The following is a 1,153,433-nucleotide window of genomic DNA, read 5'->3' as shown; positions in this document are numbered from 1 at the left end:
TCTTTCTGAGCACACGGTATAGAGATATTAATGCAAAGACAGAGGCTGTGGTTTCTGTTCACTGGGAAGCACAGGGAAGACTTATTCTATTCATCTAAGTACTTGTTAGGTTCTTGTAAGCCAGTGAAAGCCTTTAACTTGAATAATAAATATCTGATAATGAACACTGCTCAAAAACTCACCTGGTGAAGGAGAGTTTGGAGCTATTTTTTGAGGTTTCAAGTGAGCTTCACCTAGCAAAATTGTAATGCTTTACTGTTTAAAGCCTCTGACACAACAGAAAAGTCTGCTTAAAGAGAAAAAAATAGTTTGTGAGACAAAAATACATTTATTTGGGGCCAAATCAGAGAATCTATAATAAACTTATCCAAAATCTAATTACTTTTTTTTTTTTTTTGCCTCAAATGCATTTCTGTTCTGCTCTCTCTTACACACACCACCATATGTATGCTAAAGGAAAAGGCATAGCTTTTCCCACCTTCCCAAAGCTAATTGAAAAAAACACTTCCTTGTAGATTCTTGTCCCTTCAGGGAGAAGATGAGAAAATAAGCAGCCCAGGATGACTGATATACACTCACCACACTAAATGCACTATCCCAAGGTGTAGATAGTGCCGTAATGAGTGTGCCATAAGAACCTGCATGCAACAGAATAAAACATCATGCTTCACCTTTATGTTTTTCACCATCCCAATGCACTACAAGGGATATCCTACTGGTGCCTTCTCAAAAAAACATATTTGGGCACACTGGAGCAGACATGGCTTTCATCTTCAATTCTAAAGTAATTTCCTATGCATTTTCCTTTTGAAGAGAACCTTAAGAAAACACGAGGATGAGCATGGAAAATCTTAAGAGCCTTTGTAGGAAGGTATATAAAATGCATCAGGGAAGAGCCTGAAAGCAGGAACAAGACAGCGTGTTTGTGAAAACCTGGCTAGGTTGTCAGTGAAGGTTTCCACGACTAGTTGTCTTCAAAGTAGTGTTGGCACCAGAAAGCTCTTTTTTTTTTTTTGATTACCTAAAACACGACGCATGATAACAGAGCCAGCATTAGGACTGAAAAATTAGGACAAATGCCTGGGGTCCCCAAACATGCCAAGATATGAAGCTAAACTAGGAAGCACTACAAGTCATCCAGTATTGGATGGGATGAGAGAAGGATCAATCCAGAGGCTCCTGTCTAATGTTTGCCCTGGCTCAGTGCGAACTGTGATAGTATGTATCAGTCTAATAAGACCCATTGTAAAGGAGCATATGTAATTAAAAGGCAAAAACCCCAGCACATCTGTAAACTGGCAACATTTGTGGAGGATTTGTGTAGATACAGGTTCAGACAGCAAAGCCTGTTCCAAAGGGGAAACACAAACATGATCTAAGAGTGTCAGAGAATTTGCCATGGAGACAAGAAAAAAAAAAAAAAAAAAAAAGGAAATTGGGGTATTTTGCATTACTTTCCTCTTTTTGCTTTTTATTCATTCTTAGTATTGAATTGACAGCTTTATTTTGTGTTCTGAAAGGGAATGGCTAGCTTATGTAGAGTAGGTGATGCATTATTGACTGGGACTAGAAGAACCTCCCTCTTGTTAAAACTGTAATTTACTTTCCACGTGCGGGCTGCAGGCTGCAGTCTGCATCTTGGTGAAAGAGATGGAAATTTGATGTTAATTACAAACAGTAAATTCCCATCTTAAAGATATTTTGAAACAGAAATCTAGAAGAAGCTAAAATTGAAAGTGCAGAACTAGGTATCAACTTCCACAAGCTAATTTGCTTACTCTGTGGTAGTTAGTTATAAATATGGTTTAAAATGCATCTATTTATATCTACAGTGGATGTTTTCAGCTTCTACAGTTGGTGAATTTGTAAACAACACAGCACAGCTACTTGATTAAGAATATAGATGTGGTTTTGACTGCTTTTTATTTGGGATAAATTCTTCTGCTTTTCAACTTATGAGGGCAGAGAAAACAGGTTTTGGTCTGAAATTTGTTTGTTTGTTTGTTTGTTTTGGTGGGGGGACGTTGTTTTCTCCAAATTGCCTGTATAGAGGTTTACATGAACAGGATTGCAGCAGAGTTTTTAGAGAAACTCTGAGAAAACAAAACAAACAAACAAACAAAAACAAAAAACAACCCCCCCCAAAAGCAAACAATATATAAATATTTGTTATTCTGCAGAGGACTTATGTATTAAGCTGCAAATGAACCAGATAATGAGGAGCTTTATACAGAAATACAATCAAATGCTTCTCTTTTGCATCTTTTTATGCTAATGTAACTTTAGTGAAATGTTTCTTTAACATACTGGGGGTATCCTGCAAGGGTGAATTGGTTCCAGAAAGCACCATGTTATATGGTTAGCTGTCTTTAACTTATTTACCATAGAAAATATCTGTGACCATTCATATTTTGCATCTCCATGAAAACTTTCAATTCAACACAGAGATAAAACAATAAACATTCTGGTATATAAAACTTGCTGGACATTATGCCAAAAGTAATAATAGTGGAAGTAACTAAATTAGTACATCCTCTGAGGCAGACCCAGATTTAGTGCAAAAAAGCCCTGCACCATGATCGTAATAGAATCTGTTCTTCTCCCTGGAGCCAATAACAGGGCTGCCATGAACTAAATACTATTCAAATTTCTGTTGTTCAATTTAGAGTAGATAGCTTTGAAGTATTACCTCCAGTATTATAAAATGAGAGAAATTTTCTCTGCAAGAGAGATAAAAGAGATATGTCTTCTGGCAAAGACCTAAAAGTAGGTACTCAAGGGTCTACAGGGCCCTAATCTTTTCCCCTCTAAGGCAAACTAATTTAAGAAATATACTATCAGGCATACAGCAGATCATATGAACTCTCCAGGGCACATCTGGGTAGTAGATTGGGAATATTAGTTGCATAAAACCGATTAACAGAGCTGTGCAATCAGAAACATAGAGAAAGCTTATGATGAAGGTCTTACAAGAAGTAACTTTTTATTAACTCATTTGAAAATGTTATAGTAGCATATAAATAATTCGGAAAACACTCATTTCTGTGAAAGGCTGGCTCTTACACTTCACAAATGGGCATCTCTGATAAACTTCAGCAAAGAAGGCTCAGAGTTATCCTGCTAGAAGTTAACCTTCCTGTTCTTCACCCACTGCACAACAGCAGGGCATGGTAACTGGAACTGTACTGCAAATCAGTTCTGCTCCTGTCTGGATTTAAGGACAGGACACTGGAAGCTCCTCTGAATATAAGGTTCAGTAGCTTACCAAAAATATAAGACACAGGAGGAAAAAACTGCAAAAGAAACCAGGACAGTGGTAAAATATAAGTTATTGACAGCTCAGTAAATGTTCTGGGCACTATGTTGTGGATCATATCAGAAGAACTCTTATTATAGGATGCTGAAGTTGCTGTATCATATGGTATGACTCATGTAATATGTCTCTGCATTTGAACAATGTTTTGCAAATTAACCACTGAACAGATGAGGACCTGTATTATAATTGCCAAGGTCTGCGAACATGGATTTCATCACAAAATGGCACATGCTGCTGTGATGGTTGTCATCTCCTGCTTGTGCATGTCAGAGGCACTGTAGGGGCAGAAAAAAAAAAAAAAAAAAGCTTGTATAGAATTAATTGGATTGCTGAAGAGGTAAAGAACAAACACGGAGGTGGGACGGTTTGCAGAAACTTAGTGCTTCCCTAAACTTACAGGCTTCAGCTTCTGATATAGTTCAGAGCAGTCCTTGAGTCAAAATCAGACGACTGGAATGATGACATAAAGGTCATTGCATTGGTTGAGCACTGCTCAAAACTGTCTACACTTTAGGCAAAAACTCATTTACTATTAACATACAGTTTCCAGACCTCCCAGCTCACCTGCCACCTCTTCTTTCCAATGACGAAAGGCAAGAAAGGCACCCATGTATTTTTTACTCATGTCAGAGAAATCATCATTTGCTCTCAGTTTCTTTATTCCCACCTCATCCCTTTCACTGAAGAGTTAGTTTCTTTGTCTGTTCTCTGTAACTTTACTCACTGTGAATTTACATCATTGCAATTGGGGGAGTTTTGTGTTTTCCTAGGAGTGGTATTCCCTGGTATATACTGGTAGCTGGTATTTCCTTCCAGGAGTGAGATTCAGACTTTGACTATTGCTTGGTTATATGAAACCACTGATGATGAGTGAAGTCAGATGGATTTCTAATTTTCTGCTGGATTTCATTCATATTTCAAAGAGGTTTAAGAAGGATAGGCATTATGTTGTCTGCTGCCAGACATACTGCCAAATTGTTTGAGTCCTCTGTAGTTTGTGCCTTTGAAAGAAAATATTTTTCACAACACATAAACACTTTCAAAATGCAAAGGGGAATAGCACTGAATATAAAATTAGTTTCTTCATTTACATAAAGGTAAGGATTGTGTTGTCATTTTGATTGATAGGCAGATTGAATACTTTGCTATATTTTCCTTTCCTAAATCAGAATGAAGTGTCATTCCTCCAAGGAATGCAACTAACTTGGTCATTCTGTGCAACAGGTGCCTCTCATTTACCTGTAGTCCAGTTTAAAAGCATATGATGACTTTGAAATACTCAGTAGATTAACATTTATAGGATGATTTTACATTCCTGAGAAAACTGGTACAAGAGAATACAAGTAAATATAGAAATATGGAAAATACTCCTATTTTGACTGCTGTATCAAACATTTATGTAGTGAGAAATCAGGTGACTAAAGACGACAGAGATGATTTTGCCTAGAGAGACCAGAAGTATGTAGTCTTATGAATCTCTCCAGGAGGAAGATGGCTACTCTAAGACAATAACCTTTACTTATAAAACTTCTTACACAATGAGAAATAAATTTACTAGTAACACATGGCAATTTTGTATTATTAAACTGAAAACAAAGTCTTACATTGAAGTTAGTAAGTGGAAAAGTAGCCTAATAGAAGATGGTATAAAATGTTACAGCAGCTGCTTTTAAATTGTAGGACTTGTTATACTGAGTATAAAAAGAAACAAGGAAAGAATTTGTTATTGCTTCTTATATTTTGAGATGTGAAGCTTTTTTTTGTAGAATTAGAAAATAAGACAAATATCTCCTAAAATTGCTAACTTAGAGACTGTATAGTTCCTGGTATCTCAGTAGAAAGTGTTGACAGATCGTATGTAATCACTGTATCGTTTGAGCAGACCTAACAAAAGAATCTATAAAAACCTCCAAAACCACAAAAAAAACCCCAAACCCAAGCTTCTTATTTTCAAATGGAAGAGGAGCATAGACTAGAAGGACACATAAGGAGCAATGTGTCTGACTCTACTGGTTGTCATCTACACTTCACCATACACCTTACAAACTGTGGGTTATAGCTATTACTATCTGGTCAGCATTAATGAAATGGTAGTGTGAAAGAAAATGCAATTATTTACATTTACTCTAAAGAACAGAATTATAGGCATGAGGTTTGCATTTCACCAGACACAAAAGGAATGTGAAATTTAAAGTGCTTCCTGCAAAAGGCCATTTTAGGAACAAATGTTACAAGGATAATAAATTCAAAGGCCTCCAGACAGAAACTTGTTAAAATAAGTATTTTAGCAAGGAACCAAAGTCAAACCACTCAGAATACAGAAATCCAAGTCTCCTCACATTGCAGCGAGTGGGTACACAGCACACTTCAGAGATTTTGGGTCAAGTTTCACAGCGATGATTTAGGAGCCCAAGTCCAATAAGCATTCCCTGCAGCCACTCAGATTAGAAATGACTTCTCTTCTTTCAGGGGCGGCAGGACAGATGATGTGGCTGCTCTTTGGCTGCTGCCTGTCAGCTCCATTAACCTGAATTGGCTCAGCCTGCAAGGCGGATGGCAGCCGAGGCAGGCTGGGTACAGAGGTGAGGAGACCCCCCTCTCAGGGGTTACCATCCCACAGATCCCCAGAGCTTCTGAAGGGACAGCTAGAGATCAGCAAGCAAGCAACAGAAGATCCTGATCATCTTCAGGATGTCAGAGGAGAAATAGCTTAGACAGAAATGTTAGACAAATTTTAACTGTGTGTGTGTGTTTCCTTATTTATTTATTTATTTATTTATTTATTTATTTGGAGAGATTTGTGGTTATTCAGATGTGATTAGAGAAGGCTGGAGAATTTACATCTGGATATTTATTTCATAGTGAGCCTTGATAATATCGATGTATTAAAGATACAATTTGGTATCTATTGTTTCACTCCCATTTGGTACACTGCACAGCTCTTCAAGAAATGTCACTGTTGAAACCAAGAGTTACACCCATACCAGGAAATAAAATGAATCGGGGGCCGCTCTCTGCCCTTGGAAGTAAGTGGCATGGTGTAGCTTGTGTCTGTACATCCAAACCCTTCCTTCCTGCCTCATGGGAGGAGTCCCTGCCTATACTTTCCCTGGGTTGTCCCTGGCACTGGCAGATGACCACCTCCATGGGTACTGAGGTTCAGTGTCACCCAAAATGCTCCCACTGCCAGCCCAGAGAGCCCAGGACCACCTGCCAACCTCCTGCCTTGTCTTCAGTGTCCTGGGGATCTCCAGCATATCTCCATGTCTACAGGCAGCCAACTGAGAAGAGCTCCTCCCGAGGATCTTCTCTCTAAGATCCCTTGACAGGGAGGGGACCCAGTATGGGTAAGGTAGTTTACAGGCTCTGTTCCCCTCTTTCTCTGGGAGCTGCAGAACCACACCAGATGACACTTAAATTGCTAAAGCTAGTTTGGGAGGTGGGAGATTTTAGAAGCACTTTCCTCTTCCACTTAAACAGGTCAGAAATAGTCTTATTTGTATAAAATGGTTTGAAGAGGACTGTATTTGGGAAGATGGTTTGACTAGACTCTCACACAGTGTGTATTTTTTTCTTATCTGAAACAAGTTTTTGTGATGGAATAGTGCCACCATTCACACCAAGCGAGGCTTTAGGATTGAATTTGATAATGTTAAGGAATGGTGATTCATTATTTAGCTCTGTTTTGCATTGCAAACAAACATCAGATATGGTACAACAGTTTCCTCTTTGTCTGGTCTGAGCAGTATCCTGACACAAATCTTGGGGCTTGAATCAGGATTTTCCATTATTTGGCTTCTGTTGGGCAAATGAATGTTCAGTTAATAGAGAGTGGTATTGCATTATATTTTCATATACACATAGACTTATACAGCAAATAGATCTCAGAAGACTTTTGTCTGTTAGATAGTACTACTGTGAATAATCATTTCAGCTCCTTTTTTCATATAGTTACAGTTCTCAGTAAGGACTGAAGGAGCATGTTCATGGGTGTGCAAAGCCCAGGAAGAACAATGTTACCAAGCCTGTTTGTAAAGAAAATGCATGTAACAACACTTGGAGTACTTAAGAGCAATTTATGTAGCCATTTAGATAATGTTACAGGAGTTACTGTTATGCTAAGTGCATAATACTGTGTTACTCCTGCTTATCTCATTTCACTTACTTGACAGACAGTTCTTTTACCAGACCAGTTCGTGCTTGTGTGAAATAAGCAGTGAGAATAATGCACAATCGGTCTTATTTTAATGTTTTTACCACCTGGAGCCAGAAATGGGCAAGGAACAAGGAAGCTCCTTTCATAACTTCACAACGAGCTCATGCTCCCTCTGTTTGACATCATGCTGCACACAGCATGTCTTTCAACAGATGTTGTAGAGCCTATTGATGAATACCTGCTCTCCTCTTAAAGCTAGGGAGTTATTTCACTGCCCAGAAGCGCAAGTAGAAACAAGGAGAGAACTCTATGTGTAGGTAAGGATACACACCATGTCCTTTATTCCCTTTATTGAATATGAGTTTGATCCAATATCTACCAGAGTCCTGTTCTCTGCTAGTGTTGATAATGCATTTTAAACACTGAAAAATAACACTTGTAACTTATTGTAGGGGGCTAATATAGGCAGCTGCTATTGTGTTTTGTTAATGGTGTATCAGTAGGGGTGGATGAGCAAGAGAGGGATAGGCATGGCACTAAATGCTCTGGAAGACTAATATGATCTGCATTTCAGAAAACTTCAGAACACAACTGGAAGAATCTAAGAATGCTATCCGCACAATATTGTATATATGTTTGGTTTTTTTCTTTTTTTCCGTGTGACATGGTGACTGGAAATGGTAGCTTTTGGAAGTAAACTGATGTGCTTACTTTCAAATTTACCCTGTCCCAACGTATATAAGAATTCAGAGACTGTGAAATGAGATAATAATATAAACTAGATAAAAAATAGAAAATTATTATTAGGAATCTATGATAACATCACTGAGGAATGTTTTCCCCATTTTGCCTACAGGTAAGTCTTATGAATTTTCCTTTTGTGCTTTGGTGCTTTCATCCATGAAACATTTGGAACACTTCTTTCATATGGAATACTGTTAGTTCTATTAGACTATGTTGCATTAACTCATAGAAAAGAAGATAATCTGCTGGTGACCATTTAGGAGTCTAATCATTCTTTTTCTATAACTATCAAATCCCACAAACAACTGACAATTGAGGATTAAAATGGAACCTACATCACAATCTTGTCTACGATAGCAGATCATTGAGTTAATTATCCTGTAAGGTTTAATGCTCTGTCATTCTCTTTCTACTAATTGCTATCAGAGTGTCTTTCTCACTCTTCATTGAATAACATCACGATTTCCTTGATAAGAAAACCCACTGTGGTCCCACAACACAAAACACTGATCAAGAATGAACTCACATCATCATCAAAAATGTGCTAAAAAACATTGACAACCCAACTTTATATCAGCAGGATTTATGCCAGATCTTGTATTATCTTCTCGTGCTGCTCTAACTTTGTGCTGGTTCAGCTATTTTAAGTCCTCTTAAAGTCAGAATAAAACTGGCAGAAAAAAGCCTAAAGCTGGCATACACTCTGTAGTGTGTGTTCTGGTTAATCTGACAGAGATGTGGTTGTGTGATGATGCTTGGGTTTCATGGGTGATCTGATAGGGCTCTCAATCTCCAAGAGATCACAGAATCACAGAATGTTAGGGATTGGAAGGGACCTCAAAAGATCATTTAGTCCAATTCCCCAAGGTGCAGAGTGGAGAATGCAGAAACATCAAAGCTGGGATAAAGTGGAAGACTTTCATGGACCAAACTGAATCCTTGGGCTGGAGCCACAATCAAACATGTAAAATGCCCTGGTGAGACTCCAAACATCATTGCAACAACCTGTTCCTAGCAGGGGTAGGAGAAACTGGTAGGAGAAATGGATAGCTGACACCTAGTGCTGGCACTTGAGAATAAAATGATGAACCAGACAGAGATCCGGCTGTTTAGCCCCAATCACTGTATACTCCTGGCTCTTCTGAAAGAGTCAACTTGATCCAAAATCATTTTATCAGATAAATTCTTCTTTCAGCAGAGAAGGAGAAATTCCTTGACTCTAGGACCTCTCAGTAATTTCTTTATTGAAGTTCTTTTCAAATAGGTTACTTACAGGGATCAGACAGTTTCTGTTGGAAGTACACTTGAATGTGTTCTGTAAGAATAGAGAAAACTCTGATACTAACTTAATAACAATATTTGTTTCAAGGAAGGGGAAAAACTCGTGAAAATACTTTTCATCAGGTCTCGGGAGTGTCTTCTATGGCCCCTAGTAGTCAGATAAAAGGGTCTGTGTGATGTTTACACAGCCTCCCGCAGATTAATTGCCATAGCAGCTCATATAAAAGCAACAGTAGAAAGGTGTAAAAGTCATTTGCAAGGAAGAAATAGGAAGCAATCAGCAACACTTTAAACAAATTATTGCCATGAAATCGCTCTCTCAGCTTGAGATAAGCACTCAGGGTCTGCTAAAGCTATAACAGCCTTGTGGGTTCTCCTCCCAGGACATTTTTCTGTGAGGTTTTTATTCAGAAAATGAGGAATGCAATGGAGTTGTGTTTTGAGCTGTTTCTGAATATACCTGTCTTCAGGCTCTGCTGTGTACCTGCCCCCATGTGTGAATATGTATATGTGTATGTGTACATGCAAATGTATCTATGTGAGTGTATATGTGCATGTGTGTGTGCACAAAGACTTTTCAAATGTGTAACTAAGAGTGCTGTCCTCTTGCAGTGAAGCAATAGCCCACACAGGTTAAGCTGGTTAGAAGTAGCTGTTTGCAGAAGAGCCACCTGCAGATGTCTGTGTTAGGCAGCAGAGCTCTGAGGTGCCCCAAGAGGGAAGTGCTTGGCAAAGGTGAGCTGGGAAAGGAATGCCCTTTTGGAGGAAACCTGAAGGATGGGAGGATTTTTGGGGCTGCCTGTGAAGCTGGGCCAGCTCTGTGACCACCCTGGCTCCCTGAGAGGGAGATGTGCTCTCCTGGCACTCTGCCTTTGGAGGGAGAAAATACCACCTCTGTGAATCCCTACCCTGTCCTTGGCGAGAGGCCATGTCTGCACTGAACATTCGGTTGCTTTTTCCAGCTCCCAGTTACCACTTCCAAATAGCACTTGAACTGTGTATCCAGTTTGTTGTTATGGGATATTCTGTCATACTCCTGGGTGTGGCAGGTTTTTGGCTATTACCTCTGCTTATTCTCTCTCTTTAAAAAACAAAACAAAACAAAACTAAACAAAACCAAAGCTTCTCTTTTGCACTTTTGGGAGCAGATGGATGTGGCTGTAGATAAATGACTATGAGACCAATCACTTTTGCCTTTTACTGAAAATTCAAATGCCTGCCCATTTTCCCTGATGTCACTAGTAGGATTAGGAGTGCAGGTGGGGACTAAGCAGATGAGCTCTTGAGAAGGAAATTCTCATTTTGCAAATCTTCTCTCTGAGAGAAACTTGGCTCTCTAGAAATGCAGGGCTCCAGGGTTATGATTCAAAGGGAAAAACAGGAATAGCAATGGATGTGGTAATACGCTGTGTGCATATGTGCAGACCTGGGTTAGCAGGAAAGGAATCGGTGATGAGGTGGGATGGACCTCAGATATGGGGAAGGGACAGTGACTGGGAGGGATGGGAGATTACAGGGCTACCTCTGCTGTGAGAAAATGGTTCTTGGCACTGGCAAACTGTGCCCAAGCAAGGCCTGGGAGTGGGTTAGAAGGGAGATGTCAGCACTGCTCCCAGGAGCCTGCTGGCAGCCAAATGGCAGCTGTGGGCCAGTGCTTAAGCCTGTTCCTTGGTCTTGCTGCATTTGCTGGAGCAGACATAGCAAGAATGACACCGGCATACACAAAGCAGAAGCCGATCTGGGAGAAGAGAGATCTCTTCTGTGAAGGAGAGGAAACGCTCCTAGTGTATGACAGACAGAGATATTGCAGATAGTCCTGAAGTCAACAAGAAGAACCTGGTAATGGAAAGCAGAGATGCTACAAGTTCCCACTACAGACTTACAACAGAAAAGAGCCAAGAAATCCCCAGCTGCCTGTTTTTAGGTATCATTTTCTGATTTAGGTGAACACAGGCAGCTGCAGGGACAGCCCCTTCAAAACACAGAGTCCGTCTTTGTCAGATGGAAGGGAATTGCAGGTGTCATGGAGTCAGGGCTCATAGACGTTCAGCAGCATTGCTGTAAAAAAAAAACTGTGGTAAACTCTAGTTATTATTTTGTTCCTTTTTGACCAGCCCAGAACCACATATGTGGAGTGCCCACTTTCTTGGAGGTAAATTCACTCAGAGAGAAGGGTGAAAGAAAGATGCTACTGGTCTTTGTTGCTGCCTTGCCACTAGCCTGCGAACCTTCTTAGTTGTACTGGAAGGTACCACTGCTAGTTTTGTTACTGTAATGCTTATTCCCTTTGTCACCTATAGCAGCATGAAAATTACACTTACTTGCATCAAAGTATGTGACACCAGTCAGTCTCCTTTTTAGTTTTGAAGCATCACTGAAAATTGACTCATTTTACAACACTGATTGTGTTTTTTATTTTCCTTCAAGCTACTGTATTTTCCTTGCTAAAGATTTGACTTTTGTTAATATTAAGTGGAGATGTGTCTGGAGCACAAAAATTGGATCCATTTTTGGATTCAAACTTCTCAAAAATTCAGGCACAGTGCAAGATAGAGTTTGTTCAGGCTCATGTCTGCATGGAAAATATTCAACCCTGTCTCAAGGTTTGTTTACATGTTTTTTTATTTCAATATTACATGAACCAACTACTATTTAATTAGTGAGGCATTGTAGAAATTCCTCTTATGGGTGTAATTTTCTTTGATCTCTTGCCTGAAGAAGGAGTTTAGCAATGGAACTACTGTTCCTTGCTAATATGAGCACACATAATTGTAGTTGCTTTTGTCCTGGCTGTGGATTAGATTATTTCTCTACTGATTTTTAAATATTGCTTCTTCCTCTCAAATAAAGTCTTCCTGTCAGGAGCTAGCCATACCTCTCTCAATTCTTTGTTAGTCTGTCCCTGTTTAGCCATTTTCTGCATGCTGCTGCAGTATTTTTTCTTAAGGCCTTTTGACTAGGAAAGTGATTAGCAAACATCTTTGGAAAGCTGGATCCATAACCTCATGAGCTGCTTCAGATCTTTATTTTACAGTTTTTTACATCTGTTTGGAGAACAAGCAACATCTAACAATTCTCACCTATGCACCCCGCTAACTCGAAAGAGTAGCACATGTGCAGTTATTTCCTTATTATGATGGCATTGTCACATTGGGGCTTTCTGGGCCATCTATTCCACTGACCTCTTTGGTATTAGGTGGCCCGGACCCTGTGCGTGGCTCTCTTTTAATTGTATTTACTCTGGCAGGAAGGAGTCTGCCCAGACACGCTGTCAAGCAGAGAGCAGGAGGTGAGTCTGGCCCTTTTCCTTCAGGAGAAAGAGCTGGGCTGGAGTCAGGCTGGGAGGAGAGGTCAGCAGGTCACCTTGGGGTCAGGGATGCAAAAATCTGAGTTTGAATAAAGTCTCTGTTTCCACAGAAACAGCAAATCTCCCCTCCCACTTTTTCATCCCCTTCTTTCATCTCTCCCAGCTCCTCCCTGCAGTCTTGGCATCTGATGTATTGTGGCCAGCTAGCTCAGAATCATCTTTCAGCAGCAGTCACAGGAGCTGCTGACACTCTCACTGTGCATGCCTTTTGCAAGCCCAGCAGCCAAAATACTCTCCTGCACTGGAGGTAAATCTATACCTAGCTACAGCTGTAGACCAGGCTACAGCAATAATGTGCCTCCCAGAACTGGAGGTTGAATAAGCTGAAAGGGCAGAGCAAGCTCTAACACTTTAGCAAGGTGAGAACACAGCAGGACCTAGTTGCATAAACTAGGAGAGGAAGGAAGGCAAAGTGAAATGCTGCAAGAGGCAGAGAGAGGAGAGCAAGTCCCCTCTTCCCTTGCTCACAGTCTCAGCTGAAGGGATTTGCACAGGAAATGAGTCTTGCACCCATTTATGGTATAAATTCTGAGGGATGCAGAGTGAACTGTGTGTGTTCACTTGGAGTGATTCCATCAGTGACCTTGTGACTGAAGTTTTATCCCCTGTAGATTATCATGCACTTTTTCCATCACTTTCTGACAGTTTGGACTGACAGCCTCAGTAGCTTCCTCTAGAAAAAAACCTAACACACAACAAAGTATGCCAAGCAATCAGCATTCAGTCAATGCCACAGCTTCCTTTATTCTCTTTTCTCACTCCCATACCCACTGCCTCTGAAGATTAGCATCTTTCCTTGGTTTTAGAAAAAGCAAAGTAATAGATTGAAGAGAGCTACTGAAACAGGAGAAAGCTCCTTGCAGGCTGATATCTCTTAGCATACTCTGTGCCTCACGTTCATACCTCTAAAGTGGTGGTGATACTAAATGCAGTGACTGTGGAAATGAGACTATGTCAAGTAACCAGAAAGACAGCTAGATAGCATGTCTGAGGAAAAAACAATGCTGAGCTTGTCTTCCTGGAAAAAGGAAAGGTGAAGCTCTGATTTAATAGAGCAGGATGAAGCCTCATACCTAAAAGAGCTGACAGCTGTGAGAAAGAGGCTAAAAGTCACTTGTTGGTGTGCACTTATGAGCAGTGCTTTTGCAGCACCCTGCTGTCATATATTGCTGTGTCCCTTTTAGCTTCTCCTGCTGAACTCAGACTTCAGTCAGACCCTCCTGATGCCTGGGTGGAGACTTCAATCTACTCATTGCACAAGGAGCTATGTAAGCTGCCCAACTCATCTTTTGAAGCAATATAATGGTTTGTACAGCTCCAGTATCCTCGTTCTGCATGCAAACATATTTTACAACATCTATTTGGGTTTTGGTATGGTATTATTATCAGCTGGCTCTCCTGATAGGCAGGCACTGTACAAACATGAGGCAGAAATTTATAAACTATGTAACATGTGTGCTGCAGTACTATGTTATAAAGTTTCCTGATTATCTGTGCAAGTGAAATGAAACAAAAAGGTAGCACCCTTCACTGTGCTCTCAATGTATTTTGTCCCCAAAGTCAGGGATGCACTGCTCAGACCCCCCTGAGGTTGTCAGCAAAGGGACAGGGTCATGAGGGGGTGAGGACCTGGTGAAGGGTGGTGTGGGAGTGAAATGAGGGTGTGCTGAAAGCAGCTGTCCTCATCTGCCAGCGCCTGCCATACAAACATGCCCGGAGGTTGGTGAGGGCAAGCACTTGTGATGACGGAAAGTAGTAGAGTAAAAGAAGGTACGGAGGTAGTGCATGGACAGTCTTTAAAACTCAGCAGGCTTGAGGAAAGACATTTCTCAAATTGCTGAGGTAAAATCTCACAGAAGGTACGAACCAAAGGGGAAGAATTTTTTTTTTCTCTCTGCCCCTTTGTTGCCCTCTTGCTTCCTATGACCTCTTCCTTGACACAGTGAATCAATGTCCTGTGGTGGAGGGATGGGAAACTCTGAGCCATAGATCCTTTCAGTCACAGCCACGCTCCCAACCCAAATTCCTGCTGATCTCAGTCATCTCAGCTCCACACAGCTCTCACCTCAGTTGCTCGTAAAGGAGTGCTAACCACCTGGCTGCCTCCAGACATGCACTTTTGGGACATCCAAACCAACAATTTACATTGAGGTAAAACCTCAGTCTCATCATGGTTCCTCTGGAGGTATGGAATTGAAGTAACAGGTAGAGCCCACACTTTGATCTTTCCCAGACTACAGATCTTCTTTTATTAATTATAATGACCTAGGGATTTACTTAGGCAATTGCAGGCCAGACTTTAAAAATAGCTATTTAGCCACCTCAGAAAAGGGCAACAGGATGCTGAGGCTGTCACAGCAGAGCTGCTGCCTCTGCTTGGTTGGTGTCTCCAGCAAGGTCTACCTGGCTGCAGGCTGCTCTTCAGGTGACTTGCTGACCTCAGTGGCAGCTAGTTGCCTCACCACTTGTTGCAGATTTGTATAGTAGCAGAACCAATCTGAACATGGGAAATCAGAGCAGACAGCTATCGAACAGGACTTAAAGTCTTGTCTAGACCAAATAATTTTTCGTACTCTTAAAAGGTTTCCTAAGATTCCTTGGACATCTAGCATGTGTGTTAGAGACTGGTGTTTCTGCATGGCAACTTAGCTGCCATCCTCAGTCAGAATTTCAACAATTAACTAGTAAGCTGGGGAATGATTACTAGCCAACTTGGCATTCAGAGGTGGAATGAATCCAGACTTCCAGGCTATATGTCATAGGTACTGAGGCTGGAGAGGAGTGTGGCAAGTGATTGAGGAGGAGATTATCAGTTTTTCCCTTGCATGAGGAAAACTAGTCTTTTCCCTTGCACTTGCACACCAATTTGTTACATCAACACATACAAAAATATGTATTTACAGATAATACATACTGAAAATACATAATGATAGCACAATAAGTCCTAAAATCCTTGCTTCAAGATCTTCACACTTGATAAAATAGTTTTTGAAACACTTGAGGATACTTTGGTTATTTCATAAGCCGTGACTAATATTAAGAATTACACTCTTTTCCCAAAACAGCATTGACTCATACCTTTTCTAAGCTACAGAGCTAGTAACACCAGTAGGAAGCTCTGCTCATGCCTCTCCTTGGATCTGCAGGAAGGTGGATGTAAGTAAGGGGTAACACTGTCCTGAAATCAGTGGAAAAACTTGGACTAGTCTCTGTGGTAACAAAACAGTACAGAAAATGCTTTTTAATGAGAGAGTAGATGGCAGATGTCTTGAGATGTTATAGTTAGTATAACTTCTGTATTTATACTGCAAATTAAGCCATGCAGCAGTGGTCATGCATGACTGATCATGTATGAGCTGTACTTTGGAGTCTGTGTTTCATGTGACAAGTCAGTGCTTTCCATAGCAGTGGACTATTGCTGCTACTTTTAGCAAGAGTGAAATGTGGAAGCACTCTTGAGTGAACTGGAGTGTTTTGACCAAATAACTCCTCCAGAATTCCAAACTCCCTTCCTTGTTCTGTTGAGCTAAATACCCCATCATCATAGCCAAATTGTAGGATGGTACACATAAAATGCATTTAATTCCAAGATTAGGAACATGGCTACAGGTAACTGTCTTTTTAGATTAAACAGCTGATTTAGGAGCAAGGTTGCACCTTCTGTATATTGCTGTATATTGCATAAGTGAAATATATGACTCAATAATTTTTCTCATAAGCAAATATACATTTTCTTGAAGTTTCGAGTGGGTTTCTAAGTCAGCCTATTAATTCTATTACCTACATTAGGCTCCAAAGCTTTCATTCATTAAAGTATGCAAGGAGAAAGGTAAAATCTGGAATAATCCAGAACAATCAAAAATGCCTTTTAAATACATTGTTCTGTTCTTAAGTAAAGACAAGTTTGGTTTTTTGTTTGTTTGTTTGTTTGTTTTTAATACTATCAGCAGGTTGTGAAGATATAAATGCAGATCACATTAGGGCTGATTTAGGGGGAGATTTACTGCAGCATCACATCTATCCCCCACCACAGAGAATACTCTGATGCCTGACCCAGTCTTAGGCATCAACAGTTTCTCTCTTTGCTTTTCCTCTTTGCTGAGAAAGCATCTTCCCCTCTTGCAGCTACATTTCATCCCAAGTTTTCTCTTTCCACCCTCAGGTTGTGTAATAAGTCACAGCAAGGGCATCTAATCATCTCCAGAATGTGACAACATTTGGTTCAGATTCCCTTATCAGCATCACCTTTCCTTCTGCCTCTGCCTCATCCTTAAAGAAGACCAGGCGGTGGGCCTTAGAGATCAGTCACACGTCGACCGCTTCTTCAAACACTTCACGTGGGAAACTGTTCAGAGGCATGATTGCTGAGCTGCAGACCTGGAAAATAACTGTCATCGAGACCTTTATATCTGTCAAAGGAATTTCATCCCAGTGACACTGCTTTGCCCTTAACTTTTTTTTTTTTTTTTAAACTTTAGCAAGCCCTTGCATCCTTTATGACCTAAAACTACTACAGTGGGGCATTTTTTTCGAGGATTACTACTTCACACAAACATTTTAGCCAAGAATTAGTTACACACCTTTAAAATGAAAAAGCCTTTTCTTGTATTGTTTATTGTAATTAGGATGAAGCAGTCTTCTTAGTTTCCTTTGTTCCTGTCAATCTGTGGAACATCCCATGCTCCTGCAGCTCCAGGAAAGCCAATTGGATCTGGCTCTGAGCTGGTGGGGCTGTGCTGGGTGTGGGGAGGCCTTCCCCCTGCCTTGCTACCCTGTGGCTCTTAGCCAGCCCTGCCCCTACCCCTGGTGGGGCTCAGCCACTCCAAGAGATGCCATGGCAGCTCTGCAGAGGGCACGTCCTGCCTCCTGCTCCTGGCTACCTGTGATGGTCTGCCAAAGGGAGTCCCAGCCCTTTGCTGCTGGACCAACACCATCCCCAGGAACTAGGTCAGGTGGTCCTCACCCCAGCCACATCGGGTGAGGATGGGTGGCCCTGACCTTGAAGACGCCACCTTAGCCTGTGTCTGGCTGTAAACAGGTGGTGGAGACCTACTGAGTTTGGTAGGACTGAAGGCTGGCTTGCACTGATGTGTTCTGTCAGATAATAACACTTGGGTATGTTGTTATAAATTTTACTGAATCAGGAGCTGATCATGTTGGGAAGTGGCCCATTGCAGAACACTAAACACCGTTACATATACCTGCATTAAAAAATACAAATACTGTTCCAACCATGACCACTACTGCATTTCCTTAAACCTTGCAAGATGCCAATTGTTTCCTATCTGAGTGTTTTTACATGTAATGGCATTAGTATGTAATGGCATTTAGTGCCCCACAAAACACAATTTTGGTTATTTGGAAATTTATGCACAAAATCTTTTAGTTCTTAAACTGCGCTCATATAGGAGCATATTTTGAGAATCCTACATAAATCGCAGTTTAAAAGCCCCTTTTAAGAGCTGTGTATATATATTCTAAAATTTTTAGGGAAAATGCAAGTTATGCATTTTGAATACATTTAAATGCATCAATGTTATCCTGCTGCTACCACTGAATGTGGAAGGTAGAAAACATTTTGTGCTCTTACACAATTTGCATTTAAATTATGTTGAACCTTTTCATCAAATGTTGGGGTTTTGTTTTTGTTTTGGTTTGGTTTGGTTTTTTTGCTTTGGTTGAATACAAAGTCACATCCAAATATTGAAATTTATGTGATTTGAAAGCAAATGCTATCTTGCCTCTTCTTCCCTTGCCGGTAAGAGCATACTTAAAAAGACATGTTAATTTCTATGAGGTTCTGTCCCTTCTCTGTAGAACAAAAGGTAAAATGTTTAGTGAGTTAAATAAAACCACATAAACTAAATCAAGGTTCAGCTGGTCTTACTATCCTCCTCACTTTATTAACCTTTGTGTACTACTTGATAAGTAATGCTTTCAATTCACAGTTTCCTTTTCCTTGAAATAATTACCTACCAGCAAGAACTGCAACTATTTAGTTTGTCTCTTAGTCTAATTTCCATATGATTTTCCTGGCACATTAAGTGTTGCTGCAGTATTTTTACCTCCATTTAGATCAGCACAGTAACCAGGGTGACCTGAAGAAGGTCAACTCCATCAGCCTTCATGTGCTGTGCCCTGATTAGGGGGCGTCAGCTCTGAATGTGATTATAGGTCTTCAAGCAGCCAATGCATAAAGCAAGGATATTAAAAAAATGTATTTTCTCCCTTCTATCCTCTTTTTTCTTTCTTTTATTTTCCTTCTTTCCTCCTTTTATCTCTTTTCCCTTCCATCCATCCATCCATTCATCCATCCATCCATTCATCCATCATATTTGACACTGCAAGACATCCAAAGGCATACTGTCTCAGCCTGCTGTACACTTACTCTGAAAGGTTCGCATTCATATCTGTTAACAGATCCGCATCTACTCATAAGGTATTCCTTTACAGTCTGTGTTGTGAGGTATGGTTTTTCTGGGTGGGTCATCCTCAGCTGATGGAGTTAAGGTCAGATCATGGTAAAGAAATGAAGAGGTTCAGTCAGATGCAGAGGAAAACACATGCATTAAGCATGACAGAACCGTACTAGGGGAAGATGATCCTTGCAATGGAAGAAAAAGTCAGCAGCTCATAGCCAGCTCAGCCTGTCAGTCACTAGCTGTGGCTACGGGGTTATCAGGCTGTATGTTTCTACTGAAGATGAAGAGATAGCAGCTTATTTCTAAGAGACCTTTAATTGGCCTTAGTCAAGTAACACAGAGCACTGATAAGTTATCAACCCTTTCTAATCAGACACCAGTTCAGTTCTCCAACATCCCAGCTAGACCTATTTGCTCCATGGTCATATGCCTGTAGCTGGAAGCAACTGCTGGCACAGGCAGAAGTTTTATTTAAAAATAGGTCAGTGAGCAGTTAAAAATCCATGCTCCACAAAAAAATATTAATGTTTTCACATCAGAGGAAAGAAAACAGATTCCCAAAGGGGACGTGCTTTGTTTGTGTACATGGCAATGCAGCAGCCTTTCTAATTATCACCTAGTCAAAAATAATGTTTTCTGTTGTGTGCCTATGGTTGCATGTTACTCATTCCTGGCTGCGTTCTTACCCCTGTAATTTCAGCACTCATCTGTAACACGGGAATGCGTGCCCAAAGAAGAAAGCCTGTGAAAAACAGATTTGTAAGAAAAAAAGAAAGCAAATCCCCTCCTCCTTGAAATCTAGAGCAACATTCCCCCTCACAGTAACGGGACACTTCAAAAAGATGGGTGTAGTGAAAAATGAAAAGCACGCTTTGGCTTTGTGTTTAGGAAGCACTAGCTCAAGTAGCAGCAGGTATCCTGCTTTTTCTGCTTTGGATTTCCCCACATCAGAATTGCAGTCTATTCCCAAAAGCACACCAGGAGCATGCATACAAAGCAGACACTTTTATTTTAACAGAGATGCGTCCCATCTCCTTTGTACAATATTGTCACCACTGAGAGAGGGTGTCTCTTGCAAGGACCCTGTCATTAGTAATAGAGTATTCTCATTAATTTCTTCTTTTTTTTCCTTGAGTTTTTACTCTTTTAATCAAAACACTGCCAGAACAATTTACATATTTTATTAGTGCAACAACATCTTTATTGCTGCAAAAGTAGCTATCTCTCACAGAAACCTGTAGCACAAGTTATTAAAAACTTCATTGCTTCTTCATTAAGGTCCTTTTCAACCCAAATCATTCTATGATTCTATGTTTTCACTGCAGACATATAAGGAAGTCTCCTCTTTTTGCATAGTTCTGAATTCAACTACTGCCAGGCACCTTCAGGAAAGAAAAGCTGCCTTGTACACATTGTGTTTTAAAATAAAGATGTCATGTTTAAAAGCACGGAGTAATTGAAATCTGAGATCATCTATTTCTGGTTTTCATTAATGTAAACTGCACATAGTTGCTCATCATGACACATTACAAAGTCCCAGTGCCCCCATCACTCAGAAACCATCTCAGCCTGAAAACTGGTGGTTAAAGCATGCTGCAGCTCCTGGCTCACATATATACCTGATTTTACTCAGCCTGGGAACCACAGTGATCAAGTGGTGGAGGGAAGTCTCCAGAGATAAGCATCCCGAGTACCTACCTACTCCCTTGTGCCCACCTGACCTGATGAAAAGGGCATGGTGTACTAGAACACATGTGGCCCCAGCATCTGAGCACCTTGGTCATTCAGGGAACTGATGTGACTTGTGTTTTCATATGGAGAATTTGAGGCACCTGGAAAATGGAGGCTCAGACTCACAAAGAGGAATGGAATTCAGAGTCAACTAAAGACCTTTCTGGATTTTTCTCTATCTCACACAAAAACCTATTCTTCTCTGGAGCAGTGGACCAAGACCTACACAACCTTAGACTTTAACCCATCCCCCTATCAGTGACTTGCTTTCCTTCCCATCTACTTATGAGATGATGTTAGAGCCCATCTATTTATGAGATGATGTTAGAGCCTGGATGTCAGTCCACCCCCAGCTGGTCTGGAGTGGCTCATTCCTGAGCATTTGCTTGTCTCTTCTGCGGGCTTGTTTGCAACGCATCAGTGGTGGTGTTAAAAGTTGGCTGAACTGAAGACAATGTAAACAGACAAGTACTGTCTTCACGCTGTCCCTCTGAAGCGCCTCTTAGAAAGTCTGGAATAAGGATGTGAATAGTTTATTAAGGACAGTACACTAAAGACATTGCTACCTTTTTGATAGCCTCTTTGGAGACAAGTAACAAGGTCTCTCCCACTCCTTCGACAGCCAGAAAACAACTGAGTGTCTCTTGCCTGTGGAATGGGACATGGATTAATTAAACACAAGGCATAGCCTAGTTACCTGACAGCAAGGCTGTGGCTGTGGTTTGCTGGGGCTGAGCTCTGTTCCCACCAGAGAAAGGAGTCACTTGGAGCCCTGGAAAGTCGGGCTGCCCCTCCGGTCCCAGGATGCTCAGACTGCTATCAGAGAGGCTCCTTTAAATCCACAGCCTTTCTTTCCATTTATTCTTGAGAAACAGCAGGCCATGCAGAAAAAAAAAAAAAAAAAAAAAAAATACAAAACAAAACCCAAAAAACCCGTAAGCTTTCAATTCAAAGTGCATAGTTGTGAAAAAGCCATGCTCTGAGCTGGGGTGAGGGAAAGCAGCTCAAGGCATATATTTTACCCTGGCCTGTACTTAATTATGTGTTTTGAATTGAAAACAAACATTTTTAAAATGGCTACTGAGACGCACTTTGCGAATGAATCCAAGATGGTGGCAGATGTTACGGCTTCTGTGATAAATGATTTCAAAGGCGCCGAGGCCCATTGCCTTTTTAAAGTGACAGCACTTGGTTCTCTGCAGCCACCTTCCAGCTCTCTGGCGGTTTCTTCACTCAACTGTTTTCGGGACGCCTTTCCACCCTGCGTTTCACAATATTGCCACATCATTCAAGCGGGATGAAACTGAGCCGTTTCTGTGACAATTCGTGCAGAAGGACGGCCACTGTGATCTTAAAGAATGTGGCACCCACAAGCAGACACATGGCTTTGATATTTTTTATTTTATTCAGAGCCCTCAAATTTAGAAAACCCTGTGTCACCAGGCGAAACCAAATGCTCACTCGCAGGGATCGCAGCCTCCTGCCTCTGCTCACTCCTCTCTCCTCCGCAGTAGTTAACAACTCAAGAAGATGCTTGAGAAGTTGCTCAGGAAAGTCTCTCCCTGCAATTTTGGAGAAATATCCTTTGCTGGCTGCCAGTTAGCCAAGAGGGTAAACTGCAAGAGACTACTGCCCCAGCACAAGCCTTAAGAAACACAGAGGTCTAAAAAAAGCCCAGAAACCTATAAATCATAACCAAGAGTAAATAATCAGTTTTGCCTTAGAATAATGGCATCGTTGGTAGTGGTGTAGTGGGAAAAATCAATATGTTCAAATACAACAAAAGAGCCGTGAAAAATAAACGTATCCTAAGCACCAACTTGGGACTGCCACATATAGTAGATGTGCAAAATTACTAATGTCCCAATATGGGAGAGGAAGGAGGGGGAATAATTGTGGACCAGAATATAATGTACTGGACAAAAAAAAATGTCATCTAGATCATATTTTCTCTTAGATAGAAGACAAGTCTCCTCTCAAACAACTCCTATAATTTTCTGGTATTTCCATTCCTTTCTTTTCTGCAACTTGCCACTGCTTTTGGAGAAGGCTGTGCTTCCCTGACTCTCTAGCCCAAGCAGTCTTGCTGGCTACAGGGTGCTCTGGGAAGGTGTACAACGTGAGTCTGAATCCTTATAGATTTGGGAGATGACTCTGAAGAGCCTTCTAAGCTCCGGGCTGTAAATCCTCATCAGACCCAGTTTCCTTCCTGCACCCTCGCTGGGAGACTAGGTACCTTGCCTGGGTACCAAAGATACCTGCTGATCCCCTTGGGGATGGAGACATCTTCCCCTTCCCCCATGCTCTCCACTGGCTCAGGCAGCATTGGCTGCTGTGCCTTTGTTCTCAGGGAGAGAAATCTCCTGGGACATCACAAGGCCAACTACTAACCTTCATCTCTAGTCAGTAGCTTCTCCTTTGATATCCACACAACAGTGACTGCCTTAGTACTTACGGATCAAAACCACAAGCACTTATTATGACCAAGTCCTAATTTCCATTTGGCTTATGGACCTAAACACTTTGAGGGCCGAGCTGACATCTCTACATGAGTTCAGTGGAGATTTCCACTAAGTTTTAAACATAACCTTTTGCTTAGTAGAGGCAGTCCCACACTTGGGCTGGACAATATTCACCCTTCCTGTCTTTGGTACGTGTCTGATTCTCCCAGGCTGCTGTACAGAGCCCCAGTGCCCAGCCTGGATGCCAAGGATCCTACTGCAGCACAAAGCACCTACAGCAGTAAGCATTTCAGTGCTAAAATCTTCCTAGTGAATCTAACCCCAGCCACATCTGACGTGCCTATCTTCTTTTGTAGGATAACACTTCTTAATGGAGCTCAGGTTCAGGCAATAACAGGCTGTTATCTACTACAGAGTTCCTGCAGATGCTGTAGGATGAGATTAAATGTCTGATTGACAACAGTGCACTTGGCTAAGAGAGATCCTCCAGATTGCTATTCAAAGGCACATGCCACATCTTAAGCTGTCCATCCACCAGTTTAGCAGACTAACCTCATCTTAATTTCTTTTCCTTTGTTCTGTTTTTATTATTCTAAGTTATGATCTTCAGTGAGGCAGCCTACAGGATTGAGGACCATTTTTCTTAGTGTGAAAGTATGCTATGTAAAAGGAGGGATAGGTATATTTGATAAAAAGTGAGTTGGTGGTTTAGATGGTATGGAATATCTAGATAACAAAGTCTAAAAATAATAATGCTAAACCTGAGCCTGTACACCAGAGGAACTATACTTAAAGGAGCTGCACTATAACTTTTCTTGAGAGAATGGTAACATGCTAGGTTTTCTTTGTCAGAAGATAGGACTTCATTCTCACTTGCTACAAGGAGACATTTCTGTAATTTGTGGTGTAACATAAATATGCAGTCTGTGTGTATGTTGCCATCTCTGTTACTGGGTCATAAAGACCATTGCCTCTTGGAGCTTATATAGAAAAAAATGGGCTGTCAGTGTCAGAAAACACCTATGCTGTCCTGCAATCAAAGTAATAGAAAAGATAACATCAAATTGTATTCCATTGCCTAAAATTGTATCGTAAATATCAAAGTTGGGAAGGAGAAAAGGAAGATAAAATTATTTACATTTAATTACATAAGTAATTATTAAGTTACTAAATATGCTTTTGGTGATCCTTTACACTGACAACACTTAGCTTCTCTGTGGCTGGGAAGAGTCAAGAGATATGCTATACCTCACCCAGTGAGTTCTGCTTGACCTCCCACTTGACTCTGTTACACCTCACTTGTGATGGAGACCATGACCTACTCTCAGGTTTCCCACTTGTGAGTGTTGAAGTGTTAGTCCCATAATCCTGTTTGTAAGTGGACTGTAAGATGGGTGCATGAGGCACAGTCAAATTCCTGCTGCAAGAGGTAAGTCTCCAGCAGTCGTAGGCATGCGGATCAAATGGTGCAGGCTGGGGTCAAGGCTCCAGATAAGCAGAAGGCGAGTTCCAGGAGTGTCCTGCTCTCTCCTCCTGGGGAGAGTCTTGTAGCTCATTTTCCTTGCTATTTCATCTTGTAGCAGCATGGAAACTTCTTCAAATATCAGTTCAGTCTTAGAATTTCTCAACATCAGTTCCTGTGACAGCAATGCTATGATCCTTGGCACAAAGAGGTGCTTTCTGTATCAAACTCTTCATTCTTTGGATACAGAACCTAAGTGAAATCTATGAACTAAGTAGCAACGCTTCTTAGGAAATCTAAGAGAGATTGGTTCCAGTATAGCCACCAAAACAAGATAAAACTTCTTCAGTTTTGTATATTATTAACTAGTCAGTAACATTGTCAGTCACTGTTAAAAAAAAATAAAAATAAAAATATGTGGAGCTCTCATACACCCTGCTATACTCTGCCATTCTGCCAGGAACAGCCTTTTGGAGGATGGAAAACAAAGCTACATATATATATATGTAATGGCTGTTGGCTTATGCCGGCATCCTGAATGGTGTTTGAGAAAACTTTTTATATTTTTTCATTAGAAAACACACCAAAATGTCAGTTCTCTGCAACCAGATTTTGCAGCACTCTGGCACCTCATGTCTTCTGCGGTGTATTTGTCTGTGTGTGTCTCTGTGTGTCTGTATTTGCCACATGTGCATACGCATACAGTCATGCACGCCATGGTCACTTGTCTTCCAAAACATCTTGGGGTTATTGCTTGATTGTGCTGTATTGTAAATATACAAACTCTTTCCTCTTGGTTTCTTGACCAGGCGAGGTGTGGGGATGGCAGCCACATGACAGTGATTTCATTAATATCTGTGTTGCTGCTTTCCTTCCATGGCTTTTAGCTCCCTAGATTGTATTTCACAGTTAGTAGAGCTGTTTGGAGCTAGATCAAATAAAAAGACACACACAACTACAAACTGTGTGCTTAAGCCCAAGAATGTAATCTGAAAGTCAGAGTTACACCTGTTCACCACTTCAACAAAGTGTGCTGAGTGCCCTGATCAGAAAGCCATCTACAGTCAGTCAATAGAAAACAAAAATTGTGGAATTGCACTGGAAAACCTCTCACATTCCAGCTGTCAGAGCCAAGATTAGGGCTGCAAAGTTGTTGTCTTCCTCCAGAGAGAAAAGATGTCTATCCTTGGGTGGTACTTTTCCTGTGAGCCAAATGAGGTGGCCACATTGCAGCTGATGGTCTTCTTGCTTAGGTGATCCTCTTACTCTGACCATTAGGAGGAAAGAAACCTGGGGACTCATCCCACAGTGGGAAAGGATTCAAGGCATTTGAAGCTGGATGGGCATCCCATCCTGAGAGCCGGTTGTGTGTGCCTGGCAGATATTTTGCACTATCCTACTGATGCTGTGCTGCTGTGCAGGGGAACAAACTGTGCATGACAGGAGAGAAACCACTCTTGCCTCACAGAGACTTTGGGTGAGAAACCAACACCCAAAATTATCCTGACATCAGAGATAGAAGCCATACTTTTTAAAGAGAGATGTATTTTCGAATTGTCAGAAACAATTCACCTTTCTGAAGTAGGAACTCAGGTCTAACACACAGCTGAGATTCTGTGGCCAGAGCTGTGCAGAAAGCCAGTATAAGTGATATGGTCCTGCCAGCTCCCAAAATTTACATGGAATTGCTTTTCTTGTTCAACACTTTTTGCTGATTTACCACTATAAATAATTTTCCTGTATTCCGATCACTGTGAAACACTAAGTCTTCTCTTCTCCTGGGAGAAAGCCCTGTTTGCAGCAGTTTACCTCCAGCCCATGGCTGCAGCACGGGACAATCCCTGCACAAGAGAGGGACTGACACCGACCACCTGGCAGAGCTGCCTTCATCCCTGCTCCTGCTTGTGTGGCTGCCATCGGCATGTATCGGCTGCGATGGTAAGAAAGGAAAGCCGATTCTGCAAACACCACAGTGTAAAATGATGATGAGAGAGGAAATGCCAGAGACAGAGGAAATGGGAAAGGACAGTTCAACTTGCAGAAGCTGTCAGATAGGCAAGTACGACTGGGAAAACAAATAAGCTGTTAGGGAAAATTACAAATAAATAGAGAGAAAACACCCAGGAAAGAGAGAGCCTGATCTGAGATTTGTAGGCAGGGAGTGTCCCCCTGCAGTATTATCTCAAGGAAAGGTTAATAAGAAAAAACACTAAGGGGCTTTTTTTAAGCCATTTGCTACATCTATATCAGTAAACTAAACAGTGCTAAAGCCCATTCTCTGGCCTCAAAGCTGGAGACACAGTCTGACCACATCTGTAACTACTAAACTGTTCTAACCTCCGAAGTGCAGTAGCCACTCCTGCTGCCTGTTGGGATCAGGCCATGTGTGAGCTATGACCAGGAACTCCTTGGTGTAGTTATTAATTGGCATGGTGAAACTGTACAAGGGACCTTTCAGAAAGTTCAAAATGTTCATGACAGAGTGCGTGATCGCAGATCTCAGCATGTTTTATCGTCATAGGTCCAGCCATGGATGCCAGTGTGTTTGGCACTCCCATTAAAATCCCTCATCTACAGAGTTTGACAGGGTGTTGTAAGGATAGAAATTGAATAGTGAAAAGTATAATGCAAAGATGTTGGGGACATTAGAAATGGAAAAAGCTCTCTATGTGATCCAATATTCTGTCTCAAAGAGTGGGCAAGGACTAGAGCTTTCGTGGGAAGCTGGATAAGCATATTACAGAATAGGTGTCCCATGGTCCAACATAGTCCTTGTGGCACACAAGGGTCTGCTATTTTCTCCTGTAACTCTAAATGAGTTAATTTACAAATAAGTTTTAGAAAGAGTAGTTCATATCATCTCTCTTCTTAAGGAGATCCTAAAATATAAAGCATGCTTTATATTTATCAGCCCATTGTATTTTTGTCATTATTTTGTCCATTCGTTCACACTGTCTGGATCATATGTAGCACCCTATGATTCTCTCTGATGTGAAGCAATGCAATTGACTTCTTTACCATGAAACTTCGGCTTTTTTTTTCCACCTGAATGAGACAGCAAGACAGCAAGCAAAGACTTACCAACAAGCTAAGCTAGCTGGCCATCTAGAATTTTAATATAATATCATATTTGTCCTGAGTGAGAGAAGTGACCTTAGATTATATCCACTTGTGTTGCTTTTGTTGTTGAACTTGCAAGCACCAAGGAAAAGCAAACCACAAATTGTACCTGCCAGAAGTGTATTTAAAATGGTCTTTTGAAGACGATGACTCTTCCAAACTAATTTGGGTTCACACTGGAAGCAGGGTGGGAAATGCTTTACCTGTTAGAATGCTGGTGTTACCTCTTGACAATGCCACACCAAAGCTGCTTGAAGGACTTCTGGTTTTGCTACAGATACAAATCAGAAGGCATTTTAAAATCTGGATTCCACTGATTAGCTGCATTGATGCCTGTGGCAATTATTCCTGATTTTCACAAGTGAAAGTCAGACTCAAGTTCGTTGTGTTTTACAGGTTGAATTGATCATAAAGTAATGGACTGATTAAACATTATTAGACAACCAGGGTGAAAAAGAACATGCCTCTTTCTCACTCATATCTTCTCATTGAACATCTGCTTTCTAGGTCACCTCCTTTCACAATGAGTGCAGTTCTTTCTACTCTACTGTGAGAAAGACAACACTAGTATTGTTTGAAGTAAAGATTAATTTGGTTAAGCCCAACTTGATATAAGCGACTTGGACAACAGGTGGAATTGCAGGACAGCGGGGAAACAGAGATTTTCTTGCATGCAGAGCTGGAATTTGGTCTCCAGAGCACTTGCAGGAAAGCACAGTAACATCATTAATGTTAATGCCACCAGTGCTGTAGAAAACAGAGCCCGGCCACACTGACCTTTTTTCCAATCTTTATGGGCCCAAGCTCCTTTCTTAAAATAAAATAATGACCCCCAAGGTCAGTTTTGTTATTTTGAGTAGAGTTTCTTCTTTCAAGCAAACTTCTGTGTAACTTATGAGAACAATTTCCAGACCCTTATCAGAGGGCCAGCCAAGGAGTGTCTAGCCCACTATCTGCACCTTCTGAAAGAAACAATGAGAAGCTGAAGGCAGGCAGTGAGGCGAAGACGGGGAATGGTAGCAGGGGTGGGAAGGAGGGGCAATCATCGTCCTGTTGGGAACACAATAGCCCCCGGGTAGGCCACTGCAAACAGGAAGGGTGTGGACAGGATCTGAGTGCAGCTGCTGCTCTGCTAACAGCATCTGTTCCCACTGGCTTTGATCTGGGGGCATGTGGCATTCTGTGCCATGAGATAAACAAGCTCTTGGAGTGGGGTTTGTTTGCCTTACACATATCTCCCTAATGAGCTGCATGCCCAGCCAGCCCTATACTCCAAATCTGGGAGCAGCAGCAAGACCAAGCCTTTCTGGGAGGGTTGCAGCAGGTCCTTGCAAACTTTTCAAGAGTCTGGGAAAGATGACATCATGCACAGATTACTCGCCAGCCCCCGGTTTCTCACAGACCAGCATATTCACAGTCCTCACTATCACTCATGCAAAGCTGGCTAGACTACTTCTCTCATGTTTGCCTCTGCGGTTCAATTCCTTGGAGCAGGGCACCCAATTTAACATAATTAACTCTCGGAAGAAAATTACTCTAGTTGGCTTCTTGGCATGGCACAAGGACTTTACATGCCCCAGTTGGAGCCCTTAGGTTTGGAAATGAGCAGGGGATTTGAAGTTCCCAATTAACAGAGGCCAGAAACGCTGCCTCACTGGGAACAGATTTGGCGTTGTGCCTGGGGGCCAAATTGAACTCCCATTGAAGACCACAGGCAGCTGTTCAGAAACTTCAAGGGGTATCTGTGAGCCTGCTGGTGGATGTGGAGGGCAACTGAATAAGTGTCATGGCCTTGGCTGTTCTAGAAGCCTCAAAGGTCTCTCACCTTCCCAACAGTCCAAAGGACTTTGAGTCCTGCCTGTTCCCTTTAGAAGGTCGCCTCAACCCATGAAGTCTCTGGAGGGTCCCTATGGATAGTAACCAGGTGCAGAAATCCATCTGGAATCGTTTTCTTCCTCCAGTCAACAAGCAGTGACATACACAGCATGAAGATATGGTATGTTGGCTGAAGAACAGGCAATCAGCTGTAAAAATGCTGAAGACTGGGGGCAAACAGTGGTAAATGGGGACCTTTATGCTCTTTGTACTGATATCCAAGGCAAGCACATCACACTACGTCATGACAATGTCCAGTTTAGTTGCTCTCCTGGGAGTAACTGCCAAAGTCAGCTGTATGCAGATGTGTTTTCTGAAAGCTTTGTTATATTGAAAGGAAAGACTTTTCAGCTGTGAAAAATTAGTCAGGTGGATGACAAGGGCCTTGGCTATATTGCCTTTTGCAAATGAGAACAAACCAGCAAAACTGTACTCTAATTTGCATCTGCCCAAATCCATTTGGCCAAATCTACTCAGAGAATTATGTGGTGGATGTGTGTTTGTAAACTACAATAAACCAAGTCCTTCAGTTGCTGCCTTTGATCAACTTTATGACAGTTTGCCAGAGTTAAAAATTAATTAGGACCTCAGGATATGGCTCAATATAATTTAAACTCCGCCATTACTTGCTGGAGTGTGGCCACTAATAACTAAATAGATCATGCTCTGTCAGTGTTCACAGGTTTGTGGTGTTTTCCAATGAAAAGGTGCAGGCAAATAATCACTTCTGTCTGCATCAAGAACTATACTTCTGTTTTCTTTATTGTGGCATTCAAGCGTCTCTCATTTGTTTTGTGAACTGTAATACTGCTGTGGCTTATTAGATTTTGCTTCTTCATTGACAGTGATTAAGGCTATTCCAAAATACTCCTCTTACCTTGTGCTTTACTCACATTCACTGAAGTCAAAGGAGAGATGTCTTCTTTTGTCCTTCTGAAAGAAAAATAATGTTAAAGACACAGGATCCAAACCACTGTGTTAATCAACTTATTGCAGTCGCCAAGTGTAGCCACCCAGCAATGGGTAGCTATGATGGGCTTCCAAACCTGGGGCACAGGGAGCACCCACAGGGCTTAGACAAAAGCTCCACAGCACATTTCCCTTCAGCTTCAAAGAGGTTTGTATCCAGCCCCGCAGGCACTTATTTCAGAAATACAAGATTGTGGGAAAGGGAAGAAAAAGCACTGAAATAACATTTTGTTTTGTTTTGTCTTTTTTTTTTTTTAAGTTTCTTTCATCTCTGACCAGCCTAGTACACTTTCAAAAGATTATTCCTACAATATGTGGACTGAAGTCAGTATCAATAATTTTACAATAACTGTAATTTACAGCCACAGTATTATAAAAAGTATCAGATAAGCATTTAGAAAAAAAAGTTAAATATTATATATGTGTTATATAAAAGTTCATAGCAAAAATCTCAGCAAAAACACATTAAAGTAGCTGCAGATATTATAAGAATCTCTGCATTTTTGAAGAGTGGTTACAGTTCATACATAATGATCACAGCAGAAGGCTAATTTCTAAATCTATCTGGTGGTGAAAAGTGGCTGTCTTCTCTACACTGAAGAGGAGAGAGCAAAGGTAGAGCTGCTCTTTATTAGCTAAACATACTCCACTGTGTGTGGTGGCTGACTTGCTCCTTCTTCCCTGTTGTATAAACTCACAAGAGGTCCTGTCCTTCAAGGCCCTCATGTTCTACCTCTATCTTCCATCAGTATTGGGATCATCCTCTGCCTCCTGTTTGGCCCTTTGACCCCTGTCATTTCCCCAGGATCTAGCCGGGAGGTTGTTTATATTGCTGTCCTGCCAAGATTTGTATGATAACAGGGGAAGATGGGAAAAAGGGATCTCCCTGAGAAATATCAGAGGTAAAAGATGGTCTCCCATCGGGCACTGTAGATGGGAAAGGATAGGAAACAGTGCTCAGTTCCGACTTTGAAAATGGCATTTTTTTAGCATATTGGAAGATGAGAACAGTGTATTTGGGGAAGCTTGATTAGATCCAGGATGTTTTAGACTTTATCAGGAATAAACATAAGCTCCTGCACACATTTAACCCAGTGCAAAGAGAGTGCAAGTCTCATAAAAAAATAATAATTTATTTCATATTTCCAGAGGCATGTCATTTATTTGACTTCTTTTGACTTATTAAGTATTTGTGGAAACTTCATTTTATGCAGGAAATAGCTATAATCACCAGCAAATGTGACTTTAATAACTGAGATACTGGGAGCCATTTTTGGTTGGTACTAAAAACCACACACAGTAAAACCTTGTGATAAAAGAATCTCTTTTCTTATCTGGAGTTGAAAGTCAGGACAAATCTGACTGATTAAGAAAATCTTTGAGCAAGATACCATATATCCTCTCTAAAATTAAACTCTGGCTGAAGATTCATTTAATTCCGCTAGACACACTCAAAATGTAAATAATGACAACAAAAATCAGTCCACAGAATATTTCAGTTTTCAAAATAATACAGTCCCTATCATATCTGACAGGTAAAAGAATATAAAGCACAACTCGAAGAACAATTTTGTGAATGTGGACAAGAAGTTTATTAAGAATTTATTTCCTTTTTGTAATTTAAATACTAGCCAAAGGTTTTTGACATTTTTGGTCTTTCAGCCTGAGGAGGGTTCATGCGAAAATACATATGCATGTGCAGGTTAGGGCAGCCACTGACCCTATGTCCATTGAAATAAATGGAAAGACTACCATCATTGGGGTAGTAAACTTTAAATAGAATAATGGAAATGGAATAATGGAAAAGATTCGAGCCCTTTGCAAATAGCAGCAGTGGTGGATTTGTTTCTCACCCATCCCCACTGCCTGTGGGACACACGACCCTCGGGCTCGCTACCCAGACAGTCAGACACACAATAAAAAGTAACGCTGATCCTGGGAATCATAAGGGAGGAAAAGGACATGTCCATAAACAGGGACAAACATCTTTCTCTGAGCAAAGCTGTCAGATCCATTTTAGCAAAGACCTGCTCAATCTTTTCCTCTGGGGCCACTTTTTCCTGTCTGGGAACGTCTGTGGCATTGCCTGTCTGCTCCCGAGTGACCATCACTGAGAGGTTTAGATAAGGCAAGAAATCGCACTCAACAGTCTTATGATCCCAGGCTCCAAGACAAAATGGGAAGGCTGTACTTTTGCTACCACCCTTTCAGAGGAAAAAAACCCCACACCACCACCCAAGCACGTATCAGCTGAACAAAGGTTATATTGTCTGCTGGGAAATACTGATCCTTAGCAATTGTCCTCGTTTGTATCTGTGTAACAGAAGTGCTTTTAGGTGGTCCAGCTCAAGTATTAGTATGGGGGTGGCAGTTACGAGCTTCAGCTATGTCGCTGACTCTAGAATAAATTAAATGAGTGAGAAAAGAAAAAAAAAAAAAATTAATATCTGTATCAACATTAAGTTGTAAATACCTCATAGGGAAGCTCATGTCCTGTATTAGAACACAGGGCAGAATACATTGACTGCAGATTGCAAATAATATTAATAATATCCTTTGGACATCACAATTTGGTGTTTTAAGCAGGGAAAAAAGTGTTACTTCAATAATCTATGATTACATATACAGTGACACTCATCAAACATTTACATTTGGAATGATTTTAATAATTGAACAAACATAAATATCCCTTATGCCTGAGCACGTGTCTTCTAATGTACCTCAGGTGTAGGTTGTCATTGCAGGTGTCTTTCATATTCACTAAAATGGTCAGAACCTCCTGTATACCAAATGACTGTATATGAGGAGCTGAAGACAGCAACTTGAACTCACCACATCTTTTAGAGTTTAGAAGGATGCCAGAGCACTTGGTCCAAACTACCTTTGACAAGAAGACACACTTCATGGATCAAATACAAATATTATTTATTACTTGTACTGGGAAGTGGCCCAGAAACGTTAATCACTTCGTGTCTGTTTCTCAAGGACCCTGTAAAATAGTTGTAATGAGAAAACAGCCCATGCTCCACAGACCTTGGAAGATAGGACTCTGCTTTCTGTTTTTAGAATATGTAGGAGCTGTTGATAAAGGAGCAAAATGTGAAGATGCTGATGAACAAAATCATGGGGAATGCCTTTAGCTGGTATATATTGGCACTGCTCCAGGGACATCATATTTTGTGCCACGCTTTCAACTGGCATATACTGGCACAGCTCCGGTGACTTCACAGAGTGATGCTAATTTATACCAAATTTATCTGGCTTTATGTCCGTAATTATTGCCAGAAACAATACACAGTTATAAAGGAGAATTACTGTTTGAAAGCTTGAATGAGAGGCAGACAAGATGTTTCTGTCTCCCATGAGAAGGTGTGTACTGGCTTTTCTTTTCATCATTCAGGAAATTTGCCAATTAAAGGCTTAGGCCAGCACAGGCTGAAGTTGGTAAAAAGTTTTCTTGTAATACCCTGGGAATTTTGCTCTTGGATCTGATGCTGCTTCAGTGGTGAAATGTGTTTGCCATTGTGTGAGTTCAGATCAACACAGTACTTTTGATAGGTATATAAAGTAATATTGGGAACATCTATCAGAGACAGTTAATTTTTGCTGTTTGTATGAGACCGCACTGGACATCAAGTCAAAGTGAAAGCCCAGGTCTGAGCCCTATTGGTTCTTCTCTTTAAATTGTTAAACCCTTGACTTTGATGTAAGATGCCCCTGGAGGAGGTTCCCACCAGAATGAGACAGAGTACCACCTGAAGATGGCGAAAAGCATTATTCTTGAATTCTGCTATGTTACCAGTTTGTAGCAATTAGAAGAGCAGGAACGTTCTTAAAGACTGACTGAAAGTACTTGCTGATTGGTAAAATACAAAGGATTGCACTGCTAATTAAAGCTGACTCTACACTTGTTCAAGAGAAGAAAGGGTGAAACCTAGTCTTTTAGTTGCCTGGAACTGAATCAGAGGTTTAAATTTCTTCTGAATCATGAATTGTCTAGTGGAGCTGAGCAATGCACATAGCTGACCACTACTTAATAGGGAAAATTTCCAAGTTACTTAATCTAACATTGCTGTTGTGACTTCATGTAAGTCAACAGAGCACTGTGCTCTGTTCTACCCTTGGCCAAAAAAACCAGTGTTATTTGGTTTTCAAACTTGTTCACTGAGGCTACAGTCTGAAATCGTCATCAATATGGAAGTGGGAAATACTGTCTGTTTAAAAAATAACAAGCACATTCAGGTTAACCAAAATCTTTGATGAATTACTATTTCTTTTGTCACTTTGTTTCAGTATGAATCCTCCCACTCTAATTCTAAAAAGTTCATTTGATTTCTTCAGTTAGCTCCAATCTGGATTCAAGTTTCAGACTGATTACACTTTTTTTTTTTTTTTTTTTGGATGGGGAAGGAAATATCTCAATTTCTTTTAAAAATATTATACTCAAACCAAAACAATGCTTTGAACATGGCCACTTGCTGGAAATTTATTTTAAAAGCCATTTTAAGCTGATTTTCTTAGAGTGATCTCAAAAAATTAAAAGAAAGAGAAAGGTTGACAGCTCTTCTTGTGGAGTTTTAGTTGAACTATGAATTAAAGAAAAGACAGAAGTTGATCTGAGAAATCCTGTTTCTTAGTATGGTATGAAATCTGTCCCATTAAAAGCTTATTACCAAAGCTAGATAAAGGTGAATGTTTCTGTGTTGGATCTATTATGTCAGTATCAGACTATTTTGAGAAGTTTCCTGTCTTGTCTTAGGTCTACAAAATACTTATTACTGAACACAAGTCGGAAGTGTGTTGCTGCAACAGAGGCAAATCAGATCCTGGGTTGCATCCACAGGGCCATTACCAGCAGAGAGAGAGATGTGATCGTCCCACTGTACTCAGTGATGATCAGGCCACACCTGGAGCACTGTGTCCAGTTTTGGTCCCCAAAATTCAAGAAGGGTACAGAGGGCCTGGAGAGGGTCCAAAGGAGGGCGATGAACAGGATCAGAGGGCTGGAGAACCAGCTGTATGAGGAAACATTGAAGGAGTTGGGTCTTTTCTCCCTGGAGAAGGCTCAAGGGAGACCTCATCACAGTATTCCAGTACTTAAAGAAGGCTACAAATAGGACAGAGTCTCTCTCTTCATGAGAGGCCACATGTAAAAGACAAGGGGCAAAGGATACAAGCTGCACTGGCAGAGGTTTCATCTCAGTATAAGAAAGACATTTTTACATTGAGAATAATCAATCACTGGAACAACCTGCCCAGGGACATGGTAGAGTCCTCATCACTGGAGGTTTTCAAGATGTGACTGGACAGGGTGCTACATAATATCTAGACTCCCTCTCTCACTAAAGTTTGGAACAGATGATATTTTGAGGTGCCTTCCAGCATGAGATGTTCTATGAGTCTATGATTTTGCCTTAGATTCAACTATGTCTAGGTGAATAGGGACAGACAGCTTTTGGTACATCTTCTAGTTTCTAAATGTATCTTCATATAAGAAATTATCTGAAATACACATTAGCTATATTTGCTTAAACTTACTTTTTGTATACAATGAAATGATAAGATTTCATATGTAGGTAGAAGTAAAACTACATAGATATATGTGGCCATTGATGTTTTGTAGGCTTTTTTGCAATATACCTTACTGAATCACAAAAGAACTTCTGACATCATTTGCAGTGTAAGGCAATTGGAGGATATTCCTCTTTTCCTTTTGACTTTGGCTCTGACAGCACAACATTATTGTCAATGAATGTTAATTAAAGAAAACTAAGTTGTGTGAAGATTGTCTTTGATCCATACTAATGAAAGTCCAGCACGAAGAAAGGGCTTCAAAGCTACAGCACAGGTCTCTCATCGAGAGTGAGCTCATATGATTATAGAAATTAAAATCTTAAACTAAATATTGTGTTGATTTTGGTGTTTTTCCACTGACTGGTTTCTGTTCAAGATTTTACACAGGACTGTGATGTTGTCTCTAAAGTGGCTCTGAAACAGATCAATAATTCACAGGATTTTCTTCATTCAGGCTGCAGAAGTAAATATGAAGGAAAGCATCAAAATGTTATAGTGCTGATGTTAGTGGATGAATACCCCTACTATTTTAATAGTAGTTACTTTTGCGTGAAAGGCGAGAGTCTGCTCCATAGATGTGACACACTATCAGTCTTTGGAAACTTGGACATGTTGAGCCTATTGCTGTGACTGTGAAATTTTAGAAATTGCAGAAGAATCACTGGGTAGTTTTCATGTTTCAAAAGCATTAATAGCCAAGCTTTTTTAGAGTTTCTTCAGAATCAAGAAACTGAAGTTCCTTGCCATGCCCCAGCACAAAACAGGTGCAACCAGCAGGTTTTGGTCACTCGTGGTGAGGGAGCTGTCCAGAGGCTGCACCATAGGCTCCTATAGTCCAACAGGAATATTCTTGGAGAGCAGAGAAATACTTTATTTGGTTTCCAGGGCTTTAAGTCAACTTTTTCAGGGTCCTTGGCTTAACAGGAGTCTTTCAAATGCAGGCTGACAGGACATGCTGCACTAACTGATCCTCTGTCTGCCTTGGGCGTGTTTTTCTGATTCTGGAAACTAAGCAGGCAGGCTCTGATGCAGGAGCTCCTGGCATTTCCAAACACATTCTCTGTTGCTGGAGTTTCATAGTTCTGAGGTATATTGGGAAAAGCCAGAATACGTTCACTTTAAATCATGACCACCAACCTGAATGGAATGACATAAACATCTGGGAGCAAACTGGGTCTGTTATGTCTGGAGAAGCTGCTAGATTTCCAGTAGACGTTTGTGAGCATTATTTCAGACAAAAATATTGCATAGAATGTTTTTAATTAGCACTAATTTCTTTCCTATTGTTAAGGTGGTTATTAGTTAAATGAACTTCCTCTTTCTAATTGATGTTTTGACAGCATACAGTGCAAAACAATAACATTTTTTCTCCTTGCTGTTTTTAAATATCTGGGAAACAGGTGCCAAAGGTATTTTTAAGTTAATTAAGGATGCAGTTGGGTTAAAAAAATGTCCAGATGATACTGTGAGGCAAATAATTTTAACAGTAGAAGTACCCCCTGGTGTTGCCCTCTGTGATAATTCTCAGACAGATCTACAAAATCCTTGTCCTAACAGAGCTGATGCTAACTAGGGTGGCACTGAAGAAGACAGTAAATTATAATGCCAGTACATTTACTTTGGCAGGTGAACACAGTGGTTGCTTTTCCTTAAAGTACATGAGTTGAAGCTTGCTAATAATACCTAGAATAAGAGAACTGTATTGCAAGTTACATAGCTACTCGTCTAACAGAATGATGTGTCACATACTGGCTCTGGTTACTCCTGGGGAAAGCATGCATTAGTTTGAGAGAAGAAACCTAATCACAGCCCTGAAGCTGAATGACAAATGCCAACAAGGGCTGCCTTCTATTTCCATTGGTGTCTCCTGTGAGTCTCTGCACAACAGCAACCCCCATGCCAAGTGTTACGGGAAGCTAAATAGTGAGGCTTGTCCATAGATGTCACAGCATCAGGTTACCTGCATTCATAAAAATAAGTGTGGGTACAATTAACTTCTCAGCCACCCTTCATTAAAAGCCAAACAATTCCACATTGCAGGTCTCTTTCTCTCCTTCCCACACTGGTTTTGTGTCATCCTACCTTTCAGATACTACACAGTGCTCCCATTCCAGACACCAAGACCAGGATCTTAAGTTACAAAGCTGATCACTGGATTTGGTCTTCTCTGTTTTACTCAGACACGTTGCTGAGTTCCTGCTGGCCTCCTGTCCCAAATCACAATGCACAGTGCCTCTCATTTTATAAACGTCTCTTCTTGTTGTTTAGGGCTTTTTGTTTTCTTTCCTAGTCTTTAATTCCATGTCCAGAAAGGACTTTTCACCAAAACATAAAGACTTAACACTCTGAGACCTAAATTGCAGATTATTTCATTACAGAGAATTTTTGAGGGATTCATCCAGAGTTAATTAAGTTTCCAAGGAAAAGGTTTCCAAGGAAAAGATCTCTCTCCTTCCTACCCACCTGTTTTAATCATCACACTCCCTTACACCATTCTTTCTTCATTTATTTTTCTTCATGTATAAGGTGCAAAATAAGGCTGCAAGAGCAGGCTCGTAAGCCTGATTAACTTTAAGCATGTCCTTTGCATACAACTTAAGTCAGTAAAATTAAGCTTTTACACTTATATGACAGAGAGGAAGCTATAAATTATAGCCTGCCGATGAAGTGACTCATGTACAAACAGAAAAACAAGGGGATAAGTGAATGACAAAAAGCTGACCTTTTTTTTGCAGCAGCAGCATAAAAGAGAACAGACTTGGCTCCACACATAGATCCTGACTTTAGTCAGGAGCTCCTAATAAAACTGGGAACCTTAAAAAAGCAGGAAGGTTTGAAGAAAAAAATATGGAACTGGAAGTAGTTTTAGAAATGGAGGCGGGGGGGAGAAGAAAAGAAGGTAGTCAACCCCAAAACCTAAAACCAGACCAGCACCAGGCCACCCTCCAAAATGTCCCAAACTCTGAAAGTCAAGGTCTTTGTTGTACAACATATTTTTAAGTCTCATGTGGTGACAATTTCCAGACCCCTGGCATGTTCCTTAATAAAAATGAGTTCCTTTCAGACTTGAAAGCGTATCACAAAATTGTGAAGTTCTTTTGCGTTTAATATCAAATTAGCTAGGACAAGGATATTTGTATCAGTGACTCTGTAACAGAGTGTTCCTGGCTTGCTGGAAGTATTTGACTGACCAATAGTGACAAGTGGTCTGAAAAGAGAAAATATCCAGAACAAGAAACACTTGCTAAACAATTCCTAAAACCAGATTTTCATTGACTTGAGAGGAACTGCACCAATTTGCCCACAGCAAGAAGCACGCTCGCTTTCCTCAGAAAGCTGTGGAGACGCTCACCATGAGAAAAGTTACTTCTCAGACTACTGAAGATACTGACTCCCACCTTGCACGACATTTAGCGTTAAGCAACAGTAAACTCAATCAAGAATTTCGAGGAAAAACAGACATCCCGCTCACAGTCTCCAAGTAACATATCCCCAGCTTAAACATCTTACAATTACAGGAAAAAAAGGCACTCTAAGCCTTGAATATTAACTATGTAGATTCTAAATGGTTTTATAAAAGAAAAAATCCCAACACTGGGAGTATTAACTTTTTCTGAGTTTGGTGGTGTTGTGCACAGCATTTGAGACACTTGCAGACCTCCGGCCACTCTTCTATCTGAGAGCTAGCGCAGGTAGGAATGTGACAGCCTGACAGTCCCGGCACTTGGGCAATGTTTCTTGCTCTCCAGATTACTCCTGCTACAGCACTTGAACTCTTTAGTCTCTCAGCATATTCAAACTCCCAAAGCACAAAGTAAGAGATAATAAGCCTCTCTTTATCTGTTCAGCATTTGTAGCTCTTTCATGCATCAAACACAGTCCTGTGGGACTTGTTCATATTTTTTCACGTAGGAATGTCTTGTTCTTCTGTCTTAGCAGCTTTCTGTATCAGCCACTGCAGTCCAGATACAGGAAAAAATGTGAAGGATTTCAACAATTCAACTTAAAATGACACTCGAAGAACACAGTGCAACATTTTTCATTACATGATCGAAATATAGTAACTACCTTTACTAAAATGTAACAAAGTAGTTATATAAACTGAACCACTGCTGAAAGGGTGTTATTATTATATTTTACCTGTAGAGCTAGTTAATATGGTTTGAGCACATGGTTAGACAGCTATCAAACCGAGTCTTCTGATCATCAGTGAATTAGTCAGTAATCAAGGGCTGTCTCAGATATACACAATGCTTCACCAGCTGCAGTTTTAAGGAAGATCAACACCCAGATATATCCTTTATTATACCTCTGCAATAATACTGAAAACCCATTTAAGGAAGCTTTTGGTCCAGGACCACCATGTGGATATTTATGGCAAAAAGTAACAGCTCCCATAGCTGTTACAAATTAAATTAGTTCACTTTCTTTTGGAGGTTCATTTGCTTCATTCAATGGCCCATTGGTTTCCTTAATTCAATCTCACATTTCATGTCAGTATGGTCTAGGAAAAGAAATTTTCTCTTAGTACCTCTGCATCATTTTCTTCTTTTGGTGCAGCCTGATTAGATCTATCCTACTGTTTTCTTCTAAAAATAGATCAGTTTCCAAGCTCAAAATGATCATTCTATGGTATTATTACCTCACATATAAACTGCTGGCAATTGCTTATGTTTTATGGATGATTTTGAATTCCTGAGAAAAACAAGTGATGCCAAGGAGACGGAAAAAATGAAACAGGAAACAGTGCAAATAGTTCAGTGATCTGGACAGTCAGCTCTATCTTGTTAATGGACAAAATAAGTGGCTAGAAGTTTACTATCTAAACTTATCTGTAATTCTTTTATCCATAAATTGCAGTAATAGAATTATTACTATGAGCAATATTATATCATAAAACTCCAATGTATCTCTGGATCGCTAGCAGCTTTTTGATAAGCTGTCAGAAGAGGACTATCACACCTAAAACCAGTTTAAAACCTCAGATAATGCGATGCTATTGGATGTATACTAAAAGTCTACATACTTTTTTCTTGTATACTTTCTCCACGCTGTCATCATGTGAAGAGATTCAGCTGTAGAAAAGAAATCAGACAACAGGGGTAAAGCAACTTAGAAAAAACATTTTAAATACCAAAAGAAAAAGTAAGGCTAAAATTCTATATGGGAGAATCAGGAACTGGGCCCTTCTGCCCATGAGGAATGAAGCACAAAACAGGGTAGCAGGTAGGGAAAGAAGGGCTACAGGATGAGCTTAGTCAGAGATGCTGTTAGAAATCAGAGATGGCTTTGCTTCTGTGGTGTCTTTACAGCAATTATTGGGCTGTGTGCTGAATTTGACAGCCTGTACCATAATGTCACACAAAGGTCAAGAAAAACGAAAATACTTTTGGACAATATTAATATTTCTGTAATGTACTTTTTTTTATGGTGACCTCAACTCACACTTGTGCTCCATAAACATCCTATAGGCATAAAATTAGTCATTTGTGCATTTACGGAATAGTTGCTAAACTATGTATTGCAGATCTTAGTGCAAATCTAATACCTCATTGCATGAAAACTTAACCACAGAATTCACAATTGCTCTTGTGTTAACAGGATGAAGGACTGGTTTTCTGTGAGTTAGGAGATGACTTCTCTAATCCTTATTGCTTTGAAAGGCAGTATTGTTGTTTTCATCACTTGACCGATTACTCTTTTCATCATTTAATTCAATTATAAACTCTCTTGCTAATGCTGCTAGCTTGGATATTTTCCCATCCTTTTTCATATGAATTCCTGTTCGCCTACTGCTTTTTTCAATTTCCTAATCTGCCTTGCCATTAACATCACTGCTGGAAGTTAGAAGCTGACACACAAATCCATTTAAAGTAAGATCTGCATCTATTTTTTGATCTGATACACATTTAACCAAAAAAAGCTTGACAAAATTGTACCATTTCCTCTCTTTTAAGCAAGCTCAAAAAGAATGAATACTTGTCTGTTCTCCCACGACGTGTAGGGGGTGACCTGGGCTGCATTTACGTGAAGTAGATAGGATTTTGGAGGTATGCTGTAAAACAGTTACAGCTCTCCACACTTTTCTTCTTCTTTCAGGACAATCAGAATAATTTTTGCAGAATAAAAACAACTCAGAAACTTTCCACTGATGTGTCACAGAGAATGTTTGCAACACTTTAATTTTATTTTGGAGCCTGTTGAATTTATTCTATCCCCAAGCATATCCCTGTTGCAAATTCCTTGAATGAAAAAGTAACAGGTATTTTCCTCATAACATACAATTACTTTTCAACTCCAAGTGTATCATCAGACACTAAAAGTGTCCATTATAAGATATTATGTCTCTTTCCAGCAGTCACCTTAGTATCATTACCTCATCTAACATACAGTACTGTACTGCCAGGATGGCATTTTCCTGTAAAATCACATTCATCACTACAGAATGCATTGAGATCATTATTTAATTAACAAACTAGTTAATTATTACTTTTTCTACCTATGTTTCTACTATAATTTGTATTGCTGTTGCATGCATGTACAGGCCTCATAATGCTAGAAGTTGTTTAGCTACATAACAAAAAATCTATAATCAAGCACAGATAGTCTTGATTAATGGTAAGATGCAATAACTGAAAGGCATAGGCTGCAGAAGGAATAAAAGGAAAAACAGCAAATTTCACACCTTAATTCATAACTTCAGCCTACCATATGCTGTGCAGAGTGCTAATACACAAAGCACAGGAAGAAACCACCACTGATACTTTTTTACTTGTGCGGTTGCTGTGGACACTTATTTTGTTGGTAATGTGTCCTGGATGGCTCTGATGTCATCAGGCATCTATATTCAGTATTTCTTACATCCTTCAAGGTTAGTGACTGCTAGGAAGGACATCAGTGATTCAAGGTTTTCCAGCAATGGGTTTCTATCCATCTTTCTTTCCATGTAGACACCAGTTCAACCAGATTTCCAGAGGTCCTGTCTCCTGGAAGATCTGTTTTACAGATGTAAGTGAAAATCCAAGCTTTGTGAGAAATGCAACACAAATAAATGGTTTCCTAATTGCGCTGGATTAGAAAGGAAATATAAACTTACATCTGGCCACTCTACTCAAGGCCATCCCTTCTCTGTGTCTTGCCTCTCTCACCATATGGATTGCACAGATTGTACCATTGTCCTCCTACATGCTTTTCCTAGCCCAGGGAGCAGGTTCTGGCAAAGGGCTGTGTGGATGTGTCCATGTCATGAGCTGACCTCCTTCCAAATAGGAGAGCAAGAAATGATGTTTGTACACAGGCTTTGCCCTCCACCTTCTGATTCCTGAGGATTGCAAGTTGACTCTTAATGCTTCCAACATTCAGTTCAGACATTTTAAGATGGGGCTGACATTTAGGTTTAATGTAACAGCCAGCCTCCCCAGTTTGGTATGACTGACTGAAAAGCTGACAGGCTGAGTAACTGATTGCAACCAACCTCTCTCTTTCTCATCTAAGTGGAAAAAAGCAAGTTTAAAAAAATCCAGTGACAGTCTTCTGTATAAGTTCAGATGTCATAACAGGCTGAAAAAGCACATATATTCTGTTTCACAGGGCTCCCTGAGGAGCTTTTTACACATAAAAAATGAATTAATGAAAAACTAACTGGTTTTAGCCATAAAAACATAGTTGTGTAAAATACTACTCACACTGTAGAGATCACTGGATCAACATTATATCACCATCTCTATAAGCTTCCTGCTCCCTGGGGCAATATTTGACTCCAGTTCCATTCATCCTGATCTCTCTCTGTATTAAGCTACTGAAAAATTGATCCCCCCCCCACCCCATGCTATTTGCCTCCCAAATCTCTTCCACTGCCACAGGTGTGTTCTGTCAAGTAAATGGCAGGGCAGAGGGGTGAGAAAGGGGGAGCCCCCTCCTCAGCTGCATTTAGACTCCAGACGGTTGTTAAGGTTATGAAAGGAAATTCTTCAGTTTGAGTGCTGAGCACCTTGAAAAACAATTGCCTCATCTGAAATGCAGAACAGGAGCTGGCCCAGCAGTAGCTTGTTGTAGTGCAAGGGAGAGAATAAGGTCTCCTTTTCACACAGACTGCCTCAAAAGGTAATAAAACAACAGGGCTTACTGGGTTAGATCGCAGGTCTACCTTGCCTAGGATCTTACCTCTGACAGCAGTCAGTAGAGAAAGCACGAGAGCAAAATGAGTAAGCAGCAGTACATCCCCACAATGTTCTCCTAGCTTTCAGTGATGCTCTCAAAGTAAAGTGGTGTTTTTGCATAACCCTTGACTGAATTTCCTTCGATGATTTTGTCCAATTATTTTTTAACCTATATAAACTCTTGATCACCCACAACACCAAATCCAAGGCTCAACTGTGTATAATGTGAAACAATATTTTCTTTTGTTTGTTTTGCTAGCTCTGCCTTTCCTCACTACCTTCTAGTTCCTGCACTGAAGAGCCTCACAGCAGTCATTCCCACCTCCGTGTCCTTCATGACCTCTGTTGCAAGGCCATCACTCATCCCTTTTCCAGGTATCAAAGTGCTCTGAGCCTATTTGGGTCTTGCACTGAAGCTGTTCTGTACCGCTGAACATCTATGGACCTCCCCTCAGTGTCTGTCGTAGTCCTGCTGAGATAAAAAGACCAGAACACAGAAAAAGGCCTCGGTAGAACAGAAGTGAGCACTGAGATGATTTCATATATCTATTTATTGCAACATGAAGATTTTATTCCTGACTGGTAACAGTAACTGAGAGCCTATCCTACTAGGCGCAGGGGTTGGGAATGGGTGGGACAGAGCTTGCATTTGTCTATGTTGAATTCCACTTGCCAGTTACTATTGACAAGGTCTTCCTGCAGTTTCATATCACTTTTAGCACTAATTCAAAGCAGGTAATCTGCTGCATCCCATGTAAAAAAGAATCTCAGTGTAGAAATATTCCCAAGCTGCTGTAGTAGAAAAATAATTTTGCCCATCTTCTTAAAGAAAATGTCATTTTGTTCTCTATGACTAAATCAACTCTTGTCCTACAGATTCTCTGGCAAGCTGCTTTTTCCTAACAACTTGAAAAATTCTTTATTATGCATGTTTATGTCTTTTGCAAGTAATTTCTCAAACTTTCCCTTTTAGGGGGCAGAGGGAGGTATTTTTCCTTTTAACCTTCCAGAACTTTCAATCTTTGCTATTTTCCTGAATTGAACACAACCTTGGCACATTGAGGGATGCCTTCTTCCATCCATTGCCCTCTTACCAGATTTCTTCTGGTCTTTTCATGGTGGTATGTATGGTAAAAGATGTGGTATGTATTTTCTATCTGCCTCGGATATACTAGCTTTAAATTATCTACATGCTATCTGTAAAGGCTTTACTCTTTAGAAGTCTAAAGTTTCCTTTTTTTTCTTTTTTTTGTAATCTTACACATTTTTAAACACACTTTTACACAATTTCCCTTTTTGAAATTAGGCACAATGATACAGATATTGAGTGGATTTAATTGGTTGTGCTGCGCTAATGAATGTGAGCCTATTTTGGTCCCTGTTATAGAGTGCTGGTTCCACAGCGGCATTCATGAATCAAGTCCAGCATTGCTCAGGGCAAGGTAAAGAGCTGCTTATTCCATCTTAGGTTCTGTGAGTACTTGGCCCAGGAGGAAGTCATTAAGAATAACTAAATGCTTCACTTTGACATCACATCCCAGCAGAGCATTAGCCAATACACCCAGGAATGTTTGCAGTCTCCTGCCACAGCTGTGTTTCCTGGCCTTGTGTTCTCATCTCCACCAGCTCTTCACAGATGCTGCTGCATTCCAGTGGATCACTGGGTCACACAGGTGTCCTATAGGTGACAGGGAAAGGACCAGCCCATTAAGCATTGCCAAAAGTAATGCAAATTACGAGAGGACAGAAATATTTCTAACCTGCTTAGAAAAGTCAGTGAAATTTCAAGGTTTGGAAAAATTTGAATTTGATAAATTTAGAAATATAGAACTAGCTTTGGAGTTAACACTGAAGAAGTTTGAATACATACGAGGGTTTGCCTGCTGTAAGTAGCTAATCTGTAGGCAGCTTTGAATACATCACTCAAGGGACTGTTTCCGTGTCTTTGCACTGTTTTACACAAGCATAAAACTTCATTAAGGTTGGCTTATTACTGTAGTGGGTCCCACGGGGTCTGATATTCTGTAATAAAACTGTAATAATTCGTGCAGAAGCCTGGCTAGCTACAACAGCTAGTGAAGGTAAGAATGGTGGAGCGGAATGAAAGAGTAAAGAAATGGTGCAACAAAAAGAGGCATAAACATAAATAAGTCTCTTGTCTTTTTAATCTTGAAACATTCATGCCCTTGTTCAGAATGAAAAAGATGCCCAAGACAAGTAGGGTATTGTACTGAAAAATATTGGCTGCCTGATGGCTTTGGAAAAAAATATGCCATGTTCACAAATACCTCCCCTGACCTGTTTATTAAAAGGGACAATAAATGACTGAGCAGCGAATATTCAGGGCCTGGGAGATTTTATCAGGCATAATGCTTCTGAAAAAAATGGTATGATACAATTGGCTGTGGGAAGAACTATGAGTTCAGACCTTTCTTAGGTCAGCTGATTCTGTTCCCTTTCTAATTCCATGTACAGTTGCTATTTAACATTTTGCCAATCTTCTGGGAAAGTCTGTCAAACAAAGGTTTTGAATGTGACTTGCACAGATTGCTGATTGCCTTTCATAGTCTGAACATTTCATGAAGTCCTTCACGGATGACCGTGTTTTGTTTTATTTTTTAATATATTCCATAAAGGAAGAATTCTGAACTAAGCCACTGTGATTGCACTTAATCAACTTGCAAACAACACACAGAAAAGAATTCATTATATTACTATAGTAAATTCCTGCTATTTAAGGATAGTGTCATTATGAATAAAGCTTATTGAAGCCAAAATGCCTCAATTTATTTATAGATCTTCTGTGAAAATGAAAGGAGCAAAGGAATTTGAAAACAGCCAATATGCTTGCTGTGATGTTGGCTTTCCTGGAAGTCAGCTGTGACAGGGATAAGTCACCAAGGGTGAGACTTTTTCTCAGTACTTACCTGTACCTGCTGCTGTTGAAGTTCCTCACAGGAAACAGAATTATGCCAACACTAAGTTCTTCTGAAAATATATACTTCTGAAAAATGCAGAAGACTGCAGCTAACATGATTCTAGTGTTTCAGCAATACTAGGAAGCAACATTTAAAAATCCAAAACGTTTTGCTCTTGTAACTGTAGTAATATTTTAGAAACCATTATCAGGAGTTCAAGGAGGTTGATTTTGTATTCAGTAAAAATACAGAGAAATAACCTCTCAGTAACATGTTTTCCCTGTGCTGAGATGCTTAGAGATACTTCTCTAAAAAACACCAATAGATTAACAAAGGATGTCGTTAGGCTGATGCTTTTTATCTGCCTAGGAAGAGTAGCAGCTTTAATAAGTTACAAAGAAAACTTTTTTAGAAAATATTTCATCACATGGAAGAAAGATGATCCAGTTAGCAGTTTCAAATATTTTATACCACTGTGGTAACTTCTGGTGCCAGCATACTACTAACGTCTGTACTATTTCATAGAAAGGAATGCTACAGACACTGAATATCCTGCCAAAGATGCAAGGCTTACACATCAAGATACTACTGCTCCACTACACCGATGTCAGTCAAAAAGAGCCCCACAGGAGTCACTGGAGTTAATGAAGCAGAGGAGAAGTGTTAGATCAAAATTAGGCCTTGTATCATCACTTAAGAAGTACTGCTTCTCTTCTAAATACGTAACTCATTAAATCCTTGAAAACAGCTAATACCCCACTAATTCCATCACTTTCATAATCAGGGAGTTAGGCACTTCCTGGCCCCAACCTAAGTCATTAATTTATTGAAAGAACTGCACAGATCAACTTCTGGCAACTATTATTATTATCATTATTATTATTATTTACTTATGATAATCAGCACACACAGTCTACTAGTCACTGCCTCAAAGAAATTACTTAAGGGGCTTTTTCCCTTGTCCATTGGCTTCTGAGGGACATGGATTGAAGTCAAGCAGAGCTGCAGGACATTTTCACTTGAGGGTCATATCCTAGCATGGAATCTATTTCAAGCCGAGCTGACTAGGAATTTGGCTCACTTGTACTTTGGCTCACGATGGTGTTGCCCATCAAGTTCATGATGACAAGTGAACAGGAAATTTCACCACGGCATCATCAGAATGTTTCAGATTGCTCCAGGTGCAGCATAGAGCCAACCTCTCTGTAGAAACCCTGAGATGTGATACACAATGAAATCACTGTCTCTTGCTCTCCTAACAGCATGCTTGAATAGGCTGTGGTGAAACCTCCTCAGGGAGACAACGGAAGCCCTATCACTCCAGTCATTTAGAGCTGGATAGTAGGAAACACTTATGAATGTACTGTAGGGAGCAATTCTTCTTGGCAGAGGCTATGTTAAATGATGTAAGAGAGGGCTTTTCAGCTCCTATTTCTGTGCCTTTGAGGATATAGTGTTGCTATTTGGCATTTTTAAGCAGAGTTCTGATCCTCAGAAGGAATGATACAAAAAAGGAGATAATCAAATAACTGATTTCCTTGCATGCTTTCCATGCATTCAAGGAATCTTCAGAAGTGAGATACTGGGCCAGAGGCAAACATGATAGAGTTATGATGAGCTGAGAAGCAAAGTGGTTATTGGTGTCCCTTAGGGTCTGCTTTTCCTATTATTATCTTCATATTTTCTGTCACACCACCATGCACAGATGCTTTCCTTGGATAACACTGGAAGGTTTCAAATTCGTGTCCAAGATTTTTATGTGTTCTGACAGCTACAAAAAGCTGGCAGATAAACATAGCTTTGTAGATTCGAAATGGGAATAGTGCAATTAAAAAAAACTGGAAACAAAATATTTATTACTAATCAGATGGTGGTCAATGATAGATATACAAGTGCTGTAATCATGTTCATGCTAGCTCTTGCTAATCTTCTATCAGTCTTTTTTCGGTCTTTTTTTTTCCTCTTCAGCAAGTTTTTCATTAAGTAGATGGAGCTTTGCCAGATTCAGCTTTTATTCATATCACTGTAAATCATGGCTGAAACCTGTGGTATTATTCCTGCTTTCTCCATGTACAACTTAGATGAGCTTTTAGGCTGTTGTCTTAGGGCTCAATACATCTTGATGCCTTTTGGAAAAACATTTTAAAAAGTGAAAGAACAATTCTGAGACACCTTTGTATCTCTCTTTCTCTCTCTCTTTCTCTCTCTCTTTCTCTTTCTTTCTCCATGTCTGTCTCTTTCCCTCTTTCTTTGCTTGCCTGCTGCCCGAGGCTCATGTAATCTTCCTTGACTTTGTAAAAAAAATTTAAAAAAGTAATCATGATGAGCTAGTGAGGTAATTTGGAACAACTCCCAGCATTCCAGCAATGTTGTGGTAAAAATCTGAAACACCCACAGTTCAGAGTTTCTACAATGCCATACCTACTCCTTCTGCCGTCTGTTTGTTCTCTCACCTGCAAGCCTGTTCACATGCTGAAATCCTCTCATGTCAAAAATCATGCACAGGGGTTAAGCTTCATAAAGGCTCGAAATGTGAGACTCCAGTAACAGCAGTGTACTTATATAGCAGCATTTGCACCAGGATTTTCTTGTGGCCTTAGGTGAAGTTCACGTATTTTCTTTTGTATCCCATCTTTAGGGAATACATTATTTGTTACCTTTTTGTTTGACTCAGAGTCTGAAATTAGTGCTGTTCACGTATCCTGACTATCATTTTTAGATGCCCCAGGCAACCTGGGCAACCTTGGGATAAGGTTGTGCTGTACTGAAACAAGTCAGGAGTATGGTCAGTGGAGTGCTAGGCCATTCAGTGAGTTATGAAGACAGATTTGCTTTGGAAATACCTGAGCAGTTATGTAGAACAGATATGGTAGATGACATAACAACCCCTGACTGAACACGCCTTCCAGTCCTAACTAAGTCACAAGTGATTCACTCCAGATTTCCAATTCAATGTGTCATAAACCCACCAACCGGTTGCTGTAGATGGCAATTTCTGCTCAGCAGCTGCTGAAAGTGGCAGTTACTGGACTTACAACAATGATGTTCTCTGGCACGCCAGCTGATTTTACAAAGGTGAAGTACATCCAGTGTGTGCAGATGCTCAGTGTTCACCTCAGCAGAAAGCTGCACTATTTTTCAGGTGCTGTGTTAACAGAGTGCCCCAAAGTATTTTGTTCTTAAGAAATTCCTTCCTTCCTTCCTTCCTTCCTTCCTTCCTTCCTTCCTTCCTTCCTTCCTTCCTTCCTTCCTTCCCTCCTTCCCTCCTTCCCTCCTTCCCTCCTTCCCTCCTTCCTTCCTTCCTTCCTTCCTTCCTTCCTTCTCTCTCTCTCTTTCTCTCTTTCCCTTATACATCTCAAAATAGTTGCTACAAATCTTGCTTGCAACAGGGCAGCAAAACCTTCCAAAGTGTCAGAGCCTTGGAAAAACAGGGTAGAAGATGCTGCTGAAGAGTAAGGCAGAAAACACAATCTGTTTGCAGTTTCTGTCACTCTTTCTGGCTTCGCTTCTACCATCCTTTGGAAGCCAGACTTATCTTGCTCCTCCTGGTCTCTTCTGCAGTTCTATTCTAGCTCTGATCATGGGTGGAATAATCAAGACCCTGCCTGGCGCATGCCTTCATTCTTGGGGCAGCAGACATCAATTTTGTATATGCCGCAGGTGAGTTTTTAACTAGTTCTATAATACCTAGTCACAAGCTTCCATTCTTATCTCAAAAAGTATTATTTATTTATGTTCTCTCTGATTTTTCTTCAGCAGATTACACTGTCCCTTAGTCGCATTGTCCTTACAGAAGCCTAATATTGCTTGAGACAGGAGATCATACAGTGAGCAGCTACATTCCTTTAGGATAATTATTTGAAGTCGGCTTCTAGCATTTTTTGTGCACATAGCCTGGGGCCAAAGGACGTAGCCCCTCTTAGTATTTGGGAGATGCTAGATAAAGAGAAGTTGAAAAAAACCCTGCTGTGTTGATTGCTGTAATTGCTGACACATTCCTGTGGTATACTTGATCATTAGAACAGCTCACTTAAAACAATATTTCCTTTATAGAAAGGAAGTTCGTAATCGAGTTGTTATGCTTCTCTGCTTTGCATTTTCAGTTCAAATATTCAGCTGGCATTCAGTGTATGGTTATTGGTTACAAGAGCGTGTTGATTCAACATTTCATTATCCAACAGCAAGCTCATTTTGTTGAATGTTGTTTAACCACTTGATTGCTGCAGATTTTCATGTATGGGCCTTTTGGATTTTAGTCAGGAATGTGAGCCATTTGAAAATGCTGTAATCTCTAACTACTCTGATTAAAATGACTGGGACACAGATTTGGATTTGGTCAAGTCTATTTCCAAACCACAGTGACCAAAATGAACTTGTAGAAACCATGCAAGGAAATCCATTATGTAAAGTACAAATCTAGCTCTGAACTGTATGAGATTAAGTGGAGTCTTGCCAAAACAACCCATTCTACTGGCTGTGAATGAGCTAAACCTGTGTTACTGATGACTTTCAATTGCTTGTGGCTGGAGGGTAAAGTGATATAGGGAACAGTAGCCCTACGGAGGTCCTAACTCTTCCCCCCAAGCTGATAACCCAAGTTATTCACATTATGGTCACTCCTCATCACTCAGTGTCACTCTGCTAGCCCAGCCATTACCACTCTGCTGTGAAATGCCACCGTCTCACAGTCACCCTCTGCTCTGCATGTGAGCCCCATCTAAATCCCTGGTTCTCTGAGCAACTCTCTCTGCTCAGGCTGCCCTTGCCTATACCACCCTTCCTCAATTTTTCTACCACACTTTGGAAACCAACACAATGCATTCAGAGGGATTTATGTGGTAGAAATGAAATGAAAAGGAAAAAATAGACCTTCTACCTTCTGTGACATACTGTCTTTCTAGCAGAAAGGGCTATTCTCAAAAAAGCCTATTGTAGTTACCATATTCCATGAAACCTCCATAAAAAGGACTCTGCACCAACAAAATATAGCATATGGACTTCATTGTTTTAGGATTCATCTGATCTGTCTGCAAGTTAGGTGTCTTGTATGCATTTGCCATCTCTGTTCCTCAGGAGTGAAATTCACACCTCAGAAAAGTAATTCAGTGCACCTATCTGGAACATCTGCTGTAAGATGTAGTTATCTGTATCTGTCCACAGAAGCTGTCTAAACAAATAACTTGGGCAAGATGTTAATATCTTCTTTTGCGGCTTAGGTCAGCTGCATCAAAAGAGTCATCATGGTGGCTCTTACAGAGTGTGTGGGACAGGAGACGGTTGTATTTCCAAGCAGGAATTTATGAAACTATTTACTAACTATGAGATTATTATTCATCAACATGCACTGAAAAGTTAGGAAGTCACCCTGAATGAAATTTTACTGGGTGAGTTAAACCCATGGTGTCTCACTTAGTAACAGATGCTGTCTTATTTATTATAGAAATGGAAAACGAATACCGCAAAACACTGCTGGAAAATCCCGAAATAATTAATGCAGATGTAAGTTGCCTGGGCATGTCATTTAAAACTTTAAATCTTGCATACTCAATTTAAAAGACAATCTAAATCTCACAAAACTACTAAGGTCAATAAATCCTCCATTAAAACAGAAGTGTGCTCATAAAAGTAATCTAATCTGTGGACTAGAGCTTTTGCCAGCGATGACTCCCTGTGCTCCCTGGTCTTTGTGAATGAAATGCATATCCCTGCCATGAAACACTGAGTTCACGCTATACTCAGATTTTTTATGAGGTCTGTAGTCATTCAGTGTTTCTTCAGAATAGTTTGTAAACAATATTCAAAATCCCAGTCTGAGATTTGATGGGATACAATTCTGCCATGAATTGACACAGAAATAATAGTTAGTAAACTCTAGACTGATCAACAAACTTCCTTTCCTGATTAACAGCAAGAAAAATTCACAGAGAGAGTAATCTCATCCTGAAAAAAACACTTAAAATAAACAGCCTGGAAATGCTTTCTGGAAAGGATATGAGAGTACCTATTTGGGTACAGGTGAATAAAATTCTTGTCAGACTAACATCAGGCAGGATGAACAGAACACTCCTCTTTTCAGGATTAGTAGAACATAACCCTTGCAAAGCAAATTTCTGATCGGGCAGCTGGAAGTTTTCATGAAGGAATACTGTTATTTCAAGTTTTAACATATGAAACTATTTCTAAGAAACTTAATTAAAAGAGGATTAAAAATTTCAGCTAATATTTGCAGATGTTACCATGTTACCCCACTTCTATGTACATACAGCTTGCCTCACCTTTTCTTGCTTGAGATTCATTTTTAGTTCAATTACTCTTAGAAATTCTTTACACTTTTGAATGCTAAACTGCACTGGCGGCTCAGGAAGAACAATGGAAGATCTACAACATGGATTTCTTGAAGCTCCAGTTTTCTTTTAGAGACCATTATAAGACTATTGGATTGGTTTTCAAGCCAGGCTTCAAAAGAGTAATTCAGTAATAGTACTGCTTAAGATTTAATTGTTAAATGGAGCAATTACTGCATAGTGTGAATGTCTCAAGCTCAGCCCCCAAGTATTCTTTGAGCTTGAAATGTATTGCAACAACAAATAGCCTCACAATTTAATGTAAGCAAACTCTTTTATTGGCATAAATTTTTCTGTACTCACCATGAGGGAAAGAAAAAGGGAAGCACAGGGTTGGTTCTCCCTCCTCTATGTCTCAGATATTGTTTATTCTGCAATGCATTATTTTGTTTAGCCTGGTATTTCTTTAAAATGTCTTCACTAGACTAGAGTGCTACAATTTTAAGCCTCACAGGGAACCTTTAACAAGTTATGAATAACCAGGGAGTGGGATTTCAATGTAATTCAGGAATGAGAACTAAGCGAAGAGAATAATATTCAACCTTTTCATGGAAAGATTGTGTATTCTTTTCAAAGTCATATATCAAAAAGCCACATACAATGGAAACATTCTCTCTGCCTAGAACATAAAAGAAGAGGGAACTGCCTGTTATGTGTTCTGAAATGATCCCTTTTCATTACAACTTCAGAATTTTTCTCTCTGGGGATTGCTGACTTCAAACCATGAAGAAAGGGAGAGAAACGGCATCATACTATTTCCATTAAAAGCAGCCATGCGTAACCTATATTTTTTCCTTTCCTCTTTTTTTTTTTTTTCTTCCTATTTCACAATAATATTTGCATTCCAAAAAAGTTATTGCCTTTTTGAAGCACTGAGGTTAAGCAAATGAGGTTGCTGCAGACAATGTTGTTCATAACATTGCGTCTGCCTTCTTTTAAGCCAGTAGTAGAGAGACTGCTATGTCTGTGTGACATTCATTAGAAAACAAAACATTCCATCTCTCTTCATTTGGCCTGACCCTTCTTGTTTACCATAATTAAGTTATAAGAAAACCATCTTACACAATAAGAATACAAAATTCTCTCATTCTTGTAAATGCATAAGTTAGAATTGACTTTTTTAAACCATCCTGAGTACAGTATATTCAGAAAACTCTTGTATATAAACAGTGAGAAAAGAAATAAGAATAAATGATTCAGAGACAGTAGAAGAAATCTGGAGAAAAGGAAATAAGTGTGATAAGGCAAAGGTTTCATCTGACTTTTAATACAGTGAAGAAAAAATAAAATGAAGAAAGAACAGTCAGTATGACACAAGAAATATAAAAAGAAAGAATAACATAGTCCCAGAGAAGAATTTTTCCAGGTCCAATGAGATTGAAGCAAAAAGCTAAGTTTGGCCATTTTAATATTAGAAATATAAGATTACTGTAGAAGAGTTTAGAGAAGGGACATAAAAAATGACCGTGAGACATAAATAGACTAATAAATGAAAGAGAAAACAACACTCATCATTCACATATTGCTCCTGAGATGTTCAAAGCAGCATACAGACATTATCCATTAACTACTTTATAATATTGGTTTAAAGCAGGTAGATTTTTAATCCCTATTTTGTAAATCAGGAAAATATAAAAAACATGAAATGGCTTGACCAGGGGCTACATAACAGGATGAGACCACTTTAGTCTCATTCTTGTGTTTATTTCCACAGGTGACAATGCAGCAATAATCAAAGACCTGTCTAAAGCATACTATATAACATAGATTTTCTTTTTTCTATAGTCAGATAAGAGCAATCACAGATTTCATGATTCTTTATGAATTTCTGAAGTGTGAGCTGTCAGAAAAAAAAATAAAATTATTAAAAAGTCATTAAAAAGTTATATTAAAGATTTAATGTTTTGTATATAAAAGGTAATGTGAAATCATTCAGATGGTAGTGTCTGGAGGCCTGAAAGAGTTTCTCAGTTTTCTCATATTTTGCGCACACCGTTGCTGCAGCTACTTAAGTGTGGACTGTTACAACTCTGTGCATGTTGACAAGATTGTGCTGAGAGCATCTAAAGTGATTTACAGATTACAAGCAAAATTAGCAAATGTATCTAACATTTCCATATTGATACAAATACATGGTGTTTGATGTAACTTGCTGTAAACTTTAAATTGCTGTCCTTTGTGGCATCCACATGATGCTTGCGTTTCTGCAGCCACACAGAGTTTGCAAGACTACATGAAAGTGATTGGTATACATAACCAGCATTGATAGTGAATATCAGGGAAACAAGTTTTGAGTTCGTTAGAAAAAGTCATCTTCTTCTGAAGTGAAGAAGTAAACCTTGCTATGGGATTTGAAATTAAAAGGTTCTCTAAAGACATTCATTTATACTATCTGTATAAAGAAAACAGCACTTGTAATACAATATGGTCGAACAGGATATGTAATTGCTATTGTCTCATACTGTTTGCTAGAATAATGACGTAGTATAGCAGCACTAGTTTTGTATTGTCTTTTCTGGAATTTAGGGGCATAACATTGGATACTGAAAGCACTTCTGTTTCTCCTTGGTGCTTTCAAAGACTAAGACATGAAAATATTTATTTCTTTGTCATCAATTCATTCTCACATCTATATTGATTTTCCAAATGTTTTCAAAAATGTTTGCTGAATAGCTATGGGAAGTGATCTGGACTTCCAGTATGTTCCAAATGACGTTAGATTCTTCCTTTGTTTTATGAAAGTTGTGTTCTGTATTATTCCCAGCATTTAAGTGGTTTGTGATCTTTTCCCACTGCAAGTCATCTGCAAAATTGATTAGTACGCTTTCTTCCAGTCATTCCTAAAACTATTGCACACAGAAAACCCCCAGAAGGCACCTTCTCTCAATTAGCACTGGAGGGTTTTTTGAAGGCATTTCTCTGCATTCCCATACTACAGATTATGACATCAAACAAGTGAGATTAGGATCAGAGTCTGAACAAGCAGGAAGGACACATGTTCTTAGGGGGAAAGATCTCACACACAGAGATATTTTCAGTAAATGGTGGATTATGAAAGCTCAGCAAAAGCCCAGGCTTTAAATTGGCTTATTTTAAATGCTGTTCATTTCTCTGCCACTTTTAAAGCAACATTTGGTCCTCATGAAAACAGAAAACTGAGAGCGTGAGACCCATTCAGCCCTAGAAAAAGTCTGGAGGAGGCACCTCTTACTCATATGGATGTTTTTGCCAGATCCCCATGCAGAGCATTGCCAGCTTTCACCATGTTTTCCTGAGGGAACTGAGGTGACTTGGTGTCAATTCAGGCATCAGACAATTCTAAGATGGCCAGGAACAGCCCTTTCTGATGGCTCATCTCCTTCCTTTCTGCTTCCAGAGAAAGAACAACACAGGCATGAGCAGAGAGGCAGAAGAGGACACAAAGTTCTTCTTGAAAGAAGACAATTCTGGCCATCAGGTTTCTGCTCATTCAAATTGTCATTTCTCCTTGCACACAGGAGGGTGGTAGAAGCAGAGACATTTGCAAGAGTCACGTAGCCACAGACCTCTCCATCCCATGGCTGGAGAGGAAGCAGAGAGGTGAAATAAAGGTTGGATGCCCCTAACCTCTGGCTGTACAGTGATTTTTGACCCTTTTGAGGTCTGTCAAGGCACAGGAGAAGAAGACTCACCCTTGTTCTGGAGTCCCTGCAGTATGGAGAGCCCCATCCATTCTTGGGTTTTGTTTATGTAACATGTATCTTGATTTTGAGAGCCTACTTGTCTTTTTGTTATCTACTTAAATCAGGTACAAACATACTAAAACACAAACGTAACAATATTAGAAATTAGGGCTGATATTTTGAGATCTATAAAACCAGCTTTTATATTAACCAAAAGTTCTCAAACAAATCCCTTTGGTTTCACAAAGCCAGTAGCTCCTGGGTATTTTCCTCAGTGATGCACCTTTGTCCAATAAAAAAGCTACGCAAGCCGCCAGATGCATTTGAGCATTCATTATTTCCATGGTAAATAACACAAGAGTTGCATGACAACAGAAGTACCAAAGCAATTTAACTCTCTCACATCATTAGGAAAGACTACTCATCTAATCCCAGAAGGTTAAATGTAAATATTATTGTCTAAAATCACAGCTAGCCCTAACTGAAGCTGTAAGGGAGTGGAACCAGTCAGGAGAATGCAGTGAAAAGTGTATTTTAAACTCTTCTTGTCAGTTGGAGGAATTTCTATTTTCTACATAAAATCTAAGCTAGTATATGGCTATGGTTGGACTCGATGATCTTGAGGGTGTCTTCCAACTGAAATCATTCTATGATTTTATCAATCTGTTATATATTTTTGAGAGTTTTAAAAATATTACATCATTTGCACTGCCTCCATAAAATAACATTATTAGTTCACCTGACATTTTTGAATAGTCTCCAAGTACAGTGACCTTTCTTATAAGCTAAACAGTAATTTTTAGAATGTGTTCAAATTAACATACAAATGAAAAAGTGATCAGATGAAAACATTTGTCTCTTACAATAATACCAGAAAGCTACCACTTAATTCTCTTTCTGCTTGAGCTCAAAGGAAACAATTGATCTGATCCAAATGTTTTTCATACTTAGAGAAGAAAGCTATCTTAAGACAAAGAAAATACATTAATTCTATGGTCTGACCCTATGTTGTCTGGAGATCTGAAAATATCATTCTAACATTTCCCTTGAAAGGGATTCGTTCATACAGAAAACCAAAAGGAAAGGAAGTGGGAAGGGTGTTGGGCAATGCTTATTTTTTGTGAACCTACAGGCTGAGGCTAGTGTTGGTTTATTGGGTCAGATGACACTTCGTCATTTGAAGAAACATCTTTAAGAAATTAAGAACATCCTAGTGGCTTAGTATGAGCATTCCATTTATATTCGAATGAATTAAACAATGCGTTTTCTTGAGAGGCAAAAGGAAACTTTCCTCCCCCTACTCTTCTGATGTTTAATTTTAAAGTTTTCCAACCGCATATGGTTGATGTGCTTAGAACTGCTGGAGCAATGAAACCAAGATTAAGAATTTAGCACCATAATTTCATGAACATTAGGACATATAGAAACCCGGAGTTAAGAAGTATTGATTGATCCAGAAATCAATCTCTTTAATATCTGTCTATTAGTGAAAAAGAATGTGATTTAATGAATTACACCAGCTTTCGATTACACCAGCCTTCATTGTGTCATGGGTCAGAAGTGGAGATGGCAATTATTGTATATACAGACAGAAGGTAGGCTAAAAAAGACAGAATTAAGATGTCAGATAGAAAAATGAAAGACAAATTTTACTGCATACAGGTTTACTACCAACTGGAAGAACAGAAATACAACCTTGTTAAGATAGCACTTTTTCCTGGAAGTAGGAAATATGAACGGCATTTTTGAGAATAGCCATTAGTTATATTGATATCTAAGAAGCCTGGGAGTGTGAAAATAAAAGGAAGATGGAAATAGAGAGCTAATTCCCATGTCAGTAGCAGGAAGGGAAAGGCATAGGCATAGGACTGCTTGAGATCACACTGATATGTTTTTCTAAATTTTTTCTACTCCTGAGACTTCCATAGAAAATCCAGAAAAGAATGAAAAAATGTAGACTTTTTGGTAGCCTCCTTTTCAAAATGGAAATCTTTCTTCAAAGGTTAAGGATCTCCTTCAGCCGGGAAAATTCACAGAAAACTCTAGCAGTTTTCCACTTTTCTAACTTCAGCTTGTAGGTATATTATGAAGGTCGATCCATGTGAATGATAAAAAAGGGAAAATTTGGAGCAGGAGAACAGAATTATGCTTAAGCCAAAGGTTGAATATAGAGTGAGACAAAAAGGAATTAAAAGAATTAGCACTTGATTTTAATTTTCTGGGCAGAGGGATAGTAAGCAAGTAAAGAGAAGAAATGAAGCCTCTTAGTAAATAATGTGGTCTGACTCCAGTTTTCTGGGCACTTTAAAGTCTGGTGAGTATGGCTTCAGGAGGCCATTAAAATGAGAATTGCAACAGTTGACACAGAGAATAATTGTGGCTTGGTTAAGAAAGATTGCTACAGGGACAGATCTTGGTAATGTTTCAGAGAAAGCAGTAGAAATTCAGATAAGGAAAATAAAATGTTGTGTGTGTTGTTTTTTTTTTGTTTGTTTGTTTTTTTTTAAAGGATGATCACAGATTTGTAGTTTCAGAAATAAAGTTCAGACTTTAAATACAGAGAGTGGAAACAATGTCACAGTGATGGAGCCTTTTGCTGACAAAAATAGTTTCATTCAGAAAAATACAGTACACAGAGAAGCTGAAAGCCCTGACAGAAAAAGAGGGCATGGAGTTAATAGAGGTACCTCTCTGATCAGAGAGTGATCTTCAGCTTTTGTTCATGAGTACTCGTAATAAATTAGTTTCTTGAGCATGTAGCGAGCACATTTGTTTCTTGATTTGAGTCATATCTCTCCTTTTGTACTCATGTTTATCACATCCAAACCCCATTTTCAACTCTTTTGACATTATTTCCACCAGATCACATGGGAGAACACTAAATACACTTCATAAATTCCTGTACTTAAGCATCAAAGAACCTATACCAGCCCTACTGGCATTGCAAGCCATATTACATCTTTTGTAGATTGATACACATCTGCAGGGGGCAAGGTCTTTCTCATATTTCTGTAAAGCTGTGGCTTAAAACTTAAAAAAGATGAATTAACATTTTAATACAAACACAAGAGCATCGTTTACTTGTGAAAATGCACTGAAGTCATCCAGAACAGCATACTCCAAACAGAAGTATACCACATAAAACATGCCTCCCTCTGTGGCTACAACTCTGTTTCTTGTCTATAGATGTTAGTGTGGACAGTATGGGGAGCATCTCATGTTGCACTCTGATGACTACCCAGGAATACTACTGACAGTCTCTGCTTGCTGTCTTTTTCCCTCTGCATTCAGCTCAACCCTCTGATCCACTGTAGGGAGTTTACAGTGTAAATTACAGGGACACCAGAAACTTCTGGAGAGGTATTTAGAGGAGTCCTTGGGCTCTTTGCAGAAAAGGAGGGACTTATGCACATAATTGGAGGAGTGATGCAACCTCATACTACACCAAGTGATGTTGGTGGCTCCCCACCCTCACAGGAGATGTTAATCTGCACCTGCAGCTAGGTCTTCAAATCTGTGTCCTGTCGTCACATACATAAAAATCTGAGCACCACAATGCCTAGATTTTCTACCCCACAGAAGAATTCAGAATCACTGTGTGGCACCTCAGACTCTCTGCACCATACATACACAGCAATAGCTTAGGGTGTAGGACACTTAGGAGTAGCACCTTGGTTTTCTCACCCTATGGCACCCAAAGCAAGAAACAGCCTGAAGTTAACATGCCAGCCTTACCGACAGCTACAACGAGAAGGAACTGGAGGGAGGCCATGCTTTCTGCCTTGTGAGAGCTGTTCTGTAAAATACACTCCTTGGAGCAGGAACTAGCAGCTGAGTTCCCCCATTGCTCGTTTTGTGCTAGCCCTCTGAATCCAGCACCAACAGGACAGACAGAGAGAGACCCTCTCACACTAAGCTATAGTCTGGCAGTCAACACAGCCTCATAGTAAGTGGGGATTTGGAAGGTTGAAGCCAAGCTCAGGTCCTCCACAGTTTACCTGTGCAATCTAATTGCTAAGTTACTATTTAAAGAGATTGATATAAACCAAACCAAACCAAACCCAAAACCCAGTGATGCTGCTTTTTGTAGGTAGTCAGTTCATAGCAGTTTTGAGACTGCTCCAAAACCACCTTTTGATTGAACATCTCTGAGGACACGGACAAAGGAAAGACACATCTCTGGACCATGTTCAGGCTTAGATGTTAATGGAACTTGGCTGGCCAGCTCTGTTACTAGCACAATACTTTTTTTTCATTCCCAATGGCAGACATTTCAGGTGTCTATACAGTTTCAGGATATAAAGTCTCATTAAGTTTAGGTGCCACCTGGATTAAGTTGAAATTGCATAAGGACTTTTCAGATTTCATCTTTCCAGCTGGTCAGACTGTTTTCCCCTGAGTTCTGTTTTCTTCCTCTAGATTTTCCTGCTTTAGATTTGTTCATTGAATGAAGAAGGACTGGACTATGTCTCACAGAAGCAAAGAATTTTTGCAAAGTTCATCTATTGTGTCCTTTTTCTTTTTTTTCTGCCAGGTAATGGAATTTGTGCCTTTTTTTATGAGCAATTTTGCCCTTTTTTTTTTTTGTTTGTTTGTTTTGTTTTGTTTTGTTTTGTTAAATGGACAGAAACTATGCTGTTAATTGAGAGAGATGTGCATCTGACCATGGCAAAACATGATCTTTGACATGAATCAAAGCAGGAAAAGGAGAGAAGAAGAAAGTGTCATAAGGAAAAGCACTAAGGATTTTTTTTTGTGGAAACATCATGAGATGAAAAGTAATCTGCAGAAACCTATGTTGCTCATTAAAAGAACACAACATTGTTCAGCCATGACCCTGATCCTTCCCATTAAAGATAGTATTGGCACATAATCCAATCTGGGAAAAAATGGCTGATGAAAACAGGTTTCCATTTAAGCCTAGTGACAGCAAGACAATGAGGAGATACAAGCAGCTTCCTTAGACCTAATTCAGTTTAAGGAAACAGAAAGGCCCCCAGAAGGCTTATTCAATCCATTGGCAGGGCATAGTGAGCTTCCAGCACTTCTGCAGAATATCTATTACCTAAAAATAGCAGACACTTTTTGAAATTGTAGCTATTTCTCCTCAGTTTTAGGCTGGTACTATTTATTAGTTTAGACATCACTGATTCCAAAAGGCCAGGGCAGTTCCTATACAATTAAGAGAAAAATATGCTTTTGACTCGCAGGAAAATTTCCCTCCCAGCTCCCAGATTCCCGTTCAGACTCTCTGTGGGGCGAGTGGTGAAACCAGCTTTTGTGAAGAAGAACCACACACGCAGTCCAGACCTCTTCGGACAAGGCGCCATCATTCACATCACTCGCATGTTGACAAACACTTTGGTTGTGTTGCTAGGGCAATGGTGCCGGAGCAGCGAGCACATCCCAGTTAAACAGCCCCTCGAGGGCAGTGGGGACAGAGGGCAGCAGGACCAAATGGTTCCACTCATTCCCGGCAGTCAGCCATGGCTCTGTGCAGGACCGACTGGTAGCCGCTTTCCAGCCGCCCAGCCAGCTCAGAAGGCTTGTGGGTTGCTTTTCTTTAATTGTCTCTTTTTGAGAAACATATCAAAGGCCATTTTCTTCTCCTAAGCCACATGTTTAGTTGCTCAAAATATTTCCCGGCAGTGCGGGCTGCAGCAGCAGTGTGAAGGGTGGCTGGGATGTTGAAACGCAAATGCACAAGGGGCAGGAACAAGAGAGAGATGATCGCTGGGGCTTGGGGCTGTACAGGGCTGCTGTCCTTCCCCTGCCTTTGCTGGTGGCTTTTGGTATGGTGTCTTTCGGCATGGTGGCTTTCAACATGGCACACCACTCAACCACCCCTGAGTACTGGGGCAGCCGTGTGCGTTTGTGGTGAGGGCACGGGAGCCATCGTGAGAACCAGAGCAGGAGAGGGCACTAATGCCAGAAAAAAATGCACTTGGAGGCTTTTCCTTTCTTTTTTCTTTTTTCACACAAAAGTTAATTAAAAAAAAAAAAGCAGCATGTACCTGCTTTTATCCCATTTGTTTTATTTTCATTTCATTTTGGGTAGGGGGGAGTGTGCTGACAGAAGGGGGCTGCTGCAAAACATGAGTTTCTCATCTTGCCTGTGTGTGCGGATCCAGTTTCCTGTCCTTGATCCCAGATTATTTTCTCCCGTCAGGAGACAGCTGGTTTGGCAGAGCAGAGCGCGGGGCGGCTCCGCAGGCAGCACTGGGGGCGTGTGGAGCAGGGCTGGGGGGAGGAGGCCGCCATGGCCGGGCGGCGTGAGATGTGCTTGAGGCTGCCTGCGGGTGACTGGTGGCAGTGAGAGGTCCTGTGAAAGCTGGCGGGGTGGCCTCCCCTGGCTGCCCTCCAACCAGGGCTGTTCACAGGCCTGTTCTCAGCCTCTCCTCTTCCACGGGGCCCAAGCAAGAACAGAAAATGAATTGCTTTTTTATCGGCCTCAAAGAGGTCTTTGACAGGCAAGCCTACGCTTGCCGTTGCTGTTTGATCCCCCCTGCCGAGCTGACCCTGATGCTCCTGCCCTCGCCACAGTGGCAGGTGACGTTCTTCCAGCCCACGGGTGCCCCAAGGGGTTCCGAGCCCCCATCGTGGGGCACAGCTGGGTGATGGCACCTCCACCAGGACCTGTGCTCAGGGCTGGAGCCTGTATCCCGCATGCACAGTCCCTGCGGCTGGCAGTGGCTTCCATGAGCAGGAGGTGGCCACTTGCCGGGTGTTTACAGCGTCTTTCCTTGGCTGGGCTTTTTTCTTTTCCCCCACAATTGCTCTGAGAGCAGCTTTTAGAGAGAATCTCCACCTCCAGAAGACACAGTAGTTGATCTCCTAGGCGGTGCCAGCTGCTTGCACCTCATTTCAGAGGTCCCAAAAGGGACATTCGTGCAGCGGGTGGATGTTCCCCAGGCACCATGGCACAGCCGATCCCTCACAGCAGTGGTGCGAAGAGGCTGTTTGACATCATGTGGTGTCTGGGTTTTGCGGTTGGGCCTCAAGGACCATATATCGCGGCTTTTGTGCACCTTGGGAAAGGAGCAGGAGCTAAGTCAAGGAAAATAAATAAGAACTTTTAAAGACATGTTTATTTAGGGACAGGCTTTCATGCATGCATCTTACAGCACTCTGCATAAAATATAATTAAAACAAGCATCACACTGAATTTGATTCAGGAAATAAAAATGTCTTTAAATACAGTTTAACTGCCAGCAGCTTGACATACTTCATTCCTCTGGGGAAGGAGTAACGGAGACATGAAGTTATGTGACTGCAGAAGCCACGAGACGTGGGTATTTTTAGGGGAAGTACAGCTTGGGGGAAGTAACTGACCTGTGACAAGGGTTCAATACAAGAAACGCTCCTGAGGGCAGCCAGCAGCCTCAGATGGCAATTGGGACCTTTGGGAAGAGGATGGAGAGGGAGGTCAGGACCCACCAGCTCTTCTCCTGCAGCTGGACTCGGAACCCCGCAGAGGTGTACCTTCACCCAAACAGATCTTCAGACACTTCTGTTGGCAGAGCTGTCTGAACGCTAGTTAACATCAGTAAAACAGTGTGAGATCCTGAATGCCTGCCACGGTTTTCTACCATTTCTGCCTTTTTGTTTTTTCTTCATTCCAGTTCAGGTCTGCAGCCAGGGAGGCATGTAAAGCTGGCCCAGGGGCACCAAGAAATGGCATGCACGTAGGGCTGTGGGAGGTGCTTCCCACTGCTCCACTCCACATCTTACAGTGTCTGCTGCCAAACTGGGACAGCAGGAGCTTGGTTACAGCCCTGAAATAACAGAGGTGCTTTTCTGCATTTGTCACTGTGTTTGCCACCAGCACTGAGACAAGCCAGGACGCTTGCTCATAGCCTCTGTTGAGCAATCAAGGGTGAACATGTGTGGAACCTGAAATAACCTCAACCTGTACTTGTTTTGTTTTTCTTTCCTCCTCATCATTTTATTTGCCAAGTCAGAGGAGCACGTTTTGGGAAGGTAAATACCACCTGGTATCATGCTATAGAGCTCAGAAAACGAGTATGGACTCACCTAATGTTTTTTACCTATGGACATTTTACCACTTGCATGACTTTTCAAAGGCTTTTGCCAGCATTCTTTCCATTAGACATACCAGGATAAGGGTGTTTCTCATGGGATTTCAAAAGAGACTTTATTTTAAATACCTCTGGAAAATAATGTTGGGTTAATACTGTCTGTGATTTTCCAACATTCTTCACAGCAACATAGGGAACTTTCAAACTTTCTTCCTTGTCAGTTTCAAATTTTCTTTTTATTTTCTGAAACTTTTTAGGGGAAGAGGCTTAAATTCATTTTCACAGAACTGTTGCTCTAAACCTGGAGCAGGAGTATCCAAATTTTGTGAGGAACTGAGGAATCAGTTTTGTTTATATACAAATGAACTAATACTGTAGATTTTTTTTTCCTTTCTTCTTTATTCCAAGTTGCCTCAACATATGCAGCACAATTGGTACCTCACCCTGTTTTTCAGTGTCCTCATTTTGTTTGCAAAAGAAAATGCAATTCAGCTGTAGGTCCTCTTGCCACTGAAGGCAATGCCAAAAACCCAAAAGAAGATGAATGACGTCAGGATGAATCTTATTTAACTGTGCAATCTATAGGGTAAAAAGTACCTTTAAGAAGATCTGGTTGTAGATTACAGATTTATGAAATCAAGTTGATAGATTTGTAAGTATCATTGCAAATTCTCAAATCTCAAACTTTCTTATTTTTTGTCAGATATATTAGATACTCTAGCTGCATAATTGTATTGTACTTCTGTAGCTTACGTCTTTCATAAAATGAAAAATGCATATAGAAGAGTGTTCTACATTCTTACTATTTCACTTTAAATGTATTTTCTAATAGGTTAGATTCAAGTCTTAGTCACTTTTTTCTAATAGTGTATTTAAATTTATTTCTAAACTTGCATATATGGTGGATGGGTCCTCTAGTTTGATGGACATCCTTTCTACTTTACATACATTTAAGTGGACAAATAAATTACACAGACATCAGAAAATGAAGCAAACTTGAAGCTGTCTACTAGTGTGTTATATAAATATAGCTGCTTTAAATGTAAGAGTTTTATCTCAAGCTTCATCTCCCCATTGCACCCTGAGAGAACAGGTGACAGGTAAGCAAATAAAGAGTCAACCTTGGAGCAGACTTTTCTCTGCTGAATTCGCTGGAACTTTGCCACCAATTTCACGTGTCTGAACTAACATTTACCCCAGCTGCATAGGGTCTAGCTCTGCCACCTCTTCCAGACTATACACAATCCAACGGGTTTCTTCATGAGAGAGCAGATAGTGACTTCATCTCTAGAAAAGATCCTTGTGACCAATATAAAACCTACAGGTGCAAAATCTCAAGCTGCTGAATAAATGGGCTCTGACATCGCCAGACCACTCATTTTCAGGTACCTAAACGCAGACTTGTGAAAAGTACACCTTGTGTCTCAAGGCTATAAAATGTATTTTGTGCTCCTCATTGATCACCCAATATCTCAGCTCTGTCCAAACGCATGGCTGTACTTTCCCATGCACTGGGAGGAAATGGAACGTCTCATTGCCCTACAGCTGTGACTGCCCCCGCAGTGAATAGGTGACGACAGACAGGACATTGGTTTTGGAATTCACATGATTTTTGAAATCCCATGTGCTTGCTGGTGGGCATGTCAGTGTGTATTCTCATCATTTTACACCCACATTTTCCCTCTGCTGGTTTATCTTAGAACAGATTAAAGACAATTGCCATGTGTGCATGCATATATTACTATTATTTGAAAAAACCCTCAGATATTTCCTGCTCTTTTTCCACTCCTGCCTCCCACTACAGCCCAGCCCAGCCCAGCCCACCCCAGGGAAACACTCTTCACGCTGTGGGCGTGCATTGTGTGGGCACTGGCAAGTGCTCCAGGGTGATGCTGGAAGGGAGCAGCCGCTGAGTCAGAAGCACTGCGGTAGCGCTGGGCTGGGCTGGGGGCAGCCAGCAAAGGAACAGCGGAGAGACAGTTCTGCTGCTGGCTGCTAATGAGCTTTCTGGTGGCAGCGCCGTTCTCATTGGGACTATTTATTTTTGCAGGCTGCCCTTTGTTGACTTTAGTCTTGTTTTCCTTGCCATGCAATACAAATATTCTCAGGCGTTAAGCTTTCCTTGCCCCTACTGCCACCTTTTCATCTGGGACCATGTAGGAGCTAAATTTAGACTTGATTGATAACATTCAAACCAGAAAGGGTCAGGGTGCTGTTTTCCTGTTAAACGTTCTCTGGTTTGCTTCTTCTGTTTACAGTCATGGCTCTGAAGTACTGTAGTCAGTCCGGCTTCTCAATGGAATCTCTCCTGCTTTCCTTCCCTCTGTGGGATAGTTGCTCTTAATTATGTGAAGACTCATGCTGCTTTGTCTGATCCTAGATGGAGGCCTTTAAACCAGATGATGCCATGACTTACAAACTCCCTCTGTTATAATAGATATCAGGCCTCAGATTCCTCTCTTGTAAACCACTAAACATGGAAATACGAAAGTAGTCCTGGTTGTGTTTTCCCTTTCCTGACAGTCTTTGAGAAATATCTTCCTTGAGCAACCACACATTCCGCATAACCATATGAGTTCTTTTTTATAGCTCTGAAGACAGCAATCTTACTGTCTGTCTCAGTACTGGATGTAAGTAAAAAATTCCTCTCTGCCAGATGTCTGCGCAACCTTATACACATTATTTGCACATACTATGATCATGACACCTCTTGCTGATGTCAACTATCTGTATACATAGGCTTTTACTGACTTCACCTAGTTACTTTATAGTGCCGTTACCTCTGTGGTAAAATTCTGACAGTCTTAGGAAGATGGAGGAGTTTGGAGCTAGGGAAAGAAAGGCAAGACATCTCAACTTAAGGCTTCACACATTTTCACTTTTTGATTGTTTGTTTGTTTGTTGGCTTTTTTTTTTTTTTTTTTTTTCTGGAGAGTATATGTGCTTTTATTGAGGAGTTGCAGTCTTCTATTTTCAAAAATAATCCCTCCAGCACTGATGAAATATGCACATACGGGTACACGTAAAAATGAATGAAAGAAAAACACCTGAAGCATGATGTGAAGTTGGAGTTCTTTTTAGTGGCTTGAAAAGCCCTTTTCATTGGTTTGCCTTTATAGTGATGTCATATTCTTCACGATGTACCTGGTATGTTCCTTGAAGTACAGTGACAGTCATCTGCCTACACACATGTATAAAGTTAATTCACCAGTGGTTTTCCATGTTACAGCCCATCAGGGTTAGAAATTAGATTTTAGGAGTTGTTGACAAATCTATCCTAGAAGATGCATGTCCTGACTCTGACGCTGCTCTCAAGTAGCTGATGCTTTCAGTTCAGACTGCCTGTGACAAAATGTCTTGAATATACAGAATTTTGAGTATAATTTCTTTTAAAAATATATCATATGAGAGAGCCACCTCACAGTCTAGAACCTTGCCAGTTTATACACAATGGTTGTGCATTTGCAAGTTGCTACTGCAAGAGCTAAAGTTTATATTCTCCTTCAGAGCTATGTAGGTATACGTACACACACTCATATACTTTACCTCATGCAGAGAAGGAACATATTTAAACAAGTAGGTACACCTCTTAAACTATGCTGCTATTACAGAATCCTTATGGCTTAGCTGCTAGGAAACCAACAGCATTAGACTGGTTTATGTGTTAAAAATTATGATGGATGAAATAATATTTGTCATTTGGGTGTGGAAAATTTGGAAACAGAAACTTATTCTCTTGAGAAGTACAAAAACAATGACAAAAAGAAAAACAAACAAGTAAGCAAACAAATAAACAACTCAAACAACCTAATAAGAAAATATGAGGAAAGTAGTTGGGAAGAACTGCGTACTAGTACTTGTCCAAGACCTGTGACCCTGTGAGCTGCTTGAAAATGGAAGAACGGTCAAGTCATTTTCCAAGAAAGAATCACAAGAAAAGACGAGCAGATTTCTGCATCTTACATATACAAGATGAGGGTTTCACTTTACCTCATTTAGTTATATAAAAATGAGGTGTCTCTCTTGGGTAATGCTTTCCTGTCACTTTATCAGCATGAGATGCAGGAGTGGCCACAGGAATGTCTGTACTAGTTGAGAGCAGATGTCCCTCTTACGTGGTTTTCCTTCTCCAATGGAGTCCCTAAATGGATGACTAGGGATAAATAAGGACAGGACAAGAATGTATGATACTTCCCTCTTTAAGTCCTCTGACATATCCAACTTACTTTGGGTGAGGAGAATTTTTTTTTGGTCTGTTTAGTAACTTTTGACAATCTTTCTTCCAACTACTCATCCCGTGTGTCTTTGAGGCCATATGAATATTTTCCTTGGACAACAACAGCTATAGAACTATGTTGCACAAAGAACCACCTCCTTTTGTTTGCTCCAAATCTGAATTTTATTGCCTTTGTGTGATGGTTCCTATTCCATATATTGGAAGAGACAGGAAAAAGTTAATTCCTAAGCATCTTCCTCAGGCTACTCATGATTTTGTAGACATCTATCATATCTCATTCAAGTTGTCTCTTTTCTGGTCTGAAGATTCCTATTGCTACTACTCAGTTGTTCCTCATGTAGAAAATGTTTCACGCCTTTCTACTCTTTATTGCTCCTTTCCAGTTTTCACGTATCATTTTCAGAAGAAGAGGACCAGCACATCCAGTACTGGCATTTAACTTCTCTGAGTGACCATTATTTAGCCTTCTGGACTCTCTAGAGGTCATTTTGCTTTTTCCTGATGTACTGGAAGAATTTAGTCTTGGTTTTGATTCCTTCAGCATTTACTCTCATTTGGCTTACTTATGTTTTTATATTCAATATGTTAGAACGCATGTTACTGTGTATGTTCTTTGCCCAGATACAAATTCATTTTTTTGAAGAGTATCTTGTGTGTAATAAAGTGCCCTGTTTTGCCATTAAATAACATCAGTTTCCCTTTAACCTTTTTCAAGGCCTATCTAACAGATGACAAGCAAGGAAACAATAGCAAGATTTCAACACTGAGTCCTGCACTATTATCCCCATCACATTTCTTAGGTGCATCTTCTAGCTTCTTTCTAACAAGCTTGGGGGTTTGGTTGGTTGGTTGGTTGTTTTTAAACAACAACGCCACCAAACTGCAAACCAAACCAACCAACCAAAAAAAACACCCCAAAAATCACAAAAACAAAACAAAACAAACCCAAAAACATAGTTCTCATTTGGAATCTGAGCACAACTTTTTGGACTTTTTTACCTATGTTGTCCTGAAAAACATCAAATCTAACCACATTGGAGTCATGATACATGGAGAGGGCTGGTATCCCTGAGGGAATTTATTCCTCCTATCTTAAAACCGCACCTGAAACTGGCTATCTCACCTCCTTGCTGACTACAGGGGGATCTGGATGACTAACATAGATATTAGGCTGGATAACTCATGGTTACTGTGCTATAGTTAGATTCATTTCAGTATCCAATAATCCAGTGCTGTTTTCTCAGTCAGCTTGGAAAAGCAGCAATGTTAGGTACAAAACACATTGCAACATGTAGAAGCAAGTGGAATAAAGGCTCTGATGAAGACAGTGGTTCGGATAAACTGCAGCAGTAATTTGACAACAATGGCTGATTTTTATCAGCTTCAGTTGATACAAATACACTTGAATCTATTGGTGTTAGATTTATATCAGCTGAAGTTATTTGCTCAAAGTGTTCAACATTTTTCTCCACCTTCCTGCTTTCCTGCTCCTGCAATTTTTCCTTCACTCTCATGCACCACTAAGTAGGGAGGAGGTTTGATTTTTTTTTTATTCTCACTCTCCTTTTGCTTACCTAGCTGATCCAAGTTGGTGTGTGATCCCAATGTTGTTATTGTCAGTAAAAGGACATGGGGAGACGTATAACAGGAGTTAGTGAAGGAGGAACCATGGCTTTGGCAGAGGTTTGTTCATAGACTGGGCTAAGCCAGTTATGAAACCTCACCCTTCATTTATAAACACTAATTATCTTTTAATGTTACCATTGTAATTAATACTCCATTCCTGTTTCTTTGTTTATGCCTTTCCCCAGGGGAATAATTTATATTTTCATTGTGTTTCTTTGTAGAGAAAAGGCTAGGAACTGCATTTTAAAAATGCATGAAAGCTTAGTAGTCCCTTCGTACCATATTTTGAATCAGTTGGTGTTAAATAACTCACAGTAATGTTACCTTAAATCTTAGTAAGTGTAACATGTCTATGGCCCAGGCAAAATTGTCTAACCCACTGTTTGATCAGCAGTGTTTCCTTTGGGTGCAAATTTCATGAGTGCAGAAGGAAACCTGAGTCTAGAATTGAAATTCAGTTTTACACTTTTGCTATCCTACATGCAAATGTGTATGTCTGATAAGACAGGGATGGTGTACATGTGGGGTTCAAGCAAAACCCAGTTGAATTTTGGTGACGAGGCTCCTACCGGATATGATGGCTTCTTTAGTGGAACATCAGGAGTCAACTTTGCTACTAATAAATAATGTTTATGAGAAAAATCATGATACATGTATAAAAGTCTTACATAGAAAAATGTGGGAAATATCCTCATCTTCAAAACAAAGACTCAACTCAGGACAATGCCTAAGTTTGGTTTTCCAGAGCAACTTATGCAGAGGACAAAACTATACATCCCTTCTTTGAATGCCTTGCCCTTAGTGTCTCAACCTTTATGTCTTTTAGATGAAAGCCTTTATGTATCAAGTCACAAACACATGAGCTTCCAGAAAGTGCTTCTGATAAAAAACAATTGTGCGAGGGATTAAAGGTGACTCAATAATTTACAGATTTCAGACTGTCCTCTTCCATCCTGTTTAATATCTCTGTTTAACATGGGTTTTGCCTGAGTTCAGAATTGTGGAAGAATCATTTTCCACCTCCCTTATTATTCCTGATAATGACTAAATTGTTATAATTTTCAATGCTGTAGAGTTAACCTGAGATCACTGCAGGTCCCCAACACAACTAATCACGAACAACAGATAAAAACCCCTCTTCATCTTGGTGATGTTTTTCTAGGGTTAGTTAATTCGTGGTGTTTGAGATTTTGTAATTCACACATTAAGTAAATCCCTGTATCTGTGTCCTCAGGACACGACCCAGCATTGATGGCCGTAAATGTAGAGCAACCTGCAGATTTCAATATGTTGCTTTTGAAACACGCTATTCTGGTATTTCTGATGTACTGTCCTACTGTAGGATGCTTTGCTCAGAGCATTTTTCTCTTCCTCATCCCTTTCTCCCTCCACCTCTTTCATATTCCTAGAACCAAAAGGTCCAAAATAAAACTACACCTATGGATACTACACAGATGCCAGGGCAGCAAGTCAAACACTTCCTGTTTTCACATTGAGACAAAAAAAAAAGTTGCTTCTCTCTTCCTCCGCTCCTGTGACTACCAGCCTCTTCAGAGCTGTCATTTTGTCAGACTTTGCTACTCAATGACTGGACAACCAGCTTGAACTAAAACAGCACAGCCATAGGTAAAATAACTTCTATAATAACCATGGTGATCTGAAACAAAGTACTCAGCAAAAGTATCTTTTATTGAATAGGAGGACAAGGTGTCCTGTAAGGTCTCAAAAAGTCCAAAAGTTACAAGCTTGGTCTTGGATGTCTCAATTTAATTCTGAGTAATAAAGGAGCGGAACAGTATAAAAAAAACCAAACCAACAAACTTCTGAGTCTCTTTCAGTCCACAGCAACTGCCTGAGGGGCAGTCATGTCTATTATGTGCTTTTCTCGTAGGCTGTTTCTGGTAAACAGTTTGTTTTAAAAATGTCTGTCACTATTATTCCTACACTTGCAGGGAATGTTATTATTTTGAATACACAAAATGCTCCGCTGAGACAGTCATGTAATCAATACAAGACTGCCTGATGATGTTCTGAAAAATATTCCTTGAGGATCTTTCAGTATAGCTATTTCTTGAACTTGCTCCCTGTGGTAGAATACAATTGCCTGAATTTTTCCAATAGAGAAACCTCTAGTAAAAAAAGCCCCTTGTAAAAGTAGTCTGGTGAGCCGCAGAAGGACAAGAACCTCTGTATGGGCTTTTCTCTGTAGAAATCCTTTTTCTTTTTTCATGATTCTGCTTAGTTACTCTGAAAGATGTGTGGCCATTTCTTACTCTTTGACACATGAACTTTCTGAAAATTAAAGTCCAAACAGCATGTCATTCCCTCCTTGACTGCCATACTGACTGTATTTCTCTTTACTGTGTTACATGTACTGCTGGAGAGAACCTGAAAAAAAGACAAAAGGGCTGAAAATTCAGACAGGACATTTATGGTGGTGGCGTGTAGCACACTATAAGAATATAAAGGAATAACACAACATTGACTGACTTCAAGAAAATACTATAGGTCTCCATCTGGAGATAAAAATATTTTCTCACTACAATTTAGTTCATGCGCCACAACTGATGATTAGTCATAAAATATTAATGTGACTAATATCTATTATGAAATTATAGCATAATCTGAGGAGAGTTTCCTAATATCCTTACATCCTCCAGCAAGACAAAGGAGGACATCAGAATTCCAACCCCCATTTTATTTTTATTTATTGTAGATGAACAGTGTTACTGCAAAGAAGAAAGACTTCTGGCACGTAACTTTAGAACTTTTTTTTTTGTAAAATGTCAGAGGTTATTGTCTCTTCTTCCTCTGATGACATGTTGGTAGGCCAAGCCTCACCTAGGGGAATGAAGGTACGCTGGGACACCACCTCTTGTGAAGCATGTAGTAAGAAGAATAGAAGGAAGAAGGAGCTGAGATTAGGGAAATTTGACCTGATACAAGGGTCAAAGGAAGTGAGTTTGTTTAGTCTAGAACAGATGAAAATGAGGGAGGACATGATGGCAGTTTTCTAGTATGTAAACATTTTTAATTAATTGCCTGCTATATCCACTGCTTTTAGGACAAGAAATAATCTGATTAATTTTAAGTAAAAGGGGTTTAAGTTAAATGTTAGGAAAAAACACTTCTTATTAAAGAAATAGTGAAACAGTGGCACAGAAAATCGAGGGAGGGTAGAGGGTTTCCTCCACTGGAGATTTTTGAAAGGAGGTAAGATAAACCTCCCTTTCAGATGGTCTTGGTAAATGATATCTTACCTCTGAGTAAAGGGAGTGCATAGATAATCCCCTGTGGTACTTTGAAACTTTGTATTTCTACAATTATATGATTAATGTCTGGAGATACATAAGGTCTCCAGGAGCGCCCTGCTCTTTCCAAAGATTCTCAGCAGCCTTCCCACCTCTCTGGTAAACCCATGGCACCTGCAGTGCTGGATCATAGACCATTTTTCACCTTGACCACCCAACAAAAGCTTGCTATGCTTACTGGATATGGAGAGAGAATGTGCTAATAGATATGTAAGATAAACCTATTTGACCCTGCAAGTGTCTGGCGTTGCCTTCTCTTCAACCATCTACAATAAGCTACATATAAAAAAATCCACAGCCATGTAATAAAATGCATGAGGATGGAAGATCAAGCCGGCCAGCCAGAACCTTATAGTTTTAATATACAAATGATATGGCTAGACACAAGGTGAGAACAAACTCTCGTCTTCTTGTTGTCCATCTCAGAAACCTTCTTAGTAATTGCATTCAGCATCTGTTACTGTAGACACCTTGACCATATTTGTCCAACTAGGACAAACAGATTTCCCTGCTCTTTTTCCCAGCCTTCTACCTAAAATGAAACACTACTCTTTACAGCTTCCATTTTCTACTGTCTCATCAATCCTTTGTCTTCTTGCCAAAAAGAATAAAAAGTGCCCTCTATAAAGGATGAATCTTATGTGTCTCTACTCACTGCACAGCTAGAAACAACTAAATTGGGAGCCAAGGAAACGGTTTGGCTATTAAGTTCTGAGAGTTAATAACAAAGATGGTTCTTTAGAATGGTGTTTTTTTTCCTTGCTAGGTCTTCCTTTCTTCTAGGGGGTCTGCCAGACCAAACCTGTTCCTTGTTTACCAAAATCTGAAAAACTTATAATGCTGCTCAAAAAGGGTAAAGCAATTGAGGAAAAGAAGAAATGGTTTGCCACCAGCACAGCTCATGTAATATCCTTCAGCTGTCTTCCACTCTTAGAGATCCCTGCTGAGTTACTGATTCAGAGGAGTTCCTAATATTATTTGTGAATGTGACTGGTTCTATCTCTCTTATTCAGAATTAACGGTGTTTTTTTTTCTTTCCAGCACTATTTCTGAGACCCACCTGTCCATGGTGGGTCTGTGAGGATGTTCCAAAGGACTCTGCAGTCCCACACCAAGCCTCTAATACAGCATACATGAATGCCCTGAGAGAAAGAATGCAGGGAGGCCACCAAGCTCTGCTTCATCATGTCTCACCATCCCGTTGGGGAGAACAAAACACTTAATTTTTTTCTTATTCCATAAAGTTGTCTTTACTCTTCTAATTACAACTGCATTGTTGAGCAATCAAGTACGTGATTTCTAACAACTCCATCCAACAGCCATCGCCCTAGTCCCTTCAAATCTGTCTTGGAACAAGCCGTAGGTTGCACAACCCCTCATCTGATCATGATATATATAGGCAGTCTAATGAAATACCTGGTTCTCCTCTAAAATGTAAAATCTATCACTTTTCTACAAGGATAGTATCCCAATACATTCTGTTGCTCTTTGCCATTGCATGTTATATTTTAGTAATTTCATAATTTCAAAATCCTTATTGTGTTTCTGTATTACTGTCATCTTACTGTAGCTAAAAATACTCACAGTAACTATAAGCCATGTTTTCCTTGGTTTTACTTCTTCCTTTTTCACCTCAAGATATGCTGACTTTCATGAAAATGGGCTCGTCAAATTGAAAACTTGCCTGTAATTCATCCTTATATTCATCCTTAGCATTTGAGATTTCTGTACACTTTCTCTGTTGAAGTTTCTTCCCATATTATTCTTTCTTTTCTTGATCAACAACCTGTTAGTCTTCTCCACTTTAACACAGTTCCAGACTCTCCATAGCATCCTTGTTTTCTGTCTCCTACTCCCTCCCTTCATCAGCATTCACAATTTATTTTATTAGCAGAAGTCCTTTCCTCTGAGTTAGACAGATCTTCTCATTCAGCTGGGACCTTGATCAATGTCTGTAATTTGCGCAGAAATTTGTCACCTTGAACGTTGGAAATAATCCTTATGTAGTTAATGATAAAAAATATTCTCTATTTCTTTACATGTATGTCACACATCCTAATTTCAATATTATTTATATCAGAGGCATTAGATCATCAATACATTAATTTGCTCATTCCAGAACATTCAGCACAGACAATGCTCAGCACAACTACATATTAAACAGGTTTGTACTATCTAGATCACTTAGAGAAATGCTCTAGGGACTCATTGAAGGACTCTGTTATCATAGAAGAACTCCATTCTACAGTCAAGTCTGTCACAGTTTGTTGTAAAATTTATCAGAAACAAAGCCACGTGAAATAAATATATGGTTGCTTTATCACCCTGGAAATTGGATCTGAAGCAAATAACATTAGAGTAGGCATTGAATTCTTTGCTACCTACTTGTGTTTCCATTTGTACGGGAGAGACACCTAATAATTTCAGCAAATGAGCCACAGCAACAAAAAGCATGTGGGATCTGGGTTTGTGCCCCTGTGTAGTGGGATCTGTTTGTGCATTTGCAAAACACCATCATCCTAAGATAACATTTCTGCTGAAATGACCGTAAAACTAAGCCTGATATTCTGCACAAGGGTTGTTTGTGGCATCTCTCACGTACTTGAGGAAAAAGTCTTACCTTTGATGCTGTTTGACTTCTCTGATATTTGCTCACAAATCTGACACTCCAGATCTCATACTTTTTATCTCTTTTTAGTGCCGGGATTTGGATGAAAGCAAGGAATCAAATTCAAATACTAAGAATCACCAGCTCCAGAGTGCTGGCGGCTCTCATAGATCTCCTATAGCCTCTTGAGTGGAGCATCCCAACTGGAATAGGACCTCTAAAATGTTGATGGTTCCTCTTATAGACAGAAAGAAGTCAAAAGCGTAGCTATTTTGTTCATACATTTCTGACATATAAGTATGCTGGTGGAGATTACTGCTTACTTTCTAAATATGCGTTTTCTAAAGACATTTCCCAGAAAGACTGGACCATCAGAATCAGTTCCCATTTAACAATAGCTCTCCCTGGTCATCACTCACAAGCAACAAAGCAAATGTTGTTTGCTCTAGAATATCTTTTCCTTTCAGCTCATCCCTGCCGGTCTCCTTGCTCCCTGTTCCCTCTAAGCTTCTACTCACCACAAGGTGAGCAGAACCTTTGCCTGTTACAGCAGCAACACTCATAACCTTGGTTAGTAAATCAGTGAGTTTCACCGTCTTTGGGAAGCGTTTTCTGCCTTCAGCTTCAAGGAAGCCATGCCAGGTTACCCAGATGTTTAGGAAAACAGAACTGTCTCTGCTCTTTCCATGGAGGCTGCATCCATCTCACCAGGAAAGGGTGGGTAAAGCAGTAGCTTTTCCCTTCCCTTTTAGTTTAAATATCCTCAAAGTGAGAGACTGGCTTCATTGGACATGAAGGGTTTGCAGTCTGCTCTGGTTGTTGTCAGCGATGAAAGTCACATAAATTCTTTGGATTTCCAGGCATCAGCCAAACCCAAACCCTCTAAGTGTGGAGCTGTCATGTGCGTGACTGGCTGATGAGCTGCATTGGCCCAGGCAAGCTTGACTAGTATACAGAGATGTGGTTGTGGGTAAACCTGATGCAACGATATGATGAGACTAGACCACAGGTCCTGAACTGGCAAAAGAAGTGCACTGAGAGTCAACTCAAAGCTTGGAGCCCAAAGGGGAAGTGTCTCACCCCTCGATCAAGGGATGAGGTTGCTGCACATGGCAGAATGGACATTGCTGCTGCCTTTGCCAGAGACACATTGAGGTACAGTCGTCTGTCTTAGGCATCTGTGAATCTGAAGATTAAAGAGAAGACAAAGCTGTGAAAGGATTGCCCATATAAAGTGAATTTGCTGTTTCACTTTGTTCTTCTCTTAGCAGAATACAAACTTAATAAAATTGTAGCTGATATTCCAAAACAGAAGGTATCTGAGTCTGCATTTAGTTAAGCACTTCATCCACATCTTTAAGAGATATAAACTGGTAAAAAGCTGAAGCCAGAGTGACAAAACTCACTCTGCACATACGGAGATGTAAAGAGAGAAACTACATGTTGTGAGTGTTACAGTGCAGCATTTAACAGTATGGTAGGGGTCTCCTCTCAGCACTGAAAGTTATAAAAATAATAAAAAACCCTAGACGCAACTTTCATTCTGAGTGTTTCATCATATTAAAATTTGAATTATAACTTATTTGTTGTGCCCTGTTTTGAATTCCTAACCCAGATAAAATTCCAGTAACTAGTTTCATAAAGGCCTGAGTAAAGCATTGAGAATTGGAACCATTGTTTTTATATGACAGTTTCGCAAACAGATGGGCATGTCTTTGAAAACCAATGGGAACATTATGCACTGCCTTCTGGGAATATTAAACATAGAGATTATTAGCTGATCTTCAAGAACACAGCTTTGTGTCAGGTTCTGTTTTCTCTGTTTCTACACATAAATACTGCGTATATGTGCTGGGCTATGGGTGGAGCAATTTATTCTGATACTCCTTCATTTAAAATGGTTTTTAGTACAGGAGCAGTTTTATATTTCAATCATTCATTTTCTCTTAGAATTCGGTTTTGATATGAGATTTCCAGAGATACCTGGAGTGTGCAAAGCAATGTGGAAGAAGAAGCTTGTCTGGTAGCATGTGGTGCATTTTTGGCTCCTGCCTGGAGCAGAGATGAGAGCTGGGGATTCGTGCGTCTAAGTAGTATTTGCAGGACTGCTTGTGGGCAAAGTGCCATTCCACAGGCTGCGGCATAAGACATCGAGAAATGAAAGGAAGAAAACAGTGTTAAGATCTGCAAGTGACTTAAAATTTAAGAAAAGAAAACTTTGCCTGTCTTACACAAAATACTTATGAAAATAAGTCTTAAACAAAAGCATTTTTGGAAGTATTCTCAATAGCCTCGAATGGCATATTTCCAAAGTGTCTTTTGGAAATAAGGAAAGGAAGATTTATTTAAAGGTGCCTGTAGGGGGAGATGGTTGCCCAGGAGATTGGCAGTAAACATTTCATCTCCAGGCCACCAGCCCAAGCCAGCTCTGCTCACTAGTGCCCAAAAGCCTACTGTATTATTGTCATTAGGAAAGGACATGAATCATCTGAGAGTCTGTGGAGACATGAAAATGTCTGCTTCAATAACATATATAAATTATTTTCTTATAAACCTTTTGGGGACTTCTGAAGTACACACAAACACAAACATCTCTTTGAATGTTTATACAAATGCTAGCCTAGAAAATCCTAGTAATTTTAATTTAAAAAATGAAGTCACTAGCTTCACCAACTAACTTAAACTCTCCTCATCTCTCCTCTCTTCCCCTCTCCTTCCTTCCTTCCTTCCTTCCTTCCTTCCTTCCTTCCTTCCTTCCCTCTCCCCCTTCCTTTCTCTTTCTTTTGCAAATAATTTCAGTTCACTTTTGAAGTCACTCAAATCACAAAGCTTATCATCTGTTTCCTTTTAAAATATAGCAGACAATTGGAATTTTGGAGAAAAATAAATTATGTTTGGGACCATTTTTCCTCTAGAAAAAACAACAATAAACAAGGCACTAAACAAAATGTTTTGCAGCAGCCACTGACTGAAGCGTGTTGTAGCAAGGCACGATATGCTAAAATGCAACTCGATCAGATTTGATTCAGGGTGATGTTTTTCTTTAATCCACTGGAGAAGAGAACAAAGCTTAAGCGATTTTATTTAATAGCAAACAGACAATAATATCAACAGTACTTCCCATTTAACTTATGGTAACCATTACTATGTGCTACGCGCATACCCAAGAAAAAGAGACATTTTCCCCATTTGGTTGGTTTCATCTTTTGAAGCATGTCTCCACCAAAAAGCAGATTTCAATTTCCTTCAGGGACCGCAAAATACCCAGCTCTTTTCCCCTCCCTCACTGTGGTTAGAAGTTTATTTTTCAGTTGTGGTAAGTGCTTTGCACCATATTTATCTGCATGTTGTTTGTTTTAGGAGTGGAGCATAGAACATACTATTTTCAACATAGTCTTCTACCAGGGGGAAGACTAACAAGCAAAAGACTGTACAGAAATAGTTTAATGAAATTGTTATGTGTATCCAGACGGCTTGAATCAGAAAGTCTCTGAGAGTCTCTGAACCACAGCTGAGGAGCTTCTGCAAGAAACATGGGGCTGAGGCCTGAGCACAGGCCCAGCCTGCAGCTGGGCTTGGCTGCCCTTGGTTCCGCACATCGCCCCAGGCAAGCCGCTTCACTTTCCAGAAGCTTCGTCCACATGAGGGACATTTTATATATATTTTCTGCCCTGGCTTCTTCCAGTGGCCTTACAGCTTGTTAGGACTGACACGTCTACAGGGTTCTCACAGTCTTTTATATTGCTGCAAGAGCAAATTGTCATTGACAGCTGGTGCAAGCATGAAGTCTCATGGAAAGCACAAGCCTTCCTAGGGGGGCTCCTAGTTCTTGTAATCTGTTTGTGTGATGATTCTACCACTGGTAGTTTCAGTATCTCCCATACATTTCTAAGCTATTTGCAGGTATGTAAGCCTAAATGGGCTTTGGCCTCCTTTTGGAGGACATCAGAGAGGTGGTGGTGGAAGTGATCACTGTGTAACGAGATGAAAACATTTGCCATCTTCTTTTTTTCTATTTACTCTGAGAAAAAGAGAGAAAGTAATAGTTAAAACAACATTAAAATGCTTGTTAAATATGTTTGTGTATGCATGAATGTGTGCACTCACACATTTTTCGTATTACAAATTCAAAGTTGATTATATTTTCTTCCTGAAGAATTATCTGCATGAATGGAGAACATATACTGTAAGGTCCCTCTAAGTAAAGTCTCAGTAGTTTGAGAAAGATGATTTAAATTAATTGTGTATTTATTTGTTGTGAACATCTGTTCAGTGCAAACACTTTATAAACATTGAACAGGATGACCTTTGAACAGGATGATTTTATCCAAATACTGGAAAGAAGCAGATGAAATTTGAATACTTCCAGGTAAAATGCATGAGGAAAAATGTGTGTGTTTCTTGTTTGCATGTAGGAAACACGTTTTGCTTGTTTCTTGATTTGCCAGGTTTGCTTTATATATTTTTGATTTGAATTTGCTCCTTAAGGTGTTGGCCATTATTTGCTATGTGAACTATTGCAATTTTTGCAGCTGCAGTGATTCTGATCCCAGTTTCATTACACTGTCTTTCATCTTCTGATGCTATCATGTTGTAATCAGAATAAAATCAGTGTTTCTCTCAGTCTTGTCGCAGCATCCATGCTACACATCATAGCTCTTTTTCTGAAGTGACTGTTAGAGGTACTCCAAACATATTTTTCTGAAAAAACATTTTCGTTTCAACTTCCAAAAAAACTGCCATCTTATTGTTGAAGACATTTTTCACCCTTTCCTTTTTTGACCTTGCTTAGTTATTTTACCTGTGCAACAGACATCTTCCACTAGACCAGGCTGCTCAAAGCCCCATCCAATCTGGCCTTGAACACTTCTAGTGATGGGGCGTTGACAACTTCTCTGGGCAGCCTGCTCCAGTGCCTCACCACCCTCATGGTGAAGACTTTCTTCCTTATATCTAACCTGAATCTATCCTCTTTCAGTTTAAAACCATTACCCCTCATCCTATCACTACAGTCCCTGATAAAGAGTCCCTCCCCATATTTCTTACAGGCCCTCTTTAATTACTGGAAGGCTGCTATAATGGGTTTCCATCAGAAGGTGAATTTGTCCCATTAAAAATGGGCTCTGTCTGTCCATAGCTGGGAAAGCTTTGGCTTTCATTAGTTTTTGGCACATGGAACATTTTGGAAGAAAATATTCCATTTAATTAAATAGGAAAAGTGGATAGACCCTGAATGACAAATAAAATATATCATTGAAAATGAGTGGGAAATTAAATGAATGTGAACTGACAGGACTGCTCTATGACATTTTTCAAATCTACAATCCAGTACTTTTGCCTGCATTGTTTTTTGGTTTGGTCTTAAAATTAAAATAAAATAAAATAAAATAAAATAAAATAAAATAAAATAAAATAAAATAAAATAATTGCATGTATTTGTATGTTATATTAGCCTGAAAATAAATGTCAGGTTTAAAACTGAAAGAATGGAATTTTAGCAGCTCTACTAACTCTAACAAAAGCCATGGTCCACAAAACACTTTGATCTAATTCCCTGTTTAAGCAGCATTGAAAAGTACTAAGGGTTTACTGAAACAAAGTTGAAATTAACAGATTTTTGTTGTTGTTGTTTTTGGGGGCGGGGGGTGGGTAACTAAAAATTAATCAAATCAAAAAGCTTTTACAGCCTTTGTGAAATAGTTTTTCAGGACAATTCCCATTGATATCAATGAAAGCCTTGGCTGAGTGTAGACAGAACTGATACTAAGAAATACTTACAGCTAAGCCAGAAGTTTTTTAATACAAGCTCATAACATGCTCTGTTTTTAGGGTTATTTCTGAATTTTTAAAACCTGCATTTAAAAGACCGTTTGCTTTTTCCAATACCTCATTTCATGTCAGAGGGAGTTTAGGTAAGTTTCATGCTAAATTTTGACACATCGTGATTAATGCTGAAACGGAACCCCTGTTTTTTTGTTCACTTTGGCTCACGTGGCCCTGTACCTCTCTACTTTTTAGGAATCATATGTAAGCAAATTCACTGTCAATGTGAAGTTTAACTGAACTGTATGGAACAGTGAATCTCGCACTATTCCAGTTTACTGAATTTCCTCCCACACTTTGCTTTAAGCAAAGATGCTGAATAGTGCTGAGTACTGGGGATGTTGACAGGTAATGAAAGCAAGAGGTCTACAACCTAGCTAGCTCAAAGAGACCTGCAGCTTTAGCCAAAAATGCCTGCGAGCTGGAAGAGCTCCAATAGCAACCATGAGGATATTGGTGTGGTCAGTTATTTTTGCAGTGCGGTGGTTACTGTGAATATATATGAAATGTGTACAGTCATCTATGTAGCTAATTAGCAAAGGCATGATACTTATTTCAGAAGTATTTTGCTTATATAGAGACACTTGGCTAGTGACTTCTAGATCCTAGCTGCAGGGTGCTATACCCATTGCTTGATGCTTGGCCAGTATTCTGCTGCCTGTCACACTGCCTAAATGAAGGAAACTTGAGTAATGAGTGTGATATGAAGTCAAATTTGTAGCAAGGAGGGGGCCTCATGTCTCCAGTTAATGGGAGTGGTAGCCCTGGGAGAAAAAGTAATTCCCATCTCCTAGGAATCCCAGCTCCATGCCAATGCCTGTTCTGCGAGACCAGCATTGTCTCAGGCACTGATTCTAATCAGAGACCAACGCAGAGCCTCTCTTGTTCATGCCCAGTTCAATTTATCCAGCAGCTGTCTTGAAAGAACTAAGAGTGCTAATAGCATGTGCTGTTAGCATGAAGTTTTTGCTTACACAAAGGCATGTGTAGGGTGTACTTTTGGGACAGATCTTTTGCCTAAAGGATCCCAGACCTCACTTGTGGACATCTAGTGCCTCCTACCATGACAAAAACATCTCAAATTGGCAGCTACAGCTACTTAGCTCTTTTTGATCTGTGTTCTTTGCTGCAGGACTTACCCTGCAGTGAGAAGACAGGATGCCATGTGCTTCCCAACAGCACCAGGAAAAATTTCAGTGGACGTCTCTGATCTAGTAATGTCTATTTTATCATTATGAGTTTCAGTACACCAGTACACTCCATACTACTTCTCAGACCTAATGGTCCTGGACATTTTTCTTTGGTTCTTTTCAACAACTTTTCAAGCAGACAATTTGCTGAAGTCACTAGAAAGTATTCCAGATTGAAGTCTGCTGAGGGTACAGGGACCTATCCCTCACCTGACTGGGAGGAATTAGCTATTAAGGAGCATGAGGAAAGAGGCGTGACGGTATGATTGCCCTGTCTGATTAATTGTAATTTCTGCTTCTGGAGAGCCAGAGTAAACGTGATGTCAAGAGGGCAATATCCTATATCTGCTTTGTATAATGAGAACTACTTAAATATAAAGCAGCAGCATCATGCTCAGAATCTCCTGCTGAAACTGAATTAAAATTAGGTTGTCCAACTTTGGTTACTTATTCTGGAATTTGGCCAAAATTACAAGGCTAATCTCATTCTTGCCAAGTCTATGTCGCAGGGTATTCGTGTGGTCAGCACCTTGGCAGCTACATTGTACACAGCCCCTGTTTAGATAACTCTTTTCATACAAATACTGTAGAAAGTCCTGGCTTTCACATACGAAGTAATTTTGAACCGGAATGTACTTATTACATGAGTGCAGCAAAATATTTCTGGAAAATTGTTTTCCTCCTCCCCGCTAATCAGTTACAATCGCATGGGATAGCCAGGGTGTAGTGCAGATGGAAACAATCAGGGCTCAGGAAAATAATCAGTTTCTACAGGAGACTTTAATATTTTTTCCCCCAAAGCTTATGTTTGATTACTTATTTTGATGTTCTCCAATCTCTTGCAGCACAAGATTATCCTCCTCTCCTAAGAACGTCTTGATTACAAGTTTGGGAGTATGTGTTTAAATTCAATAGAATCATCGACTTCTTTAGAGAAGAAACCCATGTCTTGCCCAAGGTGGCTATCTTTAGACTCCCACTATAATGAGCAGAATGACAGATGCTCCTCTCACTGATGATACATAGCCCCCACTTCATCCTCCTGCTCTGAATCTGTCAACGACACCAAAATTAGGTACGTAAGGTGAGGCAGAGTGAATCCTTTCCTTTGGTTCTTTCTGAATGACTAACGGGCAAATTTACAGGAGATTTGCTAGGTCATATTTTCAGAGAAAACAGTTAATATCCAGAGAAATGGTTTAGACGTACAAATAAAGCAGGAAAGAAATGTTCCTAGCTGCCACTTTTTGCCTTATTGACCCTTGCCGTGTGGCAAGAAAAAATACTGAGTAGCCACCACAAATCTCCCTGACTATTGCTTCAACCAGAAAGTTGTCCTCATCCTAATCCCCACGCAGAGTTCCAGCAGAAGGCATTTTGGGGCAAGCTGAGGAAGCAAGACAAAATGCCTAAAGGAATTTTACACACTGGTGATTTTGTAGAGGGCCATACCAAAAGGGATGCATGTTGGGGTTACTGGTACTTTACCAAGTTGATGCATATCAGGCCTCAAAAATTTCCATGTCATTAGCATTGGCACAAGGATGTATTTCCCTGTTAGCCTTAATGTAAGCCAGTATAGAGGAAAAAGTACCAAAGGGAAGGCATGACAGATGTGAGTCACCTCTATTAACTTGCAAAAGTCATGTACATGTGTCAAAACAGCATATTAAAATGGATTAGCCATTCATACAAATAAGAACAACATGTGCATTTGTTTCAGCTACGATAAAAATCACAAAGGCAATCAATTCTCGTACAGCGTATGTGAAAGAAAACTTGGCACAAAAGACAGCTTACCCCAAGTGCTCAGATACACATTTCAAGGAAGCATATTATTTTTTCAGATTTCAGGTTACTAGGCTGCTCCAGCAGGTCACGAGAAACCACAGCTTGCAGGGAGAAATCATAACTTTACTCTCCCAATTTGTTCTCTAAAGTCACTATTTTCTATCTTGTTTGAACATTTTTTCCATGTGGCTTTAAATCCCATTCACATAGACACGCTAAAATGACACTAATCTACACAGTAAATACATTGTAACAAATACAGTTTTCTGGATAATATTTACATAATTGGGCATTTTTCCATGACTCTTTTTAGTGATAACTTTACCATGTAGAGAGCTGTCACCTGGCATGCATACACCACATTTTCCAGCAGTTGGAATCCCACTGCCAGCCACGCATGACAACCATGTTGATGGATGGACCAGATTTACTCGAAAGGTTTTGGACAAAACAAGGAGGTTGCAGCTTAGAAAAGCATAAGTATTTTGGTATTAACACATAATATTCTCAATAATTTGCTCTTTTCATTGGGATTTTGTAAACAGCTACCAGTCACTTCTCAGAGATTATAAGAAGTGTCACTTTGCTCATCAGTTCTCACACACAGCAGAAATTTGATGTTGTCTAAGAGCATGGAGCCATGTCATATACTAAAAAGCAGGGTAGAAGAGCAGTATATCCCTTGGTAGAGATGTAATTCCTTAGGTCCAAATCACTTCCATGAGCCCTCCGACAGAGCAGGGGATCAGAGTCACAGCTAGACAGACACTCAGCCTCACCACCTTACAGGTATGCTTTCTGAAAAGCAGCCAGACAAAAACACTTGGGTTAGATAAAATCATAGTAGTCAATTCTCCATCATTTCCTCTGACAGCTCAGCATATCCACATATTTGCCATCCTTACATTAGATCCCAGTGTTTTCTTTATTCCGATGGCAACAACAAACTTACAGAACTACAGTATTGCTTTAGAAAACAATTTAAAAGCCTGAAATATTCTTTTGATCATACTTTGGGTAAGTGTCTTTGCGATTGCAAAGACACCACCACAGTCACCCTGTGTTTTCAAACATAAAAGTGTAACATTTCCTCTTTTGAAGCAAAAGCACTTATGCCTTGTGCAAAATGCAGCAACTACATCAAGGCACAGACCTGCTAGCACAAGCTGACTGCTGGTGGAGACAGGCTGCATGGCAAGGCAAGGTGGAAGACTCAGGGATCACTGGTGGACTTTGTTAAGTGTTGGCACTAGTCAGTTCTGGGTAAATTGGGGGAATGCAATATAATCACAGGACCAGGTATCAGGTTGTGGCCATACACAGAGACTGCTGCCAGCTGCTGTTGAGCCAAATTAGCTGTGCCACTGGGATCAGTAGCCAAGGATTTGATTCTCAGGCACCTGGTTAAGAATCCACTTGAAATCTTTTAATTGTTTTCAGATAATATCTCTTCTCAAATATACTCAAGGTGGTCACTTTTATGTTTCCCCTTAAATGCTAGAAATCGAGTGAATTTAAACCAACCTTAGCCATCCCTTAGCTTTTTTGCATTTCTGTCTTTCAATGGTGGAAACAGTTTTCTGGTCTAATTAATTGGAGAATAAAAATCAGTATCTAGCTGAGATATAGGGTCTTTTTTTTTTTTTTCCTGTGGAACTAATTCTCCCACAGAAAATAGACATTTGTGTTGGAAATGCCAGTTCAGATGAAATCAGAAGACTGTGATCAGGGATGTCAAGAACACCAGAGATTAACATTGCATTAAATCTTTGTGGTTGAAAAGAAGCCACAACAGTCAAGCCCCTTCTCCCTGGACACCCGTTATGCCTCACTGCCCTCTGGTTTCTCCCTTCTTTCTCATATTTCACGATGTGAGTGCATAAGTGTGTGTGCACACACACATGTGGGAGGGTGCTAAGCTGTGCTCTCATTATGCTCTGTTTCCTCTGGTAGTGCCTGCTCTCCTTCCCTGCTGCTTGCGCTGCTGTGCGTGCCAGCTACATCTATGCACACTCAGTGAATTATGCAGAGTCGCCTCAGAAGCCAAAGGAGGAGGTGACAATTGGTGGGCATCTTTCTCTGCCTGACAGGATACGTAAAAACAGTCCAGCTGGACAGACTTCTTTCTGTGCTGAGGGGACTAGCAGACTATTTTTTCAGTTTACTGGCTTGAAAGCTCAGCATTTGAATGTCTCACTGACTAGAAAGCTATTGGGCACAACATCCTGAGAACATGAGAACCAGCCTTGGAAAATGGTATTTGTGCCTTCCCCTATTTTTCCGTCTTCATTTCAGCAGGCAGAGAGGATAGTCAGTGTTGAAAGGAGAGGTATAATAATACTGGTAATTTATAAGCTGGCAATGGGATGCAATTTATACAGTAAAGCAACAGCCATCCAAGTTTCTGAAAATCCCTGTAACAAGTCCAATTTTAGCTGAAATTGCTTTGCCTTCCCCCTGTTTCTTCAGGGAAAGATCAGCTGGTAATAAACAGTGATGGAAACAGAAGTGGGCTTTCATTCGCAGAGATGGTCCCTTCAACTTGGGTGGAGGCACAAGGGCAAGGAAGGGTTAAAAGCAAATGTTACTGCTGCATCTGGTACAAGTCTCCACTGTCTCAGCATCAGGTAATGCCACATCTTGTGAGATGTGGAAATTATTTTAACTCTTAAAAGACTTGAAAGGTTACTCTTATTCTAGTGAAACCTAAAGCAGGACGACAGCCCTGCTGTCAGTTTGGGAGCAGACTGCTTGTCCATGTACTTGCCAGTGAGTTTCCTGCCAAAGGCACTTGCTCAAAAGACCATTTAGTTCTCAGGGCACTGATCTTCTTGGGCTGGATGCTTCTGGGTGATGCTGTGTACTGCACCTCTGAGGCCTTGTCTTCTCCAGGAGAAAAAAAAATAAAAAAGGTCTGGTCCTCTGGGCACGGTTGCTCAGGGCTCCCATCCCAACCTTAGCTGGAGCATCCCTAGGGAGCTAACCTCCACACTGGCCATAGGGTCTCCACAGCCCCACAGCGAGCACTTTCAGTAATGCTACTGATGCTGTGCATTGCCAAAAGGTCCTCATTGTTAGCCTCAGTGCTGTCCCCTAGAATAGCAGAGATTCTACAAACTCCTTTCTGGGCAGCTGAGAGGCACCTGCACTTGCAAGTTTTTGAGCAGCCCTGCTTGGCTTAAAAAGACACCAGAGACTCTCCACTCCAACAGCCTTTGCAGGGGAATTGTCTTAGAAAGCAGTTGTTCTCCCCAGACCTTGGGGAATAGTCTTTTTCCATGACAGTCATTGTGAAGGCAGTGACCTAAATGCAATGGTGCTTGCACAGTGCATGCTTAAGCAGCCCTCTTGTATCATCTTGTTTGTGAAAAAGAAGCCACATTTTGAATCAGCATGTCTCAGTACAGGCCTTTTGGGTGACCAAAGGATACATGATGTACCAATGATATTTTCTTTGACAGAAAAGTTCTGGTCCCCTTAGGAGAGGCACGAGAAGTTATTTTTCATTTATGCATTCAGCCAAGCACTGAATATTATGAGCCAGACAGTGTAAAGCAGTTCTGTGTGAACATTTGACTTGTAATGTGATTATTCAAGTGCTTAAGCTGAGACATGCTTTAACGTTTTCCTGAGTTTGGTGTCATACAGTCAGTTATTACCTCCCTTCCTGCCACAGAAAACATAAACTCCGTGTCTCAAGAATGGAGTAACACAGATCTCAATTCCTCTTTACTTCATCTGTGAGCAAGCTGTAAGCACAGGAATTTTCCATGTGTCTTTGGTGAGTATTGTTTAGGGCAGAGAGCAAATTTCTGTTTATCTCTTACCAGGTAAACCATCACATTTTCCCGATGTTATGATAGTGTAGCTGCTCATCATGTTTGGCGCAGAATTACCTCTATCTATCTTGCAAAGGCAGAATATCATCCTGGGTAGTTTTGTTGTTGTTTTTGTGGTTTATGTTTTTGGGTTTTGTTTTGGGTTTTGTTGTTGTTTTTGTTTTGTTTTGTTCTTTTAACTTTGGGGCATTTTGTGTAGACAGGGTTTCGTGTTTGCAATACACAGATTTGTTAGAAAATGTGAAATTCTAAAACAATGCTATGATGGAAAGTGAAAAACAGAGAGACAAAGACATCTTGAATATAAGAAAGCTCTGTGCTGGAAAATAAACTGATTTTTGAGGTATTCATGCTCCATATAGTAAAATAAAAGCTATAGTTCTTTGCGTCTAACAAGCTAAAGAACTCTTTTTGCATGAAAGGTTCAATTTTCTCTTTTATCATGCTTCTTTCAAAAGGAGCCACATTACAAGATAGAAGATGCTTGGACATAAATAAAGATGAGGTGCAACAGATCTGGGACACATTCTCTTCCAAATGTAAAAAAGAAACAACAACAAAAAACCCAACTCATAACATTTTACATTATTGTATCAATGAGTTGAAGTTCTAGATCTCTGTATGCAACAGACTGTTCCTTTGAGTCTATGATCTTTTCCGAAACACCTTCTAAATCCTGTCTGGAGCTTAAATGAAGTCATGTTGTGTACTTGCTTCTAATTTGTAAATCTAAATAACTTGGCTTAAGAACATTTCAAAATGAGTTTTTAAGTATGTCTTTATAGTGTTAAATTAGAACTAGAAGCCATTACTTTTCTAAGATAAGTAAACTTCCTAAAATAAGCAAAGTTTTACTGCTCCAAGAATTACTTATTAACTAGCCTACGTATATAACAAATGGTAAGTAAATGTAATAAGAATTTTTGATGGTTTTGTCTATTCATGTAAGGTTACTTGGGTATATAGATATAAAGAAATCTGTTTAATCTAGCCTGGGTACAATGTACATGACAGGCAATACTTAGAACAGCAGGTACATTCAGCTATGCTGGTGGATCTCTGCAACCATCAAACAGAAGGTATTTCTGTTTCCTGATGTTATTGTCACTGCTTTCATTAAACGTCCCCTGATGCAAGCACATATTCACACACGTTTCATGCCTTCCAGACATGCAGCCATAGTCACACATACAAGTACAGATGCAATCTCAGAGAATTGGCACCTTGCTATTCATTACCAATACCCAAACCACTCTGTCTGCAAAAGTCACTATTGCATATGGAAGACTCACCTAGACTGAGCAAGAGGTGTTTTATAAGCCTTATGTTTAAATTTAATCATCCTTATCTAGGAAAGAAAAATTGTCATTCTTTGCAACAGAGTTCCACTGCATTTCCCTGACAATAATTCTAGGTTTGCAACACCCCTGTCTGCAGAAAAGATCCTACTGTAGCTCCTGAAAGCTCAGAGGCTGACACTTTGAAACTCATTTCTGGTGTCACAGATTACTCAACAATTGCAATTATCTGCTGCTGGGCATAATATTCCTGCACTGTCTATGGATCCTGCAAACAACCTATTTTTCTTTCAGGCACCAGGAGTTCTGCTGACACAGCTGAAGCCAGACAACGTTAAATTTATTGTTAAAAATTGTTCAGGATACTGATTGGGATTTTTCTGGAATTTAGTGCAACAGCAATGAAGTCAGGTCAGCTGCTTAGTAGTTAAGAAAAATCTTGCAAATAAATTCTTCAGAGCCTTCTGCAAATCTTGCTAGTTTTAAAGATAATGGCAACTTGGATGCTCAGTACTGAGGCAGGTCCACTCAGTAAAACCTCTCCAATAAACTGTAGCCTTCAAAAGTACCCAGGTCAGGGCTGGCGCACAAAGGTCATAATCAGCAAGACTGACCACAATGTCATCCTCAGTCTGTAGGGTTGGGGTGGTTCCACAGTCCATATTGCAGAGTGCAGGATCATGTCTGCACCAAGAGAAGGAAAGGCAAGGGAAGGCACCAAGCCCTCGTAGCTCTTGTCCCAGACATCTATATCGCTTTTTGATCACAGCTTCCATGCTCCTTTGCCCTGTTCCTGTATGTGCCAGAAGACTAGCTCCAAGTGTCTGTATTAAAAGGTTTCCCGGACACAACCTGCTGGAAAGGCAGGAAAAGTGTTACTGACTGGCCACTCCAACAGAGATTTTATGTCCAGGTTGCTCTCCTGCCAAGGCAGGAACAGGACCCAGCCTGTGGGCTCCTGTCATCCAGCTTCTACACAAGCCTCTTTCTGCTGTAGCCCATTCCGTAACTGCACCCACAAAGCTCTGGAGGGTCCCCAGGATGGCTTTCAGCAGTACCTACACAGATCAGTTGGGTTCAGCATTGCCCATCTTTAATTCGTTTCAATCATCTGAGTGTCCTCCTGCCTCGCTTACTGGACTGTGACCCCAGCTTCACCGGTCCTGCCATGATGATTGCTTACAACAGACGGAGGCAGGTGAAGGAAGTTCAGAGACTGAAGGAAAAAACAGAAGGAAAAGCCTTCCCTTTTATCTATTTCAGTAAAATTTGTAACTGTCAAATGTGCCTTCTCTTCCTTGAAGTGATAATCCTGTCCCCCTTCCTGCGTGACCTGGCTGTAGCCCTGGGAGGAGGAAGTCATTTATTTCAAGCCCTGTTGTTTTAATGTGTCTCAGCCTTTAGGCTGGTATCTGAGGCTGCCTGAGACATGTTTTTCACCTGTCTGCCAGCTCGGCTGTCTCCAGTCACCCAGGAAGCAGAGCCAGGGACTGGTCCACTGCAGCAGGAGCCCTGCACAAAGGGCTGACATGGAAGCACAAGCGAGGCTTATTTGTTTCACATCATTTCCTCAGTGCCCGTGCTGACAGACAGCCAGCCTACCACCAGTCCCCATGGGGTACCGAGCGGCCCTGACACCGCGGGCGTGCAGCTGGGAGGATGCCAGTGCTCCGCATCTCCTACCTGTTGCCTTAGAAACAAACAAAGGAACACAGGCTTTTATTTTCTTTTCTTTTTTTTTTCTTTTTTTTTTCTTTTTTTTCCCCCCCTTCTCTTTCCTCCTTGGCAATGCACTGTGTGCCAATTCTCAAGGTAGGAGGGAAGAGAGAGGAGAAAAAAAAATTAATAAAAGAAGGGAGAAGAGTGAGAATATAAAGACCAGGAAACATATTTTGAGAGTAAATATGAAAGCAATAGGCATTGAGACAGCTACTGGGCTCGTTCCTGATTGCTGCCCTTCTGTGACATGTGGCAAGAGGTCACGGCTGCCACATTGAGAGCAGTTGCACGAACCAACTGTGACATCTGGCTTATATCGAGGGATCTGAATGCTGGAACCAGACAAGGTTTGTTTCCTCTTGCTTGAGTCTGAATCAAAGATTTAATTAAAGAAAGCTCAGAGATATTTTCAGTGGAACTGCCCAGGGTCAGTGTGCAGAGGGTGCTTTTTCAGGGATGTGAGCTGGTTATGGTCTGACACACTCCCTGAGGTGATGGGTGTGTTTTGGGATGAGGGAGGAGCTGCAGAGTCTAAAGCAGCAGAGATGGATTACACGCAGAAAGATCCCACAGCTGCCTTTGTGTAGGTGGAGGCCCAGGCCCCGAGAAATAACCACTGTCCCATGGATTCCATTGCCTCCTGCATTCCTCCTCTTTTTGGCAACAGATGTTCTTGTGGCTGATCAGCCTTGCTGCACTTCTTGCAAAATCACCTGATTCTTCTCATGACTCCTTCTTAATTTAAAGCCAGTCCTACGGCTTTCCTCTCACCATTCCCAAAAAGGAGCACCACAGCAGTCCCCACTGCTGGCTGCAGCTCAGTTGTTGCTTAGTCACTACTGTAAGTTATTAGTTCTCAAGCTTTTGTATTACACAATCCTTTTTCTTTTTCACAGATAATTGTTTTTTAAACTGTTAGTAATTCTTTGAGATAGTTTCTGAAATAGAGCAGTCCTATCGCAATATCTGCACAGCCAGTACCACCACAGTAAAATATTTCAAGCACATCAGATCTCTATAAACCCCTTGAGTCAGTTCTCAATCCCCATTAAAATTGCAGCAGCAGTTCATCTCTCCAGGGCTATGCTTGTTTGGAAAAATACCCATCGCATATCCTATGCCTCCAATGCAAAGCACAACCCATACAGCTGTAGCTTAGGCAATTCAGCCCGGAGTCGATATGTCACAGTCAATCCATAGCAACAACTGAAAATCAGAAACTCAAAGCAGAGAGGTAGGTTTGTGGGATCCCCTTTTACAAAGAATGAACATTAAAGGGCTTTAATCTGTTGGATATAGCTGAGACTTCTAGATTGGCTGCTGGTGATGTCACAGCCACCCGTGTGCCCTATAAATCTATTTTTTGTTTTTATGTGTAAATGATGTAATGCCCGCTAGCTTCCTCGGTCAGGGTTCATTATTTAATTTCTCAGGTGGCTGAAGTCGTAGGCTTTGTGGCGTCTGCGGCCACCCACGATGTGTTCTCACTGCCCAGAAATGAGCTTCCTCTTAGGTCTTGTTTTCTAATTGGCATCTGCAAAATTAAAAGTCCACTGACCACTGCAAGTCATGGGAATACTTGGGAAAGTATCTCTGGAATGATAAAACCATTTCGACTCCAAAATAATGTGTGTGCTTAAACTAAGGTCTTCTCTGATAGAAAGAAGACAACTAGAGCCAAGTTTTGATATGGTGCCACATTAAGAAAAAAAAAATCAGTTTCCATGCGCAAGCATATACTTGGAAAATGACACTCACCAAGCAAAATAAAATGCTGGCTTTACCTAATCTAATATTCCACGTTTGACAGAATTTTATCCTGAATCTTCTTTCCTAAATGGGAGTGCATCTTTACTTAGATCTCTGCGCTTTTGTCTTCCCTCGGGGTGGTTCTCACCAGTGGAGTCACGAGGATTTATGTCTCCTTTATCTTACCTATTGGTGCTAAACACATCTTTCTTTTAATCCTCACATCCTCAGTGTTGTTTGTTTTACCAAAACATTTATAAATCCAAGGAGTTAATAATCTGTGAAAAGCAGTTTCCTGAACACAGAGGCGTCTCTACACTGGTCCAACCAGCCCTGAGAAATTAACCTTCTTTGTAATACTACATAGTATCATGGTACCCAAACCAGTGATTTTCTGATGATATCTATGATCCTTTACTTTTTGGCAGACTGAAATATTGTGCCTTATTAGCAATTAAAATAAATTTAATGGAGCAGTGCAGAGGTCAAATTATTACTGTATAAACACTGATTAGCATTCCTTAAACTCTGTAAATCCTTAGAGCCTGAAAAGATAATCTTCACAGATTGCAGTCACTTTCGTGAAGCTAGAATCAAACATCTCAAGTAAAATTAGCTTTTGGAAGGGCCTAGTCCAAAGTGCAGTGATATCTATGAGAATTGACTGCATCCCAAAGATACAGAGTAAACTTCCTCACTACCAGAGTCAGGATTCTTACTGAGGAAAGACAGTACAAAGGACAATCATAGATAAAAGCACATATTTATATAGGAACACAAATATATTTGCAAATATGTTATATGCTTGTAGGCAAATCTGTTCTTCTACAGTAGTTAAGTCATATACAAGATGCTCCAGATAGCGGCTTTGTAATTTGGTTTATATGTATCATAAATACTAAAAGAAGAACATAGGGAGAGATATCATTTTCTCAAAGAAGAAAATCTGATTAAGAGAATTTTTAATCTACAAGATTGTGAATGACTGAAACATATTATTTATCTTCTGAAAGAATTTCAACAAAAAAATAGCACCATGAGAAAAATGGATGTTCATGTTGTAGACAATACAAGTGGCTCCTGCCCTTTCTCACAGTGAAAATGCTCAAAGAATGTTTTTGGACAGGATGTTTCCAGCAAAGAGGCTCAAAACAGCATTTTACTTTCTCTCAGTTGAATACAAACCAGAAATTAAATGATGGCAACGAGAAGAAAAATACATAAGGAAACTTTGTCCTCAGCAGCACCTTTTTGCTCAGGGATAATTTTTGCTGTGGAAGAAGAGACAAAGGCAAAGATCTGTTGGGCAAATGGAGCTAGTCAAAGGATTTACACCTAAATATTTCTTCCTGTATTTTTTGTTCAGTCTTTTCTACAACAGACGTGTGTTGACCAGGGTTTCATCACTGTAAACCTGTTCCCCTTCACCTTCCATCTGATTTTTATGTCCTTGGCTTATCATAGGACTTCCAGTCCCCCCCTTTCCTCCTTGCCCTCTTGATTCTTTTAATCAGCCTTATTTCTGGAGGGGCAAGGTGTGAGTAGCATGGTGCAGGTCTCACCAAGATCACCTTTTACTCCCAGGCTTCCCAGTGGGCCTGGACATTACCTTCCGCATTGCTTGTTTACCCCATGCACACAGCACTTTTGCCTGGCTAGAGCACTGCACCACACACGGAACGTCTGTTGCTGTGCACCAGTTTCATTAACAAAACCCAAGGACCCAGTCCGATGCTCAGCCTTTGCAGGGACTGCCTTTCAGGAGCAGCACACCATCCTCCATCAGCCTCCTCACTGCCTTCAGACAAGGGGCATGAAGGCTATAGGGCAGATCCTGGGACACTGAGTGATGTACAAAACCAAAATGAGTTTGTGCATTCTTACAGTGAGGGTAGTGAAACACTGGCACAGGTTGCCCAGAGAGGTGGTAGATGCCTCATCGCTGGAAACATTCCAGGCCAGGCTGGACGGGGCTCTGAGCAACCAGATCTAGTTGAAGATGTCCCTGATCATTGCAGGGGGATTGGACTAAATGATCTTTGAAGGTCCCTTCCAACCAAAACTGTTCTATGAGTCCATGATTCTATGAGTTCATTATTCTAACTTCCAAATATTATGAAGCAATACCATTGCCACCATGGGTACAAACAGGGACTTAGAGCTGAGGTGTGCTTTGCAGAATGGAGAGTGTTTAGGGAGGTCTTCTCTGTATAGCAGACCACCAGGTTTGCTGACAATGCTTGGCTGGCTAGAAAAGTCACCTCATTTCACAAGGCTGCAGCTGACTTTCAGAAAGCCACACTGTGACGACAGCTGGGCTTAAACCCTCCCCTGCACACACACAAGGTCTGCTGCTTCCCAAGTCTCGAGATGTCAGCCCAGGCCCTGAGAGTTGCATTGTGGAAGGCAAAAAATAACCAGCCCGGCACTGCAGGCTGCTGCTGGGCACCCTTCATTCCCATGAGAAACTTGCAAAGTCGGTAAAACTGCGTCACAGCAGCCTGCAAACCGGAGGCCTGGACGGTTTAAAAATACTGCCTGTTGCAGATTTCCCAGACCATATATAGTTCACACATCTCACGGTAGCAGGAAGGAGCTGCAAAGACACACAGAGAAGGAAGAAAGTAACAGGGGACACGGCTGCCAGCGTGCAACAAAAACAGGTTAAAAATAGCCTGGGCTGCAACAGCTCCCTCCCTCCACCAGGAGTGCGGGGGCCGCTGGTTCTCCCTGCCCTTGCTGGCCCCTCTCTCAGCTGTCTGTTTTCTGCCAGGAGGAGAGGGCAGAAAGGAAGCTTTTTGTTCTGTAGGCAGAAGGAGACAATATGACAGTTCTGCTTTGCAAGGCTCACTGAGGCTTGCAAAGACACCTGGCTGAAACTGCAGGCCCCCCACCCCAAAGGGTGGGCTGAGGGCATGGGGAAAGCACAGCCTGTCACAGCCTTGCTTGAGACCCCGAGCAGCAGCAGGTATAACCCTGAGGGATGTGGTGCCATGCTGCCCTGAGATGTTATATCACACCGCCTGGAAGGGAGTGCAGCCTGTGCTCTGGTGAGGGCTTTGAAGCAAGTCTCATCTTCCTCATCCCCTGCCTGTTGAGTGCTGACCTGGGAGCAAAGCCGAGCTGTCCAACCCTACCCTGGTAAAACAAACAAACAAAAAAGGCAAAAAATGCTTGTTTTGCTCATCACATCTTCTGTCCCACAGCCCAGCCTCCCCAAAGCCACTGCAAAGGGAAAGCAGCCACATGCCAAAGGGGGTTATAACTCATTGAGAATCTTCTCCACCACCTTCTTCTAGCCTGGTTCCTTGCAGGAAAAGTGAGAATATGAAAGCGTTTGCCATCGGGCCAGGGCATGTGAGCCTGGCCTTCTACAATCTCCTTGCTTGTTGGGATTTCTGGTGCCCAGGTGAGCATTGCCTGGTCCATGGCTTGGATGGAAAGAAAGAAGTGCTGGTACATATCCAAAGGCCACGGCAATTCGTAATGGGGACAGTCTTAATTTGTTCGTTAGCATACTGGGATTTTTTTTCTTTTATTCTTGGTCACTTGCATCCTGTAGGCCTGGCTTCCCCAGCTGCAAACAACTTCTGTCAACTCCTAGATGCCGACACGAGGCACCGAGAAGAGTCCAAGCCAAAAGCCCAGATTCCAAACATCCTTGAACTTTGGAGAAGTTCAAATCAGAGCACACATCTCTAGTGAGAAGAGGAAAGCTGTAACATGATCCCAGCCCTGGGCAATAGAGGTAACACTCCAGTGTGGTCTGAAGGTGACTTCCAGAATATGTGGTGTGGAATAGAGCAGAGGAGGAGAGGAAAAAGCATGAAAGCATTTTTTTGTATGTTAAAAAAAAAATAAAAAGGCACTCTAGGAGGGAGCTGTGTGTCTGTGGAAGGGTGAGGAAGGTTGCTGACAGAGTAAAAGGGGTTAAGAGAGGTGGATGAACTCTGAATGGAACAAGGAGTGATACCAAAGAGCCCTGTAGGCTGTCAAAGAGGTGTCAAAACTCAGGAAGGAGCAGAAAGACCAAGAACATTAGCATGAAGGAAGAAGTCCATCAAAGCACATCTGTGTATCTATGAAATCTTGAGACTGACAGCTGCATTCAGGCTCACACACATCCATGCCGTGTTCTCTGTCTGCCTTTCCCATGGACCAAAACCTGCCTCATGCCTCAGGTGCAGTTCTGTTTGCAGGGGAAGGATGCCTTGGGCTGGAAGGGCAGTGCTGGGCACTGGCTGTGCCCCATGTGGGACAGTGAGCAGCATCACCCCTCTGCATGCTGCCAGCAGCACCCACCACAGCACTTCCAGTGAGAGAGGCAGTGTGGGCTTTTTCCTCTGGAGCACAAGGAGCTGCATGTGGCTCCTCCAGCTCTCCATCAGCTTGCAAGTGGACAGTTCATCACTTAGACTTGCAAGAACTAAGGCCAGTCACTAACAATGTCAGGCTGCACAAGCAGAGATGCTTTTTTCACTCCACACTGGAATATAGACTATTTGATTTTCATTGCCAGAAAATCTCCTTTTGTAGCTCACAGAACAGCAGCAAACTGCCTGACTGGGTTTGCCTAGTGCTGTATTAATGTGCTGAGTGTGCTTGGACATACCAGTCTCTGTATTCCCCAGAACAATCCCTGTGTGGCCCTTAGCCCAAAATTAGAGAGCACTAGGCTGCAGGACTGGGGAACCGTCCTGCCAGATTACACAAGGCTTAAGATCAGAGCTGTGCACAGCTTAAGGTGATAGCTACTCAGGAGGCCATGCTTGCAGGAAGGTGAGATGACAACCCCAAGTGGGACCATGCATGTAGTGCGCATGCAAGGGTGACCATATGTGCACCGTGCCCCTCTCATGGGCCAGAGAAACTCCTGGAGACATCTAACCCCCCTTCAGTCAGCTGCCAGTGACTGCTTAGATGGCTTTTGCACCATCCCATGACACCAGCTGCAAAGAGTAAAGGATAGCTTCCTGGCTCTCACTCCCTCAGTTAACAAATACCACCACTAATTAACTGTCAGTAACATGGAGCTATTCTTGGCCATAGGTGGATCTTAATGAGGTCATACTGGTTGTGGGTAATGTAATATATTACTCTGTGAAGTACTTTGGGATGCAGTGTGAGAAGACTACTTGGGAAGTGCCAAAGCAGTAATCCAAGTCAGGATTTTCCCCGGTAAGGTAAAATGTTCCATACTTGCTGTGCCTCTGAGAAATAAAGCATCGAAGTCGCGTTGGCTCTGGTGCAATGCTGTAAAGATTTCCAGATTCATCGGTGGAAAAAGAGAACTACTGTGCTCAAGAGGCGGGTCCCTCTTTGGAGTAAAAGAAGTGCAAGGCATTTATTTTTTCCTTAAAGCAACTCAGAAAACCCAAATCCCACCTCGTGGGAAGGCGGGAAGCAGGGGGCAGACGGGCAGACAGCAGCAGGGTCACGTCGTCCGGCCCGTGCTAGGACTGCAGCTGTACTCTAGGTGAACTCTACCAAATTAGCTGTACACGGTGCTGCATTCCCTCCTTTCTTGAATGATCAAAGTGGCTGGATCCAGTCCCAGCTTTCTGCAGATAAGCAGGTCACAGGACTAGTTTGCACCTCTCTGCTGCTTGTAATACACCATGTTACAGATTCCTCTGGATTTCCTACTTTGTGCCCATATACACTGGATACTGGTGGTCACATTTTTTCCCTTCAGCCTTCTGAGCTAACCTGGTGACCTGGGATAGTTCTACTGACTCTTAACAGCAGTATAGGCTCTTTGGCAGTGTTACATCTGATCGTAAACTACTACCACTGTTCTTGCCCAAATGCACTTTACGATTCCCTTGTTTTATATAAAAAGCTCATTTTGTCCTTTGAAAGGCTCCTCTTCCCAGGGCAGCAGCACGAGGGCAGGTGCAGCAGCTCAGCAGCCTGGCTTGGAGCAAACACTTTCTGAAGGGTGCAGGGAGACAGACGAGGCCATACCTGGTTTGGTGAGCCATGAGGCATCCCTAATGTTTGAGCAAAATGTATGCGAAGAACAAGGGGGAGGAGGGAGACAGCAATAACTGGAAATCCATTTCACTTGCATAGAAGCGTTAATTAGTTGTTTATCTGCAGGCACACTGCCGGCTTCACAAAGGCAAACACAAGTTAAGGCAATTAATTACTGGCGGGGTCTGGGAGACTATCTCCATAATTAAAATTTGTGATCAAGCAGCAGCAATGGGTAATTCGAAAGCAAATAGCAGAACATGTACATATATATTCCTCTTTAAAAAGATAACAGGGGTTTGTGTCATAAGACTGGGTGATAAATTGACTGTAATTTTAACCATTGCTGTTATTTAAGCAACAGATACATTTCTAACAAAAAAAGCAATAATTTTAGAGTAATTTTCTTTTACCTATGCATTTTATCTGTCAGTATAAGTAGACATATGTTGAAAATCTGCAAGAATTTAAGTCAATTCCAACAGATAGTTTTGGATGGCAAAACTGAGATAAAATTGAGAAAAAAAAAAAAGTTTTCAGAAAGATTTATTTAATTTTTGAATGCTAGATCATGACCTAATGTTCGTATTTTAATTAAAAGATAAAAAGAAATCCTTGAGTCCAAAGTACTCTGTTGATTTGAAGGTAAATATTTTTCCCAGTTCTCACACCTAGCTATAGCAGCAATAGATAGCACATGCTCCCAGTGTCCATCCTCCTCAGAACATAAACTGTTTTTAAGGACTGAAAGAGAGAGAAATTAAAACAGAGGTATCTTATCAGCAAAAAAACAGATATGGCAATGCTTTGGATAAAGCATTTAAAAGTTTTAATTTGTTTGTGAAAAATACGTTGTGTGTAATAATAGAATAGCATGGAATTAAACTTGCACAACTCCAGTGGGACTGGAAGCATCCTGAAGATTTTGGCTTGAGATACTTCTTTATAATTTTTTTTTTTAAATATCTGATATCTGGAGCAAGGAAGACTGTTCCCAAAATAAAAGTGACATTCATAATTATTTTCATAGCCTATTTTTGACAAGGCTGATTGATTGAATATGATTTCCAACTAGTGTATTTTAAAAGCGACACATTTGTCTTTCATGTTGCGAAGATTTCTGTTCACAAAGATATTTATTATTGAAAATTACTCACAATGTCTTTTTCCAGAATATTTTTTGGCCAGCAGACGTTTTAAGACAAGCTGTGAGTATTGTCCAGCCTATATCTGAGCTGTGTTCATCACAGATAGTGACTGTCGCATTTTCTGTGCTCTGCTGGGTCTGAAAAGTGCCTGCAAACAAAGTTCTGGAGGTGCTGCTTCCAACCATTCCTCGAAACTCCCATTTCCAGGCTTTGCATGTCATGAAAGATCAACCGCTTTTTCAGGAATATTGCGCCAAGAAGCCAACAGAAAGGTTTGCTGAAACGTTTCCATGCGGAAAACAGAAAAAAGAAAAATGAGCAGAATAAAGTTCAAACTGATGTCAACAAACTATATTTGGTACGGCACAGCCTGTTTCTCACAACTGCGCTCAGAGGCGAAGAAAACGTTTCCCCGGGCCGAAGGGCTCCCCGGAGGCGAAGGGGCTCCTGACCCGCAGGACGCGCGGCTCTGTGCGGGCGCTTTGCAGCGATGAAACCCGGGATCCCGTGTCAGCTGCTTACCCTGGAAGGCTTCCCTTTCTATATGTGCAAGTTACAAATTCAAAGCAAAAAGTTGCATGAAATGGAGCTGTAATGTTATATCTAAAGATGTAATTCAATTATAAACTGACTATTGTGGCCATTTGCCATGAAAGAAAAGTCTGATTAATATGTGTAAAAAAAAAAGTTTATATTTCAAAAATGAAAAGTTAAAACCCAAGACTATCCCTTGATTACCACACAATGACCACAAAAGAACAACCCACAAAAAACTAAACTCAATTATGTGAAATATTATTTCTTGATCGCTCTTTAGCCTCCTAGTTCGGACACTAAAACATTCCTGATGTAAGAATGGGAAAGGGTGAGACCAAGATTTTATCCCCTGCCAACAAATTAGGTTTTGCAGCTTTTCTGCAGTGCAACACTTTTTTCTTTCAGAATAGTATCCACCTGAAACATTTACCTTATAACATAGCTGCTAAGACCTAAGTTATAAGGGAACGGGAAAAGTTAAAAAAAAAAGGGGGGGCGGGGGGGAGAAAGATTGAGGGAAAAAAAAAAAGAAAAACAGATTGAAAGAAAACAAAGTGAAGAAAGAATAAAATTGAAATTAAAAAAAAAAAGAAAATAAACCTTAGATAATGGCAAATAAGCTTTGTGAGAAAGTAAGGATTTATCTTTCACTTTTCTGCACATACTTTTTTTTCCCTTTTTATACTATAATTTTCACAAGAAAAAGTCAAATAACAACAACGAATAACCGGCACACCAGTGTAAAAAAAAAATCAAAAATACCTGTGAAATCGGGGATTTGGGGGGAGGGGGGGTGCATTTACAGTTGCCCCTTAGAATAACTTAAAAAACATAAATGTAATGCTTACCATTAGTAGGCTCACAGTCCACACCGGAAAAGGTACAAAACTTTAAGCCATCAGCTGAGGCTGAGGAAAAAGTCATTGCTAAATTAGCAGAGTCGAACTTAAGTCAGTCAAATAGAAGACTCCCCTTTCTACCAGTTAAATCAGACGGCCAGTCTTCTCCAGCTCGACAGCCATCTGCACCTCTTTAACTTGTCATATTTGGTTTGATTGAAATGTTCACATAGTAAAAAAAAAAAATACAGAACTTTGAGGCGGCAGGAATCTTACTGACAAGCTTTGTAAAAATCAAACCTATTAACCAAAAAAAAGCAGCTAGACAAAGAGGCCAATATGCAGACATTTTATTGTGGCAGGTTTTATTGTGAATTGTAAATTGCACAGTAACTAGTTTACAAAAGTCAGCCAACTACATTATCCAAGACAAGTACAAATCTCACCCCAATTTAATAATGTGACTCTTTTGTAGCATTATTTGGAATGACCCTCGAAATAGCCACAAAGCAGCGCATGTTTTTCATGTTGAATCATCATCCAAGCATTGCTGTCATTTTCCTAATGTCACCACACCGACCTGTCAGTGCCCTGCCATGGAACACTTTTGCACAGTGGTTTATCAGGATGCCTTGCACTGGGATATTGCAACTACCAGCAGTCTTGAAATGCTTTCTTGAGACTTCGTATGCATGCTGTGCCACTCTCACATTCAGAGCTCTCCCTCACAGCGATCTTGCTCTTTTGCTTAGGAAAACATTCAGCAAGCTTAATCCGAGCAAAAACAATAAAAAACCAAAGCACATATTCTCACAGAGGAGAAACAGAACTGCACCTTGGCAGGCATATATAACATCTGCCAATGTACTCACCCAAAAAGCTTATGAGATATACACTTCACAAAACGCATGTCATCTATTTAGGTATGTCTACGCAATCTGTAAATTGATTGTAAATTTGCATTAAAGTACAAAATATACCAAAGAACAAGTATCCAAATGAGGGGTATTTTTAGGAGGAGGGAAAAAAAACAGAAGTTCCTGTAAGTGTCAGCACATTTGCCTCACATAAAGAACCTCAGTTTAAAAAACAGGTACCTTAAAATCAGTATTTTTCTGCATAGCAGATATTCAGGTTGATAATACTATATTTGATTTCCCATATGAAAAATACGGTACGTGAAAAGCAGTGGTATATCAGAAGACAATTTGTAAAACTGAAAAATCTTGGGAATTTCACTGCTACATGGCTGAATGTCTTAGTTTTATAAAATTTTGAGGATTTATGAACCACTTGCAAAGAAACAGTAAAACTGTTTATATACAGATGCACTTCATAAAACCCTTGCATAAATCTTTACATATAACTAAAGTACGTAGAGTTAGCAAAGCAAAAGTGGAAGAGTTAACATCTTTTATTTCCCATTCTAGTGAGTCTTTTTTTTTTTCCCCACTTAAACAGCTACATATGGGAAGTTCCTCTCTTTTTACAGGTGGCATAAAGGGATGATATTTTGTCACCGAAGATGCTCAGGAAGGTGGTGGAGTCCATCCGTGGAGACAGACAAAACCCATATGGACATGGTCCTGGGCATCCTGCCCTAGCTGCTCCTGCTTTGAGTAGGGGTTTGGATCAGATAAGCTCCAGAGGTTCCTTCCAACTTCCACCATTCTGTGATTCTGGTATCTTCATTAACAAGAATGATGTGTGATGTTGCACAAACATGTCTGTTAATCACATACTAGTGAATTTTTGTATGTGCTGTACAACAGAAAGGAAGTGTTTTTAACAGGAAAAAAATCCATATAACTTTCACAGTTTAAATAAGATTCGATTATACAATTCTATTTTCCCAGAAGGTGTCTTATAGCTGAATGCCTTAGTGCATTTTTAAGTGCTGTAAGACTACAGAAAATTTTCCCTTACTTGAGTTCTTTAATTTTCTGTTTCATGATGAGCTGACAAAAAAATTGAGATAGAGAACAGTTCTAAATGTTGCATTTCATTGATGGTTCATCATGGCATAGATTTTACATGATTTTACGTATAACGTAACAAAACTGCCATTCCCCATTTTATGAGAAAGAAGAACTCCACAACAAAAAACATAATCTTGTACTTAGAAAGTCTCTATTTGAACCATTAGTGAGGCCTTTTCTCTTCCCCAGTCTGAGTTCTCTCAGCTGGCAAATCTGTACCACATAAGATCACAAATCACAGCATGTTTTTTTCAGTGCATGCTATTTTTGATGCTGTCTCAGAAGAGCTCACGCACAGCTGGCTCCCTTAGTCCCATTTTATTCTTTGTACTGGTAGACGGTCTAAAAAAGGGAGAACTGGTTGGACTTCGAATGCATGGTCATTTTCATAAATTTGCTGTGCACTGTATATACTGCATCCCTCTGTTTCTTCCTAGCCAGGATGGCCCTTCACCAGCCCCGACGTGGCTCCCCTGAGGCTGAACACAACCACTTGCTTTCACAGCAGTGGCTGAGCAAGACTGCAGTCATTCCCAGTTGTTAAGCTGTGCCTAAAAGAAAAGGAGTTGTTGATACAAATTCAAGGGCAACAAAAGTGACTCTGGGTTAAGAAATGTTGGGTAGCTGTAAATAAAATATTATTTTGCCCTACTTCTTGGAGGCTATAATATTTTTCCCAGCTCCCTCTTCATAGTGCCCCATAGTTTGTAACTGCATTTGGCAAAAGCTTATCTTCCACAGTCTGAGTGTGGAAGAGTTTTGTTTATCTATCATGTTCTTTATTATGAGATTAGACAGTAGCCACCACCCACTGTAACCATCACGTGAAATGAGGAATGTGTGAAGATTTACTGCTTACTGTCTAAATGCAGCTTGGAAATATATCTCTGCAGGAATAAGCTTGCTTTTCAACTTAAAAAGTATAGAGTACACCTTGCTTCAGAATGCTGAGGAAAATCAACATAGCAGGAAATCCCCATGTTGACACGTTCAGGTTGGTGCCACCGTTCTGACCTCAGGAAAAGAAATTACTTACAAGGACAAGCTATGAGCCGGGGTCAGCAGCCTCTGTGATGGAGCAGTCTCAAAGATCCCTGACTGCTCGACTCAATGGTGGCATTCAGTCACATCTACAGCACCTTCTCAGCCTCCCAGCTTGGTAGGAACAATAGAGCCAGAGATCAAATTAGGAAGAAAAAGGCTATAGTGGAAGTCAAGAAAGACTGGTTTCCTCCTTCTTGCCAAACCACTGATTACATGACTGCTTTATTCCCTCACAGGTTTCCATGGCTCCTCCAACACAGTTCTTCCTGCACAAAAGATCATGGACTGTCGTTCATCTTTGTAGATCACTCGTGCTTTGCTTTCTATAACTGTACCATGATAGCAAACTTCACCTGTCACCTTCTGATTACGGTCATCCAGTGTCACAAAACAAACTGCTCATAACTCCCAAGAGGGTTTGTGGGGCAAAAGACAAAAGCTGAAGGTGGGTAGCGTTTCACATATTGCTGATTTTGGGACAGTGGGAGTGGTAAGAAGGAGCTGCCTCAGACATGCTTCCAAGTGGTGGGGGACAGGTGTTCCCTCCAGCCACTGTTGGGCTGTGGAGAGAAAACCCACGTACACACCTCAGCCTCACCACAGGCTGCTCTGACCCACTGCCCCATCGGGGTGACCAGGGGCCAGGTCCCCAGGGAGTACTGCTGTGCCCCATGGGAATGCCTCAGTGTCAGAGCCTCACTGAAACCATACGGAGACAGAGACACTGAGCTGAGCTGGCTGAGAGAGGAAGCTTGTCTTGCATGGCTTCCCCTGTGGTCCATGTCCTCCACAGACTGTTCAGAGGAAGAGCCTAATTTAAGGAGTGGGATCAGGGTATGTGGAAACCTTCACATTTTCAGCTGTCAGAGCTCAGTAGGATTTTACCTACATGTCTCCTCCAGCAACAGTATCTCAGCAGCATCGTGCCCCAAGACACAGCATCAGCCCCAAATGCTGCTGAGGGCAGCCCCCCACCCTGAGCCTCCCAGCCCCCTCATGGCTACATCAAAAGACTCTCCCCAGAACTTATTCATGAGTTTTCTTTAGTCTGCCAAGCTGAAAAGTACAGTGGCATTAAATTGCATACTTTTTTAAAAAAACAAAACAAAACAAAACAAACAAAGCCTCCAAGCCTGACAGGCAAGGGCAGGGATGGGATTAGGCAAACATCCTATACAGACGGTTCCTCTTTCTGTCTGTCAGCTTGTAAGTGCTTTCTCTTCTGGAACTATACAGTACTAACTGAGCCGGAAACAGCTATTTAAAAAGTGATTATATTGTGACATTTTTGTTTGACCTAACATCAAGCCATGTGCAGCTTAAATGTCAGCAAAGCTATTTACTATAGGGACAGACAGGCCCTAGCATGCTTAAATCTACACAGCGTCTTAAAAATGCATGCTGTCTCCACTCAGTGCACATGAATGCTGCTGAAGCCAAGATGTAAAGTATGGCACTCCGTAAGCTGCGATGATTGACTAATGTGCTGGGTGGCACAATGCATTCAGTGAGAGGCTCACAGAGAGGAAGACAAAATAATGGCTAATTAAAGCAAATAGCAGGTTAGAAAGCAGGAGAAAAAATAAGTTTCCCTTGGATAAGCAAGAGCATGCCAATAGCTGGTGTGCTTCATCCAGGGATGTCTGAGCAGCTCAAATATTTGGACAAAAATAGCAAGCAGAACTTATTTATTTATTTTTTAATTACTACAGGAGCTGCATTGGTCATATGAGAGAGGACGGAGCACAGCCCCCCACTGCAGCTGTGGGTGCTGCCCTCAGCATCCTCTGTGCAGCCCTGCAGCCGAGCCCCCTGGCCTCGGGGCTGATCCCCATCCGGGGCTGGTGGAGCACAACCCCGGCCCCCCAGCCGCAGAGCACACGCCGGGTGACAGAGGGTCAGGGGTGCTTCTGAGCCCTCTCACCAGCCAGCCAAATAACAGGCAAGTGGTAGGGGAGGATGAGGCTAATGCAGCTAATTACGTGTGTCTCACTGTGTGAGAACTGACAGGAATGAAGCGGACTCAGGTCCTGCGTGAGCACGTATAGCTAAAAAGTGATAGACAGAGTTATACAGGATCATGAGCTCTCCCTGAAGACAATGAACTGGTTTGCAATGGATGGAGATAAGGACGCTTATAGATCCTTAATGGGACTAGTGGCGTATATTTGGACAGCGTTCCAGTCTGACCTTCTCTCGCAGCCTAAAATAACAAACAAATCAGTGTGCTTTTATTTTGAGAAAAGGTTGCTCACAGTAATAAGAGTGGGTGGGGGAACTGAAAAGGAAGCAGAACTGTGATAAAACTTCTATTTTGTTCTTTCTTGCATGTCAGAAAAGATTTTTTATTATAATTCAGAGTGCCTTTCAGGGTTTATTTTTCTTTACATTGTGACATGCCCAATCACATCTGATTTTGGAAGCTAAGCAGGGCCTGACTTGGTTGGCATTTGGGAGACTGCTGAAAATGCAGTAGTTTGAGCAGGATCTGTGTGCTCGTTATATGAACGCGTAGTGTCTAAAAACATGATTGGGGGGAATGACAAAAATATTCACAGCTTCTCCGTATTTTAAAATATTGCTTTTCTCCATATATAACAACTGAAATAACACCATGACCAAAAATAATATCATAAATCTTAAGTAAGCATTTTTTCATATAATAATAAAAAAGCAACTGCTTGTGAATACTGGTTAATACTCTCCAAAGAGCACAGAAAAACTCTTTGAGCAAACTGATCATCAGGTCATTAGAGATAGGAAATAAATTCTTTAATTTCTGTCTGCTTGCTATTTACTTTACTAAGTGTTGACAGTGACAGGGGACTATAAAAACCCTTCAAAACTCATTTAAGTACAATAAGTAAAAACATTCTAAACTTTTTCACAGAAAAGATATGAGAGGTTGGCCCAAGGATTTTTTTTTTTTTAATGTGGGGTTTACTGTTGTTCTTGGTGTTTTCAGTGACAAAGGGCTTAATTATATCATATAAAGGTCCTTTCCTTCTTGCTTTACCTTAGAAAATTCCAGATCAAAGCTGATCTCTTACATTTTTGCTTGGAGGCTCTCAAGGAAGAGTTAAAATTTCAACAGGAGTTTCCTTCATTAAAAATGTTTGTTACTCATTCAACTTAAAACAAATGTAGTTTAAAAAAATAACAAATGTAACTAAAACTCCCTTTGTCTCTTGATTTCTTATCAAATGTCATTAGTGGGTACTGCTCAGATGCTGAGTGGGCCTTGTAGTCCAGAGTGAGCTTTGTGTGTTTTGTTGTCATTCCCCCAAAAAAGTTAAAAGGGCAAAACCAACAGTGAATATGTTATAGAGAAAACAGATTTCCGAGTGTCTTTCTTCCACCTTTAAACAATAAATGAATATGATGTGGCAAAGCACGGCAAGCCTCACATGCTGTAAGCCTCTCCCAGGTAGCATCTGAGATGCCCTTGCTTTGCAGCCCTTCTTTGTTATATCAAAATGTGAGGGATTTCTAAATCCTGATTTGGATGCATCCCCCAGCAGCAGAGAGAAACTGACAATTACTGAAGCAAGGCAAGTTGTTTTCAGTTTAGCAGTTTTTTTCTAAGCCGGGCTTGTGGTTTCATTTAAAGTTTGAATGCTTCCATTCTCTGAGAAGCCCAGTGGCTTTTCAATAGCAGAAGATCAAATGATGTTAATCAGGCAGTGTGACCTAATCCTTTAATTCAGCTGCCTTTTTACATTAGAAATGTTCCGCTCACGTAAGATTGATTTGCTCTTGACTTTTTTTTGTTTGTTCGTTAAATGTGCTGTTCTGAAGTTCTATTCCTGGCTCTGCAGATCTTGTACACAAGTAAGGTAAAACTGCTTTTTTGGTCATTTGGTAAATTTAGGTAGGCTAATCCTAAGGGTTCTGATAGGAAATCACTTGTTAATCACTGGAAGCCCAAGATGTTATGCAACAGCAGCAAGAAGAACATTTTTCTTTTTGGTATTACAGGTTACCTGCACTGTATGGGGCTATTCTGATCAGATATTGCTGACTATAGGAAGACTAGCATAAGTGTAATTTCACCTCAGCCTTCAGATATACCTTCTATTGATGCTCTCACGTGCTTCACCACAGACTGAAACAAGCTCCTCACTTTTCCCATTTTGTTTTTGTTCCCTCACTTTTTCTGATGTGGTGGCTTTGGTGTGGCACCTCATGTGACAGTGCTGCCACACCACCACTGGGAAAGGGCAGCTGGAGCAGCATTCCTCTGCAATGTGTCCCCTCCCTCCACGCTGTGCATCTGCGGGTAGACCACAGATCGCAGCCATACCTGACATGTGGGATCACAAGAACCAAAACAGCCTGTCGGGTTGCTCCGTAAACAACTGATGGTTTGTGAGGTGTCATTTGAGGTGCCCTCATGCTGGTGTGAAGAAGGGGGCAGCTGGATGACCCCCCTAAACTCAGACGGTTGGACGTGGCAGGTTTTCTTACACTAACACCAGGAGAGCTACTGAGGTCTACAAGCACCAACAGATAGACACTTGGCACTGGTTGTGTCTACCCACCTTCACAGCAGCATCCCCTAATGAAGGCTGCACAAACAAACTGCTAAGAATGCTTCAGGTAAAGAAAGATATAACATGATCTGGAAAAGTAAAATGACCATTTACAGTGTGTGGCAGATGTTCTTCAATCTTTTTGCCCTTAAGGATGTCATCAGGGCTGTTGTTCCTGCCTGTTGGATCTGTAATATGCAATCATTTTGCTGGAAATCAGTGAACTACACAACTTTTTTTTCCCTGACATATGGTAACAAATCATAGAATCATAGAATAGTTTGGGTTGGAAGGGGCCTTCAAAGGTCATCTAGTCCACTCCCCCTGCAATGAGCAGGGACATCTTCAACAAATGAATGAAATCAAATTAATCCAATCAATTCAAATGAATCAAATCAATTAATTACTTTGCCTGAAGATATTTTACCAACACAAGGTTTGCAGTGTCCATGTCTGGCAGAACATACAAGCATTTTCGAAACCCTACATGTTAATATTGTTGTTACATAAACCTGATTAAGATCCACCTTATGAGTAGTTAATGGGTCTGTCCCCAGTCATCTGGCATTTGTGGAGATGATTTTCAGATTACTGTGCCAAGCATGTAAAACAACCCCCTTTTCCTCAGCGGTATTTCTTAAAGAAATTGAACCGTAACTTCAGGCTGGCATCAGGCAGCAGCAAATGTGGTCGAAGTGAAAATTTGTGGGCAGAGAGCGCCATCTCCAGCTACCAAATAACAATTACTCTGCAGAAACAAAACCACTAATTTGGTATTTCTCCTTTGGAATTGCCATCTGTTCTGGCAAAAGATGGAGGAAAAAAGCCACCTGACACACGAAAGATTGAGATTCAAGCCTTAACACTATCTTAATACCTTGTAGGGAGACCTCGCAAACCCTTTTTATATTTTCTAAATTAAAGGCTGCTTAAAATTGCAAAGAGCTGAGCATCCCTAATTTGTTTCTATTTTCAGGCTACTTGGTTAAGAATAAAATAATGTCAGATTTTAATAGTTTAAATTGGTACTGTATTATGGTCGCTCAGTTTACAGATGTAGCAAATGAGGCACAGACTCTCTTTAAGGTGCAAAGAGAGATATTTATTACAAATCCAGGCTTGCATTTATACTTGCTGTGATGCTTGCTCAAGCATTTGCTGATTTGCTAAGTTAGTCATTACATAAGCGACATATTTCATGTTCCCACCAAAGTTGCTGCCATAAAAGCATTTTTTGGTGTATCACAAGCTACCCTTTGTCACGGGGAGTGATTTTAGGGTTCTGCTTGCTGCAGAACAATGTTTAGATTTCTTAAAGAGAAGTGCGACGTTAAAGAGTTTGGTGACGGGTTTGATCTATCATTTACTGCATGGGGGAGACAAACCAAACCAAAAATCGCTTATCTTATTTCCAGGTGCATGTATTTGTTCACTAAGGAAACCTTCAGGCATCTTCTCTCCCTGAGGACTGTTGGCTCCAGGGGCTGTGTTTTGAAGCTCCAGAGGCAAACTCTTAGGCAACGTGTATACCTGTTACAATGCAAACGTCCAGGGTTCTTCTTTCCCTGATAACTATTCACTCCGGAGCCTGTGCTTAGAGATCCAAAGGCAAACTTTCAGGGGAGACCCATAATCACACGCAAAATAGGCTTTCAGGAAGCAAAATTTTCAGGAGAAATATTTAATGGAGTAAAATAACAAAAGGGCTGGCTCAAGCCGGGTACCTACACAGAGGTCCACCCAAGCATAGAAAACTACAAACTTTTATATCTTTACAGACCGCTCACACCAAGATCCAGTCCAATAGCAATATTTCACCACCACCAATATTTCCTTTGTTCCCCGTTGGACCCTTTTTCTCTGGCTCCACATGGGCTTCTGTTTTGTTCAGCTGTAGACATTGGTTTTGGTCCATATCCTTGAAGGTGGCGTTTTGTCTGGATACATTCTTTCTTAGTGAAGTGCAAAAATAGGGCCCGCTTTCCAGATGTCTGCGATGTTTCCACATTAGCCTTGGTTTGTTGTTTTTCCAGTCAGTCCCATTTTTCCCAGCAAAATGCAAGTTGGACTTTCTCTTCCAGGCGTTTAGTGTAGTCTGCAGTTACTTTTGGTAAATACAAGTAGGACCTTACAGCTTAAAATTTTAGCAAATCTAGTCTACCAAGTAACATGAATCAAAGAGTACACTAAAAATCACACAACCTTATATCTCTAAACAATTTATTACATTTGTTGTGCATCTACTTGAGCTAAATGATCAATATTGAGCTTCAATTGGGCTCATCCACTGATCTGTGAGTAGTAAAACCATTGCCATACAGCTCACTTATTTAGCAGGGAGAGCTCACAGTGGCTCATCCAGGCTGTTGTATTTATAGAATGAAGTGGTTGACTCGTAGTCAAATTGCATACAGTAGGAAAAGTCTGCACGAGACTCCCTGTGCCCACAAGCCATCGGTGTTCAATGTACCGTTCTGCTTCCCTGTGGGTCTCCTGGAAGGAGTTCTTGGGCTGGCTGCAGCCCAGGCCTTTACCTCCTCTGGAGCCTGGACCAAACTGCTGCTGGTTTGGCTGTGGGGGTGGGGGGTTGAGTGCATCCTCCACACTCCACCCCCTTGACCACAGTCAACCCACTTCATTCTCTCAGAGAGTGGTAGTGCAGTTACCTCTTGCCTCTGTTTCATAAATACGTGGCATATTGTAGCTCAGTGGTAAGAGTCCAATTGTTTGATAAACTATTTGGTTGAGATGCTAATATCATCTACATATACTGTTAGCATGTACGTGAACTTATGTTTAAGCAAACAGCCTCAGTAATATAGAATATCACTATAAATTGTATTATCAGGGTATTTCCTAAAACAAATAGAGATTCTTTGCTTATATGTGTACCTGTCATTTATACACAAAATGATTGCAAGTAACAAGCACAATAATGTTAGAATTAACAGAATTACAGCTGGACAAAGCATCACATTCAAAGTTCCTGTTGTGGTCAGTGGCCATTCGAATAGGGTCTTCCACTTCAGTCCCAACAGGACATGATGTACCTTCAGCAGGAATAGGATGATATATTGTACTTCAATCTTATGGGAAGCTGCAAGACAAAAAGATTAAATAGACTGGTCTTGGCAGGGATTGAGGGACAGATTATGCCTTTAGAAATACGGGAAAATCCATTGTGCACTAATTCTGCATTTTGTAGCATTGCTTTTATCTTTGTCTGTAGGAATCTTAAGGATATATAGTAAGATGCCTTTACCATTATTCACAGGCATCTTATCTAAACACAGAGGTTCTCCTTGTGGTTTATGTGCTTTTCTACACCCCAGCTACAATCGCTTGAGTGTACTTACAATGTTCCTCCTCGCCATCCTTGCGCCATTCCCATATATTCCACCCCCCTCACTCAAGAAACTGCTTCTGCTGGGGCCAGCAAAGCCGGAGGTGTTCACCTGTGATTGTGAGGTGTAACACAGAGCAATTTATAGAGATACATAACAAACACATATAGGAAAAGGGATAAACATATCTGTACAATGATGTTTTAAATCAGGCATTTCATTGGAATTAAATGAGCCATTCATCCAGGCATCATGAAGAGATTGCTCTTTTTGATGTATAAAGTCTTGGAGATGTTAAATGTTGTCTTTCATGTTGGCTGATTCATCAGTTATGTTGAAGCAACAGATGTTTTTAAAATTGAAGCAGCTTTTTCAGCCATTACCTACTCAAGGAAAACAATAATAAAAAACATTAATATCAAAATCCCTTAGCATAATATAATTCTGTAATACAGCTACCAGGGTTGTCATGCTGGTAAAACATATTGTCAAAAGATCTGCAGCTGTTGGTCTTCCCTTAATGCAAAAGGCAGATGAGATAGTTACAGTAGAGGCAAAATAAATCTAAGTATTTACATATTGGTCTTGTGGAAACATAACCAGGGCATATGCTTGTTGTACAAGACTGCAAAGTACGTCGAGCCAGCCTGTGATAGGGAAGGAAAACAGGAGTGCAATCACCTTCTGATGATACATACACATTGTTCCAGCTCCTGCAGCTGATGTTACTTTGAGTCTGATAATATGATGTGAGATAATGACCCACACAGTTTGGAGAACTCTGGTTTGCACCTTTTCAGAGAGAACTTCAATGCAGTGTTGCATTCTTGACACCAATAACACTGTTCCAATGCTGTCTCCTCTATATAAAGTACAGGTATTTGTTGAAGATACCTGAAACACAAGGACTTGAGAATCTGATATGAGCAAAGGATATACATCTAGATTAGTAGACTGCAGTCCCACTTCACAATCCATTGGTGTGAATAATTCCATTTCTGCTGTAGTTAGTCTTGACACTGTATCCACAGCAGTGTATACATACTGCCACCCCCTAGACCAGGGCAGAGGGCCCACACAATCAATCTAACAGGTATTCGAGGCCCACTGGCCATGTTTTATCTTTCCTCATGGCCTACACAATGCCCTTAAGTGTAACTGTGTACAAGTAGCACAATGATGTGAGCATGTTTTACAGGTATACCATAGCAAAGAGGTTTGAATGTGTGTGTAGTATAAGCTGATCCATGTCCATAAGCTATATGCATATTTAAAGCTTGAGCATGGAGCTCAGAAGAGGTCACATTATCTGCTTGCCCGTTGTTTTATGATTCAGGTGTATCAACCTCATTGCATTCTTCTATTAACCCTTCACAAGGGAAATCCTCCACAGAAGATGTGGAGATAAAAGTTCTCCAGTGCCCTAAAAATCCCAAAAAGGCATATAATTGTTTTACCGCAGCTGGTACGAAAAACTGCTGGGCTGTGTGCTGCATCTTATCTGGTGTTGCTCTAAGCTATCCATGCCAAATTATTCCTAAAAATATCACAGTAGCACTAGGACCCTGCGTTTCAGTCAGATTAATTGTCCAGCCTTGGTCCTGCAAATGCACTTTCAGAAATCCGGCAACGGCTTCGGTTTCTTGTTGTGTCAGTATTAAAATTTTTGCTCCTGTGTCTATTAAAAATTTCACCAATTGTCCTCAAGGGACATCAGGAATTAAAATGTATGGGCCATCATCACTTACCCACTGATAAGCTTCTACCTCTGGACAGGCAGGCCCAGTTGCTGTCTGGACCTTACTTGATTTTTTGGATTGGTGTCCTGTGGTACGTCCCTCAGAGGGAGGAAAGGGTTAACACTCCTTGGAGCAGGCACTGGAGAAGTCAGAATGTCTTCCTTCTTCTCATAACTATCTCCTTCAGGAATGCTTCAATGAGACCTAAGGTAACAGTGGGAGGCTGTTTCTGAATTGCGGCTTCAGGAATGCCTAGTGCCAGTGCCTTTCTCCACAGCTTATTTCTCAGTTCCCAAGACTCTGCTTCAAACTTTTTAAATGCCTTTTCTCGTAATTCAGCTTCTGTCTTAATAACAGACCTAGCTTCATACTCAGGAGGATACGAGAGAGACAAGGAATCATTTTCCCCAAAATCACCATCGTCAGGGTCACCCGATAGATTTCCATCCCATTCACCAGGGGACGCAATAACTTTCCTGATCTGTAGAAGATTAGGGGGATGAGGACCCAGCATAAGTATCATTCCAATTTTTTTCCTCTAATTTTTTGTTTCTTTCCCTTTCTTCTTGTAGCTGTTTCTGCAGCTGCTCAAATTTCAAATATAATAATAATTCAGCGGCCTTCTTACTTTCTATAACCTCCCTCAGATCTTGTTTTTCTCTATTCCAGGTCTCCCACTCCTCACAAGTGGCTTCTAGGCAAGTGCCTAGCATTTTACAGATGATTCCTTTTCCCTTCCCATCCTTCAGATGGCCCCTAGCAGCTGTTAGTTGCTCCTCCACAGCTTTCCAATCATGCAAATTATTATGAGCCCCTTCCTCCAAAAATCTATGACTTGGATTTACTTCATGCCTCTGTAAATAATTAGCAATAATGCCCACTATCCCACTTCTGACACCAAATTGTCGCGGGGGAGAATGATGTGTGATGTTGCATGAACATATCTGTTAATCACATACTAGTGAATATTTGTATGTACTGTAACATATCTGTTAATCACATACTAGTGAATATTTGTATGTGCTGTAAAATAGAAAGGAAGTGTTTTTAACAAGAAAAAAAATTCATATAACTTTCATAGTTTAAATAAGATTCGATTATACAATTCTGTTTTCCCAGAAAGTGTCTTTCAGCTGAATGCCTTAGTGCATTTTAAGACTACAGAAAATTTTCCCTTACTTGAGTTCTTTAATTTTCTATTTGATGATGGATTGACAAAAAATTGAGATAGATAACAGTTCTAAATATTGCATTTCATTGATGGTTCATCATGGCATAGATGATGATTTTACATTATTTTATGTATAATGTAACAAAACTGCCATTCCCCACACTTACTCTGAACTGTTTTTTATGAGAAAGAGGAACTCCACAACAAAAAACCCAATCTTGTATTTAGAAAGTCTCTGTTTGAACCATTAGTGAGGCCTTTTCCCCAGTCTGAGTTCCCTTGTCCATTCCCTTTTTAGGAGCCATTGATCTACCCAATGTTGTCCATTTCAATTTGCATACATCCTGCATGGATTTTTGGAATGGCTGATCAATGACCCCTATGAAAATGACCTTTGCTGTTCAGAATCAATGTGTACTACTGTGCCAAACTGGCATAACACATCTCTACCCCATAAGGTACATGGTATAGGTGCGATAAATGGTGCAACTCGTGCATGCTGTCCCTCAGGTCCAAGCACAGTTAACAGATGTGCACTCTGACGCAGCTGTTGAATACCACCCATTCCAGTAATAGTGGATGCGGGAGTGACAGTGGGTCACTCAGTAGGCCATTCAGAGCTGCAAATGATAGAGACATCAACATCGGTATCTAGGAGACCCTGAAACTTCCGACCATTTATGAAATAGGTAGGCACGGATTGTGTGGCCTGAATAGTTTTTGACCAGAAAATCTAGGGCTGACCTGTGCTTCCAAAGCTACCATCACCTTGGTGCCCTTTCCCTGCAGGGGTAGCACTACAGAAGGGTATTAACTGAGCCAGTCGCTGACCTTGAGGGATGTAGCAAGGTGGCACAGGTGTCCATGCCATAATTTTGATTTCACCTTGATAATCAGAGTCAATTACTTCAGGTAAGACAAACAAACCCAATTTGGAGGTGGATAATAGACCTATTAATAAAGCATGCACACTACGTCCTAAAGGCCGCCACACTCCTGTGGGAATAAGCGCTACAGCATTTGTAGTTATCCTCACTGGCTGGTGGCCAAGTCCACCCCTGTGCTTCCAGCTGCTGGGGGGAGATCATGGGCCATGAGTTGACTCACATTTCTTTGATTGTTCGGGGCATGCGGTCCCGCCCCCCACATCCCCTTTCCCTGGGAAGGGTTAATTGGCTCCCCCTTTACATTAACCCTTGAGTGACATTCATTAGCCCAGTGTCTGCCTTTTCCACATTTTGGATAATCTCTAGGAGGTACAGCCTTTGAAGTCTGGCGTGCATACTTTCTGCAATCTTTCTTTACATAACACAGTGCCCCACAACAAAAACATCTCGATCTCAGTTTTGTTCCCGATACTTGTAACTGTTCTGCTAAAGCAGCAGCTAGACAGCTAGCAAAATGTTCAATTGTCCCTATGTTTTGACACGCTGTCACCATGTCTGCTATAGTACACCTTTCCTTATTCCTAATACCCTGTAACACACGCCGACAATCAGCATTAGCATTCCCAAAAGCCAATTGTTTTAGTAGCAACTCACGAGCTTCATCATTAGCAGTTTGTCGCTCCAAAGCAGTCTGCAAGCGGTCTAAAAACTCCACAAAAGGTTCTCACGGTCCTTGCAAGAATTTTGAAAAGGACGTATCGGCATCTCTCCCAACATCTGGTAATTTCCAAACCACTTTCATTGCTAGTTTTGCTATTACACCATATATATATATGGGATATGCAACTTGATGGGCACGTTCCCCAGCTAAATGACTGCAATCAATCCCTCTTTGCTGATATACATTATCAATAGCCTCTATAGTACAGTTGTCCCGAAAAGCAGATAGCCATAGAGTATATTGAGTAGCGGTTAAGATCATTTTCAACAAAGAACGCCAGTCATGCGGAGTAAGTATGTAGGAGGAGCTTAATGCTTCTAAAATATTTATAACAAATGACGAAGTAACTCCATTTTCTTTAACTAATGTTTGTAAATCTTTTACACATCATACGGTAGCTGTTGAAAGCCTGGAGTTTGCAGTTCACGATAGATCATAGGGCATGCTGCAACCACTTTCCAGTCTCCTGCTTTCAAAGCCTCTTCTCTGCATTTATCCCACATGGTTAAATTAGTGTGCACTTTCGGTTGCAAAGTAACATCCAGGGGGAATAAATCAGGCTCTCGCTCCAAGTCCTTTGGGCCAGGATCAAGGGGGTTTTTGGGCAACTCCCACATACCATCATTTGTCAAAAGCATTCGCTGTGGCTTACAAGCGGGGGCTTCATTATCAGACAGCCCTTTCTCCACTACTGCATTTGCTGTTAGTGCACTTTGCCCAATATAGCTACAGGATCCCCCTCCTTCTCTGGCAAGGGAGGAGCAGAAGGCTCACAGTTAGTTGCAACCTGCACGACTACTTCCTTCTGACCAACTTTTAAAGTAGTCATAATTTTCCCCCGAGTAGATAAATGTTTGCAAGCAGCATTATCTCCAGTCACTCCCTGTTCAAATAGTTCTCGTCCAACTCTGTGCTATGCCTCCAACTGAAATGTACCAGCTGTAGGAAAGTCCAGCACATGATTAGCAATCCATTCTAATAAAGTCACTAATCGGACTACTGCTACGTCCTGATTTTGCTTTCTTAATAAACGTTGAAGGACATCTAGGCTTTGTCGTTGTTCAAGGGATAACTTCCCTCCCATGGTTCCCAGTTGCTCACCTTTTCTCGGTGACGGGTGCACGCTGTGATTTCTGTTTCCCAGTACTGTTTCCCGGCTCTGTTTCCCAGTCCTGGCTTCATTTGGCTTCACTACTAGAATGACTGCTTCCTTTATGACCTTTACTTTCATAAAGTCCTGGTTCAGGGCACCATTTGTAGCAAACGAGGCACAGACTCTCTTTAAGATGCAAAGAGAGACATTTATTACAAATTCAGGGCTGCATTTATACTTGCTATGATGCTTGCTCAAGTATTTGCTGATTTGCTAAGTTAGTTGTTACATAAACGATATATTTTGTGTTCCCACCAAAGTTGTTGCCATAAAAGCATTTTTTGGTTTATCACAAGCTACTCTCCTGTCCTTGGTGTATCAATCCCATATCAATCCCTCTGTCCTTGATGTATCAAGTAGTATACAGTCCCGGCTTCTTGTATTTTTCCACCAACACTCGTTCTCACACTGTTGACTCTGGTAGTTTCTCACGGGCCCGATGTCAGAATACTGCCACAACAGAGAGTCTATGCATCTAATACATATGATACATTTGATAAGTACTTGGAAAACTTCATAAATGATATCTCTAGCATTGTCCCAGAATGACCAGGTCAAAAACTAGTGCAAATAAGCAATATGCAAAAAGACCATACAAAGTGCATGCAGAAGAATTCTATACATACAAATAATACAAAATTTACAAGTATCACAAAAATTACACTACATAAAAATTCCATACTTTAATTACATAAATACATATATTCCAAATCCTACAAAAATTACATAAATACAGATATGAAAGAATAATGCTTGTATTATATACAAGTATATTTTGTATATATTTTATGCCACATAAATGGGTACATATGTTAGTGCACACTTTTAAAGAAATCTGTGCTAAACAACAACAACAACAACCAAGACATTATTTATAGCTGATGCTTGAGAAATTGTTCTCCACCACAATGTTAAATGATGGTGTTGCTTTCCTGTAACCCAGCAGCTTTCTGTTCTTCCTAACACCACAGGAAACCTCAGGTCTCCAGGGCATTCACTGCTCCAAAGGGTTCGGATGAAGCAGAGACATTAGGTGCTTAGGCAATCTGTGAATGCGGGTAGATACAGCATCTTATTTAAAATGCAAATGATTAAATTACTCTGTGTTATTTTTATGATTGTTTGAGTTCAGAAGGTATTTGAAAACCCAAGATTCAGTTTGAAGCCACAGAGACTGCACGATACAGAAAGCAAGCTGATGAAGCTCTGTTAGAAAGAGACCTGAAAGCAAAAGAAAGCAATCAAGAACAGCTGGCATGGATTTCTGGCAGACAAATCACACGTGGCCAACCTGATTGCATCCTATGATTAAATGGCTGGTGACACAGACAAGCAGGGAGCAGAAGCCAGAGTGTAAGGGGCCACACAGCAGCAGCCTACAACTTGTTGAAGGGGGTTTACTAATAGGAGGCAGCTACATTCTCCTTGGTAGTAGTAGGACCTGCAACAAGAAACCATTGGCAGAAGCAGTTCAGGAGGTCCAGAGAGGACATTATGAAACAGCTTATTTAATTGGAAGGTAGTTAACCTGGGCAAACTATTAAATTTTTATTTTGGTTTCAAGAGCTGTCAAGATAAAACCAAAACAGATGTGATTTACTTTTTGGGGGGGGGGAGGCTGGACTGTGCAACATCCAGATGTTCTGTCCATCCAGTCTGTTTGCGATTGTGCACCGATGTCAAGCTAATGATAGGAGGAATGATAGAATGTCCTGAGTTGGAAGGGACCCACAAGGATCATCAAGTTCTACTCCTGTCCCTGCATAGGACAACCCCATAGGATAACTCGCCTTGTCTATGATTCTTGCTCATTGTGGGAAGATAGCTTTAAAATGGTCACCAAAATGCTGTCTGGGCTTTATTATGAATTTGGGAGTGTGCTTTGAGTATACACACGAGCAAAAATAACAATGCTCCACCATCTGGTATCTGGCAAACTGCAGATATTCTTTTCTGAAACCGGAGTATTTCATTGCCACATTTAAACTGCTATCTGCTATTTCAGCTGGCAATATTAAAAGAGCAAAGAAATGCAATGTATTTTGAAAATCCACGGATTGTAAAGTAATTCAATGTATTATTAATTCAACTTGCGGAAGGTACAAGATGTGCCTGTAGCCAGACCTTGGGAGTCCCCAAAATAATTTAGAAGCCGGAGTGCAGCAACTCGAGTAACTACTCCCGTCTCTTCTCTGAAGAATTACAAGAGTTTGTACACTTTACTGCTGTTGCAGGGGTTTTTTTGGTTTTTTTTTTTGGTTTTATTTAGTGTTTTGGGTTTTTTTACTTTTTTTTTTGTGGTTTTGTTTGTCCGTTTGTTTTTGTTTGGGTTCTGTTTGATTTTTCTCTTGTTCGGGGTTTCGTTTGCGTTCTGTCCAAGTTGTGACTGAGGTGTGAGCCATGCCTACCTGCGCCCCTGCCTTTCCCCCGTTCCCACCCGCGACTGCCCCTCCCGCACCCAGGAGCGGCCCCGCCCGCCTTCCCCTCCCCGCAGCGGTCCGTCTTCTTTCCTCCTCGCAATCGCGGCCCGAGTCGCTGTTACTAAAGCGGTTAATTAATCGCTGATGACGCGTCCACCGTGCCCCCGGCACCACCTTCCCCCACACCCGCCAGGAAGGCCGCGGCGGCCGCCTTCCGCTTTCCTTGGCGCCGCCCAGGGTCCTGCAGGGGCCGGCAGGGCGGGGAGGAGGCGCGGATGGCGGCGGGGCCGAGCGGCGGCGGGCTGCTGCCCTTCTTGCGGCTGCTGGGGCAGCTGAAGGTGAGCGCGGGAGCCAGGCCGGGGCAGCGGGGCCGCCGATGGGTGTCTGCCCACGGCCTTTGCGTGGGGCGGCGCGGGGCCCTCACGGAGGTCTCCCCAGCGATCGCTGCGGGGAGGGCGGGGACGCGGGTGGTGGCGCCCGGCCTGGCAGCGGGGCGGCTGGCGGAGAACCGAGGCCTGCGGGGCTGGGGCTGCCGCAGGGAGGCCCGGACGCCGGGCGGGGGAGGGCGGGGGTCCCGGCGCCTCGGCGTGAGCAGCGGGGGCTCAGAAGGGCGCTCGGTGCTGCGGGTGCGTTCTCTGCCTGTGAACAGCAAAGCGATGCCGTCGCAGCCTCGGGGCAGGCCGGTCTTTGGGGCAGGTGTTTCCCAGCAGCATCAGAGGTCATGGTGGGACAACATATTTTTAGTGGCGCCTCTGAAGTGAGGTTCTCCAAAACCGAAGGTGTTAACGTTCAGGTTGCTGTGACGCTCTCCTCACACAGAGAGTACCGCGGACAGGATGGGTGTACAGGAACGTGGCAAAGCCGGAGAGTGTGTCCGATCATATGTACAGGATGGCGATGATGGCTTTGGTGAGCCAAGACAAAAGCCTTAACAAGGACAGGTGAGACTGCCTCTGGTTATTGTGAGCACCTGTTCATGTTGTGGGAGAGCTGCTACCAAAATGCTTAAAATAGCTGTTGTCCTGAGGAAGAGCTTTTAAATCACACTGAAGAAGTGTCACAAAGGCATCCAGAAGTCAATTTAGGCAGACAACAAGCTCCGAGCAGATTTATTCTAGCCAAAAAGTATAGCCAATAAGCCAACTAGAAACAAGGTTTATACAAATTATTCAGCGCTCAAACAATGTGAAAAACAGGTTCGGATACTAGTTGAGGAAATTATTGTTGTACAACCACATAAGGGTAATGAGGATCCACAGGGTGCATGCATTCACTCACCAGAAAAAACCCCAAACTAGAAGCATCTTTAACTCGAGGGTGCCCAGCAGAGAATAATCACTTGCCTGGGGTGCGCAAGGGCTCACTTGAGGATATATCCAGAAGGAAAAAACAACAAAAGAAGATGTGAGATGTACTCCATCCCAGAAGGTCTCCTTAAGCGGTGTCCCAATCTAAGGGCTCCAGTTCACAGACCCTGTTCTCCGAGAAGACCACTCAAAGGGGGTCTTTGGCAGGGGCCCTGTTTTATAGCCTGGTCAGACCTGGTTGTGGGCATTACAACATAGTCCAGAAGCTTCTCAGTTTCTCTGGGCACGTGCTTTGTTGAGGACCCTGCCAATTGACTGAGGGTCCCACCCCTCCTGTCCCCCCAGCAGGCTGGAGATGAAGTCACCCTGTGCTGGGGTGGGGAGGTTGTGACTGTCAGAACCACTCACGGTGTGGTTAGGTACAGTGGGGCACAAAATGTGTTTGGGAGCCATCAACTGCCCTATTGGAGGCTCGGGATCTCATCAGGGACTGTGCAACTGCCACAGGGAGTTTGAAATCCTTTCCACTCATGTTCTTCTTCCATCCTTTGGGCAGGATGCTGTTTACTTGGAGAGGAAAGGAGCTAAACACTTTTAGTGCTAAATTCCAGGTGCTGAGGCAAGTTGTTAATTTGGAGGCTCTGACCTCTTCTCTTGAGCCATAAGTAAGCGAGCTGAAGACACTCAGTTAAAGCACAGTTGGAAGCAGCAGACAGCAAAGGCAAAGCCATGGACCATGTGGGGCTTGACAGACTTAGCGGTAGTAAGGAGCCTCTGAAATCATGTAGCGTAGAAGAGAAAGCAGCACTGGTGTTGAATGAGTTGTCAAATCTAGTATGGGATTGTGTTTGCTTTGTCCCTTCAGGAGCTGATGAAAATAGCAGGGACTTTTTTTGAGTATATGCTGTAGATTTATATGCTACAGAGCTGCTGAGTGTGAGATTATATATTGAATTGGGGATGGCTCCAGTCAGATTACCTTCCACCTGTTGCAGCATTAATGTGAAATGTGTAACATAGTTACCACGACATCCCCACAAGCCAAACATACAAAAGCTGCGTACATCATTTTTGAATGCCATGCTCTTGTACAAACTGTATTTATACTTGAATCTAGTTTTACAAGCAGCAGTAGCTAGAAATCGGGCATTAAAATAATGTCAAGGTGGAAACTACTTCCCTTTAGCAAAGAAGTGAAAAATGTTCCGCAAAACTTAAAAAATCCCACCCTGAAAGGTGTTTTGTTTTTTGTGTTTGTTGTTGGTTTTGTTTGTTTTAATAAGGGGAATGAATTATGCAGTCTCTTAGCTTTATGAATAACAAGATATAACTTAAAATGCTGAAAAACTAATTATTCTGTCTTTGTTTCTTGTCAGATGCATACTATTAGCTTTGGTTCATGATATGGCTGAATGCATTGTTGGAGATATTGCTCCTGCAGATAATATCTCGAAAGAGGAGAAACACAGGAGAGAAGAGGTAGGGACATAAGGTGCAGAGCCACATCTGCAAAGTGTTCTGCCTGTTTTTAATGTACTGGGAGTGGTGAAGAGACACTCTAAGCGACGTAATACTGTCATTGGCACTGGACAAGGATGCCACAAACTACCAAAGTTTTCAGCTCGTGATTTTGGTGTATGTAACATCACTGGGTACAAAGTTAGAAAGGACAGCTTTTGAAGTAATGTTCGTGTTGGTCATTTATTCCTGAACTAGCTGGATTTTTGGTAACCTGAATTAGCCATGTTGACTAGCCCTACCAAGAGGTGCGGAGCAAGAAGTAAGTGCATTGACAGTTCTCGGTGGATCATTTGTGTGGTGCCAGTTCATGTGGTTGTGACAGAGACTTTAAACCATTTGCAGAGAACTCCAAACCCAGGTGCACAGGTCATAAGCCTTTGAGTACAGTGTCCCTAGAGTTATTTTACTTTTAGTCTTGTACATAGCCAAACTGTTGGTTGTCATTTCTGGTTTGCTGCGGTATTTGAAGAAAATGTGAACCACTCCTTCAGCCACGGCCAGAGGGCAACGTGGTGCCTCAGAAACTCTTTGGAGGCCACAATTAGCTCTTCAGACAGTGTAAAAAAAATAACATTGCAGTGATTATTCCTACCCCCGCCCCCCATTATGCTTACTTTTTTAAAACTTGGGGTTGGGAGTCTATGACTTACTCTAGGAGTAAGCTCTTTGCTAAGAAAGTGGAAGTTAAAGATCAAAGGGGTATTCAGCATTCTTGAAGTACTGTCCTCACTGACTGCAATTTTGGTATTTCTTTTTTTTCAATGGACTTCCTAGTGTCTTCTTACACTAAACAATAAAAACCTGTTTCCTGGAAGCCTCCAAAGGTTGTTTTGTCAACTGAGGATTGGGCTTAAACTTTGCGTAGAGGGAATTCTCATTTGTATTTAGGCAATGAAAAAGATACGTTGATGCCTAAGTATGGTTAAGAAGTTTTCTTAAACAATTTCCAGCTCCTTCTGCTCCCATTTCACTCAGTGAGGACTTTGATGTTGACTTTGTGGAAAGAAGGGTCAAGCATTAAACATTTAGGCTGACTCTGGAGCACTTTGTTGTAAAAAATACAGCACGGGTAATGGTTTCATGAAGTGGCTTCAGCTGAATTATCAATATGCTGCTGCCACTGCAGAGTTCTCCTTTTTTCCTCTTTGCAGCTGACATTGAGCTGGTTCTGAAGTTTGCTGCTTGTGTAGTCATCTAGTCTCACCAAGCCTAAAGCAGCAGAAAATGAACTTGATCTAAAGAAAACCCAAGTGTTTTCTTTGGGGTTTGTGGGCTTTTTTTGGGTTTTGTTTGTTTTTTTCTAGTTAAGTCATTTTGGCCTGCTAAACTTGAAATCTTATTAGCTGCAGAGTTGGAAGGAGGTGCGAAGGAATGAGACCTTGATGCTTCAGTGTGGGGGAGCAGCTGATCCCTTCAGCCACATTGTGAAACTATACCCTGTGTTTGAAGTGGAGAAACCGTCGTGGCACAAAACCTTTGTCTTGGCTCTGATGTTGGTTGTTTCAGAAGCAGCCCTTAGCGTTCCTAGGAAAACAGTAGAAATTGCACAGCAATGAGACCGATCAGCTGGGAGAGCACGAAGAGCACGCAGAGCAATTTCTGCTTGCAGGTTATACCATCAGTCTGATACTGCATTAAACCTTGTACCGAGGTTTTTTTTGTTGAACAAATAGTATCTCACTCTGGGAGCACTGCATTTTATTGCTGCAGAGTATTAAATTGATTTTTTTTCTCTGTTTTTCAGAATTTTAGATTTTTAAAGGTTTGTGTTGCCTGCCTGCCAGTCAGTAGCTGTAGCCCTGCTAGTGGAAATGTACCCACTGAGTGACCGGAATGGGCAGTTGCCTGCCAACACCAGGAGTTAGTCTTTGAAGCTGCTTTTATGAACTGCATCTATAACCTGTTAAGTTCAAACGTTGCGTTCGCTAGTTAAATCTGGAAGGCAGAGCTGGTAATTGATGGCAGTTCCCTGGCATTTGACTTGTCTGTTTTACTCTGGGCTTCTTTTTGGACTCTTGAAGATATTGGATGCACTTTCAAGTTGTTTTTCTGTTCTAACAGTTCACTTAAGCAGCATCCTCCACTGAGTGGTCCTACTGTCTCTGGCAGATGTATGTACAAGTGCACTTCAGAATAATATCCTGTATAGTGTATGTTTCTACAAACCTGGTAGCAAATAGTTATTTCTTCAAAAAAGATAATGATAAAAATGTGCTTGCTTAAAAAATGGATACATGGAAATAGCTGCTTTTTTTTTTTTCAGTCAGCTATGCAACAACTGACCCAGCTTCTATCAGAAGACCTCGGAAAAGAAATCTATGGACTCTGGGAAGTAAGCTTACATTCTTTTAATCCTTTGGTAAAATTCAGGGTGACCTATTGTCCTCTTCCTGTTTACCGGTGAAACTCTTATTTTGACCTCAAGAAAGGTAGATAAATTCCCTTGGGAGATAAAGCTAATGGTATGAATCGAGGTCATTTTGGAATCTGTTTCAAAAAGAAACCCCAAACTTTGGTAGAATAACCAGTTTCTGTCTTTGACCTCTAAGAGTTTCAGATGACCCATCCAGGGTTTGTATAACTGAAGGAAGAGTTTGTCTTCTACATCCAGCCTACTTGGCTGAAATATTTAGTAGTAACTTCTGGTTTTAACTTCAAATGTGGTCTGTTAACACAGTGCTTTTCTACAAACCCCACAGATTGCTGGCTGGTCTTGGGTACCTTAAATGTTTCTATTGGAAAGTATCTTCTATATTTGCAGGTGATTTAACTTTTTGATGTGAACTTGTGCTGTTAATTGATACACTCTTTCATGTTTGCAAACTAGAGATGACTAAATTATTTCCAAACAATTCAAGTTTATAGTTACTGTGCTTTATCTTCTCCTGGCATACAGTTGCATGAGGACAAGTGCACCCACAATCTCTTGTTCACATGTTGCAAACAAAGCATTATATGTTTCTTGGACTCTATGACCCGAAACTGTATTTTATGCTGTTATCCTTTTCCACTTGGACTGTATTTAAATTCCAGATATTTGCAGTTGATTTCTGCCCTTTGTTGCAGCACCCTCTTTGTGGTGTGGTTTTGTTGTGGTGATGGTTTTTGGGGTTTTTTGTTTCTCTCTGTAGTTTTGTGGTGAAACTGGCAATGGGGATAGGTTTTCAGTGCTGTAATTCAAGGTGAAGGGGGCTAACCAACATAACCAGATCTGGGAGATAAACGTGCACTGGTTCCTTTTCCCCTGGGCAACTGTTATAATTGAGGGAAAGGAGCTTTTGATAGATAAGAATCACACAGAATCACAGAGAATAGTTCTGTAGGACATTTTTTTTGCATGTATTTTTTTTCTTTGCCTCAGTCTCCTCCTGTGATTGTAGAAGAGCTGGTTCAGTACGCAGTTCTTCAGCATGTTAGCTTTTTATCATTCCCATTTACCATAATTTAACATATGCATACTTTTGATCATTTTTTCTTTGTTTCTACCTTCAGGATAACTTATTGGCAATGAGTTGCTAATGCAGCAGTATGAGTGTAACCCACATAGCAGCAAGTGTAACCTAAAAATCTAATATTCACATGTAGTCCCTCTAGTCTTACTTTAAATGGAACAGCTAGGTACTTCTTAAAAAGATTAAAAAAAAAAAAGAGAAAAAGACAGAAAATAAGAAGCTTCTGATCACTTGGTATGATACTCTGCTCTCAGGTAGCCAGAGGCATTTCCCTCTGATTTCTTCTTATGAGTGAAGGAAGTTTGGGCCCAGAGCTGAACGGTGTCTGGGAGGTGATCTGTTGACGCTTTTAGCAAGTCCTCCTTGCGCCGTGGTGCCCTCACCTCTGCCCCTCTTTGATTTTCAGCCCTACACACACTGTTGCTTTGGACTGTGTTGGTGGGCGCTCTGCCAATTGTGGTGTAGGGGAGAAAGGCAGCAGAAAGATACCCCTGATAACGTTTTTACATTACAACTTAATCCAGAATAAGTTTGAAAAATCATTAAAATGAGTCTGCACACTTCAGCTCTGTCTTGTTTTTTTATTTTCAAGAGCAAAAGCATGGGAGTAATTTTTAAAAGCCAGACTATGGTGTCTGAGAGACCAGTTACTGTTTTTTCCAAAGTATACTGTTATTTCACACTCTTAAACACTTGTTGGGAGGAAACACTAAGTGTTTATTTCAGCACTTCGCACAGTTGTGCACACAATAACTGATGTTTCTTGAGTTAATATGAGCTGGTGGGTTGTATGGCACGAAGAGGCTGGTAACAGGTTGGTACTCCCAGTTAACTGCTCAAGGTGGGACAGACCTTTACAAGCAAACAGCCATAGTTCTCCTGCTCTGAAGCTCTCCTTTGTAATGCTGCCAAGAGTTTGTTCTCTTTGGTGGCCAAAACAAAAAAAAACCAGTAGAAATAAATAGATTTAAGAAAATAAGTAGTATTTAAACAATTTAAAGATGAGGCAGAGCTCAGATTGAAAGGAGGAAAGGAAGGTAAAAATGTTGAAATTGATTACTAAAACAATGATCAAAATATAATTGAAAATTCAGAGCATTGTTCCAATCCAAATAGAGTAGTATATGAATCAGTCATGAGTATAAAAATCTGGATTTCTTGACTTTCAAAGGTAAAGCAATAAGCATAAGAACAAACAGGCTCCTAATAGTGTGACCGTGACACCTATCTGAGCATCACTGTGCTGGAATTGCAATCCAGGATCTTGCCACTGTGAATGACACCTCCCCCCATTTGTCTTCTTAAGATGCAGAAGGAGATGCCACGTTCTTTGGTCAGCAGGAAAAACTCCTTTTGCACTTGTGCTGCTCTCGTGTGCAGGGTTGCTGTGCGTCACGGGTTGTGTGGATCTGAAAGCACAGACGGGCTGGGTATGCACTTGAGCCTCTCTTGTCTGATTAGTAGTGGTGGTGATGGTGATGGATGGGGTCAGACCTGCCAAGGATACCAAGGTGGTGGTAACCTGCACTGAAAGAAGCCTTTTTCTGCAGTTGTTTTTGGAAGTCAAGACGAGCTGATGAGACATGAGATACAATGCAGTAGATTTGGAAACTAGAAAATTAAATGGCAAACCCATCTGCGGCCATCACTGGAAGCCAGTGACAGCAAGATTGTTCAAGTTGACTGGAAATGTGAATGACTCACAAACGTATACTGAGGATGACTAGAGAGAGGGAAAAGCTAGCAGAGAGATTAAAGGACTTAAGGTCTGAAGGGGACCCTTTAATGACTCCCCTCCCTACCTCCTGGGAGAGACATAAAGACAGAAGCAGCTCAGACAGATTAGACCGAAGAGATTAAGAAGGAGTGACAGGAGAAATGTAAAGAACAACCCTTTATATAAAGGAAAACTATAAAAACAGCAAGTGGTGAAGAACAGTGCAAAATAGGTCTTAAAAATAGGTAATGGTAATACATAAGCACACACTGTGGTAATTCATAGCTGTAGCCAGGCCTAAAAAGATCTATATCTATAAATGGGACCTGTTATTTAGCTTGTACGTTGTATAGGGTTGTCTCTGTATCATCCCCCATTCAGTCAAAACACTTGGTATGTTTTTAAAATAGAATACACAAAAGAATTGTGTTCTTAAGTCCTACTACGTTTAATAGAAGATTAGCATGTGCTTATTTCAAGGGTTTTGCTCAATAGCAGCCTTAAAAAGAGAGTGAAAGATATAACTCATGAATATTTATGGAGCAGTTTGTACTAACAAAGACAATTCTAGATATATAAAAAGCTTTTAATACTCTGTTTCAGAACAACAAAATTGTTTTCTTATAACTGCAAATCTGTTCAGGAATATGAAAACCAGTGTACTGCAGAAGCCAAGTTTGTAAAACAGTTGGATCAGTGTGAGATGATACTGCAAGCATTTGAGTACGAAGAGTTGGAAAACACACCTGGCAGACTGCAGGAATTTTACGATTCAACTGCTGGTATGACATGTTTTTCTTTCATAAGTTAAATTATATAAATATATATATAGCCTTTTTTCTGATAGAGCAAGTAAGAACTAGGTTTTTTTACTTATTGCTCAAGTACCCTAAATATTTTTGAGGAAACTTACTGCAATGTGAAAATACCTTTTACTTATCTACATGTATTGAACCTGAATTTCATTTATGCCAAGGTCCTTTTACATCACTTTTTACCTAGAGAGAGGTCCAGCTTTCATTACACCTGCATGTTTAAGGATCTCCCTATACTACCAGGCAGCTATAAAGGAAGCTTCAGTCTTCACGGATGCTCTGTCAGCAGCTTGTTTCTATGTAGTTTGTTTCATGAACCAGTGAAGTAAAATTTGTTATCCCTACATGAGCTGTGCTCTTATGTGACCTGCTCAAGGTACATGTGAGAACCAGCTCAGTTTTAGGTGCAGTTGTGTTACTTTTTATTCTCTCCACTGCTTTTCATCTTTTCTGAAAGGAACTGACAGTGCAAAGGAAAACTAGCTAAAATTAGAGTCTTTATTTTAGCAAGGGGGTTGAATACTAGAAGAAGACTGTGACTCCAACTCATCCTATCCTGGGAGAAAACTAGGGGCAAACTTGGGGAGAGGACCAGCAATGACCAGGCACAGTCCTTGACAAGTCCCATTTATAACTTGGTGACTCAGGGAAATAATCTCTCTGAGAAGTGCAATCATTTGATTACAGAAGAAAGGATAAAAGAACAACACCAGCATAACTGGAAGGCTCAATACTCTAATTGACATCTTTGTCCTCATGCTAGAACTCAGTAACTTAAACTAAGCTGGTGTTTCAACAGAGCTTACAGCATATACCCTATATGCACGTGTGACTGGGGTGGTTTCCTGTAGCAGGACGCATAGCACGGGATTGCCCTGGTTAGGGTGCTTCCTTTTTTCAACTCTTAAGTGTCTTAATAGAGCATGAAATGTTTTTATAAACTTGGGGGGAGAAAGCTGTAGCTACTCTTAGAGTTATTCCATAGTTGGAGTAAAATGGGAGTATTCTTGTGCTTAAAGAATAATTTGGCATTTATTTTGAGCGTAAAGCAACATTCCTGCTAACCTTTTCATTGCCAGCCTTTCACACACAGGTGAATGAGAGAGCATTTTTAATTAACTTTACCTTCCTTTTGCTTTGCAGGAAAGTTTGTTCACCCAGAAATCGTCCAGCTTGTATCTCAGATTAACACAGAAAGGAATAAAAAAATAGCTGCTACATCTCATCCACATTCCTGAGGTGTTCCTAAACACCGTAGCTATAATAAATATTTTGGTTTACATTCTGTGCATTATTTTTCCTTCCATAACTTCATTAATTTTGTCAGCAGTTTGTTTGTTTGTTTTCTGTGCATTAACTGCTGAGAATCCCGGGACTTCTTAAAAAGAAGCCGGTAAATAGTGACTTGCCAGATCAGAGGTTATGGCAAAGACCAAATACTTAGAATTTTTTCTTTTTTAAATCAGCCTCTGATTAATGTAGTCTCAGTTACACATAGATTTTCCACTGGGGAAATTCAGGTAAGTTTAAAAATTAGCTGACTGCAGTCTGAGCTGTTGATGTCATGCACTGACGGGGACAGGCAGTTTTGTTCTGTGACTTCCAAGTACATACAGATTTAAGTACCTTCTGTATCAAATGGGTAAATATCCATTCACTGTGCGATCCAGAAGCGAGACCAATGAGTCTATTTCTCTAGACGCTCTTGACAGAGTCAGACTTAAAAGATGGGATTTCTTTGGAGTGCATAAGCCTTAAAAAATGATGGTGGGTAAAACTGGTAATGCCACTAATTAAATTTTCTCAATACGTTTATTGTTTCATACAGTTTTTCCACTGTTCACGTTGTATCAGGGGATGGTGCTAACACTTCCGTAAGGGCAATATTCCCGACTCCTGGCAATTTTATGGACTCTTGCATGGTCTGTTGATAATCACAGAATAGCTGCGATTGGGAGGGACCTTGGGAGCTTGTGCAGTCTAATGCAAACACCCATGTAAAGCCGGCCCTCCCTTGGCTACGCTGTCACGTGCTGGCCCTGATTCTGCTGTGGCAGTTTTTAGTGGAAGTAATAATGCTAACATAAAAGTATGGTTGTCAGGTAAAGCTGTAGTGGTGGTAGATGCTGTAATGAGGCCAGTGTCTGCACAACTGACTGATTTGTCTTCTGTGCAGCTGGAGAAATGAAAGTTTACACCTGGAAAAATCAGATGCTAGAGACCTGGAGCTACTTGTCTGTCTTCAGCCTCCTGTCACATGAGGCAGCATACAACTAAATTGGATTGTCATCCCTGTTAGAGGCAGGTGGTTCAGCTGAGCACCCATCTTCAGCCACCATGACTCCAGGAAATGTCTCCTTTACCAAAGCTCACCCTGGGTTCTGTGGCTGGTGCCTCTGGCCGGGGCACAGAGCTCTTGGCTGGGTGTCCAGCACAGTGCCCAGAATGTGCAGAGTGTGCTGGTCCATGTGAGACTTGGGATGCCTGCTTTGCTCAGGGAGTGCCACAAGGCAGCAGCTGTGCTCTGTGGAGACCCTGGAAGGACAAGCTGCACTTTACTGAGTGATAGGGAACTAATGAGTGGTTATTGGTGGCTGATTGTCACACTGCACAGGTGACAGAGTGGGCCCCACTGAGTTTAGCCTGGGACCAAGCATTCTTCAGCATTTTTATTCCACCAAGAGGTACACAAACTATCGTCTCTTATTTTGTACTGAATGCCAAGAGCTACAGATGCCTTGGGAGAGAACTGGGAACATTCCTCACAGGCAAGAAAAGCAACTTTAAAGAGATGTTTCATAGAAACACAGCACAAGTGCTACCCGGGCAGGAACAGTTGGTTCGTCCAACGCAGCAGGAGGCTTTACAGGCTTGCAACATGCTGTTCTGCAGGGGGTCAGGGTCTGGAGTGCAGAGCCTGGCAGCAGTTCAATAGTGTGAGAAAGGTAAATATTACCCTGAGAAAGAAAGATGTGGTTTGAATGCATGTTGTGTGGGGTTTGGTTCTATTTGAAAGAAATCCAGCAGGTACTTTGTGTAAAATTACATCCCCATCTACTCACTGCAGGTGCACTTGTGTGCCAGTTTTGGGCACTCTCTTTTAATAGAAATAGGAGTTGGTTGGAAAGAGATGGGAGGAGAAAGTGCAACTAGAAATCAGAAGCCATGATGAGAGGTTGATATAAAGGTTGACAAGCAGCCTGTGGGGCTTCAGGCTTCCTCATGCACCACTGAAGTGCAAAGTTCATGTGTAGGAAAATGCTGGGCCCTGGCCGTGTGACCTACGAGGGGAAATCTCCTCCTCCTCATGTCCCTCTCCTGATCTGCACATCAGTGTTGCAACTACATGTAGCAGCAGCTGCTAGAATGACAATAACATGTAAGGATTTACATGGAAGGTAAGTTTGTCTGGCCAACCTGTCTCCACTAACAGCTGAGAGAAGCCCTTTAAATTGTGTTCTTAATGCATGTAATTTAAAGCAATTTACTGCTATTCCAGAAGCATTTTCCTGTGTATATACATACATATGTAAATAAAATGAGGTCTAAACTAGTGTCCTGTAGGAGGTGAGAGTGCTTGGACTCCATGTTTTAATTGTGGTTTGGCTGCTGGCCCTGCTTAAAAAGAAAGTCAGCCGTTTTAGACCTAGAAGATGGTTCCTGCCACGCATGTCAATTTTACTGAACCTGTTTCAATTCAAACCTAAGTTTTCAAAATTTTGGCCACAGATTCCCATGGGGAAGTTGCCATCCAGGAGGGACTGAACAGATTGTAAGAACTAGGAATGGCAGATGATGTTTTTGCACTTTACCTTGATGCTCTGCTGTGACATAGCAAGGCTTCGAGATGCACAGTAGTACTGGTAAATATACAATTAAAAAGAAAACATCACAAAATGTAAAAGAGAGAGAAATTTATTTTTAATAAGAGTATCAACTTCATTTACACAAACTAAGTTGACTATTAATATTTATTTAAATAAATTCACATTTATGCAGAAAACCATGTAAAATAAGCTAGGAAACCATCACAAGAAAACTGTACTAAAAAAACCTAATTAGATTTGCTTCCATGCTAAAAATCACACTAAAGAGGCATTTGATATAAACGTCCAAAGCTAACTTATGTCCAGTAGAACATTACAAAAGGACTTCCAACTTTGTAAAAACTATAACAGAAGCCACACAGGAAAAAAATCACTTAAAGCCAAGTTTCCTCACAAGATTTTAAGCAGTCTGTAATGTCAAACTCACTAACACTGAAGCTTTGGCTTATGCTAAAAAAAAAAAAATGCATCCATTTTGCAAGCAGCCAGACTCTTTTCCATCTTGTTTATTGACAAAGATGTTCTCAGCTCAGTCTGAGAACTGAGTAACACAACATGCAGACTGACACGTGCCCACTAGACAGCACGATAGTGTCACAAGTGTGCTGCTCTTTTTTTAGAAAAAAAAAGTTAAAAGGATGCAAGAAAACATGCTGAATCAAAGCTGCGAGATGACTGGCTCTTAGTAAGCAGATATAATGCAGTTGCTGCAGTTATATCCTGGACTGAAGCACGACAGAATTTGACACCAAAAGTGAAGTACCTACTCAGCCTGTGTATTGTAAGATAACACGGTTTACACTAGCAGCTCTCAAGTGTGGACTGAAGGTGTGGGCTCGCTAACCTATGGCACATCTTAAGCCAATTGTTGGGTTTGGATTCCTTCCATTAAGGCTGTACCTTGACTGAGGCTCACAAACAGACCTTCCCTTATTTTTGAGGGGAAGACATGTAGGCAAAAATATTAGGTGTTCCCTCCACTCCTCTTCCTTTTGTAATTAACTAGCTTATACTGTCAAGTCTTACCAAATCACAGAGAGCAAGCAATGGAACTGAAGCTTTTCCAGCTACAACAATCATCAAATCAGCAGCTGTGATCAGTTCAGTTTCTATATGAATGACTGGGTGTTTCTTCCCGTCCTCCTTGACCCTGCTGACTCATGGGCAGAGGGCAATGCCAGACTGTACCAGTGAAGGAGAAAAAACAGTTTGTGACAATAAGTGATTTAATTCCATTAGGAAATAAATCATGTACAGACACTCCTGAGCTAAGGGCACCTGGTATTGACCAGTAGGCAGCTGATATATGGACTATTGCTGGCAGTAGAAGTCTTTGCACAGCTCTAGGTCCATCTGTCTCATGTGGCACTGAGAAGGGAGTTGGAAACCAAGAGATAGAAAACAGTAAACTAAAAGAAGTAAGAAAAAGAGACTGGGAGATTGTTGGAGGGAAGTTACATGAAAATGAAAACTATTTTGGTCACTTAACATTTTTAGAGCATTACAAGTCAGTAACTTGCGTGTCGTTTCTGTGGTGTACAAAGTACCTGATGATAAAATGGCCTGTCCAAAATACAAATAGAGAAAATGCTTCTCCAGCATGAGGCCAGGGAGGCAGTTTTCCAAAGCTGACAAAACCTTACTGAGCAAATTAGGTGGTGAGGGAGGTCTAAAAATTACGGGCTGGGCAAGTCTCTGAAGAGAGGCCTGGAGGCTCAGGACGGCCTGCAGTCTAACACTGAAGCTCTTCTTCAGTCTCGGGGAGCCGGGTGCCAGCAAGAGAGCTCTGAGCGCTGGCGTGGGCTGTGGAACTGAGAACTTCTTCAAAACTGCCCCCTGTGTGGCTTGTCCCACCAACCTTGGTCTGAAACGAGGCAAAGAAAAAGAACAAGTTCCTCAGCTCATACTGTGCAAGTCCCATTTGCACTGCACCCCATGACCACCGAGGGCTGGGAACCTGTTCAAAGCAGGCAGAGAACATGTGGGGTTGTTTTTTTCTTAGAACAAAAGCTATAAAAACAGTCAAATAAAGCAACCCCTTTTCTTCCCCCAGTTTCTAAACTTCTAGGCTGCAATCATAAAATCTGCCAGTGGCATTTATCATATGCTTAAAGGAACCAGTCCCTAAATATGAATAGATGCCAACAGGATCCTAGATCCTACCATTACACTTAGTGCAGTTCTTATACATGAGTAGCTCACTCTGGTTTCACTGTTTTTTCCAGTTCTACGCAGGCTGGATAAGAGATGGGTATTAAAATGAACCGGTTCGTTTGCTGACTAAAGTGGCCCATCTGTCATCAATGGCAACACAGCTGCTCTCAAAATACATAAACCATACTTGGATTTTGGAGACTAAGACTACAGTAACCCAAGAACAAGACCAGCAGCTTCTCTCCCTTTAGGTAGTGTAGCTCTCTAGAGACTGATATATAAAACTGCTCACAGCATTTTCCTGGGGGGGAAAAGGCGGGGGGAGAAAGAAATACAAAATTACATGAATGATACATACGACAATGTGCTCACAGGTAATCTACTTTCAAAATGCTTCAGTTTGTTGTATTTGTAAATGTAAGTATTAAAAATAAAACCCAATATGACTAAATCTCTGAAATAGAGTTTTCCTGACAAAGACATAGAAAGATTTGGAAACAACCAAGACTAAGTGACAAAGTGACAAAGCTGTTTTGACTGGGTTGTCTTGGTAAGAGAATGTTCTTTTATGGCTTGGCTTGCTGATATGCTCACTGGCAGTGGACTGAAGCCTGAAAATAGGGCAAAACTTTTTATTCCATCTTAGAACTGCAGCAGGACTTAAAGAGAAGCTGGCATTCTGTCCAGCCTGTCAGCCACTGAATGCTTAGGAAGATTATTTTAATTAAATGAGTTTTGTGTCCTAAGTTTCCAAAGGGTTAATCCTATGTAATCTGCTGTTTCATCCACTAGCACAGTACCTTGCCTGGCTTGAGAGTTCTATAAAATAAGGTAGAAGTAGGCTTAATATTTGCTCAGACCATTTAAGTCACAGTTATTAAAAGCTCCCATCTCAGGAGGTATCTGTATCCAGTCTAGTGGGTTGTGCTGACTTTATGGAAGTATTGGTCCATCACTGATTTTTGCAAACAGCAAAATGAAATACATGTATTGTTATATGTTGGTAGGCGCAAACTTGCAGTGAAAAGGCAGCCACTGCCTGGTAAAGCTGCTATTAAGTTTTCATGGCAGAACACATTACTTTTATTTGCCAATTAAAATTCTTAAGAGAACATTGATTTGGCCTGATCAGAGCGATTATGAAAGCAGACTATTCCTGCACTATTTCAAATGACTTGGATAATGTGCATCTGAATTTGGACACCTCAAAATCAGCAACATTAATGCAGTTTCATTTTCTATTTGCTTTTCTGCCTGCTCTTCCGTCCAAAACCAAGAATGATATAAGTCATTTTACCAAATGCCTCTGCCCAGTACCTCGGTGTTTACAGCAAACATTTAATTCAACTGTGTTCTGATTTTCAGGAACATTAAAGAGAGCTGGGCATCCAGATCCTGTTGATTTTCAGAGGAAGCTGAACTAATACACTTCCCTAAGAAAGTTGCAACCCAAACTCCAAGAGCAAATAAAATCTAACTTGAAATTTGACTTATAAATGTATGAAATCTGAACATGAGTTTTGCTCAACTACAAAACATTGTAGCACCACTGAAGATGTGTAACTAATATGGAAGGAGGAATATTATAATGCTAGTGCTGTGAATTTCTTTCTTTCAGAAGCCTCTCTGGAAGTTCTCCACTTTTTCAGACAACAACAGGATCCTATAACTGAAGGGACAGCCTATGATTTCTCCCCCCAAACCCTCCACCCCCTGGTTTTCCAAATCTTCCAAGCCTTGGAATAGTGGCAGGGAAAAGGAAGAACAGCGCTGAGACATTCCCAGTTTTCCACAGCCTATGTTGGTGGCACCGTAGGTCCACGCCTCCAGCTTCCTTTCTCCATTTGCACAAAGAAATGAAAGAAAGAGAATACAGACAAAAAATATTGTAGAAAATGCCAGTGGGTTTGCCAAAAAACATGGACAATGACGGTTGCATGGGATGTGGAAGATGACTTTAGACTTGAGACTTTTGTTTTGTCCTGCTTAACTGGAGATTGCTTACATGATGATCTAAGAGCACCCAGAACATGCCAGGCCAAGAGCTGGCACGACAAACAGTCTCCTCTAGAAGAATGGCTTTGCTTAGCCAACAAAATAAGATCAGGCTCTTAAAAGCAAAGCAAAAGGCCTTAGGCTGTTCCTCTCACAGGCTAGCCATAAGTGTAGGAGGAATGGATGTGTGGTGTCTAGAGTAGTTCAGAAGCACTACTGAAAGCCCTGAGAGTAGGTTTAGCATCCAAATGGGTACAAAAAGTGCTGCACTTCTCCACTGTAGTTTCTTTTAACTTGTGAGTGGTGAAGAACATGGAAAAAAATCCTTTTCAGGCATGTGTTCCAATGAGCTGCATCTCTTGTCTAAATGGGTAGAAGGAACGTAAAGAGATAAGCAAGCAATACACTTGACGGCAACAGACAGGAGTTCAGACCTTCCCTTGCATGAATGATTCTTCCTACAGTGAGACCAAGTATAAAAAGCATTTGCAGCTAAGGTGGAAAGAATTAATAGGAAGGTGTAAACAGGCACTGAGCTGAGGCTCTGGAAGTTGGTGTTCTGTTTTAGCTCCTTGGGATGCTCCCAGTCTTCCTTCCCCACCTGGGAAACTGAGATGATGTTTCCTTCTCTGACATGGTGTAATAGAGATGACATTACCCTACACTATCATGACTTCAAGTTGGTAGAACAGCCTATCACTGAATAAATGTCAGCATTCAAAAGGTGAAAATGATAGAGCAACTCTGCTCATTCTTTGATGGACGTGCATCTTTAGAAACATGAAAATAACTCAAGCGCTCTGCTGCCTACTTTCCTAAGATGCTGACTGGAAAATTTTATCTGCCTTATGATCTCACTGTGGCACGGAAAAGACAAACCTTCCCTATGCACCTGCTGCTTCAGCTCTAGCTGTAATTTGCATTTTCTATAACAAGAAATGTCCTCTTGCCCCAAGTGGAAGGCCATTTTCTTGCCTTTCTAATGCTTTACAAGTCATAATGCCCTTTGGCATTCATCTGGTATTTTCAGTTCCTCCTAAAATGAGGGGTGATCAGCTTGGCCCTTGTTCACTGACAGGCTGTACTTGAAATGCACTGTGATGTTTCTATCACAGCAAAGTAAAATGCCATTTTATGAGCACACTTGAGTTTATCTGATGAATAAGAACTATTGGGAGACAAACCCTCTTGTTCTTCCCTTGCATGTGCCTTACCACACAGCGAAGATTAGCTCACTGCAAATTTGCCATGCTCTGTCATGCCAAATAAGAGCCTTAACAAGTGCTATTATTTTGCCCAGAGAGGTGGTAGATGCTCCATCCCTGGAGACATTCAAGGCCAGGCTGGATGGGGCTCTGAGCAACTGGATCTAGTTGTAGATGTCCCTGATCATGGCAGGGGGGTTGGACTAGATAGCCTTTGAAGGTCCCTTCCAACCTAAACCATTCTATGATTCTATTAGTGATAACTGGTAACTTTGGCATCAGACATTCCTGTCCCAGAGCAAATATGTCAACACAGTTTTGAAATTTTAAATCCAGAAAAAACATGGAAATTTGAGAGGAAACACACCTGCATTAAAGAAAGACAAGGTCAGTACTAAGAGCACACAGGTAGTATGAATCACACCTGAGTTACACAACAGCTCCCACCAGCTGAGTAAGGGCCACTTGGTGAGTACATCTCTAGTACTGAAAGAGGGGGAGCTCAGGGATGGAAGTTCACTCTGCAGGGCCCATGGCCGCCTCTGTCTGGCAGGGCACAGCACAAAACTCATGAGGCCACACTGCTTTCAAAGCCTGACCTTCCACCTCCACATGGCTCTGCCTTGGACAGCATCAGCAACTGTGGTCACACATGAAATGTCTCTGCTTACCATTGTAGTATGGCTATACTTTTGGTATTTCTGAGACTACTTTATTACCTTTGGCAGACAACAGAAGTAATTTCTTAGTAACAAAGCAGAGAAAGACTTTCTCTGCATATTGCCTTCATTTTCCATTAGTGCTCCTACAGGTCTGTGAAATTCTTGATGGAACAGCAAATACAACTGGTCCCTATCATCTCAAATGACAGGGACAACTAAGCTGTCACACTTTAACACACACAGCCATGCAACTCTGCCTCTAACTTTACCTTAAGGCTTGTGACAGTGGTCTCAACCTTCTCCTCAAACGATTTGAAAGTTGGGGAATTCCTAAGAGAAAAAGAAAGTTGAAAGAAAGAAGAAGAGTCAGTTGCAAACATAACGGTGTAACTCCATAATTTGGTCAGTGCTTACCAGGCAGCAAGGCTACGACAGAATGAAGGCTGGCTGGCAGCATGGGGATATAGACTGATAGAGTACAGCCACTTGTGCACTGTCAGTCAAATCTAGTTATAGTAATTGGATGAGTATTTTTGAGCTACAAATTTGTAATAGCAGAACCTGCCTAGTAATTGAAACCGAACAGTGACTGGCCTGCCTACCCTCTGATACATTTATCATGTTCTCAGAAGAACAACCAGAGAACACCGTCTGTAGTGCTGCATTTCTATGGCTTCATCCATTTGTCTTGTTGCTGTCATGAAACTTACTGTTATGCAAGTTCATAATCTGTATAATTAAAAAGACGACAGTTTAATGTCCTGAGGCTAGGATAAAGGAGATTAGAACTAGGTAGGAAGCGGGTCCCAAATGCCTTTGAGGAATCCTGACTCCCCACTCCATGATTTTGTGACTGCAGGTGTATTCTGCTGCTTTCCAAGACAAAGTCTGTATGGATGCTTGTTCCAAGGGTGCCCATCTGATAAAGCTAAGCCATTCTCTGCCTTTCACTGCCTGTACAACAGAACACAACACTGTTTTGGGGAAAACTGTGAGTTGAACATATCTGAAAAGAATATTAAAAAAAGGGCAACAGATGTGATTTTCCGTCTTAAAGCAAATCACATATTTACTTTGCTGGTTTGCCTGACAAACTTGTTTGTTCTTTCTTCCTTTCTCTCTCTCTTTCTGAAACTTAAAACATAGCTTCTGTCTCATTTTAGATGCATTCAATTTTTTACATGCCTTCCTGCAAACAGAACATACTGACCACAACCAATATCTGCCATGTAATATGAATATAATGCATATGGTGTTTTAAAGTGAGAGTATGGATCCCCACAGAGATCTGTACTCATGCTGCCCCTCAGTTGCCAGATGGATGTCTCTTCTCCCCTTTTTGCAGCAGCTTCTGCAGTGCTTATGAGAAATTATAGAAACTACTACCACTGAAAGCGCAGTGGTAACTCCTACCATGGCTGGCACGGTGGACTAAAACCATGACATCCATTTGTTCTTACATGAAATAAAACATAACAGTGATCTTTAACCACAATGGAGGGTGCCCTCAGAGCAGAACAATGAGGCAGAACCACTTTACCCTGGCAGGTGTGTCCATGTCAGCCAGTGGGAAAGGCAAACATGCAGGAGCCTGCACTTCATCTCACAAAGTGATGAAGCCAATGGCTGCTGAAACTTCAGTGTTCTGGTTCATCCTCTTTGCACATTCTAGGAACTTACCAGGAGCATCATGATAGCATCTATTTCTGCAAATACATTTACATCATATCCCTCATCAGGCTAAGTTAAAGTGACCCTAATTTAAGGAAAGGGAAACGGAAGGCAGTTGGAAAAATAATGCAGATTTACTTCTGGATTCTGTTAAATAGGTGACAGACTTTTTGCAGGGTAAGAAGGGTCAAAAGGAGAGATAAACTGAGTTTTATGACTTACATTTGACCCATAGGTCACACTAGTGAATAGCCTTAAGATATCCACCTGCTGAATCTGAATGAATTAGCATCCATCACATAGTTAGGAGATTGGTTTCATTTGTTTTCCCCACATGCTTGGCAGGGAGTGGGGATACTCATATTTAGAGGCTGAGAGGGTAAAAACCAAGCTGGATCCTAATTTTATTGAAAACAGTCAGAGCTTTACTTGAACAGACATCAATATTTGGCTGCATTCAGTAAAGCATGATTATAGCCATTAAAATATGAAAGCACTCATATAAAATCCCTCTATAGGAGCATGAGCCAAAGCCTGCTGGAGTGGAAAGCATCTCTGATGTTAATGGGCTTTGGATGATGTTCTAGAGAGAGCAAAACAATTGCATTTCAGATTCAGTAATGCAAACCTGATAACAATCAACTACTCAAATACCTCTCAGAACTGCTTTGTTTATTCAATGCTTGTACAAGAGATTAAACAGTTAATACAATTAAAAGGAAAATAACACAGACGGCCTGTCCTGAAGCCCTTATCTACATGAATAACCTAAATTGATTAAAGTGGGACTATTCATCCAAGTAGAAACTGCAGGATCAGGATGAAAGTATGCAAATCCCCCCTCATCACACTGTTCAACAACACTGTAGCAAATAGAACATGGGTAGCATATTACCTCATTGCAGGCATGCTTATGGAATGGCGAATAGAGTAACTGTGGGATTAAAGCAAAAGAGAAAGAAAAAAGCTGTAAGATCCAGTTTGCAATGTGATTATAACAATTATTTTTTTTTAAATAAAAATATATAGACACATATATTTTCAACAGTGCGGGTACTCTTCCTCTCCTGATGGCAACAACTTGTCAAATTCACTTGTGAGTTCCAGCTCAGTGTCAGCACTGGAGATCTTAGCACCACATTCTCATGTCAACCGATCAGCAATTTAACAGGGCTCAAAAGAATGATGCAAAGCAGCTCCTGGAAATACCCATTTAAATGACGCAGACCCCTGCCACCTACAGAGATATGCAACACGTGACACAGGAACAGGGAGCGACCTCCGTGTCCTGCAGTGACAGTGATAAGCTTGTGTTGGGAGCCTCAGGTTTGTGAACACAAAGAGCTGGTCCAAGGCAGTAGGTGAGGAGGCAATTGCTGGTCTTTGTCATACATGCAATGTACACAGCCCAAACAGCACTGGCCTCCAGTATGTATAGCACGACAGGCTACTTAAACAGGAGGTTTCTTCAACCAGAGATGCAGCTCTCAGCTGCAGCAGTTGTTGTCCCCATCTCTAGGATGCTTCACCTCCTCCTTCACATCTCAGCCTTACCTGTAGAAAGCAGGTTTCCACAGCCCTTATATGGCTCTCCTTGCCACACTTCTCTCCTCGGACCTCCCAGCAGCAAGAGTATTGGAAGGCTGGCAAGCAAAGGATGGAGCCTCCACATCCCTCAAAGATCCCCAGATCCTCTAGCACGCCTTTAAGCCTGCAGATGGCCACCCACTCTAACCACTTGGCTTACATTAGCCATCCTCCCACCTGAGCCATGAAAGCCAACTCTGCTGTAATGGCTTCACCTGTTCCCTGCTGCTGGGACACACCAAGCCTGTTTTGAATACTATTCTTTATTTGAAGTGTAAAAGCTGCCCATAAGTACATTTAGATCTTAACATTATACATAAATCGCACACTGCAAGAGTATGTATTATTTCAAAAATTTGTTCACGGCTACTTTCAGCCTGCTTTGATTGAGAACAGCTAGAGCTTTACTTTAAGGGACATCAACATTCGGCTGCAATCAAACAAAGCATGATTATAGCATTAAAACATGAAAGCTTTCGTATAAACAGCACGTGTTTGTTCTAAACTATAAAAATTCAGAGAAGCACTATGTTCATATACATACGAAAGATTTTTTTTTTCCAGATTAAAGATTCAGAAACATCGGGGGGAGTTGGGAGCAAGAGCTATTTGGCAAGCAGGTGGGACAGAGAGATTTTATATGAACTGTTTGTTGTTGTGTATATTTTAAGGCTTCAGCTAAGCTCAGATAGACAAGAACTGACAGCAGACAATGCAAATGTTTCATGTTCAATTTTTCACATAATTTTTAAGACTTATGAAAGAGTAGCCAAAACATTTCACAAGTGCAGCAAATCTTTAACAACCCTAGTGAAATTAAATAAGCATGCTTGCCATTTTAGTCTTGTAACACAAAACAAATAGGCAAAAATAAGATTTTGGAAGTATTTCAGCATAGGCTGCTCCTCTTCTAATAGCAAACATTCCAAATACGAAGGCTTAAGTAAGAAGATGACATTGTGCCAAATTAAATTTCCACAGCTGAGAGATGGCATGTGACAGACAATCTGAATACTAAGAGCACGTTTCACTGAGTTAATTTAATTTCTTTAAAGAGGTAAGGATGCAAGTTACAGGAACAGTGACAACGTCTTCTTTTACTAGAAGCCTAAAACACTAAGCTTTTTTGAAGACACACGTGTCTGTGACAGTGATTAGTGCAGAGGCAGAGAACAGAGATCCTTCCTGACAAAGGCTGCTAAACGTTACATTTTGGTTTCACGTCAGAGTGAGGTGGGAATGTCAATCTATGCCCCATTTTGAAGTTTTCTCAGTGAAGTAGGAGTCCATGTTAGGATTACTTAGCTGAACAGAACTGTTCTCCAGCTGTCCTGTGCACTGACCATGCTACGAGGCCAGCGGCATTGCCGGGGATTTGGGCTGTTCAGCCCCTCACGGGGTGAACTGACATAAAGCCAGACAGCTTGTAGAATCCTTCAGCACACATAAAATTATTTTATAATTCATCATATACTGAAGTACTTTACAGCATCAATAAATTCAAGCTCTGAACACAAAGAACCCTTTTAATCATGTGAAGAACTTGGCCTGCTATTGGAAATCTCCCCAGGCCTCAAGACTTTCAAAGAGCCACCATGTATACTTCATGACTAATATACTTTTGGTTTATTGAAGAGGAGGTAATTAAATACTTTATACAATCTTTCTAAAACTCTGCAGGCTGAACAGAATGTTTGCTGTTTATGTGTCCTCTGACACAAAAAGATGGTTGATAGAATGTGATTATGTATAAATAGGTTTTCCCAAGAGCAACGTATTTTGAATGTGTTCATTATTTGAATTTGAGACTAATCTACTCAAGAGCAAGGCAAACACTTAGTTCACTTCTTTCCTCATTATACTGGCCATGCTGTAAAAATAAGACATTGCAGTTTAAGTAGCATATGTTTTTATCATATAGAACGATACTGAAAGGCAAGAGGTTACTGCATTACGTGCCACAAAACAAATTCTGTCCAATACAGAAGCAGTATTCAAGGAGAATAACATGTCTTACCTAATTGAATGTGATCTGTGGTGGATGCATGAGGAAAGAAAAGCAAGGTTAAAAGTATTAGGAAAACACAACAAAAATACACATATATATCTGTAGTATGTCAAACTGCTCAAAGACAAAAATACAATCATTTGCATTCAAATTTTGATGCTGGAATTCACACTAGAACATGGATCAGTTGAGATTCCTTCAAAACAATAATTTTCACAGACTTTTCACTACGCAGTCACCTATTCTGTGTGCAACAAAGAATGGAAATTTTGTCTGCTAAACTTTGTGTTATCTTCATTAGAAGAGATCTAAACAATGCTAACTGGTTTCCCTCCCAAAATCCTACCTTAACCTCATTTAAGAGTAAATATAGACAAACTGGAATTGTACATCAGCAAAAAATGTCTTTTTTTTCCCCCTCTGGATTTCTTAATCATCTCTCAGTTGAGAAAGGTATGGAAAAAATAAGGGGCTTTTAATTCCTAAAATGACATTTTCTAAATTAGTTCTTCCATCTTGGAAAAAAATACTTGAAACACTTTGAACCTGTTTTCCAGCTCACAAGAAACTTAATTAAGGCAGCAGAACCAGGAGAGGCACACTGATATATAATATTCAAAGGGTGTCATTAAGGTTCTAAAGTCGAGAAATGATGAGGCAGACAGCCTCTCCTTCATCTGTGTGTTATTGATGTAGTCTTTAATTACAGACCACTTCAAGGGAACACCTGCCTCGTGCAGTGAGCCAGATAGATGTTGCACACTTAATGAACATCTCCTCAATATTTATTTTTCCCATCCTGTTTCATTGTGTGGTGGGATGTGTTATTTGCTGCACAATATGTACACCTTGCCCTGAAGAAAAGCATTGATTTCTTCAGGGTTATTTACAGGGCTCATCATCATGTATATTGGTGCTTCTGAAACATTAATTAATGGATTTGTGCTTAGACCAGCTAAGTAATACTGTTGCCATATGTACCGCCTTTTCCTACCTGCTGACTCTCAGTACCAGCCACCCTCTTCTCCATGTTAATACTGATACTTGTACAACCATAAACCAGGGAAATCTGTGTTACTGCAGAGCTCTAAAAACCAGCATGAATGAAGGGGCAAGTGACAGCAGAAATGCGAGAAAACAACAGCTTCACCCATCAGCAAAAGAAATACTTATGAAATTACAGACAGAAGCAAGACAATATTTCTGTTTCCTTTGTAGGGGATATCAGAGACACAGAGGTTTAACAATGGTAGTTTGGGGCATGATAGCTACAATATTTAACTGAGGGACTCCAGCAACAGTTTTAAGTGCCCAGAACATCCCTAGATCATGGTAATCCTGGAAACGTACACCAAAAGGCTGTGCAAAGACTCCACCACCACAATAAAAAACCCAAAAGGCACACCAATAAAGGTGCAGCAAAAATCAACTCCCAGAGCACTAAAGCAGATTAATTACACCTGAGCCATCTCCAACAGATATTGGCCTAACTTCTAAAAACTTCCAATGAGTGAGATTTCATAGCCTTCAGAAATAACCTGTGCCCACGGTCAGCTTCACTGCTGAACTCTTTTCCTGATCTCTCGTATTAACTTCCTACATCCTCACTCTCATTATTCAGCCACATTCATCAAACACTCTCACTGTCTCACTGGCTGTATTTTCTGAAGCTTTTTTTTTTTTTTTCTTTTCATTATTTTCCTCCTCATTCCTTCCAGTTCATTGGCAAACTCTTCCAAGGACGCTGCCCTTGCACTGGCCCAAATGCCCCAGCCGAACCCTCATGGGAGCTGAGCAGAGCAATTCTTTCCCAAATCTTACAAACAAACACTCCTGTAACACTTACTTGAACTCTGTTTGTGTCAGCAGTGACAGCATCACTGCGTTGACTCCTGCTGCATTTGTGAGCCACCTGCCTAGCACTTTCTAGGCCCATATCTGCAAAGCCACTGCCAGCTGGCTGGTCAGTGCTCCCGATCTCTGCTTTTGTGTTTTTTTCCATCTGTCAGTAATGTACCTGACACTTTCTTATACTGAATTTTATTTTATCATTTAATACAATTTTTAATTCTAATCCTGCTGTTGTAAGTGCTTGCATTCCCTCCCACTGCAGTCATCTGGGGATTTTAAGTGTATACATGATGCCATCATCTAAATCTGTAATGGAAAATGCCAAAGACTGACAGACTCAGGACAGATAGAAGCAAAATCCTGCATTATGGTGAGCTACTGAGACCTATTCTTTGAATATAATTTTCAACTCCCTATGCCCTCTTCCTGCTAAAGCAGTAACACCTGAACTATATTTCTCTAGTACACTTATAGGACTGCAAAACCAGTACGGACAGTCTTACCAAAGTCAAACTCTATCACATCTCCTGTCTCTGCTCTGTCCCCTGCAACAGGTGCTGTCAGCTCAAGATAATTGTTCTTGACAAACCCTTTTACGTTTTTGCGATCTTGGTATCTTCTAAACACTTAGAAAATGCTCCAGCAGGGGGATTGGACTACATGATCTTTTAAGGTCCCTTCCAATCCCTAACATTCTGTGATTCTGTGAAAATAACAGGTTAATGCATTCTCCTGGTATCTGCTTTGTATTTTCCAGAACTTCCCTTGCTCCTTTCCAGAAGGAAGAACTTTGCCTTCCTCTACCCCTCCAGGCCCTCAAATGCCTCCTGTGCCGATTCTGCTCATCTCAGAGGGGCACATTCAGCTGCCCCAGCCATGCCCCCAAGCTCTCCGCCCTGCAGCCTCCTCTCTCTTCCCACAGGTGCCTTCCAGCTCCTGGCAGGAATGAGGCATCACGTTATTCATCTTTATAGCTGGCTCGTCCCAGGCACTGAATTTAAAAGGGGTCTGTGTGATCATGTAATTAAGAGAAAATGCACGAGACAGCTGAATGAAGGATGTATAAGCAGTATAACTGCTGACATCCTAATTTGCATGCACGCCTTTGTTAGCCTAATCTTTAAATGCATGTACTTGTATAGTAGTAATGTATGTGACAGTGTGTATGTAGTAGTATACTCTACACAGTTTCCTTTTTCTTATTTTTTTAAAAACCAACGAAAAAACCCCAGAAAGTTTCCCACTCAGTATCACAACTTATTTTAAAAAATGCGATCAGCAGGGCTGAAACTCTTAGAGCCACAACGACAGCTGCAGAGCAGTCCAGCAATATTGCTGAAAAATATCCACACTTTACCAGTGTGCAAAAGTGCATGGGATAAAGCCCCTCAACTGAGCTGGGGATACCCTGATGGTATATCATTAATCACAGGAGCTATTGATGAAGAATCTGTTAACTACATTAATAGTTCCTGGTTTGTAACCCAAAGCAAAGAAGTATGGGTATACTGGTTTTATATGCATTTCTGGTATTCCTAGTAACATGATAAATAGAATGCATGACAACTGTAAAGAGACCTTACAAGCACTAAGAACTAATACAGAATCTAGAAGATGTAAAATGCTAATGATTATTCATGCACAAAATGGGTTAGAGAGTTGAAACACTTGGGAAGCTGGAGTGGGGATGAAAGAGCAGCAAGGCAGCTGCATCAAAAGCATTCTGTCCCCAAAGGGAGGTTTCTCTTCTTTTTTTCTTGTATATTTAATATTCTTGAAATCTAAAACAGCGAAACAGCACATTCAGGGGAGTCTATCTGGCCTGTTTCTGATATATGATATTTTAGTAAATATTTCTAGAGATAATCCAAGGTGAAAAATCTTTCAGGTTATTAAGGCCCTACATCTTCAGAACAGAAACATATGCGTTTCATGGTCCATAGTATTCATGGTGCATAGTACAGATGTCATAGGAGGCAACCTGGAAAACAGAATTTTGTTTCACAAAGAAGGCAGGATTCAATATTTAAAGTCAGACTGACTATAAACCCTTTCAAAATCACCATCGCCACAGGCAGGGGGTTAAAGGCCAAACACACCAGACTGCTGAACATACTGGGAATTATGATGACCATCTGGATTTCAGAAATCAGTTTTTCAAGTGTCTGCTCTGAATGAAAGCAGAATAGGGATTTTTCATCTAGATGCTATTGGTGGCTATCAGCCTTAATGCCTAACCAAGAGAATTAAGCCAGAGTCTGATGTGTGTTCAGCATTATGGGAGGGGGTGGTAATAATCCATATTCTCCATCACTGAAATAAAATTATTTGGATTAGCAACAAAGCAAGCAAGCAATAAAACAAAGCATGCATGCCTCCTTACAGCTTACTCCCTCAAACACAAAGGGGATTGGAGTGGGATAGGGGAAGATTTTTAAAAACAGGTTATTTAAGTGATAAGGTTTACAGTGTGACCCCACACAGAACTGCACCCGCCCAAGAGGAGCCAAGATCTTCAGCCAGCTTTGTTGCTGAGTGAAGCATACTGACCATCATTCCAGATTTAGGATGTTCAGCAGATGCAGAAGGCACAAGTAGTTTTATGTAACTACGGGATGCTGGCTACACTGCTTGCTGCTTCATCACCAAGAGAACCCTCCTCACTGAGAACTCAACTGAAAACAGTAAGCATCCACAGAAAATGGCAGTGCCGGCAGTTCATATTTTCCCCAAAAATTCCCAACCAGGTTCAAGGTAATCATTTCAATCAAGAAGCTTGTTTCTAGTAGCTTTCTTTGATTCATCAAAACACTTACGGACTTAGCTTCTGCTTTGAGCCCTTGGCTAAAGAGCTAATGGGATAAATGCCACCCATCTGCTTCCCCAGCACTAGTCAGAGGCATGATCAGCATGGGGGGTGATACTGACAGGTAAGACAAAGGAATTTGGTAACAGTGATTAATTAAGGGAAATACCAAAGGACAAACATGCTTTATTGCATTTCTGCCTTGGCAGTGAATTTCACACCCTATGCCAAGCCCAAGCGACTGGACCTGGGAAGTACCAAATTGCCAGAATCATCCTGCCCTCTGTGATGAAGAGCCCGTGTCTGAGGTGCCTGCACGCCCACTCCTTGGTCACTGCTGCAGGATCCAAAGGATGGAAGCAGCAACAGGACCTGGTCACTGAGCAGTGGGCTTGTCTTTGGTGCAGGAGGAAGTGTTAAAAAAGAACAGAAGATGAAATAGAGGACACATTTGTGCCACACGCAGCACACACATCATGCATTTCTCAAAAATATACAATATAACTACAAGTGCAGGGAAGGCAGTAAGAATAAACAAAGGTAGGAAAAGGCTTGCAAAAGCAACTCATGCAACTGAAGCCTCAGCCTGGAAAAGAGGGAGCTGAAGGGAAATAGAATAAAACCACAGGAAACCATGAGTGACATGAAGGACAGAAGGACTACACTCAGTGTTTCTCATCACAGAAGAGGCAGAAGGTATCAAAGGAAAAAACAGAGATTCAGAATAGGGAATGCACAAATAAGCCACAAACTTCTTTACCATATAACTGTTAGTATCTGTCCATCTGAGGAGACCTGAGGTTATATGGATCTCAAAAGCTTATACAAGTTAAAATATTTTTTTTTAAAGATAAATTCATAAAGAAAAACCCTTCAAATACTTTTAAATGAAAGCTCAAACCTCTGTTTTAGAATTTTTTCAGCTCTCAGACTGCTGAATGCTAAAAACAAGGTACTAGGAAAATGTAACTGCATACCTCTTCGTGCTTACATTATCTTCTAGGCATATACTATCTATGGATTTTTCACTGTACTGAGTCAAACAATTCTTAGTTTACATTCACACCTTTGTTGAAAGTCACTGACTAGATTTCCATTTTAAACTGCAATGTGGAAAAAGACATTATAAACCAGACCGTACAGTGATGAAGATCTTCCTTTTATAGTTTTATCTAGAAAAACAGTAGGACTTCTGAAGAGGGTTTATTAAGCTGTATGTAAGAAGTAGGTATGAAGGAGGGACTCTAAAGATTTCTTAAGAGTCAGATTAAAAATTTTTTAAAGTTGAAAAATAACATTTAGCTACCAAGAACTATGCTTCAGCCATTTGCCAAAAAACCAAAACCAATTAACAAAAAACAAAACCAAAACCAAAAGAAAACAAAGCAAACCACTAACACCCCCACTGCCCCCCTAAAAAAAACAACCGAAAAGAAGCAAAAAAACCTCACAAACCAAGCAACATATATATTTGAAATACTATAAAATGGATTCACACAATTCTTAGGATATGGTTACCTCACACATTACAAAATGACATAAAAAGTGACTACATATAAATGTCTCTAATAAATGAGATCCTAATTGTGCAGCTCAAACAATATCTTATAGAGTTACCCACGTCTATTCCAACACAAAAAATCAACTCCCTAAAACACGTGAGAATAAGTTTTGAAATACTGCTACCTAGTTGAAAACTGAAGTGCTGGTTTACAGCACCCAATTTCTTCACTTATGCTCTCATTCTGAGGAATGTTCAGAATGTTCATCACTTTTAAAGATACATCAACATATAAAGCCTGACATTTATTTTGTACTTAACTGGCAGTTCTTCTCCAGACCTCAACTCCGGTTATTTTCATCTTATCTTTTTTTTTTTTTTTTTTTTTTTAATAAATACAAATGCAGAATAAAACTTTGCCTTTGTATATCGTGGAAAAAAATGATGAAAATACTCTGAAATGTTTTTTGATATATCTCTCCACAAGCAGATCCAAGGCCGGCTTGTTTATTTTCAGATAATGTTGGTCTCCAGGATCCATACATGAATAAAAGTGGGTTTACTAAAGACCTAACAGCATTTTTTTTTTTTGTTCCATTTTACCTGTACATTTCCTGAAGCTTGAACAGTTATTCCAAAAGGATTTCAAATTGCACTTTTTTTTTTTAACCAGACCTCAAGTAAGAACTACATCTTCATTCATTGTTACTCCTCCTTTCTGGCTGAAACCATGAATGTTGTAAAATACACTGACTACAAACTACTTGAACTTTTAAAACACTAATGTTTAAGGAAGAGAAAAGCTAACAGAGGACTTATGCTTTTTGTCCTGAAAACAAGACCAGAGAAGGAGCAGATTCCCGTACCTCATATCTCCGAACTTCTTGCTGATAGCAGTTCCCACATTGCTGATAGCTGCTGTCGCTTTCTGTCCTGCATGGCTCAGGGTTTCATGTGTCTTCTTGTAACTAGAAACAAAAATTAGAACAGAAATAGTGATAAGTATTAAAGAATAGAGGCTAGAATCCCCTGCAATTCATTCCTTTTTCCCTTATTTCCACATCTTAAGGCCCCATCCACTGAAAGGTTAAGAAACACAACAGCTGTAGCACAAGAAATTACAAAGATACTCGCTTCTGCACAGCTTCCTAAGGGCAGTTTAATCCTAATGTGAGCAAAATGCTCTCCAGAGCAATTCTTCACCCCCTTGCAGATAACACCCCCTGAGTGGGTCAGTGCAAGCTGCTGTTTAAAAGTAAAAGGCAGCAATTTATTGAATACCTGCTTGATACAACTTCTATGCATTTACATTAAATTAGCTTTTTTTTGCAGAAGACACTTTGTAGCAAAATCTGCTGCATAGAACACTGAAAAGAATCAGGACATATACAGCTCCATGCATATACACATTAGGTACATTTAAAAGATGCACTACACAATTATTTATTGATATTTCAGATGAGATAAAATTCATCAAGTCTGTTTCCATACGCTACAATTTTAATTTTAAAAAATTATTTAAAGGAAGAATGTTTTGGAAGAGACAGAGAAAGACAAAAAAATATAGACAGTGAATGCATATTCTAAGTAGCACTGAAACCTTTTAGAAGTCATTTCACGTATAGTATATACATTCAAACATAGAACCATCTAAATTAACTGATCCAGAATAAATGCTCTGATCCACAGAGACTCTTCAGTTAAGTTGCATTCTCAGAGTAATCAATAAGCTTTTCTGCACAGATGCTTTTTTGCTGAGTAAACTAACTCTGAGCGTGTCAGAGGCTTCCTTCCGCGTAAATGATCTGATACTGCCAGTGACGCAAACAAGCTCAGAATTAGAAGCACTGACCTAGTAACAAAAGGAGAGCACAATGTAATCAGTCTTGGATGCTGTGGTGTGCGTTGGCAGACAATAACTGAAGAAATGATAGTGAAAAATTAAGAAATACAATTCCGCTAGTTCTAATTCTCCTTTGAACAAATCCTGTCAGATTGCTAATGTGTACCAAAATGCACTGGAGATTGATAACAAAAATCCACTGCCTAATTCCTGAAATGGAGTATTTTCTTCTTACTTTTAGGTATATGAAAACAATATAACTTTGTGGAGGCAGGAGGGGAAATAAGAGAAGTTTAACATTTGCAATTCTGCACATCTTTATAGCCTCAGTAGTACCTATTGCCAAGAGCCCTTTGCTGAGGAGTGTATTTTACAAACCACCGGTTAGAAGGCAGATGCCACATAACGCTCTGTTCTTTTAGATGGTATTCTAATCAACAAATCATCTCCCCCCACACAAATGTTTTTATGTTCCTAAGCCACAAAGTATCTTACAACCCACTGACCTAACAAGTTCTGAACCTGCCAAGTGCAATGGCTCATTCTGTGAAGGTGCTCGTCCCTGCTTCCACTGACCAGAAAGGTCAGCTGCAGGGACCAACTCAGACCAGGGTACCCAATCTCTGGAAAACCAGAGTTAGATAAGCTGAAGTAATCACAGGCACAATGTTGAATGACAAGGGCTAAAACACTGCAACGGTGACAGAAGGAGCACTAATAATGATTAGAAAGGCAGGAGCACTTATGGTAGGTTATGCCTGTTTTATTTCTTCTGGTAGAATACAAAGGAGACTGAAGAGATTGTTTTCACTGGGTCTCCTTTCTCCTCAGCCCTGCTGGCCTGTTCCTGGACACCGAAAGATTGCAACACTTATTTCACTGAGGCCTCAATAGTCTAGCTTGACGAGTTTAATAGCTCTGTCATTGTCTTCTTGTCAGTGGACGTACTCTCATATAAACTAGTGTGGATGAGACCCTATAATTTACATTTATGAAGTTTCAAACTATGAGCAGGTAGCTTTTTGATAAGTCCTGCGTATGAAAAAAATTCTAATGCCTGTGTGTTTATGTATATACATATATATATATATGATATATATATAGGCATTTCTTAAAATGCCTACATTATTGCATTCAAGTCTTTAGACATTTTCCTAACAGGGAAGTTTCCTAAACCATTCAGCATGAAGTGGAATTTTGCTGATGACAAAATGAAGTCCAAGACTTGACTTTTAGTTCTAAAATGTCCTTGGTAGTAGAACCTATTTATGTACCGTTGACTATTCACAGCAAAATACTTCGCAGATATCCTCCCAACCCATTTTTTGAAAATGACACCTTGGAGTTCATTTTATTCACAGGCATATTTAGTTTTATGATAAAACATCTCCATGCCTTACTTTTCTGTTGCAAGTTCTTCACACTGGGTAGAACTGTTAAGAGAATAGTCCCAAATATGCCATACAGCAGACAGATTCAACTTTAATTAAGAAATATTAGAATCTCCAATGTATTTCTGAACATTACACTGGTCAGAACACACCTTCTGGGAATTGTCTGAATTCCAATTAGTATTGTGTTTTCTTTGTAAATACCATAAACCAAACATCCTCCTCTCCCATGGAGATTGGATGTATGTTCCTAATACTTTTGACATTACATAACAGTGTAAATCCAGCTAAGCCTGTTACAAAACTGTTCTTTTTCAGCACCAACTTCAGCAAAAATGACCTTTGACATGAATCCCCCCTCCCTCCAGCAATGCTGAAGACCAGCTTGAAGGAACAACAGCAAAAAAATTAAGAGTAAAAATGCATCACAACATGCAATACCTGTCAGCAGAAACAAGAAACAGTAATTTGCATCTCAGCAGAGCTCACTGATAGCTTAAAAGTCAGGCACCTCCATCCCTGCCTCTCCCCCATTATGCATATCACTGCACCTTCTTCATAAATAAATTATCTTTCCACAGATCACGTTCCCTTACTGTAGTTAGTTATGCTCTGTATTGACATACAGGACAGTATTTTGGCTCAGATACTTTTATCATCATAGTTATGTCATATTTACAGCATTTGAGACCTTGCCAAACACCCTAGTAACAATGATCTCTTTAACATATTCTCTCTGACCTCTGGGAATCTTCTCAGTTATATGGAGCATTAATAATCTGTGCAAACAATTTTGATAGCCTCATGTGACACACATCAGTTTGCAGCTTTGTTTTAATGCACTGAACAGATTACATAATTTTCAGAAACCTTTAAGAGCAGAAATAAAGTTGGATATTCCAGGTAAGCCCTAATAACATTTATTCCTTGGAAAAAGCGCTGTAGGTCTGGCTTAAGTCCTCCTAACACCATCGGTTGCTCCAGCATAAGAAGTCACCTGCAAGACGTGCCCATCCTCACCCTCTGAACAGCCACTGCAAGTCCTGACCACCCAGCTCATGACAAACAGCATCTCAACAGGCTGTCAGCCATTGGCTGAAATAAGGAGGTTCTACCTGAATATGAGGAGAAACTTCTTTGAGGGTGACAGAACACTGGAACAGGCTGCCCAGAGAGGTTGTGGAGTCTCCTTCTCTGGAGACATTCAAAACCCACCTGGACACATCTGCTCTGGGTGAACCTGCTTTAGTAGGTATGTTGAACTAGATGATCTCCAGAGGTCACTTCCAACCCCAACCATTCTGTGATTCTGTGACCCTGCACCTTACAGCAGGAATGCTGCAGCAGAAACAAGCTCCAAGAATTTTGGATGCAGAGATTCAAAAAATTTAGTCTTCCACCCAACCCACAGCATGCAGTTTTCACACCAATATATCATAAGGCTCTATGTTTTTCTTTCACTAATACGAAGTCACCATAACCTTCCCAAGTTTAACAGTGTTTTGCAAGATGCCCAGTAGGATTACTAAAAGTAGAAACAGGCTACTTGATTTATGCAGTTATAGTAGGAATGCCTTCTCTGCTTTTGTGCCATCTAAACATATCCCCTAGCAGAGAAGAATTGCTGGTAATGGCTAACATATCCCATGCTTTTCACTTAGCACTTAACAGTAAATATTTATAACTTATTTCACAGACAAGAAAGAGAAAACAAAGGGCATGTGAATTGTTGTCACAATTGTAAACTTGTAAATAAAACTCACCTGTGCCATTTTGAACATTAACTTTTTATGGCATTAACTGGAGTTCCATCTATCATCTTCCAATTATATTTTTTTAATAGGGTATTTTTTTAACAGAAACAATTGTTTATAGAACTGGTTATTAGAGGTTATAATGAAATATGCTGATATTGTAGTTACATTCTGATAATATGCCCAACACATTTAAAAGAAGCTTTAAGGATAACTCAACATCTCCGGTACTGTAACATACTAATTAAGCAAAGTAGATTTGGAGCATATTTTGACTGCTTTTTCACCTGAAGTTTCATATACTGCATTTAGGTTGTACTATCATACGACAACCAGGACTCACTAGCTGCTTTTTACAGCCAGTGAAAGAAGATACTGTTTCATAAAACGCAATGTGCAAAGGAAATAGTGCTTCATATGGAGTATAGCCAGGCAGCAGACATACAGAGAGGTCAGAGAACGAGGTGTTTAAATGACCACCATCACCTGCAGGGTCAGACAGGATGGATAAACACACTGCATGCTATTTGATCTCAACTCAGTACAGAATTGCCCTTCGCAGGGCAGATTTAAATCTAACCTTCCTTCATAGGTGCAGTACGTGGACTGTTGACAGAAGGAGGCTACAAATATAATATTCATATTTTACACAGCAAGCTGCACATTTGACCTACCAGAGGAAATTACAAAGAATTTAAATCTGGCTTCTGTAAAAGTAGTACATTGCTAATTAGTACATCTTCATTCAGCATTGTGCCTCTCCATCAATGCTTGCTGGCAAAATTAAGCCATTTGAGAAACCCTCTTCTGTGATAAAGCTTACATAAGATGCAACAAAATGCAAACAATTAACAACAAAACCATACAGTAGAGCAGAGCCTGGTAGCACAAGCCATGCCCTGTGGAGCTTGCTTTTTTTTAGTTTTCAAACCATTAAGTCAGCTTAAGAATGGAATTTCTGGGATCAATGTAAAGCATCTGGATCTCTGAGAAACTCTCATCTAGAAAACCATTTTTCTGTCAATTTTCTGTGAAAAGCAGGGCCCAGCATTAGCTAAATTATGCTAATTCTCAAGTGAAACAAATGCACATATGAATGGCACAGACATTGATAACACAGACATAAAATATCTTCCAAGAACATTCATATTGCCATTTTTCCCACAAACGAACTCTAAGGGGTTTTTTTGTGCGTTTTTTGTTTGTTTCATTGGGTTGTTGTTGGTTTTTTAAGTGCTTATCTGGAATTCATTCCAACTTCAAAAATAAACGACAGATGTACTTTTTTAGATATTCTTCCCTTGCCAGGTATGCTAAGAACTAATTGAGACTGTGCTGCCACTTGGCTGGGTACATATGCCTAAATCTGTCAAAGGAAGCGTGCCCCAGGCAGTTCCTCTCCCACAGAGAGAGGAAAGGCAGAGCTGAGGGAACTGAACCTCTGCAGGTCGCAGGGGACCTGCCTGCAGCCAGAAATCTGTGTGCAGCACACAAAGTCAACTGTTCAGTGGGCTGGAGAGAGTCATGAGTCAGGAAAGGTGCCAGACGAGGGTGACAAATATTCTGTGCTGTCTTGCACCAGAATCCTCAAAACCTTCAGAAAACTGGGGATACAATTGTGTGAAGGGCACTATTTGTACAATGCAGCATAGCATAAGGGCAGAACAAGCAGTTGTACAGTTAATCTCCAGGCAGAAAAAGCCACAATATGTTGGCTTAAGCACAGATGAGTTTAAGACATTCCAGGCCAAAACTTCACAGTTCATCGCACCTTAAACAATGCCAATAACAGTATCTGTGGGTTCTGCACTGTAAACTAGATCAACAAAATTATGCAGATTAAAAATATCCCAGCCTCCCTTTTCTTCCCCCTTTTTTTTTTCTCCTCTTCCTCCTTTTCTTTCCTCTTCCTTCATTCCTTTTCCCTTCCTTTTCCTTTCAATCCCTCCATTTCCTTTCCTTTTCCTTCTTATCTTCCTCTTTGCTTAATTTAGGTTTTTCCTTTTCCTTCCATTTCTCCCTTTCCTTTTTGTTACCTTCCCTTTCTCCTGTCACCTTTCCTGGATATTTTTAATCCTGGTCATTTCAGATACACATTTATACTCAGGCGTCCCCTTCTTACACTTGGATATACATACATACAGATAACTGTAACGTACTTGTATATATTTTCTGGTGCACCACCATAATTACAGTGAGTTCCTCCCTGAGAAACTGTAATACTAGATTCTGTGATCTGGAACAGATCACCTGATGTTGCTGTGAATTTTTCATTAGCTGAAAATTCTGGTGTAAACAAATGGACACATGTCTTTTAGAAAAGGGGCAATGAAAATAGACCAAGTTAACTTCTCAGAGTCCTTTCTGCAACCTTATTTTCCATGACGCCATCCTTCCAAGTTAAAAGCCAGAGGTACATATGGAAGATTGACAAAATATTGTCTTTGAAGAAGGCATGAACATTGCCTGGTAGACACCAAGTCAGTGGAAGTGAGAGGCTCCCTGTATTTCCACATAGCACAGGCTCCCAGGCAGGGAATGTGCTTGCTAAAGCCAACCTGTCTATTTCTGCACTTACACAACTGCTACATTTACTTGCAAATTTAGAGAAGAAAACGTCAAAAGGTGATTACACATTGCAATTAACAGAAAAAACACCCACATTACTTTTAGTACCACTCATAACAGGTATGTATGTGGGAACATGGTATACTGAATTCCTCAAAGTCACAGTAGGACTATACTTGTCCACAAATTATATCTGACTTCCCGAGGAAATTCTTAACCTCTGGAACACAGTACTATATATTTAAAGTTATACTAATGAAGACTGCAGGTAGCATAGGCTGTAAGTTCAAAACACATGCAGCGCAGTTATTACTTTCAATTTTCTCATCACCTGACAGAAAACTGAATTACAAAACATTAAGTTCCCACTATTTGTGGAAACCCTTGCAATTGTCCTCAGGTTCCCTATCAGCAGAAGTAAGCTTGCTTACATGGTTTTCAACCGGTAGTTAATGAAGAGAGCCTTAGTCTGTCTCTGGATGGAAAGACCAAGTCCAAGTTGAATGCTCTTGTCCCAAATCACAGGTAAGTATCACATGCGAGAGCAGAGTGATATTTGAAACCTTTTTAGGAAGTTTTCAAAGAGAGCCACCACTTGGGGAAAGCCCCAGGCACTGTCTAGGAGATATGCTGTTCTGAGCTAGGACTTACAGTTCTCTTGATTCTGGCCACTAATTAAATTTTCCATTTCTACAACACGTGAAAATTTTTTGTCTGTGATGGCAAAAGCGGAAAAGTCATTTTGAAAACATAGCTTTGTAAGATTCCTATCCCAGATGCCATTCTTGCATGGGTCCACTTTTTATCACATCAAAGGTTTCCCAGTCCCCTGGTTGGAATCGCTACATCTACGGACTTTGAAACATTTAACTTCATTTTACTACTACAGCCTTCAGGGAGAGAATGAGTATTCTTTAAGTTTTTAGCTATTCTAATAATTTATTTGCCATGGCAGAACTGCTGTTTACAAGTGGTTTGAATGTCTGGAGTACTGCTTTTTGGATGGGTTAGTAGCAAAATCAACCATTTTCATTTCCCTAGAAGTGATCTCTGTAGTTAGAGTACTATACCATCTGTGGGTTGAAAGAGTATCCATTTAGAACAGAGGAGGCTTATGCCTTCCAACAGTTGCTAACATTTCAAGAAGCAATGAAGGGACATATGAGGCTGGAATGAGGTTAATGGGTAATTTTACAGACACAGCTGCTCCTTGGAAACTCAATAGTACCAAAATGTCTCCTAAGAGGGCAATACTTTGATGCCCTACTGGATTTTCCCAGAGAAGCACAGAGGAGCACCAACTTAAAAGCTGAGGGACAGACAAAACTGAGCGTGGTTACAAATGTATGCTTAGCCAAGGCCAAGGTATTTTGTGGATCTATTTTCTTAGTGCTCCATGTGAGGGATGGGTGAGGAGGATAAAGTAATCCTTGCAACCTCCTTCATATATAATGCAATGCAATTCTGTAACTGCATTGAAGAATAGTATTACTTAGGAACTTGACTGTTTGGAAGAATGTAGCAACAGGAGTCCCAAGTTCAGAAAAGGGAAATGCAGAGTCCTGCACCTTGGAATTAATAACCCCATGCACCAGCAGAGACTGGGGACCAACCAGATGGAAAGCAGCCATGCAGAAAAAGACCTAGGGTCCTGTAAGTTGAACATGAGTCAGCCATGTGCCCTCACAAGCAAAGGTGGCCAACAGCATCCTGGGCTGCAGTGGGAAGAGTGAGTACCTGTTAAGGGAGGTGATCTCCTCTACTCAGCCCTGGTCAAAGCCACACCGGGAGTGCCGGGTCCTGTTCTGCTCTCTCCAGTACTAGGCAGACATGGACATACTGGAGCAAGTCCAGCAAAGGGCCATAAAGATGACTAAGGGATTGGAGCATCTCTCCTATGAGGAAAGGCTGAGAAAGGTGGGACTGGTCAGCCAGGAGAAGGCTTAAGGGGGGATGTCATCAATGTGTACAAATAACCTGATGGAAGGGAGTGGAGACGACAGAGGCAGATGTTCCTCAGTGGTATCTAGTCTAAGTACAAGAGGCAAACTCAATGGAATAATATTTAAACAAAAGAAAAAAGTTATCGACAGTTAGGGTAACTGAACACTGGAACAGGTTGCTCAGAGAGGCTGTAGAGTTTCCATCCTTGGAGATATTCCGAACCTGACTGCACACAGTCCTGAGCACCCTGCTCTAGCTGAGCCTGCTCTGAGAGGGAGAGCTGGACTAGACAGTCTCCTGGCATTCCTGCCAACCTCAACTATTCCAGAATTCTGTACAAAACTAGGTCAATTTTTACAGAAGCCATCATCTTACCTTAATGCACAATGCAGTGAAAATCTGAAGTACAGGAGGCTAGAGAGAGCTACGGAAACTTTACTGAAACAACACCAATCAGACAGCTTTAACTAAACAAACATCCTTCATTCAGGTTACATAAAGCCTTTTCTTTGTAGCAAAATGTGAATTAGACAAGCTCAATTATGGTCTTTGTAAATATCCCTATAAAGACATTTTTAATGATTCCTTAAGCTAAAATAAATAACCTCAAAATCCACCAACATTACTCTGCTTCTAGCATCTAAATAAGAATGAATTATCTGTGTTTAAAATATAAATAAAATACCTGCACTGCTAGAAGCTAACTGAATATCCACCCACCTCTATTCACTGCAAACCTGATCTTTAAAAAGGTGTGTGTGGGAAGTCATTCCAATTGAATTCCTTACCACCATGAAAGCAAATTAAACTTGAGGCAATAATTTTCTCTCTAATTACTGATATCCACTAGAGTAGAACACCCTGCCTTCCCTAACACATAGATTATACTAAAAATCAGTGCACTGAAGAACAGAAGAGGAAATGAACAAGGAACTTGAAAAAATGCCTTATTATTCTGGTCACCATAAGTGAATGACTTCCAGGTGCATTTCATGCCAGGCTGAAAAACGCAAATAACATTACAGGTTTTCTTTTGAGAAAAACAAAGCTGATTGAAAAAAAAGCTGATCTGATACCAAAAAAAAGTTGCACATTATTGCTGCAAATGTAATGCCTTCCTAGAGGTAGCTAGAATAACTTTTGCATACTTTAAAGCATGAATTAGTGACAAGGGAACAGACTCTGTACTGAACTGTATGTTGAGCCTGACATAATCTTCAATCTATGGAGGACATCAGCCCATCGACCTCCAGCTCTAGGTTTCCTCACTATTAAAACTACAACTTTTATTTTCTTTTCAATCATAGCAAACCTTTAATAGCAATTTCTGAAAAGTACATGTCAAGCATGCTCAAGCTAACTCCTAAGACACACAAGGCCAACAATTTAAAATGAAGATGCTTAAAAACAGTCAGAACCTTGAGTTTACATTTAGTAATTAGAGGTGGCATCTGTCCTGTGAGTTAGGTCATGAGTCTTGACTAGTTGATCAGACATACTTTGCAGAACTGTTTTTGAGAGAAGTCCACCACTCTGCCTCTCAGGCCGCTTTAAGAATGCATCCCTAAATGAAGAGCTCCAAAGATTATTAACAATAAGAGGACCAAAATCTGGTGCTTAATTGCTGTCTGTGGCTTTGAAAAGTTCCCCATTAAAAAAAAGTAGTTTTAACTTCCAGAAAAGTGTAGCAGCTACAAAACCCAGTGAGACTGAGTGAAAGAAAAACTTGTCTCCTTAAAAACAGGTCTTTTTTAAAACTTAAAATGACTAATTGTGGATTTAGAAGCCTAAGGTACAGGTATGTAAATATTTTGAACTTTTATTTTTTAAAACAGGCTTTTCATCCTTACTAAATCAGAGAATCTTGGTGAGTAATGCTATCCCCATTGCTATTTTGGTACAGAACTATGAATCACCTCTAATATTAAACTCATCCATTCTGAAAAATGCCAGATTACCATGATTTGCTCTGGCATCAGCATAGTGGCATGAGTGTCAGCCACAATTATATAGCACTTGGACCGTGGACACTGGGATCTTCAAGGGCACAAATAGACTCCTGCTGTTCAGTTCCATATAACTACTTGTGGACAAGCATAACCTAATGGCTTGCTGGTTTTGAAACTCATCTTAAATAAGAAGTAGAAGCTACCATGCCGATAAAGTCTCCTAAGTCTCTGTCCTTGTGGAATATGTCAATATTGTGAAGGGAAAATGAAAAGCTGTCTTGGAATTTTCAAGTAAAAATGAAAGCTGCTGTTTCTCGTAATTTTGCTGGTGTGTCCCATTAACTAGTTCAGGCATCTTGTGCTCCTCCTCTCTTCTAAAGCTTTCCTAGCATATGCTAGACACACTCACTGAGCCAGCATCAGTGCCCTTGTTAATAATGTGTCATGAGAAACAGGACCTAGCTGAGCAAAAAGAGCTTGAAGCTCACAAGTAACACTGCCAATCCTGGGTTTGAACAGTTTTTTGTGGCAGATTCAGGATAGGTCTTATCACTATGTCCACATGTATATTTTTAACTGCTTCCTTATACGAGACAAAAGCCTTGCACCAGTAGTTCTTGGCAGCAAGTCACAGCCCAAATAACTTCCCTCCTCTGCTTCCTCATCCAAGAACTGGTGCATTTTCAAAGGCACCCTCTTGGAAGTCAGCAACTGGCTTAAGACTACAGAGTTCCACAGTATAATTGCTCTGGGTCCAAAAAAAAAAATCAACTTAAAAGCATTTGAACAACAGCAGTGGGGTAACATTTCTTCACATTTATGCATCACCTTTCACTCTGGCAACTCAAAGCTGCTTATACATTACAGAAGGCAAGTTTCACTGAATTCTTGTGAACTATTTACCTACTCTGCACAGTAGTAAACCAAGGCTGTCAGAGGTGTCAGGGACTTGCCTAAGGACCCATTGCTGGAAAATAACAAAAAACTCGACAGATGTAGAACTTACAATAACCTCAAAGATGGTACAGTTATTCCAACAACATTTTCTGTTTGTTTGTTTCTTTTGGACAACCAAAAGCAGGAATTAATCAGAGTCCCACATCAACTGATGCTGCCAGTATTCTTTATAATTCAGATAATGGTACAATTTTTTTAAACAGTTGTTAATGTTTTCATAATTTTTATTATTATTATTTTTTTACATCGCCTCTCTTGGAAGTTGAAAAACACAATACATTGAGATTAACTATGTCCTTGGTCTCCTCACTAAAGACTCTACAGGAATGTGTTACAGGACAGGAAGATAATCACCTCAGTGCCCCTGCAGTTTTAGTTGCTGTGATTTTGCAAGTGTCAAGTGCAATACAGCAGCAAAGAATGTTGCTGCTGTGGAAGGGGCTTTTTTCAGGTCTCCTTGCTCTGAGAAGCTTGATGTGTTTGTCCCTGCCATCTACTCCACTTGGCAGGTATTACAATTGCTAAATTTCATACCAGGGCTCATCAAGACAACACCCCCAACATGCTGCACAACATAGAAGAATGAATATGTGCAAGGTCTGTACTTACGCAGAAGTTGTCTGCATGTCATGCCAGCTTTTGCTGAAGTTCTGCTTCAGTTCATTCATCAGACTCACGCCAAGCTTTTGTTTAATTTCAACCAGGTGCTTTTCTTTGGCTGCTAGAACTTGCCGCAAAGTTGAAATTTCATCCTCTAGCTGAGAGACACAAAGAGGGAGGAGAAAGGAGAAAGGAGTCAGCCTGTTCCCACAGAATGACAAAAACATACTGTGTCAAGAGATTTAAATGACATTCACAGAAACTTGCATTTTTCCTAGGTAACTAGAGGGATTCAAGTGCTTGGACAGATCACAAAGACATGTCTAGAACAGAGCTGACATTACATTAAATGAATGTCTCAAACTGTGCCACCTATGTGCACCATCATACACATGCAGCTGATAAGGGACAGAATTCTCCAGGAAGGAAATGACTATTGAGCAACTTGACCAAGATCTGCCTTAGGGCATTAGGAGACTCAAGTATCAGCTTTCCATTCACTCATAAAATGGGAATGGGCAGAACAAAAGACGACTGGATAATTCAGGCAGATATCTGTCTTTGAATGCACAGGGTTTTAACTTCATATTTGCAGCTTTTTAGTCTTGCACTCAGGAAAAAAACAAATAGATGTAAATTCTTAGGAGAAAGTTAAAAAAAAAAATCAGATTATAACATATGACTTGAGAGTACCATAAAAAGTGTTCTTCTCACATGAGTTTTATCTATACATTTTAGGCCATACATATTTCAAAACAGTAAAATAAAAATATATAGCAGATGGACTGTTAACATGAAAGAACAGGTCCTACCCAAAGCATAGAGTCATGCAAGAGACACAGCAGATTAGTCTTTTCAGAGCTTCTAGTCATTAACCCAACTGTGCAAAGTTGTAAAGACACCATTCAGCCCAAACAGAGGAATACAATTCTCCCTGCAGCGGACGTGATTTCAAACACTCAAACCAAGCCAGCAGTTTTAGCAAGGCAAGGACCAGAAGCTCTGACTGAGAGGAGGGGCTGCTGGGTCAGCCTTGCCCCTGGCTGAGCATCCTCTGTCTCCCTGGAAGCCCCTGGGGATCAGGGGTTTGTGTTCCTCCCCTAGAACCTCCCAAGCCAAGTACATCAGCAGTGCTCAGAGGCACAGAAGCTAAAGAGGGCAAGTGACACCAGAGCAGCTGCCTTTCACTTCAGGTTCAGAAGTTCCCTTACCAACTGTGTACCTTCCTCCATATGCTAACGGGGTAACATATGGCAGTGTATCTGACATCCGTATGTTAAGTTCCCTGGAACCACAGACTCCCTATGATTTAACTCCATGGGCTGCAGGGAACAAGGCAGCACCAGCTGAATCAGTTGCTATATTTAGCACATCAATACCAGTATTATTTTTATTTTACACACACATTCCTCTTCCATGTAAAACTGGCTGAAAGCTCCTTGTTCTTAAGTCTCACCCTTTAATCCCTCAGCTATCAGTTTCTCTTTCGTCACTACATGCTATCTTAATTTTTCAAGCAGGTCAGGAATTAAGCAGCTAGACTATGAACACAAAGCAAAAAAACCCCAAAAACCTGAGTGAACTAAACACCAGTATTCACCAATGCCTGTGATGCCAACACTTCACTGGTAGAATACACAACAATTATTATTATTATTCCTTCCATATCCTTTATGCTCCATTATATTCCTAACCTGCAAAGGAAATGCTGTCAAGAGGCAGCAGGAGCTTCTCTTCTGAGGGCATAAATGGTTAAATGCTTACAGAAAGAAGAAATCACAAATGTCAGCATTACTTGAGTGGCAGTTCAGAGCTCCCTTTAGTTGTTTCCCACCCACAGCAAAGCCCCTAGCGCACAAGTCTGCCTGAGTAACGCTGCTAAAGAACTTAACTTAAACCAATACAAATATACTTACATGTACTTAAACATTAATGCTTTCCATATGGGCCAGCACTAGCCTGATCTTTAGGTACCTGGATATGTAAACATTTGAGGGAATCTATTAAAATTACTTTCCATCTGTTCTGTTGAACAGACACCTAAAGCTGTAAAGCCCTAAGTAAGAATTAACCATGTGCTCAATGGCTTAAGCATGAACAACATTTTTTACTGTATTAGAAGTTACAAATTTTCTTTAGAGACCAGAGTCTGGCTTTTATTTGACAAAATCCTCCTCGAGTTCCATCATTTTAAAATAATGGAAGATACAAAACCCCCCTCAATTGCTCACACATCAGTGACTGAAGACTGAAGTAGGCAGAAAGGATTAGAGACTTACAGTGGGATCCTGAAAAGCATTTAAGTAGGTTACATACCTAACTCCCATGGAAATCAGGCAAAACCTGCTTAGGCATTTTTGAAAAGTCCACTGTTATAAATGCAGACTCCATTATGGAACTGGTCTTAAGTCAACTGGAATACAAACTTCTAGTTGTCACACTTTCCTTCTAAGTGAGACGGAATCCGGAGAACAGAGATGCATCATACAAAGTTCCCTTCTCCCTTTTTTGTGTGCTTAGGAATCAGAGTTTCTTTCCTCTATTATTGTGCAGGACGTGCAAAAGCAAGGAGAAAAGCTAACCACCTTAGACACTACAATTCCCATGATGAGCTTACATAAGTAACATGTAAATCACACAAAGGTGAGACCCCAGGAAAAAATACACAACTACAGACTGTTTTGATTATTTTAGGGTAAATTGTATGTTTTCAGAGGTTGAGCATGCTTTTAAGATAGTAGCCTGCCTGAAAAAAACCATTGCAGTAATTCTCTCACATATAACCTTTCCCACTTTTTCCATATAACAGTGCATAAAAACAAGCGAGAAAGTACTTCTTCAACAATATTGAGCATTCTGGATAAACTACTGTTAATAAAAAATTATGTCAGTTGGTATTATCTATATTCTGAGATACACACAGTACTAATGTGGAGGTGGAAAGATTCAGCTCTTGGTTGGAATAATACTGATAAATGGGGTGAATGGTAAACTGAATAGTGAATTGAGTATTTATTATGCTTGGTTTAAGGATTAAGGCAGTAAGTGATTAAAATATTAAGGGGCCCCAGAGAAAACAGAAGCCAGCACAGTCAAATGTGTTCTTCTAAGAAAGATTAAGCATCCTGTTTCCCTACCACTACACCACCCAAATATGTAGTGCCCTGGCCTGGCTGTTTGCTGAACCAGGTAAAAGCCATCACAGGAAAAAACAAGGGATATTTTAAAGCCAGATCAGTTCTCAGATCCAGTGCAGAGAGGTGCTCTAGTGGGCACAGTTTGCAGGGCAAGAACAAGTGGCTGGAGATGGAGAAGTGAGGAAGGCAGCGATCCGTGGAAGCAGTGCAAACTGGGAGCAAACATGCAGTAACACACATAGCTGCACTTAGAACCTGCACATCAGCTAGAAAGCCTGTAGATCAAAACAGATAGCTGATTTTCTGAAGGTATGGCGGGGGGGAAGGCAGCAAGGAGTAAATGACTGTTTTGATGAGCATAATGGAAGGACAACTGACAACAGTGAGCTAAATAGCTCAAAACCTCAGCCCCCGTGATGACTCAAGAGTCATTGTACCATGCTCCTCACACTGAGGGAAGAAGGGATGAAAGGAGGAAAAAAAAAAAAGTAAAAAAAAAAAGTTATCTGTTCTGCTAACAAGCTTCTGGCCTTACCTAAAGTTTTCTGCAATTATTCCTAAGTGTCAGACACACCTCTGTTAATTCAAATGACCATCAGAAGTTTCTGTAAGAGCCACTCATTTTACTTGCATTGTAGAAATTCCAAGGCTCGATTAGAGTCAGAGCCCTGCTCTGTTAGCCAGGCTACAAGAACAGAGTTAGTCCACACTCGGAAAAGCTACCAGTACAAAGAGAGCACTGGCAGAGGAATAGGAAAACAGCATACAAGAAACCTGCCAGAAAAACAGCAGTACTAGTCCCCCTCCTAATGTTAGGGAGAGAAGGAGGAAGAGGGCAAAGAATATATACAGCAGATACACAACGCAGAGACGGAACATATTTTTTCTGTTTAAATACATGCACAACAGGTGCTCACAACGGCTCCCCATTATATCAACTATTAAGTGATTCCAGCATTAAGGAAGATTTGAACCTTTCAGAACAATAAGAAGAAAAGTGCTTGCTCGCACAGGCTCAAGCAGGTATTACCTAACACATAAGGACATGGAAGAAAACAAAACCACCACTGGAGGAGGAGAGGGGGCTTGAAAGTAAAGACTAATGGCTTTTCAAAAGGAAACATTAGCCAATTCCCCCAAAGGTTTCTTTCTGATGGAGCCAAGGTCTTACACTTTTTTTTACAGTCTTTTCTGAGAACCATAAGCCTCAGACTTTATTCACTCTAAATTCAAGTTTTCCAAACCTTTCTTAGGATAATTATCAGGCTTATTTTGTTTTTAAGCATAAGCTGTATGCCAGTAAACTGCTACAAGCAATTCAGAAAATAATTTCTAGGTCGGCTGAGATCATAGTATTTGAAAGGCAATCTCTCACTCGTGTTGGTACATGAATTAAAGCATTTCTACCATCAGCCATGGAGAACTCTCTGCTCCCATAGAAATCAGCAAGCAGAAAAGATGTCCAGAAACTCTTGAGATTAATTATCTTGAGAGAGGCATATCATTCTCAGATGGTTGCAGGAAGTTCTTTTCTTCTTCCTTGTTTCCATCTGCCTTTAAGTCCCTTTCACCAGAAAAGAGAAGAGAATCACGGAATGGCTGAGGTTGGAAGAGACCTCTGGAGGTCATCGGGTCCAACCTCCTTGTCCAAGCAGGGCCAGGCACAACCAGTTGCCCAGGACTGTGCCCTGACGGCTTCCGCGTATCCCCAAGGATGGAGACTCCAAAAATCTCTCTGGGCAGCCTGTGCCAGTGCTTGGTCACTCTCACAGTGAAAATGTGTTTCGTGATGTTCAGAGGAATTGTCCTGTGTTTCAGTTTGTGTCTATTGCCTCTGTCCTAACAAAAAGCCAATCATGAACATCCCAACTCTTACCGCTGTGTGATGAACTGAACTGAAGTTTCAGATTCCTTCTTATTTACAGATGTGACAGGATCAGCAAAGATGTAAAGATTGACTAGCAACTCAGAAACACAAGGCTTGAGGGAAAAAAAGTGAAAAAACAAACTTTTGATTTTTGTTTCACTCGAAAATCCTAATCAGCACTGAAGGTAAATGACATGGGAGTCATTAAGAATGTGACTTCTTAGAATATTTAATATTGCAACTTATTGTTAATTTGAACATTTCTGTTGTATGAAAAACAGGGATCAATCTCTGCAAAAGAACTGTCCTCTGGATGCACCCATTCTATGTGCAGCAAACCCTTCACAGAGCACTACAGAATAATTACAAAGGAATGATTGTTCCCTAGCCAGTTTACACTTTGAGAGTATATGCTCAACGTCCCAAATTTTGGGTTTCCTACTATTCAAATGGGTTGTTATTTTGTTCTTGCTATGTGATGTTTCCAACCTACTGTCTTAAAAACTCATTATTTCAATTAAGACAGAAACAACTCCCCCTCTTCATACAGCTGTGATTTCTGTTATTTGTCTCATATTGAAAATAAGTAAATCCTCACTTTTTCCCATTCTCTCATTTTCCATTTTGGAATGTCACTTCTGTTTCTGCACTATTCAGCAGCAGTAACTAAAACTGAATCTACCCTCCTACTGCAGACCAAATCTAAACAATCTCTTTAATCTTTGTAATACAAAGACCACATGATTCATGTATCTTTCCTCCCATCTCCTTGTTATTAAGTATTATTTTTAAACCTCTTCATGGTGTCATGGCATCTCCTGAAGTTCTTCAATTAAACGTACAAAAATATAATGCTCTCCTAACACTATAGTGCCAAAGCAAACAAAAATGTGGTGACATTACTGTCTCAACATCATCAGTCTCTTCTGTAACCATCATCATCAGTTTTTCCTTTGAGCATCACACAAATAATCTTTTCCATCAGGTGTTACAATCACTGTAACAATAACAACACAGATCTAATAAGAATATCTTTCATTCTTTTAAAGGAAGGTTTAGAAATAAAGACACGTCTTGACCAGAATTGTAAGGTATATTTAACTTTCTACAATCATCAAGTAGAACACATTTTATCTTCAAAAAAATATCTAAGGAAGTAAATTGCTTCACACTATCGCAGCCTAGAATAATTTCACCAAAAAGGAAGAGCATACCTTCATATGATGTGTACTTCATCCTACAATATATTTCAGTTTAAGGAAGTAGAAACAGTAACACTCACAGAAATCCAAATTAATTACCTTGGCTAGCTCAATCTTTAACTCTTCTTTTTCTTCTTCAGAAATCATACTGTTGAAATCAACATCAGTGACCACATCTTCATCTGCTTCATGCAAAGACTGGGTTTCCAACAGGCCTTAAAGTAAAAATGTCAAGACAACCATTACCAATTATTTCAGCTCTGATACTGATCTCCCCTAAAATCTAAAAATGATACAGTATTCATCTGATAGGAAAACAAAACAAAAAGAAACAACAAATAAAAACAAAACAACCTTTTCCTGCTAAAGGTCATTTGGATTCTGCTCCTCTTTGCTTCTGAAGAGTTATTGGAAGTATCAGATGGTAATGTCTGCACAGAAGAAATTTAATATGTGAAAGCACCACTCATCCCAGAAAGCAATCAGCTTGGACCCCACCAGGCCCCGATATGCAATTTCCTTGCTTCTAACAATGCAGAAGAAAATAGAAAAGAAAAATAAAAATGAAATCTTTTTATTCAAAATCAGAATGCTGGTTAACGTAGATCACTGATGTGAATAGCGGCAGTAGTAACCTGAGCAATATAGGAAGTATATTAGTGAGCCCAATTCACTTTAAAATCCCTCTGATGGCAGTAATCTGAGAACCTTCAGATGCAGCCAGTCTGCAGAAGCAGATGCCACATCTACTGTTTGAATTTCCTGAATGTCAGAGGGCAGCGTACCTTGATCGCTCAGTCTAAGCCTGTGAAGAGTGAACAACTAGACAGGATCTCCAGTTACTTTCTTCTGCATGTCCAAGGCCAAGATCAGTTTGTATCATAACCAAGATAAGCACATAAAAGTTTGCAAGACCTGGGCCTGCCTGGTATAACATATACAGAAAAAACCAAAATATAATCTATATCCCAGTCATTCAGTAAAGAGAAGAATGATTTGTTTTCTGTTATCTTGTGTTTTCAATTGTTTTGTTTGCAGACCGTGAAGAATGAGAGGCTACTAAAGGCTGGAACTGCAACATTCTCTGTCCTTTGAAACTTGAAGTTCTCAGTCTGTTTCTGTTGTGCCAGAAAATTCTCCTCCAGGCTAAATCTGGGATGACTCTTTTGCCTATATTTCAGTTCTTAGCAAGGTAATCAGCCATCTCAGCTGACTCCTGACATCTGTATACTGTTTAATACAGAGGAGTACAAGTTCTTTATCAGGTCTAAATAGGCCTGTATACTATATTACGTAGAAATTAGACCTTAACTTTGTTAAGTTTTGGCAGTAGGAAATAGATGTTACAAGCAGCAAGTCAGGAGTATTCAATAACTTGAAACTGAGTGCTTAATATTTTCACGTAGAAAGCAAAACTCCCTCCAGCTTTCTGTCATTTCTTCCACCTAGAGTCCCCCAGCATACCTGGGTTTCCTCCTATGTAACTGAACAGAACTGATTTGATTCACACCACCAGCTTTACTGCAGAGCACGAGCCTTGTTCATTACAGCCTCCCCTGAGTGGGAAGATAAAGAGCAGTAACACGGGGGCTGAAACCCCACCTGGCACCATGCTCAAGAACAGAGCACCATCATCACGCACAAAACCTATTAAAAACCATGAAAGCACACTGAAGTACTTGATACCTTAGCTATTACCCAAAAACCAGCTTGCCAGAAAAACCTAGATTGCTGAAGTCTCAACAAAAGAAAAGCACATTTATTCAGTAGAAATACTCCCAAATCACCTTTATTAACGCCCCTAAACACATTTGTTATTTGGTATTTGTTTGAGGATTAATAGTGTTGCTATGGAAATCAGGCTAAACTTAGTCCCCACGGTCTTGAAAGCAGTCTCTTTTTTGATGGATAGAGGAGCAGCAGTGCAGGGCAGCTCTTGGACATGCCACATACAATCTTGGGGGCAACAGCCTTAAGGCTAAAAACTCTTAAGGAGAAAGTCTTGGAGTAGATGTGAGATGAGGTGGTCTTGAAGCAACTGATGCTTGAGCTAAAATGAATTTGTGTTCAAGGGATAGCATTAGTTTTGGATTGACTACGTGAAGAGGCCAGAACTGCTAGACAATGGTTAGATAGAGATGGAAGCTATAATAACATGGGCCAAAATCACCAAAGACAACTGAGTAACACTTAATTAGACCAAATTGTCAAGTTCAAACTTCAAGATTGAACTGAACTTACAATCCATTCCAAAAGAGCACACACATGTCAATCTTCTGCACGATTCTCTGCAACCTCATCCAGTGCCAGTCCTAATCCTTATCTCTTGCTTCTCGTCTAAGTCCTCTAAAATCTAGCCTGATCCTTCAGTCTCCACTTCCTTGCTCAAGCCACTACCAGAGTCCTCCCTAATGGTTGCTGTCCCTTCACAAAGGCTTCGCTTCAGTCATCTCACAGTTCCAGTCTGAACATCTCTCCACCATATTGTGGGTCACAGTCGTCTTTCAGCCAGTCTCAGTTCTGAAACTTCTCACATGAGCACCACTATAACCAACATACCCTCTCGCTCTTCCCTTGCTGTTCTCAGTCTCTGGCTTTCCTTCATGATCCTTGTTTTATTCCAGCCACACTTTACAGATCTCAGTCCTGGACTTCACTTTCTGCTGCCATTCTGCTGTGTTGTAGACCACTGGGCCAGGTCTATCAGCATGGGTAGGAAGCTTCAGGTCTAGTGCTAGGTCATCTGAACTCCTCAGTCTCTTTTCCCCATTTGAGCAACAGAAACTCATTTATTGAATCTGACCTGAAAGGGTCTCTTCACCAGTGGCTGGGGCTACCCTTACAGACTACTTCTCTAATTTGCCTCAGTCTTCAGCATAGGAAAGGGAAGAATAAAAACTAGAACATGTTGGGAAGAAAACAGGCTTCCCAAGGCTTCCCATCTATTTACGTAAACATAAAACTCTGTCCCTCTTATTTATATGTATGTAATATAGCATCCACAATTCAAGCCATTGCACAAAGAAGTATGCAGATAAGGTTCCCAAGACTTGGTTCTTCTTACCCTTGTTTTTTTTAATGTGCCTGGAAGTCAGCCAACTACCACCACACAAAACCATAGGAAATTAGGCTATCGACATTCTCCTACTCCTAAGACAACTTGTTAGTTTTGCAGTCTCCAAGGAGAAAAGGAACCTGCAGCAAAATTCACACCAATATATACACAAACTGGTAACGATTTTGGTAGTAAAACAGCTCCTATCGCTGGTATTCCTGTTCTCAAAATGTTCTCCAACCTTCTACTCTATGCAGGAAGCACAGCCTCCTCTCGACCTTCCCTGCAAGGTCCTTTCAAGCAGGCAGCCTAGGAAATATATCTTTCAGGCACTGGTTAGAGATGCACCAAGTACAGAACCATAACAGAATACAAGAACTCAGTAGGATTCCTGATATATCTTGAATTAACCACAGGAGTAATTCTGTAAGAATCAAGGAACAAGGTAAGATCCTACATAGTGTGTTTAATCTAGCTATACATTTTCTTAAACACACTTAATCTAATAACTCAGAAAAACACACACAAGAATGGGTCAATTCAGCTAAATGTTAGAGGGGAGTCCTAGAATGCAAGTATTTTCCTACACTATACAGAAGAGTGACAGATTTAGGCATCTAAAAGCCAGAATATTAAGATAACACTGCATTTTTATACTTTAGCATGTACACTCAACTCCAAAAATTATGTACTTCACCCAGGAAAAAAGAAATCTGCACTTCAGCAATGCAGACATTCATCTGCGTGCATGTACAGACACCCAGTTTATACATACAGCTGCTGCAGCTGAGCAGGTAGCACAGCTCTTCTGTTAGTTTTAGACTTCTTCTTTTAGGGGTAGAAGAAACTTAAGGGGTTTCCAATTCACCTGGAATTAAATATATCTACATAGTATATATCTATATAGATAATTATATACAGTCATAATGTATTATAGTCATATAGATTATCTGTAACTTCTCACAGGAAATAAAATACAGAATGACATTTTGATCAGATGTCCAAGGCAAATCTTTCCTGCAACACTGGCATACAATGACCTTTACAGTGCACCTCAACTTTCATTTGCTGACCTCTATCCAAAACCCATCTTTTCCTTTAAATTTAGGCTATCTTAAATAATAGTGTTCAAATTGTCATCAGCGGCTTATTAAAAGAAGCTTGTTGGGAAGTTGTGAATCTGGTCGGGTCACATTTCAAAGCTGTGTTTTCCCAACAGCCTACTGAAAGTATGGGGAAGCTGTAAAATTAAGACATTATTTCTCCTTACTTGCAGAATAAGAGAAAATACTTATTACTTACTGACTCTCAGTTAAGGCCCTTTCTGACAAAATACAGTGAGCATAAAATTTCAAAGTGAAACATTTCCCAATGGCTAAATTAGTTTTCCATATGAAGTGATAGATATGTTCCTAGTCCAAATCATTACTGCCAAGTTATGAACAGGCTTTATGTGCAGGCAACCCTCCAGTGCACTTTATGGGATGCTCAGTTACATAACCTGGCAACACACAGGTAGCCATTCTGGGGGAGAGAGTATTTTTGCCTAAAGATGCATAGGTATTAGTCATGTACTATGGAAGGTTTGGTCACTTTCGGAAGGAAGTTGTACAAGTAGCTGAGATATTTTCAACAAGATTAACATAAAATCTTTGGTAGAAGAAGAAAGGAAAAAAAAAATAAATAGGAAAATATAAAATAAAAGGTCGGTCTGAGGTTCCCAATGCTCTTCCTTTTCCTGAGTAGTATGTATGTGCTTCTTCATAGAGGAATCACATTCAAGCTGCATTCCCTGCTCCTCTTCCCCACTCTTCTCAGCAACACTTAAGATCATGCCATTTTCTATCTAGTCAAAATCAGAAAATCTGGAATTGTGATGGTTATTAAAATTGTTCAGATACACAGCTGCTATGATTTCAGAATTATACCAATATCCAGCTGTGGCATCGGTAACTAACTTTTAACCCATTTAGAATAGCAGTTTACTTGTTGGGTGGGTGTAATATAGGTGTTGCAAGCTTCCCAGAATGAGAGAGGAGCTTCATCCAATTGATTACCAGCCATCACAAGAACCCACTGCTTGGGTGATGTTCTATATCTCTTATATATTTGACTAACAGCACCATATTGTAGGCATTGACCTCCATGTATTCATCTGAAGTACAGGTTTTCCAAGTTTCATTCAAGCAGGCCACTAACAGATAGGATGTGAGCATAGAGCCCACACACTACCACTTAATAGCATCTATTTTTTTGTCCTCCTCTATTTTATCCAGATTAAGTCAATCCTGTTTCTCCCAAATTTAATTTGAGTTGCTGCGCCTGGTGCCCAGCAGTTCTCTTCCACTGAAAAATCACACAAGAGGCATCAATGGAGCAGAAGCCATCTCAGAACCTGTTCCATGAACTTCTCATCCCTCATTCTCCATGGTCAGCTGAAGAGCCTATGCCTTTGTCTCCGCTTCTTCCAGTTGCACTCGAACTCAATCCAGAAGCTCAATCAAGATGTAGCTCTGGGATGGGCCATCATAGGACTCTGTCCAGAGACAGATGCAAGACCCAGCCCACCTCCCTCATTATGTCTTTGAGACAGCCCCTCTTCTTGTAGCCTAAAATGGCTGGGGACAAAATATGAAGGTCCCTTCATAGTCTCATGCAACCTTATATTCTTACATCAAATGACACTAGGAATATACTCATGTGTAACTCATTTATCTTCCACAAACAGGCAGACTAGTGATAGTCTGGACATACGTTACTTCAAAAGAAAAAAATAAAAGCTCTCATAAAGCATGGGAAAGCATATAATAGGTATAAAGCAGTGCAAAGAGCTGTTTGGCTTTTACTTTAAAGAAAGTTTTAGTACTTACTGTCACATATAATTAGGTAAAATATGCAGGAAATACGAAAAGTGGGATTATCAGTAATTAGGAACTGCAAGTCATACAGAAGGATCCAACTTGAAACAACTCAGCAAACAACCCTTTGTATGAGGATATTTATACAGAGAAAGTAGGGGGTGGATAGCTGAGGGAACACATTTAATGTGATCTTCTGAAAGATTCATATGACAAGATAATACAACAACCATACAAGGAGTTCCAGTGTGCTGAAACACTTCACGGGCATTTTTGAGTTTTCTCCCAAAGTTCATGGTAGTTGTGGCTGAGACAAGTAACTCAAGTTCTATGGCCTGCTGTTAAATCTGATTTAATGCAAAAAACTGTTTCAGCATTGATATCTACCTGTGTGTATGTTTGCTAGTAGAATTGTAGGGATGACAATTAAACAAGCCACTTAGAAACTACAGGATCTCTAATTATCCAACAAAACTTAAATTAATCAAAGAACACAATCATAAAATCCAAGACAGATTTTTAGACTCATTCATGTATCTGAAGTTTAACTGGATAAAGGTGTTTTAAACCAGTGCTTTTTATGTATTTTCTCCGTATTCATCTCAGGCTCATATTCTAGAGCATTACAGATCAGGCTCATTTTTGTATGTTGACCTTGCTAAAAGAAAAACAAACAAACAAAACCCCACCAAACACCCCACACTATTGGCAGTGACGTCTGTTGAAATAACCATAAGGACAGCAAAATTAAAGGCAAGAACACCATGTTTTTGCTCATGTACGTTCTCTGACATTAATTTCAGGGAAATGTATAGATGGTCCTTTATTCTAACAAAAGAGTAGGCATTGACCCTTTTACTGCTCTAATTTTTTGTTTCTCAACCACTTAAAAATATCATGCTTACCTTGTTATCTAACATTCATACCAAATAGTGAGAAGACATCTTCTAATTGTATAACCATTGTAGTAAACAAAATGACATTATAGCTTCTTTTGCCGTGTTGTTATATTGTAGCTACCAGCATAGGAGAGGAACAGAAAAACTGTTTATTTAAAATTGGAAAACACTTGTTTACAAATTTAAATTGCAATTAAGTCTTCAAAGGGATGAAGTGGTAAACAGAACAAAGCAACTGTCCAGACATTGCATTAGTGCCTTTGATCTTCTTTATAATGTGGTCTTAATGCCAGACATAGAGATTACAGGGGAAAAAAGGGACTAGAACCATGTACAGTAAATAACTAAATTGACCAGAAAAACTATTAAAAATTGCAAGGGTTTCCAGTAACATTTTTTCCACTCCAAAATTATTATGGGAGGTTTCACCTAGAAAATAAGGTACTTGAAGGAAGATCTTCCCTTCTGTGTTTGCTTCTAACTGTGGATGTCTGAACTGCTTGAGCCTAGAAATTACCAAACAGCCAGCCTTTCTCCTAGAGGACTTTGAACTCAGAAGAGAAGAAGGTTGATTCTGAAGCTATGATTGGAAAATAAAACCTGAGGCTGGGTTCATCTTGGTTCAGAGAGGGTAGAACTCAGGACATACAAGTCATGTAGCTCAAAAGTGTAAATAGTAAAAAAAAAAAAAAAAAAAGGTAGTTTCTACCTCCTGTGACCATGGGAGTTCAATCTTCTTGTTTTCTCTGAGTATACTCCTTGAAAGAGAGATACAGATGCACAAGTATCTTCATTTCCTCTCTCCACTGGGCTTTGAGTCAGGGTGGTGTCAAGGAGAAGGAGGGAGTAGAGCTTTTGGGTGTTCAAGAGCTCTAGGACATAGTCTAATATCTCAGAACAAGTGTCCCCAGTCGTCCTGGAGAAGGTCATTTCAGACCTTACTAAGACTTTCCATTCCATCTCTTAACCCTGCAAAACCAGGCATTAACAAATCCATCCATAGCTCTGAGAGAGACTGGCAGGTTTCCAAACAAAGGAACACTTTTATTTGAAGCTCCTGGATGAACAGCCAGTCTTAGTGTGCTAATTCTTTTCTCTGTTTTAGTAAAATAAGAAATTAATCATACACTGAGGATCTTTTTATGTTATTTTTCCCTCAGAAGCCATTGACACAGCTGTCAGGCCTATGCAGTAAAGAGAGAGAATCTACACACAAATAATTGGCAGAAAACAGACCTCACAGCTTGACCACTGCACTGAGAAGCCATGCACATTGGCAAGGAGTTTGATAATCATTACAAAGACAGAAGGGCAACGGATACAAATGAGAATAGTAATCATGGTAAAAAAAAAAAATGCCTATCATTTACTAAAAGCAGGTACCAAGATTCAATCTGAGAACTGATCTTCCAAACAAAAATAATTATCTTAAACATCCAGAAACACAAGGCATGGTCTTATGCATTTTATCCCATAGCTATCTCTTTGTATAAAATAATAATCCTGCCTGCCTGTGGAAGACAAGGGCGACACTGATTTCTAAGCTGTAGCTATGGAAATACAAAGCAATTGTTGTGAAATGTAACAATTTAAAGACAGCAGATGCTTCTTTCTATTATGTCAATACTGAACGTAATGACAGTATTGTACCACTTACTGTGCTTTCTATTGATCATTCTGCACAACTTTCTGTGAGGTCAAGGGTAAGAAAAAGATGCCACAAGTGGAAGGGTTATCATCTCTTTTTCTTTTTTTTTTAGGCAGAAGAGAAAAAAAATAAAGAAAAAGAAAAAAGATGAAGTCATGATGGAATAATAGGGAATGAGAAAGTGGATGACACTGAGTCACAAGAGAGACTTGTTCTCTACAAATAAGGTACTCCAGAAGCTGTAACAGACTGCATGAAACAAATGAAGGGATAAAGCATACATAATCAGACTGGAGAAAAAGTGATGTAGGGGAAGATAAGAGCTATGACATGGAAATGCTGGCAGTCAGAGGTGGAAGTTGTCAGTCACATGTCTTAAATCCACCCTTTCACACTAAAAATACACGTAGGTACTTTTTTCTAATCTCGGAATAGACAAGCACCTTGGGTCCCATTCTCAGCTGGTAGAAGTGACTGCAATCCCATCAATCGTATAATTAAGCTCACACATCTGCTTCACTGAATCAAAATCACAGAAAATTAATGGCAGGATTTGATAACCCTTCTCTCCCAAGAAAGAATAGGTTTATTGTATTTTTCTAAAGCCAGGTGCAAAAAAAATATCACTAGACAGCAATCTAACTGCAGTATAATCAAACTCACAAACCTCATCAATTAATTTCCAACAAAGTATCTGTGTTGCAAGAAGTGGTAAAATTATATTTTTAATTAAAAAATGAATTATTCAAGTAGCTATAATTTGTATCCTTTAGATCACAAAACACATCAATAATGAGATTGTCTAAGTCTAATTTAAAAATGAGTGAAATCTTACTGCAGTTAGGCAGATGTGTCAGTTCTGTTCCTGTAAACTTACTAGAAAAAATATACAGGAAACAATTATAACTAGATACACAACAGATTCTTTATTCTCCTCAGGCTCAAACTAATAATTCCCATTGCTTTAATGCAGACTAAATGTCTCAGCACTGTTATATATACTAAAATATACATTTAGGAATGCTGAGAGAGAAGGGACAAATTATCCTTCCCTACATCTGCTCAATCTCTCACATTGGGAGAGTAAAGACTACAACTGTTAAGGACCAGGACTGTCTTGTTGCATACTGCTTGGCACAAAAGGTCCATGATCTGTGACTAAGCTTTGCAAACAGTATCATAATTATAAATGAACAATAATAAATCACTCACTAAGTTGGAATAAAGGCACAGTTCCTGATTTCAGAGTTTTCCTTAAATGTTTATGTTGGACTATGCAAGAACTCACAGTCACCAAGAAGAGGCAGTGAATCAATATGCTCCTCAGAGCAGGTATCTTGTGTCCTTCTCCCCACAGGTCGTTTTTCTAAGCACCACCTGCTTTAGTCTGCAACTCCCCTTAATCTCTTCATAATTAAGACTAGCTACCCTGCACCAGTGCACTTTTGCCTTCCCAAGGCAGATCATCTGAGAGTGTACACTTCCTCCAACCTTCCCTAAACAAATCTGACCTTCTCTTAGATATATATCTACCTGCAACACAAATGCATTCCCATTTAAAACCAACAAAAATAAAGCTAACTTGTATTATTTGAAAACAATCCATTTTACCAGAGACAGAGGCCTCACAGAAGCCCTTTAAGATAAAACAATTTCTTCTTTGTTAAAAAAAATACTCTGAGTATATTGAAGAGCAGGTCTGATTTGTGTCACCTCGTTTCTTGCAAATGCAGTGCCTTGCATCTGGACAGTCAAGGCATTGCTGCAGTGGGTTGATCTGATAAATCCAGAGTTTATGTGACACTAATTCTCTGGACACGGACCACACAAAATACTTCTCGGTCAGAATAGCACCATCTAGCCCAAACTGTTCAACTCGAAGTTTCATTTGTTTTGCCTCCAGGTTCTTTTGCCAGCACCGTGAACTGCGAAATGAGGTATTTATTATTCTGCTCTTAGTGTTAAGCTCCGTGTTAAGGACTTCAGAGTTTTTGGCATCATTAAGTTTGTGGCTTTGCCCACTCAGGGTTTTGTAGCATGCCATGACAAAGAATGTGTTTGCTTAGTGAGGCTGTGGGTGGAGACATCTGGGGTTCTGAGCCCTGGATATCTGTGAAGTTCCCATAGAAACAGGTTTCTGGGCCTGTCCTCCTGTTGGGTAGGGTGTGAGGACAGAAGACATGCCTCCGCACTTGGCCCAAGTTACACAAGTGGCAGTATCGCAGGAGAGGAAGCTCTTCATCAGATCGGGAGACAGAGGCTGGCACTCCCAGCCACCCTGTACTATCTCACTCTTTGAGGTCCCCGATTTACCCTCAAATACCAGCTGAAACAGCAGCCATCACAGACAGGGCGTGGTCTTTTCCTCCTTGAAGACCAGCAGGGAAGATGAGGCCTGAACCATAGAGGGTCGGCTTCCCTGAAGACTGCTCTGGGCACGGGCAATGGCGGGCCAAGGGGTAAGGGAAGGAAGGGGTTTGGGCACATGGCACAAGTTACTACACCCTCCAGGTTGCATTAGAAGATCACAATTGGTGGTAAGAAGATCAGTCAAACTTCTACCCTACCCTATACATATCACCCATTGCCTATTGTAATTTTAGTGCCTTAAGAAGGTCTAGAAAGGAGGGCATGACAGTCCTTGTCTTCTCTTCATTCTTCTACTTTACATAAGAAGATTTTTCTGAGGATGTTGTTGCAGGATGGACATAACACAACGTACTTTTCCAAAATAAACCAGTATCCCAATGCTTGCATCTCTACTAACAATTTCCATTCACCTCTCCATCCCTGTTCAGTTTGTCAAAATCTTATTCTTTCTTACTCTTCCCATCTTTGACCCCCATGCGCAGTGCATAACTATGACTAGAATTTTGCTGCTTCCCTTTCAGGACATAGTCATGCTCCATGTTTCTGTGCAGACCTGGACACAACTAAGCATTCTTCTAACTCCAGATCTAGGTCTAAATCTAGTTCTTATCTTTGTAAACCTCTCTCAAATGGGTACAAACTACTATCATTACATACTTCATTCCTTGTGCTCAATCTAGATTTCATCTATATTGCTCACTTCTTATGCTTCTCTATTTTTGAAGGAATTTAAAGCCACAAGGGGAGATATATTTTTTTCCTCTACCTGTCGTATTTAGCCTCCAGTTTCCTGACAATATGTTATTTAACTCTGCAAAGAATCTTCAAAACTACATTGTGATTCAGCTTATATGAATGACATTATACAGCAGCCTTTTTTTTTATTTTTCCAATCAGTCAGGCTGTTGAAGTAACTGTTCCTTCTTCTCCATCATCTTTTCTTTGCTACCTGACCCACAACATGACTAAAGATTTTACTCTTGCAAGACCACATGGCTTCATTGGTTCTTCTGTATTCTCATATGCACATAACAGTGTACAGCACTGGTTAGATAGTTTAATTACATGGCAAACATCATTCTCCCTGATTATGACTTTGATTCCTTCCTCCCACAATAATAAGTTAATAGCTGCCATCTGCCTATTAAAATACTTTGAGCAGAAGATAATCTTCTGTTCCTGGCATAATTGCCCCTTTAACTCTGTAATGTACATTTATTTTCCTTGTCTCTAAGGAAAATCTGGTTGTGTTTAAATACCACTACCTCTGATCACTTTTAAATGAAAATTTATCATGCACGAACCCAGGAAAGAGCATAAACCATTTGAGGACTTCAGAAGATATTCTAACTAAATACATTTGTGCTGCATCATTCTCTAAAAATCTGCCAGCATTTCCTAGAGTGACCTATCTATGATCTACTCATTGGAGTTAAGAACATTTTAATTAAAAAGTGTGAAACATAGAAAGAGGAATTAGATAAGCACCTAAAATCCCTCAGCCAACATCAGCATGACAAATTATTACTAAATCCACCTAAAGCACAACGAAAACAATTATTCCAAGGAAACTATGCAAAAGTATTTTAAAACTTTAAGATGGCTATGAGCAGCCTTTCTGTGACCACAAAACTGCACCACCTTAGTTCCACCCAGGTGGCAAGACAATATCCTGGTGAGGAAACAGGTGAAAAAAAGAATACCTGAACGAGCAGCTGAACACAAAACACCCTGACTCTTTAGTGAAGAAGCAAACATCGAAAGCATCAGCTCCCTTCAGCCACCATTTATAAATATCTACAAAATATAAATCATACAGCCTTGGAAATCCACAACATACATAGTATTTAATCATGTTTTCCACACGTTATCTACAATTCAGAAATTAGTAACTGTAATTATTAGGCATTCATTAGTCATTCATTAAATACAACTTTTAAGTGTGGCACAGATACTAAAGAGTGACAACTTGTGCATTTGGATGACTAAAGAAGAATGGTGTTTCACAAGTTAAAGCAAAACCCAGAGGGAAATCAGCCTGTACAAATGGAAAGAAAAATCAGAGAAAATGGTTCTCAAAAGAGGAAGAAATGGATCTGGTCCCTTGTGGCCTGGGAAAGCAAATAACAGCTTCACTGACCAGCAAACAAAAGTAGTCCTTTCAACAAGAAAGCACATGAAAAGAAACTGCATTGCCTGCTATAAAAACATTTTTGCAAACACTTTTACTGGGAAAACCAATACCGTATCTATAGACACTTACGCTTGCACAAATATAAAAAAATGTTTTCAGAGTATAATTTTACATCTCTCTTTGCCAAAAGCACCACTAGAGCCCCAGTTCCTGTGTTAAACTAAATGCTGAATCTTCAGTTTGCATTTTGAGGAATCTGTTGCTGTTAAAAGTACTTTAAATTCTATTATCTTACAAAAACATAAGAAGTCTAATTTTGCCTTTAGAACAGCAAAACTGAAGAATGACTGCTTTCCATTACACATTTTAAGAATTTTCATTCCTTTAAAACACCGCACTGACTAGGTTCTTGGTGGACAGAAAGAATAAATAAATAAAGAATAAGATAAATTAGTTGTGATAGCAGGACAACTTTACGAAAACCAAATCCCAGAAGACCAACAAAAGAAAACAGAAGCAAGCATTTTTCCTGACAGCTCTCCTTGCTTCAGAAAGAACTGACTGCTGAAGGCACAGCATTACCTTCCCTTCCCTGGAGGTGACACAAGGCATGAGACCCCCTTCTAATCTTTATACCCACCACCTGTTTCTCTAAACTCCCTGAATTGTCCTTCAGTGACTAGAAATGCAAAGATGTAAAAATTGCCCAAGAACTGGATCCCTGACTACATAGTTCTTAGACATCTGAAAGTCCATTAGTTGGACAACAAACTAAATGAGAGAGAAGCTACTGTGTGTGGCCACAGAAAACACACACACATATTTCTGTAAACCTGTCTTTATAAATTTTTCTGCTGTATTATTCTTATGTGGTTGTTGTAAAAGCCCTGGTTTTCAGCTACAAAAATGAGATGGCTTTCAGCAACCAGTCTTAAGTAAGAAAACTTCATGACAGCGTGGAGAGAATGCCAAAATTCCTAGTTTTTTATGTGACTATTTGCAATGGGAACTTTCTTATCTCATTAAGGATCCAATAGTGGATCTTTCACTTTACAATGCCATTATTATAAATGCAACAGCTTTTAACTGGTATAAGTGAAAAATAATCAAAAAGTTTAAGAAATCTTCCACAGAAGTAATTAATGAGAACAGGGAGACTCCACACAAGACCTTTATCATCATGATAAGATGGTGCTTGAAGCAGAATCACTTCATGTACGTCACATTCTTCAATTTGTTTGCACTTTCAGATAAGAGCATTTGCAGAAAGATCCTCACTGCTGACATTCTACTTCTTTTTACAAAGTGAGAGGAAATGAGAGACAGCACAAGGGAAAGAAAAGGAGACTTAGTGCTGAAGAGCAATACAAACACTTGGAAAATGACTGTGTCTTTTACAGTTATGCATCTGTGAGACTTAACCACACCATGGATGCAGAAGTGTACTGATGATAGCCTAGTTAGATATCATATGCTTTTGATCCATGGATCTCAAAAATGGCTATGCAGCATCACCTGTGTCCTAGAGAATTAAACAAATAAACTAATATTTTGGAGAAGATCTGTGTGACATCTAGTATTTAGAATCCAGATTTGTCAGTCCTCTCTCACAATTTTCCATACATGACAAGCCAAAATTCCCACTTTAGAAAGCAGCGATATGACTACAGCAGATTACGTTTCTAAAATTCAGCATTGCAGCTGTGCATTTCTATGAGATACAAATAAAACCAGATAAAACTAGCCTGCCCAGATCTCATATTTATATATTACCCCAAGAGGTATTTTCTGATTAGTAATAAAATCCTAATTTTACCCCAAAACACTATCTGAAACAAACGCTGACTACAGTCTTTCTGAACCCAAATTCCAGGACTCTACGCTAAGACAAGCTACTAAACAATATCTAGATTTCTAAATATGGCTACACAGAACATACTCCAACCCCTCTGCAATCTTCTGCCAAGCTTGTGCCATATCCTTGACCTTTAAGTAGCACGTGGCCTAAGCAAAGCACCCTAAAAGTTCCACGCATTTCTGTACTGCACAAGTCAGCGAGGCACATCAGAACAGCATCAGCAGACTCATCTTTCCACTAGTGCGCCTGAGAACACTGACTGAGGGCAGACTCAGAATACCTCATGCTGTCTGACCGCAGGACTCATACCAGCTGTCCTGTGAAAATAAGAAGATACAGGAGAAAAAATAGAGCAAGAATTAAAAAACATGTTTTAGGGTTTGATGAGTTTGGTTTTGCATGTTCTGCATTTTATATCTCCATGGCTGTAAAACTGGCCACATTACAATGCCTCATAAGACCGGCGCTAGATTTTAAAGGAGGTATCTCTTTCATACTTCTTTTCCAAACCCCACTGTATTCTATTCTCAGTTCTCACATGTAGCATGAAACCACTATTTTCTCAGCCTCAGCAATCTGTACCTCATTCTGTGATAAGTGTCATCAAGTTGAAAGCAGTACAGGTTCAAAAGGGTAAAACAGAAGCACTGCATTTGATTTCAGATATTTATCTGCTTGAAGTCCGATATACTCAATAATTCATTCCATGCATATATTTTCTCTCTGTCTAGTATAAAGAAAAAAGGATGAAAGAGCAACTATCTCCAGCGCTGGGCACTCTTGTTAAATATTTAAGAATCCTATTGTAAATTACAACCCTACCATTTTAACTTGACCTCATCTTCCTGTGATCTTACTAACAACCCAGCTGAGACCTACACCATTCAGACAAACACACAGGTTATCACTGGCTGGGTCAATTACCCCAGTGTCCTACTGACCCTTTGCAGAGTCTTCTCTCCCACTTTCCATAGTGGGGCAATGGTGAGCTCCAGAGAGCAGTGAGGAGACAGCACAAACCCCTAATTAAAAGGAGTGGTTGTGAAGCCTTCGAGGCACGTATGGCCATGCACTTTCCTTGCAAAGATAGGTGGGGAATGTAAACGTACTTCTCACAATGGAAGGAACTAGCAACTCCTGCTGGGTAAGAAAACTAAGGCTGCCCTTGCCTCATCCTTCCCATTTTCTTACATGTATCAATACTGACCAACCTGTGTGCTAATGGACTTACCCGAGGGATTTTCTGCTCATAGAAAAAATACACTACATCAGCCCCAAGCCACCAGTTTTACTCTGCCCTTAGAGGAAAGGTGAACACAGAACAAAACAGTCAGTGTTCTTCAGTAAAGCCACTAACCCCAAACATGAAGCTAGGGAAGATGCTGGCCTCTCCAGCATGACTGTGCTTTGGTGCATCAGCCACAACACCGCTGCTGCAGTGAAGTAACATCTCTGTGTGCTCCGTATCCCACCCTACCACTGTGAGACTGACTATTATCCAGATTAATATCTGTATTAGTAACCACATGAGTGAGGAAAAAGAGAGAGAATGCTGACCAAGCTGCCAGTGCCCTGTTTCGGCGAGTCTTGTATGCCATATCATAGGCAACATGAGACCTCCTCACCGCTGCCTCCCACCGTTGGAGCCCTCAGATCATCTGCCTGCAGGCTGACAGGTGACACGGTGGCAGGGAGAGGGCTGCTGGGCTAATGCTGCGACTTCTGATGATTTTCTTCTGGTCACAAGCTCCAGCCAAACGGCATGTGCCCAGATGCTGCCCCTCAGCTCTGTAACATCACATGCCAGGTGGAACTGGCTTGAGGATCACAGATGGAGCACATCAGAAGAAAGCAGCTGCAGGATGACAAGACACAGGCTTCAAGCAGTCATCATCCAACATCTGAGCCAACTATAGCTCTCACCACAATACAGGTGTATGCATAGCCACAGCAAGCCATTATGGCTACAATGCACAACTAGTAGGGGATGCAGAACATCTGTCAGGAACAGCTATAAGACAAATTGCTAGGACAGGGAGATGCCTCAAAAACCCTTTCAGAGGCTGGAAATGCAAGAAGCTGGTTGAACTATCTGGGTAGGTAAAAGACCAAAGAGCAGAAATCTGCACACCAAAGTTGGTCAAGACAGGATACAACAGTGAAAAAAAGGAGGTACAGTTATAGCTGGATACAAGAAAAAAAGGAAGAAATATTGCAAAAGGAGATGTGTGAAGAGCAAAGCTCCAGTGTTAAAAGTTACATGGGATTCTCAGGTGAGAGAAAGATGAGGACATCCATGGTACTGTCATTATTAGCAGATAGTCACAGTTTTAAATGAGAAAGCAGGACTATGCTGGATAGTCAGTTAATCTGGGCCTGGACTAGAATGAGTTATGATAAGAGGCAAATACACAGTTCTGATTTTCCTGCCTTCCAGAGAGAAACATTGTTCTTCAGACTTCCAAACTTTGCACTTTAAAAATGACAGACAGCCATAGGAAGGAAAACAAATATCCTCTCATGGAATTTTTAGCACCTAATGGAAGTATAGCTGGTGTGTTGCTGGGCTCAGCTAGCTCTGGGACCATTAAGAGAAAAAAGTGATCAAAGATAAAAGCACCTAGAGGCTTAAAGATACAATTTATGTAAAGGTACCATTTATGATTTTTATTACTCATATTAATTTGTTTACATTGAACTTATGGTTATTTATTTAGAAAATATTTTTAACATTAGTTATGATTACTCTCTGGTAGACTGTCTCATCCAATTAGTATGAATGCTGTAAGATATATTCAATATACTTAAGTGTAACAGTAGCTCTGTTTCAGTCCATGAATTCTCTCTACTGCTTTAAGATAAATATCAGAGCATTTAACTTTCACAGTCTTTGGTGTATTGACAGATGTTATGTTGTGCCTTGAACCACACGGGAATTCCTGATGTTAGCTGTGACCTCTATGCAGTACCTTGGTACAGTTACATGTAATAATACTTTTTTTTTGTCCACAGTCACATTAAGATTTGTAAAATTGATTCATGCTGCTAAGTAAAAATGCTGAAAAAATATTTCCCTGCTCTGAAGAAATCTACATTTTATACTTGCATGTATTTCTTAAACATGAAATTAATCTACTCAGGCATAGCCTTCTTTCAGGATAACATAAAATGGCACAAACAACACAATTCTGTATAAAAGTCCTTTCAAAGAAAACCTTTAAAGTATTAAACATGAGAAATTTGAGAGTGCTTTCAAATTTATAGCTTTTACTTTGTCTTCTCAATTGGAATGCAACCCCCCAGCAGAGCACACTGGTACAAACCATTCAGGGTTCATCGCTCTGTGGGCACCTAAGGGTTCCTTAGAAGAAATGCATAACTCATTAAACTGTATACACATCTATCCTGCTGCTTAAGTAGGTACTTGCAGTTTTGGGGTTGGTTGGTTTTTTGGTTGTCTCCGTTTTTTTTCCAAGCAAATTGACTCTTTTGTCAGTAACCTCCTATAACTGACTATGTTCTACAAATTGCATAGTGGAACTGAAAAATTCTGATTTCTGGCCAGTGCATAGATGTACTTAATTGAATTCAAGTGCATTAGACACATACAAGTTCAATTCTTTTTGCCAGCAAGGCTCTGTAACTGCAGTAGCATGCACTGAATTAAGACTAGAAGAAGGACATTTTGGAACAAAGGTTTACTGGCATGCAAATACCTACCACAAAAATCTCAGCTTGTACTGCTAGTGTATCAAAGAACGGTATTTTTTAAGTAATGGGAGACTGTTCTGAGAAATTGTAGGAATAAAACACATAGGTGAGAAATAGAAAAAAGTGACCTAAGAATTCAGTATTGTCCTGGAAAGTCCTATATTTGTATTTCTGTCAACTAAGTTTAAGATTTAAAAAAAAAAAAAAAGCTCCTGCATTACATGCAGAAAAATTAATGGCTAAGCAATACAAATTGTTTATATATCGTCTCACTAGCCAATAGATATTAATCCAGAAGAATTTATTAAAGGCCTATGGCAGTAACAGAGTTGCTAACCAAAACATACATTAGCAAACCATATTTATTGGCTTGACTTTTTAACACATACTAAGAACATACTTACTCAACTTACTAGTCAGGGAAGGTAAAAAAAAAAAACTGTCACATGCACCTATACCACTATCTGGCTAATTAAAATCAGATACTGCTTTCCATTAGTTCTACAAAGCTAAAAATGATCATATCCTTTACCATACGAAGTTACTGTTAAAGCTCCTGTTTAAAGAACCCCACAGTATCTGTACAGATGTATTCAGAAAAATAGATAACAGTCTTATGCTATAATCTTAATACTGACTTTTAAAAACCCCAGGAACTGAGCCACAGATCTATTTATTTTGCCAATCAGTTTCAGCCATGTATCCATTAAGGTGGCACTTACACCACTTTTGCTGGAAAGGCTTTCTCCTTCACAAGCATCATGAACTCAAATTTCCTACTATGTTCCTTTACATACAACCATATTTGCAATCAATATTTGCCTCTTTTATGTGTATCTGTTTAAGCTAGTTCTTAACTATTCTGGAAGGCTATTTTGTCAGTTAATGTCAATGAGCCTATGTCTCCCTGTTACTTCATCTCCCTGTTTAATAGATGACATAAAATGGTTTCTAAACACACTGCTTTTGCAGAAATATCTGTACCATCTGCTTAGTACTGTGTGGCAGAGTTATAAGGTTCTTCAGGAAACAGAAGCAAGATCATAAAGGTGAGCAAGATCTGTGTATGCTAAATACCTTAGGTTGACCAAAACGTCATCTAAACGTTGCATGAAAAGTTTCCTCTGTTCTTTGGAGGCCAATTAAACTTTATCTAGAGAGAGAGATGAACAGCTAACTTATTCATAGCTGTTGCAATAACGAAAATGTTCGGTTTAGGTTAATGAAGGCTGTGTTTGCAGAACTGCAGAAGTGTTTCAGCACATCCAGTTCCAAGCAGGTCTGGGTGCAGAGCTCTGCTTCAGCTCAGCCGCGGGGTCCCAGCTGCCGGACGCGCCTGTCGCCTCCCGAGACGAGCGCTGGGATTTCGGCAGGGACCCGCACCCTCCTGCCCCGGGGGGCACCGGGGAGCGGCTGCTTTCCCGGGGCGTCCGGGCCCCGGGGCAGGACACCGCACACGAAACTACATTAAACAACCTGCAGATACCCCAAATCCTCCCCCAGATTAACTTAACGCAAAGTTGTGGTCCAGCTACTGGACGGCGAAACGTTGAAAACCAGCAGGAGAAAACGGACGTCACATCCCAGCCACGCAGTAAAATAAAGAAGCCAAAGGGAGCCCGGGTGGGTACGGGGCGCACGGCGAGGACGCTCCGCGGGCCGGTCCGTACCGCACCGCGGGGCGGCCACGGCCAGCGGGGTCCCGGGGAGCCTCTCGCAGGTACCTCACGCCGCGCCCCTCTCACCAGTCCCCTCGCCAGAGGGGCGGGCGGTGCCCCGGGCTCGCCATCAGGCTCTCCCCGCCGCGGGCACCTCACGCCGTCCACGCGTGGGCTCGGCCCTGCCTCGGGTGGGAGCGGCAGTCCCCGGCCGCGGAAAGGACGAGGACCCTGCGCCGCCCCGGAGAGCCCTGTCCCGACGAGACTCACCCCGTGCCTGCGGCTCCATGGCGCGGGGGGCTCCGCCGTCCTCCAGCCGCCGCCGCCCGGCGCGGACCCGCGGCTCTGACAGCCGGCGCTCGGCTGCTCCGCCGCTCCGCTCCTCTCCCCTCCCCCGCGCCGCGGGAGCCGGGCGGGGCGGGCGGCGCCACCTGCCGGCCAGGCACGGGCAGCGCTGGCGCCGCTCACCTGAGGCCGCCCCCGCCGCTTCGCCTCAGCCCTCTCCCCAGGGGAAGCCAGGAGCCCCAGGGCACTGACAGCAGCAAACTCCCACCTGAGCAAGCAGGTACACCTGGGGTAACAGCGGCACGGTGAAGCAGTCTAGTGCCTGATGTGAATGCTGTCGCGTGCATTTAGCAGTTTAGGTAAAATTGGATTTTTTTCCCAGTACATAGGTCTGTATCCTACCATTCAGTGGAAGCTGAGGTGACAATGCATACATAGTTCACAGTGCAGGGCAGATTTAGTCTAGGTTTTGCTCATGCCAACATAACTTCCATCAGTTCCTGTTCATTTTGTGTATAGGGTACTACTGAACGCCTTCCAGAACACACTGAGGATGCACAATGTCTTGAGGCCTGTAATATTAAAAATAACAAAACAAGAGAGTAAAGAATGATGAAGGAAGTATTGAACATTTGTTTGTGAAGCTATACAAACAGTTAATAGTTTAGCTGAATAAAAACAAATCTGAAAGAAAATGATTATGCAGTGAGATTAAAGAGAAAAGAGTGTTTATAGGTAGGAAATAAGTTTGTTTCCTTAAAATATTGTAGAACATAGCAAAATGTCACATTTACTTAGCTCCCAACTTTGCTTTTCTAAAAAATTAGAAAATTAAGGCCAAGGCAGCTTTAATTTGTATGCATCTAATGATGTTTGCTTTAATATGCAACTGCTGGTGGTTTTGAATTTGAATTACTGTAAAATGTGAATTACCATTATTTTTTTCTAGGCAAGCCTCTCTTCATTGTCATTTGACATCTCCTTAGGCTGGAATTCACCACTTACAAAAGCATAACAGAGGTTGTCAGAAGAATGAATTCCTGTACTCAGATCATTCCAAATAAAGAGACATCCTACCATGACAAGATTTGAATTCAGAAATGCCATCAACTTCTGCATGAAAAAACTCAAACCCAAGACCAGCCATAAACACATGAAACAGCTGAGAAATTTCTCTCAACATGTGAAACTATCAGTATAATTAGAACATGTACTTTTCTTCAAATATAGGTAAAGGTTTTTTCAAGCAGCCTAAGCAATTTTATGAAGCATAATGAAAACTGAGCACCCAATTTACTTACAGGGTTATAACAATATTAACGCCACTGTTTGTGTGGAAGCATAATTAAAAATCTTACAAAGGCATATGCTGCTCAAATTACTGAAAAACAGAAAATTTTACCAAATTTATGTGGTGTGTTTTAGTTATTGTTTACATTCATATGTTACTTATTTTTCCACACTAGAAATGCACTCTTCTGTAAAGAAAATCCAAGCAATGTTTTATCTAGGAAATACTGGGAAACAACAAAATAGTTCTGCAGTTAAGACATCCAAAAATATCTTCCAGGAAACAGACCTATAATCTTTATGAGAGTCGTAGTAGCATGTTCATCTCATGGCCTGTTACACAGGAAAAAAAATCCGTCATTTACAAGTTAATATTCTCCTGTAACATAGTTAGGAAATCAGCATTTTAAAGGTAAATCTGATTAGAAAATTAATATCCCATTGAAATGATGTTATTTAATTGCAAAGTAGGTGATTCATTTTCTACCTGCAGTACAGCAGGACCCATTTTCATATTGTTCCACATCCGTCACTGGTTTGGTGACATTCCTCATCAAATGTGAGAGATGTTGTTCCATTTTTCTGTCTGAAGAGACTGGCAAAATTCAGACTTTGTTTTCTGTCTTTGAAGATCTTGATCAAGTTGTAGCAGCTTAGTTGTTGCCAGGGAAAGGTCATTGTCCCTCCTATCATGCTAGACTTAAAGACAGGTTTTGTTTGGTTGGTTGGCTGTTTTTTTAAGAGGTCAAACAGAATAAAACAAATACTTGTGTGTTACTGTATACTTCAGATTAAACCATTTTTTGAAATACAACAGTAAAACACATCAAATAAATGTATTAGTTTCATGGCATTACACTGTTTGTTTTTTGTCCTCCAACACAAAAGTGGCACCATTCAATCCAGTGTCAGACTTAAGTGGATCTCTGTGTGCTTGTAGGGAGTAACTACATGCATTTGCAGATAGAGGTGAAGGCAGGATTCTGCATGGTGTTGAGTATCCTAAACTCTTATTAAATTTCTGTGGAAAACAATGAGGAAAAACTGTGCTGGATCATTCACATAAGTGCAAACATTCTAAGAACTGTGAAATACCAGTGGAAATTGTTGGTCCTTCAGGCTGAATGATTATGCAGTGGGATAAACTGCAGCATATACATCCACACATTTTGTAAGAAAAATGGCAGGCTTCCGTGAGTACAACATTCTAGTTGTGATAAAAAGTTAGATCCCCCAGCAATGCGCAGGTTAAAACTTTCTAGTAATATGCTGTGGGTGGAAAGGCCAAGGATATGCTGTGTTTCTTTTGTTTCATTAAGAGATTGGAAAACCACACTGCGAGGTGTTCAGAGCGGACATTACAGATTATTTTCTTCCATTCAGAAGTCTCTGAGTTCTTTGCTAAATGTTCTACACTACGTGTTTGATTCTTGGAATATTGTGGGTTCCAGTTTTTAAAGAAATATTGAAAATGAAAATACAATACACACCTGTGCTGGTTTGACTGAAAATGGGTTAATTTTCTTTGTGCAGTTATAAATGTTTGTTTTTCATAGCTATTATGCTCATTATTTGGACTTCATTTGAGAACAAGCAGACAACACCCCAGCACAGAGTTAACATTTTTAATTGCTCAGGTATGAGAGCCAAGGAGGTTTTGGGAGCTCTGCCCACAGGTGTGAGGCATCAAGGAAGGGGGGAATGGATAAGGCAGAGCTTGACTGACATCCAGACTGATCAATAAGAGTATTTCATCCCATTAATGTCATGCTGCATATTTAAGGAGTCGGTCTCTTCTGCTTTTGCTCTCTGGTTTCTTGGGCTTTTTCTCTTGCATGTGTTGTTTTTTTGCTTTGCTCTTTTTTGTTAGCGCTGGGGGAGTTTTTGGTGCAGGATGTTTAGTCTGGCTTTTGCCGTTTTGCAGATGCCTCTGAGCCTTTCTGCCTTTTTCCTCTCTTTTTCTCTCTCTGGGATCAGTTGTGGGGCCAGGTGCAGCTTGCTGGGACTGGCTGCTCAGTTGCGGACAGAGTTTGTTTGGAATTGCCTTGAGTATTTTTTATTTCTATTTTATATATATTTACTAGTAGTGTATTAGTATTTTGTTATTTTATTAAACTGTGTTTATTTCAATCCAAGTTTCTCCCTTCCTTTTTGATTCTCTCCCCTACTGGGGAGGGGGCAGGAGGGGATGAGTGAGCACTTATCTTGGTTGTATTGCTAGCTTGGGTTAAAAACCATGACAACACCTCCAAAGAGTGCATCTCCAGTGGCGTCTCCAACAATGCTCCCTTCCAGAAGTCCTCTCCTGCACCTCCTACCCCTCATGACTGCCATCCTTTCTTACTTTCCTTTGAGCAGAGGCACCATGTGCTCCTCTGGCTGATATTCTGGCCTGTGGTGGGGATATGTCAGTGCCAGCCCACGCAGTAATTAAGCACTAATCCATGGAGCCATACAACCATAGGACAGCCTAGGCTGGAAGGGACCTCAGAAGATGATCTTGTCCAGCCTTTCATGGGAAGATTAGGTTATCTAGCACCCTCTCCAATTGCATCTTGAAAACCTTCAGTGATGAGAACTCTTACCGCATTCCTGGGGAGGTTGTTCCAGCAATTAATTGATCTCACTGTAAAAAAATTTCTTTCTTGTATCAAGATGAAACCTCTCCCAAAACTTCTCTCTTCTTCTTTCCTCAGTAGACAAGGAAATCATGTATAGCTATTTGCTATTTTAAAAAGTATTTTCTTTTCCATGTCAGGCACAGCCATCTGCAATTTCAGAACTTTTCTCCTTTTTTTTTTTTTTTTAGAAAGTGGCTGCTCAATGGCTGTTTGTTCTGCATGTTTCTTTAGCTTGGTAATGGTACACATACAAGGAGGCAAAATGCCATCAACATGAGGATTCAAATTTTGGTTAACTGACAGCTTATCTGTAAAACACACCGGTAATTTGGAATGCCAGTACTCTGTGATAAAATGTAGCTTGCTTATTAAAAATCTGCAGCACATTCTGATTTCATCTTTTGCTTAATAATGGGTGGTTACAAATCAAGGAAGTCTTTAATGGTTCCTAATTTTTCACCTAATTCATAAATGCAATTAAATCACCGACTACATACTCCTCTTTGACATATCTGTGCACTTTTGCATTTTTCTTAAAACAAGTTCCACTTGTTAAGCCATGGGTTTATCCATGTGATAAAGTGACATACCTGCTTGCTCCTTTGATGTTGCAAATTCTAAATTCAAGGAGAGTCAAGACAACACGTGGGTCAAGCCAAAGGATGTGTGATCTAGAGAGCAGACTTCTCTCAGAGGCCTGAAATGAAACACTCCGTTACTCAGAGGATGCCTACAAAAGCTTTCCGAGGCAGGCATGAAAAGCAGTTTGCCTTTCAGTGCAGCCTGCTCTGAGCAACCTGATCTAGTTGAAGATGTCCGTGCTCATTTAAGGGGCGGTTGGACTAGAAGACCTTTGAAGGTCCCCTCTAGTGCAAACTATTCTATGATTCTATAAGCCGGTGCCACACAGAGCCCCAGCCAGAAAGCTGAGCTGAAGGCAAAGTGGGTGAGCTTGGATTCGGTGTTGGTTATTGTGGGGAAACAGCTCCTGTTTGGGGGCTGGCTGGGCATTTATTCGGGTGGAGCTGGGACACCTCTGCCTGCAGAGCACCGTGTTGCCATTCCCCAGATCATCTTCCCTGCTGACAACGAAGCCTGCAGCAACCCCTCCTCTGCTCTGCCAAGTGCTGTGTTTTGGAGGATGACAGCAGCCTGCTGTTATCAATCATTCTCTCATGGTGAGTGGCTGAGGTCTATACAAGAAAATTACACAAAAGAACTGTTGTAGGCTTCATAAAACTCAGCAGTTCTCCCTTGTCTCTGTCCCCAGTGTTCTTTGAAAGGTGTCCCTCTCTTCCTTGCTTTCCTTCCTTCTTTCCTCCCATCCTCTCTTTCTCTCTTCTCTCTTTCCCTCTCCCTCTCTCTCTTTCTTTCTTTCTTCTATGATACACAGGCACCCTTCCATATTTTGGTCTTGATTAATCATTAGGAGTGTAATTTTATTAAATACCACATATATCTCTGTATTTGGATTTGGGATTCTAGGATCTAACGCTGGGACAAACTGAGAGGTTTCTGTGTGCTTCTGCCCACTGCTGGAATTACTGGCCTTTCTCTAAGCGCATTCTCCTTTCCTGACGCTGGACAAGTTACTGCATTCAAGTGTACGCAGTATTAAAAAAAATAATTTTGAGGGTTTTTTTCTGCATGTAACTTCCTAAAATTTGGTCAAGATCTCACAAACGGTCCTTCAAATTTTCCTGCCCCTTTTTTAAGGTCCAAGAGATACATGAAAATTGTAATATTATGAACTATGGATGTAGGAAGATGCTGAGCATTCTGACTTCCAAGAATCCTACCAGACTTTGCAAATTCTCTCCACTTTGCAGAAGAATCCTAGACTCTGTTAATACTGATTTCAAACAAACAGTAGCGATTTAAGTCTCATCTATTACTAAAATATTGTGCTTAAGTGACTGAAGAGTAGATGTAAAGAGAGGAATTTAAACGGTAATTTTAATAATTTCCTTTTCTGATAAGCTGAATTGTATCTCCTGTTTCCACAGCAAAATGGAGGAATGTTTTCTGCATCAGATATTTCTCCTCAGATAAATGTGAGGAGTTAATCCAAGTAAATGCGTCGAGTTATTCAGTGATATCAGGAAAAATGTCTTTGACTGTAACATAAGGATTTTCTGTTGGTTTGCTGCTCTTTTAATTCCTTCCTGGCACAAATTCCATTTCCTTCTCAGAGATCAGCTCATCTGCCTGTCTCTTCTTTCTCTTCAGTTGTGTGATCTCATCCACTAGAGTCTGCTTCTCATTAAGATAAATTTTTAAATAACAAAAAAGGTTGGGTGTTTTTTTTCTCTTTGTAGAACAAAAAGGTCTTTTTTTATCCTTAATTGATAAGCACACACTAACAAAATTACAAACATTTATGTAACAATCAACCAGGATAATTATAGATCATTTTACCCCACAGGTAGGTCAATTATTTCTTTAATCAAGTTATGCATATATTAAGTGTTATCTGTACCCAGGCTGGTACTAATTGAAATGATGCATGATTACTGCATAATTTAAAAGCTCTTCAGATTGCAGAATTTGGTTTGGCCTAGCAAAGGACTTTGTTGTTGTTATTATTTTACAGCCAAATTAATCATACTCTTTTAAACTCTGTATTTCATTTCTGCTGATTTTGTCTGCCTACACTTGTCTCCTTTGCAGACTGCCTTTACCAGGGGCTGTGTCCCCATTCAAGCCCATTCAGTGGCCAGCAAGGAAAAGTTAAGCAAGCCTAGAAATGATGCAGGTTACAGGCATCACAAAGAAAAGGGAATAACAGAATAGTCTATATCAGCTTTTATCCTAAAATAAACAGTATTTTCATGTTGATCACCTGTAAATAAACTCAACCTCAGTACTCCAAACTGAAAAATACCAATGTTGATTTCTATGATATATTCAAGCTGAAACAATGATTGATCCAAGCTAGATTTTCTGGAAACACAAGCATTTAAATCCTGTACTTTTCCTAGAAAAATACTCAGGAGCGTTTTCAAATAACGTCAGTAAAACGCGTTAAAAGATTATTTAGGCACGTTTATGACATGCAGCTTTGTAATTGCCCCCTTTTTAATTCTCGAGACTGCTACGAATAAGCAGTACACCGTTTTACCACTTGATGGTGCTAAATATTCTTCACACTTAACCAAAGCTGTAAACAGACTTCAAAATCAGGTCACCTTCTGAAACAGGTTAAGTTGAAGCTTGAATCCTATTTCATTTTCATGGGAAACATGTATTTCTCATTTGATATCATGGATATTTGAAGATTAGGCATTACTGTTCACCTGCTGTAACTTCAGCACTGGAAACTCTTTTAAATGTGTAAATGTGTTTTAAATGTGCCAGGGATTCATCTGGCCTCCCCCTCTCAGATGCAGTTCCCCCCCGAGCTGGTGTTTACACCCAGTAGGTAAGGACAGATGAGCACCTACAGGTTTCCCATGAGCTCCTTTTCCACAGACATGTCCCTGTCACTGTGTCTACCTCATGGTCACCTCATAGAATCGTAGAATAATTTGGGTTAGAAGAGACCTTCAAAGGTCACCTAGTCCAACCCCCTGCAAAGAGCAGAGACCTCCTTTCCAAAATCAGCATCATGTCCTCAGCATTCTCAAGACTCACTGTTGACTCAGCAGCAGAATGAGGCTGACTCTGAGCCCATGGATTAGCACCACCATGAACAGAGTTAGGCAAGCACAAGGGCAAGATTTTTCAGGCAGGTCTTAGCTTAGGTTAGCACGGTGCAAGTGGTGGGATTGGTTTGATTTGGGACAGACAGCAATACTAGGGCTTAGGGACAATTCAGCATTAGAAGAGGAACAGTCTTGGTAATTGGAAAGGGTGTGGGTGGGGATCCATGATTGGTCCTTAGGACTTGGGTGTAGTGAAAGACAGCAGAGATGGGGTGAGAGAAGGAGTTTGTATGTGCTTGTGTTAAGGAGGCTGGAGGCAGAATTTACAGGCAAATTGACATTTTGCTGTAGTGTGGCTGCTGTCTGGAGAAGCTACAGGAAGGAGACCACCCAGGTGCTGCTACTCCTAACCTTTTACACAGAGTGCTTTTTAGGCCTCAGAGGAAAGGTCTCCACTGCCTTGCTCTGCCTCAGGATGGACATGAACAACAAGCTGTGCCTTTACAAACTCACCGGAATACTCATCACAGTCTCCCTAAGAGCTGTCATGTGTGTTGCAGTAGGTATCCTGAACATGTCTTCTTTTCAGCCCACAGAGTTTGTAGGCTATATGCTTAACAAAGTCTGTAGATATCTTCTTAGAGCACGGAATAACTCCCCACAGAGCTAGTGAATCTAGCTGCAGGAACTTTTATCACTCATCTATCTGCTTGTTCCAGCATGCATGGGGCTCTTGTGCCTCAGAAATACCCTGCCAGTAGAATCCATCCCTACGCTCTGGAACATATGTCCAGCCTTCACTGAGCTCCTGAGGCATCACCGGTGCTTGATGTTTCTAGCCAAGTGAGGAGACCTGCACAGTCTGATTCTTACAAAAGATGTTGAGCAACCACATGTACAGAATGAGAATTTTGTCAGCCTTCCATATGCAGTCAGGCAGGATGACATACAGGATGCATGGAAACTCCAGGGCTGGAGAAGTAATAGAGACTGCAGCCTGATCCCTTCTCAGATCAAGCCATGTCATCACCCTTTTGCCACAGCACAGAGGGAACAACCCACTGGAGAACCACCTCCTGCATTTGCACATCAGGACCTGTGCCCTCCTTGGCTGTACTTCGTCTTCAGAGACAGGGACAAATATATGCATCCAGGTAGATTTGCACAGGGAAGCTGCAAAAGTTACGCTGAGTGTGAGTGCAGAAGGAAAACAATGTAAGAAGGGAAAGTGCAGGAGACACCTGTCCTGAGGACACCTTGAAGATGTTAGAAGGCTCTCTAGCTGTAAGAGAGTTACACTGACATGCAGGCCTAGGTGTTGCACCCTTCTGTGCACATGGGAAATTACCTACCAGTCCCGTGAAAGATGCCTTGTGACTGACTGCAATTTGGGAAAGGAGTTTAACCGCACTTTCTGACATATGTGCTAAGGCACAAGTGCCTCTGCTATGGTAGAAGTGTCTCAGCCATGTGTCTGCAATTATATATATTCCTATTAACTTCAGATCAGGGTGGGATGTTGGTATCAGAAACCACGTTCAAAAATGCCAAGAACTTTTGCAGCTCTCTGAGTATTTGCAAAACATAGGTTGGCACACTAATCTCACTAATACAATGCACAACATCTATCTGCTACTTTTATCTATTTAAACTACTTCACAAAGGCCTAATCAGACCATATTAAACAGTGGCTGTTCTCGGTCACTGCCCCAGGCCAAGAGCTTGAAGATACAAGCCTGTCAGAGCACAATTAGAATCAAACTGCAAAATTACATGGCGGCCTCCCCAACTCCAACATGCACACCAAGCACTTTTAAAAGCAGGTTTTTCCTGGAAAACTCCCCTTGCTTTCAGCTGCTCAGTTAGCTCTAGATTTTCGTCTGCTGTGCTGAAAACAGCATGTAGTAATGAAAAGCTCCATTTCTGAGGCTTTGCCTCTCTGCCTTTTGTTTGAAAGAAGTGTGCTGTCGGTTCTGGGGAAGACCTCAACTGTTCCCCCTTTACTACCCAGTTCTCATTTTTACCACCCACCTGCTTAGCTGGGAGGGGATCCCTGGTTCAGGGTGGTGCTTCCACTGAGCTCTGACACACAAACATCCATTCTCAGCTGATAAAAAGAGCTGTCCTAATCTTAGGTCACCTGTGGTGAGAAGGATTTGTTAGCGTACACACCTCATCATAGTTGCATGTACAGTTCAATACGGCATTGCTGCCAGCGCTGCTGCTTAAAAATCTGTGTAAGAATTAACTATGTATAAAAGTAGTGCAATCAGACTGAAAAAAAATCAATAACTAACAAGATTCAAATTATGTACATACATATATGTGTAAATAGTAACATACTTTAATAAAATAATGAATAATGCAATGTGTAATAATGCATATTTATATATATAGGCTAAAGGAAAAAATAATCTGCATATAAGAAATACACTATTTCATTATTTTTCTGTTTTACATAACCGTCAAGCAAACCAAATCACTCAGTCTGAAAGTTTGGCTATACATCTATATCCATAATGTCAATAAGCAGGCTGGAAGTTTTTACAATGAGTTAACTTCCTAATGTGGGTGGAGAAAACGACAAGCAGGGAACTTTCCCTCTGGAAAAAATCTGCCCTTTAGTCTGAAGGCTGCATAAGAAGTTAGTGGATAGGTGAAAGGGGAACATTTTGTATCATATAACAAACCATTGGTTATCCCTGTAGGTAAGAGACAAGCAGGGTTTGAAACCTCATTGAATATACCAGAACACCAGAATTCTGAAAAAGGACTGAGTAGGACCCAAGCCCTTTCCCATCTGGGCACATATCAGTATTTTAGTTATTGGTGTTCAGAAGGAAGATTTTTCCTCTTGCCAAATTATTTAACACCTGCCCACTGCATATTTTCTTGCAGCTCTTTTGGAAGCAATAATGAACAAGGCTCTTTACTGCTGGAGACAAGATTCTAAAACAGAAAAAATAAGTGTTTTAATCTACTAGAGCTATTCTTCAGATCATAACATTGAGGAGATGGAACATATATAGGGGCATATATAACGAAAAAAATCTATATTTGAGGTAACAGAGAGTAACAAATAATTTAATCTAAAAAAAAAAAAACCTGGTGTAGGAAGAAATTTACTTACTTTTCCACAGGGACAAAAAGCAGCTAATCAAGAAGGAAGTTGAAACAACCTCCTACCTTTCATGTCGCTTCACTGTGTTAACCAGCCTGCCCAGACCTCAATCTAGTACAGACTAACTAGGATTCAGAAATTAGATCTTGATATTACAGCAGGTATTTTCAAAGAGCTTTCACTTCTTTACTTATTAGCAGTTAAAAAACCCCAATCATACATGAAGAATAAGCCATTATACAAATCTGTATTTTCCCAGATATTAATGACCATGTGCACATCTCATCTACCTTCTGTACTGTATCACCCATCTCAAAAAAGACATGACAGAACTGGGAAAAGGTACAGAGAAAAGCAATAAAGACAGTCAAAGCTTTGGAAGAATTTCTACTGTGTAAGCACCTCACAGACCAGGGCTCCTCAGCTGAGAAAATACGTTAGGCAAGGGAGAATGTGTAGAATTTTACAGAATGATCAAAGAACCATTTTGGTTGGAAGAGACCCTCAAGATCATTGAGTCCAACCATAACGTAACTCTAGCAATAAACCATGTCCCTAAGAGCCTCATTTACACATTTTAAACACCTCCAGGGATGGTGATTCAACCACTTCCCTGGGCAGCCTGTTCCAATGCTTCACAACCCTTTCTGTGAACGAATTTTTCCTAATATCCAATCTGAACTTCCCCTGGTGCAACTTGAGGCCATTTGCCCTTGTCCTATCCCTTGCTACTTGGGAGCAGAGACCAACACCCTCCATGCTACAACCTCCTTTCAGGTAGTTGCAGACAGCAATAAGGTCTCTCCTCAGCCTCCTCTTCTCCAGGCTAAACAGCCCCAGTTCCCTCAGCTGCTCCTCATCAGACTTGTGCTCCAGGCCCCTCACCAGCTTTGTCACTCTCCTCTGAACTTGAATACTTACAGTAGGGACACAGAAGTGTCATGAGTGACATGGAGGCAGCGAGTAGGGGCTGGCATTTCACTGTCTGTTCCCATACAACACATATTGGCATCTAGTATTAATCCCAAATTCCAATCAATCCTGAGGACATAGTGAGTCCAGTAATGTTTGCATTTGTTCATAAATGATTGGGAAATTTCATTTTAAAATATCTGTAGGGCCAACGAAATACAAAATTACCAATTCTCTTCAAGAAGACCCTGCAGAGTCTGGGAGGATGCTTAACAAGTTCTTACACCACTTCAGTCACATGTTACCAAACTCTGTCTGACCAAGCACAGCTGCTCATACAAGTGCTTAAGTAGAGAAGTTATTGATTGGGGTAGATGGTTGTGAGCCATTGCTTTGCTAACTCTGCAGCCTTTTGAGATCAGAAATCTGCCTCAGAATGACCGTTCCTGCTCTATTCTGTCTATGCTGTCCTAACATCCACAGTCTGCTGTGCAGTATTGATCACTTCCTACTGAGTGGTAAAAAGGAACTGAAAATCTAGAGGAAAAATGACATGTGAGTGACCAAGGATTGGAAGCAAATATGTTGCTCTCCAGGAGCAAAAAAGAGGATATTTATGACCAGTGAAGAGATCAGTTTACAAAAATCTATGTGGTCTGTTAAATTGTCAAATTGTGAGTGGGGAGGGAGGTAATGAAAAAATTAATTTGTTGAGACTGGAAAAAAAAATTATCACCTACAATCTCAATCTGGTTATTAACACATCCTCTTGCTTTTTGCAGAATACTTAAACCACTTTCCTTTTGCTTTAGTTCCAAATGGAAACCACCAGCTTCAGTTCATGATGGCCAGAAGAAAATATTTAGGGTGTTTTGTGGTGAAATTTTCATTAATCTCTGTAGCTGAATGTTTCCATGCAAGCAGTCAGTCATGTGCCTTGCTGTCTCTCAGGTCAAACTAATAAATCTTGAAAGAAAAAAATCCATATTAAAAAAAGCATTCAGACGGAAACTTGCATGCTTAGTGCCTGATAGCATTCTACAAAGGCAACATCAAACTGCTGTCACCTTCTTGCTGAAAGCAGTTATGTTCAGACATGCTAGAAGTTTGAATTATGGCTATATAACATTGTTCTCAGCCTCTGTACTACCTGCAGCAATATTTCAACTAAAGTAGTTTTAGCTAGTTAGATTGATAAAATGCGACACATAAACAGATTGTTATTGTGAGTTGTATCAGTTATCTAAAATATAATTCTAGACATAACATCTGAACACATCAATCTAAAAAATACTGGCTACAAAGGCAATTTATAGAATAAATAATTGAGTGATATGTCATTTTTTCCCCACATTTTAAGAATACTAGGCCATTTTCAGCTGGTCTCGACTCTTACGCTTGTTTAGTCTCAGCTGATGCTACACAGCTCCCGGCCAAGAGCCTTTCCTGGCTCCTGTGAGTTGCTCTAGAAAGAGCCTGGTTCTTCAGGGTGAGTAGGAATGGGACTCATTTAGATCTGAAATCACTCAAACAGACCTGGTTGTGGCTCATCACAACTTATATGTGGGACAGCTTTTGTTTGTACACCCCATATCAAATGACACCAATGGATATCTGAGGCTTCTCAAGACACGCTTTATGCTGTGGCTGTCTGGCTTAGAAATGTGTTCAGAGGCCAGAAGCGAAGCAGGCAAAAATTTTCTGTTTGTGATGGACAAGGTCAAGCCTGCAGAGAGCCGGAGCCTGTGTGCTGAGGCAGTGACATGGTGAGGACGTGTGAGACGTGGCATGTTGCCTCTGGTAAAAGTCTCTGCAGGGTCAGCAGAACCGTGTGGTGAGTGAGCACATCTTTCTGGTGCAGTTACATGCAGAAAAGAGAGGTAATTCCAGCTTCAACTACCTTTGAACTCATGTGCAATAAAACGCAAAGTATGCATCTGGCTAAAATCTATTTTGAAAACATAATTGTGCTCCATTATATTGCAAAAAAAAAAACTTTCAAAGGTGTATGCTTTTACTACTCATTTTTCAAGCAGTTCCTTCCCTTTAAAACATGAGTTTGGACAGCATTCTTCAAACAGATAAGGCTGACACTAGGCTTCCAAGTACTTGGTGCCTTTCCAAAAATGCCTTGCATCCATCAAATCCACTGAGGTTGGTCATATAATGACTCTATTCCATTTCAATGCATTTCTGAACAGAACTCCAGGGATTATGACTACTCCAATTTAGTTTTCTGTTCACAAGCAAAGAGTACAATATCCCTATTAAGTGAAATGGCTGCATTTTTGTTCCTTGTTGTTACATGCAAAATGTCACATAAAAATGCCTTAGTTTGATTTATAATAACGAATACGCTTGACATGCTGTTCTTGTAGTGGGTCATTTTTAACTTTTGTTAACTCTTGCACAAATTCATTAAGTGCCTGGTTACAAAAGAGTATGTCATACAATATTACTTAAACATGATGTAAACCACTAACACACAATAAATTTAATGTCACATCTCTTGACCCACTTGATTATTTCCTTTTTCTGGCATGGTGGGCTCTCAATAAAGCAAGCGGGCATGAACATGAGAGATTTAGTAAAATGAAGTGCTTTGTCTCCTAAGGCTTCATGTCTTTGCCAACATAACCAGAATGAATAAGAAAACTTTTTCCATATATAGTTATATTGCACTGTATTTGGGCTTTTGAAAGTGAACTCTTTACCTCAGTGATTTTAGCCTCCATCTAGGGAAGGGCTTTAGTGGACTGCATGGCTCCAGCTGAAACAGAATTTTGTGGATACTTGTCTACCAGGGAAAACAACAGGTGAAGTTATAGTCAATTAGTCATTTCACTGTTGTCAGGCCAGAAACGAACGTGTGGATGAGCATTTGCTCCTGTACTGGTTTTCCAAAAACACAAATGCAGGGATTTTTTCCAAGATAAAGTAACTTAATGCCAGAACAGGATGGCCATACGGAGGACTTGCAACATCACAGTATAACTGCTCTGTTTTAGTTATGCTGGTCTGTTGCTTTGTCCTGAGTTTCTTAAGTCCCTAGTTACTATCTCTGGCTGGTTCTTTTAATTAAAGCAAGTTCTTCACTGAACATGGTAAAGGTAAGATAGCTGGAAATTGTCTCTTTCCCCAGCACAGGAAAATCTTTGAGAGGAAACTGTTAGGATGATACAAAAGTAATTGTAAGAAAGTTGAAAAATACACATTGATAGTATTATTTGTAGTATTTAAGTTTACAAAAACAGGAATACTCAGGGGAAAAATGGTGAAGGAGGGACCCTTAATGCATTTGACATCAGCTTTTGTATAGTCTTTATAAGCGTTATTTGATGATTACAGGTACACAACAGCTGTACACAGATGTTGCCCTACACACAGATATACAACACAATATCACAGGTAGCCCAACTGCTCAGGTGTCTTTGCAGATCAAAGCCTTATTCATTTAAAAGTCCCTGCTAACTGACGTAAATCAAACAATAAACTGAATGATAAAAACAACACAGACTTAGTGGAAGAGAAGTATCTTGAAACTACTTTAACAGGCTCTTAGAATTTGACAGCACACTTTTAAAACAGTTTCTGTCTATTAAAAGTAAAAAAAACCCAGCAAAATCAACTCTGAAATATTCAAGCTAAAGCATTTACAGAATAAACCTAATCAATAGAGCTACTTACAATTTATTATAATAAATTGAAATGACTAAGAAAAACTTATCTGGTGATTTTGAAACATTTGTGCAGTTTCAAAAATGATCCATAGCTGAGATCCACGGCTTTTTGAATCTGTGCAACAGTGATGATTGAAAGTTAAGTTTGTTAAATGATTTCTAATTTGTTATATGTCACGTATTTTAAATTTAAAACTAAACAAAATCCTTTCTTATTTAATAATAAATTGAAAGCAATGGAATTTATTTTTATTGGCAGTTTTTCTTTGATATCCTTCTTTACCAATTGCTTGCCTGGTGACACACACAGCAGCACAAAGGGATTAGAAAATTCCAGTTCCAGGAAATTTTTGCTAGATATATAGATATTTAATGCTCGAAGAAATAGTCTCTATAGCCAGGAAAGATCAGGTCAAAACTATTGGTACCTTTTAATTTCTATTCCTAGTTCCAAATTTTATTCTGTGTTTGTCTATGTACCTCTTCTCCTCATCTTATACATTTTCATGCCCCCTGCTAGTAGTGGTATCCAACCTACAGCTGTGACCTTTCAATCATCTCATTACCATTGCTGTGTTTTAATATTAATGTTCAAAAATGAAATCTCAAACTGAAGTTAAAGAGAGAATTTTATACATGCACATGTGAAAATCTGCACTTTGTCCTTCAATTCTAACGAAATGAGGCTTGTAACACCACATTGTATGGTGGCCTAGAGTAACGATGCTTGAAGATGTCGTGCTTCTATATGATTTTTTAAAATCAGCACCCAATTATAGATTACCTCCGGAGCGACTGAAGTACAAGTGCTTCAGTGAGGAGAAAGAGTGAAGGACCAGGTCACTGTTATGTGGTGGGAGGGCAGCCAGCCTGCCAGCCCCTGAAAATTGGTCTGGTAACCAGCACAGCTCTAGAAAATCATCAATGGGCACCTATGTGCTTCAGGAAAAGGTAGAGCATGTGCTGCTTCTTGCTGAGCTAGAGAGGGGGAGAAGGAATCAGGTGAAGACCTATGGAACATAGGGCAGAACTAGAGAGATTTAATGGAAAGAAGGGTGCTCATATAGGATGAAGATAGGTTACGGTAGAAAGGTACAGAAAATAAATCCACAAGAAACCAGACTTTGTTAATCTTTCTGCTCATGGAACAACTAATTTTAAATATTGTATGCCCTAACAAACACAGGAACTGGCAGAAACAGTGGCCGGACTCTGCTTTTCATCAGTGAGTTGTGTTAAGGTTTTCAGGTACATCAGTCTAACACGGTCAGTCTCTAACCTAAAAAATGACAAAAAATTCTCATCAGATGTGCCTTCAAAACGGTCATTTCCTTTCTTGCTAATCCTGTGCTGCCACCGTCTTTACACGTTTGAAGCCATTTCTTGGTTTTCATTTCACTTTTCAATATACACATTCACATCCGCAACAATCTCCCAGTTCCTTGTGCTTATCTTAAAGGTGGTGGGTAATAATTATATAAAAAGGCAATTACTGAAGCAAAGAAATAGATTCCCACACTGGAATGTAGATAAATCAGTGCCAAAGAATACCATTGAATTAAACAAATTAGAAAAATAATAATAATAATAAAAACCCAAACAATCAAAAAACCTAGAAGTGCACATGGACAAGAAAACAGGTGGCAATTAAAATTATTTCACTGCAATTCTTTTGTTCTGTAACATGACAAACCAGCAAGCAATCATTAATGCTGTTGGTTTGCTGTTATCTCTGTATGAATATATATGACATGATTATGACATATTCTATATACTATTACAGTAAAATATATAATTTATTTTTACATATTAAAGATATATATATGCAAAAATGCATATATAATGCAAAAGAGCAAAAGCCTCCGCACCACAGTAGTATGTTCATGGACATACCCAATAAACTGCATCACGCAAATGTACTTTTCTAAAATCCACGTGTCATAACTTAGGAAATACTTGTTAGCTAACTTTACAGCAGACAAACCCTGTGCTGAAGGATGCCCTTTTATTCATATCTGTGTAGTGCTCTGAAAAGATGTCAGTCCAAAATACGACACTCACTAATACGTTACCTTTATACATATATTACCTTTATACCTTTTTCCAGCAGCAAGAACATGTCATGCAGAGCTCTGCTATGACTTGGCTGGACCTACTGCTGTGGGGGAGCAGGCACCCCATGCCAGCACCCCAAGAACAGGGCTGCAGGACCTGCTGGGCCCCCATGCACATACCCCACACTTATCCCTCAAGTAGCTGGGGAACATGGCAGCTCAGGACAGGTTGCCATAACCAAAGCAATTACTGCAGCTCACATTCAGTCACTGTTTTTGGAACATTCCTCATCTGCTGGGCTGCCAGCTGACTGAGTAGCTTCGGCAGCTGCTGCTCCTCACTGATCCTCTGATCAGGCTGACAAGGTGTCCCCACATAGGCTGGTCCTTAGGAAGTACAATTCTGACAATCATGTTGAGTCCTCGAATGTTCATTTGTGGGAGACAAGAAGCTAGCCTTTCTCTAGCTTGCCTCCTTTTACTGCTACAGGAAAGATAACACTACGCTCATTTCTCAGCTGCAAAATAGCTTATTCAAGATTACAATTAATTAATAAGGCATACATAAATAGAGTCCATATGTTGCCTGTCAACTAAGTAACTTATTTTTTTTAAAATAACATCATAAGAAGAGTGGTGACATAAAGTGCTTGTTGTACAGGAACCTGAGAAAAAGGCAACAGCAGAGACTGAAAGTCCGAAACACTGGAGGCGTTATTGGAAAGCTCAGCTGAATTAATGTTTGTTTGACTTGGCGAAGGTTTGCCACTTGCCAGTTTATTATTAGCTTGGACTTGTCTATCACCTCATAAAAGTCAGATGAAATTAAGATGGAGCTACATTTTGGAAAATATTTTTAATAAACACATGGTCAAACGAAAGGTTAAAATATACATTGTTTGAAAATAAGAAAGTTAAAATTAAGAAGGCTTGGGGAGAGTTGTGAGAAGCCAGGAGCCCACTAGCACTGAGGCTGGGGCGGAGAGAGGCTGCTGCCATACAGGCACGCCGTCTCCCCCCGTTCCCTCTGCAAGACAAACTTTTCCTGCTCTGCAAAGTTTTGGCGTGATGCACTGAAGGCTTGGGCCTGCCATTACTTTGACGAGATGTTAAAAGACCCTGCGTGGTGGATTTTAGGCAGGAAGGGACAGACACAGGCTGGCTGGGGACAATCACCCCTATGATGCGCAGGCCCCAGGAGAGAAGTCATGAGCCCAGTCGGCTCCTGTGCCCCAAGGCCACTGTGAGACACAGCCACTGGGGAGGGTGACCCTCCACCTGGAACCCCCCATATTTGCTGCACCCACTGTTCCTCAGCTTCAGGATGAACTAAGCTCCCCTGGGGAGCAGGAACACCTGAGGCACAGCCTAGCCCCACTATGCTCAGAGACCAAGTGATGGCAGGTCCCATCCTGCCCCAGGGTGATGGCTGTGGTGCCTCGGGTGTGAGCTATGGAAGCTGAAATGATTCTTTATTCATCAGGCAGTGCAGCACTATAGGGACTGTGACTCAGGGAGCTGCGCATCGTAGGTATCGTTTTTAAAACCCACCTCAGTGAGGCTTCAGACTCGATATCACCCCTCACTAACTCTCCGATTCTGTTAAAAAAACAACCAACCAACCAAACCCAAAGCAAAAAAAACCCACACAAAGCAAGCATGTAGTTAACTCTTTAAATGTCACATGCATGCTAAAAATAATACAAATAAAAATTACAAAATTAGTATACAGCTGTACAATTATTAGCAAGAGTATCTTTAGCAGAGGCCTGTTTAACTATGCAATGCTGCTTTTCAGGCTTAACTGACTTTATCACTTTATTTTGATTTATTGCACTTTTCCTCCTCTCCACTAGGAGATTTGGGAGACTATCCAGCCTTTTTTAGCATAAAAGAGAAAAAAATAGAAATAATCTTTCATAAAATAAAATTGAATTCATGAGACAGAAGGCACACAAAAATGGGCTTTGGCCACCCAACTCTGCAGCTGTCTCATTGAGTCAGAAAGGTTTCTAGGGAGAAGCAATATTATTTATGTCCAGTTGGTCAAGGAGCAAAAGTCTGGGCCAGCACAGAACATGGACTTTAATGTGTTCATCACTCTTACAGGGTCACGAAAACAAAGCTTAACTTCACTTCAGTATTCTAGTAGGGGAAGTGGTAAGGAGGAGGAAAAACAGCCTGGGAAAGGCTGAGGTGACTGTGAGTACATCCAAAAGAATATATGTGGATAAGTTAGGTGGAAATTAGGTTAATGCAAGAGCATTGCTCAGATTAGGCAGAACAAAATTAGGTGATGGTGAGAACAGCACACCACAAAGTGGACAGGCTTGCACCACTTCTCAGCTTTGCAGATCTCTCACTTATCAGCATCTCCATCTGAGAAGTGGGGTAGTGTTTTCTACAGCCAAGTAGCATCTCCCATCCATCCAAAATGGATCACTGATGGGATCTACTATGACATTCTCTATGACTAGTAACCTTTAAATGTAAGAATACAAAGAGGATGACCTAAAAATACTGGGACACAACAATGCTTCATGGAGCCTAATCCAGTAAGCAAAACCAGATGTCTGGGGAACGATGCAAGATACGTCAAAAAATACTACCATCTGCTACTGTTCAGCCTCCAAACGTTTTTGACTCAACGACTTACTAAGCCAAACAGGGTAGCTCTACATTTGGTGACTGACACAAATTTCTGTCCTGTAAACTGCTCCAGTTTCCACTTCAGCCTTCAGCACCTACAACATCCTTTGCCAGTACATTCCACAAGTCTTTTGCTGTTTGCATAAAGATTCCAACCCCCCCTTTTTTTTTTTTATTACAGCTCCCACTAGCCTCATTTGATGTTCCTTGCTTCATCATCTCTTCATATAAAGGAATACTCGGTCACTATTTTGACTTTCCTGCATCACTCAAATATAGAAGCCTTTGTTAAAAACATGGTAACCTTTATGTATCAGTCATGTCATTCCCATGTTGAAGTCTTAAGCTATTTTGTTCATTGTCCAAACCCATTCATTTGATCATTGTTACTAGCTCTCATCTTTACTGTCATGGGTAACTCTCCATCATCAGCATTATTTGTTACTCCATCGCTTACCTTTCTCTGTTCAAATAATTTGCAAAGACATTCAGGAGCAAAGTCCAAGCGCAGATCTTTGCAGAGTTCAACAGACTTCCTCTTTTCACTGTGAAAGCTATTTACTCTAACTGTTCCGTATCTTCTGATGGCACAATGTCCACATTGTCCATGCGAAATCCTCTTTCTCAGCCTGTGTCTACTTAGTTTCACTTGAGGCTTTTGTAAGGAATTCCAACAAAGATTTCTAGAAATTAAAATAGCCTATATAAAAAAAGATAACTTGCTGACCCAAAAAATAATCTTTGTAGTTGATAAGGCAAGACTCTTTCATAAAAGCCATGTTGACTTACCCAAAAGGACAGCTTTACCCACATGGCTGCTAATTCTATTTTTGTTTTCATGAGCTGGTATTTCACATATTCAACATTAGTGCCTCATTCTACTGCTGAAGCCAAACTACTAAGGAAATGCATGATAAATTCAAATACTTATTCAAAAATTTTGGAATGTTAATTTGTTTGTATTATTAATGGTTAAATGTGATTTCTTATAAGCAGCCACAAATGCATTAATGATTTAGGGAAAACACCTGTCTTTATTTCTTATAATCACTATTTCAACTACCCGTGAAAGCACATGTCAATCATGTGAAAGACAAGCATCTAAAAATTATCGTGTATCTGTAATCTCTGTGGAGCACATTAATCCTATTTACTTTGAGAAATATGATGTTCATAATCAAAGTCTGCTTTTCTGTCTTTTGCCAAACAGTTCGAGATTGCAAGTGAGAAGTTAGCCTTTAACTTCAGTTTCAGCTCTAGGGATATCAATTTCTTTGGCTTCCTGACCATCCTTCCACTGCTGCAGGCTTCACGCTGGAATTCCTGCAGATAAGGAACCTCTGGTATGATGCCCTTGACATTTGGTTGCAAATCTTGACTGTTTTGGAGGGGGCTGGGGAGAGGGCTGAAACGCTTGTCCTTGGCCTGAGGCACCTAGCACGGGCCTCAAGATTTTTGCTGTGTATTTCACTTCAGTGAATTTTTTTTCAGCTTTATTTCCTACAGAAACAAACTGCTACCCTGTCTGCTCGTGCATGAACGTGCAAATGCAATTTCGTAATGAAGCACAGTACTTAAAAATCCCTGACATATTAGAAAAACATTGTCAATATTATCAGTTCACAAAGTGTGGAAACTGAAAACAGTTCCTTCCCAGGGAAAGAAGCACCTGGTTCAATTAATGGATTACATATTTGAAGTTCACAGCTACGGATTGCTTTCTCTAAACATGGTCTTTGGAAGAGACAGAGCGTTAGGAAATAGTTCTGCAAGGGAATGGGAAAAAAATTGATTCCAGTGTATTTTCTCCTCATTTTCTACTAGCCAACATTGTAACATCTCAGCATTTCATGAGAAGCTAACATTTTGTATTACGTATTAAGATGCTTTTAAAAATGAAAACAGTAGCTCAGAGATGATACCACATGGCAGGGGGTATTTTATATTAAAATATTCATCATAGTAAACTGGCTTTTTACCTTTAGCTACTTTAACACTGAAAATTAAGCCAAAGACTAAGACTGACACAACTGTAATGCAACTGTAATACAGTGTTTGTGAACACTAAGATTCTGAAGTTTAAATCATTTGGTGGTGGGTTTATTTATTTTTTTTCATTTGTGTGTTTTTTTGTTTGTTTGTTTGTTTGTTTTTGTTTTCGTTTTTGTTTTTTTAGGATTATATAAGAATCAAAAAAGATTATAGATTTAAGCAAGACTCCTTAGAGGGGGTCAACTATCATTCATACATACAACCATTTAACCAAAAAGAGTTAAACATTCAGACAAGTTTTATTTTTCTTTTTCAAAACTTTATTAGGTAGATGTTACTAGATGACATTGTAAAACCCCTTTTGTGCAAGTGAACAAACTCTACAGCATATGGCTTCCCACAAGTCATTAAATCCACAACCCCCCTCCCTCCTATTTCTCAATATTGACTCTAAGACAGGTGGAGTGCATTCAAATGCTACCTTGCATTCTTCCATTTCGTCATGGGGAAGCACTTTTTCAGTCTGTTGGTAACAGGGGCTGGGGATATCAGTGTAAGTGGAAGGAATGCCTTTAAAGGAAACAAAGTACTGTAAGTTTTGACTTACAAACTTCACTCTTTATATGGAAACCAGATTAATTGCAGAGTCTTTTAAATTAAACGGCCTACCATGGATGTGATTGTATTTAGCAAAGTGAAGCAGTACAGAGACATACCTACTACTGAATACTAGTGAGGTAATATTTTGAAAATAAAACTGTTAAAAAATTCACTTACTTTCAAAAGGTCCTGTCCAGCAGGACAAACATTGGCAGAACACCTTCCCTTGTATCCATGCATGTACATGTGCATATACAACCTGTGTCTACTATAGCTTTTTAAAGAACAGGATTTTAGTTATACATTCATCAGGACAAGTTTAAAAATCAGACATTACTACGGTAGATTCAACAGAAGACTTCAGTGAACCGTCTCTAGACCTCTTAAATTAAAAAGGCACTCTGAAGAGGGCAGCAAGAAATAATCCTTACAAAACACTGACACAAACTGAAGCAGCCACAAAGGTAGCACACTCAACAGTGACTGGTATACATTTAGAATACCAACTTGAAGATGGATTATCAGTAAAATATTGCCCGTGACTACTGAATATTTTTGTCAAGTTATTACAGCATGAAGACCATTGTTGCAATACTATGCAACAAAAAAATACAGTTATCAGCTAATTGCAAGAGAAAGATAATGGGAAACTTCTTCATTATTTGGTTATGTTCCTGCTGGTTTTAAGAGAGAAGAATTTAAGGGAATAACTTTTTTAAATGAACAGTAACTCATAAGATTGAAGAATTATTTTGATACATGGTGCCTCCAATTCAATGGGTTATAGAATGACTTAGTTAATGCCTAATCATTGGAGATAATACTGAAATAAAAGTTAAGATATCTGTAAGAGTGATAATTCACTCATAATTTTATTACAGTATAGCTCCCATCACCAAAACCTTCTGATATGCAAGCTGAATCCTGATTAAATGCTTTCATTTGATGCTTCATGAAGAGATAACACTGCAAGTAACAGCTATATTACTAATGAAGAACTTGTGGGGGGGGTGGGAGGGGGCCGGTGGAGAAAGCCTCTTCTACAGTTCCGAAAAACTCACAATTTCAGGAGAAGGTTCCAAGAGATACTCTTCTCATCTTCATTTCTCCCTCTGTTCTTTCCTTCCTTCACAAATTCTTAGTGGAGGAAACTGAACATAGTAAAACCATTTTATGATTATGAAACTACAATAGATGGATGTTCTGAGCATAATTTTTCATCTTACTCCCCCCATTATTATCTCAATTACCTTCTGATAATTACCTTTTTATAACTTCAATAATTTTTAAAAGATATTTTCTAACAGCAGTTCATATAATTAAAGATAATTTTAGAAAAGTAGCTTATTCTTGGCACCTGGCTTCCAATAAATGGACAAATTGGGAGCAATGTTAGTAAGGAAAAAAAAACCAGGTCCTTTAGAAAACGTAGATCTTAAAAGGTAATATTCCACTGTCTTCTGGGAAAGGAAGTAATCCCAGTAGAAGAAACAAACCCTAGAGTATCCATTTTGAAGCCATCTGAAGATGGTAGAGCAATAACTACTCTTGCAGATCACACTTCCCACTATGCAATGGAGGGCTGGGCAGAGATCCCAGAGCTGCTCCACCAAGCTTGTTTGATGATTTACTCCATCGAGATACCCAAGCCCTAGAGAAACTACCAATTTATATTAACAGGATACATTAGTTCAGGTTGGATACCACTGAAATGCTGTTACTCTGCTCTGGGCTACAGTGCATCTCTGCACACCTCGCTCCTCAGTGCTTCCACCTTCATCAATTAGTGCGAACAAGGCTCGTTTGAGGGTACACATACCATGGGCTGTGGTCTAACCTAACTGCAGCTGAATTCTCTTCTCCAAAGAAGTTGCATTTCTTTAAGTGGCTAAAAACTCCTATCTGGTTATGCTGGAAGACCCAACTCGTTCTGACTACACATATAAGATGCATTTATGCAGAAGTCTGAAAGGAGACAGGGGGATGGGGCATGTGGTGTGTAAACAGCAAGGTAGAAAACTCATAAATGAGATCAAGATCATCAGAATTAAAACGGGCATGCCAAATTACTTTTATAGATCATATAAAGATAATTTTTTCACTAATGTAACATTTTTCAACTGAGCAAACCAAAATTGGCTACTTTGGCTTTACATGTTGATAGGAGTACACGGAACAGAAATTCTCATATTGCTTTATGGAGGGAAACAAACACTTTTCACTTGTTTCAAGCAATAAGGCACTTACACATTTAAAATTCCTCATTATACAAAACACACTGAATACTGGAATTCAAGCATTGATTACATGGGTATTGCCTACCCACAGTTTTTATAACTTCTTAGCCATCAAATAAATATACTACAGAAAGTTTGTAATTGCTCATGTGTCCTGTTTGTACGTAGCCCAAATGTGGAGTTAGGAATTACTTTCTTGATGAACCTGCAGTGTTTTGGCCGCACTCTAGTTGTGCCAGAAGCCTGTAGGATGAAAAGGATCATCTCACTACCCTGACTTCCTGTCATTTAAATCAACGTTATTTTAAAGGGAATTCTTCACCTTAAAATACATAAAAGAGATGGGGCAGGGGAAGATTTCTCATTGAATTATCATGGAATTAAGACAATGTTCAGCTTGGACAACCTCCTCAGAAACATAGATCATATTTTCTTTTTCTCAGCACCTATTATTCTCAACTCTACCACAGTCAAAAGAATAAATACCTTAAGAAGTTATTTGGACTCAGATGGTTAGTTATGTAACAAACATGACTGTGCTGTATAATTACATTTAAAAAATGAAAAGCTAAAAGTCCGGAAGAAAAACGTATTTCAGCATTTTGCATTTAAGTACTTAAAATATAACTAGTATAGCTCAGCAAAGCATTACTGAAATGACTTCTCATGAGACCACATTTTCCAGGTCAAACTTCAGCTGTTTTCACAAGTCATTTTCAAATTACAAAATTCAAAGGAAAAGGAGAGCCTTAGAAATAAAGTGTGTAACAAATAGAAATATGGTAAACATTTTGCTATGAGATGGTAAACACTGTGAAATGTAGATATACCCCTGTACTCACAATTTCTGGACATGAAACAGCAGAATGGAAATTGATATGAAGAACTCTTAAGAGCACATTTTTTTTTATGCAAAAAGATACTCCATGACTAAAGACTGGATCCATCTGCTTACCCAGAACTTGCATAAGGCATGAAAATGTTTCTTGACTGCATCAGCACTTGTATAGGACAAGTTTAAAATATCTCAACAGCTTGTTTGGATTCTGTAAGTAGATTTTCCTTCTAAAAATGAGGTAAATGTGGCATCATATTAGTAACATCCTGCTCAGTGACTGTAGGTTAAAATTTCAACAATACTATTTTCAGTCTAACAAGTTTTCAACAAGTTAAACGCTGAACGGGGTTAGCATGCCACTGTGTTTAAGCAAGTATGTGCAAAATCCATGTTTATGCTAAAAATATAAAATATTTTTACACAATAATTTTCCCCACTTCTGACTTGGATCCATTCAAAACACTTCAGAATATTTTTTCAAGTTTTGATAAGCCAAATCAGCTCCAAAAAGGCTTTCTTTTGCACAATATGCATTTTTAAATAAACTAATTGCTCTTATAACTAATCTCTTTTTATAGATATATTTAGAAACAAACAGCTGGAATTCTGCTGAGAAACGTATGTATTTATTTGTTACTAGGGAGTAAGTAACTAAAGCTTACTACACATTTTTACCTTTGAAACCAGAGCATGCACTCCAAGATCAGTTTCATTTCCCTCCCTTATGGTGTTTCACTGTCGGGCTAAGAGGAACATCAGTGATTAATTGCTTAATATGAGCACTCCATTCCTTACTGGAGAGAGAATGTACAGATCCTGAGTCTTTATGCACAGAATGACAACGAAGAATGAGCCAGGAAGTCCTGTGTAACTGCAACAGGCTGCATTTGTTAGTTTTACTAAGAAAAAAGTTTGGGCCTGTTGTGTTATAGGTTAGTACTTAAATGAAAACACTGCTAGTCTTGCAGATGAATCAAGTCTAAGCTGTTTTTTCATATAATGGTAGCAAGACAAGCCACCAAATATATCAGCAACATAACTTTTTAAATGTTTCGTGCCCTCCTTTTCAAATTTATGTTAAGTCAAAAAAACACTGAACAGGTATAATTCCAATTCTTACACTGTGCTCATATGTGTTGCACTGAAGAGAGGAGAATTTTAAGATACATTATTTAACACTGCCTATGGATGTTGTTTCTAACTTGAGTGGTGACTCAAAACATTACAAAAGTCTCTTTACTATATTGAAAACTAGTATTCCTTTCCCTGACAATTTATTTCCTTTAACATAAACGTTGTTTGGAAATTCTTCCCTACTCCCTGCTCTCTCCTGCACTTTTTATTAACCAGCTCTACTATCATTCTGCAAGTAAGAGAATGGGCTCCATGGTAGTTTGCACTTCTTCAGAAGTGAACCAGATTTGCAAGCTCCTGCACAAGGGCTATCAACACGCTTGCAGATTTTTTATCAAAGTATTTGGGGCCAAATTTCATGCTGGCATAAAAATGGGTATGACTTCTCTGGTTTAATGAGGTTATGACTGATCTCAGGAACGACGCTGACCTGCTGCAACTATAAGGCTGCAAACTTAAAAGAAACTAAGAAATTATCTCTCTGATAGTTTCCAAAGGATTCTTTGCATTAGCAAAATCAGAGATCTACTATAGCTTATAAAAGTAACAGTAACCCATGGTTCTTACCACAACTTGGAGCTACACAATTATCATACCAAGCAGTATTAATGACACAAGCTGTGCTCAAGAAACAAACCACCACAACTAAATTTTAAAAAACTCAGAGTGTGCATGACAAATTATTTGGCTATTGAATACGAAACAGTTTCTCAGATCTAACTGGCAAGAGAAACCATTCAAACACTAAAGAATTTGTATCCTCTGAAAGAATTACTGCCCTACCTACACACCACTTAACACCGTACGAGCTATGGCAGTCTTTGGAAGAGCAGAAAGCCCCTTGGCTAAAAAGAATACCTGATGGTGATCCAAAATATCCGCTAGTCAAATTGGCAATAGTCCCTGCAGGTTAATATTTTTAATAAAGCAAATCTTCACGTTGATCAAACTTTCAGAAACAATAGATAGATGTAAATTAAAGCAAAACAAAAAACATTGCATGCCACAGAGAGTTACAAAGTCGGCATCAGTAACAACAAAATCCTCCCTTACTTACACATTTGCATTGCTCCAAAGGAAGATAACAGATCAAAGTGCACTGTATTTTAACAATATTTAAAACATATGAATATACTGTTTATTATAAAGAGGGTGAGAACTGAAAACTTTTTTGTATGTAACTAGAGCATGAGGCTGTTTAGAATTGCCCTACCTCTTGCTTGTATTCTTACTCAGTTTCATCTTCTCACTGGCTAATGGAGATCTGACACAAGGAAAAGCACAACTAATTTTCCAGTCACAAGCTCCTGGCTAAGCTCTGCAAACATACCTAACCGTGCCCTGAGAGTCCGCAGCACTCAGACTCACCCTGCCCCTGACATGGTCGAGAAGTCCTGAAACTTGACCCAATTAATGAAATACAACTAATTACTTGGAGTGGAGAAAGAGAGCAGGACCAGGTACGCGCAGCTCCCACCTCACACCTGCAAAGATACCTCAGTGACTGGGCAAACCCTTTTCCAGGCGAGCCAGGAATAGAAAGCTGGTGTAGAATGGATTTAAGCATTTCCTAGTCTGAACACCGATATCGGTGAGCAACAACTTCTCACAAGGATAAATAATCTTAAATATTAAATGTGGTGAAAGCAATCCTGATAATCAGCATACAGTAGCACAAAATCTGCCTTTGCAGGCAAATTCAGCTGCTTGCTGAAGCTTTCCGCTAATAAAGATGGAGTAGAACAGTCCGATAGTTTCCATACAGTTATGAAAAAAGGTTTAAATAAAAACATCCTTGAATTGCCATACAAAGTTAATTCCATTTCTTTCAAACTGATACATTAATGCTTGTAAGACAAATGACATGACTTTGATGTATATAAGATTTCCTATGATATGAGAAGAGCTGTTTGAAAGCTAACATTTTACTGAATGAAGTTTTGTACTAAACTACTTCTCATATTTCAGTTGGTTATGCTGTATAATATTGATGAAAAATTGTATTTATGCATTATTCAAGTGAGGATATTTTTAAAGGGATGGAAAAAGACTTCCATATCCCTGTTCTGCCTGGCTCTTGAAATTTTTTCTTCTTCTGCAGAAAAGCAAAAGCACATATTATTGTCATTCTTATTTTTTTTTCTACAGAGAAAGCAAGATTAGATTCAACTTTACAAGGTCAAAGATGCCTCATTTTTCTATGTGTAGAAAATGAAGAACAATTTCCCTTTGATTTAATCTGTTCCAATAAAATCAAAATGATCTAGATGAAATGATAATGTAGGAGTCGAGATGTGTGTTCCTTTCCTTCACCCACAATGATATGTGTTCTGAATATCAATAAGTGCAGATCTATTATCTTCCCTTTTATGCTCTTTATACTAGCATTTTAATTTCAGATCTTGGTGAATTCCCATCAGAAACTGAAAATGGCAAACATGGCAGAGCAAAAACAGCTACAAAACTGTAGGAATATCTCACATACTTATAAAGAACCAGAACAGAAATTAATCAACTGTTTAGTTAATTACAGGTAATCTCAAGTACTAAAATATTCTCAAGTGGAATAGTTTGACACCACATTATAGACTGCACTGCAAACCCATTCTCTCTCTCTCTCACTCTCTGAGGTCTGAAGGTTTTTCTAAATAATACAAAAATATCTTCTATTTGACATTTAAAGAAAGGAATAAAAATCCCTGAGTAAGCCAAAGACAACTGATATGTACAGCCTCAGAAAACACACTCAAAACCAAGACCGATTTTAAGGCAGCTTCCAACCTCAGACGGAACATAAATAGAAAACTGATGTGTCACAGAAGAAGAAATCTAATTAACGGGTGGATTTGCATTGACAATACGCTTTGAACTTTACTTCTAAATGTCATTGCCTCCCCGCTTAATTTACAAATTAGGTACTATTTCTACTGTTAGGACAACAGGGTCAACATGCCCTTAAATTCAAATGGAAATATTAGGTACTTGTTGACTACTACGGTGTGCTTGCATGCACTGTTCAACAAGAAAAAAACCCCAAGAAAACAAAACCAGAAGCTGACAGTAAACAAGCATAGTAGCCAACTATGGTAAGTTGATATTTGTGTTTCCAGGTAAACAAAATTCATCAGTTTCTTCCACCCAGGCTTTGAAGTCAAAGTGAGTGTCTTCTAACAGTACTATGTTGGTGGGGCAGAACACTGTTTACTTAGAAGCTACAACTAGATTCAGATTTAATAAAAATTTTCAAAGAAAGCGGTGCAAAACACATCCTCTCAAATGATACGCTACTTGCAGACCTAAATTTTGAAGTTTTGGGACGTCTTTGGGACGTTGCCCATCTCCCTGCTTCCCTCTCTCCCCATATATACACACATACACACACACATATATATATATGTATCTTCAAACACACACTGGGAAAAAAAAAAGTACCTTCAACAGTACAAATCTAATCTTCTCTAAGATCAGCTTATATTTTTAAAGTATAAAGTAGATATTTCTCTTATTCAGTTCCTTTCTCTACTGTTTCAGTGTTCTGCTTACACAAAATAATTTTATTCTATTTTTTTTCTTCTAAGTTATATTTGTATGATAAATTTGGATTATAACTAAAAGTGAAAAAAACCTCAGTAGCCAAATCATAACTCTGAATTACATTGTTCTTTTAGCCATACACTGAAAAAGAGGCCTGGTGGCAAACAGTGGTACTCTGAAGTTAGGAAAAAAGAGCAAGGATAGGTATTCTCTTCAGATTTGTAACATGCCAGGAAGAGAAACACTGGAAGCAGAGAATAAGAATGAAATGGTCCCCTAAAAATTAATGATCCCTCCCTTTTACCAAAATTCACAGATTTTTCCTCATGAGACATCATAAGAATGCTCTAAGGCTTCTGTAGCTTACTTCAAACAAACAAAAAACCAAAATGTGCTGTTTAGGTTGTAAAATTTTGTCAATTCAATCTTCACAGAGCTAGTGAGTAGCATGTGTATTATATGCCAAGTCAGAACAAAAGAGCAGCTTTTTTTCCCAGCTTTACCACATTTCCTGGTACATCCTGCATCATGTTTCATGGATATCTTGGGACAGGAAAGGACACTGACACCTCTTCTTATCTACACCCTTCACATTCTTTCTGTACTGTGCGAGTTTCAAAATGCTGTTTTCTTCCAACAAATCCATCACCCCCCCAATCACTATTAATACACTGTTATAAACAAAATACTAAAGCAAAACCAATCAGCATATTCTCAAGTGTGACAGAGCTTCACTACTAAGGATGTTTCCCTCCAAGGCACTGTAGTTTGGAGGGGACAATCTATGCTCTTGCTCATTAGCAGGAGGACTCAGAAGATAACCAGCTGTCGTGCTCTGGCATGTGCCGGGGTTTTGGTATGCTGAACAGAATGCTGTGGGATGGAAGTTATTTACAGAAGTAGTTTTTAATACCAAAAGTAGTATGCTCAGTACACAGTAAGAGTCCAAACACTTCTAAGCATTTCCCCATTAAAGGCCGACACTGAAGTTAAACGGAGCACATGTTAGCAGTTAAATGCTTTCTTCACAGGCCAAGTCGGTAGTAGAGTTCTGGCTACAATACAGACTTTGATTGTCTAGTTCAGAAACTTAGACTCAAAACCCCCTCCAAAATAATAATTAAAAAACAAAACAAAAAACCCAAACAAAATGTTTAAAAAGCAGCAGTCAGGGGGTCCATCTTGTTCAGAGTGAACCAGAGCAAAGAGGCTTTCTGGTCTGCAGTAGTGTTTTCGGCTGAGGGAAGATGGCAGGAGATCTCTCGTTCTTCTTCTTCCAGGGCGGTGGCTTTGACGCTGTTACCAGCACTGTATTGCTCAGTTGCACAAAGCACATGTAGCCCTTGCAGGACCAGCTCAGTTCAGGTGAGTAAGGTCCATCCTTACCAGGGCATACCTGTCCGTGACCTTTTCCTCTGCTTTTTACAAAGGCAATAGATAGGAAACACAAATAAACCTGCCAAAAGAAGAAAACAAGAAGAAAACCATAATTAAATGCAATCATTTGAGTGTGCATTGTGTTTTTTTTCATTGTACACAGTGTATTCAGACGCAGCTTTCCATGTCTCAAGGGAATTTAGACACAGCATTTGGACAAGCAGAAAGAAGTATTCATTTGCAACAGTCTCTCTGGTAAGGAGTTAAGCTACACTTTTGGTTTACTTTCAAAAAACGCCTGCTAATCCTACTCACATCTCTGACAAATTAATTCCCGAAACATGCTCTTTTGTGTAAGATACAAACTTAAAATTTTTAAAAGCACTTTAACAAACCTCAGATCTGGACCCAAAGCTCATTTAACTAAACTAGTTTTCAGCCCACTTCACATGATAGGGTCAGCATGTTACAGATTTACTATTTTTTCTTAAAATATTATTTATTTTCACAAACAACCTAATCTATTGTGAAGTAATACCAAATGTTTATCTTTGCCTGGGCAGGGAACTGTTTATTCTTAAAAGTCTTTTGAGAGAAAGGAAGCTGTAAAAGAAGAAAAAAAAAATCAGATTTATTCAAGTGAAAAATAGTTTGTCATAAGGGATACTCTTTCAAACTCACATGAGAAGCATCTACCTCTTTCTCTTGCCATCAGCTGACTGAAATGGTCAAGATTTTCAGACATCCTTATAGTAACACAATATAGCAATTGACTACCACAGTCACCAGAGTTCTTGCTTTGCTCAACAGTCTTGTGTAAAATGATTTTCAGTTACGATACTGAGATTATTTCAACAGTTGTGTTAGCAGTAAATATCGCTGCAATAACCTCAAACCCAAAACTTTCCTATAAATAATCAATGTTTTTGGAACTGCTCTTTTTGATTATAATCTTATCCAGCCATACCCAGAATGGGACTTTAGTGGCACACTGGGTATGAATGCTATTATTAAAAATTTTTAATATAAGGAAAAGAGCATTTTTTTTTCCAGCACAGGTTATACAAGATTGCTAAGCAAAATAAACTTTACTGGCATTAAGAAGCCTTGATTGTCTTTATTTTTGGCCTAAAAATGCCACTAAAAGAATAAATATTTAAAGATACATATATCTTTAGTGAACTCAACTCAGAACATTGATGCAGGAAAAACATATGTATTCTTAGCCTAAATATTGAAGTTAATAGCAATATTCCTTATTTGGCTAGATGTGCTCTAGAAAAGGTGTAAGGGTATTTTGGTTACATGCTGATTGGCTACGTACGATCTTATTAATGAACTATCTGGTATAATTTGGCTCAACTACATCAAAATAAAGTTGCCACATTCCAACATGCCTCAGGGCTGGCCACACACTGCAAATTTTCAATGGAGTAAGTAGCTTGGTGAAGAGTTGTGAAGGAGCATGATCCCCGATTGACACATCACTGCCAACATAAGTAGTGGATATGCACTTAAATGAGAAAAATCATACATTCATTGCTACAGTTTATTTCATTTCTGCAGAAGAATTCAGTTAAGTTTGGCAAAGAGCAGATTTGCTAGAATAACTACATCCACATTAATACAACCATGTTAGCATAGCTTTGATACTATATCAAATGAGTTCACAGTACCTTTTTTGTGATGGAATCCAATTTGGCAGCCCATGCACTGAATCAGATTTTGAGATTGACTCATCCCAATTTGCTGCTGCTCTGTTGTTGTTGAATCTTCAAGCTGGAGGGCTCTTGGGACTATGCCCATTGCCTCAAAAATCTTGCTATGCACATGGCCAATATCTTAAAATTGTGATCCACTTGGGTGATTAACGGGAGGGTCCAAGTCAGCCAGCCCCCAGCATTATATTTAAATGATTCTGGCCTTTTGACTAGTTTAACTACATTAGTTAAAGATTTTGGTTCAGAACAGCCTTAACGACCAAATAATTGGGAAAAAAAAAATAAAGCTAATAGGCAAGTAAAATAAAAATAAAGCTAAAATGCAAGTAAGAAGAAAATACTCTAAAGACAAATGTTTAAGAAAAAAGTCATGTGCTTTATACTAAAACAGTATCTATGAAATTTGTACTTTGTGTCCATCTCTTCAAGATGAAAATACTGAGGTGTCATACAGAAAGTTACTGCAAAATCAGACTCAGACTTATTCACATATGTAACTCTTACCTATTACAACAGCTATGGCTCCCAGTGCCAGTCCCAGAACCAGTATTAGGGGTGTAATGAGTAGTTTTCCAGCTGAAATGCAAAATTCATTTAACAATTCAAAGCAGGCATTTTATTTTTCCCTTTCCAACCATCCACATATATTTTGATATTGGACTTCCAAAAGCTGGTTCATTTTTTTTAATACTTTACCAGGATTCTTATTTATAAACTCATCCTCCAAATCTAGCCAGGAGCTATCACCACCCAGCCAGCTCCTTGCACACATTTCTCTTTGCCCTCTTCACTCACCACAACTCTCTGAGTACAGCTCATTTTGTATATTAACCGTTAGCTTGCATTTACTTCTGTTTCCATTCTGAAATCCCTCAGGCATCGGCAGGAATATGATAGCTATAAAGCTACTATCGTTTGGCTTCTCCAGAATGCTACTGTTCAGCAACCACCCTGGAAAGATGCCAAGCAAACCAGCATCTTTGAGAGTTTAGGTTAGTTCAAGGCAATGAGACCATCACCTCTAAATACGCTTCTGCTCGCTTTAAAAGGCTGTGGTAAAGTCCTTATGTACAGTTGAAATTTAGGTCTAAATCAAACCACAGCCAAGTCTATTTTGGATCAACATTTAAAAGGATATGTTGCTGCTCCTACATGAGTAAGGCAATGAGGTTGTGCAGCACACCGGCTAGAGCATAAGACTTTAAGAACAAATAAAACCTGCTCATATTCTTTATTTCCGTTGAGTTCACGATCTGTAGAAATGCATGGAGGGAAGGCAGGTTTCCTTCTGACACGCTTAAGCTCAAGCTGAACTTTGAATCTCCGTTAGCTTTCTTGTGTTGCATGGTTCCAACTAAACAGCAGAATCTCCCTGGCTGTGCTGGTTGAGCAGTTGGATCAAAGATGTTGCTTGTCTCTGCTGCTCAAAAATGCAGCAGGGCAGGCACTTGTACTGATGCACCAGCAGCCTGATCGGGGTTAGAACTTAAGCAATTTTTTAAGTTAAGTATGTGCTTGAGAGATCACCTCTATAAAGAAATGAAAAGTGAGTTCGTTACCTCTCTCTTCCCTACCCTTCCCTCTCTCAAGTCACTTGTATCACATTACAGTAAATGGATTACTTCATTCAATAATGATGTAACCCTCTCCACAACCTGAGCCACTAATCTGGGCAGTCTGAAGGAAAAATTAGATATTTTGGAAATATTTACAGCAGTTAAATGAATTGGTCCTTTTAATGTTCTGTTTTGATAGATTTTAAATTTCATAAGACCGTTGTGGGTGGGAAACTTTAATTCCTAGAAGAAAAAAAATGGCAAACATTATTGGTATTACTATAGTTGCTAGGCATCCTAATGGTAGAACTTCTTGGGACTCCACTGTGCTGCATTCTATACACACAGAGATTGTCAAATAAGTTACTCCAGTGTAGACAGGAGAAGGAATGTAGAATGACGAAAACCTCAAAATAACTCCAAACAAGAGTGATTGAAAGCATTTAAAAAATTACCAATTTCATTTGCTTTAATAGCATCATTACATCTTCTGTCCTGTTATGTATTCATGAAGTACCTAGCAACTGATTTTGAATAAAATTCACCCATGTGAATTCAGGTGGTACTTAAGTGGTATCTTCAGTACATTTAAAACAGCTGAACATGTTTTTCCTTTTTGTGCAATTCATCACTAACTCTAGTTATAACCAAACATTCTGCCTTCAACAATGCAGCCAAATAATTACTATGAGAATGAAATCTCTAAGTCTGCTGGGACTGAAGTATAAAAGCAATTTCACCTTACTGCATTGGTCACAGGACAAAGTTTCTCTAAAAAATGCTAGCTAAAGGGGGAGAGAAATGTCATCAAATTCAGACACCATTTCTGCTCCCAGTTTTGACTCTCCTCCCTGTAATTTCTATTAACTTTACAAAACCATTGGTTTATGAAGAAAAGCATGTTTAAATTTATGCAACCATAAATGCTTTTCCCTGTTTTTTATTACAGAACAGTTTATGATTGTAGGCACAAACACTTCCCAACAGAAACCATGATAGCATGCCAGCCTGCCATGAAATGTTCTTTCCTTTCTACACACCCCACCCACCTGGATCCAGCAGCAACAAGCCAAAAATCTGCACAAGGCTACAAAATCACCACATTTACTTCAGTATCTCCTCTGTGCTGCAAGCACATAAGAGTCACAGAAGAACATGTACCTACCAAACCCCACCGGTCTCCCATTGACAGCCAAGATAATGTCCTCTTAATTTTTACTGCTTAACTAACTAGCAGAGGCATTTTACTACAGGAGTTCCAACCTTTATTTCTTGCCATGTGTTAATAAAATTTAGAGACTATGCTTCTAACAACCTATTTTTCTGCTACCATCTCCACTTTATAACATCTTCTGCTGACTCTCAGAACAGAACCAAAATCCAGGCTTGTACAATAACACTTACTGATGATGATGATGCTCCCCCTCTTGCCTAATAAAGCCTTAATATGTTTACATTTACAGTTCTAGATACCAGGACATCTCTGATCCCAGGTGTGATCCTCAACTGGAATTAAACATTTCTGGATTTTCAACTTGATCTTAAATGATTAAGACTAGGAACCTTCAGTTCAAAACAAAACAACAACAACAAAAAGCAAAGATAATGACAAAGAAGAATGTGATGGAGGATCTAATAAAAGGAAGATATGAGAAAGTAAGCAAGCTGTTCTTATTTACTCAGTTTCATCATAACAGAAGTAACCAGTGACATTATCAGGAATCGATTAAAAGAAACAAGAGGAATGGAAGTACTTTCTTCACACAGTACATAGTGAAATCCTACAGCCCCTACTACAGATGTTGTGGAAGTAAGAACTTAAGAACTGTGGAAAGTGAACTGAGAAAATGATGAAGGATACATCTATTGATAGTTATTAAGCAATGGTTCAGATATAAACCTTAACTAAGGAACTGACTAATGCAATGATTACTGGAAACTGACAACGAGAGAGATTTTAATTTTAATTGACCACTGTTGGGGACAAACTCGCCAGGCAGACCTTCACATTCGCCTAATTAACAGGTATAGAACAATTTTGTTGAAGTTTTACAAAGACAGCTGATCTTGACAAATTTCCACCATTCAGGATGGCAGAATCCACAAGTCGAACTGACATTGTATCCCAGTCAGGGATTGTACCATCTCGGAAGAAAAATGTTAGAAGAGATGATCTTACAACAATATAATGCCATCTTAAAAAAAACAAACAACAAGTGTGCACACCCACATGTGTGTTTGTGAAGGAAATGGGGGGAATAAAAGGGGGAAAGGGGGAAAAAAACATGGGAAAGAAAATCTAGACTGGCGTACATATGCCAATCATAGTCAAAATCTAATCCAATGGAGGAAGAGCAGTTAGCCAAATTCTTGAATCCTAACCTGATGTAAACAGTCTAAACTTTTATTTTTTTAAATTTTCATCTGAGTTCTGTTAGAGTTCTGGAATCTTTTGGCAGTTATTTGTGAAATGTATCAGGATCAATACTAAAATTTAGAGCTCTAGAGATGATGGGGATTAAAGGTCATGAGTGCCAATGCAGAATCATTTGAATCGTTGACAACTTGGCTGTAACAAGCTATTGTAAAAATGAGGGCAATTACTACATACACTGGCAGGTTCAGCCAGCTCTGTCTCTATTCAAATATGAGTCCTGTGAAAAGTAACACCAAATGACAGAGGTAGTCCTAGAGAGAAAATTTTAACAGAAAATCCTACAAGGAATTTAAGCTGAGGCTTTGAGCTTTGCCAGTGTTTCTTGGTTTACTAATTAAGGCAAACCACAAGTACACTTGCAAATAGGATATGCAAATAAAATATCTTATACCTTCTCTATGCATGCTTTTATAAATATGAATATATACATCTTCTTCACTAAACTTTAAATCTTATATGCACTTGCACATTTCTTGATTGCCTCCAAGTCGCTGTTTGCAAATAAACTGATTTTCTTTCTTACTAGTAAAAGCTGTTTCTTTTTAAAATAGAAAGGCTATGTTATTGCTTTTCAAAACAATGAACAGGGAAAAAAGAAAATTTTAATAGTAGTTATGCACACACAGTACAGGCATATGTATTTTGGACTTTTTATGTGGCATTAAAACATGCTAACTGCATATTTAGATACCTTACATGTAAACCATTGCAAAAATTAAGACAATAACAACATAGTTTTTGGCAGATCGATGTTGTGTTACATTTGTAGCCTCATTGTCCACAGAAGGTTTAATCTTGGACAAAGGTTACCTATGATTTTGCACATGAGCAGCACTTAGTTGGTAATGTCTCTGAGCACAATCCCGTGCTATCACAGATGCTAATTCCACCAAATATACCAAGATCCATTTCAAAACAGCTTACAACACTGCCGTTGTGACTTTTAGTAAAAGCTCTTCTGAAAAGTTACTAAACCTTTTAAATGGTTATTTAATTTTAGGCCTAAATTTATTTAGTAACAGTTTACACCCATGTGCTCATGGGCCAGCATAGTCTTTAATCTAGACTAGATTCTCTCACACGCTGAAATTTATCTCTACAAAACGTATCAGAGTAGGCACATCCAATAATTTTGAATTTTTATCTACTTTGCTATTTTTTTCTGTATTTTTAAGTTTGTTCGAAAGCCTCGTAAGTTCCTGAGATCAAACTAATGAGCCTGGGTGACTTACTGTCATTTGTTAAACTCCCACAACTTTGCAGCGCGGCAAGACTGGCATTGTTGTTACCAGGCCTATGAGTTTGTGTGCCAGCTCTTGTGTTACTCTAAAATGGAAATCACCTAGTTTTCTAGCTGGAACATGTTTGGCTGAGGAGTACTGTTTTCACTGCAGGTCTGCTGATTTTTATTTCTACGCATTCAGTCTCTTACCTTTATGTGCAACATCACCGATTGATAAGCTCAAAGCATTTCCTCAGCCTAGGTGGATCCCAAGTCATTTCCAATTTCTATGCTCTAAGTACAAAATGTCCTGTTCTCCTTAGGAAGTCCCCAGCTTTTGACACTTAATACAATCATTTCCTATAATGCTACAGATAGCTTTACATGCTGTAAATTCACTACATGACTGAACTAAATGTATATGCAAGATACCACATAAGGTAATAATCTATTTCATTATATGTTTTTTTGTGTGCTCTATAGGTTGAGACAGGTACACATCTGGTTCAAAAGCAAATAGGAGTTCCTTTTTTTCTTAACAAAAACATCCAGCTTTTGGCATCGTATTCCTGTGAGAGTAATTAATACATTTAGTTGTATGTTATTTTAAGCTCGATTTTATCAGAATCAAAGCTAACAGCTAAAAGAATGGGTAAATGTGAGTGATTTGATTTTCCAAACCCAGATCAGGTTCAAATGCAAACACCACTTCATTCAAATGGACCCTTGACACAGAGGTTCATTTAAAAAAAGGTTCCTGCTCTGATCCATTTCCTCTGTATGCTTTTAGAATTACAATCACAGCCAGCCCCATGCATATGGACAGTATTTTTTCCAGTTTGCTTACAAATTGCAAAAGGTTTGGAAACAGAAGCTATCAGAAGAGGACACAATACTTACACTCACAGAGTCCAGGGAGTGCAAATGCTAAATATTTAAATATATTTAATAAATCACCTTTTACATAACTAAACAACAGGCTGCCCATCCAAGACTTGAAATCAATAGTTTATTGCCCCCCCACCCCAATCACCTCATTGTGCGGCTCTCCACAAGGAACGTTTATCCACTCACCACAGACAGAGCCTCGCACTAATCTCCTCAGATGGGGTCTCTCGGGGAGGTAGCGGTATTTGCATCCAAAGATACTGAGGTTTGACGTGTGATCCCCGAAGAACCGGAGCTGGCGGTATCTCTCCCCACAACGGTAACAGAAATTAGTGTTACACTGTGAACAGGTCATGTGGTCACACCCTTCTGTTCTCTGGATGTGGATCTTTAAGAGAAGAAGAAGAAAAAAGGAAAAGATCATTTCTCCCCCTTCCTAAGCACAGGAAAACAGGCGCTACCTGGCACAGTCTGTGCCTCAGATGAAAAGACACCACAAGCAACCCCTTGCTTAACTCAGCATTTGCATTAATTAATACTGCAGCTGTACTGAGACAATGGTTTTCTAAGGCATGCGTCAGAGCATCAAATACAAGTTATGGTTGTTTCCAGATTTCCAAACATAATTTCCCATATAATCCTCCTTCTTTATTTAAAGACTCTTTGTATCTGAGTGATCCCTGCCTTTACTGAAAACTTGTTTTAATTACTTAGACACATTAGAACCAAACTTTATTAAAAATAAAAGCAGCACAGTAAATATGGTTATGAACTCTGAACTATGAACTCCATGGATGGGTTTCCCTCTTACGCCACCTGTGGCCCTGCTCCCTTTCTCATTACCATCACAAATTTGTGATTTTGCAACAAATGCCAGAAAGGCTCTGCTGTTAATGTTTTTGGGGAAAAAAAAATATGGTAGTGGTGGTTGTTTTTTATGGGTTTTTTTTGTGTTGTTTGTTTGTTTTTTTTTTAAGAAAGGTTCCACAAACCACGTAAAAGAATTACACCAAGCTTTCATAATAATGCCCATAGTACAGCATCAAGCTGGGCTGCCTAGGCTTTACATCCATCTTTCTGCTGTTCACCTGCATGAAAAAACTTCATACTCCATACCTGTATTTCCATGTACTCTTCTGCAAAACAGATACATTTACCTACTTTGCACAGTTTTTGTAAGGCTTTAGTTTTAGTTAATAGTTCTGAGAGTCTTACGAGAGAAGGTCGCGTTGGGGCTGAGTATTTCACTAAATCAACTACAATTAATTACACAACTACTCCTAAATCTTGCCAGCTAAAACTATAGCTAACAGGGTGGCAAACACACACTTTTCCTAGTTCTCAAAATTGCTAAAGGCCCTCCCAACCTGGGACCACGCTCCACAACAGAATGGTAGATAAAGTTACCTAATAATTGAGGTTGGAAGCAACCCTGGGATGTCATCTATTTAAGCCCCTAGCTCCAAGCTGTGACTCCTGGGGTATCCGACATTCTTGAGAGGGTGAAGCGTGTTTGTGCTCTGGTACTGATCAGGGTTCATCTGAGAACCCTCACACACCTGAACACCTACTGAAACTGGTACTTTATACACATAACAAACTGAAGTACTTTTGGTTAAAGATTCCAGGGCAGATGTAATTAAAAACTAGCTCCAAGTACACCTGCCAACATCCTTGTGCAAACGACAGCACTCTCAGAATTTATATCTCTACGCTTCCAAATGCTTCTTCTATGCACAGGAAGGGAAAGACATTCACACACATACAAATAAAAGAGGATTGGGCTATAAAACCTTACTCTCTATTGGGCAAGTAGGAGACTTGCATTCATCCCACAGAAGGGATGCAAGTAGACTGACCAAGCAGTTACTGATGTGCCCTGAGGAAGGCTGCTGTTTAGTTCATTGTGTCATTCCCTCACATATATCATAGGTGCCCTGTTTTCCAGAAGCACTTGAAAAAAATACCATTGTTGGTAAACTTTATTAGCTACTCGACTTCAAAATTTTCACATTTAAGCATTTACTGCAAGTAGAGCGGAAAGGAAAAAAAGTCTACCCAATACTATACCAACTTAAACATAACTTCTTAAGTTACTCCCTTCAGAATAAAACAGTGCATATTGTTAGTTTGACTTTCGCCTGTACTTTCCAGCTTTTATATGGAAAATTGTTGACCCTACTCACAGAACCATAGTTTATTTCATTTGATTCCTAAATGATTAACTTCAAATGAAATTAAGGAATTTTAATCCTGAATTGTGGAGTTTGCACATGGGGCTTTATTGTATTATAACAAATTAACTTTAAAATTTAATTCCAGTTAGTTTTTCAGGGGACTGAAATTCAGACAACTATACATAACTTTGTAATTTTAGAAGTACTGTTCCTTATCTGCTGATTCAGTGACATATCTCCATCTTAAAAGTGTAAATGAGAGAACGAGATCTTATGAGACTAACATAACTGTGTTTTTTTCTTCTTTTTAAATCAAGACTATTTAACTCTCCTCTATCTTCTCCAGATTACCAATCCAATCTATTAAGTTACCATCCATCCTAATTGAAAATCTTTACAAGGCTGGAGCCTATAAAAACCCACACTGCAAAGACTAATATCAAAACTACTACATACTTATTTCAAAAAGAAATTTTCTTTGCTGGTTAGAACTTCAAGTACATGCTGGCAATAGCTTTATACGTTCTACCCTCAACATCTTTCAGAAATACCCACCTTTTGAACACTGCCTGCTACTCTTCTACCCACGCTTTCCTAGAAGCAACCAAGCTCCAGTTAGCCAGCCACCACTCCAGTCACTCCAAAAATCTACTTCTTTCCGTTCTACACCCTCCAGACATAGTGTCCTCTTAAAACATAAAGAAGTCGATATAAGATTTACTTTCTTATGGACATATATTGCAGTTACATGTACTTTATCTTCACTTCTTTAAAAATCGAAGTATTAATTTTTAGTGACCACTCATCTGCACATATACAAGCATCTTCAAAAGGTGCCAATTTGCAATAACTGATTTTACTTGCCTATATTTTTTGTTGCCAAAACTTTCCCTTTGATAGTTAGGAGAGACTTTATTAAGAAAATTAAAAAACCCTTCAAATCTTAGATGTGGAGATTGGACTCCCTATCAGATGCATGCAAACTGACAATGCCAGATGAACTTTGTATGATTCAGTCCAGCTGCTTTCAAGCCCAAGACATGACATTTCACCAGATCAGCTTCAGCTGTGGTTCAGATGGACGTGCCTCCCTCCCCTCAGGATAAATCTACTGACAGAGATGGATGACCAATCTATAGGATGGGCAAGCCATCACCAATGGGTCAGATATCTCACAAGTGTTCCTGCTGCGCAGGCAATGCCGTGGCAGGCAGACGGAGGAACGCAGGGGCTGGGAATGCAGCTGGCTATAGTCAGCTGCGGTCACACGGGGTTCGGTGCCTTGGAACAGCAGGAAAATTACACACCAACAGCAAAGAACACAGAGCTCAGAGTCTTAAGGAAACAAGTGAAGTAGCACAGTGGCTATTTCAGACCATCACATTACCACCTCTGCATGTTACATGCACTCTCCCACAAATCTTCCACGGAAATCACTTCCAAGAGATCTGAGATTAAGAGTGGCCATTTCTCCTCCAGTACTGACGAAAACCTGGTGCACAGACTTAACGGTTCATACACAAGCAAGGACTCTCCTCCCTTCAGAGGATGAGAAATAATTCACAGAGCACCTTCAAAAACTATGCCCCGAGTTATATGATAACACTCATTAATCAGAACAGTAAATCCACAGATAAGAAGTAGATATTCCTCAATGTGCATTGACATCCTTGCTGTTGGCAGTTAAGAGAGAGCTGCTGTTTGGTGCTTCCTCAGACAGTGGTGGTTTTGAAATCTGCAGTAAGGTAACACCAACATGAAGTTTTTCCTTGGTTTTCTCTACTGTAACAACACTTAAGGAAAAAAGGCATTTTGCTGCAAACCTGCTGTCACAAGAAGTTGTAAAAAACCCCTTAAAATAAGAGTGAGGAAAGACAAACAAGGCTACAGACTTTATGAAAAGGCATCTAATAAGGTGTAGCAAATTTGCACTCATTAACCAGCTCCCTCTATGTAGGGAGCCCTTTATGGACAAGCCTTGTTGAGAAAAATGGTCTAGGCTGAATTTCTGAAAACAGTGTAAAACAACTTTAGAAAAGGCTCAATTAAAACAAAAAAAGGTCAAAATTAAAGACAGAGTTTTAAAAAGGCAGCATTTTGTAATATCTCCATGCTCACCTATAGTCACAAAATGAACCTACAATTATGTATTTTGACAGCGTATAGCATTTTTATTTGCTCAGGTAAGCATATCTCAGAAAGATCAGGTAAATATAAGCTATTTCTATTTAGTACACTAAAACTGTATCCACCTATAGGAAAAGGTAATCAAGTTTAAGCTTATTTAACAGTGATGTTAGTATTCAAATTAGAGTGCTCCCATTTTCTGATCTCCTGCACACCCAGACAAGATAATAATTGTGCATTCTACCTCTCCATGGTATGGCTACTTGAAGAGTCTCTGTGTATATGTGTCTGTGTGTATATATAATTATTTCCAGAAGATAGCTATAAAGTATGGTCACAGTTTACATTGTTATCGGTATCATATCATATTACCTGTAATTTTACAAGTTATCTCAGTAAAGAAATTCTACCTCTACTGAAGTTTCTACCTGTAATTTCTGTTAATGTCAGTTTTAGTGTAAAGGTTTAATACTAATATCTTGACACAATTTAATCTTGATGTTTCGTCAATCCATTTATTATTTTTGGCTCCTGCAAATTTTTAAACAACACATGAAAGAGGTTCTTTAAATAGAATATAAATCTGTTGTCACCTGAAACATTGCCCATGCAAACGTAGAAGGGGGAAAAAAATCAAATAGCATATTACCTACTCTGTTTTCTGTGTCACTCTTTTCTCTATTTTACTTGTAAATACAATAATCATCTGCTTCACTGTTATTTATATAGATATTTTGGGGGGTGGCTAGAGAGAGAGACAGAGAAAGTATTAGCTTCAATCCCCATGACTCCAAATGATTAACTCTTGGTATGTTTATTCCCGCGTGCCCATACATGTATTAATACTTTAATGAAGAATGCTGCATAAGAGATATTTTTATAATTACTCAGTAACCAATCAAAAAAGAAAAAAGAATAGTACCACTAACCACTGGCTAAGTGCTTCTTTTGCTTACTTGCTAGTTACAGATTTGATCTAAAAAACAAACAACATTTTAAAAGTTGCAGGCAGGAGGAACTTTTTTCACCTCTGAAGAAAAAGATATCAGGAGTGGTGGTAGCAATGACACCCTCTTCAATAATCACTTATAATACCACATTACCAGGTAGGTCTTGTTAACAAAGGTTCTTTTTCTGTGCTAGTTTCATAACTTTCCATACTGCCTCCCACCATGCAGAAGGTTTTATTTTCTTTTAATTAAAAAAATAAACCTAAAGTCTTTTTGGAATTAGTAGCCAAACTCATGCAACTTCAGGCTTCAAAATTAGTGACTTAACCTGAATAAGTTCCAAGCATCCGGCCTCTTCTTTTGAAGATGGCAAACAAAGCTGTACATTTATCATTTCAAATCTAAAATTTATTATGGATAAACATATTAGAGTTAGCAGTTTTAGTTCCTTTCTCTTTCCACCTAGCAGCTCTCTTCTCCCTGCTTTCCCACATTCATACTTTTTTGCTTGGTGCATTTTCTTCTCTTTTTGGACAACTTGTTTCAATAGTTACCTCATTCACACTGTCATAAAATCTGAATCTGGACACAAGTCAAAGAATTAGAAACAAAACAGATACTTCTTCTCACGCCAAAAGGAATAAAGTTTGTAAAAGGATTTCACTGTAAGACTTCCCAGAAAGTGAACATGTTTAGAACTGGCTCAAACATACCAACTCTTGTCAAATAGCAAGCTGTTAAAACTTTGTTCAAACGTCACATGTGCATGGGAGGAAGGGTAAACAACCAACTGCTGATTTCAGAGCTTTCCGAGTTTCTCTCAGTGTTTTGAAATCTTTCAGTTTCGAGCTATGGCATCATAGGCATTTCTTTTCCCAAGACCAGAATAAGACACTTAGTAAACTGATAAACATTCTCTTATTTGCACAGGGTAAGGCTCAAAGTGTGACAAAGTATACCGCAGACATTTAGAAGTAAATCTTCCCATTCAATATTTATTTCCCACCAAATGTTCCGGTTTCCTTACTTTGTCCCTTCCATGAAGTAGATGTAGAGCAATACAGGTTCAGATTAGGTACTCCCTTTCAAAAAAAACCAAAAAAGGGAAGTCTCCCACCATGAAGGTTTTGACTTGCTACTCTATCAGTAGCTGAAATTAAGTGCTGTGAAAAAAATAGTGACCAAACGTAATGGCCACCTTCATTAACAGCAGCCAGGGCAGGGGTGTGCAGGGATGCTGCATCTCATTTGAATAGTGGGAAATATTTCCTATCCTGGAAAAGATCAATGACATTTTTAGGGTGCAGGACTGCACTTCAGTGTTGAAAATTAAACTAATTAATGAGAAAGGCTTGTCAAGAACTGACATTTAATCCTAAAAAAGTTTTGTTTTGCCAAATCTTAAAGTCTCCCTTAGTTAACTTGTTGATAGAGTAATTTCTGCCTTGCTCAGAACATGAATCCAGCCAAGCTCTTTGGAAAACCTGACAAAGGGCATAATATTTCTCTCAAGCTTTCCAGTTCTTTAAAGCTTTATATTAGGAATAATTTTGTAACACATTCAGTTTAAGTATACATCAAAGCCCCCTCTTATGATTTCCATAATGTTTCTTTTACATGGAGAGATTCTGCAGAATCAGTGCAGGAAAAACCAAGTAAAACATCTGATCTGTTTTTTTTTCAGCAAGTCATTGACAACATTCTGCACGGCAAACGTGAATTTCATTTCCAATGCTGAGCAGAACCTACAAATATTTACTTTAAATACAAATTTAAAGTGTTTGAAGCCACTACGCCAAAGGAGAGCAGCTCACCTTGCATTTTGGACACTTCTGGGCATTCCTCTGCCCATGTTCGATTTCGTTGGCCCAGTGACGCAACAGCTTGTCTCCTTTCTTGTACTCTTTGCAGTTAACACCTTCATGCCAGGGAGAGTGGCACTTGAAACACCAGACAAATTGGCAAGACGGACACTGGATCTGTATAAATGAGAGAACACCACACATTTGCAAGCTGGTTGTCAAACCAACTGGAAAGCCCATTTAAAACCACTGCTCAGAGTAGCTGCCCAGCAAAGGTTTAACATCCTTTGAAATGTCTGTTTTAAAAACACAAGAAGTTGTTGAGGCTAACTTTTTTTTTTTTCTTGTTTTTAAAGAGAGAAAACACAGAACTAATTTCTAAAGTCAGGAAAGGCCCCAATCAAACAAAGCACGAAAACAAAATTCAATGTGTGGCTCAAACACCAAAAGGCAAAATCTAGGAAGCTTATTCAGTTGCCTCCAATACACACACGACATCACCTCAAAATCAGAAGTCAGTTTTCAGTGTGGTGGTTCTGAGTCTTCTAGTTATAAACACTGCCAAGGCTATCACCAGGGAATAACGGGTCTTCTGAAAGGGCGCTATGGAGCTCAGGATGGGTTAGGAAGCTTATATTAGAAATGGTCCTGGGAAAAAGGGGCCAAGTGCAAGGGTCTCAATCAAGTGCCACAACTACCACCTGGAAGTCAGGTACCTCCTTTTGCTCTTGATTGTGAAGGGTGAGTTGAAGCTGCACCAAACCACCCACTTCCTACAGACAACACCTAACATCAAAAAATACAAGTCAGGCTCCCTAAATTGAGAAAGGATTTATTCTTCCCACTTCCTGGGTTTTACATCATTTCGTCCAACAGATACCATTGTCATCAGGTCTTTCTCCAGAGCCTGGGTATGTTTTTGAAAAAAAGGCTACGGCAGCTGCTGTGGTCATAGAATAAATACAGGCACATTGCAGGTGCTTATCTGATACGAAACTGACCTCCTACCTGGATCATGACCAAGACATTTAGTTTTTCACCTTTAATGTTTCACATTAAAAATCTGATTGACACAATGGCTTAAGCTGAGCATTTTTATGACCTTAGCTCACACAATTTTCAGTGGTTGTCTTTAACTTCACCTGTAGAAAGCAAATGTGTGTTTGTTGTTGTTGTTATGTTTGTTTTTTTCACACTGCAGCCGTGTATAACATTCATAGCTTCATTTGTATAAAATGATGTACCTCTGTCTGTACAGCACTGGTTAACCAAGTACTTTACCTTCAATGGTGGCCTGTATGATGAGGTGCTCGATGCATCACTTCAGCTTACCTCTTTATGTCAATCCACATCTACAGATCAGCAAGTGCAAGAATGGGAGTTAATGGTCAAGAGAACTAATACTTTTCTCCTTACCCATAAGACAGCAATTTCCTCTCCAAGATCCTTTGACTGGGCATAAGGTTAAAGTACAAAGAAGGGAAGCAGCATCAAGAAGTTGACTGATTTTCCTAATATAATGCATTAACATTTGTGAGTTATAATACCCTCTACTAGCCATTGTCCTTGTAAAAGCATATATTGTATGTGCATGTAAGTATTAGAATACCTATGTTTCCTTCATATCAAGCAGACTCAAAGAGAGTGTAACATTAAAATGTATGAAATTCTGATATCCTGTACCCAGTGCAAGTATGAGTTACTGCTTTGTATTGCTATTATACGAAGTGACATTTCTGCTAAGGTACACACTGCGAAACCTCACACAAAAGAAAACTGCGCTTATCCTTTCTGTCAAGTTACTGAAGACCAAGGTAGGCTGCACAAAAGTAGAAAAGAACAATAAAAGAAACTTGTTTGCAGGGAAACAACCCATTAAAGCTGCAGTGCATGGATTACAAGCATTATTACTTTTTGCATGAAAACACAATCCTGTCTAACGCCAAGATAAAGTATAAAACCAAGGCAATACAAAACATAACCAGTGCCCTTTCTCTAATTTGTTGGTCTACTGGCCCAGATGCTACACCTAAGGATTTACATGACCCGGCATCTCTGCTTCCCAGATGAGTTCTCTTAATGAAACCAGCTTAATAGAAAAGAGAAAAAATCCCTCTAAAGAATCTAAAGAATAGGATAAAACTTGCTACTAACCAAATTAACATGGAGCACTGATCCATGTTTCCACAATTCTTTAGAAAGCAATATGCACAACACAGATTTACTAATGATTATCCTGTCCAATATCTCCATATCTTTTTTCCCTTCTTTTTTACCCAAGTTTACATTTTTCAGTAACGCACATCATGGTAACTTGCTGCTGGGAAGACAGAGTGTAGTAGGTATTGCATTGTATTACTCAGTATTTGTTACGCCAAAGATGAAGTTTGTAGCCAAATTAAGTGTTCTGCAGTCTGAAAGTTTTTATCAGTTGCAGTATTCAGACATTTGAGATGGAATACGAATGTTAAAAAATACAAACACAAACCAACAGATCTGGGAAGTGGCAAGTTAAAGCTTCTTCCTTAAATAAAATGCCAGTATATTTTAAAACATAAGTTTTGTGGGGTTTTTTGGGTGAAAATCTGACACAAATCCATTGCAGGTTCTATCTTTCTATTATAGCATATATATAACTGCAAGAAATATAGCAGCCACCAGGATATATATTTAATCTTACACATGCACACTGACTACAAGTATTGAAATACAGAATGAGGCTAGAACCAGATGAACTCAGAATAACATTTGTTACTATGAATGGCCCTGACTAACTGAAGTAAACTAGTGGGAACTGATAACTTCATTACAGGTTTGGAGCTCCTACTTTCCTCTTCCACCTGCCAGCCCTAACAGCACCTTCCATGAAACTGCACTGGTAAATATTTTTTACATTTTGAAAGGGCCACTTGACTTCTCTTAGAGCAGTCTTTCAGATTCTTATTCCATGCTTTCTCTGCTTTTCTGACAGCAAAAAAGTCAAGTATGATTTGCTTTATGCTTCAATATCAGTGCATGAAATGAGGACACAGAAATGCTATCTACCTATAATTTAAAGTAGTAAAATACATTATAGTCCAGCAAAGTAGACAAACTGTATCTGAAAACAAAGCATTTATACAGTGGTTTTAGAAATAAGTTTTTCCTCACACACATTTTTCCATTTATTTATGACTTCCATCTCAGTTGATCAGAATTGACAGGAGGGATATACACACAAACTTCTACGCCTTCTGGAGATCAGTCTCCCTTGAAATAGAAAAGATTATACAACTTCTCATAGTAACCCTTTTGGTTCTCAGCTTTCTGAAACACTGACCTTTGAGGCTAACATTTTCCATTTTCTTAGCTAGTCTCTTTACTGCAAGCTATTTTAACTATCATTTTCCTTCCCTCTCAGAAGAAGACCTTTCAAAATTGGTAGGTAACAGCAATAAGGAACACTGGTCAATGTGAGATGACAATAGCAAAAATGACCGCACATTAAAAATACCGTGAGAGCCTGAAGCTCCAAAAAGCTTAGTGGGATTTTCTGCTGCTTAGTGGACTGCTACCTATAGAATAGGATGGCCAAATTAATTGTGCAGCTGATTACACAAATTACAATCTCTAGCTACATGGTCACTTTATTCCAAAATAAATACGAGCTTCTGCCAAAACAGTTGTCTCCTCTATCACCAATCCATCCCTTCTACTGTACCAGCTGAAAATGCAAGCAACAACTAAACAAATCTTGTCTCCCATTGGAGCTGATCTTTGATCCAGCTCCCAGTGTGACACCAAAACCTCAACATGAGCAAAAGCAAGCTGGTAGGAATGAACAGCTGAGAGAAAAGAGGGAGAGCACCATGTCCGCAGCAGTTCAGGCTCAAGGCAGACTGGAGTGATGTGTAGCCATGAAGACACCTGCTACTCAAGGCTAAAACCTGATCCAAAAAGGGGGGAAGTGACTGATATGAACTATACAGATCCACTCCATCACAGCGTCTTTGCAGGTACAGATTCCTACTAGTTCTAGAGCACCAAGCTTCAGAAACTCTTGACTAGTTCTAGCAATAGATAGTTCATATAGCAACCACATTGAAAAACACATTTACATTTCCAAAGCTAAGCACTCAAGCCCCTCTTTTATGTGATGGATATCTCTTGACAGAAGTGAACAAGAAAACTTCATTATGAACCTCACAGGTTGATGAGGGAGAAACAGACTCTAAGAATCAAGAACTGTTCCTTCATGGAAGTTTAAAGAACTAACATAAAAACAACAGGTGAAATCCAGGGCTTAGGGGAAAGTAAAAAAAACCAGACACCTTCCTCCCCCTCCAAAAAACAACTCTCACAGAGCAAGTCAACATACTCATTCTTATGAAACCCATATCTGTTCCATGCATAGGAACTGGATTACCAATTTTTCAATTTGTGCCAATTTCCTTTTGTACTTTGGTACACCAGCTTTGACTAAAGTTTTACTAGGATCTTGTCTACAACCAGGTCTTAAACTCCCAATTTATGTCATAAGAGAGGGGGCAGGGTTATTTCCTTATTTAAAGTTGGATCCATTTGTGATATAAATATTTGATATAGGAAAATAAATAGTCACACTGCTCTACTGTGCTGTCCTAAGTCACGCTAATGGAAGAAGAAAGGTTTAGCTAGCAAGTTTCCTTTTTCTTCCCCTCCTTCTTTCTCAACATAAATGCATCAGTTAACACTCTAGGCTTAGCACACCAAGACTCTGCTCTCAAAAATGAAACACAGCAGCCACAAACTGAACTGCTGGGCTTAGATCAGTTTAGCTCACATAAACCAGCAGTAAGGAAAATTAATCTAATAACTTTGCTACCTCTTTAAATTTAGATGCTACGTTTATATATAATTTTGAAGTGTATCAAATTTTAGGAATGCCATTAGTAGCATTCCAAAAGTATCTGCTCAAATGTACTCTTGGGTTTTACAATGTTTTCTTGTTGCAGTGTATAGGAAAGTGAGGGTACCGGCACTAAGCCTCTGTGTGCAGTCATCCTACTAGCAGGCTTGTGCACAGATTTCCCCACGCATGACTCAGTTCTTCTGAAGGCAGCACTTCCAGTGCTGGTACAGAATTCCTCTGGTGCAACTGCTGTTTATAATGCTCCTGTGTGAATATGCAAGTCTCCCAGTCTCCAATGGGATGTCTCCTATGCTATATGCAGAAGAAAATGAGTCTGTACCTCCAAAGAGACTATAATTCAAGGCACAGACAACTTACCATACAAACAAGTCACATGAGAATCCAAGAAAAGTGAGATAATAACGGTCCACAGCTACATGTGTATGTAATTACTTACATATATACAATGTTATATATAGTCTTCCTTTTACATCTTTATCCCTGCAGCAAAACTCTTTCTTGTGCTAAGCTTAAAATAAGTCACTAAAACTATACCTATGCCAGAAAAGAACACAAGTTCAGGGAGCAGGTTGAAGCCCTGGGCTATGATCGTCTGTGCTGTTTGCTATTGCTTTCCTAACTATATTTCTGGCCAGCTTCAACTAGACATTCTTCCAGGCAACACCTGGCCACAGCTCAAAGGACACATTCAGCCAGAGTCTGTTCCCAGGAGACTTGAGCTCTGCAGATCAGAGCTACACATAAAACATCACTACAGGACCAGGGAACTGCTTGTACTATTTAATGCATCACAGAGCCTCCCAATTCCTTCTGATTATGATTTGTAGGGAAGTGGTGGGAATATTTTAAATCACAAAAGAGCACTGGTGGGTAGAATGACCCATTTTGAGCCTTGAGGAACATTCTCAGAGTTGGCATGCCCATGACACAACAACTGCACCACTTGTGACCCTCGTTGGTGGGACAGTAACAGCCCCTGGTGCCTTACAAGAGGCTGCTGCAGAGGCATTGCAACATCTCATCTGCCCTGGACTGCACAGCCTGCCCACATCTGAGGGAATGCCAAGCGGATGCGTGAAGAATGGCTGTGGGTGGAAGGAATTTTACCTGCAGTTTCAAATTTCTCCACCTCCAAGTAAGGTGCCAAAAATCTAAAAACGATGAGTCCAGCAGATATTGTGGTCTGTAATTCACGCACTGCACAGATATATAGAAGTAGCTCATAGCTCAGAGTTAGCTTTACCAAGGTTTCAACCCGACTGGATACAGAACCTTGTACCTTTTAATTTCCATACTAGGTTGAATCTTGTGCTGTGTGATTAGGGCTATCTAAACAGTCATCTAAACTCCTACTGAGAAGAACTGGTTTGTCCAGGAAAGGCCAGCTTAATCATGAAATTAACCACAATGAATCTAATAAACGGATGGAAAACTTAACACAGAGCATGATGCTGCAGACAGAACCTTCATCTTCTAGAAATGAGATGGATCTTCAGTAGCTCAAGACTTCTTCTAACTGTATTCTCTTGCTTTTTGTCTGTGATTGAAATCAGAGTATAAGCAAATCTTCTAGTAAAAGAAATGCTGGAAAAGTGGTGTTTTTTTCTCTCCACCCCCCATTTCCGCACTGGATCATATTTCTCGTTTTCTGTATTGTGAGTGATGAGACGAGAGTAATGTATAACCTTTGGTAAGAGGATGAAGAAATTAAAACCAAGCAGCATAACAGGCCAAGAATCTCATTCTAAGGAAGGAGTAAGTCAACTGCCTAACTCCATAAATGCCCAGAATTCATTTGCTCAGAGTATCAGGGAAAACTTATCTCTGCTGGAGCTGTGTCTCTAAAACTAGTTAGAGTGATAACTTCCCTTCTCTAGTCTCTTCTGATCGTGATCATATTGTTTGCATGTCAGAGAGAAAATACTCTTTAAATTGGGTGTCAGGACAAAAATTACACCACCTGCCAAAGAAATAAGGACTGAAGATCAACTGCTTGAACTGTTAGAAATCAATTAAGTAGTTAATCAATGATGTACTACAGATTCATATTCCTAATCACAGCTTGCACACAGCCCCAGTGATTCAAGAAAGCTCAAGTGATGCCCACCAAGTGCTGTCCTACTTTTGCGGTGCCATCTAACCCACAGCCCTGGCAAGCATGCTCACTTTGTATTTGTTCTCCAATTTGGCAGGGGTAGGAATGTGGCCTCTCCTCCGGAAGGTTGTAAAGTGCTTGCACTGAGGGCATGGCTTGGTGCTGGAGTCAATGCGGCTGAGTTCCAGGAAATATTTGTACTTGATGATGTCATCGTGGGGCAGGTTATAAAGGACAGTTGTTTCATCCAGGTGTTCATTGCACTCTGTGATCGGGCATTTTATTTCCGCTTGTCCCAGCTGCACCTGTGTATGGAGAAACCCAGAAGAGCTGTAAGACCTTTTGCTTGGCAAAAGCAAGCAAGCATTTCTGAATTCTGTGAGAAAATTTAATTTCAAGTACTGTAACAACCCACAGACTATCAAGTACATTGTCTCAGAACTATTTTGACTTACTCCAAACACACTGCAGTTTTTCTAGAAGATATTTTCAAATCCAAACAGAAAAGCTAATTACCCTTATGCAGTTATTAAACATCTAGTCTCAGTGTATGCACCATGGCTTCACTGAACCAAAACATAAGCCCTAACTAGCAGCACTCATCCAGAACTCCACGCTTTGTGTGCAATGGTCAGCACTCCACTATCACAGCTCATAATGGCTGCGAGAAAGCAGGCAATGGAAACTTTTATTGTTTCACTGCAAAACATGCTGGGAATCACTGTGTGGATAAATTAAAGTCAATTCAGGATCATCAGAGTCTAGCAGCTCTGATTCAGCGCTAGGCCTGAGCTGGTTCCTGGTCAGCAAGCTCAGTGCCTCTGCAGGCTGCTTCCAGGAAGCTCCTCACACACCACCCAGCATATGCACCAAGTGTTAGCTGAGCCTGCGGCTGACCAAAATCATAAATTCTCCCAGAACTCAGAGTTCAAAAACAACTCACCAAAACCCCCCAAAAACCCTTAACAAAAACCTCTAAAAAGATGATGAAAACAAAAGCACACACAGAAGCAAGCTCAAGTTTAACAGGGATTAAACTGTTGCTGATCTAATGAACCCTGGTGGTCCCAAGCTGATCCATATGGTCAGATATTCACGTGCTTCCAGAGCTCCCGGATCCAAGAAGAGCACTGCACCCTGGTCTGCACCCTTCACGCCTGGCAGGCTTTAACAGCTTGGACTCTGTGCCAAAACACCAGATCCTACTTGGTCTGGGAGCAGCAGAGTTTCATTTGCTTGGCACTGACCCAGAGTTAATAAATCGTGCTGGGTCTCGAGAGTCTGCAAGGACCCAGCTTGAGCATGTTTGTGTATCCCTCAAGTAATCTTGAATGAACGAGTGCCGACTGTGCAAGTAAAGCTGACCACAAGCCCAATTCCTTCATTAGCACGTATCCCCATGCAGAGAAAAAGGGGTTTAATGGTGTAACCAGCATCTCTTTCTAGGAATTACTGCTTCGAGGTTGGCAAGTTTGATTTCCCTAGACAGCTTATTCCTTAACATGGTTCATTATGGCAGTCTGCCAAACAATACACTAAATATGGTAGGTACACCTCAGATTTGCATGCAGATCTACTGCTGCACAGTGGTACCAGAAGACACAAAGACTCCACTAATGCAGTATTTTAGCTAAGAAAGGAGGAAAAAAACCCACAAACCAACACAACACAACTCTGTCATTGCTGCCTCAGCAATGGAGCCATATGGGCTCTAGCTGAATGATAATTAACTGAGTCAGGAGCCAGGGGATTAGAACAGTCATAACAAAATTGTATAAAAATCCAAGCTTCGCACTGACTTCAAAAAGATCCCTATTGTACTGCCTTTGTTCTCTCAGCAGTGCAGCTAAACCTAAGCAGAGCAAAGATGTTAGGTGTATATTAGGGAGTGAAAAGCAGGGTGAGGACAGTAGCAGCCCATCCAGACCAGAGCATGGCAGAGATGACCTGGACAAGCACTTGCTGCTGCAGTGCCCTGTGCAGCCACAGCTGAGGGTGCAAGCAGAGCTGCCTGCGCCAGAGGAGAGGCGGCTCCCCCAGCAATACAGCTGCTCTCAGGAGGGAACTTCCCCGAATTTCATTTCCAGTTATAAGAGATGAGCAGACCACATGCAAATAAGGCTAGGCTCAGTTTGGCTTTTAAATGGACCAGTGTTAAGTACAGTAGGAGTATGTACTCAAAGGTATTAAAAAAAGCAACAAACCAATCCAGAACAACACAACCAACACCCCACAAACTACACGCTGGGGAATGTCCACATTTTATACCTGTAGGATACTAATTCACCTGCAGCAGCACGTGAAAATTTAGCTCTGGCATATTATGTATGACCTTTGAAAGTGCCTTCCAATCCAAACTATTCTATGACTCTATGACATCATCACAGTGACTCTTCTCAGAAGAATCACCCAGTACATCATGGAGCTGTGCTTAAAAAGAGCATGATCAATCCAACACTAGAATACTTGAACATGCTAAACTAGGAAAACTATTTGCCACAGAAATATAAAAAGCTATCACGCTACTGGAAGGATTATTATAGACTTCTGTTTAAATAAAGTGTAGGTAGAACAATTTAAGGCCAAATAGTCAAATTAATCCCATCTAGGACTACTTCAGGGTTTCAAGGGTATTTTTAAGCATTAGGGAAATGCTAAAAGAGGCAAGTCCTTTTGCTAAGAGTAAAGTAAGCTATGACTGAGTAACACTTCAGAGTGAGAAGGCACATTGTATCTGTCATCTAAGCTGGTACTTAAGAAGTACTGCTTATAATAAATGCTAGTTAGAACAAACCTGCATTTATAAAATGAGGCAATACAAAGCTGAACACTTTCTGTATTTCATGCCCACATAGAATATGATTAATACATGTGGTAAGAGTCAAGTGTGGTTTCAGTGTTTATTTTGAAAATATGTTTTACACCCACTTGAAGTAAATCATTTTTATCCTCTGTAATAGTTTCAGCCTTTCACATTTGGCAAAGATTGATCCTTTTCCTGTGTTTTGAATAGGACTGAAGTGAACAGAGCTGGTTTGCTTATTAGCAGTAACTTCAATGGAGCCTTGTCTTACCAAAACAGTCCATCTTTGTTTGTGCACCAGCATCAGCAATTGATGCAATACAGCTTTAGAGGTAGCCTGCAGACCCTAGAGGTGCTACAGAATGGGAAAGAAAAAAGAAGAGAAAATATCTTATGGGCAAAGTAACTAGTTTTATTCTTTCCCTTGATTTTTTTTTTTTAAGACGTTTTGAAGAGCCTTATCCTTCAGTATCAGCTTATCACAATGTCAAACCTCCAAGTTTTAAGAAGTCCTTGAATTTCAAAATACCACTTTGTATTAAGAACTCTCGGTATACACAACAGCATGGTGTATTTTCACAGCATGAGGAACAATTCAGACACGTCTAAAAGCAGCTGAGCTGTAGTACAGTGGTGAATGTCAGGCAGCATCCAGTTCTCACACCCAGCTGTGCATCACTTCTGTGAAGCATCTCAAGAGGGGCCAGCTCTGCTTACAGTTCATGGGGATAAAACAGTCATGGACTTTCATCCTACAGAAAGATAACACTAAAATTATCAGGAGAGCAATATGCACCTTCATTATCCCCCTCCGCCCCAAGTTTTTGACATTTTACTCGAAAATATTTTGGCAGGGGGATGGGATGGGACCCAGACTCTGCACAGGTCCACTTACTGGCCTAAAATGCAGTGACATCAGCAACAGAAAACAGAAACAGATGGCATGGTACTTTATGTCGGAAAATTATTTCTGCCCCCCCAGCTTTCTTTTAAAGAAAATCTTTGTTAGCTACACATAAAGCAAAGTTCAAAAAACACTGGAAGCATTGATTTATACCTGCCACTTCGGCTGGATTTAACATAACCTGTGCAGGCGGTACTTGGGTGGCTGTATTACGGCCATGTTCCTTACAGAAGGGGCCATTCTACATATAGACACATACAAACAAGCGTTTTCCAACAGAAACTTTATTCTTGCTTCAGAGATGCATATGCTAAATAAATCAGTAAATTGTTCTCACTTCTTACCTACTAGTGCTGAAAGAAAAGTGAACAGTGCCAAGTCTAATCTGCACTTCTGTAGAGCAATTATTTCTGCCAGTGCACCAAATTCTCTCCTATAAACTACCAAAGATGTTACACATTAAAAAAAAGTATTTTGGAAATGCACAGATGCAAGTGAAGGGACAGTCTGGTCTAGAGGACCTTCATAGTCTACCAGGAAAGAAACAAATGGATTAAAAAAATTAAAAACAAAAAAACCCAACCAACCAAACAAACAAAAAACGCCCACCAGTACATCAAAGGTAAAGGTTTGACCTTCCTACTCCAAAAGTATATATTCTGAATGCTTTACAACACATATTTTAATGTGTCATCAATTTAAATTATCAAAGTTCATCTAGTTGTCATAACCTCAGCCACAGGCTGGGATTCCAGCTCCATCCGAAATGCCTTGAGGACCGCTGTGGGGAGAGTGCTTACAAAACCCGTGTCCCCAGGGTGTGGTGGGACGCTGTAGCCACACACCACGGAGGACTCTGGCATCACCTGCACGGGCAGTGACCGGAGCAACTTTTGCCCCAGAAATCAACCAAAACCTTAACTGGCAAAAATGGCCTCCACAGCCTGGAGCAAGCCCCCAAACCAGTGTCTGTTTCCCATTCAAACTCTTTCCTCCATAGTCACATCTACAACTGTGAGGATAAGCTAGCAAGAGATTCTTCAGAATACATCTAAACTCAACCAAACCCTTTTTCTTAAAACCCTCTTCATTTACTTCATCATTTGACTGCTGGCATGAAGCTCTATACCTTTTCCCTTCCTTCCACAGGACAAGGTGTGCTCACATAGATTTTATGTTGACAGAAACATTCAGCTTCTATTTGTCCTCTTCACATAGGAATATCTTTTACAGAAAATTACTTATAGCACTACACTGCAGATACTCCACTTTATCAATTCAGGGAAATAGTCATCTCTTTTTCCATCAAAGACAACAGACAAACCTTTCTGCAAATTTTCTCAATAAGTGAACAACTTTGTACATATTCTTCCCATTCCTTAATAGCATTTGTGGTAGGACTGCTGCATTTCTGCAATAATAGAATAATAACAGAATAATATAGAATTAACACTTGTAAACAAGTAATCATCAACCTGCATGACCTTCTCCCTCCACTGCTTCATTTCCTGTTACTTTCTCTAGCACCAAGTTAATAAAAAAAGGAAAAGATTTTTACCTCAGTAATGCATTTAGAAAAACTACACTGCATTAAGTCGTGTTTCTGCCTGCTAGCACTCATCAAACCTGGCACACGTCATCAGCAAACCTGGAGTTTACATGCTGTTACATGGAGTTTCTGCTGTGTTTTTTGGCATCCACTGTGAGGTGAAACCCACAGCAGAGGCAACAGTCCTGCAGCTGCACAAAAGTGGGGCTGGTACACCTGGACGGCTGCCCGCGGAGCTCGGACACTCTGACAAAGAAGCACACCAGAGTCAGACTGAGAAATTGGCTGGCAGAAAGCTTTCACAACCTCTGGGCGTGCTGGAGCATACAAGATAGAGGAACCCTTCATCTCTACTCCCGAGGCATGTGTGGGGGCAGAGGAAGGTAACCTGGGAGGAAGCATGGCAGAAACTGCCAGTTCGGGAGGAATATGACCCAAACCCTCAGGCCTCTCAGCATTCATTAAAGAGAAAAAGGAAAAGCACAAGAGCTTTCATGTTTTGTCTGGGTGTGCAAACTACCAATGCTATCTAAGTATGTGTATGGTAATTTTTCTATTCCTTAGAAGACAGAGTCTTTTATCAAAAGTGAATGTAAGATGTTCATGAAAGAAGAGTAGAGGACAGCAGACTGAGCAAATTACCTGCCCTTTTTGGGGTGTAAAAGAAGAGGCAGCCTAGGAGTGGGATCAAAGGAGCATACTAAAACCGAGCAGGTGTGGGAAGGGATTTCAGAAGGGAAGCAAGGTAGACCATCCGCATATCATGATATGCTAAGATAACCTGGCCATCTTGGGAGTGAGCTCTGCTCACAGGGGCTTAGTTGTATTAGGAAACACAAGTAGTGAAGAAGCAAGACCTTCAGAAGGTAATGGATTGTTGGGCTTCCAGCATCAGAATAAAAACATCACAGGCAAATAACAGAGAACCAAAACAAGCTAACTCTGACAGCCGATTCTTGTAAAACACAAAATAAAAAGTGGGGGAAAGGGGGAGAACAAAGGGAGGGAGGAAAGGACCTATCCAAATGATTCAATTCTCCCTTTCCAGTTCACAAGATTAAACAAAGTGTGCTCAGTCACTTGAGCAGATAATTTTTATGTACATGCTGCTTTCTTTCAGAAGCAACACTTACAAAGGTACACAGCTATTTCCTCATCTCACAGCAGAAAGTCCTAACCAAACTCCAGCCTCCACTGGGTTCAGACTGGATTAACCCAGAGTCAGATTAATTCCAATGAATAATACTGTTAACTATTAACAATAATTAGCATCACAACCAAATCCTTTCCCATGCTTTTCTTAAAGATAGACAAAAAGTTAGCACTCGTAACCTGTTACAAAAGAGTGAAAATACGTGTTCTCAGTATTCATTGAAAAACATCACTTCAGTCTTCAGGTGGAGACAACATCAACAACAACAGTAAAAGTTTATCCTACAACTATTTATGTTGAAAAAGAAGAGATCAATAGCTTATTCTTCTACTATTTAGTAGGCAGGGTCCCAACCAGACCCCAAAACCAGAAAAGGCTCCTGAGTCCACTTCTGCCAACCAGCATTCCCCTTTCAAATAAAATAGGGCCCAAACCACCAAACATTTGCACAACCTGTTCAGTAATATGTATTACTAAGCCCAGATAAACCCAGCTGGTATCATCAGCAGTAGTTGAACCTTTGGTTTCAACAGCAGCTATTGCTGGTATGTTTTACTGTTGTACCCAGAGAAACATTTCATGGTGCTTAGTATTTTCCCAACTAAAAGTGGTATTTAACATAAAAGAAAAGCTCCCATAATCAAGGGAAGAAGGTAGGAGAGTAGGAGCATGTTCCCACCTATCGCACAATTCCATCCCATAAGATGGCTACAAAACCTAATAAAGAGTTGCCATGGACATGGGTGATGACTTAAAAATTGCAAGAACTTTTAACATGAATCTCTCAACTATTCTCTTGACCACCCAGATCATCAACATTCCTTGGCCTATAGAAAAAAGGACAGGCATTTTATAGCCATTCTTAAACCGTTCTGCTTTCCTTAAGAAAGCTACCTACAACTATTTAGTTGTCTTTCCTAGACCTGAGGTTGTAGGCAAGTTTTCTTGTGAATGTATTAATAATCCATGTTTTCACACTTGACCATCAGACTTGAAACCAATTTGTTCCCTCTTTACTTGATAAATTCAATAAACAGCAGAATTGCATAGGGACAAGCAATCCTGAAAAGTATTTTTTAGCTGGCAGATAATTGTCAGGAATGACAGTAACATACCTCACTTGTAAGACTCAAGGTGAGATATGAGAGGTTAAAATACTATCACTTGGCTTCCCTTATAAACAAGGTTAACTTCAACACATTTATTTATGCAATTAAGTTGTTACAAATAGCTAAGATTTAATTAGAAGTAGCTACTTTACTCTGCCTTCCTGAAAAGAGACCTGTCTCATGCAACTACTATCTATCCACAAGAAACAAATCTGCTTTTGGTGAAAATTTATGCTATTAAATCTACTACAAAGTGAAACTAATTGATAACTTTTACAGAGCTTAAGCAATAAGAGGAAGGATGTGCACACTGACCCATTTTCAGGAATAAATATTTCCTGGCAAAGGCTAACTCAGAATGGGTTTCCAAGCTTCTACCCACATACCATCATCTGGACAAACCCCAGATTCTCTGCTAAACCTCCATGACTTTATGAAGTTATTTCTCGTAATGCTTTGTAAGTCTAAACCACATTTTAATACACATTTAATGCAGCCACAAAAGGGAACAAATGTACAAGACCGAGACACGCAAACAGCACAGCCTTCTCCAGGGAGGTGTCTGGGGCAACAGCTTAAGCAGTGGTTGTGATCTATACCTGAAGACACTGAAGGGAAAAGCAAAGCAGAAGCATCACCCCAGTTAGGAGCAAATTACCCATCATCAAACAGTTAAACCGTGACCTAAGATAGTTCAGCAGAAAACTACGGCACAGACGAAAAACCCTCTTACGGAAGTTGAAAGCACAATTCTGCCCCACAACTAATCTAATCCAGTAGAGAGCTGCACTCGTCTAGCGTATAGTAGTTTGTAAGCAGCAAATTTAACAGCCGAACTACCAGAGTGAATTCTCCTGCTGACCAAACTCTGGCTGTAATTTTGAGTTTGTTACTGTGTCAGGTCAGCCTGCCAGAACTGGGTCCCAACTGAAGCTGGAAGACAGCTGTCACCCTGATTAACAGAGAGCGTTTGTGTATCGATTGCTGCAGACTTTACTTGTCACGAGCAGCTAGAATCTTTACAACATCACAAAATCAGTAGAAACAGCAAAACAAGGGGGGAAGCAGACAAAACAGATCTTTTACACCAGGAAAAAACAAACAATAACTGCGTTCAGAACAACATATTCCACTTACTACTTTTTCATAAAGCAAAGAAAACACGAAGCAAGCTCGTTTACATTCCTAAAGGCAGTTCTATCAGCTGATTAGGCTGTTAAAATACTTATTTTCACATCAGGTTTGCCGTAAGAGATGAAATTACAATTTCCCATGTGTTCCAAAGTCTCTTAAAAAAAAAAAACCATGTCAAAAAGAAACAAAACTCACTATTACTTATTCATCTCCTGTTTATATATGTAAATCTACGTTGAAAAGAAAAAAAGTATAAAAACATAATATGACCTTTATTACAAACCCTTTACTAGTTCAAAATGTTGGTATGGATTTGACAAACCTGTTGCATGCATTATTGTGCTCCAAGAACCTGCTTTTGCTGTGAGGCACAAGTGAAGAATAGAGGTAGAATAAGTCAAAATGCCCCAGGTTAGACTCCAGGCTAGAATTTGAGAATTAACAGTCAGGAAGAGATCTGATTCCTGCAAAAATACTGCTGTGATCAGATAAGACTGTAGAAATACTTGCATGCAGGAGGAAAAAAAAAAACAACAAACAAACACAAGGTAATATAAGGCTTCCCTTCACTGCCTCTTGTTTTCAATCACCTTTGCTCCTTTGAGGATAACAACAGTCCCAGCCAATGCCTTAATATGAAGAGAAAGGTGGAAATAACTATTGTAATCACTGAATTCAGTTCCCTGCAATCATCCTTTTTGGCTGGTTAGAGAGATTGGCCTTGAATAGAAAGACAAAAGACTACTTCTACCCACACAGACTTCTCTTTATGGATGCTGTGGCAGGCTTACCCTGTATTACTGGCAGTTTAGCCAAGATCCCTAGTTATGGGATCAAACACCTACATGGGCCTGAAAGGTCTGGGGTGCAGAACCAGCCAGACCTCTCATATATCACCTGGTCCAGGTATCAGAGCCCTTCAGCCATCCCATCAGGTCACAGTTGGCCAAGACTGCTCTTAGCTCAGACTGTACCCTGCCTAGTGGCTAAAAATTATGGAAGAAGCCAATCTAGCTTTCCCTTCTCCCTCTCTTCAGAGAGCAATTGTGAGGCTGCAAGGAGAGAAGCTTCAGCTGGCTAACACAGGAAACTGAAGTGTTTTTAAATTAGTTTTCCAGTTGATCTGGCAGTTGAATTTATTCTCCCTGTGACATATGATCCCTAGTTCGCAACCCAAGAGAAAAGTGTGAAATGGACAGCCAAGGAGAGAGAACCTTGCAGAGGTAGCTGGCTGCCAGTCACCTTACTTGTCAACCTACACCTTCAGATCATGTACTAGGTACTTTCATGTTAACTTTGCTTACCTTTAGGAGGCTACAAACATGAAATATGCTCAGCAGCTCCCCTCAGTAAAAACAGTTAATGGCAACTACAGAACCAGTGCTGGAGGGCTGCACCCGATCCCTTCACTATGCGGGTCTACGCATCAGTGTTTTCCACGTGTCTTAATATTACTGTTCTTCAGAAAGCAGACACAGCTTTTGGCACAGCTAAGTGATTATTAGGTTTATGAGTACTAATGTATATTTTCCTATTCTGTACAAGCACTTAAAATGCTCAATGGCCTGCGTGGAAATCCTTCTCCGAGCACTTGCCCTGACACCCACCCCGTGGCCCTTCAGATGGTCTTCACACTTGCCACTTCTCTGTTGGTGCTGTTCCTGCTCTCAGCTGTCTCCCTGAAGGATACAAGAGTATTATCTGTGAAGCTAAAACAAAAGGAATAGTTATGAAGTAACTAGACTTTTAAGATGAAGAAATGCATTACTTGTCATGAAACAACTAAGTAAACAGGTATCCTCAGCAACTTCTGATCAAGAAGCAGGGAGGAACTCTACTAACATCTGTCACACATGCCACAAAACATTGTGAAGCCATTGACTATAAGAATAAAATGATTATAAAAGATACACAATGAACAAGACACCTCATTAACTTGACTTATACTGCAAAGAGTTTTTACTAAATACATTTCATTGTTCTGTTCCACAAGTAAAGACATCACCTTCAGAGACTCCAACTTAGAAACAGCTATGGTAGGAAAAAATTGCTTACAATTGGACGAAAATGACTCTCGATCACCTCTGTACATACTGCCTATCTATATACAAATAAATTATTTTAAACTTGTTTAAACCTCCCCCATCAAAAACAAACAAACAAACAAACAACAAAACCGCCGAGGATTATTGACTATGAGGATTTGTAAAGTGATTAAAAGGTTGTTAGATACCTTGCAACTTCACTTCTGCCAGCACTAAACTTTTGCAGGGCTCCAGAAACTGAGTTGCCACACTGAACATTTAAAGTACCAGCTTTGTTCCTACCAATAGGCAAGAGAGTTTTCAAAACACCACCAGTAAAGACTACAGTTTGGAGACCAGGGGTGGGCAGGTGAAGTGAGCTGAAGGAAGTGGCAAGTCAACAATATCCATTGCCACTTCTGAAACCACAGACTCTAGTAGTAGTTTAATTCAGTACCAGTTGAGGAAATTCTAGTTTCAGTAAATTATTTCCAAAGAACATATATAGTCCTCAGTGGGAGAGAGGTTTAAAGGTACCAGCTGAAACAGCACAGGAGAAGAAAGGGATTGTTGCAAAGTGTGGTAACAGAGAACACATGAGAGGCCTTGTACACAAGGACACACATCTCTCCACCTTCAGATTTTGCAAGACCAACAAGAAAGGTTCAACAGCTTTCGTGACAGAGAGAAGAAAAATAAATGTTTGTTAGCAAGGAGATAAAAACTTTTCAAAAGCATTTGATTTCATATTTAATTGATATTTGCACTGAACTGGAAGCACACCACACGATGTTAAACACCACTGACCTGTCCATCCAAATATGACCCCTCTCAAAATATTATTTTTGCTTCAGATTTTTAATAGGATAAGTCTTTTTTTTTTTTTTTTTTTAAGAAAAATAACTCAACAGTTCTTCCAGAGCAAATACTTCTATTAATACCTAGTAGATGGGTGTGAAACTCATTTTCACCAGGGGCCACACCAGCCTCACAGTTGCCTTCAAACGGATGTAGGAGTAAATGTAGGAGTAGTTACATTTATAGAGTCCTAAAATTATCTTGGGCCCTTTGAAGGCAACCACAAGGCTGCTGTGGCCCCTGGTGAAAATGAGTTTTGACATCCCTGACCTTGTTGTTGCAAAATGCAATTACCCTCCATGGTTAATCAATCCTTGACAATCACTTGGCACCAATACAAGCTTCTGCGGACACCTGGCTAGGTATCATGATTTGCCTCAGAAAGGAAAAAGCAGTTACAGCTGCTCTAGCTTGCATGGGGAGAGGAAGACAAAAAGGGGGAAAAAAAAAAATAATCCAGGAGAAAGAAAGAAGAGGCACCCAATTCCAATTCAGCTTTTTCTAGGAAGTCACATCCCCTGCCTTTCCCACAAGTCACATCTTTTCTCTCTTGCAGTTTCTTCCCGGGAACATAATGTCCTCTTGCCTGAGATACAAAGGGAAAAATGCCTACTCTTCAAAATCTTCTGAATCCACCTAATTATTTCCCTCACTTTAATAGCACACACGCAGAGGCTGCATACCTTCTGAACCGCTCCTGCTGCCTCATACCTTCATCCAGGGATAGCTCTACGTGTAAAGTCTCCTTTTAACTTGCATCTGTACCAAACAGAAGGAGCTGCCACTGAGAACTGTTGTTGCTACTGCCCAGGAAACTGCTGCCTCAAAGCACACTGATTTTCTGTGCAAAAGAAAGGCAGTAATATTTGTATTTGTGATTTCTGTGGTTTTGGGAGCACACCCAAACACCAAGATAAGCAATGTGTTTGTTATGCACTTTTCAGCAAAATGCTGCCTGCAGCAAGGGAAATGCACCAGAACCAGGTTCTAAATTGTACTGACATGTCTCTAAAAGAGTCAAAACATCACTGCATGAGAACAGGGCTGTGTTCACTTCCTAGTAAATTCAGCAATTTTGGCATTTCTGTCCATGTGTGCCTATTTTTAATTCACCACGCCCCCAATATGCTACAGGTTTTTGAAACAGAAGTATCATAAAAGCTGAGAACTTTTGGCAGCACCAATAGGACAGAAAAACAGCTTGACAGTCCCCAGTAAAGGACTTTCCCTGACAGTTAAGATCTCTAGTACTTGTTACAACAAGTCTCAGCACTTTCCTTGGTGGTGAGAGATCAGGTGCAGTGACTTTCCAACCCCTCATCCCCACCAGGATGGGGACAGATGGCAGAAGTGCCCCCCCGGAGCCAGTCCCTGCCGCTCCTCCCTGCCCAGTACGATTAGCTGATGATCTGCCGTGTGCCTGTGCAACTCCATTATTAACTACAAACACACAGGCTTACTAGTAACTTTTAGTACAAAGTAACTAATGATGCTAACATTAAGATGGCAACTCTGAAATTCATTGGTTAAACTGAATGAAAGCCACTCTGTGACTTTCCTACCTCCCATACTGTGAATTCCCTACATAAACTGAAAGTGACATCGTTGAAACAGCTGAAAGAGCATTTAAACTAATTATTTTGTCAAACTTCATTTGGAAACGGGTAAAGTAACTTAGGAGAACACTGAGAAAAAAGAAAAACAAACAAACAAAACCCACCAAACCAAAAAAATCTGTTAAAATATGATCCTTTTAAACTGGGTCACTTGGGTAAAAATGACAAATCTGAAGAAGCCAAAGGATGCTTATACTTGAATCCACAAGCCACTTGCTGCCAAAAAAAATGATAAAGCAGTATCAAGGGAAAGTTTCAGAACATTTTATGGAATCAATTAGATTCAATGAAACACCTTTTATTAAAGGCAAAATTAATCCTTCGTTGTATTTCGGTGCACAGGACATCATAATTATAAAACCATTTTTAATACTGAGGTCTCTGGAGTCTCCTTCCAACCTCTACCCAAATACATGTTCAGTATAAATATTTTAAAGTAAGCATACTAAGAATTAAAGACATATGAAGAAAAGACATATATAGTTTAAGTGGAATAGAAAAGTACTTGAGTCTTCCAACTGATCAATGATTCCCCCAACCAATCAGTTACATCTCACACTTTCACATGCAGAATAATTGTGCAAGTTTTGCACAACAAACAACATATTATATATGAGAAAGTCTGAGAAAATTATATATGTCAGGAAAACAGCAAACATTAGCTAAATTAGTAAAAAAGTAAGAAACTCCACACCAGCGCTAAGTTCCATATATTATATACATTTTGTGTACTACATTTCCAAAGTACAAATGACTACGCTTAAAACTAAAGGCAAATTACAGCTGGACTTGATTTCTCATTTGTAAAACTAATCAATAACAAAGAACAGGTTAGCAAGTTTTTCACCACACAGGAAGAACGATAAAACAGAGGTCATAAAAGCCTTTTTTAATGTGCATCCTCAGCTATTTCTGCACACCAAACCTCTGAAGAAAATTATTAATTTCTCATTATAGCATAAGAATGTCTTGCAAATCAGAATGTCTTTTTCCTAATGTCACCTTGATTTACCTCAAAGCATAGCTCCTAGTGACTTTGAGTGCCAAAGGTGAGCTCACAAACTAAGTGGCTGCAATAACTGGTCGGCTGTGAGAAGTCTGGATTAGTGGACTTGACCAGTATCACCCCGGAAGGCTCAAATACTGCCAGGAAAAAGCAACAACAGCAATGCAGTTCTCCTACCTTCGTATTACATTATTCTCTCTCATCTCATGGCTCCTAGACCCATGTAAGCTGTAATAATGCTCCTCAGAACTTGTTGTATGGGAGAGTATCAGCTTCTACACCCTTTGTCAGCAAGCTGGAAGGTGATCATCATGTATAGAGCAAATATGCTTGGACTTCGGGAATAACGACGAGCACTACTAGGCAGATATTTTATGCTGATCAGCTAGTAGAGAGAGACTTACAGGATAGAGATCTCATCCTAGGCAGAGCAAACACAGCAAGCAGATCCCTGCAGCCCGAGCCGTAGCTGTACTGGCAGGAAAGACAAAATGAGTGAGTCTCTCTGAAGTTCACTCTCTGAGGTATCCAAACCAACTATTTGCTAGGATTTTCCACACAGATTTAAGTGGGATCAAACATTCCCATTTGGAAGAAACCAAGAAAAATTAGAAATCTGGGTTAGGATTGCTTGATTCTAACAGGGGTCAATAAATCGCAACTGTGATACATGGAAGATACTTTTACTCAAGAAAAAAATGTACTTGATTAATTCAAACGGGACTTCAATGATTTTCTTCCTTAGTATGAAAGTGGATAAATTTCTTACAATGCAAGATGGTGGATTCATGTCCCACATGGGACTAGACAAACTGTATACATGCAGCACTGACTACCATGCAACAGAAGTACTTCTAAGAGACACTTGACACTTGGAAAGTAAAACCCATTGAGCTGCAAATTCAAGTGTAGTACAGCAAGAAAACCCAGCCAACCAGCAGAAACTGCTCACAAGAAGAGACTAGGGCTGTTTTATTTTACTGCCAAACTGCCACCAAGATGGGAGAATTGTGATTCTGCTTATATTCTAGCACTGTTACAACTTCTGACAGCATATATGTTCAGAAGGAAACTAATAGCAAGAGTCCAAACATTAAAAGACAAAAACAAACACAACCAAACAAAAGGAAATATGAAAGAAGAAAGGAAGCTATGCAAAATGTATATATTTCCTCTTCCATGGAATAATCTGTAACTTAACTGTCGTATGAAGGCTTAATTATCATCATAGACATTTATATAGTTACAGTAGTCGGTGCCATTCAATACAATATTTACAGGTTCAGAGAAATTTCAACAATTAGGTAGCATTCCTCTGAATTTACAGTTTTTGAGCAAAAAGGTATTTTTAGAATTTTACAAGTTTGTAGCTAATTTCAAATGAAACCATAACAAAACCCACCATCCCTTCCCCCAAAAGCTGAAGCAAAACTGATTTTTAAGGAAGGCATTATTCCAAGGTTTTTCTATTGTGGTCACTATATGACAGCTAAGACTGATCAGCTATCCTAATTCTGCATTTTACCAGGTTTTTTTTTTTTTAAAAAAAACAACCTACAAGCAATTTCTTGTTTGCTTTGGTTTGCAACACATCTTAGCACAATTAATATATCTGCTGTACAACTCAAGACACGAAAAATGCAGATAACTTCTCTAAATCCTAAACTCCCAAAAATACCATTTCTAAAATGCTAATAAGTGTTCAAAGCAAGAGTATGCTAAATCAACACCAACTTTCCTACTGCCACGTGATGTGTTCTCTCAATTGGATAGTGACAGCTGCTCTTCTTTAAATGAAGCCCATTTTCTTTCTGGTCTCATTAGTGCAGCCCTACCTACCCAGCTGTATTAGTCACTTCCTGCATTAGCACTTGATCACCTATGTGGAATAAAAACACCTCTTATTACATCCAGATTACATCCAGCACAGTACACAAGTTTAACTGAAACACAGAAGCTGTAATTGAGCAAACCTGTCCCGTGCCATCATACATAAAGGTGTCGCCTGTGAAACACTTTGGATAAGAACTCTACAGCTTTAGAGAAAAACTAACTCCTTCTCCCCTCTCTCCCACCCCCAACCAAATTATGCTCAAAGAGAAGAGGGGAAAAAAGGAGGAAAAGCAGACAAATGAAATCTTAATCTCATGGTTACTCCACTCTCTACTCCTAATTTCTGGCTCTTGAGAGACAGGTAAGAAAAGGGAGAACAAAATCAATAACTCTTCTGCTACTTAGGGGCGTGATGTCTTCAAAAAAACATTTTGTAATGAGCTTTTATGATTTTATACTTTCAAATTTCACAACTGCTCCAGTTTACTACCAAAAAATCTGCATTATTGAAGCACAAGGCTCTTGAGCTTGATCTTTAAAATCAGTGTGCTGAAATCACATGCAGCTGCTGAGTAACACACAAACTAGTCCAGAAAGGAGACAAATCCCAACTCCTCCAAGTCACATCACTTCCCATGACCCTGCAGTAAGGAGGGAAAGATGCAAAAAAAACCCCCAAAAACCAGCTGTCATTTCACTGCTGTGAACTCAGGACAGCAAGGAACGGTGAAGAGTTTCTTAAGCCAGCCCTAAGTGATGTGTCCTGAAGGTTCAACCTTGGCTTTAGCGTCTCAGTTTAAAGCTACAGTGTGACACCACCAGTACAAAGTGTGGTAAGCTCTTGGAGAAATCTGCTATGCAGATCATACTTGCTCAAAAACAGCTGTACAGACAAAAGGACATGACATTTGATTACAAAGATCCTCCAGAAAAGAGGTCTTTCCTGGTCAATTATACATCATCAGGAAGAAAGAGACTCCAAAGATACAAAAGAGATAAGAGTCCATGGCCGAATAACAATTGCTTTCCCTAAAAAAATCACACAGCAACAGATGTTTGATTTCTTCCAATACAAAACTTTCACTTTAATGGCATTGATGAATAATATATAATGTGACCAAGTTAGCCCTAAGTTGTATAAACCACTGCCTTTCAGAGTATGACTGCAAATACCACAAGCAAAAGGACCGCTACGGAAAGGAAATAGCATTTTAAAAAGCTCCTGACTGTGGAAAGGAAGCTCATCCAGGAAAAGGAAGGAGAGCAAAAGTTAGAAGCTGGTGAGAACAGAGGTCACCCTCCAGGATCTTCACAGCACTCATTAGATAAGCATATAACTTTTGAAGAAGCTCAACTTCCTGCCATAAATAAAGGTTTTATAACCCACTCAAAATACATATTAACAAGGCAATTAATTAATTTCATCTTTGTTTTCTTATTCTTTGGGCAGCACTTCTGCATTTTTCAAGCATTTCAATAGGCCACTACCCAAGATATACTATTATTTCATATATTCCAGATATAGTTCAGATATTCAGATATCAGTTTTTCCACCCTGGGAAGACCCTAGGAACTACAGGCCAGTCAGTCTCACCTCTGTGCCCAGCAAGATCCTGGAGACGATCCTTCTCAGAACTATGCTAAGGGACATGGAAAGTAAGGAGGTGACTGGTGACAGCCAGCATAGCTTCACTAAGGGCAAATTGTGACTGAAAAATTCAGTGGTCTTCTACAAAGGGGTCACGACATTGATAGGTAAGGGAAGAGCAACTGACGTCACCTACCAAGACTCATGCAAAACATTTGACACTGTCCCGCACAACATCCTTAGTCTCCAAATTGGAGAGAGATGGGTTTGACGGATGCACCATTCAGTGGGTAAGGAATTGCCTGGATGATCACACTCAAAGAGTTGCAGTCAATGTCTCAATATCCAAGTGGAGACCAGTGACGAGTGGTGTTTCTCAGGGACTGGCGCTGTTCAACATCTTTGTCAGTGACATGGACAGTGGGATCAAGTGCACCCCCAGCAAGTTTGCCAATGACACCAAGTTGTGTGGTGTGGTGTGGTCAACATGCTAGAGAGAAAGGATGCCATCCAGAGGGACTTTGACAGGCTTGAGAGGCGGGCCCATGCGAACTTCAGGAAGGCCAAGAGCAAGGTCCTGTACATGGGTCGGGGCAGTCCCAAGCACAAATACAAGCTGGGTGAAGAATGGTTGAGAGCAGCCCTGAGAAAGGCTTGGGGGTGTTGGTTGATGAGAAGCTCAACATGACCCAGCGATGTTCTCTTGCAGCCCAGAAAGCCAACCGTATCCTGGGCTGCATCAAAAGAAGCGTGGCCAAGCAGGCTGAGGGAAGCGATTTTCCCCCTCTACACTCTTCTCATGAGACCACATTTGGAGCACTGCATTCAGCTCTGGGGCCCCCAAAAGTGAGAAGGACATGAACCTATTGGAGTAAGCCCAGAGGAGGGCCACAAAGATGATCAGAGGGCTGGAACACCTCTCCTGTGAAAACAAGCTGAGAGAGTTGGATTGTTAGCCCCGAGAAGAGAAGGCTCCAGGGAGACCTTATGGCAGCCTTCCAGTACCTGAAGGGGACCTACAAGCAAGCTGGAGAGGGACTTTTTACAAGGGCATATAGTGATAGGACAAGGGGTAATGGCTTTAAACTGAAAGAGGGTAGAATTAGATTAGGTGTTATGAGGTAATTCTTCACCATGAGGGTGTTAAGACAGTGGAAGAGGCTGCCCAGGAAACTTGTTGATGCCTCATCCCTGGAAGTATTCAAAGCCAGGTTGGATGAGGTTTTGAGCAACCTGGTCTGGTGGAAGGTGCCCCTGCCCATGGCAGGGAGGTTGAAACTGGATGATCCTTAAGGTCCCTTCTAACTCAAACCATTCTTTGCTTTTATGATATTTGAAATAATCCATTAAAAAATCATAAGCTTACATCTTTCAGAAACATTTTAAATGTTTCAGTGCCTGTTACTGTGAGCATATATCAGTCTTCATGTTTGTGTAAGATCTGTTCAAAACTAGCAGTACATTTGTCATTATAAGATTAGTGCCTGATCCTGATTTCAGAGGCAAAAATTAAATTAATTAATGCTTCCATGAAATTTATATTCCCAGACTTCACTGGTCAACTCAGAGAAACTACATGAAACCAAAGTCCTGCAGGAGACTAATTTAGCCTGGTATAAACCTAACTTAACAAGAATTAAATAAAAATATCCTTTAATGCTACACAGTCCTCAAAGGTGCAAACACATGCAGGACATAAAAGACATAGGCCATGTGTGCTTTGCTACTCAGCCTCCAGCGCTGTGCAAAATTTCTTGATTTTCCCTGTGGATCTAACTTCTGCCTATAGCGGCTATGAAAAGCACAGCAGCCTCAACAAGTTCATTTAGGCAGCTTGCAAGTATATTTGGGATTAATACAGAAACTCAACATTTATTGCATCTCAGACTTCTCAATAGCAAAGCGCTCTCTATGTAGACCAGGCCAGGCACAGAGCCAGGATGGATTTCACCAGAATCCCCAGTAAGTCACCTTGAGCTACCAAAAGACCAATCAACATAAGTACTTTAAGGATTCTAAAATCCTTTCACAAAATTTGTCAGATATTAGTACAAAAAACTGGAAGGAAAAAAACCTTAGAACAGGACATTAAGAAATAAATCCGGAATGAAGATGCTGCAGCCTGTCAAGTGAAACATACAGCTAAACTAAAGACTAACAGAGAGGCAAGGAAGTTCAACAAAAAACAGCTACTACTTTACAGTAATTTACAACAACTCCAACTAGATGATAACTGTAATTTCACCAAAAAAAGAAAAAAATCAGAACAAATCCCACACCCAAAACACTCCATTTCTGATATTGATTTTCAGTGTTACATAGCTTTTGTTTGGTACCTTAGTCATGTGTTCTGTTCATTATTTTCATGTAAAAGTAATCTATGGAAATTAAAACAATCACTTTACTAATTGTTCTTTCTCTCATAAGTTTATTTATACAACAGCCTGATCGAATTCCCTTGGAGAGTTGTTTTACAAAAGCACCCTCTACAACCTAGGGTACACCAGGTAACAGCAATGCAGTCCCTTCTCTGCCAACCGAGGAGGGCATCTGACTCTGATTCAGCCAGATCAGTCCAACCAAAAGTATAGTCTTGTAACCATAATTTTGAAATTTATTTAAAAGCCATTTCTTCTAAAACCAGTGTGAAGTATTTGACTTCAGATTCCTTACAGACCAAAAAACGCTGAACACAAAGCCCGGCTTGAAGTGCACTGCTTGCAGGTACACATTTGGCATTAGAAAATCCTTTGCTGTGTTCAATGGTTAAAAAAAACTAATGCCAGACAATAAAACTCTTCCATTATTTCCTCATTGGACTTCTCCTCAATAGGACATGCTCTCAGAAGTGTGGGTGTCCTTTCCATCCAGCTGGGCCAAATTCAGCACATAATGGTCCCACACATTGAGTCCCTACTGCTGGCATCAAAGGTGCTGGCCGTGAGAACTGCTCAGATACTGGCATCCTTCTTCCCAAATTCACAGAGAGTGGAGGGGCTCTCTGAGATCCCTCCTTTATTTCCCAAATAGGCAGGCTCACAATGATTTCTAGTCTAACTTAATTCACATTTATGTTATGCCAAAATTTCTTTGGAAGTGCCTACCCAACTTACGCTCTCTTGCATTTAGAGACAGTAGTCATTTCTCCTCACAGTTCTCATTATGTTAAAACAAACAGTTCTCCAACCACACAACAGCACTTTTCTCCTTGCAGTCTTTCTTGGTTCATGCCATTTTTCTTAAACACTGGTGCCTGAGATTCCAAATAAACCCTCCCCTCATAAAGTGGCCTCATTGCTCTCCTCTGCCTACCACATTCTCAAGTATCATTACTAGCCTCTTGCATCATCTGTCATCATTATTCCAGATTTGCTGCCTCCTGGTAATGTTCCAACAGTCAGGTGGGCTTCTACTTGAGAAAAGAAAAGCATCACATGAAAACAATTAGCAAATAACCCCTTGCTCTTTCCTTTCACCAGAAGGACTAATAAAACTTAAAATTATCCTAAATCAGAATTTGATACAGAAGCTAAATAGTAAAGTAATATCAGAAAACTTACCTTCTGGTGCTAGTATATTACTGAGGCAAGGAGAGGTGACCCTCTCCTTGTCTTCTTTGCTTACCCCAAACATCCCAATGCTTCTCACTAAGAAACATGCTTCTAGCTTATGAAAGCTGTAGGCAGGGCCCCTTCACAGCACCTGCTAGAAGTGTGGATTACATAGAGCTTAAAACCCAAACAAACAAAACAACAAACATACTTGTAAAAAGTAGGCTTAAAATTTGTATGGGTCAAAAACCTAAACATGACAACTACAGAAAGAGAGTGAAAAATAATATTTTGGAATAGTAATGAATAGGTTTTGATTGCCTTCTTCAAAACAAGTTTATATTTTTGCACTTGTACCAAAAGACTATATGACCAAGCTCAAGAAGTACTTCCATTAGCAAAGAGTTTCTTAAGCGAAGAGCTCAAGATAATGCATTCTAGTTCTTCATAACAGTGCTATTCCTTGGTCTGTTGTGCATTTTTAAACATGACATGCAATTTTAACATGACATTTAATAACAGTGTTCAGGCACTTTGTGTCTTTGCAAAAATCCCCAACCACTAAATCCACCCCTCCCCCCCAAATCTTTCTATCATTTAGAGCTCTGCATCTTTTCACTTGTTATTCAATTAGCTAAGTAGCAGCAAGGAACTTCTTTTGAGAACTCTTTGGTGCAGGAAAAATTTCTTTCAAGAAAATAATGATAATTTCTTGGCTGCAGCAAAATAAAACTGTTCAAAGCAGCAAGATCAAAAAAAGGGGTGTCCCATTTGCAAGAATATTCACATGAAAAACTTCACTTATAAAACTGTTCAATGTTATAAAGCACTTGGGAGGTGCTTTAAAATCCCAGCTGGGTGAAAGTTTCTTATTTAACACCACCATAGGCAGCAGAGATAGGACTGGTGGGTACCAACCCTGGCTGGACTGAGAACCTCAGTGCTGGGAGCAGCTCAGAGAAACGCTCTGCACTCTGCCACCACGCCTGACCAAGGGCTGTGGGTGCAGATGCACCTTCAGGTGCTGGACAAGCTGTCACTGCCATCTGGATTGTGAAAGAGGAAATGATGCAGCAACAGGACCAAATTGCAGGTTTGATTTCATCAAGCTCCAATGAAAACCTCTGCATGCACTCATCTTGGACAGGTTTTTTCCTCTTCCCTCACACTGCCTTTTCAATCATTTTGTACTGACAGGCTGTCACAGTTACCAAAATAAATGGCCCTGCTTAGCCATAGACAATTTATTCAGTACCATGTTGTAGTGGAATAAACATTTGCATGCTGTGCATGAGACAATTAGGAACTGGGTAAGAAAAAAAAATGAACGGTTGTAAAAGGTTAATTTTAACCCAGTTTAGTTTTTCTGTGGGTTGATCAGATGATGCAGAAACAGTAGAGACACCAAGTTGAATGAAGGGTGAGTAGTGATGCAAGCTAAAATGACTGTAAACGTTCAGCTTTAGACAAGAGATCTACTTTTCTTGATACAGAAAGAAAACAAATGAGATCTAGAAGTCATTTTAGATCCTCAATTTACTAGAAGTGGTGGCTTGGCCTTGTTGGGATATGTGTCCATCTGTATTGGCTTAGGTGAGGTCCTCATGAAGCATTACACTCTAGGATACTTCAGCCAGGATTTGCTGAGTTACTCTCACAAAAAGAAGAGCAAATCATGCCTTCACATGAAACATCTATTGAGGCAAAGCACTCAGTAATGTCCACCAGCAGTAGTCACAACTCGCTATAAAGAGGTTTAAATCTTAGTGACTGGGAAGCTGCTAGTAATTTAAAATAAAATTAGAACTCCAGGTAATGCCTTGAAAGAATGAACATATTCAGAAGTTTGAAAACTACTCTTAAGTGTTACTGAGAAATACAACACAAGCAAGGCTGAATCTCCATTATACAAATGGGTGAAAACTTCTGAGGTTGCTTTATTTCCATAGCCCATATGTAAGGAAAACGGGACAATACATATGTACATACTTTAAGATACTTCAGATTTTAATAATGTAATTCACTTCAGCCTTGAGGTTTAGATAGCCGTGTAGACATCAATACCCATAAGTCTCTAACAGCAACAACATTTAGGCAGAACTCCAGTGTTCTACAACTGATTTTCTAGCCCTACTCTGAGTAGGATTAGTTCACCACAATAAAATGCACTACTGCCACCATAATTCTCCCTGGAGTCTAACATCTACATTTTGTAGTTGGTATGCAACACTTGGTGTCCAAATACTATATGGGGCATGTTTGCTCTTTTGTGGATCCATCCATTCAAAAAAACTTTTAAGTTGCACATTCCTTCCCCTTTTCAAGCTCTATGCTAATACCATAAAGTTAACTAAGCAGAATTTCCAAGCTATTGCACAACTGAGCTCCACATGCACTTGAAAAAGCACTGAGCAGTTTACATACTTGCTTCTGTAAGGCCTTTAAAGGAGCACTTCTAAGCAGACAAATTATACCTGGCACTGCACAGGTGCGCTGGAGTGGAAAGGCACATGGTGTCCTCTCCCCAAAGCACGCTCACATGGCAAGCAACATCAAAATAGCTGAAAGTGCTAAGAAACCCTCCTCCACTTCTCTGCCTCCATACAATAGCAACAGTACTGACAACAGCGAAGCACATCTTGCCTGTTCAGGAAAGCAGCCCTTCTCACAGCACCTCTGCAATCATATCACCAACAGCAGGCTGCACCTACCTACTCTACCCCTCTCTGCTGCCTATAAGGTACAGAAGTCTTCCAGCAGTCCCCTAAAATACTACTCCATTATTTTCCTGTAAGTCCTATACCAATGTTACATACTTTAAACTGTTAAAACCTGGGGCAGGGTTAGTTGTTTTTTTAAGGATAGATTTATTCTTTGACCACCCCCATCCGATAGGAAACCAGACAGAGCTAGTCCCATTTCACTTTCTCACCACCATTTACCAGAATAACCAGCCAGTATTCAGCTGCAGGTACAGACAGAGGCCAAAGATCCACCTTATACATGGAGGCCACCAGTCTTCATGATTCCCTTCTGGTTTATGAAAGCTTATCCTGAGCAAGTCCACCTTGTGGGGCAAGCCAATTCTTACATCATTACCAAGCACTTCCCATCTTGGCAATCTTCTTCTCGGTCTTTTTCCTTCCTTGTATTGTGTGAACAACCGCACAGAGCCACATCACAGCTGAAACAATTTGGATAGGACATCCCTTTCCTACAAGCTAAAGGCACAGAGTTGTTCAGATCCTCATCCTACACCTCTGAGCTGATACACCACCATTCCTATGAGATAAGGGAGCCAAATCAATTAAACTAGAGGTACCTATGATGTCAGTGCTAGCAAACACCACACAGCAGCATCAGCATGAATCAGCTTGTGAAAGTTAAGCTTTGCCCCTTGTATTTTCCACTGGTTTGTACTATTCTTAAAAACACCACTAGGGAAAGAAAACCATGGAAGCATAAAGATATTTTTATTATTTGAATGTGATATGCTTTATAAAAGAGACATTTGCCATTTTATGACACCACTACACAGTCTACTAGCAAGCTTGTAAGGAAAAGAAAGCAGGATAACTTTAGAAATATCTTTATCTTTCCACGAAATTGTAATCTGGGAGGTACACAGCCTTTCTCACAATTAAATGAATAAACAGGAGCAACTGCACATCCCAACAAGCTTGTCAATGAAAATATACACTGATTGAAATTGAAACAGTGAGGTAGCTACTAAGGTAAGCGTGGACTCTAAGACATTTTTGTTCCAGTTCCAAAACTAGCTTAAACTACTGTTAAGCATCTGACATTCTGCACTGAAATCCATAAAGTTTTCTTCTGTAGGAGTAAAGTCTTGAATTTGGTTTTCATCCCAATTTTTTTCCTATTTCACTTCCATTAAGCAACTGCTCTCACAATGCTTATTTAAATATACAATAAATGTATGCATGCCATAGCAGGAAAACATACATTTAAGAATTGGCTATTCAACAGGAATGCTGTTATTTTTACATTCACATTAACTTCCAAATAAAATTAATTTATTTGCCTTACCATACATTTTTCAAGCATTTAAAACTGGGCTCAAAAGTTAAATAACCTCTTCATCATTAGATAAATTTGTCACTTTTTCTATACTAGAAAAAGTTAAAAATACTTTGCTGATAAAATCCTATAGACAAGAACTTTTTAAAAAATATAATTTATATAGAAAGTATTAAAAAAAAAAAAAGGTAAGAGAAACAAGTACAAGCAGCTAAAGTATACTGAAAGACAGATAAACCAGTGTAACTGGGTGGATAAACAATGCCCTTCTTCACCATTTTTAATTCTTTTGAAGAAATTACAACCCTTACAACTCCTAATCATTTTGACAACGTATTTGCATCCTGGCCATGTAAGATACGTACTTTCCTTGAGCCTGGCTGGTTTAGACAGCAGGAAGCAAGGTATTTGTATAAGAAAAAAGAGAAGAATGGAGGGCCAAGAGGCCCCATAGCAGTTGGAAGAATGGTTGTTCTGGGTGGAGAAACAGAGGAACAGGGCAGAGGTGAGCTGAAGGCCTTCCCAACCCCCATTTAACACATTTGTTTCTCTTTGTTTGGGCAATTAAAACCCAACAGTTCAGTTTTTAACTTATTTCACTTTAAAATCCCTGGACTGAAGCTCCTGGTAACAGCTGGAGGGAGCAGTGGGAGTGAAGGAACCCGGCAGACAATCTCGTCATGACTAGGACTGTCTGTGGTCCCCAGTGCCAACACCACCAGCAGACCAGTGAGGTGCAACATGCTGGCTATAGGAGGCAGCTAACAAGCAGGGCTTCTGCTTCACAGAAATTCTGCATTTTCAAAATAAGGTTTCAATCTGAACTAAAACAAAAACAGTTCTCCATCTCCCACTGCAATTTCACATTCATAGGAAGCTTTTACCCTTCAAAATCAATTTTAATATCAACACCAACAAATTTGTGGCATCACTGTAGGACTCACTATCTACCCTCACCCCTTTCTACCAACATCAAACATTTAATGACACCATTTATCCTCATCCCAGGAATTCAGGCTTTCCTGCATTAGCAAAACCCTTCCTGCAACTGTTCAAAGCAACACCATCTTTTCTATTCGAAACATCTCTGATCCTACAGATCAGAGATCACAGAAATCTTTGCTGTAAGAAGAACAGACACTCTTTTTCCTCTCCCCTCCATAATAGCACAGCTAACAAATGATGGCCACATATTGCAGGTCTACATCCAACAGACTTATCCAAACAAGAAAAAATCATAGCTATCCACGTAAAGTAAGGTTGCAGCCACTTCACACAGGGAACAAACAGGAAACAAACATACCACACAAAGTGGTGGTATGTTGACAAGAGTATCTCAGCAGTATTATCATTCAAGAACATTGCTTAAAACTAGTTTTATTTAAAAATAATTTAAAAGCATTTCCAGCAATGTCCGATTTTGTAAAACTTTGTACCAAACTTAAGTTTTGGCCCAAACTGGGTCCATCAACAAGCACTCAAGAGGGACTGGAAGCCAACTATATGCCTAGTCAACTTTAAAGACTAATGCTTACAATCTTAAAGGCACTAGGGCATCATCCTGAACTGTAACAATAACCCTTGGGCAACTGGCTATGCAGCAGCATTTTGGCATTGGCACTGCATACAACATGTCAGGAGAACAGGACAGGCTTTCAGAAGCTGTTTGTTGAAAACAACAGTGAAGGAGTTCAGGTGGTCCTGCAGCTTACTGGCTGTTCACAGATGATGAACCAGGTCTATCTGCTTCCTCCTTCTAATTAGCAATATAGCCACCTTACAGTGGCTGAAGTGACCTGTTTGGTTTAGAAAGCCCGTAATCTAGGAGGTAATATATTCTCTTCTCCTCCTGCACCTTTCTTCCTCCTTTGGAAACTTCTGTATTCTTGCAATATCATTTGAAGGGTGGTTGCTCACCCTGCCATCACCTCCTGGTAGCCAGCCTGCAGTCATCCTTGCAACCTGCCAGATGATGTTAGAGCATGTTTTTGGATTAATAACCCTCACAAAAACAGAACTTCTCCCCCACTGAATAACAGTGGCCCTTCTGAGCTCTGGTTTGACTCAGGGCAGAAGCAGATCATTAACCATCAGATGATTCAGCACTTGGTGCCTACATTTCTGCTGGCTGGTTTTCATCAGCTACCAGACTACAGCTTTGAAGGTGTATCATTTACATGATACAATCAGACACCTGAAGAGGCACACAGGTGTCAAGTCCCTCCAGTTCTGAGCCGGTAGAGTTTTAGGCAATACAGCCTGCTCCTAAATTCTCCCCTTCATTACGTGGCTTTATAATCACATTCCCCACAAAAATACTGACTGTAGCAGCCTGCTGCTTTTTTCCTCAGGTTCAGAATGAGATCATGTACAGAAAAAGGTTGAACGCAAGATCTCAAGTCACAAGACTGGTAACAGGTCCCAGGCAGGGAGAAGACAATCGCCACATTTCATGCTCAGGAAAGGACAGCTGGATTTTAGTCTCACCAAAACTAGCCACGCACAAAATACTGTTGGACACGGCCCCTCCCTGCCCCCCAAAATCCCTTCCGATTTACTCATGGCCACTAATCTCATTAGAGTTCCTATAATTAAAGCACCGTAATATCTGATCAAGAATATAGTATGCTGTTTAAATTCACTCACTCAAAGACCTTTAATACAAGAATGACTGCTCCAAGAGAATTACAAGATTTACAAAATAAAGCATCACTAAAGAGCATAGGATCAAATCTGGATTATCAAGTTTCCTGGTTTGCATGCAGAAAGAGCAGGCTGTCAAATCACCAAGATTTCTATAAAACTTTTACAGCCACATTATAGGAAAAATTAAACAAGTCTAAATACAATGATATATATATACAGCTTCAAATATTTATTAGAGAAGATACTGTACTTTATAGATGTTAAGAAATAGCAAATGTTATTTTGTTCTAGTCAATACTTGCTGAAAGGTGTGGAGTGAAAATGTTGTTCTGAATAGCACTTGTCAGGTTTAGAGACTGGGAAGATGAGAAAACACACATAAACCTTAGTCTCTTTACCAGTCTAGTATAAATTAAATATAAAAACCTAGTTAAACTTTAGGACTCCCCCCTCTCAAGTCAAAATTCTGCCCTATTTGTTTGTTTTTAAAGAAAATTTCCAAGCATTCCCAACACCCCACCCCCCTCCAGACACACAAATGGACAAAAAGCAAAACCAGGCGTAAATACTCCCTCTGACTCAGACATACAAGCAGCCAGGAGAGGTTCGGAAGTGAATCACTCATTTAGCAAACCTATGTGTGCACACAGCTTCTGGAATAACCCAGGTTTGGTGCCACATTAAACGGAGAGGAAGATGGGAAGTGACGAAGATGTGAATGCAATATTACGTCTGTGAGACTGACTGCCCTGGTTCCTCCAAACTTCTCACCCTCCCACACTCCCCTGCCCCCAGTTTGTATTCTGGATGCACAAGTGCAGAAGCCCAAAGCTCCCAAACAAAGAGGAAATGGTTCTTTCACCCTTTTGACCCTAACCTCACTTGGCAAATACCTGAGAGCCCATGGAGATGACCTACGTGAGCACCAGAGTCTAGGAAGAGCACTGATATTTCAAACGTTCACACTCTTCAACTTTAACCGTCTTACGTTTGTAAATTAGCATAACAACAAAGAAGAGCTATGGGCTGCATTGATTTCTGGAAATGGGGCTTGTTGGGACTTGGCCCAGGCTCTGAGGGACCCACACCAGGTCATGAGGTGCAGTAGTCACAACCTCTTTCACACTAACCCATCACCCATACCTACCCCTCCCTCAATTTCTCTGGGTCCAAGAGAATAAAATAACAGAATTTTATTTATTTATTTATGTGTAAATGGTAGATAAACTGGCTGCAATCAGAGTCTGAAAATCCCCGAGGGGTCTGCAAGTATTTGGCTGGGAGAAAGAACAGCTAAACTGAGGCAGAGGTAAAGTTATGCAATTAACCAAAAGTCAGGCTCCAGATCAGCCTGGGTGCTCCAGGCTCGCCTGCTAAGCTTCTGCGCCAGCCATTAAATCTTTGAAAGGGATTATGCAGCAAGGTGCCAGTGATAAGAGAGGTTGGATTTGACCTCTAAGGACCTTCCGATGCTACATTCCTAAATGAATTACCCTCACTTTCAGTATGCTGGTAACACTACAGACAAACTCTGCAGTTGGAGCATTTTCACCTGGATAATCTTCATTTCAGCAATGCCTAAAACTTCAGTTGATTTTCTGATCTCTAAAAGGCTCCAAGGCAGAAGTTTTGATGCTGTTATATGCTTGCATAGAAGAGGGCAGAATGCATTAACAGAGATTTTACTTTGCTATTCCATTAAGAATCATTTCAGAAATCACAGTGAAACCATCATCAGGAATTCAGCTTTTTTCACTCGGACATTAAAAGCAACATGAATTATTGTAAGCATTATACTTCTGCCAACATACTCCACATTTTCAGCAAGGAAGACCACTCCTCCAGAGATTTAGAATCAGTCAGCGTCCTCTCAAACAAAGGCCACAGATTGTTACTTCTCTGACAAGGAAACCAGATCTAAACAATGCATATTGCTGCTTTGGGGTTTGGGTTTTTATTGTTTGTTTGTTTTCAACTTCAGGTACATTCCTAAATCAAGCTGACTGCATCCAAATTGAAAATGTTTAAATTTTCAAACAGAAACAGTTTTTCAACATTTACTCCTTTTGAACTTTTGGTAATTTTTTTTCTTTGCTACACGAAGTGCTAAGTCTCAATGATGAAAGGAGCCTTCATATCTATCCTACACTGCCTTTCCACTCATCCTTCCTAGAAACTCCTCTAATATAACTGACATGGAGAAGCCTTTTCTCTTTCTCCTCAGGATGAGTCACAGGGTCCTTCCACAGCACAACAAAAAGATAAATCACTTCTTGTTCTTCTCAAAGAAATATCACTTTCTTGTTCTTTTCAGAAAGGAAGATTGGGGACGAACACATCGGACAGTTATTTGAGGATATTTTGTTTCCTTTTTCCCTGAACAAATGTATCAAGCAACTAAAATTCTGCCTCGTCATAACAGCATCTGTAACAACGTGCCCACAGAAGTGCTCTGTGAATCTCCCTTCTCAATATCAGTATCCCTGCTGCAGATGCCCCCTCCTCTGCATCCATATGCCTGCCCATCTTTTTTTCACAGAAGCACCCATACGGTTATCTGCCAAGCAGACCTTTTAGTAGCTGCTGGGATAAGATTTGCAGAGGGCTCAGCAATAGCAACAGCTTCCTTGAAGAGGGCATCCCTGCACACACATCCAACAGCTGGCCAATGCTAAACCCACTTCATGGGCCATACACCTGGTTCCCAGGCCAGCCAGCTGTTTCAGCCACCAAGCTGCTGGATCATCCTCCAAGAGTCCAGCCTAAACCAGGCAGGAGAGCTCTCTGGTATGGCTTTAGCTACCAAATCACATAACTTCCATTAGATCACTGTAAGGTGCGGATACCTGCAGAAGCCAGAGGAGTCTACCCTGACATCACACCACTTCACAATTCCCAGCTTCAAAGCAAGATAACATTCTGACACAACTTCAGTGGCAAATACAAAGGTGGCACAAACATGAACTGGTAATATACTCTGAAAGCTTCCTGTGGGTTCCCAGTCCACCACTTAACTACAAACCAAAACATTATGGGTTCTGTGCATGAAATCTCAAGAAGTCTTTTTAAGTGTTCCTGGGTTTCAGTATTATAGGACACATTCAAAACATGACTTTATTTCTCCCATCCATCAGATCCCATACTAAGCCCTTCCCTGTTACGTAAAGATAACAAAGATGATCCATAAAAATGCTAGCAAGCTTACTATTAGCCAGAATGAACACTATCAGCACTAATAAATGCCATATATGCCAACGATGACCAGAGAAAAGCACATGCTTCACTTTGGCCAGCACGTGCAATTTCTAAGCAGTGAAATGTTCCCTGGTCAGAAGAGCCTGACAACTATTTATAGTGCTTGGGGGTAGCTGTAGCCGTCTATGCCGTCCTGACATACGCAGCCCAGTGGGAGCACAGACTGCCTCAGCACTGCTCCGTGCCACAACAGGTGTGAAAATTCATTCTATGACCAAACAAGCATGTCTCCACTGAGCACATCCCAAAAGTTTCTGTTGAATAAAAACACAAAGGTGGTTAAGCAAAGAGTTTGTTTTTGTTTTTCCCACATACCCATGCTTCTCCCATTGCTCTTTGGGTTTAGGACATGCCTACACTAGTGGCAGAAACAATGCACAAATGTTTTCTGATGATAAACTAGCCACTAAAAACACTAGTGAAGACAAGGCTTTGCTTTCAAGCTGCTGATTTCATTTTGAAACAGCAGTTCTGACTGACAAAACAGTGAAGAAGATACAAGCAGTCTGTAAGTGAGTACATCTGAGTACCCATCTAAGCACAGCAAGCAGCTATCTGCCCAGGATGGAAAAGCTGTCTTGGTTTTTTTGTTTGTTTGTTGTTGTTTTCTGTTTATTTTGTTGTCCCCTCCCCCGGATGTTCTTGTTTACCTTTGTAACTGTGATTCTTCACGAACAGCCACACAGACACACCCCCTCACACACACTATTTTAATCTTACATAATTGGCATAGTACCAAACGTGATGTATTCCCAGAATAACAGGCCAAGCGGCTGCATCAAGGGCATGCCAGACACCCGCATGCACAAGCGCTGAGCAGTGCGAGGGGCTGCAGGATGGCAGCCAAAATCCCCAGCCCCTAACTCCAAGAGTCGCCTCAGACGCAGCTGCTAACGCTCCCAAACTCTATTCCTTACCATTCTTTGCACACATCTTTAAAGGAAGCCGGCGCCAGCCATGTAACAGCAAGAGACTGAGAATTCAAAGAGAAAATTCTTTAAAAGATGGGCAAGAGCATAAAAACATAAAAGCGACCAACCCGACAGGCTGCATAACAACGCACAGACAAACACTTCGGGAACAAATGGTCATTAAATCGGCAGCTCATACGCAGGCGGCTGCCAAACGTGTTCCGTACGGGATGGGAAAGGTTTCCTACGCCACGGAGCCGGAGCCCAACTTGTCGGGCGCACAAGCCGCGGAGCCGGACGCGCAGTGATGCTCAAGCCCTTGACCCGCACAACCAGCGGCTGCAGGTCGGGCTGGAGCTGCCCTCGCACCTTTTAACAGTTTTCCCCCCTTCAGCACAACTCAGCGGCGTCTGCCGGGCCGTACCTGGGAGCTGAGGTACCGCTTGAGGCACTCCTCGCACACCGCCTTCTTGCAGCAGGACAGGGGCTTGATGGGCTTCTCCTCCAGGCACACTCGGCAGCTCAGCACCAGCAGCGGCCCGAACTCCCCCGCGATCAGCCCGGAGAAGGGCTCGGGCAGCAGGTACAAGTCCACCACCTCGATGCTGCCGCCCGCCGACAGCGGGTCGCTGCCCGCCACCACCCCGCGCCGCGCCGGGGGCTGCCCCACGCCCGGGCCGCCGCCGCCCGGGCCGCCGGAGGAGGCTGGGGCCGCCGCCGGCCGGTCGTTCTCCACGCAGTAGACGGTGCAGTACACGTGCCGCCGCGGGGGGCGGCGGCGGCCGTTGCCCTCCTCCGGCCCCTCCTCCGCCAGGGCCGCCGGCTCCCCCACGGCCGGCGGCTGCTCCGGCTCGGCCGCCGCCTCCGTCTCCTCCTCGGCCCCTCGCCGCCCGGCGCTGGCGGGAGGCGGCGGCGGCTCCCCGCTTCGCGCCGGCCCGGCCGCTCCGCCGCTCGGAGCTAACTCCCGCAGCGGAGACGGCTCGGCCGGGCCCGGCTCCCGCGGGCCCCCGGCCGGGCTCGGCGGCGCGGCGGCGGCGGCCGCCCTCGGGGCGCTCAGCGAGCTCTGCTGCTCCCCCATCGCCGCCCGCCGCCGCCGCCGCTTCTTCCCATCCAGCCGCCTCCCGGCCCCGCTTCTGCTTCCGGGTCCCGAGCCCCGCGGCCCGCCGCGCTGAGCCCCGCGCCGCCTGCCCGCCCGCCCGCCCGCCCGCGGGCGCCGGCCGCCGCCGCCCGGCCTCCTCCCTGCGAGGCTGCGGGCGCGGAGGAGGGAACGGCGGGTGCCGCTCAAGTCAGCGCCACCCGCCGGGTCTCGGCCGGAGCCCGACCCCCATGCCGGGGACGACGCGGGCAGCCGACCCTGGTGCGGCGGGGCAGCACGCCCGGCCGCGCCCCGCAGCCGCCCCGGCCCTCCCCACGCGTCCCCGCCCCCTGCCTGCGGCGGCCGCCCCGCTGGGCGCGCCCGCCCCTGTCTCCGCCTGTCCCGCCCCGCCCCGCCGCGCTCTGGCGCGGCCCGGCTTGGTCTCGCCTCCCATTCAACCGTAAACACCGCGGGTCTGCCCGCACGCCGCGGCCCGGCCCCGCGCCTCTGTCCTCCCCGCCGTGTGCCAGTACCTGCGGCGGGGCTGCACCACTTCCTCCCCTGCACCCGTCTCTCCTCCTGCGCGGGCAGCGTTTGCCGCCGATCCCCCGAAGTCATCTGCTCGAAAGCACGGGCAGGGGTGTAAGAAAGGGTGTTGGGAAGCAAGCAGCAATTTAAATTTCATAGTGCCCTTATGGTCCGAGAGAAACGTCTTCTGAGCAAACTGTGAGCATCCAATTCAAAAAACATCACCGAAGAAAACAAGGTCGTAGTTAGCAGAACCAGTGCTGCTGTGAGAGCTGCGCACTGAAATTAGGTGATATGGTGATATTCCCAAAATAATCTAAAGAAGTAAAAGCAGGTGAATCCACATGCGTCCAAAATGGTATCTGATTGTTTGGCTTCTTGCAATTAAGGTGATTAGAGGCGGAACATTTGCGCGTTCTGCTCAGAGTCAGCCAGTATGCCAGTGCCTCTGCTTGACAGTATCTCCAGACCTTGACATCATCAGTTACATCGTCACAAAGGGCAGATGTCATGGATGTGATCCTGCAGCAACTGTGTAACTTAACAGGGACTGTGCGTTTTCCAACCCATACCTTCTCTAGAGTATTAACCAGAACGTGAGGACATGGATCTGGGTTAACTACAGTAAGAAGATGAGGTAGAGGTCTGCAATGGGGAGATGACAGTGGGGGATAGGAGTGGAGTCCGCATGCTGTCAGCTCGACCTCTGTGAGCCCATTAGCTCAGCCTCACACAGGCTCTGTAGGACCTGTAGCAGCTCCATGCGTTTGGCTGTCAAGGTCACTGAATGATGGGGCCAGCCCAGCTTTGGGGGGCCCTGCGTGGCACTGAAGTGTGTGTACGCTCTCTGGCGAGGAGCCGAGCCTCCTGGAAAGCCACATGGGGAACCTGCCTTGCTCTACTGAAGGCTGGAAATCGTAGAATCATTTTGGTTGAAAGAGACCCTCAAGATCTAGTCCAGCTGTCAACCTAATATTGTCACTAACCCATGTCCCTAAGAACCTCATCTCTACATCTTTTAAACACCTCCAGGGATGGCCACTTAACCAGTTCCCTGGGCGGCCTGTTCCAATGCCTGACAGCCCTTTCTGTGAAGAAATTTTTTCCAAGTATCCAATCTAAGCCTCCCTTGGTACGACTGGAGGCACGACTGGCTCTTCTGGGTGAAACTTGGCAATATCTGCTGGCTTGGGGTCTCTTCAGCTTGCAAATGCTATATTTCTTTGAGACCTGAAAGTCAGCATGAATGAATCTGTGAAGTGCCCAACTGCAGTTACCCCTGCAGGAAAATCATATAGAGAAATTATTTCTATTAATCAACATGGCTTTTAGCTTTACTTATTTGAGCCTCTAGAGTTTATGCTCCCAAAGCTTACTTTGAAAATATGAAGTATAAAACTTCTAGTGAATTAATAAATATCAGAATTTCCCACAACCCTGCCATTGAAGAAGCTGGAGCTTAAAGAAAAAAACCTGGAAAGATGTCACTGCAAAGAGCAAGCAATGTTGCTCAGATGTTAACTTAATTAAGAAATGTGTATGCAAAAGCACAGCAGGAGATAAATAGTCCTGGGCAATGCAGGACAGCAATGTTAACCGTACTCAGCTGAGGGGAAGCATTAGGCAAATACGAGTTACAGAATTGCCTGTGCTCTACCAGACTATGGACTGAGGATAGTTTGGTGACCTGTGCCCGGCCATGAGTCCTGCTTATCCTGACCATGAACTGTGGGCAAATGTGCTGGCCTCAGCTTCTCCCAGTGCTCCCCATTCTGCTGTCTTTCTGTCTGGGATGGTGGGACCAGCCATGTCTGGTGAGGTCTTGCCTGACAGCCTCCGAGGGGACCCTGCCACTCCCTGCTGCAGGGAGCCACTAGCTGCATGGGTCCTTGACACGGGTGCGTTTTGCAACAAGTCTTTGCCACATTCTGTAGATAGATTATTTCAGGCATATTAGAAAAGTATGGAATGATATAATAGTCGATAGAAATATTGAACTGAGGTAAACATAACATGACCTGCTGTACATGCCTTTCCCACCATGCCTTAATACAGATCCATATTAAAACCACGAAGAAGAATTTAAAAACAAAGAAAAGTCCCCACCTGCCCCCAACAATCTGACAATATATAGCAGTGTGTTGCATGGCACTCACTTATTCCCCAAAAAGATCTGCTGAGGGAACACACAGTTTGAGGGATGCTTGTTCTGTTACTGAGTGCACTGCTGGTTGGTCTTGGTGTGCGGTAAGCAGAAGCCCAAATAGGGCTGGATGCCTGGTTCCCAAACAGCTTACATGATGCATCTTCAGCTGGCTGTTGGCCAGGTTTTGAGAAACTATGAGTCTGATTTGCATCCAGAATGACTCTGTTGCTAAAACCTTCTTGTTTTAAAATGTGATTTTAGATCCACACATATTACAGTCTCTGTAGAGCATGTCTAGACTTTAAATCAAACCTTATGGAAGATATTAAAAATATAGCAGCACTACCAGATTTACGTAAGATAACATATTGAAATAAATTATCCTACAGAGATAAACCTTTTTCTTGCTGAACTGTTTGGTTCATGAGAACTTCATCATGTTTGAGCACAGTTGTGTGGAACTAAGTCTAGTTGCTTGAAACATTACTTGTCTCCCTGTGATACACTGCCAAGTCAAACTCCACAGAGATTCACATACTTGAGCTCTGCAAATGAAGTATGAGGAAGGAGCTGGCAGGGCCTTCATTTTCTGTGAGGGATCCCCAATTTTCACAGAATGTTAGGGATTGGAAGGAACCTCAAAAGATCATCTAGTCCAATCCTCCTACCAGAGCAGGAACACCTAGATGAGGTTACACAAGAAGGTGCCCAGGTGGGTTTTGAATGTCTCCAGAGAAGGAGACTCCACAACCCCCCTGGGCAGCCTGTTCCAGTGCTCTGTCACCCTCACTGAGAAGAAGTTTCTTCTCATATTTAAGTGGAACCTTTTGTATTCCTGTCTGAACCCATTGCCCCTTGTCCTATCATTTGTTGTCACTGAGAAGAGCCTGGCTCCATCCTCATGACACTCATCCTTTATATATTTGTAAACATTAATAAGGTCACCCCTCAGTCTCTTCTTCTCCAGGCTAAAGAGAACCAGCACCCTCAGCCTTTCCTCATAAGGAAGATGCTCCACTCCCTTAATCATCTTTGTGGCTTTGTGCTGGACTCAAGAAGTTCCCTGTCCTTCTTGAACTGAGGGGCCCAGAACTGGACACAGTATTCCAGATGTGGTCTCACCAGGGCAGAGTAGAGGGGAAGGAGAACCTCTCTCGACCTACTAACCACCCCCCTTCTAATACACCCCAGGATGCCATTGGCCTTCCTGGCCACAAGGGCACAGTGCTGGCTCAAGGTCACCCTGCTGTCCACCAGGACCCCCAGGTCCCTTTCTGCTCTCTAATAGGTCATTCCCCAACTTATATTGGAACTTGGGGTTGTTCCTACCAAGATGTAAGACTCTACACTTTCCCTTGTTATATTTAATTCAATTTTTCCCTGCTCAACTCTCCAGCCTGTCCAGGTCTTGCTGGATGGCGGCACAGCCTTCTGGCCTGTCAGCCACTCCTCCCAGCTTGGTGTCATCAGCAAACTCATTCCCTCATCCAAATCATTGATGAATATATTGAATAATATCAGCCTTAGTACTGACCCTTGAGGGACACCACTAGATATAGGCCTCCAACTAGACTCTGCCCCACTGACCACAACTCTCTGGCTTCTTTCCTTCAGCCAGTTCCCAGTCCACCTCACTACCTGCTCATCCAGTCCACACTTCCTCAGTTTAGCTGTGAGGATGCTGTGGGACACTGTCAAATACTTTTCTGAAATCAAGATAAACGACATCCACTGCTTTGCCATCATCTGTCCACCTAGTTATGTCCTCATAAAAGGCTATGAGGTTGGGTAAGCATTTTGGAAAGCTCTGTCCACTGCTGTCCCCCGGAGCCTGGATTTACTTACCTCTGGAAATGCAGCAAAGTCCATATTTTTTTTCTTCTTTGTTAAGACTATTGGAGAGTTTGGTTTGAATAGGTATGCTTACGGGTGGTCCTTTTACTCATGCCTGATTTTTAAATTCCACAACTGAGATCCAGGACAGGCACTTGCATTTTCAAACAATAAATGTAATTGACTGCCACAGTTTTGGTAATACTTGAATTTATTTACTTATTTATTTGTTTGTTTCTTTGTTTGTTCATTTATTCTTCACACTGAACAATTAAGTTGTGGTGGCTATTGCATCAATGAATTAATTTTTTTCTAATTTGTAAAATGTTACAAAGTATTGCCTGATAATTTCCATCCTCCCTTATTTTGGCTTAGTTCCATTTTTTCCTCCCTTCCTCTCCTTTAATCAAAGAGCACAAGCTTACGTAAAGCTTCAGCAAAAGAAAGTCCTAGGCTATGCAGCATATGAACAGACTGCAGAATTCATTACTGTGCAAAATCACTGAAGAAGTTCTATAGACAATTTAAAAACCAATTGGATACTTTCAGCAATACTGCAGAGCTAAAGCAGGCTGTGCTGTCTGTACCAGCTATATATATATGTATCTATCTATATATATGTATCTATATATCTCTCTGTGTGTACACACATATATTAGAAAAGGAGGACGCAATTTCCCAGGGCTGCAGTTCTTGAGGCTTCATTAAAATTACTTTTCCAAAAAATAATTAATATTTTTAGGATGAGTAATTAACATTCATTCTTCTGGGCTTATGCTGATTGCCTCTGAGAAAAATTGAAGATAGCAGTAAGTAACCAGCAGCATGGTATTGGGTCATTGGGTATAGAACTTACTGTTTTGGTGGGGGTTCTTTTTTACCTCGCTATGAAGGTTTTTTTTAAGTATTCAAAATATTAATTTTCTGTTTTGCCTACCATTGCAAATGTGTTCTGAGTATTTTATGGAATGTCTTTAACCAGATGTTTATATTTATTTTGAAAATGAAATAAAAATTCAAGGTCTCATGTTTGCCTCTCAACATTTGTAGTTCTCAGTATTATGTATACTTCAAATATAATATATTGTCTTACATTCTCCAGAATGCATCCCACATATACCACTTACACTCTGGACATAGTCCAGCTTTCAAAAACTATAAGCTGGCTATGCTGGTTTTACAGTTTTCACAAAAAATATCTATAAGCTTCTGTGACAAAAGTTTGTGGCAATGGTACAGCAGTAATGGCAACTTTTTTTCTGGGAGAGCAGACCTCTTAAAGCTTCATCCACAGTTCTGAATTTAGGTGGGATATATGGGCACAACTTATTTTGTGTTAAAGAAGATGTAGTCATGTAACTCACCTAGAAAAGTCCTCCTAGCATACAAATTATAGTATGCAAAAGAAAGTATTTTTGACAGTATTTGGTTTCACTAGTTAGGCAGTATGTCTCTGCAGCTAAAATGAAAATACAGTTATCTCCTTGGGTTTCTGTTCATCTTATGAGGTGAAAGAGTCATGTATGCTTGACAGAAAGTGTAGGTTAGAAAAAGGCATGTGCTAGAATAATTTCTTACGAACATCCTAATTAAATCAGGAAGAATGACTGTGTGCCTAGTTTAATTGTTACAGTATTTATTTTGAAAACAGTCTGTGCCAATATTTTTATCTAGCACTATGGAAACAACCTTCAAAATATAACTATGTATCTTGAAAGTACCTCTAGAAATTCCAATGAATGACTTTTGCATATGTGTTCTTTAGAAACCTGTGGGTGAACATGGTCATTGGCACATCACTGGAATTACAAGATAGATATATTAACATATGTTAAGTTTCTTTAAGCAGAGACAGCATTGCCTAAATGAATCAAGCCTTTTGGACCATAGATGTCCACATCTGGGCTAGGGAGAGAAAATGCTTTCTGGAATGTATGGATCTTTCCAAACAGATCTTATCAGTGTCTCAAGTCACCTTTTAAAGGACACCTAAAACCTCAATGCATCCTTCTTAAAGCTTCACTTATTTTGGAACAATGTGTCCTACACCCTTGTTCAAAATCCTCCTTTACACCTGTGACACTTTTTATCTGAGTTCTCTGCCTGCATCACTAATTTTTAATATCTTTCTCTTTTTTTCCTAACACATCTTTTTCTTCCTAAAAATACCACGAAGCTCTGTGTCTAGGCTAAAGCTTTGTAAATGGACTCATGACCATCTTTCTTTTCCTGATATTGCTGGATCCTCTTCCCCATTGAGGGCTAGAATCACCAGCATCTTAAGCTCACTCAAATCTTCTATTCTTCCTCAAATTTCTTATCACATTATCATCCCTGATGTCACCTGGCTTCATAAGTTGGGAATCACATTCATCTTCAGCAAATGCAAAGGACCACCTGAGTGAAACAAGGTACTTAAATATCAAACTTGGCATAGAGCAGAGTGTATATTTCGAAGTTTTTGAGATTAAAACTGAGAGACTGAGCTGGGAATCTCATGACAAGAGATTGCTTTCCCAGGTGGGTTTGTTTGCTGTTGGTCCCAGAACCACACCTGAATCAAACTATGTTCCATGTATCCCACAGTCACTGATTTTCTCCTTAACAGCAGACAACACCCAAATCATTTATCAACATTAGTCTAGAATGAAATGTCTTAATGCACAGCCTGGATGCGATGCCATCATTTTGAGGAAGCTGATGCTATTTACCACTGTCAGCAGCAGTACAGGCATTGGACCATTTCAAACTACATCGGCATTTTTAGACTCTCCCAAAGAAAGAATCTTTCATTACTGCATTATTTTTATTAATATGCCTTTGAAGTTGTTTTTATAGTAGTAGCTAGCCACAGGATTACCTGACAACAGCAGAGCAAGAGTAAATTCTGCTGAAGGGCAAATATATTTTATAGCTATTTTTGTTTTAATTAACTATACAGAATGACACACAAATAGAATGTTTTGTAAAATAAAGACTTAGCAGCTACTTTTTTGATAATATTGTGAGCAATTCTCTGATTAACAAATTATTATCTTTTCCTTCTTAGCCTCAGGCCTGAAAAGCAATTGAATGTTTGTGAAAACAATTGTCTACCCTTATTACAGGATTATCAAATTATACTTTTTACATTTTGTACTAGAGGTTTTTTTTTTTTTTTTTCAATGTTAATAATTTTAAAGGATTTCAGAAAATAAATTAAGTAATTAACCTGATCAGGCAGTGGGTATATACAGAGCTACCCAAATTAGCTATTTTTTAATTATGCTTCTTTACTTCTTAAAGCCAAACTTCAGAGTGATTTTGAAGTCTTCCTTATGCTCCTCTCTGCAATTCAACAAGACCCACTGTTATCTGCAGAGGCTCCCATTACACGCTCTGTGACTCTGCCGAAACTTATCACTTCTGCATGGAGCTGCTGTGACAAACTGAGCTGCTTTTGTGAGCCAAATAGGGTCTTGGGGCGAGGGTACCAGAGTGGGGGGCCGGGACCCCCTTCCTAATCTCAGCTCTGTGACTGACCAGCCATGTGACCTTGGATGAGATACTCCTGTATCTCTGTTTCCCCTTTTCCCCTTTGCCTGTCTCAATTATTTAGACTATAAGACGTGTGCGACGAGAAGCGTTTGCAGCTGTGGCACGGTGCAGCCCAGCACATCCCCCGGTCTCAGCTGAGTCCTGGAGGTATTGCCATAATGCAGACAAAATGCAGTCTTTTCAACATCCAAGAAAATAGCTAATTAGTAGCACATTTTATAGCTAGAAGTAAAAAAAACCCCTGTATTTGTAAGAGTTCCTCTGCTGGGCTGAAATCATTACCGAGCAGGGCATAAGTGTTGTGAGGGTTTTACACGTGTAACCTGACAGCAGCAACTTCACTCACATTCAGCCTCCCACTCTCTTTGTGTGAGAAAGCAGGATTCTAAACATTTTCCCTTGCTCAGATTGTGCGTCCAGATTTCCAGTGGGATTTTACTTGATGTGTACCAAAGCAAATCTTTGGCAGGACAGGTGTGACAATGCTACCAAGGAAATAAAAGCCAGAATAAAATACTGTAATTCCTCTTCATAAACTTGTTTTTATTACTACCATGAGAAGTACTGTCTCTTTACACTCAGTAAGTCATTTTGCAGAATAAGATTATGCCAGTTTTGTACCATCATGCATCAAAATAAAGGCTTATTTAATGGCTTTGACCCTAATTTGCAAATCCCCTTTGTTCTGTAGCCTGTAGGACTAGCTTCATGGTAGTAGTGCCATGCTCATAAAATCTTCAGAGTCAGATGGAAAAAGGAGGCTGAATTATGATTCTTCAAAATTAAAATACTGGTCTATTGATTATGCTATATGCTGTATTGTTGTATTGATTGTTCTATAAATAGCTTGACTATGGTGCACTGCATGGGGGATTGAGAAGCATCAAAAATAGGAACAGGCGATGAACTGCCTTGACCCAAACTTAACAGTTTACTTGCTGCAATATATATCCAGTATGTGATGCAACACGTACACAGTGTCAGGTGGCACATCTTTTCTGAAGGGCTGCTAAGAGACAGAAATTAACAGGAAATCATTAAATTATTTCCTTGGAAGGTAATTTCACTATTTTTGCTGTGCACTGTTTGTTTGCATGAGGCATTCTTTGCTCCCTTATAGTTAAGCTGAAAGCTGTTTCTTAAAGTCTTTGCTGCATATGTTGAAAAAATTCTTGGTAAATGACATGCATTTTGCTTTAGGAATTACAGTATACAGCTGAAAACACCCATACATTTGTACATACCTCAGTAATAAGTCTGCACACAACATCACGTATTTCTGCATGTAGTACTTGGCACCCTTGAAAGAACTTGTCCTTAAAGTCTTTTCCTGTATTCCCTTATCTATATAACATGTCTTGTTTTAAAACAGGCCAAAAGTGATAATATGAAAAAGTGCAGCTAGCCAGAGCAATCTAGAGACTGCAACAGAAATCTGTTTTTACAGAAAATAAAAGTTCAGCGTTGATAAATGTGAGCAAGAAATGGTTTGCACTCTCCATACAGAAGTTGTTTTTAGCAGCCATTTTAGGTGCAACATTAGTACATCTCGCCCTAATGACAATGTTAGTTGCTTGGTTTGTACAAGTCCTAGATGGAATTATAAAAAAGAGAAGTTGAAAAAATCCCTGGGGTAATGAGAGTGCATCAATAAACCTCTTATCATAGGGAAGCATAACTAGGGGAAAAAATGTAACATTTGAAGATACTGTCTGGACAGAAAACAAAATCCTTAGGCTGTCAGAGAGGAATCTGAGGCTGCCAGCAAGCCAAGGTTGTGGCGAAAGCCCTGCAGTTTGTTCTGTGGATCTGGTGTGCTTATCAGCAATATAAAACAAAAATCTCAAAAATGCCAAGCTATCACAGGAGCCTTCCCAAGAGGCCACTCGTGCCTGTCTGCTGGGAAGTGGCAATGGTGATGGGTTCTTGCTACGTGAATCTCTGTTCATGAGGACAAAACCCGATACTAATTCACTCGATGTAGCTTGGGAGCACCAGGATAAAAAGCATTGGTATAACTTTACACCTCAGACAAACGTGAATTAGACTCATAGAGAAAATTCTCACCATCATATTCTTCTGTGCCAAGTCAGAAGTTTAACTTTTACGTGAACAGTGGCAGATTTTATAAAAAAAATAGCAAATACAGTTACAGTGAAGAGTGTTCCTTCTATTAATTAGATGAGGAGGTATTTGACTACTTACAATTGCTTGACTTAGTGTGAGTTCACCTGCTACTTGGAGTGATTTGATCCGCCCATAAGAGCGAGCATAAAAATAAGGAGAACAACTGTGGGAGATCACCATATAACCATGTCATTGCCATTGGATTTCTCTTTTAAGTTCTTATCACCTGTGAACTTTTCACATCTGAAAAGATCTAATGCTATAAGACTACTGGTTAAGCAATTCATATGTGAGACAGCAGTAGGCTTTCTTTATGCTGCCAATACTAATGAAGTGCATTTATTGAGTACTTCTTATTTTCCAATGAAAACATTCTTCTGTGGTTCCTTCAGGACACACCTATAAGGTGTATGTTAGATCTTTGTAAGCTAAGAATTGATCTGAACACAGCCCTAACAGCATGATTTTTAATCAGTGAAATTAAATTGGTGCAGTTCAGAACCAGTGAAGGTAAACTGGTATAACCTGAGTCAGTGCCAATGAACCTATGTCCAAAACAAGACAGATTTATTTAAATAAATCAGTTAGTGTATGTTAGCATCATGTACCCCCAGATAGTGTCTTGTCAGCTTTGTTAGTTGCAGCAACAGGACAAGAAATTGGTCTAAAATGTCTAACATTCACCAAGTATGCATGTATTTAAAAATGGGTGAAGTGTTTATCTTAATGCTGCATAATATTCTTTAAAACACATCGCATTGCAACAGAAGTAGTAGACATGTAAAATAGACAAAAAACTGGTAACTAATTTGAGAAGTGATTATTGATAGGAAAGGATCATCAGGCGGGGCTGTTTCAAGTAGAGTGCAATGGGAATTAGTGCAAGTCCTGCCATTGCTCAATAATTTCATGAGCAGGGTAGAAATAAATACAGTGACTAAAAGGTAGTGAGTAACTAACAATAAGGATGGAGCAGTTGTATAAAGGAGTTTAACTTGAGTGTGTTAGTCTTGTTTCAATAAAATGCCTTAATATAATAAAAATAAACTGGTATGTTTCAACATGCATGTCCAGTATATAATAGATTTTGTAGTGCTTAAAGTCCTGAAGGATGGATGCTTTTCTATAAGTTGTCTTTCTGTCAAACACACATTATGTGTATTCTATACACATTATATAGGTAGTAAATAAGATTCAAATCTATTAGAAAAGTCCTTCCTGCTGTTGTTTTTTAGGAATCCATTTGTAACCAGCGAAAATTCTGCACGTTGACCAGACCTGATAAAAGCAGTTGTTCGTGTCACCTGAGCATTTAGTCCTGGTGCTGCTGCACGAGGCTTTTTCTGTGTGACAGTGTTAAGCATGAACATGAATTAGGGTCCCAGCTCTGCTGGAGCACTGAGATACACAGAAGTGTTATTGGGAAGAATCACAGCATTTTTTGGCCACAGATGATTAAGGAAACCTATGCCCTTCTTCCAGGTTAACAGCTTTGCCTGTAGGGCAATTTTCTGCCTCGGAGCTACATTGATGCAGTTCCTAGTGTGGATGTAGATATGTTGGGTGCTTTTATATTGAAGCAGTCTTTCCCATTTCCTATCTGGGAATAAACCAAACCAGCTTAAGCCTTCAAACCAGCAAAACTGCATCCATGCGAATGAGGTTACAGCACTTAAAGGATTCCAGTGCAGCTGTTGCCATGCTTTCATTTTCGCAAGGTTCGCACTTCTTACGCTGCTGAAAATAGATGTCTTGAACTTTCAGTTCAGAAAGTGAAAAGATGACCTAGGAACCGTTATACCATTTTAACTCTCCTTGGCTGTCTGATACAATGTGCAGTAACGCTGAAGCTAGACTATGTAATCTATTATTCAGTATTTAAATATGTGAAGCAGAGAGAACACAGCTAATAAATTTGTCATCCTTTAAAACACTTTTTAAAATTTTTTTCTTTTTTCCCCAGGGTGGAGATACACACAGAAGCATTTGAAAACTTTGGCAGAAATACTTTTACTTTCACATTTGTGCATTTCAGCTCATGAAGTTGTTCTAGGTACATTTTGAAATCTTTATACCCTGTGTTAAGCGCCAATTAGAAACTGAAAGTGAAGAATAGTAAAGATTTTTTTTTTCACATATTTCTTATGATTAATATAAAAAGTATGTGTGACAGAAAAGGATTACAGACCAATAGCACCACTTCCCCTGTAATCTTTATCCCTTTCCTGACTAAGTGCTATCTGCTAATACAAATCCCCAAGATCCTGACCTCTCTTTTTTGCTTTCCTTTCCTGCAAGCACAGTAGAGGAAATGATTCCTGTCACGTAGCCAAAGGGGGCATATTTACATGGCTCCACATGATGTGATGAGGAAATCCTGTTGCAGAGAATTCAGCAGGAAAACAAGTAGGCTGCCTGTTCTCCTCCTGTTTTTTGGAAGTCCTGCCTCTGCTCCTCTACAGGTTTGCTTCCTGAATCACCACTTCTGTGAGTTTATCAGTACAGATCTCTTTGTTTTACAATTTTCTTTCTCCGTTTTTGAAAGTGGAGATTTCCAGGACATTATTCTCCTTCCTGATATCTTGCCATATATTAAGAGATTAAGTTGTTATCTGCTGTGGATTTTTTTGCTTTGCAGATTTTGCTTGTAGTACTCATATTTTTTTTTGTTCCTCCACTGATCATCTTTAAGCTTTGCACCAAAGCAATGAATCACTGTAAGTGCTTTAATTCTGTTCTCTTCTGGGCTGGGGGAAAAAATCCTCCTCTGTGGACAAGAGGGTATTATAATTTCAAATCCTAAAGCATTCGAATAGGTTTGGTTGTAGCACAGAGGAAAATGAACAAAGAAGGGTTTAACATTTGTTTTTAAATGCATTTATTACATATATAATACTGTGGCTAATATAACCCTTCCCTACCCGCACTGAGATCTGTAATCAGAAGCATCGGTGAAACACATCAGTTGACTAGAAAAGAAACCTTTAGCAAATGTAGGACCCTGTGTAAAATCAACATGAAACTTATGCAAAAAAGCATTTTTATTAAATGCTTATTATAGTAAAAGCTTCAGGGAGGTTGTTAAGAACACATGATGCATGTGAGTGTCATTCTGGAGTTTCAAACCAGGAATATTCTCCTTCGAGGGTTGACTGCTTCTTCAGCCAGCAGCCAGCTTGCGTGAGTATAGAGCTGGGTCTGATCAGAGACCACAAGATTAAATACAGAAGCACTTTTCCATTGTAGCATTAGTTTTGATCCACAATGCTGGGATGTTAATAATTTTAAGCTTTGGGAACATTTAGGTCTAGATCCTGCTTCATGCCTCAGAACTATGCTTACTTTTGTGCAATGGACAATAGCCTATTTTGAAACATATTCAGAGAAGAGTTTATCTAAATGTAAAGATTTTATTATTTATTCCAGGCCTGTAATTCTACATATGTGTTTTGGTCTGTGACTTCCATTTGTACAGTCTTTCAGAATAACATAGAAGGGACACAGCAGGCCTCCTGTGAGTAAATATAATTTACCAAGATCAAATGATGATGCTGTGTTCTGCCTTTGCCAGTCTCAGGATATGGAGAGTCAGATCTAATTTCCTAGTCTGGCATCTCCAGCATGGCAGTAATTTAGAAACATGAAGAATGAATGGTCAAAGCCTTGTCATGCCAAAGAGATTGTGCAATCATTATTTGCTTTTTTTTGTTGTTGTTTTTCTTCTTTCTAGTAATACTGGAGTTTATCCAATGCCAAAAACATTTTTGACCTGCTTAAAGATGTTTGGGCTTAAAACCTGACATCTTTTTTTTTAAGGTAAGAACTACTAGAAGGGTAAATACTGTTAGGGAGCAATCAAGTCTGAGTTCCATGGTATAAAGGTGTACAACCCTATAGAATAGAAACCTGTAGAATGCAATAAATATTTCAGGTGAAAAAGCAACTTTTCTCCTTAAAACCAGTAAAAAATAGTAAGAACCAAAAATACTAATGACATCTCATTCTATAGTGCAGCTCTTTCCCCCTCTCTTCTTCAGAATGGGATGTAAAAAGAGGTAGAAGAAGCAAGAGTACAAGGGGAAAGGCAAGAAATATTAAATGTATAAACATTCTAGTGGTTTTTGTTATTTTATTGAGAAACCCTGAAACACTCAATAAATTTAAACTTCTTGTTGCAAAATTTTGTTTGATTAAGATATTTCTGTACCTCAAAAGGTGAATGAAGCTTAGAGATGAGATATTAAAAAAGACTAGCTACATTTCTAGTCCTGCCTTACAATTTTAAAGGACAAAAAAAAAAATCCAGTATAATTATGGAATGTGAAGTTGCCAAAGATTATAAGATCTGGGTTTTTTTCTCCTCACAATTTACTTTCAGCAAGTATGTTGAATAGCGAGCACTCTGAAAAGACATGACTTGAATAAGAAGCCAGCACCCTGAAAAGGTTCACTAACATTGCTTGTATATACGGGACCTTGACTATTGAGTCTGTGATTTGGACTGGTTTTGACATGCTGCTGGGACATGGGACTAGAGCTCTGTAGCTGCCCACCTCTGGGCATTGTCCCTGTGGCCACCTGCCCCATGCGTGGCCCTCAGCTTGCTCAGCAGTGCTGTGGGACAGCAGCATCTTTGCTGACTCTGGGCTGGTAGATGGGACACAGCAAGATCCAACACCTACATGTGGTGGGATGAGAGCTGGCGCCACGTGCTGCTGATGTTTTAGAGCTACATAGGTTTTCTGTTATAGATTTCCTCAGTTTAAGCTATGAAAAATGCAATTTCTGTGTGTTTGACTGCTACTTTATGAGACCATCCATTTGTAAGAGGATTTAATGAAGTCTTGATCTGGGAAAACATAGTTATTAGGTAACTTCTATCTAGTTTTAAAAATAAAATAAAAACTACAAATAAAGTAATAAAAACAGGCAGTCATAAAAACCCTCAGGATTTTTGTGTGTACGAGGGAATATTTAGGTTCAGTTTTAACTGACAGGAAGAGGCAGCACTGTAGATCTCTAATATGAATCATTGTCCCTTGCTCATCGTAAAGTCTAATTTTCAAGTAGTTTAGCCTCAGATTACTAGAAAATAATTTCTGGTTCCACTCTAGATAATGCTGAAGTGACAGCTGTAGATTTAAGGGTCATTAAAGAATTCTTCACAAAATTATGCACATACTCTTAATCACATATTTCATGCTAATTGAAGCTAATGGGATTTTAAAATGTTATTCAGTCCTTTTGCTTCAATGGAATTTTATCATTTTCTTCAACTGTAAATTTCCTGAAATGTTTGCCTTAACTGGAGACTTTTGCACCATCCTGCCCTGTGGGATCAGCCTCTGGGTCATTCCTCTGTGGCAGGCTCCAGCCTCCTAGGTATGGAGGGCAGAGGGAGCCAGGATCTGACTTGGGAGCAGGGTGAAGCTCTGCTGCCTGATTTGCTCTGTAATGGGAGAGACACTATATGCACCACCAGTGAGCAGTGTCTATACCTATGGAGAAAGCCTGGAGCCTCCCTGGTACATTGGTTTCTGAATCACCACTCACACAGCACAGGTAACAAGTATTGCACCTTGTTTTTCCTGCTGCAGATAAAATTCAAGGTTTTTCCCCCTGCTTTTCTACAGATGTGGACAGGGGGAGAATGGTTTTCATCATTATTTTTCTGCTGTAAGTGCCTTTTACAAAGAAGTATTGGTTAGGATCTGATAGTTTACTTTCAGTCGTTTGTCCTCAGTATCCCCTCGGCCCTGGTGTGTTTTCTGCTTTGTAGCGAAACTTGCAATTTTGTACATTTAGCCAAACATCCTCCAAAGCACCCAAGAGAGTAAAATCTTAATATTTCTTTTTGGAAGGTTTTATGAAGAATTGTAATGATTATTATTGTTTACTATTTTATTTAAAGGAGAAGCTCCATTCAGGGACAAAGAAAACAACCTGTTTGGTGTAACCGATCAAATGACATTCCAGGAGCATTAACATCACTGGGGGGACCCAGTGACTGAAGCTTCAAAATGTTTGGATTCTCTCTGTTGATTTAATGACAGAAAATGTGGAATGCTTTTGCTAAATTATTTGGAAGCAACTTAACGGTGGGTAGTCTGAGTTTTCTGTCTGTTTTTCCATTCCCCATGAATTTCAGTAGTAGTACCTAAATTCACGTGTGGTGTGCCTCCAGCCACAAAATCAAAATAATAAATGAGTCTCTAGTGAAAATATCTGACAATGTATTGAATATAAGGCTAAAATGGAGAGCCATGGGGTAGCCAAAGAGAAACATGGGTAAATGGATTTTGTCTACTTCAATGTAGAGAAATAAAGTAGTTTTTATTTATTACTACCTATCAAATAGGCAAGTTTACCTAAGTTTTTATTTACAAAACAATCCATTTGACTTTTTAAAAAAATTTTTATTTTTATTTTTATTTTTTTACAAAAAATATCACTGCATCACTGGAAGGAAAGAATGTAGTTTAATTTTATTTTTCTTTGCTACCAGATAGAAATGTCCTAAGTTGGTTTCTGTCAGTTTGGAAAGGAAGAAACAGAATATTAACAATTCTTAATTGTTATATTGCTTAAACATTGGAAAGAACCATAGCTATAGTTTATCTTAACTTACTAAAATAGTCCAACAGGTAGTGTTATGCGATGTTTAAGCATACACTAGGTACATTGCCCAAAACAGCTTTGCTAAGCAGTGCTGCTATTTTATTTAGAAATGAAAAGAAAATAATTTTGTAATTCAAAGTTTTGTCAAGACTTTGAATGTAGCATCTCTCAATAAATTTTAAATTGCTTTGTGAGTGTGGGTAAATAACACCATACATGTCCCATGTCTATCCAGGCACAAGCATCCGTGTCTGTCCTGCGATCTTTACACTGCATTAAACTGTCCAGCTGAACTCACAGTGCTGCTGTGGCTCCCAGATATTCCTGTCACCCTCATTCACACAAGTCCTATTAGGACAGAGAAACACTTGGGTGCACCAAGGTCAGCCCATAACTCAATGTGCCACCTACATAACTGGCTCTGCTTGACCTCTGCCAGTGCGAGGCTTTCCTTGGCACTGGTAGAAGCAACTTGGGTCTTGGAGGGTTTGTTCTTAATGAGTTTTCCTCAGGATCTGTCTGTACTTCCACATGGTGAGTGCTCACTTTGCAAACCTAGCCACCCCTCTCAAAGTTCAAGAACCAGAGACCTGTGGGATCCCTCTCTTATCACAGAATCACAGAATTATACATATATAGATATATATACCACAGGGGACCGCATGTGGTGCCACTCTTAAAAGTATACCCAGTCCTGGAGCTGATCAGTGTCAAGAAAATGGCTGTGAACACCTCCCTTAGGTTCACATGCAGGGTAAGCATGGGATGGCTGGGGATCTGAGTGTGAGTCCTCTCCTCAGAAGAGCAAGTCAGGAGACAATGCTGTGCACTATTTCTGGCAAGAGACAAAACCTGTTGTTGTTATTCAGTTCTCAAAATAACTTCGTTCTTTTGTCCCACAGAGACTGCGATGAAGAAGATGTCCCTATGCTGCAGAGAGGAACGTCCCTGCAGGCTCCCCAGGGCAGTGCAAAAGTCACACCAGCTGTTTTGGACAAAAGAGCTGCTGAGCAACTCTAGAATGACCTGAAGTAGGTCATTTAACAAGGAAACAGGAGAGGCCTTAGGCTTAGCACATTTCCATTTTGGCCTTCTGAAGAATCCTTCCTTGGCTGCAGTGACAGCCATGCTTCTCTGCTCCAGCCCACCTGGTCAGTCCCCATGCCATGTGAGCAAACTCTGCCCAAGAATCTGTCCCCCTCAGCTCCCTCCAGCGGCACCACAGGGTCCCCTGAGGAAACCAGGACCTGTTGCCCCTCCAGAAGGATCTTCCTGGCCCACCCTGCCTTGTCCTCTGGTCCAGTAGAATCTTTAAACCCCAAGTTACATGAAGTGTTTTGAGGCATGCCTTCCTTAATGCATCTCAGGGAAAGGGCTTTACTCTGTGTTTCAGCAGTGCCTATAGGACCAAAAAAGAAATACTGGTCCAAAACCTGCTCCCCCACATCCTCTATATTCTCTGCATATCTTCTATATGTCCTTGATCTCCTGAATAAGACTGATTTCCTGAGAGGACTCCCTCACCTCCAGGAAGCCCAGTGTAATAGTTGTACTCAGGAGAAGAGGAATTTACCTTGCCAAAGGCCTGTGGAGGAAGAGGAGGGTGGCGAGGATGAGCACAACAGAACATTTGGCAGTAGGTGACACACTCATGGCAGTGGAGCAGGGCAGTGTGCCAGGTAAAAAACAATATTTTTTATCTAGATAAAAAAAATGAATTTTAGAGTGGTCTCCAAGTATTCATGCATCTGGGCTATAAGCAGGAATGGTGTCTGTTTAAGGTGGCCAGCTGGCTAGAATGAGCTCCAATGACTTTTATTTTCTTTTGGACTGGGCGTAGGAAAGAAAGGAAAACAAGGAGCTGCCCTGGAACAAAATTAGAGTCAGATGCATACACTTGTGGGATGCCAGCCAGTGAGGTACAATGTTATTGTCCAGAGCTTTTCCAGCTCTGCTGAAACTGGCTGGCAGGGAGATTTTGTCAGCTGATACTCAGCAGTAATAAAGAAGAGCTCAGGATGGAGGAGGGGAGATGCTGTATGTCTGAGGCCAGGAGATAGGGGAAGTCCAGCTGTTGCAATCACACCACACAGGTAGGTCTATGCTGAGTTGGTGTGGGGAAGGTACCTTCTGACTCTGGCCATAGCCCTTCCCTGGTGCGAAGAGCCTGCTGGCTCAGCTCTGGTGAGCAGGACATCTCTGCACAGCTCATAGAATCATAGAATGTCCTGAGTTGGAAGAGACCCACAAGGATCATCAAATTCAACTCCTGTTCCTGCATATGACAACCCCACAGCTCACACCATGTGTCTGTGGGTGTTGCCAAATCTCTTCTTTAGGCGTGAGGCTGTGACTGCCTCCCTGAGGAGCCTGTTCCAGTGCTCCATCACCCTCTGTGTTGAAGAACCTTTTCCTAATGTCCAACCTAAACCATCCCTGGCACATCTTCCTGCCGTTCGCTCAGGTTCTAGCACTGGTTGCCAGAGAGAGCTGTACATGTCAGGGAAGTGGGACTCTCTGCTGTCAGGCAGATCACACAAAGAGGTTCAGTGGCTCAGCATGTGTGTGAGCAGAGGCAGTGCCAGGATGCAGACCCAGGCTGGCCAGGCTGGACTGCTTCATGGATTACAGAATCACAGAATATCAGGGACTGGAAGGGACCTCGAAAGATCATCTAGTCCAATCCCCCCACCGGAGCAGGAGCACCTAGATCAGATTACATAGGAATGCATCCAGATGGGTTTTGGATGTCTCCAGAGAAGGAGACTCCACAACGTCCCTGGGCAGCCTGTTCCAGTGTTATGTCACTCTCACTGTGAAGAAGTTTCTTCTCATATTTGAGTGGAACCTCCTATGTGAATGCATCCTTCAGTGAACCTGGGCTACTGTCATTCCTTAAGCCTAGAAGGTGTGGAGTCCACCTCAGAAGGTGGAGGACTAGGTACCCTAAAGGTTTTTTTTTCCCAATGGTCAAGCTAGAATGTTCTTTTTCTGACTCCAGGTAACTAGATGCAGTCAGAAGTTGCAGAAGTTATCCTTGAAAGTGCTGGGAGAGACAGCGGAGGAGATCATGTCAACCTTGTCATCTCACCTTGCTCTCATGCTTGCATACCTGCTTGTATCCTTGACTTTGACTGCCATATATATTCTGATTCAGCAGCAGACCAAACACCTAAACCACAGTAACTAGGTAGCGTCAAAGACTAATACGGATAATGGTTCAAACATTGTGGCAGATGTTCAGGCAGCCACAGGAGATGGGACATTCCAAGGAGCAGGAGATGCAACATTCAAGATAGGGTCAATTGTGATTTGCATATCAACGACAAGCCAATGAGCCACAGACAAAGGCCGGATGGATGATACAGGAGGTGGGGGGCATGTTGGAGAGCACATAGGCTCCTTCTTCTGATAGGTCCAGCATGGCCCTAAGGAAAAATCCTAGACCCTTCAAGATGGCCCAAGACCCTTCAGGACCCTATCTTTCGCAATCACCCCTCAGTAAAGCCTGCACAAAAGACCAAAGATTACGCAAGCAGGCAATCCAGAGGACTATAAATACCCACCTTGTGTAAGTGCTGGTGGCACCCACCCACCATCCTGTGGTCCACTGTGCCCACCAGTCTCACCTCAGGGACCAAACAAGACACTGGAGGATACCGCACATCACTGGATCTGAGACTATGAACCCCATCATACATAAAGCAGAGCCACAAGAATGGTGAAATCTTTCTCTCTCTTCTTTCTTTCCTATACTTCTATTCTTTCGTTTTCCTTTTTATGACTAATATATTAAGAAAAGATTTACAGCCTCACATGTGCAGCAAATTTTTTGTGTTTACCAATTGAACTTGAATCATGTAAATCCTTCTGCCACCACATCATTTGTCAATTAGGTGAAGCTGCCAAATAAAAGCCTTTTTGTTTATGGACCTTAAGTATCTTTTTCAACCAAAGGGACCTACAAACCTCAGTCACCTCTCCACCCACTCATACCTCTGAGTGGGACATGACAGGTGGCAACCATAGAGGACAAAAGATAAAAAACTTGTTTAGGAATATGAAACAAAATAGGAAGAAACAGTCCCTGAAGGTAAGAAGACTTTACAAATGTAGTTCAGATCCATCCAGAGATCTGTACAATCAACATATTCATAGATAGACAGAGCTCAGTCAGTGGCAAAGGAAGACTGTGGAATACCCTAATTTGTTTAAGGTAATAAGGCTAATTGTGGGATACAGAAAGACTTCACATGGCTGAGCTGGCAGCAAAATGGCAGATGAAATTCAGTGTTTGTACTTGTAAAGGAAGGAGGTGAGTCTTTCCACTGCAAGATGTGGATCTGACTTCTCAACCAAAAGAGGTAGATGTTAAAAAGGGATCTGAAAAAGTTCATAGAGGAGATACTAAATGCGTAGAAGCTATATTTAGCCCTGGAAGTCCCCAGGCTGGAAATAATTGATGGCCTGAAGAGCATTAGAGGTATGCATTGCACATACTTGTCTTGTTCTTACTCTTCCCTGAGCAATCTTTTGTGACTACTTTTGGCAAGAGCACAATGGGCTAGATGGACACAGCAAGCATTATCCAAGATAAACCATGAGCATGGGTAGCGTAGTGCTGTCTGTTCCTTCCTGTCTTCCTGCCTTACTTCTTTCCTCCTCTCCTTAATGCAAGAATTGTGTAAAAATGCGGAAGGTTAAACAGACCTTTAAAATTTTCAGCAGCTGCTATTTAAAAGAGAGAGGAAAACAAAACCTGCACAGCCACTGAAGGTAGGTGTTTTCAAAAGGAAACTTTTAATTTCTTGTGATGTTCCCTTAGCATCCAGTGGATGCAGATGTGGGCAATAGGGGACAGAGTTACATTCACTGAAAAATGAAAGGTGATCAAGGGGAGAACAAATTGCTCCATGTTAGTGGGATGATTTAGGATTTTATTTTATACAAACAACAACACTATTGTAGTTTTGATAGTCTAGGGATATAGATACAGCAAATTGTGAAGACAATGCCTTTTGTTAAGCTGACCGATACAGCAGTAAAACGTATTGGGCAGTGCTGCAGCAAAGGCACCATGGCTTTGGGCACACAACCCTTCCTTGTGGCTCTGAAAGACGCCTCTGACTGGAACACACAGGCCTTTCTTTACTCTGAATCAGGAGCTTTTCCCTGAAACGGGAGGAAGGGCTTCTGTGCCTGAAAGCTTGTTTGTTTTCTGCAGCTCTACCAGCTGCTCTAATGCGGGAAATCATGCCTCCCTTAACTTGTGTTTATCTGTTAGGAATTGCATATGTGAAGTACCAGGAGACTGTATGCAAGAGATTTCAGCACTGTTTTTGGATACTGTAAGACTACTTAAGTTTTTCTGCAAAAACCTTTTGTGCACAGTTTACATTGGGGCTTCATGACTGAGACTTCATAAAAGAATAGAGAACTTGAGTAACAAAATTCAGTATGTTCACAAGACCATCACAGATAGATTGTTAAGCCTCCACTTCAGACAGAGCCCTGGCCAGCTCAGGCTCAGGGCAGCCAGCATTTGTTATTTGAAGCCCCTTGGGATGAGCAGTCTGCAGCTTCATCTGTGCTGCTGTCTATCTCAAGAGGTGTGGAGATGGTGTAAAAGGTAGGCAAGGAGCCACAGCTTGTCCTGTCTTCAGCTGTCAGAAGTTTACTCTTTCAAGCAATTATAAGCGCAGCCAGGACAGTCTCACATTCGCAAAACCATTTTGCAACCTGAGGAGTGCAGTCAGGGATTTACAGAGTACATTAAGGGATTTATTCACCATGATGTAAAAGGCAAGTCACAACTCACAGCATCTCCAACATCCTCAGTTATGTTCAAGACCAAATACTAATGAGAGATCTGTATCCTTGGTTATCTTATGGTGTGTTTGACTGTCTTAGTCATACTCTGTGATCACTTGGTCTCACTGAAACTGCAGTTTAACAAAGCTGTGCTCATAGTCATCATGCTGTCAGGAATGACAGCTTTGCCTGCCTGCTTTGCTGTTTCTCACTTTGATGTGGATCCCCCACATCTTCAGTGAACTATCTAATAAGTCACCTGCTGTGTAAAAGCTGGGTATAGTTCCTCCTCCCACTGTATTTTTTAATGAAAATAACCATGGAATCTGCTTTAGTCAAACCTTCAGGGACACAGCTTGTCTTATCTCATAATAGGGCTTAGGAGGAAAATAAGAGCCAGAGTTTACCTAGGTTACAAAAAAAAAAAAAAAAGCAGGGAATTTTAAAATTCAAACAAAATTTAATTTAGCCCTGACCAGGGGTTTCATTTCATCTAACATTGATCACCTAAAAGGGAGGCATCTGGTCTAGTCTTGACTACTTGGCAGTAGAGAAAGCACCTTGCAACAGGAAGGCAAGTCATTCCTTCTCATCTAAGCCTCTGTTTAGGGATGGGGTAGGAGAAACCCACTTTCCTTCACTTGCTGCAGGTGCAGGGCTACCTTTCCATGCATAGAATTTCACTGATGCTAAATATCCATTATTCAGATGGTCTCACAATTATGCATCATGAGTTGTAAGTATGTACAGGCTGAAAAATATAATGGTCTCATAAAAAGCAACCATGAGTCATTACTGGTCACTAAGAAAAAATGCAAACAATCCTCAAACATTTACTCTGATGTAGAAAAAATCCAAAACACTTCCATGAATTAGTTGTTGGCCAAACCCTTCAATCAAGAGCACCAGCTTCTCATTACCACAGAAGATAAAGTGATCAAATCTGCAAAAATTACAATTCCACAGGGTCAGTTTGCTATGGAGAAAGACATCTGCATTTCTGTTTTTTCTGATTTTAAAGACAGAATGTCTGTGATTCCAAGCACATCATAAGTATTAGGAAAAGAGATGTGTAATATGTGGTTCAACTCTGATACTGACTCAGAGGCACCTGAAATATGATGCCAAGGCTACATTATTGTCTATAAGTTGGGCACTTCAGAAGACATAGCCTCCAAAAGCTCCACTTAAGAAAAGAAACTGTGTCTGAACAAGAAAAAGTACCCTGCATGTAGGAAAAAAAACCATCAGCATGTATGTTACAGTTTTGGACAACAGATTATTGATAAAGTCATGATAGTTACTCCTGGTAAATGTTGCTACGAGTTTTCTTTTACTAGTTCTTGTATACTTGAGGTAGAATTTATAGTGGATTCCTGTGTTTAAATCTGCTGAGGCCACCTTCTCAATTCAGTTTTTAGAATATCTTTCAGAAAGATATCTCATGGTACAGTATTTGAGCCAGTGTCATTACATCAGGGATAATCTTGAAAAAGTTAGAACTTTTGGGAGATGCAACCATTACTGCTACACTATTTGCAAATTAAGTTTAAAAAAAATCAGACTTTGTGCAGACAACAAAGTGACAAGAACAGACATATTAGGGTAGGAAAAGTATTTTTCTTTTTTATCTCTAAACTCTGTGTCTGCACCGGATGAATGTAAAATTATCCTGATTGCTCTCTAATTCCCATCTTTCAAGCTGACCTATCTTAGCAATTCCAAGGGCCTGTTTTCCGCTTGGCTGCCCCTTGTGCACTCACCAACACTTATGTCACAGTGATCTCATAATCCTAGAAGGTGTTTCTGTCACACCAAGTGATCAACAATCTTTGTAAAATATATTTCTGCAGTTGGAACATACGGGTAAGATTAAGAACGTTCATGTCATGACTACATATAACACCAAACCGTTTAGAAAGAGTTTTAAGAAAATGGCTGACATTAAACTTCAGGCTATTTTCTCATTATTTCTGTCATCCTTTAGCCATCGTCATGTGTTGAGCTTTGCAAGGCTACTTTAGTGAAAATCAATCTGGTCCTATAGCCCCCTCTCCTGTACATTCATCATCAGTGCAAGAAATCCCGCAATTTGTTCAACTCTATAACATTTGTTTCTTGCATACTTTTGTAGGAACTTGAAAGTCTGCTCATTGTTCCAGGTTTGAACAGTTGGTAGCTAGTAGTGAATTTATAGCCATTGCACCTCAGGGTGTTCAGGGAGTGCTGTTAAAGTGAGCAGCTGAAAAGGAGACAGAAGCACCTACATTTTTTCAAAAACTTAGAAAGATGCAGATCAGCACCTGCTGGGTTATTCAGAAATGCCTGCAGAGGCTAAGTAGCTAATTTTCAAAGGGAGTTTATTAGAACCTGTTTATGCTTATTTGTCTGTCTACTAAATACCAGTCTTCACCCTGGGGCTTTTAAACACCTTTGAAAGCCTGCCGGAGAAAAGCTGCATCTCCAGGCTCCAGTGGAGGCATTAAACTAGTTGAGAGCAGGATTTCATTTTTCAGTGTCACTTCAAGGTCAGTCAGAACTTGCCTGGTAGAATCAGAGATTAAACCAGGAATTTAATCAGGTAGCTATCATTTCTTGGGTAAAAGCTGAAGCTAATTTTATAGTTGCATTTATTCTGCTGATGACTCTCCCTCAAAAGCTGCCTCTGCTAGGGAACCTGACCTCTCTGCCACACACAGTTCAGGCAATACTGTCGCTGTGGCTTTCTTAACCCAGGCACCACAACAGTGCCAAGCTGTTAACCAGTAAGCCTTCTCTTCCCTGCCTGAAGCTTCTCTTCTGTACCAAATCCATACCAATTTACTGCATTATTTTCCCACTGTTTTCACCAGGTGCTTCCCTGTGTGACATACAGATATAGACCACAGAGCTGATGTCATGTGCCTTCTCAGGTCTGGAGCTGTCCCAGCTTGCAATATATGGTTTACAACCATGAGTCAGCTCATGCTGTCGTGATTTTTTTTTCACATTTCCTACTGCTGCAGAAGGGCAATACCATTCTGTCAGGGCTGCCGCAGCAGATGTGATTGCAAAGAATGGACTTCTATGCTTTGAACGAGGGGTCTTAACCTGTGTTGATCCTGGGTGTAGGACATCCTGACAGTGACTCCACTATAGATCCACTACATGTGGATCTATATGAAGAGCTGCAAAGTGACATTTCAGTTTAGGAAAGCACCAAGATAGAGAAAAGCCTTGCTGCAGCCATGAAAATGTGATTTACTGCCTGTTGTTGGTAACCAGTTTATGACTGCTACTGTTGACCCATGCATGGCTCTAAGTGCTAACAAGGACGAACTGTGGACAGTTCTCAGATTTCTCATTTGATGCTAACAGCTGGTCTGACAGCCAGGAGAGAACTGCTGTGACCTAGAAGTTCCCCCCTGCAGTGTTGCTCCCTGTCACTTCTTGTCACTAAGACCCTGTCACTTCTGCTGCTCACAGCCACAGCAAAAGTGTCCCCAAACTCAGTTTGATCAGGTAGATGGCAGGACAGCCAGCTGGTTGGATGCTGGACCAGAGGTCCTCCCACTGCTCCCTCACAGACCCCAGCCCTTTCCTGGACTGTGCACACTGGGAATCCCAACTGAAACTCAGAGAAGTCCTGGCTAGTATTTGGAGTCAAAACTATTTTAGAGAATGGGTTTTAATAATTTTTAAGCAAAACCTGGACATAAATTATTGAATTTTCTGGAATGGAGTTTTAAATTTTCCATGTCATTCATCATTCACAGGAAACCCCCAGGCTCGGTGCTCTTCTGTATGCCTGCCCCATTGAAGCTAATCTGATTGGTGATCGCCAGTGAGGTTGCAAAAGAAGTACGCTGGTTATCCCCCTTTTACCTTAAAATCAAATCAAAAGAGAACATTTTCATTTATCTAGTACTAAAAAAGTTCTCTGGGACACAAAATAGTGCCCTCTTCTGCCTGATGCAACACAAGATCCCCCCTCCAGAAGCTTCTGGCCCAGGTTTTGGAGTTGTAGTGTACCAGTGAGAACAATCTAAATCCCTCCTGTTGAAGTTACTCTGCTTCCCATGAAATAACAAGTGCTTCACAAGAGTCAGAAGACAAAGAGAGCAGTGCCCTAGCTGAATAGCTGGGATAACCCCATGGTTTCCCTTCTTGGCTCCAAGGGCTGCTCACTGACTTCATACTGTGTAACATACAGGCATGAATGACATGAACAGAGAGCGCTCAGAGGAGAGATGGGAACCCAGGAGTTCTTCTGTCAACACCAATACCAATCATGTTCCTTCTGGTTTTCCTTTCCCTCCTACCCCAATGTTTTCTTCTTTATTTCTATGCTATGACTGCAGGAAAAATAGGTAGGGGACAAATTTCAGTTTTAGTGAAAGCATGGGTTTTGGGGGGCTGGAGGTCTTCAACTATTGCTTTTAAAAATCACTGCTTGGTGAGAAAAGCCATTGGAAACCTAAAAATCATTGTACCTTTTAAATGTTTCTGACCAATTGGACTAGTAATTCATGCATATAAAGAAAACAATATCTCTCTCTGTTATACATTATTAATATCATGGTATTCATTAGCAAGGAAAAAAAGCACATAGCAATGAAATATAGCATTAGGAGCATTTAAAAGACTTTTTCATTTGCCAAATAGGTATAATAGAATTCTTATGGGGGGTACAATTTTAGGACGCCTTCCTGATCTTTTCCATTTAGGGTGAAGGGAAAAGAGCAAATGTATATCTTTGTTCTTCTTAGTTTTTATTTTCTTATGACTCTTTTCCCTCTTTTTAGTGCTTCATATGAGAGTCTACATGAGCTGTATATAATATTATTTTAGCTTATTTATGAATGCATTAAGTATCTTTTAAAGTTCAGTGCGTTCTCTTCCCTCCAAGCTACTCAAGCCCTTTTATTACTTTGTTCTTCTGAATCACTAACAATATTTTATCCTACTCTGATCATTATACAAAAGCAGCTATTATATGGAAAAAGAGATATGAGGAAACACTTTTATTTTCCTGGAATGAAAGCCTCATTAACCAGACTAATTCTGCCTTGGCAACTGCTCATTTTGACCCTGGTCTGGAAATATATAATGTTGTGTGTAACACATCAGTGAAACTTGGAGACAGAGTTTTGTTATATATGATCCCGGTGGGGTGTCTAGCTCAATGGGACTCTCATACCTGCTGAGAGTCTCTTATGTGATTCAAAGACAGAAGCAGAGTTAAAAGCTCAGAAAAGAAGTAGCTGTTCTAGTTTATCATTGCGCACAATAAGATTGGGTGGGAATAAGATAGCCATGAATAGATTAAGGTTTACAATTAGTAGAAAGGTCCTAACTATGTGAGTGGAAAGTTCAGAGACAACATGTTTTGGCAGCAGAATAATCTGACCAGTTTTAAGGAGTCTGATAACTATTTAACCACTTGGGTGAGTGGAGGACTAGGACAGCCCATCCACTGTTCTCTTTCCGCTCTGCAGATGCTCAATGTGGCTATTGCAAAAAGAGTTTCAGCTGACTTTGTGCCCTTGCCTGGTTTCCTTTGCTTCCATGCTGATTTTCTATGTGGGTCTAGATACTGCAGTGGGGACGTTAAACTGTTTGGGTCTTTCTTAGGCACTCAGAGTGCGTTCCCAATTCAATGTCTATCGATATCTTTCTCTCACAGGACACTTGCACTGCTCTCAGATCATGCCCTGGACCACTGCCTCCTATGCCCTTGTGGTTACCTGAGAGGTCTAACTTATTTGTCATGCCATTCAGGGACTCAAGGCTTTGCTTCAGAAAGGTTGTTGCACAATTATTTATTTTACAAAATTACAGAGCTTAAAACAATACAGTTATGTACATTCACCCCTAGTTTACACCTTTCACTGCACAAAGCCTTGAGTCCCTGAATGCTGACTTACATAACAGCAAAATTGTCTCTTTGCTCTGGAACTTATGGTTCAAAATCTAGCCCAGTCCTTTGATCTCTTCACTTAGATAAAGTCATCACTGCTTAGCTGTCTATAGCCTTCTGCTGTCAATGACTATCTCCAGCAACAATAAACAAGCCCTGAGATGTGATTGAGACAGAAAGGAAGAGCTGTGAATTGAATAGCTCCTAACATTGTTTTACAGGTGTACACCAGGAATCCCACAGCCTTCACACTTGTCTTTTCAAAACTTTTTTTCTCCTTTATAAATAGGTAAATAAAACCTTTCAGATGGGAAGCTTTCATAATTCAGTGAAGGTATTTTTTGTTTCTGAACAGAGCCAGGGCAGCAATCACCCTGCAGTGTCAAGGAAAGAATTAGATGCAGATGTTGAACAAGTGGCATTGTATTGAGTAGATAAAAGGTTTTTGGGCACATGAGCTCAGGTTCAGCTCCAGATGAAGGCATCTAAATTCAAATGTTTACACATGAACTTGGTATCTACACTTCCACTATTGTCAGAGGCATTTAGGGTGTCATTCAACAGAGTGAACAAGATGTCTTATTTGGGACAAAGAATCAACCAAAAAACTCCATGGATGGTATTGTCTAGTGCCTTGACTCAGTTGTCTGAGCACAGGAGTCTAATGTCACTAGAGATGTCTGCAATGGTTTGGCAGATATGACACATCTGTTGCTGAAATGCGTGCCCTTCTGGAAGAGAGCTGAAGGCCAGCGGGGCACTCCTGGGTGTATTATTTGTCTCTGTGCTTGAATGTATCAGCAAAAGCACTGAACCATTGAATTCCATCAATAGCTATCTCATGTGCAGAGGCTTAAATAGGTTTCCTGATCTGGAACTGATTCACATATGTAATGTTTCCTTCCTGGCTATGAGAATACCTGATGAGAAATGAAGCTTAGTGAGATGGCTGCAGCTTTCCTCTGTGTGGAGTGGGAAAAGCCTCCTGCCCTTTGACATGGATCCTGTGGGAGTACTGACCCCTCAGTTCCATACTGACATTGAGTATAAGGGAGAAATGTACCAGGAATCGGGTGGATACGGAAACCATATGAAGTCATATGGTTAGCATAGGGACAGCTCCCGCCTCTTGCAGCTCCCAGAGGATCTTCAAAGTCTGGGAAGAGGAACAGTCATAAAGGCCAAACTCAGCAGAAGTGCTGTGGAAGCTCTGCACCTGATTCTCTCCTCCTGTGCTGTCTAGCTGTAGGTCGTTAAATGCGTATATTTTGCAACAAATGCCTTCAGCTTCTACTCTTTCATCAATAGATGGCACTAGGCAGTTAGCAAGAACCATGTCTGTTTATGACATATTTGATCAGTAAGTATAGACTATCTATTTCAGCACTCAGTACCATGTACTTTATATGGCTTAAGATCATATTTTCACAGATTCTACCACTCTTTCAGAGTTTTCTTAGTTATAAAGGACAAAAGACATAACAAGAACCTGGCAGCTCTGACAAAGAGCTATTAGGCATGAAGACTCTAATTAAGATTGTAAGTGTAGCCTGCAATGGTAGTTTCTTTGTGAAAACCCTGACCCAATCTTGATTTCCTTGGATTTTGTTTATACCCATAATTTCAGATCAAGCTCTTTAGTATTATTCTGAGCTATAAGGAATAATTTGAGGCTATTGTTAGGCTACATTTTCCAGTTTAATGGTGTATACTGAAAAATACCTTGTGAAGAAGGAGAGGGGGAAAGGGAAAGGGAAAGAGAAAGGGAAAGGGAAAGGGAAAAGGAGAGGGAGAGGGAGCGGGAAAGGGAAAGGGAAAGGGAAAAGGAGAGGGAGAGGGAGCGGGAAAGGGAAAGGGAAAGGTGGCAATGAAGGAAGTCCATGAATTACTGAACCCATGAATAACGGTGAATCTATCAAACACTATCAGGAGGGTGAGCAGACATGTTATCACTAGGTTTCTGAAAAGAGACAGGTATTAAAATCTCACCTGTAACTCTGCAGCTTTTTTCCGTCAGGTCAAAGTAGTTAATCCCTCAGCAGCATGTCTCATTCACTCTGTAACTATGTGATTGTTAAAGAGAAGCAAGAGGAGAGCTGATAAGATACTTTTAGCTCTTGTAAAAAAACATTTATGGACCAGGATTAGGATTTTTTGATGGGATCAAGATAAAGTATTTCAAAACCCCCAAAGAAGTTATGATAAGACACATGGGAGCAGACCCCTCTGTTTGTGTCCAATATACAGGATAGAAAGTGCTGTTTAATCTGTTTAGCCTGGATCTGTTAACAGACCCAGTTGTTGTCACAGCAAACTGTATATGCAGCACTCCATTAATGATCCAAAGCTATTTTATCCATGGAAGATCTTTTTATGTATGAAGAATTATTGAGGCAAATTTAATTTTACTTTTCCCCTGAAATAAATTAACACATAATACTATGAGTGGCTGCTGGTGTTATATTTTCTGAAGAGACTGTCCCATCTGTTTTGCTCTCTAGGACAGTCTAATGACAGTGTTGGACCCTGACTGCATGTCAGATCACAGGCAGAATGCTGAGTGCAGAAGAACCCGGAATCAAATAATGAAGAGCTCAATGGAAGGTGTAAGTTTCACATTTTTTTTTAATTTTGCCTGCTATTTTGGGAAGGCAAGGCGTTTTTGGTCTTTCTAAATGCATGTAGTGCTGATCTCTTCCTTGTCCCAGCTACAGCATGTGCTAGGGACTGTTCCTGCATTAGGCTTTAATGTGGATGACACTCTGGTGCTCTCATGAACGATGGAGATCAAAAGGGCATCAGGAGATACCTTCTTTTGCTTATACTTGCTGGGTTTGGCTCTTCTGATTTTGTATAAAAGAGCTACAAGCAATAGGCAGCCTTAGTTTGGAAGGAATATACTTTGCCACAGTCATTAACTGTTTTTAAAAATAGAATCACAGCATTTATGAGTGAAGCAAAAGCTGTAGATGTTCTATGTTTGGATTGCACTCCTATCTTTAATTACAGTGTTGCACAAAATTGTAATCTCAAAATTAATTCAAACTGAGTTGGGAAAGGAAACTTGTCATGCAGATTGAAAGCTGACTGCAATACCCATAAACAAAGGGTGATGGTAAGTATAGATCTAACCCAACCAAAGCCAAAGGCTCATGGTGGTTCTGAGGGCTGATATAGTTTAACAACTTAGTGAATAATCTAAAGTGAGGAGGAAATGTTATAATTATCTCTTGGCTGAAACTCTGGAACAGAGAATCTCTTGGGTTAAAACATGAGGTTGCTACACAGCCTGGCCTGGAGATGGGAGCTGGTAAAAACTCATCTGTTCTGCAAGTTGTAGTACCAGTGGAGGTTTTATCTTCCATGCAGCAATAGGTTGCATTGATAGCATACATACTGCTGAAATATGTATATACTGGTAATAAATGCAAACACCCAGGAAGACAAAGAAAAAATGCAAACAGTAATAACAGCTTGACCTCAAATCTCACAAAAATAAAGGAGAAGATCACAGGGGGAGTGTGTGTGTGAGTTTAGTGTTTTTTAACATCATTTGGTTGGATCAGGCTAGGAAAAGAACAAAATGCGGTTCAGAGTAAGACACTGGGAAAGCAGGGGGTGCAATTTAAAACAAATTCAGTGGGACACAGGAATGTGGGTAGCACCACAGCTGAAAGACATCCATGGGTGATGGCAGGCAGCAAAATTGTGCTGCTCTCAGTGTCTCACAAGTTCAGGCTACAAATATGACAGTTCAGTTGCAAAACAAATCATTTCGTAAAATGACCAAGGCATATTCTAGGTAGAATATTCCATTTTTCAATACACTCATTTTTTAAATGTCTAAAACATTTGGCATTTTATGAAATGACTGATTTCACTGTTGCAGTCAGGTTGTTCATCCTGATGCACTGAGCATCTTGTGGTGCTCCTGCTGTCATGAGTCAAATCATCATTGGGAAAAAGGGTCCAACTTTTTACTGAAATAAGTATACTAATTAAAATTTTGACAGTATACAAAACTTACACAATACATTTTTCAATGTGCTTGTCACCCTTGTATCACAATGCCTCCAGCTATATCCTTCAGGCACTACATAATGTCTAATGTCACGGGGCCCAAGAAGTCGTTCTCTGAACACTGACAAAACTTTTTCTTTGGGTCTGTCTTCATTGCAGATGCCAAATTGAAAGATGATATTAGCCACTTGTTTAATTGCTTTTCAAGCCTGCCTAGCTGTCCATCTAGAAATGTCTCCCACCCAACCCTCACCTTTTTAGGACCTGCCTAGAACTGTGATCTCTCCCGCTCTGGCCATTTTGTTTTCAAATAAATTCAAAAGTTTTCATTGAAACACAGGCTGCAGAGTTGCTTAAGCCTTTTTTTTTTTTTTTTTTTTTTTTCCTGAGGTAAGCAAACTAAAGATGACCACAAACTGCAAACATGAAGTGTACACACATCTTCAGACAATTCTGCAGGCAAACAGGAGCTGAGGGAGACAAATTAGCTGAAGTTCTAGTAGATCACAACTATGTAGCCTTTGTTCAGTTTGCAGCATGGACCGAGTTTGCTTGTGGATGCCTGAAAAATGCCATGAAAATTCAGAAATCATGCAGAGACAAGAGTTATGACAAAGGTCTGTTTTGGACCTGACTGACTGGCATTACTTAACCTGAACCACAACATAACATGATAACCCTTTCCAACTGATTTATGCCAGAATGGTTTAAACATGGAGTGCTCCAAAGGCTGTATAAACTGTAGAGTAATCTTGTATAAAACTGTAGAGTTATCTTGTATAAAATAGCAGGGGAGCCCTTGTTAGAAATGTGTTACAGGACAGAATATTAGGAGATACTAATGGCAAAGTATCTGAACATGGTGCATTTGTAAGTTGGCTTTTGGATTACCCCCAAACCAGCAAACTCTTTCCAGTTATTTTGCAACCTGCAAATGCACGTGCCAGAGCAAACGTGGCATTGCACTGTAAACCCAGCAGCCTAAGTTTGAACTTGGCTCTGAAGTCTTGCCCAAAATGTCTTCCCTTTAGCCAGGAGAAAAGAGGTAACAGCATAATTCAAGCCATTTGCAAGGTGACACTGGACACAGAGGTGGCTGTGGATGTTCCCTGTTGGCTCTGAGCTCCTGGCTCCTTTAGCCATGGGCTACTGCTGCCAGCACAGAGCTTATGGCAGCTGGTTCTCCAGGGCCTAGTGGTGAGGTAGCACTGAAGCAGCACGTCCTGTGTTCACATGTGTTTGCTGTGTGGATGGTTGATTCAGAAAAACCCAAGAAAGCCCTCTTCTGCCTCCCACAATATCCAATATCAAACTGATGAACAAGTCTTGAAACGGCGGCCTGCCTTCTCGGGCTAAATAAATTTACAGATAAGCACCATTTCTCTTGTGAATCAAACTCCTTGACACTAAGCAAAACAATTGTAATGGGTCTTCTGGGAATTAAATGTATTTACTGCTAATGTTGTTTTTAAAATAGTTGTTTATCAGGTGTCAGATTGTAAGACTGTGTATGATTCATAGCAAATAGCAGCTTACCAGAAGTTTAAACTCTTCTTGCATAGTAATTTGCCTGCTAGCTTGGTTGAATGAAGGAAGAATATTTAGCTTTCTGCTATAAATATACTTTACAATTGGCACTCTTAAAACAGAAAATGGGAAATACAGTACAGAAAATTCTGTTAACTTTTCTATAAACAGCATTAATTGAGTGTCTTCTGTATTGTATTCTCCTTGCATTTACATTCCAAATTGACCATTCTCTTCATCCTAGGAAGCATCTTCTGTTACAAAATCTACTCTGATTTCCTTTATTTATTTTTTTTTTTTTTTGTATATGGTTTGAATTCCATTTCAATGACCTTGATAGACATCTAGGACATTTTGAAATATGTACAACCACTTGCTTCATTATTTATTGAACTGTAACTGCCCAGAAATGAGTGAAAGATTCTGCTGTATTTGCCATGATATTGTTGAGGTAAAACCTGATTAAACCTGCTACCATGATCTGTAGATGACTGGACAGCTGCATTGAATTTTTTTGGTGTACTTATAGAAAATGCTAATGCACAGTTGTGGCACCTGTTCTGAGAAGCTTAGACAAGAGAGATATATACTAATCTTTCATAGGCCATTTTTTCTTACCTATTGGAGTGAAAGATGTCTTCTGCATGTAGCAAACATACTATATGCTCTTTGTAGAGCTATTTAACTGCTTCTAAGAACACCTTCTATCCTCAACTCAGATCCACAGTGGTAGAGGTGGTCTCGGAGAAGATATCCATACCTGCATCCTGGTCAGTGGCATCGTCAAGAGACCAGGAAAGCAGTGGTGGAGAAACCGCCTCTCCATAGATGAAATCTACTTCACATATTATGCCAGGTACTAGAATAGAGACTATGGATCTATATCACATTATATGCTTGAGATAAGTTTCTTTATTTTGCTAACATTTTAAAAGATCTGTATACTTGACTGGATGTTGGACATGAGATGAGAGATGAATTGTCCTCTTGATAGACAGTTCATCTACAATACTTCATTCGTTCTCTTTCCTCTGCAACATGCATACACATGCACAAAGAGACAAACAAACACATTCACTCAATTTCTGCACATATTTTCAAAATATTTTGGATCTCCAAAACACACAACCATAAAAAGATTAGAATAGTATGGGTTATGCTGGAACTCAGAATAATGGCACCTTTTATGCAAAAAGCGTTCAGGGAAATGTTTTGTGTGTCATTCTGTTCACCCGTTACAGTCTGTGAAGTTCATTTGTCCACCTTCTTCACCTAGTGAAAAAGGAAAAAAAAAAGCATAAGGATAGCTTTAAAATTGGTATATAAACTACTAAGGGGAATATGTCATGGACTAGTTTTTCTGCTATCGTAGTTCTAAATTTTAGAGTAATGTAAAATATTTATTTTTTGTGAAATTAATTTATTGCCATGCTTTTCTCTCACTCTGTCTTTCATCCCCATGATGTTAAAAGTACTCACAATCCAGCTGTAATCTGTTATCACAGCATTTGTACAGCTGCAAAGAAAACATTACTGAATTGTCGGCATGTTTTCAACTTCATTAAAGATGGCAACCTGGCAGTCAGCTGTACAGGCTGTCTTATCACAGTTACAGGGAAACCTGAGCTATTTTCCTGTCATTAAATCATCCTAACAGGAACCAGCATACTCTAGAATTGAGTTGCTCACCTCAGACTTTCATGTTTCCTATTAAGTAGATTTGAGAGAGTTTGGAATTTGCTTCATATGGATTTCTGGAACAAAGGCTGCTCCTGAACTGCTGCTTGAACTAGCGGCAGAGTGTCAATGTAGCTGTGACAGGTTTACTAAGGACAACTCATTTTGAGATAAAGTTTGAACTGCTTTCCCACTGAATTTATGAACTGAAATTTGTCAGGGACCAAAAGTCCAGTTCAAAGAGAACTGACTTTGCATAATGCTGGTTAAATTACACCTTCATTTCACTAAATTGTGATCTTTTGGAAATGTCATGTGCACACAGGTAGGTAATTTTAATTTTTCTAGAAATCCACCAATACAAAGCATAATACTTCCTTACAGAAATGTTTTGAAAGAGTGCAGAGACTAAAATTGACATAAATGAAAGGCGATGCAGTCAAGGAGAAGGAACTAAAACTGGAGAATGACAATAACATAAGTTGACGTCTACATAAGTCAGAAGACACAGTTTATTTTTTTTCCTTAAAAAATATAAGAATAATCTAATTAGCTCTTCGTGACCAGACCTTTAGGAGTAGGACAAAGTATTTTATGCAGGGATGGTAGAACAAAATAAATAAATTCATGCCAATTTTGGAGATGACCAAACAAAATGATTAGGGTGGAAAAAAGTACAATGGTGGTGATGACAGAAAAGTCTACTCAGAGTTCATCAAGACAAATGTTGGTGATGGAACAGAATAGAACTATGGGAAAGGAGACCAATTGTTTGTCAGATACAGACAAGGTGATATTTTCTATAGGAAATAGAAAGAAAATAATCAAAGATGATGCAAAGAAACTTATTGGAAAAATTTAAAAGATAGAATCAAAGAGATATGCAAAAGAATTGGTTCTCAGGCATCAAATGAATTTAAAAGAGAAAATATGTATAGAAGAAACAAAGCGACAACTCCAGTAGCCAGATGAAACATCTCTAAGACAAAAAAAAAGAGCAATTGCAGACAGGGGAGGACACAATGAGCATATGAACAAAGAAAAACTGGAGAGAAGCCAAAGATGTCTTCCTAGGTCATAAGAATAATTCATGAAATGTATATGATGGAGAGCTGTATAATGAAAAAACAGATGTATAAATTAAAAAAAAAAAAAAAAGTATGAAAGCAACAGGAAGTTATGAATGGCAGTTGGAGCCAAGCATGTGGCAGAGTACCATCACAGGAAACATGTAGTGTCTGCCAGACCATATCGTTCAAAGAAAAATACCCTGAGCGGGGCTTCTTGCCAAACAGCTGATGTTCCAAGGCCAGATAAATTTACTATTGGCTAATTTTTCTGATCAAAAGTCCCCAGACAAGAAGCATACAAATGCAGTGTATCAACAGCAAGCTTCTGACACATTGTGCACGTGTTGTGCAATGACTGTGCATGAACTAGTTGCTTGGATTTGTAGTGCATGTGCAGATTGATTGGACAGCACGTGCCCGGTGGTTTTAATGCACTTTGGTTATTCTGGATTTGCTCTAAGGAAGAGACAAAGCTACTCTGTGTGTGCACAGTGACCACTTGTCTAGGATTTCAGGACATCTGCAACCCAAATTAGTTATTTTACAGAAGGTGGAAGAGGCAATAGAGGAAGAAATCTGTGCCAGTTTTGTCAGATAAGGATATTCATGAAGTGTGTAAGAGCAAAACATTCTGCACAACATGGGTACAGAGAAGAATACAGTCCACATCCTTGCAGAGCAGAGATGCAGAATTTAGCAGCACGACAGCCACTTTTACTTTTGCTGCAATGCAGTATGTGGAAATGTACTTGTGCCACCTGGTTGTTACTTGAACTGGTTTGCCAGAAGAGGCAGAACAACTTGGAGTCTTGAGTCTAAACCACAACATTCATACAGTTTCTATCAGCAAGGCTGATGATGTCATGAAGGCATACTGGGGAAATTCAGGTTTAGATGTAAGTATTTGAAAAAATCTTGACACCCATGTGACGGCTATGACAGCAGAGCCACTCCTAAAAACATTTACCTTAGCTTCAGGAAGCGTGATACCGTTCTCATAGTCTGTGGGATGCCTGTGAACTTGTCTTCTGTCAGAAAAGATAGAGGCAACTTTTCTTGGCTTGTTTAAAGGATCCCTGATGCCTCCCAGATTACAACGATTCAGCTCCTTCCAAATGAAGTGTAGTTAGTGCAGGTGCCATAGAGACTGCCGCTAGTGACAGGGGACTGCAACATACAGCTGCACATAACTGAAAAAGAGGGAAACCTCAGCAGCTGACATTACCAATACTAGCACGAGATAAGTGAGCATGTGCCTTCTGTAGCTACCAAAATCAAGTACCAGCCTATCTACAGGCTAACCACCCTAGAGGACATCAATTACAGGCCTCAGCAATTACATTCTGTTTCTGGACACTGTGTCAGATTGGATAAAGAAGCAGTCGAAGTACACTCACTTGTCTGTCTAGAAGATGGCTTTTACAGAATATGCCTTCTGGTATATTCATAAAGCAGCTGCACAATTCCAAAAAGGGTACAGCAAAATATTAGATGGAATAGAAGTCCTTGCTGTTGACAATTGAGTATATAGAGATATTATATAGCACCTAATAGCACTCCTCATAAGATGGAATGTCATCTAAAACTGAATCATAGCAAAATAAAAATTGGTGTCGTGTGAGTTACTTTGATCAGACCTTGGAAAAAAATACCTCTAGATCTGTTCAAACAACGTGAAAACGATAAAGCATTTTCAAATCTCCAACTTCTTGGTGGAAAAATCAGAAGCCATAATAATCATGATGGTTTACCTAGCACAGATTAATACAGATCCCTGCTATGAGGCCAAAAATAAAAAAACAAAAAGCACATCTTATTGAGAAAATTTAATGAGAACTTTGAGAACACAGAGGCTGTATCTTTTTTAAACCACAATAAATGACAACAATAAATGACAGCAACAAAGTCACTGGATGTGTTCCAGGGTATGTTCCTAGAAATTCAGGTCACAACACTGCAAAGGTAGATATGCTGTAAATAGTGGACAAAGCAGTATCTTGCAGGAGACACTTTTGGAGTATAAGGATTGAGAGTGTAGAGCTATCACAGGAAAATTATACTCAAATAGAAAAGAATTTACCACTGTCACTGGATGTCAGTACATACTGTGCAGCATAGCTGAAATAGATCACAAACCTTAGGGGATATTCTTGACATATCTTAAGCTTCTGCACCATCTAGACTTCACACATGATCATAAACCTACAAAGGCAAGACTTCAAAGTGAAATACAAGCCCGGAAGAGAAATTCCTGTAGCAACATGTACTGGTGTCTGCAAAAAAAGGAGCAGAAATTCTGAGGAAAAATAGAGAGCATAAATGTGATGAATCTTTTAAAAGAATAGGTCAGGATGGCTTGCCCAAAACCAACTTCTCTCGGCCCATCAGGACTTCTGGAGTGTAAGAAAACAAAGTTAACCTGGAAAATGAAAGCAAAGAAAGCAGTGACACTGAAGAAAACTCCTTCCAGGCATCTGAAAAGATGTATGGATTTGACAGTGATGTTATGGGAAGTCTGAGGATCAAACATACTTCACCAGTCCTGAATGTGTGTGAAAGACTAGACATCATTAGGACCTGCAGATGATTTGCATCTTTGTCTTTCATATGGCAAGAAAATGTGTATAGCAACATCCGAAACATTTGAATAAGCTAATCTGCATTAATGAATTAATAGATACTTCCATTATGGAAACTACTAGAGGCAGAAGCAGAGGCTGTTATACTAACAGATGATGTACTTTAGAGAGCCCAGGAGCAACGGATGACTGATTTAGAGGATATTCTTAACCTGATGCTAGATTATTAATACAAAAATATTTTTGAAGTAGCTCCAATAGACAATGCATTACTGATCTCTGGACAGGATGACACAAAGGCGATGTTCATCAGCTAAAGCAGCAAAATGAGTGAACCACAGGGCACATTTGAAGAATTTCAAAGTGCTAGTGTTTCAATTACGTGCAGGCATGCACAGACGAGCAGAGGCTGAACCAGCCACTGGCATTGCCCACTGTCCCAGGGGCTGCCTGAAGTGCACACAAATCAGCAAGCACATTCAGATCCTGTTCAAGGTGGTCAAAAGTACTGCTACTTTGTTTATTAAGCTGCTAATACACACCTTGGGAGGCAAGCATTTAATCTTCACAGGCTGCAGCAAGCAGAAAGCACAGAGCTGTAACCCCTGTGAAAAGAGTGTCTTTTCCTTTCCAAAATCTCAAGTCAGGGTGAAATAAAACAGTTAAGTGAACAGAGGGAAAAAAATAGAAATACTATTAATTATGAAAATGCCAGTATACAAAAGCCCTTCCAAAACAGGATTATAAGGAACAGTGTCACTGCAGTGAGAAAACTGAACACCCCAGGCTGGGTTTTTGGGAGCCAAATAAGGGGTTCTTCTCTGGGTGAAATCACAGATGCTTCGGAGCTGCTTGTAGCAGTATGAGCCCAGCAGGTGCTGGGCCTACAAGCCCTGTGACATTTGGAAGGTGATTGCCAGAAAGTCACCTACCTCTGGGAGAAAACAGGCAATACAGCTCACAGCCTACTTGCTCCATGGGTGACTTACTGGCAATACACAGAAATGCACAGAACAGACTGTGCTACCTGTGGAAGGGGTGAACTTCACTATCACTTCAACTGAAATGAAAGTTGTGTCCACCTGCATCTGGGTAAGTGGTAAGGCAACTCAGGCTCTCTCTTGATAAGAAATACGCACCTAGTTCTCCACCTCCTCTAAAACTCCTTTGTTCTTTAAGGATCTTCCTTTGCCATGCACACATCTTCCTAGCACTTGCCTTCTTTCTTTAGCTGTCGATGACCTGGTATCCTTCTGAAGAAAGAAGTGGAACAGCACCAGCTGTGTCCTCAGAGTGTCTAGGAGAATTCAACCTACACAGGAACTCAAGATCTAGCAACTCACTGTGATAAAGTGCTCCAGATTTCACAGGCAGGATTTGGGGTACTGTTTACTCCAGACACCTTGCTGTCTTAAAGCTTGAATTATTCCATATCACCATTTGTGCATTCAAGGCAGGTACTGAGGTGTGTTCAGATTTAAATCTCCTACAAGCAGTGATTCTGGCACAGCATGTTTTACAATTTTGCTTAAACTGATGTAACAGAGAAGTGTAGAGACCTCGAGTTTATGAGGTCTATATACTTGTCTTATATGGATAGTTCTACTTACTGGTTGCCAAGGATTGCTGCTGCTGCCAACAAGAAGATATTTCCCTGAATCACTGAACGGGTGAGGTGGGCAGGTACCACTGGAGATGAGCTAGTCCAGCCCCTGACAGAGCAGGGACACTGAGAGGATATTGGCCAGGACTGTTTGTAATTTGGTTTCTGAATTTCCTTTGCCTGTTAGAGGTCTATGTTATGGCAGACAGAATTCCATTAACAAGAAACTTCAGAGCTGGTACCACAATTTTCATTTACAGGAGTTGGACTTGATGATCCTTGTCAGTTTCTTCCAACTCAGGATATCCTATGATTCTGTGATTGAAGTACCAAAATTACAAGTGACGGGATGAAGGAAAGGGCGCATTTCCAGTCCAAGGCATTCTTTGTGAATAGGAAGATACAGCAGCATATTTTTTACATCAGCTTAGGGTCTTATTTGGAAAGACAATACCCAAGAGAGGTGATCTGTCTAAGGAATTAGGCCCTAATTCTGATGAGTGTGAAACTGTCATGTCAGCTTTGCCAGCTGAGCAAATCGGACAACACAGCCCAAGACTCAGCCAGTACATTAAGCAATTTCAAGGTGTGCTGTCATTTAACTTCTTTGTATTCACTTCCAAAGCCAATAAATAGCTCTCTGACTTTTCTCCATATTTTCTAAAGTAAGTATCTTTTCTTTAACATTATGTTTTCTTCTGTTTCAGGAGCTATTTCAGGCCAGCCTGATAAATGTTAAACATATTACTTTTCGGATTGGGAAAAGTGCATGGAAGATGCTGGTTGTATCCAGGGCACTTCTCTACTAACCAACAAGAACTGGTAACAAGAGCTGCCAAGCTGGTGGCTAGGAATATCCCTTGCTATCAGCAAACAGCAGGGAGCAAGTGGCAGGGAAATGCAGAGAAGCCCTGAGACCTGAGCATCACACTGGCTCCAACAGCTAGCATGACTCCTGGCTGACAGCGTGACTCACTGATGTGACTCAGACCTGCAAACCCACCATGGATGTGTAAAGAAACACTTTGTCAGAGAGCAAATTCCTCAGCAACATTTTCCCTGAGTGCCCCAAACTCCCAGGCTCTCCACTGAGACTCACTGAATCCCCACGTAATACATGTCACCGCAGTTCTTCTGCAGCAATGAAGGGACTGGCATCTGTAGATTTTATGTTTATGGCAGAGCGTGACAACTCATAGCTGTATTACAGTAATTCATGATGTTATGTTTCTATAACACTACTTTTTCAAGAGAGGCATGGTAAATGACCGCTAAGTAGTGTTTCTTGGTTGTTATCAGCATGTGCCAAGCCTGAGTTGCTGATAACAACATGTTTTTCACATCTTTATTAATTCAAAAGCTTGTTATGTTTATTTCAGGCTGGTTTGATCCCAGATCACTGCTCCCAGAAGCCAGTGCAATAGGAAGGACTGTGAGACTGTCAGCTGTCACAGTCAATGGGATTTGGAAGATCTTTGTTCTGAGCCTGTCATGGATTGATAAATTCTTCCTATGTGACACCATTGGTTTCCATTCTTTTCAGTGCAATTAAGACTAAAGTCTGTTACTAATCTGGATGGAAGTTAGTGTGAAGTTAGGCAGTTCAAGGTGAGAAAATAAAGACCCCTGGACTCTTACTCCAGACAGGTATTATATTGCCTGGTATCTGATATTAAATGGTGCTTGCTACTTGGAAAAAGAAAATACTATACATACAATAAGAAGTGTTGAAGGTTTTGAAGTTATTTTTTGAAATTTTGATTATACGAAGGTTGGCAAGTCTCCTTTGAAAAAGAAAAAAACTGTTTTAAAAGCAGTTTCATCTCACTGTCTTCTGTTTTAACTATTTGTACCATGCTATGACTCTTTCAAATACTGCCTGATACCTTGAAATCATCTTCTCCAAGACACCATGCTCAAGTACGTGTGCCACCCCCCTAGCTTTATGTCCTGTTGCCAAGCCTGTGAGTAATCCAGACCTTCTCACAAATTTTCTCTTTAACAGCAGCAAACCACACATGTATCAGTGGCATTTCTGCAGATAGCTGCACACAAAAGACAAAGCCTGGCAGTTACCATGGGATTCTCTCATTGAGCACTTACTGAATATACTGCATGTTTAGCCTTGAGAAAAAGAGGCTGAGGGGAGATCTTATTGCTGTCTACAACTACCTGAAAGGAGGTTGTAGCATGGATGGTGTTGGTTCTTCTTTCAAGTAGCAAGTGACAGGACAAAAGGAACTGGCCTCAGGTTATGCTAGAGGAGGTTTAGATTGTATATTAGGAAAAAATTATTCACAGAAAGGATTGTCAGGCATTAGAATAGGCTGCCCAGGGAAGTGGTGGAGTCACAATCACTGGAGGTGTTTAAAAGACATTTAGATAAGGTTCTTAGGGACATGGTTTAGTGTTAGAGTTAGGTTATGGTGGACTCGATGATCCTGAGGGTCTCTTCCAACTGAAATGATTCTATGACTCTGTTTTATGATTCCGTCCTTCACTGTCTGTTAATCTTTGCTACTTTTCTCTCTCTCCCATAATTTTCTTGCCCTCTGTACAGGAATGTGAATTGTGTCAAATCGTGGTGAGGACAAGAGAGTTCCTGTGTTCCAGCACCTAGCAGCGAGGTTCCATGGTTGTGTTCAGCTTGAGAAATCCCATCTTTCAAACCCTTGATGAGTAGGCATTGCTGTGTATTTTGGAAAAAAAAAGAAATCATCAGCTACTGCACCTATTGTTACTTATGAAAAATAGTAAAAAGATTTGAAGAAATGGGGTACTTAATCTGCCCTCCTGGTGAGTGTCGGGCTGGGTTCTTATTCTCACTAAGCCCCCTTTGTGTCCCTTTAGCATGTGCAGGAGACTTCAGATAGGTGCCTTTTACAATCTCATTCTCCTGAAGGCCCATTTACACTTCCAGAGAGGTGTGAGAGGTCCCAGTTACGAAGATGGCTCAGATTATTTTTTCATGTGAAGCAAACCTTTCTGGTTTACACCTGTGTCCTGTGTACCCAGGCTTGCAGGAATGGTCCTTGGGGAAGTCTTGGCTCTGCAGAAACACTAACTGTACCCAGATGTCTCAGCAGAGAGATTTCTGTCCTTTATGATCCTGAATAGAGCAGTGTATCACCAGCTATACTGAAGCCCCAGGGATGCTGATGTGACACTTAGATGCACACACTGTTTCACTTAAGACAGCAGGACTAGGAAGGGTTTGTTTCCCACTTAGATCCTCAGGTAAAGGAGCCTGAGTGACAGATTTTTCCCTCTGTTGTCCAAATCTCCAGCATGCTCCAGATACGTCAAAAAAAATCATCAGCTATCTCACTGCTCGCCTGCTATGGATGTGCCTGTTTCAAGACAGCTGCTAGCCTGGATCAGGCTGCCCGCACCGGCCCCACGTGTTCTGCAGGCTGCGGCACAGAGTCGTGGCTGCTGTAAACCTGCAGCAGGTTTTAGAAAGCTGGGAAGGAAGTTACAGTGACTTGCTGCTGGCACACTTCTTGTTAATGTGTTTGCTCACTTTCTTCACGATGAGAATTATCAGAGAATTCAGATAACTGACAGGATCTTAGTTATAATTAGTAGCAGCTTCCCGTCTGACATACAGGAGGGGCTAACAACATTTTTCTTAAGACAGAGTTGTTACGCTTTCCTCCAGACATCTACTTTAAAAAAAGCATTTTCTGGCAAAAAGCCTCTCCCACTTGTTTAGGACAGATGGGAGAGGAAAGGATTCTGAAGTGATGGAGCTAGAGGGTAACGAAGTATTGTACAAACTGTCAACAGTGCGTGGGCTGTTGCAGATCAGCTATTTTTGTTATTACTGACATACATCCATTATACTGGGAACTCAAAGAGAAGTTACCAGTGGAAAAATAAAAATACCAGCACAAATGTGGATGAAGTTTCTATCTCTCCCTCCATACAAGCTGTGAAAAATCTCAGGGAAATTAGCAGAGTGTAATACATGTGGAGCCCTGAAAAGTGAGAGCTGAATCAAATCACTGCATTTATTTAGCCTGATGAGCAAAGCGTATCTGTCCACAGGGTCTAATCACAGAGCACTGATTATCAAAGGTCCTTCTGTTCCATTTCAGAGGAATTTGAAAATGAAAATAAACATTAGTGGGACTTTAAAAAAGGCCTAAGAAGCTAAACACCCAAGAAGAGTTTAAGATCTGCTGACTTTCAGTGAAACTGGGGATCTGATTTGAGGTTAACTCTCCTCACAAACACTACAGAAATAAGGTACCTGAGGGGATAGCTGAGACCCATTCTTTACAACTGCAAACAGTCCTGTACCTTTTGAGGAGGTTCAGCCTCAGGCACCCTTACCCATCCGTATCTCCCCAGAAAGTCCTGCAATTTTACGTGCCAGCAGGTCCTTCTAGGAATGTCTGGTCTCTCTCTCCAGGTTCTGTTATGGACAATAGATATGAGAAATGAAGTGCAGAAAAGGAGTAATTCAGGGACAAATACTGAATGATGAACTTCCATTTCACAAGCCTGGAGCCCTTAAGAGAGCAAGCTACATCAAAGGTTATAGGACTATGAGATGATCTGGGGGAGTGACCAGTCAACCAAGTTAAACAGAATTTCACAACCTGACTTAAACAGAACTTCTGGCCGTGATTTGGATGGCTTCCAGGACTGAAGAGTTTTTTTCAGTGAAAATGGTCTGTAGGTCTGAGCTCGAGGCTGGCTTTTTAGATTGATGCCAGTGGTTAACACGGCAGTCCTCTGGTGCTGTATACCACTTTCATGTCATTTTTTCCTGTGATTTCTTTTGGTTTTTTAATAAATGGTAAATGTACTTCCAAATGTACAATTTCCCTCACTGAAATGGGGCATTATTAAATAATAAATAAGTAAATAAGTACATCAAAAAAACAGTAATAAAAATAATTACAATAAATAATTATGCATGTGACACAAAATGTCTTCACATCCATAAAAGAGGACTAAATATGTTCAAGTTCAAACAATGACTTTGCTTTTTTAATCTAAAGTTTATTTTTCAGAAGTGTACCTGATCTATAAGTTTCCTAATGCAAAAGTTTTGGAGTGTTGTCCCTGCTTGCCAAAACGCCCCCCTCTAATTGAACTAATTCTTCAGCAAGTGCCAGGCTGTGCTTTGTCATCTCAAATATAAAAAGCTGGAGCCAGTCAAAAATCTGACTGCTCCTCCTACAAGAAAGGCATGATACGAGTTAAAACAGAGGCCTGGGAAGAGATTCCTGGAGACCCAGACTTGCTGGTCCCACTGGTGTCAGGAGGATGTGGCCTGTTGGACAGTACTGCTGCTCACCTCTAGGGACAGCTGGTGCTGGAATTGGTGCAGGGTGCAGGTGTTTGGTACCCTGGCAGGAGAAGGGAACAGAGTGGTAAATCTTGCTGCCCTTCCTGGCTGTCCCTGCTTGAAGGGCTTCTCTATTTTAAGTGTGCCTAGAGCTGGCCCTGCTCAGGTGGCACAGCACCACTGACACACTGGGTGCTTTATCACTATGAACATAGTCACCCTGCCTAATTTTAATTGGCACTCATCAGTGGTTCAGTTTAATTACTCAACATGCCCATGAGAACTGAGGCTCTTGTGGGGCGAGCATCTCAAGTGTCCAGGCACGAAAAAGACAAACTCAAGGGAACAGACCTGAAGAAGCAATCCTAGTTTCTCATCTATTTCCTTTCATGGAGCAGAATATGAGGTCGTACATATCAGTGACTGTCAGGTTGGGGGCCTCACTTGAACAGAATTTTGTCAGGAACTGCATTTCAGGCTGTGAATTAATGAACAAGAGGCATTTTGCACAGAAGAAACTGCAGACTGAGTGATGCTTTTGGCAAAAGTATTGGATTTCCAGGAGCACCAGATATTATTAGCCCATCTTTTGAGGTTGCGCTTTATCTTTCTGTGTATGTGCAAAAATTTCCCTGCTGCTGAATTAGTTTGCTCAACGGAAAACTTATCAAGTCTGAAGAGCTCTATGCAATTGAGTAAAAAGCTAGATGGATGTGAAATACTTAGTCTGAGAATTGTAGGTTACAACTAATATTTAACATTTATTTATAAAGGGGAAAGAGGTCATGCAGCAGATTCCCACTATCACATTGGCCAAATAGCTATGCAAATGTCTTTTGATTCCTCCTTAATACTCGTGTTTTGCAGAAAGTCTCCCAGGGTGCTAATCCTCTGGAGTGATATTCATTCATATGAAATGAAATACGCATAAGAGTGGGAATGACAGAAAGATTTTACTGGCATAAATGTGGCAATGAGCAAGTAATGTAGGTCAGCACAAATGAGTATAGATAAATTTTTTATATCAACAGACCATGCATTTCACAAACGCTGAGCATGAAAGGGGAAAAAAATCAGAAAATTTGTAGAGGCATTTAAAAATTAGTTGGGGTAATTGCCATGAGTTTCTGCTTTTCAAGCAAAGCAAATTTTCCTGCATCTTAGTTGCAAAGAGTTAGATCCTGAATCCTTTACTGAAAGAAACAGCAAAATTCCTCCTGACCTTAATGGACCTGGGATTTCATCTAGGTAGCCAACTGCAGGACACTCAAAGAAGGGAAAAACAATAACCAATACATTTTAGAAACTGATATTTTTCCTGAAAGTTTTTTTAATACATCAAAAACTTATTTTCACCACAAAGCTTAATTCTGGGACCCCTTCAGGAAAACAAGCAAGATATTTGCATTCTTTTGAGATGCTAGGGATATTTCCTTTGGGAAACAAATGAAGCTTAAATGAGAGGTGAAGAACAGAATCAGAGAATGGCTGAGGTTGGAAAATGCCTCTGGTGATCTCTCAGTCCACTCCCCCCTACTCAAGCAGGGCCACCTACAGCAGGTTTCCCAGGATCATATCTAGTCAGAGTTTGACTGTCTCCAAGGATGGAGACACCACAACTTCTCTGGGCAACCTGTACCAGTGCTCAGTCACCCTCACAATAAGAAAGTGTTTCCTGATATTCAGAGGGAATCTCCTGCGTGCTAGCGTGCGCCCATTGCCTCTGGTCCTGCCACTGGGCACCACTGAGAAGTGACTGGCTCCATCTGTCTGTTATAAACCAGACTTGGGGATAGAACTTAATATTTGCTTTTAGGACTACAGCCTATTTTCTCTCAGAGTGTGTAATTTTCAAACTTGATAGGAAGAAGAAAATAGAAATCAAAGCTAAGAACAAGAATTCTAGCAACTGTTTGTATTACTTAAAACAGTAGAAACAGTTCCAAGAGAACAAAATTGGTGGACAGAGAAAAACAGGGAGATAGAGGCAAATGATGCGGGTTGTATGTTACATGGTTCTCTGAAATTGTACCCTGTGTGTTACCACCACATACAATGTGACCATGTGCTGCCTTTCTTGACCTCAGGTTGTCTTTGCAGACACAAGGAGCAGCACAGCATCATTGTTCCTGCAGTTGGGGCACTGTTACTACTTCAGATCAGCCAGGGGTATCTGGTATAGGGCTCAGACTCTCATTTGTGCTGTTGTGGTTTCCTCTGACAAGGATAAGATCCTTGGTTTCACCAGTCACTCCACCATTATCCTTGCACCACAATTTTTTGATTGTAATGAATCATATCATGGTCTCTTTCTGCTGACATCTTCACTAGTCTTTAAATTTTGCACTTCCATTTTTCATCCCTCTGATGCCTTCCAGTTTATTAGATAGGGTGGAGTTTTCTAAGTTCACTGGGGAAGGCTGCCACACAGTGCAAACTGTCATGGATCTTGTCACTGGGACTGTGATCTTTTACTTTTCCTAAGAAGTTGTTCTAGCCATGTAAAAGTGGGGTTCGATTTTAACTGGTGTTGAAAATGCCTGAAAATCATGCACATGCTGCACATATGTATGCAACGACCATATGAGAAATTTAGATGTTCAGTACTTGTAGTTTAGAAAAATTCACAAAACGGGAATTAATGTCATAAATAAAACCATTCCTCCAAATGAGAGTCAGCATTTTCAAAGCATGATTTCCTTTCTATTTCAATTACTCATCCTTCACAGACCTCTGTCCTGCCCAGCATCTGCCATTTTGCAATCTGTGATTCGACCTAATTTTAACATACACATGTATTTACTTTGAAGTACATATTGTGACAATATTAAAATAAAAAAAGTTATTTAATCCTATGGAAAACATACTGAAGCTGCTGACATTCTTAAAACACTCTTGCATTGTTTTTTCTGGATTTGAACTACAAAATATAGGACCAAATCTTATGTTCAAAATGCTTTTCATAGTAAGTTTCTGTCCAAAGTTTAAGCAGGTACCCTCATGTTGTGTTAGACAAGATCATACATCTCTGTCATGTTGATCACACAGGGAAAACAAAGATTAAATGGGAAACATGACTTTATACTAATTATGCATGGCTAGTATTTCTCAGGACCTGAGGGAAACACAAAAGATCTTGGCTCTTGGAAGCTCTGAGTATATTGCTTTAAATCACTAAATGTGGACAATTTACATGCATAACATACCACATATCAGCATGAAAATATTTGTCAAAATTGATGAATGAAACAAGAAGAATAATGAAGAAAAATAACAGTACACATACCCCCCAGAGAACAAAATAAACAATTTAAGTGTTTGGTAAATAAATCCCTGCAGAACTCTTAGAAATGACTTACTTATTCATTGAATCAATCCATCAACCTTTTGTGATGGCATCAATTTGCAGTCCCTTCAATGTTGTTCTTCTTCCATAGCTACTGCTTTAGATACCTTAAAAATGTAGAATATCATGTAATACATCTTTATGGAGCTATCATAAATTGTTTCGATACTCTAGAAGATATAATTGGCTCATTCTTTTCCTCAGCTCTCATATGCACATGCTTAAACTAACCATATCACCTTACAATTGTACTCCAAGTTCCCTTTTTTTCCCACTCCTCTCCTTTTACTGAGGTTGTTTGGCACCCACTTTTTTCATTAATCAAAATTTAACAGCAGAGTGGGACTGTGAGATCATTTTTTAATGGAAATGGTCTCATTTATGTACTTTATTTACCATATAAACTCTTTGCAGAAAGGACTGTCTTGTTTACTTTGTTCACAGATTGCACCATGCTTGTATCAGAAATTCCAGTTTTTATGTACAGAATTACAGAATGCCCATCTGAAAAATAAACACTCAGGGCTTTGAGTCTCTTTAGAGAAGAAGTAGGAAAAGCTAAATAGAAAATAAGAGAGACTGTGTGTGGTTTTGTATCCCCACCATAAAATATACTCAGACAATAGATATGTGTATGTGCAGAGAAATGAGCCAACATTTAGGATAGATGCACATAGAAGCATGAATATTGAGAGTCCCATGTGAATCAATACAATTGCACGTACTTGCATGTTCTCCTAGGAATGAAGAGTTCCTTTCTGAGTACCTGCGTTCACAGAAACCAACCATCCAAATGTTTGCAAGAGGAAAAAAAAATCTGAGACAAATTAAAAAAGACTGAAATGTGAATCTGATTTAGTCAACGTGTCCATAAAATAATTTTCTATGAAATTTCTTCTAGTTCACCTATACCTTTTGTGGATCCACATATTCATGACTCTTTGTACTCACTGAATTGTAGTTTTAGCAAATGCAGTCGCACAATTGAAAATGATTTCTATTAGGGCTCACTGTACCTCACAGCTTCTGTAACACTGCCAACCTTTACCATTCTGTTAAGTGTCTCTCTGTGTCTGGGGCTTTTAGAGGACATATGTAACCTTTGTGCTTCCCCTTCTTCCACTTTTGCACATGTCCGCAGGGATACCGTCTTCCATGACTGTCATTACCATCATCATGTGAACAGTTTGAAACAACGAATGTGACGAAGAGCAGCATGTTATTTGGAGAGGGTATTTGGTGTCAGTTTCAGGCAGAGGTGAAGAGAGTGGGACAAGAATATGGTTACAGGGAGAAAGAAGTAAAATATGCTTAAAATAGCAGTGTGGCAGAAGACTGTTAAAGAGCACAAGCTGCATATGAACATTCTTGCTCATGTTTAGCTCTATATAACCTATTTCTGAGCAGGACAAAGGCAAAGATAGGAAAGTTGTTGGATAATAGATGGCAGCAAAGATCCTCTTCCACTGGTGAATGCAGAAGTCTGGCTTTTGTACAGGAGATTTAATTTTGAATCTGAGATGATCATAAGCAATTTTTTTAAAAATTCTTAGGTTTCACAGTGCTTCTGTTTATCTAAAATAATAATACTGTGGCATTTAGAAGTCCCAAGAGCTAAGTCTTCTACTCAATAGAGAGCAGAAAAGATGGTGTTTGATAGGACCTGTTGAAAAAGGTCTTGAGTGATCTTGGCATGATTTGGAACATGCTTGTAAAAGACATTATCTGTCTTGGTTTGTGATAGATAAAGGAAGAATGCATTTTAAAGGATCCTTGTTTTGTACATAAGGAAAGAGATGTGCAACAAAGGCATGTATGATGCTACTTTAAACTCCACATTTGGTACAATACCTTTCTTTCTAACTCAGCTATGCAAAGGTCACAACTCCAACTGGCTTCAATTGCCCCTCTTGGTGAAGGTCTGAACAGAGAGACTTGTCAGGACATGAGACCAGCCAGAGACAATTTCTGAAGTTTCTCAACCATATTAGTGACTATAGGAAGGAAACATCTCTTACTGACTCATTCTGTGTAGTGCCACTTCTATGTGTGAATGCATAACAGCAGTCTAAAGGGCAGTTTCTTTTATGCATGGTAATTATCTTTAATATTCCACATAGCTTGGGGTGGACTGATTAGCATAACAACTGTCTACGTCTTTCTCCAAGAAGCGGTGGACACGGTGTTGTCTGCAGTATTATGCATCGGTTCTTCAATAAAGCCTGTCTTACCTTTAGTGTCTGTCACCTACCCACATAATCTGGGAAGAAACCAGATTCGGTTTAGATAGAAAACAAACTTCAAAAGTCTATCAATTTTATCTCAGCTGTGTTGAAAGAAAGCATGCAATACATACACATAGTCTATTCATGGGGCTTTCCACCTTTGTGATAAAAATCCTCATCCTGTGAGTAATTGCATTGAAAAAGAAAACAGAGGACTGGAAATAAAAATATTACAAACTGGAAGGATTCATGGTGTATGGAGTTTTCCTTTGCCTAATATCAGTATGCTCGAACAGAGGATGAGAGTGTAAGTGATCAAAACCTCCAGACACTGAGTTAATAGCCACCCCTGTCCGGAGACATCCAGGGATCAATACAGACTGCACTGCCTTTGTCAAAATGCTGTATGGCAGTTGAGTATTGTAACCAGTACTTAATTTAAGCAAGTGGAGCACAAATTGTTTCTCCTTACCTGACTGAAAAGTATCACTTGTGCTATAATTATGGCATAAAAAATCCTAATGACAATAATTAATGAACTCTTTTGCTAAGCAATAGTGTTAGGAGAGCATGGCCAAGTATCTTGGAATGTGTAGTGTTCTGCTCTGCCTTTACTAAATGACCTCAGGCAAGCTGTCAATGTACGTGCACTCTATAAAGACATTGCCTATGACAGGATTTCATCATTTCAGCAAAGGGACAATAAACAACATATAAAAGAAAATTAATGCAGTGGAAATATTCACATTACATAGCTCCCTCTTAACAAGGATTACTTTTGCAATACTGTACACTGTTGGCAACTGTAAACCCATCATAAACTTAAAATTCCTGATGAGTGGGCAAAACCTCCCCTGTTTTCTAAGTGAAGAGTCTATTGCAGTCAGCCTTGTAGAAGAAGCCTTTTAGTGTCAGTGATAATCAAAATACCTGCTATCTATGATAGAGTTAAAATGATGTCATGACCTGGCAATTTCTATTCAGCGCTGTCACTTCCATGCATGGCACAGATCAGGATTGTCATCATGTAAATGTAATAGGATTCTTTATCCTTCATTGTTACTCAGCTGGGAACAGTAATTCTAAGTTTCTGTAAGTTGTGAACAGCAGCAGGGGGGCATGAATAGCTTGGAAACCTATATTTTTTCCATTTATTTTTTTTCAATGCAAATTACACTAGTAAGTCAAAAAAATCACTTTTGTTAAAAATACATTCAGAATTAACAAATGCCAAAAAGAAAAGAAAAGAAAAAAAGACACATTTGGATTGTATCTCTTGCCTTCTGAATATTTAAGTTTATAACAAAAGCCCAGCCTAGAAAAATAACATTCTTTACTGGATTTTGAGGAGGATACAGCTGTACAAATCAAAAATGTCATCCAGATACTCTCACATTACTGTGCTCTAAACTGCTTCCAGAAGAGATCTGTCCACTAATCACTTAGTTTAGTAGTCAACAGTCCTAATTTATTCTTAATGGTAGTGCTCTAATTGCAACTTAAGCAGGGTTATGGATACCAACTTCATATAGGTATGTATGTGTATATATATGTATACCATGTGTATGTGAGTGTGTGTATATCTAGTCTATATGTAATATATGAACACGCATTTATATTGTAATCCTTAATAGTTAGATATGTTTCCTATTTCCTAAGCACTTTACAAACATTAACAAATCAGACCTCACAAAAAGCCTGTGAGGCACATATTATTCCCATTTTATAGCTGGGAAGACTAAGACACAGAGAAATTAAGGCCAAATTTTCTAAATTCAAATCAGGCCTAAAAGCTACATATAGACACTTCATTAAATCGTCTGACTTCTAAAATTGCTAACTACCAGTAGCCGCTGTTCCGTGGGAAATCAGCAAAAGGTATGAAAAATTATCTTCTGAAAATTGGATTGCTGCTTAGGTGCCTAAATTGGTTCCTTTTCACATTAAAAAAAGATTTTTATAGATATATGATTTTGATTAACTGGTATACAGGGAAAGCTAAAATACTCTGTTATGACATTTTCATTCCATTTAAAACTCTACATTGTGTTTAATACTATACATCTGCTGTATTTAATACTACATAAAAGTAGAAACTTTCAAAATTTGTCAAGTTATGGGAAATTTCATCCTTGTACTTGGAAGCTGCATGATTTTCCAGGAGGTTAAAAGCAGCTCTACCCATAATGAACTCAGGATTTCAGGTCTGAAAATTTAGATCTGAGACACAAATGCGCAATGAATGCTTTAGGGGATCAGGCCTAGGGGATGTGCCTAATCCACACAGGAAATCCCTAGCAGGATTTAGGAACTCTTGACCCCCTGCATCAGATGATTCCTAGGTTATGCAACACCTGTCAATAGTTATTCCTGTCTATTTTATATACATAGACATACACACACACACACACAGTTACATATATATATATATATATAAATTTCATTGAATAAATAAATACAAGTATAGTTCCTGAACATGTCGCAAATCTTGTTTTCACTGGTGAATGCCTGTTCCTCTGTCATTGTCCAGAGTTGTTGCTTGTGACGCTGTACATCCATGCAGACACAGCAAAGGGCACTGGTTTGTACAGGGATGGAAGAGTGGCATGAGGGCACAGGCCATAGTTGCTTGGGAGCTGTGCTGGTCCCTGGGTTTGGCCAGCAAGGAAAAGGGAGTCACTCAGGGGCAGCATGAGCCTTTCCAAGCACTGACCTTCCCTCTTGCCCTCAAAAGCTACGTGGTGGGCACCTCAGATGTGGTGGGTGCGTGCATTTGCCTATGCAAGGTCTGAGCAAAGAAACAATGACAATCCAAGTTTCTGAAAAGCCTGAGCAAAATATTGGTTTTTTTCCTAATGAAAGCCACCTAAGTGCTTGAAAATACAGATTAGATGTAGAACAAAACATATCTTCCTAGGATTTCGGAGTATTTCATATACACATTGACCTACTAGCAATATTCCCAAAGGCATCTTGTTGCCAACTACGTAACAGCACAGTTTTTTTTTCAGCCACAATAATACAGGAAGATAAAATACACGTCCTAACACACAACAGATCCCCCAAATATACCACAAAAAAGTCTCCAATATTTCTTCAACTCAACTAGTCCCTCCCTGCCCTCTCTAACTGAAACCAAAAAATAAAATATATGGATCCCTTATGGTGCAATTAGAAAAAAAAAAAGCTCACAGAGAATTTTCAGTTGAAATTAGATACAAAAGAGTAAACATAGCTAATACATATTCAGTTGGCCTTTGTTGATAGAAATCTGCAGATGTCTCTGTAGTTAGTAAAAGACATTTAGAGATAGCTATAAAAGCACCTACAGTGCATTAAATAAAAACACTGTGATTAAGAAGCACTGTTTCTGCTGCTTATTTCCAGTAGGTTTAATTATTAGTTTAGGTTACCCCTTCTCCCCACTCCAACCCCCAAAAGGTCTTTTTTTTTTTTTTTTTTTAATCATTATAAATTGTTTATTTCTTGACCACTGTGGAGCCTCAAAAGTAAAGCACTTCTCAGACAGCTGGCAGTTTTCTACTTGGTTGCTCTGGAGCTGTGGAGCAACAGAGCCTTATTCCCTGACATGAAAACAAAACAAAACAAAACTAAAGAGAACCACTGACTTAGAAATCGTTCAGAATTAGCAGCAGCATGTTGAGCCTAAAGGACGTTACTTCAGAAAGCTTGCACTGAGTTTCTCTGATGTGCAACGCAGTTGGGTTAAGGCAAGTATGAACTGTACAACCTTCAGGGCAAACAACGTGCTGTCTATTGACTTCTGCTGCAAGGTCATCCTGGTATTCTTAGTGTTGTGTTGACTAAGGAGACTCAACAGGGCCAGGAGTGCAAAGGGGGCTCCAAAAGCACCAAATGGGCTGGGTTCATATTTTAATCCAGATGGGCCGTGCTGGCGGTGGCCGGGGCAGAGAAGAGCCAGAAGATGGCACCAACGGCTCTGCTCTGGCCCTCTGGTGCTGGGAGGCTGGAGGTCCAAGGTGAGGGTCTGGGGCATCACCCTTAGTACCTGTTAGAAAGAGGGGCTGATGGTGTCCATTGTTTTTATCTCACTGTTCAACCAGCCTTTTTTTTTTTTTTTTTCTTAACACAAAAAGTGGATTTTTTTTGCTCTTTGAAGAACCATCCTGAAAGTTTCTGTGACAGATCCTCCAGCCCATGTTGAATAGTCTCCATGTTTACTTTGACCTAGAAGAAAGAAAAAGAAATATATGTATAATCCACAATATATTTGCTGCTCCAGTGCCCTATTGCAAGCAAATGTATTCCACTGACCAGTAATGGTTCAGCAGCACGTGGAATGAAGAGGACAGAAAGACAAGATGTTTCTTCACATGATCACTTTCCTCAGCTCTCTCTGAAACATTGTCAAAGAAGTCAGCACAGGTTTTCTAAACCATTCTAGGCAGGACTCATATTTAATGATAGTTTTAACTATATGTACAGGTGTCAACTGGAAGATGACCTGACCTGTAGTAATCCACGATCTGACCTAAAATAATCCATCAGAAATGTAGCTGTCCTTGTAAAAGCAAGAAGCAATGGAGTGTGAAGACAGAAGGGCTGAATCAAAGTGCCTGGCAAAGTCACCCAAGGCTCACTTGCAAAGCAGAGTGTGTATGTGAGCACCACAGCCCCGTACACCTGAAGACTCCTGTCCCAAACCTGTGTTTTGTAACTCCAGCTTTCAGTCTAAAACAGACAAGATGTTGTTGGTTGGTTAGACAAGGCTTAGCTGGTATTTTATTTAAATGCAATGTTGCCAATAATGTCTGAATCCCACAAACATTATGAGATGATAACACAGCAGATTTGTACTGCATGAATTTGCTGAATATCATGGTCGTTATACTGCAGGTGCTGATTTTTGTGTCTTGCTTATGATTCATTTATACTTCAGGTGAACGGTAAAGTAGGTACCTTCAGTATGAGAAATTATTTAGACAAACATCTACAGTTTCACGCTAGGAGACCATGGCCAGCATAATGCATATGCAAACACATTAGAGAGAAAAGACAGGACCAGGTAGTAGGGTGAATATATTAATCCCTTCTACACCCTCCTGTGCCTGAGTTATTGACTCAAATTCCCACTAACATTTGGTGTAGAAACTATCGTAAGTGCCTTCTAGTGAAAAGCAATGCTTACCAATAGTCCTGCATAACAGAATACACTTAAGTGGGAATGTGTATATATATATACACATATACAAAGGGGTCTGTGTACATATAGGTGTGTGTGTTTCTATGCTTACATAGTGTATGTGTTTGTGTATCCATATATACATAATATGCAAAGATTCTTAGACTTCACAGAATATGAGGAAAGCAAGATTTACTTTGGGGCTAAACTGCTTTTGAGCAATTTCTCCAGTGCATTAGGCATCAGCATCAGACATGCATGCTTCTTTTTTGCTTCACTTCTTTTCTTGAGCAAACAAATTTATTGTGAAAAACACAAAGAAAAATCTCTCACCCCCCCCAACTCCTTCCTCCTGTTTTTGTAGCAGTGATCATGCAGTGCAGTCTTATTCCACAACCATAATTGTATTTGATCATGTGCATCAGAATCAGTGCCTTGTTTAGTCACCTGCCTGGATCACTTCCCAAGAGCAGAATTTTCTCTTGACAATTGATTTCCACCATCTTATTGTGATGTTGTCCCATGGTATGGAAATGAGCACTGACATCTCCAGCACAAAATGCCAAGAAGCTGCTTTTTAGGACATCAGCTGTGGCCACACTGCAGGGAGGTATATGAGCACCGGTTCTGTCCCATTCTGTTTAAAAAATGTATTCGTTTTGAAGAGACTGTCTAGGCTTCTTGGCTTGTACAGCATAGAGCACACTGTTGGCACTTAAAAAATAAAAAAACCCATTTATGACAGGTAGATAAATGTCACGATAAGATTTCTTCCCCCAAATACCAGTGTTTTATTTAAAACATAATTTTAAATTGAATATGTTTTTCTCTTTAAAAAATGAGCTGATTTCAATTAAATGCGAAATTGGGAGAGATGATAAGGAGAGTTGTGATTGGAATTCAAAGCCTAAAATATAGAGGAAAGAAACAAAGTGAGACTTAATCTAATAATTCTACAGTATTTAAGGAAACAGTAGCCAGAGATATTCACCTCAGTTCACTATCTACAGAGAACGTTTTCTTTTCATAAATGAACAATTTTTTTTTCCTTAAATATCCTGTTCATTTATGGTAGTTTTGCATAACTGATGAAGTTCCACACAAATGTACCGTGTGGAACTCTAAAATCAGCTTGAATGTTTTTATAAGTAGAGCTTGATTGATATCACAAATAGAAAGTAATAATTCTTTAGTTAAAAAAGTCCTGACACAATAAAAATGTAAACATGAGGAGCCTGAATAAATCACTATAATTATTTAGTTGCATGTTTAAGTTTGTGTAGGCTCAGTATAACCTCCAAATCAACAAAATGAAGTGCTAACTTTAGCACACAGGAGGAAAGTGGTTGCAAAACAGTGTGTCTTAACAGTTAGCAATAGCTAAACCCAGCATTCCTTCAGGATAATAATTAAACTGTGTATGTATAAAACAGTTAAAATTGATTTAAATCACTTGGATGTAAATCTGTCTGGTTGGAACTGAAATAAAAGTTTGTGTTGATGGAATTCTGTCATGGCAACCCACTAAATCAATTCGCATCAGCAAGCAGTATGTGGATGATGACAGTGAGCTACCACATGGCTCTATAAGCCTTTAAGATTTGTACTACTTCTGTATATTAGTCAAGCTGGTAAATATATGAGGGGTTCTCTATGCTCATTAATGAAACGTGTTGAAATCTGCATTTTGTCAGAATCTGTACTACTATTAGAAGCTGATATTGTTTTGGTAAACTCTTGAAAGATGAGGCCATATGTTCTCTGTCATTTTCATAGCGTGTCTAGCACACCTATTGGTACTACCACACCACAGACAATGAAAAGGTGCTATTGTGTCTTTAGAAACACCTAGTAAGCAGATGATTTAAAGGCAACTATCTCCTATTTCTCTCATAAACCCAGAGCTCTACAAGAGTGGCACCCAACGTGAGCCTGAACAAGGGAGGACACAGAGGTGGCAACTAGCTATCTCTATATTTTCTCAGTCTTTTGCAGTAATTAGGCAGGATAGTGCTTAATATATCCTCCCCTGCCTATGGATTCAAAGACATTTTGTAGCAGTTGTGGAAATAGTCATATGAATACAGGTATATGGATATGTATGAGCATAGTTGTATCCTGGATGGATACAATTATCCCCCTCTCCTCTCCTCTCCTCTCCTCTCCTCTCCTCTCCTCTCCTCTCCTCTCCTCTCCTCTCCTCTCCTCTCCTCTCCTCTCCTCTCCTCTCCTCTCCTCTCCTCTCCTCTCCTCTCCTCTCCTCTCCTCTCCTCTCCTCTCCTCTCCTCTCCTCTCCTCTCCTCTCCTCTCCTCTCCTCTCCTCTCCTCTCCTCTCCTCTCCTCTCCTCTCCTCTCCTCTCCTCTCCTCTCCTCTCCTCTTCCTTCATTGTATATTAAATGACTATTATCTTTTACTCATTCCCTAGAGATGCTGAGCATTGTAAAGTGCAGGTGACATTGGCCAGAGAGTAAAGTCCTGTATTTTTTTTTTTCATTGAATATTGTGGAGGCTAACACTGGTATTCTTTGATGAACAAGATCCCTAGGGAACCAGACCCTTCCTCCTAACAAATAAAGCTTTAAAACATCAGGCATAGCCTGCTGTTATCATATCAGTGTGTTTTGATTTCCACTATGCAATATTGCTGTAAATAGTGCTACAAGCAGATCAAACCACGGCATGATTAATTTGACATTCGAATTTGTCACTCCACTACCTAATGGTCTGCCCATATTTATGGAGCAACTGTAGTGTAAATACGTATGCATGTATTCCTGGTGCACCTCAGCTGTAAATAACAGAAAGGTATTACTAAATGCTGTAAAAGCCTCTTAAGGACAGACTACAGGAATTCTAGAGAACCTTGTCAAATACTATACCATCAGGGGGAAACATAAAGTGTTTGTGTGACTGTGGCTGGGACATTGGACAAAATGTCAACTCACATAGTGATTTCTGTGTCACAGTTAAGACAGCAAAATCGTCTATACTGCAGTGAAAATGCAGCATTGAAATAAGGTGGAATGCAGTTTACATGGATTAATCATATATCTCTTGACTCAGCTACTAGCTTAAAAATATTGCCTTCTTTTATTCCACAGGTCTATCTTGCTTTCCAGTCAGTACGAAGACGCTCAGTAAATGCAATCTGCTGTTCTGGAAGAAACACTGAGAGCATAAAGAGAATGGGATAATATCTCAGCTAGAGGGCTCCATATGTTGATGACAAGGTATGGTGTACTGAGAAAGAAATAGGATTAGAATTGTTCTAAGTACCTATGAGTCACACATAATACTAGGAAGGAAATAACATTTTCTAAATGCATTGCACTGTGCCACCAAAAGTGCAGGTGAAAAATCTTTACTTGAGCACAGACAGATGGGAAGCCGAAGTTAAGATGGCATTGGAGATATGCACTATTGTAATTTGAGATTATTAAAAAGCTCCTAACAAAGCTCCCAACAGGCCCAGTCCTAAGCACTGCTACAGAATTGATTGTACCACTGATTAAGGAGTAAACGCCAGTCCCATGCAAAAATCTGCTAATATATTAGCAGACTTGCTTCTACTAATCAGAATAACAGAAATTACATTAAAGGATGTTTGAAATGCATGTTGGGCTGGATATTGTTTGCCTGTATTCAGTTATTTTCCTCAAAAGAGGTGTTCAGCAGAGAAACAGTGGAAAAAAGTAAATGTTGCCCTTTTGTGAGTTTTTTTTGCTGTGCTTTTACCATGTAGGTCAGTGATGGTAAACAAAACACATTTCAAAAGGCTGCAGTAGTGAGGTAAGATTTATCTGGGCAGTCAGGACTGATCTGAATTGCGGTTGGCATCAGTACAAGAAATATTTGGAGATGATTATTCCTGGACTGGTCTATGGCTGGGTGCTAGCTCTAGTGTGAATGTACTCCAGTTGTGTTTATGTGCTGAGATTTGTTTACCGATTTCATCTCCACCTATATCATGATGCACTTCTAGGCAGTGGATGGAGTTGTCACTTACTGGTTTGGTAAAATACGGTCTTCTATTCAAACTGTTTTTAAAAGCCATATGTTGTTACACGTATTTTTTTTTTTTTAAAGATGGAGACTGGAAATGAGGTACAGAGATGCCTGAAGGAACAGATGCTCTGGTAAGACAAATGCCAAATGCATCCACAAAATTAGCAAGTTGCTGAACTTTTGATAAATCTTAATGAAAACCACTTTTTTGCAACAAAGTTTTGTCAGATCTGACTAGTTTTTACTACACCAAGTTCTCATTGCCTATGAGTGGAACCTGCTTGAATGAAAATGGGGGAAAACCAGGTGAGAGCTGGGTGTTGTTTAAACACATTATATCCCACCCTAAGAAATTATTCTAATTCATCAGAAGAGTAATGTTGGTGATTAAGTGCAGCTTGAATTTGATCTATCAAAAAAGGCTTCTGCCTATTCTGAATTTTTTAAGTCATGTCATCTTTCAGCTTAATGATCTTTTAATATCAGCCTTCCACTCTGCAGAATATCTCAGAAATTAAGTACTTACATATACATGGGCTGTAGCTGTAAATGAGATGTCTTCTGTGGACCTTGATAGCCGTAAGAGTCAAATCCTCCTATGAAATCAACTGAAAGGGGGAAAATTGTTTTCATTAGCAACATCTTTTCAGAAGTGATAGGCACTATCCTTCAAGGATCACCCAGCACATAGATTATTTTTGACAGACATCCTAATAAACCACTAAAATTAGACCAACTAATTGTGGAAATGCAGAGAAAGTGTAAAAAAATAGAGAAAGGCAAAGTGCCTTTTTAAATGAAATTAATTTTAAAATCACAGAAAGACAATGAGGGATTTATAACAGCCATCTATCTATCAGAAATACCCACACATCCTTCTTTTTCAAGTAGGCTAGCTCACTGGAGTACAAACCACCATGATATTCAGATATTACAAAGGCTGAAAACCATTTATTTATTGGCATGAATGCATTGCTTCTGATGGTGATTACTGTGCCTGGCTTGCTGTCGTACTGTGGTTCAGTGATATAAAGGCAAGAGCGCATTGATCTGACTCTGTCTGAGAGACAGAAGTTTCTCTGATTCCCTGCTTTGACATTTGGGTTGAAATGCACAAACAGAGGGTTGGAACAATTTATCTGAGCTTCAGAGATGAGGCTGCACAGATCTAAGGAAACCAGCATTTCTCTCAAGGCGCTGGAGGTCTGCAGGAAGGTTGTAGGGTGGGAGTTATTTATTAATTCACATCACTGACAGTTCCCAATGGTCTTCTCATGTTTATTTTAAACAATTTCCAGGGCAATTCAATCTCATCTGAGCCTGACACCCCTGTTTCTCTGCTATAACACTTTCTTTACACAGATAAAAGCGCACCCTTTGCTTCCTTTGCACCAGCAGACCCAACTATTGGCTTTTGAGGATTATTTGTGGGCAACTCTCATCCCTGAAAAATCGCCTCTTACATAGCAGATGTGAATTTGACTTGACTTTGATAGAAAAGGGCCAAAGAGTTCAGGTATAGAAGCACATTTTTCACAGGTCTTGGCACTGCTACTGACAGACTGGCTCTGTGTACATTAAAAGCAAAAAAAGGGAAAAGGTTCTTTGATAGAGGATAGCTTCTTGTGGATCTAAAATTAAGTAACATTCACTTAAAAATCACAAAATGTAAATTTATAACCCTTGTTTTGAGAATCTTCACAGTGTTTGAAGTCCTTAAATCTTGCATTTATGAAGTTATTTAACACTAAGGTACCCCACAATGTGTGCCACACTTATCAATGCAGTCACACTCATTCCAGACATCTTACAGAATCAGATTATTGCACCCCTCTGTCCACCATTTCCTTTGCAAGCAAAAAGCCACCAAAACACTGGACTGAACTGGTACAGTGTGTCTCCATTGGAACTACAGACATGTGGAACCTCTCAGCCACCTTCTTCCCTGGCAAGAATGGCCCCTGCAGAAATAATTTAGCTGTGTTCTGTGGGACCATTATTTATACTCTTATTCCAGAATGATGTTTTACTAGATTAATCCCTGACATCTCTAATGAAGGAGGTTCTATAATCTGTGTTGCCTTTCCCTGCACCTAACTTCCTAATGTCTAATTTAAATGTAATTTCCTGCAAATTAACTACTTTTCTACATTTTGGCATTTTCTCCCTATGGATATGAAGACAAATGAGTTACTTTTTTTTTTTTTTTTCTCTCATAACTACTTTTAAGCATTTTCAAAAAGTATTTTAATGCTATCCATCTTTTGCAGATTTAAGCATACCTAGTTCTTTCAAATTTTTCTCACAACCCTTTTTTTCCAAACCTCTAAATTTTCAAGCCTGAAGGATCAAGGATCACCCTTGTGCTTGTGTTTTTCTTACAGTGTGGTGCACAAATCTGAACTAACTGGAACAACTGCTATGTAGGTCTTCTGTACATTACCTGGCATAACATAATTGTGTGGGTTTGTTTGTTTGTTTGTTTTCTTCTTTTTTCAACAGCATAATGCAAATACTTAATAACCAGATATTTATTTTTCTGTTTTGACACTAACTAGTCTAGCCAAGTAGTCCATATTTTTCTGAAGAACCTTGATTGATTCTTCCCAAATGGAGTTCCTTTGAACTTGTCGGTACTGAATTTCATCTTCTTGATTTCAAGCTACTTCTCAAGATCATTTTGACTTCTAATCCTATCTTCACAAGTGCTCGTACCCCTCCCACTCTGGCTTCATCTGAAACAAGTGTTCTCTCTTCTTGCTGTTACACAAAAATAATGACCAGAATTATTTTCCTAGCCAAAGTCTGAAATGTCATCCCAGAAGGTTGATAGCTAAATAGAGTTTTAAAGAATTCTGCACACAACCTATGATGACTGCATCTGGATAGCGCTTCCCTGGTCTGCTTCTCTGGTCAAAATCTTTTAAAAATCAACATAAATGCCATTTGTTGGTTTCTATTTACTGTCCATAACCATCAGATAACTTTATTACAATGAGATCACGTCTTTGGAAGCACACTATAGTTTATAGGCACAGAATGAAGAATTCACTATAGGAATACTGTTGAATGAAGGACCAGACTAGCAGAAAAAAAAAACCAACAACCCTCTTATTCAAATAAAAAGTTCAGCAAAAAGAATGGACACTGCTTAGCTATGGTTTGTTGTTCTTTTGCCCAGGTGTTTTTTGTTTGTTTTTTTGTTTGTTTGTTTGTTTTTCCCCCTCACTCTTGACATCTGACAACACAAGTCAGAAAATCCCTCTGTTGGACTGAGTTTTTCACTGGTGTCACGGTGTCAACTCATGTCACTTTACAGATGTTACTTATTTGCCTTCATCTGGGTTTGCATTTCTTGTGTACTTCCCAAGACTCTTCATGCAACCATTATTTGAAGGCTGCAGGCATAGATACTCTATTTTGCAGCCATTGGGCAAAAGGTCTTAAGGGTGATTTTAGGCTTGTTTTCAGAAAGCTAAACCAGAGTGTTAAGAGAAAGATTTCTTTGAGTAAAGCGAGTTTGTTTGGGCGTAGAAGATCCACGCTGGATATCTCTGCATACATTGTGTCTTTGTCCTGTTGCACAGAGTAAACACAGAGTGTTAACAAGCCAGATTGTCAAGAGGTGAGCAAGGTAAGCTTGTAGAGACATTTCTAAGTTCAACTGACAGTGGAAGTTCCCGCATATGTATCCCAATGATGGTAGGGCAGAGAGTATTGCTGTGACCGTGTTGTAGGCATACAATGACTTCTTACACTTTACAACAAACTTTGAAAGGCAGGTGAAGGTAAGCAATACAAAGTGAACTCCAATACAAAAGGATTTCAGCAATTTCTCTGTAGCAAGTTTTCTTGATGGTGGCAGTTTCTCAGTGCTGCAAAGTCTGCGATGTCCAGACTGTGCTAAAAGCTCCCTGTGGACTCTGAGCTACTTTCTTAAAGCATGTAGAATGCTGCCCTTTCTGCAGGCGTTTTATCCTGGATGTGCCTGAAAGGTCTCCAAAGGAGTCATATGACTGATACATTCCTGGCAGCAGTAACATGAGATGAATAAAACAAAGCTCATTAGATGAATTGCTACAGAGGTTTCCATCCTTAACCTCATCCATCAAACACATTTTTGACCATTTTATTGTACATTCATCTTATGTGTCACTTTTATCAGAAAGGGCTATTTTGTTGTGTTTTGCTCCAGTAAAAACACTCATGCATATACAAACAAATACAGAATCCCATTCCTTTGAAATTTTGGGTGCTGAGACAGTTGTTTTCCTGGCTGGAGTCAAATAGTAACAAAATAATAACAGTATTATTTACTTGTAAAATATGTTACATGAAATACAGCCAGAGTGTATTCTTCCTTTGCTGGAGTTAAGGGACTCATCGGGTATATGTCTGTAGTTACAATGTAACACAAACAGGACATACAGCTCAAAGTCGGGACAAATTTTCTATTACTAAGTACCCATAGGGATATGAAGTTTCAGCCCTTGCTCACAGTTACAGTCCCCACTGTCTCCATTGTACATCAGGATAGGATGAAAGGCATAAATGGGTTTCTCATTTTTAATTTCTAGAAGTTTGTGGTGTATAAAGGAACCATTAAACTGAGATACACAAAACCACCTCATTAGCATGGATGTACATATGGGAGAAGGGACTCTAGAAAACTAGCAGCAAGAAACAAATTGATAAAACCAAAAGATGGACAAAGAGAAAGGAAACACCATGGAATAAAAACAATAGTATCTTCCTGTAGAAAGCAAAAGGAAAAACATTAAATAGAAACCAGAAGACTAGACACTATTCTCTGTATGGAAATTTTAATCTGTAAGATATAAATACAGAAGCATAAAGATTCAGGTCCACGGCTATTGTATACAAATTTATAGTTTCAGTGACTTAATTGAAGCAATGATAATTTACATTAGCTTAGGATCTGACCCAATGAGTTATTTAGGGCACATGTGAATAGAAATGTGACTGATGCTATGGCTTTTCTTGGATTTTAGTAGGCGCGAAAAATCAATGCAGACTAGATATGAAAGGATACAGAGTTTACGATTGAGAAGGGAGATGAGTGGCTTTATTTGCAAATAAAAGGACACGGAAAGTTAGGGAAACAGCCATGTACTTGGCCAACCTGTGACCTGCAGCATGGATGACTTCTTGACTGTTTTCAAACCCTCTCCTTACTCTGTTCCTTGGCTACTACTGTTTGTTTTGCTGATTATCTCACCCCTACCCTTGATGTATGAGGCTCTGCCTCTCACAGCAGTGAATGTGCTGCCAGCACTCAACCCTGCCTTCATGATAGCATTTGCTTCCTGCCAGTGGCTCCTTTTTAAAAAACGAAAATGTCTTTGGTAGTAGCTCTGTAATGAGGGTGACTTCTGTCAGGCTTGGGTCTGTGACTGCCTCACTGGAACAGGCTCCCAGAGGAGGCAGCCAAGGTCCCAAGCCTGACAGTATTCAAGAGGAGACTGGACAACACCCTCAGACCCATGGTGTGAACTGTGGGGTTGTCCTGTGCAGGGACAGGAGTTGGACCCATGATTCTTGTGGGTGCCTTCCAACTCAGGACAGTCTATGATTCCTCCTCTCATCCTTCAGTTTGTCCATCCCGTTGATGAAGCAGCTTGGCCCCTGCAGTTCTATCTATTAGTTCTATCCCAGACACCCCTATCACCTCCTCATCCACTTCCCTCCTCCCATCTCCACTGCTTTCCCTCCACACCACCTCTCCCCTTCCTTATATGAAAAAACTGATAAAGTTTCCTGCTTTCTTCAGTTTGCCAGCCCTTTTCACTTCTTTTACAGTTCATTTCCCATTCTCTCTTACCATAGTCACAGGAATTTTGTCCTGTAGAATTTTTGTTTGTCCCAGTGACAGAGTTTTTCTCTTAATCTCTTTTTTTTTGTTTGTTTTTGCATTTCCCTCAAAATACATGTAAATTCCTTAAAAAAACCCAAAACAAACAACCAAACAAACAGACAAAACCAAAACAAACAAACAAACACCAAAAACAAAAAAAAAAAAAACCCACCCTTATCTCTGCTTGTCCCACTTTGTCTCCTGATGATTTCAAACACTTTCAAACACTTTACTGTGTTTCTGTAGAAGATTTTTGGTGATCTTATATTCTGTCCTTTGCACACAGCTGGGACCATAGTCAGATTACCTCTTCCTATGCAAATTTAGATACTGGTAACCTCGAGCACACAACCCTCTCTGTGGTCATCCAGCCACCTTTCACACAGCCACTGCTCTCTTCTTCCTGAAGTCTTTGCCTCACTGCTCTCTCCTCTGCAGGTTCTTACCTTCCTCCTTTCATCATTCCTCTCCTGTCTTGCTGGTTCTACCTCCAACATGTGTCAGAGTCCCATGAGCAATAACCTTGGCCTTTCACTTTTCCTCCTGTAAATGGAGTAGTCGCACTAACAAATGCAAATTCTGCTGTCGCTGGGTCTCTGAGGTGTCACAGAGTACCTGGCTTGTGTTCACTCTGCTCCTTCTATACAAACTAAAATCTCAGCTTCTCTCTGTGATATTTACCCATGGATAATTAAACATCAATTCCAGTTCAGCATGGCTAAAACCAGAACTCTTAGCTGCTCCTCTCTAACCTTCTCTGCTATGCCTTGTAGTGAATGATGGCACTCATATCCTCAAGACTGCCTGTCACTTGAGGATATAAGTTAGATGTAAACTTTGGTTTTGGTTGTGCATGATTTAATTTCTGAAGATTATTTTTGCATATTGAAAAAGAAGACTTTTCTATCTGTTGACACAGCTATAACATTTACCCAGGGCTCTCAGTGTCAAACACCACAATTGTTCCTTTTATTTGAACTCACCAGACGTGTAGTTGAGACAAAAGCTGCAAGACTAATCTCTTTGGCTAGGTTACTCCCCTCCACATCCTGCTACTGACTTCATCTTCCGTATTACATCAAGTAGAAGCTAAATCTTGTCACATTTAAAGTCTTTTGTAGAGACTTCACATCAGTCTCTCCTCCTTCTATTTCTAAATTATATATTCTGCCCCCATGCTGCCAGCTTGATCTGCATATTAGCAAAATTTCCAAACTCTTTCTCTCTTTGTGAGAAACAAACAGTTCTCTCATTATTTTCCATAAAACTCTTCTTAGTTCCTTTGGCAATAATGAGGTTGCCAATGCCCTTATATTCCTGTCTACCACAGTTAATAGTATTTGCTCACAGTTTCTTTGTGATCACTTTCTGTCTGTACCCACCAGTTGCCTGTTGTCTAATACACAGATTACAAGCTCCATGAAACATGGCTGGTGTTCATGTTTGTACAGTGCTCGGCATCATGGTAGTCCTTAAGTATATTCATGAACCTAAAGCACTAAAATAATAATTAAAAAAATTACAATTATCCATTATAAAGATGTTACCATTTAAAAAGTGCTAATGACCAGGGAAGTGTATGTGCATGTGTACACAGATGCTTCTTGCATATGCATGTCATGATTGGACATTTTTCCCACATGGTATAGCAGAGAGAGAACATGTGGTGTACATGTCCTGGCATGTGATGTCTTAAACTTATCTACACCAGCTCTGGAAGCCAAGGACTTGATCCTCTGGACTCAGACCTGAGAGGTGCAGGGATTAAGCTTCACTGCCAGAGCAAGGTATATGAGGCAAGAGAGAGCTGTGCGCAAATGTTGGTATCCAAAAACCAGCCAACTCAGAAGAAATGTAGGGGAAATGTAGGCTTGGTTTTAATAACTTTGGAAATGACATATGGGAAAAAAACGTAAAAGAACATATGGGGACGCCCTTGCTCCTGCAGCTTTGCCAGTATCTTGCTACCTGCCTTGCTGTCTGGTGAAGACACTTCCAAATACTTTAGTGCTGCTGCCTTTTTATGCTATAAGCATGGCCTCGTGGCTGTTCCACAATATAGCACACAGGAGGAGGTTTGCTTGAATATAATCCCAATAAAGTTTGTTTACAATGATAATCAAACGTTATTGGTCTTTGTGCTGAGTGCACAGTGATTTAGACTCACAAAACAGGATAAAGCCAAGCCCTGGCAAAGCAAGGGGACAGAGGGCATCTGCAAATACGTGAGGCTGTGTCCTTCCTGCTGGCACAGGAGGGCTCAGAAACAGCATAAGGACTTGGATATTCACTCTGGTTCTTGCAGTGCAATGAACTGCATTTCTGCCAAACGGCCAGTAACCGCCTGTGTGTGCTCTTAGCTCACCCATTTGCAAGGCAAAACTAAAACCTCAGATTCTTAAGCTGTAACCTCATGGCATTTCTGAGCCCTGCAATGTTCACAAGAGCAGCAAAGGGAAACCCCTACACAAATTTTGGTGGAGTTTCCCAGCTTAGATTCTGCCCCACTGTCACTATTTCCATGCTGTTTACTTTTATAATTGTCAAAATTATTACGTTTTTTTGTTTGTTTACTTTTTTTTTTTTTTTCCTCAGGGGCTTTATGTCCAGATTTTTCTCCTCTTACCATGTTTCTTGTTGGATAAAGCCTTGCAGCATCTTCTTGTGTCTCTGTTGCTGCTGATCGCTTGGCTAGTTCTTTGATCAGCCCTTCTGAGATAAGACGTAGGACTGGGGAGATATGCGGATTTGTGAAATCTGGTAAGTACCACCTTGTGTCATCACCACTACAGAGATTCTGACAGGGATCTCAGCCTGATACTCCTTGTAATTACGACCAAGCAGGGCTGCTGATGTTGCATTCAACGTGAGCCCAGCTCGTGGTTGTACCCAGCAGAAAACACCAAGATGAATGATTCTGAGGGTTCAGATATTGGAGAATCTAAAACGCATCTCAGACTGCCCAGCAGACCAGGGATCTGGTCATGAGCAGAGCCTCAGAGCAGGAGGTGAGGAAGACTATGCCCTGGAGCAATGCCTCAGTAAGGCAGGGCTGGCCAGCAGGAGGAGTTATGTCAGGGAGGTGGGAACCAGAGTCATGGCTGAGCAGAAAGGAGCCAGATTGAAAGCAGCCAGAAGTAACCAAGCAAGGGCTGGGAGGCATGACCAAGGCTTTGGTAGCCAAAGGCAGAAACGGGGACCAGGAATAGAGCAGGTGAGAACAAGAGCCTAAGACCAGGAAGAAATGGCTGAAGCATAGCTGCAGCAATGAGAAATACTGGCCTGAAATTTTCAGCACTACCTTTTATATCTGATAAATGCAGCAAGCCACCTGTCAAGCCTATAAGCCTGGAAACAGGGTTGCGGCCAGGTGCTGCCGCTTGACTCCTGCAAGGCTTTTCAAGGCTTGTCCAAGCTTGCAGTGGGGCTTGTGCAATGCTCAGGAGAGAGTCTGTAAAAGACCACCACTCAGCTATGAGAACATTTGTAGTCTGAAGAATATATTATTTTCCTAAACTGAACAGACCTGGACACTGCTGGATATTAGCTGTCTGCTTTCCAATTTTCATGTATGAGTACTAAGCAAAAAATACAGTGCTGAAATAATTTTTGACTGACAATTAATTCTAAGAATTAAAGAAAATGTGGGGTAGGCTGAATTATCATAGAATTTATCAAATGAATCATTAGGAAAAATTGTTCTTAGCTAGATCGTTGCTAGGGGCAAGTGATAAAGAGAGGAAAAAAGAAAAAAGGAGGAACAAGAAAATGCCAGGGGCAGTGGCATCCAAGTGTGACCACTGCACTAATAAATTAGAATAAGAGTCATTAGTAGGTGCAACAAAGTGGAGAATTAAGGCCCAAATCTATGAAAGTTAACAATCCAATACTAATGAAGACCTATCTAGATATATAAAAGGAAAAGGATTAAGGAAAACTTTAACAGAAGGCATGCTGATAAAAATAATTTAGTATAAAGCTATGTCCCAGACATGTAGAAAATTGCAAGGAGCTCACATTGACTATCTCAGTAGGAAAGACACTAAGAGGCTGTGGGCAGGTGTCCTTTTCAGGGCCACTGGAAATGGTTAACAAGTCTAGTCCACCCACAGCACCTCATGGCCACTATTCTCTGAAACACTGCCGTCTTTCAGTCCAGACTGAGTGTGGCTGGCAAGGACCTGCCCTGTTACACCTGCTCATTTTGGCTCAGCCCCCAAGGAGCCAGCCAGCCACCCTCAGAGGATGGGAAAGCAGGGTGAGGAAGGGGCCAGTAGCCCTGCATCCATCAGGGTGGAGGAGGAGATGCTCCCCCGGGCATAACACAGGAGGGCCTGCCCCAAAGCTTGCCCTTTCTGTTCAGTGCAAATAGCAATAAATGACTCACATCACAATGAAGTCTTTCACTGACATCAAAACCAAACACGACAGTCTGCCTGAAACCATTTTCCATACAATTTTCAGCTTGTGGAGAGTCTCAGATTTTGCTGATTTTTCCTGATTTTGAATATGAGTTTTGTTTATTTTTAAATGTCAAAACATTTCTATGGCCAGGAAAACCATGTCTTATTTAGCCGTGGCAAGAACCTGAGCATCTCTTCAAATAATCTGTGGCTTTTGTTCTCAGAACCATCACTAGCTACTCTCTCATTTCTGCTACTGGTTTGGTACAATTATGTGGGACATTGTCTCATGATCTGGACCTCTTTGTGTTCCTCTCCTGAAACAACTAATTATTGACAAACCAAGCAATATTTTCAAAATGTTTTGCTATGAGATGTATCTTTCTTTGTAAAAGACGTTAACTCTTCATTCCCTTTTCACATGTGTGGGTCTTTTCCAATACTTCTGCATCTTGTCTTTCTTGAGAAGACGAAACATGGCTTATGAATAGTTAAAAAAAAAAAAATGATGCAAGGTAAGTATGTCCCCCTGGCTGTTACAATGCACTGATTTTATTAAGCGGTATTCCATTGTGATAAGCTGCTGGAATGGAAATGTTACTTCCTTCAAGCTCTACATTATGTTATTTAGACATTTTTTAAACTTGACGTTGATAAACCCCACAGGAGGTGGTGATAGATGCAAGGGGAGTGGCAGGGAAGACAGTGAGGGAGAAGAGAAATTATCATAGATGGAGCCAGCAACACCACCATTTTTCCCTGTGTGGCTTTATTTATATATTTGCCTCATACCACAGCCCTGTCTCCTAGGGATTCCTTGAACATCAACTTCATTAGTTACGAAGGCAGCAATCCATAACCAATTTTCTTTTCATGTCAAGCTTGTTCATGTATAAACCCAGCCCTTTTGTTGGAAACATTTGCAATTAATCCCACAAACAAAGAAAATGCAAATCGTACAGTTTACCCTAAGCAACCCTTCTGACTCAAGGCCCTGACCACCAACTATTATACACTAAAATGAATTGAAATTCCCACTTTGAATCTAACCTAATTTTCTAGTGATAATAGGCATGGATTCCCAGAAGCATTCTATGCATCTAGATAGTAACGTCCTAATTTCCTTTCCTGGTAAATGTTTTAAATAAGATTTTAGCACCAAAGGAAATTAACCTTTAAATTAATTGTAATTATAATATGCCATCACTGATTTTGTCTTCAGACTAATTACTTGCTATTATTTAAACAAACTGCACCTCCTTTGAGCTTTAAGTTTGTTTCTCTCTCTGCAGTGCAGTGCCAAATGATCACAGACAAAGCTGTGTAATGTCTGCCAAGCCCTGTGACACCTTGGACCGCTCAGGTCCATTTGCATCTCAGATGCAGCCAGTTTCAGTTGTCATATCTTCCCACCATAGGCTTTCCCCGCTGCGCTTCAGCCTCACACTCTGCAGCTCAGACGTTTTCAGCCTGTGCTTTCTGACCAGCCGGCATGCCTTGTGGGATTCAGCATACCTGTGAGAATGAGATGCTCGGCATTGGCCTTCTGCTTGGCAAAAGGTCCCCTTCAAAACAGGACATGGCTAGAAATAATGACACAGGATCCAGCTGTTGATATGTGCAAAAGACTGATGCTGTACAGGCATCTCAGGGAATTTTCTAAATGTTCCTGGTGGCACCGCAACTCTCTAAGACAGCTCTCTTTAGGACCACAAGCGTGAGGCAGTACCATGGGATTTCAAAGGCTTCTCTTTCTCCATGCTTCCATCAGCATCCTGACAGCTGAAGGCACCCTGTTTCCCTCTCTTTGGTTTACTTAGCTCACGTAGCAGTCACCACACTAAATGAAACAAGTAAAAGGAAAAAGCTTCTAATTTAGTCACAGGCTGTAAATTGGAGAATGCAGCTGAGCAAAAACAAGCTGTAGCTTCAGCTTTTGTAGCCTGTTCATTGAATTCTCATTCATGAATGACCTGTTCAACAGTTGGAGAACAGTTGTATTTTAAATATTAGTTTGTATTTGTTTCTACACTTATTTGCTGCTATGTTGCCTCTACAGAGTGCCTAGGCTGTTCTTAGCATTAACCAAATAAGTCAGACCAGCAATTCACCCTGTTGTGAAAGAGGTGTCCACCACTGATAAGTCAGCTTGCTCTTTGGAGTTATATCTCTGCCTCCATTGACTGTAGTGGAAATCTCAATTGTTAGTTTAAACTGCAGGCCTAACTACATACGGCTGGAGGTGTATGATATGAATACCATCCTTGACTTCTTGTGGCATCAGTGAGGGGCCCAAAAATGCAAATGTGTTTCTCCTCCTGATACTGCTGTTCCTTTATGACAGCTTCCACTTCTGTTATTTCAAAGTTGTAAAGGGTTTAAAGATGCGGAAATCACCTCCCACCTACCAAAAAGCTATCACAAGTTCTGTAATATTCCCACATAGCCTAAGGAAGGCAGTTGATGACAGTTCATAAAACCTGTGGTAGCATGGAAGAGATGAGTGTGGAAAATGTGAAGATAGAATGTTCACTGCTTTCCAAAGGAAGACACAGGACACATTACACAAATACTAGGTGCAAAACTAGTAAAAAATACAGCTGAGATGCTGGAACTCCTTCTCTTGGGAGGTTATGTTTGACAAAAATATTCTAATACAGGAGTACACTTTCAGGAAAAAAATATCATTGTGGGCAATGAAATATGAAACCACTTCTGGCTAAGGAAGCCCCTGAACTGCAAACTACTGTCAAGATTTTTGGGGAACCATAAACTTACTGTGTTCTTATATGTCTATATGGCAAATAGATATGGAAGTAAGCATCAGAAGTTCTTCATTGTTGGATATATTGGGCTAGATAGACCTGGTATCTCTTATCTTGTGTTATGTTACACAAGTGTCACAGATAGAGCTGCTGTGTTGGTAGGGCTGCAGCTTACACTACAGCTTGTCACCTTTCAGCTGGCAGGAGAAAGGGACCTACCAGGCTACCCGGGAAAACAACCTCCAGAGATGCATTCAAGCCCAGCCTTGATGCAGAAAGATGGTTGCTGTCATCTTCAGGTGTCTCCCTCAGCCTTAGTTTGTTTTTCCTTCCTATCTTTCTCCTATCCTGGTAGGTTCAGAATTTACAGCCATATTCACCAGAAAATGGGAATGGAAATAAAAAAGCAGAAATAATAGCTGAACATTTGCTACCAGTTTCTCTTTGTCTTTGTTTTAGAGATTTTTAAGCAGGGATGGAAACCGATGTATTATTTCTCTGTAGTGTCTCACTAAGCAGATTGTGAAAAGCATTTGGCACAGAAATAAAGTAATATCTGAACATATTCTGCACTTCAATACTGCCTTTCATCCCAGAAGCTCAAAGTTATGAAGCAACACGCCTGTGAGCTTGTCCCTGTCATTATTTTCCATTTTAAATATAGGAAACAGAAGTATGGAGAAGTTAAATCACCTGCCCAGAGGTGGAAGGTAGCCTGTAACAGAGCTAAAAATAAAAGGATTTTCTAGCTCTCCCATATGTTTGTCAAAATTTCACCTTTCTCACAACTAATGAATTTAATATTTTCTTTTAAAATAAAATCTTTGTCATCACATTTGTGTGTCCTGGGTCAGGCCTAGGATCCCACAGTGGACTGTTATTTGGCACAGAGTTTATTGGCACAGAATTGCTATGTTGTATTGCTCACCGGCAGATATCCTCTATCTGGGGTATTTTCTTCCTGAATGTTTCCAGTAATTCAAACAGAATCTTGAATCCAAGCTTTTATGTAGGGTGTGAAATAATTTAAAGCTTTATCTAGAGCTTTACTTCTGTGCCAGACATCCCAAAAGCTGGGCTCAAGGGAATACGCAGCAAAAATCTATTTAATGGAGCTGCATTTTCTTTTGCTTTGCAGTTTACCTGGAAACAATGCCAAGATAAAAGAAGATAGTGTCTGTGCAGGTTGGATCCCTGCTAGTGTGAGATAGTGCAAAGGTTGTACCTCAGGGCACTCAGGCGATAGTCAGGCTGTATTTATACTCTCATTGCCTTGGCACTATGTTATAGTAGGTAAATGCTGTTTTCTCCCGGTCTGGGTCTGCAACGGAGCCTTCTGGATTAGGATTTCACTGTGGGACACAGACTGAATTGACGATTTTTTTTTTAGGCTGCGGTTCCTTCCTAGCCAAAGCTGTACCCCTAATAACAAGCCAATCTCCTTTCCCTCAACAGAACCTGCTAGCCATGCAGAATTCCCACTTCATTAACCCAGGTTACTTTTTTAATTGCTTACAGACAGAAAGCCCCAGGAGGATGTTGCTTTATTGCATACATTGCAGGGTTTTCCACAAATATCTGTATATTCAATAACATTTTCAAAAATACATTGAATTTTCTTTTAGTAAGGCAGTAACAGCTTATAGCAGGGAGCCAAATTGCTAGAGAGGAAATGCACATTAAACGAACATTTCAATGTTATTAAAAATAATGTGGAGGCTTTAAAAATGCAGGCCTAATATGATTTTGGAAAACAAATGAGGAGCTCCAATAAGTTACAGCCGTTGCATGCCTCCAAGTAATGATCGTTGCTGACATTTTCATGCTTTATTTTTAATTGCTGCATCTAATAATGCTAATGAGGTAAGAATGACAATGGCTTAGGCATACCAGTGGCAATAGCAAAGAGGAGAGCATTGAGGCTGCAGCAGCCCTTGCTGGGCACCCGTCCTGCCTTGTCTTCCCCAGATGGAGACCTGAGGCACTTGAAGTCTCAGGGTTTCTCCTCCTTACACAGGCACAGGTGACAGAATGAAGAAGGGACCTTTGGGAGTGACAAAGCACCTACAAGAGAAGCCATCCTTGTCTGACCCTTGGAGGTGGGTGTTGCAGTTGGGCTCTGGTGCACCCAGCATTACAGTGCTGCTTGGGACTGTACCAAGAGGGAAAGCAGCTTCCTCTTTAATCTGTGATGCAGAATTAACCCAAAGTGGATTGTTCTCATGAAAGGTAGTGTAGATATGTGCTTTGATTTAGGGGGCCTGCTACTGGATTTATTTGGTGTGTGAGTAATTAAAACCTCTAGACTTGCTGATTTAGCCATAGTTACGACCCTGATTTGATCACTATATTGTTCCATTCTTAATCCTTCAGTGAGGTTAGAGCAGGTTAATCTTAGCGAAATGTTTGCTTAATTCTACCCTTGCTCATTTGTTCTCTTAATAAAATCTGCATAAAGAATGGAGAAATAGTAATTCTTTCAGCTTGTTCCAATTACTCTGAGAGCAAAGCTAATTCAGCTGAAGCAGCTTAAGAGCAACTTGATTGTATTTCTACAGTTGAGGCTCTGTGCCAACAGAAGATGAGGCACCTTGTCTGCTCCAGAGCAGTGTCATTATACTCCTCTGTTTAAAATCTGGACCATGCTCATGTTTGGCTCTTGGATGTTGCATGACTTTTTCTCCAGTCTCGTGCCTTGCTGCCCACTACTGCCAGGCTCAGTGTTTCTGTCTCTTCTGCTCCTCCTCTGGGCTGCTGTTTCTCCCATGGCCCATTTGCAAAGCAGATTGAGTGTACAGGTGTTCACCACATCCATTGTGAGAAGCAAAGGCTTTTTCTGTTGGGTTTGTCACATAAGACAGGACTTGTGGCTAAATGCTCCTTTGGTGTCACCCAATATGGTTATCTTTATGGTCATCTGTGACTGGCAGTCATAAGTGGACTTGAAAACATGAAACTAGATTTCTCCTGTGATGTCTGTGAATATGTGGGTGGATAATAAGACAGCAGTACCCCTCTGTTGTTCTTCACAAATCACTTCAGAAGCTGGGAAAGCAGGGTAGTGGTATGGGAGAGTTGCTTTGTGGTGACTGGTTTTACCATAGGATCTTTCACAGGTAACACCTCTATAGAACATGAGGAGACACCAGCTGCTGGACTGTGTGCAAGCACAAACTCATCCTCACCCCTGACCAGGTATGGATGTTAGACAGGGATTGGTGGGCAGCGGAGTAAGGCTTTTTTTCTGCTATGCTAGGTGTCCTGCAAGTCTGGAGGATGGAGTGCACTGCAGACAGGAGGAGTGTCTTCATCCCTCTGTGCCACAGAGCTTCCTCCATAGCAGTATGCAAGGGTGAGGAGCTGAAAAAGTAGAAAAGGAGACTATGGGAAAAGAAACACAGCTAGCACATCTGGAGTGACCTCAAGATCAAAGACTTGAATATACAGGAAGGTCTAGTAGTGGCTCTGGGACACATTCCACTTTTCCTGAAAGCCTTTCTCTTTCACACTCCCTTAATTGTCTGCATGAGATGATAGCATCTGTGAATATACTGAGGAAGCTATACTGAGGCATCTTCCTCTGGAGTGCAAGTGCTGAATAACGTGACATCCATAAAGTATACACTACTCCTCAGAAGAGCATGAGAGATAGATGTGTTGCCAAAAGGGAGGGAAAAGGCAAGAAAACATATCTAAATGGAAATAAAAGAATCTAAACTTAAACCTGAGCAGGGAGTATCTGCAAGGACTGCAGCCCTTGGTGCATGTCACAGTGGATGTCTGAGCAGAGAGAGAACTAGAATAATTCTTACCCTCTGCTAAATTAATCCTCTCAGTAGAAATCAAAGCTGCTTTAATTTTACGATACCTTGAGGGGTCAAATCTGATCTGAGCATTATTACAGGGTTGGGATGATTCAGCCTTTTTTTTTCTTTCTTTCCCCCAGCCACGTTTCCAGAGCTCACCAGAGGTGGAGCTGTGGCTCCTGAGCTTGCACTGGCTTCCTTGTGCTGGGCGCAGATTTGCTCCTGTACCTCCGAGAGATGCTCACAGATGAGTAAAATGGATCTTTGGAAAAGGAGGACTGGCTGAGGTGTACTAACAAAGTAATAAAAGCCTCAAAATAGCCAAGACGATGGCAAGGAAAGGTTCAGGGAAGCATGACAACCTGTGGCTTCTGAACAACAGGGAGCTCCCACCACAGTGAGCAGAAAACAACACCATATTGGCTGCAGTGCTTTGCTTCCAGGAATGCTGCTTTACAGACCACAGGAGAAATCTCTCAAACATGCCCCAGCTTGAGTGCTTATTTGGTGAGCCAAGTCACAAGTCCCTTCCTCACTTCTTACTTATATTGTGCCCTAAAACATTACAGAAGAATGAAGAAAAGATTTAAGCCCTTAGAAGAGAGGGCAGAATGATATGAACCAAGACTTCATTTGAGGAGCAAGTAATCATTCTCCTCCTGCTCTTTGGATAGTGAATGCACTCAACAGGAGAGTAGAACACACATATGACTGAGTCCTTCCCTAAAAAGACAAGACCTATTTTTGACATACTCCTGCTCCACACGCCTGTCTCAAATTCTTTTTACTCTTACACCTTCCTTGCCTCCGCAGAAAGACAACTGAAACGAGTGTAGTCAGAAAGACCTCCAAAGTCTGGTTTGATTTTGACACTAAATCTCCCCTTGACGTCTCACAGCGGCACAGTATTGCCAATAGATTATAGGGTTGCAGCTATTTTCTATGCAGGAGAACACACAAAGGAACCCCCACCAGCCCTAGCAGCGCTCTCAATCAAATAAAAACCCTTTAGCTTCCTGTTGCAGCGCTTTTTCTAGATTCATGTATATTTTATCAAAGTTACATGTAGTTCTGATACTTGTTTCTAAAGTGCTTTACTATGAATCCCAAGATGCACTGAAATGCGGCAGTGGCCCTTTTTATAAAAATCAAGGTTAGAGAAAAAATGAAATGGCTTGGCTCCGTAACATGTAATAAGAGCAAATTCTGCTCAACAGGCTTCTATTGATATAAATAAGCAGAAGAAACACAAACATACATCTATATGAAATCATTTCGCTCCTTGTAAATGTACCTTGGGAGCAGCAGGAACAAAGAGGAGCTCCGCAGTTTCACCTCTCATAATGAAGGTCCTGCAATGATCTAAAGCAATTTTTTTGCCAGAAGTGGCTTTCTGAGCCAACAGAGAAGTCAACAGAGAAGAGCTATACCCTCAGTGGTAACCAATTACTGTGAAGACAGTTAAAAACAATCTGGAATAAGAAACAAAACAAAACAAAACAAAACTGCTTGTATTTGCCAGTTGGTATTTTTGCCTTTTTTTCTTTTTTTTTTTTTTAAATTTTGTGTCCTACGTTAAGCTCTGAGGAAAAAAGAATGCAATGATCTTTTGAGAAGAAAGGAGTATGTATTTTTAAAAATGCATTTTATGACTCCTTTGTCTTTCAGGTATTTGCAAATTTTAGATCAAGAAGGATGGACAGAAAGCATGTTCTGGCTACAGTGTAATAAGGCATTTAGGTTGAAATCAGTAAGAGGCAGCACAGTGGAGGGGTGATTAAAAAAAAAAAAAAGAATTCATTTTGGATGTAATAAAGCTTTAGTACTTACAGCTGTCCTCTTCTTCAGTAATACATTTCACAACATAACAGGCATAGATGAAGCCCGCCAGCTGAAACAAAATGTAATAGTGTTAGATATAAAGCAAATACAATAGAAAAACAAGAGTTCATTTCAGAAAAGCAACAACAGAAACAGAAATAAAAAATTACCAGACTCTGTTTGATGAGGTAATGACAATTCTTCACAACAGTTTGGTAATTTTAATTGGAAATAGTCAGAGGAATTTTACATCTTTCTTGAAAAACACGCCCTTTAATAAAATTCCCAGAAAATGATCAAAAATTTTCTATGTCCAAATTGCCTTCCTTTTAATTATTGAAAACCAGAAAAAACAAATGGGTCATTGGATAGATGGACTTTTAGGCACTGAAAAAGTAATTATTTCTATTAAAATTTGTTGTCCAACAAAACCTACCCTCTAGTAGAACTGTTTTTAGCAGAACCTTGGCAGTTAAACTGAGGACAAATTCAGTGCATTTGTAAACCAGCTTTAAAGTGATATTTTATCACTTGAAATTAGGGCTGTGGATTAGTGGGGCTTGTTTCTGTATCTGCAATAACCTCTGAGCCTCAAGAAATATCTAGCCCTTTTGATAGGTCTGGATGTGTTTACATCAGTGTCTCATGCTGCAGCTGGCAAATTTGTATCTCGTTCCCTTCATTCCTCTCCTCAGAGCATATCTAGAAGTGAACTGTAAACAGAAGCAACAGGATTTAAAGAAAATGAAAACCTGGAGCAGTTCTCCAGTACCATGGCAGATTGCTTATCTTACACTATTCCCTGAAAAAATGAAAAAAAGGGAACAAATCACAGAATCACACAGAATAACAGAATCGACTGGGTGGGAAAAGACCTCAGAGATCATCGAGTCCAACCCTTGGTCCAACTCTAGTCCGTTTATTAGATCATGGCACTAAGTGCCATGTCCAACCTCACTTTAAAAACCTCCAGGGATGGCGAGTCCACCACCTCCCTGGGCAGGCCATTCCAATGCCTGACCACTCTCTCTGTAAAGAATTTCTTTCTAATATCCAGCCTAAATTTCCCCTGGCAGAGTTTAAGCCCATGCCCCCTTGTCCTATTGCTGACTGCCTGGGAGAAGAGACCAATCCCCACCTGGCTATAACTTCCCTTCAGGTAATTATAGAGAGTGATGAGGTCACCTCTAAGCCTCCTCTTCTCCAGACTAAACAACCCCAGCTCCCTCAGCCTCTCCCCATAGGTGTTATGTTCAAGTCCCTTCACCAGTCTTGTTGCTCTTCTCTGGACCCGTTCCAGCACTTCAATGTCTTTCCTGAACTGAGGGGCCCAGAACTGAACACAATACTCCAGGTGTGGCCTCACCAATGCAGAGTACAGGGGAAGGATCACTTCCCTTGTCCTGCTGACCACGCTATTTTTGATACAGGATAGGATACCATTGGCCTTCTTGGCCACATGGGCACACTGATTGCTCATGTTGAGCATGGGCCAAGTATCATGTGAGTCCTCTGCTAGCCTCTCCATCACATTGTCATCACTGAGAAGTTATACCAGAAGCAATAGAACAAATGCTGGAGCAGCAGCATGTGCTGTGTGTTGCATGCTTTACACAGCTTCCCTTACATGTAGGTCTGGAGAGTTTTCTCTATGGATTGCCAACAAGCTGGTTTTTATCCTTTAGCTCATCACTGAAGTTGGCACGGTAGGACGTCAAAAGAATTCAGGTTGTTTGATCTCTTTGTAGTGGAAAGTGAACTATGCTGTCAAAAAGTGTTATTCTGTACAGATCACCCCACAGAGATATTTTCATGAGCTGCAAACCCAACTGCAGACTTTGGGAATTAGCTTCCTGAAGCCTAAATGCTTCAGCCAGGACTGAGCTCTCTGTATGCATGGTGCAAAACCCATGATCTCTGACTGAAGGGAATGATGGCCTTAATTTCAGTCAAAGTAATCAGTGGGTCAGATATTAAAAAGGGTGGTATCTGGGAGATGACCATGTATTGTTATGAATGCTGTTACTGCAGAGGGTTTTTTTTGTGAATCTCAGGCACATCAACAGTCATTGACGTATTCTGGGTTCTTAGAGGTCTTAAAATTACTTGTATACATGAAATACAAACAAATCCATTCTGTTTCCTAGTGGTTTCATACTCGAGGCAGTGAACATGCCTGATTTGCTCAAGCTCTTACACAGGTCTTCTTAGTATTTCTGACAGTTTCCTATGCAGAAAGCTCTCCATATCTATGAATGCTATCTTCTAACATCTGTATGGGTGAGAGACGGCTGAAGGAAAAAAAAGAAAAAAAGGCCAGCCCCAAGACTTTTCTTAAAAGATCAAGAATTGATTTGGAGATCACACTTCAGCCAGCATAGATGGTGTCTGCTAACAGCTTAAGTTCCTGTTGGGAGCCCAGAAGCTGCATTACAACAGAACCAAATCATTAATTTTGTCATTTATTATAAATCTGCCTCATAGTGCTGCTGGGAAGATTTTACACCTGGGAAGGATTAAATATTCACCACTGGACACAAAGAACACACTGTACCAAGAACAGTGGCATTCAGCTAATATCAGCATTTCATCTCTGTTGTATTGGATCACTCTTTCCTTTGGTTTCTTGGCTTCCAGACAGAGGGCTAATTTGCTCCCCTGACCTATGCCTTGTATAACCCCATTGACTTCAATGACATTACATGAGGTTTAACTCAGCAAAAATTAGGCCCAGAAATGTTCATAAATGACTCTTGGATGTGAACTCCAGCTTAAGAGTTTATCTGTTCTCTTTTTACAGGCCATTAGATCCAAGATAGCTGAATAGTTGCATCTCTAGTAGATCACAATAGTAAAGCTTTTCTTGTGATACAGTTCAATACTTTAATTCTTGCTAAAACACCCCAAGTTTACATGTTATTAATTAAACTTCTCTCACAAAGCACAGAAAACAAACAGTTTCACAAACTATGCTTACAGCTGATCTCTTAATTGTATTCAGTCACATCATTTAACTGTCTAGGGAACTCCTTTGATATATAAGTAAATCCTACAGCATTTCATCAGATGAGCTTGCTGATTAAAAGAGTGCCTTAAAGCTAGAAATTGTTCTGTTCTAAATACAAATGGAAGTTTGTTTCCCATGAGATAATCAGAGTTCATAAAATAAACCTCCCCTTCTCCCACATTTATCCAACTCTCTCCTTGGTACACATAATAATTTTGTTTTAATTTGAACAGCACATTTGTTTTTTAGTTTATATATATATATATATATTTTTTTTTTTTTTTTTTAACCAAGCAGTTTATTAGTTCTGCTCCAGCGACAGGCATTCAAGATTTATCTTCTAATTGCATCAGCAGTGGAGGGCATTCACTGAGAGCTGAGGTTCAGCATAGAAAGTATCAGTGTTCATTTTGAGGATCCTAAATGGCCTTAGCCCATGGTGACTACAGAGACCTTTGGGCTGGAGACCAGGGACATGCTTCCTCTTTGGTGAACTCAGACTTCTTGTAGGAAGGGTGCAGCTCATCTATGCACACAGCAGAGATTACTTGAGGATGAGACAGTTAAAATCGTTAATGAATTTCCACACGGATGAAGGGCTTTCACAAAATTTACCACCTTTGTTACAGTGCAAGATGTGTTTCTTTGACCATGTTTCTCTAAGAAAAACACATTGCAATGTACCTAAGTTGAGAAAAAAAATCCAAACAAAATACTCCACAGATCACACTTCTCTTCCTGGAGAAGAAGGTGAGAGGAAAAAAATAAACAACAAAGCAAACCCAAATGATAGAGGTTAGTCACACCACTTAATATAATCCTGGGAAGCCCTCAAACGCAGCAGTGCTGAGTGCAGTATGAGGCTTAAATAGAGTCTTCCTGATTCAGTATCCCAGGAAGATTTTTGTCTTATGTGAAAAGGAAGGGAATGAGTCCTCAGAGGTAAAGAAGAGAAGGAGCTGGACCATGTCAGAAAATCAATTTAAAACTAGGAACTCAAGCTTGAAAATTCTTGTTGCTTTGCATACCTTTTTTTTTTTTTTTCCCCCCCTTAATGTTTATTAACCAAGCTTTCCTTTACAAACCATGTAGCAATAAAAAGGAATAGGTGCAACAAACAGAAGATTGGATCTGAATCCCAGACCCATCCAGATTAGGTGTCAACATCTGTCCTGTTCACATTTTAATGTTGTAGTATGAGCCTCCAGAGGAGAAGGAACCATTAACAACACTCCTGCTCATTTATATATGTAGTGATTAGTGCATGCATGATTTTATGAACCTCATTTTCTGCAGCTTGAAAAAATCTGCTTTTTACAACTTTTCCTGATAAGTCCATATGAGAGTATAAATGAACTCTGCTCTTTCTAAAAGTGACTCATTGTCCATCTCTGCACCAGCTCTCTGGGTGTTACTTTGATGGCATCTGGTGACCATTTTTACATATAATGATCTCAAACACTTTTTATTCTTGATAAAACCATAATTCCTTCTGCCAAGTAAAAAATGAAGCCAAAAAAAAGAGCTTAAAATAAATCAGCAATATAACAGCACCATCGAAGAGATTAATTGAAGAGATTAATTATGGAATGAGATGGCAATGAGATTAATTATGGAATCAAGTTAATACATCTTATTGCTTTATTATAGCCACACAAGGCAAACAAAATGTTGACAGGATATTCCCTACCCAAGTCAGTGATATCCTGTGATACTGCTAGAGATTCTTAGCAGATCCTGAGTTTTCTGTGAGTGTCCTTTAAGACTTGCTCAAAATGTGAAGTACTGTGATCAAACTTAATCACAATCAGTATTGATCAAAATTCTGTATTACTATTTTTTCTCACTTCTTTAATGGAGATTAATGTTTTCTTACACTGCAAATAGCATTAGGTTTGTGAAAAAGACTATTATATGAAAACCTGTAATTCCTGGTCAAGGCCACCACGTTTCCCTCTTTTAAAGCAATATCTATATAGATAATGATTAGGAGTAATTTTTATTAAGCTGGACACCTGAAACAAAAGAATGACAGCAAGAAAGAAACAGAAAATAAAAGTGGGTAAGATCCTAGCAGGATAAGATGAGAAGGAGAATGCTCAAGATGAAGATGAATGAGTTAAGGGTTATGGAAATAGTATATGGTCTTGGCTTCACTGAATGAACACATTTTATTCTATAAGTGGTCTTTGTCAGGAGAAAAGGACTTTAGACTTAAAAACTGACAAACCCATTGTGTTTTCCTATAAAAAGATGGTACAATATCTTCTGAAACAGCTGAGCCTTGTGTATTTGCTTTTCATTATTAAGTTTTTGCAGAATTCTACAAACACTGTGGTTTTAAGACCTCAGCAAAAAAAAAAAAGTGCCAGTTCAAAAAATAATAATGCAGAATTACAAGGAGGCTAATTTTGCCTCTGGAAACTTTATATTGCAAAGTTGTGATGTTACACATCTACCTATCTGATATATGTAAGATATGGATACGATATAGAGACATATATACAGGATGAGCAACTGAAGAACTGGAGAATTACTATCTAGAAAGCTTCCAGTGTGTTGATTCTGAGAAAAATCACACTCCTCATTTAGCAGAAAAGGTGAGACATAGACCTTTCTCTCATTATCTGTAGAATTGTCAGTGTCATGTGGGTTATAAAGCTGCCCCCTGCAAAAATCTTTTCAAGCATGATTTCACTGCCTGCAGCAGTGCCACATGGGCAAGGTAATATCATTGCTAGAGTTTAATATAAAACTCAAACTATGATCCACAGAAACTGCTCTGTTGAGGTGCTCTTTTATTTGTGCCTACATTTAACATTATGAGAACTCTGTCATTCCTCCAAGTTTAACTATCTTTCATCATAAAAGGAGCATTGAAAAACTATTGATATCAGGCCAGATTCCTGATGGGGAATGCAGATTGTGTGGCCTTACAGTAATTCTTTTACAGAATTAACTGCCTCTGTGCTGGAAAGAACAATTCATTAGTATGGTCAGGTAGCTCTATTCCGTGAAATAAAATAATTGTTAAAAAAAGACAACATTAAATTAGCATGTCCACAATAGTATCAAACGGGCAATCATGAAATTTAAAACCATACCAAACCAAAACCATAATTTCCTAGCCTGTGTAATTGTCAAATTCTTTTTCTTTCCATTCTTAAGCTGAAAATTGCCCCAGAGGCTTTTTTTTTTTTTTTTTCCCAGCAGGCACAGTACAAACATGAATCATAGATACAGATAAATCTAGACACATTGGAAAATAGAAGTGTGATAAAAATTGCATTTATTTCAACCAGTGCATCATAACCTTTTTTATATCAACTGTTCAGAAGCCACTTAGCATAAAGTCTTTCTTATTTCTCAGTGGACTATTCAATATTTTGGAGATTTTATTTTTGAAAAAGCACTTGGAGATCACCATGAAGAACAGCTAGAATGTTTTCCTTTGGTATGCTGCCGGGTACTAGAGAGTCTTGTTCAGGGCAGCTGTTCCCTTAGTGTGTTCCCGGGCAAGCTTTTTCAACTGATGAATTGAAGAGACCACAGGGCACTGGAAATCACAGTACTGTGGCTTGTCAGATAAGAGCTGTGCAAACCTTTAACAAAGGTAGAAAGCCAGAGATACCTGTTTTGAAGCTGTATTACAGACACTCAGCTTGACCCAAATTTCCTGAAAGTTTAATGAGACTTTTCTGCAAATCTGACCTAAAACTTTCTACAAATCTTTCCTCTTCCTAGGTATTTCAGTGTAACTGATGCTTTTGATAACCACATGATATTTGGCACTTTTCCATGACTTAATCTCACAGCTAAAGAGTAGGATGTCCGTTTTCCTCCCCAGACATCAAAGAAAACTCAAAATATAGGGGCTACCAGCTTGTATGACATGGAACCAGAGATCTCTTATTGATGACCTCTGTGCGAACTGAACTGTATAGCATCTCATAGATTCAGGATCAGTGCTGAACTTTGCATCCTTGCCCCCACGGGTAAAATGCCCCAGCTGAGACTCTGCTGGATTCCCTCAGGAAACTGATGCAGGCATGTCTCAAGAGGCAGAAGGGAGGTCACAGCAGGATGGCCTGAGTTGATCCCAGGTCACAGGTCAGAGCAACAATAGCGCTGGGAAGCCAGGGGGAAATTCTCCAGCAGCTGCATTCAGCAGAGACTGGGTGCAGCTCAAGTGCACATCTCTCAGTGCAGGCTGAAGGCATTAATGTTAAAAAAAAAACAAACCCTTGTTACAATAAAAACTAGCGAAGTTCTAATTTTTGCTTTTGCCTTTTTGTCGAATTGTCTTTGCTTTACATTTTCTCACTTGATTAGTGTTAAAGGATATATTTGGTTAAATACTTTTGTTAATTCCATCAAACTGAGGCTATGGGAAGCCCTGAAAGTGGAAAAGTCTATTGCTCTGTTTCTTCTCATGGTGTGGCTCTGAAAGCCAACTTGTCATTGTTAGAACAGAGCTCTGGTTGTACAGGGGTCAACAGTGTGCAGTGACTGCTGTTCACATCAAAGGGATTTAGCCATTAGAGCCATGTATATTGGGAAAAATCACCCCATTTATTTTTAAAAGAAAACCAGCTGCCTCTATCCAGTCAGCAACAGCAAAACAGCAAAACAAAGAACGAAGCTGAAACAACGACAATGACAACAAAAAGGCTTTAATATATGTATCATTCTGGTCATTCTGTTAATAGTAGGAATGGTTTATTAAAGCAAAAGTGCATATGTGTCTGTATGTGGGCTTTGCTCTGAAGGTTTTATAGCAAGAAAACTTTTACGGAAAAAACTTTGGACCTTTTTTCCCTCTTCTGGGAATGCTTTGTGGAGGTTTAATCATCTGGCTTTGGTATCTGACTGCCTTTGGCAGTAGTAGCTTTTCTTATCATTATATCTGACTCTATGCCACCTTTTGCAGACAGCCATAGGATTAGGATAAGAAAAACTCGTTCTTTATGCTGCAGACCTCACAAAGCTACAGACTGCTCACAGCCCATCAAATGAATGCCTAGCATTTTAAATTGAACTGCATTTAATGAAACTGTTGATTATCAATGCTACTCACTCTTTCGAGGGACAGTAGAAAAAAAATATGCGTATTTGAAGTTTGTGCAGATTGTACAGGGGGAAATATTTTGATGCTACAAGAGAACTCTGAATGCCTGATAAACAAACACATACCAGTGCTTCTGTTCAGTGAAAACCCATCATGCCATGTTGAGGCACCCATATGGCAAGTGAACCTTGATGATGTGAGTGTGAACACCAGGACCTCAGATCTGGGAAACAGAAACATTCAGTGGAGAGTGAGTAGAGCATGAGAAAGGCAGTAATATGTTGTTGTGTCTGCCAGTTTCTCAGGATTGTGGTCAACCATGAAAACCATAGAGTAAAAGTTCAGAAAGGAAGCACAGGTAATTTGCCATTCTCCAACATTACCTGATAGATTAAGTTAGAGAAATGCTGTCACATAAATGGCAAGAGCCAAAACATTTCATCAAAGGTGAGACTTTCCAGTAACCACTAACTCCTTCCCTGTGATGCTGTTTATTTTCCCTGTGATGAACTGCTGTTTATTTGAAGGTTCTGATGGTGGTCGCAGGATCAGGAAATTTCATGGTACATGACAGCTTAGGCACTACACTGGCTTCATAGTGGTGATCATGGTGTAACAGCCTAATAATGCTCTGAAATGTTCCTATGATGGCTGGTGATGGTTATGTTGACAAGGCAGTTTGATGTACAGTATGCAAAGTGTACAGCCCAGCTGAAGCAGCTTTTCAGCAACCTGAACAGTCAAGTTAATTATTTTAACTTATGAAATATAAAACCAAATAAGACATTCATAGGAAAAGCTCTACGGGGTGTGATCTAGATGAATAGGGCCTGAAGTGATAAAATCTAAACCTTGATTGATTATTAAAATACATTAACAGTAATTTACAAGCACAGTGGGAATTGTGGACTAAACAGCAGAGGAGTAGACAGGCTCTTTGACAGTGTCATCAGTAACAGAGCTGCCAAGAAGGTGACTAAGTCAGGGGGAGGTTTTCCTGTGCTCTGTGGATGTCTGTGCCTGTGCACAAGATGGGAAGGTGGGATATCTGATAGGATAGCCTCTCTCTCTGGTAATGCATGTAAGGAAGGTGAGGAAGAATGAATTTAACCAAATAGCTCCCTCAAGCCTCATGCTCTGGAGTAAGGAAAGAGAGGTATCTCAGTGAAAATACAAAGCAGACTGCATGAGGTGTTCCACATCATTGCATCTCCCTAGAACCTGTACATCTAGCAAATGCATTGCTTAGCACAAACATTTTGCTCTAGATGCACAATATAATAGCATCAAGTGTCAGGGGGTTTCAAGGTCAATAAAACCTCTTCCTGTGGCATCTAATGTTTAAAGCAACTGAACTCAGTTCATGTTTCAATGCTATTTTTCCTCTCAGCACTAGCCTATTGCAGGCTTTTTCCACCCTTGTAATCTATAATAAAAGATAGGTTTCAGTGCTACCTTTTCCATTCAGCAAAATCAGCTAAGCAGGCTTTGAAAAGCAAATGCCAAAGTGCTTTGTGAGACCTTTCCTGCAAAAGGAGAATCACTGGAGAGTTTAAAGGAATATCACAGCATGCAGCCTAGGCTGCTATGAAGAGCCATGCTCTCTAGAGCCTCCAAGCAGAAGGACAGTTTGAATTCCATGGCCAAAGGCACCTTCCCCCTTATAGCCCTTCTGCTGAAGGGCAGGGAATCACTTCTGTGTTTATTCAGCATGAAAATAGTCGTCTCCTTTGCCTGAATTGTAATAGCTTGATGGCAAAGGTCCCAGTCACTGCCTGGGGTGGCAGAAGACATATTAATAAATCCTACACTATGTGTGACCAAAAAAACCTGATCCTTTTAGCTGAAGATTCCAGTAACTTCATATCACATGAGGCATTTTGGGGGGGATGACGAATTATGAAGAGAGAACATTCTCGGAAAGGCCGTGTCCTCAGAGTCAGTACCTCATTGCAGAGAGTTAAGTGGATGAGTTATATCTGACAGTTTATGAACCTTGTTAATGTAATGCAGTACCTGGGAGTGTGCCAGCCACGGTGATCAAGGAAGTCTAAATTAGACCTCTGCCATCGACAGACATCAGATGCCCATTTAAAACTAAATGTTTCATCTGAACCAGGCACATCTCTCATCCTCTAAAGCAGTGATTATCAGCTTGAAGCTCTGAAGCTCTGCATGGATCTCAGTAGCCAGCATACAGCTCTTACCTAGGTCTCAGTAAGAGGCTATTTAACATGCTGATGCAGAAGCTCCTCCGGTAGGAAGAGCACAAGCATCAGCAGTACTTCGACATGTTAGTCTTCATGAAAAATGTGAGGTTTGTGGGCTGCAGTTCTGTCTCCTGTTCCAGGCACAGGTCACTCAGGGCAACTGATCCTGTGGCAGATTGGGATGCCATGGTCCCTACAGGACAGGTGAGGGGAAGCTTCTGCACCATCAGAGAAGGACAATCTCCATCCAGCCTCTACACTGGTAATGGACTGCACGAAGTGAGAGAAAAGGCCATAGACCTTTTCCTTCTGCTCTGGCAGCAGTGCACACAGTACCAAACATGCTGGTACAGCAGCTGTTTTCCTTCTTTGTCCCTGAAAATTCTCTGCCTTTCTCCTTGCCTCCAGAAGCTCCCACTTCCGTGACGCAGAACGATGCTCCCTATGACAAGCTTCAAAACAGTGCAATGATTTTCCCCACCACGCCCCCTTGCAAAATTTGTAAAATGGAGATAATAGTGTCTGTTTCACCAAGGCACTGTAAGTTTCCAGTCACCATTATGACTTATTGTTTGAGATTTTGGATAGAAAGCATGAACAGTGTTACAGTTATGTACAGTTATGTATTCTCTTCTACATTGTTACTAATCCATTATATTAGAGTACTCTGCAAAGAATAACAGCAATGTGTCAATGCTTTGTTTTTAATATTGTTTATATTTAATTTTTGTAGGGTGTTTTTTTTTTTTTTTGTAATTCTTAGGCTCAGCTCTGTCAGACAGTCTTTGTTAGATAGAGATTTTGAGTTATTGACTCCAACAGATGCACCAAGTCTTTGAAAAAGGAATAATAGTGTTATATCCCACTGAGCATCAGAGAATAAATGATTCTTAGATGTTTGGTTCCCCTACATCACCAGCTCAGTGCCAAAATTGAGAAGTATGATCTTATTTCATCTGGTTCCATTGCCTTGGCAGAATAAAGGGAAGCAAGGTTTATTTAATTGGCGAGATATGAGACAATGCAATACAACACTGTGCAACAGGTCCAAATTGCATAGCCATCTTTGAAGACAGCCAAGATGTGCAGCTGCATAACAACACTAAACATAGCGTAAAGCCAAACCACATCATATTTAATGAGAAACTTTTTCCCTGGTTTCTTATATATCCACTGTAAGTGGGGAAAGTTCTATTGATATCTTCAAAAATGAATCAAAGTGGTATAAGGGTTTTAGGGAAAATATGCATAGTGATTGAGACAGACCTCTCAGAAGAAGGAACAAAAAATGTCTTGTTGCAGGACAGTTCTAATCATGTTTCCAAATCAATAGCTTTCATCTGGAATTTTGTTTGTGATTTAGCTCCTTTTCAAATATCCAGATACATGATGTTAGTCAGCAGCAAAGTTGTACCTACTAGGAAGCATCAGTCGATGCAAAGTTGTACCTACTAGGAAGCATTCCAAAAAAAGATGAAGATGATTAATTGCAGTATAACACACTGGAGAACTGATTGGAGAAAAATGATCCAGTATCTTAAGGCATGAAGTCTGTTGTTAAAGGGGAAGGAAGTGTTTCTAGCAAAGATGGAAAAAGAGACCAGGAGCTTGAGTGTACACAGGCATGCTGAGCTGCCCTTCGTTTTTCACTGGTGCCCTAATGGCAGAGTACATAATCTAATGTGAATAACAAAATGCTGGAAATTAGGAGACATGTCCATGCTGTCTAACAACTCTGTTACATCTCCTTTAATCATGGACACCTTAAACCATCTATTGACACAATAAGAGACACTACAGTTTGTCCCCATGTCTAGATATGTATTCTGGTAGAGCATGAAGACATTCTGCTTCGTCAAAACCCATTCGTAAAGAGGTTAAGTCAGTTATTTGGAATGACTGTATGATTATCAGGTCAATAGCTACTAGGGAATTGTAACATTACTGAGCTAGGATATTTGTTTCTGAAAAGTAGACAAACTAGGTATCTTCACTAACCAGTTAGTATCAGCATCCTCATCTTTCCTTGTGCCATTGTGTATGTCACAACTGGAGCACCCAAACTTTACCTTAATCATCTGAAATGTAACATATTCAGCAAATATAATTCCTAAATACCTTTGCATTGCTAGATAAACGTTGAAATAGGTCTCTGTTAGAAGGCATGAAGACAGAATCTGAACAAGTGTTGATGATTCTGTGTGGAAAAACTTTGCTTTGAGCTAGTGGGCAGCTCTTACCAGCTACTTTGGACTTCTGCCTTCCGCAGTGACAAGTTGCCAGGGATGATAATTGAAGCAAAAATATGTATGTCCTGCTGTTACAAATCACTGTGAAAAGTGATTACTCCTATCGGCCATGTATTTGGAAGAAACTAGCAATTCATTTTATCAAATTCTGCTCTGTTATTTAGACAAAAAGTTTAGCAAGTCCTTCCACATTTATACCTCCATAAGAGAAAAAAAATGTGCAGAGAGGGCAAGTATTTTATATAAAGTAAACCTGACACAGGAAAGCCATTTATAAATTGACCAAGGAACTTATGACCTCACTGATGACCTTTACATGTAGAAGTGTGTGAATGAATTTTGAAAGCAGGATTTGAGAGCTTTTGACAAAATTTTAGCTTTTATAAACATCTATCAGTTTAGCCATCTATTTTATCCTATTTGATAGTAAGGACTACACAGCAATAGTTGTATTTTGTCCACACAGACAAAGTCAAGAAAATGCCAATTAAATCATAACCATTCTTGATAATCCTAGCTAATCAGGTGAATAGACCCTGAAACTTTTCGCTGGGGAGGAAACAATTGTATTTTAACAATTCTATCCCAATTATTCTCTATTACTTTGTTAAATGTCATGCACATCACTGGGAAGGTTATTGTAATTCTGAAGATATGCATATATTGTTTGATCTAAGATTTAAAATAAACGACCTTATCTTTGTGGAAGGTTCTTGTTACAGTTGAGCTAAACTTTCATACACTCATAGATCTGTTTGATTTTTCACTCATGTTTAGTGGAGTAAAACACAGACACTATCTTTTGAATGCTCAAGAAGGAAACACAGTTCTTGGAAAATGTACAGTACAGTATTAGTGGGCAATAAATCATCAATTTGCAGTAACACAGGTCTGCAGCATGAACACAGAAAAGCACAAGGTATAACACATTAGGTATGCAAGTCCACTAGAAGGCCAGAGACATTGTAGAATAAATTTAGAGTTATAGAAAATGGAGGAAAAGAAAACTGAGACTGAAAACCAACATTTTCCACAAATGCCAAAGCATCCAAACATTTAGTGAACAGGGACTGGAGTGGAAGCATGCCTTAATAGAAATAAAAGGTACAATTTGCAAGGTTTGACCTATGAACATGCTATCCAAATAAATGAGATCCTTTACTTGGATGTCTACAGACCAGAGTTGACACAGGTCCAATAATCAGGTCTCTGTTTCCCAAAGAACTGAAGTAGATCCAGTACATTAATTATACTGAAGAAATAGGTTAAAACTAAAGTTAAAAATGTCAACAGACTTCAAACCCAAAAATTTTTAGGGCAGAAACATCTTATCTTCGAAAGTGCTACAGGTTGGGTCTAAATGACCATTTTGTCTAGTCTCCATTTGAATGACTGGGAATCTGGTTGAGACAAGCATGGCTTAGCAGGTTTGCCTAGACAGTTTTTTCTGTGGAAACCGGGACATCAGAAGGGAAGAGATAAATGTGTGCTTAGGTCTGAGCTCATTCTGGGCATATGAGAGCAGAAATCTTTTTTTTCACAGCTTTCACAGTCCTTTGTTCACATTTTCAGATGCCTGGTGTTCCACTGAAAGCAGCACATTTGCAGAGGCAGGTGCCTGTTTATGTGCCCAGAAAGCCTGGGTGGTCACAAGTTTCTCATTAAAAACCCACAGAGTTGCCACTGAAGGCATAATTCCACTATAAGGTGTTAGACTTTGAGCTTAATATGTGCCTGATTAGCTGGTGCTTGCCTCTGAATTGCATTCTGATCTTCAGCATGCAGCAATCTAGCCATGAAGGAAGACTTTAAAGAATTGGGCAGCAAACAGACGTGAAGTTCTACTGGTGTTCAGAGACATGTTAATTGCATGATTCGTGAAGTTATCTATTTTGTCTGGAGGATGGCATCTAGCACAAAAGTCTGCTCTGGGATCCTTTTTTTCCTCATTCTGGTCATTTGGCCAAGCCATCCCATGCAACTTCAACACCGAATCTGGATAATGACTTCCCAAGCATCTGATTTGAATATGACAGAGTCAGCCTAACTCTCCTCTGTGTTCTTTTGGAGACACCCTTCCAAATTCCTTTTAGTGTTCTTTCTAGGTCATTATATTTCAGTACCATATATGATGGTCCTGATGATGACTTATTTTTTCTTCATTCCTATATTGATTTACTTGATCTTGAGGTCTTATTGAGTACACTAGGAAGTGCAGTTGGCTTCATTGTCCTTGCTGCTGCCTCATCAGGCACAGTCTTTCACCACTGAGGTTCTTACCTGATAATATTTTTGTTCAATCAGTTTAGGGTCATCATTTGCATCTTTCACATACAGGCTTTCATTATCTATAGCTTCTTCACACTGATATTGGTTTTGATTGTTATCACGGCAAGGTTCTGTATTCTAATATAATATTTTTTGTCTTACATAGGTCAACTACTGTGTTCTCTGCTATCAGGCAGCAACAATCATGGTCATATAGTTTCTATTAGCCATCTATCTAGTGAATTCTTGTGCTATTTCCATCAATTCCTTTTTTACCCCAGTCACCAACTACATTACAAGTGGACAGACGTAATCTAGTCACAAGTACACTGTGGTGTTGAACAGTAACAGTATTTAGATCTAACCTTAATGTAACATGTTGTTTGAACGTAATGACTGTGGTACACATACTAACTTTGAGATACTTTCCAGTTACACCACCTTTGTAACAAATCATACACTTTTCCAAAAACAGTAAGGTAATATCAAGGCAAGCTCTGTGCTTAGTGAGGGATTAATGGAATAACAATGTGTTGATGTTTCTTTTAAAAGTCAAATATTCTTGCTTGCTTTTTCCTTTGTGATACAGTGGAATGACCATGATAGAAATGTCAGACCTTAGTTTTGCCCTCAAGTTTCACTTGCTCAGCATTATTCCAACAGCTTCTGAAATTTTCCCCTCCAGAATCATCAATATAATTGACAACAATTAAAATTATCTTCCTTTTTCCCCCATGATTGTGAAAACTAATGGTGACCTGTGTAGTCATTGGTGAGAGACAGGCACCTATAGAGTGAACAAATATTCCCAACTATTTCAGGCATATAAATCAAGTTGGGATGAATCTTGTCTATTTTTCTCCACAACTGGGAAAGAAGCCTCATGCTATCTAGATTTGGCTAGATACTAACTTTTAGACAGCTGAAGCATGGTGATTTGAGGTTAATCCTACTCTAGCAGAACAAAGTAGGAGGTTCAGAGTTTCTGTATGCCTGCAAGAGTCTTAAAAATCAAATGAACTTAGAATACGCAAAGACTAGAGGACTGACACTCCTTCAGAGCAATCTGAACCTCTTGTTATTCCAAGTACAAACAAATAAAGTGTTTGAGCACAGAGAGGTGGGAAAGCCTGGCTCACAGATGGGTTGCCTGTGGAGTATTGACTCCAGACCTGTGGTTCATATTGTGAAACTGGTTCAATGTGCATTACCAATTTCACACTGGGTTTAAACAGATAGTGTGCTCTGTAGTTATTTATATGGGGACTCTGAGTCTAAATGAGAACGTTACATTTTGTCTGTATTTGACAGTGGTGCCACTCACACTAGTTTTCAAAACATTTTTTGATGTCTGCACACCAAAAAGGATTTTGAATAAATAGAGAAGGTTCTAAGAAGAACCGTGAGAATGATTAGAGGGCTAGGAATATAAGTAGCTCACGAAGTAGGGAGGAGATAAGCAGGTTAGCTAAGCAAAGGAGATTATATTTCATCACAAATCATAAAAATAGGAAGCAAAATATTGCTAATGACAGGATGCTGCATTTTTTCTGATAAATGTATTGTAAGCATCTGGACTGAAAAGGAGAAGTGTAGACAAGGAAGAAAGCTGAAGATAAAACTTAACAACAGTTGTGATGAGCTTTCCATCGTGGGACATTTTAAGATCAAGATTAAACATATTTTTAACTGTAGTTCAGGCAGGAATTAATTCAGGGTATCTTTATGTCCTGTGTTATGTAGGAGGTAAAAACTAGATAATAGCATTTTCTTCGGGCTTCATGAGTTGTGACTCTAATATGGTTCATGCAGTATTGGTACACAACAATTTTAGTATATAGTAGTATTTGTGAAAGAAATTAATTCTGCAAATGGGGAAAAAATGAGCACTTTGCTTTAGTGGAAGAGTAGTAGAGAAACCTGTAGTGATAGGAAAGCATTTGCAATTAGTATGTAGCTCACTTAGGTACAGTGGAGTACAATTACCTTCAACTGTATTATGATTTCCTTTACTATTTTCTTCTTGAGTAAATTAACTTCAACTTTCACATTCAGTAATAAGTAGCATGTTGCATATTACACCATTTTTACTACACCTAATCCACCAGATATGTAATTTGCATTGCTATTTATATGTGCTGAATTAAATTCAAAGAATCCCAGGAGAGGAGTAACCAACTTACTCTAGACCTTGGTTTAATATTTAATATGGAAATATGGGGAAAGAAGGCACACCTCAAAAGCTTCAACCCTTATGTCAGGAATTGCATTGAAATCTCCAAAGAGGAAGAAAATAATATCTTAAAATATACCTCTGAAACAAAATGTAGAGGATTTAAAGAAGATGAAGAACACCTGGGAGTAGGGCAGAGAGAAGAGAGTGAGGGAACATGTCACCTTGACTCCTTCTTTCACTTCTTCCTTTTCTTTTAGTTTTTCATATTTTACAGAGCATAATCTTCCTGACTCCTCTATTCTACAGAGGGCTGTGGATTAGTATGAAATGTGCAGAGGGACGAAATTTCAAAATAAGCATTGTATGGCCGGCAGAATGTTGCCTGAGGCAAACACAGCTCCTCTCCACCAATCACCATATAACCACAGTGCCAGACATTTGCCCTTATGAAAAGATCAGGTGCAGAGACTGAACACTACGAGTACACTGGGGCAGAACATCGCTGGTGGAGACCTCCCTCATCAGCAAGTGGCCTTCATGAAATGTATTAAAAGAAGTGAACTGTAGAGATAGCAGTGACAGAGAGTTGTACAGTGACATAAATCAAGTCGCTCATGGAATAAGGCCACACTAATGAGGCAGAGGCACTGCACTGCCTAAAGAACTGGAAGTATTTTATCTGAATAAACTAGAGCACATTATTGGGACCTGGGTAATTAATGATGCATGGAAAGATACTCTGGCTGTGGCTATGTTGTGAAATAGGAAAGGGCCAAGGGCCAGTCTCTTTGTTCAAGGCCAAATTGTATAGACTGGCTGATGTCCATAGCACTTTGTTTATGCTCCAGCACAGGGGCTGTGTGCAGGCTGTGTAGCACTTAAGTGAGTCTCCTATGAGTCCTATGTGGTGGGACTTATAGCTCTCAGGCAATACCATCTTCTCTTTTTTCAGCTCAAAACATCTGAAAGTATGTGTCACAGCCCAACAGAGCGAGATTTTTGCCTTCTATACAGTTGCTGTACCATAAAATGGCTGTGTCATAGCACATCCATTCAGGTTTTTCTTATAGTGAAGGTGGCAAGGCAGAGAAGAGATAGAAAATATTCTTGTTCGATTTTGATGTCTTTGTTGAGATGTTCCCTTCCTTTCATCTTATCCTTAACTCTGCAAACTATTACGGGACATAGAACTGAGGATTGTGTTGTGTCTCTTGGATGTAGCAGGAAGGTATGGGGGGCTGCCTGAGGGATCTAAACACCTGGGGATAACACTAGGAAACTGTGTAAGCCTGAAGGAACTAAACATGGTGCTGTCTTAACCGTCCTGTCTTTTGGGAGAGGTCTCTGTAAGGACCTATCATCTCCAGAAATGTGTGCATGTGCTGTCATAGAAATTGCTTGTGGGAGTACTCAAAACAGAAGCAGGGCACAAGCTGAAAAATAAGTAATGTAATTTATCAGGAGTCTAATGCCTGAATGCTCTCTCTGGCCCTCTCTTATTATGAACATAGATGTACCCTTCAAGCACACTCACTTAAGCCTTTCAACACCTGTGATCCAAAGGATTGCCATAGTGTTAGTATGATGATTATTATTACTATTATTTTGCAAATCCCCCCACTTACAGTAATATTTACTTTCCAGAGACAGCCTTGCTGAGATAAATGGTCTCCTGAATACTAATACAAACTAGTGCAAGTAAGTGCTACACAACTGGGACCAGTCAGACAGGTGAAGGGCCTAGCTTCTTTTCACATTTTTTCCACTGACCACATTTGAGATCTTACTTGCATCTGTGTAAGGACGTATCTTTCCTCCTGGTTGAAAGTTAGGTCTCCAGCATTCGCATTCACCTTACTCTGTGAGCTGTTAATTCATTTATACAGTGCATAAAATAGATGGTGCTCCGTATAAATTGTAGTATTTCCTCCACTTCTTTTTTTCCAGGGATACTAAGATGTCCTTTCAGACAACCTTTTGCTTCCCCTGCCACTTTTCAACAGAGGATCTAAAAATGGTGAAAGTACTTGCTAGATATTTGCTGTTTTAAAATATTTTTCCATAGAGGATATATGTGTGTGTGTGTGCACACATATGTATGTGCACATGTGTGAGAAGGAGGACAGATTTTGGTGTGAAGAGATGGGCCATACTTGTTGCTTCATTCTGCCTGCTTCTTACAGTTAATGAGTTTCTATATACAGGGAATGCATTTTCCTCTTCAGACTAACTGTGGTGAAAAAGATGTTATGGGAAAAACAGCCTGACAACATCTAGTTGTCACTCTTTAAAGGCTCTGGTATCATGGCACACCAATATTAAACATTGATGTCATCTAGGCTTTATGTCCAGCTTTAGTTTAGTAACTAGTTAAGTAAATATTAAAACATAGGGTCAAGGAAAGCTCAGTATATACAGTAGCATTAAAAAAAAAAAAAAAGTTTCCTGCTGTGTTTGCTTAACATTTCTGTCCTTACTATGGAGAAAAATGTAAATGGATGTGACACAGGCATTGTATGGAACTGAAAGAGTGCATCAGCAGAAATCTGAACACACAAAATAATATAGCAACTTCTTGAACCACTTGTAAGATCTAAATTACCAACAGTAAAACCTGCATAGTAGAAGCTGGTCTGTATGTAGTACCACTTGTCCAGCTCTTCATCAGAACTGATGAATCTGAACTGTCTTTCCAACATACACCTTCAAGTCAACAAAAACAAATAATTCCAATGAATTTTTTTTTTTTTTTTTCCATCCACATAAGCCAAGGAATTTACCACAAGGTTATAGCAGAGTAGCAGCTAACTTATTACCTCACTTTCTAAGTGGGGAATGGGAGACAGGGTGATATGAAGCAGTTTACCAGCAGGTCACTGCATCCTCCTACTCAGAGCAGAATTTAAGAACACAGGCTCTAAGCCTGACTCAGAGACTACTTTTCTGTGTAATTTCAGATACAAATAAATTCTCTATCAGTAAAACTGGAACTCATTAGTACCTGGTACTCAGCCAATATTTAATTCATCAGACCTGAAGGAAAAGAAGGTCTTCTAAGGGGAAACTTGGAATATTTTAGAAATACACTGGTAGCTGAGCCTATTATTTAACTATGAGTTTTCTACCATACACACGCACACCTGAGTTTGCAGCAGCTCTTTCTCATTTATGTTTGAGCTTTATGCACTCATCATTACCTTGATTTTACCAGTTTACACACAGTTCTGCTGATAGCATCATATATCTAAGACCTCTCTCATCACACCCTCTACACACTCTGAATTCACTGTATTCTGTAACAGGCATTTCCCCCCACCAAAAAAAAAAAGAGAAACAAAAAAAAGCAAATTGCTTTTCTGTCCTGTTAACAACTACCTTTTTACAATCCCCATTCTTTCCACATTCTGATATTATTTCCCAATAAATCTTTTATTTCATAAACATCTCTTCATAATTTCTGTTCTGTTTCTAAAGGCTTTATATTAGGTCTATGCATTTCAAAACCACTTGACTTATTTTTAAAATACCTACAGAGCAGCCTGCATACAGAAACTATTCTTTCTCATTATCTTAAAGCATCACAAGTGGTGTGGGGTTTTTTTTGGTTTTGTTATTGTTCTTTAGTAGTTAGTTTTTTGTTTGGGTTTTTTTTTTTTTTTTCCCCCTTTTGGCAGTCTTGCGTGTTTTGGTTTCTTCCTTATTTTGTGCTAAGCTTTTCTCTGATAAGGTTCAGCTGGGAAAATTCATTTCTCTCAGGACCCAATCAGGTTTTTACATCAATTAGGCTAATTGACAGAAGGTTTAACACATTTCTTAATTATGACTGCAAATACATTCTTGGAAGAAACCCCAAAGCACAGGAGTGAAAAAAAAAAAAAATCAAAACCCATCAGAAACCTCTTTACTCATAAAATTATTTTGGAAATATTTTAAAGGTAAAACACCAGGAAGGAAGTTTCCTAATGGATAACTATCTCACCATAGCTAAAACTGCTTTCAGCGAGAAAGTCTATATCACATCAAAATGATCACCGTATGCCTAATCATGAAAATGTGAATAGTTACAGAACTGGAGAGAATATAGTCATATGCAAAAGACGTATGCGAAGACACAAAATACAACACTAGCCACCAAACTACCAAAAAACCCAAAGGAAAACAAAATTTCTGATTCTACATGGGCCTACTGTCATGTCCTTGGTTTGCTTTTCCTGATTTTGTAACAGAACATCTGAAATAATTGGTGCTTATTTGGATTAGATGTCTTAATATTTTCTTAACTTAGTCTGAACCTCATTAAACTAAACCTCATAACTCAGTTAAGCATTGAGCTTAAGAGACAGCTTACATTATAACATTATACTGTATGGTAAACTATAATTCATATAGCTTCTCTTTCAGGTTCTAGTTCTTCATACTAACAGAAATGACAGTGTGTTTCTAAAATGTAAAGAACTGCCCTTTCTTGATCTTTCAGCTTCCCTGTTTGTCATTCTGCCTCCGTTTCCCTATGCTTTGTGTGATGCTGCAGGAAAGTGACAGAAAATTCAGTTCAATAATCTTCAGAATAACCCATAGTCATAAAATATTTTCAGAAGAGGAACCCCTGAGGGAAATATTTAACCTCACTCTTTGCTGGTGTTTCTGAACATCTGGCCACCCTACTTGATAAACATGCTAGCAGCGTTGGGGTTTTTTGAATGTCTTTGATACACAAAAAACCAAACAGTTTAGTGAATAAGAGCCCTTAGGAAAGAAGTGTTCAAAGCAGTACAGAGGAGTTATATACATAAATCCCTTGGACATATTTTCTGCATAGCACATTTAAAACCAACACTCTATTACTTAACATTGCTCCACTGGAGTTGGAATCAGTGTTAAACAGCAGCAGTGCTTTCAAATAAATGGGCCATGTTGCAATTTTTGAGTGAATGTGTGAATACCCAAGAGGAAGGCCATGATGCCTTTATGTGTATGTGGTACCCACTGAATCCAGTTGTCAAAATGCTGTGTCCTTTTCTAGCTACACTGCAGCACCATCATCTCTTCTCTTTAGCACAGGTCCCATGTCCCATGCCTGTACTCTTACTTTTTCCTAGAACCTCCCTCAAAGGTACCACAGCAAGCACTTCTTTCCTTTCAAGTCCCTCATTTTGAATACTGAAGAAGATGAGGTGTTTTGCCTCTAGAAATTAACCCCAACATGCTAATGACTAATTTAGGCTAGAATATAACCATACAGTGGTTCTGCATATGTCATCTAGCTCAGGTGGGAGTTTACTAGCCACAAGGAAGGAAAAGACAGAAAGATGTCAAGGTGCCTTTACTTTCTGATGGCTAGTGGTGTTTTGGGGGTTGTCAGGACTGGAGCTGGTGGCTGTGGAATGCACCAAGAGCTTGGGACCCTGTGTTTTGCACCAGAGGCACTAGTTCAGGTATGATTTGCTCTAGATTGTTCCATACAGTTGGAATTACAAGGAGCTTCAGCCCCTTTCTTAATATCCACGAGAGCTACCCACCTCCCTGTGATGATGGGCAGGCTGCTGTGTGCAGATCACACAGCAGTGTGGGTGACAACATATTCCTTTGAAAGGTGAGAACTCTTCCCTCCATTAGTTCCAGCCCAGATACTTATCTCATTTCTCTTAGCAGCTCTAAACATTTCTGCTCCTTACTCCTAGTTGTTTTCAGCAGAAAGGCAATATTTTCTTTTAGACCAGGTGCGTCAACTAGTGAGGTTTGACAACATGAAAGTATGGAGAGGTGGTAGTAGCAAGTGTCCCTTTTGTGACTGCCATTGCTTTTCTTTATGTTTTCTTTAATGCAAGTCAGCACTGCAGGTCAAAGGGGAGTATGGGAAGAAAGAGGCAGTGCTGCAAATTGGATTGTGCTCTATTCATCTTCATCTCTTGTCCTGATCTTCCTTAACCCTTCAGACCTACTTCTGTCTCCTTACCTCAAGCAAGATTGTGTTCAAGGAATGAGTGCAGACATGGTGTACAATCTGTCTTGCAGGTGGCCTCTCCCCACAGCCACCCTGTGAATCCCCTCCATTATCTTTGCCTCCCCTCAGTCTGCAGTCCCTCACTCAAGCCCCCTGTTTATGCTGAGTTAATGGGAGACAGAAGTGAGGAAGAGAAAGGTTCAGACTGATTATGCTCCATGTATCTTCACCCATCAACTGTCCAGGTCCCAATGATGACTGTCCTGAAGAAACATGCTATGTCCAAAATCGATGTGGAAGGGAAAACCAACAGTAGGAACCTGAAGAAAGCTCCCAATGAAGCAATAGTAGGAGCTTCAGGACAGTTTAAGAAAAAGGCTGGCAAACACTATACTCAACTCTGTTCTGTCCCCTATCATAGGATGATGTAAGATTTTTGCTCTGATAATCACATAAATTTCCTTCTTCTCTTTCACAAGGGTGTATATAAGCAGAATTTCTTGCTGTATCCCACCTCTGGGGCTTATAACCCATTTTTAAAGAACACTTGGGGCCATATGAAAACAGGGTGGGAAGTGGCATCTACTGCCTCTTCCAACCTCAAGGCAGAGTCAACTCTACCTATATCGTTCCTGATGGACGTTTTGCTGGAGGAGTGGAAAACTGTCATAGAAACATCCCTGGTAGCAATTCTTTGATTAGCTTAGTCAATCCATACCAGTAACTCCTTGCTTCGATGTTCAACATAGAAGAACTATGCTTCTTCTCTATCCTCCTCGTTGCAATTTAAACCCAAGATTTGCTGCCCTGGTAACACTACATATTGAAAAGTTTATTTCCCTTTTCCTTCCTAGTGTTCACTTCTGAAACAGGAATTTTCTAAGCAGATGGGAGAGGGAAGAGTCCTCGGTTCTGGTCCTTGATCTGAATGCAGCTTCTGTGCCCACTGCAGGATGCAGCCCTGGACTCCATTTGGATTTGGGCTCACACCTTGTGATTCTAGAATGACTGCCATCAGGCTCATTGCAGCCTTCTGGAATTGTGAAGTCAGAAGCAAACACACCACCATTTTCTCTTTGCAGGGTCAGTTTTCAGCCCTTGTATTTGTTCCTCAGCTGCATGACTCAGGCGCCTGGGATGGGCACTGTGATGTCAGCAGATGATCAGAACCATGTTTCACAGCCAGACATCCCCTGCAGTTAACTGTAAAATCAAAAGCCAGGTAGGGCACAGACTAAATACAGTTACCTAAATGCTCAATGGCAGCAAGACTGATACTTCTGAGCAAAACTAAAATGTTAGATGTTCAGGGAATTCTACTGGTGCAAGCTCAGGCAAATGTAGGCTCCAGGCACTCATAGGGTGAGACATCAGTTGAGCAAAGGTAGCAAATAGTTAATCATGCTCTCTGACAATGGGCATCTGACTGATGCTCTGAATAACCTCTGAGCCTACACTGACTGTAAAGGGATTTTACATTTAGTTTGACATAGTCTGAATCTCTCTAATCAAACATGACTAGCCCTACTCTGTCAAAGCCCCGCCTTTAGATTAGTCTCTTAGTAGATCTAACTGCCAGAGCTGGTCCTAAGAAAAGAGTGGTAATAGTGAAAGCAGCAACAGCAGAAATTCAAGTTTTTTTTGTTTGTTCGTTTGCTGTTGAGTGCAGAAATCATATTTGTACTTCAAAATGATTCTATAGAATAAATTGTATACTAATTCATTGAGTCACTGATTGTTGTAGTTTATTAGAGTCACTGATGGCAACTACAAATCTACTCTATTAGAAAAAAGGAAAACCAATTGTTCAAGAGATTTCTATAGGCTTGTTGACATGCTCCATCTCTAATGTATACTGTTCCCCAGTACTGACAAGCATGTACAGAATTACCTTTACAGCAATGCACTGTCCAGGACTGGAGTGTGGCACAGACAGAATATCAATATTTTAATCTGTTTACTCACAAACATTGTTCTGTAAAGTGTTAACTGAGAGTATGCAATTCTTCCTCTTTTTGCTTGCCACCCTTACTAGACAACTGATGCCAATTAAATTGTATATGAATGAGCCTGCAATCATCTCGATATGCTTCAGCAGTTGTAAATTGGTTAAGGCTCAAATAAATGTTTTGGTACCCAACATTTCTCGAATGTGTTGAAAAGCTAGTATAATTGTGAGAGACAGTCATCCTTTACTAGAAGGAAGTAAAAGAATTCTTTTAGCCTTGAATGGTACTGGACCCAATTGAACTTTTGCTATCTTTTGGATGCTTAATAGAAAATACTTCAACTTTATGCTTTTCAATAGATCACATTTAAATAGAGGCTGTTCTAAGATTAAAGGCACAGCATGAGACTGACTGTTGTCTCAATGTTTCTCCATCCTTGTGACTGTGTTCCCTTGTCACTTGTGCATACCTGGGAGAGAATAGTGATGCTCCAGCTTTATGCTAGGTTTATTACTTCTGGGAGATGAATTCAAGTACTTCAGTACTTCAACACTAAAATGATCTTGTGATCCTCCATCAACAGACGGTGTAGTTATTCCAACAGCACTTGCAAAAAGTTGTTAACTATATGTGGGGATGAGTGGTAGAGCTCAGCAGTGTTTTCATTCTCATGTTTTATTTGCTGAAGAATACAGATTCAAACTGAATGAAACTATTGGCCAATTAGTGTGAAGCTCACTGAATTTGTGTCAGCTAATTATTTTCGAAAAATATTCCATGTTATTTTCTAGAGACAGTATTTTGATTTTAGCAATAAATACAATTCTAAATGAAAGAAAATAAATAGTTTTCTTTCCTTTGTCCTGTCTTTGAAGGAAACCTGCAAATCAAATACCTATGTAATTCTGAATGTCTGCAGCAAACGTAATCTTGACTTGTTCCCTGATAATTATCTTTTTCACACTGTGAATATCGTAGGGCAAATATTTATTTTATTTATTTATTTTATTTATTTTATCACAAGTTCTACAACACCTTGCAATGCACCAAAATGGATATGTTAAGTACTAATAAAGAATACCAGTGGCTACAAGTATATTTGAAATAAAGTGATATTTGTATATTTACACTTGATTCGGAAAAAATATTTAAGATCTGATAATCTGTCTGCAAACAGCAACATTGTTCTTCCCTAATTTATTTTCATATTACAAAGAAATTCAAATCCTACTGGTTTTGAAAAAAAAAAACAAAACAGAGGTTTTTTCTGATTTCCACTCGTATGTTTCTATTTTTTTTCTTTTTTTTTTCAAATAATCATCCCTTTTTTTTTTTTTTTTTTTTTTTAATTACATCAGTATTTACACAATGGCTATGCCCTTTCACTGTTTTCAGCTGTACCTGATAAAGAGATGAAAAGGAAAATGTTGAACAACTGAGTATGAAGATACAAATTAATTTCAGAGGCAAAAAACTGAAAGTGTACAGAAAAAATGTAGCAGGCATTGTTATCATCCTACAGTATTGTCTAAGATGATGAATCACATTTAAAGAGTACTGAAGTACACTTGTGAACACAAGATTTTATGAAGGTAATCTATGTCTTTCTGTCCCTGGTATTTGGAATGTCTTGTCCTCTTCTCCATTATAAGCCAGCCATCACTTGTTTAAGTGCTGACATGATTACATGCTTTGCTTCCTTGTTCAACAGCTGTTCACAATCTGTTACCGCAGATTATTTCCTCTCTAAACTTCTATTGAGAGAGGGTTTGGAGTGCCTTAGATCTTTTTGCTTGGAATGATAAAAATAATAATTTATCAACATGATTCATATTCATTTATCTCTGAGACTGTGACATTCTAGCACATTGATAAAATAAGAGTGAAATTTGACGGTGGTTTTTCTCAGTGTTGTGTTAGCAGGTTGGAGTGAGAAGATGTGGTAGACACCACAACTGAAACTCTATTAGAAAAAGTGAGAGAAGGAATATTTTTAGCTATCATAAACATACCATACTTAAAAGTGCAACAACTAGGACAAAATCAGTGCTACCAGTCAAATTTGCAATTATTTTTCAGTTTGTGAGTAACTTCCCTTAAGAGTTAATGAAAAAGAAATGCAGAATCCAAATGACAGATAAACAGTAAAGAATATCTCACAAAGCTGTTGGACTTCTGTGCCAAACAATTTATTAATGTCAGAAAAGTCTTTTATTAGAGAAAAACAAATGAAAAATATAAACTATGATGTCATGAGGCCAGATGTTGGACCAGATAAATATTTCTTGTGCTTTTCAGTTATCGCTAGAAGATGCACACTCAAGGTAAAACTCCAGTAGAAAAATCCTCTTACCTTTATGCCACTTACTCTGCTTCTTTTTTTTTTTTTCTCTTCTTTTTTTTGACTTATGCCAGTGGACAGCTAACCTGGGAATAAATGCAATTGATGTACAAGCTGATCCTACTTGATAGTGTAGAAACAGAACACTACAGCTGTTCCAGGAGGACAGCTTGTTCAAAGATCAAAAGAACTACTTCTTCAACGTGAGCCTGGCTACAGAAGTAGAGAGAAACACAATCTATGGGATGTGTGTGTGCTCCTAAAAACCTTTTCTTACAGCTGAAAATAAGATTTCTGTTTTGTACTTAGGAAACTAAGCAAATGAAAGAAAAAAAGTCTGTTTTTGGAGATGATGAGGAATTATAAGATCTCTAACTGAAGGCTCTTAAAGAGCATCCGGGTAATTTAGATTTAGTAGCTCATTGAGCTGGAAGGTGAGAAATCCTCTGACATGACATAGAAATTTATTTCTTTCTTTTTTTTGTTTTTTTACATTGTCGGTGAAATGGTAGCAACTAACAGTGCTTTATTAGCAATAAGAAAGTGGGTATAAATGTATTTACAGAGCTCATTACCCACCATTTGTTTTCTTGAAATAAGGACAGGAATTGCCCGGGAATTTCCCAAATTATTTATCTGTGCTCCAAAAGGCAGTCCTCCTAAAACAGTGAAATTTTCTGAGACTCAGTTTCCCGTGGTTAGAAAAGCACTTTGAGTCCAGCACAGAAAAAGCAGGAATGTCATTTTCTCTACCCTGCTCTGCCAACGGCTCTGGTTTATCAGCACATTAAGAAAAGTCTCTGTAGTTTCTTTAATGATTTAAATATCCAGGTCATATGACTGGATATATAGGTATGTAGTTCACCTACAGCAGACATCAAGTAATGCATATCCATGCATGGGCTGAACTACATTGTCTGAGAATGAACAACTTTGACTTGAAATTAATGAAGAGTAACTTACCACTAATTTTGTAAACTGATAAAAATATTAGCTTAGGAACAATTTATTCCTTTCAGAGGTACACCTGGCATCATTTGGAGTCATACAATTTTGATTATAATTTTTAGGTCTTTTTTTCTTTCCTAATTTACAGAAAAGCAACAAGTCACAAGGATGGCAGTTGTTTTCTGATCTTGCAAGTGCCTTTCAGAGTAGATGCAATCTAGGAAGAACTCTCTGTACTGCTGAATGTGATAAGTCTTAATATTCCAGTTAGCCCCATGGAGAATTAACAAACAATGGCAACAAAAAAGCAAGGTGGGGAAAATCAGACCAGATTATTACTTCTATTTTTTTTTTTTTTTAAGCTGAATAAAACCTGAAAAACAATGCCAACTCACAGTTTACCACTGTGTGGTATGTGTCTCATTAAATAGGAAACATGTAAATTGAAAATGGGCATCATCCAAAAATCACACCACTGTGAATTCGGATTTTAAAAGAACAAAACAAATTGGCTCATTTGCAACTTGTAATTTCATGTATATCACATCAGCACATAAAAAGAACCATGAACAAGATCAAGAATGCAAGTAGATGTGATACTACTGGAGCATTGCATTGAAGGTTTGGTATAGCACTCCTAGCACTTCCATTCTTGTAGTTCAAATTATTTACCTATCATTTAAGAAACTCCATAATTCGTACTGTCATGTGTTGTTGCCTATTATATCACTATGATACCACAGGAATTTGATCAGTGGCTGAGCTGATATAACTCAATTAAGTATACTTGACAAACCGTGTGATACTCTAAGTTTCACAGAATTATTTTAAATTGTGACAAGATGACACATCATTGTCTCTTGACTGCTAACCTAGATTGGATGACACTGGCTGAGAACAGAGGTTATCTTGGCTGATATGTGTACATAGCAGTAACTGAGAATGCATCATGCTATTAAGCTCCAACAATTGCTTTACTGCTGTTATAAATGTCAGCTCCAACCTATGATAAAAACATTTTCACAGCAGGGCTCCTACTCACACTTCCTTGGACATTAAGACTCATTTTTCTAGCAGCCTAGATGTTCTGAAATATGTACAGAGCTGAGAGAGTCTGAATTTCTTGTTAGTAGGTCTTACTGAGCTGGTTATACTGAATGTTTAAACAGGAGGTGAGATCTGTCTCACAGTCCTGAAAAATGGACATTTACATTGTTTCTATAGGGACTGCATTGAGCTGTTCCCGATACAACTCAACAAACATAAATACTCAGTCGTGGTTGTTTTTTTTTTAAATTACTACATAAGTATGTTGTAACTCCAGTTTCAGTTCTGGCTTTTCAGTGGACCAGACCATTCATATTTGCAGTGACACCTATGGTTTTTTGACTACCCAGGTGATCACTTATTCAAGAAGCAAACCAGGTTGCATATTTTCCAACTACAAGGGCTGAAAGAGCTCCACAGGCTCTTAGTATGGAGGCAAATCTTGTAAACAGTAACAATTTTGCTGAGTTGAGTGCAAAAGTATTTACCATAAACTATTATGAAGACAAGCAGTCATTAACTTTCAGGTGGTATCAACAAGAGCAGCCAGGGTACAGTGCTAAGAGGAAGCTTGATGAAGACTTAGTGTAATCAAATCTAAGGGGAGATTAGATATGAGAATAAGCTATGTCTTTGATAACTATCTATGCTATTTCAGTTATTGTGGTTTGATAAAGTTTACATTTTCAGATGTCTTTCCCACTGCCAGACCTGTATTTGTTAATGGCAGAGAGGAATGGATGCTTAAACATCTATATTTAATTTTCAAGAATGTCTAATTTTCTTCATGTATATTATCACATAAGTGCTAAATTTTATTTTTCTTCCCTCAGCTTTCTTCATTCTTGTCTTTTCTAGCTTTTCATTCTTCAGAGGAAAATAGGATAAAAGGAGATTTTTTTTTTTTTTTTTAACCTAGCAGGCTGTGAAAAACACTGTGAAAAGTTTTTACCTCTGAAAAAAATGTATCTTGGGAATAAACATAACTCTTTCTATCATCTTTCCACATTCCCAGTGTATTAAATTATAAAGGCTGTCTTTTCAATAGCAGGATGGTCTAGGAGGAAGGATGCTGCATTCCAGCTACCATTCTTTCAGACTGTGGTACAGTACAAGTAAAACTAACATCACAGCCTTAAGACTCAGAAGAACATTGGAAGGATGAGTATAACAGCAGAGAAAGAGGCAGGTACCGGAAAGCTTTTGCATAATAATTTTAACTGCGTTGTTAATCAGATTTTCCTCTACTAATTGGATAATCTAGACTGTTACCATTGGTATCATTGTAATCAGACTAATAATAACTGCTGTGTTTTGATAAAACTGTTAAATCTTTAATTGGTCTCAATAAATTCTTAGTTATATATATCAGGCATGTAAGACTGCATGTAAAATACCCGCACAATTTAAAATGCACTGCCACTGGGTTAAAGACATGGTTTCCCACAGTCATATAATTTCAGGCAGAGCACAGTGTGTCTAGCTGCTGAACTAGACTTCTCGGGACTAGCTTGGCTTTCTGGATAGCCCTCTGTTGTGTGAGGTGGAGGTGTTTTTTTCCCTAAAAATCCTAATTTCCTTCTCACAGCTCCCTTAACACTGGACTGATGATCTCTTTTCAAGGGAGGGCACAAAGGGTTGCAGCTACATTAGTCTAACTTAAACATAGTTACTTTTTGTTCACCCTGTTGAAAAGTCTTCTGAGGATCAATAAAGATAAGAAACACACTGATAATGAAGGCAAAATGGTTGTCATCTTCAAAATTCTCAATGGATATTGCAACACAACACGAGTCAACTCCTGCCACCCATGCAAAAGTGCAACAGAGAGGAAGGAGAGACTGATTTTAAGGACAATGGGTGTAATTTTCATTTTGTCATAGTTGATGCATGTATTGGGACTGGTGGGCCAGTCAAAGTGTATCAGCCCATTCGAGGAGGGTGCTTCCTTCGGTTGTGGGATGGCAAATCGGCCCTTCACTCTGCTGCTGCTGCAGCCCTGAGAGTTGTTAACAGCTACCTTGGTGGCCGAGCTCTCCAGCCTGCTCCTAGTTGTGAGCAGGCTGGCTCTAGGCCACCTAGGAGTTTCGTAGACATCTGTGTACATGGGATTACTATGCTCTCAACTGCGTTTAATCGGTTTTCCTTTCTTTATCTGATGAACACTTTTCTTCCTTAGAGAAATTCTGAGAAGGGAACAAGTTTGAAATGTGCCTCTGCAGGATTTACTATAATAATACCAGCTCACATACGATGTTGATATCTGCTCCAGTCACAGGCAAAGACATCAGCTGTTTCCAAGAGGAGCTGCAGGAGTGACGGCCGCTGGTGGACACTGGTGGAAGCTTGGTCAGAGCTGATAGTTATAAAGTTCGGTTTGTTTGGATACCTTTGCAAGTATGTAAGTGAGAGTGTGAGAAAATGAATGTGGGAGCAATCTGACATATGCGACATGTCAGAATCCTTGCAGAAATACAATTCTGCACAATAAAAATAAATGAAGCTCTAATCCCTAGAATGGTTGTGTAGCCATTTTAGCTGTGGGGCTGTCTCCACTTCCATCCTAACCGATGTAAACCCATGTGTATCATCAGTCAGGTGGCTGAAAGACCCATTTCCAACCCAGTTATTATGCTTGTCTGTCTAGCTTCCTGCCTTGACGTAGCGCAAAGTGAGTGTATCTAAACTGAAACAAAAGGGATGCCTTCTGCATAGCTGACTCTGATGGCTCAGTAGGCAGTACCAGTGCAATGTGAAAGTCTGCCATAAAGAGGCTTATACTATTTCAAAGCTATAAATGAAAAGAAATTGAGTTCACATGCTGCAGTGAAGCAAATCAAAATCCATAACGTTCGTATTAATTGCCAAAAGCAGATAGTGCCTGAGAAGCAGAATAGAGGGTGGAAATGCAATAAATCTTCAAGCTTAAATTTGGAAACGAGCCCAGGTTTTGGGGAGTTAGAGTCTGGTAGGACTTATTTTAAAAAGTATAATTCTATCAGGAAGAAAATCAGACTGAGAGCTATATTCTAGATCTTTGTTAATTTTGCCTTGGTGTTTAGCCAAATATTGTTAATTGAAGCTCTAAGAACTATTTCACTTACTTTAATACCCACAGAGAATTAAATGATCTTTTTTGTAACAACCAATGCTCTCAGACTTTTTTTGTCTTGCTATTTAAAGAAAAATTAGTACAATATGTCTAGAATCTTTATTGAAAAACCTAAGTGAGGACTGAAAATAAGCCAGAAATATATAACTAAGTCAATTCACTAGTTTGCCTCTTTTGTTATGGGCTACACAGGAGTAATAGTGCCAGGAACACTATTTATTCTGAAAAACTTTAAAATAACTACTGAATTTTAAAAAATGGAATTTAAATGTAATTTTGCCTCCATTTTAATTACTTAATGGAAAAAAACAAGCAACAAAGAATAACAGTACTCTTCGTTATATCTAATATAATTGTACATTCTATTTAGGATACAAATATACAGAAACATTTAAATTAATAATACAGTGATTTGGAACCATTCTAGGGCTTTTCCAGATTAATTAAATGTCAAAAAGCAGTGAAACATCACTGTGCAGTGATGCTCTACTAATTTCCTTTTGTGATGAAGAGGCAGCAGCACAACTCCCGAGTTCGCAACACTGAGTTAGGTGAAGTAGCTGATGAACGTAGGTGCATGCACAGAGAAGGGAGTCTAAACCAGCAGTTGTTTAGCAATACAACTACTGTTGCTGCATCTAAGTATCAAATGCATATCAAAGTCCTGAAAGAAGTTCAAGCTCTGAGAGTCAGGTAGTCCTACAAGTCTTAAGCTGATGAAAAGCTGAATGTTTTCTCACATAAATGGCGTGATGGTTTGAGTGTACATGTGTTAGGCAGCTGTTGTGTTGTTGTTTTATTCTGTTAAATTTACAATAGGAGGAAAGAGAACAGGAAGTGACATGAAAGGATTTGCATGATTCCAACAGCAAAGGGAAAAAAAAAAATAAAAGAAAGAGAAGTAAAAGTAGTGGAAAAAAAAATCTCTCACTTCCCTGCCAGCGCTTGGCCTCTCCTTTTCCACTTTGTTTTTCCTGCCATCTAGGCCTCACTGCCTGTTGTCTCCAGTAAAGTTGTGCTGCCTACATGTCATTAGCTGGGGTGGCTTTATGGACTGCCCAGAAAAGTTGGTAAAAAAAAGTTCAGAAAGTTAATAGTAAATATGCTGCGAAGCCACAAGATGTCATTTGCAAGACTTTCTGGTGCTGCTAAAAGTTATATATTTTATGCTCTATGAACAGTGTTTCTTCTGTTGAGAAGAGGGACAAAGGATTATGGTGTTTGTACTGAACCATTTGCTCAACGTTTTTGCCCACAAGCCAAAAAAGGAAGGAAAAAGCAGAGGGATAATATTAAAATGAAAGTATACATATGCACCGAGAATCAACACAGCCACACAAGCCAAGTTTTCTAAAAGAGATATAGAATACATTCACAAAATCAGTTTTCTGCTGCTATAGCTCGTTATTCTCATGAGCAGAGTCCAGATTTCTTATTTTTAAATATAACAGCCTGAACTTCTTTGCTTTTGCTGGTAAAGTTATACAGCCAAGGACAGGAAAGTGAGCTGGTTCTAAAGATATTCCTAATGGCATTACATGGATTTTCAAATCCTTATTTTCCATTCATATTTCCATGAAGATCCAAAAATTTCTTTTGTCCTGTTCCAGACAACATCCCCAGAGTCACGGTACACATAAATATATACATATATATACATATCTATATATATATACACACACACATTATTTGTTTGCCAGACTGTTCAAATCACATATGACACAAATCCATGCAAATCTGATAGAAGCAACAGTTCAAACATATCAGGGCTTAAAACAAGCCCAATTTCTGATCTGCTCTCAATTTGATATAGGATGTATGTCTGTCCCGCCTAATTCACTTGAGTTATTTTCTAGTAGCTTAATTTGAATAGCTTTTTTTAGGCCTAGTGAGAGAGGGAATGGAGGAAAAAAGATTGTCCAGGTGACAGCACACATATAAAGAGATGCTAACTTGTCAAATCCTGGACCAGGTAAGGTGTCCCTGGTGAGTCCACAGCACTCAGGTAAGAAAGTGCAGCAGTTGCTCTGGCATTTTCACAGAGCTACTGTTGGGATTTTCCTTTCCTGCCTTCTCCTGTGAAGAAGGCATTTGACATATGGTTCTAGTGTTGCTCAATTACATATCTCTCTTCTACCTCACTTAGCATTTTTCATTTATTTGTCATTTCCCATTTTTAACTAGAATTATACTTTATTCATCCTTCTGCGTAGCCTGATGTTATTAATTTTTATCAGGGAATGGAAAAAGTCTAGTCTATTATTTGTGACGAGAGAAAGTTTAATCAGTGCAGAACCTGGCTGAGAATGAGATATGAGTGTCCCATTTTAAATGCGTTGATTGGTCACCAAGTTTTTTCCCAAGTGCTGAAAATGTGTTTAAAACTATGCCATTTGATTAACTTGTAAAGTCTGAGAGTAGCTAGCAAATTCAATTATGGATTCAAATTATGTTACTAAATTGCCTAATTTTAAAAAGTGATGAATGAAGTGCATGAAAAGAAAGGGATAATAAAGGTCTAAAAAGGAATTGGCAAGTACTCTATTAATTAAACCTCAATGAACATGTGTATCTTTGTTATGTGAATAGGTGTACAGGTACAAATACATTGGTGTGCATCAAAAATCCAACTTTACATGAAGTTTGCATTAAGCCGTATTGCATTTCCTACATATTTGAAATTCATTGAAATGCATGTTTATCATGGTAAAAGGTATTAGATGCCTGCTCATAATATTGCAACAAGCAATAACTGTGTTAGGACATAAAGGTATTCAAAAGCATATTGAATGTCTATGCAAAGTATAATGATATCTTGTCATAATCATAGCTTCTTTTGGTTGGGTCAAAGACTGAGATTAGGGAGGGGTCTCCAAGAACAATCAGGTAAGGTGCGGGGACAATATGCCTTCTATGAATCCCTGAGCTGTAAATGAGAGTATGGGACACACACTTGCAAGTGCTGTACCCGCAGACCAGCTCTCAGAGGCACCCATAGCACCAGCATTGACTCCACAGGGGTCATATTGGGCCCTGCCACAGCCGAGGAGCAGGAAGACAGGAGGTTACTTAAAGCTGCAGAGTCGCTGCATGGACTCATTGCTCTTAATCCTCTGCTATAGCTTTCACCACTTGGGCCATATTTAGCTTCCTGCTTTCTGTGTTGGTGAGGTTTTATTGCCATCTCCTTTTTTTCAAGGATGGGAGGCATCTGTTCCAAGGCAATTGTTTGAGATGAACACTGATTCTGATGTGGATTTTCATACACCTTTTGTATAAGAGACCTCAGTCTCCGTCTACAGGTCCTTTCCTGCACTGAGAAAGGGCTTATACACATTGTCTTGCACACAAACCATGGACCAAACCTATATCTGCATTTCCCGTACATCTGTGTTTTAAGTAGAAATAGCATCTAAGAGCTAACAGTCCTGTGGAGATATACAGGTATCTATCGTTCTTCAGTAAATACAAGCTTAGCACCTTTGTTCAGCAGACTAGATCAGCATCTACACATCAGCCTTTTTCATCTAGCTTTTTTTTTTTTTTTTCCCCCTGCAAAAGCTTATTCTCATCAATTGCTAAAGAGCTGGCACACTGCCCTGCAGCTGGTGAAGAATACCTGCTTGCATGCCTGTGAAGCACAGAGCTAACTCCTCAGGGACAGCTCTTTTCTGACAGACATGGTGTGCAAGCTTCTGCAAACACTCAATTACATTTTCAAGATGAGAGATCAGAATTTCAAATGTTGTCATGAGCAGACCTCTGTTTAAATTTCAAGTATTTTCAGAAAATAAATTTAGTTTTAAAGGATTTATAAGAAATAAGAAAAAGTGGGATGCTTCAAGTCCCTTGTGGGTGAAACTTAAATGACAGCACAGGGTGAGGAGATACAGTGTGATCTGTGCTGTGGGTCTTTTGTGTAGTGGAGGCTGGAGATTAAGGAAGGGGCATAAATTAACAAAGCAAAATAAATAGTTCTTGTCAAAAACAAGTAGAGTCAGCTTTTGTTGTACAGGTCATACATTACTCTAGCCAAACATTCCCCAATTCAGAATACAACTCTTGACTGATAAGAGTATCACATAACAAACAGGACAGTTGGTAGCCTGTGAAAGGTTGCTGGCTCCTGTCAAAAAAGTCCTTGATTCACCTAGTTTAAAAGCAGGAGCTTTCCCCATAGTCACTCAGGCATCCCTGCTTCCTGCTTCAGAGACTCCATCTCCTGGAAATAGCCTGTCAGGTCCCATCTGTTTTTGTGTGAAGCTGCCAGCCCCCTGAGAGAGGGTCCTCCATTCCCATCTCCTGTCTGATGCTGGAAAACCAAAGGGGAATAACCTCTGCAATCTGCCAGAAATTGGTTTTCTGAAAGCAAGGACTTTGCTTCAGGGAGCTGCAATCTACCATACTTAGAGGAAAATTAGTTTTCTAAGTACAGTGCTTTCTTCTGCTGGTTGCTTCAGTCCTCCATCTTTGCCTGTGCTGCTTCTCTTCATAGTGCAGCTTGTGGGAACTTAAGCTTAAATAACTCATTAACAAGCAAAATCCGGAACAAAAAAAATTCTTATTACAGTAGGTATTGTGAAGAGAAGGAAATGACGGCAAAGTAACTTTCAGACACTCCTTGCCATTGCAATGACAGTAAAACTTTGCCAGAGCATTAAGCAGGCTAAGGCTGGTATAATTAACAACTGTTATATTTGTCTGTACCTCGAAAATAATTAGCAGGTGTCCTAGTCGATATGACAGATTCATTAATCATTGGAAGCATTCCTTCAAATTGATTTATCAGTCAAACAATTGTGTCCTCACTGTTGCTTTGTAAAGGCCAATAATTTTACACTGTGCGTTATAAACATAGATAAAATGACATCCTGTGTCCCAAAGGACTTAGTGTCTAAATAACACCAGGCAAACATAAACAGTAATTACAGCATAGGGTAAAATCTGAGAAGAAGAAGGATTTGACACAAGAACAAGGCAACAGAGTGTCTCAAAGAGGTTTTTGGAAGAGAGAAAAGTTGCTAATTGCAGAGGGGTTGTTAGAAAACAAACTATAAGTGGCACAGCTAGGAAGAAGGTTAGGGTGATTGCCATCAGAACATTTACATAAATTCAAATCTTTGAAGAGCTTTAAGGCAAAGCAGAAGGCTTCAGGGTGATTCAGCAAACATCAAAAAAGAAGGTGCAAGAAAAATAACACCATTTGGCAGGAAGAGCAAGGAAGACAAGAGATAGGTTACAGAAATAAAGCTGCAAGTATAAACCAGTTTTGGAAGTGCAAAAATGGGCTCTTGAGAAATGGTAAAAAGAGAAAGGCCTCACAGTATAATGAGTTAGAGCATCCACAGTGAGCAGAGGAAGAAAGAAGAGTGACCTAGTGTGCCGCATGGAAAATTTTCAGAGCTGAGAAGGAGGGAACATTCAAGAGGTTAAATGACACCGTATAGATGGGTTTTCTTGTAGTTTTTTGTTTGTTTGTTTTTTTAATTGATTTTGGTTTGTTTTGTTGTTGTTTTGCTTTGCTTGTGGTTTTATTTTATTTTTTTAAATTTTTCCTCCTGGAAAATTAAGCAATTTACAGTTACTTAAAGGATGGCCCATTCTCAAACAAAAACTATTTCTCACATGCCATCATTCAGACCACAGTACAATATTACTCAATTTGTTATTGGAACTGAGTTACTTTATGGCTTCTTCTGAAAATCATTCATTGGCAGAGTTTTGATGTTGATGGACCACTCAGATCTTCTGATGTCTATGTAATGTCTATATAACAATGTCTTTGCTGAATTTCCACAAATTAGTATCCAGACAGCTCAGGCTGGGTCTGAGGCTGAATACAGCCAAAAGAGTGACACAAGACAGAAATCTTGACAATTTATTCATGTGTCATATTTATATTCCTCAGCACATCATCTGAAGATCTCTTCTATATAGACTGGAGTGAGCTCTGCTTCATTCATTTCTAAGAAATACTGTAACTGTGAGGCAGTCAGCCAAGTTAAATTTTATGAAATCATTGTATAGATACACACACATAAATGTGTAGGTATCTTGTATATATGTATATTCTTGCTTCCTTCTGAATTTGCTCTCCTTTGCACTGTCTTTACCCTGCTACAACACAGAATCATACTAGATCCATTTGTACTTTAAATCTTGAGTTGTCTTGAACTGTTGAAACTCTCTAATGTCTCCATGGAAACTTGATAGTTCCCAGAGAGAGAGGGAAGATGTTACTATTGTTTGCAATATTTTTACTCAAGTTGTCTGGGCAGAAGAGGGATTTTTTTTGCCTATACTGGATGTCAATGTCTTTTGAAAGTCTCTGTATACACCAAAATGATGTAAAATTTTGTCAAATATCTACTTACAAGGTAGGCAATGTTACTGAAAAGCAAACCAAACTCTGAAACATTATGATAATTAGTATACAGTTGTGCAAAAGTATCAACAAGCAGACGCTATTTGTATGGAAAAGCAATTACAAGAGGAAAAATGTGAGTCTGCAGATGTAGCACATATTGCTTTCCTATTGTTTTTATGTAATCGGTATCGTTATGCTACCTAATGACACCAATTATTTAAAAATTAAGCACACAATGCTACATACTTCATATTTATTATATTCAGATAGAGTTGCTATTTGCAGCTCTTCGGGGCCAGACATCCTTTAATAAATTCTACATGTGCCTTCAGTATTTTCTCTAGGGTTGTATTTTTTCAATGCTTAGACTTTTAGTGGGGAATCTCAGACATAAAAAATTAAAAAGGTCCATTTTATGATGAAACACATGAGCCTGGATATTCTAAATGGCACCCTAGACTGCAGAAGCTAATTGCTTTTCGACAGAAGAACTCTCTTAAGTGCTCATGCTGGAAACAGGTTCATGTGAAAAGCAGGATGCATCTCTGCTCTGCTCCCAGGCCTGCTGGGATTTGCCGAGATGAGTGACGCTGTGAAAAATAGAAATCACCTGGAGCCTCTTAATATTATAATCAAGTGAAAGCACAATTACTACTGTCTTAATCCATCTGTCTCTATGCATCCGCTTCACTTCAAATCACCTGCTTTAGTCACAGGTGTATTATTATGGAGATGGTGTTGAAAAAATCCAGTGCCATGTATGTTCCAAATTGCTGTCTGCTTTTCCACGGCAGTCTGTCTGTCTGTGTAGCTTCAGTGCAGTCATTTGTCAGGAAGGAGAGCAAACAAAGGCCCCATATTGCACGAAATATAGCCAAAGTGCCTTTGTGTGTGGGGGCTGGCTGAATTATGCCAGCCAGGTTTATGTTAATAGGCTGCAATTTTGACAAGTGCCATTTATGTTAAATGACGGTGAAAAAAAAATCAAACAAATGTACTATATTCTGGTAACTCGTGTAAAGCTCAGTAATGTTCAATAGATGCTATATCACATATCTGGAATGTTAAGGTAGCTTTAGTAAACAAACATAAATCTATAGCATACAACAGCAGTTCTACAAAGACAATCTGGCAGTATATGACACTTATTTTCTGATTTTACCCTGCAAGATAATTGATAACCTACGTGATCAAATTGAGAGACAATAATTATACATGACAAAATCAAATTGCAACAACAACAGCATCAACAGTCAGGAAATAACTGCAACAAACACCACTAGTACTAACTTTTAGTTTAGAAAAAGAAAATGCTAACTATACTAAGGTAGCGTTTTCAAAATTCAGTAGGTGAACCATAAAGAGGAATGTTGAATGGTTTAACAATATAGACACTTACCATTTCCAGCTGATAATTTTTTCACGTGAAATTTAAGTCTGTCAGTCATTCTTTGAAAAAAAAATTTATTTGAATTTCAGCATTAGATTCTGATGTGTTATCTGCTATGTACAGAAAAATACTAGATTCTAGGATTCATATGAAAATTTTTTTCATATGTAATCACAGAGATTCTTAAAAGCCATTTTCAAATGGATTTTGGAATGGATTTTTGAAGGTAATGGTAGATAGTGGAAAACAATGTTAGGTTCTTGTGCATCTTCCTAAGATATTAAAAATAAAACTAAAAAAAGAGTTAGCTTTTCAGGCATGATGATAAATTAACCTCTGTGTTCATGTGAACAAACCAGGACTTAAGGTTCTGTAATCTTACAGCAGTTTAGCATTGACCCAGTATTTAGACGACATGAAACGTTAAGCTACTGTGTATTAGATGCTGAATGTTCTGATATGACAACTATATGCTTTCAGATTCTACTGTAGTTTTAGTGCTCCAAACACTGCTTGCATTTTTCCATCTGGCATTGTGTTTGGGACAGAAAATACTCCTAAAAGCCTTTTGGAAAAGTGCTACTTTTTAATTTCAGTGAAGTTTTTTTAAACACCTGAAGTTTGGGGAAGAAAAAAAAAAAAAGCTCCTGAATGATCTATGCAGCTGCATAAGCCAACTCAAAAATGCCACTGAATCACTCTATGAGGTGGTTAATGGTCTAATCACTTTTCATACCCTCTTCAAGATTCCCCCTGAGACTTGTTCAAAGCTTCCTGTGCTGAGTCGAGCTCTCTTAGGAGCTGTGGATCAAACAAAGCCTGTTGCTATCAAGTGTGCTCACACTGAAGAAGGCATCTTTGCAAAGTTTAGCCCTAAATTCAGAGGTGTTCTGAGATGAAACTCCTCAGATTAAACTCTGCTCAAATGCAGGGCACTAGTTCACTCTGCTGATGGCAACTGTAATCTCTTGCTCTCCCTTGTCTGGAAATAGGTGTGATTAGTGTCATTATACTGGAGATACATCAACTATTGTTATTATCCAAGTTGAGGTTACACATCTACCACCATCCCAGGTGATTCTCAGGAAGTGTGCAAAAGGATAATACCTTTGTATGACTTTGTAAATGAATCTGTTGGGTATTTTTAGTTTATGGATAATTACACAAGGAAAAAAAAAAACCCTCTAATCTCTTTTTCTTTCTCATTCTCTTCTAGATTGTTTTAATTAAAATGAATCAGCAAGCTTAAGGAAGCTGAACAGCTACACAAAAAGAGCATTTCAGGATACACAACACAATGTACTGTGGTGGGATTTTGTTTGTCCCTGATACTGAAAAATCATAGGATTAAATGGCTGCTACTTCTGGTAATATTTAGGCTCTTATAATCACAATGAACTCCCATTGGCAGTACTATTTGCAAGATCAAAAAGAGACTGAAAATGCAGCACATATTGCTTACCTATGTTTTACATACAACCAGTATAATATTTTTTAATGACACTAACCCCTTTCAGTCAGTCAGAGCTTCACAACTCGTAAGGTGTAAACACGCAGACAGCATTTGGAAAGGACCTGATACTTTAGAAAATGACAATTTGTTTAGCTCATGCAGTTTTCATTCCTGTAAAATTTGCTGCATCGTTATATTCTGATCATTGCAGCAGGAAGCAATAATCATGGCAAGAAAGAGCTAACAGCCAGGGGAAAAATCATTTTCTTATGACACACAGTGATTTTAGAAACATTTTTACAAAACGCAAAGCCACTGAAACCTAAAATGCAGGTTCAGACAGAGCACAAAACAATGATTTAGGAGATTAATGCTTTTGAAGACGAAATCAATTCATGCAGTGTGTAACAGAAAATGTTTGCAAGAGTCCACTGCAATCTTTGAAATGTATCTGGGTTACATATTTTGTACAGTTGGTATCTAGCAGCAGCGAAATTTCTGCCGACATCTCTAAGAGAATCAGGAGGCTGCCATCTGAAAATGAGGCAAGTACCACCAGCTGATACAGCAAATGCCAAATGGCTATTTAGCAGTGCCAGCTCATGCTAGACTCACACAGGAAAAAATGTCTTCCTCCCCCTTCTCTCATTTGTATTTAAATCTTCAGGAAAATAAATCACTTCCTAGAAGCAGAGATGGAGAAAGCAGTCTATTATTCCCTGACAAACCACAAAGTATTGTTCATATTGACAATCTGTTTTGTATAGGCAAGCTGCAGAAGCAGTAAATCCTATTAACCTGTTCAAAGTCAAATGAAGACATTTAGAAAACAGAACAGCTATTACATGCAGTGGTGAAAGAAGACCATCTGAAAGAAAGGTTAAATGAATGCACCAGCTATTAGATTATGCACAGTTACAACTGGAAAATCCCCCCAAATCTTTCTATCACCTGCTCTTGCCCTTCAGGATATTAATTATACTCCCCCAGTCAAAATAGATGACCATTCAAATACTACCCTCTGTTCTGTCAATGCTAGTTTTCAAGATAAAAAGTCAATTTCATGTTAACAGGACTACTATGGAAAAAGTTAATGTGATACTACAGTTTTACTAACGCACATTTCCTCTACCCAAAACATATGGCATTTTGTATGTGCAGACCACTCTGGAGATTTACTGTAATTATGTCATGAAGTGCTTATTGTTATAGATTCGGCAGCCTTTCTGCATCTCTACCTGCTTTGTTCAAGAGCAGCTGCTAGCTCCAAGCTGTTGCCTGCTTCCAGCGGCAGAAGTTGAACGAAGGAGTGCTTTCTAGGGAAGACATGTTTTGAAGCAGACATACTGACAATAAACCAATTCAGAAGGGAGGCATAACATTGACTGGATAAAAGTTGAGTAATCATTCTATGATAATTTACTGAAACTGGGTGCAATTTTCTTTAAAATAAAAATTCCCTCTGCTGCTGATGTTGGACTTGGAGGCCTTTAACTGGTAAAAGTGTGGCATTTGCTTTTATGAAGTAGCTGATCTTTGCAGATTCATTAAACCTCATTATTTCTACTTATGCATAAATGACTATTAATACTTAATGAATGAGAGGAATGGGAAGAACAGGATTGTCTGAAGCAAGGCTCGACAGTCCTTCTCTTCCATCTACTCTCCCTGCTTGTCATGACTGAACACACTGAATTCAATTACTAGGGAAAGCCTTGGTAATCTCATGGTAAAATGGTGAGTGCTTCAGATGGGACTGACAGGCATTGCCTTGCTTTCTGTGCCTTGTTTTGTCCAACCATTAAGAGAAGTGTATGTGGAAGTGGAAATGGTTAACTAGTTAGGAAGAACCATTGGTGCAAAAATGTCAGAGATTCCTCTGCTGTGCTCTTGTTACACCCTTCTCACTGCAAATGGCAGCTATTAATATTTTATTGACTTGAACCTCTGGGGTAGATTCCAGATGTCACCACTTGATCACTGTCTACATATAAGGAAAAATAAATTCTGTCATGTCAATGTTGAATTCCCTTCTATTACAACAATCAATACCAGCAGAAAAATGCTTCTATGGTTTTGCAGGTTATTTTTTTCCTCAGGTTGTGACTACGCACACATGACTGGTCTGTTTGCAGAAAACCTGGACATTCAAAAATAAAATAAAGCAAAGGAAAAGTCCCAACATTTCATTATTAATTTGTATACATTAATAAATAGCTATTACCTTTGTTGTATTCAGAAAATAATGAAGGCTAAGCTGGGAGAGCTTGAGGGCAGAGTAAAAAGAATGTTGCCTGCTGGGAAAAAAAAATCTACTCTATTCATTTTGAAAACATGAATCACTTTATGCCAAACAGTTTCAAGCAGTTGGGTATTGAAAAACTGATATCTCAATAGTGCTGCAGTTTAAGTGAATGGTGCTGCTAAGGAGCACGTCTCCAAAGCCCCTCAAACACATCAGTACTGCATGAATGTTCTCTCTACCTGTCCAACTGGTGCTGAAGATAACATCTATTAAAGAAGTGTTGAGAATTGGCTGATGTCTACTGAGAATATTTGCAAAGAACAGATTACTTCTGATTTCAAGGGAGAGTAATTTTCTTCAGTTGGATGGAACAATGACATTTTTCAGTAAAGAATATTACCTGTCATTTAAAATCTGGGCTTCAGGTAGAACCTTCAGCAAATTTAGGACAAAAAGTTACCTCAGACTCCATTCTCCTTAGAATTGTAGCACTGCAGAAGTCAGAATACTGAGAAACCTTAGGACATGTCTGCAGAGGATCTTTCTCTACTGTGCACATTGTTTTGCATGCTACATAAACACTAGAAAGTCAGGATTTTTCCTACTGGATTTTTCCTACCTGTTTTTCCCAGCAGTTCATGTTTGATTCCTGGACACCAAGCTGTGGGACCAAAGCATGACTCAAACACTAGCTGGAGATCTGGTTAATGTTGGTATTACTACAGCTCTAGAGAACACAGACTCTAAGTGTGTAATTGCCGTGGTGTTGTGGATGTGTATAGACACAGTAGCAACTGAAATAACTCAGAGGCTGTCTTCTGACGTAGAGGCCAAACTGGCTACAACAGATGCTCCTGGTTTGTGCTGCCCCTACACCTATGCCCAGACAACGCCTGGGACAGCAATAGCTGGTCTGGGGCAAATGTATGACAGGGACTATAGCGAACGTTAAACATTATGGATTATCATATGGCAGTTTTTAGGATGTGTTCTGTCCAAGTATAAATGTACCAAGAAAGTCTAGAGTCAAAGCAGCTGGCTAAGAAATTTAGCAGGGAACCAGGTACCAGGTAATCATCACTTGCCTACACTTTAAATGAAGTTCATTAACACTGTTGTTTTAAAACTAAACATTTCAGGGCTGATGCATTTTCCAAAAGAATAATTTTTCTTCAGAAAATTCCATGTTAGCTCTACTTCACACAGAATCACAGAATGTTAGGGATTGGAAGGGACCTTGGAAGATCATCTAGTCCAATCCCCCTGCCGGAGTACTTCTGAGACTACAGGAGAAACTTGGGTCATCAAAAAGAACATAAACAGTTTTCTGACATTTTTTTGGCCTGCATTGGACACTGATTCCAAGGGCCTTAGGATAGACAGTTGCCACAGAAAGCTAAGTACTTATTTTCTGGATGGCAAAATCCTTGTTATACTGCATCTGCTAGAAAATGAGGAAAAAAGTTAAAGAATTCATAATGTAATATAATTGTTTTTATTTTACACACTCTGAAGGTAGGTGGCATCTAAAAGCTTCCCAGATTTCCATTTTCCAAGGCATAGTTGGTATTTCTAGTGGGCTAGTTAGCTCTACCAAAAGCTATGCGTATTATAGAAATTTAGGATTCTATCATTGAGTACAGTACCTTCAACACAGGTTCAGCTGCAGTTGCTGATGTTGCTCGTTTTTGGTGAATTTAACAGTCCAGATTTTCTCAACCAGAATTATCAAGACTAAACCTCCAAAACATCTAATTCCACTTTTTCATAGATAGCACTGTAATTTTACGTGCTTCGTTCATCATTTGCACAGAAAGCTGTCCTAACAACACAAAAAAATGAAATGTGAAGCATATGACATATAGTATATATGTTTCAACACAAATTTGAAAGCCTTACCTGAAAACCTGCAACAGTACTGACTTTTTCTGCATTTTTTTGAAAATACATTATTCTCCATAACTAAGTGAGGAAGTTAGTTGTGTGTTTTATCACTCCCTCTGTTATAATCAGGAAAAAAATAACAAACCTTAACTCATGAACAGAGTCCTCTTGCTTCCAGAACCAGAGATTCTTTTTGGGGTGTGGAGCTAAATGACAAAATAATATCTGCCACATTTGTATACAGCAGAACAAGGCAGCATTGTAACATCAGCTCACAATCAGCTCAGAATCAGCTCACAAATGGGGTTAATGAACCTGGCCCACAACTGAATTTTTAATACGAAGAGGGATTCCTTTTTGTGTAATTATATGTTGCAATGGAATACTTATGATTACATAAGTTTGTGCTTGTTATTGTTACTGCTATTCTTCTTGATATTATTCTTACATCTACAGCACATGTAATTTGGTTTCTCTTCCATGCAAATCCACTTGTAGAGAATGAAAATTGAAGGGACTAGAGTCCCTGTTCAGAATTCTTCAAAACCCCAGTCCAAGGCTTCTGACCAGCATATAGCTGGAAAGTGTTCACATGCAGCTCTTATGCTATGACAGTGTCATAAAAAACGGTAGCAGGTCTGTGCTAAGATCAGAATTGAGGAATAATTTAAATCCCAGCTGTGGGAGGAACCAAGTCAGCAAGCCAGCATCACCAGTTAGCACAGCACCACCAGCACACATAGCCCCAGGACACGCATACGGCACTGAGCCCAGGGTACCATAATTTCATTTCTGTATCGCATAACTATTTATCCTACGGGTTCAACCAGAATCAGACTCCCCTGTGTAAAGGAGTACATATGAAATGGTCAAAAAAATTGTCAAGAAACTTTCCTCAGGCCTCAAACTAATGAGAGTTCAGCTCTTGGTTATCACAATTCCAATCCCCGCCCCAAAAAATAACATTCGCTGTTCGCCTTTGCTAGTGCAAGAAGACCTGTGAGAAGCAGAACTGCTTCTTACAGTTTCAGCTCAGGCTGGTGCTGTTGCCTTTCATTCCATCAGGTAAAAAAAACCTCTATGAGACACGCCTGTGTGTATTGGTCAGGTAACTCTATTTAAAGCTGACTTCTCTCCACTGAATCAGAGCAAACTTGTTTGCAGACAATTATCATATAACTTAGCTTTATATGAACCCAGCTCATTAAGAAGGGAAGCTTTTAGGGAAATGAATTAGTAGAATTCTACTGATGAAGGTCCCTGCTCATTAAAAAACCGTTTATGCTTTGATGTGTACAATTCAGTTTTCTGCAAGAAGTAGTGAAGAAATGTAGGTAAAATTTGGTAGAAACAGATAACACACATAGGCATAAATAAATCTCTTATGATAATCCTTCAAAACACTAATGACATATGCTCTAACATTATTGTCAAACAGAGAAACAGCAATATGCTGTGCTCTGAGGCAATGTCAAAGATGCCTGAACTTGATGTTGCTCCTCTGCTAACACGACACAAAACTGTTATTAAATTATCACTTTACAATGATTCATACCCTCTTCCCATTGCACTGATTTTGCCCAGTCCTGCAGTGAAAAAGCAGTCTTTCTAAAACACCAATCTATGTCATTAAGAAGCAATTTTCCTTCAAGCATTGTGTTGCCCGAGAAAGAAACTCCACCTTAATTAAACAATGTTATTTTTCCCCATTAGGTCTCCTTTCTAACTTATAAATATTCTCACTGCTCTACAAGCACAGGGGGAGGCAGTTGATGTGCGAGGTATGTGCATGAGTGTATGTGTGTGGAAGAGGTGGAGGCTGCTGTCAGAATGGAGGTGGGGAAATAAAATTAGCAAGGGTAACTCTGAGTGAGGGATTTTATGTGAAAGAAGTGCCTCCTGCACAACCAAAGAGGTTTATGTTAGCTAGAAAGGAAAATGGTGTCAGGCATATTACTGCAAATAGATGTACTATGTGCTACTTTTGGTCAGCATAAAGGAAGTAAGGACTGGAAAATTATGAATCCAGTGTTTACTGCCACATTTGAGGGTCAGATGTTTTGCAACAGCTTTGGCTTTTTGCGTTAGCAACATTATCATTACGTCTTTTTTTTTTTCATATATATATCACACTGTATGTATTTTGAGCACAGGAATGGGATATGCTGGTTCATGAACAGAACCCAAAGCCTACATCAACTGGTGACACCTCCTAAAAGATGTGTATTATCCTTCCAAACTCAGTGAAGACGTTTAATACATACAAGTTCGCAGGTAGATCCTTGCCCTGAATCTTTGTAGCTCTGACAAAAAGACTTGCCTGTTTGCTTTTTGAATTTCAACATGGGCAAGCCAGGGCAGACTTACGTTTTATTTGATTCCACTCATGCTTATGTTGGGACCCATAGAAACACCCGTTTGTTGTTTGCCTCGTTCCTAATGACATCATTAGTTAGGCAGCTTTTATTTTTCATGCATTCATATGACTCCTTCACTTTGTTGCCCATCCTCTTTTCATGCAGTCTGTCCTGCTGATACATCCACATGCTTCACACCCACAGCTCGGTTCTTTTAGTCCTGCTCTGTCATTTGCTGGTCTCTTTGGAGGAACTGCTATTTTTTTTTTTTTTTCCTCTGCTCAGGTCTCATCTGTGTCTTCCCAAATTAAAAAAAAAAAAGAGAATATATATATATTTCTTCCTCCCCCCTTCACATACACACATTGTTTCCCTTTCCTGCTTTAAATGCAGGAGTTTTACAAGCTCTCTGTTTCTTTAACCTCTGCTGTACTGTTGATGCCCTCCTGATCTCTCACTCTGTGAATCTCAACTTCAGAGGATCATCCTGCCTCTACATGTGCCATTGTCCTCTCCTTACTCCTGACCAATGTCTCAGTCTAGACTGAGACCATCTGGAATGCTACTGCAGAGATGATTTTCCACAGCTTACTTTATCCCTCCATTTCTTCGCTTTAGTTTCTTCCAGTGAAATTCAAATACTCCTTTCAACTGCCAGGCTATCTGTGGCTTGTCCCACTTGGCTTGTCCTTTCCTGTTAGTATGAGGTTGTGCCACTGATGAACCGCCAGCTCATTGTAAGCCACTCAATAAATATCAAACTTTTTCACACTTTCCTCTTTTGCTGCCTTTTAGAAGAAATTTCTACCAGATAATGCAAAATTTACTTGTTATTTTGGTTCATATCCTTTTTTAGGGCTTTTCTGTCACACCTACAAAGAAGCTGACAATGGTCAAACAGGAGGTACACGGAAACTGCAAACTAGTATTCCCTCTCAATTTTCCTGCCTTTCCCCTCTTTTCTATCTGTATGGGTTGGCTGGCTTGTTTTGTACTTTGAAGGTAAGTTCTTTTGAACAGGCAGGAAATGCTGCTTTGCTTTGCAATCATACTGTCCTCAGCACTGTTAGGGGCTTTTAAGTTAAAAGCTGTTAGGAACTTATTGGAACATGTGGGTCTAAAGCACAAATAGACAGTCCGGTTAAGAAATTCTTATGAGAGCATCTGATTACTCACTACTCACATCTCCCCACAGGGCATGAGACTATTTAATGTCACCTGTGCTATGCTAATATTAAGGATTTTGAGAGTACCCTATTCTAATTATTATTAATCCTTGAGAGAAGCAGGGAGCATCACTGCTATTCTACTGTTCTAAGTGCTTAAATATATACACAGACCACCTTTCTTCAATATTTGATTACCTTGCAATGTTTAATGGAATTATCCTGGCAATATCTTTCTGAAATATTTAAGAACCATTGTTTGTATAATATGGACAATAATTGTCATGAATTAAGCACCCTGAGGAAGGTCATACTCTAAGTCTGCAACACAGCAGAGATTTTGAATCTGGTGTTGTAACTGCATAGCTATATTATTGCATCTTAATAACACAGTAATGCTTCATGATGTTTTAAATCAATATGACAGCATCAGAGATTCAAAGGTATTATGCATGACACAGACTTTGCAGAACCTCAAATAGTATACATTTACTGTAACTCGTATGGATGGACAATTACATATTACAAACTTTAAAGCATGAAATAATAATTTTAATGATTGCATGAACCATATACTCAAGTATAACTACAGGAAGGAACAAACAGGAATTAAGACTAATGTACAGCATATAAAAGTCAGTGGACAGGATCACTATGAAAATGGTCAATACTTTTGTGTAACAGTTTACTTATAGTTTTATTTATTTGGCATGTAAGTTACCATCAATAATGTAGATACAGTACATAAGAAATGCTTTTTCCCTGCTCGTTTTACTGGAATAATATTACACAGTTCATCTTTTCGAAGGCTATATAACTAAAACCCAAATTGGCTAAGGTGATGCCTTCACATTAGTCTTATTCCCATAACTCAGGCACTTAGTTCCACTAAAATCAATAGACTTGTGAGTGTGTAAGTGAGGAGTAAAAGACAAGCATAATAAATACTTTTAATCCTGTGTTGTCAAACAGATATGTAATTCTGTCACACTTATCTCCAAGGCTGATCTCTTATTTGCATGTTTTCAGAGTTTTGATCTACAAATGGATTTTAATGTGTCTACTTTTGCAAGAACAGCCTTGTGGGAGTGGGGGCAGGTCATGCATAATCAAAGAGTAAAACACAGGCAGAAGGAAGATGCAGAGAATCAAAGCTTCATTTCTGTGTGAAATGCAATTACTATTATTATAATTTCCTTGTATCAAAAAGGCCTTACTGTACTGGGTCCCATCCACATTTAGAGGCTTTTTGAGACATCTGACAGATCACTATCTGTGCAAATGGTGCAGTGTCTTATAAACCAAACATGAAAAATTTAGGCCTGCTTCCCTCTCTGCAGCACTTGGGAAGAGGCATAGAGAGATGAAATAACTTTCCCAAGGACATTGTGGCAGACCTAGACACATAACCCACTGACCTGAACAACAGCTCAGGACCTGATCTAAAAAGATTTCCACCTTCTGATATAAGACAAGAGTTCAATAAAAAGTGCCAATCAAGAAAATTGTACATAGAATCTGTAGCTAGAATTAGACATTGATGGGTGTAGGTGGCTGTGAAACTGCTAGCGAGTGACCCTTTTTCAGCTATGTGACTAAAAAGCTGGGATGCATATACTATTTATACACAGAGTCAAAGACCACCTTAAGCACTGACATGACATGCCAAGGTTAACAGAGGAATATTCCCTTCATTGTGTCTACCCATGTTACTGCCTTTCCCATGGTGAAGCGGTAGCTATACCTCCTAACTTTCAGGAGTGAGAACTTTCATTCAGCCTTCACTCTGTAAATACAGTATAGAATGCAAGTCAAATTTCACAAAGCAGTAGCAAATCAAATCTCCATTAGAACCACTGACCTCATTCCTTACCTGGAACAATTCTCTCCAGAGATCAGTAATTTAAGTATATCTATCCTTCATAACCCAGGAGTCCTGAAAATGAAATAGCTTCTCTGATGTAAGCAGCAAGAATCAATAACCATTAAGCACATAAGGACATGTTAATGTATGAATCTTCTGGGTATCCAAGTCATACCATCACCAGATCAGTTCATTTTGGTAAGGTAGGCATGAAGAACAGGGAGAATTGTGGTTGTTGTAGAGCACATTGGATGGTCCAGGTGCTCAAGATGCTGTAGCTCTGTAAATGGGACTTCCCTGAGTGAGGAGAGTGGAATGGAGAATTTGGCCCAGTATGTGAGCATAGGGTGCATTGAGGATTAGCTTTACACAACAAAACAAATGAATTAGCTGTGGCTGAAATGATGTATTTAATGATGTATTTAATGCACAGCATTAAATGAATTATTGTTGCTGTCAAAGTGCAATGAAGCTAAGATCTCACCTTTACAGGTTCAGCTATGATATTTGCCAAGAATCGGGGAGGGCAGGAAAGGAGGGAATTGTTCCATAGAAATACCTTCCCCATGTGTTTTCCCAGACCCCAGGGTTTCACACAAAGCAGAACAAATCACACACTGTTCAGTTCCATACAGCTGAGTGCTGCAGGTGGTGCCCTAAAAACATGTTTGTTTATTTTGCAGCACTGCAGGCTCCAAAGCTGCTCTTAAGAATGAAATAGATTCCCTTCCCCTGCTTTCTCCCTTCTTCACTCTAAACCTCTCTCTTTTTAACTTGCTGGAAGAAGATGGTAAGACATAAAGTGATAGCAATGTGGCTCATTCCCAAAAGCACCAAATGGGAGTTATTAGTATGGAGCACCAAGTAAAACTGAGAAGCATGGTGTGTGACACTAGATTTTGATGAGTACCACTTCAGAGAGGCAACTACTACAATAGTTGAGTGAAAAATCAGTGGAAGCTTTTCACGATAGATTTCCATAAACATGAAGAAAAAATCAGTGGCTGAGGAAGAAGTAATGCGCTGACATAGGAATGGCTAAAAGACAGATATAAAAGTGCATTATATGGTATTTTTTTTTAGTATCTGTGATGCAAGGATTGATTTACTGACAGGTTCTAAACAGGCTGTAGTCTTCTACCACCATCATCCAATGCACTAAGTGCTCATGTCATGGAACACAGGAGCTGCTGTGGTTGCTTTGCAGCCCCTATTATCACTGTAGGTTGTTCCAGCCCTGCTTTGCATACATAAAAGCTAAATACTCAAATTGGGATAATTCTCGTTTTGTCAGAGCATTTTCTTATACTCATTAGTTCTCAATTTTCCCCCGTTTTGAAGACTTTCTAAACCATAAGCATTCAACTGGTCAAAGTAGGGAGACCAGTAAAATGAATTTTCTGTTACTTCTTCAGTGTGAGCTAAACTAGCAATTTTGCTCAGTTGTTTGTTTACTCTGAGCAAAATCCACTCCTCAGGACTAGCTGGTGAAATATCTGTGCGTCAGGACGTCTGTCTCTCCTTAGTCTCTAAGGCTGGTATTATGTAATAAACACCACACCACTCTGCATACTGTGCACTCTTTTGATCTTTGGGATCATTTAACCTTCCATTTGCTTTAAATATAACTTCATTTAAGTAGCAGGAGAAGTGAAAATTCTCCAAAATTTCACTCTTAAAAACCAAAAATCTGTGTTGACTTGCACAAAATTAGCAGCAGCATTTGTATAGTTCACAATTCAGTGCTGTTTGTTTCCAGTATGTGTTTTGGAGACTATGAGTATTCAGCACCTCCCTAGCAGATTTTTTGTCTGCAGTCCTTGTTTTATTCCACAGCCCACCCTAAGACTTTCTTTTGAGAAAGTATAAACCATGGGGTGGTTTTTAGCTTTTATCTTAGCCATCATATTATTTCCTCTAAGTAATCCACAGCAAATACCACATCTATGTGAAGCCTAACTTGTAGCTGGATTCTTTGTGAGTTTACCGGCAAGCTGTACAAGGAACACTCAGTACAATGCTTTCAAAGGCCAATATAAGTAATTCTCAGTGAAGCTGAATGTCCTTGTAACTTTTTATTAGTATGCAATAGGAAGCATACTTAAAATTTTCTGCAGTGCCACCAGTCCATGAAAAAGCCAAACATCAACATTAACTTGAACATTGTCACAAACATACAGAAATACAAATAGAAAGCAAGTAATCAATTTGTTGGTTGCAATTTATGGTTTTAAAGTGCATGATCTATGTAATTGACCATAAAATAAAATTGAAAAGAAAGATTAATTTCTTTCTACAAACTGGAGACCAATCTGATCTCAGGCTTGGGTTTGTTGAAAGCTAATTTGCTCAAAACTAAGCAATATTTGCTTTTCTAACTTTGTGTTATATGTCACTGAGCAGTACCAGATAATTCTTCTGTTTCTCACCACATTTAACATGACAATGAATTTATACTATCCTTTCTATTAGAAAATGAACCTCATGCCCTCAGCTGGGAAGGTGAAAATGATGTAAACAGTAAAGAAGCAAGCACCAGGTCTGGAAAATTGACCCATGCATATATTGTGTAGCTCTTTACCTATGATAATCACACCTACAGTAACATGAATGGAAATCTATAAACAGCTGTGGTTGGCTACAGCTAATGAATTACCAATGATTTGTTATCCTGAATCATTTCCCTGGCATGCAAAGAATGACCTTACCTAGAAACACAGCTCTGTTTAGGCACAGACACAAAAAACCTTGTTACATCAGGAACACAACTGAGCTTGAATTATGTATTCCTTGAGTTTCTTGTTCATCATTCATTACACACACAAAAAGCACAGATAAATAAGCCTGGATATCTTATTTGGAGGACTTCAGGGTAGGAAGGCTCTACAGAGGGATCTGGACTGGCTGCATCATTGGGCTGGGCCCAGTTGTATGAGGTTCAACAAGGACAAGTGTCAGGTCCTGCACTTGGGTCACAACAACCCCATGCAATTCTTGAAGAAGAGTGGCTGGAAAGCTGCCTGATGAAAAAGGATCTGGTAGTCAACAGCTGGCTAAACATGAGCCAGCAGTGTGTCCAGGTGGCCAAAAAGGCCAACAGCATCCTGGCTTGTATCAGGAATAGTGTGGCCAGCAGGTCTAGGGAAGTTATCATTCCGCTGTACTTGGCACTGGTGAGCCCACACCTTGAACACTTTGTTCAGTTTTGGGCCCCTCACTATAGGAAAGGCATTGAGGTACTGGAGAGAGTGTAGAGGAGGGTGACAAAGCTGGTGAAGGATTTGGAGCACAAATCTGATCAGGAGCAGCTCAGGGAACTGGGGCTGTTTAGCCTGGAGAAAAGGAGGCTGACGGGAGACCTTATTGCTGTCTACAACTACCTGAAAGGAGGTTGTAGCATGCAGGAGTCGGTCTTTTCTCCCAAGTAGCAAGTGATAGGATGAAAGGAAATGGTCTTGAGTTAGACCAGGGGAGGTTTAGATTGGATATTAGGAAAAAGTTCTTCACTGAAGGGGTTATCAAGCACTGGAACAGGCTGCCCAGGGAATTGGAGATATTGAAAAGATGTATAGACGTGGCACTTAGGGACATGGCTTAGTGGTGGACTTGGCAGTGTTAGGTTTACAGTTGGACTCGATGATTTTAAGGGTCTTTTCCAACCTAAATGATTCCATGATTCTATGAGTTAAGCTTGCACAGTAATAATTATTTGTGAATAAAATTGTAAAGCCATTTTAATCTTATTTACTTGTTCATGGTCATTGTGTTGCACTTTTCTCTTTGTTTCTTTTGCACCAGCTACGGCTTGTCAAAATTGCAGGTATGAACAATTTGGAGAAAGGGCTGCTTTTGTCTTCCAGACCTATCTACTGCCTTGCTACCTACTTGGTCAGGGTCTCTTTGCTCTGCTACAACACAGTGAGCTGAGAAGCACAAAGAAAACCTGGGATGGCTTCGCTTAAGGGAGGCAGCTGGGCTTTCGAGTGAATCAGCCATCAACCTTTAACACACAGAGCTCACACAGAGATCTATTGACAGAAAAATATACTGAACCAAACTCACCTGGTATTTGGTCATTTACAGCAAAGCTGGGGAATAGGCAGACGGAAAAGCTGTTCACTTTTTGGGTAGCTGAGGCCCACATTACATATTATTGACTGTCTTACTGCCTTACATTAACTTCTGTATATGACTAACCAGATTTGCTCTCTCTTTTGCTGGTATAGTTCCTCTTTGGACAAAACAGTGGAATCTCCTGACCAAAAAAATTATATAGAGGGAGTAATTTATCCAGGCACTGGTCCAAATTTAGGTGTATAGTAACAGTTTTATGTGCAGTCGTATGTATCTTCACCTGGGCATAAACATGTTTGTATCACTAGAGCAAACATTGAAATGCAGATTTCCATTCAATGTAATTAATTCAGTGTTTGTGTCATCTTTTCACCTAGATCAGAGACAACATAAGGCAAACTTATTCGTACAGGTAAATATGGCTGAAAAACTTATCAATTTCCCTCCAAACAAACTGTTTTAATTCCTCATAAATTTTATGCAGTGTAACAGTGGATATTTTTCCTCGTAGAAGGATTTAAGATTTCTGGGTTTGATTTTCATATAACAAGTACAACATTGTGTTGTTCTGGGAAGAAACTTTCCCATTCACCCCAAGTGCATATTGACCAATATAACTAAAGAAAAACCGACCAGTTTTGAGCCTGTGAACTGATCAGCACATCTATTTTTACTATTTTAAGTTTCTCCTTCATTTTGGCTTTCCTTTTATATTTAATTTAGCTTTCACAGCAATGGCTGTAACTTCTTATTATGTCACAGCTTATATCCTATAGCGTAATTTGAATGTAACCTGCTATAAATTATTTGTGGCAGGGTCAACAGGCAAAATGGCAGTCAGGAAAACAGAGTGTGTCATGTCAGCAGTTCTCACAGCAATAAACAAGTATGTTGGAGCTCTTTGTGTACAGATGTCTGGAACCAGGTGCAAGGCAACCGAGTTTCATTACAAAATCAACACTTAGAGCCAGGGTTTGTAAATGAATGGCACAATACTCCACTATTCTGCTAATGACTTTCTGGAAGAAGAAATCTAGAAAAGGTGGTGGAAATTATATAATCTGTGAACACTTACTGCAAGGAAGATCTGAAGAGAACTGTGAGCCACTTCTATGTACTGATATTCAAGAAGACACCCCGAGACAGTGATATAGCGATGATCCTCTGGTGCCCAGTCTGGGGCTGGGGTTACTGAGGTCACGGTGCAGCCTGGCCCATTCTCCATCCACCAAGAACGATGCATTGAGATATTAAAGGTCAGAATGAGATCTGTTTCCTGCAAAAGAACAAGTGATGAATTAATGTGCAGGGATGGTACTCCAGTGTCAAATGCCTCAGGAAGAGATTTCACAGAATGCATAAAGAAGCAAAGAGCAGTGATAAAACTGCACTGTCACATAGAAGTTAGTGGAGCTTGCCTGCAGCAAGCATAAGTAGCAGTACCTTGGCAGGGAGAATAACTCTGCAAGCCATGATCTGTTCCTAGACATTATGGTAACCTAGATTATAGGAGTAATTTCTATTACATTGCCCATTTTCCTGTGCAAACCACAAATACTAGCGCATGTGCACATTTACACAGCAATGCTCATCCACTCGGTTCCTAGAAATATGGCCCATATTTTGGTGGTCTGATGTACCAAACTCTATAAGAGTCCTTTGGAACCAAAATTTCATAGACTTTAATATGAGTGGGTCACCTGCAAGGAGTTTTGTCTCACGGACCCTGTGAAGCAGACCTGCGGTAGCTCTGCTAAAATATTGGAGAAGATTTAAAACAAAGTTTTCTTCGATATTTTAATTACAAGTATTGCCTCTTTGTAACGCCTCCTTCAGATTTCTAACTTCCTAGGAGTCTGTAAGGAAACAGCTAGTGAGCGTTCCTCATCTAAAGATTGCTTAGCTTGTTAAAAAGGAGGGGCATAGAGGCCTGCAACCTTTAACTCCCTTGCAGCAAGTGCCATGGAGTAACTAGTCAGCCATGCTTTCCATTAAGATTGCATTTATAAATAGTTTATAAAGGATTAATAAATGATTAATATACATCATAAACAACACTACAGATATGACTTTCATAAATTATATTTGGTTGCACATTACCTGAGGGTGTTATACATAGTCATAACAAAACTATGGACTTTGTGGATTCTTTAAGAGCCTACAGTGTTTACCAACCCTTTATAAATTATTTATAAGTGCAACCTCATTGTAAAGTGTGACTATCTAGTCTGTGTGCACATGTGCTCAGTCATGCAAAGAAAATTGCTTTTAAATAATGTCTTTGTGGAGCCAAACTCTCCCCACACCTAACCTACATTTTTTTAATGATGACATTAATAATTAAGATTTTCATAAAGATTTAAAAATGTAACTATTTAATTAGGTTTCCTGTTCCAAAAGGAATAAATAGAATGTCGTTCTGCAGCAGATACGTTGCATCCACATTTCTCTTCTTTCAAAAACTGTTATTTTTTTCAGTCCCACTTATTTTCCCTTTTTTGCACTAACTCATGCAAAGGTAACTCCATCCAGAGAGGTTTTGGATAATGTCATGACTGACATGTCAGTCGATCTGTGATTACACCTGACACTGTAGTGTAGCTGAATGTTTTTTCTTTAAGTTGTAGTTCCTGTCTAAAAGTTCAGAGCTTTTGTACACTAAAAAAAAAAAATATCAATTATTACTCTGTATAACCATACTCAACTATCAGATGGCAGGAAAGACTGTAAATATTTTTGTGATGAATAAATACTCTACATTCTCATAACAGCCCAATCCAGCAAGTAACAAGCTGTATAAGTAAATGTATGATGCTTTGCATGAATTTAGTCATGCAACTAACATCAAGCATTTAAAAGTGATAAAATCAACAGTGAACATTTGCATAAACAATACAAATTTTGCAACAGATACATTTATCTATGGCTATAAGTCTTCACCCCCAACAAACCTCTTATTTCTCTGGAACTCTCCCTACCAAAGCTGCTACTCCAGTATCTGTCAGATGTTTCTTGGAAATGGGCATTTTAACCTTACATCCAAGACAGACGACTATTTTTCTTTCTGGAGTCAAAGCTATTGCAGCCCCTTGGCAGCACACTGGCCTTCTCATCTGGGGTAAGAAGTTGAAGAATGGGTATCTTTGGAGTAACTGTGCTTAGAGTAATAGATTTATTCCTGAATGACTAAAATTGGAATCCATCATGTTATGGTCAGAAGAACTTTAAGCCATTTTAATTACCATGGAAAATTCTTTACTTTTAGTCTCCAATCAGAGATGCAGCATGAACGAACAAGACTCATTGTCTGGCTCTATTTTATCATTTGCAATATCTTCAGAAGAATTGTGATGGACTAAAAATACTTTAAGTGCAGACAAGGGATGAAAAATATATTCCTTGAAAAAGAAAGGGATAAACTGGTTTGCAGGAACTATTTGTTATGCATTTGCCAGATGAAGTTAAAATGGATCAGGAGGAACTAAACATAAAGATCAAAACTGGGCTCTTTGGTTAGAACATCATTGCTCTTCAGACAGTTACGTTTGCTTACAAAGGGTGCAGTAATCCCAGATTTTATAGGTTAAAAGCACAAGTAAATTTCCCACTTACACAGGAAATATAATCACAGATTAAAGAACTTATAATTACATATATAAATAAAACTTTACACAGTCTATCTTTCTTCCAGCCCTGAATTTATCCCCAAATGATTTTCTGAAATTATTTGTTACATTTAGAAAACTCCCTTGCCCTCAAACCATCGTTGGGCAACTAAATTGAATGCTGATGTTAGGACTGAGTAATCTTGTTTTTTTCAAGACCAGTCTTTTAGTGTTTACCAGTAAAAAATTATGAATCTTTATCAGATCCATACTCTATTCCTATCTCGGAATAATCAGTAAAATACTGTTTTGTTTCCTGTTCTCACACAATAGACCTGATACATGTCACAGAAGTGATATACTCCTTAATTCTTCATATTACTAAAACCAAATAAAACCAACCAAAAACCCTGACTTCAAATCTTAAAGAAGATTGTGGTTGAGAAGGCTTTCAAGGAATGTAGTGCTTATGTCTTGAATCATTTAACAAACAAGGCCAATTTCAGAAAGCAAAACAATAAGTAAAGGTGAAATTCGGTTTTGGTAAGATTAGACATCATCCATAGCTCAGGACAAACTTGGCTGGAATAAGCATGATAATCAAACCAGATTTCCACAAGCAAACACCTAACTTAAACCCTGTAAATTCCTGTCCCAAAAATGTGTAGGATAAGAATAAATGCAGAAGGAGCCTATTCACTACACGCTTCTCTTCTCGGGTATCAATTTTTATTGCTTTGAACTTGCCTATAACCTTCAAACCACGTCCCCATGTATGCAACCACAGAAGTAGAGCAGTTCTTGTTTAGTAATGAATGTCACCCAGGTTATGAAAAAGTTTTACTTCTTAGTGAGAAAAATGTTAAAGACTTGAATCTCCTTGTAGATCTGTGTAAGCCAAGGAGAGGATGAAGTATCTGTCATTAACATTCTTATACTGAAAATATTTAGAGCTATTTTGGGACAAACTCTACTTGTTATTTACTTTATTGACTGCTAGAATATAGTTTTAGTGGACATAGACAAAGTCTACACTAGAAGCTGGGGATTTGTTGTACTCTCCAGTGTATTTTCCATCTGTTTTCTTTCTAACATCTGTGGCTCAATAATTGTTCAGGGAAATGGAGAGAAATGGTCTGATAAGCCTTGAAGCTACGAAACCTAACAAGAACTGTTGATACACATTGGGCATGCAGATATGGTGGTGTTAACAGTCTGTATGCCAAGGAAGATTTCATTATCCTAAATTCAACAAACAGCTGCTTCCTTCATGGACACAGAAATACATCTGTACGAGCTTTACTGATGATCATTGTGCTGCTTTTGCAAATCCTGCTGGTATTTGTAAAGTCTGTTAATGAAAATTGGTGCATTAAAGTAGATTTTGCTATTCATTAAAGAGGGAAAAAAAAAGGGGAAAATATTTAATAGGACATCTTTGCTGACATTCTTGACTTGCTGGTACTTGTGGTGTTCAGGAGAAGTCCTCCTGGATTAGACAAAGGCTAGACTTTGGAGGTCTCAGTCTCAGATCTCATAGATTAGAAGCTGAGACATCTTAAAACTAAGTCTGTAATTTTATTTCAGCTTAGTTTGTAAAAAATGTTGAGCTCTGATGGTTTTGTGCCTATGTTTAATATGGTAGATAACAACTTTTGCTGGGGTTAGCTGCACAGCGCATAACATTTTCTGGCTGACAACGGCTGATGACAAAACATGGCAGCAGAAAGCTTTGTAAGAGTTACTAGAAATGAGGACACCTTTCTTTGCATTAAGTAGTAGCAGGAGGTCAGCAATGCTCAAAATGAAGATATCTGTGTGTACCGTATTATTACTAGTACATATTAATAAGTACCCTATTAATGCATCTTTGTCGTAATTACAGTACATTGGTCTATCAATGATTTTTTTTAGGTGCATCTTAGAGAAGCTGATCTCAAACACAGCGCCAAGTAAAAAAAGAGGCAGCAACGAATCAGGGTGATTTTCTTTGAAAGTCCAGGCGATCCTGCAGAGTCAGGAAAATTATATTGTACTGACTTCAATGGTTGTGGCTTGCTGTGTCATGGGAAAAAAAGTATCTTCCATTTCTCTAATTAGGAATTGCTGAAATCTGTGCAAAACTGACCAGCTTCTGTATAGTTTTGTCAAATACAACCATGTAACCACTTGTTTCATTTTTTGAACTCCAACTAGCAAGAGCAGGCTGCTTGGAGACTGAATGATCACACAAGGTTTCAGTGATAAAAGATCAGGGTCTGAAAGCATTTGTAGTTCTGGATGCCTCACATATACAGAGGCCTCTACAGGCTTTTTCTCTTTTTTTTTTTTTTTTTTTTTTTCGTCTGTTATCTCACTTTTCAACTAAAACTAACTCTCATCAGGCAGCAACATTTTCTCATGCAAGCAGAACTTTTTCTGTCTAAAGAAAAAATCTGCTCTCACTGAAGGGTCAAAATAAATCTTGGCAGTTGTGTTTCTTCCTTTCCCTTTCCCTTTCCCTTCCCCTTTCCCTTTCCCTTTCCCTTTCCCCTTCCCTTTTAATCCACAGTTTATATACATTATATACAATTATTGTATAATTGTTTAGGGATCATAGATATTTAACATTCCTGATCTTTTTAATCCTGTTGCATCCGAACTGATTTTTAGTCTCTCCACTTTTTCATATTTAAGTGACTCTTTGCCTTTCATTTGAATATTTTTCTTCATTAACCTAGAATTCTGGTCTTTACTTTCTTCTTAAAGACCAGTTTTGTACCAGTAAAATTCCAAATTGGGTATGGAATTTTATTTGTATGTGTGTCTTTAGTCAGGTGAGATTTAGCCAGTCTGAATCCACCCAACAGATTTACTTCTGAAGTTCATCCATGAAAACCAGCAAAAGTGGTCTGACTGTTAGCTTTTCTCAGTATTCTTTTAAAAATATTCTACATGTATCTTAAGTGGTTTCTAATGTACTTCTGAAGATTTCAATTAATTACTTATAAAGATACCAGCATGAAAGGAAAAGATGGCTCAGGTGTCCTGATATTCGTTTCTAAAATTAAACTGTGATATTAATTAAAATACTATAAAATAGTCCTCAAAAAGCATAGGTACTACTATATAGGGATAAACTTCATCGCTTACTATTCTGTGATATGATTCCTACCAATATTCTTATGAAATTGTTAGAACTGCAATCAGTAATATCTTAATCAAGACCTTCATGTTTTTCTAGTAATGGAATATGTACATTGACAATGCTAACTGTTTTTTTTCTTCTCTGTTTCAACTCATTAAAAAAAAAGATACCCGCTAAACTCCAGAATATTAATTTCATCAGTTAAGCAGCATCAACATTTCTCATTAACATCTCTGTTCGAAAAGTTTCTATCTACAACTTTCTTCAATTAAAGATGCCATTAAAAGAAAATATAAACTTTCACTTTGTATTGCAAGGTTAGAATATTTATTACTATTACATGAATATTTTTCATATTTTAACAGAATATTTTTAGGCTAAGAATGTTCTGGGCCACACCCTTTGAATTTTTTATTTATTTATTTATTTATTTATTTATTTTTTCCCCAGAACAAGAGAATTAGGCTCATCCTTGTAGCCCAATGACACTTACAACAGGAACTGAGAAGTTGCAGTCCCTGGGCTATCACACAGAAATTTTAATTTGACTCTTGTACATATATAGTGAAAATCCTGAGCACTCGAATTTTTGTAATTTCTTGAAAAAAATACTTTCTAGAGGATTTAAGATTGTGCAGTAATAAAATACACTGAAACAGGCAGCTGACCAGAGGCGCTCGCATCCCAGGGTAGTAGCTAACTCTGTGGAATCTTATTTCTCACTGTGGAGTAATCAGGAGTATCATTCTGGAATTGAGGAAATTTCTTGAAGGAAATTGCATTAAATTTAATACCTTGTTTTGAAAAGCTTATGTTTTGAAATATTGCCATTCCCTGAGGAAAAGAGCTTGCTTCCAAACTTTGTCAGTGTAGGTGTACAATGGGTAGTTTTCCAGTCTCAGGTGGTCTACATCATTCTATTCCTACTGATGGGCATGGGATTATTACCAGATCTTATCAAACTCAACAAAAAAACTAGCTTCTTTCATCCCAAAAGACAAATCTAATAAGTTTAGATTAAACTTGAAGGTACAAAGGTGTACTTTACTTACTGTTGTACCGGAAGATGATGATCCATGGATACCTTAGAGAGTAAAGTTTCTACTTCGGGGTGGGACTGAGCAGTCTGATTTAGGGCAGGGTCCAGAGCTGGGAACAGAGTGGTGGCACATGGTCTCTTTTCCCACACCAAAGCTGTGTTCCACAAAACTAAGCTAGCAGAGAATTTGATGATTGTATTAAACTCAGTGTGGTTTTGTATCTCTTTCTAAAGTTAAGTGATTGCTCTTGAATGATTCCCAAACCCTGTTTATTTATTTTGAGCTGTAAACACAAGATTTCCATGCTTTCAAAATGTATCAGTACTAGATTTTTATGAGTAAGACATAATGCTTTTAAAGCAGTTTATGTTCTTTCACCTCTGGGGACTAATTTATTTTTTTTCCTCTTCTTTTTAAACGGTAAAGGAGGAATGTCTCTTGTCTTGGTTTATCCAGGCAAATACACAGATCAATAATGCTTAGAGTTTGCAGACACAAATCCAAATAACCTCTTAATTCTAAATAAAAGCCTTCTAAGCACAAGGACATCTTATATTTGGATAATATCCAAAAGACTGCAGAGCTTCGAGTGAGCTGGGAAAACAGTCCTCCCAGCTGCAAACAAAAAGGTCTAGGCCTTGAGTAAAGTAATAAGGTAAAATTAGTATCCGTAAAATGATTCCCTTTTCCAGAATAAATGTTTTACTGAGTTGCCAGACCACTTCAGGAATACTTCGCTTGATCATCTCTGACCAAGACAAAATTTTAGCACAGTCCAACATTTAGTAAGGAAGGATGCAGAAGTCTATGGTGCAGAACTATAACATCAGTAGATTTATGGAATGGGTGCGGAAAGAATTTCCACCTGATGTGGTTTGTTAGTGTCCCTTGGTGTTGGTTATTACATAGTGTTAGGTGCTATAAAACAAAATGCACGAGTACAGTGTCTTTTCTTTTATTTTTTTGTTTTCTTTGAACAACTCAAATAATCCATGACCTTAGGGTGGACTCAAGTCTAGGATTTTTTTGTGTGTTTAAATCAGCCTCTGCTCTCAGGTCTAGAAAAATCTACCACCTGCAGCATGTGCAGGAAACAGTAAGTAGACTTGAACAGAGTTCTCAGACCACAGAAACAACGTTGTTAGAAAACATGAGATCATTGTTGTGTAGAAGGGCTTCATTAAATACCAGGCCAAAGATATATAAGTTGTACATAGTGGTCTATATTCTAAGCACTTCTAGCCAGCAGTGATTTTATACACATAAAGATTTCAGAAAAATTAAAAGAAGCCAGGAAATTACTACAAAGCATGTGAAGACATCTTACTCTGATTCAAATGTAACTTAGTTGAATATTTTCAAAAGGATTTACTTCTGTGAGGAGGTTGCAATGAGCTAAAGCATCAATTTAAAATGCATAGCTAGTCCTCACTTGCACTCTCAGTATGAAATGAAATAGCCAGATTTAAGCTATTTTAATTCCTCTGTAGTCAACAGAAAGGACTAAGTTGAAAGAGAGGGCTAAATATTCCTGAAGGACTCTGAAAAGCTGCTTAGGGAACCTAGATGAGATGTTGAGCAGGAAGATAGCCACAGCCTTGTGGTAATGAAGCCCAGAGGCAGAAGTGAAAGTATGAGCCATCTCCATGTAGCCCTTATGTCCTGTTAGAGAAATTTTGTGGAATAGCTGTCCTGCATCGACTTTTTCAGGCTCTTTCACTCTAGCTTATTCTACTACTGAGCAGCCTGATAGATGTCATCATCCACAGAGTTAGATTCAGATCTGAAGCTGTGGAGCATTCATATAGCTTGCAAATTTGGGCCAGTAAAGCAAAAGTCAGATCAGTGAAGCCACACGAATCCACACTCTGCACGATGCGCACAAAGCCTGTGTGTAGTGGTCTCTAACATAACACTGCTAAATATTCATAGCAAGGACACTTCTGACCATTAGTTTTACACATTTTACTTCTAGATGTGATGTTTACCAATTTTAAAGGATTAAACAGCTGCAATTCCATCAGGTGACATAGGAAAAACTGCCACAGTTTTTGGTACTCAAACATGGCAGGAGCTCCTTTTGCCTGAGCTGTACTTACTCCATAGATTTTGAAAACCACCTTTAGCTCCTATTTGATAGGTTCTATTTATTTTTTAAATGAAAAAGACATTTGTCACAGGAACATTTTTTACGACTGTGAAAAACTTTAGCTCATAAAGAGTTCATTCATGTCCTTGCAGGTGATGATGATTATTAGAATACCTAAGGCTATGTTCAGATTTCATAAATCCAACTCTTTTCACTTCACATGCAGCAATTAATTTAACAGTAGGTGAAATTGCTCTCCCTCTTTGTGGTGTGACATTATGTCACTCAGCATGGGTGACAGATTAGTTTTATTAAAGCTAATTTGATTATCCACTACTGTCATCTAAGTACAGAAATAAGATCTAACTTATCTGGAACACAGAGTAAATTACAGATGTTTTGCATATTGGTTGCTTCCTTCATTTGAGAATTATTTGAAGTATTTCTAAGAAACAAGATGCATAGTTTCTCCTGTTCTAGAACTGATAATTCTTTTTTTTTTTTATCCTTCTCTTCACTGTGCCTCAGAATAAGTTTGAATAATGAGACTACTTCCAGTTTTAACTAATTTTAGCTTTCAAAATGAAAATAATGTGGACAACACTATAAAAATGTTTCAACATTTTCAGAAGAAAATATTACACTTTTCCAAACTCAACTTATTGGGGCATGTAGGCAGCATTTAGAAATTGGAATGGAAAATGTTAGCACTCCCACATATCCAGTATAGGTGGTACAGGTTCAAATCTCCTTGATTCAGAAATGAAAAATAAGCTATTAACAAACTTCTTTTCTGACAATACAAGTGTAATGGAAACAGACCAAAAAGAAACTTTGTCATCTGTGTTAATAAACAAATGACATGTTAGCAAACATTTCAAGTGTGTGTTGTTTTCTCAGGCGAGCTATTGCTAAGACATGATGATGCCCAACACTTTAGTGAACTGCAGCCTCCAAGAAGAATTCAAAGCCATCTAAAAAGATTCACTGCATAACTCTGGGTAAATGTATGGTTTTTATTAAGTTTTCAGAATCACACCCTGTGGAATAATATTATGATGCCATACTAGCTTTTTTTAGCTAGTATGAAGTAAAATACCTCATGTACTCCAAAAGAAACTGTAGCAATTTAAACCATTTAAGGTATTAATCCATAGATGAATAGCCTGTCACTCTTTTATGTGTTGAGTATGCGGCAGGCAGTGCTGCTAAAGCACAGAGGACTACCTGCATATATAAGAATGTATGTGTTCTTTTATATAATACAAGAACACCTAATTTAAGATGGTAAAAAAAAAAAAAAATCCATTATTTTCCTAATCTTATACTTAGTTGCATTGAAGTGGCATAAATATTGTCACCAAATATTATGTAGAGATCTTTAATGTTGGAACTACAATTAGGACTCTTCTCTGTCTTGCCAATAAAATATCACAAGTAACCAGGAGTAAAAACATGAAAGTGCTCAACAATTTAGGAAATATATTTCCAAGTGTTCTCTGTCTCTTGCATTCATTTCATTTGAATAATATGATCACAGTAGTTAGGTGTGCTTATTTTATTTGCAAGCATTTCATGCTGGTTAGCTAAAATTTCACTCAAAAAAATCTCTTCAGCCTCCAGCTCTGTATCCAAAGACCCTCCAGTTTCCAGCTAGGATTAAGATGAAACACAAGGAGCAATGATCTTTAATGAGCGTAGCTTGAGAGGAGTAACTAGAACAGAGCTCTATCTCTGTAGACTGAATCAGTGATTGAAAACTTTATTTAAGTCACTGACAGGGAGTAGATTTACCATTCTAACTGCAGTGTCTGTGTCAGTTTCTTAAATTAAGTTTTCAGGAGCTGATTTAGCCCAGGGAAATGCAGAAATCTGGTTGAAGCGTCTCTTGGGGCTGCTTATAGTAAATTTTTTGTTTGTGTTTAGTGCTAATGCAGAATTAGAGGAACTCCACTGTCAAGATGTTAGAAGATCGATGCTTTTATTGCTTTGAATTAGAAAGCTGGTATACACAGTAGAACAGTCGCAGAGGGAAGAATGATACAAAGAGCTTTTCTTTGATTGCCTGGTGCTTAAGAATATTGCAAAACATTGTGAATTCAAAGAAGTAGAGATCTTTTTTTTTTGGTCAAGGAATAAACACAGCAGATCTGATTTATTAAATATAGACTGAGTAAAATTATTTTCAATGAAATGTATATCTGTCCAATGGAAAAATATATAAACTTCAATAAATAATTCATTTTGGCAGTATCTATATAACACTTTACTATGAAGTGTCAGCAATATACCACATGGGCTGCCTCTTTCTTCAGAGTAAAGCTCTCATAAAATACTTGTAAGAAGGATCTTTAGTTTACACAAAGACACATAGCTTTTACATCAACATTACTGATCTTTCTTTCTTTAAAAAAAAGCATTGGAGGTACTAAAACTTCCCTGAATTCCTAGTACCAGAGTAGTTTTCTTCAATATGCATTAGTGCAATTCTGACTTCACTGGGAGCTGAATTTGGCCAGAGAAGGGCAGTAATGCCCTATATGCTTCCAACCTAATTTTTGTTTGTTTGTTTGTTTGTTTGTTTGCTTGTTTTTGTTGAATCCGAAAGAGTGGTCTAATCTCCAAGATAAGTGGCACAGTTCAGCCTGAAAATAAAGATTACATAGTTTAGTCCTCAAAGGTTAGGAAATGACAACCTCTTTGGTTCTGGCCTAGTGCACCTCAGCACTACAATACAGTATTTATTACACACTATTTTATCACCTGAGCTGAGCACACAGCACCCTGTAAAACTTCATCAAACTACACTCACATGTTTTTCAGTCTTTTAACCTGTAGACACTTACACCTTAATCCAAGGTAACTTCAGAATTTATTTCATTTTTTGTACTGCTGATAATTCTGTTAAATTAATGTGACTGATCACAGCATGTGAGATTAAATTTGTTAGACTGAGACCAGATATTCAGAGAAACAGTTTCCAAGATGTACACTGAACTCATTAATATGTCTTTCCATATTGATGGTGACATGGGTATCTATCTTTTTGATTCTGTGCATGGTTTTCCTGCTGATTTTGGTAAACATACTGTGATTCCTCAGCATATTGAAGAGAATGTCACCTGAGACAAAGTTCAATATTGTAAAAACTATTTTTGTTCTGACCTCCCCATAAGGCATTCTGAAAAAAAGGAAAACTATATCCAGAGAGAAGTTTCTATAGTTCGTGGTCACAATGGAAAGAAGTATCAACTGATGCTATGATGTGGTCTGTTGAGGGGCCAATTCTATCATATTTTGATTAATTACATGAATGATTGAAAAAAGACTTATTGTATACCAAGGAATTTCAAGCACATTTGAGGAAAGGAGTAGAATTCAAAATCATCTTCAGAAGGCTGAGATTTTTTCTGGAAAGTGCTACTGAGCAAGGACAAGTGGGAACTACGCAACTTAAGTTGAAATAAGTGAACATACAAACACAGTACAGATAGCAACAGCCTGGGTATTGCTCTCTCACAATTATCACGGTCCACAAACTGAATGGAAGTCAACACGTTTGTATTGTTGGAGAAAAGGAGTCAGTCTTCTTGATTGTACAAACAGGAGGGCAGCCTGTAGCACTGATGTGATTCATGTTAGCTTAAGCTAACAAGCAATGTTTCAACTCAAAAGACTTCAAGAAATCCTGCAGACGGACTGGAGAGGAGCCAGAGGGGAGCAATTAGAAAGAGCAAATGTCTGAAAACAAGACCTATTAGGAAAGACAGAAGGAACTGGGGTTTTCTAGCTTGGAAGAGAGAAGACTGAGAGTATAACTGACTATCGAAAAGAGCTAAGTAACCTGTTTCCCTCCCTATAACAGAGACATATCCATAACTGGTCCAGGATCTAGACTACATTGCAAAGAAGATACAAATTAGATCTTGGAGAAAAAATTTCTGAAGCCAAATGTGAGGGGAAATCACTGGAAAGGACTGCCTGGGGAGTGTGTGTGATTTATTGATGTCGGCATTTAAGAACAAGATAGACAAACTTCTGACACGTTTTCATACATATTTAGGCTGGGGACATGGTCTAATTGACCTACTGACTCATTCAGCAATGTGAATCTATGATTCTAATGACTGAAAGCATGGTTCTGGGAATACATAATATTTATAAATATGTAACACTTATCACCAATCATTCCACTGAGATTTGATATATTTAATATAATAATTAGAAGTACCAAATGTGTAAAGCACAAACATAACTGAATTTAAATATAACACTTTTCCCTGGAGCTTTCTAACAGATACAAGCAATTTTAATGAAAGAAAAGGAAGCCTTGTTCATAGAAGTAATTTTAAGCGAATGACTTTCTATAAAAAGTTTCTTCTTTCTTAGGCTGCTAACTTTTGATATTACTGCACAGTCAATTCTGTGGAACTCTTGAAACAGATTATGACCTGTAATAGCTGGAATGCATTTCTTTAGCTTTGGTTATTGTGCTGGTTTTGGCTGGGATAGAACTATTTTTTTTTCTTGGTAGCTAGTATGGGGCTATGGTTTGGATTTGTGCTGAAAACAGTGTTGGTAATTTAGGGATGTTTTAGTTAGTGCTGGGCAGTGCTTACACAGAGTCAAGGACTGTTCTATTTCTCACACCACCCCACCAGTGAGTAGGTTGGGGGTGCAAAAGAGGTTGGGAGGGGACACAGCCAGGTCAGCTGACTCCAGCTGACCAAATGGATATTCCACAGGACGTCACGCTCAGTATACAAGTGAGGGGAAGAAGAAGGAGAAGAAAATGCTCAGAGTGATGGCATTTGTCTTCCCAAGTAACCATTACATGTGACGGCACTTGGATTTCCTTGAGATGGCTGAACACCTGCCTGCCCACAGGAAGTAGTGAATGAATCCCTTCTTTTACTTTACTTGCACGCATGGCTTTTGCTTTACTTATTAAACTGTCTTTATCTCAATCCATGAGTTTTCTGACTTCTACCCTTCCGCTTCTCAACCCCATCCCACTGTGGAGGAATAAGCGAATGGGAATGGTCTGTGTAGTGCAGAGGCTGTGCAGTGCAGAGCTGCTGGCTGGGGTAAAACCATGAAGCTTGTCTACTTCTGAGCTAGTTGTCTAGTCAATAGAGCTGTAAAGGCACTTTCAGGGTATGAGTTATCTCACCAGGTATAGAAGTCCTCTTCAGTATGAGGTGAATCACACCTTAAAATGTCCTTTGTTTGCAAGTCCTTTGGCTTTAGAGCAGATCTAAATACTAATCGAATAGTAGATATCTTCATTCAATTCAACTTCTAATACTTAAGAAATAAAATCTGAAGTATAGGTACCCTGGAATACGTACAAATCAGCATATGTTCTGCAGTTAGATATGCTAAGAAGGCACTTCAATTAAAAATGCCTGGTACTAGAACAAGTATTTGATAAGTTGGAAATTCCATCATGCATTAAAAAAAAGTTTTACTTAAATATACAATGTCGAATTTCCTTTGGAAGAATACTGAAATACTGCTTGATAATAAAGAAGATGATTTACATTGACATTTATGTATGATTCCAAAACTTGAGCTTTTAAGAAACTTGGCGCTAACCAGCTATGAGCCGATGATAGCTTGGGAAATTTGAGGACTCTGAGACAAGGTTCCTGGGGGTTTGTGATACTGGAAAACTGATTTCTGGGTTAATCAACTAAATGATTGATTGATAAGTGCCTGTGATCTCCAGAAACTGTGACACTGCTGTAGTCAGTTCCTGATCTTCTGCCAACATTTTGACATGGCTGTACTGCTCCAGATTAAGACTCCAGAACTCTCAACTTTCCCATTGGAACTAACCACCAACTTCTCTGACAAACATTTGATATCCCACCCCAAAACTGGAAAGAAGAAAAGAGAGATAGTGCATTTGTAACAATATAAAAACATTCTGTGGAATTAATATTTGGCATGATTAAGTTGATTTAAGTAGCCACAAAAAAGTAAAAAAACAAAAAACGGAAAACAAAAAGTATTAAATTTTGCAGGCAACTTACTTTTACCTGGTTCTGTAAAGAGGAATTGGCTTGCAAACTGAAAACTACAGACTCAGTAAAAGGAGACATTATGGAAATTTAATGCGCCTGAGCTTAAACACAAATCTTAAATTGCCATGAACAAAAAGAGGAAGTAACAAATGCCTAGTTATAAAAAATTCTCAAATACAGAAACAAAGAAATTGATGATATTAATAGTAAGCAAAAAAGTAATGGTATATACAGGTATTCAAGCAATCAGAGAGACAAAATAACAGATTTCACTTGGGATATCATTGGACTTTAAAAAATCAAATGCAATAGGTTTGATAAGGTGTTTTTATTAGATGGGCCAAATAGGGATAAAATAGGTTCCATAATGTTTTGTCCCCACCTAAATAGCCAGTATAATCTCCTGAAGCTTAATTTCTCTTAATGTTCACTGTAATCTAAAAATAATTTTTTAAAATACAGTAACACAAATGAAAAATTTTGGAATCAGAAACAGCCTGTAGTAGCATTGAGCATGTTTGGTTCATGTTTTATTCAGAAGATTCAAATATGATAACACTTGATTTTGAAACTTTAAGTCTGCTTGCAAACAAGGTGACCCTTGATATCTTCTAGATTTTCAAAGGTGAGCCTGACTGTAATTAATTTACTCTGTGATTAGTGAGACTGATAACCATGTGTACAAGTTCCGCTTTCTTTGGAAGAAACTTAAAGTAATTTTCCTAATTTCCATTTTCAGATGATTATTTTTATACCTGTTAAGTCCTGATTTCCTACTCAGTATTATTTCACTTCTTAGCTGCCATCATACCTGTTGTGATCTTTATCCTGAATAATTCTAGTCTCTACTTAACATCCTTTGCTACTAGTTGTAATTATCAGCCAATATTCATGTAACAGGCCTATGGGTGTATGAGATTCAGTGACTGTAGATCTCTCCACAGAACTGATATGCTTTAGAAATAGCAGGGAAGGCTCCTATTTCTACCTTCAAACTAGACATTAATCATTGAACTAACATAAAATATATCCTCCTGATAACGAGCCGGTCAGAGTTTATGATTCCTATTCCACACGCAAGGGCCATATTCTGTTCAATATTGCAGCTCTCTAAATCAGTTGTTAGTGGCAGTGTTTGCTTGATAGTTATAAACACTTCCACCGGATCTCTGGACATAATTCTGTGAAATGGAGTTGCTGATATTACCACTGAATGATGAATCAAAGTGAACAATCACACTTTACATTTCCCATTAAAATCCAGTTATTACTTCCTTAGAGGTATATTATCTCTTTCATACAGAGCAGACAGTTTGGTTAAACATGAAAATGATCTATAATAAGGTAAAACTAAATCTGTGATAAAATTTGAAGGGAATATTGTAAATTCTTTGATCAGGTGAGATGGAAAATCTTATCAGTGAGGGAATACTTATTGGATATATTTCACAGAGTTAGAGCTTCATTTATTTATCATGCCCTGCACATTGTTTAACAATGCACACCAAAACTACAGATTGCAGAAATAAGATATAAGAAGGCCTCTGCCCATTACTAGGAAATCGCATAAAGTTATTTAAGCTGCCATCTTCACACTATATAATAGAACAGAAAATCTGCCTGGGTCTGTTTCCACACCATTAAGAATAAACGTCTTTAGGATAAATGCTCAAAACTGAAGTGATGCAGAGATACTTGCCTATAGACGTGTGTGAGCATGTGTATACATATTTACATTGACTTTCTCTCTATATGTAAGGAAGGACAACAAGCGAAATTAGTGGACATATGACCCCTGTTGTATGTCAATGATATCCACCTCTTGGCACAATAAGCTACATCAGGGAATAGATTGCAGACTCTTGGGGCTTCTCTTATTTATATCTTAATTACAGCTTTTACTAGATATGATTCCATTTTTTATAACTTACACACTAGGCTACCAATGAGCATAGCAATTACAGTATTATTTATAGTAATAAAAGTTAGGGCAGGATTAAACTCACTTTAACCTTCTATAAGTTAGATATCTAGACTAAGCTACCTCCTTGGTCAAGCTATGGTCAATGGAGAGGAGCAGGTACTGCTAGAAGGCAACTGCTAACCCTGTTTTTCAAGTACCAAAGGTACTTGTGATGAAGTGTATTGTCAGAAAACAACAAGTTTCTGCTGGACTAGATGACTATTATAATCTAAATGCTTGAACTTCAAACAGGTACAAAAATGTGGGTTATTTACTCCTTTTCTTAATATTCCTGAAGCTGGAAGGGAACCTTATTCAAGGTCTACTTATAGGAAGAGAAAAGTTCATGATTATGTAAATGTACTTGAATTAAGCTTCATGCATCGCAATATTGAAATTGTAGAATCACAGAATCATAGACTGTCCTGAGTTGGAAGGGACCCACAAGGATCATCGAGTCCAACTCCTGTCCCTGCACAGGACAACCCCAAAATTCACACCATGTGTCTGAGGGTGTTGTCCAGTCTCTTTTTGAACACTGTCAGGTTTGGGGCCGTGACACCTCCCTGGGGAGCCTGTTCCAGTGCTCCAACACCCTCTGGGGGAAGAACCTTTTCCTAATCTCCAAACTAAACCTCCTCTGGCACATCTTCCTGCCATTCTCTTGGGTTCTGTCATTGGTCACCAAAGAGAAAAGATCAGCACCTGTTCCTCCTCCTCCCCTTGTGAGGAATCTCTAGAGCATGATGAGGTCCACCCTCAGTCTCCTCCAGGCTGAACAGACCAAGTGACTTTAGCTGCTTCTCATACAACCTCTTCTCCAAACCCATCACGAACTTTGTTGCCTTCCTCTGGACATTCTCCAGTAGCTTAGTATCTTTTTTATACTGTACCACCCAGAACTGCACACAGTGCTTCAGGTGAGGAAATATCTGTATATGCATACTTTTTGCTGATTTCCTGTAACTGCACCAAAATAACTGATCATGTATCCTAACAGTAATGTGTATGGTTACATATATCTGAGTACCTGGCTACCTATACACATTCTGTTAATTTAAAAATATTTTGTATATCCAGCTGTGTATGTTGTGTGTTTAATATTCATCTTATAAAAGTAACAGCCACTACAGTTCTGTTACATGTGTTTATACATAAAGGTTATATTGGGACAAACAAAATTCTGTTTTCACTTGCTTATGACTTTCTGAGTGCAAAAGAGATGGTTTTATCTAGACTTGTATAAATTAGGTACTTTTCTATAAAGCCCCATTGAAGCTATTCACCAGTGAGCATCAACCATAAAGTGTCTACGCACTGGTCTCAATCTGCCCATAGAAGGAAAATATAAGTACATATTCATTTGCCTTAAATAAAAACTAAACAATATTTCCTTTGAGCAAGAGCATATCTGAAACATTCTCATTCATTGTATAAAGGTTTTTTAAAATTTGATAGAAAAGGATGAACAGCGTGGAATCTATGAAAAGTTTAATCTTTTAATGTGCTACTTACCATATTATTGTCAGCAAATCATAGTCAAAGCTATCTTTATTTATCTGATGTCTGAGTTAGAATTCTAGTTCAAATTAATCTACCAAGATAATGAACTTCTTTCCTTAGTTTAGTATGCAGAAAGAGTATAAAGCTTATTGAAATACTTATTAGCAAACTCCCTGATGTTAATATGTTGTTCAAATCATCACAATTGGATCAGTAAAAAGAAAACTGTCTAATTTTGGGAAATCTCTTTAAAACAGGATTGCTGTTTCTGCTTCATTCACTTTAGTATCATTTAAATATAGGAATATACATTGTCCTGAAAAACTACAGGTCTGGTAAAATGGCATTGCAATCTGACCAAGAAGAGGAAGGTAACAGATCATACTGATATATATGTTGCACATGTAATATTTACAGTGAAAACAGAGTAAAAGTACCAGTCACCTCTATGTAAAGGAGAAACATTGGTATGTAGTATTTGGTTCAACACATTTGATAAATTCAGAGCATAATCTTTACCATTCAGCTCTCCTTTCAACATCATTAGCATCATACTACATAAGCAATATATATTTTCAGTACATCTCATAGATACCTCTGTAATCAGGAAATTGTATATTAAAAATTAAGCAAACTTTAATTCTATTTTGACTGATATGGACCCTGAGTTTTCATAGACAACCATACTTCAATTGGTCTAATGAATATTTAGTTTTATAATCTCTACTGGAATCCCATCTATCTTCTGGTCATTATGATAATTACATTACAAAATTGACATATGAGTTATTTCAGTATGGGCATTGTATGAGGGCTCACACTAAGTGAACCACCCAAAGAGGAAAAATTTGTCTTATGATGCTGAAATTCAGTGTGAATTTTCAGCTCAGATGTATGTGCCTTGTTGGTTAGCTTTAATTTAACTATTTTTACATTAGAATGTTAATTAAGAAGGTGCACAAAATAATTCGGCCACTTGCTTAGAAGCCATGGAAGGGCTTGAGCAGAGATACACATTGCTGTGACTCTATTACTATCAGTATTTAACCCAAACAAAATAAAGCTATCGTGGTTCTGACTACATAAAATGCCATCTCACATCTTGCAATTAAAATGATACTTTAGATCATACTTCATTTTCTACTCCTTTTCTCTGGTGTGTGGTATATTAGCATCCTTTTCTTGGTAGAAGGGGTGGCTCAAACAATTTGTATATGTATTTGAGACAATATGCTTGGTAAGGAGGAAACAAAAGGCCTAATGTCTTGCCATTTCTCTTTCACTCTCCTCCCTTCATGACAGCTGTTCACTGAGGCAGAAGAAGCAGATTTCAAATAGCATAAAATAACTACATCACAAGACACTTAGTGAACAAAGAAAAAAACAGCCAACCCACCAAACAAACAAAAAAACCCACACCAACAACAAACAGACAGGTGAGCATTAAGTTATCACTTTGTACCTTGTGTGAACACAGGCATGAGGCATACCTTTCCAGAATATAGTAGGATGTGAACATAACGTGAGAACCATATTAAATGTTTATGCACAATTAGGGATGAATTGTAGCTGTGTAACAAATATGCAAACATTCAACTTCCTAAGTATTTTTGTGATGGATGTAGGTTGAGAATAGTCTTATGTGTTTACCATACAAACCTCTGCAAACATTTGCTTGACTTTCTTGGTCGTTCCTCAGCTATTGGAATAAAAGCTATATATACTACAGATATCACTGCAGAAAAGTCATTGCACATTTTCACATAGGCTGGTTTATTTTTTTGTCATTTCTTTAAAGGTACTGATTCCAAACTTGCCTCCTCTGGTACATCAAGATCATAAAGTGCATTGCTATTGTTTCTACTATTCTTAAACTTTTTTTTTTTTTAGATCCCTCTGGCAGGTTGTTTCTAGTGTTCTTTTATGGGATTTAAACTAGATCTTTCTGGCTTTGAGAGGCTGTGCTCATTTATTTTTACTCACTAGAAAACCCTCCAAGCTTTTGAGTCATTTTTTTCATTATAAACTAATAAATTTGACTTGAACATACACAATGCTAAAAGGCTTAGTTTGCTGTGGCTTGACCTAGCTTACTCTGTCATCTAAACCCCTAAGCTTTATTTGTAAAGGCTGTTAATGCCACATCAGTATTCAGTTCAGAACTTCATGTAATAGTTCTTTCTTCAGGCACAATTCTATGGAACATGTGAAATTAATCCGAGATAATGTAACTCACAACAGAGATAGAAAAGAAATTCCCTTATTATTGAACGATATCCAGAAAACCAGGATGTGACTAATAAACGTGACAAAAATAATCCTTTTATTTCTGCTCATCCTTTTATACTTCACAGAGTGTTCACATTCTAGACAGGATGACACAGCACAAGAGACCTGAGTTGACATGGGTTCCTGTGACTTTTTCCTACTTTCAGTCAGTACATTTGATCATTCATTGGTATAACATTACTGTTTCTTGATGCTTCTTGAAGCTGTAATGAACTTTGTCCTAATGCTTTCCAGGGATAGCCTTTCAAGAGAGAAGCTTAATAAAGAATTTTGTTTCTACTTGTCTTAAAATTTTCGTTTTTTGTGATTTTGACTTTTTTCTTTTTGTAAATGAAAATTAAAAATGCTTATCTGCATGCACCTGAAAACCTTCAAAAATATCTTAGAAATCCGTCAATTGAATTTGGTCAATTGTATCAAGTTTAATAACAAGTAAAGAGCAAATAAAGTAGGCTTCAGAAACACCTTTTTTTCCCCACTGAATCTGGTCTGGCTGAAGACCTCCTCACTTCCACAGTATATTAGAGGTTACCAGCTTCCCAAATCTGTCATTTAGTCAAAGCCAATTCTGCCAATATCAGTCAGTTTATCAAAGACCTACTAGTTACATTTTTTACACTTATCTGCCTCTTAAACTGAAACTGGTGAAGTACTTCATGAGGATCCAATAAACTCTGGCAGATGGTTAGATGATGGAGTGTATTTGGGCAGCTGAGACCCATGTGGTATAATCACGGCTGAAAAAGTTTGGCTAAGTAAAGCCAGTCAACCTCATGCAGTCACTAAGCCAAATAATAGAAGGATTCAGCCTTGCCAGTATCTGTCTTTCCATATGTAAAGAAAATAAGTCTGTGTTGAGTGCCCGACCCATTATCAGACAACTGCCAGCATCTGTCAACCAGCTGAGACAGTTTCCTAGAGGGCCGGCCTGGCCCCTGAGACACAGCCTATTCAGCAAATTCATTGGTTGCCTCTTACAGGTCATTACAAGGTTTCTTTGGTTGCTTCCAACAGTCTACTCTTACTTCTTGCCTTTCCCTTGTGCTACCTCACTCATGGCTGCAGGCCTTCCCCAAAATATACCTCTGATCACAGCTCTTCACTTGTCTGGCATGCAGCTTGGCAACCCGGATCACAGCCCAGCATTTCCACTTTTAGTCCTGCTCTGCACTTATTTTGCTTATCTCCATTGGACAGTGCATTGAGATTCTCTCCATTGCCTTGAGCTGTCTCTGCACAGTCACTCCTCTGGTGTACTTGCTGGTTCTCACTACACAGTTTGATTAAACACTCTTAAAAAGTGATGGAACTCACTGTTATGTGTTTTCCAGTAGTCTCTAGAGAAACTGGTGATCTGCTAAAATTTAAGACTTCCTATGACAGCTATTCATCTAAGATTTCTTATTAAATCATGTGCTTTTCTGATCAAAAAGTACTAATATTTCTTGTTTGTTTCTTGGGATTTTGTAGGTAATTGCACATTTGTGCTAACATCCACATTTTATTTAAATCTTTCCTGATATTCCCTGGGATATTTAATTGAATGATCACTTTTATTAGGGTGTCTCAGAGAAAGCTGTTAGAGTATTTACATCACTTGTGGAAATGACACTTTTCAGCAAGTCACACAACTATTTCTGTGAAATCACCCCATTGTATGGGCTCTCACCTGGTTAGTCCTAGGACGGGCAACTACAATAGATTTTAATGTTCTGTTTTAAGAAATGACATCAAGTTTTGTTTTGTACAACATTTGTATCTCATGCTGGTGACCAGGTCTATTGACCAGATAATTTCCTTCTCAATATTTTTGAAGCTACCGTACCTAAAAATACAGTCTAGAGATATCCTGTTTTATTGCTTGCACTTTCCACTGTAAAGAAAAGAAACCTTTTTTCTGGTGTTTTTTGTTGTTGTTGTTGTTGGCTTTTTTGTTTGTTGGTTTGGGTTTTTTTGTTTGTTTTGTTTTGCTGTTGTTTTTTGCTTGTTTGTTCATTTGTTTTTACATGTTTAAAGACAACAATCTGGAAAAGCTTCTAAAACAGAAAACATACTGCAAATTGGATGCCTTCTCCACAGTCTTAATTTTTGGTGAGAAGTCAGCAGATTGGTGCCTGTACAAAGCAGCTCATTTGAATTTCCTGCACCCCGACTTTATACGAAAACCATGTCATTTTTGCATCTCTGTATTGACAGTAAAGCTCCCTGATGTATCTAGGGTTTGGGATAGTACGGAAATATTGGTATTTTCACACATATTACAGAGAAGAGCATGTGATTCTGCAACTTAACCTATTTTTGGTAGTACTGTTGTGTCTGAATAAATCAAGATATTGTACTTATGTTCACAGTTTCCTGTCTCTGTAGAAGAATAATCTTACCACATTTTTCTTTGTAGGGAAGCGAGAATTGCCCAGGATTCCCATGGCATTTAAATGCCTGTGTCTACTTTAAGGGGTATTTAAATCCATTGAAAGATCTGGATTTAAGAGACTTTGACGGATGAATTCTGTGGCAAAGCATGGATCTGAACCAGCCTCCCAGATCCCAGCTTACTGATTCAAGTATTCGATGGTTTCACTCTCAAATTGGACTTCCTAGGAATAATCTCTGATTCTGTAAATATATATGTTATACTTTACTACTACCCTCAATAGGATGATCAATGTTCCCAATCTACTCTGGACTAGCATGGCCTTGCCTGGAGCACTGTGTGCAGTTCCAGGCACCACGGTTTAAAAAAGATACTAAGCTACTGGAGAATGTCCAGAGGAAGGCAACAAAGTTTGTGATGGGTTTGGAGAAGAAGCTGTATGAGGAGCGGCTAAAGTCACTTGGTCTGTTCAGCCTGGAGGAGACTGAGGGTGGACCTCATCATGCTCTAGAGATTCCTCACAAGAGGAGGAGGAGGAACAGGTGCTGATCTCTTCTCTTTGGTGACCAATGACAGAACCCAAGAGAATGGCAGGAAGATGTGCCAGGGGAGGTTTAGTTTGGAGATTAGGAAAAGGTTCTTCCCCCAGAGGGTGTTGGAGCACTGGAACAGGCTCCCCAGGGAGGTGTCACGGCCCCAAACCTGACAGTGTTCAAAAAGAGACTGGACAACACCCTCAGACACATGGTGTGAATTTTGGGGTTGTCCTGTGCAGGGACAGGAGTTGGACTCGATGATCCTTGTGGGTCCCTTCCAACTCAGGACAGTCTATGATTCTATGATTCAAAGAGGTCATCACACTCATGAAGAAAATTATACCCATTGTTTATTCAAAGAGAATTAGTTTTTTCATTTTAAGAGAATAATAAATGAAATAGTTGCTGGGTTTTCTGTCAGGTTGCAGGTTGTATCTTCATTTTTTTCTTCTTCTTTCAATACAACTACTGCAATGACATGGTGTTTAACAATCTACCTGCCTACTCATAAACTGTAAAAAACGTGTTTCTAAAATGTCATAATCTGCCTGGAGGTGCCAGATAGAATTCTGTGTGACTTCCACTGAGATCTGAATGCATGTACCTAAAGGGAATGTTTGGTTTTAAGAATACACAGATTAAGGATATGTTACACATCTGATACTACTAACTAGCTATGACTGACACTAATGAAATTGCTGGAGGCTTCCATTTCATTGATACTTTTAGGAAGGAGTTTCTGCTTGATCATGTAAAGCTGAAGCTGAACAACAAAATTCATTTGTAAATAGAAGGGAAAATGATTTTCAAAGTCTTAAATCTGATTATTTAATATGAAACAAAAATGTATTTAGAAGTCATTTAGGTGCATTCTAATGACTTGAAACTTATGTAAGTTTTCACTATTGCTTATTTCGTCTATATTCAGATGGGTTCTTTATTCTCTTAGTTTTGCTCTCATCATCACACTGCACAGATAATAACATCCATTTAATTGCTAATTATTCTTTGTAATTCTGTTTAGACAGTTTAATTATTTTGTTTAGTGATTTAATAACAACATTTGACTCTTTATATTTTCAAAGCACTTTAGAATTAATGAATAGCATGAGGTATATAGTGGCAGTAGTAAAATCATTGCAGGTGGAGAAACTGAGACAGGGAAGTGACTTGATTTTGCCAAATTAGGACTGAAGAGCTATTCTTGTTCAACTTTGGTTTTGGGCCATTAGACCAAATTGCCTTTCTCCCTTATTTTGCTTAATGATGATATAAGATTAGAATTTGCTTTAGTTAACAATAGTCTGGAAGTTCCATCCAGAAGACAAAGATGAGAACAATGTATCTATTTCGTAAATTAACAACTGACAGAGGTGAACAATGAGTAGATCCAAAATGTATTTTAGGCAATTAGAATTCTTTTTTTTTTCATAAGCCTGATTGTGCTAGAAATGGAAGCCTTCATGCAATTTGTATCACCATTTATGGTACTGTAAATGCTTTGAGAAAAGTACATTCTGAACAGGAAGTTTTGACTAATTTTTAAATCCTCACCTCTGAGGATGTCAGTGAATACATAAGTATTTAATACTGTACATTTCCAGATTATTGTCACTAATAGCTAGATGGTGATAAAAGTAACTAAATTGTCCTTTGCTAATGCAAGAGAAACTAGCTTGGGTCCAAAGGAGAATATAATGTCTGAATTTATTTCATCATTTTCTGACAAAATATTTTTCTAGAGAAAAGCCCTCCTTAAAAAAAATAAAACACCAAATCACAGCTGACTGTACTGTCTTTTGTATGCTTGTGAGTTATCTCATTTAGACCCATGTCAGACAACAACATTGCATTTTAATCTGTCAAATGACTTGAAAAATCTATATCATTGCAAGTATACATATTTGTAAACTCTTTTGTACAGTACGCAGTAGGATTTCTTCAACAGCACTTCACTTACAGTTCAGAGAAAGGAATGTTTACTACATCAAGACTATTTTATACTCCATGCTGCTTATAAAGTAACAGATGACATCTCAATGTAATATATTATCAGTCTGTGGCTACAAGTGTCATTTGTCAACCCACAGGCTTCTAGCCCCAAATTCATCTTCCTCCAAGTAAACCACAACAATGAATATGGCAAAGGGATAGATACTCAGAGATTATAAAAACTTCCTTATGTGGCAGCATCAGCAACATATAAGCAATTCTCACCCCTCCTTCTTGGTGAGCAGTTCTGCTCCATCAATAGCACTGAATACCAAATGAATTGTGTTTGTACATTGTTCTGAGTGTATGAAAACCCTCACAATAGAGGCAATGAAAACAATAATCAATATTTTACCATTCCAGATATTACCATTACTAGATATTTTTACAAGGCAAATTTAGTAACCCTATCAAGATGTAAACTATTAATGTAACCTCCATGTGGCACACAGTTTTCTCAATCGCATTCCACCACATCAGCCTAAAAATTACTTAGGTAACATCAGTAAAAACTTCAGTGAAGCTGTGAAAAGACTCCATGTACAATATTAAAAAGGAATTTCAAGGTTTTTTTGTTGTTCTTTATTTGTTTGTTTGTTTAAATCTGTCTTTTATTATTAGATCATTCCTTATAAATACATACATTTTTAAAAATTGAAATATAGCTCAGAGTTCTTAATTGGCATGCACAGATGTTACCAGGCATCTACTGCCAAGTCTTCATCTGCTAAAAAATCTGCATTTTTTCAAAATTACATGAATTTTGGTGAAAAATATAAAGGAGATGATAAAAAATTAAATGAAATACAGATTCTGACAACTTTCATAGTTTTTCCAAGTTACAGTGGTGTAACCATGAAATCTAAGAGAAATATTCCAAACTCATAAAGCTGGATGTTTACATCTCCATATTTTACAGCATGTGTTCTAAGATGGGTCAGAAATCTGGTTTTCCACAGGTATATTTACCTCTTCTCTAGATTTTTTTGCTTTTGTTGTAGAAATCCAGATTTATGGGTCAACTCATTGAATCATGGCTGAATGTTGCCTTTTCTAGAATTTACAGAAAGTAATGAGTACCTCAGAAATTAGTGCTGGATGACCAGTCCATGAAGGTATTGCCCACCTAGGCACATTGTTTGTTTACTTATTTGCTACTACCTTGCATGCTGATCACCTTGCTGGTCCCAACTCAGTCTGTAACATCACTGTGGAGCCCAGATTTTTGAAATATGTCATCTAGGTGTGTCATTAGTTGTATAACATCGGTAAAGCGTATGATCTGAGCTCGCTCTTGCAAGCTTTACAAATATATTTACTGAGATGATTGTTTAGCTTTTTTTGAATGTTTCTTTCAATCTTAATTACCTTTCTACCTACCAAAGGAAAACATCTGACATCCCTGGCTAAATAATAAAAATATGTTTAAAAATGGAGTCACGCATTTCACCATTACATGAAATAGACTATAAGATACATTTTTGTACAGGTCTTTTAAGACATGATCGATGCTCCTTAAGGGCCACTTGCTAAAACATGTTTAAAAGGGCTGTATGTCACCAGGATGTGGACAGGAACAAAGGCTTTGCACTTGATAGAAATACACATGAGGTCACTTGCAACTAGTGACGTTCTCTCCTGTTTAGTATTAGCAATAGAAGTACCACTGCTTAGACACCCACAAATGTCAACATATATTATAAAATAAGGTACATAAGTGCATTTGGAAAGCCCACAATAAGATGGATATTTTAAAGATTTATAACTGTGTGTCAGTCAGTTTGGAGTTTTTGATCTGTTGGAGCCAGAATCCTTGTGCTGCAGTCTACTAATGAGAAATTCTCCATTTCTCAGACCAAACCTGAGATGAGAAGGCAGATCATCTCTGTCAGATGTGGATTTAGCACTAGCAGCAGGCAGAGGCCAGATACGGGTGCTCCAACTACTGTGATCATTTGGGTAACGTTAATGTGAAACTCCTAAGATTAATACTACTGCATTCTGTAAGGTGACTGTGTTAGTAAATTACTGACACAAAAATAACTTGCATGACAAAACCTGCTGGAATAGTACTTTCTGCACAAACCTCACAGGCAGAACTGGGATGCAAGGTGCAATAAAATGCTTCATGGCACATTTGTAGTTGAAGTGTGATGTAGCAATTATGTCTATGTGATCCAATGTTCCCTTAGTTCTCATTTTAAAAGTTTTGTATATCTCTTGTTCATTTTTTTCTCAATACAGTTGAGTGCATTCAGAGAATAAAGTGAGGCTTTCCAATCTATATTGTAGGAGGTTCAAGATCCCGAAGTCTCCTTCTAATTTGAGAGTCCTCTGTACCAAATTTCCACCAGGGGTCATGGTAAAAACAACCTTATCCTCCTCACTAAGATGTTGAAGAGCACGTTGGCACAAGCACACTAAAAAACGGAGATAAGTTATTGTGCTAATTAACATACTTTTTGGCTTATTTTTCATGGAACTGAAATTTATTGCTCTTCTATCATACCAATCCTAAAAAAACCCCACAACAGTTAATGAGTCATATTATTAACATTTTTACTGGAGTTGTCTCTGTAATTTTATTGTAACTATGTAACTCATTTGATGACAGTACTTTACTAAGGAATAAAACTTTGCTATTAGATCAAGACTACTTATACGTCTACTATAGGGATAAAAGCAAAAAAAAAAAAGCCTGTACTAATGAAATAATTAAAAACCAAAACTAAACAAATAATCGTTCTATGAAAAAGGGAGAAGCACTACTACATAGCCTAAGAAGCATCTTTCCTTACTTTATTAAAGATTTGCAGAGACTTAATAGTAGCAATAGAATTAGAAGGAAGTTAAGACTGAGAGTACTACAGAAAATTTTCAAACCTATGAATTGTTACTTAATGCTAGGGAGAAAGGATGCACAAATAAGTCTAGGGGAAGGTCCTTATTTTCTTGTATAATTTCACAGTCTGCAATGAAGAGAATTTTGCTAAAAGATCTTAATTGTTACTGGGTGAAAAAAGACAAAAATGGGTCAAAGCTCATGTATTCATGACAAGGGTCCTCCCACAGGCCTTTCTGATATACTGTAATTACTACAGGTTCTGAGGGATCAGAAAAAAAAAAAAAAATTCTGAGTCATATAAAGGACAAGTATTCAACCACTTGCTTCATCTGCAGGTATTGCATGCTGTGGGATGGGGGACTACCTAGCCCTATTTCAAAAGGCTATTCCCTGTGTGTGGCCCTGAGCTGCATTAGACATGCTGTTCAATGGTCTCTGTGGCTCCAGACATTTGATGCTACCATTGCTGTAGAAAAAGATGTTGTGGATGCCCGTTACTTTGGCAATTAGAAGCGTTTAAGAACCATGAGTGCAAGGTTTGTTGCAGATCTGAGGGGCAGGAGAATGCAGGGTCACGTGCCTGGCATGTATTCTCTCATCAGGTCAGTCTCATCTCCTGAACAGCCCTGGCCCCTCACAGACATCCTGTTTGGAGTCAGTCACATGCCAAAAAGATTTGAGGGTTCACAGTGAAACATTATGCTAGGACATAAGATAGGCTACAGATATTGCATAAAGTGAAATCAACTTCAGAAGTCCTTTACATACACAGGTTCCTCAAACTTATATTGGGCTTCTATGTGAAAAGATCACATCATAAGAGACAACTCATAATGTTGAAGAGAATTGGAAGTCTAAAACTTTATGAAAAGATTGGAAATCATGGGGAAAGGGTCATGGCCTTTACTGTTTTTCGTGTTTGTAAATGAATTAGTTATACATCCATAGTTTAGCACAGAGCATATCCATATGAGTTTATTTGTTACTTTGTAGAACTTTTACACTGTACATACTTTCATATTCTCATGGCCAACTACGTACTGTCTTGTATCTTGGACATAAGAATTTAAATTTATATAGAGAGAATGAAACTCTTACCACGAGCAAGGAAATAGTCAATGCTCTAATGTCGTGTGCTTTAAATATTAATACATGGAATGACATCAAACGTTTTTCACAAGCATACACATGATTTTTGCTGCATTTTAGTTGTTGATCCGTCTGTTAAGGCTGAATAATGATGGCATTAAAAAATTGTCTCCAAAGATTCGTAACTTGAAAACTTGTCACACACTGTTGATTACTTCCAAAGAAATGGCTAGAATTTAATATTATTTCACTTTGCATATGAAGCATTTAGAAAATAATTCTTTTCAAATAAATTTAATGGGGTTTTTTTGAGTTTACCAAAACCTAATAAGGAAATAAAAAGTTCTTTGATTTTTCTTTAGATCTTAAAAAGAAGTTATATTTTCCAAATCCCAGATGCTATGGGATATAGTAATACAGAGCCTACACCAAAACGTGTGTCAGTTATTCATGACATCAGAAATGCCTAAAATCATGTTTCACCACAAAATTATAAAACACTTCTTACAGCTTTTTCATTACAGGATAAACCCCCTTGAAATAATTAAAATATTATCTTATACTAAACAATTTTAAGAATTAAAATTTGTTCTGTATTTGTACAGGGTCTTGCATTGTAAGGTGCTCTTCCATTCCTGTGGCTCATTTCTTCTTTCCAAGAATAAAAATAAAACACATCATTTTATAATTTGATCTCAGAGAAATCCACAAGTGATGTTAATAGCATGTCTTCAGTGACACTAAAAATAATGAATCAGACCTGGTCTTCTCAGCAACTCATTATATCATTTGCTCCATATTTCATTTGTATCTGTTCTTCCAATATAATACAGTCATATTCTTTACCCCAACTGACTTTGTCCCATGCAGAAGTTAAGGAATGAACCACATAAATTTCAACGGCACCATGTGCTCAGCTTAGTGGATAATATGGATTTTTCAGAAATGTCTTAAACTATCCTACACAGAATTGTTTTGAAACCCAGAAAGAATATATTCTAGACACATGGTTTGGTATTGCCTTTTTATCATTTTAGTGGTACTTGTTTCTATATGAGTCTGGGAAATACGCGCCAACCTGCAAAGACTATATATTTGCAAAGGGAACTCTCTGATGCAAACAGTTTACCAAAGACCACTTGAATTTCTTAGAAAAGTTAAGGATTATAGAATAATAACATGTTGAAAAGGGAATTCAAATAGTTAACCATTATATGGAAATTCAGACTTTCACTGTGAATGAAAATCTACAAAGCACTATAAAGCCAGCAAATCATTTCATACTAGCCCCAGAGACTTGGTGAGAATGTCCTGGTGTTTTAACAGCTTCTTTCTTCTCTCTGTAACATGTTCTATAACATTATGAAATCTGTCTGTTTCTTGTATTTAGTACAAAGAGTAAAAAATGTGGGGTTTTTTTTTCTAAAATCTGGAGATTTGTTTTTCTGTGTTTCTGCTAAGTCCCCTGTTTATAGCTTGATGCTTTCATGCAGTTGAAACATGGTTGTGGATGCTTTTATGACCATTTTGTCCTACCTTGTTCTGTGCTCAGTATAAGTCTCCAGAATTGCTGTAACAAAGTCAGCCTGTCTGCTATCTCTAAGCAATACCATTTCATTCAATGTAGACTCTTATACTGATCTCATCTTTATAATCTCTGGCTGTTCTCCAGTAGTGACTAAAACAACATGACTCATATCTATGATGTGTTTTTTTTTCATTTCCTATTATTTTGAAGGGAAAAAGGTGGGTGAAAAGTAAATTTTTGTTCTCTATTAATGTATATAAATCATTTAAATTGCATGTTCTATGACATACTGTGTATTTACTCGTCTTAGCATGCCTTACCAAAACTGTAAAAGTGCTTTGAACTTGACATTTACAATATGCTGTACTCCTTTTTCCAAGAGAAAACATTCCTGTTTTTAACATATTTAGAGATGATCTTCAGTCTTTTTTCCTATGTGCTACTTTGTGCAAAGATGAAAATCCTGCTCCACTAATTACTCAGAGTAACTGTTAAAACCAGACCTTAAAAATGTTGTGGGCAAGCAGGACAAAGCAGAAGGCTTTGGCCATTTTTACAGTGGATGCAGAAACCTGCCTCCCTGCTCTGACTCACTGTCAGTAGTTCTGAAATTGCAGGCAGACATTTTTTAAAGCACACTTGAACTTACACATGTTGATTCTGATCTTCTGCTAGTTTCTCTGAGGATGATGGTTTTACTAAAAACTTGGGAGATTTTGCAATAATTTAGGCTAGTACAGAACACATTCAACATGGAGTGTGTTACTGAGCTTTTTAGAAGAGTTCATTATGCTTTAGAAAAATGTTGTTAATATTGTCTCTGCCCACATATAGTATCCTTTTCAAATAACCAAAAAACATTTTGGAAAATTACTGAGAGATGTTATGAACTTGTTTCAATAAGCGAGTTCAAGTCTCTACTTTGATTACTGAAGTCTCCCGGGGACTTTTGTGTCTCAAAATATGTGTTGCAATGAACTAGACAGGGAAGCTGCAGAAATGGAGGTGTCCAGCTGATTCAAATTTCAGTCACTAGTCACTAACAGTCCTCTTCTGCTACCTCTTCAAAGATGGCCAAAAATTCAGCTGAGGGTTCACTGTGGTATTCAGAAAACACAGTGTAGGTTGATTATTGTTGTTGTTGTTGTTGTAAAAGACAATATGAATAGTTGACACACTGGTAAAACAGAAAGACTTTGTATTGTAAGAAACTTTTTTTGCTTGAGTATTCAATTGATATGAGGAATAGCACACCTTATTCTAGCTTGGTTGTGAAGTTGGCCACAAATCAGAAATAAGTCAAATAAAGCCAAGTTTGTCTTTCTGTACACTGGTAAACTTTATCAAGTCCCCGAAGACAAGAACTTGAAGGATGCAAAGTGTGAAAGTAAGCAGGATTTTTAAGAAAGCTCTTTACCCTTCTCTTCTAGAACCATAACTGTTGTACTTAAGCTGTGAACAGAGTGACTATATAATTTTTGTTCAGTTTGCACATTCACTGTGCTCTCTCACAGGGTCCAGAGACAAAGGTTATGGCAGTGATGTTCTGGGGTAGAGAATTTGGGGCTTTTGAAGGTTATTTAGGGGTCAGCAATATTGCTCAGAGAGGCTGAATCATTCAAATGATCCATTCTTACTTGGTTTTCCTAGCATCTTCTCCTCAGAGGACAACTAGAACAAACACCAGGACCCAGTCATGTAGAACATTTTGATTTCTTTTGTCATATGACTTTGTAAATCTCTCAGAAAACTATATCAATTTCTTTATGTGTTGCTAAGGTTGTTAGTATAACTGCATAGTCTGTGCAAAAAATAGATCGATACCTAATTTTTGGTGGTGCTGTTTTTTTGATAGAGAAAAGAAAGGATAGGGTCAGAGGCACTGGAAAATGGCTGCAGGGCAACAAAGGACCTTCAGAACAGAAGATTCCTGTCTATTTGTGGAAAGAATCTTCTCTGCCCCTAAAGGAGCACTGTTGGCACTCCCTTCAACTTCCCAACCTGGAACTGACTGCAGTTGGGGACACATTTGGATGCACCCAACTTATTATGACAGTCAAAACTAAATGTATATAAAGATTCTTTGCTAATATTTACCTAACCATTTGATGTGCAAAAAGAAGAACATTCTCAGTTAAGAATTAGCAGGTTTATTTCTTGAAAAGATCTTCTTGAAAGAGGACGCTTTTTCTTACAGTCCCCTGGCTAAATGGAGAAAATTTGCTATGAGATGACGAAATGACAGCCTCAGATCTTCCAGAAGAGAGTTTGCGTAATTTTTTAAGTATTTTTTGTAAGATATAGAAGCAATGTTTGCTGTCCACCTAAAACATAGTAGTCAACAGGAGCTTCTATAAAACTGTGAAGAGAGTTGAAGGTATACATCTATAATCTACTTTTTCCTGGAAAAGCCAGACTAGCATGCAAATGGGAATTCTGGCCTCACTACTCACATTTGTCCTAGGCCACATGAGAAGGATCTGCTGATCCTAAGTCTCTTTGCTCCTGGGACATGTGCTCTGTTCCTGGCAGGGCTCTGGTGGGCTCAGTGCAGTTGACACATTGAGAGACCAGCGCAGGAACCAGTTGCCTAGATCACTACAGGGGATCCATGGCAAATCCTGACAGCATCCACTGAACAGGTGCACCAACCTGACTTTCAAATGGAAAACACCAGCTTTCACTTGTCTTGCCAAAATGCTGTTCTAAAGTATGAATAATCCAGAACATGTCAGACACCTACCTGGGAATTTGTTTTGGTAAAACTGCCATCTACTCTCATTCTTTGAAGTATCTGAACCTCTGATGAAATTTAACACCCATCACCTCACATGAAAAAGAAAAGCCTGAAGCTGAGAGCTTCAGTATGGAAAATTTCAGCATGAAAAGTTGACCTAAGGCAAAGTTATAAGCTGCTGAAAACCTGGATTTCTTAGAGGAATGTATTAGGCAACTTCATATATAAATTTCTAACACTATCCAGTGCCAGAGAAAGTCACTTTCACTTACTTTCAGTAGCTTATTGATGATACCGTTTTTATGTTAGAGTTAACTGCTGAGGTGGCAGTACAGAAAGACAACACTTTAATTACACAACCTGTGCTACAACTGAAGAATTCAACTTTTAATCAAATGTTGACGGTTTGATAACAAAATACCACGGCACTCTAATACTTGACAGGTGGTAAGCAATTGGACAAAATAATAGCTGTTTCACACAGTTCCTCGCTGAATTGTTGTTTACAGAAGTTGGTTTGACCTCTGTGTAGAAACATCAGTTAACTGAGCTTCTGATCAGAAATAATAATTGGAGCATCTTTCAGGATTTGTCTTTGAGTAGGAGTTTGTAAGAAGGCCTTTATAAAGTGGGATTTTACTGCATATTTATCTGAAACTTTTGTTTGGGAAGAAGGCTAGGAAGCTTGAAGTTAGATGTTTTGCAATGGAAAAGGAATGACTGCTTGACAGGTTTAAAAAGTCATGCTTGACAGAGTAGTTATAGCTGTTTGATAGTAAGACTTAAATGTTCTTTATTGGATGACAGGCTGAAGAACAGAAAGACTATAAAAGTAAAACATATATATATATGTATATACATATATATATACATACTAATTTTTTTTCCTACTTAATAACACAAGGTCAAATATGCATTTTAATCAAAAAGCCTCTGAACTTTTCTGCTGGGTCAGGGAAAACAAAACAAATTTAGTGTTCTTTTCGATGTATTTGTCAGTCTGTGTACAGAAAGTGCATTACACAGTTGTCTTAGCAAAGGCAAAGCTTTTCCTTGATTATCTAGGGAAATTGCCTTTGAATGGGAACCTAAGACTTTGTAAAATAACCACGGATGTGTATTTCAAGAATATCTCAAAGCTTTCTCTCACATTTGCATTTATTAAAGCATTTGGGGATGTATTCTGTTTGTTGGTTTGGTATTTCCACACATTCAATAAAATCATAAAGCACATTTCCCCCCACTTTTGTCAATATGTCTGATCCTTTGTAAATTTTTTTTCTTCATATGTTTATGAAGATCTATGTCTTCATCAGACTGACAAATGGATCAAATTACATTAGTTTATTTCAAAAGGGAGCATTGTTCAGGATGAAGTAAAGATATTAAACTTAGTTTATTGACAATTACATGTTATTCCTCAAGAAAATTTTCATACTTTAAAGCTTTTGCTGTAGTTCTCCCATATCAATCAATAAATATGGCAGGTTTCTTGATTTGTCATTTAAGGCTTGAAGAGTGTTGATTATAGTGTATTTTAGTATCTTTCATATTGATATTAATTTTTTGTATAATTTTTGTACCTATATAACTCAAATCTATTTTTTTGTTTGTCCTTCAGTACCAATCACTAATTCACACTGAGAAGAAAAAAAATACTGTGAGGTTATATTTAGAAAAATAAATTTTCATCTCCACTTTTTCTCAGCTATACAGGGATGTATTTGTCTATGATAATATTTCTCCCTTAGTGCTTATTCTTATATATTGACTGGAAAGCATAATTTACATATTCATGGACTATTGATTATACATAAAAAGGTCATTAATTTGATTTTAAAATTATGTTTAAAATGAACACAGAAAAAAGATTATTTTTTGAACTTGAAAAATAATTTTAAAAGCACAGTATTTTAAATCCATCCCCTAGGTTGCTTCTAAGGTTTATTATAAAAACCTCTGAGGTTAGATATTTTTCTCTTTTTATTTTCTCAGTCACTTTGCAGTAGGGGAGAAATATTCCCTTTTGCAACTCCCATTATTCTTCATCTATACTGCAACTAAAGCCCTGGTCCAGGAAACAGCTGAACACATTATTTTTTCCTATTGGGTTCAAAATATCAGCATGTCCACCCTTGAATCTAGGTCAAATTTTTTATTCCTTTGTGTTGAAATGCATATAACCATTAGAATACATTTCATTACAAAACTGCATCATTAAGAGTTTGATACAATTAAATAATTAAAGGAAAATCTCTATGTGAGGAACAACTTGATTTATACGGGAAAAAAGTAATCCTAGGCAACAGTGTTAAGGATTTATTTTAATGGTCTAAGTATAATGCCTGAAATCCCAGCAGATTCCACTGAGTTCACCGTCCTTGCAGAATAAAAACAATGAATTCTAGGCACAATTATGGACTGAGTCCATAAGTCTTCACTTCAGCTAGATTTGTAATTAGCTCGTTAGTCCTTCTACAGCTTAAGAGAGACCTTTTAAGAGTCAAGATATCCCTTCTCTTGATAGCATCAGAGTTTTTACAGTAAAAAATTACTGCATTACTTTGTTTATTGGTCCACTGGTCAGAGTTTTGCTTGTTACTATGACAGGATTCAAATTCAAATTAATAAAGAGCTAGAGAGCATTTTTATGAGCATAATATCACTCGTGAAAGGAAGTACAGTGCACATCACCTCTGCTATCCCAGGTACACATTCATCCCACTAGATTTTTGTTTACAAATGTGTAAATATTTCACCTAAATATCATAAGGAAATGTATCATTTGAGGAAAGAGAATTCGCTGCATCAGAAAAACAACACGAACTTGTTAGTGATTTTCCTAAAATGTGAAACTCTCTGGCAACTTTCTCCATCATCTTTAACACTGCAGATGGCCAGCGGTGACTCCCGCAGAAATAGAGAAGATCAAAACCATACAAGAGGCATTCCTAAAACTTGAAGCAGAAGGTACAATTAATATGGCTTTGCAAGGAAAAAAAATAGAAGCCAAGAGGCACACAGAATGTTACTTAACATAACAGCAAAATATTTAATAAGAATTCTATCTTCTGGTACAAAAGAAAATATTTCTCTTGGCTTCATAAGACCTGTCAGATGGTGAGCAATGCTTTTGTCAAGAAAGGAAACATTTTTCCAGTGGTTGCACAAACAGAATAAACCAGGAAAAGAACATTATTTTATACAAATGATCAATCTCTTCATGGTTCTTGAGGCTCATTTCAGAAGAGATTTCTGCAGGGCTACACCAGGGAGTCTGTGATGCATGTAATGGAATCAAAAGAGCTCCAATATAACTCCAGACTGGTAGGATCTCTGTTTATCTCCAAGGTTGCTTTTTCTCACATCAGGTCTAGATTTAATGACCTTGGTAACTTACAAAAGACTATCAAGCTGATCTCTGAAAATAGATTTTACCTGTAGCTCATTCTGGTAGCTTATATAGGTGGTATATTACTTTAGGAAACCGATGGAAATGACAGAGCTATATTACATATAAAGCTTCTCAACATATGAGCAGATTTTACTATTCCTACTCTAATGTTTTCCAGAACTTCGAAGTGCAGGAGGTTGTTGCAAATCACTTTAAAGAAAACACCCTGAATTGCATTAAATTACCTTGAGCTGTAATAAAAAACCTTTTTCTGGATATCTCAGTGGAAGCTAAGTAGTGCTATGTAGCTCCACAAATGAATGTAGAAAGACATAATAGGTTTATTTAAGCTGACAGTTCAGCTCCACTCCAATGCTTGTTCTTATCCTTTCCCACACAGACATTTTCAGAGTTCATAGAAACTTTGCAGTACGTGTAGATACTCATAATCATAAAAGACAGAATCCCCTGTAATAGGAGACCCATAATACCTTGCCTTATTTTCTTTCAGCTGCTGCCCAATATCCCAACAGAAATTAATACTTTCTGGAAATGAATAACAATGCTTCTCTTGGTTCTATAAATCAACTATTTTAAACCTTGGAGCAATAGCACTGCAAATGTTGAAGCACAGGTGAATTATACAATCTATATGTTAACATAAAAAAGAAAAGGCACTCTTCTTCTGACCCACATACATGCATGGCAGACTTTCAAGTTTGTCAAGAAGAAATCACAAGAACAGATTCCTGGTGAAGAACAAACAGAAAAATGTATCAGCTAACCACAAAAAGAACTTCAGCCTGTATGTACTGTTAATGGTGTACATAGACCTTCATCTGTAATTTTCACCATGACCAATTAATATTTGGCTGATTTATCAAAGCAGCAAGAATTCAGCAATAATTAAAAAAAAAAATACAATTAAAAAAATCCTTTTTATACCAAGATATTTTTAATTTCATTCAAACATGCCATTTTTCTGCACCTGCTTAAAAAAAAAAAGGCTTTTCAGAACAAATTACAGAATGGATTGCATATTTTACTTCATGTTCTTACTCTTTTTTTGACCCTGCAAAGCAGATGAGAAAAAGGAATATGGTGAAAAGGACTGAAAATCTTGGGAGATCTGATTTCATTTGTGCATCCAAACCAAATACTTTTCCCCGGGATAACTTCAGAAAAGTCTGTTTGAAATCTAAAACTATCTACTATTGTAGGACACTTGCACCAGTTCATTTATTCAACTGCATTTCCAAGACAAACCATACAACCAAAGTTTAGTCTTATCAACACACTGTAATTCATGGCAGAACTTGACTTTTTCCTACAAATGTTGCCAGATGATGCAGACTACAGAGTAGGACAAACAGCAGAATAAAAGTTCACTTAATTATGATGGTAGTTGCCTGATGGGTTGTGGGACACATCTGTGGGAAAATTCCAGAGCAATGCAGTGAAGGCAGAGCTGGTGTGAAAGGCTGATGACACATTAAAAAAACAACCTAGTATGCATATATGGAGATATATATATTCATTGCTGGGGGGGAGATTATCTACAAATCTGAACAGAGAAATCACTACTATCTCTCCCCATTTTAAGATCACCGGTCAAAAGAAATACAATTTATGGATTTAAAAAACTTTATCTGGCTTCGCTGGCTCAGCCTGCCCAAGGATTTTCCTCCAAACTGGGAGGGCAGGAGCAGTTTGTTAGAAAAGTTGTGGCACTAATTTAAAACTCTTTTAGGGATGATCACGGATGATCTCATTTAAAGACTGTAAAAATTATCAGCTAACAATATCCTGAACTTTTCCTGCTGGGCTTCAGCAGCAAAAGTTGATGACTGCAAATTAGAAAGAATAGAATAGAATAGAATAGAATAGAATAGAATAGAATAGAATAGAATAGAATAGAATAGAATAGAATAGAATAGAATAGAATTGAATTGAATTGAATTGAATTTCAGTTGGAAATGACTACAGTGATCATCTTATGTAACTGCCTGACCAATTGAGGGCTGACCAAAAGTATGTTGCTAAGGGCATTGGCCAAATGCCTTTCAGACACTGACAGGCTTGGGGCATTGACCACCTCTCTAGGAAAGCTGTTCCAGTGTTTGATCACCCTCTTCGTAGAGAAATGCTTCCTAACATCCAATCTAAACCTCCTTTGGCACAGCTTTGAACCACTCTTGCTTTGAAAAACTCTTGCACCTACTTCAATGAAAGGTACCACCTGGCATATATCATCTTAAGGCACTTTGTGACTAAGGATGGCTTCATACAAGTAGGAGTAATTTTATGTGCGAAGGTTAAGATTCATCTCAGCTCTCTTCGGCTGATTCATTGCTAGGTTTCTAGACTAAGCTAGCTGTTTAGGCTTCTTTGTCAGGACTGAGGAGAGACTGCCACTTCCAGTGGATGAATCATCCCACCTACCCAGATGATTACCTCCAGCTGATTAGCTTTGCCTTGGACAACTCTCTATCAGACAGCTGCATCCAGTGACTCCTACTCAAAGTAATTCCAGACTTCCATTGCATTAGAGTGCAACAAAAGAGGAGATCATAGGTATTTTGGGCAATATTTACCCATTTTGAAAATCCCACAGGTGGATGTTACAAGGTAACAGAAGGTTTCTCTCTTTGCCAGCTGTGTAAGCAGGCACAATATTTCCACGTCCTTGTGCCACAAGTGATCAGATTCAGCTTGGGGATCCCACTGCTAGTGTTGCAGCCAGTTCTCCTGTCTCTGCTGTCTCATCCCCAGCTCTCAGCATGCTCAGAAACCACAAGCAGTGAAAAGGCCACTTAGGAGCAGCCTTTCGAGACCACGAATAAAAGACAGTTACAATATCAACTACCAAATGATCCGTGGAGTTTCCTCACTATGTGTTGCTTGCTCACCAGTTCCATTATCTATATTCCTTGCCTTGACTTTCAGACTTCTAATACCATATTATCTTGTTTAAACACAATCCAAATATATTAAATGATTAGACCTTACTTATTCCAAATAAAGTTTAATTTTATTGGTAGGAAATATTCTGGGTTACTTCATAATTTCAATATAATTACTTCACTATAGATTAGAACTCACACAATATTTAGTACTCTTACACATTGCATTGTTATATTAAATTACATAACCTTCCTATTAAATATCTGTCTGTCCTGAAATTTCAGATGAAAATATTTTCCTTTAGAGTTGTATAGAGAAATGGAATAAAGCGACATACTGAACCAGTTTACTTGACTATAGGTACACCAGGTAACCAATAGCAACTTTGAAACAGAGAAGAATGACATTTCTGAGAGCAGTTCTTTTGATTCCTAGAACTTGAAGCTTCCTTCAGAGGTTTCCTTCCTTCCCAGAGGCTCATTGTGTTGCAGAAGGGATCCCTGTATAGGTTATTCTTTGGGAAGATGGGCTTTGCATGCTCTGGGTCATAACTTCTGAAACCAGTAGGTTTGCCCAGAAGCTTCCAGTAAAAGAGAGGAAGATATAATGGAAAAGAAGGCATTATGCCAAATGCAAAGAGTTGTATTAAGTTTTTCCCTACTTTTTCACTCTCTAGGTGTTTATTATCTACCAGATTGTAGATTCTGTTGATGAGGGATTGTGTGCTCTCTCCTGAATTTATCATATACAGCATTATCCAGCTCTGAACATGACTATCTTGATAAAATGAATAATGATTTTGAGTTCAGTAAGACCTATCACAACCCTGAATAAACAACACCTACTTTGTGACCAGACAGGTATACAGGTGCCTGTCGATTGACAACTAAACCAGCTTTGTTCCCAAAATGGAAAGCTAGACAACTCTTTCTTTTCCTTTATTTGGCAACAGCAGACCTTGATGACTAAATACATCTTTCTATAATAACCAAGAAATGAACCATGTTGCAGGTTTCTTCAAGGAGACGAGTCATCATATCTTACATGAGGATCTCTCTTGGATGTTGGTATGACCTCTGTTGAAGCTGAATTGATGGTATTGACCTTTCCTTCATATTCTGAGTATTACATACATCAACAATAATTTTGATTAGGTTCAGTGAGTTATGAGAGATTTAAAGCCCAAAATGTCAGAAATAAAACCCAGGCTTACAGACTGAAGCTGTCACTAGTTGAAGATTTGCTTTGGATGAGCAAGCTCAGACAAACTTAGTCCAGAGTAAAATCTGAACTGGTAGCAGTTTCTATAATTTATTCTGTCAGGTATGTGAAAGGATGTGAGAAACAAGTTCCCAACCATAATTATTAAGCTGAGAATAAAAATAATTTTAAAGATTACCATCCTGAAATCTACAAGGAAAAAGTTCAGTTATTATTTTTTATTTTAATATTGATTTATTTAAAAATAAAAAGGCAAGGAAAGAAATTCTGAGTTATTTCTATGGCTAAAACCAACCACCAAAGGCTTATTAAAAGTTGAATGATGTCTCACTCTTCCTAGTACAGGCCACAAGAAGAAACAAAGTCAGAAAATCAAATAGTGGCTTCATTTTCATTTTTGTTTAAATAATGTTAGAGTTCTTTGCCTTTGTACCCCACAAAAGCAAATACAAACTTGCAGACATGACTACCCTTACTAATGCTAATAATTGGGATTATCTTATCAATGAAGTACCATATTTTGCATTGATATAAATTTGTAAAAATCACTTGTAACTTTCAATATGTTGAAAAGCTTTGGATGGCATTAGTTGTTGTTACATGACAGAAAATTATATGTTAAGGTATAGGCTAATCCATAATAACAGCTGTAATAACGACTCTGCTTTTTTCAGCATGAGAACTGTTCAACCACTGCTAGTGGCTGGATTTCGCCTGACTGGCACAGGAATTGGATCACATCCAGCAGCAAAATAAAATTGTACAACAGGGAACTCACAACAACTAAAACCTGTTGGTTTGGCAACATGAGAAGTAAGAATCCACTAAGATTTCATAATGTCTTTTAACAGTACATTAAGTTTGTACTAATCCATTTAAGGCTAAAGATTTCTAAAACATCTTCTTATTGATCTCTCCAACATGCTGTCATTGGCTATCTTTTCCTCTGAAAATTCCTGCGTATAGAAAGTGGATGGAGCACTATAAACTCTAATCAATTCTTGCTCAGACAAGCTAAATTGCATGCAGAAATCTAAGTGGGTTTGGGAGAAACAAAAGTACTATGACATGGTGCTTTAGGGCTGCCCATATTTCTCTCCTGCTGTCTTGAAATCAGAAGTCTGGCATGCCTCTTTGAGAGTCTAGAAGGAATCAGTGGAAAACAAACAAACAAAAACCTCAATAGATCCTCCTCCTCAAATACAAGGCTTAAAAAACCCCTCAAATACTATGTATATGTGTGCAACAGGTAAAATCAATGCTTTTAAATATTACACAAGTTCATTACAGCACCCTGCAGTAGATGCCAGGAATCAGACAGCATGATCATGGTGGTGGACATTCTCATTGCCCAGCAGTAAGAAATCAAGCTCAAGCAACTAATTTAGAAGTCTGGTCTCCCTGCATTTCTAGTCATTGTAGCATGGCTGAAACCCGTAAAGAGACACTTAGAATAGGAGGTTAACTTAGGTGATAGAACTACACTATAGAAAAACTTCAGGAGATGTGCACAAGACAGCCAAGACAGCTGGTTTGAATGCTTGAAGTCCTGGGCACCCACAAGACCTGATAGCTTGTGCCTACATTGTTTGTGCAAGCAGCCTTGGAGCAGCCTGTGTTTCAGCAGTGAGCAGCACAGGGCTTTCCTAGGACAAATCCTAGCACCTTATGATCATCAGTTGCATACAAGTCCTGGTAAGAGCAGATGAGATGGATGAGGTCTGGAGCTTACCCATGTGGTAGGTAAATATAACTTGAGGACTGTATAAATATAACGGTAAGACATGCAGAGCTACTTTGATTTTCCCCAGACCTGCCAAGGCGTTTACAGGACTGGTTCCACAATTGCTGAATCTGGCCACTAACTTGGCTTTAAAGATGTTTCTGTGCCACAGAGTAGCTTCAGCCTTTCTTCTCCATTGAATGCCTAAGTAAATATAGCTCCTAACTCTACACCCACTATTTTTGTTGCCTAAACATACATGAGGTGACTGACCACCCACTATTACGCATTTTGGCCTTTCATCAATGAATGATTTTAATTCATTGGTCTGACTTTATAGCTTCTGGCTGGTCATTTAAGTTAAATATCCATTCATACTATTGCAATGGTAACAGGAGTGTTCACAGTCAGTGATAAATCTTGACATATTAGCATAATCAGTCCACTTCAGTGGGTCATTTCTGATTTTGGGAATATGAGTCTGAAGTGATCCTGCTTGATATTAGTCAGTCTAATGATTCGTCTTCACTGAGATAACAAGAACAGGCTAGAATCTTTCAGACTGAGCCTTTATATTTTGCTCCCAGATGCTTTTCCTTTTCTTCAGGCGTGAGTCATCGAGGAGTATCCCTTTGGTGTAGCTTACCTTGCTTTTTACTGATATCTGACCTAAATAGTGCAAAACATGTGAGGTGACTTGTAAAGATTTAAAAAAAATCAAAACAAAACAACCCAAGAAAAAAATCACATAGAAATGCTGCTTTATTTACAGGTATGTTTAGAAGTAATTAATCAGCTATAAGCACCCTTATATCAACATACGTCGCACAAATTATTTTGATAGAGAAACCTGAACTTACAGGGATGATTCTGAATTTGAAACAAACAAACAAGCAATACTGCTATAAATGCACTCTGTTTGGACCAGACCTTGGGCATGTTAAAACACATAAGCAGGGAATTCTAGTGACAGGTGCACTAAAGCCAGTGAGAATTGCTAATTAGAACTTTTCAGGGGAGGCAAAAGAATAGGCAAGATATTACATGAAAACCATAAACCAAATATAAATTTAAAAGTAAAATATGTGGGAAAAAAGGCCAAAAGAGTCAATCTTTTCTTTTACTATATTATGTTAACTACTGCTTGCAATTGTTATAAATGTCACTTGCAGGTTTCCAGCTGTTCTGGAATGGGTTTGTTTTTAAACTACTGACTGAATAGAATAATTGTTTTGCAAAGTTGAACAGTATGGTGTGTAGGTTTTTCTTCTGCTTTTTAATGTATTTAACTGAATAATAAAATCTTGTTCACGCCTCAGATACATACAACATGATAGAAAATATTCACTTTAGGTATTTAAAGGCTTCATATTCACTTCAGTGACTTTTCTAAGATGTATGTTTCCATTGTTGAAGGTATATATGCCTGTACCTCTGATTAAGTTAAACCACTTGTGATTCAAGACTCTTGTGGGTTTTAGCTACTGTTCAACAGTCAGATCGCTAGTAAAAGAAAAATTTACTTTTAATGGTTTTGTACTGTGTGGTTATCTACATTACAATCTCCAACTTCGGCAATCCACTTTCTTAATTAGTATAAGTACTTCGAGCTCTAAGCTTGGTTTCATGACCCTCATTGCTGATGTCACCCATGAATTCCCCATCTCCCTTTTCTTATTGTACAAACTGGGTGGCCTGAGGCCCTGATTCTCTTCTCATGTTTGTTTTATTCTGTGAAATAAATCTAATGCCTTCAGGGAAGTTACTTGTGATGTAAACCTGCAGCAGGGGAAAGCCAAAGCTTCAGGTTATAGAAGTAAGATCAAAGACAATTGAATTGTGGTGACTTAACAAGCTGTCTCCTGTCAGCTGAGCAGCTACAAGGTTCCATGAGCGTGCTTTTAGCCCAATTAATTATGAGTATAACTTAGCTTGAATGAATGAATGAGGGTGAAGACAACACAAAACATTGGAATAAATAACTTTTCTAAGCTATTTAATGCTTGCTCATACACAGTAGCTTTGGTCTGTAGCCAAAAGCTATGGACTGCGTTCTGGGAGCCAGGCATTTATCACCTTGATGCTAAGCTCCTCCTTCACTGCTGCCTTACAGAGTCCTATTTTACAGCCAGTGGAGGCAAACACTCACTTTTAAGCTATGATTGATATGACCTGTATTATATTTCAGAGGTGAGATTAAATGTATCCTAGATCCTCTGTTAAATATAATACCAGAGGCTGTCAAAGAAGAGAAAGCTGACTGACTTAAACACAAGATTTATGCATTGCCACCAGTTGGATTCCACCTGAGTGTTATATAGTCAGGCTTTATTTACTCAGCATAGTTACTGGGACTAAATTAAGATGGCTTACTTTCATCTAACTTTTCTAGGCACTTAGGGTGGGATTTTTCTCTTCTATATTTATACATCTAAAATGTAATCATTTTTGGACTGGGAAAGCCAAGCTAAGCAAGATGTCTGGAACACATTTATATTAAAAGAAAACAGTCCTTTGTAAGAGTAAATATATTTTCTTCATTTATATATGTACAGATCTTTGCCCTATAGAACATAGGGCAGAGAAATCATACTCCAAATGTACCTTTTACTACATTGACTTATAAATTGTAACCTGGATCATCAGGTCAGATGGAGACACGAGGGAAGGTGAATCTCCCAGTGTGCAGTAACTGAGAAGTGACACACAGAATCACACAGAATCACAGAATGTTAGGGATTGGAAGGGACCTCAAAAGATCATCTAGTCCAATCCCCCTGCCAGAGCAGGAACACCTAGATGAGGTTACACAGGAGGACTCCACAATCCCACTGGGCAGCCTGCTCCAGTATTCTGTTACCCTCACTGCGAAGAAGTTTCTTCTCATAGTGGAACCTCCCGCCCCTTGTCTTGTCATTGGTTGTCACCGAAAAGAGCCTGGCTTCACCATTGTGACACTCACCTTTTACATATTTATAAACATTAAAGAGGTCACCCCTCAGTCTACTCCAAGCTAAAGAGACCCAGCTCCCTCAGCCTTTATTCATGAAGCAGATGCTCCACTTCCTTCATCATCTTCGTGGCTCTGTGCTGGACTCTCTCAAGCAGTTCCCTGTCCTTCTTGAACTGAGAGGCCCAGAACTAGACACAATATCCCAATATTCAACAGGACAGAGTAGAGGGGGAGAAAAACCTCTCTCAATCTACTGACCACACCCCTTCTAATACACCCCAGGATGCCATTGGCCTTCTTGGCCACAAGGGCACAGTGCTGGCTCATGATCATCCTGCTGTCCACCAGGACCCCCAGGTCCCTTTCCCCTACACTGCTCTCTAAGAGGTCGTTCCCCAACCTATACTGGAACCTGGGGTTGTTCCTGCCCAGATGCAAGACTCTACACTTGCCCTTGTTATATTTCATTACATTTCTCACCACGCAACTCTCCGGCCTGTCCAGGTCTCGCTGGATGGCAGCACAGCCTTCTGGCGTGTCAGCCACCTCTCCCAGCTTGGTGTCATCAGCAAACTTGCTGACAGTGCACTCTATTCCCTCATCCAAGTCATTGGTGAGTATATTGAACAGGCCTCCAACTAGACTCCACTTTATCTGTATTTTCTCTTTCTTTTCTCCCCTCATGCAGATTTTTCTCTCTCCATAGGTAGAATGAAGGACAATATGCTTTTTTCATCCAATATAAAAAAGCGCAGGCAGTTAGAAAAAAAAAATCAGGTTGGGAAAATTTTAATTGTAATGATTAGAACACAGCCTATAACAATGACTTGGGATGCCCACCTAAATCCCTTGAGCCACTTGCCCTGGTTAACAAACCTTTCTCCTACATCCAGCTAGAACTTACACCAAAAGTGATAGCAAACTGGTAGCAAACAAAGTCAACTGAATAACTGACGATGCAGAGGAAAAAATACATTGCAAAGAGCAAAAGCCCAAAATCATTAGAAAAAACAATGCAAAATCTTGCATCCTTTACATCAGTAGTTTTCAAAGAAATCCCAGACCAACATTTGATTTTAAATTAATTGACAACTCTTTAAATGAAAGCTTTATAGACTCATTACATCAGGAAAAAAGAGCTGTGTATTGTGAACAGGAAATTTAGATTGTAACTTTCTAGTTTGCTCCATCACAAATAGCTTTAGATACAGCAGTGAAACAAATAATAATTTAATCTTTTCTTCATCTTAATTGTCTGCTTTCAGTAATCTAGAAAATCTGCGTTTTTAGAGTAGCCAAGGGTAAAACCAAAAATTTCCATTCCACAGTTTTACTTCATGCTCAGATTCAGAAGGAAATGCAGACTACAAAAGAAAGGATTAGCTAAAATATACTGTGCTGCTCTGTTCATCTGCTGGTGTAGAAATGATATTCTAGGGTTTTGTCCTGTCTTGTTTATGACTTGAAAAGATTTGAATAAACTCTAAAGAAAAATATGGGAAGCTCACAGTGGCAAAAATGGTAATCAAAATAAAACATTTTTTTCAGTGTCTGTTTTATTTGAAACAAATAGATGAAATCATGTTGTACTGGTGTGTATTTGCATTTTTTATGTATTTGTAAAGCACAAAAGAAAAATGCATCCTTCATGTTGATAGAGATTGATGGGATGTTACTACAACACTCAGAATATGAATAGTAGTAAGGGATTATCAGCAGTCTAGCAGAGGTGGTCTTGAATTAAATGGAACCCCAAGCTCTGAAGGAGACAATATAGAAGGCAACCATTAAAAATCATAAATTGTTTAATGGAGATGCTCATAGACGTTTCCTCATATATCTTCTAACTTTCTGGTTTTAAATGTTCATTTGTGATAAAAAAAAAAGCTTTCTCTCTCCTTCATAAAATGTCACTGTTCTGTTCTTGGTAATAGTTAAGAATGAAAACAGTGAAAGAGACCATAAACTGTTGTGAAGAACCATGGCTCCCACAGCTCACCTGCATGTGCATAATTCCTTTTGCAAATATAATTCAAAGTTTTATACTTCTTATGCAATTACAAGTTCATTAGAATGTTATATTTTCAATGACTTTTACAGTTTTTAGAATGCTTCTTTCACATAATAGCCACTCTTCCTTGACTCAGAGATTCCACAGGTGTGCATACACACATACTACCCCTTCAGGTTGGTAGTTCAGCTCAGATACACATTTCTTCCTTGCTGCATAGCGCACTGAGTTGCAGGCTTAACTGCAGCTGCCTAGAGTTAGACTAGATCAAGGAAGTTTTTTGGGACTGCTATGACTGAATTTGTTTCTGAAGCAGCTCTTTAGCCATGCAGAAGTGCCTATTCCAGCACATGTTGTAGTGCTCTTCCACTCCAGGAACATCCCAGGGAAGGGATTAGACTAATGCTCTCCTCTTTCTCTGCAGAAAGCTAGAAACTTGCTGCTGGCCTACATTCACAGAAGTTTACTGTTCCCACCTTTCCTGTCACCAAGTTAACTGGTGTAGGCAAAACTCCCAAAATAGCTGTTCCCCTCCTCTTTCTACATAGTAACTAGACAGAAAGAAAATTCTGTCTAGAGAAGATGTAAGATATGAATAACCTGCACAAAATATCTTACTTGAAACACAGTCTACCTTTGGATTTTCTTACCTAGACATTTTTCGTATTTAAAAGTAGGAAAGGAAAAACTTATGTTCTCTGAATTTTTGATATTGTTGGGTTCATTTATTGCAGTGTACAAGTCTTACAAGTATTTATTGTCATGGTTAATTCCCAGATATGCTGGTAGAAGCCAGACATCTTGCCTATAAAGAGGTAAACATTCCAAAGTGCCCAACAAAATCTAGAAAGTTATGATGCACTTTTTGTGCTGCTGTGCACCATAACCTTTCTACTGAATGGTGTGCAATGGCAGATCTGCCAATTTATTCCTCTCAGCTTTCCTGCGTACTCACATAAATAATACATGTGAGGAGAGGAAGAAGGCTCAGCTCCCTCAAGAACTACAGAGAAAGTGTGTCTGTCTCAGAAAAGGATTCAGGAGTGGAGTGTTTGAAAAGTGATTACAGACTCCTCAAAGGAAAAAAAAAAAAGTAATAAAAAGAACCCTGATATTACTTTTGACTAAGGCTATATGACTTAGAAGAACTTCATCTACTTCTAGGTGAAGGTAGAGAAAACAGAAACAAGCATTTCTGTTTATTTTACTGCTTTAATCCTGACAGCATCTTTTCAATTTCATATGATAAAGGCCCGAATTCTCTGCAAACTTCGCTCTGTTATCTTCAGTAAAAGTACAAACGTAGAATATTATAACTCATTTCACTTAGGTTAAGCTTTTCTCAAAAAGGAAAACACGCAATGGTAAATGAAAAAAAAAATGTTCATGAAATAGTAATAATTAAACTTAAATTTTAATTTGCACAAAAAGAAATATACAAGACTGAAGTAGCTGGTAACAGCACCAAACAGAGACAGACATTCCAGGTTAAGATATCTTACTGTAAGATGCACTCTTTCCCTTGTAGGTTTTAGTTACCTATTTAAAACACACATATGCACCTCCCCACGCACAGGCACAGAGCTACACACAGCTGTAGTACACTGAGTCTAAGAAGTTCAGGGAAAATATAGTCAAGCCCAAGAACTCAATTCACATGTGGAAAACAGTTGACAGTGTTAAGTTTGGAACTGAAATCACAATTTGAAACGTCCCAGATTCAAAGAAAGCTCAAAATGAAGATTTTTTTTTCCCCTAGGCACAGAAGGACGTGAAAAGACATTTAATGTTTTACTGAGAAGAAACAATCCAATTCCCAAAGGTCAGAATTATCTAAACCTCGTGATTTCCGTTTAGGCTAATTTCTAGTTCCAGCTCCTTCCAGGTCTTGAAATTTTTGGCTAACAATTTCCCTCCAATGTTCTTGAGAGTTTTTAATCACCAAGTTCCTGAATCCTACATATTTTCTCACTTTCAGATTTCACATGCTTTTTATCTTCCGTATACCAACAAAAAGACAGTCTGCTGGTGAATATAACTGCTCAGCACCTCTCTTTCAGATCTTCTCTCTTAGTCTGTGTTGAAATCTTTTGCCACAAACTGTCCAAAAGGTAGTTTTAAATTTCTTCTTGTCTATATTTAATGAACAAATGGAAAGGAGATGAAAGAGTAATTCATATAATCCCAGACACGTAAGATAATATTACAAAGGCTTCGAATCATAACCATATGTTCCGATCAGGGCTATCCCAATGTGTGTCAGCCAGTGATGCAACGCTTCCCTTTCACCAGAATCCACAGCAGAATTCCTCAAAAATGCTCTTAGGGAGCATAACTTGGAAATTATTCACTGCGTTGCATAAGATACTACTCCAAGTGGTTTGTCCCTTCAAGATCCTCACATACAACATGCACCTTCTAGTAACTGCAGATTTTTTTTTATTTTTCCACATTGTGGAAAGGTTATAACTTTATATTTTAGACTGTTTAGGTTGGATATTAAAACCTAGATTTATTTTCTTAAGCATGTGTTACCATTCTGGGTAACAAGTGGGTGAGTTGCAGCTTACCAACTTACTTAATTGGAATATGTTAGCCTCTGAGTTTCAGAGGTACTCTTCTCTTTCAGAGGTACTACTCTCACTTTACTTTAAACTATGCAACTTAAAGAAAGCCTGCAAAATCCCTCAGATCCCAGGATGTCAAACTGCATATTTGAAAAATATTTTACATAAAAAATATATCAGAGCTCAAAACCAAACAGAATGTTATTCCACAAATATTATTTAAACAGGTAAACCAGTAGACTGTATTAGGAAGACAGTGAAGTTTCAGCCTACTACCATAAAGTGATCGGAATACTGTGTAACATTTATAACAACCCTTCTCCAAAGTTCCCACCTGACCAAGCAGCACCCAGTTGCAAGTTAAAGAGCTGAGCCTTCACCTAGAATGCCTCTTCTCTTTTTGAAACACAAAACTCCCTTCTTGCAACAGCTGTGCCTGTGCTTGGGAAAAACCTGAATGGTGCCACTTGAACAGAGAGACAAGCTGGGGATGAAGCTACAGGCATAAATTGGCCATGACAGCTGACTTGGCAGGTGAGATCTTGGGGCTCTGACCCTGGGTCACACATGCAACATTGCTTTAGCAATCTTCAGAAGAGAAAGGCAAGGTTTTTATGTTGTGTTTGTTATTAGATGTGTGTGTTTGTTATTAGAAGTTTCAAATCTAAATAAATGTCATACTCGCTCACTCTTTTTAGAAACAAAGGGTTTAGCTAAATCTAATCACTGGTATGTCTGAATGGTCTGAAAAACTCTCCTAACTGTCCCCTGTGAGATTACATTTCGTAAAGACCTCCTTCCCTCCGAGTTCTAAGTGTCCATAGTTCACCCCAAATTCCAGCCAAAGGAATGAAAGAAATTCAGCCTCCTTCAAATCTGGACCTTTGCAATGTACTAAACGACAGAGAACAACCCAAGCAATGCTTTGTTTATCTATTTTATGATATGCAGTTCTTATACAGAAGCTCAAAACCCCCCAAAATAAAACAGAAAAAGAAGGAGAAATTACAGAGGTTTCTATGTCAATTAAGATGTTTTAATACCATTCAGTGTAACTGCTTATAAGATCTAGTAATGTTTGTTAAAGAAGAGGATTCCATTTCAGTGCATTGAGAAATACATTCTTCTTTAATGTGTGGTCATGCTGAGTATTATTAGCAAAGAACCAAAACTGAATTTCAGTCCTGAATTTATGTAACTTCTACTGACAGTGCTCTCCCTTATTGGTTTGGCAGTATCCATTTATATAATGTTTTCATTTTGAACTTCTCCCATAAGCAGTAGTGTTAGTGTCATCTAGCTGAATTGTTTAAAAGGCATGCAAGTGCATGAGCAAACCCCAAACATTCCTTAGATGGAGATTCCCTTTTGTGATAATTATATAGTTACATTTTGAGCAAATTCATCAAAAGCAAGTATTTATTTTTTTTTAAGACAGAAGGCAGTGGGAAAAATCCTAAGGTCTTTTGAATCTTAGACGAATGTATTAAGATGGAGCTTTAGCAATACAAAAATCAAAATGTTTTGACATAAATAAAATTTTGTCTTTAAGGCATTGAATACTGAATGGTACTTAACAAGTTTTGTTCATGGGTCCATCAATGAAATAATAACAAATTAAGTTTCTTTATTGTAACCTCAGTCTTTATATCAGTACAAAGTTGAAAAGGTATGATGTCAAAGACAATAGTTTTGTTATTTGGCTTGAAGCTATGAAGATTGAGCAGAAATTAAAGGAAATTTATCAACAGATACGATCCCGTTATCATGTAGTTTTGCAGGGACATCCCTGGACACTTTGTCTTGAACCATTTGCTGAAAAAAGCTAGTTAAACATTCAAACATAAACTGTTGTAACACAGAGAGTAATTAAGCTGTGGAACTCACTACTGTGGAATATTGACCTGGAGAACAAGTTTATGTAGGCTTAAAAGGCAAATGTAGAAACTAACGGAAAAATGCAAAGGCATGACACAACCTGTGGACTTCCATTAGCAGCAGTCAGTGAAGGGCTAGGAGGGACTTCTGAAGAAATGTCAAATGACACATGCCTTATCCCTATTGCAAATACAGAGTATTTAATGCTGGCTGTTGTCATTATGGCTTTACTCCATTGAAGTTATCCTATCTCTACCAAAATCTCAGGGCCTTCTCAAAGGTCTTTCTGAAGGGATAAAAGAAGAACATGAACGACCCAAATGGTTACGGAAGACTGTGTAATCATTTACAGATTGTTACAGAAAACCCACAGATGTGAAGGGTCTAATTTAAAAGGGTGAGGGGAGAAGTGCAGAAGAGATTGAGGTGGAGCTGGATGAGAAGCTGCAAATTTGCACACTTAATACATATACAGCCCTGGGCTCTCTCTCAACCCAAAACCAGTACATGCCAGGAAGTGATAAACTACATCATGGACATGCACCTTGCATGTTTTTGAGCCATGTCCTCAGGGCCAACTCAGCAGGTGGTCTAGCTTATCAGGCACCTTGGTCTTCTTGTGCAAGGGGACAACTTTTTGTAGGTGATTGAGGTTGGAAGGGACCTCTGGGTGTTATCTGCTGCTGAGAGTCTGAAAGTGAATGATCCCTTTTCACTGAAATGGAGATACTCTGTCACCTTTCTCCTTTTCAAATTTGAGTGTTTCTGAATCAAATATTTCAATTTTCTAAACGCAAGGACAGCTATTGCTCCCTTCTTCTTGTGTGCTTCCTAGGTACATTTTTTTGTATGTTTTTCCTCTTAATTTGAATGCAAGCAATTTTTTTTTAATTTATAGATCTTTTGTGAAATAAAATCACTAAACCTTGATCTTAAATCTTTTACCTTAACTGCAGTGTCTTATTTTATTCTAATACATTCCCTTGAGAGGGAGTTTAAAGATGTCTATGAAACTGTTATTCACCAGGCAACTGTGTTGTTGTTTTTATTTCCTTTAAGATCTTCATGACCTGTAAGATCATTGGCCAGTCAGATTCTCCCTCTCTCTCATCTTCATGACCATTCAACTACCTTCTGCTGTAAGAAAACAGGGAAAGAAAAATCTTAATTTACTCTGCTGGGAGGCCATGGAGGTGGTGTTTCCTCGGGGGGAAGAAGTGCAGCAGTCACACTCTATCTCTGGAAAACAGGTGTTGCTGAGCTGGTGCAAAGATGCACTCTGACTCCTACAAAAAACTCAGAATTCCTGTCAGTATCCAGTGCTTTGGACATGGATTGTATTTATTTATTTATTTATTTTTAAGAGTACAGACAGCTCCACAAAGTATTGTGCACTTAATAAATATTTCAAAAGGTAACTATGTGAAGGTTATGACAAACACACAGGGATTTCAATGTTTTATTAATATAAATATAGATGTTGGTTTGCTTATTGACATAGTGTTTTCTGCATTTCAGTTAAAGTATTTCTCTGCAGGGATTTGTCAAATAGGAGAACAGGAGTAGTTCAAGACAGTCACCTGTCAGTGAACACTGGTCATTCTTTTATGCACAGGACAGGACACAACTAGTAACTCCTGATCACTGCTAAGATCAGGAGAGTACTTTGAAGAGAAAGACTAAAGGTCTCTAGAGCTGTTAAGAAATACAAATAATACAAAAGTTATATGTTTCCCTGTAAAAGTTTGCTGCACTGGCTGATTTGGGTGCTCGTAATCGCTGTTTGCCTAGCTCTCAGCACCGGAAGGGGAGAACCTCACGTAACTGGTAAGCCCAATCCAGTTAGGATAGTCAATAGTACACGTTATACATACAGTTTTGGGGACAAGAGGCTGAAGGGCAGACCCATGGAAACAGATCTGGGCATGTGGGTTGATAACAAGTTGAATATGAGTCAACAGTGTGCCCTGGTAGCCAAAGGGGCCAACCATGTCCTGGCATGCATCAAGCACAGCATTGCCAGCAGGCTCCAGCTAGGGAATGCAGACAGAGATGAAGAAAGAGAGGAAGGGAGGTGCACCTGTGCACTCCCCTGTGAAAGTGCAGCAAAGGTGAAAAAGACAAATTTCAACCTCTGTGTGTGTGTGAAACCTGAATTGCTAAGTAGTTAATGCTCCTGTGAAATATTACCTTATTTTGCTGAGGAAATAAAGGTACAGTAATTCACTGAGGTAAAGTTAGGGACTTAGTAATGAACTCTGGTTTAAGCCTCTGGTTTTGACTCGAATACTCACCTTTCCTTTAACTCAGCTGTCCCCTGGGAAGCCAGTTACATTATTCCTTATTATGCTGATGTGTACAGAAATTGATTTGCCTTAAGAGTGGCAGCCCAATCAGCCACCTAACCTGAGGACAGACCATTGAGATTTCTTGTTGTTATTTAATACTTATCTGAACTTTGGATTTAAAGGGTTATTTTTAAAAGATATAGCATCTTGGCTGAAATGTCCTAAGAATGTTTTAAATGGCCATATTTACTCAGATAATCAATAGAGTAAATTTACTTCCCCTTGTAGAGCAGCTGGCATTGTAATGTCATGTATTTAATTCCTCTGAGAGTACCACATAAAGCTATTTCAAATAAAAATAAAACACAGTTTTAAAAGTAATTTTAATTATTTATCAATATAATTAAGCTGTATTAATGTCCTTTATTATCCATATTAAAAATTCACAAGGATTTTCATCCCTTTCATCTTTATTAGATGTGTCATAAGTTGTTATGTACTTTCATGAACTATTGATGAATATGAAATGCTCAAAAGCAATTTTTTCCTTTTAGTTATAATGACTATATGGGGAGTATATTAATATTTGAACAAGCAGTTATATTTGCTAGTTAGTATCATTTCTACTACTTTTCCTTAGCATGCAGCACAAAGGCAACATCCTTAATGCATAAAGTTTGCAGCTTCTTGTAGATGAAAAAGAAATCTTTTAAGTAGCATATACCATAATTACCTATGCCTTATTATCTCATAAAAGTAATAGTATTTTGATAATATATAGTGTGCAGAAGACATTGAGCATATTGGTAAACACTATGATGAAATAGGCAGCAGCTTTGGTGGTCAAGACAAGTTCACAGAGAAGTTGAATTTTTGTATGAAAAAACTTAGAAATCTTCTCTCCTGAATTTCAGTATCTACTCTTTTAATTTAAGCTCATTTTTTTTTTTTTTTTTTAGAATTAATTACTTACTTGCAATAGAAAGATGGCAGCAGAAGAAAAATGAAGTAGTATATGCCATACTTAAGAAAGACTGGTGGGATGAATTTGGAATATAGACCGAACTGCATAAAGTTTGTAATTTTAATCCCTATTATGTTTCTTATTACTAGTTTTTTATCTCCTCTTATTTTATAACCTGGATATTGATGAAGTATTTTTAGGCCATGGACATATTCTAATACATTTGACCTCCAGTGTATCAAGAGGTCTAAAACACTTACGCCACCCTGTGCACATCAGGGCTTTTCATTTAAAACTAATAGGACTAACCTAATAGGACTTGCATTCCTAAATAAATTAAGTGCTTTTAACTGTCTAGATGAAGAGTGTGAATGTAGACTGTTCTTAAATTTTAGTATTTCTACCCAGAAACTTAAAAAAAAAGTAGTCAGTGTTCAGAAAGTGGAAGTAATTATGCTTCATTAGCACTAAGGCAATTTGTTTTCTAAGTTACAAGGACCAGCTAAAAGAATACAATACAACTAGAATTGGAGCCCTCAGACTCAATACAAATTGATTTGTAGATTGGTTGCCTTGTTTAGGGGCAGACCCTGAACTGCGTTATGCATTTGCCTAGATGAAGCATAGGAGAAGTTACTGCTCATGTGCAGAAGAGTTAAAGAGTTCTCTAACCACCTGCAGTACCAAATATTTATTTTAAGGGGTCATTTTATTTCTTTGCCTCTGGCTGCATTGCAAAATTCAAAAGCAATATCCTTACAATTATGTCATTAAAATCTACATTCATAATTTTTTCATTAAACATGGTAATGAAAAGCAGCTATGCACAAGGTTTTGAACATAGTTTTATAAAAGCTTGTACTGTTCGAAATTTAAAGAAATAGTTTTAACAATTAATTAACTCTCTTTGACCTGAATTATTCCATACCACTGTAAGGAAAGCTAAACAAAAATGAGAAAGGAAGAAATTGGAACATTGCATCAGTGAGGAATTTGAAGTATATTCTATAATTGTTTGGCATTGATCTTGTGAAATAAAGCTACTCAGTTTAAAGGTGATCATGCTTTCCTTAATGAGTATTCTTCTAACACAGCTTAAAGCAGTCAGAACTAGCTGATAAACTGAACTACAAAATTACTGAAATAAGAGAAATTTCACTTTCCATCTCTTAAATTTTTACAATAGCATTCTATTTGTTTTTCCCTTAGAAAGATATCTCACTGCAAACTTAACTAATGAAAAAAAAAAACAACCCAAACTGAACTAAACCAACGAACCAACCAAAAAACAACAAAAACAAACAAAAAACCAAACCAATCAAACAAAAAACAACCCAACAACCAAACAACCAAAAAAATATGAAAACAAAACAAAAAACAGAACAGCAAAAAAAAGAAAAAGAATACGGTTATTAGGCAAAAATTATGCTAGAAAGCAGACAGTAGCATCACTCAGAAAGTCAGGTAGTAAAGACAGGACTAGAACCTAGTCCTTTAGGGCAGCAATAGCTGTCTTAGTTTCTCCCTCTCTTGCAGGCTCCTGCCTTACTCTTCCAACTTCAGCAAATGACGTCCTTCAGACAATAGTCACTTTCATTGCTTAATGTGATTTATCTGCAGATCTATTCCACTGTGCAGAGAACAAGGCAGAGATCTTGAGGAAAAATATTTTAAAATAAAATAATTAAAGCTGGTATTGTAAGCCACAGGCAGCAGAGCCAAATGAAGGCTGCACAAAACCTGTAACTATTTAGATATTTTGTAAAAATTAGAACATTTATTTCACCAACTGAAGGATTTCACTGCCTATTTAATCAGTTGTACATTACTAGTAATGGACTGAGAATCATTGGCTTTCTCAAGCCAGAGAATAACAGTAACTAAATACACTCTTTAGTCTACAGACTATTTCGCAATACAATAAGTATTGTTCGAAATAAAATTCACTCTTGGGAAAAACATGACACATAATAGTTTGCTCTTTGGATAAAATACGTTGCTGCAAGTATTTAATTCAAAACATAAAATAGAATGGGTACAGCTCCCAGAGGACAGTATTTAGAAGCAGAAAATACTTAAAGCATCAAAATCAAAAGTACATCAAAAGGCAAGCAGCAAGCTATTTGTCATGGCAGCCCATCAGTAACCTAATTGCATGACAGATTCATCCAGAGGAAACTTGAAGGATGCTAACAGAAGTGTCTGATGGGCGTCTTTTGGGAGACAGATGCCACTTTTGGAAAAATAGACTTTATGGCTACAAAGTGGACTCACTGTGATTGTTGTTCAGAGATAACATGGCTGAAAATATTGTTGGGTGTTGTACAAACAGAACCCAATTTCTTCAGTAGCGGCAGCGATTTAGCAATATGTTGACGAGGAGGATTTGGTAACAATATAAAGCTTCCCAGATTCTTTTTGAGAAAGTATCACAAAAGGCCTTTGTTGAGTCATTTAGATTTTAAGACTATCATCTAGAACTTTTTGCCTATTATTATGTGAAGTGAGTGAAGTGAAGAGAGTACATGCAGTCTGTAAAGGGCTTTAGAATCCTCTAACCTGAAGACATAAATGCATTACTACTAAGGAATTATACTTGTTCAATAAAATTATCTTACCTTAGACATTTTGTTATCTTCAAAACTGTTTTGGTTTGGTTTATGTTGCACATACAGTTACTTGAGATGTTTTTCAATTAAATACCAGCAGTTACTCAGTGGCCTCATTTTTATCATAAACATTTTTCCCAACATATGAATTCTCAGAATTCTCAGCTGGACGATGAATCAGTATTTGAAAAATTCTTAGTATATCTTTTTTAAGCACAGTGAATACCATAAAAAGTTATCTGTGAAGATATGTCCCTGGTTGTTCATTAGAGCACTGGAAAGGGTTGGAAAGTTATCGTTTGAAAAGCTCATTAGCATTGCAGTTTACTAATCGAGCCTTACCAAAAAATAAAAAAAAAAAGAAGAAAAAAAGAAACCAAAACCACCAAACCACAAGGCGCTGGATAGAAGGGTTTTCCCTTTTCTTTTTCATAGTATAGGGACTAAAAAAACCCAACCATATTATGAGGTAGGTTGATTACAACAAGTTAATTTTGGAGGTGCCTATCCTGCCCCTTCAAAGGTCCAAAAAGCCATTTATACATGGCTATCAACTGAAATGAGAAAGAAAAATAGGATAACATAGGGTTGCTGACTGGGCTGGCTGTGTTTGCACAGAAGAAGGCTGGGGATGAGCAGGCTGGTCTGCAATCTATATACATTAATTGATCAACCCCTGATATGCACGTGGCAAAACGTCGTCAGTTGCTAAGTCATGGAGGACCTCTCACTACATTACATTCTCTGTGCCTCCTGTGTAGGATCTCCCATTTCAACTCTTTCAATCTATGGTTGAAACTCTGCATGAAAGGTAAAAGGATAGCTCTTAATCTGTGATCAGAAAAAGAGGGATTCTTTCTACTCTTGTAAGAGGAAGCTGAGTTTGTCACTGAGTTTTTGTCTGAAATCCAATTCACTGAGCTTTTAAGCACTAGCATAAATTTTTTAAATATGTTTCCACAGAGCCCACTGTATCCTGCTACAGTGTGCTTTCTGACAGCAGGTTTAACTTGATTGGAAGTCAAAAGTACAATCCACATCCTTTCTACAATGCAAAACATTGTGCATATTTGATGAGCTAACATTTTATGCTCTTACTGTATAAACAGCACCTTTAAGGTTGCTTGAAATATGATTTAAATGTAGATCTTCAACCCTCACACACTGTTTTTATATTTTAAAATAGTATTAAATACACTTTACAGCTATTCAGCCTAGTATATTCCTTAGTAGAGAGGAGATAATGAAATACATTTTTCTGTAAAATTTCATAAGACTACCTCATTTTCTGAGCAGATGAAGCATTATATATTAAAACACATCAGAAATTATTCCCTTTGTTACAGCATAAGATGAAACCCTGATGTGACATTTGATAGCAAGACTTGGTTGGGGTTGGTTTCCATGTAACCTGCTCTAATTTTGGAGTGCAAAACAACTGAAATAAAACAAAACAAAACCAAACCCAAACCCAACAACTACAAAGTAAATGTGAGAGAAAAAAGCGAGGCTTTGGCATGTGTTTGCTCAGCAGTGAGTGCAGTTCAGCACAGTTGTTACTCTAAAAGTGGACTTCATGAGAGGTAGGGTAGCATGTTTGTTTTCTTCCTCTGAAGTTTGTGCCTCATATTTAACCTTCACAAAAGTCTTCCTTGGAGCTTTGGAAAGACAGGCAATTATGTACAAATGAAACAAAATTGCTTCCTGCATGTTACTTAAGATATCAGTAACAACCCCCACTTGAGAGCTTAAGGTAGATTTAAATGCTTGAGGTGACTTTGGTTTACAGAGTGCCTGAAGGAGAGAATTTCATCCATCCTGAAAGCAGAGAATCAGTCCTATCATGAGTGAACCCCTGGAAATCCAACATCTGGAATGCAGAAACTTCTTTCCTGTTGTGCCTCTACAGATGGGTCTCAGTGGAGAAGGCACACCATTATCTTCAGAGGCAGTGAATAATCTCCCCAGTGTGAAATAAAACAGGCACCTTACAGGTAGCCTTGAAAGTCCTTTGCTACTTCAGATATGGATATCTGCAGTTTCAGCATTTTTCTTGTGTTTAGAAACTTCCTATTAGGGTTGAAAGATAAAATATCCCTAGAGATAAATAAACATTGAAAATTAATTGATAGTATATTTTATTCCTATCAAAGCTTTTAATAAAATGCAATTTTAAAAAGAAACTGTGCCATAAATCCTAGTGGAATAAATATAATTTTTACAACAGTTTCAGTACTTTTTCTGAATCTGTCAGCCTCTGAAAATTTTCTTTTTGTAAAGTAAACAATCAGAAGATATGTGTAGCTATAAAATAGGTTCTCATGCTTTTGTGTGTGGAAGAGCATAAAATATCAGTCACTGACTTCACTAATGATTGCACACTGTATATAAGCATGAGGAATACAGAAACAGATGTATTGCTGACTTTGGAACAGTTCACAGTTTAAGGGAAGGAATAGATATCAAAACACACATCAGTAGCATGAACTTGCCACAAAATAATCAGAAATAAATAACCCTCTTCAAATAATATTTTTAAAAGATCTTTCCTGTCAGTTTTAAGAGACAAACATAAATAACATATTGTTTTTCCCCTTCTGCTTGCTCGTTTTCAGCTCAATTATTTCAGACTATCCAAAATGTATTCAGTCTGCCTATAAGCCTTCCCAGAAAATTTTGTCCTGAACATTGTGCCTACAGGCTTTTGCCCACTTCTCCCAGCAGTCAGCTAGAGTTTCTGGGTGTCATCATGTTTCCACCACCTCATCAGAAAGTAATTTTCAACACTGGGTTTATTAATATCTGCAAGTTAACATACAATAGAGACCAACAAAATTTTTCTGTTCATACTAAATCTAAAAAATTGTATTTGAAGACACAACACAAGCCAATTCTAGCAGGACTAGAATTCAAAGGCCTCATGAAATAATGCTGCAAATCACCAGCCTGTGCAGGAGCACTGAAGAGATCTTAACTAGGGGGGTGGGAGGTACAAAGGTAGGTTTTCTCTAGGTTAAAAAACTACACAGCAACATGGGTATTAATGCCCACCTGAGCAGGTATATCCATGCAGTGAGACGCTCTATGGTAGGGAGCATCGCCTGGGGCAGTGAGCTCCATCATCACCCAGTGTTCAGCACCTCAGTGGCAGGACATAATGTTCCTGCTTGCTGCTCTGCTGCCCAGCATAGACCTGACATCCACCACTGAAAAACAGATCATGCTGAGGAGTGCATCTTTAGACCTCCCTATGGCAACCGACCATCAAGCATAATATTTTTACTGTTCGCAGTCTAAAAGGCAAAATGGAACCAGCGCGGGAGACAAGCATGTGGCACCAAGACACAAGTAAGCTGGGTATGAGCCTCTCTGTGTAGAAATCAGCTGAAGATTTGCTACTGGATATTGTTAGATGGACTTCTAGGCCCTCCAAGGTTACGTCAGAGACGCAGCTGCAGTGCACGCAGAGATTTGAGAAGGTTTCAGCTCACTTGGTTAACCACTGAGCTGCAGCATCCTGGCACTCAGGGTGGGCCACTTTGCTGGCTGTGGGCTGTGGGAGAGGTGCAACCCTGCCCGGTACAGCTGCATCACTATGGGTGCATTCATCTTCTTCTGGAATTGCAAACATTCGCTAAATTATGAGAGTCACAATAAGGTTGATGAAGGCACAGGTGCTCCTTCCAGTTTTGAGTTCAGATCCACAAGTTGCAAATTACAAACCAATTTTTTTGAAGGATATTTGGACAAAATAGTGAATGTTCTTCTTCCTATCCCCTCATTTTCTGAAAACCCATCCCTCCTCCAGGCATAATGGGGTAGAATTCTGATCTAGCAAAAAGGAAAACATATAGGCAAACTTAATCAAATGTTAGCATTTGTTCATAAGGGCCTCTCTACTAACTATTTGGCCGGAGCTCTAGTTCTGTGAATACCCATAAGCAATAATCAAAACTCACAGCTATATAAGATGTTGGGTGCAGAATTCATAGTTTTTTTAAGAATTGTATCTAGGAATTCTTAAAACCTCTTCTGCATAAACTCATTTCTGTTTGATAAAAATGAATTAACTCATCTCAATAAGGGATTTTTAAATTTCCAAGTGTTACAGATGATTTGGACAGAAAAAAAACCCGAGACTTTGTATGCCAGATTCGATCTGGCTTTCTGCAAGATAACCAAAGGTCCTATTTTCACTCTATTTAAAAAATCCAAAAATCTCTTAAAAATATCTTCCTGTATTATTTGAAAATGTATATCATAATTACATACAGAATACCATCCTTCTCTTCCTAACTGAAAGCATCAAACTAGCACATTATTTGATGTCCAAATGCTTTCTAAATGCAGAAACATTTTTTCCTGTTGAAAAAACTGCAATTTATGCTGAGAGTTATCAATATCATTAATAGAATTACCTGCATAATTCCTTTTATTTGAACCAGGCTCCACAATTTGTATAGGTTTAATGTAATTTTTGGCTCAGTATATTTGCTATCACATAAAGAATTTTTTATTTTATTATTTTTTTAAGATCTTTAATCAGCTAGGAAAATCGAGTACACCGTGTTTGCTACATAAATCTGATATATCTATTGAAATAATTTCTCTAGTCTCCTCTCCTATTAATGCTATACCACAGCAGGCTCAGGAGCCTTGTTTGAGCAAAACGTGATATTTAAAGAGCTTGCTGTTGAGTAACTGCTAACGCAATAATCCCACCCCAGTGAGAAAGCCCGTGTATTATCCTGGGTGCTGCTCAGCTCTCCACTGTAGGGCCAAGGCTCTTGGAGGTCTGATTTTTCATCATAGCTGGAAACCATAAATAGGACCTCACCACAGCAGCTTAAAAAGGTGCTATGTAGTTCAGATGCTTTTGGTGTCACAGAAAGAAAAGATGCACTGCTTTCTTCTGGCTGAGGCCATAGATTTTTTTGCTTCCCAGGGAAGCAAAAGGAAGTAGGCAGAGGGAACAAGTGAGTCCAAGTAAGTCCTGTGATCTTTTTTTTCTTTTTTACACCTATTCCCACTCCTTCTTTTAATCCAAGCAATAACAACAAAAAGTTAAAGCTGCTGTCAATGCAACAGTAAGAGCACTGGATACCTATAATCAATAAACTGAACTTTCATTCAACTCATACTTGAATTACAATTGCTACAAATTGCTGATGGTATCACTGTTTTTCCCTGTAGACAGACAAATGCAGGTGACAGGACCATGATTAAATTATCTGTCTTGTGTGCAGTAAGAGCAAAGACCATATACTCTCTCATTTTTTTTTTTTTTCCTGGGAAATCTATAATTCCAGATAATACTGCTGTTTTTAATTAAATCATAAACCTGAAACACTAAAATCTGGTAAGTGCCAGTATCAGTCACAAATGAAACATTTCTGCCTTTTTATATGGAATGGAGACTTGGTCTAACAGCAATGAGTTGATCCCTTCTTTTCATTTTAATTTTCTGTGTTCTTCCTGCTTTGTTCCTTCCTACAATCAGGGCTCTTCACACAAAGCCTAAGCACTAAAACAGGTTTTTCATGGATCTTGAATCAAGCCCAAAGAGATGTATGTAGGAATGTTCACGCGGAAAGTCTGCAAACTGTGTTTTACCATTGCTGTTTTCTCAAATAAGTCATTTTATGGTAGTGTATAAATCCTAAGGTCTGGCTTTGAAGTATATCACGCAATGTCATGTCCATTGGACAGGGTTTTAATAGCTCGACAGCACATGACTGAATAAAAAATCTAAGAAAACCTACTGAGTTTCCACAGTGTTCTAGTGTAATTGTGCTTCTTGCTTTGGAAGATTTAGGGAGATACAATTTAATATGGTCAACTATTACCCTGCACTATTATCAAAATGCAGCAGTTCCTGCATCTCATGTGTTAAATGGATTTGAATGAATAGCACTCCCCGCACCCCCCAAAAAAAACCCAAAAAACCCAAGATACCGCTCCTATCATTCAATATTCAGCTTTACAGAAAATGACTTCTTAGCCTTAGTGAATAAAACATCTGCCTGATGCGCTCAAATCCAGTCACTGGCACAAGTGGTCACAAAGGAAGCACCGTATCTGCTCCAACTGAGTCCCACAACACTCAATCCTATAGACAGTTGCAAAATGCAGAGCAGGGAGCAAACATATCATCAGAAAGTAAGTAACATAACTAAATAACATCTCCTTTGTTTCTCTGGCTGTATCGGGCACAACCACAACATTATTTTTATTTCTTGTTAGTATTGTGGTTTGTTTCCATTTTGCATCTTCTTTTACCACTGTCATGGCTGTGCCTATTTTAAACTGTCTACACGCCTGCAGAAAGCAAGGAAAAATATTACTATACCACCTAATCCAGCTGAGACCCTGGTCAACTAGAAAGGCAAAAAATTGCTTTCCCATTACTGTTAACCTCCAACTTTTCCCTGAAGAGCAGGGAAAACCACTCTGCAGAGCTGCTGGTTTGCTTTCATCTGTATCCCCATGACCAGAAGGGACATGATAAGCCTGGGACGAGGAAGACTTTTATTTCTGTCCTCTCCTCCTCATGTCTCTTTGCATCCTGCTGCCCTGCAAAAGGAGTCACACTGCTTTACAGAGGGCCCCAGACCAGCTCCTTCCTTCTCAGATGCTGTGGGAATACAGGAGGAGCACCAGGACTGCTGGGGCATGTCTGAACCCTGCAACGGGATGGTCTGCAGGGCTCCAGCAGAAAAGCCAAGTGAGGTGCAGCTGGATGAAGGTCCTGGGTGTCAGCAAAGGGCTGGCCCAGGACATACCCTGCTCAGTGGAGAAGAGAGGGTGTTTGCCCATTGTGACTTCGGGGATAACATCAAGGCAACCTTCAGCAACCTTAGCTCAGTGCTGTTTTGAGTAAATATAATACAACATGGAGCCAACGCAGGCATTGCTGACAGTGAACAGAAGACTGTGTAGGAGAGGCAGGAGTTTCAAAACAAGATCACCCTAATCCAAACCTGAAAATTTCATAGAAACATAGAATAGTTTGGGTTAGAAAGAACCTTTAGAAGTCATCTAGTCCAACCCCTCTGCAATGAACAGGGAAATCTTTAACTAGATCAGGTTGCTCAGAGCCTCTTCCAAGCTGGCATTGAATGTTTCCAGGGATGGGGCATCTACCACCTCTCTGGGGAGCCTGTTCCAGTACTTTAGCACCTTCATTGTAAAATATTTTGTTGTAGCTGCATGAGGCGGGGCTAAATTAATTTATTACATCTATTTTGAGTGGGGATGGTTTGACCAGCAAATATGCTCCTTCTTTATGCCACCAGCCCCCTTCAGGCTCATCGACAGGGAGCACAGCAACACTTTGCACCCTGTCCAGCCTTCTATTAGATTTTTTTCTTTTGAAAGTGCTGATAAAGAAATATTTTGCTTTGCTTGTCTAAGGGACAATTAAAATGCATACAGAATGACAGTACCTTACTTAGCACAAATAAAGAGTGAGTACAACAGTTTATATATCATACCAAATCATTATCTTTCCTTCTGTCATAGAGTGCATGATAAAATGTGCATTTCTGGCACATGACACATCAAAATAACAAATGCTATATTACAGTGGGGTAAAAATGTACTAGAAATTATACAGCAAAGAAACGAGTATTGGCCCAAGGAATTTAAAAGGAAGTACAATTGTGATAATGGAATACAACTCTTCTTTTTTTTTTCTTTTACTGAATGCAATGTCAGAGCCCTGATACACAATTTATGCCCAGGAGATTTACTTTGAAGATTCAGCTGTCAAAACTTGAGGTATCATAAAAACCTGAAATCTATACTTCTACAACTGTTCACAGATAACTTTTTCTCCAGTTTGAAATTCACGTTCTAAAGACATGGGTATCTGCATATGAAGTCATGCACATAGAAAAGCTGAGATTTTTTAGCCTGTTGAATTTTCTTTTATTTATTCCTGTCATATATACTTTGATTATTTTATTCCTACTACATGTGTTTAAAATGTCTGCTCTTCTGGGATATTTCTGAGAAATAATGCATCTGGGTCATTCTAGAAAGAAAAAAAAGGGCACAAAAAACAGGAGCAATGGCTGCATTGCTTTGTGAGTCAGACTGAGGTATTGGACTGACATTTGTTTGCTGCTTCTCCCTCACCCTAAGGAGGTGCAATGGTGGGAGCCCAGTGCATGGTGCAATGCTATTCATTAGTGAGACTCCCCTAGACACATTTAGCAGTCGGAGGAGGTCAGGAGGGGTGCATGGCACCCTCAAGAGAGCAGTGAGAGGCCCTTTAGCACAAACTGTCTCAGAGCTGAGTAGGGCTCGGAGTAAGGATGTACCTGATGGTCGCAAACCGGAGCTGTGCAGAGAAAATAATGTTTTCCTGGCATTTCTCAAAGGTCATGTGGTGCTTTTTTTTTGGCTGAAAACAACATGACAGAAAGGAGAGAAAAGGAGGTGGGAGAAGCCGCCTTTGCACAGTTTGTCCTTATACCTTACAGAAAAGTGCCATATCGACTATCTATCGGGCTACTTTGTAAATACAAGCAGTAGGACTGATCTAGCTGTTTGTCCTAATCACAGTAACATACAGAGAACATAACAAGTGACATGGGTTGTAGTGCTTGTTTACAGACTGGGTTCTGCTGCTATAAATAAGTACTGCAGAGCTCTAACCCATTTATTCAATTGGCAAGATCTGCTTTTCAGGGAAATTTAAAGAAATTTTCACAGGATTCCCCAGGATGTCATCCTATCAGACAAAAGAAGGCTTGGTTTAATTCTTCTAGCAGTGTATTTCATTTGCAAAACTATCTTTAGCCAATATAATTTTGTATGTGTCTTTATTTAGTGTCTTGTACAATATCCAAAATATTGTTTGCATTGGCATACAGACTCTTATTTAAATGGTCTCTGTAACAGTCAGTCATTAGAAAATTGTTTTCCCATTGTTTTATGTTTTCTTAAAGTATATTCTCCTTTACTGGAGTACAAGTAAGAAGAACTACGCAAGCAAACGCAATATTACCTTTACCTGGATTTTGGTTCCAGACATGGTTTATAGGAGCAATGGACCAAGATGCATAAGATCTAGGCAGATTTCCAAGATTTTGTAAAATTGTTTTAATAACTGGGAAAAAAAAACCTCAAAATCAAACCAAACCCAACAAAACACTAAACGCCCCCCCCCCAAAAAAAAAAAACCAACCCAACACAATACAAAACAAAACAAAACAAAACAAAACCAAATAAAAACAATACAAAACAACAAAAGCACGAAAGAATCCCACTTCTCTTTCCTTCACTTGTCAGTACCTAAACAGGAGATAGTACTTTATTATCTCCCAGCAACACAGGAAAGATAAAGCCTGTTTGTAAGGATGCAGTGCTCCAGAGATAGGTAGCAGGAATCACTTCCTGACTTCTCCTCCCCTGTAGGGAGTAGTGGGAATTGGATGAATGAGCATGGGAATGGAGAATTAGAGGAAATTAATTACTGCTCTGCACTCTGGAACCTGTACTTTCACAAAATCTGGAGGAGGAGACTTGTAGACTGGAGAGTAGATACTACCTGTATTATTCTATAGGTTAGAAACGTGGAACATTTTCTGAGTGGTACACTCAATTTAATTCAAAAAGAATAATAATATAATAAACAAACTTTAAAAAAAGTTGCATTGATTCTATTGAAAGAGCCAAACATTCAATCATTTTCAAGCAAAATATTGCATAACAAGGCCTTATCCTTTAAATGCAAAATATCTAGAACTAATGTAGTGTTACATTTCTGAAGTTAAAGACTCAAAAATCATACATCAAAAGTAATATTAAGACAGTATTGTCAGTCATATTGAATATTTTACAGCAAAAAGTGTACATACATAAGTGCCACAGATTAATACATAAGCTAACAAGGGGAGGAAAATAAAAAAATCCTGCATTTATGCAGTGGAAACCACCTAAAGAAAGAGAAAACCTTTCGTGGTATATACATACTGCGATGTTTTTGTGACCATTGTGTTACAAGCACTCTTTGGTTGTAACTTAACCACTGCAGTAGGCTTGCTGTCGCTCAATGTGAGTGCTGTTCTCAGGCCCTCTGATAATGTATTAATAACTCTCCTGGCTTGTCCATGGATAATCACTGAGACCATGGCAAAGGTGTGGTTTTCTTGTTGCCTCAAGCTCCACCTCTGTTACTTCGAAGGGTGTCTGCAAATGTCTGTTGAAGGCAATAATGAACACAGTGCTTCATGAATTCTCTCTGGGAACTGGCACGTGACACTTCTCTAACCGGAAAAAAAAAAAAAAACAACGTAACTTAACCTGCCTATCAGGTCACTGGGGTCTGACAGAAAACAAATGTATGGCTAACTGGAAGTGAGAAAAAAAATTATCTTGCATCACGAAAAAGGGATTAGCACAAAAGTAACAAGCTTTAATGTAGGAGAATGTATATTAAAGGTGTACTATGGAACATTTGCTGCTTGATGCAGAATAATTTCTCTTTTCTCCCCAGTTTTCCTACTAGGAGTGCAGGAACCAGTGGGATGGCTATGCACCTGTCTGGCTAGATGTGAGCAAGCTGAAAAAGGAACTAAAAGTCTAGTGCACCTTTCAAGGCTAAAGGTTTGTCTTACTCATGCAAGAAGGTCAAGAGTGTGCTGACTCTGACAAAGCTTCTCCACACCCAGATGTGGAAGGAGTGGGAGAACAGGAGGAAGGCAACAATTCCAGAACAAATTTTGAGATATCCTGCTTTTGTATTGGTGAGACTTGTAATTTTAGGGGTCAGCTGCAGCCATGGTGAGGGAATGGAAAACGAAGTGTCTCCTCTCAGCACATTACAACACTTGTGGTCCATCTGCTCCACTTACTGAAAAGACTGGTCAATGCTGGACATGCTGCCAGCACTGTACACCTGTGTCTGACACATGATGAAGGGCTTGAGCCATGCAGGTTGACTCAGGAGAGGCACTGTGCTTCCCTGGACCAGTTTTGTCCTAAATACCTTCCTGTACCACAGATGTATAATTTTACTCTTAAGGTTGCATCATTATAAGATTTGGAATCAGTTAACTTAATATTTTTAACGCTTTTTCTCTTAAGCATTGTGGCCTTTTATTAACTAATTCTCTGCCCTGTTATTTCCCTGTAACTGTGCTAAGGCATTCAATGTGTCCTGCACAGGTTCAGTATTCAAATCATCATTCAGTTAGAGCCTGAGACAGACCTGAGCAGCAATTATTTGTATTGATTTGGCTTCCGAACTCTTACATTGCAGATATTGAATTTTTAGACAGTTTTGCATTAAAACTAACTGCATGCAAATAACAGCATAGGGATTATTTTGTCTTTAAAGCCTTTTTCCCTAACATCTCCCTTTTTTGTATCAGTGTCATCCACGATACTTTCTCCACTTTCCACAAACGCATCCTCATGCCTCTGCCCCTCTCCGCTTCTAATTCTGTCAGCTGTTTGCTTGTGATTATCTGTGATTTGGCATTTGCCTAGTACCAGCTAAGGCAAATGCATACACACAGGCAGCCAGATGCTTTTGATTATTGCTATTTACAAAGGAGACCATAGCTGAGCATGTCACAGTTTGGAAACCTCTTTCTTTCTACTGAATTCTGTGTATTTCTCCATCAGAACATCTTTCCACTTTGTTTAAGGATGAGCAGTTGTATTTTCAGGCTTTGTCATTCCTCAATTAACACAACATGCAGGATGTACTTAGAATGGGTAAATTCACCTGTAGGGCACCTATGGCTACCTCAGTGCATTTTTGTTGTTGCAGACCCAAAGGCTTGTATCCCACTCAGTGTCTGGCACTTTGTGACAATTTTGCTTCGCACCAACTATTATACTTTGTGGGATTTAGACTTCTTTTTTACTTTTATAACAGAAATAATTTTTCAAAGCACATTGTGAGTTCTTCCACAGGAAACAAAGCAAAGCAAAACAAAAGAACAAGCTATAGAGGAATACCAATACAAAAGCCTGCTTTCAACATGGAGATAAGCTGTCACTTCTTTATTTCAAAATGCACATGATGTACAAATGCAAATGTCAGAATCGCCTGTAGCATGAGCCACAGTAGGAAACCGTATATTTGCTCTACCTGAACACAAAGATCAGCTGGAGAAAGACGAATACTGATTTATTTTTTATTTTTCCTTAATATAAAGGGTTGTCAAGTCAGTTATGTTGAAATATACGAGAGAGAAGTGACTTGCATGTACATATACAGGCACATAGTTTTTATGTTGGGTTGTGGTAATGTAAAATAGATTCTTAATTTAAAAGAGAGCTTAGACTAAGAGCACTTTGAAATAAACCACTTTATCATGATATCTGATCAATAAATGAAATTTATAACATTAGAAAAGGTCTCTCTGTGTTTGCAAATGGACAATATGCCATGACATGTATACAATTTTTTCTACCCACCATGTGAAATAATGTTTATTTGCAAGCATGATAGTTCCTAATTTATTTTTCTAATAATCTAGTCACTGAGTAGCTATAATGCTTATTGATTGTGATTCTTTCAGATCAATAGCATATTGTCTAAACAATCCTTCAGTCATTCCATAAAACAAAACAAAAAATGATAAAGTAGTATTGACTGTAGAGGAACAGCACCAAACATTTCTTAATATGCAATCATTATGTAAAGCCACCAACAAAGACTGGGGTATAGTCCACCTAATATTAGTCTTCCAAAGGACAGATTTCAGTCTCTCATCTGAGCTCCCTTCTCAGCCAGCTGGCCTGCAGAGGGTAATGAATAGGCATCCAAGGCAGATTAAATTCATAATCTTCTGAAGATGCCAGTCTTTTCAATGAGCAGAGAAGAGCTAGTGTTTTGATGGTTGCTAGCAGCTCATAGTACCCTCGATTGCCCAAAAAGACTTTGAGACAACTATTAACCTGTGTATGACTAAGTATTTTGGGGAGAAGGCTGGAAAGACTTATTAAGGAGCAAAAAAAAAAAATTGCTGAGAAGTTCCTGTACCAGGATGATCATCTCTTTCTCATATGTGTCTACAGTGCAGCACAATTATTCCACAAAGACTGGGAATCACTCTCCCTTTCTACTGACACACTATAAACATTCTCAGGAAGAAACATGTATTGGCTTAAGAAAGACATATAGTAATTGTGAGAGAAAGGGTCCATCCCAATTTTACCCTCACATGGGTTTGGCTGTCAAACTCAAACATATAAAAATCTTGGACCTGTCTCTCAGAATCCTGAGATTAAGTTTAAAAATATGAGGACTTAAAAATAAAATTGTTTCTCTTTGTTGGTTTCTAAATCTTTTTGAGTGCAGCTGTGTTTCTTTACAAATGTGAGGTTTGTAATTAAAACATTTATTTTTTTGAGATCCTTCATTAGGGTATTCATATGATAGAAGGATATCTGCATGGTGATTCTTGACTCCGGAAACAGGAATTCAAGCAAAACACCAAGCGTTACAGAAATAACTGGTAAAACTGCAACTTTTTGCAGTTTTTAGGATTTGGAGACACCCCACACTGACAGCTGAAAGAGGCCAAAGCTGTTGCTATGAAATATCACAGTTTAAATCTTCTCCTTTACTGCCTTGGGTTTTTGGCCAGGATTGTAACAGAAAAAAAAGTCCACCCAAACTATCCTCATAAACTTCTCTTGCCCTCTTATGCAGACTACACAGAAAACAAGCTTCAAAGGAATATATCTTCCTCGACACTGAGTTAACCACAGAAAAATATTTTAATCAAGAGCAATTAATATTTTATTTTGAGACAGACAACGGTGTCCGTTCATGATTCAGGAAAATCTTACTGGCTTTCAGGAAAAGCAAGTAAGCAGGTTAAAATAGGGTTAACATAGGGTTTCTTGCAGTATCAAAATCTTTCATTTTCTTGAGACTCAGAATAATTGCACATTTTTATTCTCTGAGGTTTTGTGAGAAATAGCAAATAAAGCAAACTCAAATGTTTTGTGTCACCTAGACAGGTGTTACTGCTAGCTAACAAAAGAAATACCAAAAATCCCATCCAGAGAATAAACGCAATCCTTGCTCACTAAATAGTCCTTTGACATGTCTTTTCACGAGTATGCCCCTTGGGCAAGGGTCTCTGTGATAAAGATAAGCTCACACTTTAAATGCCTACTTTATAGCCAGCTACAGCGAACTGTGCTAAAGGCAATATTTGCAGTTAACATTACTGTGTGACTTTCTTGCCATTTTTGAGATAGCTAGAAAGACTACATTGCTGATGTTTCTATCAGAGTAATTCTTCTGTCCAATCTTTGGCCCATATTTTTCGAAGCTACTAGAACTGGAAAAGTTTTTACTGATAGCATAGTGAGAATAAAAAGCAAAAACCCAAAAAAGAACCTGAATGAAAAGCTAAAAAATATTTATTCCTCCTTTCTAGAAAAATAATAACTGTTAGAGAGAACTGTATATTTTATAATTAAATACACATAGCGTCCACTTATATTTTAGATCCATGTTTGTACTGGCTTTGGATGGGATGGAGTTAATTTTCTTCATATTTTGCTATTTTGCTTTGCTTGTGTGCACAGCTTTTGCTTTACCTATGTCTTTACCTCAACCCATGAATTTTCTCACATTTACCCTTCTGATTCTCTTTCCCATCCCACTGGGGGAGAGTGAGTGAGCAGCTGTGGGGGGCTGAGCTTCCTGCCAAGGTTAAACCACAACATTACTTGTTTTAGGGTCAACTAAAGTGTGGTTTACTGCCTTAAACTCATTCTAGCTTTGGATATGACTTGAAATGTAAAGTTATATATATAGAAAGTTAAGCTCATTGCCAGAATCACCCTGTCCTCCATTTTCTGACTTCAGAATACAAGAATGTGCACGAAGATAGAATGACATTAATTTGCATTGCCATTTACACAAACTGAGGATGTTCTTACCACTGGTTGCACTGAAATTATCCAGTAAAAAAAAATAAGTCATAGGTATGTTAAATATTCATCATAAACTATAGACAAAAAAAAAAAAAAAAGAAGAAACTTCCACTTTTGTGGTTGGAATAGTCTAACTTGTAAAGACACACATTTTCTTTCTGCAGAGCACTGATGGCTTTTCTGCAACATGTTACAGTTACTGACATGTGAAGAGGATCTTGTTTAATTGATACTAGGTCAAGGTTTGGTAAAATGCTTGATCACCACCCTTGTTCTACCTTTGTAAAACAGATTTTAAGTTTCTGTTTAGCTGTTCTTGGGACATTTTTCTTCAAGAAGTGTTTAAAATGAAATGGCTAAAATCGCAAAGGAGAAATCCAAAGCCTACTACCAAATCTGTGCTGTCCACGTTTTCAGACATGATCACATATTTATACTCACTTGTGAACACAAACTATTTAGGCATCTCATAATCCAATTTTGACTTGAACACACAGCTTGCTTTCTGAAATATGCTTGCATGTGTAATTAAAAGATATGGGGTAATGCTTACAGCTCCTGCCAAGACATTCAGCAGAGAGCCCCCTGGAGAAGGAGATGAAAGCAACCAGAGCAGGAGCCAGACAAATTGGAATATGGGGCAGCAACAGCAGGAGCCTGGAGCAGACAAAAGGTTAATGCAACATTTGTGAGAGCAAAATGGGGACTGTATCCCAGGTAGGGCTTAAAAGAGGTCCTGAGAATCACATGAAACAAACTGTGTGAATTACCAAGATGCAGTTCTATCTTGGGACTTGTGGCAACTTCATAAATCATGCTTGCTTTTCTCTCATGGTTTATTATATCATTGGAAACGCTTGATGGAAATATAACCTCATAAATGAGATACCCACTATTTATTCTATACCTTGTGTATATAACCAACAAATATTTGTTTACAGCCAGCATGACTTACATGCAGTCACATTTGAACTCAAGGACCTCCAAAAATGAAAAGCATAACAATACTCTACAGTTTGCTAAGCCCACCAAAATACCTTGTCACAGTGATGGAGGATGGGAAGAGAGAGAGATGGAGGGAAGAAGGGAATGCATTTCTGTTTGTGTATGCTTGCAAGGAAAGGAAGGTTGTCAGGTGCAGGATTAGCCCAGGCATGTGGGAAGAAATGCAAATCCATTTTCAAAGTCTCGCAGTCACACAACTCCTTAAAACCCCTGGGAGATGTTTGGCTACATTACATGCAACACTGAAATTTGAGGGGAAAGTCTTTAGCCATTAGCTGTGATATATTTTAGTTTGAAAGCTTAATGAGAGAGGGAAAATCGCATTGGGGGACAAGGCATTTGCATAGCCCACTTCTTCCACAGGTGTCTAATTGGTAGTGATACAGGTTTCATTAGAATACACAGCAGGTTGTGGAGCTTTCTAAAATGCCACTGAAGATAAATGCATTTTGTTATCAGCAAATATAGCGTCTTGCACTGGGAATCATCACTGGAATACACTGTATGATACCCGTACTGCAGCTTACCTTTCATCCAGCTCTGTGGAAACACAATTATTAACACCTTGTACATTGAAGAAAAACTAGTTTAAAAGCCATGATTATGGAAATCTGAATTTGGGGTGGATAAAAACAAACTACCACCTTTATTAGTGTTGTGTTTACTGTAGTCCTTGCAGAAGCAGAGGTGGCAGGTGGTGTAACAGAACCACACTCTGAAGTTAATGGGCTTTTTTACTTTCAGGACATAGTGTGAGAAGGTACAAAGGGTTTATACTAAATCTTGTGTGTGGGAAATTAATTCCTAGATATGCTGTTCTCTTGCAAGTGTGCAGTATTTTTGCATGGGAGATATTAAGGATTGATGCCTGAAGAGAAAATGGTCCTTGGCTGAGAGTGGATAAGAATTACAAGTCAGAACCCACAAGAAAATACTATTTTTGGACAACATCCATCTCCCACTTCTGTTAAAATTGAGTGTGATTGTAAATACATATCTGTAAAACAAATGGAATAAATACAACAGTACTGTAGTCTTAAATCTACAAATATTAGAGGACCTAGACAAAAGCAACCAGCTACCCAAAGACAAAGTGAAATATGGGAAAAATGGGAAAGCATACAGCTGCATAGTTAAAGAATTCTAAATAAAGTTAACTCTACTCACCTCTAACATTTTTGTTATATTATGTTCCCTAACCTTTGTGGGGGTTTTTTTGTTGTTTGTTTGTTTGTTTGCTTTTTCCTTTAAATATGGAGCACTTTTGCATGGAACTATCTTTTTGTCATGTGTTTTTACAGCACTTGACAGAGAAAGTCTTGGTCAATGATACTCCTAGGCAATATACTTACATAAAGAACCGGTGTCATTAATAAAAAAAAAAACAAAACTAGTGTCATTAACTAAAAAAGCATCAGGTTAACTTATTTTTTGTAAGAGGTGGAGTTTTTGAGTATTTTAGGGTAAACAGATGAGGATATTATTTTGCATTTTTATTCTTCTAACAGCAAGAAACTTGAAAAGTATTATCACAGGTACAAAAACCTCCATTCTCTGCATGCTATATGTGAACACTGGTAGGCATTTCCATCGGTCAAAAAGTGGTTTCTTATAAGAAGGATAAAAGTTCAGTTACACTTCCAGTAATAGAAGATATTGAGATTTTTCTGGTTTTGGTATATTTTTTTTCCTTCAAGAAATGCTCAGACATTTACAGTGGAGAGACAGTCAGGCACCTTGCTGACTGTGTGAAAAGATGGCTCAGCGCAGAAATGGAGAAGCTGACAGATCTATTGTGTCCACAGTCACTTTCAATGATCAGGGCTGCTCATGTATCTCCTGGGCTTCCTGGCTGCCACACAGTGAGAAACCACCGAAGCTAAATGTGTCATCCACTTTGAGTTCCCACCAGTCCAAAAATTAAATGAGAGTTTCTTAGGCAACTACTAACATTTCTGCAGGCTTTTCATACTTCATACTAACCACCTGCCTGCTGAGACCTGCCACAGATCTTGCACAATATCATCTGTCTTTGGAAAGCTGTTATTTTCAGTTACAGCTAGTGTTTCACTTAAACTGAATCCCATATCGTGCGTATTAATTAGCCAGTAAATAAATATTCAAAGCTCTGTACTTAACGATATATCACAGGAATTTCTTTAGAGTAGTTTTCTAAGGGAAAAAAAAAAGAAAAAAAAAAAGAAGAAGCTTCAAGCATCCTACTGCCCGTCTTATTTTTCTGTCTTACTATATAATTCCTTCTTTCCTTCTCCCATGTAATTTTTGAGCCTGCTGGCAGATTTAACCAAATCTGACAGAAACATCTAGATATTAAAATCGTACAAATTTCATGAAGAAAGGCAACGGAGAAGAGGAGAGACAACCTATTACTATATTAACTGAGGGAAAGCTTAAAATGTATCTACAGTCTTTTTCTGCAGGCTGGCTTGGTGGCTCACTGTGCATCATGTACCTGGACCAGGTAACCGGCGCAAACATAGATTGCAACTCAGAGCAACTGGCATTTCTTGCCCAGACAGATAGGAAGCAAATAGGGTGACAGGATGCTAAGCACCAGGTAAGTCTGTTTTGTTTTTTTTTTTTTTTTTGTTTTGTTTTATTTTGTTTTTGTTTTTAAAATTGGAAAATTGAGGTATTATCACAGGTCTGAAGTGAGGGTAGCGATGATTTGGGGAAAACCTGAGGGTTACTCATGGAGACCATTGAAGGAGAAAAGGAGAGTATTGTGGGCAGAGGATAGCCATAGTAATAACTGTAAAGGATTTAAAATCACAGGAAATTGAGTCTTACCAGCTACTCTGCCCATGTAACAACTTGCTTCATATTTGCTCATTTATATTCCACTGGTTTTGGGTTCTGCACTTTGCACATAGTTTAGCACTAATATTATGTTCTAAGTAGTGAAACTACCCCACCCTTCTTTTTAACTATCAATATAAAACAAAACATTCCCAGCTTCATGGAGGGCTAAGTATATGAACATATTTTGCTTGTCCAAGCATTGCACAGAATATTAAAAAGTGAACATTTATTGCTTTTATTAACTACGGAGAACAACTTTTTTGATGAGTACAGTCATTCTGCAAATTATCCCTGAGCAAGCTAATTAAATCTTTGTATTTATATATTTGTAGTAGTTTGTATGCACAATATTTAACCTGCAGAATTATTCAAAACTGGTCAGTATGATTATTTCCTATTTATTCTGTGCACTTTGATTAATCATCAAAATCAGATGTTATTATTTCTGCTCCAATAATGTATGACCTATGTATTATAAACAGGAAAAATGTCTTGTTTGTTAATGAATTATATATGAATATCTGCAGTTTTTGATGCCTCTTGTGATAAAAGCAAAAAAAGAGGCATTAGTAAAGGTCCATGATACCTTCTGCTAGCTGAATGCCCTATAAATCTATCCTTTCTACTATTCATGATTCATTCCCTTTTCTTGACTATTCTGGTGAATCAAGTCTTCTTTGTACAAATGTTTGTGAATAAAATCACTGTCAGTTTGAATGAAACAAATCAGTACATATAGTCACAGAACACAGTCAAGTATCTTGTTACTTTGTGAACCTCTAGTTCAAAGACTGGAAGTTTCATGCTGATGGCTATTTTAGACTAACTCAGGTTCCCAAAATTAGGAAGACAGAGCCCCCATACAGTCCACAAAGAGAGATAATCAGAATTTTTCACACCCTAAGTTACACAGGAAGCCCAGGCCTACATTGTTCCTAAGCACATAGTGTCAATCTTATAATACATGTGCATTTGAAAAATGTACACTATGTATGACACTAATTTTCACAGAATCACAGATATTTCTTTTCTTATTGTATGTATGGAGAAAGAGATAAACAAGAACTTGAGGTTTGCTTTCTTTTGTCCCCCAAAAACATACCTACATTAAATTCTGAGAATTAACATTGGATGTAACAGAGTATACACAAAGGAGTTGCTTTGAAAAAAAAATATTAATTATACTTGTCACAAAATAAATACTCTATGAGACTCAAGAGCAATACCGCTTAGAAGGAGAGCAATAAATTAGAGTAAAAATGCTCTAAAATGCATAATTATTATGCACTAAGCTGAAAAAATGTGGGATAGAAATATCCATGCTCTTCTAAATGTCAAGTTGAACACCTTGCTGTGAGTCAAACTGCTTAATGTATGGGTGGATTTCAGTTTTGAAATTATAATGCATAAAGGACAGCATGACATGATGTTATAACTTTATAAAGATAACATGAAAACTGTAACATTGCATTAACATTAAATCATTTACTAACATTTCTGAAGAAATACATTTTTGAAGTCTGATACTTTTATCAAATGAGCACAAGTTAAAATGTCACATGCCTGAGGCCACTGCTGTATTCAATGTCTTAGTTAAGAGTGTAAAGTCAAGGGTCCCTGTGCTCAAGAATATCAAAGCAAGCCTGTTTATTTTTTGATAAAGGAATATAAATAAACAATTCTTGCTAATTTATGGTGTATTTTAAAACTAAGTTTCATTTGCTCTTTTTCTTGCAGCCCCTGAAGTCATGGTAAAATCTGGCAAAAAAAATAAACTCAACCGATCAACCAAACAGAATCAACAACAACAACAAAACACAAATACAACAGAAAACAACAAACCTTTGATGATCCAAATTCTTGCTTCAGATACAGCTTTTGTCAAAATAGCTGTCTCAAAAAGACAAAGTATTATTCACTGTGGGCTATGGGTTGTTCATCTTGCTGACTCTGCTGTTGAAAGGCAAAATCTTGGCACTATTGCTTGTCATGAGTGATGCCTCACATCATGAAAAGCATCCCCAAAGATACTAGAAGCAATTAGAATCAGACACCACAACTAACCGTGTAAAACACACTTAAACTTTGTGATCCATGCTTCTAAATATAGCAGCAATTGAATGACTATGGAACCCCAGATAAGTCTGTTGTCTCTCCATATATATATATTTTTTCTTTTTCTTCCTAGGGGTATTTTTTTTAAAGTAATCAGTTTAATACAATGACCTTGCTTCCAAGACCTAGGTTACTGGAGATGATTTCGTTTGCATATGTAAATGTAATTATTTCCTGTCTGAATACAGATAGCTGCAGACTAGACCACAATGTGCAGAGTGAACAATGATGCAGGGGTTTAGGTAACATTTCAGAAAAACTGTATATCGTCATTTTTCATACACATCCATAAAAAAAATCTCCCTATACATATGCATACAACCAAGGCTTCTCCTGTGGAATTTGATTACTATTTTATTCACTAGCCCACAGAATGTAAGGAGAAGTAGGAGATGCTAAATGTTACCAGGATTTCAGGAAGTTGCAGTGTTGAGCTCCTTGAAGAAAAAGCTCAAGATAATCAGAAATGTAGTTTTTTAAATGCAGAGGGGAGCGTTAATGTGATATTTCATTTTCTGTAGAACAGGACAGAGAATTTCAGACTTTTTCACCAAGTACAAAGATACTGTCCAGTGGCATTTTATACATAACTCAAAATAGTATTCACTCTTTGAGTGATGAGAACTCCTCCAGCTCTTAGGGAAGGTTAATTACTTTTGTTTCATAAATAAACACTTTAAATTTGCCTGCCTAGAGTTTTAAATCATTAGTTTTTACTGTAACTTTGTTTTCTCCTAGATTAAAAAAAATATATGCTAGAAATTCTCTGGTCATGATCCAGATTGTTTGTATTTTCTGTGAACAGAATGAACGAGTTTCCTATATTTCTTGCCTTGTTTCACTAATCAGTATTTTCCCACTCCTCTCTTGTTCATTATACTTTTAAAAATATAGGCAATAAAACTGCATTCAGGAGACTAACAACAGTTTAAAAATGCAATGTTCTATATCCACAGGTCATGCTTATACCCACATCCACAGTGTCTGAGACTTTCCTTAATCTCTCCAATTTCTTTCCACCATCAATGCAATCCAAGATATTCTCTCATCTCACAGGAATAACCTATATCTTATTTTTTTTTCCTAGATTCATGACCTTGGATTTGGTATTGTTTGCATTTTTCAAATGAGCCTGCTTCACCAAGTGATCCAGATTAATCCATAAAGCTGACTTGACCCTGTCATTATTTATGAGTCGAGCTAGTCAAAACCAATTCTTTCAGTTGCTGGGAATTTTATTTGTTTGCTTCTAATTTAGTTTCGGTCCTAATCAGATCCCAGCTCGTGTCCAAATTAGTCACGGAACTGGCAGGTCTGCTCCAGGGCACTGACCCCACAAATGACCCCTTATGATTTTAAAATAAAACTGACATTTTTGTCATACTACTGTTTGTAGTAAAACTGTCAGGAGCATCATTTTCTTAAGTGTCCACGTATTTGTTGTCCTTACAATTGTAAAAAATATACGTAGTTGCTTTAGTAACATCAGGGAGGGGCTAACACAATTACAGTTTTGTGAGATTATACCAAATCCCAAAATCAAAATTTCTACAACTTTTTAGCATATAAAATAGGAAACATTTTCCAAAAGAAAAGAGAAGAAAACTTGCACAAATACTTTCCTTTGGCTTTCTGTATTGTCTCTTCTGTGGAATAGGTGAAGTTCCCTACAAACTAATTACTGGGCAGCACTGGGCACTAACACTGTCCAGACCCCATTGCCTGAACTACACAATGGAGTTAAAAATGAAAAGCTAATCCTGAGAGGCTGTCAGGAAACTGCCTTGGGGGATGAGATGTTTCCAGGGCCTTGCAAAGGCGGTTCTGCATAGCCTATGATATCCAGACTCTGCGTTAGGGAGGAAAGAGAGGGAAGGGGCCATGAATGCTGCCTGTGGTGGGACCAGAGCAGGACAGCGGCTCATCTAGGGCATTCCTGGAAAGGCAGTCTCCTCCCAGTTGCTCACTTGCACAGAAAATTAGGTTTCTCAGACTATGAGATATACATACCTGCACCTATCTGACAGACAGGCACACACCATATAGGGAGTTTGATTCACCCTGTGGCTTGCTAGTCTCCACTGCTCATGTTTTCTAGGTTTTCTACATGAGCAGCCAGTCTGTACATGCTGAAATATGCCAACAATACCAGGCAGTAGCAAGGTCTTGTGTTTGTGCATATAGAATTTTTCCTGTTTTCTAAATTAGTGATTTCAGATCAGTAATTTCAGATGTTATTGTCAGTGGAAAAATAATGATATGGCTCACTGGAACAAATACTGTATATTAACCTTTAATTTACTCCTGGCATAATAGCTTGATCTAAGATACATAAAAGCAGCACAGCTGTGACTGTTGCTATGAGGAAAATGCTTTCTCTGATTTTACCAGCTAGACTGTATATGCAGAGAAACAAATGTGTGACTTTGGTTTCACCTTGACAATGACCAAATTACTTTCCTGTTCTCTTGGATATGTTTTTTCTTCACAGAGTTAGAGCTAAAGCAAAATCTTTCCAAGCACAGAGATTTAAGGATAGTATATGTGTATTCTGCATGAATTTATGTGCATATTCTGGTCTGTATTTGGTATGTGGCACTGCACAGTGTTTTAAATGATGTTGTGAATTACATGGTTCATAAGATTACCACAAAAATTGTCTGAGGGGGGTTTGGCTCTAAAGGTGTCTTTCATTTTTTTTCCTGTCTAGCAGTCGACAGAAGCTTGTTAACTTAAAAGGAGATGCTGCATCTCACTGAATCCAGCTGTATAAATATTTTAACAACATCATAGATATTTTCCCTAGTGCTGCAGCACATGGTGGTTTCAGCTTCTAAGCACATAAGTATAATTCTATTTCAGCTGGGAAGGGAGGTAAGAGAAAGAGAGAGAACATGTCTAGTGGTGAAAGGAAGGCAGGTGAGGCTCAGTCAGATAAGAAAACAAACGATTCATTAACAAGTGACCAGCTTGGCGCTTCAGCTAATTTTGTATTCCTTTGTTTAAGTCCCACTGGGTTGTTGGTTTTTTTTTTGATTCAGTGCTATGGCGCATTAGCAGAGCCTATGGTTACTATTAGTATCTGCAAGTATACTTCACCCAGAGTCATTTATACAATCTGTGATAATTCCTATTGGAAAGAATTTGTTCCAGGTGGAGAATCTCACTTTCAAAATGAGAAATGGCTGCTAGGTGCTCTTAATTTCAAACAAGGTGTTCAATCCAGCCTCCATGTACAATTCAGAGTATGCTTTAGAAACAGGAAAGAGAAATTTTATTAAGATATTATGAACTTCTGTGCAAACTGTGCTAACGGAGCATGATGCCCCAGTGTACAGCATAAGGAAAATGCTTAGAGTCTGAATATTTTTAGACCCAAATGCAAAGGGCCATTTGCAGGGCTGCTATACAACAAGACATAAATAACTGTTTTATTTGATAAATGTGGAGCTTTATAGAAGAAAACCCTTGCGTTCATCTTTGCATAATACTCAGTTTCCCATTTACTTCTTCCAGGAATGGTAACTGTACCACCCCATGCCACAATTCTTCCCTCTTCTGGGAAAATCAGAGGAATCCACTGACTCAAGCTCCACAACCCCGCAAGAGGTCTCTTTGGTTGTGTATTCTGCCTACACAAATGAATGCATTTTTGAAGTGGAACCTTTCTGATTTTCACTTCACTAACCTGTACCAACCATAAAACTATGCAAAACTACAAAATCTGTGCTTTTTCACAGTTTTCAAAGGATTTAAGGTCACTCTGTTGTATTAAAATCTCAAAGAACTTAAACCCCATGATTTTAACATTGCAAACTATAGAATACATCAAGGACTCTTACGCCATGTGACTGGTATCGTTACACTTTATCAATAAGAACCTGGTCTGGTCAGTTGTAGAACAATTCTTAAGTATTAATAAAACACACTTTTCTACTACTTTAACCCTGGGAAAGTAAAGCTTTCTGATGCACAATTCCAACATTGGTCTTTTAATACCATATGACTTGTGATAAATTATTGACTACATGTTTCTAAATAATTTATCCTCAACAGTTAAAAAAATTCAGTAAAGCATGGTACAACCGTCTGCCACTAGTTTGAATCCCAAGAGTGTGGTCCTGTACATCTAGAAAACTGAGCACTACTAGCATTGAATTAAACATTTCTGGAGTAATTAGCATAGTCCTATTGCAAAATACCGTAAATTGCAAGAGATTGAACCCACATCAGGAGCAGGGCAGCTCACATCAAAGCCTTGGGTTTGCTGGATTATGAACTAGAAAGCTTCATCTCTAGCTCTGACTGTCTGTGTCCTGCTGTTCACCTGGATGATCCCTGGACCTGACCCATTATCTCTTCTCATCTAAGACTGTCAACAAACCCTGTCACTGCCACTACGTGGACCCTGCTCAGAGCTGCGGAACTGTGCCCTGGTCCTTGAGGGCACTGCCTGTGTTGTGGTCACCCCCATTCCCCTAGCTCATCCCCCCCCCAATACCAGAGCAGCCCTGCTAGTGCTATTCCCTTATCCTGCCTGTATGAGATGACAGTTTGGACAAGAACAGCTTGTCTGTGAGAAAGCAAGGAGCTGACAGAAGACCTCAATGCTCTCATGTTCTGAAGGTATTCAACTTTATCTTGATGTCTGTTGCTTGTATTGTACGAGAACGCTTTAGACTGAAGCACAAGCTTCATACAACAGAGCCTGTTAACTGGGACACTGCAATTGCCTATGATTACAGACATTTACAACATGTAGACTGTTTTGGGGCACTTCCTTCAACTCCTTTTTTTACCCTCTTCTTCTTTTCACTCCTGAAAATGCATTCTGCTCTAAAATTTCTTAATGAACTTACTGGGACCAGATATGCAAGTATACAGTTAATTTAGCAATGATCATCAGTCTCAACTATTTTTCCTTTAACAACCAAGTCCATTCTTCAGCTATGCTGATCAAATCTGCTGTGTTATTGCTTCCAGCCTACAAGTTTTCCCTATTTTCATCCTTGAATGTGTGGTGTTGTCACATGAGCAGAAGCCCTTGAGGCTTAGTCTGATGCCTTTCGCTTTTATTATCTGAATTGTGGCTGAACCAAGCAGCATTCCTTCATCTCAGATTCTCAGCTTCCCTGCTGTTAAAGGGTCCCTGCTTAACCTGATATTATCCTAACAGCTTTTTTTTACTGTCTGTGGTTCCTCTGATGGACATTACATAATACTCTCTGGCATGAGAAAATCTTTGTCCCTTGTGATCATTCCTGACAGACATGCAACAGCCAAGCTTTTCCAATATCCCTTCTGTGTTTTCATACGGCATTCTACTTACTCTTGGAGAACCCTAACTACCCAGGTAACCTTGTTTATTCACATACAAAAGGACACCTTTTCCTGGATGGACTGGTGGGTGTCAACATGATCACTGGACTCAGGATAATGTCTTCCTCATGCTTTGAGAAATTGTTTAGGTGCAGTGCAGAACTTCACTTTGAGTTTCTCACTGTTTCCTAGAAGGTTGTGCAAGTTTCAGCATGGCCAGTGTTTCATTTTCTTTACAGTTTTGCCATTTTCTTCCTTCCAATCTTCATCAAAATCATTAAGGTGCTGCATTCTATAGTCTCATGTCTTGCACTTTAGGATTCACATTTTTCTTACTATCTTAGCAGTTTTTTCCTAGCACTATGCCTTTGCCATCTATTAGCAAACTCATTATAATTCTTCTATTTCAGTTTGAGAATATTCTGGTGCTTCATTGAAATCAAATATATGGATTGCTCTGTTTAGCTCCCTGGCACTTGGTGCCACTGTAGGCAGACATGTATAAACCTTCTCTTTCTCAGGAATTTCTTATCAACTTACTGCATGTTTCCACTGGCCTCAGAATATTGTATTTTCCTAAAATACTACTACTAGGTCATATTTGTTCAGAATAATACTTCTGCTTTGCAGTGTGGCAGGTGTTACAGTGCAGTTGACTCCACAAATCTACTGGAATCAAATTTTTCACTGATCTAATAGCATAGTTGCAAAATGCGGCAGTAGAATGGGTGTCACCTTTGGTAACAGATGAGATGTTTTGGAAACATGTAATAATGAACATTCTATTGACATATAACAGATGCTATAGATACATGAAATACTAAAAATCTATTGCATCAGTGTACTGCAATATATGCTTAGGTGCATATATGTATGTTGAAGTACATGAGTGTTATCTGTTCCTATAATTTATCCATAACTCTGATATAGATAAACATAATACATATTGCTATGGTAGGATAGAGGACAGCAAAGCAGAACAACAACAACAAAATCCCCAAATAAAGAGAATTCCTACAGGTGAAATAAGCAGTGCTAGTAAAGCAAGACATGACTGAAAGCTGCTTATTGGTCTGTGATCTACTTCCTGTGTTCTTTTATCTGAACAAACCATAGAGTGCTCTAAGAGCCTGGCCATCCCTGAGAAACTTTGACAATGTGCTTGAGAAGAAGCATGGCTGTTGATTCTGGACTCACCCAGGCCTGCCAGGATAACCAGAATACAAGAAGCCTTGAAGGGATGGCTAGTATAATTTCTCACCCTCTTTCCACCGTTGGATAAGGGATGAATATCTTCCTTTTAATCATGCTGATCTTAATGATATCTGTACTGAACCTTGTATGCCTGAACACTTAGTGTTTCTGTCCTGCTGGCTTGAGCTCTTGAAGCTTAGCCAGATGATCTTGTTCCCCAGCAGGGATTATCACCTTTTAACTTTTATCCTGGATAGCTTGGTCACCCTCGTTTTGGAGTCACTTCAGTGTGGCTGAATTTGTTTCTTTGAAATAATCCCTTCTGGAAGTTGCTGTATCAAATCTTACAATTGCTCTTGACTGTGGTACATCTCAAAAGCTAACTATGTATTCTTCCTAGAATATGTATTCTTAAGGCTGTGTAGCCTTAAGAAGAGGAGAAAACTAAGAAGCAACATTGGAAAGGTAGAATGTCCTGTGTCCTATCTCTATCAATGGCGTACAGCAGGTGCCTGGGGAAGCAGATAAGAAGGGGCAAATATACTGCCATTAATTCCTGAAATACTCTTGCAGTACAGTGGATTATATGTGTTCAATAATCCTTAGTCTTTCTTTTCCATTATAACAGTCTTTTCATGTTAAAGGTAATGAAAACTGGGAGAAATTTTCTAGGGCTGTGGTGGTACTTGAAAAACTAACACACAGATTTGACAAACCCTGAAAAACACTAATAGATTTGACAACCATGTTAGAAATTGCCTAGGCGTAACCTTGTGACCACTGTAGGGATAAATAATTTGCTGAGACTCATTTCTGGTTCCAAAGTAAACCAAAAAAGCTTTTTAAATGGTATCACTCACTCTAGCCTTTATTGGTGAAATTTATTTCACCCAACCCTTTAGTTTCACATTTAAATCTAAACTAGCTGAAGTTTTCTATAAAAAAATAGAGATTAATAATTATATTAGAGATATATAAATATAAACATACACAAATTTAGGATGAGATGAACTGCTTCTGGCGAGCAATTTTATTTCTCTCTATTCACTACAGAGGGAGTTTGGAGTGATTTATTTTTAGAGTGGGCACCTGATGTCAGATGCAGATCAATTTTCCCTAAAAGACAGGTTATATCCAATCTATTGTCTTCCTTGTGGCAGTACTCAAATGTTTGCCAGCCATTTGATATTTAGAAAGTTATGTCTGGCCACATTGTCTCACTGACTTCCTAATCCGCTCTTTGAAATGGCTAGTAATGAACTTTATCTTCATATTCTTATTTCTATACCCTTGTCCGCTAAACTGGCTACAAATACAAATGTAATTCTTGTTACCACAACTTCTGTGTTTATGCAAGGTTGCTCCATTTTTTTTTTTTGGAAATAAAGCTTACAGGTAGGCTGAGTCTTTCCATGCTTCCTGCTGCTCTGTTCCAATATGTTGCTTTCTTTTCCTATTAATCACCCCTCTTCCTTGCTGTGAGTGCTACTAGACAGATCCTTTCTACTTTGTTTCATGCATTGTGCGCTACCTAATCACATTAGAGTACTTGTGCTTTATAAGTCTGAGTAGTTTCTTTATTTATGAGATCTATTTACAAAAATGATAGAATTACAGGAAGATTTCTAGCCCTGTGCAAACAGGCTGGTGCCTTGCCTTTTCCTCCAAACCTCGCTCTCTCTTGCAATTGGTATTTCTTCACCCAAATTTCAAGAATGTTGCTCATGTCCAACATCAACAAGATGCTTTTGCATATACTTTGACTGTTGACAATAACAAGAAGAGGACTCTTACATCTGTTTTTGAAATATCTTTAATGAAGCTCATAAAAATAGACTCATGTCATGGTGGGGCTGATTAAGCCACCACAGCTGAATCGCTGCTTGCACTAGAGAATGAAATCCAGAGAAGGGTGACAGTGTTACTTAGGTATGAACAATTCAGTAGGGGCAGAGAAGCCTTTCTGCTCCAATGATGACTCTGCTTGTCATTTTCACAAGAACTACCATTTAATCCTTGATTTCCACTGCCACAGACAAGTCAATTTACTCATTGCATTTGATACAGCAGAGACTTAAATCAAAAAAAGAATCAGATATTCTCTGCTTATATGATTTCTACATCAGCCAAGAGGAGACATTCATAACACTGTACTGTACTTGAAAAGCTGAAAACCTTTCAGTGGCTGTATTTTGAGACAAATGAGATCTGAATAAGAAAATAAACACTACTTGTTACTTTGCAGCAAGGGCTGACTGCTACCAGAGAACTTGTTACTTCAAACTCTTGGAAATCTGCAATCACGTGAGGGCCACAAAGATTATTAAGGGACTGGAATATCTCTTATATGAGGAGAGGCTGAGATATCTGTCTGCTCAGCCTAGGGAAGAGAAGGCTCAGAGGGATCTTATCAACATATATAAATAAATACCTGAAGGGAGGGTGTAAGGAGGACAGAGCCAGGGTCTTTTCAGTGGTGCTTGGGGACAGGACGAGAGGCTGTGAGCACAAACTGAGACACAAGAAGTTTCCTCTGAACATCAGGAAACACTTTTTCACTGTGAGGGTGAAAGCACTGGCACAGGTTGTCCAGAGAGGTTGCGGGGTCACCATCCTTGGAGATACTCAAAAGGCATCTACATATGGTCCTGAGCAACCTGTTATACTTGATATTGCTTTGAGCAGGGGGGGTGGACCAGGTGACTTCTAGAGGTCCCTTCCAAATGGAGTTATTCTGTGATTCGGTCATAAAAACTGTGTGCCTTTTAGATAAATGCGAAAGCATGCTCATCCAAAGGATAGCTGTCTTTGAAACACAGAATGAGTGGAGAGCAAGTGCAACATCAACACAGATGCCATGACATCCTCCAATGCCAATCTAATGAACAGTCAAGTATTCTCTCTTCCTTCAAGACCAAAACCAAAACCAACCAACCAACCAACCAGACAAACAATACCCCCACACACAAAGAAACAAACCACCCTCAATTGTTTCCAAGTAGCTTCTCTATCTCTCAGTGATTTATGCACCATGTTTTTGTTTTTCATGCAATAAAACTCTACATGAAACAGCCTGGGGACAAGTACTTGAACTTGGTCATTCCCCCTCAAAGGGAGCAAGCTAACCTTTTGACTAAGGAGTTAAATGCTTCCTTGCTCTCTTTTTAGCCTTGTAAATCTTGTATACTTGGTGCGGCTTTGGTTTTCCCATTTTTTTTCCTAGTTGCTCTGTGCCCTGCTTAATAGAGACATTTTCCATGGAAGTAGTAGATCAAGATTTGAAACCCTGAGATCTGATGTAGAGACTTATAACTCAGATTTTACATTAACTGGGAAAATGCTTTAATTATTACAGTATTTGTAAAAGATAAGAACTATCATCATTACCCAAATAACCTTTTCCAGCAGCTAACTTTTTAAAATGAATGAAGCATGGTCCATTGGGCATTTACCTAATTTTGTACATTTCAGCTTGAATAAACTGTGATGTTTCATGTTCAGCTCTGAATTAGAAACTTACATTCCCACAGAATCTTTTTTTACTTGCTACTCTGTTGGTTTTTAAAAGTTTTTTTTCTTGCCCAGTTTATAAGAAACACACTACTGCAGCTTATAGAAATAAAATATCCAGGCTTTTTATATTGTTTAATTTTTCCTTTTAGAATTGAAGAGTATAATATGAAAAATTATTTCAAAAGAAAAAGCTGTAGACCTTCCTTTTGAAAGTATAAAACTGGCCACTGCAAAACGTTCAGACTTGTTCTTTTTGAACTGACACATTTTTGTAAACAAAGTGATATACAAAAATAACACTGTTGTAAATTTTGTCTCTTGCACAAACACAAAGGGAGGAAAAGATTTACTCACTTTCAGTCATTTCTTTTTTCCTTTATTCACATAAGTACTAAAATATATTCCACAATAAGAATTAAAAGTGAAAAAAAAAGAATGAGCAAAAATTGGTCTTCCCAAGTATTGGGAAAAAAATTTTAAAATGCACACACCAAAAAATAGCATGACTTCCATGGAAAACTAAGTAAATTTTGGAAGCTTCACATGCTAAAATTTCTGTCAAAGCACCTTCAGCTGCTGCCTCGGTTTTGTTCCTGATGTGTGGGGATTTGCTACATATGCAGTAATCTTACCTCAGCAATTGTGGAGTAAGGAGCATGTACTGAAAAAGAGTCCTTCCCTCTCAAATACCTCCTCAGTAGAGGCTCTTCTAATTCACACGAGTGTCTAATTGAAATATCTCTATTGATCACAATTATATATGACAATAATGGACTTCATCTCCTGGGGTCTAAAAGCACTCAATTTTATGCACAGCACAGTCTCATGAAAGTGAGTGGGTCTGCTCATGTTTTTTACATTAAGCACATAGCTCCACAGAATGGGTCCTAGTCAGCAGGTCTCTATACAAGGCTTTTTAGGTCAAACAGAGCATCTTAAAGCAGAAAACAGCTGGTGAATGCAAAAACTGTTTGTTTCAATATCTGACTATCAGGTTGTCCCCATTTGTAGCCTGTGGCTTTGAAGGGCAGTTGCATTCAGTGATTGTCCCTGTGTACCAGGTGATGGTAGCACAAAGACATTGCACTCCAAATTGTTTCAGAACTTTCTTGGACTCCATGTGATACAGCTTCTGCCTAGCAGTAGAAAGTGCATCATCATTTTTAGCCTTTAGGCAGATGAGGGGTTCCCTTATAGCTAATTTGAAAAATAATGAAAAAAGGCTTTAAAGAGCAAGTGTTGTTACATCAGTTCCACCAACATTTCCAGTGACCTTACGTGTCTAACATCGCCAAATGTGTTTTAACTCTCCATCTCTACCTTTTTCCCTCTCAGTTATTGAATTCCAGAAAGAAGTGCAAGACACTAATATCTCAGCTGGAACAACCAAGACTGAATATTATTGAGTTTTCTTATTAAATGTGGCATTTTCATTAAAATCCCTTTCATCCCCCTGAAAAATCATGATGCCGGATTATCTGTTCTGGTACAAGATTGTTGCAGCATGTGCCTAGGAGGTAATACAGTTTAGGAAAATAATTGAAAATGATGGCTGGCCAAAGGCAATTTATACATTTGTTTCCTTGTCGGCAGGTTATATTTTTAGCAACAAGTTCTGCACCTGCATCAGTGCATTGCTTTCACGGTGACAAAAGAGAGAAGAGAGGCTGTTTTGCGTAATCCCATCTACAAAGATGGATGACTCCATCAAGAATGGCAGGAGTTAGATGTTTGTGTTAAATTCAGTAGCCTGTCATGTGAAAGTTAAAACCACTTCAGCAATAAGAACACAGAATAGTCAAATAAAGTGAATGACTAACTGTAAATTTGGCTTATGGTTTGGTGCAGAATTACAGATACTGTCTCCCTACAAATACCTTGCCCATCTGAAAAGTGCATACTCTGTGCAGACACAAGTATTTTTTTAACCACAGATGCTTACTCTTAGCTTCCGTCTTCTCCGAAATCTCTGTATATTGCAGGAAAAAAAAAAAAAATAAAAATCTATAAAATTAGTTTAATGTTCTCATTTTTCCCTGGTCATCATCACCATTTCTCCTTTTCATAATAAAACACCTATTTGGTCCTGGCCCCTAACATCAGTGAGAGGAATCCCTTACTGGGGAAATGCTGTCCAATGAGAGTACTGGGGAGATATTTCCAATGTTCTACCTCCGCCAGCTCTACATAACCTGTGCAAATGTGAATTATGTTCTTAGCTACTCTATTGTCTTCATAGACTGTGATTGAGATACAGGTGCTTAATGCAGAAGCACAGATAACTTTGTTGCCAGGGCTTTTCCCCCTCCTGTGTCCCAGAACTGAATCCGTGATGTGTACCACTGTTGTGCAATGGTGTGCGATGGCCCAAAGCAGCAGACATAGTGGTGGCTCATAAAATAGCCTAACAATACCCTCCCAGACTTACCACAAATCATAGGATTTGAGACACTATGCATGTGGCCACTTTGCATTGTGGATGAGGCTAGCTTGCAGTTACCTGCAGTTAACCACACAGACAGACATTAAGCTCCCGATTTGTCCAGAATTCAGATGTGTGCTTAATTTTGACCTTTTTTTTGTGTGAGCTGCCCTTCTGGAATCAATGAGATTACTCTTGTAACATGAGATGTTAATGCTGGCAGGGCTAGTGCCTAAGATGGACCCTAGTCAGCAAAGCACTCAAGCCTGTGTCTGCCTTTCCCCATTCACCAACTCTGATTAATGGAACTCAAGTGTGCGCCTAAGTGCTTTCTTAAGCCTGAGCAGTGATAGCTTGTATAATTGGGGTCAATGAAGAGAAACTGTGTTAGCAGCCATGTAATGAATGACGTTTTCTCCATGTCAAGCACAGATGAAGTGTTTGAAAGCAAGGAATGGTATTAGTCATTCCTATTATATATGCAAAGTGCAAAAATGATACCTTGAAGTAATTGCACTCTGAAAAAGAATTTTTTTTTCCAGTGAAACCATTCTATCTATTGTTTCATCACAGAAATAATAAAAATAGAGGTGCATCTTATACATGGATTTCAATTGCAAAAATAAATTGAAAAGTACTTCTCCAGTCAGTGGTCAAACAACAACATCAAGAAAGTGTACAAACATGGTTCAACTTGTACAAAAGTAATTTCTTCAGTTTTTGTAACCAAAATGGAATTAAAAATCAAACCCTAATAATTATTATAATTTTTATTATGATTTAAATCAAAAGCCTTTGTTTCATATTGAAAGGTTGATTAAAACTTCTGAAAAGATGTTCCAGAAAGAGAAAAGTTAAAACAACTACCTGAACAATGTTACTATCAAATGACGTTTTCTCTTTTCTTAATGAAAACCATTTGCTAATTTTGAGTCAACTCTCTGAATATGTCTGGACCTTGAAACTTCAGTTTTCAACAAATGTATAAGAATTAATGAGAAAACCCAGACTGCTTGACTATAATCTCAATACTAAAGTTAGTTTATCTCTGAAAACAATTTTAACACAAAGTTATCTCAAATAAATGTTTCTTGTTCTTAGTTTGTTAGCAAACAAAGTCTGGAAAACAGAGAAGGCTCTTTCTCTCTAAATCCTGTGCCACTTATATCAGCAATGATCTAGTGATATGACATAGGTTATAGCTTGCAACATACATAAAAAATAGCAGAGACAACACTACTCTTCATGTTAAAAATGCAAACATCCCGATGGGAGTGCAGTGAGTGCTTCTCACTCTAGCAATACAGATCTTCCATAAAAATTACAAGTGATTTCCAATTATGAGATCACAGTGCTACATCAAGACTTGAGGGCAACCAAAGCTTTTGAAAGATATTCAGCCTTTCTTCAAGTGTTAAGGTAGTAGTTCAGGTAAAATTCATCCTTCGTAGTTTATTTCTGGTTTAGAGCTTTTAGTTACTTAAAGTTGTTTTGTTTTGTTTTGTTTTGTTTTTTAGTATAAAGGACAAAATTGGAGGAGTAAGAGAAAGTACTTTTAGCCATATTAAAAAAAAAAAAATCTAAAATAAAGCGTATGTGCACATACAAAATCACTTCTTCTTTTTCCCCTCTCCCACCCTTTATGAATTTTACTGCCAGGGAGTTACTGATGCATTTTTCCTCAAAAAAGATGTACGGGTGGTACGGGTGTTGTGGATTTGATTTTTTCCTATTCAGATAACACCATCTGTATTTTGACTTGTCTACCTCCTTTCCAAAAATCTTTCAGCATTTTACCCTCCTTATCACTTTCATCTCCTCCGAAGCATTTCCTTTTTCTGTTTCTGAAACAGTTTTTCTTTTCAAATGCCACACTTCTGTGTCAGCTATATTTTTAAAAAACACCTTCATTCTGCAGTTAGCCTTCCAATAACATCATGTTGAAGTTGGATTCTCCCACAGTTAAGCTTGTTCTTAAAACACAGATGTCTCTGCTTACCATCTTCCAGTCTTTCCTCCCTTTCCTATCAACAGTTCTAAAACTTTTTCTTTGCCTCTTATAGATGGACTTTTGCATCTGTAAATCAGGGAGATCTTGTCCTTCACTTTCCAGGATGAGTGATGTGTAAGAAGGAAGTAAAACAAGAGCTGTAAAGCTAACAGAAGTGATTTAAGTATAGCAAGATGACCCCAGCCTCTCAGTTGTGAGGTACTGTCTGTGTCTGTTGCATGTGAAGAGGAACAATCTGCCCCTCAGCACATGAAGAAATGAGTTACTGCTCTTCTGCAAGAGAGGAATGAATAACAGCAGCCAAACAGATGCAGAATTGTTCATTGGCTGCAAGATTTCCCTGCAAATCGATAATTTCTAAATATTACTATCTTACTGAAATCCTGTAGAACTGAAAACCCTAAATTCACCCCATAACCATATTTATTCCAAAACTAAAAATAAATTAATGTTGTAAATGAAAAACTCACCATCCTGCAAATAACACAGACCATTAAGTAATCTACTTTCACTGTGAAGGGAAAACAGCTTTTTGAGTCTATTTTGAGCCACTGACATTCTCTTGCTGAAGTTATTTGCCCTTTCAAAATCTACTCCTTCACAAAGACTCAACATTTATAAAGGTTTATCTTGATCTAAATAATCCTGATGTGAATGATTTGAACAAGAATGTTCTGTTGATGCTTATAAAGCTCTTTGGGAACTTCAGCACAGTCATGTTCTGATTTCCAGGAACAAATTCAGTGCAAGATTAAGACACCTAACTTTGTGTCTCCCATAGGTGTCTGTGTGATAAGTACCTACATTCACATTATATGGGCCTACAATGCTCTGCTGCAGTCAATGGAGATACAGTCAATGGAGTCTAAGGAGTAATTCAAATGACCAGATGATAGGTATCTACTTTCAGATGAAAAGACTTGCTCCAACTCCATTGTGTGCTCCACAGCAATGTGTGTCTCTTCACAAGACCGACCGCACTGTTGCATACAAGACACCTATTTCTAAAATGTGTCTAAATTCTGGTGCCTTAATATTAAACTAAAGGCCTTGCCAAGGGGATGGTAGGTTTTCTCTAATGCAGGTGCTGATCCAGCTTCAGTTCTCCTGCCTGGTGTGCAACTGCTGCTGCAGGGATGGGTGCTCCTCCAACAGGCCCATATCAGAGCTGCCTGGCCTGCAGGGGTAACCAGACATTCCACGGCATTTCTAAGGCCACATGGTTTCATGTAGCCAACTCAAGATCTAAGAATCCTTTTAGACTTTGATTTGAACTCCCACATTTTTCCAGGTTATTTACATTACAAGAGTGAGACTAATTTAATGTTTCAGTTTGGGACAGGACTGCAGATCAGCTCACTTGCTGTGTCTTGGTTCACATCACAGAACAGTCCCAGGAATCCTGCATGGGAGCCCTTTTGGGCAAAATAAACCAGATATATTCTAGGAATCTCCCAATGACTTTCCACTGCTGCAGGCATTACATCCACAGGATCTGACCCTGAAACCTCCACAGTGTTCAACTCAGGTCCTCAGCACCAGCAGCTTTGCTCTCAAATCTCTCCTACTGGGTTGCACTTGTGGCCAATGAAATGGTAGTGCAAAATTAGCACGGAGCTTATTCTGCAATCCCTGGGTTTACAAACTGCATCCTTAGCAGCCTGGATACAGAGTTTGCAGGGAGAATTTTAATAGTGAGAACATTTAGCTGTATGGATGACAGTATGGATTTTTAGACCAGATGTCATGGCTGATTAACCATCTGGCAATACTATAGCTGTTGAGTTATGTAGTGATAGCTCTAACGAACAACATAGGTGACTACAAGTTGGGTGTTGGAGCATTTCAATTTTAAGCATATTGAAGCTACATGAAATTTAGACTTACTGAGCTAAGTACTAGAAATGTAACCTAAAAATCTCAGACAGTGAACAGGCTAACAAGAAAAAAAAAAAAAGCCTTATATAAAAAATGTCTTATATCAATCTTATATTCACTCCTATGTTATGTAATTTTTCTGTTTGGTATCTAACCCCCTCTCTCAGGTCTTGAACACAAAAGTGTGAAGGAGTCAAACCTTAATTTTGCGTTTTCAGAAAAAGCACCAGGTGTTATGCTATTTGCTATTCAGGCTAGAGATACATTCATGCTATCTTTCTGAAGCTGCATTACTGCAGTGAAGAATTTGGACCCACAGGGCTTTAGGCAGTGCAGTAAGTAGTAAGAGGCTCATCAGGAAAAAAGAGATCAGGGTTTGGATCCATTCTCTAAGAGATGTTATTTAATATTTTAGTCAGTGACTCTGAAACACCAAACGCACAAACGGAACAGAAATAGTATATTTTTCTCATAAAATGAAGGTGTCAGTCATAAGTCTGTGGACTCACACTCCCTCCTTTATACACTTCCTCTCTTGAGTTCTTCACGGCAGAGTTTTGCTTCAAAATTGTGGAGACAATTTTACTATGAAGCATTTCTGTATAGTTGGTTGACTAAGGTACCTTTCTAGATGTTGCAAGACTTTCTTTTTCAGTGTTGAATGCTATTATGGGAAGGAAATAACTGAATCCAGATGACTTGTTTCCTCTACAAGAAATCTAGCCACTGGACTGCCACAAAAGTTCAATTTATACTAGGTTAGAGATTAGGCCCTTTAAAGAATACAGGCATACAAATAATAGATTTTAGGTGGGAAATAGGATCCTCAAATGATGGAAATTCTGGACATGTGCAGGGTCACTGGACACTAAAGAATATTTAAGTCAGGGATGTGCCTGATGATGCCTTTGTAGTCAAATGGACCTGAATAATTATTATTTTTTCTAAGTCACACTTTGTACTTCTGTTGCTCAATACGTGCTTCAGATGGTCACAAGCTTTGCTAGACCTAAGCCTTAGTTCTTCCTTTTTCACTACTTATATTTTTCCTGTTTGCTCAATTTATTAGCAAATCTGTGAATGCAAGCTTTCCGTTTACTATTTTTAAGGCTGATTATGTTTTATTGAATTTGTTAATATAAAAGGAAACTTTAATTTTTTGATCAAGTTAAAGCATTTGCCTTTTGGTTGTTTTAATGTCATATAGCACAGATTGATCTCTGCAGTGCTTCGGATGCCAGAAATGAATAAAAACTACTCCTGAATACAGCAGATGTTAAAATGTTCCTAAAGCTCTGGAGAAGAAACATCAATTAACATTGTGACTATGTTTCAATGAAGATGATGACATAAAAATGTCTCTTTTGTAGGATCATCAGACTCATCAATTTTCTGCTCATCACTAGACAACATTTCAGTCAATGGCACATTTGATCTTGAAGAATCCAAAGAAACCAATTTTCTGGGCTTTTTGAGTTCAACAGAAATTCTTTCAGTCTCACAAAGCAGCAGCATTTCCTAGTTCAGATCTCTTCAAAACAAGAATCTCTTGATTCTTTCTCCATCTTTCAACTCAGTCATGCAGAATTGGACAAATTCACAAATATTGATAACTGCTTTTATATTTAGAACAGTTACATTCCTACACCATAAAATCTGAATTATAGCATGATCAGGTGGTGTGATACCAACTGCCTACCTTTCGGAAGACCTTTCTGATTTTTTCAGATTTAATCCCCCAATATTTCACAAGTCTCCCCTCTCACCTTTTCAGATTCTTTTCTCATAGTGAGGGTATCTATATTAATTTTTTCGATCAAATCTCAGTTCTGTAATTACTTTCTTATAATAAAACCACTATTCTGATTACTTCCACAGTTTAAATTTCTCAAAGTTTTATATAGATCGTAGTATCTCTATATCTTATATTTACTTCTTCTGGTAAGAGGTAAATGCGTTCCGGGCATGACCCTACCACTCTGTTTCAGATTAATCTTATTAGCCATATAAATAATTTTTTTACAAGAAGTTGTTCCTGACCAAAACATAGGTTTATAGCCAGTGCATTAAAAAAAAAAAAAAAGAAAAAAAAAGAAAAAAAAAAAATCAAAACCAAAACACAGAAAGAAACTTGTGATTGAAGTTCCAGAAAGGCATTTCCAAAGTGTCTGGGAAAATCAGTTTGATAAGTGGAGCAAGTACTTTTGACTGAACTTTAGACAAATATTTTTTTCCTCTGAAATGATAATTAAAACAACAATAAAAAAAGTATATTCACCAACACACCTGGAACCCCTGTTCAATAACCTGGATGTCTATGATTTCAGATGTTGATTGTAAGGAATATGGTACATACGCTGAAACCTATAAGGTCTGTTTTCATCTTCTTTTTGACTTGTTGTTTTAAACTTATGTCAGTATTATTTTGACAACAAGGAATGGAAATAAATTGTTCTACTAAAGAGCATCAGGCATCAGTTTTTGCTGCTATTTCTACGATCTCAACAATGCTAAAGTGGCCTGCACAGTGCAAATGGTAGCTGTCACCCTCCCATTGCCAAAAGCTAATCTGCTCTAAGTGATCATAAAACTGGGAGGGTATAAATGTCAGCAAAGCATCCTAATGCTATTTTAAAGCAGGGTTTTATTTTTATATATACTTATGATCCCCTAGAAAAAATATTGATAACAGGGGAAAGAAGGAAATAGCAGGTAAGGTAATTATGCTGCCATGGTTACTTCAAGCAGAGAAAGCTCACAGAAAATTTTAATATAATTCAAAAAGGATAAAACAAATAGTATTCAACCAAGACACAGAATGTTTCTATAGATCTTTCTACAAAACAATTAGTCAGATTATCACCTTGACTATGCCTTTGTAAAGATGCAAGTAACAAGAATGTATCAGAGCAAAGCTGTGGCCTGGTGGGAAATGTCATTCTAGAGTAAGAGGAAAGGTATATTAGTGTCTTCACTGCCCTGATACAGGTTCATCCTTGAACAGAAACCTTTTCTGAACCCTGTGTAAGGGTGGTGCTGACATGGGGGCAGCATCTAAGAGACCACATCATCAGGGTGAGGCTCCTGCCCCTGGAGTTGTCTGAATGATCTTGGGGACTGCTCTATTTCAGAGTGGGGAAGGCACAAGAACATCTTTGAAGCTGCCTCTTCTTTAGCTGTAGGAGAAAGGCTGCACAGGTGAAGGGACAGCAGCAAAAAATATGCAGACAGCATAGCCTTCAGGGCTAAGGCAAAGAGAATCAGAAATAAAGTTCTCTTTCTTACAGGCCCTCCTCCTTTCTGCTTGCATGCTGTCAGATTTGTAGAATTATATTTTTGGAGACAGACTCAGGCAAGACAGGTAGGGTCCCTTTGTTCCTTCACTGGCACAATTTGAACACTTGTGAGTTTCTGATAATGAAATGATCCCATCAATCTGCAGGGTGGTCTACACTTTGGAGTTAGATTAAGGCACTTGTACACACTCTAGCACATCAGAATATGTTAAAATGTTTCTGTAAAGAGAGGTGCACATGTCCAGCCATTGTAAACTAAAAATACAGGCACTTTAAGTAGCTCCTTAAGTAACACAGCTTTTGGCTTGTGCATCGTTTCCATAGTTGAGATGCCTACATTACTCTTTGTTAAATTCCAGTAAGTTTCCTAGCAACCCAATCGTTATCTCTGTGGGGGATAAAAACACACAAGCATTATATAGAAGTTGAGAGTCTTTGACCACCACAATTAATTGCCAAACAAGTTGGCATCAGTCCAAAGTCCTCTCCTTCAATAAGATAAGTATCAACAAAGTACTTTGCTTAATGCTAATGCATTTCATTTTCTGCTACATGATAAAATCAGATGCTGTGTATCTAGTATACTGTGCAAAGTGCAGAGCATCCTAAACAAAAAATCTTCGAATTAACCTCTTGTTTTTGCATGTCCAATGTCAAGGATAACAAACACCACATCATGAAGGTGACATTTTAAGATTTATTTTAGGAGGTAATTAATGACCTTAATAGAAAACCTTTCTAGAAAAAAACCTCTTCCTCCTTTTTCCTGTGGGCTGTATGTTTGCTTTGTTTAGCTTCCTTTGTTTTTAAAGCAAATTGTCCAAGTCTGCAGTGTTAGATAATAGCTAACAACGTCAGCTAACTCAGGACTAGCAGCTAGCTCCAAGACTGGAGCAGTAAAGAATATAATTTACAGCTAAAATAATAGGATAATTAATTTAAGTTGCCCTGTGCGTATGGTTAAGCTGTTAACAGATAAACAAGTTCTCAGAAAAACAAAAGCCAAACAAACACGGACCAGTGAAAAAAGATTCCCCATTATTATTTCAAATCCTGTGCTGAAATATCACTTTATATGGCAAGAGACTATCTCTTGAATAATCTGACATGGCTCCCTGTTGCCTGACAGTCCTCAAGTTTACTGAATGTATAAAAGAATTATGACATTAACATTTAGAGAGCCTTTTGTTTTATAGTGGATTATTTGTGGTTCAGCAAGCTTGTTCTTGAATAAAACTAGATCTCCTTTTTATATAATATTTTCACTAATAGTTCGAAGTACCAGGATTTTGCAGTATTTACTTTTCCTGTGCATTAGAGGTAGGTACAAACCAAACTGGAAAAAAAAAATAATGTAACTGCAGCCCATTATAAAGAATTATATTCATTTACTGGCAGTCCACCACTTTGGGCTTGTACCTTTTTTGGGAAAAAAAAAATAAAAAAAAAAGGGGTGGTTTTGGTTTTGTTTTCAGATATCTATATACAGGAGCAGAAGAAGCAACTAATTCCAAACCTCCTTTCTTCAGAAGATATAGTACTGCAGAAGGAAAAGGAAAAAAATGCACTCTAAACCCCTAAAGAACAGGAATTATATTTGTAACCTGCCATTTTATTTAAGTTACTAAAACCTGCATTCCTTTTTTCCAGGAGTAGCTCAGAAACTGGACCAGACTGTTATTTGAGAGGAATCCATGACAGCAACTCACATGGTGTTTAATTCATCATTACTTTCCTTCCAAGCAGAAGGAAGAATCAATGCATCTTTGCTGACTCACTTTTTGAAAGGTAAATCTCCTGCCTATTAGTATTTAAGTATCTGGGCTTTGCCATCTTTGAAACATTTTTATTATTTTTTAGGTTGCTTCTATCACCTACAATGATACAATAATGATCATTCAAGCATAAAGCAGTCTGTATTGAAGATGCTTATTTTCACTACAATGATTCCTACAATATGCAGGCAATATGGTTACAAAACAAAACTTCAGACAGCTCATATTACCTCATTAATGTTATGGACTAATACTATGGTAATTTATAGCTCCATTACACATGGTTGTTTGAAAGAATGTAAAAGAAAGAAAAAGAACCAGGCACATGGAACACTGGCCTGTAGCTTGACACAAACTGGGAATACACTTTTAAACTAAATGACCTCATTAAATTTTGGAAGTCTGAAATTTCTTGTCTGATTATTGTTCTAAATATTAATGTAATATTATACTATGTATATTATACTATCTGTGATTCATGCATAGTACCTCAGGACAAATTTCTTTTTGATGTATCCTGCATTAGTCATACTTATCTGCGAACACAGATGATGTATGGTGCAACTTCTACACCTACTGCTGTATTCTAGAAAAATAATATTAATGCATTACTTCGTTCTGTAATTAACACATAAACCCCTACAAGTCCAAAATAGCATTTAGGATTCAGGATGGGAAGATAAAAACCCTTTTTCTCCTGAAAGTTGTTTTGTTGATGCTGTTAGAGATAACTGACTATGGTAATAATAATTCCTCTAGTTCTTGCAAGAAGCCTGATGTAAAAGAAGAAAAATATGAAAGCTAATGGAGAGTCGTTTCTGCAAGACATGAAATTAGCAGCCATAGAGAAAGTTAATAGTCCTCTACATGCTAAGAATCAAAAGACCTTCAGATATCAGCTTTCTCTGAAGAAACTGAAAATCAGACAACACATATTTATTCCTGAGCAGCTCACAGATCTTAACTGGGTCTTGTCTGCTCCAAACTGGCTGGATACATGGCAAGATTTGAATGAGTATACACTAACATGCCAAATGTGAAAAGAGAACTTCCTTGTGAATGGTGAAGGACCAAATCTAAATTGCGAATTGAGAAGATGACTGTAAAAAGAAGTTGTAGAAAAGGAATATATTTTTCCTTTAAAAACCGAGCATCATTACTCTGATGTCTTCATAGTTCAATGAAGTAGGTGTGAAGTTCTGCACCTGGGGAAGGATAACCCCTGGCACCTGTATATATGCTGAAGGATGAGCATCTGGAAGGTTTCTTTGCAGAAAAGGACCTGGAGGTCACGGTGGACATCAAGTTAACTATAAGTCAGTAGCATGCTCTTATAGCAAAGGTGGCAAACGTTGTCCTGGGCTGCATTAGGAAGAGTGGTGCCAGCAGGTCAAGGGAGGTGATTCTTCCCCTCTGCTCAGCATTGGAGGGGGCGCAGCTGGAGTGCTGGGTCCAGTTCTCAGGTCCCCCGCACAAGGCAAATGTGGACATACTGGAGAGAGTCCACAAATATTATTAAGGGCCTGGATTATCTCTTACATGAGGAGAAGCTGAGAGACCTGTGACTGTTTGCCTTAGGGGAGAAAAGGCTCGGAGGGATCTTATCAACATATATAAATTAATACCTGAAGGAAGCATGTAAGGAGGACAGAGCCAGGGTCTTTTCAGTGGTGCCTGGGGACAGGACTAGGTGCTGTGAGCACAAATTGAAACAGAAGAAGTTCCCTCTGAACATCAGAAAGCACTTTTTAATTGCGAGGGTGACCAAGCACTGGCACAGGTTGCCCAGAGAGGTTGTGGAGTCTCCATTCTTGGAGATACTCAAAAGTCATCTAGACATGGTCCTGAGCAACTGGCTGTAGGTGGATCTGCTTGAGCAGGAGCAGAGGACCAAATGACCTCCAGAGATCCTTTTCAACCTAAGCCACTCTTTGATTCGACAGTTTTGTTCCATGTTCTCTTACAGACATGACATCCTATACCATTTCATCACCTCCTGAGAAAGGCATCTTATGAAGGGGCTGAATTGGAACATTATTTGCACATTACCAACCAAGCAGGATGCTCTAATAGGGAAATAAGCTTATAAAATGTCAGAGTAGGGGTCACTACTCCTTTTCTTTCTAATTCCTCACTGTAAAAGTAAGAGCATGCTGGATCTTCTAAGAAGAGGAGAGCAGCTTCCCAGGATTCAAAGTATCCCTATCACTAGTCTCTTAGTCTCACTAGTATTCTTGTGACATATTTGGCAGTTGGCTTTCTTTCACTAATCTTAGAGTGGTGAATGTTTCTAGGTCATCCAGCTTTGCAGGTAGAAGGATGTTTGGGACTCATAAGGGAATGGCAGCATTTTTCCATATGATTGGCAGCTGTCAGTCATATTTTTTATTTTTGTTTGGAAGCTGAACTGGCAAACTGAAAAAAAGATTACAAATCTAAATGAATACAACATTACATATTAAATTAAAAATAAAGTGTTGCTGGGGATGAATGAAACATTTTAGTTCTCTAGTCTCCTTTTACACAATCTCAGAATATCCATGTGATATGACCGGAATTATGAGTATTAAATATTCACCAGGTTTTGGAAGTGACCATCCTTCCTCCACTTAGGGAAACCTGATGCATATTGTCCCGCTTCCAGAGGAATGTCAAGGTTATCATGCTACAGAGTCACTGTCGGTACCTTTCTGCAGTTCACACAGAAGAATTTTCTAGGAAGCAGGACAGCTTAACTAGCTGAAAATAGGAATAATGCACCTGAAAAACTTCATAGTTGTTAACTCTATACATGGGTGACTAGGCCTTCCTCTAGGAAATAACAGACATAGTGTGAAATATCTAAAAATAAAGGAGAGGATGGAACCAGGGACTGAGATTTTCCCAGCACTTTAACAAGGCAGCTAGGCAAAGCATTTCTTTCTTCACAGTTTTGTGATTCAAACTAAAGCATTTAAGATGAAAGTTGTGAGTGATTTATGTCAAAATTTGTAAACATCTCAGTCTAGACTGATTTTGCTCACTAACACTTTTCCTCACCTGACACAAAAGGTGTTGTTAGGTGTTAACTATTGGCTGCAAAGCACTTTGAGATACATATACAAAAGAAACTCTATAGTTATTACTGATTCAAAGAAGAGTGGTTTCTTAAAGTATCTTGATGGTCTATTTGAGCCAGTCAAGTTGTAGCACTGCTTTAAGCACCCCTGGGAGATTGTTTCTTATTGCATGCAGTTTCACTGTAAGAAAAATACAGCTCTAAAGAAAAATACACCTAATTCCTTCCTTTACTTACTTCCATTCAGTCACTCCTGGTTACTTCTCTTTGAACCACCCTACCTGCTTCCTCTCTCATTTACCCTCTTAAAACACTTATAGATATTCAGTACGTCATCCATGAATCATTATTTAGACAGGCACTCCATATTTAGCTCTTCTCCTTTTCCTCATAAATCAGTCCCTTCCAGACCCTCAATCATTTTTATTGCTCTTTCATAACTGCTGATAGTACTCATAAATGAATTGTCTGTAATGGCACTAAGCAAGAAAAAGGGAACAAGAGACCAAGGCTGGAGCTAATAAAATAAAAATAAAACATAATCTAACTTGGGCATCCTCTTTATTTTGGCAATCAAGTAGACATAAATAATAGCAAAACAAGGCAAATGAATTACCAGAAGCTAAAGTGAGGCCCAGGAATACCTGCTGACATATTTATAAGTTTTGTAGAGAGAGAAATTAAAAAAAATCAGCTAATGTGAACATCTGCTTCTGGTTTTCAAATCAATATTCTAATATTCTGTGTACATGGCCGGTTGCTGGCATTCAGAACTTAAAACATCTCAAAGCAGGACTCTCATAAGCACAATATAAGAACAATAACTGTTGCCACAGGATAACTTTCTGAGCCCATTTATTTTAACTCTGCTTGGCCATGGCTTCATGAGATCCTTTACAGTATTTAAGACACATCAAGCTTCAGAAACAGTTATCATTTTAATCAAGATCGGCTAAAGGCTTAGCAGGGAAAGAATTCAATTTTTAACAGTTCAATATTCACAATACTGCATCCTAATAATATTAGTTTAAAAGAAGGGAACCTCCTTTTCCCCTGTGAGGCTAATTAATGCTAGGACCCTGGAGTTTAAAGTTTAAAAGATGAGATGTAAGTTGCAGTGAAACTTTGTACAGGACTTACTTTAAGCTTTCTCATGAAGAGGCAGATTTTTAACAAAGACCATTCTTAATGATCTGTCACAAAAGAGGCAGAAAACTTTATGGAAGTTCAAATAAATTTTCTTAGGCCAGTAAGACTCTGTCTCTCTGTGTGTGGTATGTGTGACAATACGCACAAGACAAGTTTTTAAATATATGCAAAATAAGAGGTGTGAAGATGAATCCAGCAACATCTGTTTTTCGATTGTATTTCTGTGCACTTGAAAAATAAAGAAAATTAGACAAGTAAATTTTATAAAAGCAACTGTTTTCTACAGGAAACTCAGGAAAAATGTTGAAAATAGTAACTTTCAATATATATTATGTTATAGCAGCTTAGTGCTCGATGGCTTTATAGCCTTTCTTATGGAGCCTTCATCAAGCTCATCTTAAAATCTATTATTCAATTGCATATAACTTGACTGTTTTAGTTTTGTTTTGTTGTTAAATGAAGCATAAGATATTAGCCCTTAAGATTTGATTTAAATTTTAAAAAGTATTTAACATGTTAAAATCTGTTTTGGTATTGCGTGTATGTAAAAGCATAGAACACTTGAAGTTCTAAATGTAATACTGATAAAAATAATAATAAAACCAGAGACAAATAAACCAACAAGAAAAAACTGGCATTTCTACCTTTAAGAAATGGTCTTTGTTAGGGCCTGTACATCAAGTCAGATCATTGCTTGTCATCAGACGAAGATTTAAACAAATATATTTTTTCAAGCAGTGGAACATCACATGAAGCAAAGAAAGATCAAAACACTGAAGAAAAAATATTATCATAATAACAAAGTTTGTAGTCTTTTGTATTTGGAAGATATAGGAGAACATTATTGGTATTAGTTATTAGGCTAACAGTTCACAGAGGGGTTGCTTATTTTACAAAGAACTAATTCTTCCTACATGCATATGGTCTCCTCTCTACCTCAATGATTCAGACGAAAGGAAAGAAAATTATTAGAAGTCTTCCAGATTAAAATGTTAATTTTATGTAGCTGAAAAATGGGCCCCAAATAAGGCACTGTGAAGCAAAAGGAACATAAAACAGCCCTCAGCACAAATAGAGATCCTTCAAACTTTTAGCTGTCATCTGACGTAGAAAAATACTTTGCTAGTTTGAAGATGCTCTAAACTTGTCTGATGAAACATTTATGACTGCACTACTTTAAGTTAAAATAGTAAAAGAAATTAGTCCATAATCTAGAGTAAGTATTAAAAGCTGAAATTTTAATATTACCTCTGATTAAGAAACTCCATTCATCATTCATTATCTTTCAAAGTCCAGAATAAAGAAGGCATGCCTATACACTGTGATGAAATATATGCATTTGATTAAGATAGTTCACATGGTTTAAAATAAATTATAGTCCTGGCATCCAGAAATCTTGGAAATGACTGGTAGGAATCACCTATACAGCAAACATACAAAAAACAGACGATAAAAGTGTTTTGCCTCTGCACATCTTCTCAAGGGCTTTTGTAATGGAATATCTATGAAGAAAACAGTTTCAGGCTAGGGAAAATACAGCAATTTCCTAAGAACCACTGGTACAATCTGTCTTACATGGGGGTGATAAAATCTGGGTGGGCTTTCTGTCAGCTCTGTGCATTGACTTAAATTCATATAGGTTACAATTATGCTCTGTACACTGAATTTTACAAATGGCTATACTAAGATTAATAAATGGGGACCTGAATATCTGATGATTTAATTCACATAACAGGTTGCATTTTCTGAGATTTTAGTCTAGCCTTACGTGCTAGGAGAGTATAAGACACACACAGTGAGGAGGAAGTGGAATGTGGAGATGAACACCTAATTGTGCAATGATGTTGAAAAGAATACTTTGGCTGCTCTGATGCTGGGATACAGCTCAATGAACTGGTGAGGAGAGACAGAGGTCATGTCATGAAAAAGAGGAGGAATATCGTCACCTTGAGAATATCACACCACCTTGCAGCTTTTAATGAAAACCAGTAGTGGTGACCAGCGACAAAAGCCTACATGTAAGTATAAACACTGGCTGTTGGTAAGAAGGCTAAAGTCATGGTAGTGGTCATGGTGGTAGTGAGATTACCTTAATCTTCACAGGCTTGAATAGTGAGGAATTCACTGATGGGTACCTGTACGGTGAGGTTAGAGGTAAAGGAAACATGCACGTGAACTGTAAATCCCATTGTATGGTCAACCACAAGATAACTGAGAATCAGCAGGACACTGACTGGAATAAGTAATGCCAGCAGTTATAGCTAACTCAAGGAGGACAGGTAGACAGAATGAGAGGAAGCATTGACTTGTATGTGAATTACATCTAACAGATAGTTGTTTTGACATCAAGAATTTAGGAAGATGCTTCTACTTAAAATGGCTGGGAGATTTAAAGGAAGCAAAGAAAACAGATGTTACTTTTGCTGGAGGCCTTAGAAACATGAGGACAATAGAAGTTTTTTTTCTCACACAGCTGTAGAAGTAGCAAATATCATATTAAAAAGCACAAGAGGAGCATTATCCTCTGTAAGACATGTAAGATGTTCTTTTTCTCATCCCAGCACTAGCAATGACTCAGCTGGGGCATTTCAAAAAGCTGTTCTGGACATCAGTCCTCAAAAAGCTGTGGGTTGGCAGAGATGCCTGTAGCAGAAAAGAGATGAAGAGCTGCAGTCACGAAAATCTAAGGAAACAGCTCAAGATTTTAGGCAGCATGAAAGCAAATCTGAGGAGGCACGTAACAGTTGTTGCTGAGCAGCTAGTCTATTACCTCTGTATGAGAGCAGGACAAAAGCAGCAGGTTTAAGCAGAAGAAGATTTCCATTCAGTGTCGTAAAAACTCTTTTAATTGTAAAGCTAAGCTATGCAGTCATGATCTGGAAGCTCCATTCAAATGACTGTAAAAACATTGAGTATTTAAGATCAGACTACACAAGTATCTGTCAGGAGTTTCATTTAAAAGCCTTTGGACAGCCCTCTTTTCCACACAGTGCTTGTCAGTTGTCTAGGCAATGATTGGTAGGCACAGGACAAAAAATATGTCAGAGACCTGGCTAAAAAATGTGAGGATATGGGCTTGAGCCAGTGCTCCAGTTCCTGCTTGAATTCTTTTAGATCTAATAATACAGATGTAGACTGTATACCTGGACCAGGACCAGGCAGCTTTCTAGATAAATAATATGTGAATGAAATTTAGTGCCAACTAAAGCACACAAGGAAAAACAAAACAAAACAACAACAACAACAACAAAAAACCAAACAAACCTCTAATTCTATAAGTTCATATATAGATTCTGAATTAGATATTACCAGTCAGGAATGAGATTTTTGAATGATTACAGATCTGAAAACATCAATAACAATAAAAGGACAAATAGAATATTTGAATTATTTTCTAATAAACAAAGCAGGAAACTACATCAAAGAGGGCAAAACAGAAAACATAATTATGCCACTGTACAAATACATAATGCATGGAAATCTCCAATACTGTGTAGACACTTCAGGCCACTTGTCTCAGACATGAGGTTATGATACTATTGACAGTACACACAAAGTGACAAGGATGGCTGGTAGTATGGAACAGCTTTCTGCAGATCAAGAAGTCTCTAAAACACTAATTCACAGAGGCAGGAAGAGGTATCAGAAAGAGAACACCCTCCAATTGCTCTCTTATTTTTTTTTCTTAAATCAACTAAATGAGTTGAACTATTTTAGTCAGTTCTTGCAAGATCTCCAAACTTCTGATCATCCAAATAGCTTCTGTTTACATCTGATGCTTTTGAATACTTGGTTCTTTGATGCAAACACTGGGACTATGCCCTGTACTTTGTATGAAGATTCAGCCGTAGCTTTTAAAACAGCTTTGATATATCCCTGTTTAGTGGAAATACCCTACCTGACATAACCCAGGGCTGCATCTGTCTTTTTTATGATCTGATTTTGTTCATTTTTATAGTAACTCCATAGTCAAATAATGAAAGCTGCTGCATCAAGGAGAGCAGAAGATGCTTTATGACTTTGAAAATCAAGCTATTTTCATTTTGGTACATATTAGAGTCTAACAGTCAGCCATCAATTAAAAAGCAAACAAACAAAAATCACATCAAAAAATCACCACCAAAACAAACCAGAACAAATATGAAATGTGAGTTATCATAAAAAGATTTTTAAAAAAGGACAAAAAGCTCGAAGTATGTCTTCTGTTTTCTTTATTCCTCCCATGAATAGTGATTCCATCCATTGTATTTGTATTTTAACATATCACTAACATATTGATATGCTTGAGTCCACATTCTAATTTCAATTAAAATCAAATACATCCCATGGATTATTCTTTGATTCAGATCAATAATTGAACTTTTATGCTGTTTTAAATGAGAACAGAATTTTGTTCACTACACTTCTGCACACTCACACTCGAGTACTGAGAATGTCTTACTGGATTGGATGAATTTTTTCTCATAAGAAACAGACATGATAATTTTCATTTGGCAGTTAAACACCTGGTCACTAAATATTCTAAATTCTGAAATTAAATGCCTCTTTATAAGCCATGGTGCAAAAATATGCAAATGCTTGTAGTCAATCAGCATATAACAAGGTATGAACAATGTCTGTGCATTTTAATGAAGTGATGTAAATGACCTCAGAAGCTGGAAGACAGTGCTAAAAGTTTGAATTGTATCCAAAATAAGAATGTCTGTTTTCCCTACAATCTGCTGAATGCAGAATGCATTAGTATCTCAGCACTGCACAGCTGTGTTTTTCTATCGAAGGAGGATAATGCCTGCTTTCAGATTTGGAAAAAAAAATCCTTCCTAATTGAGTTTGGTACCTTTATCTGCATTCAAGCTGCTGCTTATTTATTTTTAAATAACTGAATTTTGGCAACATTTTATCCTGAATGAAACACACAGTTTAAAAAGAGACATGCCATGTCAGCCTTCTGCTATGGAAACACAGTACCTGCTTAAGATGGATCTTGACTTTTTTTCTTTTTCATCATGACTGATCAAACAAAATTTCTTTGTGATCTTATCTATGGCTTCAGCCGTGCTCCTCCCTGTTGTCTGACACAGTCTTATAGGACAATCATAACATGTGGTCACAGTCCTCCCTTTAGTTGTCCCTGTGCAATCCACACCTCCATTCCTCTTCAAGGACAAGCTCCTCTCTTACAGGGGAGACTCTCCTCTTGGTGAGAAGGTGTCCATCACTTTCTCTTCCATACTTGGCTTGTGAAAACAGTGTGCTTTTGCTCCAGAAGATCTGTAGAGTTCAGCAAGGCAATACCAAGGGCACAGCTGCTGAAGGGAAGGATTCAAGACAGATCTAAGTAATGACTAAATGGTATCTGAACCACTCCATGGTTCCAGACATGAAATGTTAGTTATTTTTTGTGAAGAGGCCCTTATTTCCTTTTTCCTTTTCTGGAGTCACAGTGAGAAGATGTACCTCGATGCATTTGGCACATGTAAGAGTGCTGTTGAGCAGACTAGCATAAACGTGGCTTCTCTTTACTGAGGAAGAATTCAATGAAATCAGATCTAGAAAACTTATCAAAGCCTGATGAAAGTGATCTTCAATACAATTTCTCTATAGGTATGATCCATGGCATCTGTACAAGGTAGAATGTGCTCTTCTTTTCAGCAGAGCTATACTACTTCAGACCGCCCTCATCCACAGAGATGCCTCAGGCTGCTAAAATAAAAGTATTTCCAGGGTACTCTGTTATTTTGAAGTCAAAACCAATTTCTCTTTTCCGTTACACTCCACTGTAACACACAGAACCTGTACTTACATAGTTAGAGCAAATAATGGTGCAGAGTCCCTGTTGGAAGAAGTCCATAAGTATGTGCTTAAGTCTCTCTCTACTCAGGAGTTTGATAGAACTGAAGTACATGCTTGAAGATTAATAACTGTTTATCTCAAACATATTTCATAAAAAAAAAAATTGTTGGCCTGTATTCAGTTTTATGTATAAAAGAAATCACATTTTAGTAGTATATTAGAAGGTGAATCATTAGATAATGTAAACAGATCATAAAAGCTCCACTGTCTTCATTACAGCAAAGAATCCAGCCTCTGAACTGAGATATTTTGTTCATTTTGTTCTTACCTCCCCCTAATGATACAAGTGCTTGCTTTTCAGACAGTTATGATTCATTTATTTATATTTTCTCACACAACATTTTTTAGTGTTTACATTTACTGTTGTATCCTAACCAAGCTGAAGTTTTATTTCATACCTTTGCTTTCTATCTGAGCCTATTTCAGCAAAGTACAGATGTGATCTGATTACCAGGTGTCAAATACGACTCCATTTACACTCTTCTATTAAAGCAAAAAAATGTTATTTAACAGTCTTTTATCAGTTTTGAACAGGAAGAATAAAGTTTTGTTCACACAAGAGATTTGTGGTTTATTAACTTAAGCTCTTTTATAAAGTGAATTAGTTGAACTCCATTGTGGATGTATAACTCAGTTTAAAAGCAGTTTATTTCAGTTTAGCTTAAACAGATTCCAATTTATGCTAAATTGAAAAATGCCTCATTTAAACTGCAATAAAAGTACCTCCACAACTTTGTTTACTGGTTTAGTTAAATTAGTTAGATTTGTTACATTTCGTTGAATCAAGATAACAGTATAACAGATTCAAAGCTGAAATTTTAAGCTAATATGTAGCCTGGAAAGTTTATCAATTTTAGTAGCTGATACATGCTGGTATTGCTAATTATCTTGTTACTTTGGGCAGTAACTAAGAAAGAACATTTCTCAAAAGCGTTACTGTGCAGAGCAGCTGCACTGTGCACGTGAGTGAGACTTAACAGCATGTTACAAGGATCTACCAAACACTTCAGACCAAGAAGTTAAAATACTGGATTGGAACAATCCTCAAATGCATCAAGGTGTTTTAAAGGAAAACTGAGCCTTAGACGGATCCTCTTTATGATAGGGAATTGGTTTGGCAGAAACATTTTTGTTTTCTGAATTATTTTCCAGTGGTCTCAGTGAGCTCACATTAAGAAGGACAAACAGTACTGTGACTCCTCTAAAGATTCTCTAGAGTCATGGCCATGTATAACCCTAGCCCAGGTGAACAGAACTCACTAGTCCTGTGACCTGTTCCTCCTTAAACTGCATTTTTAAACAGGTTGTAAGCTTGATGTAGGTATGAGTGAAGATTCAGCTGGGCACAACAGTTAGCAAAGAAAGTCACTTGATGTACAAATAGAAAAAAGGAGGAGCCTGTGACCTCAGTCTCAGCCTTGGGCTCCGAGGAATCAGCCACCAGCTCTCCCTCAGGACAGGAATAGTTCCTTGAAGACAAAAGTGCATTCAAGCATATACTCAGGCAGCACCATATTATTACTGTAATGTATTTGCAATGATACAAACTTTTGTGGAGGGACTTCAGATGGCAGGATTAAAGTGCATAAAATTTAAGCCTCAACAGGCAGAATAAAAGAAAAAACATTCACAGAAGTTATCATTATTCAGACCCAATGATTAGATATCTGCTCAGTTACCAGTGTTCTGTATACTGCTTTTCCCAAGTAAATGAAGTCCTTTAAAATGACTAAATACCTACAGCTACCATTTTTTTCAGCTGTTGCAGCCTGGTAATTCAGATGTCATTCAAAACAAATCCATGGCTGGACTCAATGTATTTTTTTGTTTTGTTTGTATCTTGAGTTCAATATGTTTGAAAACAGACTTTGCTTTTCATAAAATGAAACTTTTCAGCACAAACAAATGACAAAAAGCACAGGTTCTCTGTTTAGTATTTCATTAATATGTATCTTTATTCAGCTGAATAGGGTTGTTACGGGTATTAACACTTTCACAAATCATTTTTCCCCCACTTTAGTTATCAACTACATGCAGTTGAACAACTATAGAAATTTTGAACATATGTAGTCATTTGCACACATCTGCATACATTTGTATGCATAAATACAAATTGCACAGAAGGTGAAACTCAAAGAATGTAAGTTAAGAAACTGAAATTCTCTTCAAGGGCTGAGCTAGCTTTGAAGGTAACTCACTGAGCTGTGAGGTAAACTAAGTACCACATAAATGTATATACTTACTTATTTCTTAAAAGGAAGACACACTACCTTGCAATCAGCTTGCGATTAATATACTACCTTGTTAGTTTGAAAGGTCTAATGTAAGCACAGGATTCTTTTTTGTTCTTCATCTAGTTTGTGATCCTTTTTTTCAGAAGGAGGGAATCTGCTATTTGGAAGTTCTATGTACAAGCATTTTCATATCAAAATAGGTATCTTCACATGAAAGTCAGAGGAACCTTTTTTTGAAATATGTCCTTTTTAAGTTTTTCAAAGAATTCTTTTCAAAAAAGCCAAGCACCTCATCAGCGCTCTCACACACAAATCTTCAAATGATGTTTTTGAAGAATTGCATTTAAAAGTATGTTCAGTCATATACCAAGCGTGAGAAGCTGGAAGAAAAGTCTTTGAATCTGAACTACAGCTCATCATAATCTGGTTAAAATTATCTCCAACACCACCTGCCATTATTAATTCAAGAAGAGAGGCAGAAAAATACCTTTAGTCCAGCTACATCATTGCAAATAAGGTCCATCTGCTTTTCACTGCTCTGTCATATAATAATAGCAGCTATATTTATGATGGAGTTAGGATTTTGCCTGTAGTAGACGAATGTGTTACTGCTTTTATTAAAAATGCTTTTCTTTGAGGGTGTTCTATCATCTTAGCAGACTTTATACCTGATTTTCAAAATTGAATCCTCAGTCTTTGCTATATTCCATTGCTAGGTACATTATTTTTTTCCCAATTATTTATATCCTTATTTGTAAATATATAATCATATCTATAAATTACTCTATTTAGCATTTTGTTTTCAATATTATAGCTGTGTAGGATCTGATTTAAGACATAATGGCTATAAGAGCCATTTTATAACATAGTAAAAAATGCATTATCTGCATCCTTGAAAGAAACACATTAAAAAAATAAAAACGACTGAGTAATACTTAATTTCCAAAAGAGAAGTCAAGGATGGTTGTTACATACAAATTAAAAGGAAAAGCTTAAAAGAGAAAATGCTTCCTGTTATAAAAGGTAGTGTTCAAAAAATGGCAGGGAGATTCAGAGTAAACAATGGGTGTGTCTACATTAGCAAGTGTTGTGGTGCATTTACCCAGGGGCTGTCGTGTGAATTATTCTCAGCTTGCTGTCTGTTGTCCCATTCTACATAAATTCTAGTGACTTTGTGTGTACCCAAAGGAGCACGCTGGTCAGAACAGCAAATACTCATCAGTAAGATTCTAAGCAGACTAAAAAAAGTAAAAGGAGCTATTAGCAGTAAAAGTTATTGTTCAGTTATTTTACTTTGTGTCCAGAACAGAAGAATAGAAAGAATAAAATATCTGGGAAGTTAAAGGCAGAAGCATGACAACACAGACCAAAAAGGAGATGCAAGAAAGTACTTTGTAAATGTATTCAACATGGAATAAAAATATTTTTCTTTTTTTTTTTCTTTTTTTTTTTCTTTCCAGATTCATTGTAAGAGTTCAATTAGTCAAAAAGTCTTCAGTGCCTATAGATGTTCTTTCTTTCTAGTGGTGCTCCCCCCTTTTGGGATGATTCTAAAATGTCCTAGACAGCAATGCCAGTAGAATAGGTTTTAGAATAAAGTGATAAGTAAATCAGTACTTGATAAACTGAATAGAAACATACCACCTGAACTGAATTACATTCACAGAAGAGTGAACACATGCAGTATATGCAAATGTCTGACACTTCACCGCATTTCGTAATTTCTACAATAAAAAAAAATCAGGAGAGTCGGAACTGGAACAGAGATGTGCAACAAAGTTGCATCGTATTGCTGTGCTGAGTAACTGAGCAACCAAATAGCAGATGAAATCCAGGGTTGGTAAAACCCTCAGCCAGTTTCTAATTTGAGTGCTCCTAGTCCTTCTAGTATAGAAAGAGCACTTGAAGGATACTTTTGAAAATCTCAACTCAATACTCAGACGTACTTAAAAGACAAATAAAATGCTAAAAAGTATTAAAAAGAAATAGAGAACAAGCAAAAATGGCACCATGCCACCTTAAAGCCATGGTGCAGCCTTACTATGGATAATATGCGCAGTTCTACTTACCTGATCTTCAAATACATGAAGCTGAAAGAAGAACTTGAAAAGAAGCATAAAATGGGATAAGGCTGATCAAACATGTGGCATGGCTTCCATAAGAGAAGCAGCTATAACTGTGGAGGGGAGAAGTTCACAGCCTGTGACTCTGCAGCCTGGAGAAGACAGGGCTATAAACTTATATGCAATGATAGACATGATGAAAAAGTGAATAGGATTTTTTTTTTTTTTACTATTTCTCCTACAGAGGATGCTAAATAAGATAGAGAGCTAAAAAAAATTGAAGGACTTTTTTTATGCTCCACACATTTCAGTTGTGGAATTTATTGCTATCAAGTTATTTGAATGCCAGAACTTTAAATGGACTCGGAACTTTACCACAGAAATTTATGGAAGAATTGTACATTGTAGGCTACAGAAAAAAAAATTAAACTGGATGCAAATTATTATTCAGAAAGTCCTTAAAATATTGATTAACTGAAGCTAGGAAGATTCACAAGGAGAAATAAGTCTACTTGCTCTGCTGCAATATTAATTGCCTAACCACAAACAGAGTACCAGACAAAACACACATTTAATGAGATTTTCATTCATTCACATATCTGATACCAGGCAAATAAAAGTAAAGAAGTGAAAATAAATTTCTTCACCAAATTCATTATAGTTTAAATTCGGAAGATACAGAATGCACTTATCTCTCAATTCTCTCCCACTTAAGCTATTGCAAGGTATCACACACACCAGCATGAGTATTGTAACAGTGGTTGGGGTGAGTTTACTAATAATAAGCATTTCTCTCAAAGTCCAGGAGTAACTGCTTCAGATCATATCAAATATTCACTTTTATGTGAAAGAAAGTTCATTTTTTTCCCACTATATGTATTGTGACCGATTAGCTCTTTCTCCTTGCTTGGCATTCACAGGGAATTTTCCTCCTACACTTCCACTGCAGCACAGATCCTAATGATTTTTAATTGCAATTATTAAGACACACATTCGTAAAACTCCTATTCCATGAACTGGGATCTTTATAGGATTTAAACATTAAGAAAATGACAAGGGGCATTTTTCTTTTTGAGAGGGAATATTTTACTGTGTGATGCCCTGTAGCAAGTGAAGTAACTCCCTGAAAGGATCAAAGAATTGAAAAAGAAATTTTCAGGAACCTAAGTGACAAGGGATGCAAAGTAGAAAATCTGAACATAACTCACAGCTTACACCGTGTTCTAAAAGTAGTCACACTTACACTCCTCCAGCAAGTATCAATTCTGGAAATGCAAGTCCAGCACTGCCAATACCGTGTGACTTCTAACTTCACTGCTCCTGGGACAGGTAACTAGACACAGGGAACCAGCTATGCAGAGACTGAAAAGCTGTCTTGCAGGAATGGGATGTTAAACAGTTATGTTTATGTACCAACACCTTGAATTTCACCTTAAGGTTAAATGGTATTTGCTGGAAAATACACAGCATCACTGGAATACATGCTTGCCATTCTAGCTGACTGAGAAGGCTAGCAAGCTAGTTTGTGTTAACTGTTGCTACCATGTGAATAACTCATAGTGCTAATGAGTTTCTTAAATTGACAAAGCAAGGTCAGTCCCTGATCAGGCTCCCTTTTTGGCCGTTTTTCATCTTGAAGATCTTGTAAAAAACAACAAAATTTTTTGACTAGGGAAACTACTTCGAAGGGATATTCTTTCATCAGTATTTTGCTTTTAAGTAACAATTTGCATTTAATTACACTCAGGCGCACCAGATTTAAACCAGGAATATGCAACAGACAGTTTGCTTTGGCTTTATGCCTGATATATGAATTTGCATTAGCAGGATTGACATTTTTCTGCTATACTTAAAAAGCTTTGTGAAATGATGGTTAAAGTAAACAGGAATGATACAATTTTAAATAGTAAAAGAGGAAAATTTCTCAACAACCTGCAAAATACTAGAGAGAACTTTATTAATCACAATTTAATAAATTCTAAATAGTCATGTTTAATTAAATAAACTAACATCAGACAATGCTGAGTTACTAAAAATTTTATCCTACGAAGACTGAAAGATTACTGAAATTATATGGTACTGTTAGCTGATGTCATTTGAAAGAAAATCTCCTTCCATCCAAAGCCCTGAATAATTATTGACTTTTATAGCTTCACATTGCAAGATCAAAACATGGTCTTCATATTCTAACAGTTCAACAAATATCTCTTGAAAGTATTGGGTCTCTTCTGCAGTGATGCCAAAAAAGTACTGAGAGGATGAGGTATATAGAAAAAGCGGAGATTTTGACTGCTAAAAGGAGCTTATCTCGTAAAATCACTAGGGATTTCTCCACTGATTTTTGAAAGCTTTCAGTAAAAGCAAGACAGCAAAATAGAAGATTATTTTGGTTTTGTTGGTTTTGTCAGGCTGAGGATGTTTTGTGAAATACTACTATTGTAAGTCATGTTTCAAAGCAGTTTCACAGAAATTAGAAGGTTTTTTGGTTCACTTTAACTTTGTGGTTTTTTTTTTTTTTTGAGGGATAAGGAACAAAATTTATATTCCATTTTATAACTGACTGAGAGACAAAAAGGATGATGAATTAATTTAAGTACATGGATTTAAATTGCTGCCAACTTTATTTAAGAGCAGTTGGAAGAAATCATTATTTTACCCTTAAACTTCAGTGAATGCTATCTGATTTCTGCTCCTATGCAGACATGAATGACAGAGCAGAGGTTTGTTCTGGTGTGTTCCTGACAGTATAGCCCAGTCATTCTTTGTGGTATACTGTAAACTATAAGACTTATTTCACATAAGGCAATAGAAAGATTTATAGCCTTTTGCTGAATCTCAAGCCACCAATCTCCTGACAAGGCCTACGGCCTATGGCCTACGGCCATACCACCCTGAGAACGCCCGATCTCGTCTGATCTCGGAAGCTAAGCAGGGTCGGGCCCGGTTAGTACTTGGATGGGAGACCGCCTGGGAATACCGGGTGCTGTAGGCTTGTGACACTGTTGTGGGTGTCTGTTACAGGCCACCAGATCAGGCTGAGGAAGTTGATGAGGCCTTCTATGGGCAGCTGAGAGTGGCCTCGCAGTCACAGGCCCTGGTTGTTGTGGGTGATTTTAACTTCCCTGATGTTTGCTGGAAGGACCATTCAGCCAGCCAGCCACAGTCCAGGAGGTTCCTCCAGTGCATTGATGATAACTTCCTCATGCAGATGGTGGAGGAGCCGACTAGGAGAGGTGCACTGCTGGATCTCATCCTCACTAACAAGGAGGGTCTGGTCGAAGCAGTAAAGGTTGAGGGCTGCCTGGGTTGCAGTGACCACGAGATGGTGGAGTTCAGCATCTTGTGTGGCAGGAACAGCATGGCAAGTAGAATTGCAACCCTGGACTTTAGCAGGGCTAACTTTGGCCTTTTCAAGCAATTGCTGGGGGAAATCCCACGGGCAAGACTGCTTGAAGGAAAAGGGGCCCAAGATAGCTGGATTGCATTCAGAGATTGCTTCTTCCGCGCTCAGGATCAGAGCATCCCCACACGTAGGAAGTCAAGGAAGGGAGCCAGGAGGCCTGCGTGGTTGAATAGGAATCTATTGGGTATGCTCAAGCAGAAGAGGAGAGTTTACAGGTCATGGAAGCAGGGGCTGGCCACTTGGGAAGAATATAAGGCTGCTGTTAGAGGATGTAGGAAGGCAGCTAGGATAGCCAAGGCCTCCTTAGAATTACAGCTGGCGAGAGGGGTCAAGGACAGTAAAAAGAACTTTTTCAAATACATAGCGGATAAAACTAATACCAGAGGCAATGTAGGCCCACTGAGGAATGGGGTGGGTGCCCTGGTGGCGGAAGATACAGAGAAGGCAGAATTACTGAATGCCTTCTTTGTCTCTGTCTACTCTGCCGGAGGCTGTCCTGGGGAGCCCTGTACCCCTGAAACCCGAGATGAAGCCAGGTCAATGGAGGAGCTTGCTTTAGTTGATGAGGACTGGGTTAAGGAGCAATTAAATAGACTGGACATCCATAAATCCATGGGTCCAGATGGGATGCATCCGCGGGTGCTGAGGGAGCTGGCTGAGGTCATTGCTGGACCGCTCTCCATCATCTTTGCCAAGTCTTGGGAAACGGGAGAGGTGCCCGAGGATTGGAGGAAAGCAAATGTCACTCCAATCTTCAAAAAGGGCAAGAAGGAGGACCCGGGTAACTATAGACCGGTCAGCCTCACCTCTGTCCCTGGGAAAGTAATGGAACAACTTATCCTTGGTGCTATCTCAAGGCATATCAAGGATAGGAAGGTTATTAGGGGCAGTCAGCATGGCTTTACCAAGGGTAAGTCATGCTTGACCAACCTCATAGCCTTTTATGAGAATGTTACAAGGTGGATGGATGATGGCAGAGCCGTGGATGTGGTCTACCTTGACTTCAGTAAAGCCTTTGACACAGTCTCCCACAGCATCCTAGTTGCTAAGTTGCAGAGGTGTGGTCTAGACAATAGAGTAGTGAGGTGGGTTACAAACTGGCTTAAGGAGAGAAGCCAGAGAGTGGTAGTCAATGGTGCGGAGTCTAGTTGGAGACCAGTATCTAGTGGAGTACCTCAGGGGTCAGTACTGGGGCCAGTATTATTCAATATATTCATTAACGACTTAGACGAGGGAATAGAGTGTACTATCAGCAAGTTTGCTGATGACACTAAGCTGGGAGGAGTGGCTGACACGCCAGAAGGCTGTGCTGCCATCCAGCGAGACCTAGACAGGCTGGAGAGTTGGGCGGGGAATAACCTAATGAAATTTAACAAGGAAAAGTGTAGAGTCCTGCATCTGGGCAGGAACAACCCCAGGTTCCAGTATAGGTTGGGAAATTACATATTAGAGAGCAGTGTAGGGGAAAGGGACCTGGGGATCCTGGTGGACAACAGGATGACCATGAGCCAGCACTGTGCCCTTGTGGCCAGGAAGGCCAATGGCATCCTGGGATGTATTAGAAGGGGGGTGGTTAGTAGATCGAGAGAGGTCCTCCTTCCCCTCTACTCTGCCCTGGTGAGACCCCATCTGGAATATTGTGTCCAGTTCTGGGCCCCTCAGTTCAAGAAGGACAAGGAACTGCTGGAGAGGGTCCAGCGTAGGGCAACCAAGATGATTAAGGGAGTGGAGCATCTCCCTTATGAGGAAAGGCTGAGGGAGCTGGGTCTCTTTAGTTTGGAGAAGAGGAGACTGAGGGGTGACCTTATTAATGTTTATAAATATATAAAAGGTGAGTGCCATGAGGATGGAGCTAGGCTCTTCTCATTGGCAAACAATGATAGGACAAGGGGCAATGGGATCAAGCTGGAACACAAGAGGTTCCACTTAAATTTGAGAAAAAACTTCTTCTCAGTAAGGGTGACAGAGCACTGGAACAGGCTGCCCAGGGGGTTGTGGAGTCTCCTTCTCTGGAGACATTCAAGACCCACCTGGACATGTTCCTGTGCAACCTCACTTAGGCGTTCCTACTCTAGCAGGGGGATTGGACTAGATGATCTTTTGAGGTCCCTTCCAATCCAGAACATACTGTGATACTGTGATACTGTGACAAGCTTCCAGTACTGGATAACTCCTTTAAGCTGTTTGTGCATTTTCCACATACTTCATATTTACAGGTCCTGGAATGAATAATACATTTAATAACATTATTAATATAATATTTTTTTATGGTAAGAAGACTATCTTCATTGAAGAGAAGGCAGACCAGGTTAAACTTGACTTTTGAAATAACTTCCCTGAACTATCTATTCAAAATGGAGCAGTTCCTACACAAGTTGCTGGGAAGATCTACTCACAGCATCAAGTGGCTGTATATGTAGGAGGTGTGACTGAAATGTGGGAGACCCAGTTAGGTATTTAGTTCTGAGTCGGGAAAAAAGCTCCATGTAAATGCCTCCTCCCTGGCAGTCATCTGGGCCACAGGAGTATCGCAGGGGTGCTGCCTCTGACTTGGATCACTTAATCTGTCCTCAAGCTGTGAAATGCTAAAAAGATGAGGGTTTAATAAAAATTGCTGCCTTATCACAAAAAACTAGACACTCTTAAGGTTCAACTACTGAGCAAATTTTGAAATCTTTTCTGTTAAGAAAAAGGTCTAATTTTTCTCTCGCAACTGGCATGAAACATCGATATCAATTTGGATCATAAGATGTCTGCAAAGTTCAGATTCATCTTCATATGAGGCTAAAAGTGATGTACTGTTTTCTGCAAACTAGATGAAATCAAGCTATAAGCTATAGCAATGACATAGTGCTATATTTGGAAAGTTTCACTTTGTTGTAGATCTTACCTAATCTGATTGCTAATATATACCATAAACCAAGGTATTTGTGGGAAGAAACATTCACAATATATTTTCCATGAGCCATCTAATATAACTTAGTTGAAGAAAAAAAGAAATATCAGTTTCTTACTTCAGAGTCCTACTGAGTCACAAATAACAACTTTTTATTGTGTTCATCTCCACCATGGATTCAGTAAAGGTTTCAAATCACCTGAATAGTAACTGTCTTTAATCAATGCAGTGAAGACAGTGGATTCAATGCTCCTGTCTGTGGATTTGTATCATCACTCCACTAGCTGTTTCTCTTTTCTGACAGGCTTCAGTCACTTCATTTTCTCACATTTCTGGCTCAACAGTTCAGAATGAAGCTAGGCTGATGTTGCTGTAAGAATCATTCAAGTTTTTCTCTGTAAATTTCTTTTGCTTATACTCTGCAGGCTTCATATTAATAAGCATCAATGGTTATTTTTCTCCCCACTTTTCTGAAGTCATAGTATTAATACACAGGATTCTGCTTTTGAGGCTTCAAGGTGAGCATATTTAAGTGATTGCTACACAGTAAATATAACATCAATTTACAGTGGATTTTCAGGTGTTTACAATTTAAACTACCAGGAAGGTCCTTCTCAGAAAACTGAAAATTCTATATTGTAATTCAAATTCCTACTGTTCCCCTTTAACAGGTCATTTTTCAATATTATATCAAAGTCCCTAAGGGCATTTTTTATTTACCATAGCAAGAACATACATAGATATCTCAATCTTTCCTCATTCTTTTAGGATTACCCTACAGATCTCAAAGAAATGGCAAAATCAGAATGCTCTACTTGAAAGAAATCAGCGTCTGGCCTAACCATGGAAATGAAGCATAATACACTTAATTTGGGTGCTATAATGATTTCTACTATTAATAGGTTTTGTTGTCTTGTCACATTTTATTACAGGTTAAGTAATGATTGTACATTTTGATAGAATGAGCTACCCAAAATGAAGCACTGATGTGACAAATTTCTCACTGAAGAGTAAACGTGATATTCAGAAAATATACCTTTTGTCCTGGCTCTATGCAATTTATCTCCAGGTAAAATCACACAATATCCTAGTCATAATTTAGACTAAACACTTCTAGTTCTGTGTACAGGAATTAATATGCATTTGGTATGTGTTTTTAGAATGAAAATAAGATTAAATTATACAGATGCATTTATACATACTGGTGATATTCAGGTGACAAACAGCAGAGATATGTGATAAATTCCATCTGCCTTTTGAGTTTATGTATTGATTTTTTATAGCACCCACCACACTAAGTGTGAATCATATATGCAGATTTGAACACTCCACCTGCACTCTGCCCACTACTCTATTTCTTCCAAGATTACTTGTAACATGTTACACCTCTACACAGTGTGAAATGTTTGCCATTTTTATTTCTAAAACTTCTCTTCTGAATATGTGTTTCTTTCTTCAACTGAAAAGTTACAGCCATTTTAGAGGCAACACAGACTACATAGAAAGCAAGAACAGGGAGGAGTTTTACTCTGACACCTTGTGACACTGTATTTAGAAAGAGAAGCTACACAAATTCTGATAAGAGAGTGAACTTGTTTCCAGTGGACAACAGACATTTCAGTTTGAGGGACCTAAGGATACCGTAATTTTATTTTTCTCAAACTGCAGTGATATTTGAATTGCCTAATAGCTAGTAGGCACTGTTTAGCATGTGCTCTCCAATAATTCCTAGCAAACAACATGCTAGCTTCAAGAACTTCCATGGAAACTGTACCTATATTCCTACATTACAATATAATTTTACAAATGTTCTAATTCACATTACTCTCAGCCATGTAAAACAGGTTATTACTGATATAAAGACATACTAAAATGTTGTAAGTACAATATCCATAAGGACTCATGAGCTGCTTCACCAGCAGTATGTTGCAGGACCTCTCAGCTACTTAGATGAATCACTCTTGTATATTCTGCATACTGACACCTGCAGATCTCTTTTTTACCACCTGCTTGACGTGCCAAGCATTACAGTTACATTCACATTGCATGCCCAAATTTAGCATTGCGAAAATGTCGTTTGTCCACTTGTCCACAGCTTTCACTTTATAGATGGTTCTTACCAGGTCTACACTATAATGTTTGAAAACCCGGATCATTTCAAGTGCATTTACTCTCACTACATAATAGATTAGGAGACAGTATGATATTACGATCTGTTTTAATTAGACAGAGGAAGACTTGGAAGTCTTACCCAAATTTTAATAGAATTCTTGCAGTCAACATGAAACTGAAATGCATTGCTTAACTTTCAGGACCAAAGACTGATTGATCCATGCTGTCCTCTTAGCCTCAGAAAATAAATTATATTCTCATTAAATTCAATGGCCAACTTGCTGCTGAATATAATGCTTTAACTTAACATCATTCCTAAGCACCATACATATTGCAGAAGTTTATCTGTAAAGTGTGAACATTCATTTCGGTGCCTTATTTTAGCCCACTTTGTTTAGTAATAAACTTGGTTTTAATACCCATTAAGCTCATTCTTATGCAGGAATGAGAACCTGAGTTTTGTTATTTTAGAGATCGAGATTAAACTCTCCAGTATCATCTAAATATCTCCATTCCAGAGAATGGTGTTTGGCATTTAGTCACTTATTCATATGTGATGCTACTGGGAAAGAATTGATGCCATAAGTATGCAAGGGATTATTGCATCTACCTCCTGTCAACATCGTCCCCAAACGGCAAGGACACTTTGCTTTTATAGTTCCTGGCTGTAAAGATAAGGCAGTTGGCAGAAATGCAGCCATTATGAAAGGAAAGTAGTTCAGACATAGCAGGGAAGCATAAAAGAAGATGCTCTCTCCATCTTTTACTGGGAAGAGATTTAATTCCCCATTAATACTCTAGCTGTTTGCAATGGCAATTTGAGATCTCACAGTGGCATCTGTGGCCAAATGTCAGTGCTGAAACCATGTGTACTCTAAAGTTCTTCTAACAGTCTGTCATTAAACATAACCTGACACAAGTTAAGTCATGCCAATATGGCATGAAGACTGTGCTACTGTAAAACCATCTACCTTAAAAATGCCTTGAATAGCATTTTGGTGGCTAAATATCCAGTATTGCTTTAAGGTTTTGGCTCCCAGACACTGAAAATAAACCCCCTCCATCCATTCAACACTCAACTGTAAGAGCATCTGGTATCTTTTTTTATGACATAGACCAGGTTTGGAAGCTTCAGAGGAGAGCTTGTGCACACATATACCCAGTCATTCTTCGCTGGTGCATTCTTCCATCATTTAGCAGTCAGCAGCTTCCAGACTGATCTGCTCTTGTGCAATCAGACTCCAGACGTGCTGCTGTGAAATTTGGAAACTGTAAAGGAACGCATGGCATTTGTACGATCCAGCTCAGGCAACGGCTCTCCCACGGGGTGGGGGCAACAAAAAAACCTGTCAGTGACTTGACAGCTTGTCATCCTTTGTATTCCCTAATTCACCGGGCTAGATACTCTTCTTATTTACACACTGATCCTACATTCTACCATTCCGCACCCCTTCCCCATCCTAATGCATTTCAGTATCAGAATGCCAGGAGAGAGTCCCACTGAAGTTACAAGGATTTTCTTTTCTTCATGTCAGGGACTTATGGCACAGAAGCTCGAGATCTGACTTTACAAAAATCCCCCAAATACCACGGAATTACATTACTAGGAAAGCTGGTGTGAGGCACTAAAATAGTCAGTTTTTATATATATGCTTTAAAATGATCTCATCTAAAAAAATTCCTATAATAGTAATTTACTATCAATGTCTTTGCTTAGCTTAAATCTTATCTCTTATTTTCACTCTGTCTTTTCATTCCTCATATTAAAGTGTACATACTTTCCAGTGAAAATGCCATAAACCAAATAATTTTGCTTTATTTCCTATGGATAACTACACCGCAGTTAACATTGAGATGAAACTGCTGAAAGAACCTTCAAACTATTTTCAGCAGTAAAATGGTTCCTGCAAACATTTCTCAACAGGAAAAAGCTACTTGGCCAATTTTGACAGCCAAACAGCTGCTCTAGAAAGATATATCAAGTCTTCTAATGAGAGAAAAAAGATACCTGTTAATTACAGTTATCTAATTATTTTGCATCAGAATTGTCACAGACATGTAAATATGGCATGTTTTTGCTTCTGAAAGTAAATGCAAGAATACAGACTGACAAATAAAAGAGGTCTGTTTTCTACTCAGACTAGTTGCTAAAATGTCTGTGTCACATTTTAATTTACAAACCAGCATATCTACTTATATATTCACATACAGTATTTAAAATGAAAAATAACTTGGCAAGTGCATCTAATTTTAAAAAGACATAATTTAAATTTTATGGATTCTTGAATTAATATTTTTGAACTTTTGTGGTTGTGGCTATGACAAATTTTAAAAACAGTGAATGAATAAAAATGCAAACTTAATTATGTTGCCTGCTAGAGAAAAGCAATATTAGCTTGGAGGCAAATTATCATAAAGCCTTTTTCTTAATTTGGGGGAGGACCTAAAGCATTTTTTTTTTTTTTTTTAATGTTACTTTAGCATTATTTAATAGGCAGAGTGGAGCAATTTCCACTGTTAAAATTCAAGAATTCATATAGAAAGTTTATTTTTTCAAGATAAAATACCACTAAAGAACTGTTCGCATTTTTTATCATTTAGAGCAGGGGTGTCAAACTCATTTTCACCGGGGGCCACATTAGATTCATAGTTGCCTTCAAAGGGCCGAATCTAACTTTAGGGCTGTATAAATGCTGGAGTAGTTACAGTGAGTATTTTGGTTGATCACTTTCCCCAAGGAGTAGTTCTAGAAAAAATGTTTAACTGAACTGGGCTCGGCTAATTGAAATTTCACCTGGAATCTGATGCAGCTAAAAACCAGTCCATTTATTTCGTTAATCCATGCAGAGTTGTTCAAATTAACCCTACCAAATAATGTTTATATATGATAATATACATACTAGAAATCATACTGAGGTTGTTTCATAATTGTGGTTTTAAAGACGTCATCGTCAGTATATAGGAAAGCACTGCTGATCTAATTACTTTTTTGCTACCTTCTATGGCTTTCTGCAGCCTCTTACAAAAATTTCAGTCTACTACATATTGCTATGGCACCTGGTTTGGCAATTGAGGATAGCAGACATCTATTGGGAAAGTTAAAATACACATCAGGAGAAATACAGGTCTAAAAACATGGAAAATAATGTTTTGTTAAAAATAATATCTAAAGAGCAACAAAGAAATGCATTACTTATTGTTGGTTTATAGTATTGCATTTGACCATTTGGAAAATAGAATATACACATAGCAAACATCACTGTTATAAGAAAGAATGATACACTAAAATTAATGGAATTAACTTGTCTATAAGGTTAACAGAGGAAAAATATTTCTGTCTAGATACCTTTGAAAAAAAAAATATTTATATTATCAGACCTGAATAATACTGAAGCCTGGCTGAGTTTTATTTGTCCATCTGAAGCAGTCCAGGCAAACAATGCCAGATACTCATGTTCTTTCACTCCCAATTGAATTATAGATTTGAATCAAATGTATACCTATTTCATAGTTTACTGTTGAAGCATAGACTGTTGTCTAGGAGACCTAAACAATATTCATTTTTTCTTTCACCACGGTAGGAATTAGTCAGAGCCAGTATGCTTGACATGCTGAAAGATCACAGATAGGCCCCTTGTGACTCTTTTAAGGGATGATGCTATATAAATGTATTGTGTTGTTACTGCACTGAAGAGACTGTTTAAATACTCCATTGCTCATAGGTCAAAATCAGCACATTTCAAGATACAGATCTTATATCTCAAGTGAAAGAGTAAAATATTGATTCTTCATTATATAAATTTATTCAAATACTGCACTGTTTTGCATTCATGTGCTTTGAGGCAGATTATTCCCTTCTCATTCTACCAGTTTACAAAAAAAACCAACATTCTGGCATATAATATTTTATTATTTTCTTTCAGCAGTGGTGGAATAGGATTTCAAACATTCCAGAAGACAGGAAAAGGTTTGAACGGGGTTACAGCTTTTTCCAGAAATATAGTGGACAGGCTAGCCTGCAAAATTCAAGATAGTGTGAGCTTTTATTTATTCTCTCTACACATACAAATATTTGTCATCATACTATTCAATAGCACTCGCCAATACAATCTTAATCACGAATGTAAATATTATAAAGCATATTTTTTCTATTTCTGTATGTCTAATGTCATAGACTTTGAGAAATCTTCTAACTTAAGTGTCCTGTCTGCTAACTGAATTGCCTAGAATGCCTAACTTGGGGAAGAATGAAATGTGTGATAGCTACTGATGCAGATTTTTTTTTTTTTTTAATTAGATCCCCATATTGTTTATCACTGATCTCAGAAATTACTTGAGGAAAATGACCTTTGGAGATGGAAGGAATAATGCCCATGCTGCCTCAGTTCGGATATTCTGCTGAACATAGACTGAGACTTGCCAATTAAGTCTCATTATGAGAAGTAATTTTTCCTGTGAGAAAAGGCTAAGACAGTTGGGGCTGTTCAGTCTGGAGAACAGAAGGCTCCAGGGAGACGTTATCGCAGCCTTCCAGTACTTAAAAGGGGCCTAGAAGAAAGATGGGGACAGACTTTTTAGCAGGCCCTGTTATGATCAGACAAGGGGTAATGGTTTTAAACTAAAAGAGGGGATGTTCAGGCTAGACAATGAGGGTGGTAAAGTGCTGGAACAGGTTGCCCAGAAGGGTGGTAGATGCCCCATCCCTGGAGACATTCCAGACCAGGCTGGATGGGGGTCTGAGCAACCTGATCTGGTTGAAGATGTCCCTGCTCATTGCAGGGGGGTTGGACTAGACAACCTTTGAAGGTCCCTTGCAACCCAAACTATTCTATGATTCTATGAATCTGTATTAAGAAACACAGAGAGGCAGGGAGTGCTTTTGCATTTTTGCATTATGTCCTCCTTTTTTTTTTGCCTTTAACCAGCCCATCTAGCAGCCAGCATTCTGAAATATGCAAGAATGTTAAATTATCCATGTGTAAAGTGCATAGCCATAATGTTGATATTATTTGTGTACTTCCTTCCATATGACAGGAAAACCTAGCCAAGAGAGAGCAATTGTTGCTGTTGGACTGGTGAAAGCAGAGACATGGTAAAAAATCCCACAGACCCTTCTAATTGGAAAAATAATTTCCATTAGGCAAATATATTCATTAAATGTATCTATAAATGTATTCCTTGGAAATTTTTCCAAATTTACAATCAAAACCAGTATTTCTAAAAGTTGTGTTTCTAGTCCTTCACTGGGAAGAACACCCTGTGAATTTTAGTAAACAGATTGTTTATGTCAAAATTTTTCATAGAGATGAAAATGATAACACAACAACCAGCTGTACTCAGTGGCTCTAGAAACATGTCATGAAATATGTAGGAGCCAAACTTCAGAAACCCTTTCTTCAAAATTTTCATCCAAAGTATTACATGACTTTCCCAAAGTCAAGTAGCAGCAAAGTGGTAAAAATAATAGTGTTTTTTCCAAATGACTTTAGGTTTCACGTACATTAATGAAAAGGATATGTCAGCATAAAGGAAGATATATATTATAGTTTGTGATAAACGCTAAACATAGGAGTTCTACTTCTGAACATAACTGGATCTTAGTTTAACGAATATATCCAGATATGTAGAGACAACTTGTGAAATCCCAATAAAACAACTACACAGAGAAACTGAGGTTACATTGAGGGATATAATTATTTCAACTGGCTTTTCCATTTCCAGTTTTACTGAAATGTATTTTAGCTGCTTCCTTCACAGCTGGGCTACGTCTATTTTTCATACACCACTATGAATCCTAAGCAGCAGATTTCCAACGCATAAGCGATGTGGAACCTATACACCTTAAGTTTTCAGACACCATAAGGACATTTAAGAAGTACAGTGACTTTGGTAAAAAGCGTGGCTAGACTGAATTAAAAAATATTTTTTCTGTAAATACCTTTATTGATGCAAAAGGCTGAGTGAAACTCTGGGAAATATTTTATTTTTTTTAAACAATCTGTACTATAACAATAACTTTTACCATCTTTGAACAATTATGTCTTCATCCCACTATACTTTCCCTATTCCCTTTTTATTTCTGTTAACAAACCTCCAATGTTTTCTCCAAAGCATTTTGCATGACAAAAATTCTGTTGGTAAATAATATTTCTCTTAATTGATTTCACCATCTAGATGGATATTTTCTGATAGTATGTTGTATCCTAAGTATACATTACAATATTCAGCATTTGAACTATTGGTCTCAGTGATGTGAAATAAATTGGTATATCTATGCAGCCTTTGCAATGAATACTTACTTGATTTTTGTGTGAAAGTCCTGGAAGTCTCTGTGTGCACTGAGTGCAGAACATGATAGGGACTGAGAGATGAGTTTATCAAAGATTCATATATTTGTGCTGACAGTTGTTTTTTGGTTACTCCACATTCAAAAGATATTTTCAGTTAACTAAAACTCAGCTTCGGGTTTCAGCTCTTTAAGGTGTGAAACAGTACATAATAAGATTCTGATTTTCCTCTTCTGGTATGGATAGAACCATTTAATGATTCAGATCCCTATTTTTGTGACCCAAATTTGAAAGAAATTCTACTCTTTTAAGCTCAGGACATGTTTTTCAGTTTACAATTTGAAACCTAATTTAAAGAACAGAAACTTACTGCAGGTGGTTTAGAATGAGTCAACTACAAGCAGATGGTACTGCAGTTTCTTTGAATCTACTTTCTATTAATGTTTATCATTGCTGAGTTACAGAGCAATGACACACTGAGAATATTTATAACCTACAAAATTTGAGATAAAAGGATTAGCATGTTACTTTTTTCCTTCCAGTCTCTTCCCGCCCCCCCCTCCAAACACACTGTTATGAGACTGGTGCTTCTTAGTTACCCACAGTGCATTAACCATTGCCTTATGTCTGATTCACAGACCCAGATGAGCTTTGACGTTTGTGGAGACTCATCTTCTCCACAGCAGTCCTCAGAAATGATGGGGGAAGGAGAGATTCCTCATCAACCAAGCAAGGAAAGGAATTTATGTGGTGGAAAGCAACTCACTTCCAATGAGAAAAACAAAACAATTTTCTCCCTTCAAGAACTGAACAAAATTATTCCATCCAGCAGGGGAGAAAGTAACATCAATTAAGGAAAGAAAAAAAGGACAAGCTTTATGTGAGCTTCTATTTGATTCCTCTGTGGACAAAATTAACTCCTGGAACTCCTCTGAGCAGACACGCCCATTTTATACCACTTTGGAAACAGTCTGATAGTACTGGGATGAAAATTCATATCATTTCATTTGATCAGTTGCTATGTGAGTCAAAGAACAACATGCTATGCAACAACATCACCTACTTTGATAGCTTAAATCACAATAAGAGGAAAAACCCCAAACTCTGAAGTTGTAACATAATTCAATAACATGCACTTCGGGGTTTATTTTTCCTGTATAAGGGGTAGGGCAAGATACATGTCATGAAAATTAAAAAAAAAACCAAGTAAACTCTGACATTACACTGAATATTTAACACTGATTTTTTTTTTCCCAATGTAATCAGAAAAATAAAATTCCAACTACTACAAGCCAAGCATGTTAAAAAAGCACTGTTTATCTTCCCAAAAAGCATTGCATTAATTGCCCTGTCAAGTATTAGAAGTCAAATTTTATCCTTTAATGAGAAAAGTGTCATGAATCAGGAAAAGTGAAATGTCTTGAATAATAATCACAAAGTTAAAGAAAATGAATGAACGACTTACGGTAAGGCATTTTGATTTTTTTTTTTAAAAGTATGATTATCCAAGAGAGAAAAGCAAAGTTAAAGAAAGCAGTAAAGATAGTAAAGCTTAGTAAATCCAGTATGAAAACACAAATACAAAAAAAAAGGACAGACTAGAAAGAAACTGCATAGATTTAATATAAAGACCTCAGTCATCAGCTGCAAAGACAGCTGGAAAACATCAGTAGAAATTACACAGAATTGACTCAGTGGAAATAGGAGTGTTGTTCTACCTTACTAATTTCTTCAAAATGTAGGATAATAAAGTCTAAATGGAAGAAGGAGGGATCATCAAAAGCTCAGAGTAAGGTGGAAAAATTTCACAAAACGTCATGACACAGTCGAAATGCACAAAAACCAATTTAAAACATACCAAGATTTTTGAAATGTTTTCTGTTGTGAAATGCTCATTTACCATGATAAAAATGTTCTATGAGAACTTCAGTAGATTCAGGGAAGGTTGCTTTAGACACAAAATAAAAATATTTTTATTTGTTTTGAAATGCAGTGAAGTTTTGTATTGTAAATCATCAACATAAAATTAAAAAGGAAACTATTAATAATATATTTATGAAAGTACTGAAATTCCATGTACTTCACAGCTTAAAAAATATATATTATACCACGCATAGCAAGCTTTCTAAAAAAATAGTGAAAACTTCTAAAGAACCCATGACTCTATTGTTAAAGACCAAAAGCTTTTTTATTATAAAATAGTTAGGAGCTACAATCAAGAACTGGTTTAAGTGTTTCAGGTAAGCTCTTCAATAGACTTGATAGTATATATAATAAGGGCAAGTATATGCAGAGGCACTATGCTATTGTTGAAATCAATTTAGTTAAGACAGCCTAAAAATTATTCTCAAAAGAATAATTTGATTGCAGTTAAAGAACTATTTCTAGATGCAAGTGGGAAGGAAATAAGTCACACTAAATACCAACAAGTCAGTGAACAACTAAAATAAATGGTGACTGTCATTTTGTGGAAAAAGGGAGACCTTCAACCTCTATTTTTAAACATATATTTTAGAAAAGATGAAATAATGGCATTTACTGTGTCTCAGTGCTTTCTCTATCTATCTGTACGTTTAGGCAGATGAAAAAGTGTTGCATGTTAGCGATTTTTCCAGCTTTTTGGAACTGGATTGTTGCAAATTCTATGTGACAATCAAATCATTAGCCCTTGTTGCCAACAGAACTGAACAGATTTCAACTTACAAAAGAAATCTGACATAAATTTAGTCTCTTGTCAGATTTTTCTCAACATCTCACTGGGAAAGAGAGGTGGTTGCAAATTCACCCAATGAAATGCTTGCCACTGGCAAACATCAATTTGAAGAAATCAAGATACTTCATACAATCCTGCCAATTTTCACTGAGACTTCTGAAGATAAGGAGGGAGGGAGAGCTCCTCAGATCCCCTGATCTTCCTGGGGGCATCTGAGACTTTTGGCTCCCATGTTCTGAATTACAGGGCCATACCTCCACTCTCTCCAGTCTAATTAATCTTGAATTCCATGGTGTATAATAGGTTGTGCTTGAAAGATCAAGAGTATTACTACCTCTAAAGAGAATATTGCTGCCAAGTCACTTTGCAGTATAGTTGGATGTTTAGTGTCGACTTTCCCAGGACAGAAAGAAAATTTGATATCTCCCCCATGGCAGGTGACTGCCATGTAACCCATGTAATCCCAGTGCTACCATGTAAAATGAAGAGTCAACGTTCCTGTGGGCTGGTTCTCTCCCTGACTCAGTAAGAACTGCCCTGGGTGGCACACACTTCACATTAGCAGGTGACAGATAGGCTGTAGTGACATATGGCCCATAATTGGTATTACAGCAGTTATACTCCTTTCTGGTGTCTGAATCACTCTCTGAGAAGCCTGCTGCCAGGCATTGTATAAGACTGCCAGGCATTCCACATTTTTTTTCTCTGCCATAAGCATGAAGGTACCCTTATAAAAATCAGCCATGTCAAGACATGTCCTTGCCTTTAATGTCTGACAGTTGCTAATTGTTGCCTAATTTTTTTTTCTTATATATTAAATGACAGTAATTTTTGCAGTCTCCTCAGTAATTAGATTACATGTATTATCATTAGACAGTTAATATTCAAGGCTTCTGCTGGCACCAGTGATTATTTAGTAAGATCTAAGGACTTCCTGAATTAACTTTGTAAACACTTGAGTCTTTTCTCACAGTTAGTTCTATTCTCATTCTTGAACAGGACAGGAAAATTCAGAATATTAAGCCTCAAAGAAATAAAGCAACATCATGCCTAATGTGGTTCTCCCTTAGCTGGACCATGGATTACATCCATCTTTTGTTCTTTATACACTATCCATTATGATTTTCCTTCAAGAAATGGAAAAGTTGACACCTGATACACCTTGAATTGCTATAGAGAAACAGCACTCTATTACTGGAAAATTGAGAATATAATAAAGAAATATGAGAGGTGATTCAACTACTAGCAAATGAGTTATGTGATCCCTGTGCAAGATACACACCTTCTCATCCCGTAAAAAACTAGCATCCATGTTAACTTGCATGAGAAAAGTAGAGTGACACAATCTGGCAAACACCCAAATTTGCCTGGCACTAGCTTTATAACTACAGATCATTTGAAAATGTCTCTGCAGCTGAATTCTTACAAGCCCAGTTTTACAGCAGAATTTATATAATTCATCCATGAATAACTGTGACAGCAATTAATACTTTCTAGTAAGTTCTTATCTTTTTTCACAGGCTCTCTTCCTGCAACAGCTCTTATAGTTTTACTAGAAAATAAAATGGGGATAATATCGTATAATCACGCATATAGTCACCTGCAAAACTGCAAATGAGTGATTCACAAAATACTTTCTTCTCCCTGAAGATAACTTTAATGTGCAACATTTGTACAGAAGGACTGCTCTAAGTACAGAAGTGAGGGTATTGTTGCACTGACTCCGAATCCTTTAATTCTTCACGGACTTTGTTTAAAAGCCCAGATATTTGGTTGTTTTGTCCTTGGGAGTGTAAAATCAGGAGAGAATGAGACTCTCATGCAACAGGTTGTTCAAGGCAACATACGAAATTGTGGGAAGGCAAACAGGCAGTCAACGGGGAAATTGCCTAAGTGATACTCTTCCGCTATACATTTATCATGCTCGATTTTTTTTTTTCTACTGTTACCCTTGCCAGCTTTCATAATGCTTTTGTGATACAAATAGATTTCAAATGTGAACAAAGGGCTAAAACTGAAAATTCATTTGCTCTTGCATTGCAAGTCTTTGTTTGAAACAAAAAACACAGAAGAATGCAGTTCATTTAGGAAATATGACAAATAGACAGGGTAACAAGTGTCATTAGAGCTTTTTGAAGAATGGTTCAGAAAGGATGGGTATCTCTAACTTCTGTTTTGTCTGAGAAAAATACTTTCCTAGCACTCTCAGTCAAGGTGGACACCTCTTTAGGGAAGTGGAAACCAAGATAAAACTTGACAGTTTCTTTACTTAAATGAGAAATCTAAGCCAACTCAAATTTTGAAAACTCCATAAATCTATGATTTGTAGCTCATGCATCATAGCTGAGGTTACAAGAAACAAAAGTTAATTTAATATTTGAGTGAAATTCAAAGAAAGCTGTCTCCTGACCAACAACCCCAACTCAGGTTATAATTAAAGGGTCAGAAAATTCAAGGTTCTTCCAGGACTGTCCACTAACTGAGAAACCTTCTGCCATGTATGGTTTTCCCTTTCCATTTCTCCCTTTCCCCTTTGTCCATTTCCTCCCCTTTCCTCCTGCTTTTTCCATATTGCTGTTCTTTTCTCAACCCCTTCTCCATTTCCCTTCTATTCCTTGACTTGTTTTTTTTTTGCCATAATATTAATTCACAGAGATACAGGGTGCTCCAGGTTGTGAAAAATCATCTGGTGTTCTGAAAAAATACAATTCTTCCAGTACATATTCAATGCTTTGGTCATGGAGCCCTGGTATCCTCATTTGTTAAGCCTTTTTATGGTCAGCAATGTGAACATAAGAAAGACAAAAACTGAAGTGATGCAGGGATTCCTGAGTTCCAGCTCGAGAATATCAAGGCTCTGCCATAACATCACTATCTTCTGCATTTAGATACATCAAGAAAATAAGGAGTCGAGTGGAAAAACATGTGGCAATAGATGCTGGGATTTCTCAGACTAGATTAGTGTGTATTTTGCTATGTACTCTGACAGTTTAACATGACAGATGACAAATATGACAACATGAGGACTCCATGACTGCAGTCACCCTGTGCTTTCCTTACTCTGTTCACACAGAGTCTGATCTGATCCATTTATGACACATTTATGGTTTTCATCAGTCTGTATCTCCATCTCCAGAAGAGAGAAATACAAATAAAAAAACCCACTTCATTGTATTTATTATTCCTAGATGAAAAATGGGCCAGGAAATGACAAACCCATTAATCTGATCTGACTTTGATTTTTTTTTTTTTTTTCCTATTTTAGAAAGTGTATTTACTGAGATTCTTGAAGCTTAAGAGAAAAAGATTAAAGAATAGGGCTGGTAGACAGCTTTCAATCATTAAAGTAAATGAAAGCAGAACAGTATCTGAGAAAAGAAATGGTAACTATTAGCAATGATGGGAAAGGCTAAGCAAGTGAGAAAAAAACCCACTCAAATAATATTTTGGAAACATTTTTGGTTTCTAGGCGAAACAAAACAAAACAGCACTGGTTTAAAAATTCACGTAAGAAACTATCAACATTAGAAACACATGTGTTGGCTGTACTTTTCCCTAATTGTGGAAAGCTTGAAGGTTATTCTAAATTTTCATAGTAAGACAAAGAACATCTGTCTCAAATCAAATCTGATATCATTACACTTTTGGTGCTAGGTTAGTCATAGCTGTGATGCCTGGATATCCTTGCCATGGCCTTGTTCGATTCTGAAATGAAAATAATAAATTAAGTTTTCTGTGGAAACTCAAGATAACAACCATAGTGAAGACAGTCTGTGGCTGTTCTGGGAATATAATGCTTTCATTTATATATGTATTTATTATACAGGAAAAGAGCTGTAGATCTGGGAGAAATGATTTATGGACCAGAAAAGATAAAATTCTCTTGAATAGATGGTCTAGAACACAGGTGTCAACCTCATTTTCACCGGAGGACACATCAGCCTCGCAGTGGCCTCCAAAGGACCGAATGTAATTTTAGGACTGCATAAATGTAGAAGTAATTACATTTATACATTTATACAGTCCTAGAGGATTCTGAGAAACAATGTAGATTATATTTCATTTGGAGGATTTTTGTTCGGTTGGGGATTTCGTTTGGTTTTAGTTTTGCTTATACTTTTTTTTTTAATGGAATCCATATTTGATAATAACTGGTTTTTGGGGTTTTTTTTGTAAAGTCTTCAACACTTTTTTCTGAGTGGCTGGTTGATGGAAGGACTTTCTGAAACTGAACAGATATTTTAAAAATATTTTGTCTAAGCTAGAGTCACAAGAAAAGGGTTGGAGATTATCTCATTTCTGTAGGTAATTATGGGATAGATAGTTCTGATGACTGATTAAGGCGTAGAGGTGTTTGACTCATAACTTAGACATGCACATAGAATTAGGTATATCAGTGTGAGTGAGAACATCAGAGCCTTGTTTCTGTCATGTTAAATTCTCCTTTGGAAATATATCTCTGTCATAAAAAGCAAATGGGCAATAACACCTGCAGGTATTATCCCACCCTTGTAGCACAACAATGCAAACTAAGAGAATGTTTAATGCTGACATCTAGGGACCAAATCCATTACTGATCATTAAGATTAAAAAAAAAGCTAAATGTTTTAGCATCTTAATATCAGTAAGGCAAATCTGGATTTCTGCTAAGAAATCCTGCTGTGCAAACATCCTCAGAAAATGCAGGTAGCATACATAGCAGGTCTTTGAACAGAAGCTAACAATTGCTAGGAAAGTTTTGTGCAACAGAAAGCTGGGGTAATATAGAAGTCATTTATGTTGATCTATTTTAACATGAATATATACAGAGTAAGTTTTCAGCTTTGACCTGAATCTTTTTTCTGCCTGGAAGTGGAACATACATATTTCTAATGATTTGTAATTGTGGCAGATCAAAGGCCTCTTTCCTCTGGGCATGCACAGGTGGCTCTGAGGCTGTGTTCGTATTGCCATTTTGTGAGATGGAGAGTGACAAATGCATTGTATACGAAATCCCAGCAGACTGAGAATTCTTTTGTTTCATCCTGCAAGGGCTATAAATAAGCCATGTGGCACAAAACAGACTGCTGAATGAAACAAATGCACACACACAAAATAAATCAGAGAAACCTTAGCGGTTTACAAATGGACATTTTCAACAGGATTCAAACAGAGAGACAGAGAGCTTTTTTTACACAAATGAAAGAATAGCTTTACTGCTTTCTACGGGCACTTCTGGGAAGAAGCTTCTATCAAATATTCATGGTAGCCTCTTGTCTACACAAGTCTGGTTGATGGAGTAATAGTGTCGACTCACCTGGCACCAAAACTCAGCCATTTTCCTTTTCCCCATCCGGTAAATCTGTGGCTGTCAGTGATAGGAGCTGATGGGAAATGATAGCCTTATTGAGCTGCCTCGTGAACTGTAACTCATTTGTTCTGAAGACCCAGACTGACAGCCTCTGCATTTCTGCCTTCCAGTGAAATTGAGTATAAATCACTTTATCATTTTTCCCCATGACAGTTTATCAGAATTCTGGAATTTTATATGAAGTCACAGAGGCTGGTGGTAGAAATAAGACTCATAGTAGATCTTGTTGTTGGAGAGCACTGCATCTTGCAAAGTTTAACATCCTCATAAAAATTGGAATTTGACTTCCACTAGCCAGACACATGCAAACATGTGTACACACACACACTTGACACGGTGACAGAGAGGGAATGCTGATGAGGCTTACTTCTACTGGGCAAATAATCTAAGCTCTTGACTCTTGTGAACTCAAAATTTGCACTTGCTTTCAGTTCCTGGTAAGTTAATTTCTTATTTTGACTTTTAAGTCTCTTAATATATATCCTGACAAAAAAAATAATGAAATCCTTCATAAAAAATACTACTCCTTTGGAGAAGAAAACCTCTGCTCACCTTCCTTTCCATTCTTGATGAAGTGCAAAAGAAAAAAACAGGGTGGGTATACTAAAAGTATGCTACTGTAATCTTGAAATTGGTTTATGAATTTGTTGTTTGGAAAAATTAAAGACAGTAACCAAGAATCAGAATTACATAATGCTGAAGCTATTTAGTTAGTACAGGACAGCTGGATATGTTACAGATTCATCTTCTTTCAAAATCCCCTATGAGTTGATATGCACTATGTAAATATTATTCATTAATTCCAGCACTGAAGAACTTGGTGTCCTTAAGCAAATAGCCATCCCTATTAAAAATGTAAAAATTATGAAGCTAGGCCCACAAAGTCTCTACATGAAGCATCAAAGGACAGAGACATGTAGAAACATCTATAAGCATACAAAATCAAATGACTTACACTTCTGACTTTACCCATTACACCTTCAAGGACACTTACAGATTTGATGACCACTGTCTAGGAATACAAATCAAAATTAGGAGTTAGGTGTTTTAGTTTCACTACATTGAACTGAAACATGTCTCTTTTGGCCTTTGGAAGTGGGGCACAGAAGATTACCTAAGCTGAAATGACTGGATTTTGGTTTCTTTTGTCCTCTAGGATGAGTTATTTTCTTCAACTGATTATTTTAAGCTTTTTAAGTTATAACATGAAATTTTATTTTCTTGTTCCCTGCAGGTAGGTATTCAAGTATGTAAACCTTTCTATGTAGGTGACAGGACAGGAGGTGGATTAAAAAATGATGAAGTGCGATCTAACATGTTCCCTGTTTGCTGCATTTGTTTTGGCAAGATGCAGCTCTATGGAAGTGGACCACACAGATCTCTCCACTTAACAGCTGCACTGACTATGGCAAAATTCACAGTAGAAAATGTGCTATATGGAATAATAAACTAAAGTCACTCCAGTAGATAACATGGCTCAAAACTGAAACCATTCAGTCATTAACAACACAATGTAATGCACGCCTAAAGCCTAGCTTAAAAGTGGTTCTCCAAGAGCAAAAACTTCATGCGACAAGCCACCAACCTGTTCCGCTTAGAAGGCATGCTAATACCAGTAAGTTAAAAGTGGAAAGGTGTTTGAATCTGATATTTGTAATGTAGCAGGTGATGAGCATGTATGTCTTAATCATTTTAAATGGCTGAACACTGACATCAGCTACCTGTTTTCTACTCCCTTGGCACTGACTACCATCACTCTAACACTGACCTGGGCAGCAGAAACCTTCCCCACCTTTCTGCACTAAACTCAATTAAATATTATTTCATCTACTTTTGTATCAGAGTGTATGTATCATTAGACAATGGACACTTGTTTGCCTCATTAACTCTACTAATGACATGGAATTTTTGCACAGCTGATGGATTAGTCAGCTAGAAGAATGTGCACACAGTATGCAGGGAAAAAAAAAAAAAAGCTGAGACAAATCTGAATTAAATGTAAATGAAAAATGAAAAATGAAGATCCCTGGGAGATCAAGATTAGCACCCTAAGTAGCACTTCATGAAGCTTTTAAAAAGTTTCTTAGAAAATCAAATGCTGAAGGCATTGAGATGGCAATTTATATCCATGACATGAACCTAAATCAAGAGTGGATTAAACCTGAATGTATTTGGAACCTTAGTGGTGGTATTTGCAGAAAACGAATACGGATAAAAGTGTCCAGTTTACTGGTTTTTTCGTTTGTTTTACATTGTAAGATTAAGGCACTTGTGGTCAAATGCCTTGATTTCAGATCTCACTGTTGAAACAAAATTGTTAATATAATCCTGATGGAATTTCTCCTCTTATATAAATCAGTGTATAAAGTTCACAGCCTCATGCAGGCTTCAGTGCTGTAGGAAGAAACAGTTTCAGAAAGGCAGCTGAACAAATATTTGTAAGAAATAACATTTTGGGGCATATAAAAGGACATACAAATGGAAAATGATTTTATTTTCTGTTCATAAAAATCCAGGCTATCCAGGGAAAATACTATGCCTATGGAAATTTGGTGCATCTACATAGTTAGTTACTTTTTAAAAATACTGTAAGGCTATTATGAAAAAATATTACAATTTTGAAGTCCCTGTCTGCTTTTAACTTTTTTAAAATATGCTGACATTGTACATTAGCCTTGGGTTAAGAAAAAATGTCAAGTGAGCAAATGTCCGGAAAACACATTTCCCTGCAACTGTCATAAGGTTATTGGTGTTTTCATGTGGAGAGTTTTAAGGGCTGTTGAGATGAAAAGGAATTATAGCCAAGTCACTTAAGTGTCATGAATTTTCTACTGTGCTTCAGGCGTGCTCTTTGGGAGCTTGTGTGTGTCTTGCTAATAGCTTGACCTTCAAGGGTTATTAAGATGGAATTTTTTACAATGAAAATACCAAAAAATTTGAATGAAACAGCATATTTGGAAAGGGCTTTGCTTAAAGATGTTAATTGCAGTGGTTTTGTAAAGTGAAATGGTATAATAATTGCAGAGAGGATTGAGATGATGGCTATTGCACAACAGTATCAGGCAAGTCTGTCTTAACATTTTATGAGAAGCTTTTCTTCCTCTGTGTAGCTGATACTCTTCCCTGTATTTATTTATGAATTGGAGAACACACAAGAGAAACAAGAAGTGCCTTTCTTTAGACACTTGTCTGCTCCTACCCTAAAGTGAGTCAGAAGAATATAATTTCTTAGCATATTAATCAGACTGACTTTCCTTTCATCTACATTCCAGATAGAAATACATATACTATAAGCACAGTTTCACTGCTGGTGAAATGATAGCCCTGAAGGACAACAAAGCTACCAGAAAAAGAAGGCAGGTAAATGATTTCAAGGCAGAGTCATGGTTGTTTCTGCAGATCAATTGTAGTAGATCCATGAGGGTCACGAGTTGAGATCATTGAAAAGGACAGTAAAATTTCTGAACCAAAGCACTGCAGTTCAACTTTATGAGAAAGACAGCTTGATATGGAGGGAGAGAAGAGTGGCAAAATTACTTCTGTGAAAGAGAAAAAAAAAAAAATATATATATATATATATTTTTTTTTTTTTTAAAAAAAAAGGAAAATCCAGAGAGATTTTAGAAAGATTAATGGACTGTAAAGAAACAACTGCCAGAAAAGATGGGATTCAAAAATATCTGGAGTTCAAAAACAGAGGAGGCAGATGGTACAAATCCTTGACTTTGTGGGTACCTAATCTGGACAGTAACATTTCATTTGTTGCATTTTATCTTTGCCACAGAATCCATCTTTGCAGGACACCAAATGAGAAGCATGTTTAAACAACAGATTCCAGCATTTCCTAACAAAACATTATCTTATCATACATCAACTGTAAAACTAAAGAGATTGTTGTTTCGCCTCTTCTTTTGTATCTGATCATGTAGTGATTAGAGAATGTAAAATTAATGTGAGAGGTTTAAATCCCTTTGCCTCATTTAGACTCTCCCATCACTCACACAAATACCACCTTTTGTCAGCTATGAAGTGTTTTGAAACACAAGTCTCTCAGTCTCATCTGCTGAAATTTTGAGTAGATCTAGCAGCACTACCTCCTTGTAAAATCATACTTGGAAGCTATTCCAATTTGTAAAATTATAAGGTATCCATTTAGCCAGAAACAAAAGTGGGAATGACTTTGATGACCCTGTGATTAGGCTTCCCATATTATCATAGGGTGTCTCTATTCTCATATCTCCTCTGCCTTCTGAGTGGAACCACTCCTGTGGGCTCCACTGTTACTTCAGCTGTCTCAGAGGGGAGATTTGGGTTAATGTTTTTTTCTGATCTGTGTCTTTCCCCTGATTCCTTCAGGTCTTTAGCATCTGAATTCATATGTGCTTATATATATACATATATATATATATACAAGTTCTGGTACTGAAAGGTACTGAAATTGACCCCCAAACAATGTCTTTTTTTTTTTCTTTGGCAGGACTGATTTTTGTTGTTGTTGTTTGGGTTTTTGTTTGTTTGTTTGTTGTTTTTGTTTGTTTGTTTGTTTTTCCTATAATTGATGGCCAACAATATAATGTCCTTTGGGACCCCTTTGCTGTGTAATATATTTGAGACATTAGAGCTGTCATATATCCAAACTGAGATATAAAGTATATATACTGCAAATATAGTTCTGCATCTAGTCCCTGATTCAGCCTTGCTTAATGTACTCATATCCATCAAATATTAAATCTTTTTGGAAGCAGATCTGAACAGCAAATAGTTCATCTTTGCCTGTGGATGCTGGTGATGATAGGAATGCCTTACCATCTGTGTCTCTTCAGGTTGTGATCTTGTCACACCTCATAAGGTAAGCAGATTCTGGCCTGCATACTAATTGGTTGGAAACTTTCCAAAGAAAATCCCAGGTGCTATGGGAAGTAGCATTGGTGATTCAATATTTGGCATTCTTCCCTCTGTTCAGTAGCAGACCAGTATCTCAGCATAATACTGAGAAACCATTTGGTAACACAGTGTGCCAGCTTCCAGGGGAGACACAATCAGTGCAGACAAGACTTGCAGTTATGAAATATCTGGGGATCTTCTTGCAATTTGAGAAGGCAAAATAGCATTTTGGGATATAAACCAAAGATTTTGCTTGTGCGGGAAACTGCTGAGCTGGCTGGGAGGATTTAGTGCATGTCATCCTAAAGAGTACTGTAGAGCAATGAATGAACAACATGAGCACACAATCTTACATGAAGAGTTTTGGGACAATTTTTGAAAACTATTCTGAACTATTGTTACTACTGTTGGCAATTTTCCTACAAAGACAGGCCAGAGGTTTTAGATGTAGTGTGATTTGATTATTGGGCACTTTTAAAATATATAATTTAGATATAAGGAACGGATCCTGTCAGTTCTAGGAATAGTCAGGAAGCTGAAATGTCTGATTTGTCTTCCTGTTCTGTTAACACTGTGGCTGTGGCAAGCCATTCACAAAGATATCTGGATTGCCTTATCAGGATGCAGTTTGCACAACTATTCTAATCTATTCATGTGGTGTTTCAGCAGAGTACCTTAGCATGCATTAGTTTCTGATACATAATGGGTTTTAATTCATAATTACTATATTGCTTGCAAATGAAAGTTCATGAGAGAGGAAAAAGAAAATATCCTTATTAAGGCTAAGTACTATATATATTCTTTTTTATCAAAGGAGTGACTCTTCTGAAGGAAAATTTATACTTATGAAGGCAGCCTTCAAGAGGACACTGCTCTTACTCTATGAAGAGATGTGATAATGTGTAATAAACAAGTTATGTCACAAACAGAAATACTGTGATACTCTCTTAGACCATAACCAGCACTAAACTATAACTGGTGCACCTCATGTGGCAGTGGGCTTGATGTAAAAGTTGTGTATGATCATCTATTCACATTCAGGAGTAATAGTACCTTCACAAAAGGACAATAAATTGAGACTTCCTTTTCCAAATGCCTGCATGCTAGTCTTTAAAATTCAATAGCATCCCTTCAAATATGGTATGGTTAGCCATGTTTGTTTCTGGAGATATATGTAAACCTATATGGAATTGAACATTTTCAATATAAATATTGATTATAACATATCCCCTAGTTACAATTTAGTAGATCATTTCTTTGATAGCAGCACAGTGAGCACAAATCTTAAAGACAGACTGAAAGGGAAGCATACAGAGTACATGTGTTCTCTATGTGCATGTAATAGAAGAAGCTATCTGTATGAAAAGGTGATGCATAGTTGGATAAAGACAGGTATTTAAGATAGGAATTATCATTAGCCTTGTGAATTGGTCACTTCTCTAGATTTAATTTTCTGAAGGGAAAATTACATGTATAAATTACAGAAATAATTCTTCAGGGAAAAGTAAATTAAACATAATTTTAACCTCTCCATACTTTTTGATTCTTATGTTGAATATATTCCAAGCAACACAACTAACAGCTACCCCATGTGTTTCCCCAATAAACTTGATGTAAGCAAGACAGAAATGAGAGACAAATGTACAGTGGAGTAACATGTTTTGGCAGTGTTATTGCAGTTTTATTTAGAAAGGATTATTGGATGTGCATTTCCTCAAAATACCTGTTGCTCTGTATTTATATTAAGAAAGAATAAAGTCAAAGATCTTTGTAGAAAGAGCTGCTGAGGCTTGTGATGGTTCCCAAAGAAGTTCATTCGAGTACCTTCCATTTTCTCTTGCTTGTTAAAAATAGCAATATTTGTGGCTCTCTCAGAAAAAGAGATTACAATTAAGTAGGATCGTCATCTTATTAAAATCAAATAAAAAATTACCTTCCTTGGTACCCAAACTATCAGGAACTGTAACGTTTTCAAGTCATTAAGTTGCATATACATTATGGAATTTCATATTCAAACAATTGCATCTCAAAAGCTAAAAAATGGGGTCATCACTCTGCAAAAAGGGAACCCTGCCCTACCCTGAGTGTTCTTTCTCTTTATCCTTGTTATCCACTGAATATAAATAGCGAAATTAAAGGTAGCTTCCTTTCCCCTAGTCTACCCAAGACTCAGAAAAAAAAAAAAAAAAAAAGTCTCCATTCCTGAAAATTGTCTTCAGAAACTGGATAGCAGATAGGCTCAGGAATAAAGACCTCTCACCCAAAATGAGCACTGAGGATGTTTCACTTTCTCCTGCTTTCCTTGTACTTCCCCTTCTGCCTCCTCAAACTGAAATATAATTCAGTCTGTGATACAAAAAATATAGAAAAATATAAAATTCATTACAACAGCTAGAAACGGGACCCCAAAGCAATAAAAATATGGAAAGGAATAAAAGTAAGGAAAAAATTCCTTAACTTTGTGCCAGAGAAAAAACCTGCCTGTTGATATACTGATTTTTCCCAACTATTTGCAATGTCCTCTGCTTTTGTTTTCTATGTGCTTTTATTCTCTTCTTCCCTCAAAACTGTGATCTGTTCTCCTATCCTTAAATATGGAGCAAAGAGACATGATGAGCTTTCATCTTCCATCTCAAGTATTTAAACAGATATGATTGAAATCAGACTAAAAAAACGCATGCTATCTTAGTTAAGTTTCAGTTCTTTCACACCTATTATGTCATAATGCTGTCAAATCTCTGAAATGTCTTTTAAACACTGAATTTCTACTGAAAGGAAAATAGCAAGGAAAAGCAGTCCTAAGTTTTACCTATGAAAATGCAAAGATGTTACAAGACTTTTGCTTTTCAGGTCTTTAAAAAATAATACAAGTCTAACTATAAAAACTACATGAATTAGTTTGAAATATACGTGCACATTAGCTTATGGAAATTAATCCAATTATGGGCCTTCTTTTTAACACTTTGGGGGTAACTTTTAAAGTAATGATTTTGTTAATGTAGCTTTTCATCAGTTTTTCCAACCACCACTAATGAAAATAGATCAGACTTGAGAAAAAATAATCTACTTAAGAGAAACTAGTCTCACATACAAGAATCTAGAATGTCCAAGAATCTTCTGTCTCTTTTTTGCGATGACACACAATATTTTACCCATGGCTAATTTTCTGTTCCTTGTGCTAGCTTTGCATCCCCACTTTCACCTACTTTTTACTACAGTACCAAAACCCTTAAAATTAGGAACTCAGTATTTGTTGCTTATGCTACATCGCTAATAGTTTTGTTCGGTTGTGGGGTTTTTGTTTTGTTTTGGTTTGTTTGCTTATTTGTTTTCTTTTGGTTAAAAAGGACAGGAATAAAAATCTTGATAAAGAATGCTCTGTTTTCACCTTCATTTGGAATTGAGAAACAATTAAAGAAAAAGGACTGAGAAACAGCACTGAGACATAAAACATCTTTCCTTAGATATTCAGTCTAGAAAGCAAATTCAAATAAATTAGTATGTATCTGTTTTCCACTATAGCTGTCTGCCTGAAAACATAGATATTATGAGGAATTTTAAACAGAACTATACACAGCGTAATTGCTTAATCTACCTCTAGATGAATATTTCCTAAATAATTGTACATGAACATGATAAATGCAACATGATAACTGCAACTAGAGTTTAATCAATAGAGCTCCGAAGGAGTTCTAGTTTCCTCACAATCAGAATAATATCCATAGCTAAAAACTAAAATAGCTTATATTCTTTGACAGTCCCTGAGAAAATGCTTTAAAACATACACTATAGAGATCTGTGATCCTGTGGAGTGTGTAGATTAAATTTAATAACATTGTCAGAGTCAGGAAATACTTGTCTTTAAAAAGAACTTTTAAGAAAACCATTTATTGAACTATAGATTAGCATTTTTGTATTATCTAAACAGAGAAGTAGATTTCCCAAATATTAGATCTAGTCATTCAGTGAGCAAAATATTGTAGGCTCATGGTTCCTTTTCCCTCCCTGCACTTTCATCAGTGATGTACTGAGGACTGTTACAACCCTTTTTATTTTTGTGTCTTATTTCCCCTTCCTTAATTTACAGAGACTATTTGGCTCTGTACCAACAAAGTACAAAACTGCAGTTGATTTCAAAGCTGTCATCAAGAATACTGTAATTAAAAGATATTCAAAACACAAGTGATATATTAGCCATTTTCCAAGGGTTTCCTCTAATTTTGGGAACCTAGTTTTAGACAGTGAGGTGGCTTTATGTTCCAGTAATCATAACCAGAACTCTGTTTAAACCAGGACAGATTTTCTAATTATATATCCCTAAAGTTTGCAGCACAATAAAATGACAAAATAGTAGAAAGAAGCTGAATGAATCTAAATAACAAAAATAAAAGCCTCCTAAAATTCACATATCACAACATCATGATACAAACACATGGTTCTTTGATGCTGTTTGCAGACAAAACTTTAGCATCTTCATTAGATCATTATGGAAGGTTAATACATTAGTAGTACTTATATAAAAAGCAGATATAGTCTACAGTGATAATGTTTAGTCAGTTTCCATGGGGAACAGAGAGGTATAGTTTCATGTGACACAAACTGGGTGAAGTTCTATCTTGTTGCCCAGGATGAGACTGTGTTTGGCTTTCCAAGTTAAATAATTGTGTTCAAAACACAAACCCATCCATTTGAAATGCGAAGAACACATACACAAAGTCAGACACCACACTAAGTTCTATTACCAGGCTCTGTTAAGAAATAAACACTACTAACTGCAGACTAATTCTCAATGGAAGGTAAACACAACCTATAAAGAGGGCAACTGGCAAGCAGTTCTCAGCTAAAGGTGTGAATTATTTAGAACCTCTATAATGACTGACTAGTATGATACACTCGTTGTGAAAAGTTGAAATTCAAGGACTTGTAGACATTTTATAATTTACAAATCGAATTTCTGCGATGTCTTATAATGAATAAGCTAAAGAAAAAAATGTGTTATCAGATTCAGAAAGCTGAAATGGATTCTTCAGATGACAATCACAAGTTTCCATAGCTAAGCAGGGGAGAAATTTTGCTTCAAACTTATCAATCTCAATTCATCTTCAATTTACTTTGGTCTAGATCACAGAATATAATATATGTGCTGTTCACAGATAACAGATAAATCAATGCTTTTTGAGACCAGAAGACTATGTATATCAACAAATATGATAGATAAATAGAAAAATTACTATATTAGTATTTACTGGTTCTACTTAGGGAAACTTTTTAAACCTCTTTCAAGTAATTTCCAAACAAATTACAATAATATTTTGAAAAGGACAACATCTGAGCCTTTCCCAGGACATGGAATTAAATGTAAATATATTGCCTCCTGAATGAGCAGGGATTTTTATATTTTTATTTTTCCTTCTTGATTTTAGCAAAATTACAGAAAAAAAAAAAAAAAAAATGAAAGTGACCTCTTCAATTCCTAATATAAATAAGCATTAGAAGTTTCCCAAGAAAAAATCTCCTTTGGAGAATTCTGGACCAGAGACAATGGTTCCTTGCAGTGCAATACAAAATACAAAACATTAGTTATTCTATGTTATTTCATAGAATTCTAATAAAAAGATTTATTTGGCAGTATTTTTATCTCTAAAAATAATTTTATTACGCTTTGTATGTGTACATTAGCATGAACATGCGCTAGTAGTTGCTCAAGTTGACATCCTCAATTCTGGCATAATATACAGATCACATTTTACCTTGTACCAAATTTATTTATACTTTTTAAACATTTTGATACACTTCTAAAAAATCTGGATAAGTAAATGGATTTTGTTTTCATTTTCCTTCTTCCACACAGAAGCCACAGCTATTCTACTTTACTTTCAGTCCCTGTATATACAGAGTTTGGTTGATTTTCAGTGGATTGCAGTACAACTTCAAAATAAAAGGACTTCCAATATAATATTTTTGCTGGAACATTTCAAGAACACTTTGTCCTCCATTTATTTTCCAAGATCAAGGTGGCAACAAAATGTATATCTGACTAGCTGTGAAAATAACATTACAAATCATAACTACCCCCTTTATATATACCAACCTCATTTACTGCACAAGAGAAGACTGGATTTGTAAAGTGAGGAAATTGAGCTTTTTTTTCCCTTAAAATTGCACCACTGACGGGGCAAGAGCAGGCATTAAAATATTAGATAATATATTTTTTTTTCTGAAGGTATTTTTTTTTTCCAATCGTGCTTTTTTGTGTGTGTGTGTTATTTTGTTGTTCTTTGATGTGACTACACAGGGCGCTTGACATATTAACCTAAAAAAAAAAAAAAAGGAAACAAATGCATAGCAAAAACTTAAAGAGATAAGAGAAATTTTTGGTAATGCCATGCAACTCCTGTAGCTGTTCCACAGGAGTAAAAGCAAAATACAGTGCTAATGTCATTTCAAAATTAATATGACTGCTTAGCTGCTGTAGAGATCATAGTGGCAGCATGGCATTCAACAGAGCATTGCCTGTTGACACTGCTTTACCCTGGTTGAGGATCTGGCTCTGATTAAGACTGGGAATTAAAGATTCAGAATCAATAAATATTCTATGGTGCATTTTTTAATACGTTTAAGTCAGTCTGATCCTTCATCATTGAAAGCAATGCATTCTATGTAGTGATTTTCATGCATCTTCATGGTCTCTCTGGGGTATGTATTCCGCGATGTCCTGCCAGAACAGACAGGACCAGGATTACAATACTGAATGGTGACATAGGCTTTTAAAAGCATACCACTGAAAGATGGTATGTGATATGGGGTGACTTAATGGAACAGAGTAGAGTTTAAGAAGGCTGTAACCTTCCCAGTAGCATCATCAGTATGCACTCTATGCCATGTGAAAAGTAAGCAATAATCAGCCTGTCCATGTACTGCAGGTACTCTGTCCTGTGTGGGACAGTCTGTCCTGTGGCCTGCAAATCAGAGTCCTTTTCCAAGGATATACTACACAAATCTGTACTTTCCAGTCTGCACGGAGATGTAAAGCTATGTTTATAAAACACAAAAAATCCTGTTATTATCTCTTGTAGCATATTTTGTGAAGGGTAGACATGATGACCCAAATAATTATAGTCTGGTTAGCTGAACTTCTGTGCAGTCACAGAAAAGCTGATACAACATAAAAGTAATAAAGAATTAAAGGATGGTAGCATAATTAGTGCCATTCAGCACAGTTTTATGGAAAATAGACCTTGTCAAAACTTCTGATGAGGTGACAAGTTCAGTTCACAGAGGAAAATGTGTTGACATAGTGAAACTTCTGTAAGGGCACTTGTCTGCACAACATTCAGATTAAAAATTAGCACTATGCAAAATTCCTTGTACCACATACTAATCATTTGAAAAACTATTTCACTGGCATATCTCAGAAAACATCTGCTAATTGGCAAAACTTGTGCAAAGAGGAACTTCTATTGGGCTAGTACAAACATCTTGACTGATTACTATCCAATATTAATTTATCCAGAAGATACTGTACACTCATGTTAGGAAAAAAACATGCAGCTGATACAAAAATCATGGAATGATAAACAGGGCCAGACAGTGCTGGCTCCTCAGTTTAAGAAGGAAAATGAATTACTGGAAGGAGTCCAGTGAAGAGCTACAAAGATGATTAGGGGACTAGAGCACCTTTCTTATGAGGAGAGACGGAGAGAGCTGGTTCTGTTCAGCTGGAGAAGAGAAAGCTGAGAGGGAATCTCATCCATGTTTATAAATATCTCAAGGGCAGTTGTCAAGAGGATGGGACCAGACTCCTTTCAGTAGTGCCCAACAATAGGATGATGGGCAACAGGCACAGACTGAAGCACAGGAGGTTCCATCTGAATATGAGGAGAAACTTCTTTACTTTTAGGGTGCCAGAGCACTGGAACAGGCTGCCCAGAGAGGTTGTGGAGTCTCCTTCTCTGAAGACATTCAAGACCTGCCTGGATACATTCCTGTGTGATCTGCTCTGGGTGAACCTGCTTTAGTAGGACTAGATCTCCAGAGGTCCCTTCCAACCCCAACCCTTCTGTGATTCTCTGATTCTGTAATTCTGTGATTCTATGTCTTAAGGAAAGAGACAAAATATGTAGACCTCTTTATTAGAGGACTTGTTTAAGAAAACTTTGACTAATTCCACTGAACATTCCTCAGCTTTTTAAGCTGGTGATTAGGTTATAACTTTGGCTATAGGCTCTCATCCTAGGTTAAAAAAAAATGATCGTGCTTTTAGGATTACAAATCTGAAAGTAAAAAATCACACAATATGTTATATGCATTGCAATATATTCAATGGACTTTCCAACATTCTGCATTTATATTGCTACAAGTATTTTTGTCTAAAGTCCTAAAAACCTACATTCCATGAAAAGGAAAAAAAAAATATGTTAACCATCAAATCAGCTCTCAGGAAATACTTAGATATTTTTAGCATTGCAACATTACTGTAGAAATACTTTATTCCTCTATTTTGCATGTGTCAAGAATATTCCTAGCAGTCCAACAAATTACTAACAATTACTAAAATGCGGACAGTTTTTCAAGATACTGCAGCATTTAAATATTATAGCCTAAATCAGCAGAGGAGGCATCATTTTATCTTCTGTCATCGCAAATACATTTATATACTGGAAAGCCGGAACAAAGCCATTAAATAACCTATTCTAAGCCAAGCATTGTAAATGCAGTTTTTGATGGCTTTTTATATATGATGGCTTAAAAAAAATTACAATATTTTAACATTAAATTCAAGGTCTAATTAGTCATCACTGGTACGCTATTTCAAATAGTAAAAAAAGACATTTTCTTCAGAAAAAAAAAAAAATAGTATTGTGACTTATTAGGATTTTCCTCTCCTGGCTTAGTATTTACTTATTTTGCATTGCCTACCATTTAAGCTGCACAATTCATGTCAAGAGGCTGAAGACAAGACAGAAAACAGTTATACATTCAATATTTCATTAATTCTGCCTTCACTATTTTTTCTTAATGTTTCAATGAAATTATAAAAAAATAGAGGTTTCTCCTAAAAAGTCTATAGTACATATAGTCTGAGCAATTTGCACACTGTAAGTCATTAGAGACAAAACCTGCAAATGGGACTAGGGAGGGGAAGGTATCTCAATATTCAAGGAAAGGTTTACCAGTTTTCCCAGCAATCATTTCATATCCAGCCTGAATGCTATCTGTCATTCTGGACTATCACTCCTTAATCTTCTCCACTACAACACCTATCAACAGGTTGGTGGAATGTGGCTACACTTCCTTAGTCTGTAGTCCTATGTTGTTGAGGGAAGAATTGCATAAGCTACATTTTAAAAGGGAAATAAAATATAATTATGTAAATACCACCCTCCCCTCAACACTTTTAATATTGAGATCAAGTACAGCAATAACCTGTATAAACACAACACAGACAAGCAATCTTCAAGTGGGAGCAAGCACACCTCAAACTGTTGGCATCAATTCACTGGACATTATCTTGCAATGTTGCTTCATAGTAAAGATAACTGTGCTCAAAGCATGTTTTTTAAAAATAATGCATTTAATCTCTCTCAGGGAAATAGATGAAAAGCAATATTTCCATCCTGAGTAGCCAGAAGTTTGTCATAGATGAGGCACTCAGCTATAGCATAAAGCTCACAATTTAGAATCATCTGTATGATACCATCTGGTAGTAGAAATACCTAGTATTAGATGGATTGGTGAGTTCTTTTTTCCTGGCCTTCCACTGCAGTCTTCTGTCTGGGCATTAGGGCATGACTAGGGAATCTACATGGCAGAATAGGAAAAATGAAGTAAAATATGAAATGTCCATAAATTAACATTTTCCGTATGACTTTTGATTATATCTGTGTTTAAACATCAAGCAATCAGAAAACAATTTTACTTTGCTCTTTTTGTATGCTCTTTTAAATTTCACATTGTTTGGATTCAATGTTAGAATAGGTTATTTGCCTTGTTATTCTATGTAGACTGAAGAAATTCCAAATAACAGCATTTTTTAAACCATAAATTTGACATATCTGGAAGAAGGGAGGTAAAGCAGCTTGTAATCATCAATCTGATTTCTCATTTTAAGTATGTTGTACTTATTACATTGTTTTCACTAAGGTAAGAAGCAAATCTGAATGTTATCAACAGCATTTAAAAATGCTTATAGATTTGGGGCTGAAATGCAAAAATGCTCTTTCAGTTGCCTTTCTTGAAAATTCAGCATGTCTTTTCAAGGACTGGTTTTAATGAAACTGAAATGCTTACAGAAATTATAGGAATGTACTACAAGTAGAAATGTTTCACTTGCAATATTACACCCTTTGCATTTATGGGGATATATGTTTATTAAGATTTTATGGTGGTTGTAATGCTGATCATTACAAATGTTTCATCTGGGTTAGAACATTAAGTTGCCTAAAATTGCCTTCCTTTCCTGAGAAGACAAAATACATTTTATTAAATCAGTTCAAATGTATCTGAATAGAAGCTAACAAATTAGTACAAACTAGTGAAAACAAACACAAACAAAAAACAACAACAAACAAACCCTCAGCAATTGAATGTGTTCACAGCACAGTAGCTGCAGTAAAATAATAGAATTGTTTCTGGATAACTTCATATCGGTGTTGTTCTTCTATTAGCTTTTCCCAAATAAAACAATATGGATATTACCGTTGATCCAACAAGGCTCTGAATTGTGCATGCAGAAACTCTCACTCCTTTAGTGAAGTTTTATTGTGCTAATCCCCTTGGAATGCAGCATTTATCACCTACCAAACAAGTGTAAAATATTTCAGTCCAAGAGGATTATCTGCGTTTTCTTCCTCTCTGCTCTACTGGAGCAGAAGAGGAGAGGGAGGGAAGGTAGGCAGGGTGATTCACCAGCTAAGGAAGCAAAAACAAGTAGTTACAAGAAAATTCCTAAATAATTTTGGCCAGTTGTCTTTGTCTCTGAGTTCTTTATTGTGGACTTTTTTTTTTTTTTTCATTGCAGTTTTTAAGGGGGCAACAAATCAAAATGCCACATTTCCTGAAAACAAAACATCTGGAGAACCGTAGCCTAAGCCAAAACTAGAGCCCGGACACTGTAAGTGTAAAACAGATACTGGAGGAAAATATTATTTACTCCAAGGAGCTGTGACAGTCATTCACCCCTCATACAACCATTCCAGCATCCCTGTTGCTTCTTCTCCAAAAATTTTATTCATTAGTTTTGATACACATGAACAGAACTGAACACAGTAGTTAATACTGGGGTTCACCATGTTTTTTGACAGTAGAATTTTATGTCTTGCCTGGTGACCTGGTCCCTTCCTAGCAGGCCTATACATTGGTTTTTCAGTGTTGAACTGATGCTTTCAGAGAGCTAGTCACATAACAGATAGTTTTCCTAAGTGGTAACAGCTAACTTAAAGCCTATCACTGTATATTTATCATCAGGGCCAAATTGCCCTATCAGTGCTTCTTTGTGAGAAACAAAGATTGCGAGATCAGTCTGCAGTTCTACCCAGCCTCTTAACTTTGACTCACATGAAGCTCCCCATATACACAGCTATTTGTCACCTCACTTTATTAATCACTTTTGCTTGACCAAGGCTGAATATTCTGCTGGAGCAAAGGTTCTAGCACAAATCTTTCTAGGATCTATTGGCCAGTTCTTCCCCTGTACAAAGTCTTTTGTTTCCTGTATGCTTATTGATTATCAAGTAATATTTTAGTATTTAAAAAGAAAAAAAAAAAAAAAAAAAGAAAGAAAAAGGGAAATTAACACCACTGGAAATTATGTTCCTCTCTGTATGTTGTTCTTTCCCACAGAAAGCCCTCATTTCTCCTGGAGGGGTAGCTGTAGGTGGTGGACATGCTTGGCTGAAAAATCATCTTTTTTCTGATAGACTTCCCTTTAATGATAGTTCTGATGAATCATCTAGTGCTTGTCATTTATAAAGCTCCCATCATATTTTTGTTAGAGAGGTGTTGGCCTTTGTGATAAGGTAGATGACCCAGAAGGATTTAATCACATTCTGCATACCCAGGTTCTTCCTTTTTGGGTAGGATATCCTCTTCTCTTCTTCTCTGATCTAATAACAGTTGTTCATGCCTCCTCCTTCAGTTATCGCTCTGGTCAGCTATGGATTATATTACTCCTATGCCTATTGTTTACAAATTTATTTTAGATACTTCAAAATGTAAAGTGATGACTAAACATAAATCAGACTTTTTTTTCCCCTGAGATTCTTACAAAAAAGTGTCACCTGTACTTCATTTCATGTCATAGGAATGCCTGTTAAAGTGTCTTACTCAAAGTGATTTCCCGTAGTGCTTGTCAAGGACAATCACCTTTTCTATAGCAAATTATGACACCTTAAATTATGACAAACAGAAACTTTCAGTGCATCAGTATTCATTTATATGAGTTGTACTTAATTTTCATTATTTAAGCCAGAATATTTGTTTTAGGAACCTAGAATACTATACAAATGTTTAGCCTGCATTATCCCCAAAGTAAATATAATTTAAGAGCTATATGAGTAATCTTTAAGAAATTTTCACTGAAATTCTAAGAGAAACTTGTTCAATTTATCATACTCCTTTTCTCTATTTCCTCCATGCCACAAAAAATTAACATAAATGTAAGGACTCATTTAAACTGGCATTTTAAGCAGTTTTAATCTATAATTATGTGGATGAGTATACTGTTTCCAGAAAAATATTGTTCATATAGCTTCTATAATATGAAACCCAACGGTAAGTAGTAAAAGAAGGTACAGTTACAACTGTGTTTAGTTAATACAGACCAGATTGAATTGTTGATCTGCTCTTCAGGTCTGTTTTTCAGATCTGTTCAACAAAAACCCAGACAAAAGAAATAATTACCAGGATTCTGCCACACATTTCTTACCATTTTTTTTTTTTCAGTGACTGTTGTGAATTACTGAGCAAAACCCAAGAAAATATATTTTTTAAAAATGTAGATATGCAGCTTCTAGAAACCCTGAAATTCTTTAGTTTTTTATCAGTGATTTTTCAAGATAGCACCTTTTTTGTTGTTGTTGTTTAATTATACAGAAAGAAGAAGTAAAAGTGGCTAATCTGGCAAATAAAGCAAGATCCTTATCTTTGAGATTACTCTCACCAGCTTCTTAAAGAAAGCAAATGCCCCATAGTTTGGAAACTCAACTTGACAAATAGATTCTTCTAATCCTATCATACTCATTCAATCAGTAAAAAGAAAAAATCTTTGGACCAAACTGACTGTCAATCATTAGGTGGTGAAGAGAACCATTTCTAACAACATCATTTTTTTCCTATAAAATTCTATAAATAAATTGAACATACAAGTATGATAACCATAGCCATTGCAAAATTTAGCAGAAGAAAAATTAAATGCTTTGATGACTAGTTAGTTGTCTTGTTAGCAAAAGGATGTAATTTCACTGAGGAAGGGAACAATGCACACATGAGAAAACTTAAAGGGAGCAAGACTTCAAATAATTCCACAGTGGGAACAGGACTACACATGGTGAACCAGCAGAGTGAGATGTCACTACCAGTACCACAAGGTGCTTGAGGAACACTGAGCTTAACCTCTCTGTGGTGCTGTCCTGTTCATGCAGAAAGCTGCAATCTTCTTTATTTTACAGTGGCCAGAACTGAGAGTAGGATTTCTCATCTACAGATAATCTGTGTCAGAGCTGAAAAATGTACTCATATCTCCCAAGGTTCAGTTAAGTGATTTGAACTACAAAGTGATGTTCCTTTTCTGTGATTAAATAACTGGCTCGTTCAGTAAGTGAATGATATTTAATACATTAATAAATGTTTACTTCTTCATGTACAGATTCAGAAAGCCAAAAAGCAAAACAGAACTCATACCATTACTCATATGTTTTCCTATGTTTTCTGATAATAAATACCACTATGTCTTCTTTACTAAATCTAATTTAACAACTTTTTGGTGAGGAGGGAAGATATCTATGCATGCCTTACACGGTGTCAGTGTAGACACTGAATGCTCCATAACATGATTTCCATATCAATGAAACTGAAATCTTCTCTTTTATTATGAAATTGTTTTTGATGTGTAGAATTCTCAAGACATCATCATGCTTTTAGGGATAAGACTCGACACTTTGAAAAGCCCTTGAAGAGTCTATGTCAGCTCCTGGCCTCATTTTAGTCAATGGAATAAAACAGAAACACGATACATCGGCGTCACCTGAATTTTCTGCCTTAAAAAAAAGGGAGCGCATCCAATTAAAAAGCTGAAAGAGCAACCACAGAGAATCAGAAGGACAGATAGACAGATAGACCTTTTTTTTTTTTTTTTACAGTTTTAGAATACTGAGTTTGTGTTCTTTCTCAAGGCTCTGTAACAAAATTGTTATTCCATCAATGTCTGTGTTCTTATGAAATTGTAAGACAAAAAAAAATACATATATGAGCTTTCCAGAGCAGTTCATATCAATTTATTTCTTCAGCTATGACTGGTGAGTTGGCTGTAGCAGTTTTGGGAAGGCACAACATTAGGTAGGGCATACTTGATTTTGTTCTGGCTTCTGACACTTGGCCATGTGATGTCAGCTACATGCAAACTAAGAAAGAGCATAATGGATGTAAATCACCATGAAACAGTTGCACAGCTGTTTTAAAACCTGTTCACAAAGAGTATTTATCAGTGTTTGGCTGTTAAGCTGAGACGGGATTTGAAGTGGAAGGCGAGTATCCACTCCAAATTCAACTCAGTATTTTCATGAATGATTTGGGTGATACAATTGAACACTGTTTATATCATGCAGAAGGATAGAAAACACTGCAGCAGGCAGGACTGTAATCCAAATCATCTTAGCAAATTGAAGATAGATGACCCAAGAACAACAAGGTGAATTAAAAAAAGAAAAGAGCAAAGTGCTTCCTGTAGGCAGGAGAAATCAGACAGACTGAAAGTAAGTAACATTTGACAAGGTGGCAAATACGGGAAAGAAAACTACAGGAGATCGTAACGGTGACTCAGAAATGAGAATCAACATTGTAGGTCTGTGCAAAAGCCAGATAATCTGAATCAGCAAAGCTTTAATGACAGCTATATAGATAAAATACTTGATGTCCTATTCTTCTGATTTACTTGGTGCTGGTGAGGCATCAGCCGAAATACCTCTTTTTTTTTTTTTTTTTTCTTTATACTCCATCCTAAAAGTGTACAGCATATATAGGAAGAATCTAGAGGAGAACAATAAGAGACCTAGAAAACATAAGCAATAAGGAAACACAAAATAAATAAATCTGCTTTGTCTAGAGAAGAGAAAAAAAATGAAGAATTAGCACGATAAATGTCTTTTAACACGTAGATGGTATCATAAAACAATGTTTGTCATGCCTGTTCAGGAAAGGTCAAAAATATTCAGTAAAATCATTTTGTTGTATACTAGGAAAAACTTCCTGCATGCCAGAACAGATTACTTGGTAATGATATGCAAACCATTTTATTAGTTAATAAAGCATCACTTGGCTAACCAAGTGTTAGAGACAGCACAAGTATTATTCATAATTAATATGTGCAAGAAATATTATAAGGAGATCTCTTCTATCTTTATGTTTCTATAATCCTGCTATGAGTAATTTAGCATTACCTCAGTAGAGGAGCAACTAGGCAGGACTTTCTGGATTCATGGGTATATCTTTCTAAATACATCAGTAACATATGAATATGTAATTTGTTTATTTAATTTTTTTTCTATTTCATTCTAATGATAAAGTAAATCCTCATTCCAAAGGACTTTATACTTGACATAGTTCCACGTGATAAAATGTATAAAATACAGAGTTCCATATTTCTACAACTTAATATTCAATTCTAAAAAAGTAAAATCAAATATTTATTTTCTCAAGGACTTACATATTCATCAGTTTGCCTTCTTCTCCTTTTTACCTTATCTAACATGTACCATGAAGGCCATTACAAAGAAGATACTACAGAAAAGAAACAGCCATTAATAAAAATATACCCTTAAATTTTTAAGTAGGCTGAACATATATGCCTTGCTCAGTATTGGAAATCTTCAGATCAGATCTTTTGCTTTGAATTTTTCATGCAGTCTTTCTATTTTTCTTGTTATGAGTGTCTTCTATAGTACCAATCAATACAGAGCCACAAATTCTTGACATTGCTCTCTGCTTTGAAGTGTGCACTTACTTCATTTGCCTTTTTAAAGATCTCCGCTTTTGAAATTCAACTATTCCGTGCTCTGAACTGAAAACCCAAGGGCTTATTATTAATTTGCATGTTGGTATCATTTTTTGTATAAGGTTTTTAAAACTGACTCCCATTGTTTCATGGACATGGTAGGCAGGTTTTCAATTTATTTCATGTGCAGGATCACTAGCTTAATCTGAAACAAAACGATAATCAATGAAGGAGGAGAACCAAATAAACTAGGCCACTCCAACTGAAAACATGAAGGAGTTTTTCAGTATGTTTATAAATGAAAACTCTACCATTGTCATTATTTCTCCTTTCTTGAAGGCAAATCAATAAATGCAGATTTTAAAAAAAAAAAAAGCATAAGGAATTTTTTTCTAGAAATCAAACCCCATTTTCAGAAATTACTAACAGACTAAGCACTCAGATTCCAATTTAAATGCACTTTAGGCTCTATGGCACCAGATTTTTAAATATATTAGGAGCATGGTGTTACAGGAAGGCATCCTGTTGTGCTTAACTACCATGAATTCAATGGGTGATAGGCACTTAGGGTTGGATTCAGGTCATTTAACTTTAGCTGTCTAGAAGTCAGGTATCTGCTCTATTTGCAGTCTAGGCAGAAAAGCAGGGATCTCCAAAGATTGTTTCAGCCACCACCACCTGCATCAGGTGGGTGTCTAGGAAAATCAGGGAGCATAAAAATAAGGACTGAGAGTGTGAAGAATTACACACGGGAAGGCGCACATCACACAAGCATGGGAGGATGGCAGCACACAATGGCATGTTCTGCTGAGGAGTCAGAGACTCAGCCCTTGCAAGTCTTTCAAATGGTACGGCCAAGACAATGCAGAAATATCCGTGTCATTGCCTTTATATACATACTAAATCCTTCATTTAACTGTATTATAAGCAGTTGTAAGGAACATGCATAAATCTTAAGAATGTAATTAAGGTACTTAATACTTATGCACACATATATATGGTATTTATACAATGTGTACACACATATGTAAATTATCATATGAAAATATTATCTGTTCAGTTACTACGCTTACTCATTTTCATGTGTTTCTGTACTCAGTACATAACTATTAGATTCTGGGAAAAATGTGCAAATATAAATCAATATGCAGATTTATGTTTATTCATGAACTCAGCATACAATATACCCCAGAATTTTATAATATAAACTTTCACTTTGAGACCTGAATCGGGATAAGTACTATTATATCCCAAAAATGCTTTGGGAGAAATGTTACATCAAAATTAAGTCTCCATAGTCTGTTACAAGCCCTTGCTTTCACTATGTGAAGAGAGACATTTTCTTAAAGAATCCCAATTACTTCAGATTTGTACTTTACACTATTTCCAAGTGTGAAAGCCCAAGAGTCTGGCAATTATCATTATATTCTCATTCCTGTAGCAGGTTGTATATGCTAATGAAGAGAAAAAAAACCTAATTACATAGTATCATAGTCTGTTGTTACTAAGCACTCTTGTAACCTCTTCTTCCAAACAGCTGTCTAAGCTCATAACTTTTTCCTTTATTAAAAATTAAAACCACAGAATTCAGGAAGGCAAATTCAATAGCCAGAAGCTGTAGTTTTAGGAAACGTCTCATGCTTTGAACCCCATCATTGTTTGTCAACCATGAAAAATGCACAGTCAGAAGCATAAAAGCTTTCTGATTCTACACAAATTATGCTATATTGTATATCCTTGTGCTGAGTTGAAACTACTTATGTGACTGAAATAATTGAATCCATTCACAAAGGCACTGATAGTATTTGGCAAGTAGAACAGGAACTATTCAAGACAGAATAACTAAAAGAAGATGGGATATTTTTGCCCACCATAAACGAGTGCACCCATTACACAAGACAGCATCAGCTGAGAAAAAAAAAAAAAAATAAAATAAACAAGAGCTAAGAACGCCATTCACTTTTTAAATGTGTCTGGTTTTGTTTGTTTGTTTGTTTGTTTTAGAAATCATGCCTATAAGAATAAAGAAATAAAAAATACAGTGTTAAAGAAAAATAATCAGAGACAAAATGACATGTATGTGTTGTTAAATTAATCACAAAACATTGATATGTGTGTCTGTAGGTGTGTGTATATGTATGTATGCGTATGTTTGTTTCTCAATAAAAGTGAGTGGTTAGTTCTCTAGGCTTAAGGAGAAGCTTTTCCAGTTATTGCCCATAGCAATATTTCTTGCATAGCCATTTGAACACCTAAGATTAACTGCAGTTGAGTAGATGCTAATGTCCACGGATAACCTTTGCACAACATTTTACATTATTCTTATGTGAATACTTATGCAAGTAGCTTTTATACTGTGTAATATCTATATTACCTCTGCAATGTATTTAAGAATGTTTCACTAAAATTTATATTATGATGTCATATGCAACATATTAAAGAAAAAAACACATCTATATAAACATTATATTGAAATTTTGACGTGGAAAAAAAAGTTTTTAAAACGTTTCCTTAAGTCAAACTTCAAGGTAAACAAATATGTTCCAACTGCTTAACTTCTCCACCTAATGCAAATCAATCTCCATCACTGTTGCTGTGACAGATGTCTTGTACCTAGGTTTTAGGAACACCTGTGGGAACACTACAAGTCAGGTACAGGTGGTTACAATGGGCAGTGAATTACAGAATGACAAACTTCAGTGTATTCTGTTAGTGGCAGTTAAAGAGAAATACATGAATGAAACTGCACTCTAATACAGTGTTTCCCCATATTTCCAAAGCAAAATAAAGCTTGTCAATTTAGCCCAAACCAGCTAGAATAGATTTGGATGTGTTACGCATCAGAAGAATGGACCAGTGATGAGCGAAGTCAAGATTAAAAACAAATGTTCAGCTTAATAAGCTGAGGGAGGAAAAGAGGGGAGTGACAAACATAAAATTGTCAAGAAAAGAGAAAACAAGGAAGACAGAAATTGTTTCAGGCATCTGATTGGAAGTCATAAACAGGACCCTTATATAGAGAGAGCCCTTCACTTTTAAGCTATGGTCAAAAGCCTGACAAATCTAACACCTTTTTTCTTTTCATCTGAGTAGTGAGGTGTGTCTCAATTAGTGTAGAGGAAGAACTTTTTTTTCCCCATAGTTTTGAGCACTCTGATCTTACTCTCCCTCTACATTGCAATCAGCAGTTTTTCTGTAAAAGGGTTCATTGGCAGTTTAAAGATACTGGTGAGATACTCAGACACAGCATGTTACTGATCATCTCATTATTGCTGAATTAGCCAAGTATTGTAGGGTGGCAGAAAAGTAGCCTGAGTTACACTGTGGCCTGCCAAAGAACAGGCTGTTAGAATGAAACTCACAATAAACCACACTTTTGCTGAATCCATAAGGTTATTTAATCAATCAAATCCTACCCTCAAAACACAGAATCCAATTTCTACCCAAACAGGTGTTTGTGGTAGTCTGATAAGTGGGATATAATGCCACAGTACAGCAGTCTACTCCTGTATAGATAGGATGCCCCTTAAAATAAATGTCATTGAAATAGCAGCAGCAAGATCTGAAAACATCAACACTAGAGTGAACTCACACTCTGGGGATAAATTCACAAAGGTAATCATCAAGTTTAGTGAGTTATTAGAAAAGAAGATGAAATATTTTTCATAGCTAGTCCTTCATTCTGAGCATATGGAATCAAAACAAAACAAGCTGAGAGTGTGCTGTCAGCTGCAGCGTGACAGCACTAAAGTCAATGAGGTTTTGCCAGAGAATAAATTTTCTGGTTTATTATGGACAATTAATAAAAATTCATCATCAAATCCCACAGAGTTATCAAAGTTGACATTAGTTAATTCACTTATCCATATCCCACAGATTGCTGCCTTTCAGTAGCAATTTTGGAAACATTCCTTTCATTGGAACAAGAAAAGAAGAAAGTGACGAGAAAAAATTACTAAGATTTAAAATTGATTTTACAGTTTTGTAGTAGCAATTTTACAGGAGGAGAAATTAATTTGGTTTTTATGCCAAATAGTTACATTGTACCATTTCTGGAAAGATTTGTTTAAATATTTAAGGACATTTTTCTAATGAGTGTAAATTTTCTTGGGGTACAGAAAGCATGGCACAGCTCTGTGACTAGGGCAGACATTCACTTTGAAATATTTGTGACAGTTTAAACACATTAATCCCTCCTTAGCTTTTATCAGTGTCTTCTCTAGGAGATACTCGCCTGCTTCAGTGCAAAGTTGTATAAGAACATATTTTATGTGGCTGCTAGGAGTGGCTTTAGATATATCTGTGTATTTTAGCCTGGAGATAGACTACAAATGTTCAAGTGCTTTGGTGCTCTGGCAAGGCCACGAGAGTGGGACCCTCCAGCAGACAGGCATCTGCAATTACAGAGCATAATAAGATGATGAACCACTATTAGAAATGATCAGCCACTGCAGCCATTTTCAGCGCACAGCCTTATGGTCTCTTAGCTCGCTGCTACCACTGCAGTGGTGAGAAAGGAGTATGATCATAATGCCACTGCACTCACACTGTTCTATGTGGTGTGGACAGTATTAAATAGGGTCAAAAAAGTAGAATGCTTCACAGCTTACATTGCTTTCCCAGTTGAATAGATTCCTATTCATATGTGAAAAGACGATGAAGGCAATGCAGAATTTTTATTTCCTACTAGATTAACACACTGGCATAAGTTTCAGTGACTTAAGGATCAGAATGGTTTTCTTTAGAAATTTCCTTGGCATCTGAATGGGCTTAGTATTGCCTTGAAATTTCTGGTACATCCCTGGTTCACAAGATGGAGCTTATCTGATAGATTATAATTAGAAGACCGATTATTTATTTATATTTACAGGAAAAATAAATGTGAAGAAAGTATTTTCTAGCCATTGCACCTACATTTAGCACAACAAATTGTTTAGGACTATCTTAAAGTATTTCATATGTACTCAAAGAGAATAAATTATGAAACAAAAAGAAGACACCATGAGACAGTAAAATTTAACTTGATTTTTAAAAGTAGAACATATTTTTGTGTGTTTTCATACTTTCACAAAAGATGAGTGGGTGCTTTGGCAAATTCCCCAGCTTCCAGATATGGTAAATAACCTTTCAGCCCCGGTCCACAGCTGATTCCTGAGTCTGATTTATATACTGATCTATATACATAAGAAAAGTCCTATCTGTGAGAGGCACAGATAGCTCCCCAGAAGAGTTGTCATAGCAAACGTGCATTCAGTAGCTGTGACCTTCTGAGCATCTGCTTCACTGGAAATAAATTTATCTTATGATTTTCCATTTTAGGCACTTAGTATTTTATATATGATACAGTATTTTAGGCAAAATCAACAAACTAAGTATGCTTTGTGATTTCCTATCACGATTTGCTTCAGCATTAAAGGGATGAAAAATTCCACTTTTATATAAATGTTTTTCACCATATGCTATGTCTACAGTAATAAACAGTTTAAATTTTATAATCAGTTATCTTCTAGCTGGTAAAGATCTCGAGGTCTAAAAATTGCTACAAACTAAATTATCTGAAACCATAAGCATGCTTAATAGTATCTACCCATGAAACTACACTCAGAATAACCTAGCACTGCTGGTTGCCAGCACCATTTTCAATTTTCATCTGTTAGATATATGATCGAGCATGTCAAGTCTGCCCTGAGTAATAGAAGTGAAAAAATAAAGTCATTTACTTAAAACATTTTGATAGCTATTTATCTGAAAACCCTGGTCAGATTTATCGCTCAAAGGCATTTACCTACAAAGTTAACCAGATGCTTTGACTTGAAAACTAATTTAATTTCTCTGTTATCTTAACAGGACATCTGTTAAAACAACATCCACGGAAGGTAATATGTTCAAAATTACACATCCTGCAGGTTGTTTTATTAGAGTATGTGTAGCATTGACATTTAACTGTTAACGACCACCACCTTACAAAAATAATTAGTAAATGTGGAATCCAAGCACTATAATGAGTATTCTAATGGACAAAAAGTAATGCAGAATGAAGGTGTAACTGGTGTAAGCTCAATCTTGTTAAATTCATTGCTTTGTTACTACTGAGTTACACTGAAGATGAATAAATAATTTTTTTTTTTTGTTTCTTTCTTTCATCAGCTTCATCTAGGTATCAAACTGTCCCTTTAAAATCAGAGTATATTATCTGCATAAAGTGTTCGGCACTCATAGCCAGAATGTTTTTTAAGCATATGAGTGACAAGCTATGCAAATCATATCCTGAAGTAATTTGCATTATTGCAGTCAATTTGCATATGGATATCAACTGCATTTCAGAGCAACTAGGTATCAATCCAAGCAGTGGCATGTGAAAGTCAGACACATAGGTGGATGTGTGCTTGCCAATGTTGGGATATTCAAGTGGAAAAATACTAGCAGGTGCCTATTTCCAGTTGGTCTTTATAAGTTTGTTGGATAAGATGGTGGGGACAAATAGGAATGACAGAAGGAAACTGGGGGTCCATGTTACCTCCCACCTCTTCCATTTATCCCCACCAGCAATGCAGGGCTGATGTTACTCTGTCTATTAGCAGGAAGTGCTACGATCATTGCTGCCTCTTCCTCTTCCTCTTCCCATCAGTGTCATTCAGTGGAAAAGGAAAAGAGAAGGGATGGACTGCACTACAGCCACTCAAATTCGTCCATATCTGGATAATCCTGGACTAACATCTCAAGTCACCAAGGGAAAGGCAAACTTATCAGCGGTGAAAAGTTACTAATGCATGAACATCAGCTGTGGGTGGATTTCTAAACTGCTCAATTCCTCCTTAAGATCTTTTGCATCAGATGCTCTGCTGTAGTCCTAGTTGGTTGCTGAGCCTGGCCGGAGGCAGGAGAATGGACTAGCCATATCCTGAAATCCCTTCTGGCCTTACTTTACTATGAACCATGACTATGAGTATGAAAACACTGATTTTAATCACAGTGTACATTGGCAGTTGGGAAATCCCACTTATTTGATTTCTTTCGCTTTTCTTTATTACTCTGCTTTCATTTTATTTCCACAGAAAAGCATGTAAAATTGTGAAAAGTGAGCTGATTATTTATTATATGATAATTGGCCTTTTTCTTGTGAGGTGCAACAAGTTGTTTATGGTCTGAAATAGGAATTCAACTGCAGAAAGGACAAAAAAAGAAATCTCAACTTCCTTTGTTTTTACTTTACAGAAAGGACAAAAAAAAACTTTAGAGAAAGGACAAAAAGAAAGTACTAAACTTCAATTAAAAGACTAAGGGAGAAGGTGTTGGAAAAGATGGAGCATGAATTTTATCAGAGGTACACAATGAAAGGACAAGAGGCAATGTCATAGATTTCAGCAATGGAAATTTCAACTGCATATCAGCAGAAAATTTTTCACAATGGTTAAGAACTAGAGAGATGGTGAAATTTCCATCCTCGTAAAGTTTTAAAACTCAATTGGCTAAAACTCTGAACAACTTGATCTAACTTTGAAATTGGTGCTACTCTGAGCAGGAGACTGGATTAAGTGACCTTGAGAGGTCTCTTCCAACATGATGCAGTCTATGATTTTATGGGTCTAAGTTATCTCATACTTGCAGAAATTTGGGGTCGGTAGGAGAAAATATGTTCAGAAACATTTGTTTTCCCTTAAAACCTCTGGCAGAAAATGATTGATTACATATTTTTCTTTTGTTTACATTTTAATAGCTACAATACATTCAGTTCTTTGTATCATAGTTCACTTCAATTTTAAATAAATACATTTTTTTAATCATTCTTACTCTTTCTTGTTCACCCTGTTGCAGCTTAGGACAATATAGGAAAGGAATCAACCTCATTTGAATGCAAATAGCAACTTTTTTTTTAAGAACAGTAGCTTTCAACTCAGATCTGTAAAATGAGTGCTAAAATCATGAGGAACTGACTTTAGCTACACATGGTGGGCTACACACATGCTATCGACACTGTGCTTAGGGTTCCTAGGTGCTGTACATAAGCTTTCACAGTATTATTCTGTGAAATTCTACGTGTTTTCGGAGTGGAGCTGAAGTAATGTGTATGAAGTACGGAAATTAATTACATAATGGCCAATTACGAAAAAACAAAACAGGTAATGGCCACACATGCTAAGAAAAGCACACTGTTTTTTTTCTTACTCCTTTATTATATTTTTCTGACTGCAGCAATACTGGGAGTAAGATCCAGTATGGCTACCTCTCTCAATTCCCAAACTTGATTCATCACTAAAATAGGCCACACTGTACAGAGATTAAGGAAAGGATTGTGAAAAAAAGAAAAAAAATACAGTTGTGACTGCATAATTCAAAGTTATATAAAAACAAATGCACAGAGAGATCTAAATTATTCTTATATAAGCAACTTTAATTCTGGCATTTCTTGATACTAGAGTGTTTGACTTTCAAACACCTAACTTTTGTGTCAAAAGACATACAATTATAACCTTATGATTTAATATGTTAGATGTAACCTTCATATGTTGTTAGGTATAAGTAAGCCATGTCCAGAATGCCATAGAAATAGAAATTAAGTTAATTTTGACAGTTAAAATGAGGTTTTTTTTAAAAAAAAAAACATTTTCAGTCAAATTCACATAGTGCTATAGGGACTACAGCAAAGTGATAGCAGAGCTCAGCTAGACAGCAATGAGAGGAGAACTCTTGTATTAATATATGGTCAAACAAGTAGGGTTGCATGCAAAGAGAACCCAAAGTAATGGCATAAGGCTGTGGCCATATGCAGCAATGGCTGCTTTGGACTCTGAAACCCAGCTCATCCCCTTCATCCAGCACCCCAAGTCCAGCCTCCACCTTGATTCCCAGTATCTGACAGCAGCAGCATCTCAACACCCCCATACTAGTGATGAGACCAATGCAACCTTAGCCATGCATTTTTTGCAGGATGTCTACTCAATTTTAAAGTAAAAATGGGAGTTCAATAATTCTTATTCTGTTTCTATTCTGTTTGTGGGATCCTTAGACATCACTAGGGGAAGGTTTTAAATGCCTTGAAGGGAGAGTGCTGTTTCTTCATTACATTAGCATTTGCAGCACTCTTCCTACCGAGGGTCTTTATTCAGAAGTTCCAGCTGAATCTCACAGAAGTAAGTGGGAGTTCTCTCTGAAGAAGAAAGTAAAAAGTGCTAAACTGACTGTTAACTTTTTGTTGGGTTTGGGGGGCTTTTTTTGTTGTTTGTTCGTTCTGAGACATCTGAATCTAGTTCCTTGTGTCCTTTCTTGATATATTTTTTAAAAAAAACATTGAAATATTACATTTTCTCTATTATGTTTCCCTTTTTGTTCCACTAGTGTACTTGAGATCCATCTAATTCAAGACAAGAGGTTATGCTTACATTTCCTTAGCCATAGGCCAAAATAAATATTACCACTCCTGAAACCTTAAAGTCCTACTTGTTCTGAGTATGGCACTCACCAGCAAGCAGAACAACACACAGACTAATTAGATGTTATTGAAGAGTAATATTGAAAAGTAAATCTGAGAAGTGGGTTTTCTAGGCATTCATTCACAGATCCACATAACAACAAAGGTTAAGAACGAGTGATTGCCCTTCTTCTTTGTTACAAAGCCATAAATATTCCAGCTTGCTGTGAAAGAGTTTCAGCAAAGACAACCATGTCTCAAGGGGAGAAAATACTTAGTGTGAAACCGTTTTCCACAAGATATATATGATTCTAATGGTGTATAATGCAAACAGATTTGCACGGCTGTTCACTAATAATCCTTGAGCATCCTCAGTCTCTTCAGAGATGATTACTTCATTGTTCTAAAAATTTCTGAGTCTTTGCAGTGTAATAAGGAGAAACTGTAAAAATGCCATGACCTTCGCCCTCACAACTAAAATAAAAAAGAATGAAATTAGCAAGCCTTTTGTAATAAGGTATATTAAAAATTGAAATACCTCCTCTTCATTTTATCAGCAGGTGATGATGGTAAAATTGATGTACATATACACAGAATAAAAAGCTGTTCTCTAAACCTTTTAAAAAAGGCCTTTCTTTTATTTTATTTGGTAGGAAGCTGTAAATTATACATATGAAAATAAACTATACCCAGCTGAACTATTACTAGGCTGTAATTTTAACCTATCAATTCCTAAAACCATGCTGTGCAGGATCCTCTCTCATAGTTTACAACCTCAGAGGCATCCCTCTGGTACTTACCTAAAGGTTATTTTTTATTCTCTATTTAGAACCAGTTCAGACTTGGAGCTTTTTTCAAGGTTCTACATGCCATTCCAAACACAAAAAAAATACACAGGAGTACCACTACAGATTTAAAGTTGCAGTTATTCCCAGATGAAAACATAAATAATAAAGAAGATTCAGTTCAAGAGTTATGAATGTAACTGAGCGACATAAAACTTAAAATGATCCATTTTGTAAGAAACCTATATCTGTAAAACAGTTGGAGCCTCTGAATAATCTAGAACTAGAGGATATGTTTTATCCACCCAAACAGCTGGGTGTCTTTCCATTAGACATATATTTCTAGGCCCTAGGTCTTGCAGAAGATTTGGTCACGTGGGGAAATTTTGATGTACCATGCACAGTTGAAAGGGAGAGGAGAGTGATGTCCCATGTATGAACTAGACCTTTTGTAGATAATGAGTCTATCTGTATCTATTTCTTAAATCAGTTTTCTAGAAGCATTCTCCCTTCTTCCTCTCTTTCCCAATGCTGTTGGTCTGAAAACCAGACGAAGTGGAAAGAATATACTCTACTGGGTATTTCAAGGCAGATCATTTCACTGGAACAAATAGTACCTCTAGAGACCAAATAAAAATTTTAACTGCATCCAAATATAAGCCTCAACCATATGGTTGGCTGGGAAACACTCTAAATGACTCAGCCATAGACTTCAGGAAAAAAGAGTTCCAAGTTGATATACTGTTTCTGGCCCATCTTCATTCTAGCTAGCACTTACAAGCGTTGTTAAGCTGGTTTTACACCCATTTAAAACACAGTGCTCTAACAGCTGTTTCTCCTTTCACTCTTCCCACGCCCTTTTTCTTCCGCTGACACAATAAGCATCCCAACACTTAGAAGTTTAGGAATGAAGGTGGCTGAAACAAGCAGGTGGAAGGACGAAGGATTAATTTGACTATAATTGTACAACAGATGCTGGGTTTGTTGTATATGTATACACTTAGCAATACAGAAAGCATTTCAACCAAATAAAAATAATATATGCAAGTTCTTTTATTTACTATGTTTTTGCCAAGCTTTTAATGAGATTGGGCCTGTCTGAAGGTATAAAATGCAGAAAGTGTAACATTTTACCTGCAGAAAATTACTTCACACCTTCAGGAAATGAAATTCTAATCCTTTTGAAGTCAGCGTCTTTTGAAGAAACAGAATATATTGGGATGAAACATCCCAGTCTCTAGTATTTTTTGTACTTTGGGGGTGATTTGAGACATAATAAAGGTAAGCAAGTATATTTGCTTCATTTATTCCTCCTGTAATTGTGTTTAACTTTCTGCATCATAACGTATCAGTAACTCACAAAAGATCAGAGAAATACATCTGTAATTTACAGTTGGACTAAACTCCCTTTAATCAGGAATAGCAACTAAATACCTGAGTCAAGAAGAGAGTCTGATCTCTTTCACATGTGGGTTTCTCCTTGATGGTCGGTTCACAGCACTGTGAGCATAACTCAGCATGGACAACAATGTTTAGACTCAGTTGAAGCTTTTCACTTTTACAAAATAATTTGATATCACTGCTAATCTTTTATCCCACAAATTGCCAGCCTTTTGTGAATGCCTTAAAAAGTATGAGTTTTTGTTTGGGATCTTGGTTTGAGCCCATTACCAACTGTCAGTTTATGTGTTATGTGTCAATAAAACCCTATAAATATGTCTTTCTTAGGAAAATATATTTTTCCTATGGATTTTGACTGTGTGTAAGTGTTCGATCATGACACTCCTACCAGAAGCATAAGGCTAAAAAACACGGCTGCAGCCGAATTGCAATCTGGCAATTGTAAACTGGCACCACAGTTTACATTTTAATTTAATGAAAGAGATCTTGTCTTACAATTACTATGCTTTGTTATAAGACTCTTGAAAGGAATCAAGATAAGTAACAGCAAGCTAAAAGGTACAAAAAATAATTGTTTACTCTTAGGATGGTAATCTTTTGTATTCATGAAATCACTAATTAATATCTCTCATAGAGGTGAACTTTCCATTGTAGAATTACTGAGGGGGCAAAACAAGGTAGTTTTCTTTTAAAACATATGTATCATTATTGTTGTGGGCATCAGAATGTATATGATTATTACTGCCTAGATTAAAAGTTTCTAACATACCCAGAATACTCCAAATTTCTATCATACTACCATCATTCTTATAATACTAACAGAATGAGTAAAACACAACACAGCCTTTTGACTAGGGCATGTTAACACAGTGCTGACGTCCTAATGTGTCCAATAGTAATTACCTTTGAAAGGTTCCCAGCCTCCAAATAGAAGCAGATAACAAACACGTTCCATGTAACCCAAAGGACCAGCCAAACAGCATACTGCAGGGAGGAAGAGAGAAACAGCGCATTAATAATTTAACTTCCAACTGAGGTAAACTTAGTTCATTAGTTCTAAACTTAGACCATTAGTTCAATCCAAGACAAAAGCAGACTATAAATATGACATGTATGAATAAAAATGTGACATATAAAAGAGAATCAAGAATAAATTCTTCCCTTTCACAGACACACCCTAGAGTGAACTAGTGAGTCCTCAGTCACACCAGAAAATCTGTATTTGAGAAAACAGTTGACAGATCTGACATTTGAATTGGAGACTAATCTGGATGTCTCATTATTGTTCAAATGGGGAACACTTCAATATCAAGAGAGGCACGCAATATCAATTACATGTGAGAAGTGCAGAGCTGTTAATGCTAATGGTTATTCAAATACAACTTACTAAATAACAAAGGCTAATTGAAGCAGGCACTGGATTCTGCAAAACTTCAGATTTAGTCTCAAGGAACTAAACATACATATATAACCTCAAGAAAATACACATCTCTATGTAAGTTATATTTAAGTATTTCTACAAAATATGGAAGGTTTGGGTCATGACAACTGCCTCCATCAATATATTTTGTGACATTCCAAAGCATGGTTCATAACTACTCACCACCCTCAGGGACAGACTGTATTTTAAATTTCCAGTTCCTTTGGGCTTCTGTTTTGTTTTGGTTTTGCCTTGTTTTGGTTTACAGTGTATAGGAGAAGTACTCATGCTTAAGCAATATCAGTTCATTGGTGGCTGACAAATTTCTATTCACATATCTCATGTAAGTAATGGAGTACGTGTTTTCCCTCCTTCTGTCCACTATTTTGTTTCTTTTTTCTATTCACAAAAGCTTATCTGCTAGGACTGGAAACCACATTTCCCTGTCGTAAAGCTGGAGGATCTCATATAATAAAGTTTGACCTGCTGTTGCTACTCCTATCTAATGTTTGTGCTTGAGAATTTCCCTTGACAAATTATTCCGTCATCTAATAAACCTTAGGATCTACAACTGTTTTTCTAATGATTGTTGTAGCTATCTTCTAGCTGTTCACAATTCAGTTCTGGATGTTTCTTAATTTCATTCCACTGACCCATGGCACTGCATACGTGTGAAACATGACAGACACACGATGCTATTCACTACCTGTTATAGCTGAGGGTTATTTCCTTTTTTTATATCACCCACTTATTTCTCTCAAGTATTTACAGACTTACCCTGTTTTGTTGTCTTTTCTCCAAACTGTACTGATGAATTTTTTTAAACTACTTTTCAAATTAGGAAACACTGTTCTCTGCACACCTTTGCATTATATCACTTTCTGAAAAAGCAGACAATATTTTAGACTCTACACTATCCATCCCTTACAAAAAATATATGAAAAACAACTGTTTGTAATCAAGGACAATCTCATTCTCTAAATTCAGTAACAACCTACATAGGAGTCTTCTTGCATTTCTCTTGGAAGTACTGTTTTGCATCAGATTGTCTATCATTTAACATGCCATATTCTACTTAATCTTCTAGATGCTGTGAAAGTAAAACAATTCTGGCCTTTCTCAGGAGATCTAAAGTGAGAATATATCCAACATGAGTAAAACTTTGCCCTGTTTGATTTCTTTTTTTTTTTTTTGTAGATAACCAATTAATTGCCAACCAGCCTAAGTAGACGATGTACAGATTTTAAAGAATTTTGATAAATATTGTTCTGATCTAATGGAAGCTCACACAGTTTTAAAGGTTCGAATTTTTTTACACAGAAGTAATTTTAGGTAGTTTAAAGCATACAGGTTACATACTTTATAGGACAGCTCTTTCAGGTCCATAGATCTGGTCAAAGACCATAGATTTATTTAGGTCAGGAGGGACTCTCTGGAGGTCACCTGGTCAAATCTCTGCTCAAAGCATGACCAGCATAGATCAAGTTGTGCAGGGATTTGTCCAGCTGAGATCTGCATATGTCCAGGGGTGGAGATTTTAAGGCCTCTCTAGTGTACATCTACTCTTTGAGTATAGGCTGTTCATAAAACTTGGGAATACATGAACTTAATTCAGATGCACGGTCTTAAAACACTCCTGTTGTTGTCTGTTTCTTTTTTTTTTTAACCCAACTCTGAGACATGAAGTACACTGAGCATTTCATTTTCCTGTAGCTTGGTACACCTGGCTTTATACATAACACGGAACATTGTAACTACTAGAACAAGAGAAGGAAACATTAATTTAGATTCAATAACCTTAATTTGGCATTTTTTATAACTTTGTAGCATTTTAACTTGCTAGGTTTTTCCAATGAATACTTTAATGTTATACAAGAATATATATACTCTGATGGAATTAATGCAAGAATTCTTTCTGACACATGAAGTGGATTTCTTATAGTAAAAATTTGAAATGCTGCATTTAGACTGGTTTCCCAAAGAAATTAGACTTAAGCAGAAATACCCATGTGTGATGTCTGTTCCCTTGAAATAACTTCTGTGATCCTGAACAATTTTAAGCAAACTGGAAAAAAGACTGGAAGGTTCAAAGATATTTTTTCACAAAAGTTTCAGGAAAATAGACCTGAAAATGGGAAGAGATAATCTACTAAATCCTCATACAGAAAAATCATCTTTTAACGGTCCACACAAAGGGGGAAGAATGTGGGAGAGAGCCACTGGAAACTACGTTTCATTGGATCAGCTGTTCATGGCACAGCTTGTCACATTGCACATAGGCAACAGCTGATGAAATGCTATCTGTGCACAACACATCCAGCAGAACATTCCAAGGCCCTTTGGAGCTGCTTATCCCAGCAGAGAGCCTTATGCGTACCTGAATAAGTGTAATTTCTCTTTTCCACTCTCCAGTCTATCACCAAAAAAATGACAAATTTATCTGGTTTTTAGATACACTCTTTTAACAAGCATCTGCTGTTATTTGACTACAGATAAGGTTTAAAAATATCTTTTTAAAGCATGTTTTAAATGGCTTCCTTTTGAAATGTTTTATTGTTTGCTGCCTGGATTCTGTGGATAAACACTGAGTATAATTGTCTTGAAATACAAGGATGCTTGTGCTTCCCACTGCTTCTTATTTCAGATGCTTCAGATATAGCACATCTCTTATCTCTGGATCACATGCAGTCATAAATGCCTCTTTTTGTCTATGTGCTTCAACAAATTGTTGCAAAATTCAGCTTTGGAGGTCTGTGACAATGACCAAATCCCTCTGGTACTCTCTATAATATACATCTAATTAGAAACACAATTTATGAGAGTTCTTCAAAGGGCTATAGCTGTATTTTTTCTCGTAAGTTCAAGACGGCTGCATTATCTGACAGAAGCCACCACAATGCTACAGCAGTCACATGTCAACAAGACAAGAACCTTGATGCAAACACACTTGACCAAGCAGGAGATGCTGACAGAAGGCATAGCAATGACAACACAGCTTATTATTTTTATGGAAATCTACACTGGAAAGAGGTAAAACTGGAAGTCAAAACCTGAAAATTATGCTTACTATTTTGCAAAGCTGCTGCCAGTCAGTAAAACTTTTTTTTTTTTAAAACAAATTATATAAATACAGCTATTATATGGTAAAATAGACAAGTACACATGAATTTTTAACCCTCTGCAAAGAATTATGAGACGAATTATGTACTGTATGATTTATTGGCACTGTGTAGTTACAGGTTTGAAAATTTGCTTTGAATCAATGCAAATTAATATAGGATGTATTTTTTCTTGGGGAATGGGAAACTGAAATATTAAAATACTTGAAAGAGTTCTAAGAATCCATTCATCCCTCTTCACACTTCTCTCAAAGCTGGCTAAGTTGCATTGTCTCCATTTTACTAATAGGGAAACTGAAGGTCAAAGAAATCAAATGACTAGACCTAACTCCACAGCCCAACAGGAAAATCACCAGCAGGGCACAAGAACCGAAAGTCCAGGTAGCACATTACTGCCTGTGATATAAACCTAGTCACCAGAACTCATATCTAATATTCTTGTCACTTTGCCTGAAGGAAAAATATGTCACCTTTTGAGTATAGTGAGCCATTTTTTTCACAGAACTTTACATGGCATTTCTCTTGCTCCCAAATTATTTTTGGCTATGTGAATCAATTACAATCACATTTGACTGAGGGATACAAGGGCTCCAGACCTACAGGATATTACATTGTGCAATTGAAAGCAATTGAACTGTTGTTGTGATTAGTGATTTGCTACTTAACTTCTTTTAGAAATGTACACAATTATAGTTTCAGCTTCTTCCAAATCTGAAAATATACCCCAAGACTCTTCCATGCACCATTCTGAAAAAATAGTGACTACATCTGTCAAAGTTGTTGAAAATGTGATTCTTTATGCTATCTGCGAAACAGTCCTTGAGTTGTTTGAAGATTACATTGAGTCCACCATGTCTTGAAAGGAGTAGCTCTTTCCAGTAACACAGTAACAACTGTCCACTCTTATCATTATCTTTGCTTCTAGAGTTATTTCCCCCTGATTTCCCCTGTCTATGAAGATACATCACTTAGAAACACAATTTGCAAACTTACCTTTTCCCCATCAAATTTGACACCAACTGGAATTCTGAATACTTGGCACCAACATACTATTAAACTTAATGATAACATTCAACTAATCTTTCAGGTGCCTACAGCTCTGCTTACCTTCAAAAAGCCCCTCTCAAATAGAAACAGCTATTTGGTGGAGGCAGCTATTCCTGAATAGCAAAGTACATGGTTTAGTTGTCATAACCTCTGTGGTTGCCTGTTCAAACCAAAACGTGAAAGTTCTGCCTCTTGTTTCCACCTTCCTAGAACTAGTAAAAGACCTCACCTTGACTCCCCTGGGCAAAGTCCATTTGAAATAGCCATGACAGTAGGCTACAGGGTGATTTCATGTGTTCACTTGGCACCATTCTCTTATTTAATCTGCTCTGTGTGTTTTGCTGTTTCCTTTCCGTTCTCATTGCCTGCGGCTTTCCCCTGAGAGCTGACGAGGGTGTGGGCAGCACAGCATGGTGGAGAGTCCAGGTATAGAAGCCATTAGGAGCCATACCTCAGTAGAAAGCCTCCAGCACAGAGCAGGATCAGAAACCACAGCCTGATTCCAAAGAGAAGTCAGGAGCCAAATTCATGCTCAGGAGAGACTGAGTTATTGAATACATGAGTACCAGCTGTTTTAAGCAGAACTGCTTCTCTCAGTAACCTAATACAAAGAGCAACCGTGCTCTGCTTTTAATGATCCACATGAAAGTTTTTCCTGCCCAGCAGCTACCTACAGGCCTCAATGGGAGAGAGCTAAGGGCCAAAACCAGTAGTCTTGACAACAAATAATAATGTTCCTGGCAGCAGAGGGCTTTGTGCAACCAGTTCAACTTCAATAAATGTTCATTCACTTTCTTGAATGTACTGGGAAGCTCTTGTGGAATGACATAATCCTCTAGACTTTTTTCATTGCTTGTTGGTTGTCACAGAATGCAGCTTGCACTGGTTTTGCTTGGCTGCATTCCTCACATCATTAGGACTTAGACCCTTTTTTTCTGGTTTGTTTTTTCTTCTTTTTTATTTTTTTAATCAATCATGGCCACAGTGTCAGAGCACTGTCCATCTTGGTGAGTTTCTAAGTGAATATGAATTGATTTTATAAAATCCATTTTTGATTTGTTGGACTTTTCTGTCTCAGATTGCAATGACAGTCTAATTTGTCTGCTTGTGTTTATCAGGAATTTTTTTAACCCTTTGGCACTGTGAGTCCTTGGCTCTTCAGCCTTTCATCAGTCACAAAGGTATTTATACTTTCTCCTTCCCTTTGCTCGCTCAGGTAAAAATTCTACCTGATATTTTACTTCCTCTTTATTACACTTCAATAATTAGCATCCTCTGCCAAAACTGACTGAAAGCTGCTGAACTGTCAAGTGCATCAGGACTGGTCACTACCAAACAGAAAATTACTGTTGGATTGTGGTTTTGCTCCTGAGCAATCACTGCTTGCAGATCTAGAGCAAGTGCTGCTTAAAATTTCTTCCCAGAGGCTTCTATACACCCAGTAGATATGTATAAACTTTCAGTTTCCTTGGGCTTATTTATAAGACCTAATTTTATATGGAAGTGTATTCACTCTGTTTTCCCCTTGATTTGTGTGGGAAGGATCCATAAGCATAAAAGTCAAGAAGAAAGCTGAGGCACATTCTGGTCAGGTCACAAATAGATGAGGTGATAGACCAGAGCCCAGCACATCACTACGATGTGCAGTTGCCCCTCAGTCTACTCATAGCCGGGGAGTTATAGTTTGGGTGGGACTTACTGGGCTACTTTTTCCTTTTGGCTTCTGTTTTGTTTCCATTTTATCATGTGCCAAAATTATGCTGGACCCAGAATACACAGCAGAGATTTACTTATTTTCAGGAGACATAGCCTCAACTTCTTCTGCATGAGAGAAGCTGGATTTCTACGGAGTACATTACTGCTGAAGCCATATCCATCTGCCTACATTTAGCTGTCCGCAATGCAGATGTCCTCCTCTGAGCAGGGCCTAGATTCCCCTTACAGTCAATTGAGGGGAAAATGCACTTCCAAGACTCAGATCATTTCTCAGTGTCTGACACAGCTCACTCCACCCTTGCTGTTTGGAAAGCTAAACTCCTCCAAGGCAAAATTCCCAGTGTCACAGAGGCCATTAAAAATCTTGTACCAGTGACATCAAAAATGCGATAGTAACATGGCACTATGCAGGTATGCACTCCCTTTTTTCCACATAAACAAAAAATAACAAAGCAATTTAAACATCACCAGTGTAAAATATCCCCAAATGACTGCTGAAGAGACATCTTCTGGGAACTATTGTCTCTTGTATGCTACACACAGTGATAGTCCATTAATGCTTAAGCTTGAATCATTCATTTGTTCATTTTCTGTTTCTTAGATTTACAGCTCTTCAGGTTTTAGTGGAAAAGATTGTGAGAAGTGCTAACATGGCAGTTGCTCTAGGGTACTGCATCACTTTTGTTAGTTTTTCGGATTCTGTTTCAGTGTCCAGCTGCCAAATGACACATTTTCTTGGTGTACTTACTCTCTTCTTAATAAATAAACTAACTAATTACTTTACTTTAGTTAACTAGCAAGTTACTTTAAAAAGAGTTTACTTTCTGCAATTCTTACAAATTAGGAGTGGAGAAATTTGAAAATTTGTTTTTGTCATCTCAAATGCTTTTTTTTCTTTCTTTTGTAGGTTTCTTCTTCATTCATATGTTAAAACTCCTTACTTCTTTAACAAAAGTGGTAAGGCAGAAATTTCAACAGGACATATTTATTTTATTATTTTGACTTAGCAGTAGAGATTTAATTGGTTTGGCTTCACTTTTCATTCAATTCCTCTATTTCTTTTGATCGCATCTTTGTTGTGAAACATTTACCAGCAGGAAGCAACTTCAAATATTTGAATACTCAATTTTTTGCGACACAGTACATATGTACCCAGCTGCAGACACGTACATATACACACATATATGCACAGACAAAATGGTATTTTTCTTTTTTATTAATGTTACTTTCCTGTTTTGTTTTTTTTTTTTCAGTTTGTGCAAGAGATCATAAAGTTTCTCAAAATACAAGTGACTAATTAAACATAAGTAACAGGAAAATGATATACAGATAATTCTCAGTTAAACAGAGTTCAGAGTGCTTTCTTTATATAGGAATTCTAGTAATATCTCTATTTTTCAAGACATAACCTGATCTGGTCAGGCAATAGCATCTACCCTTCTGCTTCAATTATAACATGATTCTACCAGGATCTACCTCAAGAGCTACTAGCACTAGAAATCAATGCTCTACACTGTCTAAAACTGTGAAGTCAAGGCTTTGAAATGGCATTATTTTTTGAGCAGTTCTTATCAGCTGTTAAATTCATATTATTGTTGGCATAGAAAAGAAGAAAGATAGAAGTCAAAATTATGCCATTTTGGAGGTCATTTTGTTCTTTGATGCAAGAGCTAGAAATACTTGAAAATATATTTTCCAAACCCTGCCTTCTAGACCATTCTGAAGACACTAAGTATTTTTAACTCTGGATTTCCTCAAAGTTAGTACATAATGATCAGTGTAGAAACTGCATTCGCAAAAATTAAAGCTGTCATTCATGGATATTTTTCATTATTAAATCTTAGGGGAAAACTTCAATAATTGTTTCTGTAAAATTTCACTGTAACTTGTAGCACCACAGAGCATTTTACTAATGAATTACTAATGCAAAAGGAACATGGACAAGATCACTGGCTACTATAAACTGTTACTGCTTTATACAGGGCTTCACCTGAAGGTGACTTTTACTATGCAATGAACCTACTGCAAAAAAAATGCACACATTTAGCACAAAAATGGCAGATGGAAGAAAGGTTTTGTATGTCCAAGTCTGCCTTAGTTGTTAAGAAATATTTGGAAAAATGCTCAAGAATAGATTGTGTAATTTTTTTTTTCTGCAGAATATGTGAATGGGACCATCACCCTCCTAAGAGGCTTCATTGATGGTACCAGTTCTTGAGAGTGGTCCAACAAGGCCCACTGACTGCCCAGCCCCTCTGTGGGGAATCACTGCTTCTCTATGCTTTCATGCTTCTTCACATGCTTCTCCAGCAAATTGGTGTAGCTACACTTGTATTGACTGTTTCCTTGGTGCCTCTGGACTTTTCAGAAACACTAATAAAGAAAAATCTTGATTATAATTCAGTCATTGAACAGTTTCTTTTAATGGAGTTTTTGGCGGCTGTACCCATTTAAATTCCCTATTAAAAACACAAATCAGGAAATTCAGAATTCTTTCAGTGTTCATTTTTAACAGAATGTAAAAAATAAAATCAACAGATACTGTTGCTAGGAACGGAACTCTACTGACATTTATCTAGGTTCTTTTATTGATGTCTCAGTATTTGAGTGCCAACTGCAACTATTTATAAAGGCAATTCATCTCCCTTAGTGACTACGTCAAAATTCTTGCTAAAACTAAGCCATATACAATAAGACCTTTTTTGATAATTTGAGAGGTTTCTATTCAACTTCCCAGGTATTGTTTTCTTCCTTCTCTTTTCTTTGAATTGACACTTTGACTTTCAAAGCCATGAGGAGTCTGGCCATTGAGTTCATTGAGGGATTTGAGTTTGGCTTTGGCTGTTTATATTCCAAATGAGTTTTAACTGAAACTAAAAATAAATTAGGATCACCAAATGCTTTCTCACCTCTCTTTGAACTATTTTCTAAAGCACAAATTTTCAAAAATTCCTAAAACCACTCCAAAATTTTGAAAGCAAACTGGGAGGTGGCTAAGGCACTAGGAGAGTTTGTGTTTCAGGGATGAGGAACAGAGCACACAGACTTTCAAAGTCACTGGCTGGCATCTGTGTTTTGGGAAGCTGGTGGCTGTTTTGAAAGTACCAGTCAACTGCAAAGGTCACTTCCCATTCTTTGGAGATGAAAAACACAAATTGGATCTGCAGAGTGTTTGTCTTTAAAGGGACCTCAACCAGCACTGCTGTTTAGTGCAAATCATACCATGGAGCCAGAATGAATTTTGTTTAGGAAGCTAAGACAGCTGGACTGGATCGACCCAAACTCCAGAGGCACAAAAACTAACATCATGAAACTGTATGGTGAGCCCAGGGTTAGATGCAACTTCCTTGTGTAGTGGGTGCATGTCTGTGAGACTGTCACTGTGCCCACATGAGTGTGACTGACTGACATCAAGTGATGCTAACGAGCCACAGGGAGGGGAGAGAGTAGGACGAAGCACACACTTCCCCTTCCCTTATTCCCTTCTGATACATCTGATTGACAACAATGCCTGATTTGGCAAGATCAGTGTGTTTTAATACAGCATAGCTTTTTTCAGACTTTTTCAATCCTGAATGTTTCAATGAGATAAAAAAGAAATCTGCAGCTATAAAAATAAAATAAAAGTAGATACTCAAACATCACTCTTTCTAAAAGCATTAAAATGCATAATGGACTTCATTTTATAATCTCCTCAGAGAAATTTGAGACTATGTGTGTCTAAAAACATCCATTTCACACTAAAACCAGACTACATATATTGTAAGGAAGTAAAATTATAAAAGTATCTTCCTCATTTATTGATCAATCAACATCTGACTTCACTCAAATCACTAGAACACATTACACTTTGTTTGTTGTATGAATTATGGCCTTCCTCAAGAACGTTTATACCTGTGTCTGTGTGCATGTTTGGCTCTGTATTATTCAGAAAACAAAGAAAAACATTCTCCTAGAGTATCTTAGGGAAAATATCTTTTCCTTCACTTTCAACTTGCATCAAAAATCATCAGCTAAAAAGATTGTGTGCAATAAGTTCTTCCAGCTCTGAGAATAAACTGCTGATGTAATCAGCTAATTTTTTGGTCCAGTCCTCTTAATATACATAGACTGGCCAAATGTTATTTCTCTAAATGTGATACAATCAAAGAACAGCCTAACATGTATTATTCGTGTCTTTGAGTCTCTTTCATGATGCAACTTCTAAATCCTTCTTTTTGGTAAAACTACAGTAATTGCATTTATCTGATTGCATTTTATTTTCTTCCTCTGAAAGTACCTGTTGCATCTTTCCACTGCATATCTCAAATATCCTAAGTAATGTTTTCACTCTCCTTCCTCTGGAACTCAAATTTGCATCTCATTTTTGGGTGAGCGCATGTGCCTGTTTTGTACTGGGAAAGGTTATTGCTACTATTTCCTATACTGTTAACCTTCTTGTCTCAAGTTCCTTCCAGATCAAGCATTCTCAAACAAGTTCTTTATAAATCAAAAATAAAATAGAAGAGATTTTCAAACACCATCCAGAAGTAAGGCTGGCATCTCTGTAACTACAGATGCAAAAAACACGGGACATTTAATCGTTAAGACATCATTGACTGGGAAGCCTGCCACCAACATCCACACTTGATGCACATACATTGTCTTTTGGCTCTCTGCAGCTCTGCCCATCTGCTTCAGTGGCATGGTGCCCACTTATCAGCTAGTTGGACAGTTTCAGTACACAGAGGTGCCAAATAAAGGTTTTACATGGCTAGCCTATGTAACCCTGAAAGTGCCATTTCTTTTGTAGAAAGAAATGCTACTGCAGAGATACCAATACGCTAAATCTTTGTGCTTTTTTTTTTTCCTTGCACTCATTGAAGATCGGTTTTGCCAGAACCATTTAAATATCTCTTTAACAAAGGAAGATATGGCACTGATAGTCAAAGGAAAAGCAAGATGTATCTACAGATAAGACACTGATGAACAAAGCCATTATGAGATAAAATTCAGAGAGTATGGCAAATTAGGAGTATAGTTTAAGCATAGTGCACTATATGTCACTAATTCAAAGGACAAAAACCCCATGAAAAAATACAACCACACCTTATTTTACATGTTTTGAAACAAGGAAAGCTTTGTAAATGGATGACACTGGGAGGAATTCAGACACATTACTATATGGCAACATACAGCTGAGATGTTCTAAATAGCCCTAGAAATTAAACAAACTTTTTTCTTCACTTTGTATCAGTAGTCCAGTCATTCTTTTAATTAAGAATCATATGATCTTTAAAATATTTTTCCCTTCAGTGCATGAGTCAGAGTCACAAACTTCCATGGAGACCATTACTGCATCAGAACTAATGACTACAATAGAATAGAATTGGATCTACATATAAAGGTAAAGAAAGAAGTTGCAGCTATTTGGAATGCAAACCTTTAATCACAGAACAGTTCCTAGTAAAGTCATCACATCATTTCTTTCGGGATAAAAAAGTCTGTCATTTTTACATTCTCAAGAGGATTTTAACAGAAAATGGTTCATGGTAACATTACTTATTGCTTGTGATGAAACAAACAAAAAAAAAAAGTAGAAAATACTGATTATGTGTTGAAAGCAGCTAGCTAAAATAGTTCCAGTAAGAAACATTTACAATTTTGGAAGATTATTTTCTACAACAAATAGGTGATTAATGAAAGACTCAAAGGCTGGGGACTTGTTGGAAAATATTTAGGAATAAAAACCCTCTGGTGCATAGTGTCCTAGAGCTCTGTTAAATATGTCATTAAAATATGTGGATACTGTAGAAAATGAAATTAAAATGGATGTATCACCAGACAAGGACCATTGTTCAACACAGAGGTTATTTCAAGCTAAGGCTAGACTACATATTTTTTTTGTAGCAGTCCTAACTCAGCAAATTAGAATTTAAGGAGATTATTTAAGTTTTAAATTAAACAAGTCTTTAAAAATAAATTCTTGAAAATTACATGATGAGGGAATTAAACTGACAAGATGCATACAAATTTGTCATGTATCATTAATACAATCAATTACAGCATAATTTCTGATGTAATAATATTAGAAGATAGAGCAAATGGAAACCCAATGGTATGACTATAGGGTCCAAAGCTGCCTGAAACATAAGACTTTGCTTCACTTTGGGGGGGTTGTTGGGTGAGATGATTTCCACAGGTTTTCCTCCCCAGCTTTTCCTCTGGTTCTTTAATTCTTACAGATCTTTCTTGGCATTATGACCCTTTGCACAGCTCAGATGGAAAAGTATACCCATTATTTTGATAAACACTCAATGTTACACAAACCCTTTCCCAGCACTTTTCAAAAAAAAAAAAAAAAAAAGAAAAAAAAGAATATAGCAGATTGTTGAAAGGATGATAGCTCAACAAATTATAAAGAGGTCAGAAAGGTTAACAGTGAGGGAATAAACAGCTGATATTTCAAATGGGGTGGGAATATATCCAGATGTCAAGATGGTATTTGATGATATTAGTAATGAAAGGCATGGTAGCTCCCACATTGTAGCAGAAGTGCCGTGTGACTTCCATTGCAGCAGCCTAGCTTGCTATGTAAAATCTGAGTACCAGCAAGCCAAGAAGTTTCACCAGTGCCCCCAGCACTGCCACATCAGAGAGACTGCGATGACAGTTTTATGACAGGAGACAACAGCATGACAGATTGATAACTTTGCTTGGAAATGCAATGGGTTTTTGAAGAGACCAAGCTGAATTATTCCAAATTCTGTAAGGTATAATGAAAATTGAACAGGTTTCTCCTGCTCTTCAATTCCATTTCAGAGTGCTAGATCAAGTGCATACTCCTCCTGGTATGTGGAAATAAGTACTGAAACACTCAGTAGGAAAATACTGTGATTTATTAATTGCTGCTGCTTTAAGATCAACAGGATAACTTTGTGACCATTGAAAAATGTGTAACTATGCAAGCTAAAGTTCATGCTTATATTTCACGCTTGAATTAAATTAGAACATGTTGCTGGCCTCATTGCTTGGACGTTTCAAAAATAATTTCCTGTCCAAGCACAAGAATGTATTTCATGTAAAGAAAAAATAAAATAATTTAAAAAGATGCTTCCAAGCATCCAAAGGAAATGCAAGTAAAATACTGAAAAAATAAGAAAAGTGAGAATGAGAAGTTAGCCTTGCTCATTTACATCAACATCCAATTCTTTTTCATAGAATCATAGAAGAGATTCACTGAACATTGCTGTTCAAGATTTCTTTTTACCTTCATCACTCAGTCCAGCCTTGTTCTTTATTTACTGAATATCATCTGCATTCAGTTGTTTGTTGTATTTTCTTAGGCTAGCCAACTTACTGCAGCTTCTGAGTACATCTTAAGCCTGGATTACCTTCCTAAGACACTGGCTGGGCAGGGTAATAATTATCAGTCCCATGTTAGTGATGAGAAATTTCTGCCACAAACAAGTCTGGGACGCTGAAGGCAACCACATTATTCATTAGCAGTGAGAGAAACCCATGTTGTGCACTAATAAGGAGATGCTCACTTTGATCACGCAATTAAAGACTGTAGCATAATTCAAAAACACAGGTGGCTAAATAAAGGTCACAGAGGTAGCTTCAATTCTGGAACTTTTTCAGTCTTGGGTGCTGCATTTGCAGCATTCCTTGTTCCAGTGCACGTAAAAGTGTGTGTAGGTATTTTCACAATTGTGCTTATACAGTGGGTACTGGGTATTATGCAGCCTGGTAGCCACAGTTAATGAAGTGTGATGAGCAGTGTACTCCACATGAGCTGATGGTTGCAGGAGGATAATGCTCTTTTATCTCCCAGATAATTCTTCTGTTAATAAATAGGCATAAATACTTCCATCTTGTTTAATGGAAACACTGAAAACAAAAAGAAACCCTAAGACACTAATGCAGAGAGATGTTGATCAATGTATGAGCCATTAGACACCCTGAGCTTTTCAGAACAGACCTGTGCCAAGCAAGTCAACAAAATCACAGGAGGCAACACCCCACCAGCTGCAATTATATGGGCTGAAGGCCCTGGTGCTCTGTCCTCCTCCCTTTCCTTGCAGTGAAAAATGTTTTCCTTCCTCTCCTCCACACGGCTGGTGCAAAGAAAGGATGGTCTCTTTTGTTCTCCATCCCGCACAAGTGCCAGTTGCCCAAGCCAGGAGAGGCACGGGCAGAGTGAGGGCCCGCACAGCCAACAGGGTTCATCTGTGTGTTCAACCGGAGCAGAGCCTGCTCCTTCAGCACCGCGGCTCGGCTGTGGGATGGACAGCTGCACACTGGCTCTCTTGTCTAGAGTTTGCTGCCATCCCCTAATTTGAAATCAATGCCCACTCAAACAAAGCTAGATGAATTTGCAATAGGGACAAATGACAGCCTGAAACAATGCCCTGTGGTACCTCTTCCCTCTTTCTTTCCATGTTAAATATCACATTGACGTTGCAAATATATATATATATGTATATTAGAACTCATTAGTGTAAAGGCTATTAAAAAAAAAAAATCCAGTTACTTTTTTGTTTTTAGTTCCATTGATCCAGATGATCAGAAAGGCTGAGTTGCTTTAACTGTAAAATGATAAATAGACTTAGGAAAAAATTCAATTTGAAGGACTTAATTGTAGCTTACTCATAAAAGCAGTTAAATATCAAGGTCCCATAATGTAAAATGCTAGATAACTTTATGTGTAAACACTTATTACCAAACCTGACTGTCATTATTTAAATTATTAAATAAATCTAATCATTTCTTTTTCCCCATCCTGCTTCTGAACTTCAGACGTTGAGTAAATACGCTGCCAGAATTTCAGTAATATTCAGCAGATATGCCTCCATTCTTTGATGATATTTAAAAAGAAATCAAATCCCATAGGAAAGCTCTGCTGTCCCTTTGTCTACGAGAAATTTCAGTGGATTACTCAAATCTCAGTGGTTTTTGCTGGTCATCTCTTCTTGTTAGAAATTCTTTTCCCCTCATTCATTCATTACAGATATCCCATAACAGCAGTAATATAGAGAACAAACAGGAGAATTTTCAAAGCAAGGAGGGTAAGGAAGGTAGAAATATTAATACTGCAAATAGAATTAGAGAAAAAGTCTCAAAAGAGAAAAGAGTGAATGAAAGGTTATGTAAATAAGATAGTGTTCAAATACATAAGCTACAAGATGTCATTAGAGAATATGGTCGCATCTTTAAGGCACAAAAAGGGTTATTTCACTGACAGAAGAAAAGATAATTCTGAAATGTAGACAAAATCTCTGCCCCACATAAGCACTTGGGAACAAAAGCCATAAAGATAAAACCCCAAGAGGAAAAAAAAAAAAAGAAAAATGACAGAGTATCATTATGAGGTCAATAGTGGTCAGCAAGAAATTAGAGCTGGAGGATTAACAAAACTTCCATGTCAGTTGGATTCTGTCCCAGAACACTAATGAAATGTCAAGAAAGATAAAAGAATCTTAGCTGGAGAACCATGATTCCATAGAAAAGCAATGGAAGTAACTGCAAAGCAGTTTGGCATGACAATGAAAAGATGGAAATCTAGAACATCCATAGACTCATCATATAGACCTAGCTATACAATTAGAAAAACAGCTTTCCCCCACCAGACAGAAGTCGTCCAAAGGAATTGGAACATCTTGGCTTAGCAGTATCAACATGGATTGATTTCAGGGCTTATGCAAATGTTTGTTGTGTTAATGGGGCTGAGTAGCAAAAGGCAGACCTAGGAACTAGGGAATCCTTCAAAATCTCTGTACTTTCCCATTACTGAACACTTGCTTGCCTCACTCAGTCTGAGGTCATATTTGCCTGGGGGTGAATGTATGGGGAGAAAAGGACAGAGCACCAGCTCCAACATCTGCAATGTCTTTTGCCTGAGCTAATTCTGTGGCAACCTTGTCTCCTCTCAGTTTAAGTGAGAACCTATTATGATGATGGCATTCCCATGGCACTAATTTTGGAACAAAATGCTGCAGAGAAAGCAGATGAAACATCATGAAAAGCCACTGTGCAGCTGGGATATCTAAACTCACATTCCCTATTTACCCCAGAGCTGTTCTTCTAAGTGTGCTGATGCTTTTGCCTGCCAAAGGTGCATTAGGAAGCAACAAAGTGAGTCTTTTTTCAGTTACCTCTTGGGATATTCTTGCCGAACATTCAAACTAATAAATGACAAGTCTTATAGAAGGTCTTAAGTGCAGATTGCAGATGTGATCCCTTAACTCTCACTGGAAAGAATCCAGAAGCTGGTCTGTACAATTGTTCTGATTCAGCAGGGATTTCTGTCTTAATACCTTATTTTGTTGTGGAAACTGAAAGACTACTATATATAAATCTGCAGAAGTTAAGTCTTAAAGATCCTACAGCACAACATTTTTATTGATGAAAGAAAAATAAGGGAACCTCTGCTTAACTACAGGAATGCCTTGAATCTTTGTCTTAACACGCTAGTCCTCTAAATTCTTGACTATGGCATGAATTGCACTGTTCAGAATTCTTCCTCCAAATGATCTGTAGCCAGCATGTTTAAATCACTGCTGTGACAGATTGCATGAGAATATCTCTTCAGTGTGACAAATCTGCAGCTCCTTCCGGTGCGCCTTTTGATACCCAACTTATTCCAAACCTTGTGGATTTAACATAGCCATAAAAAAATATCAGGAAGTTAACGAGAAGTTACAATGTATTGTCCAGCAAATTCAAAACCTTTTGTAGGATCAGTTTGCTTCTTTCACTCTCTACATGTTAGAAAGCAAGTAAGAAATGGACCCTAAACTGGATACATAAAGTATAGCATGTCTAGGATACAGAGATGTAATTAACAGAATGCTGTAAGAGTCAGCATTATGGCTCATTTTCTCACTTTATATTAATTCTTAGGAATTAGGAAGCAGAAAAGAAGGCTTGGGTTTCTTTAGTTCTACAACTGGAATATACCAAGACTATTATCGACATATCTGTATTTTTAAAAGATATTTTACAAGTGTTGTGGTGCCTCCACAGACAAATATTTATTTAAGAACAGTTCCATGAAAATCAGTCTTGATTTGGAAATAGCTATGACATTCATTGTACTTCTAAATGGTAGTTTATCAAGAAGGCAGTTGTTCAGGGAGAGGTAAAACTTTTCCAAACAATGCAGAGTAGACCTGCTCTAACCTTTTCAGTAATAGATACCTAACAGGAACCTATTATGTGATATGAATAACACTTCTTTCTGATTCTCGAACTGAAGATCAGTTGTGAAAGACGTATGTAAAAGATTGGTTGTCTAAGTTTCAAAATGTACTTGTTTAAGATTAACTACCCCCCAACTGCATAAGATCTTTCTTATTGCAGGATAAATGCTAAGGAAGGCAATTTATGGATGGACAAGAGTCTTATGCAGTAGACTCTGCAATTCTGAAAATTTGAAATCAGAGCTTAAAAGTCTAAGGTAAAACAAATAAAAAATTGGGTTGCAGATAGAAAAATAATACATAACACAAAATAATGTGTTGGAGATTTTGTTCCAGTGTAAAAAAAGTACAGTTTTATTCCTTCTTGTTACATATTATCCACAAGTGGGAAAGCTGCATAACCAATTTAGATGCCTCCGGAGAAAAAGGGATGCTGTTTTATTCTAAGAGCCCTCCTATGATGACGTTTTAAGCTGTGATCAGCATTTTCTAGCCAGAAGAACAAACTTCAAACTGTTAATAAATTGTAAATGTGCATACAGCACTGTAAGAATTAAAGGAGAAAACCAGAGTTGTCTCTAATAATAAGAAACAAGGATTTTAGCTAAAATTTTCAAATAAGGGTTCATTTTTGCTCTTAATGGAAATATTTGGGACCAAGAAGGGGAAAATATATCTAACGACATTTACATGACTCCTGTTAGATCATCAGTATAAGTGCTACTTCATTACTATGTTATCCTCCTTTTCTGTTATTGTGATTAAAAAAGAATTATAGATAACACTACAAATTTCCTACTCTATGTTATTTATAAAGATAGTTTTGGTTTAGATCAAATTCATTTTGAATAATGCAATGAAAACTGAGCAAATATAATCAGCAAGTAAGCCAAATACCACCTAAGCAGGCAATAAAATTCAAATATCAGCCTAACATCATTTCTGTCCAAGGTCGACTTTACAACTGAAGTCTTGCCTTTAATTTTTTTATTCTGTTGTCAGGCATATTGTTGAAATATTTTTTTAGCTTGTTTGTAGCTTTGCTGTACTCTAAGAATAGCTTTACACTTGTCAGTTGCTTCTGGCGTATTTAGAGATTTCCCAGTAGTATGAGATTTCCTGCTTTGTGTTGCTATCCTGAGAATGATCAGGTAAGCAGTTGTCAGTGTTTTCCCTGGCATAGTAACTACTTATATTTTTTTTCTCCTTTTTTTTTTTTTTTAATATAAAAATATCTGATTATATTGTTCTTGCGATTTCCTTACAGAAAATCTATAATCTTATCTTTAAACTCCTGTTCCTTTGTGACCAAGTGTCTGAGAAGATTTGATGGCTTTATTGACTCATTTGCAAACAAAAGAGTCAGAAAAAATATTGCCCTATTTTCCAAAAGATTCCACAAATTTATTATTATTATTATTACTACTATTACTACTATTATTAATAACAATAACAATAACAATAACAATAACAATAACAATAACAATAACAATAACAATAATAGTAGTAGTAGTAGTAGTAGTAGTAGTAGTAATAATAGTAATAATAGTAATAATAATGATAATAAAGTAATCACCTCAGCATCACTTCATCATACTTCCTGGCAGAAACTGCAGAAATTTTCTAGAACCAGCAATGGTTGATCTGAATTTTTGAAGAGCTTTAACATGTTTGCAGTTATTTCAACTACAACACTTGTTGCTCTAGTGTTAGCTTGGGATCCAAGATTCATGGTGTCTGATCTGTTCCTAGAGGACAGGGCTCTAAGCAAAATCAAGACTTCATGAATTCTTGGGAATCCGAGATGCAATAAGCCTGGTATATTTACCCTCGAAAGTAAAACTGTATAGCTGCAGACTATGAACTCCACCATGCTGGGCTTTTCCCCCCATATTTGTCTTTTTCCTTTCACTTTTAGCAATATTGTCATATGTTGGCTGACTTTCTGTGGACGTTGTAACTGGCTCTGGAACCAGCTCTCCCTGTATCTATGACGACTGTTTCTACCTTCATAGCAGAAACATTGCTGTTTCTCACCACCCACACAAGCAGTCACTTGTTCTGTTTAATTTCTTATCCCTCAGTATTTTCCCCTTTACCACCCAAATGTGTTAATTACTAAACCTGACTCACAGTTCACAGGTTTCAAGGGCTAAATATTAGAGAAATGATGCTATAATTTAGCGCCACTTCCCTGGAGAGTTCTCATTTCTTAACGACCTATACTGGAGATGCTACAGAACCTGTTTACTAATGTTTACATTCTCTCTGCCTGCATGTCCATTTGCCTTTCCCCTTTAACATTTGACAGTACATTTGCTATGTGATAAGTAAAGTGGAGAAATATTAAACTGGCACTGAAAACATTTACCTAGCGTACTTGAGAACTTCGCTCTGGATTCAAAATCCAGGTCCAAACCTATGAAGATTTCAGCAGGACAAACCAAAGATTTCCTAACCACTTATCTCTGTGGCAGGATCAATAGACTTCAGTTAACAGCAATAAATGAAGGAAGTCTGGGGTCATCATCATACCTATTGGATGGGCAGAAATATTCTACATTTCTCTGACATCTAATGCTCTAATCTAGTATGTTTAATTTAATCCTAATTTGAAAATACATATAAACACATATGATTAATTTTAAGTAAAGTTCATTGGAGTCAATGGAATTTAAGTACTTGCTAAGCATGAGATACCTGGCTAAAGAAAACGTAACGTTAAGTGTAATCCTATTCAAGAATGAACTTTAGGTTTTGTTTTTATTAAATGTAGTGGGTACCTAACAGACAATACTGATGAAAACTGAATTCCTCTATCAGCACTTGCAGTGATGCTATGAAATTTCCTCTATAAAAACAAGAGACTAAGAAGAAGAAAAAGAAAAAAAAAAAAAGAAAATAAAATAAAGCAAAGATTAAATAAAGAGGGTAAAAAAAATTCCTAAAGTAGCAAATTATGCTGGAAGAAAGATGTTATCTTTATAGAAATATAACCTAATTTTCTCTCTTTTAAAAGGATAATAATGTAAAATATTTTTGTAAGGCAGTCAGAAATTATAGTAGTGAGTGCTGTAAAATACCTATTTTGATTAGGTTATGTGTGGCAGATAGGCCAAAGCTTGAAATATTTGGTCATGGAAAATTTACATACATTAATATTGGAATTAAACTACTCTTTCACCTATTGGCCTATATGAGCTACTCGGCAGGTTTTAACGTAAATGCTCACACAGATGTCGACTGGAGTATGCTTGTGTCTGTTCAGTGGATAAAAAACATGACTTAATTCTCTAATGCTATCAAGCTGCCTCTTTCCATGAGAAATAAATCCATGTAATAAAAACAAAAAAGCAAGTCTTCAACTAAGTTCTGAATCTGCAATATAATGAGATTTTTGAAAGGGAGAAAGGTCTTGACAAGATAAATACTGATTCTTTTCCGGCTCTAATACTCTAAAACAATTACTCTTACAGTTATGCTGGTGATTTGTTGTTGTTGTTTCTTTTCATTTACTTTGGGGAAAAAAGCATCCAATCAGTGCTACGTTCAGCCCTTAACACCAAATTCTTAGTTGGTACATTCAGTGAAGTTCCGCTGAAAGCAATAGCTTCCTGCTTATTTATACCAGGGCTATAATCCAGACATGGACTTAAAATCCTCACATCTGCTGGCCTGTGATAACTGTGTGATCTTTTTGTGATGTCCTGTATCTGATATAAGCTAGACATTTAATAACTTATATGACATCTAATGTGTCATCTTGTTAGAAAAGGAGACAAAGCTGAAGAGACGCTTATTTTAAGATAATCAATAAACTCTCTCATAATAATTGTGTGCTGGCACCATTCAAATAGGAGACACTGGTCAAACAGAGCTGCAATGATCCCTTTCTGTTCCCCAGGCAAATGAGGTAAAACTTCACTGGGACTTTCCAGCCTTAACAATCACAAAAAGAAGCCAAGGAGGGAGCATCAGCCTCTGAGACCTTTCAGGACTTCCCTGTGCTGAGCCTCTTCATGGCCATGCTTTTCTCCAATGTTCCAGCAGTGTTTTTCAGCATGCTGAAGATGTGTGAGGGGTGATGCTCCCATTCCCAGCCCCTCCAAGGTGTTTGACACTCCCAGGAAACCATAACAAAAGTCCAGTCTGACTTAGTGCATAGTTGTTAGGTGCTAGGATTTAAATGGGGGATCCTTTTCAAAATGGGAGCCTGATGTATGGCCACTATGGGTCCTTGCCATAAAACACAAGAAGTGTCTCCTCAGTTCAGCATTACTCTTGCCTTTGTCACTGTGATTGCTAAGTTCTTCTTCACTTTTTAACTTTTCTCTCCAAGTTACTGCCTTAACCCACCACTGTAGTATTTGTTTGCTGTTTAGCACAACAAAATACATTCTTTGCTGGCTTTTAGAAATTACTGTAATAAAAGTGATTAATAATGATATTAACAGCAGCAACCTTTCAAACCATGCATTTTACTGGGTGATAATTCAAATCCCAGCATTCTGTCCAGAAAGCCTAGTTAAACTAAAAGGTGTGAAATTAGTCTGCAATTTTCCAGAGAACATATAATTTATTACTTGCATAAGCAGGTGATACTGCTCATAAATACATTTTCAAAATTGCAAATGCATAGAAATAAAATTTTGTAAACTGGACCTTTTACTTCATAATTATCAAAAGATATTTATGTAAATACATTATTACTCAAAAGTTTGACTCCTACACCATACAAGACAACTTCTTGAAGCATTGGCTACTACATATCAAGCTTAACAGTAATACTTCAATCTTCTGTTTAGTTTTGGTGAAGACAGTATATTTTTGTTGTTTAGGCTGTTTCATAAATCATATGAAATTCTATGTGTGCATGGCTGTTTTACTTACCTTAATAATCAATAGAGTGAACTAAGAATATTATACATGAATGTAGGATTTGCATTCTACTTCAACAAATATTCAGGTGTACATGATTATAATAATGGGGTTTCTTTGATCTCTTAGCTTTGAAGTTCAATGCTTCTGAAAGTCATTTATAAGAATACTACCAGGAAGAGAACATATAGGGAACAATATAAAATCATTTGATACTTTGTATAAATATCTTCCAAAGTGTGTTTGCAGGATTGATCAGATAAATTTATTTGGTAAGATGTCTTCAAATTCCTGTTGCAAGTGCACATCCTCCATAGATCTGAAATGCAAAGTCATCATTCTTTTTATGAAGGTTAGAAAGCTCAGTAAACGAAAATCCTCTCACATTGTTGATTTGCATTTAAATTTGATTTAATTTAAAAAGAGAGGTTGTTTTTGCTGTTCTGTTTTAAGTCCATATCAAACTGCAGTGAAAATTCTCTTTTCATTCAATCATATTGTGGATCAGAATTTATGGCCACAATTCCCCCAATGTGTTCATATTTATCTTTATGCCTAAGTAGTCCTCCTGAGTTCAGTGATTTATAGATATGTGAAAAGTTAAAACATGCACATAGGCGTATGGAGGGTTGATTCCTTAGTTATCTAAGTATCTTTTTTCGTTTCACCAAGCATCTCATGATTCCACACAGCTCTCTATTCACAGAAAATCAAATAATAGTTAGTTCAACTATTTTAATGAATTAGTGAAATGAAGAACTTCTAATTAGATCTTGCATTAACATCAACATAAACCTTTTTTAGCATTAACATCCTTTGTACCTTTTCACAGTATTTGTGATACTTGCTAAAGACAGTACAAAGTAATGAAATGGTGATATTCTGTACCCATTTTTGCTTTCAAAACGGTCCTTATATTTTAAAGAAAAAGTTCCCTATGAGTATTCAGTCATGCCTCACATTTTGTTGGCTGCAATTTTTATTAGAATCAAATTTAGTTTAATTTAGTTACAGCTAAACTCTCCTCATTTAGTAAAAGCTGAAGCGAATTTTTGTACAAGTGTTTGTTCTGGAAGGACACATAGAATTACATAAATGTCTAGAGAAAGCTTAAAATTGAAAAAGCATTTGAAAACAATTAGCTAGCTGAAATGCAGTGCTTTATTGTTTAAGATGAAGTTTATTCCCTGGATTAATGAAAGAAAGAGAATTTCAATTCCAACTGTTATCTGTTAAGTATATGAAAACATTTCCATTTTCACTGATGACAACCACAGCATACACACAACTGTTGACTAAGAAGCCTTTCATGAGGAATAGATCAATAGCATTTCTCCCTCTCCTAGATATAAATATTTTATCTATAGCTCAGGAACACTTCAAAGAGTTAAACTGTTAACAATATCGTTCTCCACTCTCCTACCAGTCTACTCCTCCTAGAAGTTTTACAGCACGAAAGCCTTACAAGAGTGGAAATCAGTTTTCTCTGCAGTATAACATGATCATTATATGCCTTGACTACCTAAATGCCACCGTGTCATCTGGTCTTCTTGGCACATGTAATTAGAAGTATAACTGAAAGCAGTGCAGTCTTGCTTCAAGGGGACATATATAAAGATGGATTCAGCATGTCTGTATTATTCAGACCTTTACCCATCTTGCTACAAATGTATCCTTAAAACTATGGGAGTAACCCTCTTTTCAGAAGAGTCAGTGCAAATCTCAACCACCTAGAACAGTTTGAAAAGGGTTTTTACTTTTGGTATAAAAACCAAAACCAAGTAATGTGAATCCTTGGGGTTTTTCAAGACCCAGCTGGAGCAACCTGATATTAGTTCAGTGACCATGCTTTGAGCAGGAGGTTGGACTAGGGACCTCGTGAAGACCCTTCCAACCATAATGTCTGTATAATTCTATACTATACCGGTCTTCTTATGGCATCATGACGCTGTCTGTATGTTGCAGTTCAAACGCACATGTTCCTATTTCCTTCTACAGGCTGTTTTCTATTGGAGGTGTTTTATACAGAAGGTGGTCAGAGTGTCATCTCTTTCTCCCCAGTAAAATGAAAACCTTTGCCAAACATCTATTGAGCTGTGGGAAACCTCCAAATAACTGTTCTAGAAGAATTTGGAGATTCAAAGGAATTGCTGATTGTGAACTAATTCTGTAACTCTGTTTAAAGTGACATCCACTTGCGTAATTGTTATTAAGCATGATACTAATCTTTCATTTTGTTTTCAGAATTTTATGGGGCCTTGACACAATACAGCAATTAAAGGCACTCTTCTAACACATACACACAAAAAACAAAGGGTGAAAACAACCCTCAATCTTAAGTCACATAAAAGGAACTTCTGAGTTCACCCTGTTTTAAGGAAAAAGTTGCTCATTTGGCCCAGAGAAATTAAAATAAAGATATAATGATAGTATTGAATTACTATTTTATGTGCTGTTGGCTAAGAAAACAGCATGCCTTGTCTATGCTAGACTGATAAGCTACCTAGTCCTGATGGGACTGTTATAAACAAATAGTATTCTACTAAAACACTAATTCACAAAAAGCCCTCTAATTTTCATATTTGACTTCTCAAGTAAACATTCATAAGTCTAAATGTTTCCTAATGAATTAGTAGAAGTAGTTCCAAGTATCAGAGAAATCAAACAGAAAACTACGCACAAGCATTTTCATGAATATTCCTGGCTGGCTTAACACAGTTGTCATCAACATTCAGCACTCACCATGGAGCTTCAAATAGATTACATAAAATAGATGGAGAGACAGATGATAGATTATTCATTGAGAGTCAGCCCCTACAGGGAGAGGGCTCACATTTCTCTCATTTTTGTACTCCCTCATGATAAAGGTTACACTGTAAAGAAATACAAACTGTCCTCCCATTCAACTGACTGCAACTACTTTGATAGATTTAAATGAGATGGGAAGCATCAAATGCTACAGTTAGCGAGTTTAAGACCTCACTGAAAAAAAAACCCCACAAACCCAAAACAGCAAAAAATCCCCCACAGGATACTTATCAAAGCTGCCCCAAAAATACCTTTCCCATTATGCAAAATGAGATTTGATATTTCAGGTTTGTTTTTGAAATGTATTGGAGAAAAAAAATAAAAATCGCTTAAAAAGTTAACTAAACTGAAGACAACAAGAATGGACAATAGCCTTATACTACAGTGGCAGCACAGGTTGTGTAGGAGCAATTCAAAGCCTATCGAACCTTAATTCTTATTCCCTCACCTCTCAGATGAGCAGTCATTAACGTATCGAGTTATTCTACTTTCACCTACCACCCTTCTTACATAGACAGACTTGAAATATCTTGGTAGAAAGAAAGTCATTGCCAAAACAAATGTATTTCCATGTCAAATTTAAATTTTAATAAAATTAGGTTTCTAGCAATAGCAACAAACCAATTAAGAAATGCTAGTGCATGTGAGCTTCTTTATTTTTTTCATGATGTAAACTCATGGTTGACTTGGTAAAGTCAACTGCAGCTTGAAGCAATTTCTATCTCCACTTGGATTTCACAGAGAGACTAATGAGACTAATGCTGATCACTAATGTTAACAAATGCCAGTTTCTGTGAAAATGTACATTACTGGTAGTGAAAGCCAATTGCCAAATTGATTGGGCTAAACCTAGCTAGTTGCTAGATATTAAAATTTATATTGGACATCTGAGTTAGTGTTTTGTGAACATTTTGTCATTCAACTGATTTGAAAATACTTATGTACTACTAGGCAACTTATTAAAAAATAATGTCAGTCTAACATACTGGTTTTTAGTGTACCCTTAACTCCCTGGGAGTCTGTGATGGGACAACTCTAGATTTCTCATTACTAAGCCAATATTTTGCAGCTCATCTAATCAGCATCATATTAATGGTCTGAGGATATGTGAAATCTAGGGAGTCTAGTGGTTTTTCTGGAATATATATGTGTAAGACTACATTCAGATGTGGAACTGGAATCAGTCAAGTTTAACATGCACACCACTCTATCTAAACAGAGCTCAAAGCAAATTAGCAAGCAATAACCTAGACTTTAGGAAGTAGTAATTATGCCAAGGATACAGACAAGCCAAAACAAAAATTAAAAAAAAGAAAAAAAAACAAGTATCCCATTTTCTTTGTAGAGATAGGAATAAAAACTTGAATTGCCAAAATACAACAAGAATAGAGGCAGAAAGATATTGAAAAATTTCTGTCTTTTATCCTAGGTACTTGTTTTGCCTGGTAGGTCTACTAAGAAAGTCAGACAAAGATATGATAGAGGATTGAAAGGAACTTAGAAAAAACAAGAAGACACTCAAAGCTCCCAGAGAGTCGAACCTTGGAGGGATAATATTTACAGATACGTTAACTAGAGTATGAGTCCATCAACAGGGGGACTGTACAGGCTCCATTTTTGAGAAGCGGAACTTTGCAGAGAATTTGCACTACAGCTAAGCCCAGGAGACCAGAGATGGTGGAGTCCCTGATTATTGTCCAGACACAGCATACATTAAGTAACATAAGATCTAATATGAGGACATGAGTTGTATGAACAGCAACAAGAGAGCATTCAGTGAGGTTTGTAATTACTAAATGAAGGTTTTCAACAGAGAAGCAAGGTCAAGAACAATACGGTGTGATTAAGTCCATATTCTATTTTGTTTGCTTTGAAGACAATATAACATTTCTGTAAGTCTCTCTTTCTTTTAGGAACAGTTCCTATTGTGAAATCACGAGGCTTAAGTATACATAAATTTCCTGCAGAGAAAGAAAGAAAGAAAGAACTGCTGATAATTTCAAATAATTCAAGAAAATATTAATATACTTTACAGGAAGTAAGACATATAAGTTGCTGAGCTTGTACTTCTTCATCTCTACAAAGATTTTTTTTTTAATTTGCTCTTTATGGTTTTATTCTCTCCTACTTGACAAGGTACCACTTAAATATAGAACTGTTTGCAAAATCTATGTTAGTAGGGCTAATTATTTTTAGCATTTTAATTTGCCTACAGTGTAAATATCCTATATGACTTTAGCTTCTTTTTCTGAAAGGTCATTTGAATACTTTTTAAGAACTTATGAACTGTTCACTGATCCCACAATTGTTGTCTTCACAATCATTTTTCAGATGATTGATTTGTGCTTTACATTGCTGCAACGTTTTGCCTGTCCCGTTTTACTGACAACAAAATCAGGTATGGAACAGCCATCCCTTTGTATCCAGATTGAGGAAGAATGTTGGAAAAATCAATGAGATTGAGTATTTTAACCAACTGATCTCTTTGAAGAGAGCCACAACCACTCATTATAAAGAAATTAAGAAGGATAAAGATGAATTGTTAAAACACTTAGATAAATATATGTCCAATGGGTAACTTTTGAAAATGAATAATTTTCAAGACAGGACAATTCTAGTTTTTCAAACTACCCTTATCAGGTTGGCTGACTTATCTATACAGCTTCATTCAACATTCAGAGAACTTAAACAATATCCTGTCCATATGATGTTTTCACAAGGTGTACTAGTGTAACTGCAAATGTTAAGAAAAGCCACAGTTCTCCTTGAGTTACTCCATAGCAAGTTTGTGCTGTTTTTAACTGTGCTGCTTGTCTGAAACCCTATGTGCTTTACAAAAGGAGTTTTCTTCTTTTAAAAGGTGAGATTCTGGGCGGCCCTGTCTGAGTGTGTGGAGCAGTGACTGGATTGCCAGGAGGCCTCTCCAGGCCCTGAGTGATGTCCAGGACAATGTGGTTACCTGGTACCAGTGGAATGTGGGTGTTAGTGCCAGCTGGAGCTCAGGATCAGTCTGCTGACACATGGAGAGAAAAACCCAACTCCTCTGAAGACAAGAAAAAAATACTCATTTATTTCAATGTTGCCAGTGCTTACTTGGCACCTCTGTTTCCCAGATGACAGAAAGGGATAAATCTGAGTGTGCCCACCAGTGAGACGAAGACTAATCTTATGGGGAAGGCAGCATTGTACTTAAAATCTCCAGCCATTGTTATACATGACCATATGCAATACTACCCTAACTTAATCAGACCTTTGTAGTTCCTACAGACTCTCAGTGATATGGTTTGTACAGGAATCCTCCTAATATGCAGTCACATCTTTTGAAGTGCAATGGAGTCCAAATAACAGCATATAAGGACCATTTTCCTAATTTTTATGTCATCTAACAGACAGGCCTTATCTTCAAGTCCAAAAGGATGTCAGTGGCTGTGCTTCAGACATTGCAGTTTTATTATTGCACTTATAATAACTTCAACCTTACATTAATTACTATTTTTCAAATCAGGCATAAAACAAAAAAAAGAAATATATGTATATAATATTAATACATAATGACAATTCTTCTTAACCAGTGGCATGGCTATTGCATTTTTATGGGTAAATTGTCCAGAGTGGAATTGTTTATTTAGAGTTGGCTACAGTGTATGCCTTTTCTTAGGTTAGTCCTTTTGACACTTTTCAGTCAACAACATGTGGATTCTTTTGTTTTTATCCTGTGACTTTCTGTAAGTTCAGAGTGAACTGGATTTTGTTTCAATTTCACATTTTGTTTGACATTATACATTTTTGCACTTTGATTAGAGATTGTACCTACTAAACTAAAATATAGGCTACTGAATTTCTGTGGTAAGTTCTGTGTTTATTCTTCGTCTTGTCTGCATTTGAGCTGAAATATAGACTGCTGACCAGTGCCCATTTTCAGACTTTTTGTGTCCATAATAAAACTGTACATTTATAGAATAGGTTTTCTAGAATTCAGTTATCAAATGGTAAAAAGTCAGTATCAATAAAGTCAACTCAAAGAGATTTCTGAAACAGAAACAGCGACGTATCTTAGAAACAGACACATATCACAAAAAGCTCCTTATTCACACCGTGTCTATATTTATGTGAATTTAACAATGACATCTTTATGAGGGCAAAGCACTGTCAATCAACTTAAGACATGCAGGCAAAACCATTAATGTTTCTAGTGATTAAATTTATTACAAGGCTAAGTCTCTAAAGAGAGAAATTTGATCTAAATTTTTTAGAGAATACAGCACATCAAGACAAATTCCAAGATGATGCCCAAAACATTTCTAATCTGTGAATAGGTATTTCAACAAGACTAAAGACAGAAGATTGCTGCTTCTTGTAAAGTAGAAGTAGTGAGTATGTATGTAAAACCAAACTCATAATTAAAACCAGTGTCACACTTCTTCCTACATTAAAATTCAGACAGGAAGTTGCTCTTCAGGCAGCTGCATAATTAAGGTGAAATATGCAGAGTGCCCAATGCCACAAGCTATGAGTAACTTATTGTGGTTTATATATTATAGAAAAGTTTTGAAGAAGATTACTTTAGATCTAGACTAGGAATGCCAAACTGCTTAACAGCAAAAAGTTAAAATAAATGATGCCATCTTAAAATTAATTATTTCATTTTCTTATTTATCACTGGATCAAAACATTTACGAGAGAAAACATGGCTCCAATAATTGTGTTTGTTTATGCATTAGTTACACAATGCTATCCTTTAACAAAAAAATTATCCAAGGATCTGGGCTCTTCCCAAAGCTGGTGATTTAATTAATTTGGAAAGCTCTTTGGCTATTTCTAAGTGCTGTATTTTTCTCATTGGACACTAAACCTAGCATAGCTAAATAATAAGTTTTTTTGACCCATAAAGTAAAGTGAAACACTCATTGGTGTCAGAGCAGAAGCACCACAGAATCTTTAAATAGCTTATTGGCTGAATAAAACATCATGAAAATAAAAGTTGGTTATGTCTGCACTCACCCAAAATTGATACTGAAGTCAATGAAAACAACTATGGAAGATCATAAATTAAATAAATAATAATTAAAAACATCTAACAAACTGTATGATTGGAAATAGCTAAAAAACTGTAGCTAGGAACCAAACTGAGCAGCAGCACCACTGATAACTCAAACTAGTACAGAGGGAATCATTGTGCTTACTGGTAAAACTACAGTGTTACTTTAGTAGACTTATTAGAAGTAAAGTTTATATTTATATGCAAAATTCTGTCCTTAGAGGTATTTATAATTTAAATCATACCTGCTGAGTTCACAGGACATAAAATGCTCCTTCACTGTGATCTTTATTATTTTAAATTTAGTTATTGTTTATACTTAAGTTTATCCAACATGAATGAATGTAGCATTAACATCTATGCCCAAGTATACACAATAACCCATAAAAACAAACTGCAAATAAATAGTGCCCTTGATAGCTAAATAGCGAACAATGGAAATTTTGGAACATGTTTAATAGTGCATTTTACAACCCTTCTCATTGTTTATCTTGCTCTTCAGTGTCATTCAGAAAACGTATCTTCACTGATAATGGTACTCATAGCAACAGGAAAGCTTAAAACCAGTAGTGTGTCCCTTTCTCATGGAGCTTCAACAACTGAAAATCATAATGAAAATATTAGAAATTGAAAAAGGTAAATAGAGATGGGAAAAGAGAAACATCTCTGAAGTTCTGGAATGGAGATTTATGACAAGGAGATTTACAGAATTACTTTTATGTAGGCACTTTTTCAAAGGAAAGAAAACCACAAACAAACAAAACAAACAAACAAACAAAACAATCCATGTCTGGAATATGACTGAAGAAAATAATCTCCATCTTCTCTCAAAATTGGAAATGGTGATTTGTATATGAATAGGATAGTATAGCTCTGTGTGATTCTCAATGAACCTTTCCTGAAGCATAACCTCAGGGTGATGATAAAAGTCAGAAAAGAAGAGAATAAATCATATTGCATAGAAAAAAACTCTTGGGGGAGGCGAGGGGGGAAGATAAGGATGCACTCCAATTACTGGCAGGTCATCCTGTGCAGAGATATAAAACAACTATGACTAAAATCAGCTTCACTGGAATGACTGAAATTGCCTAAATCTTAACCAGTGGGACAAAACAACAACTGGGTTTCAGTGCAACATATTGGTAAGTACTGTTATTCAGACTTTATTTCATTTAAAACAAACAGCTTCATTTTAACTACATGCAGCACAGTGCTATTTTACATACACGTGTAGAGATCAATGCCTGAATCGAGGTCAAGAGAATAGAAGACACAGACAGAAGCACAGAAGGAGCTGGAACAGAAAGAGGAGCCACACCAAAGTTGTTATGATGTGACTACACTCCAGAACAAGCTCTGAACCTGCAGCCTGTTGTAAGGAGAGGGAGCAGAGCAGAGGAACACGAGACTCAGGTAGCTTGGACTAGAGGAAATGTTTCCTGCTCTTTTCTAATGCTTATCTCATTGTGGTGTAAGCTGCTAATTGAAATATATTAATCTTTTCCCAGAAGGAGTGCAACTACAGGTCCCAGCCACCATTGTAACAGCCACTGAGTCTGACAAAAGAGTTATCACAAAGAGAGCTTGAGACATCAGCAGATTTTTCCCTTGGTGAGAGATACTGCCTAAAGACTGGTTTATTAATATTACTTTTTTTTTTTTTTTTTTTTTCCTTACAGAAGTATTCCACACTCTTAAGCAGCTCTAATCCCAGTCTTTGTTCCTAGATCTTACAGAGAGTTTTGGGTATCTCTGCGTTTGCAGGATGCAGTGGATAAAGCACTGGCTTGTAACTTGAGAAAAAGTGGATTCACCTGTTCATCTGTCACAACCTTTCCTCTGGTACTGAGAAAACTTCTCAGTCTTTTAGTGTTTTATTTCCCACTTTATAAAGCAGTGGGGGGAGTCACTACTTCAGTAGTGTGACACAATAACAGAGACATTAAAAACTCTGAGGTGGGCAGATACTCCAGGAATGTATGCTATAAACACGTACAAGATTAAAAGATGGAGTTATAACCTCCATAAGAAGTGAATGTGAGCAGTAGTTGATATATGGCAGCTAAAAAAAAAAATCTAAATAATCAATGTAGAAATCCATAGCAACAGGTATAGGAGCAACGGTGAAAAATACAAGGAAATCAGATTACACAGAATCACAGAATGTTAGGGATTGGAAGGGAACTCGAAAGATCGTCTAGTCCAATCCCCCTGCCAGAGCAGGGACATCTAGATGAGGTTGCATAGGAAGGTGTTCAGACGGGTTTTGATTACTCCAGGTAAATAGAAATATTTGGCACTATACAGAAGTCATCTCAGAGGAGTGGAAACATTACCTTATCCTTGCTCAATTTTTAATTATCTCTAGATTGCCAGAGCTATTGGATGTTTGAGATAATTTTAATACTTTCAACTGAAGTCTAGGTAACAGTAGCAAAACCCATGGAATTTCTCTCTAATCTCTTCCTCCAAATATCTGTAAAAGATGACATCAACTAAGTTTTTTCATTCTCCATGCTTTTTATAGTGTTTCAACTACAAAGTGCCAATTAGACATTATTTTAACGGAAAGGATTACTAATTCTTACAAAACAAAGAAACCAACCAACCAACCAACCAACCAACCAACCAATCCACTTGTAGAACAAATCTCACTAATCATTATAGTAACAAACAAGAGGATCTATTCTAAAGAAAGAGACAATGAAATGTAAAGGGACTGGATGTTTTGGCATCTTTTCAGGGATTCTCTTAGTGAGCCCTCTGACTTGAATGAAAATAAATTACCATACTTGTTACATGTTATTAGCAGTTCTACATGAACTCTGCTCTTCAGTGGAGACTCCCTGGAAAACTATCTTCCTTTTCTGTGGAATGGTTGAGGAAGAGACATTTTGAATGGCTACTTTAAAAATGTGAATGTGATTCCTTGAAAGGAGATAAAGGCATTAGGAAAGGATGAATGTATTAATAGCTGAGTCCTACACCAGTTAAAATTACAATGAAACTAATAATTAAGGATTTAAATTAAAAATATCACACAGCTTCATGCACTGAAAAAGTTCTGCATAAAATTTCCTGGAAATCAATGCTGTACTTCCTTATATGATGCAAATTATAACCTTGTATCTTCTAATGTTCAACATATATATCACTTTCAAAACAGTATTAGCTATGTATCTTCAAAATGATTTTTTATAATGGAAAAATTGAGAATCCCTCTCAATTTAAAAGAAAACAAAACTCCCTGCAGAGCTGTTGTTGAAGTAAACTCTATCCTGGAGTCTTGTCCAGGGTTTTTTTCACCATATTTTCTGAAAATACCCCAAATTAATTTTCAAGATTCCGTGGCTCTTAGAACCTAATACATTTCATGTTCATATAAGATGAGTTTACTGTGTTTTCAAAACGTTTACTGTTTAAAAGGCATCTTGGAGTCTGACAGCTTCTCACTCAATTATCTAAAATTAAACTCTAGAGGGCTGGTACACTTTTTGTCTTTAGAACTCTGCTTTTCAACAGTAGGGGACTTCTGAAAAAATAATGTCCTATACAAAACTTAGGGGAATCAGAGACTTAGGATCTCTTAACTGGGATCACTTCCTTTTTATGTCTTGGCTAGTTCTCTGATCAACAGGGAGCTTTTTCCATTGTGCTTCCCTAGAGCTGGCAGACTAACTGTCTGGGTATGCTTTAATCTTGAAAGAAAATTTTACACTTTCTTAAGAAGAAGTTGGGTCAGGTTTTCTGAACACAGAAGAAATTTCCTTTTCATAATTTCCTTTAGATTAATCCTTTTGTACCTCAGTGCCTCACACTTCATTATGTTCCAGTGAAGAGAGCAGATGAAAGTAGTCAAACTTTACTCAGACAATTTATATGAAAAAGAAAACCAAAATCAACTACTTTATTTGGTCTTTATTCTAAATAATATGAAAATTTTTAAGTCAAGAGTGAAAAAAGGCATAAAAAGCCAGAGAAATTTACTATAGGCTACCTTCTTTCATCTATTTCCATATAGTCAAGACGAAGGCACTCTGTATAACATTATAGGGGAAGGGATTCTCTGATGTATTTGCTCAAGGCTCAGCTGAATTTCAAGGGCAGTAGAATTTGAGATCTGTTGAGATCTCTTGCAAGTTATCAAAATATTTCTAAAAGGAGTCAAAGTCAAAAGCCCAGTGTAATTGAAGCCTAGACTAGCTTTCTGGACTGATTATCAGATTAAAAAAAAACCCACAACAAACAAACCCAAACAACCAATAAACAAACAAAAAACAACAAAAAAACCCAGATCATCTGTTTTAAACTGGTATTTAATACTCCACTCATAAACTAACCAGTAAACATAAAGACTGACTTTGTGATCACTGGAATACTTAAGCTATTCTTTGCTCAAGTTCTGTACGTGTGCAAGACATTAGAATCAAAATTTGGATTAGTTGAACCCTGACAGCTAAGCTGCTGACCAGCTAGCTATTCACTAATTTCTACTTCCTTCACATTTGCACTCCTACCATAACGTAGGCTAGATTCAGTTTCAAAACTGAATGACTTTCAAACCTGCTGAGCCTGTCCCTTTAAATATAAATGAAAGCACATTTAAAACCAAAACATACTAAAATCTACTCTTTTAACACAACAGCAGCAAAAGCCCTCTATTAAACAGCATACCTCCCTGTGAATTGAAATCCTTTTCAGCAAATGTTGTTTAAAGTCCAAAGGGCAGTCTTCTACTTACATCCCTACTGATTTTTCACAGCATCTGCCAAAAGTGAGCAAAACTCTCCGATAAAACAGCAGTTAGCAAAGTTTACAAAGGTCACTCTTATGGAGGTAGCATCCAGTAGTGAAAGGACAGACTATAAAAAGAATTCCAAACTCCACTCTTCTGTGACATCCAAATTGTTATCAGTAATCTTCTATAAGAATTTTTAAGATAAAAAGTTGTAATAGCATACTCTTGCTCCAAGTATTTCTGAATATGGAGATATTGCAGAAAACACTGTCAAGATCTGAAACAGGATGACTGAAAAAATGATCAGGACAAAGGACCTTTTTAAGAAGGTGAGTTTGAGAAAGAGCAAGCAACCTTCAACCAAATTATTTAGTATAAATTCTGTAATGAAAAGAATGTTAATGATATTGAATAATTATCATGGAAAGTGCTAAGGAGGATTCATGTTGCTATTCATGGCATGGAAAGCATGTCATGAAAGTGCCCCTATGCAGTAATTACTATACCATAAAATACCAGTGCTTCATTTAGCATTGATTTATCTGGCATAATGAAAATGAAACCATGAATGAAACTTGGGGTTAATTCAGGGTCAAGGTGGATTCTCCAGCACTGTAATAGTCTTAATTCATGATAAGATTTTGAGCTTTACTAAAGTGTCTCAAAAATGGCTCTGCAACACACTTTTTGAAGGTTTACTAGTGTTAAGTTTTATATTTTTATTTGGTACTTTTTTTGTTTGTCCTCATACTCTTGATCATGTACTTTGCTTTTCAAATCTTTTAATTACTTCAGTGAAATCCTATGCTGTATTATCATTTCAATAAATTTATTTTTTAATTTACCTCAGGAGACACAAACTCTCACAGAGATGTTTATTTTAGTTAACCATCTCTGCTAAGGAGCCATATGAGTGTGCTGTTTCTCCTTCACTTTGTCTCCTTTTTAATTGGGAGTCTCTGAGGATCCTACTATGATCAAGATTTTATTCTTCATTTTTCACCAAGTTGAGGATTATCAAATTTTCATTTCTTGATATTTCCTGAGGCACGGTGACCACTACTATTGTAATCACTATGAAGTGATGACTCAGATTTTTTACTAAATTAATCTGATTTATTTTCAACTGATGGTAAACTTTCTATGTGACTAATTTTCAATCAACAGCCCGAAGAATAAAATGAGCAATCCTTGAGGAACTATTTTGTTAAAGTTTGGCCTCATTAAGCATTTGCTCTACTTAGGTGTAGACAGAGCTTTCCATAATGACCACTTCGTAGGATGCTATCATCTCCTTGATCTTGTGTAGTTTGTATTTTCTGAATCTTTTTGATCTTTCTGACAGAAAATGTAAAGGTAGTGTGCTTATATTACTGTGACTTGAAACTACTGGATGAGTACATTCACTTCTTCCTTTCCCAAGTGTAAGAGCTTCTTTATACACATGCACTTCCTAAATAAAATAGCTATTCTGTCCTCCCTGATTAAGGCACACACTCACTATATAGTGCTTAATTTCCAGAATTCTACTCTTTGGACAAATTACTATTCAGTCAACATCCTCTTTTGTTGCTTGTCATTGAGACACCTCTCTTTTTTGTTCGGTTTCAACTTTCCCATTGGTTATATGTACATTTCGATTACTTCTGACTTTTTAGCCACTACTTAAGTTTTTACTGATACAGATTTTTTCTGCTAACGTGGAAACAGAACTTATGTGATCACACACTTCTGGTTTTGATCTGGCCTGTAAGTACTAAACCACAAATCAACTTGTGTTACAATATTTTCAACCTGACTGAAACCAATAAATCCTCAAAATTTTATACTGAGAACAGCAGGGATAATGATAAAAGTTTCCTACAACTACGATTTCCAATTTTAAGTGGATTTATTTCAGCCTTGTTCAGTTTGTGTTCTGGTTCTCATTGAGCAAAGATTTTAGTAAATATAGTGACAGAATATCCTAAAAAAAAAACCAACAACATCCTGTTGCTGGTATTGGTGATATTTACAGAAAAGAAATTCTGTTTTTTTCAAACACATTTGTGCCAGAAATGAGAGTTTAAGAGGCTGATCTTCTTCAAAACATAACCTCTCGTGAGACCCCACCTGGAGTACTGTGTTCAGCTCTGGGGTCCCCAACAGAATAAGGACATGGACCTGCTGGAGAAGGTCCCAAGGAGGGCCACAAAGATCATCAGAAGGCTGGAGCATCTATCTTATGAAGACAGCCTGAGAGAGTTGGTGTTGTTGGGCCTGGAGAAGATAAGGCTTCGGGGAGATCTTCTAGCAGCCTTCATTACCTAATGTGGGCCTGCAAAAAAGCTGGTGAAGGACTCCTTACAAGGGCATGTAGTGATAGGACAAGGGCTAATGGCTTTAAAATGAAAGAGGGTAGATTTAGATTAGATATAAGGAAGAAATTTTTCACCACGAGGGTAGTGAGGCACTGGAACAGGCTGGCCAGAGAAGCTGTGGATGCCCCACCCCTGGATGTCTTCAAGGCCAGGTTGGATGAGGTTTTGAGCAACCTGATCTAGTGGAAGGTACCCCTGCCCATGGCAGAGGGGTTGGAACAAGATGATCTTTAAGGTCCCTTTTGATACAAACCATTCTATGATTCTATATAACATCTATTTATTTATGTAGCTATTTTGTTGCTTAATTTACAATTAAAATTACCAGAAATCTATGTAGAATATTAGCCATATTGTATTCAGTAACTCAATACATTAAAAGAACAGAGACAGAAACTATGGAATAAATATTCACATTCATTATTATCCTTTGCAAACTACTGAATCAAGGAACAAACTGAGGAATATCATTATGTGTGGTTGAATGACAAGTTAGCAAACAAAACATCTTGCCAATGGCACATGTTGAAACAGAATCAGTATCCGGATTCACAGTCTCCTGTGAAAGCCAGCAGACAAAGCTGCTACTAAAATGCTCAAGGTCTTTATTTACTTTATTGTACTTATACTATCATTGGGCATTAGCTCAAAATGATAATGCAGAAGATTACAGCTTATGTTCCCAAATTATCATTTGCTTTGGAAAGTTGTGTAGAGCATAGAAGTACTCAGTATGAATATCTGCCTCCTTCTATGAATAATTTTAGTTGCAACATAAGTAAATCATCGCATAAGTACAATTAAGGATGAAGCACCGCATGATTTGTCACAGAATGGAGACAAAAATACTTCCTGAGAAACCCCTTTTTAAAGAGCAGTTTCAGGTAGGAGTCTGACTTCATAGGCTTCAAGAACTGCACTTGAGTACATGTGCTTTTTTGTTTTAAATAAAACTAGTATCATGAAAATAAATCAGATTAGGTGAATAAGGTAAATTAATCTCAGAAGAACTCAGTTATTAAAAAATGTTAAGCATAAGAATCCTTTTATTTGACTATAAGTAACTATTTCACCAGGAAAAAAGAACTTAAACCCAGTTCTCTTACAAGAGTTAGCAAAACAGTCTCCTGAAATGTTTTCTCACCAAAAATTCTGGCCAAATCATTAACTATAAGAAAACTGTCTTTAAAATTCAAAAAATTCCTCAGAGAATATGGGTCTAGAACAGCAGATTCCCTGCTGTCCTTGGCTTTACAGTTTTCTGTGTTGGTTGGTAGCACTCTGGTATGTACATATGACAGATTAACTGCTGCACAGTTTCAGGTACTACTTTAAACATTTAAAAACATGGAAGATCCTAAATTGCAATATACAACTGAAATACTCCAACCCAGATCTGGCACACTTAGGGCTACTTGTCATATAAGACATTAAGTAGATCCCACTAGGGGTGTTGAAGTAATTGACAATGTCTAGTCTTTAAAAAGACATATATTAACACAGTTATACTCTCTGGGGCCTAATGGTGTGGCAGACTGATGATGCTGCAAGAAGCTCAGACATAAGGTAATTGCCTCTTTCTCTTTTTTAATATATATCAGCAATTACGTGTTAAGTAATGTACCAGTAATAATCTCTCCTTTTCTCCCAGACTTAATGTGACCAGGTATTATCCTGTACAAGATTCTTTTTGCTCTTAAAGGTTGCAAATTTGCTTTGTGTCAAACTGAGTTCCTTGTACTCTTCTGCTAGTATATTGTGGTCTATATGAGCCCCTATTATGTTCACTATTATTAGTGGGTGTTACTATCATGTTTAAGAGGAGGAAATAATAGAACAGAATAGAATAATACCTGGGAAACTGTTAGCAATGTTGTTGTCCACTGCATAATTTTGCTTCACACACAACCAAAGCCCACTTGAACTGTGCAATTAATAGGTCAATACGAGAAAACTATTTGTACAATCACCTACTATCACAGGTTTGAAACAAGGTAATTCCTTCTTGATTTTTTTTTTCTGTCTTATTGATATGGGATCTTCACTTTATGCTGAAGGAGAATTTATTCAGTGCAAATGCTTTTTCACTTTCTTATCACTCTTGCTTTTTCTATAAGACTGCTCAATAAAACCTACGTAATTGAACAAAAATGCTCTCTTTTGTTAGAACTGATTCTAGAAGAAGTAAATATAACAGGTCTAGAGGGTACAAATAAGCAGTGGAAATTACAGTGGAATCTACTTCCTGGACATTCTTTTCCTCAAATTCTTATGTATCATAATTCACTTTTTCTCTGTTTATGTCACTGTCAAGCTCCACTAGACATTCTTTTATCTTTTTCTCATGGCAGTGAAGAAATAAAGTACTTAATTTTAAGATGCTACCTCTGTAGCACTGGAGAACCATGAGGTAGGCTTCATCTGCCAGGTAGATTTCTCTTTTTGGAGAAGAGAATGACATTCAGTACAAATGGGACTTCTTGTCCTTGTTATATATTCTGAGAATGCTTTTTAGAAATTTTACAACAACAGTAGAATAAGATTGCCAAGGTTTTCCATAATGCAGGAACCAGAAAACATCAATTCATTCAGTGGCATTTCCTTATTCTTTTTCTTCCATGGAACCACAGAATCACAGAACAGTTTGGTCGGAAGGAACCATTAGAGATCATCTAGTTCAACCTTCCTGCTGGGGGCAGAGATATCTTTCACTAGATCAGGTTTCTCAAAGCCCCATCCAACCTGACCTCAAATACTTCCATGGATGGGGCATCCATAGCTTGTAAAAATGTTTTCCCTTCTGTTCAGTCTAAACTTACCCCCTTTCAGTTTAAACCTATTGTCTCCTATCCTGTCACTATAGGCTCTGGTAAAAAGTCTTTCTCCATATCTCTTTTAAATCCCCTGTGTATAATATATTGAAGCGCCACTATAAGGTCTCCCCACAGCCTTTACTCCTCCAGGCTAAGCAACTCCAGCTCTCTCAACCTGTCTTCGTAGGACAGATGTGCTATCTCTAACTGTTTTCATGGTCCTCCTCTATATCATGCTGTAATAGGTCCATGTCTTTCTTGTATTATGGGCCCCAGAGCTGGATGCAGTAGTCCAGGTGGGGTCTCAGGACAGTTGAGCATATGGGGAGAATCAGCTCCCTGGGCCTGCTGGTCGCACTTCTTTTTATGTAGCTTGAGATAAGATGGGCTTTTTGGGCTGAAAGTGCACGTTGCCAGCTCATGTTCAGTTTCTCACCCACTAGTATCCCTAAGTCCTTCTCCACAGGGCTGCTCTCAGTTCATTCATCCCTTGAGTCTGCATTGATCTCAGGGACTGTGCAGGGCTTTGCACTAGGCCTTACTGAACTTCACGTGGTTCAAATGGGCCCACTCCTCAAGGCTGTCCAGGTCCCTCTGGATGGTATCCCTTTCCTCCAGAAATTTAACTGCACCACTCAGCTTGGTGTTATCTGCAAACTTGCTGAGGGTGCACTCAATCCCACTGTCTATGGCATTGGTGAAGATATTAAATACTATTGGCCTCAGTACAGACCCCAGAGGGACACCACTCATTACTGGTTTCTGCTTGGACATTGAGCCATTGAGTATAACTCTTTGGATGTGACCATCCAGCAACTTCCTTATCCATATAACAGTCCATCTGTCAAACTCATGTCTCCAATTTAGCAGCCAGAATGCTGGGGGGAACCATACCAAAAGCCTTAGAGAAGTCTATGTATATAGTTCTTCTCTTGTCTACTGATGCAGTTACTCCATTGTAGAAGGTCACTAGATTTGTCAGGCAACTAATAATCCATAGTAGAGTGAAGAAGTGTGCTAAGCAGATTAGCACAGCTGGAATCCCTCTATTGAAGGAATAGGAAGAAACTGAGCCCTCAGGCAGATCCCTACCGCTTCTTTCCAGAACCCCTAATAATTTGCATTGGTATTACCTCTCAGGCAATTGTATTCATGGATCCTATGACAGGACTGCTAAAAAACACATTTACATCTCAGTCATTACACTAGCTAACCTTTGCTTCTACTGAAATCCTTCTGCTTCAGGATAGTGCTGTTAAACAGTCCTTTTATCATTATTGTTTTCACAAAAAAATGTTTACTTAATTATTATATTTTGAAAATACATCTTTGAAAAGACACTGATTCCCACTCTCAGAACAGATGTTTCACAACTTGCATCAATCACTCATTTTTTTGGTTAATGGTTTAAGTTTTCAAGCAAAATGAATGTGTTCTTGCTGATCCTATATTAAGATTAACCCCTCTGGTGATATTAAACTTCAATTTCCTGTCCTCTTTGTCTACCACAACTCCTTCATCCCATGTAATCTGAGCTATTTTCCAAGGCCTGCAACCACACAAACACCTTTTCTCCTCACCTACTTCCAAACTTCCCTGTAACTCTTGTGAGTTCAAGGACACAGTTTCACTTGTGGTGTCCCATCTGTCTAAAGCTTATTTCCTCTTCTCCTTAAGCCAATGAATCATTTCTTTGAATCTCACTTTAAAACTTCCCTGCCCTCTTTAACCTATGATTCATAACCTCTGGAGAACATTTTTGTGATATCCTTTATGAAGCACACACAGCAAAAAGGAAATTTATTGTATAATAGTCTTGTTGAAGAAAGCTATACTTGAGCTACTAATGTGACTGTGGATTAAGGGTCCTATAGAGTCCACTCAAGAAAGATTGACCCTTGCAGAATCTATTAAGTCTGAGTATTTACAACCACTCACCTGAAAACCTCATAGTTAGACCCAGGCAAGGCTGTTTTCTTTCTTCTTGCCTTTGAACTCATAACTCTCTACTCCTGATGTCAGATGGCACCACTGAGTATGCCCAAATTGAACAAGGTGCCTATTCTGGACCCAGTAGAACTGAATAAAAGGGTTCAGTTCCCTTATCTCTCCCTTCAGTGACCAGTACCATTTCCTTCATCCGTACTTTAGATACTTTCCAGTGAGAGCATCAGAAGAAATGAAAAAATCACAGCACTCCTCTGTTGATCCAACTAAATGAAGGATGAAAGTTTCCTCATCTAAGCATTCTGTGATAGATGGCAGGTTCAGAGGTCTATTATAAAATCTGAGCAATAGAAACAATTTGCTCTTAAATTGGCTCTATCCAATTAAATGAGAGGATGCAGGGAGACAAACTCAGAATGCCAGATGGGCTACACAATGAGGGTGAGGGGGAGCTCTAAGAAAAGATATGTGTGAAAATTGGTAGGATGGTGTGGTACAAATCATATCATCCAGAAACTCATGTGAATGGTACCTATTTACGAGGCTGTTATTCCTCCCCATTCACAATACACTCATTGTAGCACGTAATTTTCTGTACTCCTGTTGAAAAGGCCATTTAAATCTAGATTTTTTTGTTTAGCTCAGCTAAGCATTTATGCTCATGTTCATTTTTATGCCGTGGAGTAGTCTTGGGATGAGCCTTTTCCTCTTTTTATTTAACTGACACCGGCTTGAATTTTAGTTTTTCGTTTTCAAGCCTTTTGTAATGGTCAAAGTGCTAGAAATGGAAGAAGAAAACTCTAGTTCACATTCACGTGACTCATAGAGTTACAACTTGAAGGAAACACTAAATATTTAAGGCTTGAAATATGTTTTTCAATGCTGATAGTTTCTGTTTTGAAAAACATTAAATTGTGTGCATTCATAAAGACATTATATATGCAGATATACATTTTCTGCATACAGAAAATCACAGAGATAGAAACACAGAAACATTAATGTATCACTGTTACCATCATACTACTGCAATATGGATGGTAGTGCAGGGATACAAACAAAACCTTTTTATCTCCTGAACAGTATATGAGGAAACAGACTTTGAAGAAGTGGGTACAGATTTAGTGGAGTTATTTTCCTTTTGAGATGAAAATATGGTTGTGTATGGGCAAAGTTTTTTGACTGCTGCTTGTCTCTAAAAAGTATACAAGCTTTAACTAAATTAGTAGTCAATTTTGACAGAAATATTGTCACACAAACTATTACTAACAAAAGGTGTTCTGAACGATGGCTTTCAGATTTGTTATTCTGTCTTTATAGACCTACACATGGGGAAAAAAACAAACCCAGAGTATGAAATGAGGATCGCATTAATATTGTATTGTACCCATGAGTACAGCAATACTGAGTATGTGTATGCGGGGTAGCTGAAGAAGAAGAAGTAGGTTAAAAACATAAATGTCTAAATCCTTACTTTTATTCTGGAATCCTCAGTCTATAACCATCAAACCTACATTTCTTACTATCATCTCATATTTCATTCTCAACTTGGACTATAACTTCTAGGATGGATATACGTAAAGATAGACACTCCAGCGATGATGGCAGATAACAATAAGAAATGACAATAAGACATGGACCTGTTAGGGAGGTCCAGTGTATCTAGGAAAGTTATGGCCAGCATCCATTCTAGCTCTAAATCCCTGTAATTCTGAGGATGCTGTAATTCTTTAAACTGACTTCACTTCTTGAAAGTTCATATTGTCATGTAGTTTGTGATTATATTGACTTTCAACTTTTGCAAGTTGTTACCACTTAATTATTGCAGGTGTTTCAAAAGCATAATAAGTGTAAAATATTACAGAAGAAATTTAAACCAAGTCAAAAATTCTATTTGATTTTGGAATGCCTTTTTTCTTTTTTTTTTTTTTTTTTTTACATGCACATCAAAATAAGTAAATAAAATTAAATACTCACTCCTGTTATGTAACGAGGTCTATACTGGATGGTTCCAAATAAGCCAAGTATGACTATAATAATGTGTATAAAATTTGCCAGGATGGGTGCCCACTGATAACCAAGGAAGTCAAATATCTGCCTCTCGAGCACAGAAACCTATGATTAAAAAGCAGAAGGACAAATAGGTTAGAACAAATCAGAAAACATATATTAGGGCCATTCTCCTTCTCATACCCAAGGGAATTGTCCTAAGTTACAAAAAAATACTTCAGTCAGCATTAAAATGAAATGAGTTTGCAATGTTTCACCTTGTTGTTTTAATGAAAGCTGCATTTCTCACTGACAATTTACTGAGTTATATTCAGTTAACTAAAATATTCATGTGGGTAATTCTACTGAGATGCTCAACTGCTCACTAGGATGGTATGTTTGCAGGAGGAAAAACACAAATAATTTTGTTACATACACAATAAAATGCTATAACATTCTAGGGTATCGGTGCTAAAAATAAGTGGCAGTCTTATGACATCTTCTCAGCTACTTTGCTTCCACCCACGAACACTATCCTTCAGCCTAGTCTTGTGTCTTTACTTCCATTATTTCCCCATCTTTTATTTATTCCAGCTATCCTATCAGTGGTCTTTTACTAGTAACCAAATGCATGCAACTTTTTGACATGGTTCTACTGATAATGACTGTAGTTTATCTTCTCCTATTGTCACAAACAAGAGCTAAAGTATGAGCTGTTACCCAATACTCTAGATACTCAATTTTAAAAGTGAATTAACAGACAATCTTGGGCTATTGTTGACTGTTTTCAAGCAATACCATTCCAAGCAGATAGATCAGAAAATAGAAGAACGGCCTTTCTAACAGTATCAGTAAAAATAGTTGCAGAATTCAAACAACAGATGTCCCTTAGCTGGTATTTGGATATTATGTCACAATATAGCACTGCACGCCAACCCATAGGCAGGATGGTATATTTTGACAAAAAATATTGACATGAATATTAGAAGCCAATGTAATAGTGAAGTAAATTTAGACAGCTTCTTTGACACCTTTCCAACAATTTTACTAGCTGGAATGTTGAATGAATGAATTTTATGAAAATGTGAATAAAATAATAATAATTTTAAAAATTATAATAATAATAATCATAATAATGCCAACGTCACAGACACAGAAGTAAGAAAGAAAAAACAGGCTGCTTCTTTATAAAGTTTCATTAAATGACAAGTGACTATTTACTCAGTATATATTACACTGTGGATTAATTGAATTAGGTTTATCTGCCTCACGCTCCAATCATTTAAAAAGTAACGGCTTTTGAGATCAAGTACTAAATGAATAATTACTGTTCACCACTGTTCTTGCGTGATATAGCTATGGGAGACTTTTTCAATTTTCATGCTGCAGTCCACTGCCACACCAACACTCTTTTTGAAATTAAGTAAGAAAACTTGGCATTAAAAAGACAACCTACAGTTACACTACCATTGAAAATGTAAAGAATGTTATATAGCAGTTACTAACATATGTTGAACTTTAAGACAGAGATTGTCAAATAACCCTGGCAAAGTTCATCAGCCACATCATTTTGAATCTGAAAGTTCATGGTTTCATGTCAACCACTGAATTCCTCTCTACAACAAAGATTCCTTTCACACAATGCATCCAGCTTATAGTCAGTCTTGGTATTTTGCCCATCATTTCATTTCACAGATTTATTGACAGAAAGAGATTCTGGTCCTACACCATCCAAGATCTTATTGCACTGATTTGTGTATCTTACAATTATCCCTAGCAAAACAACATCACAGAAGAGTTTCCAGAATCCCAAGACATAGTATTCTAATGGTGACAAAGTGATGAAGAAAGAAAAGGTAGGTCAAGTTGCATTAGGAACTTAATAAAATTTCAGACTGCCTATGCTTCTAAGTTTATCATTAAGAAATATTTCTTTTACTACTGACATAGTCATTTATATAAAAAAAGATCAATATGTGGTATAAAGCAGTGCTATGTAGGTCTGTGCGAAGTCAATTAGTGGTATCAGCAAAAGACCTGCTACACCTTGAGTGTTGTTAAACAGGTAACAAAGGCAAAATGTTCACTCTGAGTACAGAGCTCCCATTTCCACCAGCTGAACAAAAAAAACAAATGAGCAAAAAAGCAAAGCAGTAGCAAAAAGAGTGTAGACTGTACGAGCTTCCTAGTATAGTCACAGTAGGGATTCAGCAAGCAAAAAAATACATGGGATGACATGAATTATTGTACCAGTAGGAAATCATACAGTTAAGTATGCTAATTATAGATTAAAATTGCAGCATGGTAGTTAATTATACCAAAAAAAAAAAAAAAAAGTAGAAAAGCTAATATTCCTTCTGCAACTTTAAGTTAAAAGGAAAATGCACTATCATACAAGCACTTTTGTTTTTGTTGTTGGGGCTTTTTTTGTCTTTGTTTCTTTTTTTATGTTTGTTTGTTTGTTTGTTTTGGTGTTTTTTGTATTGTATTGTTTTGTTTTGTTTTGTTAAAAAATGCAGTAGTTCTGCCAAATCTTGTTTATGGGGCAGTGCTGGATAAATGGCAATTCTATGTCAATCTTCATTTCCCACACAACAATGTACTACTTTTTTTTTGAATGACTAGCGATTTCTTCAGTACCAAGCAACCACACTCTCAGATTTTGTGTCCATGATGAAACTTCTGGTGGGGGGAATCTGCCAGAAAACATGGCACAAATATCAGCCATTTAGAACCAGGAGATGAGTCTGCACCACCTCTGTCCCTGTGTATCTACCTCATGTTTGCCATAGGCAGACTTACTAATTAGACTTTCTTCTGTCACTCCAAGGAATCAGCTGTGTAGGGGAACTGCTGGATATGTGGAACAGCAGCATTCTGGTAGGGTGTGCAGAGCTAAAATGGTGTGGAAATGCAGCTACTGTTCCTTAGAAGATCAGACTAACACAGCAAAGTGCATCGTAGAGTTATAAAATGAAATATATATGTCATAAACGGATTTTTATTCATACTTCCTGAAGAGATGAAGGTGGAGAAAAAATAAAAACTACTCACAAACAGAAAAATAATATGAACTTTCTACATGCAGTTAATTAAAAAAAAAAATCTCATCGGGTCTGTGCTTCTAAAAGGGGAAAAATGAAAAGTAGGACAAAGTACTGACAAAATCTATTAAAAACACAGTATTATGTAGCTTCCTCCTCTTCCACATATGCCAGAATCATCAGTGATTTCCTTACATAGCAAGAGAAAATATAGACCTGATTTTTAAAGGTTTTTTTTTTCCTTTCCTTCAAAACCTTACAATTTTTGGTTAAACAACTGCACTTCTTTCCCCAAATCACGTCTACCAGCTTCAAATGTATAGCAATGTTTCAAGGACATTACAGAAAGAAAGGAAAGGACTGACAAAGAAATATTAATCTTTAAATTCTAGGAATAAATAATTATCCATTTTCTTTCTTCTTCTTCTGGAAACAAGAGTTTAAAATGAGAATAGGAAAGAGGAAAAATAGATGCTTTGGATGAAAAAGTATACCACGGTAAGAAAACAAAAATATGTTTTAATTCAACTCCACTTTAATAATGGAGTGTACCCTAAATGTAGGGTTATGGAGATTCAGTTCCTAATGTCAGAAAATAAACCTCCACTACATCGTTTTCTTAGGCTTCCAAATATATAAAATATCATAGACAGATTATCTTATTTAATGATTGATAAAATGACAGAAAAGTTAAGTGCAATTACAGTGAACAATTTTACTAATGCATTATTTTTTCCAGACTTCAGCTAAATGTTTTAAAAACAAATACAAGATAAAAATAGTCTGTATACTATGAAGTTGTAATAGCTCAAACTACTTCCAGATTCTTGTCAGAGGCTGGTTGTTAACAGGTTAACAGTGTTACTGACCTTGAGGGACCTAAGAATTGAATTTCCAGTGGATAAATAAAACCATTTTGAGATGATTCTTAAAGTATTTGATTGGACTAAAATTTCAGACAGGAACTACAAAGGAGAAACCAGTCAAAAGATGATTTATAACACAAACTCAAAAATGGAAAATGACAAAGTGCCTTTCCTTGGAAAGCTCCTTGAGAAGAAACTCAACCACGACTACTTTACCATGGTGCAGAATCAGAACTTTGCATAGATATGAAACGAAGTGCACACACAAGTGGGTACCTACAGTCCCCAAGAGCCAGGTTTCCTGACCAGCACACACAGCACAGAGGGACCAGTTGCACTGGGGCCTAGGGCAGGGTCACGCTCAACTGATGGACTGACCAGCTGAGTCTTGATAACAGGCTCTTGGTTCATTCCAAAGGAAGAAGAGAGTATTAGCTTATATCACAGTGAAGGAGAATTAATCAACTGTGGATTATATCATGACTGGTGCAGGCTTAGAATGAGCAACAGAAATTAAGCTCTAATCAGTAACTCATTAAGTCCCCTCAGCTCAATTGTGTTGCATCAGATGCCCACAGCTTCTAATCATTTGCTTGTGTTTTTAAGTTAGACATATAGCTTTTTAATGACTTTCAGTTCTTGGTTCCATGGCATAGAAAGCCTAATAAATACAAGTACTTTGGGCCTCTGGCTTATGAAAGAATTCTAATGCTAAGGCCTACCTGCATCACATACAACATCTCTAGATAACCCTTCCCCAGAACTTCCATCATCTTGAGGCAGAATGCATATATTTGTGCCATTCCTTAGAGAGTTTCATTTAATTTTTCATCAAAATTTCAGATAGCATCCTGAGATAGAAGGCCCCATTACTCAAGGAATTCTCCACAGCTACCCAGCAGAAAAACAGAATAATAATTTGAAAGTCAAATCCATACAAAATACACCTACAAATCTGCAAGCGTGCATGTGCATGTGAGTCAAGTCCTTTACTGCAAGAAAGCAGGAAAAGAAAATAAGATTTTATTTTTTTTTTTTTTTTTTTTTTAAGAAGAAAAAAGACCAAACTAAAATGAAGTTCTGTGAAGAGCTGTGGACACAATGGTGTTCTCAGCACATCTAATAAAAACCATCACAAGCACAGGTAATTCAAGTTAAAATCAAGAAGGAATTAGTTTCCACTTGTCCATTGGTTCCTTAAAGAAATCACATATATAATACTAAGCCCCTGTCCTTAATCCGTTTGATACTGCTGAGAGAAGGAATAGGCCTTCACCACACTTGATAAGAAGGTAATCACAGTTTTTTAAAATCCTGTGTAGGACCTCATCTCTGCATCCTATTGTGTACAAGTGGATTTCTGCTGTGACCTACTGAGGACAACAGGGCTCTCCACGGGTACAGAGTATATTCTGAATCTCAGCTGCTGCCTTCTCTAACTGAACACAGTAATAATAAAAAACTGGTAAATATCAGCTTTCTACAGTAGGTTTTTGTTACGTAGTAATGAGAAGCAGAACTGTTATCTAAATAACACTTCAGTTATTATTACTCATGACAGGAAAATAAGAAAGATTCTAGCCAAAACTGAGATGGTGAAGCTGACAGTTTAAATAAAAATGATTTACTGTGCACTGAATATATCTTAAGGGTATTATATTCACAATTTAAAAACATTTAGACTCCACCATACATACATGGAGACCCAGTGACTCAAACAATAACAAAATCAAAATCCTGTCTTCTAACTACTTCCCTGAAAGAATCACCTCCTGTGTGAGCAGGCAGAAAAAAAGAGGAAATTGCTAGCAAAATACTTGATTAACAAGTTTTATTTTTGCAAAATACTTTCCTCATACAAGTTACCAAACACCAATATCCATGGAAGTGACTATTGATGGAAAAAAAAATGGGTAGATGTCCCTGATTTTCCGCTCAATTATTTGGTATTTTTAATGCAGCTTCCTAAAATTATTTTTAGAATTATCTCACAGGAACTCTTTTGTTAGAATTATTATTATTGCAAACAAACAAATAACCCCAAAATATTGCACTTAAGACATGCAAAATTTTGAAACCTAGAGAAAATACTTGAATTCATGGCAACATTTTACATAGCTACACAGAGCTGTAGAGATAATTGTCTCAGGGGTTTTTTACTGGGCAAGACTAAATTCACATTTCCTAATAACTTAAAACAACAATAAAAATCCAGAATTTGTGGGATATAGCAGATTTCAATCCTCTTGAAACCAGAACAGTATTTCAGTTCATTCATCTTCAGAGCAAAGTTTTGTATACAACTGCACGCTTAATCCCAGTGACTAGTTTAAATAGGTTGGGGTTTTAAGGTCATGTTACAATTTAGATCAAAAAATCTTAGCATGTTACAGCAAAATTTTTGTGTGTGTTTATGCATGTACGTTTTAAGACTACAGAGTTTCTTGCTTCTGGCTGACCAACAGTAACAAGACCTAGATAAGTATCAGAACCACATCTTTTTGTATGCCTGAAAGAACATTTGAAAAATGAATCTTATGTAAAGTGTTTTACCCATAAGGCTAAATATAATGAAGTGAGTATTTCAGCTACAGGATGAACTTCAGTAAGAATAACTTAGGGGTGCTAAGAGTTTTAACCCCGTTAAAGTATTTTATTTCCTGTTCATGAATACTTGTAATAAAAAGTTGTGCATTATTTTAATAAAACATATTTGCACTCCACCTAAACCAAGAAGATAAGGATTGAATGTGCACAGAAGTGGTTCAGACTCAAACTGACAAATTGGGTCAAATGATGAGGTTCATTTTAACCTTAAAACCAACATAATTTTTTAAGACAAAATACTCATCTGCCAGGTCCAAGCTAGGAGTATAGTAAGCATTTAGTAATCCTGCCTTTGGATTTTTAGGAACATTCAAAATCATGAGTTCCACTCACCAAAAAAAAAAAAAAAAACCCAAAAAACCAAAACCAACAAACCAAACCCGAAGCAGTAGTCACAGAAGATGGAATATATAAGAACAGTTTAATATACTTTCTAATATATATACACAGCACCTGTCCCAGGTACAGGGCCCTGCTACAAAAGCTGTACCAGTCCACTGGTGTGAGCTTCAAATAGGATCACGGATTAACAAAACCAATTAAACTTACTGGGAACCTAACGTTTACTGGAGGCAGTGCTCTGCATTGGCAGCTTCATGTGACTACCTGGTACAAAGTCAGGTAGGTCATGAGCAAGGTCTTGGGCTTGCTGCCTGTTTTGCTTATGTCAGGTCTGCAGAGACAGGCCAGCTGTGACCGTGGCCAGAGGAAGGATCATGACAGACAGGTTAGTGACCACTGGTGGGAATAAATTTCAATGCTGTCAACATGCTCAACCTCATCTTCTCCCATTCTGCCACTGACAACGGGAAGATCAAGACTGATGTCTCAGGGGTTCCCTTCCACTTCTCTGCCCTACCTCTATTTCCCCCTTTCTCTCTCTCCTTCACATTCTTTTTCTAGCCAGAACATTGAAGCCCTGGCTTCAATGCCGCATCTTTAAGGTGTCAAAATTCAGTTTTACTGACATTACTGAGAAGCCTTGAGCCACTTCCGAACATAAAAATAATTTTAAATTAAATTCTAATAATATTTTATAATTGCACAATCTGAATTTGCCTGCAGTAAAGCCTGGAGGCAAAATCAAGCATTCAGAAAGATTAGCCTTATCTAATACTTCCAAATTGTTTCTGTCTTATTGGAAATATTTGACAATAAAACATGTCTCGCTTTCATTCACAAAGATACAACTACTTTCTACACAGTGATTCAAATTACAGTATATTAAATTTGTAAACTCAACAAAGATTTGACAATACTATTATGTATTTGACAAGAGGATGTATCTAGGACACCTTAACTTAAGGCAGTGAAACTACCTTCTGTGTATATTTCTTCAGCCAAAAATAGAATGTAGCCCACTACCTGAAAAAAAACTAGCTCCTAACAACAACAAAAAATTAGTCTCTACTCCTCAGCAGGAAAGGCACACCTGTAAGAAACCTCATTAGGCAAATAATTTTCAAGTGGTTTTGGCAAGGATCACTCACTATTTCATCAGGACCGAATCTTGCAATAACAAGACCCAAGTGTTTGGTGTCAGATGACTCTATCAAGTGAAAAGAGTCAATCTAGAGTCACTACGGTGGTTTTACTTGTATTCTAACATATAAGTGTCTACAAAGCAAGTGAGAGAACAACAACTAATCCATGTCAGAACTCTAATGCACAGAGAGATTCTTGCTTTATAGTCACTTATTCCACAGCTAAACCTGGATAAGCAGATGCTGACTTTGGCTGACTTTATGGAAATCTCTCCTCAAAGATGCTCTGGCTACAATAGTCATTATTTTATATAGAATATGTGAAGCACCTACTACATTTTAATGCCTTGGTATACCCTGAAAACTGACATTTAAACTATGCAGACCACTTTATGGAAGAGAGATAATTGACATCAGTTATAGTCAGAAAAGTTTCTAGCTGCTAAACTTCGCCTGTTACCTGTGTATGAAGCCATTAGTCCTTAGGGAACTCCAAGTAGTGCTGAAGGCAGAAATGCATCTTCTCTACAACATGGCTACATTGAGAGTCAGACTTGCCAAGTGCTCTCTGCACCAGATTGCCAGGGACAAGCACAGGGCCTCAGGTCTCATCATCCAGATGGCCAGTGACCCAGGTCCAGCACCTTAACATTTAACCATGGCTGGAGAACACCAATTGCTGTCTGCAACTCAGTTCCACAAACAGTTGGTTTTTGTTTTTTGGTTTTTTTTTAAAGAAAATGGAGTATTCTCATAGGTTAGTTGAAGTTTGTTGATTAAACACAAGAATTGTTGATTAGAACCAAACAATTTGCAACGGTTTTCAATATTTCACCATTTGTATTCAATCCGCTTTGGAACATGACTACAAGAAAACAAGGCAGCATATGAAACATTCTCTGTTGTCAGAGTCATTATAAGAAAACGCAAAGTCATTGGGCAACGGGGGTAGGGGTCCCCATTTCAAGTCCTGTGGACAGCTAGAGTGAATCAGTCAGACACTGCCTCAAAAAGATCCCATTAAACATTTCAAGGAAAATACTTTTTTTTATTTTTTCTGTTTTTATGAAACACTATGTTTAAATGAGTAGGACCCTAAGTTTTCTGTTTTAAAGAAATACAAAACACATTACCTGCCACTGGAAAGCATAGCCTCTGTAATATAAGTAGCAGAGATTACAGTCTCATTCTCTTGCCTCTTCCAATATTAGAGCTACAAGAAAATTAAGAGGCAAACTGGCCATTCCTTTTTTTCTAGCCCCAATGACAAATATAAGGAATAAAAAGTTAGTCTGTAATGACGAATGTACTAATACTGTATGTTGACCTCTTTTTAGCACACCAATCCTTGTCTGCCTACAAATATCTCGTTCTCTCAAGTACATTGTTTTGAAATAGCATCTATTTGCAGCCAAGCTTTATTAATCTACAAGGTAACAAATAGTGAAAAACTGAGTAATGTAACAAAGTTCCAGCTTAAGAAATAGTGACTCACAAAGTTCTACTCCCAGTCTGCTAAGACTGAAAAATTAAAAATTTGAGGGAAAATGAAAAGGATAGATGCCAAGTTCTAACTAAAAACTAAACATTCATGATGAATACTTGCTATATTCCATAGTGCTAATAGATGGCACCACATCCCACTGATGAGAATGGTGTCAAAATATTCCACTTCCATGCAAGTAGATTTTCCAGAAAATAAATTGTAGTTGGATCAAAATTAAAATATTCAAACAAAAGGGAGAAACAGGAAAGGAAATAGGGACACTAAAGCGGAGTATAATGGGCCTTCTTATTTGCATAAATGTTTACAGCAGTTAATAATGTTTCTGTGATTTACCCCAAAATAATTTTCATCAACTAATTTGAAGATAAACTCTGATTTTTACTGTGTGTTTATTTTGTATAAAGGATAGTGTTGAGTGTCTAGGATTAAGCCCATTTGTTTATCCAAAATATACACTCAAGCATAGTAGCAGTCACTCAGCGGTTATTTTGATGATGACAATATTGTTAAATATTAATTTTTTTTTTTTAAGTTTGCTTCTGTACTTCCTATGGTAAAATACTGATAAATACTAGTATACTTCTTTTTATTGGAGAAGAATTACATCAGTTTGCTGATACCAGTTGGTATCTTAATTATGTGATGAAGCCTGGAGAAGGCTGCCTAACAAACCTGCATAGCTGACTTTATGGTGCTTGTGGAAGTTTTTTGCTTCATAAAAGAGCCAATCACATACAGTAAGAAAAAAAATGCTTAATTTTCACAATCTATCATATCTTTTTCTGCATTTGCCTTCAAATCTTTGTCTTCCCCACCTTCTAATTTGCTTTCTTTAATTCAGTGCCCACAGCAATTCTCCTTGGAAGCTGCAAAAGCTATAATCTAGAACTATTCCTCCAGCAGAGCCCTACCCCTGCCAACAGCTGCCATCATTCAAGTGACACTTGGTTGGCATGATAGCACAGAGTTGCAGCAATATCTTTTCAGTTTTCCATACCTCCTATTACCAACTGTTCCAAGAGGGTGATCACCTTGCTGGTTTGATGAGGTCTAGAAAACTCAGCAATAATTATTGTGCTGGCAGCGCTTAAGGCAGCCAGCATCATTAAGGCAGGAATTGGAATGCAGTCCAACCAACATAGCAGAATCTACTAATTTGTTGCACTGAGTGTTTTGTTGTAAGAAATAATCATGAAGCTTGTGATAGACTATGAAAGGCAAATTAGATTGCCTGAGCCAGATTCTTCTACAGTGCCTAGCACAAAAAAAAAAAAACAAAACAAAACAAAAAAAAAGATGACAACTTTAGGTTAGCTGCTTAAATCTAGCCATTTTAAATGCTATGTCTTGTTAGCAAATGACCTCCTCAAATTATACAAAAAACAATCAACTATGCAATCATGATGTGTCAAAAAAGAGGTGTTTATAATTGTTTCTGACCAATTTAGTGTGGATTAGATTAGGAGAGGAAGGCTAAGAGTATTCAATTTAATTTTATACCGTATGCTATCTTATTCAAGAGAGTAAAAAAATCAAACAGTGACGCTTTTTCATATAATCATATTAATCAGTGTTTTAATTGATGCATGTCTACTGACTGTCTAACCCTTGCTAGACAGTAGCTTTTAATACAATTATTTGAGGGTAACTACAATGTCTTTTTCAAAGCAGAGTCCTATTATTAATGAAACAACAGGAAAAAATAACATTTACATAACACCAAATGTCTGCACGTATCTTAGTGGTACAGGTGATCTCTCTAGAGGGAATATTTTTAACTTGAGAAAATATAACTTGATAATATCATGTGTGCTGCTTCTCTCCTAAAGCAATATACCTTTATGCAATGAATGCTGCACCAGCTGGTTCCTGCTTTGCGCTGCATGGCACTGTTTTGTCTGGGGTAATGGTTTACCCTGTGGCTTATCTCTAGCCTGATGACACACTGATTAGAACTCCAGTTACAATGAAGATCCAGGCAACAGATCTCACTGGCAAATAACCAGAGCAGAGCTGACTTTTTTCACTCCTGCTGTTCTGCTACTGCAGCCAATGAAAGAAAGGATCAATTCCCATTCAAAATGCCCTGTTATTGACAGGTTAGCTCTACATTGGAGAGAAGAAGGAATACATAAAGTTTGTGCACATCTAGGAAAATAGGAAGTAAAAACAAGAGTCATCAAATTTTCCCTTAATTTATCTCACTATACAAAGAAAACTATGGCAAAAATTAAAACGCCAGGGTAAAGACAGCTTATTGGCGGCAACTAACCAAAATGCCAGCAGATTTATGCAAAGACCTGCCAATGACTGCCAGTATCTATGACATTTCTGAAGTGATGTTCATGTTCTTGCTCTGCGAGAAGCTCAGGTAGTTTCCTGCAGACCTGCCCTTCCCTAGGCAAAACTGCTGTCCCTGCTGTGGTGAATGCTGTTGAACTGTGATCGAGTCTCTTCCTTTATCCCCTGCCTAGAAGTAGGTTTCACTGCATACATGGATTTAAAACCATTACAGCTTCCACATCTAATGTCACTACATTCGTAGGAAAGAAGATGCTGTTCTATCCCAGTCATAACTTTTATTTATAAAGCAGAGGTGAGGTCCAATCTAGGGACCTGAACTTCTGTTTGCATTTTAGGTATTGAACCTCCACAAAATTTCAGTTATACTTGGTGAAATAATGTGTCTCTAAAGGCCTCCAGAGGGAAATCCAATCTGACTAAGTGTAGGTACCCAAGTGAGACAAACTGAATATGATCCATCCACTTTATGTAAAAGAGTTATAATTATTACTAAATTAATTGATGCAGGTGATAGCCCATGAATAATCCCCATAGGATTCAGACAAAAATCTTTTAATCTCAGAGTTACACCTAGGCAGTATTCAAATCCTGATTTCAAGACGAAGTCAGTTGGAACTGCAGATTTCATTGATTCTAATTGCTAAGTTCCTATTTTATTTAAATGTTTCTGAACATTTTATGTGTCAGTTTAATCTGCAAGGTGAAAAGTCCTTAAAGGTAAATATTAGTTTCCAGCATTATTATGCACTGGACTCTCTCTTCCACCCTTGTAAAAGGAGATGAGGAACCAGAAGTGAACCAGCTGATATCCTGTCCTGTCAACAGTCAGTGTGATGAGGTATAAATCTGGTCAAATGCTATTCAATCAGTTTCTTATCTTTCTGGATTGCAGACTACAATTAGGTTAAACTGGGAAAACATTTTGATGAATATAATTTGTTGTGAGAGAATCAACACTACTTTTGCTGAAGGATGTTAAGAATCCATGACTGAACCTTCTCAATACACCTGAGAAGCTTTGGAAATACTGAACACTTGAAGAAAGCGTGTTGTAAGCAGTGTTTATGTGTGGAAATGCTGAAGTTTTCTATCCAAATTTGCAAGGTAAACATTATTAAATTTGACAGCAAATTGCTGCAAAGGATATCACACCCTGAATGACTAGACTTCAAAAAGGCAGGTGAAATAAATTCCTGATAAATTCAAAATTAAGCACTTCCTCAGGAAAGAATGTTTAACATAGACATGGTTCTGAATTAACTGTTACTACTCAGAAAATTATAAAATTATTCCAGATAGCATCAAATGTCGTCCTGATGACAAGCAAAACCCAGATTTTAGAAATCATTAGGAAAGCATAAGCAATGAAACAGAGAACTACATTAATGGAAAGAGGACCACACTTGCAGTAGTAGCCATAGTAAAACTGGAAAAGTACGAAGAAATATAACAGGAATGATCAGAATGGTGGAGGATTTCTACTGAGGACAGACTGAACTGATTAAGTTCTTGAAGTCACTAAAGAGAGAGATGTTGTGAGATATGAAAAGGTCTTTAAAATTAGTGATGATATAATGGAAATAAGCAGGGAATGAGTGTTCGTATTTCGCCTAGTACATAGAGGCACCCAGCTGAAATTATGTGAGAAAAAAATGAAAACAAAGAAAATTAAATTAAAACAGGGAAATATATTGCCACAGGCTTTAATGTTTTAGACAGAAAAAAATTAGAGAATTTTATGGAAAATTAGTCTATTGCTAGCAGTTAAAAATGATGGTCCAGCCACTGCCTTTGGTTTAAGAAGTCTCATAATTACAGAGTGCTGAAACCTGAAGGGGTGAATTGAAGGAATGGCCAAGTTCTACAGGTTCCTGCACGGTTCACTTGGTAACTATTACTGGCTGCTGCTTGAGGTAAGTTTCTGTGCTTAGGTGATCTTTTGTTCTCCTCTAATATGGCTTTTTTATCTTCCATTTGAAGCAGCTTAAGCTTACAGCTTTTTTTTTTTTTTTTTCAATTTAAATTGCAGTGATATTACTGGAAAATCACAAATCATATTTGACAGCATGCAAGAATATATATACTTAAGTCACAGAATATTATACCTTCAGACTTTAGAAAGTGTTAAGATTTCAACTGGGTCAGGAACAAAAGCAATATGATCTAAATCATATTGCCTAAACTTATTTATAAAATGACTTCTAGACATGAGCATTTCAGAGACACCCCCTGTTTATATTTCAGTAACACTGCAGGACAGAAATCACTTCTCAGGTCCTCTAAAAAGCTGCTCTCTAGTTGCTAATGGGAAAGACCAAGAATCAGGAGAGTATAAAATGAAATTGCTTCCTTTATTTACAGCTCCATATCCATTTGTTTCCATTTTAATCTCATTGCATATGTTACATATCCTCGATGTTGAACAACAGCAGTTTAGAACTTTTGAAAAATACTGTAAGTCTCCGCCTACTTACACGTCAAGATATAGGGCAGTAAAGGGGGTGAGGAAAGCTGAGGCACAACTCCAGTATTTGTGGATAAAATAAGACTACTCTTGGATTTAGCCATCCTTTTGGACAGCCAACTTTTGTTTGTCCTGGGATAGGTATTGCTATGCTGATCTCACAAAGCTATTCCCCTTCAATTGGTCTCCTCCTCTGTGGTCATTAGCAAGCCCAACTAACTAACTAAATAAATAAATCTGGAAGTCTACTCCTGTACATTTTATGCAAAGGCTCTTGCAAAAGCACATGAAACACTACTACCTTCTTTTTAAAAATAATGACCTGAAGAACAAGAAGAATAGAGACCTACAAAACACTTGAATACTCCAACATGGAGAATGGCTGACACGGCCTAACCAGGATATAACGTCCCTAACCACGGAAGTACATAATCTTTTCTTTCACTGAAGACAACTGTTAGACGGAGCTTTCTTTTCATTGTCAACAACCAGAAAAGAGTCATCCATCTGTCTCTAACAAACACCTATTACTTGTATTATTACTTGACTCTCATAAGGTATGCCATGAAAAAATGTAGGACCGTGAGGTATATTAATAATACAGTGATAGTGTTCCTGATGCTTTAAAAGCATCCAAAATAGGAATGCCTCTTTATTTTAATTAGCCCTTTAATGGGATGAACACTATCTGGCATGGCACCAAGAGGTGACACATCTGGTAAATGCTACAGGATATGCTCCCACTCAACTGTCACTGTAGTAGGAATAAATCACTAAGTGTATTTTTGACATGGCAGATTAGTGCAACATCATGCAAGCTGGAACACAAGATAGAAGAAGTCTTTTTCATGCTTAAAGAGTAATGTTTGAAGAGAAAATGCATGCCCTATGAAGTCTGGATAGGAAGAATGGAGCAGCAGATGGAAAACTCAACTGAGTGCTTCATCAGCCACCTGACAAACACTGAATGGTAGCCAGTAAAAAGCTACACCTTATTAAGTTATAAAATGGAAGGTGAAGTTGGCACTAGTTGTAAAGTATAGCAGTTCCAGGTAATGATGTATAGCTTATGCTATGCAGAAGAAATTCAAGTTCTGCTTTGAAAATAGCAGAAATAAGCGAAATAAGGAGTGATGGGCACGGCACGCAAGACTTTGCTGCTAATCAGGCTTACGAGTCTTCCTATACATGAAGTTTCCACCTTGAAGCTTTCCATACCTAAATAATCTATTTGCTGTGGGCCACAGCAAATGAATGAGCCATTTATTTTTATGCCAATGACAGTGGCAAATGGGTTGAATAAGGGAGTTTTCTCCCTGTATCTTCTAGTTAGGACTTTGGATGGTTTCCTTGAGATGAAGGTAACTATGAGTTCAAGGCTCTTTGACCTTCTACAACTAGATTATGCTACACATATCTTCTTAGAAGAATAAAAAGTAAAAATGGAAAAAGATTATAAGACACCTCCAAACCATGAAAACATCACTTTCTTCTTGTTGTGAATCCACAAATGGAAATGACTAGAGATAAGAGAAAACACAAACAGTACAAGACAGTTGGTATCACAAGTCTATAGACAAATTGCATTAAGGCAGCTATGATATGACAATTCCATTGCCATGGAAAGCAACAGTGATACCAATGAATGACAGAGAGGTATTGATTAAAAAAGATGGAGATCTGGACACAGAAAGTAATAAGGTAGGGAATCAACTTTCTTTTCCTGTTATTTAAAGCCAGTAAACAAGGAAGTGAGCTGAACTTGGTTGACACTTAGCACTTCAAAAAAAGGTTACTTGTTTACATGTCTAATACAGACTTACAAACCTGAGCTTCTTATCTCTCTGGTTTTTTTACCTTTAGGATGATTAATATAGGCAACATGAAAAATAACTGTACTTGTATGTATATATGATTACAGTAGTAGGCAGCCTAGTAATACTGCCCGAGGGAGAACTTCATCAGATATCTCAACATAGTCAAAATAATATAAACCAACATACGGACTTTACAGAAAATGTTACTAGAAGCATGTATCCCAGCCATGAACAAAGCTCAGATTAAATAAACTGTCTCTAACATATAATTTTCATTCTTGTATTCTTAATTAACTCACATTTTACTTGTAAACCTGTGATGGGTGCAGGTGCTGGCGAGGGCTGTGGGAGCCATGAGTGTGGGGGGAAAAAAGTGTGAGAAACAGCCCTGCGAGCCTCAGGATGAGACCAGAAGGGTGGAAGGAGGAGGATCTCTGAGTGCCTGAACAGAGCAGTCCCTGGAGAGGCCAGGATGGAGTAGGGAAACAGGACGAGGAGGAAGGAGCAGTGGAGAGGAGACTTCATGGACTGACCCCAAGCCTCTATTCCCCATCTCCCTGCTCCACACAGGGTAAGGAGGTAGAGGATCTGGGAATGAAGGAGTGAGGTTCAGCCTGGGAGAAAAGGTGTTGTGGGGGAACTGCTTACATTGTTTTGTTTTTTTTTTCTCACGATCAAAATCAATGTTAAGTGACAAGAAATTAAGCTAATTTTTCCCCAAGCTGATTCTATTTTCTCTGTGACAATAATTGGTGAGTGATCTCCCTGCCTTCATCTTACCCCATGAGTTTTTTTATCTTATTTTCTCTCCCTGTCCTCTAGACTAAGGGGAGTGAGAATAGCAAGGGATAGTGTCTGGCCGCCGGCTAAGGTCAACCCACCACAAAACTAAGAGAAACATAAACACATTAGACCTGAGTTTCCTTTACAGAAGTTATTTATTGGATCAAAAATATTGCTCTTAATGATTATGATTCTGATTAAATATAACTTTCTTAGGATTTTTATAATCATTGACCTTTTCTGTGGAAGTCCGTAAAAACTGCAAGTGGTGGTTAACCACATCTGAGGCTCTCAATTTTTAAATAAACTCTGTTCAGAGTTGGCTTATAGCAGTTCCATGTATACTTAGCACTACAGACTGTATTAGCATAAAGCAATTCCATGGATCAAAATTACTTCGAAAAATAAGGTCTATGGCTTTTCAAAATTTGAGTTGTTTTACTAACCTACATGAAAATCATCTTTTTTTTTTATCAGGAACTACACTGCTACTGGAGCTGTAGTGAATCTATTCTCCCCTGGCTTACCTGACTTATTCTATGAAGCCTTCAATTATTTTGGTTGAGCTTGCCTTGTCTTGCTGGCCTTTATAGAAAACAGAAGGCACAAAAGATAACTGATGTTTCCCCATCTGTTTCCTTTATAAATGCCCTCTGCTACAAAGAACTGGTGTGCAGACAAGAAAATAGGACTCAGTTATCAAACCATACACCCAGTGCCGTCAGAGATCCAGGCTGTGTTTTGATAAGGATTTCCTGGATGATGCGACAAAATTCTGCCTGAATCTCAGAGGTATCTTAGGCATTTGGCAAAAACACTTCATCCAGATCATGAAAACAAATCACTTTTAATTAGTCAAGTCCTAAGCCCGTCTCTCCCCACATCCCAAAAAAAAATCTCCAGCTAAAAAAAAATACCTCTGTCTTTGACATTTGAAAATGTGATACCTTGTTATCTCCTAAAGGCCTCAAATGACAAGATTAAATAACAGGAAAAAGCCAAAATCAAAATCTGACTTGTAGGTAAACATAAAACAACCTTCAACTTGCAACTAGAAAAATTCATATGTGATTACTATGTGCAATGCTCACGAATCATTAGTCTGGTTTTGGATATACTTTTAAGTGCTGCTGTATAAAATCCTGAACCATTTTCAAATATAGACATGCTAACAGTATTTTTGTTCTGGTAAGACATTTTATTGCAGATAAAGCCTTTTATCTTTAAACATATCCCAAAGAAAGATGGATTTGGATGTACTCTTTCTTTAATCTATACTACCTTCAATGAATTTCAACACGATACTAGGCACTCGTGATCTTTCTAACATAACTGGCCAAAAGTGCTTTTCATACCAATGCTGTGATTGCAAAGGACTCAAGAATGCCCCACTTTCTGCACCTTGCATGGAGGACGGGCTCTGTTTGGATCTCATCCTGTATCTCGTACCTGGCTTTCACCACATAGGGACAGGTCTTCATCTTTTATTTCAAACAAAGGAACTCTAGACAAGGGACTGTCAGGCATGCTGCAGTCATGGATACACCAGTTAAGAAAATAATTGAAAAAAAAATCGCATTCAGGTTGAAAGAATCAATTCATCCTGCTTCACTGAGAATAATCCAATTGTTCAGGTGCCATGCGTATGATCTCCTGTTTGGCATCATGTGTTATGAGACACTGCTAGAGGCAGAACACTGAATGAGATAAATCAATGATCATTCCCACACACCAAACCAAGAAAGTGTCAATAGGGTGAAGCACATTCCCATTTAAATGCCTGCAGCACTTTCCATATGTCTTAGGAAGGAGTGGGGGCTTCCGTCTGGATTAGTCCTGATAGCCTGGGAAAGAAGCAATACATTTCCCAGGGAGCTATCCCTCTGGAAAAAGTAGGAGGGAGAGAAAAGTGTTTGGGCAAAGCTCTTTGGCAAAAGGTCAAACTATGAATGAGTACTAGTTTTCAAGGAGAAAAGACAAGAAGACATGGAAAATTGTACTGCTACAAAACAAACCAAACGAAAAAAAACCCCAAACTTACAAACTGATGAAAGAGCTGAGATAAAAAGAAATCTGTGGTATAACAATTAGATCATTTTGTGCTGCTTTTCTTTAAAGACTGAAGTTTCTGGATTTGAAATAGCTCCTTTGGAAAAAGGATTTTCTGAATAGGATTTATAGTTTATTTCTCTGGATACAGATCTCTCTAACAACTAGCAGAACTGCTAGAATGAGGATAATTGTAATTCTCATACTGTGGATGTTATTGTCTCTGCTGTTTCTGAAAATGGAGCAACAAAATTAACCTAACATCTGAAAATGGAACAGAAGAAAGCCTATTGTCTCGATCTTCTTGTGAAGAGAACAGATTTTTACCTTTTTTTTTTTTTTTTTGTTTTCCCCTTCACTGATGAAGAAAATACCTCAGAGTGAAAAAAAGGATTAATGGTTTGGAATGACACATTGTGATAACAGTTTTCAATTCTGAATTCTACCTGTGATTGACAGATATGGGACTCAGGAAAAAAAAAAAAAAAAAAAGGTTTATGGTTTTCTTTCTCTGGTATATACTTTGCATAAAGTAAAAACATCAACTTTTTAATATTCTTTGTTAAAATAAGGCCATTGCGTAATTGTGCTTTGGTGTCAATGGTAACAATGGTAAGGGCTTTGGCAACTCCTGTGCCAAGCATTTCAGAAATAGCTTCCTAATCCATAAAATCTACTTTGTTTTACTGCATAGGTTTGAAAAAGGGTAACAGAAACATCCGTATCTTGAAGTCTTCTAAAGCAGGCCTAAAAAAGCACAGAAGATAAATTGATACATCCTTGAGCCCATTGCTGCATTGACACTTATACCCTAGGTTTATTTGTGACACACTGCTGCCCCAATGAAACCCAGGCATTTCAGCATGACTTCTCTGACCTGGAGCAAAAAGATTGATATGTAGACATTACATTTGATCAACTATAGTGATGGGCAGGTCATCTAAACCGCCATCCTTAAAACACCACTACCACAATAGCCTTGCTCCTTGTCCTGTCCTTTATGACCTTCTGATTGTCAAGCAATATGTCCAGATACTGACGATAACCCTCAGTCTTCCTATAAATTCTATATGTCCCCTCTCCCAAGGCTTCCAGCAAAGACCTGAGGAAAAGATGAGATTGTACTGTGGTGGTTCTGAGTCACATATGCACAGCAGGGCACATGTGCACAGTGGCCATCAAGGATATCAGAGAAAAAATGATAGCTATTACATTCCCTTGCAGTCTTGCCCTCAATGACGCTACTAATTCAGTGTCTTTATTCTTTGTCTAGCCATAACTTTGCAAAACTTACAGTATTATTCCAGAGAAAATAATGTATTAGGAAACGTAAGCAATTAAGAAAAACAAGAAATGCATGTATGAAGTGAATGTGAATTTTAGGCAGCATTGACCAAATCCAATACATCACATTATATTGTATACATACAAACTAATTATAGAAGTTCCATCAGAGAACTGAAAGCACCTTATGTTTTTTGTGTTGTTTTCTTCTGTTTTTGAGACTACAACTATTGTATGAGGAAAGATGATAACGCTTTAAGAAATATTACAGAATGTCAGCAGGCTTTTTAAACCTATCTTCTAGAGGGAAATACCTCTTGTTCAGAGTCCTGGAAGTGACAGGCATTTGCCAAGCTATATCACTGCAATTTCTTTTCTCCTCCCTTTGCCGCTTTATATAAACTAGCCCTGTGTCAAGCTGAGTTCTATCCATCAGCCTTAGTTTCCATTGAGAAGTTCTTTGTTTTCTTTCTTTTTAATTTTCTTTTTCCTGTATATTCTGTTGTTAAGATGGTAAATTTTTCTGAGTGACTTTTCAAGGACATTCTATAGAGACAGCTTTATACTTCAGAAAGCTATGTTTTGCAGATCAAGATAAGGTTTGCACCTCAGACAGAATTCAAAATTTCATGTACAATGTTCATTTGTATCCCTTAAAAGATGCTCTGTCATTTAAATTAGCTTGTACTAAGCCATTGCGATGATTAAATTGGTTTTGGATTGCTCGTGTTGCAGTGTCCCTCTTTTTATCTCCTCCATAACAATACATTCTGGATATAATTTTGATTCTGTGAAAGTTTGTTATTAAATTGCATTTTTACATCTACTCCAGCATGAAACCTGAATTAGACCAGGGTTCCTGAGGAGAATTGTAGCATGTGCTGCTTGACCAATGCTTAAAGACGGACATTTTTCAAATATCATATTCAGTCAAACATTACCAAAATAGAAAAAAGCATACCAATTTTAAAAACTCATACAGGATGGAATTTATTCTAGAACAGATGGCTGGCATGATGCCAGTGCCCTCAGTGAAAAACACTTATGCCTACAGACCATTCTGACAGCCAGAGATCCCTGCTGCTTAAAAAAGTGCATAGGAATGTCACACACAAGACGAAGTCTCCATTTGCCAAACAAGATGTGTTGCGAACGACTTTTTGAAACAAAATACACCAGAACAGCCTTAACATCAGGAAGGGGATTTTGCCCAAAGTTTCTAGATTTTTCAAACATTTGTCATAGTACAGATTCACACGATTGTAAATAATTTTCTTTTTTTTCTGAATTAGAAAGGCCTTGTTTACTATTCTAAGGATTTCAGAACAATAAAATTGGTATTCTTCCACTGTGTTTATAGCCAGTTGTCTAAAGGCTACAGGAGCTGATGTGGCTTTCTCAAAACTGTGAGATGGGCCATTGAACTGCTCTTCTGTTCTGTCAGTGTCTAGTGGGAAATAGTAAAAGCTACAGATTCAGAGATGTTTGAGGAATTCTGAGGAAAAATGCTTGGGATGCCACTTTGCTGCCTCAGCAGCAAAGGCCAGACTGCTTTGCCTTAAACCAAATGCGGCCCCCAAACCCAGTTCCAAAAAATCTGCTTTCCAGCAGACTAATTCTGAAGGTGGTTAAAGGAACCAGATTGTCTTGCCCTGTTTACTCATCTCTTCATTCTCAAAATTGCCTCAAAAGGCAGGGGAGATCACATTCCTTACCAAAGGCTCCATTATGATCCAGAATCAGGCAGACAGGCACGAATTTTGTTTAAATTCTATTTAAAAACTTGGATTTGGAGCTTATCACTTGCTTAACAGTTTAGTGGTTAAGCACTGATCCAGAAAACAGTCAACATTCATTCTAAGCTGCCTAGAGCCTTTGGTGTTCCCCAAAAGGGAACAGGGGCATTAGCTGGTATCCTGAAAGTAAGAACTTCTCCTGCTGAAGCTACATGTCAAAGAAAAGGTGACAGTGCAAGGAGAGTTGCTAGAAGCTAACATTTCTTATTGGGTTCATAAATACCATGAATAAGAGGCAGCAAATTAACTTAAGACACAAGACACCCGTGCTGCCTTCTGCAGCTGGCTAAATCAGATGTATGACCAAAACAGAGAAAACATATTAGGCAGGCTAAAGCATGCATACCAGCATTGTAGGTCTTCAGAGGCATCGGCCTGTTGCCACCTATTTTGTAAGGAAGTCATTCCAGGTAGTCATTCCAGCAGCTAGAGATGCTGGTCAACTTTGACTACACTGAGACCTGAGACACATACCTAAAATTTTGATGTGTACTGGAAGTTAATATTGGGCATCTAAAAGACTAGATTAGGTTTTGCCCTATATTTAAAAACAGAATACCAAAAAAAAAAAAAAAAAAAAAAAGTTAGTCTGAAAGGTTTAAAGTGCTTAAACCTTGAAAAAAATCACCCAGACATCTGAATTTCTACTGTGATATATACTGAGTACCATTATAATCTTTGCAGAGATGAATGAATCCATGCCTCTCTCTTGGTACAGTCCATTTCAGGCTTGCAAACCAGGTGCTTAAATCCCCTGGAGTCTCTGGTCATATGGGAGTGTTCAAGGCATACTAAATGCCCCAGAGTTCAGCATGAACTACAGCAGTTCAGCCACTTCCAGTAAAAAACATAGCAGGAAAGATAAAGTAAGTGTGGATTTGGCAGTAGCCCTCATCTCGTCATATAACAGACTAATGATTATTAGTCCCTGATCTAGGAAATGGGATACCTGAGGACAAGAGACAGAAAATGGCGGGAGAATATATCTCTATCCCAGGTATGCAGGGGATTATATTTCTAACACATAGCAGGTACATAATCATATGACATCCATAAAAAAATATAAATTTTAGGTCTTCACTGACACAGGGTGTGTCTTCATAACTATAAATGTGTGTGTATTTTCTCTTGTTCACTCTTGCTTCATAAATCTTGTATTCTTGGCTCTTTAGTGATGGGAGGACATAGAAAAACACAAGAAAATATGAAGAGGAACAGAAAAAAAAAATGTTATTCAGTGCAGAGAACAAGAAAAATGAGCCAAAACTGAAAAACTTAAATTTATAATCCACAAAAAGAAAAATCATGATTGCAGTCTATAAATACATTCAAGCTAGCAATATATGAAAAAGAAAAAGCATGTATGAAGACAGGAAGGAGGAGTAATAGCCTGTGGGTATGAAAGGAAAAATTAAGTAGAATACTAAAGAATGTATTCTCAATAACAAGAATACTACGGAAAAGTAGCATGAAAAATCATTGTACACATTCAACAACAATTAGTTAAACTATTCAGTAGTGAACTATTAGCAAAAAGTTCAAAGTGAATAAAAGTGGTACTTGAAGACTGACCATAATTAATTATCTATTTCTGTGATAAAACAACTAATAATCATCTGGTGCTAGGGTTAAGAATTTATGCACTCATTCATCAAAAATAATAACAGTATTACAGCACCTTAAACCTAGCCACACTGTATGTGATAAAAATGCAGGTGGAAAAAAATAGGACATTCTAAAAGTGAAGAGAGGAGTTTTAAATACAAAACAAGCATGAAAGGTAAAAAATAAATATACATCTCAATAAATGCATAACAAAATCCAATATTAAACAACAAGAATCTAGTGAAATCATTAAACAATCCACAATTATTATTATTTTTTTTCAAAACTCATATTATCTCACTATTGATGGCAGTGAATGAATCTTAAGTTATCTCTATAAAAATGAAAGACATGAACATACATAGATAGACAGACAGACAAATACTGAAGTAACCTTGAAAAGAGATTTAATGTAGGGTTACAAATGCAGATACATCATTTATTATTAGCTTTTGCTTGAGTAAAAGCCATGATTATTCTGAACATCATTTATGGATATGTTTTCTGATTGTCTTAATTTTGCAAGTCTAAATATGCAACCTAACTGAAGTAATGAGTAGCACGATTTTATTTTGATTTAAAAAATTATTCTTATTCTATTCCATTTGAAAAAAAAATAATTTCAAAGGTAAAATGGTATTTCAGGCATACTCTATGAGCACAAGTTTCGTGTTCTGTACGATTTATCTTTTAAGCACTAAAATTATAATTACATTTAAATTACTCGCCAATTCTATTGCATTAACATAATTGTGTGTCAACTAACGAGATGTACTTATTAAATGGAGTATTTCTAGGCCATTTACAAATCTAATAATATGTTATTGTTAAATTTATAGTACACCGAACAATACTTTGCCTAGCAACTCGTCTTACTAAAAATGGTGCCATTAAATAATAGCAACTCTACTATTTCCTATTGACCTCAATGAACACCCCAGTGCTCTGGAAAGAACATAGAAATTAGCATTGTGATATTACACCTCTGTAAAGAAAAGCGTAGACTTGAAACTCAAGTCCAGAATATGAGCTTTCTTAAAACTGCAACACTCTCTTCAAACTAGGAAAGAATATTGCCTTTGTAACAGGTGCAGTAAAAGAAAGAGTTAATTTTTGCCTTCATTTTATGCCAGATTAGTAATTCACAAAGACGTCTAAAGAGTTAAATTGGGCAATTTCAGTGGTTCAGTGCTGGACCCAGGAAACAAAATTTCCTTCTTCCCCCCACCAGCATTATCAAAAGTTCACAACGGATTTATTTTCTCTTCAAAACTGAACCTTCAAAGTGAGAGCTCAATCATCCCAGTGTAAATTGTTAATTCGTTAATCTATTCAACTATAAAAAAGATGTATTGTAAAATCTTGGCCTGATGAGATAAAGGTTTTGTATGAATTTGGGGAAAGGGACTGATTATAGAAAATATTGTTAGGTTATAATTTACTTCCTTTTCCATCCTGGTGAGGAATTGCTCCTCACAGTATAAATGCTTCTGAAAAACAGAATGTGCCTATGGACTGCTTAGCTTCTGATGAAACACTGTTAAGTCTGAAAGGCTTTGTGGATGTTGCATGGTCTGCTTGCAGGTTGTAACTGGTGAAACTTTACCTAAAAGGCAATGACTCCAGGAGGGTACAGTCATGGTATATTTTGTTGTTTGAACACTGTTTTCTCTGTGAGAGTAAAAGCAAATATTTCTGATGTGACAGTGTGGGGATTTTTCTGCTTAACTCCAAAGCAGCACCAATTACACTCAGAAAAGCCTTAGAAGATGCTTTGCTTTTATTTGCAAGTAAAGTTTCACACAGAAAATTGAATGTACTTATTTTTCATGGACAAGTTTGTCCATTTTTTGGTTTCTTAGTGAAAAAAAAAAAAAAAAAAAAAGACAAGATTTCTGTAGTTCTGTATTGTTCTCGATAGTTCTTGGGTGTATGCTATTAGTTTCCAGAAACTGCTATTTTCTTTAAGTCAAATATTCAATCAGAATGAATATTCAACAGAATATTCAACCAGAAAATTAAATCTCCCATTAACAATCAAAGGGTATGCACAATTTACGGGTGAGCGGCTGCTGTAATTAAAAGAAAAAAGTGAAATAGAAAATTACTTCAATCTGAAAATAACTACTGAACATTTGCGCTCGTGTCTTTGCTAATCTCTGTGTTCAGAAGGGCAGCAGCGCTGGGCGCAGACCTGGAAATGCCCCACCAGAGTAAGAACAGCAGAAGGGTTGGCAAGCTGGGAAGCAGGGAGGGGGAAAACTGCTTATTAAGCCTCTTCTTGCCCTGTCAGTTTGCTCCCTACAGTATTTTTTCTTCAGTAGCATGTTGAGTCTGGTTTTAAAAGTCCAAAGAGATAAGAGATGAAGCTACCATTGCTTTTCTTAAAGAGCTGTTTCAGAGCCAAAAGGAAGAGAGGAGTTTTATCCTTTTAGATATTACATTCCAGTGCTCTTACAGTAATGCTATCACTATGCACAACATTAAAAATAATAACAGAAAGGAAAAATGAAATATCATTCAGATACTTGTATCATGTTTCCCGTTGGTTATGAAAGGAACATTGGATTGGAAAAGAATTTCTGGCTCAGTGACTTTAATATAGTGCTACTCCATGTGATTTGTTTCGTGAAGTAAATATGTACTATCTTAAAAACAGTTTCCTGTTTTCTATTTCTGATGGACAGCGTTAAACACAAAGCTGTTGTAGTTAGAAATCTTCTCATTTCCAGCTTAAAATACTGAACTGACAGTTTATACCCAATTAATTCTCTCGATATAACTACTTTTAACTTCATAGTTTTCTCCTTTCCTGTATTTATCCTTGTGGTGGATTTATAGGAAATAATCACCTGCTCTCAGCTTTAGTTTTTTTCAGCTTCTTGGTATCTTTCTACTATGTTATGTTTTTGTCTTGCTTGATTCTTTTGGGATACATTCATTCACCAGTTACACTGTGAGTTCATTTTTTTCTTGGAACCAGTAACCTCAATTTTACAGAGCTTTTCAGAGCAGGCCTTAATATTTCCTTACACAATGACATTAGCATTTTTACACTGAGCCAGCTCCTCAGCTGAGTTTTCTTTCTTCATGTCTGAATTATTTTGATGGTTCAGTCATCTGATACATCCAACTCTTTTTCCTCTTCTCCTGCTGAATATCTCCCAGTTTGTTGTACAAATTTGTAGCAGTCCCTAAATCTATGACTATCCACCACACTAATGAATTTAATTCCATGTTCCTATTCTTATTATTTGAATCTTTAATTTTTAAAAAATTCTTTCTTTTTCCTATAGCAGTATTTCCTTGAATTGACAAAATCCTTCTAAGCATTTACCAGAGACAAATACCAATGACATCCTTCTGCCTTTTGGACTAAGGTCATTAAAGAAAAAATGAAATGAGAACCCTTACAAACCAATGCTCAGAATCTCTCACAGTAACTCCCTTCCCCTGAAGTGCATCTTATCTGTTTAAATATCACCCATGATTTTCTCTCCTTTAGGCATTTACTTTCAACACATTAAAATTCTTGTAGTAATCCTATTTTTAATTTATTTTTGGCACTGAATCAAATATTTAACTAAAGTCCAAATACATGAGCTTTACTGGATGTCATTTGCCTAGAAAATTATTTACCAAAGGAAAATTGCAGTTAAAAACATGTTTTGTCCCATTCCTAATTGCCTTTATACATTTTATTATAATTTCAATTGAAAATTTTTCTAAAACTCTGCATGCTATTAAAGCAAGATGAATGCACTATCCCAAATCACTTAATGTCTCCCTCTAAATTTTAAATACAGGATTTACCATTGTTCTCTGAGTGTACGAGATCACCTGGGAAAAGCTAACTAGGAATAGGTTTATCTAATAGAAATGTGGTTTCAAATATGGTTCTTCCAAAATTCTGGAACAGAGAATATCTACTCTTCCCCATCTGGATCACACAGACATTTTAAGCTTTTTTTTCTCCTGTGAAACAGTAAGTCACATTTCCATGTCTTCATTTTGATTATTTTCTCCAGATTCCTTAACATTGCCTTTAATGAGAGCTTGGAAAAGATTTTCATCTAGAACTTGGACACGAATAAGTAATTTTAAACATCTTCCTGTACCTAGAATAAAGAGCCTTTTTCTTCCCCCTTCTTCCACCCCCTCCCCCTCCCTCAATTTTGCATGGCTGAAGATCTCTTGTTTTTATAACTTTTTGTAAAATGTATCTTGGCTTGCTATTTGCCAATTCTTACACTCATACGGTGTGCTGAATTCTAATACATAACTTTCATGCTGACTAGTTAAAAAAAAGCTATCTGCTTAAGCTATTTTTTTAAGAGTTATTTATTTATATGTTGTGAACTTGAAATATTTTCCCTTTGCTCAAGTATTTTTTGAATTCATGTTAAGGAAATTCTAAATCTTCTTAATTTTTAAATTCTAGAACTGTTTAGTCCACTTAGTTTCACTAGAAAGTCTACATAATTGTTCACATTTTCTCTTCTAAAATTAAGAATCTTGTATAGATTTTATGTATTAATTATATAAACCACCAAATTGATCTCTTTCAAGAACACTCACAAGCAGGGCTGTTTTTAAGCAAAAAGTCTTATACAATGACTTCCTGATGTACAATACGAAGAACTCTTTTGTTGGTAGATTGATTATGTGGTGTAAAAATATGTACAACATAGTATAATTTACAGCAGTTGTTCTTTAATCAGGCAACATCCAGTCTCCTAAAGAAAATTTATTCCTTTAATACTAAAAATATCACACCAAAGTTTTTATAATCTAACACTGGCAATCTGTAACAATCTCTCAAATTAGACTTTTGATTCTTTTCCACACTTCTGTCACATATCTTGACCTAAAGATATCCAACTTTTAATGATCATGTGCCTTTTTTTTCCTAATACTCCAGCACTTTGTAAACAATCCTGCTTTACTACATTTGCATTTACATATTTTCTCACTAACCAGTTCTTCCCATCTTTGGATACCTTCTCTCTTCTAAAAATGTTTGCATCTCCTGTCAACTTTCGTTATCTATGAATTTCATTAACATGTAATTTAGTTGTTTCAAATCATTAAGATATTAAATCAGAGAGCATCCTGCTAATACCTAAGTACTTACTTAGCTTTAACCTTGCAGATTGTCACTACATAACACCTTATATATTTTTGCCTTTCCACCCACACATGCATATAAAAATTAAGAAAGTCTCTGTCATCTGAAGTCTCAGACACGGTACCATCCTTTTTCCTGGTTTGGATGCATGCGATCTTGCTCTGTTATCTCTGTTGCAATGATCTTTGTTTCCAGTGAGTTACTCAGAGGCATCTATTTCACTCCATTCCACTTCGTGTCTTTACTGTTGACGCAAATATCAGCCACAAATATCAAGGCCATTCTCTCACATCAGGTGCAAAGACTGATATCTACCACTGATTAGCTCATGATCCAAGCCTCCATCCATTTACTACATTTAAAGACATCTGTCTATTTTCTCAGTATTTTGCTTTCCAGATTTTGGAAGATTTTTTTGTAAACAGATGCAGAACTACTTTATTATTATTCTCCTTTATCTCCTTTAATAAAATTTTTATTTGTTCTGAAATCATCACAAAATTGATAACAGCTAGATGTTAACATGCTACCTATCATACTCATCAGCCTTGCCTCTTCTTTCATCTCTGGTGGGACTGTTTCCTAACATGCTGTCAGTCTTTAAGGGTATAGACCATAATTTTGTTTGGTGTTTACAGAATGGGCCCTAGGCCATGACTGAGTCTTTTACAAAATATTAAAAGCAATGAATTAATAAACCCAGCAAAACTAGACAACAAAAGAAAAAACCTAGGAGTTATTAAAATGTTCATCCTGATTTAATATGAGGCACCTGCACAGCAATTGTCTGTAGTACTACAGATAAAAGTTGAGCTCACAGAAGAGCCTTTTCCAAATGAGTTTACTGCCATTATATTTTTTCCAATGATATAGCTAGTAGTTAATTGACCTAATTTTATTCCTATCCAAGCCAATAAGAAGCACTGATATATATTTTTGCTTTTATATAAATTTAAATCATGTCAAATCTTTTGCTTTTATATAAATTTAAATAACATAATATTATCATATGATTTAGCATACTAATCATAGACTGCAAATAGAAAAGACTAGAGGCACTGCTTACAGGAGAAGACCTCATAAGTGATCTGCAGGCAAATATTCTGTAGCACATAACAAGTGTCAGAGTGATTGACAACAAAATACAACTCCAGAACAGATGAGTTGAATTTGGAATCCTTCACAAATGGATAAACAGTGAAATCTTCTGTAGATAATTTACTAGCAAGAAAAACTGTACCCTCGCCATGTGAACCTTCTCACTGATAATGTTTTTTTCACAGCATTTCTCTGAACAGCTCTGTTTTCATTGAGAGTGTGCAAGTTTGAGGTGAAACAATGCAAAATTCTACACCTGGATGAAATGTGGCAAATTTTAAAAGTTGCATAGCACTGACTGCTATGATCCAAGATCTACAGGCAAATTTCACGAGGAAATTGTTGGAAAAACTGATGATATGTTTATCACATTAAATACACAGTAAGTAAAAACTTAAGGCTTGTATGGCGCATCTAGGTAACACAATGATATATAGGCAAGAGAAGTTTTAATGGAGCTAGTGTTTCAAAATTTGGTATCTTTAAAACACATTCTTGTGCAACTCCCAGAAGAATATCTGGCATTACTGGCCCCAGAATGGTGGTATTTACCATCAAATAACCTATTCAAATTAATCTTGGTTCAAATTCAAAGAAAATAATGGTCTTAAACTAACATTGATCATTTTCTGGAACAGGGATAATTTTCTAAGAGTAATGAAATAAAGGAAAGATTTTCTGAGTCATATTGTCCACTTACCTGCCTTTGGACTGTACCTGCTCCTTTCCATTACGGGGATGTTGAGGTTCAAATGCAAGACCCTGCACCTGGGCTGGGGCAAACTCTGGTATCAATATAGGCTGGGGGATGAAGGGATTCAGAGCAGCCCCAAGGAGAAGGACTTGGGGGTACTGGTGGATGAAAAGCTGGACGTGAACTGGCAATGTCCGCTCACAGCCCAGAAGGCCAACCATATCCTGGACTGCATCAAAAGGAGCATGGTCAGCAGGTCAAGGGAGATGATTCTGCCCCTCTATTCTGCTCTGGTGAGACCCCACCTGGAGTACTGTGTCCAGCTTTGGAGCTCTCAGTACAGTATAGACATGGACCTGTTGGAGGGGGTCCAGAGCAGGCCACAGAAATGATCGGGGGGATAGAACACCTCTCCTGAAAACAGACTGAGAGAGTTGGGATTGTTCAGTCTGGGGAACAGAAGGCTCTAGGGAGACTGTATTGCAGCCTTTCAGTACTTAAAGGAGGCTTATAGGATTGATGGGGACAAACTTTTCAGAAGGGTGTGTTATGACAGGACAAGGGGTAATGGTTTTAGACTAAAAGAGAGTAAATTTATACTAGATATAGGGAAGAATTTTTTTACAGTGAAGGTGGTGAAACACTGGCACAGGTTGCCCAGAGATGTGGTAGGTGCCCCATCCCTGGAGACATTCAAGGTCAGGTTGGACAGGGCTCTGACCAACCTGATCTAGTTGAAGATGTCCCTGCTCATTGCAAGGGAGTTGGACTAGATGACCTTTGAAGGTCCCCTCCAACCCAAACTATTCTATCATAGGTTATTATAAGAAGACAGACTCCTTAATGGTCATTGGGTGTAGTGGGCTGATGAGCATAATGTAAGGATCCTTACTCACAGGAATGTAACAGGGGACTCTAGTAATCTAACAATCATAATTTCTGACATTTCTTTTTCTCTTGTTATTTTTACTTCTCTATTCATCCAATAAAGAGTTTCAATATAAAGTCAGTTGCAAACTCTGGGGAAAGAACAAAACATGACTCCTTGCTTTTTAACCTGTCAAAAAAGGACTTAAAAACCTTCAATATATGAACAGTCTCCTATCACTTCTAATATTTTCATAGCTGAGATATATATGGATGCACTGCATTCAGCTTTTTCTAGATATAGCTCTGAGTTTAGAAGAAAAATTTACATCATGAAAGTAATAAAAAGGGAATTCTAACAAAGAAATGTGTCAACTTCTTGATTTTAAAATGTTTTTCTTCAAATTTCCTTATGTATTTATTTTTTCTTCAAAGCATAAAAAGAATAAATGGAAATAAATAAAGACCAGTTATGGCTTTTCTGAGCAAATCATCTGATTCTTGAGCTACACTGCTACATAGCAATAAAATTGTAGGACTAAAGGTTGAAAAGCGTTTTGCTCTATACTGTTTGACTTTTTTGCTTCAGACTGTCCCTTCACATCATTTTACAAAATATTTTGGTATTTAGACAGGCATATTTTTTTCTCTCTCTGTGTACACAGGGATTGTCACTGATTCAAGTTGGATTATATTTTGTATTCTTGCAGTCGATAGAATTTTACAGCTGTTAAAATTGTTGTAGGAAGGTAGAAAAACTTGTACTGCTGCTTCAAACATGAAAAGACTTATTAAGCCAAGAGAACTCTATAATACACAGAAGGACATATGCTGCAGAGGCCGAGTGATGGGTGAGTATGTGGTAGAAAGTTCTGGTGAAAACACAAGGATGTAGGAGGATTTTGACAGTTGGGAGAAAGAGAAAGGATGCCAGCTCCTCTCTCCTTCTCCTGCTGTAGCCACCCAGCATGGTGAGGAGCACCCAAGAAGCTGCTTTACGATAAATATTGTTTCTCTCAACCATGCAGTATTGATGGGGCTTAACTGAAAGACCCACAGACTTTGCCCTGTGTGTGTCCTTGCACTCTCTGACTTTAAGACACCAGACTGCATGAGTCTAGGGGTTAAAAGATTAAAAAAAAAAAAAAAAGTCCTCTCGGAAATCAAGAGACATACCTTTATAGACTCAAATATTAAAGAGGTCTACAGCAATCTAGAAAGAGTTTGCCCCAGCCTCCTTGTAACTTCCCACACCTGACAAAAGCAGAATACCTGGTGGCAACACAGGCTGTGGGCTCTTAGCTCACACTTTGAGAACATTCTGAACCCTCAAAAATAAGTATATTAAAAAAAAAAAAAAATTAATCTTCCACAACATTCGAATAAAGGCTCCTGTAAGTGTATCTCTGTTAAAACTGAATAAACATGGAATATCCTTTTAGACTGAAGAGATGTATTTAAAATTCCTCCCTCTCAGTCCCCAGAAAATTGGTGCTGCCAATTATAGGACTATTTTTTTAACATCAAGTGATAGAAGTACATCGCTAATGGCAAAGCAGAATGAATCAGAGCTTATAGTCACTACTAGAGAGCTGTCAGAACTACTAGGCCCCCAAACCTCTATCCTGGCCCACAGCCCTACTATCACAAAACACAGAGTCAAAACATAATTTCACCCAAAGTTTGCTTTAATTAAGAGATGCCTAATCCATTTTTGCTGTATCCTCAAAGACATTATTTCAAACAATAGTGTTTGGAATGTGCAGGAACATATCCACATTGTTTTGTTCTGTTTTCAAACAGGAAAAGATTGCTTTAAATACTTTAAAATATTCTGAGTGACGGAGATTCAGGCAAATTTGAATAATCTTGTTGTTGTTTTCTTGGCACATTTGAGGTGAGATTCTCTGAAGCTGATGACTGTCTCTTTTTCTCCTATATTTCTGTTTTATTCTTTATTAGCTGCTACTATCTTATAAATCTCTTTGTTTTATATCTGCTGTTTTTTCCCTAATGTTGTTATTCTTTCCTTGCAAAAGTACACTTTCATTTGACTATAGAATCAAGCATGCTGCCTACAGTTTAAATCCTGTCCTGGATAGATCTTACATATATTGTTTTTAAGTAACGTTCCATTGCTTTTGCAAATTATTATGATTTTTTTTTGGTCACACTGAGCTTAATTCACATCTCAGAGACTCCACAAAAAAGAACTAGCAGAATAGAATTCAGGACATTAAGCAAAGGGATCTGAATACAGCTCATGACTGTAAGTCATACCAATATAATATATTTTCATAGACTATAAAATAAAGTTTTTTATTTTTAAAGGAATACATTCCATTCCTTATTTAGGGTTGCTGTAGAAAAAAAAAAAAGGTACACATCCACAGGGGTGAATCTCCCATGGTCTCACTGAAAACATGGCATTTGGCCTCATCCTCTTTTTAGTTAATTTATTTTTCATGACACCTTTCACCCTTTTGAATTAAAGAGATGAACTACTTGGACGGACTATTTATTAGTATATCTATTACAGTACAAACTGAACAAGCAGAAGTTATAAAATGGTCCATAAGATAATTTGCATCATCAGAAGAGAACAGGCACATCTGCTGGAGTTCTGCACAGACCATTTACTGAGTTCAGTAGTGTGGAAAGGTTACATGGGTTGATCACTTCTTGCCACCCAAGCAACTACAACAGCAAAGCATGGGAAGTGTTCTGGATGAATGCAAAGTGCTTAATTCGATTGCATGGCATGCTTAAGAACACTTTAAAACAAAATAATTGATTTCAAGACAGTATATTTAATGGCATTTCTTTATTATCTGGAAAGTACTTTTGACCAAATAATTTAAATAAATTGTCCATGCGGCTCCAAGCATCATGGAAAGGTCCTGGGTCAAGAAGAAAGTATTACTGCTCTTGGATAAATAAGACTGCACTTTAAATGCTACCTGCTTGTAGTTACTTGTGCTGCTATTCATCCGATGTTTATTAAACACTAGGCTAAATAGATCTAAAGAGGAAATTTATGTTCTTAATGTTTAGTATCAAAAAAAGAGTTCTTTTAAGAGTATTAAGAGTTTTTTGGAAGATGGACATCAGCTTATTCTACAAAGTACTTGCAATATTTTTGAAGAATAGAGATTTTGAGAAATTTCTTGTGGTAACAACTTTCCCACACTCAGCCTACATTGTAATTTTACTGGCTATTTGTTTCTGGCAGCTTGTCCTTTAGCAAAAGATTAAAAAAAAAAAACCAAAAACCAACAAAAATTAGTTGAGCTCTTCTGTTGATCTGGCAACTGCATACATGCTTTGAAGCATAAAGACCATTATCTACCCTGACTAATCTGCAAGAGCTCAGCTTCTTCCTGACTCATCAACATCATGGCATCAAAATGGCATGTCCTATTAAGGACCTAGTCAAGCCCGAAGTAAACAGGACCTTCCAGGACCTAATGGCTTTTGGATGATGTTCCAGAACTCCTGTTCTCAAATACTTCTGTGCTTAGGTGTTTTGGTAAAGAACCATCAGATCTATCCAGTCACTGAAGAACTGATGCAGAAGTGATACATTTAAGCACTGCTTTACCTACTGTAATCCATACTTTAGGTCCAGGGACACCTTTTGAGCGCACATGCAAATGGAAAGTTACAAAAGCTGTGATCATTCAGGCTTTGATAGGATGTTATGTGCTGCCTAGAGCTGAACTGTGTTAATGGGATAGAGGCCCCACTGCCCTTTGTAACAAACACAGTGCAGCATGAATTTGTGGATGTGAGTTCTTTCTTAAATTGGCCAGCATGGTGCATGTGCATGGCCAGTTCAGTGCAGCTTTAGTGTTAATGCTGTCTCATTTTGATACAAGTGGGTTAGAGAGCAACAATCTATGTTGTTATGCTGTCAGATCTAAAAGCATGAAAATCTCTGGGAAGTGTTGAGTAGGATTGAGAGTTACCCTGAACCCAGATACAGATGCTGAAATCAGGAAAAACAGGACTGACTTCCTGACTTAACAGCTTTCAATGAGGATGAAACTATGACTTGTGACAGAGTGATAAAGAATTCCAGGGTAGTGGTGAACTTCCAGAGATCTGGGAATTTAATGGATCCCATCTGTCATGAATTTAACAACAACTGTACAGAGATATGACAAACTAAGAAAGACAAGACTAAATCAAGTAGATGAAAATCCACCCTGTAATATTTGTTATCCTTGTAACCTTTGACATGCACTAGGGAAAGAACATTAGAAGCAAAATGATTTGAATAAAATAAAATTAGAAAGAGGAAAAAAATAAGCATTGCCACTGCCTAGGAAGACAGAAGAAACAGATATGACATCTTCCCACTTGTGATCATTATTTCCCATCCAAAATGGAAATGTTTAGCAGAATACTACATCAAACACAGATGAAGACTAAAATCTCAAGAGCTTAATTGTGTTTAATACAACACGGGTGTTTAATGATTAAGAGAAAAAGGTACATCAAGGTTTTCACGATTTGAAAGTATCAAGTCTTCAATCAAATCCCACTGTCTCTTGTTTGGCCATTCATAACAAAATTAGTATCCTTAGGCTACATGTTTCCAATAAATAAATTCCCTGTAACCCAGGGGAAGAATATTGAGTGCTAAGCCAGAAGAATGTGTTCTCTTTTCTGGCAGCTGTTTATACTTCCATGTAGAGGTTTGTTGAGGATAAGCTGGGGTTAAAAGGGTGATCACCAATGCCTCACATTAGTACCAGGTGGTTGTGTGGCACAAGCAAATACCCAGGTTTTGTTCTGTTTTGTTTTTACAGCCTAGGTTAGTTTTCAAGCTAAGGAAATATTCTAAATAAAATACAATATAGTTAGAAACTGTAAAAATATGTTAGTTTTGGCACTACAAAACCTATTACAGTAACTTTGGGCATTCTTATCAGCAACATTTCACTTTAGGGACTAAGGGAGAAAGACTCACCTGGGGAGGGCAGATAGTAATAGCTGAATGAGAGTTTAGGGATGGTTGAATGTCCCCAAAACTTTAGCCAAAGTAATTTGACATAATTCCTTTTTATGATGAGGAGAGGTAGGTATACATTTTACATGGTGTCTTCCATGTTGTGGCTTAAGGTACAGACTGACAGCAGAAATGTCACCTGTTTGTGTGCCCAAACAGGGATTTAGTCTTAAGGTGTTTGACAAGGCAAACATGTACTTCTAGAAGAGAGGGGTGAAAAAGGGGATTCAGCACATGGGTGAAGTAGAAATGGTGCCAACTCCCATAGTATTTCCTGAACACCTTAGCTGCCATAAACATAATGCAGCTTAAAACTCCTAAGAGCCTTCAGACCTGTTTTTAAAATTAGTCTGAATAAAACAAAGAATACCCTGAAAAGATCTGACAAACTTTGATACAATTGGTCTTAGACACATGATACTTGTTTAGAATTAACTGTTCATCATTCTTCAGGTTTTGATACTGATGTGGCAGGTTTGTGAGCCTTTATTAGAGAAAATAATTTATTATGCTTTTTTAATAAGGGCACAGTCAATGTTATACTTCTATCAGGAAGAACTAGCAGGTACATTTTTTCAGGACTGCCTACAGCTTGTAAATACACATTACAACTGAAAAGTTACAATATGTAGAAGATATAATAGTTATGAGAGGCACTTAATGTAGCATGTCAGTTAATGTCACACAAGGGCTTCTATTATGGCTTCACATTTGTGTGTCTTCCATCTTAACGAAAAATATTCCTTACTAACAAGAAAAAAAACCAAACAAACATAAAAAACCCCCACAAAAAACATTCTGTCATCCAGCCACCTTCAGCAAAAATTAATATAATGTGTGGGAGTATATTAAGGTGTATTATACAGAATGTGTACTATAATTTAGAAAGAATGAATAACATGTCTTAGATTATTTTTGAAACTTTTTCAACTCTGAACTTTTGAATACATCATTTAATAAACCTCTATGTTCACTTTAAAAAGAACAGAAATAGTACATACTTAAGAAGTGCAATTTGGCATCTCTAAAAGTTCAGCAGTTTATTCATGATGATGAAAGTTCTTTGGCATGATAATGATTCCTACTATTGAGGCTTAGTGAACAGCCTTGTTGGTTTTTCGTCCTGCAATACAAAGTACTGTTTAACTTGAAATAAAAAGCATAGAGATTTAATCCATTGAAAGTAACAGTATGAACGTTCTTAATCCATTCATTCTATTCAGTAATTTTATGAGCAGCTCTTTGTACAGCAGTGCATCTTGCAGGAGCTGTAAGCCATTTTTACACTTCATTTACGTAGCAGAGGAGATGCGATTTGAGGCTATGACAATTCACGGAATCTCTCTATATGCAAGTAGAATACCAACTGAGCGTATGTAGTTGTTGCATCTTTAAATATCTCAGAGTATGTAATTACAAGGACATGTCATGGATCTCCTAGACCAGGAATAATAAAACCTTGATAGCTCCCATTTGAATGACATAATTAAGGACAATGGACTGCTGAAGACCAGGGAAAACTTTTCAACCAAGTCAGCGCAAGAATGGCGCTTGAAGCAGCAATATTTCACCAGAAGCAGAACACAGTATCAAAATATTATTATACCACAGTCCTCTAGAAACTAGTCTACAATACTACAAAACCCTTTTTTTCCCTAGAAGAACCATATTTATTTCCCCGAAGAATATGTACTCGTAGTGACCTAACCACTAATGATCTCCCATCAGATCAGATAATGGCTTGGTAAAGAGTATATATGTGTCACATCCTGAGGATATGAATGAGTCAGAAGAACTTGTACAGTTCTAAATGAATAGCAACTTAGCTTTTTTTTTTTTTTTTTTTTTTTTTTTTAAGTTGTGAACAAGTTTGTTTTCATTATAGTCACAATTTTACAGCAGATTAGTCCACAGTGTGCATGGACTCACTGATGTCACTGATGATTGACTAGTTACCAATGCCAGTAATGTGTATATCCTGCCACAACTTCACAATCAGCTGCCCAATCATGTTATACTTACATGGTAAAAGTTCATCTCTAAAAATATTTTTATCTGGTCCATTATAAAGTAGAGACATAAGTTAATACATTTTAAAGAAAGTTTTCTTTTCTGGTTGTAGAAAAACCTATACTTTGAGTAGTTTATGAAGCTTCTAGTACTTATTGTTTCAAAAGATGGGTTTGCATGAAAAATCAGAGATTCAAAAGTTAAATTTGAACTTTTGAAGTCTAATCTCTTGTGCATATGAATTTTTTATGTACCTTCTAATTACATAATGATATACTACCCTTTGACTCAGGTCTCACTTTATTAGGGAAGTGTTATTTTTAAACCAGTTCAATATTTTGAGCTGTCTCAAGATTATAATTACTATAGAAGAAAGCCTTTTCCCTGAAAATAACTTAATAAAACAGGAATTCAAAGAAGAATTCCAAGAAGAGCTAGAATTTAGCAGAATGGCAGATATGCACCTACAGGAGAAATACTGCTGGCATTTTCTCTCACATTCATACTGATTTTCAAAGATATTTATTGACAAAATGTCATATATGAGACTGAACTACTCTTCAAAGTTCATTTGTAAGGAGATCCCAAATGAAACTGTGTTCGAAAAAGTACTAGATTTTGAAGATTAGAAATACGTGTAGAAGATATTCTGAGTTCTTCTAGATTCAAACTGATTGATTTGCACTAATTGCATCACTTTGTTTTCCTGCATTATGACTTCCTCATAAAATCCTGATATATTTTATAGAAAATGATCTTCCTGAGTTTATATCACATATTTATTCTGGATAGAAAGATGCTTCAAAGCATATATATTCTCAAAAAAGACAGCTTGCCTTTTGAATGATTCTTCAAATTGATAGGCTTCAATATAGAAACTATTTAATATATTCCTATATTGAAATTTTGATTGATATTGAAAACTCTCCATTTCATTTGTGATATTCTAGGTTAATGGTGGTTTCTGAAACTGCCATCAATTACTGATGTGGACGTGACAAATAGTGATATGAGGTTCACTCTTTTCTTAACTCGGCATATTCAAAAGCTTTTTCCATTCAGTTTGCAAATATTAGGATTAAGGGGTGGATATATACTCTCTGGACTGATCTATGAACACTAGATCCTGAAACAGACTGGCATTTCACAACTGCAGCAGGAGGCAGATCTTGCAAAGAATGTCAGAGAAAGACATAGCATAAGAAGAGACTGTAATTTCTCCCTCAAGAATTAACAGCAAATGTGATCCTTGCCTTGGAAGTATAAGCAAAATATAAAAATGTCTTTACTTGAACAAGGCAATTACTATAATTGAAAGGAGCAGTATTGAAATATACTATAATTGAAAGGAGAATATATGTTTTGTTCAGCGAGTACTAAGAGCCAAAGTGTTTGACAGAAGTCATTTTCTTTCAGTATCTGGGCTTTAATTCTTAGAAATCTGCACTTGGTCAATCTCTGCACAAAGTCACCACAGGTTCTAATCAGCTCGTGCAGGAATCCCCTAGAGTTACAGTTTCCCACAATATGGTCCTTTACTTCCAAAACAAAACCTTCATAATCCTCAGAGGTCATGGAAACATAAAACAAAGCCAACTTCATGAGACTCCTTTTCTCTCTTAGGGGCTAATTAACTATTTTATTTAAAACCCAAAGTAAGAAGGTTGCTAATCCTTGACTTCAAAGTTCTCCAAATCTAAAATATAATTAAAGAGAGCAACTCATTCTTCCAATCTGGGAAGACTTGCCTTAACATTTCTGTTGCCTTTCTTTCCTTGTTTCCAAAAGAGCATTGATTTGCGGGAATCCCTCCCTCCCATTCAGGTCCTTGAACAGTGCTTGGGGAACTATGGCTGCTGTGAGTGCTAATCTTTAGTTTTTATCCTTTCTAGCTGTATTAGATGTAGATTTTAGGTACTGGTGCAAAATAACTGCCTGAAGTGCAAAAATAACAATGGCATGGAAATATATGGCACCGTCAATGGTGAAAAGAAAACATGTAAGCACATACAGCTAGAATTTTCACTAAAGTATTACTAAAAGTGCCCTATGCAAATATTTCCTAGATACTAGGATGGACCAAGACCTATATATTCTAACTTAACTCTGTAGGTAGTATCATCTTTATAAAATCTTTTGATTTACATTTCAAAAAAACCCTTATTTAAATATTATAGATAAATCACATGATTTTCCCAAAAGACAGTCCTAGTGAATTTCAACACTAAGTAGAAGCACAACATTTTTAATGTGGATTCTTTTGTAGGGATTCTATTATATTTTGTGAAGTAAAAAGTAAATCAGTATTAGATTTTTTAAATTACAACAAATTATAGCAAGTTGGCTTTCTAGTTTCCATGGTTACAGGTCTCAACAGATCATTCTTTAAGAATTTTCTCCCCTGCTGAAGATAGCAACAGTCCTTTAAAAATGTTATCTAGACTACAGCAAAAGACGATTTATAGCACATTTATGCTGATATGCAAATTAGCAGAGCTTTTGTTAATGAGACTGCCACTTGGGCACAAGCACTGGCATCCTTATTTCAGAACGACAGCTGCTGGAAATTATAGGTCTTAATTCTAAATAAACCATGAATACTCTAAAAATAAATTCCACAGCACTTTAGTTTGACAAATATGAGAAATATTTACTGTAACTATCTGACTAACCTATGAATAAGAATCCAAGACAGTGGCTTTTTCTCATGCTGTCCTTTCTGAGTACAGTATTTATTTCTGTCAGTGCCTCTGTTCTATTATGCACTAATCTCTATAGTTCTTCTATCATTTTCACCAGAATTAGTAAGCACCTTCGCTCACAGCTGTGTACTAAGCAACTTGACCTATGTGTTATATGGGATTGGTCTATACACTTTTTTAATCTCCTGGAGCTCTCATACAGGCTTAAAGGAAAATAATTCAGCACAATTTTAAAACAAAAAATCTCAACTAATTTAAAGGGAAGGTTTTTTGTATGAATTTCTTTCCAAGATAATTAAAAAGAAAAAATGCAATAAATGCAATACAATCAATTTCTTTCACTTGCTGTGAAACTTCACCTGCAATACCCAGATATACTCATAGAACGGTCAGTTCCCCCAAATCTTCCTTTGAGTTGTAATCACCAGACAAACATTGTGACGACACAATTTTCAGATTTCTAGAAACAATGGTTTGGAATGACTGCAATAATAAAGATTAATGTCTTGGCCAAAAGTGATATTTTCCAGCCTTTTTGATCAAAATGATGGAAGTCTACTGCCAATATTATCAGGTGCAACTTTATCAGTGTAAAAGAAAGTGGGCAGGTTTAAGCTACCATTTGCTCTGTCTGGCATACAGTAAAAGTAAAGATTATCTAAATATCTTTAAAAATTTAGTGTTTTGTTTGGTTGATTTTTTACTTCACTGGTATTACTAATAGACTCACATGTTTGATTCCCAAGTATGCTATCCTGGCAAGTATATAAGGAAATAAGAACCAAAACCCTGTACAACAGTTATCTGAAATTCATTAATATGAAGGAAAGTACACAAAAGTCTATGTGAGATTTACAATATTTCATGTATACTGATAACAAAAAAAAAAAAAAAGTAAAATGTTTCCTTCCGTGTATTAAAATATCCCCTAACTATTGTTTTTTCTGGTTTTCTTAAGATCAATGTTATTTTTTTTCCCCTCAGAGTCCTATGACTAAAACTGTTTACCATGTTATACAACTACTAAAAATTCATTATTATTTTCTCTAAACCAAGCCTTTTATTAATATTATATTATAATAATCTAATGTTAACCTGCCAATATTTTTATTTTGTTTCTAATACAGGACATTATAGAAAACTTTGGTGAAGTTAGAAAAGCAGATTAAATATCCAGGTAGACATTAATTCAGCAATCCATCAAGGTATTAGACCATCTGCTCAGGACTCAAGAGCTCCTTATCATTGACAAAGAAGGGAGAGAATGTGGGCAGCAGATGTAATCCCGATCAGGTAGATGCATTTCCAGGTGTGGGAGAGAAGCCATCATTCCATGCTCATTTAACAAACCAGATCCGCCTATCTAAATTGCTGTTTAAGTACCTCAAATTCATCTAGCTCCACAGCAATATAGTCAGCTTTCTAACTTGGGGGAAATCTGTTTTCCACCCTCCCCCTTTCAGCTAGACTGTGGGAAGCCAAGCATGAAGAAGTCAAGAGCCAGAAGACAAGAAGAAGCATGAGGAACAATAATTCTAGCAAAGAGTTTTGCACTGAGTTAGGTCCTGGCTGCTGCTGTGGTGCTATTTCTTTGTCTAAAGCAGTGCTAAGTAGAGCATGTTCCTGTTCATGGGACTGACTTGGAATGCAGTAGTGCCCGTCATACACTCCCCAAACATAGGGAGATGACTAGCCCGCCTATCCATAATGACTTCTATGGTCCTAACTCACTGTGGTGTAAGTATAATGTGCAGAGAGAAGCAGATGCTCATTCACGATAGGGACTAGCACGTAAGATGATGAGTTCAGTCTTTCTTGAAATTAATAGGGCCAAGACCCCAGGCTGTCGTTCCTCACACGCAAGGCTTCTCTCTCCCAGACAGTGAAGGAGGTCAGAAGTAGCAGTAGTAAAGTAGTAAGTATCTGCACATCCACAGTAGAAGGTTATGTAAAATAAAGCTCAAGGAGACATGACCAAACAATGACTATTGGCTCTCTGCGCTTGTAGTGGTGAGCTAGATATCTCACTTAAAAAGGATTGGACTGTCTCTTCTTGATGCCTGAACTGCATGAACAACATATATTCAAGAGTGGAAGCTTTTATTCATTCAAGTCATAGGGCTCTTATGTGATTATTTTTCTCCCTTCTTCACTTGGTTGTTTCTCAGGGGTTAGAAAATATTTATATGGCCTGTAACCTGCACCTGCGGCACTTCTATGCTTTCCATTTTATAGTTTAGCTACCTAGAAATCACATAAAAATTATAAGCTTTAGTAAAACATAATAGTGGAGTGTTCATGCTTCCACTGTAAATACTGCTGGAGATTTTTGATCACAGATTACCATTAATTGCTATGGCCATTCTATAACATTTGTTTTGAGCAGAACAAAAATATTAAAAAGTAATAAGTAATAACAACAGAATCACAGAATAGACTGGGTTGAAAAAGACCTCAGAGATCATCAAGTCCAACCCTTGGTCCAACTTCAGTCCATTTACTAGATCATGGCACTAATTGCCATGTCCAATCTCAGTTTAAAACCCTCCAGAGACGGTGAGTCCACCACCTCCCTGGGCAGGCCATTCCAATGCCTGACCACTCTCTCTGTAAAGAATTTCTTTCTAATATCCAGCCTAACAGAATTATATCCAGCCTTAACAGGGCTAAGCCAAAATTCTCCAAAGCTCTATCTAGACTAATATGTAGCTGTATGCTCTGAGACTGGTCCCCTCTTTTGGTTCCCTAATTGCAGAAACAGAGATCTGGACAGAATACATCACGGCTCCTTTATGGTTGATTAACACAAGTTTTCTCTCTTTGGAAACACATAGCTGATACTCATGTTAATCCCACCTTGGTTGGAAGTCAAAATACAAGAAGGAAACATACATAGACCCTTTGGCTGGGATGCACAGCTTGACCGACCTCTTATACAAGCTGTACAAAGCCACAGCAGGGTTAAACAGAGGAATAACTCAGTAGTAAATACCACTACAAGAAGTGTTAAAATCCACTATTAAAATATATATATATATATATATATATGTGTATATTGTGATATTTAATTGTGACAGCAAAGGGAGAGAGTTCACAAGAAGACGGTTTGCCTCTTCTTTATAGTGTAGGCAGGGTCAGTGAATAATTTTCTGACTGCCAAAAATTTCCCCATACTGCTACAGAAATTAAAATAACTAGCATCTTGAGCCTAAGGAAATTTATCCTTTCCCTATTAAGTTCACAATATTACACATGTACTAAAGATAATTTTTAAGTGTTCATTGAAAACTGTGCATAAATTCCACTGAATAAAACCCACTAGGCTGGAAAGGGCTGCCTAGCAGTACATCCCTGTTGTCAGTGGAGATGTTCCCCAACATGACTACAGCTTCATGTGGTATAACTTCTCTGTAAGGAGCAGTGAGTTTCTGGCTGGGTGGCTGAGGCACTATATTGTCAATAACTAATTCATATTTGTGGGATAAAATACTTGTTTTGTCCCTTGGGAAGAAAACAAACCAAAATTATTTATTTCTTTGCACGAAGGATGCATACTCCTTACAAGAAAACCAGCAGTTATTCTAGGAATTGTCATTTGCAATCTGCATCGTCACAGAATTAAAATATTATCATTTCTAATACTTTGTGATGTTCAAAACAGAATCATTGTTTATATTTCCTGCATATGGAAATATATTGTATTATTTCCTTTTCAATTACTTAGCCTTATCAGCTGGTTGGGATAGAAACAGTGGGAAATAGAATTATATGTACTGAGAATCATATGAAGAACTGCAGCACTCCTAAACTACTGTGACCAACAATAGAGATAGCTAATTTCCTTTAACTGCTATGATTCCTATTGAAAGTTATTATAATAGCTGGCTTCTTAAAATCTAAGCTTGCTTCACAGTGCACTTCCAATATCAGTTATCTTAGTATGACACTTCTGAAAAGCATAAGATCAGCAGCTTCAATTATTTATTAAAACCAGGTATTCACACACAAATGTGGTGTTAGCCCTGGAAAGTAAAAGGAAACTGTCTGGGACAACTGAATTGCATTGTTCTGATTTTCAGCTAAGGTTTTTCTAATAAAATAAAACAAAACAGAATTATCACAACTGAACATAAAACACTCGTTTTCTAGTAATTCTCCAGATGATTTTCACTGTTGCATATAAGTATACATGTTTAAAGAGAAGGCAGAGGCAAAAGTTAACGCGAGTGTTGGAAGCATTAAATAAGATGTTGGAAAAATAGCAAAAAATCTATTATATAGAATAAAACTAATGGACCTTGGCAGAACTGTCTGCTTAAGCTCTTCCTTCCTGCTTCACTTTTCCATTGTCCATTCAGTTTAGGGCTCCTAGTAAAAACCTGCAAGTCTAGTAATGTTATAGTTCCCAAACTCTTGATACAGTATGAAAAAGTGCTTTTGTCACCTAATAGTCTTCTGTGAACTGCTTTCCTTTTGTTCCAGTGGCAACCAGCCTGCTTCTGTATTAATCTTTTGGTCTAGGCAGCAAAATCATTTGCTTCCTAGTTGTACTATAGAGATGGCTATTCTCTCATGACAAGGCTGTCTTCAGTGCTGGTTAATTAGTAAGCAAATGGTAGCAGAGCTGTCCATCCATCTTGCCCTTTACCACACAAACCAGGCATTCATATGCAGCACATACTGCAGACTTTAATATTAGGACAGGTCTTGCGGTGGTAATCAAGTTCTTACACTTGATTATTTTTTTCTTTTTTTAATGGTAATAATTTATTTCTGAAGTTCCACCTATCTATCCATTAAGTGATGAAGTGTCAGGGCACAGAGGGGAGTAATCTGTTATGTTGTCTCTGCATATTTTAACTCTTAATTCAGAGGGGAAAAATGTATCCAGTATTAAATAAAGCCAATTATTCTCATCTGCATTAGTGTTTTCTTTACCTCCTCTACAATCTGTTCTTTTAGTTACATGCATTATTAATCTAGCAGCTTTCCTGTTTACATTCTTTATACAGCAAAATTTGTGACTTAGAAGAAGTCTACAGCATCAGTCTTTGCTCACAGGAGTCCTGGAATACAGAGAGTGTGAAAATATTGCAAGATTATATAAAAAAAAAAACAGAGGTCAGAGCACCCATTTTAAAATTATTATAGGACACAAGTCACCACACTTGCTCTCTCACTTTTACATAAATTGTGCAAATCCTGGCCCTGTATATGTCAATCAAAATCCTCTGTATTGGACAATACATGGTAATAAAAACATCCAAGCCAGACACTGCTTAAAAATTATTCAAGTACTGTGCTACTCAGGTTGGGAAAGTGAGCTTCATAGATTTACTTATAGTTTTGTATTAATATTGTGAAGACTGCAGGCTAAATAGTATATAGTAGATCCTACACATATTTGTGAATGTACTGAATATGACTTATTTTCCTTTTTTTGACTATAGATATAAATATAACCTCATTTTATCATATAAGCTCAAGATATTTCAGATATGTATTTGAAATTAGACTTTTAAGAAACAGATTTGATTTTAAAATGTCTCAGAACAGAAAGCTTACACGCTCTTCTTGCCTTTCCCTGTCATCTCCCAAATAACTTTTGAGCCAGTGTCCCAGTTTTAGGTAGATTTAAAGGGTCAAAGAGAATTTGACTTCTTGAAAGATGTTATGAAACTGGAGACTAGAAAAAGGGGAGGTGAACAGATAACTGTGGACACAGCTGCATCCTGAGATACAATTCCCTGAGAGGAAGGTAGGCAGAATATAACAGCCACACACCCATTCAAAGGCAGCTGGGCCAGGCAATCTGCACATGTCTAGTTGCAGACTAATTACAAAATGTTTTATCTGCAGGAGTGTCACAAATAGACCCAGGAAGGAACAGATGTTATTGCCATGAAAGACAGATCTGAGAGATTAAAGGACAAAAGTCTGTAGGAAACCAGGCACTCTGATTAGCACTACAGCTGACAGAATTAGTATTATATGTATTCACTAGTATGCTTAAGACTTACTGCCTTCCTACGTGGCTGAGTACAATCCGTTCCATGCCCTGTCTTATAGGTGACCTGTAGACATTGACAGATAACAAGACTCCTTTTTTTCTTTTGTGACTGCCAGAAAAGAAGGATGTGTGGTGTTCCCATGAGGCGATGGGTGCCCCAACTGCTCTCGTTTGAAGAACACATTGGGCAACAGAAAGATTCAGGGAGACACCAGGGGATGGATATGTTGTCCCTGATCAAAAGTACCCATATTCCTGTTACCTCCACTAGACTGACTTCATGGTGCAGATCTTACTAAAGGAGTGTCTCACATGTGACTGGTCACTAAATTTCATTCCTCTTCAAGGCACAGACATGAAGACCTCCAGCTCTTATGATTTCACAAAATACTGAGGCCTACCTTCATTGGAGACTGTCTGTCAAGGATAAATCCTGTTTCACATTTATATGTACTGATGGTCACCATACAGAGAACTGCTGTGCTTACAAATCACTGCAACCAACAACAGACAGCTGATTTCCTTTAAGCATATCATAAAGATATGCCTACTACAGAACAGGCAGACAGCCCTTTTCAAGAAGTTCTTGTTGCTCCTAAGAGAAAAAGAATACCTGCATAATGATAGGTAAATTAAACTTTTTATGTTTGAAGCAAAGGTATTTAGAATTGTTTTCTTGGTGACTGCAAGCCCAATTATGTTTGCTTATGTTTATATTTGCTAGGCTTTACTAGGCACCAAGACTTTCTTTTACAAAGGACAGCAAAGTCAATAGCATTACTAGGAAGACAGAAATTGAGATAATGTAACACCTAAATGTTCAACAGCAATAGAATCAGTGAAAGCATGTGAACTATGGACATACTTTCCCTTTCCAGTATAATGCTGATATAAGTTGTTGAAAAATACTAGCATGTATGTGTATATATATTACTTTTCAGTATAACTGCTTTAGGAAACATCTAATTTATTAGTGTACAATACTATTGTATTTAACAATGTCTTGACATCCTAGCAGCTGATGTGCTTTCCTGCTCATGGTGGGGAATTTTAATTTTTCAAAGTGTAGCTGTACTACATTCGTATCATGAAAAAACATTTCCAGCTTGTAGAAGATGTTCCAGATCTTCTGATAGATAACCTGAGCAACACCAAGAGTGTTTTTCACGCAAACATTTCCATGACAGGTTTTTAGTCTCCTGCAGACTCTAGATTGAATTGACGGCTGACATTGAAGAATAAGTTTTGCCGATTGTGATAAGAAAAGCACCTGATTTTACACAAGGCCTTCATTTGTTTCTTCATCATTTGATAAAATTTTTCCAGAAGCTTCCTAGCTTTGGGGAAGATTGGCCAAATTTTGTAATTAGAGTTGCATAAAAAAGACTGAGGCAAGCACTGGTTGGAATTTTCTCCATCTTACATTAATTATTGTCCACTTAAGAGACAAGCAGTAGTTGCCAGTTTAATCGTTTTATAAGACTCCATTTATCATTCATGCTAAAATGGCCCTGGGTAGGTTCTTTTTATCCATTATAAATCAAAATAAATAATGAATAATGATAAGTAATTGCAACTAATGAATCAGACATGGCATTCCTTATTCCCACTACATCAGCTCTATACATGTGCACTGCTTAGAAGGTGCAGAACCATCTTTGCAGATAGCGAAAAACAGCAAAGAGGGTGATGTTGCTATTCCAAAGAATTCAGCATTTGGCACTAGGCAATAACTTGGAATTAATCTGGATGTTTAAAAAAAAGAGAGAACAGTCCTTATTTTCTTGTTGCAGAGCCGTGAGGTGGAACGGCATCATGACTGCAAATTTTTTTGCATATTTATGACTAGCGTATGGGCTACACATGAGAAATAGTACTCAAGCCTCTACTGCTTCAATTTTTTCATACCATTTACAAAATCCCTTAGTTCTATAAAAATAGATTTGTGGATCCTTGCCAGATTTACTTAAATACATTTCATGCTTACAAAAGAAGTCCTGTAATAAATTTACACTTTTTCCTTTGACAGTTTTGGCTAATACATATTCCATATGGTGGTGAATTAAAGATTAAAAATTTTGAAGCACTCTTATTGTTAGGGGTAGCATGATAGACAGACAAGAAGATAAAAATAAGTAGTTGATATACAAGTGCTTTTCATTCCTTTATACAACTTCCAGGTCGCACAAAATCCAGTATGCACATTAAGCCTAAGCTAAAGAAGCATATGAAAATCTGAAAACTATTACACTAATCTGTCCTCATGTGTAGTATCCAGAGACACTTGATACAATAGGAATCTAGACAACATACATGACAGTTCTGCATGCAACATAAATTTGAGCCTCCATAACACTATAATCTTTGACAGATCAATAATATACTTTATATTAAATTTTTAAATTAAAAAGGGATTAAATATTAGACCGGATGAATAAACCAGGCCAAAACATTGTTTAGAATTAAAAAACAAAACAAAAAACAAGCAAAACAAATAAAAAACACAAAACAAAACAAAAACAAACAAACAAACAAAAGGAACAAAAAAAACCCCCACAACCAAAAACAGGGCAAAGTTATTTCAGGTCAAGAAAATATTTCATTTGCTTTAATCTGAAACTCATTTCTTTTTCTTAAATAGTTGAGGAAGACGAACTTCAGAAAAAAAGTATTTTGACATAAGAAAGGGGAATACTTTGTCCTAGAGATCTGTAGAAGTTTTCATTTTCATGTTTTCACTTTTTCAAACCCTTTCAGTCAAAACAATTTGCTAAATTCAATACACGTTGTTTACCTAAATCACAGACATGCTTCAATGGAAATTGTTATTCCAGAAAAATACTTCTGCTATAAAGTATGTGGAAAATAACTCTATGAAGGTGTTCATGCTGATCTTGTAGGAATAGCTGAATGATAAGAAAATCTGTGTTATAGTCTTAGTCATAATGGACTACAAATATAAAGGCAAAATCTAAATACATTAATTTGGTGTTATTAAGTAACACAGGAAAAAAGCTAATGTTTGATTTTAAAGAAAACAGAAAAAAAGAACAATTCTTTGAACTGCACACATTAAAAAAAAAAAAAAAGTATGCAGATTTTTTCCTACATTTCGCACATGATTTAGCAGAAACCCTTTTCACAACAATAAAGTGATATCCAGCAAGGCACTAAAGTCTTGCTTTAGCAAAGCCAATTGCATCCTTCAAATGCCTATAGTTTTTGCAAAAATCACTTTCCCAGGGCACTGAGTTGACCATAGTGCTACTATGCAGCCCATTTAAGCAGAAAATTTAATTGATTTGTCTTCATTCAATTTTCAAAGCACGATACTGACTATTCCTTTTATATATATGTATATATATATATATATATATTTTATTTTTTTTTTTTTTTTTTAATTTCTCACAGTTTCTTTCCCTGGTGCAATTATGACACACGGCTACTAGCTGTATTTTCAAACATACAAAGTCTTCAAAGTTGCCTCGAATATCTAGTACAAGTTGCCTGCAAGCATCCACAGACTCTCCTTTAACCTCCTCTAAATCCTTCCTTGAAACTTTCCACTGCCTGACAGTGATTAAGCTGCTGGTGTGCGGGGTAATGCTGCCTCTTCAGCTGAGCAGCTCTGTCTCGTTGTTTTAAACCACTTCCCCATCTGTCTGTAGCAACCTGCCATTTCTTGTCTCATAACCTCTTTGAGCAAGGGCAATATTTTCATGTCATGTTTATATACTGTCTGCTCCAACAGGATGCTCATGCATGACAAAGAATGAAAGTTTTGATCAAATACTGAAGAGTTTTGCTGTTTTTAGTTAAGCTTCTGTTCCCTAATTAGAGCAAAATGTTCAGCACCTCAGAGGAAATGAAAGCAAGTCAGTCTGTAAAATAGTACAGACCTCTGGGGGCTTGGCATAAAGCTTTGGTTGACCTGGGCACAAGAGAGGATTTTTTTTTCAGGTAGTGTGTATCAGCAGACCCACAAAAAACTGCAGAGGACTTAACCATTATAGCTCTGGCAGTGTTAATACTCTTTCTCTCCTTAAGACATGCTAACCAAGACCTCCAAGAGTCCTCTAGTGTAGAACCAAAGGTGTTCTCTCCATTGCTCCTGTGGTGACCATTTTCCTAAGTGCAGGAAGAAACAGTCCCATGGCCATTCTGTATCTCACAAAGCCATCGAGTAATGCTGAATATGCACAAAGATCTGTCCTTCAAAATTCAAAGAGAAACAAAATATTTGTCAATCCCACTTTTCCAAAATAAGTGATTTAGAAGAGAACATGTAAATCCTTTTGTAACAGGTGGCAAAGACAGGTTGCAAATATCTCGCTTCCAGGCTCTACTCTCATAACTCAGCATTAATAAGCAGAAGTGATAGAATCAAAAGAATATGCTCAAAATAATACATTTATACTGGATAGAAAATGAGACAGAAGCACTGCGTCTTTTTCACTGTCCCAGGATGAAGAACTATTTTACAACAGGAATGCAATCACTGAAGCATAACTAGCAAAAGGCATCCATCTGAAAGGACATCTGTATTTGCAGGATGGAAGCCAGCATTTCTAACTCATGGATTATATATATGAATTACTTAATCATTATATTTACAGAGATTTAGCTGAGTACATTTTCCTTTTCAGTCTGTAATGGGAAACAGCAGAGGTGCTTTTGTAAACCAGACATGAACTATTGAACTAGAGAACTCCACATGTAACATTTTTTCCAATGCAAGCCACCTGAGCTGAGAGGATTTCAACCAATTAAAAACCATTTTGACTGTGTAAGAAAGCCTGAGGAGAGGTAGGACTAGGAATCCAACTAGGAATAGGACTAGGACTAGCAATCTTAGGTAGTAAACATTTTTAGGGATGGCTGACAATGCTGAATACTAAACCAGAGTGTGTCCCATCTTTATCTCTATGGAAGAAGGTGACTGGGGAATTTTATGTCCATAACTGAACAGTAATAGAAACATTTCTACATATGCACAGGGCAAAAGATACATTTTAATTTTTGTAATCTCTTACTTAGCAATTATAGTCCAATGAGGGTTTAGGAGCTGAAGAATATTTGCAGAATCCACAAAAGGTAATGGGGATGACAGATATTTCAGGATTTCAAGAAAGTCTCCTGTTTAGAGGCACTCACATGTAAAACAAATTTCTGCCAAAAATTATTATGACCTCTGTAGAGCATTAAGGGAAGCAGGTGTCATTTTCTTTTTCCCTAATGACCTTTACAATAATTTCCCTGAGATATCTTCAGGCCTATATTAAACAAAGCATAACTAGACACAATTACACTGTACCTAGACCATGGTCTTCCTATAATATTATCCCTGTTTGGACAGTGGCTGGTGCTAAGAGAACAGCGTAAGTACAGGAGCGGTGTGCAGTGAGCCATCCTCCTTACAGAATACTACAGGTCAGTGTCTAAGTATTTTGTGTCTGCTGGTGTTTTTATTCTACTAGTGTTTTGTTTTGTTTTTTGATTCATCATGATAGGTTGTAATAGCTTTTGAAAGCAGGAAAAAAAAAAAGAAAAAGCTAATTAAAAGAGGAAGGATTACCTCAGGATTCTCAGGATTATCACTCAACCAAAGTAAGAATTCGTGTGACAAACAATGTTTTTGTAAGCTATAAAAAAAGATTTTAAAAATAGTGATTTTCAAAACCTTACCGATAAAAACAGTTATTTATCAGTACTTAATGAATGCCTTAAATATCAGTGACATGTTATGTGGAGGTGCTTAAGTAGGTACATTTACTGTTTCAACTGGCAAAAGTACAGGATAAATAGCTCTGTTCAGTGTCATATTTATCATGTATTAACCAGTTGAAAGGGACACTCAGTAAAAAGACAGCTTCTCTTTGCCAGTGGTTAGCTGTAAAAGATAGTATGGAACAGTAATGTCAGATAAGAAGATGCCTGAAAACTTATGGACTTCAAAATGAGCAGTTTTTGGTTGTCACCAACTACAGCTATTCTAACCAAATGGTTACTGATTTTGCTTTGTAAAGTGATTTGTATTTATATGTAATACCTTAAAAAAACAATACCTCAGGAAGAGTTTAAAGTAATTATGTAACTGTTACAAAACATGATCAATCATTTATTTTTCCCTTTCAGGACACTGGTCCATCAAAAAAATACTTCTCACGACTACTGGCCATGCAAGGATTTGCAATGATTCACAGAAGCTATTTAACTAAAACTCAAAACTTTCAGTAGTTATTGATTTTTCATGAGTCTACACCATTATTGTTGCTGACAACTTGGATATGTTTCTGACAGGTTAGATATTCTTATTGAATTTACCAAGCAATTCAATAATCCTGCATTAATCTACCAAAATATATGCACATACAAAAAGGTATGACTACTTTTCCCTCTTTTTTACTCATAGTTCTGGAAAGAAGAATTCAACAATTTAATAGTCTTAAATGATTTAAAAGAATAATCTTATTTTTGGAGCATCTATGTACATAAATAAATGTCACAGTTGCAATGACTAAACACCATCAATGTAGAAATAAACAACTATGCAAGATAGAAACAGTTCAGTCCCTTTCTTTAAATGTTTAAATTGCCCCTTGTAGTAAAATTGCTGAAGAGGAAAAACATATTAAATGTCAAATTGACTTGGGACAGATAATATTACTCATTTTTAGCTATCAAATATTTCCTTTTTCTTAATTGGCTGTTAGTCTCTATGAACACAAAACGCTCAGGAGAAAAAAGCTTTTATCTTTGTTTTGCTGTTGCAGATTTGGTCGTGCAGCATGTATAAAGCTGAGCTCACATACCATACATCAGGTTCTTTGTAGAGTAAGACTTTGAAGATTTATTCATCTTCTGAACATGAAGAATCAGAATACAAAGAATCGCATGGCCAGCTAAAACAATTGCTTGTGCTACCCATGTGAGCTGTGTATTGTCACTTCCAAGTCATTATCTTTTATAACTCGCAGTTAACGCAAGTAAAGAAGCTCATACCAAATGATTGTTATAGTGTCTAATCAGACGCCCAGATGGATAGTAAACAATATAAAACTGTTATTAAACAGGACCTGACAATAAATATATTAATTCCAGGCTTTTTGTAACAGCACTCAGAAATTGACATTACCTACAGTCACCAACTGCCTGTATTGGGTTTGCTTGACAAGGTTTTGGTAGCAGGGGAGGCTACAGAGGTGGCTTCTGTGAGAAGCTGCTAGAAGCTTCTCCCATGTCCAACAGATACCAGACAGCTCCAAGACAGACCCACTGCTGGCCAAGGCTGAGGACATTAGTGACGGTGGTAGCCTCTCTGTAACAACATATGTAAGGAGGGGAAAAAGCTGCTGTGGAACTGCAACCAAAGAGTGAGAATATGCAAGAGCAACTCTGCAGACTCCAAGGTCAGTGAAGATGGAGAGGCAGGGGGTGCTCCAGGTACCAGAGCAGAGATTCCCCTGCAGCCCATGGTGCAGAGCATGGTGAGACCAGCTGTCCTCTGCAGCCCATGGAGGTCCACAGGGCAGCAGAGACTCACCTGCAGCCTGTGGAGGACACCACATCAGAGCAGGTGGATGCCCAAAGTCTGCGACCCTGTGCAGAGCCCACGCTGGAGCAGGCTTCTGGCAGGACCTGTGGCCCCATGGGGAGAGGAACCCAGGCTGAAGCAGGTTTGCTGGCAGGACTTGTGACCCTGTGGGTGATGCACACTTGAGCAGTCTCTTCCTGAAGGACTGCACCCTGTGGAAGGAACCCATGCTGGATCTGTTTGTGAAGAACTGCAGCTTGTGGTAAGATCTCATGGTTGAGAAGTTCATGGAGAATTGTCTCATGGGAGGGACCCCACACTGAATCAGGGGAAGAATGTGAAGAGTCCTCCCCCTGAGGAAGAAGGAGTGCCAGAAACAACGTGATGAACTGACCACACCACCTACTCTCATCCACCTGCATTGCTCAGGGCGGAGGGAAGGAGGCAGAGAAAGGAAGCTGAGCCCAGGAAGAAGGGAGGGGTGGGAGGAGTGGAAGGAAGGTGGTTTTAAGATTTGGGTTTATTCCTCATTATCATACTCTAATTTGATAGGTAATAAATTAAACTGATTTCCCCAAGTTGAGTCTGTTTTGCCCATGACAACTAATGGTGAGTGATCTCTCCCTGTCCTTATCTCAGCCCATGAGCCTTTTTTTATATTTTCTCTCCATCTTCCGGTTGAGGAGGGGAGTGACAGAGCGGCATTGGTTGGCAGCTGGTGTCCAGACAGGGTCAACTCACCACAGTGCCTATGAAAGTTAAAGTCAATAGATATTTCTGTTTTAAACTGAATAAATGATGAATGAACCCCACCTTACTCAGCATCCTTTTCTCACAAAAGTATTTATGTGGATGGCTTGTATCACTGCTGTGTTCTTCAAGTTTTAGGCTGGAATCACTGTATAAAATTATACTCTTGTAAAACTAGAAACTATTAAGCTTCATGCATTTTAATTTCTGTAATAAACACTATAATATCATGCATTTTGGAGTAGCATCAGAGCTGCTCTAATACAGGATCAGGTACAAACACAAGCAGAGTGTTCAAACTAATACACCACTGTGCCCTGACAGAGAGAAAAACAGGGAAGAGAAATTGATACCTTCTGGTAGCCAAAGGCTTCTCAGTTTGATGAAATGACTAAAAACGAATTGAACAGGGTAAGGGAAATACCTCTTGTCCCAATGCTTTAAATCACCTATTGTAAGTATTTCCAGTAAAAAACAAAACAAAACAAAACAAAACCCACAACTTAATAAAAAAACAAATAAACAAACAGACCAGAATAATAGAATCACCCTTACTGTCTTAAATTCAGTTGCTACTAGTCAGCTGATATTTTTAAATCAACTTAAGACCAGCAAAATCAAAATAAAAACCTTCATTTCTTTTGACAATTATAATTTGCTCTTTCATATTAACTAATACTTTTAATTTAAAGTCATAAAGAGCTTATTTCTTCCCCCTTAATAATTGTTTTGCATGCAAAAGAGTGAATTAAAACTGCAAATACGCCTATTTAAATAATTATAGATACTGTATTCCACTGTTTCTTTACAACAAAAGTGAGTGCAGAAAGCATAAAAACAGGCACTAAACAGCACACTACCCCCCATGCTAACTTTTTACAAAGCATATATTTTATGACATTTCTTACCAATTCAAACCAACCTGACATGAAACTCAACATTTACCTTTTTGGTGTAGCAAGGACTGGGTTCTGTATCATTTGTGTTTTGATTTTGAAACCTGCTTCCTTTTGACCTTTAAGAGCATATTTAATTCCGTCAAAATAATATTAACCATCTTACAATACATTTGAGTACCAGAAGAGAGTTTTAAGGAATATTTTGCTGCATGGAAATGAAGAAATCAAATGCAGCATGTTTAGCAGAAAATGCCATTTCCATTAGATTTTATGGTCTTCATGTCCTAGTTAGTCCTAACAGACAGTCTATCATTCAATATAGTCTCAATTCACTAAGGTACTTACACATGTACCAGGTCCCTCTGAAGTAAATTACTCATGTGCCTGAAAACTAGGCCTGTTCTAAACCACCTTGCTGAAGAGTAGCCTCATTTAATTTTCATTAAAGTCAGTGGAAGGACTCCTGTTTGAGAGACAACATTCAAGTCCTCAACCCCACATCATCTTGTGAATTCTGCATGGATGGGTATCTGCATGCAGTTCATATTGGCCTGTTCTAATATTGTGGCATGGTACCTTTAGCTATTTCTCACACATTGGAGAACCTGCACTGCTGTTTAATTTTGTCTCAAGCCTGTTCTTTCCCTTCTTCATTGTTCTACCACCCCCTGCCATGATCCCATAGCTGGTGGTCTACTTACACTAGTACAAGTTATCAACTGAAGACAATGTCCCTGATATTAAAGGTGGTGATCTGAAGTGTTTCAACACTTAAATTTATTCTCTTGGATACCCACATGAAATGTCAAAGAGAGCATTATCTGCCCCTTTGGCCTTTGTAAAACATAAGGAAAATAAGGGGCCTCCAGGTAAGCAATTGGCAAGAACAACTATGTTGACAGCAGAGTTACTCACAGTAGTGCAGTAGCAAATGCTAAGGGTCTGGGTGCAGCAGAACTCCTGCCCATGCTCAATGTAATTCAATAAATGTTCTTTCCATTTTATCATTCCTCCCTAAAGGAAAGCTCTGCATTATAATTAAAACAAGTACTTTGGAGGCTTTAAGATTTTTTTTTTTAATAAAAGGAATTTACAGGGTCTATCTTATAATTAATAATAGGGTAGAATTCTCTATTGCAGTGACAATTTCAGCTTAAATCTCGGCAGGACAACTTGTATCTTTACTTTCAGAACTACACATTAATCTGTCCCTCAGAGAAAAGCAAGAAAGAGATGTTTGATTTGTTTTATGATGTAATATAGTAGAAAGCATTATGTCATTCACTGTCTTCTGAAATACAATAACTAGAGGGTATCAAATGAAATCTAGGGGACAGCAAGCCAAGGGAGATGTTGACGCAATGTGTAGCTGTGAGAATACTTCCTCAGCAGTATGTGGATGATAAAAATTTAGATGAATATAAGGGGAGACTGGACAAGTTAAAGGAAAAAGGACTATCAGAGATAGTAAATATGGAAGTAACAGCTCTAACTCCGTGGCTGCTGGTATTCTAGAGAAACGTTATGAGAGGCTTATTCCGATTTTATGTGCTTTTACACTTGGCTGTTGCTAGAGACAAGAGTCTAATTACAGAATCACAGAATATTAGAGATTAGAAGGGACCTCAAAAGATCATCTAGGCCAATCCCACTACTGGAGCAGGAGCACCCAGATGAGGTTACACAGGAATGTGTCCAGGTGTGTTTTGAATGTTCCCAGAGAAGGAGACTCCACAACCCCCCTGGGCAGCCTGTTCCAGTGCTCTGTCACCCTCACTGAGAAGAAGTTGCTTCTCATATTTAAGTGGAACGTCTTGTGTTCCAGTTTGAACCCATTACCCCTTGTCTTACCATTGGTTGTCACCAAGAAGAGCCTGGCTCCATCCTTGTGACACTCACCCTTTATATATTTATAAACATGAATGAGGTCATCCCTCAGTCTCCTCCAAACTAAAGAGACCCAGCTCCCTCAGCCTTTCCTCATAAGGGAGATGCTAATAGGTTAGAGTGCCTCTGTTCTGATCCTGATTCCACTGAAGTGACCAACAAAACTGTAATTTGACTGATTTCAGGAAGGCAAGATTTCATTCCATATTTTACTTTCTATTTCTAGTATTGAAGCATGAACAAGGTATAGGCCTTATTTTCCTGAGTACATATATGTAACAGGAGAGATTATTGCTGTGAAGGGTCACAGACCACAGTTGCTTCCTATGTAGCAGTCCCCATTAGCAACTGCAGAATTCAATGTGCAAAGTGTAGCAAGCTTCTAAATCTTTGATTTCACAGCCTGCAATGGCGTACAACACTGAGGAAAAAAAAAAAAAAAAAAAGGAGGGGATCATAAAAACTATTAATTAAGCACACTTCAAATATTTCTGACTACTCTTCAGACTGTCATTAATAGATTGGCTAATTAATCATAAGTATCTTAAATGCTTCATGATGTTTTTGAATGTTTTGGTTGCCTTGATGTTTCAGGTGAATAATATTTTTATTTTCCCAGCATAAATTTAAAGGAAAAGAAGTGCTAAAACAACAACCTTTTAAAAATGACCTTTTCATTTAGGAAACATTCAAGAGCCTTTGTTATATTTCAAAATTAATTTTGAGTTGGAGAAGATTCACAAATGGGAAGGACTACAAAGCCAAGCCAGTCATCGTACTGTATATTGAGTCATATTTCCTTTGACTGAAAAATCTTTTTCTTATTTTCTGAATTGCTTCTTGTCTGTATTCTCTATCTGTATCACTGATATACAGAGAATGAGCTAGAGCAGAAAGTCATCTTTGATAGGAAGCATGGCAAGAATTTATAGGAATGCCTGAACATTTCTCGAAACCTAAGTCACAATGTCTGAAAAGTGCTTAAACACAGCCAAGCCTAATGCCATTAAAAACATTGCATCTAAAATACTGGACAGTGTACTTTTATCAATAAGTTGTAACAGTGGTTTCTTTCAGTAGTCTGTCTCAAACAAAGTATGACAAGATGCCTTGGGGATAGTAATGAACAGTTACAGAATAATCTGCCTGTCGGGAAAGTTTCCTCTTAACTCCTAAGACAGAAAGGGATATTGCTTACAAAATCTTTATTTGATAAAAGGTGAAGTTGAAAGAAGCATGAAAATGCCTAATTCATTTAAAAACTGTATTAAGATCTTGGCCTCAATTCTATCCTCCCTGTGAAAACAAGATTCACACATAGTCTGTGCTTACAAAATCTGCATTTTGCAAAAGAATGTTTTTGTTCTTTATTTTCTTTCAGTTATCCATTTTTTTTTTGTACAATAACAAAAGGTAAGCATAAGAGCATGCTTTATCTTCACTGTGTGTATCTACTTACACTTTTCTACAATTTATTCTCTTTAATGCTTTCTAAATCACAATAATATGTCGAGTATTTATATGGAAGTCTTTTTACTCAGCCTAACTTCCTCTGCCTACTCTATTTTCTTAATTATCTTTTTTGACCAGAACTAACTGTCATAGCCCAGCCAAGTGGTTATAATTGACTTATGTGTAACATGGCACTATTTTCTGTCTATTTAAACATCTCAACACCGTGTTTACTTTTCAATTCCTGCTGCAGTCACTGAACAATCTCTGACAACACCATGTCTTTACTGCTCAGTTAGAATCCTGCAACATGTATGGTTAGCTCAAATTACACCTCCCAATGAACCCTAACTTTCACTTGTCAACTATGACATACGTCAATCACTGAGCTAATCACTCATCTGGCACTGCTGTGCATCTCTGTAGGTCTTTTCCAGTTGCCACTGGTTTTCAGTACTATGCATTCTGAAAATGGCCCTATTTTATCTGCTCAGACACATCTGACATAGCCAAGGAGATAAAGTTGGAGCACTGAGATGTTTAGCTAGTTGTAGCTCTCCTGCTGTTAAAAAGGGCTTCAGCAGACAGCTTTGCCAAAACAGCAGTGTCATAGAATAAAGATGTCACTGGATGCTCTATGATCTATGTTCTTCTGCCAGAGAATACTGGTTCACCGAAAATGTGTTTCAAGGAGATTATTCAATTTCTGTCAATTGTAAGTAGAACCCATATTTTCTAACTCCATCTGCCAGCTTCAGATATTTATCTGAATATCTTGAGCTTCCAGAAGTTACACTATAGTAGGCAGAAAACAAGACAAGACAGAAGATGCCAAAAAACATCTGAAGTGCTTTCAAACAAATGCTTTCAAACAAACTCAAGACTTCAAGGCTGGATGGAGCACATCACTTTCAGATTCTTCTCATCTTGTGAATCTGAAATGGTGAATGGTGCTTCTGCATGCAGGCATCCAGAATTTATATCTCTCTCATTTTTCTTTTTCTCTCATTCCAAATCAGAATGAACTCAAACTTATACTGTTCTGTATATTTCTACTTCATTATAGTCCATTTGTTTTACAAGAAAATTGAACATCCATTGCTAACACAGCACTTCATATATATTTTTATCTTATAAACTTGTCCTACAATTTGAGGAATGAGAGAAATAAGGAAACTATGCTCAAGCACATCAACATGCACAAGTTATAAACTTATAAAACTTTTAATGAAAGCATTATATGCCTAGAAAGAGCATATTCCTAGTTAGAAATGAATTTCCATATCAAAGAAATACATTTATTCTTATGGTTTAGATAAAAGCATGGTACAACATGAACGGATTAGAAAATTTTTGACAGAACAATTTTCCATCAGTATCTTTAATTTTGGAAAAAAACTACACATAAAGGCATGTTGTCAGTATTGAAACTTATTAAAACAATGTACACCATTTGATCAAATTTCATTTTTGGAATGGAACTTATTTTTCATTTCAGAATAAGTTTCTTGTTTCAGATGCACATTTCTATGTTACAGCACAATGTCATTTTTTAAGGTTAATCTTGTTTTTAAAATTTTAATTGCAATTTTAAGTTCAATTTTCTGTCTTTGAAGCTTGCCAATTTAGACTTTGCAGAATACTCTGCAAAACAGGAATTTCAGTTTGTTACAATTCTAGACAGACTAGCATTCCAGGTTCTTCAGAAGCTATGTCAAGAGGAGATTGTAGTCATTGCAAGAGATTTTGTCAATTTCTAAAAATCAAAACTTTGTCCTCTCTTACAATGAGGATGAAAACATATGGAAATACAGATTTCTTGCTTTTCACTGACTTAGTTGGAAAGTCTACCTAACATTTCTGGCAGGCTGTTCAATAACTGGCAGTTGTTGCTAGTTGGAGAAAGATGGGATGGTGATGTTTTCAAAGTAAAGACAAGTTGCTCCTTTTTCTGGCTAATTCTGCCTCCAGCAGCAGCAATTTAAAGATTTTTTTTTTCCAGTTCTAAATTACTTTTTGTAGCAGTGGTGCCCACACTTTCTGACGCATCACCTGCACAAGTCAAGCTCTTCCTATCTCTACTGCACTTAGAAAAGCAAAAGACAGACTAACATCCTGAAGACCCACAAGCAGGAGAATGACTTTCTGTTTCCTTTGTTTGACGGTATTTTAAACTGAAGACAGCTGCTGTTCTGCTGAATGCCAATCTATATTCAAATCCTGTCTGAGCTTTCAGTGTGGTTTTCAGGATCATCCTGTACTTCATGTGAATCACTTTTTTGGCAGAATCCACAGACAAACATGGCAACAGTACGGAATGCAGGCTTATCTTGACATTTCACAGCTCATTTTTTTAACCTGTACAAGTTGGGTGGCACGAGACATAATACTAACCTATAAACTAGAGACTTCAAAATGTCTGGGAAAGGTAGTGTAGTACACACAACGTTGCCACCAGTTGCAGGACAAAACCTAAACAATCAAAACACTAAGAAAACCTACTTATTTCATTAAGAAACTTAGTACAGAACTTATTGAACACTAACCCCAAATAGTTTATAACTGTATTAACACCTGTGGTAAAAAGACTGTTATAATCTTGCTTGGAATAGTAAAATTCAAGCCTGGATTAGGCCTCTAGAGTCTACTAAAACTAAAGCCTGAACAGGAAAAATCTAGTTTGTTACAGAAACAGTATGTAACCACCCAATTAGAATCTATGTAATAAGCATTTGTGCAGAAACATACACAGATTTATGTGCACATGACTTTTTATGAAACAAAATTCTAAACAAAGAACTTTAAAATGGTTGCAAGGGTGAGTACTAAACTGTAAGGCAATTCCAGAGGTTGACTGTTCAACTTTCACGTAGCCCCTTTTGTATATACAGTATGATTATGTCTTTAATTGCATACCAGTTTTTCCTGCATAATCTCCACCTTAATCAGGGTTCCTGAGGGGCACTACCCACTTAATTAGGTAATAATTCAATATTTTGTTTTGTCTTCATTGTTCAACATGTGGCTCCATGCATTACCTACAGTATACTATTCACATCCTGTTCTAAAGAAAGAGTTTTTCATTTCCTCATAGAGTTATTAATTTTCTTAGAGCTACTTTGCTAGTGCTTCTTTCCATGTTTCATAATATTTTCCAAAAAGTTCACTAATTTATTGTGCTGGGTTGGTCCAAGTTAATTTTCTTCATACAGTTGGAAACTTCTCTTTTTAGCAGCTAACACAGCTTTTTGGTTTGGATTCAGTATGAGAATAAAGGGACAACACATTATGCTTCCCATGCTTTCTCTGAGAATAGTTAACTTGTTTCTTTTCAGTAGCTAAACTATGTTTTGGAGTCAGTATGAAAAGCATGTAAGAACTCGCTGATATATTGGCTGTTGCCAAGGAGACCAAGGATTTTTCTCACCTTTCCAGCTGCAGATGTACCCAGCAGCTAGGAGGGAGAACAAATGTGACAGCACCTCGATTGACATCCATGCTGGTCAATGACATGTTCCCTACTCTTAGTGTCGTGATCCATAAATAGCTGGATCAAATTTTTCAGGTTGTTTGTTTGGCTAGTTTTATTCAGGAGTTCTGTTCCATTTGAAATTCGGTATTAGTTTGGCCTTTTGCTGGTCTGACATCACACAGTTAGGTTTCAGCCTTTTGACTTTTTGCTCTCCTGCTGAGACTGGCTGTTTGGGACTAGGGTTCTCTCTTTTCTGGAACTGACTGTTCGAGCGCAAACTGCTGTCCGGGTCTCCTCTCTTCTGGGATCAGCTGCACAAGACCAGTATTTTGTGAGTGACTGCATGGAGCATCATCCATTTTATTTTTATATATATTATTATTATTACTATATTATTATTGTTTGCTGTGTAATTAAACTGTTCTTATCTCAACACATGGTTTTCTCTCTTCCCTTTTGATGCTTTCCCCCATCTGACTTGTAGAAGGGGAAGAGTGACTGAGACGCTATTGTGGCCCTAGTTGCAGGCTGGAGTTAAACGACAATATTTGTTTTCACAACAGCGTTTACCCTACTGGCTACTACAACTGTAGCACAGAGAGTTTAAGGTCAAGGCATCTGTTATTTCCTGAGGATCAGGATGAGGCATTTAAGACCTGATTTTCAAGGTTCTGAGCACATGCAGCAATTCAAACACTGAAACCCATTTTCCAAGAAAGAGTGTAAGCTTCACAACTGCAAATCTGGATCTTAGCTTAGGAATCTTAAAAATGAGGAACATACAATCATACACAGATAAAGTCTGCTTTAATCATTTGTCAGGCATAAGATAGGATCTTGATGTCAGCGACAGGCTTAGAATACAATTTCTCAGAGCAAGTGGCAACTGCTTCTATCCTGAAACGACGTTTTTTCTTCTGTAGTCCATTGCCCACTTAAAGACTATGCTTTCTTACTTTTGAAACAAATGAGGCAGAAGTCAGATTAAAAAAAATACTTTCCTTTCATTACTCAATGTTGATGGATTCCCAGAGTAGGCCCATCCTGCTCTTTGAAGTGTAAACAAGAAAAAGCCTTACAAGTATGTTAGAAGGGGAAGGAGCTAAAGTTGCAGAAGCATCCAGAGCAATGTCATTTCCAAACGTTAAGCTCTGCTTTCATCACTTCAGTTGTGTCCTTTTAAGCTATTTCTGCAAATCATTAGTTGTCTAGCTAGATTTTAAAAGCAAAGCAAAAAAACAACCCCCATTATTTGATGTTTTACATCAGTGTCCTGGCATCAGCTATTATTTGGGAAGCTTTTAGACCTATCAAATAGTTCTACTTGAGGCAGCAGAGTAAGTAGCAACAGTAAAGTGGGCAGGTTACTGTTGGGTCACCACCAATTGGAACATCAGTCCAGAATCTGCTGGAGGTTTTTATTATAGAAACATTTACAGCTAGCAGAAGAATGGCTGTGTTCAGGAACCCTAGAGGCCATCCCAAGGCACGGACCATCTGTGGAACAGATTCTTCTGCCTGATCTTCACAGGCCTGACCTCCCGTCCCCTTCCTAACTGTTCCTCTCCTATTTCTATTTCTAAGTTTCGCTCCTTTTCTCAGTCCTGCTTTTTGAGTAAACCAGACCTGCACAAGACTATCAACTCAGTTTGAAGTTTCTTTACTCAACCAACCTTACCACGCTCCTTCAGACATTGAATTCCAGGCTATGCGTATCACACAATATACTGAGGAACAGAGCAAGTTGAAGCAGCCAGCTTAATAGAGGAAGCATACCAAATTCTCTGCACAGGGTATTTTTTCCTACTGAGAAGGTCTTTTACCACAGAGGTATTATTTTTGATGTCTAAACTAACTCATTTAAGCTTGCTTAATTTTCTTCGTCCCACGGTAAATACTTGCTCACTTTACCTATCCCTGTTTTCTCTATTTTTCCCTCTTGATTCCAGATATCTTTCAGTAACTGCCCTTACTAATTCATCATCCAAAACATTAAAATCCATCCCTTGTCAGAACTAGGCCTGCCCTGAAAGCTCTGTGCTTCTCCTTTCCTCATTTGCTCCCTATCCTGCTCCTAGAAATGTCTCAGTCCCCTTCCTTCCCATTTGCAGACTACCCCATGTTCTCTCTCTCCATTCAATTGTTGGACACTGATTTTTATATAATTAACTTCTGATGAGATTTTCTTCTAGTGAGGCCCTAATATGTAAAATTTAAACCTAAATAGGACACATTTGCCAAATAACTAGTCATCAAGTCTTCTAATGCTAAATACCAGACATCTAATGGTAGACGCTACTGGTCATGCATATAATATGGTAAAAATTGATTGTGTAAAGATGATTCAGATTAGTAAGTTTGAATTACAGCATACCTAGCAAGTAGAATAATCTGGAAGCTCAAACTAAATTTCGCAACTAGATTTACAATTCAGTGACACGATGCATGTTCAAAAACATGTTCAAGCCTGATGCTGTTCAAGAACTTGTTACAATATTAAGGATTTCCCTAGAAGAGCTGAAATATTTCTTATCCATAGCAAAGATGCATAGGTAATCCTGTTGTGAAAGGATTCATAAATGGAGGGAAGCCACACACATATTTAGGGAATAAAGCACATGCCAATAAATGTCTCTCTACAGTACATTTATTAATTTATACCACTGAGATCAAAACTTTATGCACCAGTTCCACTGTATCACATCTTTTATTGATACAAAAATGAAACTCTACTTTAGCCACAAGACACTATACCAGAAAAAATATTTCTGCTGCTTGCAAAAAAAAAAAAAAAAAAGAACATGAGCTTCTCAGGACCTGTAACAAAATATGCCAATAGCAGTCATTCTCCTAAAAAAGTTTAAAACTTAGTTTATCATAAGTCTAAATTAATCCTTCTTAAAAGTGCATTATTCTTTCAGTGTTAAATTATATCTGGAATAAAAGTAAATTATTCCACAAAATTTGAAGTGAGTTGAAGGAGAGGTTTCTCAAAGATATTATTTTATTTTACTGCAGAGTAGTAAGCTGGTAGAGAATAAGAGTAAATAAAGTTAAAAAGGCAGCTTAACTACATTTGTCTATACAAAATCTAATGAACAGAATGGACTATGTCAAAAAGCATTAATTATTAAGTTAAGTATATTAAAAAAGCATTGCCAGATCTAGAATATGTTCAACACTAGAGATCTGAGCTTATATTTGGTGTAACGGAATTATTTCGTATAAAGGAATTAAAATAATTCCTTTCATCTCCAAAAAAAAAAAAATTAAATTCACAAATTCAAATAGTCAGTATGAGGTACAGGTCATCAAATTGGTTAGATATTACAGATCCACAACAGAATGTACTGCTGGAACCAAGTAAACCAAGACACTGCCAAATTCCGCTATTTTCTTTGCGAAAGACACATATTTTGTCAAGATTTCACATTTATTTTCTAGCAAAAAAGGTCTGAGATAGCATGTGTTTTGCTTAGCCCTTCCTGATCTCTGTCTCCCTTTTGAGTTGAAGCATCCTCTGTGACCTTCACTTCCAAATTTTAGTCAAGCACCCACTGCCATTCCCTCTCCTGCAGGCACAGATGCAGTCTTACTCTCCGTAATCTGAATTCATTATCACAAAGAAGCTTTATAAACCCAATTTGGTAGCTTCACTAATACCTTAGTAAAGTTGTTTCCTGATGCATGCTGTCAAGAAGCTTGCAGAGAATGTTTAGAGACACAAATCCCAGTGTTTCAGTTCCTATGTCCCTAGCACTCCTAGATGTGGTGAGAGCTGCAGTTGTAGGGAGCACACAGCTGTTGCAGAGTTTGGTGGATGTGTTCTAAACACCTGTGAAAATGCTGAAGCATTTACCATATGCAAATTCGAATTTCTGAAGACCTGACTGCTTGCCCTTCTTGTCTTGGCTCACAAACTGAATACTTGCTTCTCAGTCTTCCTTACTCCTCTCATGGTCTCAACCGGAATGAAGCTGAACTGGAACAGGTTCTAACGAGCCAGAAAACCCAACTCCAATTAAAATAAAAAGCATGATGCTAATCATACGGAACATTCTCTTTGATTAGCCTTGATGTCAGTCAAGGTCTGTCCCATTTATGGCCCCCTTCCTCGCTGCCTTGCATTTGTAGATAGGAAGCCCAGAAACACCTTGGTCTTCCAGACAACGGCTAAGATACCAGTGAGTTCTTACATTATCTTAACTCCAATTCAAAACCACTGGAAAGTTACTTGAAGAAAACAGTAACTCTACCATGGTGTGCTATCTTACTATTGTCTAACTAAATCCAAACAATGAGCATGCTAGCTAAGAAAAAAAAAAAAAAAAGTAACTGCATTAAGAAAATTAACTCAATTTCAGTCAGATCAACACAATACACTAAATACTCCTACCTATACAGTCATACGTATGGAGAATTTTTTTTTTCTTATTTTCTTACTCAGCCTTTGAACTCAGCTGTTTGTGGGTTGGTTTGTTTGTTTGTTTGTTTGTTTGTTTTGATTTTACTATCTCAGCTTTTAGGGAGAAGAAAGTCAGAATCACAAAGCTGAAAATTAATCCTAAGCAAACCAGATTATTCATCATGAATTACATATCCTTCTGTCTGGTCTGACCACTTTTTATCTTAGTTCGAAAATCTCCATGTGATTTTAAATATTGATCCCCCACATATATACTTGGATGAGCAAAATCAGCAGCTTCAGCTGTTTCATTCTAATGTTAGAGGTGGATCTCATTAATAAAATGCCTTAAAGCTTCTCAAGACATTCCTGCCTTAGCACTTCCAATGGCAAGGAGAGCAATAATTCCCAATCTACATTTCTTAAAAGCAGTTAAAGGTCATGAATAAATTACTAAGAACATCAGTATGGAAAGAAAATGGACTGGTGCTGAAATGAAAACATAAGGATTTATTATAATTAAAATCCTCCTCTCACAGAAACATTTCTTTACAGTATTTAACATTTTGATACCAAGGAGGCCAAGGTTATAATGCCTTTAGCAAAATATGACCTTTACTTCTCTCTGTGAACAATAAATAAGCAGGCAAAATGCAAACCAGCACTTCCTATGTTTATATATATTAGACATTTCTTCAGTGTATCTTTTACTTATGCGTTCAAATTCTTTTTATTTCCACATATCTGTACAGAATGAACTTACTAAAGTTTCTGAAGCCAAGATATCTTCATTAAGCAGGAAGTAAAAAGGCAAGAAGATAATATTAGGTAATTAAAAAAAAAAATTCCCGAATGACTTTACACTGATTCTCAAAGGTATTTAAAAGATGTCTTCAGTTAGTCATTTTTATTTGGATCATTGTCATTTATTTTGCTCCAGAAACAAACTATAGCTTTCAACGCAGAACCTCCCTGAAGTCCCCTAGTTACCACTGAGGTTCTTCGCTTCTACTGTTTGCCTCTGCAGACATCAATCCTAGGTAACTTTAGCAATAAAAAATATCAAGCATGACGGCTCTAGAATTTGTGAGGCTTTATCTCACAACTTCGTGACAAGCTACATTTTCCTTACAAAAAGTTATATTTGGTTTAGTAACACTACATCCTGTTTTGTGTTTCTAAGACAATATTTAAAAAAAAAAATTCTCTCTTGCAACTTAACTTAGGCCTGTGAAATTCTCAAACCATCTGGAGACTGACATCTCCTAATTTCAGTCAGACATTACAATTCTGAAGGAAGACAAAAGATATTTAGCTGCTATAATTATACAAAAGAAAACTAAATTTAAAAAAAAAAGTATAACAGCAGAGAATGAACCGAGTAGAAGAGAGATGCGATTTTCACCACAATGGGAGAACCCAGACTTACTCCTTGAGTTTCAACACTGGAAAAGACCCTGTGTAAGCAGTGCAGGTGCTGTGACAGGCTGCCCTCACCTTCCTCCTCCTGCCCACATGCCTAAATGTTTCCCCAGGCAAGTAATGAAAGCCATGATCTAAATCAGAGTTAATCAAACAAATTAGATTAAAAACAGACATTATACACTTCAGGCTTTTTTTCTGACTCTGAAGTCCTCTTGGGTGTCTGTAAGAAAACCAAGAATTTGGCTAACTGTGCTGTGGAGAAACAGCTAATAAGATACACAAGAGACAGTAGTTTGATGTGGCTCCCATTCTTCTCTGCCAAACTTCTTCCGGGATATAAATACTGGAGCCATTACCAAGCAAAGAAATATTTATTGACTATGACTTATAGATAGTTCTGAATTCATACTAAATTCTCTCTGGAGCTTAGGTCACAGGTGTTTAAATATCACACGTACTGACTTGGACAGGAAATGGACCATATCTCAAAGTTTTTTAACATGAGAAGTATATATCCACAGGTCTTAAATGAGGAACAAGCAGTAATGCCTTGGCACACTATCAATAACACTAAAAATTCAGTGAAGATATAACGTATTTTCACATGTGATATCTTTGTGATCCATTTTCTCACTATTTTACTGTTAATAGAAATGCTTTATATGTGAACAAACATTCTTTGAGAAGCATTTTAGAAAAGGTAAATAAGACTCTGCCTTAGGTCTCCTTTCAGAATATGAAGCAAATATGTATTAACAAAGCCCAGTGTTGGACATGCCCAGGCACCATAAGGACATATACTAAAGGAGCACCACATGATATCTGCTGCTTAACCAAAATCCCAATATATAGAAGGTCAGTAGTGTCGACAACACCCAGCACTTACACTGCAGTAAACCACTGTGCTGTGCCACTGCTAAAAGCACTTTCTATTGATTGTTTCTTCTAAGAAAAGGACATGAGAGTAGTAAGACAAATGTAGGCAACAGAAAGCTGAAGGAAATAGTTTGACAAAAAAAAAAAAAAAAAGTAATTCACGATGGAGCACCAATAAAGATAAAATATGAGGTGTATAATACATCACCATCCTGGAAATAAACAAGGAGGCTTTCTGCCATTTTTTTCAAGTTTTCAGGCAACCACAACTAATTGCCAAAAAAGAAGTAATAAATTTTCTATGAAGCAAATATATTAATAAACAGAAACAACGCGCTATCCTATGTTACATTTATCAGTAAGAAACTTGGAATCCTGTTCTGCCCTTCCTTGTATGCTTTCTGCTCCAGCTGATTTCTGTGAATGGTGACATTATGTGAGCATATTTGGTCTACATTCCTTTTAAAAGAAGTCAGGGTGACAGAACTTCTGAACTGAGACCCGTTATGGCCTATTAATGTGATTCTAAATCCAGTGTGAATAAAGCACTTAAATTGCTGAGGCTTCACCTTCTAGACTCATCAACCTTCAGCCTCCCCACCAGAACGGATGTGGATGTTGCTATATGTGTTAGTGTTGGAGGGTCCTATGGCATTTAAAAGCTAATTTTGTGTTAGCAAATGGTGCTGGATTTATAGCTCTGGAGGATAAAATGTGTTAAAATGGGTAAATAACTTGACGTTTATATAGTGGCTTTCATCCTGAAGATTTGCTACAACGTGCTTATCAAACTGTACACATTTGGCAGCACTGAAATACGGCCAATTTGGTGTGCAGCCCAGTGCACAGCAAAGCAAGATGGAAAGGAAGGTATTTAACTAGGTACACCAGGGAAAACTTATTCTTGAAACCTTTCTTGGGAAATGTACTGTCCATATTGACTAGAGGGAACTGTGCATTTCAAAGTTTCAACCCCAAGGCTGCCACAAAGATGACGGCAAAGCAGGTTTGTAACTTCTTTCTCCCATTTAAGCTCATACAACTGGGTGAATGCAAAGACTCTATTTCCTAAGTTTAGGTCTAGACTACTAATCCATCCATTTATACTAAGATGGTGTTTAAACTGAACAACAGCCTTTACAAGCCCTGTTGCTGCCAATCAACTCACATTTGTTTACCAGTACAAAACATCTCTGATTTTAAATGGGTATCTCCAGTGGGCACAGGTAATTCCTCTTCTGTAGTCCTCTCAATACCCAATTTCTCAGCTGAGAGACTACAAGCAAAAAAGGTAGGAAAAGAAGGTGAGCTTTGTGACTCTGGGCCTAAGCTAGGAAAATTCCAAAGATCAAATACCTTAATGTCATATTAATACAATAGATTTAACTCCATGTCACTGACTTTGAACCTGCTGTGATCCCTCCAAAGTTTCCATTTTTTTTATTTGCACAAAAAGAAGAAGAAAAGCATTTGGAGATGATGTAAAGGGACTAATAGCTATTTTCAACAACATTTAGCTGCAGAAAGAAGTCTCCCAATCCGCATACCTGTGATTCACTTTTGTGGTGTCCCATCTTTTGTTGCAATCTCTGTGAGAGTTGTATGAACACTTCTCTACGTTTGCTGTATGGACTGCATGGAGCAAGCACAAATCTCTCCCTCCAAGCAAAGGCACATGCTTTTTCCCCCACTTCGGTCTTCCTTTTGTGACTGATACCAAAGTGTGGGGATTAATGTTAGTCTATATCAGTTTAATAAAATGAATGTAATTGCCAAATGTACACAGAGCAAAGATTCGGCACACTATGCATTACTGAAAGGTATTTGGTGTGGTGGGAGGATTTACATTCAGGACCATTCCCAGTAGCTGGAAGAAAACCTATGAAGGTGTCAGTTCTTCAGTGTCTTGGATGATGATGACAGAAATCATCGAGGGGTAGGGGCTTAGACCATCAAAAGTTATTCATAGCAATTTGATTAGTCAGTGAGGCTTCAGAGATACTATTTTACTTCCCTCCCTCCAATAAGCCTCCCAATCATTCATTAAAATATACATTAAAAAAATCCATTTAAATTACAAGGTTGCATTTATGATGTTAAGAATGAATCCAATCAGATATATTTCATGTAAAAGACATTACCACAGCTTTCAGGATAGTATTTATCTGATATTACCAAGAAAATTCTGATTTTACTTTTACTTTATGTACAAACTTATTTATGCATTACAAGCTTGAGGAATTTCAGAAGTTCCATTACTTGGCAGCTAACTATTTGCCATTCACATCAAGTATGCTCAGCTTGAAAATTCTCTTAGCTACGTGAAAACAGAGAGGTCCAGCTGTACTCCTCTCAAGAAATATGTTGTCTTAACGTGAAAGAACACCCAAACAGGATATCAAGTCTACTCATCGCTAATGTAGCTGTTGATGAAACCATCTGTGAACACAATACACTCTAGAAATCTTCTTTTGACACAGCCTACTTAAAAACCTATACAAATAAAAATCCCTCAAACTGAATTCTGTTTGGAAGCTTCATCAGATGCTGGTGCTGCAGGGAACACACCACCGCTGGCATTTTCGGATTCCCACAACCAAGAGAGGATTTTCAAGGGAAGAAAAATAGCTGCTGGCCTCTGAAAAATTTGGTTATCCGTGTCACTCCTGGAAATGTTTTTGGTAAACTGAAAATAGAAGTTTAACTTGTTCAACTTCTATGACCCACAAACGGACACTGAAATCTTAGAAATTTTAGAAATCTGGCCCTGAACTGTTTCAAATGCATCATTTGCAATGTCAGTTAAAGTATTTTTCTTTTGGCCAGAGCTGAGTCAAGAACAGAAAATATATCCATGAATATTTGTTTAAATCTGAAAATGCATTGAACTTTATTGTGTGCTTTTGCTTCTCCCAAATATTTAGCAGTAACAGCATGACCAGAAATGATCTTCATAATCTGGGAATGTTTTGTTTCAATCCATGGAGTGTGCAATTGGCTAAATACACAAAGGAAAGAGCACACGATTATAAGATCTCACAGTTATCTCATCAATGTATATAACATACGATTAGGAACTTTGATCTCCAGATTTGAGAACAGGATGGAAATTCAGCCTCAGTCAAGTCAGAAACTGTCTCCAAGGTCCAACTTTCAATTGCATGGTGGGGACAGTACTGCTGCAGGCACACCTGGAGGCAGACAGGACACTGGCAATACCTTTGATCTCTTATCTCTCTTTCTCCGTGGCACAGTATTTTTTGGAATTTATACAAGACACTAGAAAATGCTTTGTGGTCTGCTTTGTATGGAGCAGGTGTTTTGTGAACTGTCACAAACTCTATAATTGCTTGATGTCTATCTACTCTTCTAAGGTACTGAATCTGGAGACCTGTTTAATGGTCTCCTATGAACATCTGTTCCTACCATTTTTTTATATTAATTATATTACTATTGATCAAATGTATTCTTAAATGCTACAACATTTCTTCCAAGAACATCCTTAGCCTTTAAAATACTATTCTAGTGATATTGGTTTTGTTAGTAGGCTTTAAAAAAGGAGGAATTATTTTTGCATCATTTTGAAGTGTTGTGCTTCTTCAAGCACCTGGTTCATATCAAACAAGACTTGAAACCAAACACTTCATATGACTTAGATATTTGTGAATAATGTTGATAATTCATTTAAAGTGCATTTTGAAATTAAATGTTTTGAGCTAGAAAGCTGAAATTTTTCCTTCATTAAATGTAAGCTGTCCACTTTCTTAATGAACTATTTTTAATATAAAATTCATTACAAGTTTGTAAATAGTTTCATTTGTGTTCATTCTTCAACAGAAACAAAGTTTTCAATAGAAACAAAGTGCTCTAATATAGCACTCTTTTCATGTTTTCGTATGTGATAATTACAATGACATTTTATTAATAGCTTTCATGAAACCCATTTCAAGTAATTAGTTCCCTAGCTATTCTGCCAGTCAGTCTGTCATTACTGGAGTTTGACACAAGCATAGATGGCAATAATAAGCAAAACTGACAAAGATGTACTTTGATCTTCTGCATTGTTATTAAAAATGTAAATGGTCAATTTGCACAAAGAATATAAGCAGCAATAGATGAAAATTAGATTTTGCCTCAAACTGTTCACCTTTTCGTCAAACATAATGACAACTAATTTGGCATCAAGGCAACACAAACACTTTTTTGGAGAGCATCATATGGATTTTGTATTCTCAGAAGACAAGGGAATGGCTAGAAATATATCTCCAAGGTCAAATGCACTTCCATAAACTTTACATTGCAGTGTTTCAGGGGAATGAGTACAAGAGCCCAGCTAATTAAATAAAACAAATGAATACATAAATGAAACATTAAGTGCATACAAGTGGATCAGCTTTGTCAGATGATGAATGATTTTCATCAACATGATCAGTTTCAAATATCATATCAGTTTGCATCTAAGATTTTCAAATTAGAATCCAGAAGACTAAAACCAAAATTTGCTCTGCACTCTTAACTTGCAATAAAAATATCAGTAAAGCTCCCCGGATGGCAGAAGGTTGTTACCTCCTCTAACATCCTTTTTACCAAAATATAGACACTAACTTGGAAAAGAAAGAACTGAGAATATCTGGAGTAACATATTTTTTTGTTTTGTCCTCTTCCTCCCAGACCTTCAATTTTGGTAAAAATTGCAACAGACAGTGTCTTTAACTCAAGCAGAGTAACACTGAGAGGAGAATTGGTGTATCACAGGTAAAACATTATTTGATCATAAAAGCAGAAGTAATAGAAATGGTCAGGTTAGATGGGGCTTTGAGCAACCTGGACTAGTGGAAAGTGTCCCTGTCCATAGCATGGGTTTGGAACTAACTGATCTTTAAAGCCCCTTTCAAGGCAATCCATTCTATGATTTGACAGTTTTCACTCTCCTATTCTACTTATTTGAAGAAAGACCACTAACATCTTTGAGCCTAGTGGAATTTGAAAATAGGCTCTGGGAAGATGATCAAATGTATCAACCTACACAGATATCAGTGTAAGTATCTCTTCCTGTCAGTCACGTCTCCTTGGTGTGGATGTCATGTAATTGTGATTCCTCAAAGACACAGCCTTCCTAGGCTCCATTGGCGACTGACTGAAATCCTTCAATGAAATGAATCATCTTACAAAGTTGCATGCTGCCAAGTGTAGGAACTAGCAGCAGAAAATATCATGGGCAGCAGTATGCTGTGCAGTTCAAGAAAAACATTGAAAAGGCCTACATAGAAAAAAAAAATTAGATCAAGAATAAATTCTAAACTATCCACACAACAAAACAAAAACTCTGAAAGGAAGGATTTATTAATTAAACATAATCTATACAGAATAATTGCAACCAGCAGTTACTATCTTTGTCTTAAGGACGGTTACTGTGTTTTGAGAAGAAAGCCATCAAATTTCTAATGTATGCATGGAGAAGCAGAACTCCCTTTAAAATTTACATTCAGGAAAAATATAAGTGACTAAAAAGAACACTGAACACCTTGATACAACTATCTTATTTAGAATTACACTGAGATTTCAAGTGGTAGCTAATGACATTAAAATATTTAAGAACTCTAATTCCCTAAGATTTGAAGCAATAGTTAAAATGCATTCATTAAACAAATCACCGATGGTGGATAGACACCCTGTTGAAAAAAAACTGATAAAAATGAACTTTGTTGCCAGATTAAACATGTATATGCCTATAAGATTCTCCCTCTGCCCAATGATACCTTCAAAATGTGAATCATCCCCTGAAAAAGGTTTATATGGAACACACACCATAAACACACATACTTTAAAAGACTTCATCCACAAACTGAATGAGGACAGTTACATACTTAGATCTTTGATAATATTGTACTGCTTTTTCTGAAAACTATGGAATGCCATAGAAGGAATTGATCACAGATAAGATGCTTATATGTTCAAGTTGTCATCCATGGCTATACCAATCTAAATATTGTATAAGCCAAAGAGAACCCTTTATCCACATACATCTGTAGGGATAATTTGCTTCGGCATACCAAAACTGAATTTGTCCTTCATCTTTTGTTGATGCTTCACTGAATAGACTTCCGTGGTAAAATGTATCTGTATTTGAGTCATGTAGTACAAACTCAACCGCACCTTGAAATGCGTTTGAAATGCTTTCTCTGCAGGTGGAATCAAGGCTTAAGTAATATGCCAGGATAGAGCACCTACCGCGTGCTATGTGGACACAGAGTGCCTTCCTCAGGAGAAAAAAACCTCTTCTCAGAGGTCTTCCAGCATTTTTTTAGTAACATTTTTTTAGTAACATTTAGTAACATTTAGTAGCATTTCTATTAGTAACAGTGTGTGCAGTGGGGATGGTCATCTGAGATGGATGTACAGAAATCTACTTCATGTCATCTGCTGGATACAGATTCATCTCATGTACTTAAGACTAGCAACTAGCATCAAATTCACTGTCAAAAGTAATTGAGATGGTATTGTGCATCCTCAATTTACCTTTACTCACTCCAGTCCCTTGGATAACACTGCTTCCACCTTTTAGATTATTTAAATTAAGGTTTATCCGATTATCGAAGAACACATTTCAAGTCATAAGTACTTTTATTAATCTCTATGGAAATAAATATCCTGAATAAATCGTGGGGTTTTTTTTGAGAAAAATGACATTTTCTTCATAATTATTGATTTGTCATAAAATTGTAACCACATTGTTACTTTTGATGTAAAAAAAAATTGCCTAGACAAAGAAGGGCTAAGTGGAAAAAGAAAAAGTATTTAGATCATCAGAAAGAAAACAATTTGATTATTATGGATGAAGGACTCCATGACAGAAGGAAATACAGGTGATGTAGCCAAAAATCTTAACTGTGTAAACGATTATATCACTACAGCATGCTGAGAATTATAAACAATGAGAAAACCTTGTACAGGCACTTTCAAGAGCTTGATCCTACCATCATATATATGGGTGACGATCACTGACTTTACAAAATCAACTAAAGATACAGAGCTTTCAAATGCCATCTTTCATTCAGGAAATCTCCTATCCTGCAGGTTGGGTATCTGTAGATGATATTCAATTCATTCAGCTTTGTTAAAGAAATAAAAATAATAAAAAAAAATAAAAAGACAAAAAGACAACAGTCCCTTTCTGAAGAGTGAGTGGAACTATCAATGCTGGAAAAAGAGATTTTAAAACATCTTTAAAACTTGCCATCATAGGTAGACTCAGGTACCTTACAGATGATTGTGCTTGAAATGATGTAAGAAAAAACCCGTGTGTTTAGTTAAGTACATGGGAAAGATTGACATTGCTTTGAGGTCACTGAAGATGTTAATAAAAACAGACAGAAACAGCAATTCACACAAATAAACCAATGCTGAACTATTAGAAAGAAATTTTGATCTACTCTGAAACCTCTGACATCTGATTACTTTTACATTTCTTTTCCTACTCAGCTGTAAACTTTGGCTGGGCCTTCCAGTGCAAATCCATCCAACTCTGAACACCACCAGCCCTTCAAAAAAAAAAAAAAATCTTTAAAATGAGAATCAACAACAACAGGATCAGTATCAGCATAAATCCAGTTAACACAACTCTTTTCCTCCTATTCTTGAACAGCATATTCCTCTCAGGAGATTTTCCTTTTTCAAGTATTACAGGTAGAAAATAATATCAGGGCTTGAAGATACCAGCCATCCCTATGAGAAAGGCAACTTGTGGACACTGGACTGTAACATTTGATCTGGGGGATGACATCAGATGAAGGTAAAGGTATTCTTATTTGCTTGATTGCTTAGTCATTTTACCCTTGGAGAGAAGGCATATGGTAATTTTTGGCTGGATTAAAAGCTGTCCTGGATGGGATACATACACTGAAGACAGAATTAATTCTTATTTTTAGCCTCCATGACTATGTAACATAATGTGGACCTGAGATAAGCAGAGGAAACTATTGCCTTGCATCCCAATAGGCCACCTCTGGTCAAACACTGATGTTTGTGTGCAAATAAAATCAGTTATATTAAAGATAAGAAACCTTTGAAACTAATGTAATCACTTCTTTACTTGAAAGCTGACCTGAAGGATCACATACGTCAGCATCCTTTTGACAGAGTAGATAACACTGATGTAGCCAGACAGCTGATGTCAGAAAAGGGAAAAGATCACCATCAGTACATTCAATTTTTCATAACTCTACTTAAGTCTCCCATAGGAATCATTATATCTGGGGAGAAGGGAGCCTGTTTTGGTGTTTTAAATATTTTGCTCTGTGTAGTATGCTTTAGTTTTAAGTTCTCTTTGAATAGAATGCAAACAGAGCAACATCCAAGTTTAAGCATGGTAGCACTTTTCCACACAAAGTAGCTGAGATGGTTTTAAACTAGACAAAACTCAGTAAGAATAGAAAGCGTGAACAGTTTTTTTGCCAATGGACTTTTTGTGGCATGACTATTTTGGTCTTTTATTTAAGGCTGATTTTTTTTTTTTTTTTTCGCTAGCTGCCCAATGTCCTACATCTTCTTTAGAAAGTTTAATTCCTGCCAAAATACATATGCCATTTCACAGCTTAAAGTGTCTCTGAATTGCTACCAGAAGATACAGTTTCAAAAGGTGACAGAATGCCTTTGCCAGCAGAACTATAGCTCTCTTTCCTTTGTGGTATTGTTTAGCTTGCTCAAAGGTTTGCAGTTGGATGGAGCTCAAGAGAACTGTATGACCCTGTGCATATCTGCAGGTTTGGAGTAGGACACGCTGCTGCTATTAGAGGCTCAGTGTGTGGGAGGTGAATTTTTCTGTGTGCAAGTAAAATGTACGGGCCTTTCTGGCTTTCCCTTCTGAAGCTTGCATTGCAGCTACATTTTCCTGGTTTTAACTGAATTACCATTCAGCAAATGCAACCTTACTAGTTCTGTAGCACGAGGGAGTCAGCGTGTGTACCTTATCTCATCTTTGTATCACATACAAGGAGAATATTTTGAGCCTTCAGCACCTAATTAAAAAAGGTGAGGCTGACATCTTCTTTCCATGCCTGTGCCAGTGACACAGAGCATTGCAAATGACTCTCTGCTGGGCAGAGGGAAGGTGAGCTTTGTCTCGCTTTGTGCTTCAATTATGGTCCCATGCTGGCAGCCAATTTATTCCAGTCACCAAAGCCCTTGTTTTCCTACATCCAGTCCCTGGCTACAGAAACCATAAACTCTGCTGATCTGTGCAATGTGCGGCATGAAGCAGAATCTTGGTACTCTCTAGAAAGAAAGAGGAATTAATGGTTAGATCTTGGGGGGATAATAAGGGGCTTTAATTGCCAACCCCACCCCCATGGAGTTTAAGAGATGGTTTGAAATGGTAACACCACTGCAGAATTCTGACATTCAGCCACATCAAAGTTTTGAGATTAATGACCATTGCTTTTGCTGCATACACATAGCTGAACACTTTAAAGAAGCACAGGTTTACATTTCTTTCCACTCCCAATTCCACAAGAAGACAGCTTTTCCTTGATAATTTCTAGAAACAGTACTCTGTAGCTTGACTTGTCTTTGTCCCTATTTTAAATGAAATATATGATTTATTTTCTCTCTCACTGTCTTAATATACCCAAAATTAACTAATGAAAAGAATAGATTAATAATAACTACTATTTTTACAATATTTTGGAAATTATTTGAAATGTTTTAGATCTAAATTTAGGTATAGGAAATTTTACTGTTATACATTTACTTTAACAATGGGATTAGATTTCCATCGTTAACAACAGCATAAGAATACCATACTAAAAATGTAGATATTATTAGTTCAGTATATTGTCATTTGAAAGTGCTTTCTACAGAACTCCTTTAAAGGAGTTGCTCATCAGTTGCTACACAACCTGAAGTATATAATCTGCTTGCTTTAGAAAAAATGCCCTTGTTCTTCTAGGTCAAGGAGGTATAATACCAATTAAAGTGCTAAGAGAAGGGAACATAGTCTATTAGACAGCTGCATTTAGCTTTAAAAAGCAAGAAGCAAATAATACCTTAAAAGAACCACAGAATCTAGGAAAAAAAAAAAACCACAACACAACAAACAAAAACCTTAACAAACAAACCCCCAAAAAAACCCAACAACCAAAAAAAAAACCCACCAACAAACTTAAACAAGAGAAGGATGATATTCAAACCTTTTTTTTTTTTTTTACATTCCTGTTTAAGACTCTTTAATATTACTAAGATTTACATGCAACAGCTTTAAAAAATGAAGAAACACTGTGAACATGTTTTAAAAGAGATGGAAACAGGCAGTAAATAGAAAATGCAAGTTGGGATGAGAAAATAGCCTCCTTTCACAAATAAGAGAAATGAGTCATTAAGAGCTAAATGTTGAAAAGAAACTGTAGTGATGTGACAGCAGTAGTGATACTTGGGCACTGCGGCTAGAACAATTAGATGTCTACTCTTAACAATAAAAATACAGGTAAGTGTTAAAGACACAGTCTATGGGGGAGGATGGGATGCTAGAGGACTCTCCCTGAAGGTCCTGTGGTCATTGAGCTGGCACTGCACAACTTTTCTACCTGTGTCAAACAATTGCCTTATTAAGAGAGAACAAATACAGAAGAAGAACCTGATTCCTAAAAATATCTTCATTAATAAAAAAAAACTGCCCTTACCACCATGTCAGTGTCTTAAGCTAAAAGTCAGATTCATCAGATATAAAAAGCTAAAAAGCATTGCATTTCAAGTTTTGTAATATGTCTTCCTTTCCTCACAAAACTATGGTAAACTATATTAAAATACAAAATTATCATATGAATATGAAGGGCTACATGAAAAAAAAAAAAAGACAAAAAAAAGACGTACTTTGATGATCATCTAGAAAATAGCAGACACTGGAAATAGAGCTAATCAGGTGAATAAGTTGACATTTTAGAATCAAATGAAAGACAACAGGGTAGCAATAGTCTTTAAAAGGCATTCCAAACTATCATAATCCCACAGCTAAATGAACAGAAGAGACAAAAAAAGCAATATGGCGGAAAATATGAACTAAGAAACTGACCTTTTCAATGGTATCCAAGGTTTAGTGATTACTTCTTCTGCATAGTACTTTCTTATAACCCCCTCTGAAACTTACATGGAAAACTATTTATTTTCAAGGCTGATTTCTCTCCCATATTAACCAGTTCTTTTGCTACTTTGAGGAGGAAGAAAATACTGTTTTCTTAAAATAGGTTCCTACTGTACTAGTTCCTCATTTTCTGACTATTTGGAAAAAGCATTAAGTCGGTAACTTCCCTTAAGCTAACAGTAAAGGAGATTCAAGGAGACTTCATTCTAGGTAATAGCACAAAATCATTTTGGATAGGTCTGGTTAACAGTAGTAAGGATTTTCCAAAAACTAACTAATCGAATTTATTTTTAAATGTATCCATGGCTTTTGCTCAGGCTGTCCACTGAGCACTCCGAGCTGGTAGTTGCCAATCACTTCAAAGGGATACTAAGGCTGGGATTTCAGGTTGCTGTAATCAGTATGCTGTTCACTCATTCTCTCCATCCTAATTATGAGTAATCCATGCTGAGTCTTACTGCACTGTCCCTGGTGTGTCTTATTCATCTATACGCACTCTAACCCAAAGCATAACCTGGACACATTTAAACTGTAGCATTTCATTTGCAAGGCTGTGGTCTGGAGCAACCCGGCTGTAAGCACACGTACAGAATAGGCTGGATTGTGGCTTTGAAGTTACAACCTGCACCACCAGGGATGCTGGAGAGACTGCCTCAGAAATGGTGTCTGCTTGTTCCTTACAGAAAGTTGGGTCAAATGAGAGGGAAAGACATGAGGACTTCCAGCCCAATGTCCTGCAAGCACTCTTAATTCCCAAGTCAAGAAGGGAGCACTTTGCTTTCCAGAGTAAAAGGGGTACTGGAGGCGTGCAGCAAACATATCTGGGATTGTCCCACTGTCAGCACCTCCTTGAGAAGAGCAACGCCAGGAGCTGCCAACCCAGCTGTTTTTTTGGTGGGTACCTGCTCCACGCCTCTCTAATTTCCTTTTTGCGGTTAGTAGTACCTTCAGGAGAAAAGTGCAATGAATTGCTAAGGTCCACTCCACCACAAACTCAGTACAAATAACAATAAAGTTGCTCCTCCTCAGTAAACCTTTTCAGAGGGTGAGAATTCAGCCATGGGCATCACTGGTGCTAATCTCATTCATGAGATACAATGGATGTGAAATAAAGCAAAAAAGCTCCCCTCTCCCTGCACCACACTCCTTCCCCACCCCGTTCCTCTCTCTCTCCCCCTCCTCCCCCTCCCCCCCCCCCAAAAAAAAAAAGCCTCCAAGTGTAGTATAGCAGAAAGGAACATAAATCTATTTAACTCGCTGGAAGCAAAAATTGAACCATGATTTTTTTCCAAACATCTCTTTTAAGAGAGAAATTTTATCTTTTAAGTGTGGTGTGCATGGTTATCACTAAAAGGATTATAAAAATAACTTGCAATTCCCATTAGTTCAAGTTTGTTTGATCTGAAAGCATTTATAGGAACTATATCTAAGTTGTATTTGCAGTGCACCACCAGAACCTTAAGCAGTTAGAACACCCACAAGAACATAATTGCATTCCTCAGCTTTTCCAGATCCATTTTTTTTTTCAACCTTCTACAAACTAGCTGTTTAAATTCTTCCTAAACAACTTTCTACACTGTTTTAGAATGGGAGAACCAGGTACTTAGTTCCCCCTAATTTTATTTGTGACTACACTTTGAAAAATTCATCTTCTTTCAATTTAATGCTTTCAGAGATTATACCCCACTCAGCGTCAAGTATTTGCATTTAGGGCATATTAAGGTAAGCAAAACTCATGCAACTCTATTATATAAACTATGATACAGCCTGAAGCATAAGAGGCATCACTGTGAACACAGATTAAAGAAAACCAAACCAAACTAAAACCACCACACCACACACTTTCAGGACTTTTCAGGGAATATCTGTATTTTTTTCTATTTATGTGATACTTTTCTATGTTCACCTTTTAATTAGACAAATCATATTCACCTCTATATGATATATTCCTCTCCTATTCAGAAAATGACAGATATGTAAAAAAAAAAAAAAAACAACAAAAAAACGTTGTTTTATTCAGAAGTTTATCTTTCACTAGAACTGCCTGCTTCACTGCTCTTTGGATAATTCTGATACGCATTACACATCTATTGCAGTTCATTTGCTTGTTAGAATATTTATTTATGGGAACTGTACTTCTTTCAGGATAATCAGATATAAGGCATATTAACTGTCATGAATATTCATAAGTTTTCAACCCCACTATAAATAGTAAACCAGAAACATGCCTTCATGAAGTATATGAGATCTTAAATACAGATTATAAAGAAGACTATATGGATGCTTCATTACTTATTTGGATTTAAATATACACCCATTTAGCACAACTACACAGATACTAACTTAAAAACCTAATACCATCAAAACCAGGAACCTGTGTACCTGCACACTTAACCAGTGCAACAGGCCACATTATAAGAAGAATAATATCTACACAACTGGAATCCTGTGGTCCTATATGACACATTCAGAGAAAAAAAAAAAAAAAAAAAAAAAAAAAAAAAAAAAAAAAGTATGTATCCTGGTTAAACACAGTGTTATGATAACTGGTGGGAAAAAATTCTTGAACTGTTGAAAAATTTACTTAAATGAGCTCATTCTTTGCATTATTTATTAATACCAATGACACTACAAAACAATGCTACACATCTTTCTCAGGTACTACTACAAATAAAATCAAAACACAGAGAGCTTGAGGAGATACAGGTTTTATTCCAATGAATTTCACCCTACCCATCCACATGCACACTCACTATTGCAGCAGTCTTAAGACTAATTTGCTCTGTTGGTTTGCCTGTGACCTCTATCCTCACATTTTGTCATAAACAAGCAAATAAAGTAGGCATTACCAGTTCTCTGAAATGCTTCAGCTATAAGAAAATCATGGCTGATTTTCCCACTTTTATTTTTTTTCCTTCTGTAAAACAATGGCCTAGAAATGAAAACAATTCTACTAGTGAGACACCATGAATTTATTACAGATTTGAGCAGCATACAAGCTCAGGGTCAGGGGAAAATTTAAATCTCATAATAGAAGAGTTATCTCAAGTAATAGTACTCTTGACAATGTATTTATCATTTTTTTTCTATACAAGTAACCATGCTCTGCAGAATATCTGTTTTGCTTGTCGTCTTCTAAAACATAACATTTGTCTTAAAAATCAGGCAAAAAATATCCTGAAAAGTACTAAAACAGAAATACCTTTGATATAGTATAACTCAGAAATGTTTTAATTTTTTCTCCATGTGTTTTTAGCTGTCTTTGGTAAGGCCATGCAGAACACGCCCTGATAGTAGTTCAAAGCTCCACTTCCTTGCAAAAATCTTTCTACCTCAGCAAGTACTTCATCATATTCAGGGTCTGCAATGGTAACAGGAATACTCTAGAACAGTGTCTGGGAAATCAGTGATTCTCCTAAGAGTATGCTGCAAGTTATTTCTGCAAAATAGGAACAATGATTTTGAAAATGCATTCAACATTGAACACTTCATACACTCTTCTTAACTGTTATAAAGTCCCTTTTATAAAATATGCTCTAGTTACTTCTGCAAAAAGACTTAATGCCAGCATCTGAAATGTCATAGCAACACTGAAGCAAAGAGTATTTTAGGACATGGTGGTCTTGGGAAACAAGCTGCAGAACCTATTTAAAATCAGAATTAGATGAGGGATAAATTCAGGATTCCACCCAAAGAAACATTACAGACTTGAATTTAAGTTAATGTTTGACTACATCAAACATCGCAAAACCCTTTTAAAAGATGTAAATTGGAGAAAAAAAGGAGGCTACATGCCTTTTAAACTGACTTGTTGTGGTAGATTCAGCTTGAGTATTTCAGATTCTTCCCTCCCATTGCACAATCTACATTTATTTAGGACCGTGTTTGTTACTGAATTGAATTCCATAGGTGTAAGAATTCAGATTCATTTAAAAGTGAATGTGAAGCATATTTTTTGTAGGAAGCACATTTATTGTAGAAAGCCATAATAATCTTTAGCTGAACCAGAGGACATGTCAAACAGTTAAATCTTCTACTCCTTGACTGGTTTGTCCAGAATGAATGAGAACTAACCCTACATGAACAAATATGCTCACAGTTAATTGCCTCTGTAAATGATCTAGCGAACAAAAGTGTTAAATAACTTCAATCATCTCATGCTCGGTTAATATCGACAATATTCTTTATGGCACTGAACAAACACAAACTAAACTTGGCAATACCCTAGATGTCACAGTTCAGCATTTCCCCACTGCACAGGAAAAAAACGATAAAAAATACTGATGTCTAATTGCCCTTTATTGATAATAATGGAAGCATGGACAAACTAGGTATGCTTATGTCACCTATAAGTTAGCGGGTCATATTCTTTCATTATTTCTTCTGATTTTGTGCCATCAGGCTACCTAGGAGTGACTTCACTAAGCCTGAGATGCCATCTGGAGAAATCAGAATTATACGTGATTTACACTGATGGAAATGAGATGGAAAACCAGGAGATCTCTCTTCTAGTCCTGTTCCAGTGCACGTTGATCTTTACTACTATTCAAACAACAAGGAGAAGGTACCAGCTAGAATATTTGTAGAAGCACATTAAAGACATACCACCACTGGCACAGGAGCTTCAGAATAAATGCATGAGTGCTTTTTTTTTTTTCCTTCCTTACAGTGGCAGCTAGTCATTTGGATAAGGCAAATTATGAAATAAATTATTGTAAGACTGAAAAAGGTCTTTTATGCTTTGAACTCCTTCAAAAGTTGAAGATGTTCGTACAAGTTAGAGAACTTAATTTTAAAGACATACACTACAACCACTTTGGCAAAGATGTATGGCATTTTTTATAATCTCTGAACTGCACTCCTGAATGACAGAACAAACATATGCAGGAAAAGCATTTATGTGCCAGGAATCTTGTCTGTCTCCCTCCTCCAACTCCACCAGTTGCTCTAATGAAACAGATATTCCTTACAGGCTTTTCTCCACTTACAGCCTCGAACAATCACAGCTATACAGTCATTAATCACTCCATAAAAAACATAAACACACATAATGCAGTTTTTTCTTTTAAATACTTATTAAGTGTTGCATTATCGCTTTCTTTATTAACAATAACATTTCTTAAAAAGAAAATACTTGTTTTTTGACTTAAAATAAAATATATAAAAAGATAAAATCCAAAACTCGCAAGTTTTTAAAGGCTATATCTGGAGTAAATAGAATTCATAGAGCTCGGGGTGAATTTTCTGGTCTTTAACTCCCTACATTTGAAAACTGGTCCTTCATTTCTTCTTGGTTTTGGCTTTGACAAAATGACTGCTTTATATTTGTTAGCAGTTTTAGTATTTATGACTTATCATACTGCTCGATGTACATCCATAATTTACTAACAGTGCAACTGAAGGATTATGAAACTTCAGGAAGCATCTAGATTATCAGACAAAACATGTAATAAAAACACCACACACAATTACAGATGGGTGCCTTGAAGGAAAATACAGATATATTGTCATCAGGCTACATCGCGCTATGTTCATATTGGTACAGAGAGAGGAGTGGGAGTTCTGACTGTGCAAAGAAAGGGGTTTTGTACACTAAGGAAATACCCTTCTATTGTGCCAGCACCTGGGAAATGAAATTATTACCTCTGTATCAATCAAGCAGTGTCACAGAAATAAAATCATGGTAATGGGGCTGTTATTGGAGGATCAATGCTGCCCGTTTTGAAATGTCTTCTGCTTCACCTTGTGGCCTCAGCATTTATGTGGCAGCAAAAAGCCATTATCTGTTCTATTTCAGTGACATTTACTCTTTCTCCTCATCTGTTCAAATGTCCATTCTTTGATGGCTCTAGTATGTCACGCTTTTCATACTCTGGCAGTTATGTACACTACCATTTTAGGTCACTTGGTCTCTTTGGGTGAGAGAGAATTTTTCTCCCTATTTTCAAAACATTATCACTGCTGAAATTCTGTTGCTCTAATTACATGATTGTATTTTCTTTATCCAAATGAAGGCTCCATTAAATTGTATCAGTACAATGCCATCTCTGGATCAGGTGCAAATCTTTCTCAGCACTAAAACACTGAAGATCTCCAAAGTAAGCTATGAAACACAATTTAAATAAGTGACAAAAGCAGTAGTGTAGTTGTAAGAGTATTTGCTGAAAAGTACACAGGATCTCAGAGCTGCCACTTGTTCATAGATTTCACTGCAGCTCAGTTACTTCACTAGGATCACAGGTTTATGCTACAGAGAAAACAAAACCAAAGTTAAATTATCGCAGGCAGGGAGCAACTCCACACAGGGAGTGTACATGCAGTTTTTAGGAAGAATATAGGACATCTGAGAAAAATTGTATAGGCCAGCTGAAAATTAGCCTTTTACAGTGATCTTCAAGGAAAATGTAAATATTAAGCAGAGGTTTGGAGTTCCTTAAATTGTTTTGGTTTTGTTTGTTTGGGTATTTTTTTTTTCTTGTCAAAACAGAAGGAGCACAGATTTTTTCACTGAAGCACATTAAAGTACAGTAATGCCTTCTTCCAACCTAATCTCCAAAGCCTCAGAGAAGCCAGATACGAATCTATAGTTATTACTTATAGATACTACTCTTTAAATATAGATTAAAATTAAAGCATTAACATCTGCCAAAATTGAAAGACAACACAACTCTCAAATAAACAGAATAGTAATTTAACTATAGTAAAATGACTGTTTTACTAGAATAACTACTAGTAGCAACACTTATTTTAATTTATGCAATTACAGGTGGTTTATAGTAAATGTATATATTTTGTAGACTCTACAATTTTTTTTCTGACACTAGCAAATTGGTTCTATGATTTTTATTTAAATTCAAAACCCTAAGCCTTTGGGAAATAAAAAAAAAGCGGGGGGGGAGGGGCAGGAGAAAGCATAGCAAAAAAGGTTGCAATTTTCTCAGTGGAAATCTAAAACACCAGGTGCAGAGAAAGACAAAGAGCTTTCAGATTTTTCAGTGCATTTTCTTTGCAAAAACAGGCCTTCAATCAGCACAAAAACCTCCCTCCTCATAGAGGATGCCAGCAGAAGTGTAGTTGCTGCTCCAGGGAAGGAACTGAACAAGGCAGACTGTCAGGGATGGCTACAGCCGCCTCAACCACCAGAAACACCTCAAAGGTAACTCTGTTTATAGAAAAGTTCCCTAAATGATACAATGTTTATCATTTCAAATTAACCTTACTAATTATATTAACCAGACAGTTTTCAAACCAATAAAACATGAGAGAGACTAAGATGTGCAGTTCAGAATATGTGTGCTAGAATTGGAGTTATCAGCACAGACTTGGTTTGATCACAGCTTGTATGCCTTACAATACAGCCTCTTCTTGTGCAATCTCAATATGATGCAAGATAATGCCAAATCAGCAAAACTGAGAGGACAGACTATGGAGTGATACCATTCCTCATCTGCAGCTTGTACAGATTGTTCAGGACAAGAAGCACCATGTTTATTTTCTTTTTTTTAAAGAAATATATTATTTTCTTTTTCAGTTGTGAACATTATGAATTATATCTAGAAAAACAAGAGTTTGAAAACCTCAAGTACTTTAAAGAATAAATCAGCTGTAGATTAACTTTTCAGATAATACTTACAATAAAATGTTTGTAAAGCATCCAAAAGTAAAGAAGTTTAACTGCAGATGGAAAAACTAAAATAAGAAGTTAGACAACACATTAAACATCAAATAGGAAATAAGGCCAAAATTAACTGCTTCCAGAAACTCTGCAACACATAGCAGACACTAATGATGGTGATGTTGTCTATGAACATACTAGGCAATATATTTGAAGAAGATACACATAACATATAAAAAGACAACAAAACATACTGTTCTCAAAACACAGGAGGCCAAGGGAGGCATCACTAGTTTTTGAACGCCAAAAACGAGAACAGTAGATGCATGAAGCAGATAATAAGGTACAAAGTCTATAGCTCTTGGCTGGTTTCCCACATGAAACAATAACACTTGCACTGCATCTAACAAAAATTTGGTATAATGTGAATTTGTTTGGTTGGTTTCCAGCTCATGATTTACAAGCAATTGATAAGCTACATATTGTTTAAAACCTGCAGTAAGGCAGTGGTAGCCATCTTTTCACTTTGTTCCCATGTCCATTGGTTAGGCAGATATTTCTGACAGGAGAGAGAAAGCATCTCTTTTCTGAGAGCAACTCAGCACATCCAGCTGCAAGAAACTTCTGAAGAGCATATGGTGGTGTTGAGAAGAAGGGAAAGCAGACTGGTAACCTGCTGTGTCAGGGTGGCTGTGATGCTGCTGCAAAGAACAAGAAGTTCTCTGCAGCAGTGAAGTAGCCCTGAGAATGGTCAGACAGCAAGGGAGCCCAGAAACCACCAGGAAATGAGATGGAAGCAGGAAGGATGTGGAAGTCTTTGCCTTCATTAGGTGTCAATCAGGAGATGAGAAGCCAGTACTTCAAATGACTCATGACCTAAATACAAGTTTGTTTCTCTACATTGGAGCAGTTTTGAAGACTTAGGAGGCTTTTGCTATCTTTGGGCTTGCTCTCTGTGACACTAAACCAGGCACTTCCATTCCAAGGCCAACTACAGGACTACTTTGTAAAATCCAGAATTCTATATACGTAGGTAAAGCTGTCCATGACACATGCTGAAGTAGCCTAAGAAGAACTTTGTCTTTCTAAGCATTTAGAATAGTTATACACTCATCTTGCAGATGTAAATGGATTCATACCCTTACATTTTGTACTAAACAAGTGTGAAAATTCATGTTTAGTTGTGATACAAGCCTTACGATACACTTCACACACTGCTGGTCAGTATCCACTCAATGCAAAGTCATACTTTTTTATTAACTCATTGAAAGAATTTACATAACCACAAAAAATAAATATGCAGTGGAAATCCAGAAACAAAACTGTTCTTAGCCCAGGCCAATGGAGCTATGGTTAACACCTGCACTTTCTTCTTAACTATGTATGTCCCTTCTTCAAGGAAACCTCTGAAAGTAAACACTTAATATCGTTCTAGATGAGAAAATATCCACATATACTGCTTAGGAAAAAATATTTTGTTGATCTTAAATACAGGGTTTTTTTGCTACGGTTTAAAAACTCAGAAGAAATGTCGAGCACAAGCAACACTGGTGGAACATTCTTCCTGTTTCAATGGCCCAATTATGAACATCAAGGAAAACATACATGTAAATTCGTAGACCAAAATACAGCATGCTCTACAGTAAACAGACAACTGGTTTGACAATTACCGTAAAGCAAGTTTCCACTTAAAAAAAATGGCTTTGAATGTAGGCTATCATGAGCTGCTTGCCTAGTCATCGGAATTTTTTTTTTTTAATTGAATAAACAGGCAGGTGGGGCTACAAAGTTGTTCATCGCTTTCTGTATTCTGTCTAATTAAGTCATGACAACAACTCAAGCAATGATGCAAAGAATGCAGAGTTTGCAAAGACTAGACTACAAGCCGTCATGATCTAATGCAAGGCAGAGTGCTGTAAGACACAAGAGGCAGGGGGAATGCTGCAACTCTGGCATATCATTTTAATTTCTCTGTCAATCAGTTTAACAAATAGACAGAGTAATGACTAATTCATGCAAATACCATTGTTAACTTCATTAGATAAATGCTTACTTGTTTCAGGGTTTGGTTTTGTTTTCCTTTTTCTTTTTGTGTCCTCCAAATCAAACCTAGACTACCCATGAAAGCAATATGATCAAAAAATGAACAGATATTTGAAAAATGTTCATGCATGAGCATGAATGTGCACGAACTCACAAAACCAGGAATATCCATATTATTACATACACACTGTAGCTTCACTGTTATTTCAAATAGTAGAGCAGCCATGATGATAGCACATCTAATAGCACCCATGGGAACCAGTGAATTTGATGTTAAATACAAAGCAGCTTGCTGAAAAATATGATCACTTCCTACTCTTTTTCCAAAAGGAAGAAAATAAAATTGGGGTCCTTAAGAGCTGTTTCCTGTACATTGACAGATGGAGTGCTTATTAAAGCCCATACTGCTCTTACAAAAGAAGGATTGTTTGGTAAAATATGTAGATATTCTCACATAATATAGTGAAAATTGACAAGAATAGGCACTAACTAGGTAGGAGCTGCTTGAGGATATGGGTGCATTTAAAACAAATTGACCACGCCTGTAAATTTTTTTGCCTCTTACCTGCTTGATCAAATCAGCCACTCATTCATCCATTCCCATGAGAGATTTTTCAGCATTTTAAATCACTAAACAGCTTCATAGAACCTTTTGCTTCCAGAAAAGTGCCCATATAGTAAACATTTTCTTCAAGAGAATAAACACACACACAAAAAAATAATACACCTCCTGGGGACAAAACAGTATATTTTTTTTAACATAATAAGAAAAACCCAGAACAAACAAACAAACAAAAAACCCAAAACCAAACTCAAACAAAAAAAACCCCCACAAACGAATAAAAAACCCCCACACCACACACAGCTTAAGTGGTGTGATCTTACAGTCTTGTGGAACCAGGTTATATTTAATGAAGTATAAAACCCCAAAGGAACCAGAATTTTCTAGTTTTTAATCAAGATAGAAATTATTTTTTTTTAGCTCTGAAGAAGCATAAGTTCCCTGACTTTAACCTTTTTTTCTCTGTTACACAGTGATTAATCTTACTAAACATTGGAGAGTGATACATACATTTTCATGTTTCATACTGCTCAGATCAAGAACAACTAAGGCACGTGGTTTTTTTGAGTTATTAAGATATGAAATACAGTTCAAATTGGATTAAAAAGCAATAACCCTTACAATAATCAAAATTAAGCCCTGAAACTTTTGAAGTTGTGAAGAGCTTTTCATACTTAAAGAATCCTTCAAAACCCAAACCCAACACAAACTGAGGATTAAGCATGTTTTGAAGTTCTAATATGACAGACTGATTATATTGGTACAAGGAAAAACTTAATTATTGTTACTGGGAACTCTTTCACGCTGGGAACCGTGAGCAAAACAGTACTACTTCAAAGATTATCTCAGTCATCCTTAATTCTTAACAATCCTCATTCCTAAAGTTTCTAAAGCTATATCCCTCTCAAGAGCCTTTGTTTATCGTTATATTTGTGCCTCTTTCCATCTTTACAGATATTTTATTATAAAGAGCTAGGAAAAATGTAGTTTTTTCAGAGAAAGGATGATTACTAATAAGTTTTAATAACCAAACACAAGAATCCAAGGAAGCCTCTCTGTAACTAATTTCCTAAAAATTGCTCATTTTCTTGGAACATGCCTTGAGTCTCCTTCCATGTCCTCTGCAGACATGGGTGCACCTAATGTCTCAATGCTAAATCCAGCCCCAACATTCTGCTATGCCACTGCCTCCCCCTTACATATGGTGCAATATCACTACTTAAACTAACATTCGTTAGGACATTTCCACACATTCTACAATCCTTTCAGAAATAATAGTCTGGATGTGCAACCACACATTTGGCCCTTTTAAATTCTGCAAATGACAATATGAATATGTGTGCATTTTTCTACATTTCAGCCCATATTAAGCATGATGGCAGTTGTAATTCCATCTTTTAAAAGGATAATCTGTCCTGAACAGTGTAATCTCCCCATATATTAATAATATAATCATACTACATTTCAGCAATATTTTCTAAAAGCTGATGGCTATAGAGGAAACTACTTGAAAAAACTAAAAAATAACCAAATCATTCTGATTAATTACTCAGCATTATCAGACCTTTGATTCAGAAAAAACATAAATCAGTATCATATCATTTATCAGTACAGAATCAGTCTTGAAGAACATGCATGGTGATACAAAGGAAGAACTACAAAATATCAAATGTATCAAAATGTAAATACAATTCCATGATCTGCCACCCTCAAAAGCACTAAAATGCTGATAGCTGGGTGTCCCAATATTCAAACATCAAAAGTTTGGTGGTTCTTTTTTAGAGGTCAGAAGATCTCTACTTGCCCTGCCACACTTCCTGTTTCATGATCTTCTCTTGGGACATACCTGTGGCAGTTTCTTTTCCTGGAGGCAAATTAAATACTTTGGTCTCCCAATCCAGAGTTCCTGTGCTATATGAGGTTTTCATATTACCATGCTCTTTTTTTGACAGAATCACTGTTGTGGAAGTCCCTTCTGTGTTCTGGATCACTCTCTTTATGAAGTTTCTCTGTGGTTTTGGTGCCTTTTATTCCCACTTTTTTTTTTTTTTTTTAATTTATTTTTTGCTTTGTCTACGGAGAATGGCTCCATATCAAGGAAGGAAAAAAAATAAGACTGAAGCAAAGTATGCTTTATACTTCCACTTCAAAACCCACTCTTCTGAAGTGAGAGAAATAAGACAACCTTTTCTTTTTTTTTCCCACTTGAACACTTTATGAGTATTATTTTTCTCTAGAAAGTATATCCATTTGTTCATTTCTCCAGCTTTTTTAAGAGTTCTTAATGAATGGGTAAGAAAGAAACAGGTGTCTAGCAAACATACCACTTCTGGCTGCTGTGCAAAGCTATTTCACTTTGCACATGTCCAAGCCTCTGGTCTCTTTGCTGAGATGTTACGATTAGTTCTTGGATTATTATTTCCTCTTGAATTAGACATATAACTTATTTTAAAGGACTTGACTCCGTTTGTATCTTCTGGTTAGTAACAGCTGATTGCATTACTCAATATCACAGAGAAGCAGATTGTCTTTTCCCAAACACAGTCCTTCCCATTCCTGTGTCATGAGGAGTTTTTACCAGTCTCTTGATTATCTAGAGACTGGTATCTACAGTTATCTATTGTGATCTGTGATTTATGGTGAAACATTTTTATAACAGGTTGATTTTCTTTTTGGTATTATTTAGATATCTTCTTATGCAATAGACCTGATGGCAGCTTCAATGTCCATAAAGATTTTAATTCTAATGGTTGGTAGCAATAGCTGTTAGTCAAGATATCTTGCAACTTCATGGTATGTCCAAGGAATTTACGCAACATGAAAAGATTCATTCTTCGTTTTACTGTCATATACAATTTCTCTCATATCAAGAGGAGAATAATAATGTATAAAGTGCAATATTAATTTCCCTTTACTCTCAAAGTCGCAGTCAGGTAATTCTTCTGCTCACCAGTGTGTTGTAACATTCAGCCTTGCAGAAGTGAAAACACAGGTTAGCAGGTTGTTATGGCTATAAAGCGTGAAGAATTGTGGAGGCAGGGGTGACATTTCTCAGCTATAGCCTAACTCAAAGGCAGAAACTTCAGCTTCTGTAAATGAATTTAATAATACTGCTTAGCTGCAGTTAGCATTCTGACAGTCAGATATTCTTGGTTTACCTTCCTAAACGCATTATCTTCTTACTGAGGGCGGTACAGAAGGTAATCCACAATAGAGGAAGACTGTAACAGCTACTAGTACCAAGTGAGCCCTTAATTTTGCTCTTTCTCAGGCTTCAGCAGGCTCTGTATACGGCATATAAAACAATGCAATGAAATGTGAATTTGGGGAACACAATGCAGATTAGAAGTCCAGTTTTCCCATAGGGCCACTTCTGATTTCCCTGTTCCTTAAGGTAGCTTTGAATATCTGACCATCTACCCTTCACATGTACCACATTAATGGTCATGCTGCCATTGTTTTTAAATGAAAGAGAACTTCAGGCCATCCTTTATGAAGACAATGTGCTCTAATAAGAATTCTCAAAAAATCTTCAGGAAATTGGCATTTTAACAACTAACATTGCCTATCTGTAATTTCTTGTTATTTAACAGCCAAGTACATATTACTTCATGAGTTAAATGCATTCTCAGCTTTATCCCTCTACTCAGCAATTTTCTTTGCAGCAATTTTCTCTTCCTTTTCTTTGAACGGAACCTGACTTTCCAATCCAGAGGCACTGGTATCTCCCTTTAGAGCAGTTCTTGGGAGGTCCTCATTCCACAGCACCTGATGGCCATATCTTTTTCCCCACTCTGAAAGGGTTTCATAAGCGTCTCCAGAAAACATATATACCATGATCCTTGGCCAGACTTTTCTTTCCAGATGTGCTCCTTTTATGTGTTCGGACAACTAACTTTAATATGCTAATTTCTGTATTTATGGCCTAATTTCATCAACTGTGGCACTTAGTTCATTTATCTCATTCATAAAAGAAATTAAATTTTGAGACACTTTTTCCCCTGAGAAAAACTCCCACTGCTTCAGTTACTGATATGACTTCAGCACAGAGTGATTTCAAAGGACAACACTTTCCTGACTCCACTTTGTTCTCCATCTTCTGTTATTATTCTGCTTTGTATCTTTCAAACGTATTTACACCAAGTTACTAAAATTATTTTTCATCAGTGAATTAACACTATATTTTTGTAATCCCAACAGCACCAAACAAAATGTAGTTGATACAAACAGAAGAACACACATGAGGTGAGAATATACTTCTCAAACAAATTGCATTTACTGTTTCCATTCAGGACTTTTAATTAATAAATCCTGAGGTGGTTCTTTTGGCTCTTGTTCTGTTCTTGATAGCTCTCTGTAAAGTTCATTATCAGGAAAAAGATGTAAATGAGACCTCAAGATACACATCGCTTTTGGCAGACCAAGCTCTATTTGCTCTTCCAAGTTACTCCCAAGACTCAGTTCTGGGCAAAACACTGTGATTGCAGCTTCCATTATCTCTTCCTCAGTGTACCTTTTGCAAATCCCATTTTTGATTTGATGAGCTGAACTGATAATGTTTACTCTGTCCTCGTGATGGGTAGTGCCAATCCATGCAGCAGTTTGCTTATTTTTGTAAATTAATCCCACTTTTCACAGTGGTAACGATATTTTCAGAGGGGCTGGGCTACCTCCTTTGTTTCAGAAGCTGCATTAAAACAAGGTTTAAACATTTTCAGTTTACCATTACTAAAGTAGCTCCAGTTTACTTTTAGTTCTGCTTTTGTCTACTCGCCTTCACACTGGTGAAAATAACATACACAATTCGGTATTTTAACCCCAGAAAGGTAAGCAATTCCTGATCTTCCAACTTTTACTAGTGTTCATTATTTGAGTGGCTTGCTTGCATATTCAATTAAAGCCAACTGTGTTTGCTGAAGTTTATTCTCAAAACACCCAGACACACTGACATGTCTTGGGCACTCATTGCTTAGCTTAAATGAAAGTCTTCCAGCTTCCACATGAAATACCTCTGGTCTCCCTCCCTTGCAGTAACTCTGTGCAAAAGCCTTCCCTGCTTGGACAGCATTAGAAAGCCTAAAGAGAGGCAAGATCTCCAAAATCCACTATTTCCCCTAAGTAATTTCCAATTATTTTAAAACCAGGGTCAAATGAAATGAGAACACTGCACAGAGCTTGCATAGGCCCAGCACAGACTGACCTTCTTATCAAGGTCACCACAAAATTTCTGCTTAACAGCTATCACCCTTCACCTCTAGTGAAAGTCCTTAAAAAGATAAAATGTAAAAAGCCAAAAAGACCCTTCCACATAATGCCTGAAGGGCACTGAGTGTGTGCAGGGAAAGTGGTGCTAAGCCTGGTAAGTTAGGATGCATGCCTCACGTGGAAGTGGAAAGATATTTTATGAGCTCCTGGAGTCATCCATGAAGGAGCTCCTGCTTATTTCCTGTACATACAGGAGTAACTGCTTCTCATATTCCCTTTCATATGATCTTTATATTCCTGAGTCCATATGAAATGATGCTTCTGGTCTTCCATTGCCTTCCTTCCTGACAGGCGGTCTCCCACAAGAGCAGCAAGCTTGCACAGGGCAAGAGACCAGTCTTTGGCCCCGAGAGAAGGCTCTATGTGAAGCTACAAGTCCTATCCTTTCAAGAAACAGGAGCTGTTGCCTTCACAGAGGCAAGACAACACTTACCAGATAATCAATAACACAACAAACAGTGGCTCCTATCCCCTGCTGTGCACTGGTTTCTGTTAGGTTAAAGTTATCAGGAGTCAGGAGTCATTGATCACCTGGGAGCAAAGTAACTCAAACAACTGCTTGGCACACTCTTGCCTTTGTGCCAGGTGATGGCTCCTGAGCCAGGCTATCCCTCAGCCACAGTATGTCACTGCCCATAAAATACAAAAAGCAGTGGCACAGCATCCTCCCCAGTCTGGACACTGGGTAGATACCACCCAGCACTCAATCACAAGTATTACACCCACAGTTTAGTCTCAGCAGTTTCTAAATGAAATGCCAAACCCTGCTAAAGTCCAGGAAACACACATGTTCCAGAGGAACAGCAGCTAAAACAGAATTTAGATTATTATATTTGAAAGGGCCCAATCAGCATTACAAAGACAAAATGAAAGCACAGACTTAAAGAAAATATTTTGCCCCATGCTGGACAAAGCCATCACCTGCATTTAGCCTTAGGACTGTTTGGTGAGAAAACCTAGGTAACAGCAATTCAATTTGTGGTCTGAGGAAGATGTCAGAGAACAAGAGATGCATAAAGAAGTCACTTGAAGAGTTTAATATAGAAAGAAGACAAATCTCCCTCCTCAAGAAAACTGTTTGCGATAATTATATTTGGAGAACAACCTGCCCTAAACTCAGCAATATAAAGTCTCTGGTATTTCAGCTAGGGAAACAGAAAATCTAGTTTTGTGATTTTTAGAAAATGATTAAGGTTTCTGTTCACATGGTCACAATTTTACCTAGTTCTTTGCATCTTACATTTCATCTTGGCTGATTTACATCTTCACAGAACCTAAATGACAGAAAATTTGAGACTCTGTCAATGTGGCAAAAGTATCTAGCCTTTTTCCTCAAAGAGAAATTATGGAAAATATGAAGTCATCCATCCTATCCATCCATCCATCCATCCTATTAATTTTAAAGGAAAATGCCACAAAGAGTTAACTCTGAAGGAACCAGGGACTGCATTGCTACCCTAGTGATTCTTCCTAAATCATGTTTATTTTCAACACAAGATGTGTTCCAAAGCCTCTAGTATCTCTGTAAGATGGCAGACATGCCAGTGCACAGTCTGATCACAGCAGTGAATGTGGACAGCATTCTTTTTCCTAAGCAAGGCAACTCTAACTCCACTAAAGTATTAATGTCAACCCGAGTTAAAAAGGTTACCATTACAATTGCGTTGTTACCATTAAAATCAAAGGAAGTTTTCAGCGGAAAAAAAGAACTGACAGGATCTAGTACTGTATTATATTTGTAAACACAGAAACTCTTTCAATCCTATTTTGCCATGCTTTCTTTAAAAGTTTTCATTTAAAAATAAACAACAACAAAATAAAAACAAAAATAAACAAAACAAAAACCCACAACAAACCACACCCCACACCTTTGAAAGCTGAGAAGATAATGTCCCCATGGGAAAATTAATGTAGCATCCAGGAATTCAGTAGCATTTCTTTCTAGATCTGACATAGATTAAGGTACAAAAGATGCAACAGAGAATGGGACTTTATAAGGCTTCTAAGGTCAAATACATAAAAAAGAAGCTTCTGAAGTGGTTAAGGTACACTAGATACCATTATAGCAAGACAATATTAGCAGAGTGTGTTAAAAAAACCCTGTATTTTGAAAACATTTACAGCTACTTCTTTTTGGAAATAATTCTCTGTGGTCACCTTTGAGTTAGGATAGCAGCACTTGGTCCATAACATACAGAAACCATTAAAAAGCACCATACAGATTACTTTAGCAATTGTATTCATGTGTCATCATCAGGAGTATGTTGACAGCTCAATACAACATACACGCATTTTTCATTGATATCCTCTGCACGTCAGCTGAGATTTGTCCAGTAACAATGACAATAGTTTACATATCTGTTCACAGAAAATTTAGATTGTGAATTAATATATCTGTATGTATTTTTTCTAAAATCTCTATGTAATTTCTGTGTGATGCATGAATAATCTCACTGGAACATAACTAAATTTATATCTCTTTAAAGTGCAGACAGAGTGATGTGTCCAGCTGAGCACTTGCACACATGTACGTATCTCATTGGTGATCTGGATGCTTGTGAAAATGTAGCATTGTTGCTTCCTGCAATATTGTTATTCTGCCACTGTACACAGATCTTATTGTTTCAGCATATTGCTTTGCTTATTTAACCTACTCCAAGCTGCTTAATTCATACATTCATAAAAATATTTCAAGGTTGCTAAGATATCCATATCTAGAAGCCATTTGTTTTTTCAAGAGATGTATTTATTGCTATAAAAACCCTGATACACTAAGTCTCTAGCAATGCCCGGCATTACAAATTTAAATCCAAGTCATCTTCTACAGTACATATACTGTACAATTTGTCCTTCAGCATATTTTAAGTATAAAAATTCTAGGTTTACTTCCTTTCAGCATGCCACAAATTATAGTTCTGAAGCCTATTAAAAAAAAAAAAAAAAGCAGCTTCCTTAGAAGTGACTCATGACTAGAAAATGTATAGATTTTAAATTCAAAGCCAGCATAAAAAAATTCCCTACGGTAACGCAATTGTGAATGCTAATTGCATTCCAGTAAATTGCTTTACATTCATCAAACAACAATCAATGGGAGACACTGCTATCTTTTTTTATTGTAGTGATGCTGTTCTCAGCTATATAGATAAGGTAGTGTCAGACAGTTATAATCTTCCCCCTTGCTATTTTCAGGAGCTTATAACTTCAGAATAAAAATTTATGCTGAAATTTAGCAACTTAGCCCAAGAGTCTTTCTTTTTAATTGAAAAATGTGATGAAGCATGTATTCTGGAGAGAGAAAAGAAGACTAAGATATTCCAATTCAAATATCTAAACCAAACTAATTCAGTCTATCATTAGACAAGAGTAAGTTATTCTAGTCTCTAAATTTCAGAGGTGCTGCTCATCCAGAGCTCCTGTGAAAATAGTAGCCTTCTATTCTAAATGCGCTTTTCTTTGTTTTATTTGAAAAGCAAGATCATAAACTAAGCAATAGTAATTTGGAGGTTATATTTAGAGCTGCTGACCTTGTAAGAACATTAAGGAGTGTTACAATTTAGTGCCCTGGTACATACATGTATGGTGTTCATGTGTATATTTTTAAAAATTTCTGTATTTTTACATACTCATGCATGTAACATGCACAAACATATATACACACATAAATAAAACTGCAAACTCCATTTTTGTTTCTGAACATAATATCAACTTCAAGAGTCTCTGTTGCTAATATTTCAGTTCCCAAATTTCAAAAGAACTTGTGCTACATTGTCTCCTAACATGGAACAATGGGCATAATTCACTAGAATGGTCAATCTTTCAAGCAAGAAAAACAAAATAAAAAAAAACCCTAAACAATAGGATAGCACAAGCCATACAAAACATGGCTGCATGAGTAAGCCTAAAACAATTGATAATCATCACAGGGTTGGAAAATGAGCACACAAATACTCCCAGTTCTTTCCTCACGCTTTCTCCAAAATAAGTCCTTGTAGCTACTGCACTATTCAGAGAAGACAATAGTGAAAGAGAACGGTTTTTTACTGCCTGAAGTACAAGATCTACACAGATAGCAATGTAAAGATCAGGCAACTGAGGCATTAATAGGGAGACTGGAGAGCATAGGTACCTGCAAACACTGACCAAAAAATATTTTGATTGCCTCAGAGTGGTAAACATGCAGGAAATATTTCACTTGCAGGAGGGAACTTTTTTTCCTTATTACTTGGATCTTCAAGACTCTCTTTGCCTCCCATATAGTGAGCACACTACCTAGCAAAGTGCTGCTTTGGAAAAACAAGACCACTGGACAATCTCTTCAGCTGTAGTATCTCCTGCAGTTGAGCTAACAGCTCTGTATAAAGGAAAACCATTGTGCTTGGTTTCCATGTACCTTTTTGCCCTCACTTTCCTCCTTATACCTAAACAAATTCTGTAGTTCACTGAGATTATTTTTTTTTCTTTTTTAACAAAGTGCTTGAACTCTATGTATCCATCCACCCTCAAAATTTGCCATATTTCCTTGGGTAAATTTCTGCTGCTTTCCCTTTGGGACCAGCACAGCCCACAGGGTAGGACAGCTCAGCCAGGAGTGGGAAGACAGATTTCTTCCTGCTGGTGGCAGCCAGTCATTGAGTCAGCTGAGTTCTGCATGAGCCAGATCAGTGTCTCATGAAACTCTTCCAGGAGAAGGGGTATTACACAGAGCTTATATTCCTCAGGAATGAGTCTCAAAACTCAAGAGATTTTCTTTCAAACACTATTTATACTCAACAGATTAAAACACAACAGCTTGAGGGGCAAAACAGCAACAGTAGCTCAAGCAAGTCTATGGAGGGTTGGTACCTCAAATTCAGGGATGGTTCAAAACAATAAGGTGTTGTACCACAGATAGCAATGCTTATAGTTATACACTTACACAGTAATAGCAGAGAAAGAATTGAAGAACCAAAAATGGGGATGAAAAAAATAAAAGCAAAACAAAACAAAACCAAACACCAAACACGCCCTCCCCAAAACAAAACAAAACACACACAGAAAAAGCCCACACAATGCACAACAAACAAACAAAATCACACCAAAAAATCCCACTAAAAAACCACAGCTTCTCAAATTTCAATTTTATAAAATCATAGAATGGTTTGGGCTGGAAAAGAACTTCAACGATCATCTAGACCAACCCCCTTGCCACGGGCATGAACATCTCCAACTAGATCAGCTTGCTCAAAGCCCCATCCAACCTGATGTTGTACACTTCCAATGATGGGGCATCCAAAACTTCTCTGGGCAACCAACTCCAGGGTCTTACTACCTCATTGTAAAAAATTTCATCTTTACATCCAATCTAAACCTACCCTCCTTCAGTTTAAAACTATTGTCCCTTGTTCTGTCACTACAGACCTTGGTAAAAAGTCTCTCTCCATCTTTCTTATGAGACCTTGTTATATATTGAAAGGCTATTTATATATTGGTTTATGTATTCTTTAGCTGCCTTCTAAAATGAAAAAGAAAATTGCAAAGATCTAGAGTTGAAAGACCATACCATGCAGTTTGAGCACCCATTCTGCTCAAAATGATATTATACATCCTATTTTGAGCCACCATGAGCTTCTGAAAGCAAGTGGTCTTGCTCATACCATTTTTATACTTCCACCTGTCATCATTCTGTCCCACTTTGTGTCCCAGTCTGATTCATGCTGCTAAATTAGAAGTAGTAATAGTGACCTGGAAAACTCAAGAATGTGATTTTCTACAAAGTTAGTGAACTGAATTTGGCCCAGTAAAGCATATTGTATCATGGGGGAATAACCATCAGGTGTAACATTGAGATAGTGGGCCAAAGAAGCATCACCTACCCCTTTAGTAGCTTTGAATTGTTACATTAAATCGGTCTTAATGGGTAACATCCACTCTGGAGTAGATTAATTTGGTTTACCTGCTCACATAAGCAAAATTACAAGGTGATTTAGCAAAACCTTTAAAGAGCATGCATTTATTTGACTTATATATATATTACTAAAAATGTGTCATTTTATAATGCTGTTGCTTTCTAACAATTTCTTTTAGAACTTGGATAGCTTTAGATGATGAAAATTTACTGTTTGCATTTATTTATGGTTAGATTGTGGAAGCAGAATTGATAACTGTTAACTGAATTGAAAACTCCTAAGAAACTAATATTAATGGGCAACACTTGTAAGACACTCTCTGTATTACTCTGTAGAGTAAGAAAATTGATTTTTGTATACATAAATTTTTCTTCAGAATTTATGGTCCAATATTTTAAAACCTAGGCTTCCACTGTTGGCTGCCAATTAGCTTTTTGCTCTGAATTTCATGACACTTTAAATTTTACAATATACTTTTTATTAGCATAGATAATTAAGGTTTTCTGTCATTACATTTCTGTACAACTGATGTTTGCTGTTATAAAACAAAATATTCATATTTCCATATGTCAGCTTGTCAGATTTTGAAATATTCTATAAAACCATTGGGAGCCCATTCCTTTACAATGTAAAGCAGTGTTCCAGCTTTGCTCCTGAGGTTCCTGCCAGTTGGCATCAGTACATACTTCTAAGACCAATTGTATGTTGGTACAAATAACACACAGATCTAGATGAACCAGCTAAAATAAAAAGTAGCACAGTAACTCCTTAAGCCCCTGTGTGCACCAAAAGACTAACTCCCCTTCCACCCCTTCCACTGCCTCTGATGGGAACTATGGCTGATATTTAGTTATACTCAACGACTGACACCTAACAAAAATAAAATAGCAACAATAGTACTACTACACCAGTTTTCTAACCATATTTATAAGATGGTCAGTGACAGCAATTTAGTTCAATTTACAAAATAAGATGGTGCAATAGTACAGTTGAATACACCCTGGAATGTGCATTCCTCTGTGCAAATTCTAATCTTGTCAACTGAGAATTAGCTGTTTTCTAACTACACATTTGCACCATAAACTCTCACTTTTATTAAAAAAAAAAAAATATTCTAACTCCCCCATCATTTATTTGCTCATTTCCACATGAGTCCTTTTGAACCTCAGCATTCACATTACTAAAACAAATGCACAATTCCCAAAACACAGGTCTGAAATGACTTCCTGTGTACATCCTCACAAAGAAATAGTCTGGAACTCAAAAGACTCAAACCAAACAAAAAGTTTCATATAACCTTAGCACTAATATAATGTTTAAAATTACTAGATGCTAAACATACTAGCCCTTTAGTCTGGAAAAAATATTTAAGAGTATGCTGCACTTAAAGTATGCAAGTGCTCTCACTGAGGTTAATAGCATTCTAAAAATACCACTGGTTACAGGCTGCAGTAGTTAAACCTCATGCAAAACCCCTGCTGTCCACTGCAGGTCATTCATTTCCTACTATAGTTCTATGGGGACCCATTTACAAAAGTGTGGTGCACTGTTAAGCTGCAAAGCTCCCTTTCGACATCAGATATCCAGGCTTAAAACTCCCACAGAATCCACTGCTTCATGCTACAGAGCATTATTTACAAATTTTGCTCTTGTTGATAGAAAGAGAGCAGGAGAGTTATGAAAGTGCAGTTGCAAAGCAGGTTCTTGTAATGAATGTAACATGTAAATTTGTTTGCATAGAACTGATTCAGTGAGAGTGGTACCAGTAACTCTCAGCATTGCTTGTTTACAATCCTCCTTTTACAGTGTTTTTCCTGAGAGCTCACACCTGTATTCTAGGAAGTATCAAAAGGACCAGTTTCAGAACTGTATAGGTAAATGTATATCATCCCTCAGTTATGTAATTGTGTTGGAGACCATAAGTGCATATGAACTGCAAGGTGAAGAAGTATTCGTGCTTGTGTATCTTCTTCTGTCTAGAGGTCCTTTCCACAGCTCAGAACTCTGCAGGAAGAAATCTGCTCAGCACAGCTAATTTATTTCATCAGCAGGCACAGATGAACCAGCTCAGCTAATTTTAAACTGTAGAACTCTAAGGGTGGTAAAAGTTCAGCATCAACCCACAGTGTGGTAGTATTGTCTGCAGTGAATTCAGCTGAATTTGGAACATGGAACCTGTACCCATATTGATTGGCTCTTTAAAGCTGAAATGTGGCAAATCCAGGTAATTTAAAAGTTACCTCTAACTGCCACAGAGCATGGCCCTGGCCATCCCTCACTATCCCCCACATGAAATGCTGATATAGAAGAGACTCATTTAAAAGAAGGCTGAATTTAAAGAAGAAACTAACAATCTCCTTTAAAAACTGGGTAGGTACCAGCAGGCTAGATTAGGGTGCTGTGGCATTGAAGAGATCGCCTCAAAGCAAATGCAATAATTTAAACTTGTTTTGGCACAGACCTAGAGGTGGGAAGGAGGAGCAAGAGCATCACAGTGATCACCAGCATGAGTAATGCCAGTGCTGTTCTCACGCATTTTGCATTTCAAGGTTCTGACGTGACTACACAGCATGTGCTCAGGTAGTGACATGGGGCTGGCAGAAAACCCCCTGCCACCAGCTGCTCCCAGACTGGGATCCAGTCTAAGAGAGCTGCCAACAGGGCACAGGCCTTTACAGGGTATCACAACACCCAGCTTCTGGCATCTTCTATGGGTATGTCATATGAACGATTTATCTTTTGGTCAATCCCACATAAGTATCTAGATGTAAGTATACTGCATATGTCCAGACTGATGAACATTTATGATATATTTTCTCTGACTTCTGTTGGGGTTTTCATGTGAAGTCCAATAGGATAACAGCTGTCCACCTCAATCTACCCATGCTCCTTACACACTGGATACTTTGTGAGCTGTATAGTCTCAATTTTCTTCTCTGGGCTACAGGATAGTTGCCCACTTGTAACTTTTTTTTCACCAGCCATTAACAAACATTTTTGAGAGCCATTCCTGCCACTGTGTTCTTGGTTCATATTTTAAGAGAAGCCTTGTTAGTATTTATGTATTCTTCCTTCAGCGCATGTTCTTTGCACATTGCTTATCTCAGAAAATTATTCTTCCATTCTTCTGTAATTTAATGGCACATAGTCTAAGAAGATGTACTGGCGAAAATGTCTTTTTTTTTTTTTTTTCCCTCTCCCTAGATTTCCAACTGAATGACCTCTGGCAACTTTAATACCCTGTACACAATATTCCAATGTCCATCTTCTGGTCACCACTCCCCAGACTACCACTCTGAAAGCAACACTGAAGCAATTCTCTGATCTAGGCAAAACAAGGCAGTCACAACACAGTCCCCTACCAGGGAAAATTCTCAAACATTGGAATGAGAAGGGATATTGACTTTTCCAGCAGGAAAGCCATGAACTGTGCAGAGTCAGTGAAAGGCAGACCTCGCACCTTTCTTGTGGTCCCTGCAGAACAAGGTTACTGTAGGAGACAGGGATAGTTGGCACTACTCCTGACTTAACAGTTCTGTTGTTTTCTAGCTAAGCTGAGTGGATGGAGGCCAGAGCTCTCCATACGCCACCTTTTATGAATAGTAAATTTAAAATGATTTATAAATTAATGCACTCCTTCCCTCCTCACACACTGTAAATAATTGCAGCTTTTGAATCATCTGTGTGAGAGATGAATAAAAGCTAGAGAGAGTTTGATGCTAGAGGAAAATAAGCCAAGCGGGTGATGATAAAAGCAAAAAGGAGAGAACATTATCAAGCCAGGTCTGTTGATTAGCAGAAGAAAGGCAGACCTCTGAAGAATAATTCTCCATGCAGTGAAAGGATGTCATCTGGGGGGAGCTGGGTGCCGAGATGTACGAACATAGCAGTGATGTCTGTGTGCTCTGCTCCTCCACCTCCCAGACGTGGCTCCCCAGCCCCCCTGACACCCCCTCCCTCTGCCCAGGGCTGTCAGCTCCCATCCTGGGCACAGAGGAACTGGTGCAGCTCAGGAGAAGCAGAGACCTGACCAGTACACACATCTGAGCAAATGTGCTCAGAAAGCCCTTGTCCTGAAAGTGCCTCGTGCCTCATTTGCCACATCAGCTGCAGACAGTGCCAGGATGAGATGCCTACGTTTAATATCATGAGTAACTTCTGGAGAAAACAGAAAACAGGTTATGCTTCCCCTCACTTCAAACTCACTAGATGTCCGGGTCAGTATGAAAATGAAGCAATATACACCATATTGTATGTGTGTGTGTACGTATAAATAAATGCCAAGAAATATATAATGATTCTCAGTGCTAAAATTCTAAGCTTTGCAAGTATAATTACAGTAGCCAAGTCAAGCAGAATATCTTAAAAATAAAAAATAAAATGCTTTGATGAATCTCATTAACCTGTATGTTGTTACTTCTAAAACCAAATTTTACAATTAGCATGTCAACGTTTTACGTGAAATTATAATGTAGCACTGCTTTTAGAGAAACAGTACTAAAATAATTCAGAATGTGAAGACATATCTGAGATTATATAATCAACACCTGATCACCTTGTTTCCTAGCAAAGCTGTGTTATTGCAGAGAGATTAAAGCACAAGCCTCCATTTTACTATCTGTCCACAAAAGCACAATAGTTATGGGCCTTCACTCTCAGTCAAGCAGTAGTTAATTAAAAATAGTCCCCAAAGATGCACACATTAATGTTGCTAACAGAAATGGAATGCAGACAAAAAGAGATGAGAAAAAAAAAAAGGCACAGTTTTGGGGGCCTGATCTGGGATTTTTGTAAAAAGAGAAAAAAAAAAAAAAAGTTTTAAAAAAGTATACACACACAACCAACCAAAAAAAGCACAACACCACAGAATTTGAAATGTAAAACCCCGTTATACTCCAGTGCTTCTGTCTTTGTGACAAAATGATATAAAGAAGAGGGGCTGGCCAGTTCATAAGATGTCAATTGGAGATACAACAAGAGATTAAAAGTTGCAAAAGGCTGCTGCAGGCAAGAGAATTCATTCTTCTTCAAGTCCACTATGGACAGGACAAGTAGCAAAGGGGTGTTTACTTGCTATGAGGGAGTTTTCAGTGACCCGGACGTATGATCATACACATAACTATAGGTGCATGTGTGCATGCCCTACTGATGAACACACTGAATTACTGTAACAGGTCACCTGCAAATGTTATATACTCTCCATCATCAGAGACTTTTAAGATCTTGCAATTAAGATGGATGAAGATAAGATGCTTTCCAGGGACAGAATGATTTACTAGATGGGCTTTACTCCCCCTTTTCTATGACTTTATACAGCTAAAAATCTCTTTCCATTTGGAATGGTACAGCTTTCCCATTTGCAGCAATGCAACAGGTGACAAAGGAAACAGCTCAAAGGAGAATCAAGACTTTGTACAAAGTATAAAGGGATGCAGATATCCCAAGCAGTTTGCAATGCTCTGCTTACTGCATCTATCAGTGAGAAGAAACAGTTAATGACACAAAACTTTACCTTAGGTCACAAGGGAAGCCCTAGATTTATTTCTGGAGCAGCAGAAAGAGAGTGTATTAGAAGATAGGCTCTCAGCTAACCCCTGTGCATAAAGAAGGACTGAAGAAAAGAAAAGAAGGGGGTAGGGGAGAATTAACACAACAGTCATTCATGAAGCTATTATAAGCAAATGGAAAAGTTAATATGGAAATTACTTAGTGTCACATGGACAATATATGATCAAAGGAGAAGCTGCTGCTTCCAAGCAAGCATATGAATTATTAAAGCCCTAGAAGCACATTCAGACAAAAGCTCATTTAAACAATTAACAAGAATAAAAAGTACATAGGGAAAAATTCTTTGGAAGACCTTTAATTCCCCATCTCCAAATAGACAGCACTACTTCAAACAGGAAAATAATTTTTGATAGTTTAAGTATCACATAATCAACAGGAAAGAAAAAAGCCACAAAGAATAACAATGACTTTGCCACTAGATGGTGACTAGGGATGAACTGAAAAGGGCTCCCATAAGATTAGCACTAAAATCTGAGATATCTCAGGCAATATCAAGAGCTTGTCCATGATTTACTTTTACAAGACTGCTACATTCCTCACTTGCCTAATAAAAGCAGCTTCTTCAGTGTAATGGCAGCAGAGAGCCTTCACCATGAAAAAAAGAAGAAAAACAAAAAAAAACAATTTCCAAAGGATCTTCTTTTTTTCCTTTAGTAGGGTTGGAAGTGATACAAAAAAACCCTCCAACTTTTAAATTAGTGAAAACACACTATGCTAGAAAATTGGAAGGCAATAAACTTTAGCTCCTATTGCAATTACTACTACACACTGTACACATAAAAACTGTCTGTTCCTTGAAACTAAGAATAAAAATGCACCTTGGAACATTATTGCTAAATAGAACCTTAACATCAATTTTGTCTAAAGACTTTTTGATTCAAAAAGAATCTCTACAACTTTTACCACATATCACAGATTTAGTCTTTCCTGTTATAATAAAGAGACCCATAATTTATAACTCTGAAATTCTCTAACAGACTAAAGCCCATTAATCAAAATGCTATTTTGATGGGCTGTGCAAATAAACAGAAATACAGCTATGCTTAGTGTGGCTATGGTGCATGAAAACCTGCTCCCAGAACAGCTGGAATGAAGTATTATTCATTTACAGTTTCTAATCACATTCAGCATCTAGAATGGAAATCTGATGTTTGTTAATTGCTTTAAGTATCTTATTTCATTTTTCAAAACCCTGTAACACAACATTGAAATTATTGGCACCATTTCACATCTACAGAATTTTTTCAAAGTGAAATTTTTATTAGCACATACCTTGTAAAGGAAAAATATACCTTAGAAAAAAGGATACAGAGATGACTTTAAAATACGTTCAGTGACAAGTTTTCATCTTTTTTTTAAAGAAGTAAAAAGGCAAACCCTATGGGTAAAATTCACCCTGTTTCTCATGCATAAAACCTGACAGGCAAGAGCAGAAGTATGGTTCCTCTGTGCAGGAAGGGAGGATTAGTCTCCCGGGGCTCCTGCAGGTCAACGTGTACAATGATTTGGGGGTAAGCTCAGGTCTGGATCACCAGATCTCAACAGGCATGTTGCAAGGATAAATTCATTTATGTGTCTGAGGTCTCAGATGTAAACATAAGAAACTCTAATTACCTTAAGAGGTAAGCAGCAGGAGTCCAAGTCCTGGTGGGAATAGCTGGGGCACTGGCTTCTGTTAAGCATGCAGGCAAGCTTAAGATCTCCAAAGGAAAAATTTGATTTCTAAATTCTTTCCAGAACACAAATATTGCTCATGTAAAACAAGCAATATTTATTTTAACATCTGCAGACAACAGCTGCAGAAACTGGATCGGATCCCTCTCATGGGAAGTTATGAATTTTTTTGTAAGTACAGAATTGCTTTAACTTCTGCTCTCCCTGACAGAAATTATTGCAGTAAGTATTGATCATACTCACTTTATACATTTATACATTTTCTTAGTGCAGCTAGGATATACTGACCTTAAACTAATCTGAAGAGTGTAAGTTTTATACATCATAGTTCCATTAAGAAAGAACTTAACTTAACTTTCCTCCTATTAAAATTATGTTTGTTTGATGGGTTTTTTTCCTAACACTTTCAGAAACACTGAAGTAAGGTTTAAAGTAGCTTATCTCCTAGATCAACTGTTAATATCTTTCCTTAAAAAAAAAAATGCAGTATGTGGAATCTTGTGATCATTTAAGCAAGCCAGAAGACTGTCATCAGGGGCTGATTTTTATTGCATCTACATACTTCATTCCTTGTGATCAATTCTTTTGAAACACTTGTGAATCATCATCAGTAAGCTACAGCCTTAAACTGGTTAACATACTCTCATTTCAAGACTTCAGTGTCTGTTTGCACTTCACTTTCACTAGCTGAAACACCTAAGAGCAAGAAAGTATGTCTTTACGTTCCTCTGTGGAAAAGACTGAGCCAGATCAATGATTTGGCTGCTCCAGAGTATAATGAGCAAGTAAGAAAATCCAGACACTGCTGAGCTACTAGCCAGCAACTGTTTTTGCCTTCCTGCTTCTAATGTCCTTAAAGAAACACATGTTCTTTTGTCTGTGTGCTTATGCCCTCTTCCTTTCCATTTGTCTGCTAAAGCTCATGATTTCTCCTGTGACTTTTACTTAGAATGAGCATATCATTCTGTAACAGTTTGGACTGATTTGAAAATAACCTCTGCTGCTTAAATGGTGATGAAATTACAGCTACAAAAGCTGTCCTGCTGTTTAATTTTATCATTTAATATAGTTAACCAGTGCTTGTCTGCATGACAAAGTTGTAGTAGAAAAGTGAGTTTCAGGTTCTGTAGCATATCTATGCACTTCCTTTTGTGAACACTTGCATATTATGATTTTCTTTTTTGTTTTAAAAATTATTTAAGATGTATGTCTATGCAGGCTTGTAACAATTAATAAATCAGGTCAGTATATGGAATTCACTCATATACATAGTACCAGGTTAATAGGCTTAAAATAATTTTTGATCTTCACAAGTACTATCTATTTGGTATTTTATTTCCCAGAAATATTTGTATCAACTGACATGCAAAGTCAAAATAGTATAAACAAATACAAAGACACAGCACTTTCTCCTATGTATTTAGTGACTGCCTTCCATCTTGCAACGCCTGCCTTGACCCACATTATCTGAAGCCTGAACTCCTGGTTCCCACCCTCTAACACTCATATTTTCTCCTGATCTACATCTTCTTACAAAATGCTGAAAGCTTTTCTTCACTGACCAAAACTTTTCATCTGATTATTTTATTATTTGTTGGATTTCCTCAATTTCTTGCCAATATGCTGTGGGCCATCGCTGCCCTTATGTCTTGCTAGTTCTCACTTTAAATGAAACTTTGCAGTTAACATCAGTAAAAAGGAGATCAAAGATACCATTTTCAGAGAACAATCTTTTTTTTTTTAACTAAAGTATTCCTTCAACAGATTAATATTTTCTATTTCTAAGAAAAAAACTTGAAAAGAAATAGTAACTCAAGATGGCTGTACATTGTTTTATTCTTAATATACAATGATACAATCTGAAACAGATCTGAATATTCTTCATAACAAATTACACTCTTTTTCACATTTTAGTATTCAAAGGCTTGCTCTCATGACAATTCGTAGTCTGTCTCAGACTCGGCACCACCTCTAATCATCTAGCTTAGAAATGTATTAATCATGCAGCAGTGGATAGATATCACTTAAGGATCACTCACGTCACATTTTTAAGGTATACTTTAGAACAACTAATTACAATCATGCAAGGATCAAACTAAAAGAAGAATAGTAGGGGAATCCATTTTTCAATTTTTGATCCATTTTTCCTACAGAAACTTCTTGCCGTAGCATCCACAGCCAGTTTCTACCTCATTCTAGAGACGAAGTGATCCAAGGTGTGGCCACATCTCCCTCCCACAGTGCAGAACTCTCTCCCTAATGAAATTACTTCTTTCGGCTTAGTCCCTTAAACCAATTTGAATCTCACAAACAACTTAAGCATGTTAACCAAACTTAAGTACCCACCTAGTTTCCCTGATGCAAGTGATTTGATACCTAATATGTGAGATGATGGAACTGCTAGGTGTTCAAAGCTGCATACAAACTTAAGTGCTGCAGTGGACTGACGCCAGGCAGCTTATCTCCTGCAGAGCTCGAAGGGTCTGTGTTCTGCTTGGAAACCTGCCTTTTACACATCTACTCACAGAAGTTTATCAGTCATATTATTCAATTATGAAATATTTGAAGCACTTGAAAGAAAAACCACTACATAATATTACAGTACCTGGAGACAAGCAGCTATTCCAGTCTATCACGTAAGCCTTCTTTTGGAAAGCACATGATGCATATTAAAAGTCTCTGCAAAGAGATAATAATAATCTTGCAGAAATGGGCCTACATTACTCAGACTAATGCATTTCTCCCCTCAGACAACCTTTACACAAATACTATACTTTTTTCATACCGTCTCAAGGCAGTGGTGCAACACTTCTGCCCTATTTAGCACTATTTCTTTAAATCATTTTGAATTTAAAAAAACCCCACATACTAAATATTGGGTTTTTTTTGTGGCAACCTATATCTAGTGTTACCAATCTTGCATCTTGACAGTAGATCCATGCAAGTTTAGTCTGCCTCTTTGAGTAGTGGATATAAAATGTCATAAGTAAAATTGCATTAAGTGCCAAAAAACCTTTAATATCTTGGCAACAAAAGTCAGTTCAGAGTAACTCAGGAGAAAACTGCTTGTCTTTAGTTGATGGCCTATGGTCTGAAGTGAACTATAAATAGCGAGAAAAATCAGATTATTGAACACTTCAGCTTTGAGTCTGACCGTATGAAACAGGTTGATCTTACAGAAATATCTTAAGCTGAATTCTTCTCATTTCGCCATGTAATATTCTAAGCCTTCATAATATTTAGGCCATACTCTGGGAAAATATAAATTCATGGATCTTCTATAGACTTCAGAAAAGTTCTTCACAGATCTTTCATTGGATAATCAGGTCTTAACATCTTTTTTTTTTTTTTAACAAGATTTTTAATAAGACTTAAATCAAGCTGTAGTCTCCTATATGGGAAAAAAGCCTCATCAACCTCTACTTTCTAGTCTTTGCTTTATGAGAACTCACGCTTCAAACAGAATTTAGACAAGTAAATTCAGTAAATTGTATCACCCCATTTGATACTGAAACCTTAGGACTGGACTACTTGGAACCTCCAAACCTATTGCTTGAAAGCACACTGTTACATAGCAGACTTGTTGAGCTTAATAGCCTTTTGCCAATCTAGAGTAATCACGCACTTGGTGTAATTACCAACCTTTATACAGGTAGATGATATTGCTAAAAAAATTGCAGCAAATGTTAAAATGCCCTGACTCTGGGTATGCTGCAATGTATGGGAGATATTTTAGTGAAGTTGTATATGTATGTCAATATTATCAAACAATTTCAGCCCTACTGAAATAAAAGTGTGATCCTACTGGAAAGCATTTTGTATCTCTACATTGAGATCCACAATTGCACAGAAGCTTTATATACATAGTTGCTGCTCTTTCAGAGAAAAAGGCAGATTAACAGCTATGAGCAATGTATAAGTAATAAAGGATAGAAGTTAAAACCAAAATCATACAACCAGATGGGAAGACAAAAACCAAAATCATACAACCAGATGGGAAAACAAAAACCAAAAATGCAAGGAAGTGCAGGGGAACTTTTCGTAATTTCAGATATTTAGTGAGAAATTAATAACTAATAAATGTGCTGTGGTTTTGGATTTCTTTCTTTATGTATGTATGGGCTCCATCCTTGTGACACTCACCTTTTTCATATTTATAAACATTGATGAGGTCACCCCTCAGTCTCCTCCAAGCCAAACAGACCCAGCTCCCTCAGCCTTTCCTCATGAAGGAGATGCTCTACTCCCTTAATCATCTTCATGGCTCTGTGCTGGACTCTCTCAAGCAGTTCCCCGTCCTTCTTGAACTGAGGAGCCCAGAACTGGACACAAATTCCAGATGCGGTCTCACCAGGTCAAAGTAGAGGGGGAGGAGAACCTCTCTCGACCTACTAACCACCTCCCTTCTCATACACCCCAGGATGCCATTTGCTTTCCTGGCCACAAGGGCACAGTGCTGGCTCGTGGTCATCCTGTTGTCCACCAGGACCCCCAGGTCCCTTTCCCCTACACTGCTCTCTGATAGGTCATTCCTCAATTTATACTGGAACCTGGGGTTGTTCCTGCCCAGATGCAAGACTCTACACTTGCCCTTGTTATATTTCATTACATTTTTCCCCGCCCAACTCTCCAGCCTGTCCAGGTCCCGCTGGATGGCAGCACAGCCTTCTGGTGTGTCAGCCACTCCTCCCAGCTTCATGCCATCAGCAAACTTGCTGACAGTGCACTCTATTCCCTAATCCAAGTCACTGATGAATATATTGAATAGTACTGGTCCCAGCACTGACCTTGAGGGACTCCACTAGATACAGGCCTCCAACTAGACTGTGTCCCATTGGCCACAACTGACCACTCCATTGTCCTGGCTTCCTCTGGGGCCTCAAGGATACAGGGCTCCTTAGGACAGCCTCTGGCAGTGTAGACAGAGACAAAGAAGGCATTCAGTAACTCCGTCTTCTCTGTATCTTCTGTCCCTACGGCACCCACCTCGTTCATCACTGGGTCTACAGTGGGTCTAATGTTAGTTTTATCTGCCATGTATTTGAAGAAACTCTGCTGTCCTTGACCCCTCTCGCAAGGTTTGCTTCTAAGGAGGCCTTAGCTCCCCTAGTTGCCTCCCTACATCCTCGGACAACAGCCTTATATTCTCCCCAAGTGGACAGCCTCTCCTTCCATGGTCTGTAAACTCTCCTCTTCCACTTGAGTTTGCCCAGCAGTTCCCTGTTTAACAAGACAGGTCTCCTGGCTCCCTTCCTTGACTTCCTATGCGTTAGGATGCTCTAATCTTGAACTTGGAAGAAGCAGTCCTTGAATGCTAACCAACTATCTTGGGCCCCTTTACCTTCAAGTACCCTTTCCCATGGGATTTCCCCTAGCAATTGCTTGAAAAGGGCCAAAGTTGGCCCTACTGAAGTTCAGGGTTGCAATCCTGATTGGTATTCTGTTCCTGCCATGAGATCCTGAACTTCACCACTTCATGGTCGCTGAAGCCAAGGTAGCCCTCAATCTTTACCACTTCAACCAGACCCTCCTTGTTAGTGACGGTAAAATCCAGCAGTGCTCCTTTTCTAGTTGGCTCATCCACCATTTGCATCAGGAAGTTATCATTGATGCAATGGAGGAACCTCCTGGACTGTGGCTGGCTGGCTGAGCAGTCCTTCCAGCACACATCAGGGAAGATAAAATCCCCCACGACAACCAGGGCCTGTAATTGTGAGGCTGCTCTCAGCTGCCTGTAGAAGGCCTTATCAAGTTCCTCATCCTGATCTGGTGTCCTATAATAGACATCCACAACATATCACCCCTGCCAGCCTGCCCCTTAATTCTCACCCACAGACTCTCAACTCGCTCCTCATCTACCCCTGGACAGTACTCAACACATTGTAGTTGATCTCTCATGCAAAGAGCAGCTCTACCACCTTGCCTTGCTGGTCTGTCTTTCCTGAGAAGGACATAGCCATCCACGACCACATTCCAGTCACGTGAGCTGTCCCACTATGTCTCTGTAATTGCCACCAGATCATAATCTTAGATCATTAGCTAAGCCTTAAATTGAACTGAGTTGTGCCAATTTATACTAGTTGAGTATTTGGCCATCCAGTATCGAGGCAGATATAAAAGCAGAGCACCAGGTCAGACATCCTTCCTTTAAGACTCAACAATTCTTATGTCTGAGGCCAGGACTAATCAAACATGTGATGCTTTAGTGAGCCTGGGCTTATTTCTGAATTATCACCATGCTGATGATGGTTTGTGGCACAAAGAATAATCCTGATCAGTGTAGCCAATGCTGAACACATCCATTTTTAAGAAAGATGAATCTGGAAGTCTTCCCAGATTATACATCTGCCTCTCTAATTCACACTTACTCAGAATGTACACGCTTCTCTCTGTGACATATTTGTGGGTGAGATCAGAGCAGCTTGCTAAAAAATACTAGTTAAAATGCTGATTGCGTGTTGGATATTGTACATACAACTATAATTGGGAACACGTTGATTTATCTGCATAAAATGTCATCTACCAGTTGTTTAACTTAGGGCAGCTAGAAATTGATTTGATTTAGAGAGAAATACATAGGAAGACATTTTCTTCTTGGCTTTAACTCCTCCTCTTCTTGTTTTCCTTTCATTACACTCCAGTTCTGAGGCCTCTCCTTTTTAAAAAGCAAGCAAAAATTCCAGTAGGGAAGAGTTTGCTATGTTTCAGAGGGGCTAATGGCAATGATACAGTAATTGAGCCATTCATACAACATAATTCATATTCATAATCAGCCAGCCAGGTTCCCAGAATCTAAAGCATCAGTCCTATTCTAGCACTAGGCATTTCCCCAGACATATTCTGAGAAGGCTGACTACACTGTTTTGAACCAGTGTTCTAGCATTTTAGGCACTAAAAGCTAATGAAATATTAGGAACAGGTAGATTCCTAAAGCCCAATTTCCTCAGTTGTTTGTGTGTGTTCATGTATGTGTGGTGGTACAGAGCTAGAGTTTTAATTTTTCTGTCTAGCTGGCTTCTTAGTGTTGTGGGGTTTTGGGGTTTTCTTTGTTTGTTTGTTTTGTTTTGTTTGTTGGTTGTTTTGTTGTTTTTTTTCATACACCATCTGTGTCCTGAAAATTTGAACTCACACTTTTACACAAGGAAATAGCATAAAACCTGTTTAAGTAGATGGATTCAAGTGCTTCTTATTTATACAAACAGCAAGACTGTAGACACAAGAAAAACAAAAGCCCATAACAGACCAATGTTCTGGATCAAAAAAAACCAAAACCAAAAACAACACACCACTCTCTCACATTACCATATCAATGCTTGGTCAGCATCTGGCACAGCCATTCCTGCATTTTTTGAAAAGCCCTGTGCAAGAACAATGGAAAACCACCTAAGAGACAGAAGTACAGACAGGAAAAGGAAGGAAATAATCATAATGATGTGTGAAGCCACTCCAGCTTCAAGTACCAGTTCAACATATTTTTTGAGGGATCTCTACATTTCATATAGACATACTACACCTTGAATTAAATCATTACAGCAGACTGAAATGTCCTTTATTTTTTCCATGCAAAGATTTTTGGTTTTTAATTTTTTTTTATGGACTATATCTTAATATAAGAGAGGATACAGACTTAAGATTGGATGGCATGATATTACAGCACATTCTGTGTTGTTAGATTCTGGCACTTCAAAAGGATTGATTTTTTTCCAAGTCTCCTGTTTAGCTGGAGGGCATGCAGATATCTTCTGCTAGCAAAAGGGTTAATAGATTCAACCTTTTGAAAAATGTACTTCTTTACATGCATATAATATGATGGATAGTTAACTGAATGCACATTGGTAAACAGAGGTGAAAAACAAATTAATTGGAAGGTATAGAGTTTATTGTTTGTTCTCTGTTTGATAGATGGATCTCATTATTTTCCTTGGGCAGACAAAGCCATAACAGTTTCCAGAGAAAGGAGAAGTGGCAGCTCCAGGAAACTGCTTACAGATGGACACCCAGCAGGCTAAAAATATTACTTCTGTCCACCTCGTCAATAAACTTGCTTCATGTAGAATGGCAATTATTCTTTTCCTGCTTGTGTTGGCCTTTGTGAGGCCTGAGGACTGTTATTGATAACAGGGTGTGGAGTGCAAAATATATACAGTAACTCAAACTCATTTACTATGGTAAATCCATACTGGGTAGCAATGATTCCTTTTATGCCATTATTTAAAGTGGCAGTAGGCACTCGTCAATGTCCAAAAGGATTAAGCTGATCTTGTGTTTTGCTACTAGCCTATTAATGATTAATGATACACGGTTATTATTTGCTTATTTTAGGCGTAGCACATTCTACACAGAAAAAAAAAGGGGAAAATCATCTCTGTGCTCTGTATTTTTGTCTTCAATAGATTAAAATGTTGCAAGCAGCAGGATCTTTCTGATCTTTCTTTCGTCCTGGCACACCCAGGGACCAATCCTAGCTGCAGCAGTACAATACCTGCAGAAGAGAGATTCCCTTGGGTGAAGGCAAGTGGAATATAAATGTGCTTTGCCAGGGTGTCAGCAGTGCTGTCACCCAGACCTGAGCATGGCAGGGAACAAACCTCCCACAATGCAATAAGCCAAGGGACCCTGGGAACAAAAACGGTCTGAGAAAGTGACCACAAAGGTTTTCTGTATGAATTGCTAACATAAACAAATGGCTTAATAGACATTTATAGTCCCTTTGCCTTTTCACCCCACTACACTTCCTGAATGCACAGCAAATAACTTGTTCTATTTGAAGAACTACTACCAATGTTCTCTGTAAGAATCCATACGGATCTGCTGACTACATAGTTGAACTTCTAGTGAGGCTATGTGAGGTTTTCAATATTTAAATGTAAATTTCTACATGACACCTACATTTGTAAACTGGGAAATACTAAAGCTACATTGCTTTAATGTACCAAACAATCAAGGTTTGGAAATGTTGCAAGTGCTGTATGTGCCCAAGGGTAGGTGATTTCTGCCTATAAAGTAAGCTAGATGGACACTTATCTCAATCTTCCTGAAAGATCTTTTCCTTTTTCAGCAAGCAAGCTATGTGACAAGAAATGTTAATTTGATCCATAAAAAGCCCATTAACTCATGTGGTCCAAGGCAAACTGCTCTTCTAGAATGAAGAAAGTTAAGATAATTAGAAAAATTGGAAATTAATCCAATGCAGAGTTTAAAGCAGATATAGAGGGTTACATTCACAAACCTCTGAAGTCAGTGGAAATATTGCCATTGACTAAAATGCAGTCAAGTGTTAGCTCACTGTTTCAGAGAGAATTCCCCTACAGGCACAGAGCTACTCCTGCATTGCTGGTATTGCTAACATTACTGACATCTACCCTTCAAAGATTCTGAGCAGTTTATAGAAATTTGAAACTGGAATTAAATATTCTCCATTTCAGGTTTTAAAAATCTTTGAAATTACCTCTTCCTATTTCTGATCACAGCTGCCATGTCACTTCATACAGTATGCTGACCTCCTCACCCATTGTTTATCAGTGTTAATATCTGAGAAGCCCATCTCAGCAACTGTTCCATATGCATATGCAAACATCCTTTATCACAGAATCATAGGGATTGGAAGGGACCTCAAAAGATCATCTAGTCCAATCCCCTCACTGAAGCAGGAACACCTGGATGAGGTTACACAGGAATGTGTCCATGTGGGTTTTGAATGTCTCCAGAGAAGAAGACTCCACAACCTCCCTGGGCAGCCTGTTCCAGTGTTCTGTTACCCTCACCGTGAAGAAGATTCTTCTCATATTTAACTGGAACCTCCTGTGTTCCAGTTTGCACCCATTGCCCTTTGTCTTACCATTGCTTGTCACCAAGAAGAGCCTGGGATATTTAAAAAAAATGTTTAGCTGTTCATTTTCATTGGAAGTTATGAATGTACAGAATCCAAAGACTGACAGCATCTATGGTTGTAGGACAGTCAAGGTGATACCAGTCAAAACCAGTCTGCTTAGAAAGCGAGGACAGAATAGCATATATTTGTTATATGTTTAGTATTCTTTACTTAATGGCCTGGAAGTCATTGCTGTATTTCTATTTGGTCCAGTAGATTCAATGTATTAGTAAAAAGTAAAATCTGTAGTTCCACTACATATATATGTTGAAATAAAAATCTGTGTTTTAGAGCTGCCATAAATCTAACCAGCATCATCCCTTCAGAATATGACTCAAATATGACAAAAAAAAATCTTCAATGCCTTTGACAGAAATAACTTCCTTTGTTTATTTTCTCCTTCTGATGAATTAGTAATTATTAAAATGATTTCTTCTTAAAAATAATCATATATTCAGAAGACGTACCTCTTCTAAAGAACCACTTTATATTCTCTTTTTGTAGACTCGAAAAGGTTTACAAGTACAGAAAGCCTATTAATCACTGTCATTATCCCATTTTCCTAAAAACTGGTAAACTCACAAATACTTACTCAGTACCATATAAACATTAAACATATATTAACAAAAAAAAACCAACTTAGCCCACATCAAAACACCTTCAAGTATGCACATTTCCCAGCTATTTACTTGTTTTGGACTCAGAGCTCTGCACAACCTGCGAAGTAAGGCTGCTGCCTCACTTCTCATTCAAATTCTACAGTTGATCTTGCTTCATTCCGAAAGTATTTTTAATGCCTAGTATGATATTAAATCTACAGTGAAGTTAGACATCTAATTTGAATTGAAGAATCATAAGATAATAATTTCCAGTAAAAATGAAACCTACAATTTTTAGCGGGCTTTTTGTTTGTGGTTTTGGCATGGTGTTTTTGTGTGAGGGGTTTTTGTTTGGTTGATTGTTTTTTTAAGGACACACAGATTGCCTAACAACTATAATCTATTTTTCTTCACTATTGTTTGGCCTGTCATCAAACAAATAAGCAAAACAGGGATAAGATCAGTAGAATATAAAGTTACTAGCTTTGTTTAATATATAGAAAATAAATTTGAGTCTCTATTTTGTAGAACTAATGATACATCACTAGCCCTATCTTGTATAATTCACATTACCATGGTTCAGCATTGGATTATTTTACCCAGGTATTGTTTCAACAAGATTTCACAGTCTTGCCCTAACACAAGAAAAGGGTGAGTAGGTTCTTAAGGGTTTTTACTTTCCATAAATGAATCTTCACACTGCTTTAAACTGAATACTTCCAGTGTCCATGCACTTATGGTCTGCTAGGTTTTACGACAGTACTTGTCTCAAAAGTAAAATCAGGTTATTGGTCTTAGCATTCTTACTGCTTTCTACATATGGCTATCCTCTTTGTGATCTACAGTAGGTGAATTACTTTTGCTCTGTATATTCAATGCATTAGACAATGTCTCTGTTTAATTTTATTCACTCTCACAGCAGCTTCTATTATTCATTCAAGTGTAAAAAAGCAAGTTATTTACCAATGATTTATAAGCAAGTATATAAATTAGAAGTATTATTTTGACATTTTCTTAGAACTCTCTAATCTCTTTTAGAATTATACTGTAATAAAAATCTATTAATCTTAGAGTGCTTTCCACACTGCAAAAGTAACAGTCCTAACGTAACTAACGTATCAGGGCAGGGGGAAGAGGAGAGATAACCTTTCACTATTTCTAAATAAGATGGATAATGCATGAGTGGCCAAAATGTGCCTTAAATAAAAAATATTTTCTTAAATCTGTGAAGTTATTCTTCTGTTGATCTGTTAGGAAGCAACTCATGATCTGCGCCTGTAGGTTTTCACTCATAAATAAAACAGCTACCCACTCCAAAGTGAAAATAATGAGTTGCTATAACTTAGTATTAGTAGAAAGATTAATCTGCTATTAATTCATCACTAGATTATGCTAAATCATTTAGTAATGTAAAAGAGGACAAAACATTTAATCTCCAAAAAGAAAACCCAATGTCTAAGAAGCAATGGGCAAAGTGAAAAACAAACACACACATACAAGTATTCAAATGAGATTTTCTGTTCTCATGCCCCTCTTCATGTCTCTCAGCAGCTCTTCCAACACAACACAACAAAATTGGTAGGTATAGGAGATTGTTGGAAGATGTTAATCTCTACCTAGAAACCAATATATTCTCAGAAAAGCATGTTGAGACACATTTGTTTTTCTTTTTCCAATTATGTTTCATAAAAGTGTTGCTTTACTATAGGACTCCATCTTTGGCAGAACATTTTTGGTAGGCAAGGAACAGCCAGAATTTGTAGTTTAAGCTTTTGTATTGAAAATTTTATTGGCAATAAAGGTTAGATGCTGCTTCCAAAATGTAATGCTGATGAAAGATTGTGTAGCTATTGAAATCCATTAAAGTCATCCTGTTGTCTTGAATGAGATTTGGCTAAGACCCCAAGTTCTGGAAAAGGGTTCCAAGAAAACCATGAATTACTCATACAAGAAAGAATTAAACATCTCAGGAAATAGCAACAACATTATTCTATGTTCTCTGTCTATATATCTAGGTAAATGAGAGCACTTACTGGCTGGATTTTGTCATCTATCACATTTGCAATGAGATGGACAGATGAACATAGGCACACACTCTATTTTCATGACAATGCTAATATGTTAATTTTTTAATACTACTTACATACTGGGGGCGGGGGAGGGAACCAGGTAAAAAGGGGAAAAATTTAGCTGTAGTAACCCTGATCTTGGTTTAGTCCTTATGAAAGCTGCATTATATCAATTCTGATTTTTTTTAAAGTGAGTTAAATGTAATTTAAAAAAAAAAATAAGCTGAAACACTATAATCTCTACTCACCATGAAAGAACCACTTAGCCTCATTTTTAAGCCTCTGAATGAGACAAAGGTTACTAGGTTACCATTCCTGTTCTCTATCAGTAAAGAATTAAGCTCTTTTGCCTGAAGTTTGCAGTGATTGTTCAGACAAGGGCAAACATGTATGATAAGAAAAAGTGGAAATTGATTCATTACATAAGTGTTCAAACAGATAAAACCCAAAGAGTGAAATTTGTTGCTGAAATTATTTAATCTTTCTGACAAGCTTGCAAGAAAACATTAGTATTGTAGTGCATTTCCACTGAGTCCATGTCTCACCACTACCAACCACCATCATGAACCAAACCCTGTGTTCTGTTGAGCAGAGAAAACCCACAGGCCAGTGCTGTGCCATTTAATATGTGTGGGCATGGAATATGACCGCAAGCTCTAAATCAGGACTTTCATTTTGTATGGCATGGTAAAACAAATAAGTTACTTTTGACTCCAACATTATTTAGCTAATTACAGATGTAAGAAGCTTCCTGAAGGACTGCCTATAGAGGAAAACACAGATATGGAGGAATATCGTATCCTACAGAGATGGTCTCAGATATTCTGAGGCTCTCCCCCTCAAATGTTTAAGAGGTTATGCTGTATGCACTGGGACCAAACTGAAGGCTAACAGAAGCTTTTCTAAAGACAGCAGAATGCAAATATGAATGTCACACCCTAGGGAAATAAAGCAGCAACACCACCGCACACACAAAACACCATAAAGTATTTGAATTTAAAAGCAAACAAGTACTCAGTAGAATATAACTTTAGTTTCTGAAGGTTGCTGAGGTCTCTCAGAACTAGAAAGAGAAAATTAAAATACATGAAGCACCAGAAAACAAGTCACTTAAAACTAGAAAACCTTCTTCTCACTGGAAGTCAAAAATCTTTATCAAAGGCTTTAACATATACATTATAGTATTTTCTACACAAGAAAGTGAGAAAATCCTCAAAGTGGCAAAAGAAAAAAAAAAAAAAATTATGGGGCACAGTCTGAAAATTTTCAGCTATTGACCTAGATGTACATTGCAGCTACGGAACTCAACTAGATAGACTTCCAAACAAGGAAAAAGTTACTTTCTTATGGGTCTGTACTGAAAACCATCAAAGCACAATTTTATTCACTTATTTATCCTTGAACATAGTAAAACAAACAATGGCAGAAATTCTGATTCCTTTAAGCCTCCAAATTAGTTTCAATAAGAGCAAGTCATTCAGCAAGTGCCACAGATCACATGGAATATGGACTGCAAACTGCACAAAAAGAACTGCAAAAATACCCAAGTAACATGTTATTAATATAATGTAATATGTAATTTGAAAGGATTATAAAAAGAAGAAACAGCCTCCTCAACTACACATATTAATGATAAATGACCATTTTACCATAATGCTGCTTCCCTGCATAAAACTGAAATAAGTGAATATTGTTGCTTTGCTAATTAGTCATAAGAAAAAGATGTTAAACATGTCAAGTGTGAATATATTACAATGCTAGACAGACAAAATTAATTACTGTAGATGATATAAATACCTAAATATTGAGTTTCATCTATAAATATGGAAATTATAACTCATAAAACTGGTAAAACTCTTATTTCTCTGTTTTGCCTCAGCAACATGAAATAGAAATAAAAGTATTTTCAGCGATTTCACATGCAGAAGAAAAGCTCTTGGGAGCCTTTTCTGCAGTAAGTATACACATATCAAGGCACCAATGGTCCCTCTAATCCAAATATTTGTCATATGCCATTGGTTTCCTTTGAAATCTTCTAGCTGTTGATGACTCAGCCTTTGAGCCATGAACTAATAGCACCATTCCTTTTTTTTTTTTTCAAAATTGGAAAAGTGATACTGTCCATTCTAAGAAAGTTTGGTGGATTGTAAGCACTCATAGCCATTTATTAAATGCTGGAACAGGAAACATTCCTTTTTTGTTGCTATCCTTCTTCATTTGTGAAATGTCTTGATCTTTGTCAAACAAAATTTAGGCTTAGTATTTGATCTTTATGCTTCACGCAAAGCATCCTTGTGCTAATCACATCTCGGGCTTTTCACACTGACCTTTCAAGACCTCTAACCATCAATTTGTACTTCATAGTCTCTTTTCATTGTTTTGTAGCAAATGTCAGAACAGAAATAAATGTGAAAACTCTTCCAGGAGCATCATCCAGCTGGGTCAAATAATGCATATAAAACCAGGTTTTTTTAATTACTGAATATTTTCTTTAAATATCTTTTTTTTTTTTCTATTACCAGCTGCTCCTGAGTATTTGATATCACTTAACATGACAATAACCTTTTTGCTAAGAGATACAAGGCAACTTCAATGGACAGCCACTTTGTGAAAAAGAGGTAAAACACATCACTGGTTTTGGACCTATATCCCAAACAACTGAAACCACCAAGAGGTTCAGAGGGAGATGCTCAGAAACATTAGCAATTAACAAAACAAACCTACTACTTAACTGCTTTACAAGTTAATATATTACAGCATTAAGATGCCTAGATATCTCTGAAGTTCCCAGTCACTGATATGTGTTTATCTGCTTTTGAAAAATACTAATTCTTATTAGCTACTGACCAACTTCTGCATTTTTCTCTTTTACTTAAGCTGGTCTTTTTATTGACCTGCCCTCTTTAGTATAATAAAGACTACGCATTAGAAACAAAATATGAAGGGCAATGAAATCATGCATGTCATTAATTTACATAAAACAAAAGCATTTTACCTTCAGACACTACTGGAGACAAGCTGACGTATCATATGATATTGTGGAGATATTACAATAGCAAGGAGTAGTATACTAGTTGCTGAGGAATACATCTGTAGAGCACAGAAAACTTGAGGGAGTAGATGATCATGAAGATTTTGGAACAATATTAAAAGTTGATGGCCTCCCTGTTCTTGAGGGAGGTGATTGTCCCACTCCGCACTGGTGCAGCCTCACCTGGAGCACTGTGTGCAGCTCTGGGCACTACAGTATAAAAAAAGATATAAAGCTACTGGAGGGTGTCCAGAAAAGGAATACAAAGTTGGTGAAGGGTTTGGAAAAGAAGCCATATGAGAAGCAGCTGAAGTCACTTGGTTTGTTCAGCCTGGAGAAGAAGAAACAGAGAGGACCTCATCACAGCCTACAGCTTCCTCACAAAGGGAGGAGGAAGGGCCGGCAACGAACTCTTCTCTTTGGTGATCAATGACAGAACCCAAGGAAATGGAAAACGGATATGCTGGGGAGGTTTAGGTTGGACATTAGGAAAAGGTTCTTCACCCAGAGGGTGGTGGAGCACTGGAACAGGTGCCTGACAGGTTGGACAATGCCCTCAGACACATGGTGTGAATTTTGGGGTTGTCATATGCAGTGACAGGAGTTGGACTTGATGACCCTTGTGGATCCCTTCCAACTCAGGGCATTCTATGATCCTATGACTCTCACATATGTATATAGTCTAGTCCCTCTTCTCTTTAATTCAGACTTTGTTGCAGAGGTCCACCATAGTTACAGCATGGTATGAGTGACATGTATTATATTTCGGTGATAGTACAACTTAGGAAAAAAAATTCAAACAATTCACACTGCATTTGATAACCTGATCTTCATTTCCCATAACAGTTCTCATTAAAATTCACTAATAAATATATGTACATTCTTCTATGAGTCACTATTATATGCAAGACTTTTGTGGCTTTCACTGACTATTTGATACTAAAGCAGCTTTTCAGCTGTGAAAGCTTCAGTGCTCCCAGTTTAACTGATCACCATGGAGAATAACAAATTGAAGCTTTTGACTAGACAATAACAAGGAAAACAATCAACCTACCAGGAAATGATACTTTAATATATGATAGAAAAAGAAAGTAGGTAATCACCTACAAGCAGAAACCACGAGTAATTTCATCTGCAGTTTAACTTGATATTTTCAAGCTATCCATGAAATGCCAGTAGATCAGTGTTCTCACTTCAATACCATATTCTAGGGCAAGAATAAGACTTTGATAATTTGAATGCACTTTGATAGTGCATCAAATGAATTTAGTCCTGACAAGCAAAATGGTTGTGTTTCTGAACCATAACTGGATGGCAAAGAGAATATGAAAAGGAAAAAATTGAAAGCTTTTTTCCCCTTCAGAACCCAATCTTTATAATGCTTTCATTAGCAGTTAAAAAAAAATCCCACAACACATACTCCTTTGAAATAGAGAATAAATGGATTTGATGACGCAGAATACCATGGGGTATAGTTCTGCTTCCCCATTTCACTAAAAGGCAACATAAAGAGTTTATTTTACTTTTGTTACACTTGTAAAAGATTTGCTCGTAAAAGAACCAAACGAAAATATAAACAAGATTTTTTTTTAAATCTTGCTATCCTGCATAAAAGGAAAGTCATTCCTAAATTTAAGCAAAAACAAACAAACAAAAAACCAAACAACAACAAAAAAACCCCAACCAAACAAACAAAAAAGCACAACAAAAAGAAGTGAAGCGACATTTTCTCTTGAGGATGTGCACAATATAACTCTATGTGTAGCATAAACAAAGAAAAATAGCTTGAACTAGATCCAGTCATGTATATATCACAATACATACCAAAGGAAATTTCTGTCATGCAAAATACTAGATTGCTACCTGGAGAATAATTTTTATTCAAGCCTTCTAACCAGCAGGGAAATGCTTTAGAATCTGAGAAAGTCTGATTGAGAAATGGTTTATTTTCATATCCAAAATCAACCTGTAACTTTACCTACCCTTTCTCCATTTGGTACATTTCATCTTCCCAAAATACAGATTTAAACACTTCAGGTATGTGAGCTGATTGTCCAGACTCCACTTGTCACTAGAAAGAAATGTGCATTTCCATGAAGACTGTGGACTTGTACAAAAGACAAATATTTATGTTGTTGGATGGATCAAACTGCTTTCCCAAAGTGTTTGTTTATTTTCACAAAGTATAAAGTGGGTCTAGACAACTAGCTGAGTTGAGTTGGTCTCTTGTTAAGGCAGCAGATCGAGGAATACAGCAGAATTATGCTGATGACAAGCTATGACACTTCAATTATAGTAAAGGGATGAGAACCAGCAAATAGGTGAAAAAGGAGATGCAGTGACTTGAATAGTCATAAGAGTAATATATCGTTTTCTCTATTGCACATTTGAATGGTAAAGATCAGCACTATGTACATACTTTCCCCACATATTTTCATCTATCCACCCTGAGAACATCAGATTGGTACAACACTTTATACAAGAATGAGGAAGAGAACAATTACTTTGACAGTTATTTAGTTACAATGATGACGATTCAGGAAAACCTGGTTTCAGATACCACAGGACTGCTATGTAATGGTAACATGGTTGAATTTGAAATCCTGGCAACAGCTAATACTTTAAAACCCCATTTTTTCCCATGTTGATGGTCAAATATTATTGCATGCCTTTTGATTGCAGGCTTCCCATTAGTTCTTATTCTTGCAGATTGTCCAAGGAAATCTAGACCACTCAGACCTGAGAAATATATCTGTCTTCTTAGTAAATGCTCAGTGTCAAGATTGCTCTTATTTAGAACAAAAACTTCAAGAGATCAGTTGCTGCATAACAGATCCTTTAACATTTGGCAAATACTGATTTGAGCCAGTGATGGCCATATACTGCCTGCTCTCTAAGAGCCAAATGACTGATACCACCTACAGTAACCAGGTACCCTTACTCCTGTGATTCAATGACTGAAAACCCTTTGCTTATTTTTACTGAGCAGTGCTAGCAGACATGGTAAGACCCAAGAAACAAACAGGTGAAGAGGGATGAATTGTTTTAGCAGACAAAGTTTTAGAGCAGAGACATTCTTGTCGCAAAGTTGGTTCTCCCCCTTCCAGCCAGGGGAGGACCCATTGCTGGTCTGGAAGGGCATATGATTGGCAAAGTAGCCAGACTCAAATAAAATGTAAAGCAGAAAGGGTGGCACCTGAAGACCTTGGAATTTTGGCTCATCATATTTGGGAAGTTAATCTGAAGTGAGCTTCTGCGCACTATTTAATTGCTTACAAACTGCCAAGATATCAAGAAATCTGCATAGGTAGTATTAATGAAAGGTTAGAGAAGGGAAAAGGTGAGGGAGGGGAGAATAACAAAACCCCAAGGAGCTCCTCATGAATCAAAACAGAAACCCATATACTAAAAATCTCAAGATCTAAGTTGTCCAAGTTGTCTGTATTGAACCAAACGCATTCCTGTGATTTCCATTTCAGCAACTATTTGTAAATCTGGTTCAGCTATTAGCCACCAAAAATGTAAAAAGGTTTCATCTTTCAAACCTAAGCAGTTGGTTAAGTTATTCCTGTTTCCCCGACAACCTGCCAGCATTAGTGACCCAACAAAATTCCCAACTGAGTTGCTGATCAAGCAGTTAATAATATAGATGTTTGTTTCTTTTGTGGGCTAGTGTTTGTCGCGAATGATAGAGCCACCAGCAAACAGCTCTTCCTGTGTTTCCTAAATGCGACAAATGTGAGGTAACATCACATTAATTAAATTAGCCAAATCTTTTCAGATGTCTTTGCCTGGAATCATAGTAAAAACAAAGAAAAAGAGCTCTGGTCTCATTGAGACTATGCACTGAATACACCTAGAGTTATCTTTAGTTGCTTTATCTTTTTTAAGTGCTGTTTTATTTCAAACTAGGGTATGGAAATACTTACTATAGAGGTATCAGCTAATTGCTATTGTTACTGGGCTTTTTCCAACAAAGAAATGTCACTTCACTGACACAGAACTTATTAAAAGCATCACTTTTCTTTGTGTAATCTCTCCATTGAACAGAGCAGATGAAAAAACACATAAGTGTAGACAGTGCTCTTTAACAAAGCCTCGAACAAGGAAGGCACTGTGCATCAGACTCTCCAGGGAATCTTTTCCTACCTGTTTTCCTGAGATACACGAGGCTCTGCCCTCCCCCTTTCTAACCATTCTTGGTAAAGTGGAGATATTTGCCACAGTGATGCTTATTCCTGAAAGCCCAAACCCAAATACCAGTGCAGCTGCATGTGGTAGTCAAGGCTATTCAATAGCTGAAATAATGATGTCTTCGGCTCATTAAAACATTTTTACCCAATAGAACCAAATGGGTTTCACCACAATATGAATAAGTGGCAATTTTCTGGGTGCTGTTTGAGTACTGCAGCTTCTTCATAACTGGGTCCTTCACTAGCACTTTTTAAGCATCCCTCATTTTCATTGCTTCACTAAAAGAAAATTATACTTCAGCCTTACTTTATTTCCAACATTCATACAAGTGGATATTCATTTCCCCACTCCTCCCGCTTCATGATGAGGATCTTTTGTAGGGGAAAAAAATTGCTATGAAAGCCTAGTTTCTACAAAAAACATGCTTCCACAATTTTAAGCAAATTAAATCCAAACTTTTAAAGTGGCTATGTTCTGGTACTATCAGGAAATTAAATAGTCCAGCAGTACAAAGATCAGAAAATGAAATTCTCTGTGAGTGGTGCAGTGTTATTTTACTCCCCAGGCTGAAGGAAGTGCAAAGAAGGGAAGAGAGGAAAGAAAAAAATAATAAAAAAAAAAGGTGTAAGGCTTAAAGTGTATGTGTGTGCATTTTTGTAATGAGTTTTCCCCATCCAGGGCAGGACAACAGCATATTCAGAAACAATTACAGTCTTTAAAAGTTTTTCCTTTCATGTTTAGTAGAACAAATGGGCTCTTTGCAGTCACCCTGTGCCTTAATTTCTTTGCTTTGGCCATATTTATTCAAATATTTTTTGTGATTTTCAGAAGACCCGACCAACTCCAGATACACATTTTGGCAACTTTATACATTGCAATTAAAAAAGGCATTGCAACTATGACTATTAAAATTACTGAATAAAAAGATAGTGCATATTTTGGATTAGAGTGCTTTTTAAAAACTGCACTAATAATTTAATTCAGATCAGTCATTCTGGGTGGGGATTTGAGAGCCTAAAAACAGGCATTTAATGCTTTGAAGTATCCTGTGTGATCTCCAGCTGCTACTCCAGAAATATCTCCCATTAATCATATATACTACCTGACCAGCCCCTCCTGAGGTCTTAGATACCACATCGTGTATTCATCCAGTGCCCCTGTTTAGGCACCTGGGTTGCTCCCTTTCAGTCTAGTTTGCCTGTATATTAATAAAAAAAAAGCAGCAGCGGCAAGGTCTGCTTCTCTGTAAAGCTAAAAAGAGGTTTCAAGAGTCACTGATCAGTCTAAGGAATGTGAAGAGGTGGCCAAAACTGGTTTCAGTAACTTGGTACATTAGGAAAGTAGGGGATTTATTCAGAAAGGCATACTACTGTGGTAGTGATGAATGGGAATCAGCTTGCATCATTGAACCAGAATACACAGCCCAAGTAGAAATGAAGTGTCAAAGCACCTCAGGTGGTGTGGTACCATTAGGAGAGGAGCTAATGAGAAAAATCATGATATGAAGAAACATTAGGAAAAATTAAGTTGAAAAAACTGTAAGAAATTAGATCTGGCTATAGTCTATCAGAAACTGACTTTGAGCCTAAGGAAATGTACTTTATCTCCTAGGCAGGTAGCTCAGACTGAACTCTAGAAGAAAACCTCTTAAGTATAGATAGACTCTTTTAAGAGCATGTGAGAAAACAGAATAACCCTAGGAACAGCTTTAAGTTTTATATATTGACAGTGAACTATGAGATGCAATTTAACACATCAGGATGACACCACAGATACTGCTTTTAACATTCAACTTAGTAATAAAATCAGATTAATTAAAGCAGGAGTTAAACACTATGTAATAAAAAATAAAATAAAGGAATGATTCTTGAAGGGTTTGTTTGTTGGGGTTTCAGTTCTTTACTAAAGTACATGTATGCTAAAGCCTGCCTAATGCTAAGTAAAACAAACAAACAAACAAACACACAAACAAACAAAGCACACAACACCACAAACAAACCACAAAGCACACAGCAAAAACCTAAGAGGTTTGAATAAGAAAATTAGTTCAAGAATACATGGAAGTAGTTTTTAAAAATACTTTTTAATTTCCTTTTAAAAGGCACAAATACGTGTTTCCTTTTGCAGATCTTTTTCCGAGTTTATTCACTGCTAGCACGATCTAGCACACACTGAAGCCACTAGGAATTGCATAAGATGCTTGCAGTCTAGGTAAATATGCTTTGAGAAGATGTTCCCTACTCTGTCACAACAGCTATATTTTTCAATACCAACAATTTAACAACAAACATGAACATAATCTCTCATTCTGCCTAGATTTTTGAATATGCCAATCAGTGGCGGTACTGTCTCTGGATACTTTTAAAACATATTTTCATGTCTAATCTGAAAAAAATCAAGTTCATTATATGCATCTTAGGGAACAATAAGAAACAAAAAATGGTTAAGAAACATCTAAGAAACAATGTGTTACCCATCATTTTCAGCCATTTGACCATTAATACCATCGTAGCTATGCAGGTCCATCAGCTAGTTACACTACACACTGATTCCCATCTCTACAAGATGGACTCCATTTGTCTTATTTTCTTTTCAAAACAATAGTAGTTACTGCAGTTCACTGTTTTATTTTTCTTCCCTGATGTCCTGGTTGGATGTTGGCTTCCTTCTGGCTTCTCTTTCAGATCTCACTACAGCATTGTGGTCTTGTTACTGCCACAAGCACCGGCTGCCGTCCCTGTCAAGCTGGGTCTGGCACTTCATAAGCAATTGTTTAATCTTAAAAGCACTACAGGAACTAAATGCACATTCTGTATCCAGCCTTAGCACACTTAGTGGAGCTCTGCTTCACACAGTCTGTTCATAACAGCATAAACATCAACAAAAAAATGAGGCTGAAGTTACCCTACTGCTAATATAACTCCTATGGCAATTCACACGTTTCAGTGCCTCCTCCCTACTTTTACATTCAACCATTTAGGATATGTGCTTCAACTCCTACCCTGCAGAAATTATTTCATTGATTGTCACTGTATTTTCCTCAGAAAATCTGATACACTATTCAGAGATTAACCTGCTGTATAGTGTAATGGTAAAAGTTTCACTTAAAAGAAGATAAATTACTGTGATAAATTTCCTTTCCTATTTCCAGCTTTCCAAGAGGCTCAATTTCAAAACCTAGCATCCAGAAATAGTCAGTGCTGCTGTGTCAATCTCACCTTTTTGCCCCTATGAAAGTTTGCAGAGTAGCAATTACTAAACAAACCAATGCTAAGGGAGCAAGCAAAGAGATCAAGTGGTCTGTTTTAGCTCCTAATCATTACTGCTGCTCATGCTCCTATAGATATGATTCAATGACAAGTGAAGCATTCTTGTACATGGTCCTAAAAGCCACCCCAGTCTCTGTTCACACAAAATGTATTTACCTGATAGATTAGTGGGGTAGTTCATTTGTATGGCAGTCAAAGAGCCAATGGAAGGACTGGTCCCTCTGAAAATGACCACCAAGAACAGAGGACAAAGTCATGGTAGTTTGTGTGGATGTTTATAATACAGACAGGTTTCTATACTCTCAAGAGGAATAAAAATAAAAAAAAAAAAAAGGAAATAAGACTTTAGACATGCCCACTTCTTTCTTTTGTTCCTTTTAAATCTCATAACAAACATCTGACTTATCCTAACATTTACCTGTTGTTGAGTGCAGGGTGGGGTTTTTTTGCTTTTCCTCTCTCAACTTTCTTGAGGAGTATGGGGGAGAGGGGTCAGGGGATTTATGCTGCTTTTTCTGTTGTGCTATAATTCACTGGCACTATTTTCTTCAGTTATGCTTACCTGCTTTTACCAAATTTTTTTGTTTGAGTGGTCAGTCTGAAAGGGAGAACTTCATAAAGGATGGCAACCCCAGGACACAACAAACTACTTCCTCGAGAGTGTGTAAGAAAATCCAAACCTCACTGGACTCAGAGTCATATTATAACCTGAGTACTCAATACAACCTCCAGGGATAGTTCTTGAAAATGGACACAGAGATAGTTCATATCTGCAGAACAAATTTCAAAAACTATTAGCGTGTTATAGACCTAAACTACAACAGCAAGGTCCCTGGCAAAACACTGTAACCATGCCCTCAGTAGCCTGTTGTAACTATTATATGGAGAAGTCAAATTGACAAAAACAAGGTAAAAAACCCGCAAACCTCTGCTATTTAATTCTATAACTTTATATCAGCAACACTAATTTTTATGATCTCTGGAAGCCATTCTAGAATACCTTTTTGCAAGGAAGGAAACGAAAAATAAAACCAAACCCCCTTATTCTCACCAAGAAACAAAGCTAAAAGCCCTACTTTAGGTTGTTACTTGTATTTTCAGTTTTTTGTATTGATTGGTTTTAGTTAACATCATGAGGTCAACATTTTGCCTGTACCATTTGAGTTTGACCTTAAACACTTCCAGAGAAAAGGAAAAAATGGTATTTACGTCATAAGAATCACACTGCTTAGATTAAAATGTATTTTAAAAGAGTTGGCCAAGGAAGTGCTAAGGAAAAAAATACAGAAAAATAAAAAGTAGCTTTAACGCTGATTTCATTGATTAAGTTATCAAAAAGTATTTAAAATTAAATCTCATTGTACCTGTTAAAATTAAACAGAATTTGAAGTCTGAACAGTGTTGATGGAATATGGTAGGTAATTCTAAGGTGTCTAAATCTATTTCAAGCTAAAAATACTAGCAACGCTTTCTGAAATGTGTAGTAAATTGCTATGTTAATCAGAGTAAATCAAGCCTTGCATAAGAATGCCTTTTGGAAAGAAGTGAATAATGCAGCTTTATTTTCTGTCTAAAATTTGAGGACATAATTGTTGGAAGACAGAGCATCAGAGCTTTGTATAAGGAGATTAATTAAATCCATTCCCTTTACTTTTTTAGGAAATAATTTAAAATAGCATAAAATAACATACATACAAAAAAGCAGTCGAAGTCAAGGAGGCTAACATGGATATGAGATGTTATTAATAACAGCGCTGTCACAGTTAATGATTTTCTCTCTTACTAGAGGCATGGCCAGTTAGGCTAGAATTACTTAGTAGCATAGTCTCTGCAACCCAGTGGTGTTTTCATTTGCCACTCAGCTGTTGGAGGCAAATGCAAGTCCTTTAATGAACTATGAAATCAACCAGTAAAACACTTTAGCTTATGAAACAGGCTGACTAGTATCTCAGTGATATATCGTACATGCAAGATGCTGTTCAGTCTACCATGGTACACTGAACTCAGCTTGCAAAACTACAGTATCAGCCAGCAGATACTTACCAATAAAAGCTTTGCGAGGCAAATGAGGGTGTCTGAGGACAGCTTTAAAATGTTTTATTGCTCTTAACTTCACAGAAAGCACAGTGGGAGGCGGAGAGAGGGAAATGGTTTGCATTACTCTTCTTTAGTGACTCCACACAAAACGTTTCCCAGAATAAATCAGATTTTCCTTCTACCAGCCTTCTCTGGCCGAGATGTGTAGGAAAGCCCAGCTGAGCCCTTTCCGGCAGCATCTTCCATATTTCTGGGCTAATTGCAATGACATGTGGGTTGAGAGAATGACTCGGTCCCCAGGTCCTGAACTTTAACCCAGTAAGTACACTGATATAGTGCTTATGCTCAAATTAGACAACAAGTGAGCATATTTCTCAAGTCTGTAGCAGTGCACAAAAGGAGATTAATGCTGTACAGGCCACTTCACAAATGAGACAGGAGCACAGACTGTCTTCTGGAATGAAGACTCAATAGGAAGTACCAGGAGGGCAGACAAAAACCTGTTCTAGAGGCTTCTTACCACACGTCTACTCAGGATTTCTTAGATTTTGTAGTAAGAACTTTAGACACCTCAGACTGAGCTGCTTACATGCCATCCCCTTAGGCCAAAACCTCTGTTTTGCTAAAATTGACAAACAACCTTCAGGATATTCAGTTTTGAAGTAAAACATGTCCCATGTCTACCCACATTAAAAATGATGATCCAGCTCAAATTTTATAGACAAATACCTTACACCACCAAGTTTATTTTCCAAGTACCAGTAGGGAATACTTACCTAGCTATGTAATAGTTATACGTTCCAGATATTGATATTGTTCTTCATTTTTCCTTTTTCTGTTACTTCAGAATATAAAGTACAATCCCAAACACATCCTTCATGCTTTAGTCAAGCATTCCTGTTATAGTCTCAGATAACTCAATGATTATAATACAAAATCATTATAAGTTAAAAAATATCAAAATCATTTTTTGAATAAATATAGCCAGGTTAATTGTACATTAATAGAAGGGGCAATTATATTATCCTCTGATATTAGAGTACAAGTAAGAGCTAGTGAAACAATTGGACCACCTATCTTTTTCCTCATACATAAATCCTATCAGACAACTTCCCTTGCTTGCTTTGCCTCAGTCTTTCACAAACCATGTAAAAGAAATAATGGAAGAGATACCATGAAATACCAAGTCACAGTAATGATAGGAATCACAACAGTTTATGACGTGAAGGCAGAGAAGAGATGATGAAAATTAACAAGAAACAGCATAAAATGGACAGATCACAAAAACAGCCTTCTTGAAAGGAAATCTTACTTTAACCAACTAACATGTTTAAAGTTAAGTATGCTCATGAGTAGATAAACATATGAGAATTTAAGAGTTGCTATCTCAGGTACCTTGGGAGGGCTTCAGCTTCCCGAAGAAGCTGTTACACTTTGCCTAGGAGAAAGAAAGGAAGAATAAATAATGTTCTGGAGGGAATGTTTGGGGTCAATGACTAGAACGAAGAAAAGAGAAAACCAGATTAAAGCCCTCATATCAAAGGCTGTTTATAATACTTAGACTATGGATAACAACTCAGTCAAATCATGCAACATTACCTCACAAAGTTCAGTGCAATGTAACTATGCATTTTTCTTTGCTGAGGAACCACAACTTAACCTTTCTCTGCATCTCAGTTTGCCATCTCTAAAAGATGGAAAATAGGACAGAAGAAGATCCATAACCTAAGAAAAATGCTCATTAGCCTTGCACGTTCCACATACTGGGTGGGGGTGGACTAGGTGCAGAAGTATTCTTGTGAAGAGAAATGGAAAGTAAAGAACAAAAACTTCTTCAAAATATGTGTTTCTGTTTTAGACTTATTTTGAAAATACCACTCAAACAAAACTTAGTATAGTACATACCTAAGGAAGATGTATGTGTATATATATATACACATGACAAGTAATACATGGTAGATGCTAAATGTAGTCATAGTATCTGCAAGTCAGCCTTAAATTTAAATTCTGTTTCTTATACAGACTCTTAAAACAACTTACTCCATGCTTACAGGTGGTGTTTTTTGTTGTTGTTGTATTTTGTTTGATTCTGTTTTACAGACTCCTTCCTGAAGTTTCTCTACACATCTGATGAGAGATTGATTGTTAGAAAAGGCAAACAACAGAACTAGACTGAGTCAACCATTGTCTTCATTTGCCCAAGTGAAAAGGAAATGAATGCAGGAGGGAGGAAATTATGGGAAACACAAAATATTGTTCATAAGTAACACACTGAGAATATAAATACTAAAGGTAATCAAAGCAATTAGATTTTGCACCATCCAGTATTTGGATGATATGGAAAGTGTCTAAGGTTCATGAGTATGAGCCCCAAGATCCTGGTAAGTCTCACTACCAGAATTCTTAACTCTTCATCCCGCCATGGACATCCACTTCCTTTCCAATGTCTTGCTGTGCATGCTGCTAAAGGCAGGTCCCCAAAATAGGGGGATTTTTTTCCTAGGGGAGGTTTTCTAGAGCTGAGCGAACATATATTGACAGAGAAAATATCTGTCATTGTTACACGTTTGCTACTGCAATGTAGCTATATGGATTCAGTACTTGCTTTGAGTGACAGCCAAGAGCTCCTTACAAACTACAAAACAGAAACACTTTGATGCCCACTGCAATTAATTATTGCAGAAACTGAAAGAAAAAAAAAAAGTCTTAAAGCTTCAGTCGTCCTGCAGAATTATTATTATATTTGTTCAATGGAGTAAGATTCTTAGGTCCTCGATTAAAACACTTTGCATATGACATTATGGAAGCTCATTCGACAGCTAACATCTATTTACAGCATTAGAACAAAGGGGTCAAAAAGTTGAAGTGTACTTGTACTTTGAAATGTGGATATGAAAGTGGTATCATTGTGCTCTATGCTTATTGTGTCTCAATGACCAAATGTGCTCAATTTACATATAAAAAATATATTTTGTCTAACTTCCAGAAAAGTAAACTCAACAAGAGAGGGTGTTATGTAAATGTGCACTACACTCAGCAGTGGTACAATGCCATTAGAACAGTCACACTGGAAAAATGAGTATGTAAAAAAATGGTTATTAATTTCAGAAAATAATCACAAGAAGCATGCTCTCAAGATAATATGACCTTGTGTACAGACTGTCAGAATATTTTGCAACAACAGTATGGTTTTGTTCTCAGTGTTTTGTGATAAGACAACCAAACACACTATTATTGCTTTAGCATGAGGGAATTGATATTGCCCCAAAACATTTCATCAACTACAATGACTGCAGTTGCCTTAAAAAAATTCACAGCACTGGTATCTGTTATGAATGAGACAGGCAGGGAGACAAGCACCACAACAGAGACTGATAAACACCCAGAGAAAATTGAGATCAGACTTCTTGGAAGAAAATGGTGCCCGGAAGGTTGAGAAACAACAAGAAAAATGCTTAGAACACAGTGAGAGGTGAAAAAACAGAGATTATTATTGCTAGGTTTTGTTCAGTATTAGATTTGTAATGTTTCATGTTAGCTTGCTTCTAACAAGCCTAATAATTGGATTCATACAGTGATATGAGATTTTATGACCCAGAGAACTGCAAATTTTGCCTTTTGTTTTAGATAAACAAAAAATAATCTATGAACACCAAGTAATTTATAATCGTGCCAAAAGCAACCCCATACTTAAAAATTCATTTCCAATTACAATACTGGTTTTATTTATTTAATTGTTTTCACATCTTTCAGACACTTGCTGTAAAAGTTACTATGAACAAAAACAACAAAAATAATCTGTTGGATGTAGATCAAACTGTAGGACCAATCCAAATATTTCTGCTGGACTGGTAGCCATGTACATGGTAAATACTCCTTTATTGACATGCAACAGGGACCATAAGAATTCTTTCTGTCCTGCTAAATCCTGGCTCTGCCTAAATATTCTATGCAGTCTGGACAGTGCCAAGTGACCTAATGTGTCTCATAGATTTTAACACCAATACCACATGCCACACTGGCTTTTGAAAGGCCTGGTTCACTTCCTAGCAATGAGATGTACACATCCAACTCAAGAAAAGATAGAAGGCAGTCACTTGCCATGAAAAATAGAAGCCATCCCCAGGCTGGCAGGCTCAGTTCTAGAATATCTTACCAAGTAGGGTTGCAAGTGAAAACTGCCAAGACAAGCTCCTAATTGGGCTCTTAGGCACTGGGAATAATATAAGTTCCTTTAAAATCAAAAGCTAACATGAATGCAGCACTATGACTGAGAATTCCATCAAAAATTACTACGATAACTGAAAAATTTAAGGTTTGTGTAGCAAATTAAATAGTTTACTTTATGATGGAACCCAGTAGCAGCACAGAAGCAATAATAAAGGATCTTCTCCAGGTGCAAATAGCTCTTCTGACCTCAGTTACACAGTATGTAAATCTTAGGAGGAACAGCACTAATCTCAGCTCTTTACTGAGTAAAGATGTTCCTGTTTTTACTTCATACCTAAGTGCCTACAACAGCATTGTAGAAAGCCCACAAGAACCAGAGCAGTGTCAGTCTAGGAACACATCAGGTTACCTGTTGCCTAGAAGTCCTGCACGGCAGCTGAAGGACCTGCACTGGCCATCCCATTTGCATAAACTGATCCTTTCTCTGTTCCATTGGCAAACTATCTGCAATATCAAACTGTGTATTATGTTCATTTTGTCTACGTGCAAAGACAAAACTCATATATAGCTGTTGAGGAAACACATCGTATCTCCTATGTAGAAAATAAGTTGCGCAAAGGGGTATGCTGAAGACCTCTGCAATCCATGTAAAGGCACTAATTGCTTTGACTTTCACTCTTATGTCCCCTCTATAATAGCTTATGGTTTGATAGAGCCCAAAAGTGTTGACAATTAAGAGACCAACATGTTCCTGATGCAAGCTGAAGACTCTCAGCTCTCCACTGGTTTATAATTGCCATCTGTTTCCTGATGCAACATCGAATCTCTTCAATATATATGGCTGTGCTCTGTTTTTGTTTAGCAACAAAACACACATATTACCCTTTGTTGTGTTTGGTGATGGGACAGGGATTGCCTGTTTCAGTCACATTCTAAAAAGCTTAAAATGATTACCTGAATTCAAAACTTCCCATATGTTTGAGATGTGTATTAGAATAATAGGTTGTCCATTCAGTCACTAAAATATACACTTAAGAGGCTCAAGAAATGTACTTCTGTCTCAGGTGGTAACCAGGGGTGATCTGCATAGAATTATTCCTTAATATGCAAAGAGTAACATATACCCTTCAAGATGGTACACTGGTCCTGCCCCACCTGACAGGGGGCTACACTGTGCAACAGTCTATTCCACAGATACTCTAGTCAAACAGGGACCCTGCTAGCCCTTGGATCCAATTCATTCTGGTCACCCTGTAGGACAGGGCTGTCAAACTCATTTTCCCTGGGGGCCACAGCAGCCTCACGATGTAATTTTAGGACTGTATAAATGTAGCTACTCTGCCGGTGAAAACAAGTTTGACACCCCTGCTCTAGAAGACAAAGCTTATTAATTCAGGCTAGGCAGCACATAGCACTGCCTTTACTGCTGGCATCATAAGAAGTACTATAGTGAACAGTGCATTCAGGTGAGTACCAGCTTGTTGGTCCATACCCTGTGCTCTGCCAGCAAAAGCCTTGCCTTTCCACCTCTATTAAACCACAAGAACAGCACCTGGCTTCTTCTGGAGCACACATGGGATTACTGCATCTGTGGATAAGAAAGGACAGAGTGAAGAAAAGGGCTCAGGTACCATATACATTTCTAGGCACATAACACATTTCTCTTGGAACGAGGACTTGTTTCCTGAGAACAGAAAGATATTTTTTATCTATTCCTTCAATGTTTGTAGGGGGGAAAAAATAGCCACAACAATGTATGGGTTTCTTTTGCTTCCACAGCTGTCAGAAAACTCCAAATAAAACCCCTGTCATCTTCTCTTTATTACCAACTTTAGAGCTCTCACTGGAGCTGCATATCTGTAGGACTTTGCTGGAAGCTTGGAATAAAATGGATGCATTTCAAAGCTAACTAGACTCTATTTATAATCTGACTGAATGCACCTTCTCATCTGCAGCGGGCTTGTGAATTCATATTCAGTATAAATCTGCAGGGGCTGTCAACTCTTTCCAACAGAGATCCTTAACATTATTCCTCTGTTCCCTCACAACTACTGTACTTCTAGCAAAAGCAAAACCCAAAGTAATAACAAAACTTTCAACCCTAGATATCCAACTCATCATATCCCAATACACTTTATACCATGGATGTTTCCATGGTTAGGCACATCTCCAAAATGGAAGACCCTATTTGGAACAGGAACTCCAAGGAGAGACTCTTTACTTGTTTGAGTCGCTTTGTAAAGGTGGTATATGATTACATGCATGTCCATAGTTACTTTGAGAACACCAAAGGCAAGATAGAAACTGACTTTCCATATAAAATCCTTTTAAGAGAGCCTGAATAAAACATCTAGATATTTTTAGAGCCCTCATGATGTTGAAACTCATGATTCATTAATATTTTAACCTTGCAGCCTGGAATATTTTATATTCTCCTTTTCATTTAGCACCTGAGTAACCACTCGAGTCATTTGAGTGAACATACAGGTATCCACATATGTCTAGGTTTCATTGATTCCATATTTTTAAAATCAGTATTTAATTTCCTGGAAAAGAAAGCTGTTATTAGAACAGATCAAAAGCAATTTTACGTTTTGTCATTTGGACAAGTTTGATTTCTCCTTCTCTTTTACATTCTAGTGAAAAAAAGCATAAAAAAAAAATAAAGCAAACACTCCCCTCTGCTTTTCAAGATGATCAAGATGAAGAGCTAAAGCAAGAGGCCTCAGTTTCCAAGAAAATATTTAAGAGATTCATTTTTACTTTATCAGGGTGGAATTTCATACTCCTTGTCATTATAAAAATAATTATATTACTAATATTAAACTAAATACATAGAGAATGTTCTCACTTGTGAAGAATCTTTAAATGTTCCTAAGATTAACTTCATTTGGTAAACATTGTTTTTAAGTAAAACTTTTCATTAGGCCATACAGATATTTTTTGCTTCTTCCTGAGCATTCATTTCATTAGTTTTGGAAGATCATTCACCTCACTTGGTAGATTTCTCACCTATACAAATCACAAGACAGTTTGCAACTCAAACTGGGCCAAGATTCTCAGATATGTTCATTTCAATACCAAATATTAACATGATTATCACACTGAGTTTTGATTCCTTTTAAAAATCTGACCTGACAACATAAGTGAAAACCTTGGCAGCACTGGTTAGTTTCTATAAACGAGACCATCACCTATCAGCTGCTCTTGGGAACTCTCCTCTCCTATATATAGTTGAAAAAAAGACTTTAGAAGCAGCAAGCAATTACTTATCTATGCTGGGGGAGCATTGTGTGAACCTACTGTAAGTACTGATAATTAAAAGTCAAATCCTGATACTACTGTAGTCTTTATAAATTCTATTTACTTCAGCAGGGTTGGGATTTTGTCATACTACTATGGATATATTTGGAGATTGCTGTTTTCTCATTTCTAAAGATGTTCAGAGATATTAAAAAAAAAAAAAAAAGGTTGCGCTTCTTTCCCCTCACCCTGCCACTGTGAAATATACTAAAATGACATTATGTCAATGACAAAGGCATTCAGCAAAAATAAGCACAATGTACACACATAGCTGCAAATTGAGTCATGAAAGACTTTTCAAGGCAAGACTCACACAGAGTTATCTGCATATTTTTGAAGATCCTGCTTTGGACTCCATTACCTGCAACCTCTTAAAAATGCCTCAAAAATGTTCTCGATCTATTCAGAGGCTTATCTCCAAGCAGAAATTATGTTCTTAAACAAAATGCCATAATAGCTTCATAAACTATTTTCACAGAGGAAGAAACGCTGGCCAGGATGTGAAGGATGCAAATGATACACATTAAAAATGCATGTGTTTGTCCTTTCAGCTAATGGCTTGCTAGATTCTGGACATACTAGCAGGCTCTCAAAAGCTGTTGTAGCTACTGCATTCAGAGGACACTTAATGTTCCCATCTCAATTAGGCTTTTCTTTTTTTTTTTTGGTGGGTCTGTCCTTAATGACTTAGAAACTATCTATTCTGCTATTTTACCCCAATATGCAATCCTACTTGATTTCTCAGGGTGTATATTATTGAACTTCATGACATTTGGAGAGGAAAACAAATGTCAGCATCAATTCTATTGTTTTCTCGGAAGTCTTTGTTGTTGATTTTGCAGAGGAGTACAGCTACATGTGGTTGTTTTGCTTTTTTAAGCATATTGAATTACACTTCAAATTCTACCCAGCCATGGACAAAAGGATAAAAAAAACAAACTAGCAAGATGATAACTCCTAAATAAGCATAAAGGAAATGCAGACGTAGCATGATTTTGCTAACAAATTACACTACCATTAAAAAAAAGGTTCCTGTTTTGGTTTATGTGCCTTCAGACTTCATGACTGCTCCAAATTTTTTCATCCATTTCAAACTGGATATCTACATGATGCACATTTTAGACCTGGTTAACTGTTAATGACTAACACATAGCAACTGCTATAAACATTCCAGCCTCATGTTAATTAAAAGCTGGTTTTCTTCTTCTTTAAAGGCTTGAAGACTTGCTTCATTCATGATACAAAATAAAAAAAAAAAAAACCACAACCAAAAAAACCCCACAAACAAGCAACAAAAAAAGGTCCTGCACTAACTCTGATGACTAGAGAATCTATATTAACATTAAAAAAATAGTCAAAACTCATGTCTTCTTTCTTGAGGGAACCAAACTGTACAGATTTCCATAGAAATGCAGAAGCAGATGATAAATAGAATGTAATTTATGAGAGAACTGAAAATAAAAATGTCATGTGAAGCCTGGATATTAAATGCCATAGTAGCTGCAGTTCTGATGGCGTAGTTGTTAAACCTATATAAATAGTGGGTGTGAAAACACTAACATTATTTACATCTCAGAAACTGAAATGCTTTCAAGTCTTTAAAGTGACTAAACTCCTAGTCCTCAGCAGTAAAACATATACAAGAAAGCCATCTTACTATGCAGATTTTAAGATATGATGTAAATATATAAACTGAAATTAAGTCTTTGTTTTTTCCCCTTAAATAAAAGCGTATTAAAAGCAACACAGTTACACATATTTTTTTAATAATGGTTTGTGGAGACCACTCATGGAAACAGAGTTCACTCTACCTCTGTCTTTACTTCATTGTACTCAGAACACACCCTGTGAGCAAAGCTATAGAAATAAAATAAACTTGTTCAGAGAACTATTTAAAATTATTTTAAACTTACAAGACAGTCAGGTGCCAAGCTGCATAAACTGGCATAGAAATAACAGACACCCTAGGTTTTACGTAAAGGGTCAAGAAAAATTCCCACATGGCTGGCCATATGCTGCATTTCATTTCATGTTTTGCCTGAAATATTTTAGATAATTCATTTTAGTCTCAGGAACTCTCCAATTAGCAATATAAGCATTAATTCACATTTATTATAGTCAAGTATTCTTTATACATTGGAGATTTTGTTTCTGTACCCTAACTACTGGATAAGAAGCAAATACCATCTTCATCCCTCCAAATCAGGGTATTCTGTGTGTATTACAATTATTTGATCTTTCTTTTTTGACTTAACTGGGCTTCTTGCCCATTTACCATCAAAGCTGCTGGTTTGCAGTGGCAATAAACAACATTATGCCAACAAGGTAAGGAAGGCAGTTCCAGGATATCATTGAAAAAAAGAACCTTTCTAAACAAAAGGTGGTTTTTACCCTTTGTCTGCCAGAGACTCTGCTGAAAAATCCTTTGAGTTTTGATGACAAAGTAGCAGTACTGGAGGCTGTTCTTGTTAATTGAGTTTACCAGTCATCTCCCATTCTTAGTTTTGGTTGTTACCTGTTATAGGCTTCTCAAAGGAGACAGAGGATTATTAATCATAGAAGGTCAACTCTTGCCTACTGAAACAAATCTTTCTAAATGTGCTTATTTTGTCTGGGATAGAGTTAATTTTTTCTAGTAGTTAGTATGGTGCTATGTTGTGGATTTGTGCTGAAAACACTGTTGATAACAAGGGATGTTTTAGTTACTGCTAAGCAGAGTTTTACACAGAGTCAAGGCTTTTTCCATTGGTCATTCTGCCCCACCAGCAAGTAGGCTGGAGGTGCACAAGCAGTTGTGAAGAGACACAGCCAGGACAGTTGACCTCAACTGACCAAAAGGATATTCCATACCATATGACATCATGCTCAGTATATAAAGTTGGGGGAAGAAGAAGGAAGCAGCGGGGACATTTAGAGCGATGGCATTTGTCTTCCCAAGTAACTGTTACATGTGATGAGATCCTGTTTCCTGGAGATGGCTGAAGACCTACCTGCCTATGGAAACTAGTGAATGAATCCCTTGTTTCATTTTGCTTTACTTGCAGGTGTGGCTTTTGCTTTGCTCATTAGATTGTCTTTATGTTAACCCACAATTATATTTTTCCTGTGCATATACTTAAAACTACTTTCAGATGTAGTCTAAACATTAAATCTTAATCATTACAAAAAGTTAGTTAGTTCACTTTTATAAAGCAATCAGAAAGTTCACCTGAAGGACCTACTGCTTAATAGCCTCATGGTAACAGAGAAGCTGACAAGAGACTGAAGATTGCAAGGCTCAGGAGAGTCAGGTAGCCTGTTGCCAGTGACTAACAAAAGTGCAACAATCCTTTGATAGGTAAACTCACATAGTCTGCCGTCACGTCTCATTCCGGTTACAAATAATCAAGAAATTTTGAGCAGACTCAAAAAGAAACAGGACATTTTGTTATTTGGGTATTAAAGGGAGTCCCTAGTTAGTATACTAGCTACCTGACACTAACCAAAATTTTGGAATTGACATTAAGACTTGTGTTTCAAGGGCATTAAAGAAAATATATCAGTTATGAAAGAGCTATTTCTGTTCTGCTATGCTTCCCCAATTAACTCCTGAAGAAAAAAAAACCTGTATTTCTTCTGAAATTATGAAAAAATACCACTCTCTTCTCCAGTGCAGACAGAGGAATCAAACACACCTCAACGGCATTTTTTTTCCTTGAGGCTCTACATGACCACCAAGTTTTAGTTTCATCATTGCCAATCTCAAAATAATCAGCATCTAACTAACATAACAGAAAATATGCATAGATTCTTATCAGCTATATCTGTGTTAGTAAGTGCAACGTACCACTTGTTCCTGGACACCAAGACCTACTGGCACAGAGTAGTCTGCCCAACAAACTCCTGACTTACTGGGACAGGGTGAGTGGGTACAAACTGCACATTGGGAATGTTCATCCAAGCATCCTGTCTCCTGAATTGTGCACACACATGCACAAACATTTGACCACTAACTGTTATTGGCAAAAGCAGCACCTGAAGATATGTAAACATTTTAAAATGATACATGTTCTTATTCCAAAGACTGGGGAAATATTTTGAGTATAGACACAATCACAGCATCCATCCTAAAACAACCTAACTTCAGCGGCCACAAGCAAGCATGGTACACAGCTTTGGGATTGTTAGCAAGTTACTGTTTTCTGTCATTGGAGAATCAATGAGTCATATTAAGTCTCAAATTCAATAGCATTTCAGTCCCCTACTGTGTTTTAGCAAGATGGTTCCAACAAACAAAGAAGAAAGCCTAGGCAAGAGTACAACATGTGGGTTTTCTGTAATAGGTATGAACTCCTGAATAAAGCATGGGGACAGTTACTTGCACTTCGCCTCTTGTTCATGGGTTATGGCTTTCCTGCTATATATAGCCACTACCTTTCACTAGTGCTTTCAGCAAACAACTAATAAAGATAAATTAATTTACTTCAGCATGCAAGTGTTTGAAAGCTTTTTTTTTAAGATTTTATATTTTGTATGTACTTAACCGGCATAAAAGCATCCAATTCTTTTTACTTTATGCTAATGCTTGGTAAATGTAGATAATTTTAAAGTACTGATAAAAAGGAAATGGTTCTTAATGATACTCTATGAATGTAAAAGCTCAAGGCTGAAAATGCTGTCATGTCCATTATAATGTCTAAAATCACTACATCAGAAGAAAATATACTAAAATTGTATGCAAGAATGGTTCGAAGAACCAAAAGCATCTGATGACGTGCTTAATCGTAAAAGAACAAGAACTTGCAGAGAGACAATGGGCTGAAAATATATTGAAATAGATCATTTTGTTTGAGAAACACTTATTTGAAAAAAGGGTCCTTAAGAGTATGTCTTACACACTCACAGACCTTTTCTGCTGCTCAGAAAAGGAAGCACAACAAACTTGATACAGTTGATGTTACAGGGAAGTTTGGGAAATCTAACTGAACTTAAAAAAAAAATTACTTCAGACTTGCACAATGAATGTCACATCTTGGAGTAACTGAAGGATAACAGTTAACAGTATATGTAGCAGTGGCAAAAGTATCTATTGCCAAAGAGCAATGAAGGAAAGGCATTATTCGGGTAGCTGACTTTCCTGCAGAAGAGCAATGAACAATATTCAGCCGCATAATCACAAACTGAATTGGCATTTTGATCATTGTTCTAGAAAACAGCATGTAACCGTCTCACTGCAGAGAGAAAGTTTTAAGTGTGGGTGGCAGAAGATAGTTTTTGCTACTAAGCTAAGGGAATTTTCTGAGATGTAAGTAAATTACCATTTCATTATGTCTTTAAATTAAAAACAGCTAATGAAATGTAATTAACATTACTCTACAGAAATCACTGAAGTGAAAGTGTCAATGAAAAAAAAATCTGTCAGTTATATAAAATAAAAGAAGCCTTCTAGCAACACAAGAATAAGACAACATTCATATCACTTTCAACTGGAATTTGCTGCCTCTAATGCACTGAGCACTCCTGTAAACCAAGTAATTTTATTTGGAAGAACAGCTTTCCCCCTTGCAGCCAGTGTTTTCTCAGACATGAGCAAGACTGGGAAGCTCTTTGCATTTGTACTATATTCTTTACCTTGTAGATTCCAAATTTCAGACATAAAGTAGAGAAAAAAGTTGTTCTGCTAACAAAACTTCTTGGGTCTGCACCTTCAGTGACTAAACACACCATATTTAGGAATGCCCACAGTGTAACCCAACAGGCACTCCTGGCTATTAAAATGCCACTACAGGGCAAGTGAAGCACTAAGAGCTCCCTATGCTCAGGTCTCCAGCATCAACATTAGTACCACATTTGTATCAACACTGCACTGAAGAGGTCTGAGGGATAGGAGGGGTAACAAGAGGGATATAAGTGTAATTTAGCCTACCTTACTACTTCTTGACTGACAATATAGATTCATAGAGCTTTTTCTTACAGAATTATCTTTATTATTACTTTTTTACTTAATAAAGCACAGCTCATACAGTGTAGACTGTTAAGGACATAGGAAAATTTTTAAAAGTAACTATTTAAGCTTTGAAATAAGGGGTCATAGTCCACTGGAATAAGCACCCATATGTTATTGATAATAGCTGCACTGAAGAGAGAGGATGTGAGGGGACAACTACCTTTTAAATAAATCACATCACTAATCACTTCTGTTACACAGGTACAAGATTGAGTGGGTGTTAGCACAAGTATCAAGTTCAATGAGGTTTTGATTTCTGGGACATGTCTAATCTGACTTGTAGCGCCCCAGGTGCCCTGAGGGAAGTTCTCAAGCAACTCGTAAAACACTGCTTTTGCTCTTTTCTGACTCACCATAATACAGAGCTACAGAAATTGAACAGTGGCATTTTGGCACCTCCCTTGCAAATGTGAGAATCAGACCAGATTTGAAATGCTATTGAATAGCACGCCCTGGAAGGCATTCCCTGGAATGTAGAAAGGTTTTAGAATTTCTAATCTTCCATCTTCTCCTTCATTAAGCATTTATGACAAACTGCTCTTGCATAAGACATTCATGAGGAAAAGGTTTATGATTTCGTCTTCTTTCATCATGATCTAGAGCATTTATACTGGGAATCTTTAATTACACTTCGGCAGAGTGAAAACTTGAAGTTTCACCTTCCAAAAGTTAACCTATAACCATGCTTGCTGGTATGGTATGGCTTTACTTGTTCACTTCTTCAGAATTAAAAAAAGAATCAGTTAGGGAAGGACAGACTTGGGTAGTGTTGATGTAAATATTCCCTAGCTTTCCTTCATCACATCACAAACAGGAGTGAGCTGACAGATGCTAAAACAGTATTTGTGTTTCAGTGTAATCAGAATTGTCACATCCTGTAGCTGCCTTTTGTGTTGAGATAGTAGCACATTCAAAGACTGTGTTGCCTCTTGGCCATCCAAAAAGGAATATTTATTTTGCGTCTTTGACACAGTTATGAAAATTTGTGCTGGCCCTGTTTTTCTGTAGTTTCTGCGACTGTTCTCAGTTGGCCTGTAATTCCTAATATTGTCAGCTTCTTTATCTGTTTTGGCTTGGAAAAGTAGTGCTGAGCTTTCTTTTTTATTGAAAAGTCTATTTAAATCACTCTGTAGTTAGTGGCTACACAGGTACATCCCCATTCTTCTTGAAGCAGATTAAAAGAGATTAAAATAGTTTGTATAGACAATAGAGATCTCCATTAGAACTGCACACAGCTCAGACAAGAAGAGATTTTTAAAATGGAGGAAAACCACCTTGGCTGTGAATCCAAACATGTTTGGGAATACCTTCAAATGAAAGTAGCAGAAACAAATCACACCAGGAAAAGTATAATGGCCTTCCTGTATGATACCAAATTTATTGAGGAGAAAGATGCTGTACTCCTGGCCCACACTTACCTTGCTGAGCACTGTATTCTCCACAATGATTGCACAGGCAGAAATTGTGACATTAAGTGCTGACCAATGCTTTCATATTTTAAAAGGGATACTGAATGCAAGCTCAGTAATTTTTAGATGTACACCTCACTCACACACAATAGGTCCCACGGGTAAAGGCCATATCAGTTTGTATGATTTCTAATAAGCACTTGGTGTGCATACATAGACTCTTATGCAGTTGCACTGACCCAGTTCTAAACTTGATTTTTTCAGGTATTTGGACATTTGTCTCTTTTTCTGTACCAGCAAACTGGGTTCTAAAACATAGGTTTCAAGAACTGAGTTAAAAATACCCAACTTTGACTGTGCTTGAAGGTAGGGGAGCAGAATAAACCTTAATAACAAAAAACAACCACCACCACCCAACTCACCACAAGACACAAACCACAAAGCACCAACAAGAACAAAAACCAAAAATAGAGGAAGCCTCGAGTTTTCACCCATGTGAATCAGTGGAGAAAATATCACCAATATAAGAACAATAAAAAAAGAAGGCACACAGTCTTTCCCAGGCAATAAGAATCAACATGGAGAAGTTTGCCATGTGATTTCTGAAAGCAATCATTTCCTATTTTGCCTTTTATCAGCCTTTCCTGTAGCCACAGAGCAGAAGCTTGTCCAGTAAAACTATTAAAAAATAATCTTGACGAGTAAAAACAAAAAACTCCAGTAAAAATGCTTATAGTAGCAACAATGTGCTAAATATATTTTCACCTATTTTTTCTGTTCCGTTTTTCCTCCCAGTGAACTGTATGTATCTGCTATATCTATATACAAGACAATTATCCTCCTTCCCACTCAAGTTGTGACAAAGGACTCTCTGTGCAGGTCACTGCAGGTCAACAGCACTGAGACAGTAACACTACTACTTCTGCTAGGGTGATTCCTGTGGAACGTCACAGGATACATTTCCTCAAGCACTTTCAGGTTTGGTGAATGGCTGGGGTTTTTTTCCCCATTTCACTTTTTTTCCATTTTCAAGTTTGGGGACAAAACCAGTTTTCTCAACTCATAACAAATAAACTTTTTGTTGTTGTTGTATACCCATGAATAATAAAATTATGAATAGAGGAAAAATCCCAAATATGACCAAAAAAGTATTATTATCTTGGATTATCCTACATACAGCTTTCTGTTATTTGGGAGATCCTATTTTGAAATGCTATTTAGAATTTTTTTTATTATTATTTGACTTTTTCCTTGATAAGACTGGTGTCCAACAGTCACTAGGTAAAGAATAAAAATATCTTGATACTACTTTCAGGATTACCGTAGCTGGTCAAGATGCTCAGGAGTCAGGAAACAATATGATAGAGAGGGATACCAGAAATACCAGAACTGAAACTGTGATCTCCTATTCTAGAAAAGTCCATCAGGTTGCCTAAGAAGTCACAGGCAGGAGCAACAACCACCAAAATCCTAGTGCATGACTTGGATGACAAGAATCAGACTGACTGAATAGAAAAAAAAAAAAAAAAAAGTAACAAATCTGAACCATTTCCAACACCCAGGAGAATGGAATTAATCCAGATAACCACTACCTTGTGAAAATAAAATCTCGTTTAACAAGTCCTCAGTCAGCTTTCCACTGCAAACTGTAGATTTGATGTAGAGTTGCATAATACACTATACAGTATGTCCAGACGACTTAATGTATTTGTAGAAACTGGTGTTTTATACTAAATAAAGACAGACCTGAAGGTCTTTGCCTATATTAAAATGATTTATTTATTATTTTTTTTTCCTGCAGTGACTAATAATTGCTAGTCATAATACAGTTTATACGTCCACAAAAATGAGGACCAGGGCGGGGAGGGCAGAAATAGCCAAGTCTGTATATACACTGTTTCTTTGGGACACTCCCTCCGAACAGGTTTTTCTCTAATCCCCCTAGATCACCGAATAAGTAGAAAACCTCTAGGAGGACTTGACCATTCACAGAGAATTGTTATCTACAGATAATTCCCAAATGAATTGAGTCTCAACCTAATTGAGCCACGACCCTTCCATTTTCTTTCAGGCATGTCTAAGAAATATGACTACATCACTTGAACCTTGGGGATGATAAAGGTGCTTTTAGCCTGCAAACCCAAGCTGGAACTAGCTGTGCTTCACTGATCCTGGAGCTATTTTCCATGCTATAAATTTAACACTTGCATGACTCTAGGGGCTTCAGTGACACATATAAGCTGGCTGTATTTAAGTAGTATTTAACAGAAATGCCAATAAATCTAAAGGGAAATTTCGGCAGAGCTGGATGCAGAAGCATCCACATCCTCTGACATGTGTCTTAACTATTAGTAATGTTCATTGAAAACTTAATTCCCCCAGACTGAGGTAGAGTCAAGCTAACACAGGAAACAATAATGCTATCTGACATGCATGACCTTTCTGATTAAAGCAACTTGTCTTTCTTAGAGAACGCAGCCACTACAGCTCATTAACAGGTTTGTGCTCTATTCTTCAAAATACTATATCAACCAATTCGTATTATTTATTTCTGTTGGCATTTGGAAATGTCTCAATTTCTCCTGAAGTTAATGAGAGACAATGGGTATTCAATTGTAGGTCAATGATGGATGTTGCCTTATAACACATCCATCTATTTCTACAGAAAATTTTGTGCCAGCTCCACTCCCTGTGCCTTTTCCTACATCTGGAAACAAAACAAAACAAAACAACAAACAAACAAACAAACAAACACAAACCAACAAAACAAAACAAAATCATCAAAAGATCCAGGTAATAGGTGAAGAGATATTTCACCATTTGATTTTTTTCACACATATTCATGTGATAAATAGAAAAACAATGCATTCTTTATAAAAGTTGTTGTCATATGTGCTATCAGAAACCCCAGGTCAGAATCAGAACCCTGAGGACAGAGACAAACAATGCTGCTTTCACCAACTCACTTCTCACATGTCCATTAAAAACAAACAAACAAACACACACTACAAACAAACAAAAAAACCACACACACCAACACAGACCATTGATCACAGACCAGGAATCCCAGACACAGGACATTAACTATGCCTGATTTTGAACATCTGACTTTTTTCCTAGCATGGATTTTTAAGTACATAAATACATCTTTTATCAATGCATTGCACAAGAAAAAAAAAAAAAAACACCAAACAAAACACCACACTACCAAACCAAAACAAGAAGAAACCCCCACCAGACACAAACCACACCAGCTTTCAGAACACTGGTGTGTATCTTCTAATATCACTATATTTATTCCAACAATTGACTAACATTTCTGCTACAAGTCCCTTGATACCAAAGAGCTAAACGTTTAAGATCAGTACCGCAGGGACTGAATTCACATCAGTCACATGAAGTGAATTTTTACAACCTTGTTGCCATCAGCTTCAGATACCATTCAGGAAGATTTAGTGATACTGTAAAAACCAATGAAAGGCTGCAATAATTTTCCAGAGAAAAATATAACAAAAAGTTGCATTTGAAGCCCACAGAAATTAAATAAAGCTTGTTTTCTAGATAAGAAAGAGCTATACACATGCAAACTCATAGAAAATTAGATATGATGTAACACTTATAAGTTTTCCCTCTTGTACAAATTTTAGTTGCCCAATTACATTCAGGGTCAATATGGAACAGCTACATATTGAAAAAAGTAACTTAGACACTGATAAAATAAGAACTATAGAAATGTTGCATGCAAACAGCCATTGCTCAGTATTTGAGCTTGCTATTTGGGATAAAACACCACCAGATTTACTCATGTAAAGTCTTTGGTTAATATCCACAGTTATTTCAGCATATTTTGTGATAAAAATCACATTAAAATGTTTATTTAAAATACACAAAAACTGCAAGCATGTATTTTTACAATTTCCTCCTCATTTGCTCAAACTAAAACCAGTTTTCACCACAAAATTGGGATCTACTTTTCCACAGTAGGAGCTATCTCAGCTTTCTATCTCCAGCCTTGTTAGCTAGTGGAGTGCTTCAAGAACCTATCCAAAGAGCTGCTGAAGGTGAAAAGACTTTTACCCTAGCTTTCATATACTCAGAAATGGCACAACTGTTATTGTTGCTAAGAGTCCACAATAAAAACAGAACTACAACCACCTTCAGGCAGGAAAGATGACTGGAAAAAAACAAAACCAAACTAAACCAAAAACAAACAAACAAACAAACCCAAACAAACAAACAAAAACAGCAAGAAAACAACAAAGTATTATAGAAATTTGTGAGCAACAAACCAGAAGTTTGGAACAAAAACATAGTTCACAGAATCTTAACCACAACTAGTAAACCTAAAGGCTGTTTAAATTGCCATAGCATGTTACTAAGCTTGCACAAAGATTTTTTTTAGGAATAATTATAACTGTTGCTGTGCTGGTTTGACTGAAAATGAGTTAACTTTCTTCATGCAGTTAGAAACCTTTCTTTTTCATAGCTAGCATGGTCACTATTCAGACTTAGTTTGAGAACAAGAGATAACACCCCAGGACAGAGTTAATATTTGTAAGTGCTCTTGTCTGAGAGCCAAGGATGATGCTCTGCCCACAGGTGTGAGGCACCAAGGAAGCGGGGAATGGATAGGGCAGAGCTTGACTCACATCCAGACTGATCAATAAGAGTATTCCATCCCATTAGTGTCATGTTTCATACTTAAGAAGAGTCAGAATCTTCCGCTCTCTCTCTCTCTCTCATGCATGTTCTTTCCTTGCTTTTTTTTTTTTTTTGTCAGAGCTGGGGGTGTTCTGTTCGGGACATATTTTTTTTTTTTTTTTTCTCCTCTTTTCTTTCTCCAGGAGCAGCTGTTGGGATCAAGTGCTGATTTCTGGGTGTGGCTGTTCGGTGTGGAGGGAGTTTGTGAGGAAATGACTTGAGTATCTTTTATTTTGTATTTCTATTATATATTTACTAGTACCGTATTAGTATTTTGTTATTTTATTAAACTGTGTTTATCTCAATCCAATCTTCTCCCTTTCCTTTCAATTCTCTCCCCTATTGGGGATGGAAGGCGGGGAGTGGACTGGGGCGTATTATTGTTGTTGAAGATTTAATACAATATGTTGAAACAGTATTTCAGTATATTTGTAAATGTTGATTCATTTCCTGCTACAGTAATACACTTGCACATAATATTGTGTGAAGGAGAAGTGATTTGATAATCAATCTAAATGAGCATTTCTAGCATATAAACACCTGCTCAAGAAACATGTGACCATGATATCAAGAGGCCAGCAAAAGAGTTTTTACCACATTTTTCAGAATGAAACAGGCTCAGAAATACAACAGTGCGTTCTGTAAATGGAAACATTTACGGAGATTCGGCTCAAAGACATTGGGAAAGTAAGCTCTTAAGAGATGTTTTGTTGACCAGAGTATAACATCTGTTTAATCCTGACAACATAAAAACCAAACTGGGTGTGCAGCTGCCTTTTACTCTGCATCAGTAGGGAACATAACTGACTCCAATCTCAGAAACATATTAATTTAAGAAACCTATTTTGCAAATCATTGTAGCTGACTATATTTAAGCTGCTTATCCCAGGTTTTGGGTAGGAGACCTATATTTCTGCTAAACTAGCATCACTTACCTGTAGTTTGCACTACATGAAAACAACAGGAATTATGCTGTGCCATTGCATAACTACCTCTTAATCTGGTGCCTAACATCATACAGCTCAGTGCCAAATTCCAATCTCAAATTCAGTTTCTCTAACAGAGTCTCTTTCATTCTTCATCTCCCTCCTGTTCTACCATGGTCACACAGTTATCATAAAAGGTAAATCAGCAAGAGACTCATGAACTTGTAATTACAGGGAGATAGATATATTGCATTTATCAAGCTGTATGAGGGAATAAGAGATTCAAACTACAGCCTTCCATGAACAGAAGAGTACAGACTATACATTAAGTTTAGCAGGTCTTTTAGGTTTTGCTAGAAAATAATTCCTAAAACCAAGAAAAAAAAACCAAAAATCACCAAAACTTACATAGAGAAGATGAAAATGTGAATTATATGGCAAAATCAACATTACAAAGATACTATTATTACATATTGAGTGTTTCCCAACACAATAATTTTTTCACTTGAGGATTGTAACAGGTTCTATGCAGTTCAGAAGGATCCAGAAGTAGTAAATGACTGTGTACATAAAAGTCTTAGCGGACAGGAAAAAAAAAAAAAAAAAGAGGCGTGGATAGAACATCTTTAAATATTGAAGTCTAAAGTCTCAAAAAACAAACTTTTGAGCATCTACATCATCTTGCTATGAAAGCATGCAAGTTTCTTAACTAGAAAATCTGTGTTAGCCTTGAGGACAGCTCAGGAAGGTAGTAGCTTCACTCCTTGCCATCATCATAATGTTCTAATAACTTAGCACAACATCACCACAACTCAACCACAGCCAACTAGGGGCAAAGACACCAGGAGACAAAGGAGGTTATTCTAGCTTAGGTTAACTCCTGCTCAGAATAATTGCCCTGGCTTGCCCCAATACTTCTTTACAACAGTGTGAATAGAAGAAATATAGTTGCAATTAGTCCTCAGAGGACATCAACACTGAGAAAAGTTGTAGTGGTGAATAACCCAGCTTCTTAAACTATCCATGGCACTGGCACCACTAGGATGATTTTATCATTGAACACAATCTTAATATTGTATTTTGCTCCCCTCCTCTCCTATCCTCCCCTCCCCCCCAAATTATTATGTTCCATTAACAAAACTGTTTAATAAAATCATCTAAGCAGGCCAATTTTATCACTTGACAAGGCCTAGGAATAAAGTTGTTTGAGCAGCTTGGCAAGTAGGAAAACATTGTGTATAGTGATACCCAACAATGAGGAGTGCAAACACACTAGACCAGCACTCCCATGTAACACAGTTTTATGGGGTGTCCTCCCCTGAGCTGCAGGCACTACCCAGGAACTGGTAATGTCAAATTCATGTAATCTTACATTAGCTGGTAAACTGCATACAATACTTCTGGCCAGTATGGAAAACGTCTGAACTCAAGTCCTTAAAAATACATATTATCAAGATTAGCCAACGCAAGGGCAGATTTCCTGGAAAAAATGTAGGAATGACTGTGGGTCCACAAAAAAACCTCTGATTAAGTGATCAGAAGACGAGGAGGAAGAAATGGGTAATGCACATACACCTAGCTTGGCTCAAGTACCAACTGAATACCAACTATGTCTATGTGCATATACACCAGTTTGGTGGCAATACCCAAAACACTATCCCCTTTAGTGCTCTTCTCATTAGGCTTACTCTTTGCCTCATCTCTCCAGCCTCTTTTTTTGACCCCTGTTGAAGGCAAATGGAAGATAATTTAATTTCCAGCCTTCTTTCACTATTCCTTACAGCATTTCTTGTAGAAACATGTCAGAATTGTTTCTATAACTGCTACATCCAAAAGATAAGTCAGTTGATTGTGGATTGCCACAGTGGGTCTACCTGCACCACAGTATTGGTCCCAAATGAGCTCTTGAACATGGTAAGTTGTTCACATGACATTAAGATCCCTGTTGAGACTTAGCCCAGAATAACAGTTGTGTCTTAGAAAGCCTCCTGAAACTTATTATCAGTGTTTTCATGGCCTTAGTATTTCCTCTTGGTTAAAAACATTTTCCAGAAGTGCACAAGTATTCTAAGGTTTTGAAATGCACAAGGTTAACCACCAGCCCCAGTAAAGGCAAAAATTTCATTGACAGAAGTCTCCTTTGCATGTCTTTTAAGTTATAAGAAAGCTCATTAATTTCTGCTTGGGCCATCTCATCCCACTAAAGGCACGCTTTCCTTTTGATGAGTGAAAAGTATGTTCCATGTTGACCTAAGGCATGCCAGCTTTTCCTCCTGGGGAGCCTGAAAGAAGAGATCACATTTTAGATATTCTTGTATCGTTACATTATACTTTTTGTTTTCCTTTTAACAGATATATTTTTCCAATGGACCTTAGCTTTCTAGAGCTACAGGAGCTGCATGACTGAAGGTCTGGTTAATACTCCACTGCCAAGGCTGCTGCTGATGTCTGACTTCCAGAAGAATATCAGGTGGAGAGTTACTGCTAAGGAGAGATCTAATATAGCATCAATTAAGCCCTTATTTCATTTATTTTTAATACATTACACCAGAAGAGCAATGCTTTAATAAAAATCAGTGGATGTTTGGGTGTTGTTTTTTAACACCACGTTGTTGACATTTCAGAGCTTTCCTTCGAGGATCACCAAATTTATCTACAAATCTTGTCCTAATGGGAATCATACTCCTTTTTACTATTATTATTTCTCCTTCTTCAGCTTACTCTTTTTTCCCCCTTGCAGGTCTAAAAGTTTTATGACTATTTGACCATAGTATCAAAGAAATCCTTTGGGAACAGTCTGTCCTGAGTTTCTTTAAAATCCTGTGGGTCAACTGCCAATGCCTCAGCATTCCTCAACAAAGGAAGAAGCCTTTGAGGAAGGAGAGAAGTGGATGAGTTCTTAAGCCTTAGCGTGTTTCTTAATTTTTTTTTTCCTCCTTCCCTTTCCTATGACTTCAATTTCTTTTCTCTTCCTAGTTCTGAAGAGAAAAGGGTATCTTCTTGCATTAATCACTTTTTAAGGGTCACTGTCTGAAGTCTGAGCCAGATTCTGCATTGCTAGTACATTACGCTTTTTCTGCTCAGAAAGTCCAAAGCAAAGTTGTACTAGAAAGGAACCCTCTATCTTTTACAAGGTCACAATGACGTGCCTCAATATTTTTGGTGGAGACAATTCAAGAACTCTATACGTGATTGCTAACTGTAAGGTATGTGCTGAGTAAGAAAGGACTGTGAAGCTTCTTGCACCAGTCTTCCAATTTTCACATTCTCTATCCAGCTTGAAGAACTAAGAAGGAGGTTTAGAAGTCTTGACCCACATTTTGTGGTCTCACTCAGACTATTTTCTTTCAGTGTCAGTCCTGTATTCTTTTCTCTGTACCAGCCTTATTTGCAGAAACACAAAGCTGATAACCTAGAGACAGCCCCAAACTGTGCTCTACGAACTAAGAGCTCCCTTTGTGTCATTTTGGCCTCCTGTGTGCTGTCCATCTGCTCAACTGCAAATTTTGCAAAAGCTCAGAATTCTCCTGTTGAGTCAAAGGCCTGGCAAGCAGTCCTGCTGTTGATGAGAGACAATACGCTCTTTTTCTCAGCCAGCAAGAGGCTTACAGGCAGCAAATATAAGAAATTAAAGCGGATGTTAGGGCTGTTGAATAAACTTCAAAGTCTTTCCACAGTTCTTTCAAACTGTTTTATCTGCTATAGTTGGTGCCCACTACTGGCAATAACTTCCTCTAACTGTGACAGAGAATTCCTGTATAGCCAGGCAATGGGCTGACTATAGTGTAATACCAGCAAAAGACACAAAGGGAGCTTTGTGTTTGTAACTACCAAGTAGGAACCAGGACAAAAATTTTCTAAAGGTCCTGCAGAGCATTTAAATACATAAGAGATCAGTGTATGACAAGGACAACCTTCATAGACTGGAAGCTCTACAATGAACTTGGCTGGATCAAGACAAAGCACAAACAATCTTTTGTTGGCTTCTCAGTTACTGTTCTGCTACTGAATTTCCTTTTGTCTCAGTGGTAGTACTATCATCTAGGTCAAGGTTGACAGAACTGGAAGATGGTCAGTTATTCTGGGTTTTATTCAAGTAATTTACTAAAAGCCCTACATCCAGCAGATAATTTAACGACCAGCATCCATCTGACAATTAGCATCCAAATGCATGGTGTGCTTTTGTTGTTTCAGAGCAAGGATCACATTCATAGCAGCAGGATCATGTTTCCCAAAATACACTTTCAGGACCACGTATCTCAAATCAGGGTCAAGATCCTGGTTGGTTTTGTAGTGCACTGGCACTATTCTACATACCCTTCCTATGGCACTTCAGAACTCCCTCAACCTCTTGGTTACCCTCGTGATGGCCAGACATACTGGCAAAATATCCAGCTAATCTGAGTCTTAGAGGATAATGAATGAGTCAGACCTCTGGGTCTTTCAATGTCTAATCTAGGCTCCTCCAGTAGCCTGTTTCTGTTCTGATTATAAAAAGGGCCAGGGTTTAACAGAGTTGGATTGCAAGAGATCTAATTCAGGCATACTTCTGCAAGCATCTCTCCAAGAAGAAACAGCAGGAACAGCAAAGAATTGTTTGGTAGAAATAGCCCAAGAAAAGGCAAACACTATGCATGAAAAAGCTTCTATTTCCCCAAAACCTTAAACATATAGCAAATGATAGAATTATAGCAAATTATAGAATGTCCTGAGCTGGAAGGGACCCACAGAATCATCAAGTCCAACTCCTGTCCCTGCATATGACAACTCCTAAATTCACACCATATGTCTGAAGACATTGTATAGTCTATTCTTGAATACTGACAGGCTTGGGGCCACGACTACCTGACATATAAACATGGACATTCATCTTTATTTTCTCAATTTCTTCTTCTTCTCAACTCTCTCTGAAAAGGCAGGTAAGGTGGGAACTCTAGAGACAGTACAGAGATTTAGATAATTTGGGAAATACAGCAGCACTAAAAGTTTTAAAATTTTCTGATTTGCAATTTCATTGATTTGAATAAAACAATCTACAATGGTCTAAATTTTTCATCCTAAGAGCCAATGTGCTTTTGGATCCTTCTCACTCAGCAGTTAACTAGAGGAGGGAGTTGGAGCAAGACAATGCAGAGAACTCCAGCAGATGTAGCTCAAATCAAGCGTTAGAGCACACAGTTTTGCTTTCCTGGTCTCTCCTCCTGTTGGCTGCCACTCCCCTAATGCTATGTCCATTCACTTCACTACATTGTCATCAGAAAGACTTTCATTCCACCATTTTACCTATCCATCTCAAGGAGGATGCGTTATGCTCCCATTCCATCACACACACAGAGTGTTTGTAGGAGGAGAAAGAAATCACAAACTGCAGATTTTCAAATAGGTCTTACGCTCTAGGTCATATCAACTAGGATTTAGCTTATTAAATGTATCCAAATATCTGTTTTTCAGTATTTCTGACACCTCCGATTAGCCCTAGAAAGCACAAGGGTTTTCCTGTTTCAGATACCAGAAGGTGCATCACCCCAATCTGCAGAGCGCTGACAACAGTCAAACCTTCAGCTGTTCCTACTCAGGAAGCAAAAGGTAAAAAGTAGTAACAATGTTACCTGCTTTGCTCTTTATGTATGCAATCACTTTGTCACTATCGAAGAGAACAATAATTGGAGTAAAGAGTACAATCTAGCAATCAGAAAACAGCCACAACTCCCACAGTGTTAGGAAAAGCCCCTGCACTGCCATCAAGCTTGGTCCAGTACAGAAGAGTAGATGTTTTTCCTTCCATTTGAATAGAGTCACTATTAAGATATCAGTTCCCAGTTACAGCTAATCTTTCACCATTGACAGATGATAAATACTGATGTATATGAATATGGACTCAATAATACTGTCAAGGGTATGTATCCTCAGGCTGATTATACACACACAAAGAAGTACAGCTCTGTTAATCATCCTCATTTTTCAAGCCCTTTTCTCTTTCTTTCTCTTGTGGTTCTATAGATCCAGTATCAATCTGGAGAGTTCAGCACCTCCCACTTTGGCAATTTAGCTATAAAAATACAGTTTTATCTCAGACTATGTATTGCTATAAAGTTTTCTGAAGCCTTGGTCTCCAGTAGTACAAAAAACCCCAAAGATCTTTCTTTTATATTGTAAACACCACTGTGGATTTAAATGGTGCTATAGTAATTTACTTCCACAAAATATAGCCTTTTAATCTTAAATACCTTTTAGGTGTAATACATCTTTTAAATTGAACACTGACTCCAGAGCCACACAAAATGTTATATAGCTGTAACCAGAATGTTCTCAAAAAAATTGCAACATTTCCATTATATATAAAGCAAAACAAAAAAAGCATCTCCTAATCTGACAAGTAAATACAGGAGACTGATTTACAGTAGTTGATTTCAGCTGAGCTACATTAGAGTGACTGACTAGCAAATGAGCCACCTTACATTGAAGACTTAGCATTTCAATGTTGTGTTCTAGCATACACAAGTAAGCTCTCAAAGCATGGCACTCTACATTTTAACACAGGTCACATTGTGAAATAAAAGCAAGTCTGCGAAAAAAGTTTACAACGCTAAGCAAGACAGCAACACCAAATTTCTTATCCAAGACCACCTTTCCAACCACACTTGTCCATGTTTCTTTTGTTCCACAGCTTCTCCTCAGTGTTTGACAGCTATTTTTTCTAACAATATTTTGTACTTCAGATACCTCATTTATCAATAAGTTAATTTAGGGGAAAACAAACAAACAAACAAAAAAAAAAGCCCAGCATTAACACTGGGACTATGTATACAGGATTAAAAATTTTCTATTAATCTTTTCTGCTGTCAAAGAAAGAAATTCCATTGTTTTGAAAGCTTTGATAAGAAAGATTTCTTCCCCACCCTCCACCCCCACACCCCACAGCATTTCTAGTCTTGTTATTAAGCTGGGAACTTTTACTTTATCTAGTTTTCCATATGAACACTTCTTTAGATCATCTTCTGGACTGCCAGCAATGCAGATATTAGGTCAATAGCATTCAATAATGCAAAATGAAGTGCTCCCATTTCTCCGCTCAAAGTAAAAACTATCATAAATCCATACACAGGTGCTCACTTTCTAAATCCTCAGCAAGGATATTTTTATTAGCTTGAATTCAAGGAAGAAAAAATGTCTTTGTGTTTGCAAGCTTTAAGTGCGATTAACTGGAGTTACCTACTGCAGAACACTGGCCAAGGAATTTCATCCAGTGATTCCTTATAAAAAGAAGAGCTTTTATTACAATAGCCTTCAGGCAATTTCTTAAAAATGAAAAAATCTTATCATCTTACATCAAATAACTGACATCATGGTCACATCTTCCAGAGACTAGAATTCCCTAGCTGGAATTCTATATTGAACTCTTTTTGCTCCCAAGTGAAATTTTAGGTCCATATATGTTTCTTCTCTACTCTGCCACTTAAACCTGATCCATGATTCACTCAGCCTTGAAAATATAACCAGCCAATAACCTAGAAAAAAATCTCTTCTGAAGAAACTAAGGTCTTGTGTCCTTCCTCAGTTCACTTGCAAAAAACAAAGATCATTAAAAGGATATTTACAAATTCACATTGAGCAAGAATGGTTTTATAGTATAACAGAAGCTTCAACATTATTTTTAAAGCACATCCAAAATTAGCAGATGTTAAAACAGTAGAAAAATTTGTTAAGTATTTTTCTATATGCAGAAATTGTTTGGGTCACCAAACAAATCTAGTCTACCCTTATCCAAAGCCTAGTCTTACTTCTCACAGTGAGTAAACTCCCACCATAAAAGTCATGCTGTTTGGAAAAACAGGTAAACTACTAATTATAATTTACCAACATAGTATTATTTCAAATATGCAACTATTTATTTGAAAGCAAAACTGCCCCTTGAAGTATGCCAACCCAACCCCATGATGAAAATCACACAGAAACCTTGATGAGAATGTAGGTAACTTTAAGTATTTCAACATTCAAAGACCATGCAACATAAGTTTTGATTCTACTAGTCAGAGAAACTTCTTCCCTTAGCTTCAAGGGAGACATGTTTCAAGCCTATATAAGAAAATAAAACACCCTTATGCTATATATACATACAGAGAGGCACATACATAAATACTTTGTTTCAAGAGAAACAGCTCTTCAATCTTGGATATTTGCATAGATTATTCATGATTTCCTTTGCTGTCTAAGGGTATACAGATTTAGTAATGAACACAAGAACACAATACTTCAGTGATTATTCTTCTTGTTTTATACTCGTCTGTTTCCTACCACTAGACGGAGGATCAAAGTTCTTGCAATCGCAGCTCTGAGGACCATTATATTACCTGTTTCAGGATTTCCCAACACAAGGGAAGCTATGGATCACTATGTCTCCACACCTCAAGAGATCAGAGTACTAGTCCAACTGTAGTCTTGGTCAATAAGAAGTAATACAAATGAAAGACCAACTTTCATGACAAGTTAAAACCTCAGCAGTAGTCATTAATCAAGATCTTCACTGCTTTTTTCACCCCAGGATAGCATTTATTTTAACACAATACCATTGTGACAAATCAGTTCTACAAGATTTTAGGGAAGATAGCACTGGAAAATAACACCTACTGAAGTCCTTAATCTTCTGTTTACCTTAAGATTCAACAAGCTCCTCTTTGTTCCTGTGCATCAACCTTCTACCACAGAAAAGACTCATAAAATAACCACATCCAGTGGTAAACCTCCTACACCTAGATAGAAAAGCAATCTTACTCCAGCCATCTTCCCACACATGCTGACTAACAGACCTGAGATGATAAGAGAAAACTGCAGAAGGGGGATAGAAGAATAACTCATAATAAAATTTAATTTAATCCACCCACCTATGCAAACCACTCATCCTTACCGGAGGTGAATAAATACCTCAAACTTTTCTAACCCTTTGGCCACTGAGACATCCGTTATAATCACGATATTATCACCATTTCAAATCTAGCCTTACATACATACAGAATCTCACCCTTCTCATTCTTCCCTAAAACTCACTAACCTGAGTTTATTGGAGCTTTTAGTGATAGTGACGGAAGTATGGTACAATCTTTTAGACCTGTTTTCATTCAGACTGGTAATCAGTCTGGTTTCTGTGAGAACCTAAATCACCGAAGTACTTAGAGCACTAGCACAGCTCTCCTCACTACTTTTCTCCAAGCTCAGGAGAACAAACTAGCTCTTCTATAATCACCTATCAGGAGACACTCAAAACACCTACACCAACACCTGTACAAAATACCCTAAGCAACAGCCCTCCTTAGAAGCAGTTCATCTGCCAAACAGCAGCAACACAGTAACTCTGTTGTAATCTCTGCTGGCACTGAACAAAGGTTAATTAACTCCTTCAACCTCAAATTACTTATTCTAATATGGGGTGAAGCCACACAAAAACTAATAAAGGAAAATTAATCCTAAACCTAATAGGAGAAAAGCTTTTTAATCTCTTACTTTCTTCACCTGTTGTAATCAGATGTCCTCCCTGCTATACAAAGTGAAGAGCCATACAGTTACAATTTATAGTTACAGGCTTACTGACTCAAAGAAAAATGTCTCTCTCTGAACACTTAATCTCCTGATACTACAGAAAATGTTGCACAGGGAAGGCAGAAGTGTTAAAATATTTGACTTCACCCCTTTGCTTTTCAGGAGAATTTGAGCTACAGATTATAGAAATCTTCCAGTTCCTGGGTCAGGGGACTCCCTCTTCCTCTGCTGCTGCTGCTGGGGCTTCAAGTGTAACTAGCTTAGGAGCTCCTAAGTTTGGTATCATGGAGGCCTGGCAATACCCTCATGGTTCTTGTCCAAAAAATTCTTATTGCTCAGCTACCAAAACTTCTGGCCTTTTGCCCTTTTACAGCACAAATATCTTTTGGGTGACCATCCAAGTATGTATACCCATTTGTTTGCACGATGGGTTTGTTCCAGAAAATACTGCTAGTGCTTTTGCACTAAACTAAGGCCCAGCTGAAATACCTGCCTACACACAATTACTGTTGTTTTTCTGGTTTCTCTCATTGCTATCCTATCTGTAATACCTTCCATAGATGAAGTACTGCTTATGAACATGTAAGATTTACTATGGAAACATCACACTATTGTACAAGTCCCACAGTGCTGATTAATAGCAATAATAATGCACAAACAATTGTGCTTTTATTTTTCCACATTTGTTCTATGGCCATTTTCCCACAAGTTTGATTATAGCAAGAAAGTGTTTAATGAATCAGGAATAATAGCAATATATGGCAGGAAAGCTTTATGTACAGTTTTAAGACTTATTTCCTTTTGTTGCTGAAAATGGGACACTGGAGGCAAGTCAGTGCATTTATGGCACTATGTTTTTACAGCTTTGTCTTTCCTTACTAGAATGTCACATACGGATTTTCAATTGCCAACATGCATCTTCAATTGCTGAAAGCAATAGCTGCAATCTGAGGCAACAGAACTGTGAAAGCAGAGATGCGCATACATCTGGCTTTGCGTTTCTTAAGATATCAGATCTATGCCTTTACAACAACTGCATTGCTCCAGAAAAAGCTTTTCAACAAGGTTACAGCCTTCCGCACAGCCTTCCCCCCCTCCACTTTCTTTTTGAAATATGAACCTCTCTTGAAAGCTGATACGTTTCTGACTCTGTTCCAAATGATCATGTCTTCACAACCCTGTAAAAGAAGGTATTTTATCTCACTTGTCTTGGATGGTCAGTTCCAGAATAACAGCTGCTGAATGTGATACTGAGCTGCACCGCCCTTCACTCCTAAGGAAAATCTTGGAATGAGCTGCCCTCTCCTCAGGGGCTGGAATTCCTGAATAGCTGTGTCCACACTTTAGAAGAGTTTTCAGTCTCCAGTGACCTCTCTGGTTTGCTTTTCCTGGTATGACTATAAACTCCGAAATGCATCAGAATAAGATAAAAATGCTGAAATGAAACTGTAACATGATGATTTATGGAGGCATAAGTTTTCATTAATTTTTTTAAAGTGTCTGAACATTTTTCCACTGTGATACTTGATTTGCATAGTGTAAATCACCTATCAGTTGAAAATGAGTAATAGTTTTTGCTCTGTTTATTACATGGCATTCTATGCTGAAATTTAATACAAAGGTTTAATTTCTTAAAAATTCTGGCTAGCATACTGACACATAAGTTAGAGCTCCTTACACCTTGAGAATGACTGCTATAATCACCAGGCTCATCATCTAAAACATTTTGTGTTGAAGAACATCCCTGAAATGGCCATTTCTTTAGAAATATGTTTTATTAAGAAATGTTTTATAAGAAGTTCAGATATTGGATGTATTGGTTTAGATATATGGGATCAAATACTCTCTTACAACCTTACTACCTTTTGTCAGTTGAATGGGGTGAAGATATCGGACACTATCTAAATCTGACCAGTTGAGCCTCTCTCTCATATAAAAGAACCATAAGCAGAAAGATCTCATTGATGAAGCACTTGCCCATCAAGCAGAGTCGAAATAGACAGTAGCTCCCCTTAGTAAAGGTACAATACCCTCAGTTATAGGCACAATTCTCTTGACTGCCCCAACCTCAGCTGATGTTGGTGCTTGCGAGGATGAGCAGCGTACCTTCTCTGCCACACTGTGCAGACACTTGGTACAGCTGTCCCACACACTGTCATTTTGATACTTCCATTTTATAAATGATAGTGGCAAAGCTGTTCAGGAAGGTCTGTCTGGATGCAAAAAAACTAGATCCTGCTTTTCTACCAGGCTGAAGGCAGTCTCAGTGAACCCATCCCCAAAGCACCAACATCTGGATACATGTAACACAGGCAGCTGAAAATGGCTTGGAAAGTTAGCTCCACAGATTAACGGGCTTTAAGGAGACATTTAAACTTTGCTATTAACAATTGGAAAGTCATTTTGAAAACCGGATCTAGGCAGACACAGTCACATATTAGCATGGGGCTACTTTAGAGTCATTCTTCACACAGATGTTCTATATAGCCTATTTATAAAGAACAGCCATAAAGATTTTCTAAATAACTATAGACGGTGCAGTTTCGGATTTCTCCTAATGTAGCAGCTAGTATTTTGTTCACCTGTTCAGGCAGTATGATATATTATGTTCAGAGGGCTAGAATTCTTCAGATATGCATACGTTACCAATCAAAACTCCTTTTTCTTTGCAAGGTCTTTGGCAGCCACTGATTGATAAGCCATAAAATGTTCATTCCTTGCCCAGAGCTTCTGATGAGTACTGACAATTATAACATTTAACTCTCCCAATTAGTGCAGCAGAACACTAAGCAGATTCAGAATACTTAGATTATATTTCATCTAAAGATGCTTTCTTTGGGGTAAAACAAGCAGTTAATTTACATTTCATCAGTTAATGCTTACTCCTCTGTATGTGAAAGTCTAAAGGATTCTCAGGGCTCAGAAAACAATCACAGTTTTCTCAAAGTCAAGCAAAGTGTAAACACATTCAATAGAATAACAAAAGTAACTGAGCTGGTAAGTACAACAGACAGGCCCTGAGCTGGTAAGTCAGCCAGCTAGGGAAGGCATGCTGCTGGACCTGTTGTTTGGAAACAGAAAAGGACTTGTGAGTGATGTGATGGTTGGAAGTCATGGAGGTCATGGAGAACGAAATGATCAAGTTTTTTATTCTTGGAGAAGTTAGGAGGGCGGTCAGCAGAGCTGACATTTTGGCTTTCTAGAGAGCAGACTTTGACTTGTTTAGGAGGCTGGCTGGCTGAGTCCCTTGGGAGGCAGTCCTGAAGGGCAAAGGAGTCCAGGAAGGCTGGACATTCCTCAGGAAGGACATCTTAAAGGTGCAGGAGTAGGCTGTCCCCGTATGAACCAGCGGGGAAGAAGACCAGCCTGGTTGAACAGATCGTTTCGGCTGGAACTCAGCAAAGAAAAGAGCGTTTATGACCTTCGGAAGAAAGGGCAGGCAACTCAGGCAGCCTATGAGGATGTGATGAAGTTATGCAGGGAGAAAATTAGAAAGGCCAAAGCCCAACCAGAACTTAATCTGGCTACTGTTGTAAAAGACAAAAAATGTTTCTATAAATACATCCTTTATTCAATGTATTTATTAGTCCACCATTAAACCATGTCCCTAGAGCACCACATCTACAGGTCCTTTAAACTTCAACCACTTCCCTGAGCAGCCTGTTCCAATACCTGACAACCCTTTCAGTGAAGAATTTTTTCCTAATATCCAATCTAAACCACCCCTGTCACAATCAGTCTTGTCAGAATGATTGTTACTTGATAAAATCAATAAGAAACATACTATTTTGAAATACCTTGAGCAGGCACTAGGGTCTTCTGTTGTCTCAAAGAAGATTTTTTTCTGTGTTCTCCTACCCTGTACAAGGACCAGCTATCAGAAAATTCTGTTTCCTTTTTCTGCAGTCATGATACACACTGAAAAAAAAAATGTAGCAAAGGAATCCTCTAAAGTGTGAAGGGCATTGCCCTTTTTCATGCAGAACTAATTCCCACCATCCAAACAGAAGATCCTTCTCTGCTGACTACACCACTCCTGGGATCTCAGAACTCCAGAGCCAAGAAAAGAGCGGCTCATTACCACACTTGACTATAACATGGTAACTGCAGCATCTAGAGCTGTTTATAAAGGTGCTCTTGCTGCTAACTGCCCCTCAGCAATTAGGGATTTAAATTCTTTTCTGTGCTCCTGTGGTGACCTCATCAACAAAATCTGTAAATTTATTATAATTAAGAAAATCATAACATGCCAGAAGAAACTAATAATTTGACATTCTAAACTGCAAGCTTGCCAGTGAATAACTTTTATGACCAAGCAGATCTGATCATCTTGGCTCCCTCTCAGCAGGAGTTTGCATCAGTCTGTTCTGTCCTCACAAATGGCCCATAGTATATGTATATTTTGTCTGCTGCCTTTGAATCTGCAATGACAATTCAAGGCCTCTGCCAAATATTTTTGCAGGTTCCAGTGAGGCCTCATTAATGGAAGCGTTTTTCTCAACAGCACAGAAGTACACAGCATGCCCAACAATTTACAGACTCCGTGCATATTTTTGTGCAGAATTTGGAGTGATTTGGCTCTCTTTCTCACAAATTTTGGAAACTTTATGACTTATCTGATACAGAGGTACCAGAAGGATCATCTTGTGCTCTAAGGCAAGGACTGAATCTTTCTGTTTCCTAAGTCTTAAATACAGGCCTAACAAAATTCTTCAAAGCTATTTGTTTCAGCTTTATGGAGTCCTGCAGCTAAGTGTTTACAGAGACTGAAGTGGTGTCCTGGAGGTCAATTTTGCATGGATATGGGGCAGGAGTCAAGAAAAAGATTACTAAAGTATCCTGTGTCTCACCATTTTAGCTGTCGATAACCTTTTTATAAAAGCACTTAGGCTAGAATACAATAAATCCTTTCACTGTAAGCAAAATGAACAACGAATATATCCTAACAGGAATGCTTGATTTGAGAAAAAAAAGGTCAATGTTTAAAACTAAAAGTCATGAATCTTACATTCCTTGTACTTGGGACACCTAGTGGAGAAAGTTTTTATGGAAGAAGAAAATTGAAAAAAAAAAAAATGCCAAAGCCCTCCCTGTAACTTCTGCAGAAAATTTTCCCATGAAGCATATCTGCTCCTCTCACTCACTACTATTTTGCCACTACTACTGAAACGAGAAAAAAGAGTAAATAACTGGATAAAATTATCATATTTACAAGTGTTGTTATTACAGTTTATTGTTTGCATTACAATATCATCTAGAAGCCAAATTTATACACCAGAAATTACTGCAATAAAGGTCTGAAATCTGGGAAAAGATTCAGGTTTGAAAAGGTCACAAGCTCTTTATCTGAAATACATCACCCATCCTGTATTGTACATTACTTGCTAACCCTGAACTTCCATTAGATTGAGTAGAACACTGAATCATGTTTCTTTTAAAAGAAGGTACAAGGCATTAATTAATTTCTCTCCAATAAAAACAACCTGACCGGTTTGCAATTTTGCATTTTAAAGATGTGGATTCTAAAATCATCATGATATGTAAGCCTGTTAACATAGATTGTTTCTCAGTCTAGCACCTACCTGTTAGAAGAGCTCTTATTGGTAAAATACCAGCAAAAATGATCATTTCCTCACAATAAGAAGTACAGCCTTTGTCATAGTGATTCAGACCAATTTATCCAGTCCAATATCCTCTTTCTGACAGTGACCAGCATCAAATGCTTCAGAGGAAAGGGCAAGAAACCATGAAATTGGCAATTATGGAATAACCTTTCAATAAGTAAAGTTGCTTCTTAAATCTGAATTTAGAAGTTAGTTTATGCCCTGAAGCTTAAGTGTTCACAGACATTGTGCTGAATTTTCAACCCATATGTTATCTTATGACAGCAAGTTCTATACTGCTCAAATGTATTAGTGTACTATTATTTTATATGCTTAATTTTAAAGGTTTTTCCTTGTGATTTTACTTTTGCTGGACATTTGTTCTTGAAATGCAAAAGTAATATGAATTTTTTTGTAGCTGCAATATAAGCAGCCCCTGCATTCCTCCTCAAGGCAAATGCAAACTGTTTCTCTTTCGCTATGAGAAGCAAAGAGAAGTACGAGACATGGACACTTAAAAACAAACACTTCACATCTAGCTACATTCTTTTTCAAGACTCTCACAATTATTGCTTAAGCATATATATATTATATATGTATGCATACATACACATGTGAATATCTATTTCCAATAATCATCTCATAACAAAAACATAAATAAGCACACACAGATTTAAGTATTAAAATCCCTCTATTGCTGAATATATTTTAAACACTGAAAAGCAGTTTTATTAGCCATCAAAGAGAATGGTGAAGGAGAAAAGGAATAATATAAAAAATTACATGTACTTTGCCCAAGGAGCCTAGCGAATTTAGCCACATATTTAGCCATTAAAAATCACTGAAAAAACGTGGACCCTACTACTTTGAAAATGCCAGCTTCATTTTCCGGAGGATCATTAACAGAGGATCAAATGGTTGCAGAACAAAACAGATACAAAATCTCCAAGATGATCAAAAAGTCATATATGCAGAGCAAGTGTCTAGAAGACCTCTTTGAAAAATCAAAACCTACCCAAGTAACAAAGGCAAACAATGAGAAACTCTGAAAAGGAATGAACCTTCTATATGATACAGTACTGAACGGATCTGCTACAAAGCTGGCTGCACAGGGTGAAAGTGTGTTAGTGTATATGCATATCTAGCTATCCTGGTTGAAGACACGCTATAACTACAACTACTAAAATCAGTACACCTAAGTTACAAGAAAACTGATACAAATCATACAGATACAACTTCTGTAATACTCATAAAACTGAACAAGGTGCAGCAAATACTGTATCTTACAAGAAGGAAAATAAAAAGTAGCTAGAACAGCTACTGATACTGATAATTTAGTAACACACCCTACTCAATTATTACACAGATTTGTAATCTTAGCACTGAGAGTCCAGCTGTTCTTACCAGACACTTTCAAAAAAGAAGAAATGCTTTTGAGGGCCTGATCAAATAATGGCTGAAATTTCAGCAAAGGTTCCCATTGATTTGAGTGGCTTTTGGATGGATACCAGAAATTGTGAGATCTGTTTGCTTTGAAAAGCCTGCAAAACTTCATACTCGAGGTGAGTCCTATGAAACACCATTATTTAAGAAACCAGTCCACCTTAATGACAAATCACACCTACAAATTGCTTTCACAGTGGTGATACCCTGGAGCTATGCAAGACCCTGAGCTGTCCTTCAGTTTTTTGCCACCAACAATATCGCCAGTAAGCACTGTTCGGTTGCCACCTGCAGTATACTCTAAATGAAGGTAAATAAGGCATTCATGCAAGAAATTAACACATGGCATAAAATAATACTGAGCTTCAGGCTGAAAGCTAGCATCATGTCAGAGGGAAAATCAAAGAGTGTAACAGTGTGTGTGCAGTCCCAGGCAGGGGCTCAGGAAGACAGATCAAACTCCTAATAGATGGATTGACAGAGCAAGCACATAAACCAAAACTAACAGTTGTCACTTGTGCTGTGGTATGAAAACCCACAAAGTTGATGCTGCTTTTTTTTTTTAAATCTTTTCTTGATTATTGTAATATTGCTGTGTTCTTCCATAACTTATATTTTACTAAAATGTTTTCAAAACTCATATTCAAGCTACTTAACAACACTAGCTTAATATATACTTTGCAATCTTTGTAGTTTTCTAAGCAATGTGATGCAATTCCTACTTTTAGTATCATTCTGTGTGGTTTTTATTATTTTTGGTGTGGAGGAAGAACCAACATGATTTGAAAGGCTATGTGAATCTCTCTTACAAGTGGGGCACAAGGAACTAGCTAACTGGTTGCAGTCATGTAAAATTCCCTGCCCAGCATACTGAAGGTGTAGCAAAAGGGTTGCAACCAAAGAGAACCTTCTCAGTTTCAGGCTCCATGAGATGGCAAAATATCCTCTAACATTGCTTTATGTTTTGGTTGACTCCATAAATTTCCATGGTCCATTTGAGACAGATTAGCTGGGATCCCAGCACCAGAATGCTTGAGTTATTTCCTATTTCATTCCATTTCCTGTGTTTAGAATCACTTCTGGCATACCGTCAGCACGGGTACTTCCTAGGATGGTAACTTCTCACATGGCAACTGAAGTGATTTCAAACAATGTCTGTGCCAATGGCATTACAGACTGGTCACCCATGGATACCCATAATATCCACACACTGCTATGGGACTATCCAGGGACTGTAACAGATGCAAGAATCATTTAATAGGATTTTTTAAATTTCTATCCATGTACATGCAAAAAGTAGTCCTCAGTTAGACTACAACATAGTAGTCACATGGAAGTCAGCCGAGTTTGTGTAGCAATATTCACACAAAACCCTGAGAAACGATTTGAGAACTAAGTCAGAGTTTAACTAAATAAAAAATGCTTCTACGAACAGGTTCCAGCCATGAATACAGATTGAAAAACACATACTGTAAGAGCAGTACCGTCTCTAGATATGTTGTAAAATACCTGCCAGTTCACAAAGGTGAAAATTTCAGGAGAAATGCCTAGGAATGGAAGAAACAGAGCTGCAATGAACAGGACTGAATTCGATGGAGGGAGCAAAGGCCAGGGTCACTTAGCCAAGCTGAAAATGCAGAGTAGGTTTTAGTTGATGCAACATTGGGAACCCGCCACGAATCAAGGAAGGGGACACGAACCTTGCGTTTGCTGATATTGATGTGCAAGGGCCAAAAGCAACAGAAAGCAATAGAAAGATTATTTCTTCTCCACAGGTGGCTCAAACTGCAGAGAAAATGCATAGGGGCTAGGGTCGGGGGAAGGGGGACACTGCATCACCAGCCAGCTGAGCTCTCCAGTACACTGCATAAGGGAGCTTGGGAGAAAGAAAGTTCAGGGTTAGGCCAGAGCATCATTGCGCAAAATGGTTTCACTGTGCCAAAACTCTCCATGGAACAGCTGGTCATATTTGCTGTATCCCCATACTGTGAAGCAGAAAATACAAGTCTGCTGCCTGCTGTCTTCTAAGGAAACCTCTCTGTAGGCTGTTGACACTGTATTTGGGCTTTGCTCTATCAATTTGCTTGAGTTTTCAGCAGGATAAAGAGGGGCAAAGCAAAATGAGACAAAGGTTCTGAAAAGTAAAAAGATTTGTGAGAGTTTCAAATTAAGAGAAAGCTGGGGGAGGAGAATGATGGAAAGTGGAAAAAGGAAAAAGAGGAACCTTTCATGGAATCTGATTCATCACACCACTTTCCAGTTAAAATTATAATAATCTCCTTTGTGTTAATATATTCAGTTAGGTAAGGAAATTGCTTTATTTCAATCAGAATTGTCTCAGGCTGAAATGACCACTGGCTAATGGCTGTCTAAAAAACTCAGATATTCTCTTTGACTCATTATATATTTCTAGGGAAAGGTAGAAAATCACCTAGTTATTGGAAGTCATTGCTGCCTCGTGGCCAGGCAGCCACTTGCCAGAATGCCACACAGAAACATCATCCAGCTCTGCTCGTCCTCCAGGAGCTTCTCTGGTCTGAGAAGGAATTGCTTTGTGGGCCCAATCTGCAATTCTCTCTTTTCTGTTGACAAGTTATGGCCTTTGCTCTCTGCTACCACACTCCTTCAGCATATACCTTCAGGGAATATACTAATAAATGAGTATTTTAGAGAGATTTTCTCAAGAAGAGAAGGCAAAATACAGTATTTTTCAAGGAAGAAATGAATTTGTGCTTCAGGAAATTTCTGATAATAAAGACTAGGTAGATAACTTTCCATTTGGGACAGCTGACAGTGTTTCTAGGAATGTTGTCCATTCTGAGACAGAAAGGTAGACTGGACTTGATATGGCTGTTTCCATTCTCCCAGTAAAGCAATTCTGAAAAAAATGAATACGAATTTTCCTAGAGGATATGAACAAAATGCTCACCTAATAGACATAACTTCTTTTCTCTTGCACCTTACTGTTTTTTGGGGGTTTTTTTCTTCATCTTAGCACTTTTTTTAAAAAAAAAAAAAAAGCAACACTATGGATATTTGAAGGCTGCTCATTCCAGGAAAAATGTCTGTAAGGCTGTAAGGTCAGCATCATGTCTAAACACAGCCAAACACAGGACAGTGTTTGAATGCCATAAATCCAAACAAAAATAACTATAAATAAACTATTTTGCTGTCACCCTGTGCTGAAGTAGATGTTCTCACAGCATAAAACTTGAGGTGGATACTGAATTTCTATTTGAATATTCTTTAATATAAGGAGGTATTTATTTGAGTCATTAGTCTTTGATATTATCTTTAAAAGGCACTATGTAATTTTAAGGCCTGTTCACTACAATTTTCTGAGGCTTTAATACAGTCTTGTGGCTGCATATGCTACAACACAATAGACAGGTTGTGCAATTTTTGTTTTCACTAATGCCACTTACTATTGGCTCTCAAAGCAACAAAAAGACTGTTCCTTGCAAAATACAATTTCTGTAGATGTCTGAGAGACCACAAAAGGTAAATAAATAGTTTAAGTTCAAAATGAAGTTGACATAACAACATCTTGACTAAGTGTTTGTGCCTCACACCATTAGGTCACAGTAAATCATAATTTCACAATGTCAAAAATTCCTCCTTTACACAGGTTGTTAGATGCACTGCTTAAATCCAACACAAATGTACACAGCCCTGTCTTTTGCTAGCTATAGCTCCCTACAGTATCCCGTACCATTGTTTACCAATGCCATTTTAATTCAAGATAGTCCTGATAACATTTCTACAAAGTTTTGTTGTACTGTGATTTGGTTTACATTATTTTATTAACTAACCATGTTAGTGTTGAAGTCTGAGTGATTTATAAAAATGTTACCTTCCTCCAATGCACTCTTCCTCATAGAAACCAGACATTTTACATTTTAAATGCAGCCACTGTTTGGCATTTTTTTTTGTTGTTTTTTTTTTCCCTTCTATCCCTTTGGCTTACTACCCAAGATGTGTGGGTTGTTGGTTTGGTTTTTTTTTCCTCCCCTTTCATCTCAATATATAAATGCAATAATAGAAGTAATTAATGTTTAGCTGTTTAACTTCCATTTTATGCAGAGTAGACATCTGATGATCAAACCCACCCAATGTCTGCAATTAGACCAACTCGTGCAGCTGTGCCTCCTCTTGCTAGCTGGAATGCACTTCCCTTCTGCTCTGAACTGCTTTGTGATGCACTTGATGTACAATGCTCCATGCACAGCTTTGAAATAAATGTGGAATATTATTCTATCTTCAAGGCCAAAATAGAGAAGAGCTGTATTAAGCATTTGGGTGGGAGAAGAAGGGAGGGAGAGGAGAGGAGAGGAGAGGAAAATAAAATGAAAAGGCAAGGACTGCAGATGCCCAGGCTGTATGTGGCACTGGAAAAATCATTGTCAGCTTTGCTGTCACTGTCACACTAAACTTCCCAGATGTTCATATCTGGAAATGTCACAAAATGTCATGGCATAAGTTGCTGTATTTTGTTTTCTGCAGAAAGGGTGAACAATAATAAAACAGCCTCAGGAGTGCACAACTAGCCAACAGCAGCTTGTAAAGGTCTCAGTAAAACTGCATGTGTGCACATTCAGGAAAAGAAGCAAACATCAGCTTATTTTCTTTCCTATATTTTTTTTTTCTTTTTAATTAATAACGTAGTGCTTGAGCTGATAGAAATTTACCATTTGAATTAAACACAAAGAAAAGGCCTTTTTGTCATCTTCTCTGGATTGCAAAGGTCCCTTTGTCCAAGAGCTAAACGGCTGATGTCAGATTAGTTATTGACAGAGCCAGTACAAATTTGTTCCATGTTCATTTATCTTCTGGAATGTGATGTAGTGCCCTACAATTAAAGGCAGAACTCTCTGTGAAATAAGCTCTTCATTGGTGACATCAATGTGGAAGAAAGTTTGCATTTTAAAGCAAGATCTTTCAAAGCACAGATTTTATCTTCTCAACAAGGTTTGTGTTTCTGAGTGAAGTCCAGGCCAGGTTCTTTCTGTGACATCTTTTTTTTCTCTCAAATTACTTCCATTTGCTTTTCAGAAAGCCACGTAGCAGCAAAACAAACTATACAGGCATACACTCAACAGTACATCTCCCACTTAACCATTAAGAGTAAGCATTATAAAATGATAGCTGCTGTCTATACAGCCAAATAAAAAGGGCTTTGGATGCAATGATTTTGGCTTCTTTACAATAGAAAACAAGAAAGGAAATCAATCATCTGCTTTTCTGTGCTTATAGAACTCAATGCAGATACAGAAGCTATAGTTCAAATCCTTTCTTTACAATCTTGCTGTTGCAAGTAATTAAGTGCACTGTTTTACATTAATATTCCAATGCTGTGACCTACTTACAAAGCCAGAACTGTCAAATGGCTAAAAATGACCCATTCCCTTTCATACTGGTTTTGACTAACTCACTAAGTCCCTTTGCCATTTAGTGAATCGTGCTGCCACTTAATCTACACAGCCCATGTGGGGCACATACTCTTGTGCTGTTTTATGGTGTGTGGCTACACAATTGGGACTGAAACTATAGAACAGAGGTGGAGACAAGGAACTGATCAAGAATAAATGCTGAGCCAGGATCATTTGTTTTCAAAGAGATGTTTGCTCCGGGACAGTGATTTATTTCAATGTCTACTTCATATATGCCAAATGACTCAGATGTCATCATTTAGTCTTGTAGTCCTTGGTACATTAGTCTAATGTAACATCATTGAGCAGCTGCATTCTCATTTATTTGAAGGACAGATGGCAGCTATGCTTTGGTCAATTGTAAATTTGTTCACTCAAAATTTCTTTTTCATCATGCTATCTTTTATTCTACAATGGTTGGCTCTACTCTTTTTCAGGGATTTTTTTTTCCTCTCAAGCTTTTATCAGTGTGAATGAGCTAGATAATCAGCAATCAAGCTGAGAAACATTTTATTTAGACTCTTCAGTTATTTTATTATATGTTACTTGCTAAAAGATAGGTGAACTACTGTCTTTATTTAATAAAATCATATCACCAAGTGACAGACTATACACATTATTCTGGTCCTTTCTGTTGTCATCTGAGGGAGGAAAAATTTACCTGGCAACAGTCATTCATCATTCACCATTATTTGGAACAGGAGGCTTGGTCTCCTACACTCAATAAATCTGCATGGAATGACAGCCAAAAGCCTTTAACACAAACAATTGATGCTATATTAATATATTACGAAAGGAAACAGACCTTCATATCTGTCTCCTTAATTACTTGTTGTTATCTCTGTCTCTCCACCTCTTCCTAAATGTTGGGCACAACAGCAGGCTATAACTCCACTTGCAGTTCTTCTCCTTATAACTACTCTGACTCTGGGTACCACCAAGGCTCCTCAAACTCAGAGCACAGCTGCCCCTCCTGCCACATTAACCCATTTCTCAGGTGGCTGATTGGAGGCTAATGGAAGGCACCATTCTGGTTTGTGCCCTCACCAGGGGCAGCACCTATACCACGTACACTCTGCTGAGAACAGGTGTGCAGCCTCCTGGATAGGAGTGGATGCTTGTCTTGGAGTGGATGTGTTTGATTGCAGGATGGAGCCAACAGAATGGGTGAGAAACATAGTGAGCTAGGAGCCTCCAGTAAAAGAAGAGATTAAGAGACACCTAAGACAAAAAAGGAATAGGCTCAAAACCAAACCTCAGAGCTGATGATAAAAAAGATAATTTCAAAGACGTTCAGTATAGGCACTGCAGATTTCATTGCAACTCAGATATCTGATGAAACTTGCTGGAATGACAGCAGGACAGCATCCACTCAATAAACACAGTGGGTTGGGAGGGGTAAGAGAGATCTGCTGTCAAACCCTTTATCTTAAGACATCTCAACCAATAAATCTTGAGTTTTCTCTGTCTCAAGAGCTACCACCTTTAGTGGTTTTGTATTGCTCATTTGAAGGAACAGATGTGGCCACATCTTCACGAAAGCTCTGCCCACCTCTGCTCTCCCACAGTAAGTATATCAGAATCAGAGACTAAGTTCTCAGACAGCAAGAGAAGTGTCTTTATCACTTTCATACTATTCATTATGAACTTTTTCCTCTTCTTCACCTCAGCTACTTTCCCAATTTACAACTTTCACAAATACATCTGTGGTATAAAATTTGGTAGCAGCTATATAGCCACTGCCAAATCTATACTATGGGGCGGCATGGTTCCACTCTCCTCTTTCTGCACAGGCACCTCTCTGCAGTATTTGCATCTGCCTGTTTTACAGAGAGTTTTTCAAGGATGTACAAAGCTAAATTTGCAGGAGGGGGATTAGTATATATCTTCTACAGGTAAACACCACACAATGGGGCTCCATGAAAACATAAGGACTTATAGCAACAGCAGATAATGTCAAGAGGAAAGTGATATAGCCTTACAAGAGTACTTCACAGCACTGGAAAAAAAGATTAAAACAAACTCATGAAGGAAAGGGGGAAAATAAAACAAGCAGAAACACTGCTAAGAAATAGTTTTGTGTTAATCTGCTACATGTGACAATAAGCATTGACACTAGCATGAGATTTCTAAGGCAACCTCTCATTTTGTTTCCTCTTCTACTATGCTATTGAATCCTTATCCTGCGTAACAATTAACCTGTTATTTCTATTTTGTGTTTTAATAGATGCATAGGCAATAACTTCCTTCCTGAAATGAATAACACAAGTCCAGTGCTTGGAGTCTCCTGAACATTTCAAGGTATTTCAAAAACTACTTTTTTTTTTCTCCTTTCTTGTCACTATCTTATTTGGATAGGGTAATGACTTTCAAGCTTTTGACACACTGGAATACAATTGTCTTCATTTATTAATATCAATACCATAGAAGTTATATCTGTCTATATTTATTAAACTGAAAATGCCCAGAGATATAGAATTTCTAGTACAAGCATTCTTATCTCTCTAATTTGTTTTCTGGATTTGTTTCTTGGTATCAAGTGTTTACTCCTCTGCATCTCAGATTCCCTGGTCAAGTTGTTACCTGTTCTCTTAATCTTTCTAACAAATGAAAGTATTGTACCAATACCTGAGGCAGAGTTTTCTGATAAAGTCAGTCTAATGTGTCATTTGAGATGAACATAGAACAGATTCATACAGAGTTTCCAAATCTAGCTAGGCTGCTACATAGTATCTTCATAAAGAAAATACCATTTTTTTAAAGCCATGTTCTGACATTTGAAACTCCAGAAAAAAAAATAGAATTTTGTTTCTGGTTTCTTGGATTGAAAAGCTCTATCTATCTTTGATTTAAAATAACACTGGGGAGAGTGGGGTTTCAGAGAATTCATCTATAGCATAAAAGTACACAAAACTGAAATTATATTATAGAAGTAATTTTCTTTAAACCTAGAACAGTTTAGTTTTGTGGAAAAGAGGTTTGTTGTTGTTGGTTTTTTTTTAATCCCAATTTTGGGCAGTACTATTTTTAATGTACTTTTGTTTGATAAAAGCCAAACAATTGTTTCTCACTCAGACCTTTCTGTAACTCTACAATCCTTGAAGGGCTCCCAGCCCCATTTCCGGAACCCTTTTGCGTATTACATTTTTGGATGAGTAGATCATGACTAACCCTCAAAATAACCCATGGTTGCCCCTTATCAAACTCCACTGTTCTGAGAAGACAGTAAAGGAAAGATAGTCTCCATTAGTGTCATGTTTTATTGTTTCCAATACTGAGTAACATATCCTCCTTTCCTATCATGACTACACATCCTTACTGTCTACTTTATTTCATAGTGGCATACACCTGCCAAGAAACATAATGGTTAAAAAAAAACAAAAACAAAAACAAAACCAGAAGATTAACTTTGAGGAGGTTTATAGAAAATTCTCAAAATAATCCTGGAACGAAAGTGGTTTTAGATAGAATGTGGTTATAGAGCAGGGTAGTATATAGATACATCAGCACTGACTTTCAAGAAACTTAGTATTAATGTGATAAAGTACTATTAGACAAGTTATGTATTGTTTGAGTTCTTGTGTCAGTGTTCATTCCTAAGAAAACATTCCTGGCAACATGACAGTCTAACACAATCTACTACCACTATCACTTTAGAGGTATCAGTTACTGTCATTTCAATGAACTCCTAGGTATCGTGCTGGAATTTCAATATCCTTTTGTGTTTGTGCACACGTGTAGGGTAGGTTGAATCATACAATAGGGTCCTATCAACTGTAATGCAGCCGGCAGTCAGGAAACTCCCATACTAAAAAAAAAAAAAAGGATCTCTGAAAGACACTTCTTTCAGTCATAGCTTACTTGGAAGAAGTTATAAACTGAAGACAGCCTGTTCTATTTCCTCCTTCTTGAAAGGGCTAAATATGAATGTATTCTTGAAATCCTGTAAAACTTTGTATTAAAATCACGCTTTCAAGAAGGTACCTAAAGAGGTTCCTTTCTCTCAAGGAGGACTATGGATATGATGTAGGATCCTGCGACCCAAAAATTTCTCAGTAAAATGAGAGCATAATCCTAGAGCCTGTTTTTTTCTTCTGCCTTCTTTAATAGTAAGTTTATTTATTTTTTCTATACAGACTGGTTATCTGTACTCCTGCGGTCACTGCAACACATTACGTGCTTAGCTCAGTTATTCAGGAGAATCTATCCATTTCATCCTTGACCTGTTCTAGGCTAAAAGTGATCAGAGCCTGGGATCAAACCCCTCTATGGACAGCATGTGCTAGAAGTCTTCATTACCTTAGGAGTGAGATTCACCTATGGATTCCTCACTTTTCAGATTATGAGCCCCTATAAGTAGCCCTGGTGACACCAATCATTTTGTTTACAATGCACAGCAGAAGTACAGTTACTTTCTCAACCAAAGAGTTTTTAATAAAAATAACTGGGTTTCTCTCTCCACTAAATAAGATTTCTTATGTAGAGATCACTAGGAAACCAGTGAGAATTCAGGCATGTCATCTAAAGAATGAATATGGAGCTGCCAGTTTTCTACACTTGAGCTACTATTTTAAGTTGTCACTTATGAGAGTGCTACCTGTGTTCTTCTCCTAAAAAATGATAATTAAAGAGAACATATAGTTCATTTTATCTCCTCAGATGGCTACAGCAAGACACTTGTAACAGAGGCAGTACATTTACTCTTTTGTTAGCAGTGTTTCCTTCTCAGAAAGAGGCCTAAATCCCAGTGTTTATATATATAATAAAGGCATAAACTGGTAGAAAGAATTATGTAGGTCATTGAGAATATGCAAAATCTACACAGAATCATAGCAGGAAATTTTCCCCTCCTTTTTTTTTTTCCCCTAAGCAGGCCATTCATCTAAGTGACACTGCTCGAATAGAGGTTGTGGAAGCAGTAAAACTGGTCTCAAGAATCAATCAATTTAACCGGAGTGCACGGTCTCATCTTAATGAATCAAGTAAGAGAAAAAAAAAATATTTAAGTGATCCACATTTTCTTAACTTTGAATATTGTGACACCACACTTATTTGAGCTACGCTTGAGACAAGGGTAAGGCTATTCCTTGCAACTCCCTGATCAGGATCAGCTCCTAAGCTCTGATAGATCACATTAGGTCTCATTTTCACCAGATGTTTTAACAGCCATAGGGTGAGTTGCAGGTTGACGAGTTCCTGCCACATGCCTCTTCACATTCCTCTGGCACTGTTCTGAAAAAGAGTGAAATGAAATCTGGCTCTGCTGGTCCCACATCCACACAGTAAAATTTATCCAATTTCTGGTTTCTTTGCCCTGGCAGACTGACTCAAACAGGAAAGAGAATGTGACTTTTACCTTTTATTCTTCCTCACTGCCATGTAGTAACTGAGTTGTACTATACATCAGACCATTGAAGTGTGTACTTAAAGTTATATACAGGCATTGCTGAGTCCTAAGCTGTATAATTATGGAAAAAAAAAAAAAATCAACAATTGCTTAGAGTACAGCTGTATTCTCAATAAATGTCAACCCTGGATGGACACTTTTTAATGTGTCAAATAAATCCAAAATAAATACACACTGCTAAAATCTACTAAAAATCAAATACATGTCTCTTCAACTAGAGCAGTTACTCCCATAAAATCAACATTCCATTTGTCCTCAGAAAGTGAAGTTTTTCATCTGTGTAAACTTATAAAATTAGCAGAACAGGTGTAGTTCTTATGTAAATTATATCTTATATTGTATCTTCTTTCCACACATTCTTAGTCCACAGAGGTAACAAAAACCACATCATTAAATGGGCACTAAGAGCCATGCAAGACAGGGAAGGAGCTCTGCTTCACAAAACAATTAGTACCCTTTTTGTTACTGGTGTGGAGGGGGAAATAATCACACCCCCCCAGCCCTTCAAACACTTAAAACCCCAAACAAACACACAAACTTATTAACAACAAAGGTATTATTTTTATCCCATCTCAAAAGAAAAAAAAAATGCAGTAAGATTTGGCTCTTTTGAGCCTTTAAATGCACGCTATGTGTAGTCACTACAGTAAATTTTGCACTGCACTTTTAATGACCTTGAAGAAATTTATGCTTTTGGACTCAAAATATTTTCTATTTCCATATTTTCATTTTTCCAGCCCAGGACACTGCATTACACACAACGTGCAAAGTGTCTCATTGCTTTCAACAACAGTTCAAAAGTCAGAAATGAAGCTGTTGGTTACAGTCATCCTTTTGTGTTAAGATGTTATATTGTGGCTATCCATTTCTTGGCTTTTATGAGACAGAAGCACTTAGCAACATATTCCTCATTACAGTCATAATGAGATTTTTTCTTTTCCTAGCATGAGCACTGTATTCTTTCCACAGTTCAAAAAAAAATTAAACTATTTCAACTTCTTAAAATTCTTTCTGACTTCCAGGGAATGTCAAACATTTAAGAAGTATGTAAAAGTGCTGAAACTCCTATAGGCAAAAATCTTTAATAAAGAGAGAGGCTAACTTACATAAATTACAGGTATTTTTCATATATCTAATAGAAACAGCCTTCAGGCAAAAATAATCTCATGTTATTCCACAGAGAGTACTTAAACTAAAGGCAGGGATCATTAGATGACAATTAAAAATAATTTTTTCTTAAAGACATATTTCATTATGCTTAGTCACAATAATATATTACGCCTGTAACTCTACTTCCAAAGAAGCTTCTTGAAAAGGAAAAATGTGCAATAATGCCACATTAATAGGGGTCATTCACTTCTCATCCATAATGATAAATTCAGGGAACCAAGGGAAGTCTTACCTTCCCTTACATGTACAACCACAACTGAAATTAATGGCAACTATGTAGAAAGGTATAGACTAAAATGTCTCCAGTTTGTTCAATACAACATTAAATGATTTTAAAAGTATTACAAACCAGGGGCTAAGGAAAACTCACCAGGTGCTGGGAAAGTGAAATAGATTCACTCTGCTGTAAAAGCTCATTGATTAAACAAGTCTCAAGATTTTTCCAGCAAAAATTTCAAACTTTGTTGCTGTAGACAGTCAAATGCTGCAGTGCAAATCAACTGACATTAAGCAATAATTCCAGAGATATTTCCCCCTGATGAGAGCAGGGAAGAAATGGTTTGCAGCCAAGATAGGCTCAGTAACTGAGCAGACTTTCACATATGTCAAAAGACATCAACAAAATATCACCAGCAGAGTTACTTCAAAGGCCAGGCTGCCCCTAAGCACACTGAACAACAAGGTAGGTCCTTCAATCCAGCACAAAAATAATGAGGTAACCAGAAGTCAAGTCCTTGTACCAGCCCAAACTGTATCAGGGTTTTACCTATCAGGGGAATCAGCTGCAGCCTGTTACAAACTGACGGGAACTGGGGAACCAGCTGTAAACCAGGGCATAATTGTTACACATGCTGAGAATAACTGTGTGTCTGATTTCTACTAATTTCTGATCATTTTGTAGAGACTTTTTATCAGCCACTAGTATTTCAGATGATCACAGTAAAATAAAAACTCCAAAGGAAACAATTTCCTTTGACCCTTCAGTAAGAGCCTGGGAGAAGCCTATCTCCTACTAAGAAGAGGTCAATGACAATTTTGCCTTCATGCTTCGATATAACACCCATTAGCCAAAGTGACTCCACTGAAAAAAAAGGAACACAGGTAATAATAGTCATCCAACAATATAAATACAGATGCACCAGCTTGCAAATTAGAAGCTGTTTCTTACAATGTTGTTAGCAATGACAAGGCACAGAAAATAAGGTGGTTGGTTGGTGGGCAAACAGGAGGGAACTAACCAGAGGCAGTTATTCTCAACCTTCCTTTGTGATCTTCTCTGTTGTAGCTTTTGGTCTTTTGATCTTAGTTTTGTTACTCTATGTTAGAAAGGGCATGTTTGCCCTCCTGAACATACAGCAAATAATGTGCAGCAAAACATGTGCAGCAAATAATCTGTGGATCATCCAGAGCAAACAACTACTGCAGGGTTGCACAGTGGCTGAGGCCAGGGAGTTCATATGGCTGAGGATGCTTAAAACAAGCCTATAATCCAATGCCAAAAGAATAATCTGTGTAATCAATATGAGATCATTATCAGTAGCAAAAAAGTTCAGTGAAGACTTTCCCTTTTACCAGAAGATGTCCTAGAATCACTTAGATATGGGATGCAGTACACTAATGGACTGATTATCACTTGTGGTTTTGGTTTTTTTAAAGTGAGTAATTGTAATACATTCTTCCTTTTCATCAAAAAGGATCAAAAATTTTTCTAATTTTACAAAATTAGAAATATAAAGAGAATGCTATCTCAAAATCATGGAGCACTCTGATTGGCAAAAGATAAAAACATGGTATATAAATGTTTTTAGAAAAGTGTCCACATGCTAGGACATGCCATGGTTATTTATTTCCCTTTAAAACCAGCATCCATTGCCTCACCCACCAAAGCTTTTGTATTAGTTTCAGAAAGACCATACACATTTTCAGAATACAGATCTGAAGAGATTCTAAAACCTGGTGGTTTCATGCATCTCAAAAGAACATTTTGTTTGTTATGACAGAAGAAAGTTATTTCCAGGAAAGTTTGGAGACTGTTTTCTGGAAGGCACATTGAATTGCTAACTAATTGCATTCACACTATTTGCCATATCATCAATGGAGAGCATTTTACGTCTGGATGTAGCTAGATTAAAATCAATTAAAAAGACGAGTTTGTTTTATCATGTATTTTTATTTGGTCTGACAGCTGCTTTCTGAATGGCACAGAAGAGTGCCTATGAATCAGTTATATCTCTTCTGAATAAGCCAATCATTATTTTTTTAGCTCTTTCATAGGTGATGCATTTCATAAAAGAGACAGTTCAAAGAGAGAGTTCAAATTCTGCCTGTTGTCATGCCTGAAGTCCTCTCCCAAAACTGAGCAATCTGTGCTGTTTATACTGCAACACGGGACATTAAAAGCAAAGCTCTAGGTCTAAACCAAAGGAATAAGTAAATATTGGAAAAAGTTACATAGGTATGAGCATGAAGATATCACAGGAGACCTCAAAAGTGGTTAAAAAAAATAAACCAATAGAGAACTGTACAGAAGAGTAGGAAATACTGAAGGAAGGCTGACACCGCCTTCTGTCTTTTCCATCTAGTGTTCTCCTTTTGCTTGCTTTCCTGTGATTGCTGTAACTTTAGAGCCCTTTGGGCTAGCTGATAGCCACTTACACAGCTTCTTTTTGTGCCCTGTAAAGTAAATAAACATTTCATCAACTTCTAATCCGTCACAAAGCATTAACATTGCTTTTATGATTAGGGTTTCATTTCAGAACTCTTTTAGTAAGTGAAACAATGAAGTAGCACTGACATGGCTTCCACTCACCAAACAAGAAATACTTCAGCATTGTATGAAGCTTCAATCCAACCCATGTCATGCAGAGTATGTCAATATGCTTATGCTTTGCTATTCTTAGTTCATTCGTGGGGGTTTTTTTTTCCCTTTTTTTTTTTTTTTTGAACTCTCAATTCTAGTTGACCTTGCTACTATCACCAACTTTACAACTTCAGCAAGACAGAGAAGATGAACTGCAAAGTATTTGTAAAGAAGATAACAAAAAAACAAGGAAAGTTGTAGAATTTCATAACCCTGCACAGAGATCTCTATCAACTCCTTTTAAATACAAATGAAGTTGACAAGACTGATTCTTTGGTTGTCAACTACATTTTTGGTTGTGGTAGCTGTTTTTTTGGGGAGGGGCTGGGAGGGGACTGGTGATAGTGAGGTTCTTACTTTTCTGGAATTGAAGGTGAGGGCATTATTCCAGTTGGCTTCTGGCAATATTAAAAGCATATTCTGAATGTGAAAAAATGAAGAACTAATTCCAGTATGAAAAAAAGTGTGAAAACTTCCTTTGATTAATGCTAGAAGGGCACTCTTCCAGTAGAGGTGGAACAGCAAACACAGTGATGACTTCCAAAACATAAATGAGCAGACTTCATTGTCTATATAACTAAAAGCAATGTGGTGTACAATTACTGCAATAAAAGAGACATGGAATGTAGAAAAATAAGTCATTGTAAAATTTTTGTTCTGCTATTACCATATTTTAATGCTGATTTCCTTGTTTATTTATAGAAAGCAACTGTGAAAATGCCCTACCCATTTATTAATATGCAGATTTTTTTTTGAGTCCCAAATAGAATAACATCTTAAGCTTAGTCAGTGAACAAATAAGCAAGTCTGGATTTCTTAGGGTCAAGCAATTTTAACTGTCAGAATACATTAGGAAAGTAGAATTATAAAATTTCATGAGTATCCAACAAGGATCATTGAGTCCAGCTCCTAAGGTAAAAGTACTCCTAGTAAAGGTGGCTTTCATACTTGTCATATCTGTACATTTCAAAAATTATGTAGAAGTGTACATAAAGCTGCTTAATTTCTTCCTCAATATAGACTTTGTCTTTAGAAAGCAGCTTTAGTACCTCTGCCCTAAGCTGATAAATTGTATCCCTTGCTTTGTTAATTAAAAATATTCCTTTTAAAACACCAGGTCATCACAGGAGCAAAACTTCTGTTGAGTGTAAAACCATTTCACAAAATTTAACCAGTTAACACTTTAAACTGAAAGAATAAAAGAACTACAGACAAACTCTCTTCCAGAATCCTTCATTAGAAGGTCATTAGTGAGTGAGATATGTCACTGTGACTGCATTGACTGTTTTTGTCTTTCCTTTTTATTATGTTGGTTTCCAGCTTATGAAGGCTCCCTAAATGTCTTGAATCTAACCAACTGACCCAACAGCTAACTCGTGTTAAGTTCTCAGGTCTTAGTTTACCCCTTCCTTTCAGTTCTTTCACTTTAGTAATATGTTCTTACAGTAAAATGGCGCATCCTCACATGATTCAAGATTATCATTTGTTGAAGGCTTCTTCCAAAACACAGAGCTTAATCATACATTTTTTATGAAAGAGTTCAAATGAGGGACATGCCTCACCTCCAGATAAGAAAGTGGTTTTCAATTCCTGGTTGAATGGTTTTTAGTATTTAGATAGATAGATACTGCAATTTGGTTGTGTGGTTTAGTTCTTCTGAGAAGATTCAGCAACACATTATGAACTTGGAAGTAAGAATCAAGAGCAGAATCAACTCTGTCTAAGTTAGGCATTGATGGGTTATCAAAGACTAGCTTTGCTCTGGACTAGGATCTTCCATAATCAATGGAGAGAAATAAGCACCTCTGAAGTGTGCTTCATTTCATTGTAAGGATGCGAGATATTTGTCCTGACTTGATGTAGCTATTTCTCTCCGTTGCATAGAAGGAGAGAGTGAGTCACTTAGGGCAAGATTACTAGATTTTAGCATCTGCTGGGTGAAAAGAATCTCAGTTCAGATGGCAAATGTGATCCCAGATGACACGAAGATGTTGCAGGAAAACCTGAATTTAAAAAATGAGCTTCTTTCTCAATGTACTTACATGCTACCAGGAGTGAGAGCTTGGAACAAAAAATACACTGATTACAGAAATGAATTTATATCTTGTAACTGTGCAGATCACGTTGACCTTTTTACACATCAGAGAAGTACTGAACAAAAATCCCTAATGCCATTTGTTCTACTGGCACATCTAAATATGCTATGTATGAACTCCACACTGAACAATCCTTCCTAAGCTGTAATTCAAATTGATAAATTCAGTGGTTTCTCTTGCCAGTTAGCTCTCTTGCCAGTTAGCTCTCTTCCATGAATTTGCCACTAATTTAGCTCTACTCCAGAAGTGCTACACTATGGTACAAATGTATTACTAAGTCTTCTAAAAGACAGTAATAAATAACATAACAGCAATTAATTGAAATCTGGGATCCAAACACTGAAAAAGGCAATGATTACTTTTGGCATGATCCCACAGTGTGCTGAATATCTAACATTTGGTAAAGACACCGATCTACTGAAAAGCAGATAAGAGCTACAATATTCCTCCAGCAGAGATTGAACATCGAGGAAAATAAAAACAATGTGAAACAAACAGAGACACAAGATATCACATACAAGAAGACAAGTCAAAATCACAAATGCTCATTTTCAAATAGTATTAGTTCTCTCTTCATTGTGTTTGCAGGAAATTGCATAATCTAAAAGAAAAAGCTTTTCATCTGAAAAGCTTTATGAAGGTGTAACCTCACAGATGTCATTATAGCCACAAAAATTTACACCACTTAAGAACAAACCTATTACCTTAAGGTCCGCAATTTAGATGTTGTTCTTCCTGTAATCCTTTTGGATTTCCTTTCAATCAATGTTCAGTTACTTGTACTGAAATACCGGTAATTCTACAATGTTGAAAAGCTTTCAGACTTGCACCTGGTCTGACATCTCCCCTCCCTCCCTTTAGAAATCCACAAATTATGCAAAATCACCGTATTAGTACAAAGGAACACACATTCAGCTGAAGTTCTGGCACAATATGGAGGTACAGCTCAGCTACATTTTTAGAATAAGAAATCCTTCCAAAGTTATAAAAGGTATAATTTTGACAGGAACTGACAGAAATTGGCTACTTAAGGTTGTAGGATTATTTGAACTGCCTGCACCATGTTTCATATTCATTAGCTTATCTGACACAAGATAGCAGACTCAGTCCAAAACTCAATGAAGAAAATGCCACAAGAAAAATCCAACCTCTACAACTTTGTACCATCATAACAGGCACAGCAAAAATACCCGAGATGAAACAGATTTCTGAGAAAGAACTATTCTTCATGATTAAGGAGGGCTCCTTCAGATGGAAGGTGAACATCCTGACAGAGTAATGCTAGGGAAGGAAAGTAAACGCTCACATCATATCTCTTTTCCAGTACGGACACACAGTCTGAAAGGCTATTCTTCTACAAGGGCTAAATTCAATAACAGCAAGAATATGTGAATAAAGAGAGAGCATGTTTCAGAGTACTAAATCAAGCTAAAAAATAAAATCACAACACAGTTCTTCACGTCAGTTGGAAAGTCTTTCAGGGAAAGAAATGGTAAAATAATATTTTCAAATCCAGATCTAGTGTAAAACAATCTGGCAGATCTGATATGATACATCAAGGCAAAACTGGAATTGAATGAAGTTTCTTTGAAAAATGATGAAAATCTACACTAGATTTTAGTACTGGTGTTGTGATCTTCAAAGTTACCACTGCGAGCCACTGAGCCATTCCACGCCCTAGCCCCAGCTCTCAGATATGTGATTTTTGCCACAGAGGAAAGAGCTGAAGAGATAAGATGAGCATTGAATCACCACTACTTTGTACTCCAGCACTCTGACACAGGCTGAGACCATGTTCTCAGCAGGAAAAGTTGGTGGGAGCTCAGGCTGCTCTGCTTGAGGCTGTGATTCCTTGCAGTCCTCCTCAGCACCCAACCCCTCCTTGTCAGAAGCTGCCAAAGTGGCAGCCAGTACAGCCCTAGATTCATTCTCTCTTTAATTGCCTCCTCTTCCCAAAATTCAGTCTTTGATGTATTTCTCCGTTTAGGGGCTGTAAACAGATTCAGACAGTGCTACGCTCTCTGCTCCGGCTATAGGCTACTCCTTGCACACAGAGGTTGTTTCTGTGACTGTCAGGTTGCTTCATACTATTATAGTAACCTAAAGAGACCTTAATGTAACTGAATCGGGCTTCTTGCTACTGGCCTTCAGCAGCACTTAGCCATTTGTCCATTAGCTCCCCAAAGCAGGATATTAGCCACTGTACATGTTCGCACAGAACTGTTTGTAAATCGTCATGGAAACTGGGACAGACTGTGCTACCATGAGCTTCAACTGGCACGACATGAATGAGAGATCACGGCACCTAAATGGGAGGAAAACTCTATTTTGCATGACACAGAATGATCAGATTAACTCTGAGAAGTTTGCTATCCCATTTGATACTTTCAAATGTCACAGCAGATCATTTGAGAGGGTAATTTCAGCAGCCTAATCTATAGTCTTGATATGCCTTTCTGTTCTGGCTTTTCCTATTCCTGCTCACATCTTTTGAGGATGTGAGATACAGTATCTATCAAAGGTAAAACTGATAAAGCTAGGATATTTTCAAAAAGCAACAACAAGGAATGTTCTTACAGCCCTGGTAATTGCAGGGAGCCATAATGCGGAAGATTTGAATTTAGATCTTGCAAAAGGGTATCTTGCCTCTACCTGAGATAATGTCTCTTAATCTTTGAAAAGAACAACATGAATAATATCCTACTTTACAGCAAGAGTAAAGGCACAGCACAGCTCTGCTGTTCTTGTAAAAAATTATCCATCAGCACTCCTGCAAATAGTATGAATATAGTTTGTTAATAATTTATTGAGCTTTCAGAAATAAGTCTGAAAACCTCCTGCTAATAACCTTCTGATCTCAAGTTTTTGGTAAGAGACATTGTACCAACTACCTTGCTGCTTGCCACCATAATTCAAAGAGACTTAGTACCTGTGCTCACTTGGGGGAAACTCTAGTTTCAATATGAAACCTGCAGCAAATCAATATAATCTGCATTACAATACATGGCCTGCTTCAAGTGATAGGATACTTTTTAATGATCTCCCACTGTGTATCACTTTTACGTTTTATTGTTGAAATGTTATTTCAGTACCAGTAATTTTGCCTGGGAAAAAAAAAAAAAAAAAAAGAAAAAAAAGAAAAAGAAAAAGAAAGAAAAAAGAAAAAAACAACAACCACAAACTATTTTTGTTTCTGCCAGCATCACCTGCTTTGTTTTAGCATTGTCTAAGTTGTGTAACTGTGTAATATTTTCAGTCAGCTCCACCTTCTACCACAGAGATAAAGGCAAGGACTTAAGTTAAATTATGTCATTAACTTTACAAAGTATGCATTAAAAAAACCCAAACAAACAAACAAAAAAAACCAACCAAAACAACCCACAGGAAACACTCACATAGATGACAATGTTTCTGTTATGTTTCTACCATTTCTGATTTCTGCCTACAGACTTCTTCCTCCCCCTTGGAGCTAACAGAGGCAAGCCTACTGACCAAGAAGCATCCACTTCTATTTCCTTCAGCAAAGTAGCAATCCTCTTCCAGACAGTTTTATTGTATGATACTAATGTCTGATATTATTCTTTGAAGCCTTATCAGAACTGCTCTCTTACTACATAATATCTCTAATCCATCCTCACAGAAGAGGAAAGAAATAAAAATGGGAGGAGTGAGCCAAATACAACAGTCTAGTATGATGCCTACATTTCCTGTTTTTTTGGTTTTGCTTTTAATATTGCATATTTGCTCAGGATACTATAAAACATCTTCTTACATTTTAGGAGACTAAGATGTTCAACAAGGTGGCTGAAAATCACTAGTAATTAAGACATCAAGGTTTTGTCTGCACATTAATTTATAGATCTCAAAACTTAATAAATTTGGGCAAAAATTATTTATTTCTCTCAGAGATTCAGAAACAGCCATACAGGGCAGTAAATTATATGGTCAAGGTCAGCCACAAGGCACATGGTATAGCCTGACCTACAGTGCAATTTTCTTGAGTCCCAGTTCTAATCCCAGAGATGGTAAGAATATTCATGAAAGTCAAATGAGAAAAAAGTTTATAATGACTTAAAGGAGGGGAAAGCAATAGTGTCTGTAGATCCTTCATAATATAATGATAAAGCCCTGCAATCTTCCTCCTTACAACTAATGCATCTATAATACTATGAAGAGTTATAACATGCACAGAAGAAAGATAACAGTAGTAAGAATACAGAGAAGAAACTGAAAATACTTATGAGATAGACAAGAAAATGAAAAGAACATTTTATATATGTTAAGTTGGGATATTCAGAAATCCAGACACAGCTATCAGAGGTGTAATCTCTAAGAACAAATCCTTCTGCATAAGACATTGTTAGGTGTAGTGTGACTGGAATCGGGACTAAATGCCTCCATCTACACTAGCATGTGGTGAAGTCTAACAGGAGCAGATTTGCTGAGCAAACAGCACTCAAATCCTGACGCCCACACACTTGAGAGGTTTACACTTTCAAATAGCCCTAATCCTGTCGCAAGGCCTGAGTTTGCTTCCGTAACAACAGCAAGTGAGGTTTTTTCCCTGCAATCCTGGGTTAGTTTGATCCAAACGGGATTCAGTTCAAATCCTCATTCTGAACCCCAGCTCTGAAGTTGAAAATAAACAGTAGATTCACTTCAAAAGCACACTCTTGATGCAAACTAAAGCACTACTACAAATGCATTCTATATACCTTGTAAAGAAAAAGGAGTACACAGGCTAAGTACACTGACTAGTTCTGACAAAGGATGCTTGGTGATGAATAAAAACATGAAATTAGGTAAAGGAAAAAGTTAGATATCACGATATAATAGACCTTAGAAAGGAAAACCATTAGACTACGGTATACCTGAGGGTAGATGTTTTCCACTCCTTGACTATGAACTCCATGATACTGAAGCATTTTACATAACATGACCAAAAAAAAAAAAAACCAAAAAAAGCAGTGTGTGAGAATGAAAAGGAAAAAAAGTCCAACTCTTTGAAAGATTGGTAAATCGTTGTCTTAAAGGAAATTCTTGATTCACCTTCAACCATCGTAACTCACTTGGCAATTGACCGTGAAGGAATAACTACATTATTAGAGAGTTAAACTAGAGCAACTGGCTTGTTACAAAACATATCTTTCATGTCATGAATATCTATTTATGATTCTATAAGAAATCACTTTGGGATCAAAGAATGAAGACTCAATAGAGTCCTGTGGGATAACAACATGAGTTGTCTGCAATCCTGATTTTTTTTTTTATTTTAGTCCTGTTTTCCAGCTGGCTGCTCAGAAAGATGTACAGATCAGAAGAGCACTCATATCTCTGAATTTCTCATTTTCTGCCTTTCATAAGAAAATAATTTTTCCATTTTAGTTTCCACAAGGGTGCTAATGGAAACTCATTTTGGGCTAAACAAATGATTAAGGCTAATGGATTGCTAATGCATATTATGAGCAAAATTTTATGAAAGTGAAACTCTCAAATTCACGTATCCACAAACAGGTGGAAGTAGATACGGAGAGAACACTGACAGTAGAAATTTACTTCCGTACATAAATTTAAGTGAAGTTTTTGAATTAACATATGGGGAAGAAAAGGAAGAGGTACTAACAGGTATGAAAACAGTCAAACAAGGCATGGCAGAAACAAAACTTTGTGAGACATTTATAATGGTGTACTGCTGTGGAATGGCTTCCATTTCTAAATCTGTATTTAGCTACTTTCAGTGTGATGCTGACCAAAAAATTATTAATGTCCTGTTGTAAGTATTAGAAAACTGTGAGAATATTTCAGGTGTTTGCATGGAGCTACAGAGATATTCTGGTGATTTGTGTTGGAAGCCAGAATATATGGTTCCTGTTCGCTTCAGTAGGATGAAAGCTAAAGAATCTGTAGGGATTCAACCAGTATTTTGCTGAGAAAATATGAACTCACAGACAGCTTCAGGAGGTTTCAATTTAACCAGTTCCGCTTGGTAGTTAAAGTTCTGTTTAAATCACTGCTGAAAAAGATTGTCAAAAATTAAAAGAAGAGACATTTACGGAAAGGCCACAGAAAGTATTTATTACAGTAGCTTTTAAAGAAAAGCTATTGCTATGTCACTGAAAAATTACATTTATTGCAAAATCATCTCTCTGGATTTAGTACAAAGATGTTTTATGCTCATCACTTGCCCATTTTGAAGCAGTAATTAACCAAGAAACATAATCAAGACTCTGCGTTAGTAGACAGAATAATTGAACAAAAATCCTAAGCTACTTTAAAAATAGGTTTTACTCCAAAACTGTAAAAACAATAGCATTTCTGCACCAGTTTTTCCTGACAGGAAGTTAGCAAGCAAAGTTATTGATACAAAGAAGCCCTTTAACACTTTGGTTGTATGCTTCATACTTTATCCCCATTTAGTCAGCTCTTACTGAAATACCAACTAGAAACATTTTTTCTTTTAATGTAACAAAATTCACAGTGAAAAGTCCATACAGTAAAGCTTGCAATCTGGCAAAGGGTTGTTGGAGCTTTTCCAGCTGGTTCAACAGAATCATAGAATCATAGAACACCAGGTTGGAAGGGACCTCACAGATCACCTGGTCCAACCTTTCTTGGCAAAATCACAGTTTGGACAAGATGGTCCAGCACTCTGTCCAGCTGAATCTTAAAAATGTTGGCGAATCCACTGCTTCCCTGAGGAAATTACTCCAATATCTTGTTGTCCTTATTGTGAAAAATTTCTAATGTCCAATCAGAATCTCCCCAGGCGTAACTTGTATCCATTACACCTCATCTTTTCCATGTGATTCCTTGTAAAAAGGGAATGTCCATCTTTTTTGTAGTCAGCCTTTAAATACTGGAACATAGTGATAAAGTCTCCCCTAAGCCTTATTTTCTCAAAGCTGAACAAAACCAGTGCTCTCAGCCTTTCCTCATATGGCAGCTTCCCAGTCCTTTGATCATATTTGTGGCCCTTCTACGAACCCTTTCTGGCCTGCCCTTTTTGTTGTTGTTTTGTTTGTTTGTTTGTTTGTTTGTTTGTTTTCATAACAGGGACTAAAACTGAACACATTATTCCAGGTGTGGCCTGACAAGCACTGAGTGGGATAATGAGTTCTTTGTCTTTGCTGGTGATGTCCTTGCTAACACAGACCATTGGCTTTCTTTGCTGCAGCAGCCCACTGTTCACTCATATGGAGCTTGCTGCCCACCAGGACCACCAAGTCCCTTTCCACAGAGGTGCTCCCCAGCTGGGTAGATCCCAGTCTGTGCTGCACTCCTGGATTATGTTTTCCCAGATGCAAGACCTTACATTTGTCTTTGTTGAACTTCATAAGCTTCTTGTTAGCCCACTCTTCCAACCTATCCAGGTCTTCCTGCAGTGTGGCTCTCCCTTCCAAAGTACCCACTTTCCCACTCAGTTTGGCATCATCAGCAAACTTCTCCAAGGCACACTTGATCCAATCATTCAGGTCACTTATGAAGATGTTAAAAAGTGTTGGGCCCAACATTGACCCCTAGAGGACCCCACTCATGACAGGTTGCCAGTTTGAAAAGAAGCCATGTACCACAACCTTCTGGATATGGCCTGTCAGTGAGTTCCCCACTTACCACAAAGACCACTTGTCTAGATGATAACACATCAGTTTCTCTAGGAGGAAGCTGTAGGAATCATATCAAGAGCCTTGGAGAAATCCAGGTAGACAATGTCCACTGCTCGCCCCACATCAACCAAGCAGGTTTATTTGTCATAGAAGGTGATCAGGTTTGTCAAGCAGGATTTGCCCTTAGTGAATTCATGCTGGCTTTTCTTAATCACGTGTTTCATTTGACTTGTGATTACCCCAGGAAGATTTGTTCCATAACTTTCCCAGAGACCAAAGCAAGACCGATGGGCTTATAATTTCCTGGATCTTCCTTTAAGCCCTTCTTGTAGATGGGGGTGACATTAGCCTTCTTCTAGTATTCTAGAACATCCTTTGATATCTACAACTCAAAGATTATGGAGAGCAGCCTCACAACGACGTCAGCCAGCTCTTCTAACATTCTCGAGTGGATATTATCAGGGCCCATCAATTTGTAGGGGTCAAGTTCTTTTCTTCACTAATGGTGGGTCTGTGTTTGTATCAACCTGGGTTTTTGTTCCCAAGGCCTGGGGCACAACAGTGTTTGTAAAGACAGAAGTGAAGAAAATGTTGAGAACTTCCGCCTTTTCAGCCTTCTTGGTGACTAATTCACCTTTCCTGTTTAACAGCAGGTATCTTCCTTCCATTTCAGCTTATTATTTATGCATCTGAAGAACCCTTTCTTGTAGTTTTTGATGCCTCTGGCCAATTTATTTTCAAAAGTTTCTGCTTTCCTAACTGCATCTCTGCATTCCCTGGAAATGTCCTTGCAGTTCTCAACAGTTATTCATCCACTTTTCTACCTTTGGTACACGCCTATTTTGGTTTTGAGCAGACTCAGAAACTCATAGTTAAGCCAAGGGGGTCTCTTCCTTCACCTACTTCTCTTACCTTACTAGTTTTACTCTTACCTAACTAGTTTTGTGCATCCAGGAGAGTGTTATTGAAAAACTTCCAGCTCCTTTATCCTCCATGGAAGTTGCCCATGGAATCCCTCCCAACTGAGCTCTGAGCAAACTGAAATGTGTTCTTCTAATCTAAACCTTTGTCTTAGTACTAACCTTCAGTCTGCTCAGCAGGATCCCAAACTCCACAATATTGTGATTGCTTCAGCCAAGACTATCATTAACTGAGATATTACAAAGCAGGTGTTCTTAGTTTGTGAGTAGCAAGTCCAGCAGTGCCTCATTCCTGGCTGGCATACCTAACACTGGCACATCAACAGCACGTCTTAAAATGCTTATGCTACAAACTGTGAAGAGTATGTGTTCTTTGGCATATGCATGCAATATACTTTGAACCATTCCATGTTTAACAAATCTTAACTTTATCTCTCACTTCGCTGCTGTGTTTCGACAATATGATGAGAGATATTAAAAAGATGTGATTTCTATTATTTTATTGTTTGTGTCATAACTTTTATGTTATTAAGGTGTAGGGCAGTTATATTTAATTTATTGAACTCTCAAAAAAATCTATTCCAAGCAATTACTTCAAAGATGTCAAGAGAAAAGGAAATGTAGTCTTAATCAATAACATTGCTGTTTTAGTGTTCTCTCTATGGATCAAGGATTTGACCCTTTTTTAATCTCCTGAGAGTATAAAATCACCCTGCAAATGCAGTGAGGTACTATCACTTAGCAGAAGGACCACTCATTTTGGGAATGAGAAGCAACTCATTGTATTTATCAAATCTACATTTCTTGTCTTCATAAGGTGAGATGTTGCACTGCCTTATCTTCCTACTACAAAAGTTTTTGTAGCCTGTTTTTCACTTAATGTCTCATTCTGGTTGTAGTATTTCCCAGAAATGACATTTAGTCCCTCTCATGCTTAGAGCAATGCACAAATACCGTCTACGGTTTATCCAGAATAGACAAAAATCTCTGGAGTGTGAGCCAGAAAGCCATGCCTTTGTTTACTTAGGTACAACTGTTCTAAGTATACACCATGGAACCTTTTCAGTGCAATAGTCTATTAAGATATGTTGCACAGTTCCTGGATATAGCCTCCCCCCACTTTTTTTTCTTTTTATAACGATTAGAGGATAATCTTTCCATTTGGGAAAAATTCTCTTGCTAAGTTACACAAATTGTTATGAGACTTCTAACTCCTTGCATAATATATATGATATCTCATTAGCTCATTTACCTCTGAGTAATATAACAATTTAAAGTGTTTGTTCCTATTTTTCTTTTTAACAGAGCAGCATTTTCTTATAGGTCATTCCATATCAGTAGTAAGGAACAGGTTTCATACCAATTGTGTCTTCTATAATAGTTGTCAGCTGTTTGGCCATATAATCCCATGCTTTCCTCAGAAGTCTGTATTTGTTCCAGAGAGATACTTGTCTTACAGATCTTTTAACCTCCTGACCCAGAGTCTGCCACAGTACGATCCATCCAACCTTCTTGCTGAGGTTCATGCCATAATGCTCACAGCAGCGTTAAGCTCAGCAATTACCACATGTGATTTTATGTGGCTCAAGAATTTCACCCAACTCCATGTTCCAGTAGTCTAACCACCTCTTTGCTGGCTACCTACTGTTTCTGAGACAATGTTTCTTGGCAGAATAAAGTTATTTTACTTTATTACTCCTATGATTTGACACAAATGCCAAAGTGAATCATTTAGTTTTCAAACCCAGTCCTAATTACAGATATGAACAGTTGAGGAAGAGGGTGAAACCCTTCTATGACTACTGGCAGCTTATTTAGACTAAAAGATTTTAAAATGTAATATTTTTCTTTCAAAAGAAAATACCTAACTACTGGTACAATAAACTTCCTAAAAGCAGAAGATGGTGTTTTCAGACACTGGGCATGCTACCTGAAAAGATCAGAGGTCTAGTAAATTAAAGGAACATAAACTTTAAAATTGAAGAAGATTATGGAAATTTTCATCTTCCACTGGAATCATATGATGCCTTGTTTTTATTTTATATAGATTCCTGAGATTCATGATTGATGAGACAGAAATACAAAGAAAAAAAAAAAAAGCTGTTGACTTCTTCATGTACTCTATTGTAGGTATTTTGGAGTGGAAACAGAGAAAACAGAAGACATGAGACTGAATAAAGGGTCTTGAAGAAATACATTCTGGTACAATTAACTATCTGTTTCTTACAGGATCCACCCAGTTCCTACCTTAGCTGCCTTGTGCATATGATAATCTGCACCTCTGTCAATCCAAAGACCAAGAACCCAACTTAAAACTTACTGAACGTTGTTTCCATCTGCTCCTGTTTAGGTCATATATCTATCTAACTTCTATTCTCTGCAGGAGGTGGCATCAAGTCCTGTATAGAATCCCTACAAAGCCTGTGAGTCACTCAAGTCTTACTTGAAATAGCCTAAGGAAACTAATTTGAGTTTAATGACAGGAATTTTGGTAAGAAAATGAAGATCAGAATTAACATAAGTGGCAAATTTATGTGACTTACTAATTGTAATGCTTCCACTTCTACACATTTCTAGTGGAAGATCAAGCCCATAACATTTAAGATTTTTATCCTGTTTTCACAATTCACTTAAAAAAAAACAAAAAACCAAACAACAACAACAGCAACCAAAACAAACACACACACACACATCCCAAAAGAAAAAAAAAGAAAAAGCAAGAAAAAAAAATACACAACAGTGATGCTGCATCAGAATGTTTACAAATTTATCAAGTGCCAAAACCTGAAGACTGAGTTCTGTGTGCTGCTCAGCAACACTGCACAGGTTTTTATATCAAAAGCTCACTATTCTGCAAGCCCTCCCCACTCCAAGGTTGGGAGTTCCCTGGAAAGCTTGTGAAAACACAACAATAAATAAAGCAGCCTAGTAAAATATTTCCATGCCTCAATACTTCATATGTAGAACTGAACTGTCACCTTCCTGAGGCAGGATGTGACAAACATTCTAGGTACCTTGCTCAAGAGCAAATTGCTGTTCCCCTGTCAATTTGAATGATGATACCATTGCTTTTTCTTCTTTTTTAAATAATTTTCTCTCCCTTAGTAGTGTTTACAACTCCTTCCACTGTCAAACAATCTCAAAACATAGTTAACAAACTGTATGCCTCTTCAAGAGCATTAACAACAGTGTTGGCAGAGATCCTGTGCTGTCCCCATGTTCCAGGTGGCACAGGAGAAGGGAAGGACTGCCGAAATCTGTACTGGCAAGTTGCACGTATGGCTTTGGGACCACTCTGCCATGCACCAGCTGGCAAATGCAGAATGGAGAGAGAGAAGCAGAGCTTTATTCCCACAAAAATATCAAGGTTTCAAAATCTTTCTACATTCAGCACTGGAACTAAAACAAAAATCTTAAACTAAGACAAGAAGAATACTGAAGAGCAAATAGTCTTGAGATCTGAACACCTTTGTGACATCTGGGAGACCAAGTTTTAAATTAAGCACAGCAGAGTTTAATCTCCTATGGAGGTGTTTCAACACCAGCTATCCCAGGAAGATGTATCTGGATAAGAGAGTCTGAGTGCTTCTATATGGTTCTGATGAAGATTATCTTTGTGTAAAAACCATTCTGACAGAAAATGTCTGTGCAAATTTATTGCTGGTACTCTCAAACCACAACTTATTGCCTAGTCAGTGCTGCTGGGCACATTGCAGGAAATTCAAAACTAGCTTGGATGATATTGTACCCTAGACCTTCCTGTCATCAGAGTTAAAATGTCCCAGAGGATCTTGACCACTAAATAAAACTTAGAGTGACAAAAGTGCAATAAGAACCCACTAGCAACCAATCTACCTTTACATAAACTGAGACACGTAACTGTCAGTCTGGATAATGTTCATAATTTATAAATAAATATTTTAAAAAAGCAAATCTATCTCTTTTTTTATTCCTAGCCTAGACAAAGGAATAACCCTTTCTAGAATGTCTTAATCACTATTTTTTCTCCACAGTGCAGCAACCTGCATTGTTAGTTTTGCAGTTGATCATGAAACCCATTAATATCATTAATGACAGTTCAAAATGCCTTCTAAATGTGACAGGAAGCCAAATTCTTTCTCTTTTTTAACCAATCCATACCTTATGTCCTTCCCCTCAAGACTCTTAAGGTACCTGAAGAGGATGACTACATTTTTTTTGTTATTTACTGGGGACTGGGTTTAATCCCACTATTCTGTGAACAGGTTCAGATTTCTTTGTCTTGGGTTTTTAGTAAGCTGATAGAAATGCCAATATGTGCATATATACCCCCAAAGGAAATGATGACAATACCATTAGCTTCCTGGCAACCATGGGCAAGTCACAGGCTTGTAAATCATGAACAGGGAGAAACATATCTCATGTATGGCTGTAGCTCATTAACATGCTACCATTTTCAAAATCAGTAGGCCTGGAAATGCAAATATGAATCAGAGAAAGAATAAAGTAGTGCTTGGTAGTGCCTAAAGTAAAATAACAATAAACACAAACAATTTTGTATAAGGAAGTGGGGCATGTGGCAGAAATGGAAACAAAATCAACACAGTGAGTCTTTGTGCACAACCCAGGGAAGAAAAGTTCTCCAGATGAATAAAGTCTAGTGACTGCACTGAGATGCTGAATCTCAGCTCACTGTGAACTGACTGATGCTGCCCAACTATTTCCTCCAATCCATCTTCCACTTCGCACTAGTAAGAGGAGAAAACATGAAGGAAAACAGAGTGGAGGCAGGAGGAAGTACAAACAGGAAGAAGGAATCTCAAAACATGAGATCAGCTTACACAAGTCTGACCACGTGGCATTGCTTAATGACAGCTTTTCTCCCCACCACATCTGTCTGACTGAATCGCTCTCAACATGTGCAACTTTACCTACACACCTTCACTGTTCTCCTGTGGGCCCTCATGGCCTGGGATGACCACTCATCCCCAGGAGAACTCCAGCCTCAGCTCTCCTTCAGGTGCTGTCCGATTTCCTGGTGCTTTCCAGTCCACGCTTGTTTCCTGAGTCCTATACCTTCCCCATGGCACTGACTATTTTATTATGAAGTGCACTACAAAGGACGTTTCACCTGTCTACAACTAGAGGTTGAAATATTAAAGATTTTACAACTTAGAGAAGTTCTCTCCCTCTGCGAAAAAATACTCCTTAGTAAAATGACACAAAACTTCAGAGCTGAAGAATTCAGAGATAGTTTTGGTGTTTATATATTCTAAAAACAAGAGTATTTTGAAACCACACATAGCTCAAGGACTTTGCACGTGATCTTCCTGTAGGTGTTATTTTTTGTTGTACTTTTTAATAGAGAATCCCCAAACAGCAGTTCTCAACACTGATTGATTTAAATCATATTGGACATACAACTTTGTCTATTTTATTGGAGCTGCTTACAAAACAAAAGGTGATTAACAGAGCTGGGAGATGGGGAAAAGAGTATGATTTTATCCATGTAGTTCATGGAAGAACTGGTGTGGGAATAAACAGATTAGGAAAATATAGTTGCTAGGATGAAAGGCTTTTCATACACTTTCTACTGATGCATGTTCTACTGAAAGGCATTTTGAAATGTTGCTCACATTGACACGGCAGGCTTTATACAGAACACACAATGATTTCTTTTGTTTGCCTTACAAATGGCAATAGCATTCATTTCTAAAAGTTGCTGTATGCAAGATTATGGAGATTTCTGAGCAATACATTCAATAAACAATGCACTGAAAGTGAAGTACAAAGACTTTCACAGGTAACATAGAAACATTACGCTGCCTGTGGTGAGTGGAAACAAATAGGTTTATCCTGTGGACAGTTTATCTCAACATAAGACAGATGTCTGAACTGGACGCTTCTAGAGAACAACTCACTTTTTCCTCCTCCATTGTAGCTGTAAGTAGTTTTATTTTGATAGGTCATCTTTAAATATATAGCCCCAATTCATACACCAGTTCCTAGAGAAATGGAGATTTTTGTTTCTTGTGGTCATCTTTCCAAAAAATCTTTGCACCAGGGCTCTTCAGAATGCAGACATCATCTCAAAGGGCATGAAATCATCTACCCACCTCTCCCTGTGAGATATAGGTATAGAAGTCTGATGACTAAAATATCATTGTTTTTACCTCTTTCACTTTCAATCCTAGAAATTTTCCATTCATTTGAAGGGGAAAAAAAACAAGCTGAGTATAGGAGAAGTAGCCTTATTTCATCTCTTTTCTTTATATTTCACTTGCATATATGATTGAGTTACATATTTTAAAAGAGTGCAGTTATGAAGAGCCCTAGACTGCAAGGGCCTGTTTTATCAGTGCAACAGTTTCAATAAAAGGTAAAAGCAGTGCAACCTGTGAACTGATTCGAATGTTCTGGAAAAGTCAGTTCAAGAGCTGAGAAGAGAAATAACATTATTCATCTCTACCAAGTCAATGCCAATTAGTGCCACTAGTAACAAACTGCAAACTGTATTAGGAACCAATCAGATATTCACAATGTTGGCTTTTAATAAACTCTTCTGTGAATGAGAGATAGGAAATGTTTTTATACTGGTGCATCTAATGGCTCTTTTGTATACAGTACAACATCAACAAATTAGTCAGCTAACAAAACATCATTCCACTACATCATAAAAACAAAGTGAAAGATATACATAAAATTTGACAGTGTTGTTATTCCTAATTCATGGTGCTATATCTAACTTTGACGTGCATGTTGACATTACAGCAAAATCTTCATTCACAATATAGTAATCTCAAATATCTTAACAGATTGCTGCAGTTTAAGAACTCTTATCTTAATTAAATTCTCCAACTTGAATGCTAGCATTCATATTTAGACACAGTTATTCTTCAAACTCATCCATTACTCATTTGTGAACAACTTTTTTTAGTTAAACTTGCACATTAAATTAAGGTATTTAAAACATCCATATTGAAATTATCCACTTCTTTTCCCTTGCTAAAAGATTTGTTTTAAGATGGAGTTTTATTTTGAATTGAGGCACTTGGTAGGGACAAGCTCTCATGAAAGAAGATAAGAACAAAACCCTCTTCTCAGTCATCAGAATACGTGCTGCTTTTTAGCTCATTAGTCTTGTCAGACTTAGAATTTGTATCACTTTTCAGACATAATTTCTCGGGCATCTGGATGTAGCTAATTACATATCAGAGAAGTTAAATGAAATCATGAAAATGGAAGCTTTGATCTTCTGTTCCCACATTGCTCAGGAACACGACTGAGGTCCTCACAGTACTGTGCATTTTCTCCACTTTTTACTGCAGAAATAGTTTCTTTGCTGCCAGCTCTTGGAACACAGAAACAATCATACTATGATTTCTGACGAACTAACAAGGCATTTCATTCCTCCCACCCTTGTCTCCATACCACCTGCAGGATGCTTTTCTTCCCTCTCACAGACCAGAGTCACATTGCCAGCCAGTTTCACCATCTAGTTTGGCAAGTGCTTCAAACATGGTCCTTCTCCTTGATGCTCTGCTGCTTCTGCCTATCTCCACAGCATTTCTCTTGACCATTACTGCAGAAAATTGTTCCCGCCTTCTCCCTGTTCACCTCTGGCCTGGAAGGAGACTTATTTAGGCTTATTATGGATATGGCTCCAAAGGCTCAGTGCTCTGCATGTCAGGAACCTCAGTGACCAGCTCCAGGACTGAAATTGGGAAGCTGAACAGGAGGAAAAAAACTCTTGACTACTACAGTAATAACAGGCAGAAGAGATATACTCTTGATAACATTCCTGCCCTTCCTGATCCCCAGCTTGGCAAATTTCCCATACCAGCACTTGAAAGTCTAACAGCATCAGATTCCTAAAGATTAAAATTTATTTGTTCATGTCCCAAATGTTAAATCACATCAACATTTTCTTTCATGAAGCTCTATATTCAGCTATTCACTAGCTGCAAAAATGTTGATCTGGGTCATACAGCCTAAAAAAAAAAGTCACAAATTACCTACCAAAAACATAAGCCCTATCTCCCTAAATCAGTAAGGGATTGCCTTCTTCAAAACATTTGAAGTCTCCCATTGCGTGGAACAACTGCTTTTTCTATTAGGATAAGATCATTTTACTATTCTCTCTTTAAAATGTGATGTGAGCATGTGGACTCCACACAGCACCCACATTCAAATAGCACATGTTGGCTTCAAAGGAGCTATTATGCAGTCTATAAGTTCAATGATCTGCAAAGCTATAAAGAGCTCCTTCTGCAGCCCTCATGGCCTATTGAGTAAATAGTAAGCATTTAAGAAATCTCCATAATTACATGTTTACACACTGGAGCCATTATGGATGATCTAAAAAAAAAGTACATGTATTTTTCTAAAAAAAAAAAAATCTTTAATTACATTTTTTACATGATTACAGCTCCTTTATAGCCACTAAGGACTACCAGCTACAGAATACACAGGCTGAAAAGCTCACAGTTACAGGCTGTATTCATATGCAGGGAAGATAAAATAAGATGTCAGCTGAATATTTTAAATATTTAAGCCTGATATTCTAAATCAGGTACATTTATAATAAATAAATAAATAAATAAATAAATAAAAATAATAAAAAAGGGACATTCTGAAATTCTCTGCCATGAGCAATTAAGAACGGTAAGATGAATATCTGCATCTACCATTCCAGAATTCAGGTATGTGTCAAATATTGAGGCTTTAGGCCTAAGTTTGGGAAAGAATTAAATAGGTAGGTCAATGCTTCTAGCTAGTCAACGGAGAACCTCAATGGCTGTAACCTTAGAGATCTGTGTCTTGGACTCACTTCTTTATCTGTGAAGTACATGTCCCTGACCAGAGCTACAGCTACTCTACTCTGGTCAATCACAAACTTTGACTGCAAACATAGTGTGTTTAATCCTGGTCTTAAGTAGAAGTTTAAATCTGAAGTTTTAAGCTATTGTAGCATTTAGATGGATCATGCCTTGAAACTGAATTTGTATTAGCTTGATATACGGGTCCATCGGTAAACCATGCAGTAGAAGGAAAAAGTAGGATCCATTAAGGATGGGAACAACCATTCATTTTTATATGTGAAAGCCATACAAGGCAGATCATCATTTTAGAGTTGATTGTCATCAAAGAACCATTTGGAAACAATTTGCATCAGACAAAATGCTGCTTTTACATGCTTGCACACTGCATGGAGTAAAAGTGACAGAATATTCAGAGTCAAGAATAATTTAAAATAGCATTTCAGTTCCCTTCTTCATATTTTGTATTCTAATTAAACCAAATCAATCTTTATATTCTTAAAATAACAACAAAAGCCTGTTTACTACCTGAAGTGAATACTTCATGTTTTCTAGGAACTCAGAAAAATCCTTAAGAAAACATCAGGGAAAAGCTACTAGAAGAACAACTGTGGTTTAGGATCAAAGATTTCCTTTTAACGTGCAAGTACTACCACATAGAGTGGGAAGAATGCATTTTATGGAAGAATTCAGCTTAATTTCCATGTGAATCAAAAAAAAAATGTTTCTCCCTTTTTTTCCTCCCAGCAACTAACTGTCAAATTATGGGTCATTTGGCATTACAATAATTCAGGTACTTTGAGGGATCACAGTATATTTGTACCTGAACTCCCAGAACTACGGATCTTTTGTGATTGCTCAGTAATATGTTTACAGTCACAGGCTATAAGCCGCATGTTCAACCTACTGTTCCTCTGCAACATTACAACAGCCTTAATAGGTTGCCATAAGTCTAGGCAAACCAATTAATGTAATGACATTCAAATGAACACCTACATAAGATAGCTTCACATTAATTTAAGACATTGACCAGTAACATTTGCATGCCAGATGCTGAGCGAACTAAACCGTCAGACAGTAGTGATGTTTAATGCACGGCACAAATGCATGTGTCTACCATCATATCAGATGTTGTGTCATATCTACCACATGCTATTAAATAAAAGAAACACTGTAGCAATCGTGGATGATTTATAACAACCTGACAACAAAGACTGATGGATAATGTAGAATTTTAGCCAGGACACTGATGCATAACAATAAAATTATCTGCCATTGAGTAGTACTGTCAGTTGTACATCACTGCTTGATAAATACACAGGAGAAGGAGGAATAAAATGACATTGGTATTAAAATGCAATTTAACCAAGATTTCTGTTTAAATTGGTGTCTAGCGTGGGTGTAGTAGGTCATATTACCTTGACAGCAATTTTTTTAATACATCATGTATTTTCCAAAGGTCATTTTTATAATGAATGAGGATATTCTCTTTCAGTGTATCTTTATTTGCACAGCACTTCCTACCACTTAGATGCCTATGCAGATAATAGTAGCACGCAAGACAGCAGAGACATCAATGTGTGTCAGATGTGTTATTTAAGCATTTAACTCTTACTGAAATCAGAATTAGGTAGACACCTAAATACCTTTAAAAACTCTGATTGTCTTTGGGAAAGTTCTTATTCAACAAGTCCATTCTGTTTAAGTATTCAGCATCATGACTGCTCTCTCTAGCAACAAACTGCACTCTGCACCACAGTTCAGCCCCAAGAATCCTAGAAGGATATTAGTTTTGACTGTGTCTTTTGCATCATCCTACCATTTTCTGTAGTCTCTTTATTATACTCCTCCAGCACACTCATTCTACCAGCAGTTTCATGTCACTAGATGCCCTTTGCAGGTAGGAATCAGCTGCAATCAGTGCATCCCAGTTCCCAGCAGCTAACGGGCCACAACTTTCCACAGGGAAATGTTAAAGCAATACCACTGCAGAAGTAGGGTGTAGCTTCTTATTATGTTTCCCATGCACTAGACTAATATGTAATCAACTGAGATGAAAAGAAAAACTGTACTTTAGTCCTATGAAGCCTCCTGAGCTAACATAGCACAAACTGGAGCTTTTTATTCCTGAGTCAACAGAACTGCTTACTAATTCTGATCTGTTATAAACATGAAAATGTGAAGGGACTGAACACATTATTCATCTTGAATAACTTTAAGCACTATTAACAGAATCTCAGTCCTCAGTCCCAGGTACACTGGTAGCTGGTTAAAAATATATATATTCTAAACGTAATAATAATAATACTGCTTTACTTGTAAATTGTGCACTTAAAAGAAGCAAAAAGATTATATAAAATGGAAACTTGTTATGTCATTTTTGGAGAATTGCTTTTCAAATCAGAACTGCACAAAATCCACTTCATGCACAGGAAGGCTGGAAGTAACACATAGGAGAGGTTTTATACCTTGATTTATCACAGTTATTTCAGAAAGTGGTTTGACTGTCAGTAAGGTGGCACTCTTGATCAATTTGTTTTATTAAACAGTGAGTTCTATGGATCCTCTTCCACCATCAGTTACATCATTTTTTCTAGATAATTTACATGAAACAAACACAGTGGGCTCATTTACACACTCATTAGCTGAAGAATCATGCTCGTAGATGGCCAACACAGCCTGTTTTCCACCACCATGTGCTGGATTCAAAGTTCAGTGATGTTCAAAATGCTGTTTGACAAGTGCGCACACACCCACAAACATACCATTGCTCTCGGCTTCAAGTGTTTGTGTTCTTCATACTAAACTGAACCAGAATTCCTGTGGGCTGCTTGCAAGAGACTATGGTCTTTTCAGAAAATTGGCTTTTCATTGTTATCAACCTTAGCAGAGTTTCTTCCCCCTTGAAAAGAAAATTATCCCTCTAACGTAAAGATATTTTGTTTCCTTTCTCATCCTGGAACCCCAAGCCAAAGGAAACACAGACACCAATTATTTGTATAAAATGTAAAAATATGAATAGAGAAACTGACAAAGCAAAACTGAAGACCAGGTAATTTCAGGTTATCAAGCAAGACTACCTTGTATACCTTGTCCTTGCTTTCTCATTCTACATGATATATGATGATTATCCTGTGTTCACAATTAGTTCCAAAAAGTAACTTGACATTAAAATAGCCTGGAGTTAAAATTATTTTCACAGATGTTAGAAGCAGCTAGTAACTACATTAGTTAAATTAGGTTTAGCTGTATTTTAGATAAACTCATTTGCTTTTCATGCATATCCTATAGGTGAACCTACAGAGAAGCAAGAAAATATCATCCATCCATCCATGCACATTTGATTTAAGAATATTCTTCTTAGTGGATTATCCTCATGCATCATCACACAAAGGATGAATTACAAATTGACATAATTAAAAGTTGAAAGTAAAACATGACAAAAGCCTCACAAAACTTAAAACATAAGAGTTTGATACAGAATTCCCTGTGATAGTCATTTACTTTGGAATGCACAAATAAGTTGAGTATGGAAACTAGCATAAGAATATATTTGATATTATAATTGCACTTTATAGTCGCTTTCTAAAACACAATGCCTCAAATAGAAAATCTAACACTAAGAAAGCCCCAAACTTTGTGTTTTCTCATTCCAACTTTATTATTGGTCAAAATATACAAGTGTATATATTTTAATTAATATATCGAGTACACTATATCAAGAAGCTACCACTTCATAACTTGTCAGAGTTACCTTTCTCCTAGACCATAATTTAAAATGTCAGTGACAAAATCCACACTTTACCCTTTTTCTCTTTCGTCCTATCTACGCCTAAACTCTATCTTAACCTCTTTGACATCTCCATTGGGGAGAAAGAAACAAAAATAAAAAAAACAAAACCAACATATACACACACAGAGTCTTCCATCTTATTCTAAGCATGCCCCTCTTGGTAATTAACTCTTCTGGCTCATTTGTTCTTTATGCTCCAAATCACACAAGGTTTGAGGATTTTATTTTAATTAAATGTATATAACTAAGGTGTTAATCTGGTCCATTTCTGGCAATCGCTGGTCTGATGGAAAAGCCATGCCTTTTGAGAAGAAGCAATTATGGGAATGTGATGGGATTGCATAGTGGTAGCTTTGATACACCCTTGAGAAGATGTGACCAAGCCACTTGCCCTCAAGACCCATCACAAAATAATTATCCAAGCAAGACAGAAGACTCAGACCTCACACTTCCACAAGTCAAAGGAAACATTAATAGTTTATAAGATGGAGATAACCATTATCATCCCTGCCAGAGAGTTTCCTTCACTGGAGACATTCAAGACTCGCCTGGACACATCCCCATGCAATCTGCTCTGGGTGAACCTGCTTTAGCAAGTGGGTTGGACTAGATGATCTCCAGAGGTCCCTTCCAACCCTAACCATTCTGTGATTCTGTGATCTCTGCTCCTTTGTGAGGTAGAAATGTCACCTTGGGGCAAGCCAGCTTCTTTATGAGCAATGCTTTTGGGTGACCAGGTCACACAGAGGAGCCCAGACCAGGGGACAGCATCTGAGCAGCTGATAAGCCCCTGTGAATCACAAGTCACAGGAGTCATGTCCTTCTGTGCCGTGTCACTGAAGGGGTATTCAGTCAAGGTAAAAGTGAAACACTTTATCAGCAAAACCCTGAGTTGCAGAGTAAATTCCTAAACCAGAGTTCACCTTAGAAGACAATTCCTTGGTCTTTGGTAACTGTACTCCATGGGGAAGATCTCCAAAATCTGAACAGTTTCCTAACAATACCAGTCACTGCAGCTGGCTGTTCTGCTCAGCTGCCTCTCTCCCTTTTATGTTCTTTCCCCATAACGGTGGCTATGAGTCATCAGTGGGAGTAGGCAGACAGGTCTCCCCCTACCCTTTCTCTTAATCTTGTTACAAAACAACCAGGAAATTGATATTACCCTGAACATAATCCCTTGTTCCAGTGTCTCTTTGCATGTTACTACGAAAAAGAGCAAATCGTAATATCTGTTCTCGTATTTAATATGTGAGGACAGAGGACAAAAATGCTTTCATTGTAAGGCTGCTCACAGATTTTATTTTAGTCTTTATTTTAGTCCACTGCTAGGAATATCACCACAAAGAGGGGTAAAAGCACAAGAGCCAACAATCAGACTTGCTTCAGATATAAAAATAAAACCACCTGCTATCTAGGTTGAGATAAGAGAAGGTGAACTTCTACTGGAGAACTATGTTTATGTAACAATCCAGAAAAGACAATTTGGAAGAACAGTTAAAATAATTTGAAAGAACAAGCACAGATTATGTAAGCCTAAAAAATACATGAAAATCAAACATTAGCACATAAGAATCAAGAGACAAAGGAAGAAAGTATTAAAGATTAAGAGAGACTGAAAATCAGAAACCTTAAAAGAAAAAACAACAAAAAACAAAAACAAAACAAAACAAACAAACAAAAACGCAGACAAATAAACAAAAATCAGCAAGTACTGCTCAGACTGTACAGCTTCACAGTTTAGAAATTTCACAGAATGTCCCTGAAATTTTTAAGACCTGAGTAGAAGAACAGCTATTTTATTGGAACTGTGCAGTCCAGCCCAAAGGCTATAAGTGTATTAATAAAGAGATCACCAACTTTCTAAGGAAGTCATCTGATCCTTGTTTAAGTTTCCATTCTAAGAAAAACAGTAAACAAAACCAGAAAAGGTTGATGCCCAGGAGGATAATGTGATGGTTTCCCAGGACTGTGCATTGAACAGATTTCTGAAATCGTCAGAACCCACAGGGCTGCAGATTTTAATATAAGTACTATTTGCCTCAATCATTCACAGACAACAGAGAATTAACTTAAAAGGGCAATGAAGGACAGGATTATTTTTTTTTCCAGCAAGCCTGTCTGTCCCACAAATAATGATTGAGAAGGAGGCGGGGAGGGAAGGAAGCAAAAGACTGTGGAAGCAAATCTTTTATAAAACAGAAAGCTTAAGCTTGGTGTAATGTTAATCTAGTTTGTACAGAGAAGTTCTGCAAGATTTTGATTGCCTCTTTCTTGGCAGATAAGGAACCAATCTGCTAGGAATAAGCTGGCTAGGCTAGTCAGGAGGCAATTAAATAGCCAAAAAGAGGGGGGCACAAAAAACCATCCATTCTTGTAGCACAAAAATGATGTGAAAATACTCAAGTGTCAAATTTAAAGGAAAATATAACAGTCTTGCTGATATCCAAAAGGGTAAGGGTGGGTGGGGAGGCGGAAAATATCATCATAAGCTGATCAAAGAGCTTGGGTTGAAGGCCTGACATAGGTGATTCAGTCAGATCAGAAATCATGAGCCAGATTCTGCTCAGTCAATTAAATCATTACACAGTGGATTCATGTCAGTTTATTCTCTGTCTTTTGGTTTGTCTTTAACATTGGAACTTTCCAGCTCCATGTGTTCACAGGTATGTATGTGTGTCTATACCTCTATAGGTCTATATATTATATATTACATTATTGATTATATTCTTTCTTTAGAGAGCAAAGTAAGTTTCACCAGCTGCTGTTCTTAGCTACAAATGCTACCATATATTCCCCTCAAAACCGTCAGAGAAAATTCTGATTAGCTCTATACCACTGATACTATTAATGTGTCTCAACCTGCTGGCAATATGTATGCCACATCTACCACTAGGGGTCAAATCTGCACTTACAGAAACACCCTTCTACTCTTAATTATGAGAGCTTTCAATGGTACTGATGAACATGCAGGACTCATGTTTCTGAATTATAAACTTTCTGGAAGCAGGTGAAGAAATCTGAAAAATAAGATACAAAGAAAAATTACATTAAATGAATACTCAGATTACACACACTATGAAGCTAGGAGATGTACATGTAAAGAAAATTCAACATCTTGGTTTTTATTCATTATAATATTGCTTTTAGTTAATTAATTGCATATATTACTTCCAGGGGGTTTCTGCCAGAATACTCATGTGTCTTTGAACATACAATCATATTTTTCAGACAAAACAGATGCATAAAGAAGGCCGTGGGTCCCACTGAGATCCTGAGAGCACCAGACAACAGGATGGGGGCAAAGCAGGCCCTAATTCCTACATCACTGAGGCATTTTGACTGGTATTATCTTACTTTTGTGGTAACTGAGTGATCCTCCTGGATTTTGCCACCATGTCTGAACTCCTGAAGGATGTAAGAATTATTCTACTTAGAAACCAACAGAAGTGGTGAGCTAGGAGAATCCATATCCTACCAAAGATACCTGGAATATTTTCCTCTCAATTTTTATCACTAGCAGTACTCAGGATTAGTGATTGTATGAGGTAGGAGCTGATGGTATCCACATTCCACTTAGCCTTATTTTGACACATTAAATATTAGTGGTTTGGAAATTAAACTTTAAACAGGGGCATAGTTACAACAGCACCTGGAGAAGGAATAGTATAGTAATAGTGGTATTCTTGTAGTGTGTAAAATCCAAGTCAGAACTCAGGACTTGGCATAATGCAGACACAGAATATGATAGTAAATGAGCCAAAGAGCATATGGTATGTATGGAAGATAACAGAAGGGTAAGACAGATAAGACACTTCAGTAAAATAGGCAGCTATAACCCTGGTCAGCACAGCAGGCGCAGCCTCAGCCTACCTGCTGGAAAACCAGCAACAGCCTCCACAGTTTTATGGAAAGATATGAAAGAGGCCAACAAATAAAAATTGTCCCAGTGAAATAATTCCTCCACTGTGCATGTGAGCTGTAAGAGCTTGTGTTGAGGCGAGAGCAGAAATCTGTTTGCAGCAGGGCAGATCCATCAGAGGTCAGTACACAGTCACCAGCCATTAACTTGCAATACTTTATTGCCTGAGAAGTAGGCTGACATCTAGATAAAGCATATGCCTTTCTAGGTCACTTGGCTGGAGTCTGCTGTGCCATGTATCTGAAAGTCTCTGCTGAGAACAGCTGACAACCTAATAAGAGTAGTTTTTGTTCAGCTACCAATTCACTGATTTTTCCTTTTTTTTTTTTCCACAGATTCACTGTACATCTACTCTATCCAGCATATCCAATGAACATGCAGCATCATAAATAAATTGTACAACGTTTGGCTGATGCTTGGCCACAGCACTGAAATAAGGTAACTCAGTGAGAAAAGCAAAGGGTCCCTCTTGCCCCCTGTGCTGGATCATGCTCAGCGTGGCACAAAGACAGATAGGCCTGAGCTGCGGCACTGCTAGGCTCAGGCCCCACAGACCTTCGGCTGCGGCTCCCTGCGGACATTCTGCTCAGCAAGTTTTCAGGTCAAAAGCAGCCAGGTTCTGCTCCGTGGCCCTCCTGCCCTCAGCAGCAGCAGCAGCCAGCCATAATTTAGCTCTGAGCACTTGCGCTCGCAGTAAAAATCAGGTACTTTTGAACTGACATATGAAAGCTGACAACACCAAAGCTGCAGAAAATGTGAGTTACCATAAAATTATTACCAAATCCTTGTCAGGATTGCCATGTGCTGCCATTAATACTAGTGTAATTTATGAAAGGTAGTATTTGGAGAACAGCAGCAAAACACATCCCCAAAGGAATGGCAATCCCCCTGGGCTAGAAACTCAGTAAGTTTAAATCCATAAGCCCCAGGATTTGATCCCTTATCTAATCTGTCTACAAAGTACCTACCTTTTAGACAGAAACTCATCAACAGACTTGTTCTTTGAATGCTTTCTGATTGTTACCCTAAGGGCCATTCTACACTCACTTCTGTATTTTTAACTTTTTAATTCAATACATCCTGTGCCACCCATTGCCTTCTCTTTTATCCCTGCTGAGAGAGAAAAAAAAAGCCAGAATTAGTCATAGGCCTTCAGTTAAGAGTAAATTTCCACTCTCTTCATCATCAATGATTCCTGATGAAAACTGCAAAGTTGTAGTTTCTAACTTCCTTCATAAACTACAGAATGCTTTTTAACTTCTATAAACTAGAGTCCCAAAATGAGAACTTGGAAACTCCACCAGAACAAACTTCTGACGTTGCAAATTAGCATCATGTGCTCTTCTTGAAGTATATTTCTTTTACTTTCTTTCAGAGTTGAATAAAATGCACACATTGCACTCAGAATCTAGTAGGATTTTTTTCCTAATGTGGTCATATGGAGACTGGAAAATCACTTTAGGTCAGTATATTTGCAGAGGAACAATTTCATGGGTCTCATCCAAAGTCAAATTGTGGTTCAAATTCCACAAATGTCATATACAAAATTCAAAGCACAGTGAACAGGAGTTGTGGCTAGAAACCCCTGTGAATTATGTCCTGGTGTATATCAAGGTCTTCATTTAAAATTTAACTATTGGAAAGCAGTGGCTACTTCTGCAAACTTGGACCCTCATCCTTTAAAACAATTTCTTAGCATTTAAAAGTATATCTACCAAAAAAGGTACTGTAAAGCTGAAGGGGTAATTGTTTTTAAATATGCAGAGTATGTTACAATGCATCAGCTGATACCATAACTTGCTTGAGATCCTCAGCTACAAGTCAAGAACCTGTGTTAACCACCTCCACCTGCCCCAGATGCTGTCTCTATCCTGTCCTTACATCACTCTTTCCCCCATGCTAAGGTCCCTCCCCTTGCTCACTGTATTTCCCCCACATCCTCCCTGCTCCCACCATTCTCTTTTCTTTCCTTCCTACCTGGGAAACCCTTCAAAGGATGAATGATATTTAATTATGCTGGGAACACTGAGAGGGAGAGCACTGCCCTGAGGGGCTGCAAGAAAACCAGGATGAAACTTTATGCCAGGCCTTGTTTTATTCAGTTTTAACTTACTAATTAATTATACAGTAAATAAAGACTATTTCCATGGGGAGTCAAAGTGCAATCCTGATGATCTTGCTGGCAACCACACAACCCCAGATCAGGGACAATCACATTACAAAAAACTTTGTGATTAATGAACCCGTGATATTCAGACACTGTCACAGCTGCAGCATTGCCTGTGGCAATTGCTCTGCAATTCCATCGCTGCTTAAACCCTCGTGTGACTCATGGAGGGGACTGTGACTACAGACCTTGTGCCTGTTGATGAAATTTTGGACTCAGGGTATTTTTCATCGAGAATCCAAACCAATCACTTTAACAATGAGAGGTAAGTACTGTTGTGGGGCTACTATGCTGCCTAAACCCCCATGTGACTCATGGAGGGGACTGTGACTATAGACCTTGTGCCTGTTGATGAAATTTTGGACTCAGGGTGTTTTTCACCGAGAATCCAAACCAAGCACTTTAACAATGAGAGGTAAGTACTGTTGTGGGGCTACTATGCTGCCAGGTCAGTGTCCCATATAATGTCAAGGCTCTTCTGAAAACGGCACCTCCAGGGATGAGGTAGCTGCTTCATCATCCAACCTTAATCCTACCTATATCAGCAAAGAGCCAGATACATGGGGACCCCACATAATTTGTCTCACCACCACCACAGACACATCCACTGTGACTTCCCATGGCCTCAGCAGCATTAAAGCCCTTCACCTCTGTGACTCAGAAACTGCCAGGGAGAATAACAAATACTTGCCATGTCTGTCACTCCAGTCCATTAAAAGAGCTTGTTGGCCTGATTGCCAGTATTTTACAAAATCCAGTGTTGTTCTCATTTCTTTAGTGCAACGAGGGTTTTTTGCAGTAAAGAATTGATAGAAGAAACTATGTGAAGTTTTTTGATAAGGTGTACAATAAGTCACACAGAGGTATTTTCAGAATGAGTAGGAATGAAGCATTCTTTCAGAAGCTGTTATTTGAGACTGTATGATATAAAATCACATAGTGATTTTACTAAACATGCTGTCAGGATAACCAGCAAAGGAACTATCAGAATATATTACAAGTTTTTTCCAATTTTACATTTGACTTATTTGGAAAGTGGCAAAGTAATCTTAATTTCAAAATGTGGGACTGGAAGGTTGCCTAATAGTTTTTAAAGTCAGATGAAAATACATGGCAGCAATTACATTTTTGTCCACAAGTTAATCATGCAATTCAAAGTTTCACAGCTCAAATGAGCACAATTGTTTCATATTTTAAAGTAACACTTCTCATATATCTAAGAAAATCACATGCCAGAGACAAGTACACATCAGAAATGACTCTTCTTGCTTCCAAATCGCCATTTCACTCACCAATCAAACCTTCTTCATTTGCTATAACGTTATCAGGTTAGACATTATGCATTGGCCATTCTAAGAATGTAGATTTATGATGAAAAATTGGACATGTGACATGTGTTCTTCTTCACTAGCTACGTCTTTCTTCCATCCATTAGCTGATGATCTAGCAGTGACATTAGACCTCACTTGAAACACAGTACCAGGATCTTTACAGCATACAGCCCACCTGATGCATCTATATACACTGAAGTTCAGGACCTGCTTCAAACATGTCTCTGAGGTGGAAAAGCAAAATCCAGAAGAGGTTGACAGATGAGAGCACCACCTGACTTCAATCCACTCTAGTGTTTTTCTGTGTCAATCCAATAAAATGTTGGTTTCTTTTGCTTTGAGTTATGCCAAACGACATCAAATGAAGGAAGAGTCAGCCTGACTCCCACAAAGCAGAACAAGAACTGGGAAGGAAACAAGTTATAAGATGAAAAATGAAGGAGAACTGAAATAAAGGAGGAAGCCTGAGGGAATGGTAAGAATCATGGTGGGAGGGAATGGGAAGAGAAAGAAAACGAGAGCAGGTACATAGAGGCATGAAACAGGGCCCAGATTGTGAACTTCAGGTAATCTGATGCTAGGAGAGATGTCATAGTTTATCACTTCTAATATTGAACAATATTTTAGAGTGGAGCACTTTGCCTTTTTATTTTAAGAGGGCCAAATTAGGAAAGTGAGTAAAGAGTAAGTCGGTTGCAAGGATAGAACAGATGGGATGTGGACAAACCTAGTATAGAAGTGGGAAGGAAAAAATGACACCCTGTGCAGCATGAAGAGATGAAGGAGGAAGACATTTGGTGCAGTATGAGGCAGGATTCATGGTCTGGATCCTGTAGGTCTCATGATGCCACAGGAGATGCTGGTGTTGAAGTTCAGCTGTCCTCCAGAATGTTGGCAAGACACTGAGTGTCACTCCAGATCCTGAAGATGCTGAAGACTCGGGAAAATGGAATCATAATTAATAAGAAAGCCTCCCCAGAAGATGGAGGCTTTCTTTCCCATCACAGGTTTTCATTCAACCCCCAGGTTCACAGCAGAGGTTACAACGTCATTAACAGTAGATTATCTAATAACCAGAAGAATGAACATAGCATGTCAGCGATGGCAAGATCTTGCTATTTTGAGCAAATATTTCTCTAGCTGAGATATTTTGACAAAGAGCTTCTTTACTATTATCTGTTCTCAGCAAGCAGTTACGTCTACAACTCTAGAGTCAAGTTCCAGGTTTGGCAGGAAGCATCCTTTGGATAGACACTCCCGCATGACACAGAGTCAAAGGAACCATACATCTTGCATGACTCATTGCTTCTCTACTGTCAACACATAGCATTCTGCAGACACTAGACACTACTAATGACTGACATAAGGGAGGACAAGCAGCCTAGCGTAGCTATCAGTGACTCTGCAGACTCAACTAGCAGTTAATATGGTTTGAAATGGAAGAATTTAGTGTCTTTTCTTTGTGTGCATATATGTAGCATGTCTTAATAAAAAAAAAAAAAAATATATATATATATAAGAAAGTTTGGAGAAAATGCACATGCAAGTTTTAGAAAAATGTCAAGAGGCAGTCTCTGCAGATTTAATCTTCTGACCTTATGATATACCATTAAGACATGTATTATGATACTGTCTTTAATCAGACGATCACACAGCTCCCTCAGCACTTTCAAAAAAGATAAAGACAAAAGGCAGGTGGTAAAAATTGATTTAAAAAAACCGTAAGAGCAGAAATAATCAGACAGGCTTCTGGATTGTTGCTTCAGAAGTCTGGTATTCTTGTATCCTCATGTATCAAAAGCTCTGGCTGCTTTTTAAAGTCAGAATCTTGTTAGGGGAAAAAAAAAAAAATAAAAAAAAATTAAAAAAAATCTTTGCATCTTTAGAGGAATTACACTGAGACAGTGGAGCCCTGCATTAGCCTTTACAGCAAGCCAAGAGCACTCCAGTCTTCACCGACACTCCTGCAGTAATGAAGTGCAAGGACATACACACGACAAGGAGCCACAAAAGAGAGCTACACTAGGCAGCTGTCCAGGCATGTAAAACTGTGTAGGAACTGAGCTTGAAATCCCACTCATTTCTAGTGATAAAGAACTAGTATTCCCTACACCATAGGGAGGAGGATTAAAAAAACCCACAAAAATGAAAACACACACACATTTATTGGAGCATGACTGATTTAAGCCCATATAAACAATCAGAATCTATCCAAAACAATTATCAAAAAATCTGCATTTTCCATGTTTACAAAATTCTACAGTGATTCTATCTTTGAAAAGTAAGAAGTTGTAGAAAAAACATTCACTTTTCAGTACCAAAGCCTACATTTTTTGGCAAAGCTGAGTACTTGCCAATGACAAATTTGAAAGCCACTTTTGATGAAAAAGCAAACCCAGAGAATCACTTTTTTCTTCTTTTTGTCCTGTGTATTCTGCCATTTTTCAAGCAAGAAATGTAGTTCATATGTAAATTTTTCCTGAATACCAGTCTAACCATTGAAAAAAGTAAATATTTTCAGAGCACTGTATAATAATTTGGTAAGAATATCTAAATGATATTTAAAGTACAGTGGTAATTGAAAAGAATACAATATTAATCAATTATAACTTTTGCAGTATATTCTATATTTTCTAGGACAAAGTCAAGGAACAAATGAAAAACTGAAAATATTTGAGGTTATAAATACATAGTATTAGGTGAAGCAAAATAAAGTGCATAATAAAATTAATTCTACCAACAGTAATTTTTTTGTTTCATTAAGAGCTGAACACTATCCTTGTAGAGATTCCTGGAAAAAGATGGGCTGAATAAAGCCCTAGATAAAACTGTTAATCCAGACCAAGTATCTCTACCAGTACAGCTACTGGTTTGATGGCTGTTGCTCTTGATTAAACATGCCTGGCTCACAGTATAAAATATTTGTCAAGTTAATACACTAGGCCAAATTCACACATAGCTTAGTGATGAGCATATCCAAATGTTTGTTTTAATAGGAAACATGGGTGATTCACTTTGATCACTCTAATAATATTTATTTCTGCAACTGCGTGGAAAATAAAATTATATCAGCATCAAAAAAAACTTCTCAGAGGGAAGTTTTGCATTTTGAAATCAATTGAGCCGAATATGAAGCTGACACCATATTCCTGTACAACTATTTATTACTGCTTAATCAATAACGATGCAGTAATCTCAGTTTTTCTGTTGGTGTGAAATGCAGACAGATTGTCATCCTCAAAATATTGCTATGAGATAGGTGAACACTGTAAAAGAGTCAGAAAATGTAATGCACTCTAAGAGTGTATATATATATATATATATATATATAGATATATATATATATATATATATAAAAAGAGCCAGAGTGTTTGTGAGTAACAGAAATCTATACTTTTCTGGATTGGCCCCAAAAGGTTAAAGTCTAAAAGTCAATAAAAAAATTACATAGATTGTAGTAAAGCAAAGCCATTTTACACGATGATAGAGTTCAGCAATAACTAGCTGAGACATTTCAACAGATATCCAAGATGAACAGTCACGATGACTTGTTCACTAGACGCTTACTTCAAAGCCAAGCCATCTTCTCAACTCTGTTTTCAATACTGCTATCATCTGAACTTCCATCTCAACAGGCATTATCACTGACAGCAAACTACACTCCTTAAAAAAAAAAAAAAATAAATAAAAAAAATCAAATATGTAAAAGCAGATCTTTAATACTTTATTGTTTCCCATAAATCTTTCCTATTCTAGGCTGCAAAAGATGAGGCAACACAAACAGAAAAGTAACAGGGTCCTTTTGCTTTCAAAACAGTTATTGGAAAAGCTTTCAGAATTAAGGAGATTTTCAATGGCAACCTAAGGAGATGGCAGCAGTGACAACCACTTCCAGCCTATATTTATATTCCTCCAGGTGACTAGGAACACTGAAAAGTTTGTAACCTTTAATAATTTATCCAAACCAGAATCAATCTGACAGCTTTGTCAGACAGTGATCTGTGTTACCTGCTATTTTTGTATGGTGACTAGGAGAATGCAGCTGTAGTTTAATTTCAGTACTGCCATACAAACTAATAGGACAGGTGTCCTCAAATACTGAAGATATTCCGTGTCTTTTTTCACAATAACTATTTTTGTTTTCTTCAGACCCAGTGATAATCACCATCTGCATTTTTGTCACAACATGAAATTCAGTTATTCACAAAGTCAGTTTAACTGGTCTTGTGCCTGTGCTAGATAAACAGAAGGAAAACATGCTTTGAGTATAACAAATATCAGACTTTAAGACTTTCTTAAATTAATTTTTCCTCACATATAAATTCTAGCTACTAGTATTACTTATCAGTGTTCCTTGAAGAAGGAATAACTTGTATGTGAGTAAACATTCATAAAATGATATATTTTAAAGATACTGAGATAGCATCTGATATCATGCATATAATTGGCCATCTGTTTCTAGATTACATTTAACATAACATTTAATCACTTCCTATAGAAAAGGTAGTCAGACAGATACATATGCTTTAAAACTTTATTGGGAGATGGTATTGAAGAAAAAAGGGAGAAATGAAAAAGTAGTCAGGAAATTGATTTCTACTACATTTCTTCTTTTTTGACAAAATTTAAAATTGCAAATATAGGTGAGTAATGTGGAGGTAAAAGCTAGAAGGTATGACAAAGTAATCAAATCCAGAAAAGATCCCTGATTGAGCTTTGTACAGCCAAATATAAGGAGCTTTACAAAGCTGAAGTTTGGCATTTACAAATGCCAAACATCATCATCCAATTAATTTTTATGCTAATAATAAGAGAAATAAAAATAAGACACAGAAAATAAAACACAACAGAGAATATTCCAGGAATTATAGCAAGCTGCACATTTCCAATGAAGTAATCATACTTTTTAATGCTAGCAGTCTGGATGAAAAACTGATGAAAGACAGCAAAGCTACTACATTAATGTTTTTGCCAATGAAAACAAAACCATAATGGTGGCTACCAATAATTTCCTTGAGTCACTTGGCTGATACATAGTTTTCATGGACTGTTACTTTGGCAATTGCAACAGAGCTCCCATAAGCTAAGACTTTAAAAGCTGCCAGAAATGCATTTGCATGCCCATTTTATATTTAAATTTTAACAAATTTGGGTGACTGAAAACCAGGGCAGCTTTCAAAAACTTCAGTTTTTGAAACTCAGAATTGGTCTGTTGAAAGCTCACTTGCTTAAACAGAAAGACACTGGAGAGACAAAGAAACATCACTGACCTTTGATAAGCCCAGAAAGCACACCATCCTTTTGACAGTACCAGAACTGTTCTTCTGAAGACCGTAGATCATAAAGAATACATTTTAAATGTAAGGGATTTTTTTTTGTTATTGGTGGTGGTTTTCTGTGGGTTTTTTTTCTTGTCTAGCAAATGGTAGTAAGATCATAGCAACAGTAATCTGATGGATATGCAACAAATAAACCAAAACATCCTTCTTTCCCCCACCCCACCCAGATTCAAAGGACAGTGCAGCCAAAGAGAAGGGCAGATTAGGAAAAGAACAGCTCAGTTCTGCCTGTGGGATACCAGGGATGTAAAACACGAGACAACAGTCAGCAAAATATCCTTTCTGTGCAAAATATGGTTCAAGCACATTGAGAAGAGCATGCAGAAAAGCTGAATTAAAAAAAAAAAAAAAAAAAAAAATCTAAATTCAAAGATAATAGTATCTTTAGCTGTTCTGGAAATTGCTATAAGGAGCTATTGAAAGAAATAAAAAAGTCATAGAGGGATGCTCAAAAGCAAAAGACCACAATTTGGTGAGGAGCATTCTGTGTGCTGCCCTTGGCCCCTCACACATGGCATCCCATACCTGAAGGGGACACTACAACCCAGCCTGTGGCAGGTACAGCCCTGCCCTGCAAGGAGGGTGCAGAGCTAAGAGAATGAACAGAAAAGAGCAATGTTATGACAATTACCAGGCTGCTCAGATTTAGATTTGCTCAGTATTTCTCCTAGGCACAGAGAATGAGGAGTATACTTATTTTTTTGTTATTGTTGAAACTGGCTTTAAAAAGCTAGTTTGGTGTTGAGATAAAAGTAGTTTCTATAAGGAATCTTCTTAGGAATTTATTCATGTTTTAAACACAACTTTGTTTTGTAAAGAGGCCTTTGTCTTAGTGTCTGAATCTAAATTTTGGTAACAACAGTGAGTCAAAATCTAGTTAGCTAGATTTGTAACTAATCTTTGAACCACTTTACTAAAGAAGAAATTAAATAAAACCACTCCTGAAAGGGAAAGCATCAAGGGTTACAGCTTCAGATCCAGTTGCTACTGATTGATGTAATGACTTTGGGCAAGCAACTGACATTACTTCTATCCAGCTCAATAGCACACTAAACAAATTTCCAGTATAAGGCTGCTCTTAATACTGTTTATGCATCTGATAATTCTATCAAAGAAAACACATATTAGTCCAGTCACCTGAGTCCAGGTACATTTCTTTAGAGACTGCTTCTGTTTCACATATGTGGAGCTCAGGTCTCTTTTTCCTTTCTCTGTCCTATTCCTGCCCCAGAATAAGAGATAGATACATGTTCCCATTAGTCCTGGGCTGCTGGTGAGAGTACTCTTGCTCAACATGGCTGAGAAATGAAGTCTTCAGCCCCAGTCTGCTCAAGAAGCCAACAAATAGAAGCTTTTTTCTTGTGTGCACAAACCAACAAGTCACTATGTGAATAATGGCCAGCATGACAGCCCTTCTCCAGATACATCATGACAGAAAGGACTGAGCTTCGCATTGGTACCTAAAGAGCAATCTCGGTATCTGTGTCCAGCACAGGCTGGCAAGTACAGATCTTAAGCCCACACAGGCATCTAACGTGGGCAGTGGGTGCACACCTAAACCCAGCCAGGAAGGGAGATGAGATCCTTTCCCCATCCTCAGCAGCTCCCCAGGAGTACTTGTGCCAACCCTGCTCTCTGCAGAGAAACCAAGCAACTATAGCCTATGCGAGGACCCAAGGTAAGTCCATGGAATTTATTTAAATAGCTTTCATGATATTGACTATTTCTTAGCTTACCAAGTAACCAAAGCAGCAAATTAGTCTTCAGGCCTTACTAGCAGCTAAAGTAAGCTGGAAGACGAAGCAGAGAAGAGCAAACTAAGGGAAAATAATTTAGCCTAGGCATATCAACATCATACCAGTAAAGCTTCAGGGGATTTTAGCAAATGCTTAAATTTTGCATGGGATATTTCTCTGATGATTGAAAAGCTGCAGGAAATAAACACAGATATTTGTAAAGGAGTACTAAAATCAAGCTAGGAAAAATGAAGTTTAAAGCTCACATCAGTAAGAATTAAGCCCCCTTAAAATCAAAATAACACAATTTTTAATATATTCAGCAACTACAAAGCATGTACTGCTTGACAATAAAAATGAAAAGATAAAGAGAAAAGGAAAATTATTTGTTGTTTTTGTAAACTGAGCGAAAAGGCAAAAAAGAACAGGTTTCAGAAGTAGAAGAAACCTGCAAACTACCACCTTGTCTTAGCCAAAAGGTCTCTTACTGTGGGTAGTTTTTAAAATACTGCAGTTGCCCAAATGTAATGCACTTTTTCCTTTATTGTGTGCCTTGTTAATGTGGGCTTAGTTTTGCATTAAAAATCAACGTTTATACAATTCATGAATAAAAGCTTGTCTCACTGACATTATGCAGGGTCCTCAATTTATGCTGATTTCTTTATCATAAAATGTGAGCTGAAGCTTGAATGTTAGTAGACTTTCTAAATATATTCAAAATAAACTACAGACTGCTACAAGTTTTGTATTACTGATCTAAGCATATTAGATTCTTGAAGTGTGTTTGCTTGCTGCTGGAGCACGTAAGCTAAAAGTTTTTTTTTTTTCCATGTAGGCCACTCAAATGACTCATCTGACTTCCCTTTCATGTGAGCAAGCCACGGGTAACTGGAATGAAGAGAAATTTCTGCCAAAGGAAACATCAGTTCTGATGGTCAGCAATACGTAACATGTGTGTGCATGCGACATTCTGTCCATCCCCCTTGTCTCTAGAGACCACTCTGTTTCCCAGGGCACTGTCCTAGTGCCTCCAAATAATGGCCAGAACCAACGAGATCCCTGGTCAGCAAGATCCAGCAGCAGATGGTCTCCATCTGTATTCACTTCTGAAGTATAAAACAGCTTTGAAGAGGAGTTCTGTATTTCTGAGTTCCCAGCAGGGTCCTGGGTCTTGCCATCTCTACTCACTGCCCAGGTTGCTTTTTCTTTTCCTCTGCTCTCCTTCCTCTTTTTCCCAAATTAGCAGTCTGGCTTTAATAATTATAGTAGGAAGTGGCAGAATGACTGACCTTTCCCATTTAATTTCATGACACAAATATGAAACATTTGTCATTTACTCAGTTCACAGGTCTGCTAAAGACAAATTCACCTGTGACACATGCATCAAGATAAATTCATATCTCTTTCTAATACACTTCCATTAGTATCAAATTTATCATCCATTCTCCTAGAGTCTTGAGTACCACCCATGCAGCGTAGGAGAAGATGACTCTATTCAGCTCACCAGGATTCTAATTTAAAAACTCACAGTACACACACATTCAGAGCTATGACTTCATTCAGGCGTATTTGCTTAAGCTGCTGTCTCCTTTGTTGCAATGCAGAGCTGAAAATGGGCATGTAATCCATTGCTTATACGTACCCTTTATTAAACGTATTGTTTAAGACTCTGCTTGTGCCTAAGCTACATTTACTAATCTTTTCTCCAAGAAGACCAGTTTTCCAACTCAAGTTATAGAGATATGTGAGTTTTCCTTTGAAAGTCCCAATTCCATGATATATTGAGTGTGATCATGTATGCACTGCAGTACACCTTCACTACCTGACACCACGCCTTTAAATACAAATTTGATGTCAAATATGACATCTTTACACATCACTGAAACATATCCATTTTCTTCTCCTGTTAGATAAGCACACATACATTTCCTGTATATGTACACATATATCAAATAAATATTTCAAACTGGCATGCTTCCTTCAACCCTTCTATCCCATCTGACCCATGGATCTCTGAAAAACTGTTATTAATTTTGACCTCTTGGATTTCAGAGCAGTATAAAAATGGTTGATCTAGGGGAAGGACATCCCTGTGAAATTAAATTCCCAAAATTCAAATCAGTCACATCTGTGATGCATTTTCTTTCTTTTCCATCTCTCCTCCCCATTCCTTTATCCCCACAGCTCATGGTGGTTCTGTTACTACATCAGAGACTGGTTCTTACTTTCCTAACTGCACCTCTTGAATTCAATAAGCCTTACTGTCATTTCATTCACTTCTTGTCAATGAATTTTCTTTCACTGAAGAAACATTTCCCCAAGATGTGCAGTATTTCTTGGGAGCCTCTCTGCACACTTTTCTCCTGTTTTGCTGCAATAGAATGGATATTCCCACACAATTTTAACCACAGTTATCTATAAGAAAAAAGTTGATAGTCCAATGAAATGTAGGTGGATTTGTTTGGCTAGACATTACCTTGGCACCAAACAGATCACTGACTGACTAACTGCAACCAAGAAGATTCACTAAGCCTCAATGACATATGAAAGAACTAGAAAGAGTAATTCTGTCCAGAAATATTCTGTCTTTATTAGTAGCTACTTAGTAGGCAATTCTTGCTGCTTATATGGGTTACATTATAGCTATTTAAGCAACATTGCTCATAGCAGCAGCAACAGAACACAAGCTAATACAACAAGTATCAACTAAGCAGTGGCTCAATCTACCTGTCACTATCAAGACATTTCAAGGAAGTAATACAAGTTGGTCCCAAGTAGTGAAAAGATATGAACAGTGACAAAAGGAGGATACGAAAGAAAACGGCTCTCAAAAACTCCATGAGTGCCTGTCAGCTCCTGAGAAACACACACTCAGTCACCATTATGAGGGTAAATAGTCCTTATAAGGATGGATTTTATTAACTCTATTTCTCTATTTTACAGCTTTCTTGTTTACAATTATATCCATCTTATTACATAAGCAAGACTGAAGAAATAGCCTCTTTTATATTTTTCTTTTTTTCCTTTTTTTTTTTTCTATTTTTCCTCTTTTTTTTTTTTTTTTTTTTCCTTGATGTGTTGTGCAGATCCATCAGGAAATGCTATAGTTTAACAAATCTGGCTATGGCAGAGTGTATGCATGTGGTGTAAGCATCTACCTTTCCACTCCACTTTTCTTTAAACCTGGCCTGCTTCAGAAGCAGCACACTCCGTCATGCAGTGTATCTGCCAGGATAAGTGATAACAGTCCCTGCAAAGGAGTCTTTTATTCTCCAGATCCTCTGTCAGCATGCCACCAAAAGACACTATAGGCCTACAGCCAGTTCAGGCAAATCATTGGCTGCCTAATGAGTACAGCTTGCCTGTGCTATTGCACAGCTGATTACAAAGATGAAGGCATTGAAAGCAAATATAGAGGGTAGAAAAAGTAAAATAAATAAATAAATAAATAAATAAATAAATAAATAAATAATATATATATATATAGTTTGTCCATATTTTAACCTACTGTACACCTAGTATAAAGAAATACACACCAGATGTGCATGTGGGCAGAGCAACCATATGTATTCTGTGTATTCTAGGCACCTAATTTAGGACCTGATATTCTGTACTGAGTTAGTAGAGATACTGGTTCTTCCAGACCACGATACAGAGCACCTAAGTGAGCTAAATGCTAACAAAGAGCAGCGAATTCTCCCCCTGGGGGCACCTGCCTGCCTGTATCATCTTGATAGGCAGCTCAGGCACTGAGGTACCTGGTGGAAATTCCTCTCAGGTGCTAACATGGATGGGAAAGTATAGCAGCAAATAAAGAAAGAAGCAGAGAAAATGACACAGATCTCCAATAACACACACTAGAAAGACTTACTTTAAGATTATGCCAGCTGGCTAGTGAAAGAGCTTATATTACTTCTGTAATCATAGGGATACTAAAGAAGACACAAGAAGAAAGGGATTATAAAAGAAAATAACTACATGATATTTTGCAAATACAAGTACTCTTGTTAGAATTCCATAGACACATGTCTTCCCTAAGTGATTATTAAGTGCCTATGAAAACTGCTCTCCCTTTCCAAGGCCACCTTCCCTATGGTAGCACTACCCATGGTGGAAACCTTTTTCATGAAATCAGTAAGCTTGTCAAAGCAAGTATTTCTTTTCTTACATTGTAGAAAGATTAACTGAAATACAGGATTTTCTAACTTATTTTTAATCAAAAATGAGGGTGGTCTAATATTCCTTAAACAGCAGTGTGGAGGCAAAGTGTGGAGTGAAAATCTAGGTAGACCACTGCAACAAAAAGATGTGCCAATCAGAAACATTTATGTATATTTGTAAAACTACTTTTCAGCTCACCACCATCTCCTGCTGAGACAATTATCGATCAATATTCTGTCAAGTATAACATAATTCTAGAGATTTATTTTCTTTGTCCCTCGCCTTAACCTAAGACCTGCTGAATTTCAATTGAAGTAAATAAATCATCTTTACTTTTTGACCTTTTAAAAAATATTCACTAAGCACATTTCATCTTTATCAAATTTGATGTTCTAAAGGGATTCAGGTGGCTGTGTTATCATACTGACCTTATACAAGCTCTAGGATGGCTATGATGTAGAGCACAATACTTTCAGTAGAAATGAATTGCACACCATTGCACATGGATCACTTGGGTCTAGGTTGAACCTTACATAAGAGGCAGCACAAACCCGTGCTGCTCTAGGAAAGATCTGCACAATTAGGAAGAAAGAACTGGCAGGGAACACATCATTCATCAGTTCAGGTTCCTCACAAACACAAGCTGACAGATAACATGGAAATGCTCCTGGAAGATTACCCATCCCTTCCCTCAGCAAGCATGTCTCAGCACACTCCTCTCAACAGATGTCACATCTCCAAAATAAATGGTGCAAAAGCTCTAAGCTACAAGACTTCACTAAAGAAAATCAGAGACAACCCAGTGCCAGAGTCTCAGACCTCTGCATGAGCACAAGCCTTCTTCTCCACCTTCCTGATGGGTTTTATGGGTGAGAAATTGATGCAATTCTCTGTGAAATCATTTAACACCAAAAGAATGCAGCCCACTAAGTGGCCATCAGTGTGTTGTGGTAAGAACGGTGCCACCATGGCTTGGCCCCCTGAATGCCACCATTCACAGCTGGGCATTACCAACATAGGGAGTCATCTACAAGAGCAGACAAAATCTTGTTCTAAATTGTGCAGGTGGGCCTGGGGTGCAGAGGTTAGAATCAAGTTCTCCTAAAATCTAGAGAGGTCAAAACACAAGGTTTACATCTCACATATACTCCAGTTATAATAGACATACCTTCCAAACTGCTTCAGAGACAGTTGTTCTGAAGTACCCTTCTAGTACTTCTTGGTAATACCAGTTTTCACTTTTACAGAGATTTAATATATCTCAGTCAGTCAATAACAATTTTGTTTATCTTTTTTTAACACTGACTGTTGCTATTCCCCAGTTCTCTCTCAATCACCCAACCAGCAAGGATCTTCATTGCAGTCATTCTTAAACAAAAATGTAAAAGGGTTTTCTAATTCATATAAAAACATACTAGCAGTGTGTCAAAAGCCAGTTATTTTTAAATGGTATAATCACAAAATGAAATGTCAAATATTAACTGTTCAAACCATTCATCACTGTAGCTTTGTATAACTGTCTTGTCTTAAATTACTAAGGAAACTGTATGGAATAGTTGCTGCAGTTTCAAGAATAGTTTTCACATTCCAAGAAAAGTGAACGTTTGTTTTCATCCAGAAATCCAATTAGCCACCTCAAATATTGCAGAACCCCTAATTTACTCAAATTTTGAAAAATAAACAGAAAACAGCAATAAAAGAGAAATCTGCATGTACATAGAGGCATGGGTTTACATTCCGTAAGCCAGTCTAAACTGCCCACTATACAGATCTGAGCTGAGAGAAGCAAGTGCTTAAGAACATACACATGTGACTCACTACAAGAGCTAAAATGCCAAGAGGTGGTTCTTGAAAACACATTCATAGGTTTGGCATGGCCAACAAACCCTGTTCATTGCAAATGGTTTTCTCCACAGCTGAGTTTATATTACCTCTTGATGGCATTAGGATGGCACCGTGCCACTTCTGTATTCTTTGTTCCAAATTGGTCCCGTTCTCAGCAGAAGTGACAGCAGCCAAAGCACCACTAGAGCATCTGAGAAGCCTTGGTGAACTCTGATAATAGTAACCCCATTTTTAATTCTGCTGAGGTTAGAGAGAGACTGAGGAGTTAACATAAAACGCAACTTGGAAATATCCCCTGCACACCAATATTAATTGTGGCTGCTCTAGGTTGATGGGGACCTGCATATCTGGCCTTCTAGTGAGGGCACTCGGCATAATCCAAGAGACTCAGGCATTGTGCAGTCGGACAGTACCTTTCTTACTCACCTGCTACAAAGGCCAAGTAGTAATTGCTGGAAGTTCAAAGCCTCCTTATAGGCACTGCACTCTGAACAAGCATGTGAATAGTCCCACTTCATCACTGCTTCATTCCTGGTTTTATACCTGCATTAATTAACTGAAACCATGAGAGCTCCAGCATCCCCCGTTGATGTAATGCAGAGGAGGGTTACACTCATAACTTCTACCAGTGGTAGTTACGTATTTGTCTTGGGCAGAGAGGACCAGCTGTCCTGCACTAAGGCACTTGTCATGACAAATATAATACTGACATGGGACACACATAATTCTCTTTATAAGCAAGAATGATTGCAAATGCCAGGAACCAGGAAAAAAAAAAAAAAGAAAAAAAAAAAAAAAAAAAAGAACCACCACATTGTCCCCCCACTTTTTTTTTAATCAATTTGCAAAGAGCAGCACATTTCTGCAGCAAATAGAGCTTACTAAACCATCTGCCTTTTGTTATTGCCCTTATGCCTATCTGTGATATTATACAACAGATACCACATTATCGGTGTCCATAAATAACTTTTATTACTCGTCTAAAAAAGCACAGTTTAGCACGATGCAAAACAGACGTCATCTCTTCCAGTGGGTTGAGGACAACAACTTTCTTCTCTACCTGCCATTACAACCCTACCCCTGGGTGATGGCTTTCATTTAAATAAAAAAACAAAGGAAGGAAAAAAAAAAGTCATCCCAGACAGCAGCCCCTCTAAATATTGTGCTAAATATCGTGAGAGGTTGTCAGCACTAGAAACAGGCATTACAATGTAAATTGCTGAATACTGTATGCAGCTCCAGTTTGTTGTGGTTTTCCCTGTGCAAGTACCAAATTTACTGACAGCTCTGCACTCAGGAAAGCCAGTTTGATAAAATCCAAGACAACGAACTCTGTTTTCAGGATACACTGAAGCCCGTGTCTCGTGTTAACACTACCAGTGCCATCATCTGGTTTGTTACCAGCTGCTGCTGTCACTGCCTGGGACTGCTGTTAGTTTCAAAGAAAATAAAAACTTAACTGCCTCGGGGGCATGAAATGGGTGTGGCCAATAATTTAAATTTTTTTTTTTTAAAAAAAAAAAAGGGAAAAAACATTTTATAGCTAATGGCAAAAATAACATCCATATTTTCCATTCTTTTTTTTCAGACAAGCCTCTTATTCTTTTTTGTTCCTTTAGCTGCTCATGTTTTCATTTGTACACTGTCATTTACTCTGCCAATTGGAACAGTGATGTAATGACATACGACTGCCTGATATTCGGTGGCACTCACAGCACCTTTGTCACTGATGGCTCAAGTGCACAATGAACACTATCTTGAGTTTAATGTATTTGTGGCTTTGTGATAGCAGCAATGACACACAACAGGCTTTTTTTCTCCTTTTGTTTCTGTGCTCTGTAATAGAACAGCCTGCTCAGAGACTGCGACTAGAGAATAATGAAAAATGCTGGGCCATTGTTGGTCATGGCAAAAATTTGCAAACTTCACATTTTGTTTAATTATTGAAGAATGGCTTTTCAAAGATCCATGCATTGTTCTAAAGAGACATCGTAACATCTATCTTTCTTTCCTCACAAAAGCTTTTTATCTTCAAATGAGAATATACTCTTTGAGGTCCAATTAGTAGTCCACCTATGAAGAAGTCTAAAGGAATTTTTAATTAGTAAATTGACCCATGGTGTGAGTCACCTGGAAAGGAATTACATCATTTCCTAAGACAGTTAAGCTTTCTTAGGCAAATATTAGTCAGTACCTTAGATTCAAGACCCTCTGTCTCTTAGTGTTATCTTGTTCACGTAAACCAATTTCATTCCATACTGTGGGATCACTCAGACAGTAAATGTTATTCAAGGTGAACAGAGGCAGCCCTCTAACCCTTGTTCCCAGCCTTTAGCACAACTCTCACTAATCCAGAAATGTTACGCATCACTCATGGTTATTCTGCCTAAGTTCTACAAAATAAGAGTGTCACAGTCTATTCTTTCTACTACAAAGATACCACTGAAGATGAGCAGGCTTAACTATATAATGGGGTAAATGAAGGTGCATGCAGAAGAGAGGCTGGAATTTCATTCCCTACTGAGAAGCAACTCAAAGATCCCTATTTAGTCAATGGAAAGAGGCAATCACCTCCAGAGGGGACTCAGAGCATATTCATTACATGCTTATATAAGAAGGCATTTATCTCTCTCCCACCATCAGCAAATGGTCCCTCAATTTTACCTTCTGAAAGGTGATGTGACATATAAACATGACAGGCACCAGCCTTTTGATATGCCTCTCAAGAATAATAGAATTAACCTCATACTCTACCTTTGTACAAAACTCTGCTAATGAGAATTCCTTCATAAGGAAAGAAGGGTGAGGAAACCAGACTTCAATGTTATGGTATTAATATAGGACATGATAGTGTGTTCCTACTCCCATTCACACACACCAATAACTTGCCAGGTATATGCAACTGATGAATTGCCACTAGAGATGTAGCCAGACTAACATCCCAAATGAGAAAAAAAAAAAACCAGGAAAAAGTTAAAAAAAAATAGAAAAAAAAAAAAAAAAAGGAAAAAAAAGACACTAACCTGAGCCCTGTTGTTAGAAAGCTAACACTTCAAACAGCACAGGAAAAATCTAAGATTCATTTATGATGTCATATAAATGGTACTTTTACTGATTTTAGCAATCAGTACAATAATCAGCATTTCTTATATATGTTACATCGTTTCACAGGCAGCACAGAAGCAAGTTTGTGTATAAGAGGTAAAGCTGAGCCTCAAATGAAAGACATTTTCAAGGTATCTGGATATATGTAAACATTTAAGAGGGAATCAGCAGAGCCCTGAACTGATAAACATTTCTCATAAGTTATGTATGAATTAAAATCAAGGTTTTATTAAAAATGCATAAGTATGATCTGTGGTGAATAGAACTATTAGCTATGCATGTTTACTTTTTACTGAACACAGAAATCAGTAATTTTTCCTCTAAATGTCATTTCTATCAGAGGGTTATGGAATGATAAAATGCTGAAACAATTCTCTGATGCCATCCAGCTGGTACATACACATCTGGGAAGAGGGCATAAAATAACAAACTGCAAAATGTTTATTTGCCACAGGGGCAACAAAATATTTCAAATATTGTGCCCATTTGACTTTACAAGCCAGGTAGCACTCAACAGCCCCTCTCTTTCACTCACCATAATAAAAAATAAATAAGATTAATCTGGATTACAATAAACTATTTGATCCCTTAAAATTATTATGTTTTCAGCATAGTCTTCATGATCACACATTATTTACGGTGGTCCCTGTCTTCCTCACTCCTGCTGGAAGCTACATAAAATCACCTAAATACCAAAGTGAGCATAAATTGGTTTTATCAATTTGATTTTAGCATCAATGAGTAGTTACAGAAAAATGGAAGGCATTATCTTGGGTGGTTTTGGGGGTTTTGTGTATGTGTGTTTGTTTGGGTTCTTTTAGGGGATCTTAAGGGAAGTATGCAAAAAAGCTGACATTGTTCTGGTGAAACCAGGTTCCTTAGTTTCTCCTTCTGCAGTCAATGAAATGACAAATACCTTTCCAAAACAGCAGTTCTCAATGTGGTGATCATATACAGTCCTGTAGATCACAGACAGTCCTTAACATCCAATAGTCCTCAATAAACAGACTAGTGAAAATGGAAGAGAGGGGAAAATGCAAATAATAAGCATTATGGATGGCAAAAAAGTATAAAATAAATATGTGGTTTCTTCTCCCCCGCACCTCCCAAAAAGCCTCCTTCACTTAAAACCACAAAAAGCCTTCACTTAAAACAGGACTCTAAAGGGCAGTTTAGGGAAGGAAACATTAGGCACTCTGACATATCCCCTTTTTTGACTATAGAGGAGCCTGGAGGGATTATCCCGATTGAGCCAGACCATCAATACTCTGACATCAAGACTCATCAATATCCACCCAAATGCAAAAACACTTACTATTGTTATTATCTACTAAATGTCATTTAAATTCAAAAACATAAGCAAATCTTGGAGAAGTCCATTGACACACTTTTTCTTATAAACTGTCACTGGGCATAGCTGTCCCTTTTGGCACTGTGCACCTTGGATAACCTCTCGGGCTCCCAGTGGACCATGGGACCAAAAAGGCAGTTTGGAGAGTATGGGGATATCCAGATAGTTCACTGGGCACTGACATCAGCCTCCAGAGCAGACCACTGGCCAAATCTCTTCAGTCCCTGAGCCCAGGAAAGTTTCTCAAAACTTCACACTAGCTGAAACTAGATGTTGAGACCCATGTCATCAGATGCACCAGAGTGTTGTGAAGACCTCAACAGGATTTAGACTCTTTCCTGGAACAAATCTACTTCACACCAAGTACTTGTTTACAAGCCCCATATGCTGCACTCGCATTGTATACATTCCCACCATAGAGTCACTACCAACTCAAAACATTGTGTTTCTGCTTTGAACCATTCTGCAATGAACTCTGTTCCTTTCTGTTGACTGCAGAGAGATTTCTTTCCACTGACTACAGGGAGTTTTTAGTGTTTTCTTTTTAAATGCTTACTTAGTGCAAAAAAAGTCACCTGCTGCTCATCATTCAAGGTGCTGGCTCAAATCTCTGTCAATGGGAAATTAATTCCTACTGCCAAAGATTTGCCTCATGGCTATACAAGAAGAGTAACTCAGCTAGATATTCTGGGTCACTATATTCAGGTACTTTATTCAGCTCCTCTCAATCTATTCAAACTTTTCCCTCCTACCCATCATCAGAGTATCTGAATGTTGAGTCTGCTCACTGAACTCTAAAGGAGTTCAGCTTCAAAAAGCAGTGAATTAGGCTTGTTATTCAGCCGATATGAAATCTTTTATTTGTAACTTAAAACAACATACTCTGCTTTTCTTGAAATGCATGATTGGTTATTCACAATTATTATTCATTCACACTTCTATGAAAAAATTGTACTGTACTATTCACAGTGAAAGTCATGCTACTAAAAATTAAGTGACATAACGGACTGTTACCTCTGACATCCATTTTTTGTCTGCATCACTGTTGACCTCAAGTTATGAGAAAAAATAAAACTACCAGTTTGGTTATGGTTCTTCAGTATTTTATCTCAAAAACAGAATAGAAAAAGAGTGTTTACTTTTCTACCAAGGTCTCATTGAAACCTAAAAAGGTTGCTACATATTTCTTTCTTAGCAGCAAAAGATGTTAACTCTCTGAACTCATGATCAAGTCCTTGTTTTATATATTTCCAGCAACACCTCAAAATCTACTTCTTAGTGTTATACAATAGCTTCCAAACACACATCTGCTCAAAGTCTGCCATTCACAGGACTGTCTCCTTTTCATTACTAGTGGGATCACAATGTTTTTGGATACAATGAAAGTATGACTTTCACTTTCTTTCCTATCAAAATTGAAACAAAGCAAGGAGCAGAATTTTAAACAAGCACAGACACAAGTTGTTGATACAGTCACAATTTAAAAGGCAATACTTCTATTTAAGTACTATCCAAGACACAGAAACCAGTTTTTTCAACTCTCTTTTCTAGTCTGATAAACCTACAGATCTACAGGTTAAGAACAGTAACAACATCACTTTCCATTCCATATGAAAGCCCACTTTTTTAATCTCCCTTTTTGCTAGCAGAGAACACAGGAACATGTATGTCATCAGAATCTTCCATTGCAGACACTTTGTTCCTAAAGCTGCTATTGAAAACCATTGGAAACAGCAACAATGAAACACAATTAAAACACACACTCAAAAAGAAAAAACAACTCTTCCCAAAATCCAACAATTAAAAGCAAACAGCAAAATTTCACTGCTGCTTCCCTATAGCAAACATGGAAAAATAAACTTGCTACGTACACTAGTTTTGCGATTTGGAGTGCTATTGGAAAGTAACCCGATGATGTGCCTGGTATGAGAGCCTATACTAATAGAAAGATGTTCATTTTTACATAAAACTGCAAAGTAACTAATTCTAGGGAGTCTCTGGTGTGAATGCCTCTGCTTGGCTCTCACAGAGGCCTCAGCCTCATCTGGCAAACCTCACTCTTCGAAGGTGCAGAGACAAGTCACCCTGCAAACTGTTAAAAAGTGAGTTTTTCCCCAAGGAAAGATATTAATGGTATTAAAGTCTGCTGAACTTTGTAGGTAGATTTGTGATATAGACTAGAACTTGCCATGATCGTCAATCCTGAAGTGTCTGAGCATAAAAATGTTTGCTGATTATGCTTTAAAAAGGCAAAACAAACATTTACAGGACTAACCACTGAGGCAGACTTTTTTCTCTAAGAACCAAGCTCTGCTCTCTGTAGTTACATGTACCATTGTTTTATAATGCGTGTGAGAACTGTAAGAGTACAGGACATTCTTCAATCTTACATTGTGTGTGCAATATAGATTACAGGCACCTCTGATGACATCAAAAGAAGACACAGAAGACATATGGTAGACACTACTTCCAAATTTGTAAGGAGTTCAATGCCTGAATTTCAGTGGTTCTATCACTTTATTTGCCACAGATCAAATATGTGCCTTGGTGTGCAACAACGTAACTAAATATATGTTTGCAGACATGGTCATCACAGTAAGTATAGAAATCACCTCAGTTGATACAGTTTTTGAAATAAAGCATATGAATTTTGTCTTAATTCGCATTATTTATTCCTGGATAAGCACAGGACAAGGATATTTTCATGCAAGCTGTTAGCATTTTGATTTTTTTTTTTCATTAACTCAAAGCAAAGGTGAAGATTGGGCCTCTGTTAGCAAAAGCAACTAAATCTAGGTGCCTTTGTCATTCGATTTGGCCACAATGACACATCTGGACAAGGGCTTCAGCCACTGGAAGAGGTCACAGAGAGATACAGCCAGGCTGTGTGTCAACATGCTTATGCCCTAAACAATGAGGTGCTAGTGAAGAAAAGACAATGCAAACATCATACACTGATGCCTGTGACAGACAGATTTTTCTGAAACTGGGGAGTTTGTGCCCTTTATAAGATGTTTATTTATAACATCAGACTGAATACCCCAGAATCACTAGTTGAGTCTTGATATACATGTTCACAAATTTTATATCATTTTTTAATATTTACCTAGAATATCTGAACTGTATTACAATTTACTTAAAAAAAAAAAAAAAAAAAAAGAGTACAGGCAAAATGTACAGAAGAATTATATAAATAAATTCAGATAGAAACAGAGAAGCCAGTGCAAAGGCTGAATTATCTGTTATCTAATTAGCCTTGGGAGTGTGGCTGTCGTTGCCTGATGGATAGAAACAATAAGACAATGATTTCTGGAGACTTCAAGTTTCCTTATGAAATGTTGTCCTTTGTCACCACTGCACTTGGGAAGAGAGCTTCTAAGCTGAAAATGTGCAGTACTTTTTGCTGTTTTGCCACTGCTCTGAGCTTTCCCAAGTAGTGATAGAAGACACATAAGAAGTTTCAAACTGGCATCCATGGGGCCCTTGAAGCCTTCTAGAAAGCACTGAACCAACAATAATCTTGACAGTTTCACCTTTGCTGTTCTTGCTATTAAAAAGTCTAAGCAACAAGATATTAGTGTTACTGATGTAAGCTATTAATAGAAAAGGAGACACCCAAAAATAAAGAGGTTTAAAGGACAAAATGCAATAGCAGAGAAGTCTTTCAATGCAACCAACATGGTTGACGTAAAAACCACCAGAGCCCCTAATGCCTGGGTTTCTCTTCAGAAGCACAAAGTATTCAGGACACCAAAATTAGTATCTTAAAGAAACAAAAAGATATTTTGAGATTACTATCATCGTATACAGAAAGCAATGCCTTGTTCCTAACATCAGCAAAATTAGCTCTTACTTGCTGTTAATTCTTCTCATTGGCTACAAATGCAGAAGAAAATAAGCTGTCAAAGGTTGTTTTCCATAGCACAAATGAAAGCACAAACAGGAAGGTATACATATGTTAATAAGCAGGGGAGCAACGATCAGTATGCCCTTGAGAGTAGAAACATTCCTTGAGGTTTCCGATAATCTAGTAGAGTACATTGCCTTAGCTATAAGCATTTAAAATGCATTTATGAAAATAATTCTGCTTGTGCGGGGTCTCTCAAGCTGATGTAGCTCTACTCCTGTACCATTATTCGAAACAACTATCTTTTTCTGCCCATTCACTGACACCTACCTCATCTATATATGCACATTATGAAACAAGTTCTTGAGCTGCAGTATTTCTCAATATTACTTATTGTATATTGCCTACAAAGACCAATTAGATCACCACACCCTAGCTTTGCAGACAAAATATTCTCATTTTAAAAAAAAAAAAAAAATGAAGAAACCTTTCTTTTTACACAACTTTTTCCCCAAATGAAAGTATATTTTCTACTTCAAACATGATCATTTTAAAACTGAAACCCAGGTAACAGTAATAAAACACCTTCATGTTAAGAATTTCATGCATTTTTTTTTAAAGTATGGTTATCATTGTAGAAATGTTTCCCACCCCCATCTCTCCATAACAGATAACTTCTTCATCCTTTGTGTTTCATTTGCATCTGCATTAACATGGCTGCTAATTTGAGGATGAATCTTGACAGCATGTGCTCCTTTAAGTAGCCTTTACCTAAGAAGTAGTGACAACTGATCAATCAACCCATAGGCCTGCTTAGGAGAGCTAAATCTCCTTGACTTAAAACTCATGACCTATTCCCATCTGATGGTATATGGCACATGAAGGAATATGGCAAGTGATTTTAATCAAGTGCAAAGAGATAATTTTTTCATTTTCAGCTACTTTTTCTCAGGTAAATGATTATTCCTGCTTTGAACCCATCTAAATAATATTACATAGGCCAAGTAGATTCAGAAGTTGGCATTGCTGATAGCAAATCCTTTTCTTAGTCAGGAAAAAATAAAGTTTGCTTTTATGTTATGAAAATATGTTAAAAGTTTGCTTAAACTAGTCCAGAACACAATTTCACTTTTTAAAATATACATATTTGACAATGTAGTTTACAACCACTGTTAAACAGTAAAGAGTAATGCTACAATTCTACAGCAGCTTACCTGTTCATCCACCTGCTGACACATTGCTATGGGGCATTTCTATTGAAGTTTTTACTATGAGTTTTGTTTGTGTTTGCTAACTCATGGTGACAAAAATACATTTTCTTTCACAGCCTTTAAAAATAATAATAATTTAACATCTTAGCAGATTACACAGTTATCATAACCTCCTGTTCTTTCAGTGCAGTTTAAAAAAAAAAAAAAAGAAAACAAACACCAAAACTCAATCTTTTACCTGTAAGAAGTACAATTTAGACTTTTTTTTGCTCCCTTTGCAGACAAAAAAAAAAAAAAAAAGTATGCCTCTGAAACTTAAATCGATCTGAAGAACTTCAGTGATTAATTTTATGTTTCCAAATTGCTGCAAAAGGCTACATTCCTACCATTCCACTCAAGATTCACTACTTGTATTCAAGATTCTTTTTTTAGACAGCGTGCATGAATAAATCACATCTGATAAGATACATCCAGCTACAAAAAAATCAGATAACTTAGATGGAGAACAGCATATACAAATAAAATGTTTTCCACAATACAAAAGGATTAGGGGTTGATTACAACCAACAGAAAGACCACAGGCATTTTGAATTTCTGATCTGCTAACACATCTTCCTTTTTCTGCCCTGTTTTACTGATTTTGGTCCTTGAAATCTACTGGGCTTTTTCTTCTGTAGTTCTCTTAGTACCTGTCTGCAGGAGAGGAATTGGCAACAACGCTGGTTGCTATCGATACCGACTAACACTTTCTCAGCAAAACTATTCAGTAAGAGGTAGAGAGTTGGAGTAACATGGATTATTTCCTTCCTTCTATAAGGTTAACTGCTTAACAAAGGTGCTTCCAGCAGCTCTTCTGTCAGCACATGAACACTTGGTCTAATGAAAATAAGAAATGGGGCACACTTCATTGATAGGTCTTCAGCTGTGTGACACTACATTCCAATCCACAGGAATTCTATACATCGTGTATCGGATTTGATAACAATAAAACAATCCATGTACATATTAGATGAAGAGACGTTTCTTTAGTTTCTTAACTTTAAGTCTAGTTACTTTTAAAGCGCAACAATACAACTGCACAGTCTAACAGTCTTTCTGACCAGATCTATTTTTAGGCAGCCTCTTTGTTATTGTATCTTAGCGCCCACTTTTCAAACTTGGTCCTAGTTTAGCTGGTAGCTGAGCTTACAAGAGCTGCCACATGTCTCCTCTATAGGTAAGTGTAAACATATAATTGTTTTATTTTTGTAACAACATAATGTTAACATACAATGTTAACATACACTGCCTAAGAAGTCTGAAAGGGAAAAAGGCAAAAAGATACACCTCTCAAGAAGAGCTCAGGCATAATAACTTCACACATACACACACCTGTGTGGCAAACTGTTTGCAATCTACGCATCACCCCTGACACGGCCGCGTCCTCGCTTTACATAAGGCCAGCCAAACACCAGCCTGCCAGAGGAAGTCAGGTACCAACTTGAGGCATCGCTTGGGAAAACTGCCCGAGTTTATTAACTCCGCCGTGTGCCCACCGCAGCCTCCCTGGCAAAGCTTCCGCGAAACTACCTGTAACGCAGCCCTTATTTCCCACCCTATTTTCCACGCCTTTCTCCATCTCGGCCCCCGCGCCCACTCCTCGCCCAAAGCGCGGGCGCTGCCCTCCCCCTTCCCAGCCCCCTCGCCTCCCTGGGCTCCCTCTCCGGGCAGCGGGGGAGCCGTCCCACCGCCCCCTCCCTCCTTCCTTCCCCCCCCTCCTCCGCGGGCCGCCCCCGCCGCCACTCACCAGCTGCGCGCAGCACACCGCCACCAGCGTGCACCGGCCGCTGCAATAGCCCATGGCTCCCGGCACCCCGCGCCGCCGTCCCGCGCCGCGCCCACTCAGGCGGCGGGAGAGCACCGCCCGGCCGCCGCCCGGCTCCCGCCTGCCGCCGCCGGCGCGCCCCAGCCCGGGACCCGCATGGGGGCGCGCCCGCCGCCCGCCCTAGCCGCGGCCGCACCGCCCGCCGCCTCGGCGGCCGCCGGCAGCGGGGCCGGCTGCCCCCGCGGAGGGCGGCAGCGCCGGGGGGAGGGCGGCGGCAGGTGCCTGCAGGAGCAGCCGCGCTCTGCCGCGCAGCCCCAGAGGCATCTGGGCTTCAAAGTTTGCCCCCTCAACTCCGCTCGCAAACCATCCGGGCTCGCAGCCGTCTGCGGCGGGGGGAGGCGGGGGGAGGAGGGGAGGAGGGAGGGACGGGGAGGCGAAACAGGCGAGGCAGGCGGCGGTGCTGCTGAGCTCAGTTCACGCTCGGAGAGCGGCTTCCCTCCTGCCCACGGCACAGCCGCTTCCCCACCCTCTTTTCTCCTCCTCCTCCTCTTCCTCCCGACAGGGCTCAGACAGCCCCAGCAGTGGAAACACCTCGCCTGGGGAGTCCCCCGCGGGAGGTCGCGGAGGGGCGACGCAGCGGCAGGGGTGAGCGGCTGCTGCTTTATCTGCTCGGGCGCGGCGAGGGCATCCTCACCCTTCCCGACACCTTTGTCTCGGCGGGACACCTCTCTGCGCCCACTCCTCCCGGGGTTCCCCGCACCGCGCCACCGGCGCCGGGCCAACCGGCACCCGCCGCAGCCCCCCCTGCCGCCCAGGCACAACCCCTCCGCGGGGGGCGGTGGCAGGGGCGCGGAGCACGGTGCAGCCTGCAGTCCCGGCAAGGTAGCGGGGCAGAGCGCGGGCCCGCGGAGCGGAGCCGGTGCGGTTACAGCCCCGTGACGGGGCGCGCTGCTGCCGCCTGCCGGGCCGCGGCCGGCGGTGCAGGGGGAAGCCTACCCAGCCGGCTCTTCCTGCGCCGCGGCAGCTGGCACCTGGGAGAGCTCCCGGAGACGTATAGGGACACGCCAGTCCTCATCCGGCCCTCCGCACCGATCTCCCTCCCACCCAAAGCAGAGAGCAGAGACGGGGGCAGGTCAGGAGAGACTGACTTGGAGGAGTGAGAAGGATCCGGAGCAAAGGCCGGGAGCTGCCAGGTGAGGGCAGGAAAAGGACAAGATCAGGCAAATTTAGAAAAAATATTAATTGTTTTCAGGGAACTGGTTCTGCTCACCATCACCACGAGGAACATTTGTACATAGTGTACATGCTTCAGCCTTTCTCTTCTATCAAAAGCATCCAGAATACATAAAGTTGGTGGGAAACGGTACATCAAATTTTAATTTGTCAATCAGCCTCCCAAAGCTTTTACATGCTGTGTCACCAGCAGCAGTCTTGACATTGCATTCAGACCAGGTCACTTTTTTGCTTAGCTACTCATTAACAGAGGTAGTTTTAGCAGTGGCATTAACAATTATCAACTGGAGGAACATAGCTAGGTTTTCTGAGTGCTTGTGGATGCTTGTTTGCAGCACAAATATTCTGTCAAACTGGAAGCCCTTTGGATGTTTAGAGCCTCATGAAGTTTGTCTCTCACTTTTCAGACTGGTTTACCAAAATAGTTCGCAGGCTGTCAAATGAACAATTATGCTTCCTGAAATGCCTTACAACATAATAAGCACTCCACAGGGGAGCTAAACACACACAAAGGTGACGCTGGTTGTCCTGTACTCCATAAGGACATCCTTCTGATTGTAACCTTCTGTGCTATGAGAAAACATATTGACCTGCCAAATCACTGGCCATGCAGAGTACCAAACACAGTGAAAACATTCACTTTAGGACCTAAAGAAGCAGCAACCAGGGAGAGCTGTATCTGATAATAGTTAAAGCTGTGAAGTTGCTGAGGTTCAGAGGTAGTAGAGATGTCCAGCAAGTTGCAGAGAAAAGTTCAGGTACCTCTGAATTCAAATAGTCTTTCTTAACTTCTTCAGCATGCCATTCAAGCCTTTTACAGAAATGACGTTGGTGTGCCAGGTATTAGCTGGCATTATGGATGTTTGAACTTTAGATTTGAACTAGACATGATGTCGCGGTAGCCTCTGCAGTTAGTGTGTAATTACTTCTGTCTCATCCCAGGCATGTTAGCTTTTGTGTACTGATCTCCTCTACCATAGTGAGTCCTGCACAACTGAGGAGTCAGGGTGGCCAAAAAAACAATGGAAAACACATTTTGTTTACCAACAGAGATTGTCTCCTGGTAAAACTGATGAAGTGGCAAGAATGGTGTATCTGATTATCTGAGACTGGAAGCTGGCAAGCTAACAGAAGAAGAGAAAACTTACACTCATTTAGACTCTTGAGAGAAAGCTAGCACTAGTGTTCTGTGCCCATAATGCATCTGGTTGTTCATTAGAATGGAAGGTTTCTTAAGGAAAATGCAGGCAGTAGTGACAGAGTCAAAAGGATGATCTCTGTGGACTCCTATAGCTCATCCTTTTTATTTTCTCAGCACCTTTTCCTATAGCTTTTCAGTAAGAATCTCTGTTTCTTTGCCTTCTCCTAAGCTTCGAAGCCAATGCGTCTCTTTCTGCCACTGTTTTCCACTTTCCCCTGGTCTATGGATTATCTTTCCACAAAAGCTGCCTTTTTCCATGTCACTCTTATCCATTCAACCTCTCTTTCCTTTGGGCTTCTCCAGGTTGTCTGTGCCCTGCAGTTTTCACCAGCAGTTGCTTAAACTTTTTCACTTTGTCCCACAATATCAGATGCTGCTCCCTATCTATATGTACATGGACTGCATTTTGTCTCTGCCTTTGGCCAGAGCTGCTTGGTAAGGGCTCTCTTAGGAGCAGGATAAGGCCTCAGCAGGGGCAGATGAAGTCAAATAAGTCAGTTGTGTGAACTGCTCTGTTCCCTGACCTTTGAGCTCTGGTGCTGCATCTGACACTGTTTCCCTCTGCTGCTGTTCCAGTCTTTCCAAGCGTGAACCTTCCCAGAAGCTGAGATTTAAAGAGAGAAGTATTCCTCCATGTCTGCTAAATCCTGTTGACAACAGTGACATTTAGATTCTCTGTGAGAGTCTCCAGTCATAACCCGTCATTGAGATGTCAAAGAGGATTCCTCCTCCCTGTAACCAACAGACTCACCACAGTTAGGCTTGCTGCAGGCTTGTCTTTGCTTGCTCTATGCAATTAGAGAAGCTACGAATTATATATTGTGGAGGAAAAAAAGTTATGGTATGATTATGTAGAGCGGGTGGAGGAACAATGACTAAAGCACTACGCCTGAATCCTTACTAGACTGTTCCCTGAGCACTCAAGGTGAGCCACAGGAAAAACAGATTCAGCTGTCATTAGGTCAAATGCTCAGGCCCCTTCCCAGGCCAGTCTAGATCAGCTGTGTACATACAGTAATATTGTTGTGCAGGTCCTCAGTTAGACTTAACAAAAGGCCTGTTGTGTGTACACAGTGAGAGATTTCCAAACGTTCATAACTTTGTCAAAACAAAACTGGTTTTCTGCAAAACAAGGTTGTACGGTGCTTGTCATTGAAGATTATTTCATGCAAAATATTAACTTGCAAATTTCAGTAGTTCCACCAGTTGCTTTGTAACTGCGAAGAGGCCACAAGGAAAAAAAATAAAATAGTTTTCCCTGTTTCCCTTCACATATTCAAGTGTAATTTTATTCTTATTTCTATAGCTCATGTCTGGGAAGACATCAGTTCAAAAATTTGCAACTGTCGTCAATGACTGGAAATAGAAGGTTACAGATTTATTTTACAGTCCCAGTTATAAGAGTTTGTTGCTACTGCCTGTACACTCACAGTGTTTGCTTTCTTGGGAGGAGTGGAGAGCATGCCTTTCAATGTCCTAATGACAGAAAGCCTGTGTCCCCCATAATGCCTTCTCTGTGATTTGACAGGACTTACCGATCGGTTGTAAGCCTGTCCCTCACCTATTCCTTCCCTGTGCCTGGGGGAGCACCTGGTGGAGATGGGAGCCTCGGGAGTGCTGCAGCTGCCAGCCTGCTGTATCAGACCTGCAGCCACAGAGGAGAATAAGTACAAACGAGCCTGCATAAAGGGCCACGAGCGGTTCATGAACCATAGCTTGAATATATCTTTCCTTTAATAAAACTATTATGTGAGCTCCGTCAAAGTCACCACAATGTAGGTTCAATGACACTTCATCCCAAGCATTCCCAGCCTTGTAGGAGCTTACCCTTCCCCACCACCAGCACCCCATCTGCTCAGTCTGTTGCAGATGCTGTTAAATCAGCATGGGCTCCTGCCTACTGCATCCATTCCAATATAAAACCAGTCTGAGAGTGCATGGTAATTGATAATGTTGTCGTCAATAGCAAAGGGAAAATATTGTTTCAATTTAACCAACACCTTGTTAACAGAGCAGACCTAGCTGTGTGATGTGCATATACATTATCTGGAGAAAAAAATCAATTAGGGGGGAAAATATATGATTAAAACATAATACAAAATCATTGCAGGCTTAAGCACAATGCAGTGAGAATTCTATTCAAAACTGTAAGACTGTAGCAGTATTAAATTATTTTTTGAACCTCATCCCCACCATGAAGATTGAGTGTCAGGTACTCTTTTTTTCCTCCTGCCGGATTTCAAGACTTGATTGCCCAAATGACAGTTTACTTATTTTACTGTCACATACTTTTGTGAAATGCCATAACAAGTTGATTACAGGTTTCACATTTTGCATAGTGACAAAATCATCTGTCATATAATAGTCTGATGCCTGAAAGCCATTTAACTAAGAAACAGTTTCCACTGAAAATAATGATATTTGAAAGATTAAGGTGAGTTTAAGTGTGTACATTTTCTAAGCAAGTCTTTGTTTTAACTGAATGAGAAGACTGATATTATCCCTTCGAGGCATGAATTTAAGATTTGTAAAAGTGAGTAGACAATAACTAGCCAGAGGGTGAGGCAAATTAAGAGGGGCATTGTCTCATGAATGAAATGTAGGACAGAAATAGGAAGTCTAGTGATACATCCTGGCTGCCGCAAAGTGGAAAAAGTGCTTGGCTCCTGTTTGCAAAACCCATTATTCCTATACTGGAGATCTGAAGCCATGTCATACACTCTGGCTACTGGAAAGAAAAAACAGTCTCCCTTTTCCCTCTGCACAAAAATATTGGGTCACTGGAACTGGTGTGAAGACTAGAATAAAATTTAACTTATGTATTCATCAATGTCCATAATTTAGATGAGATATAAGTAATAAAAGTAATAAGGATAATCCATTTGTTTAACACATTCTGTTTCTTTGGTGTCATATATCATTTTTTCAATGTGATGTATCGTTTCTACTTAGCAATACTAGCCAGTAAGGGAATTTTCCAGGGCATTTTACTATTGCTAATGAGTAGAGGAAGTAGCAGTAGTAGCATTCTAACTTCTTGTGTGCAGGCAAAGGACAAGCCGATTTTCAAACTGTGAACAGAATAGAATGGGGAAGCTCAGTAAGTTGATAGATGGAAGAGAATGATGTGTCCCTGGCACTCTGTCATACACTGACTTTGTAGAAAATGGAGCCATCATATACCTGCCATTATGAATGCTAGTAGAAAATAATAGTAAATTATATATGAGGACGAATGCTGAACCTATCTTGAAGGATGCTATAGCCAGGTGCTCAGCTGACCTCCTGCTCTGGAATACAGCACAGGGCTCCCATTAAATACAGGCAGAGCTCAGCAGAGCAATGCCCAAGGGTGTCTTTGACCTTCCTGGGCCACCAACTGCAGCACTCCACAAGTAGCAAAAACCTACTCCGTGGCCACAGAACAATAGCAGCCAAGTGCTGTCACTGCATCTTCACTGATGAGTTTGTTCTCTGCCAAGGCTGGAGAGAGCAATGATGCAACAGCTCTGGCAATTCCCAGACAGCTCCACAGTGAGAGGGTGAATGGGAAACAGGAAGAATCAAAGGGGAGGAGAGATGCCTCACCATGTTGTATTGCTTCACACAGGGGCAGGGTGGACAAAATTGTCATCCTAGAGGCTTACCACTGCTCTCTGCAGACATAATCTGTACAATGTTTTTCTTAACTAGCACCATAATTTTCAGTGCTTTTATTAGCCTTTCTGGGGGAAAAAAGAGTCTAATAATGCTATTGTTATTTTATTTTTAGTCTATGTTTTCTCACTTTTGGATGTTAAAGAATTGTATAGGTAAATGAATAGTATTGATCCTACGTTTCAGTAGATGTGAGCACAGAGATTTGAAACACTTCATATGTTAGATACTTTGGGCATTCACACAGTACAGTTTTGTTATCTGTCTCCTGTAAACTTGTGTAACCTTTAACAAGTCACTTAAACATTCTGCTTCTTATATACATCATCTGGAAAATAAATGTGTTCTCATTTTGCCTAGGGCAAGGTAACACAAGGGAGAAATCATTTTCCTAGCATTGGAATTTCCTTTCATTTTTAAAATTGGATGATGTGGAGGTTAAATTATTCATTGTGACTATTGTTTTTTCTATTTAGTTCATTGCCATGGAATCATGGATGCATTTCCATTAACAATATAGTTTTAAGCATTCTACTATTAATATGCTTGAAAATTGCCTTTTCCATAAACTGCTGTCAAATCTGATTTTCATTTCTTAAGTTTTTCTTTAGCAAAATATTTTATCTATTTAACAATCTATTCTATATTCTATTTATTTTATCCAATCTATTATTTTATGTATTTAACAACATATTTTAAGGTATTTTAATTCTAAAATAAATGGGTCTGATTTCAGCAAATATTTTGATTACCAGTGAAACTAAAATCCTGACGTTTGAAAAACACAAGGATATTTTCTTCTATGATGGAGCTGTGACAAAGGTGTGATTACAGTCTTAGAAATGGAGAAAAAAAAGTCGTCTGGGAAAAGGAAATAAAAAAGGCTCATTTGCAAGGAGGAAACATGATGAGTAAATACAAAAACAGAAGGGACGTTTGTATTGCCTTTGTGGAGAGATCTAGTCACCACCTGGGCAGTCAGAAGAACTCTAGTAGCTTTCAATCACGGCGAACCTCGATATTCTTGATAAACTGCAACCCGCCAAGAGAGGGCACTGTGTTCATGTATAGACACAACACTCGGGATCGGAGCTGGCCGGGTCTTGCGGGTGGGTGCTTGTGAATGCGCGGATTTGCAGCCAGCGAGCGCCGCCGCCCGCCCCGTCCGCGGCCCCGGCCGGTAGCGCTGCCCCTGCCCTCGGCCGCCGGAGAGCGGAGGAAGCTGGTGCAGAGATACCAAGCTAGAGAATGCAGCTCGTCCCTAGCGTGGTCCCGCTTTGTCACACAAGCAGATAAATGGACTCCACGAAGACTGAAATATAAGAAGGAAATATAGAAGAAATGCAGCAGATCAGGTGGTCTCTTCTGGACTCTGATCTTGGAAAACCCTTCTGTTTTCCAGAGAGCGTGGGTGGGCTTGGAACACACAACTGATCAGAGAGAAGAATAATCCTAACTGTGTTTGTTTATAACATTTTGATTGCTTTCTAGGTAAAATGGAGTCCCTTCGGTTACTCAGAGGAAGGTCTGAGTAAATAAAACTCCATTTGTTAAATGGAGTCCCTTCGTTTACTCAGGTCATAAGTCTTCCTTGGTCTCATTTCTGATAGAACTAAACTTTGGGGAAATGCTGATCCCAATGATTTAAAGTTTTCTAAAAATAAGGAATTCACAAAGCATTATGAAATAACTTCAGTAGAAGATATAATATTAAAAATTTGCATTTTAATTTTAGTCTAAAGCTCATTTTTGAAGAACTGGTCTTGCTCGACTTCTGTCTGCAACACTGAAGAGTTCCCTTCAGAAATTAAAAATGTTAAAAGATTTGTTCTGTCTGCAAACTTATTATTTCAATATGTAATCCTCCTGATAAGCTAGAGAGCTTGGTCTCCCTGTGCCTTATACTACATGGTAGGTTTTCCATTCCTTTAGTTATTCTCTCAGCATTTCTTGATATACTTGCTAGCTGTTCAGTATTTTCTAGAAATGTGGGCAACGGAAGTTGATACAGGATATCAGTAGGGAATTAATGTGGCATTATCAAATGCAAAAAGTCTTGTAGCATTTTTGTTTACATCATCCTGATGAGAGGTCCTGCCCATCTCGTGCATCTCCCATGACCTATAAGGGGGCCTTTTCTGCTTCTGTTTCCTGAGAGAGGCTCCTCCAAGTGTTCCCACTGAATTGCCTGTCTGTTCTTAGTTATGAGACTTGGCACTCTACTCTGCTCAGACAGCCATGTTTCTTTGTGTTCAGCTTGCCAAGTTACCCAAGTTGCATAGAAAGTATCCAGTCCTCTTTGCAACATGCCACTGAACCTATTTTTCTTCTTCAAATTATATTAATAACAATTTCTTTTTTCCTTTTATATAGAAATAATTAAAATAGTAGATAGTACCAGGTGCTATTGACATATTCAGTGGTTGTTTTCCATTTAAAATTACAATTTGAGACATATTATCTTGACTAAGATAATATGCTCTATATTGACTTTTCATCATTCTAGTTTTCTTAATCAAATGGTCATCAAAATGAGCTCACGAAAGTATAAACTTTTAAAATGAACACAGTTACCATTATCAAACTTGTAATTTCATCAATAAAAACCATCAAGTTAGCTTGACAAGATTTGTTTTTCATAAACTCATGTTGATCAGCATTAATTATATTATCCTCCTTTAATTCTTTATTAATTGAGTCTTATATTAGCCGTTTCATCATTTCACTTTGGATCAATGTTAGATTGACAAGTATATAATTGTCCAGGTCATCTCATTTACCCCTTTAAAACATTGGCACAACATTAGCTTTCCTCCTTTTCTCTGGGGCTTTTCTGATTCTCCAACTCTTATCGAAAATCAGCATTAATGGTCCAGAGAATTTTGTTGCCAGGTTTTTCTAAAACTCCTTAATGAAAATAATCTGGACCTTTTTATTTGGAAATGCGTGTTGTTAGTAACTGCCTTTTAATCTCTGGAATGACTACTGAAATGGAAAATAGTGTTACCTTATGATAAAATTTCTACCCTCTCCTTTCTAAACACAGAATGGAGCTATGAACTGAGCACACATGGCTTGCTTGTGTTATTATTCTTTATTCTGTTATTCCCATCTGCTCATACAAAGCCAATATTGTTCTTCTCCTTTTATTTGCTTTTAATAACCTTTTAAAAAGTCCAAATAGTTTCTCTTCCTATTGACCTTAACAGCCATAGCAGGTCTTATTGCCTTTTCACTTTTGTAATTGATTCATCTTGATTTACTTGGATCTGGTAAGGTCCATTATAAAATGATTGTGTATTCTTTTACTTTTGTTTCCTTGATCTGTTTTCTCCAGTTCCTTCTTCAATGTATGCTCATTACCTTGTGGTAGTTTTCCCCCCTCTCCCCCACAGCTCTCCCCACCCCCCCCCCCCCCCCCCCCCAATTTAATTTTGTTAATTGCTGTCAACTCTCTGAAATCAACCCATTTAAAGCAATTTATAAACAGTGCTGGCTGGGCTTTGTTTTCCGTGGAAACAGCAAACCTAGGAATTTGCATAAATATAACCATGAGTTTTTACCTAGTAATATGTTAGAAATTTTCTCCTATAGCTTCTTTAAATTCTAAAAAAGGTTTAACATTGGCATCAGAAGTTCCTCAGCAGATGTCACTCAGGCTGAAGTCCCTCTGATAACACAGCTGCTTATTCTTCCCGCATTATAGACAGGAACTCAGCTGAGTACCTGGCTTCTTGCTGCAATATGGTAACATGCAGCAAATCCCAGCTGGTACTTTGCTCTTTGCCAGTTAAACATTCACTCATAAACCTTCAATATTGATTGCTTCTACATTGTCAGCACTTGGAAAGAGGTAGTGCCATTTTTGACACAAAGTGTCATTTTCCACTTTTTCTCCGCGGTTCATCTTTCCTAAATAGATTATAACTGCCCGATTTCAACATGCCAGTCATGCAGATCACCCGATCAAGTCTCAGTAATACCAATGAGGACAAATTCATGCTCATATAAGAACCATTGCAATTCTTGTTTGTTTACTAACCAAGCTCCTAGCCTTAGAGTATAGGTAATTAAAGATTATTTTTCTTCTTCACACCCCTTGGAGCTTTGATTAATTTTGTCCTTAGTGTCTTGGTTTTCTGCTAAATGACTGCTCTGTTCCCCTCTTCCCCTTTGTTATTAGTTTATCATCCTCAGGCAAGAGTTGCAAAAGGACCCTGGTGCCTTGCTGCCTGGTAGAATATGCAGTCTAAGTTAGACGTTCCCATTGCAATGCTTGTCAAGGGGCTGAAAGCAGATTCCTGATGGCAAGAGCAGATTGCTGCCAAAGATAGACAATAGGAATTTCTCCAGAATCAGGCATTTTTTTCCAGTGATTCACATCCCTTAAACATCCTTTAGTATATAATTTCCCATTATGTTTCTGTTGGTAGTGAGACCAGTTGAAGAAGTTCCTGCTTTCGTCTCTCACCAAGGCCTCTCCCATGACTAACCACTTTCCAAGATGCTATACAACTCCACATGGAATCAAGTTGTAAGTCAGAGCTGTAAAGAGATCCAAGTTTTCAAAATCCCTCTTTTTTGGCAGGCTTGGTGGGTGGTAAAATCTGGGAGAGAGTGGGACAACAAGCACACAGGTGGGAGTGAGGCTCCTTGTCTCAGCCCTATGGCAGCAGGTTCAGTTGCTGGAGGCAACTTGGTCATTGCTGCAAAGGCAGGAGCTGTACCTTCCCTTCTGCACAGTGACCACATGGCCCTTCTGAGCAGGGGGAAAGCAGCGCTTCAGGTTGCCATCTGAATTTCCAGGTCCTCCTGGCTCTTACGCAGGTGTCCTGGGCACTGTACAATAGGGAAGATATAGACAAAGAGGTGTCTCTTGTGATGATGCACCTCTCCTGTGCCTGGAAAGCTGGTACAAAAAGTGCTGGAACAGCTTCCAGCTGTGTGATTAATTCAGTCCACAGAGAGTAGGGAAAGGCCTTTAATGGATCAGGTATTGCTCACTGACTTAAAAAGTTTATCAAATGGCAGTATTACATTTTTTGTCTCAGCATTCAGATAACAGCAAACTATACTGTGGTCTTTATGTGCTACTCGAAGAAGATCCTTTCATATATCTTTATTGAATAGTGATTTTCCTCTATTATATAGCTGACACAGAGCTTTGAGGTAGATTTAGTATGTTGAGATGATAGTAGCATGATGCTATTGTGCTAAAAGATATTTCGAAAATATATGGAAAAATACTGACCTTTCAGACCACTAAATGTATAATAGTTTAGTTATAATAATAACCTCCAAACAGTATTTGTTATTTTCAGATTTTATTTGTTTTTCTCTACAGGTAAAATGAGGAAAGTTTAGGTCAAACAATTTCTAAGGACAGGATTAATCTTTTGGTGAAAGTTAGCCATAATAAAGCTGTAAAAAACCTATCATCTCATAATAAAAACTGTGAAGTAAACCTCTTACCTGCTATCACCAACCTATCAGAGAGCCATGAAGGTAGATTAAGCTTTAATCTTTAATTATGATTCTTTTTTCTTTATAGTAATGAGTTTCTGAAGTTTCTGACAAGCTGGCTATTTAAAAGTAACAGTCTCTCGGTATTTTTGGAAATATAGGACCTGTTTTGTTCTCTCTCACTCATCCCATTAGCATCCCTTTCTTTAAACCTTTCTCTAATTTTAATCTGTGACATACTTTTTCCAATATGAAACATGGATTTCACAAACCACTGGGACACACATAAGCTTAACAAGCAACCACCTGAACATTGTAGCCTGATATTACCAATTCCAGTTCCTTTTATGAAATACTTTTGTTCTAAGCTGTGCTTTAAATCTAAATTTAATTCTTCAGGGAGAATTGAGAATTGAGATTGAGCCTTAAACTGTATCATAAAATGTTTAATACATTTGGACATTTAAAAAATGAACGTTAAAAAGGCTAGAACATTAAAGAATTGTGTTCTTTAAGCTCCTTTGTTGTGTATGCTGTTAAGATTTATTGCAGATGTTTTCAGTTGCTCTTAAATTCACCATGTATTTCAAAGTTATTAATTTCATTTTTTTTTCTTTAGCTATGGCAGATGTCAGCTCTTTCAGTTTTCTTTCCATGAATGCTTTTTCCAATTTTTCGTGTTCTGCCTTGAGGTAAGATTTGAATGAGAAAGGTTTGTCAACTCCTTCAGCCACCGGATTTGGGTCTTTTTTGTATTTGTTCCTACATTTTGTAATTTTTCTTTAAGATCTGTTGTTGCTCCCTTCTCCCTGTGCCTTCTACTGATAGTCTTAGGTATTTCTTTACTATCCTCTCTGGAGAGAGCCATCCTCCTTGAGAGAGCTGTTTCATTCTCTTTGTGGATACAAATCGCCTATCTCTGGTTTTGTGTTTAGGAAATCATGTGTTGTTTCTTGTTCAATATTTAAGTTCTTGATGTACATTCCAATTCCTCATGCCCTCACTGAACAATACGTAGGTACCTCTCATGTCTTCCTCATCCATCCAGCTACTGATTGCTACTATCCTGTGCACTCATGCTAGAACCACCACAAACTAAGGTAGACTGACTTGAAGACTTCTCAGCAAATATGAATTTTACCAGAATTCTCCTACGATACCCTGGAAATTATAAAAAAAACACCTTTACCCTGTTGATTGAAACTTGAAAAACACTGTGTTAGATAATAGTGAATGAGATTGTAAATAATGTAAAAGAAAAGACCATTTATTTATGAGGATAAAAGTCCAGTACAATTTCTACCATTATAATCAGTAAAAGTGCAAAACTAATCTCCTCTTCAATCTGTTTCTTGAGATTATTTTGTCTAAGAAGGTTTAACTGGCCTGGAATAATCTTTCACTACTCGTTAGGAAGATTTAACATAAAGAAGCCATCTATAGTAAAACTATAGTTTTCAATCACATTTTATTCCTGTTCTTGTTATTCTTTTCTTTTTCTTTACCACTTTTCCTTCAGCTGTTTTACTCCCTGACACTGTTCTTTTCACACATATTGACTCACTTTCTTTTTGCTCTCACTGACTGTAGGTGTTGCTTCTGTCACTGAACATACTTCACTTCAAAGTTCTTTCTTCACTTGTTAAAATCCCTTTATATCCCAAACTTTCTTCAGAACTTTGTGGTTCATTTAATACTAAGTCCTGCAGGAAACCATCAAGGTGATCTTTTTGCTAGTCCTGGGGCTTTCTTTCCCACTTATTTGTTTTTCTTGACTCCCAAAACATTAGCCAGAGCATTCTGATAATTGCTTGAACAGCACTGGGGGAAAAAGTCACCGCAGCTGTGCACTCAACATGTGTCTACAGGGTAAAGCAGGAGAGGACTCAGCAATACTAGAAATTCTTCTCACTTTTGCTATTTTCCCATTATATCAGTTCAATTGAAAAATATTGAAAATACAATCAAGAAATGAAGATACTTAAGTCATGCAGGTTTTGACATTGCCAAAGTTCCCTGGTATCAGTAAGTCTTTGACTTAATGCTATTTGTAGCTTTCTTTTTAACTATATAAAAATGAGATGGGAAATGAAATGTAAGTGAAAAAAAACCAAATATCAGAAGTGAATACCCAAGCTATAAACCTTCATTTTTCTCTTTATAGTAAGCAACTTCTCCTGCAAATATGCAGAGTAACAAAGTTATAAGAATAAACAATCTTGTTCTCCATTCCCCCTGCAAACTATATTACTGAAGCAACTTGCATTTCATCAAACAAGAACCTAGGAGTGGATAGAGCTGACTAGGATAATGTAAATCATCAAGAACAAAGGAATATGATCAGTGTTACGTCTTTTCTCAACACCGGCTTGAATGAGTTGAATTTGTTTTTCTCCAAATTTGCCTGCTTTATCTCTCCTTGATGCATTTATTTTGGGTGATCCACTCAAGGTGATCTTTTTACAACATACATATGGCAGCCGCCATCTCAGTCAACATAGTGTTACTGTTTTAAGAACTGTTACCCAACCAGAAATGTATTCAGCCTGTAAGACCATAGGCTTCTCTTCGGTCCCTCGTATCTTTGCACATACACCCCACAGACCATGCAATCGGCTTATGGATACATCAATTGCACAGCAATAATCCGCTCCCCTGTGGGCTGTGGCTTTCGCAGAGGAGTGAGACCTGCTTTTTACATTTTACAGATGTAAATGGAGCTCAGCCTCCCACCCTTTTTCTGTCTTGATTATTCCTTTCATGCAGGCCCACACAATTTTTAACCACGTTATAGCCAACTGAAACTTCTGTTTAAGAGTGATGCCTTCAAGTGCTGGGAAGCAGAGGGCAGCTCTGCACTGGCAGTGAGCACGCCTTTGGTTTCAGAGCTAACCCATCTGCAGCGGCACAGAGATAGCAGTCAGCACCTACTTCTCCTTGGTTCGTGGGATTTTCGATTAGCTCAGGTGAACAAGCAGCAGAGGGGAAAAGTGACTTCTTGGTGGTATAGGCTAACATTTGCAGTTAGCCTGTACTGTGTGTGGATTTGAAGGCTGCACAGAGAAATGAGGGAAAAAAAGCATCTCAAAGAAGCACACTAACTTTAGGGGCTCTTTATGGGATGTTTGTGCTAAAAGGGGGTATCTCACCTGTATCTCTGTTGAAAATCTTAATCTTGCTTATAATAATAACCTATGCAAATTTCTTTTTTTTTTTTTTTGTTTTCTTAATTGATACAAATGAAGTAAATAGACACAGGTGAGAAAATGGAAATCTGGAGGAGTCGAAGTGCATAAGTGTTAAAAAACTACCTGTATTTCCTCAGTTTGCAGAACTGATATCTGTAGACATTTGAGATTGACTGCATTCATTGCCCTGTATTCAGATGGTATGTTTTAAATATGGGTAGTCAACAGAGCATAAATATGTTGTGCATGTGCATTCTGACAGCGTATGTATCAGAAGAAAGTTTCAGTAAAAAACACAAAACAATTGTCATAAACCCATTTTTTTGTGTCACAGCTAGTCATCTGCCAGCAAGATGTCAGAAAGAGTGTTAAAAATACTGTATGTATTCAGCTCAAAATGTGTTTACATTTGCAATATGTTCTTTTATGTGAAAGAACAGAGACAGAATGAAAGGAGAATCCTCCCCTTGGTAATGACTGTTTTAATGTCTGCCCAAAGCTTTGTAAATAATGCAGCACTATAAAATTTAGTCAGAAGAAGTAATCATTATCTCTCAATAACTGAGAATATTTTTTCCATTTGACCTGCCATATAAATGTTTACAAACATTATATTTATTTTTAAGAGTGTTTCTTCTATTCATGTCCTAATAGAAGCAATGTGAAGACTTATAACATCTCAGAAAATCACCCTATAGTATGCCTGGTTCTCTGTTTTTTTCCAAAAATTGCAGTCTGGAACAGGGAATTTTAATCTTCTGATGGATCAGGTCAAAGTCACAGAACAAATAGGCTGTGAAAACTTCTTTTGATTACTTCTGTAAACTTGCCTGGCAGGTGGGATGCTGAGAGATATATTAAGGAAATATACTCTTGTTCAAATAGGCCAAAACCTCTTCTCACAAGATTCTCAGACATTTCCTTAAGGAAAAAGCATGATGAGAAAATAGTGTAGGAGTACATTTTATCTTAAAGAAGACTTTACAGTGTGGCTCATTCATTCTAAAAAAAAAGAAGCGGGTGATTATTGTGCAATTTTATATTAAACTGTCTTCAGAGCGAGGTGGTAAATGATGACTGATATATTGTCAAGGAATTTTATCTTCTTGTTTATTTGTAGTGTGCTGCTGTTATTTGGTCACAAGATGTAACACATGCTACATGTGCCAAACTGGGAAATATTTGCATTTATTTTCCTGACATAGTGAAACCCAGGGCATTTTGTGTGATAAATTACTTGTAGTTGGATGAGATCAAAGGATTTAATGTAGGAAAGGAAAACAGTAGCAAGCGAGAATACCAATACAACAAAGGATGCCTCTGGGGCCTCCTCCAGGATTTTAATTCTCAGGTCCATCTTAAAATGAAATATATATTAAAAAGCTTAAAAGTTTCCATTTGCAGAAAGCAATGAATGATGAAATGAAAGTCATGAGTGCTGCATTATGACTCAGGCTTGGAGTCCTGATTTACAGAAAACAAAGCCCAAGCATAGAGTACATCAGGTTATCCTGAAGGGCATGCACCAGCTCTTGTCCAAGCTCTTCTTGTCCTCCCCACACTTCCACACAGACTCTGGTTTCCCTGTGAAAGAAATCCGAGTGCACTTTCCAGATGGGATCTCCGATATACTCCAAGCAATACCAGCCAGCATGTTGCAGGCCTCAGGGCTCAGCATGCTGTGCAGCAGAAAGCAGAAAGCAGCAGCAGAGAAATCATTAACTCATGCCTGTGTAGGGGGTTTTAGGGAGATGCAAGTGGAGGTGAGAAAACATACTAAAAAGTCATGCTTTACTGTTATTGTCTGAAGATTTTATGGGTCTGTTTTGTGATAATGTTGGTAACCAGGGGGAACAACCTGGGCTGCTAATCAAGAGTTTTGATTTGCAGTGCTCAGCCTCCAAGGGTACTGAGAGCACTGATGGCTTCAAAAAGAGCCTCAGTAAAAGGTCTGAAAGAGGTGGTCTGTGTACAAATCACGTAATACAGTTATAAGCAATAGTTTCTTAGCTCTTTTCTGTGAATAAAAGTCAACAGGAAATACTACAAAGACTAGGTTACCTGAAATCTTGCTAAGAGCCACTTCTCTGCAGTCTTCAGTTGGCATGTGTATAAAGATGGAAACAGAGATTCAAAAATATTCTTCTGACATTAATCTTTTAGGAATTTTATGTAGAATGATAAAATGGGTCACCGTTGTCTTTTAAAGTGTGAGCCAATGAGGAAGATGTGATTGAACACCTGCATAATATGGATTAATAACTTTTTTTTTCCCCTGTTAATCACACAGTTCATACTGTAGCTTGTAACTACTAGATCTTGTGTGACTAAACTGGAGAAACAGCTGCGTACTATTCTGTTGTCAAGGAAACTGTTCTAATCACCGGTTATACCATAGTAGTAAGATGTTTCTCAATGTTTCTCATGGTAAAAAAGGGCCGTTCTGCCAAGACATGGCAGAAAGGGGGCAACCAGCTGTAATGAGACATTGACAAGAGTCTGGGAGAGAAGATGCTTCCAGCTTCTGGTTCTCGCTCCAAATACTATTGGTGTACTTTATCTTATTACTATTAAATATACAGTCTTGGGAGGAGGGAGGTCTAAATCTCCAACTCTGTCCTGAAGAACTGTGATGGATTTTGACTACAGTTTTACATTAGGGACTGCAAACCCTACCTAAATAATTTGAAAACAGCTTGAATATAATCACAGTCAAGTTTTTTTCTTAGTAGGTATAAGTATTTCTAAAACAAAGAAAAAGAAATAAAATCATATAATGATTTTGTAAGAGAAAAATCATGTAACAGTGAATTGAAAAGTTTATCTAAATTTTCAACAGGTAAAGATAGTAAGATGACTCCTACTGAATCAGTGGTAAGTCAGTCTTCTTTTCTTCCTAAAGTAAAAGCTCAGAAGAAGTAGAAAAAATGGCATATTCAGGATATGGGAGACAATACATTATGTTTTGTACATACCACTGAGGAAATAGGCAGTATCATTTAGAGGACAATATAAAGCAAGATAATCCATAGAAGATGATAGCCTAATTTTCATTTTTCTTGAAAGGTGGAAGGGTGTCATTAGGCAGCAAAGCAGATATGCAATTATAATATTGCAACTATGAAGGGGAATAATGACATATGTAAAGATATATGTAAAGAGCATGCATTAATGGGGACAAAATTACTCCTGTCCTGGCTACACTTGAAATACTGTCACCAGTCTTAGGCATCTCTATATTAGAAATATATAAAAGCTTTTAGACAGCTTTGGAAGAGAAGTCACCAAGAAAAAGTCAAAGATCTTATAAAGTATGCATGTAGGAATAAGAACATCCAGATCATTCAGCAGCATTGAAAATCTAATCAATATAAATACCAAATTTAACTCAGAATTCAGTTATTTTTTCTCTCGAATTCATAAATAGTCTAAATACCTAGAACCTAATCCAGTAAGTGTGCACATCGACAACAGATTGCAGTAGACTCTGCCTAAAGCTCCAAAATGAAATTTAATATTTTAGATTCTTGTAGAGAAAAGAAACATTTTAAATTAGACTGGAATCTAATATTACAGCTGTGGTTATCTCTGAATTTCATGGATAAGAACCTTACCTGCTCACTTGTGTATACTCTGATTTTGTAAATAAAAATCAACAAGAATTCAAAAAGTCACTTTGATAAGTAAGAGTGAAAGATGTAATGCTTTAAAGAAACAGCCCTTCAGACAAAAGTAAAAAAAAAAATGAAATAATGTTTTCAATGTTTTTTCTTCCAGCTGTAACTAAACTGAGAAATGGGTTATTGTTAGGCAAATTAAAATAATTCTGGGAGTCATATGAAAAAAAAAATCTCTGAAAAATCATCATACAATATCTCTACAGTCAACAGAGACTTGTTAATAACAATGGAAATAAGTTATAGATGCACTTCCTCCTCAAGTATAATCCATGTTGACTGACAGACAATCTTTCAATTGAATTAAAATCAGTTTGTTTAGAGTGACTATTTCCTTCATAGACATCTACATTGCAGACAGCTGAAATCTGGGTCAGGGAAAGATGCTGAATCTGAGAAAATAAGATTATTGAGTTAGGGTTATGTATATGGGATAAAGAAGACAACTTTTTTTCATGTTCTCTGATTTAAAACAAGGAAAATAAAAAGTCAGGAGATAAATCACAGGGAAATTATCATGAATATAAATGCCTTTCAGTCAGTAAAGCATCAATGAAGCTAATATAGGAGCTTCAATGTTTTTCTTTCAGGTCAATTGCCTGCAATCTGGGTTCACTCAACTTCTGCTTATGTACTGAGATCAGATATATTCTCTCTGAACAGGCTCAGGTCAGTCTTGTTGCTTTACTGTATGCAAGAGTATATGATGACAAGGGAGCCTTTGTATTACACTGTTCTTGTAATAGGGGTGAAGGTACAGGAAGAAAAATGCCTATATGGGTCACATTTACTCAGATGTATTGCCAAACCTTGTAGTGTTCATGCTCCTACAATATAATTCAAAAGAAAATGTATAATTCTTGAGAAAGACATAGCCTTGCAGAAGCCAAATTATGAAAACCCTGTAGGGTTTCTGAGTACAAAATCTGGAGAATTGAATTTAAGCTGGAACAGATAACTAAATAAGCAAATAAGTTATGCCATAATGGCCCATTAGAGTATAACAATATGTTGCCTTTTAGATAACTTTCAGCTTGCTAATTTGAAAATTGCAACCATATGAAAGCTTTCAGAGTGACAGCACATTTGTTTGTAGATCGGTATTTGAATATGCCAAATATTGGTTCTATTAAGCTATTATAAAGCCAAACATCTACATCAGACATATTTTCTTTCTGCATGAACACAAAGGCAAAATGTTGCATGTTTTGCTGATATCTTTATGATTAACTAAATTTGTTTTCTATTTACCACAGAAAGCTGTGCTCTGGAAAACCTTTTTGAAACATTCAAACTTTCACTCAGGGACATTTCTCTCCATAAAATGACCAAAGAGCAGTAGATGTTAGCAATCAGAAATCTCTAAGGACCCCAATTTTTACAGCCTCATTAGTAGTGTATTAATTAGTTGTCACCCAGGTTAGCATTGACTTGTTAAGCTCTAACAGAATGCAATGAAGGGCAACTGATGTGCTCTCAAAATGTCACATCCTGTATCCAGGCTCCATCGTGTGATACTTTTGTTTGAAAAGGTTGGTCTAAGTAAAAGACAAATGGTCTTCTTACATCTTCTAGTTCTTTTAGTAGGCTCTGTGGCTTTCAGAATATTTCACATAAGCATATTATTTTTTACAAATGCAATTCCTGCTCTATGTTTATATATGTACACATCCTTTCATGTCTTTCCAATTTATGTGTTTGTATCCTTATATGTGGTGTGTGTATATATACGTATATATACACACATGTAAAGAGATATGTGTATAGGTTAGAAAGGTAACTGAAAAGTGGTGTTGCTTTATGTACATAATTGCAAGCTACTAGATTATTTTATCACAAATGTATGTCTTTTTTGTAGCTATCCTGATGCTAATATAAATAAATAATTTTATATTTCTAGCTTAATTAGAGAATGTATGTCTGTCTTGAGCAAGAGGGCTGGGCAAGATGACCTCCAGAGGTCTCTTCCAATAAAAATTACTCTATGATCTTGTTTACACACACAAAGCTGTGCACATATGCACAGACACATTTCCCAAGAAAAAATGAATTATAAAAATTCCTTGATTATAACTAGTCACATATTTACATATCCCAGGTGTCTTGATAAGGTGGAGATTAGAAAACATGTTCACTTAAAAGGAAACTATATACAAGTGGTATATATACCACAGGAAGAGGGTCAAACTTTCTGGTGATCAGACAGATGGTGCCTTTTGTGTCTCTGAACTTTGGTTTCCACAGTTTGGAAGAAGAAACTTTTGAACAGAGAGAAAGATGTTCCAAAAATCTCCACAACAGTTGGAACAAACTGGTTTACTTCATATTAATGTTATACATGAGTTGAAATATTATTATAACCATGGCATCATTATTATTATTATTATTATTATTATTATAGCCGGTTAGACTTCTGAATGTCTTTGAGTCCTGATTTGTCTGTGTCAGCAGGACTCTACATCTCTATGGATGGATGATGAATCTGTCAAAAGAGAAAGGTAAAATTTATAATACGTTTGTCTAAACAGTGTGGATTCTTCTAGAGGAGTTATTTGTGGTTTGACACCAGCTGTGCTATTTTTTCTCTTATAAACATTATCTAGAGCAACTAAAATGATGAAAGCTCAAAAATTTCTCTAAAAGATGCTACAAATTTGTTCATTATAAGTTACAAGGTTAAGAGATACAATACAAAAGCTGCATTTGAAATCACAGGGCTATGATGAAAGGCTTTTTTTGCTTACTTATTCTAAATGATATTCGAACCTGTCACGGTCCTTCCGATGATGGACTCATGATGGTTCATTTAACCTTGATCTCAAATCAGGTTGCAAAATTAAGGCAACCAAAATGCCGAGGGGTTACAATTCAATCAAGCAGTGTTACTTTATTAATTTGCCCGTAAAGTGGCACGCAATAGACAGAGAGAGTAAGAAAGAGAAAAGGGAAAAGAAACAGGGAAAAGTAAAAGTAAAGATGATAAATGATGTTGCGTTTATGACTAGTCCAGTTCCAGAAGCGTCCCTCTGGTCTCCGGGTCCTGTGGAGTCCTGCCGGTCCTCCGTCACGGTTAGGGATCCTCTGGTGGGAAGATCTTCAATGGTGTCTATTCTGGTCACATCTTTTATGCTTCTTCACCCCTCATTGCTCCCATTGTTTGAGGCCAGTCTCCGCCTTGATTTCGCAACCCAGGCTCGTACTGCGCAGGCTCGAAAGATTCACACTTTCTTTTGCCAACGCTTATGTGTCCAGCATTCAGGGGTCTTTCTCTGGTCCATTGGGTGACCTCAGGACCCTTGGTGAGCTTCTGGGCATGCTCCTTTTCATTGGCGATTGTTTGAGGGAGCAGGTGAGGGACATGTGTAACTGAGACCGCAGGTGAGAAAACATCTTCTGGATGGCAGCTATTGTCCCTGGGTCGAAGAGACCCTCATAACAATAGTCTTCAGGAGGCTGGGGCTGGTTTTAGCTGAAGCAGCAGGCAAAGTCCACACAGCAGCCATTGTTAGCAGCAGCCCCCGTATCAGAGAAAACAGTGGAACACAATGCTTCTCCTCAGGCCTCTCTCCAAATCATTGTCTATGTGTTCTTTCTGTCAGGGCCTCAGTTCTCTAAGTTCTTGATGGTGATGTTCGGGCAAATACTGCTCCATCTTTGGACCGACTCTCACAGAACCTCACTAATATAAAATTTCCCCAATGTATTTTCTGACTGTGTGTCAGCTGCGCCTTAGATAGAGTTGCCATACATTCCTTTAAACCTTTAATCAGTAGGGGTAAAACTACCTACGAGGTGAAAGAATGACGCTGCTTCAGACAGTAAAATACCTCTGACCATTACCAGCATATAACTCACAAATATATGTTATTCCATCTCCTTTTCACTGGTTTGGCAGACGGACTGAATGAAGTAGGTTACTGTGGCAAGGGAGAGAAGTTCTGTGAAAGAAAATGTGAAGAATAAGTTAAAACTCACTTGAAATAAATGAATAGAAGTGCCCTCCACCTGCCCCATCATCATCTGCGGAACTGACACATTGGGCAGCAACACTTAGTGATCAAAAGTAGTCTCCTGGGTTGCTGATCTTTTAGGTAGAATAGTAGCTAGCACTAAAACATATATTTTCAAGTAAAGAAGATTTTTTTTTTTTTGTCTTTCCTGGGGAATCCAGTGATGTGTTGCCAATATCTTGAAGAGATTCCACTAAAAACTATGCTCCTTACTCTCTGATAAATTCTTTCCGTAAGGATTTTTATTACAGAGAGTAAAGGCAAAGTCTTGGGAGCTTATTTGCTTGTTAAGACAGAAATGCTTTATTAGAAAAAAATAACAAAAGAAAGAAGCAACTCTCTACTTGATAAACACCTAAGCAATATTAAGTTGAAATTGTTTGTCATATGGCTTGTTCCTGAAAATACTTCTCATACATTTATCTTGTACAATTGTCAGCTGATATGGTTTAGAAGGTCAGATATGGTAGGACAATTGTTAGCACAATAAATCAATATCTATTTGGACATAAGAGCCAAACCAAAAGTATTCGGGCGTTCCGTGATGGTGATCTGAGTCTGGGAGTTCAAGAGGTTTCTTTCTTCCTGCATGAAGGCACTATGAAGTAATTTTATGTATTGGGCTCTGGAAGTGAAAACACCCCATTATTTCTTCTCTGTTAATCAGAAGTTTCTCTGGGTGACATCTTGGCTCTTCTTTGAGAGCAGTGCTGGCTAAGCTGCTCTTTCAGGGATCAGACTAACAAAACTTGAGACAAACCCCTTCTTGTCCTTTCAGATTGCAGGTAAGGCCACCAGCAACCAGAGGAGCTGTTGCAGCCTTGCACACACAAAGTAATTTCTGCTGTTGGACAACTAACTGCTTCACGTGCTTTTTGTTGCTAGTGATCTTCACCAACTATTCCAGCAGATTTTCTAAATCTAGTTGACTTCTGCAGCAGGATGAACTTTTGCACTTGCTCCTGCACCTAGTCCTTTTAACCTTCCTTTACAGTCATCTGTTCAGGTAAGCAGCAAACTGTAGTGAGATGCTTACTGAGAGTTATTGCTATTTTATAGCTTAATTAGTATAGTTAATTATGTTTTGTAATTATACTATGTTTTGTTTCTATAAACATGGAGGTCGCGTTATGTGTAGTCAGAGCTACTGTAGAATTCAAGCTAATGGTTATTTAATTATGAGAAGAAGGGGTTTTTTTTTGGTTTTGAGGCAATATCCTCTAATAGACATGGAAGATAATGTCCTGTACTGACCCACTTTTTCATCCATTTTTTTTTATACAGGCTCTGTCCCTTAAGATTCATTATTGTGTTCCTCTTTTACCGAAGATGAATATGTTCAGTTTTTAAGTTTTCTCCATGGTCTCTTAAATTCCATATGGGAATCCAAAGTTACAAAATAATTACATAATATGAGGAATTTTTTTTTTTCACCTGCTTAAAGATGAAGAAAAAAAATGCAGGAACCTTTACATAGATGACTGGCTTTTTTTTTTTTGCTATGTTAATGTTATATTAAAACAGTCTTTTTACACATTAAATAGAGAAGGGTTTTTTATGCTCAAATGTACAAGTTAATATGCATGGTACTTTGACAAAAGATGTTGCAAAAACTAACCACCTTTTCAAGTTATATTTTATTTTGTTAGTGGAACAAGTCACATTTTTGCATCTAAAAGTGCATTGGTAAATATACTGGCATAAAAACATGTCTTACTGAAAGAATCACAGCATATGAATATGAATTTGATTCAGTTTGGGGAGTAAGATTTTAATTATGCCGTTCTACATATTCAGATGACATTTTTGATTGCTATTTCAGTTCTAATCTCTTGATGATTTTGATCGCGACAAGGTTTTTAATTTCATGACCGTACAGCATTGGCAAATATGACACCTTATTCTTTAATTAGAATAATTTAGTAATAAAGAAATGTACCTTCTCTGAAATCTCATAACACTGAATTCATCATATATACTATGTAATCTATTCAGAGACAATGTTATGATAACGTATATTGATATAATTACATGAATGGATGAATCATTCCGAGAAACTCTATCAGCATAATAGGTATAATATATTGTAAGAATAGATTAAAAAAATGGTAAGGAAATTTACAAAGTGGCTTCACCCCACAGTTCAGTACAGAGGTTTGTTGTAATACTACTTCTCTAATTGCTTGCTTCTCTAATGCCAGAGCATCTCACATTGCTCATAATATTTCAACCTTTTACAGTTTGGTAACTCTGAAGATGCTACATTTTGCATATAAAAGGAAAAAGAAAAAAATTATCTCTCATGTAGGATAAGCAGTTAAAAGCTTACAAACTTCTAATTCTTTCTTGAAACTCTTTTGGTGTTCTTATGCCAGCAAAGCCCCTCAAATGTTCTATAATCAGAAACACAAGAGAGTAACTATTACAGAGAAAGTTCCAGTAAATGTAGCAGATAATATCCTTGCTTCTTTTCAGCCACTGTGGGATAATTTTTAAGTGCTTATTCAAACACCAAGGAACTATTAACTTATATTCTGTGTTTTACACAATTAATGTTTGCATTTAATATAGCCCATGTTAATAAATTATTTTTGCAGGTTTTTGTTAATGTATAATACAAACAACTTTATTTTCCAGTCACACATTTTGGCTTCAGTCAACTCAAAATACTCTGATTCAAGCTTATGATTCATGTATGAACATCAGCAACCTCATCTGACTATTGCTTCAGGAACACATGTACCAGGCAGTACAAAAGGAACACATCTGTCTTCATGGCAGGAATATAAAAACATTAAGGGATGACCGTTGTGGTTCATTATAATTCTTTTTTTTTGTGTCTTAAGAAAATGTTGACCACAATATGTTCAATACTGCTTGAAAAAGGGTCTTGATGAATGCAGCCATCAAATTGGCCAACAAGCGCTGTTACACATGGTTAAGGTTTACCAAATACCACACTGAAGAGTTTCTGGCTTCTTTCTTGATAACTCTGGTGATTATCAGTTAGAGATCAAAAATGTTTTAACTTGATATTTTTTTAAAAAAATTTCTTCATCTCCTCTGCTCTTTTCTCCTTCCATCTTTGTCTTTTTGTCTTCTTTTTATAATACTTTTGTAATGACATAGGAGTATATGCATCTAATTAACTTCTTTTTTTTTTTTTTTTTTTAGAAAGGATATTCCATTAAAACATTTTGACTCTTTTCCATAATTGATGTCAGAAATAGTTACTAGTTAGGGAAGCTTTTAGAGAATACAGACTAACTTTTTTAGAATAAAAGGTCTCTGCCATTTCATATGCCCTGTCTACACAGAATTAATATTTTAGCACAAAAAAGTACCACAAAGTAGATGTCAACGCCTGTCTTGCATCAGCTGGTACAGAGAGGATATTTATTTCACACCAAATGTCCTGTGCATTTCACTATTAATGGCCGCAAAGAAGTAATTCATTGTTTCAGGTTGCATATTTTTTTATTCTAGATTAACTGTAATTCTGTAAACCACGGGATAGACACATAGGTAGATACACAGATATGTGAACCCACATATCTGCAGAAAATTACTATTGGACGGTGCAGAAATCAGAGATTCACCAGTTGTGACAGAGATGCACCTGAACTGACCTAATGTAGAATGGGTGAAGTTTGGCATGACGGATCAGTGCAGCCCATATAGCTTCTGTAGCCATTTCCTCAGAAGGTTGTGAATTGATGACAAGGGAAAAACTTGGCTACTCCATAAGAAACCATCTCTAATTAGGAAGCTCTAACCAACCTCATTTACTTTGCAGACCCTCCCAGACCTATTTATACCATGGTCCTTAACTGTTTTGATGTTGGGAAGGAGTATCGGCTTGGGCATTGTGCTATGCAGAGGGCAGACTGCTTCTGGACTTAAAATAAAAACATCACATAAGCCGGAACAGACAGAAGTATGGTGCAGAGCTCATGAAAGAAAAAGAAGCAGTAAGTTCGTGACTTCCACTGTCAGAGTTTTTCTACTATGCTGCATTTTCCAACATGCCATTGCTCCAAAAAAAACCCCAACAACTAATTGGAATTCAGCTGATGATGGTTAGAGGCTGGAGTATGTGATGTAGGAAAGGAGGTTGAAAGAACTGGCTTCTAAAGGGAATCTTATTGCTATTTTCAACCACCTGATGAGGTTGTGTAGAATAAAAGGAACCAGGCTTTTCTTGGAAATCAACAATGAGAGAGATAGATGAGAGAGACAATGATAGAGAAACAACAGGCACAAGTTACAACAGGGGAAATTCTGAGTATATATTTGAAAGAACAACAACAGAATGAGTGCAATCAAACACTGGAGCAGGTTTCCCAGAAAGGCTGGAAATTTTGCCCTGAACAATCTGCTCTAAGCTGCTTGTATAATACTTTAAGAAAAGGTGAAAAAACAAATGCAGAAATATTTTTATTATATGTAATAGATGACAGTTCCACAAAATTGCCCTGATTTGAAGGAGATCTCTATCAGCACCATAAAGTATTGCATTGGATAGAACCTTATTGAAACTTAAGAGTTTAATGGTTTTGTTTCATCAGGAATATTATTGGGAGTCCTTTCACAGGAGACAGCTGAGTAAATAACAGTCTCCAAATCCCACACAAATCACCCATTTCCACTCAGGTCACAAATAGGAGGACATTGCTCACTATATTCTTAAATAGGTACATATATGCATATGTATGCATGCGCGTGTGTGTGTACAGAAAGAGAGAGAAGGAAAGGGAACAGAAGAACAGAACAGAAAAAATGGTCAGGCAAGTGGCAAAATTACAAAGGTGAAAAAAGTATCATTGCAGCACTGTAAGTGTACTTGAAAAGACAGCTATCAAGTCAGGACACTAGCTGAAAAAGCCTTGGGTCTGTGAACAGGTAAACATTCTGGTGATTTAATTATTCTCATACTCCAGATAATATGATGATTGCATTCATATTAATAGGTTATTGTGACAAATGCTTGATTTTGTCAATACAGCATCCTCTGAATTAGAATTACCAGCTATATCTCTAGGGGTAGTTAGGGAGGAAAGAATTACGTGCATTTATTAGAACTGAGAAGAAGTATCTCCATACCTAAATTGTGCAACCAGCTGTTTCCTCTGATCCAGCTTGAACAAGTGAATCCTGCCATTTTTATTCAAACTCTCTATGTTTAAGATTCTCACAGTACTTATCTGGAAAGTGTTTCTTTTAACAACACTCACAAAAGCAGTTGTGAGGCAATGGCCTAGATTATGCATCTGCATTGGCAGACCACTATGGGCTGCTGAATTCCAGATGCAGACGGAAAAATGTAAGTTGCCAAAAATATGAATCTGTCTTTATGGCCAAAATAATAATTAGATTCATTTTAGATGAATGCTTGCTTTCCTACTCTCTCTTTGCTTCTTAAGCTGAGAGGGAAAGACAGCATGAGCGTGACTGAAGAAAAGAATAATATTCTTCTTTTTGTTCTGTCTGACTCACAGTACAAATCAGCCAAGTCTGGCAACTATTATTCTGTTATTCTCCTAAATCGTGATATTTTGGTCCTGTAAACTGATGGGTTTTGGCCTTAATTAAGCATTTGGCATTTGTTTAATTTCAAATATGTTAGAAGTCTAACAATTAAAAAAAAAGAAAAAAAAAAGCCCAACAGCCCAACTAGGGCTTTCTGCAGATTTTTATAGGTTTTCTTCCTCAGCTCAAAACCATTCCTAAATTTAGCACAACCTTTGCAACAAGGGAGCCGTCTGAATTATAAGATGACTGATATCCGTATACCTTGTTCTTTTAAGTGGTGAAATCTTCTGCTCTCCAAGTTTTCCATTTCAAAGCAGAATTAGTAGTCTGATCCTCTACTCCTGAAGGATTCTACCTGATGATTAAGGGAAGCAAGATTTCACCCCTGTCATACAAAAGAGCTCCTACATAAATTTAGTGGCTGCTATATTGCGCTTCAAATGTAAAAAATGTTTCAGCAGTACATGTGCATAAAAGATATTTCTCTGAGACAACATTACTCTTATGTCCATAACCATCCATCCTCTGCAAGACTACAAGTCTTTTCTAGATGTTGTGACACTTTCAATTTTAAAATAAAATAAAATATAAAATTTAGACAATGAGTCATATCTAAGCAGCTGTCAGGAGAACGGAGTAGTTCTCATTTAGGCTCCCTCTCTCACAGAAAGCTGGACCGGATGATCTTTTGAGGTCCCTTCCACCCTCGATTATTCTGTGATTCTATGATTCGGTGACTTTCAGTCATCCCTTAAAAGCCACAGGGATGCTCTTTTCACACTGAAGTCAAATGCAAAATTCCTATTGACTTCAAAAGGAATAGGGCAAGGTCTGCAAGTTATAAAAATACATTTCCAGACAGAATAGAATGTAAATTTAGGTAATGATTTGGAATATCTCCAATCACAACTTAAGTCTTGAAACCATCTGATTCCCTCTGAAAGTCATCATAGCTGAACATTAAAATTCTTGTTACAATATAGCAAGTTGACATCATACAAGCATAAATAATGACATGCACAAAGGAAACAAAACACCTTCTGCTTTTAATTCTAGAACAGGAGAAAAGAAATAAGGAGGACAATCAGCTTTGTCTAAGTGAATTGTGAATTAAAGTTTGTTTTGATATGCTTACTTCATTTTTTTAGTTGCAATTTATCCTTTCATCCAAAAGAAAAATTAATTACACTGTTTTAGAAGAGTATGCAAAAGTTATTCAAATACAGGTTGATGTTAGCAATTAAAAATGTGTTTCAAAATTAAGAATATAGCAACCCTGAATCCAGATAATCTCTTTTTTTCCTTTTTTCTTTCCAGTTTCATGGTAGAAAAAGAAAGCAGCATTTGAGAGGAATAGATATAAATGAATTATCCTACCTCTCCTTACAAGTAAAAGTAAATGTCGTAGCATCAACCTGAATTTATCAGGAGTATAAAATTTACAATACTGAAGGAGACAATTTGTCCCTCAAGTCCTATAAAGTATATCTGGCTGAGCCCAGTAATATTACAGAAAGAGGAAAGTAGAGAATTGCATATTCAAATACAAAATGTTTTTCTTAATGCTGTCTATGAAGGTTTTATTTAAAAAATAAAATATACATATATATATATATATATATATATATATAAATTCTGGTGCTTGGAGATTGCCACTTAATATACTACAATAACCAGATGCTGGAGAAGCCCAGCTGCTTTCACAAGCAGCAGCCATAGCAACCAATCTCTTCCTGGGTTGGGAGCCAATTCCATGATTTATACATAATTCTGTGGGGTTTTTTCCTGTATCATAAAGGCAGTTGAGCCATTCAGCAAAATCTTGAACTTCAGAAATATACATTTGGCTATGTTAAGGCAGCTGATAAATAAAAGGAAATTCTGTATCTTATCATGACTAAAGCTGCAAAAACTATGTATGAGGAAACCGTATTGTCATTATTTTTTCCTCATTGCAAGGATATGACCTTATAATATAATTTAGCAGTTATAGTCTTCTGGTGTGTTTCTAGATCCAGTCTTGCCAATGTTTGAAGATGCGATCTGCTTAAGACTGTTATCAAGGCTGCATAGAATATATCAGTAAAGACTATAAATGACAAGTTTGGCTCAGGAATCTCTGCAATTAATGTCCATTTCAGTGAAAATGAAGTGTTCAATCAAAGGCTGATTTTGATTCCTAAGTATTTTACATAGTATATATCCAAGGTGATGTTCAGGGCAATAGTATCATTGCTTTGTTAACTAGTACTAGTCAAAGAACATGTCATGACAATTCTTCATTTAATATTACATTACTAAGTTAACAGCTGTTGGGAGAACCCTCTAAAAAAAAAAAAGAGGTGACTCTTTTGGAAAGTTTCCCATTAAAGAGAAATGTACATTATTATTAGTTTTAATCATCTAAATTTATCTCAGACAGTGGTGCTGAAATTCTCAAAGCTATTGATGAATTTGAGTCTAATGCCCACTGTGAAGATGCAGGCTCATGACTCCAGAGAAGAAGCCGTCCCTGACCATCCATTATATCATGTTCTGAGGCAGAGAGGCAGTGCTCTTACTCATTCACATACATTTGCTTTGTATGAATTGAAACACTGCCTAGATACTTGAGTCTGAAAACAGGATCACCCAGCCTCACAGTTGCACGATATTTCTTTTAATCTTCCTTTTATAGATTTAACTGAGTTTGTAAGCCTAGTAAAGAATTTGCATAATAATTTACCCCAATTTCTAGTAAGTTATTATCACAGAGAGCAAACCAAATCCAGACTTTTACTCCAATCATTAGCAAAGATCTCTGAATTACATCAAGATGACTGGAATATTTGTATCTATGATAGCCCTACTTTATGCAAACAATTACTTTAATAAGTATCTGCAATACAGCATACATTAATTTAATTAAGAGATAATATGAATTGAACAGAACATTGTCACAGGATAATAGTCTCTTGTTTCTACATGAATCCTAAGGCATTGGAATAAATAGTAAAGGCACAGTGAAACATTTCAAGGAGGAGATGCTTCTCGTTATGTCACTCTTGTTACTTGGCTGTAATAATTTCTACTGCACCAATATTTTTATTTAAATCTGAAACCAGAGCTACATCTAGGATCATTTGATGCTTGCAAAGTAAGGTGTTTAGCCCTACTATTTTGCTTAAAAAGTAAACAGAGAACATTTGTCTTGAATGAACTCTAAGGTCTCATTTTTCCAAAAAGCTATTTCCTATTTTTTCCTTGGTTTTCCCCACTCACAGAAATTACTCTCTTTGGTCATTTCTATCTAATAAATGTGATCATAGCCTTACCTCACTGATTGTGAACTTAGCAGATTCTGACAGATTTATTTAAAATGTCTATGGAAGACATTATAATAATTTAATCTTTTGCCTAAATAGCTGTCTTTAAACCTCAATGCTATTTTGTTACAATTTCTACTATGTTAACTGTATTTGATTCAGATTATTTTTTGCTGTGTCCACATACATAGTGAGAAGATAATTGCTGCTTGAAGTTTAAGTGTGTGATGATAAACAGCAGGTCAACTGAACAGTTGACAGGAGGGGGTTTCTTGTTTCTGGATTTTGTTTGTTTGTTTTCTGGTTTTGTTTGTTTGTTTGTTTTGTTTGTTGTGTTTTGAATGCTTGTTTGTTTTTATTTTTGTTTGTTTGTTTTTGGGGGGTTGTTTGTTTGTTTGTGGTGTTTGTTTGTTTTTGTTTTTCATTTTCAAATCTGTAAAATAATCATGGACCTGCCCTCAAAAATTTCTCATGTTCTAGCATGAAATGGATTATTTTTCTGGGTCACATGCTGAGCCTTGAGATGGTTAGATAGCTTCTAATTTCCAGCCTGAATTCATTCCTCACTAATGTACACTGATTTGTTTTATGCCAATTCATCATTGTAAATTGCTCTTCTTTCTCGTATTTACCCTGTGAGAGACCAATCAACTCTTTTCTCAGCTTCATGATTTTAAAGACTCTTATTATTGATTTATATTGGGAAAATAAAGATCTCCTGTAAACTTTTTCAGGAATTTTGCCATTATTTTAATAACAGTACAGAGTTCTCTAGTGTGAAGGTAAAAACCTTTTAAAACACCTTCCTCAGAGGAGTTTGACTCATACTAATTCTTTTGTCGCATTTTGTCCTGCCTGTTTCTCTGCAGTTTCCCATGGCCTTAACATTCCCTGCAATCCCCTTTTCCCTGCCTTTATTTCTACCTTTTCTGGCCAGTCCATACCCTGCAGCACTTGTGCTCCACCATGTTCATATAATATTCAGACTCAAGTCAAGAAATGGTAGCAGGATGTTACAATGAAACAAGTACCATTAGTTCAGTAAATCACCTAACTCTCATTAAAGGGAGATTTTTAATAATTAAAAAAAAACTTTAAGAATTAAAAAAACCAATGCAATCAGTTGTCTATGGGTGTTCTTCCTGTAGATGGAGTATACACAGTGGAAAGTACAGTGGTGAATGAGGGCAATCGGATTAATAAGAAAGATGACATTACAGGCCTAAATTCTGTGCAGAATTGGAGTCGCTATACGGTATATTCAGCATCTGCTCAGCTTGCAGGTATAACCTAGTTCCTAATTATTCCTCACACAAAATTCCTTCCAGGTGATTGTCCTAGGAAGGACTTTCAAGGACACTTCCAGTGGGACTTTAACATCTAAGATCTCTTGACTGTTTTTGAAAATTAAAAACAGAGTATCTGGTAATAAGCTTTGGAGTAGAACTCTTCTAGAAGAGAGAGTTTCTAACAATTCTCTCTTTTACTTGTGATTATTCTTCCATACTCTAGCAGATTTGTGTAACTACTTGACATTATATGTGAAATACATTCTTTTATTTTCTTTAAGTTTTCTTTATTCTTGCTCTTTGGAAAACACCTTCTTCTTCATGACATTTTGTCACTTTAAAATACAGGACCATCCAAGAGTCATTTAATAGAACTATAACATTCTCTGAGTGCAAGAGGCCAAACAAATGACAAATCAATGTCTAAAATACTTTAAAACTGCTATGCAAAAATCAGCATGTAGAATGCAAATAACTCAAGAAAAATCTTGGTAGAATTTCTGTTCTGATAGAGCTACATTTGTACTGTACTGTTCTGATAGAGCTACATTTTAGAAACTGAGATAAACAAAGATACTTCACCACTTAAAATCTAGAGCAATACAGAATAATTAAAGAGTAGTTTCCTACTCTAATTAAAGAAAAGCAGCTCCTGACACAGCATCAATTTTACATTATTGCAGTTTATCAGCCAGCTGCTGAGTTGATTCTTTATGCTTTGGGTGATGACTTTCCAGGGAACAGAGAAATGCCGCAATACAGTTGCAAGAATGTCATCCTGTCTTTTCTTCTGCTCCCTCATTCCTTGTCAAATATCATGGTAAGAAAATTGACCATGCATTTTGGGGCACACCAACAGACCCACAAAGGAATACAGTTCCAGCTAGGTTCACTACAGGTGTGCAGAAGTGAACCCAAGGAACTGTTTGAAAAATATGGATTAGCTTCTAATCTCAACTTCGCTGGTAAAATGTGAGATCAACTCAGTTATCATCAACAGATTTAAGCTAGTCTAGAACACTGAGTTGTATATCTTTACTCTGGATTCTTTCTGGCCAAGAATACGCTATCACCTTTCGTTATCACCAAATCAGGCCCCAAAAATATTGTTAGAAAGGCTTTTGTTATAAGTCTCGCTTTGTGTGAAGAAATGTGAAGTACCTGGACTTGTGCAAAGCATTTAGCACTGTCTTGCATGACATCCTTATCTCTAAATTGGAGAGACGTGGGTTTGACAGATGGACCACTTGGTGGGTAAGGAATTGGCTGGAATGTTGTACTCAAAGAGTTGCAGTCAATGGCTCGATGCCCAGGTGGAAACCAGTGACAAGTGGCACTCCTCAGGGACTAGTGCTGTTTAGTGTCTTTGTCAACAACATGGACAGTGGGATTGAGTGCAACCTCAGCAAGTTTGCTGATGACATCAAGCTGAGTGGTGCAGTCGACATGCTGGAGAGAAGTGATGCCATCCAGAGGGACCTCAACAGGCTTGAGAGATGAGCGCACGCAAACCTCATGAAGTTCAACAAGGCCAAATGGAAGGTCTTGCACATGGATTGGGGCTGAGACAGTTGGGGGGAGTTTAGCCTGGAGAAGAGAAGGCTCCAGGGAGACCTTCTAACAACCTTCCAGTACCTAAAGGGGACCTACAAGGAAGCTGGAGAGGGACTTTTTAGAAGCGCGGGACAAGTGACGTGACAGGACAAGAGGCAATGGCTTTAAAGTGAAAGAGGGTAGATTTAGATGAGTTATAAGCAAGAAATTCTTCACCATGAAGGTGCGAGGCACTGGAACAGGCTGTGCAGAGAAGCTGTGGATGCCCCATCCCTGGAAGTGTTCAAGGGCAGGTTGGATGTGGCTTTGAGTAACCTGGTCTAGGGGAAGGTGCCTTTGCAGGAGGGTTGGAACTACATGATCTTAAAGGTCACTTACAACTGAAACCATTCTATGATTCTGTGAAATAAAGTAAGCAAAATGAAGTTAAGAATAAAATAAGGAATGTTATTCTCCTCCTTCTTCCATGCGCACAGTAGATTAAAAGAACCCAAAGATTTCTTATATAATGTCAGCTCCTTCAAGCATTTGTGTTATTCAGTTAAAATGCATTGAGCAATAAAAAATGCATGGCATAGATATGGCGTATACAATAATAGTAACTAAATAGGTTAATTGGAAACTTAGCTGTTACAATGACAAATGGCTCCATCTCTTGCTTTTAATTCATGTAACATTATATATCAATAGGGACTAATTTTTAAAATGCCTCACAGGCTTTGATTGACACTGACTGGCTAGCTGTGGCTGCCTTAATGGTAAACATTTACAACAGTCTCAAGGGTAAAAAGATCAGTATTATGCAACTTCTGATATAGCTTACTTGCATGTTTCAGCCTATGGAGAATAATAAATTTCAGCCATAGAACTTAATGTGGATTACCATACTCTTCCCAACTCACATGTCATTGGAAGGATTTGCTTTTGTCAGAAATATTTAACCTCATTATAATTAAAGGTATGATCTTCAAACACGGATTCTTCAATTAATGGTTTTGGTTTGTCAATGTAATTATTGCAATTGGTTTACTATGCAAATTCTATGACTTTCTGAATTCATCTTACACAGAGATTGCTAAACCAGTATTATACTGACTGTGTAAAGCTGTTATTTTCTTTAAAGAAAAAAAAAAAAAGAAACACAAAATTAGCCACAGAGGACCGTGCTAAGATCATGTCTAACAGACAAGAGTGTGGGACCAAAAATTACTGCACTTGGTGAATAAAAAAACCTAACAGGACAGGATATTCCTCCTGTCATAACCAGTTTCTTTGCTGGAAGAACTGAGATCCACCCCCAGGGTCTCTCATCCAAGACCTTTGTGGTTCCATTGTAACACCCAAAACTTTCACAGCCAGTTGTGAGAAATGCCCTGAACATACCATGTGAGATGAAGACAGCTAAGTGCAAATACCAGCTTCACAGAATGAGATAAAGCCACCACTCTTTCCATTTCGTCTTTTTATCTCCTTTCTCTTTTTTTTCTGATTTTCATCTCTTTTAGTCTTCTGTATAAAAAATGACCCGTCTTTTTTTCCAGCCACAGCTTCATCTCATAAAGATTGCTAAAGAGATGTTCTGAAATAGTCTGCTGCTGGTAGAGGAATTCCCAAACCACACAGAGACAAACTAATGAGCAAAGGCTTCATCCTATTCTGGCTGACAAAAGTAACCTCTTCGGGCAGCACAGCTGTGAGCAGTAAAGGACATGTGTTTCTGGTGGGGTGACCAGATACATCTCAGGCCTTGAGTCTTGCTCTGGATCATGCGTGTCCAAAGAAGGCGTGTGCCGTCTTCACCATGGCCTTCATCATAGTTAAAATGTTGTTAAACTCTAGTCCAAAATTCAAAAGTGAAGCTGAGAAGTAGAAGCTGCATTTTCCTTTCTCTTTGCTGCTCTTTTAATCTTTTGTCTGTGTTTATCTTCTTTTGTTCTGAAGGACACAGATTGCAACGACATCAGCTATCTAAACTACTTTTAGTTATTTTTCTTTATTCAAAATGGACAGCTATTACCATAGAAAAGCTGTAAGAAGTCTGCTTCTAAAAGCTTTAGAGTAAAAGCAGAGAGTGATAGAAAAACATGCTGTTTAAAATTAGCCCTGATTATTTCCTCATATGTCATAAGGTTTAACTGTTTTCTCTTTTCATTTCTCTCTCTTTAATAAAAGTTAAACAGATTTTGTGTAGCATTTATTAATGTGGTACTCAGATTCTGAACTTTACTTAGCTGTTCACAGTATTATAAAGTAAAAAGGTTATGAGACCAACTTTGTAAAGCCCAGCCAACCTATTCTGTTTGAATTAATGCAACAGTACTATATTTTTCTAGATTTTCTATTACTACCTGTCATTGTGCTATCCAAGCTCCTAAACAGTCTTTTTAGAAAGAGAATGCCATTAAATGACTTTAATAACATGCTGGGTATAAATTAACCTTATAAAATGGGTATATTAAGGTTTTCAAATTGTAGTGCCCTCTCTGCTTTCAGAATCCTGCTAATGTATGTCTTCCCTTATCTCTTCCTTAAAAGACTTAAAATTAATTCCTGTCTTAAAAAAATACATTTAATTCAATCTCCCTCTTAGCGTCTCTTTGTCCATCATCAGAGAAAGAGTTTAGCTTAGTTAGATGCACACAGGTCTTGTTCACACATCAACTTTTTATCTCCAGAAGTGGTTTTCAGAAAGTAAAATGCTAATTTTAGGCAAGATTCATTATTTGAAGGCATGTACATAACAAAAGTAAACTCAATTATGCGCAGAAAGATTAACCAACACAAGGATGTATAAAGAAAGATATACACTGGAAAGCATGGAGCCGTTTCCTTTCATAAATATTATTTCTGGTTCAGTTAACTGTTCAGTGGTTTTGTTTTGGTTTGGTTGGTTGGTTAGTTGTTTTTTATGGTGTATTTGGTTGCAAAAAGTTAAAATCTAATGAGAAACATTGCCCTCTGACTTCACAGCAGGACAACAGTGTCCCCAGCTGGTCTTGAGGGGAAGAAAATCCTAAGGTGGGGAATAATGTCTTTGTGATGGCTTTTAAAAAGATAAAGACAAGATTTGTTCATTTTGTCTGCAGTTAGATCAATAGAAAAGACCTTGGTGCAAAATAGCGTGTTACATATAGCATGTAAACTGAAAACTTCCCTTATTCTGCCTGACCTGGGATATCCTGGTCTGGGCTTTATTGTTTGAATCACTAAAGACTGGCATGTAAATAAATATGCATCCTTGGAGAGTCTTTCAAGCATTGCACTTCTGGAAAAGAGATGGCAACCACAACCACTTTTTATTTACTTCTATACAGATAACAAAGTGATATCTATTACCCTGCTGTTAACAATAATTAACATAATTAATAATAAATATTTATTGTTGATATTTTGCCTAAAATGAGTTTCTTTTGGTTTGCTTTTTGATTTAATGAAGTCTAATTTTAATTTCTTGCATTCATTTTCTTCACAGATTAAGTGGAAAAAAACTCTTATTTCCCAACTCCCACTTTGCCATACCAGCTTTGCCTTTGCCATCCTAACAGAGCAACCCACTAAGCATATAGAAAAAAAGATATTGACAGGAATGAAAGAATTAAGAGAGCAGTCAGGTTTAAAATAGGTATGCTCTAATTTAACATCATCAGGCTTTCTGGAGTTCAATTTATGGGAATGGATTTTAGAGAACATGAACTCAAAAAATTCTCATTTTGTAACTAGCAGCAAACATATAACTACTTAAATTTGAGGAAATCAGACCTCACCCCTCAGACCAAACAGCAGAGGAGGATTCTGTTACAAGGCTAAAAGCTTAATGACTTTCTCTAATCTGGTCTGTAAATAACACCATCTAGAACTGCAGCTCTGATCATAGAATGTCCTAAGTTGGAAGGGAAAGGGACCCATAAGGATCATCAAGTCCAACTCCTGTCCCTGCATATGACAACCCCACAGTTCATACCAGGTGTCTGAGGGTGTTGTCCATCCATGACACCTCCCTGGGGAGCCTGTTCCAGTGCTCCACCACCCTCTGGGTGAAGAACCTTTTCCTAATGTCCAACCTAAACCTCCCCTGGCACATCTTCCTGCCATTCCCTTGGGTTCTGTCATTGGTCACTAAAGAGAAGAGTTTGGTGTCTACCCCTTCCTTCTCCCCTGTGAGCCAAAGACTAAGTGAGAATCAAGAGTTGAAGAACAAAAAGAGTAAAGGTATGTTTTCGTAAACTTCCACGCCTTCCTTGTAGTGATCCAAAAAAGTTTTCACTAGATGCTGGAACAGTTGCATTATTTCTCCATGCTTCCCACTGTCACGGGAGGTTGAATGCAGAAAGCTGATTTGACACAGAGAACAATCAAACCAACGGCTTTGTTGCACACTGCCCTGTTGACATGCAAGATCAAATCTTAGCCCTCTGGAAATGAAAAAGGATTTTGTATTTCCTAGTTTAAGTACTTGAAGACATATCTGAAACTCAAATAAACGTACTCTACTCCACCTGAAGATCATGGCTTTCATACACAATCACATTTCATTTTAGTTTTGTAAATTCGAGGAATATGTTATTTTTACTCATAATTTAATTAATATTTTAGCAGAAAACAGGAATTAGAACGAAGTAGCACTCCATCGAGAAAAATTAGGCTGTACAAATTAATGCCATTCCACCAAACTAGTGCTATCAGTTTGTACAGACTAATGCCACCTAACATTATAACAGACTCCGTGGAACTTACAGGTAAACATTATTTTCAATGACCACTGTGTGACAACAGTATATATACATATAAGGGTGTAAGTATCTGCATATTCCTTTGCTCTGTGTGTATTTTGTGTGAGTTTCAGGGAGAAAGGGGAACAGGAATGCTAAATCTTTCCAGCCACAGAAAAGAAAAAAATGTAACTCAAATAATTTGAAGTATTTTGTGCCCTTTCTATAACTGCTTAACAAAGATTCATTTTTACTTCTTGAAGATAGTAATAGATAAAAGAAATGCATTTGTAGATTGCTTTTAATAGCAGTTTGGGAAGCATTTATCTTGTAATCTAACAGTATGGTTGCAGTTGAACCAGAACTGATTTAAAATCAGCTAGTTCAGACAACAACACCTCTATAATGCAGCAAGACTCTTGAGTTTGGTCTAGTGGCATGACTGTTATGCACATGCTTGTGAGAACAAAAAAGGTGGAAACTTTGCAAACAAGCTAACCCAGAAATTCAGTGAATGTTTCTCTCCAGAAAAACATTTCTTGCTTGAACCCTTCATTTTGAAAGGTAGGGAAAATTACTTGCTGCAGTACTAATGAAAGCCAGAGAGTGTAATTGTGTAGGTCAAAAGAGAAAGCAATCATCTAGGAACTCGTAGTTAAAAGTCTCCTTTCTAAAATGATCCATGCAACTGGAATTCATGGCCGTCTTTCATAAAGATTATGTGACTGAGGTCATACATATATACAGACACAAAAAATATGCATTTAAAATGATTATTTGTGTGGTTTTGATCAAAATATTCAGGAAAGTAAAGGGGTGATGGGAAACCAATTCATTAACTGAATAATCTGATTTTTACAGAAGGTCTGCATGGGTTCTAGTACTATTAATGAAACCTTCATGTATTCATCAGTTTTGATTATTAGAACATATTCACATCTGGAAGATGGATTTGGTAATGCATTGATGGAAATCAGTGTGTCATCTCTGCTTAAGTCAATGCAAATATTTTAGTAAAAATTACATTAAAGATAGTTGACACGATAGTTTGACACAAAAGTTTGAAAATTTATCCCTAAATCTATTAAAAAACCTCATAAAGCTATATAATAAGGATTTTTAAACTATTTGGCTTTAGCAATATTCACATATTAATTTTTAACTTGGAGTTAGTGAGCTTTCTATAATATTTATGTCTGGATATTTAGGTACAAATGTCACAAATGGTAGAAGTAGCTTGATGAAGAAATCTTATAAAGGCTGAAGTCCCACCAAAGTGTCAAAAATACTAGCAAAGACAGGCTTCTCAAAAAAAAAACCCAAACATTTTCTCTAGGGCTATTGCCAAAATTGCCATGGTGTACTGTCACAAACACAGAAGTACAGTACAATTGCTTAAATAAGAAATTATGCAGTCTTGAGCCTACAATGTTTTCCAGGTCTGGAAAGTTTCCAATTAGGAGCCAATGAATATAGGTTTCCATGGTGATTAGCTAAAATGTGGAATGAACTTCGTTTTATGATAATTGCTACATATTTGCAGCTGAAGTGCATCTTTGAGTTTCAGCCTAAGATTTTCAAGTCCTAATCACAGCTCTGGATCTGCATCTACTGATGAAACCTATAATAAAATGCAGGGCTATCCTACATTTGTTTTAGAGGCAGGAAGGTTTACAGGAGACTGAATGTGATTTTTGTTAATGCATTTCATTATTTTGGCTTTTGACTTGTTGTTTGGGTAATCTTTAAAGAAGCAGTATATATTCTACTTTAAAAACAACAACAACAACAAAACCAACTTTAACGGGAAGCTGCTTGTGAAAAGCAGCCAGTACTTTGATTATCTGTCCCTAACACAGAGGTGCATGTTCCTCTTACATTTTTCTCAAAGCTTATATGTACGCTACAGTAATTGAATTTCACTATAGCTCTTTCATACCCTATACTTCTGCACATTTTACATCACAATACACTTGCCAACAAAAAGTAACAGCATACCCTTTCACAACTTTATGGCATTGTGAATGTGTGCAGCAATTAGACTCTAATAATAGGATGTCAAATGCTTCTTTAATAGCAATTCTGAAAGCCATCTTTTCTTAGTGGAATGAATGACTATTTACAAATCCATTTATCTTACAAATTCTGGTTGAAATTGAGGAGAAAGAATGACCTGCTCAATTAGGCCCCCCTGCTGTTTCAAAATTAAAAGGCCTGTTTCTCTGTTGAAGGAAGTTGACATACTCTTTAGATTAGATCACATCCAATTTTGGATGAAAAACTCAGTTACTTTTTCCACTGGTCCCTGAGCTGTGTAGCTGATCATACAGGAAGAAAATGTATTCTTTTCGACTACTAAAAATTCTTCCTTGAACACATCTTTTAAAGATTAATATCAAGGAATTCTTCAGTGACCCATTCATTTTCATGCTGAATCTGATTTCTGTAGAGGAAGGCAGTGGAGGATTCGCTCTGGGGAAGTGAGAGACACTGGCTCTAGGGTGGCCCTTGAGGGCACCAGAGTCAACTGTGTGGCTACTGAGCCTCAAACTCTTGGTCAGTATGATCCAAAATGGCAAAATTATGACTGTATGTGAATAGCTAAATGTTTTTTGTTATATGCTAAACTATTTTGGCATAGTATGAAACTGAAGGTGTCTGGGAAGAAGGATTCCACAGATTTCTGAATTTTTAAAATCTGAGGTATGTGTCATTCACTAAAGGATTAAATTTTGTACAAATTGTCTTTATGTTATCTATGTGGATAGTTCTGACATTTTTCACACAAAGGCCCAAAAATGGGCCATCATGAATACAAACACTTTAAGTCTGACTATTAATAACATTGCTTTAGTTCTTATAAACCTTTGATAGTACTGTGAAGTCCATTTCTTAATAGAACCTGTTAAAAAAAAAAATAATACTCAGCTCCTCCTATCCATTCCCCTGAGTGATTCCCATACACTGGTCATCAAATGCAGGAAACTGAAAACTGTAGCATAGTCCCTTTTTATGTAGTTAGGTCAATTTTACCACAGTGATGGAGAAGGTATCTGTCTGATTATTATTAACAAATCTTTCCCTTATGTCAAGAGGCCTTTAAAAATAACAAAAAAAAGTACCCATCTGTATTGCTTTATACCTTTCCTTCCTTCCTTGAAAAAAAAAAAAAAAAAAAAGAAAAAGAAAGTAGATATTGCCCTAGAATGAAAGGCCTTTTATACAGAGATGGAAGAATTGCTACACTAGATTCTTCAGAACAACGACATTTTGCAGGTTGAAAGGCAACAGAAGTGTTGTTGCAGTTGAAACCAAAATGCACAATTTTTGAAGCACGCCTCTGGTACCCATTTTATCTGTGACTAATGTGTCACAATGATCAGTAAAATGATGCACTAATGAAATAACAGCTCTCTTAATCACTTGATTAAAGTTGCAATAGGACTGTATGCAAGTGTTGTGAGCCAAATTAACATCTGGCATATTATAAGAATAGAAAAAGAATAACTGAAGGTAAGTGGATGTCTTTGCAACAGGAAATTATGTTCCTCTTGTGATTATTTTCTGAATATTTTTGAATTGTGTTTCTTTAAAACTTACAAAAGAAAGTAAGTGTGTGTTTTGAGGAAAAACAGAAATGGAAATAATTTGTAAGTGGATTTGATCCTACAACAAGCTTAGCACTGCAATGAAATATCAAATGCACCTAGTTCTTATTGAATAATCTGAACCACAGATGAGAAATTATTTCCATTAAATGTTTATTTGAGAGTATAGAGTTGATCAAAGAAATGACTGGAAACAGTGTGACAACTTGAAACCGAAGAAATCCGTCTTGTAGTCCAAATTCTGTTGTTCAGTGATTGGTAAGTATACATTCCTTTCTGTGGTTTTGCTTCTCATGCCTGAATATGGCAGTCAAGAATGTTATCTCATGACACAGCTTTGAGTAACACCAGTGAAAAGCAACCTGTAAGATACATATAAATTATGGTCAAAGTTTACAATGTTCAAAATTTTCTTTTTTGTTAGTTATGAATGTTCAGTGTTATACATGGACTGAGAATATGAAAAGTGTCTTCGTAAGTTGTATACTATTATTATATGTTATATAGCTATTTAGGAGCTTTTTTTTTTTTTTTTTTCCTGGGTGGACTTCTGTTCTGGTACAAAATTGTAATTTTAGAATAAGAAGAAGTAGTATCTTCCAGCAACTTTCCTCAAAGAAGAAACTTCAAGCAAGGAAGTGGGGCTACCTTTCATATCTCCATGCATGAGATGCAAGTTGAAAAATTATAACAGGACCACTGGACCCTGTCAAAAAAGCTACTGAGATTGTATATTAATTAGAAGACTTCAAGTTTGATCCCACATGCTAAGCTGTGCCTCTAAGGAGTTCCGATTTGTCATTATGTCTTCCCAGCATATATTTATGGCTGCCTTACTTTGTTATTTAAATTGAGAGCATCAATTTGCGTTTGGAAATATATACTGGTGAAAAGTACTAAAAGATAATTTGTATATGAAACCCTCTCTGAAGTCTGTTTATCTGATGGCAAATGTTTCCTATTCCTTCCAGCTATTAAAAACTTTTACCTCCTCTTATTAGTTTTTGTAAAAAATTGAAAACTCACTAATTCTTCTTGAATCAAGATTTCCCAAAGCTTATGGACAGCCTGGTGAGTTCCTGTTTATCACATTCTTAATATATCTTCTTTTCAGCTACCATACAATCTTCTTTTGTAATCTGGGTACAAAATACAAACACTAATGGAAATATTATGATTATTATAAGAATTCTGGTATTCTCATAAATATGATTCAGAGGTGGAAACACATTTTTACACTTTGCATATGAAAGAAGGTGTGAGATTTTCCATAACAGCAACTCCTTCTGTTTCAAGATTTGTTAAGAAAAATCTGAATATTTTTCTCTCTAAAACCCGTTGTTCAGATCCCCACCTGAAATTCTGCTCATTTCACAGGCAGGAATGATGGACATTGTCAGGAATGCATTCCTTAAGATCTGTACAGTGATAACATGGAAAATGAATGTGAAACTCAGCCGTTAGCATTTACTGTGATGCTATTTATATCTTTGACTGAAAACTGCTGGGAAGGCCTGGAGGAATTATTATCATGGGATAATCAAACTCCCTATTGTGTGTCATTGACATTGATTTTTTTTTTTTTTTTTAATACTTAAATTTAAGGAAGTTTTCTTAAGGTTATATTTCTTTTCTTGCGTTCTTATTTAGACATTTCCATATACTTTTGGGGATTTATATCGATTTTACCTTGTATTTTACTTGGTCTGATTTAATGTTAATTGATCATGAGGATTGTTAATACATGAATACATCTGAAATAACACAATACTGTTGATCTAACATAATTAATGATGATAAAATTAGCATGTTCCACTCTCTAAATACTATTTCCTTTATGTATTAAATGAAAAAAAAAAAAACAAAAAAACAAGAAAAATAAGAAGAAAAGTATATCTTGGCTATTTGGCAGGAGTTTACGCCTACTCTGGTTGTGTGATTTTGAGGTAAAGCCTGAGGTAAGTCGTGTATAAGGGTTATGAAAACTCCAGGTCCAGACTGAGGACAACTCCAGTGACTTGGGAACTAAGGAAAACAGGAGGCAGGCTTTTTATGAATTTTACCTCAGTCCTGAGATATGTTGGGGACAGAGGCAGACAGGGTATGACAGATATGTGATTGGTTTGGGCCATCCCACTACCCATGGTGGGGATCATTGTAAGTGGGTAGACATAATTCTTGGCTATCTTCTAGAAGTGTCAAAGGCATTCAGGGGCTTATTATTAGCTATTACAAGTTCCCAAATTAGTATTTAACTGGAAATAGTGGTGCCATGGATATCTACAAAGATTTTCAGTCTTCTTCAGAATTTGGCATTCAGTCATTAATTCCATAACATTCGTAATAGTTAGTCATTGGAAAGACTTTCAGAACATGTATACTAGTGCTGTTCTTTTACAGTGCATAATACAATTGCTGAGAAGATACATCCTCCTTGCTGAGGCTCCCATAGCACTGGTCCTTATTCCAATAGGGAGGTCAGGTGACACCGTTTTTTAAATTAAGTTAGTTCCTTCCATTATGGGCCTGATAAGGAACACCCAGTACCAATTTACCTGCCATCATTCCATAGTACTGACAGTCTTACTTGAGAATTACCACTCTAAGTTACACTTTGTCCGACCCTTCATTCAAAACACAGAAGTAAATGACCTATGCCTGGTTTTTTTCCTAGATTTCCCATTCAACAAGGATCTTTTAACATGTCTAATATAGGCTGGTCTTTTGTGAAGGGCTCAGTTGCAAGCTGTGCTACTTTTCTGCAAGAGGGAGTTGGAAATCCCTCCCTTGTTTTCTCCAGCCTGTGTGCAGGACAGGAGACCAGATGCTGATGGCCAATAATGACCACTTTGGCAAAACTCCATCTATACCAATAAACTCTTCGTACCAGTGCACTGCAAAATGAGTTGGCAGGGAGAAGAAATAGTGAACGATACAATCTGTTTTCAAGTGTGAGTGAATAAATGCAGTCACTTACTTAAGGCTAACGTATCTACAATATTCTGGTCTTGAGCAGCAAATGGAAAATGTGTACAACTTTGATCTAACATGGAAGAAATGTTCAGTACTAAAATATTCTCAGAGTTTATAGCACTGAAAAGACCTAGTAGAGATATTCATCTTATTCATAGCAAAATATTCATCCTCTCTTTTTCATGTTTTACTTTTTCCTTAGAATGATTCTTCTCCTTTGGAATGTAAGGACAAGGTCCTTGTAGATGTGAAGCTATAGTTACTAAGGAAAAATGATAGAGCAACCATTATCTGTGCAAGAAATAGCTGAAGAATGCAGTTCTGTTATGCTTATTTACTATTTGGGGAAAAATAATAAAAATTCTCTGTTTTATATCTGTTGTGATTGCATACTCAAAAAGTAATCGCTCTTTCAAAGTGGCCAGGCTCAAATACATTTCTAATATATTTTAGTGATTGTGGCAGAAGGTATTTCCTATTATTTTCTGCGTAAGTAATATATCATAAAAGTCTCTGCACAGAATAGTGACACTCATGCAGAACAAGAGGAATCAGAATACTTGAAGTTCCAAGGGTATGGGGGTTTTTTCATGTTTACCATTGCTTTCCTATCTTGTAGCTGCCTAGAACTGAACATCTGGTTGTCACTAACACATGAGAAATGAATTTCTTATTACTCAAGCTGTTATCTTTTGTTACTTGAAAAACTAAAAGTACCATAAGAAATGCCCAGTGGAAAAAAAATACAGTTTGAGTCAGAATACAAAAGGCTTGACTTTAGAAATTACATTCAGATAGTCTTACAGTATTTTTATTATTTATTTTATTATTATTTATTTTATTTACAGTATTTTTATTTTATTTTACAGTATCACTGTAAACCCTTCACCTTTTACTGACTGTTACAAGTTATAACCCATCTTTCCTAGCCAGTGTTCACTGAATCTCTGGGCATGGGATGCCTGTAGTAAAAAGCTTTAAGATAGTTTTCTCTAATGGCAGTGCAGATGGAAGATACAGCAGCTTACCTCCAAAATGAATTCCCATTGCTCCCTGTTATCACATTTCCTGTTGATATCTCCCACTGTTTTCTAAAACTGCACTTTGCTACAATCTGACTTTAACAACGTTTAAGAAATTATATTTATTTGTTCCTTTCTTGGGGCCTTTTCTAACAATAAATGCCATGAACTGCATTTGATGGTTCTGCTGCTTTACTTCCTCTAATGATTAGAAAGTATTATGACAGTAGAGATATATTGAAATAAATGGTTTCTAACCTCTTCAAAGTCTTTCTTTAAACCCATGTAAGTCTGGTTGCGGAGTACAGCTTGATGATGTGCTCTACAGCTATAAACTTTAATGAGGTCAGAGAAAGCCTTTTCCTCTTGATCTGTAACTAACTCCTGCTAAGGTATCGTGAAAAATGGTGTGCTCCACTTAAAATTAATTGATCAGCCAGCAGCTAGAGAGCCACATCACCCTTTGCGAGGGAGAAACAGTTGGGATTCACAGTTTCTCGCAAGCCATTTGCATAAGGATGCAAATGTGTTTTCTTTCAATAGTGAATGATCACAAAAACTAGCCTCCAAATGCAAGAGTACCAGACTCTTCAAGAAATGGGGCATGTATAAGAAGGATAGTGTTTCAGCACCAGCCTAGTACCTTACAATGCCGCCTTGATAAAATCTCTCAGCTTGCTTTTCCAGCACTATCCTTGTTCATAGGCAAGTTTAGAAATTCCGCCTTAAAATAGGATTCTAGCCCTGGATATTGCTCCAGTGAAGCACATCTTAAAGTTACATTTGATTTTTTTCCTGAGTAAGTTTTACATTCATATGTTATCTTCTCTGTTTTCTACTGTGCTGGAGATGAGAGCTTCCATTGTTCCCTCTGTACTTCTATCATATTCTCTGAGAGGTCAGGTACAGAAAAGGGGGGCTCTGTAGCAGGGTGGCAAAACCCATCTTTTTACCAAAACACTAAGCACTGTCCTTCTGGGTTTAGGCTTGAAGCAATACGAAGATAATAAAATGCTAACACACTTTGAGCTACTCGACAGTGACCTAACAGGAGACTGCTAAAAACTAATCCTTCACCTTCAAACTTTCCATTTTATTCCATGAAATGTTTTGGTTCCTTTTTAGTTTCACTAATCATTACAACTGAAAAAAATGTAAAAAAATGATCTTTTATCTATAAGTTGGGTCAACTTGTAACCACCAAAGACTAATATGAGTAGTGGAGGAGAACCCTATGATTTAGTTTTTAGTCAGTGAAAATTAATGGAATTATTTATATTCAGTTCTCAGGTATCCCAAGACAGTTTCAACCAAGTGGTGTGGGCATATTTAAAGCAGAGAAAGAGAGAGGGACAGCTTGCACATTTTTATTTTAGGAAGAAATGCAGCAGAAGTAAATCGATTCATTAACTCATTCTATCTTGGTGAAAAAAAATGCATGTCAAGTTGAAATCTTCAGTGATTTTGGCAATAGACAAACTACCAAAATAATTAATACAACTTTAAAAAGAAACTTTCTCAATATCAGAGGTGTCTTCAGTATATTCTGAGTCGTAAGGATAATTTGAGTCAGGGGTAAACTACATGTAAGAATCTGGAGTCCTTAGGCGTAAATGAAAGACAAAGCCACAGGACTTTCTGAAGGGAATATTTCTATTCACCACAATTTTAATGAAAGTTTTTTCCCTTTTTTCCAAAGAGGTTAGACTGCAATGAAATGTGATATGGGTACATTGATAGCACTACTGATCCACATTGAATTTAAAACTTGGTACATTTCAAGTCCTTACAGTGAGAGCAGGAGTAGTTTCATGTGTGTGTTTGGTCCTGATAGGCAGTGTTATACATTTTGTCACTAGACTGTATTTAAGTTTTTGCAATGAAAGACCAGAATAACTTTGTACAGCTCGCTAGTGGTGGCAAAACTTTTCCATGGAAATTTTTTCTAGTCCTTATCACTGATCACCAGTGCTCCAGCACTTGGTTCAGAATGAGAAATCTTTCCTTCTTATGTAAATCTTAATTTAATTTTTGACTTTCACTTTTATTTAGTTTTTAATCTCTCCTTTAGGCTCAAATTTGAAAAATAGGGGTGTCCTCACCTCACATTCTGAGTTTGGATCCTTAAGGACATTTGACAGGAGCATTGAGGTGAGTTTGCTGAATCACTAAAATGGAAAGAGGAGAAACACTGATACAACTGTCTCATAAATTAGGCAAGCTGTCAAATTAGCTGGAAGCAGGTAAGTATGAGAAAATAGTGAAGGTCTCAAAGGATGGATGGGATTACTAGCCACATAATTTTCTTTCAAAAAGAGACAAACCTGGAAATTGGGGAAACTGGTGTTTCGTGGCCTCCCGTTTTGGCTGTTGCTTGTATTCAGTCTTATATCTCCAACTATTGTTGAAGACTCTACAATCATTCAGGAAACTGTGATCTCTGTATGAGAACAGTGTAACTACAAAGACACTGCAGTGGAGCTGTCAGGTGCTTATCTGGTGCTGTGATCATCCAGAAGGAAGCTCTTTATCAGTAATTGGTGTTATATTCCCTGATGATGTGTATCCGAATTAAAAAAAAAAAGCCTGCCTCAAGTGATGGGTGGAGGTTCTATGTGGTAAGAAACAGTACCTGGAGACTCACAAGGGAAGAGAATGCCTGTGGCTGGTGTTGTTTGTATCTGGTAAATGTCTGTAGCAGGAATTTTGCCAATAGCGACTGCATGAATGGTGTGAAATTAATTCATTACTTCTGCCACCAAGAAAAAGTTGACTTAGTCTAACTATTGATGTTCTTGGAGATATTTTGTGTTGTGCTGATCATCCTCTGCCCAAGTAACCATGCCAAGTGTAATTGTACAGCTTATTTCTGATGACCCCTGCAAGACAAAGCAATCAATTGTTATTCATTAGCCTGTGTACATGGGAATCCACCTCATTCCTTTACAGTTAAGGACTAGATTTGTCTGGTAGTGGAGGGTTTTCATTGGAGTGACAAGGCTCAAAACAGCAGCAGTTGGATAGCCTTCATAGGTGTCAACTACCACAGGTACTGGCGTTTGCAAATGAGTAAGGGCAAAACCTGATGGGATCAGATGACACAGGTCTGTAGAATCAGGCAGAATGACTTGAAAGTCTCTTTTGGTCTATATGTCCTTGCAGCGTACTCAAACTGCCAGAAGAGGACAGGGGCAGCTGCATGAGAAACACAAGGGGAATATTTTGTTCCAGTATTTCTTTTGTGTCAGATGATTTCTAAAGCTGAAGGAATAAATGATAAATTCAAGGGACTTTTAATAAAGGCTTTGCGATAGAATAGTGAAATAAAGGTATCATGAAGAGACCAACTTCATCTCAAACTCAATGACAGAATCAGCCTGACATTGTAAAGATTCAGGTGATGTTTGAAAATCTGGAAGACAAAAGATCAAAATTCTGAATGTTAGGTTTTCCAGAGGGAAATGAGAGAAAAGAAACTGTCATTTTATAAATAACTCTTAAAGGAAATCTTTGCAATCAAGTATGCATGTGCCTGTTTTTGCAATAAAAAGGCAAATCCATCTGCTGACAGGTCATGAAGCGTAGTGATAGTAGCCTTTCTGATCCTCCAAAATATGGTGAAGCTTTTGAAATTTCCCAGAAAAGGAATATATATTAGATATTAATCTTTGAAGTAGCTGGGATTTATTGATACAGTCTAACCAATGACCTGGCATTTTGACTACAGAATGATTTTTCCAGCAGTGGTAGAAAAACTGCTCACATCAAATATTTTTTTTTTTTTTCCTGCCATCCTGTTGGTAATTCCTTGGCAGATATGGCCAGATATTTTGTTTCTGTACTGTGCTGAATTCATGCAATAGATTTGCTCCCCTTTTTGATGGGATATGTTTTTAGAATATTCTCTCTTTGCAAATTAGTGTATGAGCTTCCCAGCAGCCAAATATTCAATAAGAAAGGGAGATGCGTTTTTTTCTGTTATCAGCTTGCCTTGGCCCATTGGGATCACAAGGGGTCGAATGCTAACTTATCTTAAAATACATGGGTAAATAACACAGAAAATTTCAAATTCTGTATTTTTTCTGCCTTTTCCAAGTCAGAAAAGATAGGAGAAAGTGTGCTACCATTATCTTACATATACTCGCATATCACATCCTTTTGGTTTTTCATTTTGTTGTTCACACTTTCTAAACATACTTTCTTATACAACCAAGTGTGGTTCTTTCATTCTGAATTTAACAGGTACAAAATGCTGGACTTTCTTTCAGCAGTGATCAAGTGTAAGCCACAGTCATCTGCTGTAACAACCAATAAATCTGCAATTAACACTGAAATTCCTCCAACTTAATGACACTGTATTGTGTGGTTGTCAGAAGGCTCAGACACAGTATTTCCATCCCCAGCAGCTTCATCTGAACAGCCTCAAAATATGCTCTCTTATTCTTGCTGTAATGTAAGTATGAGCAGTATAAGGAGCAAGGCATATATACATTTAAATTTGCCATACTGGTTGTGAATGCAAAAATGGCAGCTTGATTTGAAAGGAGAACCTTTAAAAACTCTTTCAATGTTAAAGTGTTCATACAAATCACTGTGTTAATTATATATCCCCAAAATTATGCAAATAATCTTTTTAGTAGTGGATTAATCAATGCTAATCACTTGAAAAATAGATTTAAAGTGGTTTTTTTTAAATAAAAATGTACCCAAGTATTTAAAATTCTCATGGTGAGTTTACATTTTAATAGTTCTATTTTATTTCTTTTTAATAGTGACAGACAAATACTCCCTATGTTATTTGGTGTTGAGCAACAGACACAGTAGGTGATCACAGGTGTAAATGTCTTACCCTGGGTTCTAGATTCTTGTGAAGTTTTTTGAAATAGCAATTTAGATTTTGCATCTTAATGTTTCATTTTAGATGCCTATGGCACAACAGAAATCACCCTAATGGAAATGTAAAAAGTATATCTACTAATTGAGACACATTCAAATGTGGCAGTGGCCTCTTCTTTAGAGTTGTGGACATATTAATAATTTGCTGCCTAATCTGAAAATATGGTAGAAAATAGTGCTCAAGACCAGAGCACAGGTATGCATTTGGATCAGAATCTTTAGTTTGCAAATTATTTGACATATTCGTATCTGTTTACTGTCCCAAAGGTATATTTATTTCAAATACTTCCTCTGGTGAAGGTTAGCACAAATCTAGAAAGTGAGATGACCAGCTCTTGATCCCCACTGTGCCTCCTCCAGCTCTGATGTAGCAACAGTCCCTGTGCTTTCCAGCACACCTAGACCCAGGAACCACTACACTGCTATTGCACAAGCTGGGGCTGAATATACTTCTACCTCTGGCTCCCTGCTTGAGCTCTTCAGTCCCAAAATTTTCCAGCATTTTGCCTTGGGATTTACATGACCAGAATGCCACAGCTAGCCAGCCATCACGGCTTCTCCCATAAAATATCCAAAAAGTGCCAGCAGAAACTTCTAGGCATTCTCTCAGCCTGGGTTTCAACAGCAGGCAAAATCAAAAGCCCTGAAGAGATGTTTAGGCAGATTTGAGCAATGCAACAATTCCTATCCTGACAGTAACCAAGGCCTATGCATTGACTACATACAATACATCAGGATCAAGCCAAGATCTAGATGAAAATTATTACTGTAATATTACTGTGAAAATTGCATTCTTAGAAATTCTCTAGAAATGTATTTGATGTGTGTGTCTGGGGGAATGTATTTTCCACACTGAAGTTCATTTTCTTCCCATCAGTGACTATGATGAGGTAAGCCGCTTCCACTTTGTGGGGCTACTAGCTAACACTCTATGAACTATAGGATTTTGTCAAGAAAGTGTAAAACAAATTACTTGCAAAGTTTACAAAAATAAACTTAAATCTGAGAGTCAATGCCATGAGACTCTCAGTTATGGAAACAGTTTCAGTTCTGTGGAGTGTACTTATTTTAGAGGTAAATAAAGGAGGACAGCAAGGTTTGAAAAGAAAGGTAACAGATATTACTCATCCTTTTACATTGAGAATATCAAATAATAAAGCACTAAAGCTTTAAAACATGTAGCTACTATTTATTCATTTATTCATTCACACATTCTTTCCATAACCTGACTCAAGTTCTCTGCTAAGTTGTGCATTTAATGAAAGACAACAGGTGAAGCGACTTCAACACTTTGAATAAGCTAAAAAAATGATTGTCTTTCAGTATGATCATAGCATAGGTGCACTTTCAATTAAATAGTTCTGTTTATAATTATTGATTGCATATGCGGTGCAGGGATACAAGCAATATAAATATATAGCTTCCATTCTGTTTTTGAAATTTCACACAGGTCTCACGTGCTTTAGCTGAGATCTTTGAAACTCTGAAAACAGGGCAGTAATTGATCATGAGCAATGGGGGATAAAAAGTATCTTCCATCCATGCAGTAGCAGGAAAAGAACTTTCCTTGAAACACTCTTGTACTTCAAGCATGACTTCTGCCTGATAAACCACTGAGATAATTACATTTTTAAAGGGGTGCATGGTTTGCTGTACTGGTACTGTTCCATTTGGAAGTAGTAGAATGCAGAAACTGTGTCCTTTGTAAACTCCTTCAAACAGAATCAGAAAAAAATTCCATAGTCAAATGTTCTTCATCTGGCATCAGACATGGATCATGGAAGACAGGTGCGCTGTGCCATAAATAAAGGAAGTAAAAATTGCTTTTCATACTTTTTAATGTCCTTTCATTTTTCCTCCCACTGGTGACTCATTGCTGGTGTGCAAGTGAAGACTCTGTTTTATACATACCTGGCCATATTACCGCTGCCACGGAAGGGATTTATTAGCATAAACTGTGAGAACTATTTCTTAGTTAGTAGATTGTATTCAGTTCAGTTCCCTGAGTTATGGGATTAGATACTACCTCTCTTCTTCAGGACTCAGACAAAAAATTTGTAGGATCGATTTCTACTTTATTGAAAGAAGACATAACACACCAGACTGTCTAACTTATTAAAGCCACAGTCTTTGGTGGTTGAAATAAATAGTTTATCAGAAATATTTCTGAAATATTTTTGATCTTTTTACATGAGATTCTGCTCAGGAAAGAGACTCCATACCTTTGTCTGGTTCATCTGTGATCAAAAGGAACAATGTGAAGAAGTCTGTACGTTGGGTTTCACACCTGAAGGTGAAGGACAGCTGGTAACCTGGTGGAATCCTTTGCTCTCATGACTCAGAAATACCGATAAATGCTAGTGGCGAAATCCTAACCACCCAGCAATGACTGACACAGATGCTATTTTTGCAGATAACAGTCTTATGGTACGTGAGGAAGTAGTCATATCTTTTAAATAATTCAAGAGAATATTAATATCCTCCAACTGTCTTGTACTTTAGAGTGACAGATGTGTTTAAATTAGCCTCTCAAAAAACACCCTGACTATTCAAGACCACTGGCTTTAAGTGCTTGATCCTCCACACTTTTTAACTAAGAAAAAAATGTACTGATGTGGACAGTGGGGTAAGAAGGACTTATTTGACAAATGCTGTAAAGGAAGTAGGATGGTGTCATTTTCAGAGCATGTCTCTCAAGTTAGGTAGCAAAGGAGGGGGATTGAGGCCATAGTCCTACTTGTGGCACACACCTCTCTCTGTTCATGGTCTTCTGCCTCTGTGCATAAACTACCTCAGGACTGTGCAGCACCCAAATTTCTGTCAGGCACCTTTTTTTGCAGTATATGGAACATAAACAAGATTATGAACATTAGCTCCAATTTGGTGATGTGAAAAGTACGTCCTGTGTTTATGTAGCTTAAATGCTGTTTGACCTTTGTTATTACTGCAGCCACACCAAAGGGTTTCTTTACCCAACTGTCATGGTCTGTTTTTTATTTGTAGAACAGATAGAATTTTTATTGTTGTTGTTACTCTGAAATGTGGGGAATTGAAGTATTGTTATATCTGCCTTTCACAAAGGTTAAGTAAAGCCCCAGCTACCTTCTCGCAAACAACAACAACAACAACAAGCCCTCCCCTCTCAGTTGTCTATTATCTAAGTAAAAAGAAACATCGCTTTTCCTTGTTCATCATAAACTATAATATCATTGTGAGATGAAGTGGAATAAAAATGTCCAGGTCATGTTTGCTTCACAAATCCTTTCAGTAGGGATTAATTTGGGCAAAAGTCCAAATTGCCCAGGTAGCTCAGGAAAGGAGAAGAACCACAAGCGATCACAAAAATCTTCAAGACACCAGGGATATAAAATAGTATTTTATAGACAAATGCCCATTTCAAAAACTGCCTGTGGATTTAAAATACACAAGTACAGTTATAATTATTCCTAAGACCCACAAACTGATCTCAAGCACAAACCTTTATACTGGAGGCCAAATCTCCCTGATACAGAAAATGCTTGTGTCCCAGTCTGGATTGTTTTACAGTGGCACAACAGCTTGACGTCCTGTATGGCTGAAACTGGCTGCAGGGCCCCTTCACCCCACAGGAAACAGCTGCCAACAGCTCCTTGGCAGCTGCGGCTTGTGCCAGTGGTACCAGAGCTGCAGGGTTTCCTCAGGCCCTGGGAATGCAGCCGGGAGCTTGCAAAAGTCCCCAATGTCCTTGTCTTGCCTTCAGAGCTCTGGGGACGCGGCTGAGGATCCTCTGCTCTGTGTCTCTGGGGTAATACTTTTATTTTCATTTAAGCTGTGGATATGGAAAAAGAAATCATTTAACTCTCACTTGAGGATCATTGTGTTCCTCTGGTTTTGTCTGTCTGTGTTCTGCATTTTCAGAGAGACAGGGGGAGGAGTAAGGAAGGCATAACAATTATTTTCAGTCAATGCTTTGCGGACAAATATTTTTTATGGTTCACACTAGGAAGCTGACTTTGGACATATGTCAGAGCTTGGACAGGAATACAGTGTGATTGACAGTGACAAATGGTAACAGACTATTCAGGGAAAATTAGTTTATGTCCACTATGATGAGTGGTAAAGACATTAATGTTAAAATTTATTTGTCTTTTTAAAAGATCTTTTATTTTCAGACTTACTTTTTTCAGTGCAGTTGCAGCTGTCAACACTGACAAGGTTGCATTTGCTAATTCATATCTTCCATTTGCACTCTGTAAAGAAGCTAAATTGCCTAATGAAAAAGCTTCTTTTTAAATAATGATAGTTATAATAATAATAATCAAGTGGGTTCTTCATCTGCAATTCTGACTTTGATCTGTCCAAGTCTGTGGCTAGAAAGAGAGAGGAAACACAAAGAAAAATTATAGCAGTTGTTGAAACAAGCATTTTTTTTAATAAATCTGCTTTCTGTCACGTAATTTCTTTCTTATAGCTGATAATTGCCAAAATATTTTGCCTGCTTCATATTTTTTTTTTCTTTCTTCTATATGTGTCTCTCTAGATACTTCTGACAAATAATGTATGTCAATTTTTCTTGAGAATTTTGCATCACAAGTTTGTGTATTGCTGGGTGGGTGCCTGACTTTGTGACACAAAAAGGGTTAATTCCAGCTGGAGACTTTTGTATTTCAGGAGTCAAAGAATGGTTAATCCACCGCTGATATCTATCCCATCTGTGTAAATGCATAACAGGGACCTGGGAATAACAGAAAAACCAGATGTTAATAAAATGCCACAGGAGATTCACACTGACTGCAGGACCACTCTTAGACATGCAACTGTATCATACACAGGGACATCCAGGACAGAAGGGCCTGCTTAAACTTGCAAAAGCAGACTAGGATGTATAACATTCTGTTGTCCAAGCCTATTTACACACTACTGTTGCAATTCCAAGCAAATGGTACTTAGCCTGGAAATGGCTTTTAATTCACTGTGCCTTGATCCTGAGTGTCTGCTCTCACAAAAGCTAAGAAAGAGCCATAATCCAGATGAGCGTCCTGAGGTTTTGACTGGAGTTGCTTACAAGAGCAATCCCTTGCCTAAGGGAAATCCAGTCAAGCCTGAGTGTCTAAGAACACGTGATACATAAAGTAATGTATCAAGCAGAAGAATAAGCCGTTAAATGGAAAAGAAGGTGAGCTTTCCCCTTAGTTGTGAAGATCAGGCTGAGCAGACAGTTTCAAGCATCCCAGAAAGGACCGACACAGTGATGATACTTGACTGTTAGTTTAACCTCATATTTTTTCCCAAATATTTGACATGAGAACATACATTTGTCTTTGTCTTTTCATATCAGACTTTTGTCCAAAATTATCTTCCTTCTCATCCTTTTTTTGGCAGTATGCTCAACTATGATCAGATCTGGAAAAAATTGGTATTGTATACATTGATTTCTATTGAACATTTTTTTAAGAGGAAGATCTGATGACATACCTGAAATGTATCAGTGGAAATTTGGAGCTGACTCTGGAATATGAAGTTCAGGAACAATTTAGCTCTTTTGCTACATATATTTGAAAACTAAACTACCAAATGCCGCTTAATGAGCTCAGAATGCCAAGGTGAGGTGACCTCAGTGTGCTTGTCAGCTGTCCCCAGGCAGGGACTTATTTGCATTCAGACCAGTCTGCATACAGAAACAGGGCTTCTTAACTTTCTGTCATGTAGGACAGATCTACTACAGAGTTCAACTAACTGTCTCCTACATATTAAAGAACAAAATGTTTAAAGGTACTATGTATGCAACTCTCTAATTGAAAAATTATTAATTATAATGTTTAAACATACACCAAACTTTAGCCTAGATCATATATGATACCTAGGTCTTGTTTAGTTCTGTACTTTGGGTGCACTTTAGTGTATCCAAAATAAATCTATACTTTGCTGATGCTGATTCAAAACATCTTGGAACTGTTATTCATGAAATATCAATCACAAATGGAAAACAATTACTTCAGAGTAGTGTAATGGTCCATAAAATGACACAACTACATCTCTTACTGATCAGGAGTTCAAAGGCATCAGAATATGAATGTGTGCTCTTATTCATGCTCAGAAACACAGGGTATTACCACTGGGATTGAATGAAAATCCCATCTATAAGTAACTGTATTCCTAAACAAAAAAATCAAACAAACAAGCAAACAAACAAAAAAAGGAGTGGAAATGTCTCTGTCAGTGGAAGCCAGATGGTGCCTCAATCAAATATTAGTATTTTTCTTCATATGCATGTCAAAGCTCAGTGACAGACATCACTCTCATCCTATATTGCTTCTGCACGAGTCTTTACTATTCACTGGATTCAGTACCATTCACTCTCTCCCTAGCATTATACTTACATCCTATATTTAGTTCTTATCAATTGATTACTGGCTGTTTCTGACAACAGCAGACTACTAGAATTCACAAGATATATGAGAGTTAAGGTTACGTTTCCTTTCCTTGACCCTGTTGTGCTACTGAGCATGCACTGAGATACCCTTTTGCTTAGTTTGATTTTGTAGGACTGCACTCTGAGCATTCCTCAGCAATGTGTTAGCAGGCAAGCTCAAACACTGTTCTTCATTTTCTTGTTGACTGAGGGTTTTACTCAATTCCTCAAATGATTCCTTGTATCATTATGAAAGTCTCTCCTCTCATTACCTAGTTATTCAATGTGATCTATTGTCTTCCCCTATTCTCTTTTTAATAATATCAGCAAAGCAATCCAGAAAACAGTTCATAGAATATTGGTATACTTTTACTTTGATTATATGAAAAACACAACTTTTCATCTAAAAGTGGAAGTTTGTATTAGAGTCTATCAAATAGTAAACTTCTGACATTTTCCTAAAAAAATGCTAGAACTCCCTCCATCATCACTGCCTATGAGATCTGATCCCAGGACAGTTCATTTACCACGTAGCTGCTGTGGGTGGGAAGGAAGTACCTGTTGCTAACTTAAGCCGTGATCATTTTCACTTTGGGCCTGAGATCTGACAGGAAGAAAATGAGGATACTTTGTGTGTGTGTCTATGTTTGGATATCACTAGCAAGAACCAAAGTAGTTTTAATTTTTGTTGTTGTTGTTTTGTTACTGTTTGAAATATGAACAGAGAAAGAGAAAGGACATTTTACAAAAGGAGATTTCCTACCAGGTTAGACGGAAAAGGCTCCTACCAAAATGCATTCTGGGTCAGACTCAATATATGAGATAGATGAGGGAATTAATGTTTACTTCGTCAGACAAAAAGCTGTACAGATTTTATGCTGGCCTTCTGCGTTATGTGAATTTCACAGACTAGTGTAGAAGAAAGTCCTAAACTTCAGCCAAGCACTAAACTTCAGATTTTAACAAAACTTCTAACCAAACCGAAAAAACCCTGAACAAAATTTTGACAATTTCCCTTGTTTAGACTCCTAAAGAAGAAGATAATCTGTATAATTTTCAGATGGCAATGTTTGTTTTTCAAAATTAGTGTACATGCACATACACAAAAGCAGAACTTGGCTTACCTTAGTTCTCTGTATTTTTGCAAAGGGCATGATTATCTCCAGTAAATATGACATGCAGCTCCTTTGACTTTGCCCCCTATTAAAGGGAGTAATTGTGTAACTTCCAATACAGCTGCCTAGAGCTATAATTGTTGTAAGATATTTGTGCATATGACAGCTTTAGCCTCCTTCCCAGAATTAAAGTTTTGCATATTCAATCGATGCAGAAATACCAAGCAGTTCCCTTTCTGGCCACTGTTCTGATGTTGAGGAAAATTGATTTCCAGTTGGATTCTCCTTCTTTCTCTGTTCTTACATTTTGATTTCAGAAATTCAGCTCATGACTGAGAGTGGGCATAAATAAAAGCAAAGCAAGTAAGGCATGGAGATGACAGGGCAGGTGGTGGAAGCTGAGGGACAGACAATCATACACACATAGTTACACAAATATGTATGTCTGGGTAGAGTCCACAATCACAGGATCTTGCCACATAAACAAGAACAAAATTCAGACATGAATATTTTCCCCATTTCTTTCTTCTTATATACACAATCTGAGCATTTATTTATTTATTTATTTTTCAATTTGGATAGTATTGCTATCCTGAATTGACAATATTGATTAGCTTTGTGCTTCAGGTATTCAGCTGAGATAATGTTTCTCACATCTCAAGAAAGTAGTATAGCTGTCAAAATACAGATGACCCAAAATATTTAGCTGTTCATGTAAAATGGAACTGTTCTAGCAGAAGAGAAAGACGTAATTAAGAAAGAGAAGGGCTTTGGCTTAGTATCACACATCCTAGTACTCTTTACTAACTACCAAGCTATTGTGGGCATCTGTATCGTTTATGTGAATGTGATTCCACAGAACATTTCTGTATTAACGAAAAAGTATTTTTGAAGGAATAAGCTTTTGCCTAAATTCTTTTCACCAGCCTTAGTGAGGAGGATCTTCTGAGGGACAGGCTAAAGGAGCAGATGGAGTGTTATGGGGATGATCAAAAAAACACTGGCTACTCAGCATCGAGTAATCGAAACTTGTCAGTGCAAAAGATTTGGTCAGTAGAGCTACAGAAGAAAAGGGATAGAGGACTGACTGTAAACTGTTCAATGAACCTTCACTTCTATATTTTGTGAACTGGATAAATAGATTCATTTCCTTATACTTTTCCACAGAGCCAGGTGCTTACATGTCCTGGGTGGAAGATGAGAAGTGCAAATGCCAGCCCCTGTAGTGGACATGACTATAGGTTTCCTAGTAAGAACTGTTTAAGGTGGTTTCTGATTTCATGTGACGATGACATTTATGTAGAGGCATGCTGGCTTGAAGCCACTTTTTTGCTAATTTCAAACTCTTACCTACATACATAATTCCACAGCTGTGAAATTAAAAGCAATGCAATGAAAAGGTTGTTCATGTTTTTAAATTATTACTCTTATTTAAATTGTTAATACTTTTATTCTTCTACATTGTTTTAAACGCCTACTTGTTTTTAGTTTTACAGAGTCTTGTTTAAAATCAGAGCTGTTTAATTGTTTCCATGAATCAGATCTAGAAAATATCTAATCTGCTTAATACTTTTGCATATTACCTTCATGCATTTAGATCATATAAACTATTAGTATTTACATTATTAACAGTATTCTATAATACTTAGATCAACTTCATAGCTATGTATGAAAATTGCAACGTATCAGAAGAGTATAAAAAAATTCCAAACTGAAGAGGTTACCAATTTCATAGGTTTAAAGTGTTGTCTTAATTGGCTCTGAACTGCAATTAAGAATTGAAGTAGAGAAAATCACCTAAATTTACCCTCCCCCTTAGTCAGCGGTAAGCTTCATAAGACCCTCCCCAAACCAAATAAGGCCAGAAAGAATGTGCTAAGCACTGACTGTGCTAAGAATAAAGTTGAGCTGGGATGGATAAGGTTACTTCGAACTCTATATTTCATGTTTCCTGACATACCCTCCAAAGAACTGCAACTATGCTAGTGAGGCTGCAGGAGCGTTAAACAGTTCTTCCCCAGTTCTTTATTTTTTGCTGCTTTTCCATGCATTCCTGTCCTGTTTAGGGCTGGGCCTTTTTCTTTTTTATTTGTAGTCTGCATGTTTCTTAGGATATTAGAAAATCATGCTGAAGATTCACTGTGAGGCATGGCTATTTTTGTTAGAAGCTGATACTTCAGACTGAGCTTTGAGAGTTGCCTCTGGAAGGCCTTAAGTTGCTGTGGTAGGACAGGAGTCTGCAGAGGAAACAGAAAGTTCAGAGGGGTGCAAAAGAAGAAGGAACAGAATTAGAAAAAGCAGAGGACCTCCCTCCTTCTCATTCTGCAGCTCCTGCGAGAGCCAGCAACCCAGAAGTTGTAGCTAAGCTGCCACAGTAGATCTTGACCTTTTTAAGAGAGTATCTCTTACCTTCATCATCATGGCCGAGATTACAGCAGAAGGTATGGTAATTATTTTCCAATATAATTAACCAAAAATTATATGTACTTTGACAGTGTAATTGACCTAGGCTGCCAATACAATTTGTTGCTCTTAGCAAATAACACTTTCACCGTAGGATCATTTTGTTTGTTTCATTGTTTTCCACTTTTCTTTCCTGTTTTTTTCTTTTTTCACTCCTGTAGCCTGAGTTTCTACCAGTTACTGATCTCTATACATCTCTAAAAATAGTATTAGTCACATTTGCAGAACAGCACTGCTTAGGCAGCTCCATTAGAGTGATACAAGAAGGGGAACATCTGAATGTCAGCTGGTTCCACCCTTGAACTTTTGCTCAGGTAAAGCTTTGGTAGTCCCTTATAATCAGAGATTTGCCAGAGTCAAAGTAGCTTAGTTTGGTGGCCCTAATTTTTCCACAAGGAGCGCAAAGTGTGTGTGAACTGTACATGAAGTTACTGAAGGGTAAAAGCTATCAAATCTGCAATCCTTATTCAGGTAAACTTCTAAAGGAATCAGCAAAAGTTGTGTTGAAAGAAGTACGCCAGGGCTATGCCTGCAAGAATGAAAGGTGATTGTATTAACCAATAAATACATATTCTAAAATATGAATAGTTCATGTACTTTAATATTTCCCGACCATTCATATTTAAATAACATTGTAGATGCATAACAATATTTTATCAACAACAGTGAGACAGGGGACATATTTAAAATGCAACCTTCTTTAAATTTAATACTGAATATTTTAGTTGAATTTCATTCCAACCTTTTTTTTTCAGTGTGAATTACTCCACTGTTTATCCAAATTTAATAATGACACTACAAAAAAATGCCTTTAAGCAGTCTCCTGAATATTATTTTTGTTCTACTTGTCAAGGTTACATGATATTTCAGTATATGAAAGTTGTACTTTTCATTGTTAATATTTGTAAAAGGATCTGCTTTAAACACTGTTAGAGACTGAGCTCATTGTCTTCTAAAGACTTGATGTTAGGACTATGTCAAACTGTACAATCCTTGCCTGATGTCTGGTTAGCCACAGCAAGGAGACAAAGTGCATATGATTTTTTAATCAGCAGTTGGACTATCTATAATTTGCTTCTGGCAGCAAATACTGCCAAAACAGGTGGCTCAACCTAACAGTCCTAATCCAAGTGCTAGCACTAGTTTATTTGGATATTCTTAACTATGCTGGTGGAAACATTGGTTATTTTGTAGCTGCTATCAAGGAAATCTGTGAAATTATATTTTGTGTGCTTTAATAACATTAGTGACAGAGAGGCTGTATGGAAGTACCTCTTGCAAGGCTTTCCAAGTGAAAAAAAAGATAAAAAAGGAAAGATTTTGAGTTCAAGATTAGTAGCAGAACCAGAAGACTTTTCAATCACTCTTGAAGTCAATTTCCAGTCATTTATTAGCAGCTTAATAAAGAAAGAAAACTAAAGACCATAAAATAAAATAAAAATAAAACCAAGAGCCTAAGTATGATGTTATGGTGCTTTTATAGTCTTTTTACAGGTGTTCCTTAGCTGCTATATTGTGTGTCTTTCTTCTGTGTTTTTTATTCTGTGCAAAACAATAGACTTTGCTAGTGAGAAGTGATAAGAGGCATCAGCTCCACAGTAACCTGACCTTCTGCATAGCAGGTAAATAAGCCATATAATTAGTTTAGTTTAGTTTAGTTTAGTTTAGTTTTTGTTTTGTTTTGTTTTTCTTATATTTGGAATGGACTTATGTTGAGTGGCTTATTTTTAAACTCTGGATCCACAAGATGGAAATTTTACTTATGTCAGAAAACTAAAAATTCAGCCTGGGGCTAAAGTTTCACTGCAGTTTATTTTCCTCTGGGGCCACTGCTGGCATTCACAAGGCAGTTTGAAAGTTCAGGTCTAAACTTCAGCAACATATAGTTTGGACAAATAAAAAACAATTAAAATTCCTCTTGCTTCACATAATTCACTTTTGATTTTATGTCATTTCATACTATACCCCAGCCCATGATTTGCTGTGGTCTTCATCACTTTATTAGGATTAAAGTATTTGCTCCCTCTGGTAGGTGTTCTTAACTCAATTTTACACTGGCAGTGACATATCATTTAGACTGTCGGGTTCCATGCCTTTTGGAGTACCATGCTGACACGTCAAAGAGCACAATAGCGATGCAGGCTTTAACACTGTCATGTCCAGTGTGGCTGCTGGTTTAGAGAGATGGTCCAGCTGTGGCAGAGTAATACTCTTGGTGCGCATCTCAAGGTATATTTTCCTGACATCCCTTGTCAATACCACGATCTATTCAGAGACGGATGCACAGGGCCAGCAGGTCAGCATCACATAATGACAATGAGACTAAGTAGCTTAAAAATTTAGCTACCAAGCAATGACCCTGGCCTGTCTACTTGCACCTCAAGTCACATGCACTGTCTCTTCATTTCCACAGCTACAAATTGTCAGTTGTGGAAATACTGGTGAAGGATACCTGGTGAAAGACTAAAGGAGATCTCTGAAGACGGCAATTTATAAATGTCCTTAGAAAGTTGGCAGGACCTAGATATCCTGCCAGTAAATATTTAGGAGAAGATTCCAAAGGATTATCTTTAGCATCCTCATATTACATGTAATTGCAACCACAGAAATGTACTATTAGAACACAGAAGTCCGTAAAACTGTATACAAAAAAATCTCAGTACAGACACTAAGTACTCTGACTTTGCAACAGTCTTGGGATATTTATTACTATTATTGCTACTACTACTATTATTATAAATAATAATCATAATCATCATCATAATCGTTATGATTATTATTATTATTACAAATGGGGACTGGACTGGACTCAATGGCAGATGTATTTAGAGCTGCCACCATTGAAATATGAATACAAAAAGCCTGGCACCTCTGAGAAATGGCTTCTACCAATGTACAGCTTAATTTGTATGTGCACAATAGCTCCAGCAGCAGCCCTACAGTTGGTCCTTTCTAGTCCAATCTATTGCAGGTCACAGTGCAAGGCTGATGACCAGCCCCTGGCACTTTATCCTCCCACGCAGGGAAGAAAGAACAGACACACAGCTCTGCCTGCTGCAATGCACCAGAGACTGTGCACTGATCTAATCTGGGGAGGTGAGGAGAGGAGAAAGACAAGGTTTCTGTGCCAGCTGTTTGTCTGCCACAACTTATTTCCCCAGTGGAGCAAGAAGGAAGCAGGAGTCAAATAGAAATGTGACAATGAGTCACAATTTGGTCCTTATTTTGCTGCTGAGAGCTGTGCAACTACACATTCCCTCTGTCTCTGGGCAGGCTGCAAGGAGACAGGCTGGCCCTGAGGCCACACACAGCTTGTCAGTGACAAAATCAAAATTAGCTTCTGGATTTCAGTCCTTTTTCAGGCTATTTGATGACTATGAAAAGTTTTGAGATGTAAACCATTTCAAAAGACAGGTTTAACAAGATCTATATGCTTGAAGATTAATATACATGAAATTGATAGTGTATGAGAAATAACATACAAGAGCCAGGGGGTAAAATCATAACAACTTCATGAGTGTGATGGCCAGAAGCCAACAACACTCTTCAGTTGGCAAAAAGTTTAGCAAAGTCACACAGCAGGCAAGAGCAAACCAGCTATTTCTCATGGTAATTCATGAGTCACTGATAGAGGTGCCAGTGTTACCAACCGAAAAAGGGGCATAGATAAATAAATTAGATTAGGTGATTCATCCTGTGGCAAAAGGTATGTGAGGTGTTTCCTAACCTTTAGTTAGGCTGCCATTTAACCATTGAGTTAGGAGGTTTCTATAGAATTTTTTTACAAAAAGCAAATTTGCAAAATTAGAATATGTCTTTTTCTGTTTTCAGTGTTGATTAGGAAGCAGATAGTATACCTTTTGCAGTGGGGTAAGGAAAACACAACAATTTTGGCAATGATTTTTTGGAGGAATCAGTCTGCTCTTGTTCAGAAGTACCAAGTAAAATCAACAGCCTAATTACCTGGAGTGATAAAAAGTCAGAAAACCCAGACTGCCTGTAAAAAAGTAAGTCTTTGAGGAATAGAAGCTACAAATTCTCAGTGAAATCTCTTAAAACTTGGATTCTCCTGTGCCTGAGGGCCTGGATAACTGAGCTGGTTATCTTGGCTGTGGCCTGAATGCTTTCTCGTAGCCTGTTGAGGCATGCAAACATGAGGCTAAATTTGTTAGCTTAAGTTTAAGAATTTGTGTACAATGTTACTAACAGTTGGTATGGTATCTATGCATGTTCGGTTGGTACAGAGATACTCCAAGATATCATTACCTTAGTTAACCCCTCAGGTAGCTGTGGACAGCAAGAAGCGTTAAAACCTATATGTCAGAGATTGAAGCTAATGCATCATGTTGCTAGTCCGTGGCAGACTAAGTGTGTGTGCAGTTAACTCATGTTTAGCTTGTGTGCAAACAGATGGGCTGTAGGTCTCATCATTTATTGAATTTTTGTAAAGGAATGTTGTGCTCAAAATTATTTGGAAACATATCTTAAGGTCCCTTACATAATGAGAAATGTGTTCAAAAGCCTAGTAGTGTTTTCAAGTTGTTGTGGTGATCAATTCCCACTGATTTTAAAATGAAATCTGTGAAACTACTTAGGTTTTTGAAAGTCCAAATCTATACATTGAGGTACCTAATCCTTGAAAAAAATCTTGTCTATTAATATTTTGAGTACTTTTATCCGTTCCCTCCAATGTAAACACTGAGTAAGAAGTGGATTACTCCCACTTTTATTGCTCTGCTCTGGAAAGCAGTTACTGGTTTAGTTTAAAACACATTTCATGATGCAGGTTTGGCTTCAGTCCAGGACACACTGAGGACAGATAAACCAGAGTTGCCCTCTTTGAGGAAGGTCAACTGCTTACAGAAATTGAGAAGCTTTCATTTTCTTACTGATGCTGATGTCCCCTGGTTCGTGCTCTGTTTAAGAAGATTGAACTAGTGGACAGTGCTCATTTTAGCAGCTTAAATCGTATTTAAAGAAGCAGAGCGCAGATTGCTTTAAATCAAAATGATTGAAAAACCTTTTAAATCACCAGTTTTAGTCATGAGTTAAATCAGCAAACAAGAAACCTGGATTTCAAAACAGCATTTTGAATTTTTTTTTTGCATGTGTCTTCTATCATTCTTTTTCCCGAAAGAATAGAAAAGAGACACTGATGCCTGTTGGCTGGTTACCAGTATGATGCCTGACTAAAACCTTTCTCACTAAAATTGTGCCTCTTACTCTCAGAGAGAAGGGTAATCTAAATCTCTCACTATTAAATCATTTATCCAGATTTGCAGTCCTTACATGATGTGGGATTTTGTCATTGTTTTTGTTTTGTTTGTGTTTTGTTTTTTGTTGTTGTTTTGGTTTAGTTTGGGTTTTTTGCTTTAGTTTAGTTTTGTTTGGTTTAGTTTGGTTTGGTTTTGGTTTGTGTGTGTTTTTTGCTTTGGTTTTGGTCTTTTTTTTTTTTTTAATAATAAAGAATGGTAAATGGTGCATTTCTTTTTTTACTAGGTAGTGATTTAATTTTTACTTGTGATTGCTGTCAAGCTTAATTAAGATGAAAATTGGAATTCAATTAAAATGGTACAAACCCAGCATTCTAAAATTTCTTATTTGGGTACTGTAAATGTACTGAATGTATAGGGAAAGTCAACTTTAAATAGAGTCTGTTTTGAGAAGCTACATGTTTAATTAAACAAATACAATGCTATTAATAATTCGGTTTCTGGCCACTGCATCCTACAAGAATATATAACTGATAGAGCTCATTTTCTTTAATGTAATGTTTATTCAAAGGTTAGAGAAAAAAAAACATACTTTCTACTTTGAAAAAAAAATCTAATTACTTCTTGACATAGAATAAGATAATAATTTAGTTCAAATGGTAAAATAAACCGAAATTAAGAACATATTATTTGCATTTGCAAACAGGTTATACTCTTAAATAAAAGCCTAACTTAATTTGACTCCATCTGCTTAGCCAGTGATTTCAAATAGCTCAGTGATTTCTTTAGCTTTCTTCACAATTGTAAGGGCTAGATCATAGCTTTTTGTTTAAGTGATTTCTATACATAGCAGTTTAAAAGTCCATAGTAGTGTAAAAGTGTAATCCTTAGCACAGGTTTTCTTAATTTCATATTCAAATTTTCAAATACATATTTTTAAAAGCATTTAAAAAAAACCTCTGTTTGTCATTCCAAAAGCACCAACAATTATATTCCCTGCCTTTCCTCACTGCACCGTCATTTGGTTGGGGCTTAAAAAGGAGAATTATTAAAGATTAATACTGAAATGTCTTCAGTAGTTGCAGATGTATAGACAGGTGTAAAACAGCAACATTTTTGTTTTTTTCTACAGTTCTTTCACACTAGTTTAAAACACATTCAAAGGTATGGTTAAACAGAACTTTACAGAGATGTGAAGATTTAATATCCTTACTGCTTTATGTTGGCAGATCAGACTGGTAACCGGAAACATGAGGTAGATAAGCAGATTTGAACTGTAAAGTCACTGCATCTTAAGACTTTAAGTTGTGCACTTAAGCTATAGTTCTCATTCATATGATCCCACTGTCATATTCTCTTGTTAGCATTAAAGATTTTTATTGTAATGATGATTATTTCATATTTTAGTCCTAGCCATGTTTCTTTATATAAATCTTGTTTTGGTGCATTGGAAGATGATAATTCAGACTTTGGATCTCTGAGTGGGAACATATTTAAGCTGTGTGTTGTCAAAAGGGACTTGTAAGTTTTAGCTTCTAGTTTTATTTCTAATATGTGCCTACAGCACAGTTGGCTTATATAAGCAAGTATTTCGGGAATTATGAAGCAACATCGCTACCAAATATTTCACTGATGGTAGAGAAAGTGACACCAATAGGTAGTAGAAGAGATATCAGATGATGCTGCCAATGTATCTTGTCCTGTTCCACATTCTGTCTTTTTCTTCACAGCCTCTGATACTTTTTTTGCCCTGTAATTGTTTTCATTTTTCTTTTCTCCCTCTTCCAAGGATTCAATAGACAAGACTGCAGGTAGTATGCCAGAGATGTAACTCTAGTCCCTTCTCTAAATGCAAAACATAGTTAGAAGAATATGGTAAAGCATATAGTAAGTAGCTACATTTTTCTTCAGACTCCCTAGATTTTAAGGAAAAGAACTGAGCTAACAAAAGAGATCATGTAATGTGAGGGAGGCTAAACAAAACAAAACTGCCCATGCTAAAACTCACCTATATTACAATTTTAGTCAAATCAGTTAAGTTGCTCAAAATCATGGTCAGTGCTGAGTTTTGCCTTTAGAAATCAGAATGAAAAAGCTGTGGCTTTAAGACCTGAATAAGCCTCACTTGAGTCCTACAGCACAGTGTGAACTTGTCTCTGGCCTAAAAGTTCTGCTTGGTGCCATGTGAAGGCGTTTACCGTAAGAAAGGAAAATATAAAATGTCAGACACAGAAAAACTTTCTCACTGGAGAAGCATCCTCTCTCAGTCTTCAAAGATAGCTTTAAAAAATCCTTTACAAATATGTAATGAGTAAAGACCTGCTACTCCCTGTACATGCTTATGTTCGTGGAACTTCAAAAGTATCTCTGTACCTTTGCCTGGAGTCGAATTGTCAAAGGTACAATGAATCTAAGCCTTTGTAGCCTCCTTTGGTATGTAAATGAACTCTTTCCTATATTCCATTATGTAGATTTAAGTTGTGGTTTTCTGTGCATGTCAGGAAGGCTAAATCTTGTTTCAATCTTCACTAAGAGGTTATTCACAATTGACACAATTATCATAAATATAATTTTCTGGTTACTATTTTACTGGTTTTAGAGGCATAATTTAATACATCTATTCAAATGTTAAGATCCTCATTTTGCTTTGACCTTTTCCTTCTATATCAGGTAGACCTTAATTTTGGCTTCAGGTCTATCTAACTCCTCCTGAAGTCAACTGAATTGGTACATGAGGATATACGATCCAGAATTTAACATCCCATAAAGGCAATATCACCTATATATGATACAGTTCAAGCTATATAATTGTCATAGTTTTATAATCCCAATATTTAAACCGCAATCATAACGTCAATTTAATATAATTTCAATTGTTTTTCTTTTTTTAAGGGAAAATTTCAAACCCTCTTCTTCCTAGACTTTTTGTTGTATCACCATCCATGATAGGATTAAAAAATGTGAACATTTCACAGGGAGATATCTGAAGTTAGACTCATCCCTTTAAATGTACTGTTTGTTTGGTTTGGTTTGTTTTTTACAGGACTATTCTTATAACACTAATAATAGCACAAGATCTATGATGAGGTTGAATGTCACCCCCGTCTTCCTGGGACAGCTACATGACCAGATGGCTTGAGTACATTCTATCACTTGAAGCAAAACTACTATGTAATCTGCTCTTAATTGTGTAACAACCTCTAAAGACAATGAAGATGTTATTTTGGTAGTAGAGAGTGAATTCTGGGGATACAAGGTTTTCTCCTGCTTAAAAAACAAAACAAAACAAAACAAAACAAAACAAACACAAGGAAAAAACAAAACAAAACAAAACAAAACCAAAAACAAAACAAACAAACAAACAAAACCCACAAAAAACAAAGGACTCAAAAAGCTTTTTTTTTTTTTCATTTTTTTTAATCTATAAATATATTTGATAAAGTTATCACTTTGGTAAGTGGCATGTCAACTCAGGATTAAATACAAGCAGTTTTTTCACAGCAAGAGTATTCCTGTTATCAGATGCTGAACCAGAATTAATCCATGCGAGATACATTTATCCTAAAATAAATCTCTTGTTCTAGACATTGTAATTTTGTATTGATTACATAAAAGCCACTTGAAATGCTCTGGAGAATGTAGTGTGCTAGTCTGCTGTTAGTAAACCAGACGAAGTGACAAATTTCCAGATCAGTAACAGATAAAACTCTTCTTTCCCAGCCTACTTTCTCTCTTCCTTCCCCTTCCAGAAACAAGTGCACTGGAGCCCTCTGCCCAGAGACAGATCTCCATCCCTACTGCTTGCATTTGTCAGGAGTCGGAAATCCATAGATTTTGTAGTACAGAATGGTTGGGTTGAAATTGACCTTTGGAGATCATCCAGTTCAACCCAGCAAATTTATTATAATTTGTCTGCAAGTTGCTATTGAACTAGAGGTTTCCTGTGATGATTTTTGTTTTCTTTTAGTGATTTGTGCAGAGCTCATGTAAGAAAGATCACAAGGGAATCTTCACTAGGTGGCTGTTATTCTGGAAAGAAGAGAATTTAGTAACTCTGGAAATTATGGAGAAAACAGCTACAAATATTTGAGAATGCAACTTCAGGAAATATATTTTGATTTGCAAGGTTAGCTACAACTATTGATGAGGCTTCAGCACACACTTAAAATTAAATGTGAATTAAATGTGCATATGCAGATATAAGTGTGAGTGGTCATTGTGCAATTTTGCCCGAGCTAATGAATTTAATATAATTTCAACTATACGGGCAAAACAATGAGGGCCAGGCTTTTGTCTTAAAAACTAATTAGCAGGAAGTTTCTTTTAAGAATATATTTGCCATTATTTCTTTTTTTTTGCCCAGTGTATGCTAATGCACCTCACACTGAGAAGTGCTAAAGGCAGTTTTACAAAAGAGATACAGATGACTAAGTTAGTTTTATAACATGGTTGCTATCCACTCTCCAATGCGTCATGCTAAGCGTGGAAAAACAGAAATAATACTGCACCTGCAGAGGCTGCCAGAACTATAAAGTGGCACTGGATCTATTTTTTATTTCTTTCTTTTCCTGTGGTATTGCCTAGCGGTAAGGATGTCATTGGACTCATCATCTTATTTCCTGTAGCGAGAAACAGTCACTACCTTGGAATCTTACAATAACTTTAATTTATAAAGATTCTTTTATTCCATTAATAAATGACTTTTGTCAGCTATCCCTAAGGAATACCAAGTGAAAACATCCTTCCCACAAATTCACTGATTCAACTTATTGTGAATGAAAACTCAGCTAGTGTGTTCATGCTTTTCCAGAATACACTCTCTACATTCATATTCTTGAAGATATCATTCCACCTTTTTCTTTGTCTCCATCCTATTTTTGTTCCACTTTTTACATTTACTATAAACTCTTTTATATTTGTTGACTCATTGAATTTACCAAGTCAATACCTTTGAAATCACTATTGTTGGTACTATTAAAACAATCTTTGCTATCTTTAAATTTTTGTTGAGAATTGTTTCACTTTGTCTAATTGAATAATTCTAAGTCTTAAAAAAATAGATGAATTTATTTAGGTCTTTAATGAAAGTTGTCTACATGAAGTTTGCAAAAACTCTGAATCTTGTTTTAGAAAATATTCTCTTGTTTTCAGCTAGTCAAGACTTCATATCTATGTTTGCTTTCAATCTTTCCTCTTCTTTTATGCCTTTCATTATTTTAATTAGAAGAATCAAACTTTTCTGATACATTAAATGTAGAAATATTACCTTTTATTCTCACAGTGATGGGAGAGAATATTTTCAATAGTTTTGCATGAAATTAGAACTACAGCAGTCTCTCATCAGCTGAAATAAAGAGCACATGTTCTGTCTGAAAGAGAATAAATTTTTGGTCCTTATCTGTTAGTAAGTTGCTGATTTACTTTTTGTTGAAGAAATGTCTATTTTGTTTTGTGTTTCCAACTTGCGTAGACACTAGGGCAATGAAGTGGGAAGATAAGGAAATCATAAATTAGTTTGTTATTCACTGGTTTTATAACCAGCATTTCATGAACTCTTTTTTGGACATAGACATGAATAATGTGAATTTCCCAGCACATGGACTGTTAATTTTCCACAAATCTCTTGTACAAATGCCATTTTCATGGCTTGTGTGCTTCCTAAGGTATCGTCTGAATTGGTTCTCTATAAAAGTTATTTATCCACATTTCCACTATATACATCTATGCTCTTTTAAATCTATACTTCTTTCTGCAGAGAAGTAGCTCTTGACTAAAGGTGATGTGAAGTATTAGCTGGAACAGAACTACACTGCACATGACACAAATCCTGGCAGTAATTTTCCACGAGAAGTATATGTTACCTTTATTTATACTTGCAGAATTTTATCAACATTTGCAACACCTGATCACAGGAACAGTGACTTTAACAATCTCCTGATGTTTAATGGTCTTTCAAGTCCATTTGTGTAGTGCTTTTTCTAGGGAATAGCACTGTTTGAGAAATGAATACCCAAGGGACTCTGTCAGGTTGTAGTCCAACAGGTCTGAGCATATGGAAGTGGAGGGAAGAAAATCTAACCTGCACTTGCCCATTTGGTGACAAGGAAAACATTACAGCTCTTTCACACAACAGATCTCTCATGAATTCCCCTTAAAAGCTAACAATACCACTCCTGCCCTGATCAGCAGGATGAGAAGGAATGAACTGTTGATCCAGATTTGGAAACAGGCTCATCTGTAAATAAGACTGATGTCTTCTTATATCTTATTTGCCTGGTTAGGTGGTATGAACCTTTTATTGTAGATCCCAACAATGGGAGAACCCTAAACATACTTTAGCTTTTCTGCACTTATCAAGTAGCCTGAGGCAGAGATTCTGGGGAGTAGACGGGATGCTGTGCAGTGTGTAGGTAGAGTTCTTTAAAAATATCATCCTTTACAGAGTCTTTCACAGTTTCTCTGTGACACTTGGTCTAAAGTTTAATTAAAGCACTACCTTAAATTAAAAGCCAAGAAAAGTTATAGCAAGTGTAGTAGAATGTCTTACAGCCTACTTCTCTAATTCATTATTAGTCATTCAATTATTTTAGATACACTTTGTGTCTATTCTTGTCTTCCACCATAATACTTTAATAGCTTTCTGAATGTATTGTACTTTTTCGGGTATGAATTGTGTTAGTGAGTGAAAGATTATCAGTTATGTGACCGTAAGAATACAGTCAATGTAAGCTGTAAGGCTGAAATATCAACTGTAATGCAAATGTTCATCTTCAATAAATGAGAATGTAGGCATTTTTTATTTATTAGCACTTATCTAATTACAGCTGAAGCTGAAGTCTATTGATATAATAGAAAAGGAAATTAATAAAGAAAGGTTAGATGATGAATAGGCCTTTGACCAGGATATAACAGCCAGCAAAATCTTGCAAAGATGTATACAGAATAACTAAGTAGCTCTTGAAAGCTTTTTTAAAAATTTAGAAAGGACTATCAACTTCTACATCTGCAGAGGACATCTCTATCCCTTTTCATTATACTGACAAAGTTATCAGTTGAGACTGCTGTATTAATATTAAAGAAACTTCAGAGAATTGCTTGAAAGTTTCCTGAAATGAGAAAGTAGCAGTAGCTTTGGTACTCTTAAAATCCAAGATTTAAAGATTTCAAGAAACTTTATACACAAGCTGAATGTGTAAAAATGGCTTGAAAAGATGGGAAAAGAATACAAACAACTACACTCAGAGGAAGTCTGTGATATATTTAGCTTAAACACTACAGAATACGGAGAAGCAATGAGCCAGAAGTTAGAAGCCAGAAGCAGAAGACCCAAGTTCAGGTCTGTCTCCTGCCAGACTTTCAGTGTGGCTTTCACTCTTCACTTAATTGCTGCATAATTTCCTTTCTTTTGAATTAAAATAGAATGGCCTTACATCAGAGCGTGAGCTGAGGGGAAGACAAATATTATAAGACTGGGTGCAAACAAATCAAGATTTGAGGATCTGTAAAAAACCCGGAACATAATTGCATGCTTTGAATATGACCTGAGACTATGTGAAGCTTTTTCGTAAATAAGAAAATGTTTCTGTTGGTGTGTTTGAGCATTCATAGATTTGTGAATATAGCACAGGCAGTTTGGACAGCAATATTAAGCTAAAAATGTCCTTTCAGCTGCTGTCTCTGTTTCATTGATATGGAACAAAGGGAGTTGGATGAAGGAGAGTGGGATGAAATCAGGACAAATATGCATAAAATCCTTTTCAGGCATTATGATTGAACTTCAGGCATAGATATGCAACTTTTTTCTTCTCCTTTTCTACCACCAGGAGAGTCAGTGAGTAAAGCACAAAAGACTAAGATTGGGGCAAGATACCAGGAGTGTTAGAGAGGTCCTACAAGTGTCTGATGTTCATGCAAGCTGGGTGGAAACTTTGGAACACCTGCTATTACTGTGGGCTTGGAATACTGAAGCTCCTACTGTATGGATCTGCTATTTCAGAGAACACAGGGAGGTGTTATAGCTTGAGAATGAGAGCTGAATGGTTTTGCGATGACTTTGTGCATGTTTATAGCAGATGCTAAAGATTATTTGATTAAGAATCAATGGAGGGAAATAAGGAAACTCTCATTCCAGGCAGGTCAAAGTTTTTCCCTGATGAACTCACTTTCTGTTCCAGTTCGCAATAACGATATGGAGGGGCCACCTTGAGATGGCTTTTTTTTTTAAAAAATTCAGAATAAACCCTTTCACACTGCAGTGAAGCAAGACTTTAACCTTATGAATTATTTTTGGACTGATTATGCCATTAAAAACAGTGGAAAGGTTTTCCTCTGTTCTAAGATGTATCACTGAGGTTTGAGGACCGTATTGCTCCAGTCTACTTAGATGTTAATTAGCCTTCCATGACCAAATACAGTGGAAGCCTATTTTGTCTTGGCTTCTAATGTTTTAATGCAGACACAGGAACTGAGAGAGGCTATGAAGTTCAGAAAGTTTCACATTCCAAAAATGTAAGTAAATGGATACCTGATCCATGAATAGGGCAGAGACATGCCCAGAAAGGTAAACTCAGACATGTCTAAAGTATTTTGTTCCATCCGTATTCTAGTACTGATTAGGAAAATGTGATGAGAATGAATTAAAATTAATGATCATTTTGCAACACTCTGTACTATGCCTAAGGATGTGTACTTTGTATTCTAAAATTTGGAATCTTACACAGTTAAAATAATTTCACAAACCTGTCTCTCATGTCTCTCAGTCTTACCATTACTGCATTCTTCCTGGTTTGGGTTATATACTTAGAATCTTAATTTAAGTAGGATAAAGAGGTATTTTAGGCATACTCTATCTAGATAGATATTAAAAATAAATCATATTCTGGTTTAGGTATCTTTGAATTCAAAGAAGATTTTTACCTTGTCAGTCACTGAATACATTTAAAGCATTGTTAGCCTACAAGTAAGTCTTTCATATGAATCCTTTTCAAGATTAGGATGTCACTTCTCTGAGTCACTTAACAATTAAACCATGGATCAAAATTCTTTTTTCCTTACTAATACCTGAATCCTATAGCAAAAACATCCTCCTCAGGCATTACAGCTTTTATATGGATAAAATTTTCATTTTCAAGGAGGTAGGGAAAAAGTCATTTTTGTTTTCATGGTTCAGCAACTTAGTTTTGAAAAAAAAATAGATATATTCACAACATTAGCAACCTGTTCCGTACTAGCAGTAGCAATTTTGTGTTTAGTGAAAAAAAAAAAAAAAAAAAAAAGATGTTTTAAAATTATATCATTATTGCTTTAAGTCAAAGCCATTAATATATAATGTTGTGGTATACATACTTGAAAAATACATTCATTTGGGATTTGGATTTACTCTGCTGCATGGGAAAATAAGTTAGTATATCTTGTAGGAAAAAGACAAGTCTTGAGCTACATTCATCAGTTGATAGTTTTATCAGTTGCCTCTCTGTAAATCACAGGAGTTGTGTAATGCCCTTATTAAACACCAGAAAAGACTAAGCAAAAAACAAATCCTGCCCATATAACACTAATACAATACACACGAAAAATAACCTTGTATTTCTTGGTCTCCCATGCAAATTTCCCTGGTTATCATACATGACATTGCAAGTTAGAGTTGGTGTAGAAATCAGAACTTCACTTGTAGCTGGGAAATAAAACAAAGCACCTTTTCATATGCATACATCAAAGTATTGTTTTTCATACATACATTTTTTTTTTCAAGAAAAAGTCATCGCTGACCCCTAAAATCTGAATTTGGATTCCATAGTTTCTTCAGATAAGTAATAATGGAGAGGTATGGAACCATATTTACTTGTGCAAATATTTTATTCCAAATTTGCCATAATCTCAAGTTTCATTTTATATGCCACATCAATATCTCACTGTCTAGCTAGGGATATTTCTAGGAATTATTACAAAGAATGGCTCCATTTCTGGAACTAAATAATGTAGCCAGGTAACCACTTCTTGACATTTATCACTGGGATAAATTAGAGACCACTCTGAATCTTACATCTGTTTGGGCAGTTGAGGTCTTTATTATTTTATCTCATTTACTCTGCAGAGATTTGAAGAGGTGTGATAAGAAGATTTAAATTGCAGGTCAATCTACAGTCACTTAGATAAAATTAGATGAAGAGGGTTTGTAAGCCTAATTTCCAACTCACAAAAGCAAGAGTCCCTAAAACAATTTGTAGTCTATTCATTGTGCTTTGAGTAACTCTTCTGGTTTTGTTTGATCAGAATGTGGTAGTGTGAAAATCAGCAACATTGGAAGTCCTCTGGGCTTAGGTATGGGTACAAAGCAGATCCACTAAGAGTCTCATTTGTTCTTAATTTATCTCTGGGTGAAACTCTGGTATGGCTTACAATTTCTAAAATCTGGTCACGACCTTGTTCTAGTGATGGGTGTTGATTGATTTGGGCTGACAGGAGGAAGGATGCAGAGAATGGATATGATTACTGAAGTGATATTTTTTTTCCTTGGGTAACCTTCAAGGAATCTTAAATCTCATTTTTTTTATCTTTTCAGTGTGTAGATGTGGTGCCATAAAAATATCTTCACAGGAAGAGAAGAAAAGATAGCTAAGACTCTGTACCTGTACGTGAATGCTACGTAGTGGTCTTTTCTCACTGGACTTGAACTGGCACGTTTTTCACAGGTTCCGAAGCTCAGCCAGGGTATAATCCTGAATAAAACGGATTAAGGCATTGCTACTTGATGGCAGCTAGTTCAGGAATGACTGTGAGTAAGGGAGAGCATTGTTTCCTACTTGGTCAAAGATTTTGTCACTTAGAATGAGTCTCAGTAGTCTCAAAAATATCCCATTTTCTCCAAAATACTACTTTCTTAAAAAAAAAAAAAAAAAAGTTTTCTACTAAGATGTATCTGTAGCTTCTAATATGTATTTGTAGTTTCTATTAAAGAAACCTTTGTAAGATAGTATAATGATTTTCCAGCTCTTGAACATCTCAGAACACATTTTAGATGACAGATGTATTGTGAATATGTCCCCCCAACAAAGATGAGCTGTCCCGATTGTGACAGCCTACCCTGTGTCTCAGCTGCCCATTGAGATCATTCCCATTCATCAGAGGTGAATGATAATATTAATTCAGTCTATCAAGGTTAAACTTTAACTTCAGATTACTATTTTTGCAATCAGTGCTGCAAAAAGTAAATTATAAAACACACCCTTAACTTTTACTTAAAGCTGAATTCTAGTCCTTGGTGCCAGTTCAAGCGCCCTCTTGTGCCCTAAAATCGAAGGGATATTTTCCAAAGGATTCTTTCAGACCAAGAAAGAGGAGAAAACAAAACAAGACCTTCAGAGGAGCCATTTCTATCATGACTGCCACTGCTTCCTAGAATTCTTTTCTTATGAGAACACACACTGAATACGAACAGTATATCATAAAGCATTTTGGGGGTTCATTTTAATTGTCCCGTAAGTTTTGAAGTAAGCTTTAGAAAACCTTGTTTCCCTAGTATTTTAGGTGCTTATGCAGTGGATTTGCCTTTAACTGTTCTGTAAGTATACAGATGGAGTACTCTCACAGTTATTAGAAAATAACTCCCTGACAGTAGACCTTGGTTCATCTGTTCCTGTTTATTATTGACTGTAGCTAACTCCTATCTCTCATGAAATTGGTTATACTGTTTTGCAAGCCATATAACAATTTTCTTCAGTAGACCTCTTTCAGTTTTCTCTCTCGCAGATAGAATGACCTGTAATAGTTTCATAGTAAATTGTTATTTACAGATGAGACATATCAGTGACACAGATGACTGACTTGACGTGAGCACTTATTTTAGTTTTCTCCTTTTGTCAAATAAGGAAATTTGTCTCTCCACTTTTTGGCAAAGTCTTTTTAATACTTTTTTTTTCTTTTTTTCTTTTTTCTTTCTTTTTTCCCCTACATTAATCTTAGTATGGCAATTTCTGTATTCTTCTTGGCTAAAAATGCCTTTTTCTTCTGTCTCTGGTAAGAGAGTTGGGGTCAGGTCTCTTCAGTATGACTTATGGGTATATATATTCAAACCATACGCATAAATAAGGTGATCTCCATATTTGAGTGCTGTAATGACTGGATAGATCCATATGGAAGACTTGGAAGATTTGCAATGTGAGGCACTGCTTCCACTGTAAGTTGTGAAGTCTATAGTGAACTGCTTTCATTTTGAGAGTCTGTAGATATCAGTCCATTAAGAAATACAATGTTGGCCCTAACTTGAGGGTCAGGTTAGCTTGGAATAAATGAAAAGAAGCAAATGATTTTATAAATCATTCCTAAACGTGCTTGTTGGATAGAGAATAATAGAGAGGAAGTAAAGATATGGAATTTTCTTTACAGAGTTTCTTTATGTTGGTACACTTGTCCGGGGTGAAGAGAGAGGTATTTGTAACCTACTATTTATACTAATTTCTCTCCATATTTATTATGACTATCATTATTTTTCATATGGGAACAGATTTTATTTTCTTTTTTTCATAAGAACAACAACAAAAAAAGACAGTGTTTTTTTCTAATCCTCTCTGAAGGATGCATAGATGTGTAGAGTTGAGTTTCCAAGAACAAATTACAAAGGGAATGCATACAGTGCTCTAGCTGTAGAGGGCTTCATGCTATTTAAAGATAAATGGCAACCATTTTCCTCCAACCTTCATTTTGACATTTTAGAAGATAAGATGTACCTCAGAGCTTATATCAACTCGCAAGTAAATCTAAATATCCCTTTGGCATCTCTTTCAGAAATGTCAGATTTCTAAAATGAACAGAATGAACAGGAAAGTAAAACATTTTACTGTTTCAGAGTACCAATTTGTTTCCAAAGAAGGAAGGTATTACTACTGATTAATAAAAAAAAATTCAAGTGTGGAAACAAACAAACAATGGATTTTTCAGGGTGCTGACAGTTTAATATTTTGTGTTCAGAATTCAATTACACTCATCTCATCTACATACTGAGAAGCCAGAAATGAAACATTTGATTTTTGAACAAATCTCAGCATTTCTAAAAGAAAATGTAAAAACATACCAAACTGAAGAGTTATTTCAAAGAGGAAAAATTTAAATGACTAACTTCCTGGTCATGCAAAGGTGGTCTACTGCCTTCTGCAAAACAAGCAGCTCAACATCCCTTTACTATGTTTGGTCACTGGTTTAAAGTCCATTAAATGGCTTTTTCCTTTTCTTATCAATTGTACCTCCTGTAGTTTTGATTTTATAGAACTAATTTGTTCAATGTTGATCATTGTTAATCCCTCTTGTCTTCTAAATTATCAAGAAATCACTACACAAAGTGATATAGCTGTAAGTAAAATAATCTGTAAAATTTCCCAGTAAAACCTGTTGTCTTTTAAACATGGTCCTTAGGGTTTCCGTTACTTTCCTTTCCAAAGCCATTTCAGGAATGAATTGTTGCAGAAAGGTTAAAAATAGTCATAAAAGACTATTTCAGCAGGCTCAACAACATGCAGGATCTTTTACGTAAAAACTAAACGCTAATCCCTTCTGCGTCTGTTCTACTTGAATAATCACAATAATGTAAAATCTCTTTGAAATACATGTGCACACAAGAAAGAGTCACACAGAGACAGAAGGTTAAAGGTTGTATTGGCAAAATGTTCTTTATAAGCAATTTTGGAATGAAGTGAAGGCATTTTTTACACTTTCTTGCCAAAGTATGGGAGACAAATTTTCCTCCACTTAATTTGAAGTATTGACCAATGGTCTACTAGACTGTGAAATGCAAACATATAAGGAAAGATGGAAATTTGCCTCCAAATTACTAAAGTTCAACTTTTCAAGTGATATAGGACTTGTCATATGAAATTTCAATGGCACGTGAGCTTCTAAATCCAACAGATGTCAGCTGACCTAACTGGGCTCTCTGAAGTCAAAAGTTAGAACTATGTCAGCTGAGGATGAGTTAACTTATTTTACTGCTGATTGTATTTTAAAACACAGTATAATTGGGATCTGACTGAAAATTGTTCCCACTTCCCTTCCTTGAAGTTCTCTGAGTGCTTCAAGACATCTGTACAAACAGGTAGAATTCCTCGTTTTCGTATGTAATTTGTCTAATAGTACAGTTCATACCTTGGCCTATGCCAGAACAAATAATAGCTAGTATTGGTATTTCTTCAACAGGATTCCAATTATTCATTCCCCAAAATGCAGGTGTTGCCTATTAGGTTTGCAAACATCTTTTCTTTTTTTTTTCTTTTGTTCTGGTGAGGTTTGGGACAGTGTTTGGTAAGATTTTTGTTCACACTGCTCTCTGCAAGGGAAATCTCTTCAGAACAAAGAGATATTTTCTCAGTTACATATTTATTCCTTTTAAAAATCTTCTGAGGATCTTTTTTTCTCAGTTATGCTTGTTACTAGAGCAAATTGAATTTCTTGTCAGAAGAAGACTCCCCTTCTATCCCATTCCACCTTCTGAACTATTTCAGACAAATCAGCCCTAGTTGCTACTACTCAGATTTTTGATCAAGAGGGCTCCCATGAGGGTGCAGACCAGGTTGCCCTCAGGGAATTGTGACTCCTTGCATACAGTGATGGTCCAAATTCATCATTAAATCTGCATGGCAAGGAGTTAACCATGTAAGCCAGCTTGTTACATCAGATACAACCGATCTTTTATATACACAAAAATATATTTAATCTTTGTAGCCGTCCTCAGAAACAAATAAAATCAGATACATGAATTCAAATAATTGTAGCTAAATGGAAAATGTGGGGTTGGAGGCATTTTGATTTGTTATTCTTAAAGTATGATTAAGAACTGCTGTGCTGCACCTGATTAATTATTTCAAAAAGTGATTTATACCAGGTATGTGATGCATTATATAAGAAAAAGCAAGATAAAGGAAGGAATTTATCTAAAAACATTGGAGCTTAGTTTCTGTTTTCCATATTTCTTTTATTGAGAGTTACTAGCACTTCACAGTGGGTTTTGAAAAATTGTTCCATGTGGAAAAAAAAAATCTTCCTATACATTTTGTATTGCTTCTTTTTTATTATAAAGGATATTTGCATAAAAAATGGTAGATTTGTTTCTTAGAAGTTCATTTTCTCTTGTTGCTCCCTCCCATTTAGAATCATCGTAATCCTCACAGTAGATTGACATGAAATTGTTGTAATATCATAATAGAAGAATTATCACTGCAAGTAGGGTATAAACAGCAGGCTCTTAAAGTGAAAATATCCTGTTTCTGCCCAAGTAGCATTGCAAATAAAGAGCAACAGAGAACTCGTAACAGAAATAAAATATTGTTAAAGATGAATATATGTTTGATTTTCATATTAATTTGGTATTTACATGATGAAAATAAGGTCAGTGAGAACATGAAAACAACCAATATGTGAGATGATTGGCCCAGCTGGTGCATTATCTTGACTTCATCACCAGCCACTGGCTGAGGAAGAAGTATAAGTTCAGACATTAAATGCTTAACCCCTACCCTGCCAGAATATTTGCTCAACATTTAGGGATACGAAATAAAGAAAATTATTGAGTCAGAGATTATGTTTTTGTATTCAAAAGTCCTTTTTTTTTTTCATGCAATTTTCTGATCCCTATTGTGACCTGTCCGTACATCACTGGAAAGTAATTTTCTGTTCATAGAGGTATGGAGCTTTTTTAATTAGTCTAAGTTAAAATATTTTCTTCACTATTTTTTCCCACATAGCACATGGCAGTGTACTGTATAATAAGAAACATTCATTATTACAGTCCCAAAATGTATATCACACCTTAGAATACAGCATTAAAAAGTTCTAGCTTCCACCTCATAGTATTTATTAATAGTAATACTGCTACAACTATTATTTACTGATGCTGTATGAAGTACACATTTTCTTTGTATTAGATAATGAAATGGCTTGATAGGATGTATCTTTTATTTCGCAAAGTTCTCATTGAAATCAATGTGATGAAAAGATTGGCATACATAAATTCTTTGAGAATGAATAGGAAGGATTAATGGAATTTACTTCTTTAAATTATCAGATGTTCTCTATTGATCAAAAAATAAAACCAATACAGATATAATAACAGAAAAGGAAATTAAAAAAGTACACAGCATGATATGTAATTATAAGTGCCTTTTCTGAATTCAATTGTTCAGTTAATTTTCAGGCATCATCCTCTCTGTATTCCATAGTCTCTATTCTATTATTTCTTTTGTCATGTAGAATTAGTTGCTGCATAATCTACAAACCTATTTTCCACATTTCATAAATAATATTACATTTTTATAACTATCAGTCACCAATAAGTCTGCAAATATTCCCTCGAAGAAAGTCCCAGTCATAGCTTTCTAAGCCTTTAGTCTGCAGAAAGACTACATTTTAATTTTGAAGTTTGCCAATATATACATGATATATGTTGAGAGGTTTTTCTCTTTGAACTTTAATTACATAAACTGTAGAGTAACACTTCAGTACTATGTGCAGTGAATTTTAAAGTCTGTAAATTCTAGTATCAGTTGTGAAACTCCCTTCATATATTATTCCTTTTTAGTTATTCCAGTGGCAATCATTCATTTATACATAGGGCACTGTAATATGATACGAAAGAAAAGAAATAGCTGAATGTCAGCTAACTCAAGAGATGATTTATGCTGCAGCTCTAAATGAATGAGCTTTCCTTAAAATTGTCATATTTCTACTCAACAGCTTGCAGAAGCTTGTTCATATTCAGAAGACCTATGCTAGGTGCCCACCACCCATTTCTGAGATGAACTGCAGATCACTGCCCCACTCACAGAGCCTGGTGCAGATAATGATGAGACAGAGGAGATTTTAAAGAGAAGCTGAATTTGCCTATTTAAGTTGTCTTTCCTTGTTTCCATCTGCTGCTCTGTCAGTATCAGGAAGAGTCATGCCTTCATATTAGCATGTATGTCCAACAGAAAACATGATCCATATTAATGGATCTAACTAGTTTCCTAACCTATTGAAGGTTACCAGGACTACAGATCCTCCATAACAAGTGGTTTAAAATTCACTGTAATCACACAGTTTGTCAACATTTGGAGGTGAACTGAAGTTTTGGACAGCTGGAATCCGCTCTTTGAGATGTTCTGCATTTTGTTACTCGCTGTCCAGCATTTCTATCTCTTGGCTACTGGTGCTGGCTGGATAAGATGGCAGAGGCTCTCTGTTCAGGTGTGTACAGTGGATCCTGAAATTCTCTCTTCTCTCTGGTCAGCATTTTGTTCCCATATAAATGTATAAAGGAAGAAAAAAGCATACGTCCAGTGAAGTGTGGAGAAATTGGTTAAATACTTATGATGGAACAGAAGCTTTCTGAACAAAAGTAATCAGACCATTTCACAAAATAATATTGCTGCTGCTATTCTATTGCAAGCTACTAACTATTTACCACAGCAGAAATTCTGCCTTTTCCACTTGTATAAACCAAGGGTGCAGCAGAGAAATTAAAAGAGAACAACTCTATAGTTAGGTGTCAGCATCACCTGGACAACAGGCATAGGCATAGACTTTTCTTGTGGTAGACAGCGTTTTCCTCCAATGGGAAAAGAGTGATTGCTGTGAGAACTGTAGGAGTCTGTGAACTCATAAAGGTGATATGCAGGTCCTGAAAAAAATGTAGGAGATTATTGAATATCCATTACCCAGTCCTTCACTGAAGGGTTCTAGTCCCTTGTCTTCTTCCAGGGTACCCTCTTTGCTATAGGCTGACTCCTTATTGTCTGATCGCGACAGTGGTGGATTGACGAGGTCACCAGGTTAAAGCCCAAGGCTCAAGCTGGTGCTTAACATACAGTGTTGATTTATACAGTCATTCTTTCTCTTTTCTGCTCCCTTAATTAGTATTTAAATATTCCAAGTGAAGTGGAACAGGTTGAACACGAGCCACTAATGACCTGAATCCAGAATGCTCTATAGCCTTTTTACTGGAGTGTTCATCTGGGGAGTGGAACAGACAAGTCAAAATCTACCAGCTCTCTCATATCGAGCAGACTGCACTGAGGCTTCCCACATCCCCGCTGAATCATCCTAGCATTTAAAAGGGAATGAACTCTTTCTTTTAGTAGCATGACTAGCCCTCTGCTTTTAGTACGCTCAGACTTAAAAAGGCGTTTCACATTAGATATTTTACTTGAGTTTTGGACTTTTTTTCATGCTGTTGGTAGAATGAAGACTGTAATACATAAAATAACTACGAAATAACTTAAATGTAGAAAATTACTATTTTACACTTGCATGAATCTGAATGGAGTAGGGTTTTGTTGTGTTTTGTTTGTTTGTTTTTTTCCTTTTTTGTTTAGCTTCTGAGGTAGTGGGAAGTATAGCTACTGAACTGCAAAATCAAGGGCCCATCTTTAAGCATGGACTCATGCTTTTTATGCCTTAAGGAGAGCTCAGCTCACAAATACAAAGGCTATTTTATCTAAGCTACCGGAACTACAAGCTCACCCTATATTCTGAAAAAGTCACACAGTGTTCTCCTCAAAGTTGTCACTGATTGTCAAGGTTTATTTATACATATGAGACCTTATGGGTCTTCAGATTGTACCCTAAGTGACAAGTCTGAAACCAGAGGAATAGTAAGGATCTCAGAGTTTTAGCTGTTTGGAATTTAGTAAATCAATCTGTTGATGTAAAGGTGACATTTGTGACCTGATGGGGTAGTTCTGTGTGCATGAGAAATTGTGATGTGGAGACAGAGGTATATATCCCCAGAGTAATCTTTTTATAGAAATGTATAAATAACTTTTTAAAGTTCCTATCCTCATTGAAAATCAATAGCAATCACAACCCAAAGTGCCAGGAGGCTCTACTAGGCATGTGGTGGTGGATTAAAATTGGATGGCTGAAATTGTAACAGCCTTCAGCTGCCCCCTCCACTCCTGTGACAGATGTTGCCTCCTCCAAAGCAGGGACAACTGATCTGCTCATGAATCTCCTGGTCCACTATTTATCTGAGTATACTAAAGAAAACTGACTTGGATTCTCGTTGTCTCTAACACAGACAGTGAAATGTGTCTTGGGAGAGAAAATGTGTATCATATGGGCGGCAAGGATGTCTGGAGAAGTCCAGGAATCTTATTTTAACCAGTTGCTGAATGACCCCTGCCGATTTTACCAGTAAAAATTGTATAGTAATTTTATATTAAAAATTTATATTCATCAGCTGATTTCGAAACGTCAAACATGCCTGTCTTTCTCATTCCCCTACTTGGCACCCAAAGACTCACTGACCTCTTGGGCAAGACCTCTGCTTTGGCGCTTTTCTGAAAGAGAGGAGAAATGTTGTTGGTTGAATTGATAGAAACATTGCACATATGTAAGTGTCCTCTTTCTCTACTGGTCTACCTGTGTAAATAGCATCACTGTAGGCTTCAGGAGAAAGTTAACACTGGTAGATGGACAACAATGCACACAACAACTGAACACAGCAAAGCAGGGACCAAGCACAGGAAAGTATAAAGATGGCTCCGTGAGTACTGCAATAAGAGGGTGGTTGTATTGAGGAGGGCCATCATCTAGGTGTGGTTGTCTCTTCTTTTTGAAGTCATGAAATTAGAATGGTATCAATATACAATCCACGCCATATCAGATTATGTAGCAGCAAACAGTATTCCTCAAGAGATTTAAATAAACTCCTCCAGCCAATTTTGTTTATATTAGTAGCTAGTGACACAAAAATCTAGTTTCTATTTTCGGTGGTTTAGAACATCCTGTGTGGGTTCCTCCAGGCAATTCAGAAGTAAATGTCCTGTAGATTATGCCTGCCAGTCCTGTGGGCATGTCTCTGATACCATAAAGCAGCTATAACAACAGTGATGACCCTTCTTAGGCGCCCAAATCATACTTCAAGTACCTGCATTGGGAACCTCTAGCAGTATAACAGCATTTTTCTTAGCTTGACTTCCATGTAAATTTGCTTCAATAGCTGTTCGTCCTCACTTCAGTGAATGTAACAATGGTGATTTTATTGTATGACATCCTGAGGTTTTAAGGGGAAGTCTCACTAGGCCACACCAGCAGTCAAAATCATACAATAAATAATATTTTAGCATAATTAAGTTTTGTCTCTGCAGTGTTACTCAGATTGATAAATTGTGGGAAACTGTTTTCTTCACCAAAGAAGGAATATAGCAGTCTGAATTTGAAAAGTTAAGTATACTAAATAAGAAGGAAGAAACTATTTTTGCCCAGCAACTGACCTAGAGGAATGATCCTTTGAATGGTAATTATATGTATATGTCTATATCTGTTACACACATAGAGTTTTAATTGCTTATATTATAACTGTGCAAATATCTGCCATTAGCATGTCCTTGGAGATATGGTGTGATATTAATCAGATTTGTCAAGATGAAGCAGTACTTTTCTATTCTCTCTTACACATCATAAACTCTGACTGATATCCTCAAGGGAAGAAAATGCATAATATGTCATTTATGACCTGTTGCATGCACAAATCACTTGCATCTTGCATGCAGTAGGAAAACAAAATGCTATTGATTTTGAATTTGACTTTAGGAAACAGATCTTTATTGCTGGTTGTCACTTGGCAGATTTTCTTCCTGCTGTGAAATGTTTGATTCAAAATTTATGTTTGGAGAAATGGAAGCAGTGATGTTTTTACAATATATATAAAAAAGAGCATAAATTCTATCTTAGTAGATAGACATTATTCATTAGCAGAATAAACATTCTATAAATAGGATTAACTTTCAAATAAGTAACAAAAAATGTAATATGCCAATCTTGTTCTTCTTATACAACATTGCTTTTTAGCAGAGAAGCTTTCTGGGGCTTGAAACAAGGCACCAATCAGTGGCAGGGTGTTTGAGCAGAGACAAGCTTAACAGGTAGAGTTAAGGGAACTAGAAATGTAATGCATTACATAATAATAAAAAGAAATGTAGAATATTTCAGGGTATGAATTCGAACACTTTACAGATATGACAGATTAAGAGTTTGGGAACCTCTGATACTAGAATTGTCCTTCCCTTTTCTACAGATGTAGAAAGACGTATGTAAAATACATAAAGGTCATTTCAGTATCACTTTATTGTTCTCACCTTTTACAGAAAAAATAAAATCAATATTCATTAGCATGAAGACTGGAAGACTTGTTATGCAATTGTTGTCGGTGTTCTTTTTTTCAGGAATAAATATTTGTACCTATGGTTAATATCAAGGATCTAATTCTTCATTTATTGCTTTAAGGATATTGATATAGTGATTCTCAAATAGAGGCTACATACACATTGTGATAGCAAATATCTGGAAGTCTTCAACCGCCTTATACTTTAGATCTACTGATGTTTCCAATGACATATTTTCCATTTTCTATGTGAAAAGTGAAACTAAACCTGTGTATCTTGTGTAGAATAGCTCTGTCACTTTCCTTAGCTCTGTCATCCTAGTAAATCATCAGCTTTATAGGTTGTATCAGCTGTGACAGAAGATAGGTGTTCTCAGGGTGAGAAGTAAAGGTATGAGCAAACCAAGCATCACATGATTCCTTGAAATTTCAGATCTCTGTGGGCAAGGGTTGCTGAAATTTGTGAGAGCTGGTATCACCTACCAGACTAGAAATGTATGTAACATATCTTCTAATATTTTAACAGTAGCTTACAAGCAGATATTGTAAACTAAGCTAAGTGGAGGTACTGTGTTCTTCTGATGTTGACTGCAGAGTTATGAATATTTTTACTCTTGTCATTGTATATACTGGGAGACAAATACCAACCAAGATTGTTATGTTATCACTTTCTTTTTTAAGGAAGACTAATACAAGGATTGTTGTCAGGTTTCAGTTACCAAAGGTTTGGTTTATGTCCATATTTAACATTTCTTAATACCCCAGGAAGAATTAGATTAAGTCACCACTGTTAACTGTCTATTAAACAGTTAATGTGTGTTAGCTGTTTATTTAGTTGACATACATGCTCATCTTTCTGCTATTTTCTAGTACCTAACCTATGCTTTCTTGAATTAAGTCTGTTTTGGAACTGTAACTCTTGTTTCTTAGCAGATGATTGCACTAAATAAAAAATGCCACAAACAAAGGTATTTAAAAATCAGCTACAAGTCTCTTTGCAACTTATAAGGATACTGGACATCTAGGTAATTTTTGTTTCTGTTAGATTAAATGAAGTATATACATTCTTGTCGCCATTGACAGCAGAAGTCCAGCCAAACCTTGAGCGGTGTAGCTTCATTCCGATCAACGCAAATATATTTAATCACATCATCTGAGAATATGGCCTACATTCCGTAACAAGACAGTCCTTTGGAGAGTAGTAATATTTTATGCTTTCATCAATCACTCTCTTAGATCTGTAGCTATTCGTGGTAGACTAAAAAGTGTTGTATCATAATCAAAAAGGCCAGTTGTGTCTATTTCACCATGTTTGCTCCCAAATTACCTTTGCTAAAAGTGGCTTCAGTTCAGGAAAAGCTCCTTCCAGAAAGCACAAGAATGTGTCTTTAATAATGTAATATTTACATTTATTTAAAATATTCTGAGTATGGAAGAATTTCAAAGCAGCATTCATATTCTTGATTTTAGGGACCAAGTGTTACATTCTAATTCCTCTGCTTTGACTATTTACCTAGGACGTATGTCTACAACCACAACAATAATAGATGGTAAAAACGGATCTGTGCCCTCATCATCCATGAAAGTGGGCAAGAAGTCAGTTACAGAAGACCTCGTGACAACATTCAGCTCACCAGCAGCATGGATTCTTGTTGTTGCTCTGATTGTTACCTGGTCAGCAGTAGCTATCGTAATGTTTGACTTGGTGGATTACAAAGCCTTTGCAGGTAAAATTAAGTATATTCTGTTTGATGTCTTGTATATTAAAACTCAAACATTTATTAAGGAGTGTGTGTTAAGTAAGTTTGCATGTCTCTCACCTTCTTGGAGCCAACACAGTGTCTCTGCTGAGTTTAACAAGAGAGGAGATATTGTGAGAAAAGTCAGAAGATATTAGTTTACCCTTCATACATCTTTATAACTTAAATATCTCCATTTTGCAGCCCATCTTCATGCTATAAAACGTGTATGTTGACAAGTATATATAAAATAATATGTATATGTTCATGTGTGGTAGGAATTCTGTTCTGCAATTTCTATATAAAATTATTTCAAGAAAAATAAATCTAGATATAAATTCATATTTCCTGAAATATATTTTAAAATCTTTCATAGTTGCCATGACTGTTCTGACATCAGCTTACACAGTTCAATGACATGAAATATGAAAAAGATATTTTTTTAAGATGTTAACACTAAAGTAATCTTCAAACCCCATAAACACAAAAGATTACTCTTCATATGAGCTCTGTCACGCCCTTGCCTTCAATAAAGAAATAATGCTAGCTTAGATTAAGACTTGGCAAACTGACTGAACAAAATCAAAGTTTAGAGTATACATTATTTACTGAGGGAAAAGATGAAAATCCAGTATGTGGCACAAATGCTGTGATCATGGTTGAGAAATGGGGAGAAAAGAATAGGGAAGAGAAATTACTTAATTTTTATGGCTTGTGTCTAGCAATGATATATAATGAAAAATAAAATGAATTAACTACCAATGTCTGTAAAGGGTGTATAGCATTCAGCAAACCACTTTGACAGCAAAATTTTGTGAGGTAACCAGGCCCTTTTCTTTCATAAATAAGAACTCTAGGTCTCAAGTTATCACATCTGTCACAGTAATTAACTAGGAATCAAAATTCAGAGTTCAGCCTTTTAATTCAAAACAAATTGACTTGATGTTTCAGAGTTAATTTCCTGGACTTTATGAGTTTACTGATAAATCCATAGATTTTTGTCTGGCTATCTATCAATATGACCTCAAGATTTATTTAAAAAGCTTTGAGATGTAGATAGAACTTTAAAGAAACCATGCAATCCTGGATCAATGGATGACATAGAAGCTTGAAAAGTGAAAAAAACATAACTCAAACTTTTCGTAAATTTTTTCTTCTCATTTATCTTTGTTTTCAGAAAGAATTCACTTGAGTCATAATAAAACATAAAGCTCCTTTTGAGTGAGCCTCCCAAAACAGGCATCAGATTTGAATTTGAAAGCAACACATTTAATATTACAACACCGATGTAAACCAAGAGAAAGAAATCACCATATCCTGCTTTTAATTGTCCATATTGGCTATGAATCAATAAGTCAATCAAGTTACTAATATGTTTACAATAAGCAGAACTCATGCAAAACTCCTAAACTAAGTGATTTCTGAACTGGCAGTCAGTTCATGCGTGCTCAATATACTAGTCAGGATAATGTTGAGCAATGAGAATCTGTATTCATACTGGAGATGGAATTCCCATCTATCTGCAGAGCCAGTCCTTTGCCATGTTTGCAGGAAGCAAGGACCAGAGCTGGGAGAGCTCTAGGGAGAGTTGGATAAAGTGCCACACTCCTCCACACTGGGGTTGTCTCTGATCTATACCCAGAAGAAGGAAATTAAATTTTGCAGTATTTCACTTGAGTGTGTTATGTTCATTCCTTTGAGGAGAGAAATGAAAGCTTGCATTCCTATCACATTTTATTGTACAACTATAAATATGACTGAAATATTTCTAACATGATATGGAGGTGACATACGTTGGAAAAGCCTGAGATAAACTATGAATCTCATGCAAGTATGTAGCATGCATGAAAATGCAATAAGTAACATCATGCTTTGGAAGATCTCTTATATATTCTCAGAGTTTTCAGAAACACAGAAAAAAGGTTCATTTTGGTTTGATATGTGCTTTGCAGCAGTTTGTTATTATTACTGTCCTATAAGCTAGAAAATACACCTTGTTAATTGGTCTCATAATTCACAAATGTATTTCATGCATTTCTTGTACACATAACTGGATTATATGTTTTAATTGGTAAATGTAACTAAATAATTTAATATTATTTTCATCCTAAAGATTGATTGCCCAAGAATCCAGGTTTGCTAATGGGCTAATAAAGTGTTCAGAATTCTCTGCCATCTCTGTGACCAATTACAGCTAATTAACACCACCCTAATTTCAGCTCCAGAGTGTTCAATATTCAGAGTAAATTGATAGTGATTTAGCCAATCACCTAAAGGCCAGACTAAATCAAACCTAATGAAACCTCACCAGATCTGTGAAACCCAAAACTATCCACAAAATAAACACACATAACATGGTGAACTTGCCAACTTATTGTAACTACTTTCACAAAAGAAAAAAGAGCAGGCTCTTTGTTGTGGATAATTCAGTTTGCTCAACCATAAAGAGACTTTTTAGAGACCTGCAGCAAAGGCAGATCCCTGTGGAGGCAATGCCTGACAATGACAGGAGTGGGGACCAAAAGGGCATGCAGGCACAGAGCTCCCGGCTCCAAAAGAAGTGACATGAATTACAGTTAAGTGTTCTCTTTAATACTTTTGTTTTTTTTTTTTTTTACCTTTTTAAACTAGTGGCAAAACGTTTGTCCAAATTATTGTGGGGTTTTCCACATCAGCTTCTGACTAACAGAGTCCAAAGTCACCATTTCCCTGCCTTAGCTTGTGGCCACTTTATTACTGTCCTGTAGCCACAGAAAGCTTTTGGCTGGCCCTTGGTAGTCAGGATAATATACCTATTAATATTCTCCAGCAGAGGAAAACAAGCATGCAAACAAAATTAGGAACCATATATTAATGTGGAAAAAAAAGACACAAGAAGGTAAATAACAGGACTCCAAACAACTTGTACTGTATAATTGACACATGGTTATTTGTGTTCCAGTCTACTGCATGTCCTGAATGATAAAACTGTAAGGTGCAAAGCCTGTTAGGTGCAGTCTGTTTGTTTTGTCATTAAGAGAAGTGAAAGTCACCAAAAGACAGCTATTCTACTAGGGGGGGTTGTGTGTTTGGTTTTGGTGTCATTTTGAGGTTTGTTTGTTGGATGGTTGGGTCTTACTTGTTCTGTTTTCTTTTTTTGTTTTGTGTAGTGGTTTTTTTTGTTGGTTTTGTTGTTTTGTTTTGGTTTTGTGAGATATATATGTATTATAATATAAATATATATATCCATTTTTCTCCTGGAATGTCATTACACTGCAGACGTTCTGTTGGTCTTGTTTTCACTGGAAACTTTTAAGGACTGCAAAAAGAAGAGTGTAATTATATTTACTCTTGTATTTTATGACAGAATCAAAACTAATAATACTTTTGTACTTATTCAGGAAAAAGAATGAACTTCTAGGTTAGTTTAAAACACCAGCAAACTTAACAGAAGAAATAGCTTTGTCTCATGAGGCAAAAGGTGTTTTACAGTCTCACCAAACTGAAATAATTGGTAAAAATTTTTCCATACATGCAAAACCCTAGACAAATCTCCCACAGAACAAAGGAGTAGGGTGTAAAATAAAGGCCCTGGCTGTGCTCACCCTGAACTTATCAAAACAGTGTTCTAGTCTTTTGAAATACAATTTGTACTGTCTTAACAGTTGTCAATCCAAAGCATGAGTAAACAAGCTTACTCATTTCAAAGCTCTTAACAAAATTCTTAATTGAATTATATGGGACTTCCTCTAATGTACCTAAAAATCTACCAAACTTTTTTTTTTTTTTCACTGTCTTCCATAGTGATAAAAACAATTAAAGGATTTAAACCCAATTCCATTTTAAAGGACTGCCCAGATGACATCTCACTTGCCATGTTTCACTCTGCAGAAAATCTCACAGCTGAGTTAAAATCACTAAAAATGAGTTTATACTGAAAAGAATGAAAGTCTACAAAATAGTGCAGTGCTGCAAGTACTGTTGGTCCCAAATGATATAGCATATGTAAGAGAAATTGTGCTAGATCAAACTGCATGCGGTCATGAAGCTGAAAATATGAAATTTCATAAACTGACTCAGTGAACATGGAAGGATCTAAGAAAAGAAATAATTCTTGCATGCTTAAATGCACTTCATGAGATACAAAACACACACCAAATTTCCAGGCCATAATGGTATCTGTGTTCTAATTTTAAACAAACAAAGAAAACCAGTAATTCATTTCAGTAACAATTGCAGTAATGTAATTCGTTGTTTATTTGCTATTGAAGAAATCAAGATTCTTCAATTAGAATCAGCTGTATATAATATATTCTTATTAGCAATAGAATATGTTTGTAACTTGTGAAAATACTTATGCTTTATTTAACCATGTTTTTACATTGCTCTGATTCATACCGTATTATCTCACACCTACAGTGTATTGTTTTTCTTTTTAATGAACTCCAATTTCTGCTTCATAACAGCAGCCCCACAGAGATGAAATAACTCCTCACTTCACTCCGTAACTGCTGCCTTTAGTCAAACAACAGCCGAGGATGTTCATTATTGCTAATGGTGTTTCTTCCTTTTTTTATTTTTTTTTTTTAATTGGCCTTTCTGGGGTTCATCCTGTTCTCATCGGCTATAGGCACCTATTCACAGCATTGCAATGATCCCTGTTTACCCCCTGGTAAAGCCGTTCTGCCTGCAGTGTTCTGAATACACGTGTGTGCGTGGGGTTGGGTGGCCGGAGATAACAAAGCATGGGCACCAGCAGGGTGCCAGGACATGGCAGCATCGCTTCTCTCCTAACCTTCAAATTGCGCTGGCTGGGGCTGCAAACCTCATTGCATTAGCCTCCTCCTGATTTTCGCACCATGCTTGAAATATATCTGTCAGCTAAGAGACGTCCTCAGTCACATGATTCCCAGGAAATGGTGTCAGTCTGAGAGATAGTAATTTTACCCTCATAAAGGCCCTTTAAAAATGCTATTGTACAATTATTTAGCAGCTCAGCCTTTTTAATCTGAAGATCTGTGTTCTTAATTGGAGGATTTAATCCTTAGAATGAGAAAAAATAGAGCTTCATATTTTTACATAACACGTCTGGCTGTTTCAGAAAACACTGCGTGATTAGGGTCTGATCCACCAAATCAGAAGCCTGTCAGCTTATATAAAATCAAGTCATATAAACTACATGTAAAGCCCACCCTAAACCTAAATTCCTGTCTACATGTGTTGCCATATCAAAAATACCTCAAATTACTTGATACTTTGTGACACCTTATTAATTTATTTCTGAATTTTGGCAAGTAAATTTTAGTTATAACTATTTTATCCTCATTTAGGGTAAAACCCCTTTGTCCACGTTCAAGTGAGGTTTTCTCTATGGACTTGACCACCATACAATTTTCTAAGGCTGATGTTAGAAAGAGCCAGAACAGATTTATACTACAGACTGTAGTCATCATATTCACAATTTAAGTTACTATAAAATGGAAATTACTGGGTAACGTTGATTCTGAGGTTTTTTTAGCACTATATTTATATTTACAATTCAATGTACTTATAATTCAAAATTATTATTTTTATGCCTATAATTCAATTATATGCAACACGTTTTGTCCTGAAGCTTAGTGCTGTAAGCATGACAAAAATGTTGGTCTACGAAGTAGGAAGATAAGACCTAAGGACACCTATGCTGATAAATTGGGATATTAATAATGGAAGGCATTATGTGCATAGTGAGTTTTATACGTTAGATACTACTTTTCAGAAGACCACAGAGGAGAAACAAATTTCTATTACTAATAATAACAAACCATAGAAATACATAGACTTTCAAATCAAAATACAGGTCTCTCTATATTTGTAAGAGAATATTTTACAAAAACTAGGATGTGTTGTATTATTACAAACTAATGTTAGGTTTTGTATTTTATCAAACATGACAGAAATTCTCTGTCTTCATCAGCTCTACCTTGTCAGTATCAATGAATTAGATTATATCTCACAGATCAATCTTTACACCAGATAATTACTATCATTTGTAATTTAATTACATTTAATTCACTGGAGTCAAAATGTGTAATTGATGAAAATCCAACAATTATTAAATAATTCACTGTAATTCATTAAAAAAAAAAAACAAACTTTAAAATAGGTTGAACTCTGAGTATATATTTAACTACTTGACAAGCAAAAAAGATTGATAGGAAACTACATTCATGGCAGAGTTATTAAGACTGGAATAATGACTGAAGTGATTTGCACAGATAAATCAATTAGTCACTTTTTGTTGTGCACTTCACAGGAATAGATGACACAGACCATGAAATATACATAACCAAATCTGTTGAGGTGTTATAACAAATCATACGATGTGATTAATCAATTCCTATTTCCAAAGGCCACTGTTAAAGGACCCGTTATCAGTCCTGGTGAAAAGAAGGAGGTTTCTTCTGTTTGCAAAATACCACAGTATTACTGAAATAGAAGTGACTTTGTCACTTTATGAAAATAGTCTTCTGTCCCAATAACCTATCTAATGCTGATTGAATGACTTTGGAGGTCTGTCATTGGCTGATTTCAAGAAGCTGTGTTAAGTGTGAGCTAGTAATTACCATTAAAGGTATAAATTCTATTCTCAAATCAATTGCAATGAAAATTGGTAGCCAAGAAGAGTTCAAAAACGAATAAATTAGTTGGTCAGAATTCTTGTTCTCTCATTTTGAATAAAATTACTGTTTCTGTACCAGTAATGCTGGAGAGCTACAATTAATCATAGTGGTTTAATTTTGATATAATGATCATGAAAGTCAGTTACAAAATACGTAGGGAGTTTTCAGAAGTATTTAATACCTATAGCACATCTGAATTTATTTCTTAAAGAATTATTTTAACCAAAGTTGCATGCACTAAGTAAAGAAAATACAAACAAGCTTACAAATTTCCTTCCAGATATCTATCTACAACAGCTAACAAACATTGTCCAACCAAACTCAGTTGTTTTCCTACAATAAGGTTTTGTTGAAGGAAAGTATACAAAGTCCTTCAATTTGACTGGGGTTCTTTCCCTGTCAGTTTTAACTCCTCCAATTTTCAGCATTTGCCATAAAGTTCTGAAATCAAAATTTTGAAGTTCCCACTGAAAAAAAAAAAGGGCAAAATTGTTAATTATTCTCATAGCGGTGGAAGTGCAAGCACAAGAAGAGCTGAACTTTTATGAAACTGAAAAGCATCTCTTTTGCTGGATGAAGCAATAAAAGGCCACAACAACAACCAAAAAATATAGCAAAGCATTGCTGATGGCACCAGTGCTGTTTCAAAATGCAAGTAATTTATCAAGGTGAATAGTCATATTGACCTGGAATTAATTATTAATGTAAAGTTACAAATCTAAGTGCTTAACTAAAGCGTACGATAACAAAAAGAATTAAAATACGAAACACCACCACTAATAAGATCCACGTCACATACCACAGTCATATGAAAATAAGATGTCATGCCCATGATAATTTTTCAGGCTTACTTTACTCCCTAGTCAATGGAAAGGGATGCACATCTTTAGTATTTAATTCATATAACCCTAAAAATAATGTCAGAGGATGGCGACAGACTTGCTTTCTTAAGGTCACAATATATCTTTCTGCATTGACTTTTGAGGGAGTCTAGAAATCACCAGGGATTCAACACCTGGCTTTCATGTACATTTGACTAGACAGGATGATCTGAATTTAAGATGCGATTAAATGAAATTGCATACTGTCAACAAGAAGTATTCAATATTAATTGCATGTTTCATATTTCACTCCAGAGCTTAACCTCCTGAGTAACCATTCACTTCCTTTCCCCTCCTTCCTCCACCCTCCTTCCTCCTTCAACAGTCACTTACTATTTTTCTACTACATTGTCTAACAGGAACAATTGGCTCAATCCCCATTTACAAGTTCAGCAAAAGGTAGACCTTTATAGCCTGTATCTATCTGAGAAATACTCTGTGTTGATCAGCCTCTTTACAGTTTAAATTCAAGATCCTGCCCCTGCTACTACCAGCATGATGTATGATGCGTGATGTATCAAATATTAATTATAGTTTATAGTTATAGATTAGTTACAAATTATGTACTATATAACATAAGTTAGCAACAGAAGTATATTGTGAGCTTAATTTTAAAATAATTTGTATTCTAAGGTCTGCCAAGAAAATAAAAGGTGGGCAGAGGACAGGTAATTTGGTCTGAATGTGTTGAATTCAAGACTATTCTGAAAAAAATCATCATACTGCACCCTTACTGGACTTTTGTAAATTAAAAAAAAAAAATCTAAATTATATCAAAATATCAAGCTCAAACTTTTTCATGAAAATCTGCATTCTCTTAGCTTCACTTTTGAAGCAAGAGTATGTAAACCCTCTGGAAATGGTTTTCTTCTTTTGCATGTACATTGCACATGGCACCTTTCTCTCTACTCGTTACCCCCTGAATTGCTTTATTTCTTTCATTTCTTATGTGTTTTCTTCTACTAGGGAAAGAACCTGCGTTGTCAAAGTTGTGGGGAGAGCTAAAAGCATGGGTTTGATCAGTAGTAATTTTCACTTCAATATTACCCTGTGTGGTGTTCTTAAGCATTTTAGGATACATCATTACTGTTAGCACTATGTTTTTAAAGTGTAGGAAATACAACAAAATTGGTACAGGTCTATACACAAGGAGACAACTTTCCAGGTTGTCACCTGCAGGTGTCACCTGCATAAGACCACAAGTGCATCTCACAGTATCTGCTTGTATACAAAACTTAATTTTGCAAATACCACTGAAGTATCCTTTACATAGTCCCAAACTGGTTTTTCTAAACTTGTTCTGTTAAACAGGATTTGCAACTTGGGCCTGTTAGTGTAGATGTGACTGAGGAATTTAGCCTCTGGACACTTACAATTTCTAATCCCTTTTTTATAGCTTGCTCTGAAGATGTTATGAATTAAAGACCAGGATATGATATTGAGAGCTCTGATTCATCAGCAAAGATGGCTTGCCTTGGGGTGGTTGGAATAATTTCCTCTGCTCTTGATCTTGCACTTCTCTGAGCATTTCACTTGCCTGCCCAGGGGGACAGCTCTGCTACCTGTGAAGCAGTTCTTGAACTGCTAGTTGATAGACTGGTATATTAAAATAAATTGACACCAATTCTTGTTTAGTTTACAGCTGTAGTCCCTACGGCTGTAAAAGCCTGTGGCTGTAAAAGCAACTGAGCCATCCTTAAGCAATCAACGGGTAAAGGGTAGGTGGATAGCCAGAGCAGAAATCAAGGCAGCTGTCTAAAGTTAAACCATCCCTGCTTGTGAATCAAAACCTCAGTTGTGCTAAAACCTTCCTGGACATGTCCATTCTATTGATCCACATGGACTCCTTAGCACCTCTAAATTATAATAAAGCGCAAATGACATCAGTGGGCGGCTTACAAATTTACTTTCTAATAGTCTGAATATAAGTATTCATTCTCCTAGTAAACACTTGAGTAGAGCATTTGTGGCAAATCAGGTAAAAAAATAAAATCTCTACATCTCAATGCAGGAGGACAATGCAAATAAATAAATGATCAGCAAAGTAAATATTTCCTGTTATACTGCTCAGTGTTTCTGAATACAACAATACACACAACAGTATACTAAATGAAGACATCACTCATATTTCTTTGCAATCATGTCATTTAATCATGGCACATGATTAATTTATTTGATATGCCTGGTTGTTCAGTATCATTTATGTATAAGACAATCTTCAAAGAAACATTAACCAAAATATTTATTTGGTCTACGTTATCAATAAGCAGATGGAAAATAATAGCAAATCAGCTTGGTATTTTCTGTTTCAGATTAATTAATTGATTAATTAGAAATAAAAGGAATTATTTAGTGATACATTCATATTTCCATTAAAGTTACCTTTATATTTCATTAAACCACTTTTAGAAAATAACTGTTCATAGTGCTGCTGTCAAAGATGTTGCTTCAAGCCTGCATTTTGCCTGTCTTTGTAGCCTGCAAGTCCATGTGAGACTGCTTCTGATTGCTGCTAAAATTTGGCTTATTAGTCAGAACACTGCAACCAGAAGCAGTTCCAAAGAGTCTTGTCTTTAACTTCCTGCTAAAATATTTGCATACAGAAAGACAGTGGTAAACAGAGATATGGTCCCCATCTTGATAACTGTTAAATTCAGTGTATATATTTCTGCTGAAACTCCTAGGAACCAGACTAGACCAACAACTCAAATCTATTTTGTGATCTACCTTCAATTGTCTACTTTTTGGGAAACCTTCACAGAGATAGGGCAATCATCCAGCCTGCCATTTCAAGTGCAGTGGACAGTAACAGCCTGAATGAGAGTTGTCTCTCTTCCCAAGAAGTGTTTGGTATAGATTTCAAGAAAATATAGTTCTGCTTCCAACCTCTGACTGGGCATTTTAGAAGAAATACCCTGTCAGAGGTTGGGAAGTTCCTCTGAAATACTGTGTGAGGACAAACACGGCAGGGAGAAATATGATGAAATCAAAATTGGAAAAGACTTTCAGGGGACACTTGTATTACCCATGGATGGCTCCCCTCCCTCAGTGTGGATAAAATGGGGAGCAGGCACCTCGCTTCCATCAGAGGACCCAGGAAGGTGGAGCGTATTAAACTGCACAGCTTCCTTGTTTGCTGTCTTACTTGCCTACAGAAGCATTAAGATGAGAATTAGTTAAGTATCCAGATGTGCATAAGTATATGTGAAAGAAACTCTAGAAAAGTTGTGAGAGAAGAACCAGATACACAAGACTAAGTGCTTGAAAGTAGCTTTCTCTGTGTCACAATTTGGACTTCGTGTTCCCCTTCATTCTGGACTCAGGTTTATTCTGCCTAAAGCATATGTAGCTTTCTCTTTCCCATCCTTTACATGTGCCCCATGGCCATGATACAATCTATCTGTGTGGTTAAGCCAGGGCTCAGCAACTTCCTCAACTGGGACTTGTGCAAAGGAGGGGGCTCAAGGGGAGATGTGACATGAGGAGTGAGACACAGATAGTAGTGAATCCTAAATAGGCATCAAGAGATAGAGGACATGGGCCAAGGGAAGATAAATAAATAAATAATTTTGCAAACAAACAAATAAATAAATAATGTGTGGTCTGAAAGGAAGAGATTATCTAAAAGGTTGAATATTAGGTAGAATCAAATATATATTTATCCTTTACCCAACCAAGCCTAAGAAGAAGAGGCAGAACTCAGACCAAATTATTCACTGAACTCCTAATCACTCTGTGAACAGCAAGAATAGTAGGATATGTTTTATACCAGTCTTGCACAGGAAGGAGAGCTGTCCTCAAATCCTTGAATAATAAAAATTAACATTCACAATCTTTGTTTCTGTTAAAGGAGGTAGCATAATTAGTCCTGTATAAAATGAAGATTAACTTTAATCACTGAAGGAGTATTTTTTTTTTAACACTTTTGTCTTAAACTCTGCACTCAGGAAGATCTGTTAACAAGCTCAGCACAGAACCACTGAGAATCATCCATCAGACACTGGAAGAATCCACTGATTGGCTTTATGGCTTTATTTCTTTTCTGTCTGACATTGTATGGAGTGATGATGATGACAGTGATGAAGGTATTTATAAAGTAAAGACTTCTGTAACTGCTCTAACTGCTGTTTTACATGCATTATGTTGGCTTACTCAGCTTTTAACCTCACAGACAAGAAGGTCAAACAAAATGAAAAGTGAATGTTGTTGCTAATAAAGCATCTACTGGCTATTCCAATCAGTAAATTGGTCTCTTTGTTAGCTTTCATCTCGTGTTTAATGTACCATTACAGAAAAGCTGTCAGAATTAAATATTACCATTAGTACATCTTGAAGTAAAGAGCACTAATTTATACAAGACTTCAAAGCCACAACCAAAATATGCATCACGATATTGCTTCATAGAATGCTAATAACTATTTTCTTTTAATCAGTGAGAATCTAAAGAATCCTGGTAAATATACAAGAGAGACCAGAAAACTTAAAACTTTTTTATTTGATATATCAATGACAAGACAATGTGTTGAAACACACACACACATACAAAAAAGGAATGAAAAAATAGCATTTTGGCTGAACTAAGGGACTTTCGAATGACATATTGCATATAATTCTGTTTACTGTAAATTTTAGTTCTGTCATTATAGTAGCATTCTTCATCCAATATTATCTGATTAATGGAAGCAAACTGATAAACTTTCAAGTTTGGAAATAAGTATCTTTCTGTCATAAAGGAAAAGTAGTGGCCTTGTATAAGCAGAGCAGTAGTGGATCATCATGTGACATTATATTGATCATTTTGACAAGTTGTGAAAGTAGGAGTGACATCTTCATTTCACAGTAGTTTATTTTGTATTCCATTTGGTTATACCAGAATAAAATTAAAAAGCAACCTGCACTGAAACTGACTTCTACCTGTTTGTTCATAAACTTGAAATATTAACAAATTTTAAATTTGTGCATGAGCTTTTATATCAGAGTCATATATGAATACAAATAGATCAGTTGCTACGTGTGAGTCTGTGAAATGGGCATCCTATTCTGAGATGTGATTTTTAACCAACAAAAAGGCAGTCTTTCATATGACTGGGAAACAGAAAAGGTGAAATATGGAGAACCTGCTAAAATTTGAGAAGTGTTCATTTTTACCTTTTCATAGCTCCCAAGGAACTGCAAGTTTTCAAATACTTGATTGGAGAAGTGTTAATGTAATTAAGAAAGGTCATAAAATATCTGATATACAAAAATTCAAGATCTGAATGCTTGCTCAGAAGTGTTTGGAAACCTCAGTCCTCCCACCCTTTAGTCCAAGTGGGATTTCATTAATAACTTTCAGAGGTGTGAAAAGGCAGTAGACAACTTACGGCATTATATCATAAAAAGTGCATGTGAAGTCCCCGACAATTGTGCACTGCAGTCAGTGCAGCTAAGGCTGCACACACACCACAGTTGTTGAGGCTAAATCCTTTCAATTCCATGTCCTACAAAGCAGTGGAATAACACACCACAGCAATCATACAGCTCATAGTTCTGCTGAAATTGCTTAATTTTTTACCTTGGATTTCACTGGAAAGGTTGCTAGATTTGCAACCTTGCTAGCCCGCATATACATTTTATTATTTGGAGCTAAAATGTAAGCACCAGGCCTCTTCTTAAAACATGGAAACATGCATAAAATCAAGCAAATTGTAAATTGTAGTCACAAGTTAACATTAAGAAGCACAAATAGAGATTTGGATGTTTCCTTGGCTACTACAGTACATTGAATTTATCTACCTTAGACTGAGGAAATCCTCTGTGGTAAGAGAGAGATGTTATGAAAAATCAAAAATGTCAGAATAGAGTGCTTGCTGTTTAGCATGTAAAGAATAGTTTGTTTTGTTTTGTTTTGTTTTAATGAAAATGATCCAATGTAACAAAAAAATGTGATTTTTAAAAATTATGATATCTCTTCTCTAATGTTTGTTCCTTTCTTTTGGTTTAGGTGAAGTGGAACCTTCCCTGAAAAAAGGTTGGTCAATTGCCTTACTATAGAGGGCAATATTTTTCAACCATTTTAAGAACTAGATATAGATTTTAAGATGTGATATAGATTCTGTCATTAGTTACATGTCAGTCTACTAACCTTGTAAGTTGTGCTTTAACAAACTCATTATATAAGAAACTCGAGTAATAGTACTTGTTGTATTGTCAGTTGATATGTGAGAATTCTTAACTGTTTCATTATTATCCAGAAAATCTGAAAAACATTCATAAAAAACCCCAGTAGAATTACAGAAATATTATCTATACCTTTGCCCTGTATGTGGGACTTCTATTAATGCCAATATGAGTTATGTGTTTGTCTGGATATAAATAATATTAAGAAATAAGAATATAGAATATTTACTGAGAAATAATGGTGAGGTGTCATAAAAGCATTTTGCTTTGTGTTAACACAGAACACTAAAATAAGCACTAGTTCTGAATCTTTAAAAAAACCTACTTTGTTAGCATTGAATTTTTAAAGAAGGCAAGAGGAACAAATACAATTTGTAATATAAACCTTTTCAGATATTAAAATTGTTATGTTGAAACATAAAACTTAAGTTCAACTTCTATTAAATCAAAATGAAAATATATTAGAAGGATTGAGATATTAGTGATAAGATGTAAAGCTTTTCAAAACTAAGTGGTCTTTTTTTCTCCAAATTGAGCACAGCTTGACGATAACAAGATGTGTAAGCATCTCTATGTGATCTGAATTTGGTATCCATCACATTCTCTATAGGTAAATGCCTATATTGAAGAATCTATCACCCCAGCTGGTGCTGAGATTACAATCCAGTTTTCTCTGAAGATAATTGGAACTGGATCAGGATTCTATTTAATGACACATTTGTCAGTCTCAATAGGGTATCCAAGATATTAATAGTCTTGAAGACCAGGACCATTAATCTTTCTATGGATGATCCTTTATGTTAGGACTGAAGAAAACTTATAGACAGTGTAGGAAAACATTTTATGTCTTTACTCAACCAGTAAGAATCGCAAAAGGCTCATCATTGCCCTGTCTCTTCTCCCAAAGAGAGAAATAGATTGTTAAACTTACAGTGGGTGCGAAGGCTCTGAAGCTGTAGCGTGTTGTTGGCAGGAATGCTGGGTACATGGGTGGAAGTCAGGGAGTACTGTGGAGACACTTCACTGCTGGGAAGGCTTAATTCATAAAAGCTTTATGGACAAGACCATGCTCAGCATTGCAGTGCCTTCTTTGGAAATCAGTGACATACTCATGCCTTAAATTTTGCATTGGGACACTAGGCTGTAGAAATAGAATTCAGAGAAGCCATCAAAATAAGCTGGAAGTTGCTTAAGTGAGTCAGTTGGAAGTACTGAGGTGACTGTTTGGACTTAAAACTCTTACATCAAAGGAGCTGAGTATCTAACTGCCAGCTTTTAATGTTGTCCTCAGTATTCAGAGCTCACAACCCTGCTCTGGAGATAAATGCCTGAGAAAGTCTTCTATCTGTGGTGTGAAGGACTTGAACAAAGGGCTGGTGATTCCTCTGGAGCTGGTATCTTACAGGATAACTCACATGTGAAAAGTGCCGAATTCAAACGTAGTTCATCTGTCTATGCAGTAAAACAGATTTTGAGTAGGCTTATCCATTTTCTGGATGCGTGCTCAAGATATTCCTCTCTGTCTTTCAGAGGATAAGGAATCTTATCCTTGTCTCCCTGCAAAAAGCTGCTTCTTGACTAGGCCTGATGAAGAAAGTGGTCTAAGGCCTTTTCTGGGTATAGCTGTAAGCTTTTGCATAGCAACATCTTCAAATAACTTGTTGTCATCTCCAGGTGACTGGAGGTCTCCATTTCATCCTGGCAGCTCGGATCTGGCCTTGATTATACTTGATTTTGTCACCTCTTTTTCCAGGCTACAGAAATACAATATATGTGGACTTAAGCCACCAGTCCCTTAGAAATGCCAGTGCAGAGTACTGTGCACGTCTGCTCAGTGACAGGCAGCTGTGAGCTCCTTGGAGCTGTTAGAGTCTCTCTTTGCAGACTTCTCTTAAAATTGTGTAAACATCAAGGAGCTGAACTGCTGGAGTTTAAGCTGATATCAAAGTTTTCTGAGAGCTCTGTGATAAAGTCTAGTTAACAGCTTTTCTGCTTAAGCACACTGAAATTCACTCCCAGGGTTAAAGCTCATGAACACAGGCGTCAAAGCCCTGGGAGGGGAGGCAAGAGCTAAGATGAGCTCGTGCAGGTACCGCTCTCACAAACATCACAATCTGTTCCTCTGAAGACAAGGCACAGATCTCTTTGAGTAGCTTTTCCTAATGTGTCAAGTCTATGGTCCAGAAACAAGAGATCCAGAAGAAAAGCTTTCTTAAACAAAAAATACATTGTACCTGTGATTTTTTCCCATGTGACTGCCGTTAAGGCTGAGCTCAAAGGAAAATCAGCTGTAAAAATTTACTTTAAGAGTCTTGGGGTATCAAAATGTTAGTAGTTAGATCCACAAAATGAGAATGAAATTTTTAGGTTCTGGAGCATTCTCTGTTTTCGCATAAAGGACTGTTTCTGTATTAAACTCCCTTCCACTCTGCACAGCATTGCTGTCTATAGCTTTGTGAATGATCTTTTTTTAGGTGGCTCTTGTGCCTGTGGCATTTGAACATCCTAAACAAAAAAAATGACCCGAGAGATTGTGCAGTACGTTACTGCTGTCTCTAGAAGATGAGCAGTTTGACTTTTTGCACATACTTACAGGAAACCTATCTCAAATTTCACTCTGAAAATGTGCATTGTGGTTACCGTGCCTGATTTTATAAGCACTTTTGTTGGATGTAACCCACAGTTATTGTGGTATTTCTGAAGAGGCTGAGAGCTTTTGAAAAATCTCCATACCTATTTTTGGTCTATGGACAGGCCTTCACTCTTTTGCTTTATTTACTAGCAGTTTTTAAGAATGTTAAAATGTTAGCACCAAATTTACTTTATAATGGATTGTAGTAGCTGAAAAGAACAAGAAGTTTGCTGGTTCCATAATACAATTACATACTGGAAAAAGTTCAAGGGGAGTGGTAAGGACACTGTAATGATGAAAGAAGAAAAGCATAATGATAATTACGAACCCAAAGAAATCAAAGATCACCTTTCTAGAGATGGAAATTGAAAAAAAAAAGATAATAAAAGTACAAGTAATGACAATGGGCTTGCACATGCAACAGGACTAATTATGAGTTTCAGAATCCTTTAGAAAGGATGTAAAGACCTCTCAAATGTCTTTGTTATTCAATTACTTTTGCCAGTCCAAGTCTTATCACAAATATTTATCTTTAATAATTGGAAAAGAGTGAACATTTGATATTGTCCAGAAAAATATTTAAAAAAAATAATTCTTCGGTAGAGGTAGTGAAAGATTATTCTGCACTGAACTTTGCAGTCTTTCAAAATACATATTCTTAACATGCAAAAACTGCAGAGCATTTTCACAGAAGATGTTGAGAAAACTGCTAACTGTTTCTTGCAGGCTTAAGATGTTTTTGTCTTGATTTCTTTCTAGAACAATGGTTATGACTGATAGTCTTGTTCATTTTTTCATGGTTAGTTTAACCTTTAGAAACAAATTCAATTATTTGACAGCTATATGTTTTCTCATATTTTGGTCCTTTTTACTAGAAATTATTGCTACAGAGAAAGAGAGATATTTAGTATTTTTGGTGGACATCACCAACATCAGTTACGAGTTTGGAAAAGAACTGAGAAACCTGGTGCACAGAATTGGAAATAATGATCTGCAAAATATAAACAAGTGCAGACACTTCAGTATTGTCATCCATGGCCTAAAATGTCATTATTAAACTATTCTGGAACTTCATGCTAGTTTATGTATGAGTAAATGAAAATTTAAAATCTGAACATGGTTTTCTCAGTTAGCTATCCAGGGTACACTTGACAAGCTATGTACACATAGCCATGTTCTTTGTATGCTAGAGTAGCATCTTCTGCTGCTTCAAAACAGCTGATGCATTCTGGCTCAGAAACATTAATCTGGTATGTGGTCTTAGGAGTAAGTCATTGGAAACCTTTGAAAAAGATTCTAAGGTCAGAACTATTTGGTTTTTTACTTTATACTTTGAAGCTTAGGAAAATGTTTTTGAAAATATCCTTCCTTGATTTTACATTTGGGCTTAGATTAAATCCTTGTTCTGTCCATATTTTTCTCTTGCTGTCTCTTGTGCTCTCTCTCATACACACACAAAAGTAACTCACTATGTAAGTAATTTTCATTTAAATAAATACAGTGAACTTAGAAAGCTGGGTAAGAAATAAAGCATCATCTTGATGCTGTTAACCATCTCTGTATTACCAAATAGGTTTTTCTTGGCATAAGATTATTCTATATCAACAATCAAAAGAAACTTGATTTTCTTGAGGTAGGGATGGATCTCTAATTTTCTGTAAGTTACCCTATGTATGAGATAGAAAGATGTATACAGTAGTTATATAAAATGATCCTATTCTCTTTTTTTTTTTTTTTTTTTACAAAAATGTCATTTAAAAATATTAAAACAAGAAGCCAAAACCAACAGAAATTTCTGTTAGAGGTTGAAATAAATTTTGTTAATTACAAATAAACTTTTCAGCAAAGCACCCAGTCCTTCTGTTTGCAGTTCATATGAGAATATTGTTGCCTGATGTTAGGCTGGTTATTAATATACTGAAGACAAACATGCCACGTTCTTCTTAAAAGCTGTGGTGACTTCTAAGGGCACAGTTGGTTTCACTGATTTACCCTCAGCATCTCTGACCAAGGTGCACTTCCCGCAGATCTGACTCCAGACACTGCCATTAACCCCTCTTCACCCCAAGGTTAAGACAATCAGAATTATTTAGCACAGACTATTTGTTTGTTCAGATATGGGTATTAATCTGCACTAACAACAGTAAACATAATTCTCCCAAAAGGAAAAGTTCTCAGACCAGATCATTTTCCTACATCTCCTTTTAAGGGTGATCAAGCAAACATCTACAACAGCTTTGCCTGTGAAAGAGGAGAGGTAGGAACAACCTGCTTAGAGAAGACAAGTAGGGGATTTGCTATTTGAAAGCAGTTTTAATATTATAGTTTTTATAAGCTTAAAAAGAACTGGTTTGGTTATTCAGACAGGGTAGGGAAAAACATGCTGACAAATATTTAAGGATTTGGTTCTGCAGTTTATAATGTGTATCAGATTGTTTCTCTCTATTAAGCACATGAGAATGATTATATGTGATCAGACCAAAAGTCAGCTGACCCAGTGGATGAGATGAAAGTGTTTATTGCTGCCCAAGAGTGACCAGTGAAAATGCCTCAGGAAGGACACAAGAACTCTTAAAAATATAGTGATAGTTCCCCGGAACAGTTATCTATACCCTAGACCTTTGCCCCATTCAGGGACTCCTGGAGCCATGCTGTCACTGAATTCCACAAGGACAGAGTTCTTGCATGACTGTAATCCACCTATGGCTTTCTGTGAACCCAAGGATACCGACAGTATGCACATTAGCGTTTGGGAGCATAACAACCCTGGCAGCAAGTTGCTGGAATCAGTTTGGTTTTATCACAAAATTTTCAAGATATTTTTCTTTCCCAAATTTCCACATGATTAGTTACATGTCAATTAGTCACACTCATCTATTATCTTAAAGTCCTATACACATTAGGAAGTTTTACTTTTAACTCGGTATTGTCAAGCAACTACCTTGTTCCACAATACAAATACGCTGGGTAGGATTCAGGTGAATAAACATAGCTGACTAGTGCTATTTGAGATACATGTTATCTCAGGTATAGCATGGGACAGGCAGAAGTGACACAGGACCTATGGGAGACGTGCACCCTTACAGGGTACCTGATGACTACCAGAATACCTTAGGAGGTTTAAAATGCTACCAAGTGCCTGTTAAGATACTAGCATTTGAAATTCTATACTATAAGGGTTTTCTAAAGTTTAAAATAACTATAAGTTACAATATAAATAATAATTTGTTATTACTTTAGTTTATATCAGAAGAATAACTGGAAAATTCACATCGTTAGCTGACATGGCAACTAGTTATTTCTGGCCAGAATACTGAAATTAGAACATCATCTTATATCATTTAGAAGTCCTTTTGTTATATAGTAACAAATCTGGAAAAATAAAGAAAATAAGTGGGTTTTCTGGAAGTAATATTCAAGTTCAGAAAACAGTTTTGAACAAAAAAAAATTGGAAATGAAGTAGAGGAAAGAAATTCAGAGTACCGTAGGTGCAACCTGAAAACTGAGTTGCTTGTGTGGTTGTTATGTGAGTGTCTTAGAAATAAATTATGCATTTCCATTCATCCCTAAAGTATATATCTAGTTGTACTGGTAATCCCTTCTGAATTCAGTTTCTTTTATGCTGCCATATGGTAATGTTCACTTTTCTGTGTATGAGTTGCTATTATAGATGTCTCTAAAAGGCTTTCGCTGTTTGCCTAGGCTACACTTTACTACAAAGCATTTTGTGTTTCTTTGTGTAAAGTACACCCTCTGTTAGATTATGAAAATCATTTATAATCAATCACAATTCTCAGATGTCAAACTGCTTTTCCAGAAATGTATTTTTTGCATTTTTGTGCCATCCATTTCTGTTATTAATGTTCTTTTAACAATCTCATCTTGTTTTACTTACTCTGATCAATACAGTAATAGCATATTCACTATAAAATAGCATTTTATAATGTAAAGAAAATATTTTCCAAATTGTCCAGATGAAACAAAACTGCATACCACTAGGGAATAGGGATGTTCAGTTATAGTTCTTTTGCCTATTGAAGAACAGTGATTGAGTTTTGAGTTGAAACACTTTAATCCAAACTTGCCAGCTATCTTTTAAAAGATACAGAGAGAACTTTGAGCCAAAGGCTAGTAAGAATCCCAGACAGAAGTGTAGTAGCACAAAGGTTTGCAGCTCGTTAAGCTATCTTCTTAAATCAGGGAAACTGTAAGTGAGGTTATCCATGTTATCTTGGTGGAAACCTCCATTTGTGCCACAGCTGTAGACGACTGGGCAGGTTTTCACCCTAAAAGAAGAGGGGAGTGTTGGGCAGATGACTCCCTGGCTGGGATGCTGCTGTGCCTGAGACAGGACAAATGCCTGACCTGGCAATTGAGGGGCTCATCCAAAACTCAGTTAAACTCACAACAGCAGAATTGGGGGTCCTGCATGTTCCCGAGAGAACTCAACCTCACCTCCAACAGTGACAGTTGTGCCAAGGAGAGGATATATCAAGTGGGGCCCCATGGTCACAACCCACACAAACTGTACGTGTCGCATGCAAGGCCCCTAAAGAATCAATTGTATCTATAGTGACTGAATTTATAGGAATATATATTTGCAGACTAATACATTAAGGTAGGATGTGGAGAGTTGATGTTTTTTAAATCTGAGCAGAGAAGGCTATTTTTTCCTCCTTTCATTAATAAATAAATAAATAAACAACAAAACCAAAACCAACCAAACAAAAAAATAGAATACATATATATGGGAAAAGATTTCTTTGATACTAATCAAGATTAGAGTTTTCCATATATTACTGTATATCATTTTGCTCTACTTAGAGACCTATACTTTTTGTTAGCATCTTGTCTGCATAAAATTACATTCAATTAAATGGAGACTCTGATAAAATTAATTGTGAAAAACATAATTTAAAACTGGTCCAATAACATCTTTGCTGGCTGGAATCCATAGAGAGAAACATGTCAAGACAATTTTACTTTCCATGAAAAACAAAAAAAGAAAAACCTGGTTTTGGTCACATGGCTCTATCTCTCATTCGTTGAGGTCGGGATTTTTTGTGGTTATTATTTGGTTTTAATCTAAGTGTAATTAGCATCCTTTTACATTTCAGAACCAAGCTACAGAACTGCAGTCTGGAAATGAAAACAAAACAAAACATAAAACAAAACAAAACATAAAACAAAACAAAACATAAAAAAAACCAAACCACAAACAAATACCCCCACACACACTAACACAGTCTTAATATATTTACATACTTAAAATAAAAAAAATAATAAAATCTTTAGGGCTGAAGATCTTTTAGTCTCTTCCACTTTTAATTCTTTCAAAAGCCCAATCATTAAAATTCCTTCATCTAAACCAATCTGCATAACAGCTTCCTGAACGATGCCAGTGCAGCTTACAGATAATTATGAGTAACCTCCTTCCCTTGAAAAGAGAAGATATTGCTTTTCTGCTGCAAATGGAAACCTTACCAGAGGGAAAAGTAAACCCAAAACATAAAATCAGCTGGGCTTTAGAAAGAAGAGAGACAAAATGGTTGTGCATTGTGTCAAGTTCTGTTTGCCTCAGTAAATTGATATTTTCAAGCTGGAATTTGCCAAAACCATTTTCTTTATTTTTTTGTGGAGGATGTAGTACAACTTTTGGATTTATATCAAAGAGACAAATCTTAAGAGATGTATGTAACAGCTTCCATGTTTACAGCTAATTCTTCATCCTTGGGAACACTCCTCAGCAAGATGATGAAGTTGTCAGCAGAGCACCTACAGTGAATTCCTATTACAGTCCAGTGAAATTACAATAGTGTGGAAACAATTGAGTAATGCTTGAACTGGAATCTAATCTATTTATTTTTGTCCTGTTCCAGCATTATAAAGAATGCTTAGCATTTACCTGGGAGGTCATGTTAAATCTCTATATTTTTGGGAGAACATGAAGCCTACTTGCTTGCTGTATGCTACTCAAGATAGGTAGCTTGTTCAGAAATATTTAAGGGTCATGTTCTCTGTATCTCTAATAGCTGTTTAGTGATGCCAAACGAAGTACCAGGTTGAGGGAATAAAGCCAACTGAGGTGAAGTAGCTGAGCTTTGCTGAATACATTTAGGACTAATCAAAAGCACCTCACTGAAATGTTTAGTTTAGAAAAATACGTTGGTTTGGGTAAATATACACCAGAGCAGAGGCTTTTCACCAAGAAGAATGAGAAATTCTCTTCTGTGACCATTGTCCAAAGTAGTCTTATACAACAAATGAAAGAGATGCTGTATAATTCTGCAAAATATGAAAGGAAAAAAAAAAACAAAAACAAAAAAAAAAACAAAAAAACCCAAAACAAACAAAAAACCAAACAAACAAACAAAAAAACCCCACCCCTTCATTCTCACTCTAAAATGTACTTATGATTTCCAAAGAGATGGATAAACAATTTTGAAACCGTACTTAAAAGTCACTGTGGCCTGGATGAGCACACAAACGATTCAACATTTTCACTAGTAAGAGGCAATTCTTCTCCTCTTTCAAGAAAGATGTTAGACACCTGACTGCAGGAAAAGTTGTTCTGTATCCTGACCTGAATTACTATGAATCCTCAGAAAAGGGCAAGGTCTAAGAAAACAATGGGGATAAAACTGCTACTAGCAAGCTCAAAGGGAAGTCACCTGAATTAGTCTTATGTGTCACTTGGACTTTCCAACACTGGATGTTAGTACTTAAAGCCTTTTGTTACACTGTCTTTGGTTACTGGATATAAGCATAATACACCAATTTGAATCCCCAATTAAATATTTCCTATTCTTCACCCACCCCACCCCCACAGCGTTTTTTTCTTATTGCAATTTATTTTTTTTTTCTCTAGAGTATAGCTACATGATTTATTAGTAGTTAGCTGGAAGTTTCTCTAATGCACAAATTCCTCTACTCCCCTTCTAGCCCCACAAGGATAACTGTCATCCTCACCAGCTGGTACTATCTAAATTAAAAATAGACATCAACTGCACTATTGCAAATTTCTCCTGAGGATACCAGCAGCAAGAGGGTTGACTACAATTCTTCATACAGACAGCATCTAGAAACACATTAGAAATGACATCCCTCTCATCTTCTGAAGCTCTTAACACCACTCACTCTTGCCTTGCCCTCAGTATCTATTTCTACCAACTCTTCAGGATAATCAGCTGCCTGCTGCCAATTAGTCCTGATAAACTAGCAAGGATGTAGCCCCATTAAATTGCTGGTAATAGCTGTAAGGGTTTTGACTGCTCAATGGCAAATTATTAACCTCTGGTTCACCAGGACTCTGAATAGGACTCATTTTCCTCTTTATAAGAGAAAGAATGTCAAGACACCGAAGGTGTATATTGTTGTTAGCAGTAGGAGATGATGAAAAAGATGACCAACTGGTAAAATTTGCTTATAAAGTACAATGTACTATTATTTCAAGTGAAATTCCATCTGTTCAATTATACTTTTAAAACAGTAGATACATCAAACCTATGTTGCATCCTCACTACAGTTTTTAAGTAGAAACAGGATGGCTTTAAGCATGAGAAGATAATATTGATTGTCAGTGATTGGAGTTAAATTCCCAATTGTTTTCCTGATTTTCTGGTTTACCTTAAGTAAAGCATTCTTGTGTTCCAGATGGGGACAATAATCCTTTCTTTTTTCCCTCACTTGGCCTCTCATATCATTGATATTCTTTTTTTTTGGTTTGTTGGGTTTTTTTAAGGCATATTTCATCCATAAGATGGAAACTCAGGAGAGGGTGAGGTTGAGTAGCTGTTTTAACAATCACCACTTCATCATCTCATGAAGCAAGATGCTGGGCTATGCTTTCCCACTAAGAGAAGAAAGGTAGCCCTCTGAAGTTTAAACACCTGTGTCACAGAGATGGGATATTATATCATGCTATGAATCCATGTGGTACCTAGAGCAAGTTATGTGGGCCGAGGCACATAGGTGCAATCACAATACAATACAATTAAAATAGCTAAGAATAATCCTATATATTTTACTGTGTTAAAAAGGTGGTAACAAAAAATCAAAATCAGAAATAAGAGAGCAGACAAAGAAGGGAAACCTGTTTCAGGAACCAGAAGAATCTTCTGCTTTTCCAGGAGGAGTTGTGCCTCTTATTTCACTCTGATGTAAACCTGCACAGTGCTGCACCACTAGGTCACATGGATTCAGGGGACTCTAATTTTCTTTCTCCCTCCCTGATCTTCCTGGAGCTGGGGCTTCATAGTGTACAGCTGGTGCTGGGCTGTTTTTAGACATTGTAAACTGCTGTTAACGATGATTAGCTGGGTGAGAGGTGGGGGCAGCTAGTGCTGAAACTGCATGTTCAGCAGGGATTGTCAGTAAAGCTGCCTGCAATACTGATCCTCAGGTGATTGTGAGGGTCTGCTTTGGGTCAACAGTAGATAGATATAATGGCCTGCTAACAATATAGTTGAATATATCTCCTTTTAGCATCTTGAAATGGTCAGTGAGGAGACTACTAGCTTCCCTTCTGGTAGTTATTTAAATAATTGCCCTGCATGTTCTATATAACTGCACAAGACCTGAGGTTTACAGAAGCTGATGTCATGCAGTATCCATATTTAAGGAAATAAAGTATTTATCCATTCAAAACCCAAGAAATGCAAGGGGAAAGATAATTTTTCATGTCTACTTGATAACCGAAGAAAACAAACAATGAAATACAGCTTTTAAAGTACATACTCCCTTACAATAATTTAATAAACTGTGCTGTCATCTCATAAAGATGCAGGATGGTTGCCGTGGTGACAAAGATTATCCTTGCTGCTTCTTGATTCTGTCATTTTTCTAAACACGAATTCATAATATTTAGGATTTATTAACAATGTGTCATATTGATAGAGATAAATTACATGCTTTAAACTGGCCGTGTAAGTCTTCTATGATATTATAGCCGCTCTGACAACCCAGCAATAAGATACGATGTGATTACTGGAAAATTAAAGCTATTTGTCATAAAAGATGAAGCAGAGAGTATAAAAACTCTCAGAACAGAATAAAAGTCTCAAATAACCTAATATGTTTTCCTCATTTTAGATATTTTGGAATTAGCAAAGAGTCAGTATTTTCTGTCTTGTAAATTGATCAAGATCAGCATATAAAGAGACTACATTTATTTGTGCTGGGAAAATTTAAGTTGTGATGTGTCAGAATTTATGTGTGTCAGAATTTATGTGCTCCAGGCTGCAATTTTTATGATGGTTCAAGATACAATGGAGAGCTTGTGAAGAGATCCTAATGATGGCACACACTGCAATATATAAAAACATACGTACACACACTTAAGTATTATAAGGATGTATTTCACTTCAAGGAATATGTGTAGGGTTTTTTATGATGTGTGGTACCCTAATTGCAGCAGCACCTTAGATAAGAATCTCAGTGTAGATGTCTAGAAAGCATCTTTTTGTGTATCTTACTGAAGTATTTGTGTCAAGCAAGCTCTACTAATATAGTGTGAGGCTGATTGAGATGGCCAGGCAGTGATCTATACATATTTTGCAGTCAAACTAGCAAAAAGAAATTCCCTAAAACCACAGTAACTTTAAAAGCTTTTTTTTTTTTTTTGAAATCACAAAAGTTTATATTATACTTATTTTTTTCAATAAAAAGAGGCCTGTTTTCTGTAGCGAGACACATATTAGGTGGTGGGAATGCAATGGAGCTGAGGCATCCTAAAGCAAGCAAGGCATATGTGTCCGTGTAGATGACTCTGCCTGAAGAATGTGATTTATCACTTAGTGGGCCTTATTCATATCTGTATGTAGGATGATCTCCTGGGCCGGGTGAGATATATCTCTGCTGTATGTTGCCAAGCAGAGGTAGTGACTCAGCTTTCTTTATCTGCATTAAGTCAGGTTTGGAGGCAATCTGGAGCAGCAGCATGGAGAACTGCTCAGGTGTGTTTAGATTCAGAGAGCAATCCTACAACTGTTCTTGTCTTGCATCATTCTTACCGCTTATGCTTCTGAAACTAGTTTATGCATCCTTATAATCAGAAGAAATGGAAAAAGTTTGAAAATCCAGCAACTAGGCTCTATGACTTGATAGAAAAAAAAAATTCTCACATAGCTGCAGAAAGAAAAATAATCCAGACTCAGCTGAAATACAGTAAATCAATATGGCATCATTTCTTCCTAATCACAACCTTTGAGGTTTATAGAACAATAAATGAAAACCAAAGAGAAAGACCTTTTAGCTTAATGACATCATATAACTAGTTTAGTTATGCTGCCATACATAAGTGGCTAACAGTGATACTTATTTTGGCCTTTATTACCCTTTATCTCAGTGAAATAATGTTCTCTCTATCTGAAGATAACATAGGCTGATGCCATAGAATAGTTTTGTTTCTTAAAAACCAGACACAGTTATTTCAGATGTCAAATACTTTCCAATAAAAATGTTCTGTATTTATTTTCAAGGGCCTATGTAAAGATGAGAGTGCTGGGAAAGGAAAATACCATTTTCTACTGTATCTCTTTGCAATGTGCATCCTGTCACATTCTGAGCAAATGACTAAGGGTAGAAGTGGAAGATTTCAGTTGTCTTCAATAACCACTAAAGTAGCTCCTTACACTTGAGATGTTGTATGCATAACTTCTTCTCTGTTCAATTAATTCTAGGGTCTGTGTTTTTGTTATTTAGACCCTGCACGTCAAATCTATCCCTAAAACGTGAAGAAGCACCTCTCATATAGTCTAGTGAGATTTCCATGTGCTTTTGTCAAAGATGTATTTGATTCTACAACTAATACCAGTTTTCTACTGCAGGAAATGTATGCACAATGCCATAAACCAGACACTGTATCATCTTAATTACTTTATCGAGCACCTATAATATATGACCCTTACATTTCTACCACTCTATGCAAACAGTGCTATGCAAGCTTGCTTTAATTCATTTGCTTTTTCTCCAATGCAACATTTTACATTTTTGTAATTATCCTGTTTTTGCCACAATAAGGAAAGCAGGAAAAAATAAGTAACAGAGTTCTAGTACGGTAATTTAGTGTAAATGTCACAGGTGAGGAGTTTTGTTCAAGAAAGACAACACAGCAAGAGCAGGAAATACTGTACTACTTCCTCTTCTAACATGGCAGTTCTCAGTGCATTGGTGTACAGCATGATTAAAATGAGTCATTCTTTGAGATAACAATCCCTAAGCTAGAAACTTTCTCTCTGTAGTTTGCATACAGCATTGAGTCCACATTTTGCTCTGTGTTGGAGCTACCAATTGAGCATTTGAGATTTAAAAAAATGTAGAAAATGTAGTAAAAAGAACATTTTTTTCTTCCAAAGGTAATTTGGAAAACATAAAATACTAACCCTGGTAAGCAAGCCAAGATACATATAGAATAATGATTAGTAAAAAGACGGGGTTTTATGATTCATGACCAATGCATGTTACTGTATAGCTTTTACAGATTAGCGAAACCTAGTCATGACTTTAAAAGTAGCTCTGTTGCTCAATTAAAAACAGAGTAATTATTGAAGTAATGTAATGTTATGATTTTTGTCCATATATATTGTCTGTGTATTTATAAATACAATTTTGTTGTGTGTAATTCTGAACATGAAGATGATAAAGCTATAGCTCTGTTATAATATAAGAAGCACTTGGTTATTTTGTATTATGATAATGCATCTGATTTTGTTGTTTGTGAAAATCATTTTAATATTGATAACTCTGCATTGCATTGTTTTCAGAAATTCATAAACAGAAACCGGAGAGACATGAAAAACGAACAGCACCAAAGGGTAACTTTATTTTTTTTTGTCTGTTTACCTACATGTATGTAATATACAGTGTATTTGTTGACTACGTGTTGCCACTGTTGTATTATAGAAACCCTCAAAGATCAACTGGCATAGACAACAAATGTTCAAAAGTCATGTATACTCTAGCATTAACAAGTAGTGTCATTGTATGTTAGTGTGGCTATATTGTAAATGCACATTCATAATAAGATTCCTCTTCCCAGACTTATCCAGGAATCTCTTTTGTAGCAAAGGTGCCAGAAAGTAGAGTGCTGGTGAACTTCCTTTGATGCAAAAGGCGTGAAGTGTGTTGGGCAAGGAAGAAAGCAAATTTATAGGCGAGTGGGTGCCATTCAAGTTAGGAAGTTGTAGTTAACAGTGAGCCAGGTGTGTATTAGAGATAAGAAAAGCCTCTATTTCAAGAATCTACTCTTTTTCAGACTGTTTAATATCCTCTAACCGGCACTTTCCAAAAATCCACAAAGGAACTGGTTTGGACTGGTTTTCAGAGATCATGTAAATAACAAAGTTTCCTGGGATATGTGCAGATGTTTTGCCTAAGAAAGCCTCCTCTGTAAAGGTCAGGTTACATAAAATTTGATGAGCATGTCTCTGATGCACCAGTGCAGTGGTTAGTAATGTCAGGAGAAAGCAAGAAGGAAGCTTATTAAAAACTGTGTATATACATTCATCCTCCCTGACACTATTGTATTCATTTCCGCATATACTCTTTATATTTTTATAGTCTTTTACACCTGTAGTGCTAGCTTTCTAGTTCTGTACTTATCAGGGTCACCTGGAGTACCTAGAACAGTTTCCCAACTCCTCAATAAATCATATTGCATGAAAATGAATTTTTTAGGGTGTCAGCATGCTAGCCGGGCAATAATGAACTCAGATCCATTAGCAAGGGATCCCAGTTAAGGTCTTTTCAAGTACAGGATCCTAAAAACACAAATGAAATTGCAGCCTTGACCAAAACAGCATCCTGTGTACTGTTTCATCTATGCAGAAGTGCACTGTTTTACACAGAAGAACATCAATGTTGCAGAAATGATTGCTAAGAAGTTATAAGACACCAGAAAAAAAGCATTCAGGTGTCATTAGCTAAATTTCTTGTGTTTGTGTATATCTGATAATGCAGTCTTTAATTATACAATCACTTACTGAAGCATAGGACAATTTTTTTTTTCTATTTTCTGTTTTCATATTTAAACCCAAAAATGCATCTTCTACATAAGAGGAACAATTAAAAGAAAACATTCTGTCTGGCCCCCAGCTAGAGCATGATAAAGGCATGAACCTTTAAGTAATTTTACTCCTATATTCTGAAGTACCTCCAGGAACCATATGTAAACACCATCTTTTATTGTTTTTAATAGGAAAAATCTAAAGGAGAAATTAATGTTTTAGTAGAAGCAAACACTCCATAGAAATTTCAGTCCTCCACCCACAAATACGAGAGCACTAGAGTTTTTAAAATAATTTTAAGTGTCTTGTTGAATTGTCAAACCCCATGAATCTAAGACCCAAGGTTTACAAACTAGTTCCATCCATAAGCCTCACTTTAAAAGATTGTACCAAATTATGAGGAATAGATACTTTGAATGGAAATCTCAGATGAAAGTGGCTGAAATTATAAGTAAGGTTCTTACAGTATTAAGAGCCAGGCAAACTTGTACCCTAAAATTTGCTTTTAATTAAATATTTTTATAAACTGCTACTGAGAAAGTCCATTTCCATTATTGCACCTAGTCCATTTAATCCTGAAAAGAAGAAATAACTCTGAGAAATGATCCAACAAAGGATTTGTTCATGCTTAAGAACACTGAAATTAAATTATTTCATGATTATATGTACATATAAGCACAAATTCACTACAAAATAGTCTTTCCAATTTGGTATTTGATTTATTAGTACTTTTGCAAGAGCCAACAGCATCTTGAACTGCATGAGCAGGAGCTCAGTCAGTCAGTGGAGTTAAAGGGATTAATTGTACTCAGCTCTCATGAAGCCATATCTAGATATTGCATCCAGTCTCAGGCTTTCCAGTACGGAAAAAACATGAATAAACTGGTATGAGTTCAGTGTGGAGCCACAACAATGGCCATGGCTGGAGCAGTTGCCTGGAGGAGAGAGTCTGAGGGTTTGGACTGGCTCAGGCAGGGGCAGCTGTCCTGTGACTTTGTCGTGTTGTGACATACACAGACTTTGCCAGGCTCTGAGCTGCTACTGAAGGCTGTTTAAGAAATAAGTGTTATAACTGTTATTGCTCTTAATGAATAATACGTAACTATGCAAAACTTCAGGGACAAGGAAGAACAATAATAAAATATATTGAAATAAAAAAGATATTAGTATATAATTTCTGTCCAATGATAATCCATATGAACTGATAATTTCTGATTTTTACGGAAAACTGATATTAGTAGTGAAATTAATTTACCTGCATTTCTGGGAAATATCTCTTATTACAACAGGTATTGAGAAGGAATGGGAGATGATCTACTGTGTGGTTTTTCCCAAATACACTTCATTTATACATTAATGTTGGAGTAGAGGAATGGAAGAAGACACAGTGATGATGAAATGCTACCTCTGACAGCCATAGATTAAATCACAGTGATTTTAGAACAGACATTTTTGTGCCTCTGAATTAGCACTAGCCTCTCTTTTTTGCAGAAAGTATCTCTGAATTCAGCCTGATTTGACAAATCAATTCCAAGGCTTTCAAAACTGTTTCATTTACTATGTGTAGCACATATCTTTCTCTCCTACCCTCTCCTACCCCTGACAACTTGTTATAATGCAAATATTGAGTATAAATCAGTCTTTGTTTTAGTGTATGGATAAATTACAAGATTATAAAGATAAATATTATGTGTCCCCATAATTTAATTTGCTGTAGCTGAAAGATAAGGTATTTGAGACAGCTGGATAGATGAATAGAACCGGACTATACAAATCCACAGTGTACTAGAAACCCAAATAAATTGACCAAATTAGCAACGTAAATGGTGTATTTACATTCGGCACAGGGGCTGTCTACCCTGATTTCTGGAGATATGACTACAGATATACCTGAGTTAACTTTAGGTAACATGTAGCTGTAGTGGCTCAGGTACAGCTGTCAAGTATTTATTTAGCAGTATGGATTTACAGCAGCCTAGGGTGAAGCCAATGCTACAGGCAGTTTACCACCAGTAGCCATCAAGCCTAAACCTTAATTCAGATGGATGTAACACTATCTAAATGCTGCAATTAAATCTAATTTTAAGTTGTACAAATATGTACCTCATGAGACACTGTCTCACTCTTATAGGCATTTCGGTTTGGTGTCAAAGGGCTAAACCCACTGCAGGGTTGGGTACTGCAGTGAGCAGCTTGTGCTTGACTGGTGCCAGTTAGCGAAGGGCTGGCCAAGCTCAGAGATAGGCCTCTTCTCCCTCCACAGGCAACTGAGGTGGTTTGTAATGACTGCAGGTGTCTCCACAGTTCATTAATTTCTGGGATTTCCTTAGATTATTGTTTCAGACCTGGAAACCTGTGCCCCTCTCCGGATCAAGTCTTTATTTTATTTTATTTTATTTTATTTTATTTTATTTTATTTTATTTTATTTTTATTTTTTAATTTTTATTTTATTTTACTTCATTTCATTTCATTTGATTTATATTTTGAGTGTTCATTCAAGAAGAATTAATTTATAGTCACCTAAGTTTACTTCTGAATGAAAACATCTACATAGAGATTTAATGCTCTCTGACTACTGCACTCTAACTTCATTGTACTGGTTCATTTATCTTAACTTTCCTGAGTGTTGCTCTGTAGACAAGCACTTAGTCAGTTAGCTGGAGCAAGCAATCTCTGCTTCATGCTTACTGCACTCATCACCTAGCTTTATACCAAGCAGCAGACTTAAGACTTACTCAACTGGATACTATTTTTACTTCCCTTCAGTATGGAATTAGAGCCTCCTTATTACATCTCTTTTTACACTTGCTTTATTGGGATGGGGAATGTCTGTGTCTCAAACACTTTAATGAAGAAAAACTAAATCACATCCCCTTGCCTATGTTTTCCACTTGATGCAAATCAAATATACTCTTAGATGACTAAAATTTGGAAAAACGTTCCACATATATGCTATGCTTCTTGTTTTTTAATTGTATGTGAAGTAGATAGCAACATTTTAATATTTTTAATTTTGGAATACAATGTTAAATTACCTTAAAATTTTCCATTATAAGCTCCTATTTCAGATTATTTTTAAATTTACCACTCTCCAGTCACTGAGGATGAAATTTTTCATGCTCATCTTTTTGCCTCAGGCTGAATTTTCATTCAAAGTTGTATAAAAATGTTTCAGCAGTTTCCAAAATCTAGGTTAGTGAAAATTAGATTGGGGTGTTATATTTTTTCCAATGCTAATAACAGTTCATTATGAGCTTATGCTTTCTTAGTATTTGCAAGGAACTCCAAGAAAACTTCTTCAAGTTGTGGGAAAATTTTAGCTTACACAATAGTCATAAAACTAGTCTTAGTTATTCTTCTTATTTTTCTGGATGAATCCAGCATCCTATTAAAAAATGAAAAGAGGTGATCTTTTAATTATAAAGTATGTCATAAAGCAAATGAAATGGTTGAATTAAAGTTGAATGAGCAATTTTAGTTCCAGCATTTTTCAGCTGAAGAATGCTTGAATTTGCAGCCTTAAAAACATTTTTATGTGCTTTCTCTTTGTTTTTTTATATGAAAAAAAAAAAAAGAAATCTTATTAACTCTTATTTGCCTAACAGAAACATGCCAGTATGGCCAGCCTAGCTTATTTCTAAAACCTAGTGCTTGTACCTAAGCACTGTGGGATTGAAAACCAACATTAATTAAGCCCTTTAAAATAGGTATCCAGGAGACTAAATCTGGAAAAGGTCTGTAGATGATGGAGTATTTTCTATGACAGAGCCTTTAAGACTACATAAGAAGTTGAACATGAAAACATTTCTGGAGGGGGAATCAGAGTTAATATGTAAAAGAAAAATAATGTTTAAGTTTGTCAGATCAAAAGCTTCCATGGACTTTGCTGTCCTTACTGCACTGTGATTAAAGAGTCAAAAATGGTCAGTCATCATAGCCCTGAAACATGAACCCTTTAATTTTTGGCAACATCTTCCTTGGATAAGGTTGTACCGAAAAGCCACAGCTCTGACACTGTCCATAAGAGGTAAAAGTAAACATAACAATCTGAGATTAGCAAGCTCTGAAGTGATGGGGCTATCAACACACAGGGTAGAACTTTTGGACTCACCAGACATCACCTTCAACCTATCACTGGGAAGAGAAAAATAGCTTATGCTTATGCCAGCCTGGTCTCTGCTTATTCACATTCCAGGCTGCCTGCCCAGATATATCAAGTTACTTTTATTTCTCAGGATGGAGCCAGCTGATCTCTTTTCCATGTTTTTAGCTTGGAGTCCCACAAATACCAATGTTTCTTTGCATTTTAGCCCTTTGTAAGATTTTTATGGTGTGAAGGAACCTTAAATTAGGGAGGTTTTGTTCACTTTAAGGTCTGCTAACACTCAGTTCAGTTAGTGTCATTAAAGGCTTGTAGTTTGTTCGTTTGTTTTTTACTTTTCCAAAGCATGAGATAGACAAACTAGAATAAAATAAGTAAAAAAAAAAAAGAAGTCTCCATTACACAAGGTAGAAGTTCTGCAGCCAAGAAAAAGCTTTCTGTTTGTCAGTCTGTTCTGCAGAGTAAAGCTATATTTTTTGGTACAGAGAGCAAAGGTTTTTGTCCAATGTGCAGAAGCTCATGTTTCACTTCCATAGACCATTACGTAACTATTATTTGCAAAACTGTGCTATTGCCCCATCCAAAACTGATGACACGCTGGCTCAAAGTGCTTTCCAAAGAGCTGGCACCTGCTAATAGAAATGGAAGATGTAAAAGCATGCTACAGTTTCTGCAAAAATATTCAGTCTAAGTTCTACACAGTATAAGGGGCGAGGTTTCCTTGGTGTGCTTTTCCTTGGTGTGCTGCTAGATGTCCTAGAGCAATTGAGTGAGCTGCAGTCAGTAATTCATTCAATAATACATTCCTGCTGCCACTGCACTCTTCACAGCCTGTTTTTTTTAATGTAAATTGCTGTGCACATTCCTTAAAGGCTTTGAAAAATTTCCATTCAATCTCTTTACACTGTACTGCTAATTGTATCAACAATAATTTACCTGTTATGACGAGAAATGTATTTGGATAATGCAAACGCACGCAAGACATAATGAAATTACTGAAAGTTTGGAATATTTTTTCTTAAAGACATGGATCTATTTTTTAATGAGGAAATATTTAAACAACAAAAAAATGCTTGCACCTCTGTGAAATGACATTTGCTGCAAAGCTAGTGAAACAAATGTATGCAAAAACATCAGTATGCTTGTACATAAAGCTCACAGTTGTTTTCTAATCAAAACTGTATTTTATGTGGTTTACTTGCTGACAGAAACTTGAGTATTGCAAAAGAAATATTTTTTTCCCTGAAACCGCAAAATGCTATTCTTTGAGTAGGAGAGGCCAACAAGGAACATCTTTGTCTAAATCATTAGGATGTGGAATACAACTATGTCCAAAAACATGGACTGAATGTTGGGTGGGCAATAGAGACCGTAAGGATTTGTGTTTGCCTGCTTCTAGCAGGGCGTGTAGTTGGTTGTGTTTTGAAGAGCTGCTATTTCTGAAGTTAGACTCTGATTAAAAGAGATGCTTTCTTGTTTATCTATCCTATGGCTGAAGTAGCAGCTAAAAATAAAGAAAAAAGAGCATGGAAAGCAATATCCTAGCAGTTTTGGTTAAGAGTAGAAAGCAATGCAGTCAAGGACTGAAAATAATTCCCTATGTCAGAAATCTTAGAGTCAGGATGCTTATGTAATGTGATCAAAAGAGATTCCTTAAATTAGATTATGGTTGCTGAATAATCATTTATTTTGCAAAAATATGGTCTAACATCTGAAGGCTTACTCAAGGAAAAATATTTATATTGGACCTGGAATTAAGTATTGACATTAACAAGGTCTATACATCAACTAGTACCTGTCACTCAGAGCTAAAATCCATTATTTGATTTCACAAATATTTTTCCTTGGTCACTTTGGTGAAAAAATAAGTGGACAGAATGCCTCCAGATTTATTGTTGTTTTAAAAATTATTATTATTATTATTATTATTATTATTTTCTAGTAATTCACAGAGACAAAACTGAAAAACAAGAAAAAGCTGAGATGAAGGAACCTCCAAAGGGTATGTATTCAGCATTTGATATTCTTTGTCTTTTTACCTGTTGTTCAAAACAGTCTAATCTATTTACTTCTTTTAAATCCCAATTATGTTTAAGGATAGAGGAGGTGTTGTGAAAGCCAGCTGGAAGGAGAATGAACATTTTAAAAGCACTTTGAATTCATCTCTCTGCAGAAGGGCTAAAATTATTTTCAGAGATTAATGAATAAGTATTTACTGTATTATTAACTTGTGTAAATATGCCCAGAGCATAAATAGGTGCCTTTTTTATTCCTTTTGCATAAATCCAAGCATAGTACTTGTCTTTGGGAGTATTCCTGAGCAAAACATAATGAGTAAATTACACCATACAAGGCACAGTCCCTGGAGGCATTCTGCTTCAGAGACCTGCCTTAGAAAAGATATTCCCCAGACTCATTTCAGAGACACTGGAGAGAGGGTGTTAGAGAGGATTTACTAACTTGCTGTTGATATATGCCAACAACAAATTACAGGTCCACCTGTTGTAGGAGTCAGAATCAGGATACTGTTTCCTCTTTACCTACAACTCATTAATTAGCTCTGGGCCCTAAGAGCCACCATCTAGTCTGCCTCCTGTGAGAGATTTTTTGGCAAAATGGATTTTTTTTTTTAACATATCTATTGTCAAAACACTTTAAGACTTCTGAGAACACATCCTTTACATAAAAACGTGATTAATGAAGAGGAGGAAGAAACCCATTCTGGAAGAACGAATGGGCAAATGGTCATAATAAATTACTCCCCCAAAAAGGAAGTTCCAATATCCAGCCATTGCTGATTTATTTCAGACCACGAAAACGAATCTTAAAAGCCAAGTGAACGTGCACCTTCCTGGAATTTGTGCTTGATTAGGCCTTTCTAATGGTCTCTGATTGGAGCTTTTCCATTTTGTATAGATCATTCAAAATACATTGAGTTAACAAGACTGACTCTAGAGGTTAATGGCAGGCACATAAGTTCAGGTTTCTGTTAGAATGAATATTTATTACTAGAAAATGGAATGGTAGTAAAAAGAGATTTTTTTTTCTGAGATCTGGAAAAATGACAGAGCAAAGACTATAATGTTCCATGTTGAAACATGAATGTATCATTAAGACTTCTCCTCTTATTTTGTGGAAAATTTGGGGAACTTTTTAATTTGATTTGATAGAAGAGCAATATTTAATGTTTTTAAAAATGTCTTAGAACAGGAAAACATTATCCCAGCCAATCCCAGATAGCTGATGAAAAAGAGTTATTACACTGTCTTAACTTGTTATAACTCCTACTAATACTCTGTTTACCTAACTGTATTTTATCTTAAAGTGAATGTATTACTTAGTTTTATTTAGAGAACTATTGCTACAATTGCTACTGAAACACTACTATGTAAAGAGATTGTCTGTATTCACAGTACTAAGGAAAATTTTTTTCAGACTGAACCTAATATTTTTAAACTATTACTATGGATGTGTGTCTTCCTAAGGCCCATTTCATTGTAGAGTGATTGGGAGACTCCGAAGTTTCACTGCATCCCTGTATTTTAACTACCTATCTTCTACTTTAAATACATTCCCTTTTCAAGATTCAAATAGTGGAGAGATTAAGTGACATCCTATTTTAATTTCTAATCACCTTCCATGATGAAGTTCTAGGAAAGTTATCTTATGATATAAAGAATAAGTAGAAGAGTCTCAGTCACTTAGGAGTGACTCAGTTTTGTCAGGAACTCATCCTAATATATTTCATCACTATATTACTAAAAAAAATGTGAGAGCCTGAATATTCCCTGCCCTTCTTGTTTTGCTTCCAGTTAGATACAGAGTTCATGGTATGGTAAAATAACTTCCTTATTTTCTCATGTTTGACAAAGGGAGATTTACTAAACTTGGATGAAATCTCCACAGGAGTCAAAGTTAAATCCAGCTTGCAGTTTTGCAGCTGATTTTTCTGACATACCCTCAAATCCACATGCTTATTTCCCATTGTCTGGAAAACTGTTGTATAAAATCCTAAGAAAAGTGAGTGAAAAATGTTGTGTGGATGAGTGGATAGCATAACACCACTGTAATAGTGTTAGTTTTTACTTGGCACATACTGGGCATCTAATTGTGGCTCTGAGATCATCATTGCCAGGGACTGATCTCAGCTAGTGTCCATTACCAGCTATCCGTATCCATTACTGGTTATCCATTTCAAGCCAGCTGGCAAGTGACAGATGTGTCATTTGTGCATGTGACGCTCTTATGCCTCAGAGCTGAGTTCAAGGTTTTTATGAGGCTCTGCCTGACAGGGTACAGAGTGTCCCAGGTGATGTCCTCTTTCTAGTGCAGGCAACAGCATTTACAGTGAGCTCCGCCTTAGTCCTTGACAGTTTTCTGAAAATCACAGGGCAAGTGACACTGCTTCTGTAGTAAACAGCTGAGGCATGTTACCTGCCATGGCTGGGATGGTAAACAGGAACTTGTTAGCCAGAGTTGTCTGCTCACCTCCATGTAGTATGATGCACGCTGTGCAGATATGCATGTGATAGCTCAAGAGGACACAATTTGCTATTTTGTCTCCTAAGGCTTATCATGGTAGAATTATTTTTTTATTCTTAAGTTTTTTCCACAGGTTGTCGGTTTGGTTTGGTTTGGTCTTTGGTTTGGTTTGGTTTTTTTGTAATATATGTCAACACATTTCTTCTTTCCTAGTGACACAAAAAGACAAACAGGAAAGACAAGAAAAACTTGAAAAAAAGGAAAGGCACACAGGTAATGATTTAATGTTAGAACTTATTCTACATTTGGAGGTACCCCAAAATTAATTGTCCACCCAATTTCCACTTATGTAACCCCTTTATTGGAAAAAATGTTATAGAACTTCGTTAATAAAAATCATGAAATCATATAAAGGTTTTCAGACATACAAACTGAGTAGCATTTTGTATTCTTTCTGCATTTTTTTTTCCTGAGGGAGATATAATATACTTTATACTCTGAATTAGTATAATATCCCCATAATCTCTGAGTATTTCCAACACTCACAGTAAGTATGATTGCTAAGAGAATATAATCACCCAGGAAAAATCCCTGACAGCCTTTAAACAAAGGTAATAAGGCAGGCCATGTGAAAAAAAAATGTTTTAAATACCATACTGAGGAGGGTTGTTACACAGACAATGAATAGGGCAGGACTAATTCTTTAAGTAGTTACTTGCAATAAATAGTTATGTAGCACTGCTTTATATTCCACAATTCCTACTTCCTTTTGAAACAATAACACAAGGCTGGAGAACACATAACAATGCTAATGCATACCTTTTTGTGTTCTTAGTATAAATTCATATGCTGGAGTCAAACAGGCAGCTGAGTGTTTTCACACACCTGTTCCCTGTAGGGCACCTCAGGGGATATGAACACATACAAATATCAAGTCTGCACATCTGTGGAGAAGTTACTGTGTAAACATTAATTGCAAAAATTTGCCAAAACAGAGCCCACATAAGAGAATATTCCAGACTACCCACCACTCAGTGACTCTTGTATAACTCATGTGTATTGTAAAACCCGAGTCAGAAATCCAGTCACTACAGTGTACTTTATTTCAGTTTGTAAAGTGGAAATGAAAAGCAAACAAAAAGCCCTGAAGAGCATTAGTTATAATGCCATTGCAATTAGATTTGTAATTAATTATAGTGTTTAATCATTCATAGCTGGAAAAACTGTTAGTTGTTATCTGGAGTTCAGAAAATCCTTCAGAAATGATCCAAGGTAATAAACAAGAAAGTTCAAAAGTAACGATAAATCAAAATTCACCAGTAATGGGCAGTATGAACAAAGCAAACAAAATGAACTAGTAAACAACATAAATAAGCACGAGTCTTCTTGACTAACTTCATTCGTGGAATTACAGTTGTGCCAGAAAGGCCATTCTTTCCCCAGGTGATGGCAGAGACCTCGGGGGTGGTAGATGAGTTTTTGCAAGTTTGAATCATGTGTTTTGGCATTGACGACAGCAACAGAATCAGTCTTTTGATTTCTTTGCATGGGTAGCCATGGTGCCTAGTTGTGTTTCTTGATGTTTTTTCTCTTTTTTTCTCACTTAAAATGCAACATTTCTTTTTCTGTTGTTGTTTTGTTTTTAATAACCATTAGTGCTGTTGTTATTTATTTCTAGTTGCACATAAAGAGAAACCTGAAAAGCCAGAAAAACATGAAAAGAAAACACCTTCTAAAGGTAATGCAGATAAGTATTATAGTACTTATATAGTCTGGGAGAGTGTGGACATTACTATTTGAAGTATAAAACTCTTAGAGTCATCACTGTACATTTTGGGGGTGTTTGCACTTTTGCTTGAGCAGGTTCTGATCAGCCCCTGAGTGCAATCCTGCTCAATATATATTTCTTGCTTAGTTTTCCTGTTTAGATGCACAGAAGTAATTATAAATCATTCTTGCACAACTAAAGAAATAAGCCTGTGTCTGTTACATTTTCAGTCCTTGATGTCTTTTTCTCCACAACGGAATTCAATAATTTGCCTGCAAAGGCAGTTTTCTCCTGTATATCAGTTTTCAGTCTGGTGCAGACCTAATGAAAGAGTATTTACTAACTCTCAATCTGGGTCTTCCATCATAACCAAAAATAGATTTTCATTTTCATACCATTATTTTTTTTGCAATAATGTTTTCATTTCAATACAATGATTTATAGTGTCCTCCATGGCAGAAATGGCTTTGCTTAAGATTTACATATCTTCTAATTATCATATATATTCTGAAGCAATATTTTGTATGAGAAATGATTTTTAGTATTCTTTTGATGGATAATTCCATCTTTAGCCATGACTTGGACAACAGGATTCAAAAATCCAATCAGCTTGCCCTGTTATGCTAGTTTTTAAAGTCTAACATTTATTATTGTTTGGCATTTGAATGTTTTTGCTCTGAAGTTTTCTTTATCTCCTTTTTTGTTACATGCATTGCTTTTTCGAAGCTGGATATTTCTATAATGTAGTTAGATTTCAGTCTTGTCTCTTCTTACTTTATTCAGTTAACTCTTGAAAAAAAAAAAAAAGCCTTTTGTAATATATCTTAATATCAGTCTGTTACAGCATTCAGATTCATCTGATAATGATGCAACACGTAAATTAATTAGCTTTAATTTTAATCTTATCAGACAATATAGATTTCTATGTACAAATCAGTCTTTATTGGATGCAACTTTAAGGAAAAATGTAAAACAGAAAGTAAGAGTGAAGAAAGAGAAAAAGTGGAATGAAGACTTCAAGCCTTGAATGGTAACCATTGTCCAGTCTCTAAATTTAAAAGGGATATTGGGTCATTTTTTTCTACTTTGAGTGTATGGCTTGAAAGTGTAGAGTTTTTAATAGAGTGAAATCACACTGAAGTAATCTGAAGAAAATAAATGCTTATGGTGTCTGTGTAGATTTGAAAAGCAAATAACTTCCAAGAATCACTGAGATATTCCTAATGAGCAACCAGCCTGTTTATCCATTTGTCTTCTGCTAGCTAACCAAATAATCACCTAGAGCTTCAATGTATTTAATAGCAGCTATGACTCCAGTCACTGCTGGTAAATTTTATGAAGAATTTGGCCGCTTTCTAGCTAGGGAGATTTGCTGCTGCAGTGTGACATATAGATGTGCTACCCTCTCTTGAATAGTTTCTATGCCATGTGAGTCCCTATGGCACTTGTTGCCTTCAGCGCTTCCCAAGACACACTGATGCCAACAGTGTGATGAGCTATACATTGCAGGCTCACGTCCCTTTTTGTCTGGGCTCTAATCGAGACTGAGTCAGCTCCCAGCAGTGCTGAGGGATCATTTCTACCACTTGCAGCCCCTAGGAAATGAGGATACTCAGGTCCAGGCCAAATTCAGGGAACTGAAGTACTTAAAGTCATGGCTACTTCCTCCACAGTCGGGAGATTTTTCTCTACGCTCAATAAAAAGACTTAGGGTACTTCTTCAACCTCTGTTAAAGGCCCCAGAAAGTTTTGGTGATATGAATGGTATTTAAACATATAATCCAAGAAACAGCTACCTTTAAAAAAAAAAGAAAAAAAAAAAAAAAGGAACAAGTCCAAATATCAATCATGGCTGATATAGGCAGCAATTCTAGGCTGGAATTCAGTTAGAGGGGATGTTGCTCTTATGTAGTTATCACTTCAAAGAAGTGTAATTAACTCTCTTGTTCCACCAATATGTCTGGATGGCAACCAAGAGAGGAAAGATACAAGTCTTTGCACAAAATCTTGACAGCCTTTCTGGGACACAGCAGTGTGTTTGTTTACTCAGTGTATCCTGCGCAGACATGAGCTCACTGAGCTGGTCTCTGAAGTGAACACCATGCTTGGGGCTGTGTTTGTATGACAGTAAGCTCAAGCTAAGAAAAACCCCTTTCTGTAAGACAAATGGAGCTGCATGGCTTTCCTGTTGGCTGGAGCACAAGAAGATCAAGCCTGTATCTGCTCGGAGCTTGAGCAGAGCAAGTTAATGTCATCTGGAATATGCACTATAAGCATTCCCTACAAAGCTTCAGCTCTGTGGGAATGCCTTGTCTTCTGGTTAGGTGAGTCTCAAAACATTTTTTTAAGCTTTTTATCCCAGTGTCTGAACCTGAGAAAAAGAAGCAAGATATTTGCAAAGTAAGATTTTTGCAAATCAAAAAACATGAATCACAAAGAAATGTGAAACTTTCAGGGATGCTCTTGTGTTTTAGCAATATTTTCTCATTCTTTGTCATTTTTTTCCTAATGTACAATGTACAATTTTTGCATTTCTAGTAATTCAAAAAGACAAACCTGAAAGACATGAAAAAGCTGAAAAGAAACCTCCTCCCAAAGGTATTTATTTTTTTATACTAAATTTTACCAGAATTTACATTAAAATTCATAAACTTTATTTTATTGGAGCAGAGAGCATGAAGCATATAAAAAAACAGCTATATGACACTATAATGAAATTAAAATAAAATCTGAATTAAAATGTCTTTAGAAGATCTATACGTGATCCCTTTTAAAATATGTTGAAATTTCAAAGATGAAAATTAAAGGTATGAACCACCATTTCCCTGAAAAAGAAATAGGCTTATCCATAAGTGATTTGACAGGCATATTTTCACTATTGCTAGTTAAGGAAATTCTTTATTCACTAGCCATGTCATGACTTTTTTTAAAAGTAGGAATTGTCTGTATTCTATTTTAGAATAGGTAGAATTATTAAGTCTACATATTTATAAAATCAGTCTCTCAGCTCAGTGGTTTAATAGAAATAGAAGTCCGGAGTCTTACAGAAGACATGCATTTAGTAGCATCCAAGTTTTGTGTCAAGGTTGGAGACCTTCAGAGCTATGAAGAAAACAGAAGTATCAACATCAGATTAGATTAAACTAATATTAGTGGCATTTTAAACTACTGTTGGGTTTTCCAATGAAGTGAACTAGAAACACACATATTGTCAGCAACCATGTCTCAGATGAGAAAAAGCTGCTGATACATATGAGCAGAAGGAACATTCCTGGTCTTAACAACCTGTGTGTAGTTTCAGCCACTGGTATTTACAATTCAGTACAATTCAGTAATTCTGCTGGCAAACCTTCTCACTGTGCTGCAGGGCAAATCATGAGCTGGCCAGTCTCAGACTAGTCTTTATGCCCAGGGAATTTCTGTAAAAGGAGACCCAAAAAAGGACTCAAAATGTCACGGGCAGAGACCTAGAATCAGTGCATAAAACTGACCCTTACAAATAGCCACACTTTAAATAAATGACACTTAAAAGTTATAACAGAGTTTAGCTCTCATCTGTGAAGTCTAAAGTTACTCAGATTTAGCTTGGAAGTACCTTGATTTTTGCTTGCTTCATGACCAATCTTTGCCTCCCTAGTTGATACCACAAAAGCTAACATAATGTCATTACAAACATTGAATATTATTTGCTATGGCCTACTGCCCTTAGTATCAGCCAAATATTTGGTACATGACTGAAGACGAAACATGTTTGCATCTCATATTTCTGTCTAAATCTATCTAGTTTTGGGGGATTACAGCTTTCATCAGATCTGACTGTTAATGATTAAGAAATACTTATTACTGATAGCATAAGATAAAATAAATTATATTGGGTATTATTCTGCGGGGAAAGAATGACCCTGAAAACTTTTTGTTTATTACCTGCAGAGGAGAAGAAAGTAAAGAGCACTAAAGTGGAAGCAAAAGTTAAAAAGGAAGTGAAAGATGGAAAAGGAGAAGGAAAGACGACTGAGAAGGTCAAGCAAGCAGAGACTAAAACAACAGAAGTTGGGCTAATAAAGGCCAAACCGAAAGTTAAGGAGGAGAAAGCTCTTCAGACTGTAACTAAATCGGAAAAGAAAGGTAAACAAAACCAGGAGGAGACAAAAGAAGATCTCATAAAGGTAGTAGGGAAGAATAAGAGAGAATGAAGTTAAAGTTGGCAAGGACCAAAGCCCATTCACGAAAAAGTTCAGTACAAATAAATTCTAGATGAATCTCAGAAGTAAGGTATCAAGAATAAAATATCTTTTATTTAAATAACGAGAATGTTCCATTTGTCATGGCTAAAATTCTTTTTATTTTAAATTCTTCTTTACTAAGGACCAACTTCTCTTCTGATAGGCCTGAGTCTTCATGGACTTGCTCAGTAGAATATTATGTAGTATATTGCTAGTAAGGTTATTTTGGAAAACACAGACTGTCCAATGACCTATTGGAGATTACGCTTTGTTTCTATATCTGCATATGTCCTCAGTAACAATAAGGAAAGTAGCAGCAGAGGAAATGGAATGTAATTTGTATTACATCAGATTATATGAGGCATTACCATGTTGTCAGGTATTGTATGACGTAATGATATACTTGCTGGATGTAATTTGATGGGAAAAGCTTCTAAATTTCTGCTAAAAAGGAAGGAAGTGCCATTACCCAGGTGTAAGGAAAAAACCAAGTGGTAAAACAAAGAATCAACATACATCAACACCAAAACAGAGGTGTTAACTGTTAATATATGCTCTTCTTTGTCAGAGCCAACCTGGGTTCTTCCACTCCCAAGTTGCGCCAACTGGCTCCCTGATTTCCCTGGGGCTATTCCATGGTGTTGGGTACAATTTTTGTATGAATGAAGGTGGCAGGACCAGCCTCTCCATATGGATTGCCACACTGAAGGCACAGGATTATTCTGACATTAATAAAGGCAGCTCTGTTGTGTGGCATACCTATCTGATCCTTCCAGATGATAACCACAGATAAATTGTCATGCCTGAGCATCAAAGCAGCCATCCCTGCCTGGATATCTGAATCTGCCTGGGCAGATTATCTCAGAATTTCATAGCCATCAGCTCTGAATCCCTTAGGAGGTCCCTAAATTATATATTTCTAGAAATCCAAGAGACTTAGGACATAGGCTCCTTTCTGACATGAACAGCGTGCTGAAACAGTATTTTTAAACATTTATTTGTATTCTACTTTATTTTGGTTTTTATTTGAAATAGTGGAGCCTTTGAGGCATAAAATCAAAGCAGCATCTTTCATGCTGATTGCTGTGACCAAGGGGAAAGTTCAGCAAATTGCTGAGCTTCTCTTGGGAAATGCAAATCTTTCAGTTTTTGTTTGCTCTAACAGAGTTTCAGTGCACAGTGGGATGCACTCCGTACTCTTCAGGATATTGCTCTCAAAAAGCAATGGTGTGCAGATGATGCACTTTTCTCCCTGACCGCAAAATATTTTAAGTAAGTAGGGGTCAAAGATTACAGAGAGCAACAGAAGGTGCTGGTGGGTTTTTTTGTTTGGAGTTTTTTTGTGGATTTTTTCCCCACTTTAACTGATAAATATTAGCAAAATTATGTCTCAACATCAAGCATTAACACTGTTTAAGTCTGTTTTAGATTGTGACCTCAGTGACTGTGCACTGAACCATGTCAGGTGAAAGTAGGAATGAGCAGCTGGACAGGAGGAAGGAAGGAGCCTCTTAAACTGCCCTTATCACTGGAGATTAGGACTACACACATCCAGTGAAAGCTGCCTTTTCTACTTCTGTCCTTCTTTCCCACAACAAGCCGCTGCTGCCCAGCTGGATGCTCTCAGAAAATCCAGTTCTATATTTCAGTCCCACTTTGACCCAAGGTGAACATAATTTTGAAGTCACTATGGTTTCACCATGATTTCCTGATCCTGCAGTCCTTACTTTTCCTTGCTCAAGGGAGTAGTTCTGCCAGCTTTTCTGCAACAATGTTAAAAAAAAAACCAACAAACCAGTAATCACAGAAGGGTTGTTATGATGTCCCTGATGTTGCATCATTCCATACTCAAATTAAAATTTTTAAAAAATATATGTCCTAGGGTAATTCAAGTGAGTTCCAATGACAGAAATATCTATGACTGTTTTTATCAATAAGAATACAGTCCCAAACTTTGACAGGATTTATTAGTACTCAGGTGACTATCTATGCCACTATTGCAGAGTTATAAGGTAAAAACTATAGTGTGAAATTTTCTTTTTAATAGGAGAATTTAAATTAAAATGAACTTTTAGCCATGAAGAGATATTTAGAAAATCATGTTCATTTAAATTTCCTTAATTTTCAATCTTTGTTGATTGGCAGAATTCCCATGAAATTCAATGGGATATTACTGTGCACCTTATTGTTTCATATACAGTAGAAATGATACTTTCGCTATTCAGAATTTAATATTCTGCTTTTTTTGTTGTTTTTTTTTGTTTGGTTTTTTTTTCAATAAATTCCAGTTTTTAGGGGTTGAGTTACTAAAGAAATCCTATGAGAAGATTGATACAAAATCTTTCTTCTCAAGTACAATCAAGATTAAGCTTTTTTTTAAAGTTTATTCAAACTACATTAAAAAAAAAAAAAAGTCTATTTTAATCCTGGTCTATATTACTGCATTTAAAAATTTCATAATTGTAATATCAGTGAAGTGGTGTGACCTACCAGACCCTCAGGCTATGTCTATATCATAACCTAAACAGAACTATCATAGGATTGTGCTCTGCAATGTGATTGTCCATACAGTTTGTGTCCCCTGACATAGTTTTGTCCCTCGCCATCTAGCAGCCTCCCCTACAGTGACCTAAAACAGTCCAGAGGCTCTTCCCCATGGGCAGTGTGGATAAAGGCAGGTTTTTTTGGCAAAGAGGAGTAAGGAAAACTCAAGATTGTTGAAAAGAGCTGTGCCCTTGCCATTTATTTTCTGGACTAAAAAATTGGCATTTGTCCATTTTAATTATGAATACAGAGTGACTCACTGAGGCCCTCTTTGGAAGTGTGTTGAAGTCAGTGCAAACACTTTTCTGACTTCAGTGGCTTTAAATGGGCTTACTGAGTCTACAGATTTCTACATACTTGTTTCCTCACACATAGGCTGCTGACTTCTTTTCAGAAAATTAGCACATATAGACTTCAGGCAAATATTACAAACAAATTCCTTAGATTCCTTAAGGATGGAATCCAAAGCTGGAGGCAACCAGAATGATAAATTTGAATTCCTAAATATGAAAGTATAAACTATTATGAATAGTCATTAAAGGTTTTAAAAGCAAAGATTATAGCCACAGCCTTGTGTACATCTTGAAAGTCTTATCCCAGGTTCAACAATACTGACTAGTACTGCCCTCACCATCCCAGTAACAAGAAATACTCCATGGGCTCCTGTCAACTAGTACAAACAATTGGATATTTGCTGAGTTTTTAAACCCTTTCCTAATTTCTGGAACTGCATAGGAAATCATTATTTGAAAGTTGCCCTTCTCCACCCAATGACTGCTATGGCAGTCAACATAGCAGAGCAGCAGTGAACTATGTAAGAATGAGTGTTATATCCTTGGAAACATGATTTTGCATTTAAATATGACAGTTATGCCATTTCATTTTTTTTTAAGTATTCCAAAGTCTGCATAATTTTGTTTTGAAGTTGGCAAAGAGGAAGTAAGGGGCTTTGTAGGTGGGTAGGAGAGAGATGCAACAGGAGGCGGAGAGAGGAAGAGATGTAAGTTCTGTAGGCTAGAAACTGTGCTAGAACAGTCTAGGACAAACAGATGAATATGCTTAACTTAAGGACAATTGGGAACTAACTTAGCTAACCAGAGCTGACATTTAGTCATCAGCGTTAACTTTCACAGCTAATGTCCCTTACAGATGAGTGGGACAACATGTTTTTTTTCTGGCCAACTGGAGAATCCAGCAATAATATTGCTTTTTTTTTTTTTTTTTGCAATCAGTTATTAATGTTATAAATTTTTATTAACCTCTCCGAATCTGCTAATGTACGGGAGAAATCAATAGAGAGTAAACATTTCTGAAATCACTTTAACTTATATTCAGAAGCCCCAATTTCTGAATAGCATAGTTTATATATATATATACACAGATTTAATATGTACATACATAAATATTTGTAAAGATTAGTCTTTGGAAAATAATTCTATAGTAAAATGATAAAATTCTCTGGAAAATCTCATCGCTACAGGAGTGTAAGTACATACTGTTCTCTTTATATTCGCATTCACTAAATGTACATATTGATTATACTGTTAAAACAACATTAAGAAAACACTGTGATGTAAAGCTTTATTGAATTTTGCTATTACATGATTGTATTTATTTGAAATGGATCTTCAAGAATAAGAAAAAGTCTTTGGGACCTGTGGCCAGGAAGCAGTTTGCACAGTACTTGCACTGGGGGTCAGGACATAGGCCGACACCAAGGCTGTGCACTGCTGACCTGGGGTGTGCACAGTGCCCTGCCAGCCCAGGAGAAGAGTTGGTAGCTCTGAAGTTCTTGGCTGGGAGGCTGGACAATGAAGTATCTCTTCCTGAACATGTGAATTCCTTGAAGGCCAGGAAAAAAACACAAACATATAAGTAAGAAATGTGTCTTTACACTGCCAAGCTTAATCATCATTGTTAAATAGCAGCAACCTTTTAAATCCACTTCATTACTGTTTTTCTCCTTTTTGCTCTGTTAGATCAATATGCATTCTGTCGCTATGTGATTGACATGTTTGCACAAGGGGAGTTTTATCCAGGTACTTTCCTACATCATTGAACTCTGTTCTAATATTCTTCTGTTTCCCTGGGAGTTTCTGCTCCTTTATGTATTAAAAGTGTGTGTTGTATTGTTGAAAGGTCTCACAAGTGCAACAAAGAGTGTGCAAATAGTTTTAATAAAGCATATGAGCTAATGGCTGTATTATTAAAGCTTTTAATTTTCTGTCTACAATGCATGAATTAAAATTAAGGTCATGTCAAAAGTAGAGTCAATGGAAGGTTATAGAAATTGCTAACATTTTCCGTGCTTTTCTTTTTGGCTGAGGTGCAAAATGAAGCAGCTTGTGGTTAACAATTTATTGGGTTTTTTTCCCCACAAATAGCAAGCCTTAACTCCAGAATGCTTCAAAAATAGAATTGCCATTGTTGTTCCTAGTATATAAAATATCTTAGCTGATCCATCACTTCTTCTCTCTTCCCACATCTCCATGTCCATTTGTTCTAACATAGACAATTCTTAGCCAAAAAAAAGAAGCTAGAGCTACTGATGATGACTGTCATCCCATAATATTGAGTCAATTTACCATGACCTTATTTAATGGACACTCTTCTGAAATCCAGTGCAAGAGCACATACTACAGAGTGGACACAATATTAGGAATTAAAAGCAACAATATTTATGAAAAGAGTCAAGGATAGACTATTTAAGGACACACTAAGCCTCACAAGCTTTGTTTAGTCAGTTATTTGCTCAAGAAGCTCTCCACTGGTACTTCTCTGAATTGGATATGTTTTCTTATCTCTACCTTGTGGCTTAGGTCCTCTCTTCACATTTCCAGCTCCAGCCAGAGCTAGAAATTCCTCAGGATGTAGCTGAGAAACAGAGACTCTCAAAATGGAGAGAGGTAGGACATTGATTTTTGAGAAGGGAAAATAAACAAGCTTGGGATTTTGAAGAGAAAAGGTTTGTGTGGCGTGTTCTCAGACAGCAACAGGCAGAGATATGGGGCTCCATTAAAAGAGAGCAAAATATTGGACACTTGCCATATCATATATAAAAAGATTTGGAGTTTTAAAGACAGACAGTTATAAGCAAAAGGACTGGTCTAGGCTCAGAGTGAGAGAAAGGTTAACATAAACCTTCCAGACACCTTCAGTTACACTCTGATTCAAAAAATATACCCCCGCATCAGGTGTGATTCACCCAGTTTCTGGATTTACACACCTGTACCACTAATAAATCACAGCATAAAGACTTGCATGGAGATCTTCAAGATCTCTCCTGTAATTGTCCTGACATTTGCAAGTAGCTTTGACACATGTCAGAGCTCTTTTTTCCAGGTGAGGTCCTGGCCTGTTTGACCCTCTCTTAAGGCAGAGCAGACATGCTGTGAGAAGCATGTTTTGGAGAAGACTACTTTTCAGTTTTGAGCTTTCCAGCTACAAGGAAACTGGGAAGACCATGAGGGGGAACAGGGAGATAGAGAGGGGAGTCTGCAGTGACGAGTTTCAGATGATAAAAGACATGACTGTCTGCTCTTGCCTCCCAATGTTTGCCATGCATCATTTCAGTATGCTGTGATACAGTTGTGCTAATAAATCACAGATTAAACATCTGAAAAATGTTCAGTGATCACTGGATGGTCAGCTGGCCTTCAGGTAAATAGCTAGGGTGACACCTTGAGGCCCCAGAAAGTGGAAATAAATTGTAAAGCAGTTTAAAACATCTGATTTGTAGGAGAAAAGGAAGAGGACCGCACCTTAACTTAGGATCTCCAAAAGTCCACTCATGGCTCCACCTTTAAAACGAGAGATTTTTCTGTTGACATCTGGAGTTAAATGGCATGAATGGTTGTTGTGATGGAGTCTGAGACATTTTTGTGGAATGCAAAATAAAGCATTGTGTTCACAACAAGCTTTAGTCAACCCACAAGCTGTGAAAGGCAAGGTTGAAACATCCAGACTCCGTCTTTGAGAAGCAAAGGCCAGGTATGCCCAGGTGCCTGCTCTTTATGGAAATCATTGAGGGGAGTGCCACCAAACATTGCTCAGTTAGTGTTTGCAGCTGCCTTCTCAGGCAATGTGCTCATTTCACATCAGCCTTTGTGAACTGAAATATTACTGTAATTCATTTTTTTTAATAGATTAACATGGGGAAACACAAGCATACTGAGTCCCTTTAATAATACTAATATCCAATTAGCTTTAAAACCTGCTATATTTTATTCTTTTATCAGTTCCTATATTTCATGGTAAATTACATGGTCTGAACCAAGAGATTTGAGTGCAATTCAGCTGAAGATTCTAATTGCAGTCACCCTGATATGGTAATACTTTCAAACTGGGAACCTTCTCTGTCAATCCCAATATTGCCATTTGTGAGGGAGGAGAAAAAAAAAATCTTGTAGAAAATTCCTTCACGTCGATGTATTGGATTTTTGCAGGATTGTTTACTCCAAATATGAATTTCTGTCTTCTTGAATTTATAAGAGCAGTGTCCCACTCATTAGATTCCGTAGGCACTATATATATGCATATGTATTTATATAGAGAACATCAGTAATAACAACTACTTTGATAGTATTTTTGAACTATTTGTATTATTGAAAAATTTGTATTCATTAACAGTATTAGGCTATTTTAAGTTTATAGAAATGTTCTGCAAGAATTTATAGCAAAGTAGACCGTTAAAGACGACATTTTATACTGATCAAATACTTAAAACTCAGATCCCCGTGTTTGATTAATCAGATAAACTTTGCAAAATATATCAGTTAGTACATTTTCATAGTCATCTGAACAATCTATTGGAGGTCAGATAATGTAGTATGTAACACATGCTTCTCTAATTTAACTGGATCTACTCTATTTTATTCCCCCTGTGCCATACTCCTGTTTTACCATTCCTCCCCTGCTTTCTCCGCAATGTTCACCAGCTTGCTTTACATTTACATTTCCCAAACTACTGTGACAGATCAAGGAGTTGTTCCAATGAAATGGTTTTTTTATTTTGCATCTACCCAAGTGGATTCTTGTGTGTCTGTATTTTTGCATGCTCACCTCAGCATGTGGTTGTGCATGCTGCATACTGCTGATTTGAGAATAATAAGCATCTCTTGGGTATTTGGTCATAGCATGGCACCCTTATTTCCCACAGGCATATTGTATATTTATGGTCATATTTTGTTTTCATTTTAATCACTTGGAGGTTACTTCATGTGTGTGGTTTTACTGTGTTCTAGTTTTCGTTAAACAATTTATATTTCACAGTATGCTAGACTCACTACTGGATGATCTTTGTGCTTACCTAATTGACAACAAAGACAGTGGGAACACAAATGTGATATTATTGTAAATATAGCCTGAAATCTAAAATCTTTACACTGAAGCATCCAATTATCCTATAAAGCTTATACCACCACATGACTGTTTCCAGTAATAGCTAGGTTGCAAAGGAAAGTGGCTATACCATTTCCTTTCATCAATTTACCCTCTATGTTTATTGTATATTTCCATGCCAGGGTCTGAAAGCCAAAGCGATGTAGATAATTTTGCTAATTTTATACTGTTGAAAAAATCCATGCCTCAGAGAAATTCACCAGGATTTCTGGCACATTTACATAGCAAGAGTGTATCCCATAGGGTGAAACAGTCATTCTATCTTTTCATTAAAAAATCATCAAAGTCTTACCCTTTGCAGATATGCTCATAAAAAAAAAAAAAAAAAAAAAAAAAGGTCATAGACAGTTATCATGTCTACACTGTTCTTCCATTGCTTGTCTCTTCTCTTTCTTCCATTGTCAAGAAGTATTCGAAGAGTCGGGATTATTGTTATTACACAATGTGGTAAGAGAATTCCAAGACTTTGACAGTATGATATTTGCCATATAATATATAAAAAGATTTATGGACATACTGGTATAAAAGTACCTCAATTTGCAAGATCACAGAGTATATTAGTGCAAAAATACTGAGAGTATTAAGTGCGTAATTTTGAAAGTAAAGATACCTGTATTTGCTGTGGGTGGGCTGTAGCACTGAAGTTAAATACTTGCCCTCTGCTGTTCAGATAGCAAAACACTTAAAACTCTTGAACTATTTTTAAGTGTCACTCGTACTTGGTTAAAGACTAGAATGTGTTGTGGATATATCAATGACAGGGTGTAACATTGAATTTACATGGGGACAATTTTGATACTAGTGTAGTTTCTCTGGGTATATATTTGATGCAGTGCAATAACGAATCAGTCATAATAAATAAGAAAGAAACATGTTATTTGCTCCTTGTTTGGAGAAATTCAGCACGAAAAACTGTGGACTGAGTTATAGGCTTTCACATTTAAGAGAGAATACTAATGAATTTTTTTTCCTTTGAAGAGAAGTTTCCTGATGGCATGTACTAAATAGTCCTCTTGCCTACAGTAGAAATGAAGCAAACCAGATATTTGTCTTGGTGAAAGACTACAGGGACAGTTTGGGAGCTGTGAAACTTTTCCAGTTTTATTTTTTAAACAGGAAAGTTAGCTAAGGACTCACGTCTTCTCCCTCTAAGGGTGGTACTGTATCACAAAATTTGCAGAAACTCATCTGGATTCATCTTCAAAGTTGATAGTTAACTGTCCATCAGTTTAAAAAAAGTTATTCATATGATGAAACACTTGCCGACACCTTTGTTTCTGGTGACAACATAAACAGAGATGAGTGAATGACATGAACATTTATTCCTTTAGTAATCTCCTGGTAGAGTTTTGAATACTTTATAAACAATCTGAAAGGAAAGAAGTAATGAAGAACAATTTTAAATACAAGAAACTGAAAACAAAGTTTAATTATTGAAAATTTTCTAACAAATTTATTAAAGTGCAGTTCTTGCAGTAGTTTTAGCTATAATTTGGTGTCTAAATATCACTGCTTTACATTTCTATTAGGTTATGTAAAACTATGTGAAGATATCCACTGATGTCATTTTAATGAGGTTCTTGTCTGAGTCCTCTCTTACCCAAAAGCTGTGTCTATTTGCTCACTCTGAAACGACATTGATCTTTTAATGGGGAAATTATCAGCACACAGTCCTGACACCATCCCACAGAGGCAAAACAGCTACCCATTATTCCCTGTTTATATCATTCCACTGTGAATCAGAGCCAGATGCTGGCACACAAAGCTGCATCTGTCAACACTCTTATGGCACTTTATTGGAACTTCGCCAAAAAAATTTCAAATTACTTTCACACTCTCAGAAGCAGCTACCCAGGGAATGTGTGGTATTCTGCTTCTGCAGAGAGGAATGGATCTTTTTCTTTGATACTTCACTGCAAGACACCGTGAGGAGTCAGACTTATGTGATACAAAAGAAAGCCAAATCCTTTGCTGGTGTAAATGAGCCTAAATCCATGATTTTAATGGAAATAAACCAATCCGATCCATGAATGCAGAGATACCAGTTGAACGAAAGTATTCACACACCTGTATTACATTTTATTATTACTATTTCATATTATAACTATTTCATATTATAACTATTTCATATTATTCGGTAATCAAGTTTCAAAATCAAGGATCATTTAAGAAGCCAATCAACTACATCTTAAATGCCAACCATTTCATAAAAGAATGAACCTTATATGGATTGCAAGCGAACATCTGTCTTTGACGAGACATGAAAACCCACATACTTCTCCTTCAGTTATTTATATAAGCCCGGTTTATATACCTCTAAAATATATCTATTTCTAAAATTATAAGTGAGCTAATGAACACATTACCTTTAGAATATAGTCCTGAAACTGTCTTAGGGAAGTCCACTGCAATGAGTTTCTCTCAACTTAAATCGAAGGGAAAACAGCTGAGATCTATGCAAATGTGCCTTTAAAAATCTTCAGATGCTGAATACACCAAAACATCACGAAGAAGGAAAAATATATACTGAAGAGCTTCCAGTTTTCTTCTGAATTTTTCATTAACAAGGCAAAACCTATTGCTTCTCTGTGGGACTGAGAGAAGTTACTTTCCGCATCCAAATATAGATCCTTTGTTCTCTCTGATGGAAAACGATGAAGCTTAGTTTTAACAGAAACAGTGTCTGGTCACCATACCATACAGATAAGAATAGCATAGACAGGATCTCCAAATGCTTTGACAAGATACATTCCATCATGAAGCATTTCCAGCTGCACAATAATTCCTCATTTTTTCTGCATTGAGAACGTGCAACACAGTGTGCACATGTGCAACGCAGTGAGCACAGTGTTCAGCCATGGCCTAAGCGATATGTGCTCTCCACGCCTTGCTTGTGGCCACTTCCTTCTACACCTAGTCCCCAGCCACTGTGACAGGTCACTGTGGCAGGTCCATTCCCTTCACCATTCTCTCTTCAGACACTTCTTTCTTTTGCCATCCACTTTCTTTCTGCATCTATCTGCTTTGTCAAAAAAGACAAGCAACTTACTGACATATACCTAAAAAGAGTCAGGACTAATTTCTTTTTTTTTCATCAGGAAATGTTGTCCTTCTGATACTTCACTTTCATACCTTTTGTTTCACTTTTTCCTTCAATACACTCAATATTATCTGACAGAGTAAACAGCACATAGAGTTCAAAAGGCATTCGATACCCACACACATTAAACCTAAAAAAAAGGTGGTTTTTTTTTGTTTGATTGGTTGGTTGGTTTGGTTCTTTTTTTGTTAAGCTTGACAACAAAGTCCTGTCTCTTTATGTGATATTCATTCATATAATTGCTTGGGTTTGGGGGAGTGCTGTGTTACTAGGCAGCAGTTACAGTGTGAAAAATCATGCATTGCTCTTGATTTTAGTCCTGGAATATTTTGGTGGCATATGCTGTCATCTTTATATAGAACTGCAAAATAAGATGTTTGCAATTCATTGCACCTCACTTAGATACCCAAAATTTAATTGTCGAACTTTAACCTTTAGCTGTCTTTATAGCCAATGGTTTGAAATGAAGGCCTCCAGAGGATAATTTCATCCTAAAAAGATGCCTAAGATAGAAAAGATGAATCACCCTTTGAAGGTACCAATTTTTCTCCATTGACTATAAATGGATCCCTCGGGTGACTTATCTACGTTTAACTGTCTAAAAGTTAACTTTTAAATGTCTGATTGAGAAAGAGCCTAGATACATTCAAGAAGTATGCTAAAAATGTACAAGCCAGGATTTTGCTCAAATAAAGACTTGAAATGACAAGTTTTCTATGAGATTTCAAATGGTTTTATCAGAAGCAACTGTTGGCTCAGCCAAGAAGCCAGCAGTGCTACTCTGAAAACTATGAATCGCGAGAATATCTTTCCCATAACATTTTGGGAATCAGAGAAAGAGAAAAGAAAAAATATAGAGGGAAATATTTTCTTGAATAAACATGGAGGGTATTTCCTGTCCAAATGTGACAAATAAAAGAAGCTTAAATGATTTTAGCATTAGAACAAAGCCCCAGTATTTACAGCTTCTGCTTTCATAGAACATAAGCTTTGAAATTATTAGTTGTTCTATTCTTACAAAATTCTTTTTTTTTCTTAGAAAATTTCTGTTATATCTGTCTATAGGTGGAATAGAAAGTCATGGTAAGTTAAGTCAGCTTTCCAAAAATCATAGACAAGGCCTTGAGCACAAGCATTGGAACTCATGAGAGTGATTCCCAGAACTCTTTGTCCTAAAAATAACAGGAAAGAGGCTTTTTTTTTGAAAAAGAAAAGGGAAGAAAGAATCAGATGCTACCAAAATGTGGTTGGTTTAAAGTATAATCGTCTCCATTGTTACCTTTTTTTTTTTTTTAACTCTAGTCTTCCTCATAATTTTTCCTGTCCTTTATGCAAACCCAGAAGCTTTAGTTGAGATTGTTTCAGGCTGCAAATATTCAGACAATGTATCCTGTATTACTGTAGAAACCACAGCTGCTCAGGAGTATTACATCAAACCTAACATCACCATATGTTTAAAATGGTGTAAATTTTAGTCTCAAATTTCAATATTTCTTTTTTTATTATCATTATGTCATAACCTTGTAATTTCCAAAAATATTACAACCATGTCACGAGTTTCTTAATTGTACAGAGCCTAATCTTCAAAGGTATTAGATACTAAATGCCTACTTAATACTTAGCTCTCACTGATTTCCATGAAAGTCATGAACAGGAATCAGCAGCCAACATTTCTGCACTTTCGGGCCCTACTCCTGATATTTGATCTGATAAAATCACTCAGTTCTTTTTCCTCTAACTTCAAACTGCATTATTGAAATTCTAACTTCAGAAAAATGGTTGTAGATTCACTCTCTTAGGTGACTGTCAAGTATAAACAAGACAGGTAACACAATCAATAACTTCTTGTTTCATTCTGACAAAAAGATTCAGAGAGGTGAAAAAATTCTTAGCTTGTGACCATAGCTATTTGGATTTTGTTGGACTTCCAGTTATTTTTATATTAAACATATTCATTATCTACAAAGATCTCTGGTTGTGAGAGATTATAGAATCTGTAATTTGATGTTATCAATGCTAGACTGCTTTTGTTTAGCAAGACATGGTGTATGCACTCTTTCTTGAAGACAACATAAGGTTTTTGCATTCCTAAAGTAACATCTAGACAGCTTTTCTGACTTTCGTACTGATTGTTTCTGAGATGCAGTTGGACTAATGACAATTGAAATGATGCTACATACAGACAAACCAAATATAAATAACTCAGAATTTACCTAACAGTGATCCCATGGCATAGTCAGTGTCTATTGCTTTGCATCACAATAGCTTATCAGTCCCCTTCATTCTGCTTAATTGTTAGCAGCAAGTATTTAATTGTAGTGTTTTCTTTTCTCTGTTTTAATTATTTTCCTGTGGATACTTAATATTGTGGAAAGTATGCATCTATACCAACTCCTAATATTCATGTTGATTATGCTAGGGATCACTGTATATGACACCAATTTATTAAAGGTTATTTGGGGGGAGGAAGGATTAGTATGTCTTTTTATTTTATAATCTGTTTCCACAGTTCTTTTGCACTGCAGAAGGTAGCAATAACTACAACAAGCCAACATTTCTACACAATAACCCATCATTTTTACTGTCCTAGGACTTAGTTCTTTGAGATTCATCTTTTGATATTTCTAAACATAGTATGTAGGATTTTTTTGCCACTAAATTCACATGATAAATAATGGGAGGAAGTGGAGATAATTCAACTTTCAATTCTTTTCAGTTCTTTTCAATTCTTTTCTTTCAATATCAGGAAAAGCTATGTGACTTCTTACTTAATGTGTAATGACAAAGCTGTTAAAACTTTTGACTCCTCTATGACTTCTGTCTTCTGAACACAAAAATTAGAATAACTTTCACAAGATATGGGTTGAGTTAAAGATGGATTTTGGAGCCCCAATATGGTAAAAATCTCTGGAAAAAAATTCTCAACAGATTTACTGTTGTAAATGGATTTAACTGCACAGCTCTATTGTGCAGCTAAGATACATTGCATGTATTACTGGTTGGACCAATAACTTCAGCTTATAAGTTAAAACACCAAAAAGCCCACACCTGTAGCTCTACTCATGCCTCTCTTGCCTAATTTGTACACTTGTTATGCACACTTGCATTGTGTGAGATACAAAACCATGGGAAAATAAGAAAATATCAAACAAATTCCCAGCTGTGACTTTAATTGGGTTTGGTGGCTGAGTGAAAACATACTGACTAACTGATGTTCACACAGCCTCCAGGAATTCATGTTAGTGGAATCTCACACCTGTTCAGTTACCAAATCAAGTAGGGATAGAAAAAGGATTTTCTGTTCAGAAGCATTACTAACTAAATATCTATATGTATTTATGTATATATATGCATGCATATGTACACATGGGCTCATGTGTGCATATATATAGAGAGAGAGTCTATATTAAATAGTTATAAATGCATATACATATATATAAGAATGCATCATCAAAAACAAAGGATGAACTCAAATCTCTACATACTAAAAATATAAGCTATCAAGTTGCTGTTACTTTTTGCTCGATACCTTGAGAATGACAATTTAATCCTTCACCCTACTCCATTCAAAAGAGCATTTAGATTATCAGTTTGCACCCATCCTTCCTATACATTCACTGGTAACCTACTGGTCCTCACTTTTAGCTTTATGATGGTGTCCCAAGGGTGTTAGGTTATTTAGAATAGGCTTAGTTATGTTGCCTGTGTGTTGAGGGAGGAGTACCTCTCAATTACATGCTTTCCATATAATTCGGTCACTCTGCAGAGCTCCATTATTATCTGTAATATTTGTAACATGTTTTAAACCCAAGAGCAACATATAGATTGATTGGGCATTATCCATGTAATCTCTCCTTTTCTTATTTTCTTACACATCATAATAGTAACTGGCTGATAGCCAATATAACAGTATATGAAAATTTAAAGGATTGTATTGCTAGTAATTGCTGCATATACTGTAGCAGTGTTTTTCCTTAGGTAATATCAACCTCACGCAAAAGGAGAATTTCACTGCATGTTGGGCAATTATCCATTTAACAAAGAGGCAGATCATGAGTATGATTGAAAAACTGAAATATGTGTTAGCGGCTAGGATAGACCTCCTCCTTAAAATATATATATATATATATATTTTATTATCCATTAAGTCCATCTACCACTGTCAAAGACTGAGTCTCGAATAGGTCATTAAGATCATGTTTAAACTATTTTTTTTTCCATTTGACATTATTTTGTTATCACTTTTAAGAATTGTGGACTACATCTATATTAGTAAATCAAACTCAACTCAGCTGTTCTCTGTCATAGAGCAATCTATATTCATTATACTTCCTCAAGGTCAAAACCGGCTGCCTGCACCCTGACTGTCTATTGGGAGCAGTCCTTGGCCCTTGCTAACTCCTGAACTGAGCCAGTGAATAGCTTGAGACGTTACTACTTGGAGCAGATAAAAAATGTCAGAGGCTATTCAAAAAAATCATAAAACTATTTTGTTTGGAACAGACCTCTAAGATTATCTTGTCCAACAATTAAACTTACACTGTCAAATCCACCTCTAAACCATGTCCCTAAAAACCTCATCTATGTGTCTTTTAAAACTCCAGGGATAGTAACTCTGAATTCCAGAGCCCAGTAACATTCCCAGGTACCATTTAATTTACTAGTGTTCATAAACCACCATGTTAGGTTGTGTTCCTTAGAGAGGTTGCCTACGTGGGGCCCCAATATTTCAATTCATTCCTTCTCCAATATGAGCATTTGCTTTGTTCAAAAAAGTTACACAATCTCACCTCTTGGTCCTCAGCTATTCTTTCTCAATGAAAAACAATTTGCTGGTAGTTTTTCATGCACGCATCCTAAGTGGAGAAATCCTTCCTCAGAATAGTCACAGTCTAATGTCTGAAGAGTAACAACTGATAACAAGGGAGAGGCTTGTCTTTAACTTACACGTCAAAACTGGAAACCTGGACACAACAGTGGGACTCCATTAAGATTTCAGTCCTCTAAAAGCGTATTTGGCAGTCTTACCTCATTCTGCTGATACATGTCTTGTTCCAAGCTTCATAAAACATTTGATTTGAACTTACTTTTCGTAACAAATGACTCTGTAAAGAGCACACTTAATTTAATTCAATTATTTCTATTATCATTAGGGAAAGTTGTCACATGTGGGGAGAATGTATTTTACCTGAAGACATTTCCCTGTGCTATTTGAGAGACACTGTAACAAAATATTGATACTGGTAGACTATAGGGTTCCCACTGTTTAGATCACTGGCATATTGACACGTGGCAGTGCAAAGTCAAAGGAAAGGTGTTTGCACATGTTGCTTTCTGTGGTGGCATTATTTTTTCCCATATCCAATTGGAATATTCATCCATACACAACACCTTTAGTTGTTTAATAATAATAATAATAATAATAATAATAATAATAATAATAATAATACATTTATAATAATCTTATATAATTTTAGAAGCATTTTCTTTTATCCTATGATCTCCTGATCTGGAGAGATAGATTTTGAGACTTTATCTATGTCAATTAAGGTCACTGCAGACAAATTGAACTGGGCAGATCAGAGAAGAAAGAAAACCCACGATTTGCTGTTATCATAAAAATCAATTTAACCTCAATGCTTGGACATGGCATTTTTGACACATGTAGAAAGACACTTCCTAGATTGAGAAAAGTAAGGTAATTAAAGTTTGTCTTGTACTCTTTATCATGTAATATAAAATCTAAAATATTCATAAACCAAGTAAGAATTCATTTCTTCATGACATCTCAAGTGATTTAATAAACACTGATGACAGAAGTTTCGCAGAGCTTGAGGACTGCAGCTTATTTTCAATGAAGTATTCATGTTACCATCTAGTGTCTTAAACCTGTTATTCATCTTTGCAGCTTATTTCTTTCCTTTCAGACAGTGGAGGAAGCTACTCATGTCTTAACATGACACTTTTTCTCCTGGCAAGCACATTCTCATGAGCTTAAAGTCAAAACATTTCTCTATTTTGGTTTCCACTGGCTGTAATTTGTTGTCAGATAGCTGCTTACAACATCATCTTTGAAGGAGGTATCTGTATCACAATTGCATGGACAGATTAGGCATAGAAATGTATGCACATTTTTGTGTTTGCAGCTATGTGTTTCGGAGCAACAAACCCCCAGTTAAAAATAATCAAGTCAAATGAACCTTTTCAGCTTCTCTCATAGCAGAAAAATAAAGTTTGCATTAGGAATGAGAAGCAAATAAATATGAACACACCAAATTTCAGTGTTCTCCTGTGGTTGCATTTTTAAAGCAGTGAGATAACTGCATGTCCAATAATAATAGTGGTAATCTGGATAATTGACTTGTCATGATTCATGGACTAATTTGATTGTCCACCGGGATCATTAAAAACATCCTCTCATTTACATCATAGATATCTGTCCAACTGGCCACTGCTGGAGTCAAGATAGTAGACACCATTAATACTAATGGTCTGATCTGCTGAGACCAGTTCCTCATTTCTATTTAAGAGTTCTTTGTACTGCAAAAAAACATTTGTGCTCTATAATTTACAGAGGATAGAGAAAGGAAAATAAAAGAAATTTGACTTAGGATATCTCCTTTAACATGTTTCATCAAAAGAATGGATAAAATATTTATTCACTTACTGTCCTTTGCATTCCCATCAAAGTGAATACAGAGACATTTAATAGCACATGGAAACATTAAAGAAGCTTTTTATCAGAGTGGATGGGAACCTGCTCAGAACAAACAATCTGGCCTAAGGGAAAGTTTTTGATCTGTGAAGATTAAGTTTTTCGTGCTTAAAACACTCTCATATTGGATCATGTGGTCAATTTGCATGAAATAAATGATTTGCTTAAAACTTCTAAAACTATAAAATGGAACTTGACAAGTCATTAGCAATAAGTGGTATCGCACTAGCATTATACTAACGAACACTGGTGCAATCATTTGAAAACTGCTGCTACAGCAAAGAACAGGAAGATAATGGGGCCAGCCTATACTTTGACCCAGATATGTTAGATCATTACCCCACGCAGTAGATACCACACTGCAGTCCAAATTATTGACTATCCTTCTTCATTACTGATCTGTTCAACATTCTGAGACACTGCCCTTTCTCTTCTTTCACACAAAACAGCTAGTCCAAGTTATAAAATGCATCACTATTCCCATCTAGGAAGAGGTTATCTAGCTTAGGCAAAAACAAATAAAAGAAAAAAAAAAAAGGAAGAAATAACTAAAATGTAGTCTGGGACTTTAATCAAAACTAGCAGAAAGACTAAGATTATTTACCCATTCTTAATTAATTTTCATATTATATTGTTTTTGTTTTCATTCTGAACTAGGAATTCAATTAATGAAGTTTCTCTATCTTGACAGAGGTTGTGGATATAAATTTTCTATTCTGATTGGCATCAAAAGGTATTCAGCACTTCATTAGCTCAATTTGCAATTTCAAGATTATTTTCTTAAGACATAAAGTGTTTGGAAAATCATGGTTACACGTCTGGGTTCCTGAAGTTTGCCTACCATTCATTTTGAGGCTAGAGTCATCTTGTGATGGGATTCGTAAATACCCACTTGTGCTTATTGCCAAGATATGCAATACATGTAAAACCTAAGATTTTTGCCATTCGTTGCACAGTACATTCAATGCATTGATTTTGTCAGTGTGTCAACATTTTGTCAGTGGCTCAGGCATGCAAGTCAATTTTGAGTGGCTGTGTGTGTGATATTTTATACAAATTACTGGATGAACTAAAGTACATTTTTGCAAATTATCCACCTGCGATCATACATACACTGATGAGACGCAATAACAGTAAGACCGTGGTGCTCACATCCCACTGCTGTCTTCAAGATGATGTTTTTCTCATGCATTCCCCATGAGTATACATACCTTTGTAAAACGAGAGGGATAAGTATGATACTGCAGTTTCCAAGGCTCATTAAGATCTTAATTTCTCTTCTGAGTCTATCACCAAGCATGAGGCATGGCTTTGAGTTTCTGATGTGGAGCTGGAGCTGAGATTTAACAGCCTGATTGCATGTGGACTCTGGTGCAGTGAATGTATGCTGATGCATGTGACTGAATCGATATTATAATTATCTACTTAATTTTATTTCACAGGTTACAACAGATTGTGCTTTGCAAATGACGATGACATGATAGTTACTGAGCATAAATGTCAGAGAAATAAATTAAAAGAAAATAAGGACACTGCAAACAGGTGTTATAAACCAGAAAAGAAGCATAAGTAATGTAAGAGTAGAATAGATCTGTTTATGAAACTTTGGGGAAATGAAGTCAAAAATAGTTTGGATTAAGCATGGTATCTGAACATAGGCTAAAACAGTACAGAAAGTCCCAGTTTGGTACTATAAGAGAGTACAGTTCAACACTCTGAGAGAGTAGAGGCGTTTCAGTTAGCAGCTTGAGTCAGAACCATGGCAGTGTTTACAGTGCATGACCTGTTTGGTATTGGCTAATTAAGAATAATCCTGAAGGATGAGAAACATAATAATTTTTACTGGCGTTTCAAGAAGTTCATAATAAGTGGACTTGAGGGAATGACTGAAGATCATTTGTTTGACAGAAGGAAATAAGCTTTTACTGTAGAAGAGGCATCATGAATATATAACCTTATTATTATAGTATTATTCTTCAGAGTTTTTTAGTCTAATGAAGAAAAATAGAACTGTGAACATTTCAGCATATGCTTGAGTTACTTGGACTTCATTGATTTAAAATGTGTTTCTAAGAAATTAATTACTTTATTTGTTGAGAAATGTATTTCCTTCCTATGGTGTCTGGAAGATAATAATTTTTATGCACAGTGTAATATTTTAAAAATGAACAATTCTGAAGGGAACTCAGCCTCCCAGTGAATCTGCTCAGACTGTTAGTGAATACATTTTCTATGTTTCTTAATGTGTGTACTCATGTGCAGGACATAAGGAAATGGTACCAACTCCTCTTCTTCTAGAACATAGTCCAAGAAAGAACCCACCAGCTATTGAAGGCAAGTTTGAGTTTTTTCCTATTTTATTGGCCTCTACTCATTAACTTGATTCTCTGTTTGAATGGATTTTGTTTATAAATATAACCTATATAACAAAACTGACCAAACAATTAGGTCTGGGACACGAATGGCACAATCATATTTGCATGACCAGACCTAAATATTCCCTACAGTAGTCCCACAGATGGCTCAGGGGATTTCCTGAGTGAAATAGATTACAGGATCAAGGCCCAATACGTAAAATGCTTTGGATGGTGTTCAGCCATAAGTTGCCATCTAACTGTAAACATAATCAACATTATCCTCTTAATATACTTTGGATTACTCTTTCAGCTATTGTTATTCAGAAATGTTTCTGTGTATTATCTGCAATAATGAACATAATATTTCTGTGTCTGCATTTATCAACCCTATTCCTATTGTTAAAACAACTGAAAGAAAAATACAAAGTCAGATCTTACCTTCAGAAGATTAAAACCTAACTCTTGCAAACAAATTCTGTTGTTTGCAGTCTAATCATAACAGTAAAATAGTTGAAATATAAATTTTAATTTTAAAATGCACTGTCTGATGACTTAAAACCCCTACTACAATATACATTCATTGTCTCTACACCGCACAATTTAAAAGTACAAAACATGCGAGTCTTTTCTTGTCATTCTATAGTAGTTTTTATATAATACTTCAAAGTTATTCAGTCACATTGGTAACATATCTCATAGAGTTCTTATTTCTATGCTATCCGGAAAGAAATTACAATCTAAGAGAAAAACAGATGGGATGGCAGCAGAATAAGTAACAAGAGCTACAAGATTTGCCTGCATTTGGAAACAGATTTTGGCAGAACTTATGACTAAAAGAGTTAAATTAATAAGATATTTCTAATGTGATTATTGTGAATCAGAAGATTTGAATAAAAATAGTTACATGACTTGCATCTTTCCCAAAATCTATTTTACCTCAAGTGAATATTTCTTTATAAACACATTGTTTAAATGGGTATAAAACTGTGGTTAGTGTGACATTATGTAATACATAAATAGATTCGCAGTCTGCTTGTTTTAGAGAAATATTTGAAACCTGCTCATCAGAAAAAAAAAGGTTCCGGCGATGTTAAACTCTTTTATCCACCAATTAACACTAATGGAAAAAAAAAACATAATAGAAAAAGACTGCTGCATTTGCTCGATGATCAACTTAATCTTTAAATATAACTGTTATACAACATGAACTAGCATCAAATTAACATTAAGTTCTTGATTTCCAGAATCATGAGGAGCATGCAATTACTGCAATTGCACATAGAAATGACTATTTATGACCAGTTACACATTTGTGTGTTTCATTAGCTCATTTATGCATGCAATTGAGGTAATTGTGAATGTAAATTAGACACCCATTTGGCAAACAAATTGGGGAGCAGATTATCTGCTCGGAATCATACAACTAAATTCCCTTTAAGACCCAAGGCCAGTCACTTGGACACAATACTGTTCATGCAAGAGTTTTGGAGGAAATGAAGGAGGAATTACTTGCAAAATGCTGCTATGAAAAGCTGTTCTTATATTGCACTATTGTGTGGTTTCTCTATACAAGAAAATGTGCCACAGTGCCTTTAGGAGTCCTAAACCCTGAAGCTTTATTCCATCTCTTGGGAAAATAATTAAGTAATTTATGAGAATATTTGGCACAATATCAGAAGGAGAAAAGAGGAATAGGCAGGGAAATTCATACCTCTGGAATAGTTGAAGAGATATCTGTCTGTGACTTCTTAATGTTTATATAGCTTCATGGTTGGTGTATCACCAAATATCACTAATCATGTGAAGGGACAGACTGAAACAGAAGATCCTTCTTATTATAAATATATTTGAAGATAATATAAGTTCTCAGAATAAGGAACAAGTGCAAGCATTTGTTAGTTGAGAAATGTACTTTATATAACATGGAAGGACTGGCCCATCCTTTGACAGAAAAAATCTGCTCTGAAGAAAGGTAAATCCGTAAGAAGTGACATAATGGTTGTCACATAGGAAATTAATATATTATTATATACATATAAAATATGAAACTGCTGTATTAAAACTCTAGGCTTTCCAACTCGGTATTATTCAGTGACTCAGTGATATCCAGACACCAGATACAAAACCATGAAGCTGGAAAAGGCTGAAAATATGTTGCTGTTTTTCTAGATTAAGATGTTTTCAATGTTACCCTGTTTTACCACTGCCTTCTTAGCTAATTTTGGACCATTCTTGGTTTCTGATAATTTGAAAATAGTGGCAGTATATCTGCCAGATGTCTCGAACATTTTTAGATTATATGATGCTTTCAAATGGAAAGCTTTTCCTGGATAGTGTCCAATGCCCTGTAAAAACTATGTTCTACTGAATTTGTGAGACCTTAGAAAAAGAGGATACTGTTATTATGTATTAAATCTCAACTTTTCTCTCTTTGTCACTGCCATTTTTCTCTTCCTTCACCTCCACAGTGAATCTTACAGAGAAGGGGTGATTATGTAAGACAATCCCAATTTGTATAGTATGTTCTAGTAGTATGCAATGAATTACATTGAAAAGTGTTAATGTGATTTGAACTTTTCAGTTGTCTCCTGGTCAGAAAGCAAAATGCTTTGTTCTCATCTGGTCAGAAAGGTAAAGAACAGATCATTACTCTCCTATTTCTTGATGGTTTGGCTCATTTCAAAAGGCCCTGCTGTCTTGATATCTTGCATTCAAAGTTCAATGGAGAGTTTGAAGTTGCAGGTCACCAATGGAAGTAAATAACTAAACAAAATATCCAGTAACAATAAATGAGAGAGAGAAAAAGGGAATTTGTTAAAAGACATTGATAAATAACTTCTGCTTGTGTTCCAAGACTGGAAACCTTGTTTGGGCAACCATGAAGTAAAACAACTCATTTGAAATCCTTTATCTTACCTTTTTCTGGAGCTTTCACAGGGACTTGGAAGCAGCAATCTCAATGTCTCTGACACATTGATACTGTCATCGAGGGAGGACACTGGTACTGGGTGTAATTTGAACAGATCTGTTCTCCATGACTATCTGAACTTTGACTTTAACATGCTTCTTCCTCGACTGTAGTCTTCTTCACATCTTTTAACTATAGCTTTCTTGTATTTTGTTATCCACCAACATCCAAAAACTGCTCTGCAGTGTACATTGATTCTCTGAGAATATGCCTCTCAGGTGTTGACATTTTTGCTCAGATAGCTTTTCACTTCCTCCATTTCCCCATTCACCTGAGAAAGACTCTTCTTTCTGATAGTCCTCCCATGTTATGCTCCCTGACATAGCAGAGTAATCTTTCAGGAAGATGCTGCAGTAAGTGAAGAAATGTCGAAACTATGCTCAGAGGCTTAGTTAGTTATTATAATAGTAAGGTTTCATATTAATTTTTCCAGAATAGCATGTCTTTGCTTTCTCACAAGATCACAGCACCTTTGTGAGAAGCCTATATCAAAATCCTTCTCTAAGTGGAAGGCACTTTAATGCATATAACGTATGATTTCAAACAGGATACTTCATATCACTTTGAAGAATGTTATATGACAAAAAAACTTTGAACAACATCATATCTGAATATGATTTTCCAAGTTATATTGTCCTAGAAATTTGTGTTTGTATCTTTGAGTGGGAAAGCATTTATCATTGAATTGCCATTAATATAACTTTGCAATCTGCTAATGGATTATGATGAGCTCTGAAATATCCCCCTCCTCTGACTGAAGTATACTGGCTGTTTGTTGTCATCTTGCTGGTAGTTGTGATATTTAGTGAGGCAAAAAAGAAAAATTTAAAGTATCTGTTAGGTCTTGAGAGGATCTTTGTGGGAAGGAACTGTTTTCCCGAGATCACTGTTTGAATCCTCTAATTATAGATTTTGCAGAATACAGTAAAGTGAATTGCTGTGAAATATGTTTGACTACTTCCAAAACTCCTGCAAAGGCTAAATTGGCATTGAAATAGAAATATACATCTATTTTTGTTGCTGTATAAAATGTACACTGACTATATTAAGAGGAATTTCTAGTCTATACCTCAGTTCATGAATATAACATTAGTGGATCTAAGAACATCTAAATTACTAAAGCCAATACAAACTTTGACAAAGCTCCGTTGATCTATAGAAGTGTATAAATCTTGTACAAATCAATATAGCTCTGTACAGTCTGTCAATGGCCTTCTCTTCTGTAAACAGATTGTTCTATAAAAACCTTTTTTTCTTTTCTACAATAAAATCAATTACCCTTAAAAAAAATCTTTCTAGTGAAAGACAGTGATTCAAGACACAATAGAAATCTTTCAAAAATCAGAATTTTGAGGGTTTTTTCCAAATTTAGAACATTTTTAATTATACTGACAAGATTTTTGGATGAAAATCCATTTTCTGATAAATTTGAATCTAAGGCAGAATAATCATATTTTTTTTTTAAGTTTATGTCAAAAATATCAGAATATAATGAACTAGCTTTTAATATAGTCTATTAGAAGAAACAGTTTAGGTAGTTTTAACAGGATACTGTATATACAGAATAAAACCAAGTTTTTTTGAGAAATATGGATCCTGTGTCTCCATGAGTCTGTTCTGAAGACAGTAAAACCTTTAAAATTATATGCACTATGTTTCAAAGTGAGTTATTTAATGATTTAGATTAGACATTTAAGCAGTAAACTCTAATGATTTAGCTGTAATGAAAAAAAGACTAAATCTTCACTGTCTCAGAAAGCCCTTGACATTTTACTTAATGACATGAGGCTCTTCTGTACTACTTTTATTCTAGCTTAAGACAGAAAAAACTTAACAGGCATTGGGAGAAAGGCTTACCAGAATGTAGAAAAATTATGTACAAAGATATGTATATTTTGATTAGACATATGACTCATTTTTCATTATTATTATTAATAATAGTCCACTATACAATACTAGATTATGCATTTAAAAATAAATATTCACCCAAATCTATCCAATAAAACAAAATTAAATAACTCTGAAGATTATTTTAACTTTTCAAAAATGTTTTTAACTGTTACAGAAAAGCTATAATCTTTTGTGTATGTTTCACCTGGAAATGGAAAATACTTACTTGGATTAATATTCTTCGGGCTTTCAAATGCAGATATTCCATGTAGAAGAGATGATGTGTAGCCTGGCCATCCCATTTTCCTAAATCGCAGACATTCTTACTCTAAAGCATACTCCATAAAAAACATCATCAAAACCCTTCCCAGCACTGGTAACACACTTGGTGCTGCTATTGACTCATGTTGCCTAGTAGGAATGTCATAAGGAGGGAGAAGACTAACTCTGGTGCCTTAGCTGTGTCAGTTTGGCTCTTGCTAGAGAAGAAGTCAGTGTGCTTCTGGAAATTTAATTCTTCATCACAATCATATTTGCATCATATTTGTCATTGACCATTGTCCAATGGAATTTTTATTGCTGGTTTTGTAATGGAAGCTGGCATGCCCTCTCTCTTTTCCCTTGGCATGCATACTCTGGCTTCATTACACTGGTATTTGTACTCCTTTGCTCCCCACTGTGTTGTTTAGTGAGGGCAACATATGGCCCCCTGCTATTAACAAACAGGTTTGGTGCTTAATTCGACAGAGCCATGAAAAAGGAGCCTATAATCGCAACAGGAAGAAATGAGAAACACTTATGTGGGTCACATGAAAGCACTAGGAACTTCCAGCATGCTATTGTTATTACATACTTTCTGCAGACCTCAAAAATATCTCCATAAGCAATCTTCAAATCTGCCAAATAGTGTTTTAGATTGGGATTTGAAAAGAGTGAAGCAGTTTCAGAAAGCAAAATCGAACTGAAGAGATTGCCTAGGACTTCAACGTGTACTATATCTCCAATGACCTGTGTGCCCCATTAGTCTTTCACTTGCTCAATATGAGAACAAATTGTATTGCATTACTCTGCTGAAATGAAATGGTGTGGTTTAAACAGACCTTTGGAAAAAATGCACTTAATTTTGGCCTAAGGACACACTCGCAAGTTAGAGAGAGTATGTGACAGTGTATGCATGTGCACATGTGCACGTATGTGTTTCTGTGTGAAATTAAGCAATTTTAAGAACTTTAGATTAATGCTATTTAGATTTCTTTGAATTTTCTTGACTTCAATAGTTTAGCTGAGACTAGACAGAATTATTTCTTACAGAGGAAATAACTGGACTGAGAAGGACATTTATACCCCATAAAGATATTTTTTTTTCAAAGAGATAGTTAAGGTAAATTTTTACTTAAAATTCAGATTAAATTTTAAAAGCATGAGTTTCCATGACATCCAAAACTAAGCAGAAATATTTCTCTGGTTTTTTTGGTTTGATTGGTTTGATTAGGTTTTGGGTTTGTTTTTATTCCTCCAAATTCTTTGTAACCCTACAGGGCCCCTATTGTGTGAATGTGTATGAAATTTTTTAGAATTAAAACTGAAACTTGGCAGTCATTGTTAGTCTCCACTCTAAACAACATGAAAAGGGGAAAGAAATGTCATCATAAACTCAAAAGTAATGAGTTATTTTAATATTTAAAAGGATAGCTTGGTCCTATTGAAATCAACAGCAAAACTTTCATTGAGTTCAGCAGGCAAAGGATTTCAGTCACTAACAAAGACAAAGGAAGAACAACCATAATCTCTTCAAAATTAATAAGGAAGTATAATTTCAAAAATTATACTTGGAGGTTTTTTTTAATAGTCTATTACAATTATGCCTGTGACAGCTTAAGGTATACAGAGATCCTTGCAAAAAATTGAACGAAGTTTTACCTGGAATGAAGTTATTGTGTTCATGCTGAATTATAGTTTATCAGAAAAGCATAAATTAAGGTTTATTTTGTTCTGTTTCATGACTATACCCATATCTCTGCTGCTCTTCATTGCTGTCAGGACCAGAACCAGTAGGCAAGAAAATCTGTTGTAGTATTTCACAAAGCCAGGTAATTTCCAGTCTCTCACAAGAGCTTTTCTCCCAAGATTTCCTGACAACAGGTTTTAGATAAATGTAGATAAGCCTTGTATAAGTTGGAAGCCTTATCTGAACCAAAACACCTCCAAACTTTTGGTGTTCGGTACCACTAGTCAATGTTTGTTATATGCATGCCTCTCCACAAGAAGGTACCTGTGGCCGTATTTTGATGCCCTCCTTACCTCAGTTTCTCAAAAGGGGTGGGATGAGCTGACAGTTCCTTCCAGAGTTAGCATTTCCATAAGCACATGGACCATCTGGAGCAATACAGAGAAGAAACTCTTAGAACACCTTCCTCTTCCAGTTCCTGGGCAGCATTCCCATGACATTATGCACAGTAACTCATGTGGATCCCTAAATTTAGATTCCACTCAGCGCTGGCACAGTAGCGCACTGGTCTTACGAGGCCTGTTTTCAAGTGCTGCATTGTTAGCATGTTTCTGTTATCTCCTCTCCCCCTGTTGTCCAAGAATGAGTTGATGTCCCATGAAAATAACAGACATTGTCAGAGCTGGTAAAAGCAATTCAGATTGAAACACCTCTTTCTTGGTCTCCACTGAATCGTCCTTGAATTTCCACCAGTGTCCTCCATCCTTCACCCCTTATTCAGAAATAAATAATTACATCTCAGATGTTTCTTTGTTTTAAGGCTGGAGTTCTTTGCTCCAGTCACTTCCAAAGAAAACTATTCTATGCTGTTGCTTTTTTTTTCCCCCCAGGAAAGAAAGAACTACCTGAATTTACCATTCAGTACCACATCACTGCTTTAATTTGCACTTCTCATGCTCACTTGATTCCTCCTTGTTCTACACAAAACTCCACTTCTGTGTAGAGTCTGCAGAAAAAACCTTACTAAATGCAAAGTCCACTACTTGAGTTGCTGGCTGATTCTGTCAGCTTGTACGGCATCAACTGCATATATCCCTATTTCATTCTTGTAAAGACTTTGCAGGCTCTTGAGGGTGAGGTATTTTTGTGTGGATATCTCTTACAACCTGTACATAAAAAGTGTTTCAGGACTAGTGCTTCTGGTGAAAAAAATAGGATTAATTACATTATCAAGAAACAGTAACAGTAACAACAGATTGGTCAATAGCCAATCGCACTTGAATTCCATATCACAGTCAGCCCTGAATCATCAAAACCATCTTGTGTTTCCTTGTGTAACTCACTGTTCATGCATATTCTGATCCCTCTTTATACAGCTGATCCATGGACATTTGTAGTCCTGTTAGTGTTCATAGCTAAAAAAAAACCAGTACTTGCAATTAACAGATGGGGTTCATATTTTACAGTGCAAAAGACCTGCATAAGTTCCTATTTAATTATTTGCTCTGCCTCTTAATTTAGCTATGTACATATCTGGAGAAGACTCGTTGCATTTGCCACTTCAGAAATACAATTTTTGCTGGTGTTAAATATACAATTAATATGCAACGATATAAATGTGAGCTACTCAAATTGAGAGGACATAAATTTATTCAAGAAATGGGATTGTTTCCTTAAAAAAGAACAAGCTCTTTCCAGGATAGCCATTTACCTAGCCCGTTGTTCTCATTTACATAAATTTTTGTCAGTAGTACCTGTGAGGGACATCAGTGGGGCTGAGATATGAATGCAACCCCTGTGACTGTTTTTCTCAGACTTGACCAAGAGTGCACATCTTGCATTACACAGCAGTAATGGAAAATAGGGACCACAGTCCTTTAATACCTCTATGTAATCATCCTCTAGAAAATTCATAACTAATACTGATGTCTCTAGGCTCCCTGAACATTCTGAAGATTGCAACTTGAGAACCTGATGGAAGAAAACTATGTCAGTGGAATTAATTGGTGGAATGACTTAACAATAAAAACTCTGTGGCCAGGGATGTAGTCTCTTTCTTCTTTAGGTTACTTGCAGTAAAATTCCTGCTGCTTCCTGTACGTCCTCCATACAAGCTCTACTTCTCAAAGCTCCATGTGTCAGCTCATGGCTCTCAAGACACATATGATTCTGAACTTTATTATGAAAATCAGAACAAATTTTGTGCTATAAATTCAAAGGCAAAAATGGTCTCTGATTAAAGAAATTTTTGTTGGTTGTAAGGACCTCGGGTTTATAAATTATTGCTGTGCATCACCTAGCACCAGAAGTATAAGGAAGCAAAAAATTAAACTGACTGGAAGAGTGGAGCTGTTAGCAACTCACCAGAACCAAGACACTCAGAAAAAAATGGAAATCACTCAAGCATCAGCAGCACTTCAGTCCCTAGTTACTAGGAGTAAAGGTTAGTCAAAGGAAGACAGAAGAAAGATTTTTTCTGACAGTAATTGATAGACTTGATACACTAGCAGTTTTGCTTCAATCGGGCAAACTAAGCAAACAAACCCCATTTTGGAAATCAGAAGATTTGTACATTGCATGTGGAAATTAAACACTCAGAAGTCATAGGTAACACATGAAAGTAGAGCTGCAGAGCAGCTAGTGTGTAACCTGAGGCCGAACGCCCTTCCATTTTGAGGAGACAGCCATGGTCCTTAGTGTGAATCTCTGGAACAGCATGTCAAAGAGAGAGAGACAGACTCCTGGGAACCCTAGAGATGGACAATAACAAGAATATTAAAGTATACAAGAAGATGAATCTCCAAACAAACTTGTGGAGGATGAGCACTATAACAAGTTTGTGGAGGATGAGCACTACTCTGATGCTTTATATGTGTTTAAGAAACCTGAGTATCATAAAGCACACTTATGACACAATGGAATTTGTAGCTTGAAGTCCAGTATGCTCAGGGTTTCAGCAGATAGAATTAAGCACACAAACACTGGGAGAAATGTTCTGTAAAATATATACAAGGATTTTCTGCTTCATTTTTTCAAGACAATAACAAGGGAAACACATTGAACAAATCTATTTAACACAAGGAAGAACTGCAACACTTCAAGATGATGCTTAATGCTAAATACTGTTGCCAGAAAATCAGCAAAAGTCTAGTTTTTGGAGACCTTGAATATTGGTAAATACACTGCAATCATGACAGGCAAACTAACTTTATTTTTGAAACCGCCGTGGACAGACTGTGGAATTAATGTACTCTAAGAAAACAACGTTTCTATCAAACATACCCATATTTTGTTTTGGTTTAGGAAGCATGCAGTGCAGTATTTCAAGTATTTTTTTTTTAATTCCCTGTCTGTATTTATTTTTTCATGCAGAAGTCTATTGTGGTAACCAGAGAAGTGAAAACTAAGTTTCTTCATTTTTCCTTTATCTTCATGTTAATTTATTCAAGGGATAATAGCACATTTATTTCTTGGATTTGCTGGCTTCAGAAAATATTCATATACCTTAAATATTTTTCAGGTAAAGAAAAAGCTCTCACTTAGAGGCTTATGGGCTTGTGTTTGTGCCAGTTGGTGTGGTAATAAAACTTGCTTCCTTATCCACATTCATACCAGTAAAACTTCACAAAAGGAAAACCACAGTTCCACTAACTACATCAACATTCAAAGCCATGCAACACAAACTGAAGGTAACAAATTTGGCTTTTGTGGATAAGCAGTTAAAAAAAGCATTTAGATTAGCTATTCTTGTACACTTGTATTCTTCCACATCAAAATGCAGATTCATTTCCCAAAGGAAAAATAAGAATTATAGCTTCCTCATTTCCTCTACCGAACTCTCAATTTTCTAATTAATAACATTCATGGAATAAGTAATTAAATTGTTGTAGCTTTTTGTAAAAAAAGCAAAACCTCCTTGTTTCTGTGGTCCAATTAACTGACAAAATAGAGACAGATGCTTCTAAATGAACAAGTCATGTTCTTTTGCAGATGATGCTTTGTCTGCAATAGTCCATGAATAACAGAAGTCCTGTAATGACATTTTTAAAGGTTCAATTCATAAAAAGTGTCATAAAGATATATATTATATGCAGGTTTTTCATGGCATTCTGCACTTAATTCCAAAGTACCACTTGCAAGTTTTGCTGCCATTCAGTCAGATTTCATAAAAGAAGCAGAACATCTGCATGGTTACTGAATCACTACGATAAACTCTTAGTTACATCAGGTTAATGGATATAATTTCCTGAATTAACACTTAAGAAATTACCTGCTTCCATTTCTATCCTCAGTGTCACATTCACTCTCTGAGTATTAAGCTGTATTTCTGAGCTGCTGCTAATAAACTCCTAAATAAATGACCAGTTTATCAAATCTAGAACCTATTGCAGTTAGCCAAGGATCCTCATACCAAATATATATGCATACATACATATGTGTGTGTGTATATATATAATATATATAAAGGTACTCAGCTGAACTTCTGTTTCTTTTTTTAGAGAGAAAAGAGGAGAAGAAGAAGAAGATTGATGTAAACCGGGTGACAACTGAAACGAAGAAGAAAGGTATGGTTTGGAAATGTTTCTTATTGGCCTCATTCAGCTTTTACTCCCACTCCTGGCTCCAATCCTGTTTATTTTCATAGGTTAATCCTAGGTTTATGGCTCTGTATTTACTTTCCCTTAGTTGCTTAGTCACTATTTGTATGTCACCATTCTTCAATATCTGATGCCTGATGTGTTCGGTGTCCAATATTTTCTAAACTCTTTCTGTGACAAATAAAAAGTCCTGTTTGGTGGCCATCTATGGGCTTGTTAAAAAATCTAATGGAGTCCCTATATATCACAGAACATAGTGTTACCTCCATACACAAAACTCACAGGAGATATCACTCTGTTCATGGTACACCACTTTCTGAAGGCAAGACAGATTTGTTTATTTATTTGTTCATTTCATAGAATCACAATCAAAACTTGCAGTGACAAAACCAAATAACCTTTTGGATCATTCATGCCCAGGAAGCATCTAAAATTCACTAAAGTCTTGCTTTCATGGGAAAATATTTATGTCATTTATTATTTTTTAATGATTTCATTGCTACTGGAGCTTAAACTAAAAGGTACCACATTCATGCACTGATGATTTTTGCCCAGCCTTTGATGAATTATTAAAGGTCCAAATCATCCATAGTTGATGCACAGTGATTAATTTTCATTTTCAACTGATTACTCCCTGGCTAGTTGAGTGCAAGTGCTGTAAGGGAATAATCTGAACTAAACTCCCAAATAAGCCACGTTTTTTTAAGCATGTGCCCACCAGGATTTGACTGACTGCACATTTGAGTGTGTGATTCAGAGTTCTAGCATATCAAATTACTTTCTTTAATTAAATCATAGAAAAAGAAGGAAAAAAAGAGAAAACTCACGAGAAGACAACTGTCCCTGAAATTAAGAAAGCAGGTAAGAAATTGAAGTCTGTCTTTCTCTGCAGTAGATATCTGACTATTTAGTGTAACCCCTTTCCGGCTTTAAGTATTTGAGACTGGAGTGTCTGAAATTCATTATCACTTAAGAATCCAATCTGGAGATATATGTATCACTTCTCACAGTATATTTATATATATATATATATATGTGTGTGTGTGTGTAATGTGTTTCCATTATACACTATACATACAGTATTTTATTCATATTATATATATGCATATACGTATATGTATATACTATATATAATTTTCAATTCTGTGAGCTTGAGATCTTTACAAAAACATTAGAAACACTGTTTATCCTACACACTAAATCAACCCAGAGCATAAGTAATTTTAATGGGTGCATGGCATGGAAGAGACTGAATGGAGTGCATAAATATTTGCATGAATTATTTCACAAATTCAGCTCATTTTAAGTAATAAAAAGAAACAACAACATATCAAGCCACTTAATGTGGTAGAAAATAGACAGTTACCTTACTGAGGGTTTATCCATGCCCAGAAAGTTGGGGGAGGTTTGTTTTTTTTTAAAGTTAGTCAATGTCCTGAAACTAATAAATGGTGTTTCATGTTATTTACCATTAAAATACTAATTTTTCAGTAAGATTAAAAATTAACATTTCTATCTTTTCTGTACTAGAATTGTTGAAAATTTCTTTCGTGTTATTTCAGTAAATTTGCAAGTATGTTTAATTCACAAATGCAAACATATCTTCAGTAAGTGACGCAATCTGTGAAACTGTCTCATTAAAATCAAGTCACATAAAAATCAGGGAGAAACAAAATGGTCAGTCTGGTTGTTTGATCATCACCTTAACACCTAGAAACATTGGTACTACTTGCTGTTTTGTCAGACACTTTCTATATAACCTACAAGCCTTAAAGTACTCAGATGAACCTGAGTACTCAGATGTAGACTAGACTGATGTCTAAAACCATGGAGAAAGGTTTAATATAGGATTGAAAGATTCAGGGCTATAGTTACTATGTCCTCAAGGCAAGCCTTGTGCTCTGTTATTTAATTATTCAAATCTGTTGCATATTATTAAAAGCTGAAAGGATACATATCCCATTGTTTACTAACATTGTGGTTTACATGAGCAAATTTGAATATGCAACTGGCTTCTTTGTCATTGAGTCGTAACATGCTCTACATACACTCTCCTATCAAAGTGTTTTCAATGAATATAAAAATATTAATTTATGTTGGGTACAACATAAAACTGCACAGAATGATATGGGATACATTGCAGTACTATCCTGGTAGCCTTGTATTTAAATATGCCTCAGTCTTTTATAATAGGGAATGGCACACTGGGGAAGGATGGGAATGAAAGGGAATACTCCTTTCCACATTAAGTTGCATATTTAAATGTAAAAACACGGATGTAAAAAGAAAAAAAGCTGACAATTCAAATAGGTTTTCTAATTTTTTTTCTGTTTCCTAGCTAGTATTTCACTTGAGAATGGAAAATTGTAAAAGATTACATTTTATAGCAGAACTGCAGCATAAAGTTGTTAATATGTTTATCTTCACAAGCTGTTGCTAAACCCAGTGAGTCATCCTAACAATGCTAGAAAGAATATGCTGCTTTGGGCTGGGATAGAGCTGATTTTTTTCATAGTAACTATCATGGGGTTGTGTTTTAGATTTGTGCTGGAAATGGTGTTGATAATTTAGGGATGTTTAATTGCTGCTGAACAGGGATTACACAGAGTCAAGCTCTTTTCTGCTTTTCACACCACCCCACCAGCGAGTGGACTGGGGGTGCACAAAAAATGAGAGGGGACACAGCTGGGATAGCTGACCCCAGTTGACTGAAGGACTATTCCATACCACATGACATCATGCTCAACAATAAATCTAGTGGGAAGGTTGGCCAGGGCATCACTGCTCAAGGACTGGCTGAGCATCAGTTCTTTGGTGGTGAATAATATTTTTCGTTAGCATCATTTGTATTTCTTGGGGGTTTTTTCTCTCTCTTTGTTATTTTCCTTTTAATTACTATTATTGCTATTGCTATTATATTTTATTTAAATAATTAAACTGTTCTGATCTCAGTCCACGATTTTTCTCACATTTACCCTGCTGTGGGTGGGGAGTGAGCAAGCAGCTGTATGGCACTTAGTTTTTAGATGTAGTTAAATCACAATGAAGACACAAATTAGTCAAATGAAGATATTCACACATTTCTGCCCCTTTTATTAGCTCTGCAGGTTGCTGCATTTTGAAGAGTTTACTAGCCCTTTTGTAAGAGGATGGTAATCCATAATATATTCTAGCTACACATGTTGCTGTTATTCCTCATTCAGCTTGCTCTTTGAATGCACATGTACTTTCTAGCTTTGATTGGCAGCACATATTGTTATCCCTAAAAGGTTTTAAGCCTGAAATAATTGCCACATTTGATCAACAGAATAGTAGTGCATAGACCAATTTTGAAATGAGGCACCTCAATGTCTGATAGTATTTACATGCTTTGGGCCGACACTGCAAATGAGCCTCAGAGTGCTTGAATCAGCAGTGTAGATAAGCATCCAAATGCAAGAGCATAGGAACAGCTTCCAATTTTCTTACCTTTTCCCATTAAAAGGCTAGGCAGAGGCCACCACATGAAAATTAAACTCCTCTCCCTGGCTTTCACGTACGTTACCTCTGGATGCCTCTGACTCCATGTTGCATTTTGCTTCCCCCAGCCCTTGCAATCCGTGATACTGAGGTGCATGCAGGGCTTGCTGCCTCTTCACCACCACGCACAGCCCTCCCCATGACAGCAGACAGCTCCTCTCCAGGACCTGGCTGCCTGGCGTCCCTGTCCCACCTCTGCTCCTTACCCCCACACACCTCCTCCCAGAGGACTCATCTCCCAGAGGACAGGATGCCCATTAATGAGGCTTTCCCCACAGAGGAACAGTGCTGTGTACAGGCTGTCAAGGCTGTGCAAGAGAGAGAGGAAGACATGCTCTGTAAGCAATAGGTGATAAAAACATCCCTAAAATAATTTTCTGAGAGTAGCTCTTCCCTCTATTTCTCTCCATCTCTCTCCCTCTAACAAGGAATGCTTGTGATTGCAAGCACTGAATATTTTTGCTGATTAATATTTTAGATTAGCCCTTTTGTCCAGGAGACAATTATATCTCTAGTGTTACTAGAATGGAGTTTTTTATTACTCTTCATTAACTGTATCCCTGTGATTTTTTTTTTTATTTTCATGCCATCTCACTCTCCCTCCGTTCCCATCTTCCTCCCTTCCTCTCTCTCTTTCTCTATTTTTCTGCTGCTGCAGAGGAGTAAGAGTCATCTAATGTGAAATGTTCTCAGTCTTTAGTACACAGTGAACTGAATGATTCTTAATTAGCTTTTAAAAATGCATTGTAGATAAAACCACATTAATCCTCTGACCTTCAGCTCGTAGAAATACATTGTGTTAATTGTCCTGAAAAATAGATAATTCCATTGTTACAAACTCAGAGGTCTTGCTTAAACAAACATAATCATCAGACACAAGGGTCTGGCACAGTCACTTCAAAACATATTACAAAAATCTATCCAGCACTACTCTGGCTAAAGAAGGAGCTGCATCTCCAAATCCCCCATGAAGGGCCTTGCTGAACTTCAGCAGAGACAAGCCTCTGCCAGGCTCTGCTAAAGCTCCTGGTGACTGGGACACATCAACTCGGAGGGCTCCATCCTGCAGTCTGACTGAGAAAGAGGACCACCCTCTGTCAAAGCTTTGGTGCCAGACCCTCCATGAAAATGAATATCCAGAGACTGGTGTTTTCAGGTACTCATAGTTTGCTTGCAGAATGTTTCTTTGTGGTCACTTTCTGAGGCTCAGCAGTCTGAAGCTTTTCTGCTCCTTCTTGTATCAGCTTTCCCAAAAATTCATGATGTTCAAACAGAGATTTTGCCTTTACGTTTTCTTGCAGCAAACTCCTTTCCACTTTGTTTTGTTTTTCACAACAAATAAGGTAAGATATAAATGAGCTTACAACCAGTCTGGGTCATCACACCATTTCCTAACTAAATCTCTGCTCAGCTATCATTGATGATCTTACCTTCCTGTTATTGCTGCATAATCTCAAATAATAATGGGAACAAAAATACCTAGGTCTTGCACAGCATTTTTTGATAGTAAATCTTAGAACCACTTTGGAAGGATAGTCAATGCCTTTACCTCCACTTTCAATGCAGAGAAACTCAGATATCAAACACATCACCCAGGCCAGTTGTCCGTGGAAGTTATGATAAATATCTTCTGGATGCCAAAGCAATTCTAGCTGGATTAAAGATCCCAAATGTTTACATTTTATCATTATTTCCCTAATGAAAAACCAGGGACACCAACCAATGCATATTATGTTTTAAAAGCAAACATTTTGCTTAGAAACATAAGTCCTGATCAGCTTGACAAGGCTTCAAGAATACCTAGGCTCTGACCCTTAGTGACATAGAGTTTAAGGATTTTTAACCCAGTTACTTCCCTGAACAGTTCTGCTAAGCCCAGATAAAACAAGTCAAGGTCTTGGTGTGCAGATCAGGGAACATGATCTGACTTGTATGTTGTTGTATCAGTACATGCATGCTCCTAACAGCATCCAAGCCATTACTAAGGACCAATGATTGCACATCCAGTGTTACGGTTGCATCTGTCATAGAATCATAGAGTCATTTATGTTGGAAGAGACCCCCTGGTGCAATTTGAGGCCATTTCCTCTTACCATATCTCCTGTTACTTGAGAGAAGAAAACAACACTCCCCATGCTACAGCCTCCCTTCAGACAGTTGTAAACAGTAATAAGGTCTCCCCTCAGCTTCCTTTTCTCCAGACTAAGCAGCCCCAGTTCTCTCAGCCACTCCTCATAAGACTTGTGCTCCAGACCCTTCACCAGATTTGTTGCCCTTCTCTGAACTCTCTCCAGCACTTCAATGTCTTTCTTGTACTGAGGGGAATAAAACTGAACACAGTGTTCAAGGTGTGGCCTCACCAGTGCTGAGTACAGGAGGAAGATCCTTTCCTTGGTCTTGCTGGCTACACTATTCCTGATACAAGTCAGGATGCTGTTGGCTTTTTTGGCCACCTGGGCACTACTGCTAGCTCATGTTCAGCCAGGTGTCGGCAACACTCCCAGAGCATTTTCCACCGGGCATCTTTCCAGCGACTCTTCCTCAAGCCTGTAGGGCTGTCTGGGGTTGTTGTGACCCAAGTGCAGGACCTGGCACTTGGCCTTGTTAAACCTCATACAGCTGTCCTCAAACCATCAATGCAGTCAGTGTAGATCCCTCTGTAGAGCCTTCCTACCTACAAACAAATCAACATTCCTAACCATGGTGTCATATGCAAACTTACTGGGGCTACGCTCAATCCTTTTGTCCATATAATTGATAAAGATATGACTGTGATAAAGATATATCTATGATGCATGATTCCATTTTATGTGTTTCACACCAGGCAGTGTCAGCAGAGGAGGGGAGTGGTGATGTGTTTCTAGCTGTCAAAGTAAATCTGTGTCTCCTGAATAGGAAAAGTTACAAATGCTGAGGTACATTTAAAAGATGTCACCATAACAATCAAGCAAACTCAGTCTGCATTCATGAAAAAATAAAAGTTAATCTTAGATGTAAAAATGGAAAACATTACTTTATGACCGCTACAGAATCAGGTTAACCAGGTTGTTCTTACTACCCTGGAATCCAGTGAGATCATGTAGCTGGTGGGAAAGTCTATGTTGCATCATGCTTTGGAGGAGTGATGTCATAGAACTAGGTAGGCAGATCAGAGTGGAGGTGATCAGGCAAGAGCAAATAAGACCTACCAGGTTCCAGTGATTCTTTGTTTGAGTTGACCAGAGATGCATTTTCATCAACTGTACTTTCTTTGCTTTAAAGGCCAGTTTTTGTAATTCACAAAAAAACCCCCAATGATTTAATAGAAAAAGGAGGGAAAAGACTGTTTTATGCACAGTGTGTTCTTTCTCATTGCGCTCTATACAGACAGGAAGACAAATTCCTCTGATAATTTATAAATTCCTGGTTTGAACAAGAACAAAAAATCCATTTAATTCTGTGACTTCCTTGGCTCAACAGTATCCCTTGCAATCTCTATACTAATCCTTCCAATACCATAAGAGAAGAACTACTGCCACCTGGTGACCTTTTTCTCCTACATGCTTTGGTTGATTTGGTTTGGTTTTTTGATTTCAAATGCAGCTATTTAAAGAGTCTGGCGATTAAATGATTAGTCTATTGCTTATTTCCCTGTGCTACTTTTCTTATTTCTTTCATGGCTAGAAAGATGTTAGAATGTCAACCAAATGTGACACCATTCTCAGAAGAAACATTTTGGAATGACAGTAGTTTAAGCACTGCAGAAAAGTAAAAATGAATTAAAATATACCTTATGACATAAGTTTATACTTAAAAAAAAGCCCATGCATGGTATACCCACTGATCTAGAGCAGTGGATGCACTGCCTGAAATGTTTTGGGCTGATCCATCTGCAATTGATTGAAAGCTTCATCTGAGATCCGAATGTTGATCCCAGATTTTTTCTGATGAGCAAATGTGTTGTGCTGGCACACATTATTAGGAAGACATCTTTGTTGCCTCTCCAGAGCAGGGTTTGAAACTCCTCACCCTACCCTGCCCACTCTCGGGAGTGTATTTCCAGCTGGGAAATAACTGAAGTACTGACAGCTTTCAGCAACCTATTTTGGGCACTGCCATGTGTCTCATGTTCATTAAAGTGATAGATGTCACATGATAGATGCCAGCAGATGGGAGGGTGGTAGGTGCTTTCAGAAGAACCCCGATGTCAGATCTACAAGGACCAGTGAGGTGTAGAGGCTCCCTCCATTAGGCTGCTTACAAGGGCAAAATGGAGTTGTGAAGCCAGACCAAGAGAGCCCAAGGTATTTTGAAAGTGGCTGGTCACATACAGAAAATGTTTTTTCGTTAATTTTCTTCTAGCTTATTAGACAAAGTATGAAGAAAAGGTAATAACTGCAACTGTGGGAAACTGGGGTGTATGTATATGTGTTATTGTGCGTTTGGGATTGGCCAGACCTGCTTTCAGAGTGGCTGCTACAACATGTAGAAGACGAGAGTTCTGGATGGTAGAATCCTGTCTGACTGTTTCACTGTTTGATTGAGGTTTTTTTAATTAAAAAAAAAGACACTGTAGTGGGTTGACCCCGGCCAGCATCTAAACACCTACACAGCTGCTCACTCACTTCCCATTCACAAATGGGATAGGGGAGAGAACAGAAAGAAGTGAGAAAACTCGTGGGTCAAGACAAAGACAATTTAACAAGTGAAAGAGGAAAAAAACAGTGATGCAATGGCAATCACTCACCATCTCCCACAAGCAGACCAATGCCCAGCCAGTCTGAGCAACAGCCACCCTTCCCCCTGTTCTTCTTCTACCCTCAGTTTTTATTGCTGAGTATGACTTAATATGGTAGGGAATATCCCTTCAGTGACTTTGGGTCAGGTGTCCAAGCGGTGCCCCATCCCAATTTCTTTACAGCTTGGTGGAAGCAGGCAGAGTAGGAAAAAGAGAAAGCCTTGATGCTGTGCAAGCCCTGTTTAGCAACAGCCAAAACACTTAAGTGTTAACAGTGTTTGAGACACAAATGCAAAACAGAACACCATACAGTGTGCAATGAGGAAAATTAACTCCACCTCAGCCAGACCCAGTATAGGAACCTATAATTCATGTTTATTTGCAGCTAGGTCTAGAGAGATTAGGAGGAGAGGCAAATGTAAAAATTAAGTAAAAGAAATAATAAGCAATGAGTTGCCTAGCGATTCCTCATGCAGACAAAGGAATCTATAAGTGCAATGATTAAGGGAGCACAGTGCGTTATGAATTGAGAGCAAACTTAGGGACAAATCATGTTAAAGCACACAAGAAAAAAGGAAGATCAAGTCTGGACCTTAGAGCTTTGTGATCCTTCTCTAGAGTACTACTTATCAATATTCTTTTGACATCTTTCTCTGCAAGGCTGGTCATCTACTTGTACATTTCTGCAGGGGCTATGGCTTGACTTGCTGTGGGTTTGTACAATCCTTAGCAAAGACTCTGGTTCTGGTCTCATCTTAACTATGGTTTCAGTTGGTAATATCATTATTTGAATAAATGCCCATACACCAAAACCTATAAAAAACACGTAGTTTTCCCAGCTGGCTGACTGGGGCTTCAGGTTTCATCTCTTGCACTACAGGCTGATTCATTCCTGACTAATAACTTGCTCATGACACTATTATGCATGTCAGGCCCATATTGATTTTTTTTCTTTCCTACTCCTCCTCTCTTGGATCCTATTCATAACTCACCTGCTGTTTCCTGACATTTTTGCATTAGTAGAGGCTTCTGCTTTCAGACACAAGCTATGCACCCAGCCCTTAGCACTGGTTGTATTTACTTACCCGCAGAACTGGTGGATTAGGATTCCTGCACAGTTACCAGCAGGTGATGTTATTCAGTCTTCTTTCTCTGACACAGGCAGGGTTTAGTGGTATCTCTTGACTTTGATAACCATTTCCTGTTTGTCAGGCTTTGTACAACGAAATCACAGAAAGTGAAGATGGAAATGACCTACAAGGTCACCTAATCCTTCCCTCTGGCAATGCAGGATAATTCCTTACAGAATATCTTCAAGTGTTTTATCCAGTTTAGTTTTAAATGTCTGAAATAACTAGGCCTCCATCAATTCCCGCAGAAGATTATTCTACAAGCTAATAGATCTCACAGTTAAGAAGAACTTCATTCCAGTCTGCCTAAATTTTCCCTTGCTTAATTTTATTCCATTATTCAGAGTTATATTCTCCTGTGACACCCAAATATAGCCTTTCTATCCTCAGGGCCCAATTCCCTACTGCCTCGTGTTATAGTGCCACTTACATTTACATCTGGAAAGTACCTTTAAAATTGACATAGTGAATGGCAAGTTGATGTTGATATGTTTTCATACAGCCATGAAATTATAAACCTTGCAACAGGGAACATAGACCATGGCCACACTTCACCTGTGTACAAGCCACTGGAGAGACTGGAACTTGCATGTTGGCATGTGCTCCAAATCGGAGAAAGAACAGGAAAAATAACTCAATTTATTTACAAATTAAGGATATTGTTCACAGAAAGGAATAAAGTATTCTCTTTAACTCTTCAGAAAGAGGTGACTTTGTTATAGTGGATACTAAAAATTCTAGTTAGAGCAGCTGCCTTTAGTCCATTAGGAAAAGTTTAATAAGAATGAATGACTGGGAGCTGAAGGTAACTGAATCCAGACTGAAAATGAGGGACATGTTCTTAACACTAAGAATGATAAAATATCACAGCATAGGGTGGATATTGCTTTCCCTGATGTCTGTAGAAGATGATTGTTTACCTAGTGGAAGATACACATCAGCTGAAAAGGTGGCTAGTTGAAATATAGGAGTCTCTGACAACAAAATGTCAGATTAGATATCCTGGTGGTGTCTTCTAGCCTTCAACATGGTGGAGGTATATCCTCAGAGTTACATATGATAAGCTAAAAGAGAATGCAGTGGAGAGTCAGTGCAGAAATGCTGCTGGAGACAACTGTCTTACGTGTTCATTGGAAAAATGAAAATTCCTTTCCACATTATTTTTATAAGCCTTTGTAAGCTGAACACATGACTGGTAGTCATCCTTTAAGTATTCAGTCTTCCATGGAAAACAGGAAAACATGTTTTTCCAGTTGGAAATCATCAAGAGACAGGTAGGGCCATTTAGTAAAAATCAGATTGTAGCTCCCTGAACAGATTAGAAAAAGAAGAATAAAAACAGGGTCACGGTGAGGGACAAGGCAAAAGATCCAGCAGAGTGGAGATGCAAACATAGCAGAAAAGCAATTCCCATGGTCTCCATGTGACTGGTTGTTAAGGGAGTCTGCTCCTGAGACAAGACAAAAGGCAGCTCAAATATGTCCTATACTGAAAGTTTCAAAGTACTCAGCGGACTTTGAAATCTATGCTCCATTCTCAGCAGTGATTGACAACATGGTTTCAAAGACATTTAGGTGCTAAAGATGCAGCATGGCACCTGGTGGGATTTACAAGCATGTCAAAGTAGGCCAGGCACTCCCACTGATTTTCTGTGAAAACTGAGCTCCTAAACACCTCCTCCACTTTTGAAAAAAGGACAGAGACTGCAAGGTCACTGTGGTGTTTCTGAAAATGCTGTCCCTTACTTCCTGTTGAAAGAGTACTTCATTTGGGAATCATAACACCTTTTATGTCAAGACCAAACCAAACACTTATGCCCTTCCAAAGACATGGTTCAGGTTCAGTGTTTGAGAGCTAGAAATAAGGCAAAATGCAAAGAGTTAAGGAGTTAGAAACAGTTTTTCTTGCCTTTGCCCTGTCTTTCCCTCCCCTCACAGTAACAACTGGTTAAGTGTAAGACTGGATCTCCATTACGACTGGTGTGGCAACTCTGAGGTGGAAGACTGACCTCTTCTTTCATTTAGTATGAATCGACTTTAGAGGAAATTCTGTTTCCCTCACCATGCATGCCCACCTGCATGTGTTGTGCAAAGCAAGCTCTAGAAGAGAAGAAGATAAATATTCACTGCCTATGGTGCCTGCTCTGTACATGAAATGTTAGCAGCAGATTAACAAGCCTTAATCACTTTTCAGTGGCCCCTTCACTAGCTATTGTGAGTTGACCATTTTTAAGGCTGTGCTGAGTATTGCTCAAGCCAGACCCATTTCTTTGTGTTTGTTCTTTCCCATCTTTGACTGCACAAAGCAAGGAGTGTTGTGAAAAAGGCAAACGGTGGATGATGGTGGTAAGATCTGGTTGGCGAAAAATTAGAAATGTCAACCCTTCAATAAATACAGATAAAAGGAAGGAAGCTTAGGCTTGTACTACACCTCACTTTTTGATGATTTGGCAAGACAATCTTTCTTCAGTAAAGCATGAGGGTCATTTTAGTGTCTGACAGGCAATCTCTCTTGACACTGCATTGTCAGTCTTGTAAAGAACTGTTTGGGGAAATATGATACCACAAATAAAGGAGCTTGAAGGTGATATATACTCAGTCTAAAGTGCACACAGGTAACCAAACAATCAGTTTGCCTTTGGATTTTCAGATATGTAGAATGAAGTACCTGTGCTCTGAAAGGAACTGGGTGGCATAGCTTTAATTAAAGAATCTAATTTATTGCATCAGCCCTGTTTATGTTGGTCTGGGGATTAATGTAATGTTTGTTTTTCCAGTCACATCCAGAAATAACAGGATTAGAATATGCCTATGCCTCAAACAACACAAAGTTAATCTTTTTAATGAAGAAGAACAGTTCTACGCACTCAAAATAAGATGGGCATCTGAGTCAGCAGGCCTGATATTTAGGATAATTGTTCTGTGTGAAACATCTATGCACAGACACATCAGTCAAGTTGCAATGACATACCTACCCAATGCTGTCTATTTTCTGCTGTTACTCAAAGGACAAGTTGAAGGTTTGACCTACAGCTGAATAAAGTCAGCATGAATCTTCAGAGTTTGGGATTAGGCTGGTTTTCTTTATTTTCTTTTACTTTACATGTGAAAAGTAAGTTTTCCATTGACCTTGAAATTAAGTTTTGAAAACTTTTACTAAGTTTTAATGAACACATATTTGATGAAGACTTTCATGTCACTTCTTTGAAAGTTTACTTCAGTCTCTTGGATGCCTTTCCCCTAGAAAGATCCATAGACCAGAGGTATTCCTGACTTATAATAGGGCATCATTTACACTTGACTCTTAGTTACAGTTGTTTAACGTTTCAGTAAATGTTCCCAATGGCCATGCTTGCTCTCATGATCTGTTTTTCAAGAAGCAGAGCCAACTTTGTGGCTTTGTTATACGTAACTCGGAGAGACTAAGTCAAATGAAGTATTATCGAATGATTAGGATAATAGAAAGATACTATTAAGCAGAAAAGCCATATATAGCTGTGGTTGTAAGTACCTCAATTTTTAGCTTGATTGTAGTAGGTTCTACATGAGGTTGCTTTCTCACAGATTTTACTTCCCTTATGAGGGTGTAATTAGAGTAGTGTGTCACCTATAAAGAGGAATGGATGAACAAGATCTCCCCTTTCACATAGTCAGAATGCTGACTACATCTATGTTCAGAAATGTGAAAAATGTCTTCATCCTAGTGATAATGTCTACAGATGCCATCTGTATATCAGTGTATCCAAGAGAAATAAAAAAAAATGAAATATATTTAGAAGTACAGAAAGATATATCACAAGGATGCATAACATATACTATTCTGACTGAAAAAAAAAAAAAAATCCTCTTATGAACCATTCAAAAAGTACTGGTGCCGAGCTTTCTTAAGAAAAGTCTAGAAAGTGTATCCCCCATGCTGTTTCAAGAAAAGTTAAAAAATACTGAAGAAAATTTTCAGCGGTTATAATATTTACACTGATTTCAATGACAGTTTATTCCAGGAAAAGATCTGACTCTTAAATTTCAGGAATTAATATTATTAACTGCATTTGCTACACAAAAAGCACTACCTTTTCCCTAAATGACTGCAGCTTGTACAATTAACTGCACTTAGAGCTTTCTGTGTGTGGATGACTGTGATCTCACATTGTGCTCCAGAGTTTTGCTTTTTTAAATCACTCCTGATAAATGCAGAAGGCAATGGAACGTGTTTCCACCTGCTCTGCAGTGGGGGAGACTGAATCCATTTCAGCAATTACAAAGTAGAAAGGAGAAATGACTAATTAGTGGAACCATGAATCACTGATGCAGTTGAAATTGCCCATTCCCAAAGTGCAGGCTGTTTCTTACTACAAGTGTGGCTGAATCACTTGTTTGCTCACATCCGTTTCTACTTGCTTTATTTTTCACTCTATTGAGTGAACTTTTTAAATGATCTTGGGAAATCTGTTTGATGTAACATTTAGTATTTCAGCAACGCATGTTGCCACACAACTTTCTGGAAAGCTCTGTGGGCTTTAGGCTACTACCTGTCTCTGGTGCTGTGCTGCTCAGGGCTCACAGGCACGCGGTGGCTGCGCAAAATATAGAGCTCCTTTGTAAATGGTGATGGATATAGTGGTGCGAGGAGACAGTTCAACGGGGAAGCAACACACACAAGGGCTGGTGATCAAAAAGAACATGGACACACCAAAAAAATTAAGAAATTATCCAAAAGCCTGCTATTGTGAGGGGGGAGGAAATAGAGATGATGCAGAGGAGGGTACCCTTCACAGAGAGCTTGAATATTTTTCCTACTTCAATGGAAAATCATCTGAAAAAATTTTAGAGCATTATCACCAATTTTGTATTGTAATCAACAACAGAAGAACATTAGTTGGTTAGCTAGTTTTTCATAGTCATAAATTCTTCAAACCCTTTATATCCTATATTGTTTATCAGTGTCTTTTTAAAATTATTTCTTATAGTCCACTCTCACTTTGCTTGAGGAAGCATGATTTTACCTTCCAGAAGCTCCACTTCCTCCCATTTTCACCCAACAAGACTGTCATTTGCAGTTTCCCCTCACTTTGTGTCCTACAGGCTGGAGAGATTTAAAAGCAAAACCTGCAATCTGGGATTCAAGACTTATTGGCTTCTGCCAAGAAATTTCTCCATTATTCCCAAGTTACTCTCAAACTTGTTCAGCTCTGGTTGGGGAGTTTATTGCTGTCATCAAATGGGTCAGGGAAGGTTTCTGAAGCAGCAGTGGTGTGGTACCTTGCTTTTCCTTGTGCACATCTTCAGCATTGCTGGTGCAGTGAGATGCCTTTCTGATGCTCACAAAGAAATGATATTTTGGAAAGACAAGAGGAGCTTTTGTCAGTTGTCACAGAGCATATGGCAATATCATGCTCAGTGATGAAGACAGGGAACAAATCAAGTGCTGGTCCAAACACAGAATTTTCCATGTGGAAGAAATGTTGGTATTTCGGAACAGTTCTTTTAATGCCAATGTCAAAATTTAGGGTTTTGGGAAAGTATGTTAAAAAATTAATCTTACATTACTATGATCAGTTTTGCTAGAGCCTTCCTAGGTTTTAAGCCCACTGAAAAGAAGAAACAATATTGTTTTAATTCCCCATAATATGAAATTTTTAAAATCTTGATCCTAAAAAAGAGACATTACAGTAGAAGGGCACTCATAAAATGTCCTTATATGTGGACATCTGTTGTTTCAGAAGTGATGAAAATCAAAATAAAAAGTACTCCCAAAAGCCTTGAGATGTGGTAAGATGACAATTATATCAGTAATGTCATAGGATTGGTGTAAAATTACCAAAAATAGTATAAATTAAAAAGCAACTGATTAAAAAATTCTTAAAGAAAGTTTGGAATTCAATGCTTAACAGGATATTGGATTATTAGTTGAAATCAATACTATATTGTGGAAATAAGTTTTAAGAACTCCAAGTAAATGAAAAAATAAATGCTTTTTTAATTACTATATGCTCAATAGCAGTCCATTTTTCATAATGCTCAACTGTCAGGGTTGTTTTCCTCTTTTACCGCTGTAAATCACATTAACTGCAAATCTTGCTACTTAATAAATTGCTTTTAAATTCTAGTACATCTGCTAGCTTGGGAGCAGACTGTACGGAGACTGGTCTCTAGGCGACTTTAATTATGTTTTTCATTCACATGATGGAAATTCTCAGCCATCAGATGCCACTTGCTATAATTTTTATTTCCACTCTCGTGAACTCTTGCTTAAGGCAGCAAAGGGAACATTAGCTGTCGTACTTGTAAGGTGCATTGTCTTAAAAGCTCTGCTGTTGTATTGCATTTGCAAAGACAGAACCAAACTCCCAAAGCAGGATCTCAATTTTGCTTTTGTCAGTAATAACAGCCAGAAACCTTTTCTCTTTTGGAGAACCAGCACAATTTTGACTGACAGACATTGGAAAATAGCATGTCGATTTTCAACACAATTCTCTTTGATTCTTGAAGTTCCTGTTCATGTTTCTGCCCCCTTCACTTTTTTTCTCCTATTTTTAATTACAAAATAAATTGAAAACCTATGTCAAAATAAATTGTAAGAGCCAAGCAATGACATGAAATTTGTGTAAGTCTTATTAGAAACATTTTTCTTTGAGTCAGCTGGTAGAGCTGTGGTCACATTCTGTGAGGCATCTTTATCCTATAAGTCATTTTCTGTGGTTCTGTGTAGATCATTAGTCAATAGGGGAGTCTGATTAAGTCCATTCTGTTACATGATCATCAGCTAAAAGATTGAGAAGGTAGATGGTCAGTGCTAGCTGATGTTTAGGATGAGAATTCCTCTTTTAGTAACTGCTTAACTTTGTAAATTTCTGTTTAGCTTTTCATTCAGTGAATCATCTTTCAGAGGCATCTAGTAATTCCCCAGGGTGTTCGTGCTCAGTCCAGATCAGCCTTTACAGAGGAATTCTTGCATCCTTCACATACTTAACCTTAGTTATCGGGTTACACAATGTTTGATTAGGATCTTAGCTACTGTTCAGCTTGGACACTGGTTGCCAACTGATGCTGAAATTAGTTTCTCTTTGCAAATTTGATATTACCATCATGTTCTTTGGTACGCTTCCAAAGAGATAGGTTGTTTTAGATCCAACATATAAAATAATGTTTCCGGTAGTAAAAGTGGGTTTAGGTGGCTATTTTAAACAGTGCATCATTAGCAGAGCTATCAATATATTGTCTCTGAAATATAATTTTATCTGAATAACACCTTGAAGTTAAGATATTTTTATAAGCATATATATATTTGAGTGAGAGATTTCTAGGAAGAAAAAGCACAGAGAAGCCTTTCAAGAGAGTACAATTTGAAAACCATTTATTTCCCAGAACTTCTTTTTATATATAAAAATTATAGGTTGTATGGAGCTACTGAAGGTCTGCTGTTCTCAAATGTACACTGTATTATAAATCCATTGCTAAAAAAAGATGTAAAAGTTTTGTGAACCCTAGATCTAGAATTCACTTCAGAGCAACATTTGAAATATTCCATTTTGGAAGTTTGTTTAAACTCAAACAACTACACTCTGTACCAGAGCATTGGAGCGTCCTTGTCTAATGGCTTATTACCAACCTCCTAGGGACTCTCTGGCTTGAAAGATGCTATATAAGCTTAGAGGGATTTTTTTTTTTCCTTGCCCCATGTGTAGTTTAGATGTCATTTGCAGTTACTGTGTACTGCTAGTTTACTTCAAAAGAATGCTGATTGAGGCCTGAGGAAAAGATCGAGCTATGTGCTAAAAAGAGGCAAAAGAATAAAGTACTGCTTTGCTGTTTTATTGAGATACATCTGTGCTGGCTGCCAAATGCTCATTTCTAGCTTGAATTCAAAATCAATCCTTTTAGCCTGTACAGATAAGAACAAAGTCAGATCATGTTTGTTTAAATATGTGGTATTTTTAAATAAAATAATTTTTAAAAGTTTTATTGCACTTTAATCTTTTTCAAGAGTCGGTAAAAGAAAAAATATGTTCGTTCAACTCGGAAGAGGAGAGCTTGTAAAACCATGCTTGCTTTTTGAGAATACAGACCAGAATACAACTGTCTTCAAATGTCTCCTGAGAATAAGTGTAGAAAGAAAAGGGTGCTTCACAGTTCTCCGTGGCTGACAGATGAATTTTCAGCTGTGGTGCATAGTCTGTTAAAGCCTGTTGCAGGTGTTTGCAAAAAAGCCCATGACTAGGGTGGTCAGAGGTATCCAAAAACTTCAGATTGCTCTGTATTTGAGTGGTTTACATAAGGCCTTTAAGAAGACCCGAGTATCAAATGTGTCTTCAATAACTTCTGAAAAATTGACTGCTTCATATTGGGAAACGAGTTACGAAAAGCGTCAGACTTTCAAATTTTATCTCCCTTAGTAAGGCTACTAAAAGTTCGGGTTGTTTTTTTTTTTTTTAATTGCTTCACCTTGTTGTAGAAGTGTGACTCTTCTTGAAAATAAAATGTATTCCCTCTTGTTGGATATTGAATAGCTCTGTCACTGATACCAAGGACAGTCACAGTGCTTTTGACCGTAGTACTTGTCAAGGCTGCTAGAGTGCACAGACTGATGTTCATGTGTTATATGGGTCCTAATGAAGTTACATGGCTTCCAAGAAGTGTGGGCACCATTCTCGTGTCATAGAGCTGCCATTCCTGTTGCCAGAGTTCAGATGTAAAGTTTTAAAGAGAAAATAGCCTAAAGCTCTAGAGATTAGGTCTAGTGTCCTTCCTATGCTGATTAGCAAAGATGTGTTTAGGATAATGTTCATATGTCACCTAACACTGGTGTTTGAAAAAAAACTTAATTTCTTCTGGAAATTCCTCTTCTTAATTAACCTGAAAAACCAGACACACCAACAGGTCAGAGAGCTTGTTGTTGTCCTTTTTAAGAAAAAGACATAATTACTATAAAAACCTGCATAGCAGGTAATTACATTTAGAGACATCAGGAGTCCTGATCAGTTTTCTCCTGTGAGATCTACCAGTTGTTCAGTTCTTTGCAGTTAGGTAATTTATTTCACTCAAGTGTGAGTGATGGAAATGTTATATACCTTCAAAGAAACCTCCATGGTTCCAAGCTTACAAAACCTCTTCTGGAAAATTTTCTGTAAATCATTCCAGCCTAATTGCATAAGTAGGGCTTTAGAAATCAAACTTTAGGCACTTGACTTGAAAAGAATAGCCTGAGAATAAAAATTTTAACATTTTCACATCAACATATGCTATTGGAATCAGCTATTGGTAGTTTTTCTGCTCTTAAAAAAAAAAACAAAACAAAACAAAAATACAACAACAACAACAACAAAATTATAAGATTTTTTTCTTTCTGGAAAAACTGTCCAGCTATTTACTCAGAATTTGCTATGTGCTATGTGTTTCAGATGGTGGAAAAACACATTGATTCTTTTAACATAAATTATAGCATCAAAATATGTTAAAGTATCTTGTAATGATAAATGATGACTTATGACAAAAGGAAATAAAGAACTTGGGGGTTTTATTTAGATCCAGTCTGTTAGTGTAAATGATGCTACCGATTTATTTATTTTTTTATAACCTCAAGCAATAGAAGATTATTGTGATAAATGATTCATACTGCTGCAATATACACCTTTTAAAATTTCCATATCTGGCAACTAATGGGCTCTTCTTGAAGGCTTTAATAGGGTCCTTAGCCAGATAACGTGACTGAAAGCTGCCTCATGATTAATTTCATCTAAATGTGGTAATTATCATACTTTGAAGTAATGCCTGCAAAACATGCTTTCACAGAGAGTTAGTGGAAGCAGGGGATTAACCTAGAAACATTTCAGTTCAGAGTAACATATCACCCAAATAGAAATGTATTTTCCTCTGAATTTTTCAAGACTTTTTATTAGACTACTTGGCAGTCATTTGCATTACCTTATCTCATATCAACTTCTTCACAGCAATTTAGAGAGCAACAGAAACTGAAACAACTTCATATTATTATCAGTAATGGGATAGTCTTGGTTTTGCAAGCTGCTTATTTTGGCAGTTTCTGCCCTGAAGTATTTCTTGTATTAGTCTTTAAGAGCGCAGTTAGTTTATCATTCATATATGTTGTGGACATAAGCATTATCCTGCCTGTATTCTAGTCACACTGTAGATTATTAGAGGGGATGATCATTTCCTCATGGGCAACCAGAAGAGTGACTTCTTCCACTACTCTATACATCTGCCTTGCAGGACTTCCATGAACCATTTTTTAGTTGTGCAGGTGAGACTACTGGAAAAGGTAAATAAGGTCCCAAATATGGTTGTAAAAATGTCTAATTTTTGTACCCAGCTAAAAGCTCTGTGGTAGAATAGCACCAAGGAGAGAGAACCATTTATGCTCACTTACATCTGTTTAATAAGGATTCCAAATCTTCTCTCAGCTATCAGGAAAAAGTCCTACAAAAAAAGTTGCACAAAAATGCCACATTAACTGAAGATGAGACTGAACAGCTTAGTTAAGGCTCTCTGGTAGGCTGCGTGTTCGTGCTGTATTTTGAAACAGACAAGTTATTCTAACTTTATTTAAATCAACCAGGGACAGATTTTGTCTACTCTTACATGGTCCATATGTAGGACTGACTGAGTTTCTTCAGGTTCATAAGCTATTCCACATTGGTTCAGTTTTGGCAAGAGTCGTATATGTTCTTTTTTTCACAAACATGAAAGAAATTTATTATCTTGAACTTTAATTGAACATTGGGAAAAGTCTGGAGAAGCAGGGATCTTTTCTCCAGGCTGGGCTGGAAGGATAGTTCAGATTGTCTCTCTCTACTCTTTAGCTGTAAACCTTCCATTTGTTTTGGCATGTGGGAAATATGTGGCAGCTGGAGTTTTGTCTACATGTTACATGGAGCCTTGCAAACTAGGCCTCAATTTCATGGTTGACAACAATTGTAGGAAGTCAATGCCTTTCATTACGTCTCTATACTTGAGCTCCTATTGCATCTTCCCTTGCATTTCTACAACCTGACAATGTGTACAGCGTGAGCAACCATGGCTCAGCTAGTACATATAAACCATGGTAGCTCCATCACATGGTGAATCTCACAGATTATTATATTGAAATTAAACAAAACTCTTCACATTCACACAGGTTTTGTTGCATTCACACTTAAGCTTAAATTAGTGCAACCGTACCGTGAAACAAACAGAAGTGAACTGAGTCACTGAATCACCCAAATGCACTTTGCAGTAAATAAACTGTTTCACCTCTAAAGCACACCCTGCATTTTTTCTGCCTATATCCTTCCTATGTTTTTATGCATGTGTTTTTTATCTTACAGATAAAAAAGAAGCTGCTGTGTCCAAAGAACCCAAAAGTAAGAAACTACTGTACCATAGGTTATGAACTCTCTTATATGTCATGTAGTTTCAAACAGTACATTTCAATAATCCAAAGTAATAGTTATTGAACTGTTGAAAATACTGCTACATAGTTTATAATTGAACAATGACATGTTTAGATTTCAGCTGCCTCTTACTTTCTAAATCCATTTTATCCTATTTCTAATTCCACACTCCTCTTTGTGACTGACAGTTTTGCCTTCCCCTCTTTTCTATCACTGTCTTCAAAAACAAAGGTTTCATGAGGAAGAAAATGTCAAGTGAAGTCTCAGCTGAATGTGCTCTCAGCGGCAGCAATTTTGGTAGATGGGTTGAGAAGACTGAGAGTCCAACATGCTGAGAAGCACCAAATTTATCTTCACAAATGCAAAACAAAGGTCTTGCCTATCTAGTTACTTCACATTCTGACAGCGAAACTTCTAAGTCAGAAGAGAGGTAGGGGCTGAGCTCTGCTACATAAATACTCAAAAATGCTCTGAGAACATTGTTAACAAGGGAACTCTTATGCCTTCCTTTTCTACAAATTTGCAAGCATCAGTGCCTAAATAAGGTGAGGACAGTGAGACAGTTTCACTGGTAAGACTTCATCTGCTCAGATCTCTGTTCTGACAGTATAGTATATAAGAAAAATTAGGAAAAATATGAGGCTTCAAAATCTCATGCCAATTCATTATTAAAAAATGCTCTGACTTCCATCTCCATATATGATATTTTCCAGTCTGTATAGCAGAATAATCCCCTACCACACTCAGTTTTTCAGGAATTTATGGAAAGATTTCTTGTGACAATTAAGAAAAGCTTGCACGTGGGTTTTCTACTCAAATTTTTCAGAAAAATTGAACAAAAAATTCAATGGACTTACTCTACAAGTAATGACCTGTTAGTGAAATAACTGCCTGTTTGCAAGCAGGTCTTAAAGGATCTATTGATTTGGACACATGATTCCTCTCATGGGAGAACTACCCAGCAGCTGTTACAGCAAAACTTCCTGCCTCCATCAACGAGTGAAATTTGCAGGGTGAAATTTTCATCTCAAACTTGTTCATATAGAGATGCAGAGTCATTAGCACTGAAATAATTTGTGAGTTACAAACTAAAAGGTATATAATTAAAAAATAAAGTTTAAAACATTTAGTAATTTTGTGTCAATGATATTGAAAAGTCAAATAAAAAATAAATTACAGAATATTTTGGTCAAAGATACTTAATTTTAAATTTTTCCTCAGTTAAAATTATTTTAGTTGCTCAGAAATTAAATGTTTCAAAATAAAATAAAAATCTTGGTAGAACAAAAAGAATCCTAGCTTAATTTGTTTTCACAGATGTTATGAACAGGATATGAAAAAAGTCTCTCTGGCCAGCAAGCTCTAGCTGAGAGCTCAGAAGGGAATATATCCAAGAGTCCTGCAGTTTTGTACTAAGTCCATCTTGTCACTTGTAGAATATTTATATTGCATCTCCTCCTTCTTCTGCAAGAATAGGCACTCAGAAAAGTAATATTAACTAAATTCTTCTTCAAGGTATTCTACATATTTCCCTGAAGGAGGGGTAAGCACCCGAAGTAATTGCAATGCTGTGATAATAACTAGGTTAGGATATAATTATCTGCTGCAGGTTTTTAAATGGATGAAAACAAAACAATCCCATATATGCAAACTATATTTTGTTTTCATTCTGTTTCACAAGACAATCTAATACATCTTTTATGAATTTCTCAAAAGACTGGCAGGAAGAACTCAAAATTACATTCCTGATTTAGCCATATTTTTTTTGTGCTTGTGTAATAACACAGTGACAGATGTGAAGGACTAACTAACATTTTTTGGCACTATGTAATTCAGATTGTGATTAAAATGATTAATAATTTCCTCTAACAACATGGAAATGTGAATTTCAAGTTAGAGGATCTTCTAGTTGATATTAAAACAAAAAAAAATTGAAAGTCAGTGGAGTTTAGCTTATGGATATTTGTTAAATTATTGTGGTTTAAGTACAGTCTGTTTTGGTAGTTCCTGAGGATAAAAGCAATTAACTAAACACCAATAAAGAGTAAATAAATCAGTAGGCTAGTTAGGTTATTCTAGCCAGGGCTGAGTCTGCTTGGGGATGCATATACCCTTCATAATTTAAGCCTTCATTCTGCAAGGAAATGTCCTACCCCAGGAAAGAGAGGATGGTGCAAATGTTTCATGACAAGGCCAAGAACAGAACTACTACAGTGATGTGGCCTGAGAGGTTCTGTTTCTCTGCTGGGAGAGCCCAGCAGTTGCTCTTCTAAGTGCAGGATCAAACATGAAGTTGTTCTCCTAATGCTTCTCCATTCCTCGGGATGGAGAGAGATTCCTGGTTGTAGTGATGTCTGTGAACATACTTTGCAGAAGTGGCCTTATTTCACCTTGTCGCCTCAGGGAAAGATTCCAGCTAAGGGAAAGGAATGCCATTTTGAATATCTGTGGGATCCTAAGAAGCACCACTGCTGAATTTACAGCAGTGAATTCTCATCAGCTGCTGTAGGCTCATTCAAGACCTTTTGGTCTCAGAGCTGCAAGATCAAACGTGGAGGCCCTCCATCCACAGATGCTGCCTGAGCAGCGAGGCCATGCCCAAGCCCCTGGATACCTGCTTTGCTCTGCTTGCCAATAGATATCAAATTACTAGACAGAAAATGTTGAAAGAAGTTATTCAATACCTAATGGCAAGAGTTTACTAGCCCTTCGTATGGCTATTTTGTTGATGTCTTTGAGTATATTGAAGGCAAATCAGTTTTTTGTCTTTCGGTAATCTCTTTGTGTAATGCTTTGGTGAAAAAATTGCTATAGACTGTATATCATCAGAAGGCTTTTCTCAGATTTCTGCTTTTTTAAGATACAACACTTTGTAGGAATTGATTTAACTTGTTATCTTTTTTCTTTGTTTTGTTTTTAAGAGGCAGCAAAAGCTCCTGCAGCCAAACCAGCCATCAAAAAAGCAACAGCACCAGGTAAAAGAATAAAATACTCACATTCAGTGTACTGCTTGTATTCTTCAACCAGTTTATTGCATCATAGCACCATCTGCTGGAGTATACAAAAGCCACCGTTTTGGTTTTTTGGTCTGTTTGCTCTCAATTATTGCAGTAATTTGTACGGGAAGTCTTTTCTAAGAACAAAAGATCTTGCATTCATCACTAACATTATAGTTGCTTCTTGTCCTCCCATAGCAGCTATGAAGTTCCATATTGGGTCATTCTACAAGGCCTGAGATCAAAAAATGAATCTGAATGTAAAGACTGTTTTAAAAAGCAATATTTACAGAAATGAGTATTCATGTGCAGCTATTTTCAAGCCCTTTGAAAACAGTATCTGATTTTTTGAAGTGCTGATCTCAGAGTAAGTTTTCCAAAAATGGAACTCTTGGATAATCACAAATATGCACTGAAAATACAAGCAAACATTTTTAAACAAAATACACAAATTCTTACCCGAATTTAGACTGAACTGTAAATATCTACTATTTTTGGTTGATTTGCTCTCTTCTGCTTCACATCCATCTTCAAAAATGCCATATCACATTTCTGCTTTATTTAAGAAAACTCAATAGTATTCAGGATATTTGTAGTTTTACTCTATGTTAGGTTAGCTGCCAACAACAACAACAACAACAAAAAAGCGGGAGAGAATTCCCATGTGAAAATGTGATCAATATAAAACTTAATAATATTATACTCTAGAGCAGGGCTGTCGATGATACACCAGACTCTGTGCTGCTGAACTGGAGTGGCCAGCCTATTTGCTGCTTCTTACCTCCAGTTGATCCCATTGTATGTGGCTACATGGACCTATGTGGATCTGGGAGTCCTTTCCTTTTCTTTTCTCTTTTCTTTTCTTTTCTTTTCTTTTCTTTTCTTTTCTTTTCTTTTCTTTTCTTTTCTTTTTTTCTTTTCTTTTCTTTTCTTTTCTTTTCTTTTCTTTTCTTTTCTTTTCTTTTCTTTTCTTTTCTTTTCTTTTCTTTTCTTTTCTTTTCTTTTCTTTTCTTTTCTTCTTTTCTTTCCTTTCCTTTTTTTCTTTCCTTTCCTTTCCTTTCCTTTCCTTTCCTTTCCTTTCCTTTCCTTTCCTTTCCTTTCCTTTCCTTTCCTTTCCTTTTCTTCTTTTCTTTTCTTTTCTTTTCTTTTCTTTTCTTTTCTTTTCTTTTCTTTTCTTTTCTTTTCTTTTCTTTCCTTTCCTTTCCTTTCCTTTCCTTTCCTTTCCTTTCCTTTTCTTTTCTTTCCTTTTCTTTCCTTTTCTTTCCTTTCTTGTCTCTTCTTGTCTCTTCTTGTCTTTTCTTGTCTTTCTTGTCTTTTCTTTCTTTTTTCTTGTCTTTTTTTCTTTTCTATTTTCTTTTTTTTTTCTCCTTTCCTTTCCTTTCCTTTCCTTTCCTTTCCTTTCCTTCTTTCCCTTCTCTCTTCTCTTCTCTTCTCTTCTCTTCTCTTCTCTTCTCTTCTCTTCTCTTCTCTTCTCTTCTTTCTCTTCTCTTCTCTTCTCTTCTCTTCCCTTCCCTTCCCTTCCCTTCCCTTCCCTTCCCTTCCCTTCCCTTCCCTTCCCTTCCCTTCCCTTCCTTTCCCTTCCCTTCCCTTCCCTTTCTTTCCTGCTTTGCTTTGCTTTTTTTCTTTATTGTTTTTGGCTGTCATTCTCTAATTCAGACCTTTTTGGTGGTCTAGCTCAGAGACAGCCTCCATCAAGTAAGGGAATAATAACTTGCATCAGTAAGGGAGACTGGGAATTGGTCAAGGGTCGGTGCAAGCCAGGAACATCTTCAGTTGCCTGTACTACAAAAGGGCTTGCAGCTGGGAATTGCAGTTGAGAAAGGCTACCATAGGACACACTCTATAACTGTATGGTGTTCTCTGTGAAGCTGACCCAAGAGGCGTCATTTCCCCACCCATGCTCCTAGTCTCTGCCTGCTGTGTTTGTTTGACACCGTGTTCAGCTGTGCTCACGCAAGTGGGAGAACAGTGAAAACCACAGCATTGTCATGGCTTGGAGCTAAAAACTGTCCTAGAAATGTGTGTGCATGGCAGGGTGTTCGGTCTGGATCATTTCAGTAAGTATGGCTCCACGAGCATTCATATCCATGTAACTGATAATTTCTTAAAGCAGCTTTGTTGCCAAAGTGTGTTGTATAGCTAGACCCTTAGATATCTCAACAGTACACTGCAGAAATCGTTATGTTAGAACCATATGCTTATAATTAATTCATTCCACCTGCTTGCATCCAATATTTGTGTTCATTTTTGAAAAATATTCCAATGAGTCTGCTTGTTGGCAAGAATGGTGATGACAGTAATATGCCTAAGATAAAGAAAAAGGAAAAAAACTGGCATGGCTTCTTATGGAAAAATAAAATGAGTTTGTCTGTTCTAACACATTTATAAATACCTAGTTTGCCTTAAAAGTGATAAAGAACAGTAGTCTTTGACTTTTACATTTTTGTTTCAAATGGCACTGTTCTCTGAAAATTAATCTATCCTGAGAATAACTCACCATAGCAAAACATTAAATGTGTGTGTTTGGCAACATCATAACTGGAGTGCTGCCTATTAGTACAGTAAATTAAATAAATTATCCAATTTCATATTTCATTTTCTTCCACATATCATATTACACCACAACCTGTACCCCAGAATGCCTAAAGCTGAAAGTTAAGTTCTGTTAACAGACTGAACATACTGAGAGCACAGCTGGTCATCTTCCAGTGCTTCTACATCACATATGTTCCTGGTCTTAATGTCACTGATGAAGAAAACCCTGCACTATTTTTATGTCCCTATATTTATATGGAGAAAACAAAGTGAGTGAATGTGGAATTTGGAAGTCTATGAGAGCTTCTGGGCTGCTCTAGGAAACCAGCCTCAACGAGTCTCTGATACTTGATTTTCAAAGTGGATATTTTCAAATATGGTGTTTTCTCCAACTGGAATTACCTCTCTGACAATCATTTAAAACTGGGCTGGAGAAAGTAGTGTTTAGCTTTAAAGAAGAATAGGTTTGTAGACATGTGCAAGGGATGATCTTCTGAAGGGAAAAACCAGAGCTGAAGGTATTTCATGATACCAGTAGTCTTCAGTCACACTACCTTATGATGTCCCCACCCCAAACCCTGCAGTCATTTCCTCTTCTTTTACTACAGTGCATCACTTGCACAGCTGTGCCAGCAGGATGGGTCTGAGAGTCACCTAGTCTTACAAAAATCTGTTTATCTTTTTTCCTGAGGAGGGATGCAGCTTTCTTTCACAGGATTTCATAGAGTAATAGAATACCAAGTTGGAAGAGACCACAAAGATCACCTGGTCCAACCTTTCTTGGCAAAAGCACGGTCTAGACAACCTGGCCCTGTGCCCTGTCCAAGTGAATCTTACAAGAGTCCAATATTCCACCACTTTCCTGGGGAGATTATTCTGATAGCTGTTTGCTCAGGCACTCCATGTGTCCTGGGCGCAGTGTGTCCTCTGGAGGGTTTCTCAGAGCTGGGTGTATAGGTGCTGAGCACCTGCCTCATCCTGCCATCTCTAGCAGGAGAGGTGGCTGGGATGGAAACCTCTCCTTCACCCCCATCCCGGCAGAGCCTCACTTGGGAAGAGCACTCACATCGCTGTGCTGGATCAGTGGTCCAGGTGGCAGTGGTAGGACACAGACACATCACACCTCAGCTTGGGGAGTTTGCTGGGTCTGTTTTTGCAACATGAGGAAAGGAAGCACATGGCAGTGTGGGGCAGGGAAGGGAGCACAGGCTTAAACAAAACAAGGAGCCAGCCACCCAGCCACCGTCTCAGCAATTGAATTAGCAGAAGGGTAACTGGGCTACCCTGCAAGAGGAAAGGAGCTGCAGCGTCGCTGAGCTCCCTTAGCTGGGGTCAAGGATAGGAACAGTTCAGCTGTGAGTCCCTCTCTTGAGACAACCTCACATCGCAGGCAACACTCCTGCACCTTATTTAAGCACCAGTGATAGTGCTTTCCCCTGATTATTTGTCTGGTTTAAAAATTGGATCTAACTCTTTTCGAGACTGCAAAAATTAAATCCTAATTGCAGCTTAGAATTTCCCTGGAATGGTCTTGGATTTTTTAATTTAATGCTACAACATGTTTAACAGATTTTGTGCTGTCACTTAATTGCCTAATGAATGAATTTTAATGCCTAATTTTTCCCATGTTCCTCAACACACACAAGCAAAAAAAAAAAAAAAATCTTCTTCATTTCTCCCTTTGGGTTCATAAGAGAAACTCTTTTTGAACATCACTTCCCCCTGAAAATCAATGAAATTCAGTTTGGACCCAGAAAGCATAAAATAAGTATGACAGAGAAATAGCCAACTTCAAGTGCGCAGATGACATCTGCATCCAATTGCTCAAACTGAAACTGTCAGTTGTGCTAGAATTAGTATTTTATTATGTCTCTGATTTTTTCATTGTTGGTAGGAAGCAGAAAGGAAAAAAAGAAAAAAGACATTATAATAGAAATTATTAAATGAGTTTATGAGTACAGAGCATTAGAATGCAGGCTATACTGAAAAGTCTGGTCACAGGATCAGTTGAAAAAGTTCATATCACTCTGCATAATGCAGGAAGAGGTACTGATTCTACTGGTAATAGGCAATATTTACTTAACAGAGAACTTATTTTAATTCTTGGTTCAAGGTGGACAAAAGCAACTAAAATGACAGCAGGGAAGAATCATTGTACTTGCCACAAGGTGTAATCAGTGTTATTCTACTTAAAAAGGAAGAAATAACACAAAGTTCATGGGACAACAAGTATGCTTTGAAATGTATGATAAGTTTATTAAGGAGCTGGGCTCACTGGTTGTCTTTTAGTGATCACCTGTAGGACATAGGAACATGGAAAAAAATGTTAAAACCATCTAAATGTTACAAAATGTTAGTAAAATTCAGTACATGTATTGAATAATTTACCAACAGAGTGGAAGAGGCAAAATCATCATGGATTCTCTTTCAGTTTTCTCACAGTTAGGTAGCTCTTTCGAGTCACACATCAGGGATATATTTTACTCAGGACACCACACCATCTACCGACCTAATTATTATCTTCTTGTGTAGATATATTGCCCAAGAGAAGAGACATAAAAATAATCAGTGTAAATTTTGTGTTACACAGTCCCATGTAAGAACTTTTGGAAAGAGGAACAGGAGAGGAACAGAGTTTCTTTCTCTTTCTCACTGTACATGGACATGGACCTGGTAGAGTTTACCATCCTGCAGTCTCTTCAGGATATCATGTCTAAGTGACCTTATGTGCCCTGAAATTTCTCTTCATAAGAAGCCACTTCCCCTGGTTAGCATTAATAGTTAATTTTCTCCATGCAGTTACAAACTTTTCTTTTTTGTAGCTAGCACAATCATTGTTAGAATTTAGTTTGAGAGCAAGAGATAACACCCCAGAACAGAGTTAATATTTTTAATTGCTGTGGCCTGACATCCAAGGACATTCTGAGTGCTCTGGCCACAGGTCGGGGCGGGGAGGGCAAGGAGTGGGGCATAGAGGGGGCAGACCTTTACTGATGTCCAGACTGATCAACAACAATATTCCATTCCATTAACATCATGATTCATATTTAAGGAGAGTTGGGATCTTGGGGTCTCTCTCACATTCCCTTTGCTCTTGGAGACCTGTTCAGGGGAGTTCTGTTCAGGCCCTTCTTTAGTTCAGTCTTTTTGCCATCCTGCCATTTCACAGAGGCCTCTGGGCCTTTCTGTCTTCTTCCCCTTTCTCTGGGATCGGCTGCTGGGACCATGTGCTGCTTCCTGGGACTGACTGCTTGGTGTGCACAGAGTTCATGAGGAATGGCATGGAATGCATTTTAATTTATATTCTATTTCTATTTTTTATAGTTTTTACTAGGAGTGTATTAGTATTTTGTTATTGTATTTGGCTGTGTTTATCTCAATCTAAGTTTCTCCCTTCCCTTTCAATTCTCTCCCCTGTTTGCGAGGCGAGAGTGCAAGGAGTGAGCGAGTGGCTATCGTGGTTATATTGCTAGCTTGGTTAAACCATGCTGCATCTATTTCTGTGATACAGGTGTTATCGTCAAAATTCTTCTCAAAGCTATTCAGTTTTCTAGTCCCTGAAGTTAATCCCCTCAGACTTTTTCATAATGTAAGCAGAGCCATTCTCAGGGTTTATGTCCTGGGTTTACAGTTTAACTTTTCAGTGACAAATGACAGAGCTAACTTATTGCATGAATAGGGATAGTATTTGCAGTTTATTTCCAGATGAAATAAATCTTCACTCAAGTAGCAGGTGTTCATGCAGCAGTAAACAAAATAATGAAACCTTACCTATACCAATGCTACTGCTCAGGGTCCTTGGGTTTAGATTCAGGATCATTCTGTAGTCCCTTTGGATCAGAGTCTTTCTTGTCAGTCTGAGTTAGCATAATTCTTCCTCTCTTCCACCATAAGTCCTTGGGAAGTTAAACATCAAATCTTTGAATTATTCAGTTTCTTTCTGGTTTTAAAGGGAGAGTTACAATCTTGTTTGTCTTTGCACACTAGGTGGAAATTATATTTACTGAGTCTCCAGCAACCTGCAAGATAGGGGAAAGTGGCTCTTGGACCTCACCTGTTTATCCCAGAGAGCTTTCGCCAGGCTTAGCGAAGCTTCACAGCTGACTCTGCTCCTGGTCTGCCAGGAACGAACTGTACCCTCAGCAACTACAACCTTGCTGCTATTGCAGTAGCCCATCACTCAGCTGCTTAGTATCTGCAAGAATCTATTATGTGGTTGGAGATGAATTCCACAAATTATTTCAACTCACTGACATTTTCATCCCAGTTCAAGTCTGAGAAAATATTGCAGACCAGGAGATCTTAAATTGTCTGCAGGACTATGTAAGCTGGATAATTACCAACTCTTAATCAGAAAGGAAAAATGAATTCTTGACTTGTGTCACAATATATGCCCTCTAAGGGGAGGAATTTTCCAGTGTTAGAAGGAAGGTTTTACTTTACAGTCTTGAATTCTTTACAAACAGGATTTATTTAAATGGACTGTGAAATAGCTTATTTAACACAAAGCTTTCTAATCTGAAACCCAGTTTTATTAACCAATTTTTAAAATATTTTGAGTAAATGCCCTAGAATTCAGCAAAGTTTTGCTACCTTTGCTCTGATGTTGAAATGCCCAGTCTTACAGCTTGGCATACTACTGTTGCATTTATATGTTCCTTACAACATCCTCTCTTTCAGGATCATATAGAATTAAAATAATTTCCTATGCTTCCTTTCACACCATAGTGAACTGTGAAGACACTTCTACTGAAAATGCAGCCTTATATCTCATTTTATTGCCTGATATTATGAAATGCCACAGTCCAGCCTATGCAATGCAGTGAAGTATTGTTATACTAACACAAAAATGGTATTACTCTAACAGCAAGACAGGGGGAGCAAGTTAACTACAAAAAAAAAGAAATTATTTAATAGATTAAAGTAATAATAGTGAGAATAAAGAGGGTCAAAATTAAATACTATTTAAATACAAATCAGAGCAAAAAGGATTATTAAGTGTTCTTTATGCAAAGGGAATTTTAAGGTGTATAATTCTGAGGCTGGCAGTCTTTCATAACCTTGAAGTTGTTTCATGATTTAAGTGCACTTTTGGCAAGAATTGGGCCCAATTTCAGCAAAGTACGTAACATATCTTTAATTCTATCTTGAGTCAGCAAAGCATTGAAGCACATGCTTAAGCTTTGCTGAATCCACACTGCCCAGATGAGGAGCAGTTGAGGGAACTGGGGCTGTTTAGTCTGGAGAAAAGTAGGCTGAGGGGAGACCTTGTTGCTGTCTACACCTACCTGAAAGGAGGTCGTAGCAAGGAGGGTGTTGGTCTCATCTCCCAGGTAGAAAGTGATAGGACAAGAGGATATATGGTCTCAAGTTGTGCCAGAGGAGGTTTAGATTGGATATTAGGAAAAAATTCTTCATGGAAAGTGTTGTCAGGCATTGGAACAGACTGCCCAGGGAAGTGGTGTAGTCACCATCCCTGGAGGAGTTTAAAAGGTATTTAGATGACGTTCTTAGAGACATGATTTAGTGCTAGAGTTAGATTATGGTTGGATTCGATGATCCTGAGGGTCTTTTCCAACTGAAATCATTCTATGATTTTATGATTCTATGTATATTATTCCCTTACCAGGCAATAGTCTTTTGGAAGTGGTACCACCTTTTTTTGCTATAAAGGGGATAAATCAGTATCATCTTGGTTGTTGAGACCATTATGAAAATGGTACTGGATTTTCAGAGGAGCAGTGGTATGGACTAGATTTTCTATACTGTATATGGTTATTTATTTAACATCTAAAATTTATGATGTTCTTGAATATGGTAGTGCTATGTTTTAGAAAGAGACCAAGTGGAAACACAGTATGCCTCACTATGATATTTCTTAAATATGAGTTTTCTCACATCATCATACAGGTCTACAACAACTACAGATCTGAAAGTGACTGTATTAAGAAGCTGCAGTCCAGTATCATAAGTACAAAATAAGTAATTACCAACAATATCATTTTAGTCTGCAGAGTACCACAAAAAATCTGATGAGTTTTTTTCTTCTGTAACAGCTGCGTGGAGTACTCAACTTCAGAGATTTACATATTTCAGAAATAGTGGTTGCTGGGTTTATTTTATGTATACAGTGGGCTCCTCTCAGCATTTTATTGACTGTCTGAGCTGTGCACTTCTCCTAGAACCTTCTGTCAATGTCCTCCATCATGATGTTGCCTCTGCAAATATCTTCTGAAGAAGTTGCTTGTCCTGGTTAAGGCAGTCAAGGAAGCCTTTCAAAGTTTTTAACCACACAATCCTTTCATTTGTGTTTTGAGAGCAAGTATACCAAATCTTTTGCTCACTTTCTCATTCTACCCCACTCAGGCTACGCAACATCAGGACCCAGCTCCCAGTAAGACACTACAGTTAGAGCTCCTGTTCTAAGTTCATTAAGTTTGAATTACATTTATTCCTTTCAGATCTCATTGCAGCAGTTTCTAGGATCTATTGTTTTTGCTACTGAATTAGCTAATTTAATCTGCACATCACGTTTGCCTAATAATAGGCAAAACCTAGAACTGGTATACGCTTCAAAGTTTTCTTTCTTTTCTGAAATGTCTGTTCCAGACTCATATTCTCAAGGGGTTAGAGAGGTTGAAGCAGAAGTCCTTTCCTTGTCAAAAGAAGGTGATGTGTGAGCTAGTTAAAGCATGAGCAAGTAGTAATGACTGAGTGCCATGCAAGATATGATCACTCTCAGTTGCTATGCTCGTGTCCTAAATCAATTATGAAGTAATATGACTCATTCTACCGCACAGTGAGAGACTATTAAGAAAACTGAATTACTTTCACCTTGCTGTGGTGTATAAGCATGCATACAACTGCTACACCTGATCTCATGCTCAGTAATTTGTAGAAAAAACTCCCTAGACGTGTTCCTGGTTCAAACAGGTGTGGTTCTACGCAGGATTTTTCTGAATCCAACAGAGCATCCTTCTACTCATTGAGGATTGTCTGGAAATACTTACACCTGAACATCTTAGTCATCTTAGTTCTCAAAAGGCTAGAAGTACTCCTCAGATCCCTGTTTTAAAAGAAATACAGGTTAAGTTTTTCCACAGGTAAAGATCTACTAGCAGATACTTGTTCTCTGCATTAAAAAATCACAAGATGTTTATAAATTACTTTTTTTTACCATCTGAGCCTTAAATAGAAATCCTAAGACTAATGAAATTAATTTGTTCTGTTCATAACATGTAAAGATTTTGGAGACTTTTTCAAGGGTGGTACATCAGTGTTGAACACAGGCAGTGCCCTAGTCAGAATTGTAGGATTAACTTACTTTTAAGGATTCTAAATCAAAAATATTTTTATTCCAATGGGAAATTATAAATGTGTGGTCTAGAAATACACCCACGCTGGGTATTGGTTCTGTTCCTTCTGATGGGAAACCAGAAGACCCACACCTTCTCCTTGTCATGTGGCAAAAGTGATGTAAGTGTTGTTTTCCTAAGAGTGATCAAATATACTCTAAATTTACATAAGCATGTGCTTCAAAAGTGTTGACTTGAGCAACTGATATATTTGCATATGATTTGAGTCCTTGGGGAGTATTTTTCCTCTGAGTGAGAGAAGCTTTGCAAGGCTGGTAAGACAGACATAGAAGATCTGCATTCTTTCCATTTCCCCCTTATGCTGGTTCCTGACTTTTTCAGAAACTAACAGAGCATTTTGGGCTCTGGAGAGGAAAAGGTACCTACCAGTTTTCTGAGAGATAGCTTTGTCTTTAGGCTTTGTTACAATTGTGCTGGAGCCTTGTGAAAAGAAAGTGCTTGCTTTCCCTCAGAGAGTTAATACAACCCGATATTCTAAAAAGAGATTATAGACTTCCTGCCTACTCAAGTATGGGAGGACAGATCCCATCAACTTCAAAGAAGGATCTGAAATCTAAGAATAAACCCACGTTATAAAATGCACATCCTAGGAACTGTGCTCAATGTATTTTGATGAACTTTTTTCCTTTTTTTTAACCTACCTTGCTAGTAAGTAAGAAAAGATGTATTAGAATTGAATGAAGGTTTCTAGCAACCTTTATTTAAGTATGTCCACAAAACATAGAAGATCATGTACTCTTAGTATTATTTTAATGTCAAGACCTTTTTTTGTTGCTGTGTACACCTTCTGAGGAAAAGACAGGACCTATTGACTCTTTCAGAAGGTAAAGAGGGATTTGCCAAAGTGTGACTAGTTTAACCTCTTCCCCATAATGATAACAAAACTGATATATGGTCATCTGGAAGGATTTTGAAAACACAACTGTCTAACTCACCTTTGGTGAAGACTGGCCACATTCACCCAAAATCGGGGTCCTTGGCCAATTTGATGGTGTCTATCCTAACACTATCTTCCTCTCTGAGCATCAATCATCCATCTAAAATTATGCAGAAGCTGTATTAAACAAGAAATGGACTGTACTAAAATGAAGCTAAGGTGACCAGTGAAAACATTTATTTATTTATTTACGTTGTTAAACAAATTCACCGAAGAGGACAGTATAACCTCCATCCTATGCATAAAAGTCCTTAAGTTATTTTGGTGACTTCTACCTTATTCAGTTTTCCTGAGACATTTCTCAGTGCTGAGACTTCTGTCTTCAGTTTTGATGCCATAATTTTCTGCCTGTGAAGAAAAGCTGCAGACCTAATTGATTGAATTAAAAGAATTTACATTTCATCCAGGCCTCTTTTATTTTCTTTTCTTCCCAACATGGTAGCAGACTTCTAATACGAAGATACTGATACAGAGAGCTGCCAACTGCTTTCCTTTTCTTCATAAAAAAAAAGACATTTATATGGTTTTATGAGCATGTTACACATAACTTTGCTAATTTTCATAGAAAAGAAAAAACATTTGTTTAAAGCATCAGAGTTTATAAAGATGGTGAAATGCCAAACTAAATAAAATCTTAAGTCCATGCATGGTAGAAAAATAAAATATTATCAGAAAAGTTTCATGAATAATAAAAAAAACCCAAACAGTACAGTTTCATATACATACAAAAATGGTTAAATATAACAAGAATGACAAATGTCATGGGAAATGCCTAATGTATCTATGTATATAGAGTTGGCAATATCCTTTCATGTGTCATACTAACCAGTTGTTATTAAAAAAAAAAAAAAAGGAAAAGATCTTACCATGTCAGACTTCTGCAGAAATTCTTGATGTCAAATTCTTATACACATTATTTAATTTTTCTCATGGGAAAAGACTTATTTCATATGCTTATGGAAATAAAACTGTTATAAAAGGAGCTCTATAAAACTTTCTTAATGTTTGTAGTTTTGAAAAACAGGAAAAAAACTAAATAAATGGAAAAATTTATACCTTGCAAAAACATTTGCTGAGTGTTGCTAATGTCATGCTGTTGCCTGATCTCATGAGAGGTGACATATCTTAGAATGAGAGAGAAAAATAATTGCCTCAGAACCACTAAAGTCATAATTATGTTTCCTTCAGTTTCCAGGAAGTTGTCCTGAGCAACAGCAAAACAGAAAACCCCATGAAACCAATCAAAATTCTCATTTCACAGAATGTGTCCTAAAATATCTGTATGAAATTGAATACTCTCAAGAGCACTTGGGCTACACAAAACTCAAGCTGCAGCTGTTGTTATGATTAAGCTCATTGAGTCACCCAAACTATTGAGTCTCAAACTTCTGTCCTCTCACTTTTTTGCTATATTTCTCCTCCTTGACCTTGGTTGCCACCCTTGGTAGGATGTCATCAAGAAAATACAATATTTATTGAGTCAATAAACTATTTAATGCCAATTCACTCTCTAGTACCATCACTTTTCCATATTGCTAGGAAAATCATATCCCTGGCTCATTTCTTTGACCACACCAATCTGCTTCATGACCATTCCCATTGAATTTCACCTCGTGTGTACAATGTGACTATAAAGAACTTACGATATTTTAAATATGTATGTTATATAATAAATACATTAAAATGTGCTTTATATAACTATATTAAAGCTATGTCCCTGATTTCAGTCAACTAGTCTTGATGCTTTTAAGTACACATTTCAGCTGAAAGATATTGCATATTAAATTGTGATCCAATTCAATCAAAATTTTTGAGGAAAAAACAGAAAAATAAAAATCCTCTTTTTTAAGATCTCAGAACAAAATTTTATTTTAGAAACTACATATTTCATTAATATATATATAATTCTCAGATAGATTTAAACACTCAGACAGAAATGAATATTTTACTTTAGATAGAACTATATCCATTGCTCTATACAAATTTACTGGGAGTGGGAGTATAGAGCTATGTTAAATTTTGCTTAAAACTTTCCAGTTGTAGGGGTTTTTTAATACTTCATATCAGCCTGCCCTCTCTAATATCAAATGTTTTCATAGCTGTGTGGAGTGTATCTCTTTTATATGTCCACTGTGCATCCAGTATTAATATTATTTATGGATTAATATTTAATGTGAATACTAGTCATATTAATGTCATAGATCAGCATATTTAATTTTCTGTTGGCAGTTCTTGTTCCTTTTTGCTTATTCAGTTCAAGGATAGCCCAAATTTAAGGATAGGCTTGCTTTAAGTGAGGATACAACATTCAGAATCACTTTAAACATGGAACTTTATATCTTGATTCTAGAGTGGAATCAATTTCAACATTACTATTCCTCAACTGTATAACACAGAATTAATACAAATAAATCCTATAATAAACATGGAGAAAATATAATCATCAGATATCAGTAAGCAATAAGCAGATATTTTAATAGAAACTTTTTTTATCTTGTAATCAGTCAGCTCAGATACTCTCAAATTTAGGTTATGTTCCTATGAGAATCCAAACCTGTACTGTAGAGCCTTTCCATATGCTGTTTGAAAGCATCTGCAAACATCATCTGTTGACAGAAAAAGCTTGTCTATTTTTTAGCTACTGTGAATGTCAGTCCTGGCTGGTAGATCACACTCAGTTTTGAGACACATTCAGTCTCTCTCTCTTCCCCTGGTAGGCCACCTACTCCTTCTCTGAGGGGCTTTTGAAGCACCTTCTGGCAAGGTGGAAAGAGCTGAGACAATTTGTACATCCCACTCATGGCTTGCCAGAGTGTATGGAGTTCAGGTGGATGAAGCTTTTCAGGTTCCAGATCCTGTTTTGGTGACTAGCTCCTGTGAACTATGTCCCCTTTGTGTCCTGTTCCCTACCCCCATGGTGTGTATGTCTGTAAAAAAGGTCAGGACCCCCTCCCTTCCCTTCTCCCATGCCTGTGGAGTGGCAGCAGCTGGACCAGATGCTCTGCTTATTCTCCAGTCTCCCCAGTGAAGAAAGGCAAGGACCATACCACAGGTGTCCTAGACACGTACAGCTGGTTCATATGCCCCCATTTAGACCACCCTGAAGTAAAACTGCAGATTTTTTAACCTACATTAGGTTAAATGTTTAATCTAACTAGAATTTCCTTTTAACACCTTATTATAGCAGTTACATCTTTTAGTGTCCATTATTAACAGCTAATCTGATCCTGTTAGCACAGCGTGAAAACTACTGAAGACACTGATGACAACTATGAAGGTTCTGTTTTGATGTGCAGGAAAGTAAGAAGGGCACATATGAACTCAGAGTCCAAAGGAAACTGTCACATCCAACCACTGCTAACAACATGAAAATCATTGTCTAGGGTGACTAAAAAGATATTATAACAAGAGGAAAATATATTTTATTTTTTTTCTTTTTCAGAACCACACAAGAAAGAAAAAATGATGGAAATTGGTGAATATTCTCCCCCTCTTTATCTTACTTTTCAAGTATCCTAATGTTTAAAATTAATTCCTGTCAGAAGTCAATATTTGATTTTGTTCACCTGTTTTTTACAGCCAAAACATCAAAGAAAGAAACAAAAGTACATGGTAAGACCTGTGAAATACAGTAAGTTTTAGAGTCCCATTTATCTGGTTTGATTTTAAGCTGAGACAGGATTAGGTAAAGGGACCAAAAAAACAAACAAACAAACAAACAAACAAACAAAAAACAGAACAGAAAAACAGAAACAAACAAACAAACAAACAAAACAAAACAAAACAAAAAAAAAGTGAAGTCAGAGATAAAGATTTGCTGGTTTAGTCAGCAAATAAATGGCTGTGGAGCAGACATGCAGCCATTTGGTCTCATGGAACTGAGATCTGTTCAAGTGTTAAGAAGAAGGAGGGTGATAGTTTTTTGTTTCAGTTTTTTAAATGTTTATCTTTTCAAGAAAAGGGGTCTGCTTGGAGGTTGCCATAAATGGATGGAGAACAAAACACAAAATAGGAGTTTCAGAGTTTGGAGAGGAGGAAAAATATAGGTTATTTTATTATGGTTTTATTCTAAACACCCATGCATTTTATTCTTGTAACTAGGTGCTCTTCCTTATTCTACTTCTCCAGTTTATCCATATTTGGGAGAGCATAAAGATTTTCAGCTCACTTTACAGCCAAGCCTGATGACTCATTTCATCAGATGACTCTATTTTTTCAAATATAATTTCTGAGCAAAAATACCTACAGGAAACAGTCAATTTATGGAAAACTGAATCTGTCCCTTTCTATAGCATAAAAGCCTATCACAGTGCTTCAGAATGAAGAATAAAGAAAATGTGGAAGTTCAATTAATTTGGTTTAAGTTAATGCAATTATGAGGAGGAATAAACAAATTAAACTGAGAAAACATATGTTCAAGGAAGACACTTGAAAGTTGATCTTCCCCTGTATCAATACAAGAAGAGCTCTCTACTTTAAATTTTCAATGAACTAAAAAATCCTCCTTAAATTCTCCAAATTACTAAAATTGTTAAAAGGAGATTTGTGTTGCACACCCTCCACTTATGTTTGGCATGTGCCTATCCTGAAACCTATTTTTACACCTTCTCTCATTACTTGAAAATAAGGGAGCTATTGAAGCTCCATATATAACTTACTTATTGACCTTGTTTTCCATTGCTTTTAATCTGCAGTTTAATTAGTCATCTGCCACGAGACTATCTAAACAAGCAACATATGTGTGTGTCAGTTTTGGTCTGCATAAAAAACGAATGTCTGCTCTTTGTAGATAGGTACCATATTGACCAAGGGAACAAGTGTTAGAATCAACCTTAATTTCTTTATGTATTTGCAAAATTTTTTTCCTGGAATATTTTCTTTTATTTTACAGCATCTGTGGAAACTCTGAAGTCAAAAGGTGAGTAAATTTATTTGGTTTTAAAATTGAAATGAAAGAATGCTGTTGTTAACTCTACTGTTAACAAAAAAGCTTCTTGTGACAAAACTGCTAATAGGTGTGACTTAAGTGGACCTTTTGAATTGTAATGACTACCATATTGCAGAACATCAAAGGGCTTGGATTGGATGATCTCTAGAGGTCCCTTCCAACCCTAACCATTCTGTGATTTTGTGAAAGCACCTCTAGAAAACAGGTGTCTTTTCCCAGAGTTGTCCATAGATTAAGAAACTCTAATTCTCCAACTATATCAAATTCAGTTTCTAACCCTAGTTTAAACAATAAGGTTTTCCAGAAAGGCAAAAAGGGGAAGTAACCAATCTCCCATGGACACATGACACAAGAAATAATATTTCTCTTTTTGTCAGTCCAGCTACAGCACAAATCCAGTGACTGAACACTTGTTTTCTTTATTGGATCTAAGCAGTTTTACAGGGAGCTTAGTGAGACAGTTTTTGCCATCCTTTCCTACCAGAACTGCTGATAGGAGAAGGTGGAAGGTGTGGGAGCGTCAGTGTCTGACCCAAAGATTGTTCCTTTCCTGCAGACACAGGTAACAGGGACAGGTGAGAAAACTCAAGGGCTTAAATCCAAGCCGAGCAAATATTTAATTGTTAGTGTCTGACTTTCTAGATATATACAATGCAAGGCACTAGTTCTGGATTGCCTTCAAGAACATTGCAAATGTCGGTTGTATCCTGGACACAAATGCAATATGGAATGGCAAGTTACAAACCACACTTCACTCTCAGTTCATGTTTATTTGTATCAATGACCACCTTGTTTATTAAACATTCACTTTCAAATAAATAGGACTTCATTTATCAACCACACAGACTTATGGATTTTGGTCACTGAGTTGTCCACCACAAGCCAAAGGTAGGGAAAGGTGAATTTCCAGTTTTTAATACCCTGCTATCATTCAAGAATCTTCTTTTACTTCGGAGTTCATCTCTGAAGCCTCATTCACATTAAGCAGTAAACACTGCCACAAGTAGCCAGGCTGAACTGCAAGGCAGTAGAGTGCTCTCCTGGAGCATGAGGAAGGGTTGCAGAATCACAGCTGTGGAGATTAATACAAGGAGATAAAGCTGATACATTATTTCCTTTATTGGGAGTTTTTAAGTTCCCTGATTCGTGGGCTAAATTCATAATGCTGTCATTGCTCCGCAGCTAATTGTTCTAGAGAGTTCTAAGTTCTAGACAGTTCTAAGTTCTAGACAGCCAAATCTGAAAATAAAGGTAGTCTTGCTGCTATGGGTGATTGAATAAAGCCTTCCTCTGTTGCTTGAAGCCTCTGAGCAATTCTTTTTGATACATTATTATTTCTTCTGTAATGCTGTACTATGCATATGAAGGCAACATTTCAAGATCTGTGAACCCATTTCTGCCCAGCCTCTGTCCATCAGGGTCTGAAAAGAAGTGAAGCAGTTGCTTCTTGCAGAATTAAGTTCCCTTATGCAAACTTGAAGATTTATTTGGTCACCACTACTAGGAAATATTATCATATACCTTTTGAAATTATTATTCCCACAGATTATATTTAAACTTTTCTTGAAAGTCATTTTGTCTAGGTCACTTGTAAAGTCTACAAACAGAACTAGCAGGGTTTTTGAAAAAACAAAGCTTTTACCTCTATGTTTTATTGCTGTGTGTAGCCTCAAGTCTGTCTAGTAAATACTATATTTCATATTTATTTAGATAATAAGCAAAAATTTGTATTTGTAGGTCTTCATTATGTCTCCAGCATTTCGCAGGATGAAAACAAACCCTTCCTTAAGAGTTTTTATTACATAAAACAAGAATCTTTCTGTTATTTCTATTGTTGAAACAGCAGTCTCAAAACTGAAAATGTTGGTTTCAGCCATCTTAGTTTTACTATAGGGTCAGCCTAATGTTAAACTTGAAATTATTCTCCAGTATTTAAGTAAGTAAAAAATTTGTTTCAATCAGTCACCAATACCTATTTAAAAAAAAAAAAAAAAAAAATCTGCTGTTATCTCTGGAGTAACTGTTAATTTCTGAAAAAAATACTTGTTAACAAGTGATCTAAATTTAATTTTATGTTGCTGATTTTGAAACACAAACATAGCCTGTATTCCAGGGGGGGAAAAGTGATATTTGTATGAAAATGTTACAGCTGTTCCTTTTGCCTCTTAGTAAGAATCACAAAGGAATGCTGTTATTTTCTTCTACATACAAATTTTTATGATAGACAAATTCTAGTAGTCTTTCACGCAAAAGATTCTGTAATGTCACTATGACAGGGAATATTTTTCATCCACATAACAGAACAGTTCCTAAATCATAATAGGCACTTCTTAGGTTCATGATTTGTTGATATTAGTGATGTCACGATGAGGAGCTCCTGCCTCTGACCTCAGGGTTCAGTGAATGAAGTGTTTGTTGTCTTTAGTCAGAGCAATTTATTTTAGCTTTAAAATCACTGACATTTTGGAATGCATATTTCTGATGTAGATGTTAGTTATGCAATCTGACTCTTTCAAGATTAAAATATTCTGACAAATTTGATTGTAGCCTACAACTATTGAGACTGCAGAAATATTTGGTTGATGAATTTCTCTCCTGGCTACTTTCAGCACAAAACAATGTCTGCTAAACTCTCTCTCATTTGATTCCAAGGAACTTATTATGGAATCAGAGAAAAAATTATCATAGAAGTCATCCATTTGATATATATTATGCCAAGAATTATTATGTCAAGAATTTTGCTGAGAAATGAGAAATTATAAATGGAAATCCAGACTCCATTTAATTAATCTATATTTTTAACTATAAGGTACTGAAAATATGAAACTCTGACAAATTTCTACTTTTACTTTTATGTGCATTCATTCTATTTTGTATTATTTCAGGCAGGGTTTTCTGGTGGTTTTGGTTTTCTGGGGTTTGGGTTTGTTTTGGATTTTTTTGTTTTAGCTTTAGTGCCTGATGTTCTGCTAGGAGAAAATTATAATATGTCCATGTCACTTAAGTCATAGGCTAAAGGATCGGCTTTTCAAATCGGGAACATGTGCAATGGGACCAGTTTTTACAAAGAGATAGTCTTTCAGGCTGCCACTCAGAAGTGTCAAGAACTTTGAAAAATGTTCGGTGGAAGGGATGAAATCTTGATCTACTCAGAAAACTTGTCCCTGTTCTAACAGAAACAAAACAAAACCTTCTTTGGAATCTTATTCCAATCACTGGCGCTATGTTCGCAGGCTTTCTATTTATACATATTGTTTATTGCCTTGATGATAAAAGACCTCTCGGCGTTATCAAAGTAGCTTCACTTCCCTTCTCAAAAAGCAGGAATAATGCAAAGTCCTGTTTGTCCTTCCAGATACTTCTCTGCCATGTCCAGATGATGCTACTTGGCAGTTCCTGAAAGTTACTAAAGCTCTGATCTCATCAAGTTCTTTTTTACAAACACTCACTCATAGAAGCGTTGTAGCATTATTGAAGGCACTGATAGCCAGAATACTATTAATAGTACTAGTTGTTATTTTTAAATAGCAGCCTAAACACTTCTCAAGGATGGCTGGTTCCTTCATCATAACTGCACTCATGGTCTATAACCGTCACATGAATTTGAAGACTCTAATTACTTGATCTTCTCAGAAAGCTACGTTGTTTTTCTAGCTTGCAGAGCAGTATCCAGAAAAGACTTGCATGTTTTATTCCATGAGTATTCTGGTTATCAGAAACTGAACAAACCAAAACTGTTTTAGTTTTTGCTATAAAGGTTAATCATGCTTTGGAGAAAGCAACAGGTCTCAGTAACTCATTTTACTTTTATCATAGCTGTTTTTGCAGCTTTAGACCCAAAAAATACATTTTGGAATTCATACAAGTCTAGTTTCTGGTGCCCCTTTTTATGTACTTTCTTTGATGTTAAAATAAGCTTATTCTTCAAGATGATGAGCACTTCAGCAAGATTTTTAAAAGCACTGTGATATTGATTTGCTCAGTGGCAGGACTCAATTCCCAGATTCATCTAGGCATGTAGGTGTCCAGTTTATTGCTGATTTAAGTAGCCCTGCTGATATAGGCCTAAGTAACATTGAGGTCAACAGCAGAGATCTAAAATAAATGTTAAGGGAGTTTGTTCCTCTTTGGCTTTCTCTATGTCCAGCAACATGAATACAAATTTAGGTACTTGGATAGAAACGGAGTACTCACTTTTTTTTTCTGTGGATCCAGTCAGTCATCCTTTCAGCCTAGACTTTATTTTCAGGCAAAACAGAGATTATTTTCAATAAAATAAGTTACCTGCGGTAACTGCAGTGCAGAGGTGCAATATTTCACTGTTTTCATGGAGCTTGCTCACAAACACCCGCTCACCCCACAGCATCTTGGGATAAACAAGAGCAAGTGGCAAGGAGTGATTGATGTATGAGCTGGTCCATCCCACTCAACATGAAGAAGTTCATCTGTCCATACTTGACATTTCACTGAATCTCAGGAAAGGTTTATTGCTGGGAACAGTAGATCCTTCTTTTGGCCTCCTGCCCCCTTACAGACATTGCAGAAAGGCCACAGCTTACCAACTGAGCTGCCCTGCTTGGGCCATCAGGCCCAGCAGCTTCAGAAGGCTTCCCTACTGCTTGGGCTGCAAGCCTGGCCCCAGCAGGACCACCAGGACATCCCTTCAGGAGCAGCGAACACACCTGGAGGCACTACATAAGTCCTTTGAATTATCTGAATTTCTCAGCGTAAATAATAACAGAACATGACCCTTCCTCTAGAAGCCAAGCTCTTAATTTACAGCTGAGATTTGCCATAATAAAACATTGTGTTGAAAATATTTCTGTGCTTGACAGGTTGAAACAACAAACTGAGGGGGTATTATGTGCTGATAACTCTGTAGCTGCAAAGACATTGCTGTACTTAACAGTCATTCGACGTAAATTAATTTTCAATGTCCACTTTATGTCCTGCCATTTATGCTGATTGTTTATTCTTTGCACCACTTTTAAACAAGGCAATGACAGTGAAGCTTATTTTCTTAATGCCACTTTTTTTGTCTTAAATGCTGTAAGAGGACACCTTTTTAAATTAAAGCAACCCTTCTTATTTGGCATAGTAGATATAAATTATGGCTACAAATGCTTGGTTTCACAAAAGTGAAATGTTGGTAGTTCCATTTATAACTAAAAAAATATGTCTACATATTTGCAAGACTTAACCCTGAATAATTCAATTCTGTGAGAAAATACATATGTTGTCCTAAATATATTCAGTAATCTACAGGAAATCTTGTACAATGCCAAACCTGCCATGTTAATTGTCAGAAACTATAAAAGATATCTGGTTTTATGTATGTTTCCTAAGAGACCAAAGTCTGAAGAGATTTATTCCTGCGCCTCCTCTTAGATCGTTTAATCCTTAGTGTGAAGCCATGAACGAATAATCTCTGTCCCTTGTCTCTTAAACTGTGCAAATCAGTTTAGGAACTGTGCAAGCTGACGCTTGAGAATAATCAGTTGGATATGTCCAGACATGCTGACCTGGGCTGTTACAACTGCTTCCCCTGGCATCAGTAAAGGTCTAGTAGCCCTCCCACACTAGTGGTTTGGTTCACTCTTCTCTCTTGCATGCAGAAATCACAGTATTAACAAGAACCAAGTTCGGTGACTATAACATACAGTCTGACTGTGACCCACTGTCCTCAGGAAGATTAACTACAAGCTTAACATTAAGAACATGTGGAACTATTTTGCTGTATCAGAGATGCAGAGTGGAGGTTTCTTCTGGTGCAAACATAAAAACACACTTGTGTGGGGAACCCTCACACAACTGGGTAAATTAGAGGCCTTCTTGGTTTGCTCTCTTCTCCGTTATGCGACATGCACTGCAGTTAACCTCTGTTTCCCCAAGATCAAAAAGACAATGCTACATATTTTCTGAAAGAAAAAAGTTCCCTGTTTTGTTTTCTTTTTAAGATATGTAAAAAAAAATGCTTATTATGTAGTCATATATCAGTGACCAAAAAAAAAAAAAAAGGTATCTCATGGGTGCAAATCTTTGAAATCATTTGCCACAAAGTAATCTGTAAACATTCTTATTTAAACCTTATCTTTGTTTTGCAGCAGCACCAGGAAAGAAGGAAGAAAAACCAAGTAAGGCAGCACAGCAAGGTAAAAAAAACAAAAAAACAAGCAAACAAACAAACAAACAGAAAAAAAACCCCACACAAACCATGCTAGCATTAACTCCCTTAAAAGAGAATGGCACAGAACAAAAACTTCAAACAGCTAGATGACAACAACCTTTAAATCCATTGCTCTGCTAGTAATTGCCAGAGCCTGCTGTGCTTATCAGAGCAACAGGGAATTTCCACCAGGAACTGGCTTTGTTCCACTCCCCCAAAACTGTAACCCCCATAAAAAGCTTAAAGGTTCTGTGCTGGGACTTTGTGTCTCATGGATCTTGTGAGAGGCTTCCTGCCTCATTAGCCTGGGCAGGGATCAGCCTTTACTCTTCAGTCTTAAGGAGTGACTTGCAATGAGATAATGGGGCAGAGGCCCCCTAAAGTCAGCTGAGCTGCCTTATCCCAAATGAAACATTAGCCCCATGAAGAGTCATGAAGGTCCACTGCAAAAACACTCAAAAGCTTTTAAGAATGAAACTTGTAGGTGTTTTTAGGAAAAAGCTTAGGACTGGTGTGGATGAGGCATGAGTGGAAATATCTGGGAGTGGGAACACCAGAAGAAGAAAGGATACAAGAACTGCATGTGTTGATAGCACATAGTTCAACAGGTCGCAAAACATGCATACAGTTTCCCAAGCCAACTAGGCAGGAACACCAAGGGACAGTCTACATCCAGGCTAAAACAAAAATCAAGCAACTAAGTGATGATGGTTAACATAAACAGGATTGAAGCCTTAAAGTAGCTAGATAAAGATGTATCTTTTCCCATTATATACACTCATATTTAGTATTATTGTTACTTTCAGCATTATATCCAGCATACCTGTTTCTTGTACACTTGTTAGGTTAGTATGGTATGGAGGAAACACTATCAGCCCTGACTTCCTTTATATGACACACATCCTAATCTATTGTGTTTTGTTAATAACTGACTACCAAGTATTTGTCTACCAAGTTTTGTATTTACTCATGCACAAATTGGCAATTAGAGTGCTCATTATGAATTCGGCATTTTCAGTCTTACCGTACTGGAGTTTTTCCAAACTTGCCAGTAACTTTCAGAATAAAGTATATGACATATTTACTAACATAGCTTTGGTCAGTTGAGCTATTATCCCTTTCTTTTCTCCACTTTCTCAGCTTCAGCTTGACCCAGCAGAGCAGCCACCCTGCAGCAGCTGTCAGCTGCTTATTAGTTGTCATGGAAAATGTTATAATTACGTGGGCCTTGGCCTAGATTTCAGTCATTGCTAGTCTGATTGTCTCCACACTATTTTCCTTTGCCATATAAGTGCTTCCTCAGTCATCTGCACTGTTTTCCCTCTGTTTGGCTATCTCATGCAGCAATGAGGTGATATTTATTGTAAGATTTGTCCCTGCTACAAAGTGCCACCATTAGATGGGACTTCATCTGCAAAATATTCTAAATGTGAGGTAAAGAGCACAGACTGAGCAGTACAAACCACAGTTTCATATCATTGGGAGTGAGCAGGGGTTTCTAAACCATCAGTTGTGATACTCAGGAAGCTCAAAAAGGGGACACACTCTTTCCCATGACAGCAGTCAGCAGTGGCAGCATTATCTCCTCATGGCAGCAGATATCTAGTTTCTGCAAGTCAAAGGAATAGGAGCAATGTGTAATGTCTATCACAACTACTTCTGCATCTACTTCTAAGCATTGGCAACATTTCAGTTCCATTGCTGCACAGAAGCGAATATAAACACTTTCAGACAGCAAGTGCCTCTGCTTCACATTTCTGCACCCTACGTATATGGAGCTGCTGCCAACACATTGATCACTCAAGGACAAATGAGCCAAAAAATCTTTCAGGAAGCTTTTTAATATTAGCATGTACTTGTATTTCTCATGGAAGTGTAGAATATAAGGTGATGGAAGTAGCTATGAGTTATGTTTTGAGTGAAAACTGTATCTAATTCACTGATTCTAGGTATCTGGAAGATCTGAGTAAAAGTGGGGACTTGTTCTCAATCAGGAAAGTATGAATGGACCAGGAAATAGTTTTTAAACTGAAAGGGATTTTTGAGCTTTTTGAGCTAACTGAAATCATTTGCTCTGCTAGCTGTTGTATGTCAGGATGCATGTCAAAAAAATAGAGGGATTCAGACCTGACCAAAATTAGGATTTGGAATTTAAGAAAAACACTAAATAGAAGGAGACTTATGGGAAAATCTGGAGTGATGATGGCTCTATTTGTTTAGCAATCAGGATGTAGCTTCATTGATTTAAACCTGAAGATTTTAATGATCAAACATGCTGCTCCAGCTTTGACCTCAAATCCCTGTGGTCTGGAAATGGGCTAAAATGTTATATCAACATTTCAGTATCCTTATCTTTTATTAGTAGTAAATCAAAGTTGTATGTAACATTTTTAACTGTAAATAGGAGAGCAAGAAGGCAGAGAGCTGCTAGAAGTCTCTAGAAAATGGTGGTACTTTAACTCTTTGCCTTGTTTGTTTGAAAAAGGGCATGAGCAAGCGTCAGACAGTTGCTAGGGAGTTACTGCCTGTTAATGAGACAGCTGAGAATTAATACTTAAAAGAAATGAAGAAAAGGAGAATGTTTTTTCTTGTGATATCCAATAGTACTAAGAGAAGCGTTAATTACTGTCAGTTAAAACTAGTCATATGAGACTGAGATTTTCTCATGCTTTCGTTGTACATCTACAAGGTACTAGGTGAAAACCATTAGCTTTTTTCACATATAGTGTCAAGTAACAATGGAGTGAAAATGACTTCCAGGATATATTCAAGCACTTAGGGACAACATATATTTAAATCATTTCATTAGCTGATTGTGTTTAAAATAATTTCCTATGTGAACCTGTATTCTAATATTTCCTTTTTGTTTTCTCTTTTCACTTTTGCTTTTCTTCTCTTTCCTCAGATAAATCCAAGATGAAACAAGGAAGTAAGCTACAGTTTCATATATTGCTTCTCGCTATAACTGATAAAGCAATTTCAGGTGTATAAATGAGAGAAAAAGAACATCTAAAAGCTCCTACTGCTAGTCAGAATTGCAGATTATAGTTGATTAGGCAGACTAGAACAACAAAGAAACTAAACTAGACTAGAAACAGACTAGAAACTAGGCAGACTAGAAACAACAAAGCTGATAATAGTCATAATGGATATATGGAGAAATTCTAGTCTGTTTAAACTGAAGAAGTTTCATCACAATGTTGCATATTCTTCCTTGAGAAAAGAAAAAGACTTGTGCAATATCAGCACAGAAAACCCATTTAAAAAGTCTGTATCTATTATTTTACATGCAAAAGTCTTCTCTCCACGCCTGCTCAGCTCACTACAGGTCTCAGTTATGTATTCTGATATCAGTATGAGCTTAACACTGCAAATCAATACAGAGCAAGTAGCACAAGGCTCTTGTCATGGAATTTGTGCTTCAGGTTGTCATTTTGCCAAGTTATAGCAGAATGTCTAGCAGACCTCACTAAGTTCAGGCCTACAGAATACAGCCGGTGTTCACCTGCTGCTGCAAGTTTTGTATCTGTCTACTAAATACAACCTCCTCTTCCTCCTTAGGAGTCTTGACCTCTTATGTGTAGAAACCAAGAGAGTCTTCTAACAGAGTTCTTTAAGATCTTCTGGCACTGAATTGCTGCCAAATTTCTCAATAGAAAGAACTTTTTGCATCATATCTGATGGAGAACATTGTATTTTTTTTTCCAGAAAATAACTGTTAATAGGTATTTTTCAGATAACATGTATAAAACAGTGTAATCAGTGGTTAAAACACTCAATTAATATGCAATAATTAAAAATCTAAGTCTCTGGTCTTTCTGACTAGCCTGTTTTGTGACAGTCTCATCTATCTTTTTAATTTTGGTGAGGAAGCTTTGAAGATCTTTGTTTCATCAGCCCAGAGTGATGATCTCACATTTTGTCTGAAACAGAATTCTTGTTTTCTATCTGGTTCAAATTATTTCTTAAGCCTTTTACAGGGGACTGCCCTTCCTCAGACAGTAGGAAGTAGAATCTGCTTCAAGAGGTATCTAGTATCTAGGCCTAGCAGTCTTCACTACTTGTCTGTAGGCAGAATAAAAAGCAATCTTCATCTTCACCATTCTATTGCTCTCTCAGTTCGATACACATCTGACCCTTAGAAAATAATTGCTTCAATATGGACACCCTTGGAGTTGGTCAGCAAGAATGGACAAGCCCAGATGAGGGAAGCAAGCCACAGCCAGATCTGATGAGTCAAAAGGCTCAGTTCTGTCCTTTCTGATTAAGAAAGTTGAAAAGCTATGTGTATCTCATATGAAGTTGAAACTTGCATATTTTGTATGTTTCTCAGTTGTCAATAAAACACATTTTGTGGACTGAACTCTCTGAATGGAAACAGGTGAATTTCTTACAACTCTTCCAAACACTGCTTTTCACTACTTTTTTTCCAACATATAGTTATATTCTGTTATATGATCTAGATGCTTCTTATGATTAAATCTCAGTGTTTCGCTCAGTTATGGCTTTTGACTCTCATATGTGTGAATATTTCTTTTACAGATCCTGGAAAAGATAAAGAATTGAAATCTCCAGCTGCTACAAAAGATAAAGGTAACACAGCAGGACCTTTTTATATAAAACCCTAAGATCTATGTGCATCAAGAAAGAAAAGAAATCTTGCATTGTATTGGCCATTTTGTTTTTATGGTATGGTTCAGTAAGGAATTTAATGCTATTTCAGTAAATTCATGATAAAACTGAATTGGTTTTACCTGAATCAGAAATGCAAATAGAGCCTTGGTTAAGTGAAGCATCTGTATGAAAACTTAGAAGTCTAAACTCAGAATTTAGGAACACTTCTCAACCTTTGTTACTACAAGCTGCAAAGTGAAATAAGTTTTGAGTGATCTTTGTTCTTTCATCACACTCTAAAAAGTTTCACTTTAAGAGCATGCTAAAACTGATGAAAAAGAGTTTTGTACTACACATTTAATTGATATCATGGCTCAGTTAAAAATGACCAGTTATTCAGTCAATTATTGTCCCAGAGGTATTAGATGTTAACCTTTTATATGTCTAGCTTGAAAATTAATAAATTATTTTTTCAGAACATGCCAAAGAAAAGGAAGGAAAGAATCCTATGTCTTTAAAAGATAAAGGTAAGAATACACGATAGAATATAAACCTTTTGAAGACCACACAAAGTACAATAAAGATTTTAATTTTAAAATAATCATTAATTGGTATCATGTCTCAGTTAGAAATGAGCAGTTATTCAGTCAATTATTGTTCCAGAGGTATTAGATGTTAACCTTTTATCAGTCTAGCTTGAAAATTAATAAATTATTTTTTCAGAACATGCCAAAGAAAAGGAAGGAAAGAATCCTACGTCTTTAAAAGATAAAGGTAAGAATACACAATACAATATAAACCTTTTGAAAACCACACAAAGTACAATAAAGATTTTAATTTTAAGATAATCATTAATTGGTATCATGGCTCAGTTAGAAATGAGCAGTTATTCAATCAGTTATTATCCCAAAGGTATTAGATGTTAACCTTTTATCAGTCTAGCTTGAAAATTAATAAATTGTTTTTTCAGAACATGCTAAAGAAAAGGAAGAAAAGAATCCTACATCTTTAAAAGATAAAGGTAAGAACACACGATAGAATATAAAACTTGTCGAAAATCACATGAAGTAGAATGAAGATTCTAATTTTAAAATAATCATTGTAAATCTTTCCCATGATGAATCTTAACCAATTAACACCTGATTGCTTAAATTTTTACATAAGATTTATAGCATGAAAAAAAGAGTGGGGAAAGGACACCAATAAAATATGATGAGCCAACTAACGCTCAGAAATCTCAAAATTAATTAAATAAATGTAACAAAACCACTCTGGGTAATAGTTAAGAACTTTCTTAAGAACTTATTTTTTCTGAACAACATGAAGTGTTTAATAGGAGCCAGTCAACAAAATCTGAACTGAATGTTTGCATAAATCTATGGACATAATAGGAATAAAGTTTATGGGCATGAGTGGGTAATGGGTTTCCTAGTGTCTCTAAAAGCTCTAGTTAAAAAACCATCCAGCCAAACACCTGAAACACGAGAGTTAAAAGAATCATAGAACGTCCTGAGTTCAAAGGGATCCATAAAGATCATCAAGGCCAACTTCTGTCTGTGCATATGATAAGTCCTCAGTTCACAACATGTGTCTGAGGGTGTTGTCCAGTCTCTTTTTGAACAGTCAGGCTTGGGGCCGTGACACTTCCCTGGGGAGCCTGTTCCAGTGCTCCATCACCCTCTGGGTGAAGAACCTTTTCCTAATGTCCAATCTAAACTTCCCCCATCACTTCTTCCTGCCATTCCCTTGGGTTCTGTCATTGGTCATCAGAGAGAAGAGACCAAAGTCTGACCCTCCTACTCCTCTTGTGAGGAAGCTGTAGACCATGATGAGATCTCCCCTCAGTCTCCTCTTCTGCAGGCTGAACAAACCAAGTGACTTTAGCTGCTCCTCATGCTGTTTCCTCTCCAAACCTTTCACCAACTTAGTAGCCCTCTTCTGGACACTCTCAAGTAGCTTTATATCTTTTTTATCTGATGGCACCCAGAACTGCACACAGTGCCCTAGGTGAGGCTGCACCAGTGCAGAGCAGAGTGGGACAATCACCTCCCTCGCCCATCTGGCAATGCCGTGCTTGATGTACCCCAGGACATGGTTGGCCCTCTTGACTGCCAGGGCACACTGTTGGCTCGTGTTCAACCTGCCGTCAACCAGAACCTCCAGATCCCTCTCCACAGAGCTGTTTTCCAGCATCTTGTTCTCCAGTCTGTATGTACAGCCAGGGTTGCCATCTCGCAGGTGCAAATCCAGCACTTGCCCTTGTTAGACTTCATGTGATTGGTGATTGCCCAGTTCTCCAGTTTGTCCAGATCTCTCTGCAGGGCCTCTCTGCCCTTGAGAGTTGGTTTTTTCCTTAGTTTTTATCAAACACTTCTCATGTCTTTTTAATTTAGTCAGAGTAGATGGTTAGCTCAACGGAGTTTCCTTTCATCCATTATTTTTCTGGGTGATTTTTACCCATCTTATTGTTTCCCTGCTTTCTAGAGAAAGCTGTATTTGAAAGGAGAAGTGATTTATGGTCAAGTCTTATTTAACGTGTTATTTAGGTTCTTCACAACAAAAAGATCTACCAGATAGATAGATATATTAATATTTATTCTAATTTATAGTCAGTATATGCTATTTCAAACAAAGAACTGAATGAAGAGTTTAGTTCAAGCACTATGGAAAAACTTTTTAAAAATCTAAAAGAGAAGGAGGAATAGTCTTATTGCTAGATACATTTTCAAAATCCTGGAAGATGTATTCATTCACTCTTTTTTTAACTGGGCAATCTCTTCTTGCTTCTTTTTGAACAAATTAAAATTAAATTATAATATTCTTCAAATCCTGTCATTCATATATTGTTCTTCTATGTGTATTGTACTCCTAATCTGGACCAGAAGTGTACGCCAAAACTCTCCTGGGGTGCCATGGTCCTCTCCACAGACTGCCCTGTTGTACTGTTGTTCCCGGGTGGAGTTGTGCCGAAAAATGAGAAGAGGCACTTGAGTGACACCTCTGCCCCCTCCTCCATTGCTTGGAGTAGGTATGCTCAGTCTGCTACTCCTTTCAAAGGAGTGCTTGGGGTTGGGGAAGGAAGAGATATAAAGATAAAGGAGATTCAAAATGTTTTTTCCTCTTTAGCAAGAGTCTCTTTAGAACCAATGGAAAGGGGTTTGCCAGCCCTGAACAAGCTTCTCTAGGTTGTCCTTCACTGAATGTTCCCATGGCGCTGCTTTTAATCCCCTGGACTCATGCTCAATGGGTCAGTGACTTCAATCACAAAGTTATTAACAGGTCCTTCTCACATGGCAGAGGAGGTTAGAACTTCTCCACCCAGCCTTCAGAAAGGGATAGTCAGGAATTTATTTTAAGCATCAAATGCAGGCCATGTGATATCAGATTTCCTACTTTTTAGGAAAACAAGGCAAAAATCTCGGAAAAAATTCACACATATTACTGAAAATGTTACCCACTAGAGCTTCACGCCTCTTTCTTTACCCCATGTAGTAAAACCACACATGCCCAATGCATTACTGCTGCTAACAACAAGATCTTGACCTATGACTTGATGCTGAATACAGCTGTAAATGCTCCCGAGCCTCTGCAACAACACTGATGTCCAGCCCAGCCAAGCCTGGCTCCTCAGATCCTGAGAGCACTTGCTGATGCAGCATCGCTCTTTCCCATAATAGGCATCAAACTTGCACAGTTCAGTGTCTGTGTCTAAAAATACAGGTGCTGATTAGCGAGCTGAATAGCTCACTTCAAAATATATTGGCAGCAAGGACTCTATAGGAAGAACTTACAAAGCTGTGTGGGGGAAACCCTTAGAAAGCTTGATGCCTTTCTATGTACTTTCCCTGTTGCCTTCTGGATTATCCTGCTGCACAAATATATATTTAGGACTGTAAATCCCCTATTTCAGTTACCATATTTGCCCAAACTGTAGCTCATAAATTAAGCAAAGCTTTATTTGCATGCCATTCTTTCCACTTTCCATCACAACTTCAGGCCTTCTCAGTGGGCCTTTGTAAAGGTTTTCCAGGTTATTGGGGCTTTCTTTTCACTCTTTGCAACTTGCTGTCTTACAAGCTTTTTATTAAATTGGATGTTTCTGGCAAAAAAAAATATTTTAAAGAACACAGGAAAGTAAGGATTTTTGAGACTGCGTACACATGCTAATTATGTATCACGGGAGTTTGTTACTATTCATGTAAAACCAAATAAAGGAACATTTTTAGATGAGATATTAAATACTTATAATGATTAATGTTTGCCTGGCACCTTATGGAATAAAAGTGGCATCATCCTACCTCATTCTCTTTGAAGGATTGGCTAAGTTTGGATGAACAAGGATAATGTCCAGACCAAAAATCTTATTGTGAGACAGGCTATTTTTCATAAACTGAGGCATGGAGTTTTTATTTAAAACAGAGACGGGAAAAATAAATCTCTGAATTTAGAGTTACTGCAGGCATGCTCTATAGTTCATAACCTCATAATGTTACCTTATCTATTTTATGAGGTGAATAAAACCTAAGATCTTAAAATCTAATTTTATTGGCAGTAATTAAGGAGAACACTGGAAGAATTTGCTTTCCATTGTCTTGTGATAAAGGACATCTCTGGACTCCTTCTGAATTTATAACCAGCTTTTCATCTTTTTTTCTGAAGTAAAGAAGAATAAAAAATCCCATTTACCATCAAGAATATAAAAGCTGATTTTCTGTTGACATAAGCATATTCAAAATAATCTGAGGCCAATTACATTCTAAGGTATAATTTGCCATATGTTTTTTTGGTAGATATCTTACCCAGCTAATCAGAGTAGAAGCTCATTCATCCAGAGTCTCTAACAGTGGTACTAAAAGTTCATGATATACCATATATAACTCCTCATTGAATTTTTCTAAGAAATTTGCTAGAATTACATTATGATGAGTTATTAAAGTGACAGCATTTGTGCTGTATATATAATGTAAATTCACTTCTATACTGTGTTCCATGATTTGTTTTCCAAACAAATGCTCCTTTTTTCCCTCTTGTTTGCAAGTTTTGGGATATCTTTGCATCTTTTCTTATGTCAGTTACATGAGGATAATAAGCCTATTTATTTTTATGCACAGATTGGTAGGGGAAATAAGTCAGTAGTGTATATTTCTTTCTTGCTATATACATAATAGCACATTGTCATAAAAGAAACAAATGCGCTGATTTGCACTTGCTGTGCAATGCTTGTGCTTGCTTTAAAGTAAAAACAAAATGAAACTGCATCTTGTATGTAGAACTTTTTAACTTATAACATACATTTTTTTTCTTCAAAAGTAGAAAGTTATCTTGTGAGACTCACCTAGAAAAAAGAGATATCTGTTCAGTTGATGTTTCCTCCTATTTCCATCTCCTTATTTGTTTTTGAGATTTGCATGAGAAATAGAGTTTTATCCCGAGAAGTTCACAAAATGCTGCTGCTGCTGCTGCTACATCTTTCTATACCATCCTCATAACCTGATGCAGCTTCACCGCTGGAGTAGAATGCAGGAATAAAGCAGCAAGGAGAATGTTGGCTTTAAGCCAACTTTGTTTTTCCTCTTCTGTGACCAGCAGGAAAGTTGTCAGTCAAGAGCAGAAGTTTGAAAAGTCTTTAATAAGTCCCAGTTTAAGCTCCTGAAGATGAAAACCTTCTCCCTGGAAGGGAAGCAGGACTGTTGATCTCAGTAGCCTTGGCTCAGAGGGCAAAGAAGTCGGTGCACCATGGAAAGTGTCCTACATTCATAGTTGTTTCCAAAAGTTGTAAGAGTCAAAAGTGCTGAACCTTCTTTACAAGCTACAAATCATAAAAAACACCAAACAAAACCAAATCAAACCACCCTCAAGGACATATGCTATCAAACCCAGAAAACCAAAGGCAATGGTTTGTGGCTGTGGCTGTAACAGTGGCTGCTGATCTTTGAGATAGTTGGATTGCATTCAGAGATTGCTTCTTCCACGCTCAGGATCAGAGCATCCCCACACCTAGGAAGTCAAGGAAGGGAGCCAGGAGGCCTGCATGGTTGAATAGGGATCTGCTGGGTATGCTCAAGCAGAAGAGGAGAGTTTACAGGTCATGGAAGCAGGGGCTGGCCACTTGGGAGGAATATAAGGCTGCTGTTAGAGGATGTAGGAAGGCAGCTAGGATAGCCAAGGCCTCCTTAAAATTACAGCAGAGGGATTGGACTAGATGATCTTTTGAGGTCCCTTCCAATACCAAACATATTGTGATACTGTGTGATACTGTGAGATCACAAACATGCACAGAGAGTGAAATGGCCAAGTTGGGTAGCTGTTGTCTCAAGGCTTCCTATATAGTCAACATAGAGGCTCCTTCAAAGTTTTCAGTCTTCACACTGGAAGTTTTCTCTCAGTCCCCTGAAGGAGTCCACCTGCTGTGGTGAAGACCAGGCCCCTAATTTAAATAGCTATCCCTGAATGGTGTGATTTCTCTAACAGCTTTAGCCACCTTGGAAGTGAACTTTTTCTGTTACAATTCACACTTAAAGCCAGATGGATGAGTGCCATCTCTTCCTGGTACCATGACAGCCAGGAGGATGATCAAGGGTTAAACTTATTTTGGAAGGGATTTTATTTTAGCTTTATCTGTTTTACTGAAGATTTGGTTAACTTTCATTTGAAATAAATGGTACGTTTTCTCTAGATGTTTAGGTGCTGTATCCTGTCAGATGGATTGCAGTTGGGTCTACTCAGTATCCTGCAAGCTGTAATATTCTCTCACTCAAACCAAATACATCCACAAGTCTATCAAATTACCTCCTAACTTTGGAAAAAGCAATTTCCTCCTAATATTCCCTGATACGTATATTTAAGAGGTCAAGGGGCTATTGCTTCAAAGTAAAATAAACTAACCATTTAGACAACATAATGTGTGTTATTCCTGTGTTTGGTGACCCTGAACACACCCTCCCAGAAGGGCTGAGGCAAAAAATTAGGCTTCAGTCCATCAGAGAAAACAGAATAATCCTTTCTGTCTTCTTGAAGTTTTGGATAAGGCCCTAACATTTCTAATCTTGTGTCATTACTTGTGTGTCATTACTTGCATTATCCCCTTCTCCTTTCGGATTTCTCTGTTCTATGAAATCTCTACAAACGGAGGTATTTATGGTAAATACTACTTTTACATTTGCTACTAACTTTATTTCACCTCAAAAAATATAAGGTGGTTACTAGATAGAATATAAACACAGGTCAAGTTTGCATTCATTTTTATTTACAATTTCAGTCTCAATTTTAAAATATTTTGTATTTTTTCATTTTAGTGTAGGAGAGCACTAAGATCATCTAAGTCTCAAAATTTTATCTCCCTACAGATTCTCTAAAAGGAAAAAATCCCAAGAATCCAGAGGGATCAAAGGAAAAAGGTAATTGCAGAAGTTAAGAAATTCAGAACCTAATATCAGAAGAGCTATTCAATGCTAGAAACAGGTCTTGAGTATGAATATATGAGGATGAAAAAACAAACCCATCCTGGTACATGTTTAGGTTACTTTATCCATGATATTATTTTTAATAACACTTGTGCTGTATGTATCCCCACTAGCATCCCTAGTAAATGCCCAGGCTTCTTTTAAATGCAGACATTTTCATTCTGGGGAATATACTAAATGTATTTTTATACCACCTTTGGATGTTAGTCTGTGAAAAACGAGTTGTCTAAATCCCACAGTGGGTACTTTCCTGCAGGGAAGTAGACTAAATCTGGTCCCTGTGGCTGTGGCTCAAGAATGTGGTTGACTGAGAATGAGACTGGCTGAGGCTACTGACTGATCTAGGTGTTTAAGAGGGACTGATATAAGTCAGGGTTTTTTCCTATATTGTTGTCAATATGGGCACAAACATCTCTCATTTTTTCAGTTGCAGGAGGTTGGCCTGCAAGCTGTGAACACAAAGGTCACAAATTTTTCAATAGTGTTTATTTGGAGAAAAACCTATTTGTTGCAATGTGGTGTGTTTTGAACACTAATACAAAGAATTACATGATTCATTGGCACCGATGACTTTCTGGAGAGTACTGAAACAGCTCAAAAATTTCATGGAAAAAGCAAAGACTAGCAGAACTGTGCACGGTGCCTGACCTATAACAGCACATCTGAAGTTCAAATTGTGATGAAGTTCCATTTTTTTGGAAGCTGGAGGTATTCAATACAGTCCAGATAATGCTTAGCATAGTGGAGATTACTGAGTAGATATAGAGCAAAATGATATACTTTTGGAGGAATTAAGTATTCCTTGTGAATAATCCAGAGAATGAAACCAGGGCACCACTTGGGGCTCGGGATTCTTCTCTTTGTCAGTGTCTCACCTGGGCACCCCAACAAAATCATAGTTTTGATTTATTTGTGCTCAGCTAACTTCTGGAATTTCTTTCATCCTTGGGTTCCACCTTGTCAGGTACAAGAAAGGGAGAACTAGAATTTAAACGTTTTTCTCATCTGCTTTAATACTTTGTCATATACTTCAGAAAAAATGGAGATACAATTATGTTCTTGGACTATTCGTTGTGACATAAAATATATGAATGTACATTTGAAGGATGAGCACTGCCTTTATTTTATACCCAGCTTGTTTGTGACTTTAAAAGGCTATATATATGCAAGAAGTGAAAACCTGTTAACCCGTAATACCTATATGGCTTCTTTGATTTTAAAATAATAATGGAGTTCTGGTCCTTTTGTCACTCCTGAATAAAAAAAAACCTCCCACTTCATCAGCAGCCTCTGGCTTTCAAAACCAATATGTCTAGTATTTTAATTGTACTAATGTAAATTAATTTTTTATTTGGGTTCAGCAAATGAAAAATCCATTGATGCCAATTGATCTATAGAATTGCTTTCCTCTTTGTAAGTTATCATTCTTTACTGCCTACTTGAGAGATATCTTAACAGTTTCCTCAAAATTCAAAGAACCTATGACACACTGAAGGCTTATTATTTTGCATATCCAGGTCTAAAAGGATGAATTAATGACATTGGTGTTGTGTCCTGTTCTTTACTTCTGTGTTGTTAAATCCATTTAATTTTTGCAGCCTTGGCTGAGGTGACTATAAAATGGTAGCATTCAAGATCCTTGGGGCAGTGAGGAAGGCATACAGCAAGCTCACTACCTTGGATTTCAGGAGAGCAGAATTTAGCTTCTTATGGAATCTGCTTTGTAGAGTACAGTGAGATAAAGGACTGAAGTGTAGAGGGGCCCAAGAAAACTGGTTAATATTCAAGGATCATTTCCTCCAAGCTTAGGAGTGATGCATCTCAACAAAGAAGAAGTCAGAAAAAAAAACACTATGAGGCCTGTGTGGATGGACAAGGAGGTCCTGGACAAACTCTAACACAAAGGAAGCCTACAGAGGGTAGACATAAGGACAAGTAACCTGTGACGAATACAGAGAAATTATCCAAACAGCCATGGATCAGGTTAGAAAAGCTAAAGCTCTGATAGAGTTAAATCTGGCCAGATACTTCAAGGGCAACAAGAAAAACTTCTATAGGTACATTGGTGACAAAAGGAAGACTAGGGAAAATGTGAGCCCTCTCCAGAGGAAACGGGAGGCATGGTTACCCAGAATACGAAGAAGGTTGAGGTACTCAACCACTTTTTTGCCTCAGTCTTTGCCAGGAAGTGGTCTAGCCACACTGCTCAAGTCACAGAAGACAAAGGCAGCAAGTGGGAGAATGAAGAACCACCCACTGTAGGAGAAAATCATGTTCAAGACCATCTAAGAAACCTCAAGGTGTCCATGGGTCCTGATGCGATGTATTTGCGGGTCCTGAGGGAGCTGCCAGATTAAGTTGCTAAGCCACGGTCCATCATATTTGAGAAGCTGTGGCAGCCCAGTGAAGTTCCCACTGACCAAAAAGGGGGAAATATAATCATCATTTCTAAAAAGGCAAGATAAGAAGACCTGGAGAAGTACAGGCCAGTTAGTCCCACCTCTGTGACCAGCAAGGTGATGGAGCAGATCCTCTTGGAAACTACGCTAAGGCACCTGAAAACTAAGGAAGTGAATGGTGACAGCCAGCATGGCTTCGCTGCAGACAAATTGTGCCTGACAAGTTTGTTGGCCTTCTACAACAGGGTTACAGCATTGGCAGATAAAGGAAGAACAACTAGCATCATCTACCTGGACTTGTTCAAAGCATTTGACACTATTGGGCATGACATCCTTGTCTCTAAGTTGGAGAGGTGTAGATTTGATGGATAGATCACACAGTGGGTAAAGGAATTGGCTGGATGGTCTCACTGAAAGAGTTGCTGTCAAAGGCTCAATGTACAAGTGGAGAACAGTGATGAGTGGCATTCCTCAGGGCCCAGTATTGGGACTGGCACTGTTCAGCATCTTTGTTGGCAACATGGACAGTGGGATCAAGTGCACCCTCAGCACATTTGCTGATACCACCAAGCTGTCCGGTGTGGTCAGCATGCTGGAGGAAAGGGATGCCACCCAGAAGCACCTTGAGGGGTGGGCTTGTGCAAACCTCATGAAGTTCAACATGGCCAAGTGCTAGATCCTGCACATGGTTTGGAGCAACTCCAAGCACAAATGCAGACTTGTCAGAGAATGGATTGAGTGCAGACCTGAGGAGAAGGACTTGGCAGTGTAAACATGAGCTGGCAGTGCACTTCCAGACCAGAAATCCAACCATATCCTTGGCTGCACAAAAAGGAGCATGACCAGTAGGTTGAAGGAGATGATTCTCCCCATCTGCTCTGCTCTCATGAGACCCCACCTGGAGCACTGCATTCAGCTCTGGAGCCCTCAACATAGAAGGGAGACGGACCTGGTAGAATGAGTCCAGAGCAGGGCCATGAAAACGATCAGAGGGCTGGAGTACCTCTGCTATGAAGACAGGTTGAGAGAGTTTGGGTTGTCTAGCCTGGAGAAGCGAAGGCTCTGAGAGACTTTATATCAGCCTTCCAGTACCTAAAGGGGACCTACAACGAAGCTGGAGAGGGACTTTTTACAAGGGCGTGTAGGGATAGGACAAGGAGTAATGGCTTTAAACTGAAAGACAGTAGATTTAGGTTAGATTAGGAAGAAATCCTTCACTGTGAGGGTGGTGAGGCCCTGGAACAGGCTGCCCAGAAAAGTTGTGGATGCCCCATCCCTGGAAATGTTCAAGGTCAGGTTGGATGGGGCTTTGAACAATCTATTCTATTGGAAAGGGTCCCTGCCCATGGCAGGTGGGGTTGGAACTAGATGGTCTTTCAGGTCCCTTCCAACCCAAACCATTCTGTGATTTTATCTTTTTTTGGTGTTTACATATCAAATTGTTTGACTTGCTTTTGTTTCAAATGTCATCCTAATGCTCTAACCTGACTTGTGATAAATGTTATGTTTCTTTCTAGAGACTAGTAAAAGAAAAGATGTGAAGCCTCCAGCAGCCTTAAAGGAGAAGGGTAACGTCTTATCATTATGTGGTTGGGAAATAACCAGTTGTCCTCATGAAAGAGTCTGCTGGTATTTCAGTGCAGTTTTGATATATTTTGAAATACATGCTTTCGTTGAAAAGAAACTAAACCTAACTTCTTCTCACTTAATAGATATGATATGTTGAGAGGAGCAGTGACTGACACAATTCACCCTTATTGTGGTGTTCTTTGACTGTCTGACCTGTATAGCCAATATTGCAGTGTGAATGCTGGCCTGTTCTCAGTGAATTAGTAAACGTGCTGTTACTGAATTCACATGACAGGCTGACATGATAAGCTGCACAGGAATGATTGCATGGTTTGAATTGCAGAAACTTTGCCAGTTAATTTAGTGGGAATTGTTTTTGTTTTGCTTTCCATTCTTAAGTTGACCCTTTTATTGAAACAAACAAATTCTAGTTCTTAACACTCACCTGTTTTGCACATGTTGCTTCATCTGGTGTTACACAAGTTTGTTATAGTACTGATCACCACAGTGTGTACTTACATTACTAACTTTCTCCTTCCATCTTTGCATTTCATATTTTTTTCCAGACTCTTCAAAAGGAAAAGAAATCAAGGCTTCCACTACAAAAAAGGATAAAGGTAATAATCCAAAGTTGAGCCTTAGCATAAGAGTCAGTTGAGAAAATAAATCCACTATGCAAGCATTCTCAAAAAAAAATCCTAGTTTCTTCACTTAGCCATCCATAAATATCCTTGACTGGCATCCTTTGCTGCTGGTCATTCTCTTTATCTGCATGATAAAGAGGAGATACATATGAGGCTCTACAAGCAAGTTGTAGCAGTAGTACATTATAGACCCCAAAATTATGAGGACTTGTTTTCTTCTTTCTGAATCTTTTTTCTCATTCTTTCTATTTAAGTTTGTCATTTTGGATTGCATTTTACTTTTCTCCTATAACACATTATTTGGCTGTGCTTTGCTCTCTCTTCTTACGTTGAAATATCATCACTAGTCATCAAATAAAGATCAATTACAATTTATAGTACATGACCTCTTAAATACCAGGCAATTTTAGGCAGTGATAAAACTATAATTATAATTAACCAAATGCTTTCAGGTTTATTTATTCATACCAACTAAATTCAAACAAAACTTCATTTTACTTTGACACTATTTGCATATTGATTAAATATCACTTGCTCATTAGAAATCAGTCTCTCAGGTTAAATATGTAAATAATTTAACATGGATAAGAATGTATAATAACTTGGTAACTAATAATAATCATTTGAGCCATGGAAATATGGTAGGCAATCCTAGAAACTTTCGGACAGTTTTGAAAACTACTTCAGATAATTGAATAATATTGCTTCCTATCTTTAGATTTTCCCTAAGGAACACCAGAAATAATGAGGCAATGTTTTCTCTGATAAAGTCATGAAAGATAACATTTGCAAGTTTTTAAGTGCAGCTACTTCACACAGTGGATGTAAGTAGTATACAGGAGAAAAGTACAAATCAGCTACTACTTTGCACAGCTGTATCTTTCTGAAGTGAAATGAAGGCTTAAGTGCTACAAAAGGAAGTAAGGCTTAAATAGTCTGAAACTCTTTGAAGTAGTTAAAGTAGATGAACCCAGACTGTCAGTCCAAGGTCAAGGACATTAGAAAAACAAGGAAATACTATTGTACCAGTTGTACCAATTCTTTATTTTAGTTAACAAGGAGTACTGCAGTAGGGCTGGGGTTTTTTGTCTGTTGATTATTGGTTTAATACAACTTGACTTTTACATTTTGAGCTTCAGGTAAGCAAGGCCTATGGACTTCCTGCTAGGTTCTAGCAAACACATCTGTGAAACATAGGTAGGTTAATGAAGAGTTAAACATTTATTAAACCCTTAACTATTTGACTATTGAGCTTCCCATTGAGTTTCTTATCTAATTTTAGTCTTCAGCTCTACATAAAGATTTCTGGATTTAAGACTGATTTATTAAATTTTAGTGAAAAAAAAGTAAAATACTATTTATTACAAAGGATCAAGTAAAAGAAGTGATATATGTCTGTAAGAGTTTTTTAGTTGCACTGATAATGAATTAGCTTCGGTGAAGTGTCAAACACCCACCCAAGTATACAGAAAAGTATTTTAAAAGGACTTAATTAGCTCAGTTTGATCAGCCAGTGAAAAAACTGGTGCATAACAGCTCCTTTCAAGTCCCTAAACTGAGTTTTGACAAGAAGGGACATCTTTCATTAAACATTGTAGAATTTCACTGACTACGCATAAAGCAGTTTATGCTCAGTATATTTGAGAACAAAACTCAATACTTCAAAGTGATTAGCTCCACTATTTTTTTTTTTTTAATAAAATTAAGTCTTCTTCCCATGGTAGGTGACAGGACACATACAAGATTTTCCTTATTCTATTGCAGTAGAAAATATCTGATATGTTCCCAGTGAACTTTCACATCACATGAAACTTTTCCACATGGGCTATTGTTTTTTTTACCTATAGATTAAAATACTGTAAGAGACATAAAAGATTCTGTGTCTTGCAGTCTTGCAGTTTCCTACTTGTCAAGACACAAGAACCAAGATCTGGACATTTAGTACAGACTATGTTGAGTTTAACTACACTGCAGTACAGGGTCACATTAGAGACATCTGTGATTATTTTGATAAAGAACAGTGATTTGGATGAAATCTGAACTAGAACTGATTGTTTTTTGCAGTAACAGTGGGGTATTTGGATGCTGTAATTTAGTGGGGCTAATAGTTCTGAGTCTGCACAGCCTTTACTAGCTTCCCAAGTGATGAGCACTACTTGCTTCTATTTTCCCAGTGGCTTGCATATGACTTAGAAGGTCACCTGTGGATGTACTCTGTGCCTTGCACAGCTCACTGAGAGCAGCTGATACCTCGCAGCCATGAGAACATTTCTCTTTGACTCTATCTGGCTCTATAAGAATTTAGAATATTTGCATTAGATGCTGTTAGACACATGATCAGGCCAACTGCCTTATTTTTAAGTCTCATGTATCTCAGTTAGGTCTATAAAGCGGCTGTTCTGAGCAGGACAGCAGATCCTTCAAGGCCCCTGGAGCAAGACTGCAACAGAAAAACGTAACTTGAGTGGAAACATCTCAGTGTCTACAATCTATGTATCTACAATAGGATTTGGTCATTTTCTAGACAACAAAGTTCATGACACAGCAAATCTTATACAAGCTCACTCTGAAGGCTATTCAGCTCAATGATTGCAGGTTTTTAAAAGTTTTTTCTGTCTTTTCTGCTCCATGTGACAGATCTTCATAAGCCATTTCTTAGCTCCTGGGATTCATAGGAATGCAGCACTTCCAAAAACAAATACAACTAACTCTGTGACACTGAATATGTATGACAAGACATTGACATTTTGTCAGAAGAATGTAACCCCAATGCTCAAAGTGGCTTTAAGCATCCATGTGGGATGCTGTGTTTCACTACACCTCTCTTTCTTAGTAATTATGAGTGACATGTCACATAGATCAGGCAGACAGTTTGAGAAAAGCCTCTGTAGGAAAAAGTGTTCCAAAAATTTTGTGACCGTTGCCCTGAGAAGAAGTGCAAACAGGAGGTCATCTTTATGAGCACTGGTGCTTTTTTTTAAGCCAACTGAGAGGACATAGGGAGCTTCTTTAGTTGACATTTCAGTTTAAACTAGCCAATAAAAAAAAATGCCTTGAGAAAAAGCAGTGGTTTGATTAGCACTTGCCACTTTACACAGATCTGTCAAATCCAGTCTAAATTGCATTATAGAAGTGACCACAGTGTAACTCCTTTTTTAAGATAAATACGTTTTTGAAATGTGAAAGTCAAATTCACACAAGCTGGATAGCAATAGAAAATCCTGACTATAGAGAAGCTAAATGTAAGGTAGATATATTAGGTGCATAAAAATTGCAATATCAGCCTGTTTAAATGGTCCATCCATTATAAAATCTTATTGCTCAACACTGCTGATGAGAAATGCTTCAAGAAAACATAGAAGCTTTAAAGGCAGACACTAAGATAATGACAGATATATAAAAAACAAGACTGAGTCATAGTGGGAGGTATAAAATTTCTATTGTGAGTCAGCCTTTCTCTGTAAAAAGCTTCAGTAGACATAAGCAAATAAGAGTTCCCTCAGTTCAGGAAAGACATTGAAGTGCTGGAGCAGGTCCAGAGAAGAGCAACACGACTGGTGAAGGGACTTGAGCACAAGACCTATGGGGAGAGGCTGAGGGAGCTGGGGTTGTTTAGTCTGGAGAAGAGGAGGCTCAGAGGTGACCTCATCACTCTCTATAACTACCTGAAGGGAAGTTATAGCCAGGTGGGGATTGGTCTCTTCTCCCAGGCAGTCAGCAATAGGACAAGGGGGCATGGGCTTAAACTCTGCCAGGGGAAATTTAGGCTGGATATTAGGAAGAAATTCTTTACAGAGAGAGTGGTCAGGCATTGGAACAGCCTGCCCATGGAGGTGGTGGACTCGCCGTCCCTGGAGGTTTTTAAAGTGAAATTGGACATGGCACTTAGTGCCATGATCTAGTAAACAGACTAGAGTTGGACCAAGGGTTGGACTCGATGATCTCTGAGGTCTTTTCCAACCCAGTCGATTCTGTGATTCTGTGATTTTAGGTATCAAGTATCACAGACTCAGACAGGGATGAGACAAGTCATCCTTCTGCCAGTAGTCAGTATTTCCTGTTCCTTAGTTGTTGATGAGAGGCTGGAGCAGACACCACACGTAGTCAAAGCAGACTCACTTAGGCATGTAACCACTCTCTTATCACGTCTACCCAGTGACTTTACAGGGGGTCTGATAATCCATATAGTCTGACTCCTGATAATCTGAAGCAGAGCTTGCATGCTTGTGTTGCTCGTGTATTCTCATTAAGGCATTACTGGTAATAAAGAGAAAAACACTGTAAACTTTTGGGTGAGTTATCTAGTGAATTAAGCTTTTCTTAGCAGATCTGACAGCTGTGCCTTACAAATTGGGACAAAAGAGACAGTCAGCTTATGCAGGGAAGTTCAACTGCAACACCTTCCTAGCCCATTAATAATAAAATGTATTAAGATAATTGAATAAGAAAAGTTAGTTCTCCAAACCTGTTCATTATAACCTGGACCACAGGAGGAAAAGGGCAGGAAAGGTGTCTCCTGCTGCTGAATAAGAATCATTCTAAACACAGATTCTCCAACTAATTTAAAGGCTAAATTCTCCTCTCTGATGCTCACTATACTGGTTTTAATTGGTTTCTTAATGTGATTAAAATTTCTCTGGACATAGATAAGAGAAATTCTGAACTCAGACCAGAACAGAGAGAGAAACTATCTGTTAGGAAGACCCGAGAGAGAAATATCACTATATACTGTTCTTAAATATTTTAAAAGAGTACCTTCTTATCAAGCTATGAACAGATGGACAATTTATGGTGAGATGGGCAAAGCAATATCAACTTAGTGAATTCCAGGTGCTTTGCTGTAGCTGCCTGCATGAGTTGGTTTTCACTTCAGCATAACAGCATGCATATGAACAGTTTTCACAGAGTATGTAACACGGGATGAGCCTTCATTTGATCTTGTGTTACCATAACTTACCATGACTTGGTCTATTACCAAAATAAATGTAAGAACTTAGTAAAAACTTCCACCAACTTTAGGCAAATCAGTTACTGTCTGTCTCAAAGTGTGTCAAAGTACATACAATATTTTAAATTACTCCAGGGTTATATTCAGAGATTTAAAAATCTGTCAGGAAAATTGGTGAAGTGATAATGAAAATCAGAACCAAACCAAATATCTGGAAAATCAAATCACAGAGATCTAGCCTGCATAGTTTGTGCAAAACGAAATGATGCCTTAGTAATAAATGTTTTGAACATCTTAATAAAGTAATGAATACAACATCTATGGGATGGTTTAAGTAGGTTTTTTCAAAGTTCCATTATAGGAATTACTGCAGAAACTAAATAGTATCTGTCTAAGAGGCACAATATTGAGGGAAATAAATATCTAATTAGGAAGCAGAGAGCAATTGATTAATTTTCATATTGCAGCTCATTTACAGAATAATTGCTTATGATTCTATGTCTGGACTAATGCTGTATTTCTTAATTAACACAAAAAGTAGTAATTTCATAGTAATTTCATGAAATTTTTACATGACATAAAATTAGTTAAAGAATTCAGGGTCAGAAGGGGCTGCGATATACTGAATTTACAAGGTGAATAGACAGAATGATGGCAAAGAAATTTACTGTAAATAAATAGAATATAATGTATACAGGAGGGAAAATATTAAAGAATTTATCTCTAAATTAACTGTGTAAATTAAGGAAAGGACCTAAGTATTACTGCTGAGGAACTTTCTTCCAAGTGCAGATGCATTAGGAAAATGAGAATAGTGTTTTAAGGCCATTGCATAAATGAAAGATGCATCTTGTCTGAAGTGCTGTGCAAAAAACTCTTACATAATAATGTGTCACTGAAGTGGGCTAGGAAATAGTAACAAAAGTCTCATAGAAAGAAAAACAGGAAAGATTCATATTACCTTCCAGATTAATTAGTATGATCAAGATAAGACTGAAAATCACAAGTAAAAGTCAAGGGCTCTTCAAAAGCATATCTATATGGAAATGCAGTTTTCATAGCCCAAGTTTACATAAGAAATTATTGCAAACCTAGAAAGAAAGTTAAATTTCATGAATCAAGATGGAAATCAATTGCTTGCTATAAGAAAATAACAGGAGAATTTGTGGGAGAAATCAATTCTTAGACAGTATTCAGACTAAATATTTGTTTTTGGCTATGCTCAGACATAAAGCTACATGGAACAGACTATTTTTTAATAGGAAACTGTTTTCGAGATTTTTGGTGTTTTCAAGACATTTTCAAGATTTCAGAAGTGTTTCTGTTCATTGAACAGCTCAGAAAATTCCCTCAGAACCATGAGAGTCTATGGGGTTCAAGGTCTGCTGGTGATCTAGATTCAAGTTTCTGATACCAGTTAAAAATAATAGAATCATCCTCAACCTACTTGGGGTTTGGTTTTGTTTTTGATTTTTTCTACATGAAAATACGTGCTACATTGACACACTTCCATCACTGGAAATTTACCTTTATTTTCCCACCCCACTGAAAAAATGTTGAACAAGGTCAGACATGCTTTGTAATGATTTCTTTTCCTCGTTCCCAAAACAGAAAATATGAAGGTGCTCACTTCTGGTTTCCAGAGTAGTTGTTGATCTGAATTCATGATCCTTGAAAATGGGATGTGCATCCTTGATAAACATGTTTTGCTTTGTACTATATGTTAACTGGAAATGTATGATTGGATTTGGATAAATCTAGCAAAGGAAGATTGTGATTCAAGGCTGTTAATATAGTTCTTGAAAAGATTTGTAAGTACAAATTCCTAATTCAAGAGCTACGTGATACCTCCCATCAGTACAGTGCAAAAAAACAGTTTGCTTAAGAATTTGTTCAGTCTCCAAATAATCAAGGTAAAAAAGAACACAGCCAAGAGCATTTCTCATATCTGAGCATCACATTTCCCATTTCATCATTCTATTTTATTTCATGTCCTTCCCTGCTCAGCTATAATGTATCACTCACATTTGTTCTCAGCAGGTAATCTGGCTTTTTATCAATTGTAGACCAAATTCCTTGGGTAATCTATCCATCTTTTTGCTGCATTTCAGATACAAACACGTTGCTCAGCTTCTGAAAGAGCAATGTAAAGGATGGTGTTTGTGCTCTTTTCCATTCATTCCTTGTCATTTTAAGTTTGAATAACAGGATTTGATCAGAGCAATGCTATTGGCGACAGTAGTCAGAATGAGGTCTCTTCTGTCTCTTAAGATTTTTTGAGTGTTTACAGTACATTCCATCAGAAAAACTGTGGCCAAGGTGAAAATTCAGACAGCTGTCACAATAGTATATGATATCATAATAACAGAAATTAGCTAGCCATAAGTGCAGCGACAGGCACAGCTGGATCTTGCTCTGGCTGTGTTTGCCTCAGCACCAGAGGTGTGATTAGCCATGGCCCATCGGCTGGCAGGACAGACGTCGGGAGGAGCCCAGAAGTGCACTTATAAGCCCTACCCAGAGTCTTTACATCTGGGGTTCCTCTTGATTCGGGAGTCCCTCCAATATACTCCATGTGGCAACGTAAATGTGCCTTCTGAAAGCCACTCAGGCTTCTGTAGCAGCTTTTGGGGGAAAAATTGCTAAATCCTCCGTAACAACAGTTTTATGAAAGGTGCACTTCACAGCTTTGACATGTACATCACCCAGGAAAGCAAAGTGACTGCAAAGAGGACCAGATCGTGGAAACCTTGTGGTTGTTTTTCACTAATTCTAGGCATGAAACCTCTTTTTCTACTGCTGGCACATACTTAAGATACTAAAACTGTTTCATTCTCAAAGGAAAATAAGTGGTAGAAACCATGAAAAATCTTCAAAATCGGGATTATTTTTGTGACAGGCCATTGATAGATGAAATTTCACTAATTTCAGGTTTAACCCTTTCCTTTTTGATCTGTTTTATCCAAATGTACTAACAATTTGAAACAAAATGACTTCATTTTAAGAACACTGAAGAGGTAGAGATCAGCACATAAACTCAAAATGCAAACACCTGAGACTGTGCCTGCTCCCCAATTTGATCCCTTGATTTCTGTCCTGCACCAGGACATGTTCTCCAAAGGAAGAGCAGAGCTCTGCTTCTGCTTGTTTCCAGTTCCAGTGCCACATCAGGTCTGTTCCAGCTTGGTGCCAGTTGCTCTTTTCTGGCAAGTAAGAGCTCTGAATTTGAACTTCTCTGTCTTTGTTTGCCCCAAAATGCTAACCTAAGGCAGAGGCTTACTACCACCACTTCTAGCAGACATGTTTCAAAATGAGGTGACATCTGTAACTACATTTTAGAAGGCTGAGTCCTATAAATGTAGGCTGGGGAGCGGGTAGTGCATAGATTTCAAATGGTCTCAGCTCTGTCAGGATTGCTGCAGTCATCTGCAAATGCGTGTGACCTTCCCATGTAACCCTCCCATTTGAGACATCTCAGACCTTTTAGCATAATTTAATTTGTTTTCACATTGCCCATTGCAGGTACATGACATGTTTTATTGAAATACAAGGCTGAGCTTTTGGGAGACTTCTACTCTGTCTTCAAAGTTTGAATACTGATCACACAGCACAGCTTGGTCCAGGGAACTAATTCCAGGTTGTTTAAACTGGGGAAAAGAGAGCAGTTTCCTTCCGGTCTCTGTCCAATCTTCCTTCCCACAAAACTCATATTGTGGGATTTGGAGGTGGGATTGCTGCGTGATCGAATCTTGTAAGTCCCCGTGCTAGGCAGAGGCTTAGAAACCTGAACATGACTTCGGGTGGTTTTATACTTCTGATTTTATGCATTCGTTTAACTCTACAAGCTTTAATAGCAAAAAGGCACATTTCTGTAAAACAGATGATGCTCTAGCCTCTCCTTACTCCTTCATGCCTTCTCATTCTAGTCTATCTTCCTTCTTCATTAATGATTTTGAAATATTCACTTTGTGCCTCTATCTGCCAGTATTCATGTCTGGGAGGAACAATGACTTAGTGACTAAAGTTAAGTGTGAGAATCTAGAAAGCTGGAATTTGTTCTTATCAATAGCAGGGCTGGATGTCCGTGAGGAAACACTTCATCTTTCTGATCATCAGTTTCTTTATCTGGCAAAAAAACCTATTCCTATATTGCATTATATATGTATGGTTTGACAAATGTAGACAAAAGGCACATATAAAAGTGTTTACATTTTTACTATTACATATTATTAATTTTTGTTGTGAAAATATAGTATTTTTGTTTCCATTTCAGCTGCAGTGAAAAAGGAGGAGGAGAAGAAAGGTAAAGCAATTATTTTCCCTTGGTTGAAGTGTCTTTCAGGCTGTGACTGCTGTGAGAAATGTTTCTTTCATTCACTGATACAATTGCAATGACATACACCACCTCATGTGCTACCATCGGCTAGCTTTATCTGCTCCTACTGTGATAATACAGTTGTCATTTCCAGCATTGTTAGCTCCTTTTTACCACAGGCCAACACAGACACTTCATCATCTGATTGGGAAGAAAATGAAAGGCTTTTGTTACCACGTTAGGATTTGTCAAAGAGAACAAAACTTGCAGTGCACCATGCATGCTGACCTGGCTGTTTGTTCTTTGCAGAAGGCGCTTTCCCAGGCACATTTAATTTCCTCTTTTCAGATACGTATGGAGCATGCATGTAACCTTTGCTAAAATTGTTCTTTGGTATTTTAACAGATTAGTAGAAAAAATTGCCCTGAACCAGAACCTAAAACATTACTTAAAATGCTTATAGATTAATATACTCTATTAATCAGACCCTAAATATCTGTTTATAGTGTTGTCTTTCAGAATAAGATTTGCTGAGTCAAAACATTTTTTTAAATTCATTGATTTTATTTCAACGGCAAGAAAAAAAGAAATATTAGCACAAAGGTGATATTTTTCTTTAACGTGTTCAACTTTATTGATTTATAAGCCATATCTTTCTCACTAAAATGGGAACATTTCCAGAACTTTTCCATAGATTTCAGAGCATTATTTAAGATTTAGCACTGAGTCAGTGACAAAAATATGGTTCTTTACTTCTAAAATATACTGACACAGGGGGGTAAATTTTTGCAGGGAGGAAGTGCCTTTTGCCCTTTCAAAGAGGTCTGGAAATTCTGTGATTCACATAGTTGAACAGTGGAGCCAGCCTTTGCTGTCTATACATGAAGATATTTTCAATTCTGCCATTTTTTTCTGTTATCCCTATACAGAATAGTTAACTGAACTGGAAAAAAAATTACGGTCTCGACTGTTTTCATGGCTCCTGAGTAACATCTTGGCTGTGTTGCTGTTAATGGCAAAATTCCCATTCACTCCAGTGGAGCCAAAATTTCACCTAATGGGTTGAACAAAATAATAAAATTCTTTTTGGTTATCAAAACCAACTGTGTTTATCAAGCAAGTTATTTTGTCCAAAGATTAATTTGCAATAACTGAGGCATGAGAGGTAGCACACGAAGCAGGAAGAATCAGGCAGCTACACTTACTGCCTTTGGTTTTCATACATCAAAATGCCTGCTGTGTTCACAGCCTTGAATTCATCACATGGACTGTTACATCCTTAATGGAAAGAAAGGAGTGAGGTAATTGCTAAAGGTGCTACTTCTGTCAGCCTTGCCACAGGTTATGAGCCCATTCATTTACAGAAGAACATCAAGGTAATTTGTTAGAAATATCTACTGCTTGCCCTTGGTTCATTTTTCATGGGTTAGGATTTTTTTCCTCCTTAACCATAATCTTCCCCAACGGATAAAAAAAATACGTTTTTACAGAACATTTTTTTTAGTTGGGTCAATTTTCCCATTTCATTTTCTGTTTTAGATATTTTATGCTACAAAGCTGTTTCCTCTGATTTCTTAATTTGTTGAAAGGATTTTACCAACAAGTATATGTAGGATACATTCAGACATCTGGCTCAGGGCAGGGTGTACCTCATCCTGTTGGTTACCACCAACCTACTTCACAGAAACATCAAGGTGCAAACTGAAAAGTCAGCTTTGGTCATTCTTCTGATATCATAATTTTGTTTTATTTTTTTGACTAAACCTCCCTCTGCTTTCCTGAAATCATAACCAACATTGCCAGCAAGGAAGATAGGGATTGTAATGGAAAACATGTTAGTCCAATTATATTTTCCAGTAACTAAGGAATACTGTCTTCAGTGAATATGCGTTAAACTGTAGAGTTGGAGAGAAGCTAAAAGGCACTTCCAAAAAATCAACATGCCATCCTTTCACTTTCTCATCTAGCTTCACACCCTCTCTAGGCCCCACGTAGAAAATATTGCATGTTACTAGTGAACTCCCCAAATCATCAGGTTTTATTTATTTCTGCTTATTCTATTTTTATCAAAAATTGCTCCAGGCTGCATGTGTATTCCTCTGACTGTCAATAAAAAGGGGCAATGTTTGCTGGTTTTGCTTAAGGAGACGGTATTTTTGCCCTGCTGCAAAAATAATAGAAGTAGCCAGACAGTGCTCTAAATTGACTGGCTCATTATCCAAAATATATTGTGGTAGTAGCATGCACAGTTCAAACACCTCTTTGTCATTTCTCATGCGAATCATGCAGCACATATGCACTGTACTGTATACAAAGCTTCCTCCAATTATTTTGTCTTATTCAAATACACACCCCTCATCTAGACAAACAAGAATAATGAGCAATACAGAGTGACAAGCCATCATAAAAACAGAGCAGAAGAAGATGGAATGACACTTTCAATCGATGCTACATTCTGTACATAACATAAATCAGACATGAAGGAGTTTGAAAGAGACAGAAAAGAACAAAATTAAGACAGAGAAAGCTTATGTATTTCACTGATTTCTCCAAATATGAGGGATACTAACAGGAACCTTAAGGCAAAACTTATGCATGAAATTTATGCATTAACCATTTCTATTTGAAATGTTAGCTCTCTAAGATTTCGTGACCCAGGTCCTAGTAAATAGTCGGCTTCAGCTTCCAGCATCCTGTTATGCCTTATTACAGCGTGTGTAGGATAGAAAAGCTGTCATAGAAATGTGTAAAAAGTTGTCAGTTCCTAAAGGGCAAGAGGTAGCAACCCTTTGCGTGAGGAAGACTCTTTCTAAAATCCCCAAGAGCAAATCTGGCTGTCAGTACACAAAAATATTTAACTCCTGCTCATAACTCAAAGAACTGCAAGCAGCGATTCAGGTAAATTACAATGGATCCAGATATTGGTGGTCTGAGACAAAGCCCAACAGCTTCAGAGCACCTCTGGAAAACAATAAACAGAGCTTTAATACCAAAATACTTCAGCATTTTTTCAGTTTTAAATGCCCTTTCTAAAGGAAATAAATGTTAATATATCAAACCCAAACAGTATTTTTATATTTAAAAAAATATTTCATAATTAGAGTCACAAAAATGCTTATGTGAATTGGAGCCAGATTAAAGCAAATTTCAAGGTTTTCTAGTTCTGCATAAAATGGAATTTCTCATTTCAGTTCATAGCTCCCATACCTTATTGATTTCTGACTAAAGAAGGCATGGACTGAGATGCGGATGACAAGCAAGTAACCTTAACAAGCTAAATTCTCTCTCCAGGGTAGTCTTAGGAAGCCTGCCTGAATATTTGTTACTTCTGTGAGTCTAGTAACCCAAACAGGATTTAACCATCACATAATCCCTATGGGTTACACATCCACACATACACCTGTAAGAACTGCCTCACTGTTTAAAGTGGATCGCAAACCTGACTTGCCATGGAGGCAGTTTCTCCAGGCTCCCTATAGCTGGTAAGTGAGAGAGAGAGAGATTGATCTGTTGTGCTTCTGAGAGCAAGTTAGAGTGTGAATCTACTTCAGGGCAGTTGCTTTCTGGGAGTCTCATCTCCCATATAGACTGTCTGTAGTTAGACATTATGAGTACTTGTAAGCTAGTGAGATATAGAAGTTCATTGCCTGTCAATAACGTGACTCCTGTTCTGATTTTGAGCATTATTGCTCTGGCAGCTTGCTCTGAAATTCATTTAATAGTTTTTAGAAAGCCAAAAAACACATTCATGTGACAAGTTTCATCAACAATAAATTGACATGAGAGGATGCAAGATCACTCTTTGACCTTTTCTCAATAAATGCATCATGGTGTAAAAACCTGCATATAGTCTGAGTGCAGCTAATATCAAACAAATGAAGAAAACAGGCAAGGCATGTACATTCCAGGTCCAAAGTACATATTTTTGCCAATCCAGTAAAGGGCAATTTCTTTCAATTACTTCTGGTAACGGTACTCTAACCATTGCTTAGAAACTGCTGCTCTGCATCCAGAGTGTGACATAAACTGGCCAAGGCACAGCAGTATCCCTTTTCAATGTATATAAAAATTAAGTTGCTTTCCAAATTGAAAAATAACTGCACAGTAGTGCATTTCAGAACTGCTTCGCTTTGGACTTGACCAGAAAACTGGAAGGCAGCCTTCCTATTTATAAAGCAAATGGTGATGGCAGCATGTGATTTCTGCTCAGCTGCACATATCACTGGTGCAACATGAACCACACCTTCATTATGTAGTTTTCTAACATGCCTCAAAAGATAAGAAAGCAGACTACCTAATTTGATCACTGCAATGTGTTAACACATACCCTCCTAACAGAATATGAATTGCTGAACAGGGGAAAAAAATAGTAGGAATACTTTGAAAGTATTTTCTTAAAATAGTGTCAAAAATTCAGTATTATGTACGAGAAAATAATAAAAACAATCACATGCTGCTACACTGTTTAAAGTAGCAGTGCTATTTTGACTGTAGCTGAAGGTAAGCAGCTCTGTCAAGAGGTAACAGTCATTGAATTAACCACAAGATGGAGCCCACAGGATCTTTGAGCTGGTACTTAACGTTGTCCTCCTGAATCAGACTAAGAACTAAATAAGGCATTTTTACCAAAGAACAATTTATGTGAGTCTACAGACAAAGTATTTTTCAATGTAAATCCACTCTTTCCAAAATATATTTTTCATTTAATAGATGATAGGCTATACATTGGTGAGCTTTGACTTCTCATGCTGAAGCAACAAAACCTCAGCATTTTCAACGAATATTGATGAATTGAGAATTTGCACGAAATATGGAAAATGCTTTGACAAGAAAAAGTCTACATCAGTTATGTGAAGTTTGTTTCATCTCTCTTTACCTTGTCTCAAATATCTTGGAGGATATAAAATATGTACGTCCATTTGCCAAGGTTATGTGAGACTTAATGATCTATGCAACCTCTGTTAAGTGATGGTCAGATCTGGAGGGACCAGGCTCATGTGCTTTCCATGTTGGAGATATTTCAGTTAGCATAAGACGTCATCAGAAAACACCATCCAAAGTACCCATTCAGTAGAAGTAGAAAGTAGGCAGAGGAACGATGAGTACAGTGGGCTCAAGACTTTTCAATGAATTCAAAAATTTAAATAGCTTTTTCAGATCCTCAGATGAATTTAATCATTAAGAAACTTCAACACATACAAATTTAGATGCCTAAAGTTAGTAATCTATGTTAAAACTATTCACCCTAGTCTCACTTTAGAATTAATGGAGAGAAATAAACATCTGCAGAGAGTGTTTCATCTGCCTTGTATATCTGTCAGAATGCAAAGAATTGCCCCCAGGAGATACTTATATTTGTGACTTGACTATAACAAGGAACATAGATTAGGTTTAGTAACAAAAATGGAAAACAAACTGAAATGAATATCAGGATAGTTTGTAGTCAATTATTTTGACAACCCTCCCCAAATCTTTAATTAGTTTTTCTCTTTTAAGAATCTGACACTAAAAGAAAGAAAGGTATGAAAAAGCAGCAAGTCATTTCTAGATCTTAATAACTGATTGAATATCCAGTTTCATTGTAAAATACTTAGATGGAGGAGCTAATGCAAATATTTAATCTAGGATTCTTAGCATTAAATTAGCACCTTGTTTTCAATGTACTCATAGTTAAGGCATGTAAAAGTAATGATGCCAACTTGCATCAATATTTTTGAAAATATACCCGCAATTTTATTTTCAATGGGATTTAATTTAAACCTTGTTGTTGCTTACACCTTTCAATCCACTGAAGGTAAAACTGAGATTATACTTTTTTGTGTCTTATGTGACAACAAACCTGCAATACAATTCTTATTGATAGATCCAGCATAGTATTTCAATTACAGTTATGACTGCAACTTGTGTTAATCATTCTTTCTTGCCTTAAAGTACAACAGTAATTTATTCAGCCCCTGCTACCAGCAACTGGAGACAGTTAAACTAGTATTTTAGCTATTATGAAACAGCTGTGATTTCTGAAGAGTGATCTGTGTAATTGGTGGACTGTGCTGTTACTATAAGTTAGGTGTAATAAATGTATATTGGCATCATGTCAGCAAAACAACACTCTCACCTGTCAATCGACATAATATGCTTAAACACCTGGATATCCATATAACACATGGTTAACTGGCTAAAAATTTCCCCATGGGATAAACTATTACTTTATTGCTCTGTGGAAAGATGTATTCTATTCAGAGGCAACTCCAGAATTAACAGTTCTTCTAGTGGTAATCTGCATTTCCTGTTTTATCTATGCAGACATCATTTTCAGAAGTGTGCTCTTACAAAGTTGTAATTAAAGCAAAACCAGCGATCAGCAGCATTTCATGAGGAACAAAGTTGATTCAAGATGTTCTGCCTCTAGAAGCTAGTCATTAGTCCTTTCCTTTAATCACCAGAGTAATTTTGGTAGCACACTGGGAAAAGTCCATCTTTTCAAAAGCTAATTATTTTTTATTATTCACCACTCCTAATACCAACTAATCCCACCTCCAAAATAATTCTTTTCTATATTTTCATGAAGTCATCTTATTCTTGTCTTACTGATGGTTATTTCACTTGTATTTAATATCGTATGTAAAAATATATCCCGCCGTGATTATACTTTCATACATCCAATCATAGTAAAGGTGGAGTTCAACAAAGAAGTTGGTATTCAAAGTATTTGCATGGAATCTGGAACATTAGTTTGGCACCTTTCACAAATAACAAGCATTATGAAATAAACTGAATATTCAAATATTAATTAATATTAATATCTGCAAGAGGTGCTCCTTTTTGCTATAATTGTTTATACAGAATAGTGAACACCACTATTTGGGCATAAACTAATGTGAATATTCAGAAAAAATATCACCACTCTAACATCCTTCATACCTCAGTCGGTCTGATTTCACTCAGTTACCTTTTACGAGTCAATAATTTGTGCCGCAATAAAGCATGGCCTGAGCCTGGCTATGTTTTGCCTTAGCTATGTGCAAATGTAAAACTGATATTACTAAAAGTGAAAGCTTCTTAAGCACACTCTCCCTCATCTATGTGTTCCCATCCCACAATTTCAGGGAAGAGCCCATGAAAACGTCAGAAGCGGAGGATGATATTGAGAGGAAGCTCTTCAGGTCTTTCGCCACACGTGCCTAAAGATGAAATGCTTTAATGCAGCACATGCACCTCATCTACATTTGACTGAAATTCTATTCTTTCCAGCTCCATCGATGGAAGATTTGTCCTGCTGGGATTTTAATGACTTATAGTACTTTAAAGACATTAGCTTTCAGGGCTATCATACAAGATTGCTGTTTCAACAAGACTTACATTTCCCAGTGCATTTCTATTGTTTAACTGACAAACTGGGAAACAGAGAAAAATTGGGATCATTACTGATGCTCCCTACAGGCATGCATCTCAGATTCATGTTGAAGCAATTCCTCTCATTAAAAACCATTTTAAAATGTTGGAAATGTCTGTACTTCTTTGCTATTTCTACTATATTTACCGCATGCTAAAGTTTCTCCCTCCCTCTTTCTGAACTACTTTTTGTTTTTCCCAGTTACATAAGTACTCTTGAATTGCCAGTTAAAAATAAGTCTTAAAAAAATCCAAATTGTTTGAGACAACAACAGCAAAATCTCCCAAAACCAAGAGTCAGCTCATTCTTCATTATGCAGCCCTGAGGTATAAGGCAAACTAAACAGCAAAGACACAAATATGCTAACTGTATGAAGGCAGATATCTTGGACCAGGCTGACCTGGTAATGCCTGACAGTATTTTTTGGTGGAAAGCAGCAACAGAAAAATAAGTCTGTTGCAACTGAATACGCAATAGGCTCTAAAACCAGAGGTTAGTTATTAATAGTTACTGTAAACCATGGCATTTTAGGAGGATTTTCCTTAACCATTTACCATATTATCTTTATTAGCCACAAAACTCCTGCTGAAACAGTGATGCAAGGAAGTCTGTGGTGCTGCACAGACCCAGATGAGCAATCCTTGCTAAAGAATGAGTGGAGTGATGGCTGGAAGGTCAAGTTCTCTGCTTCCCTGCAAAACTTCCAGATAGCCTTAGAGAAATAACTCGGTATTTCATACTTGTCATGTTAATGTGGTATAATACTTCCTCAATTTGTAGAAACCTGGAAAAAATATCTTGGAAAACACTAGGTAAAAAATAGTAGCAAACTAGAGACGTAAAATGGATGCTGCAGAGAATTAAGAGATTCTGTAAGGACAAGGCTTGCACAGCATGTACATTAAAATAATGATACATTAGCTCCCTCTATTTAGCCACCACCACACTCCTCTTGCTTTCTTTACTTTGATCCATCCATAGGGTAACTATTGGCCGTACACTGTCAAGACAATTTCCTAACACAGGGCAGGGGTCAGGGCAAGCATGTACCATTCTCTTTACAGGAAGCTTGCTGCAGCTAATCTGTTTTGTGAGGAATAATTTTTTTTGGACATATGCTCATTAAACTGTTTTTTCTGCATAAATCAGTCTGCCAGCTGCTCAGCCAGACAGCAGGACTTGGAGAGGACATAGGCAGATATGAGGAATCAGGTCTGCTGATCTAGAAATCTTGTGGGGACATTTGGCTTCTCATTTGAATGATGAACAATACAGACAATAACTTCACAAAGGCAGGGAGCCGCTTTTGAATGGGGTGATAAATCCTAATAATCCGAGGGTTTTTTCTGAAGTTATTGTCATCTGGGACATTTTGAACTGGCCCAATATGTTTTATTCCAGTTGACATTTTGATATCACAGTTGTACCACAGTCTGAAAAACCTTGCATTGACTAGAATAAAACTTTTTTATTCAACCTTAAATTAAAATTACATTATTCACTGGGCTGAATGATGTAGTATCTTCAGTTTCTGCAGACTACAACATTCCCACTGAGTTCTGAAGGGTGAGTGTCCATTAGTTTGTCTAAGAGCCCATTTGTTAGCTTGTCTAAAGTTTATTTTCAGAGAGAATAGACTTGGTTAACTTGAATAAGAAAATCAAAGATTTATCATTCATCATGATGTATAAACTGGAAAGTTAAGGTACAAATCTTGAGAATTCTATCAGAAGACTCCTGATAATATTGATTCCTCTTTTGGCCTATAGTGTTGTCACAGATAAACGTCACAGGTGTGCTGGTCTAATGCCCAGTCCAAATCCTGTTAAAGAGTCTCTGTGCTCTCTTTAACGAGCGATGAACTAGGCTTCTACTTAGACTAATGGAAATTAACTTTCTTATTTATAATAAATATCTAACTATCCAATTAGAAATATTTTTTTCAGCTACAGCATGTATTATTGTTTTGGTTTTCTTCACTAAAACAAACATCTCTGGCGTTGCTTCCATTTCTTGTACAACATATTCTTTTCTTACAGAGTGTGCACATTCACAAATATATTTGCTGTCTGAACAGCAAATGACTGCCATCCAGATGGAAAATAGACATGTTATAATCAAAAAGCACATTCTGCTTTTAGTCTCACCAATTTACGGTTCAATAAACCAGAGGATTTTTTTTCTGAACCCATATCAGTAGCTAATTTACAAAAATATGCCATGTATAATTAATACCCTTCTGGCATTCAGAATAGCAGGCAAGAGCAAACGAAAATTTGAAGTGAATGTGAAAAACAGCAAGATAGTTACCAAGCCCAGTTTCCAAGATTAATTTAGAATGACACAAAAGAAATTTCGAAGTGTTTTTGCTGAGGGTAGAACCAGATAATTTAATTCATACAGTTCAGATTTCATGTAGCTTCAAGTATTTCAGCAAAAGCCCATCTATTTTCATTAGATCTGAATGTGACCCTTTTCCTTGTCTAATATAGTTTAAGTGTTAAACAAATGAAGACAAAGTACTTACTTAGGGATGAATTTTCAAACTTTATGAACAACATTTACCCAACAGGGAGTCCTGACAGTTAATGACATCAGAACAGCTGTTTGAAGTGAGGCCAAGAGTTCATCTAATCCAACATCCTCTCTCCACCAATGGCCAAACCAGCAAACACCTAGAGAACAGTACAAGAATAAAACAGCCACACAGATATAGCCTTGGGATCTCCCACGATCTCAACTCAAGAACTTCCTAAGGCAGAAACCATATCTTCATGTTTAAGTGCACTTTGCAGATTTTTTCTAAGTTACCCAGTCACTTTTTTAAATCCTGAAAATTTCCAGCATCCACATATTTTACAGAATGGAGTTTCACAGCTTACCTAGGCATTGTATAAAGCAATATTATTTAAATACAAAATTTGAATAGAGAAGCTTTACTTTCAGTGCAAGATACTACATGAAATGGGTGAGAGCAGCAGACTACAGCATTTCATTTCTCACTCTTCAGGTTAAACACTATATAATATATCATTGAATATTCTTGAAAGTCTGACTAGGTCATCGACATTTAGCTTTTATCTTGTCATTTTCACTAAGAAGACTAAAAATCAGAGTATCTGTTATAAACAATTGCGATACCGTAAAAATTAAACTAAGGACCTTGAGGTTTCATTTTTCAGCTTTCTACTTACTGTATGACTCATTTGAATTACATCTTCGATGACAGAATATGGCACAGAAGAAGTATTTGCAAATCTGGCAAAAATAAATGTTTATCTTTATGGCCTAAAGACTATATTGAACTTTCACTTCATTTCTTTTCAAACAAAATATAGATAAGTTTTAGAATAGACAACACATCCTGTAAAAACTTTTAACTTTACAAGACCTTCATTGTTTCATCAAAATATCTATGAGTGGTTTTTATCTGTAATTTCTGTGTTGTACCAGGAAAAGAAAAAAAAAATATAGGTTTTTAGGCAAAGCTCTGATAGTAATTAGCTAATTGTTCAAGCTCTGTCTGGATGCTGACACTATAGGAGTTCAGCTAATTAATACCTCCACAGAAAATATGGACAAGGGCAACACAGACACCCTCCTAAACTTGTGTAACCAGACCTAGGCAAAACAATGGAGCCTAAGTTTACAAGAAGGTTTTATTAAGCACATACAGATAACAAAAGTGGCCTTGTCATAGGATCCCTGCTTATCTGTTGTTTCTGTTTCTTCACAAAGGAGCAAGTATATATGCTTAATTTCTATCTTTAATTTCTGTTATCTGCCAAAATGTTCCATTATTTTTGCTTTGTTCTGCACACCTTCTCCGGTTGCTACATCCTTAAATGCACAGCGAGAACAACTTGTATTAAATAGAGACTGGATATAAAAGGAGAGCAGTTTTCTACTGCAGGGAAAACAAGAAAAACAAAACTCACTTGCATAGCAGTTCGGTTTTGCCCCAAGTGTGAGCTTGGGAGCTCAGTGAATCACAGCCTGGGAGCTCACAACAGCAGAATTATTCCTTGTGGTGCTGGGCCTGCATAGGAAGCTCATTCTCTGCACTGCTGCATCTTGCTCCGGGATTATGCTCTCTCACACAGCAGACTGCTACAAGCAGGCAGCAGAGCCTTTATTCTCTTAAAAACAACAGCTGCCTTGCAAAAGTCAAGAAGAAAAATCCAGGTGGTGGGCCAGGTCTTGGCATTTCATTTCCTTCTGTAGAACCAAAACTGGCATTGGGCACGGCTCCCTGAGCTCCTGCTTTACCTGAGAAATGTTCACTTAGGGAAAGTATTAACTCAGTTTTCGGTTTCGTCTCATCCATTTTTTTCTGGAAGAATATGTGGAAAATCAAATGGCTCAAAGTTTAGGAGCTGCGGCACTGAAATGCTGGGTCCTTTTATTTAAATGTGCCCTCATTATGTTAATTTCATTTTCAAATATGTCTTTCTGCTCCTTACAGTATCAGGGAATCCATCTGAAATTCACTGGCCTCACTGGGGCAGGCGCAATTGTCAGGGACATTTACATTGAGATTACCCTATGTGTCATTTCCTCACTTTACCTAAAATTACTTGTTTGGCTTTGTCCAGTATTGAACATCTTATGGTCTGAACTTGCTCAGCCTCTTAGTGGGCACTGAACTGTACACGACACCTAGCAAAGTAGCTGCCCTAGGTTTGATATATGATCACCATCTAGTGAGGGCAACACAGTCCACCAAGGAGAATCAGAATCTTCCAAGGGGTATTTGTATCACACATTAGCTAAATGAGGAATTTAGGGTGCCTGTGTTCCTTAACTAAGTGTCCTAGTTAGGTGTCTGGGGTGGATATTATAAGACAATGCTAACTGTTGTACATTTTAATATATATTTCACGGAATATTTATTTTACGTGTCTACAAAAATCATGAATAAATGTATTAAATTCTGCATTAATAGTCACAAAAATATTAAAGTCCACCTTTTTTTTTTACTTCTAGCTACCTCAGAGAAACCTCATGAACACAGTAAGTATTAAGTTGTAAAGAATATTGTTACTTCAGTTTTTAGGAGGAAGGTATTTCTTTATGTTGTCACGGTTTTAGAAGTTTAAAATGGGATTAATCAACACAAGCTCACAGGAAATTTTGACTTATGAAACTGGTTTTCAATGACTCTCTCTGTAATGCAGCACCAGGTGTGTTTCACAGGTCCCACTTTGCAATGAAACTATTTTCCAATTTGAGCTGAGATAAGACCCACCTGTGCCCTCTGCCTTTGTGGCAGCTTCACACCGGAAAAGAAAAACCAAGGGGGACACAGATAAGGAAGGGTCCAGTCTATGCAGTTGTCTGGCTGGGGCTCTGTTCCAAGCAACAGAGAGATCTATCGCTTGGTATGCTGCAGCTCTCACCTGCTACACAATTTAAACATAGCTGCTATAAATCAGAATGAAACATATTTTTAACGTTTTTCCTTTGAAAAATCAGAGCTTTCTTTTTTCTGTCTCATAATGCTTTTTTTGAATATCATACTGTTTTTAAATAGTGCATAATTGCATACCGCTTATATTTTAATATAGCATAATATTTATGATTGTTATTGCTTCACAATACACCTATGGGATCCGGGCTAACAGAGAAATATGGAAAGTTATTTTTTCTTTGTGCAGTATATTGAATTTATATTTACTGTTCTTTATAAGAAAACCCCACTTCTGTTATAATAAAACACTTCAATGTTTTTTATATTAATCAGTGAGAAATATTCTATATAGAAGGTAAGTGAAAGCAATCAAAATTAGTACTATAAGCAGTTCATATATTCAGAAATTCTATGACACTTCTAAAAACACAGAATGGAATTACGTGATTTATTAAATCACATTAAAAAGTAAAAAACTTTATTTGGCATAATTTTTATTTTTTAGGGACAAAATTAATAAAATACTTTTTATCAAGAAAGATATTTATTTAAAAATTCTTTTCAAGTCTAGTGTGAATATGTAATGCAAAGTTATCTTTTAAAATAATAATGAGAATCTTATTTTTAAAATCTTCTAAAAATTAAAAAGCTTTCTGACATCGGGGTTCTTCTCTTTTGTAGAGCATGAACATGTTAAACATGAAAAAGCTATCTCTAAGACTAAGCCAGGTAGGTTTAGCTGTTCAATTTCCAGTTGCTCCAGGTTCCACTCAATAAGGGTATGTGCAGTTTGCAAAACTTGAAGACTCTCTTGAGCTAGGCAGTGGTGGGTTTTTTTGTTTTGTGTCATGGACTTTTTCAGAGTTTGGGAAAGGAGCAAAAATAAGCATGAAATTTAACTAAAAGGATTCACCTTTCACAGTTATAAAGGATTAGCAAAACCTATTTTCCAGAGTTTGTGGAAGGAGTTCTCTACTGCCCTTCAATGCATCAAAGAGGAATACTATGAATTACGCTGTCGCAGCCCTTTCAGCAAACCAGTGGATAGGGGAATTGAATTGAATCTGGTCCCCAAAAGGATGAGCTACAGTCTCACCAGTAACATGATAGCCTGCACAGAGACAACCTCCAGTTTCTGAATTTCAGCAGAGTAGGAGCTAAACAATTAAAAATAATAATAATGATCCTGGGCTGAGTATGCACTCAGGTAAACTGTAAGAAACAACCAGTGACAACTGGTTGCAGTGAGAAGGACAGGGGTCACAGAGCTTTGTTCCTCATCATGTTTTTTTGAGGAGGAAGGCACTCAGGGATCTGCAGTTAGGTTTGGTGTGAAGAAACAAGACTACGTGGACAACCTCATAGAAACCTCAGCTATTGATGCTCCATTTACATCATTCCCGAGCGATCCTACCAACTGCAGTGGGCATTGAAAAGCAAGTATTAGCATGCCATCAACCTTTGCTGTCAGTGCTGCTGTTTGAACTTCACGTAAAAATGAAATGCTCATGAATAGGTGATTGGATAAACCACAAAAACCTTATGTGTTCAATGATAGTAGGCAGCCTTTGTTTTCATTACACTTTTTTTTCTTTTTTTTCTTTTTCTTTTTTTTTTTTTACAGAAAACAGTATCTCCTATGCATTTACTAATTTTCTCATTTGTTTTTATAATACAATATTCTACTTGTAAGTTAAATATTTCCATGGACATTCTGAGGTTTCCTCCAAGCCTTGAGTAGCTGATTTAGTGAAGTTTTATTGCTGGCTTTGAGTCAACAAGGCAAAAAAGCAGTGTTTCTCACTCCAGCCTTCAAAGACACAGAGGCCAAACTCTTCAGTTGTTTTGGTTTTGGTTCTTTTTTTTTTTTTTCTCCCTTGTTGATCACTTTTTGTATATTAACAGCTAGCAGAGTGTTTCAGCCAGCAGGTGGGTGTGAGTGGGCTCATCCAAGGCAGGAACATCCTAGCAAGGAAGCCACCCTATCCAGCTCTGTGTATCCTTGGAGGAGTCAGTGATGGACAAACAGTGGGTTGACTAGGCAGATGGTGTGACCATTCACCTTTCCTGCAAAATGAAATCAATCTTGCTGCACAATCAGCCTGATCTCATCTAGATAGCAGCATAAAAATTAATTTCCTTGGTGAGGCATATGCAAACATCAGAACATCATGTGACAAACCAGTACATTGGACAAGTAAGGAGCTTACTCTGATATAGTACAGTATATACCAGACTAAAGCCCTTGGAATTTAAATACTTGAAGGTGAAATTTTTTATTTATTTATTTATTTTTAAGTCTCGCTAAATTTCCTTTGCCATAAAATATCTCTTCTGAGGTGATTAATGGTTGTTTTGGAGAGTAGTGGCTATTCTGAGTTTCAGCTGATGACTGGAAGTATTATTCTGCAAGCACTGGTGGTAACATTGCTTTTGCCTGCTGTGTGCCGAGTGCTCTTGAGTTAGCAATTACAAAACCCTCATTCTATATAAAGCAGTGGCATCCTTTTTCAGCTTGATTCAGAGAAGCTTCAAACTATTATTCCAGTGCCTCCTGCCATCAGACTTAAAAGTATCACAAGACTGAGAAACTAAAGCATTTTAGAAAATATATTGATCTTGTAGAGAAATGTTTAAATTAAAGAGTGTTTTGTGTATGTTTGTGAGAGCAAGTAAAGCAAGTGAATTCATTCCTGATGTAAGTCTTCTGAAACTCCCCGCAGTAGACAGAGAACTGTTTACAGCTTTGTATTTTTTTCTTTTAAATTAGATACATTAGGGAAAAAATGAATATTAATGCTTGTAGTGCAGCAAAACTAGAGCTCTGCAGAGGAAAGAAATTCTCTCCAAAGAAAGATCACACTTTAAACTTTGAGCTTCAAAATCAGAACAAAAATTGAATTTTTTTGAAATATTCACAAAAACATATTTTGGACTTTTTGCAGCTTTATGAAGCCATCAAATTTCTTTCTTTTTATTTTCAGATTCCTCATGATACAGTAAACAAAAAGTGCATGAAAAACTGGAAATATTACTTCTGTTCTTGCCAAAATACTATGTATTACCTCACCAATTTTTTTTCACTTCTTTCATTCATACTGAGTCTGGTGAAAAGAAAGGATTTTATGAAGCTTCCTGAAAACTTGAAGTGTGTTTCCTCACAGAGAGTATTCTCCTTAACTGTTGATAATCTGTGACTTTGGTTTTCTTTCTGGCTACAACCAATGGCTAGGAACTCAGAGAAAAAGCCATACAATCACCTCCCAGAGATGTCCCAGAAAACAGGTCAGGGTTTTCTCCTGTGGAGTCAGCAGATCAATGCTGGTTAGGTTACAGAACAGGTAGGTGACTGAATACCAAAGAACTGCTGTATTTATTCCCAGATGAAGCAGGTCCACAGGCCTGTCCATGACACTCTGTTTTCAAGAATGAATTCGTTTTTAAAAGAAATCACACCCACACTTTTAAATGGATCAGGATCAGATTATGCCATTCACTCACGGACTTATTTGATGGACTTCGAGAGTTACAGAGCAAATATTCCTGTAAATTTTCATGAGAATTAGAAAAAGCAAAAAATATCTTATTTCATGTTCAAAGGAGCAGGGATAACAACATAAAAGGGAGAAGCTCCAAACTTTTGAGTTTTGCTTCTCATTAATCCAGTGGATGGTACAGGGCCTATGTTTAAACTCAGCATGCTAGGGCTTTTTGTGTATTGGTACATGGAAAACTGAATACCCCCATCTATTATAAATTAGTTACATGCACTGCTATATGCTAAATCTGACCTAAGAGCAGAAAGAAGATACTTTATCTCAACAAGTTGCATCTTGAGGCTGCTGTTTGTGCTATAAAAAACATATCTGGCTTCACAGACAGACATAAAATGGAGATGAGATTTTTTTAATTCACTGCTTTCATAAGAAGCTGACAATACCAATAGCTGAGTAAGTGGGTGAAAAACGCTAAACTTGATACAAGCGAAGAGAAATTAAGTCACTACCTAACAGATGACAACTGAAAAGCATAGCAATGCAGGGCTATATTTTACTTCCAAAGAACAGAAAAGATCAGTAACTGTGGAGCTTTATCCATCCCTGTATTTTCCCCCATCAGTATTGATTTCCTTCCAGAAACAAACCAAAAAAAAACTCAGACCAAACAAACAAAACCCACATCACAATTGCTCTGTGTTTCATGTCCATACTTGCACTGTAGCTTTGCTGGATTCTGCTGCGTTATGGACGGGAAATATGGACTGAGCAGCAATGAGGCTCTTTCTCTGTCTATTGACACATGATAAATGTTTTTTTAGGACTCCTTGGCAAGTGTAACCTCTAGGAATTTCAGAGAACTAAGTTAAAAAGAAATCAGAACAGAGAAGATAAACATGCTCTCTGCCCTCAACAACAAAAAAAAATCATCTGGAAGTTACATGCTAAATTCAAACGAAATGCCATGTATGTTGATACCACTCAACAGTCTGTTCTTATAAATACTGTACTATCCACTTATTTAGTCAGAGTGCAGATTAAGATTTAACATCTAAACCTGGACATTTGTGTTGCAGAGAAATAGCCCCCACAAAAGAGAAGCAGCTCTTAAGGTTGACTGTTCAAGGTTGTGCAGTTACAGTGATTAGTAAACCAGGGACATGATAATTCACAAGTGGTTCTAGCCACCCTTCCCAGTATCCCCCTCTATCATCTCATTTAAGAACAAGTTTGACTGCCAGACTGAAAACATTGCTCATATTCAGGAGAAAAGCAACTTTGTACATGCACAAACAGAGTACCTGGAAGGGTTTCTAGCCAACTAGTACTCAGATGAGCTGAATGGCTTCAGGGGATGAAACATCGCTGACCGACCTGACCTCCACCCAGTCATTGTCGGTTTCAATCTGATGCCTCGCAGAGGTCTTGGGGAAAAGCAAGGGGCCACAGGCATGTGATGGTAAACTGCCTCTGTCAGCAAGAGGAAAGGGAAATATGTTCTGAATGTGCCTTAAACATACTTAAGAACCACAGTAATGATGTATGTGAATGTTGAAAGTTAGAGGTTAAGATAGAGGTTTGAATTCAGGTATATAAAAAAAAAAGAGAGAAAATCAGAGATCTATTAAAGGATTAGGAAGGGTTAAGTTCATGTTAACCAAACTGGGCAAAGTAGAGATCTGAAAATAAGCATTGCAATTCCCACTTCGCTGGGCCATTGGGCAGTTAAGACAAACCCCACCTGCTCAGAAAGTGTAGTCCCACCTGTCCCTCTGCCTGAAGCTTCATCCACCAGCCTATTTGGAGGAAAGGCAGTTCAGGTCTTGTGGCTAACATTGATATAGGTCCATGTCATCTGAGAACTCTGCTGAGCAAACCTCCAGGCAGCTCAAGAGCATGTGAACTTGGGCAGCCTTTCTCATGAGACAAGCAGAAGTTCAGTGCTGCCCTAAGATTTTGTGACAGATATCCAGCTGGATCTAGATAAGCTTGTCCAGCAGCAGGTGCTATGAACGGATGTTCAGACTGGCCCTGGCCTCGATGGATGTTCCTCTGCAAGTTACCACATGCTTCAGGGTCTCCATGCCTTTCTTGTCGTAGTGTAGACATGTGGATATGTCCATACATATTTGTGGTTAGGAAGTATCTGAGCAGAAGTTCTCAGCATTGTATAACACCAAATGGGCGAACTTGGACACATAGCAAGCTGATATTCACAAAGTCATAATAGTATTATTAGAATATATTTTTTACCTGAGTGCCTGCCTGAAAGCCACTACCAGGTATGTGGCTGTTTTCTGATGGCTGAGACATTAGGTCTGGTTATTTATTTTATCCATGGAGTATGATCTCACCATGCAGTCAGATCTCATAATGCATACATGCTGCTCTACAGGGGGGATAGTGATGCTAAAGATATGCATTTATTTTGTCATTATGAACCATATGTATAGTATCATGTACAGAAATATTTTTCCAGTTACATGCATCTATGCTAACACAGTGCAAATTTCCAATTTTAATGCTGTTTTCACAATACAGAGGAGAAAATTAAACAACAAAAGACAACTCCTACTGAGAAATCAGGTAGGAACAAATCATTTTCTCCTGATTTATGAGCGGGAAGTGTGTTCAAAGGAGGTGTGGAGGCGGGGGTGTTAAACAGTATTCAGTACTCATTTAATGTGGTATTTTTCCATTGCAATAATTTTTTTCCAGTATTTGAAAGGATATGTGACTGATAACACTTTCTTAGAGTAAATCCAATAGAAATGCAACTGTAGCTATGATTCTGAGAACAGAATAAAATGTTGGAGTTTTTTTTAAGTTGAATGGTGCCGGTTAGTACCTCATTTCTATTCATATTTCATGTATGTCTTTTCTTCTCTGTAGTAGCAGAATAGATTCTGTACAGAATCATATGGTTCTGTTTCTAATTGTGAACATGCACGTATTTTTTTCTACAAGAACTCTCATGATAATCTGTGATTTTACTATGGAGTGATGTTTTACGGCACTGTTTATCCAATAAAATACTGTTTTGATAGTTTTTATCTGATCATAAATTGCTGTAGCTCGTTCAAAACCCTCTATGTTTCTGTTAATAAAATTTGAGAAATTACTGCAAAACACTTCAATATATTTCTAACCTGAAAGTTTAATGAGATAGCAACTACTGATAGCAAACAAGTCTGGAGAAGGAAGAAATGGTATCTTTGAATTGACAGGATTTTCGCACCAAAACTACCTGGTTTAAGGGTCAGCTAAGTTTCACTCTTGGTTTGTGAGCAAAATCAGAAGGCTCAAACTGTGATTTGGCAGCACTTGGAAAAAAAGCTGCCAGAAATATCATGACTTTTTGTAAGAATTTTTAGAGTCATGTGCCTGCCAAACCTTCTTCCTCTTTGTTGGAACCAAACTGAAAATGCAGTATTTCGAGTTGGCCAACTTAAGCCGCTACAGAAATAACTTGTAAGTTTTCAGATTAATACATTTTGAAACATGCAACTTCAAACAGAGGGTAAGTCATCCCTTCTTTCTTAAACAAACATAATGTTAAGAATTATCCTCTGGAGTTGACTAGTGCTCTCCTGACTAAAAGTGTAGGCAAAAGTGGTTTTGATGTTGAAAATCAGCTGAATTCCTCCCAAAATTTCCAATCGTTTCTTGACCAGTCTGGAGCAATTTCTGATTTACACTGGTACACAGTGAGAAATGGTTCTGGAATACATAAGTGTGTTACTGTGCTAAATGACAGAATACAGCTTTATTTTAGCAGGAGCTGATAGCCAATGGGACTTGCAAAGGTCTAAACATGTTAGAGCCTATCTACATTTTAGGGGCCTGAATGCTGTCCATCTTTACACGAGTAGGGGAAATGAAGACCAAGTGAGAACTGATTGCCATAAAAGTATTTGAACATAAATAAAAAATATTTAGTAAATAACTAGAACCTGTTTTCTCTTTATGTATTACAATTTACCTTCTTTTGTCTTCTGCAGTCCAGGCAAAACCAGCAAGTACGTGGTACCTACCTTGATCAAAAAAATCCTGTGAAATAGCTGAATTTGTGTGGCTTTTTTTTGTCTTTAACCTATGGAAATTCATCCTTGCTTAAAATTCTAGTGTTTTAAGCACCATGCTTTCCATCGCTTTCATTTAACATATTGTCTTGTCATTGCTATTTAAAAGTCCATTTGACATAACCAATTGTTTCATTACAGTACTCAGCTCATTCTATGCTTCCCATATCACAAATTTGCATAAGTGACAAGCTTTTAAAAATCACTGTTAACAATCAATTGGGTTGAAAAAATACTCCCGCTGAATTAGCAGGAGAAAAAGAAAGACATCATCACATTTCCTTCCTAATCATATATTATTTTAGTATAACAACATCTAGAAGAAAGTGTCCATATATTAATTTACCACATAGCCTGCTTGCTAACTCTCTGTATCTTTTGTACCTTCAGGATGCAAGGTAAATTGCAAAAGTTAAAAAAAAAAATAATAATAATACCCAGTTAAATTCCCAAGTAATGCCACACTCAAAAAAACTCAGATATGGGGAAAATATTACTCTTCACTGAAATAAGTTTTATTTCACACTTCATAAAACTGTTTCCCATTTGAAATTCCCTATCTTGTCTTCATCTCGGCATTTCCCAGCGTATATCTTCACCTGAAATCACAGCTGCTAGAATTTCAATTATTCCTCTAAGTAGCAGAAGCACTGAGGTATATTGCCCTTTTTTTCATGGTCTACTCAGCTTTTCAATGTTTTCTACCTTATAGACCAGATTTGTGTCCTGAAACTGATGCCCAGGATTTTAGTTGTGCAAAACAAATAAGGCCAGCACAGCTGTCCTCCGAAAAGTATTGTGGCCCCTATTTGCATGCATTTGGCATAGCTACTACTATGTTATGAGTTCTGTGGTGTGGGTTTTTTCAGTTCTTTTTAAGCAAATGTGGGGTTTGTATAAACTATGTAGTGCTACACTTTGTTTTTAAAACTAGTCTTCTTCAACTTTTCTGTTTTCAGCAAGTTAACATGAATTCTTATTTTTCCAGTAATAATTACAAAACAGAAAGGAGAACAGAAAAAAAGGGAAAAAAAAAAAAAAGCATTGCCTACCAAGCAATGCTAGTTCTCTACTTTTCTACAGTGAGATATAATTTATTCATATGGAAAAGGATGTGTTTGAGAGTTTGGGAATCCAGCTCAAGTATGTCTGATGCAACAAAATAAAGGTCAAGTGAATGTTTGCTGAGTTTGCCTCTCCTTTCAAATTAAAAAAAAAAAAAGGAGAATAGATACAAATTACATTTTTGAAATTCAGAGGAGCCCTCTTAACTGACTTCTTTTTTAAGATATATGTGTAACTTTTAGTTAATAGTAGTTGTATGTGTGGAACTATATGCAGTACTACAGAACTTTAGTATTTCATGGCATGTTCCTCAGTGAATAATCTGTTAGTAACTAGTCCTGTGGCTTTTGTTCCAAAACAACAGCATGAAGCAAGGCAAAATTGATGTTTATGCCTGAAAAAAATATACGTGTGATCCTTCTTAGTTAAAAAAAAAAAAAAAAAAACCCATACAAAATGTAACTTAGAAACATGATGGCAATTTGTTGTACTGTTTCTTTTATCTAGAGCATGAAGCACTCAGACACGAAAAAGATGTTCCACCTACAAAACCAAGTAGGCACTCCTGCATTTTATGCATTCATTACTTTTGAAACTGTTATTTAAATAAATTGCAAAATAAAATTGCATATGACAAATGTCAAAATCATGACCCTTTGATATATTTTGCTGTATAGAGTGGACTTGACATGTCATACCATAGCTAAGGTAGCACAGTACATATTTGCAATGCCGGCTGTCATTTTCTGAAGATACATATATGTATATATATCAAAGGTCATATTTCTGCTTCTGTAATTTCACCAATGTCATAGAAGTTATGCCAGCAAATAATTTGAACCATTTTCTGAAAGTACTTAATTTAAATGTCCTCATTTTGCTAATTATTTGTGGGTATCTGCCATTTATTTGGACTTCACAGCCTTCCTGTATGAGTCAACTTCTCAGGACCAGCAACAGTTTAATTTTCCTCCATAGCAGGTATTATATGATATACTATCCAGATCATGACCTGGCACTATCCCTTGTCTATGATAAATGTCTCTGCATATCACAGCTCTTATGCAGCCTCGCTTGTACAAGACAGAGCAAAATCCCTGCAGGTTTAGGAAACAGCACTGTTCAGTTGCACTGTGAAGCGATAATCATGACTTTAAAAAAATGTCTTCTCTATGCTTCCAGGTCAAAGGAAATAATTGCAAAATTAGCATTCTTTTTAGTATTATCCATCCTTAATTCTAGCACAGCAAGTATAGTGTGTAGATGAGAACATCCCTACTCTTACTGTCCATCACTAGATTGTTATTAATTACTGTGAGATTACTAAAAATTATGTTTTGATATGCAGTAAACACATAAAACAAATAAAGCCATTCTGCATCATAACAGTATTATGCTACACCTGACTGCTCTGACCATTCTTCTTTCTTTTTTTTTTACTTTCCAGTCAAACTGAAAAACACTGCAAGTACGCATCATGTCTTGTTTCCTACAAATTAGAAACCTTCTTTTCAGATACACGTTATGTCTGTCTGTATTTTTGCAATTATGTCATATTAGATAATGTTATTTTCTTGCTTATACTACAGATACTCTTGTATTCAATCTGCTCAGTAACAACTGAACACACCAAAACTAAGTACATTTTTAATTTAATATTGTGAAGCTGCAACATTCAAGCTCTGTTTGCAACTTTTACTTTTCATAAAAGTAAAGTGAATTATGCTAGCAGCATAATTCATGCTCTGGTGACTTTAGATGAGCGTAGACACATGATTTATCTTTATACAAATATATTGTTTATGAAACATAACAAAATGGCATGCAGCATAACTGAATTAGACAACTTTTTCATTACTTCTTTTATCATTTGGAAATTACTTATTTCACTAATTCACTAAGCACATTCTTGGCCTTTTTTCAATATCTTTTTTTTTTCCTACTTTATAAAAAACCTAAATTAAATTTAGAAAGAGTAAAGAATATTTCCATTTCATGTGAGTTTTAAGGAGATTTCAAGGGGAATTTCTTGCATAACAAAGACTTTCACTGAAGTCATTGGATACTGTCCCTGTTAAGGTCAGTACGACTTCTGAATAGATAAAGACTGGGATCTATGCTTATTGCGGCAACTCATTACGCATTACATACTGCAAATCATCATCCTACAACAATCAGAAGGACACCATATGCTTTGAATTGTGAAAATGTTGAAGTGTGGACCTTCACAGGTGAATCAGTTGTAGTCTCTTTAGCACAGGATCTTTCCCTTCTCTTTTTGTACTGTGCCTGGCACACCAAGACAAAATGTTATTCTGTTGCAAAGTAATCTTTAAAGAGTATCCAAAACCAAGGCCAGGCCCCATGAGACACAGACCTCTTCTTGTTCCAGATCACAAGCTGACAAGGAGGCAAAGCAAACTGATTCCATTACACTTCCTTAATTAGTGTCCTGTATTAGATGCTTGAAGTTAGAGAAGATGGATACTCTCTCTTAAACGTGTCAGAAGACACACTGATATTCTGAAACCTAGCTCCAAGGGGAAAAGGCAACATGAAGCATCTGGAATGTGCCAACACTGAAGGATCTCCTGCAATCCTGAATTGCAGTGTTCAGTTTTCAAGTCATCATTGAAAAATTATTACTTCCTGAAAAGCTCTTGGTGGCTTTCTTTTCACTTTTGCCAGAGTTTTAAGTGAATTTTCCTCTATTTTATTCCATTATTCAGATTTGTTAAGTCTTATGTTCACTGGATCTGTTCACTGATGTTTTATGTCTTCTACACTGATTATCTGAGACTTACTGATGGCACTCTCTTCTGATTGAGAACCGTGAGATTTAAGTGACTAATTCCTCATGCTTTCTGCAATAAGAATCACTTTGACTCAAAATCACTATCTACAATGCTTCTTCTAAGAGATATACTACCCTGGTATATTGTGAATAAGAGGAAAAGCCAAGATGTTTTCTCTTGACCTTTGCAGAGGTATATTTGTACCATTCTTGAGCTTATATCATCCTACTTGAAATCATTATAAAGGTTAACCATGCCTTTAGAAAAATAAAAGAAAAAAAAAAAAAAAGGAAAACAGTAACGAGCAGACCTATGATCATATACAAAAGTAATTCTATTTACACTGCCTATTTTGAGCTAACCATCCTTCAATGTATCTAGCTCAAGATTTTGAGCACCAGAGCTAACTTAAATTGGTTTTTCCCACTTGAAAAAGAAAACTTAGTTGGATGTCTTCTTTATTTCTAGGGCTGTATATTGCTTTATTTCATATATTTCTCAAACAGTTGTACAGGATGCTTGCCATAACGTGACCATAGCTATCATGTAATTTAGCATGAGATGTAGCCATGGACACAAAACACTCACTGATTTTGGAGTTCAGGTCTAGTAGGAATGTAAAATAAATCCATACACTTTTCCTGGGCCAAATTTATTCATACATTACACCTTGTGCATTTTTACTGTAAAAGTAAATGAGGTTTTAATCAGTAGAGAGATTGCATCATTAAATGAATGACAGGTTATAAACAAAAACACAATGTTGTGTTTGAAAAGTCCCCAAATTAACAACAAATACATTTTTATAGTTACCTGCTAAGTGAATTACCATGCAATTATAAAAGTAATCTTTTTTCACTATTTCTGTTTTAGCATACAAGAGAGTCTTTGATAGCAAATGATCCTATATAAAGTTTGAATGTGTAATGGAACTCAGAATTTACTCCCTGCATACTGACTAAAGATTCTCAAATTGTGAGAAGCTACCTTGAAGAGAGGATAAAGCTGGCGGCATATTTTACTCATGCAAGAAGTAATAGCAAACCATATTTTGCAATCAAGAGGGAGAACTCCAGTTAAGGTGTAAGGGCACGAACCTCTTTCCTAGATTTAGTGCCTCAGACAATTTTTTTTTTTTTTTTTCTCTTATGAAAATGAGAAGAGAGATTAATCCATGGGTCATGATGCAGTAACATATCAGCTTTCAGCAACTGTGAGCATGATCATAAGCAGAACTGTAAATATTAAAGGACTTTAACAGGATAGCATTTAACAGCAGCAAAACTGGCCTTTGCTGGATGCCTGTGCTACCTAAGTATTGAGCACTGACATTTATGAGTCTCACTATGAACGGAGACCTGAAAGAAAGTCTCCTGAGATGTTTTAGTGAAAACCTTGCCTAATTTCTCAGTCTTCCTGTTGAAAAAACATTGACTGAAGCATTTTCTCCTTGGTCTGAGCTTCAGAACCTCATGTTCATCTGAAGCCAAAACTCAGCATGGAGAAAATACAGAGAAAATTCAATCAAAGGAGACCTTGAAATGTTTTGTGAATATATTTGCTTTTCATCCAGCTCCAAGTTCAAAGAATAAAGGTTTTGCCTGGCTAGGAATGTTATTCTCTTTCCTTAAAATTGGGTTCAAAAATAAAACTGGGACTAATGAAGCAGCAATGTGTGAAAAATGCTAGGATTCCAAATCAGTATATAATCGCATTCCTTTTATTTAAAAAGAATAATGATACCAGTGAATTTCTATACCATCACATTGACTAATTTTCATTAACTATGATGGTTATTATGATAGCATGGGAATATACCCTTCTTTTATGCTAGCTGCTATGCAAAGATGTAGTCAAAATTTTTCCAGCTCTCAAAAGCTTTTACTCATAAAAGGCAAGGCAAACTGATAATGCAGGAGAAACAGTTATAGAGGGGTGAATGCCAGCTCTTCAAGGTCAGTGTCAGTCTTTGTTTGGGATCTGTGGATAAGAGGGGTGACAATTAAACTGAATGCATTTTTTTGGAAAATAGCATAGTCAGCTCTTACTTTGAATACACATTTTAAAAAGAACTCTTAAAATCTTTGCTTGCTGGAAAGATTTGGTTAGGACAGTGTTTGCATTTGCAGGAAACATTGCATGCTGGATTATAGTACTTCAAAGAGTGGAACTCTTAGCTTTAAGTGTGAAATTCAGTATACATGCCCATTGTTAAGGCACATTTCTTTGCAAATTAATATCCTGCAGAAAAAAATGCAGATGAAAGAGATCTATTTAAATGGTTACTTGCCTTGAAAAAATCACAGCACTGAACCTTATATTCCTTTTCTTCCCCCCTTCCTCTTCATTTCTGATTATCTCCCTGGAGAGTCAACAGGTGAAACCCCAACAACAGGTAAATATTGCATTTCCATGGTATGACTTCTGGAAGGAATTAATGAACATACCAGTGTTGATTAATATGTATTATTCATCAACAATGAACCATGCTGATGTAAACCAGCATTGGTAAACTGACAGCATTGCAGCTACACAGTTCTCTACCACAGACTGTTTTGATCAGCTGATTATATTATTTTGACCACTCTTCATCTGCAGTATGTTTCGTTGAGCGAGACACTGGTGATCAGAACTGAGCAAGCTGGCATTAATCAGATAGCACATGCACCAGAAGACACTGAAAAAACGTTATTACAACTAGTCGGGCCATATGAAGTGAAAATGAACAATTCAAAGGCAGCTTGCCAGTTTTCTGCTGTATTCAACAGGGAATACTGACATGGGCTCAGACGTCTGAAGCAATACACCTTATTTAATTTCAATCTGCCTTGTTGAATGGAGTCACAGACCAAATGTCTGTGTTTGTGTTCTGTGGAAAAGGATGTTGAAAAGAAAAAAAAAGCACATGTTCTGAGTGAATGTACAATTAGAGAAAAATAAACTAAATAAATCAGAATCTACTACTGCAGGACATCAGAGTGGTCACATTTCGTGGTTCTAACAGTCCACCTAGCTCAATATCCTGGGGTGTTGTTTTGTTGGGTTTTTTTTTTGTCATTGTTTTGTTGGGGGTTTTGTTATTTTTTTGTTTATTTCTTTCAGATGATTGAGATTGCTCTGAAAAGAGGGTAAAAATCAGGCAACAGGCAGAGGGTTCCTTCTCTGATACATTTTGAGAACAAATAATTAGAAAATTCTGGCAATAGTTAGGGAATTACAGAATTCTAGTGCCTGAAACCTCTATCAGGAGTTTCCAAACCACCCAGCAACCAGCAATATTCCATTTTCAACGACTGTTCAGAATACCCAGAACTGCTACTGCTACTAAGGGTAGCAGCCACTGTTGTAATATTAGATACATTGTATATGTGCCATGAGACACATTACCAGAGTTATTATTCCAGGGAAATTACTAAGGCGATCGGCTTTGTGCAACGTATTTATGTTAAGAGCCACATATTTCTGATGCCTGTCACTTAATGTTGTTTCCTTGCAAATCTTTCTAGCCACCAAAAAAACAAAAACAGCTAAGGAAAAAGAAGGTAGGAATTTACTCTGTGTGTGCATATTTATGTAGAAGATCCCAATAAAAATAGTATGAGATTACAGTTTTGCATGTATTGCTGTTTGAAACAACCCCTGAAATATCTGTATTCATTTTCAAATAATTTTATTTGCAAACTCTAGGTAATGATCTATTCAGAATTCAGCCAATTTACCAACCTTGAACTGTGTTACTTTTTCCTTTCTAGAAAAACCAATTGAGAAGAAACATCTGAAAGAGGAAAAAAGCAAAGGTAATAAAGGCACAAAAATCTCTGCAAACAGCAGTGAAAATGCAAACATTATTTTTTTCCATGGGATTGGAAAGAGGTGCTTTTTTCTTCTTCCTAAATATGTGCAAGTAAGCCAAAATGATGAAATTGTGCATAAATTCCCAGTAACTGGGTGCCTGATGGCTCCTTTGCACATGAATATCAAGGATGACCCTCCCTGGCTGGTCCAGTACCAGCCTCTCTGCAAGGTGCCACTTCCACAGACACATGGGGTTGTGATCCTCAATTAGTCTGCTGTTACACTCTCTAATGAGGTGGTGCAAAGTTCATCCCCATAGCTTGTGGGGTTTTTTAGATCACCAGCTTCATATTGTAGTGTAATTGCATAGATAACAAGAGGCACCTTTCACACATAAGATATATTACATCATGGTCACCTATATTCTGACTAATCTGTTGGACACAGCACTGACTTTGTTTCCCTACAGTAATATCCAGAAAAATGGTTTCTGCTGTAGCTCTGAAGACAAATAATAGTAGTAAGTTACACTAATTTGTTAAGTTAGTGGTCTAAGACATAAATGTCTTCTCTACGTTAATTAAAGACAGTGACTTGCATATAAATATTGTATATGGAAGTCCTGATACCTTGAAGGATAACAGTTAGTTGTATTTCTGCAAGTTTGCTAAACTACTGTCTCAAAACAGTTGCTTTTATGGTTTTACTAGACATAAAATTTCTATATTTAAATAATTTACTAGGAAAGTCACACTTAAAAAAGATAATCTGGTGATAAAAATATTTCAATCTGTGAGTTGTTTCCAATAAATTATTTAAATTTATTTAAATATTTTGGCCTGAAACTGAAGATTAATTTATCATCTATGTTTTGTTCTTTAGGAGTCCCACCAGTAAAAGAAGTTCCACAACATCACAACCTGACGTCAGGTACATGATTTTCCTTTACTGCAACAGAACTTCATTTTCCTTGCCAATATTTTCCTTTTTCGGTTATTTTTTGGTTGTGGGATTTTTTTGTTTCTTTGTTTTGGGTTTGTTTTTGTTTTGGTTTTATTGTTCTTGGTTTTGGTTTTGTGTTTTGGTTTGTTTTGGTTATGTTGTTGTTTTTTGTAAAGATCACACTTGCAATCTTTTCACATCTGTCATTCTAATCTATGAGACAAGATGTGAGGCAAGCCAGACACATCAAATCTATAAATACTGTTCCTGTGGAGAATGATTTGCTCAAATGGTATTGCTTTACCACCTTCCTAAACTCTTAAACATTACTTAAACTCTTAAACAATTACTTACTTTATAAACCAAGTGGTCTGTAATTAATTTGGCAGGGCATTATTTAAAATATATGCTCCTCACATAAAAACTGTTCTATAACAAAACCACATAAGGAAAAGCATGTTCAATTTTTTTTCTCTCACATTAATAAATCTTGCCTCCCATCACAGTGTGCCTTCTGCCTCACCACACTCACACACACAAACCAGGTGAATAAAGCTAGGACATCTTAGGAGGAAATCTCCCTGCATTGTGTTATTGGCTACCTCCATGTTTTTCCTAGTTTATGGTAAAAATAAAAATATGTTCCAGATTCTTCACTAGTATAAATTAAACCAAATGACTTCTGTGAAACTGCACTGATTCATGGCAGATAAGGATCAAAGTCTTTAATCTCACCTGTGAGGTGTAAGTGGTTTACACATAAAATATGAACTAAATATTAATATGGATCCTTCCAGTGCAACTTTGTTGTCTTAAAATATTTCTAATCATGTAGATTGTTCTGTTGTATATGATTTTTTTCCTCTTTTACTATAAGCTAAATGCTTTAGAGTCCTATATACTTGATATAAAATGTGTAATATATGGGTAGTTATATGTATCTGTGTATTTAGAAATATCTTTTTATCCATATGTATGAACTTAAAATATTTGAATTATAATAATGGAAAAGGTAGATAAGTATAAAATGAGTACAAAACAATCTGACATCAAGAAAGAGAAAATGCAAATTAAATGCCAATATCAAGCATTCACATGGTAACGTGTATTTTTATGAAAATCTTTGCACACATGGCTCATGAGACTTTGTTGTACAAGGGCAACTACATCTACATATAAGAATGACATAGCTTTTTTTCTTTTTTTTATTTTAATCAAGAATACAGAATTCTAGATCGAGATATAACCTTTAATTCATCTTAATGATTCTGTTGTTGACTCATAGATGTGGAAGATAGAATCTATGCTCACAAAAACTTATTACTATTTTATTAATATAAAATTCATTTAGATCAGGTAATGTTGATCATAATAAATAACCAAAGATTTTGCCAGGAGAGAAAATAATTATCTTTATGGAGCAAATTTCCAAATACAGTGTGAACCAGGAATGTACTAAAACTTCCCTGACAGTGGACTTTCTTCTGCACACCACACTCCTGCAAAGTTTACTCATTCAAAAACTGTGTTACTATGGCTTTCATTTACAGTAATTGTAGTAATTGTTAGGATCAGTTAATTTAAAATGTGAACTATCATTGTGCAATTTCCTGAGTGGGTGTTTCCCAGATCATAAGCAGCTCTGTGCAAACAGTTCTTCATAACCAGCTTTGCAAACAGAACTTACTGTGTAAGTGTTTTCAAACTATTTTTGTCCACTAAAAATAATAAGTTAGTTTTCAGACAATGGAGGAAAGGTTTCCAGAAGACCATCAAAGTAATTTCTCTTTGTGAATGTTGTTCTTTTGTATTTGCTCAAACTGAGAATTTAGCAGTTGAGACCAAATCCTAGGTGATGTACATTTGAGTTGGAACTTGATAGCTTTTGCTTGCTCTGTTTGCAGATGAAGCTAGTGGATTTTCCACAGTGCACTGAATACTAATACTTTTTGCTGATAAATGGAAGTAGAAAAGGATTTATGCATTCTGCGCTAATCTAAAGATTTAAACAGTAAATCTTATTTTGGCTTTCAAAAAGCTGAATAGATTCATGTGTTCTTAGAGTTTTGATCAGAGTCCTGTTATTTTCCTGTTATTGAAAAGCAATCAGATAAAGAAAAATAAGCAATTTTAAAAGCTGTATATATCTTCAAGATTAGAATGCTCCACATATAAACAGAATTCTAAGCAGTACTGTACCTTTCATAAACAGTGGTGTTATGTGCTATGACACTAAATTTCACTCCCCTGTAGAGCTGCAAGCAATTCCTTAGAATTATCTCCCCTTTTTTCTGCTGTCCTAAATGTCAAAATTGACACTTGTACCCAGACTGAAACCAAACAAAAACAAAACCAAAAAAAATCTGAATTCTTGGAACTTTTTTTTTTTTCTTCTGTCTTATAACAAATGTATTTGCAAGCACAAAGAAGCAGATTTTTTGACTCTTGGAGTAAAATTTGAGGTGTATACAAATTCAACTCTGTGGTGAGGACTATCTAACATACCCTTTTTATGAACAGCTGTATACTTTTATACAAGTCCTAGTTTGTTCCAAGGCTTATACCAGAGTATGAAAATACAAATTAATCAAAAGTTGGTTTTGTTTATTGTAATTACCTTGTATCAGGAAACGTGTGTTGCATTTGTCATATAGTTAGTTGACAAGGTTGACATTTTTACTGTGCTGTTATCTAAGCCCACAAATGTTCAAATGTGGCAGAAATAAAGAGAGGCTGTGTTGTGTGAGCACGCAAAGTGAGGAATAATGAAATTGATACTAATCTCATACAAATTTCTTTGTTAAATTAGAGAAATGTCTGGATTATTCTCAAGGTCAAGAGAAACAAACTAGTCATGCTAACTTCTGTGTAAACAGATGTGTTGTAGTTCACATGTCTACCCTCATACATTATTTGAGGTTTTGAACTTTCTTGGACATGAGATATTCTACACTTACTGCCTAGTCAAAGACGTTGTACCTCTGGGAAGCTAAAATTATCTTTAAGCAGAGTTCCAACACTGTTTATATGAACATACTATACTTGTACTTTATGAACAAAAGCATTTCTCAGCTAGATTTTTCCTCTGCTTCTGTGGTGATCAAGAGCAATACAGTTTCTCAGGTGTTTTCTAGTGTAAAGAGGAATCATCTCATTATATTATCAGCAAAAGATATTCAAAAGATCACCACAGGAAAACCCCAGCACCTCCAGTAGATTAATTCATTGCACATCTCTATTAACACATGGTGATTGGTTTCTTATTGCAAGGCTGTTTGATTGCTTTGTACTTTCTGTCTTACTGTAATATATTTTCCACTTCAAAGGTGATTTCCAAACCTGCAAAAGCAGCAATTTCTATTGAATATGACGTTTGGTACAAGAAAGAACCTTTTGAGAGATTGTTAAGGATGTTTTCTCAATGCTGGGAGAACATAAACTTGTTAGCAGTGCAATGTGTAAGATTTTTTTTTCCATGGATGATTGTTTTGAAAGAAAATGAGACCACTTGCCTTTATTATTTCCTTGGTTCTGAAGCATTTGAAGACTTTGGAGGAAAATATTCTATTTTTCAATATTCTAATGTTGCTATTTTGGTCAATTTCATTAAACACAAACATATCGGTACTGTTCTATAAAATAGAAGGATTGAACTGCTTTAAAAATAATGCAAAAGAGAAGGCAAGAACTCCATTACTGCAGAACAGGTAGCTCTCATCTACAGACAGGTGATGAACTGCAGATACTGTATTTTCTACTCTCCTTGTCACCCACATAGTCTGTGTGTCTCGGATGTATGACGGTGCTGGTATTCTGTTAGCAGTTTCTTCCAGAAACTTCAGCTGCATAAACTCATACTCCTGAAGACGACCACTTGAATACAACCAGATCAAAGAAGCTGAACAAAAATGTTGAGGACAAAAGATATTATGTCCTTTCTCAAAATAGAAATATAGCTCAAGGAAGGGACCATTAACTGTAACAACTGTGTCTCTAAAAGTGATAATGAAAACAGTAATAGCATCCTTGACATAATTGATATATAAGATTCATCATTTTTTCTCACAAGAATTCAGCAATAAATCGCTAGCATTAATTTTTTATTTTCTGGATATAAGAAAGGGTACCATTGGTTGGAAAATAATATAAGGAACTGGCACTCTGACAAGTTTCTAAATTTTTTGTATAAGATCTGTGCTTATTCATTTACAGGGCTTGTGTCTATGCAGGATATTCTCATTCAGTAAGATTTTGCAGGGTGTTCATCACTCTGCAGTACAAGCTCTCAGTGTGAGAGCAGGATGAGCCGCACACTAAGGCAGCTTGAAAGACAGCCTGTGTGGAACAGCCTCCGTTCTGTGGATACGCATACATGTCTCGATGTCGTATTTGTTACAATTGTGAGGACCATGGCTGCATATGCAGGTTTTCCAACAACTTGGTGTTAGTCATTGCACTATACTGAAGCTGACTTTTAAAGAAATACCTGGAGATTAAATATTGGCAGGCTTGTCTAACTAGAGACATAGAGGAATACTGTACATAAACAGTAATATCATGGTAGCAAGGTAAAACAAAAGCTTTATGATCTTGTCTGAAACTGATTCAATGTCACTGCAAAACTTCTTATGGATTGCAATAAGTCTTGGAACTCAATATCTGTAAATACACACCACAAATTAGAGCAATATATCAGGTTTTCTGCTAATTATAAGCTTATAGATAGCTTCTCAGCATAGTGGCATTGTAATCTAAATTATGAATTATAGACATTCTATTTAAATGCCCAAAGGGTAAGTTTTATCTTTGGAAACAAAGGAATTAATGGGGAGAATATAGAGGCACTTTAGCTTCCTGCTGTGTGTTCTACAGGAGAGGATCTATCTCTAGCTCTAAAATTACCTCATTTTTTATCTTTGGTTATATTCGGTAATTCCATTAGTTTACCTTGAGTTTATTTGTTGTCAAGATTAGGAATTACTGTGATTGATTCTCAATCAGCTTTTCATTATGATGGGAGTTATTCGGATGTAGTTTGAGGTCCACCTCCCCAAGAAACAATCATAAGTTTTCCCAGTTATCAACACACTGACAAAAGAAGGATTGATTCAGTTCAGTGACTATGTACCATCTAAATATTAGCTACGTGTTAATTGCACTTGCACTTTACTAGGTCAGTCTTCAAATCACTGAGAATTTTTTCTCATTATTATGCAAAGCTTATCTGTGCCATAACTGTGAATATACTTTACAGACCTCATCAACAGACTCTCATTTAAAATCTATAAGAGAGAAATCCTGAAGATCAATGAATAGAGACAGTCCTTGTAAACCAATAGTGAAAATCACTGTTAAAAATATAAGGTCAGACCCAAAGTATTATTTTAGAAGATTTTAATGTCCAAAACAGTCTGCTGAAGAGGTTCCGTAAAGCTTAAGATTTCTACATTCCTACACAAGTACAGAATTTTTTGGCCCCTACATCCTTGGTTTTGAAATTAGGAAAACTGCTGGCCTAGTGCCCAGTTCCTACAAAAACTTCATTTGGGTCCAGAAACTTGATTAACAATTCCTGACTGCTTGACATGCTTTGAGTACAACTAACGCATTAGCTATATCAGGCCCCTGAGAAAATGCAGCTGTAATTACTTTGCTTTTAAAATGGTGGCAAAGGTGATCTTTATACCCATGTAGTCACCATGTACTCTTTAAGGGGTTTAGCTGGCACCCTTTGAGAGCCCTCTTCACTGGAAAGACTCAACTTTATACGTTCCACTTCCCAGGAGGGTACTAGAGCTACTGAGTTACAGAATAATATGGCTGGAACACCAGCTGCCTGTTCCCCTGGAATTTGCACAATTCCAGATCCATTAATACAAGAGTTGTTAGTGCTAGAGGCTAATAGACAAGATTTATCTATTTGGTATAAAGATCTGTTTCTGCTTCAGAAACTTCTTTTCATAAACTACTTCAAAATGGTTACTGGGTAAAACTTAAAAATAATTCTGGACTTATACTATCAGGCACATCTAGTAATGTATGCAGCTAGCTCTGTGGCTCATGCAGATATATAGCACTAAATTTAATATCTGGAGAGTTTTGCAGTCCATAATGGAGGAATATTTTCTGTTGTCATTGGAGACATTATTAGACCTCTCCCATTATACTTGATAATGTACCCTCTGAACTTGGAATGGTTGTTTACATCAAAAGGCAATGAGCAAAATTCTACCAGGGAATATACTAAGGGAAAACTCAGAGTCCAGAGAGAGATCCCAGAAATAAAGATGGATCTTTGGTGAAAAAGTGAGTTGGAAAATGAGCAAAGTTGACAACGAGGTAATAAAAACTGAGGTTTTTTTCAATTAATTTATGAAATGTTTGCCTCTCATGTTAAGCTTAAAGATGATTTGCCTAATGAATTATAAGAGAAACACCCATTTTTGTATAAATGTAGGGATAAATTGGTCTGACTAAAAAAACATATGAGGGTCATAGCCTATGGAAAAAAAGGCTATGAAAAAAATACATTATTTAGCATGCTGGTTTAGATCCAGTAATGAGAATCTGATTTGCCTAACTTTGCAAAATGAATCCAATTAGTAATGTTAGTTATGCCTGTTGGACAATGATTTAATTCCCTTCCTCTTAACTGGGTCAAAACATTTCGCTAAAATTAAACTAAGTGGCTCCATGCATTTATAAATATAGATTGAACTTGTGCCAAGTGAAAAAATATATACCTCAGTATAAGTCTCTGAATAATTTTGCCACAAATGAAATATCAATATCTAATATCTTAATGCCTCTCACTGTTAAGTTGGTTTTGCCCTTCAGTTTGACTGATATCTCTTCTCAAATCACACTGTAAGAAAAGAGAAGTATATATTATGTATTTCTGTGACATATCTCATGAAAAGAAACTTCTACACAAAATGTAATTCTTCAAGAGTTTTCTGAGGCAGAGATGATTTATCTTTGTTTCAGATAAATGGCCATTTCTTCAAATCCCTCTTAAACTTAAGGAAAAAATTCCTCTGTCATATCCCTTCTTTTCTAACGGGGATATTGCTTAAAGGACAAAGCAACTGTCTTACATTTTATCAACATAGATTTTGGTTTTAAACATTTATCAGCTGAAAAACAGGCATCCTGATATTAGAGTGAGTTCATGTGTCTAGTTTATCATCAGTATAGTCAAAACCAGTGGACAAATCATAATTATGTGATGTAATTCTTAATTAGTGAGACCAGAACTGACAGCAGATGCTGTGAAATATTTCAGAGAAGCCAGCCTATTGAACTCCTACAGTTTCTTTATGTTTTTCCTTGCTCCTAGACATGTGCAAATTCAGAGTGAGGAAGACATTACAATTTAGCTATATCTTTCATTTTAAGTAGCACACGGGCACAGATCCGAGCCTCTTAATCATAAGCACTTAAATAAGGACATATCTGCACCACAAGTGCCATAGTCAAGGAGAGGGGAACTTCTCCAATGGGTTACTCCTCCCTTCAAAATCTGAATCTTCTCCTAGCATTATGTCATTGATCTGGAACTAAAACCAGACAGCAATGCTTCTAGTGTCTGATGTTAAATAGGATGAATTTGGGCCTACCAGGGTTTGTCAGTAGCATAGTCCAAGTACTTGAGTTTTTCTTGTCATGAAGTGCTGCTACTCCCAGCAGAAACATTCTCACTGAGGATGATAAATGTGTATACATAATGCTACATGCATCCAAAAAAAACCCTGTATTTAAAAACGTTTTCAGTTACGATGGCAATTGAAATGAACAAAGCACTTGTACCATTCGAACACCAGTTTCACTTTCATTAGTTGCTTAACTGTCTTATTCACTGCTCCCCTTCCCTACTCTTTCTTTTCCCTCCTCCTCCCCTCTTTTCTCCATCCCATATCTTCACAGCTGAATAAATATCTGGCATTAACTTCCAGTCATTTGGTATCCATTCTTGTTAACATAATAAGATTCTTGATTTTTTTTACCTTCTTATTTGGTTTTATACATTTTTGTGGCATAAATGTTTTGGTATGTAAAGTTTAAGCCAATCTTTTAGTGACTGACAGTTCATTAGAAGCAATTATTTTAATGCAATATGTTGTAATTACATTAATTGAACATGCTGGCCATAGGAATGAGTCAACAGAGACCATGTCACGTCAACATTCCTAAGGTACATTATCAGCACACAGTGCATCCTATCAAGACACTGTCATCGTTTATTGAGCAGTAGGAATAAAATCCAGTTCTGTATTGCTGCCCACCAAATGCCACTGTAGTCTCATGTAATTACCACTGTAGTTTGTGAAAAAGTCCAAGAGATTTTCATGCACTTTGGATCAGGCCCACATTACTTTTTGGTCCCTCTTAAATAGCATTCCTTGAATGATTCATTTGCTTGCTCCCATGTTTTAGTAATAAAACACATAATGCCAGCACTGGACTGGAAGCACTGGAAGCTCAGTGCTAGCAAAATTGTGAATACTGTGTACTCTGATCATTGCTATACTTTGTTGGAAGTGTCTGTATCTTGCATGGTTTTACTGTCTAATACAAAGAATTTTTAAATGAATTTTGGGGGAATGTCACACTTTGGAGATATTCACACATTTTTGTGAGAGTAACGTGGTTTGTGTGCAGTGACCATAACTGAAGATAACACATTTCTCTAAACATACAATTTATATATCCATTAAGCCTTCTCACTAGACAGTGCAAGAGCCTAACGGAAAATGCAGAATTTTTTGCTCCCTTAAATGATTGCAAGGTGTCACCTGTCACATTCAAGCTAAAAGAAATAATTAATATCACATTTTATTGTAGAAATTGGTTTTGTTAGAAAGGTATCATTCACTGAGCTTTGTTGTTATGTTTCAAAAAGAGCTCTGACTTTGATAAGTAACAAATCATAATTGGTTTTAACTAGTTCTGTCCTGTGGTGATTTTTTTCTCCTGTAATGACACTAAATATGGCTAGAGTGACCTTCTAGCGCTATTGATTCAATAGGTTTACGTATTTTACACTGAGAAAATGTTATTAAAGATATTTATTTCTGACTTTGTACTGATACTATTTTTGTCCCACCAATTGAAACACTGATAAAGGCTGGTTTATGTATTTAGCAATATTTCTGAATTAGAACCACAGATACTCAGAAGGAATGGAAGAATCTTCTGGGTGGTGTCTGCTCACTGTTGAGCAGAATTTCTGAGAGAAAGTGTGTTTATTCTTCTGAAGTATAACTATTTTACCTACTCCAGGCCTTGAAGTCCCATGATGCTTGAAAAAGAGTTGTTAAGGAGAATATGTGCATGATCTGAGTACTCATGGCTGTAATAACAATGTTTTGTAGTATTTAACACTGCTACTGAAACACCTTTAGTGTTTTTTATTAAATAACTTATTGTCTGACAGACCCTCTGCTAAAATAGATATGAAAACTTGGATGGTGTTTTCAAAAATCAGCAATTGCATTATATCACAGACGCTTTAAAAGTAGCTTTGAGAGCTACTTTCTGATCATTCTCAATTTTATTCCCTTATTCAAGAAACAAAATAAGATGCAAAAGAAGTATCATCATGGGACAACTGCTTTTTTTCCCTTTACTGTCCACACGTTGTCTATACAATGCTAGAAAAATGTCATTTTAAGGGGACATTTTTAGATATATAAAATTGATTTAAAGTGGTAGTGTTATTTCTTGCTTATGTGTAATGGACATACAAAGTATTCTCCTCTTCACCTTCTTCCTTCCCATTAAACATTGTATTTCTTGAGAATGGCAGTAGTGTGGCTGTACAGCATGCTCAATAGTAAGAAAGGAGTTTAAAGGGATTTCTCAAAAAAGATAAATCTGATTTTTTAATCAAACTGTGTTGTCTTGAGTAGCCAGTATCTAAACATGGACCATGTTGTGAATTTAAGAAAACAGCATTTGGTCTCCTGCATAGGCCCTCAACATTCAGCTTTGCTATTTAGAGAAATTGGATTTGATTAAATGTCAGTTACACTGTGCCACTAAGCACAAAGGCTTATTTACTTGTTTTAGAAAGTCTGAAGGCAAAATTTCATTATATTTAGCAAGAATTGCACACCATTTCCCTTCTGCATCTGCCAGTATGCTTTCTCTGATCAGTTTGTCATACTGCAATGTTACTGAAACGTTAATAGAAAGAACCCAAATTGTTTGACAGGGAAGAAGCAGAGCAAGTGGGCATATAACTGCCTCTCTTCCCTGCCCTTTAGTAATTAAAAAAAAAACCAATCTGCTCTCCAGTCATTGGAACAAGTTTTCTTTGTTCTTGTCTGGTTCAATTTCGATTGCTGACCCGAAATACAGCATGTGCATTCCTAAGAAGCCATCAGAAAGGACTGCAGTTGTTAACACTTTCTCTTACTTATAATTGCTTAGTAATTAGTTGTTTCTAATGCTATGATTGCCTGAATTTTTATGCTTTGTTGGATTGTTTAATTCTATTAGGAAAGGCTCTAAGTTAAGACATTTGATTCAAAATTGAAAACACCAATAACAAAAACTGTTTCCTCACATATTCTTTGTAATTTTTCCCTAATAACCAAACTGCAATTACTAAAAGCTATTACTTTTTAATGAATATTTTATTTTATGGGTTGCCTTAAAAACAGTTATCTGAGCCTTGTAGAAAAAGGACTTTAACTGTTGTAACACATAAACAGGAACACCTTCACATTCTTTAGGATTATTAAATTTTATTACTCTGAATTGTCTACCACCTTTCCCTTATAAGACTAAAGAAAAAAAAATACTATCATTAAAAAAAAAAATTATCTGTTTCTTTGGATCATCATAATTCCTTACATAAATCTCTCATTAATAGCTTAAGTAGGCATTTGAATCGTAGTTTGGTAGCTTGTATGGTAGAAAGCTATGTGTAACTAGTCTTCTTTAAAATTATACTGAATTATATTAACTCAGGAGAAGAATTAATGAAAAATATTACAAGGTCCTTGGACATCCTTGGAGTTTAAATATATTCCTAACTAGACTGCCCACAGCTAAAGGAGGAAATGAAAATTGTTTTTCCTCTTTAGCCCCTGAATTGCCAATTTCCAAACGAGGCATGGTGATTAAGCAGAGCTAGAGCACATAATCCTTTAGAAATTCTGGATCAATGCATTGGAAGCCAAACTCTTTTCCAGCATCCCAGCAGCTTGACTCTTAAGATCCATTATGTCTCTAAGGATGGAGAGCCCCCATATTCATCCATTTTCTTAACTACTTCAGCTAAATGGGCATAGAAAAAATATATATATATATAAAATAGACTGCTTAATAAGGATCTATAAAAGCAGAAATATGTGGTATGTAAATGAATAAGTTGGTGCCTGCCTAGCACTGAGATTTTATAGTATTTCTTCCCAACAAGGTTCATTTAATGCTTAGGACAAATAATTAATAGTATTTGTCCTGGTGAGTGGCCTTTTCATGAAAATCTTTCCCCATCCAATTCGTCACAGGAGGGGACATCTGGCTGGGGACCTCTTTATTCCCTTTGTATGGAAGGTTCTTCTAGTGATGTATTCAGATTTAATATTTGTCTCTTTCTCAGCAGTTTCTTAATCTTTCTCTCAGCCAGAAGAGGTTTTGGATCTGATTGTCACTTTATCAGTGTCTGATTTCTCATGCCTTGGAAATGTAAACGGCTGAGTGTGAATCTTTCTGCCCAGACAGTAAATAAAGACTGTTAGTGAATATAAGCCAACATAAGGCAAAAAACTGTAACCACCTGTTAAATAATATTAAAACCTGAGAATGAAGCTTTCTCATACATTTGTTCTAATATATTCTATACAGATTCACATAAATTGATGATTTGTGCCATATACAGATGGATTTAACTCTTCACTGCCTGTGACAGGGATGAAACACAGAGTAATCAATGTATTTGGGATGACACCATAATAGTATCTGCAAGGGATATGATAGATGTGCATGCTTTGAAAGTTAGATCTGATTCTGAGATGTAACTGGACTTCTGTGAGTCTGGTTCTCAGCCAAGTAAATTCTGCTGGTATCTTTGCCGTATGTGAATATATGGAAATGAATCAATATTGAAAATCACTGTTTACCTGTCCCAACAATCTTTTGGCTTTGGCACTGTCTCTGTTCTCTAGTGCCTAGTCCTTTACTGGGACATGTGTCAGCTAGTTTTCTTTTACCTGTTACCTTTTCCATTCAATAGTCTTAGAGAGAACAACAAGTGGTGTGTCATTTACATTCTAGTTCTTTAAATGTCAAGCTAGATCCTCAAGCCAAAATTAACAATCTTTAAACAATAATGGCAACTGGGAGAGGTGTCTGAGGACTGGCAGAAGGGAAATGTTGCTCCTGTCTCTAGGAAGGAGGACCCAGGGAGCTATATTCTGGTCAGCTTCACCTCGATCCCTGGGAAGGTGATGGAGCAGCTAATCCTGGAGACCATTTCCAGGAACATGAAGGACAAGAACATGATCAGTAATAGTCAGCATGGATTCGCAAAGGGAAAGTCATGCTTGACCAACCTGATAACCTTTTAGGATGAAATGCCTGCCTTGGTAGACAAGGGGAGAGCAGTGGATATTGCCTGCCTTGACATCAGCAAGGGTTTTGGCACTACTGTCTCCCATAGGACCCCTATGGAGAAGCTGACGAATGGGCTGGATGAGCAGACAGTGAGGAGGAATGAAAGCTGGTTAAACTGCTGGGCTCAGAGGGTGGTTATCTGTGGCAGGAAGTCTAGTTGGAGGCCATGAACTAACAGGATAATCCAGGCTTCAATATTGATTCTATTTAACATCTACATTAATGATCTGCATGATGCAATAAAATGCAATCCCAGTCAGTTTGCAGATGACACAATACTAGGGGAAAAGGCTAATAAACCACAGGTGTGTTTCCATCCAAAGGGACCTCACTTGGCTGGTTTCTTCCTTTCTGCTGAAGAAATGAAAGTATCAAGAAAGTGTTCATGCAATATTCCTCACATTGCTTGAAACCAGCCCTCTGTGTAAGATGCATGTCACTTAGAGATCAAGAACACACACAAGGCCACTGGGATGTTTTTATAATTTATTGGATATCTATGGAACATAGTTAGCAATTCCTTTTGACCAGACCTGAACAGCTTTACATGAACTCTGAATCCAGGGGGATTGTGTTTCTCTGCTTCCTGGAACTCATCTTGGCTATTCTCATTCCAAATGGCTTTCCACTTTGGCAAAAATAATTTTAAAAAATCAAGAATAGTTTAAAAGATTTCTCTGTTTTTGTGAGAAAAAAAGTGCCCTTTCCTTCCACAAAGTGAAAAACAGACAAACAAATACCCTCTTCTCTAGCTTTTCAGAAACAAATTAGTTGTCAGATGTCTTTTTGTAACAATATTTTGTTAAAAAAAAAAAAAAAATCTACTTTTTTCCAGCACTGACTTTTTTTATTTCCTCTGTAATACTCATAAGGAAATTTAAGTAATTATATGCATTCTCACAATCCATGTCCTAAAAAAAAACCATAAAGCCACATATAAGGCTGTTTTTGTCTCAGCTAAGCTGACAAAAGACATCTAGTGTTAAACCACATGTTTTGCTCCTAATCTTCATCTTTTTCTGGTAACATTTGCCCTGAAGATATGAGACAATACACTGAAAGTGAGAACCCTGTTCAGTTTAAAAGGCGCATTCTGTATTCACATTGAATATGGGAATTACGAAGACAGAATTGGATGCATTTGTAGTCTTATTTGCATGTCAAAATTCAATTTGTTCTCCTGACTATGGCTTGTATCTTAATACTGTTGCAGATTCTGATACAGATACAGTTCCAAAGATATTGATATTTGTTTGAATTAACTTTTCATCTGCATGTTTTGCAGCTCAGGTTTGCATGATAAAGCAACCTAAGGACAACATGAAAGTGAAATACTGAAATAGCACATGGCAAAAAACAATTTACAAAGAGAGTAGGGGCAAAAAGATTTTGTTTAATAGTTTGAATATCATATAGAACCTGAAAATGCTTTCTTCCTACTCCTGCATTTGGAAGCAAAGCACCTTGCTTCCCAAATCTTGTACTCTGATAACAGTATCTACTAGGTCTCACATACAATACGATGTACCAAAATAGTTCTGTCTTTGTAACTGCAAGAATCACCCAGCCCAAACACTTAGCCAGATTTCTGTTGGTCTCCTGCCATGGCAGACCCCTGTTTTCACTTGAGCAGTCACGTTCTCCACCATGGCTTCCGATCTTAGTCTCATCACCATTGACACAAAGGTTAGACGTCTTCTGCCCTCAACATTGCCCCTTTAGTCTCCTGGGATACTGGTACTTTTTAAAGAAAACTATTTTAATACAAGAAATTTTTCTTTTTCTTATTTTTTTCTTTTTTTTTTTTCTTTTTTAATATACCTATATTGTTCTTTTGGGCTTCTTTGCCAAAAAGAAAGAAGCTCAACATTCAGTTAATTTCAGCACTGGAAGTTTCACCACAGGTAGTTAAATATGGTAACAAATTAAGTTACTGGAATTAGCATCTTATGCAACAAAGTAGCAAGCAAACAAACTAAATAAAAGTCTTTTCTGCCATTCGTATCTCTCCTGAGTTTCTCCTTTATCTTATATTTTCCTGATATTTTCTGAAGACAGATGATAAGTAACAGACTATGTAAACATTTGAATGTCACTTCAAAATGTACTCCACATAAGTACATACCAGTCAAACAACAAGGCTCACTTCACAAACATCACAGGTCTCTCAGAAATAACACAATCAAGGGTGACCTATAACATTACACATTCCAAATACACATAAATTTTAGAATTTTTTTTTTATTATGTTCTGCACCTCTTCTTTGAATTTTGTAATACAGCCCACTGTAATTAGTTTGTTGTTGTTGGCCAGGTTGTAAAAATCTGAAATTTTGCCCTTTCCCTCTGTGAATTTAGTGGCTTTTAATAATAGACTGTGAGGTTGTCAAACAGAACGGTTGCATTGACCAATACTACCGGTGATTTTAGAATGATGATCATATAACACCTCTGGAAAATGCTGTAGTGTCAGGTATGCCATACTTGCAATATATAACCATGTTTAAAATCCACAAAGGATAATATAACTGAATTGAATGTACTGGCATTTCCGACACACAACTCTGTGTTCCACCATTGCCAGGCAATTAATAAACCCTGCACTTCATTTTATAACACAGGGAGCCCTGAGCCCTGGAGTCCATCTCAGATTGGAATTGTCACGTTGAACAGCTTCCTTCTTCCTCCTTTTTTTTTTTTTTTTTTTTTTTTTGATATGGAATAAATGGTGGAGGAAAGAAAAAGGCATCAGAAAATCAATTGCCTGAAAACTAGCTTGTTTGACATGCTAACATTTCTCCAGTATTTTTCCCAAACACATAACTGACTAATAGTTATCTTTTAAAATCTTGGCAATATTAATCTAAGAGTGCAACCTCAGCTTTTTTAACAAATTAGGCCAATTCCATCTGTGCTAACGTATGTGTTCTTGAAAGTATGTGTTTCCTTCAAAATGTAATGGAAAGAAGTGTGACTACGCAGACTAATGCTCAAAAATCAAAAGGGAGAGAACCTCCCTGATTGTGAAAGACTGGGAAAGAGATACTGTCACTTATTATGCCTCTTTTCAGAATAATAATTTGAAACCTAATAAAACATGTCATAATCACTATTAGATGAGAGTCCTTCTGAAACTCTTCAATGTATCTGAAAGTGACTGTGAAACAGAAAATATATATGTGAATTTGGGGGGCTTCTATTCAGCTATCCCAAAATATTCTTGGAGACCCAGGACTATGACACTGAGAGAAATGATGAGTTTGAGTGTGAAACTGTCAAAGAAAATGTGTGTGAAAGAACATGGAATAGACTCATGGCCCCAGTTTGGAGGACATAAACATTAATCACCTCTTCTTTCTTTTCCTAGCTCCTGTCCGCTACTTTCAATGTGTCTTCCTAAATGGACCTAATGGAGTTGGACTGCAATTTCCCACTAATCCCCCTTCAAACAAGGAAGAAAAGACTCACTCAAAGGCTTCCAAGAGAAAGACAAGGAAACCAGGGCAGTAGAAAGACTGAGTCCTGTGGTTGCTCACGTTTTGCACTTTATCTTTTCTGCCGGGGTTCACAGTAGTTACAGTGGTACTGCTCATTGCAAGAATGTGATCCACTTGGACACGTGTACCTGGAAACAGTTTCTATGGGCAGAGGCAAAACAAGCAGTAATGAACTATATTTGAAAAAGGTACAACCATAAAAGTGCCCCATTTCTTGTGGAAATGCAATGTTAACAAAGTGTTGACCTGATTGTGTGTGTATGTTTTCCTGCCTCTTTTGCTCTTCTTGTTTTTCTTTAGCTACCTGCTCAGCATTGAAGTGAGTCTGTTTTCCATTTAATCTTATCTCAGGAGTGAAAGGTTGAATGTAGCTCTTATATCAGCAAGATTGCAAGACTACCTGCAATCCTAAATCATTTCTTCTTAATG

General features: G+C 37.9%; 5 protein-coding genes across 7 annotated transcripts; 2 read left to right on the top strand and 3 right to left on the bottom strand.

The window, feature by feature from the left end:
- Positions 1–121,769: 121,769 nt before the first annotated feature.
- On the top strand, positions 121,770–132,345 carry HDDC2 (HD domain containing 2). The gene is made up of 6 exons (XM_080341931.1): positions 121,770–122,620; positions 123,102–123,223; positions 124,966–125,068; positions 127,374–127,442; positions 130,923–131,061; positions 132,238–132,345. Exons 1-6 carry the CDS (start codon positions 122,558–122,560, stop codon positions 132,330–132,332), a joined length of 591 nt encoding a protein of 196 aa, XP_080198057.1. The 5' UTR covers positions 121,770–122,557; the 3' UTR covers positions 132,333–132,345.
- A 4,308-nt stretch (positions 132,346–136,653) lies between these two features.
- On the bottom strand, positions 136,654–171,783 carry TPD52L1 (TPD52 like 1; the record flags this gene model as incomplete). 2 transcript variants are annotated; one of them, XM_080341916.1, is made up of 7 exons in its annotated part: positions 171,673–171,783; positions 165,377–165,525; positions 153,228–153,329; positions 146,213–146,227; positions 143,504–143,542; positions 141,207–141,267; positions 136,654–136,785 (listed from the first exon to the last, which is right to left on the bottom strand). In XM_080341916.1, exons 1-7 carry the CDS (start codon positions 171,718–171,720, stop codon positions 136,654–136,656), a joined length of 546 nt encoding a protein of 181 aa, XP_080198042.1. In that variant the 5' UTR covers positions 171,721–171,783. The 2 variants fall into 2 exon arrangements, with proteins under 2 accessions (XP_080198042.1, XP_080198043.1); XM_080341917.1 differs by lacking the exon at positions 146,213–146,227.
- A 51,954-nt stretch (positions 171,784–223,737) lies between these two features.
- RNF217 (ring finger protein 217) lies at positions 223,738–278,657 on the bottom strand (the record flags this gene model as incomplete). The annotated part of the gene is made up of 6 exons (XM_080343041.1): positions 223,738–223,811; positions 225,958–226,029; positions 231,743–231,944; positions 238,625–238,789; positions 245,670–245,903; positions 278,004–278,657. 6 exons carry the CDS (start codon positions 278,655–278,657, stop codon positions 223,738–223,740), a joined length of 1,401 nt encoding a protein of 466 aa, XP_080199167.1.
- Positions 278,658–340,194: 61,537 nt separating this feature from the next.
- Positions 340,195–871,499, bottom strand: NKAIN2 (sodium/potassium transporting ATPase interacting 2; the record flags this gene model as incomplete). 2 transcript variants are annotated; one of them, XM_080340969.1, is made up of 6 exons in its annotated part: positions 340,195–340,280; positions 358,352–358,412; positions 414,537–414,737; positions 585,697–585,777; positions 629,835–629,972; positions 871,446–871,499. In XM_080340969.1, 6 exons carry the CDS (start codon positions 871,497–871,499, stop codon positions 340,195–340,197), a joined length of 621 nt encoding a protein of 206 aa, XP_080197095.1. The 2 variants fall into 2 exon arrangements, with proteins under 2 accessions (XP_080197095.1, XP_080197096.1); XM_080340970.1 differs by lacking the exon at positions 414,537–414,737.
- Positions 871,500–960,518: 89,019 nt separating this feature from the next.
- On the top strand, positions 960,519–1,153,017 carry TRDN (triadin; the record flags this gene model as incomplete). The annotated part of the gene is made up of 32 exons (XM_080341419.1): positions 960,519–960,816; positions 965,438–965,479; positions 972,298–972,435; positions 974,334–974,360; positions 988,905–988,955; positions 996,192–996,251; positions 998,945–999,004; positions 1,000,410–1,000,469; positions 1,003,038–1,003,097; positions 1,004,430–1,004,624; positions 1,009,246–1,009,305; positions 1,024,744–1,024,815; positions 1,036,153–1,036,209; positions 1,037,041–1,037,103; positions 1,056,929–1,056,964; positions 1,059,916–1,059,969; positions 1,074,418–1,074,450; positions 1,075,730–1,075,756; positions 1,086,495–1,086,545; positions 1,087,290–1,087,340; positions 1,093,913–1,093,963; positions 1,097,946–1,097,996; positions 1,098,564–1,098,646; positions 1,107,871–1,107,892; positions 1,120,284–1,120,310; positions 1,121,389–1,121,436; positions 1,126,746–1,126,790; positions 1,129,859–1,129,906; positions 1,130,799–1,130,819; positions 1,135,899–1,135,943; positions 1,136,824–1,136,871; positions 1,152,875–1,153,017. The coding sequence occupies 32 exons, from the start codon at positions 960,519–960,521 to the stop codon at positions 1,153,015–1,153,017; spliced, it is 2,127 nt and encodes a 708-aa protein (XP_080197545.1).
- Between the last annotated feature and the right edge of the window lie 416 nt (positions 1,153,018–1,153,433).

Source organism: Nesoenas mayeri, assembly GCF_963082525.1.
Source record: "Nesoenas mayeri genome assembly, chromosome: 3".
NCBI classification, from domain to species: Eukaryota; Metazoa; Chordata; class Aves; order Columbiformes; family Columbidae; genus Nesoenas; species Nesoenas mayeri.
Note: the sequence above shows the minus strand (reverse complement) of the source record. Positions and strands in the feature narration are given on the sequence as shown.

Coding starts and splice junctions, on each gene's coding strand:
- HDDC2 (XM_080341931.1), top strand. CDS start 122,558: ATGGCGGCGGGGCCGAGCGGCGGCGGGCTGCTGCCCTTCTTGCGGCTG. Junction 122,621..123,101: donor GGCTGCTGGGGCAGCTGAAG/GTGAGCGCGGGA, acceptor CTCCTCACACAG/AGAGTACCGCGGACAGGATG. Junction 127,443..130,922: donor AAATCTATGGACTCTGGGAA/GTAAGCTTACAT, acceptor AAATCTGTTCAG/GAATATGAAAACCAGTGTAC.